The sequence below is a fragment of the Zalophus californianus genome, chromosome 1 (genome assembly GCF_009762305.2).
Source record: "Zalophus californianus isolate mZalCal1 chromosome 1, mZalCal1.pri.v2, whole genome shotgun sequence".
Lineage (NCBI taxonomy): Eukaryota > Metazoa > Chordata > Mammalia > Carnivora > Otariidae > Zalophus > Zalophus californianus.
The window spans coordinates 76935051-78088483 of NC_045595.1; the positions used below are offsets into that span (position 1 = coordinate 76935051).

Below are 1153433 nucleotides of genomic sequence, written 5' to 3' on the forward strand. Positions count from 1 at the left end.
GAGAAAATAAATTTCTGTTGCTTAAGCCACCCATTTGTTATGGCAGCCCTAGCGAACTAAGACAACACATTATTAAGTTCAAGAAAAAAGCAGCAAAATTCATAATGATATTGTTTATGGTAAAATGCTTATGTATAAAAATGTATAGACAAAGGTTTGGAAATATACAACAAAAAAGTAAAAAATTGATGACCAAAACTGGGGAGCTACTGGGAGACTAAGATTGGGGATGGAGGTAAAAGGGGAATTTCACCTTATATCAAAGAATGTATTCAAGATTAGATGTGAAATTAATATATTTTTTTAAATCTATTAACTTCTCCTCTGGTTTTGGCAGAACTTTGATTCTGCTGAGTAATTAAAATTGAAATCTGATACCCCCACCCACGGTGGTGACATCCAGGGTAAAGAGAATCTCAGAGCAGGGCACTGTGTTTGGCTTTTGCTGGGTTTTCTGTAAATGAACCATGGTAGCCCAGGCTGCTCCAGATTGTTGAAATAAATTGTACTTTGGCTACGTGGTCTGTGAGGTTGTGAGAGAGCCATTAGGGACTGATGTCTATAGGGTTTGGGGATCATGTTCATAGAGATCACATGCTAAGTTGCCTGGAATCAAACCCAGAACTATAGAGAAATAGCAAGAAATCCAGTGGGATAACATACAATCTGGTTATGAGGCCAACAACCAGGAATGTGTTGCAATGTGACTTACATTGGAGAGGGAAAAAGTCTCCCTGTTGGAAAAATCGTAATATTTTAAAAATCAGAATAATGATTTTGAGTGACAGGTCTTAAATTACCCCAGGAAGCACACATTTGAAAACTATACATGGCATTCTCTTGGTCTAGACAGGGCTGTATAGAACAGGCCTCCTTGGAATCTGTGGGTCCCCACATCTGTGTTTCCACAGAAGTGAAGTGGTCCCTAAAGGAAGAAATACCCAGGATGTGGCAGATGGAGAATTACCCTGAGCTCTGGTGCCTATTATAAGAATAGCATAAAGTTATAATTAGAGAAGCCTGTGAATCACAAAGGACCATGGTAACATGGCAACCTCTGGAACAATGGGATGAGGAAATAGGTCACAGCTCTCTCGGGAATGGGACAATGTTATTTCTGAATTCAACACTTGGGCCTGGTTAAGAGGAGATTACCTGGAAAGAAAGGATGATGGGTTGCAAGTTTAAATGGTTTAGTGTGGGGAGTTTTACTAAAAGGGGATGCAGCTATCCCTGTGATAGTAATGTATCCAAGCAGCTAAGTAATACAAAAGAAAAATGAAACAAGAAAAACAGATGGGAAAAAATTACAAATAGGATCTTTTTCATACAATAAAGTTTAGGAAAACATTTATAAAAGGTGGGTAGATGTTGTAAGGGTGGAATTTTGCTCCAAAAGAGAATTTGGGAAAGGGCATAAGTCTAGCTAAATGAAATAGGAGTTAAATGACTAAATTTAGGAGAGATTGTTTAAGTGAGCCAGATACAATGGTAGAAGATACAAAACGGAGGAAGAAGGGGCCATTGCTTTAATGACAAGAAAATGACTTGATAAAGTTAAAGAGCTCTAGGTATATTCCATTTCCAGTGGTCATAACAATAGGATCCTTACCTTATGGGAATGGCATTGTAATAGAACAACATACAAACAGAGATTTTTTTAGAGGCAGGCCCACACAGTTGGCTTCCCTTTAGGGGAAGGTGTGGGAGGAGTTTATGTTACCAGACCAAGAATGATGTAAAAGTGAAGAAGGATCCTGACCTAAATATAGACAGGTTCCCTTGCACCTGGGGCATAAGAAAAGCTTCCAGTTTCTGCATACTCCTTGTTCCTGCTGAGTCTGACTGGTGTCAGGGTCAAGCAATAGGTCATGTGGTGACACTTTCTCAGTGTTTCACTAGTTCTCTTCCAGGCTCAATGCTTAGAAGGAAATCCTTAAATTCAAGAGCAAGATCTAGAAAGGGCAGGTACTCATTCAATTAGTGCTGAAGTCAGGGCTAGGATTGTTCTTCCTACATTTCCACCATCCTAGAGCTCTAGGCCTGCCCAGAGTGGGGAGTAGGAACGAAGTCAACAACTTTGCACATATCTCTTCAGAGACTGATTCCTCCCAACACTTCTCCTGAGACTGAAACATAAATGCTATCCTCGAGGCCCCCATCACAATGCAACAACCATCCTGGTCAAGTCTCTTCCATCATACCCAAACAAAATAAAATCATTTTTTATCTGGTTGTACACCCCCAAAAAGGACCACATGCAAATACTGGTGGTGGCCAGAATACTGCCCTGCAGGCAGTCCAATGATAGTTCAAGGGATCTGGCAACCATGGCTAAGAGCTCCCATCCAAATGAGACGATCACACCACTTCCTGGGCTGTAGCTGCTTCAGGTAGCTTAAATGGGCAAACCCATAGCTTTCCAACTCACATGACCACTTCACTCTTTCCACTTTCATCTTTCACCAAACCCTGCAGCACCTGCCCCTATCCAACAAAAGCCTCTACCCCTCAGCCCAAAATTTGGACCTATCCATGTTAGAGGATACCTCTGAGAAAGCCATGAAAGAAATACTAGAGTCTTACAAACATCATCACTAGTTCCAGAGAGGATGTCAGCTGGAAGGACCAGAAAGGAAACCTGCCTTCTGCCTCCAGAACATGCTAGAATGATTTAAATCCTTTAAGTCCTGTAACTAAGCAAACTTGGAAAAATTTCAGCCCTGTTCCCACCTCACAGGATAGAGGGCCAGGAAGAAGAGGGATTCATTCTACTCCAGACCCTGTAAATGGATCCAGTCCTGTGCACCATGCCAGTAGGTAGAGATAGAGCTGAAATCCAGTACTATTTGGGATGTCCATCTCAAACTCCCCCGCCTCCAGCTCTTGCTTCTTGCTACTGGAGAACTTCTTTGGCTCCCTATATGCATCCCAAGCTTTCCTTGTTTGGTGTATGATAGGTTTGCGCATTCTCTTTCAACTTTGACCCGACACCACTCTCATGGAATGCTATAGTACACAGGTGCAAAGACTGTGCACTGTCCACTTCCACAGTGCCATTCATATAGTTGTCTTTTAATACTATTCATACAGATTCTCTGGCTTCACACACTCATGACTCCTAATAAGAGGCATTCCCGCCTTTTGCCCTGGTTTCATGAGAACTATTCAGGCTGTGTTAGCCCCGACAAAGAAAATTTCAGACACAGTTTTCAGAGGTAGAGATCTGAACCAAGTGAAATAAGCAACACATGCCCTGTGGGTTACAAGTCGCCTGGCTAGTTTTGAGATGTGGTTTCAGATCAAATTTCAGAATCAAAGATTTCCAAGTTGCCTTTGTATTATTACTTTTCAAATGGAGCCATATATTAACATTTTATTAAATCAGAAGCAGTGCCAGTTTTCAATTTTCTTTCTTTCTTTCTTTTTTTTTTTTTTTTGCTTCAGATCTTTTATCTTTTCCAGGTTAAAATTCAGGAATTCAGTTAAATTACACCCTGTGACTCTACCTAGATTTATTTTCCTACCTCATTTCCTCCAAAACACTGCTCTTCTGAAGTAGATGAGTAGCTATCAAGTCTGTGTGTTTATGCTTCCAATTCACATGTGAATCATGAATGATGTATAAGTTTAGGGGGATTATTTTAATTTTATATAATTAACATTACAAGTTGTTATTCTGTACCTTGCTCTTTTCATTCAAAACCAGGTTTTTGAAATTTAAAATTTGAAAAAAATTTTCAAATTTTTGAATTTGAAAAATTGCTGTAAGATTCACATCTTTCAGCAATTTTTTTTCTTATTCTTGGAGTTCTTTATATGTTCTGGAAATGTTTCCTTTCTCAGATATATGTGCTCTTTATAGATATATGCTAGTCTAATTTTGCTTTTAAATTGTTTATGTTATCTTTTGTCATACATTCTGTTAAAGTTTCAATCTGGTCAAATGCATCAATATTTTCCTTCTCTTTTCTGCCTTTTTAAGTTCTGGTTAAAAATATCATTCCCAACACTATACTTATAACAATATTCTCCTTTTATCCCAAAAGTTTTATTTTCTTATTTAGAGATCTTTTTACTCATGCAACTTATAGTACATGCCAATTTTTGCCAATGATGTGCAGTGGCTTCTCCATCTTTTTTCTTTGATCAATTTCCATAACATTTCACCAATACCACATTGTCTTAATTACATCTTTTTAAAAACTTTGATATTTGGCAATGTACAGAAATTTGTTCCATTTCAACACACTAATAATGAAGCAGCAGAAGAAATTAAGAAAACAATCCCATTTACAACTGCACCAAAAATAATAAAATATCTAAGAATAAACTTAACCAAAGAGGTGTAAAACCTCTGAAAACTATAAAACACTGATGAAAGAAATTGAACAGAAAGAAATGGGAAAACATTCTTATGCTCATGGATTGAAAAATAAATATTGGTAAAATGTCTATACTACCAAAAGACATCTACACATTCAATGTAAACCCTGTCAAAATACCAACAGCATTTTTCCAGTGCTAGGACAACAATCCTAAATTTCTGTGGAACCACAGAAGACCCCAAATAGCCAAAGCAACCTTGAAAATTAAGAGCAAAACTGGAGGTATTGCAATTCCAGACTTCAAGTTATATTACAAAACTATACTAATCAAAACAGTATGGTAACAACACAAAAATAGATACATACATCAACAGAAACAGAATAGAAAACCCAGAAATGAACCAACTATGGGGCCAATTAATCTTCAACAAAGAAGGAATGAGTATACAATGGGAAAAAGACACTGACTTCAACAAATGGAATTGGGAAAACTGGACAGCAACAGGTAAAAGAATGAAACTGGATCACTTTCTTTCACCATACACAAAAATAAACTCAAAATGGATGAAAAAAAGACCTAAATGGGAGACCTGAAGCCATAAAAATCCTAGAAGAGACCAGAGGCAGTAATTTCTCCGACATCAGCTGTAGCTAGATTTTTCTAAATATGTCTCCTGAGGCAAGGGAAACAAAAGCAAAAATAAACTATTGGGACTATATCAAATAAAAGGCTCTGCATAGCAAAGGAAGCAATCAACAAAACTAAAAGGCAACCTACTGAATCGGAGAAGATATTCACAAATGATATATCTGATAAAGGGTTGGTATCCAAAATATATAAAGAATTTATACAACTCAACATCCCAAAAAACAAACAATCCAATATAAAAAAAAAATGGGCAGAAGACATGAATGGACATTTCTCCAAAGAAGACATCCAGATGGCCAATGGACACATGAAAAGATGTTCAACATCACTCATCATCGGGGAAATGCAACTCAAAACCACAATGAAATATCACATCACACCTGTCAGAATGGCTAAAATAAAAACAAGTGTTGACAGGATGTGGAGGAAAAGGAACACTTGTGCACTGTTGGTGGGAATGCAAACTGGTACAACCACTGTGGAAAACAGAATGGAGTCTCCTCAAAAAGTTAAAAATAGAACTACCCTACAATTCAGTATTCACACTACTGGGTATTTATCTAAAAAATAATTCAAAGGGATCCATGCTCCCCTCTTTATTACATCATTATTTGCAATAGCCAAATTATGGAAGCAACTTAAGTTTCCATCAATAGATGAATGGATAAAAAAGATGTGGAATATTATTTACCTGTAAAAAAAAGAATGGTATATTGCCATTTGCAACAACATGGATGGAGCTAGAGAGTATAATGCTAAGCAAAAAAAAAAAAAGCCAGAAAAAGACAAAAACCATATGATTTTACTCATATATGGAATTTAAGAAACAAAACAAAGGAGCAAGGAAAGAGAGAAAGTAAGAAACAGACTCTTAATTATAGAGAAAATACTGATGGTTGCCAGAGGGGAGGTTGCCAAATGGGTATGGGTGGAATAGGGGCTGGGGATTAAAGAATACCTATATCATTATGAGCACTGAGTAGTATATAGAATTGTTGAATCACTATATTGTACAACCGAACCTAATATAACAATGTATGTTAACTATACTGGAATTTAAAAACTTAATAAAATAAAAATAAAACTTTGATAATTGGTAGATCAAGATGTCTCCCTTTTTTTTCTTTAAAATTATGTAGATTATTCTTGAACTTTTACTCATCCATATGAATGATAAGAACCACTTGTCATATTCTATACACACACACCTCTTTTTAATTTTTACAGTAGGTTTTACAATTTCTAAACAGTAATTCTTCCCATTTATGAATATATTATATCTTGCCATATATTCAGGGCTGTGTATGCCCTTCAATAAATTATATAATTTTCTTGCTAAAGATCTTGCCCAAAGTTGTTAAAAAATAATCCTAGTTTTCTTATTATGAATAGGGTCATTTTAAAATTTCATTATATTTTTGAATTGGTTATTCCTGGAGTATTGGAAGACTATATTGACTTTAAAATATTGATCTGGATCCAGGGAATTTGCTGAACTTTCTTAATGAGTTTCAAAACATTGTCAATACATCCTGCTAGATTTAGTAACCAAACAAATTACCAGTTGCATGTACGACAATTTTCTCTCTTTCTTTCCAAATCTTACACTGGCAACTTATTTTTCTTGCTCTATTGCTTTAGATAAGACCACCAGGGCACTAATGAATGAATAGTAATAATTATAGATGCTCTTTATTTTGTTCTTGATTTTAATGGAAATTCTTCTAAATTGTTTGAATTAATTAAAATGTTTTTAGGGGCGCCTGGGTGGCTCAGTCGTTAAGCATCTGCCTTTGGCTCAGGTCATGGTCCCAGGGTCCTGGGATCGAGCCCCGCATCGGACTCCCTGCTCCACAGGAAGCCTGCTTCTCCCTCTCCCACTCCCCCTGCTTGTGTTCCCTCTCTCACTGTCTCTCTCTGTCAAATAAATAAATAAAATCTTTAAAAAAATTACAATGTTTTTATATGTTTAAATTAAATCTTTTTTCAAGCAAAGGAAGTTCTTCTTAGTTGCTAAGAATTTTTAATCATGAATATTTGTAAATTTTATCAGCATCTTTGAAGATGATTATAGTTTTTTCTCAATGTATTATTGAAGTATGTACCATAAATAGATTTTCTACAGTTAAACTATCTTGCATTCTTGGGATAAACTTTATGCAGTCAGGATATGTTTTATATACTGCTAGATATGATTTATTGATATCTAGAAGGTTTTTCAATCTCTGTGTAAATCAGCTTCTCTTTTTTGTACACAGCGTGTCCAGTTTTGGTAACAAGCTAACACAAGCTTAAAATTAGTTGGAAAGCTTTCCCTGTGGAATGATCAAATTAGAAGGGGGTTATTCTTGAAGGCTTGATGAAATAACACCCTCTGTAATTGGTACCCTTAGGAAGAAGGAAATTTATACTCCAATTCAGTCATTTTCATGGTTATTTGATAAATCTGGCTTATTTCCCTTGAATCAATCTTGACAACCTATTTTACTAAAAACTTATAATATTGCCTGGTAGTTATCAGAAATTTGGCACAAAATGGTTAATTTGTTCAGTTTTTTATATAACTACTTTGTAGATATGCTCCTTTTTATTTCTAAAGTTGTTAATTTATTCTTTATTGCTTTTTATCAATTGATGAGTATTTCAAATATTCAGCTTTGAATTTTTGTTAATCATTTCAATTATTTCTTTAGCTATATCCCACAAATTTTATACGTAATTTGTTATTTTATTTCATTCTAAATATTTTAAACTTCCCATTGTAATTTTATAAACACATGAATATTTGCAAGTATAGTTTAGTGTCCAAATACATGGATTTCTATTGTCTTTCTATTATTCATTTCTAACTTTATTACTTTGTGTTCAGGGAGCATGGTTATATGATACAGATTCATATATATATATGTTGGGGGTAGAAATCATATATCTCTGTTAGCAGTTTGTTAAATCCGTTAGAAAATTTTAAATAATCTTCATAATGTTTTCCCGTGACTTGTAAGTTTCAGAAATGCATGTATTACAACCTTCCTTTGGGTAACAGAGTTTTCAATTTCTTCTTGAAATTCTGCCAGTTGTTTTCTATGTTTGGAGGCGAAGTTGTTTAATGCATACAGGTTCATGATGCTTATAGCTTCTTCAGTCAATTGTTATCATTAGACTATATCTCTATCATTATTAGCATTTTTGTGTTACCTTATATTTTAGATGATATAAAAATTGTTAAACTGGCTCTTTTTTGGTATCACATACATTTATTTAAAATAAATTTTCTCCTAAAACTTCAAAATCTCAAATCACTTAGTTTAATTTCATACAACTCCAGTTCAAAGGTAAAAGTAAGAGGTGGTATCTCCTTTTTTCTTGATTGAGGTATAATTGGCATATAACATTATATTAGTTTCAGGTGTACAACAAAATGATCCAATATGTGTAAACACTGCAAAGTGATCACCACAATAAGTGTGCCCCATCACCATATAAAGTTACATAATACATAACACAATATTACTATTGTCACCATGCTATACATCACATTCCCATGATTTACTTATTTTATGACTAGAAGTTCATACCCATTGATCTCCTCTTCTCATTTCACTCACCCCTACAACTCCCTCTAAACTGGCTTTCATATGAGTATTTACCTAGTATATAATTTTCCATTCCTTCATTTTCAAACTTTCTGAATTAAAATGTTATTTTAAATATGATAAAATTATTCACACACGAACAAAAGTATAGAGCCTGAGATAATTAATCTCATTATGCCATAATGCAAATCCAACAATTAGCTAGAGTTTGCCCACACTTGCTTTATCTATTCTTTTTTTTCTTTTTTCGCTAAAGTGTTTTGTAATAAATCCCATAACGCATGTCATTTTACCCTTACATACTTCCAAGGCCTCTCCAAAAATACATTTTCTTATATCTACCATGTCACTTGCACTTCTAATAAAATTAACACTAATTTGTTGGTCTTATCTGATTCTAGTTTACCCTCAAATTTACCAATAGCCTTTAAAATATTTTTTGGCATATTTGGGGGTTTTTTTGTTTGTTGTTTTTTACAATTTGTTTATTCAAATGACAATCTAAACAAGATTCACATATTACATATATATTTTTATGGCTTTTTAATCTAGAGTAATCTCTCTTCCTTGTTTTTTTTTCTTTTCATGCTTATCTTTCCCCAAGACAAGTCAGTTTTTCCACAGAATGCCTTACATTCTGCTTGCTTCACTTTCACTGCTACATCATTTAACTAGTTTTTCTAACCCTCTGTTTCCTGTAAACTGGAAATTATCCTTAAGGCCTAAGTGCACATAGCTCAACACTTTAGAGCAACATTACTTCACATAAGTATACTTCTGTGTACTTCATATCACTTCACCTCTGGAGGCATACTGTAAATGATGTTTTTTTCTGTCCTACCATCTTATTCTAATTCTTCCACTAGTTAAAAGTTTATATATTCTATATCTATCCTTTCAATAACTATTTTTAATTTTTCAATATGCTTATCTATGTAAGCTTTAAGTTAATCAATATCTCCATTCTCTTCCCAAACAAAACAAGAAAATTAGAATTCTATGACTCTGAATACCTACTTCTATCATCAACATTCTTGCTTAGGAGTTTGATTCTCCTTTGCTTTCAGATGTCTCTCCCAAATTAATGTCATTATTTTTATAGCTAATATTTATTTAGTATTACTAACATGTTTACCATTGTCTTTTTTTTTTTAGAAAGATTTTATTTATTTATTTGACAGAATGAGACACAGCGAGAGAGGGAACACAAGCAGGGGGAGTGGGAGAGGGAGAAGCAGGCTTCCTGCTGAGCAGGGAGCCCGAGGTGGGGCTCGATCCCAGGACCCTGGGATCATGACCTGAGCCGAAGACAGACGCTTAACAATTGAGCCACCCAGGCACCCCTTACAATTGTCTTTTTCACTCCTACTTTTTGCAATATATGGCTTCTTCTAATTTCCTTTTTAGTAAAATACATCCATTACTAGTTTTTTGTCATTTATTTTGTTTTGATTCAGGAATGGTCTGTAAGTAGTATCTTGTCAATCTTTATAGTTTGAAAATGTCATTTTACACCCACTGTTTAGTGATGATTTGGCTAAGTACAGAGTTATAGACAGACATATTCTCCTTCATAACCCAGAACCTGTTTTATGGTCTTACGGAATACCTTTTTATGTTGAATAGGGATTTTTTTTGTGGGGTTTTTTTTTTTTTTTTGGCCTGATTTTTGGGATTTCACCGGTGATATCATTGTGAGGCTTTTTAAAATTCTTTCTGTCTTTGCAGTTTTATATTTCCATTATGATATATTTGGATGTAAAACTGTTTTCCTATTTGAGAATTGTAATGCTACTTTGATCTCAAGACTAATTGCATTTTTCTCAATTCTGAGAAGTTCTCTGCTATTATGATTTCAAATACTGCCTCTCTAACATTCTTTGCATTCTGTTTTTGTGTAATTATACTGAAATACCTCATGTTATTTTCAATATCTCTAAGCTTCTCCTTCATGTTTTCCATTCCTTTCCCTCTCTGTGCTGTCTTTTGAGTGACTTCCAAGACGTATCACCTAATTCCATTTTTAGCTCTATATAAACTTCTATGGAAACTATCCATGGAAGTTATTTCAAAGTGTATATTTTCCTTTTCTAAAATTTTCTATTTTTCCCAAATTTTCTTTTTTGTTTTTTCACAATATTCATTCTTTTACTGTTCTATAATTGATAGTTATTGAAGTGTGAGTTTTGCAATTTGTCCAATTTGCTGATTCTTACAACTTTTAACTTGCAAACATGGAAGTAGAAGTTGTATGGCAGGAGGTTCCCACATGATCCGGACTGAAGAGTTTCTTTATGTTGTAGTTTTGTGTTTGTCTCTATCATAATCCAACAGTTTCTATAATGTCTGATCATTTTATAAGTAAATTATTCAGCTAGGAATTCTCATACAACACAGAGAAGGGGAATTGTGACCCTACATCCATAAATCGTGAAGATTTCACATTCCATTTTTCCATATGTCCCAGGCATTGGCTAGCTTCCTTATTACCTCCTTCAAGCTGGTAGTTGTAGGCTCAACTGGTCCCCATGTCATAGACAGAGCAGACCTGAGTGACTCTTAGCTTTACTCAAGTGCTCATGATTCTAGTTCTTCATTTTCCTATGGGCCTTATCAAACTTCATTGAGCTCTTGGCATTTTTAAAATTTATTTTATTTTTTTAAATAGGCACCACACACAGCGTGGAGCCCAACACGGGACTTGAACTCATGACACTGAGACCAAGACCTGAGCTGAGATCAAGAGTCAGATGCTTAACAGACTGAGCTACCCAGGTGCCCCAAGCTCTTGGAATTTTTAAAGCATCCTGCCATCATTATTTATATTAAAATAAAAGAAAATACCATTTTTAATGATAGAGCATTAGAAATGGAAAAATTGAATTGGATTTTTTTTAATATGAGAAATATTAATGTGAGAAGCATAAGTTTTGGCTTCATATTTTTTAAGGGAAAACTATTCTTAAGAGTATTCAGAGAAAACAGGGACATGTACTAAAATACTGCTGCCACATGAAAGGTAGGGAGTGTGGGTACACCCTGAAGGCAAGAGCTCCAAAATTTAGGTCTGAGACTCTTTGGACCATGAGGTTTTACAAACTGGATTTCTCAGTGTTTCAGCTTTCTATGTATCAAGTCAGAAAAGTGGGGCTTAAGGGGCAGCTTCAGAGATGTCTATAAAGAAAGGTAAATTCCTGTAAAAAGAAATGTGTAACATCAGGGTGCCTGGGTGGCTCAGTTGTTAAGCATCTGCCTTCGGCTCAGGTCATATTCCCAGGGTCCTGGGATCGAGCCCCACTTTGGGCTCCCTGCTCCGCAGGAAGCCTGCTTCTCCCTCTCCCACTCCCCCTGCTTGTGTTCCCTCTCTTGCTGTGTCTCTCTGTCAAATGAATCAATAAAATCTTTTTAAAAATGCGTAACATTAACACAAACTTTTAAAGTCATATTTTGTAATACAAGAAGAGAAGCTTTGTGGATAATGAGACCATAAAATAGAGTCATAAAAAGTGAGACTACTTTAGGCTCAGTCTGACCCTAGACTTTGGTTCTTTTTTTTTTATTTTTTATTGTTATGTTAATCACCATACATTACAACATTAGTTTTTGATGTAGTGTTCCATGATTCATTGTTTGTGCCTAACACCCAGTGCTCCACGCAGAATGTGCCCACTTTAATACCCATCACCAGGCTAACCCATCCCCCCACCCCCCTCCCCTCTAGAACCCTCACTTTGTTTTTCAGAGTCCATCGTCTCTAATGGTTCGTCTCCCACTCCGACTTACTCCCCTTCATTCTTCCCCTCCTGCTATCTTCTTCTTTTTTTTTTTTCTTAACATATATTGCATTATTTGTTTCAGAATTACAGATCGGTGATTCAACAGTCTTGTACAATTCACAGCGCTCACCATAGCACATACCCTCCCCAATGTCAATCACCCAGCCACCCCATCCCTCCCACCCCCCACCACTCCAGCAACCCTCAGTTTGTTTCCTGAGATTAAGAATTCCTCATATCAGTGAGGTCATATGATACATGTCTTTCTCTGATTGACTTATTTCATTCAGCATAACATCCTCCAGTTCCATCCACGTCGTTGCAAATGGCAAGATCTCGTTCCTTTTGATGGCTGCATAATATTCCATTGTGTATATATACCACTTCTTCTTTATCCATTCATCTGTCGATGCACATCTTGGCTCTTTCACAGTTTGGCTATTGTGGACATTGCTGCTATAAACATTGGGGTGCACGTACCCCTTCGGATCCCTACATTTGTATCTTTGGGGTAAATACCCAGTAGTGCAATTGCTGGATCGTATGGTAGCTCTATTTTCAACTTTTGGAAGAACCTCCATACTGTTTTCCAGAGTGGTTGCACCAGCTTGCATTCCCACCAACAGTGTAGGAGGGTTCCCCTTTCTCTGCATCCCTGCCAACATCTGTCATTTCCTGACATGTTAATTTTTGCCATTCTGACTGGTGTGAGGTGGTATCTCATTGAGGTTTTGATTTGGATTTCCTTGATGCTGAGCAATGCTGAACACTTTCTCATGTGTCTGTTGGCCATTTGGATGTCTTCTTTGGAAAAATGTCTGTTCATGTCTTCTGCCCATTTCTTGATTGGATTATTTGTTCTTTAGGTGTTGAGTTGGATAAGTTCTTTATAGATTTTGGATACTAGCCCTTTATCTGATATGTCATTTGCAAATATCTTCTCCCATTCTGTCAGTTGTCTTTGGGTTTTGTGGACTGTTTCTTTTGCTATGCAAAAGCTTTTTATCTTGATGAAGTCCCAACAGTTCATTTTTGCCCTTGGTTCCCGTGCCTTTGGCCATGTTTCTAGGAAGAAGTTGCTGTGGCTGAGGTCGAAGAGGTTGCTGCCTGTGTTCTCCTTTAGGATTTGGATGGACACCTGTCTCACGTTGAGATCTTTCAACCATTTGGAGTCTATTTTTGTGTGTGGTGTAAGGAAATGGTCCAGTTTCATTCTTCTCCATGTGGCTGTCCAATTTTCCCAACAACATTTGTTGAAGAGACTGTCTTTTTGCCATTGGATATTCTTTCCTGCTTTGTCGAAGATTACTTGCCCGTAGAGTTGGGGGTCCATTTCTGGGCTCTCTATTCTGTTCCATTGATCTATGTGTCTGTTTTTGTGCCAGTACCATACTGTCTTGATGTAATAGAGCTGGAAGTATGGAATTGTGGTGCCACCAGCTTTCTTTTTCTTTTTCAATATTCCTCTGGCTATTCGGGGTCTCTTCTGGTTCCATAAATATTTTAGGATTATTTGTTCCATTTCTTTGAAAAAAGTGGATGGTATTTTGATGGGGATTGCATTGAATGTGTAGATTGCTCTAGGTAGCATTGACGTCTTCACAATGTTTGTTCTTCCAATCCATGAGCATGAAACGATTTTCCATTTCTTTGTGTCTTCTTCTATTTCTTTCATGAGTATTTTATAGTTTTCTGAGTACAGATCCTTTGCCTCTTTGGTTACATTTATTCCTAGGTATCTTATGGTTTTGGGTGCCATTGTAAATGGGATTGACTCCGTGATTTGTCTCTCTTCTGTCTTGTTGTTGGTGTATAGGAATGCCACTGATTTCTGTGCATTGATATTATATCCTGCTACTTTACTGAATTCCTGTATGAGTTCTAGCAGTTTTGGGGTGGAGTCTTTTGGGTTTTCCACATACAGTATCATATCATCTGCAAAGAGTGAGAGTTTGACTTCCTCCTTGCCGATTTGGATGCCTTTGATTTCTTTTTGTTGTCTGATTGCTGTGGCCAGGACTTCTAATACTATGTTGAATAGCAGTGGTGATAGTGGACATCCCTGCTGCGTTCCTGACCTTAGGGGGAAAGCTCTCAGCTTTTCCCCATTGAGAAAGATATTCACTGTGGGTTTTTCATAGATGGCTTTTATGATATTGAGGTATGTACCCTCTATCCCTATATTCTGAAGAGTTTTGATCAAGAAAGGGTGCTGTACTTTGTCAAATGCTTTTTCTGCATCTATTGAGAGGATCATATGATTCTTGTTCTTTCTTTTGTTAATGTATTGAATCACGTTGATTGATTTGCGGATGTTGAACCAAACTTGCAGCCCAGGGATAAATCCCACTTGGTCGTGGTGAATAATCCTTTTAATGTACTGTTGGATCCTATTGGCTAGTACTTTGGTGAGAATTTTTGCATCCATGTTCATCAAGGATATTGGTCTGTAATTCTCCTTATTGATGGGGTCTTTGTCTGCTTTTGAGATCAAGGTAATGCTGGCCTCATAAAATGAGTTTGGAAGTTTTCCTTCCATTTCTATTTTTTGGAACAGTTTCAGGAGAATAGGTATTAATTCTTCTTGAAATGTTTGGTAGAATTCCCCTGGGAAGCCAGCTGGCCCTGGGCTTTTGTTTGTTGGGGGATTTTTGATGACTGCTTCAATTTCCTTAGTGATTATAGGTCTGTTCAGGTTTTCTATTTCTTCCTGCTTCAATTTTGGTAGTTGATACATCTCTAGGAATGCACCCATTTCTTCCAGGTTATCTAATTTGCTGGCATAGAGTTGCTCATAATATGTTCTTATAATTGTTTGTATTTCTTTGGTGTTGGTTGTGATCTTTTCCTCTTTCATTCATGATTTTGTTGATTTAGGTCATTTCTCTTTTCTTTTTGATAAGTCCAGCCAGGGGTTTATCAATCTTGTTAATTCTTTCAAAGAACCAGCTCCTAGTTTCGTCGATCTGTTCTACTGTTGTTTTGGTTTCTAGTTCATTGATTTCTGCTCTGATCTTTATTATTTCTCTTCTCCAGCTGGGTTCAGGCTTTATTTGCTGTTTTTTCTCTAGCTCCTTTAGGTGTAGGGTTAGGTTGTGTATTTGAGACCTTTCTTGTTTCTTGAGAAAGGCTTGTATTGCTATATACTTTCCTCTCAGAACTGCCTTTGCTGTATCCCAAAGATTCTGAACAGTTGTGTTTTCATTTTCATTGGTTTCCATGAATTTTTTAAATTCTTCTTTAATTTCCTGGTTGACCCATTCATTCTTTAGTAGGATGCTCTTTAGCCTCCATGGATTTGAGTTCTTTCCGACTTTCCTCTTGTGATTGAGTTCTAATTTCAAAGCATTGTGGTCTGAAAAGATGCAGGGAATTATCCCAAACTTTTGGTACCGGTTGAGACCTGATTTGTGACCTAGGATATGATCAGTTCTGGAGAATGTTCCATGGGCACTAGAGAAGAATGTGTATTCCATTGCTTTGGGATGGAATGTTCTGAATATGTCTGTAAAGTCCATTTGGTCCAGTGTGTCATTTAAAGTCTTTATTTCCTTCTTGATCTTTTGCTTAGATGATCTGTCCATTTCAGTCAGGGGGGTGTTAAAGTCCCCCACTATTATTGTATTGTTGTCAATGTGTTTCTTTGCTTTTGTTATTAATTGCCTTATATAATTGGCTGCTCCCATGTTAGGGGCATAGATATTTACAATTGTTAGATCTTCTTGTTGGATAGACCCTTTAAGAAGGATATAGTGTCCTTCGTCATCTCTTATTACAGTCTTTGTTTTAAAATCTAATTTGTCTAATATAAGGTTTGCCACCCCAGCTTTCTTTTGGTGTCCATTAGCATGGTAAATGGTTTTCCACCACCTCACTTTCAATCTGGGGGTGTCTTTCAGTCTAAAATTAGTCTCTTGCAGACAGCATATCGATGGGTCTTGTTTTTTAATCCAATCTGATAGCCTGTGTCTTTTGATTGGGGCATTGAGCCCATTTACATTCAGGGTAACTATTGAAAGGTATGAATTTAGTGCCATTGTATTGCCTGTAAGGTGACTGTTACTGTATATTGTCTCTGTTCCTTTTTGATCTATGCTGCTTTTAGGCTCTCTCTTTGCTTAGAGGACCCCTTTCAATATTTCTTGGAGGGCTGGTTTCGTGTTTGCAAATTCCTTTAGTTTTTGTTTGTCCTGGAAGCTTTTTATCTCTCCTTCTATTTTCCATGACAGCCTAGCTGGATATAGTATTCTTGGCTGCATATTTTTCTCGTGTAGTGCTCTGAAGATATCATGCCAGTCCTTTCTGGCCTGCCAGGTCTCTGTGGATAGGTCTGGTGCCAATCTAATATTTCTACCATTGTAGGTTACATATCTCTTCTCCTGAGCTGCTTTCAGGATTTTCTCTTTGTCTCTGAGACTTGTAAGTTTTACTATTAGATGTCGGGGTGTGGACCTATTTTTATTGATTTTGAGAGGGGTTCTCTGTGCCTCCTGGATTTTGATGCCTGTTTCCTTCCCCACATTAGGGAAGTTCTCTGCTATTTTTGCTCCAATATACCTTCTGCCCCTCTCTCTCTTTCTTCTTCTGGGATCCCAATTATTCTAATGTTGTTTCATCTTATTGTATCACTTATCTCTCGAATTCTGCCCTCGTGATCCTGTAGTTGTTTCTCTCTCTTTTTCTCAGCCTCTTTATTTTCCATCATTTGGTCTTCTATATCGCTGATTCTCTCTTCTGCCTCATTTATCCTAGCAGTTAGTGCCCCCATTTTTTATTGCACCTCATTAATAGCCTTTTTTATTTCAACTTGGTTAGATTTTAGTTCTTTTATTTCTCCAGAAAGCGATTCTCTAATAACTTCCACACTTTTTTCAAGCCCAGCTAGTATCTTTAAAGTCATGATTCTGAAATCTAGGTCCGACATCGTACTAATGTCCGTATTGAGTAGGTCCCTGGCTGACGGTACTACCTCTTGTTCTTTTTGCTGAGGTGATTTTTTTCATCTTGTCATCTTGCCCAGAGGAGAATAGATGAATGAGAGAACAGAATGCTCACAGGTTAACAACGTCTCCAGCAAATATACTCTATACAAATCAGAAAAGACCTGAAACCAGGGGACAAGAAAGGGAAAGAAAGAAAAAAGAAAGAGAAAAAAAAGGAAAAAGAAAAAGATAAAAACAAACAAAAACAGAACAAAAAAAACAGAATCTGATCAAATATGATCAGGCTAGTGCATAGATTAATGCCACACACTAGATTTTGGGCGTATTTTGGTCTGTTAGAAGAAAGTGCCTGCTAAAATTTTAAAGGAAGAAAGACTTATATATGTACAAAATAAGGGTTGATACAATGAAGGGATGGAAGATGACTGTAAAGATGAAAATCATAAAAGATTTTATAAAAGGAATTGATAAGATAAGAAGTTGTTTGAAAAAAGAAAGAAGATTAAAAAAAGAAAAGAAAAAAAAGGGGAGAGAATGTGATCAGGCAGGAGACTAGAACAAAGCCATACACTAGTGATTTAGGGCATATTTTGATCTGTTAGAAGAAACTGTATCTCAAAATTTTAAAGAGAGAACAACTTATATATATATATGACAAAAATAAGGGTAACTACTATGAAGGGGTCAAATATGACTCTAAAAATGAAAAATAAAAAATGTTATTTTTAAAAAAGGGATTGATAAGATGTTGGTTGAAAAAGGGAAAAAGAAAAATTAAAAAAAAAACAGTTAAAAAAATTAACTTTGGAAAACTAATGCATCATGGTAAAAAAGCCATGAATTCTATGTGCAGTATTCCCCTAGCGCTGGAGTTCTCCCGTTCTCCTTGATCGGTAAACTTGGTCTTGGCTTGCTGGCTGTTGGTGCTGATCTTCTGGGGGAGGGGCCTGTTGCCGTGGTTCCCAAATGTCTTTACCGGAGGCGGAATTGCCCCGCCCTTGTTGGTCCGGGCTAAGCAAGCTGCTTGGGTTTGCTCTCAGGAGCTTTTGTTCCCTGCAAGCTCTCGGTACAGCTTGGAGGACCAGGGTGAAAATGGTGGCCTCCCAATCTCCACCCAGAGGAGCCGAGAACTTGGGCCCCGCTCCTCAGTGTGCCCCCAGAGAAAAGTAGTCACTCCCGTCTCCCCGGTCTCCGGCTGCACTCCGTGCTCACCCGGCCTGTGACCGAGTGTTTCTATCTCTGGCACCTGACCCCGTGTGGAGTCTCCAAACCCAGCAGATCCCTGCTGTGCACTCCCACGCCGCTCCTCCCGGGGGAGGAAGAGGAGTCTCCCCGGATCTGCCGCTTGTTGGGTCCCTGCTGGAGGAGCAGTGGCCTGACTGGGCCGCGGATCACAGTTTATGGCCACCCCGAGCTGAGAGCCCGCGCCTCGGCTCCGTCTCTGCAGCCGGCTTCCCCGCTCCGATACCTGGGAGCTCTGCCGCACTCAGGCACCCCCGGTCTTTCTGTGACCCCGAGGGTCCTGAGACCACACTGTCCCACGAGGGTTCCACCCCCCGCTTAGCCACTGGAGCAACGTCTCTCAGCGGAGCCAACTTCTAAAAGTTCCGATTTTGTGCTCCTCGGCTCTATCACTTGCCAGAAGCGGCCGGGAGGCCCCCTCCCCCGCCGTCTCTCCTCCCGAATATCACCTCGGATTCACTTCTCCGCACATCCTACCTTCCAGTAAGTGGTCGCTTCTCTGTTCAGAGAGTTGTCGCTACTCTCTTCTTCGGTCTCCTGTTGAGTTCGTAGGTGTTCAGAATGGTTTGATCCCTATTCAGCTGAATTCCTGAGACCAGACGACATCCAGGTCTCCTACTCCTCCGCCTAGACTTTGGTTCTTAAAGTGCTGCTTACTTAGCTAAATCCAGTCTGAAAGGGAAGTATCATTTTCTAGGCTTTGGGAGCTAGAACATTCTGTAAATTAAGACTTTTCCCAGAGATATTACAATAACTCCATTTTAAAGCTTGTCTTGCTTGCTCTAGTCATAGAGTAAAAAAAATGGTCTAAGCCAGTGTCATTAGTCAGCCTTAAAGATCGACTTCCCACATAGTTTCCTCTTGATAGAAGACTGACTTCCTCCTGGGACAAGAATGGCTTTGAGATTCTAGAAGGTATTTCTCATTTTAAAGAAAGAGAAGATAAAATATAGACTGATTTTATCTGAGCAAGAACACTAATCAGGTTAATAGACACTAGAAAAGCATCAACAGCCCAAAAATGTGTGAAGGTAAAAATGTAATAAGTGGTGTGTCTTCTGCTGAAAAGCAACTAGGATCCGTCTATTACCTATGAGCTAATCTATATTAAGAACTTAATTTGGGACAGTCTTCCTTCTCCTAGTTCAGCAACCAAATGCTTTGGTCAGCAAGGCAAAGCCTTATCAAGTAAAATGTTTTGTATTTTTCACCATTCTGCCTCATTCCCAGGATGTTAACAGGACATTTGGAGATGATTTTAAAGTAATAATATACATCCCTTTGGAAGAAAAGCAGATTAGGACTTCCAGCACGTCCATTGCTAAAGATACTCGCTGAAGCCTAATATCCTAAAAGCATTTTCCTTCTGAAGATGTGGGGATCTTCAAAAGGATTTTCAGGCAAACATCCATTTTGGACCTACAGATAGGGCCTAGCACTGAGGCCAACTCCCGTTTCGAATGAATAAATGGAATCCATGGTCTCTATACATACACGGGAAAGCCAATCAATATGTGCTGACCAAATCAAAAACTCAGCAGGGATGAAGATATAATATGAAACAAACAACTTGTGCAGTCTAAATATTTTGACGATTACCCGGTTGTCAGCTAGATTTTCATCCCCAGATGTTGTTACTTGACAGTACCATCTGCCTTGAGTGTAAGTGCTTTTTTAATTTTCTGTGGCCAAGACAATTTTCCAGATGTTTCCTCCTCCTTAAAAGTTAGCAGGGGGGGCGGAAATGAATACAGTCAGGTACCAAGAAGTTACCAGCCCAGCAGCAGCTGCAATAGCAGTCTGACCTTGCAGAACACTGATGCTTTACTTCCTTCCTTGTCCAGTCCAGGAGGGAGCAGTCTGTCAGTCAAAAGAATGCCATTTTGAGTTGCAAGGAGACAAGGAGGGTGCCTCCCAGAAAACTCACAATCTAGAGAAAGGAAGGTGGACAATAAGCAGGTAAACAAATAACGTCTGGCAATAATAAGTACTATGAAGAAAAGAAAATAGGGCAATGAAGAATGGAGGTTGGTGCCTGTTTTGGTTATTTTATTTTAATTTATTTTACTTTATTTTAAGATTTTATTTATTTGAAAGAGAAGAGAGCGTGTGTGCACACATGGTAGGGGGTGGCGGGCAGAGGCAGAGGGAGAAGCAGACGCCCCGCTTAGCAGGGAGCCCACAGCAAGGCTCCATCCCAGGCCCCTGAGATCATGACCTGGGCTGAAGGCAGACGCTTAACTGACTGAGCCACCCAGGAGCCTCTGTTTGTGATATTTTAGATGAAGAAAATTCTCCTATAAGAGGTGACATTTGAGATGAAAACTGAAAGATAAATCATTGCCAAATGGCTTTGAACACTTTAGAATGTTTTTTATATTTTTAAAATGGGCTTACATACTTTATAACATGGTATTTACTCAATCTGTTATGACAGTATTTCTACTTTTTAAGTACTCTTCTACAGCATCATTTTAACAATTTATCTGAAGTGAAATTAACACACCAAAAAATTAAATACCACCCATAATCCCACCGCTTAAACACAATCATATAATGAAGTTAAAATTCTCCATTTATCTGTTTTTTTCTCCCATCCTTCCAATCTCTATGCCCCTGTGGCTAATCCCTGCTGTGCAGTGGGAGGAATCACTAGTAAAAATCTGGCTGGTGGCTGGATTGCTGACAGCACTCTATCAACATTCTTGCCTTTAATTCAAGTATGGTGGATAATTTGCAAAGCCTCAGGAGTTCTCTCATTGTTCTTTTGCCTAGAAATCACTTTACGTTGCCCATGGAAGTCCCAGTGGCTGCAAAACCTGTCAGTTCCCTTTTAACTGTGTGAATGAACTATAAGCACCAAATCACAGCTCCACAAACCACAGTAACGATGATGAATGAGGAGCATGAATTGTGTGCCCAGCAGCCAGCTAAAGATTTTACCTACATTATCTTATTTAATCTTCACAACAACCCTACTCTACAATATCATGTAAATGTCCCCATTGTAAAAGTGAGGCTCAGAGATTAAATATATCGCCCAACATCACATAGTAAGCGACAAGCAAAGGTTTAGGTGCACATCTGGCCGACTCTACCAGCCCTCCTCTGGATCAGGAGTTGGCCAACTACAGCCCAAAACAGCTCACCATTTGCTTTTGTACAGCGCATGAGCTAAGAATGGATTTTGTGTTACAAATGGTAGAAAAGAAGTTTTTTATGACACATAAAAATTATATAGAATTCAAATTTCAGCACCCATAAATAAAGTTTTATTGGACCACAGGCACATTCATTCATAATGCATTGTCTCTGGTGGCTTTCATGCTGCTGTAGAGCAGAGTTGAGGAGTTGCCGCAGAGACCAGTTGACCCACAAAAGCTAAAGTATTCACTATTGTCGTATAAGAGAAAGTTTTGCAACCTCTCCTCTAGATAATCAAGCACCCCCCAGGCAGTAAACGAGTAATAAGCTGTCTCATTCTAAGCTGGATCAGCAAAACAGAGCCACTACACTCTTATGATAATAAAAGGTTTGATAGAGGAATCAGGTTTACAAGAAAGAGGAAGCAGCTGAAAGAGCCAAAATCTCTAAGCTACACCCAGAAGCTGAAGGAACCAGCACTTTTTAACCTCAACTTGAAGCACTGGAGTAGGTGGAGAAAGCAGAGCTGGTGGGGATCTCCAAGAAACCGCTACATCTGCTGCACAACTGCAAAGTGGGAGCTTGTGGAAAGGTCTACAAAGCTGCCATGTCTGACAGTCAGTACCCCCTGAGAACAATGGCTTCTCCTTCACTTTCACTTTCCAAAGTTCTGCAAGTTCCTCCCAGTGGTAAACTCTAACCCAGGACTACAGAAAGAGAGGGTTTCTGGGAAACATAGACCTGGCATAGAAGGGGGAGGTGATCATGCAGAGTTTAAAACGCAACTCAGCATGCAAACCAAACTGTACTTGGCAACACCATAGGCAAGATTTACCCAGTGATAACCAGTACCTACAAAGAGCCTGCCATCTTGCCCACAGTGATGGGGATGTAGATTGGAGTCCTGAGGTCCCTTTTTGCCTAGGCTTCTACCTTATTCACAGTACCCACACTGCTTTTTCTTGGGATTGTGATCCAGACTTAAAACTCAATCCAGCCAACTGGTAACCCAGTATTTTATCATCTTCATCATCATTATTGTCTTCATTGTCATGAAAAGGCACTTCCACTTAAAGAGAGACTGCTTCCTGCTTTGGCCTATTCTGGGTGATTTATAAACTTCATCTCATTTACTCTACCCACAGTCCTTTCAGGTAATGAGGTTTAACCTCTTTTTACAGATGAGAAAACTGAAGTTTGAAGAGGTTAAGAAACTTGCTGAACTTCACAGCATAATGGCTGAGCCAGGATTTGTATCTCAGTGCTGTGTGACTCCCAAACATAGCACACTGAACCACCATGTGACCTGCCAAAGCCAAGTTCCTCTCAAACCCTGCTTCTGGTACCCTTCTCTTCACTTTGGCCTACAAGTTGGAAAACCTTTGTTTGCCGGTCATCTAATTATCCACAACTATGCCCCCATACTCCTTCCCTCAAGTTGGAACCTTAAAAAGTTCCAGATTCAACTGCATTTCACTAAACTTCCTTGATCATAATATTAACTGCTGATTTCAACCTAGATGAGAGTGAGGATCACATATACTGCCCTTCTGGTTCTTTTTTTGCAATGCTGCACAGCATAGCATCTGCCCTACTAGTTCTCAAAATATAGCTTGGTCTAGGGTATTCCTGACTATGATAATAAAAAGCTATCTTAACAAGTAGTCTTTTCTCCCAGCACTCTATAGGGTAAGAGTTCAAGGGCAGACTCTGGCATGAGATTATCTGTTTTAATCCAGGCCCTACCACTTACCACCTATGCATGACCTAACCACTGAGCCTATGTTTTCTCACCTCTAAAACAGAGATGGAGGGGCTCCTGGGTGGCTCAGTCATTAAGCATCTGCCTTTGGCTCAGGTCATGATCCCAGGGTCCTAGGATCAAGCCCCACCCACATCAGGCTCCCTGCTCAGCGGGAAGTCTGCTTCTCCCTCTCCCACTCCCCCTGCTTGTGTTCCCTCTCTTGCTGTCTCTCTCTCCAATAAATAAAATTTTAAAAAATAAAATAAAATAAAACAGAGATAGTAATCATATGTACTCCATACAGTGGTTGTGAGGATTATATAAATCAAGACATACAAATAACTTACTGCAATGGGATACTTATTATAAGCACACACAGTTGGCTATGATTATGATGATTATCTTCATAAATCAAAGACATCAAAAAATACTGGCTTTTCAAAATGATATACAGTGCATTTTCTATCCAAGCAAGCCAATTTGAACAATTGTTTCTAGTATGATGAAACGGTTTCTCAGTATAATGATGATAAAAATAATTAATAGTAGTTAGCCAGTATGGCGCCTTGTGATTTTGAAATAGCTTCCTCATTAATCATAAGCATGCACAATCATTTTTGTTCGTGGACTAAAACTCCAGTTAATGGATTCTGAACTGGGGCTGTGTCAGAGAAGCCAGGAGGTGTGTGAATTTTTGACAAAGCAGAGAAGGGCTTGGCAAGCTGGTGTTCAATAGCTGATGCGTGCAGTACCCCGTGCAGCTGATCTGCATGCTAATTGCCTCACCAGAAACTAGATTCTGCAGGGCAGACACCCTGTTAATGAAATGCTCTTTCTCCCTCTCTCCCTTCCCCACCCCCTTGTCTCTCTTCATCTTGCTCTCTATCACCATCACTTAATCTTACTGTCCCCAAAAAGGAAAAACACTCCACCCTACCCTCAAAATGAAGCAAGAAGTCTGGAAATAGCGGTTCTTCCATGGAGTTTCCACAGCTAGAAAGCATTTGTCAAAATGACCCTTGGGATCCAGGCACACTAACTGGCTTTAAGTGTGAGAGTATAACATGGTCAGATTTGGGTTATAGAAAGATCTACTTGGAAACGTGGGGAAAGGGGATTGAAGAAAGATTAGCCTGAAAGCAGAGAGTATCTGTTACAATAATCCAGGGTGATATTATGTTCAAGGGGGCCTGAACAACGTGTTATAAAATGGAGAGAAATGGACAGATATGAGGGACATTTAAAAATAAGAACTAAAGACTAATTGGAACTGGGGCTGAGGGAAAAGGGGAGTCGAGGATGACCCCCAAGGATGACCCTGTCTCAGTCAATTGGATCCTCTGGGCCTAGAGATAATTAGTAATTTAAATTATCATTTGATTAAACGGCCTCATACACCCAATTCATTAACACCATAGGTCAATATATTCATATCAACATGGAGACTACTCGCCCATTAGACACTGCAACAAAAGAATCGTTGACAGGGCTATTTAAGAAACAATCTCCTACTACCAATGGGTGCTATGCCAGGCACCAGCAAGGATATAGAGATGAATATGACATGTAACACAACATTTGCAAAGCAAAATTGTTAATGTTACACTAAGGTAAAAAATGCATTCTCTATGGAAATATACAGGAATGGGAGATAAATTCCAACCTACCAAAATGAACACTGGCTCCAGAAAAAAAAAAAAATGTGTTATCTAAACTGGTCCTTGAAGAATGAGCAGGATGTCAACATGCACAGATAGATATGCTATTCCTGGTTGATGAAAAGATTTGAGCAAAACCTCACAGGTATGTGACTGTACTTTGCCATGCAACAGAAAGCCTGAATGTTACATTTCTTCTAGCCTTTAACATTAGATACATTACCAACATAACATGAGCTGGAAGAAACACATTAAATATACAGATCAATTTTGAAATGCATCTCACTTGGAGTAGATCGAGTAGAAAAAAAAAAGTGATCATGAGATTAAGTAAAGCCAAGTATAACATAGGGAACAGAGGGAGTCCAAGTAAGGGATACGTCTGGGATCAGGGGTTTATACTTGATCTTGGAGACAATGGTGGAACAGTCAAAAGCTTTTGAGAAAAACAGTGATGCTATCAGGTCTGTTATTTAAGATGAGGTGTCCAGTGCAAAAAGTCAAGAAAAAGACATAAAAAGTATAAAGGTCAGTAAAGGAAAAGTAAAATTCTATTTGCAGATGACAAGAATTTTTATATAATAATTCCTAAAGAATCTATAAAATAACTAAAAGAGGGACACCTGGATGGCTCAGTTGGTTAAGTGTCTGCCTTCGGCTCGGGTCATGATCCTGGGGTCCTGGGATCGGGTTCCGCATCAGGCTCCCTGCTCAGCAGGAAGCCTGCTTCTCCCTCTCCCATGCTGTGCTCTGTCTCTCTGTCTCTCTGACAAATAAACAAAAATATTTTAAAAAAGAAAAGAAAAGAACTAAAAGAACTAATACATAAATTGATCGATGCCACAGCATACTAGGTTAATATTCAAAATATATATGCTGGCATCAAATATTGGAAAACAATTTTTCAAGATTATTTCTGCACTACCACCAAAAAACATAATATACTTAGGAATACATTTTTTAAAGATTTTATTTATTTATTTGACAGAGAGAGAGAGAGCGAGAGAGGGAACACGAGCAGGGGGAGAGGCAGAGGGACAGGCAGGCTTTCCGCCGAACAGGGAGCCCGACGCGGGGCTTAATCCCAGGACTCCGGGATCATGAGCTGAACCAAAGGCAGACGCTTAACGACTGAGCCACCCAGGTGCCCCTACTTAGGAATATGTTTAACAAAAGACATGAACCTACAAAAAAGTGAACCTACATAACATTGCTGAGAGAAATTAAAGAAAACCTAAATGAAGTGAGCCATATGATGTGCTGATGGAATGGCAGAGTCAGTTTTGTTAAGATGTCAGTCTCCCCCCAAACCCCACTAATTCATCTATGCATTCGGTACAACCCATATCATAATGGCAAAGGACTTTTTCATAAAAGTTGACAAGACGATTCTAAAATTTATATGGAATGACAAATGACTAGAATATCTGAAACAAATTGAAAAAGAAACACACCTATACTTACTACCCAACCTCCAGATTTATTATAAAACTACTGTAATCAAACTGTGTGGAGCTGGCATAAGACAAATAAATAAATAGAAGAGAAGTGAGAGTCCAGACAAAGCCTCACAAGTATATTATTATTTCATTTCTGGGATCGAGTCCAGCGTCAGGCTCCTTGCTCAGCGGGGAGCCCGCTTCTCCCTCTGCCTGCCACTCCCCACGCTTGTGCGCTCACTCTCTCTCTCTCTGACAAATAAATAAATAAAATCTTTAAATAAATAAAAAAACAAAGGCACCTAATCAATCCAAAGATAGGAAAATTCTTTAGTAAGTGGTGTTGAACAACTAGATATTCATATAGAAAAATGAACCTTAATCTCCATGTTACCCTATACTCAAAATTAATTCCAATTGACTCATAAGCCTAAATGTAAAAGCTAGATTATGTGGGAGAATATTTGCCTGAGGGTATATTAAGTCTTCTTACATAGGACAAGGAGAGCAATGATAATCAAAGCTCCTTAATATTTACCCAAAGAAATTAAAAATTTATATCCATACAAATCTGCACATGGATGCTTATAGCAGCTTTTTTCATAATTGGCCAGAACTTGGAAGCAACCAAGATGTCCTTCTAGGTGAATCTCATTATCATTCAGTGGGTAAATGGATAAAAAAAGAGTGGTACACCTGTACAATGGAATATTATTCAGTACTAAAACAGAAATGATCAAGCTAGGAAAAGACATGGAGGAATTTACATGGATATTACTAAGTGAAAGAAGTCAATCTGTAAAAAAGAAAAAAAGGCTACATATAGTATTATTCCAACCATATGACACTGTGAGAAAAGCAAAATTGTGGGGACTGTTTAAAAAAAAGTGTTGTGCGATTTGAGAGGAGGGAGGGATGAATAGCTGGAGCACAGAGGAATTTCAAGACAGTGAAACAATTCTGTATGATACAATAATGATGGATTCATGTCACTCTATATTTATAAAAACACATAAAATGTACACTAAAAGTAAACCCTAATGTAAATTATGGACTTTGAGTGATAATGATATGTCAATATTGACTCATTGACTGTAACAACAAATGTACCACTCTCTTGCCAGATATTTACGGTAGGTGAGGCTGCGCTTGGGATTGGGAGGGGAGGGCAGCATATATATCGGAACTCTGTGTACTTTCCACTCAGTTTTGTTGTGAATCCAAAATGGCTCTAAAAAAATAAAATACTTAGTATAGTCCCTGAAAGATAAAGCCCCAACAAATGTATGGTTTATTTCATAGGATCATTAAACCAAAAAAGTCTTAGGCCAACTCCGTGCTATATTCCCTTTTAGAAATTTTCCACCAGAGTTACCAAATATATTCTAGGGCATAAGGGGATGTTAGTAGGTTACCACATAAAACATCATTATATTAATTTAAAGGTTGATAAATATGCCAGTCGACATAATTTGGGAATTTGGGGACTAATTAAGGGTAGGCAGGGTTTGGAGACGGTCTTGAGGTTATAGGTATAGTTAGACCTATCCTAGAAGATGAGCTCAGGGTCCTGAGAGAATCCGGTTACCAATGAATACCACTCCCTTCTTTAATATTTTCTAGAACTAAGTCCTAGGGCCTTCCCAGAGTTTATAGGCCTAGGGTGAGCTCAGTAGCTATGTCTATGCCCAAGCACCCAGTAAAATATATACACTTTCAAGGACAAGACAGTAGGTCTTGTCAAACTGCCAATGAATAAATTAATTTCTATTTCCCCGTCTTCTTCTGAATGCCTATAATTCCCTTTACCTGGTTGTGGGGGAAAGCAGGACTTTAATCCATCGAGTTAAAAGACTTAAAAGGCAAATACTTGTGTGAGGTCACTTTTTAGACAGAATATATTTCACAGGGGAAAAAAATCTAGTGACTTGATTAACCAAAGGATTAATTTTCAGATAATTTCCTATTCTTGGGCAGACAGAAAAGTGAGCAGGAGGATATCATAATGGGCCCGCTGGCACTTGGCCCTAAGTAAAATTATAGTATACATCATATTCAGAAATGATGCTGATTACATCTAGCTATACCAGGGCTTCGGTATCTGCGTGCTTGACAATCTCCCCAAGGGATTCTGATGTTCACCAAAATTACATACTCATTGCTCAGAGTGTTTAACCCCCATAGTAACCTCCAAGCTGGAGGAAACCTGGTTGTTTGGGTGGTATTGGAGAACAAAAGTGGACAATAATGTGTTACTTTTATAGTACATATAAGAACTTCTTTTCAAAAGGAAAGGGTTTTTATTTGCAATGTGCCACTTGGAAAAGTAGGTGAAATTTAAAGGCTTGAATGGTCAGAGGGGAGGGCACAACGTGGCTGAAAGGCTGTGTATGAGCCAAGAGGATGCGTGGGACAGAGGAGGAAAGGAGGGAAAGGAGGAAGAAGAAATCTAATGTGTGATGATCAATTTGAGGTTGTGTTGCTGTAATATAACCCCCAGTTCTGGATCCCCAGAGCCATTCCCACTCCCAAAGCTTCACTTAAGTCTACTGGGCACAGAAATTGTCCTGTGGAAAGCAGCTTTTGTGGAAATCAGGAAAATCACAGAGATTCATTCCTATGTCCCCATGTTAGAGAACAAAAGGGGCATTAGAGGACTACTCACTAGCCCATACAGGGAGGGCTGGAGACTTTCAAAGCCAGGGTTTCTGCAAAATGAAAAACCCTCTGGAAATTGTCAGGAATCTTGTAGATAGCCACAGGATAAGATACTTAAGGTTCAAACCAACCTTTCCCAGATCTGAAGAAGGACTAGTTAATATCTGACAGCTACACACAGAAGCATCCAAGTCAAAAGAAGCTAAGGTACCTCTTGAGAGATGCCTTAGCTTGAAGGTATAGGTTTTGAAATTGGATTTTGCCTGTGTAAATTATTGATTTTTGGCCATCTGAAGGACAAACTACAAAAACATCCATAATAAACATGCTGGTTACTCCTCTGCACAAAAAATCTACAGCTTGACTTTTTAACAGATGACGTGAAGGGGGATAAAGGCAGCAGCAAGGAATCATTTTATAGAATGAGATTCTAAAAATAAATACAGTTGTGAGGATTGACAAATAACAAAGAAAGGAGGAGGAGAAATAACACTTACCATTCCTTTGAGTCGAGCACTCAACCCCCCAGAGTGTTTGTTCTTTATAGATATGTCATTTGAACAGCCCTTAGGTAGAGCTGTTTTAAACCAGCATATTTCATGATAGGCTGTGAGCACCAGTCCTAGCACAGGGCATATCCCCTACCATACTACGTGACTGTAAAGCTTTCCACAAAGGAAAACATACAGCACCGTTGTGATAAAGGTTATGGATATTAAACTTGGTTGAATAGTGGCTAGAAAATCAAGCATGCTGATCAATCCACTTTAATCAATCTGTTGCTAGCTCCCCCGATGTTTAATTGTGTGAAAACTTTGCCATAGATCGGTACTCCTTCTGATACCATTCTAGGGTTAGAAAAAAGCCAGGGTCAGTATCAAAAATGGCCTGAAAAATAGTTATAAGTACTTGAAAAGATCTGTATAAAAATTTCACCCCTGCTTAGAGGCCAGTGTGAAATCACTGTGTCCTTAAAATGTCCTATAATTCCAGGGTAGCATTTGCCATAAATTCTCTTCCCAGAGAAACTCTGCAAACAACAAAAGAACAAAAGACCTTATCGCTGGCCTTTGGAAAAGATAAAATTGCAGCATTATTTTTCACCACATAATCAGAGGTCTTTGCTCAAGGTCAAGCATATCCTTCTGTACTTGATGAGTTTGCTATAATTGCAAATGGTACCACAAAAGCAGGTGCCCCCAGAGCTCCAGTGTTTGTCAGCCAGAAGAGGAAAAGGGGCTGAGGCTGCTGGTCATTTACACTCTTCTGCTTTGAAAATGTCTGCAGTTTCTCTAAAGAAAGGATATAGCAGAAGAAGGAAAGAATACTCTCCCCCAAATTTAAGGCCAGCTGATTCATCAGGTCTTGACCAGCTAAAGTGGTTTCTGTGCATGCTACATTTTCACTCAAATGGTATATCTCTGGCTCTCTGACAACATGAGTAATAAAGAGCATGGTCTGATAATACAACACAGCCGGGGAACATGTGAGTTAAACCAGAAACAACCCCCTCACCAGATTCTGTACCAAAACCCTGTACCACCGTCTTAACTGGTTTGAATATAACATCACAACAAGAAATCTGAATTACACAAAAATCATGGCATCGTGCCATTTATTACCATGTGCCATGTATCATCTGAAGTTTTTTGAGCCGAGGATTTATGAATATTCTCCCACCCTCTCCCAATCTTCCACCTCCACTCCCTGCAATCACTCTGACCTGATTCACCAACTTGGGGTACAATTAGGACATCTTTCATTTCTTCAAATGATCAAACTCTCCTCTGCCTTATTTTTTTTCTAAGATTTATTTATTTATTTGAAAGAGAGAAGAGTATGTGAACAGGGGGAAGGGCAGAGTGAGAGAATCTCAAGTGGACTCCCTGCCGAACACAGAGCCTGACACGGGGCTCGATCCCACGGCCCCGAGATCATGACTGGAGGGGAAATCAAGGGTCTCCCACCTGCCTTATTTTCAGGAAGTGTAGATTCCCTTCCCATCACCACTCTGACTTATCTTAGTACCCAAAGGGGATTGGTCCCCCTTACAATGCCATGAACAGAAAAATTGAAATTCCAAGCAATCCACTACCTCTGACACTTATGATGGCTCTGCGTCCTTGCAACACTTGCTATTGTCCATCTCTTTTATCTTAGCCATCCTAGTGAATGTGAAGCAGCATCTCATTTTGGTTTTCATTTGCATTCTTCTAATAATGAATAATGTTGAGCCTCTCTTCATGTGCTGAATGGACACTCACGTATCTTCTTCAGATAAATGTCTATTTAAATTATTATATAATTTAAAATAATGCTATACAATTTATACAAACTATATATATATTTATATAACATTTACAGATAGTTTCTCTCATTTTGTGGGTTGTCTTTCCATTTTCTTGATTTTGTCCCTTAAAGTACATAAGGTTTTAAAGTTTAAGTTATATAGCATTCAGAATATACAAATAGCTTGTACAACTCAACAATAAAGAGACAAAAAGCCAACAAAATTTGTGAAAAGGATTTAAATAGACATTTATCTGAAGAAGATCTGTGTATTGTGTTATTCAGATCTTCTATTTCCTTGTTGATCTTATATCTAATTATTCTATCCATTATTGAAAATGGAATTTTGAAGGCCCCAACTATTAATGTTGAATTGTCTATTTCTCCCTATAATCCTGTCAGTTTTTGCTTCACATATTTTGGGGCTTTGTTGTTAGGTAAATATATGTCTATAATTGTTATATTTTCTTGACGGTTTGATTTTTTAATCTTTATAATTCTTTGTCTCTAGTAACAATTTTTGTCTTAAAGTCTATTTTTTCTAACAATTATATAACCACCCTAGCTCTCTTTTGGTTACTACGTGCCTGGTGTACTTTTATCCATCCTTATACTTTCTACCTCTTTGTGTCTTTAAATCAAAAGTGTGTCTCTCGTAGACAAAATATAGTGAGATCATTTTAAAATCCATTCTCTTAAACTCTGCCTTTTGACTGGAGAGTTTAATTGACTTACATTTAACTAATTGCTCATAAAGAAGAATTTATATCTGCCATTTTGTCATGTCTTTGTATACATATTATGTCTTTTTTGTTCCTCTGTTCCTTCATTACTGCCTCCTTTAGTGTTAAATAAATATTTTCTAGTGTTTCATTTTAATTCCCTTGCTGTTTCTTTCACAATGCATTTTTTTAAGGTTTTTTGTTTGTTTGTTGTCTGTTTAGTGATTACTCTAGGGATTATAATTAATATCTTAAATTACAACAATCTAGTTCAGATTAATACCAACTCAATTTTAATAGTTTACAAAAATGTTCCTCTATATTCATTCTCTTCCCCTTCTTCTGTGCTATTATTGTCATTACAAATTACATTTTATACATTGTATCACCATCAACACATATTTATAATTATTTCTTTATGCAGTTGTCTTTTTTTTTAAAGATTTTATTTATTTGTTTGACAAAGAGACACAGTGAGAGAGGGAACACAAGCAGGGGGAGTGGGAGAGGGAGAAGCAGGCTTCCCGTGGAGCAGGGAGCCCGATGCGGGGCTCGATCCCAGGACCCTGGGATCATGACCTGAACCAAAGGCAGACACTTAACCAACTGAGCCACCCAGGTACACCTGCAGTTGTCTTTTAAATTAATAGGAGGAAAAAAGGGTTATCAAAAAAAAATTCTTGTCTTTTCCATTTACCTATGTAGTTATTTTTAGTGATGTTCTTTATTTCTTTATGTGGCTTCAAGTCACTATGTAATAACCTTTCATTTCAGCCTGAATGACTCTTTTTAGCATTTCTTACAGGGCATGCCTGCTAACAACAAATTTTCTCAGTTGGTCTTTATCTAGGAATGTCTTAATATCACCTTCATTTTTGAAGGATAGATTTGCTGGAAATCCAATTCTTGATTAAAATTCTTTTTCTCTCAACACATTGAATACATCATCCCACGGGGTTTTAGCTCCATGGTGTCTGAAGGGAAGCCAGTTGCTAATCATACTGAGGATCCCTAGTATAGGACAAGGCATTTTTCTGGTCTTATTTTCAAGAGTCTCTCTTTGACTTTTGAAAGTTTGACTATGAGGTGTCTAGGTGTCAATCTCTTTGAATCCTACCTAGAGTTTATTAAAGTTCCTGGATATATGTATTAATGTTTTTCATCAAATTTTAGGATTTTCTATATACAAGATCAATGCCATCTGTGAAAAGAGGTAGTTTTATTTCTCTTTTCCAATATGGATGCTTTTTATTTGGCTAATTTTTCTGACAAGGAACCATTATTTACTCAAATATTCTTTCTGTTCCTTTCTCTCCTTTCCTTCTGAATTCCCAGGATGCATATGTTCTTCAACTTGATGGTGTCCCACAGGTTTCTGAGATTGTTCACTTTCTTCACACTTTATTCTGTCTTTTCTCATATGGGATAATTTTAAGTGATCTATCTTTAAGTGCACTGATTCTTTATTCTGCCAACTCAAATCTACTGTTGAATCTCTAAATTTCACTTCAGTTACTATATTTTTGGACTCCAGAATTTATATTTAGTTCTTGTTTGTAATTTCTATCTTTTCACTGACATCCTCTATTTGGTAAGACATTATTCTTGTATTTCCTTTAGTTCCTAGACATGGCTTATCCTCCTAAATTTCCTTTCTAAATAGGTTCTTTGAATAGCTGCTTAAAAACCTTCATTTAATAAGTATAATGCCTGCACTTTCTCAAGGACAGTTTCTATTGACTGTCTTTTTTTTCCTGTGTATGCATCACACTTTCTTGTTTCTTTGTATGTCCACATTTTTTTTTGTTGAAAACTGAACATTTTAAGTAATATAATGTGGCAACTCTGGAAATCAGATCCTCCTCCCCAGGATTTGTTTTTGCTATTTGTTATTGTTGCTGCTCTGTGTTTATTTAGCAGTTTTCTGAGCTAATTCTTTGAAATTAGTCTGTATTTGTCTGTATTCTAGTTCTTATTGTATTCTGTATTATGTGTGGCCACTGGATTCTTTGCCCTTTCAGGTTAATGGTCATCTCATGCTTGGATAGATTTACCTAAATGCCTGGAAGCAGTAAGTCTCCCAGACTCTCCTGAGGGTCTCCATGTATATGCTGGGGCACATTTTCAACACTCAGGCAGGCCGTTTACAACTCTGTCTTAGCCTTCACTTCCTGCTTGCACGCAGCCTTAAAATCAGCTGGAGATGAGAGTTTAGAATCTTTTCAAGTTTTTTTTCTGTGAATAGACACAGCTCTACATATAAATGTAATTCTCTATATTTCTAGGAATTTGCTGAATCCTTCCAAAGTCCTCCATATACATCTTATTTCCCAGCTTTTCCTTTTAGATTTTTTGTTCAGCTTATCGTTTGCCCCAACTGTTATTAACTCTTCAGGCAACTGCAATGTTTAATAAGTGCCACTGATAATTTTAGATAAATGGCTCTGGAGAAAAGACTACAGTGGGCCAGTTTTGAGTCAGTTCAAATAAAAACAAGACTTCTTAGGGGGATTTCCCAAGGGACTGACGTACTGGTCAAATAATGTCAGTTATATGGTAATTGAGCTTAGAGGAGCTCCAGTCATATTCTGCCCTTTCAGAGGCTGTTGCACTGCTGGCATTCAGTGTATGCTAGTGGTCTCCAAGGTGACCACTGAGCTGGCAAGAGGGAAATAGGCTAAGCAAGTTAAAACACTACAAAGCTTGGTGTTCTTTCTGATTCAGAATTTTCTCAAATAAATATTCTTCAAATTGTTGCAATCACTTGGTTAATTTTCAGGGTTTTGGTTTTTTTTAAGATTTTATTTATTTATTTGACAGAGAAAGACATAGCGAGAGAGGGAACACAAGCAGGGGGAGTAGGAGAGGGAGAAGCAGGCTTCCCCATGGAGCAGGGAGCCCGATGTGAGGCTTGATCCCAGGACCCTGGGATCATGACCCGAGCGGAAGGCAGAGGCTCAACGACTGAGCCACCCAGGCGTCCAATTTTCAAGGTTATTGAAAACATTGATTTCCACTGTTCTCATTGCTTTATGGAGGAGAGGATTTTTGAAGGTCCTTACTCTACCATTCCTGTTGTTGTCACTTCATCCCATAATTTCTAAATAGCTTTTTCAGTGGTTTTATTATCCGCCGTCTTATGTACCCAGTTATACACCCTTTCTTGTCCTATGACTACTAAAAGTCAATCAGGATCAAACTGGGAAAAAAAAAAAGCTCTATATGGATCAATTAAAAAAAAACCCATTTGATCACCACTATTCACCCTGCATAGACATGACAGTTTGTCATGCTTCACTTATCAGAGTCACATGGCAAGTGGACACATAGTAAACAACCTCTTCCAGGTTAGAAAACGTGCTTTATCCATTCCGCTTTCCTCACTACTTGGTTCATTTTTTAAAAGTCTTCTAAAATTTTAATCAAATTAAAGCCTGCCCAAAGTTAAATACACTGCAAACATTAATGACAAAAAAGCAATAGTGCTCTGTCCCAGAGTAAACCACTTGCAACAATTTATGTCTTGGGTTCTTTGAAAGATTACCTCCACATTTTTTTTTAAAGATTTTATTTATTTATTTATTTTTTGTCAGAGAGAGAGAGCACAAGCAGGGGGAGCAGCAGGCAGAACAGGTAGAGGGAGAAGTAGGCTCTCTGCCAAGCAAGGAGCCTGATGTGGGACTCGATCCCAGCACCCTGGGATCATGACCTGAGCCGAAGGCAGACGCTTAACCGACTGAGCCACCCAGGCGTCCCAGATTATCTCCACATTTTAAATAATATGTTTATACTACTAGCTCTTCATTTATCAAATCTAGATATTATTATTTCCTTACTGCTATGATAATTTCAAAAATGTTAATGTTTAGGTCATTATTTTTAGTTTTTCTATTGGTTACCTTTACTTTAGATTATTAATGCAATATAGTTCTTTTTCCACCAACTAGAAATGGAATCTTACTTTCCACATTTGTAAGAAAAGGATCTTTGCAACCCTATCTTTCCTCCACATTTCCTCCCTCTTTCATTTTCTTGACTTCATTTAGGAATGCTTTTATTTTTCCATTGTCAAGGTTGATAATATTTACATTCTGTTCTGACACATTTTTAATTTTTGCACTTAGTCTGTAAGTTAGCCCTATATGTTGAAAACCAATAGACAATATTTCCATTACTATTACTCTGTTGTTCACAGTACGGCTAAGTAGAAACTATAATGAAATTTCCTTCCCTGAGATGACAATGTAATTGTCTCTGTGGCACTCAAAGGGGAATGCTCCTAATGACAAGGTCACATGAGTTTCCTGTCCTCAATTCTCCCTCCTCTACTCCCACTAATTGCTCAAACCTTGATGCATTCCAGTTTGCCACTTATGTGACCATAATTTTTCTGTACTTTTTTAAAAGTCAATTTTGCCTTTCATCATGATTCTGATGGCCCTCCTTGAACCATAAACCCCATTGTTAGTTCTTAGTAAATATTTATTGAAATTAAATTATTTGAATTACCAGCCTATCGCCACTAATAAATGAAATGTTAAAATATTGCTATTTTCTAGGGATTCTGTATGTTATTACTGGCAAAAGAACAGAGAGATTATTCAGTATATCCCCTTAGGATAAATTCCAATGCAATTTTTGGCAGTACCACGGTTTCCTGAAATGTTTGTTGGCAATACTGGTATCATCCCACATGTGTATGGGATGTATGACTTCCAGAAATCACAATGACCTTGCTGTACTCAATATTAACTAGCCAAAAGGGAAATAAATATTTTATTTTTTCCACAATTGAACTAAAATTGTTTTATCTGTCAGGTTCTAAATAAAAAGCATCTGGCTCAATTTAAAAGGTTTACCTAAGGAGTTTGATTCCCAAAGAGCATGTACATAATGAAGAATTACAATAATCAAATCCTGAGAAGGAAGAAAGAGCCCATGAGCAAAATATTGACAGTGATTAAAGGTAATGGCATTGGGGGAAATAAGCAGCCTTAATTGTCAAGAGAGAGGATGATTTCTAGCCTCCTAAGACAAGCTTTACAAAGCCGCTCATACAGCCTTTCCCATCCAAATATATACCCCTGCAGTTCTCCTGGAGCATGGGTTCTAACGTGGGTCCTCAGATCTCTATGAAAGAGCTTCAGCAAGTTGGGAAATCTCCTGTATCTATTTAAAGAATTTTGGGGTAGAAGGTTTACAGATTTAATTGATTTCTAAAGGGTTCTAAGACCACAAAAACGTTGAGCTCACTGCCACAGATTAAATATGCTTCTTGGGGGGGCACCTGGGTGGCTCAGTCAGTTAAGTGTCTGCCTTCAGCTCAGGTCATGATCCCAGGGTCCTGGGATCAAGCCCCACGTCGGGCTCCCTGCTCAGCAGGGAGTCTGCTTCTCCCTCTACCCCTACCTCTGCTCCTCCCCCTGCTTGTGTTCTCTCTCTCAAATAAAGAATAAATCTTAAAATAATAATAATAAATAAATAAATATGCTTCTTAGATATCATATGTTGACAGGCCAACCCATAAGCAAATATACCCAAGACTTCTTTAGAATGGTTACTAATTCTGTCACAGCCACCCATAACTTACCTCTCTTCTTTATGAATTAATTAGTCAAGCTACCACACTAGATACCTCCCTTTCATTTTTCTTATTCCATGCCTATTAGAAATATCACATAGCCTAAAGAAAATTTAAAATAAAGCCGAAACCTCCTGAACAGTATCTTCATAACCTTCAGAGCCATTGGGTAATAGCAAAATAGCTGCCAAAAATCTCACTAAAAAGTATAAACAAAACATGGTAACCAACTAGTTCACTCTATTAAGTCCTAGAGAGCAGAAAGTAGTAAGTGTCCTTGGCCTCCTTAGATAAACACATGCATTCCAGGTTGAGGACAATACATTTCATGGAAAGATAGGGGCCTGAGCCTCCAGTGAAGTTTCTGGGATCTAGTGCTCTGGGTTATGTTGAAAGATCCCTCCAAGTGGCAGAAACTTGCTACCACTTGAGCCTCCTACCATTAAAAAAAAGTCACAATGCTTGGTGGCCCTCTTGGGTTTTAGAGGTAACATACACCACCCTTTGATGTACTTCTCTACCCCATTTCCTGTTGATTCCAATAGCTGTCAACTTAAGTGAGGCCAAGGGCAAGTGGAGATTCTCCAGCTTGTCCAAGCTGCTTATGAGCAGCCCTAACACTTGACTCAACAAATCTGATAAGACTTGATGGGCTTATGGAAGAATGTATTACTCTGTGGAAAATTCCATAAGATTTTAATGGCAATCTCTTGGTTTGAGGGACAAATAGCCCTTTTCAAGCTATTGTCCTTTTGAAAAACATCTCTTGGTTTGCTACTGGGGAAATGAAGACCCAACACCTCACCATGGGATGCCAGCTGACCATGTAACTTCTCCTTGTAACATCACATACATATTAAGTATTATTTAATTAATGGCAACACCATAAACTCAGGCACAGTCAACAAAACCATAATCATATGATTGATACATATTGATATATTTACCTATATTAAAGATAGATAGATGATGATGATAGATAGATGATAGCTAGCTAGCTAGCTAGATAGATAGATGATAGAATTATATAGAGAAAGAGAGAGAGATAAAGAACTGGGACACATCTTAAAGGTATAAGTTATTTGCCTGAGTAAGTGGTTTATACTCCCTGAATATTCACTCATGTCTTCTGCCACCTCTCCCTCAGCCCTCACTTATGGCCTCCTGAGGAGTTTCCTCTAACCAGTGATCTGAGGAGAGAAAGAAAGAAATTTAGCTTACAGACAGTTCCAGAATATAGTGCCGTCACCAACCAGAAGGGGACTGTGGACAACCTGATAACCCTCCTAATGGGTAGCCATGAAAGACAGTAAAGAGAAGTTTTCCCCATGGGTAGAAGATTGAATAAGATAGTAGTTATCTTTTGCTCAGTGAGTTGTGGTTCAAACAAACCCAAAACATGAGTGCTTACAGTAAAGGTTATTTGTCACTCATTATCATGTTGGGTGAGCCATAGCTTTGTTCTACATGTTTTCTCAGTCCTATATCCAAAAAGAAAGAGTATCCCCCATCTATGTCATTGCATTCTTATGTTAGAGTGAAAAGAGACAATGTCAAAACTCATAATGCCATTCTGATGTTTTACCTGAAGCTGCCAGATGTTATTTTTGTTGTTGTTGTTATTGCTTGTCTTTTTTTTTTAAGATTTTATTTATTCATTTGAGAGAGAAAGAGAGCAAAGAGGGAGAGGCAAAAGCAGACTCCCCACTGAGTAGGTATCCTGATGTGGGGCTCCATTCTAGGACCCTGGGATCATGACCTGAGCCAAAGGCAGACATTTAACTGACTGAGCCACCCAGGCGCCCTGCCAGATGTTATGTCTGGTCATATTCCATTGGTCATGTCACATGGCAAAGCCTAATCAACTGACAACTACAGGGAGAACTATCAATCACATGACAATGGATAGGCTCTATAATTCTTTAATAGGAAGGAGTGTGAATAATTAGGAAAAGAGTATAATCTACCACAAGTAATATATATCATTATTCACTTTTACTGGAAATAGAAACTTTTCAAGATATGATTCAAGACCTATTCATAGGGGGTGGCTCATAGTTTAGCTGGATCAGAGAGAGTCCCATTGTGGAGGAAACTCTTAGTAATTAGATGATTTTATCTAGTGAATGTCAGTCAGCCTCTGTCTTCAGCCTGCGAACTCCTGAACTAAGTGGCTAAGTCAACAGGCACAGAGAAATCTTCCCATGAAAGTCAACTGGCTGTGACCACCAGTGAGTTTGCCAATTGCCAGCAGCAGCAACCAACCCTAAGCTCTGATTATAAACACATTTCCTTGGAGTGAGGGCAAGGCAACCTATGTACGTTATCTTGTAATAGGTTGATTGCATTAGACCCCTTCCATCAAGGTGAGGACATTGATTTCCCGCCCCATCCCCCCACCGCCACTGGAATAATCACTATTTCTGGATTTGGGTAGTGACAAGGTATCCTTGCAAATTGTTCCTGCAGTCTCTCAATCGTTTTGAAACCTGGCTCTCCAGCCTTCCCACTCATTCTGGGGGCTCCACAATTTCCTCCCAATAAAGCCCTTTTCAGCTCAGAGTCAGTTTCTGCTACTTGCAACTAAGACTTTAGACCAAAAAACAAAGCCCTTAGGATTTCTAGGCAGTCATTTTCCTTCTGAAATAAAACCCTAAATTCCCAATTTCTCAAAATCCTACCATTTACAAAAAACATGGATGCAACTTGAGGGCATCATGCTAAGTAAAGTAAGTCAGACAGAGAAAGACAAGTCTTGTAGGATCTCATTCATATGTGGAACATAAAAAAAAAAGACTCGTAGAAAAAGAGAGCAGATTGGTGGTTACCAAGGTGGGGGGTTGGAGAGGGAGAGAAATGGGTGAAAATAGTCAAACGTCCAGTTATATAAAATGAGTAAGTTCTGGGGATGTAATATACAGCATGGTGTACGGTATATATAGTTACTGATATATATATAATTAACAATACTCTTGTATATTCGAAAGTTGATAAGAGAGTAGATTCGAAAAGTTCTCACTATGAAAAGAAAGTATAACTATGTGAAGAAATGAATGTTAACTAACCTTATTTTGGTGACCACTTTGCAATATATACACATATTAAACCATAACTTAACACAGATTTTATCTCAACAACAACAAAAAAGTCCCAACATTTCCATAAATGAAGAAGAAAGGAGTTTCCTGTTTCTTAGAATTAGAGGCCTGACAACCCAAGCTGTAATCAAATCAATCCAAAAGGAATTTCTTAGAGTTTCAAGTTTAGACTGCCTAGGCAAAACAAGAGCTAAATTGAGCAATTCTCCACTGAATTTGCTCAGCGCAGGCAGCAAAGCTGTCATTCATTTTATAAAATGCTTCTTTTTCTTTAAACTATTGTATATTTCCTTGGATATTCTGGCATCCTTTCTGTATACTTCATTTTCTCTGCATAAACTAAGTCAAATTAGGCAGCTCTATGTAAAATATAGCAGTAATTGCTACCATGTCTGTAAGTTTTCCCCAGGCATCTTTGCAAAGAAGATGTGCATCTAGCAGCTTCTTAGTGACCAAAACTAAAAAGAATCCAGGTAATTCCAAAGCAATCTCCTAGCACTTGTCTCGGTCTGCTGGAATTTTTTTTAAGTCTTTATGCTACACACTCATGCCTGCATCAGACTTCCACTAGCCTTGGTGTAACATCTTAATTAAGATAGACAAAACTGGTGTTTTAGGGACTTAACACTGCATAGTTTCATTTCATTTATATTTCATTCATCTAATGTCTGATAAAAGCTGCTTTTCTCCATGCAATGACATAGAAATCTAAGATGCCCACATGTGTGGTTCCACAGTCTCAATATAGGACCTCTAGAGCCCTTTGGGCAGAACTAGTCACATGTCCTCAGCCTAATGGCTAGGGAGGCTGCACAACACAGGAGAAACGCCAACTATCTCTGCCACAGATGAAAAAAGAACCAGGTATTTTTCATTCATTCTAGCATCCAAAAAGCATTATTTTCTTCATAGCTTAGGTCTGACACTTTGTGGGCACCAGGGCTATGAACTGGAGCTATACATGGGTCTTTCCTCAGGAAGATTACAATTTAGGGAAATGGGGAGAGGAGAGAAATAAATAAAACAGTTTACCACATCATGTAATAAGCACAGTACACAGGTTACTGGTAAAGCACAGAGAAAAGAAACCAGGGTAAGGTTTTTAGAGGAGGTGATTTTTGAGCTGAGTTTTTAAGGATCTAGTTTAATTTTTTTTTTTTCAGAGAGAGAGCACGTGCATAGTGGGAGGGGAGGCAGAAGGAGAAGGAGAGAATCTCAAGTGGACTCTCCACTGAGCATGGAGCCTGACACGGGGCTCTATCCCAGGACCCCAAGATCATGACCTGAGCTGAAATCAAGAGTCAGCCGCTTAACTGACTGGACCACACAGGCACCCCAAGGATCTAGTTTAAATTAAGAGGATGATGGAAAGCAGAACATTCTAGGCAGAAAAGCCAGGATGTGAGGACACTTAGAAAGCAGTAATAGCATGATGATTTCAGAGACAAGCTGGATCAGACAATAGAAGAGACCCAGTCACAGAAATAAGTTGAGTCCAGTATTCATAAGAATTATGAGTCTCCTGAAATACTATATGATGAAGGGATTCAATAGTTAAATGTGTAAAATGTTTGGGAAAGAGTGCAGATTATATGCACATTTTAGCATACTGAAAGTTCTGAGAAACCCTATGGTAGCCAAAGCAACTTAGCCTTTTTTGACTAGTATTTACCAAACTCAATGTTAAATCTTATTAAAAGTTCATAAAATTAGTAGTCTAGGAAATGGAGAAAATCTGGGACTAGATGTATAGATAGGTGTTGGATCAAAATGGGTATAATCTAAGGAACTAGAATTTTATCCTGAATGTTATAGGTACAGTAAAAGTTTCTAAATAGAGTAAAAAATTGAAGATGCTTTGGCATATGGTAATCCAGCCATGGGGTTATTAGGGACTGAACATGTTTTTTTATTCTTATTTTTTATATGGCTGAATCAGCCATATAAAAAATGCATGTTTCTTCACATCTGCATACATACATTCTAAACCCAGGGTTTTACACATAGCAGAAGCTCCACAAGTTGAAGAGTGATTGGATGTTTTAGACAGCTTCTGAAATGATTCGCAATGACCCCTGCTCTCTTGGCCTCCATGGCCTTTCTGTAATTCCCTTCCCCTTGAGTTGTGCCAGACCTAGTGACTTGCTTCTGACAAACAGAATACAGCATTGGATGCCAATCCTGTAAGATTAGGTGACAGAAGACTGCGACTCCCATCTTACTTTCCACTCTCTCTTGCTGGAATTCACTCTTGCACTCTTGCTGGCAAAATGTTCTAATATGTTCTACAGAGAGGCCACCATGGCGGGGAGCTGAGAGAGACCTCCAGCCACCAACTCGTGGGGAACCAAAGCCTCAGTTTAACAGACTGCGGGAATTAAATCCTATCAACAACCATGGAAGTAGATTCTTCTCAGTCCAACCTTGATATGACTGCAGGCTTGTAAGAGATCCAGAGCCAGGGGATCCAGCCAAGTTTGATTCCTGACCTACAGAAACTATCAGATAATAAAGTGTATTTTTTGAGGTGCTAAGTTTTGGGATAATTGATTACACAACAACAGATTACTGGTACAGTAAATGAATAGATGAATCAATCAATACATGTATTTTTCTCTATTATGGCCTTGATATTTATCAAGTCTTTGTCCTTCCTATTTTAGTCTTGAATGACACAAAAGTTGTGTGTTTGATGGTATTATTAGCCCCAAATTTTCACCTTTTCCGATATTCCTACCCTTTCCCATGTGACTTTGCCATTTTTCACATTAAAGAAGTGAAATATATTTTCCTATCTCTTGACACTGGGTTTAGCTACATAACTTGCTTTAGCTAATAGAGGAAGACAGAAGACACAGAGTATCAGCTATGAGCCTAGGTTTAAGAGATCTTGAATGTTTTCATTCCAATTTTCTTGCAATTCTTCTGTTGCTACAAGAAAAATGCATTCAAATTAGTCTGTGTATCCCAAAAAGAAGATGAGAGGCATGTGGAACTGAGCCACATGGTCAAGCCTGGTATTAATCAGCTGACTCCCAGACCATCCAGTGAATCTTGAGCTGGATAGATGCTTAGCTGTGTGTGCTATTAAGATTTTGTGATTTTTGTTATTGTGGTGGTTACACTATTATACCCGTAGTTGACCGGTACATACTATGTTCAGAAAAGGGGGATGGGAAACCTCCTGCTTAAGAACGGGTCAGATTAGGGTGCATAGGTGGTTCAGTCATTAAGCATCTGCCTTCGGCTTGGGTCATGATCCCAGGGTTCTGGGATCGAGCCCCATATTGGGCTCTGCTCGGCCCACTTCCCCTGCTTGTGTTCCCTCCCTCACTGTGTCTCTCTGTCAAATACATAAGTAAAGATCTTTAAAAAAAAAAAAAAAAAAGAACTGGTCAGATTAAGTAAACTTTGAATCTAAAAATGTGCTCAGATAAAAAGAAAAAAGGATACATAGCTAAATTTTCAGGCAATAGGAAGTAATTTGAGCAATTTTTCTAAACTCTGAAATTTCTAGATCCTGTTATTATTTGTGGCTTGCTAATACCCTCAGCAAGTTGTGGGAGAAAAAGCAGATTCCAATTTATCCCTTAACTTAATGAGTTACAGAAATATATGAAACTATTTAAAAGAAAATCCTCTTAGATAAAATTACTTTCATTGGGGTTTCCATTGGTCTAGTTAGGATAAAGTCAATAGGAGAAACACTTTACCTAATTCTCCCTTTTCCATTACCATGGTTCATAAATCTGATGCTTTTGAAGAATCATTAGCTCTTTGGGATCATACTTAGCTGGAGGCCATAAGAATGTAGAGTGAATTTCATTTTTCACAGTTTTTTTTTCCATTAAAATGTGAACACAGGGAGGACAAAGTGGTCAATTGAAGGGAAACTTAGTCCATGAGTGCTTTACATGTAGTCTAAGAAAATTTAACCTTTGGTGGACTGAATTATATTGGAACCAGATTCCTATTTGAACTTAATTGTCTTTAAGTTACTTGAAAGAAATTACTCTGGTTTGCATGTTACTATTTTTCTTTCTAATTTTTATCCCATTACGCTTATTTAGTTTGAAAGTATTTCCTATTTCTCTGCTCAAATTGCCAAATCCCCTTCCGAATACAGCTGAATTGTGCCATAACATCTTATATAGTAAACTAGAGCCTTTCTGGTTGTTTGTACTCTGGCCGAATGCATTATCATAAGCCATACATTTTCCAGATTTCTGTAGCACTGACAGTAGAATGTTCTGAAATTCGCAATATTGGAAAAAAGTGTTTACCACTCAAATCACATGGCAAATTGAACCAATTTTAACAATGATGTAGAAATACTGCTTCTTTGAAATACTAGTCTAGGCTATAATTGCTGTAATTATCCCTCAGCAGGGGGATGGTATAGATTTCCCAGCTGCACCAGCTGCATGGCATGCTGGGACTAAGAGGAGGGAAAAACTGAAGGGATCATGGAGTTTCTGGAATAAACAAAAATGCAGCTCCAAGAAGGAGATGATCCAAAAAAGTCCAAATGTGAACAGAGACATAGCAAAATCAAACTAGATTTATCACTGAGGATCAGTAGGAATGAAATATGCCATTTGAGAGTGCAGAGGAGAGATCTTTTCATAGCCAGGTGTCGGGTTGGGTCTTTCCAAAAGTTCCATTAACACAGGACACAGAAAAGCCTGAAGAGTGTGAGCCAGATTCCAGGTGTGATAGAGTAATATTATGAAGAATTAGTTCATGTGGTCTCATATTCTTTACTCCCCTTAGGAGTAACCTTATCATCCCATTCTTATGTCCCAGGAATAATAAGTTCTCAAATTAGGCCAGTTAATGGTACATAAAAGCCAATTCAAGACCACAATGAATGTAGTAGATATATAATCAAACAGAATGGATCCCTGCTCCCCAAGTACTTGAGCAAAGGAGGAGGAGGAGAGAAAGTTCAGATGGTGGTCCATCTCTTGCCATGCTGCTATGCCCATGTCCTAGAATTGGTAAAAAGGAGAAGTGATGAAGTCTTCCAGAAAGATTTGAGGAATACCAGGCCAAGAGACCTGTGCTTTCTATGTCTTTCCTGAAACATGGTAAGTTGGCTGCCTTGCGGATATCCCTCATGAAACAATGGCATGAGATTAACAGCAGGGAGAGCTGGGAGGGTTGTCCGTGTCAAGGTAGGTGCCAAGTGACAACCCAGACTTTTCTATGGGTGTCCACACAGGAAAAAAAGCTGGAATTTCCTTATGCCCTTGAAAATAGCAAATCAGAACCAAGCTAGGCCTAGCAGAACATGCCATCTTCCTCCCCCAAACCTGCAAAAAAAAAAAACCCAACCAACCAAACAAACAAAAACAAAAACAAAAAACAAACAAACAAACAAAAATTCTTGGTGTTTGGAATAAGAAGGAAGCCAGGTAACCTATGTTGACCTGATGGCTAGAGACCATGGAAGACTAGACACTTAAATCCTCTATGAGATGATTTCTATCTCTTGGTGGCCACCTTGTATAAGAAGGTCAGCCTGAGGACCAGACTGGATGGGCTCTAAATGGAGCAGGAAGCCAGCAAAAGAATGAAAGAGATGGAGACAAAGGAAGAAAGAGATCTATTTCCACCACTGGCTCAGTGGCCTTTTAAACCTCATGGAGATATAGTCAAAGGCCAGATCATTAAGATCTGGTTAGAGTTTTAACTTTACTTATGAGCAATGAAAAGCTTTTGAACATATAATTTTTTCTACAAGTGACAAAAATTCAACTAATATTGGCATAAACAGACAGATGTTTCTTATTCTCAATATCCAGAAGTCTGGAGGGAGATAATGCTGGGCTGGTGCAACAATTCAAACATGTCATCAAGCCCTCAGGTTTTTTCCATCTTCCTGCTACACTCTCCTTAGTATGTGGCTTTCATCTTCATGGATGAAGCTACTTGCAATACATCCAGTAATCAAGCCTGCATTCCAGCCACAAAGAAGGCAAAAGGCCAAAGGGTAAAAGACAAAAGAGTTTTACCCTGGTAAGATGTTTCACTTTGTTTTATTTTTACATACTGTCATTACAATCATGGTGTATTTTCTTATGCTCTTCTACTAAAGAGTTGGAGAAATGTTTTAAATATTTCATTTTTCTTTTATTATTTTTGACAGCTTTACTGGGATATTACTTATACACAATTAAATACACCCTTTTTGGTATATGATTCAGTAAGTTTTAGAAACTTCACAGAATTATGCAACTGTCACTACAATCCAATTTTAGAGCATTCCCGTCGCCCCAAAAAGATACTTCACACCCATCTGAAGTCACTCTCAATCCCCATCTCCAGCCACAAGCGACTACTTTCTGTCTCTGTAGATTTGCCTTTTCTGGACATTTCATAGAAATGAAATTATATAACATGTGACATTCTGTGTTTGGCTTCTTTCACTTCACACACTGATTTTGGGATTCATCCATATGATACATGTGTTACTAGCCCATTCCTTCTTATTGGTGAGTGGTATTCTATTATTTGGAAATATCACATTTTACTTATCCATTCAGCAGTTGGTGGACTCTAGGGATTTTTCAGTATTGAGCTATTATTAATAACCCTGCTATGAACATTTGTGTACAAGTCTTTGGGTAGACAGGTTTTCATTTCTTGTAGGTAGATTACTAGGAGTGAAATAGTTGGACCACATGATAAATTTATGATAAACTGTTTAATTTTTAAGAAATTGCCTAAATAAAGGTTAAAGGACAAAAGAATTAAAAATAACTATAGCTGAGGCTGGGAATATGGTTGCGTAGGAGGACTTTAAGTTCACCTCCTTGCAAGGATACAACTAGAAAACACTCACATCAGTGTATATAACCCAGAAAACAGCCCAAAGATTGGCAGAACAAACTCGACAGGTAAAGGCAGAGAAGAAGACACATTAAAGAGGATAGGAAGGGTGGAGACAGTGCAGAGCTGTGGCTATCCTGGGTGGAGGGGGGAGGAGAGAACCATGGCCTGGACAAGGGCAAGAGACAGACTATTACACTGGGGAGTCCCCCCCAGGAAGACGAATCTCCATAAAATTTAGCTTTGAAAGTGGAAAAAGCCAAAATTTGTAGGTTCTAACAACCGGTTGGACTTAAAGCCTGGAATTTTAAAAATCAGCAGGATTGGATCTGGGAAACCCCAGAGGGCAAGAGGAATCTGAGTCCCTACCCTTAAAGTGATAGCATGATAAACAGCCTGCTGAAATACAGCATAGAAGCAGAAATTTGAAAAATGCTTGGGACATGTGAGAGGGAGAGTAGTTTATTCACTTTGGAGCATGTCCCAGAAGGACAGGGATCACTGAGGTACTCCTCCAAGAACAAAGGAGCTGGCACACACCATCTCCTTCCCCTGCTGCTCAGCATAAAGGCAGGGCCACCACCCCCTCCCCAAATACTTCAGCAGATCCATGTCCCAGTCAGTCCTGGCACTGCAGGTCCCCTCCCCCAGAAGACCAGCACAGACCTTGCCCACACCTCTCCCAACCCACGCATTTTCCTGGCAGCAGTGCCTGAGGCTGCAATGGACTCTGTGTAAACCTGAGGCATACCTTGTTAAAATCGTAGGCCCCACCCACTTTGCAAGCTTTGTGGATCCTGCTAGAATGCCGCCCACCCACCGCTAGGGTGGCCCCATCCCAGTAGCTGCAGCAGCAGTTTCATGTCAAAAGCAGACCAGTGTGCATCTTGTTAAAACTGAATGCCCCACTCTGGCCAGGACAAAACACTGCCCACAACAGGCAAAGAGAGTCTCGGCAGATGACTAGATCAAAGGAAAAAGTGGCCAGGACACAACAGCAGGGTGCACACATGCATATAGGAGACACCCCCTAAAGCGCCAGGTTCTGGTGAAGAGGAGACACTGCACTGCAGGACACTAGAGGACTTCATCCTCATAAGGCCATTGCTTTGGAGAGCAAGAGACCTAGCTGACTTTCCTAACACACAGAAACAGACACCAGGAGTCAGGCAAAATGAGGAGATAGGGGAATATGTTATAAATGAAAGAACAGGACAAAACCATAGCAAGAGACCTAAGTGAAATATATATAACTGATCGAGAATTTAAATAATGATCATAAAGATACTCACTGGACTTAGAAAAGAGTGAAGGACATCAGTGAGATCCTTAACAAAGAGATAGAAAACTATTTAAAAAGAACCAATCAGAGACAAAGAAGACAATAAATGAAATTAAAAATACACTAGATGGAATAAGTAGCAGGCTAGAAGAAGCTGAGGAATGAATTAATGACCTGAAGGACAGAATAATGGAAAGTAATCAAGCTAAGGAAGTGAGAGAAAAAAAAAATTATGCAAAAATGAGAATAAACTTAGGGAACTCGGCAACCCCATCAAGCATGATAACACTCACATTATAGGAATCCCAGAAGAAGAGAGAGAAAAGGGAGAAGAAAATTTATTTGAAGAAATAATAGCTGAAAATTTCCCTAATCTGAGGAAGGAAACAGATATCCAGATCCAGGAGGCAGAGAGCTACCCCAACAAAATCAATCCAAGGAGGTCCACACCAACACACATAGTAACCAAAGTGGCAAAACATAGTGATAAAGAGAAAATTTTAAAAGCAGAAAGAGAAACCCTGTAAGGTTATGGGGAAACCCCATAAGGCTATAGTGGATTTTTCAGCAGAAACTTTGCAGGCCAGAAGAGAGTGTCATGATATATTCAAAGCGCTGAAAGGGAAAAAAAAATCTGCAACCAAGAATTCTCTATCCAGCAAGGCTATCATTCAGAATAGAAGGAGCAATTAAGATAAACTCAGATAAACTAAATCTAAAGGAGTTCATGACCACTAAACAATCCCTATAAGTAATGTTAAAGGGGACTTTTTGAGTGGATATGTAAGACCATAAGTAAGAGTAAGAAAAGCAGGAAACACAAAAGCAGTAAAAATAAATATACCTGTAAAAATCAGTCAAGGGATTCACAAAATTAAAGGATGTTAAATATTACTCCATATACCTAAAACTTGGGGTAGGGTGCAGTAAGAATGGGTTCAAACTTAAGCAACTATCAACTTCATATAGACTGCTATATGCAGAAGTTGTCATATACAAACTAATAGTAACCACAAATCAAAAACCAGTAATAGATATGCAAAACATAAAGAAAAATGAATCCAAGTATATCACTAAAGAAAGCCAGCAGACCATGAAAGAGAGCAAGAGAAGAAAGGATCAGAGAAGAACTATAAAAATAACCACAAAACAAGTACCAAATGGCAATAAATGCATATCTAGCAATAACTACTTTGAATGTAAGTGGACTAAATGCTCTAATCAAAAGACCTAGGGTGACAGAATGAATTTAAAAAAAAAGATCCATCTATATGCTGCATACAAGAGACTCATTTCAGACCTAAACACACATGCAGATTGAGAGGGAATGGAAAGGGGCACCTGGGTGACTCAGTCAGTTAAGTGTCTAACTCTTGATTTCGGTTCAGGTCATCAACTCAGCGTTGTGAGATTGAGCCCCATGTCAGGCTCCATGCTGGTCTTGGAGCCTGCTTGGGATTCTCTCTCCCTCTGCCCTTCTCCCCCCGCCCTTCTCCCTCTCTTAAAAAAAATAAAAGAAGGGATGGAGAAACATTTATCATGCAAATGGATGTCAAAAGAAAGTTGGGGTAGAAATACTTATATCAGACAAATAGACTTTAAAACAAAAACTGTAACAAGAAACAAGGAAGGACATTATATAATGATAAAAGGAACAATCCAACAAGAAGATATAACAATTGAAAATATCTATGCACCCAACATGATAACACCCAAATACGTAAAACAGTTAATAACAAACATAAAGAAATAACAAACATAATCCACAGTAATACAATAATAGTAGGGAACTTTAACACCCCATTACATCAATAGACAGATCACCCAAACAGAAAATGAACAACAAAACAGTGGCTTTGAATGACATACTGGACCAGATGAATTTAACAGAAAGATTCAGAACATTCCATCCTAAAAAAGCAGAATACACATTCTTTTCAAGTGCACACAGAACATTCTCCAGAAAAAAAATCACATATTAGGCCACAAAACTAGTCTCCACAAATTCAAAAAGATCAAAGTCATACCATGCATCTTTTCTGACTACAACACTATGAAACTAGGAACCAACCACAAGAAAAAACCTGGAAAGAGCACAAATACATGGAGGATAAATAACATGCTTCTAAATAATGAATGGGTCAACCAAGAAATCAAAGAAGAAATAAAAAATTACATGGACAAAAAATGAAAATGAAAACACAAAAGTCCAAAATCTTTGGGATATGGCAACAGCACTTCTAAGAACGAACTTTATAACAATACAGGCCTCCCTCAAGAAGCAAGAAAAATCTCAAATAAACAACCTAACCTTACACCTAAAGGAACTAGAAAAAGATGATCAAACAAAACCCAAAACCAGCAAAGAAAGGAAATAAGGAAGATTAGAGCAGAAAAAAAAATTACAGAATCTAAAAAAATGGAATAGAATAGATCAATGAAATAAGAGAATATTATTAAAAAATTATATGTGAACAAACTGGACAACCTAGAAGAAATGGATAAATTTCTAGAAACATAAATTACCAAACTGAAGTAGAAAGTAATAGAAAATTTGAATAGACCAATTACCAGCAATGAAATTGAATCAGTAATCAAAAAATTCCCAAGAAACGCCCATGACCAGACATCTTCTCAGGGGAATTCTACCAAATATTTAAAAAAGGGTTAGGACCTGGGGCACCTGGGTGCCTCAGTCAGTTGAGCATCTGACTCTTGATTTCAGCTCAGGTCATAATCTCAGAGTTGTGAGATCAAGCCCTGCATCGTCAGGCTCCACCCTCAGCATGGAGTCTACTTGTCCCTCTCCCTCTGCTCCTAACCCTGCTTGTATTCTCTCTCTTTCTCTCTCAAATAAATAAATAAAATATTTTTTTAAAGAAGAGTTAATACCTATTCTTTCCAAGCTATCCCAAAAAATAGAAGAGGAAGGAAAACTTCCAAATTCATTCTATGAGGACAGCATTAATCTGACACCAAAACCAGATAAAGACACCACAAAAAAAGAATTACAGGCCAATATCTCTGACGAACATAGATGCAAACCAAATCCAATAATACATTTAAAAAAATCATTCACCGTGAGCAAATGGGATTTACTCCCAAGATGCAAGCATGGTTCAATATTTGCAAATCAATCAATGTGACACATCACATCAATAAGAGAAAAGAAAGAACCATACGATCATTTCAATAGATGCAGAAGAAGGATTCAACAAAGTGCAACATCCATTCATGATAAAAACCTTCAACAAAGTAGGTTTAGAAGGAACATACCTCAACATAATAAAGGCCTTATATGAAAAACCTACAGCTAACATCATATTCAATGGAGAAAAACTGAGAACTTTTCCCCTAAGGTCAGGAACAAGACAAGGATGTCCACTCTCACCACTTCTATTCAAGTCCTAGACACAGCATCAGACAACAAAAAGAAGTAAAAGCATCCAAATTGGTAAGGAAGAGGTAAAACTTGCACTGTTTGCAGATGACATGATATTACATATAGAAAACCTTAAAGACTCCACCAAAAAACTACTAGAACTGATAAACAAATTCAGTAAAGATGCAGAATATAAAATCAATGTACAGAAAGTTATTGCATTTCTATACATTAATAATGAAACAGCAGAAAGAGAAATTAAGGAAACAATCCCATTTACAATTACAGCAAAAATAATAAAATATCTAAGAATAAACTTAAACAAAGAGGTGAAAGACATGTACTCTGAAAACTATAAAACGTAGATGAAAGAAACTGAAGATGCCACAAAGAAATGGAAAGACATTTCATGCTCATGGATCAGAAGAACAAATATCATTAAAATGTCTATACCACCTAAGGCAATCTACACATTTAATGCAATCCCTATCAAAATACCAACAGCATTTTTCACATACCTAGAACATACAATCTTAAAATTTACATGGAACCACAAAAGACCCTGAATAGCCAAAGCAATCTTGAAAATGAAAAACAAAACTGGATATATTGCAATTCCAGACTTCAAGTTATGTTATAAAACTGTGGTAATAAAAATAGTATGGTACGGGGAAAAAAATAGGTACATAGATGAGTGGAACAGAAGAGAAAGCCCAGAAATAAGCCCACAATTACATGGCCAATTAATCTTTGACATAGGAAGCAAGAAAATGCAAAAGGAAAAAGTCAGTCTCTTCAACAAATGATGTTGGGAAAACTGGACAGCTACAAGCAAAAGAATGAAACTGGACCACTTTCTTACACCATACAAAAAATAAACTCAAAATGGATAAAAGACCTAAATGTGAGACCTGACACCTTAAAAATCCTAGAAAAGAGCATGAGCAGTAATTTCTTTGACATTGGTCATAGCAACATCCTTCTAGATATTGTCTCCTGAGGTAAGGGAAATAAAAGCAAAGGTAAACTATTGGGTTACGTCAAAATGAAAGGCTTTTGATGTAAAGACAACCTATAGAATGGGCAAAGATATTTGTAAATGATATACCTAATGAAAGGTTAGTATCCAAAATATATAAAGAACTTATATAACTCAACATCCCAAAAAACAATTTAATTAAAAATGAGCAGAAACATGAATGAACATTTCTCCAAAGAAGACATCCAGATGACCAACAGACATATGAAGAGATGCTCAACAACACTCATCATCAGGGAAATGCGATCAAAACTACAGTGAGATATCACCTCACACCTGTCAGAGTTGCTGAAATAAAAAACTCAAGAAACAAGTGTTGGTGAGGATGTGGAGAAAAAGGAAACCTCTTGCACTGTTTGTGAGAATGAAAACTGGTGCTGCCACCGTGGAAGACAGTATGGAGTTTCCTCACAAAATTAAAAATAGAACTACCCTATGGTCCAGGAATTGCACCACAGGGGATTTACTCAAAAAATACAAAAACAGTAATTTGAAAAGATATATATGCACACCTATGTTTATTGCAGCATTATTTATAATAGCGAAATTATGAAAGCAGCCTAAGTGTCCATTAATAGATGAATGGATAAAGAAGACGTGTTTATGGGGCACCTGGGTGGCTCAGTTGTTAAGCGTCTGCCTTCAGCTCAGGTCATGATCCCAGGGTCCTGGAATTGAGCCCCGCATCAGGCTCACTGCTCCGCGGGAAGCCTGCTTCTCCCTCTCTCACTCCCTCTGCTTGTGTTCCCTCTCTCACTGTGTCTCTCTCTGTCAGATAAATAAAATCTTATAAAAAAAATAAAGAAAGAAAGAAGACGTGTTTATATACCATGGAATATTATTCAGCCATAAAAAAAGAATGAAATCTTGCCATTTGCAACAACATGGATGGAGCTAGAGAGTATAATAGTAAGTGAAATAAGTCAATCAGAGAAAGACAAATACCTTATGATTTCTGTCATATATGGAAGTTAAGAAACAAAACAAATAAGCAAAGGAAAGAAAAAGACAAACCAAGAAACAGACTCTTAACTATAGAGAAGAAACTGATGGCTACCAGAGGGGAATTGGTGGGAAGATTAGTAAAATATGTGATGGGGATTAAAGAGTATACTATTCATGATGAGCACTGAATAATGCATAGAATTCTTGAATCACTATATTGTATACCTGAAATTAATATAACACTGGATGTTAACAAAAACAACAAAAAAGAATAAATGCCAATCCTTCTCAAACTCTTCCCAAAAAATGAAGAAGGAACACTCCAAAATTCATTTTACAAAACCAGTATTAATTACCATTTACCAAAATCAGGTAGGGAAACTACAAGAAAAGAAAACTACAGACCAATATCCTTGTTAAGTATTGAGCAAAAATTCTCATAATACGAGCAAATTGAATTGAACTGCACATTAAAAGTATCATAGAGCATGATCAAATGAGATTTATCCCTGAGATGCAAAAATGGTTCAACCTATGCAAATCAATAAATGTGACACAACATTAATAGAATGAAAGATAAAAATCATATGACCATCTCAATAGCTGCATGAAAAGCATTTGACAAAATACAACATGATTTCATGATTAAAACAAAAAACTGAATATAGAAGGAATACACTTCAACGTAATAAAGGCCATGTGTGACAACGCCATAGCTAACATCATACTGAACAATAAAAGATTAAAAGTTTTTCCATTAAGATCAGGAACAAGACAAGGACGCCCACTCTCACCACCACTCCTATTCAACATAATACTAGAAATCTTAGCCAGAGCAATTAGGCAAGAAAAATAAATAAAAATTATCCAAACCAGAAGGGAAGAAGCAAAATTGTCTCTGTTTGCAGATGGCATGATATTAACATAGAAAACTCTAAGACTACACCAAAAACTATTAGAACTGTTCAGTGAATTTAATAAAGTTTCAGTGTACAAAAACAATGTGCAAAAATCAGTTGAATTTCTGAATCTCTGAAAAAGAAATAAAGAAAGCAATCACATTTACAATAGCATCAAAAACAATAAACACAATAAAATACTTAAAAACAATAAAAATATAAACACAAACTTAAATACTTAAGTATAAATTAAAAAAAAAAATTTAACCAAGGAGGTAATAGATCTATACACTGAACACTATAAAGATTTGTTCAAAGAAACTGAAGACACAAATAAATAGAAAGAAAATTCATGTTTATGGATAGTAAGAATTCATACTGTTAAAAAGTCCATACTACCCAAAGCTGCCTATAGATTCAATGCAATCCCTATCAAAATTCCAATGGTATTCTTTACAGAAATAGAAAAACAATCATAAAATTCATATAGAACCACAAAAGGCTCCAAATAGCCAAAACAATCCTGAGAAAGAAAAATAAAGCTGAAAGCTTCACACTTCCTGAAGGCAAACTATACTACAAAGTATAGTAATCAAAGAATATTATACTGGCATAAAAATAGTATTTTTTTTAAGATTTTATTTATTTATTTGACAGATAGATACATAGTGAGAGAGGGAACACAAGCAGGGGGAGTGGAGAGGCAGGCTTCCCGCTGAGCAGGGAGCCCGATGCGGGGCTCGATCCCAGGACCCTAGGACCATGACCTGAGCCAAAGACAGATGCTTAACAACTGAGCCACCCAGGTGCCCAAAAAATAGACAGTATTAATGGAACAGAATCAAGAGCCCAGAAATAAACCCTAACATATACATTCAACTATTATTTGACAAGAGAGCCAAGAACCCTTGGCAAAGAATGGTCTCTTCAATAAATAGTGCTGGGGAAACTGAATAATCATGCAGAAGAATGAGATTGGATCCCTATTCTATACTAGCCACAAAAATTAACTCTAAATGGATTAAAGATTTAAGACTTGAGCCCTAAAACTTCTAGAAGACAACATAGGGAACAAGTTCTTTGATGTTGCTCTTAGCAATGATTTTTTGGGTATAACACCAAAAGTGCAAGCAACCAAAGCAAAAATCAATAAGTGAGACTATATCAAACTAAAAATTTTCTGCACAGTGAAGGAAATCATCAACAAAATGAAAAGGCAACCTAAGGAATGAGAGAAAAGATTTTCAAACCATCCATCTGATAAGGACTTAATAAACAAAATATATAAGGAACTCGTACAACTTATTAGCAAAAGAAAACAACCAAAATGATAAAAAAAAAAAAAAACCCAGCCATGCCTGGGTGGCTCAGTTGGTTAAGCATCTGCCCTCGGCTCAAGTCATGATCCCAGGGTCCTGGGATGGAACCCCACATCAGGCTCCCTGCTGAGCAGGGAGCCTGGTTCTCCCTCTCCCTCTGCTGCTCCCCCAACTTGTTCTCTCTCTCTCTCTCTCTCTCTCTCTCAAATAAACAAGTAAAATATTTTCAAAAAATCAGCAGAGGACCTAAGTAGATATTTTCCAAAGAATACAAATAGTCAATAGTTACATGTAAGGTGTTCAACATCACTCATTCTCAGGAAAATGTAAATCAATACCACAATGAGATAGCACCTCACAACTGTTAGAATGGCTATCACCAAAAAGAGAAGAGAGAACAAGTGTTGAGAGGATGTAGAGAAAAGGGAACCCTCATGCACTGTTGTTGGGAATGTAAATTGGTGTAAATAGTATGGAGGTTCCTAAAGAAATTAAAGTAGAACTACTCTATGATCCAGGACTCCCACTTCTGGGTATATGTCCAAAGAAAATGAAATCAGGATCTTGGAGGAATATCTGAACTCCCATGTTCACTGCAGAATTATTCACAATAGCCAAGATATGAAAACAACCTAAGTCTTCATGCACCAATAAATGGATAAAGAAAATGTTATATAAATACACAATGCAATATTATTCAGTCATGAGAAAGAGCGAAATTCTGCCATTTGTGACAACATAAATGGACCCTGAGGGCATTATGCTAAGTGAAATAAGTCACACAGAGACAGACAAATACTGTATAATCTTACTTATAAGTGGAATCTAAAAAAGCTAAACTCATAGAAGCAGATAGTAGAATGGTGGTTTCCAGAGGCTGGAGGTTGGGGAAATAGGGAGATGTTGTCAAAAGATACAAACTCCCAGTTATAAAATAAGTAAGTTCTGGAGATATAATGTACAGCATTGTGACTCTAGTATGATATACTTGAAAGTTGCTAAGGCAGTAGATCTTAAATGTTTTCAAAACACACACACATGGTAATTAATTATGTGAGGAAATGGAGATGTTAACTAACCATATTGTGGTAGACATTTTGCAATAGATATGTATATCAAATCGTCATGTGTACATCTTAAACTTACACAATGTTATTTGTCAACTATATGTCAATAAAGCTAGAAAACAAATAAATCTTTTTTTTAAAAAAAGGAATTTCCAAATCCTTCCAAAGTGGCTGCACTATTTTACATTTCACCTGTTATATAAGTATTCCAAATTCTCTACTTCCTTGACAACACTTTTGATTTTTTGTTCTTAATGATAACCATTCTAGTGGGGATAAAGTGGTATCTCACTACAGTTTGAATTCACATCTTCCTAATGACTAATGATGTAAAGCATCTTTTAACAAGCTTGTTGGCTATTTGTATATCTTCTCTGCTGAAGTGCCTATTCAGATCTTCTGCCCATTGTTTTAAATTGGGTTATTTGTCTTGCTATTGAGCTTTAAAAGCTCTTCCATTCTGGATAAGAAGTCCTTTACCAGATATGTGATTCAAAAAATATTTTTCCCTGAGCCTGTGGTTTGTCTTTTCATTTTTTTAATGATGTCTCTTGAAGCACAAAATTTTAAACCTTTAACGAAGTTCAATTTATCACTTCCTTCTTTCATGATCTTCCTAGTGAAGTTTTACCTTTTTATTTAAGAAGGAAGTTCCTCTCTAGTGATTTCTGTCCAGATATTACTGACCAAAACCTTATCACATAACCAATCTTAGTGGTAAGGGAGTTTGACTCCAACAAAAATCGCCCTCAATTAAATCAGGTTCTGTTATTAAAAGGATAAAAAAGGACAGAATGGCCATTTGGAAGGCAATTAGTGTTGTCATAGATTCTTAAGCAAGATGATCAGATTCTACTTTAGAAAGTCTATTGGTTTTTCTACCGCCAGCATAATGCTTCATAACAACAAGCAGAAAATCCTTGTAGCATACACAATGAATGAATGTTTATTGCCCATGTGTCCAGAGTCAGCTGAGCTTTGGCTGAGTGGCTCTGCTAATCTTGGCTGGCTCTCTGTCTCTCTCTCACATGCCAAAGAGTAGGCTGGCTGTTGATTGATCTAGACTGGTTTCAGTGGGCTGATGTGATAACTCAGCTCTGCTCCATGTGTCCCTCATCCTCCAGCAGGCTAGCCTGGCCTTGCTCTCCTGGTGATGGCAGAGGTATAAGAGAGCAAGGTAAACAAGGCCTCTTGAGGATTAGGCTAGGAAATGACATTCTTCCACTTCTGCCACATTCCATGGTCCAATGCGAGTCATGAAGCCAGCCTGGACTCAAGAAGTCAAGAAGTAGATCAATTCCTCTCTTTAGTGAGGAGAATTGCAGTCTCATGTCAACTATGTGTATACAGGCAGGGATGAAGATTTGGAGCCTTAAAAGCAGTCAATCTAACATACAAAACAATCACCATCAGACTAGGGAAGTGGGGTAAGGGAATGAGCTAGCCTTAAGTAAAAACAAGTGAGACTGTTTCAGTAACCCAGGGGAGAAAATGGTAGCCCGAGCTGAAGGGGAGCCTGTGAGGATGGAGAGAAACAGATCAACTTCAGAGATATTTAGGGGCTAGTGAAGAAGACTTGGGGTTGACTAAATCACAAGGAGAGGAGGACAGGTAGGGGCCAAGGAGCAGCCAAAGACTCCATGTAGTGGAGTGTCCTCTTTTTGCTTTTCAGTGGGGCTCTAAGTCATCAGATTTTTTGCTATCAAAGAGAATGACGAGAGAGAGAAAATAGCGTATGTAAGGAACAGTATGACATACATTTGAATTTTACTTTTTGCCAAATTGACCCATTTCTGTTATGGCTTTAGTTTGATTTTCCACTGATCTCTTGGGAGTGTTGCAAGGTACAATAATTTGTGACAATAATAAATTGAGATCTAGTTTAATGAGGCATTTTATTCTAAACAATATACCATGGGCGAGGAGAGAAGAGAAATGTTTTCCCAGAGCCATACGGATATGGCTTTTGGTTGATTAGCCCTGAAATTGTCCAAAATAAATTAGTACTTAATGTAAGCCAGAAAGCCAGATGCCAGCTTTAATGGGGAGTCACAAAGTAGCATGACAACAGTGACCCATAAGAGCTGAAGGGGCCTGTGAATCAAGTGTTGCATTCGCTGATACAAGGTTTGTGCATTGCCAGGGCTATAGATACCTTCTTTATTGAGAGTGAAAATTTCCAAGGCTTACAGTCACGGAATATGATATTCCAGGGGGTTCATTTGGCCTTCAAATGTAGACATTCCAGCTTGAAAACCAAAGCTGGAAGCAGCTCTTTTGTTGGGTCTTGATGATTGCATTTTCCAGTGGAAATTTTAAATTGCATTCTAGAAGAAAAGAATGCAGGGTGCCTGGGTAGCTCAGTCTGTAAGCGTCTGCCTTTGGCTCAGGTCATGATCCCAGGGTCCTGGGATCAAGCCCCACATTGGGCTCCCTGCTCGGCAGGAAGCCTGCTTCTCCCTTTCCCACTCCCCCTGCTTATGTTCCTGCTCTCACTATCTCTCTCTGTCAAATAAATAAATAAAATCTTTTAAAAAATCCTTTAAAAATTAAAAAAAAAGAAAAGAATGCCAGTTTCCCATGCCCTTAACCAAAGCCCCACTAATTTCAAGAACAGGAAAATAAGAGATGACAGTATAACCTGGTAAACCCATGTGGGAGGCATAATCAACACAGTGGAGGATGTGTTGTTCTAGGGTACCTGGAAGGAGTTAGGGAGAAGGGTAAGATTCCCTCTCTAGAGAGATTCCACACACTTCATCATTCGTCCCCCTCCCAAAATGAAGAAGCAGAAGCCAGAGTGTGACTATTATACCGATCCTCATGACAAGGTCTCTAGGGGACACCACCATTTGCTTACTCACTCGCTCTTTCATACGATGAGTTGTTATCGAACACTTAACTAATGCCACTAACATCATGGATGGTGAATTCTGCTCAGTGATATGAAAACACAAAGAGTAATAAGATGGACTCTGCCCTTCCTGGATTGAGGTAAGAATAATAGCAGTCTTCACCAAGATCTATGTAGCAGGCATTTTGTGTATTTATCTTACTTATCCCCCTGAAAACTCCAAAATGTACATATTTGCTATCATTATTTAAATGATAAAGAGAATGAGATTTAGAATAGTCAAGAAATATGTATCCAAGCTTATGCTTCTAGAAAATTTATCCAACTAGGATTTGATTTTCTTCTATTCTGTTCCCAAATCCCTTGCCCTCAGTCATGCCTACATCAGAGTCTAAAAGGGGAGAGAAAACATGGATAAAAGCAAATAACCAGGGTAGATATAATGATCCTTATAATGCTTTCTACATGCCCAATACTTTTCTAAATATTTTACATGTTTTAATTCACTTAATCTCCATAGCAGTGTCATAATGTAGGTACTAGTATTAGCTCCATTTTTAAGAATAGGAAAACTGAGGCACAGAGAGATTTACCAAAACGTTATGCAACCAATAAATGACCATGCTGAGATTTGAACACAGGGAGACTGGGGCTCCAAGAATCCATGCTATCAGCTCCTTGCTATGCCATCATTCTCAATGGAAAAACACAGATTCAAAGCTAGAGGAGGGAGTGATTTTCTTGTAAAGTAGAAGGTTATGTGGGAGAAAATAAGTTAAGTTTTGGGGGAAGATGAAACTTTTGAACTGGTTTTTGGAAAACAGGGGGACATGTGAAAGGAGGGTGAGGCTCCAGTGGAAAACATTTTACCCTCTCTCTACCATCCTGCCTTTATTCTCTATCTTTGGCATTATTTCCTTCATAGCAGTTTGTGGTCTGTAATTATTCACTTATGTATTTCCTTACTTCTTTGTAAAAAGACCATGAGGGCAGGGACCAGTTTCTCTTCATCACTGCATGCCCCGTGCCAGGCACACAATCATCACCAATAAACTAGAGAAAGGAGAAGAAAGGAAATTGGAGAAGTTAGGAAATGAGTAAGGAGTTGATAAGTTCTACAGGAATTCAAGGAATCTGCCCAAGATTGGTCAAGGAGAGCTTCATGTGGTCGGTGGACTCTGAGCCAAGCAGCTATTTTTAATTATATTATATTGCATCAATTCTAAGATTTACATATTTTCCATGTGAAATGAGTGACAATGAAATTAGAACCCACTTTTAATCAATGGTATATTTTAGCTTAATTGGCATCATTTTTTCTACCTTAAGTGATAAATTAAAACAATAATCCATTTTATAACTGATGACATCTTAGATCAAAGAAATAAAGTATTGATGTAAAAATGCCTTGTCTGCCATCTATAGACAATGCCTGTTAGGAAATGACTGCGGAGGACAAAAGCCCACTATGGAGTGTCCTGGCGGCCAGTCCTATTGTAGGCTTATTATGAAAAATAATAGGGAACCACAGTGACTTTCTGGGCAGAGGAGTAACTTCACTGAAACAGTGTTGAAGAAGTGACTGGACTCCACATGAAGAAAAGCCTGGAGATGGAAGAAAATGTCATCAATAAAGGCAGCCGAGAAGTAAGGAGGTAGAGAGAGTCACATCCCAAAGTCAAGGGTGTTCCAAAGTCAACTGTATCACTAATGCTGTGAGCTGACATGCATCATTTTGCCCTTCTGGTTTTGGTATTTTCATTAATAAGATGGAAGGGTAACACAGAGCAGTTTACAGGCCTCTGTGAGTTCTAAACCATGACGTTTATTCCAGGTCTGAGACAGAGGGACCCTGCTGTGGACTGCAGATAGCAATACAAGCCATGAATACTCCAGGAGCAGTATTTTGAAGGAAGAATAGTGTGTGCAAAAGCATGGAGGTTGGAGAAGGAATGGAAGCGAATCCAACATGCTGTGGCTAAAGATAAGGTCAGTGATGCAGAAGAGGACAAGGCTGAGCAGAGCCTTTGGAAGGCCACGTTAGACCTTATTTCGGGAATGACAGGGAGCCATTGAAGACTTCATAAGCAAGCACAACGATCATAACCAAGCAGAACTATCATAGTCAAATATACACTTCAGTGAGATGGTCATTTTGTCTGATTTGCTAAGGGAGAATCTAGTAGGGGTAAGCTCAGAGCCCATCTACTGGGAAGAACCAGTTGAAAAAAAAACATGGAAGACGCTGACATTAGAAAAAGAGAAATAGACAGGTTTCAAGGCACTTAGAAGCCAGAATTGGCAGGATTTACTAAGAAATTTAATAGTGAGGGAGAAATAAAAACAATAATTATAATGGTGGTTGTATTTGTTTGCTAGAGCTGCCATAAGAAAATACCACCACTGGGTGGCTTAAACGAGAGAGATTTGTTTCCTCATAGTTCTGGAGGCTACAGGTCCAAGATCAAGGCGTCAGCAGGTTTGGGTTCCTCTGAGGCCTCTCTCCTTGGCTTTCAGATGACCACCTTCTCACCATGTCTTCACATGGTTGTATCTCTGTGTGTGCCCTTTCCTAGTGTCTCTGTGGGCCCTAATCTCTTTTTATAAGGACTCCAGCCAGATTGAATTATGACCCACCCTAACAGCTTCATTTTACTTGAATTGCATCTTCAAAGGCCTATCTCCAAAAACAGTCATGTTGTGAGGTCCTAAAGGTTAGGGCTTCAACACAATAATTTTGGGGGCCACATAATTCAGCCCATAATGTAGTAATAATAGTAGTAATAGCTACCACCTAGAGGGCCTGCTAGTTCTATTGTCTCACTTTTCACCATTCTGGACTATCTTTGTTTCTTCTTCCACCCCCCCACCTACCCTCAGCTATCCATCTGCTAGCCCACCTGCCCTCTTACTCACATCCTGGGGCTCTGAATTCGCCACCATCATATTGGACACCAAATCACGCCTCAGTGCCTCCCCTCCCTAGCTCAACAGCCATTCATTAAACCTCTTAGTTCCCATTGCCCTCATATGATCTCACCTCCCCTGATCAAAGGAAACAAAGAAATAACTACCACATTCCCACCTCTTCGGCAGACATCGTGTGCCCTGCCCTCAGCACTCAACAACTCGGTACACACCCATAGCCTCCCACTGAAATCCCCTGGGACTCTACCTGAGTGGCAGAGAATGAATGCCCATCCTTGGTTAGGTTCTCCAGGAAGCACTATGAGATGGAATTTACTGTGCAGGATGTTTGTTCAAGAGTTCTCTTGGGATTGACATCCACAGAGACAGGGAAAGGAAATAGGATTGGGTAGAGGGAAAATTCAAGTTGGCCCAGTGCACAGGCCCAGTGACAGCCTCAGCCAACCCTGTGGGGAGTTCTGGACCCAAGTTGAGTTTAGATGGCCAGGCTTTTATATCCCCATTTCAATCAGTCATTGGATATGGGCCACCATGGAAGGACGTGACCTTGGCAAGGCAGCTTCCCGCACCTAAGGCAATTACTAAACGGGTGGATAGTGGAAGGTTGTCCACTGACAGCCCCCTGCCCCAAAGCTAGGCAACAAATCCTTCCCTAAAGGAGAATCTGGGTGGCACGTCATGATGGCCCCCACAACGTCTCCCAGCAAGTAGCCCTCAGTCCATGACTGACAAGGGTCGGAGAATAAGTACCCCCGCTTCCTCATCTCTTGGGGTTGGGACTGGTGGGGAGATACCTCTAAAGCACATGCCACACTGCCTCCCAGATTTCCCCAGTTGAGTTGAGCCTCAGTTGCCCAAAGTGATAACCTGCTTGATAGCACACCATTGATTGGATTTCTTCCCTTCCCCATCTCACTTCCTCACTCTTTACCTATGCTTCCTAAATAAACCATGTGCATTTAAATCCTTATCTCAGGGATGCTTTGGGGATAACCCAACCAAAAACATCTCCAAAAAGCTTCTTTATTCATTTTCTTTACATGATAAAAATAGACATTTTTTTAAAGGAATGACCCGGGGGCGCCTGGGTGGCTCAGTCGTTCAACGTCTGCCTTCGGCTCAGGTCATGATCCCAGGTTCCTGGGATCGAGCCCCGCATCGGGCTCCCTGCTCGGTGGGAAGCCTGCTTCTCCCTCTTGCACTCTCCCTTCTTGTGTTCCCTCTCTCGTTGTGTCTCTCTCTGTCAAATAAATAAATAAAATCTTAAAAAAAAAATAAAAATAAATATAGGAATGACCTGTATCCCTAGGCTAAATTGCCTCCTTTTCATTGCAATTTACACTTTTTTTTTTCCTGACTGAACCAGTTATTTGAAGTAGTCATGAGTGACCTTGGCATATGCTAATGCCTGTAAGGTGCAGACTGTTTGCAGAAAGTGCTGATTTCTCCAGTGTGATATTTATTGTTTATCAGAAGGGCCCATACACTTAACAAGAAAACATCCTTAGCACTTCTCTGTGACTTAATCAAAAGCTGGTCAGTGAAGCATATTCCTCAGTCATAATCCTAGCAGACAATAAAATCAATCTTCTCTGAATGGTTATGTCTGGAACCTGCTTATAGCAACCTGTTGGCTGCTGGAGTACCCACATCTGTATTCAGCAGCAGCTGTCCAGGGAAATGGTCTCCATATATCCCCAGGAATACCTGCTGTTGGCTTATTTGCATAGGCAGATACAACCAGAGAATTGCTCCTCATGGCAAAGGATGACAGATGGGCTAAAGACCTCCAGAGGGTTCGGTTGCTATGCCAAGAGTGGCAGTTCCAGGTGGTAGATGACTACACAAACACTTTTAACCATGAACAGCTTTCCTTTGTGTGAGAAGGTTGTCTTGGTTGACAGATATACATGGTAAGGGGAATGTTTGTTTCTGGTCTTCTTTACTTCCTTTTAACCTGTGGCCCTTGACCATTTGGATCCATTTGAGATGTCAAGAGAGAAAAGAGAAGAAAAATGAAACATCTTTGGCTTTTAAGTTGAAAAGCCACAGTCCACCTATCACAGGAAGTTTTCAAAGAATACACACCACGAGAATTTTGTCCCACCCATCAAAGAAATTTTTATTGGCCTGAGACAATGACTTGGGTGCGGGTAGTTTCTTTAGGAGGTGGTTCTAGGACACACAGGTGAGATGTGAGACAGAGAAGGGAGGAAAGTAAATAAATAGTGTGTTGATGAGCTGCTTTGCAGTATGGGTAGTTGGAGCTAAAACTGCTTAGGGACCCTCTGAGAAATTGTGGGAAGCACCCCCTCAGCATCTTCCCACTGAAAGACAAGCAGATTGAGGTCTTTATCTCCCAAATCCTCTCACCTGCTGGCCAACAGCTGCCCAGAGAGATGTCAATACTGTATAATTCTGAGCTGTACCTGCCCAGCTGAGCAAGCTCCCAGGATAACTGAGAAAGCCCTCAAGCAGAGAAAACAGAAAGAGAGAGAGAGGTGCAGGCACTTTGAGTGGAGAACTTGCAGTGTGTTGGAAGTTCTATAGCTGCAGCTCAGGTGGGGGAGGGAATAAGAGAAAATGGGGCAAGGCATCAACAGTGCCTGCTTTACTGTGCTTGAGGGTTGAAGAGAAGGCAATAAGGGATGGAGGTGGAGGCAAGTAAGGCCATGAGATACTATGGTACTCTTTGAGAAGGGGCTCTGCCCCTTCTGTTTCTCAACCTCCACTGATCAAATCCAGGGTAGGGAAGATTGAATGAACACCCACATAAGTTTTAGAGTCTAAGGGCAACCTGAGTTCAAGTTCCTGACAGGGCCCTTGAGAGCAAGCAGGGTCCTTGAGGTCCCCCATACCTCACTATCTTAGAACAGCGACACAGAGTACAAATGATGTCAGTGAGCATAATCTCAGAAAACACAGAAATAGAAGAAGGTGAGAGAACTAGATCATAAAAGGCTCTAGGTCATGATGAAAAAGAAACAGAATTCATGAACTAATAAACAAGGTCAAGGGGAATACGACTATTTCAGCAAAGTTAGGGTGATGGGTAGTGATGGTTAAGAAGAATGCAGCTGAGACCATTGTAGCAGATGTCAGCAAAAAACCAGAGACCACGGAGGTGGGAGGGATGGGGTGGCTGGGTGATAGACACTGGAGAGGGTACGTGCTATGGTGAGTGCTGTGAATTGTGCAAGACTGTTGAATCACAGACCTGTACCTCTGAAACAAATAATACATTTTATGTTAAAAAAAAGAAGAAGAAGAAGAAGAAGAAGATAGCAGGAGGGGAAGAATGAAGGGGGGGAAATCGGAGGGGGAGATGAACCATGAGAAATGGTGGACTCTGAAAAACAAACAGGGCTCTAGAGGGGAGGGGGCTGGGAGGATGGGTTAGCCTGGTGATGGGTATTAAAGAGGGCACGTTCTGCATGGAGCACTGGGTGTTATACGCAAATAATGAATCATGAAACACTACATCAAAAACTAATGATGTAATGTATGGTGATTAACATAACATAATAAAAAAATGCAAAAAAAAAAAAAAAGACCAGAGACCAAAAACATTCCAGATTCCTCCCTCCAAAACCGTGGCACTCTATAAATTCCCTGAAATCTTAGATGTTGCTTCAGGGAGGAGGTGGGGAGAGAAAATGTCCAAATTGGCAGAGGTTAAATCTAAAATAACTACGTGTTTTAGTTTGGGTTTCCCTAAAAGAAGAGCCTGAATTTGAGTGTAGGTGTTTTTTTGGGGGGGTGGGGGGAGGGATGGGGAGAGGAGGGGAGGTGATTCCAGAGAACAGGAGTGAGGGACTGGAAGAGGGAAACTGGGAAAGCAGCAGAGCCAATATAAGGGAATGTTACTGAGGTAGCCCTTGTGAGCAATAGGAACTCATTTCCCTTGGGACCCCCTGAGAATCATAGCGAATTGTCCACCTGAAGGATAGGAGGCTGAGGCATTTACCCAGTTGGCTCCCATCCCCAAATGGTCAAGGGATGTCATCCATATTAACCTGGTTCTCCAGAAGAAACAGGAACAGTAGGGTGTGGGTGTGTGTGGGTGTGTGTGTGGGTGTGGGTGTGTGGGTGTGTGTGGGTGTGTGTAGAGAGAGATGTATTATAAGGGATTGACTCACATGATTATAGAAACTGACAAGTCACAAGATCTGTGGGGTGAGTTGGCAAACTGGAGACCTAAGAATGCTGATGGTTTAGTTCCAGTCTGAAGGGCAGGCTCAAGGTTCAGGAAGAGCCATTGTTTCAGTTTGAGTCTGAAAGCAGGAAAAAGACAATGTCCCAGTCCACCAGCCATCAGGCAGGAAAAGGGACAGTCCCTCTTACTTGAGGGACAGTCAGCCTTTCTGTTCTATTCAGGCTTTCAACTGATTGGATGGGGCCCACACACAGTGTCCCAGGCAATCTGCTTTGCTCAGTCTACCAATTTAAACATTAATCTCATCCAAAGACTCCCTCACAGAAACACCTCGAACAATGCTTAATATCTGGGCACCCTGCAGCCCAGTCAAGCTGACACATAAAATTAACCATCACACTCTCAGAAGTGTTCATTCTTCCACACTTCCAAGCTGCCTGAACACTACAAGCAAAGCTAGCGCCTGCCAATGTTTGTGAGTTTGAACGAACCCATGGGCACAAAAAGCAAAGACTCAGCACATACACTTCGGCCTAGAGGCTGACAGTTGGACATAAGTCAAAGCCCATACAGGATTGTGTACCCGGCCAAGACTTAAATCAGAAGTGAAGCCAAGATGATGTGCTTGGGGGCATAAGAGCATCTTATCTGTTAGGTTTTTCAGAATTTATTATTATTTTTCTGGCATTGACAGAATAGGGATTCAAAAAAGAGATTAGATCGGGTTACAGAAAGATTTAGAAAGCTACACTTTCTGCTTTTTGTGATCTGGGACATTCTCACCCACTTCACATATTTAAGAAACCTTAACAAGCTAAATCTGATTAATCAAATCTTGTCAATCAATGGACTGCTGCCCAATCACCTCATATCTAATGTGCCTGCAATGTATTTTTCCACATTAATTCATCCATTGAACATTTATTGAGTAGGGAAGCCATTATGCCCGTTGGGAGCACAAATGGTAGAAAAGATGAATTTTCTGCTGATAGATTCCCTTCCACTTGGCCTCCAAAGACAAAAGGTTGATTTTGTGATGACTGGCAGCTGTAGCCGATTATAACTTCAGGCTTTATTTGGGTCCCATGTCTCTGAATGGAGATTGGGAGGAAAACCAAATGTTTACCCAAACATTGGAGGTCACAGAAGTTCACATTTGAGTCATTTCCACTCCAAAGCAAATTGTCTGACCTCAAACATCTAGGCATGCGTACATCTAAATTTATAAAGATAAACAATTTCTCTTCAATTCATACCATCATCACTCTGTTTCTTTTTAATATTTGGCAACAAAGGCGTCAAACCAAACATCTAATTTCTTTTTATTTTTCTTGCCCACAAATCAGTAGAGGGTTATGTCTCCAACATGTTCTTCCTATATTTCCTTCTTTTTTTACTTCTTATTCATTACCATTTCCCTTTCTCTAGGTTTTCCTTCTCCCACTCTCTCCCAAAAGTCCAGAGTAGAGGAGTAGAAAGCCAGTGTGGAAGGAGAGAGTAGGAAAAAATGATCGATACTTAAGAAAGTGATTTCAGCAATATTTTTCCCCTTTTAAGCCCAAACAAAAGTGCACTCTAACAATATCCTCAATTTATTCACTTGAACCGAGGAGATCCACAGTGTGGAGCCACATGCAATCAGTGAGCTACAAAGATTTTTCTGAGAGACCACCAAATGATCAAATCTACAAGTTCTGTGGTTGTTAGAGTTGGGTAATGTACCGTAGAGTGTGTATTCCACAGACCTTATTATTTTCATCATAATCTAGCTATCGGTTAATAATAGAAATAATAATAGCTCACATTTGTTGAGGGTTTATTAATGTGCCAGGTACTCTCAGAAATGCTTTCTTTACATGGATTCACTCATTTATTCTTCACACCAAACCTAAGAGTTAGATTCCTTGTCATCCCTATTTACAGGCAGCAAAACAGAAGCCCAGAGAGGGGTACAATTCATTGCCCAAGATCACAGAGTCAGTAACCAGACCAGTAACTAGTCTAAACCCAGGCATTCTGGCTGGAATGCTGTGCTACCATTTTGTGTGAGCTATGGAGCAGTATTGAAATTTGTCATTTATAAACTAAAGGTAGCAGTTTACTAATGTGTCCTAAGGACGCTCATTCAATATTTTAATAGGCTGGTTGTCTACCATGCAACATAGCAAATCTCCTATTAAGCATAACCACAAGCAGTACTTGATTCTAAATTGCTAAGTCCAATGATCAATTCTCAGTCTTGACTGTACTTAATCTATCAGTAGCATTTGACTAAGGCTCCCTGCTCTTCGGTATGCTTTCTCTTCTCTTCTTCCAGAGTACCAGTCTCTCTTGAAAGGGGCATCCTTGGCCATTGCTTCTTGGTCTCCTTAGCTAGTTCCTCCTTTCATAGACCTGATGGTCCTGGAAGGCACCAGAGTACAGTCCTTCATCCTGCTTTCTTGCATGTAATTGCACACACTTTTTTTGGTTAGACAATCCATTCTCACAACTTAAGTACCATCTATTTAAATACCAATAACTCCTAAATGTATAACTCCAGCCCAGCCTTCTTTCTCTTTCCTGAACTCCAAACTCTTATACTAACTGCCTACTTTAATGTCTTCACTTAGATATCTAATAAACACCTGCATCTTAATATGACTTGAACAGAACTCCTGATCTTTCCCCCATAACTTGCTCCTCATACAGCCTTCTCCATCTTCAAATGATGGCAACTTCAGCCTTCTACTTATCCAAGGCAAAATTCCTTGGAGTCACCCTTGACTTTTGTCTTGTTTTTGCATGCTGCATAACGTCCATATAGGCTCTACTTCAAAACCTATCCACACTAAGGCCACTTCTCAACACTTCCACTAGTGGGGGCCACCATCATCTTTTACCAAGATGACTGCAACAGAGTCCTAACTGGGGTCCTTACTTACATTCTCACCTTCCTACAATCTATTCTCAATAGAGCAGCCTAATAGATTATAAGCTATATCACATCGCTCTGCATAAAACCCTTCAACAGCTTCCCATCTCACTTAGACATGAAGAATGCCTCCCACCACCCCTACCTGTCTGATATAATCTTTCCCCTTGCTCACCACTCCAGCCACAGGGGCTGACTTTTCCTCCTCAGACACTCTCCTGCCTAAGAGCCTGTACATTGGCTGCGCCCTCTCCCTAAATATTCTTCTATTAGAAATCCATTTGGCAAACTCCCTCACTTGAAGTCTGTTCTTAAATGTCTCCTCCTCAATGACTCTTGCTCTTATCTCCCTATATTTAAAATTGTAATTAATCTCCTATACTTAATGCTCCCAATCTCTTTACTTGGCTCTCCATTTTTTCTTCTTAGATAGTAATTGGCAACTACTGGCAGGTGATACAACTTATTTATTTTATTTATCTTTTTTTAAACTTTTTTTTAAATTATTTTAAAGATTTTATTTGTTTGTTTTAGAGACAGCAAGAACGGGGGGTGGGGTGGGGGAGGGGGCAGGGAGGAGCAAAGGGACAGTGACAAGCAGACTCCACACTGAGTGTGGAGTTGGACGTGGGGCTCTATGTGGGGATCCCACGACCCTGAGATCCTGACCTGAGCCAAAATCAAGAGTCGGATGTTTAACCAACTGAGCCACCCAGGCACCCCTACTATTTAGTCTTTATTATCTAAATCTCCCACTAGAATGTAAGCACTAAAAGGAAAGGCTCTTTTTTCTTTTTTCTTCATAGATATATTCCAAGATCTCTTTCTAGAAAAACTGGCACATAACAGGCCCTCAATTAGTGCTTTAAAAAAAAAAAAAAGATTTTATTTATTTATCTATCTATTTATTTATTTATTTATTGAGAGAGAGAGAGCACATGAGCAGGCGAGAGGCAGAGCGATAGGGAGAGAGAGAACCTCAAGCAGACTCCAAGCTGAGCAAAGAGCCCCCAGGGCTCCATCTCACAACCCTGAGATCATGATCTGAGCTGAAATCCAGAGTCTGACCTTAACCGACTAAGTCACCTAGGAGCTCCCTCAATAAGCACTTTGCCTAATTAATTAATCCTCCAGTGTTCAGAAAGTCATCTTTCTTAAAATATATGTGTTGCCTTGAATTGGTCATGGTATTCAATTACTACCCCTACTTTTTATTTATCATTGCAGTTAGTTTCGCTACATCATCATGATTTAACTTTTTTTATTTGATTAACCTTGCAAAAAACATATTTAGCAACAGCATTTTTCTGATCCATAATCTCTCAGTAAATATACTTTAAGGGCTTTGCACTGAGTTGCAAATATGAGTTGGCCATACCTTATGGCTGAAGCAGATATATACAAAATCCCCACAATTTCGCTTTTATGGTAGGAGATATTTTATTAGGTGATACTACAAATTTGGGTTATTTATTATTTATTTTAAAGATTTATTTATCTATTTTTAGAGAGTTGGGGAGCAGAAGAAGAGGGAGAGAAATCTCAGGCCAGACTCCCCACTAAGCAGGGAGCCCAATGCAGGCCTCAATCTCAGGATCCTGAGATCATGACCTGAGCCGAAATCAAGAGTCAGGCACTTAACTGACTGAGCCACCCAGGTGCCCCTGGGTTATTTAAATAACATATTTCAAGGTAAATGTAAAATTACTAAGTTATATATCAGTTTACAAGGTACTGATACATAATAAAAGATCATATATATAGCTTTAAATTTCTCTCATAGACGACACGTTACTGTAATAGCAAGTGAATCACTACTTTTTGTTTCTCTCTAATTCTTTATTATAAAGCATTTTGCAACAGAAAAGTAGGTCTAATGATTGAGCCTCCATAGTTTCTCCAACTATATGAGCCACATTCAAAAATATATGAGATTCACTGATCTTAGGGTCACTGACTGTGTTTGGAGAGTATATGATTAGGTGATTAAGCATTCAGTCTCCGGGGTGCCTGGCTGGCTCAGTCAGAGGAGCATGTGACTCTTGATCATGAGTTTGAGCCTAATGTCGGCAGTAGAGATAACCTAAATAAATAAAACTTAAAAAAAAAAAAAACAGAAGAACTCAGTCCCCAGAATCAGTCACACTTAGGTATGAATTCCCAGATCACCAACTACTAGTCATGTAAACTTGGGCAAATGATGTAACCTCTCAGCATCTCCACTTCCCCATCTGGAAAATGGAGATAATATTAGTACTTACTTCATATAGCTACTGAGAAGATTAACTGAGATAAAGCACTTATGTGTGCACTTGGCACAGTACCTGGAACATACTTTGTGTTAAATAAATAGTAGTTATTATTAAATTATTATGTTTAACAATATATACCTAATAAAACCATAGCATTTACAATGAATCATATCACCAGGAGAGGTGAGATTTTATACAGCTACAGAATCCAGGTTATGCCTATAGGGGAAAACATACACCAAATATTGGTTTCTTAGATTTTAAATGGGAAGATAAAAAAAAAAAAAAAGAGCACAACTTCATTTTAACATTTTTTTCCCAAGGTCAAAATTAATTTTGCTTTGGGCTTTGCAAATCCCTCCTTTAATTGTCTAAACATCTGCAATTGAGAGAAGTGTATATGTAAGTTTATTTCCTCCAAAGACCAAAAAAAACAAAAAACAAAAAACAAAATGAGGGCACCAAAATCGTTTGCTTGTGCATAATATAAAGACCTAAATGGGGAAAAAAAATCTTCAAAGACTTTATATGCAATCCCTTCACTAGCCATGATGGCCTTAAGATATATATTAATTTCCTAAACTAATAGAAAGACAATTAGATCTCATCTATTCTACCTTTGATTTTTCTCCTAGCCTTTTGAAGTTGCAACTTTAAATAGGCTACAACAATCAATGAACAATGTACCTATAATGTAGACAAGTATTTCAAATTTAATATTTCTTAATATAATGAGTACATAAGTTTTAAGAACTAATTTTATGCTAACACATTCCACTTATTCTATTACAACCAAGTGATGCTAGTGAGAACAACTTCCAGCTGAGGAGACATCAACACATGTTGCAGGCAAAGGAAAGCCACAAGTTCTTTGACATTCTTCCCATTAAGAGGTGGCAGCTATATCCCCTCCCTTTGAAAATGGCTGAACTCTTAAATGGACATTTTCCAAAGAAGAAATACGATGGCCAACACACACATGAAAAGATGCTCTACATTACTCATCATCAGGGAGATGTGAATCAAAACCAAATGAGTTATCACCTCACACCCGTCAGATGGCTAGTATCAAAAAGACAAGAAGACATCACAAGTGTTGGCGAGGATGTGGAGAAAAGGTAACCCTCAAACACTGCTGGTGTGAATGCAAGCTGGTGTAGCCCCTGTGGAAACCAGTGTTTTTAAAGGAGATTCCTTTAAAAATTAAAAACAGAGCCATCATATCTAGTAATTCCTTCTGGACATTTAACCAAAGGAAATGAAAACACTAATTTGAAAAGTTATATGCACTCTTATATTTATTGCATTATTTACAATAACCAAGACATGGAAATAACCTTAGTGTCCATTGATAAGTGGATTAAGAAGATATGGTATATATGCACAATGGGATACTAACCAGCCATTAAAAAAGTGAGATCTCGGGGCGCCTTGGTGGCTTAGTCAGTTGAGCGTCTGCCTTCAGCTGAAGTCATGATCTCAAGGCCTTGGAATCGAGTCCCCCGTCAGGTTCCCTGCTCAACAGGGAGTCTGTTTCTCCCTCTCACTCTCCCTCTGTGCTCTCTCTCTCTCAAATAAATAAATAAAATCTTAAAAAAAAAAAATTGAGATCTTGCCATTCACAACAACATGAATGGACCTAGAAGGCATTACGCTAAGTGAAGTAAGTCAGGCAAAGAAAAACAATTACTATATAATTAACTTACATGTGGAATCTGAAAAACAAGCAAACAAATAAAAAATAAAAATAGGCTCATAAATACAGAGAACAAACCAATGGTTGCTGGAGAAAAGGGGAGTGGGGAGATGAGGGAAGTTGATGAAGGGGATTAACAAGTCCAAACTTCCAGTTATAAAATAAATAAGTCACGGAGATGAAAAGTACAGCATAGGAAATATAGTCAATAAGATTTCAACAATTTTCTATGGTCACAGATGGTGACCATACTTATCATGGTAAGCATTTCATAATGTGCATAATTGTCAAGTCACTGTATTGTATACCTAAAACTAATATGATATTGTATGTCAACTATCTTTCAATTAAAAAATAAAAAATGTCCCATACTACCTCCCCTTCATATACCATAGTCAACAGTCAACTCTATGGTTTGGGTTTGACTGCTGGTGAATAATAGTTTCAGTATCCCTTACGGATTAATAAATCCTTTAATCTGCTTAGTTTTGAAGAATTCTTTGGTGAAACTTGAGAGGAGGCAGTATGATGTACAGAAACAATACCAGACAGTTTAACATCCATTTAACTGCAGTGTGGGAAAACTGGAATGTAATCGTACTGCTTTGCCTACACTGGCATCAGTTAGCCATTATGCACTTTTGGTGTGTATCTAAAAGGACATGTGCTGCCCTAAAATCTAATTGCATTTATTTATCAATAAATGCCAGTAAATGGAAATTGTATTACATTTGACTGTTTTCCAAATGAAAGAACAGAGCAGTCTATAAAACCTAGCCACCTGTGTAATCCTAGTCATGTGCCTTGAATATATTTGTGTCGCCTAATCTGGCTCAAGCTACCTGTTCTTCCAGCTAAGCCTTTTTGATTCACGCTACCTCATTCACTTATCTGACGTATACTTTAGGCTCATTGGAACTCTTTTCTTTTCTTGGTGATGACACATAGCACAAATGTTTCTTGGTCTTCTTTATCAATACTAATGCCTTTTAATTACATCAGCATTTCCTATTGTAAAACACATTTGTTCCAGGAAAACATTAGGCATTCCTGAATAATAATTTCCAAATGTCTTTAACCCAAAGAAAAAGACTTAAATCTTATTTCCTTTTCTTATAGACACCTGAATAAAAATGATGTGCATGTTTTAGAGATAAATTACTTAACAGTCCTTTGGTCTATTTATGTATAAGAATGTTTTTGAAAGCACTTATCTTGGTTTTTTTTTAAATATTTATTTATTTAAGTAATCTCTACAGCCCATGTGGGGCTCAAACTCATGACCCTGAGATTAAGGGTCACATGCTCTTCTGACTAAGCTGGCCAGGCACCCCAGTACATATCTTGTTTTAAATGATGCACAAACTTAAGGCATTAATAGAATTTCAAAGTAATAAAAAAATAAAATAAAATTCACAAAAAAGAAAAAAAATGGGTGCACTCCATGACAGCTTTCACAGAGAACATGGCAGAAGAGACACTGTTTCCAATGTTTGAGCCCAGGAGGTAACAGACTGGAAGCTTCCAACTCCTTTCTCTTGGAACACTCTCTCTGGCAGAATCTGTTGGTTTGCAAACTCAAGAGCTTCCTAGGTGAAATATGGAACTGTCCCCTGTACATGGAGGGCAAAGAGAAACTGAAGGAAGAACCAGTCCCCTCCTGGTCAGTAGGTGGCAGTTTTAATAAGCAGGGAAACTTACACACAAGGCTTGTCTTGGGCAACCACAAGATGAGTAGATCTCTGTGCCCATCCACCAGAATCTTAAACGTTTATATAGAGGCCTTAGCTGGGTTCAGTCACATATTCAGTCCAGATGATCACCTTACTCTCTCAAGGCTGCATCCTTGAAAATGACTCCCACTATGGGAATGGTGGGTGGAACCTACATTACAAGGACAGGAGAGAGCGTCAGGAGCCTCTGATTGCCCAGGTCCAGCTTGCTGGTCAACTAGAGGTCACATCTTCTCGATGACCTCCCCCAACAGAAGCCAGGCTCCATATAAGAGGTCCAGCTCCCCTGGGACCACCATACATTGAAGAAATCCAAGTTAGCCACAAGGATATTTCACAAGGAGATAGACACACACACACAACCAACCACCCCACAGCTACTCCAGGCACCAAGTATACAAATAACAAGCCTTTAAATGACTCCAGACTGAGCCACCATCTGACAGTAACCATATGAGGTACCCTAAGCAAGAATCATCCATCTGAATCCCTCAACCTCCAGATCATTGAGAATTTATTATTACACTGTAGATAATCTGAATGTTATAGTCTCGTTTACTGATAGAAGTTATAGAAGTAGTTAACTAAAAGAAAACCTGGCTTTCTTTCTACTCCTGTTTTATGTATTATATAATGATGGACCTAGAATGAGAGTTCCAATTCCACAAGTTTTAGTTCAGATTCTCAATCCAATGTTTTCCAATTAGAAATTGGTTCTCTCACTTTTTAAAAAAGATTTTATTAATTTATTTGACAGAGCATGAGAGCACAAGCAGGGGGAGCAGCAGAGGGAGAGGGAGAAGCAGGTTCCCCGCTGAGCAGGGAGCCCGATGCGGGTCTTGATCCCAGGACCCTGAAATCATAACCTGAGCCAAAGGCAGACGCTTAACTGACTGAGCCACCCAGCCATCCTGGTTCTCTTACTTTTAAAAGAATAATCACAATGATCTACATTTTTACTATCCCCCTATTTTCTGCATGCAGAAATAGCTAAATTTTCCTAGAACAGTTATATTTACTTATTAGTCCTCAAAAGTATTGTTAAAATGTGCTTTAATGTTATTATTAGTGAGCAATGGATCACATCAAGTACTTTCTAAATTACGAGCTTTATCTTTGTATTTTCATATGTAAATTTCTAGAGGAGGGAAATAAACATTGTCTAGATAGCTGGGTTGACAATGTATTGGGATGAGATTGGACATCAGTGAAATGCTGACCCTTATTTAAAAAAAAAAAAAAAAACATGAAGTTTTCCAGGTTAACCAGTTTCCTAGCTCAGTTCAGCCATGAATCATTAAAGAAAATACACATTTTTAATAGTTTTAATTAAACTTGTTCACAACTGAAGTATAGAAGGACAGCAGCTTCTATAATCTATTCTTACTTTCTAAGTGGAGTGTTTCAAATGAGTTGTCCATTTTTCTCATCCATTACATAAATTAGTAATTTAATCTTTTCTCAAGCAGTAGCTCGTTAATTGGTTGATTCATTCATTCATTCATTCAACAAATGGGGTGCTATACTATTTATCAGTCACTGTGTTAGGTCCTAGCAATACCATGGTAAACAAGACCTACTTGGTCACTACCATGGAGTTCATATTCTAGCAAAGAAGCATGCATTCAGCCAATAGTAAGTGTGTTAAGAACTAAAAGGAGAAAATACAAGGAACTATGCAAGCACATAGGAGAGGAATTTAACACAATGTAGAAAGTCTGAGAAGGCTGACTGTACATTGTGCAACTTGATCCCAATAAACAGCACCATAATGCCCCCACCTTTGTACAATTTAAGGTATAAAGCAATGAAGTGGCAGAGGAGGCCAAAATAATCATCTTTTTATTGCTAGAGTCTTAATTAAAGGACATAAGTTAGCATGAAAGCCAAAAAGACCTGAATTAAACATATTTATGCACCCACCCACACCAGGTGGTGCTGGACCGGGTTAAGTAAGAAAGGCAGAGTTGGGCTATGCATGCCCAGTTATTATTTCCAATTTTACCAACCAAGCAAAGCAAATCACTCATGAACAACAACATCAAAAAGCAGAGAAAGATCAGAAGCGTCACATCAATAGAATTTCTTCCACTTGGAAGAAATCATAATGAATGGTAATACACAGGAGCTTATTTACAGAAGAAGAAAGCCATTACTTCCTTCCCTAACTAGTTTCTTCTTGTCCTGCTATTCTCCTTAACAACAAAAGAAAAATTGTTCTGGAAGTCATCTCCAACTTCCTGATGGTTTCTATTAACAGCAAAAACCTATTGCACAAACAGTTCAAAATTTAATAAATGCCTTTGATGTACAAAAGGATCCTTTTGCTGATTCATCAATAAGAGTGAAAATGCAGTTTGACCAAATTGGACACTTAAAATGCTTTCTATTATTACTGTATGTTTTCCCAAGTGCAAAGCTGGGTGTCTAAGCAATTCCACTTAAAATACAATAGATGAGTGTAGTAAATGCCAATTGAAAAGCTGCCAGCAAAGTTTCATGTTAATTTTTCTCTGTTCTACCTTCTGAAGAAGAGTATTTTATTTTTTCAAAACTCAAGAAAAAAAAGGGATTAATAAAAATCAAGTATAAGTATTTCCAGATAGCTCACATTTTCAACCCCTGCTCTTATACAAAACTCAATATTTCATTTTGTCCATCCTTCAGATAAGTAAATTTTTAGCTACCAAAATATTCAAGAAACCAGGCTGAACACTTGTAATTGGCAAAGTGGAGAAGCGAAATCACAAATGTGAAAGCATAAATAGATGTAAAAAGATTTTTTGCCATCTTGTGAAGGTGATAGGATCCCTTTAATAAACTGATTAGCAGATTCATATTTCAAAGAAAATCATAAAATGGAAAATGGGGATGATTTTAATATTGTAGGTTTCCAGAAGTTTTCTGGATATCTGCAGTAATTATTAAATAACAAAACTAAGTAACCATGGTGGGCTAAGTGCAGAGAGGGCCCCAAATCTTATTATGCTCCAAGTAACACTGCCTCTTCGTAGCCTCTACCCACCATCAGCATGAGTGAAAAGGAGGAGGCTGAACTTAGGTTCTCGGCAAGGCCTCTACCCTACCCTAGACACCATCATTCAACACTCAAAGCCTCACCACCCCTATCTATCTTAGAGGCTATCAGCACTAGCTCTATATGCCTCCGAATCACAAAGGCCCAAATCTCAGACCATCCCTCATCCCCATATGGCTCTGCACAGTCCTTAATCTGACCTATCTACCCTCCCCTAGCCCCAAATCCTTCCATTGCTCTCTTTGGAGCTCATGATGTAACATCAGTAAAACCTTATTCTCTAAGTGCTTGCTGCTGGGTGATATAGCACAGTGATTATGTACGCAGAGATTCTGAGGTGGCCTCCCTGAGCTCAAGTCCCAGCTCTGTCACTTACTACTACTGATCATGAGTAAGATACTTAACCTGTCTATGTTCTAATTTCCCCATCTATAAAATAGGACTAAAAATAATATCTTCCCCAGAGACCTTGTTTTGAGGAATAAATAATTAATATATAAAAGTCACAGAAGAGTTCCTGGCACAAAGTAAGTACTTTATAGGTCTTTTCTTTTCTTTCTCTCTCCCTTTCTTCCTTCCTTCCTTCCTTTCTTTCTTTCGTTCTTTTTCTTTCTTTCTCTCTTTCTTTCTTTCTTTCTTTCTTTTTCTTTCTTTCTTTCCTTCCTTCTTTCTTTCTTTCTTTCTTTCTTTCTTTCTTTCTTTCTTTCTTTCTTTCTTTTTCTTTCTTTCTTTCTTTCTCTCTTTCTTTCTTTCTTTCTCTCTCTTTCTTTCTTTCTTTCTTTCGTTCTTTTTCTTTCTTTCTCTCTTTCTTTCTTTCTTTCTTTCTTTTTCTTTCTTTCTTTCCTTCTTTCTTTCTTTCTTTCTCTCTCTCTTTCTTTCTTTCTTTCTCTCTCTCTCTCTCTCTTTCTTTCTCTCTCTTTCTCTCTTTCTTTCTTTCTTTCTTTCTTTCTTTCTTTCTTTCTTTCTTTCTTTCTTTCTTTCTTTCTTTCTTTCTTTCTTTCTTTCACCTTTATGCTCCCAATGAGCCCTGTCTCACCCCTGAGACTCTGCTTTCCCTAAAGCTCTACTAAGTGGTATCTGTTTTCTTCCCCATATCCCTCATACTAATGTAACTGAAGGTTGAATAGAAGTCTTTCTTGCCTCTCATTTCCCCTTTCAGACAATTATCCTTCTCTCCTTCCAGTGACCCTCTCCAATGCTGAAGTTCATGTATCAAACTACACTACCCATGATTACTCCCTATAGCATCATTTATAGAGTGGCAGATCACTTCTCTTGTTCCCTGAGGATTTCAACTCCTGCATCCTTGTTACTCTAGCTCTACTGTTGTCATGGTTTCTAGTGATTTGAATGTCTATGGGATGATCCTTTCAACTCCCTGGTTTTCTACTTTCCTCATCACTTCACCTCCAGTGATTTTCTCCCTAACTTTAACTCAACAACTCACTTCCCTGGTTATACCCTACATAGACCTTACCATTGCCAATAAATCCATCCCCCCTACATTTTCATTCTCTGACCATTGTCTCCTATCTTTTAACTCATTCCCTTTGCTACTCCTGATTCCAACAATTATTTGCCTTCCTGATTCTCTTGGCACCTTGATTCTACAACCTAGTCACTCATGTCCAGATTTCCCTGCATATTATTAAACTTCCAGTGCATGGTCTGTTACTACAGTCCCTTCCTTCCATATGCCCTCAACTCCCTTGTGCCATTACCCTTCGTTAGACTCACCTGGCAAAACCCAACTCTGGTTAAATCCAGCTCTTGACAGCTCTGTGCTTTCTTCCACAGAGCCTAATAAGGCTGGAGAAGATTTCAAAATCATGCTGACTTATCTCACTTTACAATCATAATCACTAACCTAAGAGAGCTCATTTGGGCCCAATAAGCATATTCTTTTTCTCTACTCCTTTCACTCTCCTATGTTATTCATTAGCTGTTGAATACATCTTCTCCCTCCTCAAACTTCTAATATGGCCCCCATAATCCTTATTTTCAGTTGGGAATGATCCCTCCTATTTCATGAGAAAATAGAAAGGTTCAGAAGATAACATTTTCACCACCATCTAGCTAGATGTTTTCCATTTTTCCCTTCAGATTCACCCTCTACTCTTTTCCAGGCTGCTCTGCACCTGAAAGGTTGACCTCTATGGATTGCATCAGCTTTGTTACCCTCTGAATACCAGCTGGTTCAGCCAATGAGAGGATCAGAGAATTGAAGCCAGGAGGAGAGTGAAATCCAGGGCTTTATTCCCTTGGCTCTCTCCCTTCTGGTCTATGGATTGATGGTTACTGCATTTCTTTTATTAAAGTCCCCAGCTCCTGTCATGTGGCCCTGTCCTCTAGTTTATAGGTATGGCTAGAGCTCCACTAGGTTCCAATGACAGTCTTTCCACTTGACTCTTCAGGCCTATGGGGGGTGATAGCTATTGCTCAAATGAGGTGCTTCCCCAGCTCTTATTCGTTGCCCCAAACTTGCCCATTTCTTTGCAAGTAGTTAATTTATTAACCTTTCATCAATTACCCCATTCAAATATGCTATCAATTTCCTGTCAGGGTCCTTCTGTTGCAAGGATGAACTGTCTGGCTCTTTTCTAAGGTGAATCCCTACACTTGTCCCCAGACTCTCTCACTGATGAAATGTTAGCCCTCTGGCAAGTAATCATTTTTGCTCTGCTTCATCCTATTTTTTTCTCTTTCCTGGATCATACCAGTCAGAATGCAAACATGTTGGAAGAGCCCACATCCTCCCACTTCCTCATATCTCTTTCCAGCAGCTGCCCCTTTCTCTGTTCCACTTCAAAGCAAACCCCCCCAGAGCGTGCTCTATTCTATCTCCCATGCCTCCCTCACATTCTCTGCAGATCTCACTCCAAACAAGCATCCTTCTCTAACACTTAACAAAAACAATGGCTACCAATCAGTCATCACCTTCAAGGACCCATCAGCAGCATTTGACACATGTGATCACTCCCTCCTTCTTGAACTACTTTCTTCCCTTGGCTCCATGACGACACTTTTCTCTTGGTTATTTGCTACCTCACTGCACACTCCTTTCCAGTAGATTTTGCTGGTTGCCCCCCACCCATCTAACGTTGGAACGCCCTGAGACTCAGTTCATAGGCTTCTGCATTTGTTGATTTAAGCAACTTCATCCCACCTCATATCTTTAAATTCCATTTTTCTCTACCCAAACCTGTCCTACAAGCTATAAGGTGTCTAATATACCTGTCTAGTCAGCAAACTTTGAGGCATACTAGACTCCTCAAATTTAGCATTTCCAAAATCAAACCACTGAACCCTCCCCACCCCCCTCTCAACCTATTCTCCCTAAGCTTCTCATCTCAGAAAGTGGCAACTCCATTCTTCCAGCTCCTGAGCCATCTTTGACTCCTCTCTCTTTGCACATCCTATACCTTATCCATCAGCCAATCCTGTTGGCGGCACCTTCAGAATATAATCAAAATCTCCTCTTTTCTCACCATCTCCACATTACTCCCCTCATCTAAGCCAATATTGACTTATTACTGTTTTACAGGCACCTAAGTTGCCCCCTTGCTCAGTGGAGACTTCCCCTGTCATCCAATATAATAGAGGAACTTCCCTATTCCCTTTACTCAGCTATGTTTTCTCACACAGCACTTATCACCATCTGACATAATCTATATTCACATATTTATTTTCTATCACCCCTTAGACTCTATGAGAGTAAGGATCTCTGTTTCCTTTTTTTTTTTTTTTTTTTTTGCTATATTCCCAGTGCCTGCCAGAGCATGTAACCCACAGTAGTCACTCAATACATACATTTCAAATGAATGGTTGAATAAGTATTGGAATAAGCCACAATGATTTCATGATCTAAATTCATATCACTAGAAGAATGGGAGACCTGGAAGACCTGTATGACTTGGTTATCATAGCATGTACAGCCATCGTTAAATACTCATGTACCGCATGGCCAACCTTAAACCCTTGTAAAATATCAGCCAGTGGAGAGCTTTATCTTGCTTCTTCTTAAGTTAATATTCAATGCATTACTCCATATCAAGCTTAGAAAACCAGTTCTTAAAGTATACAATGTTCCTTAAGGAAGGAAAAAGGCAATCTGTTCCAGCTGGGGTGAATAGAAGGTGAGGGAGAAAGCTACGGCAGAAGGTGTAGGCTGTGACAGACTGCTTGGGAAACAGGGCCATGTTGGAAGCAATGGAAGATAAACTCAGATACAGGGGAACTGACTGTGAAATGATATTCATCAAACACTTATTAAACGCTTACTCCATGCAAGGTACTGTGCTAAGTACCAAGACCGAGGCACATTTAAACATGAGTAAGACAGGTTCCTGTCTCCAGGTGTTCATAATCAAATATAGCAAATAAAACATATGCTTAAATAACTCTAATAAAAGGTATAGCATGAGGTGTCGGAAAGGAAGAGAAGGTGAGAAGAAAAAGGCTACAGGGTGTTATAATGACTGGTAATGGAAATGAAACAGCAAGTGGAATCAAATATGATTCTAAAACCTTAAGCCTAAAGTTCTAGAAGGATTGAAAGTACAGGCACAGAAATGAGGAGAATCGGTCTGGCAAAGTTATAGGATCAGTTTGAAATAACAGTGGACCATTGGGTGAGCCGTGGTCCTGGGACTCGCAAACCAGGCTGTTCTTGGGATGGAACTGCCTGGGAAATTTTCAAAAAAATACTAACTCCTAAGTCCCAGGACACAACTACTTAACAGAATCTCTAAGAGTGGTGCAGATTGGTGTATGTGTATTTTGCATGCTTGTGGGCATTGATGTGATACATGCACAGGTATGTGTGGCATTTTTTAGGTAAATAATTTAATGATGATAGAACTCTAGAATTTCTTTAAACACAATATTTCAAGTTACTGTATTTTTGCCTGGAATACAGATCAGAAATGGTACAAATTGTGCCCAAACACTGAATCATGAATTAAGCAAATAAAATGAAAACAAAAAAATTCCCCTGACCTTAGGTAGCTCTGATACAGTCAATCCATGGACCATCATTTGGAATCACTGCTATTGACTGCTGAAAATATAGGACTAAAAAGAAGATGAGGAGTCATTGTTGGGGAAGTTATAATTCTTTAAACCAATGACCTGATTCATATACTGGGGATTGGCACCTCTAAGATGGAAGAAAATCTGGATGATTTACAGCTTTACAAGAGGAGAATTAGATTGGCATTTGAGGGACAAAAGGAAGGCACAAATATGCATTCTGAAAACAGACTGAAAATAGTTCTTAGGAGGAAAAGTAATGAACTGCACTAACTCAGTAAGCAAGTATTTCTTATGTATAATAAAATATGGAGTCACTTCTCAGGTATATCCATGCTCCACATGCATATTTTCCTTTTTTTTATGTATTTTGAAGCTTAGTGATGTAGAACAGCAGTGTAATTATTCATTTCCTTCCCCAAATATTTTTGAAAAAGAGAATTGCTGTCTTAAAATAATGAATACTGAACTGAATGTTGCAGAACAGATGCAGTGCCCAAAAAGACAGGTCTTGCTAATTAACTCAGTACTCATTAAAGATGAACAGCTCATGAAGCTAAAACATAATTGTGCTCTGGTTTAAAATGTATAATTAATAGGAAAGAAAATGTATTATTAAAATAATTTGTTAATGCAATGGTTAGTCTGTGGCCTACTTGAAAAAGTACAGTGTTAACTTTAACCATGACCAACCTAATTTCTTATCCAAATGTGTAACCAACAGTTATGTAAGTGCCAGGCATCCTTCTAAACACACTACAAGTTTTAATTAATTTAAGAATCTTATCAAACATTGTGGTCTGAGGGGAAACAGAGGCATCATGAGGCTATGGAGCTTGCCCCAGGAGCACAACTAGAAGAGATTCAAACCCAAATCATCTATCCCCAGAGTCTATGTTAAGGCAAAGTAGTTGCCATAATATTGGGAATATTTTTATTAACTTTAAACTTAATTTTTATCTGAAAACAGATAACCGAAGTCAGTTTGTGGTATTTCACCATTATGGCTAAAGAACATATTAAAAGAAACATATATGGAAGATGAGCTGACTGAAGTAACCAGAGTTGCCCACATGTCCAATGTTCAAGTGCCTCTTATCTTAAGATGGCTTCCCCCAGAAGCAGATGCTGAGATAAGGACGTGAGAGCAAGCAGTTTGGGACTGATCCCAGGAAGCACTAGAAGGGATGCAGGTACCTGAGACAGCAAAGAGAGAAAAGCTAATACAGGACATTTTTGAATATATGACTCCTGTGGGAAATTGTGGCTGAACCTCACTAGGGAAATCTGGATAGACATATGCAGCATGCTTCCCCAGGGCATGAGGGAGCTGGGGTACTTATCTTCCAACTCCTGTCATTGGTGGAGAGCTACTTCTGGGGACTGTTAATACCTTTTAATACCTGACACTTCTCTGGCAGCCAGAGAGAACCCTTGGGCAAAGAGTAGCACGTACTTACAGGTGGGGACCCTGGGGTCAGTAGTCACACCAATGCTGAGAACTCAGAGGATGTGGGCAAGGCATCAGCAGTATCCTTACACATCTCAATGTGTCTGGCTCTCACTTCAAAGGATGGATGGTTTCCCACGAAGACAGCTGTAATTATATAAAACTGTAATTCTATAAAGTTAATACTACTTTCCCATTTGTTTAAATCACACAACCTCAGTATTAAAGCTCCTTTGAAAATATATTGCACAGTCAGGTACAAAGTTCTGGACATTATATTGCATCAGTAAAATTCTGCCAAGGTTATAGTAAAGATAGCAGTAAAGTGAACTTCCATAAAATCATTCAGTGCATGAACAGTTTTACATAGAGGAAAAAATAGGAGTAACGTTTTAAAACCATGTCTGTTGAGCTATGTAATCTAGAACAAGTGGCTTAACCTCTCTCCTCCTGTTCCATTATGGGGAAAATAGAAATGGATTGGCAATAGATGCATATTCTTTATCTTTGAAGTATTTCTTTCTTTGAGAAATTAGCCTTCCTTCATTCTGTGTGTCCATGGGGTAACTATCTACCATAATGCCTCGTCACCCCCCTGGTGACTTAAGCAGTGCCAACTAGAGTTATCCCTGAGGTTAAAATAATGATCTGGGGGCACCTGGGTGGCTCAGTCGTTAAGAGTCTGCCTTCGGCTCAGGTCATGATCCCAGGGTCCTGGGATCGAGCCCCGCATCGGGCTCCCTGCTCAGCAGGAAGCCTGCTTCTCCCTCTCCCTCTGCCCCTCTCTCCACTCTGCTTGCTCTCTGTCTCTCTCTTTCAAATAAATAAATAAAATCTTTAAAAAAAATAAAATTTAAATTGTGAAGAATTAATGTGTCTATTTTTAACCACTTTTGTTAGGAATTAATTTAAAATAAAAGTGTGTATGTGCATGGTAGGGTGGGTGAAGGAAAAAGAACTAAATCCTCATCTTCTGAAATAAGGTTATGGATGTTGTTCAAACAAAGAAAATAAAATAAAAGCCATGAAAGCAAAATGTTTATTGCTACTGAGGTTAATAACACATATACACACACACACAGTTCTACACATCTCAGTTAAAAGAGATGAAAGTGGTTGTTTCTGGGAAACCAGAAATGGGGAAATGAGCATAAGAAAAACTGTCTTAACAAACTGACTCTTTAATTCATGTACATTTATAACTTTGATAAAAATGAAAACTTATAATACAATATAATAAAATAAAATTTAATGTGTTACCAGTGGACTCGCTTTCAAGCTATTTTAATACTTTGCTATTGCCTAAAGATTTTAATAATTTGCTATTGCCTAGAAAACACACCACATCTCACCCTGTTTTCCTATTATTTTCACCCATGATGTCACTTCAATACACGTCTGTAACTGAAGTACAATGTGGTAGTTCCAGAAGCATATGCTACTTTGTACCCCACAGAATTGCACTGGGCTTCCAGTGCTGACCATCCATTAGACTTAACAAACACCATTACTGGTCTATAGGAAAAGAAAAGAATCACAAAAGATATCAAAAGCCCAAAACCAATAAACATGTTTAACCATATTTTCTCTTATGTAGTTTTTCATTTAACATGTATTACAACTAAACATTACCACATTTTATTCTAGATATTTGATATTTGAATATTGAGTCTGCTAAATGGTGTTATTTTAAAAAGTTACAACAATGGTTTTACATACAAATATCAGAATCCCTGAGTAGCTGTGTAACATTTGATAAGCCACTTGAATATTCTGGGACTTAATTAGCTGGTATATAAAAAGAAGACGCATAGACGGACTAAATAAATTCTTAATTTCCCTTCCAGCAAGACCATTATAAAATTGTTTAAAAATTAGTTGCTCCATTTCAAAGAAAGATGTTCTGCTTTCTGGTAACAAAAATATAAATGTCAGGGGCTCCTGGGTGGCTCAGTGGTTAAGCGTCTGCCTTCAGCTCAGGTCATGATCCCAGGGTCCTGGGATTGAGCCCTGCATAGGGCTCCCTGCTCAGTGGGAAGCCTGCTTCTCCCTCTCCCACTCCCCCTGCTTGTGTTCCCTCTCTCGCTGTGTCTCTCTCTGTCAAATAAAGAAATAAAAAGAAATAAAGAAATAAAATCTTTTAAAATATATATGTGTGTGTGTGTGTGTGTGTCAGTATTCTAATAATGAATATTGCCTGGATGGCATAACTCTGCAAAAGAGAAATTGGCTTCCAGAGTAGTTCAAAGCTTCTCACTACTACTCTACCACAACTTCCCACAACTTCCCACAACTTCCCACCCCATTTCTATCTCAAAGGTCAGAGTCAGGGCAAGAAATGACATCTCACCAAAGAGGAAGACTGGTCTTAATTGGTTGGATTGTGAAGCATCCACTGTTACATTTTCTAAATGGCTCAAATGGAAGTACACATTGCTACATGAGATCAAAATCTCTCCTCCTTTCTTCTCTCTCTTCTTAGCCTTGCACCCATACAGCTAAAGCAGTCCGCAAATTCAGGCTCCCTTGGAGCTGGCCACACCAGAGTCTGGATCTGAGAATCTAGGAAACTCAGCACGAGGCACTGGAAGTAGATGTGCTCTTTCTAACCAACTGCCTCATTCCATTTCCTCTACTATTGGCCATTATGGCTTTTTGTCCTTACAGGGGCAGTAAAAACTGGCATTGGGTGTTAAGAGAGAATGAAATACTGCAACTTCAGGATAGAAAGCTAGTAAAAGGCCGATCCTGGATCCAAACTCATGATTCTTGACTTGAGTCCTGTTCTTCCCATCATAGCCCAAGAATAGCACAGGTAATATAGAGAAAATAGGTGCACTCTTCTGGCCCTCTTACAATTAAATGAAGTTAGTAAAGTCACATGGATCCTCCTACTCTGTGTATCTAACACGGTATTCGTAAGGAATTCAGTAATAAATGCAGTGTCTCTGTTAGAAGTAGCAGCAATAATCTTTCAATAATTCATTGAGGAAAAAGTAGGCGGGAAGAAAATAAATTTGGTTTTAACGCATTTAATCATGACATAGAATGGAAAAATTATGAAAGAAGCATGAAAAATAGATGTGCTGTTGTTCAAATGACTAATGTGTTTGAGAGTGAAAAATCTTCATATAAGAATAAAGAGGTTTTTGTTTGGTTTAGGATAGGATTTTTATTCTTGCCAAATAACTTCTAAATAGCACATAGAAATAAAATATGATAATGACATTTATAGACATACCATGTAATATTTTATACAGCACCAGTGAGTGCTACAGAAATAGGTATTTATAGGAGTAATTCAGAAGGAAATTACATATTACTTCAGTAACATTCATCTACAATTACTTTCAACCTTACTCAGGTGCTAAAACTCTTCAAAATGAATGCAAGACGACAAGTGTGGCAGCAGCAGCATGACCAATAATATAGGGATCAAAGAGAAAATAAGGAATCTGTGTTTTGTTCTAAGAAACACAAAATTATTTCAGGGCGACACACAGCTTTGTTAAAATTATTCAAGCCTGCCTCAGCTACATTCAAGTAACTATCACTTAAATGGATGGTGACCACTGTGATCATAACCCAATCCACCTACTAAATGGCAGACATCGAGTATTCAGCCATAGAAAAATCTGTCTGTCAAGTCAAAAACAAAGGAAATTCACAGACTTTAGCTGCCATTAGCATCATTCATGCTGCATGAAGATTGGGCAATTACTATATGAGATGTGTCCCCGCTCAAATTTTATACCATCAAACTCAGGATATGTAGCACCACGACCAGAATTTTAATCTCTCTTTAAAAATAAAAAGATAGGCCTTTAGCTAATTTAATACATGCTAAATAATCAGCAACCAACAATCCACTCTAATAGTGATAAAATAGGAAGAGCTGAAAATGACTACTGCAAATTCATTCAAATCTCTCCCAAGCAGTGGCAATGGTTAGTACATTTTTTAAAGGTCATGCCCTAAAATAGTATTGTGGTGGTATGGTGTCCCTTGATTTTATACCTACACTTGCATGACATAATGAGTTCAGTCAAGAAGTGTCAAAACTGGGGGCCAAACAAATTGATCAGAACTTCCTTTTCAATACCTGTCCCAGGTGGGTCTTCAGCATCATAAATTGACAATGCACTCTGAATTCAATGTCTGACTTCATACGGCATTAATTCCATGATTAGCTTCTTTCTGACAGCATATTTATTAACTTATTGCCACTCCTACCTAATTCTCTCTTAATTCATAAATTAGAAGATGTAATAAAATTATTTCCTGTATCTTGAAGTTACTTTACCCTTAGATTGCCAAGATCTTACTATACTGTTGGTGTAAATGTAGTTCACAATAATAATAAAGAAATTAATTTCCTTGGGTCTTTTTCCACCTACCTCATGCAGTATTGCACACTCCTGCAGAACTCTCTCTAAGAGGGTCATGTGGTTTCCAAGAGGTATCTCACAAAGGCTTACCACCAATCTTATGTCCTTCTTCTCTGAGACTCCTTTATTAATGGAAACTGTCCATAAAACCAACTAACCAGTGGTACTTTACTATTTTTAATCCATATTCTGGGGGGTTATTCTATTAACAGCCCCAGTACTGAAAAGCTGAATAGTCTTGAGCCAACTGGCAGAGAAGGGGGTCACTCTATGGTTGATTCCAATTACTAAGGTGAGGTTAGGGTGTCACTACATAATGAAGCAAAGAGGATTATGTTTGGAACCCAGGTGATTCCCTAGGGTGTCCCTTAGTATCCTCTTGACCAATGTTACTTTTCAATAGAAAATTTCAGCAACCAAATAAAAATAGAAGTACCAAGGACTCAAATTCTTTAGGAATAAAAGTTTGATCACTCTCTAGGAAAGAACAGAGGCTAGCCAAGGCACTGGCAGAGGATTAGGAGAACAAGAAATGGGTTATAGAATATGAAAGCTATGATCATCAAATTACACCTCATGACCAAACCCAGGAGATTTGGCAGCAGTGTTTATGTTATTTCCTTGCTACCTTACATAAAGTATTGGTAATGGCTAGTATTTTAGATTTTACATGGAAGTGCAGCTGAATTGACATTATCTTGTGATAATATGTATCTGATGGCATTTTGTGTGTCCCCATGTAAGAAATACATTTTTTTTTTTACTCAAAGAATAGTGGTAAATGCTTAGGGGCAAAAGCTAGATACCTAACTCGGTGCCCTCCCAAATCTACTTTTTTTTTTTTTTTAAGATTTTATTTATTTATTTGTCAGAGAGAGAGCCCAAGCAGGGGGAGTGGGAGAGAGAGAAGCAGGCTTCCCACCAAGCAGAGAGCCCGATGTGGGACTCAATCCCAGGACCCTGGTATCATGACCTGAGCCAAAGGCCGACACTTAACCGACTGAGCCACCCAGGTGCCCCTCAAATCTATTCTTTATTCTTCTCCACCCTACCCTGTGCTGCAAGAGAGACAACTGTTATTATAGCATTAATGGGATCTCTTGCCCTCTGGCTTCCCATTAAGTTTGACCAACAGGAGACAGCGGCAGAAAATTAGAAGGGAAGAAGAGTGAAGTCAAGTGTTTCTTCTTCCAACACTTATCCTGCTGGGTTGCTGCAACTTAGCTGCATTTATCAAAAGCTACAACCCCTGTATGTAGCCTTTCCTACATTATAGCTCTCACTTCAGATTCCAGTAATTGCTTCCATTCCTTACCCCTTAAGTACATGACTCTTAACATGCTAACTATTATTAGTCCTAGGATGCTACACCATCTTTCACTGGTTTCTCTTTACCTTGCCCACATCTTTATAAATACTTCCTTTATGTGCTCTACCCATATGGACAATGTACTTTTTTCTTGTCAGGACTGAAACTGGTACACAATGCAATGAAAACAAAAAAAAAGAGCAAAACATTTCAACAAGCCTGTATGGAATAATCTCCATATCGGTGTCACAAAAAAGTCTTACTAAATTTCAAAGGACTGAAATTTCAAAGGATTGAAATCCTATTATGGTGTCCTGTCACCATGACAGGATTAACTTAAAGGTCTATAATGGAAAGAAATCTAGGAAAACCTAAAATGTTTGGAAATTAAACCAAATACTTCAGATAATTCATGGGCCAAAAAAAATGTAAAATACCCTAAAAATAAAATAATGAATGAAAGCGAAAATGCAATATACTAAATTTATGGAATGCAGCTAATGTAGTGTTTCAAGGGAAATTTATATCTTAAAATACTTATCAAAGAAAAAGATCTCAATTTAATAACCTAAGAGTCCACTTTAATAAACTAGAAACAGAAGAGCAAACCAAACTAATGTAAGTAAGGAAAGGATATTGTTATGATTATAGTGGAAACCAATGACAAAGAAAACAAAACAATAGAGAACATCCATGAAACCAAGAATTTGTTCTTTGAAAAGATTGGCAAGCCCTTTTCTAAACTAACCAAGAAAGTAAGAGAGGAAGTACAACCTATAAAATTAGGAATGATTTCTTATCCTACAGAAATTAATAGGATTATAAGGGAATGTTACAAACGATGTTATGCCAACAAATTAGACAACTTTGATGAAATGGACATATTCCTAAAAAGCCACAGATAACCAAAATTGATTCAAGAAGAAATAGACAATCTTAATCGACTTATAAATAAAGAAACTGAAGTAGTAATTTCAAATATTACCACAAAGAAAAGATCAGGGTCAGATGGTTTCACTGGTGAATTCTATCCAATATGTAAGAAAGAAATAATACCAATATTTCATAAACTTTTTCAGAAAATAGAAGGTGAGGAAACACTTCTCAGCTCATTCTATGAGGCCAACACCAGACAAGATATTATGAGAATAAACCATAAGTCAATATTTCTCATGAACATAAATGCAAATATCATTAGTAAAATAATAGCAAGTCAAATTCAGCAATATATAAAAATGATTATAGGGGCACCTGGGTGGCTCAGTCGATTGGGCATCGGACTCTTGATTTCAGCTCAGGTCATGATCTCAGGGTCCTGGGATCAAGCTCTACATCAGGTTCCATGCTCAGCACGGAGTCCGCTTAAGATTCAAAAAAATAAAAAGAAATAAAAATAAAAAAGTTCCATTTAAGTTTCCAAAAAAAATAAATAAATAAAAATGCTCTCTCTCTCTCTCTCCCTCTGCCCCTCCCCCTGCTCACTCTCTCTCTATAAAATAAATAGATGAAACTTTAAAAAAAATGATTACAGACCATAACCAAACAAGATTTATTCCAGGAATGTAAGGTTAACATTTAAGGTTAACATTCTGCCAATTTTTAAATGGGCAGAAGATTCAAACAGATATTTCACCAAAAAAGACATATGAATGCAAATGTGCAATGCATTAATGTTTCATGCAAATTAAAACCACAATGTGATACCACTACACACCTACTAGGATGACTATAATCAAAAGGAAACATAATCTAAAATATTGGGAAGAATGTGGAGGAAATGAAACCCTTATTCATTGCTGATGAAAAGGTAAAATGATGCAGCCTCTGTGACATACAATCTGGCAGATTCTTATGAAGTTAAACATAAATTTATCATACAATCCAGCAATCCCACTTCTAAAAACCCACCCAAATTAAGTGAAACCGTAGCCACATGAAGATTTGTAAATGAACATTGATAGCAGTATTAAAACTGGAAATCATCCAAATGTCCATTAACTAATGAATGGATAAATAAAATGTAACATATTCATATATTGGAATGCTATTCATCAATAAAAAATGTGCTGATCAAAAAAAAAAAAGTACTGATCCACGCTTCAATATAGACATACCTTAAAAACAATATATACTTCAAAGAAGACATACACATAGCCAACATATACACAAAAAGATGCTCAACATTTCTAAATCATCAGGGAAATGCAATCAAAATCACAATGAGATATCACTTCACACCTGTTAGGATGGCTATTATCAAAAAGATAAGAGGGGCTCCTGGGTGGCTCAGTTGGTTAAGCGTCTGCCTTCAGCTCCGGTCATGACCTCAGGGTCCTGGGATTGAGCCCCACATCAGGCTCCCTGCTCAGCGGGGAGTCTGCTTCTCCCTCTGCTTCTCCCTCCCCCTGCTCGTGCTCTCTCTCTCAAACAAACAAGTAAATCTTTAAAAAAAAAAGAACAAGAGATAACATGTATTGGTAAGGATGCAGAAAAATGGGAACCCTTCTGTAATGTTGGAAGGAATGTAAATTGGTACAGCCACTATGGAAAACAATATGAAGGTTCTTTAGGAAATTAAAAATAGAGCTACCACATGATCCAACAATCCTACTTTGGTGTATGTATCCAAAGTAAATAAAATCACTATCTCAAAGAGATATCTGTACCCCCATATTTATTTCAGCATTATTCACAGTAGCCAAGATATGGAAACTTTAAGTGTCCATCCACAGATAAACGAATAAAGAAAACATAGTAAATATAGTTAATAATATATTACATACTTAAAATTTGCTAAGAGAATAGATCTCAAGTGTTCTCACCACACACACACACACACACACACACACAACTATTAACTATGTGAAGTGATGGATGTGTTAATTAGTTTAATTGTAGCAATCATTTCACAATGTATACATGTATCAAAACATCACACTGTGCACCTTAAATATATACAATTTTGTCAATAATACCTCACTAAAGCTAAAAAAGATAAAGGCAAAATCTAATAAACTAGAAAATAGAAAGAAAAACAGAAACAATATGCTAAGTGAAAGAAGCCAGTTGCAAAAACCTACATATTGTATATGATTCCTTTTTTTATATACATGACTATAGTTAACACACAATGTAACATTAGTTTTAGGTGTACAACATAGTGATTCAACATCTCCACAGACTCACCACAAGTGTAGCTACCATCTATCACCACACAACGGTATTACAATACCATTGACTGTATTCCCTGCACTGTACCTTTTATTCCCGTAATTTATTCATTTTGTAACTGGAAGCCTGTGTCTCCCACTCCCCTTCACCCATTTTTGCCCATCCCTCTCCCCTCTGGCAATCATCAGTTTGTTTTCTGCTTTTATAGGTCTGATTCTGTTTTATGTTTGCTTGTTTATTCATTTGTTTTGTTTGTTAGAATCACATGTAAATGAAATTATATGGTATTAGCCATAGCAACATTTTTCTAGATATGTCTCCTAAGGCAAAGACAGCAAAAGCAAAAATAAATTATTGGGATTACGTCAAAATAGAAAACTTTTGCACAGTGAAGGAAATTAGTCCATAAAAGAAAAAGGCAACCTATTGTATGAGAGAAGATATTTACAAATGATATATCAAATGAGTCAGTAACCAAAATATATACAGAACTTACACAACTCAACACCAAAAAAGGCAAATAACCCAATTAAAAAATGGGCAGAGGAACTGAATAGCCATTTTGCTAAAGAAGACATACAGATGGCCAGCACACATGAAAAGATTCTCAACATAACTAATCATCAGAGAGATACAAATCAAAACCACAACGAGATATCACCTTACACTGGTCAGAATAACTAGTAGCAAAAAGACAAGAAATAACAAGTATTGGTGAGGATGTGGAGAATAAGGAACCCTCGTGCATTCGTGGGAATGTAAATTGGTGTAGCCATTGTGGAAAACAGTATGGACTTTCCTTGAAAAATTAAAAAATAGAAATGTCATATGATTCAGTAATTCCACTACTGGATATTTATCCAGAGAAAATAAAAACGCTAATTCAAAAAGTTATATATACCCATGTTAATTGGATCATTATTTACAATAGCCAAGATAAGAAAACAACCTAAGTGTCTATCAATAGATGAATGGATAAAGAAGATGATAGATAGAGAGATGATAGAAGATAGATAGGTAGATAGATGATAGACATAAAATTCCATATATATATATACATATATGGAATTTTAATATTACACAGCCATAAAAAAGAATGATATCCTGCCATTTGTAACAGCATGGATGAATCTAAAGGGTCTTAATGCTAAGTGAAATAAGTCAGAGAAAGATATATGATTCCATTTTTAAGAAATGTTCAGAAAATACAAATTTATAGAGACAGGAAGCAGATTAGTAGTTGCCTAGAGCTAGGAGTGGTCACAAAGATTGACTGCAAATGAACTTAAGAGAATTTCCTGGAGTGATGGAAATGTTCCAAATTTGTACTATAATGATGATTGTGTAATTCTATAAATTTACTTAAAAAAAACATTCAATTGTACACTTACAAATGGTGGGTTTTATTGTATATAAATATGCCTTGTGAAAAATAGGGAGAAAATCATGTGATACAAAGTCAATCTCTTTCTTAAAGATGGGCTGTGAAGGATACGGAATTTGTTCAAACCCACGTACAAAATTAATTTAAATGATCAGAAGTATATCTTCAAAATACTGGAGAAATGATTAGCAATTGCAACAAGGCAGCATGCGGATAAAACTGTGTTCAATATGCTGATATTGGCGCGTTAAGCCAGGTTGCCCACCCTTACCATAATTGTCTTTGGACAAATCAGGTGTAACTGTCAGCCTATTCTAAACAATGTCTATTTTCCTTCTTCTTACCGGTAGAATAAGGCAAATTAGAACGCTTTCCTGAGGTCTCCCTCCTACAAAGGTCACATTCATTGATATCTCTGGAATATGTCATATACAGTAACTTGCTGAAAATTACCCAGTTTTCTAAGTAATTTGGGGGCTTGCACTCAAGACTAGGATAAATGCACAATTCCTTTCCTTTGGAACCCCAGAGCAATTTCTCACATATTCCTCCTCTAGAATTATAAGAACATTTCCTTTTTGTTGTACTCACATGAGCTCCTTCTTCATGCAATATACTTTGAAATGCATGGTGAAGGATGCCTTCGTCCTCTATTCCTATACCCTCCTCCTTCCTGTTTCTTGCCCCCTGCTCCTCTGGAAGGAAGGGTGTAAGACCTGCCAGGGCTACCCTTTCTCCTCAAAGTCTTCAATCCACTTTTTTAAAAGAATCCCTAAAGAATTTTATTTCCTATTCTGGTTTTCTTTTCAGGATCCATTTATCAAGAGCTTAATAATGATATATGCCCACTCTGGACTTTTGCCCCAATGTCACACGTACCGCACACTTAGAGGTAAGTCTATGGGGTCAGCAATATGGAAAGCCCTGCAGACTGACTCTCAGGAGTCATCCCACTCAGTTCCAGCTCTGAATGTCATCATGATCGGACTGGGAAAACAAGATGCACATCTAAGAAACCACAGAGAATCGAGTTACTCAATTGAACTGCCAGAGAACAGAAAACAGTGTCTTAAATGGTTTCTTGAAAAATATAACTAGAGACAAAATTTTGAGTGCGGGGAGTTTATTTGAACAGCAATCCCAGGAAGTACACTACCTAAATCAGGAAGTATGAGTAATGGAAAGGCGCTATCAGAGCTGACCACTGAGGGCAACTGACATGTTCTTTCCTGCTTGAGGACTCAGGGAGACATCATGAAATATATCAAGTTGTCTCACTCAGCACCCATCCATCTTTGGCTGAGGAAGGGGGGAGGTGTTAATTCCCCAGCATGTTCAGCCTACCTTGTACAGGGGTGGGAAGAAGCCCTCAGGCAGAGGACTGCCTGTGCTTGCAGTAGGATGCCATCTGCAGGAACTGGGAAGGTGAATGTCAGGGAGATACATACAAAGCCAACACTGCTACAGTCAGTAAAGACTTTGTGAAGGATGGCATTTCAGATTCCTTAAACAATGCACTGTGAATTGGTCGAGAAAAATAGCCTGAGTGAGAAGAGAGAAGAGGGAACTGGGAGAGGGCGACAGCAAGAATCCCAGGCAACTGCCTTTTACAAGTAGCCTGTTATTTAAGTGGGGGGATATTACTTTTATCTTAGAATCTTTGTATTTGTAGGAATTAATCATCTCATGGTACACAGATCAGGTTAAACTCGCATCAGAAAATGAACAGTTCTTGGTTCAGAAAGAAAGCAACTTGGGAAAGGAAAATCCTAAATAAAATTCATGTGTTAGGAAGTAAAAACTTGAGCAAAGGCTAATACTTAAAATTTTTATTATACAGCAAAGGAATGAACAACATTGGTCCTTAAGTCAAGTCAAAGGCCTATGAAGTACAGATGTTCCTCAACTTACAAGGGGGTTACATCCCAATAAACACATCATAAGTTGAAAATAGCACAAGTTGAAAATACACATAATACACCTGACCTCCTGAACGTCAGAGTTTAGCCTAACCTGCCTCGAACATACTCAGAATACTTACCTTAGCCCACAGCTGGGCAAAACCATCCAGCGCAAAGTCTATTTGACAATAAAGTGCCAAATGACTCATGTAATGGGCTGAAAACTGTACTGCAAGTGAAAACCAAAATGACCGCATGGGTACAGAGTGGTTGTTGGTGTCTTGGTTGTCTTCCCTCATGACTGCGGCTGGACCGGCTGCTGTGGCTGCCACTGCCCAGCAGCACAAGAAAGGATGAACTGCATCGTGCCAGCCCAGGAAAAGATCAAAATTCAAAGTACGGTTTCTACTGAATGCCTATTGCTTTCACATCATTGTAAAGTTGAAAAATCATGGGACCACCTGTACAAAGTACATAAAGCTTAATCCAAGAATACGTTTTCAGGATGTCTCAGACAGTGCCCTTCAAAGGGGCTTGTATATAAGAATCAACTATGACATGGCTTTAAAACCACAGATGCCTGAGCGAAATACCCAAATGTTTTGATTTAGAATCTCCTGGGGTAGATCCTAACTACCCGCATTTTTAAGATCCATAGATAATCCTAAAAAGCACCCTGGGTCGTGAACCACTGGTAGAGAACAGAATGAATTATGAGTCCCGTAATTTATGTAGTTGGACTGTGGGGGGATGCCTGGGAGAAAAGGGAGAGACTGGGAGAGCAACTAGAAATTACCTCTGGCCAGTAAATAGAACGGTATAGAGGGGGGAAAGAAAAGAATATGACAACACTAAAGGAAAAGAAGGCTCCCACCCCACTTATATGATTCCAAAAGGGGGTGTAGCATGCATCCTGCTAGTTCTATATAGCAAGGCCTGGCTCCCATAAGCCTCAATAATCAGGTGAGAAATGCCCCATAGAGTCTAAGGAAGTGGGACTCATTCAGGGTGAGTGTTAAAAAAAGCAAGGTCAGAGTTAAGGAAGCCTTAATGGTAGAACTTCCCATTTCTTTAACCATCCTAAGTAAACAAATACAATCAGAAAGCAACAACTTGGTGGCACGCAGGATGGGGAAAGAGGATTTATCAGCTTCATGCACCAACCACTGATTGAATGCGGAATATTGAGAGCTTTGTTGATTAAATTTATTAATATATTTCTGTGCCAGTAGTACTCATAAGAAATGTGTTTAGGGAAAGAGCAGCACTTGATTTAGTAGGTTCCAGCTATAAAGCATACTAAATAAAGAGGATTTATAAAAATCCTAATCCTTCAGGCTGACATGCTGTGCAGTAGCAATATTTATATGCTCCAGGAATATATACGATAGTTATACGGGAAAGCGTAATCTAGATGCTTCCTGCTCCACCCTGAAAAACATCAGAACACAAGAAATATCTTGTAATGAAAGTGTAAAATGATTTTAGTTTAATTGCACACACGTTCCAAGGTATTAAATACCAAAATGGATTAAACTGCATGTTCTGCTCACTGGGCTCGGAGCTAGTTCACAGCGACATGGCTCAATGCACCAAGAAGGTTGGAATTGTGGATAAATACGGGACCCGTTATAGTGCCTCCCTCAGGAAAATGGTGAAGAAGATTGAAATAAGCCTGCACGACAAGTACACTTGCTCCCCCTGTGGCAAAACCAAGATGAAAAGACGAGCTGTGGGGATCTGGCATTGTGATTCCTGCGTGAAAACCATAGCTGGTGGCACCTGGACCTACAACACCACTTCTGCAGTCACAGTAAAGTTGGCCGTCGGAAGACTGAAGGAGTTGAAAGACCAGTATAAGCTCCACCATTTGAAACATTGCTAGCCTATAATAAATGGGTTAATTTAGGCAACAACAACAAAAAAGGTATATTGTGGAGAGCCCTACAATTGTCCCTCTAGAATCTTGCAAGTAGATGATGGATCTTTCCCAGTCTTATGAATCTCTATATGTTGAGTAATAAAAAGTAGAAAAGGGTTTCCAATCATATGCAAGTATTTATTGAGCCTAAATGTTAGCATTGTATTAGGTGTTTGGGGGAATATAAAAATAACAAAATACTTAACCCTTGTCCTCAATGACCTTATATTCTAATAAAGAAGATTAGAGTAATACATCCCCCTACAACAGCAACAAGTGAAAGCAAATTATGTTGTGTTTCTTCCATTCTAAGATGTCACTAATTATAGCTCATATCAATTTCTTGGATAACAAATTCTTAGAGAAAAGAAGAAGCATATTCATGTCTACAATAATTGTGAGATGTGCTTAATTCCAAAAACATTAAATTGTGAAAAACACGTATGTTTTATAGTGACAGAAATATGACAGAAATGTTGTAATTAAGAAATACATTATATAATACGGTCTATAATTTTAGCACAAAGAAAAATCAAAATGAGGGAAACCACCACATGCCTTTCTGTATCTGGTTCACATTTAATACTGTCCATCTCTACACTGGATGTTCTGTGGAACTTTACTTATCTTTTTACATGAAACTCTGTCTCGTCAGCCTCCAAGGACAGTAATGGTATTTCATACTAGTGTTTCTCAAACTTTGCTGCAAATTAGACTCACTGGGAAGATTTGAAAGTCAAAATGCACAGGACACACTCCAACTAAAGCCAGACTTCAGGGGCTCGGGGCAGGGGTATGAGCCTCCAAATTGTTTAAGATTCCTGGACCATTCAAAGATGAAGTCAAGGTTGATACCCATCATTTTATACCTTTTTTCTATCACCAATCTCTAACAGCATTTTTTTAATAAATGTTTATTGTCAATGATATTTTTTGAAGGAACTAGATGGAGTTTTAATCATCTTATCTCTCACCCATAAACACACACACATGCAACAACATTCATGAATTCCAGAACTTAATGTTGAGTGGGAAAACTTCAGAAACAAAAGAAAATATACAGTATGGTTCCATTCCTATAAAGTTCAAAACAGGCTAAAGAAATCAATGGTGTTATAAGTCAAGTTCTCTTGAAAATGAGTACTGACTAGAAAGGCCATGAAATTTGGGAGTGCTCCAACATCCTGCTTCTTGATCTGGTAAATGTGTTCATGTTGTGAAAATTCATTGAGCTATACACTTCTGAGCTTCTAAATGTATGTTACACTTCAGTTTAAATATTTAATTAAAATAACAAATGAAGCCATTTTAAAAGCTGGCTTTGAACTTCTCAGTAAAGATGATGACAAGATCTAAATCACTTAGGCTCCATCTCTAACATGAACAAGATGAACAACAAACAATAGAACCCAGCCTCCCTCAAAAAATTCATCAGCAGAAATCAATTAGAAAAGGCCACGACTGAATGGCACAAAATTTGAAAGCAGAAATAGCTGCAAGCTGAATTTGGAGAATGATCTGTGTATGCATCCCTAAGGGGTGGTATGTATATATAATAGAATTATCAGGAAACCAAAGCCTAGTTCTCCAATAAATGGTTTTTCCCATATCCCAACCCCCAAAATCTCAAGCCACAGAAAAGTGGTTGAGACACAATATGAAAGCCTAAAAATCTAGTTCAGGAAAAATAAGTATGTGTGATCCAAAAAAAAAGTCAAAAAGAATTCATTAGTACTAAAACTAAATGAAGAGTAATTCTGGTTATTGTTGCGCACACTAAATAGGAGCTAGATGAATCATCATGAGAATCATATAACAGACTAGAGATAAATAAATAAAAGTAAGAGGAAAGAAAGTACAAAGAAATAGGGAGAATGAATGGGTGGAGAGAGGAAAGAAAAAGGAAGGGGATCAAGAGGAAGGAAGTAGAAGGAAGGAAGGAAGGAAGGAAGGAAGGAAGGAAGGAGAGAAGTAGGAAGGGAGGGGAGGAGAGAAGAAGAAAGGAGAAAAGGAGGGACAGAGGAAAGAAAGGTATCAACTCCAAGTCCAGAGTCTCAAGCTGATGCATGATTTCCAGATGTGGCACCTCTTCTTGATCCAGAGACCCAGGTAGTAAAAGGACAAGTTATCCATGCTACCACATGTCTAACAGACAGAAATTAAACAAGAATGACCAAACTGCAATAAGTAGTTTATTCAGAAATAAACCCTTTCATTTACAGAAAGGAAGGATGGGAGCACACAGCAGTCTCCGGTCCATTATAAGCCTGAAATCTAGCCAGGAAGATGCTGTGAGGGGCCAAGACTCTGGAGTGGGGAATATTCCTTCATCTGGCTCTGATTTTGTAACCTCTGAAGAGCTTGCCTCTCTACTGTTCTCCAGGCATCTTGCCTCTAGCCACGAAAAGTATCATCCTTTTCAATTAAACTTCTTTGTTAACATCTGAAGAAGGCTTTAAAGCAATAACTGAGGCAAAAGGATCAAGGCATTTGAGCAGTGAACCAAATAAGTTGGTAAACCTCTACAAAGTAGACATAGACAGAGCTTAGTCAAATATCTTTAAGAAAATTCATTTAGCCAAAGTGAAAAGTTGGTGCAGAGTAATGGCAGCAAAAGAAGGATTTAAGAAATCCTTTGATTTGTCTTCCATTGTCTACAGAATAAAGTCCTAACTCTTAACCTAATAGCCAACATCCTTAATAAACCAGCACCAACCGGACTTTTGAGTCTTATTTTCCTTGATTTCTTTTTGATTCTATAGAGTCAAAATAATAACATGGTAAAATTATTCAGAACTAGTAAACTATTAGGAATGTCCCCTCCAAATGAAGTGTGCCTATTTCTTGAGACCTCAGTAACAATACTAAATAATAGAGTCCTTAGAACATTTCTGCACTCTGAGCATTTCTGCATATAGATAACATTAAGAGTCTGATGAAAGAATGTGGAGGGTTTTGTGCTCCAGACTCCTCTGGGTAATGTTCCATGTTCAGAATCTCTGAAAAAGGTGAACTGCTTCACAGATCTTTAGCAGTGGTTCTCAAAATGGGTAATGTTGCCCCCTGAGAGAAATTTGTTAATGTCTGGAGACATTTTTCGTTGTTATAAATCAGAGGGGGGAAGGCAGAAGGAGCAGAGGCTACTCATCTAGTGGGCAGAGGCCAGATGCCGCTAAACATGCTAGAGTGCACAGAACAGTCCCCCACCCCCTTGATAAAGAATTATCTGATCCAAAATGTCCATAGTGTCACTGCTGATAAATCCTGCACTATAGTTTGGTCTACAAGCCCAAGAATGGACCCCAAAGAAAAATGGAAATAGAGAGTTAGGAAAAAACAGTCCTCATCACTAACCAGGAGGAGGGGTGTGTTTTTGGCAGAGAGCCCAAGAGAATAACTACACCTGCCTCCATTTCTTCAGCCCCCACACTCTACCCACGCTCTTTCCCATATGTCCCCATAGGCTCTCCGGATCCTGACGGGAGCAGTGCACAGAAGCCAGATGGCCTTGCCTCTCACCCTCTGCTTGTCCACTCCTCTTTGGACTCGTTGACTCGACACAAATAATCCTAATTACCACTGCTATTTTCAGCTCAAAGACAGATATTTCTTAAAAGAGCAGGATCATCCTAGAAAGAAAGAAGAAAGAAAGAAAGAAAGAAAGAAAGAAAGAAAGAAAGAAAGAAAGAAAGAAAGAAAGAAAGAAAGAAAGAAAGAAAGAAAGAGAGAGAGAACGAACTTGAAAAATCCCCAAACATTAAGTCCTTGGCATTGAGTGCTTCAATTTCATGTCAGGGAGTCTGGACTTGGCCTGAAAGGAAAATGCAACAGAGCGTGCCATCAAAATAACTAGGTCAATTTTCAGCTTCTTCTTGGAAGGCTTTCTGCTCCTTCTCTACCCTCCCCGCTGGGCCCTTAGCCTGTCTGTGCCAACCACCTTGATTTCAAATAACTGGCTCTCTCAGCCTACATCTCAAAGTCCAAAGGCCCCTGGGATTGAATAAATTGCCCACCTACTTTGAATCAAAGAATACAGTCCTTTCCTTCAATCTGGGCATCTGGAATTAGTAACACCTATAATGTGCAAACACTAGACCACCTCGCAGAGAACGAAATTGTATGTGATGCCTGCTGGCATTCTGGGTTCCATCCACTGGCTCCATCAGAGCATACCATTGGACCTCAGGAACTGTTAAGTTTCATGCTATACTTAGGGACATAGTTTCAGGCTCATGTCAGTGGGAAATACATGATTTATCAGGCTTATAAAAAAATCAAACAATAAAACCAAAAATAAGCCCAAAGTATCAGGTTTAAGGAATCCAAAAGCCAGGAGGGAAGGAGGGACGGAGGGAGGGAGGGAGGGAGGGAGGGAGGGAGGGAGGGAGGGAAGGAAGGAAGGAAGGAAGGAAGGAAGGAAGGAAGGAAGGAAGGAAGGAAGGAAGGAAGGAAGAAAGAGGCAGGCAGAAGAGAGAGGAAGGGAGGAAGGGAGGAAGGGAGGAAGGAAGGAAGGAAGGAAGGAAGAAGAGAGAGAGAGGAAGGGAGGAAGGGAGGGAAGGAGGGAAAAACAGATGGATGTCAGGAAAGATTCTTTTCAATCAAACCTTCCCAGAACATGGCATCCAGCTTTTATATAAGAATATGATATAAATAAAGACATCAATTATAGAAGTTCTCATAGTTCTTCAACTATTTCTTTACATATCTCTTTCTACCTCTAAACACCTATGTATCCAAGAGAAGGAACTTAATTTTTGTCTTATATACTCAATATGCAACAGAATGCCTGACTCATACTGGGTGCTTAATAAATTGATTGATTCCTCAACCTTTCCTTGCATTCTTTTTTCAAAGACTATCCTCCAATGTTCTCCCAAGGACACCTGTCTCCCAGTGGTCAGCACTCTTTGACCCCATGACCTTACCTACTATACCCACACCGAGTGCATGTTAAGAGCTGGCTCTTCCCCACCTGAAAACTATTTCTTCTATATTAACTGGCTACCACTCACAATCAGTTGGCTAGTGTTACAAACCATGTGGGATTTGTGTTCTAATGAATAATTTTTTAAAAATACGTTCTTTACTTATAACTATGACTTTTTGAGGACAGTATCCATTGGTTGACACTGCCAAATTCAACTCTTTCTACCATGCTGTCCTACAGATAGTAGCTACAAGCACCTGCTGAACAAATACTCGTTTCATTAAAGAGATACCCTCTCCTAGCATCATAGAAGGGACTTATAAAATAAGTGTATCTTTGTGTTGTATTTACATAGCAAACAAGCACATGCTGATTCCCACACAAATTTTTTCCAATGAGAAAAATAAATAGGGAAAAATAAGGGATAAAACATACTAAAAACCATAATGCCACCATCAGCAACAACCTCTGAAAACATGGATGTTTCTGAACTGTAGTAAAATAAAGAAGAATTTGCTCCTAGTTGAAGAGCTTAGGTGTAATTTTCTTATCATAGGACAAAAAAAAAAAAAAAAAAAAAGTCCTAACTTGACATGCAGCCTGTCAGGGATGACTTCTTGAGTAAATGAGGTTTTAAAGTTCCTTTTTTAGAAGTGAAACTTTGGTGAAGACTTAAGTGTTTCAAAGACCTAGAAGATGAGAGAATGGCATGGACAGCAAGGTATCCCAACAGCTGAACCACTGAAGAAGCTAATGTAGGCTGGACAAAGCAGTGAATAGGAGAGAACAAGAGCAATGCCAGAGACAAGGAAGTTAAGGCATCATGAGTAGTGCTATAAAATGGAAAAATTGGGTGAGGTGATCTCTAATATTATCTATCATTCCACAAACATGTGGACACTGTTGCCAACTTCTACCCTATGCTCACCTATCAGGACAATGCATCCCCCTCTGTTTGCTCCAAGCTTCATCCTTCCTGCGGTCACACGGCAACTCCACTTCTAGGGCCATCTGATTTGCATACCCTTGTAGATCTCTCTCCACCCTGGCTGGATGCTCACAAGACTGTTTTTCCTTGTCTTTCAATTCAATATTTATTATCTGGGTAAGTTTGAATATGGATTTCTTTTCACCTATTTGTCCAGGATCATAATGGAATCTTTCATATGCCTAAACCAGCCTCCTTAGCTCAATTTATTACAATTACATTGTTGTTGTTCTTATATTCCTCTTGTGAACACAAATTATCCATTTGTTGAATCTTTCTTCTGTTTTCTGCTTATATTATCTTCTTTCTTATTATTATTGCCAAATTTATCTTTCATTTCTACATTCTGGGAGAGTGTGTCTTCATTGATTTTTCTATAATGCTAAATCATCACTTTTTTGCCTCCAAGATAACTTTAGTCCACGATTTAATTTTTAATGTACTTGCAATCCTTCTTAATATTATTCTTCTCCCTTTTCATTTCGCCTTCTTGTCTTTTCATCAGAGCCTTTTATCTCTTTATAATTTTTGGCTGCAATTCCATAGAGTCCATGCCTCCTTGTGTCCTATTGAGAATGCCTGTTTCTTTTTTTTTTTTTTTTGAGAATGCCTGTTTCTTGATAGTTTATTCTAAATCTACAGTAGGTTAGTTTTAGAGTTGTGATCATCTTCAAAGACTTCATGAGTCTGTTCTCTTCCCTTATTCTATGCAATTTTCCCACTAGTTCCACGTTGGTTGTGAGTTCAGTTCATGCTCTTCTTCATCCTTGCTGAGAAAATACTGCCCATGCTAGGCCCAGCTCTTTGACCACTGAAGAGTCACCAATGCCTGTCCAGTTGCTAGTTTCTTGCTACTTCTTACCTGGAACAGTGCTCTCTGTCCTATGGAGATAATATTCCTTTTCCCATCATCTTTCTGGTTCTCTGGTTCTCCAAATCAAGGAAGACAAGTTACCATTTACAGAATGCCCTGCCATGTGCTTTTACTTCTCCGCTACCTTTCACACTTTCTTTCTGGAGACCCTATCTCCAGGTTGCCACTGGCCCCTACCGGATAACCTGAACTTCTTTGCCCTTAGTCTCTAAGAGTGGCTGCCTCTGAGCTCTCAAATAAGTTGATGAGGGAAAGGGCAGGGGGAAGAGTGATCTGGCTGCCTCAAAAATCAGCACCACGTCAGTAGACCAATGGCTCTGAAATTTTAAGTGCATCCCCCACCCTGAGTTTCTGATTCAGTGCATCTGAGATGAGGCTTGTGAATTTGCATTTCTATCAAGTTACCAAGTAATGCTGATGCTGCTGATCTGAGGACCATGCACCTAGGTCCACTGCAGGAGAAGGATGTATGCTCTTTTCTCTGATTAGTAAGACCCCACTGAGTCAAAGCAGACAGCAGGAGTGGAGGATGCCTTTTTTTTTTCCAGGTGGGTTCTATATCATGAAGCCAAGCTTGAACAGGTTTTCTCCCATTAGAAGAGAATAAAAACCTCTAGTGTTAACTTATCTGTTGATTTTGGCTTTCAGGAGAGGTTATTATAGATATTTTATTGAGAAAGGGTGTCTTAAGGGCTTCTCGCCAGATAGCATTTTAAACCAGAAGTTTGTAAACATCATTTTTTAAAACAACATAATATTCCTTACAATGGATGTTCCATAATTGCTTCATCATTCCCCTAATGTGCTCTTAGGCTATTATCAATTTTTCAGTATTAGTAGGTAAAGCCACATTAAACACCTTTATAAATGAAGTCATTTCTGAATTTTTATATTATTTCCCCTGATAAATTATGAAAAGAATAATTACATGACCCCTGATACAGATGGCCAAATTCTTTTTTCAAAAATGTACTGTAGCAATCAACATTGGGTATTCTCAGAGGAGGGAAAACCCACTATTTTGTTAATTTAATATAAGAAAAAGAGTAATATCTCATTATTGTTTAGTTTGTTTTTCTTAGATTAGACTTTTTTTTTTTTTGGTCAAGGAATAGTTCTTCCCATACCCTGCACACTTCAACCTTTCCTGAAACCAGGCACACACCAAAACTAGCGTAACATAATAATATTCTGGTAGGAGGAAAGGTCAGAACCTCCTTCATCATAATAATATACAGAAGAATGTAGAATACCTGAAAGACTCCACCAAAAAATTGCTACAACTGATACAGGAATTCAGCAAAGTCGTAGGATATAAAATCAATGCAGAGAAGTCTGTTGCATTTCTATACAATGAAGCAGCAGAAAGAGAAATCAAGGAATCGATCCCATTTAAAATTGCACCAAAAACCATGATACCTAGGAATAACCCTAACCAGAGGTAAAAGGTGTATACTCTGAAAACTATAGAACACTTATAAAAGAAATTTAGGAAGACACAAAGAAATGGAAAAACATTCTATGCTCATGGATTGGAAGAATGAATATTGTTAAAATGTCTATGCTACCCAAAGCATTCTGTATTACAAGCTGTATTACAAGCGGCATTACAAAGCTGTATTCATTGAGATAGTGTGGGGCTGGCACAAATCAGACACATACATCAATAGAACAGACAGATAACCCAGAAGTGGATCCTCAACTCTATGGTCAACTAACCTTTGTCAAAGCAGGAAAGAATATCCAGTGGAAAAAAGAGAGTCTCTTCAACAAATGGTGTTGGGAAAATTGGACAGCCACATGCAGAAGAAGGAAACTGGACCACTTTCTTACACCATACAGAAAAATAAATTCAAAATGGATGAAAGACCTCAATGTGAGACAGGAATCCATTAAAATCCTGGAGGAGAACACAGGCAGCAACCTCTGTGACTTTGGCCACAGCAACTTGCTAGACAGGTCTCCAGAGGCAAGGGAAATAAAAGCAAAAATGACCTATTGGGACCTCATCAGGATAAAAAGCTTTTGTACAACAAAGGAAACAATCAACAAAATTAAAAGGCAACCTATGGAATTGGAGAAGATATTTGGAAATGACTTATCAGATGAAGAGCTAGTATCCAAAATCTATAAAGAACTTACCGAACTCAACACCCCAAAAAACAAAAATTTCTGTCAAGAAATGGGCAGAAGACATGAACAGACATTTCTCCAAAGAAGACATACAAATGGCCAAGAGACACATGAAAAAATGCTCAGCATCAGGGAAATACAAATCAAAACCACAATGAGATACCACCTCACACAGGTCAGAATGGCTAAATTAACTCAGGAAACAAGAGATGTTGGTGAGAATGCAGAGAAAGGGGAACAGTCTCACACTGTTGGTGGGAATGCAAACTCGTGCAGCCACTCTGGAAAACTGTATGGAGGTTCCTCAAAAAGTTAAAAAAGAACTACGCTATGACCAAGCAGTTGCACTACTAGGGATTTATCCAAAGGATACAAACATAGTGATTCAAAGGAGCACATGAACCAAATGTCTATAGCAGTAATAACCACAACAGCCAAATAGGGAAAGAGCCCATATGTCCATCGACAGATGAATGGATAAAGAAAATGTGGTGTGTTATATAATGGAATATTACTCAGCCATCAAAAAGAATGAAATCTTGCCATTTGCAATGATGTGGATGGAACTAGAGGATATTATGTAAGTGAAATAAGTCAATAAGAGAAAGACAAATATATGATTTCACTGATATGAGGAATTTAAGAAACAAAACAGATGAACATAGGGGAAGGGAAGGAAAAATAAAATAAGATAAAAACAGAGAGGGAAGCAAACCATTAAGAGACTCATAACTCTAGGGAACAAACTGAGGGTTGCCGAAGAGGAGGGGCGTGGAGGAATAGGGGAGGCAATTGAGTGATGGGCATTAAGGAAGGCATGTGATGTAATGAGCCCTGGGTGTTCCGTGCAACTGATGAATCACTCAATTTTACCGCTGAACCAATAAAACACTATATGTTAACTAAACTGAACTTAAACTAAAAAATTTTAAAATAATAATAATATACAGAAGATGCATTGGCAGGAAGCTCATTTCGGCATGTGAAAGGTCTTTTTTGTACTCTGTCCTAAGAGTGAGTCTTGCTGAAGGCCTGATCTTCCCTACACACCTTCAATCCACCCACTTCCAGTAACCAAAGCCCTTTGACTTTTCCAGAGCAGAACTGGATGTAGAATAATGATCCAAACTTTCACAACAGGCTAGACATAAGAAAAGGTAGGTTCCTGGGACAGGAGATATAGAGGAGGGACGAGGGAAAGGAAGCAATGGTATTTTAAAAGACCAAAAGCTGGGAGAAAAGGGGAAGAACCTAGGGAGAGCCAGAAGTTGCAAGATCCTTAGCTGACTTTTCCTAAAAGTAGGAAGCTCAGACCCAGCATCTACCCTTTGGGGACCCAAGGGGTGGAACAAATAGCTTATAGGCTCTCTTTCTGAATTCTTTCCCAAAACACACAAAGCTACCACACTGGATAGGGTGGAACAGTGCTTCTCAACATTGGCTGCAATTAGAATTGGAAAAAAAAGAAAAACTGATTCCAGGGGCCACAATGGGGCATTAATCTTGTTTAGAAATTCCTCAGATGATTTTAATGTGAAGCCACGAGTGATGAGAAGTTTGGGGAAAACCCTTCATCTCCAAAGTCAAGAACTGATTACTCTTCTTATATGTTAAAGTCCTTCACCAGTTAAGGGAAGTTCATTTGGGAATGAACTATGCCACTACATTCCACAATAAAGACTGTGGTGTTAAGTTAGGAAGTAAATTTGAACACTTCTCCATAAGCCATTCCTCAGTCATTCAGATGGTGGGTTTATAGCTATAAATCAGGGTAGTATCTACCTACTTTCTGAGTCTACCAGCTCAGAGCTGATTGTTGATCATTTGTAAAGTGCCATGGAGCATGGTTTCTGGATGAGTTCTAAGTACAGTATTAGTGTCTCTCTTGTTCTACCACATGCTGGAGTGTACATTTAATGATGTGTAAACAGAATCGCTGAAATGTAAATGCTAAGTTACAGAAGCAAAATTCCCTTTGTTTTCCTCCTCTGAACACTTAAACTTGCCTGTCTATAATAGCAAAGCTTATTACGATGTATTTGAGATTAGATACTATACTAATAAAGCTCCTTTGCTATTTTAAATTTTAAATAAAATAATTGAGGTTGTAGGGTGCTAGAAGGAATCCCTAAAGGACCCTTTAAAAATGTCCTAAAGCTACCAAGGGACATACAAGTTGGATATATAAATAAATTCTTCAAATCAATAAAAAAAAAGAGAACCCAAAGGGAAAAAAAACGTGCAAGTGATTTGAACACACCCAGATAACATGTGAATAGATGCTCAACTTCACTAGTCAGCAGGGAAATAAAAATTCAAAATACAATAAGATACCTGTATACATCAACAAGAATGACCAAAATTAAATATACAAAGAATATCAAGTGTTGGCAACTGGACTCTCATACACTGCTAGTGGGAGTATAAACTGATACAATCACTTTGGAAAACTATTAGAAAGATGAACATATATACCCTCTGTGACCTAGTAATAGGCACCCCTTGTCACAGCAATTTGTGATCCCTATAACCCAACAATTTCACTCCTAAGTATTCCTCCAGCAGAAATTTTGTTCAAGCATGAACAAGAATGTTCATAACAGCACTATTCATAATGGCAAAAATCTGGAAACGACCCAAAGATCCATCAAGAGTAGGTTAGATGAATGTATTATGTATATTCATACAATGGAAAACTGTAAACAATGATAAAGAACTACTTATGACTTACTCATAACAACATAGGTAAATCTTACAAACAGAATAATGAGTGAAAGAAGCCAGATACAAAATCATACATATATGTGACTTCATTTATATGAAGTTCAAAAACAGGCAAAAACTCATCTACAATATTACCAGTCAGGACAGTATTTATCCTTGGGTAATAGGTCGAGAACAGTGAATGCAAGAGAGGAAAGAGGATTTTTGAGATACGGCCATGTTCACCTTCTTGACATAGGGATGATTGTCAACGGACTCATTTTGTAATAAATAAGCTATAAGCAAATGATTAATATACTTTATTCTACACATATAGAAAGTCCGTTTAAAGTAAACTGAAGGGGTGCCTGGGTGGCTCAGATGGTTAAGCGTCTGCCTTCGGCTCGGGTCATGATCTCCAGGTCCTGGGATCAAGTCCTACATCGGGCTCCCTGCTCAGCGGGGAGTCTGCTTCTCCCTCTTCCTCTGCCCCTCCCCACTGCTCCTGCTCTCGCTCTCTCTCTCTCTCTCTCTGTCTCAAATGAATAAATAAAAAAATTCTTTAAAAAATAAATAAAAGTAAACTGAGGTTTAGGATAATCTTGTTCCGTAACTGTGAATTATAAAAAGTGAATTTATTTACAATCCAGAGAGCAGAGAGAAGAATTCTAATACCACCACCTGCTAGCCAGGTAGCTGTGGGGAAATTATTTCATGTCTCTGAGCCTCTGCTCCTTCAAGTGTATGCATTAATTCTAACAACAGCTACAGGAACTAGAATTAAATGGCATACAAGTTAAGTGAAAATGGCCACCATGGTGTCCAATGTATAATAGGAGTTCCACAAACATTGGTGGAATTTCTATGTGTCATATTATTCCCATGTGAAATGAACAAAGAAAAAAAAACTGTAAGACATAGGCTTAATCTACTTTCTTAGGCAGCTCAACAATATGAAATGATTCAAATCTATCTGACTGCAATTCTTTCAAATTTGTGTTTGGTCTAATATTCTCTAGAAGATGATAGCTCTGATTTGTTTCTTCCACACTTGCTAAAATTCATCCAACACTCTTACTAAAAAATTTAAGTTGCCATTGCAATGTTAGGAACCCTGAATGTCTACAGTTATCTCAAGGGCTATAATGGAATTTTCTAAACAAGTCTACTTCACTTTATTCTTTAATATGTAATTACATGTTCTAAAAATAATTAGAAAGACACATGTATAAGGTAAGGAGGTAATATATGATATCATGAAACCAAATAAACAATGAAAAATCTTAAGGATTATTCATTTAAATCAGGAGTTGGCAAACATTTTTTTATAAAGGACCAGATAGCAAATTTTTTAGGCTTTGTAGCCATATCATCTCTGTTGCATGTAACTACTCAGCTCTGCCATAGTGCAAAAGCAGCCATAGATAATATGTAAACGAATGGACATAGCTGTCTCTTTTTTTTTTTTTAAGATTTTATTTATTTGACAGAGAGAGACACAGCGAGAGAGGGAACACAAGCAGGGGGAGTGGGAAAGGGAGAAGCAGCCTTCCCGCAGAGCAGGGAGCCGGATGCGGGGCTCGATCCCAGGACTCCGGGATCATGACCGGAGCCAAAGGCAGACACTTAACGACTGAGCCACCCAGGCGCCCCATAGCTGTGTTCTAATAAACCTTTATTTACAAAAACCTACAATGGGCCACATTTGGCCCACAAAGTCTAGCTTGCTAACCCCTGAATTTTTTTTTTTTAATAATGACCTATCTCTCAACTCTTTCAGGCTTTTTTTTTTTAAACAGCTGGAGAAATATCCAGTCAATTGAATTCAAACCAACTTGGGACTCAGATGGAGGGCCTTTCTTCCAGCCCTGAACTAATTAAGGACTTGTTCCTCTTTGACCTAAACTCACAACAACTCTGCAAGGATGAGGCACCGTATTCCTATTCATCTTCTAGCTTTAGCACAGCTGTGCCATTCCTGTCAGCAAACTCCGGGGCTGTCAGCATTTTCATTATAATGCTAGCATCTCAGGAGATTATAAATCTGCCTAAGATAGCCTGAGCTAAAACTTGGCATGACAGCTTCTAGACCAAGAATTTTCTCAAGGATGAGCAAGCTGGCTCAACAAAAAGTAAGTTCATACTGAAAGCTAAGCCAAAAAAATTATCTTTTTAAAGTTCAGAACAAGTTCTTGTTGTGAAGATTCTCACACAATTCAATTTAACAAGCACTTATTGAGTTCCTACCATGGATAGTGTCTGTTATTTTCTCTGCCCCCACTTTTCTTCCCTTGGGGAACTGCTTCTCCCCTAATTCATGGTGGCTTCTAATGGAGCTGTCCATCAAGGATGCTTGCCTTGCCGTCTCCCAGAGTAATTCACATGACCCGTGAACAAATTATATTATTTCAACTCCCAAGGCACAGCATGGATCCCAGGACAATTTGGGACTGCTTCCTTTTTCAAAGCTGTTACAATTTCTTGGAAGAAGAGAACCTCTCTCCTTCTTTGCTATTATAAAGTGGCCCCATGAACCTGCTGTGTGGGATGTATCTGAGGGATCCTGGGACATTGTTTTGGTGATATCCAGTAGGCAGTTAGATCCAGGTTATAGCAATGGATTTGGGAGTCATTATTATGCTTCAAAAAACACTTTGAGGGGTGCACGGGTTGCTCAATTGGTTAAGCTCTGCCTTTGGCTCAGGGCATGATCCCAGGGTCCTAGGATCGAGCACCACATGGGGCTTCCTACACAGTGGGGAGCCTGCTTCTCCCTTTCCCTCTGGCCCTCCCCCCTCCTCATTCTCTCTCTTTCTCTCTCTCAAATAAATAAATAATCTTTAAAAAAACACACACTTTGAAGAAACTTCTGGCATCCTCCAATTCTCTGAAACATAGCTTTAAGAGTACCAAGAACACAACTAGAAAGTAAGGAGTAAAAATAACTACTCAACAAATACACTGTGTTGCTACCACATGGTTCATTTAGGCCAGGTGCTAGGGATTTAAAGATGAATGAGAATGATGTATAGTACTGATAAGGAGATATAAATTCAAAGTCCTTATCAGTTGGGGACTCCTGGTCCCTTAAGATTTAGGTAATATGATATTCTGTCCCTCTACTATGACCCACGTAAGTCCAAAACCTTCCTGAAAGTTTCTGTGGAGTCAACGCTGTCTCTAGGTTCCTACTTCCACATAATTTGTTTCCATTGACAGCAGCCTAGATTAGGAATACATTTATGAACTCCATAAATGGGGGCATATATCACCCACTCATTTGGCTTGTGTTTGTGGTCTATTAATTTACTTTGCATTTGTGAATATCATAGCTCTTCATCTACCCTATGACCTTATTGTAAACAGAGATTATAGCATTATACCTCAGGCTGTACAATAGTGGTGCAGTGTCTTTGTTGATTAAGCTTTAGTCCACTCATTCTATCTATATGACCCTTGAGAGGTCTCACTCTTCTTTGTTTGTGTGAGTAATAGGGCAGTAGCCTGCCCAATCACTAGCTACCCAAGCTAACCCAAGAAAGCAGCCATAGGACTTTCTCTCGTGACGTGCCAATAGAAGAGATAGGCAAGATCATGTCAATTCAGAAATATTTGGTGCATTAGTTAGATTGCACTGAATTGCCCTCACAAATAGATCCAAAAAGAGGTGCCTGGGTGGCTCAGTCAGTTAGGCATCTGCCTTCAGCTCAGGTCATGATCCCAGGGTCCTGGGATCAAGCCCCACATCTGGCTCCCTGCTCAAGGGGAGCCTGCTTCTCCCTCTCTTCCTTGCTTGTGCTCTCTCTCACTATCTCTGTATTTCTCTCTCAAATAAATAAATAAATAAAATCTTTAAAAAAAAACAAATACAAAAATGTTAACTGGTACAAACAAAATTGAAGTCTGTCTTATGGACACAAAACAGTCCAAGGTAGGTGTTCCTGATTGAGTTGTAACACCATGTACTGATTCAGGGACCAGGCTCTTTCTATCTTGTAGTTCTAGAATACCTGCGGCCTCATAATCATCTATATCTAGCTGTCATATAGAAAAAGAGAGTGTGGAGGAGGCACACACATCTTCTTAAAAGTCCTGGCCCAGAGGTAGCGTGTATCACATGCCTTTTGTCCCATGGACACATGTACTACAAAGTCTGGGAAATGTAATCCATTCACTATACCCTCACAAATTCCAGTCACTATGTAGGGAGACCATAGATATAGGTGGTCAGCTAGTGGACTCTACCATTCTTGGTTTATCTACTTTGGTTAAGATCACGCTAGCAGAAAAAATAACAGGGCAGAGGGACCATGCATTCTCTTTTAACCTCTTTTCTCTATTACTCAGCTCTTTCTTACAGTCTCAGGTTTTTTCCTCTATATAACCTCCTCCCAAACTCCCCCAATTCCATCTTGTCTCTTGTAATTACAGAAAGATAAGCATTTGGTAATATCTCCATCATGATCATGGCTTTATTTCTAAGCATTGTATAGGCCAAGTCATGAATGTCAAATATCTTCATTATCTCTAATGAAACATAACATGCAAAATAATCCCAACCTTGAAAGGCCATGCCTAGAAACTCTTACAAGGCAACTTTTCCAAATATATTCTTTTTCCTGACAAGTTCTCCCTTTTTCTAAATACAGCAAACCCCACTCCTGATCAGTCTATATCACCAGCATCTAGCCCTGCAGATGTCACTTTATTAACTGAACTGTCTTTCATGATCCTCATTATTCTAACCTGAAAATATATAGTACACATATTTAGTCAACAAATATTTATTAAGGGCCTACTGTGTGCTTAGCAATGTGAAAGGCACAAGGAGATTTGAGGATGAAGAGAATATACTTGCAAATCCCCAAGGATTTACTGTCGAGTATGGAAGACAGGTTATAAACAAGTATTTATAGCCCACTATAATAGAGCTCTGAACAGGTCTTCATAGGATAAGAAAAAAGGAAACACTCAACTCTGCTTGAAGATGTCAGGTTAGTATTATTCACCAACTCTTATTGAGTCCCCAGTCTGTGCTCAGTGCTATGATGGGCAGTGTGAAGGCTACGAAAGAAATAAAATGTTCTGTCCTTGTCCTTGATGAGCATATCATCTCCATCCACAGAGCAATAATGTTCTCGGAAAGGCTGTATAAAGTGTTGCAACTCAGTGCAAAGGGATATTAATGATGCTGAAGATGAGGTAAGCTTCCTGGCAGAGGTCAAGCCTTCGTTGGACCTTGAAATTTTGTTTTGATTTGGATGGGAGTTGCATGTGAAACAACTGGTTTTCTGGGCAAAGGAAAGAAATGGAATGAAAGAGAACAGGGGAGAATATAGCCCGTGGATGCCTGAAACAGTAAGGAAATTAAGCTTTCTGGAGTGAAAGGAATCAGCAGACAATAACGGATGAGAGGGTGAGTGGCTTGCTGGAGTCACACCTTATGAGTTGAGCAGATAAGATTTAATGCATATAAATTTTTAAATGAAATATGCCACACAACAACATAGCTCAGATGGCAACTTCTGTAATTCCAAGTTGGGATGTAAAACACCGATACTGAGTGAATATGCAGCACTTCCTCAGATGGCAGAGCATCAGAAATTCCTGTTCATGGAAGACACAAATAGTTCAACACTGTTCCTCTTCCCCTCATAAAGGCAGATTTTTGCATATGTTGGCGACATTTTAAACAACTTTGGGAAATATTTTTACCTTTCCTCCAGAAACATTAAAGAAAATCAGAATCCTAGAATCCAAAAAGGCAAGCTGGGGATCAAATTTATTAATTAGTCTCTTGTACACTTAAAATGACCAGCCCAAAGCCTGAAATCTCCAAATGGCCTTCTTTCAATTAGTCAGCACCCCAAGGTTTGCAATTTTATATCGCACTGGATGCTGGTTTGTTTATATTGTAATTTTTGAAATACATTGTTCAGATGTTCCCTGAGTAATTATGTTTAAAGAAGCATTTTATTTTATTTTTTTAAAGATTATTTATTTACAGCCACTCTGGAAAACAGTATGGAGGTTCCTCAAAAAGTTGAAAATAGAGCTACCCTATGACCCTGCAATTGCACTACTTGGTATTTACCCCAAAGATACAAATGTAGTGATCCAAAGGGTATGTGCACCCCGATGTTTATAGCAGCAACGTCCACAGTAGCCAAACTATGGAAAGAGCCGAGATGTCCATCGACAGATGAATGGATAAAGAAGATGTGGTATATATATATATACACACACAGTGGAATATTATGCAGCCATCAAAACAAATCTTGTCATTTGCAATGACATGGATGGAACCAGAGGGTATTATGCTAAGCAAAATAAGTCAATCAGAGAAAGACATGTATCATATGATCTCACTGATATGAGGAATTCTTAATCTCAGGAAACAAACTGAGAGTTGCTGGAGTGGTGGGGGGGTGGGAGGGATGGGGTGGCTGGGTGATAGACATTGGGGAGGGTATGTGCTATGGTGAGCGCTGTGAATTGTGTAAGACTGATAAATCACAGACCTGTACCTCTGAAACAAATAATGCATTATATGTTTAAAAAAAAAAAAAAGAAGCTAGCAGGAAGGGAAAAATGAAGGGGGGAAATTGGAGGGGAAGAAGAACCATGAGAGACTATGGACTCTGAGAAACAAACTGAGGGTTCTAGAGGGGAGGGGGGTGGGGGATGGGTTAGCCTGGTGATGGGTATTAAAGAGGGCACATACTGAATGGAGCACTGGGTATTATATGCAAACAATGAATCATGGAACACTACATCAAAAACTAATGATGTAATGTATGGTGATTTATACAACATAATAAAATAAAATTTTTAAAAAAGATTATTTATTTATTTGATAGAGAGAGAGTGGAGGGAGGGGGAGAGGAAAAGGGAGAGAGAGTCTTAAGCAGACTCCACACTGAGCATGAAGCCCCGTGCAGGGCTCAATCTCATGACCCTGAGATCATAACCTGAGCTGAAACCAACAGTCAGACGTTTAACTGACTGAGCCACCCAGGTGCCCCAAGAAGCATTTTAAAATCAAATGTATTAAGTAAAATGTGAGGTAATAGCAAAAAATTAAAAAAGATTTATTGCCTATAAATTAAGAGACTATTGGGACCTTATGAGAAGAGGAACAACTTTATAGAAGCAGAGAGCCTCACGTCTACAGTGGCTTGATCCATAAATACTTGTGAATTTTTAACCTATGCACATTTTTCACTATCAAGAGTTAGGAAGTAATGGTGCTGCCATGTCATTCTGTATTGAATGGTACAATTTTGATCCTCTGGGTTCATGAAGTCAATATGAAATGAAGTAGATGAAAATCAGTTGGAGACATCCTAAGAATAGTACAAGTAAAATCTCCCCAACTTCATGGTGCTGCTTTCTGAATTCTTTAATGGGGTTTTCATGAGGGAATCCATTGCAGTCCTCCTGAAATCACCATATGTCATGTTTTCCCCTTACTGTTCTCATGTGAACAAGCTCGCTAACTCTTTTTAAAGGAAATTTGATTGGGATTTATTTTGTTTCAAAATCTGTATTATTTTTACTCCAAATCTGATCATCTTCTAGTCTAGGTAGATGCAAATTTATTCCTCTGTCCTCTTTACCTGCTCCTGCTGGACATGACAAGCTGACATCTTGAGTCAAATACATTAGTTTCATATGATCTACAAGGCTTAAGACTAAATGATCTGTTTAAAAAATAGATATTTCTTCTTTACAAGCAAAATTTTACATATAGATCCAGGACCCAAAATCAAATCCCTCTTGGGATGCTTTTTTCCCTTAGTCCAACTGTTAAAGACAATTCAACTGAAATGACTACAGGAGTAAACCAGAAAACATGAATGAATGAAAGATTCCTCATATAGTAAAAACAAGAAGGCAAACACAAGGAGGAGTGGCAAATAATGGAGTCTCAGGGGTGGGAAGGAAATGGGGAACAATGAGGCCCGTGGCAAAATCAGTTCTCATGCCCCATCCTGATGGAGCGACTGCCACAGAGAGCTGGCTTATCACTCCCAGGCAAGCATCTCCAGCATTTCCAGATTTTCTCATTTTTCAAAAGATGATGTAATTCAGATTTTTACATGAAATCTCTTGATTTTTTTAAACTTTGCCACCACATCAGAGACCTAATTGTTGCTGCCCAATAGCCATTCCTGACCCACATAACCATCTCCCGCTTCCCTTTTCAAAAGCTGAAAAACCAGGTACTCACTTCCCCACACTCCCTACTTCTAGGAATAGCCATGTAGCCCAGTTCTGGCCTTTCAGATGAAATGAAAAGTTTTCTGGAAAGATTTGTTTTTTCCTTTTCTGATAAAAGAAGAAAACGGTATGAAGAGAAATCATAGTCACTGTTCTGGCTATTCCCCAGCTTTGTGCCCTTAGTCAAAATCACTTATGGGATGGGATGCCTAGAGCTGTGGCAGCCATGATGAGGACAAGAGAAGCACAGAGCTCTGTATTAGTCTGCTCGGGCTGCTAGAACAAAATACTATAGACTGGGTGACCTAACAGAAATGTACCTCTCTGCTAGAGTCTGGGGAACCCAAGGTCAAGATGCGCTTAGGTAGATTTCATTCTGAAGCCTCTTCTCTTGGCTTGAAGGCAGCCGTCTTCTGGCTGTGTGCTCACATGACCTCTTCTTTGTGTACATGCCAGCAGAGAGAGCAAGCTCTTTGGTGTCATTTCTTATAAGAGCCCTAATCCCATCATAAGGGTCCCACCCTCATGACCACATCTAATCCTAATTACCTCCCAAAGGTCCCATCACCAAATGCCATCATATTGGGGGTCAGGGCTTCATCCTATGAAGTTTGAGAAAACACAAGCATTCAATCCATAACAAGTTCTGACATTGATAAGCCACTGATAGAACTCTGGGAACATCTACCTCCACTCTTTATGTTATGAGAGAATCAAATAGGTTTATTATTTAAGCCTCTATTAAGTAGGTAGTTGGTACAAGAGTCAAGAAATAGTCCTAATTGATATAAATATTTTTTAGTTACATGTTGTGTAGAATTTGTTTATAATGTATTTTCCTAACAATAACTCAGAATTAACTGGAATTGTTAAAGACTCAAAGTCTGATATCCTCCACAAAGCCCTATTACTTAGGATTAGTACTGTTAGAACAGTTCTGCTTAGAACTTTCTCGATAATTGTGTTATGGGTGGTAATTATAAGCTGTTAGACAGTGAGTTCCTTCATGCTAATTCCTCTGGGAAGAAGCCATGAATCATAGTGAGTGGAGAATCTTTAATCACAACGTCTAGTTTAAGTGATGATGGTATAACTTTGAGGGAGAAAAGTGCATCCCTGGGAGAATCTAATGAGAGAATAGGAGTTTCTCCCGAGAAAAATGCACTTACACACTTTACACTGATGTCTGAGCATACTTCCATGAGTTTCACAGGCCCCCTGAATCATTCCTTGGATGTCCAAATTAAGAACCAATGACTTTGAGGCTGATTTAGAAGATGTATTAAAGTCAGACCTGGAAACCAGTGATTGGGAACTGAAAACAGAATCAGAAATGATGAGTTTGGGAATGGAAGATAACCATCCTCTGTAACCAAATAACCCTGTGGCCCTTTAAGATGAACTCCATGCTTGATGCTACTTGCTCAGGATCTGGAAGCAACAGCTCCTCCATGAGGAGAAGAAGAGCTTCATGGAAGAGCTGTTATATGTCTCTGGACACAAATACACAAATACACACATACAGCCTCCAAAAGGCAAACCTTACATTACTTCACCTTCTCCGTCTAGATTAGCATACATAGCACAACTGGGCAGAAATAAGCCAACCTGAGATGGCATTCAGCAAGGAGGGAGGGGGAGGGGAGCTCTTGCTTTTACCCAATCTGGGCACAGACCCTTGACATATAATACTGGGCAATGTGATTCTATGCCTCTATCCAGAAGAAGTCTTTAACATGGGCTTCTAAATAGCGTTTTAGTGTTGCCAATTTGTCAGAACTCGTTTTCCTTCTGATTCTCTAGGCCTAAAATGTACACTTCTATGTTGATTTGTGTCTTAAATAAATAGCAAAAATTTTACTGCAGCAGTGGTACAAGCAAGACTCTGCTCAGTGAAGCCAAGGAATCTGATGGGCTAAGTTCCAAACTCATCTTGGCACAGCTGACCAGCCAAACAGTATGCAACTCTGAGAATTTGAACATTTTCCTTTTGAAAGCACATTATTCACAACAGTGTTTTTCTTTATCTAGCTTTTATTGCTCTTGAATCTCAAGTATCTTTTTTAAGTGAGGAATATTTTGCAGTCCTACTAAAAAGTGAGAAAGCTGGTCATCTTAAATTTTAAAAGAGTAATTTACACCAGTACTAAAATTTCCTGAAGGAAAAACATAAAAATGCAGAAATGTCTTCTAATATCTGGAGACGACTTCTGCTTGAGTTTTCCAAATTTTACTCTGAGTTTTTTGAGTTTGGCTAACAATGAGAAATTACCTCTTTTGGAGAAAGCCAATAAAATCTGGATGTTATTACCTAATGAAGAAAAAGGAGCCTTGGTTTGGCATTCATTTTCTGTGGAGAGAAAATAATTTGCTAAGTGAAAAAAGAAATTTCGGGAAAGAAATTATGACATCACGTTTGTTTAAATTGTTTTTAGACTTTAGTGTTAAAGACCTTTGGGTGTCATGTGTGGCCAGGGAGCACATGATTAAATGCTGAGTGAGTAAGAGCTAAACTATGCATTTTCATCTTTACTCACGCCTTTCAGTTGTTTGGAAGCAAAAGATGACTTTTTGAAAAACAACTCATTTGTTTTTCAAATGTCACACATTTAATGTGATGTATAAGATATAACATAGAATGTCTCCAATAAACTTCACTTCGACCTTGGCCGTCCCGCAGCAGTGCCTTACGACTAGTTCAGTCCTCATCGGATGTGTCCTGTGTGCCCATCCTTCACAATATCACGGACACACAGAAGTCCTAAAAAAGGAGAGTGGAAGTTTTGAGTTTGAGACCTCCTCGGCTGAAACAGTAATTGATGACATTCCAAGTTTTTTACTATGAAAGCCACTAAAGAACATGAATCCTCAAAATGTTACCCATCAATGGGATCAGGTAAAAAGACAACATTGGAAAAAACATCCTAGCATATTGGATGTTTGCCCTCTATTCTCATCTCTGCTCTGCTAATCATTATTATGCTTGCTTGTCATCATTCCTCTAGAAGTGAAACAATCCATTTAACATAATGTGTGTTTGTGGGTTTATAAAACCCCAGATCAGTTAGATTTGGTGTATAACAAACCATCCCAAAATTTAGTGGGTTAGAACAACCCTTTTTTATGAGTCATGAGTCTATAGTCATCTAGATGGTTCTGTTGATCTGGGCTAGGTTTGACTGGTCTTGGCTAAGCTCTTTCACATCTGAAGCTTTGCCTGTGAAACTGAGATGACTCCATTGCAGTTCACATAGGACCTTATCCTCCACCTGGCTGTCCAGGCCTATTCCCATAATGACTGGCAGTGTTCCAAAAGAAAGAGTGGAAGCACATAAGTTTTCCTGAGTCCAGGCTCTTAATTCACACACGGTCACCCAACACATTCTATTGGCCAAAGGAAGTCACAAGCCTGGTCCATGTTCAATTTGAAGAAAAGGACTTTGCCTCTTTATGGGAAAAGATACAAAGTCTCCCGTGGCAAAAGGAAGGGATATAGGGAGAGGTGAAGAATGATAGCTATTTTTTGCCACAGGAACCAGATTCCTTTTATGCAGAAAAAAGTGTTTCTTTGCTGGGAGTTTAATTTGGACCGAGGAGGACTCTTTGTAACACCAAAGGGTCTTCACAAATCTAAGCACGTTAACCAGCTGGAGCCAGGCTTCCAGTTCACCCAAATCCCCAGTTTGCTCCTCACCTCTGCGGCCACACACTGCCACTCCCATCACACTGTCTCTCGGTTCACACCCAGGAAGGAGTTTGGAGGACAGTGTTTGTTGAAAAGTGATTTAGGCAACCTCTGGCCTGGAATGCATCCACTGAACTGGAAGATTCAGGAGCTACAAAAATAAAACACTTGATGGACAAATAAATGCTTGTCTCCTTCTAAAGGAGGGGGCTGGAGAGCAGAGGAACTGGCAGAAAAGGTCAGTGCAAGAACAAACATACCACAGGGGACTCGCCAAGGTACCACGAACTCCCAGGGAGGCTCAAAGCAGGGCAAAAGAGGATGAGAGGGAGGCCTCCTGACAGAAGGAAGCAGAATCCCCATAAACACCAAAGACAGAGAAAATGAAAAACAACAAAGAGGCAATAGAAATCTGGAAGATCAAAAATAAAATGACTTGAGTTTTAACAAAGTTCGAAAATACTAGTCTTTCTGGAAAATAAATCACTAACATGCATGCCAATTTCATGATGGCATATCTATAATGTTTGTATATACAGCAACAAATATAAATAGCTCCTTGATATTTAAAGAGTTTATTCCCAAGCTGCGGATTATCTGGTCCACTGTTTTCCCTCTTCCTATTTCCTTCCGCCTAGGCAGTTGGTCAGGTAAATGGAGATTTACAAAACACACTAATGGAAGAAGATAGCAGGGGATAATAAAAATTATTGACTACTATATAACAGGAACTTTATAAATGTGCAGTGTTAGCATCCTAACAACCCAGACAGGAAAGTATCATTATATCCCTTGAAGAAAGTCAAAACTTTAGGGATTAGAACAGTAAATGAACTCACAAGTTCTTACTTCTTACATGTGTCCGATTCAAACCCACTTCTGCCTGACTTCAAAGCCAAGGCCCTTACCATGCTTCCTTAGAACTCCGAGACCAGTTAAAGGCCTTCATTTGAGGGGCGCCTGGGTGGCTCAGTTGGTTAAGCGTCTGACTTTGGCTCAGGACATGATCTCAGGGTCCTGGGATGGAGCCCCACTCAGCAGGGAGTCTACTTGTACCTCTACCCCTCCCTCGGTTCATGCACTCTCTCTCTCTCTCATAAATAAACAGAATCTTTAAAAAAAAAAAAAAAAAAAAGGCCTCCATTTGAGCGCTGGGCACCCAGATCAGTGTGATTGGTTGAGCTGCCAACATTAATCCATGTCCTGGGTTAATGACAAATCCTGGGCTCGAAACAGTCCTGCTACATTCTGGTCCAGGGCTCTCTCTCCCATCACACACCTAAGGGGAAACAATTCAGTTAATGTACTCATTCATTTGAAGACTGCTCACTGAGCAGCTGCTGTGTTCCAGGTGCTGTGCCGGAGAACACAGTGTGAACAACACACAGAGTTCCCAGCACTTGCAAGATGAACACTGGATTATGAGGAAGCCTGAAACACAGGGCAAAGGAAAGTGTGGGGACTCAATCATCCATTGTTCCTACTTTTTCCTCCTCTCTTGTTCCTTTGATATTTGTTCATCCTTCCCTTACTCCATTCCACAGTGCTTTATCACGGCAGTACTTTATCCAGTATTAGCCAATGACTCAAAAAAGTAACGACTGAGTTCCTGCTCCCCACATTCAGGACTTTTTTTCTACAATTAAAGGATTGAAAAACACTGTAAACAGCTCTGAACTTTAGAAGTCCTAAATACCTTGACTAGCTTCACAGCAGTCCCTTAATCCCTCCAGTGGGGTAGTGAAACACACTGCCAGGAATTTTCTCCATAGGGTGCATACTGAAATATCTCCTTGTGCCATAGTTTGATGTCTTTTTTTTCATTAGCACTATGCTAAAATGTCTGGAGGAAGTTAGCAGAGGGTAATATCTCCAGAAAGAAAGCTTGCGACAAGCACTGGGGTGCGGATGGCTTTATAGGAGTCAGTGCCTGAAAGCAGAAGTGAGGGGGTAGGGGTGCCTGGGTGGCTCAGTTGTTAAACATCTGCCTTCGGCTAGGGTCCTGATCCCAGGGTTCTGGGATCGAGCACCACATTGCGCTCCCTGCTCTGTGGGAAGCCTGCTTCTCCCTCTCCCACTCCCCCTGCTTGTGTTCCCTCTCTCGCTGCCTCTCTCTCTCTGTCAAATAAAATCTTAAAAAACAAAAAGCGAGGGGGTGGGAAAAGCAATCCAGGGGAGTGAGAAAAGACAATAAAGTTGCACGTTAGCGTGCTGGTTACCTCTATGGACAACTACAGTTCGCTCCTGCTGAGGATCCCCTAAGGAACTGCGTGAGCCATACTTGGGACTTGTCTCACCAGTGGACAAGCTGAGGATGTTTAGGTGCAGCCTCCCATCAGCCTCTGAGGCAGGACTGCTCCATAGGGCATTAACTTCCCCACATTTCCAGTGTGCCTGTATGTGCCTGATTGTCCTTCTGTGGCTTCAGAAAGGCCCTCTAAGGCAGCAAAGTAAAAAGATGCCACTTCTTACTCTTGATGCAGTATGCTAATAACTTGCCTGGATCCATCCACCTCAGTGGCACTAAAACCAGGCCAAAGCCGATGCAGCACCTTGCATCCTATGCATCTGCTAGAAGTAACATGACTGGTTTTGAAAGAAAAGTAATTACACACACCATTTGGAACCTTGTAATTTACAAAGTGCCCTTCACATGCATAGTTGCATTTAGTTCTCATCATAGACATACTATGAGACTGACATTATTACCACATTTTCCTCATAAAGTTCTGAGGATCAGAAAAATTGACAATGGTAACAATACCCCATCTTACCGAGCATTCTAGTCTGCCTCTTCCAGTTAGAATTGATTTAATCAGAACATCTTCATTTGAATAATCAATACACTCTGAACCCCTGACTTGGAAATCGTAGACAAAATTTTTCTTTTTTTTAAAGATTTATTTATTTATTTGGGGGGCAGCACACAAGCAGAGGGAGAGGGAGAGAAGCAGACTCCCCATTGAGTACAGAGCCTGATATGGCTCCATCTCACAACCCTGAGATCATGACCTGAGCCAAAATCAAGAGTCAGACACTTAACTGACTGAGCCACCAGGTGCCCCCAAATTTTTAATTTTCAAATTATTTCACAACCATGAACACCTGGCCTAATAATAACTACAGAGGACAGCTGTCAACAACTTATATTTTTCTTACCATCCAGTACATAAATCAGAACCGTAGAGGCCAAGAAATAATTAACAGGTTCCAGCTGATCTGAAAATAGCCACCAATATAACTCATATGGCAATTCCAGCAATACGAATGTTCATCCCTCATGCCAAAAAATCCTCCATAGAAATCTGTTGCTGAAAACATTATGTGGCCACATTCCCATCTGCAGAGATGCTTGTTTTTCTCTGTGCCGTGCCAGAGTACTTAATCCAGTCATCATAATAAATTGCTGTTTTCTCTGCCCTCTTTATACAATTACTAGTGTATGTATAGGAAAGAATCTTGAGGTCTTAAGAATAGAGGAAGCTCTACCAGAAACGTTAACAGAATCACTCCCACATTTCATTCCTCTGAACTTTGCTTTATCAAAAAGTAGGCAGCTAAGTGTATTTTTTTATGAAATGTCACGGTGCATTTAAAAAGACTTCAAATTATATTTATTTTCATCTTTATTCTGTCTGTATGCCAGTCTTACTCAGCAAATTTTGTATTTGCTAACACAAACGACCATAATTTCATTTGCTTTGCCTAATGGCGGATAGACGCATATACTACCATATCATCTGGTCATTATAGGACACTGTGACACATACAGTCATTGCAAATAGAAGAGATGAATTAACCTATAGGATGTGAGTTTATTGCCAAGAACAGTAAAATTGTTGGAAAAAAAAGAAAAAACAGATATAGTTTGTAGGTCTGCCTACTTGTCATAAAATTAAAAGATAAAATCATTCCTGGTGCTTCTTAATAATAAAATCTACTTATTACCATTCCCAACTATTCCTGTCAAATGGGCATGATGGTGGAAGATTCCTACCAAAAGAAAACAATATCCATGCCACAGTTTTCCATTTCTTGCTTATAGTTATTATTTCCTATTGCTCCCTTTTGATGTATTTTGCAAACCACGTCAGGGCCAAAGAGCCTCCAACCAACTTCCCTTCAGTGTTTATAGAAGGGTTTACTGTGTCTCTCTCTTCACCCTTTGATATCAGAAAGGTTCAGTCTACAAAACCAGGAGGATTAAAGGACCGCCGATCAAGAAATTATTAATAGCAAAATTCTGAGTAAAGTCAACACACCAAGTTTGACAGATTTGTACATGCCTCTAATGTATTTGCTCAACTGCAGAGAAATGTTCCACCCAAGCAACCAAGAAAACAACTCATTAAATGTTCAAAAGACTAACGGATTTTTATTTTAGGCTAAGCTAATAAGAAACTGTTGTTTTCCCACAATATGTATGAAAACTTCAAGCATCACTTGAAGAAGGCAGATTTGAATCCTCTGGTCTACCTCAGATCCTTTGGGATAAAGCTTCTAGTATTGTTGCTAACATCAATTATTTTTCACAACAAAAATGTGAAACAAAAATTATTTCCTAATCATTACAAAAACAGGGATCTGAAATTGCCCTTCAGAAGGTACAGCGATGGGGGCACCATAGTGTACTCTCCATGTCATTATAAGATGTTCTTCTTGAAACCATCTATTCCAGTTGGAAATTATACTTTGTGCAATCATATTTCTAACAGTTTCCAAGAAATAAAATTTCCTGCAAAGGGAAAACATATAGAGCTCTATTAATAGAGTCAAAAAAAAATCCCTACCCAGTTTTTTTTTAGCTACTACACTTTAATAACAGATCAACCTTTATCTCTATTTGCATTCATTTATGCAAATATAATGAGCACATACTCTGTGCCAGGTACTCTATGGTACACTGAGGATAAGAAAATGAAAAACAAAAAAAAAAAAAAAAAGAAAATGAAAAACATACAGTCTCTGTTCCGGGGGTGGAGGGGAGGTGGGATCACCTTCCACCAGTGGAAAATGTAAACAGATGAAGACTACATAGCAAGTAAAATATGTTCTATTGGAACTGTATAGACTAGATGCTATGAGAGACCAAAGGAGGCAATAATTCAGCCTCTGCCTAAGAGATTCGGGTTCACATGGAAGGTGACTTTTGTGCTTATTCGTAAGTGAAGGTATCCATCAGGGTAAGGGTGATGGGGTGGGGCAAGGTGTGACTTAAGACATATGTACAAAGCTAGAGTGAAGCATGGAGTCCAGGAGAATAGGAGATCTGGCTGCGAAGATGGTGGTAGCAGATGATGGAGAAAGTTTTATGCTATACTATGTAGGTCCGGATATAGAAGACCAGAACTTCTCCGATTATTAATAAATGTCCTAACAACACAAAATCAACGTGTTTCCCCCAGGATTTAAAGCTGAAGATTAAAGCAACCTCCAGCTTTGGCTGATATTATTTGAAATTCATATATTTCAACTTTAAAATTCATGCTAATTTATATCCTAGTCTGTAAGATATCCATGTTTATTTTAACATTTTTTAATGTTTTAATTTCCATTGAGAAATTAATGCTCCAAGAAGTAGCAGAGGAGGGGGGCTGGGTTCCTCCTGCTCATCCTGGGGCTTTGTATACCAATAGCCAATAGGTATTTATTGAACCCCTACTATGTGCCAGGCACTATTTGGACCGGCACACCACCATGTACTCTTGCTGAGAAGCTCTGGGGGTGGCAAATGGGCAGCCATTTAAAGGATTAGAGATGGTGTTATGGGTTGGGTTCTCTGAAGCAGGTACTGAAACAGACTGTAAGGGCTGTAAGATGTTTATGAAGGATCAACGCATGTGAAAAGAAGGAAGAAAGATGAAGCACAAATGGGTAAAGAGAGAAGTTAAGCTAAACTTGGCCAACCCAGTAGGAAGCTCTGGAACAAGCATGGCTCTTCAGAGTTGGCCAGCTTCCAACAGAAATAACCATCTCTCCATCACTCTGGCCTGTAGACCTCCAGGGGGAGGGTGTGATCCGGGTGAGTAGAGGAGGTGGGGGGAACCCTGCAGCTGAGGCTGAAATCAAAGGAGCTGAAAACCGATGCTGCCTACTGACCACACTCTGCTGCAGAGAATCATGGAGGATCTAGGTGACATGTCTCCGTATCTATCAGGGAGGGAAACTGATATGAGAAAATTTGCTCTAGAAGGATCACTCCAGCTACTATAAGAAGGGAGGCCCTTTTGCGATAGTATAACCAAGAGCTGATAAGATTTGCCATTCCTTCTTTCCTTCTCCTTGGTTTCACTTTTTAGTACTTGAAATCAGGGGAAACTGGGCAGAGGGGCATGCTGGTGGAATGGAGACATGATGTGTCAACTTTGCTTTCAAAGTTTTTCTCCTGAATGCTCACACACCCCTTATTAAATTGCACTTATGCCGTTTTCTATGGTTCATCTGGCACCGTCACATGAATCATCTCATTCCTTTGATATTCACAGCGTATCTACAAAGGTAGATTATAACAGAAATAAGCCGGACTGCACTGGCTTGTTGCTCCCAGCTGCATGATACAGGACACTGGAGAGCCATCCAGTCCTTCCACAGAGAATCTTCACCTAAATCCAACAAGGGGGTGGGGGTGCCTAACTGCACCACAGAGTAAGTTTTATGGGAGCTATTTAGCACACGGAATAGAGATCTGTGCCTATCACAGTGTTATATGTTTGACTATTGTGTTAGTCGGGGTTCCTCAGACAAACAAAACCAATAGGATGCATATACAGAAAGAAAATGAGAGATTTATTTTAAGGAATTGGCTCATGCAATTGTGGAGGCTGGCAATTTCAAAATCTGCACAGGTAAGTGGCAGGCTGGAGACCCAAGGGAAAACTGCACTTCAAGTTCAAAGGCAGTCTGCTAGTAGATTATCCTCTTCATCAGAGCCAGGAAGTCATTTTCTTAAGGCCTTCAACTGTTTGGATGGGATCCACTCACACTATGGAAGGTAATGTGCTTTACTCAAAGTTTCCTGACTTAAATATTAATCTTATCTTGAAAAATACTTCACAGAAACATCTCGAATAATATTTAAGCAAATATCTGGATCTGTGGCCTTAGCCAAGTTGACACATAAAATTAACCATCACTACTATTAAGATATTAAAGATACTACACTAACAGAGTCCCATTAATACTTTGCATGTTAATTTTCATATGATAGAAATCTTGTTTTCATACAAAGTTTTCTTTTTGTTATGTTTTTGTTTTACCCTTCCATATCAGTTAAGAGTTCTTAAATTCAAGCAACAGAAACCAAATCGTTGTCTTAATTAAAGATAATTTCTTGGAAGAACATGGAGAAATGACAGAATCAGCAAAATCTTGGATGACCAAGCCTATAAAATGGAAAGGAACCAAGGTAACTGCAGAGATTGGATAACCAGGAGATCACAGCACTTTAAGATAGTGCAACTACCCACCCCTACATGTTGTTGTCCCCACCACTGGGCCATGTCAATATTCATGCTGCCTTTATTAATACTGGTGCCATTATCTTTGTGCTGTTCAACAGAGATTTAAGGTCACAAGGAGACATTAGATTAGCCAAGCCTGAGTCACATGACCACTCTTCAGCCTCTGCTCCAGGTAGAGAGAATATTGGAAATTTTGGGCTTCCATAATGTAAGATAGCACCCTACATTCAACAAGATGGACAGCATGATGGATTCCCACAAATGAAAAGAATGTTCAGATAGTTGTAACCACAGAATAATGAATAAATATGAAAACTGAGGCATCAAGTCTACTTACCCTCTTCTCAATTTGTAATGCATCCCTTTTTTCTGTTCTCAAAAAACTGTGAGGAGAGAATGGAAATTCCAAAGGGATTCCAATTGGGTGGCTGTGAGCCATATTGTCTGACTCTCACATCTATTCCTTTATCCCTGTCCTGAATCTTGACTGTGATGAGGCCAGAAAATTCACCCAGGCCATGAGCAGGGTTTGGACAGCAGACCTAAAGGAATTAATTAATTGTCAAACATAACTGGTCTGCAGCTGATCTAACAAGGAATCCAGGAGGTATCCAACATGGCTCTAGATACACAAGTTGGTCTCCAAGAGACATCATTATTTAACATATATTTATTAAATATCTACTGTATGCCAGGTACTATTCTAGATGCTGGAAATATGCAGGTGAAAAGAAAAGAAAAAAGAAAGGTAAGATCTCTCCTCTCTACTGAAATTTACATTCTAATAGAGGAAGTGAGACAAGAAACAAACAAACAAGCAACTGTGTCAGATGATGCTAAGGATCATGCAAAAAGCAAAGCAGGAGAAGGTGACAGAAAGTGAAAGAAGGTACTATTTAAATAGGGTGGTAGGGATGAGCTCTCAAACTGGTGACATTCGAGTAAACAACTGAATAAAATAAGTAACATCAAAGGAACTATAACTGGAGGAAGAATATTCCAGACAGCAGATATGCCAAGGGCATAGGCCCAGAGCTGGAAATGTTCTTGGCATGTTTAATAAATAGCAAGTGGGTTTGTATGACTGGCGCATAAGGAAGTATAGAGAAATAATAGGAGATGAGGTTAGATTAAGTAGCAGGGGCCAGATCATGTAGGACCTTGAAGGTTGTGTTAAGAGGCTAAGAAGTTTGGGTTTCATTCTAGATTGGGAATTTATTTAAACATTTTTAGCAGAGAAGTGGTGGGATATAACATATTTTTAAAGCGATACTCTGGCTGCAATGTTAAGATGAAAATTCCAGGGAGAGGGCAAAAACATAGTGTCTAATTACACTGGTCCAGTGAAAAATTATGGCGCTTGCACTAGGCTCTTACAGTAGAAGCACATGGTGAGAAGTGGTCAGGCTATGGATATGTTTTGGACATGGAACCAACAGGATTTTCTGATAGGATGTGGAACAAAAAAACAAAGAGAAAAGGCAATGATGACTTCAAAGTTTTGGGCCTGAGAAACAGTAATTATAGAGTTGATATCAACTGAGATAGGGAAGACTGGAAGGTGAGAGTTAGATAAAGAGTTTCAGTTTGGGACATGTTAAATTTGAGGTTTCTCTTAGACATCCAAATGGAAATGTTGAGGTCAAAAAGATGAAAAGGATCCAGCAAAGAGAATGGGGACTGGGTAGCCAGGGAGGTGGATGGAGAAACAAAAGATTATGGTGTGCTACTGAATGCCAAGGGATGAAAGAGTTTCAAGGAGGAGAGAATGAGGGACTATGTTAATAAGATGAGGACTATGTCCATAAGATGAGGATTTGGATTTGACAACATGGAGGGCATTGGTAAACTTGACCACACAGTTTCAGACAAAAGACTTATTGTACTAGATTCTAGTGAGAATGGCAGGCAATGGAGTAGAGAATGCAACAGACAAGTTTACTCTTAAGAAGAGCACGGAAATGGAATGACAGCTAAAGGAGTAAGTGGAGTTGAACATAGATGAGTTGGTTAATTTGCTGGTAGAAGTATGTTCATGTTCTCTTCCAATTGCTTCTAGTTTCTCAGGAAATAAGCAAGGTCTTACTGGGAGGCAAGACAGTGGGGAGAGGAGTGGTTCAAATTTGAGGAGAGAAGAAAAGGTATGTGGCAATTATGATTTGCCTAATATCCATTTTCTCCCTCTTCCTTAAAAGGGAAGAAAGACTATATTTTCCCAACTCCCCTGCAGTTAAGTGTGACCAGTTGACTAAATTCTGGCAAGAGAGAAGTATGCAGAAATGTTATACGAGATGACCAGGAAGACTCCTTAAAGGAAAGTGCCTCTTTTGAGAGGTGCCTCAGTTGTTTCTAGCCTTCCTCATTTCTACTCCCTGTAACTTAGATGTGATGACTGACATTCCGGAAGCCATCTATCTTACTCACCTTGAGGATGGAAGTTGACTGCAAAGCACAGGAGAGCCGAAAGAAGGAAGTTTCTTGGGTTTCTCATGACTTTGTGTGACTGCCAAAGGAGTCAAGAACTACCTTTTTGTGTTTTATGTGAGAAGATCCATCAGTGGGTTTCTGTTATGTGCAGCTTGGATCTAATTCCAACAATATATGGTGTGAAATAGTCATATGGGAAAATGAGAATGTTGAAAGGGGCAATGCCATGGATGTGCCAAGCCAATTAGAGCTATGTGGTTATATATTTAGAGTGATCTTAGTCATCACGGTTATATTTTTCTCAGTTGCTTGAGTGCAGAGAAAGGAGATGTATCAGAGTTGGAGTTTTGCCAAACATACAACTGGAGAGAGAGTCAAAAGTGTCAAGAACTCATGCAGCCGAGTGGGATCTAAATGAAGAAACAAAGAAAGTGAAGCCATGGTAGAGCTGAGGGACAGTGAAAGTATGTTACCATTCTTGGATTAAAAGTCCTGATGGGGCTGAAGAATTGATAAGAGTATGAGATGCTTGAAATTGAGATAATAAAGACTTGCGGTTATAGTTGGTATTAGCATTTAAGTTATGCCCATAAAATCAGTAGCTGAGATGGATTGCAGGGCAAGAGCAGAGTAGTTGAAGAGATCATAGTCATGTTGAATCCCTTGCACTTGACCTGCATCTAGACCAGGTTGCCTTTAGATATGGACATCTAACTCAGTCACATGAAAATTTTGCTGAGTTTTCTAAATTTGTTTTTGAAAAACGGGATTTGGTACTTCATTACTATCACAATCTAATTATAATCATCACATTTGTGCTCGTGGCGCCTATCTTTTGAATAAGAACTGATGGTCAGGTTATTACGATCAATTACTATTACAGAGTCCACTGTGAAAAGGGTAAGGGTAAATAGTAATAGCTCATTTTTTAAATTAACAACCTGAGGCAGAGAATGAATAACTTGGCAAAGAACACACATTCATAGAGTAGGTCATTTCAATGGTTTTCTAAGTGGAGAAGTCTGGTTTTCTCAGGGACTAAGTGCCCCCATCAGAATAACTTATAAAACAGAAGCCCTCTTTCCCTATAAACGTTGTGACACCGAGTGAAATTCCACCCTCCACTCCAATAGGAATTATACAACCCTGAAACAAAAGAAATGAAACGAAGCCTCCCTGCTATTAGCTTGGGGAAGACTCTTTCATCCTTCTAAGCACTTTTTTTGTGCCAGTACCATACTGTCTTGATGATTACAGCTTTGTAATAGCACTCAAGAAAATCTAGATGTACTTCAACCTTGAAATCAGACTGGAATCTGGGGTTTTGTTGTTGTTGTTCCAAATGTACTTTTTATGGACCCCCAATGTAGCAAACATGAAAATGAGCTTTTGGTTTGGTTAAGGCAAGAGTGGGAGCTTGGGGCCCTGCATACTTTGGTTTTCTACTTATCCATGTTGGGGGCAGCAGAGGCGAATTTTCCTACACCCTCTCAGGGTTCCTGGCTAGGTCTGACAAAGACAGATCAACAGGAGAAGAGCATACATTTTTTTTTTTAAATGTAAGTTTAATTTGACATGGGAGTCTCCATAAGGAAATGGAGACCTGAAGAAACCATTAAACCAGAATATTTTTATGTTAGGTTTGATGAAGAGTGGACAGCCATCAAGGAATATGATAGATCAAGGAGTATGAGGTAAGTATAGTACACTGGGGGAAACTTAGCATGGCCTGTTCCTTAGGATTCTTCTAGGCATCCCTTTGTCTTCAAAGATAAGGGAGTTCCTTCTCTCTGAGTATAGGGAAGGTACCTCTCACATCAAGGTTCTATGACCTGTTTCAAGGCAAAGAGTTGGGGGAGAGGGTGATGACAGAAGGTCAGAGTGTCCTGCTCCTGCCATTTTTCTAAATTCCTTCCCCCTAAAATATTGAATATGCCAGGGTGCCATATTTTGGGGTGGCATTTCCTGAACCCCAGCACACATTTGGCAACCACTGAGGACATATTTATATATATATATGTATTTATTATAACAAATACTCATTTGTTTACTTATTCCTGTATTTAATGATGTGTTTAAGAAACAAGGAAATGGAGTAAAAACTGAAAGGTGCAAATCCTCACTGTCCTTGACCTGTTCTCTATACCAGTTACTTTCCTTGTTTTAGAAATCTCTGAAAAACAGAGGGTACTTTAAAAGTAATTTAAACTGTAATTATCAGAGTTTGATTCTGAAAAAAAAAAAGATGGGAGTAATTAAAAAGACTAAAAAATAAAACAAAATAAAATTTTAAAAAGAAAGAAAACACTTTAAATTAATGGTATGGCAGAAAAGAGCACTACATTTAAAGTCAGCAAGCATAAGTTCTATAACTTCCCCATGTGGAAAATGCGGAATATAACTCTGCCCCTGCACTCCTCCTCTGGGTTATAGTGTCAAATAAATATTAATTTCAAAATGCTATACAAAAAAGAGAGAGACTAGTAAAAGGATTCTATAATCTCAAAAAGTTCAGACTCTCCACATTTTTTCATATGATTGTATCCACTGTTAAAGATAACCTAGTTAGCCAAACCAAGTTTAACCACTGTGCAAAGGTGGATGTCACTGAGCAATCTCGGGTGTTAAACTTTAGAATCCATGAGAATCATGGTAGAATGCAGATTCTTGGGCCTTGCTAGCCTGCGAGTCTAATCCAATAGGTTGGAGCTAGAGCCCCAGAATCTGCATTCTTAATAACCTCCTTTGGTAAACAAGATGTTTTCCAATATTCTTCTGAGGTCCTAATCATGGGTATTACTTAAAAGTATATAATCTCCAGAAATGGAAATAAAATGACTTTTTTTTCTATGTCCAGGTAGCCATTTGTATACTATATAAACAGAAATAGAAGGATCCATCTTACCAGATGTACTTACTTTTATGTATATATTTTTTTAGTTAACAGTATTGAACATCCCCCAATATGCCAGGCATAGTGCTAGAGTTTCACATCTATAGTCTCATAAAAAGGAGGGTCAGTGAATCTGACTTGTTGAGGCCTTTTAGGGCCTAGAATATCTTCACTAGTTTGAGACATTATGCCATCATAAAGAGTAACACATCAGCTTTCTAACAGTTTATACAAAATCTCTTCGCATCATTGCCATTTTGCAGAATAAAAGAATAAAACCAGGGATGCATGTGTTTTATTAAAAGGAGGAATGACAGAGCCTATAAAAATATCAGGAGCTTGAAGCTCCTAAGAAAACCAAAAGAAATGTTGAAGGGAAGCTAAAAACAAACTTGTCCAAATGCAAAAGATTCCCTAGCTTGAGGAGGTTTGACCGGATGGTTTGCAAATTGATAAAGCTAACCAGACTTCCAGGTTGGCCTGAATCCTTTCAACATAGTCACTCTCTCCCTACACACTCATCACTACTCTATTTCCATTCTCATATCTCCCCTGGGATTTCTATTTATTTTATTTTTTTTAAGATTTTTATTTATTTATTTGACAGAGAGAGATACAGCAAGAGAGGGAGCGCAAGCAGCAGGGAGTGGGAGAGGGAGAAGCAGGCCTCCCGCTGAGCAGGGAGCCCGATGCGGGGCTCGATCCCAGGACCCTGGGATCGTGACCTGAGCCGAAGGCAGACGCTTAACCAACTGAGCCACCCAGGCACCCATTTCTATTTATTTTAAAGGTCAGAATTTTAAAAGAAAAAACTGAATGTATTCTTAATGTAGGCAACTTAATCACAAATATAAATTTGCTACTTGCTTTGTTGGTAGAGCTAAGAAATTGTTCCTTTAGTTTGTGAAAATACAACAGAAATACTGCATTTAAATCAGCAATATTTTGGGTGTCACTCAATTTCAGGTTGTTTATTTCTAAGATTTCTTTCTTTTTTTTTAAGATTTGTATTTATTTATTTGACAGAGAGAGACAGCGAGAGAGGAAACACAAGCAGGGGGAGTGGGAGAGGGAGAAGCAGGCTTCCCGCTGAGCAGGGAGCCCAATGCAGAGCTCAATCCCAGGACCCTGGGACCATGACCTGAGCCGAAGGCAGACGCCTAACCAACTAAGCCACCCAGGCGCCCCTATTTCTTTCTTTTAGAGAGAGAGAGAGAGAGCATGAGCCGGAAGGGCACAGGGAGAGGGAGGGGCAGAGGGAGAGGGAGAGAAAACCCAAATAGACTCTGCCAAGAGTGCAGAGCCAGATATGGGGCTCAATCTCAGGACCCTGAGATCACCACAGGAGCTGACACCAAGAGTGGGACACCTAACTGATTGCACCACCTAGGCACCTCAGATGTCACTCAATTTGTAAGTTGGCATGCTTTTGTTTCTGAGAGTCAAAAAGAAAAAAATTTTAATGGATTGTTGTTAACGTACAAACCATTTCTCAAGGAATTTTCTTTTTAAATTCAGACCAAGGAAAACACATATGTGTCTATTCCTTTTTGCCAAAGGATTGCTGCAATTGGTAAGACCATACACTCAGTCATGATACAAGTAAGGCTGACTTTTTTGAGTTTGAATGTAATTATTTTATATTCAGAATAAATATGGAATTAAAACATTTCTGAGAAAAGCTCTTTCTAGATGTTATATCTTTTAACTTCAACATTTTAGCTAGTTGGTTGGTTGGTTTACCTAGCAAAATGTAAGGTGACTTATGATAGGTTACAAATGAGCTAAATTGTTGAATAATTTGAGGTTTAAAAGGATTTTATGCCTATTAAATTATGGAGGAAGTTGAGTAGAGTGTGATAATTACTAACTAACAATTTTCTTTCCTCTACCACTTAACTGGTTATAAGAAAAAAAAAACACTATAATTGCTTTTTGTGTGTTGTGTTGCAAAAAGTTTCATCCCCGAATCATATGCTTAGCTCTAGGCTACAGTTAATTGGCAGTGAATGCAGGGATATTGCGTGCTGGAAATTAACTCTCATTTAGAAGTTTCTCTGAATACTCGATGGCTTTGGGGACTAACTGGAGGAACTTTTAAATAGGACTTCAGAATCATTAACAGTCAAGGGGATCATTTGAAGAGCCCACCTGCTCGTATACCTCAATGAGAGAAAGTTAAATTTTCCCTCTTTGTCTTTGGTACCATGAAGTCCCATAGAATTATCATCAAGATGCTGAAATATTTACTAAGTGCAAACAGTATGCTAGGAAAAAAAAAATGAAGGAAAAGGGAAAGAAGGAAAGAGAATCTAGAATATTCTGAGAAATCTACTAGATTGTCTTCAGAGTGTTATCCTTATGTTCCAGTGCCCATCATCATTGACAAGCATTTAGGCTACACATAACATGAGCTGAAATTCTAGAACCAGTATGCCTCTTTTCTTCATTAGGAAGTCATGTCTTCTTTTAGTATTCCACTTGATTCAAACTGACTTATTCCCAATTGTCCATTCAACAATTGCCCAATATTTTGTGAATAAAAGCCAATAGTTCCCACCTATTAAAAATAGGTGAAGACTTTTGTTTCCTCTCCCCCACCCTCTCCGCCAGGTGATAGGTTACAATGAAAGTAAGTCTCATTGGGGAGGGTATGTGCTATGGTGAACGCTGTGAATTGTGTAAGACTGTTGAATCACAGACCTGTACCTCTGAAACAAATAATACATTATATGTTTAAAAAAGAAGAAGAAGAAGAAGATAGCAGGAAGGGAAAAATGAAGGGGGTGGAAATCAGAGGGGGAGACGAACCATGAGAGACTATGGACTCTGAGAAACAAACTGAGGGTTCTAGAGAGGAGGGGGGTGGGGGGATGGGTTAGCCCGGTGATGGGTATTAAAGAGGGCACATTCTGCATGGAGCATTGGGTGTTATATGCAAACAATGAATCATGGAACACTACATCAAAAACTAATGATGTAATGTATCGTGATTAACATAACAATAAAATAAAATAAAATAAATTTTAAAAAAGGAAAGTAAGTCTCAGACTCAGTTCTGCCACTCATAGAGACATTTGTTAACAAGTGGGAACACCAACAAAGTCATTCAAACTGTGGTATTCATAGCACTGTTACCCAAATACCTCCAACTCTTTGCCTTCTGGACACAAGATAGTTTCATATTTGTCAATACAAAACCCTCCAGAAGAGAGCTCACTTTTTCCTTCTTCCAAGACAATGAGCAATGTTCCAGGTCATGGCTGTTCTGTCAAACAGGCTCTCAGAATGACAGCCATGCAGAACAAACACTCAGCGGCCATGAATAATGAGTAAGAAATAAACCTCTGTTGCTTTAAGCTACTGAGATTCAAAGTGTAATTTGTTTCTGCAGCATCTCCTAGCTATCCTGACCAATGCACATTGTCACTGTAAGCTCAGTGAAGTCCCATTTTTTTGTCCTTGATTTTTATTCCAACAATTATTTTGAGCGAAAATTGCACTCAGAAGTCAATGCAATTTATTACAGTAGGATCAACTAGAATCCTCCACATTCAACGTAAGGGAGGGTAGAAAGTGGGGATGAGCTTGCTGTTGTGTCTAGGGAAATATGCTGAAGTTAAGTGGCTAAATTCACCAGATTTTGACCCATTCATGCATTGACAAGGTACCTACACAATCATCTTTGTCAAACACATATCTTAAAAACCATTCATTTAATCAATGAAAAAGTATTTCTCATCCCTTACACTGAATAGTGAACTCTGTTGTGCAGACTCAGATAGCTGTCGCCTAGTCTGAAGTTTGGATTTCCAGTCTGGGTATCTTGAAATATTAATTAACCTCAAATATTAATTTAACCTCAGGGTATAAATTAGTTAATCTACATGTACATATGTATCCCAGCCTAAACTGACATATTATAGTTAATCACAGAAAATACAATATTGGTAAAATAGCTCAAGCCTTCATCTTACCTATTTACAAAAAAAAAAAAGAAAGAAAGAAAGAAAAAAGCCTCTTTTCTAGGGACCTATGTCCCATCAAGATCCTCAAAACTCTCTAGAATGCTTACACATAACTAAACGATTAATTCAGATCTTTCACCACCTTTTTGGAGGTGCTAGGATTCTAGATGTGCCATCTTGATACTGGAGAAACCTGCCATCAGAAGCAAGTTGCTTTAGAAACAGCTTTAAGGGTTCCTGGGTGTCTCAGTCATTAAGTGTCTGCCTTCGCCTCAGGTCATGATCCCTGGGATCGAGCCCCGCATCGGGCTCCCTGCTTGGCAGGAAGCCTGCTTCTCTCTCTCTCATTCCCCCTGCTTATGTTCCCTCTCTTGCTGTCTCTCTCTGTCAAATAAATAAAATCTTAAAAAAAAGGAAACAGCGTTAAATTTACCAAACTGTAAAACATTGGTTGAATATGACACCTGGAACATCCAAAGAAAGCCAACACCTTGTGTTCGCATCACTGACACTGTTGTTGGTTGAGATCCCTGCCAGGTCTCAGTGGATCTTCTAGATGCAAGACAAGAGGTTCTTTCCCCAACACCCTCCCACTCACTCCCCATTGTTGATGCAATAATCAGTCATGCTTGCTCCTTGTCAACATTGGCCTGTGCTTCCAGTTTCACACCTTTAAGTTTATTCATTCAACTTTTCAAAGTCCCAGCATATATTTTGAAACATATAACTATTGTTTAAAGGAGGCGATTTTCAAAAGTATGGGCATTATAACAGAGAAATCTAAGGGGTAGCATAATACTCCAGATCAAGTACATCAACTGTTACTACCCCTACACCTGAAGGGCCGGGAGGAGAGGATACAAGAAATCAGAGAGGACTCTGGGAGATGGTGCTGGGCAAGAGCTGTGATCTTTGGTTGAAGGATTGAAGCAGCCTACAATTCCAAAGGAAGGGAATTCCAGGGGGGAGCATACCCAACTTCACCCTTCAGTATCCTACTGGGGTGTGCCATTGGCAAACCCAGTCAGAAACAAGAGGGCAAGGGAGCCCAGTGATGTAATCCAGACAGTTCAGCATCCCAGCCTGGGAAAGAGGAACGAGTGCATCTGTAGAGAATGAAAAAATCCAGCACTCATAACAGCTACTTCAGAGGGCACAAGTCTATCTCGGGAGGCTAGGCTGCAATCCACCACATCATAGATCCAGAACCACCTTTCCCAATGGCCCTATCACTTTCTACCTTCATAATAATTTAAATCAGGGATTTTCCTGACTACCCTATGCCAGTTCCTCAGTCGGGAGCACCAACATTCTCCCCCAAAAGGTTCCAAAACTCTGACCTTCTAGGCAGAGTTGGCAGTAAAGAATGAAATTTGTGTTTCAATGGAAAACTGTACTTTGTCTGTGCATAGCATATCCTTTTGGGTTATCAGACTATGGCCTTCCATTTATTTGGGCTATTTGGTAATTCTTTATAAGTTAGACACGTAAGTTCTGCTTCTTCCAGTAAAGTTTCTATTGACTTCATCCCTTTAGTTAAAAAAAAAAAATTACCTCCATTTGCGATCTCAATTCTCTTATTTCATATAAATTTGTGCTTTTTTTTTTTTTTTTTTTTTTACTTTTTCTTTGAGTTGGCTTAAGATCTTCCTAGGTCTCTCATAAATGAATGAAATAAAATCTTGATCTTATGTTAATTTCTATATCTATAGGAGAACTAGGATTTTACCTCTTCCTGAAAACTATCATTAATGAGATTCTCAGTCTTTTGCCTATCAGAAAGTACTTGGGATCCTGAAGCAAATTTGCCCTAGCAAACTGTAAATTTAGTATCAATGATTTGTCTCAAAAGATTAAAAAATAGTCATTTCTTATGCAAGGTTTGTAGAAAATAAGAAAAGTTGATGGGATGCTAAGAAAATAAAGAGTCTGGCTAAATTGTGAAATGCTGAAATGTTAATACCTTAATAGTATTTTATAATTCTATCCTTCTGATTCATTTTGTGACCCATGACTCAGAATCACAACAAGATGCTGAATTTTATAGTGATGGTATTTGGTTTCACAATGATTTATTATTTTTCACCTCTTCTCAAATATCTGTGGGAGACAGACAGGCTTCACTGGGTGTGAAAACCACTGGGTGGGCATTAGATGAAAAGCTGGAAGTACTTCCTTTTTTTATATATATATATTATGTTTTATTTTTTTTCCTTTAAATTTTTTATTGTTATCTTAATCACCATACATTACATCATTAGTTTTTGATGTAGTGTTCCATGATTCATTGTTTGTGCATAACACCCAGTGCTCCACACAGAGCCTTCCCTCTTTAATACCCATCGCCAGGCTAACCCATCCCCCCACCCCCCGCCCCTCTAGAACACTCGGTTTGTTTTTCAGAGTCCCTCGTATCTCATGGTTTGTCTCCCCTTCCAATTTACTCCCCTTCATTCTTCCCCTCCTGCTATCTTCTTCTTTTTTTTCTCACCATATATTGCATTATTTGTTTCAGAAGTACAGATCTGTGATTCAACAGTCTTGGCACAATTCACAGCGCTCACATAGCACATACCCTCCCCAATGTCTATCACCCAGCCACCCCATCCCTCCAACCCCCCACCACTACAGCAACCCTCAGTTTGTTTCCTGAGATTAAGAATTCCTCATATCAGTGAGGTCATATGATACATGTCTTTCTCTGATTGACTTATTTCACTCAGCATAACACCCTCCAGTTCCATCCACGTCGTTGCAAATGGCAAGATCTCATTCCTTTTGATGGCTGCATAATATTCCATTGTGTATATATACCACTTCTTCTTTATCTATTCATCTGTCGATGGACATCTTGGCTCTTTCCACAGTTTGGCTATTGTGGACATTGCTGCTATAAACATTTGGGTGCACGTACCCCTTTGGATCCCTACATTTGTATCTTTGGGGTAAATACCCAGTAGTGCAATTGCTGGATCATATGGTAGCTCTATTTTCAACTTTTGGAAGAACCTCCATACTGTTTTCCAGAGTGGTTGCACCAGATTGCATTCCCACCAACAGTGTAGGAGGGTACCCCTTTCTCCGCATCCCCACCAACATCTGTCGTTTCCTGACTTGTCAATTTTAGCCATTCTGACTGATGTGAGGTGATATCTCATTGAGGTTTTGACTAGGATTTCCCTGATGCCGAGTGATGTTGAGCACATTTTCATGTGTCTGTTGGCCATTTGGATGTCTTCTTTGGAAAAATGTCTGTTCATGTCTTCTGCCCATTTCTTGATTGGATCATTTGTTCTTTGGGTGTTGAGTTTGATAAGTTCTTTATACATTGTGGATACTAGCCCTTTATCTGATATATCATTTGCAAATATTTTCTCCCATTCTGTCGGTTGTCTTCTGGTTTTGTGGACTGTTTCTTTTGCTGTGCAAAAGCTTTTTATCTTGATGAAGTCCCAATAGTTCATTTTTGCCCTTGGTTCCCTTGCCTTTGGCCATGTTTCTAGGAAGAAGTTGCTGCGGCTGAGGTCGAAGAGGTTGCTGCCTGTGTTCTCCTTTAGGATTTTGATGGACTCCTGTCTCACATTTAGGTCTTTCAACCATTTGGAGTCTATTTTTGTGGGTGGTGTAAGGAAATGGTCCAGTTTCATTCTTCTGCATGTGGCTGTCCAATTTTCCCAACACCATTTGTTGAAGAGACTGTCCTTTTTTTCATTGGACATTCTTTCCTGCTTTGTCGAAGATTAGTTGACCATAGAGTTGAGGGTCCATTTCTGGGCTCTCTATTCTGTTCCATTGATCTATGTGTCTGTTTTTGTGCCAGTACCATACTGTCTTGATGATGACAGCTTTGTCATAGAGCTGGAAGTCCGGAATTGTGATGCCACCAGCTTTGCTTTTCTTTTTCAACATTCCTCTGGCTATTCGGGGTCTCTTCTGGTTCCATACAAATTTTAGGATTATTGGTTCCATTTCTTTGAAAAAAGTGGATGGTATTTTGATGGGGATTGCATTGAATGTGTTGATTGCTCTAGGTAGCATTGACATCTTCACAATGTTTGTTCTTCCAATCCATGAACATGGAACGTTTTTCCATTTCTTTGTGTCTTCCTCAGTTTCTTTCATGGGTATTTTATAGTTTTCTGAGTACAGCTCCTTTGCCTCTTTGGTTAGATATATTCCTAGGTATCTTATGGTTTTGGGTGCAATTGTAAATGGGATCGACTCCTTAATTTCTCTTTCTTCTGTCTTGTTGTTGGTGTATAGGAATGCCACTGATTTCTGTGCATTGATTTTATATCCTGCCACTTGACTGAATTCCTGTATGAGTTCTAGCAGTTTTGGGGTGGAGTCTTTTGGGTTTTCCACATACAGTATCATATCATCTGCAAAGAGTGAGAGTTTGACTTCCTCCTTGCCGATTTGGATGCCTTTGATTTCTTTTTGTTGTCTGATTGCTGTGGCTAGGACTTCTAATACTATGTTGAATAGCAGTGGTGATAGTGGACATCCCTGCCGCGTTCCTGACCTTAGGGGAAAAGCTTTCAGCTTTTCCCCATTGAGAATGATATTCACTGTAGGTTTTTCAGAGATGGCTTTTATGATATTGAGGTATGTACCCTCTATCCCTATACTCTGAAGAGTTTTGATCAAGAAAGGATGCTGTACTTTGTCAAATGCTTTCTCTACATCTATTGAGAGGGTCATATGATTCTTGTTCTTCTTTTGTTAATATATTGTATCACGTTGATTAATTTGCGGAGGTTGAACCAACCTTGCAGCCCAGGGATAAATCCCACTTGGTCGTGGTGAATAATCCTTTTAATGTACTGTTGGATCCTATTGGCTAGTATTTTGGTGAGAATTTTTGCATTCATGTTCATCAAGGATATTGGTCTGTAATTCTCCTTTTAGATGGGGCCTTTGTCTGGTTTTGGGATCAAGGTAATGCTGGCCTCATAAAATGAGTTTGGAAGTTTTCCTTCCATTTCTATTTTTTGGAACAGTTTCAGGAGAATAGGTATTAATTCTTCTTGAAATGTTTGGTAGAATTCCCCTGGGAAGCCATCTGGCCCTGGGCTTTTGTTTGTTGGGAGATTTTTGATGACTGCTTCAATTTCCTTAGTGGTTATAGGTCTGTTCAGGTTTTCTATTTCTTCCTGCTTCAATTTTGGTAGTTGATACATCTCTAGGAATGCACCCATTTCTTCCAGGTTATCTAATTTGCTAGCATAGAGTTGCTCATAATATGTTCTTATAATTGTTTGTATGTCTTTGGTGTTAGTTGTGATCTCTCCTCTTTCATTCATGATTTTGTTGATTTGGGTCATTTCTCTTTTCTTTTTGATATGTCCGGCCAGGGGTTTATCAATCTTGTTAATTCTTTCAAAGGACCAGCTCCTAGTTTCGTTGATCTGTTCTACTGTTCTTTTGGTTTCTATTTCATTGATTTCTGCTCTGATCTTTATTATTTCTCTACTCCAGCTGGGTTCAGGCTTTATTTGCTGTTTTTTCTCTAGCTCCTTTAGGTGTAGGGTTAGGTTGTGTATTTGAAACCTTTCTTGTTTCTTGAGAAAGGCTTGTATTGCTATATACTTTCCTCTCAGGACTGCCTTTGCTTATCCCAAAGATTCTGAACAGTTGTGTTTTCATTTTCATTGGTGTCCGTGAATTTTTTTAGTTCTTCTTTAATTTCCTGGTTGACCCATTCATTCTTTAGTAGGATGCTCTTTAGCCTTCATGTATTTGAGTTCTTTCCGACTTTCCTCTTGTGATTGAGTTCTAGTTTCAAAGCATTGTGGTCTGAAAACATGCAGGGAATGATCCCAAACTTTTGGCACCGGTTGAGACCTGATTTGTGACCTAGGATGTGACCAATTCTGGAGAATGTTTCATGGGCACTAGAGAAGAATGTGTATTCTGTTGTCTTTGGGGTGGAATGTTCTGAATATGTCTGTGAAGTCCATTCGGTCCAGTGTGTCATTTAAAGTCTTTATTTCCTTGTTGATCTTTTGCTTAGATGATCTGTCCATTTCAGTCAGGGAATGTTAAAGTCCCCCACTATTATTGTATTGTTGTCAATGTGTTTCTTTGCTTTTGTTATTAATTGCCTTATATAATTGGCTGCTCCCATGTTAGGGGCAGAGATATTTACAATTGTTAGATCTTCTTGTTGGATAGACCCTTTAAGTAGGATATAGTGTCGTTCTTCATCTCTTATTACAGTCTTTGTTTTAAAATCTAATTTGTCTGATATAAGGATTGCCACCCCAGCTTTCTTTTGGTGTCCATTAGCATGATAAATTGTTTTCCACCCCCTCACTTTCAATCTGGGGGTGTCTTTCAGTCTAAAATGAGTCTCTTGCAGACAGCATATTGATGGGTCTTGTTTTTTAATCCAATCTGATAGCCTGTGTCTTTTGATTGGGGCATTGAGCCCATTTACATTCAGGGTAACTATTGAAAGGTATGAATTTAGTGCCATTATATTGCCTGTAAGGTGACTGTTACTGTATATTGTCTGTGTTCCTTTCTGGTCTATGCTGCTTTTAGGCTCTCTCTTTGCTTAGAGGACCCCTTTCAATATTTCTTGGAGGACTGGTTTCGTGTTTGCAAATTCCTTTAGTTTTTGTTTGTCCTGGAAGCTTTTTATCTCTCCTTCTATTTTTCCATGACAGCCTAGCTGGATATAGTATTCTTGGCTGCATATTTTTCTCGTGTAGTGCTCTGAAGATATCATGCCAGTCCTTTCTGGCCTGCCAGGTATCTGTGGATAGGTCTGGTGCCAATCTAATGTTTCTACCATTATAGGTTACATATCTCTTCTCCCAAGCTGCTTTCAGGATTTTCTCTTTGTCTCTGAGACTCGTAAATTTTACTATTAGATGTCGGGGTGTTGACCTATTTTTAGTGATTTTGAGAGGGGTTCTCTGTGCCTCCTGGATTTTGATGCCTGTTTCCTTCCCCACATTAGGGAAGTTCTCTGCTATAATTTGCTCCAATATACCTTCTGCCCCTCTCTCTCTTTCTTCTTCTTCTGGGATCCCAATTATTCTAATGTTGTTTCGTCTTATCGTATCAGTTGTCTCTCGAATTCTGCCCTCATGATCCAGTAATTGTTTATCTCTCTTTTTCTCAGCTTCTTTATTTTCCATCATTTGGTCTTCTATATCGCTGATTCTCACTTCTGCCTCATTTATCCTAGCAGTTAGTGCCCCCATTTTTTATTGCACCTCATTAATAGCCTTTTTGATTTTTGACTTGGTTAGATTTTAGTTCTTTTATTTCTCCAGGAAGCGTTTCTCTAATAACTTCCACGCTTTTTTCAAGCCCAGCTAGTATCTTTAAAATTATGATTCTGAACCCTAGGTCTGACAGCGTACTAATATCCGTATTGAGTAGGTCCCTGGCAGACGGTACTACCTCTTGTTCTTTTTGTTGAGGTGATTTTTTTCATCTTGTCATTCTGTCCAGAGAATAGATGAATGAGAGAACAAAATGCTAACAGGTTAACAACGTCCCCAGAAAATATACTCTAAACAAATCAGAAAAGACCTAAAACCAGGGGAAAAGAAAGGGAAAGAAAGAAAAAAGAGAAAAAAAAAGAAAAAGAAAAAGAAAAAGATAAAAACAAACAAAAACAGAACAAAACAAAAAAAAAAAAGAATATGATCAAATATGATCAGGCTAGTGCATAGATCAGTGCCACACACTAGATTTTGGGTGCATTTTGGTCTGTTAGAAGAAAGTGCCTCCTAATTTTAAAGAAAGAAAGACTTATATATGTACAAAATAAGGGTTGACACAATGAAGGGATGCAATATGACTGTAAAGATGAAAATTATAAAAAATTTTAAAAAAGGAATTGATAAGGTGCTTGAAAAAAGAAAGAAGAGGATTAAAAAAAAGAAAGGAAGGAAGAAAAAAAAAGGGGGGAGAGAATGTGATCAGGCAGGAGACTAGAACAAAGCCATACACTAGAGATTTAGGGTATATTTTGATCTGTTAGAAGAAACTGTATCTCAAAATTTTAAAGAGAGAACAACCTATATATATGCCAAAAATAAGGGTAACTACTATGAAGGGATAGAATATGACTCTAAAAATGAAAAATAAAAATGTTTTTTAAAAAAAGGATTGATAAGATTTTGGTTGAAAAAGGGAAAAAGAAAAATTCAAAAAAACAACAGTTAAAAAAATTAACTTTGAAAGACTAATGAATAATGGTAAAAAAGCCATGAATTCTATGTGCAGTATTCCCCTAGCGCTGGAGTTCTCCCGTTCTCCTTGATCGGTAAACTTGGTCTTGGCTTGCTGGCTGTTCGTGCTGACCTTCTGGGGGAGGGGCCTGTTGCTGTGGTTTCCAAATGTCTTTGCCGGAGGCGGAATTGCCCCGCCCTTGTTGGTCCGGGCTAAGCAAGCTGCTCGGGTTTGCTCTCAGGAGCTTTTGTTCCCTGCAAGCTCTCGGTACAGCTTGGAGGACCAGGGTGAAAATGGTGGCCTCCCAATCTCCGCCCGGAGGAGCTGAGAACGTGGGGCCCTGCTCCTCAGTGCGCCCCCAGAGAAAAGCAGTCACTCCCGTCTCCCGGGTCTCTGGCCGCACTCCGTGCTCACCCAGCCTGTGACCGAGCGTCTCTTTCTCTGGCACCCAACTCGGTGTGGAGTCTCCAAATCCAGCAGATCCCTGCGGTGCGCTCCAGCGCCACTCCTCCTGGGGAAGGAAGGGGAGTCTCCCCGGATCTGCCGCTTGTTGGGTCCCTGCTGGAGGAGCAGTGGCCCGACTGTCACCGATCACAGTTTATGGCAACCCCGAGCTGAGAGTCACGCCTCGGCTCCGTCTCTGCAGCCAGCTTCCCCGCTCCGATACCTGGGAGCTCTGCCGCACTCAGGCACCCCTGGTCTTTCTGTGACCCCAAGGGTCCTGAGACCACACTGTCCCGCGAGGGTTCCACCCCACTCCCCCCACTTAGCCACTGGAGCGACGTCCCTCAGCAGAGCCAACTTCTAAAAGTTCCGATTTTGTGCTCCGCGGCTCTATCACTTGCCAGAAGTGGCCGATGGAGGCCCCCTCCCCGCCGTCTCTCCTCCCGAATATCGAATATCGCCTCGGATTCACTTCTCCGCACGTCGTACCTTCCAGTAAGTGGTCACTTTTCTGTTCAGAGAGTTGTTGCTATTCTCTTCTTCGATCTCCTGTTGAGTTCGTAGGTGTTCAGAATGGTTTGATCCCTATTCAGCTGAATTCCTGAGACCAGACAAAATCCAGGCCTCCTACTCCTCCGCCATCTTGCTCTGCCCCCAAGCTGGAAGTACTTCTGAGAGAATTATAAACTTGGGGGTGGGTGGGTACCCTACCTTCAGCAAGCAACCAGAGAAAACAAAATCATCCAGGATTCTAGAACTAATTAGTTTAAAATCACCTCCTTGCTGCAGGTTTGAGGAATTATTTCCAATTTCATTAATCAATATGTTATCCTTTCAAAATTGTGCCTTTCACTCTTAAAACACTAACACCAGCTAAATCTAGCTCTCACCCACTTATCCTGCCTTCACTCCCACTACACCACAACAAAAGCCTTACTCCTTGGGGCTGAACATTTCTGGATTCTCCAGGGACTCACCCTCATACCCATCAGGCCCCTCCTGACTGCCAGTCAACTCATTTCTGAATCCTCCTTGTGCTTTTCTGCCAATGCAAATGAACTGTCTCTTGAGGATTAACTCAAATATCATCTCTCCACAAAGTTCTTCCAGCTGCAAGTGACTTAACATCTGTATGTCTTTAACACTTACAGCTTGTCTTTGTCATCCATTCTGTGGTGCAAGGTGGGCTCACTCAGAGGGGATAAGTATTACAGGCAGATTGGATCCACTATGAGAACAAATAACAAAACTGCCAATCACATCTCTTCCTTCTGTGGATTCTAAAACAATTAAAACAGATACAGGAGTCAGGCAGGGGTCAAAATGCCAGCTTTACTGCTGGCAAAGCTGAATTAGAAGGCACAGTTTGAACCTGAGGATGAAACTCTGAGTTGGATCAATTTATTCACCCAGTATTGGGGCCAAGAAGCCCTTCTGGGGCTTTTCTACCCACCAAACAGCAGCCGAAATGGAGAGAACATACGCATCTCTTCAGGCTGAGCTGTACATGCTCATGAACCTTTCTGCCAATGAGGGTAGTTAACAAAGGGGATAGGGTATGAGACAAAAGCTACTACTCATTAAGGGTGGCCATCTCTAATTTATAAGACAATAGGAACACAAGATGAATGAGCAAGTGATCGTGCCTGCAGACAAAAAGTTTAATGATGTAATTTATGTCTGGGAATAGCCAGTTCATCAACTCCTCCCCTCTGTGGAAGGTTGTTCCCCACCTTAATAAAACCAGCACAGCCTGTTGGTAAGATAAAGCCCAATTCACTGCTCACCATGAGAAGGAAGAAAAGCCTCTCCCTAGAGCTCTGACAATGTCAGGGCGGGGGGCTGGTCAGGAAAGGAATTCAGAATTTATTGAGGATTAGAAGTTTGGTTTCAGGAGGATCTTTCACTGTGGGGATTTGATTGGATTGTGTGACAATAGTCCAGTATTGGTGGAGACAGCAAAGGGAGGATTTTGTAGTGAGGGACCCAAAGGATCTTAGGGTGCAAACTACCCATTGATGCTTTCCACTGAAGAGTTAATGAAATTTGGGGGATGTTCTTATAATGAAGAATCAACTCATGTGCCTGTAAAGGGGTTCCTAATAACATAAAGCCATGCTAATTAAGACAGCAGAATAACAAAGTTGTGTTAGTATAGACCTTAAGTGGTGGCTTCTGTTCTCATTGTCCAGGCTGAGTAGGAGTAAATGATTTTGGTTCTCACTTCATTCTGAGAAGAAACATGAGTATTGCTGAAGCAGGACTTTAGAGACTCAAACCTCAACCCCTTCTTAAAATGTAAAGCATAGAAGCCATCCTACACAAAAGAAACTCAAGTCTGACTACAGGAGTCCTGACCTTCACAAGCCTCAGCAAAACTTTCCCCAAACTTCTTGGTCCCCAACTCTCCCTACAGACCTCTTTGTAGTTGTATTAGTCAAGGTTCTACAGAGAAACTGAAACAATAGGAGAGAAACAGAAATTAAAAGAGAGAAACAGATTTAGAGAGAGAGAGATTTATTTTAAGGGACTGGCTCCCACGGCCAGGGAGATTGGCAAGTCTCAAATTCATAGGCAAGCCAGAATTCTGGAAAGTAAGGAAGTTTGGGACATGATGATGCAAGGTTGAGACAGAATTTCTTCTTCAAGAAACCTCAGTTTTTGTTTTTAAGGCCTTCCACGATTGGACAAAGCCCACTCACATATTTGAGGATTATCTCCTTTACTTATCTCCTGTCAGAGAGACAAAAGGAAGATAAATGACTTGCCAGGCACACTTCGCCACATAATTTGACAAACCTCGACCTTGAACATCATCTTCTGACTCCCATTTACCTATCTCAGTGCCTCTGTCTCCATAGTTTGTGTGTTGCAATGGCCCAAGCACCACATTTTACAGCAACAGTGTTTTGTTTGGCTCTTCTCTAAGATGGGAAATAACCCAAAATACCATAGCATCTCCAGGCTTCAACTTTCTAAATGGTGGTAATGTACATGCCATCCATCTAGTTCCAATGAAAACACATTTTTAATGTGATAGCATTAGGAATATGATATAAGTTGTACTTCTTTCCCCCCCTTTCTTTAAATCTTGTTCAAGTCATTACATAGACTCATTTTATAGTCTGGGGTAATGTTTAGGAAAAGTGGGAACTGTGATAGAGCAGTTAAGGCAAAGAAATTGGTGGTAGGCAAAATAATGAGCCTCTAAAGATGCCCATGTCATAATCTTTAGAACCTGTGACTATGTTGTCTTACCTGGAAAGGGGACCTTGCAGATGTGATTAAGTTAAGGATTCTGAGATTGGGAGATTACCCTGGATTATGTGAGTGGGTCCAATGAAATTACCAAGGTCCTTATAAGTGGAAGAAGGAGGTAGAAGGAGAGTCAGTGTCAGAGTGATGCATTGTGAGAAAAACTCACCTCACCATTGCAGGCTTTGAAAATGGAAGGAAACCACAATCAATGAATGTGGGCAGCCCCTAGAACCTAAAAAAAGGCAAGGAAATGGATTCTACCCTATAGCCTCCAGAATGAATGTGGCTCTGCCATCACCCTGATCTTAGCCATTGAGATGCACTTCAGACTTCTGACCTACAGGACTTTAAAGTAATAAATTTTTGTTGTTTTAACCCACCCAGCTTATGATAGTTTGTTACAGCAGCAAGAGGAACCTAATACAAGATCTCTGGTATCCAAAGTCATAACAACTGAGAAGGCCTCTATAGTAGTTGCTTCAGCAAATCTCAAGGAACTTCCACTACCTTTTCAGTTAGAATAATTTAAGTCTATCGGCTTATACCATCCTACATGGCTAATCCCTTTAGATCAGAAGTAAGACATTCAAATGGTAGGGACAGCAGGTAATATAAATGAGAGAATTGGATGAATATAAGAAACTGGGGATCAGCAAAGACTGAGGCACACTAGAGGATGCATACACCATCTAACCTAGTGCCATGCAAGAGATTTTTCCACAGTGATGGAAACATTCTATATCCGCACTGTCCAATAGGATAACCAAATAGCCACCTGTGGCTATTGAGTACTTGACACATGCTAGTGTGAATGAGAAGCTGAATTTTTAGTTATGTTTAATGTTCATTAATTTTAAATGTAAATATAAAATATACACATGTGTGTCTTATTAGACAACACAGATATAAAGAGTGTAGAAATAAAGGTGCTAGTGTATCCAGATCTTCTGGTTCTTTTTCTTTTTTCCAGATCTTCTGGTTTTTCAAGAAAAACCAAAAACATATGCTTCCATGTGAAATATCTTGGCTTTTACCTGTTGGCTCAAATTGTCTTTTCGTTAAAAAAAAAAAAAAGGCAAGTTTGTTGAGCTATGTTTGAAATGCAAAATATTGTACATATTTAACTGTATACAATTTGATGAATTTGGACATATGCATACACCTGCAAAACCAATGTCACAACCACAGTAATAGATATATCCATCATTTCCAAGAATTTTCTTGTGTCCCTTGTTTTTTGTTTTGTGGGAATAACACTTAACCTGAGATCTACCCTCTTAACAAATTTTTAAGTGCATCATGCAGCATTGTTGAGTGGGGGTGGCTCAAATATTCTTTTAAACAGTATATAGGCAGGGATACTAAGGAGACGATCTCTTGCCAGCAGACCAAACAGTGTCCTGTCTGTTCTAGATTTAAACAATCTTTCTTGTGTGAATGGACCTAGAGAGTATTAAACTAAGTGAAATAAGTCAGGCAGAGAAAGACAAATACTATATGACTTCCCTCATATGTTTAATTTAAGAAACAAAACAGATAAACATAGGGGAAAAGTAAAATAAAGAGAGAAGCAAACCATAAAACAGACTCTTAACTATAGAGAACGAAGGGTTGATGGAGGGGAGGTGTGTGGGGGGATGGGTTACATTGGTGATGGGGATTAGGAGGGCACTGGTGATGAGCACTGGGTGTCATCAAATCCTATACCTGAAACTAATATTATACTGTATGTTTACTAACTAAAATTTAAATAAAAACTTGGAAGAAAAAATAAATAAATAAAATGTTATTTAATTGGGAAAAAAAATCTCCATGTAGAATCATGTTGTCTGTGAATACAGCTTTAGTCTTTAAATAAATAAATAAATAATAAACAATCTTTCTTCGTCTCAGATATTCACCAATTACCTCTGCAAGGCACAACCCTCAGATACTGGAGAGACCCTAAAGATCAATATGTCCTGTAGACCCAAGACACAAGCTTCCAATCTCCTTGTCACTATTATCATCTTCTAAAGTTCTTACATAGTCTCTGATCACAGAATCTACCACAAACCAAAATTCTAAACTCCATGAGACCAGAGACCAGGTCTTATACTCTTTTGAAGCTCTCATTAGTACCTGGAATGATTCTATTTGTTGCTATTGTTATTGTATTCCAGATGGAAATTTTACAATAGGCATGTTCCATTTAGAGCAAAATTAATGTATACATTCCAGAACTACAACAAAAAATTAGCAGGTGATTTTCTGTTTACATAAAGAATTCTTTTATTGGCAACATTCTCTACCATATTTAAGATATGATTCTAGAAGAAAAAATAATATGCAATTATCGGTGGACATTCAAACAGTGATGGTGTCTAAGTTGATGGGCTCAAAACTATTATTAATAAGACAGAAACATATTTGATAACTAAGCCTTAGATCAGAACCAAAAAATAAATAACATTTTTTCAAATTTTAGGTAAGAGATTAAACATTTAATACAAGAACATTATTTCTGCATGTATCATTTGATCAACAAGACAATCCTACAGATAAAGGTACCTTAACATACAGTCTAAATCAAATTAATAATTAAAAAGTAATTGCCCATTTTAAAATTGGGCAAAGGACTTGAATAGATATTTTTCCAAAGAAAATATAGAAATGGCCAAAAGCTCATGAAGAGATGCTCAGCATCATTAGTCTTTAGAAAAATGAATTAAAACTCAATGAGATACCACTTCACATCCATTAGGAAAATAACCAGTGTTGTCAAGGATGTAAAGAAATAGAACATTTGTACATTGCTAGTGTGAATGTAAAACAGCACAACCATTGTGGAAACAAGTTTGGAGCTCCTCAAGAGTTAAGCATGGAATTACCATATGATCCAGCAATGCCACTTTCAGGTCTATATCCAAATTGAAAGCAGAGACTCAAACAGATATGTACAACAATGGTCAATGCAGCATTATTCACAATAGTCAAAAGGCCGACACAACCCAAGTTTCTATCAACATACAAATAGATAAATAAAATATGGTAAACAAAGCACTACCTGAGCTGTGCCGAACCTAAAAAACAAAACAAAACAAAAAACAAAAAACACAGTGCTAAGACCAAGGTCACAATTTCTTTGGCTATATTTTAGCAACTTAGGTTTTAATGGGAATAACCACTGGTGATTGGCCTGATCAAAACAAAACTGATTTAACTGATCAATGTTCAACCTCCAAAGTCCTCACAGTTCTAGTGTATTTTAATTCTATTATGGCAAAAATTGCTGAAATACCCAGCTTTTTGATTTAAAGACTATTAATTTGGGGACTATGAGTACCCACAGTCTTGAGTTTATGATTGACTGACTCACTACTTAGGAAGACATTAGCAATTGTCAATTAAGCTTTAATGATAGTATTAAAATGCAAACCAGGATAATTCATACACTTTTCTATGACTTGGAAACAGAACTTTTGTTCTACAGAACAAAATCTATTAAAACAGCCTTCATGCATAAATCGACTACAGAACAAAATCTATTAAAACAGTCTTTATGCTTCCTATGCTTCCTATCCCTTTATGCTGCTAAATGGAAAAAGAGAATAATGTGCATGAAACTGATAATAATTAACTCACACTTGCATAGGGCTTTAAAATTTACAAAGTGTTTTAACATACATTTCCTCACTTAATCCTCATTAATATGTTGTTTTGTGGGCTGTAAGCTGAATATTCAAATTTTCCATTATACAATCTAAGATGAAAATAATGCAAGTAACAGTGGCTCTAAGAATGAACTGAGAACCACCTTAAATTTACAAAAGAAAGCTCACAATTTTTTTCTTCATAAAACCAGCAAAAATTCCCTCAAAACTAGAACTATACTCCTTAAATAATTCTTGAGCCTAAATTACTTGTTTGAAACATTAAAAAAAAATTACAATATGTGGGCAAATGAAATTCAAACACAAAGATAAGAATGAGTAAGTAGCTATAAGAGAAGACTAGTCAACCCCTTAATCGCCACAGAAAGACAAACAAGAAAGAAAGGCTGAAAATCTGCTATTTAAAATAAGCATGAGTTAACCTTAAGTTATTTTTAAAAAGATTTTAGTTTTTAAAATTAGTTTGCTCTCCTCATCTCCTTATGCTTATGCTTTGAGGACTTTGTGGGTTTCAAACATACAACAATGATAAGTAAAACATTTTTAAAGTATTTTAAAATGTGAATAATGCAAAACTGAGATAAGCAATTCCAAGGAGCAAATTGTACAGAAATATTCAATAACGAGCAGGACATCAGTTTCTCTGCATATATAAGGATGCAGAAGAGTATTGGAATTTGGCTCCTGTTGGGGAACAGGATCCTGTTGGATCCCTGCACTCTTGAAAAGAGGGCGGGAGCCTAGATTCTGCTAACCACTGCCTATGGCTGCTACCTGTATGAGCCTCATGCCTACTTTTAAGAGGCAGATGAATATACATACCACTTGGACCAAGATGCTGAGCCAAACTACCCATGACTCAGTGACAGATTCCACAGTAGCCCTATCATCACTGAGGGACAAGTGCTGGGAACCACAACACGAGACAGGGTCCTGAGTCAGAGGCCTGGGGATAGTCAAGTGGGAAGCAGGTAGGTGTAACCTCAGAACTGCTAACCAGGGAACATGGAGTACAGAGCAAGAAATGGCCTTCAATACATGATGAGCCTGCAAACCCTTAAGATCAAAATACATAAATAAAACTATACCAAAGAAAGATAGTCCATAAATCAGAACATGGATTTATGACCAACAAATTGTTTGGCATGCTCAAAGAGATAAAGTAATAACACTCATAAAAATAAGCAAGAAATCCTAAATCCAAAGCAGTTAGTAATAAAATAAGAACAGATGATGATAAATAGAAATCAGTAAAAGTGAACTTGCAAACACTAAAACACAATGAACAGACAAGATAACGCCCTTGTTGGACACAAAGAGAAAAAGGAAATAGCAAATTGGAAGGCAGTCTAAAGAATTAACTCAGAATGCAGGATAGAATGACAAAGGGATTTTAAAGATACCTATATCTGGGATGCCTGGGTGGCTCAGTCAGTTAAGCGTCTGCCTTCAGCTCAGGTCATGATCCCAGGGTCCTGGGATTGAGCCCTGCATCCGGCTCCCTGCTCAACAGGGAATCTGCTTCTTCCTCTCCTCCCTCTGCTTGTCCAATCTCTCTCTCTGAGACAAATAAATAAATAAAATCTTAAAAAAATAAAAATAAAGATACCTATATCTATGTGGATAGAGAAAAGGAGCAAGAGAAAGATGGAGACAGAAAGATGGAGAGACTCAAACGAACACCCAATAATAGTGCTGTAAGAATAGAGTAAAGGATATGGTGGAGACGTAATATTCTCAAAGATAACCACTCAGATCTTCCAGAGTTGATAAGAAAAAAAACAAGGATATGCCAATAAATTTATTTTAAGTTAGATAAAATGGATAATTTTCTAGAAGAGCATAAAAATATCAAAATTGGCTCAAGAAAAAAAAATGAATGGCTAAATAAATAGCCATTAAAGAAACTGAATTAATTTTTTTAAAATCTTTACCAAAAGATGATCCAAATCCCCCATAATTTTATCTGGCACATCTACCCCATCTTCCAGGAACAGATAACTTCTCTGCTACAAAATGATAAGTTAATATAAAGACATTATTAAGCTTTGGTAATTAAAATGGCATGGGACTCATGCAGGAATGGAAAAAGAAAGGAATGAAACAGAAAAGGAAGCTCAGAAACAGACATATGTCCATACTGAAACTTGGTGTATGACAGAGATGTCCCTATAAACAAGAATGGGCTAATTAATAAATGTTCTAGGATAATAACCTTCCAACTATCTATCTGAGGGGCGTCTGGGTGGCACAGTCAGTTAAGCATCTGACTCTTGGTTTCAGCTCAGGTCGTGATCTCAGGGTATTGAGATCAAGCCCCACCTAGGGCTCTGCATTTAGCAGAGTCTGCTTAAGACTTCTCTCCTTCTCCCTCTGCCCCTCCCCGTTTCTCCTCCCACCCCCAAATTAAAAAAAAAAAAAAAAGTAGCTATCTGAAAGTTAAAACTTTCAGAAGTAAATACAGGAAAATACTTTTACGATGTTGGACAGAGTACAGATCATTAAGGATAAAATTGATTTAAAAATTCTACCAAGTTGAAAAAGTGCCTGTGTCTCAAACAGCATCTGAGGGTTGCTGGAGTGGTGGGGGGTGGGAGGGATGGGGTGGCTGGGTGATGGACTCTGGGGAGGGTATGTGCTATGGTGAGCACTGTGAATTGTGTAAGACTGATGAATCACAGACATGTACCCTTGAAATAAATAATACCTTATATGTTAATTAAAAATAATAATAAAATAATTTTAAAAAACATCTTTTTAAAAAGCTAAAACATGAGTCCTAACTGGAAGAAGATACCATATAACCAATAAAAGATCAATATCCAGAATATCAGAGGAAGTCCTCTAAATCATTAAGAGACAACCACCCGGCAGCAAAGGAAATGAACAGACAATTTACAGAGAACCACATACTTGAAAGGATGCTCAGCCTCACTAGTAGTGAAGGCAATTCAAATTAAAACATCAACAGGAGCCCATTTCACACCCATCAAACTAGCAGAATGTAACAAGTCTGAAAATACCAGGTGTTGGAGAGCAAGACGAAAAACAGGAATTCTCATACACACTGCTGGTAATAGACAAAATGGTGTAATGACTTGAAAAGTAATTTGGCAACATCTAATAGAACTGCAGATGTGATTTCTCTTATAAAGTAATTCCCTAGATATATGCATTAAAACTCTCATACATAGGCACAAGAAGAGACAGAAAGACAGGTGTGTGTGGGTGTGCATGTGTGCACATGTGTGTATGTAATTTCCCACCCACCTCACACTTGGTCCCTGAAGTTCAACTGTTCCATACACACATACATGGCCTGTCATTGCAATACAACTCATAAGAGTATAAAAAAATTTAAGGCAGAAATCATGTAAATACCCAGAATTGGAAAATTAACAAATAAGTCATTATTCAGTGATATGGAATACTATAGAGGAGTACAAATGAATGAACGGGAACTAAAGATATCCTAATGTATAAATCTGGAAAACAAAGTGGAGAGGAAAAAATCTGGTTGTAGAATTAAACATATAATTTGATCTAACATGTTTCAAAACAGACAAAATAGTAGTATTTTGTACAGATACATACCTTTTTAATGAAAGCTGCCTAAAAGCTAATGACCACCTTAAGCAAAGTGTATATCTCTGGAGAGTGGGGAGAGAGTAATGGCATTAAGGAGGCACAACACCTATTTTTTTAACTTTTTTTATTGGAGAGAGAGAGAGCACACACAGGGGGAGCAGCAAGCAGTGGGAAAGGGACAGCAGACTTCCCGCTGAGCAAGGAGCCTGACTCGGGGCTCAATCCCAGGACCCTGGGATCATGACCAGAGCCGAAGGCAGATGCTTAACCAACTGAGCCACCCAGGCGCCCCAATACCTATTTCCTAAAAGAAAAGAACTAAAGTACATGTAGAATATTGGAGTTGAGTTGTTGACACAGGTCTTTTTTTTATGTACTTGTAAATGTATTTGAATATTTTCTAGTAAAAATATTTTTTCAATAATTTTTATCAGAAAACTCCCCAAGAAAGCTAATTCACTGAAAGTCAGTTAGTTGAAAGAAAACAGAACTCTTAGATTCACAAATAGCAGCTACAAAAACTGTTAGAACTTCTGGGCAAGTGTCATCTTGAAAATAAAAATGAATGACATTTTATAATAAATTCAGAGTTTTATGTTCAGCGAAAAATGTCTATGGATGATTCTCTGAGCATTAAACTAGAAAATGCTGAGGAGGAGCACAAAATGAGACTATTTTCTTAGAAATGTAATCAATAAATTTGTGCAACCATCTATAAAAAAGTGACAAGTATCCTACATAATTTCAAGTTTGATTTTATATTCCTTCAATAGAAATCACTCTTTGCCTTTCAAGTGTGCTCTAACATCTGTGGAGCCACAGAAGAAACACCTAACTGACATCTCAGAGCCTGAGCCCTGGATCTGCCATGTGTGGGTCCTTGCCTTCATTCGTCCCCCCCCGCCCCCCAGGTCCAGGGGCCCTTAGAGCCCTGCCCAGCCCTTAGTCAGTTCTAACCAAGGCTTCCAGGGTATTGACAGTCCAAGAAACATGATTCGGTGGGCTCTAAGTTTCATCCTACTGCCCTAAACAATCTGGCTTTCCAATCCACTCCACACTTGGTCCCTTGAGTTTAGTTGTTCCATATACACACCACAGGCCCACCGCCCCATGAGAAGGAGCATCACGTGCATGCCGGCATCACAGTTGGCCATTTTTCTAGCCCTACTCTCCTAAGCACAAAAGCTTCCAGTTTTCTTATTCCAGTTGTGATGTTTCTGATTCTTTATCCCCAATGTTGACACTTACTTGGAGGCTCCTCCAGGATTTGACACCTTCCCCTACATTCCAGTTCTTGCTCTTTTGCCATAGCCTGGTTCTGCTTCAGATGCTTCCCATTGTCTTAAGTAAACTTCCTCTCTTGCCTCCCAGCCTCCGGACAACCATGCTGCAGTCCTTCCCATGCTGTAGCCACTCAGCAAGTACCCTAAGGTATGGTTACACTTCATGAGGTGCCTGGGCAGAGGGGAGCATTGAGGACCTCCCTGTCCACCAAAAATTGGGCCCATCACTCTAGCGTCTGACCTGTGACTGAGCTTCCACTCTGGATTCCACTCCACTTTTCGTTTCTGGAGTAAAAGCCCTGCCTTGTAAAATTAATAATAATAATAATAGCTACTTACATCTGTCAAGGTTGAATATGAAAAATAGAAGGTACTCTGTAGAGGTATATTTTAATACAGGGATTTAGAAGTTTACACACTTGTTGGAAGAGCCTGGGGAGAGAGGGTCAGGAAAGCCCCCACCAGCCACCTTGGCCTGCAGCACTGATATGGCTGATTCTTTAAGGCTTGCTGGAAAGTTCTGAAAAATCTCTCTGTCTGCATTTCCAGCTGCACTGTCTCCAAAGGCTTCCTTCTCTTATCTTCCAAATATCACCCAAGCATTTCTCTTGGAAACACCCTAACTAAGATCTAGAGAGAGAAGGAGAGTCTGGGAGGTGCAATTCTCAGCTTCTGTAGCATGCAGAGAACTTCCAAGGGGGTGGTACTGATGCTGATTTGACAGCAGACAAGCCAGCACACTAAACATTTACTGAATGCTTGGAATGTGCCAGGCACTGTGCTAAATTATATCATCTAATCTTCACAATAAATCTATGACATGGACACTTTCTCTATTAACAGAAAGAGAAACAAAGCTCAGGAAGGTGAAGAAGTATGCCCATGGTTGTTACACAGCTTAAAAAGGGCTCAATTAAGATTTGAATCTAGGTCACCCGACTGCAAAATCCCATCATTTAACCATCATGCTATATGTCCCTGAAATCTACCCTATTAGTTAGAACCCTTCAAATGAACTAATCCTTACTAGAACCCTCCACCTCCAGTTGGAGACTGATTCTGTATCTTCACCTCTGCTTGGGGTCCTATTTCAAATTGGAAAAACCTACCAGGAACAAGGTGGTGGCTCCCAATTGACCCAGTCTTCCAGCTGCCTGAAGTTTCCTAGAACTCAATAAGGCTTTCTAAGACCAAGACATTCATTAACCACTTCCCTTTTGTCTCTGATATTCAGCTGTGGACCCTTCTCTCAAGGCCAGCTCTATTTCCACACTAGTTCACCTAGACCTCAGCTTCCTCACTTCCTACACTTTCTCACTAGCTCAAGCTCCCAGCCTCCTTCAATGCCACCAAGGCCAAACCATACATGTCAAGCCAATTCTGTCACTACTCTTTGGAACTCCTGAAACTCCCCACCACAAACGGACTGTGAACACTCTTCCCAATTTGAGTTAATTGGACAACTGGCCTAACACAGCAGAAAAATGTTCTGTAGCCATTACTGCCTACAGAATAATATACTCTCAAGGCCTTCAAAGCCATTCCCAAATGGTTCAAATCTACCTTTCTAGTCTTACAGCCCATTATTTCCCTAAATATATCTTTTATCCTGTCAAAACTCATCTAGTTACCATTTTTCTAAAAAAAACCTGTGTGGACCTGCCTCTCTACTTTTATTCAAGCTCTTCTCTCCACTTGGAATGCCCTTTTTACTCCCCAGTTGCCCCTGGCAAATTACAGCCTATTTCTCAAAGCACATTTCAAATGATACCTAACAAAAATTGTATGTGTCAATAACAAATATCAACACAGTGTGCCTGTATCCTGACTATTTGGGTAAACATATTATCTGCTCTATTGCCCTACAAGCCACCAAGGGCAAGGATTATTTGTCTTAATGATGTCCCTCAGCCACACTTTCACAGACTCCTACAGTGGACTAAGACATGACAGATGATCAATAAAAAACTTTCAAATTTAATGTAGAAGTTGAAAGGAGATCAAGAAAACTGTTATCTAATAAAGCAGAACATTTCCAGTTTTCCCAAATTGGAAAAGACATTCTATACAATAATTTCTAGCTCTACAAAATAGAGAGAATTTAGATGATGCAAGTAGAAGGAAATTTAATATGACACTACCAAAAGGAAAATTCCTGGGGGGAAAATCTAGTCTCTAATTACCAATGGATTTTAAGGTTGGAGACCCATGAAGACTCAGTACACGTTATAGGTTCTGACCATTTACCCAATTATGTTCCATTTGCATCCGTTATTTTAAGTCCTTTAAAACACTTATTCAAGCCCTTGGGATTTCCCCTACCTCCATTCCTAAAAGTATTTCCATCAATGTGTTAAATGAATAACAGAAGCTTTTGCTGAATCCTTGCTGAAACACACTAAATATTGAGACTAGAGAAAATATATCTCCTGAGTCATTGAAATACAGGAATATCAAACACCTGGAGAGAATAATAGCCTAAGAATATAGCAGGCATCAAAGACTGAAGCATTAGGAAGTCTTAAGGCACTGATACCAAAGGTTGTGTGGCAAGGAATCTTCTTTTTTTTTTCACCGAAAGGACACATTCAGATTATAGGCATAAATATACCCCCATCCTGAGGTATATTCTGCCTGAAGGCAGAAGCTAAAGAACCTAGGCTAGCAGCTGTCAGGTATAATCCAAAGGTCTGGAAGCCAAATATTGAAGACAGAGGTGTTAAGAGTCTGTTAAGAACCATTGATGTGAATACACAGATTCCTGTGGATATCAGGGATCAGGAGTAAGTCAATTTGAAACACAAAAGGGTCAAAGCAGAGGTGAGGAAGACAACAGGATTTTAATGGTCAAGGTAGACATAAATAAAGCATTGTGAATGTCATATTGATCAAGGCACTGCACACCAAGAACAAGAATGCAAAAGTCCGATTTGTGAAATAAACATGATGTATTTGTGACACTAATACCCTCTGACTTCCTCTATGCATTTTATTAATTGTGAATTATTCCATGTTCACAGGTAAATGGAGAAAGTAATTAAACTAGCGGGAGCCCAGGAGCTTTCCTGATACAGGTGAGTTCTATTGGCAGCTAGAATAGGAGTAGATGAAACGAGTGTGGCAGATTATATTTTCCAAAGATGGCCACCACAATATCTCCCTTCAAACGTGCTCTTTGCCATGTGATTTTTTTTATTATGTTATGTTAATCACCATCATTACATCATTAGTTTTTGATGTAGAGTTCCATGATTCATTGTTTGCGTATAACACCCAGTGCTCCATGCCATGTGATCTTACCATTTCCCCATCAAGAAGTGAAGTCTCAATGAAAGAGGAGAGATCACAACCAACACCAAAGAAATACAAACAATTATAAGAACATATTATGAGCAACTATATGCCAGCAAATTAGATAATCTTACAGAAATGGCTGCATTCCTAGAGATGTATCAAATAAAACTGAACCAGGAAGAAATAGAAAACCTGAACGGACCTATAACCACTAAGGAAACTGAAGAAGTCATCAAAAATCTCCCAACAAACAAAAGCCCAGGGCCAGATGGTTTCCCAGGGGAATTCTATCAAACATTTCAAGAAGAATTAATACCTCTTCTTCTGAAACTGTTCCAAAAAATAGAAATGGAAGGAAAACTTCCAAACTCGTTTTATGAGGCCACTATTACCTTGATCCCCAAACCAGACAAAGACCCCATCAAAAAGGAGAATTACAGACCAATATCCTTGATAAACATGGATGCAAAAATTCTCACCAAAATACTAGTCAATAGGATCCAACGGTACATTAAAAGGATTATTCACCATGACCAAGTGGGATTTATCCCTGGGCTGCAAGGTTGGTTCAACATCTGCAGATCAATCAATATGATACAATACATTAATAAAAGAAAGAACAAGAACCGTACAATCCTCTCAATAGATGCAGAAAAAGTATTTGACAAAGTACAACATCCTTTCTTGATCAAAACTCTTCAGAGTATAGGGATAGAAGGTACATACCTCAATATCATAAAAGCCATCTATGAAAAACCTACAGCGAATATCATTCTCAATGGGGAAAAGCTGAGGGCTTTCCCCCTAAGATCAGGAACGCAGCAGGGATGTCCACTATCACCACTGCTATTCAACATAGTATTAGAAGTCCTAGCCACAGCACTCAGACAACAAAAAGAAATAAAATGCATCCGAATCAGCAAAGAAGAAGTCAAACTCTCATTCTTTGCAGATGATACGATACCGTATGTGGAAAACCCAAAAGACTCCACCCCAAAACTGCTAGAACTCATACAGGAATTCAGTCAAGTGGCAGGATATAAAATCAATGCACAGAAATCAGTGGCATTCCTATACACCAACAACAAGACAGAAGAAAGAGAAATTAAGGAGTCGATCCCATTTACAATTGCACCCAAAACCATAAGATACCTAGGAATATATCTAACCAAAGAGGCAAAGGAGCTGTACTCAGAAAACTATAAAATACCCATGAAAGAAATTGAGGAAGACACAAAGAAATGGAAAAACGTTCCATGTTCATGGATTGGAAGAACAAACATTGTGAAGATGTCAATGCTACCTAGAGCAATCAACACATTCAATGCAATCCCCATCAAAATACCATCCACTTTTTTCAAAGAAATGGAACCAATAATCCTAAAATTTGTATGGAACCAGAAGAGACTCCGAATAGCCAGAGGAATGTTGAAAAAGAAAAGCAAAGCTGGTGGCATCACAATTCCGGACTTCCAGCTCTATGACAAAGCTGTCATCATCAAGACAGTATGGTACTGGCACAAAAACAGACACATAGATCAATGGAACAGAATAGAGAGCCCAGAAATGGACCCTCAACTCTATGGTCAACTAATCTTCGACAAAGCAGGAAAGAATGTCCAATGAAAAAAAGGACAGTCTCTTCAACAAATGGTGTTGGGAAAATTGGACAGCCACATGCAGAAGAATGAAACTGGACCATTTCCTTACACCACCCACAAAAATAGACTCCAAAGGGTTGAAAGACCTAAATGTGAGACAGGAGTCCATCAAAATCCTAAAGGAGAACACAGGCAGCAACCTCTTCGACCTCAGCCGCAGCAACTTCTTCCTAGAAACATGGCCAAAGGCAAGGGAACCAAGGGCAAAAATGAACTATTGGGACTTCATCAAGATAAAAAGCTTTTGCACAGCGAAAGAAACAATCAACAAAACCAAAAGACAACAGACAGAACGGAAGAAGATATTTGCAAATGATATATCAGATAAAGGGCTAGTATCCAAAATCTATAAAGAACTTATTAAACTCAACACCCAAAGAACAAATGATCCAATCAAGAAATGGGCAGAAGACATGAACAGACATTTCTCCAAAGAAGACATCCAAATGGCTGACACATGAAAAAGTGCTCAGCATCGCTCGCCATCAGGGAAATCCAAATCAAAACCTCAATGAGATATCACCTCACAGCAGTCAGAATGGCTAAAATTAACAAGTCAGGAAATGACAGATGTTGGCGAGGATGTGAAGAAACAGGAACCCTCCTACACTGCTGGTGGGAATGCAAGCTGGTGCAACCACTCTGGAAAACAGTATGGAGGTTCCTCCAAAATTTGAAATAGAGCTACCATACGATCCAGCAATTGCACTACTGGGTATTTACCACAAAGATAAAAATGTAGGGATCCAAAGGGGTACATGCACCCCGATGTTTATAGTAGCAATGTCCACAATAGCCAAACTGTGGAAAGAGCCAAGATGTCCATCGACAGATGAATGGATAAAGAAGACGTGGTATATATATATATATATATATATATATATATATATATATATATATATATATATACACAATGGCATATTATGCAGCCATCAAAAGGAATGAAATCTTGCCATTTGCAAAGACGTGAATGGAACTGGAGGGAATTATGTTGAGTGAAATAAGTCAATCAGAGAAAGACATGTATCATATGACCTCACTGATATGAGGAATTCTTAATCTCAGGAAACAAACTGAGGGTTGCTGGAGTGGTGGGGGGTGGGAAGGATGGGGTGGCTGGGTGATGGACTTTGGGGAGGGTGTGTGCTGTGGTGAGTGCTGTGAATTGTGTAGGACTGTTGGATCACAAACCTGTACCTCTGAAACAAATACTACATTATATGTTTAAAAAAAAAAAAGAAAAAGGAAGAAGATAGCAGGAGAGGAAGAATGAAGTGGGGGGAATCAGAGGGGGAGACGAACCATGAGAGACTATGAACTCTGGAAAACTGAGGGTTCTAGAGGGGAGGGGGATGGGGGATGGGTTAACCTGGTGATGGTATTAAGGAAGGCACATTCTGCATGGAGCATTTGGTGTTATACGCAAACAATGAATCATGGAACACTACATCAAAAACTAATGATGTAATGTATGGTGATTAACATAACATAATTAAAAAAAAAGATTAAATAAATAAATAAATAAATAAATAAGAAGTGAAGTCTCATTACTCTACCTGAGCATGGCCTTTGTGACTTACTTGACCTATACAATGTGGCTGAAGTGACCCTCTAGGACTTCTGAGACAGGATTGTAAGAAGCCTTGCCGCTTCCACCTTGGCCTCATAGAAGGGTCACTCTGGGGCTGCTCCCTCCCAGAACTTGCTGTTATCCTATGAAAGCTCTAGGCCCCAAGGCAAGTCCATGGGTAGGTACTTGGGAGGCCCCAGCTGAGCTCTCAGCAGTTAGCATCAACTGCGAGCCACGTGACATTCCAACTCAACTGAACCGTCAGATAAATGCAGCATTGGCCTCTGTGTGACTTCAATTGCATGAGAGACCCCAAGCTGAGCCCAGTTGATCTACAAAACCATGAGAGAAAATAATAAATTGTTATTTTAAGCCATACGTTTTGGAGTAGCTTGTTATGTAGCAGTAGATAATCAGTACCTGGAGTTACAGGGATGATTTTGAAAATTACCTCTACCGATAGCTAGCAATACCGGGGACATGTCATTTACAGTTATCACCTCTAGCAGACTCAGAAATTCACCGTTTCCCCCATCCACTGCCTTGGAGGTTCTAAAAAAAGTTTGGTGGAGGAAGAATCTGAAAATTAAAATGATATTTGGGAGCATCCAGGGAGTTTGGCTTACACTGTCTCTGTAATGCCTATTGCTGCACATACCTGAGATTTGGCTGGAGCCTGGAACAACCAAAAATGTGAAACAGTGTATATTAAAAGGCCAGGATGGGGCATGGGCATTAGAGATAATTTAGTAATTACTGAACACCGTAAAGAATCCACACTCTGGCGACAATTGCCACACATAGAATGAAATTTTCCAGAGAGATAAATCAAACCTTTCTCAAACAATTAATACCAGCACTGTGCTATTTGTTATGTTGTTACATTTCCTTGTGAAATATTACAGGTGCCAGGCTATTTCGCTTACCCCTAAGCCTTCAGTTGTTTGGTCCCTGGTAATGCAGGGACATAATGCAGCACATAAAGTGACTCTCAGTTTACAGTCAATTCTCAATTACCCAAGGCTTATGGAACTACAGTTCAGCCCATTAAAGCTCTGCTTAAATATTGGCTTCATTGACTTTTGGGCACATCTGGAAATCCAATCTGTTTAATTATAATTTTGTTATCACAAAGAAGTTCTTTCAAATCTAAATAGCCAATCACCTCCCATGAAAGTTTGGGCTAGATAGAAGGAGGGGGAAAAAAACATTTATGTATTGGCTTTTGTATACACATTGCTTTACCATGCATTATTTAATTTAATCCCTGCAACAATTCTATGAGGTACTGTTATCTTTCTTCTATAGAAAAAGAAACTAAGGCTCAGAGAGGTCAAGTTAGGTTTGCTTCCTTCCCCTATTTTGCTGCTTGACATTAAAATTATAGACTCTAGAATTAAACAGGTTAGAATCAATCCTGTTTTCATCATGATATGTTAACATTAGAATTGGTTTTCTAATGTAAAGTTCATCTCTGTTTTTATATACGACAGTTTCTCTATGTTTCAGCTTTCAGAAAAGTTATATTTTTCTTAAATGACCTGGCTTCCACTTTCTTTTAACTCACATCTTCACTATCTGGGAAACATCTAGCTTTAGAGGTGAAACAGGCAAGCATTTAGCTCAAATAGTAACAGCACTATGCACTAAGACAGAACGAGAAGTGGAAAGAATGCGACACGTCATTTTAAAAGGTATAATGACCACATGACCTGAACTTTTTTTTTTATGGTGTTTTTCTCTTTGTTTTCGTAACTACAATTCTACCAGTCAATGTACCCTGAGTTTCATTTGGAAAGCACGGTCATCCTTTGTTTAGAGAGGAAAAGTAGCCCGAGACTAATAGTCTATTAAAAGTTGGTTGGAGGGTATGTGCTATGGCGAGTGCTGTGAATTGTGCAAGACTGTTGAATCACAGATATGTACCTCTGAAACAAATAATGCAATATATGTTAAGAAAAAAAAAAGAAGAAAAAGATAGCAGGAGGGGAAGAATGAAGGGGGGGAAATCGGAGGGCGAGACGAACCATGAGAGACAATGGACTCTGAGAAACAAACTGAGGGTTCTAGAGGAGAGGGGGGTGGGGGGATGGGTTAGCCTGGTGATGGGTATTAAAGAGTGCACGTTCTGCGTGGAGCACTGGGTGTTATGCACAAACAATGAATCATGGAACACTACATCCAAAACTAATGATGTAATGTATGATGATTAACATAACAATAAAAAATTTTTTTTAAAAGTTGGTTGGTGGAAATATGGACTGTTAATATGGATACAGATTCTTGCCAATATTGCTTCATATTTACATGCAACACAAGGATGGACATATAAATGGTCTGCAATGCAACTTGTAATTTCAACTTATTAAAAAACTTGGTGTTGGTGACTTATCCATTTACTAAGGGACTCCAGGCAGATGGTTCTAATTCTCTTCCAGTAGTGTGTTGTTTGCCTGGTTCCCGGCTGACAGCTGGAATTAAACAAAGAATTGAGTTTCATTCTTTAGTATGACGATCTTAGGGGAACACTAAGAGGTAAATTAAAAATTAGTCTGCAATCTCTCATATAATGAAATCATAAAAACATTTGCAGGCATCACATAAGATGCAACAACAGAATGCAGAGTGCTATAAATCAGAGAGCACACAGACCATGCTGAAGATTAAGTAATGACAATGCACAAAGTAACATTAGCAGTAATCCTTGAGGAATGCGTTTTACTGGGGTAATATCAATCTTAGCACAGGCAGGCAGGAGGGAAAGAAACAAAAGCAAAGATCAAAAGAGAATCTCTAGCAAATATATATAATTTTTGTATGTAAGGTAAAGGAACACAATATGTAACCTAAATTCTTTTAATCTAAATAAAAGTATGAAGAAATTAAAATTATCTGTAAGTGATAACTAATCAGCTAGAATTGTGTATCAACCCACAGGGACAGGTAAAAAAAAAAAAAAAAAAAAACAAGTGAAGGCACTCCATCCCAAAACACCCCAGGGAGTCCTAGACTGCACCTACCATTGCTCCAACTGCCCTGCCAAATTGCTCCCTGCTTGGAGTGCAAGGATGCCCACTCCCACCACTTTTTTTCAACATAGCACTGGAAGTTATAGCTGCAACAATCGACAAGAAAGAGAAACAAAAGCCATCCAAATTGGGAAGGAAAAATCAAAATTGTCGCTATTTGCAGAAGACATGATACTATATCTAGAACACCCTAAAGACTTCACCAAAAAAATATTAAAACTAATAAAATTAATTCAGTAAAGTTGCGGGATACAAAACTAATATACAGAAATCTGTTGCATTTCTATACACTAATAATGAACTAGCAGAAAGAGAAACTAAGAAAACAATCCCATTTACAATTGCACCAAAAATAATAAAATACCTAGGCAGAAACTTATCCAAGGAGGTGAAAGACCTCTACTCTGAAAATGACAAAACACTGATAAAAGAAATTAAAGATGACACAAACAAATGGAAAGATATTCCCCATTCATAGATTGGAAGAATTAATACTGTTAAAATGTCCATACTATCCAAAGCAATCTACAGAGTCAATACAATCCTTATCAAAATACCAATACCATTTTTCACAGAACTAGAGCAAATAATTATAAAATTTGTTTGGAACCACAAAAGACCTTGAAACAACAAAGCAATCTTAAGAAAAATCAAAGCTGGAGGTATCACAATTCCAGATTTCAAGATATACTACAAAGCTATAGTAATCAAAACAGTATGATACTAACACAGAATAGATACATAGATCAATGGAACAGAATAGAGAGTCCAGAAATAATCCCATGCTTATATAGTCAACTAATTTATGACAAAGGAGGCAAGACTATGCAATGGGGAAAAGACACTGTCTTCAGTAAAGCATGCTGGGAAAACTGGACAGCTACATGCAAAAGCAGGAAACTGGACCACTGTCTTACACTATACACAAAAATAAACTCAAAAATGGATTAAAGACCTAAATGAGGAGCACCTGGGTGGCTCAGTTGGTTAAGCATCTGACTCTTGATTTCAGCTCAGGTTATGATCTCAGGGTTGTGAGTTTGAGCCCTGTGTCAGGCTCCACACTTAGTGTGGAGCCTGCTTCAGATTCTCTCTCTCTCCCTCTGCCCCTCACTCCACCTCTCCCTCTTGAAAAAGAAAGAAAAAAAAAAGAGTGGGACCTAAATGAGACCTAAAACTATAAAATACCTTAAAGAAAACATAGGCAGTAATCTCAGGGGCATCAGCCTTAGTGACATTTTTCTAGATATGTCTCCTCAAGCAAACGAAACAAAAGCAAAAATAAACTATTGGGTACCAAAATAAAAAGCTTTTGTGCAGGGAAAGAAACAATTAATGAAATGAAAAAGCAGCCTACTGAATAGGAGAAGACATTCGCAAATGATATGTCTGATAAGGGGTTAATACCCAAAATATAAAAAGAGGGCACCTGGGTGGCTCAGTTGGTTAAGTGTCTGCCTTGGGCTCAGGTCATGATCCCAGGGATCGAGCCCTACATCAGGTTCCCTGATGTAGCAGGGAGCCTGCTTCTCCCTCTCCTGCCCGCCCCCAGCTTGTGCTCTCTTGTTCTGTCAAATAAATAAATAAAACCTTTAAATAAATAAATATGTATATATATAAAACTTACTTATACAACTCAACACCAAAATAAATAAATAAATAAATAATCCAATTTTAAAATGAGCAGAGGACCTGCATAGACATTTTTCCAAAGAAGACATACAGATGGCCAACAGACATGAAAAGATGCTCAATATCACTAATCATCAGGGAACTATAAATCAAAATCACAGTAAGATATCACCTCACACCTGTCAGAATGGCTATTATCAGAAAGACAAGAAATAACAAGTGTTGGTGAGGATGTAGACATAAGGGCACCCTTGTGCACTGTTGGTAGGAATGTGAATTGGTTCAACAGCTGTGGGAAAAAGCATGGAGATTCCTCAAAATATTGAAAATAGAAATACCATATGCTCAAATAATTCCAGTACTAGGTATTTACCCCCTCCCAAAATATAGAAACACTAATTTGAAAATATATATGCACTCTTATGCTTATTGCAGCATTATTTACAATAGTCAAGATATGGAAGCAATCTAAGTGTCATTGACAGGTGAATGGATAAAGATGTGGTGTATATACACACAATGGAATATTATTCAGCCTTAATAAAAGAATGAGATCTTGCCATTTGCAACTCCATGGAAGGACCTAGAGGGTATTATGCTAAGTGAAATGAATCAGACAGAAAAATACCATATGATTTCACTTATATGTGAAATCTACACAAACAAAAGAGCAGGAACAGACCCATAAAGACAGAGAACAAAGTGGTGGTTACCAGAGGGAAGGGAAGGGTGAATGGGCAAAATGGATGAAGAGGAAAGAAAGTTAAAGGCTTCTAGTTAGGAAATGTATAAGTCATGGGAATGAAAGTTACAGCATAGGGAATATAGTCAATGGTATTGTAATAGTGTTGTCTGGTAACAGATGGGAGCTACACTTGCTGTGAGCACAGCATATAGTATAGAGTTGTTGAACCACTATGTTGTACACCTGAAACATGGTGTGTCAACCATACTTCAGTTTCAACAAAGTGAAAACAGCAGATTGTTTCATACTGATAATCAAATAAATATGAAAGAAAAAGGAAGATGTTTGAAAAATTGGACAAAGCCCTTTAGAAAGGAAGATCCACTGAAGAACAGAGATCAGGGACATGACTAGACACAGGGTAGATTGGGCTAATATGGGCCCCCTTCCCATTACACATTGAAGATAGCTCTGCCTGGCACTCCAGCAGCCCTACGTGGTATTGAAGCCAACTGTAGGCTCTAGGAGATAACTGCACTGCGTGGAGTTCAGGGTGGGGACAGTGATGCTAGAACCAGGACCCCTACAAAGAACCAGAAACTAGATCCAGGCATCCAGTCCATGAAATAGAAACCAGACACTGTCCCCATGGAAGGCAAAGTGTCCAGGAACCTTGGGAAAAAAAGAAAGTCTCCTAAAAACAATTTTAAAACCCAATCTTGCCCTACATGCGGGGGAGTCAAGAGATAATACTATGTGAGTGATAATAATAAATTGCTATTTTAATCCATAGCTTCTGGGGTAGCTTGTTATATAGTCGCAGAGTCAGTACCTGGAGTTACAGGGATTCTCCCGCATTGCAGGAATCTCAAGCAAAGAAATTAACACAAGAAATCTGGTCTAGAAGTGATGAAACATGAATCACTGACAGAAGCAAAATCATGTTGAAGTGCTGTTTCTAACTCACTGCAACTCAGACATTAACAGCATGATAAAACCAAGTTAAAGATAAACTCACAATCAAAAATTGCAAATCACATATGGAAATGAACAACCATGAGATGGAGAGAGACAGCATACAAAAATAATGGGAAACTTTACAACCTAAAAATATTTATAAACTATGTACTTAAAATTATTAAAGAAATTAAAAATAGAAAGAATAATGAGTATCTCAGCTATTTCTTGATTTCTTTTTTGGTTGTTTTGTTGTTGTTGTTGTTGTTATTTTATTTTATTATGTTATGTTAATCCCCATACATTACAACATTAGTTTTTGATGTAGTGTATTTCTTGATTTCTAAACTATGCCTTCAGACATTCCTTTGGTAATGTTGGTAGTAAACTCTGTTTTTGTTTATCTGAAAATGGGGGTCAGAAGAGGGTATCAACTACAAAAGTCATGAGGGATTTGGGGGGGATGATGGAAATATTTTATAACTTGATTGTTGTGGGGTTACAAAACCGTTTCGTCAAAACTCACCAAACTGTTCACCTAAAGGGGAGAATCGGACTATATGTAAATTATACCTCAGTGTCTGACATTAAAAAAAAAAAAAAATCAGTCTCTTTTCTTTCAGGGTCTCCACAGACAGAAAACAGAACAACATAGACATTTTCATTCAGAGTATAAGAATTTGTGCAAAGATTCACTAAGCAATAAACTGAAACAAATGAAGCCATGGAAAAAAGTAGATTCAAATCCTACTAAGGGTTCACGGATGTAAGTTAAAATTTACCTGAACATCGGTCCCCAAAAGCAGACAAGGATGAGGCAGCTCCCATGCGAAGCAGCTTCCCTGGTAAGATCTGGTGTTAACACACAGCCACATTTTTGAAAAATTTATAACAAAATATTCACATTCATTTACAGCACTAGAAAAATAATAACTAAATCCTTAGTAAACAGGTTTATCATTGATAAGTCAGAATAAATTTGTTGACTCAGTAAAATAAGGAAATCATTCAAATTCTGACTTTGCCAGTAATAAGTAATATGATCTGGAGGCCAGATCTCACTTCTCTGTTCCTTAGAGCCATTCTTTGTGATAATAAAGATGATCCCTCGGGTCCACTCCTGCATTCACATTCTAAGGGTTTATGACAATTTGGACTTAGAAAAGAAGCCACGAAAACTTCAAAGCCAAAATACAAAATTGGAGAAAGTTTTGAGGCCCATAAAACTTAACTTCAGTGGTAGATCGAGGTTGTACAGTTTCAGAGAGTAGTAAAATCATGCTTTCCTCAAAAATCTCCATTGGTGGGGTTTATTGTAGAAACTAATTTCTCACCAATGCAAACAGAAGAAAAATGTGAATTACAATATTTGAAATTCAATACATGAACTTGAAGAAGAATTAGCAAATCACAGCCTCACATATCATGTCCCATTCCTTCAAAGCTCTATTTTCTCTTTGTAAGAGATGGTGGAAATAGTAGCCAAGTCCAGCCAGCTCAAGCAAAACATGTAGTCTGTTAGAAAAATACCAACAGATCGCATAGAACCCGAGAGAAAGAAGTATAGCCAAGCCTCAGAAGGTGCTAAAACAGAACATCAGGACTTGAAGTCATTCTTCTTGATTCTCTGGGGCTATATTAGAGCTTATTCTGGCACCAACTGATTGACTGAAAATTAATTGTGCCACTATCTTGGATCCGCACAGAGCCCACAAGTTAGGGGCTGAGTCCTCCACAAGACTACCCTCATTTTAATGCCAGCCAGACATTGGGGTCCCCAGGCCACCTGCACTTCCGACTGGCCGGCTATAAATTCAGGGGTTCCCACAAACCCCTCAGGCTTGCTAATTTGCTAGACTGACTCACAGAACTCAGAAAAGCGCTATGCTTATTATTACAGTTTTGTTATAAAGGATACAGATCAGGACAAGTCAAATGAAGAGACACAATGGCCAAGGTCTGGGAAGTTCCTAAACACAGAGCATCCATACCCTCTTCCCATGGGATCAGGACATGTCACCCTCTTGGCACATCAATGTATTTATCAATCAGGAAGCTCCACTGAGCTTCAGTGTCCAGAGTGTTTATGGGGGTTTCATTATGTAGGCAGGATTGATTAAATCATCGACCGTGTTACTGAACTCCATTTCTAGCCCTTCACTTCTTCCTAGAGGTCAGACTCCTCAAAGTCGCAAACTTCTAATCATATAGTTGGTCTCTTTGCTGCCCAGCCCCCATCCTGAAGCTATTTTAGAGGCTAACCTTGAGACATCTCATTTGCATAAACTCAGGTGTGATCCAAGGGGCTCATGAATAACAAAGACACTTCTATCACTTGGGAAATTCCAAGAAGCTCTGTGCCCAGAACCTAGAACAAAGGCCAAATTCTTTATTATACAACATAGCTCATCTCAGATTCTCTCTGTGCAGTCTTTTTAAATACTTTTTCTCACACAAGCATTCCTGGCTTTCAGATTCTGGTTGATCACAGCTGTCCCAGTTACAGTGCTCCAGTTTGATATGACCATTCCGTTTCAACACTCAGCTCCAACTAACGACTTACATCTCTGAGTTACCATTTAAAATCTCTAGGAGAGAAAATCCAAATGCCACAGCTTGAGTCAAGAGACGATTGGTCTAAAAAGCTGTGATCAGAGGGACAAAGTCACAGGATGCTTCAAGATAGGCCTAACAATTCTCAGAAAACAGAACATGGACTTGGCAAGCATCAGACAATATATCTAAATGCAAGTTCTACAATCATGAAAAGCATAGGTGCATAAAGCAAGACCCTAGGAAACATGAACAAGGATATGCACAGAGAGAACTAAATATAATCAAGCTCCAAGATTGTTGCCATCCCTCCTATAGTCTCTTTGTAAAATAAACACAGAAATATTTCAGTTCAACTTTATCCAGGTAGGATGTCATTAAGATCAATATGGGAGGCAAACCCAAGTTGGACATGTTCTTCTTGTGTGCAAATGATTCTATTTGGTTTTAGAGAATCATCATCAATGAAGAAAACAGTTTATAGGGAATGGGAGAAAGAGAACATCCATTTGGGAGTACTTTCTGGAATCGAAATATGGAGAGCTAATAGAAGACTTAGCTAAAGCCTAACCAAATAGCACATAGTTGAGCAAAAACAGAAAAAAGATAAAGGTCTCTTAAGCTGCATATGAGGAAAGCTAATCAGAGCTAGATTAAGAAAAATGAGAATTTGTCCTAATGATGAAGGAGGAACTCATGAACTCCAAGTGCAAAAACGCAATCTGGCCTCCAGAAGGGACTGAGACCCAGCCTCAAAGGTCCTCATGGCTTCTCTCTGTATGTTTGCCTCTCTCTCTCTCTCTCTCTCTAGCATTCCTATTTTGCTGTTTCTCAGGTCACACAACTGTGTATGAGGGCCACTTCACAACCCTGAGGTTACTTTCTGGGAAAGGTAGGGTCTCTTAGTTCCAGGTCTTTAGCTCCAAGAGACACTGTCTGATTGGCCCAGTCAGAAGCAACCAGCAATGGTATTGGGCAGGGATCACATAGTGCAAACACGGCTGCAGGGTCCACATTTGTGCATCAAGGAGGCAGTGAAGGAGCCACTTGTGAGTTGAGAAGATGCCCCAGAAAGTCGCTCTCATTCTGTTCCATTTACTTAGTTTAGAGAAAAACAATAGCTGCCCTGAATAAGGGACAATGTCTAAAAAGCATCTCTCCAGGCTACATGATAGCTTCTGCATTTAATATTTTTCTAAATTATGTGAAGAGTGAATGCTCTAGAAGGAAGGAAGGAAGAAAAGAAGGAAGGGAGGGAGGGAGGTAGTGAGGGAGGAGGGAGGGAGGGAGAAGGGAGGAAGGGAGGAAGGAAGGAAGGAAGGAAGGAAGGAAGGAAGGGAGGGAGGGAGGAGGGGAGGAAAGAAGGAGGGAGGGAAGCAGGAGGGGAGGAAGGAAGGAGGGAGGGACAACTCACATTTGCAGATGAACAAATATCTCTGAAATATAAGTAAGCCAAGGTGATAGGAATAAAATGTCTACAGATAAACTTCAGTGAGTGTAAGGGAAAGGTAATAAAATCAGGGCAAAGTAAATCCAAATGATCTAAATCCATTAGTTGTAAGAAATCAAAGAAGCATAATCTTGGGTGCACTGAAGAGAATTTCAGGCAGATAAAGACCTAAGATAGTCCTACGACCTAAAAGATGAAAGGAGACTTTTATTTATTGAGTAACTTTTAGTCTCAAGTATTATTTACTCATTCACTCATGCAACAGAAATATACAAGGAAAGAAAGGGGGGGAAGGAAAAACTGCTGAGAGGGAAGGGAGAGAATGAAGAGAAGGAAGGGAAAGAGAAAGGCAGACAGACAAGGAGGAAGAGAAATCCCCCCCAAATGTCATACATACCTCAGGAGGCAGGGATTATCAATCTCATTTTTCTTTTTTTTTTTTTTTAAGATTTATTTATTTGAGAGAGCAAGAATGAGAGAGAGAGAGAGTACATGAGAGGGGGGAGGGTTAGAGGGAGAAGCAGGCTCCTTGCTGAGCAGGGAGCCCGATGCGGGACTCGATCCCAGGACTCCAGGATCATGACCTGAGCCGAAGGCAGTCGCTTAACCAACTGAGCCACCCAGGTGCCCCTTCAATCTCATTTTTCTGTTGAGGAAACTGGATTCAAGATCCCATAAACTACCCAAGACCACCAATTAGTAAGTAGAACCAGGATTCCACCTCACACTGGTCAGAATGGCTGAAATTAACAAATCAGGAAACGACAGATGTTGGTGGGGATGCTGAGAAAGGGGAACCCTCCTACACTGTTGGTGGGAATGCAAGCTGGTGCAACCACTCTGGAAAACAGTATGGAGGTTCCTCAAACAGTTGAAAATAGAGCTAAGGTATGACCCAGCAATTGCACTACTGGGTATTTACCCCAAAGACACAAATGCAGTGATCCGAAGGGGTACGTGCACCCCAATGTTTATAGCAGCAATGTCCACAATAGCCAAACTATGGAAAGAGCCAAGATGTCCACCAACAGATGAATGGATAAAGAAGATGTGGTATATATACACAATGGAATATTATGCAGCCATCAAAAAAAAAAACCCGAAATCTTGCCATTTGCAATGACGTGGATGGAACTAGAGGGTATTATGCTTAGAGAAATAAGTCAATCAGAGAAAGACATATATCATATGACCTCACTGATATGAGGAATTCTTAATCTCAGGAAACAAACTGAGGGTTGCTGGAGTGGTGGGGGGTGGGAGGGATGGGGTGGCTGGGTGATAGACAGTGGGGAGGGTATGTGCTATGGTGAATTGTGTAAGACTGATGAATCACAGACCTGTACCTCTGAAACAAATAACATATTATATGTTAAAAAAAAAAAGCTAGTAGGAAGGGAAAAATGAAGGGGGGGAAATTGGAGGGGGAGACAAATCATGAGAGACTATGGACTCTGAGAAACAAACTGAGGGTTCTGGGGGGGCTGGGGGGATGGGTTAGCCTGGTGATGGGTATTAAAGAGGGCACGTTCTGCGTGGAGCACTGGGTGTTATGCACAAACAATGAATCAGGAACACTACATCAAAAACTAATGATGTAATGTATGGTGATTAACATAACATAGTAAAATAAAATTTTTAAAAAAATTATATACTATAATAAAAACTAAACTCTTGATATTATTAAAAAACAAAAAAAAGAACCAGGATTCCAGGTCAGGTGTGTCTCAGTCCAAGGCCTATGTTCTCTCCACCGCATGATTGCCCCACATTTTCAAGATTTGGCATGAAATTCTTAGAAAAACATTAGAGGACATTAAAATAGCCTAGTAAAAAGGCATGAGGTACTGATTTTTTTTTAATACTACATAGAAGTCCAAAGATGAAACAATAATCCACTTGGAGCCAGAGTATGATACAAAAAAAAAAAGGTAAACATACATTTCTTTACCCACCTACATTTGTACCCCAAAAATGCTGCCCTGTTTGCTTACTAGGGCCTAAAATTTCCAAGAGGAAAACTTTGGTGTCAAGTAGAATGAAAAAATTCAAACCTAAAAACAAAGAAGAAATAATGAAGGGGGGAAAAAGATATATCACATTACAGAAAAATTAATAGGCAAGTAATACCAAAAATAAGGTTAAATTGGAAATCATGTGTAACATTTATGACAGTTACTATTCTTAATAGCTAAAGAGGTCAGGGGCACCTGTGTGGCTCAGTTGTTAAACGTCTGCCTTCGGCTCAGGTCATGATCCCAGGGTCTTGGGATCGAGCCCCGCATTGGGCTCCCTGCTTGGTGGAGAGTCTGCTTCTCCCTCTCCTACTCCCCCTGCTTGTGTTTCTTCTCTCGCTGTGCTGTCAAATAAATAAAATCTTTAAAAAAAAATAGCTAAAGAGGTCATACAATAAGAAAACATTAAATGCCTCTATAGCAAAAGGGCAGAGAACTTATGAAAAATTGTCCATCCTTATTAGTAAACCCTAGTATTTGTCTATCCAACTGCAAGTCTTCTTTCTTTTTTTAGTAACAATAACCAGGGTTTGTGGAGGATATGGGGAAATGTGCTTTCTTAATATTGCAAGTGAATATATAAATGGTATGCATTTTCTGGAACACAATTAGTCAATAGTATCAAAAAATTCAAACATCTGTCTACCTTTTGACCCAACACCTGCACTTCTAGGAATGTATTCTAAGACAAAAATTAGATCTCAAAGACTATAAACAATAATGTTTTCATATCCAAGTATCAGTGAAAACTGAAAACACCTAATATCCAAAAATAACAATTGCTTAAAGAAAGTTGATCCATCCACATGTCATAATTGTTTGCAACCACCAGAAAGTATGCTCTAACAAATAGTAATACTCTGACTAATTAAATGAAAAGGGTACATTATGAGATTATGTTTACTTATCTATACAATTTCAGATACACATTATATATTATACATAACACATAATAGAAATAATTTAAAGTACTCATCATATACACACCAAAATATTAACAATAGCTCTTTCTGCATAGAGTTATGGGAGATTTTCACTTTGTACATATAGTTGTTGTTCTCTATTTTTCACAGCTTCCATAATAAATTAAGTTGCATTATTTTTATAATCAGAAAACAATGACTTTAAAATAAAAATGCAAATTTTTCAAAGAGAAGGCATAATTTCTGCTCATCTAGTCTATGTGCAGAATGGATTCAAACAGGCTTTGATCCCAGTGGAGGAGGTCACAAAGGTGACAGCTCATCTTGCGTGGCTGTAAGTAAACTGTCCTATTTATAAATTTGTGGAGCCTTTTTAAATATTCCTTCCCAGAGCAAAACATAACCGTACATTTCTAATAAGAGCAATTTGCTTTTGATGACAAATTCCTACCAAAATAATTAAGACATTATTCAGAATCTTCAAAAGCAATAATACAAATAATACAAACAGAATAAACACACAATAAAAAGGATAAAATACAAAACCAAAACAAGGTCATCTCATTAAAAACAAGGGATTGCTGTTGAAATGTCCAGGGTCTCATTGGAAGGACTTTATTTTCTTTAATAATAGCTTTGATTTGAGAATGTCAATGCCAAAGTGACTTCATTTTCCTCTCATAATGCTTTCATGACCGGGTGTAGATAGCTCTGAGTGCTCACATGGTTGAGGAGGGTGATTGGTGGAAGAGGGAACATATTATTTGCAATATTCAAAAACAAACATACTATATGCAGATAATTAATTTTAAAATGTACTATATTTTTTATTTCATAGAAACAGTATAAACTGAGTTAGGGTTTTTTCTTTTTTTATTATTTTATTTTATTTTTTCACTATGATAAGTATACTCTTTAATCCCCATCACCTATCTGACTCATCCCCTCACTCGCCTCTCTTTGGTGACCATGAGTTCGTTCTCTATTAAACTGAGTTAGGTTTAAGCAAGTCTGGCCCCTCTCTTCCTGTTCTGCTCCCCTTCCCAAATATTTCTGCCACCTTAGGCCAAAGGGGCCAAAATACACCATTACTGAGTCATTCCCTGGGGTCCTATAGGCATTTCCTTTAACAAGAATCATTCATTATTTGAGAACAAATACTCTCTGTGCCAAACTCAGCTCAGTCCTTGGTTAGTTGCAAGTAAGAAAGTGACCAAGACAACATACCAGGTGAGGGGACTGTGTAGGAAGGACATACATATGGGAAGGCATCCAGCGAGCAAAAGGCAAAGTGAAAGGATCATGAAAGCAAGCACTGCTGGGTATCCATATACAGATAATGGATCTAGTCATCAAATTCCAGAGAAAAGTAATTGATGCCTTTTATAAAATCAAGGAAGCATCCACTGGATCGCATTCTCTTAAGGCCCAGAAAGCAAACCACTCACTCCCTGAAATGAGCTACTTCCTCTTCTAACCACAAGGTGGGGCTCTCCTCAGGCTCTGCAAACGGTGTTTAGGGCTGAAACAGTGGGAAGCTTGCATATAAACCATGCTCCTCCGGTCAATTCAGTTTAAATAGGACTTGCTGCCAAGGAAACACGCCAGGCCAGCAGAGAGTTCTGTCCACGGAGGACTCCTCGTTACTGATGCTGCATCTATACGGGCCAAGGCACCTCCACACTGCTGCAGCCACAACCATCACTTTCTTTCCTCAAGCTGAGTTTTCAGCTAGGGAACTGAGCTCTCTGCCTACCCCCCCGCCCCCACTTTTTCTTCTTTCTTTTTATTTCTTGGATCTCGTTATTTTATTTTTGTGTTATGAGAAGTAAAGTGAAATGTCATGCAATAGCAGATAGGGAGATACGGCCACCCAGATTATTCTTCAGGAGAAGACTGGCTGCCCAGCTGTGAGGACTGCAGTCATCAGAGTACAGCTGTCAGGTCCCTCACAGTCAAAGAGCCACCTCCTTCAAGCCCATGCCCTTCCCAGAGCAGCTGACCTCAGGAGTCTGGGGACGGTGGGTAGGGATTTGGAGACCCAGTCACTTCAACCCAATGCAAGACAACTATAACAGGCAATGCTTGTCCTAGAGCTTTGCTGGGCGGCCACTGCATGTCACCTTTGTCCCCTTGTTAACGCTGCTTCCAGCCCTCTTCGTTTCAAGGTACTAATCCCTGATAAATATCTTGCACCCCAAACTACATGTCCGTGTCTACTTCCAGAGAACACAGCCTGCAACAATGCAAAAATAAATTGCTTAGATCATCTGACAATGATAGGCTATTAAATAATTTGGAGTACTTAGCTTTTGCTTTTATACACTTTTGTGCTGCAGATGTTTTCACTGAATCCCCATTTAGTCATTTATGCAATAAATATTCCAGTGCCTGCCATGAGCTACGCACGGTGCTTGGTAAAGAACACCTGAAAAATATCAGGACTGGAGGAGAAGCAGCCATCTTGGAAGCATGAAAATGAAAGCAAGGATCCAAGGGATGGCAGAAGAGAGCCAGAAAGAGCCTTCGTGGAGCAGTCATGACTGCCCTGTATTGCCTAACTCTGACCTTCTCATTGTGTGAGAAAAGTAACCTCTACTTGGTTTTCTATTATGTACAATGGAACATCAACCCTCGCTGAGAGAATCCCCCCAGTTGGTACTCACTAGGCCTGATGCGAATACCATGACTTGGCCATTGTCTGTTAACTTATTGATGGAGTAAATGAACAAATGAAAGATAGTTCTTACTATGATGTGACCCCACATTCCCTGGTCAAATCCAGAAAGGCAGCCGGTAATAAGGAATAAAGCCCTGAAAAATAGTCTCATCCCTGACAGCCCACTCCTTGGCTCAAATTTGCTCACTTTAGTCTTCCCTTTTTCATTTCAAAACTATATTCATGTTATTCCTTTTATAGTATTGCCACATGAAAATGAACAACAAGCAAAGCATTTCTCCAGTAAGATCATTTTTGACACTTTTTTCTTCTATGTCTCATACAAAGAAGAGGAAAATTTGACACATGGGCTGTGGGGCTGTACAAACTTATAGCATATAACTTAAAATGCTTCAGTTTCAGGGAAACTGAGAGATAAATGGCATGTCTATAACTATCCTTGCACCATCAATAAATTTCAAATTACTATCTACTCTCAAAAGAGGAGAAAATGTTAATTTCTTATGAAACTTCAGAAGTTACATATTTGGTAATTTGTTATATCATATAAAGTCCTGGACACAGAAGGTGTCTTGAGATTCTACTTATCTGAAGGGAAGTTTTCAATTAATTGTTCGATTGGGATGTAAGAAGACCACCAAGAAAAGCCTGACCCATGAAGCAAATCCAGGCTCGCTGAGGTTCACGAAAGCTTTCCACCAAAATTACCAGCCACTACTGGTGGTATGACACTCTATTCAGCTATATCCCTATAAATTTCCTCCTTCCCAACAATGTTTCCTCTTAATTTATCAATTTATATATCTATTCAACAGACTTTCATTAAACACCAATTACATGCAGGCATAATAGAAATAATAGTAGAAAAGCAAGTAGAGGTTACTTTTCTCACACAATGAGAAGGTCAGAGATAGGCAATCCAGGCACTGGAAAGAAATAAGGCACGGTCCTGGATCTCAAACTACAGAATTTACGGACAGATTTAAACACACCACATAGCATTTCAATACAATATCGTGTGTCTAACAGAGCTGGGCATGGGCTATTTGGGGAAATCACAGAATAGGGAAACCTAGCCTAGCATAGAAGAACAGTACAAGAAGTTTTCCTCAGAGAAAATGGCCTTTGAGTCATCCTAAACAATGAAAAGAAGTTACCTCTACCTACTGTAAATGTATTCAAATCCAACTCCTTCTCCACACATCCACCTCTCCTAGCCAAGTCCATCATTCACCTACCTAGGCCATCGCAAGAGTCTCCTCACAGGTCTCCCTGCTGTGAACTCAGGCCCCTACAGCAGCCAGAGGGAGCCTCCTTCAGATGATATCACCTAGTGATATCATGGCTTTCCTACATCCTTAAAATAAATGTCTTTGCCATGTCTCTAGGAACTGATATGATCTGGTATCTGGCTACCTATTCAATTTCATTTCCTATAACTCTTCCTCTGGCTCACTGCTCTCCATCTACACTTGCACCCTTGACACTCCTCAAACACAACAAGAAATCTATTTCAGGGCCTTTGTACTTGCTGTTCCCTGTGCTTAGAAATATTCTAGCGGCTTACTCACTTCATGTGGGTCTCTGCTCAAATGTCACTTCCTCAGAGAGGCCCTCCAGGACCATACCATTGAAAATACTATGCACCATCCCTTTACTTGACTTCATTTTTCTTCCTAACACTTGTCAATATCTAACATTATATGGAATTATCCATTGTTTATCTCTCCCTCTGGAATGTAAGTCCAATGAGACTAAGATTTTACTTAGTTCAATGTTATGTCCCCAGTACCTGCAGCAATTCCTATTATTCACAATAGACAAACAATAGACATCTGTTGAATAAATAAACCCGTTGCATATGCCCACAACCCAGAAAAGAAGAAATAAAAGGAGAGTGTGTTTAGAAGTTGTTTACACGGCAGGCCCAGGCACTCTGCTCCCATTCTAATTGAGCTAAACAGTCTGTCTAGCTAACTGCATGAAACCAAACAAAGAAAAGATCAGCTTCAAAGTGGGTACAAAGTTAGGGGTGGTTGGAGGGTTTGGGCAGGATTACTTGTCTGAAAAGTTTTTGAAACAGTATTGTCAGCAAATCAGAGCCATGATACTAGAAGCCTTTTTAAATCTTTCAAGTTCTAAGTGACTATAACCCAAGTCCATTTGGGAACATGCTCAGCCACCTCAGCTTGATGTCACACTCTAAAGATAGGGTATTGTGATGGACAGGGTTCCTGAAGAAACGTTTCTTTGCAATCTCGGTGGGAAGCCATGTAAGAATTTCCTACACACAGAGATAAGAGTTCTTAAAATGGTGACCGAGAGGCCCATTCTATATTTAGGGATTGGGGTGGGATTGGGTTGGGGGGGCTTGTATTATATTTTTATGTATTCAAACATTAGAAGATTTCATATTAAAATCCATATGTTCTAGTATCTCTTAAAAATAGGAGAACTCTAGCAAAACGTAATAGTCGCCTGGAGCCTGGTTATAGCTGCTCCCTTCACTCCGTAGCTTGCCACCACGCTTGACACAACCTCTTTATTACCTCAGGTGGGTTCTCTCATTTATTTGACCCGTCTGGGCCAGGTAGGCATGTAAGTCTTGATTCCTGGCCTTAAACTTGATTGGTTACTTGTCCCAGAGTCAGGAAGATCATAAAAAGAACAAAACAATGCCATGAAGAACCACCAAGTATTAAAATGACACAAGTCCTTGTAGGAACATAGAGCTGGAAGGGGCCTCAGAAATCATCGGGTCAACTCCATTATTACAGATGGGGGAACAGAAGCCCAGGTGAGTCAAACTTGAACAGATCAAGATCAGATCTCCTGATCTCTCAATGAGTGGTTATCGGAACACATATTTGCAGGTTAGCAAACATTGCCATGTAACCCTGCTCAGTGTCACAGCCACCCCCTGAGCTTCATCCCTAATGTTTACCAAACATTTTTAAAAATCTAAATATTAAGAAAAGACAGCATTGGGGTGCCTGGGTGGCTCAGTCGTTAAGCGTCTGCCTTCGGCTCAGGTCATGATTCCAGGTCCTGGGACCGAGCCCCGCATCGGGCTCCCTGCTTGGTGGGAAGCCTGCTTCTCCCTCTCCCACTCCCACTGCTTGTGTTCCCTCTCTCGCTGTGTCTCTCTCTGTCAAATAAATAAATAAAATCTTTAAAAAAAAAAAAAAAAGAAAAGAAAAGACAGCATTTATAACCATGTAAGGGCAATTGAGAAAAATTTATGGAGTAAAAATCTCATGAGGCCAGGATAAGATTTGGAGAACTGAGTTGGCCTCTGTCAGAGAAAAGTAAATTCTTTTGGTAAAAAGCCAGATAGTAAATATTTTAAATTTTGTGGGCCATACCGTCTCTATGGCCACAACTCAACTCTGCCATGGACCCCATTGGTCCATCCATGGCTGTTGAGGCAGCCATCGACAATATGTAAATAAATAGGTGTGACTCTGTTCCAATAAAATTTTACTTACAGATACTGAAAGTTGGATTTCATGTAATTCTGTGTCATGAAACCATACTCTTTGATATTTTTTTTGGAACCACTTAAAAATGTAAAAATCACTCTTAGCTCGAGGGCTGTACAAAAAGAGGTGGTGGGCAGGATTTGACCCGGGGGCCATAGTTTCCTGATGTCTGGCCTAGACAATGAGAGCAGATAGGAAGAGCAGTCAATCCTGCTTGCCCTGCTCTCCCAGGGCTTCTTCCAGTTTGAATATAAGAGATCTCCTAACTCACAGGTCTGACTTTCTAACGACAGTATTTGAATTGTCTTATAGTTTATCAAGTTTACCCCGTTACTCATATTCTCTTGTTTGCTCTTCACAATGATTCTATTAGATACGTGGAGCAGGTCTATGTGTATATTGCATTTCAAATTTGTTCATTTTTTGTGCAGGTTATAATGACAATAACAGAAGAAAAATTTGCCCAAAATATCACCACCTCAGGAAAAAATATTTGACATTTTTCTTTATACTTCTCTACTATTTTTTTATATGTATGCGAACTTTTACTGAATTGGCATCATAATGCGGATAAAATGGTATATTCCAGTTCTTCCCATAGTGGATTTATGCATCACACCATATTACTAAATAGGCCTCATGGTGAATATTTAAGATTCTGTGTAATATGCCATTATTTCTTTAATCCTTTCTCTTTTATTGAACATTTAGGAACTTTCCAATTATTTACCATGATAAATAATGCTGCAATGAATGTTTTTATTCACTTTACTTTATAGGAGTATTTCCTTGATATTCCCAGAAGTGAGGTTACCAGATTACTCTGATTATTAATATGCTTTGGACATTCCTTTCAAAAAAGTTATACCAAAGCAGTTTTCATTAGCACAGGGCAAAACAATGGGCCACGGAGCAGCTCAGCTCTGTCATTGACTTTGGCGTGACCTTGGGAAGTGACTTCTACTTTAAGCTTGAATTATGCCACCGGTCAAAAGAGGAACATAATCTATGCCTTCTGTGAGAATTAAAAGAGAGTACCTATGTAAAGGTGACCCACAATAAGCAACTTCCAAACACCAGTGAAGATGCTATGAAATGTTGATGATGAGATTGATAATAGTGGTGATGAAGGTGATCTGACAGTGATGCTGATCTCCAGTTTATCTGGGAAGAACCAAGGTTCAGATGTTAGTGTCTTGCCCAATGCCACAAACTTGGTGAAGAGCACTTCAGACTCTAATTTATGCCTTTTGCTGTTTCCCTTTGATGGCACCCAAGGATCACCTGGGACTTTGGGTATATAGTTTTGATTTCTTGCTCACTCTCAGTGGCATTTCATTTGCAGACTGACTTTTAAGTCCCAGATATCAGCCAATCTGTTCCCTCCAGATTCTTGGACCCCATTGGTCCATCTCTAACCTGCTACACAAATCCAGAGGTGACGCTTTTTTCCTTTTTATTTTTTAAATTAGGGGTGCCTGGGTGGCTCAGTCGGTTAAATGGCTGCCTTCGGCTCAGGTCATAATCCCAGGGTCCTGGGATCGAGCCCCGCATCAGGATCCCTGCTCGGCGGGGAGCCTGCTTCTCCCTCTCCCACTCCCCCTGCTTCTCCCTCTCCCACTCCCCTTGCTTGTGTTCCTGCTCTCGCTATCGCTCTCTGTCAAATAAATAAAATCTTAAAAAAATAAATTAACTAATTAAACAAGTAACAGATGAGCATTATGTGACATAATATTTGTGCCTTTGAGCCCTCATATCGGCCAGGTCACTAAACTTGCCACAGCAGCTTCCCTTCTGACAGCATCTAGATTTCTATTAAAGGATATGTCGACAAGTTCTAACTCTGAGTTCATTTATATTCATAATCTTTTATCCACATTCTGATATTTCAAGGTTAATGAAATCAGTACTCCTGAAACTGAGAATTAATATCCAAGAAGAATTCACATGAAAGAAAAATGCAATACTTCCTCCTCTTTATTTCTTCCTTTACAAAAACAATATCCCCAAGAAAGGTCACAATTAGAGGCAAGAAAAATTAATGTGAGAATTTTGACAAAACCTATAATCTCTATTTTCTATAATCTTATTCTGAATGAAATACAAAGATAGAGTCTACAAACTTTCTTGTCAGTTCTTAATCAGTCCTCCCAAGGCAGTTTTCTCTAAGTTTACTCATTGATAGCTGTGCTTCTAGGTGTTGATCGCATTGGGTGGCAACTGTGATTTAAAGTATTTGAAGCAAATCTGGTTCTAGGAATTAAGGATACCTGTGGTTATGGATTGGGGGCATATGTGGGTCTAGAGCAAGTGTCAGGAGACTTTTTTCTTAAATAGCTAGATAGTAAAGGTTTTAGCCTTTGCAGGCAAAAGGTCTCTGTTGCAACGCCTCACTCTGCTACTACAACACAGAAACAGCCGCCGACTCTGTGTAAATGAATAGGTGTGGCTATGTCCCAGTGAAACTTCATTTACCAAAGCAGATGGTAGGCCTGCAGGCCATAGTTTGCGGACCGCTGGTCTAGAAGCTGATAGAACTTGCACTTCTAGATGTCAGTATCTTGGCACTTTTTAACATTTGATAATACTCCAATGGCACATACGATCTCAATTTTGGTGTTTTCTGGCACTTTGTGAAACCAGCACATGGTGAAGCCTTCTTGGGACTTGTTGGCACTTATTATTCTAGACCTTGATAGCACTTGAGGGTTTATGCTTGATCATTCTTGTGGTTGTGAGTGCTAGTGGCATTTACATTTCTAGAAGGGTTATCTAATGGCATTAAGGGTCATTTGCCAATCCTAAAGTCATAGCCCTGAGCCCATAGTAAACACTCAGAGAATGTTTGTTGAGTGAATAAATGATCTCTTTGGGGGTCTTCAAGGTGTGCTAAAAATTGTATCTCTAATATTCACAATCTCTCTATTCCATGCTTTGTATTCAACAAAAACTGGCTACTTACTTTGGAAAAAGTGACAGACTTAGGCCAACAGGTGGCTTGGGTTTTCATTGATACTCGCAGTCACCATGTTAGAAAATCTTCGTTGAGAATCTACTGTGTACAGGGTATAGTACTTCCTCTAACCAATCATTTCAAACGTTGTATTGAGGTATCTTGGGTTCACAGCTTTATAAATATCTCTTATGGAAGCATGGTATATCTTCCAAAGTACTCTGGAGAAATTTCTGCATTCCCAAAGGAATCCACAGATCCTACTGGCCTCATTCTTAAATAAATAAATATGGAATTTTAACTTTCTTCTGCACCACTCTGAGAATGTGCTACCCTATATTAGAAAACTCCAATTTTACAAGGATAAAATAATGAGAACAAAGTCAGTTTTACCTATTGACCTAAAAACATGATGAGAAATAAAACATTACTTTGAAAAAAATTCCACTTATCTTCAACGAATTTGTTTTTTAAAATAAAATAACTAAACGAAGATGGCAATATTTATGTAGAAGGAGTTTGCAAGCTGGTCTGAAAAGCCATACTAACTACCAAGGTTTTGGCACCATCATGTGGCCATTTAGATTTATCCATTAAAAACTAAAGTAAGTGCCACCGTAACCAGTGTATTCCCACAACTCCGCATGAATCATAACCGATATCTGGAAATAAAGAGGAAACTCTTCAAAGCAGAGTTTCAGTCAAACCTGATCTCTGACAGGGGACAAAAGATTATTATAATCAAACTGTTACCTGACTTACAAAGTTAGCTTGATCCAATTATTGTCAAGCCTTGGGGAATGTACTGACTAAATGTCTCCTGAATTTTCTCTCTTCCGTCTCTCCCACAGCCAGCACCCTAGTCCAAAGACCACATCTGTTTCTCAGCCAATCTGTCTCATAGCCTTCTAGCCCAATCTCCCTGCAAACCCTCTTGATTCCCTCCAATTCATTCTCTACTGTTGCCACAGTGATTTGTGTTAATATAAAAACTGATGGTGTCACTCCTAAACTCTACCTAAAAGCCTTCAATAACATCCCATTTCTTAAGAAAAATGTCCCAACAAACTGAGGGTTCTAGAGGGGAGGGGGGTGGGGGGATGGGTCAGCCTGGTGATGGGTATTAAAGAGGGCACGTTCTGCGTGGAGCACTGGGTGTTATGCACAAACAATGAATCATGGAACACTACATCAAAAACTAATGATGTAATGTATGGTGATTAACATAACAATAGAAAATTTAAAGAAAAATGCCCCAATCCTAACACAGCCCGCAAGCCTCATCGAGCTGTCCAGTGCAGCACCTCTAGCCACATGTGGTTATTGAGCCCTTGAAATGTGACTAGTGCAAATTAAGTGTGCTATCAATGTAAAATGCACCCTAGACTTTGACTACTTAAAACATAAAAAAGAATCTTGCCATTTGCAACACGTAGATGGAGCTAGCGGGTATTTTGCTAAGCGAAATAAGTCGATCAGAGAAAGACAATTATCATATGATTTCACTCATATGTGGAATTTAAGAAACAAAACAGAGGAGCATAGAGGAAGAAAGAGAAAAATAAAACAAGACAAAATCAGAGAGGGAGACAAACCATAAGAGACTCTTAAGCATAAGAAACAAACTGAGGGTTGCTGGGGCGCCTGGGTGGCTCAGTCGTTAAGCGTCTGCCTTCGGCTCAGGTCAATGATCCCGGGGTCCTGGGATCGAGCCCCGCATGGGCTCCCTGCTCAGTGGGAAGCCTGCTTCTCCCTCTCCCACTCCCCCTGCTTGTGTTCCCTCTCTCACTGTGTCGCTCTCTGTCAAATAAATAAGTAAAATCTTTAAAAAAAGAAAAACAAACCTGAGGGTTGCTGGAGGGGAGGGGTTGGAGGGATGGGGTAACTGGGTGGATGGGCATTAAGGAGGGCACGTGATGTAATAAGCACCGGGTGTTATGTAAGACTGATGAATCACTGAACTCTACCTCTGAAACAAATAATACACTATATGTTAATTTATTGAATTTAGTTAAAATAAAATTAAATGTAAAAAAAAGAATGTAAATTATCTCATTACTAATTTTTATAGTGATTACATGATTACATTACATGAAATGATAATGCTTTAGATAGAATGGTTTAAATACATTTTAAACTTATTTTCACCTGTTTCTTTTTACTCCTACAAACGTGGATCTAAAACCTGAGGCTATAGTGAAGCAAACAGGAAGTTCCTTTCCCAATGGCGCTTACATCTCTTGGGAGAAACAGAGCATAAACAACATGTATCAGACAGGATGTGAGATAATGACACACCTTAACGAGAAGGGAGACATGAGGACCTGGACCGGTGGCTGAATTTTACATAAGGAATTTTAGGCAAGGCATCATTAACTAGGTGATTTTGAGTCGGAGGAAAAGTGAGGGAAGATACCAGGAGAAAAATTCATTACGGGCAGAGGAAACAGCAAGGGCAAAGGCAGGGGCAGACCTTGTTTATTTAAGAACTAGGAAAGAAATCAGTGTGGCTTAAGCTCGGCTAACAAGACGAGAAGGGGAGGTCAGGGTAATACCAGAGCCAGTTCTATGGACTTTAGCTGAGGGAGACAGGAAGCTACCAGAGATTTTCAGTATCACATTTATGCTGATGCAGAAATTTTATCTCCGGGGGTGCCTGGGCAGTGCAGTCAGTTAAGCATCCAGCTCTTGGTTTGGCTCAGGTTGTGATCTCAGGGTCATGAGATCAAGTCCTGCGGGGGGTTCTGCACTGAGTGCGGAGTCTACTTAAGAGTCTCTCTCCCTCTGCCCCTCCCCCTCCACTAGCTTGCGTGTGCGCTCTCTCTCTCTCTCTAAAAAAGAAAGAAAAAAAAGAAATCTTATCTCCAGCCGTAGCTCTTTACCTAACTCAAACCCATATATCCAACCGCTCAGCATCTTCCCTTGGTTGTCTAAAAACTCTTTCAGATGTTACATAGACACCACTGATTGCTGATATACCAGTCCTCCATGCCCTGCCAAGAACTGCTTCTCACCCAGAATTCCCTGTCTTGCTAAAATTGGGTCTGCATAAACCTATTTACCACTTACATAAAAATAATTTACAATAAAAAGCTTCCAGTTTCAGCTCCAATATGTAAAAAGATTCAAAATTGTCGGGGCACCTGGGTGGCTCAGTTGGTTGAGCATCTTTGGGTCATGATCCCAGGGTCCTAGGATCAGGCCCCACATCGGGCTCCCTGCTTGGTGGGGAGGCTGCTTCTCCCTCTCCTGCTCCCCCTGCTTGTGCCTGTGCTCTCTTTCTTTCTCTCTCTCTGTCAAACAAATTAAATCTTAAAAAAAGAGAGATTCAAAATTATCACCCTCAAATTCCAACAAGAAACAGCTGATCAAACTGAAAATCAATGGCTTTTCTTGGACCATCACAGACCTGGGGTAACAAGGCAGATAACACCCTGAAATCTGGAGCGACAGGTGCATGCATTGAGTTACAGCCAAGATCTGCTTACCTGGAGGAGAAGCTGCTGGAGTCATAAACTGGTAGCCTCAGATTCCACATGGTTGCTACGATTACAGAGAATTTGACTCCTAGGCAACTGACAGATGTCAAAGGCTTTCCCAAGTTAGAAATGAAACCCAGAAGTAAAATATTTACAGAAGCCATGAAATCTAAAAGACAGGTTTGACTACCTAAAAATGAAGAACTTCTATACAACAAAAGGAAAAAAAAAGTTAAAAGATAACTAAGAAACTGTAGGGAATTATTTGCAGCATAGGTAACAAAAACTCAATGTCCATAATATATAAATAACACCTACAAATCAATTTTTTTAAAAGAAAACCCAACACATTGAAGCATAAGCTGGCATTTGGAAAAAAAATTGTATTTGAAGCAGGCATTTGGGAAAAAAATAGTTGCATTTGGGGAGAATCTAGTAGATTGAGAAAAAATGTTGAGACAGATAACATTCAGTGTCAAAGGGACATGGGGGAAAAAAAGGCACTGTAAAACAACACTGGTAGGTGTATATGTTGGTAAACCTTTCTCAGTGCACAATTTGACAGCATTTGCCAAAATATTAAATGTGCAGACTTTTTGAGCCAGCAATTTCACTTCTAGAAATTATTAAGTGGATATATAGAAATACATTTATGAGCAAGTTCTTGTTACATTGTTTCCAATACAGAAAACTGGAAACAATTTAACATTCACCATTAGGAACTGGTTAGGGTAGGTATACCCATTCAGAAAGGTTCTATGCATGTGATCAAGGCCTGTTGTAACTTATCTACTGTCTTAAGAAAATGTCCATGATTTGTATTTAAATAACAAAAGCATGATAAATATTCAGTCTTATCTCCAAAAAAAAAAGCACTTAATGTATTTATTCAAGACTTCTTTTTTGGCCCCACAATGAAGTTTTACAGTTTCTTCCAAAAGGACTTTTATAGGTTGTTTATTTCTGTATGGTTTATGTTCTATGTTGCCATTATGAATGGAATATGTTTTTCTATTATATTTCCCAAATAAATTTCTATAGTTATATAAAATATGTTTTTTTATATAAGAAATCTGCTGATTTTGTATGTTTAATTTATAATTGAACTCCTTAATGAACCATCATATTGTTTCTAGTAGTTTCATTACCTACCACTTCTATTTTTTAAATTTCCTTTCCTACCCCCCAAGAGAAGCTGTTAAATACGATTGCAGTTCAGGGGAATTTTACTGCTAAACACCTGGGAAAAGAGAGTAGGGAACCATAAAATTACACATATTTGGAAACAAAATTGTTTTGCAAAATCAGGTAAGTCACTATGCGGTCTCTGAACTAAGGTTCCTAAAGTCATTCTCCATCTAGGCAGTGATGTTATTCACATACTTTTTAAGTTTTCTCCAAATGAAAACTTGGGCAGGAGCACAATATGTAAACCCAAGCTTGTCTGGTTGATGCTGCCCTAAAAATTACTCTTTTTCAATGCATGGGGGTCCCGAGATAACTTTTGGACTCAAATAAACAGGGCATTTGCTACAGTCCTAATGGAATGTTCCGTGATCGTCATCTTCTGGGATTTGATTTGGCTTTAAGGAACCAAAAAAAACCAAAATACTGCACATGGTGACTCTTTGCTTTAAGCCTTATTTAGCCAATTCTTGAAAATTCCTACCTGTTGACCTTAAAAACATATCACACTGAGTGATTAAAATACCAATGTTCCTGCTGATTTTATGTCTATATGAAGGTTATCAATTTAACAAAGGTCTTACTCTGTATGCCCACCACTGCTGAAGGAGAGACAGCTTCCCCAGAAGTGAGGAAATTCAAATCAAAAGTGGAAAGGAAGGAAAAAAAAAAAAAACTTTTAAAACAATGTAGACTAAGGATGGAGCTTTACAACAGTGGGGCTTTCACCCGAAACTGTGCCTGGTGCAAATCATTCTCCAAGTTGCATTTACATAATTGGCTAAAGAGAAGTCTGCTGTCTGGCAAGCACTCACGTATAAATTTGGTTCTTTGAGTCCTATGTCAGGTAGGACTGGCAGCTGTGCTTTGGGACTTCTCTCACTCTCCTGGCACACATCTCTGTGTGCTTGCATAAAATTCCATCTGGTGGTATATGGAGGGATTTTAATTGCAAGACTGCATTTGCTGAGTGGATGAGATTAAAACATCAAAAGTTTTCCACATGATGAAATTGCATCTCCCAGCATTATACTTTTTGAATCACTGACTAGGCTACACTACATTGTTTTTGAGCAAAAGCCTTTCTCCCCAAATCATGTTTTACAGCAGAAGAAGCTGTCATGCTCTGAGCAATCACAGTGACCAGAAGGCTTTCTCTAAAGCAAACACTGTCAGCTGCTCAGGCTCTATAGAAAGTACAGTATGGCCCAGGGATTAAATGAATATCTTTGGTAACTGCTTTGCCATGATTGGTATAAAGAGAATAAATACACAATTGAGGAAAATTGCAGCTATCCAGATGCACATTACTTAATTAGCTTAGCCACAACTGAATGCACTAATCATTTTCCCCTTAACATGTCCTGCTTTCACTCCTCTTTCTTACAAGTTAATTGTACCCCCATCCCCAGGCTTTGGCTACACTCTAGCTTTCTGTCTAGGTTTAAGTCCGGGCATAGAAGCTACAGAATGCAACACCTCCTCTTATAGCCAAACGATGCATGTATAAGTTCTATCTGTGTCCATATCTTCCTGCCCACAGAACTCTCCCCTTGACCCTGAATATACTGCACATTTGTTTTATGCATCAAGTATTGCTGATGAAAAGTCTGATATCATTCTGATTTTCTTTTCTTTGTAGGTAATCTTTTTTTATTTTTTTAAATCACTGGTAGCCTTTAGGATTTAAAATACTAGGATCCCTAGTATTTTAAACTTGCACTACAAAGAGTTCCTTTTTGTGAGAGGCGTAAGGTCTGTATGTAGGTTCATTTTTTACCATATGGATTTCCCATTGTTCCAGCACCACTTGCTGAAAAGATTATTCTTTCTCTATTGCAGTGCCTCTGCTCCTTTGTCAAAGATCTGAGGGGTCTATTTCTAAGCTTCCTATTTTGTTTCATTGATTATGTCAACTGTGTGTCTGTTCTTCCAACAACAACATGCTATCAGTTTGCCCTGCAAGAAAGGTTTACAAATGCATACTTCCACCAACACTGTTTTACATTGATCTTTTAGCCTCATCCCCATCAACACTACATGTTATCTGTTTTTTTAATGATTTTTCCAATCTACTAGACACCCCCCTTCAGAAAAAAATCTTCCTTTTTTTCAAAATGCCTGCTTACCCTTTAATATATTGGGTGATATTTTTTAATGATTTACTGGTACTGTTAACATATTATATATTGACCTTTTGTTACCAATTTGTAAATAGTTCCCTCCAGTTTCCTAGTTACCTTTTAACTTTTTTTTCCTTTTGTTGTACAGAAGTTCTTCATTTTTATGTAAGCAAACCCATCTCTTAGATTTCATGACTTGTATAAACATCTTACTTCTGGTTTCATTTCTAACTTTAAAAAGCCTGTGACACCTGCCAGGTGCCTCGGAGTCAAATTCTCAGTTTAATTATAGTAACCATGTGGAATCTGTGGTTTACATATTATCATTTGAAGTTTTTGCTTTCTCATCTCAGCATTCTAATGTTCTTAACATTACTTAGTATTTGATTTGGCTAATGTATCTAATACCACCTTAATTAATGTGTCTGTCTCACAGGAAATAAACTCCCAGCACAAAGTGAGTAAGAGTAAATGTACATTCTACTCCTAGGTACATACCCCAAAGAATTGAAACCAGGTGTTCAAACAAAAACTCGTACACAGATGTTTATAGCAACACTATTCACAAAAGCCAAAATGTGGAAATAACCCAAATATCCAACACATGATAAATGAATAAACAAAATGTGGTATGTCATACATTGGAATAGTATTCAGTCATTACTAGGAATAAAATATTGATACATACCACAAACCTAATGAACCTTGAAAACTTTATACTCAGTAAAAGGAACCAGATACAAAAGTTCACATATTGTATGATTCCATCTATAGGAAATAATCGAGAATAAGTGAATTCCCAGAGACAGAAAGCAAGTGAGTGGTTGCCAGGGACTGTGTGTGGGGAGAGAGTAATGGAGAGTGATTACATAATAAGTATGGGGTTTCTTTATGGGATGATGAAAATGTTTCGGAAGTACATAGAGGGAACGGTTGCACAACATTTGTGAATATACTACATGCCACTGAATTGTACACTTTATTTTTTTTTATTTTTTATTTATTTGACAGAGAGAGATACAGCGAGAGAGGGAACACAAGCAGGGGGAGTGGGAGAGGGAGAAGCAGGCTTCCTGCGGAGCAGGGAGCCCGATGCGGGGCTCGATCGCAGGACTCTGGGCCATGACCTGAGCCGAAGGCCAATGCTTAACCACCGAGCCACACAGGCGCCCCTGAATTGTACACTTTAAATGGTTAAGTGTACATTATGTGAATTGCACCTGTTTTCTTTAAATACAAATATATAATAAACACTTCTTTCTTAGTTGGGGATCTTAATCTCTACCTACTGCAAATGATTATTATAATGCTTAGATAATAAACAGCAAGTTAGAGCATTGTACAAATAAGAGCATGATCAAATATAACACAATCATGATTGTTTTCCCTTCTAGGACAGATTTTGCCTTCCTTTCAAAGCTTCTCAGCTGTGGTTTGTCATTCGTAAATCTGTTAGGACAACAAATTGCTTAGTTTCCACCCCTGCTCTGCTTGAATTTCAATAAAAGGAAGGTCATGGTTAAAATTCTAGCCCATCTCTGTCCCTGCTCCAATTAGGAGCAAGCAGCTGGTGTTCCTACTGACTGGATTACAAACTGTGTGGACTCCAAAAAAGCACAAAAGGCAAAACCTGTGAGCCCCTTCCCTAAGGGCACAGTTCACTTTGGTGTTGCTGTTTTATTTTCTTATTCAAAAATTAAACATTGTTGAGCACCAACTATGTGTCGGGTACCTGGGATACATTTACCAACAAACCAGTCAAAAATTGCCAGTCCTTGTGCAGCTTGCCTTCTGTAGAGGGAGAGAGAAAAAACAATAATAAACTTAATAAAGAAGTAAATTTTATAGTTTGTTAAAAGGTGATGAAGTGCTATGGGAAATGGGAAAGGAAGGAGCATTAGGAGGGTAAGAAAGGGTACCATTTCTAATAAGTGATCAGGCAAAGGCTCCTTGGAAGAGTGGAATGTGAACAAAGATGTTCAGGAAGAAAGAGGTGGACCTCCAGGAATCTGACACTTATCATGAAGAGTGCCTCATGCAGAGCCTAGGCAAATGTCCTAAGGCAGGAACATGTTAGAGTCTCAGCAAGGAGACCAGTGTGGTTAGAAAGGAGCAATGGGAGAGAAGACAGAAATTAGATCAGAGAGGTAGAGAGGGAAACAGATCACACCTGGTCCTTGTGGGCAGTTATAAGGACTTTGGTCATGAGCAAATGGCAAGGTTCTGAGCAGAGGCCTTGCTCATGCCCAGCTTGTTCCAGCTGGGTTTCCCTCAATGACTCCAGCTCAGCATAACCGCCCAGAATCATAGGCTTCTTATGCACATTTCAGAATCTTCTTAACCCTATCTCTTCCTTTAGCCGCTGCTGCAATTACTAGTTCTCTATAGTTACTAGTTCTTCGATCTCCTTTGTCCCAGAGCAACTAGAACATGCCCTGCCTTAGGCTGCACTGCATACCACTTGCTTTCTGCCCAGGGATTCTTTTGAGGCTGAGCAAAGATGTCTTCCAAATCACGTGCAATTCTTAATCCAGATGTACAAGGAAGTTAACATCAGTGAAGCCATTCATGACCGTGGGGAACAGAAGTCAAGGAGTAAATGCTCCCCTCTTGCATCGCCATGCATTTCTTAAGGCTCCTCAGGAAGTGTCACTGGATCCAACACAAGATGCCTCTAGCACTCATTCAACTCAGTAACACATCCTTGTGGGTGTGGTTTTTCCTCCCTTCCGGTTTCATTCCTCCATCCTGTACCCCTGCTCCCTGAGACCATATTTCCAAATAAATTGACTTCACACAAACCTATCTCAAGTTCTGCAGGAACTTGAAGGGAAATTAGGGGAAATCCAGTTTAAGACACCTCCCTACACTTTCAAACTGTGCTCTTACTCCAGAGTGCAGCCCTCTAGAATGCGGTACCTGCCTGGAATGTCACAAACTGTCACACTCACCCAGCCTTGATTGACAACCAGTTCTACACCGGCTGTCCCTTTAGCTCCCTCTGTTCCCCACAGCCAGAAACAGAAAAATGAACCCAGCAGATTGCGAAAGGGCTGGGATGCCATGCCCAGAATTTGTAGGCAGAAGAGATTCATTGGATGTTTTTAATCAGGGGAGGAATGTGATCACATTTTGGAAAAATAACCAACAGCAGTGTAGATGGTAGATGGGAAGAAGAAAGTCTGGAGCCAGGTTGGATTGCCATAGGTTGAGGGGCTGGCAGGACAGCTGCAGGATAAAGATAAACAGATGAGGGAACATGGTGATGTGAGGATGTGGTTGAAGGGATAGACTGTATTGAGATTGTACTGAGATCCCTCATATTGAATGGGAAAGGTACAGAAGCCAGGCACAGTGGATGGCCTAAAAGAATCAAGACAGTCAGAAAGTGGTGAGAAGTGAGAAGGGACAAAAAGGTGAAACTTTAAAATGTCCATCTTACTTCTTAATTACAATTCTGAGTGGAAAGCTTGGTATAAATACATGGATACTAATCACTCAGATGAGGTTTGGGGATTATTGGTGGATTTCAAGGATAATTGGACTGAATATGCAATGAAATTCAATTCTGCTTAACTGATGGGAACTAATCTCATTTCAAAGTCTAAAGTGAGAATGGACAAAAACTTTCTATTAGTTCAGCATAAATATTAATATGGGGCCATGGGTACAGGACTAGAAAAATGAGGCCAGAGTACAGCCTTAAATGTACTTATAATAATGGTCAGAATGAAATGCTATAGAATTTGTAAAACTTAACTACACTGATACAAATATAAGTAAATTAACAATCTTTTAAGCCAACTTTAAAAATAAATTTGGTTTATCAATTTGGTGATTTTTCCTTTTTCCTAGTAATTTAACTTTTCCATTTTCTTTCTATAATTGAATAGTCACTCATCTTCCTTTTTACAATTAAAATTATTTTCATAGACATGAAAAATAAAGAGCCAAGATAAATGCAAAAGCCAAGATAGGAATGAGTCTGTAAACCAACGAGATTTTTGCTTGTTTGTGTGGTTCTTTTACTTTTATCTAATTATAATGGATGTTCAAAATCACTTCCACTAAACTGCATTCATCACCTTCAAAAAAGTCCAGAAAAAATATAACAAGGCTTAAAAAACTACAAATCAATATATGTACCAATAAAAAAGTAAATAGCTAAATCTCACTGTATCAATTATCTATTGCCACATTAATGCTTTGTAACCAACACCCACAAATCCTCATTGGCATACACAGACAATCTTTCAGTGTTCTCATCACTGTGGATTGGCTGTGTGGTTCTGCTGATCTCACTGGGCTCACTCAAGTGTCTGTGGGTTGGGTAGGTGGCTCTGATTTAGTCAGAGCTTTATTGAATCCATTTAACTGGGCCAGTTCTGCTTTCACTCTCCTGGAAACAACAGGCTAGCTAGGAATGTCCTTCTCATGGCAATGGCAGAAGCTCAGTTGCAAAAACACTTTTCAAGACTTGGCTTGCACCACATTCCCAACATCCCATTGACCAAAGCAAGTCATCTGAGCCCGAAATTGGGACGTTACATCCTGCTCACAGTGGAAGAGTGCTGGAAAGGAACCTGGCAAAGGGCACAGATACAATGTAGAGGGAAAAAATCCAGCCACTGGTGCAACCTACCATACCCATTGGTCAGAATTTACCCAAGGAAATATTTTAAAAGGACAAAAAACAAAACTATGCATAGGACTCATTCATTAACATACTGATTACAATATGGAAAAATTAGAAATGTAAATATCCATGAATAGAGGCCTTGTTAAGCACATCATGATATAAGAAAATGATCATTTATACCACTATTAAAATTGATGTAGATACTTTTTTCTTTATCTTTTTAAAATATTTATTTGAGGGTGCCTGGGTGGCTCAGTTGGTTAGGCGACTGCCTTCGGCTCGGGTCATGATCCTGGAGTCCCGGGATCGAGCCCCGCATCGGGCTCCCTGCTCGGCGGGGAGTCTGCTTCTCCCTCTGACCCTCTTCCCTCTCGTGCTCTCTATCTCTCATTCTCTCTCTCTCAAATGAGTAAATAAAATCTTTAAAAAAAAAAAATAAAAAAAAAAAAAAAAAATATTTATTTGAGAGAGGGAAAGTACACCCACGAGCCAGGGAGGGGCCAAGGAAGAGAATCTTTAAGTAGACTCCCTACTGAGTGTGGAGCCCATCATGGAGCTTGATCTCACGACCCATGAGATCATGACCTGAGCCGAAATCAAGAGTTAGATGCTTAACTGAATGAGCCATCCAAGCACCCCAATCCTTTTCTTTTTTAAATGGAAAGATGTCCAGGGCACCTGGGTGGCTCAGTTGGCTGAGCATCTAACTCTTGATCTAGGCTCAGGTTATGATCTCAGAGTCGTGAGATTAAGCCCCATATCAAGCTCTGTGCTGAGCATGGAGTCTACTCAGAATTCTCTCCCTCTCTGCCTCTGCTCTGCCCCTCCCCCCACTCGCTCTCGCTTGCTCTCTCAAAAAAAAAAAAAAAAAGATTAAATGGAAAGATGTCTACTACATGTAGCAGACTGGAAAGGGATGCAGGGGAGAAGCAACTTACAGAGTAGAATGAATGGTATGAATCCATTTATGTAAAATACATACATATTTTCACATGTTATATGCATAAGAAATATCTCAAACAATGTCATCTATACTTTCCTCTGAACTCTAATTTCAGATGTTTATTTCTTTCTCCGTATTATTTGATTTTTTTATAATACTTGAATATTTTACAGAAGCAATACAGTGCTCAAAAAATAAGTAACTCCTCTTTAAGATTAAATATAGAGGGAATAGACCTTTCTTCTTAATTTTATTCCTGATTCATTGTCAAGATTTAGATGGGAAGTCCTAGTTTTTATCCACAAAAAAAGAGAGTAAATATGCATTTAAAAACAAACTTTTGGGGCACCTGGGTGGTTCAGTTAAGCATCTGACTCTTGGTTTCAGCTCAGGTCATGATCTTAGAGTCCTAAGATCAAGTCCCTTGTTGGGCTCCACACTCAGTGTAGAGTCTGTTTGAGATTCTCTCCCTTGCCCTCTGTCCCTCCCCTTAGCTCATGCTGTCCCTCCCTCTCTCTCTAAAATAAATAAATAAAATCTTTAGGAAAAAAGTTTACTTTTTAATTAACTGCGGGGAAAGTACAAGGGTATTTGTTATATTGTGCTTTATACTCTTTTGTGTCTTATTTCATATTAAATATTTTTGAAAAATTCTTAAGCCAAACCTGTTTCACTACTCCATGTATTTGTATTATAAATGCAATTTTTTATTAGCCTCTGTCATGATGTCCAAAAAGGAAGATGTTCAAATTTGAGACTATTTTTAATAATTTGATATAATCCTCTAAAATATAATCATTCATTTAATAAAACAATCATTTATTGAACTCCTACTGTATACAATGTACTATATCAAGGGCCATGAAGGCTTTTTTAAATGTACATGATAAAGAGTCTACTCTCAAAGAGCCAAAAGTTTCATATTTTGAGGAATATTCTCTAAGTAGAAAATGATATGAAGAATTTCTACCTCTAAAGTTACCTAATATCATGTTAGCATCAATGGCTTGAAATGACCACGTAGGTGTTCTGGGTCCATGCTTCTATTGGCTTGAAACTGCTCCAAAAACTGTGGGCAGTCAATAAACAACTTTATGCCCCCAATTACAAGCATTCTGGCTACAGGGCACCAAAAGGAATCTATACTAAAGAAAAAGAACAAAAAGAGTGATGTTAAATAGTAAGCCTAGTATGGTGATCCAAAATTGGTCAATATCCCAAGGTGACTACTCATCAAGACTACTTAAAGTTCCTGCATATAGTTTGTTTTCAAAAGAATCTAATGTATGTAACTCAGTCTGAGCTTAATATGACCACGTACACAAATTCAACTGCCACATTTTCAACTCATTGTCCTCCACTTTCCACCAAAAATAGGGATTCCAGCTGCCTGTATGTTAATATACACTGCAAGAACTTTGCATCATTACCAAACACCATATTGCAGTCAGGCTTCCTAGTAGAATACTGAATTGGTGATATACTCATTTTACTTTTTGAATACCAAGTACCAATTGAAGGCAATATTTGCTTCTTTGCTCTAAAATTCTATAGTTCAGTTTTTTGGTACAATTGCATTTATTTTTTTAATTGTATTTATTTATTTATTTGAGAGAGCGAGAATAGAGAGAGAGAGCACATGAGAGGGGGGAGGGTCAGAGGGAGAAGCAGACTCCTGCTGAGCAGGGAGCCCAATGTGGGACTCCATCCCGGGACTCCAGGATTATGACCTGAGCCGAAGGCAGTCGCTCAACCAACTGAGCCACCCAGGCACCCTCAGTACAACTGCATTTAGATGTTGACCTACATTTAAAGCATTTTCATTCAGGTCCTGTCTTCCTTCATTGATTGTATATTCCTTAAAGACCATTCAGGTCCTGCCTTCCTTCACTGATCGTATATTCCTTAAAGACAAGAACAGTATCTATTAATCATTGAAGCCCCAGAACCCCTACCACGCTGTCTGGTAAAGAGTAGACTCTTGATAAGTGGTTTCTAAATAAATGAATAAATTCTATTTCTACTTCTAAGCGATAAAAATAAATCTGATGAGATAAAATTAAAAGAGCACTGGACTTTGAGTACAGAGATGTAGACATGGCTACCAAACCACACATTCACTTTGCAATACTATCATCTTTTACAGCAAAATCTTCCTCCACTGAGAGAGACTAAAAATGCTAGATATTTACTTTTCCTGCCTTCCTTGTTACTAGGGATAAAAATATAACCAAGTTCTAGCCAATGAGATATATAGATAAATATTTGCAGAATTATTTATTAGAAAGATGTCTCTCCTAAGTAAAGAGAGGAAGAAGGAAAGAATGTGAGAGATGAAAAGACAGAGAGAGAGGTAGACAAAATCAAGGAAAAAAGGGGGAGGGGAGAGAGAGAAACAGGGAAGAAGGAAGGGAGAGAAAAAAGAGGCAGAGGGAGAGACTGAGAGAGAAAAAGAGGTCTCCTATCTTTCTCCTTCTGCTTTAGATTGATTCCATAATGTGAAGATGTGATGTTTGGAGCTACTGCAATCATCTTGTTGCTTTGAGGGAAAGATGAAGAGAATCAGAGACATCAGTCTAGCTCTCTAAACTAACCTAGAACCATTGGTTTCCAATCTTCTTGTAACGTGACATCATTAAATGTCTTTTTTGTTTACACCACTGTTAGCTAGGTAGCCAGTCATAATGAGCCAAAAGTATAATATTTGATGTAGAAGGCATAGGTTTAAGTCCCAGCTCTGCGACTTACTATTTGTATGACCTTAGAAAAACTTCTTAATGTCTCTGATTCTTCCTTTCTCTATCTATCATGACCTTCCTGACAGGGATGGCATAATGAAGGGAGGAACAATGGAGAACAGTAAACAGCTATAAAAATCAACTTAATTGAAAATTGAAACTAAAGATATTCTCATAGTGTTTCAATGACTGTCAACAGATCATGTCCTCAAATCTCGAAATCAACAGGTAAATATACGTATACCATAAAAACAAAATCAAAATCTGCTGACAAAGAGAAGCAATTAAATTCCTTACATCTCTAGCTTATCTTCCTACCAGAGAGAACTCACAAGCCTCATTTGACCAACTCCAAGAAGTACTTTTTTCCTAAAATACTATAACATAATTTTAAACAATATGGATTTTAGTCTTCTTAAAATATGTTTAAAGTGGGCCAAGAGACATTTTTCTGGAACATAATTACAGCAAATATGGACTAATTACAGGATCAAGCCAAAGGCTGTGTTTCTACGACAGATTGCACACTATAACATATAATGGCTCAGTCACAGCAGCGTATAATTACTCAGCATTCACAGCTAAGTCCTTTCTATGCTGGAGGGCCAAATGTAACCATGCAAATACTAAAAAATAAGACTTTAGACGAGTACATGGATCAGAGAGAGCATACATGTTTTGTTTTCAGGTTGCCTAGTCTACGACTCAGGATGATTTGGTATTCTTTGTTGCACACATTTGTGGGAGTGAACTCCAGCCAGCTTAAAGTCAAACAAGCAGAGGCACAGCCTGCCCTAAATGAGAGGCTTAGACTTGACTTCTTGCTGATCACAGCAGACTGTAGTAACTATTATTTTATCCACTCAGCATACACACTTTCCTCTCTCCTTTCTTCTGGTAACAAATTTTCCCCACTAGTCATAGGCTTGGGCATGTGACCCAAACAAAAATCAGTTAAGTGCCACGCCCTCCTGACCCCAGTGACTGGTTCAGGAATGTGCATGTGACCCATGGATGGCCAATCAGAATCCTGCTCTGGACTTACTGTATGAATGTTAAGAAAAGTCCATCTCCATAAGAGAGAATCAGCTCAGCACATAGAAATAACTAGTTTCATTGTTTGGGTCAGGCTTTTAGCTTCTGCATAACTGGCAAGTTACCAATCAATGACTTCTTTTTTTTTTTAAATTCAATTAACCAACAGAGTACATCATTAGTTTCAGATGTAGCGTTCAGTAATTTATCAGTTGTGTATAATACCCAGTGCTCATCACATCACGTGCCCTCCTTAATGCCCATCCAAATGACTTCTGGCAAATATTCGCTGGTTAACCCAAGGGAATATGACTCAATTGTTCCTCCAGATGGTAGCAAGCAAAAAGTGGTCAGTAAAATCAGCTATCATCTGAACGCAGGTAGAATTCAGGAAAGACTTGGGTTATCTATACCGTTAGAACACTGATTAACATAACAAGCAGAAATAAAAAGTAATTGAGAATAAAGATTAATTGATCCAAAGAAGAATCTAGAGCAGCACTATCCAAGAGAAATATCCATGAGAGATGATGGACTCTGAAAAACAAACTGAGGGTTCTAGAGGGGAGGGGGTGGGGGGATGGGTTAGCCTGGTGATGGGTATTAAAGAGGGCACGTTCTGCGTGGAGCACTGGGTATTATGCACAAACAATGAATCATGGAACACTATATTAAAAACTAATGATGTAATGTATGGTGATTAACATAACAATAAAAAATTAAAACAAAACAAAACAAAAATATCCTGTAAGCCAAATTTAATTTTAAATTCTCCAGTATTAGCTATACTTTAGAAAGTAAAATAAAAGGTGAAAATAATTTTAGCAAATTTTACTTAACCTAATATAGCCAAAGTCTTATCATTTTAACATATAATTAATATTCTAAAATTATTAGTAAGATATTTTTTTAGTAGTAAGTATTGAAATCCCATGTGTGTTTTATACTTACAGCTTATCTCAATTCAGACTAGCCATATTTCTTTTTTTTTTTAAGATTTATTTATTTATTTTGGGGGGTGGGGGAAGGGTAAAGGGAGAAGGAGAGAGAGTCCCAAGCAGACTCCATGCTAAGCACTGAACACAGAGCCCGATGTGGGGCTTGATCCCACGACCCTGAGATCATGACCTGAGCAGATACTAAGAGTCAGACGCTCAACCGACTGTGCCACCCAGGTGCCCCTAGCCATATTTTAAGTGCTCAACAGCCACATGTGGCTAGTGGCTACTACATTAAATAGTAAAGGTCTAGAGAATAAAATATCCTGATTTTTAAGTTTTGGTGGCAGCTCCCTGTTACACTTTGAGCTGGGAATCAGGGTGATTTTCCCTAAACCAAAGACTCATTTACCAATGTGAAAAATAAAAATCCCATCTTTGATATTAAAAGGCAATTCCAAGATTATACGTGGGTGTGGGTGCACCCAGACATGTGCGCCAAGAACCTGAAACACCTCCTGTGGACTATTACACCTCCTCAGCGAACACACGAGTCATCTTCTCTGCACCTGTGCCCAGATTGTTGAGCTCTCTCTCGGAGAAAAATCCTATAACTCTGAGCATTGGTATCATTTACAAATTCAAGGCTTCAAATCTCAACTTGAAACTCAATATTACCCAAAATAGCCTGCCCCTGATCAATTCCCTTTGCCATTGTCCTCAAAAGCAATTTCATGTCTTCACCATTTTCTTTAGGTCTACTACCTTTGCACACCACCTTCTTCTGTCATTCCTCCCTGGGCAACCCCAACCGTCCTTCATAGAGAAATGGAAGCCTCACATAAGAACCCCATTTCCCTACCCCTGTTTCCTCCTTCAAACTCCAGGCTTCAACCTTCATCCATCCTTTTTGGCCTCTTGTCTAAATCTAACTGCAGTCACCTCTTGCCTCTGTCAGGCTTTTCTCCATCAATCACATCACCCCTTGCATATCCAACCTTTCTTCTCTGCTTCCTCTTTTTCTTCAGCATCTAAAGTTCAAAATTTTATTGTATTGAAATTATACATATCCAATTATTGCTACTGCTTGCTTTCTCTGCATCCCTTTGTAGCAATCTACCCTCCTTACTCTATTAAAACTGCCCGAAGATACCTCCTCCTGGAAAATCCAACACAGCCTGTTCTATCTTTATGTTATTGTTTCTCAGCAATATTTGACCAAGTTAAGCATGTCCTCTGTCATGAAAATCTTTCCACACTTGACTCCATAACATCAGTAACTTTCTGATTTCTTCTTTTTCTGGCTTTTAACAATTTCTTTGCCATTTTTTTTCTCCTTTGCCTATTATTTAATTGTTGTTCCTTAAATATCAACCGTCTTCCTTCTTCATTTTCCAAGTGTGGTCCGTGGACCAGTAGCATCACCATCATCTGGGAGCTTGATGGAAATTCAGAATCTTGGACCACACCCCATACCTTCTGAATCAGAATCTGCATTTTAACAAGATTCCCAGGCACAAGAGGCATATCAAACTTACTCTGGTCCCACATGCATATCTGATCCCATGTGTTTAGATAAAGGGAAGATCGTGAGAGGCGTAATCATAAAAGAATACATTGGAGTTGGAGTTGGAGTTGAATTTGACATGAGCCTAAAAGGATGGGGAGGACCAGGATTCATGTAAATAAAAAGTGACAGGAAGCACAAAGCCCATTTATCTTCAAAACTGATAATGTAACCCTTTTTCCCCAAGGCAGTAGTCTCCTGCCAGGGAATATAAGGAAGAGGTAACAGTTCAGAGTTTCTTCAGCTAGTATGACAATTCACCTAGACTTCTTGGTCTCAACCCTCTTCAAATTTCTTTTCATTCACAATTATTTGTTGAGCTTCTACTCAATAATGTCAGGTACTATTCCCAGTGCTGGTGATAGAGCAAAGAACAAAACACAAAAGTTTCTGCGCTCACATTCTTAGTAGAAGTATTTATTTTCTCCCCTTAATGAGTCATTTAGAAGAAAGAAGTCATCATGCAACTTGAGTCCCTTTGTGATTAACTCCCTATCAAGCTCAAAGGTTCAGGAAGAATTCCAAAATATCACTCGAAATACTTGAAAGCAAAGACTTTATACTGGGAAAACTTACAAGTAAGGGTCTGTAGGCAAAGAAGACCTGGATCCTTCATGTTCCCATTGCTTCTACAAAGAGGATTGCTGGAAGCTGATCCTCTGGTAACCCCAGAATGACTGAGGCACTTATTCAATGTTTATACAGGCTGAACTCTGATATCACAACAAAAAAGAATGTCCCTGCCCTCCCCTGCTGGAGGTGAATATCCATGACAAATGCAAATCCACCACCACATCTGAGAAACTTTTTCCAAGTAGATGAACAGGTTTATTGGTGCATATAAAAACAATATGGAACATTCTGTTGTAGCTCTTAGTTATACAGATTTCACTTGTGACATATTCCCCACCACTTTAATGGACTAATTAGAACCACCACCATAGTTCAACCACAGTAGTGCACCATAAAAATGAGTATGGAACGCTTGTCCACAAATGTGAAAGTAAGTCTATTATAATAGAGTCGTTAGGAGCAGAAAAATATTGATAACAAAACACTAAACCACAGAAAATTTACAGTGGAATTATAGAATAACTGCAGAAATAGAGCATCTCCCTGACACTTTCATAAAAGGATGTTTTCCTCAAACCCTAAAGATCATGACCTTCAATAAGGTCAATAATTGTAAAAATTTCAACTGTAAGTCACCACACTTATCTCTTTACATTTCTCTTTTTATATTGCATTTTAATGCTGATAAAATAAAACAGTGGAGAAAAAAGTAGAGCTCTGATATCATGCCTCTTACCTTCCAATTTGATTTCAATCCCATTATCACATATTTCCAGAAATACACAATAGTGCCAAATAGCTTTCTCTATCTTGGGGTAGTTTCCCTGTATATTAGCTTCATTGTAAAATTATTGTGCCTCCTACATGCAGACTAAAATTCCAAACAATGGCTAATGACAAATTTCCCTATAGTTCACTGATTCCTCCCAGAAAAATGGATTTTCTACCCAGCTAAAATTAATTACCATTGTTATAGAAATCAGAATGCATCTGTCAGCTTGAACAGAAAACACTGTGTGCTTTGCTTTCCTTTTTATCATATCAGTAATGCATTCTCCAAAATCAATTAGTATCCTATAATCTTCCTGAAGAAATAGCTACCCACTATACCTGCTTACTGTGGAAAAGCCCCTGGGTTTGTGTATTCCTCGGGCACAAGAATCTCATGACCATTCAGACACCTTTTTGGGGAATAGGAGAAGGCTTCAGCAAATATTTTATCTCCTGTAGCCTGCCCCAAGAATATGAAGGATCTGGGAAAGTGACACTATGGTACTAGGAGCCCGAGATGGGGAGGGTCAGGGCGTTGAAGTTACTACTTCTACCTAACAAGCCACCTAAAACTTAGTGGCTCAATCAGCAGCCATGTATTATTCCTCATAGATCTACAGGGCCACCAGGCAGTTAGCTCATTTGAGCCCACTTCTATGTCTGCAGTCAGCTAGCAGGTTCAGCAATGGCTCCAGCAGGACACCTTGGAGGTCTCAACTCTCCTCTCTGTGGTCTCACCTTTCAGCGAGCTGGCCTGGGCTTATTCTCAGGACAGCAGCAAGGAGAGAAGAGAAGCATGCAAAACCCTTTAGTGACTCAGCTTGGAAGGGGCATCCCATCTGGTCCACAGCAGGCTTTTAGCCAGAGCAAATCACCAGTCAGCCCAGATTTAAGGCACAGGAAAGTGGATTCTACTTCTTGATGAGAAGATTTTAAAAATCACATTGCAAAGGGCTAGCATAGGGGGTAGAGCATTATTAAAATGTTTCAGCCCTAAGTCTAACATTCATAGGAAGTCCCTGGATAGCCTCCTTGGGTATTACACTTCTACCTGGCACCTCCTTGGGATCATGTTCATGCTGAGACTTTCTCTTACTGTGGTCTCATCTTGCAGATGCTGTTACACCCAAAAGGGCAAGTCAGAGAAGAGAGAGCACCAGAGGAAAAGAAGATGATGTTGCCTGTGTCTGTAGGACTTCACTGTCTCTCAGCTCCCACCAGCACATCCGAAACACTTGCTGTGGCTTCTTCGTGGGGGGGAGTGAGCTTTCCCACCCCTTGACTTTGGGAGACCCATGTGCCTTGCCTTGGCCAATGACATGTGCCACCAGCAAAGATTTAAAATGCGTTTGGGGCGCCTGGGTGGCTCAGTCAGTTGAGGAGCTGCCTCTTGATTTCAGCTCATGTCATAATCTCAGGGTCTTGGGATGGAAGCCCCGAGTCAGGCTCCGTGCTCAGTGGGGAACCTGCTTCATGATTTTCTCTCTCTCCCTCTGCCCCTCCCCCTTTACACGCACCCTCTCACTTTCTCTAATAAATAAATCTTTTAAAAAATAAATAAATAAAAATGAAATGTGTTTATACATTGCTTATATTATTGCATTTAGGCCTGGGCCACAAGAAAAACATACCCTGAGTAGACACTGCCCCTTCAGCATGGAGCAAACCAGCCTAGACAATCCACAGGTGCGTGACCCACAAACAAATGCTTACAGTTGTATGTAACTGAAATTGTGTGACTGCTAAACAGCAAGCATTGAATGAATTATTGATAAACTGAATTAAAAGAGTAAAGAAAAAGACAAGGAGGAGACTAGAAATTCCGAAGGCAGGAAACCAGCAAAGAGATGATGGAATCACTATCTTTAATCTGGGTTTGTACAACACATGAATTTTCTGGAGAGAAATCATGCAGAAAGAGTCTTTTTTTCTTTATTGAGCATTACAATCATTGATCCAAGAACATCTTTTCTAGTGTGTGTGTGTGTGTGTGTGTGTGTGTGTGTGCGCGTGCGCGCATGTGCATGTGTGTATAAACATATTTCTTATTTAATAGCAGGTGCTGGCCATGACCACTCATTAGGTGAGAACTTTGCATTATTTTTGTAAGTATAACAGGACAGACTGGTGTTTGTTCAAGAACTAAACCACCTTCCCCCATCTGTGAAATGGAGATTAACATGCTAAGATGCTTCAAAGGATTCTGTTTTCTGGGTTGTTTTTTTTTTATCTTTCAAAGAATAATGGAAAAAATAATTGAAAACACTTAAGAAATACAAAGTGATATAAACACTAAATAATAATTACTTGTGAGAACTGAAATGAGAATTGCTTTGCCAAGAATCCTAAGTTAGATTATAGCTCCATTATTTGTGAGGAACAGCTAATGGGAATCTTCATTAAAATTTCTAATTTTCTACTGACTGACTCTTTACCAGATCAAAATTATTAACAAATCCATATCAACCATCCATCATGAAAAAGAATGATATTCAGCGCAACCAGCCTAATTTCCTTTTGGGATACAGTTGATCAGGGTTGTCAGAAGTCACACAGCCATTGCAGAAAGATGTACTCCTAGTTGGAGAGGAAAAAAATCATTCCCCCTGGCAGATAAAGCTTCACAAGGATACGAGGCTGGGGCCTCTAGTTAGTTAGTTGGAAGACTAACTGATATAATATCTGTCTTATCACCATTCCAAAAGACTCATGGCTGATTTACTTATGTACACTAATAATAACAACAATAACAATAGCTACCAGTTATTGAATAACTACTATGTGCCAGGCACTTTATATATATTATCTTATCCCCAACACCTATTACATACAGTTCTTTATATACAATAGAAGTTATTGTATACTTAGAATAGAATACAATACAATAGAATACAATACAATAGAACACAATAGAAGTTAATGAATACTTAATGAATGAATGAATATTCCTTCTTACAAATAAGAAAAATGGGACTTAAGGAATTTAAATGACTTGTGTGGCACATAACAGAGCCAGAATTCAAAGAAACTTTCTGAATCCAAAGCTTAGTCTAGGACACATTGTACATTCTAGTACATCTTACTCCCTCTCCAGTGTAGACACAAAGAACATAATGTAAACTACCAGAATCCTTGCTCTTTCAACATTTCTGGATCTAAATCAAGGCAAAGTTACCTGGTGCAGCCTGAGTTCAGTGGGGTCCAGCTGTCCCATGCAAAGTAAGGTGGAGTGCCATGGATCAGATCAGGGTGATTTTCTCTATGCCCTTCTCTGATTCTCCCCGTGTGCCTTCTGGAAATCAATCTGAAGTAAGGTATCCTGGTTATTTCGAAGCACAGCCTCCACCATAGGGCCTCAGCTCCAGCCCTTCCCTAGTTCTCTCATTGGTCAACCACCCTGAGAACACACTGACCTGCCCTCGTTCTACAAAGATGACCCTGTTACCCAGCTCCAGGAAAACATATGGGCTGACTGGGGCTTCCAGGGACCCTTAATCTTCTAATTTTCCTCTTATCTATCTGGCTACCCAGAACACTCCCCACAGCCCACTTAGCTCACCATGTTCCTCTCCAGTGTTTGCTATAATTTCATGAGCATAAAATTTGGAGCCAGAAATCCCAGCTCTGTCTTTTACTAACTGACTTAAAGAATGTCTCATAATCGGGGCACCTGAGTGGCTCAGTCAGTTGAGCATCTGACTCTAGATTTCAGTTCAGGTCATGATCTTGGGGTAGTGAGATCGAGCCCCGCATTGGGCTCCGAGTTGAGTGTAGAGCACACTTAAGATTCTCTCTCCCCCTCCTTTTGTCCCTTGCCCCCTGCTCACATGTGCGCTCTCTGTTAAAAAAAGGAAAGAAAGAGGAATGTCTCATAATCATCTTAAGCCTTGGCTTTCTCATCTATAAAGTGGCAATGAATCTAAGCAGAAAAAAAATGTACTTTAAGGCAGGCCTGGGACGCCTGGGTGCCTCAGTCAGTTAAGTATCTGCCTTTGGCTCAGGTCATGATCCCAGGGTCCTAGGATTGAGCCCCACATCAAGGCTCCCTGCTCAGTGGGGAGCCGACTTCTCCCTCTGCCTGCTGTTCCCCCTGCTTGTGCTCTCTCTCTCTGACAAACAAATAAATAAAATCTTTAAAAAAAATAATAAGGCAGGCCTTTCAAATCTCACCAAAAGTATTGTCAATCCACATACTTCAGATAGAATATTATGACAAAATGGGATGAAGGAGAGTGATTTTAGATGAGGGAGCTTTGTCTGTGACCCTAAGATCATGCTGCCTAGGAGCCTACCTGATTCCCCCTTTACACTGGCCCTGAACCATAGCTCTTAAAAGAGGTAGATGTAATAAAAACTCAGTGAGGGCAAGGATTTTTGTTTGGTTTACTAATATATCCTAAAGACTTGACACATAGTTGGTGTTCAGCAAATATTTGTGGAATGAATGAATAGAGAAATTGCCATAAATGGCCAAACTTAGAGCAATTATACCCACTGGGGAAGTAATTGGCCTAGTGGTTTAAAGCAGCAATTTAGGGGTCTGACAGATTTGAGTTCCATTTCTGGTTCTGCATCTTACAAACTATGGGAGCTTGGGCAGGAGCTAAACTCCTAGGCCTGAGTTTCATCATCTGGAAATGAAAATAATAATAGCATCTACTTTCTTAGGGCTGTTCGAAGGATTAAATAAGATAATATATGGAAAACATTTAACGCAGTCCCTGGCACAGAGACCAATTGCTGGGAGGAAGAAAAGCTATGAGTATTGCAGGAGTGGTCATGTGAGTCAGAGGTCCTTTGGTTTATGGATTGCATTTGTGTTCTCTTTATAGGTATAAGTGACAGCAATTCATTCATTCACTCAGCAAATACGTTTTAGGGACTTTCTATGAGCTAGACATTGATTTAGGCACAGGGGATGTTTCAGGGAACAAAACAACAAACTTCTGGCAGAAACAAATGAAATAAATGAGTAAATTATAAGGTATGTTAGAAGGTAACTAATGCTTTGGAAAATTAAAAGTAGAGCAGGGTGAGTGTGATAAGCAACGGGAGGTGGGAAGCAGAATGTAGTATTTAAATAGGGTGATTCTTGAGAAGGTGACATTTGAGCAAAGACTTGAAGGAGGTGAGAGACTTGGTCATGTAGGAATCTGGAAGATGAGCACTAAAGGCAAAAGGGAACAGCCAGTGCAAAGGTCCTGTGGAGGGATATGACAGGTGCCTTTATGAGTCTGAAAAGAGATAATCAGGGCTGGAGTAGAATGAATGGAGGTGGGTACAGATTATTTAGAAGCTGGTAAGCCATTGTAAGGACTTCAATACTTATTTTGAGTAGTACAGGTAAGACAGGAGGGGTTTGAACAGAGGAATCATTTGACGTAGCCTGGGTTTTAAAAGGGTTATTCTGGCTGCTGAGTTGAGAACGTGTCATAGGGAAGCAAGTTCACAAACAGGTACACCTGTGAAGAAGCTATTGCAGTGAATGTGGACAGGAGATAATGGTGACATGGACCAAGGTAGCAGGGTTCTGGGAAATGGCAAGAAATGGATAGATTCCAGATATATTTTAAGATGATTAGAATGGGTAGAAGTCAGAGGTTTGCCCCAGTGAAGGTCTGCTCATCTCCACCTATTTCCAGATGCCATGATGCCCAATCAGTAAAGATAAATATGAATCATTTCATAAAATTATAGTGGGTGGGCCTTGCCCTGTTCAAAGAAACATTGCCTCCACTGCTGACTTTTATTCAGAATTAGCAATTTATAAAACTCGGCCTGTTTGCTAACGTCACAAAAAGAGAGCTGTTATGTGCTAACTCATGAAGGTACATACTATCCTTGAAAGGTGTGTGTTCTTGTGAACTTGGATCAAGTCAAGTCTCTAGTTCTAACCACTAATTTCTAGGCAATCTAGAGGATACAGGAACATGTTAAATAATACAACAGACTTGCAACCAGCAACATACAAATGCGTAAAAGTCCATAAAACAAATGATCTGCTTCTTTAACAGATAAATTGCAAGGGGAAAAGAGAGGAAAGAGACTGACTCCTCTAGACTGAAAATGACTTAAGAGCTACCTCTTCCAAATGTATTAACCTTATTTGGATCCTGTTTTTCAGTAAGTCCATATTTTTAAAAATTTATGAGATATTTGGGCAAATTTTCACAATTGATATTTTATAATATTAACACATTATTATTAATGCTTTTAGGTGTGAAAATGGATCATGGTTATGTTTTTTAAAAGAAAAAGGGTGTATCCCTTGTATCCTACTAGAGTAGGAGTTGACAAACACTTTCTAAAAAGGGTCAGATAGAAAATATTTTAAGCTTGTGGACCAAACATTCTGTCACAACTACACAACTCCACCATTATAGAACAAAAGCAACCACCCACCATAAGTAAATGAATAGGCATCACTGTTGCTGAGAAAGAAAATCTTTTCCTCTACACTCTTAGATTCTTTTAATGGGGGCTTGTGAATTAAACTGCATGAAAAACAGATTAGGAAAGACAGATTTTTATTCATGTACATTAGAGTTCACACATATAAGAGGTGGTCAGAATTTGGGACTTATGTATCACCTTAATTAGGGAAGGGGGGGGCAAAGGACACTTATGGGAAACCAAACGACTTTTAGAAAAGATAAATGGGCCCTTAGGAAAATAGATGACACATATGATAGTTTTGTGACAATGTCTGTTTAGATGTGGTTCCAACTTCTTTGTAATAAGAATCAACCTTTCATTGTGCTGAAATTCCTGGGGAGGGAATTTATGAGAGTTGAGTTCTTTTGGGAGACTCTGCTCTTAGGCAGATAAGGGAGTTGATGGAAGAAAAGCCTATTCTCAAATGACTTCAGCTCAAAATAATTTTTATGCCCCATGGAATATTCTGGACCCCTTCACTACGTTCTAATTAAGCTTTATTGTAAAACAGACATTAGGCTGTAATTCGCTACCTCTATGTTAGAGATACATATTGGAATATTTATATGTGAAGTAATATGATGTATGAAATCTGTTTCAAAATAATCAATTAGGGGAAGTGAATGGGCATTTAGGTAAAACAAGATTGCCCATAAATGGATAACTGCTAATGAGCACATAAAGGTTTATTTATACTTTGCTCTATATTTTTAAATGTTTGCTATTTCCCATCATAAAGGTAAAAAAAAATGGTGAAAAAAAAGAAGCAAAACAAAAGCAACGAAACACGATAATACTTAAGATTTTGAATTAATCACTATTATTGAACACATTATATTCCAGGAACAGTGCTAACCGCTTTATATGTACTAATTCATTTAATCTTCAAAACAACCTTAAGAAGTAGGTACTATTATTATCCCCATTTTACAGATGAGGAGCACGAGATACAAAAAGGTTAAATAAATAGCCAAAGTCACAGAGCTCATAAAAGGTCAGAACCAGTATCTGACCTAGGCCGGTTGGCTCCAGAGTCCAGTCTCTTAAAATACAATACAAGTTACTTACTAGGTATAAGATGCCTATGGATTTGTAGAATTCTCTCTCTGTTCTCTGCTAACAATGACTCTTTTCTAGTTAATATGCTGCTCCAGTAATGTCTAGTCTGGGAGGATTACCTCCTGGATCTTTGCATTCTACATTATTATTCATCTTTCTGAACGGCAATATGATAACTAAGCTCAGTTATTAAAATAATCTAAATCCCTCTGTATCTGAATGCATTTTTTAATCAACCTTCTCCCTCTTGCTTTCGTCCAAAATACAACAACGAAAAAATCTTCTTGAGGAGAAAAAAGACCCAATGGCTTGTATAAAACATGAGCATTTGAGTCCTGCTAATCTCAAGTATACAATTTGAACCAGGCAGGCATAGATTCAGGTCAGAAGCCAGTATTTTCAACCATCACTGTGTCCAAAGGATTTCACATGAGCAGTATTAGCATAATCTTTAAATAGACATCAAAAAACAAAACCCAGGCTACAAGGAACCTTGAGAGGTCATCTAATCCCCCCTGCTGCTAGGAAGGGGTGGGCCTGAGCCAGCCAAGAGAGGCAACCTTTCATCCCTTCACCAGGAATTTCATAAGCTTCTTTGTTAACATTTCTACGCTTCAAAATGCTTATTTTAGGGGAAATTCCTGAAGTCTGGATATGGTGCTTTTTACCTTGACAAAGTTTTTCTCCATTTAATAATAGGTCTCAGGATGACACTATAATAGTAATAATTAACAAATAAATATAGGTATAAAACATAAAAATAATGATAAAATCCAAAAGCATTTGAATTTTCTGGACGTAGCAACAAAGGTCCTGGAGAATGCATTACTATGGAAAAAACCATACTCGTCTCTTAACATAATAGCCGCTTTTTATACAGATGATCACACTCAGTGTATTACTGATCAACCTATTTGAGGCTCAAAATCATTGTTGCACAAGTAGTATTATTGACTCCATTCACAGATGAGAAAATCAAGGCCCAGCAACAGTGATTTCAATCTAGGTCTACTAAGTCCAAATCTCCCAGTGTGCCCACCACACAACCCTGGGAAAGCAAGGAGATCTTTAGGTGGGTTGTTGGCCATCAGACCATAGTTAACAGAGTTTGGCTAGGGTGGAATCAAGCAGTGAAAGGAAAAATGAAATTCTCGTGTGCTGTTTTCTGAAGTCGGGCCAGACCCAAATGGCAACATGTATATCAGTTACTTTGAGGTTATAACGTATTTTTAGCCAGTGATGAGGGGTGTGGAGAATGAGTTGACTTACATTCTTCCACACTGCTTCAATTTTTAAAAATGCACATATATCGGGGCACCCAGGTAGCTCGGTCGGTTAAGTGTCTGACTTGATTTGGGCTCAGATCATGATCTCAGGGTTGTGAGATGGAGCCCTGCACCAAGCTCTGTGCTGGCTGTGGAGCATGCTTAAGATTCTCTCTCTTTCTGCCCCTCCCCTGCCCTGCGCTTGCTTATTGCTCTCTCTCTCACTCTCTCTCTCTCTCAAAAAAAAAATATATATATGGGGTTCCTGGGTGGCTTAGTCAGTTAAGCATCTGCCTTCAGCTCAGGTCATGATGCCAGGGTCCTGGGATCGAGCCCCACATCGGGCTCCCTGCTCAGTGGGGGATCGGCTTCACCCTCTCCCTCTACCTACCATTCCCCCTGCTTGTGCTCTCTCTCTGTCAAATAAATAAAATCTTTTAAAAAATGAGCATATATCACACATCATCTGTGGTATATGAAAAATATACCATCAGTGTTTTTACCTATAAATTAGTAGGTCCTTCCCTTAAGATACAATGGTGAATTTTAAAATTCTAAGTATTACAGGGCACCTGGGTGGCTCAGTTGGTTAAGCAACCGCCTTCGGCTCAGGTCATGATCCTGGAGTCCGGGATCAAGTCCCACATCGGGCTCCCTGCTCAGCAGGGAGTCTGCTTCTCCCTCCGATGCTCTTCCCTCTCGTGCTCTCTGGCTCTCATTCTCTCTCTCTCAAATAAATAAATAAAATCTTTAAAAAAAATAAAATTCTAAGTATTACAAAATTCTAAATAAAGATATACAAATATTGTACCTGGAAAGAGCAGAATATTTACACCTAGAGAGGATTATTTTGATTTTCAAGTTGGGGTTTGATTATCAGACTTTAAACATTCTAATTTAATCTACCAATAGCTGCAAAACCCAAATAGGTCACATCTTTGTTCTTTTCCAAATAGACAAAGGAGACATCCAATAAACTTCCCACTGTTCCTTCGCCCAACTCAAAACAGGGTCCATAAGAGTTATCTACCCCCTTTCTGTATGATTTCTCTTTTTTTTAAAAAGATTTTATTTATTTATTTGACAGAGAGAGACACAGCGAGAGAGGGAACACAAGCAGGGGGAGCGGGAGAGGGAGAAGCAGGCTTCCCGCTGAACAGGGAACCCGATGTGGGGCTTGATCCCAGGACCCTGGGACCATGACCTGAGCCAAAGGCAGACGCTTAACAACTGAGCCATCCAGGCGCCCCTCTGTATGATTTCTCGTAATAGGGAGCTTCAACCCTTGCTCTTTGAGCAGGTGTTATATTCTTGAGGTTAAGAAGATGCTCTTTGGGGTCAGAAGATACCCTTGAGCCGCTGTTCTGCCACTTTTCGACTGTGTAACTTTGGACCAGATTTTTAACTTCAAATTCCTTATCCATAAAATGAGGACAACAATATTACCAAAATTACATAGTTGTTATGAGGATTAAATGAGAAGATATTAAGAAAGGCACTTGAAACAATGCATGGCATGTAAGCATTAGTTATTGTTCTTATAATTACTATTATCACTCCAGTACTGAAATCCACCTTTCTAAGATTATACTGCAAAGTTTCTGGATACTTCACTAGTGCAGAAAGATTAGATGGCTAAACATTTCAGAGAATGTAAGAGAATGTGCTTCCTTGAAGAGTTAGGGCAGGAACTGTAAAAATACAGCCCACTGACCAAATCTGCCCCCATCCCTGCCAAATACTGCTACACCCACCCACTCATTTATGCATTGTCTATCACTGCTTTTGAACTATAAGGGGAAGGTTGAGAAGTTGTAACTGAGACCATATAACATAACATGTAACATCATGAGCCGAGCCAAAGGCAAACACATAATTGACTGAGCTACCCAGGCACCCTTAAACGGGTATAATTTCTGATAGTAACAAGAGATAAAAAGAAATACCATAGGGCTCGGGGATGGAGAGAGATTAGTAAGGAAGAGAAGGGGCTACTTTATTTTGTTTTTTTAAGATTCTATTTGTCAGAGAGAGAGCGAGCACAAGCAGGCGAAGCCGAGCAAGGAGCCCAAGGTGGAACTTGAACCCAGGACCCTGGGATCATAACCTGAACCAAAGGCAGGCGCTTAACTGACTGAGCCACCCAGGCATCCCAGGGGGCTACTTTAGATTGCGTGACCAAAGAAGACATCTGCCAAGAAGAGACATTTGTGCTGAAACCTGAATAACAAGAGGAAGCCAATTTGCATATAAATTTAAAAAAAAAATCACGTTCCAGGACAAGGAAAGAGCAAGCATAAAAGCAGAAATGAGCATTGTGTATTTGAGGAAGAGAAAGAACACCAGTGTGGCTTGAATGTGAGTAGGATGAGGTGAGATTGGAGAGGGAGGTCAGGGCCAAATCACGTAGAGTCTCAGGCCTTAGTCAGGTGTTTGAATTGCATCCTACATCAAATGGGAAGCCATGGGAAGATTTTCAACAGAGAAATGACATGATCTGATTTATATCATACAAAGATCAATTTGGCAAATATGACAAAAGTGAATGCTGTTTAGGAAGCATTGGATAAGCGGAAGCAGGGAGACCAAAAAGTTGGCCCTTGTACTTGTTCAGGGGATAAGCTGGAATTGCTGAAGGACTGGAAATGGGAAAACAAAAGCAGGGGAATCGAGGATGACTCTAACTAGTCTTGTGGTCTAAGCAACTTGTGGTCTAAGCAACCAGGTAATTGGTAGAGCAATTTTCAAGATTAATTCATTTGTTCACTCAGCAAATGTTTATTGAGGACCTACTTTGTGCCAGGTACTATTCTAGGTACCAGGAACTCTAGCAGTAAAATAAACAGCAAAAATTCCTACTCTGGTAAAATTTATATTCTAGGAGGGAATAGTAAATACAGAAGATTAGGGAGAAGCAAAGAATTTGGGGAGGAAGGTGGGGGGTAATCATTTACCAGATCCTGCTGATTCTGTCTCCTAAATATTTCTTGTAGTAGTTCAAGTTGAGGGGTGCCTGGGTGGCTTAGTCATTGGGCAACTGCCTTGGGCTCGGATCATGATCCCAGGGTCCCGGGATCGAGCCCTGCATTGGGCTCCCTGCTCTGCGGGAAGCCTGCTTCTCCCTCTCCCACTCCCCCTGCTTGTGTTCCCTCTCTCGCTGTGTCTCTCTCTGTCAAATAAATAAATAAAATCTTCAAGTTGAAAAAGACGGCAGCTACTTTAAAGCCACATTCACCTTGTTAAATTAATTAAATGAGGAAGCTATTAGACTGAGGTGGCTCCAAGATCATGGCAGCTGATGTAAACAAACCAAAATCTAAGCCTGTATATGCCTCGTTTATTAAATAGAAACCTAAGGACAACCAATCACAAACAGCCAACTAGGATATAAGCTATAGCCAATCAATAATTGCCTTGCTTTGCTTCTGCCTTTTGTCTATAAAATCTCTCCCTGAGCTCTTGCTGGTGGAACGCTCCTAACCGTTTCTCGTTTGGTACTGGCCAAGTGAATCAATAAATTTTCAGATAAACTCTGAAAATGTTTAGTATGCCTCATTTTATCTTTTAACGAAGAGTAGACTTGAAAGACATTGGTGAGAGGAAATCTTCCTAACGGGCAGAGCTGCAAACAACACAACTGGCCATCTGCTTTGTACAAAAGAAGCCCAAGAAGTGAGACTATATAAAGATTCCTAGAGAGTAGCCAAAAGTCTGGCCTTTAGTCAGGGGTCTGGAAAGAAAAAGACAGAAAGATCAGAGATAAGAATATCTGGTGCAGAGTCATGCAGACGGACATATAGACACTTAGTCGAAGAATAAAGACTTTTGTATCACACATTTATACCCCCCAGAAAACATTCACCACTGTAGAGGAACTGAACAACCAGGTAGACAAAAGCCTTGTCATTGGCAACCTCAGAACTTGTATGAAAGACACATGAAAGAAGTAGTCACAGCGGCAGAAATGGAGGCTACATATGGGTCCACCAATATGGACTCCCACTTATGAGATGGATCTAGCTACTGCTGCCTCCATTTACTAAGTACAATTTAGCTACAGCAGCGCCCGCTTGTCTGCAGAGGATACCTTCCAAGACCCCTAATGGATGCCTGAAACCACGGATAGTACCTAACCCCACAAATACCATGTTTTTTCCTATACATACATACCTATGATAGAGCTTACTTTATAAATTAAGCACAGTGAGAGACTGACAATAATAAAATAGAACAATTATAATATACTGTATAAAGTTATGTGAACGTGCACTCTCAAAATACCTTACTGTGCTGTACTCACCCTTCTCCTGGTGCCGACCGCAGATAGAAAATGCCTACGTGAAGAGATGACATGAGGTGAACATTGCGGGCGCTGTGACGGAGCACTGGGCTCTTACTGACTTTCTGACCATCCATCAGGAGGATGACTGGCTTCTGGACTTGGCTGCGGGCAGGGAATTGAAACCTCAGAAAACCAAACTGCGGGTAAAGGGGAACTACTTACTGTACCATTGCCCCTGAATGTCCAACATAGCTCAGAAAGAAGCATCTGTGTCTCATGGTCATAGGTATAGATACCTATTTCAGGGGAGGATGTGCCTGTCCTGCCCACAGAGCCTCAGCCAGCACCACTATCTGCAGGCTCATGGAATACCAGATCCACAGGCATGGAACCCCACACAACACAGCCTCTGAGCGGTGCTTCACAAACTCGGGCGCTTCTGTAACAAGATCTGAAACTGGCCTCTTGCACCCACCGGAAGGCAAGGAAAGACTGAAGAAAGAGGCTGGCCACTCCTGATTGGTAGGTAGCTGTCTTAACAAGTAAATGAATTTTATGAGGCTTGTTTCCAGTGGATCTCTGCATCAGCTGCAAGAATCTTTAAAGTTTATGTAGAGGCCTTAATGAGGTTCAGTCGTGTAACTGCCCAGATAGTCTCAACAACACATTGCTCGCTCAAGGCTGTGTCCTTGAAACTGCCTCCCTCTGTAGAAACCGAGGGCTGAATGTACATTTCCAGGACATGGGAGGGAATCAGGAGCTTCTAATTGCCCGGGTCCAGCCGGAGGGTCAACTGGTGTTTCTGTCCTCTGCATGACCTCCTCCAACACTTTACCCCTCCTGACCTGCCTTGAAAATCTTACATGCCCCCGCCCCCAACCCTGGCCTCTTCTGCAAATTACCCTGAGCAGGCAGCAAGGAGTTTCACGGGACAGAAGTGACTCACATGACAGCTACCTGGCTGCACTGGAGGCAGATGCCACAACCATACAGACACATGCAAGAGAACACAGATTAAGATAATGATTCCCAAAATAAAGAACAACTTTTTTCCACCAAAGACCCCATGAAACAAACCACCAATTTATTAAGTCACTGAAGAAGAGTGTCAGTTCATTCAGAATATTCCCTTGTATCCTCATGTGACTCTGCTAATGTATTAGCATTAACAGGTATGAACACACAGCATTCTCTTGGGTAATGGCATAGGCGCCTCCTTGCAAGGCAGTAATAACATTCAAGGCCATCCTTTTTTGGAGGATAGTTTTTCTCGTTAGAGACATTTCAGTGTTCAGTAAGGACAGGCTGTATTGGCTATCATTTAAGGCTCCCTAAGTAAATTTAGTAAGGCCTTCTATGTGAGCTATCATGCCCTCCAGGCCAATGGTGGGAACAAAGACAATGGCCAAATGATTGTACCAGTGGAAAACAGAAGGTGTCCATCTGGCCTAGAGGAGAGTGAGTTTGGCAGCTTTAGGAATTTGACCTGGTTATAATACCCTGCCTGTTTCCTGGGGGAAGCAGCACGGTCAGACATGAGGAGATGGACTGGGGGCCAGATATGCCAGACCAGGACCTCTACCTTCCCCCTGTTTACAATGGTGCATGCTTCATTCCAGGTATAGTACATTTCAAAGGTCCAGCTTGCAGAGGACAACTGGATCCCAGTGCAGATTAAGTAGTTCCTCCACACCCAGGGGTGCAAAGTAATTATTCATCCATTCTGGTGGGACACCACATTTCAAATTCCAGTAGGTAACACCTTTCCCAGACATCATGGGACTTGGTATTCTCAAAAGCATAGCACTTTGATCCATGGTGACAGTTGGGAGGGGGGACTGTTTCCCACAATTCCCATACCTTTGTACTGGGTATCTCAGCAGGGTCCTCAGTCTGGCATACAGAGCAACAAGCGCTACTGGTTGATCATTCAAATGTATTAAAACATGGGAGAGTACCTTAGTCTACCCGGGGAAGGTGGTTTTACCCTTTAGTAATTTAATCTATTGCTTGCAGATTACAGGGAAGATGGAACCTCCATTTGATATCATACTATTTTGCCCAGTTTTGTATATCATGACATCTGCAATGTGACCCCTAATCACTATCTATTTGATGAGGGTATCTACATGGTACTTAGCTTCTCTAATACCCTAATGGTGGCAGCATGGTTTGTGCAGTGACAAAGGAATGCTTGGGTTAGGCCAGACACAATGTCAACACAAACCAAGGCATATTTAGAACCCTCACTTGGAGGGAGAGGGCCAACATCATCAACTTGCCAATCCCTCATCGGTTGGGAACTCCGGTGAACGGCCCTAGAGTCTTTTGGCAATTGCCTTAGGCATTGTTTAGAACACACAAGACATGTTGTTACTGCATTAACCAAGTCCCTGTATTTCGAGGGCAATTTGGCATTCTTGGCAATATGCCATTCCACCTGGGCACTGAGGTGGCATCCACGGAAGGGCCAGTACGAGGGCTCATACAGAGCAAATGGCATTAACTTCCTGATTGCCAGGAAGTGTCAGTGCCTTGGGAGCCAGGATATAGAAGGCAGTGAGAAATGTCTCAGGCCCTTGCAGGTGAACCCAAATCCACATATCCTGACCTCACAAGGGCTTATTCATGATCATCCATCTCTCACCTTCCCGCTGGTCCAAGCCATGGGGTTAATCCCTTTAGAATAGCCCAACTGTCAGTACAGAGGATTAATGGCCAGGGCTCATGAGTGATCACCAGCCAAACTGCTCTGAGTTCAACTCACTGGCTGCTGTAGTTCTTTCCTGTTACAAGGAGAACAGATTCTTACTGAACTTATGCAAATAACTATATGGACATGAAAATAAGAATACACATTAAGATTTTCCAAATTCTGGAGGAATCGGGTAGGGAAGAAAAGATAAATGTTTCAACTTTGTTCATAAAGGTATATGTTGGCAAATTGCTGATAGCTGAAGAAAAAAAGAGAAAAAAAATCTTCTTAACTCTGGAAAAACAAAACAAAAAAATCAACGTTTCCAATAAAAACTCATAAAAATTATAGACATCATCAGCTTTTCCATTAGAGTTCTATAAATTCTTATTAGTTCAGTAGTATGATCTTAGTTATCAAACGCCTGTACTTGTCAGTCTTTTCCATGAATCTCCTGGAAGATGAAGCACTTTTGCAGGAACACTTCTGCAAGGGCATCGGAGTACAGCAATAACTGTCTGTAAATGATAAGACTTAAAAATAGCTATGGTTAAAGGGGCGCCTGAGTGGCTCAGTTGGTTAAGCGACTGCCTTCGGCTCAGGTCATGATCCCGGAGTCCCAGGATCGAGTCCCACATCGGGCTCCCTGCTCTGCGAGGAGCCTGCTTCTCCCTCTGACCCTCTCCCCTCTCATGTACTCTCTCTCTCATTCTCGCTCTCTCAAAGAAATAAATTTTAAAAAAATAGCTATGGTTAAGATCTGGTAAGAGTTCATTACAATGTGATTAACATGGAAATTTGGTTATTTCTGTGACACACATCCTCTTGATGACTCCTCCAATACCGAGCAGGGCGGCTTCCAGCACAGCAAAGGGGATGGACCAGAGGAGCAGGCCAATGACATGGGATCCATGAGTTGTATCCCATGTCATACCATCCAGAAGCAGCCAGCCTCAGAGAATGCTGGAACAGTCTTCTAAAGGCAAACCTTAATGAGTAGCTCAGAAGCAATATCCTGAATGTGGTGCCATCTTCAAGATGCAGTATATGCTAAAATCAAAGACTTCTGTATGGGGTCAAGTCCCCAATAAGAAGAACACAAAGGGTGTGGGGAACAGGAGTGGCCCTACGTACCATCACTCCCAATGATTCAATCACAATGGGGAATTTTATACTTCCCATCCTTGCAACTCTGGGCTCTTCAGTGTTAGAATTCTGGTCTCCAAAGGGTATACATATTCTTGCCAGGAAACACAGAAAGTGCCACATTGAACAACAAACTATAGTTACCACTAGGACACTTTGGACTCCTTGTGCCCGGAGCCCAGAAAGTCAACATACTGGCTGTGGTATTTGACCCTAATCAGCTGAAGAAGGTGGTGCTGCTTTACAAGGAGGACAGGGAGAATATGTGTGGAATCTAAGTGGTGTACTTGGGCACCTTCTGGTATTTCCTTGCCTCCTGATGCCAGTGGTCTAGACACAAACAGCAACTGCTGTCTGGAAAAGGTGTGGTATGATTGCCTAGGGCCCAGGCTGTCGGGAATGAAGGTTTGAGTCACACCACCAGGAAAGCCAGCAAGGCCTGCCATGGTAACAACTGAGTGCGAGGAAGAATTCAGGATGAATAGTGGATTATGGGGAGGGTGAGGACCAGAGTGAACCTGAAACCTACCGCAGCATTAGGAGCTATTTGTCCCACTAAGCTTCCTCTTCTAGGAGAAGTGGTTCAACAGTCTCTATGAGGCTGTTACGTTCACCTGTTATCCTCTGATGCTGATGCTCTGATCCATCTGAAGTCCACAGGGCAGGCAGTTGGGAAGGGAAGATGGATGTAAAGTTTCAGTAACAAGCTGGAACCCACCACCGCGGGAATGAACTGAAATCACTCAGGCCTTGCTGCGTCTGACGGTGGTGGTATGGGGCAAAGCTGGGGCCCTTCATTATCATGGAGCTAGACACATACCTGGTCCAGGAGTCAGGGAAACAGAAGGAAGATCCAGCGGAAGGGAAAGCAGTTGCGGGCTCAGCCACTGCCTCGTCATCAAGGTGAGCCAGCAAAGCCCCAACACGTATCTGCTAAAAAATGGCTGCTGCTTCACCCCCACCCACCCCCCAAATCTCCCACAAGAATCTCTTGAGGCCAGCACTAACCAACAACATAAACAGAATTCTAGGAAATGCAGGTCAGCCTAGCCAAGTCGACACCTTACAAAACCATCCTCACCTTACCTTAAATGACCTCCCGTTACTTTTATGTCCTTAACAAAACTTGTAAGGTTCCTTGTGACCTGACTTCCAGCAGATTTTTTGCTGTATCTCCTATTCCTCGCCACCACCGCCCCCAATCTCAGGCTGTATGTATTTATGTTTAGCTTTTCTAACCTTTCTACACTATTCCTCAAGACTGCAATACTCTTCCTTCCTTTCCTCTCTTCCCCTTAACCTGGCTGAGACCTATGCACCCATATGGGCTCAGCTTCTTTTAGGAAACCTTCCCTGACATATCACTTTATCATCAGTGGCCAGTACAAAACCAGGGCCATAGTTAGCACCCAACAAATTTTGGTTGAGGAAATTAATATGTGCCAGTGACCGTTAAAACAGATTATAACTGAATGAACATGGGTGCAATCTTAAGTCATACAGGGGATAAAGTGCCATAGTTAAAGTCAGTAGACAGACAATATATCCAGCCTATTAAAACGTGTGGAACACTATTCAGTTCTGCAGAAACATATATGCTCCATTTATCCACTCACTCACTCTAGCCCTTTGCTACCATTTCAACACACACTTCTTGCCTTAGTCTGAGTCTCCCACAAAGCAGAGGCTAATGCAAGGTAGTTTGTTTAGGAGGTGATTTCCGGGAGCAGGGTAAAACTCAGGAAGGGACGAAAGGGAAGGGGGTAAAAGCCAGTAAAGAGGGTTATTGAGCTGGTTAATGCCTGAGCACTAAAGTTTTATCTGACCAGAAGCCCCCTGAGGAACTGCAGAGAACATGAACTATGCCTCTGAGAGGAGGCGGACGCACTCAACTCACCCTATCCCTCACTGGTTTTGACTGCTGCTCCAGGGGACTTGTCCCTGTCCCCTTCCCAACGCTCCCAGCCAGATGGGATGTCCCCTGGACAAAGCCCCAGGGTGGAAAATTAAGAGGCACCACCAGCACTGGCAGGGGACATTAGAAGCAGACACAAAAATTATCTACCATAGCTGCAATAAAGGTGGGCTGAGGTGATGTGGCTTAAGTCACCAGCAAGTTCCCAAGGACCTTTATCTCCATTAATCACTAGCTGCCACCATAAATACAAAAAGAGTAAGAAACACCAAACCAATCTTCTCTCCTTCTTTCAGAGAACTCATGACTGGGACATTTAGGGAAATTTCACTAATCGACTGCATCTCTGTATGGATAATATGAAGAAAAGAGAGCTAGCTAGATAGAAGGGGTAAAGAGCTCATTGCTGGTTGACTGCTTTATTCAGAGAATGCTGATCACTGAGGCAAACTCCCAGTTATATTTGTATTCCTTCTCCTTATGTTGTATGGGAATGGCATGCCTGGAGTTGTACAATGCAACAATCTTGCCTAGCACAGAGCAGCTACTCACCCAATGTTTGTGGAAGGGACAAGAGCGGGTGAAACATCAAAGAGCTGTGTGACCTAGAGTATTAGGAAAATAGAGATCAGTGGTTCTCCTATGAGGACTGTTTCGCCACCCAGAAAATACCTGGCAATGTCTAGAGACATTTTGGTTGTCAGAACTAGAGAAGACCGTGCTTCTGCAATCTAGTGGGTAAAGATGAGGATGCTGCTAAGCATCCTATAACATATAGGACAGCTCCCCTTACCCCAACAAAGAATTATCCTGTCCAAAATATCAATAGTGGCAGGGCTGAGAAACCCTGACACCGATGAAGGGTATATGGGTATTGATATAGACTGATATATATAGATTGATACATATTGATATATTTATATAAACATTTTAATTCTCCACTTAATATAGTTCATATGTTTTAAAAATCAATGTTTAATTACAAATGATTTGTCCTACATGCCAGCAATACAAAGTGTTGCATTAGTACCACCAAAACCAAAGGAATTGGTGAGTCCAATACGTCTTTTCTCAATTTTCCATTCCTGTGCCTTTAGTGGAACATAATTGAGATCAAATTCTGGTTCTGTACAGTCCAGGTTTAAAGTAGGTGGTAGTTTTTGATAATAACAAGCCAGAGCAGTAAAAGCTGCCTCAACCGCCCCTGCAGCTCCCAACAGATGTCCCGTGGCTCCCTTAGTTGAAGAAACCGCAAGGGAAGGTGCATGGTCTTTGAAAAGATTTTTGATAGCTTTGTTTTCAGCAGCATCTCCCAATGGGGTGGAAGTAGCATGTGCGTTGACATAGGATATCTCTTCAGGTTGTACACCTGCATCTTTTACAGCTGCAGCCATACATCTAATAAAATAAGGAAAGAAATTTATCAGAACTAAGTTTAGTTTGAACACAGGAGTCCTTATATGGCTTATGAGAAAGAAATAAACATACATGCTGGATGAAGAGACTCCTTTCCTCTAATAACAGAACCCCAACTTGGATTACCATAGGAGTTAGAATGCCACCTGCACAGGAATAATGAGTCACCCCCAGTACCCTGGACTGATTCAACACCATGAGATAAATACAAAGGCCTATGGGTTTTATAATCTCTAACAAAATGTATTTCCACTTACTTGAATTGGTATTTTTCCCTGGGGAAAAACCATGTTGACTCAAGCCTAGAATAGTTTTTCTTCTAGGAATTTATCAGTGGGGTGTGTGTGTGTGTGTATGTAGTGATTCCAAATGTGGAGAAAAATTTTATAACCGTGTTTTAATTTTTTCTCACGTTTAAATATAAAACTTGGCATATTTCCCAATAATCTAAAGATGTCTGCACCATTACTTTGGTGCTTCAAATAACCTCTCAAAATTCTATTTAAGCTTTAAGAATTCTAAATAAATGAAGTACAACGCCAAGCCAAAAAAAAAAAAAACAAATCCAAAAAGAAAACATTTCTCTGGAAGAATCTTTGAAAACATCATGAATGTCAACACCTTCTCTTTTAGTTCCCGATCTCTGGGTTGCATATATTTCCTTAAGAGGCATCTCAGTGTATAATTTGAAGTGTGATGAAGGGTTTCACCTGAATATAACTAGTTCTTCATGTAGCTGGCTACTATGTTTGATACTTCTAGCACCAGCAACTATTTACCAAAACTCAAAAGCATAATTCAGAGGCCAGTAAAGTATGGCCCTGGCCAGATGCCTGTTTTTACAAACACAGCTGACCCTTGAATAACATGGGTTTGAACTGTGTGGGTCCACTTACATGTGGACTTTTTTACACTACTGTACTATAAATGTATTTTCTCCTCCTTATGATTTTCTTAACAACATTTTTTCTCTAGCTTACCTTATTGTAAGAAAACAGTATATAATACATACACAAAATACGTGTATGTTGACTATGTTATCAGGAAGGCTTTTTGTCAACAATAGCCTATTAGTAGTTAAGTTTTGGAGAAGTCAAAGTTATACATGGATTTCTGACTGCACGGTGGGCCAGTGCCCCTGACCCCTGCATTGTTCAAAGGTCAACTGTACTTTCACTGGAGCACATCCATTCATTTTTGTATTGTCTATGGCTGCTTTCACACTAGAAGACAGATTTGAATAATTGTGACAGAGACCCTATGGCCCACAAAGCTGAAAATACTATTTGTCCCTTTACAGAAAAGGTCTGCCAACCCTTGGTCAAGTTAACTGGTTAAAACATAATATGATCGGGCGCCTGGGTGGTTCGGTTGGTTAAGTGTCTTCCTTTGGCTCAGGTCATGATCCCTGGGTCCTGGGATCGAGTCCTGCATCGGGCTCCCTGCTCGGCGGGAAGCCTGCTTCTCCCTCTGCCCGCTATTCCCCCTGCTTGTTCTCGCTCTCTCTCTGTCAAATAAATAAATAAGAATTATTTAGGGGCGCCTGGGTGGCTCAGTCGTTAAGCATCTGTCTTCGGCTCAGATCATGATCCCAGTGTCCTGGGGTCGAGCCCCACGTCGAGCCCGGTGTCTGGCTCCCTGCTCCGCGGGAAACCTGCTTCTCCCTCTCCCACTCCCCCTGCTTGTGTTCCCTCTCTCGCTGTCTCTCTCTCTGTCAAGTAAATAAATCTTTAAAAAAAAAAATTATTTAAAAAACCCCAAAAAACAAAAAACATAATATGATCTAAGCAGGCTAACCTATTAGCTAACACATTAACAGGGATTTTTTTTTTTTTTAACTATCTATTCTGCAATATCAACTTGCTTTTCAAATTGTGGTCCTCAGACCAGCAGCATCAGCATCATGCGAGCTTGTTAGAAAGGCAGAATCTCTAGCACCACCCCAGGCCTAGAGTCAGAATCCCTGGGTAGTGAAAAGTTAGAAAGTACTGATTTAGTAACAGCAGAACCCTGTTGAAATGGCACAGAGACCAGACACAACTAGAAGGGTTGACTTTACCGTCTGAGTCTGATGAAGGGCCAAAGAGGAGGACTGTGGGAGGGAGCACTCTGACAGTTGTTAAGCACAACTGGAAGTATGAAAAATTGGCAAAGACACACATGGCCCTCTTCACAACTTTACAGGCCTTAACTAAAATCCAATGTTTGTTAAAGACGTTCAAATGGTTTCAAATCTTACAAACATGTTAAAGAATTCAAAACCATTTTGTCTAGTCTAAAATGGAAAAACATCAAAGATACTGTACACCAAGGGCAGATACTACTATATTGGACTCCCCAGTTTGAAAGTCTAATAAAATGTCTTATTTGAAGAAATATTTTAAATAGAGTAAGTCTTGGGGCACCTAGGTGGTGCAGCTGGTTGAGCGGCCCTTGGTTGAGCTGCTCCTGGTTTCGGCTCAGGTTGTGATCTTGGGGTCCTGGGATCATGGGATCGGCGTGGACTCTGCTTGGGATTCTCTCTCCTCTCCCTCTGCTCCTCCCCCACACATGCTCTCTCTCTCTAATAGGTAAATAAATCTTTTAAAAACAAAACAAGTCTTTACCTTAAGGCACCTTCTCCTTCAGGGTCAGGCGCAGTTATGTGACCAGCATCACCTGAGAGTCCATAGCCCAAAACTTCTGCATAGATCCGGGCCCCTCGTTGAACAGCATGATCATATTCTTCCAGCACCAGCACAGCTGCACCTTCTCCCATGACAAAACCATCTCTCTTTGGGTGAAATGGTCTACATGCCAACTTAGGATCAGGGTTTGTGCTCAGAGCACGGGCTCTGGAAAACCCAGCAAGAGATAAAGGACTAATGCAAGAATCTGTACCTCCAGCCACCATCACATCAGCATCACCATGGGCTATAAATCTAAAAGAGTCTCCCACAGCATGAGCTCCTGTGGTACAGGCTGTAGACACTGCATGATTGGGGCCCTTGAGTTTATATCGAATACTGACCTGGCCTGCTGCCATATTGACCAGAATCTTAGGGACAAAGAATGGGCTGACTTTACTATAACCTTTTGTCTGAAACATCAAAGCAGTTTCAGAAACAACTTCAAGAGGAACCATTCCCATGCCAATTGCAACTCCGGTAGCCATTTGATCCGCTTCTGATTGAGGGTGCCAGCCAGAATCTTTCATGGCTAACTCTGCAGCCCCAATGGCCATAATGGTGGGAGAAGACACGAACTTGATATCGGATTTGGACACAAAGTTTTGTTCATTGAACTGACCTTCATCACAACCTCTTGGCACATAAGCAGCAACACTGCAAGGGATATTCTTATACTCCTCACTGACCAGTGAAATAATTCCACTCTCTCCTCGAATAAGACGATCCCAGACCAGCTGAGTTCCAACACCCAGAGGAGTCACTAAGCCAATGCCTGTAATGACAACCCGCCTACGAAATCTGAACGTTGGCGCAGTTCCGAAAAACCTTTTACTTCCTAATAATCGCTGGCATAATCTCGAATATAGATGAGAGCTTGTAATTTTTAATAAATTTTCCAAGCAGTTTGACACCATGGTTGATTCAGATGATCAGAAGCACATTCCTGAAACAGATCACAACACGTTCAGGAGGTAATCACTGCTGTTTAAATAGCTTATAGGCCTAGGAAACAATAGCCGAAAACTTCTTTCAGGTGCTCGGTGTGAGCTGTTAACGAACACAAGGAAAATAACGTTAACATCACTTTATACTTATCGTCAAACCAACTGTTTGGAGTTCCCTTTTTAGACTGTAAGTACCCTCAGACATTCCAAGACAAAGAGGTGAAATGATGATTCATTCAATTCACCACAACAGAATTACACCATGAAAAACATAAAGGCATTCCCAGCCTTTTATGGACTGCAGAAAGCATCCTTTATCAGGATTACTGAGGCCTTATGCTAAGAAGTATTTCTGGTGCCAATGACACAAAAAACACTTCAGGGCCTATTCTTTGAGGTAGGAGTAAGTGAACGTTATTGATCTTCAAAAACGTGGAGATAATTAGGGTTTTAACCCAGGGGCGGGGTTTGGGAGTGAGGGGGCGTGACCAGCTCCCCACACCGCCTCCCAAGCACCGCACCCCACCCCACCCCACCCCACCCCCCGAAGAAAGCATGCCGAGAGGGAAAGACACCAGGCCCGGGTCATCAGACTCCCCTTTTCCGATCCAACCCCCACCCGATCTGGCGGTGGAGGAGCGGAAGGAGAAGCTTAGCAAGCAGCTGATACCTTCACCAGGCCTGGCGCCGGCCGCGCAGCCGCCGTCTGCACACGCACGTCCGCTCATGCGCGCGCACACGCACGCGCTACGTCTGAGCCGGGTGCGGCCACTGGCCCTTCCTTCGCGTCACCTTGGTGGAGGTCATACCGCGGGTGACTGCGAGGCTCAGGTTGCACGGGAGGGAACGGCCCTCGTGCGACTTCAGTGACTGGATGATAATTAAGAACGTGCACAGGACGCGAGGAGATAGCTTTTTGCCGATCAGAAAAGGATTTTGAGGGGGGGTAATGATGTCCAAATATTTCCATCTGCTGGGAGAAGGGACGCTGTCATATTCTACTGAAATCCTTGGGAAGAATTAAGGAAATTACTGTAGCCTTAAAGTCATTACTGTACCTCCCAAAGCTGTTTATAATAGTAAAGTAGAACTAACCAAAGTGCCCAACATCAGGAAATGGGTTATTTTGTAGTACAACTAAAGGCTGTGGAAAGAGGTCGAAACCCTGTTAGGAGATACAGGTTACAAAATATATATACTTTTTAAAATACGTGTGTGTATATATTTATTTATTTTAAGATCTGCAAGGATGTACAGATTGTGAAGTTCCCCCATTTTGCCTAGTCTTATTTACTATTTTTTCTACAATAAACAAATATTGTTGGATCTGGGGCAGGGCTGAAAAATGCCATGCACAATGTCTAACAAGAATGGAAACAAAAACAGATTACAGACATTTATTCCTAAGTGTCTAAAAAAAAACTTCATTTGTTCAGTTAGCTGTGAATCGATAAAGGGAAAAATATAACATGAAATATTTTTTTAAAAAAGGAAAGCAGCAAGGTATTTATTTAGATGACCATCTGTTGCTCACATGCTATCCCAGGTATGAGGTTTGTGTCCTTTTTCTTTTTTAGATAAAGGATTGGTGATGTAATCTGCATCTGATCCTCCCAGCCATATTTGTTTCTTTCTGGACAGTGTGTCTTGAAATGATTGTTTACTAGTGCTCTGCCTTCTTTCCCAGCTCTAGAGAATAATTTTGGTCAAGCTTAGCTTTTCCTGGTTAGTTTGGAAATGTACTTTCCATAAAATAGTTTAGGAAAGCCCAGTATGACCTTTAGTCTTCCTTGATCCAAGGCCTATTCAGTTACTTCTTAGCATGACCTTCATTCATTAACTAGAGAGTTAATTTAAGAGGAATTAAACAAACACATGTGGTTATAAAATAACTAAAACTTGTGAGTGAGAAATATCCAACCTTGCTGTCCCTTTTCATTGTTTGCAATATGTTGAAATTACAGTGTGAAAAGAATTCTTTTGAACCCAAACTCCTATGAAACATACAGTTTTAATGTGCTGTTTTTTCTTTTGTAATATCACAAGATTATCTTGGATAAGAAGTGACAAATCAATTAAAATCTTGTAGAAAAGTAAAACCACCAAAAAGTCATTTCATTTTTATTTCTACCTCTGATCTCCTTTCCTTTGGTTTGGAAAGGGGTAAGAATGTCTATGATAATCCAATAGCCATAAAATGATTTAGTACCATATTCCTTGCTGGTGATGCTGATGCTGATTTAACCACGGCTGTAAACTCTGATTTCCATGAAAGCAGGGCCAATGCTTATCTACTTCACTGCTTCACAGTACCTAGCACAGTGCCAGGCATGTAGTAGCCACTTCATAAATATTTGGTGAATGACTGAATTATGAAATGAATGAATAAACACATAGACTTCTATTGGTTAGTATATATACACTGCTTTGTGTGTTTTTCTACAAATGACTTTTTTTTCTTTTCACAGTAACTTATTTCATCAACTCAAGGGCTGCCTGTGTGTAAGGTATGATCATCAGTTCAGTCTTTCCTACTAGATTCAAAATCTCTTATGTCCTTCCTCAGACTGCTTTGTACACAACAGGTGCTCAATAAATAATTGTTGGTTAATCACTTAATGCAATCACACAATAGTGAATCACCGCACCAGTTCCTAAAAGGCTTCACCCCTTCTCCTTGTTACAGTCTTCACTGAGGTCAGTGTTTTCTTTTTTATGTCAAAACTGATCCTAGGGAAATTTAATGGGTTATTTCTTTTTTCTATTCCATTTAAGAATAGTGCCACCATGTGTCAACTCTAATGATGGTGTGCTTAATAAAGGTGGAATCCTAAAAAAAAAAAAATTTTATTATTTTGGAGTAAAAAAAATAACGGAAAGATCACTGATTTAAAACTAGAACAACCTTTAGTTGAAGCAATGTTAAAGTATAAAGAGATTAAGAGTAGCCTACTATCTTCAACTTTTCTAAAGGAACCAAAAAAATATTTTCAACTTAGTGGAAGAAGCAGACAGGGAAAAGAACGAGTCAAAGTCCCTTATAATAAACCCTCTTAACAGCTGCATAAATGGTGATATCCAAGAGAGACTTGTATTTACTCAAGTACTTCAACAGGAATATTGGTAAACAGTAATTTGGAATGATTTAAATTTCAGGTGATTTAAAATAAACAACTTACTAAATTACCCTCAAAATGATGATTTCTATGATTTCTTAGACTGTGCATTATTATTACAATATTAACTCTATGGCATTGGTTTTCACACTGTGCTTGCATGTTCCCCACAAAGATGCCTGGTGGCCATTATCTCTGTCAAGAGACAGGCTAAGCTGATGGCAGGCATTCTGTCCCTCTGCCCGCCACGCCCCCTCCACCAGCTTCAATTCTAGAGCATGTCCACATTGGTGTTTTCTATATACTGGGTTTCCTCCTAAGAATTTATTTGAAGAAAAAAAAGTCAAAATACTATATAGTATATAATAACTTTAAGCTACTATAAGGATAAATAAATGTGAAAAAAGAAACTCAAATTAAGGTGAATATAGTTTGTGGTTAGAGACAGCTAGCTATAATTCTAGGCCCCTTTCCCCGCACCTTTCCATCCTTTAGAGTTGTGGGTAGTACATGTCCAGCTAGGGACTACATTTCCCAGCCTTCCCTCTTTTATCTAGATGGGGCTTCATTTTCTCCAATTTTATGGTAGAGAAAATGCTGTATGTCATTTTGGGCGCATGTGGTTAAGAAGCAGGTATGCCTTCTTTTTGCCCAACCACTAACTAAATGCAGAAGTCTCTGAGGCTCTATGGCAGGAGTTAGCCAACTACAGGCCAAATCCAGCAGGCTGCCTGTTTTTGTAAACGGTTTCATGGGAATGCAGCCATGCCCATTCATATCAGAGTACTGTCTACAGAACTACAAGGGCAGAGGCAGAATTAAAAGAGTTGAAACAGAGACCCTATGGCCACAAAGCCTTAAACATTACAATCTGGCCCAACAAAAAAATGTTTGTTGACCTCTATGCTACAGGATGGAAGGAGCCTGGGAGCCTGAATCATTACATGGAGGAAAGTTGCCCATTGACTAATGACACCTGCTTTTTATTTATTTCTAAGATTTTATTTATTCATCAGAGAGAGAGAAAGGGCACAAGCGGGGGAAGCTGCAGGCAGAGGAGAAACAGGCTCCCCGCTGAGCAAGGAGCCTGATACAGGACTCGATCCCAGGACCCCAGGATCATGACCTGAGCCGAAGGCAGACACTTAACTGACTGAGCCACCCAGGTGTCCCTGACACCTGTTTTTTAAACTGTTATGTGGCAAGAAGGAAATTTCTCTTGTGTTAAGTCACTGAAAATTTTAATTACAGCAGCTAGTAACATACCATCAGTTAAACACACTAGTCTTGGAAGCTGGTCCAAAAACCTACATATTAAAAACTTTTCCCACATATCTAGCAGATGAATGGTGATTGAAGCAGATGGCATAGTTCAAGGTCTTGCTCTGAGATACTGAAAGAAAAGTTCAAATTTAAGAAGCAAACAGAAGATAAATCATCAAGAACATTTAAATAAGCTACTTACGCAAATAACTTACCTTAAAAACAAGGTCAAGAAAAATATTTGTTGAGGTTTGAAAGGTAGGTCTGTCTGCAAAGAAGGAAGCCATTGGTAAAGTACACTTTCAAGGACATGGTGAGGCAGAGAATGGATTAAAGAAGTTAAGATTCATCTTCTAAAAGGAATAAAGGACATTAATGACATGATCTACCTGTGATACAAAGTCACAAAATAATACCTGCCCTTACTATGTGAGATGCATATTTTTACTGCCAACCCCCCCCCTCCCATTTTATTCTATTCTATTTTGTCCTTATGGTACGTAGGTTTTATGCTGGTCACTACACGGTAAATTGAGTCCACAACCCACTACTTTGCAACCTGCGGTTTGAAAACTACTTCTTTACGGAGACGTCATACTATTTGAACTGGTACTTACGAAAAAGATTTTTCATTCATCTAATTCTAAAAAGAATATATATATACCAGAAACCCAGCAGAGTATACAGACACCCGTTTGGTTTTAAACATGTGTTGCTCCTTCCTTCTGGGGTCTTTTCATCCACACGTATCTAGGAACACCTGGCAGTCTGGGAGGAGGAAGCTATAAGATTGCTTTGTTCGGGGAAAAGGGGTGGTTGTACTACAGGGTTTCCCCACCTTCGTGGCTGGATCAATCTAAGCCCACTCTAGGGCGCGGAAGGAGCGGATTTCTGGGACAAACAGGCCAGCATCTCCCTGCTCCTCCTAGCTGAAGCCCCCGAGCCCTGACAATCAAGCACCCCGCCCCTTCCTTCTGATCGAAGCCCCGAGGCCCTGGCGACGATGCCCCAGTCCCTCCAGGTCCAAACGGCAAAGCCTCCCGGAACCACCCCCAGCCCGCCGCGCTGAGGCCGCCCCCGCCCCTCCAGACCAGTCCCCCGCCCCTCCCCTCCAAGCCCCCCCACCTTCGGGTCGAGCGCCCCGCCCCTCCCGGCTCGCCGCAGAGGAGGCCGCGCGTTGTAGCGCCTGCTCAGTGCGGGACGCGGCGCGCGAGGGGCGGCGACGGCCGCGGGCGCTCAAGCATGGCGGCAGCGGCGCTGGGCAGCGCGTCGGGGTCCGCGTCCCCGGCTGTGGCCGAGCTGTGCCAGAACACCCCAGAGACCTTTCTGGAGGCCTCCAAGCTGTTGCTCACCTATGCGGACAACATCCTCAGGTGCGGGGCTGAGGAGTCGCACGGGGTGCCACCGCGGGCGGGGAGGGGACGCCTGGTTGGCCGGGGTTTAGGGGCGCCCGGCTCGGGCCCCGAAGGGTGGCGAGGCCAGGAGGGACCGGGGCCTGAGCCTTGCCCCGGCTCAGAATCGGAGCCCACCGGCCAGGGGCCTCGAGACCCGGCCGGGCCACTCCCTCCCGAGAAGAGTAAGTTTCTTTGCACTTATGACTTGGCACCTAATGTCGGGGTCCTCTAGGGTGAACTGGCGGTCGCGGGCATGGCGCAGGGCGGAGGGAGGTGAGAAGGCGTGTCCTAAACACTTGCTTCCGATCGAGTTAACTCTCTTAATGTCAGCACAGAAACGGTAACAGCCTTTCATTCCCTCTGCGTGGATTTTCCCGAACATAGTACCTTAGCCGCAGGCTTATGAGAAGTTAGTCTGTAAAAACCCTACCACTTCAGTAGTAGTATGCTTTAATATCCAGCCCCCCAACGTTTTGTGAATACCTTAATATTAAAGCATACTACTACTGAAGTGGTGGGGTTTTTACATTTTTATGGCCTTTTCCTGCCCACTTTTGTTGATTGAAATATTATTAACCTTATTAAAGCTACAATTTTTCTCTTAATACCTGTATTCTGCTTTTCAACATGACCTTTTAAGTAAGAATTAGTGAAGATTACCTTGGCTGAGAGTGATTTGTTTCATTCTCTTGTGAGCAAAAGTACACTTGTAGATCCTTAAGGGACCTTACAGGTTTGGGGAATTGGGAGGCAATTTTGATTATTCATTTTGAATCATTATCCACTTCAGTTCTTAGATCAAATCATGTAGTGGCTTGTGTGGGGGAGGGAAATGGAACCAAGGTTAAAGGAGCTCCAGGTGCCAGGTACTTGAGTGGGGTTACCTCATTCATCAGGTTACCATGATTACTATCTAGGTTCTTTCTCCCACCTCACCCCCTGGTGCACTTGTTCTTCTATGTGGCGGATATATTGGCATGAAGTCTAAAAGGAAATTCTTAGTTTCAAGGTTATAGATTTGATGTGACCCAATTTTAGAGACACTAGTTACAAGTGTGTTTTAACCCATGGCATTTCATTGTTCATGGCAATATATTGTTCATAGAGGTAACATTAAGGATTCTAAAAGTAAATTGAAGGAAAAATGAACCTTTATTATTCGCCAAATGCTATAATGGATATGCAGCATGTGCAGCGTACACAGCTACACAATTGTGACCTATGTGGAGACTGCCTTTCTCCTCTGTGACATCTTCTCAACTCACCTCCACCCTGTGAGGTCTAACAGCTCTTCAAAGCACAGGGATTTCAGTAGACTCTGATGGATGAACTCATAAGCTGAGTCCTCCGGATCTTATGAGTTGAGACCTCCAACCTGAAAGCCACCAAACTATTTAAACCCCATTATTCAGAAAAGGGAAGTGGCCTTGTAATAGAATTCACTTCTGCTTTTAATCTAGTGAAACCCAAAATGCTAAAATCAAGGTGTTTTGAGGAAGGAAAACCTTTGCATGCAAATAATGACTTGGCATCATAATCACCATTATGAATATTTATCAAACTCATAGAAGAAACCTTGCTTTCAGTTCATGTTACAGTCTTTCCTATGGCTTATGTTTCTAATCTTGAAAAGTTTTTATCTAAAAAGGGAATTAGGAGTCTGGAACTCATAATTGAAGATGGTATGAAAAGCTACCCTTGTTTAGTTAAGTACAAGTATACCTTGTTTTATTGCTCTTCACTTTATTGTGCTTTGCAAATACTGTTTTTTTGGGGTTTTTTTTTTTTACAAATTGAAGGTTTGTGGTGTTGAGCGAGTCTATCGGTGCCATTTTTCCCAACAGCTCGCTTTGTATCTCTGTGTCACATTTTGGTAATTCTTGTAATATTCATACTTTTTCATTATTGTATTTGTTATGGTGATCCCTGATCAGTGAGCTCTTTCATTTAATTGAAATAGAGTTGACACACAATGTTACATTAGTTTCAGTAGTACAACATAGTGATTCCACAAGTCTGTACATTATACTGTGCTCACAAGTGTAGTTACCATCTGTCATATACAGTTCTATTATAATACCATTAACTATATTCCCTATATGTATCTTTTATCTCCATGATTTTTTTTTTTTAGTGAGCTCTGTGCCCAATGTGAGGCTTGAACTTATGACCCCAAGATGAAGAGTCACATGCTCTACTGACTGAGCCATCCAGCCCCAGCCCCACCCCCGTGACTTATTCCATAACTGGAAGCCTGTATCTCCCACTCCCCTTCACCCATTCTGCCCATCCCACACTCCCCCCTCCACCCCCGCAACCATCATTTGTACTCTGTATTTATGTGTTTGATTCTGTTTTTTTTATCCACATTAAGTGAAATCATGTGGTATTTGTCTTTCTCTGTTTGACTTCTCTTGTCATAATGCCACCTAGATCCATCCATGTTGTCACAGATGACAAGATCTCATTCTTTTTTTTATGGCCGAGTAATATTCCATTGTGTATCTATACCATATCTTCTTTATCCTGCGATCAGTTATCTTGATGTTAATATTGTTTTGGGATGCACCAACTGCACCCACATAAGATGGCAAACTTAATCTATACATGCTGTGTGTGTTCTGACTGCTCCTCCCGTTGGCCCTTCTCCTGTCCCTCCCTTTTCCTTAGGCCTCCCGGTGTCCTGACACACAATAATAATTTAAATTAGGCCAGTCAATAACCCTGCAGTGACCTAAGTGTTAAAGTGAAAGGAAGGGGTGCACATCTCTCACTGTAAATCCAAAACTAAAAGTCATTCAGCTTAGTGAGGAGGGCATGTCAAAATCCATGATAGCCCAAAAGCTAGGCCTTTTGTACCAAACAGCCAAGTTGCAAATGCAAAACAGAAGTTCTTGAAGGAGGTTAAAAGTGCTAATCCAGTGTACACACAAATGATGAGAAGGCGAAATAGCCTTATTGCTACTAATGGAAGAATTTTTAATGGTCTAAATAGAGGATGAAGCCATCCACAACATTCTCCTAAAAACCAAAGCCTAATCCCGAGCAAGGCCTTACCTCTTCAGTTCTCTGAAGGTTGAGAGAGGTGACGAAGTTGAAGAAGAAAAGTTGCAAGCTAGCAGAGGTTGGTTCATGAGGTTTAAGGAAAGAAGCTGTCTCCATAACACAGAAGAGCAGGGTGAAGTAGCAAGTGCTGATGAGTAGCTGCAAGTTATCCAGAAGACCCAGCTAAGATGATTCATGAAGGTGGCTACACTACAGCAGGTTTTCAGTGTAGACCAAATAGCCTTTGATTGGAAGAAGATGCCATCAAAGATTTCATAGCTAGAGAGAAGTCAATGTCTGGCTTCAAAGGACAGGCTGACTTTTATGTTAGGGATTAATACAGCAGGTGACTTTAAGCTGAAGTCAGTGCTTGTTAACCATGCTGAAAATCCTAGGGCCCTTAAGAATTATGCCAAATCTACTTGGCCTATACTCTATAAATGGAAGAAACAAAGCCTGGGTGATAGCACATCATCCATCATTGACAATGCACCTGGTCGCCTAAGAGCTCTGATGGAAATGTACAATGACATAATGTTGTTTTCATGCCTGCTAACACAGCATCCATTCTGCAGCCCATGGATCAAGGAGTCATTTGGACTTTGAAGTCTTTTATTTTAACATTTACATTTTATAGAGCTATAGCTGCCATAGATAATAATTCCTTTGATGGATCTGGGCAAAGTAAGTTGAAAACCTTTTGGAAAGGATTCACCATTCTAGATGCCATTAACATTTGTGATTCATGGAAGGAGGTCAAAATATCAACATTAATAGGTGTTTGGAAGAAATTGATTCTAATCCTCATGGATGACTTGAGGGATTCAAGACTTAGTGGAGGAGGGAACTGCAGATGTGGTGGAGATAGCAAGAGAACTCAAATTAGAAGTGGAGCCTACAGATACAGCTACCTTGCGGCAATCATGATAAAACTTTCATGGATGAGGAGTTGCTTTTTATGGATTAGCAAAGGAAGTGGTTTCTTGAGATGGAATCTTCTCCTGGTGATGATGCTGTGAAGATTGTTGAAATCACAACAAAGAATTTAGGATATAACAAACTTTGTTGCTAAAGCAGCAGCAGGGTTTGAGGGAATTGAGTCCAATTTTGAAAGCTGTTCTATCAAACAGCATTGCATGCTACAGAGAAATTGTTCATGAAAGGAAGGGTCAGTTGATGTGGCATATTTTACTGTCTTGTTTTAAGAAATTGCCACACCCACCCCAACCTTTAGCAACTCTCAATATTGAGGCAAACCCTCCACCAGCAAAAAGATTACAACTCGGGGCGCCTGGGTGGCTCAGTCGTTAAGGGTCTGCCTTCGGCTCAGGTCATGATCCCAGGGTCCTGGGATCGAGCCCCGCATCAGGCTCCCTGCTTGGCGGGAAGCCTGCTTCTCCCTCCCCCACTCCCCCTGCTTGTGTTCCCTCTCCCGCTGTGTCTCTCTCTGTCAAACAAATAAATAAAATCTTTTTTAAAAAAATACAACTCACTGAAAGTTCATATGGTAGTTAGCATTTCTTAGCATTAAAGTATGTTTAAGGTATGTGTACAATTTTTTAAAACATAATGCTATTAAAGACTTAATAGACTACCGTGTAGTATAAATATAACTTTTATATGCAGTGGGAAATTTTAAAAATTCATTTGACTTGCTTTAGTGTAATTTTCACTTTACTACAGTGGTCCAAACCCTAACCTATAGTATCTCAGAGGTGTGCTTATAATAGTATTAGTCCCTGCTCTTATATTAGAATTAAAACTCCTTTAGGCTTCAGGGAGTTAGAAAACACGCTTTATTCCACTTCTAAGTCCAGTGACTTGTTAACCTCTTAGCAGAAAGCCCCTGATCTCTTCTTGATCTCTAGCTACACTATCTTACAGATCCATTAAACTAACTTATTTAAGAGTAGGAAAAAAACCAAGGTTTCTGTTCCTTTTGCTGTTTTGGGAAATCAATCAGTATTAGAGATAAGGGACTGTGTCAGGGATGTTGTCTTGATATATCTTGTTCCTGCCTCAGGGTTTGACATAGTATTTTATGAAATGAATGCTGAAATGAGAATTTCATTAGTAGGTTTTGTTTTGTTTTGTTTTGTTTTTAGCAGCAATATTTGTCACTGCACTCAAGTGAAGGTAATATCTTTGATTACATTTCAAATTTCTGCTTCAGGTGATGTTTACCTATTCCCCAACTAAGAGTTATAAAGTCAATGAAATTATAGAATAAAACATAAACTAATTTGCATGCACAATATGCTATGGGTTTGAACTCCTTACTTTTTTTTTTTAGTTCACTGACTTAAAGATGAGCTGTCCTCAATAATACCTACTTTGCAAAGTTTATAATAGTTTGACTAGCATTCCACATGTGTTCCTTAGATAATTTGCTCTTTAATTCTTTAAAAAATATGTTTGATGGGACGCCTGGGTGGCTCAGTCGTTAAGCGTCTGCCTTCGGCTCAGGTCATGATCCCAGAGTCCTGGGATCGAGCCCCACATCGGGCTCCCTGCTCGGCAGGAAGCCTGCTTCTCCCTCTCCCACTCGCCCTGCTTGTGTTCCCTCTCTCGCTGTGTCTCTCTGTCAAATAAATAAAATCTTTAAAAAAAAATATGTTTGATGTTCCACTAATTTCCTTTGCAAACTGCACACAGTTATTGGTTACAAACTGCACTGCGTATGATTGGGAACGGCCAAGAACGGAAAGTGGTTTCTTCCAAGAAAATAACTATGTTTAGGAGAAAGACACAAGTATGGAAAATAGCCACAGCATAAAATCTAGAGAACAATTGGAAGACAGTGTTCAAGCAGTTACATGTTTATGTGTGGAGCTAGCGCAGGGACCTAGTGTGGAAGACTTTTGAGAATGGAGGTTTGGTAAGATGGGATGGGTTCGTGGACTAGCAGAGAACATATATTTGACATAAGAGGCAAGAGAAAATGATTGTACTTTCTAGAGTCAAAGAGAAACATGAAGGAATTTCATGTAGAATAATGGTGTAAGAAGACACAGGGCATGGGTTTCATTTGTGAAGCTATTACAGTAATCATAAGCATAAATGGGGATAGAATAGAGAAAGAAGTATCGGAGGCAGGGATTGGCAGTTCTTGATGACTGAATGCAAGGAGTAGAGCCGGTAAAGAGAGGAGACGAAATAACCCAAATAACTTCAGGTTTCTAATCTAGGTGACTGTTGACAACTGGAGAAATTTAGAGAGGATTGGTGAGTTTGTTGGCATATTGTATGGTGGAGAGTATGTAAGCTTTGTAATAAGACCAGTGGGTTTAAATCCCAGTCAACCATTTCCTAGGAGTGTGGTTATAGGCAATTTATGTAAAGTCTCTGGGTTTCAGTTTCCTCATTTTTTTTCAGTTTCCTCATTTTTAAGAGGAAAGAGAAATGCCTGCATTATAGGATTGTTGCAAAAGAGAAATGAAGGCACACACGTTATCTGTTGTTGCCATTATTCAGTTTTTCATGTTGAACAAGCTAGATTATGTGTATGTTTCCATTTTTGTCAGCTATATAGAATGGTAGAGTTAGAGCCAGAGATGGTTCCCAGATGGTTCTAAAGATGTTTTTGAAAAATTGACATGTATCTCAGAATAATAGATTTTCAGGACCAGAAATATTTTTGTAAATGGCCTACAAACCACCTTTTTGATTAGTAATAAAAATACAAGATTATAGGATCTCTCATGTACTAAATTTCCATTTATGTAAACCCTTTCTGAGATTATGCATTCTAAAGAGGTAGAGGGCTAGTAAATGGTTAGATATATTTAATAATCAGCATTTCTGAAATTCTGAAATAGAAACATTTTAAGTTTTTCTTTTTTCTGAGTCTGTGACCTCAGTAGGAAGCTACATGTCTTAAAATCTTTTGGGGGTGCCTGGGTGGCTCAGTCAGTTAAGTGTCTGCCTTTGGCTCAGGTCATGATCCCAGGGTCTTAGGATCAAGCCCTTCATCAAGCCCTGCATAGGGCTCCCTACTCAGCAGGGAGCCTGCTTTTCCCTCCCCCTCTGCTATTCCCCCTGCTTATGTGCGCTCTCTCTCTCAAATAAATAAAATCTTTTAAACAAAAATCTTTTTTTTTTGTTTAAAAGATTTTGTTTTTTCATTCATTTTAGAGAGCAGGGGCTGGGGGCTGGGACTCAGAAGGGAAAGGAACAGGGAAAGAATCCCAAGCAGACCCCATGCTGAGCACAGAGCCTGACATGGGGCTTAAATCCTATGATCCCAAGATCATGACCTGAGCTGAAACCAAGAGCCGGACCCTCAACTGACTGAGCCACCCAGGTGCCCCAGTGTGTCTTAAGATCTTAATTATATGGTTGATTCTAACTTTCAAGGTGAAAAGCATGACTTGTTTTTTTACCATTCAGTTGTAAAAACAAAGACAACTAGGAAGACACCAAAATATGTTCAAAGTGGTGGTGAGTGGGTCAGGACGTTTTGCTGCCCATTCAAGGTCCCATTCTTTCAACATCATCCAACAAACAACCAAAAAAAAAAAAAAATAGAGTGCAAAATTATTGCTAACAAGCAAGATAAATATTACAAGTTGCAGAAATAGTTAAGGGTCAGCAGAGGTAGAAAAAGCACATTGAAGAATTACAGCAAAAAATATTTGAGAAAAGTCTGCAGAGGAAATTAAGTTAATGGAAGAAGAAAATGAAGCAAAAATAAAGGTGATCCTTAGAGGTACTTTAGACACTGCAAGATAAGGAGAATACTAATGAGTTCAAGGATGGTGGATATGCTGGGATGATGCTGTGAAGCTAGAGATTTAGAAAGTGGTACTTTTCCAAGGGCAGGAAATGGGATCTGTTGGGTTTGAGCTCTAATGGCTTTATGGCCCAGTTCTCTAAGCCTGTGAGGGCTTCAGGACAAACTTTTGGCACTATTGTGTGTTTAGTGCTATGGCTGGTGTGCTCAACATATTTAAAAAGAGGAAGATAGGATTTGGGTAACTGGACATTACTGTTGGTTTTTTTGTTTGTTTGTTTGCATTATGTTTTTAGTGAGAAAAACAGATAAATGGTATGGAAGGCCCATAGATGTTAAAAGGTAGAAAATTGCTGACTAGACTAGAGCAGAAAAGCTATATCAAGAGTTACTTTGAAACATGTATCAAAATAATAAGCTGTATCAGATCAGCTAGTCTAGGTTTTATAAGAATTTTTAAACAGTGGTGAAAGAGGGAGGAAAAACTAGAAAATTAAAGCCAGAGAAAGACTTTGATCATGTAAAAATCTGGAAGCTATTGGGGAAAAAACAGGTTTAAAAATAAAAAAAAATCAGTGAGTTTTGCACCAGTAGATTGTATCATCCTAGTGGTACTAATGTTTATGACCCTGTGAAATGTGTTGAATATCATGAAAAGATGCTTCATTTATCTATAACTGACATTGATAAATGTAGGAGTATTGTATAGTTTAATGTTTTTTGTTTAAGTGGTAAGAAAAGGAGGCACACTTATGATGTAATGTGGCATAAAAGCCAGGGTTGGTGAATACCTTGCTGTGCTCAGGGCAGTCCCCTACAACAAAGACCTCAAATGTCAATAATGCCAAGGTTGAGAAACTCTCATTTTAAAACACAGAATAAAAGAATAGAGCATATATTTTTCTTTGTGTTTTTCAACCACCTGTGATGCTCAAAAGACCTGTGTTGAAGAACAGTGTTTTTGTTTTTAATTTCCAATTTTTTGTGGATCTGTAACTTATATAAAGTACAATAAAAATTTCATGGCAAATCAAATTGTTAGAAAAATTGCTGAGTAGTCTCAATTTCTGCACTTCTCATGAATGACTAGCAAGGAGTTTATAGATGGGCACCAGTCTGTGGACATTTTGAATAACACTATTTTAGAGCTTTATCTCTGAATATTCTGTACTAAACTTGCATAATTTTTGAAATTAAGGAAAAGTTTAAAGAAGATTTGTGTATTTATGACAGTTTGGCAATAGAGAGTTGCTTGATGGAAAACAAACTGAAATATGTTGAAATTTCCACAGTTAAATTAGGACAAGAATGGTTAGTGAGTTGCTAGCCTTTGTCCACCATCCCCATTCCATACCCCAGGCAGATGGCCTCAGCACTCCTTCCTATGGACCCCTGACACAGCCTCAGAATCCTTAAAATAGTGCTAATAGAAGCCACTACTATTGTGAGGGAGTTTGTGTCAGATATGAAATCTGCTCCTCAGGACACCTGGGTGGCTCAGTTGGTTAAGCGTCTGCCTTTGGCTGAGGTCATGATGCGTGGGTCCTGGGATCGAGTCCCGCATCAGGCTCCTTGCTCAGCGGTGAGCCTACCTCTCCCTCTGCCTGCCACTCCTCCTGCTTGTGCGTGCTCTCTCTGACAAATAAAATCATATAAAAAAATTACTCATCCTAATTATGTTCGGAAGACTTTTTGAGTATAATACTGTGATTATCTTTTTTTTAATTTTAATTTATTTGAGAGAGAGAACATGAGCAGGGAGGAGGATCACAGGGAGAGGGAGAAGCAGACTCCCCGCTGAGCTGAGCAGGGAGCCCGACGTTGATCCCAGGACCCCGAGATCATGACCTGAGCCAAAGGCAGATGCTTAACTGGCAGTCCCACCCAGGTGCCCCAATACTGTGATTATCTTAACCTTGTATTTTTTTTCTGATTTTTTTTAAAACAGCCTTTCTGATTTATCAAGGTTATTAAAAATTTCAAAGCTTTTCATATGCTGGTGTCATCCCATGTATGCTATTCAAAATCTTAATCATGGTAAAAAAAAAAAATTGGCTGTGACAGAAATACATCTTAAGGTGAAACAGAACTTAAGAGTAAGAGCAATCATTGGTCTAGGGAAGAAAGAAAATCAAGTGACTCTAAGGTATACCTGGGTTTGTATTTGTCAGAGGTAAAGTGTTTGAGGAACTGTGATCCATTTTTATATAGATTCTTAGTGTTTTTTTATTCATGCATTTCACAAGTATTTGTTAACTATCATCTATGCATCAGGCACCATTCTTGATTGAGATCCATCAGAACAAAATAGGCAAAACCTACACCCATGTCTGGAGCTTACCTAGGTTTTTTTCTTAGCAACCTAAAAACTCATAAAGGTATGTGGCTTTAATAGCATAGAATGAAAATGTTGCATGGGTTTCTCTTATGGAAGCATTAATATTATCAGCTATGAAATTAAACAGTAAGGTGGTAGTAAATGTATATTGAGGTAAGAATCACAGAATCAGGCTATTTTTCCAGACTGTGCTTCCTCTTTCTTTAAAGTTGGGAACTGTAATACCTTGTAGCAGTGTAGCCAATATAAAATGTAAAAAGGAGTGCAAAAACACTGTGAAAGTATAAATTGTTATATATAATCAAACTTTTTTTATTTAAATCAGAAACCCTAATGATGAAAAATATAGATCTATCCGGATTGGAAACACAGCTTTTTCTACCAGACTCTTACCTGTCAGAGGAGCCGTTGAATGTTTATTTGAAATGGGCTTTGAAGAGGTAAGTTGAAGGGTTTCTTCTCCCCGGTTCATGTATAAAGAATTTATTATAATGTTGATGGATAATTATCTAAATAAGATAATATTTTTAAATTAATGGATCATTTTGGAAATCTGCAGAACTAGTTACTTCTTCACCTATTAGACATTTTAAAATCACAGTAAATATATTTTAAAATCACAGGAGAATATAACAACTCTCCCACAGGGAAAATTCTTACAAGTTTTAATCCTTCAGAACAGGGAGGTCAGACATACAACCCAAAGACCAAATTGTGGGTCATTTTAGACTTTGCGAAAATCTGATTTGTAAGTACACAACGAATTCTAGTAGGATCTAGCCATCTGTCTCCAGTAAGAAATGAAAAGAGTAAATACAGAAAAGCTGAGTTCAATTGCCACATGTAAGGGATTTCTTCTGTGACAGAAGTGAAGAATCTCAGTATGTTTTTTTGTTTTTTAGTCAAAATAAAAGCTTGGTGTTTTCATCTTCTGGAATCTTGTACATAGCTTTTTTTTTTTAAATTTTTTAAAGATTTATGTATTTATTAGAGAGAGAGAGAGCACAAGTAGGCAGAGAGAGAGGGAGAAGCAGACTCCCCGCAGAGCAGGGAGCCCGACATAGGGCTCGATCCCAGGACTCTGGGATCGTGACCTGAGCCAAAGGCAGCTGCTTAACCAACTGAGCCACCCAGGCACCCCAGTACATAGCTTAATTTTATGACACAATGAAAGTAGTTATCAATATTGTCAATTTTCTTTATGTATATATGCTTAATCATTTCTAGTTTATGGAATACTGAAAGAACTTGAACCAGGTTGTGGATACACATTAGTCCATAGCAGTCAGAAATAACAAGGCTATAGAAATTGTTAAAGAGATCTGCTGAGTTGCCATAAGAAGTACTTTCCTTCCTGCCTCTCTGCTTTTCTTCCCCGATTCTGTCCCAGGCCCTGAAGGGTATAGTAGTGAACTAGAGAAATAGATCCCATCTCACATGGAGCCTGGTTCTAATAGGTTAGACAAACAGTAGACAGGAAAGCAAGGAAGGGTGCAAAGAGGAAAATACGGCATGGTGATACACTAAAAAGCAGCTGTAGAGGTGGGCAGCTACGTAAGAATGAGTGGTTAGGGAAGGCCTCTCAGGAGATAATATTTGAGCTGGGACCTAAATGAAAAGCATTTCAGATACCTGAAGCCCTCAGGTAAGAGTGCTTCAAACAGAAGGATTCACATATGCAACAGACTTCTAGCAGGATTAGCTTTGGCACAGATAGTAGCTACACAGGCCAGCAGAATCCAGGGTGTGCGGTGTTGAGGACTGTGATAAAGACTTGGACTTCATTCTAAGTGAGATGGGAAACCACAGGAAGGTTCTAGACATGGAATAATATTTTAGCTGTTGTAAAGTGAATGTTCTGGATGTTCTGGGATGGAGGCAAGAGATGAAGCAGTGAGACCAGTTAGAAAGCTTTTATCAGCCTAAAGGAGAAACAAAAATGGTTTGAAAATGGTTCCATGAGGGCAGAGCCTTTTATCTTTTTGTTCCCTCTTGCTAGCTCCTAGAATACATTGGGGCACTCAGTAAACATTTGTTGAATTAAAGACTGATAGCAGTGGAGATGGGGGAAAAGTAGAGACATCTAGAATTTTTTTTTAAGCAGAGCCTGCAGGACTTGATGAATTGATTGTGGGGTACAAGGGAAAGGAAGGAATCAGGGATACTACTAGGTTTTGGTTTGAGCATCTAAGTGGATGCAAGTACCATTAATTCAGATTGAGAAATCTTGGAGTGTAGCAGATGCCAGGAGAAATCACTGCTTCCTCATTTTGGATGATTATAACCAATATACTGTTAACCATTCAAGTAGAGATAACAAGTAGGCAGTTGGATGTATGAGTCTGTAACTCAAAAGGAGAGGTCAGGGCGCCTGGGTGGCTCAGTTGGTTAAGCGACTGCCTTCGGCTCAGGTCATGATCCTGGAGTCCCGGGATCGAGTCCCACATCGGGCTCCCTGCTCAGCGGGGAGTCTGCTTCTCCCTCTGACCCTCTTCCCTCTCATGCTCTCTGTCTCTCATTCTCTCTCTCTCAAATAAATAAAATCTTTAAAAAAAAAATAAAAAAGATAAATTGTTCAATAAAAAAAAAAGAGGTCAGCCTGGAGGTATAAATTATGTTGTCATCTGCTTGTTAGTTACTGACATCTGAACATAAAGAACTTAAAAGGATAGAAGGAAAAATTGAGAACATTGCTGATTTTGTTCAAGGAAATACAGACTTTTGAGTTAAATGACAGAAAAATTTAGTAAATGACAACTGGAAACTGATTTCTCAGTTTTGAAGTGTCACATATTCTGTGGAGTCATATTTGTCTTTTCATTCAACGAATATTTGAGTGCCGGGTGTGGTGACAACCATCCCAGTTTGCCTGGGGCTGTCCTGGGTTTAGTACTCAAAATCCCACATTCTAGTAAACCCATCTCAGGAGACCCAAAGGTTGGGCACACCAGTGCCAGGTAACAAGCCAGATTGAGACTTGCAGTAGTATTTGACACAAATGGAGCAACAATTTCAGAAACGATTAACATGCTTTGATCAGACTGATTTATACTTCAAATTTCTGATTGTCTTTAGACTTTGCACCTCAGGACCCATCTGCAATAATTTTTTTTTTTTTTAATTTTATTTATTTATTTGACAGAGCGAGAGAGAGCACAAACAGGGCGAGCGGCAGGCAGAGGGAGAGAGAGAAGCAGGCTCCCCGAGGAGCAGGGAGCCTGATGTGGGGCTGGATCCCAGGACACTGGGATCATGACCTAAGCCGAAGGCAGTCGCTTAACCAACTGAGCCACCCAGGCGCCCCTGCAATAAATGTTTTATCAGTGTGGCTAAGTTGCAGAAGGAACCAATGGAACTGCAATTGAACTCTACCATTAGAAAGAAACTCAGTAGGCTTTAAGATGAAGTAGGAATCTCAGACCCATCCCCAAAATGTTCAGGTATATATTAAAATCCTGGGTACTTTTGGGCCTACTTGCCTCTGAGGCTACATTCTTTGTGAAAATTTTGAGAAGGAGGTTAAGAAAGACTGGGATCTGCATGGATATGCGACTCCTCCGGCTTCCTGAGTGGAGTGGTTCTCATCAGGTACCATAGGAGGAGGGCAGTTTTGGTTGTTTTGGTGACTGAAAGATATTACCAGCATTTAGTGGGCAGGAGCCAGGTTTGCTTAACATCTGACAGTGACAATTGTCTTAGCAAAAATGTGTTGAGAAATACGGATTTTGTTAAATACTGGAATTCTCATTAATTTCTTAAAGTGTTATTGTATCTAGTGCATTAAGCCTGTAATTTCGTTCTTTTGTGAAAATACAGTGCTGTGGATGAAACTTTTTGGTATAGACACTTTGGCCATAATCCTGCATTTTTTTAGGACTGGTCCTGAAAAGTTAGAAGGGAAGGGAGCAAGGCACAAGCAGCATCTCTGTCTTATCAGGGCCTTCTCTGTGGTATGGACTGAACATAGATCCAGATAGCTGTTACGCTGGATTTCCACCTTGGCCCATGGTGTCTTCTACCTCTCTCAGTGCTGCTCAACTAACGGTATGAGATGGGAAGCCTCTGTATTTGGTTTTAACCTAGATATCTGGTTTCTAAAGAGAAACCTCATCAGAGATGTGAGGTGGTTTCTTTCTAATGTTGGAAAATCATTGCGATCCAATGCTAATCATATATGTCATTATCACAGCTGTAGAAATATTCTCTTTTTGCTCAACACTTCCAACTATTAGTACAAGCTTATGGTTTTTGGTCTCTGTTCAGTCTAAGATGTAGTCAGTTTTAGCTTAACAATTAAAGTTTACTCCAACAATTATTCTGTAGCATCAGGCAGATTATTTTACTTTCCTGAGCTTTCATATTTTCATATAAAGAATAGTGATAAGCCTAATAATACCTACATTTCAGGGTGATTGTGAGAATTACTTGAGATAACATACATAAAATGTTTAGCATAGCACCTAGAACACATGAACACAATAAATGATAGTTTTGTTTTTACAGCTATTATGGGTAATGAATATATAGAGCTTAATGGCCTCTTCTAGCTTTTTAAAAGGGATTCATATGGAATTAATTTTCATGTCATTAGTGAGAAGTGTGTTGGTCAGTTGATTCTGATAGGTCTGCCGTCACCAGGGAAATAGGTCATTCTCATTTGTGGAGCCTAACTTAAAATAAGCTTAAAATCTGCAGGTCTGTCTACTACACGTTAACAATCATTTTATCTCATATGCAGTTGGTGGAAATAATTATTTTAACACTGTTACTTCTCGATGCCTTGAAACTTGATTGAAGATATTTTCATTTAACTTTTGTTTTGTAATTTGCTGACTACATTGTGAGCTTTGTTGTAATGTTTGTTGTATTGTAAAGCACTCTGATTATATGATGGGTATTCATTAAATGAATCACCACTTGAAGAACGGGATTTTTGTTTGTTTTGTTTGGACCACCTTTGTATTACTGTTAACAATCCATAGTTTTGAATTGACCATCAGGCTGTACTTTCTGTTTTCTTGGAAAAATTAGTGTACCCTATATCCAAACTTCTAATCATGTAGCTATTCTTTAAAGTCTTGGGTTTAGGAGATTCAAAGGTTGTTATATATATAACTTCTTGACCCTGGATCATTTTGTATGGCTGCATCTCTAGTAATTACTATTATTTCATAAGGAATTTCACAGAGAATAGTAGTATCATATACAATTGCAGAGAAGATAGGAATGTGCATTTTTATAATTCTTATGAGACTTTGTGACTTACTATTTCTAAAAGAAAAGATTTTTCTAACAGCCTTTGAACCAATCAAATAAGCTAAGCATTATATGCAAAGGAGGAGACCAATTTTCTTAACTTCTTGTTTCATATATAGGCACTTTTTACCTTTAACTACTTAAAAAAAAGTGCCATAATGGTAGGAAAACAGAATGATTGTTAAATATGATGTATTCTATGGTATTGATTTCATTTTATAGATATATATGAATGTCAGTATAAAGCAAAGGTTAAAATTTTTCCCAATTTTATAAATTCCAGGGAGAAACACATCTTATCTTTCCTAAAAAAGCTTCAGTGGAGCAGCTGCAAAAAATTCGTGACCTGATTGCCATAGAGAGAAGTAGCAGATTGGATGGATCAAATAAGAGTTACAAAGTAGAATTATCTCAGCAACCTGCATCCAGTACCCAGCTTCCTCTAACACAGTCTTCAAATCCTAGTGGGTTAATCCAGCATGCAGGGAACAGTGAAGGACAGTCATCAAATCGACCACCTGCTCCAATGGTAATGTTAGAATTAAACCTTTCTTAACTATTCAAAGTATTGAAACAGCTTTGAGATATGTTGTGATTTATTCCTGAATTTATGCCCTCGGTATTCTTGGTTCTTAGAATGTAATACATCCAGATTTCCGTAGGTCTTTAAAAAATTGTCAAATTTGTAACAAAGAGAAAATGGTTGTCTTTTTTTATACTTTTATTGATTTTTTTTAAAGATTTTATTTATTTGAGAGAGCGAGAATGAGAGAGAGAGAGCACATGAGAGGGGGGAGGGTCAGAGTTGGTTAACTCTGCCTTCGGCTCAGGTCATGATCCTGGAGTCCCGGGATCAAGTCCCGCATCGGGCTCCCTGCTGCTCAGCAGGGAGTCTGCTTCTCCCTTTTTTATACTTTTAAATCTTAACTTTTGGTTTATTGCTTCTTAGGCATTTTATCATTTTGTCGTTCATAAATGTACCCATTGCCTTGGTAGATAAATCAGTAACAAATTAGCATATGTCTTTAAAACAAAGTAACAGACTTGCTGGACAGTAGCAGTCATATTAGATTTCCTTTACTGGAAACTGATGACTTCTGATCTAAATTTTACCTGCTGCCATTCATTATGAAGATTATTAATTCCAATAACCTAACCATTATCAATCCCTCAGTTTGATAAAAGAAATCAGCTTCTTTAAGGTAAATAACAATGCATTAATTTATTGAGAGGAGTGCTACCAGATTAGTGAAGTTTAGTTAGTGGCATACACAGATGCATACTTCTGAAGAACTGCAATCAAACTTTTGATCTCTTACAGGCATCCTTGGTACACTTAACCAATCTCATTTAATAGGAAACTATCCTATTTACAAAAATTCCTTTTGACAGAGGTCCTTAAGTTTTCCTCTGAATTTTCACTCAAAAATTTCACGATTTTTTTTCTATAGTAATTTTGTCAGTAGCCAGCTTAAACTTGTATTCTCTTATTTTAATTTTGGTAAATCTTGGCACTCTCCTCCATAAAACGGAACTTATATAGAGAGTCAGTTATTAAATCTACCCTTAATTTTCTGCAGTTGAGTAATTGCAGAGTCTTTAACCTCACTTCCCTGGTGGTCATTTCTTTGTTTATGCTGAAAAGACCCTAAGCTTGTCTTTGAAAACTAAAGAAAAAAGGTAGTAAAGGCTATCGGGAAGAGACAGAGTTAACTGTCCTTTTATATCGTTCTTGTTGAGTGGTTTCCAAACTTTTTTTTGTGGAGGATTAACTCCTCTAAAACATATTTCTTTGTGCTTCAATTTACTTACAGTCTTTAAAATATTTTCTCCTCTCATTAGCTTCACAGCTAATGTTTACTTATAATAATAATAAATACAACTAGTGTTTACAAATGCTTTCGAGAAACTGTTACTGAATATGTCAGATCAATTAGTAATGATACTAAATGGCTGTGGGTATTCCATGAGATGGCATACATGAAAACATTGTAAACTATAAAGGTTTGCTCTTGGTAATAATACTTTCTGTAAAGTATCTGAGCTGCTCCATTCAGTACAAAGTTATCACAGAATAATGGAAAAATGTGACTACTTAATTCTAATGTGACATAATAGTAACCCTACTAGTCAGTCCATTCCTTAGAAGAGTGGTTTTCGGTTACACATCTTAACAGTAATAAAATGTTGAGTACATAACCCAGCATCTATTTCCTTATAAATTATATACTTTTAGTATGTTATGTACCTTATACAACAATTTTGTAAAAAAGGTGAAATAAAAAGTAAATCTAAGATGCGCCCCAGTGGATTCTTTTGTGCCCCTCTCATGAGCATGTGTGTTCCATCTTGTCCTCAGTTTTGCAGTTAAGGTTGATACAGAAGCACATTTAACTTCTTCATTTTGAGCACCATTTCTTACGTTTTCTAATTACAGTGTTAGAATATATCTTTTAGCCCTACTTTATCTTTTGTTGAATCTCAGTGTTACAGTTTAAAATGCACAGTACTAACCAGCTTTACAGAAAAGAGTGTAGGGGCGCCTGGGTGGCTCAGATGGTTAAGCGTCTGCCTTTGGCTCAGGTCATGATCCCAGGGTCCTGGGATCGAGTCCCGCATCGGGCTCCCTGCTCCTTGGGAGCCTGCTTCTCTCTCTCTCCCCCTCTGTCTCTCATGAATAAATAAATAAAATCTTTAAAAAAAAAAAGAAAGACAAGAGTGTAATACATGAAAACATTTTATTTTACAAAGTAGCTATTTCCTGGACTAAGTAGTATTTTGTTAGTGTTCTGACTCAGGAGATAAATTCACATTTTCTGACTCTTCTGTAACCTCTTTTTTTTTTTTTGATTCTTAACTTTGTATTTTAGATATAATTTGGGGCCTTTAAAACACTGTAATCATCAGAAAGCCTCTGGATACTAAACTAAAAACAAAATGTCATTTTATTGACAAAACAAATGTAGAGTTGAGAAGAAAATAACTTTCCTATACACATATGCTTTTAGTAGGCAGTCTATTACCAATTCTTATTTCTCTAGTCCTTGGGACACGTATCTTTTTCTGAGTTCCTTAAGGGAATTGGGAGAAATTAGAATGCATCTTGTTTTTTATCACCAAGTCTTGGTTATCCCTGGATCACTGGAATGCATAGTTTAAAAAAGTATTTTGTCATTTAAGCATTCATCACCACTATTTGTTATACTACAGAATTTGACATTTATGTTCCCCTGCCTTGCCTGTTTTGAGTGGGGGTACTTAATTGATAATTAAAATAGACCAAAGTCAAGCAGCAAGAGAAAGAATTAAAAAGCATTGAATGCGTATAAACTAGATAAGTCCTGAGCACTCATGTGCTCATAACTATTATATTTCTTTGGTTAAAACTGCAAAGTAAAATTTTGAAATATAAATTGATAGTCAATGATGTTGAAGTTTGCCAATTAAGCTTTTCCTTTAAGATATAAAGTACTGGAATATATTGGTACTCAATAAAAGGTGATGTTAGAAACTTATTTTGCTGCTTTTTCTGGATATTTCATGTAAGTGGAATTACACAATATGTAGTTTTTTGCTTTTGGCTTCTTGTACTTTGTATGTTTTTGAAGTTTATTCATACTGTAGGATGTATCAGTAATTTATTCCATTTTATTGCTGGATAGTATTCCATGACGGACATTTGGGTTGTTTCCCATCTTTGCCAATTATGAATAATGCTGCTGTGAACATTCACATACAAGGTTTTGTGTGGGCGTGTTTTCATTTGGGTAGATTCCTAGGAGTGGAACCACTAGGCTGTATGGTAAGTTTATGTTTAATGTTTTAAGAAATTGCCAAGCTGTTTTCCAAAGTTGTGGCACCATTTTACATTCTCACCAGCAGTGTGTGAATGTTACAATTTTTCAGTATCCTCACTGACACTTGTTATGTTTTTTTATTGTGGCAATTTTAGTGGATATTAGGTAGTATCTCATTGTGGCTTTAATTTGCATTTCCCTAATGACTCAATTGACTTTTAAATTTGCTGGTTATACATGCTGAGTGTCTAGTGTTCCTAAAGGACATAATTTCCCAATAACCCTTTACATATTTTTATACCCTTTGCCTTCGAAAAGGAGTTTCAAAACAGCAGAGATAGTTTTTCAAAGACATAGAACATTAGAATGTTAAAAGCATTATATTTCCACTTTTGCAACTTTATCTAGGTTGAAAATATGTGATTCTGAAGTATGATTTGCTTAAAATAAGCCTTCAGTTGTTACACTAGTTTAGCTGCATACTTTTATTTGGCACATGCCTACTTTTAAAATGTGTATAGAATTGTTAAGGACTTTTCAACAATTCTAATCACTCTAGAAATTCTTGCCCGTTGTGTATATGGGTATGCATTTATTTATTTAAAAGAATTATAATTTGAAATTATTCTGTTGAAATTATAAATGTATTGTTAGACAATGATGAGTTGGTTTATTTTTTTATGAGTTGGTTTATTTTTAAACTTAATCTCATAAGAAACCTTTTAGTCTGGATCTTTATATGATCTTTATTAGAGAAGAAGTCTTCTATTTGGACATAAGATTTAAATGTCCAATTTCTTGTTGTGAACCTACCATTCTTAAAGGTAAAATATACTGCATATCGGATCACTTAAATTACGTCTGTATACCAGAATTCTTAGCATCCATTAAAAATGATGCTGTGGTCTATTTTGGCATTAAGAGAGTTATTATATGGGGAAAAAATAGTAAACTGAGAATTCCAAAATTAAACAACATATGTTGTGTATATGTATATTATATTTCAATTTTTTTATTAAAAATGCACATACATAAATATATTCATTTTTAAAAGGTCTGGAAAGCTATACACAGACATCTTAGCCATAATTTTATCTTAGGGTGAAATTACAGGTGATTCCTTATTATTTATACCACTCAGTATTTCCTGAGAATTTCTTACAACAACATTTACTTTTATAAATAGAAAAAAGGGGAGGGGATTGTAAGAAATAAGGTGATTGAAGTCACAAGCTGATTAAAACTAAGGTTAAAAAATTATTAAACAGAACTTTTGTGCTTAAAAACATGTTCTAAATTTAAAAGTCACAAAAGTAAAAGGCTACATAAAGGTAGAAGGAAGACTGGTGGACTTGAGGACCCCTGGTCCTTTACTAAAGAAGTAAATTTGCTAATCCAGCTTCCACGGGTTATATCACATGATTTGACAAGATATGCATATTGTATATTTTTTCTTAAAAGAGTCTTGAATATATTTCACATTAGAAACCAAAATAATTGAAATCTAAGTATGATCAGTGAAGCAAATCATCTTTTTGACCTAAAACCAGATAGATTGCACATTTTGAACTTCTCTTTGTACTCCAAATAACTTCACCTCCCTCAGGCCCTCAGGCAGTTAACTGCTGCCTTGTGTACCTGGTTGCCCAGCTGCTGTAGTTGCCATGCAATCAGCAGACTTTGCTTTTATCTCTTAGTGTGTATGGAGTTGTGCCAAAGAATATGTAAAGAAATAAGGCAAGAAAATAAACTCTATTGTTCAGGATTGTTTGCCATAAAAACCACAACGAATGAGGTAATTTCCAGATTGGAAGTATCAAATTGAAAATAAAAGTTCTTTAGATGAGTTCTTACCCTCTCTCAGTAAACAAAAACCTACGTTTAAGAACAATAACAAAAATATAGCTGTGCCTCCTTTTTGTAAGAATTCTTTAAAAACGGAGACCTGTTTTGTGTGTTTCTGTATCAGTTCTGGTAAAGGAGCATATTCCTCCCTGTTGGGAATACCCTGGATTTCTCATCACTAGATCTTCAGTAAGTTTCTTCAGTCATCTGTTGCACTCATCCCTTCTGGAAGTGGGGCAACCGGGTCTGCTCTAAACAAGAGTCAGTTCCTCCTTTGTCTCTGCGTCCCTTCTTCTCTGCTCACTGTGGAATCTCACATGGACTGTGTGCAGTCTTGAACCTCCTCTTTTCTTAGGGATTCTTCTCATTGGCATTTAAACCTTGCTTTATAAAGGCCAGTTTTCCTCTAAGGTTAGGCTGTTGGCATCAGGATGAGCTGGACATTCAGGTTCCTAGATGTAACCCCAGACTGGCTAAATCAGAAAGGGATGGGGAGGAATTGGGGAATCTGTATTTTTCACAAGCAGATCAATGTTTAGGAACCTTTCCTGTAAACTCTCCTATCTGAGAAACAAGCCAGCATACAAATATCCCTGGATCCTACATGTCCTGTAGTTCTCATTTCTTTACAGCAAGTTTCCTGAAGAGCTCCCTGTACTCATCACTGTAGCTTTACTTCTCACATACTTGTCTAGCAAGCTTCCATTCTTTAATCATGTACCCTATCAGTAAAATGTTTGAGCATAGCCTTTCAATATATATTTTTGTTATGAATTATATACATGTGCTATTATGCCATTATACTGTATCGGGAAACAATGTCAACAGAAGCTATTGAGTAAGTGTTTTTAATTTTTAAAAATGTATTAATATATCATTGATGTAAGGGGCGGCTGGGTGCTTCAGTTGGTTAAATGTCTGCCTTTGGCTCAGGTCATGATCCCAGAGTCCTGGGATAAAGCCCCACATCAGGCTCCCTGCTCAGCGGGGAGTCTGCTTCTCCCTCTGCCTCTCCTCCCTGCTTGTGTTCTCTCAAATAAATAAATAAATTTTTAAAATAAAGATAATCACAGTATTATACTCAAGAGACCTTCAGAACATAATTTAGGATGATGAGATTTCTTTTTTTTTTTAGGATTTTATTTTTAAGTAATCACACTCAACTCAGGGCTTGAACTCACAACCCCAGGATCAAGAACTGCACGCTCCATCAACTGAGCCAGCCAAGTGCCTCCAGTCTTTATAATCTTTTACAGCTAGGTTGAGGGTTCATTAGTGAAAACTATATAACATAATCTATAAATTCACTTAGCCAGGCACATATGAATCGCAAAACCTTGTAATATGCTAAGAGTAGAAGTAGGAGTGAACATGCCAGTTGTTAACTCCCTCTGTAGTTTGATCCTTTCTCCTCAGGCTAGCTTGCTAGCCACTGATCACCCAAATACTAAATGTTATTATAACTTAATTGCTTTATTTTTTGGCGAAAAAAAAACATAAATAGGAGTTCTAATATTTTCTGTACACTTTCCAGTAGACCATTTTGTGCAGCTGCTTTGGTACTCTTAGGCCACTTGGGACACAGTTTCACAACTAAGTTTTTTACAACTTGTTTTCCTTATTAACACTATTAGAAATCTTCCTAAGATCATCAAAAATCTCCATGCTGCTAAATTTAATATACTTACTTTCAGTTCATTTTTATTTGACCGTTCATCATCTTTAGCTCAATCATTTCCTGGTTTTTCTTCTACCATAAGTGGTTCAACCATTGACCCAGTTAGTTGCTCACTCAAAATCCACAGATTACTAATGTATTTTTCTACTTTTCTAACTGCCCCGACTCCACAGTTCAGTCACCAGGACTTGTTGATCCTATTTCCTAAGTTCTTTTTACACTTTACTTCTACTAAAGCCACCAGCTCTTTCAGATTTCTGCAGTCGGCTTCCATTGGATCATCTGTAACCTCCTTTCTCTAGCTACAGCTAGAGTGATATTCTGAAAATGTAAATCTGATGGTTTTACTCCCTTGCTTAAGTGTCTTTAATAGCTTCCATTACAATGGAAAGAGACCAGAAAGATCTAGCCATTTATCAACTCAGCTTCATCCTCAGCTTTCTCCGCCATTTCCCCTTGGTTCTCCATGCTCTCAACACCCTGATTTTCTCCATGATCCTACATAATTTCCTAAGCATGTTCCCATAAACATACTCCCCAGCTACCTGTATGCTGTTCCTTCCTATAGGATTAGCTTTCCCTTTCCTATTAGCTTCTTATCCTTAGTACTTTGCCACAAATATAAAAAATCTTTCTTCAGGGAATTCTAGGTTCAGAATCCCTGTTGTACAGTGTCACTATCCTCTATATTTGCTTACTCTTCTTACACCTATGAATAAATTGTCTAACTTACCATTATATCCCCAGTAACTAGCAAATAATAAAGGCTCATTAAATATTTGAGTAAATGAACATTGTTGTACCAGTATTAGTTTCTGTATCCATAGACTACTTTGTGAGGATGATATCCTTGACTATTTTGGTCTCCATTATTTTTCCAGTATGTAACACATACACACACACACAAATATTTGTTGACTTAATAATGGTGGTTTTGTCATTATTTAATGCCTTTCCCTCCCTTAGACAATAAAGTGATCGTGTCTTTCTTATGCACCTATCCCCAGTGCTTTAAAAAATCCTGGATAATGTCAGGGAGTATTTGATAATGGTTTTTATTTTTTAAATTAATCTATGTCTACTTTTTTAATATACACATTTAATCCATTCGTATTTACCATAATTGCTAATATGTTTGAATTTATTTCTGACATCTTATTTTGTGTTGCCTGTGTCCTTTTGTTTTTTTCCCTTTTTCCCATCTTTGTTTTATTTTGAGAACAGTTTTCTTCCATTATTTTCCCTTTAAAAGTTAGAAAGTTAAATATTTTCTTTTTTAGTCTTCTATTGCACTTAAATTTTTAATGCAAATATTTACTTTTATACTTTTTTACTAATATAATAAGACAGGAACCTCAGAAAGTTTTTACTCTTTTTCTCCTCCCTTCCTTGCTACCTTCTTTATGAGAAAATTTGAGATTTTGCTTTTCAATTATGATTATTTTTAATAATCAGAACTTAGGTTTTACTAGTTTATTTTTTTAACTCCTGCTTTTATCTCAGTTTCTACTCCTGGGTGATCTGTTTATTTACTTTGATTATATTATATTTTGAGGGGACAATAACTTTAAGAATTCTTTTAGATAAGATTTAGGAGTGATACACTTCTGTACTGCTACATATCAGAAAACGGATTTATTCTGCCCTCCTGTGTGATTAGTTTGGCTGGGTAGGAATCCTGTGTTCCCAGTCTTTTTCCCTCAGAATTTCAAAGATTTTGCTTTATTGTTTCTAATGAGATGTCTGATTCATAAAAGGCTTTTGGAATTTTGTTTTTCTACTTACCTGTTATGAAATGTCACTATTTTATGCCCTGTTTTATCCCCATTCATACTGGCTCTTTCTTCAACTCTCAGAAATTGGTTTCCATTATTTCTTTGAGAAGTTTATCTTTTCTACTGTTTCTACTCTACTTTCTGGACTTCCTGTCAGCTGGATTTGGAAACGTTTGGATTTATCTTCAGTGTCTATTTAGGTTTTTTTTGTGCCACGTTCTCAGAAAATGTCTTGGCTCAGTCTTCTAATCACTCTTTAGCTATGTTTATTCTTCGGTTTGACACCATGTGTACTTTCTTATTTCACTGTTTAAATTTTTTAATTTCCAAGATCCATGGTTGTCTTTCTCTTACTTTATACTGTCGAATCTCTGAAGACAGACTTGCTGCTATGGCTACAGGGTTAGTTCTTCTGATGTTGATTGTAGTTTATCTTTGCAACAGTATGGGTTGTTGCAGATCCAGTGAGTCTGAGAGCTCCTGCTAGCCTATCTGTGAATGCAGCATCTGCTTCTAGCAACTGTGGGGAGGGGTAGAACATGCTACAAGATGGTCTGTACCAGAAGCAACTGTTCTGAGCTTGGATGTTTCTCTTTCCTTTTGGGAATCTAAGCAGCTCCCTCACTTCTCAGAAGCATAGTTCTTTGTTGAGAAGGAATGATGGGGTGGGGGCAGGGAGAAGATGTCTAACTATTCCTCCTGCAGAGCCCAGCCAGTGTCACTAATGTTTGTTCCAAGGCCCTTTTCTGTCTGGATCCTGTGGCTCCTCTGCTCTTGGGATTATTTTGAAAACTTTAGTTTGTATAACCACTCTTTTGGGGGGGGCATATTGCCATAGTTTTTTCCTTTAATCCATTTGTATCTGTTTTTCCTCTTTCAGGAATTTCTCAAAATTCCTGATCCCTTAAGAGTACTCCTCCTTTGCTAATGCCATATGGAGTTTTGTTTGTTTTGTTTTTTGTTTTAATTATGTTACTTGCAGGGATTTGAACTGGAAAGGCTGTCAGATGCATTGCTCAGAGCACTATTTCTTTTTTTTTTTTAAGATTTATTTATTTTAGAGAGCAGTCAGGTGCACATGAGCCGGGGGAGGGGCCAAAGGAGAGGGAGAGATCATGCAGACTCCCTGCTAAGCATGGAGCCCAACTCAGGGCTTGATCCCAGGACTCCACAGTCATTACTGGAGCCAAAAAAATGACCTGAGCCAAAATGAAGAGTCAGCCACTTAACCAACTGGGCCACCCAGGCGCCCCTCAGTGCACTATCTTGATCCAGACTTGTAATCAAGAATCTAGCATATCTCTGTTTAAATATGTCCTCAATAATATATTCAGAGAAATAGAATAGATATATCTTTGACTGTGACACACACATGGGTATCTCCTAAAACTAATATTGTATAGCTTTTGAGTATTATTATATTTCAGTGAATCCATACATTCCTCTTTATTTATGAAATCATAGAACCACCGTTTTCGGTTATGTGTTGTTTTTGTAGCATATGGAGAAAAGCTAACCAATATTTTTTTTCTATTAGGTTACTACTGATTCAGTCATTCTAAAAGTTCTCCGGTCCAACATTCAGCATGTGCTGGTCTATGAGAACCTTGCTCTCCAGGAGAAAGCACTGGCTTGTATTCCAGTCCAAGAACTAAAAAGGAGATCTCAAGAAAAGTTATCTAGAGCTAGAAAATTGGATAAAGGTAGTGGCTTTATATAACCATTCATTGCTAAATATACATCATTGCTAAAGACAAACACTGAACTGCCTTTTGCTGTATACATCATAAAATTCTAATCTATTTCTATTTTGATTTTTAAGAGTACAACAGTAGTAAAATTTTACCGCATGTACCTCAGACACATCTATTAACACATCTTTTTTTTTTTTTAAACCTCAGTATGTGTTTGCAGTTTAATCATTGGTATATGAGTTTTTTTAGGTATAATAGAACTTAAGTCTGTGGAACATATGATAGTATTATTAGTGAATTTTAATGTGAATTAGAAGCTATGTTCAAGATTAATCCATATGATTAGACCATTGATTAATTTTGGCTAATAAAGATAGTATTTACTGGTGTATGGTTCTTCCTCACCCACTGTTGTCCACTGCCTAGGAATAAATTCAGCTCTGCCACTTTACTGTGCATTACTGAGCAAGTAATTTGATCTCTATGCCTCAGTATCTTCATTTGAAAATAGGATGATTTTTAAAAATAGGTGAAATAGTACATGTAAATGGCTCAGAACAATACCTACCACATTCATCAACCAATAATTATTTGTGTGTTATCATTAATGGTCTTAAGATTTTAGTTGTTAAATTTTTCCAATGGTAGCATTTTTACTTTGAGTTTTTATGTAATTAGCTTTTATCTAATTCATTTCTTAATACTATATTTTCTAGGGGACTATGTAATTTTTCTGGTGGTTACCTTAGTTTGCAATAAATGTTTTAACTGAGTCCACCTTCAAAAACACTATTCTGATTCATGTATGGTGCAGATACCTTTTAACAGAATCATCCCAATTCTTCCCTCCCATCCTTATAACATTGCTGTCATATGCTATAATCACCCAGTATGTTGCTATTGTTATTATTTAAAGAAGTTACTTTTTACGCCAAGAATAAGAAAACAAAAGATTCTCTTTTACTTTCATATATTCCTTTTCTGATGCTTCCTTTCTGTAGATCCAAGTTTCTGATCTATATCATTTTCCCTCTTCCTAAAGGACTTCTTTTAATATTTCGTCCAGGGCAGATCTGCTAGAGATGAATTCCCTCAATTTTTCATTGCCTGAGAAACCCTTAATTTTTTCTTCACTTTTGAAGGATAATTTCACTGGGATATAGAATTCTGGGTTGGTGAGGTTTTTCTTTCAATAACACTTTAAATATTTTACCCTCCTGTTCTTGCCTGCATTGTTTATGACAAGAAGTCTGCTATAATTCCCATCTTTATTCCTGTTTAGGTAAGGTTTCCCCCATATCCCCTCAACTTACTCCCCATCCCCAGCTTTATTCAAGATTATCTCTGTCTTTGGTTTTCTACAGTTTGAATATGACATGCCTAGGTATAGTTTCTTGGTTGGTGTTTTTTGAGCTTCCTAGATCTGTGGTTTGGAATCTCATTAATTTTGGAAAATTCTTGACCATTATTGCTTCAGATACTTCTTTTGTTTCTTCCTCTCTTTTCCTTCTGTATTCCAAAATGAATGTATCGTATTTTACTTTTATCTGTCTCTGCCTCAATTTCCCACAGTTCTTAGATGTTCTGGTCCATTTTGAGATTCTCCTGCAGTTCTGTGCCTTTTTTTTTTTTCCTCTTTGATTTTCAGTTTAGGAAGTTTCTGTTAACCTATCTTCAAGCTCACAGACTCTGGCCTTGGCTGTGTCCCATCTACTGATGAGCCCATGAAAGGCATTCTGTTACAGTGTTTTTGATTTCTAGCATTTCCTCTAGATTTTTTTAAAGCTTCTAAAGAAACAAAAAAAATCTATTTATGTTATCCGTCTTACATGTTGTTTACTTTTTTCATGAGAGCACCTAATATATTAATCAGAGTTACTTTAAATTCTTTGTTTGTTAATTCCAAAATCTGGGTGGTTCTGATACTTACTTTATCACTTCAGACTGATTTTTCTTGCCTTTTAACACATCTTGTATTTGTTGGAAGTTAGACATGATGCATTGGCTAGTAGGAGCTGAGGTGAATAGGCCCTTTATATAAGGTCTTATGTCCATTTAACAAGGAGTTGGGCTATGTTTAATGTTAGTTGTAGGTGTCAGAACCTTCAGACTTGCTCTGGTATTCTTCTTGTCTCCCCTGTTGTCTTTGGGCTTTTCTAAAAACTCCTTAGATACAGTCTGCATCTTTTAGTAGACTCCATTGTTGTTACACCAGAGCCTTGTTGGTGTAGTGGTAAGGTACGGGGGAGTAGAAGCCCCCTGTAATCTGATGATTAAGTCTCAGTGCTTTAGTGGGCCTGTATCCTCAGGCCTGTGACCTTCCCAAGTCTTTCTTAACTTTTTCCCCCCATAGACGAGATAGGAAGACTAGAAGTGGCTAGGGTCAGGGAAGTTAGTTCCCTTTCCCCACTTCAGAAAAGACTCTGGTAAAATCTTTTTCCCTGAAGAGTAGGCCTTTATTGTAAAGAACGTTCTGGGCATACTTTGCAATTCTTAATCTTCTCCTCTTCTTTTCAGAGCTATGAGATCTTTTTTGGTTCTTCACCAAGAAAACCAAGTGGGATTCTTGGAGGGAAAACCCACAAAAGTGTTAGGAACCCCTCCTAAGATTGTGTTTCTTACTCAAGCTAGTCCATATTCAGCCTCCAGCAATTTGTTGAAATTATCATTTAAGTGTTTTTACCAATTTATGACTCCAGTGGCTTCTGTTCCATGTAGCAGATGGCTGGTTGTGATTCTGTGTATTTGGCTAAGATTCTCTGTATTTGTCTCATCTCTCCAGATTTCAGGGTGACAGTTTGCCCTGTGAATTCTAAGGAGCTCAAGAAAAGTCAATGATTTTGGTTTGTTCAGTTTTTTGTTTTCATAACGATGGGAATGACAACTCTAAGCTCTTTACATGTCAGAGCTAAAACCAGAAGTCTCTCTGAGGGATTAATTATGTATCTCTTTTCCTTTTTTTAATCATTTAATCACTTCTTACATATGTTGTTTAGGTATTTTGCTGCCCATTGTATTTTGGTAGTTTTGTTTTTATTATAATATTATACTATGTCATTTTCTTGTATTTGAAGACCATTCTGGGGCTTAGACTTAATTCAGCAACATTGCTGTGAGACCTTGAGACAGTTCTTCATCTTCTTGGATTAACAGTTTTTTTACTGTTTATGAAATAAGAATGCTTATTAACGTGATCACAAAGGCCCTGTCCACATTAAAGTACTGTGTTCCTTCAGACGATCCCTGACATAAATGCCTGTTTAACAGGTACTTACCGAAGCATGTTTTATGTGTGAGTCAGTCATTCAGCTGAGTCCCACAGAGGAGACACAATTAGCAGTGTCCCTGTTGACATTTGCCTGGCATTTTTTTTCCCCTCTAATTATAAAGGTAATACATGGCTTTTTTTTTTTTTTGGTAGAAAATTTGGAAAATAGGGGTAAGATAAGCCATCTATAACTTCATTCATAGTATGACTTACGAGATTTGTCTATATATTCTTTCACACTTAAAATTTAAAAGCAGTATAATGGAGTTTTAATTTAAGTAGGAAGGAAAGAACATCAGGTTGGTAGAATGGTATTATGAAAATCAGTAAAAGACTGAGCTTTTTTTTTTTTTTAAAGGTTATAAAGGATGAGTTGGAATAGTAACCTAAGATGCCAAAGGACTTATTAAGCCAGGGATTGGGGATATTGTTCCAAATGTAGTTAACAGGATGTGTGGAGGCAGAAAAGTTAGATTCTATACGGGGAACAATGAATAATAAAATCTGGCTGTGTGTAGTGTAGGAGTGGGTAAAACAGTAGTGAGAGATCAAGTAGACTGAGATCATATTTTGGTTGACATTGAATTTCAGGCAGAGAAATGTATACTGGATTTATCTTATATTTTTAATCTTTCCAAAAAGAACTAGAGATAAAATGGAACAAAGAATACTTCTAACAAAGTTTTAAAATAGAAAATAAGGACCAAAGAAATTAGGAGGATGTACATGTCTTACTTGTAAGGCTAACATTACAATCTTAGTATGATTGAACATAGAGCAAAAGTGTTATGTAATCTATTCATTAGCAAGGAGGAAATAAAGCGTTCGCTCAGGAAAGTCAAGTATTCTTTGGTTACTTAATTCAGCAGCATTAACCATTGAAGCTTTAAGCAAGTGAGTGACATCAGAGGTGTGCTTAAGGAAGATTGATCTAGGAAAACCTTGTAAGATGAACAAGAATAAGAGAGTGCAAGGAGAGAACAGTTGAAACACAGTAGTAATAGAGAGGAATAGGGTGAACAGGGTATTGTGACAGCAGGGGAGAAAATGGATGTGAGTTATTGGGGTGATAGAATACATATTGTTTGCAGTTGATGAGTACATTTGATGTGACAAGGCATCGTGTATGCTTAAGGAAAATGTCAAGGAGGACTTTCCAGTTTTGAATTCAGGCAACTAGAAGATTAGAGGAGTCAATAGGAACAGGCTTTGAAGGGAAATGTTTTAAAGTAACTGCTGGCCATTATCTGGACCAGGTGAAAATGTAGGTCTGGAATTCTGTTAAGAAGTACACTTTAGGGTGATAGGTAAAACTGTGCAAGTAAATGAGATTTCCCAGAATGAAAAGGCAAGGGGGAAAGGGAGGATTGCAAAGGTTCTAGAAAACAGGACGGTACTAGTACTAAATACATGTAGGTATTTATATTTAAATTAAGTTTTAAAAAATTAAAAATCCAGTTCTTTAGTTACAGTCAACACATTTTAAGTACTTATTAACCACAAGTGACTTAGTGGCAACCCTGTTGGACAGTGTGGATATGAATTATCTCCATTATTGCTGAAAGTTCTATTGGATGGTACTGTTCCACAAAAACAGTAGGATACTGAAAGAGTTACAGTCGTAAGTAGAGGAAATTCAAATATATAGTGAAATAAGTGGTATTATAGACATAATGAATGGATCATTGAGGGTTAGACTGGGCTGTGAGTAATGGGATTTGTGACCCCAATGGCTTAGGATTTATTTTCTCATGTAAGAAATTATTGAGGTAGGCAGGCTGATGCTATTGGTAAGCTCTGAAACATTATCAGAGGCCCGGGTCCCTTCTGTCTTTTGGCTCTGGCATACATGGTTTCCATTCTGCAGGTTACATCTCATAGTCTAAGATGGCTGCTAAAGCTCCAGCCACTATATCTGCAGACCAGGCATCAGGAAGACGAAAGGGAGAAAAAGCAAAATGGAACTACTGAGCCTGTTCTCTTGAAGCAGCCTTCTTTGGACTCTCACCCAAATTTAGTCAATCTTTAGTCTTTTAGCTGATGCATTGCCATCCCAAATAAATTAGAATTCTGTAAATAAAGTACGGGCTTTTGGATATTGTGTGGCAGCCAGGTCCCTCTGCCCCAGTGACTATCTGGCTCTGAGATGATGACAAAGCCTCATTTGTCCAGGTTGGTGATTTTTTCTCATTCATGATTGTGTTTTGGTTTTTTTTGGTTTTTTGTTGTTGTTTTTTTTTCTTTTCATTTTCTCCCCAAGTTAAATCTTACTCTGAGTTTCTAAACTAGGAAAGAGTATTCTGGTTTGTAGCAGAAGTGAGGACCTAGGAACCCTACCCACTGAGATACCTTTAGAGATAGTTGAGGCTCAGAGAAGCATGATTCCATAGCTCTGGCTTGGAAGATTTGTCATGATTGAGTGTTCCAGATATAGGGGAAACACCTTTTGTGAAGAGGAAAGAACCCTGTCGTTTTGGGAAAGTGAAACAAAATATATGTTGGCCTACTAAATTGAATATGAAGACATGGGAGGAAGAATGTTGAGTACTAAGGTGTGTCAGAGGACGAGGCTACCTGTACTGATGTTTTTACTGATTTTCTTCTCATTCCCTCTTTTGCACACTAATGGTCTGTGATTTTCATAGAATGGAGTTAAGACCTACACTTGTTAATTTTATCTTTGTTACTGAAAAGTTAGGAGAAATCTATTGTATTTTTGAAGATGCTAAATGTATTAATCTGAAGTCTTGATTATAATTTTAAAATGTACTCTCCACACTCTAATATATTCTCCATATTCTCACAGAAATTTAGTATCTTAAAAAAACAAATAAAAAAGAATTCAGCATCTAAGTCCAGCCTCTCTTTAAGCCCCGTATCTCTGAGCTTTCTGAGCTCTTGTCCTCTCTGGACAGGATTCCACTTGCATTTCTCTGAGCCATAATTCAGGACATTGCTTGATCAAGGAGCACTGACCCTCAGGTGGGCCTCACTCTCCGTGCAATAGTCCTACTTCTAACTGGGAGGCTGCCGCTCTATACCTGGAGTACATATAACACAGAAGCACAAGGATGCTGTCTTCCTTTCCCTTCTTTTCCCAATTTGATAATGACTATTTGGTGAACAGTATTAATTCTAATTAATATTATGAGGCTTCTTTGTTTAGTCCTTCCATCATTCATTCAGATACATACTGAGCACCTATTGTGTGACAAACACAGCTCAAGGCCCCTACTGTCATGGGGTGAGACAGACTACAAAACCCCAAATACTCAAATAGAATGGGTAGATAAGTGCTGGGAAGACAAACAAGTCAGGTTAACAGTACAGAGAGTGCCTAGAAAGATGCTTTTTGGTATAGGGTTGTCAGAAAAGGCTTCTCTGGAAAGCAGTGACTTCCATTCCAGGTAGAGGGCACCAGCAACTGCAAAGGCTCCCCGAGGTGAGAGTGAGCTTGGCGCATTGAAAGGATGACAAGGAGGACCTGATGCCTGTAGCAGAATAAACAAGACAGAGGTCAGAAAAGTAAAGGGGGTACATTAGTTTCCTCTGTCTGCTGTAACAAATTATCACAAACTTGGTGACCTAAAATAACAGAAATTTATTGACTCCTGGTTCTGGAAGCCAGAAGGCCATAATCAGTGTCACTGGGGCCACAATATCTCTCTCTGTTCCGCTGTCTCATCACCTTCTGTGTGTGTGTGTGTGTGTGTAAAATTTCCCTCTGCTCCCCTCTCAGAAGGATAGTATGCATTTAGGGTCCACTCAGATAATCCAGTATAATCCCCCCATCTCCAGGTCCTTAACTTCATCATATCTTCAAAGACCTTTTTTTTTTTCTTTTGCTGTATCTGGTAACAGTTTTAGACTCCAGGGGTTACAATGTGGGTATCTTTTGGTGGACCGTTGTTCAGCCTACCAGAGGAGACCAGTTGTGATAACAAAGAGTAAGAGTAGAGACTTTGAATTGTATCCTGAGTGAGATGGGAACCTCATTGGAGGGTTTTGAGTGATATAATCTACCTTGCATTTTTAAAAAGATTACTCTGCTTTAGGCACTTGATAGAGAAGAACGGTGGCAGTGCTGTATTACTAAAGTTCATTTTTAATTGAATACAAACTTTCATATTATATGAGAAAAGCTAAAATCTCCCTGTCAGTCTGTCCTACACCTCTTCCGTAGGTAACAGCTATTATCATGTGATACGTTCCTTTTCATATCTTCGCCTATGTATTTATATCCATAAATAATTACCTGAAAAAATAGTTTAAGTTGTATGGGTTTACATAAAATTTATCATCCCATATATATTGAGTTTCTTGGTGTTTTTCATTTACTAACTTGTCTTAGAAATCTTTTTAACCATAGTGTTCTATAGTATGCATATACTAATATTTATACAGTTTCCTATTGATAGACATTGAGATTATTTACCATTTTTCTCTATTCTAAATGCTCCTGCAGTGAGAATTCTTGTAAAGCATGCCTTATGGTGTATATGCACAAGTATTTCTCTGAGATAAATATAAAAATGTCAAGGGTGTGTGACTTAACACTGTAAAGGATCCTCTCAAGTAAATTGCCTTTCAGTTCACATCAGAAGTGTCCGAGAGTATTTATTTCCACTTAATGAAATTATTGGACTTCTTTTATAGACTGAATTTTTCTAATGGGTTTGCTGATATTCTTATCGATTTATAGAAGTTCTTTATATATTCTGGATACTTTTCTTTATTAGACATGTTACATTTTTTTTTCTCCCAGTGTTCTTTGCTTACTTTAGTGTATCTTTTGAAATTCATAAGCTATAACTTTAAATATAAGAAAGTTTATTTTTTCCCATTATTGATTTCACAGTCTGCATCTTGTTTAAGAAGGCCCTTCCCTATCACAGTCATAAAGGTATTCTTTTGTAACTTCTATTGCCTTCATAGTATTCCTTCTCTCAATATAGAATTTTTATATTGTCCCCAAATCATTTATTGAACAGTCCATCCTCTTAGAACTACTTTGAAAGGCTAACTTTATTAGATACTATGTATCACTTAGAAATCTGTTTTTCAGGAGTCATTCTTTTGTTTCAGTGATCTGCTTTGTATGTTCTTCACCAATATCACAATATTTTGATTATTAGAATTTTGTGATGTGTTTTGACATGTACTAAATGAATTTATCATATTGCTCTTAGTCAAATTTTATGAAAAAATATTTTATAAATTTTTAATTAAATTTTTTAAATTAAATACTTTTTAAATTTTTTTATAATTATAATTGGGTTTACATTAAATTACAGATTAATTTGTAGAGAATTAACAACTTTGGAAAATTGTTTTCCCAACCAGGAATGTAATATATTTCCGCCCTTTATATTCTCTAGTTTTTTCCTAATATAGGTTTTTTTTCATTTGGCACTATATCAAACAGAAATAGAGTATAATGTATCAAACACCTATGACCAACATTAAACTTTACTAGATCTTCACATTATGCCATATATTTCCTTCATATTATGATCACTTCTTAATAATAAAACAAGAGAGAGATGAGAACTCTCTGTGTCTCCCAGATTCTTTTCTCCTCTCCTTCTCTTCTTCCCAGAGGTACCACAGTCTTGAATATTGTCAAGAGACATCTTTTTATTTGATAAATAGATACAATTTTATGTAATATTATAAGCCATACTTACTTTCCAGGGTTGTTATATACTGTGTAGACATTGTTGTGTTTTTAGGTGATTTATGGTGAGTATTCACAGATGAATTATACTGTATAGTTGAAACACTGATAGAAAAGCTGGTAGGTTGATTTTTTTAAGGTGTCTAGAATTCTGTGATTTCTGCCTGTGATTTTGTGATTGTTTCTTGTTTACTTGTATATATACCTGATAAGTTGAATGTAGTCCTTTTTAAATGTTTTTAAAAATTAAACTGATTTCTTAACCTCCCTGTGTTTCAAGATCAAATACACATTGACCATAGTTCCCTAAGAGGTTGTGTTCAGCTCACTTGTTAGTACATAATGTTGGTTAGAGGTTACAGAGTGGTAAATGTCCTACTGCTATAAACGTACGATGTATTATGTCATTGTATTTCAGCCTGGTTCACAATATGCCGACAGTTCTTTTCTTGCATCATATTTGTGAAAACCTTTTAGATCTTCTTATATTTTCATATATTTCGGCTCCATATTCGAGAATAAAATACATGTGTGTATTTTTAGTTTTTGTCAGCTTTAGATCTTACTTGACTCTGTTTTAACTTCTCAGGTACTAATGTAAGTGATGAGGATTTTCTTCTGCTGGAGCTTTTACACTGGTTTAAGGAAGAATTTTTTCAATGGGTGAATGATATTTTGTGCAGCAAATGTGGTGGCCCGACTAAGTGTAGAGGTGAATCACTGTTCCCCAATGATGATGAGATGAAGTGGGGTGCAAACAGAATAGAAGATCATTACTGTGATGCATGCCAGTTCAGCAATCGATTCCCAAGGTGGGTGTCCACTGCACAGTAAAGTTGCAGTGCACTGCAAAGTAAAGTAAAGAGTGATCTCTTCATGGAATGGTTAGAAAAGAATTTTTATTAAATGAACTCTTCAATTTTTAGAAATATATTCCTCTAGGACAGAGGTTGGCAAGCTGTGGCTAGCAGGCTAAATCCAGCCCACATCCTATTTTTATAAATCAAGTTTTACTGGAACACATTTATGCTGATTTGTGTGCTTATGATCTGTAACTCTTTTTACATTCCAGTGGAAGGGTTGAATACTAGCAGCAGAGGCTATATGGCCTGCAAAGTCTAAAATAATTACTGCCTTTTTATAGGAAAAGTTTGTTTATTCTTGCTCTGGAATATAAATTGAGTATAGTCTTAGCACATTTAATGATGTAAGTCTGGTATTGTTCATTTAATTATATAACTTTTGACTTTCTGATAACTTTAATAATGATTGATAGCACATAAAAACAGCACTAGCAACATTAACAATAATGATAAATTGTGACAGCAAAGACAATGCTGTACTTAAAATAATCTTCATATGGTAAAATGGAAGGTAGAAGTATAGTACCATCATATTATTTTCTTTTTAACAACAGAATTTTGTTTTAATCAGGTGCCTCCCCTGCCCAACCTAACATATTCTCATTATCTAAATTTTAAACTAAAGAAGTTTGTACTTCTCAGTTAACTTTTTTCAGTTACTGTCAATTCACAAGCCTCTTATCAATTTTTTTTAAATGACAATACTTATAAATGTTGGCTGTATCATTGGTCAAGAAAAGATACCAAGTATTTGAAATACCTAATTTTTGGAGCTTATGGACTCAGTTTTGTCCTAACTAGGAACCAACCCTCTGATATACATAATATAGAATATACAGAATCCAGTATCTAATAATACTGGATATATATACTAATAATATAAAATTAGTTCAAGTTATTTCTTCAGTCAGCATACATTTTACACAGGTACTTTGCAAATATTGGAAGGTAAAAAATATATATAATTAAATCTCTTTTCTAATAAACTTTCCTAGGCAGTTAGATATAAACTGATAATGCAGTGTGAAGGGGCACAGGCTAACAAAGATATTTACTGTTTTCCTTTCTACTTCTTTGCTTGTTTAACTGTTAGCTGGTCTATGTATATAGAGCTGGGATGATGAACACTGTCAATTCTAGGCTAAGCTGATCATTCAACTTGGCACAAGTAGTATATAGAAGCGGCATAGGATGCTCTAATTTTGCCATTATTACTTTTTCATGTAAATTTACATCTTTTTTCAATTACTTAACTACTTAAATTAAATTCATTTAATTTAGCTAGTTTAACCAACAGCATCTGCTTAACACAAACTTGTCACTGTCGAGCCAGTTTATTAATGTAATGGTTTCCTTCCACAAGCTCATGGCCAACATCTCTGCTCAGCTAGGGCACATTTCTTGCTTAGCTTTATCAGCCGAGATCCTTCTCAACACAGTATGCAAAATTTGGTATTTTCCAATTTTATGATAATTTTGTAATTGGAGTACCTTTTTAAAACATTGTTGCAAACATCTTTCAAAAAACAACTTTCAAATTAGCAAGCACCTTTAAGTCACTAAGAAGGAAAACAGTTCAATCAAAAAGATCATTAGAGGGATGCCTGGGTGGCTCAGTCATTTAAGTGTTGGCTCAGGTCATGATCCCAGGGTCCTGGGATCGAGTTCTGAGTTGGCCTCCTTGCTTAGCAGGGAGCCTGCTTCTCCCTCTGCCTGCCACTCTCCCTGCTTGTGCACTCGCTCACTCTCTCACTGTCTCATTTTCACTCTTTCTGACAAATAAAATCTTAAAAAATCATTAGAAAATTAGTATTTTAAGTAGAATTGAGTTCCCTAAGTTTTAAAATCTTTATTGAGTAGTTTAAGTTGTTTACCTTTTAAATGCATGAGCTAATTATACGACTTGTTAGAATAATACTGACGCTTTAAGCAGATTTCCTAGAGAATCTCTGCCTGTCCAGATCTAATCTGCCCTTCAAAGCCAGTTTAAATACAAGCTGTCCTCCCAACCACTCTCCCATAACACTCAGTCTGACCTATTGTATGGTTTTGTCACATTCTGCCATGTATTAGTTATTTGTGTTAATTTCTTCTTCCTCTAAGGCCTGTAAACTTGAAGGCTGTACCACTGTTTATAATCATTTTTCACTAAAGCTTCTATTAACATAATGCCTCATACAGTCTAGGTTCTTTAATCACTATCTAAGAATGTGAAATGAAGCTAATGTAATATTAGATATCAACTATATTTCAATTAAAAATAATTTTCAAAAATGTGAAATTAAGAAATATTACTGTTTAGCACAGAGGTAATATAAATTGTTTAAAATTCTTGCTTTTATTAATGAATCAAAGCTTTTTTATGGTTATTTTAAAACAGATATAATAACCCTGAGAAACTTTTGGAAACAAGATGTGGACGGTGTGGCGAGTGGGCCAATTGTTTTACACTGTGCTGCCGAGCCTTAGGGTTTGAAGCTCGCTATGTTTGGGATTACACAGGTACAGAACATGGTGTAAAGCAGAGTAGTAGGGCTATGCAGACTTCAGGATTGGGTTTATTGTCTGGGCTCATCATTTTCTGTTACTTTCTGGCCTCGTCATTTTGAGCTTCCATTTGCCTTCTTTTAAAATAACAATAATACCAGCCTCATAAGATTTTTGTGGGGATGTCAAGATTTTTGTAGTACACTTACCATTTTGCCAGGTACTTTAAACATGACACTACAGACACTCTTTTATAAACAATATACTGTGACACTTGTAATAATGCTTTTTCTATATGAATAATAACGTGTAATATGCTCTAGAAATCTTCATTTTTTTGTAGGGATTAGTATAAAAGATGTAGTAATCTTAAATCTCAGTATACAAAAAAAATGTAATAAAAACCATGTGAAATTTATATTGTCCTTATTTAGAAATGACTCTTCTCATCTTCATTTTTAAAAATTGTTTCCCTTGTTCTCAGAATTTTACTTGTGTTTCCGTTGTTTTTTAGGATAAAATGAAATCTTCACTTAAGAATTCCTGTTCTCTTACACTCAAATATAGAACATCAATAACCAGAGATCCTTTGTTAGACCTCCTACTGGTTCTGGGTATTAAAGGGCAAAAGAGACTGCAGTTTCAAAAGTGGCATTAGCTCCTTCGTATCAGCAAAGACTGAGCCTGATGTTTTTGATGCTGTTGTTCAGTATGTTTGCCTTTTTAGAATTACAGCTCACATTATTTTTAATTAAGCTTAAAACTGACTGCATTAAAGGACATATTCCAAAAACATTTTCAAGGATTTCAAAGAGACAGAAAAATTAAAACAAGTATTCTAGAGTCTCGTGTGCCCCCAAATGCTCAGACCTATTAACTAAAATTTAAGACCTTTACAAATTCTGACCTGATCCTTAAGAGTTTGCGTACAGTTGTTGGGAATCATTCTGGTTTTAGAAACTTCACTTTCATTTCCTTTCTTTGTGTTGCTCTCTTGTCTCTTGAGTAGACCATGTCTGGACGGAAGTGTACTCTCCTTCTCAGCAGCGGTGGCTGCACTGTGACGCATGTGAAGATGTGTGTGATAAGCCGCTCCTTTATGAAATAGGGTGGGGCAAGAAGCTCTCCTATGTCATTGCATTTTCGAAGGATGAGGTACGGCAGAAGCAAAAAACATTTTTTCTAAGAATGAAATATTCCTTTTGGACAGCTTTTGAAGATATAGTTGACATACAATAAGCAGCTTATATTTAAAATGTATAATTTAATAAATTTTGTCATTTGTATGCACCCATGAAATTATCTTTGTAGTCAAGAGAGTGAACATACTCACTGTCCCTGGAAGTTACGTCCTTTCTTACCCCTCCTTCTTGCCCCTCTCTAGGCAACCATGCATCTGCTTTCTCTCATTATAGATTAATCTGCACTTCCAGAGTTTTATATAAAATGGAATCATACAGTGTATGTTCTTTTTGGTGAGCATGGTCTGTTTTTTTTTACTCAGCATGATTATTTTGAGATTCATCCATGTTATTCTTACGTATCAATAATTTATTATTTTTGGGCACCTGGGTGACTCAGTTGGTTAAGTGTCTGCTTTCGGGTCAGGTCATGATCTCAGGGTCCTGGGATCGAGCCCCGTGTCAGGCTTCCTGCTTAGCGGGGAGCCTGCTGCTCCCTCTCCCTTGCCCTCCCCAACTCGTGTTCTCTCTTGCTCACTCCACTCTCTTTCTCTCAAATAAATTTTTAAAAATCCTTAAAAAAATAATTTATTGTTTTTATTGCTGAGTATTCCATTGTATGCATGTACCATAGTTTGTTTATCCATTCACCTGTTGATGGGCATTTGGGTAATTTCCAGTTTTTTACTATTTCAAATAAAGCTGCTGTAAACACTTACGCACAAGTCTTTATATTGCCATATGCTGTCTTTTCTCTTTGGTAAATGCCTAGAAGTGGAATGACTGGATCATATGGTAGGTGTATGTTTAACTTTTTAAGAAACTGCTAAACTCTTTTCCAAAGTCATGTGCCATTTTACATTCTCACCAACAGTATGTGAGAGTTTCCAGTTTCTCTGTATCCTTGCTAACACTTAGTATGGTTATCTGTTTTTGTTTTTGTTTTTGTTTTAATTTTAGCCCTTTTAATAGATGTGAGGTGGTATCTCATTGTGGTTTTCATTTGCATTTCCCTAATGACAAATGATACTGAGTATCTTCTTACTGCTTATTTGCCATGCATAGCCCTCTTTGCCCATTTTTTTTTAATTGGGTTGTTCATTTTCTTATTGTTGAGTTTTGAGAATTCTTCATATATTCTGCATACAAGTCATTTTTCAGATAAATGCTTTGCGAAGATTTTCTTGTCGGTGGTGTGTCTTTTCATTCTGTCAGTGACTTTTAGAGACAAAATTGATAATGTCCAGTTAATCAATTTGTTCTTTAGGGATTGTGCTTTTTTTATTTTTTAAATGAGGTATAGCAGACATATAGTTGCACATGTACAACATAATGAATGATTCAGTATTTGTATAGATGTGAAATGATGGGTTGTACTTTTTGATGTATCTAAGAATTTTTTGCCTCGCCCAAGCCACAATGATTTTATCCTGTGTTTTCTTTTAAAAGTTTATATACTTTCAGTTTTACATTGGGTTCTATCATCCATTTTGAGTTAATTTTTGTATATAGTCCACTGTGTGGGTTGAAATTCATTATTTTCCATTTGGATAACAAATTGTTCTAGCATCATTTGTTGAAAAGGTTGTCTTTTTTCCATTGAATTGTCTTTGTACCTTTGTCAAAAATCAGTTCTTTAATATAAATTTAATACAGTAAAAATGGAACAAGGTTTTATTTAATTTTATGTAATCAACTTTGTAAATAAGTTTTTAAAAGCTAAATGTTCTGGAAATCTCATTTTGTCACAGGCTTTCCTGAAAGTGTACCTGTTAGAAAATGAATAAAAAGTATATTCTTTTTTACTTTTTTCCATAGGTTTTAAAATTTAACAAATTAAACAAAAGATAGCATTTAAAAAAATCTATTTAAGAATTACATACATTCTAGGTAGTTAGCAAAAGGTTGATGGTTGTATTCTTGTTAAATACTGTATTCTGTAATTTGAGGTGGTTGATGTCACTTGGCGATATTCTTGTAAACATGACGAGGTAATCTCCAGAAGAACTGAGGTTAAAGAAGAATTACTTCGAGAAACTATTAATGGACTTAATAAGCAGGTATGAGCATTTCGCATTTTTGAAAAGACATTTGAAGTTTTTGATATAATCAGGAAAGGCCAGTTTTTAACCCATTGAAATTCTGAAAGTAGTAGTAGTATTTTGCAAGCAAAAATATTCTAATATGTTAAATGCTTTTTCATTGAAAATTTTGAGGACTTATTTTAAATATGTGGCTTTTTTGCATATTCACTTGTCATAACATCTCTTTCCAAAGTTTAGTGAAACAGAATTTCAGTGTATGTAATACTAGACATAAAAAGTATGTTTTTATTTTTCAAAGAAATTGTGTCTTGAATATAATTACACACATTTCTCCAAGGATGGAAATTTTTGAAAACAAGGCACAGGAAATTGTTAACAGTGACTACTTCTGAAGAGAGGAACTAGAGGTTGAAAAAGGAAGATTCAGTTTTTATTTTATGTCCCTTTGTTAGTATTGAAATTTTTTACTATTATATATGTGTGGGGTTTTTTTAATAATTTAAAAGCCAAACCACTAATTTTGCTTCTGGCAAGCAGTTAGAATAGGGCAGATCCACTTAGCCCCGTGATTGAGTTTCAAGGTGAAGTTTCTTTCCATCTGTTTGGAATTTCACCTTCTAATGTGTAGCCCTTCAGAGAGCCTAATCTGAAAATCTGGAGTATTTACTAGAGCCTCTCACCTTGAAAGGCTTTGAACTCCAGCTTATTTACTCCACAGTACTGTGATTCTGTAAAAATTCTGTGTTCTTCAGCACGTGAGCCATCATTTCGTGGTTGCTTTCTCACTCTCTTTTGCTCATACCAGTTAATAATTGGCAAATGCCTGGAAGGGAAAGAGGTGGAATATGTTCAGTTCACCACAATTCATTTCTTTCCTTGGGATCTTAGCTTCTTTAGCTCTGGTTACCTTGGTAGCTCTCTGTTGTATTTAAACAGGCGTTTGTACGTGTGTGTCTGCGTGTAATGTTTTGCCCAGCTTTTGTACCTTTTCTTGGTAGGACACTTGGTCTGGCACAAGCCAGTCTGTCATAGCTGGAAGCAGAAGTTGCTACCTCCATTTTAAAATCTAGGACAGTAAAGAAGAGTTGGATATGGATGTCAAATTATTTCTTTACATAAAATTTGTAAAAATTATTTTAAGTTTTCCACAGTGTCTTATTTTCCAAATAACTATGTGTGAACAAAAAGTTGGTTATATCTTTCAAGATCCCATTAAAATACAAATGTTTTATGTATATTCCTCCTTAGAGGTGGACCTCTACTTTTCCCTCATCTTAATGACCTTTTTTAAAACATGAATTTCAGAGGCAAATATCTTTGTCAGAAAACAGAAGAAAAGAACTTCTCCAGAGGATAATTGTGGAACTTGTTGAATTTATATCTCCCAAAACCCCTAAACCTGGAGAACTTGGTGGAAGAATATCTGGGTCGGTGGCTTGGAGAGTAGCCCGAGGTGAAATGGGTCTAGAGGTACTTAATTCATTATAGTGTGATAATCTTCTTACTTCACTCTTTCCAATACTGTGCTCTTTGCTTACAGAAAAATGCAATGGCCGTGACCTTTCTTTCTTTCTTTTTTTTTTTTAAGATCTTACTCATTTGACAGCATAAGCAAGGGGAGCTGCAGGTAGAGGGCGAGGGAGAAGCAGACTCCCTGCTGAGCAAGGAGCCCAATGTGGGGCTCGGTCACAGGACCCTGAGATCATGACCTGAGCCAAAGGCAGATGCTTAACTGACTGAGCCACCCAGGCACCCCAGGCCATGACCTTTCAATTAACTTTTTAGAGTAATTATTAAAAAACATAAACATTTGAAAGAACCAATAATTGATTGACATAGTATATTCACGTGCAGGAGTTAGCAAGGCATTTTAAAATAGGATTTTCCTATGTAAATTTTCAGTGTCGTGTAACTATTACTGAAGTACATACAGAAAAATATACTAATTATAAGTGTACAGCTTAACAAATTTTCACAAATGGAGCACCCATGTAACCACCAACCAGAGTGAGAAATAGACCACCAGAATCTGAGGAACAACCATGAGTTCCCTTCCAGTCACTTCTGCCACCACTAAGAATAACCATTATCCTGGTTTCTAACATCATAGATTAATTTTGCCTGTTATCGTGCTTTATGTAAATGGAATTGTAACATACGTACTCTTGTAAATACTTTTTTTCTCAATATTTTGTGAAATTCAGACTTGCTGCATGTTTATGGCACATTTATTCTCATTGCTGTATAATATTCCATTTTATAAATGCAATTTATCCATGCCACCATTGATAGGTATTTGGGCTGTTGCTAGGTTTTGACTGTTAAAAATCATACTGCTGTGGACATTTATATACATGCTTTAGGTGAATGTCTTTATGCATTTGAGTTAGGTATATACCTAGGAGTGGAATTGCTAGGTGATAGAGTAGGAGTTAGGAGTATGTTCAGCCTTGGTGGATACTGCCAAGAAAGCTTTACAGCTTTCCGGTTGGGCCATTTTACACTCTCACCAGCAGTGAATGTGAATTTTCCACATCTTCACCTGTAGTTGGTTTTGTCTTTTTCATTTTAGCAGCTCTGGTGGTATGTAGTAGTATGACATTGTGATTCTACTTTGCATTTTGGTGATGACTAATGAAGTTGAATGCCTATTCTTTAAATTTTTGGATATCGACTTTTGGGAAATGCTTGTTCAAGTTTCTCAAAATAAGATTTTATACGTTTTAGAGAGCCGTGTTTACCTTTTTTCATATATATGAAAATATATAAATATATATGTATATTTATATATATAAATTTATAAAGTACAGTGAGAAAAATAATAGAATCTGGATAATCCAGTGGATGAAAGTGTTTTTTCATATATATTTGCTATATACATCTGGTATTGGCTAGAAATTATCATTACTGGTGTGATTACTATTATACTGTCAAATTTATATTAAGACTATGTCTTGATTAATGTCCCAAAATTAAATAATGAACAATGGAAATATGCCTATATTAGGGGCTAGGTGAAAAGCAATGTGCTCTGTAATGGACATTAAGAAAGTACAGCAGACCTGTCCGTTGCCTTTAGGCAACTTAAAGTTGACTCACTAGAAAGTGTTTTATATAAATGTCTAAGAAGATATGTAATGAAAAATGCTTAGAAGGAAAATAACCCACCACGGTATCATATCAAAATTCCAAAGAAATTAGGGTTTTATATCTACTTTTTCTAAGTTTGCCATTGTTGCAACTCATTTCTCCAACAAAGGAATATGTCCAAAATGGATGAATTATCCCCAGTAAACTTTATGTTTGCTTTTTAATTTACTTTAGGAGGCAGTTGAAAGTGTTGGTTCAGCCACAGAATTACAAGATCTAAATTCAACAGATAATTCAAATCACTGCTGATGCAGTGCAAGTTACAAGTTTAAATCTAAATGAAGCCAGTTTAAAAGAGCTAATTTAATTCACAGCTGTGTTCAATTTAAATAAAACATCGATATTAGGTCTTCATTCTTTTTTCTTTTTATGGACGGATGTGCTTCCTCTTGTATGGCATGTAAGTTGATTAAACTTTAAAAATATGAATTGGGTCATATGCCCAGATTGTCTTCTCTTTTGAAATTTTTTTTTTAATTTCTCAGTTACTGGAGACCATTACAGACATGGATTTAAAAAATCATTTTCCTGGGCGCCTGGGTGGCTCAGTTGGTTAAGCAACTGCCTTCGGCTCAGGTCATGATCTTGGAGTCCCGGGATCGAGTCCCGCATCAGGCTCCCTGCTCGGCAGGGAGTCTGCTTCTCCCTCTGACACTCTTCCCTCTCGTGCTCTCTATCTCTCATTCTCTCTCTCTCAAATAAATAAATAAAATCTTTTTAAAAAATCATTTTCCTTTTTAGAAGTAGATGTTTGTTTTAAAAATAAATTGAATAATGAAAAATGTCAGTCCTAAAAAGTTATGGAACTGTACCTTGAAATCATTTGGAAAAGAAGGAAACATTGGGGATAATATTTCCAGAAAGAAAAATTTTATCTTAATCTTAGATTTAAAAGATTTTACAAGAGGCACCTGGCTGGCTCAGTCAGTTGAGCATACGACTCTTAGTTTCGGCTTAGGTCATGACCTCAGGGTCATGAGACCGAGCCCCACATCAGGCTCTGCACTCAGCACAGAGTCTGCTTGTCCCTCTCCCTCTGCTCCTCCCCCTACTCACTTGCCCTCTCTATTAAATAAATAAACAAAATCTTAAAAAAATAAAAGATTCTATGGAATACTAGTTATTCTTGCTCCATTATTCATATGCATATATGATTATGTTCAGTAGCATAAATATCTTTCTTTTCCCTTTGGTAATTAGTTATCCTTTGTAAATCAGTAAGTAATGCTACTTTTAAATTTTATTTCCATTTGGCTTATGTCAGCGCCCTAAAATATCTTTGATAAAGAAGAAAAGAACTGGGAAGTTTTGTTACATGCTTCTTTTGAAGTTATCATTCATAATTATAAGTCATTTTCTAAAAATAAGCTGTTTTTTTTTTTCTTTACCTTTTTGACAGTAATATTCACAGGTTCTACTAGGGAATTATCTTTTTCATATATTTAGCGTTACTATTTTAATAATACCGACAGTGATGTATATACACAAACACTTTTTGTTTCTAAGATGTTTTATATTCTGCTTATTGATTCTTGTACATTTGAAGTTTTCATATTGTTTAATACCTAGTACCCAATGTTTAACAAAAAAGCATTGCCTACTCTTTTGATTGATTAGCAAATACTGTGGCAAGACATTGACACAGACTAGAGCAGTGGTTCTCAATGGTGGGTGATTTTTGCCTTCCAGGGGATATTTGGCAGTGTCTGGTGAGACAGCCTGCAATGCACAGGGCAGCCCCTATAACACAATGCTACTATGGCCATGTCTAAAGGACAGGGGCCATTGTGTTAGGGGCACATAAAGACACAGGATAAATATATTATCTTTCTTAGACTTTAGATTCACTCAGTGATTTCAGGATTTCTGGGGATTTACATTACAACAAACATGAATTTATTTTGGGCTAGAATGTAAATTTTTCCTGGAATTTTAAGATAAAACATGACCTTTTGTAGTAATTTACACATGTGGAGAATTGTTTCAAACTATGTGTCCCAGGCACTCTCCTAGCTTAGGGTATCAGGAAAAGATACTAATGAAATGGCTTTAAGTTGAGGCCAGAGGATGAGAAAGAATCAAGTATATGGAGAGTAGAAAGAATAGCATTCCAGACAGCGGGAACAGCATGTGTCAAGGTCCTGAGGTAGGAACTAGCTGGACCTTTTTGAGGAGCTGATGGAAGAGTAACATGAGATTGGTTGGAAAAGTAAGTGGGGAATAGATCATTTAGCGTCCTAGTAGCCATGGTAAAGGTTTGGAGTTTAAGTACAGTGGAAGTCATTGGAGTGAGTTAAGCAAAAAAGTGACATATCCCAATTTATCCCAATATCTAGAAAATCGCTTTCATTACCATGTGGAGCATGGATAGGAGAGGTAAGAGTTGATAGCTGGGAGTCAACTTGAGGAGACAATTGGAGTCCAATTTGGAGATGTTGGTGGTAGAAATGAAGAAAGAGAAGTGAATTTAGGTTGAACACAAATCACAAAAATATAAATCAGAGCTATACATAGTTTATACTTCTCATTTTCTGTTTAGTAATGGTTGGTGCTATATCCACATCATACTAATCCTATTTAACCTATAAAATATTTTCCAAATTTTTTAATGGCACCAACTCTTCATTTTCAAGCTGAAGGAAGCTCTTACCACTGTACATAGCAGTTCCTCATATATAGTCTTCCATTATTTTGAAAACTAATTCTGCTTTCTTTTTAAGAGAAAAGAAACCCTGTTCATCCCCTCTGAAAATGAGAAGATTTTGAAACAGCTCCACCTTTGTTATAATGTTGTGAAAGATAGTTACGTCCGAGTTTCAAATAATAATCAGACCATTTCTGGATGGGAGAATGGTGTGTGGAAAATGGAATCCATATTCAGAAAAGTTGAAACAGACTGGAACATGGTAATTTCATGCATGAAACTGTTTAAAAACTTTGTCATTGTTTAAACAAATGTAGATTATTTCAGTTGTGTATAATGTGAAAACTAATATATCAAAATTTTAGTGATCTTCAAACCTGTAAAAGAAAATCCTGCTTCCAACATTTCTTTAATCAAAAGTCCCTAAGAAATTTGTGCATTTGTATCAAGGAAAGCATCCATTTTCATCAAAGAGGCTGAACTTAATTCACTCATGGGGAAAATAAGTGTGTGACCAACTCATGACTAGTGTTTGCCTGAATATATAAAATATAGTGGTATTTAATTCCTTCACAGGTACTTATTGATTACCTACTAAATGCAGGCTACTGGGGACTCTAACATTCAATCTAAATTTAACATACTTTCATTTCATGAGAATGTAGATGATTGGGCGCCTGGGTGGCTTAGTTGGTTGGGCAGCTGCCTTCGGCTCAGGTCGTGATCCTGGAGTCCCTGGATCGAGTCCCGCATCGGGCTCCCTGCTTGGCGGGGAGTCTGCTTCGCCCTCTGGCCATCCCCCCTCTCATGTGCTCTCTCTCTCTCATTCTCTTTCTCAAATAAATAAATAAAATCTTTAAAAAAAAAAAAGAATGTGGATGATTAAGCAGCAATATTGGTTATTTCTTCTCCGTGCCCTAAAGAATAAAGGAATGGATGCTAGGACTATAGTAGTTTACTTACACCAACCTGCGCTGTCGGCACAGGTTATCTGTTACAAGTAAGAAGCTTTGCCTTTAAACTGCCCTCCCCTTAGATATGCACCAGGAATGAACACAGAACTATTCACATGACCTCAGTAGATTGAGCCATACTATTGATAGATTTTCATAGGAGTTAATCAGCTTATAGGGAGCTTTTAAAGTTTGGGAAGGGAAGTTTCTCATTTGTAAGACACATTGGCTAGATTTTAAAAGTAAGTCACGGGTTAACAGCTGCTAGTGTTTATGCTTATCACTGTTCTAGGCATTAGTCAGAATACAGAAGACATACAGAGATAAGATCCTTGCCTTTTTTTTTTCCAGTCATATGTTTTTGTTCTGAAATTTACCTTGGTGCTTATATTGATGATCTTTTTGTATTAAACTAAGAATAGCTTACAACATTATTAAAATTGTAGGTTTAGGAATTTTCTTCTTGAGTTGAAGAACATAAAAAATAGAGCAAGATCAAATTGAAAATTTTAAGATGTGTATATCTGTAATTGATTATATTGTTGATGAGAGAGGATGAACTTCTCTGGAAGACTATCCTTAGCCTAAAGATTCTTCTGAACAGAAAGCAGGATGGGATAGACATGTTATGTATCCAAGGACTAAGCTATCCTTGTGGAACTGAAGAAAGAGTATGCCTTTCTTCCTCACCAGCAGTGTTAATGGAGAAAGTTAATGGAGAAAATAATGACTTTCTGAAGAAGATGTGGTGTGGTGAGAAACAGGTCGATTCTTTGGGATAGTTCTTCTCTGCCTTACTCATTTGTTCATCAGCAAACATTTACTGAATGCCTGTTAAGTCAGGCGTTGTTCTCAGCTACATGGATAAAAAGATAAAGATACGGTTTCTGCCCTCACAATCTAACAGGGGAAGCTGAAGCATAAACAGCCGTCTTACCCACGATGCAGAGTGCTATAATAAGGATATCAACACATTGCTATGGAAACACCAAGGAGGGAGTAATTAGCTCCGGCTGTGGGAGTTGGGGAAAGCTCCGCAGAGCAGGCAACATTTGAGCTGGACGCTGAAGGATGAGTAGGTGTTCATAAAGCAAGGGAACAGTAGGGGAAAAGCATGCAGTACATGGCATGTTTTGGAGTTCTCTAAATAGACCATTGTGGCCAGACGGTATATTTATGAGTAAGATTTAAATAATGTAAATGAGATGCAGAGGCCATTAAGTAAAAAACAGGCTCCCACTCCAAGTTTATGCCTTGATAATATGTGTACAAAGGACATCACTTTTAGAAGTTGAATGACTCAAGTTATAATATGAAGAAAATATTAGAATCTTAATTACACTTACAGAGTCTAGTAACTCAGAAGTAATATATTGCCATTGAAACATTGAATTTTCCACCTAAGTCAGTATTTTTAGTTTTGTATTAGCATGTTCCCAATTAGGGATTCTCTAGCTCCACTAAATAGAAGAAGCCTATTCCCCACCACACCTTTCCTCAGTAACCTCCAGCCTGGAATCATGACAGATCACATGCAGTCTGCCCTCAGATATTTAGAACAGATTCTTACCCTCTCAAAGAGTTACCCTCCCAGGAACAGGGAGACTTACTAAATGTTACTATTTGGCAAATACACTGTTCAGTGATGTCTTATTTGGAAGGAATATAAAAAGCTGAATCAAGAAGACCAATACATCTTTTAGGAGGCAAATGACAACACCTTGATAAAAGTGTTAATAGCCTCCTAATTAGTCTTCAGGCATCTCATAGTTTTCCATGCTGTTAAGCCAGAAAAGCATTTTCCAAACCCCAGTCATTACTGAGTGCTCGTAGGGTAAGAAATAAGTCTCTTCTGAGTCTGGCCTCTGCCTTCTTCTCTGGCCTTGCCTTGCACAATGCTACCCCCTTGCTCTACATTACAGCGGCACTGCCCTTCTTCCTTCTGTACAGAACCCCTTTTACTTTCCTTTGTGTTAGATTCACTTATTCCTTTGCTTGGAACTTGGTGTAAGCCTCACTCCCTCTAGTCCCAGCTAACTGGATCCATTTCCCCCTTTATTTATTCACCATACATGTACCTCTTCTTCACGACATTTATTTAACAAATTTGTGTAAGAATAGATTGTCCTACTGGAATTGTAAGCATTCTCAAAAGGCTTTGTCTTTTTTTACTCACTTGTACTCTCAGTATGCATATGTCTAGCATAGTGCCTGATAAATGTTTAGTAAAGATTGCTGAATGTAAGAAAGAATGAATGCATATGGCATAAATTCTACACCACCCTCAGACTGTATAGAGTGTCAAAGATACTCTGTCTTCATTCAGACTATCCCTTGGCATGTTCTTAAGTACTTTTTGCAAAGTGTCATCTTTGTCACTAGAGTCACTTTAGCACTTTTTGGTGCATGGTATTATGTCAAGAATTGATTCATTTAGTCATTCAGTAAACATGCATTGTCAGACATTGTGCTTGACCCTTAGGATGTAATGATAAATTAGGAGTCAAGCCTCAAGGTGAGCATAGACTACTGGAGGAGAAAGACATGTGGACCAGTTGTTCAGATTAGTGAAATAAGTGCTAGAAAAATATGGGTCTGTACATGACTCTAAGGGAAAGAAGACAGAATGAAGAACCACTATCCCTTCTTGAGTCCGAGATGATGACCTTGCAGAAGAAGTAATACCTGAATAGGCTTTTGGAGAAGGAAGCAGGAGAGTTTCTCAGTGTGGAGATAGGCTATAGAAGAAGGGAGCAGGAGATGCAGCATGTGCAAAAGCACTGGGGTGAGAAACGTCTGGTATATTTAGGGAAGAGGATGTAGTAGGAAATAATGGGGAAGAGTGGGAGATGAGACTAGAGGGGCGAACAGTGGTCAGGTCCCAAGGACTCTGATTACCTTGCAGTTATGTAACAGGAAACCATGAAAGATTTCAGGCAAGGGAAGGACATGATCACATTTATGATCCAGAGGTAATTACAGAGGCTACAAATAGAAAAAATAAGCGTAATAGAGAAAGATGTAAATACAGTGGGGACTGACAGTGATTTATGTTTGATTTCAGTGACAAAATGAAATAACCACAAAGAATCATGAGCAATACCAATTTACTAGCATTAAATTAAAATCTATTGAAATGCAGTTCTGCTAGATATGTGTAGGAATATGTGTCTGTTGTACAGTAAACTTAATTTTTTTTTTAACTAGAGTTAATCTTAACAGGCTAAGCAGAAAAATACATTTTAAGAGCAGAGCAAAGAACAGCTTCAACAGTGCAGTACAAACCAAACCTCCAGAAAACCATAGCAGTAGACAGAACAGCCTGGCATACGGTAATCAGAAAATCTTTAAGTAAGGATCTTCTGTAGAATGTGAAAAACATAAAGCATAAAGAAGCTCACATGCATATTGTTCTCAGTCTTGAAAATAGTGGTCACAGCCATAACCCAAAGGATAAGTTTCCATTGTGTGCATTGTTAGTGGCATAGCCGAGACCTTAAGCCATACACAGACTGGTCTCATTGTCACCCACAGATTGTGATCTGCCTATACTGTATGCCTTACAGTTGCCAAAAAAAGGGGAGGGATGGGTCACTAGAGGGAGGGTGTGGGGTGCTGTATAGATTTCAAGTCTGTAGGGGGTAAACTCCATGACTTCTGATTTTACTCTTCCTGCTACTAAAGTAAGGTAGCTCTTGGTAGTCCCCGAAACTGCAAGACCAAACATGTAGAACTGCACACAGTAAATGGCACCAATGAATTAAAAAGCCGACAGCCAAAAATTTGCCTAAGATAACCCAAGAAGTAAGGAACATCCAATAGTTTAAAAAAAAAAATTCTTTCTCTACTTTCTCTAGACCAAACAATTGAATATTTGAAAGTTTATAAAGTACTTTTTTTCTCCTAAATAAATTATAATTACTGGTTCTGTTGCTATTACACATAGAAAGGACTACAGTTGGGTATTTGTATAAATCTTACTGTTTGGGCACATTTCAGTTATCAAACTGAGTATACATATTCTTGATAACTTCTACCTCCAAAAATGCTGAGTGAAAATTAGTTGGTTAAAATGGTAGACAGAATATATTGTGAGAAAAAGATGACATGAATTTTCAATATCAGTAGAGTCTTTTATTTCCATACACTGTTTCTTTAGCCTAAGAGACCTTTTATTTGCTCACAATGTGTTTGTTTAAGCATTTAAGAATTCCATGATGAATTCTAGCCTATCCTTTAACTTTTTAGAGTCTTAAAAACTGATGCCCTTACAACTGAAAAATGAAATTTTAGAACAAGCAATTGTCTCAGACATGTTCAACAGCTATTATAAACCTTCTTATGACAGTTAAAACCACAGCTGTGGCCCAGACCCGTTTGGTATATAACTAAGACAATTCTGGGGGTAAGCTAGGAATTTGAAATTAACCTGACTTCAATCTGTCATATTTTATACCCACACCTTTGGGGGGAGGGGATCATTTGAAACTACTGAACTCTAAAAAAGTTACAAGACGTAAAAAAGTATATACTGAGACATAAATCTGAGTGTATTTGTCTTAAGATTACTTTTCCCAGTCTTTTAATTTCTTCCAACCACTTTTCTTCCAATAACCCTACTGTTTGGCTCGCCTTTTCCAGTTAATCCCCTTTACTAGGCATGGTTTTGATATAGTAATTAAATTACAGATAATCCATAGATGGCCAGTAGTTTAGGATAGATGGAACCAGTGACTCCCAGGGAGCACTGGTCAGTCCTCAGCCCCAGGTGTAGGAGAAACACTGCAGTAGGAATATGTGGGCATTAGAGGAGTTTATAGTGAAATTGCCCTAAACTTGAGTGGAGCAGTCAGCACTTCCATACATCTAGATGTGCCATCCAGTGCAATCTAGTCTAGAGAGTTCAAATCATTTTCCTTGGGGAGTGATTGTTTTTAGTTATTGATAACCTCCAGCTCACTGATTCTAAAAACTTTCCAATTAAATTAGCTGACATATTTAACCTGGAAGAAAAACTATAGGTTGTGAAATAGAATAGAATATCAATAGAATGCTAGCAGCGATTGATTTTTTTACTTGATGACTAAAAACAGGTAGTAGGTCATTTCCATGGCAGATGTATCATATGGTACTTCTATTTGTCCCGAGAAGTAAGAGATTTCTAAAAGAATATGTGTGTATGCAGACTTTTAATACTTAAATGCTATTTATTAAACCCATATGAATCCAGAGCCTCTGCCCCCAGAAAACTTATGATTTGATTAAGATCATACTAAGTATACACCTGATAGAAGTTACATTTGGGTAAAGAATTTTTGGCAGTTCACAATGGGGTGAAATTCTGGAGCACTGTGAAAGCTGAGAGTTTGGATTTAAAGCTCGAGCCAGTTACTTGCTGTACATTCTAGACCATGCAAATGATAAGAAGGAAGTGGGCTTTTAAAAACATTCATTAGGCAGTTGGAGAGAGATGAGCATAAAGTCGTGACTATAGTGGAAATTGTGGTATAAATGAGGAAAGGGTTTTTTTGAGATTTATTTCAAAGAAATGCATGAGTTATTGTGTGAATTTGAGCATCAGGGATAAGTGATTAAAGAGACAAATTTTTAGGGGTTTGGGCCTGGGTGAATGGAATTACCTGTGAAAGACCAAGGCTGTGGATGTCAATGTTTACGTCCACATCTTCAAGAATGTACTTGAAACTATGAGAGGAGATGAGCTGGAAGCAGCCAGTAAACTTGGATGCCTTAAATAGTATACATTTAAAGTGGTAAGAGTCACTGATAATGAAGGAATGGGAGCATACTATGTAGAGAGGCAGCATGAATACTACGTATTAAACCATTACTTAACAATGACTGAGTTATTTTCTTGACTTAGGTAGATGGCCCATCTCGCTCTAGGAAAGCTTATCTGAAAATCCAGACTTAGAAAAGATAAAGAATAATTGCATTTAAGAGGATTCCTCATTTTCAGCAAGGACCCATCATAAAGCTCATGTTAAATAGCTAGACTTAACTAATTTAAAAGAAAATATGATTTACTAAAATTTGGTTAACATCTACCTCTTAGGGCTGTATTTCTTGGGGCACCTGTATCCAAGTATCTTTCTTCCAGAGCAAAATACACTATAGGAAAAATTGCTGATGAAATGCAAAATGTTAACAGTGAAAATCTTCTCAGTGGAGAAGAAATTAGGTTTTTAGTAATCATTTGTATATAGTACCCTATGACAGTAAGACTTTGACTATATGTGTTTTCTGCACTGTTTTATTATTTATGACAATTCTTTGTTCTCCTCCTCCTTTGTAGGTATATTTAGCCCGAAGGGAAGGATCATCTTATGCTTATATATCCTGGAAGTTTGAGTGTGGGTCAGTTGGCCTAAAAGTAGATAGCATTTCCATTAGAACAAGTAGTCAAACCTTTCAGACTGGAACAATACAGTGGAAATTGCGATCTGAAACAGCCCAAGTAGAACTGTCAGGCGGTAAGCATTTGACTGGAGAATTAATCATGATGAGTATATTTAACAATCTGAAAAATAATTGCACTTATTTGGGCTTTTCATACCCAAGAGTCATTCATACTACTGCGCAAAAAAAGTAAATAAAATTAAAACTTGTATAACCTCATTCTAATAGAACTGTTTGTGTTTTTTACTGTGAAACACAAATGGATGAAGAAAAGCCATTTCTTTGTTTCAAAGGACATATTTCCTCTATAAGGAATAATTTATATTTATTTTTTAAAGGTTGATTGTACCTACAGGTTAGGTATAAAATATGTATTCCAAAACTATTTCTTTATATTCTTTAAGTTACTAAAAGCAAAGTGTTAATTTTTTTTTTTCCTCCAACAGATAAAACTCTTCGCTCCTATCATGATTTTTCTGGTGCCACTGAAGTTATTTTGGAAGCAAAATTAAGCAGAGGAGATGGTGTTGTTGCTTGGCAACATACCCAGCTGTTTAGACAAAGCTTAAATGACCATGAAGAAAATTGTTTGGAGATAATTATAAAATTCAGTGACCTTTGAGAACCTGAACATTATAGAAAAGCTGGCAATAATCAAGGACTTACCATGTTCTAAAGTAGTCTGTTGGTTCAGTTCAGTGCATGCGTAGTTGGCAATTTACTACCCTCTGCTAGCGTATTTCTTTTGCTAGCTATCTGTCATGTACCCCTCATGAAAATATATCTTTATACTATGGACCATAATGAAACCTTGAATTAAAAGCTCCCTTCCATATGTGACTGTAATTTGAAGTAAAGTCTTATTGCCTCAATATGAGATTTTAATCTAAAAACTCTTAAGTATAGTTTTAAAAGTAAAATGAAGGTATTCATGATGAAATGCTCTTCGTGATTATGATATAATCTTAAGCTAAGAGTAGTTATATGACATTTTTTGATCAGCCATTAATTTCTTCGTAAGTAATTAGATTTCCTAAGATTTTTAATAAGTGTGAAAGTATAGTATCTCATAAGTTATAATGCATGAACATTTTTATGATTGTAAATACATAGGCATTTAAGAAATAAAATGAATTATTTTGCCTTATATCATTTTAGTGTTTACTTTGGCTAAATAAGAATCTTTAATAAGTATGCTAAACATTGAAAATTGTTGGAATAGATGAGTTATGAAAACATTTATTGCGTATGTTCAGAAATACATTATAAATCCATGTGTGGACGTTTCAGAATATGCTTTACTTTTGAGTTTACTTTTGAGTATTTCTATCTACCTCATTGAATAAAGATCTGTTCCTGTCTTTGAAACTGTGTAACTAGATTGTACAGTATATGTTAATCAAGAGTTTTTGGTATGTCCATATAACCTCACCAACTGAATTTAGTGAACATTTATTAAGCATTTGTGTGCAAGCATTGTGATAGCACCGAAGGAGGCAGAGGAGAGAAGGACACAGCTCCTGTACTCTCACTCTTTGTGATGTTCTGCAGTAAGCTCTCAACTCTTCATACAATAAAAGTACATTCTCAGAGATTCTCACCCTGTGCGACTCAGTAGAACATTCGTGTGCATTATTAAAAAATGCACTAAGATCCTGAACAAAGGTCTTATATTTGCTTTTTTCTTTGTAGTCAAACTGTTGAGGATCAGTTTCTTTCTAAAAAGTTACATTTCAAGAAAATGTTCATGCCTCTAAAGGTAGGAGTCTTGAATATTAAAAAGTTTTCTGGAATTCTCCTGAGTTGATCATCGCTTCATATGTGGCCAAATACATAAAATTGGAGAGCCTTGACTCTTTACCTGTCTTGAGGTGTCTGGTACTGGCACATGAGTATTGTGATGAGCAGGTGGCCCAACCTTCCTAACCCTCATGAGAAAACCGAGAGATTGGCAAGCATAAAGATGTAAGAAAAATGTCAGTCTCGACTGAATGTCCCTCAGCTGTGAAAAGAGTACATTCTAATTTTTACTGTGGCTGTAAGCAGAAAAATGATTCAAGTTCAAATGTCTTATTTTTATAGAGATGAAATGTTGAAGAGGAAAAGTAGTTGCACACTTTTAAACGTATTCCATGAGAGTCTCAACCCCTAGGTTACCCAGTACATAATAATATTTTATTATACAGAAAATATTGGCAATAGTACAGAAGTTACAGAGCAAAACAATTCTCGGTAACGTATAAAGCTAAGTGACGGTAAACTGGTAAGGCCAAAGGAACAGGCAAAGAGGGGCTGATCGGGCAGACCCCCCTCACAGTGGCACTAATATCAGAGCTCAGCTTATGTAGCAGTCCTTTAGGATCTTCTCACTTAGGAGTACATGGTGCCTTGTGCCTAGAGTGAATGCCAGAGCACTGAGGGCGTAACTGCACCGCCTTCTGGAAACAGGCTCTGTCTGGTTGAGCAGCTTTCTACTGCCGTTGCTCATTGTTCCAAAAAGGCTTTCTATTCTGGCTTCAGGTCAAGTCCCATCATGATGGTTTTACAGTCTGCTTTTGGTTACAGTGAGTTTGGGTGGAGGGCGGTTTAAAAAAGTACTTGTGCTGGAATTCACATTCTCAAGATGTTGAACAAGAAGCTACAACTGAGAAAATTGTGAGTTTTATCAGTTTACAAGGAAAAGTGCCTCACGTTAAAGGAGGGTTAGAGCAGTTTATCGTGGACTTTTGGAATAGGAAAGGTTGTTGGTGATCATCTCACCCAGACTTCTCACTTTTCACTGAGGAAACTCAAACCCAGAGAAGTTAAATGACCTGTCTAAACAATGAGTTGCTGTTTTAGTGGGTGTTTCACGAATATAGATACTTCGATAGGAATGTTCAAGTTGAGATGTTAAAACTGATATTAGAATCAGTGATTTTTCTACCTATAAGCTTTCCTGGAGAACAAATTTATTGTAATTTGATGACAGATTGTTCTAGATATGGATGCTTTGGTGTTTGAAAATTTTTTTAATAATTTTTTTCCTCTGTAACAATAAATTGTATGTTGATTTTATAGTCCAAGTGAATACGCTCTTCTAAGCTAATAACTGACTCAGGTGACATTCCTTCCTTAAACACTCTTGGGGGAAAAAGAATAAGAATAAACCAACACAAGTCATGATTGGTTTTATTCCACTTAGCGTGTATTACCGTCACATTTTTATATGGCCCAAAACAGTGCTTTATTCCTGATAAGAGGTTTAGAATGGACCTAAACTAATAATGGTCACCTTTGTAGTGTCTAATGAGTGCCCATGACTTCGGTGTCTCATTCGATCATAGCGGCATCGTTTGCTAGGCCTAGTGACATTGTATGTATTTTGAAACAGAGGCTAAGAGGAGCCAGCAGCATTTTAATGTCATTCCCTATCATTACAACACCACAATGAATACAGACTTAGAAGGTGAGACCTTGCTCTCTTAATTTTCTAAAGACTTGCTCTGACAGCAACACAATTGCAGCAGCAACTAGAAATCTACAAGTAAGCCAGAAAGGGCCTCTGAAGAGCTAAAATAAGTATCATAAAGTCTAACCACTGAAGCCCATATTCTTTATTGGGAGAGAGAATTTTGGGTTGTCAAAGTCTGTTATTTACTGATTTTAAATGTTTAAATTGTTAAAGCCGTTTTTGTTAAAAAAAATTTCAAAAAAGACAATAAAGTAAAAGTGCTCCCCACACTACACCATTTACAGAAGTCACTGCCAAAAATGTTTACATGTGTTTTTCCAGAGCTTTCCTGGAGATTTTTGTATTCATACATGTACACATACACACAAAATCAGTTTTCATGTATTGGGTCTTTGTCTTTTTATGTAAGTAGAAGTGTATTTTCTTTGCTTGTGTTCTTAACATGTCTAAAGAAATCTTTACATGGTTGGCCATAGATCTGCCACATTCTTCTTAACTCCTTTATTCCCTTATTTACAGATATTTAAGTTTTTCCCTTTTTTGTTATTTCAAACACTGCAGTGAACCTATTTCTTTCACACAATATATGCAAAGATATGTGCATTTTTAATCTTAACCTGTCTACCGTCCCATCATTTTCTAAAGGAGGTACATCAATTTACACACTTCAGTGAGAGTGCTTGAGAGCACCCATTTCCTCCCATTCTTGCCAAAACCACATACTGCAGTTGTGGTAGCCAACTCTCAATGAGCCTTGCCTCCATGTGTTTGTGTTGTCCCTTGCACGCTAAATTAGAGCTGGCCTGTGTGCCCAATAGAATATGGTAAAAGTGACCATGTGGGATTTCTGAGGCTTTATCATAAACAACCTTGCTTGCTAATATTGCTTACTCTGGAGGAAATCCATTGCCATGCCCTAACGCCACTCTATGGGGACGACCAGAGGCTCCCTCCAACCTCTAGCACCAACCTTCCAGCTGTAGAAGTGGATTCTCTAGCCTTCAGTGACTAGCTTCATGAGAATGAGATGCCTCGAGATGGAAATGCCAACCCAACCACTACTGAATTCCTAATGCCCAGAAAACCATTATAGCTAATTGATTTTTATAAAAAAGACACTTTGGGAGTGATTTGTTTATACAGCATTAGATTACTGTTATGGACTAAGTATTTGTGTCCCCCCTCTCCACTCCCCCTACCAAGGCCTATGTTGAAATCCTAAGCCCCAATGTGGTAGTATTAGCTGGGGAGGCCTTTGGGAAATAGGTTATGAAAGTGGAGCCCTCATGAATGGGATGAGTGCCCCTAAGAGCGCTTGCTTCTTCTCTCTGCTTCCCACCCTGTGAGGACACAAGAGGTCTATCTATAAACCCAGAAGAGGGGAGGGCCTTCACCCAGAACCCAACCCGATTTCAGACTTCCAGCTTCCACAATTGTGAGAAATAAAGGTTTGTTGGTTAACCCTCTTGGTCTATGGTAATTTGTTATTGCAGCCTAAACTAATACAATTAGTAAAATAGCAATGTTGTATTTGCCCATCTCATGGATGAAAAATATCTAGTTTTAAGTTACATTTCCTTGATTAGTTGTGAGGTTAAACAATTTTTCACGTGTTTATTAGCCATTTTTGTTTCTTAAGTTTTCTATATACAGGCATACCTTGTTTCATTGCACTCTATTATGCTTTGCAGACATTGCATTTTTTACAAACTGAAGGTTTGTGGCAACCTTGCTTCCAGCAAGTCCATCAGCACCATTTTTCAACAGCATTTGCTCACTCTGTGTCTCTGTGTCACCTTTAAGTAATCCTGGCAATGTTTCAAGCTTTTTCATTATTATATTTGTTACGGTGATCTGTGATCAATGATCTTTGATGTTACTGTTGTAATTATTTTGGAGTGCTATGAATGGCACCCGTAGAGAAGACAGCAACCTAACAAATGTGTGTGTTCTGACTGCTCTACCAACCAGCTGTTCCCTTGCCTCTCCCTCTTCTTGGGCCTCCCTGTCCCCTGAAACACAATATTGAAATTAGGCCAATGAATAACCCTGCAACGGCCTCTGAGGTGTTCATGTGAAAGGAAAAGGTGCACGTCTCTCACCTTAAATCAAAAGCTAAAAATGATTCAGCTTAGTGAGGAAGGCATGTCAAAAGCAAGGATGAGCCAAAAGCTTGGCCTCTTATACCAAACAGCCAAGTTGTGAATGCAAAGAAAATTTCTTGAAGGAAATTAAAAATTCTAATGAACACACAAATAATAAGAAAGCAAAACAACCTTGTTGCTGATAATGCAGAAAGTCTGACTGGTCTGGATAGAAAATCAAAGCAGCCACACATTCCTTTAAGCCGAAGTCTAATCCAGAGCAAGTCCTAGCTCTCTTCAATTCTGTGAAGGCTGACAGAGGTGAGGAAGCTGCAGAAGAAAAGTTTGAAGCCAGCAGAGATTGGTTCATGAGGGGTAAGGAAAGAAGCTGGCTCCATAACATAAAAGTGCAAGGGGAAGCAGCAAGTGGTAGAAGCTGCCGCAAGTTATCCAGAAGACCTAGCTAAGACCATTAACAAGGGTGGCTACACTAAACAACAGATTTTCAGTGTAGACCACACAGCCTTCTACTGAAAGAAGATACCATCTAGGACGTTCATAGCTAGAGAGGAGAAAGCCTGGCTTTCAAGCTGACTCTTAGGGACAAATGCAGCTGGTGACTTCAGGTTGAAACCAATGTTCCTTGACAATTCTGAAAATCCTAGGGCCCTTAAGAACTATGCTATATCTACTCTGCCTATACTGTATATATGGAACAAAGCCTGGATGACAGCACATCTGTTTACATCATGGTTTGCTAAATATTATAAGCCCACTGTTGAGACCTGCTCAGGAAAAAAAAAAGATTCCTTTCAAAATATTACTGCTCATTGACAATGCACCTGGTCCCCCAAGAGCTCTGATGGAGATGCACAAGATTAAGGTTCTTGTGCCTGCTAACATCCATTCCGCAGTCCAGGGATCAAGGAGTCATTTGGACTTTCAAGTCTTATTATTTAAGAAACACATATTTTAGGGGCGCCTGGGTGGCTCAGTTGGTTAAGCGACTGCCTTCGGCTCAGGTCATGATCCTGGAGTCCCGGGATCGAGTCCCGCATCGGGCTCCCTGCTCGGCAGGGAGTCTGCCTCTCCCTCTGACCCTCTTCCCTCTTGTGCTCTCTGTCTCTCATTCTCTCCCTCTCAAATAAATAAATAAAATCTATAAAAAAAAAAAAAGAAACACATATTTTAGGCTATAGCTGCCATAGATAACGATTTCTCTGATGGATCTGGGCAAAGGAAATTGAAACCTCCTGGAAAGGATTCACCATTCTAGATGCCATTAACATTTGTGATTCATGGGAAAAGGTCAAAATATCAACATTTAACAAGAGGTTGGAAGAAGTTGATTCCAACTGTCGTGGATGACTTTGAGAGTTTAAGACTTTGGTGGAGGAAGTCACTGCAGATGTGGTGGAAATAGCAAGAGAACTGGAATTAGAAGTGGAGCCTGAAGATGGGACTGAATTGCTGCAGTCTCATAAAATTTGAACGGATGAGGAGTTGCTTCTCATGAATGAGCAAAGGAAATGGTTTCTTGAGATGGAATCTACTCCTGGTGAAGATGCTGGGAAGGTTGTTGAAATGGCAACAAGGATTTAGAATATTTCATAAATTGAGTTGATAAAGCAGTGGCAGGGTTTGAGCTGAATTGACTCCAATTTTGAAAAGAAGTTCTATTATGGGTAAAATGCTATCAAACATCATCATATGCTACAGAGAAATCGATTGTTCATGAAAGGAAGAGTCAGCTGATGTGGAAAACTTCATTGTTGTCTTATTTTCAGAAATTGCCATAGCTGCCCCAGCCTTCAGCAACCACTACCTGATCAGTCAGCAGCCATCAATCTTCAAGAGAAACCCTCCACCAGAAAGAGTTTATGACTCGCTGAAAGCTTAAATGATGGCTAACATTTTTTAGCAATAAAGTATTTTTTAATTAAGGTGTGTATCTTGTATTTTTAGACATAATGCTATTACACACTTAATAGACTATGATATATTGTAAAGACAACTTTTATACGCACTGGGAAACCAAAAATTCATTTGACTAGCTTTATTGCGATATTCACTTTATATCTCAACCAAACCCTCAATATCTTTGAGGTATTCCTGAGTAGATTCTTTGATAATCATTGTTATATCCAACTACTCTTTATGATTGCTTTCCTTCATATCATCTTGTGCTTGCTTAATGATTGTAATATTCTATTTCTATAAGATTACTAATTATAAATTTTCTAGAAGTCTCTTTTGTTAAATAACTATCTCTGTTTTCTTCTGGATCATATATTGTTCATTTTGGTTTCTCTTTCACGCTATTTGTTTTCTTTAAATGTTTGTTCTGCCATATTTATGATTAAGGACTAAGCTGATAAGAGGTAGCTGGTTTGGCTTTTCTCAATGTGGAGGGTATTTCTTCACCAGGTCCCTCCCCTGGTTGGGAGGGCTGATTGCAGAACTGTCTAAGTGTTGGGTGTGGCAGACCAACAGTGAGCTTCCCTACTGGGTGTCTAGGCATCAAGCAAGCGGACGTGTTGGAGACTCTCATACCCAGTCCCTCCCTGCTCAGTATTCACAGGCTCATTTGTTTCAGGGATTTTCTTTTTTTTCTTTAGGATCTAATATGTTTTTCTTAGATTGAACATCTACATAATTCCAAAGTCAAAACTATACAACAAGTTGGAGTCACGGAAGTCTTGCTTATATCCCTGTTCTCTTCTCCTACCCAACCCACGCTCACAGGTAGCCATATTTACTTATTTGGGTTTATTCTTTTTCTTTACTTTTCTTTTCTTTTCTTTTCTTTTTAGATTTTACTTATTTGACAGAGAGAGCATAAGCAGGGAGAGCTGCAGGCAGAGGGAGAAGCAGTCTCCCCGCTGAGCAAGGAGCCCGATGGGGCCTCGATCCCAGGACCCTGGGATCATGACCTGAGCCAAAGGCAAACACTTAACTAACTGACTGAGCCACCCAGGCATCCTAAGTCTATTTTTTTTTTCTTTTTGAAAATATAAGCAAAAAAACCCAAAAAAACAAAACAAAACAAAACAAAAACTCCCCCTTCCCATCACGATAGACACTCAACTATTCTACAGACACTGTTTTGCACCTTGTCTTTTTTTACTTGATGTATCATGGAGATCACTCTATATCGGTACCTTAAGGGCTTCCTCATCCTTTTTACAGGTGCATAATATTCCTCTGAGTGCGTGATAGTTCACATTTTGGGCTTTCTCCAGCCTTTTACAACCAATTTAAAATTATGTGAGTAGACTTAATAAAAAAAAAAATCTGGATTCCAGCTTATATTGTAAATTCAATGACACAACAACAATGTGTCCATAATGGCAGCACTTAGCTGAGGCTGACTAGTAGCTGTGCTTCCTTTAAGACAGGACCTGCATTCCCCATTATGGGGGTTTTAGGGACCCATATCCCCTGCCCCCAGTTCCAATGCTAAAACCCAGTAGTAGTCACCATTTACTGTAACACTTGCACTACTGTTCTTAGAAAAATATCGCTCTCTTGTCATGTCTGCCAGGACTGTAAAATCAAAGACTAAGCGGGTTGCATGGTTTTATTTCTTCACTAATTCATTTTTACCTACAGTCACTTATAAAAGTTATCTGCCTGTACATGTTATGGTATGTGATTGCTCTAAAGAGATGCACTATTTTATTTGTTCATATTTCAGTCAAATTTAAAGTAATTACTTCATATTACAAGTTGCTTAAAGCAAGATAATTGGCAAATTGAATAGCTTTGAGGAAGGTTGTTGACTTTGAATTTTCAGGAACTTCAAATTCATCAGTAAGTTACTTAAGATTGTAGAAATCATTCCTGTGATCAAAAACCAAATGTAGGAAATGTACCAATTTTTATATCTTTATTTCTATAATTTGTACCTTTCCCCACTTCTTTTAATTTTCTGTGAGGCAAATACCTTCACTTCTTGTAGTTGTCTTTGGATCCTTGGAATTAATACTCAGAATGCTTCATAAATTCTACCATTTGCATTTTAGGAAAGTGGTTCTGCTGAGTGGCCAGCCCCACCACAGCACTCTCACGGTTTCAAAGGATTATCATGGGTACCTGCAGTGTTTTTTCTCCAGTTAAGCCTCCCCCCACCATTACTTGTTAATGTTTTGGTTGTAAAAATTTTTTAAAAATACACAGAAGTGCAAAGAACAATATGACAAAATCAGTGTACTCTCCATTCAAAAGTGAAATACATTAACATTTTAATTTATTTGCTTTATCTTCTAATGAAAATCAAAACAGCACTTACAAAGTTGAAGTCCCCTATAGACCCCTCTCTCAGTCCCAATCCCCCTTTCTCCTTCCCCAGAGACAACTATAATCAGAATGTAAAAAACAAATTAGAGTTTATCTTATTATTTTTTCCTTTTACTATATTATTTATTAATTATATTGATTTGTACAGTTTTAAGTCATTATAAATAACACATAATGTTCTACAATTTGCTTTTTCCATTACTTTCTTTATCCACGTTGATACATATAGACCTTAACTATCTTAACTGTGCATAGATTCCATCACTTAACAGTACCGCAATTGATTTCTCCCTTACCAGCTTGATGGGTATTTAGTTGATGCTCAGTGTTTATGACAAGCAGTTATTATTACTATTACAACCAATGCTATCTAGAGCTCCTTGTGGGTAAGTGCAGTTTCTCTAGGATATATTCTTAGAAATAAAACTCCTGAGTCATAGACTATGCACATTTTCAAATTTATTGCCAATTGTTTTCCAAGATGTTAACTGCCAACAGTGCTATTGGCGATTTACCCAATTTCTGCTTTTCTACATCCTGGCCTGCACATAGTATTATTAAGTTTTATAATTTTTACCATTACGATCTGTGTGAAATAGTATTTTGTTGCTTCACTTTGTATTTTCCCAATTACTGGTGAGCTTGAGTTTTCTTTCACATTTATTGATCATTTGGGTTCCCTATTCTGTCAATGCCTATTCATATATTTTGCTCCCTTTTTTATTGGGTTCTTTGTCCTTTTCTTACTGCCTTTTAGGTCTTTATGTATTTGGAACAGTAATCATTTGTCTTATGTGTTTCCCTCTATATGTGATCCATCTTTTAAATTTGTTGATGATCTTTTATTAGACAGAAACAACATAATACAGCAAAAAGCCATCTTCTCAACAAGATCTACTTAGGAAGATAACAATCTTTGACTTAAATCTTCTTATAAGCCCTGCAGCCAGTCTTATTAGGCACAGGCCTTTGTGCAAAGTAACGGGACAAAGCAGTAACCTGGTGGCAGTATAGAATGATGGTGTGTTATATTCCTGGGGTTCTCGAAATGTAACACTGAATGGAATTCCGTGTGTGATGGCAGCATGCTTATAATTTGGAGAACATTTAGGCTTAGAAAGAGGCAAATGCTTGAAAATGAAGGCATTCTTTGGTGGAAAGAAAGACTGTCATCTGAAATATTATGTCATCCCTCACAGATGTAAAAGACAAAAAAGCAAAGAGGGCCTTTGATCTTCATTTAATAAATATGGACTCATCAAAGCTCTTGTACTTCTAGTAAACTTAAATATGAAACAGATTAAATGCTGAGGGAGAAAGATGGTGGGAGAACTCTGTAAAGTGAATCATGAAGTAGTTGAATTTCAAAGATCCACGGTTGAAGAAATGAGCGCTGTAATTTCAGCTGGATTCAAATCCCCTCACGGGATAAGGAGAGTCAGCACTGAACGGCCATGCCATGAAGTCAGCCATCTTTGCCGTTAAGGAAAAATACTGTCGACCTGAAAAAGCTGGGTGGGAGGGCAGCTGCACAAAAGATACAGAACCTGGCTGCCATTTCCCCCTTATCCAGATGTATGGGAATGTGTGTCTCCACGGAGGTGTCACCAAGTTCCTGTTCTGCCTGAGCCGCCAGCCAAGAGTGGGTGCTTCGCCTCCTGCTCTCCTTCCACTTCTCCATGGAATATTTCCACGCCAGTCCCTGGATCACAGAGGAGCTGCGGGAATGCCTGCTAACACATAGGCGTGCGTATTAAACGCTCAACTACTCCTAAAGCCTGTTTGCAGTGAGAGAATGGAAATATTCTACATCTGACTTCTCAGATGCTACTCTCCATATCATAAATCCTAAATCATGCTTTTTGGGGGAAACTTTTCATTTTGCTCTGTGAGTGCAAGTTAATTATTGTTCTTAGTTTGCACTGTTATGTTTAAGCCACATTTTCTGATAAAAGCATAATTTTGATTTCACTCACTGCAGAATGAATTGCATGCAGATTAAATTATACCACTTATGAAATAACTCCTGAAGGATTTGTGAATGTATTATGATGGGAATACATAAATAGAAATGGGAAGAAAAGAAATTACAAGATGTGTATCTAATATTTCTCCTAGTTCCCTTTTGTAATGGTGATGCCTCACACAGAGTATCATTCGGGTAGGATCACTCAGGATTTTTCAGGCTATTTCAGGCAGTGTTCCCCAGAGCGCGGACTCTCTCACACCATCTGCGGGTGTTGCTTAAAATGCAGATTCCTGGTCCTCTTGCAGGGAATTCTGAATCAAAACGCTTAGGGTGAGGCTAGTGAATTAGGTTTATTAACAATTCCAATTCTTAAATGAACAAACATTTGAAAACTACTGTTCTAACCTAATGCTCTTATTTTCATGATAAGGAAATTGAAGGTCAGAGAGATTAAGACACCGCCCCCCCCCCAAAAAAAGACACAGGCCCAAGGCCACACAAGTTAGCAACATTGTGTTGTTTGTTGTTTTGTTGTTTCTTTGCATGGTTATGTGCTAGCTGCTTTTTTTTTTTTTTTTTTTTTTTTAATGGAAAAGGATTAGAATCTTTTTCTGGGTCTTTTCTCTCAAGTCTTAGAGCAGACCAAGGTAACCTCCATAGGCAGAGGATGAGAAAGGAAAGGAAGAGAAAGAACAATCATGTTCTAGATTAACTGAGCCCATTTCTTCACGTCTTATTTCACTTTGAACACACTGCAGTTTGTCGTTCTGTACTCCGCTGAAAACAGAAGATGGCAAGCCCCTTAATGCCAGCAACCATGCCCTGTTGTATTTTTTGTTGTCCCTACTATACCTAGGACAGTACCCAAAAGGGATCTACAGTTGACCCTTCAACAACATGAGGGCTCAGGGGCACCGACCTCTCACGTGGTCAAAAATTCCTGTACAACTTCACTGTTAACCGCCTACTGTTGACCAAGAGCCTTACTGATAACATAGTCAATTGACACATATTTTGTATCTTACATGTATTGAATCCTGTATTCATTCTTGCAATAGAGTCAGCTAGAGAAAGAAAATGTTATTAAGAAAATCATAAGAAAGAGAAAGTACATTTATAGTACTGTACAGCAATTACCCAAAAAAATGCACATATGAATGGACCCATGCAGTTCAAACTCGTGTCTTTCAAAGGTTAACTACAGTAAGAGGCAGCAAAGGATAAGCAGATAAACTACAGCATAAAAGGAACCCAAAGCAGCTTCCCTGCCTCCCCAGAGGACTGCTACTCTTTGGGGGTATGTTTAGCGGTTTTGCCCCAGGACATATTTTTAAAATTTTGCACCCACTGTGATTCTTGTAGAAACTTGTGAAGTGTCATTGAAGATCTGCTGCTCAACTCTTCTTTACCTTTCTTGTTAGGTAGTAGTCTGAGATACATAGGTATCTTTTCATTTTTCTTTAGTCACTGGGACCTGCTCTCTCTCAACCCACATCCTGGTTCTTTTTCTTGATTGTATCTATCAGCATGATATACACTGACTTCCTGTTACCCTAATCAGTTCAACAAGTCATATATTAAAATTGATATATTTAAATTAAAATTTATGGTTAAAATAAAATCACTGGGACACCATAACAGCTAGTGGCACATACCACATCTTTCTTACAACAGGGTTTGTCATGGTCAGTCTTGTCCTTTCATTTCTTTGCCAAAGAAGTCCTTAACCAAAGCTCCGTTTGAGTCTTCTTTCCAATGCACGATCTCTCTTATAGAAGTGAACATATCTCATGGTGTCTCTGATCAACATAACCACAGACGACTGCCACAGTTGAGCCTCATGCTGAACCTCTCAGAGATGTCTAGGTTCCATGTCTCCAGCCACCCGGCGTCCATTTCCATAGATATCCCATTGCCATTCTCAATCACAGCCCCGCCTCCACAGTGGCAACCTTCTGGTTAACAACTGCATATGTGCCATCTTGATGTTCATGACACAGCCGACTCAGTTATTCAATAAATATTATTGGCATCGTATTCTGTGTTACAGGTTGTTTTAGCTACAGAGAATACAACAACAAATAACAGAGGAAACTCCCTGCCCTCATGGAATATATACTGTGGAAAAGGAGATGGATTTTAACCAAAATTCACACATATATATATTTTTTAAGTTTTATTTATTTAAGTAATCTCAACACCCAACGTAGGGCTCGAACTCACGACCCCAAGATCAAGAGTCACATGCTCTTCCGACTGAACCACCCAGGCACCCTTCACACATGTATTTAGATAGCAATAAATATGTAGATAGGTATTTAGATAGTGATAAATTACAAAGAGAAAAAGATGTGTGATTATTATTTTGCCAAAACAAAATTAGGCTGATGAAGCAGGAGTGACCTGCTTAGCACATGAACCTAGCCGACTGTCTAGCCTCTGAGTAGAATGACTGGAATTTTGGTGTGGCTTTATTGCTTACACTCACCTCTGCTTGACAGATTATGACTACAAAGAACCCACTAGCATCCTACCGTGATTCTTGTGTATCTCTCACTGCAAGCACTGAATAACTTACACAGGCTGTGGATTTTGCACAGTTCCTTGAGCTGACATCCCCCTTTCTTTGATGCTCGGTTGCCCACACATTACCTTTGTGGTAATGCACCTTTTCTGCCATACGAAATGCTTTGCTCTCCTACCTGTTGTGTTAAGTGATGTTAATTGTGGCCTTACCTGTAAAAGAACCAGCCATTGGCCTAGTGGTGTTGGACAAATATTGATTAGGAGGAACATGGCAGTGAAACCTGGTGCTTATCAACATCTCTCCAACTCTACCTGGATCAAATTTGCACTCTTGCTTTGGTCTCCCGATATCTTGTCAACTCTAGTGCAGTAACCTTATTAAATAGTGTGTAGCTTTAAGTAACTTCCTTCTGTGTTATTATGCAATACATAGGGATAATGATTCCAACCTTTCAAGAATGCAAAGCATAAGCATAATGCTTGAATATAATAGGACTCAATGCACATTAGTGGTCATTATGATTGATCTTCCCTCTCCCTAGAGGGCCAGACCTGACCAAACTGTACCTTCTTCCAGAATTTTGGCTTTGGCCATTACTGTTCACATATTTTTCTCCTCATTCATAATTTTGCTTCACTTTTCACATCTTTTTGTAAATTTGTAGTTCTTATTTTCAAAAATGTAGCAAGAATATTAGAGATTTGAAGACATTTAATAGCATGCAGTAATATTTTATTAACTAGAAAGCAATTAAATTTTTGGATTTTTTTTCTTATTTTTGTAGTTTTTATTTTAATTCCAGTTAGTTAACATATAGTGATAACACTGTATGTTTCAGGTGTACAATATAGTGATTCAACAATTCCATATAACACCTGAAGCTCAGTAAGTGCCCTCCTGAATCCCCATCACTTATTTCACCAATTCCCCCCCACCAAGTAACCATCAGTTTGTTCTCTATAATTAAGAGTCTGTTTCTTGATTTGTCTCTCTCTCTCTCCCCTTTGCTCATTTGTTTTGTTTTTTAATTCCACATATGAGTGAAATCATATGGTATTTGTCTTTCTCTGACTGACTTATTTCTCTTAGCATTATACCATACTCTAGGTCTATCCATGTCCTTGCAAATGGCAAGATTTCATTCTTTCTTATGGCCGAATAATATTGCATTATATATAAATACCACATCTTCTTTATCCATTCATCAATTGATGGACACTTGCGCTAACTTTTTCTTATGGTAAATACATTCATTACAGAAAAAATTAAAATACAGATAAAAAAATTAAAAATTACCTATAATCCCATTGCTCCAAGATAACCACTGTTAGATTCTGGTATTTGTCTTTGTATAAATAAGTATACATATTTTAAAGTGTATATATATATCTCTCTTTTTTCAAAAAAGAAGTGATCCATATATAATGTTCTATAATTTAAATATGTGTGTGACTCATAATGTGCTTTGCATCACTTTTTATGATTGCACAGTAGTCATTTATACAATGGAATGTAATTAAAGCATACCAGGCTTTTGTTGGATTTTTAGTGATTTAATTAGTTTATTGTTTTGTTGTGGGGGTTTTTTGCCAGTTTTTTTAAGGGAAGAGGGAAATGAAAAGAAAAGGCAGCTCTCAGCAAATATTTCAGAAAAAACATATCAAATACCCGGAACATGTCTTGAGATGATATAGACTCAGTCTAGTTTCCCACACTTTGTTTAGTAACATCTTAGAGACTTTACCAGTTCACTGTGACCATTACCAAGGCACTTAACTCCTTCCTTCTTCCTTCTGTCACCACTGGATACCTCCTATATACCTCATATATGACATATATGTCAAGTACTATAGTGGGAACTGAGGATACCAGCCCAGCCTTCAAGGAGCTTCTTGACTCCTCAGCCTAGGACTAATACTTTTGGGGGAGGAAATACTTAGACAAGCTTTTCTTTTGTTTTTAATATATACACATTATATATTTTTAAATTAATTTTATTTATTTATTATTTTAATTGAAGTACTGTTGACACAATATTGTGTCAGTTTCAGGTGTACAACATGGTGATTTGATAGCTCTATATGTTACCCTGTGCTCACCTCAAGTGTAGCTACCATCTGTCACCACACAAAGTTATTACAATACCATTGACTATATTCCCTATTCCGTACCTCTCATCCCCATGACTTACTTATTCCATAATTGGAAGCCTGTACCTCCCACTCCCCTTCACCCATTTTGCCAATCCCCGCACACCCTTCCCTCTGGCAACCAGTTTGTTCTCCGTATTGGGTCTGTTTCTGTTGACAAGTGTCTTAAGAAGACATTTTTGGTTTATTCTAATATAAGTTAAATCAGCCAGATTTTGTGGTCCATTCATAAGTGGTACAGAGATGTTCTTTAAATTTGAATCTCAAATTTATTAACTAGTCTAAATACATAGACTATCAAATATACCATTTCCTAGTCTTATCTCTTATCACGTGCTCAAAAAACAAAACACAGTCATACTGCTTATTCTCATGTAACATAAAAATTAGCTGAATATCACAAGAGTTGATAAGGACTCCATAATCAGTGGCAGATATGTTTGGCATTGCAGAATGACAGTAATTTTGAAGAGGAAGTGAGATTAAAATAGAGCCTGATGGCTAAGTATAGGCCTGGGGTCCTGGAGCTGTAGCCTGTTTACAAGAAACCATAGATGTGAAGGCTCCAATTTTTTGGAATTCAGAGATCACATTACATACACTGGCCTCTGTGAGCTGTTTTAAAGTTAATGGCAAGCTATGACTAACTCTGTATTATCCAAGACAGGTGTAGCCCCCCAATCTCCTGCCAAGCAGCCAACATGGGCAAAGTTTGAAACTGTTGACTGTATATTGATAAGATGTAGACAGTGTTCATTGTAGAAGAAAGTATGGTTTCAAAAATACAGTTAAATCTCAGCTTTCTGCAGTAGAGGTTATATGTGACTAGTATTAGTCAATAGAAGATAAATGTGTAAAAATATATGTGTAAATGTGTAAATGTGTAAATGTGTAATGTGTGTGTAAATGTGTAAAATGTGTAAATGTGTAAAATGTGTAAAAATATAACTAATAGATTGCTTTCTTTCAAAATGAATCATTGTATAAATTATGGTAGGCACCATTGGGAATAAATTACACATAGTGTGGATTCTTATAGTCAACGAAACTGATCCAGCAACCATTTAGATGAGCCACCATCATTTTAAATTGAAGGTATTCTATACCAACCCCAAATGCAACTCCTTATCTCCAAGTGATTCCATTTCCCGTCTTTCCTCTATCAATAATGCCACATAAAACTATCAAGTCCTTTTTGTTGATTATTCCTTTAAAATATTTCTATCTTCCACCTATTCCTTTCTAATCCCCGAACACAATCCAGGCCCTCATCCCCACCTAACTGTTTTCCATGCCTCCGGTATCTCCCTTCCAAGATATTCCACATACCATGGCTACCACGGTATGTGATCTTTCTAAATCATTCATTTCATCAGATCAATCCCCAGTTCAAACTCGCCCTTGATTTCCCACAAGTTGAATTCCTGGCACATAGTAGTTTTTTAAGAAATGTTGAATGCCTCATGAACTAACTCATTGGTTGGTTTCCAAAATGTTGGGTTAAGTTTTGTTTAGCTTAAACATGTGATTCACTGAGCTTGAATTCATAACTATGGTACTACGCTTCTTTCAGGTTATTTTCATTTACAACTAATAAATGCACTGTGGCATTGTAAAATGATTGTTGACAGTGAAATAAACTAAGGAGATTAAAGCTTTAAGTACACTTCAATCTTGTGAAATAATTTGGAGTCTCAATCTAACTTGTGCTTGATTAAAACTTGAATCATTCACAATGTGTGTCTTTAAGGTGAAGATACTGATTTCCATAATCCTCACTTGCAAATCAGCCTCATTATTTTCTCTGTCTCTGGGTATGTTCAACCCTTTTTTCCCATTCTTTTATTTTTAGACCTAGCCAACTTGCCAATCATCTGTCTATGAGCTGCTCTTGAGCAAGACCATCACTAAACAGAATTGTAACGTTAGGGTTTTGGGCTGCCGCATAAATGTTTGTAAATCAGTTGAATACATTGAGCATGTGGAGTTTAATTATTTTATATTGAAGAGAAGTTTTACATGAAATGTTAAATGTTTGCCTTTGGAGTGGAAGTGCTTTCTCCTCCTCCCCATTCCCCCATTTCAGATTTCCAAAGGTTGTGATAATTTAACTTCAAGCAAGATTTGGTACGAACTTTAGATTAATCACATAGCCCAGCTATAAATGATACCTACAATCAAAGTTCACAAACGGAACAAGACCAATGAGTTGGTTGAAATAATTCATAGGGTGATTATGGCGGATTGTTTCCTCTCAACCACCCCAGTAGATAACCATTGCTCTTCTTTATCAGAACTAGGTTTTAGAGCCCTAAATATCGGCTGACGGGAGAGTTTCCTTTTTTCTCGGGTTAGTTTTGATCACTACTTCTGAAAGATGTACAACTTGCTGACCCGTGACTGAAAATGAGGGAGAGGAAGTCGATTAGCCAGATCATTTCTAGCTAATATTGAGTGATTCTGGATAATTTGCTCCTGAATAATTGACTGGAATATGCATATTTCTTTGGTTCACAGTTATAAGCTCTTTTAGCTCTTTTGATTGCACACTCCAAACTTTCTAATTGTAGGCTGAGTGTCAAGTTGCCCATGTTCCAAGCAGACTGGGGAGAAATGTGGGAATTTAGCTTATGTTTCAAAGTTATTTAAAACATGTATCATTCTTTGAAGCTGACTTAGACTCTTCTTGCCAATAAGCTAAGTTTAACATTTCTCTCAATGTGCCCGGATGATGTTGCTACTGCAAATTGCTATTGTGTAGATTGGAACTGTAGAAAGTAATTATATGTTCAGAGGGCTGTAAGCCAAGTTCTACTACATGTTTCTTGACAATTTTGCCTCCAGCCAGTGTGATAACACTAGAAGAAGTTACGCATTTTTAAGTACAAGACAACGTCTGTAGCCGATTCTGAAAAGACCCACCAGTGTCCACTAAACAAGTTATTCCCTGCTGAAGTGGAAATCAGCAGGAATAGATCATGTAATACAGGAAAGATGCAGGGAGTTCCTTTGTAGGTCTGATGGTGGGCATTATTTTTTAAATCCTTCAAAATGCACCTGGGGAGCATTGTCTTCTTCACAGCACCTTTCTAGTTTATTTTAGTATTTTCAAGGCTGTTTTGTTCTTTGAATTAGAAAATGTTCAAAAAGTGTATATTGTTGATTTGATTCAGTTTGCACCAAATAATGAAGAGCATTGAGTATGGTGATTGGAGGCACTGCAAATATTTTTGGAAAAGTTGCATATTACAAGGGGTTCTTTTCCTCTTTTTTAAATGAATCAATTGTTCTGATGTTCATAAGTACAGTCTCTAGTTTACCAATGGGTTTTGTCCATAAGTATGTTTTAAAGTCAATCAGTCAAGGGGCACCTGGGTGGCTCAGTCGGTTAAGCATCTGACTTAAGCTCAGGTCATGATCTCAGGGTCCTGGGATCAAGCCCCCCACGTCAGGCTCCCTGCTCAACATGGAGTCTCCTTATCCCTCTGCCCTTCCCCCCCTGCTCCTCCTACTCTCCCCCTCCTTCTCCTCCTCCCCCTTGCTCATGTCCATTTTTTCTCTCTCTCACAAATAAATAAATAAATAAATAAATAATATATAAATAAAGTCCATATAGTGGAAAGACCAAGGACTTTTAAGTAAGTCAGGCCTGGTCAAATCTTGATTCTATTTTGTATTGGCTGGATGAATTCCCTTAACCTTTCAGAAGCTCTTTTTACACATATAGAAGAGGAATATCTTCCCCACTGAGTTGGTAGAAAGCTTAAAGAGAATACGTATCAAATGCAAAGCATAGAGCCTGGGACGTAGTATTCAATTATTAACGTAATAGACTAGCAGTAATAGACAGAGCTCCAGTCTGTTGTCAGAATTTAGGATTGACAGCAGGATCACAGGTTACTACACTGTGCACTAAAATGAGTTTTTGTAGAATAGCCTAGAAATCCCATCTTACTTAAAACCAAGGTGAACATGTTTTCTAAGATTCAATTCTGAAAAAACAAAGACATTGCAGACCATATTTTTTCTAAAATTTCATAATGAAATTATGAAATTTAACCTAGGGGGGAAAATATGTCATTTTACAAGCCAAAGAAACTTTTTGATCAGAAGAAAGTCATTGAGAATACTGGCAGTGTTTTTGACACTGAAAGTTTAATATCTGCCAGTATCTGAGAAGAAGAAAAACAGAGGCAACTCTAATTCTTCATCCTTTCATGCACAGAGAACTTCAGAGTTCATAGATTCATTCACGGGCATTATCTTAGGGGTCATCCCCACTTTACAGATGGAAAAACTGAAGCTCAAGAAGATTCACTTGCCTGAAGTCACACAGTAAGTTAACAGCAAAACGGCAATTAGAATTAGTTCACTTTAGGACGCCTGGGTGGCTCAGTCGTTAAGCGTCTGCCTTCAGCTCAGGTCATGGTCCCAGGGTCCTGGGATGGAGCCCCGCATCGGGCTCCCTGCTCCGCGGGAAGCCTACTTCTCCCTCTCCCACTCCCCCTGCTCGTGTTCCCTCTCTCGCTGTGTCTTTCTCTGTCAAATAAATAAATAAAAATCTTTTTTAAAAAAGAAGAATAGTTCACTTCGTTTATGGAAATGTTTGCCAAGTATATACCAATCCTGGGGATATGGAAATCACTATATCCCCCACCCTGACCCCCTCTCCCGACACCGACCTTCCCCTCCAGGAATTTCCTCTCCACATGGACCAGGTCAGGCCCCCTCCTTGCCTCAGTCTGTTTGCTGCTATAACAAAGATCACAAACTGGATATTTTACAAGCAACAGAAATATATTGCTCACGATCCACGAGCCCTCATGATAGCAGGGCCAGGTGAGGGCCCTCACTGGATTGCAGATATTTCCGTTGTGTCCTCGTATGGTGGAAGGGGCCAGAGATCTCTCTGTAGCCTCTTTTATAAAAGCACTAATCCTCGCCCTCATTCGCATGACTTCAGAACCTCCCAAAGTCCCCATCTCCCAATACCATCACATTAGGTATTAGGATTTCAATATAGGAATTTTGGAGGGACACACACATTCAGATCATAGCCCTCTCCCTACCAGTCTATGCAGATCCCAGAAGGCCGCAGAAATGGAGAGGTTTCTTGTTACCCCAACACAGAGCGGTGCCGAGAGTTCCAGAAACTCCTATTTGTATTCTTAACTACATAATAGTTGACCACGAACAAGCGGCTGGTCTGGTCAACTTCTTGAAACACCAAAAGTCAAGGCGTCTTTTTTTCTACAATTCGGCAACATTCTATGATTATTGTTCTCTTTACAAAGGTTTTTTAAGGGCTTTAAAAGTAAAAAAAAAAAAAAAAAAAAAAAAAAAAGCCACACAAACTTTGCACTCCAGTTTTGGAGAGCTCTAGCACAAGGTTGAAACAACATGTTTAGGGTAGATGTCTTCGTTTTTAAGAGCAGAAAGTATGGCTTCCTTTCCCCCCTTCTGTAGCGTTCACGGCATTTTAAGAACAGAATCTATGATTAAATAAATTGGGGGTTTTGAGGTTTTCAGGATTCAGATCATGAGTGGGTTTTATTACTTTTCGCCAAAGCATAATATATTACTGGGTTTCTCTTCCAATACCCAAACAGCTAATAGCTTTGTTCAACTGTGTTCTCTTCCCCACAAAGGAAATTCTAATTAACTCAAGCACTTTGATTCACCCTCTGAGCAATTTAAAGATGGGGGCTGTGTTACAGTTGGTCTTAGTTTTTTTCTAATGTCCTTTGTTAGCCTCATAAAAACGTCTATGGATACGAATCTTAATAGATTTCAGTTCTGTTCTATTTTCACATTCCTGCTTGTCCTGAGGGAGTAGTATAGTTTGGTTATTGTTGGTCTGGCATGCAGCTGGAGGAAGAATGTGGAGTTTATGGGAGCAAGGGGCCTCTCTGCTTGTTGGGGCTGCCAGAAATGTGTATCTTGCAACTCCTAGGCTTTGTACAAGACATGTTCTAAAAGGAACCATGCGCCTTGATGGGTGGAAGTGAGCCCGCTGAGGCCGGACTTACTTGTGTGTAACTTTCTTTGTCAGGGATTGCGGGGCCGGGGGTGGGGGTGGGGGGGCACAGGGTGGAGATGGAAACATTATCCATATTCTGGAATATCTTCTCTCCTTTTCCCTCCTCCCATTCTTTTCAAATGGCCTGACTTCTACCCTTAGAGAGAGTTACTGGTTTGGGTTCAGGCACCGTTTTTTGAGGAGTCCTCTTAACTGTTGTTGATCAGAGAGCTTATTTGTCATCTCAAAGAGCAGACGCTAGAACCTTGGCCCAGTTGCACATGGGACATGCACATGAGGAGAGGGATGTTAAGTGCCAAGTTCAAGGTTACACAGCTGGTAGCTACAACCAGTTCTCTTCCTTTTCTCCAAGACTTTCCCCTTGCTCATGGCTTTGCTTCCTTTGATTCCTTTTCTTTTCAGCTTCTTCCTCACTTTCTCCACTCTCCGTCATCCTTCAACCTGTCCCACCCTTCCCTGCATTACCTGCAGTTTGTCGGGGCCGCTGGTGAAACTCATGGCATCAGGCGGATCATCCCGCCTTCCAGCCTCTTCCCACTTTGCATATGCTCTTTCTGGACGGGTGCATCTACCTTCACAGTTTCACCCAGTAGACCTGTGCAGGCATGTTGCAACACTGTATCTGAAACGTTTATACTCTGGGCAGTTCCAGACTCATCTCCTCGCAGCTACTGGGGATATTCACTCACACGTCTCAGACAGAATTCATCTCTCCCAAATCTGCCTCTCCTCGTATTGTCAGGACCTAAGATCCTTGGAGGGGAAGGAAAAAAGACAACAAATCAAAAGCCACGAAACTAAAGTCCTTTGCCTTTTCCTCTCATCCAAAGCTAATTAGAGCCTAGTTCATCAAAAGTGAGGCTGGTGGTGCTTCATGCCTTCATCAGTACCATGATCTAAGGCATTGTGTGCACAAGTTCAGGGTTTCAGGATGGGACATGTTCAATCATTTATTAGGCATCATTAATGATGCCAGATACGGGCTAGGGATAAGGAGTTATTTAGATAAATAATGCCTGGGTGTGCTGTTTTCTTTATATGCACTGGGATATCTTAAACATTTCTTGAATAACTAGTCTCTCTGGGCTATCCACACTCCTTCTAAGTCTGTACACTGACTACCTCCCCTCCTACTGTGTGAGTGATTTGTATTTAAAGCATTATCCTGGGGCGCCTGGGTGGCTCAGCCGTTAAGGGTCTGCCTTCGGCTCAGGTCATGGTCCCGGGGTCCTGGAATCGAGCCCCGCATCGGGCTCCCTGCTCAGCGGGAAGCCTGCTTCTCCCTCTCCCACTCCCCCTGCTTGTGTTCCTGCTCTCACTCTCTCACTCTCTTTCTCTCTCTCTGTGTCAAATAAATAAATAAAATCTTTTAAAAAAATATGTAAAGCATTACCCTGAAGGAATACTTTTTGAAAAGGGGGCCACAAGGAAAACCATCAATTTCCTTTGTGATTGATATAACATAAATGCCGTATTGAATACGGGAAAATCGTATGCTTTAGCCGGAAAAGAACTGTAGGAATAGGTATGATGAAACCTTGCCTAAGGGCTGAGAGGTTTGAGAAGGTTTGGAGTCGTGGGGCAGGTTCCATGTTGTGATTTGACTGTCCCGATTGCTTAGACTTATACCCTTCTCCCGGTGTTCCCAAGGACCTTTGAGCACACTTGCCCTCATCTCTGCAGTTAACATGCCGTGCCATTCTCTCTCAAAAAGAACAACATAATGATTTGGTTTTTGCTTCTTAACAAACATTGTCAAAAAATAAAGGTGCACCTGTTGCAGCTTGGGCTTTTCTGCAGGGACACGTTAAAGTGGAAAGAGCAAGGAACCAGGAGACAGTTTGTGTTCCCATGAACTGTGCAGTGCGAACCAGGTCACCCTGTTTCCCCCGCTTGGGTCTCCTCCTCTGTTACATGTTCTTTTCTGTACTTCATGGCAACATCTTCTGGGATCTCGAACCGAACACTTAGGAAATTCACTGCTCTGTGATAAATACGTTTTCATAAGACAGAAACCTGACTTCAGGTTTCTGTTATTCTAATGCTAAGGTAATTCGTGTGGTTTCTTCTTTTCAGACAGTCCTTAGATTCGAAGTACTTGTATTACTTGCTGGATTTGGAAAATTCATTTTAAAACTATGGTATGGCGTTATAAATTGCGAGCTCTACGCAACCAAGACCCCTTATACCGAATAATGGTATATTTGAAATGGGAGTATTTTACCGGGGGGGCCTCTGGACCTTAAGAAAGAGAATGAGAACTGGAGGAGTGCAGATGATGGAAGGGCCTCTCCCTGGGATGGAGAACATGGAGAAGCACAGGGTGGGGGAGGGAGAGCACTGGAGTCTGGGTGGCTAGGAATCATGTCAGAACATGCCTCTCTGTTGCTCAAGTAAGTGTAAAAGAGAAGTCCTTCCCACAGCTTTCTGAACTCTGTACGATGTGGCCCAGCTTCTCCAGCTCACCTCCCACCTCCTTCTCTTTCATCCTCTTGCGCCAGCCTGGCTGTTTCTGGAACACACTTCCACCCCTGGGCCTCAGCACCTGCCCCTCCCTAATCCTGGAATTCTCTCCCCCACCTCGTGACTCATTGCCTCCCTTTCTTCAGGTTCTACTCAAATGCCAGCATATCTAAGGGGCCTTTCCTGAGCACCACAAAGGAAGGAACACACCTCCTCCCGTTCAGCATCCTTTCTCTCCTTTAGCTGCCTTGGGTTTCCTCATACCCTTACTACCTCTTGGTTCACAACCGTCCCGGGAGCTTCTCAAGTGACATCTGCAACTGGCCCTGTACATGGAGGGCGGGGAGAGGCGGAAGAAAGCGGCCGGCCACTCCAGGTAGGCAGCTGGTGGGTCTAACAGCAACGGAACTTCCCTATGAAGCCGGTCTTGGACGGCAGCAATGCGAATGGATCTCCACAGCCACCCGCCAAACTTGAGTGGTTCATAGAGAGGCCTCAACCGGGTTCAGTCACATACACCATGCAGGTGTTCTGAATACCACTTTGCTGTCTTGAGGCTGTGTCCTTGGAGCAGCCTCTGGGAGTGGGAAATGCCAGCAGAACCCACATTCCAAGGACAGGGGTGGGGGTAAGAGCCGCCGAGTGCCTGGGTCCAGCTCATGGGTCAATCAGCTACCACGTCCTCTCAGTGGTCTTCCCAACACCAGCACCCAGTGTCTCTTTACGTCCGTATGTTCCCCTCATGGAAACTTCAGACAGAGAGGAGAGGATACGCCTCATCAGTACTCTGTCTCCAGCACCTAGAATTGGCTCATGGTAGACGCTCCATCCGCAGTTCTTGCGTGAACAAATGAAATCAGTTTGAGACATGCTGAATTAGATCGTTTACATGTCGGCGGGGGTCCCCACAAGCAGATGGATCATACGGGTTCATTAGGGAAGTCTGGGCTGTAGATTGGGAATCAGCAGCATATGGCGTGAAATGGATGAGACCAGGCAGCGAGGAAGGAGAGAACACCTGAGAACACCTGAGAACACCAATCTTGAGGTCCAGGTAAAGGAGAATGGATCTAAGAAGGGACTACCTTAGAAAGAGTAGTGAGATACTGAAAATCAAAGCTGGGGAGGAGAGGCATCCTGGAAGTGAGCTCCAGAGGGTGTCCCAGTGAGGGAATGGCAGTGTCAGAGGCTGCCGAGTGAGACTGGGTCCTTGGAGCAGGGTCCTCAGAATGGTGAGGGGAGAAGCCAGATGGCAAGGAGCTGAGGACTGAATTGGAGGTGAGATGGGGACAGTAGAAGCGGGAGTGAAAGAACAGAGTTAGTTGAGGAGTAACAGAAGCCTATTTGAATGAAGATGGCGGATTGAATTCGTCTGTTGATGGAGTGAAACCCAGGAAGTGAAGGGAGAAGACGGATTTGAGGCTGAAGATGGAGATCTGACCACAGTAGGTGGGAAAGCACCTCTTCTATTGTTGAGGACAGGAAGAAGGAGTAGGCACGGAGGTAAGCAACACTGAGGTGGGATTTAGGCAGTGGGGCAACAATGGAGGACTTCCCGCCTGAGAAGCATGCTCTGTCTCTGTCTCTCTCAGTAAAAGAAGAGGTAATGTGACCTGCTGACTAAAGGGAGAAAGTGATGGGTGGATTTCTAAAGAGACTATCGCGTTTGAAATCCCAGCTCCAGGGCATGGGATGGCATGGTGCCTAGGGAAATCTTCCGAGGGTGTCTGGAGGTGGCCAAGGCCAGCTGGGACTAGAGACCACGATTTTTTTTTTTAAGATTTTATTTATTCATCAGAGAGCGAAAGAGGGAGAACACAAGCAGGGGAAATGGCAGGCAGAGGAAGAGGGAGAAGCAGACTCCCCGCAGAGTAGGGGATGCCTGATGTGGGGCTCGATGCCAGGACCCTGGGATCATGACCTGAGCCGCAGACAGTCACTTAACCAGCTGAGCCCCCCAGGTGCCCTGGAGACCACGATTCTTGTAACAAGACCAGTGTTTTGTATTGATGCTTCCCAGTCTTGATATGCATAGGAATCACCTGGGGACCTTGTTAAACTACAGATTTGGACTCAGTGGGCCTGGGGCAGGGCTGACATTCTGCAGTTCCCACAAGCACCCAGGTGAGGCTGATGCTGAGGACCTTTTTTTTTTTTAAAGATTTTATTTATTTGACAGAGAGAGACACAGTGAGAGAGGGAACACAAGCAGGGGGAGCGGGAGAGGGAGAAGCAGGCTTCCCGCCGAGCAGGGAGCCCGATGCGGGGTTCGATCCCAGGAACCTGGGATCACGACCCGAGCCGAAGGCAGGCACTTAACGACTGAGCACCCAGGTGCCTCTGATGCCGAGGACCTTTGAGTGAAAGGTGGTTGGGGACTTTTTTTTCCAGCCACGCTCAGCAGCCCCAGGGTCACAGAGGACCGGTGGAGAGTGGAAGCCTGGGCTGGAGCTCTGCTAGGTGAGCTCCATAGAAGGAAAAGGGGGAAAGGAAAGCTGAGGAGGTTAAGAGGAGCCTTCAGCCAGGGGCTACACGTCCAACGTGAGAGAGAAGGACTCTGAAGAAGGAAGCAGGCATCTGAGGGGTGGAGGTAAAGAGCTCACAGAACTGAAAGTAGCTCGAGTTGTTAGATTTTCTCGGCAAGACAGATAAAAAACAAGTGATGTAGTTTCCAGAGGCTGATATACGAGTGCACCTAACATTGCCATACACTGGAGGAAAAATAATACTACCCACAATCAGTTCATAGTACTCTCTAAACACACAAAAGTTAAACTGAGTGCATTAAAAAATCCTATCCTCTTTCCTTTTAAATAAATGTCTCCTCTTTCCCTGTTATCTTTGCTCTGGATTTTACATTTCTACTAGGCAGATTTTACCTGGGGATTTACATTTACACAGCCCAACATTGCAGAGGGAGCTTGGCCAATCGACATATTCAAATACTTTAGTTCTGGGCAAGAACATGGACTTAAATGATCCATGAATCTAATCATTCTTCATCAGGAAAACCTGTTACCAGCTTTCTCTGTAAAACAGCATAATTCCATTATTTCACAGTTTATATTCCTTTGGAATAGGGCATCACCTACATTCTTAGAAATCTGACTCTGTTCAGTAAAAGGCTGAAATAATGTGGCAAGCCCACAGCCTAAGTGTCACACTGTCCAACTATACTGTTTTTTAATAAAAAGGACCTTTCATACTTGAATGACATTATTAACAATCTTTAGGTGCTGCATGATGGGAATGAAAAGGTATAATGTACGCCTCCCTTCCCTTGGCTCTATTCAGAGACTGAAATACACGTATGTAACAGTCTTTCGAGCAACAGCAGGCAGCATGCTCATTATGTATCACAATGAATGAAGTGAAGAGTTCATAAGGAACCCACCTTGAAAGGAAAGGTAAATCCAAGTCATTCAAAGCAAAAAGGAGTTACCAGATTATTTTGGCTTTAGGATAATTCGAAAGCAGCTTTTCCAATTAGTGTTAATCCTAATTCTGCCCTCAGTGCTGTATTTCTTTTTTGAAACCTGAAATTTATACTATGAGCTGTTGTTGGTTACCAACCAACACTCATACTGAACAATTTAATTACTGCTTTAAAATCATCATAAATTACTTCAGACATATAAAAAGGCATAAAGAATAATATACAAAATATTCTTTCATACTCCATCGGCTTTGTAGATACTCAGTTTGTTGAATGAATAAATGATTCTCATTTATTATTAAATGCCTTGTCTCCATATTTATAGTATCCTTGGAGTCAAGGACAATGTTTTAAATTTGTCTTCTTTTTCACGATGCCTATATACTGATGGTTACATGGTTGGTATTCAATAAATACTTGTAAGTTGGTTGATTATGAAAGGCTTAGTTTTCCTATGTCTGTAGCGGTCTTTAAATTTGAATCGTTATTTTGTTATTATGTGCTAACGTCGTTTATTAATACATCCTATTTTTAATGTTTGAATTAAAAATAGGGACTTGTTTAAAATCCCGATTTATAATTAGAGTAAGTCAAAAGCTAATATTGCAAAATGGTTAAGGATAGAGTTTTCTGATTAAAAAACCGACTCCGCCTCAATTTTAAGAGCCCTCCCATGACTACTAGGGATTTCATGAAATCCCGGAAAGTATTCCTACACTGCCCTGTGCATTTATTTTCTGCTTCTGCCTCTACTTCACTGTTTCAACATGGAGCTCAAGGACTGCTTGCATTAGAATTATCTGGAGTGCTTGCTGTATGGATTCCTCACCCTCACCTCAGGTTCCTCTGCATCCCAACCAGGGCAGTGGGGATGGGGGGGGACGCGGCTTGGCACTCACATCTTTCAGCTCTGCAGATGTTTCGTAAAGAAGCTTAAGTTTGAATAAATTGTTGTTGCTGTTGCCTTAGGTCTGGTTCTCTTGTTCAGCTTCCCCTCTTTTATCTTTAGATTTCTGTACCTATTCTTTCTCTTCCACTGATCCCTTCCATACCCTACCCTGCTCCCAACTCCGGCCCTTCCTTAATTCGTCTCTCTTCTTCTTCATGGCTTCTGTGATCCATCTGCCTGCCAGAATGGAAACTTTGGAATAGTCCCTCTTACAGTTCCTCTTGCCTTCCTCACTTCTATCTCGAGAGCCAGAGTCACTGGAAATCCTTCTCTTTAAGATGAGGTGCTGTAAGTCAGGGCTACCCAATGGAGCCTGTCTGCAAGAGAAGCAGCTTGTGCTTGGATAATCAATGCACTAATTCCTTTTTGATAAAGTATTGCTACAATTTTATATTCTGGTGCAAGCTCCTTAACTCTTCACGGACCAACAACAAATGGTTTGTGGAAGGCACTATTCCACCAACCACATTTGCTTATCTATGCTACTGATACATTTTTAAAGCTTTATTGAGGCATTATCCATCCATTTAAGTACACAAAAAGTATATTCAGTGTTGTGCAAACTTTACCACAACCTATTTTATTTTATTTTTTTTAAAGATTTTATTTATTTATTTGACAGAGAGAGACACAGTGAGAGAGGGAACACAAGCAGGGGGAGTGGGAGAGGGAGAAGCAGACTCTCCACTGAGCGGGGAGCCCGATGTGGGGCTCGATCCCAGGACCCTGGGATCATGACCTGAGCCGAAGACAGACGCTTAACGACTGAGCCACCCAGGCACCCCTATTTTATTTTATTTAAAGATTTGTTTATTTATTTGCCAGAGAGAGAGACACTGAGAGAGCACAAGCAGGGGGAGAGAGAGAGAGGGGGAGGGAGAAGCAGACTCCCCGCTGAGAAGGGAGCCCCACGGAGGGCTTGATCCCAGGACATGGAGATCATGACCCAAGCCGAAAGCAGATGCTTAACCATCTGAACCACCCAGGTGCCCATACCACAACCAATTTTAGAACATTTCTTCACCTCAAAAAGAAACTCAATGCTTTGGCTACCACCCATCAGTCTGCCCGACCCCCCTTCCCCCGCCCCCAGCAGATCACGAATCTACTTTCTATCTCTGTATATTTTCCTGTTCTGGATATTTTATATGAATGAAATCATGTAACATGTGATCTTTTGTGACTGGCTTCTTTCACTTTGCATAATATTTTTAAAGTTGATCCATGTTGTAGCATGTGTTAGTACTTCATGCCTTTTATGGTCAAATAATATTTCATTGTATGGATGTATTTTATTTATTCATTTATCAATTGATGGACCTATGAGTAGTTTCTATCTTTTGGATATTGTGAATAATGCTGCTATGAACATTCCTGTACAAGCTCTTGTGAGGGTGTATGTTTTGAATTCTCTTGGGTGTACACCAAGGAGTGGAATTGCTGAGTCAAATAGTAATTCTATGTTTAATCATTGAGGAGCTGTTAGACTGTTTTCCAAAGCAGATGGACCATTTTATGTTTCTATCAACAGAGTATGAGGATTCTGATTTCTCCACATTCTGTCAACACTTACTGTTATCTGACTTTTTGATTACAGCCATCCTGCTGGGTCTGAAGTGGTATCTCATTGTGATTTTAATTTGCATTTCTTTGATGACTAATGAAGATGAACATCTTTTCATTTGCTTATTGACTATCTTTGGAGAAATGTCAATTCAGATCCTTTACCCCTTTAAAAATTGAGTTATTTGTCTTTTTATTATTGGGAATTATCAGAGTTCTTTATATATTCTGGAGACAAGTCACTTATTAGATATATGATTTGCAAAGATTTTCTCCTCTGGTTTGTCTCTTCAGTTTTGATAGTATCTTTGGCAGCACAAAAGTTAATTTTGATGAAGTCCAAATTGTCTATTTTTCTGCTGATGTTCATGCTTTTGGTATTACATTTAAGAATTCCCTCCAGGGGCACCTGGCTGGCTCAGCCGATTAAGTGTCTGCCTTTGACTCAGGTCACGGTCCCAGAGTCCTGGGACTGAGCCCCGCATCGGGCTCCCTACTCATCGGGGAGTCTGCTTCTCTCTCTCCCCATCACCCCACTTGTGCTCGCTCTCTCACTCTGTCTCTCTCTCAAATAAATAAATAAAATTAAAAAAAAATTCCTTCCAGGGGCACCTGGCTGGATCAGTTGGTAAAGCATGTGACTCTTGATCTTGGGATTGTGAGTTGGAGCCCCACATTGGGTATAGAAATTACTTGAAAATAAAACCTTAAAAAAAATTCCTTCCAAATCCAGGGTCATAAAGAATTACCCCATGATTTTGTCTAAGAGTTTTATAGTTTTGATTCTGCCATTTAGGTCTTTGATCCACTTTTTAGTTTATTATTGTATACGGTATGACATCATATTATTGTATATGGTCCAGCTTCAGTTTTTTGTATGTGGCTTTCCAGTTGTTCCTGTACTATCTATTGACAAGACAATTCTTTCCCTACTGAAAAATCTTGGTACCATAGTTTAAAAATCAATTGACTACAGATATAAGGATTTATTTCTGGACTTTCAACTCTATTCCATTGGCCAATAATGTTCATACCTATGCCAGTTCAATACTGTCTTTTTAAAAATTCATTAATGTTTTAATTCCAGTGTAATTAACATACAGTGTCATGTTAGTTTTAGGTGTACAATATAGTGATTCAACAATTCTATACATTACTCAGTGCTCATCATGATAAATATACTCTTAATCCCCTTCACTTATTTTGCCCACCCCCCCATCTTCCCTCTGGTAACCACCAGTTTGTTCTTTATATTTAAGAGTGGGGTTTTTTTTTGTTTGTCTCTTTTTTCTTCATTTGTTTTATTTCTTAAATTCCACATATGAGTGAAATTATATGGTTTTTGTCTTTCTCTATTTCACTTAGCATTATACCTCTAGAGCCATCCATGTTGTTGCAAATAGCAAGATTTCATTCTTTTTTATGGCTGAGTGATATTCCTCTGTGTGTGTGTGTGTGTGTGTGTGTGTGTGTGTGTGTGTTTACACACCATATCTTCTTTATCCGTTCATCTATCAAAGATCACTTGGGTTGCTTCCATAATTTGGCTATTGTAAATAATGCTGAGTGGCACCAGGATGACTCCATTGGTTAAGTGTCCAACTCTTGATTTCAGCTTAGGTCATGATCTCAGGGTTGTGAGATGGTGCCCCACCCACATGGGCTCTGCACTGGCTATAGAGCCTGCTTGAGATTCTCTCCCTCTCCCTTTACCCCTCCCCCCTTCTAAAAAAATAATAAAATAAAATAATGTTGCAATAAACATAGGGGTGTATATATCTTTTTGAATAAGTGTTATTGTATTCTTGGAGTAAATACACAGTAGTGGAATTACTGATTCTGTTTTTAATTTTTTGAGGAATCTCCATACTGTTTTCCACAATGACTGTACCAGTTTTCATTCCCACCAACAGTGCTGAGGGTTCATATTATCTTGATTACTGTTGCTTTGTAGTAACTTTTGAAATTGGAATCGGGGGTCTTACAACTCTTCTATTTCAAGATTATTGTAGCTATTCCAAGCCCCTTAAATTTCATATGAATTCTAGATTCAGCTTGTCAGTTCATACAAAGAAGTGAGCTAGGGTTCCGCTAAGGATTGCATTGAATCTGTAGATCAATTTGGGGATTATTATCATCTTAACAATATGAAGTCCTCCAACCCATGAACGTGAGATGTCTTTCCATTTATTTAGATCTTAAGGTCCTTCAAAAATGTTTTATAGTGGGACGCCTGGGTGGCTCAGTCAGTTAAGTGTCTGCCATCGGCTGAGCCCATGATCCCAGGGTCCTGAGATCTAGTACAGCATCGGACTCCTTGCTCAGCGGGAAGCCTGCTTCTCCCTCTTCCGGCTACTCCCCCTGCTTGTGCTTGCTCTGTCTCTCTCTCTCTCTAACAAATGGATAAATCAAATCTTTAAAAAAAATGTCTTATAGTGTTCAGAGTATAAGTTTGGAAGTTTTATTCAATTTATTCCAAACTCTATTCGTGTTGATTCTATTATAAATGGAATTGTTTTCTTAATTTCATTCTTGAATCATTCATTTATAGTTTTTTACTTATCAGGGACACAGAGGAAAATTCAACTGTTGTGGTTGCAGGGAAAACTTGGCTGATAGCCTGTGAGTGAGCATTTCTCAAAATGCACTCCTTCCAAAGCATCAAGTGTTCTGTGTCAAATAATTTTGGAAGATGTTATCCTTCTTAAAGCCTTGTGATACCTATAAACATATAGAAGGGTCTGTGAAGCCAGGCAGCACGTTAAAGCTTTAAATCCTGTAAAAAGAAAAGCTCTTTTGTCTCTTTTGAAGTACATAAACATGAATGCAAATGATTTTTTTATGATGTGAGAAGATACAGAATTTATGTGGCTGAGGTCTTGAAAGACAAAACCAAGCTATTTCATAATTTTGCCTAGAGTAATCATTAATGGTTGGTCATGATATTTGTTGTAAAATGCATTAAGTGCCAGTGAAAATATTTCTTTTTGAATGTGATACTTAACTTCAGCCAGTAAAATTCTGCCCTTTTGTTGAATTTTTTTCCCTTGGATTACATTTTCTAAATAGGTTTCCTAACTAAATGTTAATATCAATACCTGATAATAAGAGTAGGATACTTAAGACTGGAGGAATGGGGCCTTCCTTGGGGAACAATTAGATGCATAAGAGGCACACAGTAATTTTAAATTTAGGAAGGTAAGGTATAAAAAAGCAACATAGCCTGAGGAGTTGGACATGCTCTTGTTTGATTCTTAGATCCACATGTATTATTTGAGAGATAGTGGACCTATCTAATGGCTTCCCTGAATTTCATTAAAATGGTCTTAATAGCTGTATCACTTTATCAAATGCATAGTATGGTACATACATAACTCAAATGAAAAGTAGCTTTGTTTCCTAAAGTAGGGATGTAGTATTTATTATTCCATTTTTGCATATATATATATATGTCTTTTTGGATCCTTCCAGTTTGGGTCTGATTTGAAGGAAAACTGGAGTTTGAACTCCAGGACCTGTAAAAAGCCTTGCTTAAAGAGTGGGTCCAAGCATTCCACTCATCTGAACTATACTCAGAGCTGGCCCTGGTAAAATTTGGAACTGGGACTCTTCTTTCCAACTGCTTTCCCTGTAACTCATTCCCTCCCTTCCTCTGAAATACCAGTCTGTCCTGACAAAATCAACTTTCTGGAAAAAGTAATGTGTCAGTCTGTCTGAGCTGCTATAACAAAATTCCAGAGCCTGAATGAGTTATACACAGCAAACATTTATTTCTCACCGTTCTGGAGTCTGGTAAACCCAGGATGATGGCAATGGCAGATTCGGTGTCTAGTGAAAGCTCTCTTCTGGGTTGCAGACAGCCAGCTTCTTGCTGTGTGCTCACATAGTGGTGGGGGCTAGCGAGCTCTGGCAGGCCTCTTTTTTTTTTTTAATTCTTGTTAATTTCCTTTAGCATCTAGTTTATTTCTGAGGAAAGTCAATGAACCTTGGCAATCACCACCCAATCTCATTGTCCTTATAGTTATTCTTGTGTTCCATAGTTTCAATTGCCTGATATACTGACTATGCCAGTGGATACTGTGAGACAATTTGTATATTGTTTTTCTTCTTTTTTTGAGTGTTTCAAATTTTTATTTAAATTCTAATTAGTTAAGGGGCGCCTGGGTGGCTCAGTTGGGTAAGCATCTGCCTTCAGCTCAGGTCATGATTCCAGGGTCCTGGGATCAAGCCCCGCATCAGGCTCCCGGCTCAGTGGGGAGTCTGCCTCTCCCCCAGCACATGCTCTTTCACTCTCAATCTCTCTCTCAAATAAATAAATAAATAAAATCTTTAAATAAATAAATAAATTCTAGTTAGTTAACATATAATGTAATCATGGTTTCAGGAGTAGAATTTAGTGATTCTATTATCTTCTTATCATAAACATACATATTAATATTATAGTTTTGTAGATTGTTTTCCCCTGGTTTGCAACTTCCTCAGGGGCCATATTCGGTTTTTATGAGGGCATTAATTTCACTTCTCCCAAGGCATTAATCCCATTCAGGAGGGCTCCACCCTCTTGGCCTAACCATTTCCCAAAGGCCCCACCTCCTAACACCATCACATTGGACATTAGGATTTCAATATGAATTTTGGGAGGGTACTCACTTTCAAACCATAGCATAATGTAAAATTGGGCCAACAAGTTACCTGTAGCAGTGATGTTCCCAATTTTTCTGTTCCCTCTATGGACTGAAAGGCATTATTTCTAGATAAGGAAATGTTGGAACTTTTGTCATGGAGGCCATGAGAAGGTCTGAGTTCTGTTTTGAATAGGTAATTCTTTCCAAATGTTGCTGGTTTTATTATGTTTGCTTGATGACCAATTCCATTATACCTCCTCTACTTGGTTCCCAATCACCACCGTTCCGGGAGCGGAAAGTATCAAGCTTGGGTTTTTGATGCTTTCTTGGCCTTATGTCTGATGCTAGGAAGTTGGGGTAGGAGGAAGACAGAGAACAGTTAGCTGCAAGGAGAGTAAGTAGGCAGATGGAAAATATCAATAGAGTTCAGACCTAACAGTAAAGCCTAACTAGGTGGCTGCTAGTCTTTGTTATTACAATCTCCAATTTTTTTTTGTACTAGAAATAACAATTCTCTAAGAAAATCTGTTGACATGAAAATAGAATTACAGCAAGTTACTGGGGGCTATGGTATTGATTTTTTTCTTTTATTCTTGACTTTCCTGCAATTTAGGTCTATTAGCAAACGATTTTGTGACTTGTCTTAAGCTGATGATTAAAATTTAACATAAAAAAATCAGTCAAGGAATAGAACAAGGGAGCTTCAGGAATGAGAACAAATCAATTCAACAAAAATTTCCCTGGTCCATGGGGTGGTCTTTAAGGAAGAGGGAAAATGTAGGTGGCTTTTTCTGAGGAGAAGTGAAATGAATGGTCAGCTCATTCAGGGCCCAAACAGCCCTAATGCTAAGCTATTTCTTTTGTGGGGACTCAAGGCTCAACTCTCACCAGTGGAAAAAGAAGTTGGATGATGAGATTAGGTGAAACTATGTTTCCCAGAATCATGACTTCCCCCTCACCATGACCTCTGAAGAGGACACTTTAATAAAAGGGTAAGATACCAAAATAACTTTTTAAACAGCAAGGGCATTTTTTTAAAAGATTTTATTTATTTATTTGAGAGAGAGAATGAGAGAGAGAGAGCGAGCCAGCACATGAGAGGGGGGAGGGTCAGAGGGAGAAGCAGACTCCCTGCTGAGCAGGGAGCCTGATGCGGGACTCGATCCCGGGACTCCAGGATTATGACCTGAGCTGAAGGCAATCGCTTAACCAACTGAGCCACCCAGGCGCCCCAAGCAAGGGCATTTTTGATATTGCCAAAGCCAAGCACAAAATGGATCTAGTCACAGGTCTTTCTCCTAATTGTTATACTAGGATATTTTATTTTTTTGATCCTCACTGGCAAACAATGGATGCTCTCATTCAGTGCTGTTGAAAGAAGTCTGGCTGCATTCATTCTTTCAGACGCCAACAGTGTAGGCAAAATATGAAATGTTTAGTATCAAGTTACAGAAAAGAAAGTTCCCTAAAGCTGTGAAAGGGAGAATGTAACTCATTGGTCATATTTCTCAAATTACTACTCTACATTTGAATAATGGTAAGAGTCAAATCCTAGAAATATTTAGCTACAAGGAGGAATTGAATCCAAATTCCTTACATTTTACAGATGAAGAAACTAGAAACCCAGGGAAATTACGCTTCAGAACAAATGATTTAACGAATAAAACCTGTAAAAGTGACGCCAGGGCCTCCAAAACAGCTGTGAAAAACATCGTTTGAGATCAGTTCCTGGAGACGATTGAACAAACAAGAAATCTGAAAAAGTGAAAAGTGGGAGAGAGCTTAATTAAAAAAGCAAGAATGTGGCAGTGTGTTAAATTCCTGCGAGAAATTCAAAACCAAGGTACTCGCCAAACACTTCAGGCTTTGGCTCTTCTGTATTATCAGATCCCCATAAGTAGGTGAAGCAGTCGTTACATGGTTGTCAGAGGTCCTCTGGGAAGGGTCAGCTCAGCTATTAGGGAGATTACTTCACCACCAGTAACCGAAGAAAGCAGGGAATTTATGGATGAAGTGTTCAGAGAGACAGATTTTTAAAATGACAACCCATAAATGATGCTTGCCTGGACTTAATATTAGAATCACTGGGATTTTTTTTTTCTTTCTGTTCTTAGAACTCTACTAGCAATCACTCTTGATTCATCATGTTATTCTCCATCAGGTTATTTATCAGAAGGAAAGTTCTCATTCTACAGATAAGAAAATTAAGAACAAAATAGAAGGAGAGAATCAACAGTAACATGTCCTCTGTTAAGCTTCCAAGGCCTTGATTCATTGTTTAACCAGAGGTCCCATAATCCTCAATAAGGGGAAAATTTCAAGGCCAAGACTGTGAAGGAGTCATTACTTGTTAGTAAGAGGGAGACAATAATAACCCTGACCCATTTTATCTCATTTTTCTAGGAATGAAAGAATGTACTGTAGTGTAGTAGGCAAGTTATTACAATTTCCAAGACATGGTCTCTAAAACCCTTTTCTGTAAGAATGAGCTAATACTAACTCTATTTAGAGCAAATAGAATAGGAAACTCCAAATGGGATCATGACACTCCACAGCTTAAAACCCCTTCAGTGTTTTTCATGGACTTTTCAGGGCCAAAGATAAAAATCCCTAACATGTACTAATAGACCCTGCTTGATCTGACCCTGGCCATAGTCTGCTCTCACTTCCTCAACTCCACTTCGATCCATCCTACCTGGCAGTTTCACACATGCTATTGCTAGACTTAGGGCTCAACCTCCTTTCTTGGGAAAACCTTCCCTAGTCGCCACCCTCATGATGTTTTCCCCCACTAATCACAGTTATTTAAGGAACATGCTTAATGTCCTTCACATGCTTTCATAGAGGCATGCTCTATGCCTCCCGTTTACTCCTATATCTATGGCACCTGGCATCCCAGCTAGTACATGGTAGGTGTTCAAATAATTGTGGAATGAAAGGCGACAACAGCTGATTTAAATACCTGATACAAAGTAAATACTCAATATTAACAGCTATGTTAATTTTGAATTTGTTTTACTTTCCCTCTGTTGCTTCATTTGCCTTGTTATCAGTTGTTTGGTGTTACAAGATGTCCACCCAGCACTTGGGGAGGAAATCCGGAGTGCAGGGGACTAACAGTGTGCTACCATATGCGATAGGAGCTTGATACACATCTGTACTCATTGACGATGATGATGGCAAAGCGGCCTGGCTCAGAAAGATCTAGAACCCCGACTTTGGGCCTACTACCCATATAAACTAGGTTAGCTCTCATTAACTATGGTGATACTATATTAGCTATCTGTTTAAAAATTCCTGAAGTTTTCTTAGTTTAAGTGTTTATTACAAATGACTTATTCTGCTATGGACAACTTTAGAAAGCAGAGAAGTTTTTAACTCCTGGTTCTGTCAAAAGAAGCTGAAGAATGTTTATCAGAAATAAGATATTTTTAATACCTAGTCTCAACAAATAGTGATATTCACTGTTCTGACTATCTCCTTTAGAGTGGGCCCTAAAACAACCTCCTGGGTAGTAAACTGATAGTAGGATTGGGAAGGAGATTAAAATCACAAACTCTGGAGGAGACAGAATTGGGTTCATATCTTTACGACTTACAGCAGCATGATATATCATCCTTGGGCATATCAACCTTCCTAGCCTCCATTTGCTCATCTGTAAAATGTGGTTTATAATAAGCAATACCAACGTTTGATGAATCCATCTGACATTGTTGAAAATAACAACATAAATATCCTATTCTAGCAGTGTTTTTCGACAGTGGTAGGAAGGAAGGATTTTGTCTTCCAGGGGATAAAATGTCTGGAGACATTTTTGTTCCAGTGGGGGTGGGTGGGTGGATGGGTTGCGGAGAGGTGGGATGCTACTGACTTCTAATGGGTAGAGACCAGGAAGGCTGGTAAACATCTCAAAATGCGTATGACAGGTCTTCAAAGGATTATCCAGTTCAAAAAGTCAATAGTATTCCTGGCTGAGAGCCTGTTTATAACGAGGCTGCAAAACCCTGTTTATAGTGAAATGGTTAAATAATCAGGACAGTCATTAGAAGAATGAGATGATCTAGGGACAGACATAAAAAGATTGCCAGGACATAAAGTAAAGCAACTCACAGAGTTGTATTTATAATATAATGCCATTAATAACTGACCTCTCTTCTGTGTGCCTGTGTGGGTTTCCACATACATATAAAAGATCTGGAAGGATACATACCAGCTTGTTAATCAGTGACATTTATGGGGGAAAAGGCATGTTGAGGACTGTTTGCATTCCTTAATCGACACACTTTTTAATGGATTTTTACAACCAGAAGGTATTACATTTATAATTTTGCTAACTTTTATTTTTTTATATTTTCAAAAATATTTTGTCAGACAGAGAGAGAGAGAACACAAGCAGGGAGAGTGGCAGGCAGAGGGAGAAGCAGGCTCCCCGCTGAGCAAGGAGCCCGATGCAGGACTCAAAACCAGGACTCTGAGATCATAACCTGAGCCGAAGGCAGACGCTTAACCCACTGAACCACCCCAGCATCCCTAATTTTGATAACTTCTTAAAAAATATTCCGAGCTCATGCAAGTCTCATGAGGACTAATGCAAGTAGATAATGAAAGTGATATGTTGGCCAAGTGCCAACATACAGTAAGTGCCAAAAAATAATAGTTACAGTTATTGTTTTGTTATTAGAAAAAGTCTATTTCTTTTTCTTGAAAATTGAGGGAGTTAGTTCAGGAAGTGAAGGTATGCAGGCAAATATAGTAATTAGGGAATTTCATTAATGATTTTGTAGAACTTCAGATGTGGCAGCGTTTGTTTTTTTAAAATTATGTAAGTTTCATTTTGTGCTTATTGAAAGAACTCCTCAATCTTACGCATTTTGTGCACATAGAAAAGGGAAAACACTCATGAAATAAATAAGGCTATCCCTATCACTTCACATTCAGAGTACAAATCTTCTAATCACTGATGACCTCCAAGGCATCGATGTGGTCTTTCCACACACGTTTCTTTCTTGTCAAGTGTTCGTGATACAGTGTTTTTTTAAAGTAAATTTTCAAATCAAAGCATAATATCCATATAGAAAAGTGTACAGCTGGATGACTTTTCAAAATGAACAGAATCCTGTATTCACCACCTAGTTCAAAGAATAGATATTACCAGCACCCAGAATCCTCCTCCCACAGGTAACCACATCCTGACTTCTAGCATCATAGATTAGTTTTGCTTCTTTCTAAACTTTATAGAAAGGGAATCACAAAGTACATAGTCTTTTCTGTTTGACTTCTTTAACTTTACATTATATTGGAGAAATTCCTACATGTTAGGTGTAGCAGATCACTCATTTTCATTGCTAAACAGTAGTCCATTGTATGCATACACAATGTAGCCATTCTATCATTGATGGACATTTGGATTTTCTAGTTTGAGGCTACTACTATGAACAGTGTTGCTCTGTACATTCTTATATATGTCTTTGGTATATATAAGTATGAATTTCTATCTGGACGTAACTAGGAGCAGACTTTTTGGTTCATTACTCTATGTGAGTGCTCAGCTTTAGCAGCAGCTACTAAACAGTGTTCTAAGGTGGTTTTTTACTAAGCTATGTATTACCAGCAGTATATGAGCTTTTCTGTTGCTCCACCTCCTCACCAACAGTTGGTATTTTACTTTTAGCTATTCAGGTGGGATAGAACTCATTTTTAAATTTTAAGTAACTTACTAGAGCCTATTGCTCCCTTAAAAAAAAAAGTATATGTTTTTGAGTGTATATATTTGTTTTGGTCGAAAACTATTCACCAAATTTTAATAGTAATTATTTGGGTGGTGGAACAATGGGTCATTTTGTTTCTTTGCTTTATATTTATTTCTACTTTTTAAATTTGTAAAAATAAACGTGTTGTGATAACAGAAATAATATAAAAAGTGGCAGTATTTCCCAAAGTCTTTTCATTAAAACATAAATTCCAACGGTGCTAATAGAGATTCCTGAAGATAGTTTCAAGGCTAAGTATGACTTGTTCACTGCAAGATTGCTCACACTTAAAAATGCTAACGTGTTTTCTGAATCCCATATGCATGTGTACTGTATAATAGTGTGCATGGTCTCTGGGACTTATAATTTCCAAAATACCCTTTTCTACCTCAGGGAACTGAGGTACTAACAAACTTTATTTGCAAAATGTTAAAATGGGAGGTCCAAAAATGTAACACATAAAAATAGATCACAATAAAGCAAATAATCCTTATAACAGGAAGTGTCCACAAACAAGTCTTGCCTGTGGGAGTGAACACTTTGAGAATTTTTATGCTGCTTTCAGTGAATTTGAAGTTATCCAAAATATCAATCCAAGAGTCTAGTTCCATGGTACTTTTCTGGTTTTCCTCCTGTATTGGAAAGTTAGCTACTTTGAGTGTTATGATTATCACTCAAAGTAGCTAACTTTATGGGTTATGGCTTTAGATTATAAGGTTTAAAATCCTATAGATAGAAGTCACAGGACCCACAGCATCTTTGGCCTCAGGTTTTCTTTGATGATGGATCCTTTGGACTCCAATAACCAACTTATTTTATAACAAGGTAAGACAAAGCAGATTTAGGCTGGTTTCAAAGAGAACTTCTAGTTGGTCATGCAAATTGCAGATACTTGTCACCATAGTCCAACAATAAAATCTATCAACCAAAGGGTTTTACTGAGGGCCAGAATTATTCACCAGTATTGCCAAGTTCCTAACACGTTGCCAGATATGCTATATTGCCAAGTGTGTTAGCCAACTTGGCAGCATTACAAAAGTGTATGGTTTGGAGTAAGAGACTTGGGTTTGAATTTCAGTTCCACCACTGACTCCGTTCGGTGACTTTCTATGACATTTAGTTTCCTTGACTATGAAATAAGAATGAGAATACCTCTCTCTTAGGTTGCTGACAGTTAATTAAGCTTATATGTGTGAAAGTGCCTGCCCTGTACCAAAGATAGCAGGGTTCTCAATGAATGGGGTTTCCTTCTTTGATGAAATGAAGTGTAAGCATTGGCAAAACGGCTGATCTAATTCCATAACCAAAATGTATTTATTTCTCCAGTTTCACACAATTGGAAATTCATACAATTTCACACATTTGTTATCGCTCTGACCTCCCCCACCTCCACTTCTTTCTCCTGGTACCATAATCTCTTCTTTCTCTCCTCATACCATCCTGTTTTTCATTCTCCAAAAGGAACAATGCTTCAACCAATTCTTGATAACGTTAACGATAAAGTTTAAGGTACTTTACCCTCTCTGTTATTCAAGCAAGAACACTTGAAAAAGCAAAAGACTTAAGGAACCTGACCACGTTTTAGGGCCATCCTTGCTGGTGATGTTTCGCTTCGGCGAACTTCTGGCTATGCCTCAAATTGATTCTTTGAGTAATTATTGAACACCTACTACACGCTAGGTAGTTTCTAAGCTTGGCTAGCACTGTGTAGTAGACCCTTTACTGAACGGGCTGGTCTTGTCCTTTTAGTTTTCTCAAAGACTATTTTAACTAGAAATCTGTTTTTTGAAGAGTCAGCGTTCTTGGGCCTTCTAGTTCTTTCCATATTCAGACAGCACTCTCAAAGCAAAGAAGAAAACTAACAAAGATATCATCTGGGCTAATCTGTGCTTAAGTATTTTGGAAATAGGTAACAATTGCATTTTTACTGTTAATTGGTACACTAAGATCTTTTTAAAGTTCTGAATTTTAGTTATCACCTTAGATAACTTGCAGGTACCTCTTTTATTCTATTTCAGAAACCCCTCTAACTTGTAGGCTTTATATCTTAGAGTCTTCAGGTGTAGAAATTCCTTACACTTCCTGGGTTCCCCTCACCCATGACCATTAAGTTTTTAAATATACTACAGAAAGAAAACAACTTGGCAACTCTAGCCTTAGAGTTCCCAGCTCTTCTGAAACAGAAACAGTTGAGTTAGGAAAGCCACTTTTATCTTCTTTCTTTAGATCTGAGTCTTATAAACCTACTGAGTAACTGAATCAGATGCCTCTGGGCAACCAGATTTTAAATGCAACTTAGCAATACACATTTGCTAGGATCATATAATATTCTGTTGGTGAAGATTATGTGAGTGATAGCAGCATCTAATGTCCTCTAAAGCAAGGTTTTCTTAGAATAAAATGCTTCTTTGAAAGACCCAATTTTTCAAATAACTTTTAAAGGCCAAGAACAGCTTTTTTAACTAAGGCACATGCTAATTATATTCTCCATATTATATAATTCAGTAGAGTAGTTAAGAGCCTTGAATTATTGCTGACCTACATCATGTAAAATAACTGAAAATGTCCCTTCTGTCTAAGTAATTAGAGACCTCACCAGAGGATCAGCATAGCTTACTTGGCCAAAACCAATCAAAACAAACTCCTCCAAACCAAAAAAAAGTCAAACAAAACAAACATCCCATACTTATTATAGGGAGAAATTGGAGACCTTTAGCCTTTATCTGTCTTCCCAGTGGTGATAATACTCAGGAATGTGGTGATCACTGATATCTTCATCCATCCATAAACACTACCGTTGGTCCTTAAGTACCTTTTATTTATTTTTTTAAGATTTGAGAGAGAGAGAGAGAGAGAGAGAGAATGAGCAGGAGGGGCAGAAGGAGAGAGACAATCTCAAGCAGACTCCCCATTTAGTGCAGAGCCCAATACAGGGCTCAATCTCACAATCCTGAGTTCATGACCTGGGCAGAAACCAGGGGTCCAGCACTTAACTGATTGCCACCCAGGCACCCCTTAAGTACCATTTTAAAAGTAAAAATATAAAATATTTGGAGCAGTCAAATACTTTTGAAAATCAGTTAATAATCTATTATATTTACTATAGAAATGTTGAAAACCTAAAAGCTGCATTGATGGTAGCTTCCTTCTTTACTTTAAGTTCACTTCTAAGGAAATACAACACATTAAATTACATTTACAACATTTAATACCTGGACAATATTACCTGGACAACCATTTATTGGGTTTACTGTAGGCCAGATATGAATTTTTCTTGTTCTCTGCCTAGCTACTTTGTATATATAAAGGATCCATAAAAACCAACACAGTGGGAGATGCCTGGGTGGCTCATTTAAGAATCACCTTTGGCTCAGGTCATGATCCCGGGGTTGCAGGAATTGAGCCCCACATTGTCAGGCTCCCTGCTCAGTGGGAGAATCTGCTTCTCCTTCTCCCTCTGTGGGTCCCCATCTCATGCTCCCTATCTCTATCTTGAGCTCATGTGTGTGCGCTCCCTCTCAAATATAATCTTTAAAAAGAAAAAACTAATATAATGAGATGGAGAGGTCAAATTGCAGATGTTGAATCTTGAATTCAAACATTAACTTACTTAAATGTTTAGTAGGTTAAAGATTCGTTACCCAACCTCCCAACTGAATCTCAGTGTTGGAACAATACATGATTTAAATGGAAACTCTTTCGAAATTTTGCCGGGTATCTAGAAGTATAGTTTTGAATTACAATCTTCTTAATTTATTTATTGATTAAATTACATGCTGTGTATAATGTGCAATGATAGGTGTGACTCATCAGGTAAACTGTAAATTAAAGGGCAAATGAATAAATATCAAATTGCTTTTGACTTAAAAGATTAGCTCAAAACTTTGTAACACAAGGTGTGAACTCAAGGCAGAGACCACATCTTCACTGCATTTTGTATTCCCAGGTCCTGAGTACTTAACACACAATAGACATTTAATAAATACATTTTTTTTATTGCTATCATAGGAAAACATAAAATCTAAAAATAAAAGTTCTTAAGTAGTTAGGATAAGCTCCCATGGAAGCTACTAAAAAAGCTTGGTTAAAGGCCTTTATTTTTACAGTTTATAGAACTGACTTTGATTTCTACAATTTTTTATTTTGGCTGGTGTTTGCTATGAGACGGAAATTAAGTCTTTAAATGTAATACGCACATATGAATAGCGTAGTATTCCAAACAAGACAAACCTGATATAGATTTTTAATGTGGCAATTATTACTATAATTTGTATATAAATGAAAAGTATTTGACAAAGCCCTAGATGGGAAAGCTGTGCTCAAGTTGGGCATAACCAATTTTATTAAAAAGATAATAAATGTTAAGTCTATTGCACACAGTTAAAAAAAATGAAACAAAACAGTTCTTCAGGAGCTGAGATACTTTTGATCTAGATGCTTTCTCCCATTCCTCATGAATTTCTGCCTTAAGCTGTTGATTTGCATGTATATTCAACTACTTTATTTGTGTTTCTTTCGGTAAGTCAGTATTTTCATAATAAGTTACATTTACTACAGTGTCTTCACACTTAGAAGGCAAAAGGCTCAGTGGTTTACATATGAGGCGAGTGAAAAGATAAACATGAAGTTCCATTAATTAACCTGAGTTTTGAATATATTGTTTTAGTCATTCAAAATCTGAGGCTGAAGAGCTTTGAAAACTGAAGTTTGAAAAGGAAACGTTATATATTTTATAGCTTGGCTTCTACTTAATGCATATATCTTTATAAAAAAAACCTCACAAACTTTAAAATTATTTACCCCTTTCAAACTTATAAAATATATGTACTTTGAAGTGTAAAGTCACAGTAAGCACAAGAGCAAAAACTCTCATTTTAACAAGGCATAGACAGGCTCAGGGAAGTCAAATAACAAGGCACAAATACTTAGTTGGTCAGGTTCAGAGCCCAGATTAGCCCTGGTCTGCTTGATTTACAAGCTTGCACCTCAAGTTCAAGGTAAAGAAAGGCTTCACTGTTCTAAACCAAAGTCCCAAATATGCCAGAATTACATGGCCACTAGAGAGCTAATTAAGAAAAACTGTTTAAATTATTTCCATGTTTCAGAGTTCTCCACCTCTCTGGACTCAGCAGGCAGTTAAAATATGTGACCTGAGACATTTTTGTTTTCCCTTGAGAGGAAATGCACAGTAGAAGTTCACAAAAACACCTTTTCCACAAAGCAGCAATACGGCTTTTATCTTTTTAAAAAGCTCTCTTGTCACAGCCATTTGGTGGCAATTCATGCCCTCAAATACTCATTTTAGTGATAGTTAACTTCCTTTTAGTCCGTCTCACAAGCCAGCTGATAAATGACTTGAAATTGGGGGCCCTGTTTTTATTTTGAACCCATCACAGAGCCTGGCACAGAGTGGCAGAGTGTGCATCCAATCAATACTTGTTGAATGGAATTACACTGAAAAGCAGGGTGAGCTAAAGCCTTCTTCCATCTGCCAAAGACTTTGGTGCGGCTATACGGGTAATTTTCTTTCTTAGAAAGCTTTAACGTGAATGAAATTATTCCTTAGTGGGCATTTGAAAATTCCACTGAAAGCAGTTTAAAAAATTAAATATGCCCTCGTAGACGTAGCTGGAGAAATGAGAACGAAAAGTGACAGTGGCAAATCCGCATTGTTCAGAGAAGAGAGAAAGGTCAACAAAGAGTAGAAACGGAACCCTCAACCCACCCTGCATTCTTTCCCTGGAACGTTCTCTGTGCATCCCTTATCATTCAAATTCTTTAAATGCAGTTTCCCTGAAAGTGACCGTATCCCATTGAGGGTGAGGGGAGGACAGGAGAGGGAGGGAAAGAGATGGAGGAGGGGAAGGTCTGAGCAGAGGATTCTTTCGACAGCAGCGTCCACTTGGAGCCTTGGGGAGGCCGGGGTCACGGGGCCCTCCTTGCACCAGTGATCTACAACGTCTTGCCTGCGGTTTACAACCGCTCTTTAAAAATACTTTCCCTTTGGGACTGCCCTCGGCTTCTTCCTGCCACCCCCCTTCTCCCCCTCCTCCCCCCACAGCGGCCCCAAGCAAAGAAATGCCTTGGCTTCGCCGGCAGGTCTTAGAGTAAACAGCACGCTCGGAGGATTACAATCGACCCGAGGCCAATTCGACCCTTTCCTTTTGCCGCCCTCAAATGACCCTTGACAGCAGCCCCTGCTCTCCCCTCAAATGGAAAACCCACAGACACACACACAAACAAAAAACCCCAAGTCTTCCCTTCGGTTGCTACCCGCAATGACGTTTCCCCCTCGGGTCCCGCCCCTCCGGGGGCTTGGAATTTTGGGATTGGTCGAGGCGTTGCGGCGAAAAGGCCCCGATTGGGCGCCAAAAGGCTGACTGACAGCGAGGCGGCCACCGCGCCCACCCTCCCTCCCGCCCTCCCTGGTGTGCGAATGTGTGTGTGCGGTGTTATGCCGGACAAGAGGGAGGCGACCGCGGTGGCGGTGGCTCTGTTTATTGTCCTTCTCGGTGTGTGGATGTGAGGAAGTCGGGGGTGCAGCGCGGCCGACAAAGGCGGCCTTTGAGGCGGCGGCAGCGGCGACTCCGGCAACCCGAGCGGCCGGCCTTAGCTGAGTGTGAGGAAGGACAAGGCGCCTTTGCGTCCCCGCCACGTCTGGACGCCCCGGGCTCTCCGGCTGCGCTCGCCGCGCTTACCTCCGGGCCTCGGCCCGGCTTGCTGCGGCGCCCGCCGGCGGGCGAGGAGGAGGCACCGCGGCTCAGGCGCCGCCGTCCTCCCGCTTCCTTCTCCACCTCTTCCTCAGCGGCTGCCCTAGGCCCGGGCGACGCGGCCGCCGCGCCTCGAGTTTGAGAGCGCCGGGCGGCGCGGCCTCCTCCGCGGGCTCGGCCGGGCGTCCGTCCCGGGTCTCGGCGATGGGGCGCGGGGGGCGGCGCCGCTAGGAGCACGGCGAGCGGAGCGGTCGGTGCGGAGCAGAGGGGCCCGGCGGCCGGCAGGGAGGCGGGAGCGGCGGCCGCGGCCTCGGGGCCTGTGAGCTGAGGCACCCGCCATGGCCAAGGCCGGCGGCGGCGCGGGAGCCGGCGGCAACGGGGCACTGACCTGGGTGGTGAGTGGCGGACGACGGGGGGGTGCAGGGTGGGGGTCCCGTACGCGGCATTGTTCCCGGCCAGCGGCAGCGGTGGAATTCCGCCGGGCTGTCCCGGGGTGGGGGGGGGGGAGGGGAGGGAAGGGAAGGGAAAAGAGGGAAATCCGGCGTCCCGAACGGGCGCCCCGTCGGGGCTTCTGCCCGCAGAATCCCCTGCTCCCCGCCCCTTTTCTTTCTTTACCTCTACGGAGGCTCCGGCTGCGGGAGCCTAATGTGCACTTGAAACTTAGGGTGACAAACCATGAACCTGACATGAAGCCCTCGCTTCATCTTTTTTCCTCTTTCTCAGTCTTCCGGGGCAGTCGGGCATAAGATGATGGGTATTGGCAGTAATGCTTGTGTTTCTGTAGGTCAGCACTTTTATCTAAATGTGGCTTAAGAAAATTCCGGAGAAAGGTGTGTGTGTGTCTGTGTGTGTGTATTGTAAATGCAAATGAAACCACTTCTGATGCTCTAACCTCTCAAAGAAGAAAGGATTTTGTGGGGAATTAGTCTAAGGCAATTTACACTTCAGAGTCTCATACGATTGAAATCACATTCGGGATGGCTGTTTCACAGCAGTTAATATGCTGTAGATCGTCCATCTGTCAGGGTGGGATTATTAAAAGAAGCGTTCACCTGCGTCAGCATCGCAGGTGAAACGGGGTGGGGGCCGAATGGAGAGTGCTGGAGAGGTGACTGAAGTGCTTAGTCCTGGAGTTAAAGGATTTCGGCACTCTGTTCCTGCTGGGAAGTAGTAGAGGAGGGAAGACCTAGAGAGAGAGACGATTCCCACGGCCGATCGATAATTCACCAGCATTTCACTTGCTCAGCATAGAGTTCAGAGCAGGGTCATTTCCTACACAAAAAAGCCCAGCTCAGCCAACTGGCTTGGTTTCCAGGAGAAACATTTAAAAAGCGTTACATTTAACAGGGACTTTCAATGGATCCTCCCTTTTTTCAGAACACCCGAGGAAACTTTCATATTGGCGTTTTTATTATTCTTCATTTTCTCTTTGGGCGAGGTTTAGGGGAGTTGAGTAGCAGTTCTGCTATATTAACAAGTCCTCCTTGTAAAAAAGCATGTTACTGACAGCAGGAAAACATTTTAACCATTTATGTTTGGGTGCCAAGGTGCTTTGCAAAATAACTTGCCAGGCTCTTAATTGTTGAATTTTCTGAATTTTGTATGTTACTCCAATAATGTAGTGTGAACAGACCAGAGCCAGGAGAGAGAAAATGCCAGATTATAAATTAGTGGTCCATGTGGACCATTCCGGGAGGGGGGAATGCATAAATAAATGCAAGATAATGATTTTTAAAAATGGGCGGCCCTTATCTCTGTTTTAGTAAAATCAACCAACTTCTGAAAATTGAGTTAGCCAGATGGTTCTCATTCACTATTTGGAAGTGCCGAGGCCTGATTTTTGTTTCTGAGGACCTCTGATTCTGTAATGGTAAACATTTTGCTCCAAGATTGAATTGGTTGGCATTTGACATTTGATAGCAGTCTTTGAATTTACTGTTGCTTAACTTTGTGGGTAAATGACCACTTTTTCTTTCAAGCTCGGTAGGCAACTCATTTACATAAAAAATTCATGAAACTTAGAGGGTCTCATTCAGTATCAGAAAAATTCATTTGATAATAAAATTGACTTATTTATTAAAGATGTTTTCGTTATAAAACGAGTATGGGAAATAAAGTAAAAAATCACTTATTCTTTTATTTACAGATTATATCCTTTTGTTGAATTAGAAGTTTATAAAAAGATAATCACTCCATTAAGTCCACTTTATGATTTGATTCTTGCTTTAAATTTGTCAGGTTATATGAGCATCTTTATGTCCATAATATACATTATTGATCATAGACTACTTTAATTTTATGGGAGGCAATATAGTGAAGTGGTTATGAGCATGGACTTTTATGTCAGATTGATGTAGATTCAGATCCTTTCTCCAACACATATTGCAAAAGGGGCCTAACCTTTCAAAGCCTGTTTTCTCATCTATAAAATAAGGTTGCATTGAGAATTAAATAACATATGTAGCCGGTGCTGGGCTTAGTAATGTTTTTTGTTGGTGGTGGTGAAGTTCAAGAAATGTACATTCAGAATAAGGAAGTTGGCTTTTACATGAAGTGCTTTTAAACCAGGATGAAAGCGAATTCCTTTGAAAGAATTCAGGGATTTGTTTCAGTGGTCATCTATTCCTGCAGAGGGGTAACTTTGCCTGCTTGTTGAAACTGGTGTTATGTTGCCACCTGCTTGTGGGTAACAGGAAGAAATAAAAGTGGAAATAGTCTCTGATATTCTTTTGGGAGGGGGATGGGTAATGCCATGTGTTGCTGGTATTAACTTCTGTTGGGATGCTTGCCAGCATGTAGTAGTAATATTGTCACTGCATGAAAGTTTACATTTTAATACCTGAAACCACAAAGCAAAGTGGTTTAAGATTGACATTAACTTCTCCTTTTAATAATGTATTTGGTTTGTGTTTGATTTGCAGGGTCTTAAGCAGATTTTTAAAAATCTTAAAAAAGTGAAAAAGATAAATATAGTAAACTATTTGAGTTAACATTGACAGCAGCTATGAAGGCTTCCTGAACCAAGCAGAGTTTCTTGAGTTAACTTTTAGTTCGTGAAGCTTTGATTGGTAGACCCTGTGGTCTGTTTCATTAAGTCATTTATAATTTTTAAATGGTTGTAAAAATTTCTGTGGAAGTACTAGAATATAGTTAATCACTATGTGAATATTGATCTTTTTTCTAGAATACTCTAATTTGGTAGATTAAAAGATATTAAAAATATTAAGCATATAAAAGTGGTGGCCAGAATAATATAAGAAGCCTTCCTCCGTTTATCACATTTCAACAATTACCAACTCAGGGTCACCCACTTCACCTATAAATATTTAAGTATTTATCTCTAAAACATAAGTTTCTTTAAAAAATAAAACCACAATTAACATTGTAGTTTTTTAAAAAGTAAAAGTCAATGGAATATAAAACATACTTTTTTTACTGTATATTTCTAATTCAAAACATAATTGTATATTTAAATATTGTTTAAAGATTTGTATTAAGAACCTTGCTTTAGTGGCTCATTATTCCAAGTCCGAACTCCTCAACTAGACTTTCAAGCCAATTCTTTCATAAACTATGTGCCCTCTCAATTGAAATTTATTTTGTATAGTCTTCATAGTTAAATTTATCTCTTCACTGTCTCTTGAACATCATGGTTGTGGGTTTTTTTTTTTTGTAAGATTTTTATTTATTTGAGAGACTGAGGCAGAAAGAGCTAAGAGCGCGAGAGTGGGGAGGAGAGGGAGAAGAGCTAAGAGCGCGAGAGTGGGAAGGTTGAGCAGGGAGCCTGATGTGGGGCTCAGTCCCAGATCCCACGCCTACCCGAATGAGCCAGTGAGCCACCCAGTGCCCCCCTCATGGTGGTTTTTGTCACGTTGCTATGCATGCTTACCTTCCATCGGGAATGCCTCTTTCTCTTTACCGGTCTAAATCTTACTCTTCAAGGCTAGCTCAGAGTCTCACCAAACTTTCATCCTCCAGTTTACACTCATCTTTTTCTGTTACCCTTATGGGCCAAAAAACATAAATGTCCTTTTATGTAACTTTCATGCATGGTAATTTTGTCTTAACAATTAGATTATAAGCTCCTAAAGCCAGAGACCGCGTATTGTACCTACTTGTATCCTTATACTGTTTAGAAAAGAGCTGGTTTCATAATCCAACCTCAGTTATCTTAACAAATTGGATAATTGACATACTAACTTCCTGAAAAGTCTATCATTATTATTTTTTGAAAGATTTATTCATTTGAAAGAGAGAGGGAGGGAGAGAGAGAGAGGCAGGGGGAGGTAGGTAGGGGCAAAGGAGAGAGAATCCTCAGGCAGACTCCCCGCTGAGCACAGAGCCCATTGTGGGTTTGTGCGGGCTCGATCCTAGGACAAAGGTGCCCCCAAAAGTCTATCATTAATAAGACAAGTGATCAGGTAGCGGTGTTCTTTAGATACATTCTCAAGTTACATAATAGCAGTACTTAGCAACTGTAATTATAATTGGTGCTAACTTTTCTGAAGGGAAGTGAGTGTTCACTTGTAGTTTTATATCTATTAATTACTTAGGTCTCAGTAGTTACATTTTACCAAGGACGTTAAAAAAAAAACTTTGAGTTTTTTAAAAATAGGACCCCCTTTAGAGAAAAGGTGAGATCAGTATAATTATTTTCATTTGCAGAGAAGGAAACCGGTTTAGAGATTAGGTAACTGTTAATCACCTGGCTAAGGCAGAGATGGGATTGAAACCAGGTTTATCTTTTTAGCCATGATTTATATAGCCCCTAGCCCCCCACTTCAAAAACATTGAAAACCAAAAAACCTGAGGTGCCTGGATGGCTCAGTAAATTAAGCCTCTGACTCTTGGTTTTAGTGCAGGTGATGATCTCTGGGTCATGAGATCTGCTCTCAGTAGGCAGTCTGGTGGAGATTCTCTCTCCCTTTCCGTCTCACTTTACCCCCCCCCCCCCCCCGTTTGCGCCTGCACATGTGCGTGGTCTTCTCTCAAATAAATAAATCTTTAAAAAAAAAAAAACCAAAAAACCTCATCTTTTATACCTGATGTGACAAGATTACAAAAAAGCCTTCTGGGATATCCTTGGTATCTCTTTGTAATAACCTTTCTTTTACTTCCACACAAAAAGCTAGGAAATATCCTTTCCAGGGTATATGTATCTTGTTTAACAACGCTTTTTTAAGATTATGGGCTATGAAATCAGATCACATGGTTTCATAATTCAGCTTCTTCAAAGTACTAGCTTTGTTAGCTTTGGGAAAACACTTCTTCAGACTTCCATTTCCTCATCTGTAGAAAGGGAATCATGATAGCGATGTCTACTTCATGGAGCTCTTATGAGGGATTGATTGAGATTATCCATATACTTCCCATAATGCTGCCACATAATAAGCCCTCAGGGGGGTACACATACATGTGTCTTTTTTTCAAATCATTTGAAAAGAATTTTCCTATCTTTTGCCTCAGAGTGAGTGTTTTTTTTTTTAATGTGAAATCACCACAATAAGTCAACATTCATCACCACACAATTACAATTTTTTTTCTTGTGTTGGGGACTTTTATTTATTCTCCTAGCAACTTTTAAATACACAGTGCAGTATTGTTTACCGTAGTCACCATGCTGTACATTACATTCCCAGGACTTCTTATTTTATAACTGGAAGTTTGTACCTATTGGTCACCTTCAACCGTGTTGCTCCCTCTAGCCCCGAATTCAGGGTTTTTGTTTGTTTTTAGAGTCCACGTATAAGTAAGATCATACACGATTTGTCTTTCTCTCTTTGACTTATTTCATTTAGCATAATGCTCTCAAGGTTCACTCATGTCGCAAATGGCAAAAAGTTCCTTTTTTTTTTTTAAAAAAAGATTTATTTGACAGAGACATAGCTAGAGAAGGAACACAAGCAGGGGGAGTAGGAGAGGGAGAAGCAGGCTTCCCCACAGAGCAGGGAGCCCATGTGAGGCTCGATCCCAGGACCCTGGGGTCACGACCTGAGCCGAAGGCAGACACTTAACGACTGAGCCACCCAGGCGCCCCAAAGTTCCTTCTTTTTTTATGATATTCCTGTGTGTGTGTGTGTGTGTGTGTGTGTGTGTGTGTGTGTATTACATTTTCTTTATCCATTTATCACTGGGTGCTTAGGTTGCTTGTGTGTCTTGGCTCTTGTAAATAATGCTACAGTGAACATGGGGATGCAAATATCTTTCCAAATAAGTGTTTTTGTTTTCTTCGGATAAATGCCCAGAAATGGAATTGCTGGATCATGTGGTAATTCTGTTTATAATTTTTTTGAGGAAACTCCATACTGTTTTCCATAGTGGCTACACCAATTTATATTCCTACCAACAGTGCACGAGGGGTCTCTTTTTTCCACATTCTTGTCAACACTTGTTATTTCTTGTCCTTTTGATAATAGCCGTCCTGGCAAGTGTGAGGTAGTATCTTATTGGGGTTTTGATTTGCATTTCCCTGATGATTAGTGATGTTTCATGTCTTTTCATGTGCCTGTTGGCCATCTGTATGTCTTCTTTGGAAAAATATTTATTCAGATCCTCTGCCCATTTTTTTAAATAGTTTTTTAAAGATTTTATTTATTTGAGAGAGCGAGAATGAGAGAGAGCACATGAGAGGGGGGAGGGTCAGAGAGAGAAGCAGATTCCCTGCTGAGCAGGGAGCCCGATGCGGGACTCAATCCAGGGACTCCAGGAACATGACCTGAGCTGAAGGCAGTCGCTTAACCAATTGAGCCACCCAGGCGCCCCCTCTGCCCATTTTTTAATCAGGTTTTTTCTTGCTATTGAGTCGTTGGAGTTCTTTATATATTTTGGATATTAACCCCTTATCGGATTTATCATTTGCAAGTATTTTCTCCTATTCAGTAGGTTGCCTTTTTGTTCTGTTTGTGGTTTCCTTTGCAGTGCAGAAGCTTTTTAGCGTGATGTAGTCTTACTTATTTTTGCTTTTGTTGCCTTTGCTTTTTGTGTCAGTTTCAAAAAAAAAATCATTGTCAAGACCTACATCAAGGAGCTTCTGTACAAGTCTTTAATTCATTTTGAGTTAATTTTTGTGTATAGATAAGATAGGGGTCCAATTTCATGCATGCATGTGTCTGTCCAGTTGTGGCTGTGCCAACACCATTTATTTATTGAAGAGACTGTCCTTTCCCCATTTTATATTATTGGCTCTTTTATCATAAATTAATTGACCATGTATGTGTGGGTTTATTTCTGGGCTCTCTGTTCATTTGGTCTTTGTGTCTGTTTTTATGCCAGTACCATACTGTTTTGATTACTGTGGCTTTTAATGTAGTTTGAAACTGGTGACGGGGATGCCTCTAGCTCTTTTCTTTTTCAAGATTGCTTTGGCTGTTTAGGGCCTTTGTGGTTCCATACAAATTTTAAGACTGTTTTGCTTCTGTGAAAAATGCTGTTGGAATTTTTATAGGGATAAGGACTTTTATTTTTTACTTTTTATTTATCTATTTTTTTAAGACAGAATGAGAGTGGGGAGGGGCAGAGGGAGAAGGAGAGAGAGAATCTTAAGCAGGCTCCATGCTCAGCTCAGAGCCTATTGCTGGGCTCAATCTCATGACCCTGAGATCATGACCTGAGCCAAAATCAAGCATTGGACACTCAACGAACTGAGCCACCCAGGCTCCCCTGTAGTAGGGACTTTTAAACAATATTAATTATTCCAGTCCATGGGCATGGAATGTCTTTCCATTATTTCTGTCTTCAGTTTCTTTTCATCAGTGTCTTAGTTTTTAGTGTATGGGTCTTTCACCTCCCTGGTTAAATTTATTCCTAAGTATTCTTTTTGATTCAGTTGTAAATGGGACTGTTAATTCCTCTTTCTGATAGTTTATTATTGTACAGAAACACAACAGTTATGTGTATTGATTTTGTATTCTGCAACTTTACTGCATTGGTTTGTTTTAATAGTTTTTTTGTGGAGTCCTAAGGTTTTTATTTTATATGTCATCTGCAAATAATGACAATTTTATTTCTTGCTTTCCAATTTGGATGCCTTTTAGAGAAAGTGTACTTTTTATTTTCACAGTGGACATTTTTTAAACATTCCTTATGATCTTAAGTATCTCTCACCTTCTGTCTCTTTCCTTGTCCTTTGGTGTGGGAGGGCATTTCTTGAAGAGCATAGATGGAAGACAAAGTGTTGGTTTTGTTTTCATTAATGGTGGATAGATAGCCTGGCCCTCTCTATTGTTTCGTGGGTGAAATATGAGTGAAAGGAACATCAAAGCATGGCAGACTTGAGGGAGTTTCAGAAAGGGAGGAGATGAAACAAAAGGGTAATGTGAAGTCTGAGGGGGTCGTTTATAGAAGATAGGAGAAGAGGCTTGTTGCCAAGATTTTGCTAGTGCCACTCTTGTTGGCTTGGTGATGGTGAGATTTCTGTGCCGATTATGTGAATGAGTGGCTCAGTTCCTTTTTAGCACCAACTGGCAAACCATCTCCTTTCCCCTCTTTGGCAGCAATTCATTCTCTCACAGAAAAACAGGAACTGGGTGATTGCCCCAAATTGCTGTATCTCACGTGACAACTCTGCATGGAAGAACCTTTTTTTTCTTTTCTTGACAGGATGGTCTTGGTACATATTCAATCTGAAATAAAAAATTTGTTTTATTGCAATGCTTTTCTTTTTCTGGTGGTTGAGAAGTATTTTTTTTTTTAAGAAGTATTCTTGATAAAGGTTGAGTTTTGGATAAAAGTATTAGATCTATATTCTTTCACTAGGAGTTAGCAATATTGCAAAAGTGCTTAAAATAGATTAATATTTTAATACGGATTTTAGGTATTATTTTGATGTTTTTGTTATAACTAAGAAATTCCCAACAATGCATTATTTTGGCAGCCAGCTTTTGAACTTCAGAAAAAGTCAGTTATGGATGGCATCAGATGTGTAAACCACAAGGAAGAGAATTAAAATGTTTTTAAGATTTGTGGAGGATATTTTCATATGGGGTTATTTTACATTTTTATTGTCTTTAGTTTTATGTGGGAATGAAAATGTTGATCTGATTTCTTATATTCTAGTGTTATTAGATGCTGGAATTATTTATTACTATAAATAGCTTGGTGTTTTGTCCACACAAATTTAGGCAGTAAAATAAATTACGAAAAACTTAAATTGTAAGTTTTCAGTTTTAGCAAACCTTAAAATTTATTTAGAATGATTTTGGTAATTGATTATTTTTAAGGGCATATTGTGAATTTTTATTTAATGTGGACTACTTAGTCAATCACTGTAGTACAAGATATTTTACTATTATGAACATAAGAATAAGAAAAGGTTAAATCATTATTTTGAATCAAAAGACCCCTTCTTTTCAATGTTTAAAATGAGCATAATTCAAAAAATTGAAAAGCATTAAAAAAATTAGTGAAACAAGGACTTGAAAAACAAAAAAACTAATACAGCAGCAACAAAAACAAATTTAAAAATCAAACCTGTGTGCCAACATATACTTGTCTCAATTAAACATGAGGATGAGAAGATTATTACAATTCAAGAATAATTTTTCAGCTTCTCAAGTAGAGCTAATAACAATGGGAAAACTGGTGGATTTACAAGTAAACCAAATAATGAAAACCTGAATGTACTGACATTAATGTGTAAAGTTTAGCTCCCCCACCCCCAAAATGAACATAATTCTTTTAGCCTACAGATAACAGATATATATCAGTCTCCTTTATCGTTTGTGGGATTGAGAGTACTTTTGTAAATGTGTAGATAGGAGTTTGCTGATCTGTTTGTGTTCAAGCTAATTTCATGATCTCTCTTCTGAATATTATTAGTAACAGTGTTAAAACTGAAGAACTACTCTGGGTGATCTTTCTTTCCTTTTTCTTTTCTAATCTTTCTTTTCTTTTTTCTTTATTCTTCTTTCTTCTTTCCTAGAGATAGTGACAATAAGAGCTGTAGGGAAGATGATCAATAGATTTTTCTCATTTTACTTAGTTCTCAGGCCCAAGGTGTTTGTATTTATACTTATTCTAGGGATGGAGCCATCCCACTGAGGGGGTGGTGTAATTGCTCTCTCTGTCCCTTCATCCCCATATTTTGATTTTTAGTGGCCTGGACATTATTCAGGGGGCAACTTTCTGCTAATAAAGAGGAGCTAAAAGAGATCATTATTTTAGGTTTCTGTGAGAAAAACTTACCTCTCAGGAGAGAACCTCCTCTTTCTGTTTGCTGCTAGTGAGCCAGTGAGCAGTGCAAACTACCATTTATTGAGAATGAGAAAGTAAAAAGACAAATCTGACTGCAATGTTAATTTCTGTTTTCTACTCTGCCAAACTTGCCAGCCCTACTTGTTTATTTTGGTTTCACTTACCTTTTTGCCTAAATTCTAGTGAGAAAGTTGGGAATGCAGAAATAATAGGTAGGTATTAACAGTGCCACTAGAAAAAAGAAACCTTCAGTTTTATTCTAGTGTAATTATGTTTTCACATACATGGGCTAATGAGCTTTTAAAGTACTTCTATATGTGTTCATTGTAGAAAATTAGAAAATGTGTATCAGAAAAAATGAAAACTTCTACTTCTTACAGATAATTTTGATTGATATTCTGTTGGGTATATTTTATATTTTTTCCTCTGTGTGTATATATTATATAGATTTTTTCTGATGAAAATGGGCTCATTTTTTATATACCCTTGCAGTTTTGTTCACCAGTTAAGTTTTAATAAGCTACTAATTTAAAAATACTTGATTACATAATATCTTTACATAAAAGATATAGCAATAGAAGTTTATATAGTCAACACAAATAATTTTTGGTAAAAGTAACTAAAAATATTTACTCAATGAAATATCCAGGTTTAAAGGTATATATGCAAGTTTTAGAAATTATTTAGTATAAACTGGAGTTGAAATATTGACAAAGATCTCAAAACATCTGTTTTATTATATTCTATAAATAATATGTTCCTTAATGCTTTTCATTACTTTAAATAAAATGGTTCCTTTTTTTCTTTCCTTAACATGTGTCATATATTTGGGAAAAAACATTTTGACATAAAATACTTTAAGTATATTGTCAAACTTACTCTATTCCTAGAGAAAATTACAAATAGTAATCTTGTCTGACAAAGCCAACTACATCTCACTTGTTCTCTGATTTTTGAGACATTATCCTAGGAAGAATGACAACTTTTGAACTTGATAGGGATGTGTTAGGTGCAAGCCAAGCATTCCTTATTCTCAAGTATCCATTTGGGAGGAAGAAGTGATTGGTAGTGAGGGAATATGGGAGAAGTTGTAAATTCTTGAAAAAGGAGTGATAAGGGACTTTATCCTTATTTTCCCTACTTGTTGCCCTTTTAGTTAAGTGTAATTCATCAGGGCCAAACACAGAAGCCCCAATTGGGTAAACTGAGTCCTTGATTAAGTCTAATCTTGAAGATGTTTTCTTTGTTGTGGAATTTGGAGCAGTAGCCTGGGATCAGAGAGCTTTTACTTGCATGGTTATTATAAGTTCCTGACCTTTATGCCAATGATTGCAAACAGTTCTGAGTTAAATGGTAAGGAGTTACCTCCCTTTGACTCCATAGCATTTATAGTCTTTAAACACTGCTAAGAGTGTGATCTTAGTCCTTATTATTCTGATGACCCATTATACAAAATCAGTTGTGTTTTTACTTTTGGATTTGTTTCTATAAATTAATTAGCTGTCTCATGATAAAACAAGGAACATGATTAGAAATTTGGAAACTGGTTGTTTTAAAATGTAGTATATTTCTGGCTAGTTCACCATCTAACTCTTGACAGTAATAGACTATGAAGATTTTATGAAACACTTTTCTTTTGTCCAAAGCTATTTTTAATTGACTCAGAGCAGTGTTAATGGGTAACCTTATAAATGAAAGGATGTATAAGAATATAGTTTAAAATATAGAAAATGAGTTGTTTATAATACTTTTTTTTGCAATATTAAGTCTTTAATTTTATTTAAAATTTATGGTACTGGAAGATTATAATTGTTTGAATTTCCATATTACAGTTCTTGTCCTGGTTTAGACTGCTCGAGGTTATGTATTTGATTTTCATTTTTTAAGATTTTATTTATTCAAGAGGGAGAGAGAGAGAGAGCAACAGACGGGGGAGCGTCAGAGGGAGAAGCAGACTCCCTGCTGAGCAGGGAGCCCCCCCATGCAGGACTCGATCCCTGGACTCCAGGATAATGACCTGAGCCAAAGGCAGTCGCTTAACCATCTGAGCCACCCAGGCGCCCATGTATTTGATTTTTAAACATACATTTTTTAAATGTAGACTATGTAATGACTTTTTTCAAATATTAACTTTAAAGATAATGGTATGGCTATGTGTAGGACCTGAATTAAAGTGGTTTATTGCTTGTTCAAATTCATAAAATCTCTTCTATTGTTTGTCTTCTGACTACTTCATTTCTGCTTAAGTTCAAAGACTTGTGAAGATATCTCAGTTTTCATTGTGTCTAATATGTGAATTATTTTTTGACTGTGAAAAAACATACCATTATAGCCATTTTAGTGGCATGTCTTATTTGTCAAAAATTAGGGAATTCTAGAAGGAGAGAGTGTGTTCTCTGCTATTAAGAAGACAGGGTCATTGGGGAGGGAGGGTATGTGCTATGGTGAGCGCTGTGAATTGTGTAAGACTGTTGAAATCACAGACCTGTATCTCTGAAACTAATAATACATTATATGTTAAAAAAAAAAGTAGGAAGGGAAAAATGAAGGGGGGGAATCAGAGGGGGAGACGAACCATGAGAGACTATGGACTCTGAGAAACAAACTGAAGGTTCTAGAGGGGAAGGGAGTGGGGGGATGGGTTAGCCTGGTGATGGGTATTAAAGAGGGCACGTACTGAATGGAGCACTGGGTGTTATATGCAAACAATGAATCATGGAATACTACATCAAAAACTAATGATGTAATGTATGGTGATTAACATAACCTAATAAAAAATAAAAGGGAAAAAAAAAGACAGGGAAATCTCCAGACCTTGGGAGTTTGAGTTTGTGATCCTTATCTACTATAGGAATGGTTAGAATTAGGATCACCAACCTCTGTTTCCTTGGACCTGGCACAAAAACTAGAATCAGTGGGTGCCTCAGTATGGGGCACCTAGCACTGATTTATAAGGAATTATTGGCATGACCTATAAATGTGTGAAATTTGAGATTTCATAAGCCATGCTTAGTATTTTTAGCCATATCAGTGTATATTAGCTACATTTGTCACTATTTTGTGTAGGTTACTTTTGCCCACCACTGATAATGTAGAAGATTTGAGGACTCCTGCAGGTAGCCAGGTTCAGTTATTGTGAACCTATAACCTGGCCAGAACTCGTATTTCTTGGAAAGTTTTGAGGGCTATAAAAATTAACTTGATAACTTATAGAATTGGGAAATGTTTGTACTTCTGGATTGAATAGATGTAGGCGTTTCTAGCTATTCTGGTGACTATACCTTAGTCAAAACTGCAGTTTTACACTGTACTATAAAAAGAACTGGACGGTCAGTAAATAGACCTGTGTTCTCTTTGAGACTTAAAAATCAACCTGAGAGATAATTTTGTCATTAAAAAGAAAATCTATGGTATATGTCCATATACATTTTAGTTTACCCCTTGGTAGGTTATTTAAATTTGATTTTTTGGTTAATTTTAGACTCTTTTTGATCAGAACAATGCTGCAAAAAAAGAAGAGTCAGAAACTGCAAACAAAAATGATTCTTCAAAGAAGTTGTCTGTTGAGAGAGTGTATCAGAAAAAGACACAACTTGAACATATTCTCCTTCGTCCTGATACATATATTGGGTCAGTGGAACCATTGACACAGGTAATTATTTGTTAAATTTTGAGATTAGGAGATGTGTATATGTACTTTTTAGTAAATTTTTTGTGATTGTGTGCTTTGTAAGTACATTATTTCATGTGTCTGCTCATAGGGTAGGGAGAGAGGTGTAAGAGAGGTAGAAATGTCTTCATTTTCTGCTAAAGATAAAACTAGGAGATATAAACTATCAGAGGTAAGAAGGATAGAATAAAATGGTAGTGTGTGAACTTTTTAAAAGTCCTTACATTTATGCGTGGTTTGCTTCAAATTCTAGAATGTGTACATATACACTAATGACTAATGCTTACTATGGACTTGGCTTGCACATATTATCTTGTCTGATTCTAACAATTTTAGAAAGTAAGTCCTGTTATCCCCATTTTATAGGTGAGGAAACTGAAGGTTTTTTTTTTTTTTAAGATTGATTTATTTGACAGAGAGAGACACAGTGAGAGAGGGAACACAAGCAGGGTGAGTGAGAGAGGGAGAAGCAGGCTTACCGCTGAGCAGGGAGCCCGCTCCTGTCCTGGGATCAGGACCTGAGCCAAGGCAGATGCTTAAGGACTGAGCCACTGAGCCACCCAGGCGCCCCTGAAGTTTAAATAAATTTAAATAACTTGTTCAGATCCCTCAACTAGTAAGAGCTGGGGTTTAAAGCTAGATCTTTGGCTCCAAAGTCATGCTGTGTTCATATTATTTTTCTCTGTGTTCCTTATAGAAAAATACAAAACATGAAGTAAAAGTGTAAAGTTAAGATTTTTTCCGTTTTATTTAAATATCATTTCTAACAATTCTTGGTGCCTTATATTAATAAGCTGACTTTATAAATAAGAATACAGACTCAATACAAAATGAATAATATCTCAGTTTTGAAGTTATTTCAATTGAATATGCGTATAGTGAAGTTGAGTGTAACTGAAGTAGTGTATGTTTTTCTCTTTGAAGATCTAAGTAATGACAGATGTGGGCTTATACTATGTAAAACTGATGTTAAATGCTTTTTTTACCCCGTAAGTCCTTTTGAATTTTTCTTATAATGCAGCTAATGTGGGTGTATGATGAAGATGTAGGAATGAATTGCAGAGAGGTTACCTTTGTGCCAGGTTTATACAAGATCTTTGATGAAATTTTGGGTGAGTATTTGCCTAAGATTTAACTCCTCTGTGTCCTTTGGTGTGTATGTGTGTATATAAAGCCAGACTTACTGTATAAATTTTAAAGGCATATCTCTGGCTTCTATGATGAATATAAATGTTCTTCAGAAAATTTTGTACTCACTGTAATATTTTCATATCTGTACACATCATATCTTTGTGTTTATCTGTAAAGTGAATGTGTTGTATTTGGTCAGTAATCCAGTTGGTTTATAATCTTGTAAGTGTAGTCGTTTGAAGATTGCATTCGTACCAGTCACCGCGGGGGCATGTTAAAAATAGAGATTACAGGGCCTGATCCTTGCAGATTTGGTGAGTTTGCTATGAGACATGTAAAATTGGGGTTTTCCACCAACAAATCAGGAATTTCTGTTGGGCAGCCAAGTTTAACAACCATTGCTCTGAATGATCTCTGTTTTTTTCCAAATCACATGATGAAATCACAATGAAGTGTGGATGCTTAATTGATTCCTAGGGAATGCTTGCACTTTGGAAATATTTTTAGCCAAGCACTTTCTAGAGACTCTGGGCTCTGCCACCTTATCAATGCCACTTGAAGTTTCCTAGACAGCTGGGTTGTGTGGGTCTCTCTGAGCTTGTTCTGGTCCTTCTTTGGGGAAAGGATAGGGGAATAAAACTGGTTTCTTGTATTTTATACTTTTCACTCTTGCTTCCCAGCTATCCACTTGATTTTACTTTTATGTTACATAGTGTTTATCAGGAACATATTTTTTTCTATGATGTTGAATTTGACAGCTAACTTGTGTTAAAATTTGTGTAGTCATGTGTCTAACCACAGCAGTGGTTAATGTATGCCAATATATTATCAATTATAGTGCCTAGGATTTAGAATTTTGATTTCTAAGGTTGCTGAAGACTGTCTTTCTAATTTAAAAATAACTGATTTTAGCTCAGTCTGTCTATAAAACCACAAGTTTTTTGAAGATCAGGAGAAAGTAGTTGTTTCCAAGATAAAATATAATTAAACTCATTTTTTTTTTCTTTTAGATCTAACCTGGATTAGGGCATTGTAACCTGCAGATGTTTGTTTTTATTTTTATATATCACAAAATCTGCCCTTCCCCTCCCCCCATTTTGCAGTAGAAGACATAACAGTAATTTAGTGTGATATAAAATTTAAGAATATTATTTAGAAAATAAAGTTTTTATTAGAAGTTAGCAGTAATTTTAATAACTATTACCATATATAAATGTTTATATTAAGTAGGGATATACATACAGTTGTCATATATTTATTTATATAACTTTATATATTTTATTACTCATCAAAATATTTAATTTGTAGTTAATGCAGCTGACAATAAACAGAGGGATAAGAATATGACCTGTATTAAAGTTTCTATTGATCCGTAAGTATATTTCAAGTTTAACTTTTTTATGCTAAGTTGTTTTATTCTGAAAGTCCCCAAATACTCCTCAAATGAATACTGTGTACAATTAGTACTCCTAAAGTTGCCCTGTTGCTTGAGATCTTGTTATTTTTGCCTCTTTTAGCCAGAATATACTATACTTTTATAGTTTCCTCTGTCATTCATGATCTTTTACTCCAAAATACTTCCTTATGGGAACACTTGGAAACCCATTTTCTCCCTCTTTGATGCTGTGGATATTGTTGAAGGTGTTTACAGTAGTCACTCAGTCTTTCCTTCTTGCCTTTGCTTTGAGAGTCAAGGTTAAGTGCTATTGCTAGTACTAGTCCCAGTTATATTATGGATTAAATTTATTTGTTAGGACCAGTATTTGGGCTTTTCCATTATTTATAACATCATTTGTAAATTAGGAACTGCTGATATTATAGAATATATACCAGGCGTTCAGCTAATTAGATCTCTCTATGGTGATTTGTTTTGGAGAACTGAAGGGGAGTGAAAATAATACCATTTTAACTTAGAAATACTACTCTTACATTGACCCTATTTTTAATAGCATGCCTTTTGTAAAATATTGCATTACATTTACATTTATAATTTTATTAGTAATTTAGAATGATAAAAATTTTCTCTAACATGAAAAATTAACCAATTCAGGTATAGTCTTACTGTCACTAATCTAATTTTAGATGGTATGGTTAAGATTAATGTATATTTATATATGAAAATATAACTTATATTTGGTTATACCATGAAGATAGCTGTATATTAAAATATTACCACATAACTACTACATAACTATGAAGTTCCAGATTTTCTTTTTCTTTCATTTTCCCCCCCCATTTGGATCCTTTCTAGAACGAATACATTCTTGAGGATTTATGTGGTTAGATGCACAGGACATTTATAAATTGTAATTTATGCAGAAGTTTAAAATAGTTTTAAGGAAATTTTAGCTTCAAGATTCCCTTCTATATTTAGAAAATTGTCAGTTAAAAACAATATATCATTTGTTATGTTTTAGGAGAGCTAGCTAGTGAGTAGTAATAGATGTTGAATGTTAGATATCTTTAAGCTATTTATTTATTTATAAAGATTTTATTTATTTATTTGACAGAGAGAGACACAGCAAGAGAGGGAACACAAGCAGGGGGAGTGGGAGAGGGAGAAGCAGGCTTCCCGCCAAGCAGGGAGCCCGATGTGGGACTCGATCCCAGGACGCTGGGATCACGACCCGAGCTGAAGGCAGACGCTTAACAACTGAGCCACCCAGGCGCCCCTCTTTAAGCTTTTTAAAATTCAGAATGGAAAGACTCTGAAAACTAAGGAAGAAGGGGCTCTCTCTTAAATACATTCTTGATGAACATGGTTACAGTTACAGTTGGTTCTTTTTATCTTAATTATTTTGGCCACATTAATCCAACAACATGGACTTAAACAGCTTACATAGAATCCCATCATGACAAAGTGATCAAGAAGTGAGCTATAAAACAACTCTGTAGACTGAATAGTGGCTCTTGGTGCTGTGCCTTACCTTTAAATTTATTACAGATTCTGGACAGAGTAATTCTATGTAACTAATGCCTTTAGTGATTTCTTTCTCCCTTTTCAGTCAATAGCATTTTTGTTGTGACATAGATTATAACTAAATTTATTTGGTTCTTAATGACAATCAGATACCAGTTTTTCTAATTTCTCTCTGTTATTTTAATTAGTTCTGCTAGAAAGTTCTTTTATTTCAATATAAGACAAAAATTCATAGCTACTTCCAAGGAAGAAGGTGTGAATTTTATTTTTTTGTTTATAAATCATTGGTGAGAGACTATTGAATCTTTTTCCTGCTTTTAATTGAAATATATAGTATATATTTTAATATATGTTTGAAATATTAAAATATATATTTACAATTGGCAGTAGACAGGCATTTTGGGAGATGTTGCTGATCCTTATATTTTGTTATTTATTTAATTGTGTTTCTGAATTTTAACCATAACATTTTGTCTTTTGTGAATTTCTTCCCATAAGCTCATTCCTTTTTTCTTTTACTATGTATTAACACAGAATTAATGCTATTTTTATAAAAATGAATTTTATTTCAGAGACAATTTTAGATTTCTTATTTAAGAAGTTATTTAAAAGCAGAATTGAAATGGGAAAACATGCTATTCTGCAGTTTATTTCTTTGACCCAGTTTTTTTTGCTGTCCATTTTTGATATCCTCTGTTTCATTCTTTTTAACATTTTGTATAGGAGATTTAAAATTTTTCTTTGTGCATGTGTGTACATGAACTCTGTGTAAAGGACAGGTTAGATTTTGATAGTTAATGGGTTAAGTGTGGAGGCTATACAGCACAGCTTACCTCTTACTCTTTCAATAGTACTCTGTAATATGGGGATAAAATTTTAATAATAACCATGGTTGTAAAAGGCATAAGAATACATTAGCAAGGGGTACCATGCAGAATTTGGACAGCTCTTTTAGAAAATTAGAGAAATTGGCGCAACTTTTTACAAAGGAGCTTAAAACTCTTTATACGATGGTTAGTATTTGCTGGTGTCTATCTGATTAAAAACAAATGTGGAAAACACATTAACCAGAGTTCTAACAGTCCTTCTAGTTTAACTATTCTTGTTTATGTAAGGTTAAAAATCTTAAATCTGTAGCTTTAAAAAAATAGTACACACTCATATTGAAATATGTATACAGATACATTTTTATTTTTTTAAAAAGTAGGATTATATACTTTTTCTATTTTTATTTGACATATTGTGGACAGCCTTTGTTATTAACTTATATAGATTTACTTATCGTTGTTTAACCTATTACTAGTTATTTTATTATGTCGATATATCATAATTTAACCTCTTAACAGTTAATATTAGATATTTAGATTATTTCCCAGGTTTCTTTTTAGCTTTAAATATTTCAAAACTTTATTTGTAGCTTATTCAAACAGAGTATTCTTTTTCCTAGTATTTCTGTGAAGATTATTGATGGAGCAAAGAATATAGTTATAGAACTCTGAATCATTGTTTAGAGCTTACAGAACTAAATGCCAGATCTGGGAAGAGATTATAGATTGAAATTTTTCAACAGAGAGAGGTGACTTTGATAGAAAGTTCAAATTTCATGCTCATATAGACTTATTGAATATGGGAGATGTCAAGCCTTATTTTTTGTAAACTGTGATAAAGATAATGAATTTACAAAATACCTATCTTAATTATAGTACCACATATGCTATGCTAAATTGATGAAAACAATTTTAAAGGTTTACTCATGAGTGTATTAGCTTTGTTTCATTCTGAGATACTTAAGATCTGTAATTTTCCATTCATTGCCTTTCTTTATTTCCTTTAGAATTCTTCTTTATTAAGTTTAAGCCTAACGCTGGGAACTATTTGGAAGTCTAAAAAAGTAGTGTAGTATCTGGCCCTTGTTTCTACGGTCCACTGTCTTTAGGAGGCACAAGTGAAAGTATATAGTAGGCAATTTGAAACTGTCACATACTTAAACATTCAGCTGTGTATTCTGTAGAGAGTGTGTATCCACAAGCAATATAATCTAATCATCACCTGGGGTACCCAATCAATAATTTAGTTTTTTTTTTTTTTTTCCCCTGGCTAGTCTTGGTATATAAGGAAGGCTGGGAAACATTGTTATAGGCTGGGTAAAAGACTTAATGGAGAACTGAAAGTCACAAACTGACTCTCAAAGTTAGGGTAAATTTTGGCTAGGCAAAGAGTAAAAAGACATTAAGGAAGGGAAAGACCACTAAACAAAGAAATGGAAGAACTGGGAATGAACATTCAGGACAAGTAATAAACTGACTTGAAGGAAAAGTAGGATACATGTTGCAAAATAGTGGGAATTAAATTTGGCGATAATTAAGGATCTGGATAATGGGCTGTGAACATGCAGTAGAGGGACTTTTAAGTTTGATTTACAGTATTTAAGGTGATATCAGTCTAGACTGGTAAATTGTCATTTGGGATAAAGAAAGGACTGAATACTGATAATAAAAGAACCTAAGGACAAACTAGTAAGTCTTGATGACTAAGGACTCTAGAGAATGATCAGGAGATCTGAATAAAAAAATGCTATCAAAATTTGAGCCTTAGGACATTTGAAGAGTTGAACCTGTATTGGACAGTGAGGGAAGGAAAAGTTTGGTTGCTGATTAGGGAAAGAAGATGTGCTAAAAGTTATTTGTTAGCTTGCTTTCTTCCTTCCTCCCTCCCTCCCTCCTTCCCTCCTTCCTTCCTACTTAATTTGATTTAATTAATTGATTTCCCCCTGGGTATATGGTTTTAATTTTGGCTTTTATAACAAGTTTTTTAGTTGTGATAACTAATTCTAATACCTCTTCAGAGACTAAGGTGTGTATGTGTGAGTGAACCTGTATATCTAAGAATAACTATGAATCAGATTGTCAAATGGTAACTTTTTAAACCAATTCTTAGTGTTGGTTATGAAGCTGTGTTTCTTTGTAAATTTGGCTTTTAAATGGGTAAAGGCATTATAGTATATACTACTCAGAATGATAGTATATACTACTCAAAATTTTCCATCAGGACTACTGCCTGTGTCAAGTTGCTTTAGCTACAGGAGCCTCTACTGCATACCATTCAGGGTTTAAATGGATGGTTTTGTGATAGGAAAACCTAAAAAACCTAAAATAGGTAAAATCTAGATATTTTAAAAATATTAAAATTAGTTTATGACAGTGATTGCCATAATGCAAACAACCCTGTAATATTTAGGGTGAGAATGGAATACATTTCACGCTGTTTGTCCTTTTCCATATGTACTGCAGCAATAGTTAGGGAATGAAAATGGCAATGGCTCCTGGCTCTGCAGAGCTTGTGGTTTACAGGTGGTGTAATGGTAGAATGAAGCAGGAAGATCCTGGCTAATACAGATGAAAGGAAAACAATCTGGAGCTGACTTCTGGTAAAAAGCTTCACTGCTTTTACTGTTTTCTGGGAGGTTGAGAAGAGTTTCTTTTCCTAAGAAATTTTTCAGCATTACCTGTAGGTCTTAGTGGCCCTAATTTGAATTATGACTCGGGTAGAAAAGTGTGTCCTCAGCAAATATTTTCTTGAAAGATGAGTGTCTTCCAATTAGTAATGGGTGGAGTTTTGTTTATAATTACTCAGGTTTGTTCTGGATTACTTTACTTTTTATGGAAGTTAATATGCCTTTAAACCATGGTAAGCTCTAAACTCTGCTTGTTTATTTACAGTGAATCAAATATTATAAGCATTTGGAATAATGGGAAAGGCATTCCAGTAGTAGAACACAAAGTAGAGAAAGTTTATGTTCCAGCGTTAATTTTTGGACAGCTTTTAACATCCAGTAACTATGATGATGATGAGAAAAAAGTAACAGGTAAAGTCTAAATAGCTGATCAGAATTTTTTTTTATACTTCCAACATAAAATTTAACTATTCCTTTATGAAATGTTATAGAAAAGGAAACCTGTGTAGCTTTATTGTGAGAAAATTCTTTTCAGAATTAGTATCTATAAAAAACTATCATGTGTAAGTATTATCTTGATTATAGTCTGACAGAGATATTTTAAAAGCTTAATTGATAGTACTTTGCCTTATGCTACAACTCCTAGAACTCTAACCTGGCTAACAGTTTTGAGTTTCGAATTAGGGTGCTGATGAAAATCAAATGTATGATTCCTATATATGTGAATTTCTTATTGCATAAGAGAACCATGTCTTTTGGTATCAATTCAATTACTTCTAAACTGTTTCACAAGGGTCAAGATTGCAAATCTAGGTTTTGTAAATAGAGTTGAAGTGCTTTGATCAAAACCAGTGTTTTTCTACGTATTTCCATTGCTCAAGTGGGTTGATGGTTTTTATTTATTTTTTAAAGCCAGAGCTTTAGGAAGTGATGTAGATTAAATTTTTGTAATAGAGAAATAACTTTGATAGAAAGGTCAGATTTCATACTCACACAGATTTACTCGATTATAGGAGATAGCAAGCTTAATTTTTTTTGAAATTGTGATTTAGTTAATCTACAAAATGCATGTTACTTATATTACTGTATGTGCTAAATCTTAATTGTATTTTTCTTTAAATGAAAAAATCTAAATATACTCTGAAATATTCAATTGGTGATTGTTAAAATAATGCAGTAAGTGGAACTATCTTGCAACAGACCTGTCCCATGGTAGTTAACAAAGTTCCTAAAATCCTTTTCATTAAATCTTTCACATTTGATTTTTCCTACAGGTGGTCGCAATGGTTATGGTGCAAAACTTTGTAATATTTTCAGTACAAAGTTTACAGTAGAAACTGCTTGCAAAGAATACAAACATAGTTTTAAGCAGGTATGATAGAAATGTGTCTAATTTGTGTGTGTGTGTGTTGTGTTGCTTTGCTAAGATAATAGAACCTTAGGTAAACAGCAATGATGCCTGTATCACTTTTTTTTTTTTTTTTAAAGCATTAAGCATGTCAGTAGAGTAAAAAGACTTGAGAATGCCTAGGAGATTTTACATAAATCTTTCTCCTGTTCCTTGAAAATGAAGAGCTTTATTTAATAGACTTTTCCTTTAACCTAGTTAAGCACTGCTGGTAATGTCTTGAACCTTACAGACTAATTGAAATGTATCCACTTAGCATATTTGAAAAATTCCTCATTGATTCATCAAGTTCATATTTCAAAATTCTGTCTTATTTTACACTGGTAGGCCTTTGAAAATAGTTTGAAATTTTACATAAGGTAAAGTAATTTGGTCAGGGAAAGCATAATATTTATTTATGTAAAATTCTAAATGATTATGTTGAATTTCAGTTATTTTACTAATAGTATATAAAGTTGTGTGGTTCATTTTGCTTATTTTCAAATGAGGTTATTATAATAGTGTTCTCCCCACCGCCATCTGTGGTTTCACTTTCCATGGTTTTAGTTACCCGCGGCCAACCGCGGTTCAGAAGCAAATGATCCTCCTTCTGACATACCATTGGAAGGTTAGTAGTAGCCTAATACTCTGTCACAGAGCCTACATCACCTCACTTCATCTCGTCATGTAGGCATTTTATCATCTCACATCATCCAAGAAGGTTGAGTACAGTACAATAAGGTATTTTGAGAGAGAAAGACCACATTCATATAACTTTTATTAAGTATAATTGTTCTATTTTATTATTATTAACCTCTTACTGTGCCTAATTTATAAAGTAAGCTTTATCATAGGTGTGTATGGAAAAAACAGTTTATATAGGGTTTGGTAGTCTCCATGGTTTCTGGTTTTGGAACATAGATAAGGAGGGACAACTGTAGTAGTTTTTAAATTTTTTTCATCTCTAATATCAATTTCAAGGATTTGTTTGGTTTGTTGTAAAGCTGGAAATGGATATAGTTGTGGTAAATGAATGTATTTCATGAGTTGAGTCTTTATGTATAATAAAATAGAAGCATTATAGAAATATTTGAGTATTTTTTCTTTTAAAGACATGGATGAATAACATGATGAAGACTTCTGAAGCCAAAATTAAGCATTTTGATGGTGAAGATTACACATGCATAACATTCCAACCAGATCTGTCTAAATTTAAGATGGATAAGCTTGACAAGGATATTGTGGCCCTCATGACCAGAAGAGCTTATGATTTGGCTGGTTCATGCAAGGGGGTCAAGGTCATGTTTAATGGAAAGAAATTGCCTGTAAGTGTCTTCTAAAATAGTAAATGCTTTGTTATTTTCTGGGCAGCTTACAGTTAAATCTAACTACTTTAAGCAACCAGTTATCTTTTAGAACAATTAAAAATACAACACAGGATTCTATTTTACTTTCATTTATTCCATTTCCAGTGCTCCTAATTTCTTGGTATAGATCTAAGTTTCTGATATTAATCATATTTCTTCTGCTTGGAAATCTTTAATTTCTTATAGGTAGGTCTGGCAATAAATGCCCTCAGTCTGTTTGAGAGAGTAATTTCCTTTACTTTCAAAAGATACAGAATTTCCCTGGATATAGAATTACGGGTTTACAGTATTTTTCTTTTAATGTCATCCAGTTGTCTTCTTGTTTGCATGGTTTCTGCTGTAGTTCATATCCTTCTTCCTCTGTTGGTAAGGTGCTTATTTTTCCCTTTGGCTGCTTTGAAGATTTTCTCTTTGTTTTTTTGTTTTGTTTTGTTTTGTTTGAGTATGGTATTCTTAGGTGTTTATATGGGGGTTTGGCTTTGTTTTTTGATGTGTATTTTTTTCATTCTATTTTCTGAGCTTGGATCTGTTTGGTGTCTGTCACTAATTCTGGAAAAATTTTGGCCATTTCTCAAATATTTCTTTTCTGTTCTTTCCTTCTGGCATTCCAGTTATGCACATGTTATATAGTTTGGAATTGTCCTAAGCTCCTGAATGTTTTGCTCTGCTTTAGTCACTATTTTCTCTTTGTGTTTTTCTCTTTGTGTTTTAGTTTGTTTAATTTCTCCTTCCCTATTTTTAAGTTCACTAATTTTTTCCTTTAATATGTCATGTCTGTTGATGAGTCTGCTGATGGCATTCTTCATATCTTCTCTTGTGCCTTTGATTCCTAGCATTTCCATTTGATTCTTTCTTAAAGCTTCCATCTCTCTGCTGAAGTTGTATATTGTGTACCTTTTACATTAGAGCCTTGAACATAGTAATCAGTTATTTTAAATGCCTTATATGATAGTTAAAACATCTGTGACATATCTGAGTCTGGTTCTGATGATTGCTTTGTCTTTTCAGTCTGTTTTTTCTTGCCTTTTGGCATGCCTTGTATGCTTTTGTTGACAGTCAGCCCCGTTGTATAGGATAGTAGATACGGAGTAAATAGGCTTTAGTATCAGGATTTATATTTAATCCGTACAGGAAATGGCTGCGTTTGCAGTTTATTGTTTTTGTACTTAACTAGCACTAAGGTTTGTTGTTGCTTTTGGCACCAGAAACTTAAAATTCTTCCTTGTTTTTGTCTTTTGTTTTTGGGCCTTGCCTTGGAGCTGCCCCTCCAGGAGGGTCTGTCTCTGCAGCCCAACCTGCTGAAATCCACAGTTATTATTGGAGGTCTGTTAACATGGTGGTAGGTTGTAGGATACTTATGTCTGACTGAGTCTCAAGACTTTGGAGTACATTCTGGCCCTCTGTCTCAGGGATTTGGCCTTCACAAGTGTTTCTATCTCTCTTCTAGAAGTAGAGATTTTTCCACTGCCCTTTATTTTCTTCCCCTAACTGCAGCATGTATCCACCAGTATTCTCATTTAGTATTCTTCAGGATCCCTGCTCCTTAAAATAAACTTTTTTTTTTTCTTAAATGAGTTGGGAGTGGGATGAGGTAGGGCTGGAATTATTTTATTCCAGCTATAGTGATATTTTACCAATACTCTTTATCAGTATCTTTCCCCCTGCAAATTAAGGTTTTTGTTTTCTTTGGTTTTTGTGGATGGGATGGGTAAGGGAGAGGAGTCCGGGTGGAATTCCCAATGGCTGCTATTATTCTCTCCCCTCAACCAGCAGCACCGTGGTGGGGAGCTTTTTCTAGAGTTTCCCTGACCTTCCCTGTAAGAACCTGCTGGAGTTTCTGGAGAAAAAGCCTGTAAGTGTAGGAACCCCTTATGATGACAATCCTCAGGTACTTCACATACCCATACTGTCCACATTTGTCCTACAGCAACTTGTCAAAATTCCTGGTTTAATGCTCCTTTTGGCTTATATGACATTAGGCAGCTTCTGCCTCACTTAAGCAAATTGGTTAGTATTCTGTGTCTCCTTATAGACACCTGTTTCTCTTCAGACTCAGGATGGCCAGCTGTCCTGGGAATTCAGTTTTTTTTTTTTTGAGGGTTCTTGAAAAATCAGTTTGCTGTCTGACCAGCTGTTTTCTTGTAAGGGCAGAAGCTTCTTTTCTTTTTTTTCTTTAAGCCTTCTATATGTCTGAACTCAAACTAGATGTCTACTTTGTCATTTTAAAACTTAAACTCTTGAAAGAGTTTATAATTTACCTGTCCTGGGTGGGGGGATGGGTTAGCCTGGTGATGGGTATTAAAGAGGGCACGTTCTGCGTGGAGCACTGGGTGTTATGCACAAACAATGAATCATGGAACACTACATCAAAAACTAATGATGTGTGTGTGGTGATTAACATAACAATAAAAACATAAAATAATTTACCTGTCCTTCATAACCTCTCTTTATCAGATACATATAGAAATGAATTCCTTTTTAAAGGGCAGGAATCAAGGAATACAGTGGGGGAAGTCATGAAGGTTTGGATCTGAGGAGTAAGAGCTGTTGTGAATGAGGGAAAATGAAACTGTAAGAGTACCTGATGGCATTCACCTAGTTGAGCTGCCAATATAAGATTGTTTATTGGTTTTGGTTTTCTAATTAATAGGTAAATGGATTTCGCAGTTATGTAGATCTTTATGTGAAAGACAAGTTGGATGAAACTGGAGTGGCACTGAAAGTTATTCATGAACTTGCAAATGAAAGATGGGATGTTTGTCTCACACTGAGTGAAAAGGGATTCCAGCAAATCAGCTTTGTAAATAGTATTGCAACAACAAAAGTAAGTGTGCTAATTCTTTGTTGCCATGTCAGTGATAGAACAATCCTTCATTAAAAACAAAATAAAAAACAATAACAACCCCAAATCTGCTTTTGTGAAATCAAAATTGGCTTATGAAAATGAGAGCTTATTTTCCATGAAAATCACTCATGGTTTATATAAACATTCACTGAGCATTGAGTTTATATGATTAGTGTTTATAGTTGAATACATTTATATTTTATGAATTTAGAATGTTAACACATTCCTTAGTCTGTTCTGAGTTTAGAGTGTATAAAAGAAGGAGTAATAGAGGAGTCTGTTTCGGGGTCAGATTGTGGAACGTGTTATATGCCATTCAAAAGAGTTTGAACACTCTCCTGTAGGCTTTTGGATTTCAAAAGTGAGTGAAATTTTTCTTGTCTAAAAACATTTGTCCATTGATCATAATAAAGTCTTAGGTAATACAAGCATGTATTCTAGAATAATCTAAAGCAGTGATTTGATAATTTGTCACTCTTCAAGTTTTAACTTATTTTTTTAATACTCTTTTTTTTATAACCTAGCATCACTTTCTCAAGTCAACAAATTTTGCATCAGTTATGATTGCATTTTGTAATATGTAATAGAAAGCTAATGTACAATGGCATAAAGATGTAAAGGTTTTATTTTTTCTTCTTATAATTGGGGCCTGGGAGAAGGCAGTCTTAGTTTGGCACTGTGACTCTATCATCAGGGACCAGGCTCTTCCTCTCTTTCTTTTCTGCCATCCTTAGCATGTGGCTTTCATTCTCATGCCTTTAAGATACCTGCTGTCTTCTCTATGCCTCAATTCCAAGTTTTAGGGAGAGAGAAAGGAGCTGGGCAAATGAGTATACCAACTAAATCACTCCCTTTTTATCAGGAATACAGTAGTTTTCCTGGAAATCCCATCCAGTGTATCTCACTAACATCTCTGGCTAGAACTGAGTCAGGTAGCTACCTCTAGCTGCAAGGGAGTCTAGACTGGTTAATATTTTAACCCAACTGGGCATGTTGCCAAGTAAAAAGAAATTTAGGTTTTTTTAATAAAGGGGGGAATGGACATTGGATGGCCAACTGGCAATGGCTGCCACATTTCCTAAGTTTAAATCTTGTGTCTGCTAGTATTCGTTCTCATTTCCATGTTTTTTTATTTGATTGTTTTTACTTTGTGTATAGTTCTATACGGTTGGCTAATTGGACCTAGAGCCAAAAAGATCTTATTTTTAATTTTTTAAAATTATTTTTATTTTTTTAAAAGATTTTTAAAATTTATTTGACAGAGAGAGACACAGCAAGAGAGGGAACACAAGCAGGGGGAATGGGAGAGGGAGAAGCAGGCTTCTCACCGAGCAGGGAGCCTGATGTGGGGCTCGATCCCAGGACCCTGGGATCATGACCTGAGCCAAAGACAGATGCTTAATGACTGAGCCACCCAGGTGCCCCAAGACCTTATTTTTTAAATCCAGCTCTGCAATTCTGAGATTCATATTATGCCTCTGCATAATTGGGCTAATAATATTGACTTCACAAAGTTGTGAAGATTAAATGCTCATTTAAGAAAAAAAAGAATATGTAAGTATTTTGCTACCCTAGCTATAGAAAATCTTATATTCTATTTTTTTGTTCCTCTTTAGGGTGGACGTCATGTGGATTATGTAGTAGATCAAGTTGTTGGTAAACTGATTGAAGTAGTTAAGAAAAAGAACAAAGCTGGTGTATCAGTAAAACCATTTCAAGTAAGTGGTGCTTTATATATACTGTTGAATTATTAAATGATATAAGTTCTGATGTTGACTTTTTTTTTGGGGTATGTTTTCAACAGGTAAAAAACCATATATGGGTTTTTATTAATTGCCTTATTGAAAATCCAACTTTTGATTCTCAGACTAAGGAAAACATGACTCTGCAACCCAAAAGTTTTGGGTCCAAATGCCAACTGTCAGAAAAATTTTTTAAAGCAGTGAGTAAAATTTTTATTATTTCTCAGTGTTTTTATTGAGAGTTGATTTAAGTAGTTTTCTTGACTTATTTATTCTCTTTGTGATTAGTTTCTCATATTAACTGTGAGCATAGGCACCTATACTATAATAATTAGTTGATTTATTTTAATTAATTCTGAAAACTACTAAGGATAGACTTTGTTTTGTAAAACAGTGGATTGTTTTGCCAAGAAAGTAGGGATTCATGTAACTGATTGTGTTTTTAGCTTTTTATTGGCCATTATTCAGCTAGATTTTCCTCTCACAAATGTACACGTCCTTATAGGACTCCTGATTTCATCTTTTGTACTCCTTTCAACTTCATCTATTGATTTTTACCTTTGTATAGTTCTTTTTTGGAATTTTGATAATCTATGCATAATATAAAATTTATCATATTCTACATATTTTAAAATTTCATTTTACTTTGCACGTATTTGGACTGTTTAAACCTTTCTGAAATGAGGTGAGAGTACAAATAAATAATCTTAGGTTTATAACTGAGCCTTGAAGTTAATAATTTCTCATAATCTGTTGTATATAAGCAAGGTTTACTTCACTTCCCTTGTTCAGCAGTACCATCAGTAAACTATATTAAATAAGCATATGTAAAGTGCCTTTAAATATATTTGCACTGGGAATGTAAAGATGAATAAATCACAGCCCCTCTTTGGAAGTTTATAGTTTGGTGGAGGAGTGTTTTGTAATTGCCATAGAAATAACTTACTTATCATATTCTGGTATTGTAAATTCAAAGGTATGCCCTCACAAACAAAAGTTGTTTTTTAGGTTCTCAGCTTAAAGCCTATAGAGATAGTACTTTTGCATCTAATGAGGAGTTCTGAATACAAAAGACCCTACATTAATGCTTTTGCAAATTTCTGCCGTCATAGCATTCATGATGAAGTGATTTGATTTTAGATTTTATACTTTTTCATTTTGAGTGGATTAAGTTTAGATTTGGCAACATAGTCCACCTCTTTTTATATCTCACGTTGCAGAAAACTATTTCTTACACCTAAAATCAAACTACCCAGTTTAATGAAAAATAAATAGCTCCAACTTGGAGATTCTTCACTCTTCTTTTTGGGTTAACATCTCGTCACACATTGGCTCACTGCATGGGGGGACACAATATATAATGTTGAAATTCTCATGACCAAACTTTAAAGAATAAGGATGATTCATAAGTTCTTGATTATCCTAATGTTTCCTATATATTACTAGTTTTTGTCATAGCAAATTCAAGATTTGTGTTTTTGAGGAATATAAGAAATGTCAGTGTCTAGAATTTCCCAGCTAGTAAATTCATGGGTGGATCAGCTTTTACCATGTTAATTTTAACAAAATTAACTTACAACAAAAGCTATGTATATTTTTCATGGGGTTTATTATAATAGAGTGTTTTTCATATTTCGGTAAGTTGCCCTTTATTCAAATCTGTTTGTATTTCTGTACAGTAGGTTATTGTGTATAGCTGCCTGAGTTAGCTTTACTGTAGTTAGAGTAAAATTTACTAGCATGTATCATTATCATGACCGTTAGTGTTTCTCCATATAACTGCACAGATTCCAAGTATTACATTAATTTTAGCTAAGTGTATGAACTTCTGGCTTGTTTGTATATCATCATTCTTTGATTTTTAGGCTTCTAACTGTGGCATTGTAGAAAGTATTCTGAATTGGGTGAAATTTAAGGCTCAGACTCAGCTGAACAAGAAGTGTTCATCAGTAAAGTATAGTAAAATCAAAGGTATTCCCAAACTGGATGATGCTAATGATGCTGGTAAGATTCAGATTTTTTTCAAGATTTTAAGTGTTTATTTATATGGTTATAGAAAATACTCATTTTCCAGACTATACAATTTTATGTGTGGAGTATAATTTTACTTCATTAAAATTGCACATGCACTACATATTACCAATTTTTGGGGGATAGGAATTCAGTAAAATATACTTAACATTTAAACTATGCTGAGCATAATGTTACTCTTACAACCTTTTACTGTCATCATTGTGATTATTAATTTTTCTCGCTTCATTTTTCTCATTGGTAAAATTGAGGAATTTGGAGTATATGTCATTTTTAATATCTCTCAGGTGGCAAACATTCCTTGGAGTGTACACTGATATTGACAGAGGGAGACTCTGCCAAATCGTTGGCTGTGTCTGGATTAGGTGTGATTGGGCGAGACAGATATGGAGTCTTTCCACTTAGGGGAAAAATTCTTAACGTACGGGAAGCTTCTCATAAACAGGTATCTTTCATATCTCCACATATATGTGACATTTTAATACTTTATTAAAATTGCTGAGTTTTTACAAGTAAATTCTGACTCACTTTTTATATATTTCAACACTTAAAAAAAAAAAGATTTTATTTTTAAGTACTTTCTACACCCAGTGTTGGGCTTGAATTTACAACCCTGAGACCAACAGTCACATACTCTACTGACTAAGCCAGCCAAGCACTCCTCAACACTTTTAACATACTTTGAATTATTTTTCTTTTTGCACAGATCATGGAAAATGCAGAAATAAACAATATTATCAAAATAGTTGGTCTACAGTACAAGAAAAGTTATGATGATGCAGAATCTCTGAAAACTTTACGCTATGGGAAAATTATGATTATGACTGATCAGGTTGGTTTAAAGGTTGCCACATATTTAAAACTTATCTTTTTCAGAGTGCCCTTTTGATATTTGTTTCATGAGACTTTCTCCAAGAAAGTAAAAGGGAAAATGATTGTACATCAAAGTGGGGAGAAGAAAACATTCAATGGCATTGTTTGTGTGAGGCACATTTTATGCAGCCATCTTTTTGGTTATTTTAAAAATGTTTTTAAATGAAATAAATATGAGAAGAGTAGAACACATGGTAGTGTTGTGGGGTTGAAGCCTACCTATAAGTTGAAAGGAAATGATGAAATTTATAAGCAACAAAGATTAATCAATAGGATGATGGATAATGTTTGTATATGATGGCATAATTTGAGGTGTGCAAAAACTAGGACTTGAATAGTAAAATGACAGTAATTAGGAAAGAACTGGAAAACCAAAAAGGAAGAATTTCATATGCATCCAACTGCATGTCTCATGTACTCTAATTAAAAGCATTTGTAGAGAAAATCTTCCACTGAAAAAGCTGCTATGTAGTTTTAAGCAGAAATTTAGCAGTTTTTATATCAAGATAAGACTTGTGAATACCTGTACTCCATGGATTACTCCTTCCCTTGTTCAGTGAAGTGGCATTATAACCATGTTTTATGTATTTTCATCCTTAAATCATTGTTTTAGTGAAATCTATATAAAACATAAAATGATAGACTAAATCTTCCTATAATTACAAAATATACTATCACTAGCTATATTCATTATTTGAATTTTAAGAAAAAATTCTTTACTGTGTACATCTAAAGGATAATCTTCACTGGTTTTTAAAGTGCAGTTCCAAAATTTGGAATTTTGCCTGTGCTACATTCATACATTTTAAAATTTGGTTATATAAATAATTATGTTTCATAAAATTATTATAGCACTCTTTACTAACATTTATTTAGGATCAAGATGGTTCTCACATTAAAGGCCTGCTTATTAATTTCATCCATCACAATTGGCCATCACTTTTGAAGCATGGCTTTCTTGAAGAGTTCATTACTCCTATTGTGAAGGTACTATTTACATTAATATACTTTTATACTGTTGCTTAAAGAATAGCAGAAAACTAATTTTTTTTTTTTTATTAATTTAAGGCTAGCAAAAATAAGCAGGAACTTTCCTTCTATAGTATTCCTGAATTTGATGAGTGGAAAAAACATATAGAAAACCAGAAAGCCTGGAAAATAAAATACTACAAAGGTTTGTATTTTAAAATACTTAAATTTTGTGAAATTACCACTGACATAAATTTGTTTTTGAGATCATTATAAAATATTTTGAAAGTTTGTTTTAGACTACAAAAGTAGCTATGGCTGATTTTTAAAGAATTTACGGAAAATTTTATAGAAGTAGAGAGTGGTATGATGGGCTTCCCATGCACTCTAATAATCACCATTTCACTGCCAATCCTGTTTATCAAAACTCTTCTCATCTCCTCCCCATTCATTTGAAATAACTTCTAGATTTTATATTATTTCCATAATAGTATGTATCTCTAAAAGAATGTTTAAAGAATGTTCATAATTTATCATACCTTTCTTTAATAACCTTAAATAGTCATTGTTAAAATTCTTCTGATTATAATAAAAATGTTTGTTTTGTTTTGAGTTCGGATCCAGTCAGGGTCCACACATTGCATTCAGTTTGATAAATCTATTAAATCGTAATATATTGTTTCTCTTTTCATATTTTTTCCTTGTAATTTATTTGTTCAAAATGTTGGATTGTTTGTCCTGTATAATTTAACACATTCTGGATTTTGCTGATTATCCCTGTAATTTCATTAAGTATATAGTATGTTCCTCTGCCTCTTATTTTCTGTTAACTGGTAGTTAAATTGGAGGCTTGATACAGATTTGGATTAGATTTATGTGGCAAAAACATTTAACAGATGGTATTGTATATTTACATCAGGAGGCATGTAATGTCTGGTTTTTCTTTGTCTATTAAAATTGATCCATTGGTACAGGTGTTGCCAGCTTGATCTATCAGCTTTTAATGGTTTTAAACAACCATTAATGTTCATAATTTTTGGAAATTTTTTCAGCTTTTTTGAAGAGGAATTGACAAATAAAATTATACATATCTAAAGTGTACAACATGTTTTGATACATGCATGTGTTGTAAACTGATTACCACAATCAAGTTAATTAACATATCACCTCACATAGTTAATTTTTTGTGTGTATGGAAGGAACATTTAAGATCTCTCAGCAATTTTCAAGTATACAATATAGTAGTATTAACTGTAGGCACCATGCTATACATTAAATCCCCAGAACTTACTCACCTTGTAACTGAAAGTTTGTACTCTTTGATTGACATTTCCCCATTTCCCCCTCTCCCCAGTCCCTGGCAACCACCATTTTACTCTTTTAATGAGTTAGAAATTTTAGATTCTACATGTAAGTGAGCTCACGTAGTATTTGTCGTTCTCTGGATTTTTTTCAATTTTATTTTTTATATTGTGCAGGGTTGGGTACCAGTACAGCTAAAGAAGCAAAGGAATATTTTGCTGATATGGAAAGGCACCGCATCTTGTTTAGATATGCTGGTCCTGAAGACGATGCTGCCATTACCTTGGTAATCAAGTTAATTAAAAAATTCTTTTCGTGATATCCATCCCCCTTCCTGCCATACCTTTCTTCCCAGTCTTGGTTTTCTGTAAGTCTCTCTTGAACTCTAATGTCCAAACTAGTTAATCTTAGTGTTTCTTCACCCCAGTCTCACACACAGATTATGCTCTGCTTTCAAAGTTCTTTAATTGAAAGACTTCTGTTCAAGTATATTTTTGACAAAAGCCTATTGGAAAAAAAAAACTCAATTTCTGAGAAATTAATAATTAGTTATTTGCCTTTTGTATAATGAAAGTCATTTAATTTTTAATGTGTGAAATTGTTACCTGGAATCTTTCAGGCATTCAGTAAAAAGAAGATTGATGACAGAAAAGAATGGTTAACCAATTTTATGGAAGACCGAAGACAGCGTAGGTTACATGGCTTACCAGAGGTTAGTCATAAAGAGTGGTGGTCTGGGGGATGAAAGAGACTAAAATTCATGCAGGAATAATGACAGTGTTGCTATATAACTTTTCTCTTAGCAATTTTTGTATGGTACAGCAACAAAGCATTTGACTTACAATGATTTCATCAACAAGGAATTGATTCTCTTCTCAAACTCAGACAATGAAAGATCTATACCATCTCTTGTTGATGGTAAGTAGCTTTTGTTTCTCACTTTTGTATGTAGTTATTGAGAGTATATTTTAATTTCATGTACTCTAAGCTATTCTTATAGTAAAATTTAAAATTCCGAATTTGTTTTTGAGATCTTTTGGTAGGACTGAAATCTTTCATATTCCTTAATTTGAATCTCTTAAACTCTTTTTAAGCTTTTCAGGAAAATTAACCTTAAAGCCAGTTTTTAAAGGTTTTGCCCCAGGTTGATTGCAGACTTTTTAAAATAAAATATAAAATGGGATTTTTATAAATTCTAAAATAGTTATCCAAGACTAAATTTTAAAAACATCTTTATGCCTTAGTATCCAAAACCTAACTTATCGAACTTGCCAAAAAAATATTTGGAAACTGGTACCTGGTAGAGCAGTTTTTTTTCTTCTTTCTGGAAATACTTAATTTTCATTTTATAACTTTTAGCAAGTTGATCTTTGTGTTGCTTGGGTTTTCAGCTAATAGCAGATGGTTCTACCCATCCATCTAAATCAGCTTTAAGTTATATCCCTTCTATGAAGTCTTCTCTAACAATTGCAGTCTAAATTGGTTTCAGATGCCTAAACTTCTCTTCCAGTACTGTGTGCCTCTTATTTTACTTGTGTCAATTTTGCCTCCTTAATTAGATTATAAAATTCTCAAGGAAAGTGGCCATATTTTGTCATCTTGTTTCTACCATGCTCTGAGCCCACGATGATGATGATAGCTAGCATATACTGAAAAGTTTATTACTGTGCTCATTGGCCTAGAGCAAGAAGAATGATAAGGAAGCAGAATGCTTTGCTTGCATTATCTCATGTAATCCTTATGATCACCCTGTTAGGAAGGTAATTATTTCTATTACACTGATGAGGACGCTGAGACTATTGGTTTAGTAATTTGCAAAAAGTCAAATGGTAAATGGCCAAGTTGAGAAGAGTATCCAGATCAGTGAGATTCTAAAGCCTGCATTCTTAACTGCCACAACACATCTCTTCTTTATAAGGGTTTTCTGATTTGGGATACTCTAGTAATATACTTTTTAGACTTATTGATGGTTTGCTGCTACTTTAGTTACAACTGACATTTTGTGTGTATGAATGTTCGGCAACTCGGCAACTCCTGTGAAAGGGATTTGGTGCCATTGAGCAGTTCTTTAAGACCAGAAGGGGTGGTCTTTTACGCGGCACCTCACTTTTGGAATAGACTGAGATGGTATAAAAACATGTTACTATGTACTTACTGTGTTACAGAATCTCAAGTAACAATTTTAGTTATTTTTCAAAAGCAAACTATACCTTTGTTTTTTTCTCCTGAATATATAGAACACTGTAGTCATTAAAAGAAACATTGCAACTATATCTGGAGTAGTATTTTTTAAAAGAGGGTTGTTCTTTTTAAAAATAGGTTTTAAACCAGGACAACGAAAAGTTTTATTTACCTGTTTCAAGAGGAATGATAAACGTGAAGTAAAAGTTGCCCAGTTGGCTGGATCTGTTGCTGAGATGTCTGCTTATCATCATGGAGAAGTAAGCATTAAGATTGAAATCAATTGAAAACTATATTTACTGGCATGAAGAATGATAATTAAGCATAATAAAGTATTTTTTCTTTTATAAGTTCTTTGGAAATGTAAGAGAATCAAGAATTTGGATTTTAATAAAAATTAGGGAATATGTATAGAAAATTTAGAATATTAATATTATATTCTGTTTCTATGCTGTAGCAAGCATTGATGATGACTATTGTGAATTTGGCTCAGAACTTTGTGGGAAGCAACAACATTAACTTGCTTCAGCCTATTGGTCAGTTTGGAACTCGGCTTCATGGTGGCAAAGATGCTGCAAGCCCTCGTTATATTTTCACAATGTTAAGGTAACAGTTTGCTGATACAGTGATATAAAGTTCTACTTGAAGTATATTGGAACTAACTAAATGTTTAATAGAATTGTAAGTATGGAGAGATGATTGGGTGTTCTGTTGAGCGTGAATGCTCCAAAGTACTTGATTGCAAATAGAGTGAAGTTTGTTGATCTCAGTGTTTGTGAATTATTGGTGAAACAGGTCCTAATTAATGTAAGGATTTTTTCTGATCCAACTACTTTTTAGGCTGAAGAAGGGTTTGGGGGTTTAGTCAGAGTAAGAGGAAGTCCATAAAACATGATTTACCAATACTAAGAAATTAGGTGGACTAGTAAGTAATAAGCATGTAAGTAAAATAGGGCTATTTTATTCTGGCTTTCTGCCTGAGAGAAATGTATTTGGTTATAAGTTTAGGTAAATTGTATTGTTAAGTACATGGAATCAAAATTTTAAAAAGCATTTTTCTTGATTTTTGAAATGTAAAGTCTTTATAAAGTTTAATTTTCTAAAACAGGACATTTTTCCATATTTTTTCCCGTTCATTAGCTCTTTATCAAGACTGCTTTTTCCTGCTGTGGATGACAACCTGCTCAAATTCCTTTATGATGATAATCAACGCGTTGAGCCTGAGTGGTATATTCCTATAATTCCCATGGTTTTAATAAATGGTGCTGAGGGCATTGGTACTGGATGGGCTTGTAAACTACCCAACTATGATGCTAGGGAAATTGTGAACAATGTCAGACGAATGCTAGATGGCTTGGATCCTCATCCTATGGTAATTATTTAGAACTTACTGCTTATATTGTTTATTTAACAAATGATAATGTACTACTAACTACAAAGTCCAGTCATTTTAGAAAAGTAATGGAAGCATTTGCATTTTGGAACATATTGTGGACAATAAAGACCTTAGTAGTATGTAACTTGATATGTGCTTATAGTAAAAGATACAAGCTTTGGGAAAAGCCTGGAGATAAGGATTATGGGGAAAAACTTTTTTGAAAATAAAAAATACTTCATATTTCAGGTTTTCAAATATCTAAATTATAAAGAGAATAATGTTTTTACGACAAAATTATATGCAACTTTGTTTTTGTTCTCAAACTAAGTCGTATTGGAGTTGTAAGGAATCTTAAAAACAATTGTATATATTTTAATGTATCCCCATTTTTTTTTATTTTTGCCCTTATATCATCCACTGTGCTTGTTTTTGCCCCAAACTACCTCCAAGAAAAACTTCTCAAAAAAGTGTCCTCCCTTTTCTATGTGATTTAGGATCATCTGGAAATTTCCTTTTATCATGATACACTTAAAGTGTATTTGTATTACAAAAATGGTAGTGCTCATTATAGAAAATATAAGCAAAGAGGAAAAAAACTTGATAAAACCAGCATATAGAAACAAACTTCATATTTTTATGTATTTCTCTCCAAGTTTTATTTCATTCTTGTATTTTAAAATAAAACACTAGTATGAAAATTGATTGAAGTTAATTTCATTTTTTATGAAAATCTGTTTTTCTCCTTAAATACTTTAAAGTACTTAAGGTTTTTCTAATAGAAGCATAAAATGCTTTATGATTATAGTGTTTTAATCCTTTCAGATATATTTTAGAATATTAAGACAATCTGGTCAATACATGCTTTTCATGTGCTCAGTGTATATATATATATGGGTAGATACATATATATGTATATAGATACATATACATATATATGTAAGAATATTCAAAATATTCAAGCAGGGTATGGAAGGCAAATCATTGGAGAAAAGTTAGAAAGTTAGATTGGGTCCAGACTGTGGAAGACTTTCAATATAACATGCAAGGAGTTTGATTTTAAAGGATTATTAGTCTAGGGGAGAAGGAGGTATAGAGGCAATAGGCTGAAAAAAATATTCTAAGACTAAGAAAGATGAAGTTAAGGTTTTTTGTTTTTGTTTTTAAAGATTATTTATTTGAGACAGAGTGCAAGAGCAGGGGGCAGGAGCAGAAAGAGAAGCAGACTCCCCACTGAGCAGGGAGTCCAAGGCAGGGTGGTATCCCAGGACTCTGAGATCATGACCTGACCCAAAGGCAGACACTTAACAGGCTGAGCCACCCGGGCGCCCAAAGCTAAGGTTTTGAGATTGGGAGATGCTGAGATTATATTAACAAAAGCTATGAATTCAAGAATGAGTGATTATTTGGAGACAGACTATTAAGGATGAGGAACTTAGTTTCAGTCATGTTAATCTGTTAGTAGCAGTAGATGGGGCATTCAAATATTGTACTGGCAGTAAGAGAAGTCAGGGCCTTAAGTTATTTTTATTTTTCTCTGCAGCTTCCGAATTACAAAAACTTTAAAGGAACCATCCAAGAGCTTGGTCAAAACCAGTATGCAGTCAGTGGTGAAATATTTGTGGTGGATAGAAACACAGTAGAGATTACAGAGCTTCCAGTTAGAACTTGGACACAGGTTAGTAGAAGTATTTTCGCTGCCTGTCAGGAGGGCAGTGGAATGCTTTCTGGTAAGAATATGATTCCATCATTGTTTGTTCTAAGTCTGTATAGTGTTTAAAAATTCCTGTATACATTTTTGACCCATCCAGTTGAATTTGTGCTTTGAGTATTCAAATAGTAATTTAAAAGTTTAATTTCTCTAAATGTAGAATGACTTAAGCTAGCTTGGAACCCTTATAAATATGGTTAACAAATTCATGTCAGTGTCAGCTATTACAGATCTAAAAGTATGCATGTCATCTCTTGTCAGATGTAGTTGATGTCATCCTCTTCATACTCAGCCTTTTCCTTGCCCTTTGGTGTAGAAGCAACTCAGAACCGTTACGTTGTATATCTTCTTTCACCATTGAGACCCCCGTATATTGTCCTCTGTACTGACTGGGCAGATGATAGGGAGGTTTTTCTTTTTTTCCCACCAGAGTAGGGAATATTTAAAAAATTGCATGACTTGTAGTATGAGAATGTGAGTGTGTGTCAGGAAAAGAATTACTTTTTTAAAAATCTTTTATAGGTATACAAAGAACAGGTTTTAGAACCTATGCTAAATGGAACAGATAAAACACCGGCATTAATTTCTGATTATAAAGAATATCATACTGATACAACTGTGAAATTTGTGGTGAAAATGACTGAAGAGAAGCTAGCACAAGCAGAAGCTGCTGGATTGCACAAAGTTTTTAAACTTCAAACTACTCTTACTTGTAATTCCATGGTAATTGATTAGATTTACTATTAATTTAATGTTTCTTCCATGCCATAAGTAGAACTTTTATAATTGGTTTCATGATGGTTGTGGCTGTAGTAAGTCTGAATGGTTTTCCCCCTGTATATTTGATGAAGAATCTAAAGGTGCATTCCTTTAGATTATTATCCACTACTCTTAATCCCAACTCTGCATTTGTGCATCTGGGCTTGAGCACATGGGATACACACCCTGACCAAAAGTTATGGGAGTGATTGGTGCAGGATTTTCATGTTCCTTATGCTTGTCTCTATTAGCATTTTAATTGTGGAGTAGTCATCTCCCCATAATTCCAATCTATTTATTAAACTTGTATATTTATGTTTGTATATAATTGGAGAGAAAGGTAGAAAGTGAACATGTATGATTACCCTCATTCCATTCCAAATTAGCTTTTAGACGTAAAGAAAAACTCCAGTAGCACAGTGGCTGAGACAAACTGCCATCATCTGCTAAGAAAGAAAGAAAAAAGGAGAAAAAGGATAGAGAAGAAGTAAAATTTTCCTCCAAATTGAGAAAGTTTGAATTATAGCATAATTATAAACAAACAAAAAGAGACAAATACACATCTATTGAGTATGTGGGGGAGAGAGAACTTTAACATTCGTAAACTTAGAATGCTTTTAGTTTGAAAAAAAATTTCTTAGATGGTTTTATAGCCGTTTTGAATTAGAACCTTTTTTTAAAGGATCTATTTTTATTTTCAAAATTATCTTAAATATTTTCATAGTTTTGGGAATTTATCAGTTTCTTGGAGTCACCAAAAGAATATTTACCGAAATGTACTTAATAGTTTTGGTTCTGTTTAACAGCTTTTAGGGGTGGTGTATGTTCATTTAAGTGTGTTATAGTTATTTTACATACTGTAGATGTCCCACAAGTTAAAAATACCAATACAGATTTATGTCATCTTCAAAAACTTTGTGTTTTTCTTAGGTACTCTTTGATCATATGGGATGTCTCAAGAAGTATGAAACCGTGCAAGACATTTTGAAAGAATTCTTTGATTTACGATTAAGTTATTATGGTTTACGTAGGGAGTGGCTTGTAGGAATGTTGGGAGCAGAGTCTACAAAGCTTAACAATCAAGCCCGTTTCATTTTAGAGAAGATACAAGGAAAAATTACTATAGGTAAGATGCAACCTTTAAAAATTTAAACATTAGTTAAAATGGAAAAAAAAATCTTTATTAATAGAAGACATTTTTATCAGTAGAATATAAACAAATACAAATTGAATCTCTTTTCTTGATCCTAACTTTATTTTTCCCTCACATAGAGAATAGGTCAAAGAAAGATTTGATTCAAATGTTAGTCCAGAGAGGTTATGAATCTGACCCAGTGAAAGCCTGGAAAGAAGCACAAGAAAAGGTAATCATTTGCAGAACAAGACATTCAGAGAAGCTTTTAAAAGCAAATTCCAAAACAAACAACCCAATCCCTAAATTTTAAATTCAGTACTGCTATAAAGGTGCCGAGTTGTCTGTTTGGAGACTGAAGTCTTCTGTTTATCCACAGAACAGATACAGTACAGGAATTTGCAGTGCACACCCACCACAAAGCACTTTGCCAGTGTGACTCAACCAGGGCCTGGAGAAATGACTCCAGGTGTGAGAAGGTAGCTCAGTCTCCTTGGCCTTTTTTCTGAGCCTGCCATTAAAGGGTGTTAGTTGTTTGTGGTGGTGGTTTTTGTGAGGTGCATGTGTACTATCTGGGAACTACACTGGTAGCACATAAATCATTTCACACTGGTCTGACTATGGTCATAGTATGGTATCCAATCACTATTCACTTGGTCTGGTTTCGGTTTATGCTGGGAAGACTAAAGACAAAATATTCAGTATTACAGTGTTTATCGAGCACCAAGTATGTGCTCTGCCCTGTGCTTAGATCTTAGACCAGAGATTTAAACCCTGGAACTTCAGATTAAAAGTCTGATGTTTTATTAATTATTCATTTCAGATATCTAGTATTCAGTGAATGGAATATTGAAACTTTGAAATTCTCAAGAATTAGTTTCTTGCGGTTGTGAATAATTAAAAGAAAAACTTAAAAAGGCAATACAACATTGTGATTGAGAACACAAATGTACAAAAGGAAGAAAATTATGGAAATGACTAATTTTTTACTTAACTGGAATGTTGTGTATATATGATACTGATGTTATTATCCTTAAAAAAGTTATTATATGACATAACTTAAAACTTCCTTACATTTCTGAATTCTCAACCCACAATGTTTTCCATATTTTTTATCAACTACATTGACATCTGCTTTTGTTTATATTATTTAAACTTTTTAAAATTTTGAACAGTCAGTATAATGCCAGATATTAGAGCGAGTAAAATTAGAATAAATTATATACTTAGCAATTACATGTTAAGATAATAGGCTTATTTATCGTTTAGGGAAAATGGGGTAGGACAAGATGGGGACTATTCAAAATTAAGATGATCCAAGCACTTTGCTTTCCTTTCAATGTATTTTACTGCATTTTTGAATCCCAAATTATGGTTTATACACTGCTTGCCCTTCTGTATGGACTGTTGGTTTAAACTATATCTTAAAAAATATTAACTAGTAAGCTAGTAAATTTAATGCTTAGTTTTAGAAGGTAAAGGTGTGTAGGGTTTGAGAATGCCCTTCCAGTGGAAGTAGATTTCATGGGTAAAACTTAGTGGTTGGTTTCAATAACTTCATTGTCACCATCAAAATTTTCTCAGCATCTTGGCCATGTGTTCACTTTGGGGATTAAGGTAACAAAAGGAGCTGCTCTTCTAAGAGTGTCCTATTGTATAGAGTTGGAGAAGAGAGAATTATAAAGCAGATGATTATGAGATTAGTTTTTTTTTTAACATAATAGAATTCTGTCGTTGGAACTTGAAAAGTTTATTTTTCTGATTTCTGAAAATATCCTTAGTTATCTTCATGTTAACAATGATAATACACATATATTCATCGAGCGTTCGTTAATAATACTTTGGGTGTCATCAAAGCCTAGAGCAAATAGACTTTTAAAGTGTGGATCTAAACAGGATTTTATGACACCCTAGTAATATTTTAATAGTAGTGTAACAACTTAAATATTCCAAAGAAACACAGTTTCATGAAGAATTTTTAAAAATGGTAGAATTTATTAATTTGTCGTAAGTACTGTTTGTCTAGGTACTTATTAATCATTGATGAACTCAGCAACAGCATTTCTTATTTGGCTATTGTTGCTTAATTGAATTCATAGTTTCGTTTATGTAATGAAGCATGTTGCTTTGCAATTTATATTTTTATCCCCTCTAAAGTATGCTAAACTTTACTTAGTATATATACATTATTTTCCTGAAAATTTTAAACTAAATTGAAAACAATTTTTTTCTTTTTTGGTTGCCAAAAGTGAACTTTTTGTTTCATGGAGTATCATGGTTAACTCAGTCGTTTTTAATTATCTGAGTGCCTTAAATAATTTAAATGCAGTTTTATTTAATGGCTCTTGTTATTTTAAAAATCTTAGAGGTGATGTCACCTATAATAACTTCTATTAAATTCACTGGATTTTGAAATTTAATACTAGCAAAAGAGGATTTTTTATTGCAATCTTTTTTTTTTTTTTAAGATTTTTTATTTATTTGACAGAGAAACACAGCGAGAGAGGGAACACAAGCAGGGGCAGAGGGAGAGGGAGAAGCAGGCTTCCCGCAGAGCAGAGAGCCCGATGCAGGGCTCGATCCCAGGACACTGGGATCATGACCTGAGCTGAAGGCAGATGCTCAATGACTGAGCCACCCAGGCGCCCCCATTGCAATCTTTTCTATGAGAAAAGACCTTATGAATAAAATTTTAGAATACCCCTCATAATTCTTACTCTAACTTACCAGCTACTAAATTCTTAATTGAACTTTCTCTTCATACATGAGTATTCTTGCTTTAGAGAATTTTTATTAAGAAATCAAAGGAGTGACTGTACCTTAGCATATTTATATTACAACTGTAAAACATTCTCCGTAGGTGATAACTTATTTTGGGTTTCAAATTGTTCATTTACTCACCAGTATACAAATCTGACAAGATGCAGTGATAAAACATTAGTTCTACTCTATTAATTTCAAGATATGTGGTATCTTCTCATTTCATGACTTAGTTCCTGGGCAAAGCAGTTAATTTTTCATCACATTCCTATATAAATGGGGAGTGAATATACCCATTCCTTTTGAAGACTTACTATTGTGTATTTTTAGAAAACTTTTTATAGGAAATACATTTTTTATAGGTAATCTGCAGATAATCTAAAAGAACCCCATCCACCCTTAAGATAGAGTATTAAGAGTATAGCATTTGTGGAATTTTTAGCTCAATATTCAGTAAAATTCAGCATTGATTTAATACTATACAGGACTTTAATATAAAGTTTATTATTTTTTACAGGCAGCAGAAGAGGAAGAAACACAAAACCAGCATGATGATAGTTCCTCTGATTCAGGAACTCCTTCAGGCCCCGATTTTAATTATATTTTAAATATGTCTCTGTGGTCTCTTACTAAAGAAAAAGTTGAAGAACTGATTAAACAGAGAGATGCAAAAGTATGAACTTTTGTGGGTTAAATAATTTGAAACTATTTCAGTATTATCCATTTCTTTTTCTTTTTCCAAAAAGAAGTATTTTGATTTACCCTTTATATATTAAGTTACTGATTGTTTAAATTATACTACTTTCTTATTATAGGGGCGAGAAGTCAATGATCTTAAAAGAAAATCACCTTCAGATCTTTGGAAAGAAGACTTAGCAGCATTTGTTGAAGAACTGGATGTAGGTTAAGTCTACATTAAAAAAATATTTGGAAAAGTAATGTTTATTTCAGTTTCTTTTAACTCTGAAAAGGCTAATGTGTTTATAAGCCACATTAGGATTAAACTTCTAGCTATATGAAGTTATAAAGAAATAATTTCTACCTGGAATAGATGAATACAAAAAGTTATATGGAGGGCGCCTGGGTGGCTCAGGTGGTTAAGCATCTGCCTTCGGCTCAGGTCATGATCCCAGGGTCCTGGGATTGAGTCGGGCTCCCTTCTCCTTGGGAGCCTGTTTCTCCCTCTGCCTCTCTGTCTCTCTTTCTCATGAATAAATAAATAAAATCTTTAAAAAAAAAAAGTTATATGGAATGGGAATTTAGAATAAACTGAGTTCTGATACTTTCTATCAAATTTTCTTAACTGACTTCAAAATAGCTTATTGATTCAGTCTCTTTTCCCCCAAAGAGGTAAGAACAAAATATATATGATTGAATATTGGTACTTTGATTTTTACAAAGTAGAATAGATAGTGTCTTTAGGTTTATAACAGAGAAATTTTAACTTTTTTTTATAATTTAGTTTTCTCCAGGTAGAATTCTGTTTTTTTTTTTAAAGATAGAGAAAGATAGAAAATAAAAACTTTTTCTAAAATTGCCCAATATATCATAGGATCTTAGAGTTAGAAGGGACCATATAGGTCGTTTAGTTACTACCCCCTTATTTTACAAATGAGAAGCTAGTTAGGCTTGGAACTACAACTCAGGTCTTTTGACTTAGAATTATTGTGTTTTTTTAATGTTTATTTTAGATTATATCAGTCGGAAGGAAAGGTTTATTCCTTAATGATACTCGTTTTAATTTCTTATGCAGTAGTGATTGTCTTTTCTTACGAGTTGTTTATGCACCCACCCTCTTCCCTTGCCTCCTTTTTAATTATACTTCAGAAAGTGGAAGCGCAAGAACGAGAGGATATTCTGGCTGGAATGGCTGGAAAAGCAATAAAAGGTAAAGTTGGCAAACCTAAGGTGAAGAAACTTCAATTGGAAGAGACAATGCCCTCACCTTATGGGAGAAGAATAGTTCCTGAAATTACTGCTATGAAGGCAGATGCCAGCAAAAAGTTGCTGAAGAAGAAAAAGGTATGACGTATCTCTTGTTTTAGCTCATTGGTGGATTCCAATGTATATATGTATTTTAATTTTACTGTGTGCTTAAGTCATGCTTTGTTTCTAATATATTTCACTGTGATAGGCAATCATTTGTTCTGTGAGATCAGTTGGTCCACAGAAAGAAAACGTTAAGTTAGGGATCCACATACATGTAAGGAATTACTTAGTTGATTCTGTTTTTTTAATTCCTTCCTCCCTCCCTCCCTCCCTCCCTCCCTCCCTCCCTCCCTCTCTTTCAAGATTTTATTTATTTGACACAGACACAGCGAGAGAGGGAACACAAAGCAGGGGGAGTGGGAGAGGGAGAAGCAGGCTTCCTGCAGAGCAGGGAGCCGGATGCAGGGCTCCATCTCAGGACCCTGGGATCATGACCTGAGCTGAAGGCAGAAACTTAACGACTGAGCCACCCAGGTGCCCCTTGATTCTGATGAGAGAAATACTCTATTCAGCAGCATTCTACCTTAAAATCATGGAATCACAACCAAAAAAGTGTATCAGCTTAAAAATGAAACTTTTAATTCTACATTATGAGCAATTCATAGAAGTCTCATAAGCAGAAAAGGGTCTGTGTGGTTTTCAAAGTAAGCTATTTTTTACTATTTATTTGTTATTACTGTTAGTTAAAAAAAATTACCAGGCACCTCTTATGTCATTGGCATTGACTGGTGCTATTGAGGATTTAAAAGTATGGGATTTACCTAACCCTCCAGCAGGTTGGGCAAGAGTTAGCCAGAAGAAGGAAACACTGAGAGGGCTGTTCAAAGTTGAGGGAAGAGGAGCCATGCTGGTTTGAAAGAGAGAGGCAGATTTTTTGGGGCAGGTTGATTTTAGAATCCAGGGGATATGTAGACATGTCCAGTAGTCTAATTAGAGCTTGGGAAATGAACCTCAGAGTTGGAGTGAGAGGGTTGGAGAGTTCTCTGCCGAACGAATGTTTGAAAGTATAGGAACATTGTGATACCAAAGAGATCACTCTCTTCAAACTGTTCTGATAAACTGACATCTATACTCTTTCCCTCTTACGTAGCTTCCTACCACACACAGGTTCCTCTTTAGGAAATAACTTCTCTCCTTTTCACTTGGTGTTCTTAGCACTCTTCTCTTTACCTTAAATAGTCTCAAGTAACCTCATCTATGCCCAGAGCTTTTTTCACTCACACTGATGACTCTTTAATCTATGTCCCTAAGCTGTAATGTTTTCAGGAGGGCCAGGGTAATAAAGCCACCTGAGTGCCCACTGCCCAAACTCCACATATCTGAAGCTGAGCCCATTATCCTGATTTCAAAAAACCTCTTTCACCCCTGTGCCTTATTAGCCATCACTAACAAGTCCAAAACCTGGGACTTGCTCATTTAATCAGTAACTAAATCCTATTGACTGCCTCTGAAGCAGTTCCAAAATCCACCCTCTTATCTTCATCCCCATTGATACTGTCTTAGAATTCCATAACTTTTCTGACAGAAGTGTTCCTCTTAATTAGTCTTCCTGTCTCTAGTGATCTTATCATGACTTCTACTTTTTGCCACTTCATTCATCTCTGTCTAGTCTCTTATTACCCAAGTGATATTTCCAAAAATAAGTGATTATTGCACAAATGCTTAAAAGTTTTCGGTGACTCCCCACTGACTACACACAGACTCTGGTATTCAGTGATTTAGCAACTGCGTGCCTCCCTAGTTTCTGTGTGGCTACTCTTTCCTCCAATCCTAGCAGACTATTTGTAATTCCCTAAATACAATGTGGCGATCGTGCCTCTGTGTCTTTTGCAAACTGGGGTGCTCTTCCTTCCTTCCCTCTCCTCACTTAGCAAACATACATGATTCTTTCAAAACTCAATTAGAAAGGCTCCTTCTCCATGGAATCTTCCCTGACCCTGCACTTGGCAGAGTTGCTCACGTCTCCCCAAGGGCTACTTTTACACCTCCCTCCATATTTGTTATTTGTATTGTAGTGACTTGTCCTTGTGTCTTTCTCTGTCTTTTAATAATCTTGGGGTAGGGAGACTGACTAATGCCTAGCAGTGCATGACATGTGTTGCTTATCTTCCTTCAATAATCTGATGTGTTTCTAGTATGTAGAGGTCTGAACTATAGGAACTTATTTTGCAGGTACCTTATGGTATATTTTGCTATTGGTTTGAAAGTCCCTTTGCTAATCAAAAGCTGCCTTCTTACTTTTTACAGTTGATTTTTTAAAAATTTTTATTGTTATGTTAATCACCATACATTACACCATCAGTTTTTGATGTAGTGTTCCATGATTCATTGTTTGCATATAACACCCAGTGCTCCATTCAGTACGTGCCCTCTTTAATACCCATCACCAGGCTAACACATCCCCCCACCCCACTCCCCTCTAGAACCCTCAGTTTGTTTCTCAGAGTCCATCGTCTCTCATGGTTCATCTCCCCTTCCGATTCCCCCCCCCTTCATTCTTCCCCTCTTGCTATCATCATCATTATCATCTTTTTTTTTTTTAACATATATTATTTGTTTCAGAGGTAGAAGTGATCTATGGCTGGAAATGTATCTCTAAAGTGTATGGTGTTAATTTTTATTTTTACTTCTGGTTATTTATTTGTTTAATGTGTAGGGTGATCTTGATACCACAACAGTAAAAGTAGAATTCGATGAAGAATTCAGTGGAACACCAGTAGAGGGTACTGGAGAAGAGGCATTGGTCCCGTCAGCTCCTGTAAATAAAGGTCCCAAACCCAAAAGGGAGAGAAAGGAGCCTGGTGAGGAATTGTTACAAAGTTTTTTTGTGAGAAAATGCATATATGTACAGGGCATTACTATTTTTTTTTTACTGTGTTTTTTCTTCTAATAGTTGATGTAATTTCTCAATTTTCATGAACACTTGTTATTTTATAATTAACCTTTCATTATTAACAGTTTTATTTTTACTAATGATATTTTGTTGTTGTTTTGTTTTTAGGTACCAGGGTGAGAAAAACACCTACATCATCTGGTAAATCCAGTGCAAAGAAAGTGAAGAAACGGAATCCTTGGTCAGATGATGAATCCAAGTCAGAAAGTGACTTGGAAGAAACAGAACCTGTGGTTATTCCAAGAGATTCTTTGCTTAGGAGAGCAGCTGGTATTTTGATACATTGTATATTTATTTTATTGTATATTATAGTTTGACCAAGTTAATATTACTCATATAAGTTAGTAGTATTAGTATTATCAATGCTATTAAAGTACTAAATTGTTAGTATTTCCGAAGTTACAATTCACGAAGACAAAAAAAAAATGATTTACAGAATGATGTTTTTAGCAAAGTTGGACATAAATTACTCTAAAGTAAACCAAGTTTTCTTACTGATTTGTATTAAAAAGTTTCAGTTATATTCCCTCCATAGTTTGAAGATGTTTGGTAAAAATGTACCTTGGTAGAACACCGACAGTGATAGATCAATAGAAGTGCTTTGTAGTTTTGTTTCTGTTTCATTTTTTTTTCCCCCATGAAAAATTTCCTCCTGCTTTAGGAGTCTGATTCCATGCACGTTGCATAATTTATGTAACTGTAGTGCTAGGGTTAGGATGAAGATACCATTTTGTTATTCTATATTGTTAAATATGCAGTTTTATCCTTTGTGAATATTCATTAATTTGAAGTCTTCAAGTACTTAAAAATTGACTGTCCTATTTTATAGATTCTTCTCAAATTTTAGTAAGTCCTAATTAAAATGAATGATACCATATTATGGCTATTTTACCTCTGGGAGATACTTTTTAAATTATATGTCAGGCCTTAAATTCTTCGGTTCTCTAATCACTGGTGATTGACTTTCTTTTCCTAATGTGCATAGGTAGTACAATGTAGGTGAATTAACATGTGTAATTTAAGTTATATGAAAATTTATTAAATTAGATGCTTCAAAATTATATTTAGGCTTTCTCATACATCTAAAATGAAGTATAAAATTACATAGCACCCAAATGTTTTAAAAATTTTATTCCCATAATATATGCTAGAAATTATAAAAGTTATTTGCATTGTACCAATGTGCCTTTCCCCATAGCTGGTACTTTTTATGCTTTATATTAAATTGTTTTAGTAATATACTCAGGTCTTATCTCTATTTTTTTCTCATTCATCTGAAGAATACTGTCTGTCATTTCATAGTAAAACTGTGAATAGAAGATAGAAGTTTTAATGCAGGAGGTTAAGAGAACGTTTAGCACTAAGACTAGTAAATTGGCCTTCTCATTGTAGAAATGGGAAATCTTAGTAGTCACTTTTACAATGGCTTATATTCCCCACTATTTCTGAGTTCATATTTAAGTATGACAAATAGCACCCTAATCATTAATCTCATTAGTTTATGCTCTCCTTTCCATATGCAGCATTACCCAATTCGCCTCCTGGGAAGAACAAGATGAACACTTAACATTATCAAAATAATTGAGGCCGAAGTTGTTGGCTTTTTTTTTTTTTTCTGAATGCTTGTCTTTTTTTTCCCCTCTTGTGTTAGAGATAGCTGGAATATTTTTCAAATGCATTATTCATAATATGTCATGTGGATAAAGTTGGATTTGAGTTTAACCTTCACTTTTATTTTTCTCCTAGCTGAAAGGCCTAAGTACACATTTGATTTCTCAGAAGAAGAGGATGATGATGCTGATGATGATGACGACAATAATGATTTAGAGGAGCTGAAAGTTAAAGCATCTCCCATAACAAATGATGGGGAAGATGAATTTATTCCTTCAGATGGCCTAGATAAAGATGAATATACATTTTCACCAGGCAAATCAAAAGCTACTCCAGAGTAAGTAATGAAGCAACTACTATTCAGTTACATGGTACAGTTATTTAGAAATCTATCAAAGATCCCCTAGTAAACTATATCTAAGAATTTATCATCATTCGAGGTAAGGTCCTCCTCACAAAGGAAAAAATCTAGGTAATATTGCAGCTGTTGACTGAACTGTTGCTGTATCTTAAAGCATGGGACTGGCAGGTTTTTTCTCATAAAGGGCTCTATAGAAAATATTTCAGGCTTTGCAGGCCGTATGGTCTCTGTTCCAACTGCTCAGTGTTGCCATTTTAGCAAGAAAGCAGCCATGAACAGTATGTAAATGAACAAGCATAGCTGTGTTCCAGGAAAACTTTATTTATAAAAATAGGCAGCAGGCCTATGGGACATAGTCAGACAACATGGTTCAGAGAAGTTACTAAAACTTTAGAACTGGGAGGTTTGATTTTCTTCCCTAACTTTGGCCTTGATTGATTTTTCATATTTATTTATTTATTTTTGCCTCTAGAGAGTATCAAACACTAAGGTGTAGGATGTGAAGTTTGTGAGCTATTTCAGGTTTTTTAAATTTATTTTTTAAAAATTTTTTATTTTCAGTTAGCCAACACATAGTGCATCATAAGTTTTTGTTGTAGTATTCAGCGATTCATTAGTTGTGTATAACACCCAGTGCTCGTCCCAACAGCTATTTCAGATTTTTAAAGGAAGTGCTTTACTGTCTATTTTAAAGAAGTGTTTTATCATACGCAGTCTAGGATCAGAAATAGGATTACTGATGACTGACAGAGATTCAGACTTTCTCCTTAAGTTTTTGGCAATAATTTACTGATGTTGAATTCTGGAACAGTTCTGTTAATCATAAAATTTAATGTAGCGATATTTTGAATAACTTTAACTTTTGCTCAACTTCCATTCTCTTACGTTACATCATTGGCTTTTCTGGTGTCTCTGTGTATGTGTGGACACCTGTGAATATGAGACAGAAAAAAGCGTTTGGTTACCCTGTCTTTAACAAAGAGAGACCAGTGAGAGAACTGTAATTATAATCCCTTAGTACACATTATATATCATTTACCAAGGTTGAAACCATATATTTAAATTATACTGTGGTTTAATTTTTCTTTCTAATAGAAAATCTTCACATGACAAAAAAAGTCAAGATTTTGGGAATCTCTTCTCATTTCCTTCATACTCTCAGAAGTCAGAAGATGGTATGCTCATTCAGTCTTCATTGTTTACTTACTGTATTATTGCTATGGCTTTTTTATGAGTAGAAAACAACTTTTTACATTTCCCTCAACATAATAAGGTTTATTTACTCTTCCTGAGATGAGTACCAACTAATTGGTCAAGTAGGCAATATGGAACCATTTAGGTGGGTAGGTAGATATGTGTATGAAGTGTATGGATGTGGGTATAGTGTTTTAATAGAGAAAAAGATAAAGAAATTTTGGAACATGAAATTTGATTTTCATGGCAATATGAATGTATATGTGACAGTTTTTTAAAAACTACAAAGGGACTAATATTCAGATTTGTTATATTAAACCGTAGTAACAAAAAGACTAAACCCTTCATAGAAGCAAATTTAATTGGGGTATATACTTTTTATTCCCTATATTTTTGTGTGTGGAATTTTTAAGGTCAAAACTATGTAGACTAACTGTCTTGTGTATATACACACACACACACACACACACACACACAGGCAGACAGACATAGATCTGGTATATGTTCTGTGAATATAGATAGGCATTTTTGACAGGTTGTCAAAACATTTATATAAAACTATCACATCCAAGTAGACATTTTAAGAGTTCCTGTTTGGGTTTGACAGAGGGAGGGAGGGAGGGAGAAACTGATTGATTAATTGAGTGTAAAAGTAAACTGAAGGTAAGCCTACCTGCCTTTTAAATTGACCTTCAATGATTTAAAATCGGTTTTTAAAAGAAGTTATTCTCTTAGATTTGAACATTATTACTGATACTCCTGAAATGGTTAATAGCATTAGATGTGTAGATACTAAAATAATCACAGTGAGAACCTTTTAATATTCCATTTTAAAATCAGTATTTTTGAGTTGGTCAGTTATGTTTTAAATGATGAACATTTGGGACTATTAAGAATTTTCATTACTCTATGCATTTCTATATTGTTTTACCAACGGAGTTAACATTTTTGAAATATAACATTGTACATCTTTTGTTTTCAGCTGTTATTATGGACTATATGATCACAAAGTAGAAATTCATAAGATCAATTATCTAGCTAAAGACAAGTCATCAGTAAAGAATCAAAATTTAACTATTAGGTGGTCCTTATAGAATCTCTTTACTGAAAAACTTTGTACTTTTTAGATTCAGCTAAATTTGACAGTAATGAAGAAGATTCTGCCTCTGTTTTTTCACCATCGTTTGGTCTGAAACAAACAGATAAGGTTCCAAGTAAAACAGTAGCTGCTAAAAAGGGTATGTACTTATTTGGTGTTGTTAAGCGTTGCATAAACGGTATATAGTTGATATTAAAGGAAATTTAATATAATTCGAAACTGCTTGCACTTGGACTTCAGTAGAAAATAGTATAAACGCGTATAAAGAGAATCCCTCTTGTTTTCTAACCATATGAGGTAATTACTAAAAGGTGTATAAGATCTCATTCTTAAAGCTGTTGTAATTATAAAATAATCCCATACATGATACTAAAGATAGCTTTCTAATAAGGTCTAGAAAAGGTCTTTCTAATAGACCTTCTAATAAGGTCTCCTATAGTTGTTAGGTTGTAAAATAGATAAAAATTTTGTCTTGCCTGATTGTGTTATCTATGTAGGTCCTATCTTAACGCCTCATTTGGAATGATTGGTTAGTTCATTTGAGGTTCTCTTTGTGTCATGTAGCTTCTTTCTTATCCATAACCTTAGGTTGTCCATAAATCTAAGTTGATTTCACTTAATTCTTGAATCTGTTATTAACACCAAGGTACATAGTCTTGGTATTTTGGAAGGTCAGTATTAGTGCTTCGTGTTTAAAAGGTAAGTGTTCCTTGCATAGCAAGTAAATAAACATCAGTGTGGACAATCTTTTCAGCACCTTACAAATGTAAAACAGACAATACCATTGTAGACACACATGTATTAGATGTAGCAGAACAACAACAAAAATCCCTACTTAACTTTGAATGCACTAGGACCATGGTAAGAAATTAACTACAGAAGCTTCTCTGGCCAACACATCAGGTGCCCTGCCCATACCACTTCAGTACATATTAGCCAGTGTTTATATTTCTTTGCCTCAGGACTGACTTTTTGTTACTATGTTGAAATGTTCGTATTTCCCCACCCCAGCCACCCTTTATCAGTGATTGAGAAAAGCTGGTTTGCAAATATATTAGTGCTCTTGCCATTCAGGTGGGCTAACTCTGGGGTGTGTATTTTACAGTGACTCAGGGGTTGCTCATGTTAAGAGAGAAGCTCAGAGATAAGCCCTCAGAGTGATGACAGGTTTCTCTTCACGTCTCGTTTTTGTACTTTTTTTTTCACCTCCCAAATAAGTACTTGTACTTGAGTCTTTGCTTTGGGATCAGGTGGGATCTGCTTCTGGGGAACTCAAACTGAGACAGGCCCTAGTTTCCCTTTATGCATCTTTTTTTAAGTTGTCTTCATGTGAGCGCTTTATAACCACCCTGAAAACCTGGGAGCTGTATCACCTGTTTGAACATATCAACCTATTTCCTTCATCACGCTCCTCACTCCTCTTTAATGTCATGAGTTAGAGTGGAGTATTAACTAAAACGCTAGCATACCACACCAACTGTCCTATTTGCTTGTTTAACCAGTAGTTAAACTAGCCTTGTGTCACTTGCGTAGGTGATCCCTGTGTGAAATAGTTGAAGCCCTCAGTCTTCCTCTAGGCTCTTCCAAAACTACAGTTCCCACAAAATACCATTTCGAGAGGATGCATCCTGTCCCTCTGTGAGGTCATCTCTGTTAACTTCAAATTACATATATTACTATACAAGTTAAATTCTGTAGCTCCAGTAGTTTATAGCGAAAAAGCTCATAGCACTCAGATATCTGACTTGGGCATTTGCGTGGTAGAGTTTTAAGTGCCACCTAACACTAGTAGCCTGCAAACTCTAATGAAGAAAAAAGGAGGTTCCTAGAACACACAGCTGCATCGACCTATACTCGCGTTAGGAACTGCCTGCCATGTGGCTCTGGTGGTACATTTAGTCATAAGGACTTGGGGAAAAAGGCACAAAATCTGTGGCTACCACTACCACTTGCTGTTCTAATGAGGGGCCTTCACCCTAGCACCTCAAATTGGGCCTGGGAATACATTTTCCATATAATTAGCCTGTTCTGTTTTTTTGGTAATAGAAAAAGTCTGGTTAATTTAATGCTTTTTTTTTTTTCCAAAGTAGGTTTTACTAATCACACAAGACTGATTTATCACAGTTTTCACATAGACTGTAAATCTGAAAAACCAGGTCTATTTTAAAAACAAAATTCATAAAAACAAAGACCTTTGGATCTATTGTGTACTTACCTGGAATCTTCGTTTCTTTCCATATAAAAGTGCCATGTCTGGATTTCAACTTTTGGATGGAAGTGAATCAGCTTCTATTCATGGTATTTGAGGGTCCCATAAAAATGTGTTGTTTTTTTTTTCTCTATTAGAAGTTAGGACTTAACATGTGGTTATACTTGAGTTATAATTAATGTCAAATATGTTACTTTTTTGTCATGACGAGTGCTTTTTAAAAGTTACTGCTCACTTCACTAAAGTTACTTTAATGGCCTTTGTTTAAAATAATCTCACTTGAAATATCAGAAGGCAAATTATTCATGATTAAATAAAAAGTATTTTGTCATCTATGAGAAATTGTTTGCCTTTACACTGGCACCAAGTGAAAGAAACCATTTTGTCATTTAAGGCTACTCAGTTTCATATCAGCAGTAAGGAATTAGGATTCACTTGAGTGCGGTTTGTTGGTAAGTATATTACATTGATTTATAAAATGGAAATTTGCTTAATAGGAAAACCGTCTTCAGATACAACTGCTAAGCCCAAGAGAGCTCCTAAACAGAAGAAAGTAGAGCCTATCAACTCTGACTCAGATTCAGAATTTGGCATTCCAAAGAAGACTACACCCCCAAAAGGTAAGGATTATGTTAACCTAATGTATGCCATGTGGAAAAAAGTCTCTTCTACTCACTGAATTTAGAGAGACTGTATCCTGTTTTGTTTTAAATTGCTTTGCACCTCAGTAAGCAATGTGTCTAAGAATCAGTGCTGAATTAGAGTCCAGAGGAAGTCTAGCACTGTTTTATAAATCAGGGAATTGAGACTCAAAGAGGTTAAGTAAGCAACTTGCACACCTAAGAATGGTTCAAAGACCCCCTGCCCCAGATTCACTGGAAGTAGTTTATTAAAGAGTCAGATGACGGCTCCTCACCAACCAGAGAGTGACTCTCATTGGAGCTAGGACTCTTAGACTGGAGCTTTTTGCTCATCTAGGAAATGGAATCACTGTACTAAGGGACCTGTAAGGGCACCAGCATCAGTTCTCCCTGGCACCCCTTCTTTGCCTCCAGAATCTAGAAAGTCCTCAAAGGTGCTTTTTAAAATATATGTGTAAGACATTATTTTAAGGGTCATTGCTCAACCTTTTATCCAGCCGACAGATATTACCATCAATGTGTTCATGTCTTAAAGTGGTGGTTGGGATGAGGAGCTAGAGACCTACATGGAAACAAGGGAGAATAGGGGCAAAAAAGAAAGAGTCACTGAGGAGGTCAATATGTATGGTATGCATGGTTGGGAACTTTTATAAATTCACAAGTGCCATTTCATTGACTCATTTGATAAACATCCCAAGATCATTTAGGCTGTCTTTACTAATACAGTCTGGTTAGTCATAGCTCTTAAGGAATTTTTAAAATTTAGAATTGCACTTTAGTTCCATTGTTTCACTGGCATCTGGCATCATTGTAGGATGGAGAATATTTTGTCACCATTTGCATGTTACTTTTGCCCTTCCTCCTCCAACGAGAGTAAGCGGTTAGGTAGATGGCAAAACAACAACAACAAAACAAAAACTGCATGTGGAGCTTCTAAGTCTGAGAAGGAATATGAGTTTGACAGATTATTACATGATTAATACTGGGGGTTTATTCTAAGACTGTGCTACTTAAAATGGTTGTTACTAATGTGTGATAAGTAAAATTTTGAGTACACATTCAAACATATAATTTGTACTAATATGTATTACTTTTCTAGTGATTCATTTTATATTTTTAAAGGTACTAGTCTATGACAAATTAGAAACTAAATTTTTTTTTTCATCACATACAATTTAAAAAGCACTCTTTGAAGACATTTTCTTTTCAGGCCCAAGGACTACATGTTCATAATGCCAGTGTTTTCTCTTGTGTATCATGGGCTTGGTCATTAAAGTTTGTCACCAGGACCTTCCAGCTAGTTTTAAATGTATCTGTGAAATACTTTTTAGTCATATCAATCCCGGAACTGAAATGATGCTGCCAAAACATTTTTCTCTCATTTATATTTAGAGACCAGGATTGCAGTACTGATTGGGGCATGGCAAAGAAGTGAAATATAATGTTGTGGCATTTATTTTTTATATCGCACTTAACCTTGGGAGAGAAAAAAACAAAACAAACCTTTGTATCATTTTAAGGTAAAGGCCGAGGGGCAAAGAAAAGGAAAGCATCTGGCTCTGAAAATGAAGGTGATTATAACCCTGGCAGGAAAACATCCAAAACAACAAGCAAGGTAATTAGGAACATCTTTTTAATGCATTGTTTTATGATCTATAACTGGCTTAGTTGGCTTATTACTATAATGTCTTTTAACAGCTTTAAACCTAGCCTATCTTATGCGTAGGGGGGCTTTGTATATGGTTAAAGAATTATAAAATTCATACAATCAGGACTATTTCTTGGGTAAAAGTATGGCATAAATTAGCCTACTTGATTAAGAGTATTCCATTTCATCCAATGAGCCATAGAAGCTATATGCTACCTGTCTGAAATATTATTTTTCATACCAAATAAAGACTATTTCTTTTTAACTTGGATTTATTTGACCAGGGCTGATTTTTCTCTTTTAACTTGAATTCATTTGACTATGGCTAATTTTCAGTCTTATGGTAAAAGAAAAACCTCAAATGTCCCTCTTTTTTCTCTCTCTCCCTATTAGAACTTTATAAAAATACAAACATTGAGATTTTTAGCTTTCCGCTGCTCTCCACCTTGACCTTTTTCCATCCAGTCATCTTCCATGCCTCTGGTCCATCTTGATGACTCTTCCCTGCATTTTTATAAACACCGTGTGTACTCCATGCTGTGCCTAAGTCTTGTTTTCCTTTCATGAATTGATAGGTACTTACAAATAATTTTTTACTAGTCTGGACACTGTACATATTTGTTTGGCAATATAGAAGTTCAGAAAAAAATAGGAGATCACCAAGGTGGCAGATTAGTAGACTTACTCATTTTTATAAAGGGGAAAAAGGATTAGATAACTGGTCTTAGACTTAAGTCAGCATTACAGTTTTGATTTTAGTAACCTCATTATTTGCAATATTTCTCAAGTGTAAGGAATAATAATTCATTTTAACACTAGTCTTTTTTTAACTTTGAGGTTTTAAATTTTTTTTTTTTTTTTTTTAAACCTGTCTAGAAACCGAAGAAAACATCTTTTGATCAGGATTCAGATGTGGACATCTTCCCATCAGACTTCACTTCTGAACCACCTTCTCTGCCACGGACCGGTAGGGCTAGGAAAGAAGTAAAATATTTTGCAGAGTCTGATGAAGAAGAAGATGTTGATTTTGCAATGTTTAATTAAGTGCCCAAAGAGCACAGAAACATTTTTCAACAGATAAATTGTGTTGTCCTTTTGTCTTTTCTGTCTCAGACTTTTGTACATCTGGCTTATTTTAATGTGATGATGTAATTGATGGTTTTTTATTATTGTGGTAGGCCTTTTAACATTTTGTTCTTACACATACAGTTTTATGCTCTTTTTTACTCATTGAAATGTCATGTACTGTCTGATTGGCTTGTAGACTTGTTATAGACTGCCGTGCATTAGCACAGATTTTAATTGTCATGGTTGCAGACTACAGACCTGCTTTTTGAAATGAAATTTAAACATTAAAAATGGAACTGTGTACTCTGTGTCTTTACTAAGTAAGATGAAAGTGTAGTAAAAGCTCCCATACACTTTTAAAATAAATATATTTTATTCTTTGCCAGGAGACTCCATGGAAAAAGGTAAACAGTATATGAACATAGAAAGCATTGTTAAACAATCTCAATGTACAAACAGAGCCAGTGAAAGTACATCACAGACTTGCTAATATATCAAAAAAAAAAAAAAAATCCACTAGTGCTTAACTGAGAACTAAGAAACTGACACTTGTATCTGTTAACCACTCTACCACAGCTTTCACTCTGCTTCATAGTGATCGAACAAGGTCAAAGGATGCAGATTCTCTGTCCATGCCTTGGGGAGTTCATATTAGCCCCTGGGCATCAAGGAGGCTAGAAAAAACCCTCCATAGCAGGCACGCATCGGAAAAGACACTGGAGTTACATGGTATAGGTGGTAGACCAGTCTGCTAATTGTCCCATGAAATTTCCCTAATGGCTTGTGAATAGGTAAACAAAAAACTTATTAACACTGAAAAGTGTTTCTGCCTTGGAGGCTACCATTACTGTAAAAATGTATCTTTTTTAAAAAAAATCGTGTAGTTATGTCATTAAGTAATAAACCACTGTTAAAGTGACATTAACAATTGAACAAATGACATTTGATTAACTGAACTGGCAGTTACACTGATACAGAATTCTCTTCTGCTAGTGCAGTGAATTTGTATCTTTTGACTGGGCAACATGAAATAGAAGACGCAGTTTGAGAGCGTCAGAAAGAGCAAGGACAGGCTTCCGTACTAACTAAATTAGAATTCTCTCTAGTTTTATCTTGTCATACTGTACAACAGTCCCCTTTCCTTACCTTGATGTCCTGATTGCTCTGTGAAAGCAAGACAGTTATTTTTTTTAGCTTTTCTTAGCCGGACACATAACAGTAGTCTGTTTCACAACCTTGGTGTCTTGGTTATTCTGAGTATGCAAGGCAAAAGGAAAGCACCAAACATACAGTATAGAAAGAACAGAGCCATACTTCTGTATGTACAAAGTCTTCAGAAACTTAACCAGGGTAAATCGTTTCGACTGGGTCTTTGCCATGCAATCTTGAGTGTTCAAAGAGGAAAATAGAAGCTTTTAACTAGTTTCTGGTTGCATGAAATGGCTGATTTTTAGAATTGAAAAAGTCTGTATTTCTAGGTAAGTTAGACAGTGAGGAGTATATATTGATACATATGAAAACTTCTTGGTCCTTCTTGAGTTTTAATATATTTTCAGTCCAAAAACTAAGCAGCAGTAAAAATGTTTTTTTTTTTCCTTGCGTTTTAAATCCTGGAACTGAAGGTACTGGGGAATGTTTGAAGTAGCTGGAAAGTGTCTTATTGCACCAGTGGTGACTGACTGACACCGCTGTTTTCCACTGAGCTGGGTGAGGTGCTGGGACTGTGCTCTGCTGGGTTCCCACTTGAACTTGGGGTCAAGGGTTCATGTCCTTCAGAATTCTCCAGCATTTCCTGAATGAGAGGTGGCATTGATCCAGGAATTTCCATTTTCAAGGTAATTACACGTTCTGCACCTTTTATAAAGAGAAATAATAGAAATCTGGTAGAGACAGGGAGTTAGGCTGAGTAACTTGGGATCAACTTTTCATCTACTTTAAAAATGGTGAAAACCGTCCTACCAGTGCCTCCCAGAGGCTGTCCTGATTTTACAACATTTAAATATCTTTACTTCATCTCTAGGAAAGCAGTGCAGATGCAGGGACTTGCTTAAATTTGATGATTCCATGCCTGAGTCAGTTTCAGGAAAGGTTAGCAGGATATATTTACAAAGAGAAGTTCTTGATAAAAGACCAGAAGGAGCATATCTTAAAACGAGACAGTTGTCAAGGATACCAGTTACCCACAAATGAAGGAAGGGACTTAAGTAATAAATGAGTGGTGATTATCAAGTTGATGTAGCACTGCATTGTCCAGCACAGTAGGCCCCAGCCACATGTGGTGATTTAAATTTAAATTCGTTAAATTAAATACAGTTAGGAAAAACAGTGCCTCAATTGCATTAGCCACTTCTTAAGTGCTTGAGAGCCACGAGTGGCTAGTGGCTACTTGTATTGGACAATGCAGATTATAGAGTATTTCCATAATCACAGTAAATTCTATTAGCACTGGTCTAGCTAGATATAGAGAATGACAGTATTAAGTTAAACAGCCTCATTGTTTTTAAAATCAAAGACCTCACAATTATAATGGCCAAGCACTGGTATCTGCTGTTTGCAGATACTCTTAATCCCATACTAGGGATGAATTCAGAATGGCTCACTAAGAAAATTTCTTAGAAGGAGCTCAAGAATTGAGACTCCTTGTCAAACAAGCTCACCATGTTTTTAAAGGACTTTCTGAAATGTAGAGTTTGTTCCTTGGCTCAGCCAGGTCTTCAGGGACACAGCACGCTAATGGGGAAGGAGAATGACAACAGCACACTTGGTACCAGGGATAGCTGCTGAGTTTTCTCTCTACACGGAAAAACCCTACTCTAGCACTCAACTGTCATACGGCTCTAGGCGCTTCTGTAATTGCTCAAGTTGCCACACAAACTGAAAATCACTAGGCAAGGAATATTTATACCTCTCAGGAAGACAAGAATTCCTTTGCCGAGAAGTGTGCAGAAGTAAATCTGCCTATACACAAGAGAGCGACGGCAACATTGATTTGAGAGAGAAACTGCACCAGTAACAATTGCCCTAAGTACTATTCATTTTCCTGAGGTTTGGATGGTCAGGAAAAACTGCAGTCAAGTTTATATCAACCAGAGCATGTGTGGACAGGAATGAAATGTATAAAACTAGAAAATCAAAAAGCCTGTCACTATATAGTACATTCTCTTGAAAACAGTTTTTCTAGGAGCGCCTGGGTGGCTCAGTCGGTTAAGCATCCGACTCAGTTTTGGCTCAGGTCAATGATCTCAGGGTCTTCGGATCCAGCCCCTTGTAGGACTCTGTGCTCAGCGGGGAGTCTGCTTGGGATTCTCTCTCTTCCTCCCCCTCTGCCCCTTCCCCTTGCACGCGTGCGTGCTCTCTAATAAATGAATCTCTCAAAAAAAAGGGTTTTCTGTTCACTTCGTCACCCGAATTATAAACTCAATCTATTAAGATCATTGAGTAGGGAAAGATGTGAGGTTTTTTTTTTTTTTTTAAGGGTGGATATTATTCCTTTTGATTTCCATGAGAAATTCCAAAACAACAACAAAAAAGCAGCTATTATCAAACACGGTGAATGAAAACATCAAGTTTAAAAAAGTCAGGACCACTTCATGAATACAACGTAGACTGTAAAGACATACCTTTAGCACTGATGCTGCGGAGATCTGTGATTTTCATTAAGATCTTTGGAAACATGTGAGGCTTGCTGGGTCGTCTCTTTCGGATATAAATTTTTAGTGCTTCCAGCAGTGGTTCTTGTAGCTTATCTACTTTTGTTGGTTCCTCAAGGTCCTGGCGGTCTAGATGGCAGGAATAAAGTATTAATTAGTATCAGGACACAAAGAGTTATGCACTTGCCAGGCGAGAGGGCTGCTGCCCATTTTCCTTTCTTGTGTCCTTGGCCCTAGTATATTATGACTTCATTAAGTCCATGATTCAGTCACATATACAGGTTTGAAGATTCATGCAACTGCTCTAAGCCGTGATACTTGAAAATGGCCCTCTTGCTGGTCAAAAGCTCATGTTGATGCCTGGTAGCTTTTGTCTTAGGGAGACAATTACCTCTTGTGACCAGGAGGTGTCACTACTGAACTGAATTCAAACAAATCTTGAGCGGCTGGATGGTTTTAAGGTAAATAGGCCCCCGTAATTAAAGCCATTACTTTTTTAACCACTTACGATTCAACCTCCTGTGAGCCAGTAGGGGTCAGTACAAAGAAGAAAGCCGTATTTTATCCCAGTCCTTCAAGGGTTAGGGGTGGGGTGGGGGCGAGACAACCCAGGGACTTGTAGTCCCAGCCACTAAATTCACAAGCAGCACAGGGAAGTCCCTTGCATTGTCATTAAAACGTCCTTGGGCAATTTATTTTACAGTAGTCTGATCCTGCCTTGGAAAAAACTGGTAGCAGTTGGAGAAATAGCATTTTGGTGTTTCAGAGCAGTTTACAACAATATGGAAAATTGCAACAAACTCCAAGCATGCATGCCTGGCTGTTTATTCACATGGCTTTCTCCATGCACCCACAAATTACAAGTTGTTCTTCATGGCGTCTCATGAGGGTTTTCTAGGTAGTTGGTACCTCCACAGATTAAGCAGATGGCACTGAGAAGGCCTGTTTCTGTGTCATCCATTTCCAAAGGTAGGAGCTGATTGGCAAAGGTGAACACAAGGTCAGTCAGAGGACCAAATCCAGCATTGTGCATCTGAGTCCGATTTAGGGTAAGGCCATCTGAAAAAGTCATGGTGTCTTGTTCTGGGGTATACCTGGTGCAAATTCTAAGAATCTGGAAGGAAAAAAAAAACAAAAACATATTCGATGGGTCATCAAAGCCAGCCTTCCTGTACAGCACCAAGCAGATCTAGGAGGGGAAGAAGATGAAGATTTCCAAGGAGCTCTTGCATCACGCGAGGCACACTGCCCCGCCTCTGCATGTGGAATGTCTTCTGCGCCTCTTTCACTGGAAGAGCATAGAAGTCAAAACATGGGCTAACGTTATTTAGAGAGTAAGAAGTGGGACACAAGAAATTCTGAGAAATATCTGTGCTAAAAGTAATTAATTTGACTCAAATAAACATTTACTGAGTACCTACTTATGTCCCAGGCACTGTGCCAGGCGCTGGGGATAAAAAGAAAAAGATTTTTTTTTAAGAGCTTCCAGTCTACAAAAAGAAAAAAAAAAAAGGCACTATCTACCATTTCCTGAATGCCTCGCATATGTCAAGTGTTACACGTGCCCTACGTTCAAGCTTTCGAACACTTGAGGAAAGTGAACGGTACTATTTTACAGATGAGGCACTGAAGCTCAGCAAGGTTGAGCCATATGCCCCACGTCACACAGTGAACATGCGGCTGGGTTTGATGCCAACCCAGGTTAGGCTCCCTCTTCCATGATGCCTCCGATCACACAGTCCCCAGCCAACTAGAATACGGGGAGCAGGAGTGCGACTGCAGGGTGCTTGGGCATCCGCAAGGAGGAGAGCTCTGACACAGCCAGAAGGCGATCAGGGGCAGATTCACAGACGAGAGGCAGCATTTCAACTAAGCCCAGAAATACGGTTGGGACTTCTGTAGGTAAGAAGCCTGGGCCACGATGCCACAGTCTCCCAATGGCGTGCCCTTGATATCAAACTCTGCTGGTCACCCTGGCCACACCTGCTCCCAGGAAGTTGCAGCTTTGGGTCTCACTCATCCTGGCCAACTCCAGAACGCCCTCTGTTTATACAGAGTCAATGCGCCTGGTGTTCCCACTGCCTTCTCAGCCCTCACTGCCGGCAAGGAGCTCCACGTATTCAGAGCACTCACCCGCCCAGAAGCATATTTCCGGACCGACCACTGTGACGGGCCTTTCCGCCGGCCAGGTGTCTGTCTACCTTTGACTTTTCCTTCTAAAAAAGCCTCAGAGCCGCATGAAGCAGAGAGAGAAATTTATTCTACCTGGACAGGAGTGAATAACCCGGTAGGCTGAGGGAGCTGTTTTTTCCAGATGCCCGTGCTCAGTTGAGGTGTGGTCACCATGAATGTGCACCTCAGGGTCAACATAGAGGAGGACAGATGTGATCAGAAGGGTCTGTGATCTTCCCGTGACACGGCCATGTGCGGAGGGGGTGGCCCTCTGATGAAGCCCCGGGACTCCCAGCTAGGAGGGAAGTCCCTGCAGAAGAGCCCCCTCCCCACTCTCCATATTCCCACCAGGACTCCTACTGCAAGAACCAGGTCACATCTTTTCGTGCCAGGGGTTCGAGGCAAGGACATTGCCCCTGCAGAAGACCATCCCATCGGACTGGCTGAGTGACCACATGAGCCGAGTGGCCGGGCACCGGAGTGCACTGGAAAGCTCGCCTGTTCTTGGGTCCTTGCTCTGGTATTCTCTGAACCTCCAAGCCAGGGGCCTAGGAGCCAGCCCTCCTCCTACATGCTGGACTCCAGTGTGGACTTGGACGAGAGCATTAGGATGCCCTGTAAAGTGAGACCATGGGACACCTGCTGATAAAAAAAAAAAAAAAAAAAAAAAAAAAAAAAAAAGCCCGACTCCAATGTCTTCTTGGTTAGGAGAACATCTCCTGAGAGGAGAAGGGGGAATGATGAGCACTCCCACCTCTAACGTATAAAAGCTACTGTTTTATTCATCAGTGACTACATGCCAGGTACTGTGCTAAGGATTTAACATATTACTTAATTCTCTTATCAACTCAAGAGTTAGGTACTACTGTTATCCCATTTTACAGATAGGGAAACAAATGCAAAGAGCTTGTCCTAGGTCACATAACTGCTAGGTGGCATGATCTGCTTCAGGCGATCTGTCCCTAGCACTTAAGCACCCCACTATGCTGTGCTCTTAACCGCTGCTTCACAGCTGCCCCCTTCTTCTTCCTGCCACTCTCCACACCCCACTGCCTAAGGTGAAAGGACATCTTAGCCTCACTTGTCTCCTTGGCTCAGTGCCTTAGTGCAGTGCACAAACTGAACACTTTTGCTTTTGCACAGTGACCTACTGGTATATAGGAGTGCACGGCCTGTGGCTTGGAAATGGAAAATTTGGCAAACTTCACTTTAGATGAGGGGGCATTGATCTAAATCAGGACACATCCTCAAACTTAATATTCCTAGTATGTGATTGAGTGGCACAGTGAACTGGAAAGCAACCGAATGTGAGTAGTTAACAAAAACATTACAAAGATGCCTCTTCATTGGATGGGTGGCCGTTTTGGCCTCTCAGATATTTGCTCAGGGACCTCTCTGAGCCCGTCCCGCCATTTCCTCTGGGTTCCTGATCGGCTGGCCTGTTGCACTTCATCTTGGTAGCTGAGGGGCTATGAAGCCATTCCTGATGTCCAAGCAGCAAAGGAATTGAGAGGTCCCTGCTTATAAACCTTAGATCCCTTGAAAGCCCCGGGAGGTTAAGTATAGCACCCAAGATCACCCAAGCAATGGTGCCAGGACAGACCACAGGACTCCTAGCCCCCAGCCCATGTCCCCCTTCAACCACCTGGAGGATCGTGAGGAAATATGCCTGCGTAGGGGGGTGTCATGTGACAGCAGAGTCAGATGCTTGGTATTTATGGGCTCAAAAATCTCCAGACACATTTCCAGTTTGGAATCAAATAGGTACTAAATAAGTCTTTGCAGCTGTAGCACGCTGCCAAGAAGTGAGTGCACTAGATCTGTCCCTGCGAGAAGGAAAGAAACCAGGATTTGCTGGAAAGGAATGGAAGACCAAGATTTAGGCATTTGCAAGCTGTCAACAGCTCACTTGGAAATCCAAGTCCGCACCAGAGCGCACAAATATCTCTTTTGAATGATTCTAGTCTGAAAGGTGCCCCTCCTCAAAAGGTGGAAAATATTTGGATTCTAATGAAGCATTTAAACTATGTTCTGTTGCCTCTCGCCCTAGAAAGTTCAAAACCCAAACCAAGTATTGATGGGCTGCCCAGAGGGGAAGGCACATAGCCTGAGATGGGAGAACGGTCAATGTCTTCTTTGATCAAGGGAGCCTGCACTCCCGCCCTGCCCAGGCTGGGCCCAGGGGGCGCCAGACAGCGTCCGCAAGGATGCGGCCAGGCCCGCCTCTGGAGGGGGGCCAGGGAGTTTCAGCTCTTTCAAGTCAAACACCAGTGGCAACTACCAAGTGCTTCACCAGTCTTAAAACGCCCTTTGAAATGGGGGTATTGCATCTGGACGGGGGAGAACGCAGGGCCGGCGAGCTGGGTAAAAATAGCCCAGGCGAGCCTGGCTCACGCAAGGAGGGCCCTGCTGGATGGCAGCGGGATTGCTGATTGGCAAACCTGACGCTTCTCAGAGGGAGAAGGACCCTCAGCCTTCCTGCCTTCAACAAGGACAACTGAGTAGCACTCTACCGCCTGGGGGCGCCCCCTGGGAGGATCTGAGCATGTGGGAGCCCAGGGACAGAGATGGAGACCTGCCCCCTTCTCTCCATGTTCCCGTGACCCCCCTAATCCAAGCCGCCATCACCTCTTCTCTGCTGAGTCTGGCCCCCCCGCTCCTGCTCCTGCAGCCAGACCACGCTGTTCAAAATCTCCAACAGAGGGGACCTCGCCCTTGCTAAAACGCTTCCAGGGGCCTGGAGCTGTTTTAGATCCGTAACATTCACACTTCTTCCTCCATGGCCTCTACCTGTCCCATTACGGCTCCTCCTTTCCCCTTGCTCCTTAACTTCTGGCCATGTCGGTCTTTCTGAATCTCTAGCAACTCAATGTCATAGCAAAGTGTTTGCACCTGCTGTTCCCTCTCCCTTTGATGCTTTTCCCTTGATCTTCATGATTCTTCCTCCTCAGAGCTCAGTTCAAATGTCACCTCCTCAGAAAACACAGTGAGCACACTTCCTAAAACCCATTACTTTCTAACCTATCACCCGATATTTTTTTGAAATATGAAATAAAATTGTTCTAAAATTGAGGTATAGCATGTGCAGTGGTTTTAAAATAGGCCCACAAATTCTTTGCTTCTACTCCATTTAAGGAATAAAGCTTTATTCCCCTCCCATTGAGTGTGGGCAGGACCCAGTGACTTGATTCTAACACAGAATCCAGGGGAAGCAACGGGTGTGACTCTGGAGAGTAAGTCGTAAGAGGTGAGGCACCGTGGACTCCTCCTCGACTCTCTTAAATCTCATTTTGGGGGGAGCTGGTTGACACAACATGGAAAGGTCCATGTGGCAAGGAGCTGAGCCCTCCTCCCAACAACCAGCACTAGCTTGCCAGGTGCCTGTGAGGAGCCCCCTGGAAGCAGCTCTTCCATCCCGAGAAGCCTTCGGAGGATGAAGCCCCGGCCAGTGTCTTGCCTGCAAGTTTTTGAGTGACCCCGATCCAGAAGCACCCAGCTCCGTCAGTTCCTAACCCACGGGGCCCTGTGAGATAGTAATGCTCGTTGCTTAACACCGCTAAGTTTCGTGGCAACTTGATACATGGCAGTAGATAACGAGCCCAACGTACTGGCCTTGAGCTGTGCCCACGGCTCAAGTGTACAGCTGACTCCATTTGCCCCCAGGTCTGCGCCTGTGTAACCACCCCCCAGATCAAGACACAAATATAGCTGCAGCTCGTCCAGGCTCCCCTGGCATCTCCCGATCCAATCCATCCCCTCCCCCAGATAACCATTATTTCGACCTCGATTCCTGCAGACTAGTTCTGCCTGTTCTTGAACTTGAGGTAAACAGAATCACACAGCACAATCTCTCCTGTGTCCGGCGTTCCCGTACCCCGTGTCATAGTGGAGATGCCCCGCAGGAGTGCATGAAGCCACGGTTCTTTTTCACTGCCGGGTAGTATTCCAGGCTGGGCCACGGGGCCGTCCCTCTCTGAGCCTGCCGACCACTGCCCCCCCGCCCCCCCCCCGAAGATGAGCCGGAGCCTGCTCTTCCTCTGACGTGCCCCCTGCTGTTATCTCTAGCATCTGCGGCAGCGGAGTCCACACAGCAGGTGGCTAATGAAGATCTGTTCAATTATTAACGAAGCGGATTCCCTCATCGGAATCTCTCCCACCTCATAACCCCGAGGGGGGCCGCCGGGGATTTCTGAGTTCCGAGGCAAAGGAGCAAAGCTCACATTGCTCACGCATCTCAGTCTGTGCACTAATTGTATCTGGCAAGTCGTGGGCAGATGCTGATCCGATCTGACGATCCTCTGGCGCTCGTGGGAATGGGGAAGCAGTGAGGGTAACAGCAGACACCCACAGAGCCCCGCGAGGCAGCGCCCGCGCCGGGAGCAGGCTCCCTTTGCTGCCGGCCACACCGGCCCTCTAGGAGCCGTGGTTCTCACGTGTTAAGAGAGGTGGGTGCGATTAAGTGTAATAACATATTTTTATTTAACCTAATACATTCAAAATATTTTTGTTTCAACATGTGATCAATATAAAAAAATTATTAAGGAAATGTTGGATATGTTAAGCATTTGAAATTGTTTATTTTACGGGGACAGCATGTCAGACCAGTCTCATTTTAGGCCCTCAGCAGCCACGGGTGGCTTGTGGCTACGGTACGGGACAGCACAGCTCCAGCGCGCACGTGCGTGCGTGTGTGTGTATGTACGTGTCCTCGGTACTAAAGCACTCACAGGGACAATTTGGGCTTACTCATCACTGATACTGGTGATGATCGCTAATTTAAAGGAGCACTGACTGTGTGCCAGGTACTGTGCTAAGTGTTACACCTGCATTAACCTAATTAATCATCCCGACAGCCTTAAGAGCGAGGAGCTACTCTTCTACCCGTCTCACTGAGCAGATAACTGAGGCTCAGGGAGGTCACATACCCTCCCCAGTTTGCACAGCTTCCACGCGGCAGAGCTGGGATTTGAACCCAGGGAGTCTGGCTCTAGAGCCCGCGTCCCCTTAACCCCCATACGGACTGCCTCCTGGTGACTTCCGGTGACAACCAGGGCAACCGCTCCGCACCCAGGGGCGAGGAGGCTGGGTTTCAGAGAGACACGGGAGCCCTCACAATGGCACGGTGGCTGGAGGTGATGCTGCAGCCTGAACTGAGGCTCTGGGCTCCGAGGCAGAGCCCGCTCCTCTTCAGGCTGGGTCTGGTTTCTGCTGAGCCTCCGGCAGGGGCAGGACGGGCTCACGGGGGGACGGCCCCCCATGGCTGCAGAACCACGCGGTCCCCAGAACCCCAGGAGCCGTGGGGCACCTGTGTGGCTCAGTCGTTAAGCGTCTGCCTTCGGCTCAGGTCATGGTCCCAGGGTCCTGGGATCAAGCCCCGCATCGGGCTCCCTGCTCGGCGGGAAGCCTGCTTCTCCCTCTCCCACTCCCCCTGCTTGTGCTCCCTCTCTCGCTGTGTCTCTCTCTGTCAAATACATAGAATCTCTAAAAAAAAATAAAAATAAAAATAAAAAAATAAAAGAACCCCAGGAGCCGTGAATCATGCCGTGAAGCCACCCGGGGCAGTCATGTCTTCGTCACCAGAGCAAGGTGCTGCTGGCCCTGGCGCGGGAAGGTTTCTGCAGGGCAGCGGGCGCCAGAACCCAGGAGGGCCCCGAGTGGCCTGCAGGGAAGGCCTCCCACTACCTCCCGTTGGAACCCGCCCAGATGCAGCACTCCCAGGGCGGCCCATATTCTGGAATTCCAATTTTGATCGCTCATTCATTTGCTCATCCGTTCATTCCCAAATAGTCCCTGAAGGCCTCCGGTGAGCCTGGCCCCTGCCCCAGCGACCACCCGCAGTCCCCACCCCGCGCCGAGCCGCCAGTCGGGTGCAGAAGACACGGTGACACAGTTCTGTGACCATGTGTGTGTTCGGCGCAGCGAGAGAGACGGGACGGGGTGGGGGGGGCAGCGGCTACGAACTGGGTGGCCAGTCAGGAAAGGCTGTTCTGAGGGGGTGGCATTTCAGCTGAGAGGAGGAGTCGGCCAGGAAGAAAGGGAGGGAGGGCATCTAGATAAAAGGAACCCCTGCGGGAGCCCTCTGGGCCTCTGGCTTCCACTTGGGCTGTGGCTGCCTCGTCTGCAAGATGGAGTGAACAAAATCCCTGGAGGGTGCAGGGAGGCCTCATAAAATGCGAGGTGACTGAAGCCTACTACGTCCCAGACTCTGCCCACGCCCCCTGTGGATTAGTCATTTCGTTCTCTCCAGACCCTAAAAAGGAAACTTCTATGATCACCTTCATTTTCCGTAGGGGGAAACCGAGGCTCAGGGAGGGGGAGGAGTTTTCCTAGCTCACAGAGCTAGTAAGCAGCAGCACCGGGTTCGGCACCCAGGCAAGCTGGCTTCAGAGCCCACACGTGTGACTTCCATCAAGCCCTGGGTGAGCCAGGGGGAGCTGGATGGGTGCGGGGCCGCGCTGGTGCCTGGGAGACAGGCCTGTGGTAAAGGTGGGAGCAGCCCAGGGTGGGTGACAGGGCCAGACTGCAGAGTCTGGAAGGTCAAGGCCTTGCCTGTCCTCCCTGCCATCAAATGCCCCCACACAGGAAGTGCCCAATGATTGTGTGTGTGACTTCTTCCCTCAACCAACATTTATGCATGCTGCATGACACAAATGAACGGTGAAAAGAAAAGCCTGCCCACGGCACATGCCTCCAGTCAAGCCCAGTGAGTCCTCCTGACACCGAGGATGGAAAGTCTACCGGTGATCTTGCTCCCGCGTCCTCTCAGGCCCAGGCCCTCCTGCTCGCCTCCGGGCACATTCACCTCCTCACTGTTCCTCAGCCTGCCAGAGCCTCCCTGCCCCAGGGCCTTTGAATTACACTCTCCAGATCGCCCTCCCTTGTACACCTCCCTGACGACTGTCTTTTACTGTTCCAGCTGTACTTTTCATTCAGGTCTCTTCAAAGGCCACCTGCTTCCCTAAACACGTGACAGAAACCAAGCCATGCCCACCTCAGTCACGCTCCTGGACTGGATCCTGCCCCTATTTTTTTTTTTTGTGGCCCGTAAGACGCTGCCTATTCATCTGCGAATTACCCATCTATCCCCAGTTGAAGGGCAGCTCCATGAGGGTAGGCATTTTTGTGGGTCTTGTTCAGGGCTGTGTCTTCCCAGAGCCTAGAATAGCTCCTGGCACACGGCGGGTCCTCAGTGAGTAGTTGTAAAAGGGGGAGCAGAGAGGGAAGGGGGTCAGCAGGGAGGAGCGGGGGAGAGCAAACAGAAGGTCAGGCAGCCCCAAGGGTTGCTTTTTATGATTTTTAAGTTGAGAGGGACTTGATCCTAGTTACCTGCAGAGAAGAGGCAGCTGAGGGGGAGCAGGAGAAGAAACAGGATCAGGGACGATAAGGTGGGTAAGCAAGACGGAGACCGTGAGCACAGGTAGGAGGACCACTCTTGGGGGCTCCCTTTCTTGTCCTGACCACAAACCTAGGGGGCCACAGCTCTGGGGTGAGGGATGGAACGTAAACTTCTACGCACAATGGTTTTGAAGATTTGGCCCATCTTGAGAGACCTTTCAGCTACTTGACCCCTGTGGGAAATCGTGAAGCTCTCCGCCGGGTCCCGGCTCTGAGGGAAGCCTGGCTGTGGACTCCACACCAAGGGGTCCTCACCAGACAGACGCCGGGACCGGCACTCCTTCTGGAGGGTGGTGTGGAGGGAGCACAGGCGAAGGGCAGGCTCTCCCCTCGGCCCGTGACTTGCCACCACAGTGCCAGCCCCAGCAGGCAGCCGTGCGCCTGGGAACAGAGGCCTGTTTCAGGGCACACACAACACGACGCGTTGGTGGCAGTGAATGCGAGGTGCTGGGCCAGAGCTGCCGACCCTTGGGACAACTCTAACTGTCCTTTCTAGGGGCTGACAACAACTTCAGCCCGTGTCTGTCTGTCCTTTGGGTCTGTCTGTCTCACTCTATCCATACATCAATGGCTTTGATAAGAAGATTCTTCTAAATGGCTCAGCCAGTTGATATTCTCATCCAAAAGATGCTCTTTGAAGCTGTGCATTTTTCAGGCTCTTGTGATTAATTGCCTTTGCTACAAATTCTTGGAAATGAGCTCTTATCTGGGGCCAAATAAGTACTCCTTCTGCTACATTTCATATGACTGGAGGTCTCTGCCCTTCCCCAAGTAGAGTTTTTCCCTCCTGAGCCTACTGCATCCCAGCCCCAGCCCCTCAAGCCTATGAAGCCAGAACACAGTGGTTGATAGAGTTTCCTGACTCCCATCTCAGGGTCCGGCATTGTCCCCAGGTGCTTATGACAGCTGTGTCCCCGATCTCAACACCGCTGCCTGAGCATCTACTACATGTTCCATGCTTATACCCATGACTGTATTTAAGCCCATTTAAAGAATTACTTTAGTTAATGCCTTACTGATTCATATTCCTGTTGGACAGATAGGTAAACTGAGACTGGGAGAGGTTCAGTAACTTGACCAAGGTCACAGAAATTGGTTCCTGTTCTACCCCATTCCACCAAGGGGCTAAGGGCTACTTCTTGGATCCATGGGTAAACCAGAGGAGTGCCTGGGTTGCACTGTAAGTGTGGGATGTGGAAGGACAGCTGGAGGTGGCAGGGAGATTTGAAGGGGAGATCTGAGCACCTGACCCTGAAAGCATGGGGTACTGCGGAAACAAGATGCTTCCCTGGAGGACCTCAAAGCCTCCTTCCCATTTTGTCTTTCCCAAAGGGCTGGAGTTGAAGGAATCCCACACTGTCATCACTTGGCAGACAGACAAGAGGAGGACTAAGAAACAAGCAAAGAACCAAAGTCAGAGCCCAAACGTCAGGAAGGCTCCAGGCCCTGCTGGGTGGCTGCACGATGCAAGGAGTCAGAATTCCACCACGCGGCCTGGTGCAGACACCAACCTCCTGGGGCCCCCTCACAGCTCCCTCAGCCACTCTAGGCCTCCGGGGCACCTCTCACCATGTGCTGATAACTCCAGTCTCTACTCATATCTTGGGGGTGTCTTGAGGCTTAGGAGAAATTCACCTGAGTGCTACACTTCAAGCACTTGTGAGAAAGGATAAGGAAGCCCAGGCTTTGTTGTGAATTATTCCAGTAGCTCATTATTTACATTGTTATTGATTTGCCCAGGGGGCCTCTATTAATATCTGATGGCCTGGCTGGTTCTCCGCCCAGGGCACACCTAACACCATCCCCTGTTTATGCTTCTAATCCTCTCATGGCTTCTGGAATAGAAAGATGTGGGTCTTGGGGTTTGGTTCCAGCATTCACCTCACCCAGGTGACTCACCAGTCTCCAGCTCCTCATCTGTAAAATAGGCTGAATCTCTATCCCCAGCCGGCTCACTGAGCTGTGTGAGGCTCAAATGAGCTGACGTTTGTAGATGCTATAGGGTGTGGGTGGGTGACAGGTGAATGCTGCTTTGAGGTTTCACTTTCCTAAATGTCCCTCGGTTTATCCCAGACCCTCTGATTTTATGAGATGAAAAAATACCATATATATCCTCAGGATCCCTGGCACTTGTAGGTTACTGAGTAACCCACTGCCACTCCTCCGAAGATCCAACCAGTGAGCAGAAAGACACATAAACGTTCAAGCTCCCTGCACAACTGCCTCATTTGGGGTCCTCTCCTCCTGAGCAGGACCGTGTGTTTAATTACAGTGGGTAACTATATTTGCTTTGCAGAATTGTTTATACCCGAAGCCATGAAAGATGTAATAAAAAGAAAAATCTATGCTTTTAAAGCACTGCAAAAGCCAATTTTACCTTATTTTCTGATGCATTGCTGGGGGCCAGCTTCTCCTCCCACTTCCTCCAGAGGCCCATCGGCATACACCACCCCCCAACCCCGAGGCAGGGTACATCCCTGTCACCTCTAATGGGAGCTGCTTCCCCACCCAAGGAAATCAACCCAGACAGAATTAATCACACCATCCCTGAAGAGGGGATGGGAAGGCATCCGGCCAGTAGACCCACAGAGGACAAGGTGTGACAGCATCCTTACCCTCTCTAGGGCCCTAGAAGCCACAGTGTGAGAACAGAAGAGGGGAAAGAGGCACCAGGGATCCATTCCGTTTGCACAGATGGGGACACTGAGGTCTATGAAAGGAAGTGATTTTCCTGAGGCCCCTGATAGAGCTGGTGTGAGGTCAGAGGGCAGAACCAGGGCACCATGAGCCACCTCCAGTGGGTTTAGCCTGGAGAAGCCTGATGGCCTTTCAAAGATTTACAGGACTGGCTCACGGAAGGGGCTTTGGGGGAGCAAGCAAGCCTGTGACCGAGACAGTCTGGGTCCTTCCCCAAGGTCATGCAGTGGGGGTTCCCACACCACGTCGAGAAGAGAGGAGGTTCTGCCCAACCCAGGGGGTCTCTGAGCCTCTGGCGGTGGAACTGAGATTCAGGCAGGGAGGATGTGGCTCAGTGTGCAATGGAAGTGGCAGGAGAGGCTGGGGAGACCAAAGCCTCTGGAGGTCTTCAAAGCATCTCCATCCCCTCCCCGCCCCCACCCAATCCCCAACTAAGAGTTCAGAAGGGCACATACCAGAATGTCCAGGCAGGCAGCCTTCAGCAGGGTGATTTGGTCTGCAATGGTCAAGCCGGTGAAGCCTGGCAGACGTTTAGCAAACTCCACAATCTTAATAATGCACTTGGTGGCCAGTTCACTGAATTTGTCCCAGAGGCCCAGGTCCAGTCGGACTCGGTGGTCAGCACTGGAATTCTAAGAGGGAGAGAAAACACTGTCAGGGGTAGTTTCTGAAAAGCTTGACAGAAGATGAGGAACTCGGTGCATTTTCTATGAAAATGACCAGGGAGCTTCCTATTGGGGTGGCTGGGTGTTTAGCTTGGATTCTTTCAAAAATGCTCAATATCATATTCCTGAACCATTGGATCGTCAAGTAGCAGATAAAGGGGGTTTCTCTTTATATGATTATTCCAGCTAATACGTGAAGAAATGATGGCGTCACCATAAAAGGAGTCACCACATTAGAGCCCTGAGGAATTACTGGCTCTAGGCACTGACCATCAGTGGTTGCTAAAATCTTAAAAAGAGGCAATGTCATGGAATCACAGCACACCCACCTATGAAATGGTCAAAGCAGAATGAGAGTGGGCCTCTAGATCGAACTGCAGGAAATCCAGGAGACAGAGGAATGTGGTAAGCTACACCACGGGGGATGCAACTGTCACCATCCAGAAGGCTAGAGCCTCCATCAAACCAATGAATTGGGCTCTTCGACAAATACATTGCAAGGGGATAACAAGAAATGGAAAGAGAAACCTATAGACTTAAAAGCAACTCAACCTAGATGCTTATTAACCTGTAAATGGATAAATCCGTGGCACCCTGTACAATGAAATGCTGGCCAAGGGTAACAGCAAAGGGATCACAGACACAGCCTGCAACACGGATGAGCCTCAGAAGCATCACGCCAAGTAAAAGGTGGCAGACACGAAAGCCTGCACACAGAACGACCCAATTTATAGGACATTCTGAAAATAGCAAAACTATAGGGAGAAAGAGATCAGTAGGGACAGAGGCACAGGAGGGGACTTAAAAAAAAAATAGGAGACTTACAATTACAAGGTGTAGACCTTATCTGAATTCTGATTCAAATAAACTAAAGAAACTGACACACGTGAGAGAAGTGGGAATGTGACATATTAAGGTGTTTGAGATGTAAATTTTCTGATATGAAAACACTGCTGTTCTCAGTGTTGGCGGAAGTTCCTATCATTCATTGAGAACATCAACATATTTACAGGCCAAATAACACATCTGTAATTTACTTCCAAAGAATATATGATGGGGAGAGAATGTGACAGTGGCGGGAGGAAGAAACAAGACCGGTGGGGAGCGATCCTGGTGTTCGCTAGTCTATTCTCTCTGCTTCCACATTACGTTCACAATTGTTCATAGCAAAGATGAAGGGTAAGAAAGGGACAGTGTGAATGAAAACAAAAGGTTACAATGACAGCATGGAATACGGAGTCTCTAGGCGACCCGAGAGCTGGGATGGTCACATGCATGCTTCTCGGGCGCCTCTGGCCCCAACGCCGGGCGGCCCTGGGACACGGGCAGCGTGATGACGCAGCCCGCTGCGGGGCGAACACAGCCGCTCCTCCAGGGAGGGCCCGGCCCTCTCGCCGGTCAGCGGCTTTTATCCTGGACCCCGAAGCCCGGGTTGCCGCAGGAGCCCTTAGCTTCTGGGAGCCAGAGAATCAATCAGGGGGAACCCTTCCTCGGCACCCCTGTGACATTAGCAGATTTCAGTCCACCTGCTGCCACCTAGTGGCCGGATCCCCTCATCCATTTGCATTCATTCATTCGCTCACTCATTCGCCGCCTCTCTCCTCCCTCCCTCTGTTCCATGAAGGGTTCCTGACCCGTGAGCACGCAGCCAGGGGCTGGGGTGTGACAGCCGAGCACACCAGACACGCTTCCAGCCCTGGCGAGCTGACAGCCTGGCAGAGAAAGCGCCTGCTGCTGTATGGGACTTGCCACGGCAGGCCCTATCCAGGCCGGCTCCAGACCTCACCCAGCCCCACCCAGCCAAGACGGGGCGTGCTCTTAGCTGCATCCTAAGACGCGGAAAGCCCATCTCAGAGACGTGAGCTAACTTGCCATCGAGGGGCTGCAAGTGGATCCCAGGTCGACCTGATCCCCAGCTGACAGGGGTGCCCTCCAGTAAGCAATGCCTCAGTCTCCCCATTTGTAAAGAGGGATATGTGCCACCTGCCCTCAAAGGCTGCGGGGGAGATGAAGTGAGATCCCAGGGTACAAATGGTGCCTGGTGTGTTCTAGGGGTTTAGTCAGTGTTGGATCTCTTTCCTCAGCACCCCTACTTGCCCACGGCACCGCCACAGGGTTCCGACAACAGCAGGGGTCATCTTCTCCTCTGTCCCCACGAGCAGAGGGAGCATGGCCAGCAAAGTCCCCATCTGGGTCCCCACTCCACGGCCCATTACAAGCCTCAAACTAGCTTTCCTCATTTAATCAGTAAGGGGAATGCTCACAGTACACACAGGAAATAGGACGCCACTAAGAACTTGCCAGAAATTACTGAAGGTCTCAGCTTTTGGCGAGGACCAGACTACAACATACCCAAGAAAGTGGTTTTTGTGGGGGTTTTTGTTTTCTTTTTTCTCTTTCTCTAATCTCCAGAGCAGACTCTCTGGTGTGAATGCAGCTGAATGACTATCTTGTATTCTTGCCTTTTTGCCATCCTTCTCTCCTGCCTCTGGAGTCCTTTGGAGCACTGCACCTCCCTCCCTCTGAGCCCTTGGGGTTTGGGCAGGGCTGCCTAACTCCCTTGAATGCAGGGAGGACACTTGACTCTGGTCTGCTTAATCACAACAGGCCCTCCTCCTGGCCACAGAGATCGGTTCAGAAAAGAGCAGGTGCCTGACAGCAGGCCCGTGAAGCTCACGTCTGAGACTTTGGACGGAACAACTGGAGAAGCAAAGCCATCAGTGTGGGCTGCCAGGAGTTTTCCAGGGCTACCAGGTGGAGAAGGCCTTTTTAAAAATGAAGCCAACTCAAAGGAAAGCTGAGGTGAGTCATGGAAAGAGAGAGGGAGAGTGGTTCTGTCCTGATGATACTGAAATGCTGGATCCAGCCATGCCTGATCCACACCATGACCTTCTGGAAAAAGTCTAAGTTGATTTGAGTTTGGGTTCCTCTCGCTCATAGCAGGAAGAATTCGGACTGATGAACAGTCATAGCTGAGAGAGTTTAGGTCTGACAATGTCACATCCTCCCTCCAAAGAACTGTTAGGAGTTAGAGAGGAGGTCCCGCCACCACCACCACCCTCCTGGTCTGATCCACCATCACCACCTGCCTGGATTACTGCAACAGCCTCCTCTCTGGTTTCCCTCATTCCACTCTGGCCGCCTTCCAGTCTATTCTTATCAAAGGAATATAGGGATCCCTTCAAAACAAAAGTCAGAGCAAATCACCGTACTGCTCAACATCGCCAATGATTTCTCATCTCAGACCAAAGGCCTGTGAGGCCTTCCCAGATCTGGCCGCTACTCTCTGGCTCCCTGTCTTCCCACTCGCCCCCAGCTCACTCCAGCCCAGCCTCACGGGGCTTTTGCCACCTGTGAACAAGTGGTCATGCACTTGCCTCCGGGTCTTTGCACGGGCTGTTCCGTCCACCTACATGCAGGGGCTCAATAAATATTTGTTCAATGAATCAATGAGGAATGAAGTTCCCCCAAGACCTTGCTTGATTCCAGATGTCTCAGGACGACGACCATTCTGAGGATGAGGCTCTCGCTGCTGTGGTCTAGGCCTGCTCAGGAGGTCTCTGCTGCCTCTGGAGGCAGGCAGAGCGGAACCACCCAGTGAGTGAAAGGCAAGGTTCCTGGGGCCTGGTGTTTAGGCCTCTGACAAATGTAAACAGCTCAGCAAAGGGAACTGTGTATCCCAGACGCATAGCTTTAGTTACTCACCTCAGTGAAAATCAGCCCGGAGAGTCTATAAAACTAGCTTTCATTTTGAATGCTGGGGAGGAAAGCCAGAAAGGAGTTTGCAGAAGGGATGCCACAGAAGGCCTTCAAAAGGCAGGTGCCATTGGCGCCTTGCGCAGCACCCTCTGCAGAAGGTGGGCATGCCTCCTCCAGATTTATTTTATTCCTTCCTCAAGGACCTTGGTGGAATACAGTACACTCGGGGGAACAGAAGATCAAGATGTGTGGCCATTCGGGCTGTAATTAAATTTAATAGGCAGTTTATCCAGTTTGTAGGAAGATGACATGGAAGAGAGGGACAGAGGCGAGCTTACGGTGGGAAATCATTTTACAATGGAGTATCCATCTGGAAAAAAAGACATTGGCCCGACCCAGCAAGTGTGAACGAAACCTCCATCAGCATCATATGAGGTTACTTCATCACACACTGGGTTGCGGGAGAGAAGCCTGTCGTACCTTCTATTAAAAATAATGCACAGCCGTCTTAATGGCATGTAAATCTAACTCACTATTATGCAAACCGAAGGGAAGAGGCAGTTAATAAAACACAAAATAACCTGGTGTTTTATTATCCTGGTTGCTCGATTCATAGGCATGAGGTTTAAAATGGCTTATATATTATCCACTAGCTGCAGCAAACGGATAGCTCTGCTTGTTTGGGTTGGTAATGGAGGCGGGCTCGGGGCGCATGGAGGGAAGTGTGGGTTTTCCGCAGCACTTCTGAAACTGGGGGAGGAGAGTGAGAGGCTGGGGTGGCTGAGGGCTGAAGAGCAGCACGGCCATGGGGGAGAGGCAGGCCCTCCGCCAACTCTCGCCCTCCCTCCCCCATCTCCTCCCCACGGGGTGGGAGCCCCTCTCCAGGCGGGCGCCCCACTCCGCCTTCCCACAGTGCAGTGCGGTGGGGGCCCCTGGAGGAGTCCACCCCGGGGCCGCCGTTCGGGGCAGCACAGCCCAACCGCACTAGGAAATCCAATTATATTGGCCATTTTTGTGACGCAAAGGGGATTCCCTTTTCCAACTGCCGCTACTTGCGGAACAAGACCCATAAAGGGAGACGGATTCATGGGTGATTTTGAAGTTCCTGTCTGTGGCAGCTGCTGGATACTACAGTGGTTCAAACAGGGCTGCTCGTGGCTCCTTTTCAGCTAGGGAGGAAACCCAAACTCTTACCAACAATACGGGGTTGGGTTTCCCAAGGAATGCTGGGTGCATCTGCCGGGTGCCTCCTTCCCTAGGCCTGAATCTGCCCCTCGACCACCTGGACAGGCTGATGACCACGCAGACGGGCTGAGGCCCTTTCAGAGTCGTGTTTGCAGGCGGCTCCTGTCATCCACGTTCCATGTCTCGTGGCACACGTGTCCCGGGCCACAACTCCAGGGGGCAGGCCCCCTTCTGAGGGCTTTGCAACCAGCTCCCTCGAATTCTCATGGCACCCTCCGCTGGGAGGGGCTGCTCTCCTCCCATCTGGCTGGGGTGGAGGCTGAGGCCCAGAGAAGTAGAGTCAGTTGTGCAAGACGCTCAGCTGTGAGGTGGAGGGCACAGGACTCACATCAGGCGGTGCGGCCGCAGTGGCCACACTCCCCGCCATTACACCGCCGTCTACCCTCTCGCTCCTGGGGCATCTCGTGTTCTGCTTCCTGGCCTGAACTTTCTGTCGTCTAGAGCCTGCTTTTGCATTTGTAAAATGCAAACTCCCTCCTGGTTGGCAATGCCGGATGCTAAAAGATCCGCGGCATCATTATGAAGAGAACATTACGTGCCAGGCCAGCATCTCTCTGTGGTCAACAAACATGTATCTAGGCACTGTGACAACATGGCCTTAGGAATTTACCAGCTGGGGTCCGTCCATCAGTGGGAGGAGGGAGGCATGGGGGGTCCCAGCACACTTTTAGCATTCTCCGTAGAACCGGATGTTTCCAACAGGTGGGGAAAGGCAGCTGGGCAGTCATCCTGCAACTATGGCTGGAAAGACAGGCACTGTCTTAAAGGCATGGAGCAGCCCATGGATGGAGAGGGTTCTGAGCAATGGGCCATGGGCAATGGGAAGGGGGAAGTAACAAGGGTCTCGAAGGACCTCCCCAAGAGTTTCCGGGAAGTCTGGCTAGAAGCACAATATCCCTGAAGGTAATGTTGTAGGGGTGCTCCTGCACCCCCATTGCCTAAGATTCCGGGACCAATACATGAGACTGGAAGAGCCCCTCTGGACAGCTGCAGCCCCTTCATTGCTGGTGATCTCAGAGATTCAGGGACCTTGGCCGGAGTGCAGGGGGATGGCCTTTGGAATATACCAGCTGGAGGGTGTAGATCAGTGTTCCAGAGGATGTCCAGGAGATACTAGATTTTGGGGTGGTCTCAGCTGCTCTGAAAGACCACTGATGGCTTCTGGAACTCCATGGGCACCTCTAAGAATGAGGCAAAGCCCTGCCCTGCTCACCTGCCAAAGCCTCTGGCCAGGCACAGGGCAGCCAGGGCTCACCCTCTTGGCACTGCCTCTCCTGTCTAGAAACCTCACTTGGCTCTCTGTGGCTAACGTTCACATACCTTATGCCAGCTCACAAAGGCCCCACCAGCTAGCCCTGACCTATCTCCTTGGGCTCTGCGTCCAGTCCCTCCTCTGCCAAACTCCATGCCATGCTCATGCTCTTCCCTTGACCGAAAATGTCTTTTCCTTTTTCCACCACCCGATAAGAACCGAGGAATGTAGCACAGTGCCTAGAGGGCATTTTTCACTAAAAGCCAGACTTACAATGTGTACTGCCAGAGGCTTCTAAAGATCACAAAACATGTGACAACATTTGATTTTCAGCCCGACTTCACAGAAGAGCTGCAAGCATGGAAGGGTAAGTGTCCGTGCACTCCAATTCCGCGCTCAGCAGGTGTTATGGGTTGAACCTCGTACCCATCCCCACACCGCCACTGCAAAAGATATGTTGAGGTCCTAATCCCCAGTAACTTCAGAACGTGACCTTATTTGGAAATGGGGTCTTACCACAGATTATCAACTTAAAATGAGGTCATTAGGCAGGACTCATTTAATATGACTAGTGCCCTTATAAAGGGAAATCTGGACAGAGACGGACATGAGTGGAGAGAGGATGACACAGAAACACACAGGAGAAGGCCATGTGACGACAGAGGATTGGAGTCACGCTTCCACAAGCTGAGGAGTGCCAAGAATTGCCCCCAACATCAGAAGCTAGAAGAGGCAAGGAAGGATTCTTCCCTAGAGCCACAGAGAGGGGATGGCCCTACTGACATCTTCATACTGGGCTTCCGGCTTCCGGACCTATGAGACAATAAACTGCTGTTGACTGAAGCCACCTGGTCTGTGGTACTCTGTGATGGCAGCCTGCGCAGATGAATACAGTAGGGATACAGACAATGTGTGTTGGAAAATGAAAAGAACAGTCTACATGATACAGGCAGGGCAGGTATGTTTACTGGCAGGAAACAGGCTCTTATCACAAAAATAAGAACCGGTTCAAGGTCAGTCAACTGGGAGGCGGAAGAGTAGAGATTAGAACTCCGGCCTCATGATGCCCCCCATCTCCCACCCCCACCCCCCAGCCCCCGCCACCAGGTGTGTCTCTCCTGGGAGGCCGACCTCCTGAGTGTCAGGTTCTGATTCTCTGGTTGATTCCAGTGTTAAGTTTTCTAGAATGAAAACCAAATCTGCAATGGCCGGAACTGCTCACAATATCCTCCCTTTTCTAAAGCACTCGTTTCCTGGAAACCCTCTTTTGGAGGTTTAATGATTCTGTTGGTGGTCATTTTTCTGAGTAGATTAAGGGCTCCTTAAATCTCCATAGCTCAACTTCACGAGGCCCTCGGAGGGCAGCTTATGTCCCATCAAGCTCTGCAAGGTGATGAACAGCCCGCACACGGCAGAGCAGCGGGATGCGGGAGCAAACAGCCCAGACTGGGGTCGCGCTGCCTGGAGACTGCCTCGCTTGCCCACCTAACACTTTACTTTTCCAGAACCTGTGAGCGTGCCTGGAAAAAACAACATGGTGTTCGTAGCACAATCAAGAGGAGACCTGCCCATTTTGTACATCTCTCCGCCAGAAACTGTACAAGGAGCTCTAACACAGTTGTTTCACTTAACCTTTCCAGAAACCCCAAGACGTGGGTACCACACAAACCCCATGCTACAGAGCAGGGGGCCGTGGCTCCTCTGACGAGTCCCAGGTCATGCAATCTTAAGTAGTACAGGCAGGATTTGACCCTAGGTCTATGAAGCCCCCAAACCCAAGTGACACAGTTGCTGGGGTGTGACATCCGGAAGCAGAGTAAATATCCTCAGAGCTGGGATGCTGCTTCCTCTGGTTTGCTGCTTCATTCTGTTTTGGAGACTCATCTGTAAATAGCTGCTGCCTTGCTTTCTCCACTTTCCCTGTGGAATCCCGCTCCCACGCCTCCTGGTTGCCAACCTGGAGGTCACTGGTTAGGACCCTTCCCACAGAGTCTAGCTCTGAATTTTGGAGGTGAGCGCCCTGCCCAGGCCTGGGTGTGGAGGGCCGTGGGGGATACATTCCTGCTTCCCCACCCAGTCTTACTGTCTCAGTGGGCTGGGCCATGTGTCCCAGATCTACCCTAACTAGAAAAGGGAACTACTCTTTCAAAAGTCTGTAGGTGGGCAGCTAGCTGCCTTTTTAATTCCTCTCTGCCCACTTATTCCAAAGGCATCTGACAGGGAGGCCAGGCTAGTGAAGATGGCAGGAAGTTTCCTTGCAGTGGAAGCAACTGCCTGCTAAAAAAAGCTATCTTTATTAAAAAAAAAAAAAAAAAAAAAAAAAAAAGCTCAACTCGGAACTAAGAGCTTGCCGAGAATGTGTTCTGGCTGCCGTTATTTATTTATACCCCCACCTACTTCCAGAAAGGATTTCAAGTTGCTTACAATAAAAACTGAGCTAGATCTGTATACAGAGTAGAAATAAAGAGAAAAGCCAGATGAGAGACTGTATCAGAGCCGCCTTGATCCCACAAATGGGCAGTGTGCTTCTGGAAGGAGGTCAGCTGCCCTATAGCTAAGGATCATCCTCCAGAGAGGGAAAGCTCTATCTCCATGCTCCCTGTTGGAGCAAAAGAGATGCAGACAGGGGCGCCTGCGTGGTGCCATCTGTTAAATGTCTGACTCTTGGTCTCAGCTCAGGTCATGATGTCATGGGTCGTGAGATAGAGCCCTGCATCCAGCTCCATGCTCAGTGGGGAGTCTGCTGGAGATTCTCTCCTTCTGCCCCTCCCCCACTCACATGTGCATGCCCCAGTGCACACATGCAAAGAGGTGCCGGAAGGGAAGAGGTCCCAGGAAGCACTGGAGGAGGGGTGGGGAGGGAAGGCAGACAGTAAAGACCATCCCTGTGGGCACCTGGGCTCCTCTTGCTGGGGACCCCTGGGAAATGGTTGAGAGAAGGTATCCTGCCTAGGGGCAACGAAGCTGGGACATTCACCCACCAGCTTCTCAGTGCCCCACACGTGAGCCAAGCAGCTCTGGCAGCCAGCGAAAGCCCCCAGGTCAGGTCCTCGGGACTTGCAGTGTGAGCCACGGGACAGGGGTGGGGCCCAGCCAGTCCCTGCTGTGTTCTCTGGGAGGGCTGGGCAGGCAGCCTCACTGGCCTAGAGACAGGTGGAATCAGCCCTGTGGTATAATGAGAATCCAAAAGGAGAGGCTACCAGGTTCCAAGGGATGGCTGGGGGAAGGGAGGGCAGTAGAGGCCCCGGTGAGGCTGGCCAGAATCCCCGGCTGCCTTTTGGGATGGGAAGGAGCTGTGTTGACTAACAGGGGGAGGTCCGTCCTGAAGGAGCATTTTGGTCCCAGGCCCTGTAGGAAGCCAGGCCACACCCGGGCGTGCATGCTAGGCAGATGCAAGGCTATGCCTTGGGTTTGCCCAGCCCTCCCCTGGAGTAGAGTAGACACCATTTCGTCTGGTTACCAGGTGAGTCAGGGCCTGGCGGAATGCCTCGGCCACACTAAGGAAGCCCCACCTGGGGAGGAGGGGAGGAGACACCTGATACCATAGCAAATGATGCCAGGGATTGTCATAAAATGTGTCTCACCTCATGACCTGGCTCCAAAGCTTCCACTTACAGGAAGCCCTCCCTACTCTGACTGTTCTCTTTGACTCTGCCTTTTCTGGAGCTCACGGTTTGATTTAGTGCTGGATAACAGCCCTGCCCTCCTAACCAGATGCCCAATGGCTCCTGCTTCCATTCTGCCTTGTCAACAACCCCCTTGATGTATCCTGGGTATGGTGTGGCTAAAAGGGCTGTCCCTGGACTCAGGCTGTTCATGTTCAAGTTCCACTTACTGGCTATGAGACATGGGGCACATTATTTGGCTTTTCCACACCCCAGTTTACGCATCTGTAATATGGAAGCAACAACACCCGCTTATAACATCCTTGTAGGGAGTCGAAGAATGAATATTTAGAGTATTTAGCATGGTCCCTGGTACATAGTAAATGCTCAATAAATATTAGCTGTAATAATAATGGTGACAACAATAATAAAGACTCCTAACTGCAAACTGTCTCTTGCTCTCTAGTATTTACACATTAAAATACAAATTCCTCAGTCAGTGTTCAAGACTCTGCAAGGCCTTCTTTCTTTCTTTCCCTTTCTTTCTCTTTCTTTCTTTCTTTCTTTCTCTCTTTCTTTCTTTCTTTCTTTTCTTTCTTTCTTTCTCTTTCTTTTTCTTTCTTTCTTTCCCTTTTTCTTTCTTTCTTTCTTTCTTTCTTTCTTTCTTTCTTTCTTTCTTTCTTTCTTTCTTTTTCTTTCTTTCTTTCTTTCTTTCTTTCTTTTTCTTTCCCTTTCTTTTTCTTTTCTTTTCTTTCTCCTTCCTTTCATTTTTTAAAGATTTATTTATTTTAGAGAGAGCGAGTGCAGGGGGAGGGGAGAGGGAAGCGGAGAGAGAGAATCTCAAGTGGACTCCCCACCTCCACTGAGCAGAGAGCCTGACGCGGAGCTTGATCTCACGACCCTGAGATCATGACCGGAGCTGCAATCAAGAGCCAGACACTTAACTGACGGAGCCCCCCCAGGCGCCCCTGCAAAACTATTTCTCACTTCCCACTCACTCCCAGCACAGTCCCCCTCACCTCTTTCTGTTCCTTTCCCCTGGGCCCATCCTCACAGTTGATTTCCTGATTTCTTAGGTCAGGATGCATGTGCCTTGGTACTTAGCCCCAAACAGTGCCTGGAACAGTTGGCAATCATAAGTATTTCTAAAAGGAATAAATGATAAGCTCCTTGGCACTGGTTAGTAATCACCTTATGTCTCTGTAGCGTCTGATGCACCTGGCACGGGCCAGGCCCCCAGAGTATCAGTTCACACCCAGTGAATGGATGTGTGGTAGATGGTGCGCCTGCCACGTCACTGTCATGTGCGTATTTCCAGGTCCCATCACAGGAGCTCCTCGTGAATTAATTTTTCTAACCATTTTATATCATCCCCATTCTATAGATGGGAAAAAGGAGGCTGGGCAAAGTTAATAACTTGCACACAGTCACCTGGCTGATCGGTGGCTGAGCAGGAGTTAAAACACATTCATCTGCTTCTAGCGCCCTTGCTCTTGATAAAAGGCATTACCCTCCACCACCTCTTGGTTCACGGACCTGCTTTACCTTGTGGGTTAAAATAAAAGCTCCTTTATGGTGTCCAGCCTTGCCCTGCTCTGTGCTCTGGGCTAGCGGTTACCAAGCTCAGTGGGGGCCTGTCCACTGAATCAAGCCCTCCCCTCAGCCTGGCAGGGTAGGTCAACAGCTTCCCACATGGGTGGGGGAAGCATGCCAATGTCTCTTGTTCTCCTTGACACCAAGGGCCTGGCTGGGCCCCAGAAGGTCATCCTGGGTCTGGCTACTCAAAGTCCAGGTCACAACACCCGCTCTGCTGCCCAGCCTCAGTGGCATCACCAGGAAGCTTGTTAGAAATGCTCCCCACCTCCTCACCCCCGCTCCCCAGCACCGCCAAACCGACTGAGTCGGAGCGTGCAGGGAAGCCCCCGCCCCCCTCCCCAGCAGCTTCCCAGCCCCCGTGCTCACTGTCCTCCTTCTTTTGGCATATCAACACTTCGTCTCTGAATCTTCAGGAGCTTTCATCCTAGCCTTTTTCTAGCACGCCAGGCACCAAACCAGCCAATGTGATAATTTGGATGATTTTAAAAGTACGTTTACCAGCATCTTAGGCAAGCAACATAAGCTACTTAAGGAGGCCAGAATAGCATTCTAGTTATAGTCATTCATTCATTCATTCAACACTTATTGAGTGCCTACTGTGTGCCACCCACAGCGAATTGATGTCAGTGAACATAATATATGCAAAAATCAGTTTAAAAAATTGAAGTACCTCATGTGCCTCCAGCGACATATCCCAGACAGTCGACACACACCACCAACCCTTGATCCCACATTTTCTCCCTCCTACGTTCTCTTTATTTCTACCCGTGGCGAAAGCCATTTCTAATGGAGCTCTGGGGAGCACGGTGGGACCTCCTGCCTCCCCAGGAAGGAGTCATGCCTGTGTTTTCTCCAGCCCTGGCTCAGGGGTTCGACCTCCTCTCTCAAGCGGGACTCTGGCCCAGGGGAGGGCCCCCATAGTGTCGGCTGGACCTTACATCTGGATGGGTGTTTTGAAAACACTGCCCCGCGTCCCCTCCAGGTCTCCACTGGGCTCTGTACAGATGTCTGTCCTGACTCCTGAAACACCTCACTGGTTTCATGTATCTCCCTCACCAGACTGTACATCCCTGCTTGCAGCAACCTTTGCTTATTCACTCACACCGCCAGCGCCTGGCACATGGCCTGGCGCATAATGAGTGCTCAGTTTGTGGTTCTTGAGTGAACGCATGCATGCCTGAGTGGATCGGAGGAAACAGCCATCCTACTCAGGGACTGTCCAAAGACTGCCACGTGGAGGGAGGTGGCCACTGCGGAGCCCCGCTCAGCCCACACACATGTCCTGGGCCAAATGTAGGTGGGCGTCCCCTCCGGGTCCGGGGCCAGGGGACAGGGCAGAAGGGAGCGGGCCTGGACGCGAGGCCCACAGCCTGGCGCGGAAGCGTCTCTTACCGTGGTGTATTTACCCAGCTGGCAGAGGGAGGGGAAGGTTTCCTGGTGGGCTTTGCGGATCTTCTCTGTGAGATCGTCCAGCTCAGCCGTCATTTCATAGCTTTCCGTGCATTCCTGCTTCGAAGGCTCCTTCTTCTTCTTGTTCCTATCATTCCTGACAGCTGGAAAGGAGAGAGAAGGCAAATCAGGGGTCACTAATGGCCGGGGCTGTGCTGCCTGAGCTGGAAGTTTCCATCTCCTGATGCTGCCTGGTCTCACTTGACAGGCAGAGAGGGCCAGGCAGAGAGAAAGGTTTGCCTTTCTGTGTGTGCACCTGCCAACCCACTCTTAAAGAGAGGTGAGGCTCACCCAGAAGGCTGAGAGCCTCTGTTTGCTTGGACTTCCTATGGGGACTGGTCCTCAAAGAGACGATTTTTCCAAGCACATTCCCCCTGGTTGCAGAGGGGATGGCTCACGAGGCATTACAAGGGAACCACTTCGGCCTGGGAGACACGTTGCTGAACAAAACCTCTGTTGCGTCATAATTTGTGATTCCTGGCTAAGCCTTCTGGTTTTTGTTGTTGCTTAGTTTTCCGAATTAACTGACACTTTTGAAGAGATTCATCTTAAAGGTGATGGGATGATGATTTTTGCCCCTTTATGCTTTTCTGCTTCCTAGACTTTTGGTATTAATTATGTAGTCTTTTATTATTTATATATATTACATATTATATACGTTATAAAATATAAATGAAATTTACTGTTATAAAAAGTTATTTTTAGTTTAGTTTTTATTTTCTTTAAAGATTTTATTTATTTATTTGACACAGAGAGAGAGAGCACAAGCAGGGGGAGCAGCAGGTAGAGGGAGAGGGGGAAGCAGTCTCTCCACTGAGCAGGGAGCCCGATGCAGGGCTCAATCCCAGGACCCCGGGATCATGACCTGAGCTGAAGGCAGTCGCTTAAAAAACTGAGCCACCCGGCGCCCCTAAAAAGTTATTTTAAAATAACAACTTATGCATCATGAGCCCGTGGCCTGAAAAATGACTGGTCCATTGAATATTCGCTTAGTTATCTGTAGCTGCTTGACTCCGCATCTCATCCAGCCTGGTGGCCCCTCGGCAGGTGTGTGTCTTTGCTTCTGCTGAGCTTGGTGCCAGGCAGAGTCAGGCCCCTGGGCTCAGGGCGGTGGAAGCCCATGCTTCCCCTCACAGCACAGAACTCTCAGATGACTTCAGTCTGAGTGTAATGCAAAGCTCTGGCCCCTGGTGAGGATCTCCTGGGGAAGGAAACTGAAACCCAGAGAGGCCAACAGGTAAAACTAGACCACGCAAGCCTGTCCTGGGGACCCAGGGGTTGCCAGGCTGGATGCCACCTGGCCGTGTATGACACCTCCATGACCCAAGAATCTGTGTTGCAAAATGACCCAGGTCATAATCCGATCTGCCCTAAGAGGATTTGGCCTGCGTTGCCTCCCTGAGAGCACCCAGGGTGATCTGAGAACTCACAGCTCCCTGGGTATACACTTCGAGGATCCCGAGGCCCTGCCCAGGGCAGGAGCTGAGGGCAGAGTAAAAGGCAGGCATGGGGAGGGCAGGAAGGCGCAAGGAAACAGCTGGGAAGGCATGGTAGTGAACAAACCCAGTGTCTGTATAAGACACTGACACCTGACTAGGCGGGAGGACGGTCCGCGAGAATATTCACCTTTCTTGAGTATCTTAAGCATTGTACTGGGAACTGTGTCCACAGTATCTCACTTAATCCCCTTATCAGGTAGGTAATTTTAAACTCATTTTACAGATGAACAAACTGAGCATCAGATAGACCAAAGAAGGTTTACACAGTTGCCAAGTGCTTTCGTCCCTTGGACTCACTCACTCCTAAGGGAGCGGAGATGTTTGAGAAGAAAACAATACCTCTCCAGATGATTTTCTCCCCCTAGGACTCTGAAGAGACACTGTTCTTTGGCTCAGAACATTTCCAGATCTAAGGTGAGCAGGCAAAGACAGTGTGAAGTAACTCAAGCCTCCAATGTATTCCTTTCCAGGGCAGACTGGCCAAGTGCCCAGACCATTCCTAGCAGAGGCAGGACGTGGGGTGAGGGCAGCATATGGTCGAAAGCAGTTAGAAAGCAAAGAACACAGTCAGCAAAGGAGGGACCATGAGAGAGGAAGAGGGAAGCGCATGGTCGCAGAGATGCCCTGGTGGCTCTCCTCTAGGACAGAGTCTGGGTCCGTGAGGGGAGGCTGTGGCCGGAAGCCTGCGTGAGAGCACTGTGGGTTCTCAGCACACGTTAGCTGTCTCCTCCTTTCCTGGCTCCTGTGCATGACCCTCTTTGTTAGTTAACACAAAAGTTGTATGTAAGCAGTGAGGGTCCTTCTAGAATAGAGCCCCGAGGAAAATTGTCTGGCAGTTCCTTGAAAAGTTAAACATAGAATTACCATATGATCCAGCAATCCCATTCCTGGGTCCGCCCAAGAGAACAGAAAATAAATGTTCATGTAGAACGTGTACACCAGTGTTCCCAGTGGCAATATTCAGAATAGCCCCAAAGTGGAAATAACCCACATGCCCACCAACTGATGAATGGATACCCTAATGTGGCGTATCCATGCAATGGAACAGTCTTGGCCATACAAGGAGTGAAGTACTGCACACGTGACAACATGGATGAACCCTGACAACATCATGCTCCGTGAAAGAAGCCAGTCACAAAAGATTCTATTTGTGAGATGTTCAGAGAAAGCAGGTTCATAGACAGAAGGCAGATTGGTGGTCGCCAAGGGCTGGGGTGCGCGGAAGATAGGAAGTGACTGCTGACGGGCATGGGGTTTCTTTGTAAGGAGATGAAATGACGAAAATGTTCTGGAATTAGACAGTGGTAATGGCTGTACAACCTCGTGAACATACTACAAACCACTGAACTGACTACTTTAAAGGGATGAATGTTATGCTATGTGAATTATACCTTAACATCAGAACAACAAAAACTCAGACCCCTGAGGGAGGCCGCAAGCCACCGAACACTAGGAACTGCTCTGACCAGAATCAGAAACCAAGATGGCACCTCTGACCACTTAACACGGCAGTAATAGTAATGCCACTTATTGATTGTTTGGCAAGGGCCAGCCATCACCATAAGCAATAGAAGAATTCTAATTCCCTAAATTCCACAGTGAACCAGATGAGGTAGGCTTTAAAATTCCACTTCTATACTCTCAAAGCTGGAGGCCCAAGCTCCCCCTGTCTGAAAGTGGTCAAGCCAAAATTTCAGTGGGATATACAGAAAAGCAGAGGGAGGAACCGCACTCACGCACACCATTACCCAGAATCCCATCCCCAGGCAGGTCTGGAGGACCCGTGTCGCACTTCTCAGCGTTCTGCTTCTCTGTCCCCCATCCACCCACAGCCGCCTGGAAAATTACCTGGAAAACTCATGTGAGAAAACACAGCCCCAGAGGTTACCTGCGAGGTGGGAGCGCCCCCCACTGAGCACCTACGCCAAGCCAGAAAGGGACAGGTGAAGTCAGGCGGGAAGGGGACCTTGGTGAGCCGTACGAAGCAGGGCACCGAGTGGGGGCCTTCGGTTGGGTTGTGCAGACAGCACCCACCATTTGCAAAACTAACAGCTGTAAAGCCAGAGCTCCATCTTCTGTGCTTTGAGGCCCAAACTCCGAGCACACTTAGCAGCTGACTGGCTGCCAGGGGACCGGTGTGTCATCTCAGGCTCGCTTCCAGACAGCGCCTGCCCTCCCAAGGCAGAGCCTCTCCTACTGTCTCCACGATCAAAGGACTCCTGGGACTATCGGGACTCCTCAGCAACTGCAGGACGCCATGCCCCACCCCTCCCCGGTGATAACGCCCCAATTACGTAAAGGGTCAGAAGCGGACGGATGAGTCTTCCAAACACATGGCTTCAACAACTGCTTTCCTCAACGGCTGCGAACGGCCGTGGATGGCAGACGCGGTACCTGGGTGCGGCTCGGTCCAGCTGCGGGGGACTCATGGCCAGCAGCGTCCGGGGCAAGCGTGGGGCAGGGGGTGACACAGGTGCTGCAAGGGGGCCCGGGCTCCACCGCCATCCCAGGGGACCCGGCCCCTCTCCGAGCCTCCCCGAAGGCAGCAGCCCCCTCCCAGAGATGCGTGGACGCCCGCTAGGTGGGAAGCGGTGCGTCTACTGCAAAGGCTTCTGCAGGCTGGTCATACAGGAGGGAGAATTTCAGGCCCTCCCACGTGGAAATGGTGGACCGGAACACGGACGGTTTGTGGACTTCACTGTGAAGCTCATGGCTGCAAGTGGCAGTGATGTTTCTGCGGAAGCCGCCCGGGAGCAGCCCCAAACGAGCAGATGGACGCGTTTGTTCCTTCGTTGTCTGTCCATTCACTCATTCGGATATTTTTTGAGCATCTAGTATGTACCATCTGCTGCGGGGATGAAGCGACGCTGAGCCACACAGACGGTTGCTGCTGCTGTGGAACTCACTTACAGGGAGAGACGGGCAGTATTCATACAATAATAATACTGGCGTCGCTATTATGCTGTGTGCTGTGACTCACACTGGAGTGGTGTTCTAATACTGGAAATGCTCATTACAGCTACCAGAGCAGCAATGGGGCCCTCGTAGAAGCCTTCTATTCATATTCGGCCATTCAACAACCTGAGAGGGAAGCACCCTTATTATGCCTGTTTTGCAGATGAGAAAATCGAGGCACAGAAAGCTCAGTTGCCTGCCCAAGGCCATGCATCCTGCAAATGATGTAGTGGGGATCTGAACTCAGAACACCTGGCCCTGGGGCCTTCCCTCTGAAGGGAAGTGTGCTCTGGCATGTCATGTCACGCACACTCGAGATCCCACCACATGGTGAGAGCTGAGAAGGATGCTGTATGTGTATTATTGGCGTGTGTGTGCAGGAGCGGGGGTGCTGATCCAGGATGGGAAGGCTGATGCTGGGGAAAGGGGAAGTGAGTTGAGAGGACAGATGGGAAGGTGGGTGGGGAGCCTGCGGGGGCGGGGGGGGGGTCTGGGCTGTACAACTGATGTTCGGCCCCAAAGGCAGCCTGTGATGTTGGTAGCCGGCTTCCTCTTTGAGTCCCACGGAGGTGATGCTGGCTGGCATGAGCACCAGCACACCTGTGACGGATCTGGGGGTGGACAGGCTGCTTTCAGGCACAGTGCATCCCTGGGAAGGCATGGGGAATGGGATGGAGAGGACACATACTGTCACCTCTGCATCAGAGCCCCATTCCAAGGTGTGGGCCAATTACCATTCCACACAGCCCTCACCTCGCAGCCTGAATACCTAGAAGGCAAAGGTCATATTTTGTCTCTCTTTCCTTAGGGCCTAATACAGTGTCTGGCCCCCAGTAGGGGCTCAAAAGCTGCCTTGTGAAGGACAAGGTGAACATGTGACTAAGTGTGGAGTCTGGTCAGCCGTCAGGGCCTTTGTGTGCAACACAGAGCTCACCTGAGCCTCTTTCTTCCAGAAATTAAAGGTCTCATCACCATCTCCAGGCCTGCAGGGCATTCGTGAACCACTCTCCACCCCCGGAAGCATGAGCCAGCAGGCTGATAAAGCAGGTGGGGCATCTAAAGGGTCACAAGTGTGATTTACACACCTGGGAGAACCCGGCCTGATGTCTGCAAAGCGCCTCTTGGACGCAAGGTGCTCCATAAAATATCAAGTATTCTCCTTGTGAGGGCCAAGTGCTACAAATCAGATTTGGTGGCATAAAAGTAACATATTTATGATCCACTATCATATTGCAAATGAAATGAATGTAATAAAAGTGTCACTTATACAAATACCTCTGATGTACGGATCTCGACCTATGAATATGAAAACAGACACCCAAGCACTTTTATTTGAATGTCTAATCATGGAAATAAATGAAGTCATGTTCATTTTAATGTGTGCACTTGTGCATGTATCTAGAATATTGATTTCTGCACACACAATAAACCGTAATGCAGGAAACATGCAAAAGATGTGGATTTCACTTGGATTCAAGAAGAGATGAAAACAACGCTTCACTAAAAATTCCTTGATGTCAAAAAAAAAAAAAGAAAGAAATAAAAAGAAAAGAAGGAAAAAAGGGAAATACAATTGACAGTGGTTCTGACCATAAAATTCTCTATATTCAGTTTAGCAAAGGAAGCATAATGGTCTATTTATTCTTGCTCGAATATTAAAGTCTGGAATCCGTTCATCTTGGCTCTTCACCTTGCTAACTCCAGGAATAACGGGTCACAGTTGTGGTTTGAGCTATCTGGTTGCCCTGTGTGGGGGGAGAGCCTGTAACTAACACACCAATACCTTAAAAGAAAACCACAAAAATAGAGTTTAATCTTAGTTTAAAAATAATTTTCTGAACTCATTATGTAAATGAACTGTAAACGAGTGGACTTGAAGACAGGCAGATCTATGACTAACAGAGACATACTTTTCCCATAATTTCAGGATTTGGGGGTTGGCACTCAAGCACGGAGCCCAGCAGGTCCCACGGTTGAGTTGGGTGGAGTTGGGGTGAGTGAATACTCCCTCAAGATCCGAATCTCCTTAACGGTGGAGGCTGTGCCTTGCACCTAATACCACGCTCGCCACGTAAGCACTAGTAGACGTTCGAACACATACACAGAGGAAGGCGGGTAGTGAACGAGGCTGCCACGAAGGTTCCGGGCCAGTGACCAGACAGACACATGCCTTTCGGAGGCGGCTGAGGGCGGGGCACCGGGAGCGGCTGTTCGGTGAATACAGTCCTGTGATTCAATGGCTCCAACCTGCCAGGCAGCAGCACGTGGGCAAGGACTGGCAAAGGTGATGTGACCCCGCTCCCCCCTCACCCCTCCAACAAATGCAAAGTGCAAGGGATGGCCTAGCTTTCATAGGGCCAGTAACAGAGCAGGGAGCATACTTAGAATTTTTACAGAATATTAAATATTCAAGTCATGGGGGAAATAGTCTGGACATAGCATTCTGAGAGTTTAACAAGGATCTACCAGCCTAGCTCAGCTTCTTAGAGTTATTCAAAGCACTTATAGAAAATCCCTGAAATATCAGAATGTACCAATGCCAAATACCTCTTTCTAGTTAAAGTGGTATATTATACTAATAAAACTTTTTTTTTTTTTTTAAGATTTTATTTATTTATTTGACAGACAGAGACACAGCAAGAGAGGGAACACAAGCAGGGGGAGTGGGAGAGGGAGAAGCAGGCTTCCCGCCGAGCAGGGAGCCCGATGTGGGGCTCAATCCCAGGACCCTGGGATCATGACCTGAGCTGAAGGCAGGACGCTTAACCAACTGAGCCACCCACGTACCCCCTAACAAAACTTTCAAAACAATTTTAAGCACATTTCCCTCTCACTGGTTGCTTTTAGATATGGAGATTTTGGCTCCTCTCAAGTGGATAGCCTTTCCTTTGTCTTTTATTTCCAAATACTTTCTTCCTCTTCTGTCTGGCCTGCCGTGGCCAGCCCTGCCACGGCCATATTCCTTTCCGGGGAGGCCCCGTGTGGTGGCCATCCTTGCAAGGCAAGAGATTTGGAGTTTAGAGGCTCTGTTACAATTGACAGATCCTTTCCTTTGGACACGAGTCTTGTATGAACTATAGGAAACAGCCTAAGTTCAACTCCAGAGATGAGGGACAATAAAACATTCCTGTGTGATGTTTAAAAAACAGGAGTTTTGACAGTGAGCAGCAGAGAAAGTGCGTAGCGCCTCTGAGACGCCTTCCTTCATAATCAGTAGAACTTCTTTGCATGTTCCCTCTGGCAGCAATGGGTTACTTACTATCAGCGATGGCTCTGCCTAAATCCTGTCCATGGGAGGCGGATGTGCCCTTGGCTATCTATCCCGCATGGTGGGGGCTGAGATGAAGGTCTTAAGAGTTCAGCATCTATTCCCATAAGCCATACGTGGGCAGCAAGTTCTTGGTTATATCAAACTGAAGTTTACTGCATAGAAGTTTGTTGAAATTCAACGTGCCCTCGTGTATCTGAAAGACCGTGTGGTCGTGTTTTTTGTTTTTAACTTGGTAAAAATGCAGGCAGTCTCAGATTCAGGAATCTATCATCTTAAAGTCAGGATCCAAACACCTAGGGTGAAGGACTGAGCAGAGATCCAGGCACATGGACAGCCTTTCAAAGCAGCATCTGACTGGGGGGTAGGGGATGACAAAAAGAAATTTCCCAGCAGCAGACTGTTCCAGATAAACCTGTATCCTGCTCTGTGTCAGATATATATTCTTCATGGCAAGTTATAGGCTTTCAAATATTAAACAACGATCTCTATCATGATAAATTCTAATGGTCAAAATTTTCATTCCTACTGTTCTCTAAACCCAATTAATTTTCAGAAAATGAATTGCAGTTCTCCTTGACATGCTTATATTTTCCCTCTTAAAACATTTTTTAAAATTGAAATGAGGTACTTTACTTAGCCTGCAAAAAGCTCTCTGAGAAGGAGGCTCAGCGATTCCTCTTGGGGAGTGTGACCCTTTGATAAATCCTGCACAACTGGAGGGTCAGGAGGTTCCGGGGTCCTGGAATGGGGGCCATGTTTGCATGTGGTTTGACCGCAAAGATGGACCTAATCCTCCATATCTTCCTCTTGAGCCCTGTTTGCACTGACTTTTGCAGCTACTCCCATCAAGAGGTGGAGACCATTCCACAGCCCACGTATCTGGGATGGCTTGTGACTCGCTTTAGCCAACAGAACGCAGTGGTGGTAATGTTATACTGTTTCCAAGCCTAGACATCAAGAAATCTTGCACACTTCTGCCTGTTCCTCTCAGAACCTCATCACTGTGTGTGAAGAAGTCTGGGCTAACCTGCTGGAAGATGAGAGACCATGCCGGGGAGAGTCCAATTAATCCAGCTAAGATCATCCAAGATCAATCTAGAGCCAACCTGCCCGGGAACCTGGGAGAGTGAGCATTCAGGGAAGATGAGCAGAATTGCGTACCCAACCTGAAGCTGACCATAGGCTCACGAGAGAGCCCAGTGAACCCAGAAGTACCACCCCGCTGATCAACAGTTTTGTAGGCAATAATACACGCTTATTGTTTCAAGCTACTGAGCTTTGGGGTGGGTTGTCATATGGCAATAGCTAACTGATACGGTCTGGGTAAAGAGTGTTTCTGCAATAGTAGCACATGCCCACATGCTCTTTTGCCCCATGGTATGTCTGAATCAATGGTTGCTTTTATTCAGTGGCTAAGGCAAGCAAGAAGACAATTTGCCATTCCTCCAACTCAAATTTGAAGATCCTACCAACAACTGTTACAACACACAGAAGTTAGGAAATTGTTCTCCATTGTCTTAAATTACATGAAAGGTACAATGGACTAGTGGGAAGGACTGGGCTGAAATTCCAGGGGCTTGAATTTAATGCATCATTTACTACCTGTGCAAACTCAGGATAGTCTCTAAATATCCCCAAGCCTCAGTTTCCTCATCTGAAAAATGGGAACATTCATTTTTTTCCATCACACACAGGATTCTTACATATATTTAGATATGTTAATAATCGCAACCCAGTGTAATATGTACCAAAAGAGTGGGAAGCCCCATACCAATTTCTTACCACCAAACATTTATTGAGTCCTACAGCTACTGAAGATACTAAGTCAAATAAGGCATCCTTTATTCCTCAAGTGAAATGCACATGATATATAGTATAGACTATGAAGGTTTAATATACATGGAATGCTCTGAGGTGTGAAATGTTGATGCAGCAGTGGAGAAAGAAAAGAGAAAGAAACAGGGAAAATAAGGAAGGAAGGAAATACAGGAAGGAAGAAAATAAAGGAGGGAGGGAGGAAAGAATTTTTATCCAAGGCAAGACCAGTGCTCCAGCCTGGGGCCCGCATCACTGCAGATTAAGGGGAGGATAGAGGATAGGTAAACTGGACAGTTTTTAAACTTTCAGTGGGTTCATCTCGATGTAGGACTTTCCATGTGAAGTTGGCTTAGTAAATGATGTGACCGTGTTCACCTCCTTGGGATCCAATTTTCCAGATACTGCTTGATACACTCGACGAATCTCTGCCTGTACCATCTGTGTGTCAAGGAGGTGTCCAGAAGAGATGGATAAATGTCTGCATGTTGGCCTGATGTGTGCCAAATACCCTATTTAGGATATTACTGTAGAGAAGTGCCTGCATGTTGTCAAATCAATTTTAGAAACCCAAATCCCCAGAGAAATGGTCTACATAGGAGTGCGTGATTGTATATATTACATACCTAGTTTAAATGAAAAACTCTCACTTTAAGGCATTTAAATGATTTATTCCAGCCTATATATCCCTAAGTGATTCTCACTGGCATCCTTGAAGCCCTAAGGTTCTAAGGGTTTTCAGAATCACCAAATAAGTATATTGTTCAGTAGAGCTTTTATTCTAAATGCAATCTATTAATTTTAATTTTTAGAGAATTGGCAATCCATGTATGAGATATATGCTAGCCTACTATTGGATATAATTAGTCAATTAACCCTAACCTCCTTTCCTAATACTTTGAATTAATTTAAATTTACTGTTAACATTTTTGGAGGCTATCTTAGTTCTCAAAGTTATTTTAAAAAGCATTCTTACAACGGGTGGGAGGGGGGGTTACCACTGAAGTCTCTCTTAATCGAGGGTTTTCTTCTCATCCATCCGTCTGTCCATTCATCCATCCACGTATGCAGTCTATCCGTCCATCCCTTCATCTATCCATTTGTCCATCCACTCAGCTATTCATCTGTCCATCCATTTATCCCTCCTTTGTATCGTTTTCCTCCATCAAGTTGTCTGTCCATTAACCCATCCATTTGTCTAGCCTTTTACTATTTATCCACCCCCCACCCATCCATTCATCTATTAATTTAATTTTTCATCTATTCAAATAGTTATGGAGTATCTTTAAGAGATTCACATTCTAGTAAAAGATAATCACCTAAACAAATAACTATCATGCAGTGAGCTAGACTCCAGAATATTCATTCACCTATTGAAGCAACAGGAGTACAAAATCTAAGGTGTACGTTGTGAGATGGAACTTAGACCCACAGATGAGAGACCTGGTAGTTCAGTCTGTGGGAGTCATGAAAAAAGTCACAGGAAAGAGGAATCTTGATCTGAGTGCCCTACAGAAGTATCCTAGGTCTTATTCATCCTGGCGTTCTCAGGGCAGTGTCTTTTCCAAGGACACTCAACAAACATTCCTTAAAATGAATAAGGCTTGAAGGGGTAGGAGACACTCGGGATGATGAGAACAGTATGTGAAAGGCCTAAGGGTTGGAAACAACCTAGTTCTATGAGGGAAGTTAGTTCTCAGATAGCTTTGAAAGGATGGGTCTCAGTGGGGAGGCAAAAAGAGGTAGGAAGAACATTCTGGATGGGGGGACATGAGGAGATGCTTCCAGAAACGTCTGCATCAGATTTGTAGGAGAGGAGGGTGGCTGGTGTGCCTGGAGGAAAAAGTGGAGACTGGGGATTGGTGGGGAAAAAAAGATTAGATTGGTACAATGGGGGGGGGGGGGCAGGGATATGTAGGGACACACTCCAGTGAAGAGATCTGCTGGGGTTGGTGATGGGCTGAATATGGGGGAAGAAGATGACTTCGAGGTCACAATAATATTTTAACGCTGGTACTGGGATATTGACGGTACCCCAAATAAAAGAAAAGTGGGGCAGCTGGTGGGGAATAAGGAATCCAGTTTGGGGCCGGAAGATGAGGAGTCTGGCTTGGGGGGATGTGAGACAGAAATCCAGGCGGCCAGCCCAGAGAGGTTCTTTGAGAGACGGCACTATGGAGCCGGCAGGAGAACGGGAAGTCAGGTTATTCAGGAGTTGAAATCTGAGAGACGACTGTCCCAAGTCACGTGGGGGATGACCAATGCGAGAGAGAGGAAAGAAAACAGGAGGCCTAGGAACCGATTCTTGGGAGTTGCCAGCAGTTGGCGGGAAAGGGAAGGGGACACAATGACGGAAGCAGGTGAAGAGCGGGCAGGAAAACTGGGAGGGCTAGCAAACCACAGGAACCGAAGGAGGAAAGAATGTGAAGCAGCAGAAGCAGCGTGGCCAAGTGTCCACTGGAGCTGACAGTCAGAAAGAATGAAGAGGAAGCAAAGTTCACTGGTTTTGGCAATGGAGAAAGTGGTGACTTTCAAGAGAACGTTCCCAGCAGAGCCACGAGGATGATGGAAGCCAGACTGGGGGTGGGGGTGGGGGTTAAGAGGAGGCCAGGAAAAGCCCTTCAAAACTCAACCTAGGAAATACACTTGAGTCCAGCCCCTTGAAAACTTGTTTTTCTATAATCAAACCTGTAAGAGAGGTCAGTAGATCCACCCATGTTTACAAACACGAAAAGCTGTGTCAATTTCCCAGAGAATGTGAAACTGTAGAGGCTCCCTGGAAGTCAGCATGGAGCAGGTAAGATCTTGGGAGATGCAGTCACTTAAGATCTGTCTGGGCAGAGAATGAAAGCAAGAGGGGGCTTTGGCTGAGCAGAGGCTAGAAGGCGGGAGGGCTCTGCAGGCAGAGGACAGAGCAGTTCCGAAGGCCTGGACAGAACGGGCAGCTCTGAGGCTCTGCAGACAGGGCCAGGGCTCAAGGTCAGACTCGCGCTGGACCACAGCTCACAGGATCCTGTGACTCTCGCCAAGGGGACTTGGGTGTCACGTGCACTTGGGTCTCTAGTGGCGGTGACATGATCAGAGCTGCCTTTTCGAAAGGTTGCTCTGTTTGCGGTGAAGAAATGATTGGGGGTGGAGAGAGCACTGTAGCGGCCACTAGAAGTTCCAAGTGCAAGAAGAGGGATGTCTGAACTGGGGCGGGACTCCGGGGAGGGGTCAGGGTAAGAGGTGTGGGGCTGCTGGGCAGGGGGAAGCGGAAAGGGGTGATCCGCTGGCTTCTGGCTTGGAGAATGAGGGGACAAAGAAGGAGGAACTTGATGTACAGAATTCCCGGTGCCTTTGTGCCTTAAATGTCACATGATGGGGCCAGAATTCAAACCCGGGTCTAACTCCAAACTATATACTGCTCATAAAACAATTCTCGATTCTGTTTGCTTTTTAAAAAGATTAGCGTTAACAAGAATGTAACGAGGACTACAATGAAGGAATTTTCCTACTTGGCCTGGGCTGCCATGGATGCGACCAAGAGGTCACTCTCAGGCCACATGTGTGACTAAGAAAAAACATTAGAAATGAAACAGCAGACTCAAGCCACAGCCCGCAACTCAATCTCAGGACGTGAAGTGCCGGCCAGATTGGAGCCAACCGAGCCTTCCCTCGAGTGAACTTATCAGTTGCTCAATATAAATAGATCATCCTAAATTGTCCTCATCTGTGAGGGATTGCTAAAATCCTATTTAGTTCACAAAAATCCTCTTTCTGGCCTACACAACTTTAATTCTCAGGTATTTATTTCTCCAGAGAGTCGTTTGGAAAAGAAATAAAGCCATCTTCCCCATCCTCTGCCTTGCTCCCCGCCATGTACTTGGATGCTCGACATGAGCCGAGAACTGAGTCTCTATTCCCGGGAACGTTTCAGCCGAGGGGTCAAAAAAAAAAAAAAAAAAAAAAACAAGAAGTCCAAGAAATGACACACGACGTTCCTGCCAGTCCTGCACAATTCACTTTCCTCTGCCCTTCTTTTAACACCCACACCCACACCCAGAACACGCTTTTTCTCTCCTTTTAATCAAAAAGACATCTGCCCGTGCCTTCCCTTCGGGGCTCAGCGGGGAGAGGAAAGAAGCGCCTAGAACAGAAAGTGGTGGAGGATTCCCACCGCCCACCCGTGGCCCGCTATTTCTTACCAATCTACTCGGTGCGGTGTGGCCATCAGGATAAGACAGCATTTGGGATCTAGTGGGAAGACAGCTCACATCCAAGACACCATGGGAGGACATACAAGGATAGTCCCGGGCTACAGGCTGTCAATTCTGAATGTGGTCCTTAATTTAAAAATATTTACCAGGTGCGCAACTGTGTTTCAGGCACCGTACCAGGCGCTGGGGACGTAACGGTGAACAAAGCAATGTTCTCGGCTTCTTGGGAGATTATTTTCTTCTTGGGGAAGGCCGCCCATAAACAAATGCGTAGACAATATAATGTCAGAGAATGACAAGGGTCGTGAAGACAAACCACATATGGGATGGAGAAGGAGCAGGGGCTGTGGTGTAAGGAAGGGTGGGCAGGAGAGGCCTCCCTGATCAGCAGGGAGGTCAAGGAGCAGTAAGGTGGGGGTCGGGGGCAGAAAGGATCCTATGCACTGCGGCAAGGAGCTGGTCACCGAAATTAAAACTACAAGCTAGAATAGCTATTGATTAATCTGCCTGTTCATTCATTCAATAATCTAACTCAAATCTTTATAGGGGACCTACGTCACCCTGTGCCCCGCACTGTGACAGCTGCTAGAGAATAGAGGGTGAGGGAGGTCGGGGGTTCCCTCATCAAGTCCCAGTCTAGACTGGGGTGGGGGGGGGGCAAACTTTCTCCGTAAAACGCCAGCCAGCAGAGATAGCTAGCAGGCTGCGTGGGCCTCAGAGCCTCTGTTGCCAACTATTGTGCCATTGTAGGATGACAGGAGGCAAGCCTGTATGTCGATGAAGAGCATGGCTGGGTTCCAACAGAGCTTTCTATTTCCAGAACAAGCTGGAGGCCACATTTGGATGTAGGATGTTGAATATAGTTTGCAGTCCTGTACTTTAGAAAATGTCCTTGATTGTTAAGAAGTTGTTTGTGCAGTAAATCCAAATCAGGGAAGAAAGCACGTTTAACAAAGAAGAAAACACTTCAATACACACCTTCTCCCATGTTTGGTTTATTTCAGTTATCAGGCAACAGAACCAAAGTGTCCATTGTTTTTTTCTGCCCAGCAACAAACCAGTGTCCCCAGAGACATTTTCTTCTGGGAAATCCCCCTTCCCTTCCCCTGATAATGGCCTGCAGTATTTCCAGATCCCTGGTCCAGAGGAGAGGCAGGCTCTCCTCACCTAACGACGTACGGAATGATGGGTCATTACACCCTGGAGCAGTAAGGGCAAAAGAGACATGGAACACTGGATCCCACCCAATGGGGGGTGAGGAGGGGAGGGTGGCCAGAGAAAAGTGTTCCCATGACAAGGAAGATTGGAGCCGAGCGGCAGCTAATTACGTGAAGAACATTCTAGGCTGAGGGGAAAGCAGAACACGAACTTGGGAACAGAAAGAGACCCAGGGACCTGAGGTTGTGGTAGTTCAGAGGTGTTCTGAAGATGTGAGGGACCTTTCAATTCCACCAAGCTTCATAAAAAGCCAACCTGCCAGGTTAGAGTGACATCCAATGACATTCTCCTCCCCAAACCCTAATTCTTCTTCACTAAGTAAGTACTCGTCGTTTCTCTAAAGTCCTTGCACTACTTGCTGCTGTTTTGGAAGGTGGCTTAGTCAAAAAAGGAACCTCACAAAGAGATAAATCGAGTTCACACAGAGCTGGTGGGAAGATGTAAAGATTCTGGGAATTCTCTAAAGAAAAGTTATCTGCTGCCCTGCCTATCATTCCTCCTGGGATGTTGAAGGGTGCACTTGGGCACCGGGGGCAAAGCTCACCCCACCAGGAAGGCTCCCAGCCAATGGAGAGTCAGTAAGAGTTCAGAGAGCCAGAAAAGTCTATAGATTGCCATCAAAAGAGTTCTGTTTTATTTACCCAAGTGTGTCCTGGGGGGGGAAAAAAAACCACAGAAGATGGCAGAAAAACATCATCTCCCTAGGAGTAAAATTTTTAAATATTTAAGTGCTGTTGCTTTTCATGTGTTTCATAAAATTAATCAAGTGAATTATACTTTGCATATCTTCCTTGGTAAGGTTTCTGTTTTTACACTTTAAAGCTTCAAAACACAAAATCGTACCTTAAAGGTCCATGATTAACTTTTCCTGTCTTGACAAATGACATATGTATTTATATTTAAGCACATCTATTATGGAAAATTTCAAACATACCGAAAATAAAGAAACTAGCATATGTCACGAGCCCCCATCCATTCACAGCCCAGCATCAATTATCGACTTACGGCCCATCATCTTTCCTCTCCACTCCCATCCCGCCCTCCAGATGATTTCGAAGCAAACCCTTGCCATTGAATGTTTTCATCTGTATATATTTCAAACTCTTTTCTTTCATGATTTTTTTTTTTTCTGAGAGGGAGAGAGGTGGGGGAGAACGGCAGAGGGAGAGAGAGAAAATCCTAAGCCCAGAGCAGAGCCCAACATGGGGCTCTATCTCACGACCCTGAGACCATGACCTGAGCCGAAATCAAGAGTTGACACTTAACCAACTGAGCCGCCCAGGTGTCCCACTTTCATAAGTTTTTATCACACCCTTGCTTCACTCTGGGGCAGAGGATGAGATATTGTCTACCTCAAGTAGACTTCAGTAGGCAGAGAAGTCAAAGTTGAGAACTGCTCGTCTAAAAACACAGGAGGGGAAACCAGAATGAAAGAGACAGTGCCGGTGGCCACTTGACCTTGATGTACTCCAAGCAGAGGCAGCTGTGCTGGAAACATCCAGAACATAAGCAGAGAGAACAAGTTGTCCTACGAAGCCACTGACAGGAGGATGTTCCCCCTCTTTTTACCACGTCCCGTCCACCTAACCACCAAGTCACTTTCAAAGAGAGCGGGCCACCCCTGCCCCCAGCCCCCTCCCTCTTCTTAGCCACTTTCATTATCTTGAGAAACATATGGCATAACTTTGCACGCATTTAAGGTTGGCCAGACCTTAAGCTGGAAAGGAATGCTGGACTCTAAAATAATATTTTTCTCATTAATGCCACTGAATCCCCTGCCCGGCCTGTTCCCCCACTTATCCTGTGATCTTTTGACTGAATTCAGGAAATTGCACAATGAATGGTTGGTTAGCTCCAGAAACTGCCATTTGTTTTTGCTACCATGTACCCTAACTGCTAAGGGGCTTGTGGTCACCTATGATTATCAGCTTCACCTTCTTGTCCCAGAGCTCTCGCCGATGTCCACATTTATTTAGAAACAGGGGAAGGTCAGTGGTTTATGGGACTTTCTTAGGATGTGTCCAGACTTTACAAAATAGCAAGAATTATGAATCACCGTTATTAAAAAGTGCCTGGGCTAACCTCAAAAAGAGGAATGCTGGTGGATGTGGACTGGGCTGTCTTCTCTGAGAACGGCTGTGGACTCCCAGGTTGATAAAAGGGAGATTGAGGGCTTGATCAAGAAAGCTAAGAAACACTCCCTTGAGACACCTTCATCCTGGGAGCCCCACAAGGCCCATCTAGCAGCCTGCTGAAAGAATTCCCACCCCTGGAATCTCTAGCCCTCTCTCACTCTTCATGGGTCACCAAGTCCACGCCCAAGCCGTTCCCTATCAAGCAGATGCAGAAGGCTCAGATCCCCAGCCCCAGCCCTGGCCTTTCTCCTAAGCATCAGATGTGTGTGTGTGACTTCTCACCAGATATCTCCTGGCCGCTCACTTTGATTGCCTCCTACACAGACTCTTTAGCTGTCCTCTCTAACTCTTCCGCCATTGTCACTGCCATCTCTGTGACTGCAACCATAGCCCATCCAGGGGCCCAAGTCCCAGTGACAGAGGCAGACCCATTCTTTTTTCTTCCTCATCCTTTATGTCTACCGAGGTCCACTTAGTCTACCTACTATTGCTCAAGTCCATTCTCTCTCTGAATGATGCTTTGCAGACATCAGCTCATCTGTAATCGGTAGGAAAATACAATGCAATCAGAAGTCAAAGTACAAATATTACTGTTAGAGCTAAAACAGGCTGTTTCCACAGATATATCCTTATTCTATCTTACTGGGCCCCAATAACATCCCGTGAACTCAGATGACCTTCAGTCCTTACCACAAGGACATCATTTAAAGCTTCTCCTTCCCATTATAAGTATCCTGCTCAGGCTTTGTCCCGAAAACCTTTAAAAATGATTTTTCTCATTAATTTTATAGGCTATCTCCTTCTCAACCCCTTAGGAGAGACAGACACACAGACACACACACAGCCTTTCCTTGAGGCTCCAGGAAATTTCCGGGTGGTAAACCAGCATCAAGAACTGCCATTTTCAACAGTGTAGAGAGTTTTACTGCCAGTGTAGACAGCTTAACTGCAAGGGTGTTTTCACTCTGTCCACCTCCGTTTATTTAAGCAGCAAGTACTTCCAGATGAGAGAGTACTTCCCCCTTTGCTTGAAATGTTTCCAAGTGTCAGGAAATGTTAGTGAACCTGTATTCTGATTGGAAACCTACCAAAATTTACAGTTGGGAGGGACCTTAGTGATCCTCCAGTTATGGCGTATCACAAGTGACCACAACTGTGCGCACTCAGTTACGGTGGTCACGAGAGCTTGGGTTTTAATCTCAGCTCTGTAGCTCAGTAGTTGTGTAAATTTGGGCACTTTACCTGGCCTCTCTCAATGTTAGTTGCATGACCATTAAAAAACAGTAATAATCGAACAGAAGTGCTGAAAAGATCTAGTACCCAAGAAATGTTAGCAAACTTTTCTTTTTTTGGATTTTAACCTCTCAAACCGGTGAGAGCAATTATCTTCTCCCAACATCTGGTTTTCTCTACCCTCCGAATTTCCAATGTGTTCAATTGTATTTCATAGCAGATAGCCGGATGATCTCCTGCCATCCTAGCTTGGATAATGTGTAGTTCTAGAGAGATTAACTCGTAAAATAAGGGGCTCAGAACACAAAACAATAATGTCCCCCAAGATGTGCTCTGACCAGCCACAAATACAGATGGTTTTGGTGGTCTGTCATGATCTGATTAAGCAAGGCTCTTAAGAAGGAAGACACATTCCAAACCTGAGTTAGATCACAGCAAGGCTTGGCCATCCGATCCTCACCTCTGATTTCAACCCCAGCCTGTCCCCCCACCACTGACCTGGCTGAATCTGAATCAGGACTCGATACTCATCTCTGTTAAATGGTATCTTGTTTGTACTGGTCCCTCAGTTGTTTCTGTTGAGATCTTCTGGAACCTTTGGGCCTTCTGAGGTTCTCATCTTACCAGGTTCATACTTGGGCCGATTTTAGGAGGGAGCCTTCTGCCTGAAGCCCCTCCCTTTAGTCTCTAAATGTCTTGAGGCCCGACAGCTCATTGGCCTCCTCTCTTCCTCTGGCTGCCCCTGAAAGCCCTTGCCAAAGAGCACAGTCTAAAAGGGGAAAATCCTGAAGTGCTAATGCTTGTTAGCTTATCAGGTTTTGATACCATTTCATACATGCCAGATCATCAAACTGAGCCACAAGCCGTCACTGAGAAATTCACAATTCCTAACCCAGATTTTGACATGACGAACGGATGAGAAGCCACAAAAATAAAAAGCACAACTTACTCCCCAAAGGGAGTCAGACCCCTTCTAAGGAAAACAACACAACAACAAAGTAAACACCATCAGGTAAATATTAGACTCTAAATATTGAGTCAAACCTCCTCAAAATTAGATATCCCGTGGCTTACCGGGGAACATCTGTAATGTCAGCTGCTGCTACAATGGATATTGGAAAAATATTTAGAACTAAAATATGGTATTCCTCTGGGGGATGTATATCAAAAATGGGGGGAAAGCAGCAATTACCAGAGAAACTCAATAAATAGCTTGGCAACCTGTCACTTTTCTCCAGGTGCACCAATAACATGTATTAAAAAGATTCAAACCTTGTGGTTTCCTCCCAGAAATTTGTGGGGTTTTTTTGTTTTGTTTGTGTTTTTTTTGGTCAAAGTCTGGCAAAGATCCATTCAGAGCACCGGCAGGGTAAAAAAAAAAAAAACCTTCTTTATGATGCAAAGACTTAGAATGTACATCACATTGAAAGGAATGGGCTTATCTGAGACTTTCCATTGGCACTGCCTTAAAATCAGGGAATCTGAATGCTGGTCCTCCTGTATTATTCATTACATAATTGCTGTGTTTTATTAGAAATATGATCTATTATAACCTTGAATACAGTACATTAAATGACATTGAAAATTAGATTATTCTGATTATTAGAGAAGTGAGAAATGTGCTAAACATTTGTAAGACTGATAATCAATCAGGGTATCCATTTGAGTGTAATAAAAATCAATCTGGAGCCAGTGTGTTTAAATCTAATTTTTTAAGCATGACATTTTCCTCAGAGTTTCTTTCTAAAATGTCATCATCTTCTGCAACGGTGATTGATTCTGTCTCTAGGGAGAAGCACTCACTCCAATTACTTCATCCACTGCACACAAACCATAGTCCACTTCAAAAAAAAGCCAAATGAATCACAGCAATAACAATATATTTGATGGGGAGGGCACAGATTTATGTCACTCAAGCTAGAAAATCAACCCCATCTTTCCCCCCCCCGCCCCCACCAAAGCTCAAACAGATAAAATATGCTACTTAGATCATAACGTGGCTCTTTACTTTCTTCCAGCAGAAATGAGGGACTTTCATACTGGGCTTTTATTTCACCTGCAAAATGGAAAAGACCCTGGCTTGTGTAAAAACATTATTCCCCTTCCATCTTTTCAGAGAAAGAAAAAAATACATTATAAATGACTGTCTTGATTTACTCTTCCTTCACTCATCCACCCTTTCCTTCCCTTTCCATTCCCTTCCCTTCCTTTCCTTCCCTTCCCTCCATCCCTCCATGCATCCACCCATCTGTCCATCCATCCATGCATCCATCCGTCCGTCCGTCCATGTATCCACCCACCTCTTCATCCATTCATTCATCAATAAACAATTATTCAACTCCAACTGAGGTCACTGAGAGACTGGCCAACTTGGGGTTCTTTTTTTCTCTTGAGGATATTCAAATACGTCCAAGGTGAGAAGGACGGCTAATGAAATTACATCCAAGGGAGAATTACCCAACTGGTCCTACAGTCTGTAGAGGGTTCACTAGGTTGGCACAAATAGGAATAACTGTCCACTAATCCAGCTTGTGCCTTTACACTGGCACATGTGAATACTCACTTTATGGAATTTTGGAATTTTCCTCACAATGGTAGGGGAAGGGAGAAGATGACATTTATTTCGCATTTGCCATGACCAAGAACTTGACATTCATTACCTATGAAATCCTCAGTGCTAGGAGGGTACCTCTGCTTCCCCGGCCTTGGGTTTCCATGTGCAGGTCTTTCAGTAGGGTGACACTCTTGACCTTTCACCCTACCTCTTTCTCCTTTCCCCGGGGGAGGTACAGGGACTTGTCCTGGTGGGTCTGAAGGAAGGCACTTAGTGTTTTGGGTTCAAGACCCTCAGGGCCTTCTCGACCTCCATCTGCCTTCCTGCCTGTAGGAAAGGGCACACGGGCCTGGGTTCCATGATATGGAAGTTCCCATGAGCAGGATCTGCCCCGGGAGGAGGCCTTCAGGTATCAACATTGCCTGGAACAGTGTGGTTATTAAGTGTGTCTGATTTGGGGGTGTAGTTTAGGAAGCCCATCAGGGCTACACAGGTAAGCCACATCCTCCCATAAGCAAAAGACTATATAAATTAATTTATAATCATAGGGAGGAACAATATATTGCTGTTAAAAATACTTTTTTGAAGACTAGTAACATGGGGAAATAGTTACAATGTTAAATTTAACTAAAATAATACACACATACGGGAACAGAAAAAAGGGGAGAATAAATCAAAATATTAATAGGGCTTATATCTGGGACATGGGATTGTGATTTATATTTTCTTCTTTATAAATTTCAGTACTTTCCATAAATAAAATCTTTAAAAAGAAAAAATAAATTTCAGTACTTTCCAAATTGTCTGCAGCAAGCCTATGTGGTTTCAATTATTTTTAAAAATGCAGGGTTTTTTTTTTTTTTTTTTTTTTCTTTTGAAACAAAATCGTTTTTCACCAGCACTGTTAAGGTTCTCAGACTCCAAGGTGACTCTTGGAAACTAGTGGCAGACATTTTGATCTTTTGATTTATGCAGTGATTTCTCAACTGGGCCTGAATCCATGAGGGAAAGAGAGGCGTGTGATTCCTGGAAACCCTACCATTCCACCTCACCACCCCCACCTTGTCAGAGCCTGCCAACCACTCTCTTTGCTTCTGCCCTTACCTCCCCTGCAGTCAAGTTTCACACTCGTGGCCAGCTGGGGCCTACTAAAACCCAAGTATGTCACTCTTCTGACCCTAACACCCAACAACTTCCCATCAAACTTGGAGTAGGAGCTGTTCTGTGCAAAGCTCCCTGGGGCCTCTCGGATTCCATCTCCTGTCTTACGCCCATTTGTGTATTCCCCTCTGGACACGCTGGCTTCCTTGTTGGTCCTCAAACATACAGGGGAAGGCTCCCACCTCAGGGCCTTTGCACTGCCTGTTCCTTCTGCCGAGAGCACTCTCCCCTCAGACGTCCCCACAGCTCTCTCCCTCACCTTCTGGAGCCTTTACTCAGATGCCGTCTTCCCAAGAGGCCTTCATCAGAGGTAGAATTTGAAAACCAAGGATCAGTGTATCCACGGATGGGTGCCATCAGACAATTGTATCAAAAATTGTTAATGCCCTACCTCTAACAATCCTATTCCCCTTCCCAGTTTTATTTATCTCCTTATTTTATTCGTCTTCTTTCTTATCCTTTCCCCTCCACTAGAATTAAATTTCTAGGAGGGCAGGAATTTTAGGAATTCTTCACGTGCTTATCACCATCATCCAGAACAGTGCCCCAGGCAACGGGCCCTTGATGAGTCTCGGCTGTTGACAAAGGCTCCGGAATGGGAGCCTAGTACTGGGCAGGGAGGGGAGGCACAGCTCAGTCTGGGGGCTCGTGGCTCCCTCTGTGGGAGCTGCAGCAGGGGTGCATGGGGCAGAGGGACAGTCTGTCTATCTTGAAAGCCCTGATCCTGCTTTTCTGTCTTCACCAGTTACTCAGAGCGGTGCCAACTAACGTGCCCAGGAGAATGGCAGCAGCGAGGGTGAAGAGCGTGTGAGTATCTGATCGCTGGCTGGGCCGGTGGAGAACGATCCATCCAAGTCACACAGCGTTAAACGATCCTAACCCGGGTTCTCCTGTGGGCTTCTGCCGTGGGAGAGGCAGACACAGAAGAAGCCACTGCGGGCAGATGCCTGAGCCACTTGGGGCACCTTTACTAGGTGATGCGTACAAAGCAGACCAAAGAAAGTGGTTTAGGAGAGCTCATCGCTGCCATCATTCCTACGAGGAGAGTGCAAAGGTGTGCCGGGTGGGAATGTAGAGAGAATGGAACGAAATTCCCAAAACTCTTACATCCTAGTTCTTGCAACCAACAGCTCGGGTGAGCTTAATGCAACGAGGACCACCACAGACCTACCATGGGCTACTGCGTGGAAGACTGCCTTCAGTTTAGAACAAAAATCTAAATATTGCAGAGAGAGGCCAAGAAGAAAGGCAGTTGGAAATGCTCGGGAAGGTAGCAGCCCCCTGAAAATACGGTCCACAATGTGGATATGCTGGCGAAGCACTTCCGGGATGATCATGTCAAGTAAGGCAAACAACCATTTTCATCTGTTTTCCAAATTCCAGACAGGCAGTGATGCGATTTACCAGCAGCAGCAGGAGGAGGGTTCTCTGGTGTTCAAGTAAACAAACACTGGTGTGAGCACAACAAGGGACACAAGGTATGAGATGAACTTACTTACTTTTCCAGGTTAAAGCTGGTTTTTGGTGAAGATAGCTGCTAAACTAGATTCTGGGCAACTAGTTACCTAGAGTCTCCACACAATATGAGGACCTGATTCTTTCTTTTGGGGAAAAAAAAAAAAAGAAAGCACCTTTTTAAAACAACAAAGCAACAGAGTCTCGCTGCAGATTATTTGGAAAATAATGAAATTTGCAGAAAAAATATAAATCATAATTAATCCATGTTCCAGAAAGAAGCCCCTGTTGATATTTTGATTTTATTTTGCTTTTTTTTTTTCATGCATTCATATATTTTCTTATTAGAGATCACAGAATATCCACATTTTTTTATCTGGTTTTTCATGTAAAATTAACATTGTGGATACTTCCCCATATCATGAAAAAATTGCTTGCAGTGGCAGCATAATGTTCCTTTCTATGGGTGAAAATTAATTTATATGGCCATTCTTTTCTTGTTAGTCCTTTATGTTACTGCCTGTTTTATATATATAATGCTGCAACGAACATCTCTGTACATCATCACTGCACACATTTTTTTTATTATTATTTCTTTAAAATAGCTTCCAGGAAGGGGACTATAAAGGCTTTTGAAATACATGGCTAAATCACAGGCAGTTTCTAATATTAACCTTGGGTCAATCTGCCACAGGCTTGGTTCTTGCCCTTCTTTGCAGATCATGGGATACATTCTAGAGAAGGAGGTTAATTTTACATTTCCAATCTCATTCACCTTTGTGGGGAGCAGACAAGCCCTACTCTTTTCCGAAAGGCCCATCTGCTAACCCTCTTTAGCAGAGCTATTACACAGTCTCTCTGGTCATTCCGTCGTTCCAAGGAACATTGCTATCGTCCATCTCACTTAGGTCCGTGCTGCTGGCTTAATAGTTCCCTATTGGGCCACAGATGGCCACTGGTCAGATATAGCAACATAATCTGATTCCAGAACAACTGTGACCTCTTTGGCCAACCTCAGCCTTGCTTTGCAAATAGCCATCGCTCAGAGGGAGTAGATTTGCCAGGCTGCCTGTTCACGCAGAGTTACTGAGACACTCACAGAGGGCCGGGCCCATCCTGAAGCACAGGGCTTCCTCAGCTTCACTGTCTGAGCAGACCCACTGACCTTTGTCCTCTTGAGAGGAGGTGTGTCAAGGGAGAGTAGGAGCTGGGGGGGACTCTAGGTGAGAGTTCTTTATGGCAATTCATAGCTAATTAAGATAGTATTAGCAGCTGGTTCCCACTCGCAGTGAGCTTTACCTTCTAAGAGCCGATTCATGCGCATGTTCAGACCCCACAGCACTCTGGGGACTTCGGGCGGTCACACACCATGTGTCCATCTGTGCATTTCAGGCTTTCTCAGCCTCGGCATGACTGACATCTGGGACTAGATCATTCTTTCTTGTGGGGCCTGACTTGTGCATGGTAGGACATTTAGTAGACCCCTGGCCTCGACCCACTAGAAGCCAGTAGCACCTCCCCCAGCTATATGTAATAACCAAAAATGTTGCCAGACATTGCCAATGTTCCTGGGGGCCAAAACTGCCCCAGGGTTGACATCCACTGGTGTACAGAAATGTCATCGGCTTGAATGAATGAGTGGTAACAGCACAAGCTTAGGAAGCAGACCTATCACCAGCATTATGTGAGCCAGCCACTTAGCTTTCCTTCCCTCTGATGCTCATCTGCAAACAGGGACAATAATATATATGTCACAAAGCTGTAAGGATTATGCAAGAAAATGGTTGGAAAGTACTTGGAAGGGTTCTTGGAAAGCACTGCAGAAATGACAGGTACTAATATCACGGGCTTATCTGCAGACACACTCAAGGAAATGATGACAGGTGATGGCTGCAAAGCTTCGTTACATCAAATTCTGGCATTTGGCCAAATTTCACGTGTCTTGAGCCACTCTTAGATGAATCAAGACCCAAGTGAACAGCTTTTTTTTTTATTCTTACAGTAGAAACAGGAGACTCTTTTTCTTTTTTTAGATTTATTCATTTGAGACAGAGAGAGAGAAAGAAGTTGCACGTGAGGGAGGTGGGTGCAGAGGGAGAGGGGCAGGCAGACTCCCTGCTGAGTGTAGAGCCCACGTTGAGCTGACCCCATGACCCTGAGATCAAGACCTGAGCCGAAACCAAGAGTCAGACGCTCGAATGACTGAGCCACCCAGATGCCCGGAAATAGGAGACTCTTGATTGCACCCTGGGAATAGACAGCACAGAGTTGGGGGGATGGGGACAGTTCTTAGTATCAATTTCTCCTCCTTATCACTACCTTAATTTCCTCTGGGGAAATCACCTCTACCCCACTGGGTACAATTCCGATAAGAAGGGACATCCAGGTACCTGCCCCACTCGTTTATTATAGAGGCTGAGAAGACCCAATCATCCCCCCTTTCCTCTGTACGGGCAGGGGGGACTAGTCCCAGTCTGCCAGTGGGACTCTCTCTTGGAACTCAGAATCTGGAAGATGCAATCGGTGACTCGGGTTCAGTCTTTTTAATGGCATTTTGGCCAAACTGTCCCCAAGAAGGCTTCCTTCCCAGCCTCCCAGAGCCACTTGGTTTCAGTTCTTTTCTAAATCTGGTTCTCTATCCTCTAGTCCATCTGTGAGCCCCCAGTAGGTTTTCAATTAATTCCTCTTTGCTTAAGATGGCTGAGTTGGTTTCTGTTGCTTATGACCAAATGACTCTGATAGGTACATACAGAAAATTCTGAGGGGAAAAGAGAAAACTAGAGAAATAGTCAAGGTGAAAGAGATACAGAAAAACTTTCTACAGAAAGAGGAGAATCCACTGTTAGCCGGTTTAAATGCAAACAGAATATGGGAGAGGCATCGTGTTATGAAGAGAACACTTGCTTTTGCTCTTATTACCAGTCTCAAACCCCACAGCTGTGGAGATAGGCGTTTGGCCCATCTAGAACAGAGCCATCACTGTTCTCTCAATCACTGATGTTTGCTGGATCTCTAAAGATTAAGTTTTCAAGAAGAGGGCAGATGGTCACAACTTCCAAGATTATATATATGCTTTCCTAAGATCGGTAACAGAAATATAATGATTTCAGCCCCCCATAGCCCCCTCTGTTCCAGCTATACTGGCCTCCTGGCTGTTCCCTGACTGCACCGGGGCCTTGAGACCTGCACTTGCTCATGCCTGGAAAGCTCTTCCCTTGGACACCCCCACATGGCTCACTTCCTCACCTCCAGTCCTTTACGCAAGTATCAGCTCCCCAGGGAGGCCTTCCTGAGCTACCTGATCCGAAATAGTAATGCTCCCCCCTCCAGTGCCGGCGCTACATTCACTTTCTCTCTTGCCTCTTTTCTTTTTCTGTAAGCCACAACTTCCTTTCTTTCACAGCCATGCAGACGTTACTAACGGATTATAGCTCTTTTTCTCACTGAACCTGAAGATAGCCTCAGAATCCTTCTCAACAGCGACCTGAGTAGATCCCAGCAACCACTACTAATTGATCGGCATTAACAAAGAAAAATGAAACCTCTTTGCCAACCCTGACCTTAATAATAAGACTTAAGTTAGCTTTCTTTTCCCCTTCCCTTCTTCCCTCCCTCCCTTTTCTTCCTTTTTCAGATGATGACATTTATTTGAAAGCATAATCTAAATCAACTATGCAAAGAGGCATGGGAAAAATGACCACCTTCCATGAAATGAATGGCAGACTCCTCGTCTATTACTATGGTGGTGGTCACAGAAGGACCCAGGAGTCTGTGAAGAAAGGAGCCCAAGAACCATTTTATGACACGCTTATTTGTTTTGCTTTCTTTCCTCGTGACCCTTACAAGTTCTCAGCTACTCTCCTTTGTGTGATCTAGGAGACCGGACCAAATGTGGAAGTGAACAGAAGCACCACTACCTTCATGCATCACACACATGATATATCGGAAAAAAAGGCTCAAACGTTGGCACCAATGAAAAGAAAACTGGTGCCCTCGAGCCCCAGACTCTTGGCTGTGTCGGGCTCATGTTCATGACTCCAAGCTAAACTCTTCTTTTCAGACTGTTACTGGGATATACCTGCTCACCTGCGAAGTCCAAAGAGGATCTTCCGAAAGGTGGTGTGAAAGGAACAGCTCTGATCAACCTGCCTCTGGACAGTCAGGGTCACTCGTCCAGTCACTATACGCATGCCAGGCATTGTTCGAGGCACGAGGGAGACAGAAGTGAACAAAAAGACAAAAGTCTGTGCCCTTGTGTATGCTTAGGGTTGAAATAAGGGTCAGAAGAGAAGATAGAAACAAAAAAGTGGTCAGAGGATAACCAGGATTCACTGTCACAGGGGTTGCGGAGGGGGTGGAAGAAATCACCAAGAATGCGGGTCCTGAGAGCCAAAGGTAGCTGAGAGGCTGAGGAGCATGGGATGGGACTCAGGACCACCAGAGCAGCTAGATCAGTGCATTTATTAACATAGAACAGGGGGTCCGTAAGCTGAGTTTTGTAAAGAACCAGACCGTGAGCTGCCCAGTCTCTGGGACCACGCCTCAGTTCTGTGCTTGTACTGGGACGGCAGCCATAGGCGAGTAGTATAAACAAATGGGCATGGCGGTGTTCCAATAAAACTTTATTCACAAAAGCACGTGACCCGCTGGATTTGGCCCCTGGGCTGTCATTTGCTCACCTCTGCATTAGGTCATTAGTAAGCTTGGAAGAAGCCTTTACTCCCTCGGTAGAATGGTTCAGGCAGAGGCCAGAATGTGAGGAGTCAGGGAGTGAGTGGGTCATGAGTAAGTCAGGAGGCCACTGAGGAGAGGAGGGTTCTACGATGGACTGAACTCCAGCCGGCAAGTGAGGAGGGGCTTTTCTTTCTTCCTTCTTTCATCTTTTCTATTACTACTTTTCTTAATTACAGAAGTCATACACGCACAGGTTTTCTGAATTAGTCACAAGTCACATTATAACCTGTGAAACAATAATGTTAACGATCTCCCTCCTACTCCTCTTCCATCCCCGGGCCCCTGAGGCGACCTATATAAAATTTCTGGCATGGTCCTCGGATGCAGCGACCGTGCCATCAGAGGCTGGGATGCTGGGTACAATCAGAGGTACAACCTGGATGTGATGGAAACAGATATCACAAAGGCCACACCGCAAACAGACCTCCTGGATCAGATTCTAAAAGAGAAGGAGGATGAGGGAGGCAGCCAAAACCAGTGAAATGTCTACCTGGGGAGCTCACTGATAAACTCAGATTCTAGAGAGCTCAGCAGTTAGTTGGGATTTCCTTAATGAGCTGACCATCCCCTGAGGTGTGGACCGGAGGGCTGATGCCTACCCAGACAGTGAGGCTCCAGATCAAATTAACCAGGAAGATTAAAAGACCTAAACTGCTCTCCTTTCACTGAGCAGTGGTTCCTCCCAAAATAAATTACAGGATTAAAACCCTGAAGCAGGTATTACAGAATGCCACTGGTTGGCTGGCTGGATGCTTGACTGGATGGTGGGTGAAGAAAGGGATCCATCAGTTAATAAATTAGTGGATCAACAAAGAGGACAACGGCTAGCCAAATGCAGATGTTCCTATCAAAAAGACTTAGCATCTTTAACTGATTACAACGCAGCAACGTGACTGGCTGCATTAGATGAAACAGTGTGCGGATGGAGGGAAATGGTCCTTTTCCCATCATCTCAACAGACCACCTTCGAATGCCAGGTTTAGTGTGGGGGGACTCACCCATTTTGGGATGGACATTGACTTAAGAGAATTCAGAGCGTGGCTAGGATGATGAGACTGGGGTGGGGTATTCTTGAAGCCATACCAACCAAAGAACCCCTCAACAAACGAGAGTTTTGCCTTGGGTGGAGGAAGATGATTCAGGAGAGGCACAGTGCCTAGAACTAAATTTTGAGACTCATTCTTAGTATCTTGAGGATGTAGATCTAGGGCCAACAGGTAAAAGAGAGAAGGGGTGGGCATGACATGAGGAAGGACTTTCTAACTGTCCCTTTTGCTCCCAACAATATGCTGTCTAGCATGGTACATTCCTCCCACGGTGCAGGGCTGTCCCAGGTAGTGTGGAGGTCAATGCCATAGGGCTGCATGGTCCCCTGGGTGCTCTTCCAAACCCTGAGCTTCTCTGCCGTTATTATCTTTCAACCATTTTTGCAAAGCACAGGGAATTAGCCAGGTCTAACTGGTTTTCTGAGTTAGGAGAACAATGTTATCAAAGGTTATCTGTTCATAGATCATTCAGGTCAATTGTACACAGATACTTCCTTGGGGGGGAAAAAAAAAGCTTAGGCAAGAGTGTTTGCAGATGAGCTTGCTTTAACTTGTCTGTGGTTAGCAGAGTGAGACCTTGGAAAACTGCTGGCTCTGGGTAAGAAGAACTAGATCACAACATCATATGTGTAACGGGCCAGTTCTTTTTACCTCTCTGAGCCCGGCTTTATTTATCCGCAGGACGGACCTTAACATGCAATCCCCATCTCCCTCACAAAACCATAGGTAGCATCAAACAAGATGATGGATGCTGTGGCAATAGTTTTTCTTAAACTATCTTTGGGGAAAGACCAGAATTGTGTGTGTGTGTGTGTGTGTGTGTGTGTGTGTGTGTGGTCCATTTCTACTCTATAATAAATACTTTAATAAAGAGAACTTGCTAGAAAAATGAAATGCTGTTTGGATGTTACAGCAACAGCAAAATACTAAAAGTTTCTAAATGCCTATTCTTAACTTCTGTACGTATCTTATCAGGTCTGGTAACAAAACGTTTGTGGGCTGGCTCTGGTCTACAGGCCATACTCTGAATGACACTGCCCTAAATTGTTGGAAAGTATTATTATTAGTTTTTTAAAGAATTTTATTTTTATTTTATTTTTTTAAAAAGATTTTATTTATTTATTTGACAGAGAGAGACACAGCGAGAGAGGGAACACAAGCAGGGGGAGAGGGAGAAGCAGGCTTCCCGCGGAGCAGGGAGCTGGATGCGGGGCTCGATCCCAGGACCCTGAGATCATGACCTGAGCCGAAGACAGACGCTTAACGACTGAGTCACACAGGCGCCCCTGGAAAGTATTATTGTACAACAGCATTACTCTCATGTTAAGACATTTAAAAAACCATAATTATAAAGACATCTGTCCCTGATGAGAAGAGCGAACTCAAAATGATGTTTAGCAACCAAAAGGATCCCGGTCTCATTTGATAACCAATTTGGGTTTTAATGATATTTACTGGGTCAAGTTACGGGAAGAATAAGGAAATTCTGTAATTATGAAATGGGTCTAAGCCTCCCGTTCTGTCAGGTGCATTCCAATCTTTCCGGACATTGATGCAGGGGTACTGGCAATTTTACTGACAGCCCTTCCACAGTCCAAAAGGCTGAATTGATTAAGTGTCTGACAAAACAGTTAAAAAGAGAGACATGTGTTACCGGGAAACACCATTTCTAAAGAAAGAAGGGTTATCATTGTTTGATTTTAAATCAAAGTGATTACTTGGAGGCCTCTGAAAACTTCCAGAGAAAATGCCCTGGACACAGGGGACTTTGTTTCTATAAAGCACTGAGGCAGCAGTTTGTACAGAGTTAACTCAATAAAATAACACTTTCTACTTGGATAAACTGACCTAGATTCTCTGACTTCCATGCAGAAACACAATAGGCTGGCTGAGGTCTGGGGAGCCGTCCGTGAGGAGAGCCGAGGGGGTAGGACACCAGGGATGGGGGAAGATCCTGTGTGAAGAACAGCAAGATTCTTCATCTGGATTATGGCTAGAACTTTCATCCTCAGCTTTTATGGAGGGAAGGGGCCTCTGCCAGCTTTTCCAGATTCATAAGTAAAGGGATTCATAAGTAAAAAGGGATTCATAAGGGATTCATAAGTAAAAAGGGATTCATAAGGGATTCATAAGTAAAAAGACATCACCATCCAAGGCTGGCCCACAGAGGAGAGCCTCCTGACGGAAGGACTCAGAAATGCACACTTGTCTGTGTGTTCCCCTCGTCCCACTGCATTTTCAGGACATGGCGGCGTGGCATAAGGAACTAAGACCACCACAGCCAAACAGCCCTGCAAGAGCCTCAGTTTCTACATCCACAATATGGGAATTCTACTGTCTGCCCCAACTGTGAAAACCCAATCAATCAGCACAGAGTACCGGGAGCACACACTATAATTTATAAACCACGCGTGCACACATGGGGTGACAGCCCACTCAGAGTCCGTTCAAACACACAACCAGTCGTGAACTGCAGGGTAAGGCAGTCTCAGGGGAAGAACTATGTACAGTTGAAATAATTTACAAGAACATGTGCTCACATTACTCAATTAGCTTGGCATGAGTTTAAAGCATTAAATGGCCCTTTCCAGATGCTTCTTGTTTTCAGCCGCCTTTCTATTAGCAGACCTCTCTTGACCAACCTCCTTTCTTTTCCACTAGGGCCAAACCACACTTTCAACTCCCTGTGTCCCTATGGGTTTGGGGTCTTTTCCTGAGTCCGTTCCAAGCCTCTAACTGCAGCAGCAGCCCCCCCCTCCATCAGCAAACTTCAGGAGATCCCCGGGGTCAGTGTTTGATCTGGGTGGCTCCCCAGGGAAGTCCTTGACTAGTTTTTCCCATGATTCTGGGAATTTCGGCTCTTACTCAATTCTCTGAACTGGACTGGCCATCTTGCTTAGCAAAACGTGGGTTTCGTTTCTTTCTCAGTCCAAAATTTCACCAAAAAACTCCCCAACTTTCTTTTTCTAGGGCTGTAAAAGTTCTTGTCCCATGGCTAATGAAACGCCCATGGACAGGTCCCCACCACGTACCTCACCAACCTCGCCTCTTGGGCCCGCAGCCACCAGTGAATTTCTGAGATATTATTTCTTCCAGAGATACCCAGCTGCACTTGCTCAGGAGAGCAGGACATCTGCATTTTATTTTTCACTGCACTTCTACTTTTTTAGCTGTACCAAACTAAATTCCCCATATTCGCCAGAGCCCAAAGATAAACCAAAACAAAACAACTGTGTTTTCTGAGACCACAAATGTTATCTAGTTCTGCACTTTGTGAGGAATGGTTTGACTTGGAACATCGTTCATCCCTCTAAATGTCTCAATTCCATTTTGTCTTTCTATAAAGACAAAGGCTTTTCTATAAGCTAGCCATGTAATCGAAATGAATGGGTATAATCTAACTTCCATTTAAGTCCTGAGGAAACTGGGCCTGCTAAGTCTTCTTGGGCATTTACACTTTGAAATGCCTTATTCCGGTGGGAATTTGGCATGGCAGATGTGATGTGATTAGCGCTAGATTGGTATTTTGCAGTTGCCAGTTTGGGGCCTGGCTTTGACCCTAACCAGCTGTGTGACTTTAGAAAAGACACTTAACCACTCTTTCTAGCTTCATGTCCTTAAAATGAGATCAGATGCCTTCCTTGTGTCCCCATCGACTGAAACATGGGTGAAATAGCAGATAGGAAAATAAGTTGGGTGTAGTGGGGGGTGAGGGTGGACCGGGGACCCTGGCATCATTGTCGTCATTTTCAATTGTCTCTTCACTTTGGCTTAACATTTACAGAGGCTTCCTTAGTGCCCAGCACCCCTGTAAGCACTTCTACCAACTGTAGAGCAACCTAATGAGAGGAATCCCCACCTCTCTCATTATAGAGAACAATGAGGCTTAGAGAGGGATCCCCCCCCCCCCAAGATCATATGGCCAGTAGGTGGTGGGAGGCCGAAGCTAAAGTTAGGTCATGCTCCTAAACACCACACAATAATGTCCTCTCTGACCTCATCCCAACCAAATGACCACTGACCTCAACCAAGAGATCTCCAAATCAGAACTCATCAACACTCAATGATAGACAAACAAGAGGACCGAGTTCTATAGTTACTGACCCAAAGCCCTGAGAAATTAAGTAACCCACAAAACATTCGGATGGCCCAGCTAATGGCTAAATTAAAACCAAGCCTGCATCCTGACTTTTTCTCTTCCACTGGGAAACCCAAATCTGATTACTTTTGCCTTCCCCCTACTCCATACTGTTAATACAATAAATCCAACCTGCTCTTCTTTTATATCTCCCACAGCCACATCGGTACTTTGACCATTTCATTCACATTACTGGTAAGCACACAGAATATGGTTTATGCTTCAGAGTAACACAGGTGGTCCTCATGGAGGAGTCTTTGGAGGGGCTAAGTGGGCACCCTCTCACCCCATCTCAGCAAAAGAAGGAACTTCTTCAAGTTTTCAGTACACTGGGAGCCCTATATTCGTCTGTCATTTTAAAGATGATCGATCCAGCCCAAGCAATCTTGAGAAAGAAGAACAAAGTTGGAGGTATCACAATTCCAGGTTTCGAGATACACCACAAAGCTACAGTAATCAAAACAGTATGCTACTGGCAGACTCATAGAGCAATAGAACTGAATAGAGAGCTCAGAGATAATCTCACACTTATATGGTCAATTAATCTACAACAAAGAAGCGAGAACATACAATGGGGAAAAGATGGTCTCTTTAATAAATGGTGCTGGAAAAACTGGACAGCTACACGCAAAAGAATGAAACTGGACCACTTTCTTATACCATATAGAAAAATAAACTCAAAATGGATGAAAGACCTAAATGTGAGACCCGAAACCATAAAACATTAAGCAGTAATCTCTTGGACATCGGCCTTAGCAACGTATTTATGGATGTATCTCTTCAGACAATGAAAAAACCAAAAGTAAACTACTGGGACTGCATCAAAATAAAAAGCTTTTGTGCAGCAAACGAAACAATCAACAAAACAAAAAGGTAACCCACTGAGTGGGAGGAGATACTCACAAATGATGTATCAGATAAGAGATTGATATCCAAAAATATGTAAAGAACTCATATGAATCAACAGCAAAAAAAAAAAAAAAAATCCAATTAAAAATGGGCAGAGGAGCTAAATACATTTTTTTCCAAAGAAGACATGCAGATGGCCAACCAACACATGACAAGATGTTCATCGTCACTAATCATCAGGGAAATGCAAATCGTAACCACAATAAGATACCACCTCACACCTGTCAGAATGGCTATTCTCAAAAAGAGAAGAGATAACAAGTGTTATCTTGTTAACTCTATCTTGTGACTCTAAAAGTCAAGGATGTAGAGAAAAGGAACCCCGCTTGCACTGCGGGTGGGAATGTACATTGGTGCAGCCACGGTGGAAAACAGTATGGAGGTTCCTCAAAAATTAAAAATAGAAATACCATATGATCCAGTAATTCCACACTGAGTATCTTCCCAAAGAAAATGAAAACACTAGTCCAAAAAGATACATGCACCCCTATGTTTCTTGCAGCATTATTTACAACAGGCAAGACATATCTTGGACATGTCTTGGACAACCCAAGTGTCCATTCACAGATGAAGGGATAAAGAATATGTGGTATAGATACAATGGAACATTACTCAGTCATAAAAAAGAGTGAAATCTTGTCATTTGCAACAGTATGGATGGACCTGAAAAGTATTATGCTAAGTGAAATAAGTCAGGCTGAGAAAGACAAATACATATGATTTCACTTATATGTGGAATCTAAAAGACAAATGAACAAACAAAAACCAAAAGACTCTTAAATACAGAGAACGAACTGGTGGTAGATCATGGAAATGAAGAGGTACAAACTTCCAATTATAAAATAAATAAGCCAGGGAGATGAAAAGTGCAGCATAGGGAATACAGTCAATAATACTATAATAACGTATGGTGACAGATGGTGACCACACTTATCATGGTGAGCACTGAGTATAGAATTGTCAAATCACTATGTTGTACACCTGAAACTGATGTAACATTGTATGTCAATTATACTCCAATTAAAAGGAAAAGATAATCCACTCCTTACCTAAAACAAAATGCAAACCTGAAACATGGCTAGATGTGTTTATTTGTAACATCTTCTCTGAAAAGATGGCTAGATGTGTTTATAAGTAATACCTTCTCTGAAAAGAAATAGAACTTCTGTCAAGAAAAAGTCTGCATCCAAACAGGTGTGTTTAGCAAAGATGATGCCAGAGGGACCCAGGAAAATCAGTGCTAAGGACACCAGTTGTGTGCTTACATTCAGATACTTAGTGGAAAGGGGGAAATGGAAAAGCACATGAGATTTTTTTTTAAAGATTTTATTTATTTATTTGACAGAGAGAGATACAGTGAGAGCAGGAACACAAGCAGGGGGAGTGGGAGAGGGAGAAGCAGGCTTCCCGCCGAGCAGGGAGCCCGATGCGGGGCTCGATTCCAGGACCCTGGGACCATGACCTGAGCCGAAGGCAGACGCCTAACGACTGAGCCACCCAGGCGCCCCCTTGCCATAGGATTTGTAAAGCAGGGACCTTTCTCTGCTGTTATTTCAGTATAAAAACAAGTTTAGGAACCTGGAATACTCAGATTTAGAAACTGAAGACCCATTCTTAAAAATAATAATAGTGACAGTCATAATAAGTAACATTTATTGACTTGAGTAGTTACTGTAAACCAGGTCCAGAGAACCTACCCACTGTACATAGGCTCCGAGCCAACCTTCTCTACCCGGGAGGTGGGTACTATTATTCTAATTTTACAAATACTTAGGTTATTTGCTCAAAGTTTTATGGCCAGTGAATAGTGAAGCTTGGTTTCTGACTCATTCCAAAAGTCGATACCCCCCCCCCCCCATGTTTTTGCTGACAATTGGTCATGAAAGAATAAACTGAACGCTTAATACTACAAGAAGTGAGAACTGAGCTAAACATCATCTGGGGGCTTCAAGTAGCACGTGGTTAAAGCATTTCTTAAATTAAGATGAGTGGAAGACGCGAGGAAGGACTTCCTTTTCTTCCATGGAGGGGCTGTGAGAAGCCCCAGAGAAGCACTGGAAGACTCAGCAGGAGTCAGTCTCACCACCATAAGAGAGAAAAACAATGTTTAATTTAAAATTAATTCCAGAGAGTTAAAGTGTTAGGAAGGATGGCATTAATTTTTGCCCAGGAGGTCCTATTTCTTTAAATCATGCTCTCAGTTATATAACTTAGTAACTTTTAAATAAGACAGTTCCTCCTTAGGGCACCTGGGTGGCTCCGCTGGTTAAGCGTCTGCCTTCAGCTCAGACCATGATCTCAGGGTCCTGGGATCGAGCCCCGCATCGGGCTCCCTGCTCCGTGGAGAGTCTGCTTGTCCTTCTCCCACTCCCCCTTCCTCCCCGTGCGCTCTCTCTCTCTCAAATAAGTAAAATCTTGAAAAAACAAAAACAAAAAAACACCGAACAGTTCCTCCTTTTAGCCTAAGCTTTGTAATTGGTTTTCTTCATTCATTTAGCACTAATCAAGTCCTATGGGTTACTTTTTTTCTTTATGGGTTACTTTTTGTTCCTTTTCTCAGATCATTTTATGATTTCTGCCAGTGACTGAGCAGAATCAAACCAACGATGTAGAAACCTGGATATATCATTTGCAAAGTAAGGTCTTATTTTATTTGCTGGCATAGGAATGCCATCTCTCCTCTCCTCCTCACTAACAAAATATATTCAAATATTATCCGGCATTCCATATACTTGTACTACCCATGGAAAACCAAAAGCACAAGAGGTGCAATAATAATTTTATCCTCTTGTAAAATAACAAGCCACAAGTCAGGCAACTCATTAGACATTAAGTCTGGCCCATTATCTTAACAGTTTAGATTTACTTTAGTACTATTATAATCTTTCTATATTCTATTATTTCCCAATACCAACATACTTATTTTATCTGTGGGGTTTCTTATTCAAAGCTATTAAAACGTTACCACATATCCAAAACTTCATACAGCTTGTTGAACTGTGGTAGAGAGCATATTGTGTTTACATTAACACAATAATGTTCCCCCTATAAAGCCACATTATAATTAAGTTCAATATATTTATAAAAATCGGTAAAGCTTTTTGTTAGTGCATATTCACATGACCTATACAATGACTATGTTAGATATAAAAGTGGAGGTGACCTCTGTAGTATTTTTTAGCAAGTGTTACATTTTCATAAAGAACTCTCTTTTGATTCCTCAATGCCTTTCAACTCACTTGCTGCACTGAAGATAACCTAGCCCCGTAGAACAGGAAATCTGGCATGACCTCACTACTGCCTGCCACCTGGTGTCAGCATGCTGAAATTGCAAGCACAGGACTCAAATAAGCAGCTTCACGAGTGCTAAACCTGGAGAGGCCAGCCTCTACAGAGAAATTTAAATGTCCTGGAGAGCAATGCCTTTTTCCAAAAGACTTAATTGTGTTCTCTGGGAGGAATTCTCTCATCCTGTGGCTCAGTGCCTGGGCCACTTGCCACAAGAATGAAGTTAAATTCTCACTTCAGAGACAGTTATAGGAAGCCTCTTCAGGACTTCAGCCATTTGGACCACGTTCTTAATCATCTGAGAGCTGGATCATTAGCTCTTCTTCCTGGATCTCAGCCAGAGAGCATTACTAGCCAAATCAGTTGGTCAAGCACATTCATGTAATATATGGCAGATTTCAAACATACCTTGCTCTTAGGAGGTAAAGTGCTACAAAAATAAAATAAATTGTCACCAGAGAAACTACCCAAAGCCTCTAAGCACTCTTTCCTCTTTTGCCAAGGTCTCATAAACAGGAGACATTTCTTTTAAAATAAAAAATACTATTTGTTTTTTGAACAGCTCCTCTCTCCTCCTTCCACCCCCCTCTGCTGTTAATAACATCTGATCTTACATTTAAGCAGGAAGAAAATGTAGCCACATGATTTAAAAAGCGTGTGTTTATGACTTGCCATGTTTAAGCACTGCTGAATAAATGTATATTGAAAACATATTTCAAGGGAGAAGCCATAATAAGGGGTTTGGAGATATTCAATATTACTCTACTAATTCATAGCACACCATAATTATGGAATATGTAGACTTTCTAGATGTAAATTATAATCCATGACTCGGTGAGAGCCCTTTACAGCTCCCAACCCCCCACCCCACAACATTACATTCTTCAGGCAAATTGACACAAAATAGAATAAATTATGTCAAAAGCTATATAGAACCATTATTTCAGCCTTAAACATTTCATTAAACCTAAACAGCTCAAAATCTCCCCTCCTCACTCCTACCTCCCAGCCTGTGTTAAAATGAATTAAGTCCAAAGATCATGAACAATGTAGCTTTTCACATTCTCTTTTGGTGGAAAGATTATTTTTACCAACAAAACTGAATCCAGATTTCTGTTCTTGTCCCTTCAGGAAAGACCCCGAGGGAAATTAAATTGAGCTCTTCTTTGCTCCCCAAATTCCTACCTGGCAGAAAAGATTCTTGACCACAATTTTTATAATTTGTAGGTCAAGAAAGTGGCTTTTTTTTTTCTCTAAAAGTGTCTGTATCTTTTCTTTCTCTTATATAAAATCTATCACCACAGAAAACAGAAAACAGGAATGCCTCTGGCTGAAGCAGGGATAGGCTAGGGACTTTCCTGTAAGGAGCTGTGGGTCTTCTCTGTATCATCTTTCAGAAAAGAGGTTGGGAAGTTCATGAACTATCACTAAAGGAACCCATTTAGCTACTCAGCACCATGATCTTACCGACATTGCTGGTAACCCCTATACGTATGTATATATTATGTGTGTGTGTGTATATATATGTATGCATATGTATATGTATTGACTTTTTCAATGTATTCTGACCTGACTTCCAACTGCCAGCACTTTGCTTGAGGGCTTTCTTTGGCCTGCAGTGCACATGGTCCAAAGGTCCTGGGAATTAAATTTCCCCAAGAGCAGCCCTCCACCAGAAACTAATGCTTGTTGGGGGAGACCTCCGAGGCTCACATTGCCTCTCATCATGCCCAGATTAAATTTCACTACGCACATGGTAAGTACCTGATAACACACTTTTTATTGCTGCCTTCTCCTCCCTATCTCCCTTCACTTCCCTTCAAGTCCCCAGCCTTCACTGTTTCCAGGGATTATCCAAAAACAAAACCAAAAACAACTGCATGCACACCAATCCTCTGGGCCTGCTTCTGGGGTGCACAAACTAAAACTTAAGTCTGATGACATCCCGAAATCAGAAAGCAGATGCTTTGCTAGATGCTATCCCTCTCTTACATTTTAGCAATTTAATTCGTTCTTTACTACATAGGCTGGACAGAATGCTGCCCCCCATCAAACTCCCCAAAATGTCTATATCCTAAGCCCCAGGATGTGTGAATACATTAAATTACACGGGGGTGGGGGGGAGGCGGGAATTAAGGTTGCAGATGGCATTAAGGTTGCTAATCAGCTGACCTTCGATTGAGGAGAGTAGCATTGATAATCCAGGTGGACCAATCACAAGAGTCTTTAAACATGGAATATGGGGCCAGAAGAGTCAGGACCAGACCGATGGGTGCAGTGTGAGAGAGACCAGCCCTTGCTGGCTTTAAAGATGGAAAAGGACAATCAGTCAAGGAAGACGGGCAGCCTCTAGGAGCTGTAAAAAACAAGGAAACGGATTGTCCCCTAGAGCCTCCAGAGGGGAACACAGCTTTGCTGACACCTTAGTTTGAGCTGAGACTCATTTCGGACTTCAGTCTTCCAGAAATATAAGACAATAAATCTGTGCTGTTTTAAGTTACTAGATTTGCGGTAATTTGTTATCAGGACCACAGGAAACCAATACACCATTGAACCTATAGAACTGGCCACTGTGAAGTAAATATCAGCATGCCTCGTCTTCATCCCCCACCCATTTGTTCCCATTGCTCCTGCTCCTACAGAATCAGAGGGGATGCCTTTATCTTGACAAAACTGCACAAATCTTTGAACTCCTCTTGTGTATCTGACCATGTGCTAGGACTGGGGGTTTGAGGGGTGAGATAATATGCTGGCAACTTACAGTTTAGTGAGAGACAGAGCAATCCACAGATGAGCACAATCCAGCAAGGTCAGCGCCAAACTAGGAAAAGGAGGGCCTGTGCGGGCACGTGGGTTAGGGCAGTCTGGGAGGGTGGAAAGGCAAGACGGGCAAGCAGGGCAGGGCGACACACGGAGGGACTAGAGGCCACGACTGCCATGTGAGATTAACCTGAAGAAAATGGCGAACGCTTGAGGGGTTTCAAAAATTGCTTTTGGGTAAACTATAAAAGAATACAAATTTCATATGAGGCATAAACAAAATCACAATATACGGGCTCCGCACTCAGCAGGGAGGCTGCTTGGGGATTTCTCTCCCTCTCTCTCTGCCCCACCCCCCCATGCTTCCCCAACCCCCAAGATAAATAAATCTTAAAAAAAAAAAAATCACGATATAATAAACACGCCATGTGCCTACCATACACTTTTCTTTAACAAGTGTTGCTTCAATTGAGCTATCATTTATACACTACAAAATTCACCCTTTGGGGTAGCTAGTTCTATGAGTTTTAACAAATACATACAGTCACGTAAACACCACTAGGCTCAAGATAAAGAAAAGTTCCCTCACCCCCCCCCCCAAAATTCCCTTTTAAGTACTTTTAAGACAAAGCACACCTTGTCTTCCTTTGAAGTCTCCTGGGCTCCCCTTCCCATTTCCTCATCCTTCAGAAGTAACTCTATTCTCAATCTTGTGTTTATCATTTCTGTGGTTTCCTTTTCAATTTTACCACATTTCCATCCATAAGGAAAAGGCAGTTTTTTGTTTTATGTGGTTTGAAATTTATATAAATGAAAACATCTATAATCTTCTGTGACTTAATCCTATGGTAGGAGGCAACCTAAGATTCATTCATATTCTATACTATACAATTTCATTACTGTATAGTATTTCATAGTTTGAATTTACTTCTGTATTCTACTGTTGTGGAAAATCAAATTATTTCCAGCATTTTGCTTCTTTGAACACTGCTGGCTAGGAACATTCTTGTATACATTTTTCTAGGGGAAGAAAAATACACACCTATATCCAAGAGAGAATATGGCTGGGTCACCAGGTACATATAGCTTCCACTTTACCAGATAATGCTAAATTATTTTTTCAAAGCTGTTGTAGTCATTCACCATCTAAACAACTGTGAAAACTATTCCAGTTATTCCTCATCTCATTCCCCTATCGAACAATTTTCAGCAGGAGAGAGCCATGGTTGGATTTTTTTGCCTCAGAAAGACCACCGTAACAAAGAGAAAATACAAGAAAATGAACATGGCTGAAGAATGTGAAGGACAGAACATTCTAACTTGAAAAGAATAGATCAGATTCATAGACGGGTTCTTAGTGAGGTGCATCTTTACGGTTCTATTTTAAGAAGGCGGCAACCTTCTCAAAGTTGCCAGCCCACTTCTGGAAATGGACCCAGTTAGGTGATTCTATGTTGAGTGGCCTACTGGCGATGTGCAAACAGAGGGGTAGAAACCTTTCACCTCCATAAGGCTGCTCATTTCCAGCTTCACTAGCATAGGGAATATGATGGGTGAGTTACCTCAGTTCAACCCAGAAGAGGACTGGTCCTAGACTCCTGACCCACCACCACCCTAAAATGCAGTTAACAGGGTCTCAGGCCAATGTTGCATGGAGTTGTCTGGCCTCAAGAGGGCGCACCTGAAACTCCACTCATATTCCTGCCTCACCCCTCCTGCGATCTGACTCCGCTAGAGCTAATGCTGCAAACTTGGGCCAACTGTCCTTCAGGGGTTTAATTGACCATTTCAAAACTGTTTGACAAACTTCCTTGAACTCCATGTTGGCCAAGCTCATTCTCCAGAATCTTGATGCTTGGCTTCAAGTCTGTCTTTCTTCCTTCCTCAACATCCACCAGTCCCTTTACTTTCTTTTCTCCTGGTGCCAACTCCCCAGACATTACCAATTAGTCAAACATCAGTGTTTGGCAAGCATTCTCCTCAGGCTTCTGGCTCGGCCTGTGGAGCACCTCATCCACAGGCCTCCCGCCTCGCTTTGTGAGGGGCCTTGTTGCTGCAGCAAAAGCAGTGCTCATTATGCTCTGAATAGGAGAGACTGAGGTAAAGAAACAAACAGCAAGAAATCTGGGAAAAAGGGCTTTTTTTTCCCCTGAGGTTTATAGAGTGAATTGTTTGTTTTTCTCTTAAGTTCTGTGGAGGCAAAGATAATTACCTACAGTTAATTTTTATTCACTCAAGGAGAAATAATCACATTTAGGTTTGTTAGAGGAATGCCAACGACATCTAGTTACCCTCAAAAAAAAAAAAACAAAAAAAAAAACCCTCCTTGCCTAGAGACATAGGGTAATAGTTGTTCTTTGTTCCACTTTACCCTGTGCTTGGAAGGATCTGGACTAAATGGTTCATGTATAAGCTAATCCTGTCACACACTCCTGAGGTTGGCTTAGCCCCATTTTGTACTTAAAGAAACTCCAGTTCACGGATAGCTTGGAGCTGGAATTGAACCAACGGCTGACTGCCTTCAAAGCCCAGCTTTCTTGACCACTACCCTAAGGGAATTGGTTTACTGGAAACATACAAAGATCATTCATGATCAACTTTAGTGCTTCTCAGCTGAAGGACTCCCAGCTAGGTCTCCTTGTGGAGGAAATCAAGTCAAAGTGCCCACCACTGGGTCTACATCGGCAGTGCTCACAGGGATCTCTGGAGCCTTTGCCTCACTGAGGATTGAGCTAGAACACTGAACGTTTAGGGCTGTGGTTCAAAATCATGGTCATTAAATGACCACAGAAAACCAGAATTTGGAGGGCTGGCACGTTAGAATAGACACCGGAGGTTCTCACCTACACATCTGGGTCAGCGGGGGAATCATTCCCGCCACTGACCCTCTGTGACCTCAAGCAAGTGACCTGCCTTCTTTACGCTTTAAGTTCCTTATCTGTATAAGAGGCCGGATGGTGTCAACCTCACAGGACAGTCCTAGGGATTATCTGAAGTAACCTATAAAAAACAGCCTGCACACGACCTGGCCCCATGAAGACTTTAAAAAAGCTGGCTCTCTACACACCCTGCTCCCAGGTAATTACACACAATGACCATTCACCCAGTTGACCACTCACCCAGTTGCTTAACCACAAATAAGGTCTTCTGGCAGGATTGCTGGTAAATAATGTAATACCATCACCAGCAGAACTCCATCACTAAAATCATGAGTGAGGAATCATGGGAAAGTAAGGATCCACCTGAGGGAGGGGAACACTTCTAGAAACCAGCGTAAATATCACTCTGTCCTAAAGGCTGAGATTGGCCTGCCAGAATTGCACTGAAGGCCAGAGAACTAGTAACCACCCACCCATCTATCCATCCATCCACCCATCCACTCTACCTGTCTATCCAAACACCCACCCATACATCCAAACATCCATTTTTTCCAACATTCTCCATGTACCTTTTATGTGCTATATCACGTCAGGTCCACCTCCAATTTATTTACTAAATCCATCCACTTCTCTTTATTTTCAAATTTTCTTTTTCATTTTCCTTTATCGTTACTGCCACCATCCTCAGTCCAAGGCATTGTCAACTTGTGCTTAGACTTCTTAACCGGTTGTCCCCCCACTTTCATTCCCAGCTCTTTCCCCAACCCATTCCCCACACAGTAGGCTGATCAATCCGTATTTTAAAGCCACAGATGTGATGTCCCTCAGTGTTCATCACTTATCAATGGTGCCACACCACAATAAGGATAAAATCAAATTCCTTCACGTGGGCTACAAAAGCCTGCTAATCTGGTCCTTGGCTTCCTCTCCAATGGCATGCTAGATCACTTCTCCCCAAGCTCATTAGCCCGGCCCCAGGGATTTCTTTCATGTGGGTTCCCAGAGGACACCAGATTTATTCTAGCCTCAGACCTCTCAAGTGGCTCCCACTGCCTGTAACAGCCTCTCCCCTCTAAATACATGGGTCAACAACTATTCACACTTGCCTCACCGCGGTCTTCTCTCGTCAGCCAATTCTAAGTCCTTTCTCCTACTTATTTTCTATTATAGTTTGATTTTTAACTATACAGTTGACCCTTGACCAACATGGGTTTGAACTGTGTCGGTGTACTTATACACAGATTTTTTTTCGGTAAACACAGTACAGCATTTTCTTACCATTTTCTTTTCTCTAGCTTACTCTACTGTGAGAATAGAGTATATGATACATATAACATAGAAAATAACTTAATTCATGACTTATGTCACTGGTAAGGCTTTTGGTCACCAGTAGGCTATTACTAGTTAAGTTTGGGGGGGGAGTCCAAAGTTATACATGGATTTTTGACCGTGCAGGTGGTCAGTGCCCCTCACCCCCGCATTGTTCAAGGGCAACTGCATATATATATTTCTTTGCCTCCTAATTTAATCTCTACCTGACCTGCAGAATGAAAGCTCCAAGAGCACAGACCATGACTGTGCCTGTCTCGTCTACCTCCCAACCTTCAACACAGACCACAGAGCTTTGCACCTGCTGTTACTCTGCCTGGAACTCTCTTTCCCTAGTATCTGTGTGGCTCGCTCCCTCATTTCCTGCCTGAGTAGTACCTTGCCAGACAGACCTTCCCTGTCCATCCTTTATTAAATAGCTCCCACTGGCCCCAAATACTCTGCCTTATGTTTTTCTATTTCATGTGCTCAGGAGCCATATGTACTGACTACCATGTTGTACAGCCCAGTTCTAAGCAGTGATGACCATCTAATGTATTACATAAAACTGATTAGTAACATCTGTCTACCCTCTCCCCCACGCCAAACAAAGGCTCCATGACAACAGGGACCTTCTTCAATGTTGATTCTCAGCACCTAGAACATATGACCTATAGTTGGCACACAATAAACGTTTTCTGTTGAAAGACCAAATGGTAAATACTCAAGAAATCTGTGAATAAATGAGTGAACTCATGGAGTCATGAGCCATGTGCTGGGGGCTCAGCAGGAGGTTTATGAAGACAATGAAGTTTAAATTTCTGACCTCAAGGACCTTACTATTGAGGACAGGAGACAGGGGCAACTTGGCATCACATACGCATTTACCCGTTGTGCTCCTACCCGCATCCCTTCTCTGCTCCTTCCAACATCCCTTCTCTCTGCCCCTCCTGCCTCTGCCTCTCCCTTCAAAATGACACCAGGCTTTAATTTTATTTTGTTTTTGCTTCAAGTGAGTATTGGGTGTTTCACTCCAAGAGAGACAGGAGAAAACAGTCTCCTGGGAATTCTATTTTCATGAAAGATCTGTGAGTATTTGTGTTTTGGGCCATCCATTTAGCACCACAAGTCTGGGGATTTTTGAAGAGCTCTGTCAGAACACTTTATGAGGTTGTGAAATAAATTGAAAGCTGAAAAACTTCCACATAAAGCCTAATTTCGGATTGTATTCCCAGAGCCATAAAAGCAAACCGTCCAAGATGGAGAGAAGAGGGAGGGACTGGACCGGGGCGGGGAAGGGGGGGCTGGTGGTGGCGAGAACTGCTTTTGAAAGTGTTTGTTAGACCATGGTTTTAAGGCTTGCCTTTATGAGATGAAAAAGATGTGTACTAAATTCCTCAGGAGCCTCATCTTTATTCCAACCAAGATGGAGAAGAGGTCAGAAACAATGGCGCTGTTGGCACTTCTCAGATCTAACCCTAATTCCTACTGGGAAAAGGTTCTGGTTAAATTATTCTTTGATCTTCCTCTTCTGGCCAACACCTTGACTGAAGAGAGTGGAAGAAACCAACTTATGCACTGTACCTTTTGTTCAATCTGAATTTTCAAGGCGTTCGTTTAAAATTAACGTTTAGGCTGGGGGCCATGGTAACAAAAGTGGGTCACTGTGATTTGGTTGCGTGTCTTTCTGACTCCATTAGCACTGTCAGGTGACTGTCCAAGCTCAAGCTCCTCAGAAAGCAAGTGCTGGCATCAGCCCCACGTTGTGCGGAGGGGAAGGCAGCATTCCATTTGGCTCTTGCTTCAAAACCCTTCTTAGACAGCTCAAGAATTCCCTTTACTTTTTAAACAAATTCCCTTCCAGTGGCAATGAGCAATGTATTCTGTATTGAGGGCACAGCCGTGAAACCCCACAGAAAATTAAATGTGCATCAGCCTCAGGCATTGCCCACAGGATGCGACGCGACAACTTTGTCAGAGGCAGTTTTCAAATTGTACTTTATATGGGAATGGGAGTGAGAGACTTTTTTTTCTTCTATTGCTAAAAATGGCCCATTTAAAAAAATTATGCCATGTTACTAATAGGTCCTGTGAAAGAGAAAGAGTATAAAAATCACTGCAGAAGTTTTATGGTTATTCTTTCCCCCCTTTCAATTCTGAGAATGTGAGCGAGGGCTGATTTTTTATTCAAAAAGGGAAGTGATAGGTAAGCTTTTTTTCCTCATCATTTTCAAAAAGCACTTGTTAAGCAGTTTTTGAGGAAACTGTATAAAGTACATGGGATAGACACAGTCCCTGACTTCTAGATGCTCCTAATTTGCAATTTATTCAGCTCAGCTGGTGAAATGCTCTCCTAGGAGCAGGATGCTCTGGGAATAAGGGCATTCCCCTCAGAATCAGGGCACCCACGTTCTGTTTCGGGCACCATCATTATTAGCCGTTGACACTGACCAAGTCATTTTCGTTGTATACATCTTATATTCCTGAATCTTACAGGATTTTTCAGTATCTCCCTTGCTTGCTTCACATGATACCTGCCAAGATCCCACTACTTGAAGGTGGTGACTGCTCATGTTAAGGACCATTCGCTTTGTAAAACCTGACCCCACACCTCCTTTAAACAGTGACTGCCCAACCTCAACTGTGTCTCTGAAAAAAAGTCTTCCCATTAATAAGGATTTGATTTTTCCTGCAAGAGGAAATCAAGACATCAGAAATCCGGTAGAAACAAGAACAGAAAACCATTTTCCTGGGCAGACATCCCTCAACTTTTCATATGTGAAGCAAAAATGCTTCTGATTAAGTCTGCAGAACTTACTGGAAACCCAGTGATATTTTCAATACATTCAGGCACATTCTCATTGTGACACCACTATGTGTTGGGCACTGGGCTTCTGAACAAAGTTGTTACCAATTGAAACATTTCCATGTGTTAAATCTGAGCTCTGGTGACCAAGAGAACTTTCTAGATAGCACCAAAAAAATGTCGACCATTCAAACTAGATTATGATCATGCATGCATTTGTTCCTTATGCAGTGCCTACCGAGGCCATGCCTGGATGGACTCTTGGAGACCAACCAGCCTGGCTCTCCTGCTCTATGGACAGAACCCTGAGGCAAGAATGTAGGGCCTTAACTCATAATACCCAACCACACCCCAGGTCTACTACAGGCATAGGGCATGGAGGGCAGGACAGAGGCTCCTCAGGAATGGGGCTGCTGGGGCCTCAGTGAGGATCTGAAGACCTTTCACTTCCCCAGAGCTGGGCTTCCAGACCAAATTTTGCGCCATGGTTGATTCTGGGCCAGACCTTCCCCCTGTTCTCCATCTTTACTTCTCCCCCAGTGTGCCCCCAAACCTTCTTTCTCCTTTTCTCCCTCTTCCAAATGTGCTCACAAAATAAGAGCCAACACTTATTTCTTCTAAAATATTAAAAAGTGATTGAACGTGCCACCTTTACCTGGGAGCTTTATTTTCATGGACTTATAAAGAAAACCTTACTACTAAGTGAAGAACCCTTCAAAGTCAAGGATGGGAAGCCAGTGATGAGTGGGCTTTGCCTGGGACTTGGGGTTGGGGGGATGTGTGAATACTGCCACCTAGTCTAGATACGCCCCCCACTCCTCATGCCTAATCCTTAGGGGTTATTTACACCCATTCTCTTTGTTTCTCCCTTCCCAACTACTGCCCAGAGACAGTCTCAGGATGGGACAAATTTTCTCATGGATTTTTACATCTACATATTCACATGGCAAGCCCTAGAAACTGTAAAGTGCATAACTATAACTTTATTTCTCTTATGCCAAGCCTGCAACTCCGCCTCTTGACTACTTCTGCTTAACATATTTTCTATTACATATTTTCTTCCACAAGGTAATTAACTTCTTTGTGTCTCGGGTATCTCATCTCGAAAATGGTGTTACTCTTTCATAGCATGTCATGATGGGAGTGTTCAGAGAGCCCCACGTAAAAGGGTGACATAGGAAGAAAAAGCAGCAAGAAAAGTCAATCTTGGCACATCACATTTTCCCAAACCACTTGACAATTCTCTACTTTATTAGGAGCAGAACACAGTATGAATTAGGTTTCACTGTAATTGTGTCCTGGAAGTAAATATGATTTCCAGTGAAGAGGTCTTACTGATTCTAATTAAAGGGATGTTGCAGGTTTTTGTCTCAGATGGGGTGATGTCTGGAAAGGAATCTACCAATCACTGCCTCAATGGCCCAGAGGTACAGATGTGTAATGCCCAGCGAGGTAACTTGCACATGGTCACCCAGCTAGCGAGGGGCATGGCTACTCCCTACGTCTCACCTTTGGGACTCTCAGTGTATTGCCTTTTAACAGACCATGATTAAAATAGGCTACAGAGGGTATATTCATGCCTAATGCACAGATCTCTTCTCCATTTATTAATGAGTTACAGTCCAGCAGAACCAAAGCCCCAGTGGATCTCATTTTTTTTTTTTTTTTTTTAACATCCTAGAAACTGTCAGACGCCCCAGGAATAACTTCGGATCTGTCAGCTCCCTGTAGCAGCCAAGTGCACGTGTTGATTCACCCTTGAAGCAGAAGCCCCTGTGATGAGTTTGGATGTGAGGCGATGCTTGATGCACCCCCAGTTTCGTATAATTAGATTTGATCCGGAAACTCTAGAAAAGATGGTTGTATCTTTTAGGTGAGCAAAGTTGGAACGCAAAGTAGGTCAAGAAAGTTCTGCTGGGAAAGAATCTGTACATTTCTCCACTGGAGATGGGCTCTGTATTGTGCACATGGGAAGTCGTGGGTGATGGGATTTGAGGTGACAAGTCCTGCCCTGTCCTCCGATGGGGGCTACCTCGGTAGCTGGGGGCCAATAAAACTCACCACAATTACGTCCGCTGTTTCTCAAGCAGGTGGCTTCATCAGAGTACTTTCACAGGTTTTCCTACTCTTGAGATTTTATTCTCACAAACTCCTTAGATATCTAGTGGAAAGAGTAGGAATGTATATCTTCATATTAAAAGTTATAAAACAGAGGCAGTGGCTGTTCTACCTTCGAGTCTGTCTTTACAATGGGCCCGGACACCATGCTAGTTTATTTAGGGTCTTTGTTTTAAGTTCCTCTTTGATAGTTTAGAAAAGGCGCCGGTGTAGAGTAATATGTTTGTCACAAGTGGATGTAAGTGTTAAAGCATTTCATTATATATACCGTATGCGGTTTAATACAACATGTGACCATTTAGACAAAGAGAAGTCATTCTGGGAAGTACCTGTTCCAACTCTGGTGCTACTGCTCACATTACTCTCTCTCTTACAACTGCTTTCAGAGACAATTTCTAGATAAGAAAATCAAGCTCAGGGGTGCCTGGGTGGCTCAGTCGTTAAGGGTCTGCGTTTGGCTCAGGTCATGATCCCAGGGTCCTGGGATCAAGCCCTGCATCGGGCTCCCTGCTAGGCAGGAGCCTGCTTCTCCCTCTCCCACTCCCCCTGCTTGTGTTTCCTCTCTGGCTGTGTCTCTCTCTGTCAAATAAATAAATAAAATCTTAAAAAAAAAAAAAAAGAAAATCAAGCTCACATATTCAGTCACTACTTATTATACCTTAAAAAGTATAATAGAAATAAAATAAAATAAAAAGTATAACTCTTAAAAAGAGTTATCAGTTGGATGCTTAAGTTCACATTTGTGTGTTCAAAGAAGAGAGATGGCTTTATAATTCGCTACATTTCTATCCAGAACAAAATCCTTTTAATTTTCCTTCCTCTAACGTGAAAAGATTTTGGGGTGATGCTGATAATTTGTTTATGAATTTCCAGTCTAAAGTTGAAATTAGACGTGGTCCCTACTGAATTACTGCGATATGATTGTAAGGCACATAACCACTAGTAGCTTATACGAGGTGGACAGTAACGAAGGTGCAGTTACAAACGGCACACATGTCTGGCATGCAACTAAACTCTCGTAACTGGTGACTGAATTAAAATAGAAAATTTAATGAGAGTGAATGGATTATGGCAGGGGCTGGCAAACTCCTTTTGAAAGGACCAGACAGTAAATATTTTAGACTTTGCAGTCTGTATGGTCTCTATCCCAACTACTCAATTGTGTTACAGCACGGAAGCAGCTGTAGATAATATGTAAATGAATGTATGTGGCTGTATTCCAATAAAATTTTATTGATCAAAACAGGCAGAGGGCCAGATTTGGCTTACAGGCTTAAGTCCGCTGACCCCTGATTTATGGCCTATTAAATTGAGGTAAAAATGGATGTGATCCTCAGAAATCAAGATGTCTGAATGTATGGAAATGGATTTGTCCCTTGCTGGGGAAACAGACAAATGCAAAAACAGTGCCGGCGTCTATTTTCTCAACCATCTCTGTCTAAAGCGCTGTCGATACCCAACGTTACTTAGCCTCAAGTGCTAGACAATTGGGAAAACAAAAGTTCTACCCCAATCAATCTAAGAGTTAACCTCTTTTCTTAAAAAAATAGCTTTTCTTCTTTGTCACAAACTAACAAATAATAAAATGACAACACAGATAAGCTCAAAAAATATGGTAATAGCTTTTAACATATTGAGCTATATCTTCCAAGCTTTGTTTTTACAAAGAGGAGATCAAACTATGTATGCACAGTTTTGTTTTATATTTTCTAATTTAACAAGAGGTTGAGTTTTTGCTAAATTAAAAAGAAATGCAGTGTTATCAGTCATCAGGAAGATTCAAACAACCACCACTAATGAGATATCATTTCATATCCAATAGGATGTCAAAATTAAAAAGACTGAAATACCAAGGCTTGGCAAGGATGTGAAACAACCAGAATTCACGTAGACTGCTGATGGGGTATAAATGGTAGGTAAAACCTTTGGAAAACTGGCCATTTTTAATAAAACGAAGCGCACATGCCCCTATGACCCAGTAATTCTACTCCCGAGTATGTGCCTAAGAAAGGTAAGCGTTTATGTCCCCCACAAAGCATGTACAAGGATCTTCATGACAGTTTTAATTATAATAGCTCCAAACTGGAAACAACCCAAACATCCACTGAGGTGAGAACTGTGTATCTATAAAATGGAATACTACTCAGCAAAATACGGAGCAAACAACCGATATGTGCACTGATATTGAAAAATCCTACACACATAATGAATGAAAAACACGGAACACAAAAGAGCGTAGACTATGACTGCATGCAGATGAAATTCAACAGGCAAAACTAATCTCTGGCGGGAGACATCAGAACGGTCTACCTTCATGCGTAACCACCACCAAAATCAAGACAGGTAATGTTCCAAACCCAGAAAGTTTCCTTAGTCTCTTTCTAATATCTTGACCTGAAAGGTGTTTAGAAGGATGTACACCTTTATCAAGACTTGTTAAACAGTATACTTAAGGTCTGTACCATTAAGATATGTAAATTATACCTCAATAAAGAGAAAAATTCTAAGATATTATTGATTTTTTGCCTTAAAAGGGAAGATCGAAAAGAAACTGAGGAGATACCCAGAAAGGCAGTATTTGAAGGAGAAAGCTTTTAAACGATAAAATTTGAAATTGAACGCGGAGGAGGGCCAACACTTGTTTTGAGGTGACAATCTTTATTGACTCTTTAATTTCACTTCCATAATTATTTCTTTTGGAATCTAGGGTCCTACAGATTGTCTTGCTTTTCTTTGCTCTTTTTATTCCAATCTGGAAAACAGATGAGGCTTAACTACGTGGAAGGATGTCCCAAGGAAGAGCAACGAAAAATGTCAAGGACATCCTAAATGACATCTCCCAGTACTCTCTTTATAAGGACTCACGAGAGAAATTCATCTCCAACATCAGTGTCTGGAAAATCTGTGATTCTTCTGCATAATGAGGCTGTTTTCATCTTGTGGACACCAAGAATCCTGCTACTGACTTCATCCCCGTTTTGCTCTACCAAGAACACCAAACCAAATGGGAACCTTGTCTAATATACACACACCTCAGTGGCCTCATCTGACTCCAAAGTTCATTTTCCTCTTTTCTCTTAACTCAATCAGCCTAACATTTTTTTTTTTTAGTCCTGTGGTGGTGGTTGTTTAAATTAAAATATAATTCACATGCTATAGAGAGGTCATACTTTTAAAAGTGTGAAATTCAGTGGTTTTTATTATATTCCTGAAGTTGTAATACCTCCTCCCTCAAAAGAATCCCATTAGCAATCACTCTCCATTCCCCAATCTCTCCAGCCTCTCTGGTAACTGTAATATACTTTGTCTCTATAAATTTGCCTATTCCGAACATTTTATATAAGTGAATTCATAGTCTGTAGCCTTGTGTGTCTGGCTTCTTTCACCTCGCGGAATGTCTTCCAGGGTCTTCCATGTCGTACTATGTATCAGTACGTCATTCCTTTTTATGGCTGAGTAGTCCACTGCATGCATGTACAATTTGTCTCTTCCTTAACTGACATTTCAGTTGTTTCTACTTTGGGCTATTATGAATAATGCGCTGCTGTGAACATTCCTCTCAAGTCTTTGTGTGGACGCATGTTTTCATTTCTCCTAGGTAAACACCTAGGAGGCTTGATGGCTTATACAATAAGCTCTAGGTCTAATTTTTTGAGGAACTGCCAAACTATTTTCCAAAGTGGCTTCACCATTTTATCACCATTTTACGCCCCCATCAGCAGTGTGCAAGGGTCCAAATTTCTGCTTAACTTTGCCAACATCTGTTATTGTCTTTCTGATGTGGGTGTGGAGTGATATCTCAATGTGGTTTTAATTTGTATTTCCCCAATGACTAAAGATACTGAGGATCATTTCATGTGCTTAGTGACCATTAGTTTATTTTTTTTGCTTAAATGTCTCTTCAAGGGACGCCTGGGTGCCTCACTCAGTTAAGCGTCTGCCTTCAGCTCAGGTCATGAGCCCAGGGTCCTAGGATCAAGTCCCACATCGGGCTCCTTGCTCAGTGGGGAGCCTACTTCTCTCTCCACTTGCCACTTCCCCTGCTTGTGCTCACTCGCTCTCTCTCTGACAAATAAACCTTTAAAAATAAATAAATGAATGAATGAATAAACAAAATGTCTCTTCAAAAATCTACTGCCCATTTAAAAAATGGGTTGTCTTATTGTTGAGTTGTAACCTTTTTAAAAATACTTTTTTTAAAGAAACAATATTTTTAAAAAAGATTTAGAGAAAGAGAGAGAGCATGTACAAGTGGAGGTAGAGGTAGGGGGAGAGAATCTTTAAGCAGACACCCTGATGAGGGCAGAGCCCAATGTGGGGCTCGATCTCACGACCCATGAGATAATAATGACGTGAGCTGAAACCAAGAGTCATACACCTAACTGACTGAGCCACCCAGAGGCTTCTAACAATACTGTTTAAAACTCCTTTGCATTCTTTGAATATGGCATTGAGAGATAAATATATCTCTATGGGGCGCCTGGGTGGCTCAGTCGTTAAGCATCTGCCTTCGGCTTGGGTCATGATCCCAGGGTCCTGGGATCGAGCCCCGTGTTGGACTTCCTGCTCAGAGGGGAGCCTGCTTCCTCCTCCCTCATTCCCCCTGCTTGTGTTCCCTCTCTCGCTGTCTCTCTGTCAAATAAATAAAATCTTTAAAAAAAAAAAATATATATATCTATACAAAGGGTTGGAGTTTATATTTATCAATCTACAGAAATGCTACTTCCATTAGTTTTGATATGTTTAAAGTCATATTCTATATCCTAAATGAGCTCTGATGTACCATCCCACCGAACCCATGTCTTTATGTCTAAATTTCTGATGCTGAATTGTTCCACTGCCAATGGGTATTAGGAAAAGAAGCAATTTTTACTGTCTTCTTTTCTGTCAGTATATATTAAATACTTTTAAAAATAATAAAAAGGACAAGGAAATTAAGACAGACTTTCTGTAAATCCAGAACTCTTTCTTTAAATGTGAAGAGTCTCACAGAGAAATGACTCTGAAGCCTGTAAAAAAAAAAAAAAAAAAGAAAGAAAAGAAAAAAAAAGTATGTTGTCTATTCTATGAGTCAAACCTTCACAAATTTGCCTGTAATGAATGAATCAAAATGAAAAGACATCTTTGTGGGGTTTTTTTTTTTTTTGCATTATGGAAAAAAGGGGACAGTCAGCTAATTATTAAGTCAGAATCCACACAGCTTCATAAGTCAATTTTGGTCATACTACATATCTGAGAGGAATTACTGATACGACTGCTGATTTAACATTTAAAAATAACAACTCTCATCTTTTTAAAAGCCCTTTTACTATTTGATGGCTGAAACAGTTTTCCAAAACACAACAAGCTGTAAATGGATCCATGGGCTATTAATTTGCAGTGCATGGCACCAAAGGGAGAAGCTCTTTAGGTGCGTTGATGGGATTACAGGTATTATATAACCATCCTCAGAGAACTCAGAGTAAATCAGGGATAACATCCCACCTCTGTGCTCCATACGCATTCAAAGTTGCAACTGAAAAAGGTCCCAAATGAGAAGAAAAGGCAAAGGCAGAAAGGTCAATACATTTTCTGGAGATAATTTAATGTGTTGAAAGGGAAGGGGATTCTTTTAACGAGAGGATATTACACTTCTCATCTGTGAGAACACAGCTTCTGTATGCACAGGATGGCATGGCGCTCTCCAACACTCCTCCCACATTTCCAACTTTTTTTTCTTTTTGACTGAGGATAAGACATTACAGACACAGTTAAGCATATAGCAGTTAAGGATTAGAATGTTCAGCACATCACGAGGCTCCTAGGTACCCCTTGCGAGTCCCAAGAGTGACCACCACACTCACCTCCATCACACTGATTAGTTTTGCTCATTCTTAATATTTATATGAATGGAATTATAAAGAATGTTCTCTTTTATTCTGAGTTCTTTTTTTTTTTTTAAAGATTTATTTATTTGAGAGAGTGAGAATGAGAGAGAGAGAGTACATGAGAGGGGGGAGAGTGACAGGAAGAAACAGGCTCCCCGCCGAGCAGGGAGCCCGATGCGGGACTCGATCCCGGGACTCCGGGATCATGACCTGAGCCAAAGGCAGTCGCTTAACGAACTGAGCCACCCAGGCGCCCTATTCTGAGTTCTTTTATTCAACATTATGTCTATGAGATTCATCCTGGCTGCTGCACTTAGCAGTAGATCGTTCCTTTTTTATGAATATTCCATTATTTGAATATGTCACAATTTATTTACACATTCTACGGCTGATGGATATATGGGTAGTTTCCAGGGCTTGGCTATTATTAATAAGCTGCTGTGGACATTCTTGTATCTATTTTTTGGTGGGTCTATGCACACATTTCTTCTGAAGATGTTCCCAGGACTAGAATTACTGAGCCACCCTGGTATGTTTAGCTTCAGGGGCTATTGCCAAACTTTGGCTTGATTTATACTTACCAGCCACATAAGTGAGTTCCAGTTGCTTTACATCTCACCAACACTTGGTGTTGTTAGTCCTTTGAATGTCAGAGTTTCGGGAGGAGGAAAGCACCCACATTTCAATTTCACAGACATAATTCTGTTATTCAGGCACCCGGAGCCTTGTAAAAGGCACTATTTGTAAAAACAAAATGGGGCTTTGCATTCTGTGGACCTGCATCCCATCATCATGCTGGGGAAAGCCATCTCCAAGAGTTTGCTCAGCCCCAGGAGGCAGGAGGAAGTCCTGATGTCTCTCTTCCAGAAATAACTCACTGGGCCCCATCCACTGGTGGGGGCGGGGAGGGGAATACATTCTGAGCCTGCATATTTTCACATTTCTGAGATCTCAGAGTCCAAGGGCACCCAAGCCAAGTTTCCATTTAGTCTTAAAATTGTTCAAGCGCTTAGTCCCACAACTTCCAGGACACAAAGTAGGAATCCTTCACTCATTATGTTTTGCACTTGATTCTCTTCCTGTCCTCATTAAATCCCCTGAGTTGACAGAGTTTACTAGAAGCAACTTTTATCTTTCCCTTTGGAAGGGCCGTATCATATGACCAGCTCCTAAGTGGATCCATTTTGAAACGCCAGTGGAATTCCTTAGTGCTATTTTAAAACAGGTTTAAACAATGTTGTGGAATCAAAACACTGTTTTATAAGCCTGATCAAGTAATGTCATAAAACATCCCGCCCTGAAAAACAAGAAAAATGAGGGACTTGCATTCTGCAACATCAAAACATAACACTTCTGCCCTAAAATTATTCTGAAGATAAAACCATCAGAAATGTTTAAAAGTCAGGTAGGTATTTTATGTTGGTGAAATGAAGTGCTGGGACAATCAAGTGTGAATTTGGGACAAAAACATTCTTCCTCGTGAGGAAATAGGGTGTTTGCTCTCCTCGGTCCCAGTATAAAAAGATGCCTGTCTCCATTAATCTAGTTCATCGAATAATTGCTCAACTCTTTGTTTTCCAGCTTTAAAGGGAGACGGATGAGAGAAATAACCTAACTGTGAGAGTTAATATTTTTCGATAGCAGAGGGAGAAGAAACCGTTTTAAGTGCTCAATACCACTCCAGGAAGAGCAAATTCAGACCATACTCTATGCACGGATTTATTGAGCAATTTAGGTAGCCACCCTCCAGAGAATTGCTGTCACTGGGAGAAGGTACTTAAAGGGCCATGTTCATCGCCCCAGAACACAGGGACTGCGGGGAAATTTCGGGTTGCTATTTTCATGGAGACATTTGTTTCCAAACAAAGGGCTCCCTGCCAGCTATTTTAGAAGCACTTGCATATTTATTCAGTCAACTCTGGGCCGGGGATTGTCTTTGGGCACTGAGGTTTTATCAATGTCTATTTAAAGCAGAATGAAAAACAGCTCAAGATGGAAACACAGAATATTTCCAGCCCAGAATGTGAGATGCTGCCTTTTCTTTCAGGGCTCGTATCTGGTTTCTCCCTCTCTGAAATTGCCACCTGTCTTGCAATCGTTGGCATGCCCTCGTTTAATTGCTGTTTTGTTTTTAGTGGAACATAAAATAATAGTGCGCCTTAACAAATTATAGATTTGCTGAAATATGGTGTGTATGTGTGTACCGTTTTGAGAGAGAGCAAATCTTCCCTGTCAGGACTTATTTACAAGCTCCATCTGGTTACGTCCACCACGGACCCAGGCAACGGTGAGACTCCTTGTCATGCAAGGGATTATGTGCTGGAATTCATATGGTGCACATTTAGGGAAGGCCGCAAAAGGGAAAAACAGGCTCATCGTGTCAGTGGGACCAGATTTAAATTTCTAACTCTTGGAAAGATCAGACGAAAGTTCCTGATTCAGAATTTGTACTCCTCAATTGCTCATTCCAGAGATATCTATTAGGTACAGGTACTGGGCTTTCAGTTGAGGATTCAGATAGGAATGAGGCTCTGTGCCTGCCCTCAAGATGCTCACAGTGAGTGTAGAGAACACCTGTGTATGTTTTCTTATTTTCTCTTGTAAACACACACACACTGCTACCTACCTCCTGGACTCAAAAGCAAATCTGACTTTCAAAGTCACCAAACAGAGGTGCCACACTGTAACAAATCACACTGTTGAGAGCTGAGGGTGACCCACACCTGCTTCCTGTTACTAGAGAAATGGGGGTGCATACTTAGGAGAAAGGTGGCTTCAAAGAGGCGTGGGAGGTAAAGCTGGGGATGGGCATCACAGGCAGAAAGATCAGCGCACACACCCATGACAGGCATGCTGAGTAGTCAGCAGTGACTAGTGTGTCGGGGGGTGCATTTTGGGGAGCATGACAGGAGGTCAGTGTCCTGGGCAGGCTGGGGCAGGCTGAGCCAGCTGTGCAGGGCCCTGCCCATGATGATACACTTGGAAGGGATTCTGTAAGTGAGGACGGGCCATGAATCCCAGCATGGGATTATCTGGCTCAGAGATGACACTTTGCTTTGTGGGTGTTAGGCCTGAGCCCCAAGGACAAATGTCAAATTTAAGAGTATCTTTTGTTTCGAGTAAATGGACCACTGGACCATAAGGAGCATCAGCTGTTCTGTATAATCACGAAGGACTCTACTGCTGAGGCCAGAATGGATCATTATCCTAGCAGGAGGAAGAACAACAGGAGCTTAACACTTAGCTAAGAAAGGCCTTCAGTTCCTGCCATAAATTAATTCATGTATTCCTTACCACAGCCATATGAGGTAGGTACTATTGTCATCTTGGTGCCACAGACAAGGAACCAGGGGCACAGAGATGCTAAGTAACCTGAGATCACACAGCTACATGAGTGGTGGGCCGGGACCAGAATCCATACTGTCCCTCAAGTCTGCACTTTAAGCCACAGTTACCTTACTTACCCCGCTGCTCTTCAGAAGGGGGAGTAAACAGTGCAACTTGAGGTCTCCCCTGTTCCTCATATTCCTTCTACCAGTTCACATGATCCTTGAAATCCCACCAGGACAGATCCACCCCTTCAGTGACCCTTTGTTGTATAAGGACAGGACTGAAGCCGGAGGATCCAAGAAAGCAAGACTCAGCTGCCCACAGCTCAGGATGGGGGAAGGGCTGAGGGGGCCCGAGCAAGACAAAGGCAGGTCAGTGGGCTACTGACCAACAACTGAAGCACTACAGGGAGCTCTGCAGGGGGCTGAGGCTCCCCCAGAGTCCGTTCCATTCCTGTCAAGATACAGGAACACCTGACCGATCAACATGTAGAACCCCCTTCATGATATTTCACATATAGGCCACTCTAAGGATTTCCAATTGATTTTTTTTTTTTGCTTAAATAAAATTTACAGAACTTTATATTACTGCTGTGAAGGTAAAAGCAGTATTGTCTGACATAAATAGGAGTTAAGAGTAAAAAATAAACAGGGTTTTCAGGTTGACTGCCTCAATAGAACAAAGCCACGCTCTTTCACGAAGCTTTCGTGCCGCAGTGGGAGAGTCAAGCAGTAGCAACACACACTGAAGGACCTGTGAGGCTTCAACTATGTACTGTCTGGCCATGTAGGACAGTCTGCACACCTCCAAAATAAATAAATAAAACCTCGTCCTAACTAGGTACAGCTGCTTGTCCTCTATTAGAAAGAGGGAGTAGCAAAGGTTTACGAGGTATGAATTAAGGATGTACTGGCACTGAACTCAGATTTTCTCATCAGTAATACAAAGATCGAACGAATACGGAAAAGGGACTGACTTTATCACTCTCCAATTTGAGATGATTGCATACGAAGTTTAGTGCTCCCCCAAATTAGGTTTCTTGTAGGCTGTGTGCAGAATTTACGCTGGGGAAAACACTGTCCTGAACTTGTACATACGTGAAATTAAATAATACATGATAGAAAATGCGATTTGGGAGCAAAGGTGGGTGAAGATACTGAAATGGGGTAGCATTAAATCCACAGCAGATCGGTGTCATTAGAGAAGGGAGGTATAGTTGAAAAGCTCCCAGGAACTGGAATGAGGACCCATGGCTTAAAGCCAGCAGTGTGCCGGCAAGCAGGTCTCTTAAGCTCTCTGAACGTCAGGACCCCCAGGATCCAAATACTATTCCTGTTCCACCTGCCGTGTGGGATGACCCAACGTCTTGGGAGACTCTGTCGCTGGTAAAGCACTCTGGGACCACCGACTGCCCTATTATCACCCATGTCCCTCCTGCCATGTGGCTGACTGCACAAGCAGGCCAGGGGTAAGATTTGGTTGGGAGAAGGGAGATGATGGACTCAGGGAAGGTGGGCCACAGAGTCGCAAATAAAGGGTGGAGAGAGATGGAAGGTACCCTAGCGGCAAACAAAGGAGGAAGCAGGAAGTGTAAGAGACTTTGCTTCCTTGGTGATCCGGTGCCAAGTGGATGCTGCCCAGGACACCCTGATGGCCTCACCTTGAGCTGACTGATGTGGGGAGGGGCTCAGGCGTCCTTTCTAACACCCCAGTTCGGTTTTCCCCATGGAGTTGGGTTCCACGATACCCAGGATCCCATCCCATTCTCTGATTACACATGTCCCAGCATCTCCGGGCAAATGAGCCATCTGCCTCCCAGTTTCCAGTAGCCGAGGAAGGCGGATATTTATTTTAGAAACTATGCCTGCAAGCTTTAACATAATATTTGGGGCTGTATATCTACACAGTGGTGTTATAAACAATTCAAAATGACGAGAGCCTCTGCCCTTCACTTTTCTCCTGGAGGAAGAGCTGGGCTGTGTAGTTATTAAAATAAAAAGCAGCTGTGGCAGCAGCAACCAGAGCACAGAACAGAGCCCATGTCACCACCAGAGGAAGAATCTCCCTGGGAGAACAGCGATCATTATTTAGGACCTACTGTGTGCCACGCAGGGTGCTAAATGCATCATCCTCCTAAGGGGTGATGCATGAAACAATCCAGCAAGGTTGCCCCACGCTGTAGGTTAGCTCCTTGCACTTGAAACGAAATGACACCTCTTGCCAAGAATGCGGCAGCCAGAGGGCAAGGTCGGATTTGAACCCAGCTCAGGCTCACTTCAAAGCCCTTTGTTCCTTTGCTCGGCTCTGTCCTGTGTGTCACGGAAATTTCTCCTTTTTCTGAGGTGAGAATGTGCTGAGCGTCCCTTTTCCAGGAGCCAGGCTGCAGGGAGAAATGTGTTAGTAAAGCTGAAGGAATTTTAATACTTCCTTTGCAGTCTGAGTGTTAATGGGCCTGAAGTCCCACAGTGGCATTGACATCACTGGGCTGCCAGTGCCCAAACGGAATTGGGTTTTTTTAATCTCCTGAACAGATGCAGGAAAACAGTAACATTTGGCAAGTGGAAAGGGACAGCAGATTTTTACTTTCCAGCTTCTGCAACATTTTTAGATACAAAAGTATAAAGTTTCCAGCCTTTCTTTTACTTTTGGGGGGCTCTGTGGGGATTTGTGTGTGTGTGTGCACGCAGGGTGAAAAGGAGAGGGGCGGGGTTAACGCTGCCTCTTGGTGCAACAGAACAAAATGCTCACGCTGAACCTTGGGAAGGCAGTAACAGGCCAGGACGCAACATGGGAACAAATGAAGAAATAAACTAAAATTAGAAGGACATTAAGTGCCCTGATGATGATTTTTATATAATTTCCCAAGTACACAGGGCAACCTACAATATGAATTTCCTCGTTCTAAAGCCAGTAAAATCCAGCCATAGAACCAATGAGCACATCGATATAATTTGCGCCTCAACAGTAGTGATTTTAACCGAGGTTAAGTGCCTTTAATCCAAAAGGTTTGTTTTAATGTAAGTTTAACAGTAGAGGGGAAACGAAACACAGAACAACAGAAAGCTCTCATGGAGGTATCAAAGTGTCCGCGCTAAGCACATTCATTCTAGCCAATCGACCCGTGGGGACGTTCGTGTCTGAGGGATAAATCAGAATTTAAAGACTTTATAAAAAGCTGTTTTTTAAGCTCAATATGCCCCAAATGAGAAGGTATCAACGAGCACTCAGGGATTCCCAAATTCAGAGATTATTCACAACTGCTTTATTCTACAAATATACTCATGCAACTGTCACGGGGGGCAAAATTGTTGTGAAATCAACGCTGAACAGCATTCTCAAGCAAAGTCAAAGACATGTTTTGCCCACCACTCAAAAAGCATGGCCCACATAAACATAAGCTCAAAGGCACTATGAAGAGGTTCCTTTGTGAATTAGTGCCCGGGGTTTCTCAGAAAGAAAAGCAATAGAATGGGGATGGCAGGCACAGTAACCTCCGCAGTGTTTCTGTTACAGACATGGGGCAAGGGCATCCCATCTGGAAGGCCAGAGGTCCAGAGGAACCTGGTCAAATGTTAGAAGCATCCAGAGCCCACCACTTCCCCTTTATCATGGCCCATGAGTCTTGATTCTGGCCTGTTCCGTATCTTTCATTTTCCTCTTGGCCTCCTGACCCCAACGTCTGGCCCATCCTTGGATCCCCCTTTTTGTCAGTGAGCAAACTGATGGCCTAGAACTGGCCAAGTGAGCCCCAAATCCCACCACTTGTCCATGTTAACCTCTCCGCCTTTTTGGGCTTTTGCCACGCACAGTTACCCAAGATGCCTGCTCAGCTCAACCATTTTCGACAGCAAATCCACCAGAAGATCTAATGTCCTCTAGGGGAGAGAACTGGCAAGAGGAAGAAGATTGGAGAAACCCTGTTGTCTAAACAGGATTAAAAGCATCAGTTCTCACATCATGCCTAGGCTGTCAGTCAATACTAAAGTTCCTCTTACCCAGGTAGAAAACACAATCCCAAAGAAGCTGCAGAACTTGTTCTGGGCCCACAGAAGGTAAGTGAAGGGCTGAGGCATGCATACCCAGAACTGCTTTGTGCCTGACACCTTTTCAGGAAGGAAAGCTAGGGACATGTTGGATTTGGCTGTTGTCTTTTAAAATAGCCACATCGAGGGGCACCTGGCTGGCTCAGTTGGTGGAGCATTGGACTCTTGATCCTGGGGTCATGAGTTCAAGTCCCCTGTTGGTGGTAGGGCCCACTTAAAATTTAAACAAATAAATAGTCACATTTAACCACCTGACCAGTCTAACTTCACTGAGCAAAGCATCATGCTAACCTCAGGGCTACAAGGTGAGGAAGACATGATGCCTGCCTTTTGCCTTTTAGGAGTTTATAATCAATCGAGAGAGGGAGCCTCAGTGTTGTGTGAAGAGTCACACTGTAATAAGTTTGTGACTCATGGGGGTATATTCAAAGCACTACAGGAACATGGGGGAAGAATGAATGACGTGGAGTGTGGGGTGGGGTTAAGGGAGGCTTCCCAGAGAAAATGACATTTCTGCCAGCTCCTGGGGCTCATCTGAAGGAGAAGGCAGTAGACAGTCAATTCCAGGGTACAGCCTCCAGAGAAACATGGAGCTGTGAGGCTCGTGCGTCAGCATGGCCCAGTGTGGCTGGAAGTGGGGGTGCCTATTGGTAGGAGAGGAGCAGATGACAGTGGGAGATGAGATGAGCATGAGCTCACAGAGCAACCACAGGTGGCATATGTGATCACTGGGTGAGCCACCTAAAGCAGAAGTAGGCAAAGTGTGGCCTTTGGGCCAAACCCAGCCCTCTGCTTGTTTTTGTAAATAAAGTTTTATTGGAACACAACCAATCTTTGTTTATGTACTTTCTATGGTTCCTTCTGGGATAGACACAAGGATCACATGGCCCACAAAGCCAAAAATATTTTCTTATTTGACCCTTTTAAGAAAGTTTGCTGATCCCTGGATTAAGGATTTGAACTATTCATTTGGATTTCTGCAATTGACCCAAATGCACATGGTCAGGCTTTCTATATATACTCCTACGGTCTCTATGTGGCATCATCTTAAACCTTCTCCTTCCCCATCATGGACAATTAGTGGTTTATCTGTCTCATAAACTTGTCCAGACATCTCTTTCACAATCCCAAATTTTATGTCTTCCTTTATTCTATTTCTTATTTTAGGGCCACATACTTTCCTCTGCTGACATCGTTCTGAGCCTCCCATCCCACCAGCAGAAGCTCATCACTCAACTGTGAGTCATTTTGCTTCCTTTGCCTCCTCCCCAAGTTCTTCATAAATTTTTGTACCACTTTTAGAATGCTGCTGAAAATCGATTTTTTTCACTTGCTGCGACCGCTTTCAAATCCCGTGCTTTGACAAATAGCTATTCCTCCGCAAAAAGGCTCCCTTAGTTTTACAAAGCCCTTGGAAAATACAAGGTATACCCACCAGCATTTACAGAACAGAAACGGGAAGAAATAATCATGCTTTTCCGATCTGCCACACTAAAGGATTTCTTTTACGAGGAAATCCCCTTATACATTGAAAACCAAATTTGAGCTATAAAATTTAAATTTGCACATGATTTTCTAGGGGGTACATCTCTGATATGCAACAAGGAGTGTGATTATTGTTTAATTAACCACTTGCAATAGCATCAAAGAGGGCAGTCAGAGTTGTAAAAGCTGCTTTTTATGGTATGTAGTACATATTACTACTGGGATCCAAATCCCAGCACTGCCCCTTATTCATTGTGTTACCCTAAATTAATTAACCTCTCTGTACCTAAGCTTCCACATCTGCCCAAAAAAGGGGAAGGAAGGGATTATAACTAATCTATCTAACAGGGTTGTTGTTAGGATTGAATGGGACAAAGTATTAAAAATGGTGAAGTAGTGCCTGGCCTATAGAAAACACCTAGCCTATGTTAGCTACTACTATAATAGGCTTCTTAGGTTTCTTTCTTTCCTTCAACAGCACAAAGAATAAGAACAGCACCGTGGGACCTGACGGGTGTTCCTGAGCATGGAGTAAGTTTTTACCTTCTGTCTTTCCGATTCCCTACTTAGGGATGCTTTCCTCCCACACTCCTGGCCCAGCTGGTTTGGGCGGGATCAACCTCAATGCCGGGCTCCAGGGATTGGCACGTGATCCAGACCTAAGCCAATCACAGTGGTTTACCTCTCCAGCACCCCCAAGGTGGGACAGTTATACGGGGGCACGCGACCCAAGTGAGGCCAATGAGAACCAGGTCCCTGGCGCTAATGGAATGACGGGGACCCGAGCCTCTTTTTGTGTCAGGTAGACTATCAGCCGTCGCTGTTGGTGGCATCTTTAGTAGCCATTTATAAAATCTTCCTGGAAACAAAACCAACGCACGAAGAAACAGTTGTGGGAGGCAAAGGGGAACCATTCCCTGAAAAGGAACGCAAGCCCTCAGGTGCATATGGGTTACTCTGGACTGTCCAGTTCCCCGTGCCGATGTTTGAAGCTTATGCCAACTTTGAGCTGAGTTTTCTGTCACTTGCATCCCAAAAGTTCTGACACATACTAATGAGTCCTCATGACCTACAGCAAGAATTGAATGCAAATCTTGCTAATCTCGGTACTGCCGAGAAAGCATGGCAAGAAGAGGGAAGAACTGAACTGTGATCTTGGTTCTGTCTTTAGCCAGTTGGGGATTGCTGGGAAGACAGTTTCATCTTTCTGGGTCCCGGTGTGCTTTTATGTCAAGTGAGAGAGGTGAGTGAAAATCAATCTCTAAGATCCTTTTTCAGTTCTAACATTCTATGAGTCTCTATTATGCCTGGATTCCTTTCAGTTGCGAATGCTGTGGTATAATTGGTTACTGATTCTCATATTTTCCTGCTTCTTTCCGTTTCAACTTTAAAAATATCCTATTAGACCCTCAGTCTCTATACTCCAAGTGTTTATTCCTTTCCCTTCAATTCCTTCTAAGGAAAATATATTTATTTTTGTATACTTGGGTATAATGATCCCATTTTCTTCTCATTTCTATATTTTTAAATCTAATTAAGGTGATAAGTTCCTTGAGGGTTGAAACTAGAGTTTTCCTGTGGGTGTAAACATTATTTTTTTTTAATTGGCAACCAAGCTGCCAGTTTTTACAGAACAGCAGGATATGGGTTTTAAGTAATGTAAGCAGGAAATGGGTCTCCAGCCCACACAAAATAAATGCAAAAGTACTGATTTACCCTGAGTCCACATCTGGCTTACTCATTTATAATTTCAGCCTAGACTAAAATTCTCCCACAGAACTTCAGTGTGACAGCCATGTCTACAGAATGTCAGACCAAAAATGTTGTGTCAGGGGATCATCCTGTGAGTCTCACTTACACATATAAAAAAAATCTGGCTATTTCAGGGCAATGCCATGCTTTTCTCTTCAATGGCAGGGTTGGGGGGCCTGAGCTAAGTGAATATTAGCTCTGTATCTTCACATTCGTTGATTTTAAGTAATTCAAGAGCTCTAAAGTGTGGAGGGATCAAAGAGAACTGGCTGGGATGTGGTCAACTGACCCATCATCCACACACACAAATTTCTGGAGAAAGAAAAAAAAAAAAAAAAAACTCTCCCAGGAGGGATTGGCAGGATGCTTCCCTGTCTGATGACCCAGTCCATTCTTGTTCATCAGGACCCTAAATACGAACAAGCCCCCAACTTCAACTGCTTTAAGGGGCACCTCTTGGCAAATACAAGAAAATTAGCTGGAGGCAGAGGTTTTAGGGTTGGTTGGTTTAGCAATTCAATAATGCCATTCAGGGCCCTATTTCTGTCTGTCTTTCCACTCTTCCATCCATAGTGCCTGCTTTGTCCTAGAGGTAACTTCCCTTGGAGTTGGAGGAGAGCTAGTAGGAGCACTTGGGGCTACTTGCTTCCTTGTTCTCATGCATCAGGAACTGTCCCAATATTCTAAGCATGCGTTTTTTGTTCTCTTTGGGTCATTTTATTAGGACAAAATTTCAAATTTGCTCAGAAGTTACAAGAATAGTACAAAGAAGCCCTGTACACCCTTCATCTAATTCACAATTCCTAGTATATAACAATATGCAACAGTATATTACAATGCTATAATCTACAGTCCATGTTCAGATTTCACTCACTGTCCCAATAAGGTCCTTTAGAGCTATTTTTCTCTCTGACCCAGGATCCAATCTGGATTATGCATTGTATATAACTGGCATGTCTCTCTTAATCTGGAATAGTCTTTCAGTCGCCTGTCTTTGCCACTCATAATCTTGACATTTTTGAAGGCCACAATTTTTTTTTAAAGTGGGTTATTTGCTTTCTTATTATTGAATTTTCAGAGATTTGTATATTCTAGATACAAGCCTAAATCAGATGTGCAATTTGTAAATACTTTCTCCTAGGGTGTGCCTTGTGTTTTCATTCATTTCACAGTATCTGTTGAAGAGCAGACATTTCTTATTTTGATCAGGACTAATTTATCTTGTTCTCTTTTATGGATACTAAGCACAAGTTTTGAATTCATTCTCATTGGACTGGCCTAGGTTACAAATTCACACCATGAACCAGTAACAGAATATGACAAGCTGGGACACAGAATAGGATGCCTGGCTTGAGTCGGCTCAATTATTCCCAATCCTGCTGTTTTTTTCCTCAAGCATAGAAACCCAAGAAATGGAAAAGCATATTAAACCCTGGGTACATTTAGGAAAGGTGAAGTGTGGAATGGATGCTGGGCAACATCCTCTAGAAGCTGCTCCAGGAAAAAGCCAATCCACCAGCCAAGCACCCTCAGAGCAGTGCTGCTTGGTTCTGGGGCCTTTCCCTCCTCAGTCTCCCCACCACCCAATGGCCACACTTTCCAGTTCCAAAATCCAAGAGCCTCTGTCCTGTAACATGCATCTTTGAACCAGCCTGTAAGATCATGGGTGAAGTCCCCGGCTTTTTTTTTTTTTTTTTTTTTTTTTTAAGAAAGAGCATGCACGAGCTGGGGTGGGAGTGGGGCGGGATGGGCAGAGGAAGCGGGAGAAAGGATCTCAAGCAGACTCCCCGCTGAGCGCAGAGACTGATGAAGGGCTCCGTCTCCCAACCCTGAGATCATGACCTGAGCCTAAATCAAGAGTCAGTTCCTTGACTGAGCCATCCAGGGGCCCTGGTATCTGGCTTTTTGTCTCCTACTTTTAGAGGGCAGGGGCCATGTCTCAGGCACCCCCAGCGCCCCCTTACACCACGAGCCCCGTGCCTCACTCACAGTCTGCCTTCACCAGGTCCCCAGGTCACGGGCTGAATGGAGAAGCAGCAATCACATTAAGTGCTTCACCCGGCACACAAACCTATGTCTTCCTGAGGCCTGCCTGAGCCAAGCCATTTCTTGTCACTTTCATGTCTCCTCCATGTGAAAGCACCAAAGAGAGAAACGTAAGTAATGAGGTTTTTTGGAGTGTACATACTGTCTGTATTAAATGATGTATATTTCAAGTCCCCATTATCAGATAGATGTTTATGGACCGCTAATTTTTAATTTACTAAAATGTTCTCTTTTGCATTAAAAAAATGTATAATTATTTGGAGGAGGAGGTGGCTGGGAGGAAAAAAGGCTAAATCAAGTTTGGAAAAATGCCAACGCACTGAGTTTCTAAATATTTCTCCCACAACAGAAATTTTATGCCCCCCCTTCCCTCTGAAAAAGGGCTGACTATTACTACCATTAATATCCATGCCTCTCGTCTCGTTTTGTTTTCACGGATACAGGCAAAACTTCTTGTTTCCACTGTCAGGATGGGGGAAATGGAGTCTCTAAGTGGCTGTGCGATACACCTGAGATCCTAGTGGCCCCAAAGCCCACGGGGAGTTAGTACCATTCTGGAATACAAATCTGCCATCCACAACACACAGCTCCTGCCTTTTCTGCAACTGCCACTCCAGTTTTATCTGAAGATCCCCACAATTCTTCTGTTTTCCTGCCCCTTCTGTTTACACCTAGCCTTGGCAATCTATCCTGAGTGTCACGTCTGAGTTCCATGAACTCTGTCCTCCATGACTTGATTTTGGAAGCTGAGCAAATCATATTTATAGATAAGGCAAAGACAGAAAAAAAGTTTTTTGAGCCTCCACTTACATTCTTTGGACATTCCCACTTCAAAGCACTTCTGGAGTCGACAGTATTGGCATCGATTCCTGGTGACTTTATTAATAACACAGTTCTTATCTCGATGACAAGTGTAAATCATGTTCTTCTGAATACTTCTGCGGAAAAAGCCCTGCAAGCAAGCAAGAAGATGAGAAGACTAAGTAAAACTACCAAGTTCCATGAGAAATCAAAACCAGCCTTATCAATGCATTGATTGCTCCGTCTGAGTCATGAAGTGATGGCAGCAGAAAAATTAACTTATTTGAGCCTTATAATCCTTGTGAAATAGTAATAGTCAGCTCTCCCTTTGTTTCAAATCAGAAAGCCCCTTTTAATCAAAACTAGACATGACCGTTATTATCTTGCTGAAGGAAAAATGAATACCAAGCTAATTCACTTGGAGAACATTATGCAGAGCTGGGTTCCCTCCAAACAGGCTTAACTTCATAAGCAGCTCCCTTTCTGGCCAGAAAAATTCAGGTGAGCCCACTATCAAGAAACCCAGTATAAGAGGCATCACATCTGCAAAAGAAATGGTAAGATTCAGGGAAGAATGAGGTCTTCTCAAGAAAGTCTTTTCCACTTTTCCCCCACATATTTAGCTCATTACAACATCTAAAATATGATTTAATTTACAGCGTGTTTAGAAAAATATCCAAGGTTGGAAACAAGGCAAAAAAAGGCCTGCCCACTTAATGGCACATTGGAGTGGTGCTGTCCAAAATGGTAGCCATGAATGACACAGAGCTTTTTAAACGAAAATTAATAAAAATGAAATAAAATTTAAAAATTGATTCCTCAGTTGCACTAGCCACATTTCAAATGCTCAAGAGCCACATATAGCTCAGGGCTACCACACCAGACAGCACGTGTATGGGAGATCTTCATCATGGCCAAAAGTTCTGTGGGGCAGCACTGTTCTGCAGCATTAGCGTTTTGACAAGCTTACCTAAGAGTCATCTGACACTCTTGGGAAATGTAACTTTGTTTGACTTACTATTTACGATGGATTGGACACAGTCTCTGTAAAGACTGTAAAAGGCTGGTAAATTACAAATCTATTTGTTAAGGATAGGTGCAAAGATTTCTGTCTGGCTGAAATATAACCAAAGAGTATTGTTTTATTGCCTTGTAGGACATTAACCGGTTTTGTATCTGACTCTGCAGTCTGATCCCAGCATTCTTTCTTCCTTTCACCGTTATCTACACCAAGCAATCTACCTAGCCACCTAGATATTTTGCTCAAATCCTCCTTTGAACCAGCTTTGCCATCCTGCTATTTCTCTCATTCTTGAGTTCAATAAATCTTCAACTATGTGCTTACTGAATATTTGAATGAGTTGTTACTTCTCAACTTTCTGAAAATTATATTTTGTCACAAGCAGCAGTTTGTCCCAATTTTTGTGAAAAGCTGATGAAATAAAGCAGACTGTAGGCTCATGAGCACATGGTGGCCACCTTCTCCTCTTCGCTCTCCTCATGTCTCCCACATGGTTTTGCAGACAATGGATAATCAAGGGCTGCTTGTTACTCCACAGATGAATGAGCAGTGAGTGAAGGGCATACCTGCTATCTTTTCTCTCTCCTAATTGCCCGACAAAAACCTCTATATTGCTAGCAGTATTAAGAGCAGGGAGCTTTACCTTCTCAACTGTGTTGTGACTTTTACCTACATTAGCAACAATTCTGTTGGATGTTAAGAAACACACCACCGAGTGTGCTAAACAGCACATAAGACTCACCATCTGAGTTCAACTTTCCCTGTAGTGCATTAACACTCCAGGAACCAGAACTAAAAACATTTAGAGGTAAAGCACATTAACAAAGAAAGCTCACGTAACACACATTGTTTAGGATATTTACGTGGGCACCCTAGGATTTTAATGTCTAAATAAACATATTTTTACTGGCATGGTTCAACTGTAAACGCCTGGAAATCTTGTTTAAGGTTGCAACTCCTGTCACATCCCAGACACACACATTTTCCAAGAAAACACAGTTTATTTTGGTACCTCTGGAGCTACAAATATGCTCCAAATCTAAAATAACAGGTTACCGATACTCCGAGCCTCTAATAGAAAATCTGTGCAGAGTGGTCACCTCAAACAATATCTTTTCATGCAAAAAATATACCTACAGGACACTTTTGGCTGCCAGATGTACAAACTCAATTTACAGAAACTGCACTGCTCTCCTGCCAAGAGACACTGACCCAAAGGAAGATCCAGTCTTTTCTGCATGTGTGAAACCAGTGAGGTATGGACAAAGGTGACCTCCTCCATTTATTAAAAAGCCAAATATTCAGTTCAGCAAATTCTTAGTGAGTGACCAAGAGAGGGAGAAAAACAATCTCATGATACACAAATGAAAGAAGAGAGAAGTAAAGAACTTTCTACGTCATTAGTTATCCACTCAGTCTGCTTTAGTAACAATGTCGGCAGAAACTAAATAGGTCTTCTTGGTTTTCCAATCAGATTTTTGGCTAGATATCAGGAGAAGGTCTAAGTTTCAGTAAATCATTTCCACCATGGTAGACTACTTGCTGACTAACATATATGCTGGGAGGTATTTTCATACATGGATTGGGTAAACAGAAAAGCCCTCTGAGGCCAAAGAGAGGTTTGCATTCTACAAGTCCTCCTCCTAGGAGATGTGGGATATTATTTTTTAAGCCGTATTTCCTCGTAGACCACTGCTTTGAGGCTTTAGGGACCTAATGTGTGCCTGTGTGTGACCCGGGAGCCCCATGCCACCTCAATTCTATCAACTCAGTATTTTTACTTGTTGACTCTTCCTTTTATTTTTAACATTACTTAAAATGGAGGGAGACCTTTAGTCTCTGGCTTCATTTGAAAACCAGCACTGACTGTCAATATTAAAAGGCAAATATAACACAAATAAAATGAAAGTCAAGCAAAATAATAATCAGATATTATTTCGCTCTCACTGGATACTGGATCTGCTAAGGGCTGAGAACCCCAGACTGTCACTTCTCGCTGAAAAGGGAGCTAAGCAAATGTTAGAGACAGACTGGCACTGACTTGAGACTTTCTCTTTGAGGAATTCAGAGAAAATGTTTCTCATTATGTGGTTCAGTGAGATAGAGAGCCATGAACCTGTGCCACCTAAAATTGGAAGCCTCATGCTTTGAGAAATAAAACTGCAACCCAATCTTGTCACACGTAAAAATGGGCTTTTGAAGTGCTGAATCCAAAGGGTGATAGTCCTTTAAGCAAGTGGATGGGCAGAGACACATCTAGAGGGGAAAACCCTGAGAAGTTGAGCATGTAAAAGGAAGGATTTGGTCCCATTGGGAGGAGCAGTCTGGGGGGTGGGGGGAAGAGGAAGAGAGAAGAGGTAGGAGGCAGGAGAGGAAGAGCTGTGGAGAGGAAGTCCGGGGACTGGATCGCAGCCGCCTCATGACCACTGTGTGGCCTTGGGCAACTCAGCCCAAGGAGGTGAAGCTCTCTCGTCTCCTCAGTGAGGGGCTTGGGTGGCTGATTTCCAAGATCCTTTCCAGATGTACATTTCTGGGATTCCAAGTGTGTCATCACACCAGAGGGTGACAAGGTGGGATGCCTTGAAAGTGAGAATGAAGGAGTTTCTGTGAGCAAGGAAGGGGTGGTGTTTGAAGACTAAGGAAGAATAGGTGCCCCCCCCTCCCCGTACGGGCAAAAACGGCAATTTGCGAGGGACTAGTCTAGGGTTACTGACACCACAACTTTATTCTTTTTTTGCGGGGGGGGGGGGCGGGCATGGGGGAGGGGCAGAGGGAGCGGGAAAGAGAGAATCTTAAGCAGGCTCCATGCTCAGTGCAAGCAGGACACAGGGCTTGATCTCACAACTCTGAGATTATGACCTGAGCAGAAATCAAGAGTTGGACACTTAACTGGCTGAGCCACCCAGGCACCCCCACAATTTTATTCTCACTTTCCTGAAACATCCTTCTCCCAGTAAACCCAGAAAAATTCTGTCTTCAAGATGTATGTCACCTCATCCAGGAAGCCTTCTCTGACTGATCCCAGCACACATAAATGCTTCCTCTTCTAGGTAACCTTGGTATTTGCTTATCTTTCTATATTATTCCGATTCAAGTATAATATTTAAAATATTAAACAATAGTACTGTTCACTTCGGAGGATACATGGGCAACATGGGGGAAAGCCAGGCTGTGGCCAGCGGTCATAGCCTCGGGGAGCCAACTGGGTGTCACAGTACCACCAGCAAGTGTGACTTCTTCCTTGCTGATGCCCTGACAGAGAAACAAGGATATGGAGACAGCTTTCCCAGAACTAAAGTGGGCAGGTTGTTGGGCTCCCACGTGGCCTCAAAGCAGTGTTTAAGGTGCCTTCCCTGGAACCAAGACTGTGGACTTGGGCAGCGGTAGGGAAAGACTGGAGGCAGTGGTTATTCGACAGATGGTAGGAAAGTACTTCAGTTATTTCAACACCTAATAAAACCGTATGGGTGCATACTAGCTGAATATCCCCAGGACTGGGACAGGGAATTTACATGGTAGATAGTCAATAAATAGTTGTTAAATGAACGAATGATGATGCCCTCAGCTCTAATCAGAGACAGAGTGAGAATCCTGGATGTACTATACCTTAATTCCATAAAATATTCCTCCATAGTAATGCATTCCCTGAGGATGATATTGTCTGTACTGAAGAAAGTGAGAAGCCGGGTTTCTCAGAAGTTAGTAGAAGATCCACTGGTTTGACACGTAATCAGCTTAGACAGTCAAGACTTCTGTTGGTTAGCCATGTTAACCATCATTAACATGGATTCGTGTTGGCTAGCTATGATTTCTGTTGTTGATCACAACTTCTGTTGCTTAATCTTGATTTCTCTAATTATGACTTTTGGTGGTAAATCAGGACTCCTGTGATTGGTGAGAAACACAACTAACACTCTAGCTACTTAAATCAAGAAGAGAGATCTGCACCACAAACTGAGTTCAGGGTTTTCTGACCACAGTTTTTCTAAGCTTTCTTACCTCATGCTCTTCTATTCTTGCTATCAAGGAACTGGGATCCAAGCAAATGAGAAGAAAAAAATACTCCTCTGGTGGCAAAGGACACATATGCACTGGAGTGATTTGCTTTGTGTCTTAGTCATAATCCCAGAAGGCCCACTGCCTACTCAGGTCACTTCTGTTTCCCCTGGGGGATATGAGGTACCATTATTCTATCTAATTCTCTCTTACCTACAGTGCAGACACACCCCTAGATCAAAAGGAAAGGTAACCATCTCTTTTAAATCTGAATGTTCTCCTGTCCCTAAATATATAAAATTCATAATTACCTTGGTAGACTAGTCCTATGTCCCAAATCTACCAAGGACATAGAGAAAAGTGGCTCATTGCCCTCCCTGCTTCACGTTTTGATCTGAGGGTAACTTCGGCCACCTTATCTCCTCTAAGATTCTCAAATCATTTCTCTAATTCTGATAATTTTTTTTGTTTTATTCTTCCGTGGACCATGTTTCAACTTCTGGTTTTCAGATGTCATCACATAATATTCCCTACCATCTCTCAAATAGAGTGCTTTTTGTTGGTGTAGAGACTAGCTTGGTGATTAAGAACTGGACATTAGCTCGAGTACCTGTGGATCTGAATTCTGACTCTGCTGCTTACTACATGTGGGATGTTAAGTAAGTTACTCGAAGGCCTGTTTCCTCATTGAGGATAAGGAAATCACCTACACTTCATGGGATTACCTAGTGTACCCAGTTAAGTAAGGGACACATATAAAGTATGAAGCCAATGCCCAACACATAGCAAGTACCCAGTGAATGGTAGCTTTTGTTATTGATGAAACCTTCTCTTTCCAAAGCCCTCTTCTGGAAAACTTCCAATACACATTTTGTATTTAAAATAAAGACTCCCGGATAGGAAAGAACACTGTTCTGAATCTCTGAACAATACAGACTATTGTGGGTAGACAACCTCGTGATTCCAACGGCCATCTCTATATATACTCATTCCCGTACTGACTCATTCATCCAATGCCAATTAACTGGAGTGGATGTGGTGCGTTCTCCTGGGGCATACAAAGATACAGAAAGCATGGTTCCTGCTCTTTCTCAATGTTACCAGGAACATAAAATCAAGTGACTACTCTAGCAGATGCCACCACGCAGTGTGGTAAGAACTTTTAATGGAAGCAGAAAGTGAAAAAGTGCCCAGTAGAGTGCCTGGCACATAGCAGGCCCACTGAAAATATTTACTGAGTAAAGGCCATAAGAATTCAAAGGAGTTAGAAGGGAGTTGGCCCCAGATTCCAGCTTTAATGAAGGGGCAGGCTTCGAACGGCAAGCTTTCCCTCCAGGAACAGCTCAGCTTTGCCAAGATCCCAGGTGAGGATGTACAGGGAAGGGGCCGTGGTCCAGGTTGGCAGAGATGTATATGATGGGCTGTGTGTGTGCAAGACACAGCAGAAAGAGCAGGTTGACAATCAGACTAGGCAGGATCTAGATGGCCATGTCGGGCATTTACTGGGGAAGTACTCACTCTTCTGTGCAGCAGAAGGCTAGGGTCAGAATTATAATCTGCCAATATTGTTCAGGAGGCTTTGAATCACGGATTTCCTCATGCATTAATTTAACACATACTACAGTGGATAGTGAGCTCTGGATATGAATACAAATACCTGTACCCCCGAACCTGCCCTCAGGTCTGGTCAGGAATGTAACCCAAGAATCCTTGATTTCTGAAATAACAGCGCAATCTGCGGACTCCCATTTAATCATAAAGTTACTTATGAGAATTCATAGTGCAGTGTTTCGAATGGAAGTAGCTTTTTAGGCCTACAGCCATTCACATCAGGTTCAACATGTGTGAAATGTGTCGTGATAGTTTGAAGAAAGGCACTAAGTAAAAACTTATTTCTTGGGGAGCCTGGGTGGCTCAGCTGGCTGGGCATCTGCCTTCAGCTCAGGTCATGATCCCAGGATCTTGGGATTGAGCCCCACATCGGGCTCCCTGCTCAGCGGGGAGCCTGCTTCTCCCTCTGCCTGCTGCTCCCTCTGCTTATGCTCTTTCTCTCTGTCTTAAATAAATAAAATCTTTAAAGAACCCCCCAAAAAAGAACCCCCCCCAAACCTTATTTCTTGTATTTAAAAACAACAACAACAACAACCCGGCCACTCGGCACTGTATCAGTCATAAAAAGCACTGGATCAGGAGAAATCCACCCAAAAAGTAACGTGGAAAGCACATCTGTTTGCACTGGGCTTTTGCAGAGTTAATTCCTATCCCATGCAAAGTTCAAAAGGGTAATTTCTCCTTCTAGAGTGAAAGAAGAGAGAGACAACGAGGAGCGTTACTTCGTCGTTCTCCCTCAGTCATGAAAGGGAAAATATTTCCACTCCATCTCGCTCAGAAGGTAACCAGGTGGCCACCCGCGGTCGTCATGCGCCCAGGCCAGCAGGGCTGGAGCCCAGTGAAGGGCGGCCTCAGGCCAGCGCAGAGCTGCAATTCCCATTTCCAGCCAGAAGCAAAGATGCTGCCAGTGGGAGGTGAGCATGGAATACTCCCATCACGGCTACTTTGGGAAACACGGTTTTCAGTCCAGGAAACACGTTGCCTTAAACAAACAAAAAACACCCTCTGGAGCGAGTGGAAGTCTCTGCGTGACAATGTCTGAAAAGTTATTAATAGCAAGATTTGTGGGGGAGAAAGAGAAAAGTGAAGACCTTTTCACCCCACTGAAAGACAATGGGTGAGAGGGAGGGAGAAAGTAGAAAAACAGCCTACTATTTTGATGACAAACAGAGTTTCCTCCTGAGCAGGGAGGGTGGGCACGAATGTAACTCAAAGGCCACTGAGCGAGTTAGGGAGGGGGCCGCGCTTGGGGCCATGGAAAGGAAAACAACCTAAGATTCATATTCCAAACAAGAAAGTTGAGTTGTCCCAAGGGGTAGAGGCTCAGAGTTGTTTATTTTTTTTTTCTTAAAAAAAAAAAATCCTGACAGAACAAGATCCCACTGTTGGGAATTGAGTAAAGATGAATGAATGACAGTAGTGAAGCCTGCGTGCTCTGCTGTTTAGTAGCCCTGGTTTCCAGAAGGTCCATCATTCCACGGTGCCTCTTGCCTGCTAACTGGGAAAGTGTCTCCTGTTCCTTCACTTAGAATCTGACCACAGATTTTAGGCCTGTCTCCTTCCAAGTTCCTTGGACCTGAAGCTTCTTTGGCACGTTTCCTCTTCTCTAGGCTAGCAAGGCAAGCCTTTATCTTGGGAGAGGTCTAGAAAGATGGTACTAAGAAGGCAATGACGACAGATTCAGCAAAAGCATCACCTCTGTGGGAACCAGTCATTCTGGAAGAGGGTGATGATGGCATTGTCCTGGACTTTGTCAGGTGAACCCCGAGAGCTCAACCTCCAGAGACCCAGAGGCCAGTGATCTCGTTCCTTTTAATCCCCAATTAATTAAAACTCCCTGGGAAGTAATACCAATGAATAGGCAGTTCTTAACTGAGAACCTGAACTCACAACATCAGAAAATCACGATCTAAACTTGCAAAGTTTTCAGTGTCCCAAGAAGGGCACCGAGCCATACATTCAGTTCACAGTGTTCTTTCTTATAGAGTAATATGACCCAGGGAAAAAAAATGCTACTAGGTAACATAAACTGGAAACCAACAGTAAGGAGAGATTAATCAGTTGTATAAAATGTCTTTTAATTTTGGTGAAAACATGTCTTTTTAGATTTCAAAAACATGACCTTGGATAAAATAATTTTTTTTAAGTGATCAGCTATCCTATGGGTCTGATTATCATAAGTCCACTCTAATCCACAGGTCTGGGGGCCAATAACCTCCAAACACAATTTTTGGGGAGAGAGTTTCATAAGGCAGACCCACATTGATAGTTAAACTGGCTGTTTTCAAAAAGTGAAGGGATCTGTTCTGGGCAGGGCTGGCCTGTTCTCGGAAGGGCCTCGTGCTCGGTTATTGCCCTGCTGTCACAGTCTTGAAATTCTGAATAATTTTTGAACAAGAGCCCAGCATTTTCACTTTGTATTGGGTCCTGCCAATTAAGGGGCCAGCCTGGCTCTAGAATCCCAACTATTCTCTATCTAAAGGTTTCCAAAGTGTTAACCTTTGTGAGGACGTTGGAAGTTTTGGGTAATCTTCTCTGGTTGACCTCCAAGCTAGTTTTAAGACTGTAAATGAGACAGAATTATAAAAGTCTACCACAGTCACACTTACGCCAGGATCTCTTTGGGGGTGCTTCCGAACAAGTCCACCACTCTAGGAAGAGCCAGAAAGGAACACCATTTGGGAAGCATTTTATGTTTCACTATTGGGCTTTGTTTCCCACATGGGTAAGGGACTTTGGAGGGGGCTGGGAGGACCAGGAAGAATACGAAGAACTTTTTCAGAATTGGATACAGTGTCCTCCCAAATAGCATATATATTTAGGTGCAAGTTCAGGAGGGTGCCCAGAAGCTCATTCATATACCTCCAAGATGTCTCTGACCCCCACTTGGGAGCCATTGACATAAAGAGTGAATTAGAAAGAAGGTGAAGAATCTGAGGTCAAGTAGTACATCTGTTACCCAGAGCATTTCTGTACAGCAGGTTAAATATTATCAATACTGTATCTTGGGGACCACTGCCCCTCTTCTCAAATTTTGAGTTGAGATATGGTAGGGAGAAAAAACCTTAAGAAAGGAAAAAAGTCTGAAATGGATGGTTTCACTGAGCTCCACATAGCTTTCTTTAAATCTGGTCTTGAAATAAAAAAGAGAATTCACTTTAAACCAACTAAAGACATCTGTTTTCTAGATTACTTGGGTCAGTTATTTTGTCCCCTTCCACGGTGAAACCCATAGTTACCAATTTATTATCAGGATTACTCTAAATATAACTGGGCAAGAAGCCAATGCATTTTAAGTTTTCTAGTTCTCAAATATTTTACTGAGAAAATGCACCAAAATGGCTCCTCAGCTACAGCCCAGGAGTTAGCAGACCCCAGGTGCTTTGAGAATTACTAAATCTCATCTGCACCCAAATTCAAGAACCTCATCTGGACTGAAAGGGGTGGGGGGGGGGTTGGGGCAAGCAGAAGGAGACAGAGCCAAAAAATGCTCAAATATGCTTAAACCCTTTGCAGAGGAGCACAAATTTTTAAATCTCTCTTAGAAGTTTGGTATGCAACATTTCACCATCAACAAAGCCAGGTCTTAGCTCTGTCATGACACACTGATGACAACGTATATCACCATGACAACTCTGCGTATCACATAATTCAAAAGCCTTTCACAGAACCCAATAATCATCATGCACTTATATTCTTTCATAATGCTAAGAAGGACCTCAATTAGAAAAGAAAAAAACAAAAAACGCTTGTCCACAACTTGTTGCCCTTTTTCCAAGGAAATTTAATTTCCAGGGCCATTCTGGGATTTTCTCACTGGAATCTCTCTTGCTTATGTTGTAGGTGGTTACATCCCGAATCCGAATTGAAAAGGAAGAAATCACAGAGGATGTGGGAGCAGGAGGGAAGCTGGTCAGGCATTTACAGTTAGGTCTTCAGGAGTCTGACAACTATAAAATAATGGGCATTTATCAGATGCAGCCTTCTGCTTCTCCTCACCACAGACACTGCTCAGACAGTGCAAAAATCTCACTCACAGTTTATTGAGAAAATACTGCTGAAGTTCCACCTCTCAAAATGCATTCTGTCCTTGTATGGAAAGGCCGTGGTGACTTCAGGCAAAGACCTGACACGTCGTATTAGCCCAAACCCACAGCATCTAAACAATGACATCATCAGCAAAATCGTTTAGAGCCCACCGGCCCTCAATGTGGGCCTTCTGTGTACCCGCACTTAGCCAGGTCCCCCAAACCTACAGTGTTCTCTTTCACCTCTGTACCTTTACACATGCTGTTCCCGAGGCCTCAAAAGTCCTTTCCCTGCCTTGTTCATGCCCACTCATGCTCCAATATAGCGTCAGGCACCTGTGAATCACATACCACCATACCAGCACACACTCTGTTGTAACATTCTTGGTACAATATCGATCCTTGCACCTCTTTCTTCCTGGAAGCAGGAATCCTTGGAGGGTGTTATCTTAATCATCTTTGTGATGGAGTATATGCAAATTTTGTAATTAAAAAGTAACATGTTGCAAGTTATTTTGCTTTTTAAATATCATATGGAGATTCAGTGGAGGAAGGGGAGAAAAAGATGAGCAGAGAACCCTAACTTCAACAAATACAACCACCACCAAAATTCTTTTTTTTTTTAAAAGATTTTATTTATTTATTTGAGAGAGAGAGAATGAGAGATAGAGAGCACGAGAGGGAAGAGGGTCAGAGGGAGAAGCAGACTCCCTGCTGAGCAGGGAGCCCGATGTGGGACTCGATCCCGGGACTCCAGGAGCATGGCCTGAGCCGAAGGCAGTCGCTTAACCAACTGAGCCACCCAGGCTCCCACCACCACCAAAATTCTTTAAGTATAAGGGAAAAGGAAGGAGGAAGTTATATTTTCAATAGTAAACTCCAATATCATAATTCAGACAGCAATTCTAACTTCGTGATTTATCCCAACCTCCCTTCTTTCTTTTTCCAAATTAGCAAGAAATACGCTCAAATTTCACCCATAACTCCTCTTTCTTGATCTTTAAAATTAAAGTTGCTATATAATGTCAGCACAGTGCCTGGATTTGAAATTAAATAGATCCCCAATGTAAAAGGTAAAATTCTTTTAAACAACACGAACTTGTCTGCAATTAAGCACGTTATAGCCTCCACCTCAGCACTGTGCTATATAAAAATCCACTTCTGGAGCTACTGCTGTGTTGAGGACCTTAACTTCTGCACTTTCTGTGCCTATTTTATAAGAGAAAATTTGGCAGAATACACACAATTAATTTTTAAGTGTTACTTCTCTGCGTTTCCATTTCATACCTGACTTTGGTTGATAAAAAAGAGGAGCAGTCTTTTGATTACACTGGAGAGAAGGGGAAAAATAGGCCCAGCGATAAAAGAGGTACCTGCCAATTAGTTAGATTGTTCTCCAGTTTTCAATTAAAGGCCGCCTAATGGATGTTGGGGGACCTGTTTTATTTTCCCGAGCAGAGCTCTTATTTTTAAACTCTTAGCTTCATTTTCCAAAATTGCTGGCTTTAGACAGAAGAAACATGTATCTTGAGTGAAAAGCTCTATGTTCTTCTTCTATTTCCTGTATCAAAATTATATTTCTCTCCTCAATGGCTACTTCCCATTTGGCTTCACAAAGCTCTGTTGCCCAGGATGGGTTTGCTAATGGACAGCAGTCCCTGATGTTGTATCCCGCTCTGGAAGATGGGGGGGGGGGGGTCAGATCTGGCTCCTCCAGGCCAGTGAGGCTCATGAGGGAGTTTTGGGGGTGCTTCCTCCTATTTTTGCTCTCTTCAGATGATCATCCCCTGGAACTTTACTTACCCTCTTCAGTTTCTTCAAAAGGACAAGGAAAGAGAACTTAGGAGGGTGTGCTTATGTTGAACCCATCTGAAAGAACTTGCCTCTCCTAAGCATCGGCCTGTGCATGGAATTTGGGAATTATTTTCCTTAGATCAAACAGAAGTAAAAATTTCCTTGGACATGGTTGGCCTTCGTCCTTGGAACACACATGTTCTCAAGATTGATATTTTTATGCAGAGTTTTCTCAAATGAATAATTAGGAGATGGCCACAGGCAGGTGTAGGAAAAAGAGTTGGGCTTCCATCAATCATGATCAAGCTACATTTAACCACCAAAGGACTGAATGACATTTTGTAAACAATTTAGCAGTTTTGTTTCTGTGGGACAGCTCTGTCCCTAGACCTCAGGGATCTGTGAAGGCAACGCCCTTTACTGCCAACAGGAGTTACAGAAGCTGGATAAATTCTTCACGATTGGAACAAACACCCCTTCAGGGCTGCAAAAGCAGCCATGAATCACATGATCCTGGTAATCTGAGAGCTAATGTATCTATGGGGGGGAAGACCTAATGTATCTCATACTAATTCCTATTTGTTTTTAACATCACCTAAAGTTTACTTGGTTCAGACCAAAGACGGCTGCAAGAGACACATCAGGACTGAACATTACACCTTAGCGGGCATCAGAATGGACCTTGTGAAAACACCAGGCAGTGACACAAAAGTAATGTTTGAATCCTGCCAAGAAAACGGGAAGGGCTTTTAGGAGCCCCTCAGAAGGAGATTCTGAATTAATTTGTAATTTCAGGTTTCCTAATGGCTTTTATGAGCTTGCTTACCCAAAGTATTTCAGAGCATCATCTCTCTTAATTTTTTAATTTTTATCCGTGCTGTGCTCCAAAAATATGCCGATCTGAATCATTGCCCCCTCATCTTGTTATCTTAATAGGGGAAGGATAGAGTATCATGCCGGCCATTCCGCATTAGGTGTCCTCATTTACAGATTGAAGAAAAAAAAAAAAAATGCCGGACATAAATTATTTAAAATCTATTGTATCAGTGTGTGTTCTGTAAGCATTCACTACCGGCAAAGCAGACAGATTATTTTTCACTTTTAATTGTGTTGATACCTTATCTGCTTTGTTGAAAGTGGAGAGTGGTATGTGAAACCGCGTTACCCGCTGAGGAACAGAGAAGTGATGGGGTCTATTATTTAAAGCCAAAGTAACCCATTTAGTGGAAGTAGCTTCTAACACACTGCGAAGGAAGAGGAAACCTGGAGTTGCTATTTACGTTTGTAATGTGTGTCTATTACCGTGTCAAACATGAGCGAGGGTAGGACAGAGCCAGCTTCCTTAAAGAAGCTCTTGGCTGAGGGAGTCCATGACAGCACGCACATCACACCAGCATCCAGGCACAAAGGCACCCATTGTGTGTGAGTGACGGGGCGGCGGGGGGAGATCACCAATCACCCCCACATTCCTCTACCCTCTGCCCTCCACTTCTCAGGTATGTGGTAAAAAGCAACATAAATCAGATGAGATCATCTCTAGGTATGCTTGAAGACGTTGTCCTAAAAAAAAACATTCATGGCAATGAAAATATATTTAGGTAATAAAATTACTAACCTGTGATTGGCACCTGACTGCAATGAAATCATACACAGGATACGAAGATTCATTACTAGAAATTCAAAATAAGCCCTAATGCTTCTCCTCGCTTTTGATCCCCAAAGGCCTTCATCAAAAAATGACCACAGGTACGGGTGCTTGGGTGGCTCAGTCAGTTGGGTGTCCGATTCTTGGTTTCGGCTCAGGTCATGACCTCGGGGTCATGGGATCGAGCCTGGCGTTGGGCTCCACACTCAGTGCGGAGTCTGCTCTCTCTCTCTCTCTCTGTCTCGCTCCCCCTGCCCCTCCCCTCACTCTCTCTCTCAAATAAAAAAATAAATCTTAAAAAAAAAAAATGACCACAGGTACTAGGTATGTTAGTATGCTACCAAAAAGTAGCTCACACTCATCAGAATTTAAAATATTCCTTCAAAAGACAGCAACTCGGAATTCCTTTGGGTGAATCTCCAGTTGAGTGGTAGAGTATATACAGATAATGACTAGCATTGCTCTGCTGTAGCTTTTTAAGCTTGGAGACTCGTCATCACTCTTTAGCTTTTGTATCCTCCACACAAAATCCAGTGCCTACCCAGCTTTCAGTAAATATCTGCTCATACAGATGGGTGGAGGGTTGATGGGGAAATGACTCAGTTTGCCCAATATCCTCAGCCAGAATGGCACACAGCTAAAAAGACAAGCACCCGAGTGCAAGTCTAAAGGGTGGTGGGCGAGTTTACCCTCTGCCTTTCATCTGGCTTTGGGCCGCCTGGAGCAAACTACTGAACTGTCTTTACAGTTCCCTTTCACACATTTGAAGTTATCTCTCTACCTTCTAGAGCTAACAGTTGAGATTTCCATGTGTCCGAACAAGGAAATACACATTCCTATGTCCCCACTATGAGCCTCAGGTCTGTACGTTTTGTGGGACGTGTCTGGTTTGGTAAGAAGCAAAGAGATGAAGAGAGCCAGACGTCTCCCAAATACGGGGCCTTTTCAGATAGAGTCCAAATCCAGCAAACAACTCCCAGCAAAACCACAGTCAATACCAGTCCACATAAATGGACCACATCACGTGTGATATTTGAGAGTTGCACTTCCACACCGTCAAATATAATCGATGACCACACACATCAGTGTGGGTCCAAAGTCAGCCACCACGCCGCACTTACTCTCCAAACCCCATCACCCCGATCCGGTGCGCGCTTCAAATTGAACTCCTGACCTTTCCTACAATTATCCCCAGAATCTAGACAGCCCCGTCATCACCTCAAGTCAGTGGATGAGAGGTACAGCACCAGGGATGCTCTGCCTCTGTTCCCGAAGGGAACGGGAGTGAGGGAGAGGTTCCTGCCTTCCTTTCCATCTGGTTTCTCCAATAAAAGGGAAAAAAATAAATGGAAATGAAAAGTATACAATTAAAAAAAATTACATTTAACTTCCTTTTGCTAATGTCTGTAAGATGATTTTTGGCCTGGCAAGAGATTCCAGATGGGCCGTGTAATGAATATAATTTAATACGAAAAACCGGAGTTCAAAGAAACACATTTTTCCAAGTCAGAAGGTTGTCTCACACTGTTTAATGCAAAACACGGGGACAAGTCATTGCATTTCTTTTCTTACTGCTCACTACTAGCCTTTAAACCTAATATCAGTGTGGCCAGACCCGAAGCCATCAAAACCAGAAGCTGTCACTCGCCGAGATGGGGCTGGCCCCTGTGCACGCTCAGCCAAAGGGCCAGAGAGCACTAACCAAGCAATGTGTTTTCCTCCGGGGTCTCAGAATTTATACCACCAATTACGGCCATAATGAGTGCCCCAAGTTGACTTCCTAGGAGCAAGAATTAATTAAGCACAGTATTTCTTAGTAAAGAATGACATTTTTCCAAACGAGTTCTATAAGGTAGCCGTATTTTCTGAGAGTACTGCGCTTCCATGTACGATCCTTAATTGTTAACAAAAAAAAATAGAATGATCCAGCAACATGGCTTATGTTTTTAATTTGACAATAAAAGAAAACAATCTTTACTTTTATCCTCTTTTGGGGGCAAGGAGAATGCTTTGAGCATATTGCCTGTATGTGAAGCACACAATTATTTACATTAGTAATACAGTATCACTTCTTTGAATGATCAACATCACCACAAAAGAAGGAAGCCAGCGCTGGTATTTATAATCTCTTTCTCACCTCTCAAAAATGAAGAGTTGTGTTTTGAACCCATTTGTTCCCCAAATTGCTTACGTTCCCATAAATTTTGTAGAGAGTTAAAAAAAAAAAAAAAACCCACACACAGAGGTTAAGGATTCATTTTATAAATTACACCTTAGGTAGTCTGACCCAGAGACTGGCAGACTCCTGCAAAGGGCCAGATGTAAACTTTTTAGGCTAGTTTCTGCCTAGTTTCTTCATATGGTTTCTGCCACGGCAGAGTGGAAGCAGCCATAGACAATTCATAAGTGAAGGGGTCTGCTTGTGTTTTGAGAAAACTTTATTCACAAATACTGAATTTGAATTTCATAGAATTTTCATGCGTCCTAAAATATCCTATTTTTTAAAATTTTTTCCCCAAGCTTTAAAATGTAAAAATTATTCTTTGCTTTCGGCTCTACAAAAACAGGTGGCAAACCAGATGTAGCCTGTGGGCAGTCAGTTTGGCAACCACTGGCCTCACACGGGAGTATATTTTCAAGACATCTGTAAGGCTGGAGAAAACACCATCTCCGTTTCTCGCTCTCACTCACGGACAGACATGTATACACCGTCACACACAAATACCCCTCAGCTGTCAACATCACAGTCTCTGAAACCACTGATGTAGTACAGCAAAAATGTGGCTTCAAAAATGTGTCTAGACCTACGAACCAGAACATGAAGAAAATCTCAGCCTTGAAGAAACATTAGCAGGGTGGTAGGAAAAAAGAGACTTCTGTCCTGCCACCCTTTCTCATGGAGAAAATGCCCACTCTGAATTACACATCATGTCCTCGACTCCTTTAAGGAGTTAACCGTAGCCAGCACGGGTCTGGAAATCCCTGCAGCCTACTTGCCAATTAATGTATTTAACTCTAAAGAGCAGGGGCTTTTTAATTTAGCTCATGCATCACCAACAGAACATTTTGGTAGAAAATATTAGGATTTCCAAATAACTTTATAGCTCTGTAAATTGCCAACATACCATCTGCAATTGAATTAACATTTATAACCAAACCGAAATAATAAATAAAGCAAATTACGCTGCAAATATTCGAGAGTGCCCAATATGCACTTGAGGACGATAATTAGCATTTTATAATCACGCTTCATTTTCTTTATCCAACTCCCTGTCACATTAATGATAAAATATTTTAAACTGTGCTCTATCAGCAAACGGCAGTACAATCTCTAGATTAGCCATTAACTAACACAGGGAATGAAAACAGTTTGTGCTGTTGGCATTACAGATCCAAAGAAGTTTTACTCATAATCACATCCTCCAGTCTCCCTGGCTCTTATCTCTGTGGTTTTTTCCCCCCACACTACCAAAATAAGGCCTAGAAAGCCAATGCTTTATTTGTACCATCCGACCCCAAAGCACCACGAGAGCTGAAGGTGCATGTTCTTACCAGCAGGAAAAAGAAGAAATATGATTTTAAATGCTCATTATGCTCACTTGATCTAGAAAACTGAGAGGGTCTGTCTAGAAGTCAAGAAGCTTAAGTCACTCAAATGGAATAACTCTGGTCCTCAAATAATTCTTTCTGAAGTTCTCTCTCATTATGATCTGATGTCCTCAACTGTGGTATGTGGAGTTTTTTTCCCTAGCTTTGAATAAAAATCAACTTTCCTAAATAAATCAGTGAGGAGCAAATATATGTATTTTTTTCCCCACCGAGACTTTCCACCAATTAGCAAAATTTCCCCAAGTTTCTCATTATCTTCCTCCGAAATCACATCTTTTTAAAAAGGAAAAAAAAAGGTTTATTTATTCTAGAAAGAGAGAATGAGAGAGAGAGAGCATGAGCAGGGGGAAGGGCAGAGGGAGAGGGAGACTCTCAAACAGACTCTCCACTGAGCATGGAGCCCGATGCAGGGCTCCATCTCAAATGACCCCAAGATCATGACCTGAGCCGAATCAAGAGCTGGATGCTTAACCGACTGAGCCACCCAGGTGTCCCCCCAAATCACTTCTTTATAACTGTATCCAGATGCTTTCCTAATTCTCTTCTCCTCTGTGGCTCCTCTCCTGTTTGCACTTGGCATTTCAGGGTTTTCTCACTGCGCGTGATTCCACATCTCTTTGGTACAGTGCTGTTCTGGCTCATACCATAGCCACCAGCCACATGTGGCGACTGAGCACCGAAATGTGTTTGGTCCAAACTGGGAGGAGCTGTAGGTGTAAAAGTAACCGCAAATTTTGAAGACTAGGTGTGAAACATAATGTAAAATCTCTCCATGGTTTTATATTAATTGTTGAAATTGATATTTTGGAGAGTGAGTTAGTAACGAATTCTTGAAATTAACTTCACTCGTTCCTTTTAACTTTCTTAAAAATGTGGCTACTAGAAAATTTTGAGTTTTATATCTAACTCGTATTTGTGGCTCATATTCTATTTTTTATTGGGTAGGGCTGGTCTAGTGGGTCCCAAATGCAATGATGCCTGAAATTTTTTGTTGAGTACTAGCTCAGCTACTGACCAAAATGATTATTATGAAAAGGCCAAACCAAGTAAAGCTTTTGATCAAATAAATCCTGCATGAGTCCCATGAGGCAACTCCAGACATTTCAAAGAGCAGTGAGCCTGGTCTCACGTGGTGCATCATCATATTTCTACTGAGATACACGTTTGACGAGCCAGACGTTCACTTGGAGATAGAGGAAAAGTGGGGATGATTCTGTGGACTGCAGTGAGCTCAGCCTCCTCACTGGTCCAGGTCCTACAGGAAAAATGAGGGGTCAAAGCCTTACCACAGAGGTAGTCTAGTGGTTTCAGGCTTCGGTCCTGCCCCAGCTGGTCTGGATTAAAGGCCTCTCCCTGTTATTAATTATGTGATCTTAGACAAGTCACACAACCTCTGTGTGCCTTGTTTCCTTACCTTTAAAATGGGGACAGTAATGTTTTCTACGTCATGGGGGTTGTTATGAAGATTAAAGGAGAAAACACAAGTGGAGAGCCTAAAACAGTATAAATGCTCACAAATACGAGCTGTTGTCATTATGACTATTATTAGTCTAACTGGAAGGGTACACAGAAGCTTTCACAATGCGTATGGAAGTGGCAAAAGGTGCAGGGGAAGCTGAAACCAAAAATAGAGATCAGGAAAGCCAGGAAGCTGGTTGTAGGTGGAGCTTGGAGAAGAGTCTGGGAAGTGCCAGAGGTACAGCAAGGTGAGGATGAAAATGACGCTGCCCCGGGGGCCTGGGTGGCTCAGTTGGTTAAGCGACTGCCTTCGGCTCAGGTCATGATCCTGGAGGTCCAGGATCGAGTCCCGCATCGGGCTCCTTGCTCAGCGGGGAGTCTGCTTCTCCCTCTGACCCTCTTCCCTCTCGTGCTATCTCTCATTCTCTCTCTCTCAAATAAATAAATAAAATCTTAAAAAAAAAAAAAAGAAAAGGACGCTGCCCCTCTAGGATCTCTCACATGAGCCATGCCTATTGCTGGCTGATAGGCTCACGTAGTGACCACAGCTCCCAGGATGCATGTGCCTAAGCGAGGGAATGGTGTGTGTTGTTCATTTTAAGAGTTTATGGATTTCTGTCTCAGGTTATAAAAGCCAAGTACGTGCTGCAGGTTTCTGGACTAGCTTTTCTTTTATTCTGTGAAAGTTTTCCGTAATAGTTTTACTCACAAATTTTTAAAAAATGTAAATCTTTTACTCTTATCCATTGTGTCTCCTTAGCATCTAAAGCAGAAGTTGCAAACTGCTCATCTGTAAGCTGAATTGAGCCAAAAGACATGTTTATTTTTGGCTGAGACAGGGGTAGCCGGCACAGACTTAAAAACTTTTAAATGCGTTGCCAACATTTAAAAGGTAGGAGATTTCAGTTATAGAAGAGATCGACTTGACGTTTCTCCCTAGTGTTTTTCTTGACCATTTGTTGTATGGTGTGAGTGTTTCTTGGTAGGGAAATGTCTGGAGGACCAGAAAAGACCTTGAAAAAGTCACAGTCCCCAAGTAAGAGAGAGATTCACTTGAAATACTGGAAAACTTGGTAGTGTTAGTCCCACATTCTCACCAGGCAGGAACTCTCAAAATGTGGCAGCCTGGGAGCATCACCTGGGAGCTGGTTAGACATGCAGATTCTCAGGCTCCACCCCAGACCTCCCCAACCTGAAACTCAGTGCGGGGGGGGGGGGGGGGGGGGGCGGGGGCGGGTAGCAATCTATGGGTTAACAGGCCATCCTGGGGAGTCTGATCCATGCTAAAGCTTGAACTCCACTCATCCAGAACAGCAATCAATGAGAAGATAGCTGTTATCTTGGTCATACTCCTCACCCTTCCCTATTATCCCACATTAGCCTGCCTCATTCACTTCCCTGCCTGGTCCTTCTGATAAGGCACTTGAACTCTCAACTCCAACTGTAAAACTGACTTCAATAAGAAAAAGTAAATATAACTTCTTAATGAGGCTACTTTTTCCAGAAAATGATCCGGCATCATTTTATCCTAACCTTAAACGGACTGGAATACGAACTTTTGTTTAGAATTCGATGAAACATGACCAAAATGCTTCCTTGCCATACTTGCTGGAAGTAATGAATCAGAGAATTTCAAAGATGAACGTTAGTAGCCCCAATTATCATTTGAACCTAATGTGGCTCACCTCGCAGGTGGAGAATCAGGTCTATAAAGGAAAAGAGAAAGGGTAAGAAGCTGGGACCCACTGACCTGGCCCAGGAGCTACGCCTCGCCTGGAAAATGTGAGCGGTGACAGTGCCTCCTTCATAGAGCTGTTGTGAACATTAACAGAGTTAAAATATATGTCCGGCACACAGAAGGTGCTAGACAACAAGTGCTCTTCTCACTAAAGAAACATTGGGTATATACACTGTAGTGTTTATCCCTCAAAATAACTGTAACACTCTGATGTGATTATCCTCATTCTACAGAAGATGAAACTAGGTTTCAGTGAGGGGTGGCCGGGATATATGAACCCAGGCCACCTGATTCCCAGCCTCAGGCTGAGGGGCTGCAAACCATCAACAGGAATGGCAGCAACCACACCATATCACTCCATCTCACCAAGACTGTGAGCCCGCTCTGAAGGACACACATTTCTCTTTTCCATGGGCATACAACCAAACTTTTGTTGTTCAGGGATAATGGCCAGTTTGGGCATCATTCACGTTCTTTTCTAGCTTCCTGGTCACTGCACTGCTGGTAATGCAAGGAGCAGGGACCAGGAGGAAGCTGAATCAGCCTACTTCACTTCCATGCAGCTTTTATTCAAAACATCCAGGAGGGGAGGGGCTGAAAGAGACAGGGATTAGTAGGACCTGGGGATTCTGTGATCAGTGATAATCCAGCCCTTCCTCTACAATAGATAGCAGAGGCACGGCAGGTGGTAACCCGAGGAAATGTTGTGGCTAAGAAAGAGATTGGAAGGCCTTCACAACCTCACAACTCCGCTCAACCAGCCAACAATGAAAAACCCTTCCACCGTTCTACGGATGTCCCTAAAACTCATGAAATTTGCTACTTTAAAAAGTCATTGCAAGTATTTATTTATGCAGACTTGAACAAAATTCAGCACATCGCACAGTGTTGTGTTTAAATTTTAAAGAGGAACAAATTAGTAAAGTTTTAATCTAATTTGTAAACAATGAAAATAAAATGGCCAGAGAGGGGCACCAACTGCCTACCACTTGTGTACAGCAAGGCATATAAACGTATAGTATATATACTATATAAACATAGTAAGACACCCCTCATTTCAGAATATGGTATATCATTCGAAAACCAATGAATGCACTGTGACGGATTCACTAAGTAACTTTTAAGTAAATACCCGTGCCTATTTTCTCACTGCCCTTCCCTTGACATACTGTCAAAAAAAAAATCCATGTCCAAGTTCAAAGAGGAAAAAAAAAAAGCAGACAGACAGACAGCATTTTTTAAACAGGCCAGCCTTGGAAATATGTACAGAATTTATGCATGTTTCAAGCGCTCTTTCTCCTTTGCCAGAGGGTGTAATTAAAGGCCCACAGACAACTTCTAAACTGAGGCCAAAGAGAACTGCAGTAGAAGTCAGTGGGAGTTCAGCACCCTGACCATGCACAAGAATAGCTCACCCCAAAAGGAATAAATAACTATCCTGGCAAGGACGTGGGGAAGCGCAAGGATGAGAGCATCAGACAACAGAACCCACATTTAGTTAAAAAAAAAAAAAAAAAAAAAATTCGGTGGCTGAAAATCAGTAAGACAATCATTGTATAATCTGACACAAGCCAGGGGGGAGGGCAGAGGGCCGGAACTGGAGGTCAATCCCTGGGAGATGAGCTGCCCTTCTGTTTCGAGATAGTTGGCAGAGCTGGGGTCTCACCTGGGCCTTCTGGTAAATTCTTTCCCTCTCTGTAGTCATAGGCATTATTACACCCTAAGTGCATTTCATTTTTCCTCATTACTTGGGAAGGAAGAAGCCGCTCACAGAAGCTTAAAGGAGGGTGGGTGGCAGATGCTGACCTGCCAGTTAACTCCGTGAGTGATGTCCTCAAGTGCAAGATTAGTGGCGGGAATCCACAGTTCTCTTGGTCTCTCTTGGTTCCCACCTGTTTTTCAAGGTGAGCCATGAGTCTTGGTAGTCTAAAAGATGCATGTTTTCCCTACAGCATGGTCCTAAAAACAATTCACTTACACCATCTGGCAACTAACTAAAGAAAAAGCCTGTGGTTCAAAACAAAACCCAAGGTGGCCACGGTGACATCTCCCTTCCCAGCAGCTCTTCTAAAGTGACCCGGGCTCTGTCCCAGAGGGAGGAGGGGCTATGTCCCCTCCCCCTCGCACCTGGGTGGGTCTGTGACTACCCTAATCAATGGAATTTGACAGAAGGGACTTTATGGCGCTTCTAAGGCTAGGAAATAAGAGGCCACATGTCTTCCACTTTGCTTTCTGCAACCCTAGCTTGTGGACCACTGAGCCACCCCGTAGCAAGTCTGATAATGCCGAGACTGCCATTCTGTCAGGAAGCACAGCCCCAGCAAGAAGCCACAGGTCCATGTTCTGCTCAACAGCCCCGGCTGAGGTCCCAGTCAACGGGCAGCACTGACTACCAGGCGCATTGCTGAAGACGCTTCCCAGACGTGGAGACATGGCAGATGCCGAAGGTTCTCAGCTGAGGCACCAGAGCACGCAGCGCAGACAAGCCATCTCTGCTGTGCCCTGCCTGGATTTTTGTACCCACAGAATCTGTGAGCAAAAAGGAAAAGTTTTCTTTTTTTTTTTTTTAAAGATTTTATTTATTTATTTGACAGAGAGAGACACAGAGGGAGAGGGAACCCAAGCAGGGGGAGTGGGAGGGAGAAGCAGGCTCCCCGCTGAGCAGGGAGCCCGATGCGGGGCTCGATCCCAGGACCCAGGGATCATTCACCTGAGCCGAAGGCAGACGCTTAACTGACTGAGCCACCCAGGCACCCTTGGAAAAGTTGTTTTCTATCTCTAAGATTTGTGATGGTTTGTTAGGCAGCGAGGGTAACTGGAACACACACAGTTTGGATGATTCAGGGTCATTTTAGCCCTATACAATTTTTACCTCAAACACTTTTTTTAGAAGTTAAACACTAGAAAAAAAGGCATTGCACTCTCCTGTCCTACCTACACAGTAAAGTTATACGAAGCCAGGAAATACTGTATTTGTAAATCCTCTGTAAATTGTGCTATGCCCTGTACTTATAGGATTTATCATTTCACTGGTGTATATGGCAAGCGGTGAAACACCAGTATTTGAAATTCAAAACCAGTTCAACTTGAGGCCAAGAAGTGACCTTAATAATTGATAAGAACACAGTCACCTTGGCAGACACCAAGAGGCCACCTCATCAGGTGGCAAAACCAACCCAAATGTTGGGCTTGCATCATCTTATCCCATGCCAAAAAGCAGGGCAGCAATGGACAGCAGGAAAGAGGCAGCAGGACAGATGGGGTGGGCACCCCCGCATCACTTGGAGTGCTCAGAGGAGAACACTCCTAAAAATTGGAACGGATTAGGATGCCTACTGAAATTGGCATTCTTCCTTTCTCACCTGTGAGGACATGCTCAGCCAACATTATGCTACCTTCTCCTCCGTCTGCCCCTTAGCCTCTGCCCCGTGATAACTTGGACCTACCACAATCTTTGGGCATGAACGAGTTCTAATCCAGCTTGTTTTCCCTATTGCTTCTAAGTTTATTTATTATCAATGGATTCAACAAACATCTATTGAGTGCCTACATCATGCTGAGTTTGTCATAGGCACTGGAAACACAGAAGTAAATGAGACTCGCAAAGTCCCTATTCTCATGGTACTTATACGCCAGTGGGAGAGAAAACCAGTACATAAGTCGACGATGACATGATTTCAAAGAGTAGACGTGCTGCGGAGGAAGCTCACTCCCCTGCAGGAGCCCCGGCACATGAGGAAGGGCTGCCAACACTTCCATTTCAACGAAGACTCAACAGGCCACGTTGGAGAAATGTTGATCGCACACAAAAGGAGAGTTGTAGGCCCAGGACTGGGTCTCTCACATCAAGACAGGGATAGCAGCTGCCCTTTAACTTCCTGGGGAGTTTTCCCAGAGGGGCAGAGATTTATCTAAAATTTATTTATTTAAAATTTATTTAAAAAGAAAATGAGAGATACATTATGACCAAGTTCAGTTCAGAGAGAGGCAGTTCGGGGTGAGACACAATTTTTTTTCCTAAATCTATCCTATGAAATATGCTTAAGGAACTTGTAAACATTTTTGGCAGAAAAAAAAATAAAATGATTTTGGCACAGACTAATGGTATTAAATGCAGAAGGTACCGACAAATAAGAGGGTTTTTACTCAAGGGATTTTATGTAAACCCCTTGCTAGGGGCCGAGTTTGATACTGACGGGGAGAGAATTCTTCCATGGCATGCGAATGCAACCGTGTGTATGAGACAAGTGCATTGACAATCACATGAATATGGAAAAAAGAAATAATCTGTGGTGATTCTTGAAGCAGAGAGGGGGGTAAACACTAGTGATGCATACCAATATCGCCCATCTTCCTAGACACACAGAATGGTTGCATTTCTCTATTCCATTTGTATTGGGTAGGGCCATAGAAGTCATTTTCTGAAGTACGGTTGTACGTAGTAGTGACAAGAGACTCCAACAAAGAGAGGGCCTTCGTGATGGGGAGGAGACAGGTGGCCTCTGCGTTCTAGCAAGGCTTCAGAACCTAAGATTAACCCACACCACTTTGATTGTGCTCCCAGATGGCTTGAATAAAAAGAAGCAAGTGTTCCAAAGACATCAAGTTTCAAAAGAATCACTTTTTTTCTAACCAATTTAAATTGTTTTATATGTCCTCGTAGGAATTTCAGCTTTATTTTAAAATCAATTATTAACATTCTAAATACTAGAATACCAAAACATAACTAATCTTCAGTTTCCACTGCTGTTCCATGGGCATGCCTAGAGTAACTGACAAGGTCTTAACATGACACAGGCAAAGGTTAGTTCCTCGGAGGTCATTATTATCTCTCATCCAATGCTCTTATTTCTCCTGTGATAGTAGAGAAAAGGAATGCTATTTCTGAGGCCTAGAGCTCATAAGATGGATGAAATAGAATCAAATAATAAAGGAATATCTGGTCAAACCTGACCTAGGCTCACTAGTTCAAAAAATACTCTTTTATGTTTCTTAAACCACCAGATCCATGATATCAGTCCTGTGGACTCTCTCAGAGCAAACATCCCACGCTTGGGGATAGTAAAAGAAATGACTCCATTATGAGTTGGTGTTTAAAAACAAGTACATCGGGCGGTGATAGTTAGACTCAGGCTTGCGGTGGAACTCACAATTGTATGCAGATCCTACCTGCCACAAATAGTTACAGACATAACTACCATATCTGGATGTGCGATATGTACATGAGATTCAAGCTGTCGGTCAACAGGCAAGAATTTGCACCAAATATGCGTTGAAACAGAACCTATGTCCCACCTAACTCTTAAAGCAGGAAATAATCCTTTAAGGCCAAAATACGACTGAATGAGGAATTTTACATTTAATTCCATTTGGGGGAAGTAATCAGAATTCGTGGACTCAATTTCTAATACCCTCTTCCCACAATTTCTGGCAGTGGGCTGCTACCTTTCCTACTTTTTTTGGTCACAATTCGACACAACAAATATACTGAAAACTATTCAAGCATTTTAGCTTAATGTTTTGATGCTATCACAAACATAATATATCGTACATTCAAATGGAATAGATGCCATCAAAAATATCTTACGGAGTACTGCGTCTATAAATTTGCTAACTTAGGGTACCAACCAGTTGCAGGAGCATCTAACACAGCAGGACATGCTTCTGGAAACTAATAAATATCGAAAACATGCACCCCCCCCAATTCTATTATTCTGAAACTAATTCTTTATGTTAATGAGGAGTAATATAAATTTGGACAGCAGCTTTCAAAAGTACTTGCTGGTTAAAAGTATGCCCACACACCCAAAGTCCCCAGATATAGCACAGCTCATCTACAATTTGAGTTTGACATATGGATGTGAGATCCCAACCAAAATTCTCATTTCCCTGCGGAACAGTCAGATGATCCCTGCTGGGTTTTTGACTGATAAGGATAATTTTCATGATTTGGGGGACTTCCCAGGCCCGTATGAATAGTGCTGTTGTATACTTAGAAGGCTGCTATTTTCAGATTCAGAGGCACAGAGTCGCTTGATCATTCTAGTTTCTCCAGATTTGTGTAGCCATGAAAATCCTTTAAAAAACCAAAGTATTCTCCCCGTCACTGACCTACCTCAGAGTTTCCTACTGCTCATTATTTTAAGGCTCACAGAAGCTGAGAGGTCCATGTTACATGCCCCAGTTCACAGCTGCAGCCCATATAAAGGATTTTTTTTTCCAGACCCAGAAAAAGCCTCCATAGTAGCGGAACAGGGAGGGTCACTGAAGATTTTGCTTTTCCTTATTGGAATATTTACTTTGCAAATCCACCAATCTCTGTTATAAATGAAGCATTATATTGAAATCCTCTGAGGGAAGAGGTGGCCCCTGTTAAAACTCAAAGGCTGCCTCAGGAATGCCTGAGAATAAGTTCCTAAGTTAAATCTACTCTCTGTGCCTTTTTGCATTTTGACGCGAGTGAGCAGGAAGCAGACGGCCTGGCAGACGGGCCACCTTGACTCTACCAACAAGTTCAACGACAAGCTTTATAAAAACAGTTCTACCTTGTACGCTTATGCCGCCTGCACTTTGCTACTTTTGAAATAAAACAAAACCAACCCAAACAAAAATGCCCCAGGCGACAGCACTGGCCACAGAGCCGGTGCCAGAAATCCGGGCAGGACGTTGCTAGCAAAGGAATGTCATCTTTTCAATATGGAACAAGGAACAAGACTCTAATGGGGCAGGGCTGCCAGAACCCCGCTTTTCCCCTCTGCTGCGGACAATGCTAGTATTGTACAGGCAGACAGGCGCACAGAGTTTTACTCCACTCTCTAGAGTTTCTTCAGGGATGAGTTCTAGGGTCCACAGAACAAAGTTTTCCCCATTCTGGCACTGCTTATCCATAGGACACATCTAGCTGCCTCTCTGAAGTGGAAAAACACTGAACAAAAACAAAAAGACCCAGTTCGCATAAGGCGCAAGAGAAATTCCAATCCCCAAGAAACTATCAGGGTAGGAGCAATTCAGTAACAAAAACACATCTACAAAGATGTGTGATTTTCAGGCCATGAGTAGGATTCTTGTGCTTAAGGATACATATGTTTGGTACAACATGAAAACAAAGCAACTGTTTCATCTGGTGCTCCACAGACGGGACAGCAACATGTTTCCAAAGCTGGAGGAAGAATTGGCTTTGTAGGTCCTTAATGAGAGACATATGTCAGTCTCCAACAGTCGGCTTGCTGAAGGGATTTTCTGGGGTCATTCTGGCTACGTGTGATTTTTGCCTTGTGGAATTTAACCCCTGCTAAAGGTCTAGCTGTACTGAGGAAGGCCTTGCCAGTCTCTCAAAATGTCAAAATGGAACATACAGGAATATGGAGATGTTTACAATCATATGATTTGAAAAGACAGTTTGAGAATAATCAGGGAAAAGTCAGTGCAGAAATGTATCCAAGCTGGTTTCCACGAGAAACCACTTCAGTAACAGAATTAGATTATAGATCAAGCGCATGGATGGTAGAACGTGGTCCTGTAGACTCTTAAAAGCTTCCTTAAAAACTGGAGGGGGGATAAACTTATGCCACCTACTTCTCTAATTGGTATGAAGATCAAATAAAAAACTGAAGACAGAAACTATTAGCTCTCCACTGAATTCATTATTTCCTTCCATAATAATAGGTCTCTCCCCGCGCACGTGGCTGGACTAGATCTCTTGCACTTGCTTCTGGTCATGTGAGCAGTTCTTGGTGAATGATGCATGCCACCTCAGGCCCTGGCTTTTAAGAAGCAGGTATGGGTCACCTGGGTGGTTCAGTCGGTTAAGCATCTGCCTTTGGCTCAAGTCATGATCTCAGGGTCCTGGGATAGAGCCCCACATGGGGCCCCCTGCTCAGCGGGAAGTCTGCTTTTCCCTCTCACACTCCCCTTGGTTGTGTTCCCTTTCTCAATGTCTCTCTCTCTCTGTCAAAAAAAAAAAAAAAAAAAAAAAGCAGGTATGCTGCTTCCCCTATGCTCTCTTTCTCATTCCCGATGATGCGCTAAGGGATGCCAAGCTAGAATGCTGGAAAGAGCCAGACGTCCTAATCCCTGTGTGGATGAGAGAAGAAACCAACCAGGAATGCATACCTTGAACTGTTATGTTTAAAAAAAAAATTCTGTATGAGATATTGCACAATTTGGAGTGGGTTTTTTTTTTTTTTTTGTACTACAGCTAAGCTTAGCCTAATTTAATTCCATATGTGAAAGCGCTCTAGAAACATTAAAGAGGCGATATCAATGTAAGATATCTTTATTGTTTCTGTGGGCTTACACAGGTCTGCAGGTGGGAGCAAGGCAACTAAAACAGAGCGGGGAAACTAGCGGCTCACAACTGTGCCCTCATGAAGAAAAAGAAAGGGGCTGCTAAAACAGGATGCCTTTGCCAATTTCACTTTGTATTACTTTTTTTCCAAGCGTTCACCCAGGAGAAGGAAATACAGAATTGAAAGCTCTCTATTTAACCTCTCTAGTAAAAGGTTTAGAAAGAGAAAAGGCCGAAACACTCATTTCCCAAAAGTAACTAAATCATCACTGAGGACGGTGTAAATTTGATTTAAACAGAAATGATTTTCAGTCATAATTTCTATCACTCTCAGGAAACCCTGAAAGTATACTTTTATTTCCCTGACAAAAATACATTTTTGTTTTTGTTTGGTGTAACTGTAAGACATGGTCACAATTCATTTTTAGATGATGGTCCCTAGGAATTTTGTAAAAGCAACTTCTTTTGCTCCCCCCCCCCTTTTGCTTTAAATCAGAAAAAAGAGTGTTGATTTTTGGCGATTTTTTTTTTTTAATTGACCAAAACATGAAACAGGCACTTGAGACATCACTCACTGGGAGGTGAACCATTTTCAAAGCAACAGGTTAACTACGAAATGAATATTGGAAACTGCTTCTCTACTGTATGACAGAGGTAAAACTTTTACCAAAAATGACAGACCTTTAGCTTGTTTGATGTAACAAAAATGGCAAATGAAAGTGCTCCAGATATTTTTAAACAACAAGCAAAGTAGGCATTTCAACAACCGTTTATGAACTTTTAACCATTAGAAAATTTATGAACCATTTAAAACCACTAAATTAAATATACTGTTTTTACCAAGCCAACATGAGAAAAAAAAAAAATACAGGGTTGCAGGCTAATTCAAAATTCACTCTCCACTTCCTGTTTATTCATATACCAGGAAAAAAAAAAAGACTTTGTTTCACATTTAGGTCTTTCAACCATTTTGAGACAGGAGTCCATCTAAATCCTAGAGGAGAACACAGGCAGCAACCTCTTCAACCTCAGCCACAGCAACTTCTTCCTAGAAACATCACCAAAGGCAAGGGAGGCAAGGGCAAAAATGAACTATTGGGACTTCATCAAGATAAAAAGCTTTTGCACAGCAAAGGAAACAGTCAACAAAAACAAAAGACAACGGACAGAATGAGAGAAGATATTTGCAAATGACATATCAGATAAAGGGCTAGCATCCAAAATCTCTAAAGAACTTATCAATCTCAACACCCAAAGAACAAATAACCCAATCAAGAAATGAGCAGAAGACATGAACAGACATTTTTCCAAAGAAGACATCCAAATGGCCAACAGACACATGAAAAAGTGTTGAACGTGGTTCGGCATCAGGGAAATGCAAATCAAAACCTCAATGAGATACCAGCTCACCCCAGTCAGAATGGCTAAAATTAACAAGTCAGGAAACGACAGATGTTGGCGGGGATGCGGAGAAAGGGGAACCCTCCTACACTGTTGGTCGGAACGCAAGCTGGTGTAACCACTCTGGAAAACAGTATGGAGGTTCCTCAAACAGTTGAAAATAGAGCTACCATACGATCCAGCAATTGCACTACTGGGTATTTACTCCAAAGATACAAATGTAGGGATCCGAAGGGGTATGTGCACCCCAATGTTTATAGCAGCAATGTCCACAATAGCCAAACTGTGGAAAGAGCCAAGATGTCCATCGACAGATGAATGGATAAAGAAGATGTATATATATACAATGGAATATTATGCAGCCATCAAAAAAAAAAAAAAAAACGAAATCTTGCCATTTGCAACGACGTGGATGAAACTGGAGGGTATTATGCTGAGCAAAACAAGTCAATCAGAGAAAGACATGTATCATATGATCTCACTGATATCCTTAATCTCAGGAAACAAACTGAGGGTTGCTGGAGTGGGGGGGGGGGAGGGATGGGGTGGCTGGGTGACAGACATTGGGGAGGGTATGTGCTATGGTGAGTGCTGTGAATTGTGTAAGATTGTTGAATCACAGACCTGTACCTCTGAAACAAATAATACATTATATGTTAAAAAACAACAAAAAAAGTAGGAACGGATAAATGAAGGGGGGGAAATCGGAGGGGGAGACGAACCATGAGAGACTATGGACTCTGAGAAACAAACTGAGGGTTCTAGAGGGGAGGCGGTGGGGGGCGGGTTAGCTTGGTGATGGGTATTAAAGAGGGCACATGCTGCATGGAGCACTGGGTGTTATATGCAAACAATGAATCATGGAACACTACATCAAAAACTAATGATGTAATGTATGGTGATTAACATAATAAAATAAAATTAAAAAAAAAAAAAAGACTTTTCTGCCTTTTCAACCCAAAATGATTTCTCAATGTAGAACAACATTTATCCAGAAGAAAAAAAGTGTTTTCTCCTTAGGGCTATGCAAAACTAATGTCCCCTCAGTAGGATCTATTACTGGGAAAAGCCAGAATGCCATTTTAGCTGTCTTGATGTTTCTCCAGAGGGAAGTAGATTCTAGATGTTGAGATTTTTATTTATTTTAAATCACTAAGAACCCACGGTGTTCTTGAGTATAGCATTCCAGTTGCAAGTCCTTAAGAGTTTGCATAAAGACAGTATCAAAGACAAAATAAACCTTTGCACAGAAGGGTTAACTCTGAGGTGGAAGGCAGAAATTACTAAGAAAATGAGCAGCACTTTGGCCATGAAAGGCCTGTTCCTGTTTATAGATTTTATAAAGTTTTCATTAATGCATCATCACCAACCCTATATAATTAGATGCAATTAATTATATCATTAGATAGGATGTATAAAATTATAGTATGTTCATTACCATAGAATTATATACCTGCTTGATTATGTCATTTATCACTATATTAAATACTCTATAATTAGATCTAATTTGTGATTTTAAAAAAAATCACTCATGCACTGAAGCCCTACTATGTGCAGAGTGCTCTGCTAGACACTGAGACGAGCCCCAGCCCTCTTGGAGTTTATAGTCTAAAAGAGGAAGCTGGTATTAAACCAATGCCTCCATAAATAATAAGTTGATTACAGCTGCAGTAAGCGCTACAAAGGAGAACAATAAAAAATGTGAAAGAAGGGAATCTAACCGGGGGGGGGGGGGTGCTGGAGAAATCTTTTTTGAGGAAATGATATGTAATGAGTCCTCCGGAGCGTCTTTAAAGCCTGGCTGATCCCCAGTTGCTTGCATAGGGCTATGCAAAACTAATGTCTACAGAATGGATACAATTCCATTTTTCCGCATAATTCTTCAGAGGCTATTCCGAGTTCCCTTGCCTTCAACTTCTGCCTCGAACACTCCTCTCCCCTCCCTGCTCTGGAAAATGCTGATCCATCTATAAAATCGTCTCTTGTATAAAGCCTTCCCTGAACATGTCAGAGGGATGAGAGGCTCCGTCTCTGCGCTCACCAAGCCCCCCTAGGCATCACAGCACACGGTATACACACTAGTGGTCTCCTTACCCTTCATTCATCCATTCAGGCTATAAATATTTACCATGTCCCTGTTATCCAACAGGCACCCATCTGTGGACTTTATAAATACCGGGATGCAACTTTGGGAACCCAATACATAAAACCTTTCATTTCTACACCTAAAGCCTGTGTCGGAAGGTGTTTCACAGAGGTCTGATTAATGAGAGAATAAGTCAGTTCTCCACTGTTGGTCAATGTTAACAAGCAGAATAGCTCTTCGGGTCTACGAGGGGACCTATTTTGTGGGGTTCAAAAACTAGAATAATGAACTTGATGGCAAGCTTCACAATTCACTTTTAGCCATTACAGAATGCAGACACTGTCCAGTTATTGTCATTGCCTTTTGCATGGTATATTGTTCTTGGGGCTCAATACTGCAGCCAACCTCTGAAGAGAGGCAAAGCCAGAAATGTTCTCGAAACAGAGCATAACGTTCATGTTTATCCATGCCAATTAAAACCAAAACCAAACAAACAAACAAACAGGGAAAAAAAGTCATTTTAAATGGCCTTGGTCAAATAAAATCATTAAACACATTTATAGTATTTAATAGAAGTTCTAAAATTAAGTGCAGACATCCATCTTCCTGATTGCAAAACTTTTTGTGACAGAGCATACCACTTGCTGTTTGCCAGGAAAAAAAAAAAAAAAAACAACAACAACAAAACAGCCCAGCAGCCGAACACTGTCCCAGAGATGAGGGCCTCCCTTCTTCAGAGGCAAGGAAAACAAAGGCAGATGAGAAAATGGACAAAATCAGCCCTGAGGGACTGAGGGGGCTAGTGGAGTTTAAACTCTTAAAGGCTACTTTAAATAGAAGGCTACCAACATGACCTTGAGCAAGCATTTTCCTCTATGCCCTTGTGGGGAAGGTGCACCATCACGGCGGCACCCAGGGGCTCTCCATGGGGGCTGGACAGTGGCTCCCAAATGCTGGCTTATGGATGGGAAGTTTCCACCCATCAACGGCAAAGAAGAGAGAACAAGAACAAAGCACCATTTGGGAGCGTGCCCGTGGGTGGGCCCTGTAACCATCCCTTCTTGGGAAAGACTGCCTTGTAAGCTCTTCTTTCTTCTACTTTTTGTTATAAAAATGCCATTTCTTTTATGAAATGATCAAGACAATAGGGTTGTTTTTCTTTTTAAATAACTCCCACCTGTTTTTAATTTGTTGCCCCTTGAAACCCCCACTCTAGAAAACAACACATCACTGCTTCCTATCTTCTGTTTCAAAGCAGCTAAAGCAGTGGAATGTTTTCCCAAAGGCCTAAGACTTCAATCCTAGCCCTCGAAAAGACTAGCTGTGCGAACTTAACCACACTCCTTTATGTCTCTGAAACTCAGCCTCCTCATCTGTAAAATGGACATCATCAAGCCTACCCCCTACAGTGCTCTTGTGAGAATTAAATGAAATAAGAGTATAAAATGCCCCAATGCCTGGTATAGAGAAGGTTTCCAACAAGGGTACTTTTCTCCTTCCCCCTACCCATCTCTCAACTTATATAAAGCCACACCACATTAGCCATCCCTAGCAAGAAATGAGTACAATACTGGCTACACAGTTTTACCACTGTATTTTCTGTAGGACTGGGTTCAAACTTGTGAATTTGACTTTCACAAATGTGCTGGGGCCCAGAGAAGCTAACGGATACAGCAAAGAAAGGAAGAAATAGCCCTAGACTCTAAGTATTCAGTTTCTGCCCTGAAATGCTTTCCCTTGTTACTCACACAGCTGGTTTCTTCCAGTCATAAGATCTCCCCCTGACTCCCAAATAAATCCGGTGCCCCTCCACTATTGTTTACAGACCATTCTGTTCCTTTTCTTCCAACTCTGAATTGTTTATCATCTGTATGTTATTTATATGACAGAGTAAGTTCCAGGAGGAACATCTCCCTTCTGTTCACTGTTGCATCTGGCATAGGCCCTGGAACTTAGGAGGTATTCAATAATCATCTGCTAAAAGATGATGGGATGGTGAATATAGGCTATCAGAAGAGACTTACACATGAAATCAGAAGTTAATAGAAGACAGTGTATCATCAAATGCCAGCTCTAATATATTCACCCTTTTGCAAGGTGACTTTGCCACTTACCTCCTTCAAAGGTGGACTCTATTTCTCCACCCATCAGACTGAGACTTGACCATGGAACTTGTCTGACCAACGGGATGTGAGCAAATGTGATGCAACCAGAGGTTTGCACATTGGTGCTTGTCCTCTCTTACTGATGGGAACCCATCCACCACCCTGTGAACAAGTCCAGGCTAGGCTAAAGGATGAGGAATGATAACATGGGAAGAGGATCCAGTCATCCCGTCAAGGACCCAGTCATATGAGGCCACCTAAACCACCCAACCCAAGACAAGCCAGCCAAGACAAGAAAACCTGCACAGAACCATGACAATACATGTCTATTGTTTTAAGCCAACAAGCATTTGGGTTATTTTTTAAGCAAGAAAATCTTACTAAGACAGTAGCTCATAAAACATATTCCACAAACCTCTCCAAAGTAAGATGCTAGGTGCTTCTGGAAGCAGCTCACTCATAAGGAAACTGCTAATTTCTATGACTTTGGATGATGAAGAAGTGGAAGCTGGGTGGGAATAAGGGGGTGGAGCAAAAACAGACAAAAATGGTAGTCTTGAAGCTCCCATGTTGGAGCTCTGGGCAAGTGGCCATCAACTTTAGTTAAACACCATTTCTGAAGCAAGTGGGGAAGGAGTACTGCATTCCCTAGCCTACAGTCCGCCAGAAACACTGGCCTGGCACCCTTGGCATGAGTGCTTTGGATCATCAGCTTTTGAGTTTTAGAAATTGTAAGAAAGAACATATCCCCATGTACTTTAGCAGAACTCAGGAAATGAGGCCCAAGGGCCAAGTGCAGCCCACTGCTTATTTTTACAAATGTTTTATTGGGGCACCTGGGTGGCTCAGTTGGTTAAGCATCTGCTTTCGGCTCAGGTCACGATCCCAGGGTCCTGGGATTGAGTCCTGCATTGGGGGCTGCTCAATGGGGAGTCTGTTTCTCTCTCTCTCTCTCTCTCTCCCTTTGCCCCTCCACCCCCACTCATTCTCTCTCTCTCAAATAAATAAATCTTAAAAAAAATAATTAAGCTTTATTGAAACATGCCCATAGCCATTATTTGACATATTGTCTGTGGCTCCTTTCATACTACAGTGACAGAGTTGAGTAGTTGTGACAGAGACCAGACGGCCTTCAAAGCCTAAAATATTTATTACCTGGCTCTTTACAGAAACCATTTGCCAACCCCTGTACTGGAATAATCAGGGTAGGTTCAATGGATTGGTTCGGTCTTAAACTGAGACTTGAAGGAAAGAGGCAGTCTTTATTTTTTGGTATAAAGAAGTGGAGAATTGTTAAAACAGCACTATAAAAAAAGAATACTAAGAGTGTAACTGATGTTACATCACTGTGCAAAAGTCATTAAGTTGATAATGTAAACCATAACTGAATGTATATACCACTTACTATGTTCCAGGTACCGTCTATATTCTTCATAATAACTCATTTTATACTCACAGCAATATTAAGAAATACTATTATTATCTCCATTTTTCCAGATGAGAAGAGAGACACAGAATTAAAGAAGTTTGCCCAAGGTCACAAAGTTATCAAGGAGCCTAACTAGAATTCAAATCCTGGTATCCTTACTCTAAACTCCATAATCAATATAAACTATGATGAAGGCCAAAATTGTGCATAAATTCTAGCTATGAGCAATGACACGGTTTCTTAAGGACACATGAAAATCAACTTTATCACTCTATATTGTTGAACCTTTTGGCTAACCACAACACATGTTCACTTTATGTACTCTTTGTCCCCCGCAAAAAACTGCCATGGCTCAGCTGGAAATCCCCTAAACAGGACAATCCAATGGTGCATCTAGTGGTTATGTTGCCATGGTAATGCTGTGATAACACAGTAGCCACTGGTCATTCCAAGAGGTGGACCGTCTCCCATTTATTAAATTCTGAGTCTGAGACAGCCACCGTTCCCTAAGAAAACAGAAGGTTCTCTTTCCCAAACAACGGTCAATAAGGTCATTCTGGTCAGGACAGGCTGAAGCCACTGTGGACATTACTTCTTATAGATATAAACTGGGTTCTATTTGGGAGTTCTATTTTAGAGCAGAGGCTCCCAACCCAGAATAGTGATCTGTGATCTCTAGCCAAAAAATGGGCCAGCCCTTATAGGTCAATCAGGGACCCATGGTGTATCTGCCGGGAGCCCAAAATGATAACATGCCTTGGGCCCATTATAAACAACCAAAGTAAACGGAGGCAGAATTCCAGAAAAGAAGTTGTTTCTTGATTCATTACCTTATTATCACATGGGAGAGATTCCTAACAGATAGCCTCTAACACAATTAACTTTTAATGGACTAACAGAACTTAAATTGATATATCTCTTTTAGAGGACATTTTGGCAATTTGTATCAAAAGCCTTAAACATGTTCAAAGGCAGTGACTTAGAAATTCCAATTCTACTAATTTATCCTAAAAAAATTATCACAGATATACCTCAAGGCTATCCATTAAAGCATTATTTGTAATAGAGAAAAACTGCGATGAACTTAATGAACAACAGGGAATTTGTTAAATAAATTATGATATAACCATAAATTACTACATTAATGTTATAACCACAAACACTATACAGTTGTTTAAATTTTGGTCATGAAAGACCATTAAATTTAAAAAGCAGATTAAAACCGCATCTAACATAAAATTCTATTTTTATAAAAACCAAAAATAACGATGCATATATATATGCACTCATAGAAAAATAGATTTAGCAGAGGTTTTCTCCCAGGGTAGAACTGTGGTGGTTTTAATTTTCTATTTTTTTATACAATAAACTTTGCACTGTTTTAGTAACTTTTAAAAATGGTAACAGTTATATTTAATTTTTTTTTTTAAATTGTGTTTCTCTCCTTCGGCTGTTACATTATACTTCAGTCTTATGGTTTTCAGTTCTGTGAATTCTACCACTATGTTTTCCCAGTAAGCCAAAATGCAGACCAGTCTTTCTCAACATCCTAGGAGAAAGGCAGTCCACATTTTCAGAGATCCACCCACAATACAAAAACCCTCAAATTCGACAGCTGGCTGGCCAGCCTTATCAGGCTTATACTTTGTTAAAAAGCTATGCCATTAACATGACTGAATGGCTTCACCAAGTTTATCAAAGTTGCCTGTGCTGGTATGGGTTTTGTTGTTGTTGGGGGTTTTTCCTAAAAAGAGTCAGAGTCCAAAATTAAAGCAAGAGGTCAAGGGAATTAGCTGACTAAGAGCTGATTGAAACAGTGTGTACTGTACAGATTGTGAAACAGCTGAATATCGTAGGGCCTGGAATCTGGCGGGGAAGGGAGATGCTGGGTAATTTCTTTTCCCAGGACAGAATGGGAGCAGGTAAGCTGAGTTAGAACACAACTGCATTCCGATTTCTGGACAGGACACGACTAAACATTTTTTGAAATAAAGGAGTGTCTTTTCATTTCACTTTCAAATGACCATTAGGAAAGGTTTTATTTATATATTGTGCAACAAGTGGACAAAGTCAACCGGGATTTGGCTTCAGCTTTCCCAAATTTCAGGATAAAGTTAAGTAGGTTCAGCTAGCAATCAATAACAAAAGTAATAATTTGGGCACAAATGTTTCGCTTTTCATCCAGCTGCCAACTGGCAGCTATGTGACCTTTCCTGACCACCTTATCTGAAGCTACTGGGGGAAAGGACACTCCTTTAAAACAACCAACACGATCCCAGAGGCAGAGAGATGTTCCCTAAACTAGCCTTGCTCAGTAAAATAATCCATGTTTATTCCAGTGGCTTGAAAAGAGGAGAAAACTCATAATTTCTTTCAGGGGCCGAGCGACATTTCTGTGTTTGTTCAACCTCTATCTTTAAACGCCCACGACACGCCAGACATGAGTGAGGTGCTGCACACTCAAGCTAGGATCCTATCCGCTCTGGGTCATGGACCGTAAGGCATTCAGTGTGGTGGACTCCATGTGAAAATGACCCTGTTTTTCCTTACCCTGTATTCCTGCCTCTTATAATGTGACTTTGCAGCTCTTTGCATTAGAAAGTTGAGTTTCTGTTTCCAGCTCCCAAGTATCACTGGCCTTATGACCTACTTTGGCCAACACGACAGCATGCCACATGTGAACCTGGGCCTCAGGAGACCTCATGTGCCTCTGTTCTTTCTTCTGGAACCCTGCCTGTGCAAATAAGCCAGTACCAGCCCAACAGGCATGACAGACCACATGAGGAAGAACCAAGAGTCCCCAGCAACAGGAGCCTTCGGTAACCCCCAGAAGCACAACCACCTAGGGAACCTGCAGCTGACCAGAGATACACAGCGGAGCATAGCTAAGAGCAGGTGCTGCCCCACAGAACCATAAGCTAAACGCAAGGTGGTTGTTTTGGGCCACCCAGTTTTAGGATGGTTTGTTACACTGCAGTGCCTAACCAATCCATATGCTGCTAATAAATGCTAACTCTGACAAGCCAAATACAAAATGCCACGGAGCACCTGATGGGAGCACCTGTAATATTCCAGCATGCTTATAATTACAATGAATCATCCAATGGAGCTACATACAGAACAGATGTGACCAGCTGTACGAGGGACCCTAAAAAAGCTGTATATCTGGGAAAGGGCTAGCTCAAGACAGCCATAGTTCCTTTGAAAAACTGTCTGTGGATGAGTTGGATTTGTCTATGAAGTCATTCTTTGTTTTTCTTTTATCTCTCTCTAAAAAAAAAAAAAAATGCAGCTCTTTCATTCAATTAAGACTGTTGGACTCGATAGCAATTGTCTAGCTTGATTCAAAGCAGCCATAGCCTCTCTGACACATGTTCAGCCCCCACTACTCCGTAGGCTGGAATTTTAAATCCAGCTCTCCTGAATTTATGACGCACGCACACAGTAGCAAGTCCCTACAGGCTGAAAATCAAACTGTAATTCAAAGGCCACAGGGCTGAGGAAACAGCCAGAAGATAAATCCCAATTTTAACCTTGGATTCTCAGCAAGTTGATTTAGGGGACTGTCAGTCATATTTAAAAATAAAATAAAACTACGAAGACAGCAGACGGCATGTTCTGAAGAGAAACAGGATGATGCTGTTCAGGACTCCTTCAAAAAGCTCTTGTTACCTGAAAAGAACTGTTCTGTTATTTTAAGGGCCCTAGAAACATTTGGCCCCCATCAGTCATTTGCAGAAGTTTCTGAATTTTTAACTGATGAAATAGAAGGAAGAAATGCAACCATCAAATACAACCAAGCCCACCACACTGGAGGTGGCATTACAAGACGGCAAAGCAGCCTGCTTCTAGAGCTGAGCAGGTCCCCCCCAACCCCCACGGAGCACGTGGAGAAGGAGCGCATGCTGGGTGCAGAGGCGCGGGTACTCACCTTACAGCCCTCGCAGGCGCTGACCCCATAGTGGTACCCTGATGATTTGTCCTGGCAGACGAAGCAGGGTTTGTACACACGAGGGGGAGGAAGTGGAGACGGAGGGCTTGGGACCAGTTCCTCAGAGCTGGTGCTCTGTGTTTCAATCGCTGTGGTGGAGATGGAGTAGGGGGTGGGGGGGAGGGGAGAAAAAAAGAGAAAATGGGTCATTTCATGTCTTTTTCACCAGCGAAATCATAGGCCTTTGCCCCAAGTTCAGCAAGAACACCAGCAAGGATAGGCCCACAAAAACATGTGTCATTGTCGGCCCAGCAGTGGGGACACGGACACGGAGCCCTACAGTTCACAGAGCAAGCACATTCGCCTCTCTCCTTCTCGGTGCATCACAGCACTATGAAGGACATGATTTTCTCACCATGCTACCCTCCAGAGACACAGAAACTCAGGGAGGGGGTGGGGAGTGCCGTGACTCCTCCAAGATCAACAGGCCGGTGATAGAGCCAGGACACAAAGTCAGATCTTCACACTGCAACCCCCAAGCTCTTTCTGCTCTTCTGTTTCCCCTAGCTTCTGATTCGTGTAGAGTCTCTGAAATGACTTGTTTGACCCTGCTGCTCACTTAGCCAAAGGTAAATTTCCCAGGATAAATGGGCCACAACAGCCATTGGACAAGCATCTGGGGAGGGCTATGCTGCCATGATGGATGTTCATTAATAACAGCATCGGTTAAGACCTTGGCCACTCCAAGACTGCTCCTTGGACCAGCAGCCTCAGCGTCACCTCAGAGCTTATCAGAAAACAGAGCATCAGGCCCCAGCTCAAGCCTAGGGAATCAGAATCTGAGTTTTAACAAAACCCTCGGATGGCCAAATGTACAATTCATGTTTGAGAAGCAATGGGTTGTACTGATGATGGCAGAGTCATGCTGCTCTTTACCCTAGATTTAAACACACAGGATTCCCCATTTCATTTCTTAACCACCCAAATTCCATGGGAAATAGGAATTCACAGAATTTATTCTCCCATCCCTTCTCTCCACATTTGTGTCAAAGCAAGACCTGGCCCTTCTCCTATCACAGGCAAAAATGCACATCAAGTATGATGGAAATGGGCATGGGGGTGAGTGACCCAAAGTCGTCAAATAATGTTCCAGAATCTTCCAACCTCCATATTTCTTTACAATATACAGTATATTCCCCAGAGTGTAAGCTTTCCAGTTGTTCCACTATTCACAGTCTTCCAGACTAGATATTTTACTGACTTTATTGTCCTATAGCCAAACCTTCAGGAAGTCAGGGCAGCTCTACTCCTTACACATATTGTGAGTCCATCCTCATCTCGTAATCCTGCTACCATGCCAGGCCAGTGGGCCACCATCACCTCTCACCTGAGCTACTGCCACAGCCTCATCAGTGGTCTCCCTGTGCCTGTGTGCCTACCCTAGGGTCCCTTCTTCAAATACATAGGCAGATAACCATTCAAAAAGGCAAAAGCAATCCTTATCCCTTACTTGTCTAAGGCCCTTCAATAGCCACCATTTAGATCAAAGTCAATCTCATTACTGCGTTCAACAAGGCTCTTTATGATATGGCCCCTTAGCAACATCAACATCACTGAGTTCATCATTCTCATTTATCAACTTCTAAACACTTGGCTTCTATTCCATCTCTTGAATAGGCCAAGCTCTTGTACCAACGTAAGGCTACTGCACTAACCATTTCCCCTACCTGGGAATTCTCAGACCTTTACATGTCTGGTTCCTTTTCATCTCTTAGATCTTAAAACAAATGTCACCTCCTCAGAGATGGCTTTTCTAAGTAAAATGCCCCTTCCCACTCCTGATCACTACAACCCGTTATTTTATTTTCTGTAAAACCCTAACTAGTATCAAAGTTTAGAATGTTTATATATGTACAATTTTATACTCTACCTCTGTTACCTTCCAACTATGGGTTTCATGAGGCCAAGGAACTTATCTGCATCATTTACAACTATGTTCCAGGCCAAGAAGAGGTCCTGGCACATAGTAGGCAGGTTATCAATAAATATTTGTGAATTAATACATGAACTTTTCCCTGTTCCTTTTGCTTCTTCATTCCAAGTACTAAGTGCCCCTCTAAGGTGTTAAAGGTAACACAATTACAAATCAAATAGCTTTCATATACTCATTTGCTTCCTTAAAAAATTAATTATCCTTTTGGAGTAAAATCAACTATAATTATAGTATTCTCATAATTCAGAAGTATCTTGGAATGAATTCATTAGAGTAATGCAGGTCTAGTAGTTAAATCTATGACAGTCTTTACTGGTCAGAAGCAAGATGTCTGGGATGAAGACAGCCCTTACTCTGTGTAGCTTGGCATAAAGATTGGCATCTAAGATGTTACTAAAGCTTCTCAGATCAGCTATCAAGCTGTAAACGCAAAAGCAGTCCCTACACTAAGCTAACCAGCTTCACTGAAAGCAAATGAGTAATAACGACATCAAGAAAACAGTACTTGTTAAAAGTAGAATAACGTGTCACTCTTTGTTAAAATCTGAGAAAAACAAACATGCAGAGAATCACCCCCAAATCTTCTACTTAGAGAAAAACGTATGGTTATCACCTTAGCATACATCCTTCGAGAACACTTTTCTATGCATATAAATGATTTTGGTTTGTTTGTTTACTAAAGTGGGCTTATACTGCAGATTTTGTTTGGGACTCTAACTTATTATGTCATGAGTTTATGTCCTTGCCCATAAATATTTTTCCTGCAAAACATTCCATTATGTGAACCTCTTTGTAGCTAATCTCAGCACATACCTATTTAAGATAAATTCTCAGAAGTGGAATTACTAGCTCAAAAGGTATGGTTATTTAAAAATGTTTTGTGAGTTTTTAACTCAGGTTGATAAATTGACTTCCAGGAAGGCTAGGTCACTCCCAATATATCAACATAAGGGAGTCCTTCCCTAAATGCCTCCCCAAAGTCTCAGATGGGTTTTATTTGTATGGCTCTACTTCCACCCAAGTGTTTCAACAACTCTGACAGAGTTGTGTCGTCACCACCACGATCAATCCTGCACTGTGTTCTCCAAGGAAGCAATGTGGGGTGTGTGTGTTTTAATGTTCTACTCGCTCATGTAGAACAGCTAATCTGGTTTGTCTAGGAAAGTTGTAAATAGAATTCTGTTAGGGCTGGATTCAGCTGTCAGAGTTATGCCCTGAATTTCAAAAGTGGGTGGTAATTTCCATAAATATGTCACTTCAAATACATGTCCTAAAGGGAATCCAGCATTTCACCCTCCCAAAGAGAGGAAACAGAACTTGGGCGATTTAATACCCAAGAAACTCTGGGCAAAGTACAGGTATGAAAAGGCGGGAGACCTCACAAACCCCAAAACATTTTACAAAGTTTGGTAAAAGCCTTTTTCTATGGATAAGAGTCACTTACAACAAATGGATGAACCCAGAACACTTTTCCTGAACAGCTGTCATGAATGGAAATGTTCTGTTGTAAACAATCAATAGTGATGGCTCTAGACTTTTACTGAAGCTGTGGTGATTTCACCAGTCATGCTACGAACCTTCCCATATTTGTGCAGTGGATGTTCGTGTGTTCAATCATGCATTTTGCTGAGTGACTAGACTACACCAGCCAGGCATTGTGTTACCTGCTATGGATGGTGCATTGTATAATGCCTTAGCCTTGATGGTTTTGCCTGATGGAAAGTAAATCAACAATGAGAATATAATACAGTGGTTCTCTAACCGGTTGTACATTAGACCTACGTAGGGAGATTTTAAACATTCTAATGCCCAGGTTGTATTCCAAAATTATTACGCCAGAATGTCTGGGAGTGGGAGCCATAGTGTTTAAAAAAAAAAAAAAAAAAGTCCCAGGTGAGTCCAAATTGTAGTTTGGGGACCACTGATATAATACAATGACAGAGCTAAAAGCCTTTTTGAGCCCGGAGAAATCAAAGGAGACTTCCCAGAGGAGGTGACCATGCTGTGTTCTGAAGGATGAATGAATGCTTTCTATTGAGGTTTATAATTTGAATCCTACAAACTCCATACATGAATCCCATACAAACGTAAATAGAAAAAGACATATATGACAAGAAATAATCATCCTCAGAAAAACTGTCCCACTGGTGGTAAAGAATTCAGTGTTAGTGCTAATATATACTCAAATATCCCCCTCCAAACTGATAACCTATTTCCTTTGTGTGGTTTATACCACAGAGAACAATACGAAGCCAAACAGAAAGGCAAATCTCAGTGGTATGGTTGAATGCCAAAGCTAGCCTTAAGCAAACACATCAAGGCAAGTTCTAGAATTACAACCAGGATATGGCATCAATATAAAAGCATATCTGTACTTTAACGAAACCTCTGGACTTTTCAGTAAAATTATACTTTGGCAAAGTTTATTAGTGCTCCTCCTCTCCTTCTGTCCTCCCCCTACCAACACCACCAATAAAGACAGTGGGCAACAAGGGAGGGGGGGGGCAGCCTCTGGTTCCCCTCCCACTAGCCATTGTTGGTATTTAAGAGAGCTACACAGTGCTTGGCCATTGATCTGTTCACTGTCATCCTGCTTAAATCAATAATCTATTAGTCCCTTTAAATTAGAGTTAGATTCATCAAATGCCCTTGAGAGGTCTCAAACATTTTGTTCCTTATTCCAGGCAAGCACAGTCAGTCTATGGAATAAAATTTTTGCTCGAAAACTCTGCAGGCTCAGCAGACAATGTGTCCTGTATTAGCTCATTCAGCGATCTCAGGCAGGCCAAAAAAGCAGTTTTTAGACTTCCCAGGGGGAAAAGAGGCTTGTGTCATTCAATAAAACAACTGCACTTCAGCCATCCTGATGTGATTTCAGTTTGGGGAAGCAGTCTTTGAGGAATAATTTGGATCTGCTTTTGGCCGCCTGCTTTTATTTATTTCCTTGCTTGCTTATTGACTTATTCAGTTCTGTCTGGTGACTGCATCCCCAGTAAGCAGCAGCCTCCAGTGTGGCATCCAAACTGCTAACCAGATGGGCTGCCTTGCTTTGTCAGGGAATGGCCAAGACAGAGGAACTTCTGCTACTCGGGGTTCCATGGATGCTTGGCTCCGTGGATCCCTGCCCAGAGCAGAGTCAGCACCAGGCATGCTGAGGGGGCTTCTTTGGGCCGCACACAGGTGAAAGGAGAGAGTGAGCCCAACCAAACCTGCGCTGACAGAAGCTTCTAGCATGTATCTGAAACCTTTCCATCCCTGCAACATGGAGGTGACTGCCACTAGGGAAACAAAGCTAGAATCACCTTCCTTCTAGACAAATTCCTTACAGGTCTGGTTTGCCTTTCAATGAATGTTCCTCAAAGTGTGGTCCAGATCAGCCACCAGTAACAGAATTCCTGGACCGGGGGGCGGGGGGTGGGGGCGGGTAGCGATTTTCTGACTTTCTACACTTTCTATGGTAAAGGACCGTTTCTAATTCCCCTGCCCCGGTCCTTCACGGGGTGATAAAATTCAATAAAAACAAATCCCTGGGGTGGGGGAGGGAACATACACACAAAATTAATTTTTAGGAAAAAAAGGAATGAAATTGAACAAGAGGTCTAAAACGCAAGCGACCGCTTAAAGGAGAAAGAAAGCCGTATTCGACATAAAATGACTCTAATTGCCGTAAAAGTTTCTAACCGCGCGCGGTGTCTGCCCTCCTATCCTCACGTACTGGAAACAGGCAGTTGAGGAACGGGCAGCGGTCCGCAGATGGCACTTTGAGAAGCCCCACTGGGACGGGCTTCGGATCCAGAGGTCTGCAGACCAAACAAAAACAGACGAAAGAGAATCTCCACCGACCGAGCTGGAGCTGGTGTGAGAGCAGAAGACCAGCGCTCCCAAGTGACACAGCTTTCTTGATCGCTGCCACAACTCCGGGGGTTAATTCATCCCCCAAATAAAAGAAAACAAACAAAAAAGAAAGAAAACAAACAAAAAAGCAAGCAAGCATTAACGCCGTTGCCTCTTTAAGGAGACTTGGCACTCACGAACTTAACTCACCTGAGAAAACACAGTATAAATGTCCTTGTTGTTACAACACACCTGAGTGTCATTTAAACACACGGAAAGTCTCCAACAATAGCTCCCTTCACGATTCCTAACATGCTTGGCATTTTTCTAAAGGTTAGATTAAGTAGCAGATAACATTTTTAAGAGAGAGCCCAGTATACTATTTTTTTTTCTTTGTGAGAACTAATTTAATGCTGCCTAAACCATGTTGACAGATTTCGGGATTTTATGTTGGGGCCTGATTAGCGGCAGGCAGGCATCAAACGTTATGAAAGCCCTGCCTTTTTACTAGAACCTTCGATGATTAAGACAGTATTTTAATGCATTCTCTGGGCAGCTGAGCCTTAAAAGAAAAAGGAGTTGTAAAGCAAAAGGCATTTCCTGCATGGCCCCAGGGGAATTTTGAGCCCAGAGCTCCGGGACCCGGTGGGAGGGAGTAATTTCAGCTAATTAAGGGAGAATAGCAAAGTGTTGCATTTGGTCAAAACATTCAGTGGGGCTTCATTTTTGTTGGCACCAAAGAGAGCCGGTCTGGATTTTCCCCCCTTTTTCTGTGGACTCACTGCAGGATTGCAAGGCCCACAGCTCACATACATTAGGGAGAAAGTCAAAGGAAACGCCAAAGTTCAACTAAAGTACAAGTAATTAGAACCAGATTCTCCGCTGCCTGCGTGTGCGCATGCGCGTGCGAGCGCGGGTGTAGACTTTTTATTAAAATATAATTCACATGCCTCGAAACGTTAGAATGGGGAAGAAAAAAAAAACCCTCCAAACTGTCGCTCATTTAATTTTCCTGTCGCCTCATGGCGGGGTGGCGGGGGGGCGGAGGTCAGCTTTTAATCATCTTTCAGGAGAAGCGGTTTGTTTCCACACACATGGAATTTGCAAATCTGTAAATCGCATTGTGAAGTTAGGTAATTGCCAAACAGAACCTTCGCTTTGAAACTGTCTCGCCTCACTCTGCTGCTGGCTTTGTTATTATTAAGCAGCTCCAAGATTAGTCCGGGGTTTGGGGCAGGCAAGGAAGGGAGGGGGTGGGGGGGAGGGGGGAGAAGGAAAACATCAACGCGGGGCTCTGGCAGTCTTGACTCAGTAACCTGCCCGTGACCCTGAAGGAGTGTGTGTTTGCCCGGGTCACCCGGGATCCTGGCCGAGGACTGGAGCTGGGTTATGAGAATCCCTGCTATTCTGACCACACATGCAACAGGTGCTGAACACAGGCAGGGGACAAAAGCAGGGACCGGGGGAAGGCTTTGATTTCGCAGTCCTTAAAGAAAGCCTTGCTTTGCAAAGTTTGGTCCCTGGACCAGCAGCATCAGCATCACCTGGGAACTGGTTAAAATAGACTCCCAGCTCCACCCGCGATAGGCCTCCCGAATCAAAACAAGCCCCCCCCCCATAATTCCTATGCACGTTAGCAACATTTGAGATACCATAACATAAAAATGTCTTGTTACTGCCCTAACCTCCTGAAAAATCCCAAACAGTTTGCTGAGTCAGTTCGGCGTGGGAACTCTGTCAGCTTCCCCTTTGCACAGGTCCTTAATAAATACTCCACCTTGTTAAGTACTTAATACATTGAGAACTTCAGGCTGTGTGTGTGTTTATGCTCACCAGAAGCCAGAAGCCTTCGTTCTCTCCCACGAAATTCTGGCAGTGGATTGTAGTTGGCAGCGGGTTCAAAGTTGCACAGGAAGAGCCTGAACTAATAGTATCTGCTATTTACTGAGCACTTACTAGGTGCTGGGGGCTGTGCTCCTTAGTTCGGATTAACTCATTTAACTCCTCCCCAAAACCAGGGGGAGGGGAAGGACCAGAACTCTGCGCCCTTAGAATGGGGAATTTAAAAACAACACCACTCTCAGCCTTTACAAAAGAGACTAAAATGGCTTCACAGACATTGCTATTATTTTACAAAAACCCACAGCTTTTTGCCTTCCCTTTTTCCTACTCCTTCATTTATTTTCTTTGCTAGAAACGCCACTGGGTCTGGTCTGGTCTGGTCAGGCCTATTTACTCCAATTTGAGAAAAGCAGGATGGTGTACCTCCCTTTCTTTTAATTCACGGTTATAATTTTCCAAACACTGATCTGATTCCAGACATGGTTGAATTCGACAAGATAGTTCGGGCTTTAAAAAGAGAGAGCATGGCTTGGCATCCACTAATCACTCTGTATTATAGCCTCACCTACCTGGGCTCAGGGCCAGCAGTAGACATTATTCCTGGGACTGACTTTGACCATGGGAAGTGCTGTCATATTTTCATAAGGGACCATGACACGTTCAACACCTACATTTCATTTTGATAATATGCTTTCTTGCTTCAAGGAACATAGTCGAAAATTATCTCACAGCTTGTTTGGGGTGACGTTTTTAACAGACGATGCTTTATATCGCTATTTTCTAGGACATGCTAAGATAGCTTTTGACAGGATTCAAATAAATTCTCCCTTAAAATCACTTAAGAGGCCGACACATCTAACTACTTATTAATGATGTGAACTGAGAGGCATCAGAAATGGAGCGCTGAATTAACTGAGTAAATGGGGGAACCGGTTTCGGGAGTCACGTATAGATGAAGCTAATGGCGTCACAATATTAAGGTCCCCCTGAAGAGTTTATCTCAACATCAAATGATTCAGTTCAATATTCCCCTTCTAATCAGGATTCCCATAATTTCTAAAAAAGCAATTATTGCTCTAATAAATGACATTCTATTATCTGTTCAAATTTCCTGCACATAAAGTTGATTAAAACTGGAGCACTAAAATATATAGCATCTCAGATACACAATTCTTTGCTTAGGTACAGCTAATATCTAGTAAAACCCATGGTGACACCAGCCTAACAGAAAAGTTATGAGGGGACACTTGTTGGAATACTGTATTAAGGAAGAGAACAATGAAATTAGGCTTTGTCACATGGGGATTCTTGCTATATTCCAAGAGCTGAGAAAGTTCAAGTGTGCTGACACCAAAATTGAGCCCAAACTACCTTTCTCAACAAAATGATGCTCTGCTTACTTGGTTATAAGACGGCTGCAAAGAAGTTTTTTGGTTTTGTTTTATTTTATAGGTATACACTCAGGAGAGGCGTCAAAATAACTCTGAAACCCATTTAATCCTCACTGTGTGGGTTTTCTTGGTTCCTAAAAAGAACTAAAACACCACAAGCCTGCAGAAAACCATATGTAGGAAGTGATGGGAAGGGCGTGGGCTTTCCTGCCAGATGAACCTGGATTTGGATCTCTCTTGTGCCACTTACTAATTTAATGGCCAGTTTTCTTTACTTCTGTCAGCCCTAGTGTCTCTTTCAGGAAAATGCAGATAATCTTAAAAAAATACCTGTTGGTGAAATGGAGACAATATTTGCAACTTCCCTGGCACACAGTAAGTGCTTAGTGATAGCCAACCCTTACCTCCACCACCCTCCCCCCAACATTTCCCTTCTATCTTCCTTAATCTAGGCGAGCGGTTCTTAACCAACACTGATTTTTGCTCCCCCCCGCCAAGGGACATTTTGCAATGTCTGCAGACATTGTGGCTGTCATAATTGGGGACTGCTACTGGAATTTAGTGGGCAGAGGGCAGGGATGCTTCTAAACATCCCACAATGCACAAGACAGCCCTGCTCCTCCCTTCCCCCCAAATGAATTATCTGGCCCAGATTATAAATAGCGCTGAGGTTGAAAACGCTGATCCAGGGTAAGAATGCTATTTGTGGGGAAACTTCAGGACAAAGCAGTGGGACAGCAGATAAGATGATTTCCTGTGGCGCCAGAGAGGTGGGTCTGGCATCCTAGCCGACAGAAGGTGTAAACTAGGTTCCTAACTCTGCCACATACCAGCAGTCACTTTAGCTTCCAGAGCCTCTGCTTCCCTAATATAAAAAGTGGAGATGGCAAGCATACTTACTACATGGCAGGGTTGATACTTCATGAACTCCATAAAAATACATTAAAATAATAGCTACCACTTCATTATTAGAGTATTTGGGGAAAGGTGGGTAAGTCCTATCTTAATATGACTAATATTGTTACCTGAGAACACGACAGGAACAATCTCTAGAGTCTAGTCAAATAATAACAGTACAATATTAATAGCTAACCTTTGTGGAGCATGTACCGTGGGCTAGCCACCGCCCCCATTCTGTTCTAAGCATGTTCCATATATTAATCCATTGGATCCCCACAATGACCCTCGGAGATAGGTAGACGTCGTATTTTGTCCTTACAGGCAAGAGACTGGGGGCACAGTGATTATGTAACTGTTCAAGGCCATACAGATGGGATGCGATGGGCAGGGATGGGAACACAAATGGTCTGAGGTTCATGAGAAGGAGAGTGCCCCGGGTGTTGGCAGAAGACAATGACATCCTTAGGACCACACAGAACTTCTTGGGCAAGAGGATGGCATAGTCCCTGCCAGCAAGTTTGAGAATATATAGACTATATCTAAGACACACACACACACACACACACACACACACACACACACACACACACAGTTATTCCAGCATAAGGACCAAAAGTACAACTGGAAAAGTAAAAAAGAAAGAAACTAAGCATCCAGAAATAATGCCCTCCTTTCTTTCCAGTCAGAGCAATAAAGTAGGAAAGTCCCCCAGAAGCAAACACAGGAATTAGAAGGCGCATACACACCCACTCACACCCACAAACCCCTCCCACATCTTCCCTGCCCTACCGAGAAACCAACCCCCAGCAGGCAGAACGGCAGCAGCTAAGACTGAGGTTCCAGAGGCCTTTGGCAGTGCTCCAAGGGTGTGTGACTACACACTGTTAGGGCAGTAACTCGGGCCAAATGTGGCCTGCACAGCTGCCAGCTTTTGGGGCTAGAGGTGGGGGACAGGGGGGCAGCTCTGGAAGCCCCACCCCTAAGCTGGTTTTCCCTCTTTTGCCAGTGCACCATATATACTCCTTTAACCAAAGCTTAACTGGCAAGAATGAAAGCAACATCCAGAATTCGAAAGCTGTGCCATGGCTCCTGGGTCACTGTCTATAGATTTGGAAAGCTCCAAATGAGGGGTTGCATTACTCTCTTCCCAAGAAGACCAGGGTGGGTGGGAGAGTGGCTAGAAGCAGGCGGATAGTGGACATCCTCCCTGCACCTTCTAGTTGACTAAGAAGGAGATTTTGTTAGTGCTGGAGATGAGAGCATAACACATCAGGGCAACACGATGCACTTGGGGACATTGACAAGATTCTGAAGTTTCCGTATGGAATGAAGTTTATGGAAATGCTATCACTGTTGTGTTTTTCTTTCATAACAGCTATTTTTCAGTATTTCTGGAGAAGAATGATAGTTTCAAAGTGTTTTAATTGTAGTTCTTAAGAAAGACATTGCTAAAGAAGACTTGAAAAAATAACGATCACCAATCTTCCAACTGGGAGCAGTCAGTCCCCAAGCTCTTTTTGGATATTCCTTCCTTCAGGGAACTTCCCATCTTTACAGATAAGTCGAGGCATGTGGTTCGAAGTTGTGAATTCTGAAGTCCACCAGTCTGGGCTCAAATCCTAATTCTGCTACTTACTATGTGACTGTGAGCAAGTTACTTAACTTCTCTGAGCTTCAATTTTTCCTTGTATAAAATGAGAGTGTGTCCCTCATTGGGTCATTGTGAGCATTAAATGATAAATCACTGTAAAGTGACATGATGACAAGCAAGAGCACAATGCCTGTCACATAGCAGTGTCACACAAGTTACCATCATTAAGATATCGAGGATCACACTTGTGCTGCTGAATCTCAGTGTTATTAACCTTCCGATCTTTTTTTTTTTTTTTAAGATTTTATCTTTAAGTCCTCTCTACACCCAACGTGGGGCTCGAACTCACACACCCGAGATCAAGAGTTGCACGCTCCACTGACTGAGCCGGCCAAGCACCCCACCCTTCCCATCTTTCTCCTACACTTTAGACTCATGTCTTGATTTGCTGACCCTCCCTTCCATTTTCCTTCCCCAAATAGCTGCCGTCCTTACAGAAGATTCTTTACAAGCTAACACAAGTAAAAGCACTATGTGTCAGCTTTGCCTCCTTATGATCTCTCTCAACAGTCCCTTCCTTCCCAGCCACACAGGCACTAGGCCAAAGAGCTACTACAGACCTCTCTTCATGGGCTTTCCTCGTCCGCCCCCATTCTGTGCACACAGCACCCTCAGAAACAGCTTCTTTGAACACCTCCTGAGGCACTACTCAGTGCTTAAAAGAGCGCCCAGTACACAAGAGGGACTCAGTTCATAGTAGTTGAAAACCAAAGTAAGTGAAAGAATAAAATCTGCATAGAAATTCTCTTATGTGATATCCTATAAATGATGATGTTGTGGCCAGTTCAGTGGGATCTACCAACAGCACATAGTACCTGGCGGCAGAAGACTCGAGATGTGCTTGCTCTCACATCACCCAATTTGCTCGCCTATGACAAGAGTGTGAGGAAGAGCAGGGATTATTATCATTATCAGTTTTTTATTTTTTTTTTAATATTTGATTTATTTGTCAGAGAGAGAGAGCATAAACAGGGGGAATGGCAGGCAGAGGGAGAAGCTGACCCCCCCGCTGAGCAGGGAGCCCAATGCGGGACTCGATCCCAAGATCCTGGGATCATGATCTGAACCGAAGGCAGACGCTTAACCGACTGAGCCACCCAGGCGTCTCATCATTATCAGTTTTCCAGTCTCCCTTATTCACAGGAGGAAACTGAAGCACAGAGAAACTACAAGACTTGGTGAAGGTCACACAGGAAATGGCTTGATCTAGAACAGCCTTCCTGAATCCCCATACAGGCTTATTATCAACCAGAAACTAAAGCACTCATTTCTATTCTAAGGCATCTTATTAATTTGTTAGTGCCTTAGGACGAGGTCAGCAAACTTTCTCCGTTAAGGGCCAGGTAGTAAATATTTTCATGTGGGCCATATGGTCTCTGTCACAGAGAGACAACTCTGCCACTGGAGGAAGAAAGCAGTGCTAGACAAGACATAAATGAACAGGCGTGGCATGTTCCAATAAAACATTATTTATAAAAACATACTACAAGCCAGATTTGGCTTAGTTTCCTGACCCCTGCTTTAAGATAAAGGAAATTAAAACTATCCCTTCTTATAGTAACTGGACATGTTCCTATAAAATCCATGCTTTTCTTTGCTCCCAGGGTAAAGATAGAGTATGACAGCCATATGTCACAAAGATGTGGGAAATATTTTAAGGACACTAACACTATAGTGCATATAGTACTTATATGCACTATAAATGTGTAAGGTCTGCACATTTCCTTCAAAACTAACCTCGTGTACACATTTTTATTAGTTAGGGAGGTCAATATGTCTATCATAAATACATTTTAAAATTCCTTCCTACATATTCTGTCTATTGGGGTTATTTATCGTGCCTTGTTCCCTGGCCTAGAGCCAGGCAGAATATGGGAGTTTTAATACCTTTAATCCATTACATGGATTTTTTTAGAGCTCCATAAGACAAAATAAAATGCACTCTCATGGTCATATATGTAATAAACCTAATATTCCACTTAATATTTCATGTCCCATTTTATATTTCAGTTGTGATGGTTTCCAGCTTTCAACGTGCAAAACAACATATTTTTCAGCCATCTTTTTGCTCTGATTTTGTTTGTTTAGAGAGCAGACAAATCATAAACAATAAATCTCACTGTGAACTCTGAGGGATGACTATTATTGCTCCCCAATATTCTGAGGAGGTACTGAAAGGCTTGTCCACTGACATATGCCATCCATTTTACTGCGATGTGAACTGGTCATGCTTATTTTTAATCAGACAGTGTTACCTTGCATTAACAAAGAGGTATACATTTATTTTTACAGCTATTTGTATGCTAAAGTGGTCTCCACAGATGGTCTGGTCAATGAACCACACCTCCAGGAATCCATGCCAATGTGTAAGGCCCTTCCTCTTGAATCTGAGCTGCTACTGTGATTTCCGGCTGATCAACAGAATGTGGCAAGAGTAATGTTGTGTGACACATGAGGCTCGATCATAAGAAGCCTTGCAGCTTCCAACTGGGTTTCCGGGAAGTCTTATTCTAGGGGAAGCCACGTACAGAGCTCTGTGACCACCATGCCATAAGGAAGCCCGTGTCCTAAGAGGAGGCCATGTGGAGAGAAAGATGCTATGGCAGCCTCCAGCTGTTCCAGCAAATCTCAACTGGGGAATTGGACACGTGACAAGTCTTCTTGAACGTCAAACCCAAAGGTGAGTCCAGCCCCAGTCACTTCCAACTGCAGCCACATGAAAGAGCCCAAGTGAGACGGAACCTCGAAACTTAATAATAGTTTTAAGCCACTAGGTATTGAGTCGGTCTGTTACACAGCAATAACTGAAATAATTCTATAATTATTAAATATTATTTTGGTGGAGCCATAAAGAACCTGTAGAAAGGGCTCACTCCAACTCTTTTAGAATCTGATAGACAATAATTTCACATCTCATGTATTGTACACGTTGCAAGCATTCTTGTCAAGTCCAAGAGCAACTGGGATAATTCCATCTAAAAAATTATTAAGAAATTCTGCATGAAAAGGAGTATGATAATTGCTCAGCTATAAATTCCAAGACAGTAATGATTAAAAAATCATAGAATAAGGCTCTTAAAAAAATTTTTTTAAGTTGACTGTAATGCAATGGGTCTTTTTTTTTTCTCAAATTGCTTATAAAACTCATTCATATGCACCTGAGCCCACATGTGACCACCACCTGCCTATCACCTGCACATACCCTCTTTTATTTTGAGATGCAGATGTCTGCTTATAGGGTCACTGCATTTTTATTTGTTCCTCCAGGGGACAGATTGAATTCTTCTCCCCACACTGGACATTGCAGTTCAAAATAATAGCAAAAGACCTGCAGGTAATGGGCTATAATACTCACTTGATACCCACTAAAGGAGGGTTTAGATCACTTGCTTTCTGTTACCTTTCGTGAAACATCTGTTTCATATGAGCCAGTTAAAAGCGCATACATCTGTAAATAATAAGCCTGTGTGTGCACATAATTTAATGAATTAGGACATAAAAAGGAATTGAACAGTAGGGCATAGCAATTAGAGTAACTGCCCATTTTGTTAAAAATGTATTGTTTCCAGCTTTCACTTGGAAACCCTTTTATTATTCTATGGGTTCTGAGGCTTCCAACTTTCTTATTTCTCCCTCCCAACAAAGCAGATAGGAGTTTACTTTGCATGGTTGGCAGAAGGATGGCAACCCACATTATGCAAAGCTGGGATGGGAACTTCCAACTGCTTGCTCCTACTTGGGAGACCTGAATTGGATACCACAATGTGCCCGTGCCTGGGAACTCTCATATATATAATAGGGCAATAACAGGGCCTTCCCTAGATGACATAATTCATTCTGTGCACTTGGCAGATAATATGCACTTAATAAATATTAATGATGATGGTGGTTTTGCATTCTAATGAAAATCAATCACAACTTGAAATCATTCGGGGCCCAGGTCAGGGGAACAAATCTTGTTCAAAAGTTTCTCTTGATTGTTGATTTGGTCTTACATCTTTACATCATTTCTTGGGATGGACAATAAAAAAGGGAGGAGGAGTGACCATGACCTGGGCAACAGGAGGATCATCAGAAAATCCATTCCTAGGATATCAAAACACGTGCCAGAAGTCCAAGAAAACATCCCATATCCATTCAGGCCAGTGTTCTGGCTAACCCATTGATAAGGGCTTGCCATAACAGCCAACTCGAACTTCCCAAGTTTTGACAGCTCCCTCCAAGTTTCCTTCAGGTGTTCGGAGTGACCCAAAAACATACAAATAAATCAGAGACCACTTGAAACGTTCTGAATTTTAAGTTCGTTATTACTGAACTATTCTCAGCGTATTTCCTGAGCACCTACTGTGTGCCGGGCACTGGGTTACAAAGCAGAGCACACATACACAAGCAGGAGAAGGAGCCTGTGGGAGAGACAGCATGGTGTTTTCTAGAACACACAGTGAGCCCTCCCTAGAGTGTGGCCTGTTCTTCTCTGCCTCCCTGAAGTTGAAGATATTTCAATGGAGTTGAATGTAGCTTGAAAATGTTGGACGATACTGTGTGTCCATTGGAAAGCCAAGAGGGCAGGGAGCCCAGGAATGAAATCTGATGCCACCCTGATATGACTGCTACAAGAAAGAGAACTGAAATCCAGGCCACTGGGATGCTGGGAAAATCTTGGTTTAGGTCTGTAAAGTGTTAGTCAGGTAAGTGTTGCTACACGTTTGCCAGGCCCCAAGAAAATCAGTTCCACCCAGAAGGAAAACAAGTTAAACAATGACTGAAATCACCACCCTACTTACTCTGTTTACATCCTCCCGCAGTCTATTCACCATCTACATAAAGAGATAATTAGAGCTCCTTAATAGCCATAGGAAAGAAGAATGGCTAAAGGGAAAGGGAAATCAAGAGAAGGAACAAACATTGAAAAAATATTAATAGCTGGAGTATGGAGAGCTGCGTTGTTCAATACAGTAGCCACCAGCCACATGCAGCTACTGGAAACTTAATAGATTAAAATGAAATAAAAAACTCAGTTCCTCAAACATATCAGCCACATTTCCAGTGCAACGCAGGGCGAGCGGCTACATAATGGACAACGCAGCATTATAGATCATTTCCATCACTATAGGAAGTTCTATTGGACAGCGCTGATAACTAGTCTACCGAGTGGTGCTGTGCTTGAACATATCCAGACTTAACCATAGTTAATTCAGTACTGACCAGGTACTAAGTACTATCCTAGGACTGGAAAACAGAAGGGCACAGTACTGGACCTCAAAAACTTCCCAGGTTAGAAAGGGAACCCAGTCAATATTACAAAACAGAAACACAAACACCAAGAGGAGAAATGGGTAGAAACACAGAAAACAAATCTGGTAACTTTAATGGTACATATGATGGTGAGTATCCAGGTACTTACTGTAAAATTTTTCAGCTTTTCTGAAAATATTTCAAAAATATTTTTAGAATAAAATATGGGGGAAGAAGTCCATTTACTGAGTACTACGCATATCAGGGTCTTTAAATACACTCTTATTTAAGTCTATGGCAAGCTTGCAAGGTAAGCGTCATGGGCCCATTTTACAGATGGGAACAACTGAGGGAACCTGGAGCTCTAGCTCCCACAGCAGAGGCAGTGCATGAAGAATGCCCACCTGCACTGTATCACACAGTGGCCCAGGGGCACAGGACTTGTGCTGTACCCCTGTAACACATGGCAGCATCTTACAGATTTAGGTCAACTTCCATTCAGAACCTACTATATGACCTCTAGTAAGTCACCTCATTGCATCCATCTGTCTCTCTTTCCCAACATAGATAATTCAGCAATGATTTCAAACAAGCAAACAAAACTGCAGGTAAAACATGGCATATAAAAAATCCAAAACGATCCTGCCTTTCAAATCTATTTGAAATCACTGAAATAAGAGCATTATGGGAGAGACCGATAATCATAATTATTTACGCAAATTTCATTAAGCAGTAATAGTTTTGTTAGGTTTGGGACCCTCTAAAGAAAAGAGATACTTAAAACAGGTGGCAAATCCCAAAACGGCAATGTAACTTCATGGTCTCTTAGGACGCTTTCTCCCCTACCCCCTTCTTTAAAGTTTCGGAAGGTGCAATAGGGATGCTTCACTAGGAGGTACCATCATAGGAATGGTTAGTAGCCCTCTCCACACGGAATAACACGAGAACCCTTATTCCTCGTCTCTCACCTTCCGGTGATTCTTCCGTAAATACAATATGCGTCTTGACCCCGACTCCTGCGAGCCGTGGAGGGATGAGTCCCATGCAGACTTCAGCCACGAACAGGATGGGAAACAAGGACAGAAGAGGATAAAACAGCCTCATGGTTTCTTCCACAACTTAAAAGGCTGTGGCTTCTATTTGGGAAATAATGTTGTCAGAGGGACTCATGTGAGTTTCAGTTCCTTACTTCTCTCTTTTGCACGTTTCCCCCAAACCAACACACGCCCTGGTCCTTTCTCGGCATTATTAGGGCATAAGACATTTCCCAGGAATTCTTCCCGCAGCTGACGGAGAGGACAGACTTAAACTGGCAGTGAGGGACTCCGCCCGGAGGATGGAGAAAAGACCTTCCGGGGGTTTCAGCCCCAGCTCGGCGACTCGCGGGCCCTGTGCCTTCAGCCAGGCTCTGCACCTCATCTGAGACACAACTGCCCCGCCCCCCGCCTGTAAAATGGGGAGACTAGCACCTTCCACCCAGGATTAACTGATGATAACGTACCCACAGTCATTAGAGTAGAATTATTATAAAAATAGGTCACCAGCCAAAAAACAGCAAACTCACAGCCCACCCCAGTCCTTCAGTTTAATTTCTGTAGTCAGAAGACGATCATTTCTTTCTTTGAGAAGGCGTGCATGTGATGACTGTTACGGTGGGCTAGGTATGGCTGCACCCGCTTTGTCAGTCCGCATCGGCAGGCGGATTGTTTTGGATCTGGGCTGGCCCCCGGGACTGCTTCACCGGCAGAGTACACCCACAGCCCAACCCCTCGAAGGCCGGGGTGCTTCCGCTCCCTCCTTCTCGCTGGAGCCCTGCTGCCATGCTGTGGGAAGCAGCGGCCACACGCAGCTCGTCCAGTTGACGGTCCCAGCTGAGCTCTCCGCCAACGACCGGCGTGCACTGCCAGCCATGGCGGGGAGCCTTCCGGGACCTGCAGCCCGTGCAGCCTCAGCTGACATCCCGTGGAGCAGAAGACCTGCCCAGCTGAGCCCAGTCCATCCGCAGACTAACGAGATCATAAATTGTTAGGCCACTAAGTTTGAGGGCGGCTTGTCACATAGCAAGAAGTCATAGAAACAATCCTAAAGAAGAGATTTTTTTTAAAAGCTAATGAGACGCACCCCAAAAGAACATTCTTTAACAAACACTCCAGAAATATCCACGCGGATTCTTCAGGAAGCAAGTTTAGAAGGGATGCACTGACTCCACTGCTCAAGAGAAGTTTAAAATGCCACCACGTACGGGCGCCTGGGTGGCTCAGTTGTTAAGCATCAGTCTTCGGAGCAGGTCATGGTCCCAAGGTCCTGGGATCGAGCCCCGCATCGGGCTCCCCGCTCGGCGGGAGGCCTGCTTCTCCCTCTCCCTCTCCCACTCCCCCCTGCTTGTGTTCCCTCTCTCGCTGTGTCTCTGTCAAATAAATAAATAGTCTTAAAAAAAAATGTCCCCACGTACACCACCTTTAGAAATTACCTATGAGGCTTACAAATGGGGAAACCTCTGCCTGCTCCTGTGACAAAAATGTTTCACCCACCTGATCCCTCCTCTGATGCACCAGCTGTGGTTCCAGTGGGTTTTAGTCCTTTCCAGAATCAAAGTCACGTGCAAAGTCCCGGGGAGAGACTTGTGTTTGTGTTATAAGGGGGTGTGTCACAGTGACTCACAAGTACACAATTTCTCCCATACCTTATGAGTCCAGAGAGAGCAGGGACAGGGTAGGAATCATCTTGGTGTTGCCCACAGAACAGAACATACTAGAGTGCCCGGAACATGGCAGACACCCAAGAGGTGTTTGAGTAACAGTGCGAGATCTAATCCATCAGTGAGCGATACAATGGACTACACCCCTGACACATCTTTGGGTGAAGTTGTGTTGTGACAATGCTCACCTGTAAAAATCAACCATTTGTACTAAATCTGGGGGTTTGGTAAATGGATGACACTGACGCAGGGCCAATGCTAAACGGGAAGGACTGGGACCTAGCTTATGAGCCACAGACAGGGGAACCATCGCATTGAGGACAAGAGATACCAACTGAAACAGTACGCTCCCTAACAGCAAAGACACATGAGCCACAGGTGTCATGCTGGAATCAGAACAGGAGGTCTGTCTCCTCGGTGGCTTCTGTACGTTTTCTGGGTGAGAAAAGAATCCTCATTTACAGGATCTCTGATCTTTCTGCAAATCCTGCAACGTAGACCTTATTGTTCCCATTTCCTGTGTCAAGTGAGGCTACTCCCATTACCTCAGACCAGCAGGCAGTGGGAATACAGGTGGAGAGATGCACGGGAGGGTAGTCAACGCGAGTGGGCATGCAGAGGAGAAGCGTTAAAACTCCCAGAGAGTGAAGCTTTTCACAGCCTCTTGGCGAGAAAAGCATTATACCTCCTTCTCCAGAGAGCTCTAGAGAGACAGGTGATAGGATAACCTTTGTAAGAAGAGTACATGCAACTTCTGTCCTCTAGAAGCCCAACACGGGTTTCTGGAAACGCTGGCCCAAGTAGCAGAAAGAGGCCCTGTTCATCTGCATCCTCCAACTTCCTCTGCAAATCCAAACCTGTTCATCCTATCTCTAATTCCTATTGTTCCCTCTGATAAGCAGGGCCCCAGTGAACAATTAAAGCTTTCAATAAATAATCTCTAAGCACATTCATTTGATTGACTGTTATTTGATACAGCAGTTAGTTTCAATGGGGCAGTTAATATTGATCACATAAAGTACTCCAGACAAACATGAAACAGTTCCAGAACTCCATGGATTATTACCCTTTATCTGCCAGTCATCTGGGTTACTTGTAATGGTCACGGAATTTAAAATCAATAATAACAATTAGTGTTCTGTACACCAAAACGGATGAATCATGTGAAATGGGTTTTCATATAAAATCAAAGGTAAGGCAGCCTGCAACATGGAAAAAGGCTCTCTGAATTTCCAGCACACATTTGGCCAGGGACTTTCAGGCAAGTCTTCCAAACAGGCAGCGAGAGAGAAAGAAAAGTATTTAGGAGAAGATGTGGCCATAAAAACGCATGTGAAACCCCTGACAGTCTTAATCCAAAAAGATAAAGCATAAAAGACAAAAAGTGATCAAAACGAGCGCTAACAAACGTAGTAAAATTAATGGGACTGGCAATTTACTTCCTCTGAGATGCACTTCTAGCTACCTTTTTCAGCTTCTGATTCATAGGCATTAATTGTGATTTTTTTTTTTTGGTAATAAAATGGCAACAACGGTATTTTACCTCCATGGCACCACTACTGTAATGTCTGGATAATTAAAATGCAAAGCAACAGAGAAATGTTTCATCATTAAACTGTAACCAGCGCACTATGTGAAATCATCCATTCCAAAGACTTGTTTTTCATCAATTATTTGTTATTTATCTGATGTAAATATAAGAAGGGCTAATTAAAATGTATGCCTTTTTATACAGCTTCTTGTCATTAAAGCCAATGAAAGCATTCTGAGGACCATAATGAAATAATTATGTTTGCCTTTAAGAATTCTCCTCAATAACACATGGCACTACTGAGCTAAATTAAAACATCAGGAACTAAATTTCGCTTGCCTCCATTTCCATTTTAGTTAATTATACCCCCAAGCTTTCCAATAGACCAGACCCTAAAAAAAATCTTTTGAAGCTGAAACAGCTTTCAGATCATCAGCCTTTTTATAATTACGGACTTTGATAACAAGACATAGGTACCGTAGCCCCGAAAGCTTTAATATTTTTGAGAGGAGGCATTTAGTAGATGAGGTCTTCATTTGCTCTGGAAATTAGAGAAAAATTGAGATAAATGTGATCCAAATCTTCTTCTCCCAGTTAAACGGATGTGCTCATCTTATCCGGTCTTGTCTGCGTTACTGCTACCAGAGTATTTTGGAATCAGCTAGTTGGTTTTTCCTGACGTGGTAAAATGCAATCTGTGGCGAGCAGTAATTGATCAATAATAACAAAAACCAACATTTCACTCTGTTTGAGTCAAATTAGGAGAGTCACCCCTTATTCAGTACTTAAACTTGCAAACAACAACAACAACGACAGAGCAATCTTCAAGAAAAGAGTAGACTCGGGAACCTATGAACTGGAAAAAAATAACATAAGCTCTTTCATTCGAGTTTCTCCTCCAGACCTCAAATCGCAGAAACTTGCGAAGGCAAAAATAATCTGTGTTTAAGACAAAAAGGAAGACGGGAGAGGAAAGCTGGGCGCTGTCAGGGCTGGTGGCAAATGAAATGGTTTTAGCAGCCCTGTCATATGATGCGGATGGGGGTGGGAACTTGGTACTTAGAAAAGTAAATAGGAGTACCAGGGATTAACTCTGACAATGTGAATTCCCTCCCATTTTGTTATACGGAGAGCTGGTGGGGCTCATGGGTGATAGGATTTGGTGACTGCTGGATAGACCGGCTCAAGACACATCAGAGGAAAACTGTGGACAGCGGGGAAACAAATCGCTATTCCAGCACAACATAAAATTGCAATTATATTCTTGGAATCAGCGTTTAGGACAAGCACTCCCTTCCACCCAGGTGGCTCTTTGTTCTGTTTAGAGAAATCTTTTGGGAACGAGGGACACGGTCACCCACTATCACTCCTGTTGAAATTCACTTTCTTCGTGCCCCCCACCCCCAGCTGGCTCAGTTCATCAGCAGTGGGGGAGGCCTGGAGACTCCTGGAATCCACGGGGCCCTAACGAGAGGAAATGCTTGGCCAGGCTGGGTCGCCTGGCTGACATCAGTTCCTGTTATCCTCCCCTTATCATGCAGGGGACCAAGAGTCTTATCTTACTGAATGGCCCCCCTTCCAGCTCCCCACCCGGCAAGTCCCGAGAAAAAGCAAGTCAGCAGTTCCACTGCCTGTTTGAATTCTCATCTAAGAAGCTCTGAAAGCTCAAGATAAATAATATAATACCTGCAGACTCACCCTTACTACTTCCTAGGGGGAGAGAACTTTTGCAACTTTGTTTGTTATTCATGGAAAGGGGTTTAGGGGTGTGGGATGAGGCGGGAATCATACTTCTTAAAGATGAAGTAAAGAAGCCAGAAAGGAAAAGAGAAATCAGGGCAACATATTGACTGATGAGGTTGTGTTATTAGATCTTACAGATGGGGAAGGTTATCTCATCTCCTATTTAAGAGGTACTTAGGCCAAGCCACTTACAGACAGGATACTGATAAATCTGGAACCTGAGTTAACTCCGCTCTCCATTCTCCATCACCACCCATTTCAACTTTTTAAGATGAAGCTGGCCAAGAACGGATACAGATTTGTTCAGAGTGATTCAGTTTAATAAGTCCACCCCTCCCCCACTCCCAATACACACATGTGCTGGAATCAAAACCACAGTCATAATACTTAAATCCATTTTGCAAGGGATGCTTTCCATTTACAGATCTACAGTTTGCCACAAAAGGAATCCATGTTCAGAAGAATGACCCAGAAGCCCAAGGCGATCTTCAGACATAACGAAAAAATTAAGCTGCGAGCGCTCTAACTATATTGACCATAGAATCCAAACAAAGACTTTCTGTGCCACTCCTGGGTTCAAGGGGCAGCCTCAGAAATGTCGTAATATTGAAATATCTGGCATATTTCCATGATTTATGTGGGAATTGTGGCAGTATATCTGAAAGTGGGTTATTCTAGAAAATCAGAGATGTACGATTGCCCTAACTACCCAATAATTTGAAAGGCAAGATTCTACATTAATATCTTTTGAAAAGGTTTTTAGCCAAGATTTTTCTGATTAACCTTCATCAAAAGCTCCCATTTCTGAAAGAATGTATTTAATTGATAGTTAACTGAAGCTACAGTAGAACATTTAAAGTATAAAAATGTCATTTAAAGATAAATTTATTGGCACTTACATGTAACTCAAACTCTACAGAAGATTCTTTTTAAGATGTCCTAAAATGAATACAGCGTTTATTGTTTAATAAGTCCTGTGTGACTTGAAGAAACTTGTATATTTTGCATCTTGGTTTCACATCTCCATTTTCCTCCTAGGGAGTAACTTTCCCATTTAAAAATTCCTAGCCTTTTGTAAAAAGAAAAAGGAAAAGAAAAAAATCTGATTTTAAAGATTAGAAATTCCTTGACAGAATTTACAATCTCTATCATTTCTCATAGTTTATCGATGCTTGTAGAATGTACCAAGGGGAAAACGGTAAGATTTTCTTCCCTTTTCATTCATTTTCATTTCAAGATTTTCATTACATCTCAGGGGCTTAACATGTTGAAGGTAAATTACAAGCGTCTGATAGCCAGAAGAACTTTCTTTTACTTTTATGTTTTAAAGAAATGTTCATGACAATACTGACTGGTTATATATGGTCGGAGCCAGGCTTCCAAAAATGAGAAGAAAACTTCTGATTCAGGTCAGTTAACCTATCAGAAATGGCCATTCTGGTCATTTATCTAATAAGGTATAAATAAATAAATAAATAAAATTTTAAAAGGCCTATTTCAAAGTAAAGGCTTTGCATTTGGGCTGGCAAATCAACTTCTAACTGGAGCTTCCAGATAAATTCCATAGCCTAAGTTTAAGCGGACAAAGGTCTACTCCTGTTGTATTTTTTGGAATCTACACTGTATGGTGATAAAATTTAAACTCATGGTTTTTTTTTTTTCTTCTAGGTTGCACATCAACACTTCCCTACCCAAAGTACCATGTTATCAGCATACTGACAAAATTCTAGTATTTTTTTTTTTTTCCTGCGGAGAAGGAAAACTTTGTGAATCTTCCACTTGTTTTCAAAGGACCCTAACCTGCACTCGGGGGTGTAAGCAAAAGTCCCTTTTCTTTCTTCTTTCTGTTGGTATTAGTTACCATGGTCATGTGGCCGAGAAGCAGAAAATTATGTCCTACTTTAGAAAAACAATTGAGCCTTTTCATCGAAATATTTATTCAAAACCCCATTCAATTCATACGGTGGCTGTCAGTCTTTATTTAGTCTCTCTTTCAGAGAGTATCTTTGATTTTGCCACTTTGACCCCAATTTATATCTCACTAGGAGAGGATTTGGATACTGTGTAATACTTAAAATTCAGGTCCCAGGGCTTTGAGAAGGGGACTTTTCTTCCTTCCTTAATCACACATCACTGTTTGATTTTAAAACAGGTTATTTCTCCTCATTAATGGGCAAAATACTATTTCAAAAAGAAAATTTTTTTCCTTTTTTCTTTTGATGGGCTGAGCAACGAGATGACAGGGAAGTTGTCACACTCATGATTTCACCGAAAGTAACTATATTTAGACCACAAATATTAGGATTTATCCTATGCCCACTGAGCAATTAATGCTGAAAACATCTGGAGCGGCCCTAAAACCAAGATAATCCGGGAGGCATATGAATAGAAACTTTGTGACTATGATACCTTCCAGGGGCAGTCTTAAATCGTATTATTTATACCACATTCCCTTATAGCCGGCTAATCCTGACTTTGAATTTTTATAACAGGCAATTCACAGGCCCTACTCCAACCGTAGCTGGTTGGCATGTCATTTTTCTGTTGTTAAAATTAAAAAAAGAAAATAAAAAGAATATTCTAACACCTTTCAAAGATGGCTTCTGGTGTATTTTACATTCAAAAGAAAATAAAAATATTCTAACACCTTTCAAAGACGGCTTCTGGTGTAATTACTACACACACACACACATACACACACACACACCCCCCGTAAAAAATAGAATCTCAAAGCAGAAAACACTTTTGGTCGTAATTTAGGACTATTTTTTTTCCCCTTGCCCACTGTTTCCTCTGTGTTAAGAGCGCAAACAGATCTGCTTCTCGTCAAAACAGTCATTAAGTAAAATGGAAAAGGTTGTGGTTTTTATGTTCTTATTTATCCAAATGAAGTCCTAATGCTTTTATTTCAAAAGTCCTAACTACCCATGCCACCCTGAACCAAACGCCATGTGGCAGACATTTGTTAGAATTTTTATTTATGCTTAAAAACTTAATCTCTTGAACAACTAAACTGACCGTCATAAAGGGGTTTATGGAGGATAAAGCAACTCTGCAGGAGCATATGCAATTTTTACAATTTATTCATGTAGCCTATAGCTGGGGGTGTGGGATTTAGAACCCTTGTGAAATTGACCACAATAAGCACTAATTGCTCTGCTTACAAAAATAAGACACTGGAATTTCTGAAATCCCTTTGTCAAATGCCTTTATTTACTTTTTCTAATGCAAGTTTCTTTGATTAGCTGAACTTTGCTGTTATCAACACTTCTTGCTTATCGGCTGGCCCTAGGCGAATGACACATTCACCACTCGCTCTCCCTAGATAAGGCAAATCCCTTGTTTAACTTGTTCAAGAACAAACAAAGCTTTTCCCCCTACTCCTACAACTTAATAGGCATGTTTGGAGGGTTAATTACAAAAGGGAGAATGTCTACTTGTAAAGGCTCTATTAGGTCTAATAGCTTTCCGCCAAGGGTCCTGAACATTTTTTTTCCTTCGTTAAAAATATGTTTCACAGAACTTTCTCTTATGAGAAAAAGTTCTGCAGAGCCCCAGTTCCCTGACATTCCAAGTGAAATTGTTCACACTCTTTTAACTGCTACAGACCAGACAGGTCTAAAAGATCTGTTGGTGGGTTGTAAAATTATTTTGTAACACTCAGCTTCTTTGAATTCTCCAGAAAGAAAACAGGCATTAGGAAAGAAAAGGCATTTGGGGAGCAGCTGAAGATGAAGACGCCTTCTGAAAACTATATTCTTTTTGCCCTGGTTATGGCTCTACGAAATACTAAGTAAGACAGCCAGACTGCTGGCATCAAAGGGTTATTGATTTTTCAGCTACAAACCTGTTGATTTCCTGGACCAGGAAGCAAGTCTTCATTGCTAAGACAAAGTTCCAGAGAGAGCAGTTTAAATCTAGTCACTGTCCCTCTCTCTCCCTTTTCGTCTCCCTCTTTACATAAGCCACCATGTTATTAGGAAAACTCAATTTCTTCCAGTTAAACTTTGACCTCTTTGAAAACAAAGATTTAAAATGTCATTTTCAGGCTAATGCTCCAATGAATTGTCAAATAAAGTACTAAAAACATTTTGATAGATAGCTGAGCCATTTATCTAAATCACTGTCAGGGCGGCGATGCATCCTGCAGGCTCCCACCACAGCCACCCGAAGGTGGGATTTTCTGGGACTTCTGGTCATTTCTCAAGCCTGAACCACACTACTGTTGACCAGATGCGTGCCTCGGCATTGTGTCAGCATCAGATAACCAAATAGTCAATATTTTTTTAAAAAGCTGGGCTACTCCACTTATATTTCCTTTCCTTTAACTGATGTCCAGGTTCTGGGATGAATCGCAAGATATGGAAATAATGGATGGGCTCAGCCCAAGGGGTGTTCATTGCCAGTAGTTTTCTAGCAAAACAGCAACTTCTTAGAGCAACAAAGTGACTCGGAAAGGTGGCAGCAGGGTCAATGCTAAGAAATATTGCCTTTCCTTAGCAAGGAAAACATTGGGAGCAGCAGTTTGAACTGGTGGTTTATGAACTTCAGGAGAAATAGCCACCCTAATTAGGCTAAATTCCTTGCAAGGACGATGTCGTATTTTAATTACTTTGGACTGTGGAAACACACAAGGGGGGAATATATACAACTAGCAGCTAATCCAAAGAACAGCAAAGTTAAATTCCCCACTGCATACATCTTAGTAAAAACTGCACAATGTGTCAAACTGCCTTACTTGAAGAATGTTTCAAAGTCCTGTGGTCACACTCTACTTTTTTATTCCCCCCCTCCATGCATATTTTTAAAACTGTTTTCAAGAGACTGTAAGGTTGGTAAGGAGAGGAGTGGGGGGTCAGGAGGGGTTGTTTGGCAAGAAAACATCTAAGGAAATTTTCAGCAGAGGGAATCAATATGCACGCCAGCATATCACACCCTTTCAGCATTAAATCATTAAATCCTTTGTCTTGCTACCAGTGCAGTTTGTTTCCAATGTCTTTATTGCATGCAAGAGAGACAATTCATTTTTTTTTTCTTGGTAGAAGAAGGGAAAAAATAAACCTACATTGAGCAGTGTGCCGATGCTGCCATTCGGTTTGGGTCAATCCACTGAAGCATGCTTTGAGAGCTTTCTCCTGGAGCATGCAGGAAGACGGACTCGCAGTGTAGAAATCCAGGATTTGCCCAGGACTCACTGACAGAACATCCATACAGTCAAACATGATCTCCCCTGCACCGAATGTCTGCAAAAGTGCTTATCCGCTAGGTGTGGAGGCAAATGGCATAGAAAAGTCCACCCAACTCCATCAAACTCTGCCCCTTTTTTGGCACGTAGGCTGTTGGTCTTTTTCCCAGCCCCGAATCATGAATTATGACAGACAAGCCAGCTAAAAGCCTGTAATTGATCCAAATGATCATTTACCATTTTCCAGGCTTGCTCGGCCAATCCAGCCGGGGCGGGGGTTCCCAGAAAGATCCCAAGTTCTCCTTCCAAGCAAATGCCTGCAAAAAGCCTTCCGAATGCGGTCCGGATCCTACCCCGACGATGCCCAGACAAACCCTGCCCGGCTCGCTCGCGTCCTCGGCATCCCAGTCCTCAAACAGCTCGCATGGGGGAATTCTGGTCCCCCCTTTGGCAAAGAATAGACCCTCCTGCCTCTGAACAGCTCACTTCCTACTACTTCTGTCACACAGAATGAAAGATTGAATTGCCTAATATATGCGAGTGAACTTTCGGTGAACCCTTCCCGGGCTGCTAACCTTCAAATGACCCAACGAGTCTGACATCACCAACTCCCAGGATTCTCACAGAGCTTAAAAACTCCCAGCAGCCCTGCAAAAGCAGACAGCCAGAGAGGCAGCGGGCGAGCCCGCAAGCCGCCTCTTTCTTTCCCATTTCTCACCTGAAAAACAATGCAAGAAGTGCTTTTAAAACGGGCAGGGGAGGAGCCAGGACACTGCTCCCGGCTCGCGTTGAGCCGCCAACTTCGCTCCCTTTCCGCCTTTTTTTTATTCGCTGCGGCTTAGCTTGGAAGCGCGGGTCCCCCCGCCTCGCCGGCTCGCCTCCTGCCCACCCCCGCGCCCCCAGCCCACCCTGTAAATTCCTCTGTGCGCCCGCCTGTCTGTTAAATTCCTGTAACTTATGTATTTTTCCACTCCCGAAAAAGCACAGGCAAGCCCTGAACTGTAGAGCAGAGGAGAGCTACTCCTCGGGGAAGCCTTGGGTTGAGAAACTTTCCATTTGATAGCTCCTCACCCCACCCCCATCCCTCTTGCAAAGCCCTGGCCGAAGGGATTGCATTTGCTCTGGAGTAAAAAATCCAGCTTTCTGGATTCATTTACTTTTTAAACATTCTCTCAGGTCTGTATGCAACAGTCAAGAATTAGTGACTCCTGCCCTGAAGCACACACACACAATCACACGGATGTACAGGATTTGATTTCAGGTCCTGATGGTAGAAAACAGCGTGGTCAAGAGTCGATGTGGGGCTCAAGCTGAAATAGATTTCAATTCCAGTTCTACTTCTTACCAGCTGTGTGATCTGGGATGAGTATTTAACCTCTCTGAGCCTCAGCGTTCTCATCCGTAGAATGGGGATATATTACTACCCCCTTAAGTGGGTTGCTGTGAGCACCCCTCCCCCCCCAAGTGCTTATATGGCACTCAGTATGTATCCTGCAACAAGTACTAAGTCTCATTTCATCCTTTTATTTTTCACCGAGGGAAACAAGCCCTGGGAGGGGAGGCTGAGACCTGTCTGAGGCCCCAAAGCTCAGAACAATGACTAGCACCCAATTCCCTGGGATCCCAGTCCACTGAAAATTACTTTGCTGCTCCCACAGCCTTGTACCCCGAATAGCATGTCGGTGACCTTTGTCATCTCATGCACACACACACACCCCACTACCACCACATAATTAAACACATATTTTGGAAAAACTGGTTAAGTGTGAAGGTTTTATATTTCCAAGGGCCTGTTTATACCAATATTAGCCCCTGCCCAATCTCGGTTATTTATTAGAATAATTTTAAGAGAAAGAGACTCTTTTTTATACTTCCCATATTGACCCAACCTAGAGGAAGGAGAAACCTTTTAGCCTGTCTTAAAACACAGAGCAGGACAGATGCAAAATTTACAAATAAACTCAGGCAGAGAGCTTTCAAAGGGAGAGCCAATCCACGTTGCAGCCACTTTGCACAACTTGCTTCAACAAAGCACATCGAAGAAAGGAAACTGCAGGAATGAAAACACCCAACCTCCTCTAATACCTCTCCAGTCTTTACTTGTAATTCTCCCACGAAACAGGGCAGGCAAGCGGGTGGGCATGAGGGACAGTTTCCTTGCCCCTTGCGGGGAAGAGCGCTGCCCCAGTCTCCTTTCTGTGGATAGTGCTGGAATGTTCATTGGCATCCAGGCCTTTTGGAAGCCTGTCAGGGGGCACCCCGCCCCATGCTGAACGGCTGCTCTGTCTCCAGGAGTTGCTAAGTGGCACTCATGGTGTAACATGAAAAGTATGCATCATACACACTTACCAAGTCAAAGATCCTTTTATGAAGGTACATTAAAACAATTTTCAGCCCAGCAAGCTCAGTTCTTGCTATTGAAAAGTCCAGGGCGATGGAGGGGTGAGATTTTGCTGAAACTATGTTTGTTATTCTCTTTCTCTCTCTTTTTCAAGTGGCCATCATTTCATAGCAGAGGTTTATAAAGAAACCCTTTAACTACAAAGACAACACACGTCTTCAGCAAGGAGCGCAGAGGAATTTACAAAACATTTAACACACTGTCATTAAGATAGTTGTAAAGATACACAAAGCACCACATTATGTACCAACCCCTGCGTGTGTACACTTACAGTTCCAAATGCTTGCTTAAGAGTCCCTTGGAAACTGGACTCATCCTGTATGTGATAATGGAGGTGACTGAAAAGGTGTCTGAGAAAACCGGAGGAAGCAGCTACGTTTTGAAGCACAGCAGGAAGCATTAAGAGAGGAGAAACATGGCTCCCGGGCCAGGTGTGCGTATTCAGGTATCTGCTCCCCAGGGGAGGGCATGACGCTGCCTGCCCCAGCATCTTTCCAAAGGGTAGGGTGCACCAGTCACAAGGAGATGAAGATGGGGACGGTGTCTCCCAAATTCTGTTTACTCTCATTTCTTTTTCTTTTTTTAAAGATTTTCTTTATTTATTTGACAGAGAGAGACACAGCGAGAGAGGGAACACGAGCAGAGGGAGTGGGAGAGGAGAAGCAGGCTTCCCGAGGAGCAGGGAGCCCGATGCGGGGCTCGATCCCAGGACTCTGGGATCATGACCTGAGCTGAAGGCAGATGCTTAACGACTGAGCCACCCAGGGACCCCTACTCTCATTTCTAAAGCTAGAGGATCAGCCTCATCTAGGAAGGGAAAAGACTGCTCCCTAATTTCTACCCTCAATATTATGTCATGGCACAAAAAGAATCATGAAGTGTGCGGGGTGGCGGGGGGCCGGGGGGAGGTAGGGTTAAGAGACTGGGTGTTTTCCTTCTTTGCACGAGCAAGAAAATTTTAAATTTATAATCACCTTGGGGTTCTCTTACCTGTAGAGGAATAAACTTGGGCTTTTGAATGCCCATCTTTTATTTCAATCCGTGTGAACAGAATATTATGGGTTTCTTATAGTGCAACAATACTCACTAGTCTATTCATCATTTCTCATCATGAGTTAATTATGCTCATGGCAACTACTAGAGCTATTATTTCATCCAAATATTAATTTATAAAGCAGCCCCCAAATTTAGCCACATGTTTCTTATCATTTCTTCATCAGGAAATCTAATTCTTATACTTCTGGAAAACCGGTCTTCCTGCAAATTCTTCATCTTAAGTAAAATTTAGGAAGGATATACAAATAAGCCACACTTCTTTAAATAACACATCCATGTACCATAAAGATTAATGAGTAGGTAGAAGGTAAAAAATGGCCTAGTTAATTTGGGGATAAATGAAGTTTAAATTATTGACGCCTCTTTTAAACATTAATCCAACAGTTGGAAGAAACCTTTCCCAAATATTCTCTTGGTACGGCATAAAACAACATTCTGATATGTGTCCTCTCTTCTGTTTTGTGTTTGATCAATGATAAAAGAAACTCTACTAAAAGTATTTCCAACCACAAACAAAAAAAGCAAAAGTTTGAGACCAAAATCCATTTTGTTTCAGAGTAACCGTATATTTGTCAGTGTGACACAGCACATTTGAAACCCATAATCATAAAACAAAAATTTATAGCCAAGGTTCAGGGTCTACATCTGTTTCTCTGGTTTTCGTATAGCAATTACCCACTGGACAATCCAGAAAGAAACACCATGAATCATGCTCTGCAAACATGTTTGAACTGGAGAGTTTTATGAAGAGCAGGCGTCTCTGTGTACCAGTACTGAAGCCGGCCGTGTTCAAAATTGGTCAAATGCCCTGTGATGTCTAAATAAAAAGATTCTCACAGGCGCAGACACATCCACCCAAGTGCAGGCAGACATGGGGGTGCGGTAGAGGGAGGTAGACACGGATCATTTGAGAAGACACACCTGCCTCTTCCGTGTTTTTTCAGTTTGCTTTGTTTTTATTTATTTGTTTGTTTTGTAACCGTTAATCTCATATAAACTCCTCTTGTCACAGTTTTGCCAGAAAAATAGATGGCTAGCCCTGAGTCATGTGTGTGTTCCAGCCAGGAAGCCAAAGCAGGGATGGGCTGCCAGCATAAGGTGAGTGTTGAGGCTGTTCCTGGGGCTTCCATGCCACCAGGCAGAGCAGCTTGTGCTGCTGGTTGGAAGAAGTTCTAACACTCATCAACACATGGAAACTGCTTCTGGCCCTTCCATCTGAACACCTCCTAATGTACCAGGACTGTTGATGGCCATGAATCTTATACCAGAAGACACCGAAGCACTCTGCAAACAGGAATTCGCAGAGTGTATCTAAGCATCCGTGTAGAGACTGGGTCTTCTCAGAATCCCAAGGAACATCTGTTCTTCCTCAAAACTGTTTCTCCATCTTGAGCGTTGGCCACTGTGTCCTTCTTTCATTTGGTTTCTTTCTCCTCCAGCTTCCTGTTTTTTTCCAGTTTCCTCGATGAAGTCTTCCCACCTGGGTACTTACAAACACCATTCCCCAAGACAAGGGGCACACTTCTCCCTTTCTACCCTTGATTTGTTTTCTCTAGCACTTCTCTGTTTTTGCTGTGCATGACTCATGACTTATAAAGACATCTCTTCAAGTCCAACAGTTACTGTTGGTCCCAACTTGAAGCTTAAAGACTTGCCCTGCTGAATGCCTCAGTATGGAATCCCTCAGTTTGGGAGAAACCTATCTTTGTTTTTTTTTTCCCTCTCATTTTTAAGTTTAGATTTTTTTTTAAGTAATATACACTCTGCAACAACATGGGTGGATCTTGAGAGTATAATGCTAAGTGAAATAAGACAGTCAGAGAAAGACAAATACCATATGATTTCACTCATACATGGAATCTAAGAAACAAAACAAATGAACAAAGGGAAAGGAAAAAAAAGAGACAAACCAAAAAAAAAAAAAATAGACTCTTAGAGATAGAGAACAAACAGATGGTTACCAGAGGGGGAGGGGGATGGGGGATGGGGGAAATAGGTGACCGGGATTAAGAGTACACATATCTTGATGAGCACTGAGTAATATATGGAATTGCTGAATCACTATATTGTACACCTGAAACTAATATAACACTGTGTGTTAGCTACACTGGAAATAAAAAACAAAAACAAAAAAAGTAATACACCTTCATAAAAACTCATAGTCTGACCTAGAAGATATAAAGTAAAAAGTTGCTGGCCATATATTTGTATGTCTTTTCAGGGGGTTGCTTTTGCACAAATATGATAAAAATACATACTGTTCTGTAACATTTTTCTATTTAGCAATACTTCTTGAAATCCCTTCATAATAAACAGTGCATGTAGAACTCTCACTAAAAAAAAACAAAACAAGAGACATCTGGGTGCATCAAAAACTAATGATGTAATGTATGGTGATTAACATAACAATAGAAAAATTTTAAAAAAAGAGACATCTGGGTGGCTCTGTGGGCTGAGCATCGGACTCTTGATTTCGGCTCAGGTCAGGATCTCAGGGTCCTGGGATTGAGCCCCGAGTTGTGCTCCACTCTCAGTGGGGAGTCTGCTTGAGGATTCTCTCCCTTTCCCTCCCCCTACATTTGCATGCACATGCGCACTCGCTCTCTCAAATAAATAAATCTTAAAAAACCAAAAAATAAATAAAAATAAAAAAACAACAAAAAAAGAAGCTGAACAGTATCTCTTTATATTAATGCACTGTAATTCATTTGGCCAATGCTCATATTGAACAACTAGCTTGTTTCCAGGTTTTCAGTGTTTAAGAAGCCCTGTGGGTATGTGTACCAAAATATCTGCTGGATAAAATTCTAGTAGCAGTATTGCCCTATCAAAGACGATGGGCATGATCACACAAATTTGTACTCCAAAATGGTTGTGTTAATAAATACTCCCCTTTTAGGGGTGCCTGAGTGGCTCAGTCGTTAAGTGTCTGCCTTCGGCTCAGGTCATGATCCCAGGGTCCTGGGATCAAGCCCCGCACCGGGCTCCCTGCTCAGTGGGGAGCCTGCTTCTCCCTCTCCCACTCCCCCTGCTTGTGTTCCCTCTCTTGCTGTGTGTGTCCCTCTCTGTCAAATAAATAAAATCTTTAAAAAAAAAAAGTAAAAAAATAAAAATAAATAAATACTCCCCTTTTGTTCTAAAATAGGGGAGTAAAAAAGTAAACTTTTTTTCTGTTTAGGATCAGAGGAAATATTTTAGGTTTTGTAGGGTATACAGTTTCTGTTGCAACAGCTCAGTTCTGCCGTCATAGTATAAAGGAGCCATATATGTATATGGGTGTGTTCAATAAAACTTTATTTACAAAAACCAGCAGTGGACTGGCGTGGACCCATGGGCTGTAGTTTGTCCACTTCTGTTCAAAACCATTTCTTAACAATTTCACTGAATTTTATATTGCTTTGTTTCTTTCTCTTTAAAACCCCGCTCTATTCATTTGGATTCTGTTAACATTTTAATCTTCCCTCTCCTTTAAAAGTTTTACCCAGTTCCAACTTGTATACCACGTGAAGAATGATATGGCTCTTTTATTATATTACTTCATCCAGAATCCTCTCTTCTTCTCTCTTGGCTCATTATTTCCCACTTTCCTACTCCACTCTCTTCATGTCCTTAAGAAGGGGTGCAGGATTGCAAATCTCCTTCAAATGAGCCCAGATGCCTCTGTACTTTCTTCCACCACCAAACCCTGCTTTAAAGTCCATTATTTCCACCAACCCCTTCTCCCCCCTAATATATGATGGCAGTATTGAGGAGATGGAAAATATAACAATGACTCCTGAGAGTAAATGCCAATGGCACCACCACGCTACAGCTTGCCCATGACGTCCCTGTATTATTCTGCCTGAATTTCTTTTTCTCTCTCATCTCAATACATCTTCCAATAAGCTAAGAGTAGATGTGCCACCTCGTTGGCAGAGGGCTTAAAAGAACAGTGAGACTCTTTTCCATGATGGAAAGAAGCACAAAGGATTCTGAGAGTGCTTTGTAATTATTTCACGTTAATATTATTAATAAAGGAGAATGTCTATAACTGGATGCCTAGCTTAATACCTAATTCAGCACTTCATTTTTTTGAGATCATATGTATGAAGAGAGGCTATTAGTTGGCTCTCAAACTGTACTGTTTAAATTAATTAAAATTCAGTACAACTAAAAACTTTGTTCCTCAGTCACACTAGCCACATTTCAAGGGCTCAAAAGCTTCATGTGGCTAGTGGCTACCATGTTCATGGGACAGCACAGATATAGAGCATTTTCACCATCACAGAAAGTTCTATTGGACCACAGTGCTCTGAAAGCTCAGCTTAGTGATCAGAGAGATGCATGGTGGGTGGCACCATAGAATCTGGACATCTCCTGACTGCATTAGAACCCACCATTTTCCTCTTACAAGCTGTGTGACCCTGGGCAAATTACCTAACCTCTCCATGCCTTAATTTCCCTCACCTGTAACTGTGATATTAATGATAAATACATTAAAAGGTTGTGGTAAAGATTAAATGAGGTAATACAAGTAAGAAGCATGGACAACATTGCCTGAGATATAATAAATACTTAGAAAGTGTTAGTGGAATGTCTGTAAGACGAAAATGAAGTAGGGGACACGTAGCGCCAATACTATTGCTACCAGGCACAGAGACTATTCTGTCAGGGAAGTCAATTTTCAATCAGGATGCACATTTCAGCGTCTGGGGCCCAGGAAGATGCAATTAGGACAAGTTTCCCAAGAGATTTTGCTGTATAGGTCTGGTTAAGTAGCACTACACTGAAGCATTTTTATATATTTGTATAAAAGAGAATGGTTTCTTTTATTTTACAAATCAAACACTGAGTCAGAATGGCAACAAATTCTTTTGCAAGCCCCACCCTGTTCTCTCCTGTGGGGGGCAGGACGTATATCACATGACTTGCTGTTTTCTGCAGAAATGGTGTTCAGCCTCAGGAGCACCAAGGCCAATTATGGTCAGTTAAGTGACAAGGACTGTATAAGACAGAAGACTTGCATTATTTATCTATCTTACCTTTCCAACCATCCATCCATCCATCCATCCCATCCTCCTACTCATTCATCTACTTCACCTATCTGCCCACCCAGCCATTTACCCATCTAACAATCCATCTGCCTTCCTAGTTATCTACCCAACTACTTGTCCATCAGTCCATCTACTCATCCATTTACCCAGCTACCCATTCTCTGACCCATCATCTACCCATGATCTACCGATCAAAAGTGATGAAGAAAGTATGGCTTTTCAAACAGGCAACATATAGAGTAGAAAAAGGGACAAAAGTAAAGCTTCTCAGATTATGTATATGTATTTCTCTAGACTTCTTGAAAAGGATTTCCTGATGAGATGTACTGGCAGAAATAAGGTCAAAGGCACAGGCCTTAGTTAATCAAGTTTGATAAATCAGGTTGTGGCTGGGGAGCCCCTCAGATCTAACACACAGCTCTCTAAGAGCATTTTAGGATTTGAAATGCTAATGAAGCTGAGTTCTATTAGCAACACAAAAGTTTTTGACTCTGAGGGAAAGCTAAAGGCTCAAAAGGAATTTCCACTGGATTCTACAGGGAAAGGGAATGTAAAAAGTAGCAAATACATCAGAGAGGCCATTGGAGAGGGACTGGAGTTTAAATTCATCCTGGAGTCTGACAGAGAAAAAGGCAAATAAAAAAGCCCAATGTGATTTAATGGAAATTGAGGGTAACATAAAGTCAAGTAGAAATCTCTGTGAAATTTCTGTTGGGGAAACAAGGATATGTATATGTGTACCTTACACACACACACACACACACACACACACACACACACACACAGTATGAATACATTATAAATATTTTTGATGAAAAAATAATTTTCTCTCTCCTCCTTTCAAACTGCAGAGTATAAAGCCACCTTCTGAACATCTACCTCAACCAAGGGCTTTGAAGACTTGTGTTTGAGAGGGTACCACGGTGTCTTCCCAAATTAACTTTTGACATTTTGTCATTGTTTTCTTTTTTGTTTTGAGTTAGAGATGCTTCAAAAGAGATTAGCAAAGATTTTTCAGAAGCAATACTTCTAAAATGTAAGGTAACGCGTATAAGCAGGGGAGGGCAAGCAAAGGAAAAAATAGAAATATGAAATATCTCCTCTCTCTGTTCCAGGAAATGCAATGATAAAAGGCAAGATCACTGCAGTGATTCCCAAAGCACTGCAATTCTAGGGCTTCATACCTAGGGCTACCTAATGAAAATTTCTCAAGGTCTGGTAAAGTAATCGGCATTTTGATCAAGGTCCTTAGGTAGTTAACCTGCACACTAAAGTGTCAGACTTTTGCTATGATAGGACATTCCATTTGGTGAATGCCAACAAACAGGAAACCCTGCAGAGGATTAGGTGTTAAGAAAGACTGCAAGGACTCGAAATGGGCAGAGCTCTGACTTTGGGTAATCTCATCATCTTTCTGAGCCATACTTAGTCGACTTTCTCCTATATGAAGATAATGTCTACTTCCAATGATAATGTCTAGTTTAAAGGAAGCTAAGGTTGAAGAATGAAGTGAAATAATGTATGAGGAAAATTCTAAATGTCTAAAGTATTATGGAACATTAGGCATTACTATTCACACATTAGGTGAGAATGGACAAAAAAACATTTTCCACTCTTCGATAAACTCTGTGGAAAACTGCTAACTCCAGCCTCCCATCTAATTCGTAACCCCCTTTAAAAATCCACAGATTCTTAGCTGAGCACATGCCTACATACAGAGAGGCCACATTGCCCAGCATCCTTTCCAGCTAGTGTGGCTCTCACGTGACCATGTTCTCGTCAACAAGATGTGATCAGAAGTGCTGGGCGCTAGTTCCGCGTCACTTCTTTAAAAAGTAACTTCCTACCGCCCACTTGCTATGTCCCCCCTTCTGTGCCAACTGGAAAGCCATGAGACCCTGTGTAGACCATACAGATGAAGACAGCAGTGCAGGGGAAGGCAAAGCCATAAGATGCAAGAAACTGGAGACCCTGACCGCCCATTGCCGCCCTACCCACAGGGATTACTTGTCTCTAGACAGTTACACGAGAGAAAAAATAAACTTCTATCATATTTATGCTGTCATAGTTTTGGGCATCTTTTAAAATCAAGTTTAGTCTATATCCTAATTAATCAAATCTTGTTTGATGTGTTTAAAATTGAAAATAGCAGAAAGGATCACCTTGGTATTCCCTTCTGCAATTAACTGCCCAGCCCCTTCGAGATGTGCCTTGTGTTAAAGACCTGCTTTTCTTCCCTAGTTGGGCCAGGCTCCTCTCTCTTCTCCCACTGTGAGGACTGGTCAGTGGCACGGGAACGCGGCGGATTTCCACTACCCTCTGTGCTCCAGATCCAGAGACAAATGGCTGAGTTTTTCATTTGCATTTCTGTGGCACAGACAGAAGGTGAGAAAGCTCCTCAGAAGCTCTCATTTCTAACTCTGGACATTACCAGCAGCTTCCCAGGAAATCCTGCCTTTCGGGCTCGGCTGGTTCTAGCCACCTGGGCTGTGCTTGGACAGGGAGGTAACCCTCAGAACTCTAAGATGGTCCTGTATGTAGAGTAATCTGTGGCAAACCCGAAGGAGTAAGGGCAGGCTAGTATTAACAAAACTGAGCCTGGAGATCTAACCTTCCACTAACAGCTTGTGAGAACTTGTCCGGTCTAATCAGTAACGTGAGGAGGTTGCTGTAACTCCCAGTGGCAAGTACATGGCTCAGGGGCTCCCTACAAGCTTGGGACAGACTTGCTAGGTGTGTTCCTCAGAAAGATCCCAGCAAGGGGGCTCAACGCCACACCAGCTCAGAGGTTGGCAGCCTCCAAGGGCCCAGTCTAGCCTACCTCCTGTCGTAGAATAAAAGGTTGATTGGAGAACAGCACACTCACATGTATTTGTTTGCGTACTGTCTAGGCTGCGTTTGCAAAACAACAGAGTCGAGTGAGACAGTATGTCCCACAAAGCTGAAAATATTTGTTATGATCTGGACCTTTGCAGAAAAAATTGGGTGAGTGCGGCTCCAGGCATTCACTACCAATCTAGTTGAAGTGGGCTTTGAAGATGAAATCTACTGACAATCTTTGAACTGGATAGTATTGAGGGTTTCCTCACTGTTTAAGATTCTTAATTTAAATACCTAAGAACCAGGCGCCTGGGTGGCTCAGTTGGTTAAGCGTCTGCCTTTGGCTCAGGTCATAATCTCAGGGTTCCGGGATCAAGACCCCGTTGGGCTTCCCGCTCAGTGGGGAGCCTGCTTCTCTCTCTCTCCCTCTGCTGCTCCCCCTGCTGTGCTCTCACTCTCTTTGCTGTTCTCAGTCAAATAAATAAATAAAATCTTTTTAAAAAAATTAAAAAAATAAAACATGCCAAATACACCCCTTTAGTGTCTTTGAGTTTATCTTTGCTCTGCCTGGAATATCTCGTTTAGATATAAACATGACTTATTCCATCCCTTTCTTTTGGTCTTTCTGAATATGTTGACTTAATTGAGACACCAATGATCCTAAAAACAAGGCCCCTCGGTCGTGCCAATGACTTTCTGTCCCTTGATCTTCTATTTTAAAATGTATAGCCTGGCAAACACTTATTCTTTATTGTATATCTCCCAAAATGGAAAGTAATCTCCTTGAGGGCAGCTACTCTATGGATTCACTGCAATGACCCTAACTAATAATAAGAACATTACACGACACATAGTAATCCTTCAACAAATGTTTGTCAGTGAATAAACGAGTGAATTTGTTCATTCACAAGTAGCCCTTCTTGGCAGACACTGCTTAGTAGAACCACGTAAAACTTGGTAAAAATTTAAAATTGGCACCAACTATGATCTATGGTTTCAAAGCAATTAGAATGGTCCTGCTATAAGCAAAACAAAATTAGGACTAATTATTAAATGGTATCATTTAAAAACTGAAATCTATGGCATAAGCCTTGTGCTTTTAACTCACTGATAAAGAAGTTCAACCCATATATACAGACCAGAAGTCTTTTCAAAAAATAGAGCAAGCACACTTAGATATCCATTGTAAAAAAACCCAACAAACAAAACAATATGATTTGATCCATATCTGACCCTATACACAAAAATTAACTCAACATGGATCATGGGCCTAAATGTAAAACATGGAGGTATATATAAACTTTTGGAAGGAAAAAAAAACGGGAGAAAGTCTTGTGACCTTGGGTTGGGCTCATGTTTCTTAGAAATGACACCAAACTATGACATAATAAATAAAGTTAATAATGTGGATCTTATCACAATTAAAAACTTCTATTTTTTGAGGGGTGCCTGGCTGGCTCAGTTGGTAGAACATGTGACTCTAGACCCTGGGGTCATGTTTTCAAGCCCCATGTTGGGCATGGAGCTTACTTAAAAAAAGACAAAACAAAACACTTCTATTTATGGAAAGATTCTGCTAAAAGAATAAGATGAATCAAAAACTAGGAGGAAACTATGCAAAACATATATGAGATAATGAAGTTCTATACAGAATAAAGAAACTTAAATTCAAAAATCCCCACAAAGCAAACCCCTTACCCTCGCCCCAAGTCGAGTGCGCAATTTGAACAAAAAGGTCATCAAATATATGGATGGCAAATGAACACATGAAAAGACATCAGTATTATTAGTTACTAGGGAAATGCAAATTCTAACCACAATGAGATACCACAATGCATCTACTGTAATCACTAAAATGAAAAAGGTTACCACATCAAACGTCGCTGTGGATGTGGAGAAACAGAAACTCTCATCCAGTATCAGAAGTGTAAAATCATACAACCATTTTTTCCAGCCAAAAATTGGAAACAATCCAACTGCCCCTCAACAGCTGAATTGATCAACTGTGGTATATCCAGACAATGGAAAACTCTTGGCAATAACAAGAAATGAACTACTGATACATGTGATAACCTAGAATGAATTTTATAATAATTATGCTGAGGGAAAGAAGACAGATACAAAATAGTATTTAGCATATGGTTCCATTTACATAAGGAAATTCTAGAAAACTCAAACTAATATATGGTAGCAGAAAGCAGATCAGTGGTTGCCTAAAGACAGGGTTTGGGAAAATAGAAAGGGGTGGGAGGATAGGATTAAAAAAAAACAAACCACATGGGGAAACTTCTAGGGATGGTGGTGGATATGCTCATTTTTTTAAAATTGAAATATCATTGACATATAACATTAGTTCAGGTGTACAACATAATGACAGAATTTATGGATATATTGTGAAATGATGACTACAATAAGTCTAGTTAAGATTCATCACCACACATAGTTATACATTTTTTTCTTGTGATGAGAACTTTAAAGATCTACTCTCTTAACTTTCAAATATAAAACACAGTATTGTTCATTGTAGTCACCAGGCTATATGTTACATATCCGGACTTTACAACTGGAAGCTTGGACTTTTGATGACCTTCACCTATCTCTTTCACCCACTACCCCCTGCCTCCAGCAACCCCCAATCTGATCTCTGTATCTATGAGCTTGGTTTTTGTTTTTAGATTTCATATATTAATGAGATCATATGGTATTTGTCTTTCTCTGTCTCACTTGCTTCACTTAACTTAATGCCCTCAGGTCTACCCATGTTATTACAAATGGCAAGATTTCCTTTTTTTATGGCTGAGTTATACTCCACTGTGTTTATATACCACATCTTCTTTATCCATTCATTCACTGATGGACACTTAATTTCTTCCATGTCTTGGCTACTGAAATAATGCTGTGGTGAACAGTGGGGTATAGACATCTTTTCAAGTTAGTGTTTTTGTTTTTTTTTTTTTTTCAAGTTAATGTTTTTATTTCCCTTTGATAAATACCCACAATACTGGATCATATGGTAGTTCCATTTTTAATTTTTTGAGGAATCTTCATACTTTTTTCCATGGTGGCTTCACCAATTTATATTCCCACCAACAGTGCACAAGCGGTCCCCTTTTTCCACCTCTTCTCCAACACTTATCTCTTGTCTTTTTTATAGTATCCATTCTAACAGGTATGAGGTGATACCTCGTTTTGGCTTTGATTCGCTTTTCCCCGATGATTGGTAATATTGAGCATCTTTCCATGTACCTGTTGGCCATCTGTTTTTCCTCCATGGAAAAAGCTCTATTCAGACCCTCTCTTCATTTTTAAATTAGATTGTTTATTTACTTTTTTGCTATTGAGTTGTATGAGTTCTTTATATATTTTGAATATTAAGTCCTTAGTAGATACATGATTTGCAAATATTTTCTCCCATTTGGTATACGGCTTTTTCATTTTGTTGATCATTTCTGTTGCTGTGTATGTTCATCGCTTTGATTATGGTGATGGTTTCACAGGTATATACGTATGTCAAAACTTACCACATTTTACACTTTAAACATGTGAAGTTTAATGTCAATCATACCTCAATAAAACTGTCATAGAAAACAGTATTTAACAAAATATTTAACAACCTGTATAGTACAGACATTAATCCATGAGGATAATGTTGGCCATGTCAGTGTATCGCAACTGAACACCAACCAGCTGTGGTCACAAAGGTGTTCATGGTTCTCTGGGAAACAAAATTTAAGACCACAATGAAATAGCACAATATGCCCATCAGCATGGCTAAAATTAAAGTGAACAAACAAGCAATGATACCAAGGGTATGCAAAGATATAAGAAATCTGGATTTTCATACATGGCCAATGGGAATGGAAATTTGTGTAACTATTACGGAAAACCATTTGTCAACATCTACTAGAATCTGACATTCTTTGAACTCTACGATGTGGTGACTCCATCCCTACATACATACTCAATAGAAACATGTCTGTATGTTTATGTAAAAGCCATGTGTAAAAAATGGTCATAGCAGCACTGATTATAATAGCCCCAAACAGAAAACTAACAAAAGTACATATCAATGTTAGCATGAATAAAAAAAATATGATGTGTTCATGCGATACAATTCTACCCAGCCATGAGAACGAATGAAGCTCACTGTATTCAAGTGTGAATGAATGCAACAACATAATATTGAGTGGAAGAAAAACAGAAACACACAAAAAAGTACAACTCTATGATTCTATTTATATAAAGATAAAAAACAGGCCTTATTAATCTGTGCTATTAGAAGTTAAGACACCTATTACTCCTGTGTCAGGATTGGTGAATAAAGGAAGGTACAAAGTGGCTTTTGGTGTTCTGGTCACATTCTGTTTCTTGATCTGGGTGCTGGTTAAATGTTCAGTTGTAAAAAAAATCCCATCACACTGTATACTTATGATTTATGCATGTCTATGTATATTGTAATACAGGTGTTAACTTAAAAAAATAGAGTGGATGGGACACATGACTCACAGAATTTTTAAATAAAAATCCTCTTAATTGGTCCTTGTTTTAAAGAAGTTTGAGAACAACTACTCCAGCCAACAATCTAGAGAAGGTGAGGAGTTTGTACTGTAAGCAGGCCAGACGATGGGGGTGAGAGGGAAAGAGGAGGCAAGGAGTCACTAAAGAACTAGCTTTGAATATTTAACTCTAAAGTACAAAGAGCATTTTGATGAAAACTTAGGTCAGCAACTATATAACTAGGTCCCTTGGTTAACAGCAACACCTAATGAAGAAATACCAAAACCTTAATATATCAGCACATAATTTTTATCTTTTAAATAAATATCTAAGAAATTAAATGCAGGAGAGAAAAGGGAATGAGGCATAGAGGACAAAAGAAAAAGCAAGTATCAGTTTTCTTCTAGGTAACTCTCTGCTATCAGTTCTCCACGAAGATGCACCTTGATCACAATGGATTACTAGAAGCCAAGAGCCATTAGATAATTTACAGTCATTTCCAAGGAGTCTCCAGTTCTGAAATTCCCTGTACAGACTGTTTCTCATGCTACCAACAATTCCTCGCTAACAGACACTTTCTAAGACAGACCTGGCTCTTCCACTTGCCGCTTATCATTTCTCCAAAGTCAGCTAGCTGCTCCCACCCTCTTCCTCACCCAGCCTCCTGGAGCTCCTGGGCTCCTGCTGCACAGCCCCTGCTGGACCGGAGTCTTTTCTGTATTGTTCCTGTTCCTTAGAGCTCCACCCCCCGGTTATCTCTCCCAGTAATCTCTGCACCTGTTCGACCTGTTGAGTTTGGATATCTTGGGACCTCCTCTCTGGATGCCGAAGGGTCACCATCCTTTCCGCCAGTAAATTTTCCCTTTTGATAGCAACCCATCAAGACAAAGGGGTACAGGCGAGGCCCTCGAGGGCAACTTTTGGCCTTAATTTAGAGTACTGGTTCCCAACCCAGGCAGTAGTATTCTTTGGTTTCTTTGTGACTTTTTGGGAGATACTTTTGCTTGCCTTTATGACGGGGGGGACACTGCTTGCATTTGAGGGTGGTACTAGAATGTCAGCTGTTCTATGCAGTGAAGAATTACCTACATCCCACACAACTTTTTTTATAGCAATTTTATTTATTTATTTGAAAGAGAGAGAGAGAGAGTGAGAGAGAGCACGAGAGTGGGGTGAGGGGCCGAGGGAGAAGCAGACTCCCCAATGAGCAGGAAGCCCGATGTGGGACTTGATCCTGGGACTCCAAGTTCATGGCCTGAGCCAAAGGCAGACGCTTAACCGACTGAGGCACCCAGGTGCCCCAGACACAACTTAAGAACGTAGGTAATTCATAGAAGTAAATTAACCTGAACCTAGAAACGAATTCTTTCTTATACAATACACACAAACTATTTCTTTGCATGGTTTTAATAGGTACTGGATCTTCCAAGATGCAAGAACCTTGTGCCCTGAGGGATTATATTTTGTATTGCACAGAATTTTACCAAGTCTTCATCATTACAGAAAATCGCTTTGATTCACCAAAACCACACTTCTATAGGTCTGTCTTGTAGCTTCTGCTTTCATACTGGTTCTACATAAGGGTATGAGCATTTGTTACCTCATCTTGACTTCCAGTATAGTCATGCCCAAATATTTACTTATTAAAATATAAATTAATCCCTTATAAATAACTTTTTACTTTTCATTTATATTATCATTGGATAGTACGCTGATTTCTTAAAAAAAGTTCCATGCAGAGAGTATATTATTTCAGAATGGTATAGTAAGTGTTATAAAATATTTAGTATATAAAGGAGATACTGGGTCTGAAAGGGTTGGGACCCACTTATTTAGAGAAACAGCTCCACTTTCCTCTGAAACATTTTCAAATGTTTCTATAAAATCTTGATTCTTTATGCCAAATATAGGCTGACCTTTGCCCAGTGTTGAACTAGTAAATATTTAACACCTGGCTTTCTGTGGGGGAGAAGCCCTGATTTGCAGCATTTGCTGATTTCCATGGTGTAAATACTCTGACCATAGCCAATTTCAAGAATCATCTAACATCACAGCACTGGACACAGAGTTGGGTAGATACCAAAAATCAGCTCCTACGAACTTTTATAAGTAAGAGGACCCCATCACCCATCAGTAATCAAATTTCTGCTTAGATACGACCCCGATGTTTTCTACATTTTCTCTAACAAGGCTCAGGGGAGCATGAAGCAAATTAAGCGAAGAATAAATAAATGGAACAAACAAGTCACACCCGATAGGGGTAACAACAGCTCCCTCTAGACTCAGAGAGTTCACTGCTCCAAGAACCGAAAGAAGTAAAGACAAGCGTGAGTTAAATAATTCTTTATAAAATCAGCTGCAATCAGTTGAGATTCCAGGATAAAAAGAAAGAGCTTGTTCAGACAAGAACTAGGGGACATAGCACTATGTTCCTAGCATTTATTCTGCTGCTGGTTTGAAAGAAAACACTGGAGACACATTTGTGAAACCGTTCAAGGGCAGCACCTGGGAAAGTATCATTTGATTAGCCAGGCAATGGAAATGCACGGGCTGCCGACTAGGCCTACTTTGTTGTACCTTAGCTTGTAAACGGGTGCTGCTAGATCAAAAGAAGGGCAACCTGGGCGCCTGGGTGGCTCAGTTGGTCGGGCGGCTGCCTTCAGCTCAGGTCATGATCCTGGAGTCCCAGGATCGAGTCCCGCATCGGGCTTCCTGCTCGGCGGGGAGTCTGCTTCTCCCTCTGACCCTCCCCCCTCATGTTCTCTCTATCTCTCTCTTTCATTCTCTCTCTCAAATAAATAAATAAAATCTTTAAAAAAAAAAAAAACAAAAGAAGGGCAACCTACTGTGAGCAGTGGGATAACCCACATTCAGTTGTCCTGTTATTGGTTAATTTCAGGACGGGGGTGTCCAGGCAGTTTGGGCCAGAGTACAAAATCTCACCAGCAGAGAATGACGATGGTTTATGCGCTAAACAGAATGGATGATAACAAGAACCGGACTGGTGTAAATGGTGCTCCAACATGAAAAAGTGATCAAGATCTGCAACAACGGGAAACTGCCCAGTGTAAACACATGCATGTCTGATTTAGAATTTGTTTAGGACCATAATTAGCATTACTTCCATTGTTTCTGCAACTCCTGACAAAGAACACTGACAATTTTCTGGGATGTAAAAGTAAGACCCCATTGTATAAAAGGCACTGAAGTATTTTCTGTACACAAAGGGACATGAACAATGAAGTTTCTGGAGAACAAACATGAGGAGTTGCTCAGCTGGCTTGGATGTGGACCCCAGGTTCTACTGGCTACTTTAAAGCCTGCTTATCATTGGAGAGGACACTAGCGCAAAAGTCCTTTGTAATAAAGAAAGCAAAATTTTATACCGTCTACAGTCCGTATACCTTTTTAGTGCTTTCGAGTGTTTAGAAATTTCAAGCACAGTCCCAAATTAGAGATTCTGACAGCCAGTGTTAAAAAAGATCTGATTCTGGGGTTTTGCATCTATGAATCCTGAATATTCAAGTTGATCGGAAGAGGTCCTTCTACCCCATGGCACTAGAGAGTTAACACGATCGTGAATAACGTCTTGAGTTTATGATGAATGCATTCCAGACATGCAGAAGTTTACGGTGACTGTCAACTGGGAAAATGTGCAACCCCAGCAGATAATGGCAGATGGTGTGTGATCTGATGAGGGGGAAGAAGGTTTGCAGAACCTTCACGAGCAGATGCTCAACGACAAAAGCAAAGTCAGTTGTATGGCCTCTCAGGAAAACAATAAGAAAATAAAGGTAAAACTTTTTTTTTTTTTTTTTTTGTCGTGTCAGTAGAAGATATTTGTGAGCTACACATTTTTCCTCCAGTCTCAAGGAACAAGGGAGAGCGAGCTCATGGCAGCGGGCTGAGGCCAGAGGGTCCCAGGTCATCAGAATCACAAAGAACCTGCCACACCAGCACTCTTGTTCTTGGACATTTAATAGCATCGTAGTTTCTGTTGTTGTATTTTATATGCCCTGGTGGCATTTATAATGTCATCACTTGCTTTGCCTGCTCTGTGGACCCAGGAGGTCTTCTCATAACAATTCCTTAATGGTAAAAGAACTTCTGGTAATGCTGGGGAGACATGAATTCCAACTTTCTTGTGGCAACTGTCCGGAGTGAGCACCAGTTGTCTGCAGCCCATTAAGTGAGGTGCTACTGCGGAGTCAAGAAGGGAGGGGACAAGATGAAAGGGGACAGCTGCTATGTTCGTGTCTTCGGTTGGGTTCTCCCAGAGATGGATACTGAGATAAGGTTTTCAGTGCACAGAGTGTATTTGGGGGATCCCGGGAAGCAGTGAAGGGACAGAGAGCTACAGGGCGTGGTACTGAGAAGGGGTCATTGTGGGCAAGTGGAGCTCAATCTATCTGAGCATCTTGGGCAAGAGTGTAGATGGAACTTAGTAGTTTTCTTCCCAAAAGAGCAAGAAGGCTCAAGGATTTATCCACCACCTTCCCCTCCATTTTTGCTGAGGGCTGTTTAATTTTCTGCCACTTCTAGCTTGTACCGCACCAGAGCCAAGAATGTGTTCTCATGGCCAGGAAAAAAATGCCTTCAGGCGGAGAACTGCAGATATTCACATAAGCAACCTCTGGTGTCTAGAAGGGAGGGTGGAAGGACACAAATAGGACTCCAACAGTTTTCTGCAACTGTGTGCGTTGTCTTTTTAGACATAAAAAAAGGGGTGGACCTTGAAGAATAGAACTAAGATAGGCAGGAAAGGATAGCGGTCACGGGCAGCAGGTGGAGTAGTAGTCTCAAAGGTACGGAAAGAAGGTACCCAAAGTAGAGTCAGGAGTGAGAATCATTATTGTGCCTTTAGCCGAGAGCATACTACAGTCAAGCACGCCCCGTGTATCTATTATCAAGTATCTTCTCCAGCAACAATCAAGGTATTATTACTTTGAACCTGTGTTTCACGTGACATGTCTCAAATGCTAGTGAGCACTCTGAATTTGAATCCAAGTCTGTTTTCACTCTAAAAACCGTGTTCTTTTGACCATCACACTGTCTGGGAGGCCAGCTTATTCATTTTCATGAGGCCTGCAGCAGATATTACAAAGTTGGTCTCTACTGAGAAACACCTCAGACACTGGACCACTGGGAGCAGGGAAGCACCGAGGGCAGGTGAAAGAGAGAGGAATCCGACGTGGCGGCAAAAAGGTCTTGAAAAGATGATGGTGGAGGCAGCCAGTTGGGTAACTGTCAAACAGTGTGGATGGTACAAGAAGAAAAAAAGAGAGTTGAGAAAGACAGTGTTTACTCCAGAAAGTCTCCCGGGATTGGTGAACGGCTCCACCATAAAGACAGAGAGAGGAAGACAAAGATCAACTCAGAGACGTCAAGACAAGGGGTTGGGGGTAAGTGGCAGCCATCACCACGCCTTGGCAGGAATGACAAACTCAGTCGTTACTGCCCTAAGTGGAGGCAATGCAAAATATTTGAGCATAAAAGTCTGGTGTGATGTTGGTGGCTGTGGCATCTGTCACTCTGCCCACTGCTGTCGCTGATCGGGCTGTGAGGCAGCTGAGCCCTGTCTTGCCTCATCGCTGTTATGGGCTGAACTGTGTCCTTGCAAAACTCGCATGTCGAAGTCTCAACCCCCAGTGCCTCAAAGTGTGACCATAATCGAAGAGAAGGCCTTTAAAGAGGTAAATGAGTTAAAATGAGGTTGTTAGGGTGACACCAAGGGTGTATGTGCACAGAGGAATGGCCACATGAAGAGGCAGCAAGAGGGTGGCCATTTTTAAATCAAAGAGTGAGGCCTCAGGAGAAACCAACCCTGTGGTCACCTTGATCTTGGACTTCTAGACTCCAGTAGTGTGAGACAATAAATTTCTGTTGATTAAGCCACCCCTCTGTGGTATTTTGTTCTGGTAGCCCTAGTAAACTATAATTCCTGAGGAGCACTGTGTTCTTCCTCAGAGCGTATCTTCCCACATAGAGGACAACTTCTCTGACTCACCATGATCCTCTTACTGGAACCTCCAAAGAAGGCTTTGAACTCATACAACAGGTATGTGTCTCTGTGTATCCATGATCTGAGTGTGGCCAGCTCAGGACATGGAAGGATGCCTGGACATGTTGGTAAAGGTTAGAGTCATGCAAACTGGTGGCAATCCCATGAAAAAAGATTATCAAGAAAAAAGAGGGAGCACCAAAGATTATATGTAGTCCTCATTGTTAGGTTACTGGAAGCCAACCGAAGCAGGAAGAGAAGGAATACAGTCTGATATGTGCTACTAATGCTACCACCAAACATGCTTTAACAGCTCCCTTGGCTTATACCATTCTTCTGGAAGATCTTCCCTTTTCTCATCAGTGATCTACCTGTCTACCAAAAGCTGCCTCCTATGCCATATCTGCCATGAAGCCTCCCACAACTAACCTAACAGAACTACTTCCTCATCTCTCTGGACTTCTAGAGCAGCACTGTCCAATAGAATTTTCTGTAATGATAGAAATATATCTGTGCTCTATAATACTGTAGTCATTAGCCATATGTGGATACTGAGAACTTAAAGTGTAGCTAGTGTGACTGAGGGACAGAATTGAAAACTTTATTTTTATTTACTTTAAATTTAAATAGCCACATGTTGCTGGTGGCTAACACGTTTGGCAACACAGATCTAGAGTGCTCGCTGTGCCCACTCCTGGCCTCATCCCATACTGCCTTGGGTAATGGGTATTTCTGCACGTGTCTCAGTTGTCCCGCCATACTCTCTCAAGCCAGGTGAGAGTCAGTATTCTCTCTTAATTATGCATTCCCACAACAACAAACTCAGTAATGGATGGATAGTAATACGTTTAACGTGTTTGTGAGCATATGTTGGTTGCCATTTTATCTTTGATCACTGGTATAGATTACTTATCCATCTTGTAGCTCAAAAGAATCAACTTTTAATGGCTTTCATGAGTCCCACTGGATGCCAGGTCTCTACAGTCTCTGGGAATTAAGACATGGTTAAAATACAGCCTTAGCCTCTAAGGGCTCAGGTCTCACAGAGTAGGCAGAGAAGTGAAGGGAGGGACCTACAGTTTGCCTGAAGGGATGTAAGCTTATACTCCTAGTATTTTTTCTTAGATCCTATGGAATCAATATTCTTTTTCCTCAGATTGAGAAAAAAATATATATATAATAAATGCTGATATGGCATGAAGCATGTTAGGATCCTTGATAAAATGGCAGTCAGCAAATTACGTTCTTTGAGAAGCAATCAACAACTGGAGGATGGAAGTAGAAGAAGAATGACAGGAAGTCTTCCAGGATAGAAACTTTGAAAACCTTCACTTGTTTTATGTAACTGTAACATTGATCTATCATCAAAGAGGGTCTTTCTCTTGGTGGGTCACCTTTGAAATACAGAGGTCATGCCTAACTTGTTTGGTTCCCTTCTCTTTATTCCATCTTTACCCCCTACTCTATGGTCCTTCCCAATAATACGTGCTTAAATGATGTCTGCTAGAGAATGAAAAGGGGGAGAATGTTGAGGGATATTTATGCATACTTTCTTTCTGTACATGGGGTCAGTTCTCCATTCTGTAGAACTATATCCTTTATAAAAATGGAGGATACTAAGTCATCCATCCGATCTTCCTTTGGTCTAATAAGCAGTAACTCTTGGAAAAAAAGTAGTGGCTCCGGGGAGTCAAAAGAGGATAAGCATTAGCAAGTCAGCTTTCTACCAGGGAGCATGTTACTGTTGGCTATGCAACACTCCAGGCCAGCTAAGCTAACCCTGTTGGAATGTTAAACAGAGTGCAGCCAACACCTTGTGAATGTGGAAGGAAACCATCAGGGCTTTGCCAGGACTACTCATCAGTGAGAAGAGTCCTCTGGAAAAAATGAAGTAACAAAGATCACTGAAGAAAGCGTAAAACAATCTGAGAATCCAATGACATGTTGACAAATATCACTCCTCCCTGCTTTCCTCAAATCAGAATCAAGCCGTGAAAGCCTGAATAATTTCTAAGTAGAGTTTTCATAGTCCAAGACTGGGGTCTTCCTTGTCTTATCAACGACCTCTGAGAGACTCCAGGTGGATTCTGTCCAGGAAAAGAAGAAACCTTGAACTATTCAGTAAAAAGTTATTAGGGAGGCTTTGCCCTTCAACTGTAAGTTTCTGGGGGGAAAAAAGATCTAGGTGGGTTTTTTTTTTTTTTTTTCTGAAAAAGGAATTCACAGCTTGGAAAACTTGGCAACTTTTTTTAAAAAAATAAAGATGATGGCTAATTTTATAAAAGAAAAAGAAATGGAAATAAAAGTGCTAAATACCAACACTCAAATGTCAAAATGACAAGATTTTTCCAGGCAAATATCAGAACTTAATTAAAAAAAAAAAAAAACTGAGAAAGTTGTTAGGATGGCAGCAGAGTTTGGGACATGGTCTCTTCGTAGTTCAGAACAAATTAAAACAAATAAAATCACAGAGCTGAAATTTATATTTTTGTTCTGGTTCTAAAGTTAAGCCAGAGTAACTTTATCCTAGCCTGATCTTCCTAGGTTTACTCTGGTTTAAAGGCTAAGTCAAGGTCAAATTCAGCACTAGTATCTTATTCTCCAGCTGAAATCACATGTACTCAATGAAGCTTCACAAGATTTTACTTCTAAACCATGAACAAATCAATAGTGTTGAATGAAACTAGCCTTATGTAATTAGGTTTTATTTAGCTTAGGGTTCAAATTATGTTCCTTAACCTGTAATAATATCTTCCATCAATTTAAAAAAATTCATGGTCTTTTTCTCCTGGAAGTTGCTGCTGTTCCATTATCTCTCTTCTTTCCTTCTGGGAATCCAAATGTATATGTTCAAACTTTTCAATGTCTCCTGTGTCTCTTTTCTGTATTTTCTATCCATTTAGCTCTCCTCTGTGCTTTAGTCTGAATACCTCTTCCTCACCTATCTTACAGGGTACTTATCCGCTCTTCAGCTGTATCCAATCTGCTGTTAAACTTTTCTACTGAGATCTTCATCTTCATTTCAGCTAATGCATTTTTCATTCCGGAATTTCTATTTTTTTTTTTTTTTTTTTAGTACAGCCTAGTTTTCTGCTGAAATTCTCCAACCTGTCATTTATTTCTTAAATATCCTAATCACTCATTGATTTTGAAGAGGAGAATATCTGAATCATCCATCCATTGGTCTGCTTCTAATATCTATTGCTTCTTGGTCCTGTTTCTCAATATGTCTGGTAAGTTTTGACAGAAATGAGAGATGTTGCATATGAAAAATTTGGGGGTTTGGATTACATCACATTCCTTCAGAAAGGAATTTACCCTCTCTCAAAGTAATAGGTAAATCTAGATATCTAGAGTTGGGGAAGTTCACCTCAATGTAATTAGGGGCTCAGCTGAGCAGAGAGAAAGTTTTATCTTCCTCAGGGTGGGTCTACTGTGGGGTTCACCTTTTCCTACGGTGTTGTCTTACAGGGATCCCAAGAGGAGCCTGGGATAGTTACAAGAGCCCCTCCTCCTGAATTCTAGTTTTTATCTTTCAGGCGCCATGAGATTCTGAAAATTCCACTCTGCTTTTTTAGAAGTTTTCATTTGCTTGGCTTTTTAACTCCTTGCCTTGTGCAATTGAGAATGGGAAAAATTTCTGAGGGGGAAAGAGTTTGTGGCCTTCCCTTCTCAGAGGGCTTGGCCCCTCAAGTCTTGGGTGACTTAGTAGATCTCTGATGCCTTCAAAAAGATTTTCGTTTTAGTTTTCTCTGGTATTTCTAGTTATTCTCCCTGGGACCATTGATCTGCTATAAGCTACTTTATCAGCCCCCTACATAGAAGTGTTGAATAACTGCGGTTTTTGCAAAAAACAAAATCCCAGAGGCAGAAAACGATCAAAAACTCAACTGGGGAAATTCATTCTATGTGTACTTGCCCTGGGGTTTTAAAATGAGTAAGATAATATCCTTACCCTGGGGGCATTCACATCCTATCAGACCTCTTCTAAGGTATACTTAATTCCATTCCATTCTTCTGATCCTCCTTTTTTGCTCATTTTTAATATTTAGTTCAAGACCACCAATAAGCTTTTGTTGAAAGAGTCATGCAAATATTGAGATCTTCTTTCTCTGAAACCTTGTACTATTTATTATCAGCACCTGGCAGAGCAACATTCCACAAAGCCTGAGTTAATAAACTGTCCCCTATTCTCTGCCCCACATCAGACTGTGTTCTTTTAAAGAGAAGAACTGGGTTTGATGCTTATGCTGTAACCTCCAAGTTACCCAATGTATATTTTTGGATTTTTTTTTTTTTTAATTATGATCGATCCCTGGGCAGACTTCTATACTTCCAGTTATCTTTTGTATGGGAAAGAATGGGGAGAAGGCAATGACCCTGTTTATAGGGCCTTGTCTGTAGAAAAAGGAGAATTGGTGTAACTGTGTCTCTGAAAGTTAGTTCTTGCTTATGCAGAATCAATAATGATTAGCCTCTCCTTTCCCAGATCTTAGGATAGCATTTACTAAGTGCTTCCAGTATGCTTGGCATTATTCTAAGCACATTACTTGTATTCTCTCATTCAATCTTTAGAACAATCCTAAGAGGTAGGTTGTATTATCATCCCCATTTTGCAAGTAAAGAACCAGAGGCATAAAGTGGCAATGGTACAAAAACTCAACCCTAGGGCTCACTTCTCTGGAAATAGCAGCACCCTAACTGAAGGCATTGCTGGTGGTAGACCTCGGTCCTAGCATGAGGCATTCTTGGCGGTGGCCTCTAGCCATGGACAGTTGGGTGGATAGTTGGTGGGAGACTTGCTAATTGTATACAACAGTCCTTGCCTGAGAGATAAACGTTGGGTTTTCTTCTGGTTCCATCTGACATTTTCTTCTTCCATTTCTAATTCCTTTTACTCTATCAATGAGGACTAAGTCCAGTCACAGAAGCTAGAGTGGCTTAATGAGCTAAGGGCCTACATTTTTTTCCCAGGATAAGAAGTTTGAAGGTGGGCAGTCAGCTTTCTGATGTGGCTCTGTAATGCTCTGTGGGATCCAAGCTCTTCCTCCTTTTCTACTCTGTTAATTAAATGTGTCACTTTCAACCTCACGCTTGCAAGCTGGCTGCTACCTCTTCAGCATTGTGTTTGTATTTCAGACAGGAAGAAGAGGATAAGATACAGAGTAAAGCCAGTAATTCTGTTCCCATTTAAATAGCTTTCCCAGAAGCCCCATTCAAGGGACTTTCTCTACATCTAGCTGACCAGGACTACGTCACATGGCCACCCCATATTCATGGAAGATGGGATATTTTACATGGGTACCATTGCTACACTGAAGGAAATCAAGATTCTCTGACCAAGGAAGAAAGGACAACAGCAATCCAAAATATTTGCTATAATTAATGGAGAGAACGTCATCAAACATTAGTGTGCCCAGTAGGCCATATTTCTTGGTTAGCATCACAGTGATACATGGGGCTTGAACAAGGAACACATGTCCCCCAGGATCAGGTTTATGTAGCTATTATCTGTAAATGATCTTATGCTACACAGCCATGATGGTATAGTGAGAAGAGCCCTGAATTCAGAAGCAGGAGAACAGGCATCACATCCTGCTTTTGCCACATACAATCTGGGGGACCTTGGGCAAGATATAAACATCACATTCCTTCTCAGTAAAATGGCCATAAATGCATGTGTCCTACCCACTTCACAGAATTGGGATGACCAAAATAATGAATGTGGAAAAGCTGTGAAATCTACTGACCTAGGCACCTTATTTCTCATGAGATATTTAAAAATTGGAAGTAGAGAAGTATAAATGGAATCCAGCTGATTATTTCAATAACCTTTTTATAAGTTCATCCAAAAGTTTATATGCATATAAATGTATGTTTTAACATTTTATATATATATGAATAAGATACTAATGTAAATGATTTTATAACATTATAGTATATACACACACAAAATACACACACACATATATAGTTGTTTGCTTAGTGAAATTTTGTGATAATTTTGTAATGGAATGTGGCAGAATTTATGATGTTCAATTTTAGTACTTAAGCTTCTGAACCCACCTGGTTTGCTTATCTTCTCTGGTTTATCCCATATGGGGGTGGGGGGTGGGAAGAGGCTTGGAATTATCGGTGTATCTCAACATTAAAACTGTCATCTCTCCCAATGGAAATACGGCAACTGTGTTGTGTTTTCCAAGATATATGCCAGCAATATTTCAAAATATGATTAACAGTGCCAATACCTTGTAAAGTCGGGCACATCTTTTCTTGTTTTGTCTTAGTGATGCCGTCTATCTTTGTGAAAGCTGATATATTAAATAGCTTTTTAAAAGCCTTATTGTGGCCTCTCTCTCCCCTTGGTATAGTAGTGTAACTTTTATCGATAATAATGGGAGCTACGTTGGAGCATATGGGGTGGTTATGTGGCTCCTATAGTTTATGGTGATTGACCAGCCTTGAAACCACGGCTTGGAGTTCAGGAGCCTGTTTCAGTTATTTAAGCTCTCAGAGGGGAATGGAAAGAGCCCGGTCATATCCCTTTTAGCTAGCCCCCAAACTTGGAGATTTTCTGCCTTTTTATTTGGGCAGAAACTAGTGCATGTACACATAAATTGAGTGAGATGGAACAACAACAAATTTCATGTAGAATTGTGTGATAGCCAAAATCCAAAATTAGGGGCATTTTCACCCAAAAGATGCACCTTGGCTTTAGGCTGAATTTTAGTTAGAGAGTATATGAAGAGTTTTATAATCTTCAATTAAAGTTCATATATGGATATCAGCCTTTGAGACTTACCCAAGGAAATATATCTTTTCCTAATCAAAAGATCCCACCCATTTTCAAAATTCACACTTTTTTTTTTTAAGATTTTATTTATTTGAGAGAGAGAGAGAGAGAGAAACAGCATGAGAGGGGAGAGGGTCAGAGGGAGAAGCAGACTCCCCACTGAGCCGGGAGCCCGATGTGGGACTCGATCCCAGGATTCCGGGATCATGACCTGAGCCGAAGGCAGTCGCTTAACCAACTGAGCCACCCAGATAACCCTCACACTTGTTTTTGAGGTGGACTAATTTTATAGAAAAGGAAATTGAGGTCCACTGAGGTTAAATGAATTACCCACAATCATACAGTTAATTCTAATCCCTGACCATGAATTCGGAAAAGATTATAATGTGGAACTTGACCACCAAATAAATACACACGCATACTTGGGACAGAGTGGATATTCAATAAATACTTTTTAAATAAATTCAATACCGGGTTTTTAAAAAGCAAAGAACAGAACTAAACTAATATAAAATTGTCAAAATTATTCGTGTTTTACTAAAGGGGACTAGGAAAAGTCAACTAACAGTCACACAGGGCTTAGCAGGATGGCCAGCGCATAATAAGAGCAGAATAAATATTTGTTGACTGAAGTTCGCGTGTTAAAAGTTTATCATGCATGTGATAAAGTACCCCCAAAGACTAATTTTTTAGGCTATATTACTTTTTTCTTTGATGACAACTATAATTGTGGAACCCAAACCTGATCAATACAATAGGGATATGCATTTGGTTATTGTATTTGGAGTATTCTATTGGGGTATTCGCACAACTTATTTTAAAACCCGTGCCATAGGGCTCCTGGGTGGCTCAGATGGTTAAGCGTCTGCCTTCGGCTCAGGTCATGATTGCAACGTCCTGGGATTGAGCCCCGCATCGGGCTCCCTGCTAGGTGGGGAGCCTGCTTCTCCCTCTGCCTCTGCCTCTCTCTCTCTCTCTCTGACTCTCAAGAATAAAAAACAACAACAACAACAACAACAACAAAAACCCATGCTGTATTTTTGGAGGGGGAAAATCAGTGTGTCCACTCCTCACACAGGTACCTCTGGCATTTTTGCATCTCACGGGTGTCTGTATCCAATAGGTCAGCCCAGGCCCTTCAAACTCCTCTGTCACCAGCCTCACTTTGCCTCTTTAGCTCTAACCAACTCCAGTTCCTTGGAGCTCCTAAACATCTGTCCTGGAACCTTCTGTCTTGCTGCACTATCTGCTTCAGTACTCTTCCCCACCTACTTGGCCGTTGTTCAAGACTCAGAGATTTATGATCTCCTTTAGACCTTCTGGAGCTCTCCAAGGCTCTTGTTTCTGTGCCCCCATGCCACTTATGCATAGCCACTATTATTTTAATTATTTTTATGCACACAATTTTCCTTTCTATTAGATTGTGGATTCTGAGAGAGCACATACCCGGACGTTCTATTTATTTCTATATCCATAGCAAATAAGCTCTACTGAAAACAAAGTGGACAGACAATCAATATCTGTAAGATGAATGAATGAACAATGCCCAGCCCTCCCACAGACCAGGCCCCCGGCCCCCTGAATTGGTCCTCTCCTCTGCACGCTGCGATCGTGAGCTTCCCGCGTGCTTGCCGAGCACGGGCTAGCACGCATCACATTTTATCCTCGCTGAAATGCTACTGCTGATTCTCTTACTAGCACCCTTTTATTGAAGAGGAAACTGGGACTTAAAGAGATACTGAGTGACTTTCTCAAAGTCACACAGCTAGACAGAGGGACCGTGCTGTGGAAACAAGAGGGAAGAAACTTGAAGCAAACGGAGCTTTTTGTTAACAAAAGCAATCCAAAGCAAGGTGATCACTAGAGAAGCTCCAGAACAACCGCCCCCCCACCAAGTTTGTTACCATGTAAAACAAGGAAGGCAGGGCAGCTGACTCTGGTACTTGGGGTTTCATCAGGAAGATGTCCAGATGAAGAGTTTCTGCCGCCTCCCGCAGGAAGGCCCTCCATGGGGAACTGGGGTCTTTAGCTAACCTGCATTTGGCACGCCGCTGAGCACAGCCAGAAGCTACTTTTGTCCTCTCCTCTCTCCTTGCAACCAGCGATTCGGTTCTGGGCCATGATTCCCCAGGGTCGTGTATTTCCATTCAATAAAAAGGATCAGTGGCATTTTTCTACCACTAAATCAAAAATCTCTCTCTTCCTACAACTTCAAAGAAAACCCCGGTCATATCCAAAACCTTTCTAGACTTTTTTTTTTTTTAATGCTTAGAAATTCACATGACAAAGGAAATAGGAAAAACCCTTCCCCACCTAGCCCATGTGTTTGTGAGTGTTTACAATGCCATCATTGTTTATGTTGGGTTCTATTCATTTTTGTCTGCAGACTTCCTCTGTACAGTTTAACTACTTTCTCATGCTAAGCTCTCTGCAAATTGTCACAATGGTTAATGGGAAATTCTGTACCAAATACTATTTAATTTTAAGGCATTTCTGGCTGCTAATTTATTACCAACTGCAAATTTCATTTTGCCAGGGCAAAAAACAATTTGTTTGTTTCATGTTGAAAATAGTTTTTCAAAAAAATTCTGATGGTACACTTATCAAGGCCTCTTATCTTTCATTAAACTAATGCTTTCAAGCATAATTAAGAAGGGGCTGGAAAACTAAGTATAATGTAATGCTCTGATATTAAAGAAGACATATCAAAATAAATTTGCAATTGTATCATCACATCAATCTCTACTATGACTGCAATAGTATTATAACCATAATTAATTAGCTATGGTACAAATTACCAATAAATCTTTAGAAATTAAATGCCCAATTTTTCAAAACCATATGTCTTCATAAATTGATTATTTAGAATTTAGAGGCTTTTTAATTAGGAAGAAATTTATGCAATGCTGTATGTAATAATTAGGAATCAGCTTTTTTACAGTACTTTTGGACATCAGCAAAAAAATTAAATCTTAGGAAAATAGTCTGGGTTAATTATAGTATTTCACTGTCAAAAATCAACATATAGATAAAATTTAGAGGTTAATGTGGCTTTCCATTTCTTTAACTTCCACCTAGTCTTCTGTTCAGTGCTGGAATCATTAACCGAGCCCAAAAATCAATGAGGGGGACGGAATCTCCCCAGTGATTTATGCCTCGAAGAAAGTTTTCATTTTATCCAATAGTTTCAGCAAACCTCATCAATCCAGGTTAAACATTTAACACTCCTTTTTTATATTCCCTAAGGTTAAAGCAGGGATATTTCGGAGCCTCGCCATCATTTTGGGTAAGTGATTATTTTGACATAAGACACAAAAGCTGCTCTGTCAGGAGGGTGGGAACATCATTTGGAGTGGAACAAAGACGTTGCTGAAGTGAGACCTCATTATGTGTGTGGTCAAAAACCCCAAAGACATGGGGCACGGGATCTGATGGTGAGTCTCTTGGAGCTCACAGGGACCTGCTCTCAAAGCCAAGGACCTCCTGAGTCCTGAAGCCTGGCTGGGGCTGGGATGTGCCATGGGCCATGCCTTGTCCCCACCTACAGCAGGGCCTGGGTGGGGGCGGCGGGGAGGGAACGCAGAGAAAGTATCTCAAAGAGAATTCTACAAGAACTGGATAGCCTGCCCACACAATCCAGAAACCAACTATTTTCTTCTCCTTGTTTATTCACCTTCTCCCCCACTTCAGTTCACCGAATGTAATCCAGCCAAGGTGTTTTGCATCTATAGGGGCTATAGGAATCAGGCCAACCCGGGTGAAATTCAATTTTGCTCATCTAAGCACTTCCCCTGATGTCTTCCATTTGCATGTCCCTTCCTCAATAAAGAGTTGGATCCTGAGTTCTCCCAAAGCCAGCGTCTCTTTGTCTGTGTAGGAAACAAAATGATTCTTCCTTGCTGGTTCCAAAAGGAGCTAAGCCCCTATTTTCTTTTTCTTCCTTTCGGGTTTTCTCTGTATATCACCAAGCCATTTTTTTTTTTCATCTGCGGGTCTTCTGGCAAAAATAGTGAAGCTCCTAAGCATGTGACTCCAGAGTGACAATCGCTAACAGATGCATTTGTACTCGGGCAGAACTGGTCTTTAATTGTTGCTCGTAGGAGAAAGGAAGAGTGACTGTAGCCCGCCGTTCTCTGTTGCTGGCAGATAACAAACTCAAGATGAAGCCACATTTACAGGGGAGAAATTGCTTACGCCCACAGAATGAAATTTCAGGCTTTGACAGCTGCTAGGTAAGTAAATGAGAATCATTTTATTCTGGGTAAGTGCAACACAGCACATCTTGAACAATGAGGAGCTGACGGCCCGAGGGCGGTGACACCCAGGTTGTACCGGTTCAGAAGAGTCTCCGAGGAGAGGAACTGTGGAACAAGTGGCCAAACAATCATCCCCTTATCACAGGATGGCTGCTCGCAATCTTAAGAGGGAGGCACAAGTCCCTTCAAAGGAGAAAATGACTTCAATTTTCCAATTCACAATTCAACAGACAAATACCACGCACCAACTCAGAAAAAAACCCTATTGGAAAGCCGGAGGCCTCGGCCAGAATGCAGGAGCCCTTCATCTCATGCCTGGATGCTTTTAACAGCCTCCCAACTGGTTTTCTGACCTCAATATCCACCCTGCAGCCAGAAAAAAAAGGGCTTCTAAAAGGCTACTATGCCCCTCCTGAAAATTCTTCCGCGGCTCCCACTTGCCATCCGAAGTCCTCCTTCTTTGGGCTGAATTACGGGGTCCTCCCACTCTGGCCCTTGTGACCTTCCCAAACTCACTTCTCACCACAAGCCTCTGGCCTCCACCCCTTTCAGAGGCTGTCCCCTTTTTTGACCATGTCCCACTGCAGACAGTAGGGTGATGGCTCCCTTCCCCAGAAGCCTTCTCTGACGCCACCAGCCGGGGAAGGTGCCCTTCTGTCTTGTGCTCCCACAGCCCCCATTGCACCTCTGGGACAGCTGTCTCAGACCGAAGTGCCTCTTTATTTATTTTGTGCCTGGTTTTTTCAAGGTTACGAGGGATAGAACCTCGACTCAAATCAGCTTAAGCTGAAAAGGAATTTACTGGACACTGGGTTAGCTCGCAAAACTGAGGGAAATACCGACCGATCAAGTTTGAGGAAAGCAGAACCTGGGGACCCTCCTATATCCCTGGATGCTGCATCGGGGCCTTGGCCACTTGAGTCTGTTGCTGCTTCCTGCCTCCATCTGTCTCAGTCTCCCTTTTCCTCTGTAGACCATGTGCTGGCTCTTACCAGAAAAGTAGAATCGTATCTGCCAGGTGGGCTCAGGCTCATATTTTCCTTGGTTTTAACATTAAAGGTCTAATGGATGAACTCTGATTGCTCCTCTTTGGGTCACGTGCTTGCCCTAGACTAAGGACTACAACTCTGGTTCGGGAGGAGTTAGGAAGAAGGCCATCCCATTGAGATCTTTCAAGCTCTCAGGTAGAGCGAACACGGAGGACAGAAGATTAGAGTGGGGAGCCAGTGTAGGGATCACCTACTATTGTGAAATCAACAACCACAAAAGCTCAGTGGCAAAATATAATAAGCATTTATTTTTTATGCAATTGCAGGTTGGCTAGAGGTTGACTGCTACAGACCAGGCAGCTCTGCTGTAAGTGGCAGGTCTGGCTGAATAGTTGTTGTGGTACGTTAAACTCAGGCATGTTCTATTAATATGCCTCATTCTAGTGACCCAGTTGAATGAATGGGAAAGCTCTTCTTATGGAAGTCACAGAGGTCCAAGGGAAGAAGTGGAAGCCCATGGTGGATCTTAAGGACTGGGCTCAGAAGTGGCATACTGAATTCTACACTGTTCTGTTGGCTGAAGCAAGTTATGTGGCTGAGCACAAAGTCAAAGGGTGGGTGAGGGTACTGTCCCACTAAGTGAGAGGACCGAAACAGTCACAGGGCAAAGGCATGAAGGACATGAAGATAAGGGGCCAGTGATTCCAACTACTATAGGCATGACTTTTCGAAGGAAGGATGATATAATTTCCACAAGAAGGAATAGGGGCCCAGCAAACAAAAACAGCAATGCTCATTACGTTCTCCCTGATGACGCTGTAACTTTTGCGCATCAGATAATGCGGTTATGTACCTGTTTCCTGAGGCCCCGTCTCATACAGTGCTTGGCACGGAGAAGGCAGTCAAAAATTATATGCTGAATTTAATGTAAGCAATTAATGGGTTACAGAGGACGGACACCTGAGCCATCTCTCGTAAAGACGTGAAATCTCATTGACGAGGCTGACGTTCATGTAAATAACTGGTGCAAAACAGAAAGAAATACGTGTTCCCTTCGTTCAGCCAACATGCTGCAGGCATGATGGAGAGGGGGAGAGGAATTCCAACTAGGTAAGCTCAGGACGTGTCCTTGGAATGGGTGGGATTGAGCAGAACTTGACAGGGATGGAAGTGACTGTGAGCATTCACCACACGCAAGCCACTCAACTAAGTGGGGGCCCGTGATCTCCTTCCCCTACGTCGAGAGGGAGGCAGCATTCTTGTGATTTTCCACATGGGGTTTATTAAGTCAAATGTCCAGTGTCGTCCAGCTAGAAGGATAAGAGTCTGATTTGGACCCAGAAACCTAGTCTGTCATCTTCTCTTTGTCTTTGTCTCGCTCAGGGACGGATGGTACAGGTGTATGTAAATGTGAGTTGACTATGTGAGTGAATGTCTGGAGCTCAGTTCTCTTTTTTCAAACCTCTGGCAAGTGGAGAAGTCAAGAAAAGGCACTGGAGACAAAGGGGACAGGCTGGATCCCACTGTAAGAAGAGAGAGGGCACAACTCATACATCGACTTGCGTGACTGGGGTGTCATCTATTCAGGGCATGTGGCGCACCACAAGGCCAGGAAGATAAACTGGGGACAAGCATGGAGTGAAGAGTGTATGTGTCACCGTGCCTACAGGTACTTGTTAGGGCCATGGGGGCTACTCAACATACGACCTCACAAGTAAAAGTTTATGATGCATTAAGGCAAAACAGGTTGTAGATGCTATGCAGTACGTAACGATTTGGAACAAGTGCACCTCACAATTTGTTTTACTGTCAGCATGTTGATGCCGGAAAGAAGTGCACCGAATGGGGAAAACAACTGATTTCTTATTCCCCTTAAACTTTCTGAATGAACAGAGTTTGGCTAGCTGGTCTTCTACCCTTAAAAGCGTAAGGAAGGCTAGACCTTCTAACAGGCTCTGACTGGGAAAGTATGGAGAAAGCTGAGCTACACGGCAACTCACTACTGCTAAACGGATCCCAAATCAGCCCACCTCCTGCCACAGCGAGCTCCTTGCAGAGAAAAGAACCGTCTCAGGTGAGGAGTGCCAGCCTCCCTGCAAAGAAACGGGGAGCCAGTCCCGTGTGTGGGTGTGATTACAGAGCTGGGGTTCTGATGCTTTGAAGGGGAAAAAATGAGAGCTGAGGAACTGGTCCCTACCCCAGTTTCTAACACTCTGTCACCAAACAACCATGTAGGCCCATCACCATCTAGGCCTTTCTCTTTGAAAGGCAGGAATTCAGAGTCCAGTTTATAATTCTTCATATGAGGCCTCTGCCCAACACAGAGGATAGCTCTTTCGTTGTTAGTCTATACACGGCTCTCACCCTGCTCTGTTGGTTAATAGGAAATGACAATACACAAAGCTTGCTCAAAGAGAGAGAGAGACAGAGAGAGAACCACTGTACTGACTTTGCAGATAACAACCAATTTAGCCAGTGTCATGCAGTAAGGGGGCTCTGCTGGGGGCACATATCTAAATAGACATGCGAATATTTGGGGGTGAATGATTTTGTTTGAGAGGTTGAGGGGATAGAGGTTAAATTATATTTTCGTTTCTTATTTCCTTCAGGTAGAACCCATCCAGCACCCAACTAAAAAATGATCTTACAGATGTCTGTGGTCTAATATGGTAGCCACTACCTATACTGTGGCTATTTAAGTTTATATTAAATTAAATAAAACTAGGGGCACCTGGGTGGCTCAGTGGGTTAAGCGTCTGCCTTCAGCTCAGGTCATGATCTCAGGGTCCTGGGATCGAGCCCCGTGTCAGGCTCCCTGCTTGGCGGGGAATCTGCTTCTCCCTCTCCCACTGCCTCTCCCCCTGCTTGTGCTTTCTCTCTCTCTCTCAAAAATAAATAAATTTTAAAAAAGAGCTAAATTAAACTAAAAATTTAGTTTCTCATCGAGCAGTCACTATATTGGATTGCATAGATACAGAAATTTCTAGAATCACAAACGTTCTATTGGAAAGCACTGCTACATACTCCTGGTGGCCATCCTCTCTAGCACTGCTGAGCCCCCTAGTTCCATCAAATGAAAGTCTGGGAAAATTCTTGGCAGAGGCTATCAACACAGGGGCTGCCAAATCCAGGAAGCAAATTACCTTTTCATTTCTAAGATTTAAAAGGGGCCTTCCCATCAACGATCCATGCTCTTTTTATGCTGAGGACCTACAGGCCCTCCTATGTTGTGGTCTGGCAGAGAGATGACACATGGTGAAGTGGAAAATGCCCTGGAATGGGATTCAGGGGACATGGGCTCTCACTTTGGTTCTATGACTAGTTTTGTGCCTTTTGTCCTTATAGCCTCTCTGAGCCTCAGTTTCTGCATCTATGAAATGGAGATAACCAAACCAGTCTGTCTGGTTAAGTAACGAGAAAGGTATAGCATCCTAATCAAATATAAGAATTTGGTACTTGTGCAGTGACTGCATTGGTAGCATGCCTTCAGGAATTATGGCTCTAAGACTGTAGCGTGGATGATGAGCCTTCCGGATTAGATGCTCTCACTCTGGTTCTTCCTCCTCTTCATTTTTTTAAAAAGATGTATTTATTTATTTTGGAGAGAGCGCAGATGGGGGCGGGAGGGTGAGTGCAAGAGCATCTTGAGCAGACTCCACGTGGAGTCCAACAGGGGCTCAATCTCACGACCCTGAGATCATGACCTGAGCTGAAATCAAGAGTCGGACACTTAACCAACTATGCCACCCTGGCGCTCCTCACTCTGGTTCTTCTGTGACGATTTCTGGGAAGTCTGCCTATGGGTGAAGGTTGTGGCCTCTGAGCTACTGTCTCTTTGAGGATGTCAGCAGATGTCCTCTGTGATCTTGACTCAATTAAGAAGAAAGATGTATGTGACCTTCCCTCATATTCAACAGAGAGCTTCATAGGTCCTGGTGGATCACCCAGTGCTCATCAGGACATAGGCACTGCCACACACATCATGGGTCTATGAATGGGTCTACCTAGGCCATGTACCTGAAAGGGGAACTTCAACCAAGAGGTTTCTGAAGGAGAACAGTGATTTGTCCTAAGTCTTATCAACTTCAAAATGTCCCAAATGTACTCCAAAATGGACAACTTACAAACATCAAACAGAGGTCATTGTGTATTTATTGCCAGGTAACCTGATTATTTTGAGAGGCAAAAGGCACTAATCTTTGAGAATCTTTGAGTCTATGTCTGGACTACCTAGTCTTGCTTGCTTATTCCATGAGACTGAGGACATTCTTTGTCTTCACCCACTCTATGATTGGGGGGTCCTATTTTTTGGACCTAAAGAAATAAGCAATTCACTACTCTATGCCAAAGGAAGATATGATGCTAATATCCCTCAGTTAGAATAGAATTACCCTGTGCCTATAGCTTGCTTGTCTCCAAGCTGCTTCAATAAGTGTGACCATGGACCATACAGAGGCTCACCATGTTGCTGGTGGTAGTGAGGTGGAATGCAACTATACTTTGTATTTTGGATGCTCCTTTAGAAGAGAGAGGATATTCACCATAGGGCGATCGTCCTCAGATTGTAGTATTTTTGAATCACTTAAAGGGTTTGTTAAAGCTTGAATTGCTTGGCCCCACTCAAAGTTGCTGGTTCACTTGGCTGGGGGTGGGTCAGGGATAGGGTTTGAGAATTGGCTTTTTTTTTTTTTTTTAGAATTTGCATTTTTAGCAGGTTGCTAGATGCTGCTGCTGCTCCAAAGACTACACTGTGAGAATCACTACTTTTAAGACTTTTCAAACTTGATCCCAGGTGGACACATGTAAAAGTAAGTGTATTTCCTAAAATGTGTATTTTCTTACGTCCGATACCAACTCAAGCGACTTAGACAAATAATGCTAACAGTGAGTACTTAGATAGTTTTACTGTGTTACAGGCACAGTCTAAGTGCTTAAATACATTATCTCATTTAATTCTCATAAAAGTTGTGTAAGAGTTGTGTATTGGCTGGGGTCTGAACAAAGGAATTCTGGCACCAGAGGCTAGAACCATTATACAACACTGCCTCTCCCTGCCGCCCCCGTTGCTTTCCCATCTTTGTCCTCCTGCCTGGGTGCATGAGCACATCTCTTCCTTTAAGAGAGCACCACTGGGAGCTTCCGCTAAATGCGATGCTAACAGCCTCAAGAATGTTGGAGGGTGGCCTTGGTCAAGTTTATTTTGAATACCTAGTAACTGTAAGAGAGCACAGTTTCTTATTTGCCTACACCTTGACATTTTGGGAGTCCCTTTGACTCAATAATTATTTTTCAAGGGATGTAGAAGGACTTGACAAAAAGAAAAATGGAAACATGAGTGAAGGAAGAGAAATGGTAAACAGGAAAGAGAAAATAATAAAGCAATAGGAAAAAGGGTAAAAATAACCAGATGGAAAGGTCAAGGTAGATAAAACATGGGAAATAAGGGCTCTACAGGAGAAAAAAAAATCCTAAAAATGAAGTGTGCGTGACAAAAACTCTGGGTAGATGTCACACTAAGAAAATAGAAATATAAAATCTAAGAGTAGAACCAGTCAAGAGGAGGGAATGCAGGAAACAAGGAGGGGAAATTAGGAGAGGGAGGGAATGAAAGATGCCATTAATTGGATTTTGAACTCCAGTTATTATAATTGGGCATTTAAGCTATATCAACATTCTTCTTCATCTTTAGAATATTTTGCAATCTTTGAAAATACAGGAAATGCCATTTGATTTTGTCCCAACTCTGGCCACTCAAGTTCTGGTTGGTTGTTTATTTTTTCTTGAGCAGAAGAAGTTTCACTAAAGGTTGGCATGTGGGATAAATCTTTGAGAGGAAAGGGGGAAATAATTCAGTGGGAAGGAAGGATTCATTATGACAAGGGCCGGGTCAGGGAAATGGCCACATAACTGCATTCCTGAGAGGAAAGGCCTGAGGAAAATGAAACCTGCAGGAAGGCTGTTTGCTCTGCCCTGGGATCGAGTTGGGGTCGCTGCAGAGGCCAGTCACAGAGCCTGAGACTCTGAACATTCTGTTTTAGATTAAGAGCTGGGTTCACTCAAGGGGTACAGTGTGGGGAAGAGTGTGGATGATGTCAGCTCGTCCAAAGGCCCGTGTCCTGCATGGGAGCATCTCATCACTCTGGAACCTCTCTAGAAGGTGGTTGTTCCATTAAATGGGGGCAAAGGATGGTGGGTTGGGGGGTGAAGGCAGCATCCACCTGTTACTCTACCCCCTGCCATCAGTTGTCCGGTTCCTTTCTACACACTTCTCTTTTGATGCAATAGGAAACTCCTGAATTTGAAAATGAAATGCTTGCAGAATTTATTCTCTCTTCCCTCACAAACTAGCTCCCATCCAGTCCCGCGGTATACGTAGTCACTCTTCCTGCAAAGTCTTTCAGAAGCTGTCCTCTGGGGATCCATCTCCCTCTTTCCCTAGAGCTCCCTTGATCCTAGAGGAGAGTTATCTGTGAGTCCATATTACTCTACTTCATTGCATCTAAGACAACACTAAGTCTTAGAAAGAGGCATTGTTATTTCACGTACCACCAAGAAAGAAAATGTCTGCTTACTCACCCACGATACATCATTGGTTATGAGATTTATCTCAACCACAGAGAAGTTAGAATGTTAAACGAACACTGTCAAATGTGGAATCTCCTCTATTGGACTCTTAAGTTATCTGCAAGTAGTGACTATGCCTTATCTCTTATCTCTGAAGTCTCTTATCTCTGAAGTCACCATCAAGGCAGAGAATAGCCTTTTGTATTTCTGAAGCTATCTTGCGAACAGCTTTAAATTGAAGAGAGCCTGAGAGAGAGACAGGCAGAGAGAAAGAGAGTGTGTGTGTCTGCGTTTGCTTATGCCTTTGCATAGGACATTGTACCCATTTTGTATTTCAGTTTTCCCGAGAAATTCAGACACCAGGCAGGGAGTGAATTTTGCGGGTCATATAGCTGATCAGCTCAGAGACGTCATGTGGTCTACTCGCGGTCACATTGCCAGTAGGAGTTAAAAGTAGGACCTTAAAGCTAGGTCTATGTCTAGCTTTTTCTCTATGCTTTCTAAATTCAATACATAGTAAAAAGTAGAACGATACAGACCGCTCACGTCTCATTCCAGTTCCAGAGAAAAACCCTGCATTCGAGTAGAGAATGAGGAAAGTTCCTGTGCCTCTGTGTGCTCTAGCAGGGGGTCCCTTACTTGATCTCTGCGACAGCTACCTGTCAATGTGTGTCGCTCGGAGCTGATGGGGGGGAGCTTGTACACACCAAGACTATCTAAACAGGCCATTAAATGGTAGTAAAGTAACACATGGGAACGACAGGTCAATAAATCCCCAACAACTTACGTTGCCTCCAAGGAGCTGGCTGTTGCTGAGTGTTGTTGTGTTTACATAAAATCAATTTTACAAGCGATCTTAAATAATTAGGGAAGACGCCATCATGGGATATTCTACATTGCCGGTAGTATCTTCGGCATTCATCACATTGATCCCTTTTGTTTGATATTGTGTGTGTGTGTGTGTGTGTATGTTTCCAAAGCGGCTCTCTCCTCTGATGGCTTCTTTATGAAATGCTGAAATTCTACCTGGTGAGGAACCAGGACACACAATTTTATCAGTATTTTACAGACTATAGACCCTGAAGTTACCCATCAGCCGACTCTTCATGAAGCTTTTTTTTTTTTAAGCTCAGCTCTTTATGTATTTTCCTTTAATTCTCTAATCTCAAGTGCTTAAAACATTTGGGGGGTAGATGAATGAGGGAAAGGGGTAGGTACCATCCGTATTAAACCCAGAAGTTGGAGGGAAAACAACTAGGTTGGGTTTATGACAACAATGAACATTTAGACTCACGTGGGTTTATCTCTTCATCGTCTAGGCTTCTGGGGGATGCTCATTTTCCCTTTATCAGGTTTAAATAAAATGGATCTTTCAGTGACATCAAGCACCCATTAATGATGCATTGCCCGGGGAACAGGATGGAGACAATGCTACCCCTGGGGATGAAATTTCCTTTTGGGACTCCTGTGCCCGTGATTCACAGACCAGAGGCCTCACATCACTTCAGCTGCTCCCTCAGGTAGAAGATAGCCACTCTGGCTCGTGACGGTAGTGCTATAAATCCACATTTACCATGGGATGCCATGGGTTCCATCTGTTCCCTAAAGTGCCTACATAAACCAAGTCTCTGCACGCCATCTGCAAAGTGCCCTCGTGCATACATGCTGGAGTCTTGCGCTAATGCAGTGTGGTGATTTTGCAACTTCAAATAAGGCTCATTTTAATTGTCATTGTTAAGATCAAATGCTTTGCAGCTGTCTCTATGCTGCAGATGAAAAGCATTACTTTGATGGCTGATGTGATGAACTCTCACGTTCTATTTTCTCATCTAAATTACCACACTTCAGTGCCTGTGTCTAGTATGTGCTTAACAAATATTTTTGAACTAAAAAAAAAAATATGTGACTAGAAAGAGGTGCTGGCAGCAGCGTGGGGAAAATACCAGACTCTTAGCTAAAAAGCCAGGTTCTGGCTGTTGCTTAGCTGTGGAAGAGCCATATGACCTTGGCCAGGAGACTGAACCCTCTGGACCTCATTTTCCCCCTTTGTAAAATGGACATGTTGGATTAAGCGACTTAACCCTAGGTTCCTGCTAGCTCTAAAATCTGGATTTTAAATGTAACGATTTTTCACTCATGGGTAACTCTAATCTTGTTTGAATTTTCCTATCCAAGGAACATGACTCCATATGGAAATTCTGTCCTTCCTTTTCCTTGACAATCCCAGCTAAATCTTTATACAAACCAGCCCAGAGAGTTTAAGTTATCATTAATCACCTATGTTAAATGAAACCACATACTATAAAAGATGACTTAATTAACTCTGGCTGGTAATTTTTATCTGCTTAAGGAACCCTATTTCCTATTACCGTACTTTAAGTAAAAATAAAAAGCAATTTAAATAAAGAAATATCTAACCTACACAGTGCCATGCCTAGCACATAAGAATGCTTCTATTCTGTTAGGACTGTGTTTATATGACCTCCTCATACACTTATCTGCACATTTCTCCCTCTGTCTGCCTCGGGGAGGACAAAAGCAATACACAGCTCTGAACACCGTTTTGTCCAGTCCCCTTTTCAGTATGGTTGGTATTTAATTTAACAAGAAAAGCAAAGAAGGGACGATTAGACGAAGTCCAGGAATACCTGTCCTTTCAGTGCTGAAAAGTTCAATTGCATGGGGCATGTCTGAGAGGAATCTGTCATTAACACAATGTGCTATTTGTCCAAACATCTGTAGGTCACATTATTTCCCTATAAGCCAGTGAGAGCAAAAGCAAAACCAAGACGGTTATTAATCACTTACTCAGTATATCTCAAACAACACCGGAAAAAAAAAATGAACATAATGGATTGAAAGAAGATAACACAGAAGAAAAACAAGGCATTTTTCACTATTGTGAAATGAGCCCACCCAGGTCCCACCAGGGCCATGTTTTATACCCAGTATATTGGGTAGGCTCTGGGGGCCAGGAGGGGTTGGAAATGGGACCAATGCCTAACTAAGGACACCCTGGTAGTGCTCATATCCTCCAGAAGAAAACGAAAGCTCAGATTTGCACGTCTTCAATATTTGTGTTGGAATTGCTTCCACCAGGAAACCCAAATGGATGCAATGAGCCAAAGAGTCCTTGGGACAGCCTGATAGCATCAGACACAGGTAGACCTGGGAAGAAAAATTCAAGTGTCCATTAATGCCAAAGAAAAAGAAATAGTGCAGTTTCCTGGCTATCCACAGCTGTCAAGCTGATACAGAATTGCATAGGTGGGTGCACTTTTACACATCTGTCAGGAAAAGCCTGTTTCCAGATTAAAAAAAAAAAAATCTACTACTCAGGAACAGCACGTGTATTGTTGGCTTTCCCAGGAGGACTTCAGTTTTAGAGTAAAGTGTGGATTACAAGGTGACATGGAGACCTGGTTGTATTTGGGATCACAGGGATTGGTAATTACCCAGAGACAAAAGTTTCTTTTTCTTTCAGTGTTCTCTACACTAGAGATGACACTTTGATACAAATTGGAAGCATGTCTGATTGGACTCCGTGCATCCCACAAACATCAGTGGAGTCCCTACGATGTCCTATGCATCAGGCACTCTTCTGGGTGGTTAACACGGGCTTCCAGGGAGGTAGGACGGTAATATTGTGGTGGGTACCCAAAGTGGAGTGAGAAAAATACCATTTTATGTGGCTGATTCTACATACAGAATTAATAATAGCTTCTCTTTGAGGTTATCTTAATAAACAGTGCAGTATATTAGACCTGCAAAAAAAAAAATACACTAAGAGCTAACATTTATGGAGTACTCCCTATGGGTCAGGCATGGTTTTAAGAGCTTTACATGGATTAACTCATTTATTCCTCATTAATCCTGAAGAAGGAGGTGTAACATTATCCCCATTTCACAGATGAGGATATTGAGCCAGAGGGAGGTTCAGTAATGTCCCTCTAGGCCACAGAGCCAGCAAATGGTTGATAGAAACTTGAATCCTGTGAGTCTGGCTTTGGATTCCATGCTTTTAATCATGCTTACTCAAAAAAAAAAAAAAAAAAAGATATGGCTAAAGGATTACAGCTGATCACAGACAGAACCTCAATTTTGATCGGTACATGTGCCCCCACATACAGCTGTTTATGCACAGAGAATTTAGCAGTAAAAAGGGTTACACAGATTCTCTCACCCAATAGGTGAGTATCTATTAATGGCTAGATAACAAAATATAGGCCCCCAAAGGATCTAGGTTTGTTTCAAATGAATGTATTTATTATTTAACTGATATGTGACAGCCCCTTTTAGTCCTCTTGCCCATCAGAACTTTAAAATGGTACTTCTTCAATTCCAACAATTAGTTACAAGAGCCCAAGGACCCAAAAGTAACCAATCACCTTGCCTGACTCAACCATCACCATATCACTGCAGGGCTGCTGGAAGGTGATAACCATTCGCATTAAAGCAACCACCTCACACCGGAAACGTCGCAGTCGAGGACTGATGGCTGTCATGTTGCCTACAACACTTACAGTTCTCTAGACATAAAATAGCCGATTCAGCTCCAACAGTAGGGTGGTAGAAATACATTGTTATTATTGAGAAGGCACTGGCCCACCTACTATGTGTAGGGGCCTGTATTTATTCCCTAGTTCGAAGCTAATGGTTTTTCAGAGGTGGAATATGCTAATGGAGAATAATTTTCCAGGCTTTATGTTCTCCCTGGCAGATATCCTGTAACAGTTTTCGTATCCAGCACCTTGGAGTAATGATTTTTCATTGTTTTTTTGACAACCTGGTCTATTTCTCCCTGCTTTATGTTTTCAGGAAAGGCTGCTCTCAGACTGGAAGATAAGTAGTGCTTCCCGCACTAAATAAAAGGTATGGGTTTCAGAAAAGATACTCAGGAAAACACAGCAAACGTAATATAATCGGAGAGTCTGTTCTCCCTTGTGGAGTTTTTCTGGATGCCGTCCCATCGTTCTTTCCCAGGCAAAGTCCCAGTTAGCACTGCTCAGTGTAGCTAAATTTCTGCTAGAGCCATTAACACCTGAAGACAGACACCTTGTTCACTCTGAAGAGCGCAACATAGTTGTTAGGCTGACCTCATTCATCCCAGAGGGAGTCTGTGGGGGCACATCTTCTGTCTCTCCTGATCCCTACTCTTCTTGCCCCCAGAGGCTAACATCTACTCTGGCTTCTGGTTGGCGATTGATTGGCTGGTAAAAGGAGACTGAGGTTGAGATGCCTACGACGCCCCCCACCCCGCCCAGTTCCCTCCCAGGAACAACAGGTGGGCAGCATTCTACCACAAAGGCCCCAGCTCCTAGAGGTGGCTCCTATCCACTCCGTGACTTGGCCGCTGTGTCCTCCCCGCCCCCTTCAGGTCTAGGCAGGATAATAAAGTCCTGCTATTGCTACTACCAGAGTACTTCTTTGTCTCTTGTTGATCGCTCTTAACCCTACCCACACCTTTATTTTCTCAATTAACTGACCCGTTTTCTGCCAGGAAGATACCTGATACAAAGTCCTGTCTGGAACAACTGATCCTGAGACTTGCTCTTCTGTTTCCTGCTGCCCACTGTCTCTTCCTGCATGATCTAACATGTGAACCTGCGAACACATCTTCATGTCTGACTATGCTCTTTAAATGCTGACCCCGGGCCCTGGCTTCCACATCCAGCTGTGTCCACTCAGCCTTCCTACTCTGACCATTCATGCTGCGCACGTTTCTCTTTGTGCCTCTGAAGGCGTAGGAAGATTCCAACTCAAACATGACTTTGTCAGTGGCTTGGAATATCAAAACACACCTGAAGACTTAATGTCATCATGAGCCTCCTTCACTGTTTTTGAATGGTTTTGGTTTTTGCATATAGAATGGTTTCCCAGGGACGCCTGGGTGGCTCAGTCAGTTAAGCGTCTGCCTTCGGCTCAGGTCATGATCCCAGGGTCCTGGGATCGAGTCCTACATTGGGCTCCTTGCTCAGTGAGGAGCCTGCTTCTCCCTCTCCCTCTGCTGCTCCCCCTGCTTGTGCTCTCTCTCTCTCTCTCTGACAAATAAATAAATAAATAAAAATCTTAAAAAAAAAAAAAAAAGAATGGTTTCCCAACCATGTACTCTATTGAGCCGTACTTAGCTCTGACTTCTCATCTGTGAATTACTCTGGTTTCTGGCTCATTTTTTTTTTCCCCTGCCTATTAGTCCCCCAACACCTGAGGTGGGACATCAAACCAGGACAAAGAAAAATGGCTTTTCTTTCCGGATAGAGTTCAAGTCACTGATAGGTATGTACCACTGACTTACCAGTTAGAAGGAACTGTGAGAGGTTATGTGGGCCATCCTCTGCCATGGTAGTAAAAGGAAGTCTGTAGTCCCACCAGAAAAGAAGAAAACTCCCAAAATGCAGATCTTAAGACTGTGAAGCAATTAGTTCTTTAAGTGCTTCAGGATATTGGGTACTAGCTTATAGACTGGACTTTAGAGTGAAAACTGATTAGGGAGGAAACATTTAGGATCTCTCAAGCCTAATAGGATTATGTATTCTAATCTCTGGCAGCTGCTTCTCACTCCTTCTCTTTCTAGCCCCCCAAAAGCAACATCTCAAAAGTATGAGGTCTTTCATGTGCCTTCTAATGGCCTTCATTGTTTTTCTGGACCCTCCTATTCACTGGGCCCTCACTTTCCTCCCTCCCTCCCTTCCTTCCTTCTTTCCATCCTTTCCTTTTTTTTTTTTTAAAGATTTTATTTTTAAGTAATTCCTACATCCAACATGGGGCCTGAACCCGTAACCCTGAGATCAAGAGTCACATGTTTCACCACCTGAGCCAGGCAGGTGCCCCCCCGCCTCTTGATTTCTTATGTTGGCTTTTCCTCTGACAGAACTTCAAGCTCAGTCTTGGGACCCCCTTTGCCTCCGCTCTACTCCTATTCTTTCTCTTCTCTCCCTGTCTCTTCCCTCCCTTGCTCTCTCCAAGAAATCTCATCTTGACTATGACTTTCAAAACCATCTCCATGCCAAGGACTCCAAAAGTTATACCTTTAGGCTGACCTCCCTCTTGAACTCTAGACTTGTGTATCTAACAGCCTACTTGAGTTCTTTTCTCCCTTGGATGTCTAATAGGTATTCCAAACACACATATCCACGTCAGGACATGTGACTTTCCTTCCTACCCAGTGCTCTCCACCCAACTTTGCTCTTCTGTTACTCTTCTTCACGTCAGTTAAAGATACCACTGGTCAGCCCATTGTTCAGGCCACAAACCTTCTTTGATTCTTCTCTTTCTCTTGCACCCACATTTCTAAATTGCTAGTAAGTCCTGTGATTCCACCTGTAACACATATTCCAAATTCACTTATTTCTCTCTCTCTGTAATTAGAAACCACCATTTTCCCTTGCCCGGAGCATACTAAGCCTCCTAATTGGTCTTTTGGCTTCCACTATTATCTCTCCTACAAACATTTCTCCTTGGAGTAGTCAGAGAGTGATTTATTTAAGTCACTGGTTCTCATTTGGGGCTGTTGTTGTCCCACAGGGGACATTTGGCAATGTGCGGAGGTATTTTTGGTTGTCACAACTGGGGAGAATGGGTTCTATTGGCATCTAGTGGGTAGAAGCCAGGGATGTTGATAAACCTATGCACAGAATGGCCCCCAACACAAGGAACTGTCTGGCCCCAAATGTTAACAGTGCCAAGGTTGAGAAACCATATTTAAATGGAAATCAGACCCTGTCATATACCTCTTTAAAATGCTCCGGTGGTTTCTGCTTATATTTAAAATCCATACTTTTTACCATGGCCTCTAAGGCCTTAAATGATGTGGTCCCTGTATGCTTGCTGAGCCTTATTATGCAAACCTGTCCCCCATTCTTACTGTCCCTCAAGCAGACCAGGCTTGTTCCTCAAGTTACTGAAGAAGCTGTGAACCTGAAATGTCCATCATCCAGATTTTCACAGGGTTCAAGGTCACATGTCGCCTCCTTAGCAAGGCCTTCCCTGACCACCCAATCTCAAATACTATCATATTTCTTTCTTTCTCTGTACTTTCTTTCACACTGTCATATTTTATTTTATTACTGTTATTTTTTCTGGTTTACATATTGCTTCTGTATTGATTATTAGCTCAGGAGAGCTGGGAATATTCTTACCCTTTATCTATAAAGCCACAATAAATGGTTTATAAATATTTGCTGAATAGATTAACTTTATGTTTGTACAGTAAGTGTTCCCTGCTTTGTGTGTCTTGAGTGACCTATTAAAGAACATCTATCTGCAAGAATAATTTTTGCTCCAGGACCAACATTTTTCAAAAACACTTAATGAGCACTTCCCACAGGACAAGTACTCTTCTCATCTCTAAATGTTTATAGTCTTTTCTTCACTGGTCTTGGAGATTTATCCATTCGTTCATTATTTCAATAATCAGCATGTCAGAAACCATGGAAGGTCCTTTGCTCTTAACAGACAAAAAAAATCTCTAGTCCTCCAGAAACTTCTCAGGCTTGGCTTGCCTGCACCACCTTCAAGAGATCAGACATGATAATATTACTTCTCTGCATATGATTTGGCCCATGAACACTGCTGTGAGCTGGATGGTGTCCCCCACCACATCCCTTCCCCCACCACCAAAAAGGATTTGTCCAAATCCTAACCTAGTGAACTGGTGCATGTAACCTTATTTGGAAAAAGAATGTTTACAGATGTAATTAAGGATCCCTAGATGAAATCATCCTGGATTATCCCAAATCCAATGACTAGCGTCCTTCGAAGAGACACAGAGGAGATACGGACAAAGGAGGAGAGGGTTCTGGGGGCGCCTGGGTGGCTCCATCGGTTGAGCGTCTGACTCTTGATTTTGGCTCAGGTCATGATCTCAGGGTCATGAGATTGAGCCCTGCATCAGGCTCCCCGCCCCAGTGGGAAGTCTGCTTGAGATTCTCTCTCCCTCTCTCTCTGTCCCTCCCCCTGCTTGCACTCTCAAAGAAATAAACATTAAAAAAAGAAGAAGAAGAAGAAGAAGAAGAGGAGAGGGTTCTGGAAATGGAGGCAGAGATTGGAACCATGTAACTACAAGCCTCAAAAGCTGGAAGAGGTAAGAAAGATTCTCTTTTAGAACCCCCCAAGAGGGAGCATGACCCTGCTGAATTTTGGACTTCTGGCCTTCACAACTGTGAGAGAATAAATTTCCATTGTTTAAAGGCACCAAGTTTTTGGTCATTCTTGAGGGCAGCCATTGGAAATGAACACAAATACTTGCAACCACATGCACCTAGCACCTCAGCTTGTCCCTGAGATTCTCCTGGCTCTGGCCTTTGCTTTTCCAGTCTCATCTCCAGGTTATGAAACTGTTTTCCATATGCCACCCCTTTTCCCAGGCACACAAGCCCTGCTTGAGTCAGACAAGAATATTTATGTTCTCTAAAAACTCCCTCTTCTTTTATGCTTCATCTGGTCCTTTTGCCTGCCCTGTTCTTCTACACATTTCCCAATCTAGTTAAGCTAGTGAACTCCTACTCATATTTCAAGGCCCAATTTATATTGCCCTGGTTCCTCACTTTCACTTACGGCATTTCTGGAAGCACTTTACTACGTATGGTATCAGTTACTCCCCTATGGATTCTCCAGAGCTTGGAATACCTCGCTTTACTGTAACACTAATTTTATGCTACTATAATTTGAGGATTAAATTTTATTCATTAATTTTAATGATAAATACAATCTCATTTTAAAAGAGCATTCTAGATAAAGCCAAAGTATACCTTTAACTACCCTTACCCAAAACTTGTTGTTCTCCCCAGAGATATGGTTTGTATGTTCCCATTTTATCTGTATACATAAATCTTAGAAAATGTATATTATTATTTTATGTGTTCTTTAAATTATACAAGTTATATGTATGCATGTGTGACTGTGCATGTGTGTGTGTGTGTGTGTGTGTGTGTGTGTGTGTGTGTGTGGTTTTTCAGTTCTCTTGAGATTACCCTCTAGGTGCTTATCAAAATCAGAATAAGCAAAAGAAACAGCTATGTAGTTAAAAACATGGAAACTGTGTTCTACACCTACTTCCCTACTTAAATGAAAATAATTATAATTGGAGATGTCACACATCCAGTCAAAAAAATGCCATCAGTATTTTGACTATGTAATTAAATCTATGTGTAAGTAGGACTTTACAAGAACACATAACCATGGCATATCTCTGCTTCCTCACTTGTATTTATGAAGCAACGCATGTGGACAGTTGATTCCTCAGTGAGGAATTACTCATAGGGACCATGATCATCTGCCAGAGTTTGTAGGTAAGAAACGGAGGCCAGGGAGAGAAGAGGAGTAATGGATCCCACCGGCTGACCCTTGGGCTAGCAACACGTACAATTAGGCAGACTGCATTTAAACTGTAATGAACACACCTGGAAACCTGCTTGCAATTAGAAAGGGATAATGAACTCATCTATCAAGGCCAGGTCTGTATGTCAGCAGCTTAGGCAGCATGACCAGGAATGCCTTGAGATGATGTGGGTTTTCAATGGAAACACATACAATTCCTCATAAGCAGAATGCTGCCTTTTGCATTTGTGTGCAGATATATTTTTGGTCTTTATACGAAAGAGAGTGCATGTGTAACTAAACAACGCATTGTAACGAGCATCTCTGAACTTGTCCGTATTTATAAACATGATATACATCCTAATTATGGCAAATATGAATGATAACTGCTAAATTTTTTCTCATAAAAGGTGGTAAGCTATTTATTACCACTTTGTTGCCTATTGTTCTGTTCAAGGAATTCTTTAGTTTCTCTTAAATGCAAGAGAAAAATTCTCAATTGCCTAGTCTACAAGTTCCCCAATCCTCACATTCCATGGAATGATTAAAAAAGCAAAGCAATAAACAAATTTAGGGTTTGTTAGAGCTTGCCAACTTTTCATTCTGACAAGGAAGGAAATTCAGAAAGAAAAACAAGTTATTTACTGCCATCTCATTTCATAAAAGGAACAATTTTTAAGCTCTCACCCCCTCCCCAAAAAGGTCAGAAGGACATTCCAGAATAAAGGGAAGTCTTGTGGCTTAAAGAAATTGGGTTTATAAAAAATGTAAGTTTACAAAAATATTTTCTTGTTGCACGGAAGAGCATTGAAAACTGGATCACCTACAAGCCTGTGGTGGGAAACAACCTTTCCAGCTTGGCTGCTTTCATATTCCTTTGAATCTTCTGAAATTCTCCTGGGAAATCCAATATGGCCACTGTTTCACTGGGCTAGGGGGTTGGTGCAATTCCACCAGCATTTATTGAGGCCCTACTATGTGCTCAGCCCTGAGGTAGGTGCTTTGCCAAAGGACACTAAAGCAGAAATGCTGTCCTATAAGTTAAGATGTGTTCATTCCTGTGCTCCCTTTTGCCATTTCAGCCGGGTGAGTTTCCGACAAAAACCAGAATATGGGGAGAAAATTCTTAAGAAAGTGTGTTGGATGCCATTACGCTGGGTGTTGAAAGAAAATGCTCAAATGCTACCACAGCTTAGAACTTTCTGCCAAAATGATGCCCATGCCAATACTGGAAACACAACTTTCAAGTACACATCAATAAACGAGTCTATCTTTTGCTTTTCCTGCTGGTTATTCCAACCTGAGGGAATGCTGGAGAGTCTTTTTAGAATTCTAGTTTCATTGTTCCGACTGACAAGAAGATAATGATGGAGTATGAACTCTTGTCTGGCATAAAGAGAGTACCAGACAGGCTGCCTCTTTAGGGTCATCCCCTCCTTCTCCTCTCTCAATCAACTTTTTTTTTTTTTTTTTAATGACATTCTGTTGCTATAATCCTGAGGATTCTACCATAGAGAAGGTAAAAATGGCTAAGTTTGGACCCAACTATGTGCTCACCACTCCGGGAATAGTCTGCTCACTTCATGAGCAAACTCAGGCCTGTGAACTATTCCAGATGTGAGGGTAATATCTGGGAAATGCTCTCCCCCAAGACCCTTGAAATAACCCATTTTCTCTGTCCCACAGAGAGTTCATTGGCAGAGATCCAGCACATGCAAGCAATATAACAAACAACTCTCAATTGAGACTAATAAGAACAAGTCCCCTCACAAAGGTAAACTTCTGAAAAGAGTGGCTGATTGGTGTTTAGGAACTATAAGCTATAAATAATTTGTGCCCTGTAGATTATTTCATTTATTTAGTGATTCCTCCCCCCCAACCATTTTTAAAGGTCTGTTTCCAACAGTGTTCCAGGAATCTTAGTACTGTCTGTGTAGATTCTACAGCCCCTCTGTTAAGCTGATCATTTGCTTCACACAATTAGGACTTAACTGCATTTTTGTGCAGGTACTGAATTAATGGTGAATTTAGTTGTGTCTCACAGGAAAACATCCATGATAAGTAATCTGTCCTACACTCTCCATAGGATGCTTACATTTCTAAGAGTGTGGTGTTTAAAAAAAATGGCCACACTAAGAATGAGTTCTTGCCATCTATGACAACATGGATGGAACTAGAGGGTATTATACTAAGTGAAATAAGTGAGATGGAGAAAGACAAGTAAATGATTTCAGGTACATGTAGAATCTAAAAAACAAAACAACAAATAAACAAAAAGCAGAAAGAGACCCATAAATGGAGAGAACAAACTGATGGTTGTCGGAGAGGAGGGGGAAGGGGGATGGGCAAAATGGGTGAAGGGGAGTGGGAGGTACAGGCTTGTAGTTGTGGAACGAATAAGTCATGGGGATGGAAGTGTAGCTCAGGGAATGTAGTCAATGGCACTGTAATAACGTTGCACGGTGACAGATGGTGGCTTACACTTGTGGTGAGCAGGGCATACTGTACAGACTCGGTGAATCACTATGTTGTATACCTACAACTAATGTAATGCTGTGTGTTAGCTGAAAAGCAAATAAATAAAAATTTTTAAATGGCCATACTATTTTGGGACACCTTTCCCATAGAGAGGTGGGGTCTCTGTCCCTTCTCTTTGAATAGAGGCACACTGTGGGTATTTCAGTATGGCGGAAGTGTTGCCATGTGATTTCCAAGGTTAGGTCATAAAAGACTGCTGTTTCCACCTTGTTCGTTGGAGCTGCCATGTAAAAAATTTGATTACCCTGAGCCTCCATGCTGTGAGGAAGCCCAAAGTACACAGAAAGTGAGGCATGTTGGTCCACAGTCCCAGTCCTCAAGTCATTCTGTCCCAGGTTTTATACACGTAAGTGAGTAATCCTCTCTGTGATTACAATGCCCAGCCTTCCAGTCATTCCTGGTCTCCAGGTATTGTCAGCAGAGACTCTAGACATTGTGGAGTAGAGATAAGCTATCTTTGTTGCACTTTGTCCGAATCCTTAACTCAGAATCTATGAGCAGAATAAATGGTTGCTTTAGAACACCAAGTTGTATATAGTTTGTTGCTTTATACCACTAAGTTTTGGATAATTTGTGATGTGGCAATTGTAACTGAAACATTTGACATGCTTTCAGTTTGGGGGGATAGAAAGCATAGATAGCTTATTTAGCCTCTTTTCTTTCTTTTTTTTTTTACAGAGGACATACAGAGCCTAGGAGCATAGGTGGCCTCATTTTACATATCTTCTCATTCGGAGGGCTTTTTAGGGCCTTTGGGTGATGGGAAACTTCCTTCACATATCCCCTGAATAACAATCAAAACACAGCAGGAGATGGGCAGTATCAAATTGAAAATTTAGTTCTTAATGAATCAAATGGCAGTGATGATAATCAGATACCCCGAGAATGACAGGACTGAGACATATTCCAGAAGTGTAATGAAAGGTGATAACTAAAATTGTTTTAATAGGGGCATGGATGCATTTTAATTATCATAATGATAAAGTACTTATCTATACCTTCTATAAACAGAGCAGGCTTGTAAAAGCTTTTCAGAAACTCTATTAATTTCAGGGCACCTGGGTGGCTGAGTCATTAAGTGTCTGCCTTCGGCTGAGGTCATGATTCCAGGGTGCTGGGATCGAGCCCCGCATCAGGCTCCCTGCTCCGCGGGAAGCCTGCTTCTCCCTCTCCCACTTTCCCTGCTTGTATTCCCTCTCTCGCTCTGTCTCTGTCAAATAAATAAATAAAATCTTTTAAAAAAAAGAAATTCTATTAATTTCAATTGTGTAAAGGCAAATGGAGAGGGTACGGTTTCACAATGAGTTAGAGGTTGACCACAGGGCAAGATTACCAGGCATAGCTCCTCATGACTCCCTCTCACCACCTACATCAAATAGCAAAGACCCTTACTCTGCCATTCCAGGCCCTATACAGTATAGCCAAAACTTATCTTCTATTATTCTCTGATTTTACTACCCACTCAAGCCAAATGGATCCTGCTGAACCTCTAACACCTCTGAGCCTCTCTGCATATTGTTCTTTCTGCCTAGGACACGGGTCCTTTATCTTGGGTTCATGGATGAGTCTCAGGATGTGTGTGAGCTTCCTGGAAGTGAAGCAAAGTTTTGTGTAAATTTGCATATGTGCATCATTCTGGGAAGGAGGTACATTAAGACCAGATTTACAAAGGGGACTGTGATCCAAACCTGTTTAAAAACCACTATTTCCTTTTTTTTTTTTTTTTACAAAATAACACTAATTCCCCCACGAATGCACTTACTCACTTATTGACAAATGTTTATCTAGTGCCTGCTATGTGCTAGGCATTGTTCCAGGTATTTGGGATATAGCAATGAACAAAACAAACAAGGATCCTATCCTCTTGGAACTTATATTCTAGCAGAAGGATGTAGAAAACAGATCACTAATAAACAAACAAATGAAAAACAGATATATAAATTATAGAGTATGCCAAAATTTAAGTCCTATGGGGAAAAAAGAGAGCCTATAAAGGAGAATCAGAACGGCTCGTGGGAAGGAATTCAATTGTAAATAAAATGCTCTAAATCGGTCCTATTACGATGACATTTAAGCAAAGCATTAAAGATGGTTAACGAATGATCTATATGGATAGCTGGGAGAAAAGCCCTCAAGACTGGGGGAAAACCAGTGCAAAGGCCCTGACATGGGAGTCCGTCTTGCATGCACGAGAAACAGCAAGGAGGCCAATCTGGCTAAAGCAAAGTCAGGGAAGGAGAGAGGGGTAGGAGATGAGGCTGTGAGGCACTGTCGATCATGTACAACTTTGAGAGAAATGGGAAGCATAGGAGGATTCTGGGAAATGAATGATGGGATCTGATCTGTGTTGTGTTGAGAAGAATCTGTAAGGTATGAAAAGGGCGAAGGGAAAGGAGAGCCGCTACTAGGCTACTTTGATAATCTCGGTGAAAAACAATGGTGGCTCGGCCCAGGATAATGGGAGTGGAGAATTCATCAGATTCTGCATATACTCTGAAGGCAAATTAATAGAATATCCTCATAGGTCAGATGTAGTGTGAGAGAGAAAGAAAGGGGGCAAGGATGATGCCAAGGTTTGTAGCCTGAACAACTGGAAGGATGGTTGCCATCAATCAACACAGGGAAGCCCTTAGAGGAGCACTTTTTGGGGGGCAAGCTTGGGAACTGTGCTTTGGATACGCTAATTTAGATCTCCAAGTGGGGCTGTCTAGTTGGCAGCTGGATGAGTCAGAAATTCCAGGGGAAGGTTCAGCTGGGGATAAATGTTTGGGAGCCATCAATTATAGATATTAAGGAGAGCCATCCCCAGTGGCCTACAACCCTGCTCTGATCCTCTAAGACATTTTGCTATTACTTCCCTAGTGGAAATTTTTATGTTTTTCTTTGTACTATATTTTTCTATTTGCTTTTCTCATTCGCCTTACTGGACAATAAATTGTGTTCCATCCTCACATTGTGTTCCATCCAGCTTTGTATCCCCTGTTTTGCCTCCAAAAAACATCGATTTAAACTCCTCTCTGTTAGGCTTTCATATTTCAATTGCCAAGACCTTGTACATGGATTAAAAGTAATAACTTCATTTTCTTTTCTTCTTACTCAACATTTGCCATAAAATTCAGGCTCTGTTTTCATTTTCTCTTTAATGCAAATCATTAGCAAACCAATTTTCTCTTTAAAAAAGCAACCATTTAGAAAAACAAACACTAAGAATATTTGTCGTAAATAAAACGGAAAATGTGTCAAAAGGCAAAATGCAAACTTAAAAAAGATTTCTCCTTTTAGAGTTTCTCTGAAAATTGGCTTTTGTACTCTGCTCTCACTTAGCTGGGTGTAATTAGTGGCTCGGTGGGTCTCAAGTTTCTTATCCAAAAGATAAAGAAACTTGGCTAGAAGATTCTAAAATTCTACAAATACTTCTTTTCGAGAAACCCAGAATGGCTCTATTAAATCACTCAAATTGCTGGCAATACACCATTTACTCTGCTTAAAACTGTATGTGATCAGCATAAATAACAGTAAGAACTAGATCTTGCTGTCAGTAGTCTTCACAACTCCTTTCTATTAACTTGCAAATAGAGATTTTTTTTTTTAAATAAAAGGAAATTCCCAAGAATGCTATTGGGCATTTTCTGCGTAAGGATTAAAAAGAGTCTTTTTTCTGAGTTCCCGTTCACCATTTTTCCCCTAATTAATAATAGCTAAGTCTATTATAGACGCATCCCATAAAAAATAAACCTAATCACGAGGCAAACAACATTATTCTCTGTGTTCTGGCCTGAGTGTATTTCACGAGACTCTAGGATACCCTTTGCATCACTAAACTGAATCTTGTGATTCTTGCATTAAAACTACTTTAGCTAATTATGAGGCTTTGAAAAGTATTGTGTCCATGTTTTGTTTTCTTTTCTGTTCAAGCCTACTAACAGGGGGTTATATTTAATCATGACGCTCATGATTAACTTACACATGGCTCCTCTCAGAACTGGTTTAAGGACACTGTCTACATTGCCTGTAGAATAATGATAATTAAAATAAAAAGGTCGGATGAGGCTCAGTGGTTGGACGTTAACCACAGGTAGAGAAGGGGGACAAAAACAAAGAAACAAACAAAAACCCCCTCTAGCCAAAGAAACTCCTGACAAGAAAAGTTGAAGTGGCTTTGACTGAGGCACTCAATGGCACTGTGTGACAGAGGGGTTAAGTGACAGGAATTCCATCAGATTACCTCAGAGTTGAAAGCCCTTGGAGCGTGGTGGGGAGGCCGGTCAAGGAAAACCCTGGCCTCAGAAGAAATGGACGAAAAAGATGGAAACAACAACAAAACCACCACAACTGGCCCAGCAGGGGCAGATGGCCTCTGAGGACTGCTCCTGGTTGGAGAATCCACATAAGCCCCAGCCTTACTCTTTGGAAGCAGACTGATTTTAAAAAATACGTGTGCAGCACTTTGCATAGGTCAGGCAGTATTCTAAGAGTTTCACAAATAATCTACTTTTCCTGCAAACCTGAGGAGGTAAGCAGTATGAGTATCTCTAGTCTCTAGACAAGGGCTGCGAACACAGACGGGTCTTAAAAACTTGCCCCAAGTTGTACAATTTGTCAGTGGCAGAGCTGGGATTCAAACCTAGACCTTCTGAATCCAGAGTGTGTGCACATGGTCACCATGCCGTGCTGGAAGGAAATGGAAAAAACATTGCAAACGAATTTATGTGACTCAAAACTCCTATTTTTTCCACTTCATGAAACTCCTAGGGAACATCCTTCATCCTTCAACAGTTGAGTAGTAGCAAAGCACAGGCTGTTTTTTAAGTATTAGCACCTCTATGTTCCCTAAGTGTGTACAACTCTGTTACCAATAAATCAAACCCAGCGAAGGCAAAATAAAATAACTGGGGCATTTAACTCAGAGTAGGCTACCGGGATGCATGGTTTAGTTCACACTGAGTGGCTGAAAGGTAGGCACTGGGGGGAAACTCGCAAGTTGAGCTTCCCATCCTACAACACATGATGAGAAATAATAATCTGGTTTGCTTGTACCATGGGAAGCTTTCACATGGCCTATGATAGTTCCTTTTCTTCTTTGTACAAAGTGATAGAAAATAAAATAAATTAGTAGCTTACACTTCTGGGTCCAAGAGGATGTTGACACAAGTTTTGGAAATGAGAAGAACAGACCACCCCCAAGAGGAAATTCCAGAGAGGGAAAGCATACTATCAAGGCATACATGATCATAACCTGATTTCGCATCCTTTAAAACCACAGTCTCCTCAAGGATTTTCCTGATTACTGTCTTCAGAAGCATGAAAAAGTTACACAGGATTTTCCTGATTATTGAATGCAAAAAAGCATGAGAAATTTCCATGAGTCACACGATAGACTTGTCTAATTTGAAGTCTACCACCGGGCAGTTTGGAGGGTTACAATTTTATTACTGCTACACAGCAGTTCTGGGAAAAGGAAAATATGTTAGTTACAAGAAATCACATTCTCCAAGTAGACCAGAATCTTTCAATCACTCATTCTCAAACTTTTTTTTTTTGGTGGTGGGAATGGGGAGGGTCATAGATCCCTTTGAGAATTTGAGGAAAGCTAGGAAATATGAATGTACTCCCCAGAAAAATGCATGGGTATAGGGGTACCTGGGTGGTTCAGTTGGTTAAGTGTCTGACTTCAGCTCAGGTCATGATCTCAGGTCCCCACATGCAAGGAGCCTTGCATCGAGCACCCCACTGAGCCCCACCATGGGCTTCACTCTCCATGGGGAGTCTGCTTGTCCCTCTCCCTCTCCCTCGGCTCCTCCCCCTGCTCATGCTCTCTCTCTCTCTCTCCCTCTCGAATAACTAGAATCTTAAAAAAAAAGAAGAATGCATGGGTATAGAGTTATACTGAATTTTATTTCAAACCTCTCAACTCTCTGTTGTTAGAAACCATGCTATATATTCAGGTCCTAATGGAATTCCACGGATTGTTTAAGGAGGGGGGTAGGGGGATGGGTTAGCCTGGTGATGGGTATTAAAGAGGGCACGTATTGAATGGAGCACTGGGTGTTATACACAAACGATGAATCATGAAACACTACATCAAAAACTAATGATGTAATGTATGGTGATTAACATAATAAAATAAAATTTAAAAAAATAAAAATATGTGTGTAAAAAAAAGATGATAGTATAGCTCTACTTAAGCAAGGTTTACTGTTGCAACCAAGTCAAAGACCATTGTTCCAAACTCCAGCAGCTCTCTGGTCTCCACATAATCATCTGGCCAAAGGAGGAAACCTAAGGGTAGGAAGTATGGAAATACCAAGCTATGGTTGCCCATCTCCAATGTTAAGAGTTATCAGAGAGGTTGGGGCACCCGGGTGGCTTAATTGGTTGAGCATCCAATTCTTGGTTTTGGCTCAGGTCATGATCTCATGGGTCATGGGATCAAACCCCATGTGGTGGGCTCCACCCTCAGCAGGGAGTCTGCTTAAAGATTCTCTCCCTCTGCCCCTCCCCCCCTAAAATAAATGAATATATCTTAAAAAAAAGTTATCAGAGAGGTAAGGGATAATCTGAATTGTGATTTGGTCACTTATTTTCACAAACATTTCTGAATCTACTTGGGGTAAGATAAAAGAATCTCAGCAGTAGTTTTACCCCAGAGAGCATCAATCTTAGAATTAAGTTGAAGAAGAGAGAATCAGTTTCCAGTGAAAACCAGCTGGAATCAGATAAAACAGGAAAAAAAAAAGCCTTTCACAGGGATCCCCATTGATACTGCCAAGCATAGGAAGCAAATGTAAATTGTCCATGGTAAAATTTAATCATTCATTCACTCATTCATTACTTATTCATTAATTAATTTCAGAGAATTTCCACTGAGACTCTAGTAAGCGGCAGAATCTAAATTGATGGAGCAGCTCCTGCCCAGGAGTAACAATAAAGTACTGTGGATATTCAGAGCCAGGTTTCCTGCCTGCTGATGTCTACTGAATCATGAGACCAAAAGCCAAACTGTGGGCTCCATGCTATCATAAGTCTCAACATGAAATAAAGGCAGCTGTGTGTTGTTGTTGTTGTTGGTGGTGGTGGTGGTGGTGGTGAGGATGATGATGATGATGACACCTCCAAAGGGCAGGAAGGGTCTTCGCTTTACTTCTGTATTCTAAGTGCCTCACTTAGTGCATAATAAGTGCATGATTAGTGTTTACTGAGTAGATCAAAGTGTCGGTTCTTACTTGGTTGTTCGGTGATTCCAGAACAGGCAGGGTAGTCATGATGATCCCGATGATACAGATGAGAAAAGCTCATTCCTAAAGAAGGTGAGTGGATGCCTAAAAGTAGCACAGCTGACACACTGCAGATCCATGTCTAGAATTCAGGCCTTTTCAGCTCCCAGTCCAGTGTTTCTCCCCCTACACACACAGCCCCACAGGGAGGTGGAAAGTAATGAGTGATTTGTGTATACTCCCGAAACTGATGCAGAAAATCATGGAAGCTGAGGATTTGTAAAGCTGCACTTAGTTCTGTTGAGAGCTGCCTGGTAATTTTGTGCTGCTGACATTAAATGGGCAAGTTTTGAGAGAAATGAGCAATAAGCTAATTAGCTACTGAGCTGGAACCACACAGGAGAGAAGGAAAAAGACAGTGAGGGAAAATATCAAGTTCCTTAAAAATTGGGCCAGGTTAAACCCACAAAAATCAGACATTAGCAATGCTAAAGGCAGACTTACTTGCCAAAGGTGAGGAGAGAAGATAAGTGGTTTCGCGCTAGCTTCAGGTAGACTTTAGTTATCAGAGGCTTCAAGGCTCATGCCAAACCCAAGGGAATCCGGGCTTGTTTTCTTCCACTTTCAGAGAGCCAGAGTGGATGTTCATATCGGGAAAGATGGGGGTTCAGATGGAAAGAGAGAAGAAACTGGGATGATTCCAAAGGGGCTGGAGTTCACATTCTCTCTTTTGCCCATGGCCTTGCCTGGGTTTGCTTTCAAGAGCTCAACTGGACTGTTCCAATGGACAATTCCAGATTCATGAACTTGAAGTTGTGTCTGGGTAAGGGACATGGAGCAGTGTTTTCACACAGGGTGCAAACGCCATGGGCCGTGAGTGGTCTCTTATTTGAACTTAAAACACCCAATTGTGTTCAAGCAACTCTAGGCCTAGAGTCTAAAATGCCAGAAAACTCTGATGTGCAGCTTTAGCATGCTTGCAGAATTTGGGCAAGGTTAATGTAATCAGAAACAACACTCACATTAGTGCTTCTAAAAAACAGTCTTAGCCAGATGCCCTCCCTTGCAACTGTACAGGGCTGAGGCTCCCATGGGAAGAGCTGACACACTCCAGTAGTATGAGCAGGGTGGGAATGGGGGTGTGGTGGGGGGTGGGACAAGGAAAAACAAGAAGATGAGGAGGGAAATAACCAGGACACAGTGCAAGGGAAACATTTAAAATGCTTTTTCAAAGCAATTTCTTAGCCTTGTTAGAAAACACACGAACGCTCTGGGGTGGGTAAAATGGTTGAAAACCACAGCCCCAAGGACCACTGGTAGAGGGCCAGGATGAACAGGTTTCTGATAAAGACTCTTTAAAGGGTAAGAAATAGACTTGGCCTTCCAATGAGAGTCCCCACAAATGACAGACATAGGTGACCTGTAAGCAAATCAGATGCGAGCACATAAAATTCATTAAGGAAATCTGATTTGTTTTCCTGTGATCGATAAACAATCAAAAGAGCAAATGGACAGGGGAATAAGCACAAACAAGGATTCTAACTAACAGCACCAACTCTTCAAGGGGGAAAAGAAAACAAGCTAAGCAAGAAAAAATACAGATTGGTAGAAAGCAGAAAAGAGAGAAAGAAAGGTAGGAAGAAAGCAAGAGAACCCCTCCCCGTGGGCGTGAAAGGCAGAACATAATGAAAAACTATCTGCTTAAGCCTCCTCTTAGGAATGAATAGCTAAGGCTCACTAACCAGTTTTTAGCAAGGATGAAGATATTCCAGGTTTAATCAGAAATAATACAGCATTGCACCAGCAGCTCTTCCTTAAAACTAAGGCATAAGATAAAGCGGGGTTCACGTTTCTCCCATCTCTGTATTTGGAAACAGGAGCACAAAGCCAAATTGGCCAAATAAAGGAGCTGTAGGCTCCACAGAAAACCCTCTAAACCCATGATTGATGTCCACTGACACCTCTGAACAATGACACCATGGGAACCGGCAGAGGGTACCCACCATACGCAACAAGGAGGTGCACAGCCCAAGCCCTAGTGAGGACACAGACCCTCGCCATAGCTCTGCATTAGAACAACTTCCCATGGGGCTGTCATTTCTGCCTCGCGGGCATATTCTCAAATACCACGTTTCTATATTCATTCATTCAATAAATATTTTTGCAGAGCCTTCTATGTGCCGGGCAATGTTGTGGGTGCTGGCTCCCCACCCCCGGGAAGGGTTTTTATATTCGATTAACATTTATAGGGGGGGAGACAGACGATAACCAAGTAAACAACAACTTGATAAAGTGTTGGGCGGAGGTGAGTGTTAGGAAGGAAAAAAAAGACAACGGGGTAAGTAAGGGAGTAACTAGAGGGATGTTTTGGCGGAAGTGAAACAGAGATGCCTGTTCAGCAGATACACATCCTCGTGCTCTGAAAACTCTCTGGCAGATAAAGTCAAAGCCACCCTTCTTTCTGGGAGGTGCTGATGTCTACCCTGAGATTGATGCTCTGCTCCTGTTTATGTGGAACAGGCTGGATGTGGATGGAATGCAAAGAGCTCTCAAGGATCAGGGAGTAGAAAATCCAGTCATTGTGTGTGGTAGACTGTCGCTTTGGTGGCCCCAATCGCCCACGCTTCCTGGTGTTTATGTCCCATATAGACTGTCCTGTTGAGTTTGTGCTGGCTCTGGGACCCCTTTGACCCAACAGAATGTAATGGAAGCAGCGCAGTTCCAGTCCCCAGCTTAATCCTTAGGAAGATCTGGTGGTTTCTGCTTTTGTACACTGGGCCTCGTAAGAAGCCCTACTACTCTGCTGTCAGAAGCCCAGCCTTGCCATAGAGTGAGACCGCAAAGAGGAAAACTCCCCCCCGCCCCCGGCCCCGCCACACCACCAACAGCCCTGACACCAGCTTGTCAACAGAGGGGAGTGAAGCCGACTAGGAAGTAGTTGGTCACGCGCCATTCAAGCCACCCTAGCTGACCCCAAGGGGAGCAGAGATGAGCTATTCTCCCAAGTACTGCACCACATGCAGAACCATGAGCAAAGTCATAAAAGGGTTGTTGGTTTCAGCAACCAGATTTGGGGGGTAGTTTTGTTATTCAACAATGATTAACTGAAACAAGGATTTTCAGTTTCAGGCTTAATAACTTAATAACTTTTTATGTACAATTTTGACTTAGAAAAAATTTGGGGGGGTTTAGGTTTTTCTTGATTTTGTGGTCTATGCCTTTGATTTTAAGTATCTCGTTTGAGGACATGAATGGCTGGATCACAAATACGGGAAAAAATATGTTCTGACTTAAGGCTTAAAAATAGAGTTGTCTGCTATTAGGAAGACAAGAATACGTTTCTGCTGACCTATTCATCTCACGCGGGCCAAACTTACGTCCTGCCATAATTCTGTAGGTAGGAAACTGAACTGGAATTGACCTCAGTTAGCATTTCCCAACTCAAGTGACAATACCCCGCCCTGGAATTCCTGACAACACTATCAACCTCATACAGCAGCCACTTTCTGGCCATCCTTGGAAAGTGCTAGCAACAAGGTCTTGTCCAAACAGGGGACAAATCTGCCTGGCTTTATGCAAAGGAAAAGGAAAAGCAAAGCAATTAATTCACCCCAGGGAAACATGCTGAGGCCATGAATTCACCAGGTATTGCAAACTGTCAGCTGCATTCACAGAGAGGATGCGCCATCCTTCCCTTGTCCTCTGGGCCCTTTCCGCCTCCGTTGTGGGGGAAGGGCAAAGGATGAGATGCAGTGCGTGGTAGGGAAATGGAGGACATGAATGGGTAAACCGAAACGTAATGGAAACATTTCTTCTTGATGGCATTGATCTCAACTATATTTGTATTATATATATCAAAGGTCTGGGACAGGATACAACCCAGGGGTCTTCAAGGTGATCTATTACAGTGGTTCTCAAAGTATGGTCCTAAGACCTGCGGCATCAGCAACACCTGGGAATTTGTTAGAACTGCAAATTCTTAGGCTTTGCCCCAGATCAAATTAATCTGAAACTCTGGGAGTGGGGCCCAGCAATATTTTAACAGGCCTTCCAGTTAATTTTGATGTGCACTCAATTTGGGAACCACTAATGTACTGAAATTCAGAAAAAAAAATGAGAACTTCTATGTATATTAATTTGTAATTTAAAAAGGAAAAACCTTAAGCTTTACTAACATTTAAGTGCAACTGACTCTCCTGTTCTGACTTAACCCTTAAGTCTTGTATCATAGGTGATATGAAATTTCCACAACCCAAAGGATTTAAGATTATTATCCCTACTTATTCATTTGCTTTCAGCTTATTTTAAAGTATCACGCTTTACTTATGCCCCTTGGTGGATTTACAAATTATATTACCTGATTTTAATTTCACTAACCTGTCTCAAATGGCCACGTGGCTTCAAGGATTCCTGCAAAGAGACCGCGAAGCTGAAGCAAATTTAGAAAACAGGCAGAGTTGACACTTTTACAATCTGCTCACACTTTTACAAGCTATGACATTGTCCCCACCACAAATATTATTAAAATAATATTTTAGTGAGTACCAAAATTTTAATTTTAATTAATATAATGAAACTATTTACGATATTGTGTACTTTACCTATATCATCTCTTAATATACACATTATTATATGATAATATAAAAATATATTAATATAGGAGCATATTTGTATATACCTGTACATATTTTGGGGACTCAGTCTCGAATACCTTTTTATTTTATTTATTCATTTATTTTTAAGATGTTATTTTTTTTAAAAAGATTTATTTATTTATTTGAGAGAGAAAGAGAGAGAGAGAGATAGCAAGTGAGCACACAGAGGGAGAAGGAGAGGGAGAAGCAGATTCCCTGCTGAGCAGAGAGCCCGATGCGGGGCTTGATCCCAGGACCCTGGAATCATGACCTGAGCTGAAGGCAGACACTTAACCGACTGAGCCACCCAGGCACCCCTGTGATTTTATTTTTAAGCAATCTCTACACCCAGTGTGGGGGCCAAACTCACAACCCCAAGATCAAGAGTAGCATTCTCCACCGAATGAGCCAGCCAGGCACCTCTCAAGTACCTTTTATGGATAGGGTATGCTGATACGCCCTGTTGTGCTCTTTTAAATTGTATTGCTTGGTAGCATCTGGACAGGTACACACAATCAGTTCTGGATATCCTACAGCCAAGTTACATTTTTTGTCCAAGATAAGGGAAAGATATCTACTAGAATAATCGGACTGCTTGGGAATGTGACATATGGGTACCGGTATATAATGTACAAATATGAAATATTAAAAATGGTTAAATTTAGCAGAATCAATGCCATAAGAATTAGCAGAAATTGCTATATAGAAATAGTCCCAGTTAAGATTTAAGATGTTTTATAAATAAGATTTGATACAGCTTTCCTCTATCTCAGATCAGTACTTGATCAACCCTATTTGACAGATGAAGAAACTGAGGATCCAAGAAGTTATATACATTTACCAGAAAGTCGAAGAGAAATAGACCTTGAAGACAATACACTGAATGAAATAAGTTAAAGACAAATACCGTATGATCTCACTTGCATAGGGAGTCTTAACAAACGAAGGAAAACCAAACTCACGGATATAGAGAACACACTGGTGGTTGCCAGATGCAGGCAGGGGGGTGAAGGTGGTTAAGAGGTACAAACTCCCAGTTATAAATAAGGCCTGGGGATGTAATGCACAGTTAATAATACTCTATTTGAAGGTTGCTACGAGAGTAGATCTTAAAAGTTCTCATCACAAGAAAAAAAAAGTTGTAACTATGTGTGATCAATGGTATAACTAGACTTACTGTGGCAAGATTTTGCATTATAAACATAAATCATTGTATTGTACCTGAAACCAATATAATGTTATATGCCAATTATGCCTCAATTAAAAAAAAATCTAGAATGAAGCTCTGGAGCACCTGCTGGATCCCACAAACTGTTGTTACCAGGCGATCGCCTAAACGTGGTCTTTCAGCCCATGACTCCCATGAAGATCATGACAGAAGATATAGGTGGGCCATACAAGATTGGAACTCGGTTGGAGACTTGTGGTAATCAGAGAACCTGCATGGATTCTGGGACAACAGGGCGAGCAGAGCCCTCATAGACTAGTTGACAGGAAGGCCAAAGGAGGAGATCTTTCCTGAGAAGAGTCTCATGCAGCATCACCAGCACTATTAATGGGCTGTGCCCCGTGTCTTGCAGGCCACGGATGAACACACGCGAATGGCTACAGTCATTGTATTAACCATTTCACAACATCATACACATTCCCTTCCTCAGAAAATACAAATCCTGGAAACTGGTGTGGGTTTAAAGAGCACAGGCGTCCAGGCCTTCTGCTGATTTTACAAGATGTTTAAACATGCTGCAGGCTTCCGTTACTACCCTATCTCCTGCTGCGTTGGGGCCGCTTACGTGGACTCCCTGGTCACTGGGTTTGGGAAAATATGTTTAAATGAAGGGAATTTTATAAACAAAAATTAGATTTTTAAATGAAGTTTTATTCTAAGTGTGCCTATAGACAATAATCTTTGTTACTTGTCATTGGTAATTTTTTTAGAACACTTTCAGATGAGCGAGAATGATGGCCTTTAGATGGGATGGACACTCCACAGATGAGCCAAATCTTTACCTCTTCACAGGCTTAAGATCACTGGTCATGTCTGCCACTGGGCAGTGCGGGGGGGCGGGGCGGTGTGTGTCTCATCATTCTTCACTGACGTTATTGAGCTTACATTCCACATTTCATCATTTCTGAACTTTCTTGCCTATGCTTTAGACTCCCTTGTACCTTGATAATTTCATGAAATCTAATTTGCATGCAACTGGCCATGGACATAACCAACTGTCCAATTTCCCACGCTCTGCACCCAGGCGGCCAAGCCCTCTGGGGGAAAATCCAGGGTACCTTCACAGTGTTAGTTTTACCACCTGGTAATCTGCTGTTTTCTTGGTCAGCCTGCTCTTTCATACTCAACAACCACAGTTTCAAATGTTCCTCCCTGTTCTCAAATCATATATCCCCGAGTCTTTCTCTTCACACCAGGCATTACGACTTGTACCTTTTTGGAAGATTAGTAATGAACCATTCTCTCACCAACTTGACTTGAGCCTCATGAGGGCAGAGTCGATGTCCATTTTGCTCACCATGGTCTCCTTCTGGGGGCCTAGTACGGGATAGGTGCTCTCCAGTATGCGTCTGAATATTGACTGTTGGATGAGAGATGAGTGACTGCTTTCAAACCTTGACCCGTGGGCCGTGTCCCCTCCCAAATGCCAGCGAGCCCTGTAGAGGGCCTCAAACAGCCTTGTCTAAACAGCTGTGTCAAAACATCCTGTGTTGATGGAGGCTGCAATCAGCCACTTCAAGCTTCCTGATTAATTGCTGAGGGACAGCTAGGGCACGCTCTGCAGTGGCTGCAGAGTTTATAAGTGGTGTCCCATGTTAGTCATGGGATGAAGTTCCTAAGGGCAATGCTGTCACAGACTGGTGAGCTTTTCTGAGACACACAGGAAATGGGAAGTAGAAATAAAAAGCAATAAATTCAGTACTCATGCTAATTCATTTACCCATCAGTTTTTAACCACTTGACCATCTAATTAATCAATTAGTTTTGTTTGGATTGTGGCTCCTGCCTGAAAGCATTTGGGGCTGATGACCAAAAAACAAATAAACAGACAAAACAACCCACAAATAAGCCTAAAACTTTTTGAAAATAAATCAGAAGAAATGTTGCCTTTCTCTTCACTCCCTGTCTCAAGAAAGTTTAGGCAACTTAGGCTAGAGGATGTTGCCCTTGGGGATATTCTAATACGATTAAGGACACGAGAAAAAGAATCGAGAGACAGGGACAGATTATATATAAATGAAAAAGGTATGGAATTTTTATCTGAATAAGGACCAGACTGAGAGACCACGGGGAGAAAGGCCTCAGCTATCCTGGCTTTGGCCAACCTAGACCAGACCATCCACGACTAACCTAGCAGCTGGCCACAGATACATGAGCAAACCTAACGAAGGTCAGACAAGCCCACCCAGATCAGAACCACTCATCTGAGTCCACCTCAAAATGTAGACTTTTAGAATCATGAACAAATTAAATGGCAGGGTTTTTTGTAAGCTACCAGTTTTGGAGATATTCCTTTTATAGCAAAAGCTAACTGATACAGTTCATTTCACACAGGATCACCTCTTGAGGAACAAATGCTCATTTGCTTCAATCTGCAGCTACACCCAAAGACAAAAATCTTACGAAGTTTGTCCTGAGTCCATTTAAATTTTAATCCTTTGATAGAATTTCAAGTAGCTCAACCTCATCTGCCAATCTTACGGCTACTGGACTTGGGCAGAAAGTTCTATGAATTTCTGCTCAGCAGCCTCAGTTGCTTCTTTTTCATGATAAAGACAACAACAACAAAAATATTCCGGAGGCGAAATTTGACTCTTACAGCTCTAAACAAGGAGCTTTGGTGAGGTCTGTTTGTTTAGGCTTTTTCTGCTCCTTGGAGGTATTACTACTCTTGGCTTTGGGTTGAGAAAACTTCACTTTGGAAGCTTGAATCAGGGGCTATCCTAGCAAATCAACACCCACAGATATTTTTACAAGGTGGTAAGACAAACATCCAAACTTCAGCATGTCAGCTCTCCCATATTAAGATGGTCTATGTTTGCAAACCAAACAAATAAGCATAAAAGGAAAAAGAAAATGCTTCAAAACACAAATGTATATCCTAATTTACAAACACAAACATGGCAAATACCTTTCAGAGAGCGTGCATGAGAATGACAAACAATTTAAGCTTAATCCCTCAAAAGCTTTCTACTCTCTCTGGCTCCCACATGTATATAAAAGGTTTAAATGAACAAGAAAAACATGTTGGGATTAGGATTTGATTCCAAAAAGTTTTTATAGTCATATAGAATAACGAGGAGTCACACTAGCTTCAAAAGACACACCAAACAAAAACTGATTTTTACCAAAGAGCATTGATACTTTATGGACCAAAGTTATTTTTCACAAAATACTTACATAATGAAGAGCTTGCCAAGCTGTATAAATGTTTATGGCTTCTGGGTTCCCATCTTAGAGCTTTCAAATTCAGTGAAAAGGAAAAACCACGGGCTTGTTTACTTGAACTTTAAAATTCGCCACCAAGTATCAAACTCAATACTTCTGAAACACAATGGCAGGCCCACTCCTGACTCAGTTTACTACTTTGACAGTGCTCATTACATATACCCTACTATGGTAAGTTATTTCATTTATTTGCTAATTGACCCAACCACTTGCAAGTCTCTCTCCCATAGACATTGCTCAGAAGTTAACCATTCCTGATTTGTTAACAAGGAAACTTGCCCAAGATTCTCAGAAACTCAGACAAAAATTAATAAACATAACTTTTTCACAAAGGACCAAGTCTTTTCATTTATGTTATTTGATTCTTCTTTAAATAAATCAAAAGTTCTCCACCAAGTTGAGCTTCATTTCAAATATGAGAAGGTAAAAGAAGAAATGAAGGATTTTATTATCCCATTATCCTTGAGGTGATCCATTTAGAGAGGTGATCCAAGTTACTCAGAGGAAGTTTCTGGAATATATTGCCAGGTTCCTGATTCTTGGCTTAAAACTTCTGCCAACATCCTTTCTTTCATCTTCATGCTAAGCTATGCATTTAGAAACTGTCATGGCAAGAATGAAACTCAAACTTGCCTTTCATAACATCTGTGTTTCTCTGCTTGAATTTCCCTGTTCTATTCATTTAGCCCTTCCTTCTGTACACTCCTTTATTATCCTCATGATGTAAAGCAGCAGTTCCCAAACTTTGCCACAAGTGAGCAAGTGATTGGGTAATCATTATTTCATGATTTTCTTGTCCTGGAACCCTTTTTGGGTTATATAAAGAGGGATGTGAACAGTAGCAAAGCTCATACCACTTGGAAAGACACCGCACCTGCTGACATATCAAAAGCAGTAACTGTTAGACTCCATATTTCCTAAAAAAAAAAAAAAAAATGCATTTATTTATTTATTTAAAGCACTGGGTTCCGAGGAATATAATTTGGGAAAATTTCCTTTTCAAAATATTCTTTTTTTCAATAAATTATTTTTCTCCTTCAGGATTTTCCCTAACCCTTCTCTTCAAACTATAGGAACCATTGGTTGTGATTAAAAACCAAGAGATAAGAGAAAAAAATGAAATCTGTCTCCTCCTCCAGACTTTGTCTCTTCATTTTAGAATTGCACACTTTAAAGACCGAAGGGAAGAAAACTAAGTGTTCTGTTGAGAGAGTATTGACTGAGAATGGCCTGTAGGAATGGCACTCTCCTGGGACAGAGAAATCGAGATCAAGAAGACATCTTGGTCTTGGTCCCCATCTCCAAGATTCTCAGTCTAGTGGAGAAAAATAGAGGAGAAGAAGGAGGTAGAAGTATTCTGAAGCCTGGATCCACAAAAATTTGTAGGATAGCTGCTTTATTCTAAGGTCTTCCCTTCCATGCAGAACCTTTAAATCTGCATCTGAAATTCTCATCTATTCACCCACTCACAGCAACAACAAAAAAGGTGTGCCAAATGTAAATGGGAAGTCAGCCAGGTACACTCTGTATTGTAAGTATATGATTATTTTCCCTCTTAAATCTCTTTGCTGTACTCACGATACTATAGACTGGACTCCTCCAATCATCTTTCAGTGCCACAATCTTTCACCTCAGATTCTTTTATTTACTTCATGCTTTCAATGAGATTTAAGCCCAGGCCAACCCATGATGGCTACCATCTTTGTTTCTGCTCTTGCATCATTAAAGAGACCACAGAGAAAGATCGGTTGCCAGGGCAAAAGAATCTCTCATCAGGTCAGACCGCGTTTAGTTGCAGGTAAGAGAAAACCTAACTACTGAGGCTTAAACAAAGCTGGGTAAATTTTCTCACTGAACAACTAGTCCCAGGGTAAGCACTGCGCTCCTGGTTCCAATCAGGAGAAAGAAGTCTGGTGCCAGTTTTGCCTCTCCCTTTTGTGAGGAAAACAAAGGCTCTTCCAGAAATTCTGTCTTAACACATCTCCCTTTTATCCCACTGACAAGCCCCATGTCACCTGGCTGCAAGAGAGAATGAGAAAGTGAAACTGAATGGGTGCTGTGGGAGCCAGGGAAGAGCTTTTGCCACAAGATCAATCCTCGTTCAACTTCCAAAGATTTTTTGTCATGGTTGATATCCCATTTCCTTTACTGACAAAGAACTAAACTACTGAAATACTGCAGTAAGTCTGTAAATTAAAAGTGTGTACACAGGAGTTTGATGATTAGTTCTCCCTTCCCCTGACACCACGGATAAACTCACCGCCTTCTTGAAGTGAAACAGAGGAGAAATCCAGGACCATCGGACAAACTTCAGGTGATTGCTACAACTACGACTCTGCTTAGCGGGACTGCCTATCGTGCTTATTTTCTACTATTAGCCATTTGTGGATTTATTCATTCAACACATGTTTCTTGAGGTCGCACTATGTGCCCGGCGTTGTGAGAGACTCTATGATGTGGTGGTAAATAAGGTACACACAATTCCTTTTTCTGGGAGGCTGGGGTTTTAATGGAAGAAACAAATAGGATGTATTTAACTACAACTGTGATAAATACTACAGGAGGAAAGTAAATCGTGAAATGCAGATATCACAGGAAGTTAGCAGAGTTTGAGGTTCGTCAGGTAAAGCTGTCCCAAAGTACGTGAAAACTGCAGTTTCTAAGCCTTGGCACTACTGACCCTTTGCGCTGGATGATATTTTGTTGTGAGGGGCTGTCCTGTGCATTGTAGGGTATCTAGCGTCATCCTTGGCCTCTACCCACTAAATGTTAATGGCTCTCCTCTCCCACTGGTGACAACCAAAAATAGTTCCAGACTTTGACAAACATTCCCCATGGGGGGAGGGGGCAAAATTGTCCCCAGTCCAGAACCCACTGATTTAAACAAAGACACAAAGATTTGAAAGGTAAATGGGAGACTCAATCACACCAAAAGGGAGAGGTGAACAATTTGTGTTTACCTTTCTGCCAAACCTCTTCCCTTGATAAAATTTCAAATCCCTCTTGCTTTATACAAAGAGCCTTAAAAAATTGCTTCTTCTCAAAGCGTTTGCTGAATAGTTGGAAAATTGGTGCTCAATTCCCTCTATCCATACCCTGAATAAGTAGTAAGTCCTATGATCCTTTTTCACAAACTACAGCATACCCATGAAGTCTGAAAACATAATGGTATTTCACTTTTTCACAGATGGAAGATGTTCTTGAGGACATTGTGCATATTCACCTATGTTTCCAGATTTTATGGATACCCTGGGTACTTATTCCTTTCTTTTGACCACTGCACAGACAGGCACCAAGGGCCTGCTTCGTAGCAGGCACTGTTCCAGACGCTACAGAATCAATATGAAAGAGCTGTGATCTCCAAGAACACCTTCTCTTAATTCACTCAGGTACAAAACTAATTGAGTTGTAGAGGCAAACCTTTCGCGTTCAGTCTGTTAGTTTCTGTTGTCCTCATGTTCTTTCAAATGAAACCAGATTGAGGGGCAAGGACCATCCTATTTAGTTCACAATTCAGCACCTCTGATGTTATAGAGAGAATATCAGAAGATATGATGGATGCTAATTCTGATATTAAGTGATTAATGACAATGACTTTCCACTTGCTCAGGCAACCTGCAACGAAAGTGGCAATTCCAGTAGGCTTGGTTCTTCATAATTATTTGCTGAACCAAATGACACTTGGTTTTCATTTGCTTCACATTTGGCTGATAACTTCCCCAAAGTGAGAGCTCTCCTAAAATTCCCTGCTAGGCTTTTTTTCTTTAGGATTTATTTTTATTTATTTGACAGAGAGCACACGTGCATGGGGGTGAGGAGGAGCATGCAAGGAGGAGGGGCAGGGGAGAGAGAATCTCAAGCAGACTCCCCACTGAGCGGGAGCCCGACATGGGGCTCGATCTCATGACGCTGTGATCATGACCTGAGCAGAAATCAAGAGTCGCCCCCTACTAGGATTTTGATCTACCTCCTTTTTGTGTCTTCTCCCCAAGACAGAGCCTCCCCCTAAAATCTTGTTTGTTTATCACCTGTCTAACCAAATCAGATTACCAAGGATGGGAAGGTTGAAGGGAGGCAAAGTATTGCTTTCCTGCTTTGAGGAGCCATATACTTTACATGAAAAATAAAGTATTTTCTTGCTTTCTAAGTCATGTTTTGTTTTGGTCAGCACCACACATTGATTTACACGTCTAGGCTGCTTATAAAATAAAATTGGAGGCATGAGGACTGATATGAACCTGCATTTCTATTTCTTTTTCCTACAGAAAGGAGCTTGATGCTGATGCCTCATCCCTTGTGCAGTGAAGAATGGACTTGAAGTTTTGAAGAAAACAGTACTCAAAATAGAGGGATGGTTAAATCTAGGAGTCCAGTAACTGGGAGGTTAAACTTTTATTCCATGGAGGTGAAAGCAACTCACCAAAGGAACTCCCTAAAGGAATGAATATTGTTAATATAGCACAACGAGGGAGCTACAGCAGTACGTGAAAGTCCGCCCCCTCCCCACCCTGGCCCCTTTTCCTTCCACTGGCCCTTCACAATCCTTTGGAATCAGCCTAGCCTAATGAGTAGGGAGATCAGCACCCACCCCCTACACTCTTCTCCAGAGGAAGAAAAATGTCAGCAGGTACCTGTACTTTAATGTCAGTGACATTCGGTCCCAAGTGTTGGGTCTTGCTTTATGCGTTCCTTCCTGATGGTTAGTAGGCTGAGGTCTTGTTTTTCATATGCCTGTGCAAGAGCCTTTAAACCTACTCAGGACCTCCTGCATGCCTGAAGCTGCTGGTCATCTCCACAGTGGGGCTCTCATTAATTTATTTCTGAGATATTGTCTAAAGCATGGTACAGAAACTTGCCAGAGTTATGTGAGATTCAAGCAGTGTTATGTGGAAACTACTGAGGACAAAGTTCTTTTCCAGAAGATGAACAGGTGGCCAAGCATCACAATATATGTTATTAGCTGGATCCAGGCCTCAGACCTTCTCTGGAAGTGCAACAGTGGAGCCTGGGAATGTAATACTCATCTCTCCCAGCCATGGCAGCAAATGCAGGAATGGAGAGAGAGAGAGAGAGAGAGGGAGAGAGCTCATGTACTCGTGGGTGTACATGGTAAAACCAGAACGTCCTTCCTTTGGAAATGCTCTCAAATTAGGCAAAGGGTGTGAGGTTTGTTTTGGTAAGGCAAGGCAACTGAAATAGATCCTGGGAGACTTCTCCTTTAGGATGTTTTGAAACCACTTAATATTTTCAGATTTCACGAGCTCCATCTCTGTTAAGCTATGCTTGGATTGTTATGAAGTAAAGGACATAGAACTTTCAAAGGAAGGTTTCATTGCTTACAGTGTTGGGCAGGGAGATATTCAAATATTTATCACATGAAAGCTAATGGGCACTGCTCCTCAGAACAGACCCCAGCTATTTTCTCACAGACCTGTTCCAGAAGGCTCCCTGCTGTGAGGCAATCACCTTTTAGTGGTGATTTGGGGAAGCTCTAGTGAGGGATTCTTGTGGGAAAATCCAGGTGACTCTGGTTAGGAGAGGGGGATGCTTAGGGTTAATAATGGCTATTTACCATGTGGTACACAAATATTTATTGTAATAACCAGAACAGATGTACTACTGCAAACGGCTGAACGTCAGCCTTACTTTCCTGGATGAACTTAAATGAATGAATAGATGACTGACTTATCCTCTTAGGGATAATCGGGTTGTCCTGAGTTCTCCAGAAATCCACAGAAGCTCCTAAGGGTGAGTTCAGTTTGTTGAGTTTCTCCTAAGAACTTTTCTACGGATAAGGCGTTGGTGAAGAACAAGGCAGGCTGACAGCTGCCCTTTGGGCCATATATCAAAGTAACTAGAGAGGGTAAACGACTCCAGCCAAAGCCATCAATAATCGACAGCAGGTAATTCAGTACATATATTCCCAGCCACCTTTCTATAAAGGTGGCAAAGAGAAGGTCTTTCTGTTTCTCTTCACCCATTCAATTTAGACACTAGCCCACCCCCAAATAGTGCCACACATTCCAATCAGGAAAAACAAACAGTTTGACAATAGCCAGGGGACCTTTAGACTAGAGTATTCCCTTGGTAAACATAGCCTCTAGATGCTATCTCTAGCTCTCCCATGGGATGCCTCCTGCAACTCTCAAATTTGAGTGGGTTTGGAAATGACAGGTCATGTCATCTTGTATGACCAAAATATAGCAAGTAAGCCCAAGGAAACTTTAATGTTTTGGTACTTTCCTTACTTCTGTGTGCTTTGGAGTGCTCAATAATGGTGATTTTATTCTTAAAGCCTATGATTCAATGAACGATATACTGTTAATTATTTGTAGAGGTAACTTACAATTTTTAGATCTCATTTTCTTGAGCTTTCAATTTTACCTCTAGGAAAACTCAATTCAATTAAATTAATCCATTTATTCATTCAACAAATATTTACTGAGTATCCATCGCATCATCTACTCTTTTAGGCTCTGGGGATGCAGCAGGGAACAGGACAAACAAGAAATCTATACTTATGGAAATTACATTCTCGGGGAAAAACCAGATTAATAAATAAGCAAAAAAATACTTATAATTTCAGGAAAGAATAAGTAGTCTAAAGACAAATTAAGCAGGATAAAGGGGGGTTGGGGACTTCGTAGCTAGCGTGGTCAGGGAAGTCCTCTGAACAAGAAACTGAAAAATGTGACCAGGAGAGATTAGTAAATGTTCAAGGGAAGCTTTTCCCAAGCACAGAGGACAATAACAGCAAAAGCTTTGAGGTGGGAAGGATGCTGATGTGTCCAAGTCACACCAAGAAATCCGGTTTCTGGAGCAGACTGAACAAAGTGCAAGCAAAGGAGATGAGATTGATTGTTCCTCTTGCTAAAACCCCTTGAGATTTGGCCTTCTGTCAGCTTAGAGGAACTTTTCAAATAACTGCTGTTAGTTCTCTCTGAAGAATGCAAAGCTTCCTAAAATAGCTACAGTGGTGATGGTTAGGATCCTGAATTGGAGAATCATGTTCCTAAAAAAAATGATTTATTACTGTTGGTACATGGAATGATTTCCCATACAATTCTAGAGTGAACCTGTTCTGATTTTTTTCTTTTTTTGTGTGTGTGGGGGAGAGTAGGGTACGGGTTGGTGGTGATAGTGGTTGACATAACCAAACTGAATACTAACTACAAAAGAGAACAAAATATGCATCTCCAGTTCCCGCCTCTTCTCTTTAGCACCCAACTCCAAAGCTCTCCCTTTTCACACAGTCTCGCTTGTCAATGGTATCCCTTTCCAACAGACTGGGATCTACTGAGCTTCCTTATCAGAATGTAATTTCCATGAGGGTAGGGGGGGTGTTCATCACTGCATCCATGGGGAGTTGCAAATAGTTCCTAAGGATATGTACATACTCTGCCCAGCTTCCTTTACTTCCCTATCATTTTGATTTCTTCCCTTTAAGCCTCACAGGGTAGGACACTACTTGGAGAGAAGAACCACAGGACACTCTGGGGCTCCCAAGCGAACAATCACACTCTCTCATCCTGAACATAATGTGCCACAGACCATTTCTTGGGAAAACCCTAATTCTCCTGGTATTGTTCAGAACATTAACCTTTAGGTAATTGGCACTAAACTTAGGAACAGTTCAGTGAAGTTCCAAGTAATGAGAGAGGCGGCCATATTCCAACGGCTCATGTCATTGTTGAGAATTTGGTCTAAGTATCTGTAGTTGGTGGGAACATCATACTCCTTCCTTCTCTAAAGCTGGGGCATTTATAAGTGCTTGATATCAGAAGAGAACTGTCCCAGGCACTTGTGTTACAGAGAAGTCTAACAGTTGGTTCTTGCCTGCAAAAGGTTTAAAATCTGAGGAAAATGGCAAAAATAAGATACCATTAAACTAAATACTAGGTGAATAAAATAAATTTCATTACCAAAGTGTACTGAATTCTAAAAGCATCTAACAGGAGATTAGAAAATAAGTACCCAAGTATTTGTGGAATTAAATTTGTGTTATTTATCTTGGGGCTATTTCTACTTATTTTTAAATCATATATATTTTTTTCCTGATAAAATAATAGACTTTCTAAATAAAAACAAAAAAGGAAAGAAAAGGAATAGGAAGGAAATAAAAACTATTCATAATCTTTGAACTCAGAATGACCTCTCTTAACATTTTGGTTTATTTCCTTCCAGTTGCTTTTTTTTGTTTGTTTGTTTTTTTGCCTCTTCTTCTTACAGAGATAAGATCATATGGAATACATAATTTTCTTCCCTATTTTCCCCCTAAGGTTACAGCATGTTTGGCATATTTTTAAAAATCTGTTTATTGGCTAAATAATCATCAAATAAATGATTTATTGACTTGACTTTGAAAGTTTATGAATGGCTATGTTACTATATACGCCAACAAAATTCCTCTATTTGGATGCATCACACTCTCTATGGTGCTTTCCTCTGGTCTGTTCTGTGGTTGCATCGGTGACAAAATCAGTTCAAGAAAAGAATATAGCAGAGAACATATAGATAAGGACCTCAGAAGCACAGGCTCAGTATTTGCTTGTCTGCCCTTGTAAAAAGTAAACATGTGGGATTCTGGCTATTTGGCTGGGTTATCTCTTCTTCAGCAGGGCTCCTCTCCGGAAGTAAACTCTCAGTGGCCTTTCAGTCGACAGCCAGAAGATAGGATGAACGCCATTAGCAGTTATGCTGGGGCAGAACCCTTAGGAGGCTACTGCCCTGATGGACCTAGTGGAGCCAAGGAAAGGTAAGGAAGTGCCAAACCCAGCCTGACGTGCAAAATGCTGGAGACAGAGGCCAAGCAAATACACACGGACACATTGGGTTCCGGAAATCTGTCAAAATGGTGGATTGCTTTTGCAAAGCTCTTCATTTCACAATCAGGGCCCTGGAACTAACAATTATCTTTATCAGGGAATTATTTTTAAAAATCCATGGGCTTGGTTTCCTAAGCATTTTGGGTGGCCTTCTAGCACTGCACTTACCATTTCATGATGTGTACGTTACTAGCTAAGATCCAGTGGTAACTGCTGCTTACTGAGCATTTCCCATGTGCTAAGTACCAAGGCACTCCCTCTATCTGCTCACTTAATCCTCCCAACAAACCTACACAATGGGTTTGTTCTATACCATTCCCATATACAGATGAGGAAACGGGCACAAAGGTTGCTCGGAGTTGGCTCCCAAGTATGGGTGGAGCCTAGACTCAGCCGGTGTTCTTCATGCACTACACCAATCCCCTATCTTCCTCCCTCTCTATGCCAAACCCCCAGAAGGAAGACAGCGGTGTCTCATCTTTACACCCTCCCCAACTCACACTCATTTGAAAAAAGAAAGTGACCAACAAATAATATTGAACGATGGAATCGAATCAATCTATGTTGGATATCCTTTTCTGTGTTTCGTTCTCATTTCTTTGCCAAAGTGTATGTTAAAACATATTAAAACAACAACGTATGTTAAAAAAAATAAAACAGTGACAAAAGAAATATAACATGTAACCCCTCCCTCCCCATACCCTGAACTACCATCTCTTTCCCTTAAATCTCCTTTAAGCAATTTATTCTGGTGTCCAGCCTGCCAAATTCCCTATATTAATATTTCTTAGTATATCAATTTTATACTTTATATATTGATATTCTTTATGAGACATGAAGATCTAGCTTTTACATCATTCTCCTCATTCCATTTTAAGTGTATATTTATAATGATATATCAGAATAATTATAATTTCTAATAAAGTTTTGTGAAATCAATAGCGTTTTTAGTACTATTATTTACTACAGAGCCAAGTAGTATACTAGGATTCTTTTTCATTTCTTGTACAAATGAGTTCATAATTACTTATTTTTAAAAATTTGCTTAGTTTTCTACATATCCTTAATTTTCTTTTAAATGTCCCATTATAAGTATTATTTTCCAATAGTCAAAGAGACCAGATAATATATCAACTCCTTTTCACACCCTCTTTGGAGAACTCCTTCCCAGAGCACTTCATTCTCTTGATCTAGCTTGAACCCCTTTCTCTCTAGGCGAAGGGTGCAGTTTGTCATTTGGTACCTTATCTTTCCCACTGTCTAGATATTGCTTTATATTTCTGATTTCCTGTGTTGGATACTCTATTTCATGGATCCTTTCCATTTTGGAGCTAAGTGCCTCCTTTGGCTAAAGTCAAATCCTGAGGATAACATTAGGAAAGTGTGTAGGGGAAATATTCTGAGACCGTGCGTATCTGAAGATGTCTTTATGCTTGCACCGGATAAAAAGTTTAGGCAGGTGTAGAATTCTAGGTTGAAAACCTTCTCCAATCAGAATTATAAAAAATACTGCTTTTATGTTTTTCTCTCTTCTAATGTGTCTACTAAAAAATCTGATGTCTTTCTGATTCCAAATTACTTTCAGTATGACTTTTTTTCCCTTTTCTGAGTGCCTTCCGAGTCTTCTTTTATGTGTTTTTTGAAATATCCCAGTAGTGTTCCTTGGTGTGGATCTTTGTATTTATTGATTTTTCAATTTCTGTACCTAAGCATTTGTTGTGACCTTTCAGTCTGAAACTTCATGACCTTCAGGTCTTGGAAACTTTCTTTTTTTATTCCCCTCCCACCCACTTGTTCTCTTTTATCTTTCTGAAGTTCCTAATAGTTACACGTTAAAACTTCTGGGTTGATTTAACGCTTTTTTGTTTCTCCCTCTTATTTTACAATCCTTTTGTCTTTTTATTCTACATTTTTTGAAAATGTCCTGATATTCTCATTTAGCCTACCTATTAAGTATTTTCATTCCTATTAGAGGATGTTGTGACTTTCAGATTGTCTCAGACTTTCAGGAGAGACTCCAGGGGTCGACAGCAGGAGCTGCTGATCCTCTAAGGACATGCTAAAGGATGGTGAGACCACAAATGTAACTACTTTGTTGAAAAAAAGTTGGACTTGCTAGGTTGAGATCAGGAAATCAGGGCATTATTTTTTAATACCAGAGTCTGCCGACCATATTATCTTGAGTATTTTCTTCCTGCCTTTGAAAGAAAACTTGGGCCTCTTCCAGGTGTTAAAAATAGTCTCAATTAAGCAACTGTTTCAGTAGACAACTGGGGACATCTTGCCCATCTAGGGGTCCCTTTCAGGATGACTCCATTTCTGCTCCTTTCTAGAGTTTCCCCACATGACCCACGGGAAGCACAAAGATTTGTTCAAGCACTGGTGGGATGGAGTGTGTTCTCACCCCAGCCCTTTCTCCCTGTTCTCCTGTTGGCGCAGTGAGGTACCAATCACTCTGTCCTCCCGCATTTTAGGGAGACATGTGGCAACATCTCTGAGGTTGCTCTAAAAGTTAATTTCCTTTCCCCCAGCGGGAAATGAGCAAGAAAGAAGACACCATCTCTCTCCAGAGAAATCCTCCTCACTCCTGCCCTTCCTCCATAAATCTCACCTTCTCTCACATATGCTTAAGGTGGGTGATGATAAGGAATGAAAAACCATCTCATATTCTCTTGTGGGGACTAAAAAGGTGATCTGGAATCTGCTGATCTTGTATTTAGCCACAGCTGAGACCATGAGAAAATTTGCATTTGATATCTTTTCTCACTTTAGTGATTTTACTTTTTTTTTTTTTTTTTTAAGATTTTATTTATTTACCTGACAGAGAGAGACACAGCGAGAGAGGGAACACAAGCAGGGGGAGTGGGAGAGGGAGAAGAGGCTTCCCACTGAGCAGGGAGCCTGATGTGGGGCTCGATCCCAGGACCCTGGGATCATGACCTGAGCCGAAGGCAGATGCTTAACGACTGAGCCACCCAGGCACCCCTAGGGATTTTACTTTTATTTCCAAGAGCTCTTCCTTGTTTCTTCTTTTCAGCTTCCTGATCTTTATTAAAATAGCTTCAAATTTATCAGAGACTGCAAATTAGGAATTTTCATTGTTTTCTTCTGTTTCCTCGATTATCTGTTTTCTTCAAGTTCCTCTTTTGTTTGTTCACTCTGGGGCCTCTTCTACATCAGAAGCTTTCCTCATATGCCCAGTGATTCTTTATCATCTGTTGTCATCGAAAAGTGAAGTCCTAGTGTCTGATGTTTTAGAAGGGAGATAAACTTGTGATTGAACTTACCACATTTAACTGGAAATTCTCTTGGGCTTTGGGGTCACAAATTAACCTTAATTTTTATGTCTTTTCACCACATTAATCCATTCTAGGGCCATGGCTCATGTTTTTTTCCCCCCAGTTCTTCCCCTTGGTGTGGCCCTAAAGGTCCAGCACCAAAATCCGTGACCTCTCATTATCCAGGAGAGTATGACTTTTCTGAAGAGTTTCCAAACTAGAGCTTTCCAAGTTATGGGCAAAATATTTTTCTATCAAAATGGGTGAAAGACAATATAGTAGCTAAACTTATGGCATCTATTTTTCCATTCCATACATGGGGCAATTTTGAATAAGTTGCAAATAAAAACAGAAACAAACCCAACCAACAAACAGCAACAACAACAAAGCCCTTGGGTATTTTAATTGAGTAGATAACCATTGTAAGTTTATAATCACTCCTAGATTACTTTTGTTGAATATGAATGTTCAGTCACAGATGGACAAATTCCTATGTTGTCTACATTTTCAGAGTCAAACTGTGGGAGCTGATTTTCAAAAACGGTCACAGCAATCCCAACCCCACCTCCTGAGTCCTTTTGCAGGATGACTATGCCGTCCCTCCCTGCAAAGAGACTGTGAGTCTAACTGCCCTCACCTTGAATCCGAGCTGGCCCTGTGGCTTGCTCTGGCCAACAGATATGGTGAAAATGATGCTGTATGACAGCCAGGACAAGGTCTCCAAAGATCATGAGGCTTCTGTTTCTGCCCCATGCCTCCATGTGGCTAGCTCTGGGGACTCTGCTGGACAGAGGCTATGTGGAGGAGCACTGAAGCACCTCAGGTGACAGATAGGACCAAGGCCCCACAAGAAGCAAGTCCTTAGTGGATCCTCACAGACAACCTGTTATATACATGGACAGCCTCACCTGAAGCAGAGACAAGCTGTACCTGGCTGCAACCTGCCTGAATTTCCGATCGACAGAATCACGGTCCACGGTTTAAGCCACTGTGTTTGGGTGTAGTTATGCAGCAATTGTAACTGTGACTAACTCACTTTAGGAGAACCACTTAGAGCAAGGGTTCATCATTCAGGCAGCATTTGGAGTAGCCACACTTCTGTGCCCTGTCAGGGAATGGAACCCATAGCTTTCATCTGATTCTTAAAGGAGTCTTTGTCGCCAAAAGGAGTAAGAACCACTGATTTATGGGTCATTCAAAGTTAAACACAGTATCAACAAAGGTTTCCATTTTGTTTTAAAAATAATACATGCTTGTACTATTAGAAGAATAAGACTACAAAATTATATTAAATAAAAGATTATCCCAAAAAGCATGGTAAACATTTGGTGTGTATCTTCCCAAAGCACATATATATCATGAATCTATTTGGAGAAATTAAAATGTGTATTCATATGTGTATTTACACAAGTGCGTGTCTCTATGTGCATATGTATATTCATATATAAATGAAAAAATGAATTGCTTTGCTCAGTAAAAAGTCAGATCTTTGAAGTATGTGTTGCAAATATCTTACACTAGCTTATTGTTTGCCTTTTGGTGAGAGCCGATTTTGTTTTGTAGTCAGATATATCAATATTTTATTTTATAGCTTGTGCATTTCCTGTCACTCCCAGAAAGGTCTTCTCTTCTTTAGCATAAAGTACACCTTTGCTTTTCTTTAGAACTTTGCATATGAACTTTATTTTTTTCCCATTACAATCATTTAACCCTCTGTGAGTTACCTGAAGTTTATTTCGGGTGGAAGGAATGAAGGAGAAAGCTTGCTTTATTTCTCCTCCAACACATACTAAATAATACACCCATGCACCATCTGAATGACCACCTCATGTACTGATTTTCCCTATGTCTTTGGGACCACTCCAAATTCAATGCTGTTCCACCCGTCTTGCTATCCCACACCACTAGCTCACTGTTTTAACTGCCACTGCTTATAATGTACTTTATTACATGGAAAGAAGCTCTTCTCTTCTTTGTCTCTTTCTACAAACTTTTTTCTTTTCACCTTTATCATCTTTTCATTTTTCCAGATGAGCTTAAGAACCATTGCATCAAGGTAGCCTCCATCCTCCAACTGCCTGCCTCCACAAACTCCCCAAAAAACTTTTTTTTTTGGTCTGGAAGGTATCAAACTGAACTCAGCTCATTCTGGGGAGAAGTTAGGACTTTATAACATTGAGCCCCCCGACTCAAGAACAGGGTGTGCCTGTTACACTGAGGCAGATTACCACACAGACACCAGAATACTTAGAAAAACAGCTCCCAAAGAGAAACCCAGAGCTCCTTTGATGGGTTTATACAGCTTATCATTTGAAGGAGGCTATAGATTAAAAAAAAAATACTTTTAAATATCAATGATGGGTAGATACCTCAGTATTTCCCAGGTGAAAGCCTCTGTTCTATAATTATCAAAGTATTTTGAAGGGATTAAGTGAAGAACATCTAGGGTTTACCTAGGTTCTTAATATGTGACTCAAGACTGAAAGAAGAAATAGTTGGATGAAGTCACTGGGAAAGAAGCCAAATATCACCTCTGGTCAAAATATGTACGTAAATCCTAGGTTGAAGGAAAAATTCCTTTAGCACTTTGAAAGATATGTTAACATCAGTAACTCTACCCGCGGACCCACATAAATGGAAGCCTGGATTCTGAATATTACCTTGGTACTAGAAGTAAGACATGAGAATTTAGAAAGAATCAAGGAGACATTTGCCATGATGAACACCTGAAAGCAAGAGACTGTTGGGGGGTGGGGGGTGGGTAGCACAGTATGAGGAAGCAGCAGGAAGGAGAAGGCGTGGGGAACACTGAGTAGGGGGTTGCTGCATTGGTAATGCCATCAGAACAAGAAGGCCCTTCAATGGCCAATCTTTAGATTGTGTGTTTTGGCCTGGTAAGCTTCTTTTCTGTAGCCAGAATACTGTGGAATAGTTCTCAAAGATGATCAGACAGGAATTCAAACTGAAGCTGGTGTGAGCATGTAATGCAGAGAAAACAAGGTCTTAGGGGGCAGTGGTGAGACCTTATGAACCATTTAAATTTACTACAGTATTTTGAGGGAAAATAGCGAAGGTGTGAAGACCAAAGAAAACGCCCTAATATGCTTTATGAAAACATCCTGATGATGTTCGATGACAGCACAGAATTTATTATGGAAAAGAATCCCGAGGTTTAGGAATGGAGGATGAGCAGGTTATAGAGGTCAGGAGACCTTTTGGGGCCGGAAGTATCTGAGCACCCCTGGCCTTGGTCTTTTCTAGATTAATGTATCAAGAGATCCAAAAGCAACATTCCCATTAGCAAAAAGATGGTCCTTATCACTTTCATTTTTAGTTGATTACAGAGTAAACATCCACGGTGTTCCAGAAATAGATTGCTTTACCACAAGCCTTTGACCTCCCAAATTCACTTAGGATATCAACATATCCCTAGTTACTTTCTGCAGTGATTAGTTCCAGGCTATGTCACCTTTTCAAAACAATAGTAATAATTAAAAAAAAAAAAAAAAATGGCCCGAGAGTGTATCCTGAACAAATAAACGCCTGAAATCCACAGAGTGCAGGATCCACTGTCAACATTATGTTTCAGTTCTGGAATGTAAAACTCCTTAACTCCACACACCACTGTTCACATCATGGTCACATTACTTTCTCATTGTGACCCATGCCTTTTCAGGCAGGGGTGAACTCTGCTATGGAGGAGAAGGAAACCAAAACTGCCATGGATGCACGGCATCACGGTGACCTGAGTTCTCTGGTCTATAAGGAAAAGACCCCCAATCACAGACTTGTGTGGTACTTGACCATTCCTCAGCTTTGGCTAGTCAGATGAGCTGGTCTGGGCTGAGGGATGGAGGATGGGCATAAACTCAGAATGTGCTGAGGGGGAGCACCGGTAGGGAATTTATGAGAGTCCTACCCAGAATGTAGCATTGGGTTCAAAACATTCAGGTTCCCTCACCCCTAAGAACAGCACAGCCATGCCAGAAGAGGAAAGCTAATTATCCTCCCCATGAAAGAGATGGATACTCTTAAGAAGTTGCTATGAGGATCTAGTTATTTGGTGGGAATTATCTATGTCATCACATTGGATTCCAGGAGAATCACAGGGCTGAGAGGGCAGAATCACAGGATCACAAAGGGGAGAAAACGTTCACGTCATTTCCCTTATTCTTTATGGCCCCCCACTTTTTGGAAGATAGAACTGTTACCATTAATTTAAACTCACTACCTTTTACAGAAGAATTTTCTTTTATCTGCCAGGCCTGAGAACACAAATATATTGGCTCAATATATCACTGAAAACTATCTTTAATATCACAGTTAATAAGAATTAACAGCTCACTCAGGTCTTCTTAAATCTACCTTCTTATTCAGTGTTCAAACACAAACATGGAGTTCAGGGGAAAGACACAGCACGAGTACCTATAAATGACGGGCCTGGCAAGAGTTAAAACAAAAGGTTGGCGAATGGACACAGAAACAACATTAAGGATATCGCCTGGGGACAATGGTGAAAAACAATCAAAACCTTCCTGAAACTCGCCTCTGTCTTGCAGGCTATGAGAGAGTCTTAAGGCGATAATTTTTAAATGTGGGGGCCACTTACAATTCTGCTAAACACTGTTATAGTTGCCCCATGGTTAGGTGGAAATCATTCTTTCAGGAAGACCAAAGAATGGCATTTTCTCCTAAAGAGTCCCTTCTTTAATAAGGACTGGAGCAGATCCCTGTCATTGTTCTAGATAATGGATTACCTATACATACATTTTCAAGTGTAATGACACTCTTGCTTATTAAAGACCTCTCAGCTGAAGGGGCAGAATATTATGAACTGGCCGAGCCATTCATTTTCTTGAATATGTTATTCAGTATTTTATGCTAAACCAGCAATACACCATCCATTTTAGTACAATGATCCTTATGTTCAATAAAATTGAAGTGTCGCATCATAAATCATTATAGTCATTTATTTTACATTAGACACATTAGCCACTATATTCCATAATCTATTACAATAAGGTGGATTTAAATGTACCCCAAGGAACTGCAATAATAACTTGAGAACCAAATATAGCAATTTATGGATAAAATATGCTTAACCTAAAACTGCACTAGCTATCGTGAGGGCTGTGAACTCCAAATGGAATTTAGTGCTGATGGTGACTGAACTCAGCTACACACAGAGGAGAAAAGAGGGAAAGAAATGGCAGACTAATTTTCCGTTCGTCAGTTTATAAGATGTAGCAGATTAATAATTACACAATTAATCAGTGAGACAGACAAACCATACAGGGGGAAAGCATGTTCAAACGAAACTTTTTCTCACTAATGCATGTTCCAGAACTCTAGTCAACCACTCAACAGGATGCCTGTTGTTACCAACAATAGTGGTGTCCTGGAAATCATCACCGATTCAGAATAATTCCACTAATTCCAAACTTCTGAAAATTCAGACAGAGGCTGGGTGGCGTGAAGAGAAAAGTTTCCATATCTAATTAAAAGTGTAAAAGAGATGCCAGGAAAATGTTTTTATACAGAGAACTCCCTAAAAGCACCCTGAAGTTTGTAGGAGGTGTACTTTTACTTATAGGAGATGATAATTACACATCCTCATCAATTAATGAAGAGTTTTCCCCCAATGATCTCTTCCAGCTAATATTTTATTAGCCTATTCCATTTGCCTGTAGGTCTCCAAAAGCAATAAAATTGTGCTCTGTAATTCAGATTCTTCTCTAATTTGGTATTCCTCCACTTAGTCACAGATAGTGAGGTCTTATTTGTAATTTTAGGCAAATGATTACTATCCATGCTATTGACACTCTTAGGCACCTCTCTTGGAAATCGCAAGTCTACTGATCATGAAAATGAGACTGGCTTTATTATTTTACCCAATATGAAGTCCTTGCTGTTTAGGATTATTAAAAAATGTGTTTATTGCTGTGTTCATTCTGAGAAAGCATGGCCCAGAATTGCCAAAGTCAGTTGTTCTTCAGGAAATGAGAGAACAGATTAAATTTCCTCCTTGAAGGTCACTCATCTATCCTTCCAACCATCCACCCTCCCTCCCTCCCATTCATCCAACCACCTAATTATCCACTCATCAACCCATGATCCAGCCCAGCTAATGAATATCCAACATCTATTTAATGCCTTCTCTGTGCCAGACGCAAGGTAGGCACTAAGGAAGGATACAATGAAGAACGGGATACAATGAAGAACGGGATACAATGAAGACAGAGTAGCTACTCTCATAACAAGATATTTTCGTTGATTACATTATTCTTTTTATCTATGCAAAGATGTTGTGTTTGTGTGTTTTTTCATACCATTTATAATCATCAGTGCTCATGGTTCGTTATGAGTTTTCTCTCAGTCAACATCTATAGAGTTGTCAGTTCCTGCAGAAGTAAAATGCTGAGGGGAAAGACAGGCCCTGTTTGGCCAACATGGCTAACCTTATGCGAACTATTTCTCTCTCTGGTTCTCATTTCTTCATCTGTACAATGAAGGGGTCAACCAGATATTTTCTAGGATTCCTTCTCACCTTCTAGGGTTTGAATAACTTTTGCTGTCCCTTACAATAATGTGTCCTGTTTATGAGAATGTCTCCAATACAGAAAAAGATGAAGAAGTACAAAATCTCATCACTGTCATACTGACTAGTTCTCTGTAATGCGATTTGTACTGTTGGGTCTTTTCTTTTTACCATTTACTACCAACACTGAATTCGCTGTTCCCGTATCAATTTACAGTCCAGTTTATGCTCCTAAAAAATTCTTACTCTCTGATTACAGCACAGCACCAAATTTGTTGTCAGTACGATTCATTCCTCTTTCAGTACCAGCACTATCCTGGTATTCTCTTGTACTGATATATCTGAATTATACGTTATTTCCCCTGGGCACGCTTTTCCAAATGAAATAAAATTTCATTTTCCATTTCTAGTTTTAATCCCACTAGATTCCTTGGCTTAAAATATTTACAGATACCATTTTGTACCTTTTTTTTTTTTTTGGTAATTTGGTCCTATCATATGTATTATGTCTGGTTCTTGTAGGGGTTCTGAATTGTGCTCACTCACAATTATGGCTTCCTTTTAATATACTATATGTCATCTTTTATGTATATGTCAATTATGGAGAAAAATGATCCTTTCTATCTCTGAACAAACAGAGTAGAAATTATACAAATATAAAAAGTACATATGGATATAATGGCCCTGAGAATAACCTGTGGGCTCAACTAGGTGCCACGTATAAAAAGTTTACTGAAGACAACAAGCATCTATTCATACAAAATCTTTAGGCCAAATTCAGAAATAGACAACATTTTCTGAGCATGTTCTTTTAAGCAGAAAAAGAATAGGGATCAGGGCCCAGTTAGGAAAACAACTCTATTCTAGGAGATCCAGTAGAAAAAATTTAATACAGTAACTTTTCACAAATGTTTGATGAAAACCGAAAACTGAATGGAGCAGTGACTGAGGGGTTAATAGGCGGGAAGCCACTACACACCCCTCCTAGGACTGGAGGGGTAGAAGGAAGAGAAGGTGTTAACAAAGGCCTTACCAATGCCCCCTTTTGGCCAAAACACACTAGAAGTGGGTTGAGAGGGAAGTTGGCAAAACCCACACTTAAGGGCCTCCCACTATGTAGACCCCTTACAAGGCCCTAGTAGGGCCCTAGCAACTTGTGTGCATGGTTCTACACAGAGAATGTGAAAATATGCCATTATAACTCATGGTTCTGACTGCTGTCTCTCGGCTCTGATACCCGCTCTCCATGCTTCCTCTCCAGTTAGAGTGGCCACCCCTGGCCTATATTTAAGAGCTGGCTAGGGGAAGCTGATTTAGTGGGTGTCTAGTGGGACATATGTATGTGGCTCACTCACTTCTGTGTGGAACTGAGTTCGGTGTGGTTGCCATAAGGACTGAGGGTTCCTGGTATCACTTAGTACGTAGAGGCTGGGGGTGCCTACAGACATCAGACTGTCCCCCACCCCTGAGAATTTTTCCACCTCTTTCATGAGTTTTAAATATACCAGACATTCAGATAGGTAAAAAATGTTGTTCCTGATGTCAGGACAGCCTAGAGTCAAACACAAGTGTCCCCTGTGCCATTTCTCTTGGCTTTCACCTCCGATGTCTCACCATAAGGATGCCAATGACAAACCAGTTCGTGGCAACATAAGAAACTTCAACTGCCTTAAAATCGTACAGCTCTTCTATGAAAGTGACTTGACAGAGGCCTGCCTGCAATTGAAAATAATCCTAAAAATTTACCTAACCACATCAATACAGAGAATGGAAATTTTTCTGAGTTGTGAATAATAAAAAAAATGTGAATTCCAATCAGCATACTGAGGACAGACAGAATTATATTTCTGCTTCTTTCTCCAGAAAATTATTTCCTAGGAAGAAACGAAGAGTATAGAGTCAAAAATTCTAGGAAAAAAAGTATGAGAGAGGTATTTCAACAGTTAACACACAAAATATGATCTTATTTTTAAAGCTTTTAATTTTTTATTTGTTCTGCTTTTTCTCATTCTAAATTTTTAAGATCTGTGATTTGTTGTGATTTTTTTCTCATTAAAAACAAACATTCCCTTTTGTACATAATTTTATATTTAGAATTTTAAATTACTTTTTTAAAAGAGAGCCCCCAAAGTACATACACTTCAGACCCTCCTGCTGACACAGGAGCTTGGGAAATGTATCTTATAGCGGTCACCTTGTGTAACACATGTAGCATTGGGGAAGGGTAGGGAATGGATCTGAGCACCAATAGGCAAGAAATATGCACTACAGGATCTGAAGGGACTCGTAGCTTCTCTTGGAGGGGCAGAGAACCAGGCTTGGAAGTTACACAGTCCGAGATAATGGCTGACATCATACCAGAGAATGGTGGAAGCGCAGATGCTTCCTATAATGGGCACACATATCCCAGCCCGTTGACCAAGATACTGATGATGGGTCTTGAATGGTACCACTGACACATCTGCCATGGCTATCCCCAGAGATAAAATGTGGCTCCCGCAAGATAAGTGGCATACGTGTGTTTCTTTGGGTCATGAGCTGTCAAGTCTAAGTCTAGGTTATCTCCATTTGACTGGAGGACCAGCGTCCCTCATTTGTGCCCCAGATGCAAGGGATGCTTAGAAAACATGTGAGTTTCCTCATTTTCATAAGATGGAATTTCCAATGGAAGAAATAATGTTGAAAGGAAAAATGCCAATGACAACAAAGTCCCAAATATCCAGTAGCATGTCACCATTATCATTCCTTTTTTGTAGAATGGAGATAGAAATGAAAGCATTATGGGTGAAAGCAACCTGCCCCTGTGATAGAGCCCAGAGGCTGCCTCCAGATGTGAGGACACAAATTCACATGCTGGCTGAATCCAATGAGTGATGCAGATGGGTAGGTAAAAAACAATGACACAAATGTGATGAGATCCTTGGTCTACAGGACAAGGGACGATAGGGAGTGGTGGGGACTGTGGCAAACTAGAGAGCTCACACCTATCTAAAAGAGACAGTGGCTCCTAACCTCCTGCTAGTCGTGGTCATGGGTAAACACTGGCCAGTGAGACCAGGTATGCTGGTTTTAAAAGACAGGTCAGATATCTAGATTGTATTATAAAATGTCCTGGTTTTTCAATCTTGTTAAAAATTGAAAAAAAACTATACATATTGTTTGGGCCATAACTGTGCAAGCTCATCTGCTTTTAGACGATGACTTCAGGCTTCCATTTGCAATTTCTACTCCAGAGTGAGCCCATGCCCACTAAACTACATGGCTACACCAGCTCTGGTAAGTGGGTCACTTTTACTAAAACCCCTGTTGACTCACGGGCTTTGCTTTTCCTCTATACTTGACCCTGACTTTGCTGCTTGTTAGCTGTGTAATCTACAGTGAGTCCTTTAACTTTTAAAATCATAGTTTCTCTTTTATAAAATGCATTCCTCCTGGGGTTGTTATGGGAATCAAATGAAATAATGCATCTGAATGTGTTTTGAAAACTATTAAGATCTATAGAAAAGTCAGCTTACTGTTTTTAATAACCTTAATTTTCCAAAAGGTAATTAGCAAACATTCCCTCTTCCCATTGACGGAAAATAACACATTAATTTTTCTGCTGTTTCTGATTCTGCCCCCATCCTCCTTGGCATTTCAAAAATGATTGCCTTGGATTCAACACGTTCATTAACCACTTCCTTTTACACTGCGGGAAACAACTCATCTGCCCCAACTAACTCATATTTTGAACACAGCATTTATGTTTTCACGTTTCGTCTTACCTTTTTTTCCCTTTTTAACCAAATACAACATTAATGAGTTTTGTTTTCCCTAGGATTTTTCTTGGAGACTAGAAACTAACTTGAGTGAGGAGATGGAATGACTTAGGTCAGTGGAGAGGAAGCCTGTGTGTATCCATAACCCCCACTGTCATTCCTGGCATTTTTTTGGGTCCGTGTCGTGAGCCTGAACTGTCTATGTCCCATATGTGCCCTGGGGAAAGCCATTTTCACTTCAAGTCAAAATAAACCCATCACTTATATAAAGGATGGAACCCATTTGACAAAGGTATTCCCTTCCATATTTGCCTTCTCCAAATGTCTTGTTACAGCCCAAAGACAGCCTTAAGCCCCCTGCATTCCCACAGAGCCGTCAACTGGCCCATTTATATTGACATGGCAAAATCCACCGTCAACACAAAGAATGTCCAGGGAGGTACATCTGTAATCTCATACTGTAGTTGTTAATGAAATAAAAGCCGTAAACAAACGGAAAATCTAGGATAAAGGAAAAGGCCCAAATTGGCATTTTTTTTTTTTTTTTTCTGATAAGGAAACTAAGACCTCTTTTACTACATGCCTAGATAGTATGGTGGCTGGTATTCAATCTTTTAAAATTTGTGTCCATGACTTCTTTTAAAAATCATCTACACAGGGCTGGTGTGAAACTGGTGCATGCTCCCATTCTCTGTTCTTCCAAGGTGGGACTCCATTCTGTTTTCACAATCCACCACGCTCACCCTCTCTTTGTCTCCCCTGGAGCTGTCCTCCGTGTCTGATGTCTCTCCCCGATGCCCTCTACCTGCCTAGAACCGACCATCCTTCCACGCTGAGCGTAGTCCACTGCCCTCCATGAAGGCTTCCTTGATTACGCTCATCCTTTCTATGCCTCCCTTGCCTCTGACTCTGACCCACAATGTAGCACAGTACATCGTGCCCGGGTATCTGAACGCCGCTCTTACCTAACTGAACTTCAAGTTCAGGGCCATCATGGATACTTCTCCTCTAGTCTGCAGAGGGTCTATTCCAAGGCCGTGCTTGGCACCGAATAGGGACTCAGTAAAAAAATTATTTACATGCAAATTCTGACCTTGGCAGGGGGGTTCCACAACAAACAATATCACTGTATTTCCAGGCTTCTAGAGCTGAACAGCTTCAGATGAGAAACATTTGAGCAGACACAGGTACTCAGAGGCATAACACTGCCTTGGGAAGAGGTGAGCCTCCTGTTTCTGAAAGCTTTAAAGTAGAGTCTGGGCAACCAACAGCATGAATGGTAGAGAGTGAAACTAAGCAGGAGTGCAAACAGGTAAAGGAAATAGTGGCTCAGACAGGTAAAGTGGTCAACACAAAGTCACACGGTAGGTAAGTGACAAAAGTAGCACTTTAAATCCTGGCTCTCCTGCTCCCAGCCTGGCCTCTCTCTCACCTACTCAGTGATCATCATACATCTGAAGACAGCCCAAGGGTGCTCCATTCTATGCATCGGCCGCATTGTATTTGGAGGGGTCTGGTCTGGTGTGGCCATTGCCCCAAATGTCCAAACCCTGTATTTCCACAAGGACAGAGATTTTTATTTTGCTTGCTGTGATAGTCCACGTGTGTTTCACATAGTAAGTATGAAACAAAGAACTGACTAATGTGATATTTATCAGTGACTAGAAAATTTGAGTATCAGTTAGATAAGCTACATTGCAAAAACAAATACCAAATCTCCTCCACTTACAACAAAGGATTATTTCTCAATCGGGCTTTGTGTCTGTCCCGACTTAGGAGGGGACTCTGCTCCAGCCACCTTATTCTGGGACCCAGAGTGATAAACAGCTTACCATCTTGAATGCTGCTGGTCACCATACCAGAGAGGGAGGTCTGAAGTGTTTTGAATTGGCAGTTAAACACTTAGTCTGCAGTACGTGCCCTCCTTAATACCCATTACTGGGCTAACTGTGCACATACTGCGTGGAGCACTGGGTGTTATACGAAAACAATGAAGCGTGGATCACCACATCAAAAACTAATGATGTATTGTATGGTGACTAACATAACATAATAAAATAAAATTGAAAGAAATAAATAAACACTTAGTCTGGAAGTGACACACATCATTTCCATATTCACAATTCATTGGTCAGAATGCTCCATATGGCTTGGCAATCCTACCAGGCTGCCAAAAGGAGGAGAGTCAGAAATACATGCAGAGCAGTATCTGTGATTCCCATAAAGTAGCTTTGCTTTAGCCACTTCCCTCCCATTTATAGAAGTTAAGTAGGTTGGAAAGAGAGTAAGTAGTCTGGAAGGAGCCACCCTTCACTCAAATGAAGAGAATTATAGACATTCGTTTTATTCCTTCCCAATTAAGAAGCAATTGTCAGATGTTAAGAAATCAGCCTCCACTGTAAAAATAAGGACGTAGTTCAGCCAGGTATGATTGGGGGCAGAAAAAAAAAAAAAAAGGTAGGAAGCCAGCAGGATAATTTCCTATTTATCAGCAAAGGTCATGTAGTTGAAGTTATGGACTGAATGTTTGTGTCTTCCCCAAATTCATAGAGTGAAACCCTAATTCCCAACTCCAAAAGTGAGGCCTATGGAAGGTAATTAGGTTTAAATGAGGTCATGAGGATGGGATCCTCATGATGGGATTAGTGCCCTTAGAAGCGCTCCCTTCACGCATCCACAATGCGAGGCCACATAAGAACACAGTGGAGAAAGTCGTTGTCTACAGACCAGGAAGTGGGCTGTCCCAGCAGAAACTGAACTTACAAGCCCCTGCTTTTGGGACTCCCAGCCTCCACAACTGGGAGAAATACTTGGCTGCTGTTTAAGCCACCCAGTCTGTGGTCTTTTGTTATAGCGGCCCGGAGCCAACTAAGACAGTTGAGTTCATGCACAATCTGAATCGACAGTGAGACGTGGTCTCCCCAAAGGCAAATTAAATTCCAGTTTATCGTAACAGAAATATTACTTCTAGAATGATGGAGGTGATGATTCTGTCCAACTCCGAGTTGGTAGAACCACATTCGGAATACTGCACTAGTACCTAGTGATGGATTGATGCATCCAGAGACATGTGACTAGGTTGATAAAGGACTCAAACCTCTAACATGAAAGGAACACAGGGAATGAACTGGAATATTTAACGTGAAGAAGAAAACACTCCGGGAGAAAGTAGTGACAGCTTTCAGTTCCTGAATGATTATGTGTTGAAGAGTCTTCATACTTGTTTCATGCCTACAAAGCAGAGGAATCTGACCAATGGAAAGATCCTGTGAGGGGATACATTTTTACTTGATACAAGGAAGAATTCTGAACAGAACTATCAAAATACAGAATGGCATGTTTTAAAATAGTTTTCCCAATTCTGGAAATGTTATTGAGGGTAATCAAACATCAGTCAGTTGGGAAGGAGGACCAGGTGATTTCTAATTAAGATTCCATTGCACTCAAAAAATCCATGATGTAAAATTCATGATTTCCCCTACTCTTAAGCTAGCTGCTTATGGTACAGCTCTGAAAAGTAGCCACACCTACTCTTGGCTACCATAATATAGGAGAAGATTTCAGAGGAATATCATACTTAGGCCAGGGATTCGTAAAATTGTTTTCTGTGAAGGGTCAGATAGTAAATATCTTAGGCTTTGTGGGCCACATGATCTCTATCACAACTATTCAACTCTGCCGTGTAGTGCCAAACCAGCCATAGGTAATACATGAACAAATGGATGTGGCTGTGTTCTAATAAAACTTTATTTACAAAAGCAACTGTCAGGTTGGATTTGGCTCATGGATCTTGCCACCCCCCCACTGTGGATGCTAAGGAGGATTCTAGTTCGAGAGGCTGCTTATCCAAGAAATCTGTTCTCTGAGTGCCTCATCCACTTTCTAGTAACAAAGACACTGAGGTCAAAAAGTTAAAATGCCCACTCATCTCTGTCCAAGGACAAGGAAACCAAAAAGTCCCTGGCTTAGCAAGGAGTAGAGAGAGAGCTCTGAAAAAACCCACAAATATTTGTGATTATGGCTTGAAAATACAGAAGAATATAGTAAAAGGAAATGGATTTTTAGGAAAGGTATTTTTGCTTGACTTTCAAATCTGGCTCACGGCACACCATTAAGAGACCAAATATTGCAACCAGAGATGCCATTGAGACATCCCTGTGTTGACTGAGAGACTTTTGTGGTTGGTAGTAACTATGTAACAAAGTCAGGACTATGTCAGGAACTTATGGTGCTACATACATTACAGTTCTTACCTAACTGGGAAGAATAACTAATCAGTACCATCAGTGTTTTCCGGACTAGGCTAAGACCAGACATACGTCTCAGACCCTCCTAGAACGCGAAGGAATGTGTGTTAGCATTGGGTGGACCTTAACATGCCAATCCTTAACAGGCCTGGACAATCAGAGTGTGTATGTCCATGGCTCCCACCAAGGATGCAGCCAAGACAAGCAGACAATTAAAACTGACAAATGGCTTTTGATTTGAACTAAGAAAAATGTTCAACCCACCCTACCAGCAGTGTGCTTAGCTCATAATCAGACATTATTATAATGATATGCAAATTGTAGAAACGGCAGACATTCTTTCCAACTACGTTTTCATTAAAGATTCAGCTTTTTTCCCCCAGAATAATAGTAAATGACATGCGAACTTCATATGAACTATAGGTCATGAAAGGATTTAGTATTGGCATTTTTAATCTAAAAAGTCTGGTGCCAGAAAATCAATATGCTTGCAGCATTCGGATGCAATTTTCCTCACGTAACAGGGTCGCTTTCTTTCCTTCTTTCTTCTTCTTTGCCTTTTTTTTTTTTTTTTAAGAATGACTAATTCCTGGTTTTTCTATGAAACAAGCCGCTGTATTATAAGGTAATGACATCAATAACACATTACATGTAAACAGAAAATGAACAAAAAATCATTCAAGGCCCTTTTGAAACCAGAGTGCTTTTCATCAGCGCTATTACAGGTTCCATTCACATTATCGGATTGAACCATCCTGCATAACCGAGGTGCTGACAAGTCCTGATTACCCAATAACTCCTGTATCCCTTTCAAGCAGGTTCACGGAGAGGACAGGAATACCAGGCCTTCCTGGGGGGCAGCCAGCCTGCCGCGGAGACCCAATCAGTGAAACCCAACGGCCTCTCTCTCCCCTCCGCCAAAACCAGGGTGCCACAGCACTTCCTGGCATGTGACTGGCCTTTCCTCCAGGTTCTTAATTGTTCCAGATAACAACTGTTGAGAATATAGTCAAAGAGGGGCCAGGCTAAGCCTCCTCAGCTCTTTTTTCCCCCCAATACTTACACGGCTCTGGTGAGGTCACCCGTGTGTCACTAAAGTGCCAGAGTCTAGATCTTGGGCTTTCGGGACAAGAGGGGAACCGGACAGGCCGAATCCCTTGAAAGGTCTGAAGACCCTTCCCTGTCACTGTTGTGTATGCCCCTGGGTGACATTTTCCTCTGTCTGAGGAAATTCTAGTTAGTTGCTACTCAACAAACGGAACTTCTCCCTCCTCAGGAGGTAGAGGTGGGAGTGGACACGGTTGCTCAGACGTGGCAAGGAGAAAGCCAGTAGCCTGGGGGCCGGGGGTTAACCCCTCTGGAGGTGCAGAGCCTCTGAGCCGGGAGAGCCTGTTTCTGTTCTCTAGCCTACTTTTCAACCCTTGCCCGGCATCTGCGGCCCTTTGCTTGCGGTGCAGGCCCGGGCCACAGCCAAACCAACCTAAAACAGCCTTTAAACAAGCAAACTGTGGTTTTGCCTTTTGGGTGGTATATCACCCTATATTTGACGTAATCTCCGGCTTGGGAGAGATCATATTTTTAAAACAAATTTCTTGCCTTCCAGCTTGGCTCTGGGGCACTGCTCTCCGAGCAACGTGGGCTTCCCTAATGAATTCAGGCTCCAGCCCTTTTTTTCTTTGCCCTTCCTTAAAACCTTTCCTCCTACAGTTCAAGTCACACACTGATACATTCGTGAACATAAGACAACAAACAGAGTGCTGGGATCCTTACTGAAATATTTGAAATTAAAATGAGGGTCTGACAGGGCGGGTGGCGGCACATCTTGGTGTCTCCTATGCCCAGAGTAAGGGCGGGACAGTGGTCAAGATTCGAATCCCTGCTCACCACTCACGGGCTGTGTACTTTATGAAAGCCTCCTGACCTCTTTGTGCCTCAGTTTCCTAACATGTAAAACACGTCAAAGGCTTACAACAGTGCCTCCTAGAGAATAAACGCTTGTCAAATGCCAGCTATTATTGCTAATACGAATAGTAAAGCTCTATGGAGAAAGGTTCAACCGTTAGCTAGTGTGTCTTGGCAAAATTTGGTGGGTTTTGGATTCTATCCTCAGGGCGATGGGAATCATCGGAGGGCTCTGGATAGGGGAGTGACGTGATTGGAATTACTATCTGAAAGGGTCGCTCCGGAAGCCAGTCTGTAAGGGCAAGAGTAGAAGCAGGGAGATCATTTGGTGATTATTACAATAACCCAGGTGGGATCCTATGGTATTTTAAATTTGTGGCAGTGGTAGGGGTGGTTAAATTCTGGATGACTTTTAAGTTGGAGCCCACAGGACTCATGGCAGGATTAAATATTGGGGATGAGAGGAAAAAAAAGTCAAAGATTATTCCAAGTGTGGACTGACCAACTGGCACTGATCAAGGTCAATGAAAAAGTCCCAAAGAGTGAGGAGAAAAGACAAGCTGAATAATGAAGAACTAGGCCACCTTCGGCAGTTTCAGAGAGTAATAATACTAGAGCATTGTAGTTGTGACTGATGGTGCGCAGAGGTTGGTAGGTTTGGGATCGTGGGCAAGTTGGGGGGGGGGCATTTAAAGGACATTCAAAGCAGGGGGCAAAGCCTGAACAATGTTGTGGGAATGGAATGAACATTTCATGTCAAGAAAAGAAGAGACTAGCAGAACTGAATAAAGCAGCTTTTCTAGGAAGCACTGAGAATAAGGCTAGAGCCACCAGGTGAGCTGGGTTTGGGAAGGCCTTGACTATCTGTGAGAGTCTGGACTGGCCTGGCTTCTAGGTTTAGCCATGATCTGTGCAGTACAAAAGAGTTAACTTTCTTTCATGAACTGCAGGAAAGTTGTCAAAATACTACCAGAGACACGTCATGAAAACTCTCAGATCTTAAAATTGACATCAGGTCACCTAAAATGTAAAGATTCATCATCTATACAAACACTACTTTGACTCCACTTTTGGACAGTGGAATTCATCTTCCGTGCATTTTAATAACCTGAGTTCCACTCAGTGTGTGCTTTCAGTTATGTAATTAAGAAAGCAAAATTATATCTTGCATATGTACCATTTACTCAGGCTCTACATTTCTAGGTGCATTAAGCATCTACACTTCTATTAACCATTCAGGACTGTAGATGCAAAGCCACTTACACTCTACTTTATGGGCCATTTAAAGGATTGGTCAAGAGTCATTTTTTCTATTTTCAATCTTGGCCTTGGATTTTAGAATGTAAGCCTTGAATAAGATGCCAATTTGCTCAAAGCACCTCTTTGCAGTCTTGACTGCACATTGGAATCACCTGGAGAGCTTTAAAAACTCTTGCTGCTTGGCTGTGCCCCCAGAGATTAGGATTTAATTGATCGGGGATGAGGCCCGGGCATCAGGATGGTTAAAATCTCCTGGGGTGACTCTTACGTGCTGTAGAGTTTGAGAACTACCGCTTTATGCTCATTTAGCTTATTTTAAGGTTAGCAAAGGAAAGGGATGCATGTACTCCTATCACTGAGGTCAAGGGAGTTAAATGTGTCTTCTGTCAGGTCTCTAAGTGCCCGTGCTGGAGGGAGATGGATCTAGGAAGAACTACTAGGTGTTCAGTTTTTTTTTTTTCTGGAACTTCTGAGCTGCTCCCTGTTCTCTGTCCTACCAGACACCCCTAAGCCTCAGGACTGCATCGACTATGACTTGGCAGTATTCACAAGCCTTGTCAAACCAGTGGGCACTGGGCTGTTATGCTTCACCTTTGAACCCAGGTCTCGGCAGTATGCAATGAAGAAGCAAACCAAGAGACAGTTGGGTGGCTCAGTCAGTTAAGCATCTGACTCTTGATTTCAGCTCAGGTCATGATCTCAGGGTCGTGGGAATGAACCCCCTGTGGGCTCCCTGCTCAGCAAAGAGTCTGTCTGCTTAGGATTCTCCCTCTCCCTCCGCCCCTCCCCCTGCTCACACACGTTCCTGCACGCACTTTCTCCGGCACATGCACACACATGCGCACTCTCTCTCTCTCAAATAAATAAATAAATCTTTAAAAAAAGAAAAGGAAAAAAACCAAGACCAAGCCAGACAAAATAAAATAAAAACATTCTGCTAGCCTGGTGGTGGCTCTATGGGGCTCACAAGCAGCTCTATCGAAATTCGGCCAGTGATTGTGGTACGTTCTTATTACAGCCAAGTTTCACAAAGGACACCTGAGCATCTAAACAACCTATTTACCGAGGGAGGAGAGATGAGAACCACCACCATGAAGAAAACCCTTGGTGAGGTTTCAACAGTCTGTGTGGGGGGGGGTGCAGGGGGTGCCCACTGGTGTCTGCCTAGCTAACAGTTGTGGAGGATCCATTAGAAAATCTGGTCAGTCAGGCGCGTGTCTTCATTTTGCATTCATTCGGTCGTAGGCTTTTGTTTTACTAAACTCTTTGGGCTAGCTCAAAAACATGAACTCAAGCTCAGCTTTGCCACTGTTGTCAAATATTATGTTCTAGCTTAACTGTAGTTATTACTGAGCAGAAAGGCCTGGGACAAATTTAGTCAACAGGGGTTCACTCATGGTTAAAAGCACTTGAAGAATCAAACGAAAGGGACTCGGCAGGCTTGAGAGGATAAAATCAGTGTCCATTTTCTTTACTTTCTTGGGTCACAATCTCTCTAAGCTCGAGTTTTCCTCCCAAAATTCTGCCGTGCGCGCCTAAAGGCTGTTCTCAGGAAGGACCAAGGAGCCTCCTGGGAAGGAATTCAAGGGAATCAGTGAAAGCTCTGATGGCCCACAGAGGGTTGGAGCCCTTCGAAGGACGGTGTGAGCCCGCCATTCACATGATCTTCCTGCCCAGTCCTCTTAGAAACTGAGAAACCAGGGTGTCAAGAAAAACACAGAAAAAGCTATTTCTCCCTTTCACACACACAAACAAGTTTTGTGACAAATGGAGAACAGGACTTTAACACCCAAACCACAAAAGTGTGGGATAAGAAGAATTAGTCTCACAGGACCAAGTATGACCTCTATGTGGCAGAGCCCAGCTTCAGTGAGGACTTCCTTTTTTTTTTTTTTTTTTAAAGATTTTATTTATTCATTTGACACAGAGAGACACAGTGAGAGCAGGAACACAAGCAGGGGGAGTGGGAGAGGGAGAAGCAGGCTCTCCGCCGAGCAGGGAGCCCGAAGTGGGGCTCGATCCCAGGACCCCGGGATCATGACCTGAGCCACCTGAGCCCAAGGCAGACGCTTAACTGACTGAGCCAACCAGGCACCCCTCAGTGAGGACTTCTTTTCAATAGTTTGAGATATAACTCACATAACATAAAATTTACCCTTTTAAAGTATATAATTTAGTGATTGTAAGTGTATTCCCCAAGTTATGCAACCACCTCCATGATCCAATTCCAGAACATTTCCCCCACTCCCCCTGCCCCCAGAGAAACCCCGTATCCATCAATGGTACCTTGCTGTTTTGCCCTGTCCCTAGCGCCTGGCAACCACTCATCTACTTTCGGTTTAATTGGTCTATTTTGGATATTTCATCTAAATGGGATCATAGGATATGTGGCTTTTCGTGACTGGCTTCCTTCACTTAACATAATGTTCTCAGGCTTCATCTGCCCTGTGCATGCATCAGTACTTTATTTCTTTTCATGCCTGGATAATATTCCATTTTATGTTTACCCACTCATCCATTCATGAACATTTGGGTTGCTTCTAGTTTTTGGCTGTTAGGTATGATTTTGTATGAACTTTTGTGTTCACGTTTTTGCACGAATCTGTTTTTAAGTCTCATGGGTGGATCCCAGGAGTGGAATTGCTGGTTCATATGCTTACTCCACATTTAACCTTTGGAGAACTGCCAGACTACTTTCCAAAGCTGCTGCACCATTTAAAAATTCCCACCCACCCCAATGTATGAGGGCTCCGACTTCTCCACGTCCTTGCTAATGCTTTTTACTGTCCAACTTTTTGGTTTTAGCCTCCCTGGTGACTGTGAAGTAATAAATACCTCATTGTGCTTATGACTTGCTTTTGTTTATTCAGCTTGGCATTTGTGTAAATTTAATGGAAGGACTCATGTCCTCTTTTTCATGCTATTTTCTCTTTTTGTACAATTTATGAGATGGATGTTGGAAATTCTGGGTTTGTCCTCCAGGTCTCTTAAGATTCTTTTGATAATCCCTGTCTCATTATTTATCTTCTAGCTTAGGGATTTACTTTCCGCTTGAGTCCGGGATGCAATTCAGCTAACCTATGGAGTTTTAAACTTTAATAATAATTTTTTTTTCCATTTTAAGATCTCTGATTTTTTTCTAACAACTCCGTTTTTTTTGTTTACGTGACCTCCTATTCTGACTTTAGTGATGGGATTCCCTCCTTTGGCTCTCTGAGGCTGGTTCATTTCTTTTTTTCTCTTCCTTCCTTCCTTCCTTCCTTCCTTCCTTCCTTCCTTCCTTCCTTTTTCTTTCTCTCTCTCTCTTTCTTACTCTTCTAAATTTTGAAGTCCTTTAAACATTGTTCTAATATTCCTATCTCATATGGTATCAGTTCTTGCATTTGTTAAACCTAGTTTATTTTCCTTAGGATTGGTCTCCCTTGGATATTTGGGGATTCTCAGTTCTGGGCTTACCTTTCACAGGAGGATTTTCCCTTGTGTGTCCTGCACTGTTGTGGCCTGGAGGTGAAGTGGCCTTGTGGTATTACTGGCTCTCAGGAGGTGGTGAGTTACTCTCAGCTCTGTGCGGCAATGTGGAAGCATGGGCACCTTCTGCTTATAACCACGAGGTCTTGTCTACTTCCTCCATTTCCTCTTAGTAGGAAATATACCCTCTTCATGTTTTGGTGTTGGGTATGGATATAGATCTGTGAATTCTATTTCTGATTTCTGCATTCTGTTTGGGAGAGTTAGGAACTAGTGTTTGCATGTGTTCTATCCACAATCTTGAATTGGAACTCCAGCAGAGCTTCAGAATGTTTAAAATTCTGGGATATCAGGGAGTCTTAAGGTCCTGGTTGTGATGAGGACAAAGATCCTGGGGCTGTCCTCAGCATCTGAGGCTCCTGTGGTGGCAGTTCCTGTCACCAATGGCTTTAACCACTTGGCACAGTGGAGGTAGTACCAGATCGGAGAAAGTATCTTTGGCACGGCCCTGGGATCGTGGTGTGGAGTAACAGCCTCCAGCAGCCTCGGAAGCAGCAGAGGCCTCAGCTACCGCCATGACTCAAGACGGCTGAGCAGAAGAGAAGGAAAATGGTTCAATAGGCCAAGCTGGGGAGCGAGATACCAGGAAGTGGCTCTGTATGTGAGACTGGGAACTCCTGGAAAGATCTGGCATTAAAGAGAGGACTAAAATCCTATGAAGAAATTCCAAAAAAGGAGATTGATGTCACAGAAATATTGGCAGGGGCAGCCTGGGGAAATCTGAGGATTATATGACACAATGTATATAAACATTGCCTAACACAGAGTCTTGCATGTAAAAGGCCCTCTTGTGTTCCCTGAAAATATAAAGAACTGCTAGGCTGTTCTTCATGCTCAGGTCTCTGTGCCACTCAGGGCCATCAAGGGCATGTACCGTCAATGCTCGTGGGCAGGGACGCATATGGTCTTGGCTCCCCTAAGAAACCATTACGCTCTCTCCGTTTTAAGTCCTTATGATCCTGTTACAGAAAGCTCAGGCTCTCTCCATTCTCTCAGAGATCTGCCCTCTTCCTACAGGGGTCCATGCAGGATTGTTTGTACTATGGGACCTTATCTCTCCCTGGCTCCTGAATAGGCCCAGGTGGACATCAGACTTGGACAGTCAATCTTATTCCTTCTAGAATTTGGACTGAATGATTCGGAGACTAGGTCATCTTTGCTAACGCTCAGATGAAGAGACCATGTGGGTTCAGGAGCTATAGAGAGGGATTCTGTTTTGCACACGACCATCTTGCGTGCTACAAAATCAGAGTATTGCTCAGCACACGTTCGCTGTCCTTCCTCCACAGAAACGCAGCCTAAAAGTTGTGACACATCTTGCAGCATCTTAATCACTTCTCCACATGGAGGAGAGTACGTGTTTATGTTAGACACAACGCAAGGACATTTAGTAGAAAACGGTGTCGTTTTTGTTATATAAGAGAGTGTCCATCAGACGTCACAGCGGCGATCACAGCGCAGGTTAAATTTAGAGCAATGACTCTCAAGGGATTTCATGTGATACCTTCTACCCCGCAACGAGATCTTCCAAAGGCACAAGCTATGAAACTACGGAGACTACTAAAATGATCAGATCATGGTCGTATATTTTACGCCATACGTGGCTGTAATTAAACTGCATGGCAATTAGACACAAAAGGCAAACTGTTCAGGTGAGTTCATTTAGTAATTATGACTTTTCCCCAGTTTTCTTTCTGGGGGTGGTGGTCAAAGGATTCTTGAAGAGGAGAGAGAACAAGAATTAATATTTCCTATTCTTTAACTTTTCTAGCAAAATCTCTCTCTTTTTAATGAATGAATGAATTTTTTTTTTTTTTTTTTTTTTTGGTGACACAGACCCTTTCATAGGCTGGGGAGGCTTATAAACCCCTTTCTCAGAAGAGTGTTTCATAAGATAAAATATACAGGATTATAAAAGAAGCCAGTTTTATTAAAAGACAATTGAAACAGTTTTTAAAACTTTTGTGATGTAGTAATGGATACCCCTCTTTATTGACTTGTTAAATAGCATATTAGTGGTGGGTCTTAACAACTAGCCCAACTTTGAAAAAGTGATGAGCATGAATAACATTTTGAGATATTGTGATAGTTTAAATGTGCTATGAGAAAAGAAACCATAGACACTGCTAGTAGTTTTGTGGTTAGCATCCCCATTCATAATCCTAGATTCCAGTTAGGAGTGAGTGATAATGAGGATACAATTTATTTTCCTATCAAAGCTGAAAGATCCTCTGAATTTATATTATGAAGCCTATTCTAAGGGGAGAGGTCAAAGCAATTAACCACCATGCTCCAGTAAATGCTCACTCAATGTTAGCTATTTAAAACAAAAACTGCTCTAATAAGTTTTCGTATTACCTAAAACTGAGCTAAGACACTGATTCTGTTAGAACAAGTTACCTTAATGCCATCTACCAGAAAACTGTTTTAATAATGACACCTTGTGTCATAGACTTTCTATGATATTGACAATGTGAACTGTGTCTCTTCAGATGTACTGCCCTTGTGCAGTGCACATGAGTGCAACCAGACGTGGCAGCCCTAATAGAAGGCCCTGCACAGCTGCAACAGCAGCGGACTCACTCAGATTCTCCAGCTCTCTTCTGGCATTTGGGATCAGGACTGGCCGCTTGCATCTGAGTAAAGGTCTGGTAGCTCCCAGACAATTTCAGGGAGAGTTGAATAGACACTCTGATCTCCCACATAAGGTTGCCTACCATAGTTCTCGGGGAGTCTTTGGAATTTTCCAATTTTCATCCCCAAGCCCTCAGAAAGAAGCTGAGTGGTTTTGCTCCTGCTTGGAATGAGCATCCAAGACCAAGACAGGTGAGGAAGGCTGTGGACATTCCCAGTGTTGGTGTCACACCTGGATCTAGAAATCAGAACACAGTCTAAACGTAGCACTATGCAAATCACTCTCCCGAGATTCACTTCTTAAACACAGTTGCACCACAAATTGTTGAATTAAAGGAACATGGGAATGGCCCACGCTGGTTCTTTATCACTGTATCTAAGCCTAGTTTTTAAGCGTACACTAGATGAAAAGATTTGGTAACAACTCTTAATACAATTATGTGAGTGTTTACATAGTCAAAATAGTACTTTTCTAAGCTGCACAAATACATACTTTTGCCCCCTCCATCCGAACCTCTGCTTTGAAGAAAGAACACAAGCTTAGCTGTCCTTTGTCCTATATTACAAAAGAAAAGCCCCTTTCTGTGGAATATCTGAATCATCCACTGGCAGTTTCTCAAGGTAAACAGAGTAAATTAGAAATTAATGTTTCTCATATGTACACGCACACACGTAAGGGGATGCTTGCCTCACCAGGCATTAGAAGCCGTGGGGCCTCTCCGTCGTTACAAAAAGCCCCCAGAACAGTGGAAACGCCAGGACAACATCAAAAAATTCTGAAAACAATCTCCTGGATAAAGATAAATGTTCTCTCACTGATTCGTCTTGTCTAATTAATCCCATGCGCGAGACTAGACTGGAAGATGAAGGAAAACAAAATTGGATTGACTCTTGCTTTTAATAGGAGAGAAAATAAAAGGAAAAAATACTTTATAGTCCTGATATCTTAAAGGAAAGGACAAAGACCCCCACAAAGATCTGCTTTTTCCTGCACGTGATTATCTTCTCCTCATGAATTGGGTTTTTGATAAAAGCTGTTTCAGATTACAAGAAAACTAACAAACCATGATTCTTGTGAGTTCATATTGTATTACATTTCTGCAGAGAAGGCAGGAAAGCCTTTGACCAGTCTAAATCCAAAATAAAATTAAAAGTAAACCAGAAGCTGAGGGGAAAAAAAAAGTGGCTCTGGGTCCACAGTTTTTTCAACTCTGCGGTGAGGTGAAGGGGAGGAGGTGCTGGGGGTAAATAATTCGATTATAAGCTCCTTCCTTTCTCTAATATACAGTGCTTCAGGTACTGGTCTGACCATTCTGCTGGTGGGGAATCTAGACCACAATTCCCCGGATTTATCCTAAGCCAGCTATTATTATTTTCATAATCATTTGAGAATATAAAGAAAACAATGCATCCTCTCCTAAGAAAGATGTACAGTCACATTAAGCACATATTAATTTGCATCCCATCACAGAGACACATGAATATTCTAAGGTCTGTATATGCAGAACTCTTAAAAGTCCACGCGGGCCAGATAAAGGGACTGGACCTTCAGCCACTTTACAATCCATTGAACTCTTTCTCTAGATGATAGACACACAGGGAATGAGAGCCCTCTACTAAACTCAAAGTCTCCAAGAACTATCTTGGTCCATGGGCCTCCGAAGCCTCTCATGACATGGAAAGAACATCTCCGGCTCCTGTAAAACATCCCCTCCAGAGCAGCTGGGAAGGAAAGCACAGCTGGGGATGGCATTCTAATGAGAGGGCTGGTTTGCTTGACAAATCTCCTGATCCAGTCAAAACAACAAAAGTAGTAGTGCTTCCAACTTATAACCAATAATAACGACATGGACCAGCCTCATGGGTCAGGTTGGAGATCACCCTGAGAATCACTGAATTAAAGAGTGAAACAATTTGGACAGGGAATAAGACTACCCTCCTAGGTCGAATGAGGTTATTTTTCCCCCAGTGATCCAGATCATTCCCATCCTTTTTTCTTCCTTAAATTTACCAGACCTTTACCACCAAATACTTGAAGTACCTGAACTAAGAATTTTGGAGGTTTACTATTTGCCAGGTACCCTGCTAAACACTTTTACCCATAAATTCATTTTAACCTCACATCAAGAGGCAGATACAGTTCAAATCTGAATTTTACAGATGATAAATTGGAGGCACAGGGATTGTAATTTGCTTGAGGTCCCCAAGCTAGAAAATGGTGAATTTACTCCTGACGCTCCTTTTCCCATGGATACGGCTATCTCAGTTTTCCTCTGAGCAGTAGCTTCTAATGAAAACCCTAATTCCCAGCTTCTTTGGGACAGAAAAGGTCATTTTGGAGTACTCCAGGTTGTCTTTCCCTTCAGATTTTCTACTGTGTGTAAGAGGACTTTTCCTTAATTCTGGAACATTTCAGGATGTGTTCCTATTCTGATCCTTTTCTAAGTTTCTTCTTTCAAGGCTCATCTCAAGTTTTGCCTCTTTTGGTATCTGACTGTTCCCTGAGTTTATAATATTAAGTTAGATCATGAATCTTTGAATGTACTTTTTCTTGGACAAACACCTCATCCAGACCCAGTCTGTGATATAAAAAGCCTTGTACATTTATGGAATTAGTCAACAAGATAATCTTTTGAGAAACACCCTTAGCACATGAGGCAAAGCTTCGCCTCCTCCAAGTCCACCACAAATGCTTGCTCTCCCTCTTGATACTTCTGAATTGTTCTTGTGGCTGCTGGTGGTGATGGGGCTGAAGAGTCATGGAACTTGTTCTCAACATGTTCATTCTTGCTTTTGGTAATTTGCCTTATCCTCGGGTTGGTATCTAATATCTAGCATATTGGTACCTTAGTCAGAACTCAGGCAGAAAAAGTCCCATTTCATCATCCTACCACAGCAATAAAACAGGCTGCTGACATGTCAGAACTTAAGGTAGGGCCTGGGAACATTTTCAGTTACTATCTAGGAGAATACAGCCCTGTATCATCAGGCAGATAGCTAGAAAGAAAGAAAGAAAAAGAAAGAAAGAAAGAAAGAAAGAAAGAAAGAAAGAAAGAAAGAAAGAAAGAAAGAAAGAAAGAGGAGAGGAAAGAGCGAGAGAGGAAGGAAGGAAGGAAGGATGGAAGGAAAAATAAAGAAAAGAAAGAAAGAAAGGGAAAAGAGGAAAGCGGGAGAGAGAGGAAGGAAGAAGAAAGAAAGAAAGAAAGAAAGAGAATAAAGAAAAGAAAAAAGGGAGCCATGATGTTGGGACTGTTTTTAATCCCACTTTACAGATGAGAAAACCGAGGAACAGAGAAGTTCAACTGCCCAACATGACACAGCCGGCACAGCCAGGATTTGAACACTTCACCATATTATTTCTCCAGCATAAGAAGGTTACGTGGTAAATGGAAATGTACAAGTCTACCACTTAGGGCTATATATGGTCCTTTTGGGAAAATAAACAGATTAAGACTGTCTTTAGAGGAAAACACATAGAAATATTTTCTGATATCCCATGACATCATACATAGCACCGGGCTAATGGCCACTCTTATCTACCTCTATGCCACAGTACCCTGATAAGCAGCAGAGCAGGGGAGGGACAGGGAATGAATCTGAAAGCAAATCTGCTCCCCTCCCAATGAAATAAAAAAATTATTTTCTATTTTTACAGGAACACAGAGAGAAAGACACTAGGGAAGCATTAATACATGGCCAACTGGCTTCCAGGAAGTTTCCACCATGGCAGGGCAGATGAGAGGAGAAGCCAGGACATTTCTCCCTCTGCCTTAGGGGTTTCTCCTGTTTGGCTGAATCCTTTCTAGGGCTCTAGCTCCCACTGTTTCAAGGTCTTAGGCTCTGTTGGCCCACTTCTTCCCATTGTCTCTTCAGCCTCGGGGGTGGAAGCAGCTTTCTGTTGACATGAACATCTGTGTTGTCCCAGCTTTTGAGTTTCTCTTTCAGTTCTTCCATTAAATGTACAACCAATTCCCTGTATTAAATTCCTTCCATTAGAAATAGCTGGAACGGCATTTGTTTCTCCTTACTGGATCCTGGCGGAGAGAGAGCTGAAAAGAGTTTAAGACGAGGCCTTGCCGAAGGCCACACCACAAGTACTAGAGTATTTGGGGTTCAGCTGCCTTCAAAACTTAAAGCCTTCCCTTTAGAACATGCTGTTCCTTGGTGAGTATCCAATGTTTACAATTTAATTCTTAAATTAGTGACAAAATAACAATTAAAAACAATCTCAAACATCTTTGTTTTTTTTTAAGTCCATGGATCCTTTCGGCAAGTTCTGATTTGTTCATGAAATTCTTACCAATGTGGGGCTCTTTCCTGGGAAACAGGCTGAATTTTCCTCAGTGAATCCTTTGGTGAGTATTCCTTCTTACCTCCTCTGAAGTCATTGTTTCTTTGATAACTTGTGCTGAAGCTGAACAGGCTTATTGAAAGGAACAAAGCCCTTTGAACAAACGAGCAGGGTGAGGACGAATGAGCCCTGATTAACCACTCCTGGATACGGCACATGTGAAACTGGGCCCCGGCATTCTGTACGTGAATTGCAGAAATGCAACTAGGTCTTCACGTTGGTGGTGGAGAACAGATGGGAGATGCATGGACACAGCCTTTTGAGCCAGAACTCCTGAGCTTGAGATGTTTCCATCAAACAGGATTATAGGCAAGGGTGGAGATAATCCGGTGATAATGGTTTTAGGCAAACGGGATGAATTATTGCCACAGACACAAACTGATTCCTATCTCTGGATTTTTCTTAATGGAGTAACTCCAGCCTTGGGAAATTATTTTCTTTTTGGTCAGTGTTCTGCAACACATCAGCTGAACTTGGAAAACATTTTATGTTGGGTAATGTGCATTCTTCCGGTAGTCAACAATACAATACCATCAAGTACAACAAAAACATTACAAATGTTAGTAGCAACTAACATCAGGTCGACTCACAATAGGCTGGTCACTGTTCTAAGTGGCTTATTATAACACGCTTAATCCTCTTAGCAGCTCTCGGAAGTAGGTACTATTATAACTTTATCTTACAAATGAGGAAACTGAGCCCAAGGAGGTTGAAGTTACTTGTCCAAAGTGACAGAGCCTGTAAGCAGCAGAACTGGGATTTGAACACTGACAACTCAGCGCCTTGCCTGCCATTTTGACTACCGTACTTTATGGTGTCTCCAAGATGTGTTGGAACATGGATAGAGGCATGTGGTGGAAAATTATGCGTAATGTGTTTGATCTGGCCAGGCTGTGAATAATTAGGAGAGCTACCTTTTGGCTCCATGTGACATTCAGGCACAGAAAAGAAAATTCAACTCATTTCATTGAATGTCTAGGATCTTTTTCTGCCTCTCAGAGGATCTTTGTGACACACTGTTCTTATTTTGTGTTACATTTTGGAAGGCCCTTCAGTTTCACAGACCCCAAAGGTATTTCCAGGCTAATGCTAAGGCAAAAGCTATTTCTAAGCGGCCAGCCCTACATAGCATGAGACAACTTTTTTTTTTTTTTATAACACAGTGCTATGATTAGAATAAAGGGCATGTTTGAACACGCACATTTTGAAACCGACCCTTTATTCCCTTCGTGCCAGTGGGGACAGCTGACCATATCAAAGGGAAGGGAGCTCCTGAAGAGTCTGGTTTCTCAAGACTTTGGTTTCTGAAGATTTAAGAACACTAAAGAGGGAGGCATTAATATAAATCTTTTCTTGCCCAACTCCATCTGTGATACGAAGCTACACAGAGCAATGCAAGCTCCCTCTTGTTTTTAGAAGTACTTTTTCATCTCATAATCTACTTTAAAAAGAAAAAAACTACAAAGGTTTGTTTCTACAGGCTTTTCCCCATCTCCTCTCCCTACCTCAAAGGAAGACAGAGTTTGGCTCCCTGCTTGAGAGAAAGCATATCATTTACTTAGTGATGTGCCCCTGCCTATATGAAAGGAGGAGCTAGTGTGTGTCCCCACTTCACCTTTAGTCTCAATGACATTGGGGAGTATGGGCTCAGTGTGGGGCATTTCTTGGGTGCATCTCCAAATTACATTTTGGGGGACTGGGGTAAGAGGGGGCCAACTCACCAACTGATCACCTGATGCACCTTCCCTTGCTTCATGAAGAGGGGTGAGAAGCATCCCTTGTATTTTTGTTAAGAGCCAAATTCTTCTATTATGGACAAGAGAGCCAACTTCCCTCATCAGCAATCCCCGAAGCCGAGTATTCTGCATGCAAAGGGAGGGGAGCCTGAGAACAATTAATCTCTATCAAGGTTTGGCAAAACAATGGGAGGAAGGCTTACTCCCTCTTCTCTCATATTGGAAACAAAGTCCTATTAAATTGGTAAAATTTTAATGAGAGGAGAGATTCTGTTGAACCCCATAAGAAGGGGAAAGTTAAAGTCCTAGGTTAAAGATTAATATTCCAAGTTCAGAACAAAAGGATGCTCTTTTGTGGCTCTGTGCTTATGCCTCTGAATGTAAACATTGTTCTGAGAGCCATTTTTTCTTTGCCAGATCTTTAAAGGGTAATAAATTAGCCCGTGGACAGCCATACAAGCTGCTACTAGATGTGAATGTGAATGTGTCTGAAGAAAAGGCTGACTTTCAATCAAAGTCTATTGAAAGAATGGTTGGATTTTCTAAAGAAGCATGTTGTGCCTATTAACCAACTTACAAAAGGGGCCATTTCCTTGATTTATGTTTGGTTGCTATAGAGATCTTGCAGCCCAGACTGGCAGGTGAAGCTCCCCCTAACAATCTCAGAGGTTTTTCTTAGTTATCCTCAGAGGCCAAACTGCTGCACTGGGTAAAAGGCAGTGTGCAAACAAGCTGTGTGTGTTTAAAAAAAAAAAAAAAAAAAAAAAAAATATATATATATATATATATATATCTCAAACATCTGGCTCAAGCATTTTCACACATCTCTCTTAAATTATGAGTTATATGCAAGACTTAGGGCAAGCATTTTTAACAGCCCTTGAAAACATGAGTACAAAGAAAGTTCACTGTCCTATTCGGGGCCATGAATGACTGGTTTCTGCAAGTGCAGCTTACTGCTTAAATTATTTTACAGAATGCACAGGATTCAATGTTTGAATTCAAACTGGTCTTCAAATATGGTTGCAACTTTGTGATCCAAGTGGAGAGAGATATGTGTGTATCTGTGTATGTGTATACTGGTGTATATTTTTGTTGAGCGGGTAGATTAGAGGCACTACATGTTAATTCTGGAGGGATCTTAAAGAAAAGTCTGCCTGGAGCGCCCTTTTTTTTTGCAGAAGGGCAAACTGAGGTATTGTAGAATCCAGTGTGACATAGGTGATCTGAGGTAGAGTAGACACTGTCTCTTTATCAACACCCTGGCCACCAATCCCTACTGCTGAGCAAACCATAGAAAATTCCAGGGTCAGAGGTGAGGAGAAGGCTTGGATATTGAGGATCAGGTAATTTCACATTTAATTCTTTAGGAAAATATTATCCCTGGGTCAAAGACAAATCAAAATTTATGTTCTGGGGGAGAGCAACGGAAGGGGGGAGGCGAAGGAGGAAGCTGAAGAGTGAGCAGGAAGCTAAGTACCCTCTTCACTGTCAAAGGCCCTTATAAAGAAAACAATGTCCTAGAAAGAGGTCAAGACAGCCCAAGAGGCTAGTTATCAACTGATAAAGCACAGTCTCTTCAAGGAGGTGAAGTACCTAAGGAGGGTCACTTCTGACTCCTGAAACTTGCTACCACATATGTGCCCAAATGGAGCCTCCTCATGTCAGGGGTACTCCTTGTAAAGTCTTAAGAATGTTTTTGGGGAGACCATGAAAAGATCTTCTTCAGTCATGAGGGCATGTTGCCTGTGTCCTTTAACACATTTGTCAGTTTGCCAGGACAGCCATCACAAAATACCACAGACTGGGTGGCTTAAACGACAGTCTGGAGGCTAGAAATCCAAGGTCAAGGTGTTGATAGGGCTGTTTCTTCTCAGCCCTCTCTCCTTGGCTTGCAGATGGTCATCTTCTCTGTGTCTTCACATGGTCTTCCGTGTATGTGTACGTGTGTGTGTGTCCTAATCTCTTCCTATAAGGATGCCAGTGAGGTTGGATTAGGGCCCACCCTAATGACTTTATTTAACCTTAATTATCTCTTTAAGGGCCTTATCTCCAAATATAGTCTGATTCTTAGATACTGAGGGATAGGACTTCAACACAGGAATTTTGGGGAGACACAAATCAGCCCATAACACACAGTTGTAAGATATTTCTATTTGAATAGCCCAATACCTCATCAGTCTGAAGAAGAGGGGAGTGTTCTTCAGAAGGTTCTCTTAAATCCCCCAACCCCGGGTCCCAAAGGGGGATTTCCACAGGCCTACCAATACCTGCCAGAGCCTTTTCCTGATTTCCAGTAAAGCCAGGATTTCTTCACAGCTCTGAGTTGTGGTGACAGCATTTCAGCCACTAAGAATTGCTGGTAGCCTCATTCCCCACAAGGTCTTGGAGTCTTTTGGCTAAGAACTCTTTGCTAGGGGCTGAAAAATGAATCCTTTGGTTTAATTCCAAAAATAATTTATGGCTTATTCCTTTGCTCTCCAGTACTTCCAAGAAACTAAAGGGAATGGCCCAGATGAGGAAAAAAAAAAAAAAGAAAAGAAAAGAAATCCTTTTCCTCCCTCCCATTCATTTATTATGCTATAAACATTTGTTAATAGAGCAATTATCTTTTGAGTTGTAAAGGCTAAGTAAGTATGAGGAAGAAAGGGGTGAAGGAAAAGAGCAATTCTTCAAGCTTAACGAAGTCAAGTAAAATTATTTCAAGTGGATATGAACTATGGCTAACAGAATCTGCTTTTGCTAAAGTTGAATAAATGAGGATATGCCATTCCACATATGGATCTACACCTCCTTGCAGCTCAGTTTTGTCAGACAACACATACAAATACACAATAAAGACATCTGGGGACAACCCTGGCTGTTTAGAGCAGTAACTCTTTGTGGTTGAGAGGTGGTTGGTAGTAACAGGGAATGTGGATACTCCGTCTCTTTAAGAGCCTGCAGTTCATAAAGTTGTCTTCATGGAGCACTTGCCCAGTATCCACCACTGTGCTTCGTACTTTACAAACATTTCTCACTTCCACCTCACAGTATCTCTAGAAGAGAAGTCTTGTTCATCATTTTTGGCAAATGTGGAAATAAGATCAGACACACTGAGGAACCTGACCAGGGTTCCACAGCGTGGGAGACAGAGCTGATATTTTAACTCAACTTTAGCTCTAAAGCCAGGCTCTCACCTACTACATGGTACACGTGAACATCTCTGCTGGTCCAGGCAACTTCATGCACTGTGATGTCATGAAGCACTGCCTCAATCGTGGGACAGTGTAACTGAGTTAACACCTCTGACTCTTTGGATTATTATTCCAGAAGTTTAGGCCTCCAAATACAGGTGAAGTATGAGGAATGAGGAATAATAGCGGGTGTTCTGGTTCTCTGCCTGTTGGAAAATTACCGTTGGATGGGAACTTGCTTAAAAGGCGGGGTTAAGTAGTCGACTCTTGATTTCAGCTCAGCTCACGATCTCAGAGTTGTGGAATCGAGCCCAGCCTTAGGCTACATGCTCAGCATGGTGTCTGCTTGTCCTTCTCCCTCTGCTCCTCTCCCCGCGAGCTCTCACTCTCTCTCTCTCTCAAATAAATAAATGAATAAAATCTTTGTTTTTAAAAAAGGGAGGGTTCAGGAGAAGTGGACAGGTCAGGGAAAGATCAGGGTCTCAAATTTCTGCAGGGACTGTTAAAAGCAGAAATTTTAATCTTTAGGAGAAAAGGAGAAAAGGAAGAGAAGAGCACAGCTCTAAAGGATGACAGATTCTCTTTGAAGATGGAAACTCTGCGATGAATTTGCTTGGCTTTCCTCTTTCATTGTTTCTCCCCTAGGAAATTCTGCTGATGCTCAGGAATGGAAGCCTCTCCGATGGAGAAAGGCTGTCTGAGGCCAGGTAATCATTCACCAAATGGCTCCCACCTGGGGTAGAGTCCCCCACACATGCAAATCGGCCCACATCAGGTCCTGGGCTCATGGGTGATTTCACTGGACGCAGCTGGGATTTGATATCGAGTGACAACAACAGTACCAAGAATATTCTGCACCAAAGACTTGGACCAAAGAAAATAGCATGTTGAGGGTGCCTGGGTGGCTCAGTCGTTAAGCATCTGCCTTTGGCTCAGGTCATGATCCCAGGGTCCTGGGATCGAGTCCCACATCAGGCTCCCTGCTCGGCGGGGAGTCTGCTTCTCCCTCTCCCACCCCCCCTGCTTGTGTTCCCTCTCTCGCTGTCTCTCTCTCTGTCAAATAAATAAAATTAAAAAAAAAAAAAAGAAAATAGCATGTTGACTGTGTCCTCTCGGCTTCAGTTAGCTACACAAGTTTTACAGTAATTCCCCTACCAGCCAGGCATGCTTAGGCGAACAAGCAGTGACTAACTGCTTTATAGTCTGCTTCTGAACTTAGTTCCAAAGTCTCTCTAGATCATTTATTTTGCTATTTGTTTATTTTCATATTCCAGAACATCTTAGCCATTTCCGCCCCTTCTTTCCAAGCTGGGGCTACGGTACAAACAAAATTGCTAAATGCAGTATCGCCTGTAATCCACGTGGACAATTCCCTGTAATTGCTTTATAGTATTTGCAGCTTGAATTTCTTTGACAATGTTTTACTAGATTTGCCATTTCCTCTTAACACCAAGTTAGATATTTTTAGCAGTACGAACAGATTTTTATTAAAAACGAATTTTATTTTTTTTAAATCTACCAGCTTCAAGGAAAACTTAATAGTGAGAAATCCACCCCCCCCTTTGTAATACACACTGAATGTGTAAGTTCATGATCCTACATGAACTGCCTAAATGGTTAGGATCACAGTCCATCTGCTTTTATCAAGCTCTAAGTGAACATGGACAACAACAGATGAAGAGAAATGTTTCTATCACAAGCTACAATCATTTCTCAAAATGTCTATTTGCATCCTTCCTGGATTTAGTTTTCAAGAGAAACTGAAGAGTGGAAAAAAATATGAAATACGGAAGACATTATATTTATGTAGAACATTTTGTAATTTACAAAACGTTTGCCATGCATTTTATTGACTGACAAAAGGGGAGAACCTTTAAAAATGTTTGCTCTCATAAAAAAGCAGCCAGAATCTGTGAGGTGACTCTTAATGTGGGGGAAGGCTGCTGGCACAATGCTAAGGGAAGCTGAGGGTGTCTCCGTGTGGACCAGGATAGATGGAAGCATTTACCATCCATGCTTTCTCCTTCTGCCCTGCTAATGACCTCAGCCCTGGCCTGAGGGACCAACATCCCTTAGAATGAGAGGTTATTTAGCTTTGATATGAGCGCAGCCTTGGGACTCTCCATAGAGAAATTGCTTATTCCAAAAATTTAGCTTCTTTCCCTTTTATGTAAGTGGAAACGTAGGAAGAAATGTAGTTTGGAATAGAGAGTACATGGAAAAAACAAAGCCATGTCAGAAATGAATTTTGGGTAGAAAAAGGAGGATATATTTAATGTTTGCTGGAAAAAGGAGAGCACCAGAGTCTACAGAAAAACACCACGGGTTGTTAACTTTGTTCAAGATGATGGGCATTTCAATAATGCATTTCCACCCAAGATGTGAGACCTGCGTCACTTGTTGGATGCCAATTATTTTATGTGGTTACACAAACACAAACGAGTGAACAGAGTCACACAGAGAGACACCAGTGGCCTCTTTCATTGCTTCTAATTACAGCCAGAAGAAAGTCTTCATAGTTGCAATGTGTCTTTTTCACGTCTCTTATCTCCCCTCAACAGAGCGAATATTATAAGTGATAGGGAGTTTCTCATTTGTGGCCATGGTATATAAATATTCTTGTAAAAGAAATGCTTTTAAGTACGAATATAGGCTTAAAGAGAAGCCTTGAGAGAGTAATAGTACAGGTGCCGTTATTAGTCACTGCGGTAGAATAATCTCTCTGTGCCTCGATCTATTCCCCTATGTAATTTGGAAATGTCAACCCTGTAGGGTTGATGTGAACATGACAAAGAACTTTGTTAATTCTTAGGTACTATTAAAATGTTCGAGTGGCCAGTTAGGTGTGGGTAACAATTAAGCCACTTTGGGGGAACCAAAAATCATAAAGAAAAATAATTGGTAAGTTGCGTGTAGAGGGCATAAAGGGCAGATGAAGTAGGTGGGACTTTAAGCTTGGGGAGCACCTGAAGCTTTTTAACACAGTGTGTTAAGAAACAAGAGGTGGTGGAGAAAACAAAATCAATCCAGCAGCATGGTGGATGACACGCTGGAGAAAAAAGAGGCTGAAGAGGAAGCATGAAAAGGCTATTGCACGACTGCTGGAGGAATGGCAGTGGAGACAGAAGAAAACAGACTCAGAAGAGAGTGTAAGAGAAGGATGAACAGTTAGCTAGCAATTAATTGAATGGGGTTCAGTAGCTAAACAATGGCCACTGGTTGAAGTAGGGGGGTTACAAAGGAAACAAAGAGGGAAGCAAAGATAGGGAGGGCAGAAAAATGGCTTTGAACAGTTTGGATTTACACGTGTGCACGTGCAGATGTGCGTGTGTGGTCCTGCAGACACCCATGTCACTGGACATGCATGAGCATGTGTGGATGTATTTGTATGTGTGTATTGGTAGTTACCTATGGAGACAGAACAAAGAGAAAGCCTAGTCTTCTGCTCAGTTGCCTCTAGTGGAGCTTAGCATCTATAATCTTGCTTCTTTGGCTCTGCCGTTGACTTTGGACATGTTGTCACCCTTTTAAAGGCCCAGTGTGTCATCTGGAAGATGGGGATAGTCATAACACCTCATCTGCATCACCTCCAGTTCATCACTCAGCCTGTCTCCTTCACCAGATAGGTCTCTCTCAAAATGCTCTCCAGCCCTCGACCACCACCCCGGTGGAAGGCACCCTCCTCTCATCAGGGCTACTGCAAGAGCAACTTAACTGGTTGCTCCCAGGATACACTCAAGTTCCCCTACGACTGGTTTCCACACTAAAGCCGGAGTGACCTTTCACGGATATCTGATCACATCACCACCAACTACCCTCTTCAAATGGGTTCCCATTATCACATTTCTTACAGATCCCAGCACAGTCTGGCCCCCATTTACATGTCACACCTACGTCTTCCCTTCTCTCTTGAGTGCAAACAATGGGCCTTCCCAACACGTGACCTAGGTATATATTATTCCCTTTGACTGGATTGCTTCTTTTTTCCCAAGTCACCGAGTTAACTCATTTGTCAGTGTTCAAAATATCACTTCCTTAGAGAAGCCTTCCCTGACCACACCCTGATTTGGGTCAGTCTCCTATGGTAGGACTGTGCACTTACTTCAGGAAGCATCTCAGGTTTTAATTATCCATTCATGGTTGTGATGATTGGGGCAATGCTGCCCTCACCTATTAAACTGGAAGCTCCATGAGGGCTCCATTCAGCTAACACAGTACCTGGAGATGCAAAGGTGAATAAAGGAGTACATGAATGAACATATGAATTAATAAATATTGGGGCACCTATCTCACAGAGCTGCCCTAAGGACTCTTGGTAAACATAATTACTATTTGAACATGAGTCAAGGTTTTGATTTATAATTCTAAATATTCCTGAATGAATGTCTAAATGGCTTCACTAAGCATCTTGAGACCCTCCTCTACTTTTTCATCTCACAGGGATTTATGGAGCTCTGAGTATCCATATTTTAGAATGCTGCCTCCCTCATTATATTATCTATTGCTGTGTAAAAAATTACTTGGAGCTTAGTGGCTTAAAACAACAACATTTATAATCTCAATTTTGGTCAAGAATCTGAACACAACTTAGCTTGGCTCTCTACTCCAGGCTCTCTTATTGGCCACAGTCAAGGTCTTGACTAGGCTGTAATCATCTTAAGGCCTGACTGGAGAAAGATCCACTTTCATCTGTATCTTTGCAGAATTCAGTCCCTCAGGAGAGGTTAGATTGAGGAATTTAGCTCTTCAGCAACTATTGGATGAAAGCTACCCTCAGTTTGTTGCCCTGTAGGCCTCTCCAACATGGTGGCTTGCTTTGTCAAAATAAGCATGATGGGGGGTGGGAAGGGAGAAAGATGCCAGCAAGACAGAAGTCATAGTCTTTTGTAACCCAACCTTGGAAAGGACATCCCATCATTTTTGCATGTGCTGTTGAATAGAAGTCAGTAGGTCTACTCTTCGCATATGGGGAATTATTCAAGGGAGTGAATGCTAGAAGGTGGGGCTCATTGGGAGTCATTTTAGAAGGCTCCACTCACACAAATGCCCAAAGGTAAGGTTACTTGTGACCACGTCCCTAATCCTGTTTGAATGGACCCTAACAGTGCCATTCACAAATTGGCCCCTTAGCAATGCTTGTAGATGTTCCTGATGATGGAATAATCCTGCTCAGTATAGCAGCCCCAGAGCAGATGACCTACTGATCTGCAGCTTAAAATTTCCTTGTTTCTTCACAAAGTATGTCAGGGAGAGAAACAGTCAGTTTGACCCTGCAAGGTCAAACGTACCCCATTTCCATTAAATAAATATTCACAGACTCTAGGGAGCCACCTCCGAGGTGTCAGGTATTACTCTTTAATTTCAGCAATTATGTGGCCTCCTGTCAGATTTATGTGACACTAGGGTTGTGATACAGAGGAACTGAAGAATTTCCACTTGGGGTCAGGCCCAAAATAGAGAGGAAAGTCATTTAATGTTCTTCCTCCTGAGCAGACTGGGTATAATAACAAAGGACCTGCTAAGGAAAAGTCCTGTGCTCTGAGTTGCCATGCTCAGGATTCTGCCTCGTGTCCCTAAGCCCAGCTCTGCTGTCTGGTCTGGTCCACACTGGCAAAAGTTAGGGGTCACTGCCATAAATCTAGGACAAAGCAAAGCCTTCCTGGGAAACTAAACTCTTGATCTTGGTCTTATTGGTACTTTGCTGTGACAGATGAGGTGGAGTGAAACAGAGCCTTCAGAATGAGGAGGCCCAGCGGGATAAGCCTGGTTCAAAGACAGGTGGGACCTACAGCTCATTGCGCAACCATGAACCCCAGCTTGTCCACCCGAAAGGGGGAATGGTGGCCCTCATTCCCATGCACACAAGGTCCTGTGACAGATAGCTGAGTTGGCTTCTCCATCCTCCATTATCTCTCCTTCTGTTTGGAGAAGTTGAAAACTTAAATACTGCATTTGCCAGCTTGTCTTCCTTGAGGCTGAGAAGGTAGCACGAAGTCACAGCCACCTTCCTGTGGCCTGAAATGCTGATGAGGAAGTGAGCAAACGTGTGAGTGGCTGCAGGGCCAGCGGCCTCAGTGGGGCACTGGCAGGACATCAGCAACTGGTTCCTGAACTACGGATCCCAGCTAGAGTGGTGTGACCTTCTGCCATGGCTTCCTCTCCAGCAACTTTTGCAGGGATAGGAGAGGCACCCAATTCACTCAGTAAATATTTATCAAACGCCGTCTGTATACCAAGCACTGCCGGAGGCCCTTGGGACTCATCACTGATCAAAAGACTCAGAATCCTGTCTGTGGACCTTACATTCTACCATGTCTGTGGGAATAAATAATAAACATATTAAGCACATATTTTGTATTTAAAAAAAAATTAAGGGCTAGGTAAAATAGTGGAAGGGGAATTAGAAATGTTGGAAGTGAGAGTGGGGAACAGCTCTGAACCAGGCAGCCGGGGAAAGCCTTGCCGAAGGGGTGACATTTGAAGAAAATTTTGAAGGAAGCAGGATTGGCCATGTGGCAGGTGAGGGAAGAACATTCTAGACAGAGGTAGGAGTTACTGCAAGACCTCTCAGCGGGAGGGTGACTGGGCAATTCAAAGGATAGGAAGAAGCCCGTGTGTTGAATCAGGGCAAGGGGGAGGGAGTGGGCAGAAGAGGATGTCAGTCAGGAGATGCCAGGCCAGACCTGCCACTTAATTCCCCTATATTAAATCCCTTTCTGCTTGAAACAACTAGAATGACCTCTCTTTTCCTCTACTAAATGGTTACTGGTACGTGCATACCTTTTGCATAATTTTATCCCAGTCTTTATCCAATTGCATTGAAACTATGCTTTTGTTTTTGCACCCGCCACAAAGGCAGTGCCTTATTTATCTCTGTACTCCAGATGCCTAGCCCAGGGCCTTACTGAGCAGACACCTGATGTATAATTCTTACTGCTAAATGAGCACAACTATTTCCCGGCCACTGCCTCTTCCAAACAGGAGGAGACTTCTCTGTGGAAAGATGTAGCCTCCCAATATGGCTGGATGTGTGGGGGATAAAGATCTTCCTCCTTGAAGTAATACATTTAGTATTCTAATGAAGTAATTATAAAAGTAAGTAATTATTGAAATAACCACATCAAGTCCCAGTCATTAAAATCCTCCTAAACAGAGCTGGCATGATGGCTTAGGCCATTAGAAACCTTGGCAACCACCCAACGCCTACAATAGCTTCTAATTAATTGATCTCACCTCTAATCTGCTATTGTTAGCCCAGTGCCATCATTTGTTTGGCCTACAGATCCTATTGCCCCTTCCTTTTGATTGTATTTGTTACTGTACCCTCTCTATCTCTTTCAATTAAGCACAGGTTAAGTGGTTCACCCACAAGAGAATAGGAGATAATGGCACCAATCAAAGTAATCTCTTTAATTTGCTAAATGGATTACAGGGAAACCCCAGCCAAAGTGAAGTCATAGCTAGTGGCCTTCACTTGAACTATACACAAAGAGTATCTAATTATTAACCCACCATAAGCCAAACTTCATTGTGGATTAAATGCCTACAAAGTTAGCCAGGTATAAGCAGTTTTCAATAGAAGAGATGGCTCTCCGTGACTAAATTGTTCCCATGGTAAAATGTTCCCCACTGGCTCCTTACCCAAATTTCTCGCTTCCCTTAACTTTCAAGTGCACCATGCACGCTCATATACCAGTCAAAGTACTGCCCAGCACTCCAGTCAAGAGAGTGGATTTATAATCTCTTTAAGGACATGCTCTAGCTAGAATTCATTTTTCTTATTTGTACTATAAATGCAAATGCAGTTTCATAGGCACGATGGCTCTGGCTTTTGCTGACTCTGAAAAAAAAATGTATATTTAAGAGTAAACAAGTTTGTCCTTAAGCTGGTAAGTGATCTTCCTTCTCTTTGTGACCCTGCTTATTCTCTCCCTTAAATACACACATGTACACACACACACAAACACCCCTCTGAGACCCAGGCTAGGGTAGAACATACAAAGATCCCATACCACTAGGATTCTGGATTTGTACATGACCTTGGGTTGTCACGTGAGCAAGCTAGCAAAGAATGTTAAATTGAGTCATTACCCGGTAGAATAAGAACAAGGGGGTGACAAGGAGAATAAAATGGAAGGTGAAAAAATAAATAAAACTCTGTAAACTTATCAGAGATCGAGGGATCTAGATCCTAAGTTGAACCATTCAGTGAATACAGATGTACCTTTTATGTCTTCAAGTCTTCTAGCTTTCTGAGGTCACTGCTTTGTTCCACATCCAACTGAAATGATTTGACCCCCAATATCCCACATTCTGCAGTGAGTCTAGTGAGCTTTCCCACATTTCTAAGCATTCCTGAGGAGGCTTATATCCCAGGTTATTTCCACTCAGCACTCCTACTCTTGACCCATCTCTTAACCTTCTCGTTCTGTCTTACCTTCTGGGGCAATTGGCCTCTCTCTTGTCTTCCCTCTTTAGACCAAAGACTGATGTCCTAACCCCTTATTTCATTTCCTAAAGCACCACTAACACAGGATATATAATTTTACTGAAGCTCAGGGCAAAACTGTCCAGTGGGGTCTTACAACAAAGAGCAGAGTCAGAAATGCCTAATAGTTAATATTAGATATCGCTAGCACCCAACCCTCCTCACCGTGGGGAATTTACCACAGACCATGTTTCCTCATGGGCTCTGGCTAGCCACCATATTTTTCAGAGCCTCTCTCATCTTTCCACCTCCCCCCTTTTGGTACCAGGCTTCTCACGTTGTCAGGGAAAAAATACCAACATGTTTTTCCCCATAGGTCAATAAAACTCTGTCTCTTCTTTAGATTTGCTCTGAGATCTCTTTCCAGTCGAGAATGCCTTTCACTCTTGGGGCACCTGGGTGGCTCAGTCAGTTAAGCATCTGCCTTTGGCTCAGGTCATGATCTTGGGGTCCTGGGATCGAGCCCCATGTCGGCCTCCCTGCTCAGTGTGGAGTCTGCTTCTCCCTCTCCTTCTGCCTCAACCCCCTCCTCCCACACTCATGCTTGCTCTCTCTCTCTCAAATAAATAAATTAAAAAATGATAATATATAAAAAAAAGAATGCCTTTCACTCTCTACTAGCAACTCGGAACTCCGAGAGCAACCTATTCAAATTGCAACTAGCTTATAAAGAAGCACATGTAATTCTAAGTACTTTAAGCACCCACTCTGTTGAAGATGAAGAAGCAGGTGCAGAAGAGAAACAGAACACAGGATAAGGGCTACCTTCTGCTTTCTGGGCATTTATCGTATAGCAGGGGAGGTAATATACACCCAAGAGGCTCTGTGGTGAATGGAAGAACATCAGAAACCAGGGACACCCAAGGTTCAATGTTGGCTTCTGCTGTTTGTAATGTTGTACTCCCAGACAAGATAGGCAACCTCTTTGAGTTTCAGTTTTAAGTAATACAGGGATAGGAACACTCCATTCCCCGCCTCATTTCTAGGCTGGTTCTAAGGATAAAGAAACATTATGGAAATCATACAGCCTGGTACAATGTACAGCATTGCTATGATCACCCTGTGAGAAATAACACACAATATTTAGCTATAAGTGCAACTCCCCACTGGTGCACAATCCTTTTGGGTTCAAATGTTTAAAAAGTTGGTGCCATGGTTGGGAGACTAAAGAAACTAGGGGCGCCTGGGTGGCTCAGTCAAGCATCTGGCTTCGGCTCAGGTCATGATCCCGGGGTCCTAGAATTGAGCCCCGCATGAGGCTTCCTGCTCAGTGGGGAGTCTGCTTTTCCCTCTGCCCCCCAACCTGCTTGTGCTTTTATTCTCTCTCCCCCCTCAAATAAATAAATAAAATCTTAAAAAAATTAAAAATAAAAACCCACTAAACACTAATCAAGAATTGTTACAATGAAACCACAGCCACGTACCTCAGTACCTCCCTAAATTTCCAAAAGCATTCTTAGCTTTCATATTTGATCTCCGTTAGTTGTGGTTCTGGTTGAGTAGAATGTCACTCTCCAAATATGTTCTCTTATATGTTCCTGAGGCTAAGTTCACATATAATCTAAAAATATACAAATTACCTTATCGATGGGTTGATATTTTGCTCTCTCTCTTTCCCTTCTCTATGAATAAGCTGTCTTGGTTGCCATCCATGTATGTAACTTGCCCATGTTTCTTTTTGACAGAGGCTATTATAACCTAATGGAGTTTCAGTTATAGAAATAAAATCTACATGTCAACAGGTATATGGCAATGGCCCCAGGTAGACACTGGTATACCTACATATTTTGGCTTAGACTGGAGAATCACTGCTATAGATGTCATGAACTATATGAGTTTGGAAGGCCTAAGAGTGGTTAGAGAATATTTCAAGAAGTGTGTTGGACTTCTTAATGGGTACAGAAAAATGGTACAAGATCTTTCACTCATGTGAGTGAAAGATGGCAGACACCAAAGAGAAAATACCATATGATTCCATTTATATCAATTACACAAGCAGGCTGTCAGAATCTTACAGTGGTTATGCTTGGGAAAGGGTATGACAGAGAAGGACAATGCAGGGTCCTTCAGAGATACATGGCATGTTTTGTTCTTAATCTAGTTTCTGGGAAACTGTGTGTTCACTTTGTAAACATGAATCAAGCTGTGCACTTATGTGTTATAGTTCAGTAAAAATGTACACACAAAAAAGGCAGAGGGACCCACACAGGATGGCCAACTTCTATTTTGTTAAGGGCATTACAAAAACAAATAAATAAATTAACCAACCACCAATTACCCTCTATTACCACAGTCTGCACGTTTTAAGAAAGGACAGAATAGCACTAAAGAGTAGGAAAGACATATAATTGTTTACCTGGCATAAATTAACTTTATAAAAAACTCACCATCTTAATATTAGCCATATTTTGCTCATTTCACTCTAGATCTCTAGACCCTAGCCTTTCAAAGGTCAACCCCCATTCACAAGCTGTTATTTGAAAGCTGCTGTTTTGGGCGATCTGGATAAAACCCAGGATAAAGCCCAGTCCTTGCGTAGGAATTCTTGTTTCTGACCCATGGGAGATTTCATGTGCATCTTTCCCTTTACTTCTTCAAGGAGAAGCTTAAGTTAATGGTGACCCACTGGGGCCTAATGAGTGAATCAAGATGCTTTTTGGGTGGCTAAAGACGTCCTGGACCCCATTCCCCAGGGTACTCGGCTAGGTGGCCCAAGGGGCTCCAGTCTGCCTTCCCTCCCCCTCCACCAGCCTCCACAGTGCAATCTACTAACTCCTTGACACCTGCCTAGAGTTCTTCCTCACCAACTCCACCTTAAATTATACCTTGCCGCTTTACGCTTCCGCTCTGCTCCTTGGACAGCTAGTCAGTTAACTTTTGGAAGTTCTCCAGTAATATGTGGGTATAGGCTTTAGTACTATTATTACCATCGGCCTTGACTAGAGATACCATCTATATCCTCTTTCAGCTACACAAATATTCATTCATCTATCCCTCTATTCATCTTTTCCCTCTTTTTCTCCCCCCTCCTTTCCTGTCCAAACTCTTAATTTTTTATTTTATTTATTTATTTGCGAGAGAGAGAGAGAGAGAGAGAGAGCATAAGCAGAGGAAGCAGCAGAGGCAGAGGGAGAAGCAGGCTCCCCACTGAGCAGGGAGCCCGATGCGGGGCTCAATCCCAGGACCCCGGGATCATGACCTGAGCCGAAGGCAGATGCTTAACCGACTGAGCCAATCAGGTGCCCTCCTGTCCAAACTCTTAATCAGTCAGAAAAGATGACCAGTGCTGGATCTAGGACACAAGTTTCCAGTTTACAAAATGTTTATAGTACAGACTGCAGTCAAGATGTATTAGTCAAGTGCTCTTGATCCCTAGACTCGAGAACCAGTCATGTGAGGAGAAAATGATCTGACAAAGCTTGGTCTTCACACAGCCATGTGGCTTACTACAAACGACACTGCTCTGTCAATGTCCAGATCTCTGCAGATGGATTTTGAGCTGGCTTTGTTTTTTTCCCCAGGTCTTTCTCATGCTAAGTGTTCAGCCTATCATTTCTGTGACCACCTCTGGCCCTACTTTGAAATTAGAGGGACATTATCTTCTGATACTTTTTCTTTTCCCCAAAACTTTATAAGTAGCAGCCGATGCTCTGTGGATTACTTTGACTAGTTCCCTAGTTACTAAGAGAGAGCAAATGAGGTGTAGAATGAGTCTAAATGAAATTCCTTCTATTATATTTCACTTCATTTGGTTTCCTATAATCCCATTCCACAAATTACCTATTTATTTATGGAGTTTTTATGATGTATATGTATTTTAAGGCATTTACATGAATTATCTCCTTTAATCATTACATTCATCCCCATGATGTAAACTTCATATTATAAATGCATTTTATAGAGGAGGAAACTAAATGACCAGGGATGTTTTAGTTTCATATGAGACCCTCTATACAGCTCTAACCTTGCTGTACATTTTAGGATAATTTCATTCAATTGAATAAATACCTATAATGAGCCCACAAGGTGCCAGTTACTGAACTTGGGCATTGGAGAGCCAGCCATGAACAAGGGGGTCTGGTTACCATCCTCATTGGGTTTGTAAGGCTATAAGGCATACATAAAAATATTGAATATGTATGATTCTGAGAGTGGTACATATTATCAAAAGGGGCAGAGCATAGTGTCCTCCAGTGGCTGACAGTGTAAGGGGGTAGCTTCTAGGTGCCTCACGCCATGAGCCGGTTGCTAAAATATCCGTAAGTGAATGAGTTAAGACTTTGAGTTCTTAAGAGTGCTATATGGAGAGCCTGTGAGTACAATAAAGTAATCACTCCTGTTGAGGAGTGTGCAGGCCCACCGAGAGCACAGGGTTAGGAGCACGTGAGAGCATAGGGCCCAAAGACAATTGGTCTTGTTTTAGAAAACAAAACAAAACAGTTCTAAGCTTCCAAGCAAAAGCCGGCCAGCTAAATGATTCTTAGATGGTATTTGAGGTTGATTTTTGGTTCATACCTTTTCCTTTCCTGCTCTGTCCACAATCCCTATGGGGGCAGGACACTTCTCCACCCCATTACTGTCAGGCTTGGTCATTGACTTGCCCTGGCCAGTGGGACGTGCGGAGAAGTGACAGTGCGCCAGTCCCAAGCCTAGGCCATAAGAGCCTTAAATGTTGCCTCTTGCCACCCCCTGCCCCCTGCCCCATCTTGTACTTCTGCTACCATTGTGGGAAGAACATGTAAAGGGGCAGCTGCTGGTCCAAGAGCAAGGAGACATGGGGAACACAACTGAACCCAACCTGCAAGGTGGGCCCACCCCTAACTTCCACTGAGTCCTGCAAGGCCCTGCAGAGTCCAGCTGACCTATTGGAAAAAAAAAGTGTCTGTTGTTGTGACCATTGAGATTTGGGGGCTATTTGTTTCACAGCATCATTACAACACCTACACACAGAATGTGCTCACGTCTCATTTCTAGACAGCCACTCCAGAAATTTGTCCTGGCTTCTGCATTGTCTCAGCAGCCTTGGGAAAGAGAAGCCTTCCCCAGTCACCCTCTAGAGAGAGGCAGACCCCCTGCCCCCAGCAGTCTCTGTTCTTTTCTCTGCTTTATGTTTCTGTATAGTATAGATAACCATTGTATATATGACCTACTTATTTATTTCCTGTCTCCTCAACCCTCCCTCCTTCCTCACCCCAAACTAAAGTCTGGGTTCCCAGAAAGATTCCGATCAAGTTGATCTGTACTGAGATCTGGTCTTCGGCCTTCAAAACAAAAACAAAAACAAAAACAAAAACAAAACTTCCCTGGGTAATCCTAATATGCAGCAGAATCCCAGTATGCAGCAAACCACTGGACAACATGGGTGATGGAGGCTGGAACCAGACATGACTTGCTAAAGGCAATGGCTGATCAGAATCTTACCAGAGGGTAGCCCACAGCAACGAGCCACACGTGAGCACCTGAAATGTACCTAGTCCAAATGGAGATGGGTTCGAAGTATAAAATACATGCTGGATTTTGAAGACTTCAGTATGAAAAAGGGAGTGGAAACTATTTTATTAACAATGTTTGTATTTGCTACATGTTGAAATAGTATTTTGGATATGCTGGGTGAAAAGACATATTGTTGAGATTAATTTCACCTGCTTCTTACTTTTTTTTTAATAGAGTGATGAGAAAGCTTAAACACACATAAGTGGCCTGGAGAACATGTTCACTGGGCAGCTCTGGGCCCTGGGGTTTCCCAGGCCAATGAGACAGCATGCGCAAAGCCTAGGGTGAGAAGCACCCTGGGGGTGGAGGCTGGGTTACCCCACACACTTTGGTTGTGACATAGAGGGTGAGCCGTGCAGAGGCAGCAGGCCAGGAGGATTCACAGAGGGTAAGCTACTGAGGCCTGAACACCATGCTGAGGGCTAGCCATTTCCTGGAGGGACCTGAAAAGGATCTCTCTAAAAAGCGGGAAGCCTGGGCATTGCAAAGACATTAGGTGGGAGATTATAGGAGGAGACTGGCAGATGCTGAGGAAGTGACATAACTGCAGCAGTAAAGTCAAGTGCAAGCTAAGCTAGCAACTGCTTTCCTATTCTAAGGCACTTACAGGTTGATTCATGGGCAATTTGAACCCATAAGCAGTTACGGTGATGAAACCCAGAGACCAAACGATATCACATTCCTTATCTTTGCCAGTGAGCACACTCTCCCCTCTGTCTGCTGTCACATACACTGTCATCTTGAGAGGTGTTATCCCATCACTGTCTCTGACAGGATGAGCAGGGAGATGTCACTGCCAACAGCACCATGAGATATGTGCGCATCCGAAGATGAATCGGGCAGCCACCAAGAAAGCCAGCCTTGCTTTGGCAAAAGGCAAGAGGGAAGAAACTCAAGTCATAACCGGATGAAAACGTCCTGTAAATACAACTTTCACCTCACTGCCCATTAGGTGATGATTTTAAAGGCGAGCTATAAAAACTTCTGGAGAAGGAAATGAAATGATTGTACAAGTGGGCACCTGGAAATTATTCGGGACATAAAAAGAAACATTAGCTTCTCATGCACGATAACAGAGGCCAGTTAGAGCCCTTTGTTAGACACACAAACATCAGTGATGATTCTACACGTAATATAACATGTGGATCCACACAGAAACCACTAAATATTCAGCTGGATTCGAATCACATTGGATGGAACTGCTTAGTATAGGTCATTCCGTTTTCCCCAGCACATCAGGACAGCTGGGGGCTGTCTGGGGAAGCTCAGGGCTATTTGAGGCTTGTACAGCATCAGCTTAGAGTGGGTATAAAATGCATATAAACTAGCTGGGATGGCAAAAGAGAAAATATTTCTTCCCACAATTGAATATTTGATCAGGTTGAGTAGGAATTGGTGTTTCATAGACTGGTAGAATTCAGGCACAAGTGACAATCAACCCTTTCACTGAACTCAGGGAGACACTGGGGCCCAGGCAAGACAGTGACTCATTCAAGGTCCACCACTCGTTAGGTGAAGGGCAGGAAATCCAACCTGAGTCTCCCAGGTCCCCGTTCAGTGTTCTTGCATGACTTGCTACTTGTATCTGACCCAGAGGCTGAGATGTCTTGAGGTAAAACTACTTGAAATGGTAGGATCCAGTGTGAGGCAGTGGTTCTCAACTCTGCCTGCATACTAGAGAACCTGGAGGAATTTTGAAAAACTCCTGGCTGCAAACCAGAGCAATTAATTCAGATTCTCCGGGGTTGAGACATGGGTATCTTCATTAAAAAAAAAAAAAAAAAAAGCTCTCCAGGCGACTGTAATTTGTAGTTGAGAATTACTGCCTAAAGGGGTACCTGAATGATTTTAGAGAAGACCCAACTTTAGAGAAGACCCAACTTTCAAAGGCAGGACATCACCTGACTGAGATGACTGTCATGTCCAGGCTGATCTAGAGGCCTCTGTTATAGAAGAGCTGGAGATCAAACCAGCATATTATCCTCATGTGAAGACTTCTTTATTAGCCAGACTGACACATGGGTTGCAAAGTCACCTTGCTGGTGGCCAGAGAAGATGATGGCACATCTATGAGCCCTGCCCAGCTGATGCCAGCTTTGTTGTCAGTCGGTCCAACGGTGGATTCTCCACCCAATATGCATGGGACCAGGATGGTACCCGACCTAAGATGCACGAGTTTTTTTTTTTTTTAATGGTGAGATCTTTATTTATTTTTAAAGATTCCATTTATTCATTCATGAGAGACAGAAGGAGAGAGAGAGAGAGGCAGAGGCAGAGGGGGAAGCAGGCTCCCCGTGGAACAGTGAGCCCGATGTGAGACTCGATCCCAGGACCCCGGCATCATGACCTGAGCCGAAGGCAGACGCTCAACCGACTGAGCCACCCAGGCGCCCAAGATGCACAAGTTTTGAAAGCAAACATAGAACTGTCCATAGAACTTTGCACAATGATGGAAATGTTCTCTATCTGCGCTGCCTTATGCAGTTGCCACTGGCCACCTCAGGCTACTGAGTACTTGAAATGTTGCAAGCAGAACTAAGAAACTTATTTCATTTTAATTATTTATGTGCTAAGTTTAAATAATCACACATGTTTAGTGACCACTGCATTGGACAGTGGTCCAATGAAAAAGTGGTCTTGGAACTGTCCCAGCCAGGTGGGTGACATAGAATCTGTAGGTGAGAAAGATCAATATTTTAACTTTAAACCATGTGGTTGCCTATTCATCTATACATGTCATTAGCTTGCTCAGCAAGATTGAACATAAAAAAAAAACAGCTTTGTGACAATAAAGGCACAAGTAACATTAACTTTCTTTTTAAAATGCTTTTGTGTATTCAATTTTCCTTTATAAACAAGATCATGGAGTTGAGTGAGAACATTCTGGCTTTGGAACATTATAGTATATGACAAGTTTTAGGAACAGCAAATATTTTATAGCAACTGCCTTGCTCTCAGATGCTTGAGAATCAGGTTGCAGGAGTGATGGAGGTATTGTTTCATCTAATGACAACCTTTCCATGGAAACTCTTCCAAAAGCAAGTTATGTGAATGCCAATATCAACTTACTCTCCCAGGAACACTTAAGCACCAAATTCTCCTAATGCAGAGACCCTTGGCCAAGGAACGTGACTAAACTTTTTTGATGACTTCGTTCAGCTCCAGAAACAGACTCTTTTAGGCCCTGCATTTGAGATGAGATTCCTGGGAAGTCGGTATGCTTATCCTATGAAACATTCCAACAGTCAGTTATTTTTGGTTAGCACTTTATTTTTCGTATGAAAGACCATATCATGCCCACGGAAATGCAAACCTGCTGCTATCTCTATCTTGCTATTTTATCTCATCCTTAAATATTTGACAGAGTTACTTGATTTATTCCAAAATTTGAGGGATAATATATTTAAGCCATAGTCCATCATGCTTGGTGGTTGTAATGACTCTGACCAACCTCACTTCACTATCCTAAAACCAGGGGTTATGAGCGATGCCTGCTTGTTTGCCAGGTGGGGGATGAGCATTCTTTGTATTTCACTGAAAGGTGGAATAGGCCATTCATTTATGGAGTAAAAGAAGATCTAGTCAAGAGGTGGCATAGAGGATGGCGTACGGAGGCAGGTGCCTGAAGGCGTCAAGTTTAAGCCCCAACACCAACTTACCAGTAATGTAACCTTGAGTACTACATCACTTAATTTTTCTGAGATCCATTTTCTTTATCTGCATAACAGCAATATTACCTCAAAGGGGGCTGTGAATACAACCTAAGGTGACATATGTTTTTGTGCTTTGTAAACTGGAAGCATTATCCAGGTGTGAATTATCAGGATGGGATAGTGTGGCCAATTCTTTTCCAAGTCCTGCATATAACCCTTCATTTTGGGGTCCGTGTGGAAGTGACCCAATATGTACACATTTCATTGGCCTCAAGACGGATATTCTTTTTTTTTAACTTAAAACTGATATTCTCTAACGTGTTTTTATTGTGGTAAAATAGATATAACATGCAATTGACCATTTTAACATTTTCTAAGTGAACAGTTCAATGGCATTAAGTGCATTCATGTTGCTGGCAACCATCCCCATTGGCTAGCTCCAGAATTGCTTCCTCTTCCCAAACTGAAACTCTGCTCCCACTAAACAATTATTCTGCATTCCCTCCCAACTACCCCCATCCCAGCCTCTGGCAACCACCATTCTACTCTCTATGAATTTGACTGTTTTCGTATCTCATTATAAGTAGAATCATACAATATTTGTCCTTTTGAGTCTGGCTTGTGTCACTTAGTATAATGTCTCAAGGTTCATCTGTGTTGTAGCCTATGTCACAATTTCCTTTCTTTTTTAGGCTGAATGATATTCCATTGTATGTATATACCATATTTTGTTTATCCATTCTTCTGTTGATGGACAGCTGGCTTGTTTCCACCTTTTGTCTGGTGTAAATAATGCTGCTGTGAACCTGTGTGTACAAATATCTGTTCGTGTCCCTGCTTTCAATTCCTTGGGTTTATACTCAAAAGGGAAACTGCTGGATCCTATGGTAATTCTATTTTTAATCTTTTGAGGAACTATCACATTGTTTTCCATTGAGGCAGTACCATTTTACATTTCCACCAACAGGGCACAAAGATCCTAATTTTTCCACAACCTGAGTTATCTTCTGTGTTTATTTATTTATTTTTTTTGATAAGAGCCAACCTAATGGGTATGAGGTAGATCTCACTTTGGTTTTACTTTGCTTTTCCCTAATGATTAGTGATTTGAATATATTTTTATATGCTTGTTGCCATTTGCATATATTCTTCGGAGAAATTTTTCCTCAAGTATTTTGCCCTTTTTTTTGGATGTTTATAGCAGCTTTATTCACAATTGCCAATATTTGGAAGCAACCAAGAAGCTCTTAAGTAGGTGAACAGATAAACTGCATACATCCAGACAATGGAATACTATTCAGTGCTAAAAATAAATGAGCTATCAAGCCAGGAAAAGACATGGTGGAAACATACACACATACTACTAAGTATAAGAAGCCTATCTGAAAGGGCTACATACTTTATGATTCCAACTATAGGTTGTTTTGTATAAGTAAAATGTGATCAGGCTCACAGAAATCCCAAAAATGTGGAGATGTGCAGAAACCAGAGATAAGGGGCAAATTGGACACCCTACCCTAGGCGTGTGGGGTGGGTGTCTCCATGAAAATCATCTGCGACCAACAAGGAATAACCAGACCCTAAAAACAAAGTAAGCCATTGAAGGTGTTATCACTAGTCCTTGCTCAATGGTGGTATCAAGGAAATGTTAAAAGGATTTAAGTTCCCAGGTTAGCTTTCTATAAAAGACTAACCCTAAAGACCCTCATTGGCAACCCTGTTGGGACCCCTCTCACTCCTGAGAACTTTTTCTATATCTTCACTTTATAAACTTCTATCATTTTACTCACACACACACACACACAAAGTAAAGAAAAAAAAGAAATAAAAAGATCAGTGGTTTCTGGGGGTGGGTGGTGGTGGGGTAGACATGAACAGACAAAGCACAGAGGATTTTTAGAATAGTGAAAATACTTTGTATGATATTATAATGATGGATATATGTCCTTATACTTTTGTCCAAATCAATGGAACTCTACCGAGAGTGAACTCTAAGATAAATTGTAGTTTGGGTGATTATGATGTATTAATCTTAATTAATGTAATGCACCTTAATTAATGTAAGGTTCATCCTTGGTAACAAATACACTATTCTGGTGAGTGATGTTGATAATAGGGGATGATATGCATGTGTTGGTATTTTGCCCATTTAAACATGACATTCTTAATGTCAATGAGAGTATACGCATTTTGTCAAAAAATATTTTAGGATCTAACAGCAAAGTCGTAATGTCCTGAAAAGTAACTGTTAAATGACTCCATATTGTTATTATTCTTACTGTGATTTTAACCGTTATCATTTTTACTGCTAATTAATCTAAAATGATCAAATACTGGCCATGTTCCGGGCACTGAGCTAAGTTGTGCACAACCACGGACTTACTGGATCTTCACGTCCATTCTACAAGCAAGAATTATTAGTATTCCCATTTTACAGTGGAGGAAAACTGAGGCTTAGAGAAGCTAAGCAATTTGGTCAAGTTTCATGTAGCTATTAAGTGGAAGAAGAGGAGTTTGAACTCAGGCATTCAGATGCCAAAGTCCTTGCTCTCAACCACCATCCATTACTACCTCTCCATGATGGATGCTCCTTGGTGATATACTGACAAACCTTATGGGATACGCATGTTAGAGGAACAATAAATAATAGGTTATTGCTCATGATCTTTCATTTCGGAATACTTAAGGAGATTCATGGACTCATTTCTGTGACTATTCTATGTTCTTCTGAAGTGATCCAGCAATATGGCTATCATTTGCTCTTATTTAATAGCCCAAAGATGAGATGTATTTTGGAATATGCCTGAAAAATTATATTCCACAACACCATACTGTCATGGATTAACAGTTTGCTAGGGGAAAAAAGGTAAGGCATAATTACTTTTGGTATTCAGTATTCTTATATACTACTCGAAGAGCCATTTGCACCTCATCCATTTCTTTCCCACAAACCGTTATTGAGTGCCTATCATGTGCGAGGTATGATTCCATGTTCCAGGTGTACAAACAGATAAAGCCTTGCTCTAATGGGTGTTGAGGGAAGGTATAACAGGTAGTGAACATGGAATTGCATAAAAATTCCTGTATCAAGTCATGGTGAGGTCTAGGAAGAAGAATAAAGCAGGTAAGAGGAGAGGGAGGTTCTAAGGTGTGGGGAGGAACTGACATTTTAGACAGGGCTACCAGGGAAGGCATTTATGATGAGATGATGTTTGAGAGAAGACAGAATGAAATAAGAAAACGAGTAATGGGTAAAGAACATTTTAGACAAAGAGAACAACCAGTACAAAGGCCCTAAAGCAAGAGTCTCCCTGGACTGTTTGTATAAAAACGAGGAAGTAAGGGTGAGTGGAACAGCATGAAAGGGGAGCTGAAACTCACTAACTCTGCTGTTCCTTGAATTCTGTTGTTAAATTGACAACAACAGAGTTTATCAAATGGCAGGGACCCTGGTGGGACCAGAGCTGAAATATACCACATCTAAGATCTGTGCTGGGAGAAACAATACAAAAAACATTGCTCTTGTAGAGCACATGACACCTGGATTATTTTTCTCTCACCTGGGGGACCATGAATCAGAAATGTTATGAAAAGGAATTATCCAGGGGGTAAGGCACTTCTTGATCCAGATTAAAAATACTATGTGCTTATATCTACATATGCACACACCCAACAGGAAGTTAAGATTAATTTCTTCTACATCAAATGATAAGCCCTTTGATATTAGATACATTTACTCTTTCAAAAAACCAGTGATGGTCACCGAATTTTCTCTATTGGAGAAAGAAAAATAATTCTACAGTTGAGATTTGTTAAAAGATTAAAAGAAGCGTGCCCGAGTGGCTCAGTTGGTTAAGCGACTGCCTTCAGCTCAGGTCATGATCCTGGAGTCCCGGGATCGAGTCCCGCATCGGACTCCCTGCTCAGCAGGGAGTCTGCTTCTCCCTCGGAACCCCCCCCCCCGTCATGCTCTCTCTCTATCTCATTCTCTCTCTCAAATAAATAAATAAAATCTTAAAAAAAAATTAAAAAAAAAGATTTAAAGAAGAGGATTCATGTGTGAGGGTTCATCTGTGAGTTCAAATACAATTTTCTTATTATAAACTTTTGTTCAAAAAATTTTGCCATTCAAATGGTTGTTCCAAAAAATTTGACATTAGAACCACAGATAATTTAAGAAAAATATAACTCTTCTAGCGTTTATAAAAACCTTGAGAAATCAAAATCAAGAAAATATATTAGTTTCAGCATTATGTGTATACATCTGCCAATTTTCCATATTGGATTTCTATAGTTAATTCTGAATATCTCAATCCACATACACTGGAAAATAACAGTACTTAATTCTATGCCATCATTATATATAATGGTCTGATTTTTACTGTATATTTAAGTAAATGCTGGAGTAACCACAAATTATAGTTCTCCAGCTCATATAGAATGAACTCCCATGCAGATAACTCCCAAATTGGAACAACACAAGTGACTGTATTTTAGAATAATATGCAAACATTCAAAATCTCTTTCCAAAAAGAGTCTGTCATGTTTGTTGCAGAATAAAAATAACCTCAGTCAAGTGCAGAAAAGAAAGGGTCCTCTAGGATCACAGCCTTCAAACACCACTGCCAAGTATGGAATTTTATTCTTAAAAACAAGAGGACACTAAACAAGAGGTGATAAACTAAAGGCACATCAAAGGAGTAAGTGGGAGAGTTGGGGAAACAGTTTAAACATACAGAGAGAGGCTAAAAATAAAAACAATGAAATCATCCAGATAGAGAATTGGCAGCAGGAGTGTGAGGTAGAAGAGAGGGCCGCTATTTGATTTCTAAAAAGAGGCCTTCACTGCTTGAACCATTTCAAACATTTCAAGCCATTCAAAACATGTCTGTGTGGCCACCATTTCCCCACAATGTCTAATATACTGTAGCTACTCAAAATTAATAATGCACTCGATAAATAAAATCCGAGTAAAATGCAGGTGCTTAATCAATACTGAATCAGAATCGAATCCATCTTGAGGCAAGCGTACAGAGGGATGATGGTTTTCACTCTAACTTTATGTTTTTTTGTGATGTCTACACTTTATAAAAATTACTAAACACATTTGTTTTCTATTTTAAAAAAGACATTGACATCAGTAAGATGTAACTTTGGCTCCAAAGTCAGTAAGAGTGAATTCACTGCAAGTAGGTTGTTCAGTTAGCTCTTTCAGACTTTTGGAAGATGCCAGCAACAGAAAACCAAGAGAAGAACTAAATACACATAGCACTGGTCAAGCTTTTTCAGGAAGACATGTCTCAGCCTGTCTCCCACAGAAGGAAACCGAATAGAGGCTTTCCAACACCATCCCTACAGAGTGGAGGAGAAACAGTTTCCCTTTTCACCCAGGGTTCTTGAAGGCATACTGGGATGATGGGCCCCTCCCCTTTCAAGTTGTGCCCACGGTCCTCCCCACTTCCTCAGATTATAAATCCACCAGGTAACAGTTTAGCAAGAGCTTGGAATTCCTTGAAAAATACCACTGGCTTTCTAAACAAAGTTGTTGGTAGCAAAACAGAATCAACCTCCAGGAAAAAAAAATGTATATATATATATATATATATATATATATATATATAGTACATAAACTAACAAATATGTACTATTAGTTTATCCTGCCACTAATTGAACTGCTGATAGAAGTGAAGGAGTTGCCTGAAAACCGAAAACATTAATTTTGTTGCCCTCGTGCAAAACAACCTCCTAATATCTCTTGCCTTTGATGGCTTCTATTACATTCTAGAGCTCTAAGAGAAATAAGCTTGTCAGTACAAAATGCCTTAAAGGGCTGTCCCTCTTCAGAACTGCTGAGAAGACATAGAATTTGTTGACTGAGAGGAGGCAATCAGTGTGTCCCCCAGAGACGGCATCAAAGGCAGATGCTTTAAGCAACTGCAGATTTAATGCGCTTCTTCCTTCATCCTTCCTCCCTGGCACACTGGCCTTCCCCTGGGACCGACTCTCATCAGACTGACAAAATGATCGTGTGTGGACTCATGGTTAGGCCCACGGATTTTCCCAAAGACCAAGGTGGCTTTGAAAGATAATACACAGTTCATTTTTACACTTGGGGCCCTTAGCCTATGTGCCTTAGAAGTTGGCTGGCTGAAAAATCTCATATGGAGCCAGCTAATTCACTCAGTTCTTTCCTTAAACCCAGGAGGCTAAAGGCTATTGAGTTTCATGAGAAATAAGCAAAATTTCAAATTAACTATACCGACCTCCCATTTATGTAGACTAGCCACAGAAGGGATTGTTTGGGTTGGCAGAATAAAGTGATTAACTCAGAGTTACTGTCTACTAAGCTGGCTGACACCAAGAAAGTTATCTAATTTCTCAGTTTCCACATGCATAAAATGGGTGACAGTCATTGTACCTACACCAGGAGATTACTGTAAAACCTAAACGAATACATGAAAAGCACTAAAAATAATGTCTGATACATAGTAAGAGATACAACAAATGTTAGCTACAGCAATGACAATAATGCAACTTATATTATTCATATCACATTTTGGTGGACCAATTTTCATTGAAACTTAATTATTGACATGAAGAGCTGTAGTACTGTCCACAGGTCAATCCCTCTTGTGTGCTGATCCTTAAAGGAATTTTAGGTTATCACTAGGGATTTGAATTATCTACACTCTCAAAAACATTTACTGAGCATCTAATATTTTTCTTAAAATAGGAATTCAAAAATGAATAAGACTCTAAGATCAAGGTCAGGAAGACTCAGAAATACACAAATGCTGAAGCAGTATATAAATGTATCAAATATATTGTGCACCTTAAACTTGCACAATGTTATGTGCCAATTACATATCAATTGAAAAAAAAACCCAGAAAACAAAACCCAAATGCTATGACAATATTAATTATGTGGAATGATAGAGACACACATAGAATTTTATGGGAATGTGGGAAGGAACATTGTGGTAGGCAAAACAACAGCCTGTCCAGAGATATGTATGTCCTAACCCCCAGAAAATATGAATATGTCACATCACATATATGTCAAAAAGGAATTAGAATTGCTAAACAGCTGACCTTAAAATAGGGAGAATATTCTGGATTTTCTGGGTGGGTCCAATGTAAACAGAAGAATCCTTAAAATTGGGAGGGGGAAGCTGAAAAAACCACTGAAGAAGTATGAGAAAGACTCAACCAGACACTGCTGGATTTGAAGCTGGACGAAGGGGACCATGAACCAAAGAGTGCAGGTGGTTTGTAGAACCTAAAAAAGGAAACATATCCTATGTGAAGCCTATAGAAAGGGACAAGCCCTGTAGAAGCTTTGATTTTAGTCGTCCAGTAAGACTCATTTAGAGGGACAAATAGTAGTTATGTACAGTGAGAACATCATGGGCCGAGGTTTTAGTTTGGATAAAGATGAAGATGTGATAGTTTCATCAATCCAATGAACAAAGTTTAAGAAGCTGAATATTTTGAAATGAGGCTGCATAAATTTGCAGAGGTCCAGGGACACCTGGCTGGCTTAGTCAGTTGAGCGTCTGACTCTAGATTTTGGCTCAGGCCATGATCTCAGGGTCGTGAGACCAAGCCTCACGTTGGGCTTCATGCTCGGTAGAGAGTCTGCTTGGAGATTCTCTCCCTTTGTCCCTCCCCCTCTCTTTCTCTCTCTTGAAATAAAAAAATCTTTAAAAAATTTTCGAAAAAATTTGCAGAGGTCCAGGTATAGGGAATGTAGCATAATAGGGAATACAGTCTTCAGCCAATAAAAAAGAGGGCCTCAGAAGTCTTTAATCCAGGAAATGATAAGGTCATCTCCATGTTTTAGAAACATTACTAGAGTAGCAAGATGGAGAATGGACTTGAAGAGGGCATCCTAAGAAAAAGGAGACCATATAAGAGGTCTGATTGGGGGGTGGTGGAATCTACGTTAAGGCTGTAGGAGTCAGATGGGAAAGGAAGAACGATTTGAAGAAATACTGGCAGAAAAATTGGCTGCCTATTAATGATGCTTTGAATGTGAGGCATGAGAATAAAGATGGAATCCAGAACAACCTCTGCATTTCTAGGGAATGGGAAGATGAAGGTACCCCCAAATGAGATACCGAATGGGAGATGAAGAAGGGTTGATTTAGGGGAAGATGATGAGTTTCTTTTTGAATGATCTGGGATGACCAGAAGGAAACCACAGCTGACAGCCAAAGAGGGGCATCTGGAACCTGTGGGAGCCTGGGCTGATGAGATGATTTGACATCTGGAATGAGAGGTCACCATCAGTGTATGGAGGACAATTTGAACAGTAAGACAGGGTGACATCACTCCAGAATAACAGTGGGCTGAAGGTAGGGGCCTGGGAGACAGTAGCATGTAAGAGGTGTTAAAAAAAAAAATGTTCATGAAAAAACGAAGGAGAAATGAGCAGGAAACTGGGAGAACTAGCGAGAGTAGCATCCCAGAGCCAAGGCAATAGTTTCAAAGTTTCAAAAAGCGAAGGGAAGGAGACATAGGGTCAAATGTAGCAGGGTTGAGAAAGATAGTAACTGGATGATGATGATGGTGGTGACGGTCCTGATCATTATCATATAATTATAAAAATAATTATAATACATTATGACATTTATTTAACCAACACACATACCCCATACATCCTACCAGAAACTACTCTTTATAAATTTGAACTTACTTAATTCCTATAACAATCCTACCACGTGGGTACTATTACTAACCCATTTTATAGATAATGAGAAACACAGAGAGATTAAGTGACTTGTCCAAAACTACTCAGTAAGTGATGGGGCCAAGACTCTCTAGAGGTCACTTTCTTAACCACTAAGCACTGCTATCTCCCAATCCTATCTCATTTAATTTTCACCATACATAAGCCAGTGATTAGGTCCTGCCATCATCCTAATTACAGATAAAGGAACCAAGGATTAGCAAAGTTAATGAACTTTGCCCAAGGTCAGCCAGCTTCAGTGGTAGGCTGAGATCAGGCTGAATGAATAGGCCTGTATATAGTAACTAATCAGTAGTAGTCTAATCAGAGGGAGGAGGCCCCAGATGACAAGACATGGGTTCCCCCTTCCTCTGTTTAAGGCATGGGTTCTCTCTTCTCTCTTAACTAGGAGATAAGGTGAGGGGCTAATCTCATCCAATCAAGGACTGATCAGTATTTTTCTTTGTTTTTTTAAAAGACTGATCCGTTTTTAAACTTTAGTTCAATTCTGCTTTGTTCTTATCCCTTGGGTATAGATGCTCAGGCTTCTGACTAGGAGCGTGGAGAGTCTCTGTCTCCTATGGGACTGTGGGAGATTCCATTCTGCCCTTTGGGGGTCTGTTACTTTTTTTCCCTTGTGCTAAAGGAGTGAACAAATCCCAACTAAGTGAACTATTTGGTCATTTGGTTCCTATATGAATGGTAAGTGACCTCTGGGACAGTTATTTAAATTAGGAATTCTTTATTGGCTTGCAGCAGAAGATGGAGGCTCCAAAATCATATATCTATGTATTTCATACTCTACACAAAATACTGCAGCTTTCTTCTCTATGAACAAAGTCCTGCAAAGCCCTACTGTTCTTGCATTCACTGTCTTCCAACGAGGCTTGAAGGAATGTAGTCAGGGTCCCCTATTCCAGGCAACTCTGACCACCGGGTATCAGAGGCTGATCTCTGAACACAGTTAGTACAAACAACAAACAGAACTGAAACTCAGCTGGGCCTTGTGCCCAAGAAAACCAGCCACACATGAACTCACACCATGGGGGAAGGAGAAAGGGAAAAAAGTTCCAAAAACAAACTGAGGAGAGAAAAAGGCAGGCTGAGAAGCTGGCTCCACACTGACGGGACCCCACATGAATGTGTGAGAGACAAGGCCTGAGAAAGAAAAGCTTCCCTAGACTTGCCCAGGAAAAGAGCTCTAATCTCTTAACTTGGAAAGCAATGATGAAGACCAAGAGCACTGACTCTAACGAGAGAGGAAATGGTTCTGGTTCATGTATAAAATAAAGTAAGCTTTGCTTAAAATGAAAAAAAAAAATCAGAAATGCTTTAACATCTTCTATGTGGAGTCACCCTAACTGAAGCACTTATTTGGAAATGTATTGATTAAAATAATAATACCTGTTGTAACAGAGAAACCTGAAATTTCAGTGACTTAACACAATAGAAGTTTATTTGTTGGTCATGGAAGGTCCAGCCAGTGGATGGGTGGAGGCGCTGCAATGCTCTGCTCCAGGCAGTCATTTAGGGACCTAGGATAAAGAGAGCTCTATCATCTGTCACATGGAGCTTCCTGGGTTGTTCTGGACGTTGACATCCAGCTAGCAGAAAAGGAAGAGAGTGAAGGATTATACAGGAGATTTTATTCACTGGGTCAACAAGTGATATATGATACTTTTGCTTATATACCACTGGCCAGAGAGAACTCAGTAGCATGGCCACACCTTAAATACTGGGAGTATTGGGGGATGTAGCCTCAGGCTGGGCAACTACTTTCCAGCAAAAACTCCCTCTGATGGAAAGGGCACACTGACCACTGGTGGAAGCAAGATGTCATTTTCCCACAGGTGTGCTGATCTTTGCCACATCTGTTTACTGTATTGGTTTGAAAAACAATAGAGGAAGAGAAGAAGTAAAATCACCAAATATATCCTGTTCTGCTTAATTAGTGTTTCTTGAAAGCTATTGTCACTTTGGGTGAGACAGTTCTTCAGTTGCTGGACTGTGCCTCACACTGTAGTTAAGTTCACATCCCTGACCCCTGCCCACGAATGCCAGAGTACTTCCAGACACCATGACAACCCAAATTGCTATCCATTTCCAAGTGCCCTTCTCTGGGTTGGGACTACCACGGCTGAAAACCACTAAAAGTCAGAACTTCAAGGTACTGGCCAATTCTTAATTCTTGCTGGATCAGATTACCAGAGTTGTCTCATCAAACAAACCTTCCAGTGGCTTCCACTCTTATTAACATCCCCCTAGAACGTCATGTATTCTGCCTACTTTACCATATCAGATGTGACCATACAACAATGGGCCTGATGCCACTGCAAACACCAGTGCTGCGCATTCAAAGCAGTCACCTTAGGGTGACTAGCCATTTAGTGTAATAAGGTTATAATTTCTTTAAATGTTTTAGAACTTTCCTTTTGGAATCATCTTCAGTGACAGCGCTATGTAGAAACGTGTAGTCACTGACCTTCAGGGAACCCCAGAGGTTCCTGAGTCCAACGTTCTGTCTAGTCTGTACTTTCTATCAAGCCTCTGCCAGGAGTTCCTCAGCTTTTACTCATCCAACAGCATGTGTCCTGAGCACAGCACAGTGAAAAGTAAGTTACTGACCTCACAGTTTAATAAGAAAGACCGGTAATATAGGTGGAGCTTTTCAATGTAAGTATGTAAATGCCACAGCTCAGGAAGGAAGGGAATGCTTGGAATACAAATGACGGAGAGATTAAACTGGCTTCAAGACACTGATTTGTGTGCTTCGATGCAAAGGGTTGAGTTTCCCAGATTGAGACACTAGGATGGTAGTAGGGATATCATTAGGCACGTGCTTGGGGAGACCACAGGTATTATAAGGGACCTGGGGATGGAGGAAGCCAAGGACTAAGGTGCCCGGGGAAAGATAGAAGAGGAATGGGAGGGATGGATGGAAACTGGATAAAAAGAGAAGGTCTGGGAGGACTACTGTGAAACAGAGAGTGGGCCGAGCATGAGAGGGCATGGAGGCAGCAAGCACTCTGATGGACTTGAAGGGACTTGGAGACCAGGCCTTCAGTGTAAACATCTCCAATGATTCAGACCTCCTGAGGAAACTGACCTCGTATCTGACAACTTTCGATGTCCCAGAGGTCTTCTCAATACTCAGCCAAAACCTGCCTCACCTTAGTTCCTACCCTATGCTCTGATTCTACTGTCCTAGACACAGAGATGGAGCATAATCATTACTCCATAGATCAGTCCTTCCAGAATCCAAAGACAGTTGTTTCAGCTCCACGAATATCTCCTCTTCCCAGGCTAAAGTCCCTCTTCATATGCTTTTCCGTGAGTATGTTTTTAATCCCCTTTTCATTCTTATCATAGTCCTCTGTGCTGGACACATTCTACTTGGTCAACATGTCCCTTAAAATATGGTACCCAGATGGAACATACTATTCCAAGTGTGGTTCACCAGCATAATCTTTGATCTGCATTTGAGCATCAGATGAAGTTACCAAGCAGGCATACCACATTACTGAGTCATGCTGAACTTCCTGTCAACCACTGTGAGTGTTGCTGGTAAGCTCATTCCTTATTCCATTTAGTGGCGGATGTTTTCTAAATGTGAGTGTGTAACTTTACAGATACAATTAACATTTCCCTTGGTAAGATTTGGTCCATTCTTCTAGGTTGTCAAGAGCTTTGGAATAGTCCTTGTCTTATGATGTCTTAGGCAAGCACAATAAGCATGATTCCAATGTCCTCTCTTTCATGGGCTTGATAATGATGTGTAATGATACAAGGCCAAGGCAGAACTCCATAGACTGCCACCCAAGACCTCTAAAAAATAAACTGTTTATGTCACTCTTTATCTTCATCCTTGGGTCTTCTTACATTTTCCCATATTTTAACATCTTTTATTTTCACATCTGGGTTAATCAGAGAACTCCATGAGCAGCCAGTTTAGTTCCTTGAGTTTTTTTTTCCTCATCTGCTCCACTGATTACCCAATCAGAATTTCATTTCTGACACCATTTCCTTTTTGAGAAGACTATACTTTGGGTCGCTGTTCATAAATTTCTACTAAGGTTTGCCCAAATATTTAAAAAATTCTGAAGTTTGGTTATATGTCTGATTATGAACCACTTCTTAATACAACGTCTTGTTTTTTTCTATATAAATTCCAAGATAACATGGATATCTTTAGAGGACTCTACCTCCTTAATCAATTTCTTCTTCATCCTTTAATTCCTCCTTACTTAATGATTAAATAGGCTTCCCTTGTTGCTCTTGCATCCTAGGAGATTGATTATGTCAACAAAGGTGGTACAACCAAGGGAAATGGATTTTCTACAATGAGGGAACCACACAAGAAAAGACAGAAAAGTAAAGATAACAGCATATTCTCCAGATTCTCCATGTATGTATGTATATTTGGTTCATAACCTCACAAGTAGACAGGAAGGAACTACATCTTTTCTGTAGAATACTGGTTCTTTTGCTTCTATCCGCCACAGAGGGATGGCAAGTACCCAACAGGGGACCAACAAATGTTTTTGAATAATAACAATAACAACAACATGGGTAAATGTTTAAATGCACACAAACTTCCACCTACTGGCTGAAGCAATTAAAATCTTGGAGCTTAGAAGACTATTTATCATAGATATATCTATAAACACAGACATTTACATGCTAGATCAAGAGACGGTTATTAATAAATAAAAGTTTAGAAGAAAAAACTACCTTTAAAAAGTCTCACTGAAAAGTCAGTAAATGAGTAAGAAATAAATATTATAAATGAATTTACAAGCACGCACAAACACACATCCACACTGGCCATCACTTGCCCAGACTTCAAGTATAAAAGTAATTCATTTTTAAAGCCCTCCCAAAGTTATATTTTAAAAGACCAGGTTCTGGGAGGGGGGTGCTGTCCAAGATGGTAGCATAGGAAGCTCCTCAATACACCTCCTCCCAGGGTCACACTGAATCTACAGCTATATATGGAACAATTCCCTCTGAAAAAACCTGAAAACTGTTGAACAAATCCTTCAAACAAATGGCAAAAGGGTCACATTGAGAAGAAGAGGAGAAGTAGAAACATGGTCTCCCCCCAAATCCCACTCCCCCAGTGTGGAAAATCATTACTGGGAGGGATCTCACAAACAGGGAGCTTCTGCCTGAGGAGTAAGGGGTTCCTGTCCCAAACAAGCCATTCCAACCCTTGAAACTTGCAATGGACAGATGAGTCCTCAAAAGGTCTGGCTTGGAAAACCAATAGGACTTATATCCAGGAGACATAAGGGCTGTAGGGAACTGAGGTACTTTTATTAAAGAGCTCACATACAGACTCGCTTGCCCCTGGGACCAGCAAAAAAGCAGCAGTTGGAATGATACCTAGACTATATGTGAAGGAGATTCATTTGCTAATCTTACACATCTGCAAGAGGGGCAGGAGTGTGTTGGGACTTTCCCTAGGGAATGGAGGCAGTGGCAGGAGCCATTTTTGCACTTTTCCTCTACCTTGATAGCATTGGCAAATGCACCCTGGCCCTGTACTTTCCCCATGCCTTACTAATGCCAGTGGATGTGCCCAGACCTTGCACTCTCCCACTGCCTCACTAAGCTGGTGGGCATGTGCAGTCCACAAAGGGGTGCCCCTTGATCATCTGGCTCTGGTGGCAAGAAGGGCTTATATTTCTGGGTCCCAAGGGTCTGTAACAATCAGAGACACAGTTTTTGGTAGGCTACCACTCCCAGGGCATTATACAGACAGCAGTCTTCATTTGATAAAGGCCTATATATTTGTCCTAGACCTTCATCCTGAGAAGCAGACTTCAGATTTGCCACACATTTAGAGGCTAGAAAGTTGCTCTCAGGAAACATGGGCTGGGGGATGCCTTCTTTGTGCTCTCCCTATCGCTCTCTCCAAATCATCAGTAACTTCTAGAAAGGAGCTCATACACTTGTCCGGAGGCCCTGTATTTGCAAAGTCACCAAGAGCATACTACATCACCCGGTTTGGAGGCCATGAGGATGTACCAGTTGCAATCACAGAGGACTGCATATTTATATTTGCATACTTTAAAAGCTGCTGCCTGAGGGTCTGGCTTCCAATCTGAATGAAACTACAACTGATTAAGATCCCTCCCTTTGGAACATTTTCAACTCTTGCCACACCCCCAACAAATGGGACCTATAAAGAATAAATCAACAGCTAGGGCAAATTTGAATGACAAGGTTTATGTCCTACACAAGGCCATTCCTTCAAGACTGGAAGAAGTAACTGCTTTGCTTAATCCATGGAAACAGAGAGTCAAGCAAAATGGGGAAACAGTGTAATATGTTCCTAATGAAAGAACAAGATAAAAAAAAAAAAAAACCTTAATGAAATGGAGATAAGAAATTTACCCAATAAAGACTTTAAGGTCTTTAGATGGTCTAAAGGTGCTTACCCAAACTGGGAGAAGAATGAACAAAAAGAAATAAAATATAAGAAAGTACCAAACAGAAGTCACAGAGCTGAACAATATAATAACTCAACTGAAAAATACACTAGAGAAGTTCAAGAGCAGACTAGATGAAGCAAAAGAAAGAATAAACAATCTAAAAGACAAGGCAGTGGAACTCACATAAACAGAGCAGCATAAAGAAAAGAGTATTTTAAAAAGTGAAGATAGTATAAGAGAACTATGGAACAACATCAGGCAGAGGAACTTTTGTGTTATAAAGAGTCCCAGAAGGAGAAGAGAGAAAAAAGGGAGCAGAAAACTTGTTTGAAGACACAATGGCTGAAAACTTCCTAATATGGGGAAGGAAACAGATATCTAGATCCAAGAAGCCCCGAATTCCAAATAAGATGAAACCAAAAAGATCCACACCAAGACACATTATAATTAAAATGTCAAGAGTTGAAGAAAGACTCTTAAAAGCAGCAAGGAAAAAGAAAAAAAACCAACTTGTTATTAACAGAGGAACCCCCATAAGGCTATCATCAGATTTTCAGCAAAAACTCTGCCAGCCAGAAGGGAATGACACAATATATTCAAAGTGCTGAAGGAAAAATCTTCCAACTAACTATATCTGGCAAGGTTATCATTCAGAATTTAAGGAAAGAGAGTTTTTCAGGCAATAAAAAGCTAAAAAAGTTCACCACCCCTAAACCAGCCTTACAAGAAGAGTTAAAGGGATTTTTTTTTTTAAGCTGAAAAGAAAGGGCATTAATTAGTAATAAGAAAACATATGGAAGCATAAATTTCACTGGTAAAGGTAAATATATAGTAAAAGTAGTGAAATTACTGCCTGTGTGCTCTTCTAGGATTTTTGTGGTTTCAGGTCTCACATTTAGGTCCTCAATCCATTTTGAGTTTATTTTGTGTGTGGTGTAAGAAAGTTTCATTCTTTTGCATATAGCTGTCCAGTTTTCCCAGCACTGTTAAAGAGACTGTCTTTTTCCCATTGCATGATCTTCATGCAATGCTCTTTTTTGTCTTTTATTACAATTTTTGCTTTAGTCTGTTTTGTCTGATGTAAGTATAGGTATTCCAGCTGTCTTTTTCTAATCACATGAATTAGTACAAAGGTTAAAACAAAAGTAATAAAATAACTATAACTATGATAATCAGGGGATGCATAAAATAAAAATATGTAAAATGGGCATCAAAAACATGAAACATAGGATGGGGAGTAAAAATGTGGAGTTTTAGAATGTGTAAAAACTTAACTTGCTATCAACTTAAAATACATTGTTACACATGGGCTATTACACATGAACCTCATGGTAACCACAAAGCAAAAACCTATAGTACATACATAAGAGATAATGAGAAAGGAATCTAGGCATAACACCAAGTCATCAAACCACAAGAAAAGAGAACAAGAGAAGAAAGAAAGCCAAGTAGAACCACAAAACAGCCAGGAAACAATTAACAAATGGCAATAAGTACATACCCATCAATATTTACTTTAAATGTAAACAGACTAAATTCTCTCATCAAAAAAAGAGAGCATGGCTGAATGAATTAAAAACAAACAAATAAATAGACAAAAAGAAACCCAAGACCAATCTATATGCTGTCAATAAGAGGATTACTTCAGATGTAAGGACACATGCTGACTGAAAGTGAAGGATGGAAAAAGGTATTCCATGCAAAAGGAAAACAAGGAAAGCTGGAATACCTATACCTACATCAGACAAAACAGACTAAAGCAAAAATTGTAATAAAAGACAAAAAAGAGCATTGCATGAAGACCATGCAATGGGAAAAGACAGTCTATTTAACAAACAGTGCTGGGAAAACTGGACAGCTATATGCAAAAGAATGAAACTTTCTTACACCACACACAAAAAAATAAACTCAAAATGGATTGAGGACCTAAATGTGAGACCTGAAACCATAAAAATCCTAGAAGAGCACACAGGCAGTAATTTCTCTGACACTGGCCATAGCAACATTTTTCTAGATATGTCCCCTGAAATGAGGGAAATAAAAGCATCCAAATTGAGAAGGAAAATGATAAACTGTCACTGTTTGTGAACATGATTTTATATATAGTACATCCTAAAAACCCCACAATAATGCTATTAGAACTAATAAATGAATTCATTGAAGTTGCAGGGTACAAAATCTGTTATGTTTTTATTTATTTATTTATCTATTTTAAATATTTTTTTTATATATTTGAGAGAGAGAGAGAGAGGGAGCAGGAGAGGAGGAACAGAGGGAGAGGGAGAAACAGGCTCCCTGCTGAGCAGGGAGCCTGATGTGGGACTTGATCCCAGGACCCTTAGATGCCTGAGCTGAAGGTAGACACTTAACCAACTGAGCCATCCAGGTGCCCCATATGTTTTTATACACTAACAACAAACTATCAAAAAGAGAAATGAAGAAAACAATTCCATTTACAACTGAATCAAAAGAATAAACCATCGAGGATAAATTTAACTAAGGACATAAAGATCTAGACACTGAAAATTCTAACAGAGTGATGAAAAAAAACTGATGAAGACACAAATAAATGGAAAGATATTCCATGCTCATGAATTGAAAGAATATTGATAGGATGTCCATATTACCCAAAGCAATCTATAGATTCAAAGCACTCTCCACCAAAATCCAAACGTAATTTTTCACAGAACTAAAACAATCTACAATTTGTGTAAAACCACAGAAGATCTCAAATAGCCAAAGCAGTCTTGAGATAAATGAACAAAGCTGGACACACCACACTTCCTGATTTCAAACTATACTACAAAGCTATAGCAATCAAAACAGATGACACTGACACAGAAACAGACCCATAGATCAATGAACAGAATAGAGAGCCCAGAAATAAACCCATGTATATTTGGTCAATTAATTTGCAACAAAGGAGGCATGAATATGCAATGGGGAAAGGAAAGTTTCTTCAATAAGTGGAGTTCAAACTGGACAATCGTGTAAACATACAAAAGAATGAAGCTACACTATCTTATACCATACATAAAAATTATCCCACAATGGATTAAAGACTTAGATGTAAGACCTGAAACCATAAAACTCCTAGAAGAAAACATTGGTGGTAAGCTCCTTGACATCAGTCTTGATTTTTTGGGTCTGACTCCAAAAGCAAAAATAAATGGGATTACATCACACTGAAAATCTTCTGTGTAACAAATAAAGCCATCAACAAAGTGAAAAGACAACCTGCTGAATGGGAGAAAATATTTACAAATTATATATCTGATTAGGGATTAATATCCAAAACATATAAAGAACTCATACAACTCAGTAGGTTAAAGAATAAACCATCCAATTAAAAAACGGGCAGAGGATATGAACAGGCATTTTTCCAAAGAAGACATACAGATGGCCAACAGGCACATGAAAAGATGTTCAACATCACTCATCATCAGGGAAATGCAAATCAAAACCACAGTAAGATATTACCTCACACTTACTAGAGGGACTATTACCAAAAAGACAAGAAATAACACATGGTGAGGATGTGGAGAAAAGGAAACTTCCTGCACTGCTGATGGGAATGTAAATTGGTACACTCACTGTAGAGAAAAGTTTGAAGGTTCCTCAAAAAGTTAAAAATAGAACCATCATATGATCCACCAGTTCCACTTCTGGGTATTTGAAGAAAATGAAAACATAAATTTGAAAAAGTAAATGCACTCCTGTGTTCATTGCAGCTTACTTATAATACTTAAGATACAGAAGCAACCTAAATGTCCATAAACATATGAATGTATGTAAAAAAGTGGTGTACACACACACACACACACACACACACAGAGGAATGTTACTCAGCCATAAAAAGAATGACATCTTGCCGTTTATGACAACATAAATGGACCTTGAAGGTATTATTCTAAGTGAAATAAGTCAGAGAAAGACAAATACTGTATGATCTCACTTGTATTTGCAATCTAAAAACTAAAGCAAATTAACAAGCAAGACAAAATTCAGATACAGAGAACACAATGGTGTTGGTTAGCAGGGAGGCAGGAGGGGGGTTGTCACTAAAGGGGGTGGGCGAAGGGGTTCAAGAAGTACAAACTTCCAGTTATAAAATAAGTATGTCATCAGGATGAAATGGACAGTGTGGTGACTATAGGCAATAATATTTTAGTGCATATTTGAAAATTACAAAGAGAGTAAATCCTAACATTTCTTATCTTAAAAAAAAAAAATCTGTAACTTTGGTGACGGATGGTAACCAGACTTACTGTGGTGCTCATTTCACAATGCACACAAATACTGAATCATTACATTGTGTATCTGTAACTAAGGTAATTTATATGTCAACTATATCTCAATAAAAACAAAACACTATGACTCTACACATGTATATGCTCTGTATCCTCAATTTCTCTATCAGGTCAACAAGAAAGTTTGTTCCCATCAGTATTTCCCAGTAATAGTACTTAAAATAACCATATGAATGAAGAATCTCATGTATTAATATCAGAAAATAAAACAAAAACGAAACAAAAGACCAGGTTCTGGTAGTCTTTGGACTTTACAGCTCAACTAAAAAATAAAACTATACTGCATAAACCACTCTGATATGGTATAAAATCTGTACAATCAGAATCTAACGTTACAGTTTTTTCACCCAAAATTCAGCTCTGTAAGAGCCCTTCATGGCAAGTGCCGATTCTTATTCATCAAGATAAATTTTATCTTTTTTATCTTTTATTTTTTCACTAACAAAGTGCATAATAATTAAGGATTTTGGTTGCCAAGGGTGAAATGCTGTTTCAAACTCTGAGTTCAATTGTTTTGTGAATTTGTAATTGCACCCTTTCTGAGGGATGGGGAAGGCAGAGGAGGAAATTCACAAAAGTGACACAAAGCAGATAATAATAGAGTCCCATGAGGAATTCATAATGATATGCAAGGTGTGAGGGAAAGAAATTGTTTTCATCACAAGGAATGATCTCTGATCACCCACCACTAGCCATCACTAGAATGGCTATAGATCTAAGGACCCGCCTTGTATTCTAACAACAGATTAAACATCTAAGTCATGATCTCCAGAGAAAATTACTATTTGTCTTAATACACTGTGTCTGAGAAGTTGGCGGTAAGGATGTTTCAGAGAATTCAGCAGGCACTTACCTTGAGATCACGGCTGGTGACAGAAAAAATGGGTGGGTGTTACCCCAAAGCTAGCTCTACATTCAAAGTTGTCAGCAAACTTGACCTCTCCACCAATATTGGGCAGTGTCTAGATTAGTCTGAGAGAGAGCTAGAAGGATGCTAACATTTGTTGAATGTACCAAGTATTAGGAATGGTTCTGGTTGTTCCTTGAATGTTCCATGTCAACCAATTCAAGTAATGATATGCATGCCCAATTTACAGATGAGATCACCAAGTGTGACAGAAACACGGAAATGGCCCAACATTGTAAAGTCAGCTAGTGGCAGAGCCTAGAATCTCTCCAAATACGACTGCACTGTCTTCTGTTTTATCTTACCTCACCTTTCCTTAACATGTAAGGTAGATGCCAAGTACTTTTATGATGTGGCTCGATAGGCACCTAGATCATCCAGCACTCACCCCCTCTCCCACATACACCCTGAGGCCTTGCCTTGATATTACACATATTAAGCATGGTTTTAATGCTCTCCCTGCTTTTAGGTGCTACATTTAAGGAAAGCTGTCAGAGAAGGAAAGACCAGCTGGCCACTAAGTTGAGCCCTCACTGATAGCATTTCCACTATCCTCAATGGGTTTCTCAGCTTTGCAAAACAGAAGTGGGATGTCATTTGTTGATTCAGAGATGATTAGGCTGTAGGTAAACTCATCTTTACCAAATTTGCAAGAAACTGATTATTAACAGAGATGCTCATTTACTAAGTTAAGTGGAGAAGCTACCTATATCCAGAGAGGTAAATCCTGCTCTCCATGGAACTGCTTCTCTGTATAAGGTACCAGAGAAATTAAAGAGGAAAGGAAATATTACTGAAGTCTACTATCCAGGCTGTAGAAAAACCTGATGAATTATCTCCATTCCATAGTCAATGCATACCTTTGATGAACTGTACCAGCTACATATAACTTTCCTTTGGATAACAGGAAACCTGGGCAAATTTATAATAATGAATCATTAGATGTCTCTATATCATGCCAACCAACTGAATGTGTTGACATTTTATTTCAGATCATTTCATCATATTTTCCTCAGAATATGGAATTCTAGCAACACGTTTGCAAACGTTCTCTTAGGCTGTTAGTCTGGATTGGTTACATTCAGCCATTATGAAATGGATGATGGGACAACTGGATATCCATCCATATGCAAAAGAATGAGGTTGGACCACTACCTCACACCACATACAAAAATTAATTCAAAATGGATCAGAGACCTAAGTATAAAAACTAAAACTAGAAAACTATGAACAGAAAAACCATAGGTCTAAATTTTGGTGACCTTGGATTAGGCAATGATTTCTAAGATAGGACACCAAGATAAAAAAGAAAGAAAAATGGATAAATTGTACTTCATTAAAATTACAAACTTTCAGGCTTCAAATGACACCAGCACAAAAGTGAAAAGAAAAGGTGAAGAATGGGAGGAAGAATTTGCAAATCATATATCTGATAAGTGACTTTTATTCAGGATTTATAAAGACCACTTAAAATTCAACTACAAAAAGACAAATAACCCAATGGAAAAGTGGCCAAAGTATTTGAGTAGAACCTTTGCCAAAGATGATATGCAAATGGTAAATATGCACGTGAAAAGACACTCACCATCAAAAGTCAGGAGGGAAATGCAAATCAAAATCACACTGAGATGCCTCTTCAACCCTATCATATACAGCTAGGATGAACAGGTACTGGAGAGAATGCAGGAAAATTGAACCTTCACATATCGGTAATGAGAATGTACAACTGTGAAGTTGCCTTGGAAAAGTTTGTCCTTCAAAAAGTTACACAGAGAACTACCATATTACCCAACAATTCCACTCCTAAGGGTCACCCAAGAAAACTGGAAAAATATGTCCACATAAAGGCTTGTATGCCTATATGTATAGCAGCCTTATTCACAATATCCAATAAGTAGAAACAACCCAAACATTCATCAAGTAAAAAATGGATAAACAAAACATTGTGTATCTATATGATGGAATATTATTTGGCCATAAAAATGAGTGAAGTACTGATGCATGCTACAACATAGATGAATCTTGAAATACATTATTGTAAGTGAAAGAAGCCAGTCACAAAAGACCACATATTGTATGATTCCATTTGTATGAAATGTCCAGAATAGGCGTAGCCTTAGAGACAGAAAGGAGAATAGTAGTTGCCAGATGCTGAGGAAAGTGGAATAGGGAGTGACTACTAATAGGTGTGGGGTTTCTTTTGGGATGTTGAAAATGTTCCGGAATGAGGTAGTGGTGATGGTTACACAACTCTCAATGTACTAAAGCCTACTTATTGTACACTTTATAATGGTGAACTTCGTGATATGTGAATTATCTCCCAGTAAAGCTGTTATTAAAACAAATGTACTTCTTTTCTTTTAAGATTTTATTTATTTATTTGACAGAGAGAGACACAGTGAGAGAGGGAACACAAGCAGGGGGAGTGGGAGAGGGAGAAGCAGGCTTCCCGCTGAGCAGGGAGCCCGATGTGGGGCTCGATCCCAGGACCCTGGGATCATGACCCAAGTCGAAGACAGAGGCTTAACGACTGAGCCACCCAGGCGCCCGATTTTTTTCTTTTTAAAAAAGAGTGTATCTGAGTTACTGGCCAAAAAATGTATTCATTACGTTTGGAGAATAATTTTTAAACAATGTTACCAGCCTAAAACAAAGAACTGTTGAGAGTATACATGTCCCCCCACGCTGTAAGACACAGTAAAATGCCACACAGTATTTGGAATGTGAAAGTGACAAGAGGAAAATAAAAGATAAGAGGGAAAAGAAACAGAAAATTTATTAAAATAATATTCTGCTTACTTTAAGATCATTTTATAATGCTGTTTTGGGAAGTCATCCTGAGCAATTGTCTAATAAATGGCACCAACTTATTACAAGACCATTTTAGTGCTTTAGCAACCAAGTTCTCTAAATGGATTGCCCAAAGTATACTGAATATTGTTCTATATAGAATCCTTCTGTTGTGAGGTATTAATCTAGGAAAGCTTTTAACAGTTAAAGGAAATCTTTTCAGATAAAAAGCAAACTTTATTCAATGGAAAGATGGCAATTATGATAATAGCACAAGATGCTCTCTTTCAAGCAATACCAAAAGTACAGAAAAATATCAAATGTGGAAAGTGCATAGTCTGATGAGCTCAATACTGAAAGACTTTTAACCTATGTTTAAAGTTCGGGAGAGAAAGAGGAATAAGAAGGCACAGAATTACCAGAATTATGTTCTTCTTACAGTCTCTAAGGTTTTAAATGAAAATTATAATATTAAAAAGGTATATTAACCATAAGAATTGATCTTCCAGATGAATAACAACATCTGAATTCAAAACTGGTCTTAGCACTCTTTATAAAAAAAAAAATATATCATGAGGAAGAGTTCTGCTCTATTTTTCTTAAGCCCTCTACCGAGTATCAAATTCACTATGAAACGTTAGGTCCCCCAAACAACAGAAGAGTATTGATGTACACTTTAGCACTTATGTTCTCTATTACACCCGCATATGTTAATATTAGTAGGTTAAAGCACCAGTTCTTTCATCAACTAAACTGCATATTGAGGGGGAAAAGAGTATTTCTTTCCTCCTCTCTGCCCTCCCCACTACCACCTTCCTTCTCCCTCTCTCGTTCACTAGCTCCTAACACCTCACTCCTTCCTTCTGTTCTCCTGTATTAGTCACATAATGCATTGTTCATGGTTTTTGCTTATAAAGGGTTCAAGGCATTTTAAGAAGAGGCCTGTTCGGTCTTTAGAAAGCCAGTAGAATGAGTATTTCTCCGTAGAAATGAAAAGCTAGAAATCCCCAATCTGCTGTTTTGAGGTAAGAAGAAACAAGGTATCATCGTCTTTGAAAGTCTGTGGAGTTTAAATGCTTGTGATGAGTAAAGTTGGATGGGATGCCCACGTACTACATTACATCTGTTGTTTTTATTTACTGTTTAATTCTAGCAGTTAGCAGTACTACTGGCACAATTATTCTCTGCCGAATGAACATAGCAGGGCATGAAGCTATATTTGTAAGTTCATTCATTCATTTGAGATAACCACATTACAAATACATCAGAAATATGACTATTTCTGAGGAATACACAAAGAGGGTATCTAGAAAGGCCAAAGAAGTAGAGTTAAAACTAAGATCCCCTGAAACAATTCACATGTACTCCTTTCTCAGGATATGTAGAATTGGGGTTGTTGATCTTATAAGACATCTAGAGATAGTTGATTTATATAACCCCAGAGTTGATTTTAATGTGAAAACTAGAAGTGGTGAAAGTCTCTAGTATCTGAATAAGTTTTGGAGTACTTTAAAGCATTTTTTACTCACAGATACAAATACTGTGGGAAAAATCAGGAGATTTCTATTTCTGTTTTAAGACACAAATAAAAAAGGGAATAAGAGTAAAAAAAGGGCTTTTGTAACAAAACATATCCACTCCATGTACACATCTGTGTGTATGCTTCTTCACTCTGTCCTCTTACCTCATAACCTCACACAAGAGCTGTAATAAGAAAGAGAAAAGTGGTCAACCACATGAAACAGCAGACTTGCTTATTACATTTATGCAATGTTTTGTCTGTGATTTAAGTGAGTAAAAGGCATGATGGTATTACACAGAGGAAAAGGCCAGCTGGACTTCACTATAATGAAGAATGAACACCCGTCGCCTTTGCTGGAATTCTGAAAATACATCCAATCTCTTTTCAGTGAGGAGAAAGACTTTTCTTTAGAGTTCAGTACCCTAACTCACCTCAAATGTCCCTAGATTTTTAAACTCATTATCCTTCTATGCCCAACTTCCAGAATCTTCTCTGGTCTTCTGAGTAAAATATTTATAATGTTTGATGGAGAGAATGGGTGGTACTTGCCAAGATGGAGGAAGTCGGCTGGAGATGTTCTCTCTACATATCATAACCAAACAGTTCCGACAAAATACAGAAAGCGACTGAGGACTCTAAAAAAGTAAACAATCAATTGTAGGCCAAAAGTGAGGAAAGGAAAAACTTGAGGAATGACCAGTTCCATTGAATTTTCTGGTTAGGATAGCCCAATGGCCTAAGTTGTACAACTATGCAACGGGTGGGCAACAATATTGAGAGAAATCCCTCTTTGTGGCCAGACAACTAGGAAAGAGGGGATACTGTGAGCTAGAAATTACAGGGGAAATACCGGAGGTTTTGGGTTTTTTTTTTTTGGTTTGTTTTCACTCAGCCCTGCTCTGAGAACAGTCCCAGTCATGAGCTATATTGATGTGGTAGAGACAGTAACAGTGGCGACAGTGCATGGGTACATAAAACACCAAGAGGAAAACCTGCCTCTCGGGCCAGAGGAACCAGAAAAAGAGGTCTCTGAGGGTTGAAGCGTGTGGGAAGGCTCCCTATAATTTTTTTTCTTCCTTCTTTTCTCTTGTTGCTTCACCCAAAGGGTGGATTTAGTCACTTGGAAATATGTAAAAGTTGGGGTACCTGGGTGGCTCAGTTGGTTAAGTGTCTGCCTTGGGCTCAGGTCATGATCCCGGGGTCCTGGGATCGAGTCCCACACCCGGCATCCCCTGCTCTGCGGGGAGCCTTCTTCTCCCTCTCCCTCTGCCTGCCACTCCCCCTGCTTGTGCTAACTCTCTGTCAAATAAATAAATAAATAAATAATAATCTTTAAAAAAAAAGATCATTTAAAAAAATATGTAAAAGTTAAGGGGAGAAACAACTTTCTGTCAAGAGAAACCAGCGTTAAGTGTTTCCTCTGGAAGCAGAGAATATGGGAAAATCACAGGGAAGAGGGGATTGGAGAAAGTAATCCCCTAATTCTATATTATAAACTAATACAAATCCCAGGCTTACTTTCAATCCATGCATGCATGGAACAGATGCAAATTATGGGTTCAGAACATGCTACCCCAATATATAGTACTTTGGCATATTGAATATGTTAAGCTAGAGCAATTTGAGAAATGTCAGATGCAGGAAGGACTCTCTGACCCCCCCATATTTTTTTTTTTTTTTACCTAAAGCAAGTCATAGAAACAGAAAGTGCTAGAAGGATTCTGACCTGTCCCTTCTCTCCTGAAGGAGGTCATAAGACTTTCTTGTGAGAGGTGCCCTTCTTATACTTGGAGGAAAGGAGCATCCTTATCTCTGTGAAAATGAAAGTGTGTAGAATGGAATCCAGGTGAACAGGCCTTGCTAAGTATCTCTCAGTTTACTATTCTTAGCTCATATCTTTTTGTCCTACCATGATTACTCATGACTTTTCACTCTTCATCAAACCTACTATAAAAAGAGTTAGGTTTAATTATTCTTTCAGGTATTCATATTTTTATGAAGGCTCCTGCATCATGTAAAAGTCATTATAAATAAATGTGTGCTTTTTTCTTGTTATCTGTCTTGTGCCAGTCTAATTTATGGAAGCCCAGTCAGAGAACCTTGGAGGGTAGTAGGAAAGATTTTTTTCTTCCCCTACACAAAGGAAAAATAATAAATATAAAAGCAGAATAGAATGAAATTGAAAACAGAAATTATAAAGAAAAATAAAAACAAAACCTAGTTCTTTATAAAGATCATTAAGGCTGATAAGTGCCTAGACAAACTGGCCAACAAAGAGAGAAGTCAGAAATTACCAATATGAAGAATAAACGAAGGGATATCACCATAGACACTGCAGAGCCAAAATTTGATAACTGAGATGAAATGTACTCATTCCTTTAAAAACATAAACTATCAAAACTTACTCAAGAAGGAATATATAACCTGGATAACCTGTAGATATTAAAGAAGTTGAATTCATTGTTAAAACCCTTCCAATAACATGCCAACCCAGAAAGTTTCCCTGGTGGATTTTAACAAATATTTAGGAAAGAAATAGAAACAATTCTATCCAATTTCTTCTAGAAAATCCAAAAGGAAAAAGTATTTCCCAATTCATTTCATGAAGTCAGCATTACATTTATAGCAAAACCAGATAAAGACATTACAAACCCAAAACTATAGACCAATATCTCTCGTAAAAAAAAAAAAATCTCAAAATCCTCAACCAAACATAGGAAACTTAATACAGGAAAATATAAAAATAATAATATATCACGACAAAGTAGGGAAACAAGCCTGGATCAACATTCAAAATTAATTTCAAACATGGCATTAACAAGTTCAAGAAAAAGAAATGTGGTTCTCTTAATGAATACAGAAAAATCATTTGACAAAATTCAACATCCATTCAGGATTCAAAAACAAAAAACCAACCCAAAAATAAAACAAAAAACTCCCAGGAAAACCAAGGATTAAAAATAAATGTCCTTAGCCTAATAGAGGGCATCTAGAAAAATCTACAGCTTACCTTACATTTTAGGTTAAAAGACTGAATGCTTTCTACCTAATATTGGGATGAGGACAAATATATCTGTTCTCACTATTCTTATTCAATATTGTTCTGGAAGTCCTAACCAGTGCTATAAAGCAAGTAAAATAAATACAAGTAAATATAGAGTAGAAAAGAAGAAATAAAACCATCTCTATTCACATGAGATAATGGCCTACATGAAAAATTCCAAGGAATTAAAAAAAAATACATAAACCTTCTAGAATAGGTGATATTAGCAAGATTTCAGGATATAAGTTCAATATTTAAAAAATCAAATGCATTCCTATATATCAGCAATGTACAATTAAGAATGAAAATTTTTAAAAGTACCTGTTTACAATAGCATTGATAAATACACATAAATCTAAAAAATATAAGCAGTGTGTGTGTATGCTGAAAGTTATAAACCATTGGTCAAAAAATAAAAGAAAACCTAAACACCAAAAACTAATGATGTAATATATGGTGATTAACATAACAATAAAAAAAAGAAAAAAAAAAAGAAAACCTAAACAAATGAAGAAATATGCTATGTTCATGCATTAGAAGTCTTGACACTGCCAAGATTATAATTTTCCCTCTACAGACCTATAGATTCAATAGAATCACGTTGAGAATCAGCTTGTAAAGACTAAGAAGCTGATTCTAACAATTACATAGAGAGTCAAAGGAACTAAAATTGTCAAACAATTTTGAAAAAGAAGAACTAGGAGCAACCATACTATCCAATTTCAAGACTTATGAAAAAGCTACAGAAATAAACACAGTATGTTACTGAAAAAAGGATAAATATATAGCTTAATGGAACACAATAGAGTCCAGAAATAGATCTACACAATATGGTCAATTAATTTTTTACAAAGGTGCAAACACAATTAAATGAAGAATTGCTAGTCTTTCTAGCAAATAGTCCATGGAAAATTTGACATCGATATGCAAAAGAAAAACGAACCTCAAACAATATCTCATAGATCCAAATGTTAAACATAAAGGCATGGGACTTTTAGAAGAAAACAAAGAACAGAGTCTCTGTGACCATGCTCAGGCAATGAGATCTTAAACAGGAAACCAAAAAAAAAAAAAAAATCCTGATAAACTGGACTTCAACAAAATGAAGACCTTTTGCTCTGTGAAAGAGAGTGTTAAGAGCATGAAAAGACCAGCCACAGACTGGAAGGAAATAATTGCAAATCATATGCCCAACAAAGGCCTTCTAACAAGAATAATAAGGAACTCTTAAAATTCAACAGTAAGAAAGCAAGCAACCCAATTAAAAAATGCACAAAAAACTTGAACAAATCTTTTGATGAGATACATAGATGACAAGTAAGCTTAAGAAAAGATGCTCGACTTCAATAGTCATTCAGGAAATGCAAATTTTGACCACAACTAGATATTGTTAGACAGTAGGATGGCTAATATTAAAAATAAAAGACATTACCAAGTGCTGGCAAGATTTGGAGCAACTGAAACTCTCACACATTAATAGACAATGATGTAACTTTAACATCTCCAAGGAATAACCTAAAAGTCAAAGGGTACTGATTGTTTCCTAACAGTTTTGCTTGGCTGCAAAGAAGAAAAGCTAAACATCTACAAAGATTTCTGGGATTCGCTTCACAGGAGCTGGGGAGACCCAGTAGTCAAAGGCAATTTGCCTTTGTGCTTCCAAACAAGAAGGACCAAAGTGCGTATAAGTCAAATAGAAGAAACTTTTCTGTTTTCTGAGAAAAATAGGCATTGCCTTGCTGTGCTGTGTCTTGACCAACAGGCTTCTAGTCAAATTTGCCAAGAGTACTGAGTTCTTAATTTCCAAAAGTCTCTTTGGAGTAACCCTTAAAATAAATGTAAATTTGTTCTTGGATACTGGGTTTTAAATACTTGTTTGTTTTAAGGAGGAGGTATCCCCAGGAGCTGAAAGCCAATGAAACAAACTTATAAGGCAACTTTTATATTTTGATAAGATTTTCTTAGTTTTATAAGATTTTAGATGCCGGGATTTTTATAAGATATCATAGCTGATGTTCAGTGCATTAATTATTGCTGCATAACAAAATTTTAAAAAAGAATCTTATAGAAGATTAACTAAATCAGTTTTGTTTAGTACAGTAGCCCTACATGGCTAATTAAATTCAAAATTAAATAGAGTTAAAAATTCAGTTTCTTATCACATTAGCCACATTTCAAGGGCTTAACAGTGACATGCGGCTAGTGGTTACCATGGTGGACAGCACTGCAACAGTAGAGTATAGAAATAAAGACTGTGGCCCTTGGAGTCTGGAAGGTTGTGGTTTCCACTGTACGGTCTTGAGCAAACCTCAGCTTTCTGTAAACTGAAGGAAGAATGCTTGTTATTTGGAAAGATTAAACCAGAGGATATTAACAATAATGACAGTTATTATTGGAAACTAAACACCAGACAAATAAAATTTAACTGAGGAATTGAACTTTTCTTTGAAATAGTCTATTCCAGTTTTGAGTAACAATTTATGTTGGTCAATAGGACATTATTTTTTTTTTCTTCCTATCAGTCTATCTCCCTGATATTTGCAGATTAGTGGGAGAAAAGGCAAGTGTCCCACTTTGGTGTATAATTTCATGAAATAGGGAAGGGCAACTTGACCACTATCTAATTTCATTTTCCATGTATCTCTGTGTTCCCAGTGTGTGAAAAGGCATGAGATATGTTGGTTTTGGGGGGAAAATGCTGTAAGCTTCCTGTCTTTAATAATTATAAAATCCCTCTTCTCCAAATAATTATTACAAAACTAAATTATTTGGAATAGAAAGTGTTTATACATAAGAGGGAATGGCGGTAGGAATGTAAGAGGGAAGGGGGATCTTAATACCGGGGATTCCTAGGCTAATACTTCAGGATAAGCATACTTTATTCATTATTTGTTTTTATTCCTTTGGTGTCACTAAGCACCATCACTCATAATATATTTACTCAAGATCCTTCCCCACTCCAGAAATAGGGTTTACAATACAAGTCTTTGATGATCTGAAAAACTATAGTGCACTTCATTACAGAGTATACTTAGGGAGAGGATGAGCTTTAGTTGGGGTGACCTGTCACACCAGCTCATCCATTACATCTCTTGTCACAACTGTTTACTTTTTCACACTGTGCTGGAGCCTTTAAGCAGAAACACTAAGGTGGGATTGGCTACATGCTGTTCTCCTCTTGACCTGCCAGGGAATTAATCTTGAATGCTCAATTTAATGCTTTCTAACAATGACTGCTGGGGGTGAAAAAGTCTATTAAAAAAAAAAAAGGCACCCATTTAAAACATAGATGTATATGTCAGTGAAATTAAGTTCTATCACTTTATCTTTGATAGGGAAATAGTAGCAGAAGGTCCACACATCTCTTTACCATTTACAATATGGCCAGTGATTACTGGGGTAGGATGTTTACTTACATATTAAAGTGGACAAAATCAGTAAAACATACCTGTTTGTAAACAGGCACTGCAAATGATAGTAATTTATGGAAAATTATGATTTTCTACCAGGGATTTGAGAGAGGACTTTAAAACTATTTTTATATTTATCAAATTTAATTTAGAAATTTGTATTTTGTACACTTATAAGAAGTCACATGAAATTCATACAGAAAAGATGAAGTAAAGGTACGCACTGTTCCTTTATTAAAATTCACGGAAATGAACAAAAGGAATAACAAAATAGGGTAGAATACAGAATTCATAATTAAATTATAAAACAACCACAAATCACAGATGTGAAAATAGTTTGCCCAAGACAATGACATTTGTTTCAAACTGAGATTTAAAAAGAAATGGCAATAAATGCTGGCAAATCTCTCTAGCAAGGTACAAATTTTTTCTAAAGGTGCACTGGCAGGTCCTGAGAGACCTAAGGAATAGACCCGTCCTTAGAAGACTGAGGCTGAGTTAGTTAGTAGACAGGGGCATCAAGAACATAGAAATGTCCTTGCAGAATTCTAGCTATTTATAATGCCAAGATAACTTAAGAGACAGGAGATAAACAAAGGAGAAATGAGAAAAAATGAAGAGAAACAAATTGCAGCATGGGGAGGAAGCTTTATGATGAGTCAGCCTAACCTCTCTGCTTAGTGATTTGCTCTACCAGAAGAAAAATATTCTTCTAGAGCAAAAGGCACGTCAGTGAGAGAGTGTCCTTGTCAGTCTCACTTTACTCCCTGTCTGCATATTTTTGCTTATACTAGCAGTGAGCAAACAGAAAGTCACACTTTGATGACTATTCAACAAAGATCCAACATGACACCTACAATGGTTACCATTCTACTGTCCTGTCTCCCGTAAAAAAGAAAAATTTAAAAAGAAATATAAGCAATCAATACATTTCAGAGAATGGGAATGAAGAACACTACAGACAAATACTCCTCTATACTCTTAAAAAATGGAAAAAAAAAAAACCCATGGAATTTTTGATAGGTGTGAAGAATATCAAAGAATCAATACAGGAGATGAAAGAAGCAATAACTAAAGAGGTGAAACGCCATCTGGCCACAGTGAGGAAAGAAATTAAAGAGAGTAATCAAACCATTATTAAGAAAAAGAAAGCCACAACAGAAGCAGCTAGAACTAGAATGGATACTGCTAGAAATAGAGGCAATGACATGGAGGACAAGCATAAGAAAATAATAAATACAAAGAAAGTCCAAAAATCAGTCAAAGTTGTATTAGGCATGGCAGATTTTCCACTCATTGAAATAGAGCATCTTTATAGAACTGGACAAATGATCAATTCAAACAACCATTACCACCACAGACAAGAAACTCTCATATGCATAAGAAGAAAACTTTCTTATGAAAAAGGAAGTTTTATATCTATAGATCCATACGGCACAGCAGTTTTTCCCAAGAAAATAGTTACAAAATAACCAGTGAAATGATATATTCTGGTGAGGTTTTTGAACTATAAGGATAGAGAAAGAAATATAAAGGTATTGAGACAAAGTGTTAAATTAGCTATAAGATGTAAAAATCAGGCTGGCCTCAGACCTCCCCATAGAAATACTCACTCGCAGAAGGCACAGAACAATGTCTACTGACTGTCAAAAGAAAAACAAAACTGGGGCACTTGTGTGGCTCAGTCAGTTAAGCATTTGCCTTCGGCTCTGGTCATGATCTTGGGGTCCTGGGATCGAGCCCCACATTGGGCTCCCCGCTTGGCCGGGAATCTGCTTCTCCCTCTCCCTCTGCCCCTCATGCTCATGCTCTTGCTCTCTCTCTCTCTCAAATGAATAAATAAAATCTTAAAAAAAAAAAAAGAAAAAAGAAAAACAAAACTAATATACCCAGCCCAGATTTTGGTCACTTTTAAAGACATAGAAAGTCTTTCTAAAAAAAAAAAGTGAATAATTGGAAAAATCTAGTTGAAAATGGAATCTAGCCCATCAAGAAATGGAGAGGATATACAACTCAGGGAAGGGAAACTATAAAGCAAACGGGTGGTCTGTGAGAACTGATCCCACATAAATTTAGAAGAAACTTCATGATCAACCACTATGAAAGTCAGGATTATAAAAGAGAATGTAAATATTATAACACTCACAATGCAAATATAATAACAAACAAAATGTAGTTGTGATGGGAAGAAATGTAAGTGAGCCACATTCTTCACCTTCCATAGCAAGATGTAAAGGTTACTTTCTGAAGGTATCACTGTGCATCCATATGGAAACTGATGAGAAGTGAAAAAAATAGAAGTATATATATAGTATGATCCTAATTGTGAACTGGAGGGTGTGAGGGGGTTAGGATAGGCAAGAAAAGAAACCTTTTAATTCACACCAACAGTATAAAATTTCTGCAGTGTTTTTATAATTAATACCAAATAAATTCCCTTTCTGAATGGATGAATGTTTTATCTTCCATGCTTACTCAAAATGTCTAGTAGATGATTTGAGTGATTTTACTGCAAAACTTAATCTTCTAAAAATATTTCCATTGTTTTAATTCAAGGTAAAATAGACTTACATTGATTTCTCTCATTTCTTTAATTTTTAAAGATAGTTTCAGCAGATGTAGTTACCTGATAAGAGAGCTCATGAACCTATCAAACTACTATCTTTTAAATTGCACACATGCTCTCTCAGGACTGGGAATCTCTTCAAGCAGTATCCTTGGAGTGTTCAGCTTTTGGAGTAAAAGACTACAACTTGAAACAGGAAATGGGCTAATCGGGTTCATCAAGGAAAGAAAGGCACCTAACCAAATTAGTCAACAATAATCTCTCTAAGGTTAAATGTTGTGGGCTGTCATACAATTGGTGTCTTACACCATGACATGTTCTGAATTATGAGAAAATCACAAAGTATTCCTGAGGTATTATGGATAACTGTGGGTCTTTCCAAAGTCCCTACATTCAGCCTTTTAGAACCTGTCACATCCTGATCAGTTTCTAGTGTGTCTCCTTGTGTTTGATTCACAGAGCATCTGATAAGGAGGGACATGGAGCTTGGGAGAACCTGCCAGAAAAGTGAAGGGAGACACTATTTTTGATTGAGTACCCACTAGCAATTCAGACAGCAGTCAACCTGCTTGAAGACAAGTTGAATGTAAAATCAAATTTATGTCCCTCAGCAGATGTTGCTCGTGTTCACCTGTCATAAATGTATATAGATTTTATTAAGACATAAGGATTGACAGGTTTGCAGGTTTTTGTCTGAGAAAACAAGAAAACTTGTATAGAGAAGTCTATAAAATGCTTGAGAAATTCATCATACAGCTGATTTTAAGTTCCCTTTCGAAAGAGACTGGCCACAGTACTTTTTTTCCTAAGAGAAATATTGCAATGGGGCTGGTTTGGGGGCAAAACTAAATTATCCTGAAGTCAGAGCAAGTTCACTGCTATTTTAAAGTAATTATGATCTAGCTTCATTGTTTGTTTAATAAAGGCTCTTGTATTACCTACTAAAATAAACTACAATAATGTAATAGAAGTGCCTAATTTTATAGAGTAAACATGAAGTTGAATTGCAGGTATTTTGTAACTCTACGGATTATCTAAGTGAACAAGGAAAACACATTTAAAACAAAAATCTAGTGGCAGATCTTTTAGAAAAGTGGACCTCTGTCCTTTATGCATCATGTAAAACCAAATGTTCATACTGGGCAGTTTGCCTAAAAAGGCTACAGTTGTCTTCATCAATTACAGTTATCCATGAACACTGAAATCACCAGGGCCTTAAAAAATGACTTTTATTATGTACCTATTTTCTGGTTTTGGAGGTAGTACACACATCCTTAGTTGGAAGATAACCAAGGAACTTTGCAACACAAAAAGTTGTGATGGGTGCTAGGATGTTCAAATCTAACTTTTTCTTTTTTAAAGTCCAATCAAAGATATCATCATACTACTAAAGCAAATTAAAACAACCTATTAATCAGAAATGACTATTGTCAGTATAGGTGTAGTTATCTCTATTACAAGAATGTGTGTATATGCAAACAGATCCACAACTTTATCATTCATATCTAGATGTCATGCTGCGTGTAAAACTTTTTCTTACTTTTAATCAAACACATTAACGTCATGACATTCTGTTTTATCAATATTGCACTTATGAGATACTTTGACATTTGTTATGGCATATTAATTATTGGAAATGTAGAGATTCCAGAAAGTATGGGATCTTAAATGAATGAGTTCCATCTATTTGGTATTGAAATATGGCTAACGTCATTTTGGCCTACTGATCTATACCTCCATTTGAAAGCATTATTCTTTCATTCTTCCAAAATGAATCCAGGGAAAGGACACCATGCTTATTGCTTTTTTTATTTAAATTCCAAGTAGTTGACATACAGTGTAATATTAGTTTCAGGTGTACAATTTAGTGACTCAACACTTCCATACATCACCCAGTGCTCATCACAACTGCACTCCTTAATCCCTAGCACCTGTTTAACCCATTCCCTCCCCCCACCTCCCCTCTGGTAACTATCAGTTCATTCTCTATAATTAAGAGTCTATTTCTTGGTTTGTCTCTCTCTCTTCTTTTCCCTATGCTCATTTGTTTTGTTTCTTAAACTCCACATGTGAGTGAAATCATATGGTATTTGTCTCTGACTGACTTATTTCGCTCAGCATTATACACTCTAGCTCCATCCATGTTGTTGCAAATGGCAAGCTTTCATTTTTTATGGCTGAGTAATATTCCTGTGTGTGTGTGTGTGTGTGTGTGTGTGTGTGTGTGTTATATTTACCACATCTTCTTTATCCATTTGTCAGTCGATGGACACTTGGGCTGTTTCCATAATTTGGCTATTGTAGATAACGCTGCTATAAACATTGGTGGCATGTATCCCTTTGAATTAGTATTTTTTCTTCTTTGGGTAAATACCTGGTGGTGCAATTGCTGGATCACAGGGTAGTTCCACTTTTTAACTTTTTGAGGAACCTCCATACTGTATTCCATAGTGGCTGCACCAGTTTGCATTCCCACCAACAGTGCAAGAGGGTTCCCCTTTCACCACATCCTTGCCGACATCTGTGATTTCTTGTGTTGTTGATTTAGCCATTCTGAAGGGTGTGAGGTGCTATCTCATTGAGGTTTTGATTTGCATTTCCCTGATGATGAGTGATGTGGAGCATCTTTTCATGTGTCTTGGCCATCTCTATGTCTTCTTTGGAGACATGTCTGTTCATGTCTCCTGCCCATTTGTTATTTGGATTATTTGTTTTTGGGGTATTGAGTTTTATAAGTTCTTCATATATTTTTGATAGTAACCCTTTATCAGATATGTCATTTGCAAATATCTTCTTCCATTCTGTAGGCTGCCTTTTAGTTTTGTTGATTTTTCCTTCACTGTGCAGTGCTTATTACTGCTCTATTCATAGGTTCCCTTGCACACCCAGGAATCATCACATTAACCTTCTGAAATGCTTCTCTTCATTCAAAGCCCAACTCACAAGCTGCCTTCTCTTGAAGTCTTCCTAACTTCCCATCCCACATTGAAATGCTGTATTCTTCCCTCTGCACCATCAGAATACTTTACTTATTCCTGTGTTAAAGTGTTTAAGCACCTGGCAAGCATTTTGATAAATAATTTTTGTATTAATGGATGGATGGAGCAAACCAAAATTTCATCTAGTGGCAAAGGGACACATCTCAAGTACTGGTTTGGGTATCATCTTGCTGGGTTTATAAAACCAACACAGTTCGGTCATATCTGAATGGTTCACCAGATCTATGAAATTCAGAATATTGCAGAAGCCCGAAGGTTTTTTTATCTTATGGATTCAAATCCTTATGAATGTTAGGTTGTAAAGATAAATATATGACAGAGGCCAAAATTAATTATTAAGATTTTAGATGAACATTATCCCTGAAAACTTAATTTCTGGAATATTTAGTGATTAGGCAGAGAGAATAAATCGTAAAAGCCAAAGAAAGGTTTAATTTAAGTCATATAATTAACAGACTTTGCCATCTGCTGAGACGTCCACTTGAGTTGAGGTTCAATCTGCTTCATATAGAATTTGGCCTTCCTTCATCTGTTTTTCTTGCTTTGGCATGGATCCTAATGCAAGCTACGTAGCTTCTCTTTGAGAACATATCTTTTCCTTGACATGCTCTAAAATACCACTCAATAAAATACAGACTACACATTCCCAATTCTGTTTGAATATGAACAAGCAAGCAAACTAAAATAACTTCCTTTTGTTTCCAGTTCAATTCTGTCCTGTTTGCTTATTGGGATTAATCAGCTATTAATGAATTTATTTTCAATTGCACACTTGCCACCAAATGTTGTGTGAATTGGGGCAGCTCAGTTTTTGAGAGTTGTTTCCTCCTCTTTTCAAATGGGGACATTAGCCTAAACCACCTTGAGGTGTTAACATTCTATGGTCTTCTGTTTCCAAGTATGCCATTCCTTGGTTATGCTTTTATATGTTTAGAAAAATTCTTGGAACTGAAAAGTGCATGATTCAGAAAATTACTAAATATTTATAAATACTTTTAGGGCAAATAAAAGGATAGGGCATGGTAATGTATGCACTTGATTATCTCAAAGCTGGGAGTTCAGGATAAAGTACACAAGATCAAAAAGGTTTTAAAAATGCACAAGTTATAGAGCTTAAAATAAGTCTGTAAGGAACCTGAAATATGTACAGAATACTCAGTCACTTTACAAGCACTTCTATGATTAGTGCTCAATAAGTGGTAATGAATGTAACTTTTCTCTTTATATTTTACCATTCCTTATCTTGAGGGACTGTTCTCTTCAGGCAACTGTTGTGTGTGGTTGATGAACATCTATTAATGTCTTCATTCACTCATTTAACAATGATTTATGAAGTGCCTAGTAAAAGCTGCACTGGGCTTGATACAGCAGATATAATGGCAAGTTGTAGAACATGGTTCTTGCCATCATTTAGCTTTCAAGCTTGCCATTGTGAAGTATTAAAAAAATATATTGGAATAGAAGGCATTAGTTCTCTTTTTAAGCGAGAATACATACTGCCATCTTTATGCCTGTTCTTAAATTCATATGGATATTCTTTCAGCAACTACTTTTAATACCCTTTAAGCTTTTTCCTTATAAAAATAAATCATAATGAAATACTACTCAGCAATAAAAATGAACAAAACATGAATACGTACAACACAGAAGTAAAATAAAATAAGTCAGATATTCCGTTTGTATGGAATTCTAGAAAAGGTGACATTACAATGACAGAAAGGAGATCAGTGGTTACCTAGACCTGGGTGTCTGGGGATGGGATCCCCAGAGAAGGAGCCTGAGGGAACTTTTTGGCAGAATGGACCTCCTGTTCAGTATCTTGATTGTAGTAGTTTTTAAATGATTATATGCTATCAAAATTCATCAAAATATATACTTACGAAGGCTAAATTTTATGGGTCGTAAGTTGTACCTGAATAAAGCTAAAAAAAAATCCCATAAATTTTTATCCATTTCCTAAAAACCGTTCACATGCAAGAAGTTATATTAGAGAAAAACAGTAGAAAGAAATGGTCTCATTCATTTCTATAGGCTTTCTGACTTTATTCTCAAAATAAGTTATATGCCTCAATCATATTTGCTTTGCTTTTCACAGAAAATGTCTTAAAAAGATATACCATAATCATATCCTTCATTTTATCAAAGGATGACAATAAGAAATCACTATGAACAATATTTCTGCATTTTCAGGGATCTCACTATTGAAGGCAAAGTCTATTAAGTTCTTTAAAGTTCCTTAGATATTGATCCAAATCATTTGATACTAGAAAGTAAGCTGTGAATTGTGTAAGACTGTTGAATCACAGTCCTGTACCTCTGAAACAAATAATACATTATATGTTTAAAAAAAAAAAAAAGAAGAAGAAGAAGAAGAAGAAGAAGATAGCAGGAAGGGAAAAATGAAGGTGGGGAAACCGGAGGGGGAGACGAACCATGAGACTATGGACTCTTGAGAAACAAACTGAGGGTTCTAGAGGGGAGGGGTGTGGGGGGATGGGTTAGCCTGGTGATGGGTATTAAAGAGGGCACGTTCTGCGTGGAGCACTGGGTGTTATGCACAAACAATGAATCATGGAACACTACATCAAAAACTAATGATGTAATGTATGGTCATTAACATAACACAATAAAATAAAAAAAAAAAGAACGTTTCCAAGCAAAATGGTTTTCATTCTTTCAATCCATCATCCCTTTTTGATTTTGCTACCAGCAAGCTCAGAGATAAATAAATGCTCAATTGCGCCAGCTTTATTAGTCTTGATTTCTGTTTTTTCCATAATCTTTTTTTAGATATAATTAACATACAATATTATGTAAATTTAAGGCGTATGACATATTGATTTGACAGATTTATACTGCAATATGACTGCCATTGTGGCATTAGCTAACATCTCTATCACATCACATAATTATTATTTCTTCTAGTGGTAGGAACAATTAAGTTCTAGTCCCTTAGCAAGTTTAATGTTTATAATACAGTTTTGTTGTCTGTAAGCCCTGTACTGTGTATTAGATATCTAGGACTTATTTATCTACTAGTTGCAAAGCCTTGATTTTTAGTATCATTGTCGCCTACCTTTTTATTGGTGTTCTATGATTGTATGAGTGTCTTTTTAAAAAAATCTTACCCACTTTAGAATAATACAGAGTAAAAATCATAGAAATCCAGAAGTGCTCTGACAAAGTCAGCCTATAAAATTGAATTTTCTCTAAGTATAACTCTTTAGGAAGAGAACAAAGTGGCTCTATCATATGCCCAAAGGAATTCAAGTTGGATATCCCCAGGCCAATAAAGGATCCTGGGATTAGTCAGAGAGGAAAAATTAGAACAGTCTGGGGACAGATGGGCATTAATTTGGATAGCTTAAAAAATAGCTAAACTTCACAGAATAAGAAGAAGGGTAGGGGGTAAATCCATTACATAGAGCCTCTTGGGCCTTGGGCTGCAGCCATCGTACAGCTGCCCCTGGATGCTTTCTGCACTGGCTAGCCCTGCCTCTGGAGTAACACCTTATTAGTGGGATTCACCCTGTTGATGAATTACACTAATGCATCATTAGAATGACAGGCCACACTGGTGATGTATTGCCAAGTAACTTAATGAGAGCAATAGCTCATTCTGATTATACTCTCCTTAAAGGAGGGCTCCGTCTTCAGAAGAACTCATCTACAAGCCGATTCTGCTTAATTACAGGATACAACATACTCTAATAGTAATGTCAAGATGTGCTTTGGCACCAAGTTTTTGGCACTGATCAAAATATAATTTATGGCTCTGCTCTGTACACTTGCAAACACTTACACAGGATACACAGTCTCAAGTTGTGAAATAAGATACCCTGGAATCCACTTGGTTTCTAGGCTGGAAAAAAACAAAATTTCACTGTAGATCTCTAAATAGGTGCCTGAAAGACACAAGTTTGAGTACTGTTGTTGATCAAGTTGTCGTGGACGCTGTATGTGCTTCGAAAGAGATGGGGGATGAAGAGGAGAAACAGGGTGTCTTGGCTTTAAGACTGACAGGGGCTGTTTATTATACAAATTGTATCTTCACAAAGACAGATCACCTTCATACTGGTTAGACCTAAGAATAAACCCACCAATGTCTCAGGAGTGTGCATGCTGGGATCAGCCTAAGAAAGCAATAAACACATGATGATGAAGAGGAAGAGGAAGTTTATTTATTAAACTTCTAATAATAATCATTACCATGAATTATGAGTCTACTTTGTGTCAGGCAAGGTACTAGACACTTTTCACGTGGTACTCTTAATCCTGAGAGCAACATCGCAAAGCTCAATTATCCCTACTGTGCAGGTAAGGGGAGTGAGGGTCTGAGAGTTTCTATGATTTGCCTAAGGTCTAATGGAGGGAGGGGATAATTCAGAACTTGAACTGGCCGGAATCATCCACCGCACATCAGCCATCAGAAAGATACTGTCTGGGGCCAGAAAAGAGGATGCTGATCATCAAAGGTTGGAAACAGGGTTTTTAAGACAGAGATCATAGTATATCTTTAATTCTGGATAACACATGCTCAATGCCAAAAGAATAGAAAACTGACAAAGAACAATTAGAAAAGGCCTGGAAATGGGTTGAATAAAGACTGGCAACAGGGAGTAGGACTGTTTGTCTGTAAGAAAAGAAGACTTGACTGAGGACGAGTAGAACTCTTTTCAAATATTTGAAGGGCAGCCACCTGGAAGAGGGAGCTGACTTATCCTCTCTTTTCTCAGCTCTGTAGAATAGGGGTGAGTAGGAGAATTTACTGGGAGGCAGAGTTCAGCTCAGCGTAAGGAAGAACTTTTTAACTACTGGATCAGGGAACCAGATCAGGGCGCCTGCTACCAAAGTACCAACCTCCCCCCAATGAAAAGAGCACAACAATGACTAGGGCTGGAGGCGGGGGATGGTTATTGTGCATGACGGATGCAGAAGAGATTTCTACTTTCAGTGCATGTTCTGACAAGCTAGACATTAAGGACATTTGCAACCCTGGGGATAAAATAGGTCATTCATTCTTACTTGAAACCACTGGGGCTGGATGTATTTGTGAATTCATAATTTTTTTAGAGTTTAGAAAGGTAATTTAGAGCATATGCCATTTGTTATGTATGATCCCCAACAGAGTCTGGGGCAGCACTCCATAACCAAACACATTTCTCCCAACAGTTGAAAGACTATGAAGATCCTTACATCAGCTCAGGTCAGGTTACACTTGAGTTTCAGGGGAGAGATTTTTGTCCAATGAGTTATGAGAAGTAGTTGTGGATTCTGGAAATGGGGATTTTTAGAGTTGTAGGTAAGTGAGAGTAGAAGCGTAAGAACAGATATGTGTTGATTTCTGTCTCTATGGCAGCTACTGTACCTGTGGGAGAGCAACTCTGCAAGTTGGAGTTGGCCATCCCCTTCTGCAGATGGGAAGACTCAGGAATGGATATACCCTGTGACTTTCCCACAGCTATGCAATAAACGCCAAAGCTTGGAAACAAACTCCTGTCTGTGTGGCTCTGTCCCATGAAGGATGCACCCTCTAAGACTTCATGAGTCTATAGGGTGAACATTTTGCCTCAACTTGAACCTGAGTGTACATTTGAATTTGGCAATAATCTGGATTATTTTTCCATTTCTTAGTGTCACCTCTAAGGTCCAGATACCACTGACAGAATCCAGAACAAAAATTAAAGATACAGTTATTTATATATAACAGTTATTAATACAACTCAGGGCTAGGATCATTTCCGGAGTATACGAATACAGACACGTCAGGCACACGTGTGCCCATCATGTGATACAGAAATGTCATGAAAGCACAGGACTTAAATTCTTCTAGGACATTTTCCACTCATTCAAAATATGGACATAGCACTAGAAAGGTGGTTTTTATTTAACAATGTTCTAAAAGAGGTTTGAGCAAGACCAATTCACAAAGAATCAACTGGAGATGTGGTAACATTTTATCTAAGGAGGTACCTTAATAAAGAAAGATCCTTGTTTCCTAAAAAAGTATTAAGTAACGAACGATGAAGACTATTTCTTAAATAAGAGACAGTGTAAGGACAAAAAAGTTCCCACAACCAGACTGGGAGAAGCATGCAAGAAGTGTGTTTTTCCTTTTGTCCTGACTGCTATGAAGATAATTTTTCTTGCCATTATTACCTGGTTGCTGTTCATATATCATTTTCTGATCGATTCTATTATATTGGTGTCTTGTATCATAAGACAGTGTAAAAAATTTCTTGCAAGTAGACCATAAATTACAACTGAGAAAAGTAAATTTGCAAAGCTGTTGACTGTTTGTGTGTTTGTGTGCATGTGAAGAAAAACAAAACCTAAAGGACAACAATGTCTTATTATCTATCGCTTTACACTCTTGCAGGTGCTATATACTCATCTCACTTGACCTGCAACAGCGACCCCATTAGACAGTCAAGAGCATGAATGACTAACCCTACTTAATAGATGACTGTCCAATATCACAGAAGGTCTAAGTTAGTTTTTGAAAGAACGAGGAGCTTGTAACCTCGAGATCAGTTTTTTCTCTTTCTCTTACACACTGCTTTCTCCAAATGAATCACAATACTAATCAAAAGACTTCTGATGACTGTTAAGTATATTGGTTAAAACTATAACAGCTAAGCTGTTGCAAGATGAATTCTCGTATACAGAAAAAAAACTGTTCTGTTTTTTAAACAGAAGAAAATTGTCTCTTAGTTGGTGTCTGTTGAATCATGCAGTGAGGGCAATACAACTGTCAGACTGACTGGTTGAGCTGAAGTTACAGTGAAAAGTCCAAAGGCAGTGCAATGACAATATTCAATTAATGGTTGCACATGAGGGTTTTGCAAAACACGTTAAGCAGTGGATTTTTTGTTGTTGTTGTTGTGTAAGATGATACTGATGCATTCTTTAAGCTAATCCTACATATATGCCTATTTGATAATTCTCTATAGAAAAAAATGCATTCAAGTCAGCACATTTTTCTCAAATGTCTTACTCTGAACATAGCAGCACAGTTTTTTTAAAATGAGGTATGTGTGCCATGTTATGTAGATTTGCTTCTATTTTTTTTTAAAGATTTTATTTATTTATTTGACAGAGAGAGACACAGCGAGAGCAGGAACACAAGCAGGGGGAGTGGGAGAGGGAGAAGCAGGCTTCCCGCTGAGCAGGGAGCCCGATGCGGGGCTCGATCCCAGGACCCTGGGATCATGACCTGAGCCGAAGGCAGATGCTTAACGACTGAGCTATGCAGGTGCTCCTTGCTTCTATTTTTGACTCCAAATTATTTTTTCACCATTTCAAGGATCACATTTGACTCTCTTTGTATCAGCCTAAAACTCTTCATGTAGCTGGCAGGGTAAGTATGTAGGAGCCTGCATTGCAAAACCATTCAGGAATACAGCTCTTTGATAAGCTTAACAGGACTTCTGGAAGCCTTGAAGTTGTGGTTTGAGATCCAATACGATTGTCCAGAAAATAGCATTTCTGAAAAAAAAGAGTGAGCATATGCTTTATCTGAAGATACTGATAAAACAGAGTTCGGGCCTGGAAGTGGGGGAGGGCAGTTTATCAGCACGTGTGATAGAAAAATAACAAAGGGACCAACGTCCCTGTAGACCTCAGTTTTGGCACCAAAAGGTGCGATATGTTCTAGTAGACCCCAAACAACATAGTAGTGTTACTTCAAATTGGAAAGACAAAACGGCTCAGGCACAAAAACAACTCAGAGCCATTGGGTACTTATTCTCAACTTTCTGCTTGGACATTCTCTTCCTTTTTTTCTCATCAAAGCAGTCAGAAAATGAGAAGTTACCTTGAGATTTCCTTACTCTTTGCCACAAGATGATGTATGGATACGTATTTTTTTTTTTAACCCAGAGACCATCCTTTTTATTAATTTCAATATAAAGAATCGTTTTTGCACTTGTCCGCATGCACTCTGGAAGTATTTGGTTCTCTCCTAACAGGGTCACAGTGCCTTGAATACATACTAGGCGCTGAGTACACACTTGCAGGTAAATGAATGGGCTGCTTCATGACAGGCCGACTGCAAGGGAAACTGATAAGATTCGGGGCCTGCATCAGTTGGAAGTTCAAGGGCAGAGGCCAGGAGCCATCCCACCAGAGGAGCAAGGTGTGTGTGAAGGTAGGAAGTCACACTGCCTGAGATAAGTAGATACCCAGGTTGGGGCAGCACAGAGACCACTGGATGAGAAGTAAGGATAACTGAGCATTAGTCCCGGCTCTAGCAGCTCTGTGACCTTGAGTCACCTCTCTGAGCCTCAGTTTTCTCTTTTATAAACTTGGAAAGAAGCACCTCCTTAACTTTCTTCAGTATTGTTGCAAGTACCACAGGCAAAAGTGCTCCTGAACATCTCTGCATTGATACAATCAAACCCTATGGCAATATAAGGTCTTAGCAAATGACTTCCTGCTTCTCTCATGAAAAAACATCGACGTGTTGATAAAGTTTTATGTTACTATGGCAGAATGCCCCAGAATCCTCCTTGTCTACTGGATAGAGTTCATCCAGGCTGGGTAAACCACTGGTTGGGATGTGCCTAGCTGCATCTGGTTTCAGTTACAGCTTTCCCAGGGAGAAGTGCCTTTTCTTTGGAAACAAATGGCAACTTCTAAACATGTTTATATTTTATGATGATATGTTCTCACAAATGAAAAGGAGTAACTTGGGAAAACATAGAACAGCACACTGGGAGTTTAAAGGGGTCTTGGGGGAAACAAATAAGCAACATAAGTGGTGGTGGCTGTGGTGTGTGGTATGTGGTGTGTGTGTGTGTGTGTGTGTGTGTTGGGGGGCACGTAGAGGGAGTGCACAGCTGACAACTGTCACAGCATCTCTGAAATGCAGCCAGAGAAAACTGTCCTACCTAGAAGCTGGAGTCCTTCCCACTAGCCCCAGGCCGAGGTGCCCAGGTGTCTGACTGGGAAGCCCATGGCGCTCTGGCTAAAGACGATCCTTTTTAAAAGTTGGAGAGGCTGGTTTGTGTTATAGTAAAGGGCTCCTAGGAATTACCAGTTAACTTTCCTCAGAAAACATAGGGAATGAAAATAAATTTTGTCGAATAATGAAAAATTTCTTCAGGTAGAGGCAAGAAAGGGCAAGAAGGAGAAAAAGAACTACACGTACTGGTGGGCTGAAATCTTTGAACAACCTGTTCCAAAGGGATGACCCCATTGTCCAGGTGTTTTCGTTCCTGATAACCTCAGGCTCAGCTGGGCCTCTGCTCTCAGACTCAGTACATCCCCAGAGCGGTGCTTTTCAGAGGTCAGGAAAGAGAAGGAACTTGTATCCCATCCCTACCACCTGTTGGGCCCTGGGCCTGGTGCTTTGTGTGCATTCTCAGTGAATGCACAGACCTAAGGCAAAAGCTGCTCCTTTCACTTTTACAGATGAGGAAAGAGTCTCAGAGAGGCTTAGGAAGAGATACAAGGCCACACAGCTAGGAAGTGACAGGACTCAGATTCAAACCCAGGTCTCCTCCCGGTGATGCTGAAAATGTGGGCTGGCTCCGCTCTGCCACCTTCCTTTCCTTACGTCCTATAACATTCCGGGGCCAGAAAGGAGGGGGAGAACCCTTCAGGCCCTGTCTGTCTTCTAGCCACCATTCCTGGGGATAATAGCTGTTCGACCATAGCTGTAACCATTGTAAGCAGAGAGAATCAGTGGCTACTTCCAAGACAAACATAGGAAATTAGATAGTATGTAACTCTTGAGGAAAATGTCACCACCACCTAAGAAGATGCCTTCCCCCAAACAACCAAAAGTGAATGGGATTGAACCCTTTAGATTCAACTACTGATTCACAAGGAGTGCAGAGGCCAAAGAAAGATGTGAAGCCACACAGTGGGAACACAACCTGCAAAATACAGGCTGAGGCAAACTGTACAGAGATGAAATGTCATCTTCAATAAACCGTCATGAAGTAAAAAAGAAATTAAGGGGCAACCCTATAGATTAAAAGAGATCTAAATGAATAATTAAAAAATAAAATTGTTAACTCTGGTGTTTGAAGATGTAAATTTGGGTAATCAAAATATCTGAAAAAAAAAAGCACATAAAGTTGATTACCATCAAAATTAGGATAGTGGTTCCTCTGGGTGGGGAGGGTTGTGTTTGGGAAGAGGCAGGCAGAGGGCTCTTGTGGTATTGGGAAAATCTAGCTTCTTCCATGGGTGGAAGTGTAACTATGCTACAAGTTGTGTTACTATGAATTTTTAGGTAAAACTGTGTGTGTGAGAGAGACTGACAGAGAGACACAGAGAAAGAGAGGGAGGGAGGGACTGAGAGAGAGACTATGCCTCCCTGACTTGCCTCAAGTATACATTTTCAAGTGGTAGTTTAGGGCTCTGAGCTCTGAAAGAGTTAGGCCGTGTCCTCAAGTATAAAATGCACTTCTGAGGAGAATGCCTTTTAAAACCTGACTAAAATGAAAATTCTAAGATTCTGTCTTCTTTACCAACGGTCAGCTCCAGTTTGATTTAACAAATACTAGAGACTCATACCCAAATGTCAGGAATGACTTTCTTCCATCCCAGAGCTTCTCCATTTGTAGAAGAGTCCAGGGAACAGTCTTGGGCCTGCAGACCCTGAGACCCAGGTGGCCCCTTCCTGTTCCACCCTTAGGTACCACTGGCTTCTCAGCACCCCATGTTTCCTTCCCACAGCCCGCAGGCCAGAGGGACTGTGATGGTCCAGTCATCAGGAAAGCCTGGCTTCCAATCTTGTCACATAAAGAAAATTCTCTCCTTCATAGCCTTCAACAGGCCCTGTCTCCCCCTCCCCCTCGCCACCACGGACCAGGTGTCCAATTACTTTCATAAATTATGTTCGCCATTTATCTCTTCATTAACGTGCCATATATAGAACAGTTTGCAGTTCGTCAAACCCTTCCACAGATACGCTTCCATTTTCATGCTTTCTTTAAAAAATCACGTTCATGATTTAGATTTAATTGCTCAGTCTACAAAGGCATTGAATCTCAATCTGCGGTTCTCAACCCTGGCTGCGGAGAATCACCTGGGAAGCGCTTCAAACACACTGCTTCTGGGGCTTCATCCTAAACCAAAGGAAACAGAAGCGGGGCTACTGGAGTCTGGGCCTTGGGTGATTGATTGACAACCACTGGCTGGGAGCTTTACCAATTTGGCTGAAATCGATCTGTTCCGTCTGATAGGTGGGTTTTTTTTTTTTTTTTTTCCTTTTCAGATTTCCCATTTGGTATTCACTGTGCATCTGTCCCACCTGCCATTTCCTTCTTCCCTGAGTCATCTCTATTGTGGTTGTTGTGGCTTACACGCACCCCCAGAAACAGCCCCTGCAAATCCCCCGACTTAAGAGTGGGATAACGGGAAAGGACTTGGTGAAGGCCACAGCTCTGCTACCTCTTAGCCACAGGACCTTGGGAAAGTGGCTTAGCCTCAGTTCCTGCATCTATAAAATGGGAATGGTGATGTTTTCCTTTCAGGGTTATTGTGAAGATAAGAAGTGATCATCAGAAAGAAACTGGCCTGTAGTCAAGAGCACAAAACATGGGAACCTGGAATCTTATAAACTTGTGCCAGACTCACTTGAGCCTGGAAGTTCTTTCAAGTGCGTTCTAGAATATCCTGTCACAGAGTTCAGGATTCTTCAGTAGGGAGACTTCTTTTGCAGTCATGTGAATTCAATGTGAAAAATATGTAAGACTTAAACACATCAGTATTTATATCATAAATTTATATTTCAAGTCATATCTACTTAGATATATATATTTTTAAATATTTTATTTATTTATTTGACAGAGAGAGATACAGCGAGAGAGGGAACACAAGCAGGGGGAGTGGGAGAGGGAGAAGCAGGCTTCCCACAGAGCAGGGAGCCCGATGCGGGGCTCGATCCCAGGACACTGGGATCATGACCTGAGCCGAAGGCAGACGCTTAACGACTGAGCCACCCAGGCGCCCCTAGATATTATTTTAAATGAACAAAAAAGCTACTGAACCCCATGACCTCAGCGATCGTCTTCCTGCATGTGACTGACATACATATTATAAGCACTAGTACCCCTCCGAGTTAGCAAGGTGCTCCCCATTAGCAAGAACCCCTCCTGGCGCAGAATGCTTCCAGACAGCCCATTTGCTCGTTGCAGGAGAATGCCTCCAGGGGCACTTCCTGTACCTGGGGAGAGGCGCTGTCTTTGAAGTCAGCAAGAGCTCTGCCAATGCGAAGAGCAAGAAAGCAAAGGAGCCAAGGATAGGGCCCCATTAAAGAGCTTCCTCCCAGCAGTCACGGCACACACCTTTATGCCAGAGTTCAGAGTTCTGAACTTCTGAACTTCTCCTACGCTTGGAGACCTTAAAGCCTCCATAGATCAAGGTCTTCTGTCCTGACTACAAAATCATAATCAAAATAGTGCAACTTCACAGAATTATATGAAACACTCTATATGCATAGTTTTGCTGAGTTGGCTCCTCTGGCTTCCTAAACAGTCACAGTTTTTACTAGTATATCTTTGCTCTGATAAGCCAACAGTTTAGAAATATATCATAGAACTCGTCAATTTATTTCCCAAAGAAAGAGTGGATCATACTGGAAAACGAGGGGTAGCAAAAATGACTTCTAAGAAGAGAAGTTTATCAGTATAAGAGTGGAGACTTCAAAAATGATGGTCACATTATCAAAGGTGTCATTTCTTGCCATTGAAAACAGAAGGGATTGGGGTGCCTGGGTGGCTCAGTCAGTTAAGCATCGGACTCCTGATTTCGGCTCAGGTCATGATCTCAGGGTCATGAGATCAAGCCCTGCCTTGGGCTCCATGCCGGGCGTGGAGCCTGCTTAAGATTCTCTCTCTCTCTGACGATGGACCCTGAAAAACAAACTGAGGGTTCTAGAGGGGAGGGGGGTGGGGGGAGGGGTTGGCCTGGTGATGGGTATTAAAGAGGGCACGTATTGCATGGAGCACTGGGTGTTATACACAAACAATGAATCATGGAACACTACATCAAAAACTAATGATGTAATGTATGGTGATTAACATAACAAAGGATTCTCTTTCTCTGCCTCTCCCCCGCCCCCCCACCCCCCTCACGCATGCTCTCTCTAAAAAGCTAAACAAAACAAAAACCAGAAGTGATTAACCATGTTTTGACATTCTTGGCAAGTCAAAGTCAACACAATTAAAATCGATTACCGCTGCTCCGCCACAGTACAGCAACGCTTCTCTGCTAAACAGCCCCGGTTCTGAGCACTCTTAAATGTCACTCTAGCTCTCACTGTTGCCAGCTGCACCCCTGCCTGTAGCAGGACTGACTTCTAATCTGTTTAAGAATGGCTGTGAGCTCCAGGAAGGGGCTTGGTAAAAACGACTAAAGCTGAGCATATTCATACGCCATGACTCAGCAGCGTCATTTGTATTTTCAGCGGGAATGTGCTTAAGGGGTCACCCAAAGACACATACTTAGGAAGTTCATTGCCGCCCTATTGGCGATGGTCCAAGACTGGAAACTTCCCAGAGGCCCATCGTCAATCAAATAGGTAAATAAACCATGGTGTACTCACATATAACGGAATACCATATGGAAATGAAAAAGAAACAATAGCTATGTGTCACAATATGGACGATCTCCCAAACATAATATTGAGTCAAAGCAGCCAGGCACAAAAGGGCCCAGACTGTGTGATTGCAGCAGGCAAAGTGTAAGAACAGGCCACACAAATCCATCCTGTTAGGAGTCAGGACAGTGGGATTCCTGGGGGCAGTTATGGAAGAGGGAAGAAAAGAGCCCCCAGTACTCCAGGGTACAGGTGAGCTGGTTTTTGACCTGGGTACGGTGACTTGATTGAAATATTTACTTATGATATATATACTTTTTTGTATGTGTATCACACTTCCATAAAAAATTAAAAATAAAAAAAACGTGTGAGCAATGGAAAAAAAAGCAAAGAATTCTATTTAAATTAAAACTCTGTGAACACCGAGGAAAGCTTGGGAGGTTGACTGATGAGCCAAGAATGAGAGCCTCAGTTGTCATGATGCTCAGGGACATCCCTTACTTCCTTTCTGTGCCCTAGTTTGCGTTCCCAAGTAAAAAAATCTTCTGGTAATTAAGATTTTACTACACATGGCTTTACCTGGAGTTTCCTAGTTAAATTGCTTTGGTCTTTCAGGTCATGTGGATATGGACTTCAAGCTGATAATCAGAGGTTTTAATATATTTTTTTCTTCCACATTCATAAAAAATTAGGAAATCAAATAGTTGGCACAGTCATAAAAATAGCACCAGACTAAGATCTAATTTGATAGATGCCATGAAGATTTAGTAACATGATGCTCTGGATAGTACACTGTCTCATATTTAATAAGATACTCATTTCTTTAGAAATAAAATCAGTATTTTGAATAAATATCTGTACTCCCATGTTCACTGCAGCATTATTCACAGTAGCCAATATATAGGAACAACTTCGATGTCCATATATGGAAGAAGAGATTTAAAAAGTGGTATTTATATACACATAATACACACACACAGACACACACACATGGAGTAATATTATTCAGCCTTAAAAAAAGAAAATCCTGCCATTTCCAACAACAATGATGAACCGGAAGGGCATTATGGCCAAGTGAAATAGGCCAGCCAAACACAGACACCACAGATTCACTTCTATGTGGAACCTGAAAAAGTTAAACTCATAAAAGCAGAGAGGAAAATGGTGGTTGCCAAGGGCTGGGAGGTCAGGGAAATATTGGTGAAAGTGTTCAGAGGTTCAGCTATGTGGGGTGAATAAGTTTTGTCGATATAATGCACAGCGTGGTGGTTAATAATAATATTGGATTGTATACTTGGAATTTTCTAAGAGGAAACATTTTAAATTAAATCTCACCACACACACACACACACACACACACACACACACATTATGTAGAAGTGATGGATAAGTCATTTAGCTTGATTGTGATCTTTTCATAACGTATGTGTATATATAAAAACATCAAGTTGTATACCTTAAATATACACAACTCTTTATGTCAAAGCTATCTCAAGTGGTTCAAAAAATACACTTCCCTGTATATAACTAAGACACTGTTAAGCAGCAAGATGTTGGAATTATTGATGCTGAGTTGGGCATAAACAGTTTATATCATTGAATTAATTTCTACATTAGTCTTACTTAACTTATGCAGTTTACCCATTCTCCTTTTAGTTCTATTCTCAAAATACGAGACTAAGGAATGGAATTTAAATAAACATTTCAGCCTCAGCCCACTATTGGATCTTTGTCCATTCATGTTTGACAACTCATTTCAACTTACTAGAAGAAAACAGAAATGCTCATCCTTCCCACCACCCCAACTGCACAGAAATACCTGACAAAACAAATTGAAATTTAGATAGCACAATATGCTTTTTTCCTTCAGGCAGACCTTATATTCCCTGCAAATGAGACTACCTGAATGGGGGAAATAGGTAGTATAGACAAAATGAGAGAATGACAGAAGAGAGTAAAGAGAAAGAAAAAAGTAAATATAATTTGTAATTGTTTAAAATCATAGGTCTGAAAATCATGACCCCTGGGGCAAGATGTTGTTCACCACCCATTTTTATAAATAAAGTTTTATTGGCAGCCATGTTAATTCATTTATGTATAGTTTATAACTGCTTCTGTGTGGCAACAGCAGTTGAATAACTGTAACTGAGACCACATGATATACAAAATCAAAAATTCTATCTGGTTCTTTACAGAAAAAGTTGGCCAACTCCTGGTTTAAATGACATTATATACACTTAGATTTCAAATTTCAGGTTTGAACCATGTGAACATGAGCCAGGCAGCTATTTTATTCCTTGATGCTTCAGTTCTCATGCTACGGTAAAATCCATACATCTTCTCCTATGTGCTAGTGATCATTATTAATAAATTTCCACTAGACCATAATGGCTTCTGCAATATATCACAAAATTTAAGTATATGCAGGGCACCATGCCTTTTGTGGCTTTTGCTATTAATCGCCAAGGCACTGTGATGATATATATTCAGAAAATCTTATTTGTCATGTTTTTGTAGGAATGGCTCAAATGTATGTTAACCAAGAGAGCTTATAAAAATTCCTTCCCTCTGCTCAATGCCCACTCCGTTGTCAGGCAGCTTTTAGGATCATGTCCTGTTTCATGTTCTTGTCACAGTGAAATAAAATATTATCAAGTGCCTTGAACATGTCTTGGTCCTTGGTAATATGGCCATATCCTCAGGACCAATAAAACCAATTGATTTAATGAGTAAGAGCTAATATTCCCTGAGTGTTTACTTTGTCCCAGGCGTGGCTCTGAGGACTTTACTAACTAAATTCATCCTTACAACTCGATCTTAGAGGTATGGTTGTCTTCATTTTAACAAGACGGGGAAACTGGTGCAGAAAGGAAATTCACCCAAAGCTACACACTTAATTAGGGTCTGGGCCACAAACTGAATTCATGTTAGTATTAAAAACCAATGTTTATTGCATAGACATTTATGTGGCAGATCTAGAGCAAGGGTTTGCAATTTTTTTTCTATCAAGGGTCAGATAATAAATATTTCAAGCTTTCGGAATCAGATGAGGTCTTTTTACAATTTCTGACCGTGTGGTGTGAAAGTAAGTCATAGACAATACATAAGCCAATGGGCATGGATGGCTGTGTTCCAAAAATATCTTGTTTACAAAAGCAGGATGCCGACTAGATTTGGCCCACAGCTATAATTTTGCCAACCCTTGGTCTAGATAATTCTGCTAACCTACAGAAGTTATTTTTCTTTGTGCCTAATACTGTGCTGGGTATGTTGGATTGAAATGAGGAAAGGTGTGACAATAATTATCTCTGGAATCAACTAATGAATGGTACACTCTGAGAATCCATCCTCAGCCTTCTTATTTCACAAATCTTATCTGCTAGCTAGTATCAAATTCTATTATCACCTGGCCCAAACTGATAACCTGAGAAGTTATGGAGCCTATTCTGAAACCTCATCTTTAGAAAGTAGAACCAGCCCTTCGGGGAACTGTTGGTAAGAAATACGTGAGAAAAATTCATGGGTTAATTTCAGTAGGATGTTGACTCCGGTAATGTACCATCAATGGATTATCAAATTTACCTTGCATATTAAAGAGTTTCTCTCTCTCTCTCTCTCTCTCTTTTTTAAGATTTTATTTATTTATTTGTCAGAGAGAGAGAGAGAGAAAAAGAGCGAGCACAAGCAGGGGGAGAAGCAGGCAGAGGGAGAAGCAGGCTACCTACTGAGCAAGGAGCCCGATGTGGAACTTGATCCCAGGACCTTAGGATCATGACCTGAGCCAAAGGCAGATGCTTAACTGACTGAGCCACCCAGGCATCCCACGAGTTTCTCTTTTTTAACTTGGAAATCAAAGTTGGATGTAGGAAGATGGCAAAGGAGAGCAGTATTTTTAGTCACACCACAGGGCAAACAAGTGTGCAAGGTCCAAATGCATTCTGAGGACAAACTAAACTTTTGCCCACATAAGGGAGAGAGATGCTGTTTGCAGTGCCATTTTAATTTGTTTTGAACAGGACTACATTGTAAGTCTGAGAACTCAGCTGCTTTTAGATTTCCAAAGTGATGTGGTGGGGAACAGATCTAGGGATTGAGAAGTAAAAGCCCAAGTCCACTCTACACAGTTGGGCATGCTGCTCCCACCAGAAAGGGGGTGTCCAGCTAAGGGGGTATAGAGGAACTGAAAAGCACTCTCCCAGCCATGAATCTGAGTTTCTGCCTCCCGCCAGGCTGTTCCCTTCTTCGGTTCTCACAAAGGCATTCTATGGTTTACCCCCAGTCTATTACTCATGGGACTTTGGTGAATCTGTGGCTTAATCGTGACTGCATGCCATGAAGTGTGCTAACACCCTAGGATCCTAGATCCTCGTTGCATCTGTACGCATGTCTGTTAGGAACAAACTTTGGGGTGTCTTCAACGCCCCCCCCACCACGGAATGACCGTGCACCTAAGAAGGCACTCATGCTTTCAGACAGAGAAGTTAAATGAGGTAATAGTGAGCCAGAAGCAACAAAGGGAGAGTTCGATAACTTCTTCTGGTCTCCAGCGATCTTTGCATAACTCACTTGACTCTGCAGTCTGCAAACAGAACACCGGCTGACTGATGAAGGGGTCAAGTGGCTGGGATACGTAGAAACACCAAGCCAAGTGTGGACTTACTGGTCTGCGGACTCACATATATTCGTGACCGCTTATCACAATGACAGTGAGAACAGGTGACACGTCCTTAGCCTTCTGTTTTCCTTTGAACTTAAAGCCCTCGTCTCAACACAGGGAGCAATGATTCATGTTTGTTTTCAAACATTAGACTGAGCCCAGGGTACTTCACTGCTTACGTATTCTGTGCGGGACACTTTATTAAGTGAAGGGTTCCTTGATAAGAGGAAAGGCCTCTTCATGAACTCCAAGGATAATGAAGCAGGCTGGTGCTTCCCAGGAGGGTGGCTGGCCCTGTGTCCAGGTCACCTTCCCTTGCTGGTTAAGAGAAGGTACAAGTTCAGCAGGCTGGGAAACTGGCAGCCAAGTCTGAAGGGTTCAGTGTGATCTCACTGTTTTGTTTAAGAAAGGAAATACAGTTCTTCTGTAAAACAAATGAGGAAAAGAAGATAAAGATGTCAGGTCAGAGGGCTGGGTGAAATGGATGGTGCAATGGACATCTTGTCTCTTTTCTAAGAAAAAGAGCAAAACAAATGGGGAGAGAAAAATGTATTTCAAGAGAATGGGGATAGAGACACCAAGGAAACTACCAACAAAATGGAAAGGCAACTTACAGAATGGGAGAAAGTGTTGGCAAATCATATATCTGATAAGGGATTAAGATCCAAAATCTATTTCAAAAAATCATACAATGTAACAAAAATTCAATTAAAAAAATGGGCAGAGGATCTGATTAGATATCTTTCCTAGACAGACAGATGGACAACAGATACATGAAAAGGTGCTCAAGTCAACATCATTAATTGTCAGGAAAATGCCAGTCAAAGCAACAGAGATATCGCATGTCTACTGGAATGGTTATTATCAAAAAGACAAGAAATAATAAGTATTGGCAAGTATGTGGAGAAAAGGCAACCCTTATGTACTGTTGGTGTAAATCGGTGTGGCCAGTGTGGAAAACAGTATGAAGGTTCCTCAAAAAAAAAAAAAAAACAAACAAACAAAAAACAAAAAAAACTACCATATAATCCAACAATTCAACTTCTAGGTATTTACCCAAAGGAAACATAATCACTCTCTCAAAAAGATACATGCACCCATGTTCATTGGATCGTTATTTACAATAGTCAAGACATGGAAACAACCTAAGTGTCCACTGAGGGATGAATGGATAAAGAAAATGTACACAGGCACACGAACACTATTTAGCCATAAAATAAAAGGATATCCTGCCATTTGAGACAACATGGATGGACCTTCAGGGTATTATGCTAAGTGGAATCAATCAGAAAGAAACAATACTGTATGGTCTCACTTATATGTGGAATCTTAAAACAAACTCATAGAAACCAAGAGCAGAATTGGTGGTTGCCAGATGCATGGGGAGGGGGTGGGGGAGGTGGAAATGAAGTGGGTGAAATGGGTGGATATGGTCAAATAATATAAATTTCTAGTTCGAAGGTAAATAAATCCTGGGGATCTAATGTATAGCACAGTGACTAGAGGGGGAAAAATGAAAAAAAAGAGTGGTGCTGATATTTAGGATGAGACTACATCCTAGACTGGGTGGTCAGGGGTCAGGGGAGCTCTTAAGATGGGCCTTATTTGTAAAATTTTTAAATATAGAAAAAAAATGTTAAATGAGAGCAAATGACTTGTCTGAAAAGTCAACAGCAGAAATCCAACTGAGTCACTGAAATAAAGCTGAGCAATCAGTATGTAACTGTCAATATGTGGGTAAGCTTTTTGATGAATCATGATCTCCAAAGGGAATTTATTCTGATATCTGATAATTCAGATTTTCAGAGTATTAGAGTAGGAACTTCTTCCTATTGTAAAATTAGCTTCATCTGAAAGAAATATAGATCTTTGGATCCTTAGGATTTAATTCCAAACAATAAAATATACTATATAAAGAGTCTGGATTCCATATATTCACTCATTCAGCAAATATTTACTGAGCACCTTGATGTTGTTCTGTGTGACTGGAGTACCCTCAGGGAATAAAACAGACAAAAATCCTTATTCTTTTGGAGTTTTTGTTCTAGCAGAGGCAGAGGAACAAAATAAATAAGTAAAAGATGATCTGGTATACTAAAAGGTTTTAGTAGTACAGAAAAAATGAAGCAGGCGATAAAAGGCATCCTGACATTTTTATTTTTGTTTTGTAATTTTACTAGTTATCACCACTTGTTAAAAATGAATACTTGTTTTTTTTCATGTGTTTTGGTACGTATTTTGTGGACTATGTAAGAACATTGAACTGGGAAAGAGGCAACGTGAGTATGTGGGCCAGATCTGCTGTTTTCCTTAAGCAATCTCAAGTTTCTTGTTAGGGTAAGGACACTAAACTTGATCATGTATTTTCAAAGTTCCTTCTCATTTTATCTCATGATTCTGTGACTTGAAGAAAGAAACACTGCTTTCTTAAGAGAGAAGCAAACAACTAGGAAAAGAAAGCTGTCAGGGGCAAATCTCTTCCTTTCATGGAATTCACTGTGATCCACTTATACATGGTTGAGTAGCTCTGAGCCCAAGAACTGTCCCATGCCACATGCCTGGGACTACTACAAAGCCACTAAAAATTGATTCCAACACTCAGGGTAGCCATCAGTCAAGGTGAGTTTGAAATGTGGGTGAGGAAAAGTAAAGCCAGGGTTTGGGGAATCTCCTGAAAGATAAGAGGCATGATTGGGGGGTCCATATTTTTTCAGGAAGAATAATGGAGTAATTAGGGTCTCTCTAATCTACAGTGATTCCCAACAGAATTTTTGTCTCATTGGGCTTTCATGCTGCATCCAAACACTATTAACACGGTAATCCACTTTTCTTTAAAATGGTTCCTGAAACCCATATGAAGCTTAGAATGAAAAGTTTTCTCAATGGGCACGGGGCTGACCCCTAGAGATTTCTTCAGTTAAGGCTCAAGATAAAAAATATACTTAGTACACCTAAGCTGGAACTATATCCCCAGGCAAATGACCTCATTATTCTCTGACCAACAAGCAAAATATTCAATATAACACATCAGCAATTTATACATTTTTACTCGAATGTTAAAATGTGACCTGAATGATTTAGGAGTAAAAACTTGAGTGAGCAATAGAGATTGCCTCTTTAGAATTAGAAATTTCACTTGGAGAAGCCTTAAAATATCAATTTAATAAGGAAAGGACACCCGGAATTTAAATTCCAGAGGGAGGTCTTTTACTGCATGGGCAAATGGGACCAGGGTGGGGGTCATCCAAGATGGAATATTTCCAGGGCTGGTAAAGTAGAGTTGGGCAAACATTTAGCTATAATATTAGCCTATATAGTATATAGATATTTGGGCAATTAGATACACTACAAAAGGCATCTGAGGGTAGCTAGTATCTATGCTGTTTTTAAAATATTTGCAGTGATTCATTCATTTTATAGAGAAATGGCAGTGCGATATTTCTCTGATGATCAAAAGGCTAGGTGGCCACGAATTCAAAATTGCTTCAGCAGATGCTGTCCCTGGGGGTGGGGAGTTGGCCAGAGAGCATCTCAACTCCCTGCGAGAGGGCTTTCTCTGGCCCCCAGCACCCATCTCCGCCGTGGGTTTGGGAGCAGGAAATGCTGGGCAATGAGCCTCTTTACTGGAGAACCTCAGTCAGTGGGCTGCTGGGTAAATCATCAAGCTGCTTGCTCCTGGGTGGGGTCACCCAGATGCAGGTTCTACACTGTCTCCCAGAATCCTCCTGAGGAATTAAGTACCAGTTGCCCACATGGTAATTTGTATGATAATGCATATTACCTTGGCTTCCTAATCTTACCAGTGTTAACCTCCACTCCCCTAATTTCCTGCACCACCTAATATAACGAGTTGCCCTCAAATCTTTGTCTCGGAGTCTGTTTCTAAGGGAAGCCAAACTAAGAAGCTGAAAGATGCATCTGGAGTTTTTTTTTCTTTCCTGGCCCAACAGGGCTCCCCTTGAGTGATGTAATAATAGCGAGGCATAAGAATGTCCCTTAAAAGTCAGGCACTAAGGAGATTTCATCTACAGATATAAGAGATTGTGTAAATCAGAAATTCTATTAATGGTACACCTGATAACCTACTCTACAGGTAGATGCTGACCACGATGAACGGTTTTGAAATGAAGCAAACAGAACAAAGAAAACATAACCACAAAATTCCCCAAGAGGCTTGTTCGCATTAAGTCACTAACCAAATAATTGATTTAAAATCGAGTCACAAATACTGAAACACTGATTCTAGGAAATTAACAGACTGAATATATTTCAGATATATATAGCTTTGAGTATGTTATAGTAGTTGTTTATATTTTGATATTATATCACTATGCATGTTTTATGAAAGCATTATGGTTTTTCCTTTAAATATGTGATCAGATTCACAGAATTTCTATATGTAATTGTAATTTAGGTTTATTTAGCAGCCCCCCCCCCTTTTCTTTTCATTCTGGGAATGAAACTGTAATTTCACAATAAGTCAATGGTAAAATACAATTCACTGAATTGAAATTCACCATCAAGTTAAATTTTTAATGCATCTTTGTTCCATAAAAAGCATTTTAAACTCAATGAACTTTATAAGATGTTAAGAAAATGCTTGGAAATTCAGTAAAGATGAAGAGAACAGTAATAGGAATGAAATTTGATAGATTTATCTGGAGTAAATGCAGAAACTGAGTATAATATTAGGGATAACCAAGCTAATGCCACAAGTCTTTTTTTTTAATCATATTAGGAAATATTACTTTAGCATGTTACTACAGAAACCTACCAACCAAATCCAATGATGTTAAAAATCTATTTCCATAGCCCATGAATAAGTAGTATAAAGCTTTTTACAAATTATAGCATCAGAAATTGAGCATAGAAGATATTGCATATTTTTAAGTGACCTGATTCAAAATTAAGGCCCCCATTGATAAGGAATTAATTAGTAGGTACGTAAGAGATAAATATCTACAGGTGAAACTGTTTGGAAAGGAAATTCTCCTATCAAGAACAACAGGGAGAACAGGCAACAGTTGTGTGATGTAATTTCAGTGGTACTACAAAGATCTTTTGTACCAAGAAATATCTCATCTTTGAAATACTGATGCTAAATATGCACTTTTCGAGTCAGATTTTAATATTTTCAGGGAAAACTTGTATTTCTGTTAAAAGATCTAAGGGCTGTTTAAGATAGTTAATCTTATTAGTCACTTGCCCGTTCGTATAAATTAGTATACTTTTCCACCACCCTCCTTCAAGCACGCCCGAATGAGAAGTCAGGAGAATCAGAAGAGAGTAACACTGAGTGTTCAAAGAGGTCCAGACCAGCGCAAACATTGGAACAATTTGATACTGGGGTTCACAGATATCAACAATATCCAGCAGTCTAATCTTAATACATAAATATCTTCCTTCAAATTGCATAGCTAATCATCATTTTACTAATTGGTTAATAACATAAATAATTTTAAATGTTGATATATTTTTTAAAGCTAAGTATATAGTATGTAAATGTCATATAAATACATAAAATGTACACGTTGCGCATGTTTTATATAGTCTCCATTTCCCTTTTTCCTTTCCCATCTGATCATTTCCTTTCTTACTCTGAAAAGCAATAATCTACATATATAACTGAAAGAAAATTGTTAAAACATCTCCCTATAAAACATATCACAACAGCTGCTAGCAAGAGAATATATTCCAGAGCAGCAGGAACAGATAGGGGAACAAACACTAAAATGATGAACAACGAAATTTGATTATTTCTACTCTTTTTTTATGACAAATTTATTGCTTAGAATGAAATGCTGACAAGCAATTACAATTGAGTTAATTGAAACATATAAAACAATAAAAAGCACAATCAGATTGCCGTTTGATAGAACAGAGAAGTGATTTCTGAACTTTTTAGGGTCTTAATGTTTTAATGTTCTTAACTTTTCACGCCAGTGCCAACAGATTTATTTTTTGCTTTAAAATAAATTTTTTAAAGACTTCTTTCTACACTGGAACAGTCTTTGCGGTATCTAAACACCCAAGGCAGGATGGTTTCCATTCTACAAGAGATGAATTTTCTATGGTTTAAGTAGAATGTAAAATCTTGGGTTTAGGGGAAGGTCGGATCAGTGGAAGAGAGAGGAACAATTAAGCCAAAATTGTCAAAATCAAAAGGGGTGGGTTGATTGACCAAGGGCTAGAATGCTTTTCCATTGTGTGGAATGTTGGCTACAACTGGAGGCCCATCCCTGTAACTCAGTTTCCTTTTGCATATTTGATGATATGGTGAATGAAGCTTTACAGGTTGTTTTTTCCATTTACATGGCCTGAAGCAAGATTTATTAGGAGCCCCTTTTTTAGAATGGGTAAGTTTCATGAGGGACTGACTCTGTTTGATTCACATGTATATTCTAAGTGCCTTGAGGAGTGCCTGGTATACAGTCAGTGCTCAGCCAGTGTTTGTCTAATGGACCAGGCACGAAGTCAACCATCCGAGGTTCAGTAAGACCAGTTTATAGACACTTTTATTTCTCAATGGAGGCTGCTTCTTTGATCAGAGCAATTTTTTGTGTGTGGTACAGGATGGTCTGGTGTAGTAAAGATGTTGAACACACTTGGCTGGCACCCGTAAGTTGCCAATGGCAGCCCTCAGTTGTAAATGACAAGCCAAAAAAATTCCTACACGTCTCCAAATTCTTTTGGGGGACAGTTCTACCTCCAGTTATGAACCACAGATGGAAAATATAGATGGTAAAGGGAGTCACTAAATGCTAAATCACTAAAGAACATGATAGGTTCTTTACACGAAGCTTTTAAATCTTATTAGAGATGTATTAAAATGTCACATTTAGTGTCTATGTAATATTTTATTGAGTAAATTTATTTTATTTTCAGTAATTTCTCTTCCATTAATCAGGGAGGATTGTTGAGACTTCTGAAGCCCAGATTCCCTTTGCCCTATTTCCGCATAGAAGTGAGATATTCACTGAGTAGACCAGAACATGAAGTTTCAATTACTTCCAATAAAAAGTAAATTTTCAGCAATAATTACATCCTTTAGTCTGCCTATAAATACAGATTTATCATGGATTAATCCTCCTACCTACTTTCAAAAAAGGGTAAAATTAGACTGAAGCTGGTTGCCAGAGCAAAATTTTTGAATAAGCTATTTCATTCTTGAAAATTTATCCAAAGAAAATGATTTTTAAAAATGGACATAAGAAGGAGCACCTCGGTGGCTCAGTCGGTTGAGCATCTGACTCTTGATTTCGGCTCTGGTCATGATCTTGGGGTTGTGGGCTGAGCCCCATGTCAGGCTCCATGCTCAGCATGGAGTCAGCTTGAGATTCTCTCTCTCTCTCCCTCTGCCCCTCCCCCTGCTTGTGTGCACACATCCCCCCCTAAATAAAATCTTTTAAAAAAATGGACATAAGAAAAAATTTGGATGTGAAAGTTATTATTTACTGCATCAGTAGAAAAAAATAGAAACCACTTAAATGCTAAAGAGCACATAATAATTTACCTCCACTCCATAGAATGTCATACAGAAACTAAAACAATAATTATGAAGCACATATTATAATAATAAAAGGAAAATTTCTGTAAAAAGAATTTTAAGTGCTTTATATAACATACATAAAATGAACTGAACTAAATCAGAAAACTGGTTGAACAGAGTGAACTGGATGAGAGAGAAAAATGTAATGCACAAGGGCAGGAAATCTGGAAAATGTTCACCATTAGTCCTATATTTAAAGTGAACTACACGGGACGCCTGGGTGGCTTAGTTAGTTAAGCATCTGCCTTCTGCTCAGGTCATGATCCCTGGGTCCTGGGATTGAGTCCAACATGGGGCTCCTTGCTCAGTGGGGAGCCTGCTTCTCCCTCTGCCGTCCGCTCCCGCTGCTTGTGGTCTCTCGGACAAATAAATAAATAAAATCTTAAAAAAAAAAAAAGTGAACTACAAAGGTGACTCTAAGCCTTCTAGGAAGCAGCACCAAAAGGGAGATGCGATCACCAAATGAGTCTCCATGGGCATACAGTGATTTTTTTTTTTTCCTCCCTAGAAACATGACTGTATGATTGAAAACAGAAAAGATCTTTTCCCTATAATGGCTCATAAAGACAACATTGTTGAATATAGCAAGCAATATCCTCAATAACATTCAATGGAGTAATAAGCAACAGCATGCGATTGTAAGAGAAAGAAAAATAGAACCATAAACAAAAATTGTCTTTGCTTCATGACTACAATGATATAAAACTGTGTATGCATATGGACCAAAACCAAACTTAAAGTGAGGAAAATACAGTTTAACTTTCTAGAGTTACACTTTAGATAAGATTATACTCTGATATATTCTGATGTTCCAATATTGGGACATTGATGAGCTATTTCTATTCAATAAACACATGCACTAAAATAAATTACAGGCTAGAGTATCTAATAATTAACATGAGAAAGTTATCCAAGTTGTAGTGGCTAATGTCTAACTATCTTCATTGTAAATTTAGTCCTTGAAAACAGCTAACTCCCCAATATGATTGACTAATAGTTTTAAAGCAAATTACATTCGTTTCTACCCATCAAAGTTGTTTAAAAGGGTAGCAGGAAATCTGGAGAATAATCAGCTTATGAGGGGCCCCAGGAGGCTACAGTGCTTCCCTCTGTTTGATCTATAAATTATTCAACTATGAGATGTTATTTAGTTGTATTGACAGAATGTTATCAAAAAGGTCTCTGACTCCTATCCTGATATTTACAGTCTCTGGGCAAAAAATACTACCTTTATGTCCTAGAAGAGCCAAAGATGAAGAATTATGTAAATATTAGATTTTGAACACTCAAACTCTTAGTCATTGGTGCACTTCTGCAAAGCTGTTTAAATAAGCACCTCCAGACTTTGAATTATGTCAACACTCAGTCTCTTCCCCCAAAAGCCTCCACATTCCCTGCCCCCTTCCTTGCCTGTGTTTACATTAAAAGAAAACCTATACATCAGCAAATTTACCACATTCCTTGACTTTGTAATCAGAGACAACATGGGGAAATTTTTCCCTAAAGAGTTGTCATCAAAGCACACTACTGTGCCTTGTTACCACTGGATTACAAATAATTTAATCTCCACTGAGAGCCTGTAATTTAAGGAATGCAGAATTCCTGATTGGGAAGGTATCATTTCAAGTCCTTGGGTAGATGGTATAAGTTGATTTAAAGTCTTCTATTGCCCAGCTTAGTTACTGTATGCAATCCAACAAAGTGGTTTAAAAAACTCCAATGTGGATCTTTCCATTTATTCCCCCATGTGCTTTGGGACGAAAATTCACAGTCATCCATTTGGGGATTCTTTCCTTCACTCACCAAAATTAGTTAGACTCTCCCTGGTGAAAGACATCATCTGAAGTGTAGTTGGAGAAAATATGGGACCCGCACTCAACAAGATGACAATTTCATGGGAGGGAAAAATGTTTAAACCGCTAACCACTTAAAAGGTGGAATAGCAAAAATTCTTTATTAGAGATAGAACACTCATGTGGTGAGGGTCCAGAGGAAGTAAAGATGAATTCGGAGGGGAACTTTCATTCAAAAGAGGAGAATATTCGAAGCACCAGCATTGTGCGTGACAGACAGAGTCTATGTGAGAAATAGGATCCCCCGGAGCTTTTCACATTTTCCCCTCCCACCCTTTGGACTAAACGTCCTCTTCCCACATGAGAAAAACATAAAAGTTGTGCTAGGGTCTTTAATAAATGCTAACAACCTCTTATGAGCTTTGTATTTACAGAATTCTTTTTGTCTTCTATGCACTTGAACACAGGGATAAAGAGAAGAGGAAGAAGATGGGCAAAACCCCAACACAAATCCACGCAAACCAACCAGTTGTCTTCAGGGAATTAATGGATTCTGACTCGATTTATCACAAGTTTCTGAACCGGATGATTTTTTTTTTTTTTTTGATGGCACATCTGGCAACATCATAAAACCTCCAAGTCCCAAGTGATTAGACAGGAATTACTTTTGTAAATCATTTATGACTATTACTGATGTGAGCTCATTCTGAGCAGCAAGCGACAGAAGTAGCCAAGGACAAAGAAAAAAAAATCTGGGGGTGGGGAGATGCTTTCTCTTCAAGATGCCTTTTAGAAAGAGCTGCCATTTATCATCTGAAACTAGAAAATTGCCATCATTAATAGATTGGAATTAATTAAGCATACCTCAAGGAATCACCCAGCAGTCTCTTTTTCATTTGCCTGTTAAAGAAACACATTCTTTAGTTGAGCAGTTGAAGGTTTCCATGAAAAAAATGTGGCACCCTGTGACCTCAGAGAGAACTTGCCAGTTAAATGTCTCCTGCTGGGCTCTGTAATGCAAGTCCACAATAGGATTAGGGAATACTTCATACTTCCCCCCAAATAAAAACAACATATTACTGCACATATCAGGACCTCAATGACCACACCAGAAAAAGGCTTCAACGTTTGGACACATAAAATGTCTCCTCCTGTCAGGGTTGAAAGTGTGCGTCTGGGGGATGTGGCTGGGTGGGGAGGGTCAACGTGCATGGGAGTGTGTTCATGGACTATTCCTTCCAGTGGCCCAAGAAAATAAAACCAACGGAGGAAAATGCATCCTTGAATCCAGTTGCTTCTGCTGAGGTAGCTGTCCTTGCATGACAAAAGAGTCTTCGCTCTCGATATTATTATTTTCCATTTTTACTTTCTCTTCAAGTACTTCACATTCTTCCTCTTCTCACAAATCCCCGCCTCCTTATAAATATCCCACGCTGATGGACAAATCAGGCCTAACTGAAGCTCTATGCAGGGCACCTCCAAGCATTCTTTCACTCAGTCCTAATGCTGGCCCTACATCCAGGCAGATAAAATTTGGGCCAGCAATGCCAAGAGGCCAGTCAGAGGGGAGATGATTTATCCAAAGGTCATACAGCTGGGTCACATGCAGGTTTTTCTGACTTCAAAGTCTATGCTTTTAAATGTGCTGCTCTACATTTTCCATGATCTGGTGCCCTTTGGCTTGGACTCAAAATTGTTCTGTGAGGGAAAACCATGTTCCTAGGAGTGGGGCAGGCCTTTGGCTCCTTGGTCCTTGTCAAGGGAGTATAACCTAAAATTCATGCCTTCTCAATGCTCACAAAAATCCTTGGCCGAGGAAAATAGTTTTTATAGAGAACTGCCTGAAGGCTATGAAGACCATTTATTTATCTTGACACTCTAATATTTATTTTTGGATTAAGTTCGGATTGTGAGAGAGCGATGTACCTGTAGACATTGTTTGGGATCCCTGCAGGGACCTGCTTTCCCTGACTGAGCTTGGGAATGATTAATTTGGCTTACATTGAGGGATGTTATTAAAAACACAAACACACATAAACAGAGTTGGATTTACTGTATCTTTGGGATGTGCTTCTCTAGATGGCTGGGTGACTTCATTTTATGAACCCTATCAACTATATGACTGTGGGGACCCTCTTCTTGGGATAGGTTTTTAGGTCATCTGAGCAACATTTATTATTTCCCTCATAGGATGCATTTTAATGCACTGGCCTCAAGTTGGTTTCAACCCATTTTCCTAATATTTATTTTCTCTTTCCCCAAATACACTTCTTTATAATTTTTTAAAAGTTATACATATAATTTTTCTAAGTTGTCATAAAAAAATTTTTCCCAAATAAAATAGGATATAAATGAGTTAATTAAAACATATTCACCTATTTGTTGTGGAAAAAAAATGATATAACACATATAGTTTCTCATAGGTGGTAATTATGATTTTTATACATAGTGAGGCTAATAAAATTTATAATCTATCTAGAGTCTATTAGCACAGAAGAGGCCTTGGGCATGGGTGGAGTACATGGATACCATATCTTTCAAGAGCTGAGAGAATAAATTTCATACTCTAAAATATTTCCTTGGAAATCCTACCCCTGCAGAGCCTCTACCACTTTGAAGTCAGGACCTTAGCTTAAAAGTTACTATTCCAAAATGCAAATGTCCCTCTGAAAGGTTAATTCCTTGGAAATGAAATGGACTCAGGCATGAACCCCTTTAAGGGTACACCTCAAATACAAGGCTACTGATGTAGGTAGGATACTTGTTTCAGTTAAATATAACTGAATTAACACAATGAAAAGTGTCCCATCTTTCATTTTAGTTAATTCCACAAGCTATTATTTAATGCATCCATTCCCACAACGGACATTTAGTGAGTGTCTACTATGGGCCAAGCACTGAGCAGTGAGGTGTTGAGTGTGCGCATAATCCCTGAATAAAGACAAGAAAGAACATTATAGATAATGCCATGACCCAGAAATAAAAACTATGAATATGCTCCCCAGTCTCTGTCCTAAACCCACAAAACACCCCCCCAAAGTATACAATATATATCTGCTAAAATAAAGAATATTAAGTATTCTGAACACCTAATTCTTAATAGTTAAAACTTTTACTGTTCTATAAGTTCTATAACTTGTGCTTTCCACCGAGCATTTTCATGTCAATATATGTGTTTCTCCAACAAAATTTTAAAGGTCTGCTTATTATTTTCATTCTCTATTTTAATCAGTCATCTTTTATTAGCAAGGAAGGTTGTCTCTATTTTCTTTTTTTTTTAAATAAACAGGTCTGTGCTACTATCTGTTTTCCCAAGGACGCAAAAACATTTACTTCTCACAAATAAATTCACAGGAGCAAAAACGCAAAGCCATCAGTATGAATATTTTAAGGCCCTTGTCATTTACTGTAAAATTATTCCATAGAAAGGATGTATCAATTTTCATTCTCCCCATCAAGGCTGCCCTGAGTGTGCGTTTCTCTGTAGCCTGAATGACAATGGGATCGCTCTTTTAAATCTCTGCCTTCTCCTAAGTGAGAAATAAAATCTTCATTTGCATTTCGCTTTTAAATTTGCATTTGTACAATTATTTTTAAGACTGAAATTAAAAAAAAAATATTTTCACTGGCCATTTGCTCGTTTTTCAGAATGTGAATTTTCAGTTTCAGGCCACTGCCATGTTTCTCTACTCTTCCTGTCTTCTGGTTCTAGCACATTAAGAGATATAATCATAGTTTGTCTTTTTAATGTACACTTAATAACTATAAAAATAAACCTAACATATGTGCATGTGGTATAAAACATACTAATAAATATTTAACAATTAGAACTCTATCACTTCTGCTGTGGGCACCCATGGGCTCCTTCTCTGTCCCATCCACTTATCTAATCTGTCTAATCTCTAGGAGGTATCCAGTACCTTGAATTTGATCTTTATCATTCCCTTGACTTCTTTTTTTTTTTTTTTTTTTTTTAATAATTTTTTTATTGTTATGTTAATCACCATATATTACATCATTAGTTTTTGGTGCAGTGTTCCATGATTCATTGTTTGTTCATAACACCCAGTGCTCCATGCAGAACGTGCCCTCCTCAATGCCCATCACCAGGCTAACCCATCCCCCTACCCCCCTCCCCTCTAGAACCCTCAGTTTGTTTTTCAGAGTCCATCATCTCTCATGGTTCGTCTCCCCCTCTGACATACTCCCCTTTTCTTCCTCTCCTGTTATCTTCTTCTTTTTCTTTTTTCTTAAAATATGTTGCATTATTTGTTTCAGAAGTACAGATCTGTGATTCAACAGTCTTGCACAATTCACAGCACTCACCGTAGCACATACCCTCCCCAATGTCTATCACCCAACCACCCCATCCCTCCCACCCCCAACTACTCCAGTAACACTCAGTTTCTTTCCTGAGATTAAGAATTCCTCATATCAGTGAGGTCATGTGATACATGTCTTTCTCTGATTGACTTATTTCACTCAGCATAACACCCTCCAGTTCCATCCACGTCGTTGCAAATGGCAAGATCTCATTCCTTTTGATGGCTGCATAATATTCCATTGTGTATATATACCACATCTTCTTTATCCATTCATCTGTCGATGGGCATCTTGGCTCTTTCCACAGTTTGGCTATGGTGGACATTGCTGCTATAAACATTGGGGTACACGTACCCCTTCGGGTCCCTACATTTGTATCTTTGTGGTAAATACCCAGTAGTGCAATTGCTGGATCGAACGGTAGCTCTAATTTCAACTGTTTGAGGAACCTCCATACTGTTTTCCAGAGGGGTTGCACCAGCTTGCATTCCCACCAACAGTGTAGGAGGGTTCCCCTTTCTCCACATCCCCGCCAACATCTGTCGTTCCCTGACTTGTTAATTTTAGCCATTCTGACGGGTGTGAGGTGGTATCTCATTGAGGTTTTGATTTGGATTTCCCTGATACCAAGCGATGTTGAGCACTTTTTCATGTGCCTGTTGGCCATTTGGATGTCTTCTTTGGAGAAATGTCTGTTCATGTCTTCTGCCCATTTCTTGATTGGATTATTTGTTCTTTGGGTGTTGAGTTTGATAAGTTCTTTATAGATTTTGGATACTAGCCCTTTATCGGATATGTCATTTGCAAATATTTTCTCCCATTCTGTCGGTTGTCTTTTGGTTTTGTGGACTGTTTCTTTTGCTGTGCAGAAGCTTTTTATCTTGATGAAATCCCAATAGTTCATTTTTGCCCTGGCTTCCCGTGCCTTTGGCGATGTTTCTAGGAAGAAGTTGCTGCGGCTAAGGTCGAAAAGGTTGCTACCTGTGTTCTCCTTTAGGATTTGGATGGACTCCTGTCTCACGTTTAGGTCTTTCAACCATTTGGAGTCTATTTTTGTGTGTGGTGTAAGGAAATGGTCCAGTTTCATTCTTCTGCATGTGGCTGTCCAATTTTCCCAACACCATTTGTTGAAGAGACTGTCTTTTTGCCATTGGACATTCTTTCCTGCTTTGTCAAAAATAAGTTGACCATAGAGTTGAGGGTCCATTTCTGGGCTCTCAATTCTGTTCCATTGATCTATGTGTCTGTTTTTGTGCCAGTACCATACTGTCTTGATGATGACAGCTTTGTAATAGAGCTGGAAGTCCGGAATTGTGATGCCGCCAGCTTTGCTTTTCTTTTTTAGTATTCCTCTGGCTATTCGGGGTCTCTTCTGGTTCCATACAAATTTTAGGATTATTTGTTCCATTTCTTTGAAAAAAGTGGATGGTATTTTGATGGGGATTGCATTGAATGTGTAGATTGCTCTAGGTAGCATTGACATCTTCACAATGTTGATTCTCCCAATCCATGAGCATGGAACGTTTTTCCATTTCTTTGTGTCTTCTTCAATTTCTTTCCTGAGTATTTTATAGTTTTCTGAGTACAGATCCTTTGCCTCTTTGGTTAGATTTATTCCTAGGTATCTAATGGTTTTGGGTGCAATTGTAAATGGGATAGACTCCTTGATTTGTCTCTCTTCTGTCTTGTTGTTGGTGTATAGGAATGCCACTGATTTCTGTGCATTGATTTTATATCCTGCTACTTTACTGAATTCCTGTATGAGTTCTAGCAGTTTTGGGGTGGAGTCTTTTGGGTTTTCCACATACAGTATCATATCATCTGCAAAGAGTGAGAGTTTGACTTCCTCTTTGCCGATTTGGATGCCTTTGATTTCTTTTTGTTGTCTGATTGCTGTGGCTAGGACTTCTAATACTATGTTGAATAGCAGTGGTGAGAGTGGACATCCCTGCCGCGTTCCTGACCTTAGGGGAAAAGCTCTCAGCCTTTCCCCATTGAGAATGATATTCGCTGTAGGTTTTTCGTAGATGGCTTTTATGATATTGAGGTATGTACCCTCTATCCCTATACTCTGAAGAGTTTTGATCAAGAAAGGATGTTGTACTTTGTCAAATGCTTTTTCTGCATCTATTGAGAGGATCATATGATTCTTGCTCTTTCTTTTGTTAATGTATTGTATCACGTTGATTGATTTGCGGATGTTGAACCAGCCTTGCAGCCCAGGGATGAATCCCACTTGGTCGTGGTGAATAATCCTTTTAATGTACTGTTGGATCCTATTGGCTAGTATTTTGGTGAGAATTTTTGCATCCATGTTCATCAAGGATATTGGTCTGTAATTCTCTTTTTTGATGGGGTCTTTGTCTGGTTTTGGGATCAAGGTAATGCTGGCCTCATAAAATGAGTTTGGAAGTTTCCCTTCCATTTCTATTTTTTGGAAGAGTTTGAGGAGAATAGGTATTAATTCTTCTTGAAATGTCTGATAGAATTCCCCTGGGAAGCCATCTGGCCCTGGGCTTTTGTTTCTTGGGAGATTTTTGATGACTGTTTCAATTTCCTTAGTGGTTATAGGTCTGTTCAGGTTTTCTATTTCTTCCTGGTTCAATTTTGGTAGTTGATACATCTCTAGGAATGCACCCATTTCTTCCAGGTTATCTAATTTGCTGGCATAGAGTTGCTCATAATATGTTCTTATAATTGTTTGTATTTCTTTGGTGTTGCTTGTGATCTCTCCTCTTTCATTCATGATTTTGTTGATTTGGGTCATTTCTCTTTTCTTTTTGATCAGTCTGGCCAGGGGTTTATCAATCTTGTTAATTCTTTCAAAGAACCAGCTCCTAGTTTCGTTGATCTGTTCTACTGTTCTTTTGGTTTCTAGTTCATTGATTTCTGCTCTGATCTTTATGATTTCTCTTCTCCTGCTGGGTTTAGGCTTTCTTTGCTGTTCTTTCTCCAGCTCCTTTAGGTGTAGGGTTAGGTTGTGTATTTGAGACCTTTCTTGTTTCTTGAGAAAGGCTTGTATTGCTATATACTTTCCTCTCAGGACTGCCTTTGCTGTATCCCAAAGATTTTGAACAGTTGTGTTTTCATTTTCATTGGTTTCCATGAATTTTTTTAATTCTTCTTTAATTTCTTGGTTGACCCATTCATTCTTTAGTAGGATGCTCTTTAGCCTCCATGTATTTGAGTTCTTTCCGACTTTCCTCTTGTGGTTGAGTTCTAGTTTCAAAGCATTGTGGTCTGAAAATATGCAGGGAATGATCCCAATCTTTTGGTACCGATTGAGACCTGATTTGTGACCTAGGATGTGATCAATTCTGGAGAATGTTCCATGGGCACTAGAGAAGAATGTGTATTCCGTTGCTTTGGGATGGAATGTTCTGAATATGTCTGTGAAGTCCATTTGGTCCAGTGTGTCATTTAAAGTCTTTATTTCCTTGTTGATCTTTTGCTTAGATGATCTGTCCATTTCAGTCAGGGGGGTGTTAAAGTCCCCCACTATTATTGTATTGTTGTCAATGTGTTTCTTTGCTTTTGTTATTAATTGCCTTATATAATTGGCTGCTCCCATGTTCGGGGCATAGATATTTACAATTGTTAGATCTTCTTGTTGGATAGACCCTTTAAGTAGGATATAGTGTCCTTCCTCATCTCTTATTACAGTCTTTGTTTTAAAATCTAGTTTGTCTGATATAAGGATTGCCACCCCAGCTTTCTTTTGGTGTCCATTAGCATGGTAAATGGTTTTCCACCCCCTCACTTTCAATCTGGGGGTGTCTTTGGGTGTAAAATGAGTCTCTTGCAGACAGCATATTGATGGGTCTTGTTTTTTAATCCAATCTGATAGCCTGTGTCTTTTGATTGGGGCATTTAGCCCATTTACATTCAGGGTAACTATTGAAAGGTATGAATTTAGTGCCATTGTATTACCTGTAAGGTGACTGTTAACTGTCTGTTGTCTGTGTTCGTTTCTGCTCTTTGCTGCTTTTAGGTTCTCTCTTTGCTTAGAGGACCCCTCTCAATATTTCTTGGAGGGCTGGTTTCGTGTTTGCAAATTCCTTTAGTTTTTGTTCTGGAAGCTTTTGATCTCTCCTTCTATTTTCAATGATAGCCTAGCTGGATATAGTATTCTTGGCTGCATATTTTTCTCGTTTAGTGCTCTGAAGATATCTTGCCAGTCCTTTCTGTCCTGCCAGGTCTCTGTGGATAAGTCTGTTGCCAATCTAATGTTTCTACCATTGTAGGTTACATATCTCTTCTCCCGAGCTGCTTTCAGGATTTTCTCTTTGTCTCTGAGACTCATAAGTTTTACTATTAGATGTCGGGGTGTTGACCTATTTTTATTGATTTTGAGAGGGGTTCTCTGTGCCTCCTGGATTTTAATGCCTGTTTCCTTCCTCACATTAGGGAAATTCTCTGCTATAATTTGCTCCAATATACCTTCTGCCCCTCTCTCTCTCTCTTCTTCTTCTGGGATCCCAATTATTCTAATGTTGTTTCGTCTTATCGTATCACTTATCTCTCGAATTCTGCCCTCGTGATCCTGTAGTTGTTTCTCTCTCTTTTTCTCAGCCTCTTTATTTTCTATCATTTGGTCTTCTATATCGCTGATTCTCTCTTCTGCCTCATTTATCCTAGCATTTAGTGCCCCCATTTTTGATTGCACCTCATCAATAGCCTTTTTGATTTCGATTTGGTTAGATTTTAGTTCTTTTATTTCTCCAGAAAGGGTTTCTCTAATAACTTCCACGCTTTTTTCAAGCCCAGCTAGTATCTTTAAAGTCATGATTCTGAACTCTAGGTCCGACATCGTACTAATGTCCGTATTGAGTAGGTCCCTGGCTGACGGTACTACCTCTTGTTCTTTTTGCTGAGGTGATTTCTTTCGTCTTGTCATTTTGTCCAGAGGAGAATAGATGAATGAGAGAACAAAAGGCTAACAGGTTTACAACGTCCCCAGCAAATATACTGTATACAAATCAGAAAAGACCTGAAACCAGGGGAAAAGAAAGGGAAAGAAAGAAAAAAGAAAGAGAAAAAGAAAAAAAAAAGATAAAAAAGATAAAAACAAAAACAAAACAATTCAAAAAAGGCAGAATATGATCAAATATGATCAGGTTAGTGCATAGATCAGTGCCACACACTAGATTTTGGGCATATTTTGGTCTGTTAGAAAAAAGGGCCTCCTAAAATTTTAAAGGAAGAAAGACATATATGTACAAAATAAGGGTTGATACAATGAAGGGATGGAAGATGACTATAAAGATGAAAATTATAAAAGATTTTATAAAAGGACTTGGTAAGATAAGTTGTTTGAAAAAAGAAAGGAGATTTAAGAAAAAAAAAAAAAAAAAGGAAAAAGGGAGAGAATGTGATCAGGCAGGAGACTAGAACAAAGCCATACACTAGTGGTTTAGGGTATATTTTGATCTGTTAGAAGAAACTGTACCTCAAAATTTTAAAGAGAGAACAACTTATATATATATGCCAAAAACAAGGATAACTACTATGAAGGGATAAAATATGACTCTAAAAATGAAAAAAAAATAAAAAATGTTTTTTTTTTTAAAAAAGGGATTTATAAGATGTTGGTTGAAAAAGGGAAAAAGAAAAATAAAAAAAAGTCAACAAAAATTAACTTTGATGAAATAATGAATCATGGTAAAAAAAAAAGAAGCCATGAATCTATGTGCAGTATTCTCCTAGCGCTGGAGTTCTCCTATTCTCCTTGATCGATCAACTTGGTCTTGGCTTGCTGGCTGTTTGTGTTGATCTTCTGGGGGAGGGGCCTGTTGCTGTGGTTTCCAAATGTCTTTGCTGGAGGCGGAATTGCCCCGCCCTTGTCGGTCCGGGCTAAGGAAGCTGCTCCAGTTTGCTCTCAGGAGCTTTTGTTCCCTGCAAGCTCTCGGTACAGCTTTGGAGGACCAGGGCGAAAATGGCGGCCTCCCAGTCTCCGCCCAGAGGAGCCGAGAACTCGGGGCCCCACTCCTCAGTGCGCCCCCAGAGAAAAGCAGTCACTCCCGTGTCCCCGGTCTCTGGCCGCACTCCGTGCTCACCCGGCCTGTGACCGAGCGTTTGTATCTCTGGCACCCGACCCCGCTCGGAGTCTCCAAACCCAGCAGATCCCTGCAGTGCGCTCCCGCACCGCTCCTCCCCGGGAAGGAAGGGGAGTCTCCCCGGATCTGCTGCTTGTTGGGTCCCTGGTGGAGGAGCAGTGCCCCGACTGGGCCGCAGATCACAGTTTATGGCCACCCCGAGCTGAGAGCCCGCGACTCTGCTCCGTATCTGCAGCCGGCTTCCCCGCCCCGACACCTGGGAGCTCTGCCGCACTCAGGCACCCCCGGTCTCTCTGTGACCCCAAGGGTCCTGAGACCACACTGTCCCGGGAGGATTCCACCCCCCCGCTTAGCCACTGGAGCGACGTCCCTCCGCCGAGCCAACTTTTAAAAGGTCCGATTTTGTGCTCCGCGGCTCTAGCACTTGCCAGAAGCGGCCGACGGAGGCCCCTCCCCCGCTGTCTATCGTCCCGAATATCGCCTCGGATTCACTTCTCCGCACGTCCTACCTTCCAGTAAGTGGTCGCTTCTCTGTTCAGAGAGTTGTTGCTACTCTCCTGTTCGATCTTCTGTTGAGTTCGTAGGTGTTCAGAATGGTTTGATCCCTATTCAGCTGAATTCCTGAGACCAGACAAAATCTAGGTCTCCTACTCCTCCGCCATCTTGCTCCGCCCCTGGCCCCTTGACTTCTTAATGTAGTTTCATTACATATATTTCTCTAAACAACACTTCTCTTGAATTTATAAAAAATATTACCATCCTACATATAGCCAAAAAACTTGTTCAACTCAACACTATGTTTCTATGATCTATCCATGTTGTTGTCTCTAACTTCATTTTCAGTGACGGGTATTATTGAATTTAGTGACTATGCCACCACTTATTTTTGCCTTCATCTGTTCATAAATATTTGGTTGGTATCTAATTTTTTACGATTCACAAACAGTGCTATTTATGTTTCTTAAACATAAATCCTGGTATTCATGTTAGAGTTTTTCTAGGATACTTTACCTAGAAGACAAATTACTCAATAGTAGAAATCTGAATATTCAATTTTATAGGATAATGTGAGCCATTTCTAAGATGATGACATTAATTTAGACTCTCACCAGCAATATATCTGAGTACCTGTTGACTGACATTCTCTCCAACACTTGGTATTGTCACCACACTTAATTCATGTAACTTGTATGCATGTGGTCTTAAATTATATTTCCTTAATTACTACTGTGAAGTTGATATGGTATGTTTGAATTCTATTTGATAGAATGAAATCTATTGTATACTTTTGGTTTGAATCATTTGTCTTTTTCTTCTGATTGTACAAGTTCTTCACATATTCCTTACGTTCTGTCTTTGCCCATTGTGTTTGCAATGGGAGTGCTGGATTCCTGGTGTCAAGCCTTGTCTTTTTCTGCATATTCCATAATACTTCTCTGTTTGCCCAATACCAGGCACATATCTCTGCTTTCTGTCCTCAAAGCAGGGACCAAGAAATTGTGGCAGGTACTAAAGAACAGGTTAACCTTTGCAGCAATATACATATACTTAACCCATTAGGGGAGTCAGAACTGAACAAAACAGTATTATCAATAGGGCTACATGCCTCCTTTATTTTGGCTTTGGTTCTGGAATAAGATTTTTTTTTGTGGAAGAAGAAAGAAATCCCAAAATTGCCTATAGGAGGTCAGAACAACAGTCGAGGATGATGTGAAAGCCACTTCATATTTCAGAAATTTCCATTAGAACTCATGGAAATCCCTAATCCCTGTTTTGTCAATTATTCCTTTAAGCCATCCTGATAAAAGAGGTTTACTAAGTGTGCTGAAAGGTAGCTTTCTTTTTAACCATGTGGTCATCATTAAAGTGCAATTCACTTGTATGAAATGTCAAGACAACTTTTTTTCTTTAAGTATTTTTCTTTGGATTGGCCAACTTCACAACCATTAAACAATATTAGAGTAGCTTGGTATTAGTAGAAGCAAAACCATAATGCTTGAGAAATGTACATTATTATACACAGTGCTGAAATTAAATCAAGCATTATTAGAGATGGTTTATAGAGACAAAGTGACCTGCAGAGCCCGCAGGCCCTGAAAGGACAGGAAGGTTCAGTTTTTGCCTAAGTTCTCCGACTCTGAGAGGAGCTTGTCTGTGAAAGAGAACCTCGGATACACGTGCATTTCCTGGATGTGGCCTCTTTGTGATCAATACAAAATTATTCAGCAGGCCACAGTTACTCATGAAAGAGAGTCCTTTCGAATACCCAAGTGTAAGGTCACCTCCTGGCGAATTCTGGCTTAAAGGGAAATCTTGGCAGGGTACAAACTCTGGGAAGTGAAAACTTCCATATGCCTAATATGGACTTCTAAGAAATACAAGAAAATACCCGTGCATGGAGAACCTTTACATTTTGGAAGTGAGTGTGAGAATGTCAGTCCTATGACAGCATCGGTGTTTGCTTCTGAGCGGCCAGATTCTGAGCGCAGAGCAGAGGTAACAAGGACTGCTACTATTAATATGCTGTTTACCCTGTTATCAACAGCATAAGTGCTGGTAGCAGGACAGCATTGGTAGATGCTTACATGTGTCAACTAATGGCCATCTCATCATGACCCTTTGAAGGTACCCTTGTAATTACCCTCATTTCATGAGGAAACTGAAGTACACAGAGGCTAAAAAACTATGTTCCAAGACCCAGCTTGGGGGCTGAAAATAGCAATCTGTCTTGCCCCAGTTTTAAACACCCCCCCCAAATTATCTCCATGAACATCATTTTTGGTTCAACAGGATGAACCTTTCCTAATTAGTATGGTTATCTTTGTCTGTAAGCTCCCCGAGGTTAAGGGCAACATGGGAGCAGTACCTCTTAATAGCATGACATTTTGCAACCCACCACAAAATAATGGCTACATAATTTACTGCTGTCATTAGTGCCCACAGGATCACAGATGACCCCTGTCCTTCATCCCAGAACTCCCTAGAAATTTCATTTCATCCAAATGTTTGCAAAACTTATGGGCATTTGGCAAAATATCTCAACACTAAATTAACAATATGCACTCTCCTTGGGAAGGGGTCATTTGCATCAATACGATGGCTTTCTGAGATTTTTTAACAAACTGAACAAAAAGGAACCCTATATATGCAGATTTTCATATTATTAAATTTATCTTATTATAGAAGAATATAGTGGCCCAGGCACCCACTTTACAAAAGGCAAAGTTAACCAGGGAAGGGTTTCATGAGGCCCAGAATCCTGAAGCTTATACGTGGGGTACAATCTTAGGTGGCTTCCAAAATATTTTAAAAGGCTTTTGGCTATAAGTAACTAAAAAACCCCAGATATGGAGAATTAATGGGGGTAGATGTAAAGACCAGGACACAGAAAGAACTAACGTAGGACAAAACTAGGTCTAAGTATAAAAGAGAAGAGCACAGGATTGAAGGAAGAGTGCCAGAGTGCCCAGGGCTGCTGGATGAACCAATAACATGATATTTGAGATAATGAACAACCAATAATTATAATAAGATCACTGCCACCAACAAACCCTCAGTGACTGCGGCGTGAAATATGAATTTGTAATATGAATGACTCTTCTGGAGGATTCTACAGGTTCCAACATAATAGTGATGAGTAACCCTGCAGAGTCATGGGGCAAAGGGTTTAAAATTAAGAGCAAAACAGATATTAAAGAAGACATGTGTAGGTCAAGAAAGGGGGTAGAAATTTAGCATCCAAGGATAGGACCAAAATAAAGCTGGAGGAATAGAGACATTAATTAACATCATTAGAAAACATTAGAGACATCATTAAAAAAAAAAATTTGTGGGGTGCCTGGGTGGCTCAGTTGTTAAGCGTCTGCCTTCGGCTCAGGTCATGATCCCAGGGTCCTGGGATTGAGCCCTGCATCGGGCTCCCTGCTCAGCAGGAAGTCTGCTTCTCCCTCTCCCACTCCCCCTGCTTGTATTCCCTCTCTCGCTGTGTCTCTCTCTGTCAAATAAATAAATAAAACCTTAAAAAAAAAAATCGTGACCACTGTGATTCATGATCATGGACTTCTAGCCACCAGAATCAAGGAAGATTGGCTCTGAAGGAAAAAAACAACAAACCGCTATCCTGAAATATTACTCATTAGTCCAAGCCAAAGCAGCCACACAATGCAGAAAAAGTCAATCATTGTGAGCATAAAATTATGAGAAAATAGCTAAATTACTAGACACTTTCAGAGGGGGGAAAGATCAAAAGCACAGTGTTTTCCTTCTTCAATGGTAGGAAGGTAGAGTTTCAAATTAGAGTCCTTATTAGTTTCCTAGGACTGCTATGACAAAGTACCACAAATAGCTCTGGATATCAGAAGCCCCAAACCAAGGTGCAGGCAGGCTTGCTTCCTTCTGAGGACTGTGGGGGAAAATCTGTTCCATGCCACTCCCCTAGTTTCTGCTCATTTGCTGGCAATCGTTAGCGTTCCTCCTCTTGTGGAAGCGTAACTCCTGCCTTTACAGGGCACTCTCCCTTTATCTCTGTTTTTGTGTCCAAATTTCCCCTTTTCATAAGGGCATAGTCATATTGGATTAGGTCCCACCCTAATGACTTCATCTTAACTTGATCATCTGAGAAGATTCTATTTCTAAGCGAAGTTACATTCATGCATACTGGAGGTTAAGACTTCAACATCTTTTGGGATATGCAAATTCAATCTATAACAGTTCTGTAAGTTTGTCTTGATAAATCCTAAAATGATGTATCATTGTCTTGATAAATCCTAAAATGATGTATCATTGGAAGTAGAATTTTTTTAATTCAAGTATAATGAATACAGTGTTACATTAGTTTTATGTGTACAGAATAATGATTATATAACACAATGTAATGATTTGAAAATTCTATATATTACTCTGTGCTCATCACAATAAGTGTATTCTTAACCCCATTCACCTATTTCATCCATCCCACCCACTTTCTAACAACCACCAGTTTGTTCTCTAGATTTAGGAGTCTGTTTTTTGGTCTTTTTTGTTTGTTTGTTTCTTAAATTCCACATATGAGTGAAATCATGATATTTGTCTTTCTCTGATTTATTTCAGTTAGTATTATACTCTCTAGATCTATTCATTTTGTTGATAATGACAAGATGTCATTCTTTTTTATGGCTGAATAATAGTCCTCTGTGTGTGTGTGAGAGAGAGAGAGGGGAGAGAGAGAGAGAGAGAGAGAGCACATGCATATACACTACATCTTTATCCATTCATGTATAGATGGACACTGGGTTGCTTCCATATCTTGGCTATTGTAAATAATGCTGCTATAAACATAGGGGTGCATATATCTTTCCGAATTAGTGTTTTCATTTTCTTTGATAAGTACCCAGTAGTAGAATTACTGGATAATAGGGTAATTCTATTTTTATTTTTTGTGAGGAACCTCCACACTGTTTTCCACAGTGTGGCTGCACCAGTTTGCATTCCCACCAACACTGCACAAGGGTTTCTTTTTCTCCTCATCCTCACCGATCCTTGTTACTTCTTGTTTTTTACTTTAGCCATTCTGACAGGTGTGAGGTGATAGTTCACTGTTGTTTTGATTTGCATTTCCCTGATGATGAGTGATGTCAAGCATTTTCTGGAGGTAGACTCTGACATGACATACAAGTAAGAACTGATTACTCTGATAAATTTACCCAGCAAACCATCAGAGGCATTCTAAGGTGCCCACTCCAATACCTAACACGTATGTGTCAAATAAATATTGGAAGAGTAAATTCACAAATAAAAATACACTTGATTCCCTTTTGCATACCTTGGAGACACTGTTTACACACCAAGAAATTGGGGCAAGGACTGGATGGTTCTTTGCCAACACCATATGCCTTCCAAGATGGACAACATGAAACACTTTCTTACTGTCCACAGGTTTTCTGTATATGGCTTTTCCCAGTGCCATGCCACTGCCCCATGCCCGGCATAATCATCAGATTTGGCTTTACAAAGATTTCTTTGTCCATATCTCTTATAAACTTCCTTTCAACAGCTAGAACATTTACGTTCTAAGTGGTTTAGCCGGCCCTATTAATTATTCTTCACTCATTCATTCAAGTATGCATCCATCCATCCATCCACTCATTCCAGCAATCTTCAAGATATTGTACTGCTTCTTTTAGTAACATATTTTATAACATCTGCTCTACTATCTCAAAATGGAAGTCATAGATAATATAGCCCACCTACACATATAATTTCAAAGAAATCAATATATGGCCCTGATTGCAATATCAAGGATGAATTCAAAGAAAGTAACTTATTAAATAATAGTTATTTCAATGTACAAATGCTCAGGCATAAAGAAGCAGTAAGATCCTTGCCCCCACATGCAGAATTACAGTGAATATTTTACCTACAAATGCAGATTTATAAAAACATGTGGTATTGGTAAGTCAATTATGAAGCATACCCTGTCATCAGTGACATGATTATCTGAAATTGTAAATGACTCTTAGAAACATTCCAAACAAAATAAAGATCTGCCTACTCCCCATCTACACAGCAATTATAGTTCTAAATAATTCACGGTATAATAAAAGCACATAATATTTTGCATTTATATGTAAAATGGAGTTATGGGTAAATTCAGTTGATCATAATTTATTTTGGAGGCGTGTTCTTAACATGAATGTCTGGTGGGACAGTGGGAAGGCAATGAGGATACAAAGTAATTATTATTTGCAACTATCGTGCACAGTGCAAGACATGCAGCCTCCTAGCCCCCCGCCCCCTAAAATGCCTAGAGTGCTGCCAATCATTGTGACACCCAAAAGCATATCTGCAAATTGTCAAAATCCCTCATCAGCAAGAACCATTGATTTGGTCATTCTACGGACCTTAAATGAGTTTCCACTCTATGCCAGGCATCAGGAGAACAGATGAGTAGAGGAGGGAAAGCTAGGAAAACAGCAAAAGACAGCACAACAGGACATGTATAGTAAACTAACATATGCACAGCGGGTACACGGTGGGGAGCGGGTGTTGCAAGCTTTATAAAATCAAGGCCTTAGAGAGTAGAGAACAATCAGAGTTTTAGATCCAAATGATTTTAGGTGATTACGATTTCCCCAAAGGAGTGCAAGATCCTTAAAGAAAAATGGAGTGTTTTAAAAACCTTTGCACCACCTCAACATCCACATCTGACATGGAGGTGTGAGAAGATGACTGGTCAGAGCAAGAAGAATTGAAACTCAGTTAGTTCCATCACTTTTGTCTGAGCAACCTTAGGAAAGTTGGTTATCTCAGTCTTTCTCTATTTCTCTTTTCCAGGTGGTAGATAGAGGTAATGTAGGTAGCACACTAAATAAATGACAGCTCTTTTCATTCTTATTCTCATGGCAAAATAAAAAAAGCAAGAGTGCTGATAGTACCACTGGCCATTGGTCGGTCTGGTGGCCTCAAGTTCTTGGTGGTGGCCTGGAGATCACATGGCAGCGTCAGTGTCTTTCTCCTGTCTCTTTCTTTTCCTCCTTTCTTCTTTCCTTTTTTCCTTCCTTCCTATACTCCCTCTACCCTTCTTCTCTCCCCCCCCCCCCGAAAAACCCTTCAAATGTTGGAGGGAGCCAAAATAGAAAACAGAGATATAAGATAGAATAGAGGGCTGTATCACTTTGATGACACAGCATAGATCACCAGCGCTTCTGTGGTACTGCTTGAGACACATCCTGAAGATGGCCCGGAGGGCAGCCATCTGGTGGCAATTTTACCTGTGCTTGCATTCATCTACCTTGTATGGAGGTTAATCTCTTATCATTCAAGGTTATATGAATGAGGTTTTCATCATTAGGACCAAAATAGTTCATCTGAAATGTACAGGAGCTGTAGATTGATGAAATCATCAAGGCAGAAATTTGGAACACATGGAAAGTCTCATATCTCATAGCCAACTCAGAGCTATTATGGTGATTCTAATTTTCAGAGGTTCAATCTTCCTAAGGTCAAAAATGCTCTTTCAAAATGTCTCTGTTTAACTATCTGGTAAAGAGAATATCAAAAGGAAGCTAATATTAAGTCTAAAAGCACAAATCTCTCTTTTCTCCATTTTTTTTTAAAGAGTCAACTATGTATTTCTTTTTTTTTTTTTAAGATTTTATTTATTCATTTGACAGAGAGAGACACAGTGAGAGAGGGAACACAAGCGGGGGGAGTGGGAGAGGGAGAAGCAGGCTTCCCGCGGAGCAGGGAGCCCGATGCGGGGCTCGATCCCAGGACCCTGAGATCATGACCTGAGCCGAGGGCAGACGCTTAACGACTGAGCCATCCAGGCGCCCCTCCATTTTTTTTTTTTTTTAATATTCTTTCATTCATGCTCTCCCTAGGAATAATCATTGGCAGAAGCAAGTCAGAGGAAAATCCATTCCTGTTTTATAATCGCCTCTGTAGACTGAAAGCCTATTTCTATTCAAGAACGCACTTCCAGAGTTGAGATTCTCCTTTGGGCATTGTAGTTAATTTGATGAAATTGAACAATAATCTTTCTGTTTCTAACTCATGTTCACATATTCTTGATCCCTTTGGGGTAAAGTTCAACAAACAGAATGAACCCAGCTCCTCATTGGAACTATTCAAAGGATTACATGTTGTACTCAATCAGAGTCTGGGGAAATTGTCAAGACATCAAAAAAAAAGACACAAAGATTCTTTTATTATTGGGGAAGAGAGGTACTGCCTTCAAGTAATCAATACCTGTCCACCTTTAAGGGAAAGACTCTTGCATAGTGTATCTGTGGCCGTAGGCCTCTGCAAGACCACTGAAAGTGTTTGATCATGCCAAAAACATAAACTTTTTCTAAAACATTCAAGTAAAAGTCTTTGACCTCTCTAAGCCTCAGCAATTCAGGGACGCTCAATGACCAAAGGCAGATAAAATGAGCGAAATTGTTAGACTCAGTTTACTCAAATTCCTAACAAGTTTCTTTAACTTATTTTTATCTGGCTTAAAAAAAAGTGAAGAATACATGCATGTGGACCATACTATTGTATTTGGCATCCACTAAATCCCAGCAACATACTAAGCCCCAGACATCTTAAAACTAGAGGTGATCCCTGTCCAGTGGGGTCATTGTGTATGCTTAAGGACAAACACAACTTACAGTAGAAAGAAGAAAAGGTTACAAGGCAAAGGCTGCTGGATAATGGGAATTAACCAGTTGGTTTTAGTTACCATCATTCTGCACATATTCAAAACATGATCAACACCTATGGGCCAGTTGTCTTTAACAAGCAATACAGAATTCCAATCTAGCCACACACCCTGCTTTAGACAAGCTGCGTGAACATGACTTCTCTTAGCTTAAGACAAGATATTGAAATAATACCCCGTTTATGTCCTGTCATTGGTAACTCTGAGACTCACAGTCTGTCTCTGCAAAAAGCTGGGATTTTTATTTTTTTAAGTGAATACCCTATTTTGTGATTTTGACAGGAGAGCACTTTGTGATCATTAAATAAGCAGGGAAAAGAACTCTCATTTTAAGATTGTGGAGTTAAACGGAGATCATTTTGAGAGAGTCTCTGAAGCCAACACTGTTAATAATATTTTCCAGCTTACAACAACCTATAAAAAAGCACATGTGTGGCAATAAAACAGAACAAGCAGCCATGAAAGGAACATAAAGAGAGACAGACGGACAGTTGTCCAATTTTCACAGAGAGCTCTGGAACATTAAATTTTGAGCGTTCCCTGGCATAGTATATCAGGCTTTCCTCCTGTTGGGAGTCATGCTTGCCCAGAGATGATAGGATCTCTGCCTGCAGGACAGAGCTGAACAGAGGCATCCACAGTGACTTCCTGACAATGGGGCCCACCCTCAATTCCTCGTGTGGATGAAAACTGATAGCTGTTTCCACAGTAATGCGTGGAACTAAAGAGCTTGTGAATCCTTTAAACGTCCTTCATCTCCAAAGACTCCCTGAAGCATCATGGGAAAGAGATAGCCATGGAGGAGTTGTGGAATTATTTGAGGGGTTAAGTTGGCCTCTTTACCCAACACATTGAGAAAGACATGCACTTAGGAGCCCCAAGATTTGGCCTTGGAATCTGGTGCCAACATTAATCTGTGTTAATGTGTTAAGCTGCGTTAGCTCTTTACTTTTTCTAAGCCTCACAGTCTTCATCTGCAAAATGGGACTGTTGCTAATGGCCTGGAAGTGGTATCAGGACGCTATTAAAAAAAGATTAAGAATGGTATACATTAAATGCTCGGTGGATTATACATTGGTGCTCAATACATGCTAGTTTTTCTTATTACTTATCTTCACTCCCTCTTTTCCTATATGTCTCCAGATTTCTAACCTCATAGAGAACTCCACAATGTAAAGATTTAAGTCAGAATACAAAGACAAGGCCATGCACACATAGAATATGTTTTGAGTCCACTTCTTCCCTGCAAATATTTATTTTCCTTTACATTAGAAAGTTCTGGAGAGCAGAATTTCTGAAAAGTGGCCACATCTTTCCCTCAGAATTGTGAGTGGTCACAAATGGTCAGACCAATGGGCAAGTGCTCCATGCTGCAGAACTGGGTCCACCAGTGGCACACATCAAGGAAAGATGGGCTGTTTGGCTGCAAAGGGCATGAGGACCAGGGGAAAATCAGAACTGTGACATATAGAATCCTCACCTGCTACAGGCCCTGGAGATTATCTGAATGTACCCCTTTCTAGTAACAACTTTTCTTCCAAATTCATACACCACTTTTATCTTTGAAAGATTTGAATACTACTACTCTAAAAGACTATTCTTTTAATAAAAATAGTTTATAGTTGATGGAAGAAAAATTCAGAGAGGTTAAATGACTGTAAATGAGACAGTAGATCAAGGACATTTTTGTATGTTGGAATGGGGACATGTGTATTATTGGAAAGAAGAGGTAAATGTACAGAGTTCAGGTTTGGGGCCTGGAGAAGAGGCTGACCAGAGAATCAGAGGTGGTGGGAAGTGTCAGGAAGGGGAATAATATCAGTAGCTGCTATGGAAATTGTTCTCACTAGATTTTGAGGTAGAAGGTTCTCGGGCCTTTATAATTCCATGGTGCTGAAAGAACCTTGTTACAGGGGTAGGAGAATTTATTCTTTCTGGCTGAGCTGCAGAATCTGGATGTGTAAAGATTATGAAAGCAACATCGGCAAATCCCATAGTCCAATAACATGACCCTCTTTATGGAGTCATTCCCCAATATGCATTCCAGATTAGCTGGCTTTTCCACCCAAGCATGTGTTTTGCTAGTTATTGAGATTTTATAGAACTCGGCTACCTCCCTAAGTAACCTCAATGCATGAATAAAACTTGACGTTTAATTTTAGCCAAGAGAAAGTCTGCATTTAACTTTTAAGACCTTACCCTTTTTCCTGGTCTTTCTAAACCTCAGGCTGTAACAAAAGACAAAGATAACTCCCCGTTCAAGGGCCAACTAATAGACTGCACATTAACAGTGGCTTCTTTTAATGATTTTCATCTGAGAGGCTTCCATGTGCTTTGTCTGTAGCAAGAAATAATAAGATATAAGTTAGCCAATTTTTATGTTTCCAGCCTGAACTTTTGGTACCTCATCCTTTTTCTGCCATTTCTCCAGACACCTTTCTTTAAAAAAAAAAAAAAAAAAAAAAAGATTTATTTATTTATTTATTTGAAAGAGAGAGAGAATGAGAGAGAGAGAGAGAGAGAGAGAGAGCGCATGAGATGGGGGAGGGTCAGAGGGAGAAGCAGACTCCCTGCCAAGCAGGGAGCCCGATGCAGGACTCGATCCCAGGACTCCAGGATCATGACCTGAGCCGAAGGCAGTCGCTTAACCAACTGAGCCACCCAGGCGCCCCAGACACCTTTCAATGTATAGTTTACTCAACATCCTCTCCCCAAGGCCCTCAAAAAAAGCCTGTAATCATTTCTCCTCCCTCTCCTGAACTGTGAAACCTCTCCTTTTAAATGTTCAATCATATAAAATTGCCAATATTGGACCAATCCTGATCTAGAAAAATGACAATTGCATTATGGTTCAACCTGGTAGTGATGGCATCTTGTGCTTTATTAGTAACTCTGAAAAACAGACTTGTATTTAGAGGTGAAAGGAACCTTAGATATGATCTGGCCCAGCGCAGTCAGGTACAGGCCTAGCCACAGATTAGAAGATCAAACATCGCCAGTTAGAGAACAGAGCCGGATTACATTTGGGATGATTTGGCTCCTATCCCAATGTTCTTATCTCCATGGCATGGGTCAGAAATTTTTTTCTGTAAAGGGCAAGATAGTAAATATTTTAGGATCTGTGGGCTATCTGGTGTCTAACACTGTAGCATGAAAGTAGCCATAGACAATATGTAAACAAATGAATGTGGCTCTGTTCCAATAAAACTTTATTTATAAAAACAGATGGCAGGCTGGATTTGGCCCACAAGCTGTAGTTTGCCAAGCACTGCTCTATAGAATTCTTAGATCTAAAAATATCTGCAAACAGATGGGTGAGGGATTTGTATATCGAAACTGTGCACAAGTGTTCATGGATGCTAATTCAGCATAAAGATCTTACTATCCTCTGTATTTCCCTTAAAATAAGTACACAAAGTAGCCCAAAGTTGCTGGGACTTCGGGGCTACAGCTGCCTGAGGGTTTGCCATCTGTAAGATTATATCACTCAGGATGGGAATAATATTGCCTTAACTCTTTAGCTACAACTACAAAATATACTTGTGATCTGAGGAAAAAAATATAGTAGAATGTGCTATGCATCAGGCTGGCTGACCTATGGAATTAGATACAGGCACTCCTGGGTGAAATTTTAATAGCTTTAAGAATCGTGTAGTCAGACTGCTTCATGTGTTAGCTGAAAGTCACTTCATTTTACCATTTGCATGTTGGGTGAACAGGGTTTGCATTGGCAATTGGGTCAGCAAGATATTTTGAATACAGGCACTTTTTCTATTTCTCCTGACAGCCAAGAAACTACTTTGGCTATATCCACTTTCCATTTGAACTTGAGAAGCATGGGAGAATGTTATTAAGCAATTTCAAAGACTTTATTGGTCACACATTCTGGTCAGAAATCCAAAACACAGAAGGGAAGAATTATGATCAGGTCATACCAGAAAGGAAAACCAGTCAGTATCTATCAGGCATGATAGTAACTGTGATTGCAATCAACATCCCTGTAGGAAAGTTCTGTCCATCTTATGTCCATCTGTCTGTCCATCCAACCATCTACCCAAACACCCAGATATCTAAACATCCTACTATTTCTGAAGGCACAATACCATTTGCTGAGGAATCCCAGTTAGGTGGAGCAAGCTCCCTGCTTCCAGTGAGCTAAAAGTGTAGTAGAAGGAAGAAGTGAAGGCACAAAGACCACAGTAAGAAAACAATTAAGGCAATACTTCAAAAGAAAAATTTTTAAGTACCAAGCCAATTCTTGGAGGAACTCCTTGAAGACCAGTAAACTTTGAAAGAATTACCAGGTAGAGCTCTCAAGAGCTACTGCTGGGCTGTGAAAGAGCCTGGAAAAGGTGCTCTGGCCCCCTGATGCCGCTCAGTGCAATAAATGTGCTTTTTCACTCCAGGTGACAAACCTGCCAACCTATTTCTCAAAGGCGGGAGAGCTCACTGGCTAACCACAGCTTGTCCCTAAACAGGCAGAACTTTAAAAAAAAAAATCTCATAATATGGATGCTTTCTACAAGTCAGTCATATCAGTTTTGAAGAATTCTGACTACTTTTATTTTATAGTACTTTATACCCAACATTCTAGAGAAGATCAGAGGTAAGAAGCGGCTTAGTACAGAATCAAAAGTGAACAAAGACACTCAAAAAAGCTTATGTGATATGAATTAAATAATTAAAGCTACTACCTATACCCAGGAGAGGAGTTAGAGATTCAAAGAAGACCTCACAACCAAAATTGATCTTAAATCCAGCATTATCATTCCTAATTCTTATGGTAGCATCTTCAAATCCACTGTTCACATTATTTGTCAAGTGGTCAATTTCTTCAAGAATGTTGGTCATATCCACTGATTACTCTTTACATTTACATTTTATAAAATAGGGCAAAATACAACATAGTTTCGAATGGACCAAATTCTAAAACGCACCATTTATCACATTTCAAATGATATTTCTGCAATAGAACTGAAAGTATAATCCCAGACCAAGAGAAACCAAAACCCAGCAAAATGAAAACTCACCTTGGGTGTGAACCATCCTGTTCTCTCACGTCCATTAAGCCAACCAACCGAGAGAAAAGAGCAAATTGCAGTGGTACTTACTTGCAGGCGATGGGGTACTGCATCCACTTGGAGGAGGGTGGCCATGGAGGCCATGGAGGGGAGGCAGGGAAAGTCCTCCGATGACTGGTGGAAAGAGTAATGGGTAGGGCGCGGCTGGATAGTGAGTCATGTGTCCATTCACTGCGGGGACAGGACATGCGTGGCTACTGGTGGTCATGTTTCAGGCCTCACACTATGAAAGGTGCTCTGGGGCGGGAACACATCACTTCAGGTCTTGAACCAAAGTGAGGGAGGTAAACTCAGGGCCACCGTTGAGTCTGAGCTGTCTTCTGGGCGAAAGGCAAAACAGTTCAACATATGACCTTGCTTCTTCCCAGCCTGGTTTCTCCGCCTCTCATTCTGCTGTGTTGATTACAGGAAGGATGCCTTTTTGCTCAGCTTCTCAGTTTAAGGCTGGGAAATGCTATCACTTTAAAGATCCAGAGCTGCTAATTCTGTAAGAAAAAAAAATAAATTTCATAAGTCAAAAATATTTTCTTCTTTATCAGGTTATGTGAAAAATCTCAGGCATTACTCTAGGTCTCCTAATTCCCTGCTGTTCCCTCATATTCACTACCTTTATTTTCTTAAATTCTTATATTCTAATATAGAATAAAACTTATATACAATTTCAAAGTAGCCCTGACTATCTAATATTAAATAGCCCACTCTGGGGTAATCTTTCTCGATGTTCCTCACCCTGCTTAAGTTTGCTCCATGGCACTTAAGTTTTTGTGAGTGTTTTCGTCTGCCTCCACCATTAGAATGTACTCACCAGGAGGGCAGAATTTTTCTGTTTTGTGAACCACTCTGTTTTAAGCTCCTATAAGGGTACCAGGTAGGCCACAGACAATAAATATTTGTTGAATGAATGAATGTTTTTTTCTTGCTTCTTTTAGAGAAATTGATTGTTTTATGTTGTCCTAACCTAGGTGCTTCCAAGATGTTACATATTTTATATGAACAAATTCGGGAATTTCAACCCAGCCCCCTTTTGGAATGCGATACACAACAAGATAAATATAACTCTAGGAGAAGACTGTATCCTAATGAAAGGTAAGAGACATAGCCAAAGATCAGTGAAATATTTTATGTCTGTTTCTTATTGTTGACAGTATATACATGTCTTGTAAGAACACCATCCGTTGATCCATACAACTGCTTCGTCTATCTGCTCGATCATCTACCCATCAATCGAATCCTAACTTAACTATTATACGCCAGGTGCTGATGTGGGCACTACAGATATACAGTGTGAAACGATGCTAATGTGACTCCTTGCATCACGGAGTGTCTAGTTTTAACAACTCCTAACTGAAATCACATTGTTAGAGAGGGGTAAATTGCTCTGCCCCAACAAAGGACATGCAAGGAATGCTTAGCACCTAGGACTCCTTGAGACTGGGAATGGAAGAAGCCTGAAGTCGATTCTAGGGTGGGCTGACTGTAGACTTCACAGGCTCATTTTGGCCCCGATGACCAATACTCAGTGAAAGTCCCCAACTCTGGACTCCACTGAAGGGAAGCCCTGAATGTAAACCCATGTGACACAAAACAAGAACAATATCGCAGGGCCAGCACAGTGTCATTGTCAAGAGCATGATTCTAGAGCCAGACCACCTAGGTTCACATCATGGCCCCACCCCACGGACATTTATCTTACTTCTCAATATAGCAGTTATTATAATAAAATGGGGATAATAATAGAATTTACTTCAGAGGGCAGTCTTGAGGAGCAAGGGAGGAAATGAGGTAACATGAAGAGAAGCTGAGTGCCCGGTGGCGAGTCAACACCGGGTCAAAGTTTGCTATTCACATATGCGTTGTCTCACCAAATGATATGCTTCTGAGAATGAGCTCACTGGAATAGACCAGAGGCTCTGGGGTCAGGGCAGGGAGGAAATCACAGCATAGTCATCTGAGGAAAATATTAGGACTAAAACTTTTGTCACGGAAGAAGCAAATGTGGGACCCGGGTACAGCTGAGAACAAAGACTCATTAAGGCTTACTGATTTCTCAGTTTGTGAAGTTAGCCAGTTTGATTCCCAACCCTAGAATTTTCTAATCCATAATAACTTCTTTTGTTTACTCTGTGTCAGGCACTTCACTAATGAGCTCTAAGCTCTAGTCCTTACAGCTGTCCCGTAAGGCAATAATTCTCCTCATTTTCCAGGTGAGAAAACAGAGTCTCAGGGAGTTTAAATGACTTAGCCTGCAATGTCACAGAGTCAGCCTGTGGCTAAGTCAGAATCTGAACCTAGATCTGGCTGGTTCTTCCGTCTCTCTGCTTTCCCCTGTACCATGCTGTGCCTTTATGTCACTGAGTGCCTGAGGCGCCCTCGCTGTACCCTACAGGAAAAAGTCCACAAGCTGTTGTGATGTGAGTGGCTGTCCTCACTTAGATGACATTCTCCCCAGGGCCTTGAGTCCCTGGCCTATTAATATTACAAATGAACGTCATCCACAGTGAGACCATATGGTCCCAGGTGCCCCAGAACTCCAGTGTCCCTTACAAAGGAGACCGTATTCCCTGTTGGCTTATGTAACACACTTACCCCACAAAGTGAGGCCTCTCCCCAAATATCGATGTCCTTTTCACACTTTCAAACCACAACTTGTTTCTCTGATGAAAATAAAGTAAATGGACTATGAGAGGTGAATGTTTCCCTGCTTTCTCTTCTAAAAAATCACATACCATCTAATATATTTAACACTTTCATTTTGTAGTTTGTAGCAAATTAATTAGAAAATAAACAATGCCATTTAGTATTTGCTGCATTTCCACTCAATTTGATTTTTAAATCACACACACAAAGCCCAGCATTGTTAAAAATGGTCTTTTCTATCTCCATTAGACAAACTACCTCATTAACTGGTAGAGCTGACAGTTCAGCAAACCCACCCCCGCAGGGCACAATTCTTATAGTTTTAAAGCTGTTTGTTTGTTTTTACCAACCAGGGACTATTTCTACTTTCAATAATCCTTCATTTCTCTTTGCTTTCAAACACTGCAAATTTTCAGCATCCTGCCTGCCTGACTGAAAAGTCTGGTATCATGCCTAGGATCTTTAAGAAAAAAAAAAAAAGAGAAAGAAAGAAAGAAAGGAAAGAAGAAAGAAAGAAAGAAAAAGAAAGAAAGAAAGAAAGGAAGGAAGAAAGAAAGAGAAAGAAAGAGAAGAAAGATATAAAAGAAAACTTAAACTGATAATAGGGCAAAAGGGAAAAAAGAATCGGTGTGTTGGGAAAATCCTGTTACGTTGCTGGAAAATTGTTTGAACAGTCCCTGGGTCTATGTTCACATATGTGACTGATTAAGGCTATTTCTGGAAGCAGAGAATTTCCTTTGTTTTAGGCTTCTCGAAAAAAAGATGGTTAGTGGTATTAGGAGTGCTTTTTTTTTTTTCCCCTCCATGCCTGATTTGAGTTTGGGCTCATTCAGGGTTCCTTTCTTCACAACCTGAAGCAAAGCAAAGGGAAACTGAGTGGAAGAGGGGACGGAAGTGGGGGCCAAGGACTCAGGAGACTCCCTGGGTGTCAGTTTCATCATCTGTGAAAGAGGTCAAGGGAAAAGGAACAGGTTTTAAATCAAGTTTCTCAGACTGTGCTGTCCAGAAAACAAATGTTTTATGAGATATTATATGGAACTGAAAATATTTGAGGAAATAAAAAAGAAAGGATTTTTACATAACTGTAGGCACAGTTGATATTGTTCTGCAATAATCCGCCTTTGATAAATAGTGGAATGACAGGAGGTAGTAGGAGAGGTCTACCCACTAACCAGTTGGATGAAATGTGCTCATGCAGTGACAGGGATCCTGGGAACTGTTAACATCTATGCCCGCATCTGTGAGATATTATTTTAGTAAAACACAGTATATTTTCTCCAGTTTAATTTGTTCATGTTTTTGTTCCATTAAAAAGTTTTTTTTAAATTACATTTCAATTTATTGTCACATTTAATTTACCAGAGGTCGTTTCTGTATTTATTTTAGCTTAAATCTGCATGCAAGTTTCCAAGCTTATACTTCTAAACATTTAACATTTGTTTTATAAACATGATACTTACAGATGATTTTTTAAAAAAAGTAGTTCCCTTTAAACCAGTGATTCTCAGAGCTCTGTCCCTAAACCAGCTGTCTCACCATCACCTGGAAACTTAGAAACACAGATTCTCCAGGCCCAAGATCAAACGAATCAGAGTCTGAGGTAGCCCAGCAATCTGTGTTCTAAGAAGCCCTCTGGATGATTCTGATGCAGCTAACGTTTGAGAACCACTGCTCTAGATGTGAGGTTGGCAAATATCTTCTGTAACGGGCCAGAAAGCAAATAATTTAGCTTGTAGGCCATGTAGTCTCTGTCACAAATACTCCACTCTGTTTTTGTACCAATTGCTTGTGAGACAAAAGCAACCACAGACAATCCATAAACAAGTGGACATAGCTGTAATCCAATAAAACGTTATTTACAAAAATAGGCAGTCTGCTGAACCTGGCTCATGGACCATAGCTTGCTGACCTCTGCTTTAGATTAATAAAGAAAAACAGCAGCCCACTTTCCCGATCCTTTAGCTCCCCTCCCTATAAGCAACTACTTGAAACTATATTAGTTGGGCTTTTTCCTGTTACTTGTATTTCTAGTTAATGTGCTTAAACTATTTTTTTCATAATTATATAAGCTTTCCTTTACTATCTGTTGGTTTCTACTATAAATATGGTTTAAGTCTCTTTGGCTATTGCTCACATATGCTAAGCCCTCTTTTCTCTCTTATTCCCAAGACGATGTCATCACAATGTAAAAAATGAAAATCATTTACATTATATTTACCTAAATATGACTAGGTAAATATTGTTACAGCTGAGCCACAGGACACACTACATTAACAGTTCTTATAAAAAAATTTTGTGTTTCCTGGAGTTAATAATTGCTTTGTTTATATAATCGGATTATTTTCCATCTATGAATAATTCTTCCCCAACTCCCTGACAATTTTGCCAGACATGTCATATGATACAGGAGTTCCACAATTGGAGACATTTCTCTTGCCCCAGGGCTCATTGGCTGCTTTCCTAATCTCATGCATAAATGTCAAACCAAGACTTTCTGTTATCACTTCTTTCTCTCTCTCTCTCTCTCTTTTCTTTTTTTTTTGAACCCGTTTCCTGGATCACATGTCTTTCTCTTTCTCGGTTTAATTATTCCTTTGGTGGTTTCTTCCCCCTGAGATCTTTCCCAGAGATGGTGTGCGTGATGAAAATTTTTTGAGACTTCGCATGTATTAAAATATTTTTATGCTATACCTCATATTTGTTTGATAGTTTGGGTAGGTATAAAATTATGGATTGAAGTTAACTTTTTAAGTTAGAGTTTTAAGTATGTTACACCACTTTTTCAAGCTTTCTACATTGCTTTGGAGATTTCTAAGACTATTCTGATTTTGGATCCTTTGTGTGTGACATTTTTTCCTTTTTTGCAAGCCTTTATAGTCTTTTCTTTATCCCCTATGGATCTTTTTTTCTCCTACATTGTGCTAAGCATTTGGTAGAGTTCTTCAATCTGGTGACCCATATCCTTCTGTTACGGGAAACTTAATTTTATACTGCCTTGATAATATCTTCCTCTACATATATTATGTTCTCTCCTTTTGGAAATATTAGATACTGCACCTTCTGAATTATATTTTCTCTCATATTATAACTTTTCATCCATTTCTTCTACTTTTTGCAAGATAACCTCACTTTCAACTTCCTATTACTCTATTGAATATCGTATTTATGGTATTTTATTAACATCTAAGAGTTTTCTTGTTTTTTCTTCTTTACACATTCTGGTTTTTGTCACAAATGGCTTATCTTTTCTTTTGGTATATTAAGAATAGTTTTTTTTAATGTTTTACTCTGCTTTGTATATTGACTCTTTTTTCCCCCCACTTTTTGGTCTCTTGTTTTATTTTCTTTAATATTACATGTATTTCTCAATTGTATTTTCTGTCCTCTTCTAGGCCCACCCATTTATATATGAAAGGAAAAACTTATTGCACACTCTGTTTTCATAAGCAAACCTTGTCAAGTGGATAAGTTTCATGAAAACGTGATCTAGGTGGGACATTTCTTTGGGAGACTCCCCAAATGTTAGATTTATGGGCTTTTTATTTGGGGCTTGAAAAGTAGCAGAATAGGCTGCCCCAAAATATGACTGTAGGAATTCAGGACATGTCACCCCAAAATAGGATTTGATATATTGATTATTTGAGTTGTAAGCACTTGAAAAACAGTAAAAGTAGGGAGAGGCTTTTTCTAAACTCCCCTTATGTGCCTAAAGACCTAGCCAACCAAAAGGAACACAATTATAAATCCCCTCCATGGGAGTTTTATCAACCAGCAAAGATGGACTCTTCTCACAGGAGAGGAAATTAGATGTCAGCTGCACACCCAGACAAATGGTGTCACAAGCTATCATACCTCCAGTCTATTCTGAGGGCCCATTCAGCTTTCTTTAAAAATTACTTAACTCTCCTCATTAGATGCTGCATTCCCTTCCTCCCCCTTTCCCTATCAAGATGGTGTTTAATTCTGAATTCTAAGCCATCTCAGGGGGTTATTCATTTTTTTTTTCTGGGTCTCTCCCATGTATACACGAGGTATACATGTTAATAAACTTTTGTTGTTTTTCCCTCCTTGATCTATTATTACAGTGGTCTCAGCTAAGAAGTCAGAAGGATAGAGGAGAAATTATTTTTCCTCCCCTATAGGCTCTTTGGTAAATTCACTGAGAAATTCTCTAAAGTTCTACTCAGAATGGGGCAAAAAGAAAATGCCTTACTGAAAAGACTTCTGGTAGATGAATGGAACAGTGAGGGTCAGGCTGCCCATGGGCTTACTATTAAATATGGAGCCCTTTACTTCTTCCTCCTGTGTTCAGTCTAACACTGCCTCCCCACTCTACATTTATGCCTGGTGTCCAGAACTCTAACCTTTCTAGTTTAATTTCTTCAAAGAGTAGACTTATCTTTCCTACCAGGGTTGGGTTACAGTAATCACCAGAATGTAACAGGTGGAGAAGTGAATTTAACTACTCCTTGTTCAGAACTCCAACCAATCTTACTATCTCAATCATCACTTCCATCTTTCTGGACATCTGGTGCTTCTACTTTCTGGGACCATCCAAAATCCTACAGTTTGCAATCTCCTTGCTTCTTCTTTGCATCTCCTTCTTCAGGCACTTAGCATTCCGCTTTCTGAACTTCGCTAATTTACTCATTACTGCCCATCTACTTTTTGTCTGCAAGAAAAGTTATTGCCATTTCTTGTCTGCAATTAACATCTCTCATGTTTTTGTTAGTTTTAATAGTTTATACATTTTATATCCCCTTGCTATCATTTTAATAAAGATTTGGGAGGGAATAGGGAAAAACGCATGTTGTTAATCCATTCACTAGAAATTCACTAAATTTTATCATTTATGATATTTCATGACAATTTTTATTGAAATACAATTAACATATAATGTCATATTTGTTTTAAGGTACAACATATTGATTTGACAATTCTATCCTCAGTGCTTACCATAAGTGCAGTTACTATCTGTCATCAGACATTATTACAGTATTATTGACTCTATTCTCTATGCTGTCCTTTTCATCCTTGTGACTTATTTATTTTATAACTTGAAGTTTGTACCTCTTCATCCCCTTTATCTATTTCACTCATCCCCATATCCACTAGTCCTCTGGCAATCACCAGTTTGTTCTCTGTATTTAAGAGTCTGTGCTTTTTTTTGTTCGGTCTCAATCTGAAATTGAACAAAAAAGGTGAGGTTTGGGCACCTGAGTGGCTCAGTCAGTTAAGCATCTGCCTTCAGCTCAGGTCATGATCCCAGGGTCCTTGGATCGAGCCCCGCATTGGGCTCCCTGCTCTGTGGGGAATCTGCTTCTCCCTCTCCCACTCCCCGCTCATGATCTCTCTCTCTCTCTCTCTCTCTCTCATTCTCTCTCTCTCAAATAAAATCTTAAAAAAAAAAAGTGAGGTTTGACTTGCCATCATAGACATGCCACAGGGCTGTGTCAAAAGCCTCCTACTAATAAATAAAATAAAGATGGGATTTGACCTGCCTTAGCCATGCACTTGCACACATACTGGATAATTAGAAATGCCATTTAATGCATTGGTGACTTGATATGTGCTTTCTAGAAGACTCCAAGTTGGAGAGAGGACACTTGATGAGAGTCTGCCTTGAGACACAGGAGCCAAACACTTTAACCTGGTGAGAAGTGTTAATTTTACACCATGCTGCCTTTGAGAGTAATCCAAGTGACAGAACAGAAAAGATTTCTGTAGAAAACACTGTATTCATTTCCTCCCAATGAAATTTAGTGACACCATGCTGATGTAGCTAACATAAAACACAAGCAGAAGTGAACAAAAAATAGATTATCTTTTAAATTTCTTGCGGTAGAGCACAGAAAACTCTTCTGTATTTCTTCAGCTCATTTAGAATTTGTTGTGGGGGATATTTTTGCTTCAACAGACACTAAATGCATATTGCCTCTTCTTCCAGTTTATTTTAGCTCAAACCTCCCTATTTATTTAAGGCATTGGTTCCAGGTAATGCCACTTAAAATTTCTCAAATGCATTCAGCCAAATACCTGTTTTCAGTAAAAATGCCAAACTCAGCACAAATTCTGTCAATTTCCTTTGCTGCTATTCTTGATAGAAAAGAAACACAGCTATAAAGAAGTCAGTTTTGCACGCCTGGTAGTTTTGCAGCCTTTCTTATATCCACCATCTTCATCGTAAATATTACTGATAAAATTATGGTCAACTTAAACCAAGGGGATGACGCAACGAGTAACTCGAATTTGGCCAAAAAGAGAAATGTCTTACCACTCTTTAATTTAGAAATGAAAGAGAAGAGAGTCATTTAGAGAGAATAATGCCATCAAAGAGTCCCTCAGACCACCAAGTGAGCAGAGTGAAAGCTGAATCACTCTGCTGCTTTAGGAGGAGGTCAACTGGCATATTGAAGACATATTTTTAAAAGCATACACAAAATGTCCCTGCATTCCTTTTTGGGCCATTTTTATATGATTCCATCTGCTAAAGAAATACAAAGAGAAAGAAAATATGACTCAGAAAATGATGAGGAAATACAGATATATTAGAAAGCATAAAACTCTAAAATTTTAATTTCATAAATTATAGGAACAGCAGTGTATAGATGAATTTTTAGGGAGTCAACACTCAAACCAAGGTTGTTACATATGCTAGCATTGCCAAACTCACCTCCCAAAGGACCAGCTTTCTCCTAAGGTCTTTTCACATAGATTCCAAAACATAAAGGTATAGAGTATGTATTGGATTAGACATCTGTTAGTATTATGGCTTGTTTCTAAGAGAAGTGACAGCAGACAACTCCTTATACAATGGTTTCCATGCTTTCCATCCTGGAATTCTGCCATAACAAGCATAATGGCTGTATTAGGATTTGGGTCAAGGGAAAGTCAGCTCTCCATAGGCTGGTTAGTGACCCATGAGGTAGCCTAGAAGATGTAGTCTGCCCCTTGGGAGTCTCTACATTGAATGGTGACCTACCTATCCTATCAGTCTTACTATTGATTGGTTTCAAATGCCGAACACACAAAGACAGACACAGCTGTAAAAGGTAAAAGACTGGCATAGAAATGGAAAGATATACAGAAAATTAAGTTTGCAGAAGCCACGAGGCTGGAGAAACCAAGTAAGCGAGAAATAGGAGACAGAGAAGAACACAGAACCAAGACACTGGTAGACAAAGGGATGAATCAGGTCACAACAGCCATGACTGTGCCTCCAGGTTACCGTTAGTGTCAAGAACAGCGTTCTGATTTTTTTGAGGCCCACGTTTCACCTGTTCAACTGTCCTGTATTTTTCCTTCTCTTGCATGCAACAAACTCCCAAATTGTATCACTAGACCTTAGCTCCCAGAAGAACCTTACCATCCCAGTATTTAACTCTGTCTCTTTTGGAAGGATAAAGTGGCCAGTCTTCAGTTGACTATGATAATAGACCACTGATGTAATGTCAACCTACATGTTAGGATTAAGACTGACATGACGTTGTCAAGTAGGATTTGTAAGTGTCCATTCATAAATGACATGGTGCTGGAAAATCACTAAGGAAAGAGACACATTTGAGGTCTCTGGAATCTTGCAGTTTGTAATAATATGGAGATCATAAAAACATATAAAGTATACTTTGCTACAGCCAAGCTCAGTATGTATGCATATCCACTGATATCTGAAATTAAATTCATCACATATTTATTCTTTTTATAAAAGGAGAATATAACAGAAGTCAGAGTCCCCAAAGTAGTGAATTTAAATGACTAGTGTTTAGTATTCAATAATATTTAAGTATTACAACATGGTTATAGCTTTTGGGGGGGGTCTATCTACTCTAGAAAGTGAGGTCTGTTGAAAAAATATTTTTAACAAATTTATACAGTTGCCTTTACCATGTCAAAACAACAAGAGGAAGAATTTTCCAGGCACATTTGGGTTATCTAGATTGGTCACATAAATGAAATGGTCACAGAGTTTTTACCTTAATAAGGAATTGGGATTGTCAGAGCTGCTACAGAACATCTGGGCACTGTACCCATCCCATGCCCAGTGTAGGTCTACTCAGGTTCTGCCACTAATGTTGATTTCCTTACTTACATGGACCAGCTTAAAGACACTTTAGGTGCTTCTTGTGATGACAAGCAATGTCTCAAATTACTGTTGCTGCCCAATATCCTGTGGCCCATGGGAGATAAACCCTCATTCTCATCAGTTTCTCAGCTGGGACAGGCATTTTGGTATTTGATCAGTTTCCCCTACTCCCCAGTACCATCTGGCTGAGGTGAAGATACTCTACCAAGCTCTCGCCAGCTGCTTCTCCTCAATAGCCAGATCTTATCCTTATGCCTCTAGGTTTTGTGTCTATGTCAATCTGGACAGGCAATCTGGAATTATCACCACACAGTCCAGATCTGCCTCTGCCTACAGTCCATACTTCCTTCATATTGGGCCTTCTTGGAGAGGGATCAGTGTCCATTTTGGACACAGTGTGTCATACTGTTAGCATCTTTGAAAACAAGCTATATGGCCAGACATGTTATCACCATTCAGGTTTTCTCCTTTTCCCACATTCTTTGCATTCTGTGTTGCATGTATCTCCGGAGGTCAAAAACATCACAGCTGTGTTCAGTAGAATAGAGCTTTCAGTTGATTTTCAAAAAATGGATTGGAAATATGCCTGTATTTGATCCCCTCAGCTTCCAGTGGCTGGTGAGGGCCTGATGGTGGGGGAGATGGAACAAAGCCTTTGAGACAATGTGTTCATCCATCAGCGACTCCTTTGTTTACCACCATGGGCCATGCAAATATGTAGCATGGTGTGGAAAAAAGTTTAAGAAGCACTACATTAGAATTATGATACTACAAAGAGAAAGTCAGACCAAATAAGCAAAGACTTTTTTTTTTTTCAGGTGTAGAAGATTGCCTAATTTCTTTAAATTAGATTTGATTGCACTCTAACTATTTATACTACCCGAGAGTGGGTGGATTCAGTCTGTTGTTAAGATTTTCTTTCTCTTCCAGGGTTATAAAAAGGACCTTGGGTCTCATGCAACCAAAACATTGGGAGTGGACTACAAGAAAAAAGACAGACAATAACACATGTTGGAGAGAATGTGTAGAATTTGAACCCTTCAGTATTGCTGGTGAGAACAAAAAAATGGTATAAATGCTTTGGAAAACAGTTTGACAGTTTCAGAAAAATGGATGGATGGATGGAAGGAAGGAAGGAGGGAGGGAAGGAAAGAATGAAGGAAGGAAGGAAGGAGGGAAGGAAGGAAAAACGTTACACAGAGCTACCATATGACCTAGGAATTCCACTACTGAGTATATAAGGAAAGTGAAAACATAACCAAGTAAAAACTTGTACATGAATATTCACAGCAGCATTATTCATAATAGCCCAAAAGTAGAAACGACCCAAGTGACCACGAATTGATGAATGGATAAGCAATATGTAGTATATCTGTACAATGGAGCATTATTTAGTCATCAAGAGGAATGAAGTACTGATATATGCTACAACATAGATGAACCCTGAAAACACTATGCTAAGGGAAAGAAGCCATAAAAGACTTAAAAGGCCTTAGATATGAAGGCTACATATTATAGGATTCCATTTATATGAAATGTCCAGAAGATGCAAATCCTTAGACAGAAACTGGAGGGAGGAAGAGGTAGAGAGTGACTTTTAGTGGGTATTGGGTTTCCTTCTTGGGTGATGAAAATATGCTGGAAATAAGTAATGATGACAGTAGCCTAATTTTGTGAATATAATAAGAACCACTGATACAACTTAAAAGGATGAATTTAGGTTAGGCAAATTATACCTTGATAATTACAAAAGAGAGATAGGTACATCAACCAACCAACCAACCACAAATGGGGATAGACTCCATCCACACAGCTTCTACTGATATATTCCTGAAGCCTGAGTCCAGATTAGCCTGTATATGTGGCTTTGGCCTTGGTGAACTGGGCACAGGGTCCAGTCTTTCCAGAGCATCACACAGCCATTTTCTCAGGAGAGGCCCTCATCTGCAGGGGGCTCTGTTAGGATCAGGCCTGGGTCCTCACCACTCACAGCCCTCATGGACTCGGGCTCTCTACTCACATTTAGGGAACGTCTACTCACCTTGACTTCCTCCTTACCTCTTCTGCATTTTCGTAAATTCATAAATTCAGTTTTTTTTTAAACATTCTTATTTACTTTTACTCTCCCTGAAAGGGATTTTGTCAATAAACCTGCATTTGTTCCTTAAAACACAGTCAACATTTTGAAAAAAAATAAAAAATAAAAACTAGCTCTGCAAAAAGGTATGCCCCAAACTATGTTCTAAGAAAAGGGGGAAGGCAAAAGAATGCAAGGGTATGATGAGAGTTTTGCATTTTGGAGTGGGGCAGACCATGAAGAAAGTGTGGAGGAGCAGAAATGTTGTCAAGTTACAGTCCTGCATTAACGTGAATAGGGCACCATCTCAATCCATTGGGGCTGTCCTAACAAAATCATCAACAACAGAAACTTACTTCTCACAGTTCTAGAGGCTAGAAGTCCAAGATCAAGGGCCAGGGTAGTCCTGCTCTGGTGAGACCCCCATGGCAGGCATCTTCCTGCTGTGGGCTCACATGTGGAAGGGGCAAGCTAGCCATCTGGGTTCTCTTTTATAAGATCACTAATCCCAATCAGAAGGGCTCCACCTTCATGACCTAATCACCCATTAAAGGCTTCACCTCCTAACACCATCATCCTGAGGGTTATGATTTCAACATATCAATTTACGGGGCATGCAACCATTCAGACCACAGAAGACACAAAAGTTAGGCCTCTGTGGTAGCTGCACTAGCTAAGGTAGACTGAATAATGGCACCCAAAGGGGTCCATGTCCTAATTTCTGAAACGAAGGAATGTTATCTTATAGGATCAAAAAAATCAAATCACATTTGCAGATGTGATTAAAATGAAGGATCTTGAAATGGGGAGATTATTCTGGATTCTCTGAGTCCTCCAATATAATCACAGAGGTCCAGGGGGTGGTATGATGACAGAAGCAGAATTTGGAGTGGTATGCTTTGAATGTAAAGGGGCTAAAAGCCAAGGAAGGTACTGAGCCCCTAGATGTTGATAAAGGCAAAGAAACACATTCTCTCCTCAGAGCCAGGAGGAACTAACCCAGCTGGTATCTTGACTTTACCTCAGTGAAACTGGTTTTGGACTTCTGACCTCCAGAGCTGAAAGGATAAATTTGTGTGGTTTTAAAACCACTAAGTTTGTGGTCATTTTTTATAGCAGCAATAGGAAACAAATATATCAGTCCACTCTGAGCCTTCAAGGACCTACTCAAGAACATAAACCACAAACACTGACATAATACTTATCCTGAAACCAGTAGCCAGTTTTGCCAAAATACAATTATCCCCCTGGGGAAAAACCCAATGTGTGGTGTTGGTCAGGGAGAAAATCTTGAAGATGCTCACCACTGGCTTCTAAAACTTCCTACAACACTAAAGCAGAGGTGAATCCAAGTGATGCTAGTTCTAAAGAAGACATGGGCTCAAAAAGAGGCCAGGGGTCAGAGTGGTACCAGGAGAAGAGACAAGAGTGTGCTATCTCTGGTGGCAATGCACAACCATTCCTGAACAGTGTATAAAATGTTAATTTAACTATTTTGCCTTTCTGCTATGTCATGTGAAAATTGTGCAAGGTCTTTTTTTTTTTTTTTTTTTTAAATCAGCAGCCTTAGAGCTTCCCTGAAAATTGCCAGGTTGTTCTATTTCTGTGAAAAATGCCACCGGAATTTTGATAGGGATTGCATTCAATCTCTAGATTGCTTCGGGTAGTACAGACATTTTAACAATATGAATTCTTTCAATCCATGAACATGGAATAGCTTTCCATTTATTTGTGTCTTCAGAAATTATACTTTTAAAGCAATTCCAAGGATAAAGAATGGCCATCTTCCTAAATAAACTAATGCTTGCTATAAATTAAAAAGAAGAATTTCAAAGAAATTTTGATCATTAGTAGCAATATTAAAATATGACTATAGCTTCTTTAAGGATCATCTTTGAAAACCAATAGCATTCATTTGAATACACAGCAGAGTTTATAAGGAATTGTAACATAGTAAGATAAGAATTCAAGCCTTGGGATTATTATATAATACCTTAAAATGATTAACATTTTAAAAGTCACAGCATTCTAATAATTGAAGTGTGGTTTTGTTTAATGTGTGGTATAAAGTGATGGTATGATCTTCCAGGTGATATTATGGAAGCCCAGTCCCCAGAATAAGAGTAAGAGAAGGAAAGTCTGTAAGAAAATGTAACAGTATTGTCTTAACAGTTGGGCTAGTAATGCATGCGCTGTAATGTTTTCTTAGTTGTTTATGTGTTGGGCAGGAAATCATGTTCAAAGCATTTAGCTTCAGTTGTGCAAATATCATATTATGGGATAAAATGACATTGATCAACTGTTGCGTTCTTTCAAAGTCAAGATATCCACATTTTGGAAAAGTTATTAATTCAGAATGTATCAAATTACAGACATTCTGGATAAACAGTCATCTGCTGTATTTGTTCTGGCATGTTTGATTTAAATTGGTAGGCACATTGCTTTGTTAATTCACACCTTGCAAATAAAGAGGTGAATCTCATTCTAGGAATCAAGTGATAATAAAGCTAATCTTAGAGGCAAAGGATGAAGTCTCAGCTTCATTCAATCTCACTTTCCTGATTTATAAAATGGAAATGATAGCAGTAGTTCACAAAGATCAAAGGAGTTAATGTACATAAAATACTTAGAACTGTGCCTGGCACCTAGGATGCCTTGGTTAGTTTTTCTAAACATTGTTGAGTCCGTGAAAATACCTGATGTCTTTAAACGTATTTGAGTGATGAAGCCATTTATGCTCACGGGTGGCCGGAAAAAAACAAAGCACTTCTCCATATTTACTTTTAGCAAATAATCTATTATCTCCTGTATTCTTTATCCATTCCTCTACTTATATCAGATGCATGTTTAAAGACATGCATACACCCAGATATCCTCTTTTCGAAGTCAGGTTTCTTGACTTAAAAATCAACTCAGGAAGTTTCTTAAGGAAATGACAAAATGTATGAAAATACTGACTGTGATTTTAGAAGCTCCTGCCATCATTTCTAGCCAGTCTGGCTCCAGCATTTCTGCTGGCCAGCTAGCCAGGAGGTGAACTAGAAGGCCTGCCATATTCCTAATTATTATGTCACCCCAGCAATCAGTAAGAGACAGCATCTCTTTTACCCCATTCTCATGACCACTCAGCCTGTTTCTCTACGGCTTAAACTCTATTTTCAGGAGGGGAAAAAAAAAATCAGCCTAAAAATTCCTCTGGGCCAAAACACCGCCTTGGGCATCCTATGCTGAGAGGGACTCTAAAAATCTGGCTGAAGCATTTTTTTGAATCTGTTGTAGGGATGGTGGCATCTCCATTTAGACTCTGCACATATTTTTATAACTGTTTAATTCTCTCTTGTGGATGAGCACTTAAAAATCAAAATAAAAAAATTAAGTGAACACTCTAAATGCTTCCCCCCCCAATTGGTATAAGAAACTGTGATTGGAGTCCCTTAAAATGAAGGAAAATTAATAGTGAGAAAGCTCTCACTGGTGATGTGAATGAATGGCCACATTTCCATGACATTTTACTGCATCCACTCAAACAGATGGGATTCCAGAGCTAACTGGCCTCTGTTGAGATGAATGAGATTCCACAACTATTAGCACATTGGCATAGAAATGGGCTGGATTCGGTTGCAGAGGCATTCTTACAGAAACAAAGAGGATCACAAAGCTATCCTGTCTCCAGTGCCCATCAATGCAGACCCATTCGTTACTGAATCCCATTCATTCCAGTTAAAGCTACATTCAAGATCAGATGACACTCTTAAGGCATTGCATGGAAATCCTAAGGATTTGATCAGCTATTAACTACCACTGGTGCTGATGTGGCTGGTTTGGCTACAGAAGACCTAATAGCACTCTCACAAGTGGTGATACAAGTCAAAAAAACGCCAGGCAAAAAAATCAAACATGCAGAGAAAAAGCAGCCTCACTGATAAGCAAATGGATGAAGGCCTCTTGTGTTGGCAAAGGTCATCCAAGACATTGAAATTCAATGAAGGGGGTTTTAAGTTAAGGAAAACAGGCAAGCACCAGGGAACCTATCATGTAAAAAGGCTGGGGACCAGTGCCCCCTTGTCTATAGAAAGGAGCCAGCATGGGGTATGCTTTGCAGATGGACTGGGGCAGAGCGCGGGTTGCAGAGCACATCTGGCACACAGGTGTATGGTCTTGTGTTCCTAAACCAGCCGTCAACAGTCACGTGCAGAGAGTCTTATTGCTATTTTGGGTGGAAGCAAGAGGAATTATAGCTGAGAGATCATAATGCTTAAAAAAAAAAAAAACAACCACAATGTATGGGTCCCTGCCAAAACATTCTTTCTCTAGCAGATTATATTTTTAATCCACCTACTTAATTAACTAGCTCCTCAGTGGATCAAATGATATTAGTGAGTTAGAGTAATATTGCCACTGGAGCAGCCATTTAATTCTGGCAACTCTAAAGCAAATTATTTCATAAATGGATAGTTTATTCAATTCAGTTCAGTTCCAATTCAATTCTGAGCCCCTTCCTTGACCAAAGCACAGAGCTAGACCTGTAGGGGAACAGAGCAAGGGAGGAATGGTCTCTGTCCACCATCTAAGGAGGGAATGCTAACTGCTACATGAATTATAGCAACATACTGCAAATAAAGCATATGTGTGCTGGGGGTGTGTGATGGGAGGGGAGAACTGCCCAGAGAAAGAAGGGATTATTTTCACGTGCAGGAAAGCAGAAAAGACCTGATGAAACAAACAGCATAGAAGATGAATATTGAAAGATACAAAAAGGGTTCCAGCAGATAGAGATGAGGGAAAACAGATATATTTGGGGAGTAACATTAGTCCAGGTTAGGCAGAATATAAACCATGCAGAGCCAAGAGAGTGATATCAATCTAAACTAGAAGATGGTGATGAGAATGGATGGGAGGGTGACGGACATGAGAATAATATCATTTAACAAGCGGTTGAATGAACTGGGTGAGTTTCGTGAATGACTGCTTCACCCTACACTGGATGCTGGGACACAAAACCAAAAGACAACCCCATGCTACACACGCTCCCCAAAGTAGCTCACATCCTGGTGAGGAAATAGGCAACCCTTCTATTGCATGCTTTGGTGGAAGTATGTGTCTAATACTATGGAAGCACAGAAGGTGAATACCTAAATCCAACCGAAGGCTGGTGGGGGAAGGATGACAGTTGAACTGGGGGAAGGGCCTTCCACACAGAGAAAATGCAGGGAATCAGTCAGGGAATAGTGCCAGATGAGACTAGCAAGGAAGGCACTAGATGGAGAAAGACCCTGAATGCGTTGTTATGAAGACTGGGTCTGTCCTCTTGAGGGCAACGGCCAGTGAGTCATTCATTAGTGGGTTGAAAGTAGCAGAGTGATATTTAACAGATTTGCATTTTACAAAGTCAACTTTGGCAGCTGGGTGGAGACAACTGGTGGCAAAGGCTGGGGGCTGGAAACGAGACTAGAGACTACTGCAATGGTCCCACTGCAATGGCATACTAGCAGACATGCTCATTAGCACAAACATGTTGAAACAAGTCAAAATGTAGAAGGAAAAAAATAAGGTATCTCTACCAACATGGCTGGCTCTTCGAAAATCAGCCTGATCACAGAACAGAGTAATTTAGAATGAATATGATAAAAGCAAAAAGCATAAAAGGATAAAGGCTCAAATTGAAAAGGATTTCAGGTTGTGTGGATTCTCTGCATTCTTTTAGCTATCTTTGTAGAGAAAATGGTCTTTAGAAGGCTCAGGAAATGTCACCAGGTTTGGAGCTCTAATTTGCCCAGCTCTCTGACATAACAAGCACTTAGTGAGTAGCTGCTACTTAAAATACTGGGGAAAGTGAGGAATACTAAAACAGACATGGTCTTGCCCAGAGCAGGGTATCACCCCTGCGGACACTAGGACATGGAAGGGAGTGACCACAACACACAATAAAACCTGCTGGGAGATAAATGAACAAAGCGCTTCTGGAGTTTAGAGCAGGGTGGGCAGGAAAAAGAGTCAAAGGGAACAGTTGGTGACAATACAGAGAGAGTCCTTATTCTGTTTTTGGTATATATTTCATCATCAATTTTTTGCATTAATTTTTTAAAAACTTTTTTCATTAAAATATTAGCTTGATTGCTGAATTTTTTCACATGCCCTTAAATTGTGTAGCCCAGATGAGTGCCCTACTTGGGTCACCCTGCTCTTGGCTCAGGAAAAGTTTCAGATTTTGGATGAGGCAGACAAATAACTAGGGTTCATCGTGGCCAAATTGTGACTTCCCACTCCTAAATGACTCGAGCATGTGAATTATTCTTCGCTCTTCTCAAGAGTAGGCCGACCTCCTCAAAACAATTTAACCAATAGCAGTGATTAGTGCTTTCCTTTGGGGCAAAGCCTCTAGAGTGAGCTACCAGGAGATAGATGATATTATTAATTAGCTCAGATTTTGCATTTTTGTTTCTTCTAAGGGTCATTTCAAATTTAACATAAGTATATATTTTGATTTCCATGAAGATTATTCTTTCCTTCCGTAGCCCAATAGGTCTTATGCATTTTAGAGTTTAACAAAAATATTTTGAGCATAAAAAGGAAATTGGAGTTTGCGGACTCCTCCATTACACCCTAAGCTCCCCGGGGAGAGGAGTTCTTTCCAGAAGGTGCTCTGCTGAATCCTCAGTGCCTAGGACTGTGTCCACATCACAGTGAATACTTAATGGGCACTTGCCTGAGTGTTGTAAAATAGAAGATTCTTTAGAACCACAGTAGTAGCCACTTATCAAAACAAGTTAGAAGACATTCGTGTTGTTTAATTATAGCCATATATTCTTATTACTGTTGGATATCGACCCAGTGTCCACAAAAATTCAAGGCATGATTTTCTAACCCAACTTCACTGAACTGGCAGCTTCTGATCAGTCCTCAGTAACAGCAGAGTTTGCACAAATGGACTTGAGTCAGGGTACCTTATATCAATTCTCCATGAAAAAATTATCTCTGCATGTGCTTAGTAGTGAATGAAATTTTGAGCCACATTTTGGCGGTTTATTAGCGACACTTTGATGACTAATGTTATTTGGAAATGTCTCATTAAGAGTCTGGGAATGATGTGCACCACACAAAACATGTCTCTGTTTGTGCCTGTGTGTATAATTACTGGACACATGTCCTGGTGAAAGCTAATTCAGGATCCCTCTCTTCCCCCTGTGCCCCCACACACGTACGTACGTACGTGCACACGCCTCGTGTCTATTATTTAAATAGTTCGGATTACGAATGTTAGGCAAGTAGTGAGGAATTCCATGAAAGTAGTAAGGAATAACACCCATGAACAGATTCAAAATTGTGTGTACTTCTCCCCTAAGGAATTTCACTCCTCCTCTCCCCTCAAACGGTTGGTCACAGTTACACTCAAAATTATGTGTAGAAAAAGCTCCTGTCTACTACTAGAGCTTACATATTTTTAGAAGCTTTGGCTATTCTTGGGAAGTGTCATCTAGCTAGTGGCCCCACCTGACCTTATTTAGTTTATGAATTCTGATGAGCACATAGGTCAAAGTGTTACTGCTCTAAGTAGCATTTTAAATGATATTAATATACTCCCATTAAAAGTTAGCTGCCAAGTCCCACAACTGTAGACTCCAGAGGATAGAGACTACATAGAATCTTGTAATATTACAAGTAGTTCTACTGTACCAGGCTGGTAGGTATTTCTCTCTTTCTCTCTCTTTCTGTGTGTGTGTGTGCATAGAGATAGGAGTGTGGAGTAACGTATTTGTTTCCTTCCCCAGGTACAGTGTTTAATTCTATCTAATAAATTACAGTTTACTCCTTTTCACTTTTAGTTCCATATAAATCAAAGAGAGAGTCAATGATTATTTTCCCCTCAGTCGCTTTATCCTTGTAATGAAATTAAATCTCTTTTGGACCTAGGAGGAACAAAAGGTACCAGATACTAATCTATTTTATAACATAGTATTCTGTACCAATTTAAAAATATGCTAACCAGGTTTACTGGGGAAAAGGCAAGATCTATAGCTATGTTATCCTAAAATAAAAAGATAAGTGAGTCGAAAGCACAGCGATTTGAAATCAGAGGGAAAAACCAGCTCTATAGACATCCACATGTCTAGAGAGTATTTAAACTATTTCACTTTATAAACTTCAATGGGGGATGTGATTTCTGGTGTTCTGGCTTATAGAATCACTTGGGAATGAATAATTCATAGGCTTTTTACCAAGTCTCAAGTGTAAATCAGTCAAATATAGCAACATGATATTCATGCTGAATTTTTAAGTACTTAAAACATTTAGATGGAAACTTTCTTTAAGACAGAGAGAGGAAGAATGTCATTTTCCCTCTGCTCACGTTGCCCAGGCAGATTTGCATTATGTACTTTAAAATATCTATACAAGAGGATTTAATTAAACAATAAACCAGTTACAGTCACAGAAGTGAAGAAAAGAAAAGCAACAAAAAACTTTCTCTGTGTTATGTTTTCTTTATTAACATACTGATGTGAAACAGAAAAAGCAATCTAATAACAAACATTCCTTTGAGACATGTTCTGGGAGCAAAAGGACATCCACTTATTGTTCTGCCCATCCGATTGGTCCATATATGGCAATAAAGGTACAATAGACGGAAACAGGAAACAGACTGGCACATCTGTAGTATCTTATTAGCAGCTAATGGATATCTGAGAAGAACACGCATATAATGCTGAATCGTCGGGACCAATCTCCTAAGCAATCACTCTTAATTAGTGGGTTCTGTTTATAGATTCAACTTAGTGTACCCTTCTGTATCAAAGAGATGGAGGCAGCTGGAGAAAAAGAAATGAAGCTCTTAAAAGAAAAGTATTACAAGATGTTGGAGGATTTCTCTTTGATGAAGTGAAACTTAATTTCTTGCCTTTCCCTGCCTGGCATAAAGGGGCTTTCTCCTTTGTGAAGGATTAAAGAAAAGGTAGGGGGGAAAAATGTCCAAAGCGGGCTAGGTGTTAAAGTTATTCTTGTTATTTGCCTTAGGAAAATGTAAAGCAAGTCAGTAAACACAAAATAATCATGCAGGACAAAAATGCTCCCTCAAACTGTAACTCTAAACATTTCCAGGAGGGGCCATCCTCCCCCCTCCAACCAAATCAACGCTTCCGAGATGCAGCACCTGCATTTTGTGTCTGCCAAATTGGAAGCCATGGGCAAAATGGGTGATGTGACCAGCTGTATCTCCATAAAAGAGAAAACACAAAATGTTTTTCCCCAGCCAATCTACTCAAAAGAGATCTGAGTATATATACAGAGCCTCTGAGCCAATCGCCCACTGTCTGCAAATGGAGAAATATTATGTAGATCAGTGCCCTACCCAACACATACCATGTACCTGCCTTAAAAAGAAAAAGGAGCAGAAATTCCTTCTGGGTAGTGGATGTTCCATTTGTACATTGCTTGTTCCCATGTAAACAGCTGTAGAGGCATCTTTCTTAGAGAGCGCCATCACCGGGATCCTGCTCTCTTGTGTTATTTATTCTTAAACCACTAGAAGGCTTGAGTCTTTAAGCATTGCTCATTATTTTTGCAACATTCTGTTCTGTTCCCATGAAAGTCAGAGAAGTTCTTTCCCGTTCTTGTGGAATTCTGTTTAAAAGGATCATTTTGAATGTACAAGCAGTACACTAATGTACAATCTGAGATTGTTTTATCCCAAGGTTGTACTCTGCGCATGTGTAAGGAAACCAGGCTGGGAGTCTTAGGAAGGTAGAGGAGAAAACTTCTTACTTGTCCAACCACAAGTCAGGATGGGCATGATTTCTTTGCATCTATCTTTCTGAATGTCCAGAACTCTGTATATGAGCCTCTCCCTACCCAAAGTATCTAAGCCAAGAGAAATAAAAAACTTGGCTTTTCCCCCTGTGTTGAGTGTCCAGAGAATAGGCTGAGCAGTTCCAGCTCCAGGCATGGGGCTCTAAAGTAGGGGCTCTAGGAGTTGGTGCTCGAAGGCAACTGGGGCTACAGACAGGGACTGTTCTTTCCTGGGGAGGCCCTTCTTCTTCCTGAAACCAGTTCCAGAATTGCTCTTCTGCCTGTCAAATGAACCAGCCTCTTTGTCGAGCGTTTGCTCTGTGTTAACCTGCTATGTGATCAGTTTTTCAGATCTAACGTTTAAGATTCCTTGCAAATGGTTTTCATGCTCGTGAGTATGGGTGAGGCTGTTATAAATAAGTTTATAAACGGCCGGTTTTTGATAACCTGCTCTTTCAAGGCCTACAGCAGAGTTGTAGACAAAGAATGACACGCACAAATGGAGCCCCTCTTCATGGGAGTGAGAGAGATTGCTTTGTACATGCATTAATTCATGCACAGTTAAACTATATGGACTGTGAATGTGGGAGGTAAGTGGGAGACAGAAACAATCAATTTGAATACTAGATGGTGATTGTCTTCCCTCTTTTGCATTTGTGTTCCAGCACCAGTATGAAATGGGGGCCTTAAATGTCAATGTGTTCACTTGGCCTATTTTCCCAGGCAGCTTTCATGGAATGTGTATGAGCATCACCCCACTCAACAGATAATAGAAATGGCTCAGAGAAGTAACTTGTCCACAATCAAATTTTCTGGTAAAATGGTGGTCAGCATATATGCTTTCTATTATATACCGTATATGATTCTGTAGGTTATACATTTATACACATGCATTATTATGAGGGACTGTAGATGCCAAACCACACATTAATGGTCTTTATGAATGGTTTAATTTTCTAGGGTAATTTGGACAATACTCAATTGTCAGTAGAAGCATTTTTCTTAGATTTTAGAACTTATTCCTGGGGAAAAAATTTGACACAATGTCACTGTATGTATTACCTACATACTAAATCATCCTCTCCAGCCCCTCAACTCCCTTGTCCCTCCTCTCCCCCAAAGGTATTCAAGTGGCAATTAATTTTTCTTCCCTGCTCAAGAGCTTCTGGATGAAGTCCAGAGAAAGGTAATGGGATGGCCACATCGCTGGATGGTTTTCAGTCCATCTTCATTGCATTTCAGAATAAAATTAATTCTTCACTCCCGTCTTGTATCTTTCTCCTGCTTAGAGGCTACAAAGATAGACTAGACATGGAGAGGAATGCTTGAAATGAGCTGAGATGGAGATAAAATAGAAAAGAAAGTAGAGGAAATAGCTCACAGCCCCTTAACTTCAGGGGCTAAACTGTGGTAAGCTAGACATCTAAGCTGTGGTTTTAGAAAGGGTGAGGGAATAACTGGCAACTACTTCATACATAAAAGGGCCTGGGATTACTATTTTCACATATAATCATTTCACTCAATCCTTTTGGTAATGCTGAGAGCCAATGAATTATTATCCATACTTTATACATGAAGAACCAGAGGCATGGAGAAATTAGTATGCTCAAGATCACAAAAGTAGAAAGTTTTTAAACAGGGTCTGAACCTGTATTATCCACTGCACTGGCTGTTTTCATGAAAGAAAAGTCATGGTCATTACTTAGTAATTAGTGATCATTGCAGTGTACATTGTAGAAATGGCCCTTGTTGCGAGTCAAACTAAAAGAAGATCCAGTCTTTGGAAAGGCCAGCTCTCACGGATCCAACCTCACTGATTCAATAAGATCTACTGACCCAATAATTTTGGAATGCAAAGTTATCATTTGCAAGAGCATTTAAAAACTATTTTTGAAAAGTGACTGCCATGTTAGTCAACAACTACCTTTTCTTTTTGAATTTCTGCCCAAGATTAATGGAAGCAATCTTGCCTCTGGTCAGGGCAATTTGTGCCTTTTAAATTTGTCAGTAAAGGGCCTTTCCGGCTGGCTCATTCAGAACGCTGACATCAGTATATGAGGGTGTTAATGGCTCGTAAACACTGCACCCTCCGTAAGAGAGAAAGAGGTCGCTTACATACCCCAGTTAGGAATTCTTTTGGCTGCATGTAACAGAATTTCTGAGTGGTTGAAGCAGTAAAAGTGCTTGACTTTGTTACATACACAACAGTCTGGAGACAAGGCAAACCAGAAAAGGAGTGTAGTTCAAGGAAATCCTAAAAGATCCCAGATCCCCCTGTCTTCTTTCTACCTTCACTAACATGTACGCTTTCCGCCTCATGGTCACAGGTGGTCTCAACAGTCAATGCAGAAAGAAGAGAGAGTATAGAAAGGTCTGCATATCTTTTACTAGGATAACCAGAGCTTTCTCAAAAGGACTCTGAAGATTTCTGCTTAAGTTTCACTGGGCAGAACCTTGCTGGAGAGGAAGCTGGGAAAGTGAGTAGCTTTCTAGCCTCTCTAGGGGAAGCCATATGGGAGAAGAGGGTGAATATGGCTGTTGGCAATGGGCAGCATGTGCCTCACTGATGTACTGACTTGAAAAGAGTAATTTGTTTCAGACTGTTAATGTCACATGTTGTCTTGGTGCAGATTTCAACATACAATTTACCCTATATCTATAGTACAAGAATTTTCAAAGCCTGATATGAAGTTTCATCCATACTCCCTTTATAATTATTTTTTTCAACTTTGGTTGAGAGGCAAGAGATAACCAAACAGTGCTAATTTCATACTAACAGTACTTTCCAATGACTTCCTTTGCTATTCATAGAATGCCTGGGTATTCCACAGTCACTATGACTTACACACAAATGTCAGGTCTCCTATAATTTCTGTGTATCCTCCATACCCAAGATGAAATGGAAAGACTTTTTGGCCTCAACTATTTCCCTATTTGGTACAGTAACCATTTTTCTTTAATATAAAACTGGGACTCTTATTCTGGAAATGAGACCTATCACTTCAACTCAATCCCCAGGAAAACCCATATCATAAAGTGGTCATAGTCACTAGACCAGAACAAACTTCAGAATTTTTACTCCAGAAGTAACTCCTTTGGCCAACATATGGCTTTCCCATAATGTGGCCCTGTCCCAATGGACTTCCCCGACCTGGATCTCCTACCATAGGTGTTGGTAAGAAACTACAGGACAGGTAATATTTAATGGAGGAAAAAGGAAAGGAAGGACAAGTTTCCCAAACTTGCCTAAAGATGATCACTTGGAGTGCTTAGTAAAAATATAAGCTCCTGGGTCCAAACCCAGAATGGAATCAGAATTTGTAGGCAGAGGTCTGAAAATCTGTTTTCTTTTCTTTTCTTTCTTTCTTTCTTTCTTTCCTTCTTTCTTTCTTTCCTTCTTTCTTTCTTTTTTTCTTTCTTTCTTTCTTTCTTTCTTTCTTTCTTTCTTTCTTTCTTTCTTTCTTTCTCTCTCTCTCTCTCTCTCTCTCTCTCTCTCTCTCTCTCTCTCTCTCTTTCTTTTTCTTTCTTTCTTTCTTTTTCCTACAAGTGCCTTAATAAATTTTATCACCTATGATTATCAACCCTGACTCCTCACTAGAATCCTCTGGAGAGCTTATATAAAACACCAACAACTGGAGCCCGACCCTAACCAAAATATCAGAGCATGTGGTCCAGCATTATATTTTAAAGAACATCTCTGGCAATTCTACTGTGCAGATCTGACAAAGGCAGGGGCTGTGGCATAGAAATCCATATGTAAGTATAGCAGCTTAGAGAAGGAGTTGAAACAGCCAAAGGAATGCATTCAGGGGTCAAACTATGGCCGACAAGCCAAATTCTGTGTTCTTCCTATTTTGTAAATAAAGTTTTATTAGAACATAGCCATGTCTATTTCTTTACATATTTTCTATGTGTGGCTGCTTTCTGTCCTACCATTGTAGAGCTGAACAGCTGTGACAGATCTTATATGGCCCACAAAGCCCCAAATACTTAGTATATGGCTCTTTATGGAAAAAGCTTACCAATCCCTGAACTCAATGAACATCTGGATCATAGGTAATTAACATATTATAATATTACAGTAACAGTAAACTCTGATTATATAGAAGACATGGTGCTGAGTGCTCTGTGCCAATTAACTCAATCCTCATTTTCCCAGTAAGGAAACTGAAGAGCTAAGAGGTTGAAAAACTCATACAGGGTCACAGAACTACCACAGGACAGGGCCAGGATTTGGATGCAGGCTGTATGACTCCCAGACATCAGCACATCCCTTTTAAATTGAATTAATATGGTTCTTAGGTATGACTTTTGTGACAAGGTATAAGAAGAGCAAGGGTGACTCAAGAGGACAGATGGATGAAAAATCTAAGCCACCTCTTGTCTTTTTCCTTGCACCTAATGTCCACTGGAGCAGTCAGACTGAAAAGGATTCATTCTTTTATCAAGCTTGAAAAATGGTGAGTGCTGAACTGTACAATTTCTTTTTCTTTTTGAAATTTACAATGTTCAATATGACTAACTCTATAAGCTGGAGCTCTAAGAATCACTCAAGGCTCCCAGACATATGGCATTATGATCACTTCCTTGGCTGCATTAAGCCTCACACCCTTAATTTGTTCTGTGATATATTCAATATGTTCCTAGTTTTCCACAGGGTCAGCAGGATAGACAGTTTGCTGGTAAAGATTAGACATTATTCTGGAATCTCCATTTGCTGTGGCTGTTTGTCAGGGGAACAGCGAAGCAGTTGGAAGAGAAGAACATGCAGCCATTAAACTCAGAGGAACAAAGATCATGCAGTGGCTGGTAAGACAAAAATAGCATTTTTACTGTCAATATTTTGCTTTACAGGGATCCAATAAAGCAATTGAAACATATAAATTATATGCTGAGATAACCTAGCCCATGAAAGAGCCTTGGAGGTAGTTTCTGGATCATCTGCCACTCAGTAGAGCACACATCATCTTAGGAGCAAGGACAAAAGTCACACAAGGTCTGTGTGTTTCTCTAATCAGTTTGGATCCCACAATTTTATATTCCTAAAATTAGGCACATTATATACCAACATGCTAATCAAAGTAAATGAACGATGAACAGAGACCTGAGTCATACTGTCCCACTGAAGTACCTCCGTTGGTTTAATTTATTGTTCATTGACCCATATAGCCTTGAGATGCCTGGCCACATGCTCCATATTGGCTGGAAATCACATTCTAGCTTTACTTGTTACCACTGCATACCAGACATTTAAAATGCAAGGCCATTGGTAAGGCTGACAATGGTCTTACTCACCAATCAAAGAGCTGAACTAGGTCTACCTAATGTTCACATCAGTTAAGACAAGCCTGTTTAGCGTCTGGCACTAATGCCAGATACCCAGATAATATCTGAAGCTTGCTCCATTTAGCCAATGAAACTTTTCTTTCTTTGGTCTTGCTATATCACCTGCTGCAGCTTCTTTTTTAATGTTTACTGTGGATTTGATCTGAATTCTTTAATGACAGAATGTTGGTCTCTGATTCATGGATGACCTTCTCCTCCCTCACCACTCTATACTTTGGGAACATCTGTCCTTGTACCCAACCCTAACTCTGCTCTAGAACCTCTTCCCTGATGCTCAGGATTCAGAAAGGACTACTTATCCTTCTTCACCCAAAGGGTGGCAACCTCTTCTCTACATTCCAAGGGAGAAGTAATCATTCATCTGAATGGTTTCCAAGTGAGGTCACAAGCATAGATAACAATGAAGGACCTAACACTTTACAGCTGATGTTACAATCAGCTGGACTAGAAAGTCCAGATTTGGCTGGAGAGATTGGAAATGGGATGTTCCAAGCCTCGGGTTATCATTTCTCACAGCACACAGAGCCCCAGAAAGGCAGGAAGCAGAGTGCACCCTCTCCTAAGAATACATTCAAATCCTGCTCTTTATTTGGCAAACTCCTTTTCCCGGTCAAATGGGGAAAACAAAATGGGCTATGTCAAATGCTCTCCAAATACCTTTCTTTCCCTTTTTGCCAATTAACCCTGGCTTGTCTCATTTTTTTCATCTCAAACACTCTTTCTAATTTCTGCTGGTTGAAATTCCCAATTCAAATACCTATGTTCTTCAAGAAGGCTCTTTTAATGATTCTGAATCTATACTGCTTCTCGGTTCTGTACCATTTTTAAGTTTCCTGACATATTCTGCTTTGTTTTAGCTTTCTAGATACTTATGTTAAATCACCCCTGCAAGTACTCTAAACCTGAGACTAGAAACTTTGCATAGTTGCTCAATAAATTTTGCCAAATGTATGAACTGAAGGTGGAAATGTCAGGTGATTCTACCTAGATAAAGAGGAAGAAAAATTTGTTTCTGCAATAAAAATTTCTGTTCTGGGACACTTGGCCTCTGTATGTTTATAAATCTTTTCACTGGTAAACTAGCACAATTTCTCCCATTCAGAACTAGAGGAAAAGGAAATGAACATTCATAAATTGGTTGCTTGGCTTTAGGCACTGTGCTTCTCTACCCCTTAGTCCCAGGCTATGTGCCAGGAATCTTATATATATTATCTCAACCCTCACATCAGCCCAGTTAACAGATCAGGAAATTGAGGACCTTCTTTGGGCCATGTGCTTTGAGTCATGGAATTCCAAGGGCCAAGGCAGCACTGCAACCCTCATAGTCAAATTCCAAAGAGAGAACTCACCTACTGAGTTATACTGCGTGTAGGTCCAAAGGTTCTGGATCCCTCTGGTTCCATGGTATCAATGAAGGAAGGTAACAAGGTTAGAGAGGCTAGCAAGGCATTCTGTGGGCAACCCTGGGCTAAGGAGGAGGGCCAAGGAACACAGTGAGGATGGCAGTTAGCTGGCTAGTTCTCACAGTGAAGTGCCCAGGGACCCAAATCTAACCCGACTTTGTGTGGCACACACGTTCAGGAGCCTCCCCACAGAAGCTGCATTATTATGGATTGAATCAGGTAGCCTCAATCTAAATCTAAAGACTAGGCCAAACTAAATTACACAGCTTAGTTAAGTTGCACACGATAGCGGTTTTAGAAATGTTAAAGAGAAGAAAAAAAAGCATACAAATGGTAAATCTAGTTGAGATTTATACAAGAAATCCAATTCTTAAAGTGCTTTAGCAATTCACCTTCCCTCATCATCCCTCACTGTCAGAGAAGCTTAGTAGCTGCCTCTTTCCATTTGCCTTCACACTTTAGCAGCTGCTAGCTAAATTATAACCTCAAGGGATAGCTAGGTGAGTCAAGAGAGTGTGTCTAAGTATAGACTCCAGAATGGCAGAGTGAGAGAACTCATTGGCAAGAGAGGATTTACCTACTAGCAGTGTACACTCCACACCAACTTCTATTCAGAGTAAATGCCTTTCAGCTAAGACTCAACCTATCGGCATGCCCTAGCATTCAATTCATCCTTCAGAAACCATCCAAAAGATTCACATCACTGGTATGACATTAAAAAAAAAAATCATGTATGTTTCATGCACAATTCATTGTCTCTGAGGTGGGATCCACCCAAGCAGCAAAAAGCCTACACATAGAGATAGCTCTGATTTTATTTACTAAATAGCTAAAATCCCCCAGTAGCCCCATTTTCTCTCTTATCTTGACCACACGTCCTGAGATAAAGCAAACCAGCCAGCTATGGATTAGAGCCTCTCCAGGAAGCAGCACTCCCTCTGAAGAAGGCAGAAACACCATCTGCCTGTTAACCCCAAGTTACCCTCCCCCAAAGCTAAGGATAATGGCAAACGTCTATACTCAGATAGGCTCTTGATAAGCTATTAAAAAACACACTAGCAGTGATTTCCTGCAACAGAGGAGAATTCCAACGTCAGAGCAGAGGGCACAGAGACCATAGCTTTGCCTCATGGTATCATTGTGAGGGGTACATGAGCTAATGTGGGGTAGAGTTTCCAAAGCTGCAGGGCAAGACTCCTCAAACTTTAATGTGCATGCCAGCCACTTGGTGATCGTCTTAAAATGCAGATTCTGATCCAGGCCTTCTGGGGCTGCATTTCTAACAAGCTTCCAGGTAAAGCCTATGTGACTGGTCCTCAGGCTATACTTGGAGCATCAAGGCTAAGAATTCTGTGTCTATTCTATATATGTTATCAGAAGTATTAGTATTTCTAGTGCCCAAGCTTACAACCCCCACACACCTCTCTCATATGACTTCTGTGTCACCATGCTGCCTGTAGAAGGTGAGAGATGCACTTCAATTATAAAAGCAACCTCACTTTATAGAAAGTTGGATTTATCAAACTGATTTCGTCCCTCTTAAAAAAGAACTCACTTTAGGATTCCTATAAGTAGAAAGCTCCTAGATTAGGAAAATAAGGATTGATTTTTAAAAGTCTTACTTTGAATATAAAAGCATAAGAAATCATTCATGATTAAACCGGCAAATATCTAAATTGGGATATTATAAAATAAGTTAATGCTACTTATTTGGCTAAATCTGTCACAGTCCTTTAGCTTTTAGTTACTCCCAGACAGTTGGCAGCTGGATTTCAGGGGATGCTCCCCTCCAAAGAGTCTCCAAAATTGGCATATCGTTCTACCTACAAGTGGCCACCTGGGCAGTGAATGAATTGGGTCAGTACAAATAGGTCAGGTGCTTCTTCAAAAGCCACTAGAGATACAATGTTAAGCTAAACACAAGTCAAAGGAACCCACAGTTAATTCTGTTTGTACCATCCTTACACATCTAGAATATTTAATTCAACTGGCAGAATGTATATTTGTCAGTGTCAAAAGTTGTCCAGGGAAAAGCAAATACCTTTTGAGAACATTTATTCGTTGCCTGGTATTATGAATTTTGTCCCTACAACATTTGTGAACCCTCTCTTAAAGAACCGTATCTTATACAGGATATGATAAAAGATGTTTTCTTTAAAAAATATGGAACTCTTATTTATTAGTAATTCTAATACTAATTTAGTCAGCTTAAGGTTGAAACTCCTTCTAATTCTTCTTTTTCCTGTTCTCCTTCTTTTTGCTTACATGTAGACTCAGTTAAAAATAGTGATCTATACAGAAACACCATCTATGTGGACAATTTCTGCAGATCATTGATAATAAGTGTAATAACATAGAATAATCTCAAACAACCACTCTGATTTTCTTTTCTTAGAAACTAATACTGTGTTTAAATGTCCCCTCATGCTCAAACATATCAAGAATGAGGACTCACATTGCTAATTAGAACAGTAGACTTCAAGCTTAAGTAGAAACACTAAGACATAAATGCAAGTTGAATATTTGTCTGTTTTGCATTATCCTGTACGCCTTGGACCAGCAAACCAGGGGCAGGGACTGAGTGGTCCCATTTGAACTAATGTTCAACCTAGAAACTGGAAACATTTTCTTTTTTTCCAATATCATAGTGTGGTGCTGCTTTTCAAAGGATGTATCATAGCCTAGGGGCAAGATATAAACAGCTCACTTTTAGTAATTTCTTCACAGCTATGTCTGCTTTCATCTATGCACAACTGTAATTTGAGCATCCCCCAACAGTCTCCAATCACCTCCTGACTCCTGGTCATGCCAGATGTTGGGGAATTGCTTGAAAGAACGTCTTGTAACTCCCGGAAGACTGGAATTCCCTATAACCCTAAGGTATATCATCTGAAGTCAAAACAAAGCTTTTTTGACTTGTTCAGCTAGAGTCTTTTATCTCTTCAGTTGCCTGATCAGGCATCCCCTGAATGAGATCTCAAAATTGATCTTAGGTGAAAAGGATGTTTTGAGTACCTTTTTACTCCTATGTAGACAATGGCTATTTCAGAGACTTCTAGTCTTTCAAAAGCAGAAGCTTCTTTAAAGCTCAACTAAGCCTTGCTTTTAGGTCTTACAGAACGGTTTCATCTCTCAGTCACGGCCGAGAGCTAAAAAGACAGGGGTAATTAAGGATTAAAATGAGGAACTCTTTGGCCGACATTCTTTTAAAAAAATGCCAGTGGGACCTTAACATGAGTATACGGCTTCTTATTACACAAGTTATTTAAATGGCAGTAAACCAAGCTGCAGCTAAGAGGCACACACAGGTCTGGTAAATTTTGCTCTAAAGTATTAATTTCTGCTGGAAATACAGAATCACAATCAAATTAAAAAAATACACTTTTAGTTTATAAAGCTCTTCAAACTTGAACACCCACATGGAAAATAAGAAAATTTTCTATGGAAGCCAAAACTTCTTTGCTTTCTTTATATCTGACCAAGCTGGTTTCACTCAGATTTTCTCTAAGTCACTGTAAAATACTAATAAACAAACAAACAAAACCAAAACCCTACTGGATACACAATCCAGTACTCCTGAATCCCCACATTACCAAGCTTTTTAAAGGCAAGGAAAAGGGGACAGAAATCACTTTCTTTGCAAAAGCTCATCTCATTGTTGAAGCAGAAAACATATCTTACAACACCAAGCTATATCCTGTGTGAGAAATGAGAAATTACAAGCATTCCGGCTGCATTCAAAATTCCTTGAATTTTAAGTTCTTAAAGCTTGATTCCTTTGGCCATATAAACCCCTTCTTTTAAATAAATAAATAAATAAATAAATAAATAAATAAATGTCCTTTAAAATGGTGGAAAAATTCAGTGTTTGAAGAAAATAATAGGATTTTGGTCTACATTAAAAAGTCTGAGAAAAAAAAAAAAGTCTGAGACTAATAACGTCTCTTCATCAGAAAGCAATGTTTGAGCACCTCAATGATTACACAGCTTGAAAATCCATTTACTGTTCCTTGCTTAATACTTTCTTTTTCAACAATCTAGGTGCAAAGAAATTGTTGGCTGGTTTGTGCTCTCAACAAATTTGTTTGGTATTCAATACCATTAACAATCTCAGTCCAACCTAACTCACCAAATATATATCCCTCTACTTCCCCATTGAATTATCTACACAAGACATCACCAATTCCCTCCCCCAACATACCCTGAACCCAAATTCTAAGCCAATGATGGTTCTTCCAAGGTCCTCTTTTTCATCCCCAAACTCTCCCCATCCTTCAGCATTGAAATGCACATTAAACCATCTCTTCCCAGTTTAGCACAGTACCTATTATATGTAGTATTAATTGGAGTTATGAGATGCATATTATATTCTGTCTTATGCTGGTTTTTCTATTGAGGTCTTTTATGACCATTTCAACCACTGTCATTAATTGGTCATGCATTATAGTTTCATACAGTGATCTAACAAAGTAGAAATCCAGCTATTTATGAAATAAACCAATACAACATGTTCTATGGGTAATGTTTATCAAAGTATAGATGCACTAATTAAGGTTAAAAATCAAGCAAAGTTTTCCCAATAAGCCATACATTCAAAGAGGGACCACACATAATGGATTTTTATACAACCATCTCTTAGTTGGAAACTAAGGGAATTTCTTCTTATATAAAAGCATAAAGACAACAGCTTATCCAGATGCATCCTGGACCTAGATGTTGGTAAGTATTAATCATGCAGTTGTACCTACTATCTTTAATAGAGATTTCAATAAGCCCTTGGGATAAAGCTTCCCATCATGACATATGCCCATCGAGGGTTCATTCTATTTTCCTGGCATGCTGAGAGACCAGTGGGCCAAAAATACTTTATATTCTGGGGGTTTTAGACTGCATGTTACTTCTGTATTCTAAAAGGAGTCAGAAATAAAAACTGCTGAATCCAAGAAGGTTGGGCCAGAAGGAATGGTTCCACATATGAATATTGCTTATCCTTCCAAAAGCCAAGACTTCTCTTACACATGTTTTCATATAAAATATTTAAAATTTTATACTTTACTCTAAGGAATTTTTCAAAGACAAGAAGCTTTTTTTTTCTTCCTTTTTTTTCCCCCCTGATGAATTAGTTTCAGCATTATGAATGCTGTCCATGATACTGTGACATTTTCTGGAGTTTGCCCTAAATTGAGCTTTACCCTTTGGTAAATGGCCCCAGATTGAAATGTCCTTATAGTTCTACTGTCTACTATTTCTATTTTATTTCATCTTTATTTGTGTTTCATACACTGCCTGTCTCAAAAAAAAAAAAAAAAAAAAAGACTTAATGCAGTACTTGCTTTTAAAAAAGTCTTTGCTCTCTTTTTTCTACCATTCGGCTTTATCTTCTCCCTGACATCAGTGTGTTTCTGGCTTTCCTGGTTGTCTTATTTTATGCACAGTTGTTTAGGTGAGAGTCCCACATGACTCAGCCTATCCTTAAATTGTAGAGTATAACACTTTGACATCACCAAAAATCATGTGTAGCAGGGGCGCCTGGGTGGCTCAGATGGTTAAGCGTCTGCCTTCGGCTCAGGTCATGATCCCAGGGTCCTGGGATCGAGTCCTGCATCGGGCTCCCTGCTCCTTGGGAGCCTGCTTCTCCCTCTGCCTCTCTCTCTCTCTCTCTCTGTCTCTCATGAATAAATAATAATAAAAAAAATCTTTAAAAAAGAATCATGTGTAGCAAAAGCTAATATTTGTCATTCTAGGTTTTTTCTACTTAACTCTCCTTCTTCAGCTAGCAGATAGATATTTACTTTTCCTAAAAAACACAGGTCTAGATAACTGGGTTATTTCTCTGATTCCCAAGAAAATAGAAATGATATGAAGAACACGTGAAAAACGTGCCGTCCAATATGGTAGCCACTGGCCACATGTATCTCTTTAAATTAGAATGAATTTAAATAAAAATTCAGTTCCCCAGTTGTACTAACTACATGTGCTCAACAGCCGCATATGGCTAGTGGCTACTTTATCAGATGGTGCAAAAAACATTTCCACCACAACAGAAAGTTTTGCTGGGCAGTGCTACTTTAGAGGATTAGGAAAAACATGTTCCCAGGCCTACAAAAATTATAGACTATTTAAAGGAAAGAAATGATGGGCTCCAAAGGACTTTTACTGTGCCTGTACTAAATTCTCATTACCTTATTTTTAAGCAACGGCTTCAAAAAGTAGAGTTTAATCTTCATATAGTATTAGTATCTTTAAAGTTCATAGATTAAATAATCCACTAATGGGGAAAATGTCTGTGTAACAGCAAAAGAGCTTCAGATGTGATGGTGGTTTTATGATTCCCACTAAGGGAGAGGGAGTGATGGTTCAGGTGGGATCCATCCCTAGCTATACTCCAGTTCTTCTAAGATGGATATGAGGATTTTAAAAAAAGCATAAATCTAGTGGGAAAAAAAAGAGGAGGAAGAATAAAAAGAAAACTCAATTCTAATCCAATATGGAACTCATAGGGTTTCAGGGCTTTATGCCCCTAAAGTAAACCATGGTTGACCCTTGAACTATGGTATAATATTATAAACATATCTCTTCTTTATGATTTTCTTAACATTTTATTTTCTCTAGCTTCCTTTAATGTAAGTATATAACACGCATAACATATAAAATATGTGTTAATCCAATGTTCATGTTATCTGTAAGGCTTCTGGTCAACAGTAGGTTGGTAAATTTGGGGGGAGTCAAAATTTATACATGGATCGTCAACTGCATGGGGGATCAGCACCTTAACCCCCGTGTTGTTCAAGGGGTAAATGTAAATAGGACAAATGGAAAATCAAGTTTTCAGAGAAATAAAATATCTTAGTTGACAAAGAGTAACCACATATTTTATTACACTAGCTAATACCTTTGAGTGATTACTATGTGTCAACACTTTATGCACATTAGCTCATTTTATTTTTACAACAAAACTTTTAAGAAGGTAGTGGAATGATTCTTGAAGAACAGAGGTATAGAAAAGATAAGAAATAACCCAGGTGACAATTAATAAACAGTAAAACCCAGACTGAAACCAGGCAGGCTGACTCTAGAACCTGTGTTCATCTTTCAAATTCTTGGCCAAAGATTTCATAAACACAGTTGTAAAATTCTACCAAGTATCATTTAATATTTCTTTACTGGCTCAGAAAACAGTTCAGATGTTACCAGATCTCCTGATTGTTCTTATGAGCAACAATTTTTCCTAAACTAATGATCTGTACAGTGTTGGTGCCAAAGAGGTTTGCTTAACAAAATACAAGGCAACTGGTTTACTCCACTACTTTGGCAGTAGTCAGAAAATAGAAAATTAAAGTGTGAAAAGCAGGATTGACAGGAATTGCTACAAGAAAAGGAATGCTCTTTTAAATAATGGCAAAATGTCTTTTTTTTTTTTTTAAACAAAAACAGTACTCCCCAGGAAATCTCAGTTTTTGTTTTTGTTCAACCAGGACTGTAATATTTAATTAACTTCACAGCTGGATCAACATATTGATGATATTTTATACTCATTTTTCTTAAATGTTTCAGTGGTAATGATCTTTCCACCAACCCCCCCATTCCACCCAATTTATGCACACACTTCATCAGTGCTGATCAACCTTTTATTTTGAAATATGTGGACTTATTTTTGCCAAAAACTCTCTTTTTCATATCTTCATGATGCCTTGGTTTAAATTCTTAAAAGGCCATGGTGTAGGGAAAAAACAGAACCTGGTGATAGGTATTAAGGAGGGCACGTTCTGCATGGAGCACTGGGTGTTATGCGCACACAGTGAATCATGGAACGCTACCTCACAAATTAATGATGTAACATATGGTGATTAACATAACATAATAATAAAAAGAAAAGTAAAAAAAAAATCTAAGGATCATGGCTACATGTATACTTACAAGTTACAGAGAACAGTGTGTTAAAATGGGTCTAAGTTAAAAAAGAAAAGCTGAATTTCATGATTTTAGTGAATTCTTTGGCTGACTTAAGAGATGTACTAGATACCTGGGATTTATTCTCAGCTCTGTCTTCACTCAAGGAGGTAGTAAACCACAGGTCATTGATTCTAAACCACAGATTTGCCCCCTTTCTAACATTACTGCTTATAATTCCTGTCCTTAAGGGTGCTGCACCTCAAAATCTGGAGAGTGGGGAGTAGGTACCAGAGGCTTGGGAAAAAAATCCTAAAATAGTGGAGCACACATTTAAGATACGCAGTATGACCGGTGTTGTTGACATAAGAAAGTTATGATACTCTCGGGGAGATAATTGGTGGCTCTGAGTTGAAAAGTAATTATGAAGAGTCAGTCTCTAAGTGTAGAGAAGTTTAGGAACATCCTGACCAATTTATTTCACTTATCTCCCTCTTTCATACGGCTAAGATTTATATATGATAAGAATCTATGACTAAATTAAGTCCAAAACGACTCTTTCAATTAGTGAAAAACAAAAATTCTAAGTGGTAAGGATCATAGTGCCATAGTTTAACAGTATTTTTTTTTTCCTTTCTTAGTGGGCATTCATAAAATAATGGTGTGTCTTACAATGATACCATCTTAGATTTGACAAAATACTGTAACACAGTGGCTTAGAACATCAGTCAAACCCAGGATAAGTCCTCAATCTTCTACTTTTCATTACCTGTGAATCCTTGGATGAATTCCTTGATTTTTCATTTCATCATCTTTCAAATAAAAATAGAAAAATACTTATCAAAGTATTTTTGTGAGGATTAATGAAATAATGCAGGAAAAACACCTCAGCGCAATGCCTAGCACTTAAGAAGGACTCTATAAATGCTATCTCCTGCTAGTATTACAGGTGTTAATATGGCAAAGTCACAAAATTTTTGGATAGTGCGTTTTCTCAATTGTCATGTTGAGTCTAAAATTTCCTGTCTGATCTCATAGGGCTGTTGTGGTGTCCAAATGCAATTATACTTATGAAAGCACGAAATGGTAAACTGCTATGCAAATATGCTATTATTGTTTGTAATTATAGTAGCAATTGTTGCCATTAAACAACAAAGACACCACCTCCCATGGTTATGAGCACCTTGGTACAAAAAGGATTTACTACCTGGATTCAAGCAGAGGTTGAAAGAAAGAAGGGATTGAAAATTTTTCTGGGGATTAGAAGAGGAGAACCTGAGATTAGATCATCTCTTCCTTTCATTTATAAGTTTTTTTGAAATTGGGGGCACCTGGGTGGCTCGGTGGGTTAAGTGACCAACTTTGGCTTGGGTCATGATCCCTGGCATTCCAGGATCAACTCCCGCATCCGGCTCCCTGCTCAGGGGGGAGTCTGCTTCTCCCTCTGACCCTCCCTGCCACACCCTGCTCATGTGCTCTCTCTCATTGTCTCTCTCTCAAATAAGTAAATAAAATCTTAAAAAAAAATTTTTTTTTTTTTTTAAATTGAGTATCAGTAAGGTTTAATGTGTTGAGACAGAATGTGTAACACTGAGGCATGTGTGGCAGGCAAGTACCTGACTTTGGATGGAGCCACAGCCTTTACGTCCCTGCTTGGCTCCAACCTCTCCTCGTCTCCAACCTCACCATCTTTTGCACCCCTAATAATCCCGTCTCCTATCCTTTCTCCCATGAGCCTGTGATTTCCTCTGGCTTCCTTCATCCCAAATATATCTAGCACTTGTAATGGTAAGAAACTTGTCAGCTCCATATTTTGTTTCCCTTAATCCTGGGGAGGCGTGGGGAGCGGGAAGGGGAAGGAGTGTTGATCTTGGCACTGATTCTTAAATTAGAATTGTAACCATGTTTGGGGCCTTGTCTTCTCTCCCACTGGCTAGCCTGGCAAGTGGCTGTGCCATTTACCTCCCTTGAAATGTTTCTTATGGTGACTAGGATCCAGGATAGACTTTTGATTCCTGAAATTGGAAACCTTTACAAATATATTTTTCTTAGCAGATGAGGAACTTCGAAAAATTACAGCATGCCAGACGGGTTTAAACAATTCATCTGGTATGTTGAAGCTAATTAGACATGCAACATAAACACTGCCATGATAAAAATGTACAGAAAAGGCATTTTACAAACAATATGACCATAAACCCTACATCTGATAAAAAATGTTTAAAAAAGAAACAAGGCTGTGCCAAAATTATTTTCCAAAGCCCATTATTTTGAGTGTGATATCTGCAGAAGGAGCCAAGTCACTGAAGAGCTTGATGTTAAAAGAGTGAAGGACTCAAGCTAAACACAAAATGATTAGGAACTCAGGAGGAAGGCATGGGCCTTAACTGGATCTGGTTGTCCTTGGCTCTAAGCTTGTGAACTTTTCTCAACACTTGGCTTACTCTGTAGGCACCTCACCTTGCATAACTTTGGGTCTAATTTCTGTGCACGGTCTTAGATCTCAATCAACGTTCCCTTCAGGCTTGCTTTTCAGAAGACAAAGATATTGATTTCATATAAATCAATAGGGAGGTTTGGAAGATTTAACGATACATATTTCCAAGTCTGTTGTGACACATTGGTACGTGATAAGGTAGAAGCAAATCATTCCCCATTTCTAGATCAAGCAGTTTCTATAAGCAAAGATGGCACTGTGGGATATAACAAGATGAATGAGACAGGACTCTGGCCTCTTAGAATTACGGCAAGAAAGTTAAGACATTTATAACAGTAATTGTAATAGATGACAATGATCAGTGTTGATTTTGAGGAGAAAAATCAAATCTCCCCCACTTTTTTTTTTTTTTTTTTAATATACTAAGGCTTAATAGAGATGTAATCCCAGGGCAGCAAGTGTGAGAGAAAGAGAAATGCAGTGAGCAGGGAGGAAGAATAAATCCAAAACCACACATTACTAATCTGGCCACAATTAAAAATGTGTATATATATATATATATATATATATATATATCACAACATGCTCCTTCTTTCCGCAAAAGTCATGCAAGAACACAGCACCTTAGAACAATTCTTCAGCCTCTAATTGTCAACATCAGTTGCAGAGGGTGTTACTCACCTAACACAACACAGTTTCTACTAGGACTTCAGCTAAAAGTATTCAGGGAAGGCTGTGTGTTGCAGGTGATGTTTCAGCTGAGTTTTACAAGATGAGTAGTATGTTTTGGTAGGTTCTACTGGAGGGAGGGCATTCCAAGACCAAAAGGCTCAGCAAAGACTCCTACTAAAGGAAGAGTTGCTTTCTTCCCCTACCTACTTAAGAACAAAATAGACCAGACACTCAATGGGCCTTTCATGAGCCTGTCTGTCCTTATGCCCTGGGTAGAAAGACCATTTTGCCTCCAGTTTCCCATATGAGCATTGTAAAGTCTCAACAAGGCCTTGATGTTTTGAGCTGGGTTTTCAAATTCAAAGGCTTGATTTGGGTGACTAAGTAGAGTACAGTAAAGGTAAGGCCATATAAAGAAGAACTTGTAAGATAAAAAACATAAACAAATCAATTTTTCATGGGCAGGAAATACTACTAAACACTATCTAATCACTTTCTTCCTCTATCAGTCTATGTCAAAAGAGTATGTAATTAATACTCAGAATGATGACAAATGGTGACTCTAACATTTAGGACAACAGCCAAACCAAACAAATAGAAAAACATGCTTTGATTTAAAAACTTTTTTTAATCAAACTTCCTAAAATTTGAAATTAACTTACAAGACATTAATCCAGTCATTTGATAAGTATTTACTAAATACCAACTATATGCTAAGGATTAATCTTAGCTCTGATCTTTTATTTACTAGTAAATATTTTCTGGCCTATAATCTGAACAAAATCAGGAGTTAAAGCAAGAGTGAGCTTATTTTTATTTTTTTTTCAAGAATTTTTATTTATTTATTTGTCAGAGAGCGAGCGAGCGAGCACAAATAGGGAGAGCGGCAGGCAGAGGGAGAAGCAGGCTCCCCGCTGAGCAAGGAGCCCGATGCGGGGCTCGATCCCAGGACCCTGGGATCATGACCTCAGCTGAAGGCAGACGCTTAACCGACTGAGCCACCCAGGTGTCCAACAACAGTAAGTTTAAGTGTGAAGGCTTGGACTACTGAACCTACTTCATCTGGGTCTTGAGATTAGTTATTTTAATACAAATAGAACTTGTATAATCTGATTCTAAATGTGCTAGTTATAGATTTATACTGAAGACTTTGTTTTAAAAAAAATGGAAGCTCTGGAACCCTGAAACTGTTTCTCCAAAAAAGACATACTCTATCGATAGTTTGAAAATATATATTGAAGTGGTTAAAAAAAAATCCATCTTTGTATGAAAACTCAAAAATAAAAACCACAGGTCCTAATATTGATGCATAGGAAAATATTTGACCAAAAATATGTGGGGAAATCAGTATCATTTTTTTTTTCCACTAAACTTGCCTGATGCCTTAATGGTTTATTACTTACAACCAACAAAAGAGCAGGAAATACATCTAGGGCAACACCAAAAGGAAAAAAAAATTAGTTCCAAAACACCAAATTCTAATTCATTGGATTTATATCATGGGTTAGACTTCCGCCCCACCCATATTGCCTCTTCCTCATTAAAATCTATGTTGGGCCTTCTCATTGTATCCATTTCTAGATTCTCCTTAACAAATTTTTTCAGCAGGGTCTAATCTGTTGACTACCTCTTCGATTAAGTTTTTATTTTCAACAAATTTTTATTTGACTTTTTTCCCCTAAAACTCTCTTAAAATATTCTTAACTCCCCCTTCCCCCTCCCTTTTTTTCTCCAGTGACTAACTAGACCTCTCCCAGCATAATGAGTCGCTGTTAATGAGAGGACTGTTCTGGGTGTCTTGTTTAACATGGCCTGCCTCCTTGTATAAATCTGGAGCTACCATGTATACCAAATTCCATGTAAAATTACACTCTGAATTGGTGCTCATGGGAATCATTTACATAGTAAGTGGTGATGCCATTTACATGGATGCAATATAAAGGCTGCGTCCTAGATCCCCAGGTCCCCAGGGCCCCCGGAGATACAGGCCTAGGCACTTTAGTGATTTAAAAACCTCACTGCAAGAGATTCTTACTTTCATGACACAGGTGAGAATAAGGAGGCTCAGAAAGGCTCAGGTACTTTCTCAGAGTCACAGGATTAAGGAGCCAAGATTGGAACGTCAACTTGGTAGACTCCAAAGTGCCACATTCTTTGTACCATCCAAAGGTGGACTCAATTCCTCTAGGGCAGGGATTCCTGCTCTTTTGGTGTTGGGTTGTCAGCAGCTTTGAACACCCTGCTAGGAAGGCCACAGGGAGGGATTAAACACCAAAGTGGGCCAGAGAACTGCATTCTGCTGCATGCCTGCAGACCATCCCAGCCTCAGTTGACCATGTAGCAGGCATTTGCCCTGGGTCCCCAAACAGCAGGCTTAGAACTCTATCAGCACAAATGCACCATCCATAGTGTAGAAACTTCATTAAGAGTGTCGTTCTCATGTAAATTTCCCCAAATGGTGCCTTTTTTCAACTCATTTGAGTTTCTGGAAATAAAAGTTAATGATGTTACTAAAACTCAACATAGAAATGAACTACTCTTTATAGAAAAATATTTTTAAGCCTTTAAATTAGATATGATAATTTCTGTCTTTTCTAGAACATGAGAGAAGCATAAGTTCTAATAGTACTCAGTATCATACAGAAAAATAGGGGAACATTTTGATCCAAGGAATTGGGAGTGTCTGTCTTCCTTCTTTCCTTCCTCTCTCCCTCCCACCATCACCCCAACCACCTAGGGGATGCCAGGTCCTCAAGGAGCTCATGGTCTAGTGTGGTGGTGTGGAGCCAGAAAATAAACAAGTAAAGATTTTTTTAAAAAGATACTTTCAGATAGTGATGGGGGCTAAAAATGAAATAAAGAAGGCAGATGAAATGCAGAAAAATGGGACGCAGAGAATTTAAATCGGGCCCCTAGGGACTGCTGTTCAGAAGAGGTAACCTGGAGAGTAAGAATGCACAGAGCCCCAGGAAAAGCCTTCCAATGAGAGAAGCACCAGTGCAAAGCTCAGAGGAAAGGAGGTTGGTCTGCTGTGTTCAAGGAATAAATAGGAGGCTAGTGGGCGAGAGTGAGGCTCAATGGGGAAAGCAGCCTGCAATAAGGCGAGGGAGGTTTGCAGGGTTGGATCAGGTAGCTAGCTCCTGCATGCCCTGGTCATGGGTCTGGGTTTTATTCTGAGTGTATGGGAAGCTACTGGAGGATTTTAAGCAGGAGGTGACATAGTTTGATTTTATTCTTCAAAGATCACCCAGCTGCTATGGGGCAGGAGTAAAAGCAGGGAGAGGAGTCAGGGGACTCTCAGAGCCCAGGTGAGAGATGGTGAAGGATCTGACTGGGATGGGGCAGTGGAGATGGGGAGGATGGGATGGATAGGTGTGTATTTTGAAGGTACAGCTGACAGGACTTGCTGACCCACTGAATGTGCTGTTGAAGAAGAAGGAACCAAAGCTGACTAGAGCTTTGCCTTGCCTTGTCATTGCTTTAGGACTAATTCTCAGGCGAAAGAAGCAACTGCTGAGGACCTTGACTGAGTGATCTTGGCAGGTTATCCAAAAGACGCTGTCCCAGAACATGGGGAAAACTAGAAAGAATGTAAGCTAATGTTCAAATGACAAATGACGTAGTTTACCTTTCAGGAGGCACAAGTCATCCCTGAGAGCCTTGCTACCTCAAGTGTGGTCTGAGCACAACATGACTGAATGACTTGGTTGGAAATGCAGCGTGTTCACCCCCTCTCCTGTGCCACTAAATCAGAAGCAGCTCTGTAGCTAGATCCCCAAGGGATTCATGTGCGTGTTAAGGTGGGAGATGCAGTGGGGCAGAGAAGTTCGAGCTGACGGAAGGCCAGATCCCTTGCTTCAAGAAATATACAAAGGTCCCATGCTTGCTTAGCATTAGCAACCTTATAAAAATAGAGATAGCTTTCACTGGAAAAACAACAAAAGTACCGAAACAAAACATAAAACCTAGCTCCTATAGGCTTGTTTCAAATGACCACGCTTACCAGGTTTCTTTCCCTTGCCAGTGGTCTTACTTTCCCATCATTTTGGTAACTGCACACCAGAGGATGGAAATCTGCACAAATCTGGCTAGCAGACTTCAGTTTCTTGTGGTCAGGAATACTGCTCTTGAGTAATATTTTAAAGAAAACATTACTTTCCTCAATTATAAATAGAGGTCACAGCAATTTCTGCACAGACCCCTAAATGTTTTATGATGTTTTTAGTGAAAAAAAGGCAAAGAAGCCAACACTTCAATATATCACACACACCAGAGCAGCAAAAATTATAATAAAAATCTATGTACTCAACTACATTTCCAACCAGCAGTGAATCTACTGAGAATGGAACCATTTATACAGAGCTCATTTCTCACTTGAGCTTAGGGAAACCTCACTGAGAAGGGCACTTCCCTCAAAATCTGGGTTTCCTTCCTGGAAAAAGTCACCTAAAAACTGAACGCAAAAGCCATCTGTTTCAAAACTCAATCAAGATGTTTTCCAGATCGGTGGTGCTGAGGTCTCTGTATCAGCTTGCACAGAAGTTATTAACCAAGTTTGAAGCTAAGTTTCCACACTGACAATTTTGATGACAAAAGGAGTAAACTTCTCTCGAAACGCTAACCACTATGAAGATCCAGTCTTATTTTTAGAGTATGAAATTTATTGGGTCTTCTTTTCCTCTTGTTTTTAAGTATCTGAATCTCGTGATATTGCTTAAATGTCCCCTCTTCGGAGAGATCGTTCCTGCCCACCAAACCCAATAGCCATTTTTGCTCTCTCCCTTGTTACTCTCTCACATAACCTAGTTCTTTCCTTTCTGGGCATTTAATACATGCTCTAATTTTGTGTATCTTTATTTGTTTTCGCTCTGTCTTCCCATGAGATCACTTTTCATGAGAACAGGGGTGGGTCCCATTTGCTCCCCAACAAATATGAGCTACCTATCAGAAGACCCTTCTTGGCAGAAAATAAATATTTGTTGAGTGAATACATGAAGGTATTAACTGCCGAATCTCTTCTCTGCTCCACTGATTACCTCCTCCTCATTTCAGATGCCCTGAGTAAAACTGATCTTTCCTAATGTTTCTTCCCCAGCTGCTTATTCACCTGAAACACTATGTGTGTCTAGGTAGACATGCATGTTAGGTCCATTTACCAAAAAGAGAAGAAACATGTTCTTTTGAGACCTCTGATTCTAAATCTCAGCTGTCCTGATCATCCAGCAATCGTGGAATATTAGCACATTTTTATTGCTTTATTTAACTCCTGACTTTTCTCATTTGAATCTATCTGTGGAAGCCAGTAGTAAACTGCATGACCTTACTCAGGGATTTTCTTCCGTTACTAAAAGCTAAACAATTAAGTTCAACATGTAAGTAGTAGCACCGAAATTCCCATTAAAATCACGTGCCTTTTACTATGTTAGCCAGATGAATAACATATTTCAAAAAAGAAATCTGGAAAGCTCGATATATTTAGAAAACACATAAGGAACACAGACCAGTGGTGCCTGGTGTGTACATGGACTACAGGACAGCTGCAGGCAGGCCGACTACAAAGAGGTGGCAAAAAACTGATGTGCTACAAATAAGAAACATCAATCAAGCGAAAAGAGAAAGCAAATACCCCCATCTAAATTTGTCTCCAGGTCAAAACTTCAAAACCGCATTTCAGTAAATATGTTTAACCAGTTCACAGTGAGCAAGACGGAGAGGTTGGGAGAAATATTTTAAAAAATTACTGAAACAATTTTGCTTCCAAGACTTAAAAAAACAAAAAACAAAAAAACTTCTACAAGTCAATTCGAATTCCCAGATCTACTATGCCTATACAGGTAGCCTCAAAAGAAATAAGAGGGACTCCCACATACATTCCAGAAAATACCCAGTTCAGGCTCAAATATCTATTAATTTTCTAAGTGTATTTTTTATTCTAAAAGTAATAATGATCATTAAAGAGAAGTTGAAAGGTAGCAAATTAAAGGACGCCACCGCCAATTGCTAGAATCACCAGAGGTCACAGATTAACCGATGCTGGTAAAAATGGGCAGCAAAATAAAGTTTGTCTTCTAGTCATCAGTTTAATACACTTGCCTGCCAAAACCAGTGAAAGGAGCTTAGTGTATTGGTTTAAAAAGGATGGCAATGAGTACATTCGAGAGAGAAAGGAAAGCTTAATTATAGTTATTTATATTCCCTAGCTTTCCACAAATTTCATTGCGAGTCAGAGGTCTAGAACTAGGAAAGAGTTTGAAAGGCAGGTTAGCCCATTATGCTGACCATGCTAGAATCTGTCAGCTCTTGCAAGTCTTGTGTAGTAGACACTGTGATGGACTGAGGTCTTTAATACTCATCCCACTTGTCCCTGACTGACTATTGGGTATGTAGTTTGAAGAATTTACTTCTACTAAAGGGATATACCTGATTACTCGAAGTTATGCTTGGTACTAATTGGTTCAGGCCTGAGATATCTGGCCAAGAAGTTATGGGATGTTCGCTGCTGACTTTCTGGCAAGTTCTGGAGAAAGCCACAGGAAGCAAGTCTCTCACATAGTCATGTAAAGCAACAACCTTTAAAACTAAATCACCATCACACATGGCAGAGAGATTAAAAAAAAAAATCCTAGATGATGGAGTTGAATAGATGGATTTCCAAAGACTAAACCTGTAAATGCAGAAGAGTGATTTAAAAGAACCAGGGTATTAGTGAGTGTTGGCTTGCTTCTATTTGTCATAAAATGTTACAAGAAAGAGATGAGCTCAGAGAAGCTCCTGGTTTGCCAGCAGGGATATGAGGGAAAGAAGTAGTTCAGCAGCTGGGTGCTGGGCTTACATGACTGGAAACGGGGATACAGCCGTGGATTTCCTGCCAAAGTCTAATGTTTCAGTGGCCTCAGAAGATCCACCATTCATGTGAAAGAGAGAGCAAGGTAACAAAGGGGAGGAAATGTGTCTCACACAGAACACCGGGTATAGTTACTGGCATGGGAAGTTCCTGGGCGTAAATAGATGAGAAGCCTACTGTGATTTTGAGGAAATGACACTGCCAAAGACATCACAGAAATGGTCTGCAAGAAAGCCTGTGATGATGCAGGCCTTAGATGGACGCTCCATCCTCCCAAGTGACATGAGCAGACCTCAGAGAAAACAATAGCAGATAATGGGCAAAAAAAAAAAAAAAAAAGACCTGTCAGTGGATGGAGCCAGAGGCCACAGAAAATAGTGGCCAAAAGAGTTTTACCCAGGAAGTAGAAACACACTAATCCTCCTACTACCAGTGCTCCCTCGCCCGCCACCCCCCAATGCCAGGTCCAAGTGTATCCCCAGTGCCTGTGCAGGAGAACTCCCTTCCTGAAATGGACCAATTCTTTCTTTATCTAAACGACAAGCTGGTAATGCAGCTATACCGTCCTTGACTTAACCACTGTGTTGTATGTCTTGTGTGTGTATGGGGGGGGGGGGGGTCTGTGTAGATAACTTGATTTTTATTATGTAGATGCAAAGAACAGGAGGAACCAACTCTAAACCTGATGAAAACAACTGAACGTTATCAGACATTCTGGATTTGAGCTCGATGCAATAACTGGTTGGGGACTTGCAAGGGTTCAGAATACCCAGTTCCGATGTATGTGTGTGGGCGGTGGGGGGTGTGAAAGAGCATTCCAAATAGAGTAAGCATAGCTAGAAGAGTCATTATAAAATAGAGTCGGGAGGCCACAGTGGAAGTGGGACTTCGGGACGTCTCCTGTCTCAGATTCTTGGAATCGTTGCTGAACTCAGCCGAAAGCCAAGGCATCTGCTGCATGTTAAAATGGACATAAATGGACTTTCTGCCTAGTAATAGCCCTAGCAACCAATCATGTATAGATTAGCCTAACTGTAACTATACCAGCACCACTCACATTTCATTCAAAACAACTTACAGGAATTCCCTCTTTTCTCTTTAAATAACCTTAACCTCCTTTGTCTCTCGGAAGCGTATGTCGATTTTGGTCCACTCTTTGTCTCCCAATTGCCAATCCCTAAGACCTCAAGATAAATAAACACATTTTATTTTCAACTTGCACTCTTGTCTTTTCTTGGTCAACCGGGGGTTTCCCCACACACCACCAAGAAACTCTCCAGCACCAGTCAGGTGTTCCACAATCCACCTCAATCCTGACACTGAGGAAGGGGCAGGAGGGGTGAGGTAAAGAGAGATAGGTAGGGGGTTATGCGATCGGGCTCACAGAAATCCCAAAACTGTGGAGGTGTGGGAAAACCAGAGATAAGGCAAGAAGCTGGCCCACCCTGTCCTAGGTGTGTGGGGGTGGGTGTCTTTTTTTATGATAATCACCTGTGACGAACTATCACCCGACCCTAAAAAAGAAGGAAGCAACTGAAGGTGTTATCACTAGTCCTTGCTCAAGGGGGCTATCAATAGAAGTTAAAAGGATTCAAGTTTCTTGGTTAGCTTTCTATAAAAGACCAATCTTAAAGGCCCTCAGTGGCAACCCTGTTGGGACCCCTCTCACTCTTGAGAGCTTTTTCTGTATCTTCACTTAATAAACTTCTGTGCTTTACTCAACTCTCCCTTGTCAGCGAGATTCATTCTTCAACTCCGGGAGACAAGAACCTCAGAACCTCGCTCTCCCACTTCAACGCTATGTACCCGAGATATCATCAGATTTCAAGAGTCTGCTCCCCCACCTTCAGACACCTGTCCCAAGTCCAGGTTGCCACCTGTGCTTCTGACCAAACTGGCTATAGACCGGAGGTTCCAATGTCCCTCTCTTTGGGTTTAATTTGCTAGAGTGGCTCACAGATCTCAGGAATCTGTGGTCTGTGGAAACATTTTGCCTACTAGATCGCCAGTTTATTATAAAAGATACCACTCAGGAACGGCCAGTTGAAAGAGATGCAGAGAGCAAGGTACAGAGAAAAGGCATAGAGCTTCCTTAGCCTGCCCAAGTGCACCACTCTCCCCAAATTTCCATGGATTCACTAATTCCGAAGCTCTCCAAACCTAGTCCTTGGGCTTTTTAATGGAGGCATCATTACATAGGCATGATTGATGACATCATTGGTCTTCGGCAAGTGATTCAGACTCCAGCCCCTCTACCCTCCCCAGAGGACAAGGTGGTAGGTATGAAAGCTCCAAACCTCTAATCTCCTGGTTATTTTCCCTTGGCAACCAGCCTTGCACCTTAGGTGTGGTCCAAAAGTCCAATAACATAACAAAAGACACATTTGTTGATTTCATCACTGAGGAAATTGCAAGGGTTTTAGGAGCTCTGGGCCAAAAATGGGATGAAGACCAAATATGTATTTATTATAAATCCCAGTATCAAGGACTTTTGCTTTCTTTTTTTTTTTTTCTTGAGAAAAGCAGAGTGTTCTATATGTGGCTAGAGGAGTGAACTGTACAGAGACTTTGCTGTTCACCAACATTCATTCTCCCCTGTCATGTAGCTGCCTGGCTCATGTCATGTCAGCTCGCTATGTAACATTCCCCAGCCTGCCATTGCTTATGATCATTTAAGACACCACTAAGAGAACATGAGTAAAGTGATATGAGAGTACCAGGCGGAGACCTTCAAGAAAGTGGACCTGCCTCTCTTACCCTAAGCCTCAGCATTGACATACCCGTAAAGCTAGCTTTAACCTTGCATTCTGCATGCCAAAACACCTCAGAACGGAGGTTCCAAAACCTTTTCACAGTTCCTGGCACCCTATGTTTAAGCAATCTTTTCACAGTGCCCCTGGGCCAAAAAGAATATCCAAAATAAATTTCATTTAAAAGCAATTAGGTTAAAAAAAAAAAACCATTAAATATATATGTCCTAATGATCTACTGGTCATTTGAAAAAAATAACCCATATTAAGTCAAGAAATACTCTTGTTCTTATGATGTAATAATTACTGAGGCGATCTGTGTGTCTGTTGAACTTTGTACTTCTCAAATACCACCAACCTCACTTCCTACTCAATACTGACTTTTGCTCAATACTTGCTTTTAAAAATCACAATTTCTGAAAAACCAGCTTTGCAAAGACATGGCGTCTCCTAAAGGAATGTAGTGTGAGATATAATGTTGAAATGGATCTGTGTTATTTCCATTTGGGGCTGCTCTGTTGCAATAATTAGCATTATTCTAACTAATACATTGACTAACCTCTTGGATAGCCTTCAAACAAATGTAAGAAAGTGTAATGCTGAATCAGAATGAGGCATGGATTTACCTGGCACACTACTGCTTTTTTTTAGGGCTTGGCTAAATGTAGGAGCAAGAACATTAAAGAACAAATGCTCTCTGGGATGTAACCCTCCGAAGAGCATGGCCAAACTCCAAATGGCCTCCACGTACTTCTAGGGCTGTAATCCCTGGCTCTCTTGTCAAATTATAGTTCTGTAATGTTCACTAGACAAATCTGGAGGGATGATTAAGAAATGAATAAATGTAAATGATTTTTAATAGCTTACCTACTAATTTAGTATTTACTAAACACTACATATACATTACTGCTGGGTACTAAAATATAAAATTCACACTACCACTAGACATAGACTATATTCTTTGCAAAGCATTCTTAGGAAGAATGAATCCATATTCATTTGACAGATTGAATTTTAATATCTCATTAAGCCAAAAGTCAAAGGTCCACTGTTTGCAACATTGATCTCTAAGAAAGAATACTAGATTGGTGTGGTTAGACTTTTTTCTTACGGACCATATTCATTGTCTATCTTTACCGGGTAGTTCACACTTGGATTAGACGTGTTATGTTCAGTTGCTTTTCAACTACTAAAGTTGGGTCAAAGGCATATTCTTTAAATAAACTTAAGTAGGGAACTTGAGATTATGAAAGCTGAAAGGGACGTGAGCAAAGTTCCTTCTTGCTTCCCTGCCGCATTCTTGGAAGTGTAAAGCCCTCTTTTGCCTCCTCTCTTCCACAAGCTTAAATCACTAGCTGTGATACAAACACGTCATGCCTCAAAGTTCCATCTTCTGCACTTGGGGAACTCTGGCCTGTCCTTCAAGACTCAAGTGTTACCTTTCCAGTGTAGCCTTCCACACCATCTGCCAGAAGGAATGATCCCTCGCCTTTCAGGCTGTCCCAGCACTTTAGATACACGTGCATGAATTCCTGTATATAGTTCTGCTATAGTACTTTTGGGGTTATATAACCATTTTTGGTTGATGTGTTTATTTAGATGAGGGGGGAGACAACTTTTTCTGTAAAGGGCCTCTGATGATAAATGTTTTAGGCTGTGTAGGCCATAGGGTCTCTGTAGTAACTGCTCAATTCTGCCATGGCCATGGGAAAGTTGCCAGAGGCAATAAGCAAATCATTGGGTGTGGCTAAATTTCGGTAAAGGTTTGACTGAAGGCCAAAGGTCAACTGTTTATGACCTCTGATCCAAATCTTCAAGACAGGAAGGCCCGTACTGCTTATAAAGTCTCTTAGATCATTTATCTTCATAAAATAGGCTAGGTCTTCAACCACTTCCCTCAATTCTGTGAGGACACCTGAACAACAGGACCCATTTTTGATTGAGAAATTTTGGAAAGGGTTTTAGTTAACATACGTAACTCACATCCAATATAAGGCAGGTAAGCTACCTGTTCAAGAAACCACACTCAAGTGGGCACACAGATGTGTTTTCGTTGGCCTACAGTGTTGACCCACACGGTGTCTTAGATTTCAATTAGCTGATACTATGTTATAATAGTTACTGAAAATATTAAAACACTGCTTCCTGACAGCTTGGAAGATGTGGGCATACTCCATCTACCTTCATTTATGGTTAACAATCAGTTAGATCTGAGTAGTAGCTATCTTTTAAAAGGAACACAAGGGGCGCGTGGGTGGCTCAGTTGGTTTAAGTGTCTGACTCTTGATTTCGGCTCAGGTTTTGATCTTGGAGTTGTGAGATCGAGCCCCACTTCGGGCTCTGTGCTGGGCATGGAGCCTGCTTGGGATTCTCTCTCTCCCTCTGCCCCACCCCCCGCTCATGCACTCTCTCCCTCTCTTTCTTAAAAAAAATAAAAAGAGAGAGAGAGAAAGAAAAAGAAAAGGAACACATAATCCCCAGGTCTTCACAGTCACCACTACTCTCTCGTTCTCCAGCACCAAGTGCGAGTGTCCGCTGTCATTTACCATCTTACATACACCTTGCCTCTTTCTTTACATTACTTGTCTGGTTCCACTGGTCATTTGAGTTTGCAAGCCCAGATACAGGTATTAAGAATTCCTGGATGATATCAGACCACGAGCCCTCCACTTTCCTTGCGCCCATTTGTTTTTTCTTCCGTGCACACTCAAGGTAGGCATACCAGTTTTTGTGATGAAATGAATTCTAAAACCATATGCCTCGAAGTGGAGAGGGGCCTAACATTCTTTTTGCTCTGTATTCAAACTATCACTTCTCCTTTCCTCCAGCCCTGATCCTGCCTTCTCATTGTGCAAATCTCCCATGTTATCTCATTTATCTACTCATCAGATTCTTAAAAAAAAAACGCAAATGCCCACTTACTTTTTAATGATAAAATACAGGCACCAGCCAATAAGCCCCGAAAGTCCAAGTAGAAAGTGCATCTGGATGTTTATGGTAGCCACTTGCTATAACTGAGAGAATAAGCAGGTCTTCAAATATGAAGAGAGCCGCCTTACTTTTGGCAAGAGAGCACATGTCCTTGTGATCACTGCCTCACTAGAGGAGCTGGGCTGAGTCATCCTCAGTTTGTCTAGCTTTGCTCATGTCCTGCAGCCTGCGTTTGTGATACGGATGGAATGGGTCAGGGCATAGAGTTCAACTAAGACCTGTAACAACAGTCAATGTTTACGGAGCACTGTCTATATCCAAGAGTATCCTAAGATCTCTTACATGTGTTATTTTGTTTCTTCCTCACAATATACTCACAGGGTATATACTATTATATTTTATAGCTGAGAAAAATGACACAAAAATTTAGGTAATTTGCCAAGGTCAAATGGAAGAGTATGGATTAAGACCCAGGAAATATTCTCCTGATCACTAACCTCAACAGGCACCTCCCCCTCACACTTACTAGATGTCCAAGACTAGACTAGACTTGACTAGAACCAAGACCGTTGTTCAAACAAGTACAAACTGAAGGTAGCGCTAGCAGTTGACTAATTCAGCTATCACACTGAAATCTAATGGTAGTAAGACTACATTCTAGAACTACCCATATTCTTCTTTAGTAACAACAGCAACAAAAATACAGATTTACTATTCTTAGGCTTAAATAAGCAGGGATATTGGTAAAAAATTTAATGGATACTTTAAAAATTGCATTATAATTTTTTCAGTCTATACTGGGAATGACACTGCTCAAAGCTTGATATTCTCTGGATACTCTATTTGCTGAGATTTTTATTTTTATGGCCAAAGTGGGCATTTGGTTACAGCTGCTTTAAAATTTCTCTGAAATAAAGATTAAAATTGTACCTTAAAACAGGGAACTCTGGGACCTCCATTTCCCATCTGTATTATAATGGACTCACAATGACTTTCTGGGGAGAATCTTGGGTTGCCTGGGACTACTCATATGGCTCATAGCTAAGCAAAACCAGGTACCCTTCCACTGAGGCATATCTCATTGTTAAACACCCTGACTGCCCCAAGAGGGTATTAATTCTACCCCTAGCTTGACTAAAATTCTACCCCTAGCTTGACTAAAATTCTACCCCTAGCTTGACTAAGCCAAGCACATGGCTTAGCTCTTCCTGACAAAACAGAGTAGCTGTTCTCTATATACTTCTCTGAGAATATACCTTAAACTCATTACTGATCCAGTAACGTCTTTCAAAAACTTGGTTGAGAGAAGATGTACTTTGGAGAACTCCCCCAAGCCTATGTCTGTTCCTCAGAAACAGCCTCTTTCCTGTTTTGAGATCCAAAAAACTTTATATATATATATGTTATATATAAGTTATAAAAAAGTTTATATAAGTTTATGTATTATATATTAATATTTTAATTAATTAATTATATATAAATATATAATTGATATTATATATTTTTTATAAAAGTTCAGGGACCTCACAGACACAAAGTGAGACACACATTCCACCCCCAGGATTGATGGCACATCATCAGAAAGTGACAGTCAGAACCACATAAGGTTGAATCTGATGGAGGTATTCTCTTATTTCACCGAATTGATTTTCAATACTCTCGCCATGGCAGATGCACTGGTCCATACTGAGGGACTATACAGGAAATAGCTGATGAAGGTTATCATGGTTTCTGATGAGGATGTTGTTCGTGACATTATGTGATGTCTTTCGAGAAAGACTTACTAGAGAAATTTCTCTTTGGTCTCAGTATCAGGCAGAATGGGGCCTCTCCAAGCAGTGGGTTTCATTTCACTTATGAACACTATGAATCATGTTTGTCCCTTCTCTTGGGCTGCTGAAGTGCTCAGTGTCAAGTGTGTCTTCCTTTTGTACAAAGAAAGTTGGACATCAGTGATGGGCTGGGTCTTTTCCTCTCCACTGTCTTTTCTTGTGATACTGAACAGATTGTAGTAATGCATTTTAGTAAATTGTTTTGAATAAAGAAGGGTGGAAATATGCAATTAATTGTTGTTCTTGTTGTTTTTCCCCTAATGATTAGTTCCAATAATGATCCGGTTGCTAACCATGAAACTCTGAAAGCTAAGCTTGACTCTTCTCCCTCACACCCGCACAACTGATTCTGCTTTAACTCCATCCACTTATAACTGCCACTACCCTACTCTGGGCCAACAGCATCTCTCTTCTGGGCCACTCCAGTATCTTAACTGGTCTTATTCCCTTTTTTGCCTGGTCCATTGCCCTACCTAACCTATTCTCTGAGCTTCAACTCTGCTGGCAACTCTATTTTGGCCTTAGGTTACAGTCTAAACTCCTTAAAAGACCTTTTAAAGTCCCTGGAAAATCTGAAATGAGCATGTTTTCACATAACCCATGGAATCTCTCCTCCTCAAAAGTACAATGTTCCCTCCTCCCTCTTTTGGACATTTGTGCACTCCATTCCCTTTGCCCTGAACACCCTTATTTCACATTCCTGGCTTTTACCTAGTTCTCAGTTCTCAATGTAAATGTTCTGTTTTTAGGGGGAGGTTTTCCTAGACTCTTAACGTTGGTTACACATTCCTGTTACACACCTTCAAAAATAATTATGGGGGCGCCTCGGTGGCTCAGTTGCTAAGCGTCTGCTTTTGGCTCAGGTCATGATCCCGGGGTCTTGGGATTGAGCCCTGCATCGGGCTCCCGGCTCTGCGGGAAGCCTGCTTCTCCCTCTCCCACTCCCCCTGCTCGTGTTCCCTCTCTCACTGTGTCTCTCTCTCTCTGTCAAATAAATAAATAAAATCTTTAAAAAAATAATTATGATTTGGGCCTATTATATTTGACTGCGGTTACTATTTGGAGAGTTTGTTTTCTCTGATACACTATAGGACAAGGAGTGTCCTGCATCTGTCTTGTTCACTGCTCTAGTCCCAGTGCTTGGCACATTATAGGCACTCAATAAATATGGGTTGATTGACTGAATGAGATAAATCACCATTAAAACACCAGAAATTCAAAATTAGGAAATGCCAATATAAGATTCCTGGCTAGTGTATCTTTAGCTTACCCACAAATGTAATGAAACAAACTGCAAAGTTGCTCTTATTTAACATAAAAAAAATTCATTGTATTTGATTGGTCCTTTTCTGTCTTCCAATATTTTCACTTTAAAATAGAGAAGAGGAGAATTCATACAAGCATATCTTTCCTGGGTTGATTGCTTCTTCAGTTGCCATAAATCACCCAGGATAATGGAGCAATAAAAGACAAAGTGCGTCTTCAGAGATCTTCCTATTTATCAAAAGACAGTGTTATTTAGACTTAAAGAAAGGCTTTAGTTGTCTGAGAGAAACCAGAGGAGAGAGAAAATTACCAAGTAATATAGAGACCTCATTTAGCTGCCAAAGTCACCAGTAACCTCACATTCCCCCTGCACAGTCCCTATAAAACAACCTGCTCATAACATCAGTAGTTTCTGCCTTTCTGTTAAAATAAGCTGTACTGTTACCATTTTTTGGGTGTGGGGGGCCACATACTATGAAGTCAAGCAATATCACAGACTTCTATTCCTGGGCTGAAATTATATAAGCAGACCTGGAATTGCCCAACAGGTACTTGGCTTCACTTCTTTTACTTCCAGCATTCTTGACTCTTGCTCATTTATAAATTCTAATGAGATGGTCCTCTTTGATATCTATGAGGATCAGGTAGGTTATAACTTCCATAAGATTCAGACAAAAAGATGACTCTTACCTGTGTTAAAACAAACATTGTAACTCAAGGATGCATCGAGGGCATTTCCAAACTAGTTAAAACGCTCATTTACTTGCAAATGGAGAGGGGGCTCCTGGGTTGCTATCATACTCAATTTCTCGGACTCTGCTGCATCTCAGGCCCTGGGTTCTGTGAGATGCTCCGTGCTCCTCTTCGCTGACTTCTGTTGCTCGCGATCAAGAAAATCTCAACTAATAGAGCAAGGAAACTCCATCAATAAGCTATCAGATACACAGATGGTCTAAAATACAGGCTCTTAGAGAAGAGAATCAGTTCTTGAACTTATCTCTGTGCGAGAGAATTCAGACTCTCCTTAAAGAGAAATGATGATCTTCAAAAATGAAAGATGGAAGAATCCCAAGCATAGTTAGAAACACTGACTTCTTCTGCATCTAGATTCAGCACAATTAAGTAATCACTTTTGCACATGTACACACACTCACCAAGGTATTATCTGCCTCTTTCTTTCTTTCTTTCTTTCTTTCTTTCTTTCAAGATTTTATTTATTTATTTATTTGACAGAGAGAGACATAGCGAGAGCAGGAACACAAGCAGGGGGAGTGGGAGAGGGAGAAGCAGGCTTCCCGCAGAGCAGGGAGCCCGATGCAGGGCTCGATCCCAGGACCCTGGGACCATGACCTGAGCCGAAGGCAGACGCTTAACGACTGAGCCACCCAGGCGCCCCTATCTGCCCCTTTCTGACAACTGAGTTTTACAGACTTAAGCCATTCACAGAAAAAGCACATTCGTTTTTATGTATCACTAAAAAACAAATAAAAATACTGCGAATTAAATGGTGATACACGACTTTCTTACCACTTGTTTTTTTTATTTTGTACTCCTTGAAGTGGCTCTTTTCAGATTTCGCACATATCATTCCTATGCATAAACAAAGGAAACCTGAGCTGAATGTATTGGCTAAGGTACTCGTAACATGTCTTTATACTCAAGAGTCTAAACCTTCCAAATCCCTGTCTTTGATAACCATGCATTTCTGAAAGCGAGGAGCATTTCTTCAAAGGGCAGTCCACTATTGTCTCTAAGCTGACAACCAGTTGGCAGGTTTCCATGCTAGAGCTTTCTTGATCTTAACAGGTGTCAATAATCTAACCTACCTTCATCAAACGGTCCTTAAATGGCTATCTTAAATGTCAGGAAGTTATGGTTGGTTGTCTGGTCACACAACTAGAAGGAGCAATCATGTTCATGTATGCAAAGGATGGTAATTATGATCTGGCTCCTGCCACAACACCAGCAAGATGCCATAAACTATAAGCTGGATCCTCATTTTAGGCATCCGAAAATGTGTGTGTGAGGTGGAGAGGGGAGCGTATCTTAGAATCAATGAAATACAATGTTAGAGACTCACCCCCAGAACAGAAAGCAAAATCCCTTTTAACACAGGCTTGATCATTTTTACCTCTGCCAGAGCAAGTAATTTAACTCAAAAGATGCTTTAGAGCATTTCCAAACTAGTTAAAACTCTCAGTTATTTGCAAGTAGAGTAGCTTTGTGCTAGAATCCACCCAAATTGATCATTATTCCAACTGGCCAGTTTGGGTACATGGGTCTTCTTTAGTGAAGGCAATTTCACCACAAGCTGTCCTGATCCAGATGAGGCACAAGTTTCATGAAACGTAATACTTTTCACCTCTCCCAGCTATACAGAGATGGAGTGGGTCCAATAGGACAAACTTGAAACACAAGTGACTTAAACACATCATTGCCTACCTCGCCCCCACGCTTCCTTACACATAATGATGATACTAACTGCATACCTTTAAACACCCAAGAAAACAAACTAGTTAAGCAGGGGTGTAGGTTGACAAGGTATGTTTTTATATACCATCTTCCAATCACTTGAATGTTCCGGTTAATTCACAAAGGCTTTCACACATAAAATTCAGGAATGATACCGATGATTTCCAGGGGATCACAGTCCTGTACACACATGCTCTCTGCCTCTGCCTTCTAAGGAAGAATGGGCACTGCCCATGCAACGAAGCTTTCCTGTTCTCCACTCAGGGTCCTTTCTTCCTGCTTGGTGGCCATTGCTTGTTGCTGGGGAACTTTCCGGCCAGAGTTCTACTTGACACCTTTTAATTAGAAAGTCTTTCCTAAATTCCTGGTCTACATCCCAGCTGGGTGGTAAGACTATATCCGTGAAACCCTGGGTCTGTCTCTAGGACTTGAAACTAGTACTCGATGGAGATTACCAGGATTTGAAGAATTAAGGGGCAGCTCAATTATAACCAGCAAGTTGCACAGAAAAGAATAATAAAGCAAGTTATTCTCCTTCTACTAAATAAAGTAATTATCTTTTTTTTTTAGCCCTTGCATTTAAAAGAGGACTTTTGTCTCCAAATAAGAAAACAAACAAGCCAAAAATATTTCCACTGGTTATTTATTGTTAAATTAAGAAAGGATGGGTCTTAGGGTTGTCAAAATAAACGCGAATATGAACATTTAGACTTTTAGGAAATTTACAGTGTCGCTGAAATGCATTGTAGCAGCAGTAATTTAATTTCCTTATCAGTCTCCCGAGGGAAACTGGGAACAGAATGTGCCCAAGTCCAAGAAGAATTACTGAAGGGAAGGCAGAAAGAAGCTAATTGCAAACACTGGTACCAGCCTGTGTCAGTTCAGATAATGCAAATACAAAGGGGCAAAAGCAAGGAAATTATCAGTGAGAAATGGAAACAAGAAGAAAAAGATCAGAACAAAAATAAATCCAATGACAGATCACTTTATAACAGGATGTGTTTTAAAATAAATGGCAAGTCAAGACAAAGCCAGGTGAAAAAATACTGGCTTTTAGTGATGCTGAATATCTATCAGAACACCAGAAAAAAATAGGTATTCACTAGATAAATAGAAAATACCCTAACATTCAGAAAAAAAACATTGAGAACATAGGTGAAAAGAGCACAGAAGACTTTACAATCCCTGTAATTTTTATATCATGAGGCTGATAGGACTCCGCATAAAAAAAAAAAAAGTGCATTGAGCATTAATTTCCTAGGCACCAGGGTTAGAAAAACCATTAGTTTTTATAAGGAAATGCTCCTTTTTAATACCCCATACTACAGAAAGAGAAACTAGTATATAGGGGCGCCTGGGAGGCTCAGTCTGTTAAGTGTCCTTTAAGCCCTGTGTCAGGCTCTGCACTCAGTAGGGAGTCTGCTTGGGATTCTCTCTCCCTCTCTCCATCTGCTCCTCCTCCCCACTCTCTCTCTCTCTAAAAACAAAACAAAAACAAAAACAAAACCTAGTAGGTAATGTCTCTTTAATTTGTATATTAAATTTAAAATGAATGTTTAAATTATCTTCCAAGATTGTGAGAAATTTTGTTACTACTGTAGTGTAATAGTTCCAATGGATTATGTTTTCAAATAGGATACTTATGTGATGCTGATATTAAATTGTAAATCAGTAAATAGATCAATAGTCTTCTAACATCAACACTTCTAACTTTGCAGTGTATACAAATCACCCAGGGATCACAAAAATGCAGAATAATTCAGAGGGTCTAAACTGAGGCCCAAGAATCTGCATTTCAACAAACTTCTAGGTTAAAGATGCTGAGGCTGCTGGCCTGTGGACCACGATTTAAAGAGCAAGGCTCACCAGGTGGCCTCTTTATGGTGGAGTCTTTCACTAGCCATACAGGAACCAAAAGGATGCCCAACTTCCACTCAGAACCATATCTGGTCTCAATTATGTATTTTGGTTAAGATCACCTATGTCCAAATAATGGTGAACTTCTCTAAGAGGCTGCTTTCCCTTTTACTTAAGATCATTATCATAATCAAAACACTGAACAACTGCCTAATATCTGTGGAGTGGCAGGTTAGGTTATAAAGGGAAATACCGACTCTTGCCCCCTAGGAGTTTATAATCTAACACACAGGCATTGGTATTGGTGTGTATGTGATACTGCAAACCAGAAAACCACACCAAAGCAGATGCATGCTGTCAAATCAGATCCAAATCAAAGGTTTAATTTGTTCTTGGAATGAAAGGAAAGGAAATGAATATAAAATTTGGTGGAAATAGAGATAATTTCACCGAGGAAGCCCAAATTGCAATACATATTATTGAGCTGTGAGTTTTCTCTTGGTCAATTCCTAGGAAAGGGTGTGTCGTTTCAGAAAGGCTAAGAAAGCAGTTTGCCAGGCAGCAGGGGAGAGCATTCCCACACACACAACAGACTATACGTGTCAACAGTATTTTGGTGGTTAAAAAAGATATTTACTAATAGTGATCAGGGATATGCAAATCAAAGACACAATGAGATATCACCTGACATCTGTTAGATGGCTATTATCAAAAAAGTAAAAGTGTTGGCAAGGAAATGGAGGAAAGGGAATCTTGTACACTGCTGGTAGGAGGGTAAACTGGTATAGACATTATAGAAAACAGTACGGAGGCTCTCAAAAACCTAAAAATAGAACTACTCTATGATCCAGCAAACCCTCTTCTAGGTATGAACTCAAAGGAAATGAAATCAGCACCTCAAAGAGAAAACTGCATTCCCAAGTCCATTGCCATTATTTTCAATGGCCAGATATGGAAACAACTTGAGTGCCCTTGATGGAGACTAACTAAAAAAAACTGGGGTGTGTGTGCGTGTGTACCCACATAATTATACATATATAATTGCTCAGTTTTTTCAAAACAGGAGATCCTGCCATTTGCAACAACATGGCTGAAACTGGGGAGCATCATGCTAAGTGAAATAAGCCAGGCACAGAAAGAAAAATACTGCATGATCACACTTATAACTGGAATATAAAAAAGTCAAATGCACAGAAGCAGGGAGTAGAATGGTGGTTGCCAGGGGTAGGGAGATGGGGGAGATGGAGAGAGATATTAGTCAAAGGGCACAAAGTTGCCACTATGGAGGATGAACAAGTCAATAGATTGAATGTAGAATATGATGATTATAGTTAATACTGTACTGAATACTGGAAATTCGCCATGAAATTTCAGGTGCTCTCACAACAAGAACAAAAAAGGAACTATGTGAGAAGATGATATGTTAATTAGCTTGACTGTAGTAATCATTTCACTATGTATATAAAGTCATGATGTTGTACACCTTAAGTATATACATTTTTTAATTTAAAAAAAGATGGTAGAGAACTTAAGAATAGCAGCTAGTACTTAACAATTAAAATTAAATATAGTTTTAACCCTCAAATATAACTGAAGCATTGCCTAAAATTATGCCACTAACTTTTCCTCCAAAGGCTTTATAAAAATCTACCTCTCAGTAAATGAAATCAAAACAGTATTAGGACTGATTACTTGCATCTGAAAAAACAAGACGGATTTTTATGAATTCTAGACTTCCTTGCTGCCATGGCCATACAAGTGTTTAACTGGTATGAAAATAATCCTGCCAAGCTTTGGAAAAACTCAAGAGGCTGGAAAAAGAGCCAAGATGTTACAAATACCTCCCCATTCCACTGTCTCCTTTCTGTCAAACTCATAAAAATGTACATAATCCATACACATTTGTAAAAGCACACTCTATTTATGTCAAAGTAAACTGAAATTTGGAGCTTTATGTGTCTTTCACACAATGCAGCTCATTGTTTCCCTGAGAAATGAGGATGAGAGATTTTGATACCTGGGGCAATGCTGAGATTATTCAGTTCGAGTTGGGTAAGTAAGAACAGATTCTTACTACTAATGCCTGATCAACTTAAACTGCTACAATACAGAAAATACTCCTTCTTCCTGCGATTTTGAAACTTAATATCTTTTAAAATGGGAAAAGCCAAAAATTATTTCTCTCCCGGAGCAAGACATAATTATAGCCTTCTAAGGCAGCAGCGGCACGACGAAACTAAGCCAATTTATTGGATTATCTTTCCCCTTCACCATGTCAACAGGCACTATATTCTCTCATTGGAAGAAATCTTAATATTTAAAACACAATTTGCTCTTAATCGTGAAGCAGGTGGTACTTTTTAAAACATTTCTAAAAGTTAGCTTTAGTGTAGACAAAAAAAGCACTGAAATACCTGATTTTGAGTCGCTGGCTCTTCATTTACCAACTCAGTGGTTTCAAACATCTCAGAAGTTGGGTCTCTTCCTTTGTAAAGTTCCTCAGAGACATGAAGCAAGGACTGAATAAGATAACACATATGAATACCCTTTGAAAACTAAAGAATGCTATATATACTAGTTTTGTTATTTTAGGTCACAACAGGAGCTGCAACCATGAAAACCATAAACTGAGACATGTGGACATATATTTAGCCTAGACATGATAAACTGTCAATTTATGAGCACAGTCATCCCTACATCCCATTTTTAGGGGTCTGTTTCTGGGACCAGTCCTGGCATGAATTTCTGAGTCAGTCAGGAGACAGAAACAATACTGGGAGTTTAACAGGATTTAATGTCAAGAATTTTTAACCAGATACTGTAGAACTGAAAATTCTCCAAAAACGGAAAAAGGGAACAGAAGTATTATAGTTTAATAATTACAGGAATCAGCTTTCACTCACAGACTGGGGAAACAAGGGGAAGAAGTTGGGACTGTCACAACTTCAAGCTCAAAGAAGGGACCACACCTTGGAGGAGAAGACTCTGCCTGACAGGTGCTGGTGGCTTTGAAATCTGTTCTGGGAGTGCTGGAAAAGCTACCAACTGGAATCAACTGAAGCTATTGAAAGAAACTAGTGCCTCCTGGGTGAAGAGCAGGGCTGAGGTAGGACTCAAAGGAAGGGAAGCAAACCAGGTGAAGAGTCATATCCAAGATTCTCCCATTTGTGTGTGGCAATGCAGGGGTAAAATATGGTCTGGGTGATGCCAATGCCCAAATCTTTGCTCTATAGCTCACTGTTTCCATATAAAGATTAATTCTGTATGGAGTTGCTACCTGGAAACTGGCAGAGAATATTTGAATTAGAAGATGAAGAAATACTGCTGACATGGTGAAGCTAATTTTACGTGATACCAGTTTTAGCAAAGTTTAAAAATAAGCTTAATCTTAAAAAAAAATTTAACTTGTTAGCCCATATAGTTTTAATTTTAAAACCTTGTACAATTTGAACATAGTAAAAATGGCGGAGAAGAAAAATGGCTTCATAATTGTTAAAATGAATGTCACAAAATCTATACACAAAAACAACAACAAAACATCTTGGCAGAGACTGAGCTCCATCAAAACCATTCTCCTCCTCTTCCTGGGCCCTGAATGAGACTACACTACCCAGGTTCTCTTGCAGTCAGGCCACGTGATGGAGTCCCAGCCAATAGAACTGTGAGTGGGCGTGATATGCTTTACTTCCGGATCTGGCCCAGAAAACCTCCCACCCTCATGCCTTCATCTCTTCCTCTTTCTCTCTGAAAATATCTGGACTTTAGAAGACAGAAGAGACTCAAATCGGAGGACACCTGGATAGGTGAATTGTCTTGTGGAAGATAACTACTGGTCACCTCCACCCCTATCCTGGGCTTTTCTGTATTTGAGAAATAAACCTGTTATGACTGAGCCATTTCATGGCTGAGTGTATTCGTTGGCCACTGCTTAATGTACCCTTAACCGATCTACACGTGATTTTTAATAATTATATTAGCAAGACTAAAAATCATAGCAGCTATTATTTATTAAGCTTTGATTAAGATGTCAGGAACTGTGCAGTGTTAGGTCTTAGCATACTGCATGTGTTTACAAAATACCTTACAAGGCCTTTACTCAGAACGTCTCTATACTTTGCACATGGCACAAAAGGGCCTCGTTAGATTCTCTTACAGTTCAAATTAGACTAGAGGAAGAAAACAGAGAACAAAAAGAAAGATTTATCTGGGGATGCCTGGGTGGCTCAGTTGGTCAAGCATCTGCCGGCTCAGGTCATGATCCCAGGGTCCTGGGATGGAAGCCTGCTTCTCCCTCTCCCTCTGTCTACCACTCTGCCTCCTTGTGCTCTCTCTGCCAAATAAATAAATAAAATCTTAAAAAAAAAAAAGAAGATTTATCCATAAGATAAATAAGATCACTGATAGAAATAAAAACGGACAGCTGATAGCTTGGTGGCAAAGCAAGATGCAGAAGGAATACAGAAGCCATAGAAGAAAGACTGCAACGTGGGGCCATTTGGTGTAGGGCTATAGCTCCACCAACCCTCAGAGTGTTCAAAGGAATCACAGTAGAACTGCTCCTTTCAACAGTTGGTGTTTATAGAGATGGTCAAGTAATCAAAAAGTCATGTTTCCTTAAGTTCTGTTTTAAGAAAGCAGGAAAAGTGTTACAATATGCCTGTGAATATTTTTCAACTGACACAGTCAACATCAAAAAAAAAAAAAAAAAGAAGAAAAGAAAGAAAAAGGAAAAACAGAAAATCCTGCTGCTGCCTAAAGGATGTGTTTTAGTTAGCTAGAAAATTATACAGAACAGCACAGTTTTAAATGGCAGTACATGGCCACACATTTGTTTATCTAAGAAACCGCCCTTTGTAACATTGCAACTGTAAATCCTGTAGGAAACTCAGATGGGGGTTTAGATTTGATAAACTGCAGAATATCAGGAAGAGTCTCCATTTTTTTAAAGCAGCCCCATTTTATGGGAAACCGACCACCTCTTCTGCTGATGTGAATCACAAGAGCTCATTCTCTCAAGTCGTTGCCTAGGCTCACGTTCCCTATTTTCCAGTTATCTTTCCACTACTGTCATTCCAGGACACACACTGTAAACTGCGTAGGTGATCTCTGCAGCTTTCCTGCTGGGATTAGTAATAGCCATACTACCAACTATTACTGTGCAATCGACCTGGGGCTTGCATTTAGATTACATTTGATTTCTATACTTGGGAAATGCATGCTTTAATTTTCCTATTACGTTAAAACTGATAATGCATAAAAAAGAAGATACCTGTTCATGATACTGACTTTATAAAGTGGGTATGATTTGCTTTATAATAGCAATGCTGGTACCGCCAAATGTGCATTTATGATTTAAGCCAGCCAACCTATGGGGGGAGGAAAAAAAAAAAAAAAGACTGACAAGTAAAAACACTGGAATGGGAAACAGTCCCAACTGTGAGGCAAATAATAGAAGGTGCTTCAGCCTACGTCCTCGAGAAATTTCAGGAGAGTGCAAATTTGGTGAGCACATTCTTCCAATCTCTCCCTCCAAATGTACTGAGGCCTGTAAATGGCTGAATCCATTATTCACAAGATAAAGGCAAAGAAGGAACTAAGACTATATTATGTCAGAAGCGGTGCGGTCTTACTTGGCAAAACATAGGACTGATACCTTTACAGCACCGCAAATCTTTTGTTTTGTTTTGTCTCTTGCACATGTACACACTAAACAGCTGTCACTTCTTTTTATACCAGTTATGAATTTTTTAAAAGTGCTATCAAAGCACTTGTTTTACTATCTTTTTACTATCTTTATTATTTTTTTTTCTTTTACAGTAGGTCTCAGAGAGCCTGGATGCACATCCGAAAGCTCATTAGGTAGGAGAGGAATAATGTCCAGTACGTGTAGATTCTCTGTGGGGACTCAGGATATTTGTATGTGGTATAAACTATAGGGAGCCAAAATAAAAATTCTCTAACCTACCAAAAATAATGTCATTATGAAACTATTTTACCTTCAGAGTAAAAATGCTAGAAATAGAACAATTATTTTCTTCATTAAGAATTTTAAAAATATTTTACCATATTATTCAATTATACATACTTATGGGAAAGTACACAGATTCTAAGTGTACAGCTTAATGAATTCTCACCCCTCATAGGACCATCCATTCAGAGTAAGAAATAGAATAAGACCGACAAACAGAAGCTCCCTTTATAGTCATTACCTCCTCTCCAGCAGGGAAACTACTCCAGGAACTTTGAACACTGGGGATTCATTTTGCCTATGTGCACCTACTCACTGGAATCAGTTTGTCCTTTGAGAACCATGAACTTCATCCATATTGTCATATGCAGCTGTACTTTGTTCATTCCCATTGACGTTTATGATAGTCCATTGTTGCCAACATACTCCTGTTTATATAACCATTCTAATATTAATGAGCCTTTGTGTATTTTCCAGTTTTGAGCTCTTTGGAATAGTATTAGTATGAGTTTTGTGCCCGTGTGTTTTGGTGAACACATGCTAGTGCTTTTTACTCAGTTTACGCTTCTCTATTGAATCAAGAAGTCATTGGATGTATGCATGTTCAGGTTTAGTAAATGTGAGAGTTTTCCAAGGTGGTGGTACCAATTTATATCCCCACCAGCGATGTATGGGCATTCTGGTTGCTCCATATCCTCAACTAAAACTTGGTATTATCTGTGGTTTTCATTTTAGCCATTTAGGTAGGTGTATGGTATGATCACACTATGATTTTAATTTGCAATTCCCTGCTGACTAATACTATCAAACAGAATGAGACTTTTTGATATATTTTTAAATAGATATATATTTTACAGAATCCTGAGACAGTAAAGGATCTCAAAGATGACCCAGTCCACGGATATCAAATGTATGGCACATTTGTCCCCAGTAAGCCTCCATACCAACCCTTCCCGTACCTCTGGAATATAAGGCAATAGATCAGTGACCTGGATTCAGCTTCAGAAACCTTCCAGACACAACTCATTACACAGTCATTTCCGCGGGATCTTATTGGGGTTGGGATTGAGGGATCTTATTGACCAGATAAAGTTTATCAGAAGCAGAAAGGTAGAACTAGTAACTAGTAGAATAAGGTAGTCTGCTTGGAGTTTAAATTTCAGATCTACCATTCACCCTGGCAGAAAAGAAGATTTCTCTTTATGACACTGCCTTTATCAGGTTGGTATGACTTGATTTATTGTAGCAAAGTTCAATTCATTGAGCTGAGTGATCCTGGTAAGTTACTTCATCCCTAGAAGGTGGTATTATGAGAACTAACTAAAAATAGATTTGCACCATTTTCGATTCTCATGATCCTTCCCCTTTTCAAGGACAGGTTTCTCCTGGGCACAAATCTTTCATGATTTCTGTGAGTCTACCTGCTCTTGAATTAGTATCCTTCTTAAAAGCCCGCTGAAGATAGCAGGAATTCAGGCAATGGCCATGAGTCACCGAGGTCTTTCCTGATTTTTGTCTAAATCAAGACATGTACTTTTGGGTCATTTCATCTGTAACTACGGAAAAGAATGGAGGAAGATTCAATCCTGGAATTACCAGAAGGAGCAGGTCATCTTCCCTGACCCTTCTGGTGGTGCCTATCACATCTGAGGCTTTGTAGAGTTCTCATTTACTCACCTCGTCTTGGCAGAGGTCCTCACACGGCTTCGTTAGCAACAGTGAGATCAGCCACTGGTCCACGGGGCGCAGGCACTCCTGCCTTCGAAGGAAACTAGGAAAGGAAGGGAAAACAATCAGAACCCACTGGCAGCTCCTTTTAGCCACCTTTGTGTGGGTTCAATATCCTTGGCGTGCCCTCACAGGCAGGTAGAGAAGTCCACCTCTGCGCTGCCTACTCCTACTACTCGGGCTTGTTCCTTCTCTATTTGTGAAGTGGTTGTTTTCATGAGCTCACAATATCTTGATGGCAGTTCTGAAATCCAAATTGCTCTGAATCCCCTGAGTTCTTTTGCATCACTCATTTGGAGGCACAGTCTTACCTGATCCAAACTTATTTTATGGCAAAAGCCTTTCCTAACCTGCTGTGAGGCTATTTATTATCTTTACTTGGTCCACTTTGTGGGGAGATTTACACAGTTTCCTGTGGAAGGGCTGCTGAGTTTGCTTAGAGAGTGCTGGCCCAGACTGGGCTGGGAGTGGTACTGATTCATGGCATCTATACATAATACCTTCCCAAATCTGAAAAATTTTGAATTTTGAAATAACTCTGACCCCAAGAGTGTTGGATCAAAAAACCATAGATGCATACCAAGCTCCTAGCAGACCTCGCTTTCAAACTATATGTCCTGTTGAGTGTTTACCCTTTTATTTGAATTATTTTAAAGAGAAGAAAATCAAAACAAGAAGACACAGGCTTTCGCCTGATAGAGCAGTCCAAAAATAAAAATTTAATAAAGTACCCAGAGTGGAGGAGGATGTGGGGAAGCAGAGACTCTTACACACTATTGGTGGGAATGTGTTTTGGCATAAACTTTTTGAGAGGAGATTTGCAATTTTCTTGGAGAATTTAAATTGCATATGTACTTTGACCCAGCAATTCTACTTCAAAGAATCCTGTAGAAAGAATCAAAAGAGTATGTTAGGCGTGTGTCATATTGAATATGATATAACAATATAAAAAAAAAGGTTTATCAGTAAGAGACTGGTTAAATAAATTTTGGCGTAACTACACAAAATGATACAATGCTGTCTTTAAAAAAATGGAAATGAGGTAGACCTGAATGTAATGATATGGAAAAGTCTCCAAAATAAATCTGTAAGTGAAACAAGCTCTTTGTAGAATAATAAATACATAAAAAAACCACATATATATGATCATTACAATTTCTAAGGATATACTTATATTCTAGATAAACCAATTTTCCCCTTACATATATTTGTATGGAAAATGACAGGTGGTAATGATTAGGGATGAAAACAAGGGAAGGAGGCTTTCACCTTTCATTATATATGTTTTTAACTTTTTTCTTTGCCGTGTGCATATACTGTTCTTCCTGATTCCTGAAGTCTCAAAGGCCCATAGTACAGGCCACCGAGCATCTTTCCTGAGATTGCAAATGTCATGAAACGAAGTCTCCAGCCACCAGAGACTCCCATCACCTTCCAGTTAAACTTATCCTCCACTGACCCTTCAATACAGACCTTAGACCTACAGGATTAAGAAACTCCACAGATGACATCATGGAATTCCAGAGATGACCTTCTGCCAAATAAATCAAATAATCACCTCCACCTACCCCTTAAATGTGCCTTATGCAAAGCTTGTTAACTATACTGTTGCTTTTCTGATCCAGTAGCATGGTCTGTGCCTCAGCTCTGGGTGTGCTATTAAGACCCAAGAGGAAGCTGTGATTAGCTGGACCTCAACCTGAGTGTACTGATCTAAGATTTTCCACTTGCCATTGCCCACCTCACACAGCATGTAGAAGATGGCTTACATCTTGATATAAAGTGGCCTGTGTATTGTTCTCTCCAACACCATAATCTCCTAGGTTAATGGGAACAGTAATCTCAAGATGAATATTTCTATGGACCCCTTCAAATACAATCCAAAAATTTAACTCTGCTCTAAGCTTACCTGGAATTGGTAAGAAAAATCCAATTGCAATTGGATTAGAAAGACAATAAAGAGCAGAGTTACTTTTCATTGCTGGCACATAAATATCATGTGGAATAGAACTCCTTCTATCCAGTAGAAACAAACAAACAAAAAAATCAACTGAGTTGGTCAAGTTACTGGCAGACATATGAATTCTTAAGACTCAAATGCCTGATTGACCTTCAGTCTTTATTATATATTATTCTGAGTTAAATTCTTCTCTGCTTTCCCTAAACCATTCATCTTCAGAGATTTTTTTTAAAAAAACAATCTAAGTACACCTCAGCCTTCAGCTGGCCTTCTACGCAGACTACTCCTCCATGACCTTTGCGGGGCTGGCTCCTTCTTTTTATCTAAATCACAGGTTCCATGGCACCTGCGTTGGTTTCTCCAAACAAGTAGTGTCACATTTAAATTCTCTGCATATTACTTATGATTATTTCCTTTACTTGCTGTTTATTCAATTATTATTGGTTTGTTTTCCACCCCCCCGAAGTACAAATGTTGTAAAAACAGAAATGATGTCTGTTTCGATTGTCAGTATATTCTCCGGAACACAGTAAGTACTGGGTAATCACTTGCTGGTGGAATGAGTAAATGAATACACAGTTTGTCACCTCCCATCCCCTAGCAAGGTAAGCCAGATGTTTTGGGTGTGAAAAAGGCAAAGCAGATACTGCTTTTCTTTAGTAGGAAAAAGGCTGGGTAAAACCAGGAAATGATATTTTAAACTGAATGAAGACTAAAGGCCTAGGAACCAGGGTGGTCCATTAGGAAAAGTGTTCAAGAACAGCCTGTAATGTCTTCCTGCAGCTATCCTGCCTCTCTGAGTCAGGGGACTAGATTAAAAAATGGAAAAGTCAAAGGAGGGTAGAGGTATGTCAAGCTCTCCTCAGGTACTTCTGAGATTCACCATGTTCAGGTCTGCTGATGATCACTAAGCACTGGAGATCTGAAACAAAGGCAGCAAAGGACAAATGGAGGACTCCAGTGGCCTTCCACGGAAAGACTTACATCAACAAAATCTTATCACAGATGTTTAGCCATCATCTGCTGCATAATGAAAGCTTTTGTGCGTGTGTCTGCGTGAGTGTGTTTTAATTCCGAAAACACTCATGAAAAAGAGGAAAATTGGCAGTAATGGAAAAATGTTAATAATATAATATCTTAGAAGATATAATTTGATTCAATGATACATATGCATCTTAATCTTAGTATTTTTCAGATGAACTTTTTCCCTGGTAAGTTTTTCTCTTCTAAGACATAATAAATGAAATATTTCACTCAGCATGTTCATATTCTGTTATATTAGTATATTTTTCCTTTCAAGCCTTGTTCTAGCTCTCTTCTTTACCCAATGCCACATAAAAAAATATCTACTATCTGCAATAGGTCCACGTCTCCTCTGAAACAAGGATGGACAGGCAACACTGGACTCTGGTCAAGGGCACAGAAAAAGTGAGCAGGGTAGGGACAATTTTCCTTGAGGTGCCTCACAACTGAACTGTCTTTAAAGCCCAGGGGTTTGAGGAGTGCCTACCTGTTCTGCTACCATCTTTTTTCTTATACTTACCAGCTCTAGGCATGACTACTTAATCGCCTTACCCCCAAGGAGTCATTCTTGCATGCCTTCTCTGTGCTAGACACATAACCAAACATTGTGCTTGCAGCAGTGAAAGGACCCACATTCCTGCTTTCATGGAGCTGACATGCTAGCCACTCAAAGCAGGTATGCCACAGGCTGTAATATCTTAAATATCTCAGACAGAGAAAATATTTCTAAAAATTCCTTAAACAATAAGCCTAGTAAAATGAAGAGTACTTATAATTTAAGTCGGATGCAGGGGTAGTGATGGTGTTGAGGAGGATAAAATTGAAAAAGGAAGCATTAAAAATTAGATTTCACCAAAACTAACAACGACCACCAAAACAAACAGGCTGCCAAATAAGCACAGGTCAGTGGTCAACAAGTTTTTTCTGCAAAGGAAAAGAGAGTAAATATTTTAAGCTTTGTGAGCCAGTCTCTATTCCAGCTACTCAGCTTTTCCATGGTGGCACAAAATCATCCACAAACCACAAACATGACCACGGCTGTGTTCCAATAAAACTTTATTCATGAAAAGAGTTTGCAGGCCAGACCTGGTCCACATGCATTGTTTGCCAATCCTGATCGTGGTTCATCTTTTCCCAACAATCCTTCGCAATGAAGAAACTGAACCTATACCGGGTAGAATACCTAAGGTTTACTTTAGGTTTACACATAAGAATTCCCCTAACTCATTCTGTATCCCTAACTTCATTTAGTTGGTGAATAAGACAAACATGGAGAAAAACAAGCCTGGGAGATACTGTATGCTAGAGGTCACCGATCTCTAACTGAAGTGCTATAATTCAGGTAACTAGTTGTGATGACAAGAAGTTGGTCAGCGAGAGCTGGAGCAGTTACAGAAGTCTTTCTGGCGGAGGTGGGCTGGAAGAATTCCTGACTTGGAATACCCACCCTTTCTTCCCCTACCTACCTTCACCTGCCTCTAACTACTTGCTCAGCAGGTCTCACTTCCCGCTTCACCTCTTGTGGGAAGGCTCCCCAGAATCCTCAGGCACAGTCAGATGCTCCCTCTACAGTGCTCCCATTGCACCTGGTGAAAGTCCACAGCCCTATGTGCTCACTGTTCTGCATTTAGATTATACTTACTAAAACTAAAACCAGCCAATAAAAATTGACAGCACTTATCACCCAGCACCATGGACTGGTTATTTCCATGTCTGAATTTCCAAAGGACAATGAGTAACTCAAGGGCAGGAACTATTGTTTTCTCTCTTTGAGTCTAGCCCCATGTTGGAGCAGTATAAGCTCAGGATTCATGAGTTGAATTACCAAATTCATAAATAAGGGTCAGATTTGGATGAGCATAAAAGGAGGTGAAAATTACATTCTCTAGAAGGGGAATCACCTATGACCTGAGACATGGTTGTGAACCTGAGCCTAAAGAGGCAAGAGCAGTGAATCCCTATTCACACAACTGGAGTTGGGGCCTGGATAGGATGGCGCCCAGGAGTCTACCATCAGTTTACTAGTGACACTGTCATCCGTGAAGTAGCTTGTTTTTCATTACAGAGTTGGAAAGTATTTTGATTGCAGACATTTTCATATGCAATTTTAGTGACATTGATTTCCCTCCCCGTCCCCTGATGAAGTCATAGGACTATGTTATAAAAACATTCAAGTAACACCCTAAATGTTTTCATGTTACTCTTTTTTAGTCCCTGGTGATATGTTTTGGCTAGATTTCTATTTTAACTTACACTTCTTCTTGTGCTTCCCTTTTTAGCTTCTCTTCCGGTCTCTCTGCTTTAAATTGTTGGGTGTGGTCACTGAATGGTCTTTGGTTTATGTCCATGAAGACTTCCAGTTCATTGTCTATCAAGCCACGTGTCTTTCTGTTCCAATGGGTCTTTGAGTTACAGTACAAAAATGCCAATATGACGGACAGGATCTTGACTACACTGCCACCATTTGCTCTCACTCTTCCTTTCAAACCACTTGCGCCCTTTTAGCTCAATCACTACAAAGAACTAGACAAAACAGATCATGAAGCAAGGTGTTATTAGGAGGTGCTGAGATGCTTATTTGAATCTTAACGCTATTAATAAAGGTTTATCTGTCCCTCCTTGTTCAATCCCACAGGCTGGGGAAGCCTCTGTTTGAGAGGTTTCAGGTAGCTTAAGATGAAACATTATTTCATATCCCATATCACTTCTTTGACGATGAAATAGTTACCATTTTTCTACTGAGGGGGCCTATTCTCTTTTGACAAGTTTCCGTCTATGAATAGATTAGTCTTCCCAGGAACCTCAGCTGACAGATGATTAATATGCAGGGTCCACCCCCGGATTAATCATCTTGAGATACTAGGAGGTGAAACACCCACCTAGCCCAGGTAAGAGCAGCTAAGCTGTCTTCTCTCCCCCACCTTTCTTGTCTCCTCTCCTTAGCATTTTCACGACATTTTAAATACAGGTTCCTCGCTGCAGGATGAAAACAGAACAAGTCAAATGATGCCAAAGTCAAAACTCGAAGTCACTCATTGGTTGAAAAAGTACAACTAAAAATAAAAAATTTACTAAATTATAGGGGAACATTTTGCATATATTATAAAGCAGTGTAGGACTGGTGACTAATGACTGAAGTCAAACAGCTGGATTTTTTGAGTCTGTATTAAATTTATTAATTTAGATACAATCTCTCCCAACTCGTCCCACAATCTCTACAATGGTATCCAACCTTGCGTAAATTGTGCCCTCTCCCCAACCCCTCCCGGGATTGCATCATACAAATTCACAGTTTAAACAATTATATCCCATTAACACCTTCCGCACTCCAATATACTGGACCCTTAAATCTCTCACAAACATTGTCATAAGAATCCATCTAACCTAACCCAAGCAGCTACTGAGTGAACTCCAGTGGGGAATACTTGGAAAAATATGAGAAAAACCAGCCACATTGAATGAACACGCAACAAAGGGCATTAGGGAAATTGGCTAATATACTGAATTACTTAAAATTATAATGTTGAAAAAAAAATTGCAGTAGCGGGGAAATGATGCCAATTAGTGGCCTAGTAATGGGAAAGAGGCAGGGGGAAAGTCACTTTGCCATCCATAACTCAGCCCTTCACTTCTTGGGCAGTGAATGCCTGCTTTCTGCCATAAGCACAGAACTATCTGGAAGACGGAGGTTTCAAGTGTGTTGAGATTTTCAGGAGAAAACAAGAGGTGCCAGTTAAGACATCACCATGAACTTCAAAGTGCAGGAAGGAAGGGCTGTAAATGACTGAAGTAAAGTCAGATGACAATACTTACCGCTTGCATTTTTCTCCAGAGGCCAATTTCTTCCTTTTCCTTTTTTGCTTTTTGATGGTACAGTACTCTGGCCACCCCCAGAAAGATTCCAGAATCCTCCCTCAGTTTTTTTATTCCTGCAGTTGGCAACCTACACTACCAGGATATCCATCCTTAATACAAATATGAATGCCTTGTACTGTCATTTGGGTTTAAATATATTTCCCCTGAGCTCTGGCCTCAGTAAAAATAGCAGACAGCTGGTCACCATGTTCCACACCATAAACCTGTTGGGAGGAAGTATGGCCAAGGGTCTTGGCTTGCATCAGAAGCACTTGGAAAGCTTGTCTAAAACACAGATTTCTGGATTCCACCCTCAGAATTTCTGATATATAGGTCTGGTGTGGAATCCAAAAATTTGCATTTCTACTAAGTTCCCAATTGGTACTGATGCTGCTGGTCCAGGAACCATGCTTTCAAAATCAATGCTCTCAACCAATCACAAACCGACACTCTCAAAAGATAAGGCAGGGGTTCCCAATCTCTGCTGCATCTCAGAATCACCTAGACAACTTGGACAATTCCAATACGTCTAATACCAAGTAAATCAGAATGTGTGTGCAGGCATTCATAGTTTTCAAAGCCAGGCATCTGTATTTTCAAAGATCTCCAGGTGATCACAAAATGTAGCCAAATTTGAGAACCACTGAACCCTGGGATGAGACCTGGAGACAAAGAGAAAAAGCATTAGACCAGAGGCCAGTAAGAGGAAGAACAACCCTTATTAATTTTGACTTTGGGACCATCCTATTTACCTAGTTGCTCTCTCTCATCGGTCCAACAGGGTGACCACCCCTTTACTTGCCTCTCAAGCACCAGTAGCAAGAAAAATACATCAAACTGGCAAAATAGTTTGGAATATTAGGAAGGAGCCTACAGATAGAAGGCATAGCAAGGGAGGTGGTTCTGCCTAGGGTGAGATGAAAAGGCTTTGCCAGCGGGAAGATCTGGGTCAGCACACTGCTTCTGACTAGCTCGGTGACCTGAGCAAGTTAATTTAACTGCTCTGTGCTGTACTTTCCTCCTTTGTAAAACCAGAATGTCATTTCCTTCCCATGGGGTTCCTCCAGAGCAATTTTGCTATTTGCCCGGAACACAGTGCATGCTCCAGAAATGACTGTATGGCATATTTGATGGGTATATATTTTGCACATACCATCATCTCTGGATATGGAGAAGGCCTCCCTTTGGGTAGACATTCGAACAGAGGTTAGTGAAATTAACAGTGGAAAGGCTGAAAACTAGCCTCAAATAGACCTCACATAAGCAGACAAGAGACCACTGTGGGTGTGTGAAGATTCAACTCAGTTTAAATAACTCAGTGGCTGGGTCTTAAGGCAGCAAGTTCCTTAGAATTAGGGAGCTCCATGCCTTTTCCTCCTGCATCTGGACAGTACCCATTTACAAGGTGGTTTACTCCTCAGATACCCTATGTACTGGTAGTTAATCTGGATTTGAAAGTACCTTCAGATCTTGAATCTGATATTTTTGTTTTGTGTATACAAGTTCTTCCCCTGGACTAGACTGCATGCTCCTTGAATTTCATGAGGTTCGTGTTTTCCTAGAGACCCATGGGTTGATAATTTTTGGTGCTTAACGGTTTTCAATTTCTCATCTATTTCCACAAGGCCTCTTAAATTACCACTCCACAGGGTAATTGAATACTTCTTCAACAATCCAAATGCTATCTCTCTACTTAAAAGTCTTCCAAGGTTTCCCATCATTCATAGGGTCCAGTTTAACCTCCTTAGTACAATTGATAAGGCTCTTCGTGATCTGGCCTCTGCTGACTTCCCCAAGCGTGGCAGAGTGGGTACAGCCAGGGCTTTGTTGTTATCGAGATTAGGGGTTAAAATCCAGCCTGGCCTCTGACAAACTGTACATCTGCCAAAGAGTCCCATAATTTTCCCTAACCTGTTTCTTTATCTGCAAAATGGGAAAAATATTACTTCCTTTCAGATTTGTTGCAAGACTAGGACTAATAAATGTGAGATGTCTAGCATATACATTTTTAAAAGATTTCTTTATGTATGTATGTATGTATGTATTTTAGAGAGAGAGGGTTGGGGAGGGACAAAGGGAGAGACAGCCTTAAGCAGACTCCCTGCTAAACGCAGAGCCTGACGTGGGGCTTAATCTCACAACCTGCACCAAAAATCAAGAGTCTGGTGCTTACCCAACTGTGCCACCCAGTTGCCCCATAGCATATACATTTTCTTAGTAAACATGAACTACATTTCCTGATACATGCATTTCCTTATACATGCAGCCCTTGAACCAGGAATTATGCACTACCTCAAATGCTCTGTGCTACACTGTGCTTTTTCACCTTTGAACAGGCACTTGCCCATGTCATCAGCTTGGAAACCTCTCACCCTTCAAGACCCAGATGAATAAGCATCACTTTGGCGGCATTTCCTTAACCCACACAAGCAAAGCTGTTCCCTTCCCTTGGCGCCACTACCATCTTGGTAGAGAACTCTGTCACAGTCTAATGAAATTAGTGGTTTATCTGCCTGTCTCTCAAACTAGATAGAAGGTATCAAAAACATCAGGGACCACATCATAATCAGCGTAGCCTATGACTTGCAAGCAATAGGTGACCAACGTTAGCTAACTGTGTCCGCCTCACAGTATGTCCTGTTATTTGTGCAAGGTCACATAAAACCTGGTGCGTTGTAAGTTCATAGTGAGTATTCTATACCCTTGATACCCACAGACTGGGAGCATTGACATTATTTGGGTACTTTTTAGGACTGAAAAATCCCAGGTCCCTCCTCAGACTTTCTTTATCAGAGTCTCCATTTTAACAAGCCCCCCCCCAACCCCCAAGGGATTTGAATGCACACTAGTGTTTGTGAAGAGCTGTCCTAAACATCTCTGCACTCCCACCAGAGGCACACAAGCAGGCACTTGGTAAGTGAAAGCATATGGACAATTCATCCTGTATTAGCAAGGAAGAGGAAGGTGATCTAGAGATATTTCAACCCCAGCATAATACTAGTCATGGGAAGAATCCTGTATTTTATTCTGGATAACACAGTGCTGATGATTTACAAACTCTGAGCTCCCAAGGGGGTGCTGAGAATAGGACTCCTTACTTTCATCGATAAAAATTAAAGTAAAAACAAATAGAAATCCACCCCAACCCAGACACTGGTATAAAAGAAAAAAAAATCAGTTTTAAGGAGTGCTGGATCACATAACTAAAAATGAAAAAACTAAAAGCTAATCTTCCCCTGGAGAAAGTAGCAAAAATCATGAAGAATAACATGTCCGCTACAAGCAAGAGAGTTCTGGTTTACCACCTGCATCAGAGCAAGGGGTCCCGAAACACGAGACTAATCCAGAGTCGATACTTGGGTGAGCAACACTTGTGCACCAATGTAGGATGGAATACCATTCACTTGAACATGGCAGTTAGAACACTGGGCGTGAATATCCCCCCTTCTGCCACATCTCTGTAATGCTATAAGGAATGCCTTAGTCCTTCTGAGTTGTGGCCTCAGGCTCTCCCCTCCCTAAGTTACTATTAGAGATGGACTAAGGGCACAAGGAAAAATTATGCTTGCGTCAAATATCCTCCCTCACACCTAGAACTCACATTAGGTGACATTACTGTCTGGGAATGTATTCAGTGGAAAACTATTCCGATAGCCAACAGCAATTACATAGCAGGACGACATACTTCTCAGAGGCATAGTTTATCATAAGTCAGGTATTCACAAAGCTTCTGCGCAACAGTAAATGTTGTCTTAACATTCTTTTCTGGAAAAAAAGGAGCAAGGACATAATCTGAGTCACAGACCACCATTTCCAGGGCACAGCCTGCCTTCGGTGGTGTGGGGATGGGACAGGGCAGGGGAGTCCAGACATTCATTTTTACTTCAATTTTTTTCCCTAAAATCTGAAGGAATGCCTGCCCGCAAATTAAGATAGCGACACTTTATTCAGGATGCACCCTCACTTATTTTTCTTAAGATCTTGAACAAACAAAAAAGTCCTCCATGAAACGGAGAGGAAAAAGGCATTTTGGAGTATTTCTTTGCCCCTCCTGTTCTCAAAAGACCTCAAACATCACAATAGTTTGCAACATTTTTGGTTGGATACTTTTTCCCCATCACTTCACAGATGGGAAAGATTTTGTGAACTTTTCTAAGCAACCGACAGGACCGCCTCGTCTCTCCTAAGTGCCTTGTCAGCAGATTCCTAGAGCCTGGCTGTAAAAGCACTCGTTTCCACTCCCCCCAACCCCGCCCCATCAGAAAGATGCCTCTTAAGCTATAGTGAGGCAGAGCATAGCCATTCAATTATCCAAATCCTAGAAGTCTATAAAAGAACACTGCCGCAAGTGGTTTCTTAATTTGAATGAGACGGCGTGCCCAGACACATCCCCAGATCCTGAAAATAAATCCCCACACAACATCTTCTGACTCAACCATGTCATAAGATGCATTTTTATCAATTTTGAGATAACTTGCAGGTCATGCAGAGCAAACCAAGATGATCACACCATCAAAAGGGAGACATCAACCCCAGATGAAACCCTTTTAAAGGGTTATTGATGGTAGCAACGACACATCTGCCTTTAAAAAATAAATAAATAAAAAGATGTTCAGATTTTAATTTTCAGAATGCTTTTAGATGTATTCAACTGTTTTAATGGGACCAGTGCTTTTTAGCACTCATGGCCACAAACAATCCAATCCTCCTTAGCTGTGTGCATTTACATCTATGACCACTCAAAAAGTAAGTGGGAAAACAACTAACCAAACTAAAAGATAATTGTTCAAGCCTCTCAAATTGACATCTACCCCTTGCGGAACAGACGGTGGATTCTGTAGAAGGGCATAAAGCAATGAGCCGTCCAGTTTCAGGTTCAGAAGCAGTGATTTCCTGAAAAAGAAAAGCAAGTCACAGTTTCTGTGCCATTTTTCTGTTTGCCAGGACTCACCTGTGCTTAGAAAGAGGGTGGTAAGTGGAGAATTCATTTCCCTCAGGAAACCATACAATCCCATGGACAAAGTGAATTTAGCTTCCAATCTTGGCCATCAGGAGACTGTGCACCCTCAAACCTCGGAAAGCATCCGGATCACCCAGTGCACGTTCAATTCTCTGTACATGTTGCAAAAAATATACCTCGCCCTCACTTGCGCGGATCTCTTTATTGCAGTTGACATGCTTGCCCAGGGGACTGACTTGTTGTTCTATAAAGATCCTTAAATAGGCACTACTGATGAAACATTTAATCCAAGCCTCAGGATCAAATGGCAGCTACTGCCAGGGACAGTGATAGAAAAATCTATTCCCCAATTAAATAATTGCACACGAAGCCATGACTGTTCATTAGGTCCTTTAACGGAGTTCAGTTTTTCTGGAACACAGCCAACAGCCTTCATATTTTATTTTAATAATATGTATCTAGTACTTTTGAGATCATGGTTTATTTTAAACATGTTTTAAAGAAAACCATCCCCTCCCATGAAAAATGGAGTGTGAGTTTGAACAAGAGATGCCCTGTTATGATCACTGTAGAACAATTATTTCTGTAAGCGCACACTGACTGTTTCTGGAAGTCTTCTCTGCATAGGGTTAAAACACCATCCTTTATTTGGGGGCATTTTTGTCTCTTTAGTACCAGGACATGAATATTTTATTTTCTGCCTAATCTGAACTGTTTACCCAGGAAGTGAGAGGAGAGTCATCGACTGTCTATTAAAAGGGGCTAGATCCTGGAAGTCTAATAAAAAATCTTGTCCCCCAAGGCAACAACATTCACATTATAGGACAGCATCAGACAACAGGAAGGTGGCTCAATGGAAAACGTCCAGAATGAGGTTTTGTTCTGAAGCTTCATCTTCTTAAGAGCACAGGGAATTGTGAGTTCAGTGACAGATTTTTTTTCTTTTCTTTTTTTTTTTTTTTTTGGTAAGGGAGGGAAGTTACACTTTGAATACAGGTAGTGAAATATTTCGTAAGATTGGAATATTCATGCAAAATAAATATTGGTTTTGAAATGCAAAGCTGTTAGAACACAGAACAAATATCAGAAGTTTGGAGAGGCTTAAAAATATCCCATAATAGAGTCTCTCCTCAAATACTCATTTTTCTCATGAAAGAACTAAAAAAACGCTCCCATGCATGCGTCTCCTCTTGACAGGCGTTATTTTGAACAAAGCTTTCTGATGATGTGCAAAGGTATCTAGCTGTCTGTGATGATCAGGTGGCTCAGAGCTTGTCTCTTGCCCCTTTCAAGGAAATGGATTTTTAATTCTTCAAAGTTGTCCTCCATCTGTGTTATTTTGTACTTTGATTCAGATTAACTATGGATTTTAATTACTGCTTTCTGTCATTTGGTTAATGAATATTTTTCTGATAAGTCACATCAGTGGACCTGGATTGAAGTTACATCCCACATGAGGTCAATGTTAAGGAATTGTTCTCCAAGGTCCATTGATTCTTGTGTCATTAAGTGGCGACTCTGAGTGCTAATGTACCAACATCTGGAAACCGTCTTTCTCCTAATTTCAAAGGATTCTGATATAACAAGGGATAGAATCTATGGAAAGCACTATTTCCATTTTGACTTTAGCATCCTTCACATGGGAACTATTTATCAGTTCAAACTCCTTTAAAGAGGAAGAAACAAACTGACAATATTCTTGGCTTCTCTTCCAAGGAGAGGCTTGCTATTGCCGAATCTCACTGAAATAAAACAATGCAAAATAAAACAAATAACTTCAGATAATGTCTATCTATATCAAGAGGTGTGTGAAAAAAATGAACTCCACCATTGTTGCCTCAGACCACTGTAAGTGCCACTTCAATGATAAAAACAGTTTAGTTAGAAAATAAAGTGACCTGGCATTAAGCAGTATTTCAACCCAGTTCTTGTCACAATTTGGGATATTTTTGTGGGATATGATCCAGTCCCCATCAGTGCTTATAACTCCCTTTGATTTTGTTACTTCCTTTGTTTATCTCTGCTGGATCAACAGTTTCCATCACTAAAATACTTTGTATAACCACCTAAAATTTACTGTATCTAGTGATGTATTACTCTAATCTTGGCATTATAACTCATTTGGCAAGAATATATGTATAATTTTTTTTTCCTAAATAGGCTATTGAAATATCGTGAAATATCATGAAATATCTTTACTGGGCAAGACAATTTTTATGAAGGAACCAAATAAACCACAATTAATGATCAAGTCTCATATCTTCATGATGAATATTAAAGAAGTAAAACTGACTTACTCTATTCTTTCCAACCCTTGAGAAGAATCTCTCATTGCTTTCAGAAACTTCATATCAATCTTCACACTCTAAAGAAATGCGCAACTTAGAAAGTTTCACAGACTCTTTTTGAATTAGTAAAACCTAAAGGGGGCAGGGTGAGGAGAGAACAGGGCCTTACATTCAGCAAACACTATGATGACAGGGACCACAAGCTACATTGTGATGCAGCTGCCCCCCAAAATCCTGTATTTTCCTTTGCTTTTTTTTTTTCATTATTTAAAAAAAAGAGAGAGAGAGAAAAAGAGAGAGAAAGATACTTGTGCCATTTAAAAAGAGCTTTCAACTGCTCCCCAGTCAACGACTGAGCGACTCCTCAGGGACTCTGAAGCGGCTTTTCAATATCAGTAATTTGAAGTACTAATGTCAAATTTCACTTTTGGAGTAGCAAATATATCGGGTTCACCAAATAGCTCAGCTTTTCTTTATAAATACCCCACAATGAATACATTAGCTTTAACATCTATTCTTTTGATAAGCCATCTTGAGGTGGTCTGACTTTTGTTTTCTTTACTTTCACAAACACACTCCTCCCCGTGATTAATGGCCACCCATTGGGTATATGGAAAATTTCCCAGCCTGGTTCCCTTGAGAATGCTCTACTACATGGATTTCTAGGCAAAGCTAGATTAAAAGAGGAGGAGCATGAGCTATAGTCCCCCTACCCCACAGCCATCAATTATATACAGTTATAAATCAAAGTTTTCAGTCCAAACAAAGACCAGTGTGGCAAGCAAACAAGGGCGTTCACGGCAAATTGTTTTGAAGCCGAATAAAACTCTTGACAGGAAACAATGGAGTCAGCAAAGCCCCTGTCAATATCACTCTAAAGTTTAGCTGATTTATGAAGAATTAGACATGGTGTATCAAGTCGCTCGAGGATTGATTGAGAAAACAGCAAGGAGAAGTGTGAATAAGTTAATATGAAACCAAATGAAGCTCTTCCTTGATCAAAAAAGTAGCCAAATACTGTTTTTATCCATATGAATTTGACCCCTTGCCTTAGATCCCTACTGCAAAATCTGTTATCAAACATTCTCCCCCCCCCCCACTTATTTTTTGGGTTCTCTGTAAGCAAAATTACTGGCCTTTACAACCTTCCTGTGAACCATGGATTCAGGCTCAAATTTTTCTTTCTATTTTGATCCTACACTTGGGAAAATTTAATTTCACTTGTTTCAGATACTGTTTACATGCCCCACATAAAAATCTATTTCAAAAGGAGAAACAGGAAAATATTGACTTCTGTGAAAATAAATAGAAATACCATTAGGATGCAAAGCAAGTGCAGAAGGCATGAAATTAAATAAATAATACTGTAAAGTTTCTAGGGGTTTTTTTTAACCTTAGGATCTAACATCCATCAAGAGCTTTCTCTATCTGAGCCCCTAAATGCTCACACCTATAAAACATGTACTTGGGTGAAAGAATAATAATTCTAGTAACTATTATTATAACATTCATTGAGCATTTACTATGTGCCAGAATGCTTCAAAGCAATTTATGTGTATTAGCTCATTAATTCTTCAGAACAAACCTATTAAGTATTGACAATCATCCTCTCCATTTTATGGTAGAAGAAACTGATGCATAAAGAGGCTAACTTGTCTGAGGTTACATGGTTAAGAAGTTACACAAGTGGGGCGCCTGGGTGGCTCACTTGGTTAAGCATCTGACTTCAGCTCAGATCATGATCTCAGGGTCCTGGGATTGAGCCCCAGGGCTCCCTGCTCAGCGGGGAATCTGCTTGTCCCTCTCCCTCTGCCTGCCACTGCCCCTGCTTGTGCTCTCGCTCTCAAATAAATACAATCTTTATAAATAAATAAATAAAGTCACACAAGAAACATATGGTGGATCCTGGCTTTGAACCCAGGAAATAGGACTTCTTAACCACTACACCAAACCTTACATTTGGAATAAAAAATAATGAAATATAGATCTCCCTTGGGGCGTGTGGGTGCCTCAGTCAGTCAGGTGTCTGACTCTTTGGCTAAGGTCATAATCTCAGGGTCATGGGACTGAGCTCCATATCAGGTTCCACACATCAGGGCTGGAGCCTGCTTGAGAGTCTCTCTCCCTCCCGCTTTAATCCTCCCCCCACCCCGCCCCGCTCACACTCCAGTATGCTCTCTCTCTCAAAAAAATAAAAAACGGGGGCGCCCAGGTGGCTTAGTTAGTTAAGCATCTGCCTTTGGCTCAGGTCATGATCTCAGGGTCCTGGGATTGAGCCCCACATTGGGCTCTCTGTTCAGCAGGGAGTCTGCTTCTCCTTCTCCCCCCTGCTCCTGCTCTCTCTCTCAAAATAAATAAAATCTTTAAAAAAATCAAACAATTTTAAAAATTTAAAAAATAAAAAATATAGATCTTCTTTAAAATCACTCAAAATTGATTCAAAATATTCACTCCTGAGGAAAGATGTCCTCACTTGCCCCAATTACCTTACCTTAGCAAGCTGTGAAAATCAAATGATATTGTATACAAACATGGAAGGAAAACGTTTTAAGATGCATGGAACATGTGATATTACCTTGCCCATGATCACTTTCTCTGTCTTAATAACAAAGCTGCTTCTTCTGTGGACAGCCTACTTCATGTTCTGCTGGTAGGAACTGGAAAAGTGATGGCCATCTGATTCAGCTGCCAAATTGATTAGAATTCATCATTCCCACAGTCAGAGTGTAATGAGAGTGGGTATGATATGGGCCATTTCTGGGCCCAGACCACTAAGAGGTGATTGACATTCTTCAGTTAGCTTTCCTCCTCTACCCAAAAACCTGGATGTGGTAAACTGATCTTGAGCATGCTGAGTCATCAAGGGTATAGGGGATGGCAAAGCCACAAGATGGAAGGAGCCCAAGTCCCTGAATGATTACAAAGAGGAGAGTGGCATCTAACCTAAACACCTATGGTAAGTTGTTAGAAAGAAATCAACTTCTATCAGGTTTAAGCTTTACATATTTTGTTCTATTTATTACAGCAGGGTAGCCTACCCTGATTAATACAATAACAATGTTAAGTGAATACACTTTAAGTTTAGATTATTTCATTATATTATTTGGAATGAAGACCATGCAAATGAACTTGGAACAAATCTGGACAATTATGGAGGGGCTAGACCAAGACACCTTCCTAGCTTAGTAAAATAGAAAGAAGATGTAGTAAGATAGAAGAAACCAAGAGTTTCTAATTCATTATGTGGGAGGAAGAGGGCCCTGATCAAGACTAAGAAATTAGATTTTAAAAAATTGGCAGTGTTTATTCTTCAGTGTTGTGTTCAGGATAAAAGGAAATGAACTAAATGGGTAAGGGTGTAAGAAAATCTGGCAGGGGGCAGATGAGATGCTAGAATAAGGAAAAGCTACAGGAAAGAAGAAGGGAAAAGAGAAGACAGAAATGTGAGAGTGGTAAAACAAAATTAAACCTTCCCAAACATACTTCTTAGTAAAATCTAAAAAAATCCTTAAAGAACAATTTATTACAATTTTTCCCATTCCATGACAAGATGGATAAAAAGTAGATCCATTATTAAATACGAACAAAACCTGAAAACAAGCTAACCTGAGAATGATTTTCCCATGCTTCTCAGTAGGATATCTGATTGTTCTTTCTGTGACTTTTGCTACATTAGTTAAAGAAATCCTTTGTTTTCCTACTTCATGAAATAGATGACAGTATTGCTTGTCAAAGAATAAATCCCAAGTGATGAAATGATCCAGTATTTTTGAACTTCAGATGGCATATCTAGAGCTGTATCCTCTTGGTCTTCTGCTTCTGGGATGATGCGTGCTTTATCCCAACTTCAAAATAATGGATCCTAATAATTTATAATTGGTAATTTTCTGTTGAAACGACAGTACACAAATAATTTTTCATGATTCTTACACAAAAGTGTAGCTTTCAGTGAAGTGGTGCCCAAAATGCTGATATTTAGAAGATTAAATTGTTTACTGTGGGGTCTATACTAGCAATTGCTCTTTTAAAAAATGTACTCAAATTGTTTAAAATCTTAATAAAATTTTAGATTAAAATAAATATACATATTAAGAATGGAAGCAAATCCAAAGATCGGGAAACAAATATTTAAAAACCTGAAAAAATGGAATATAAAAAGGGGAAAAATACAAAAATATAATTAGAGCTAGACAAATAATAGCAAAAAATGTCCCCTTGCATTTTCTGATGAATTCTAAAAGAACAGCTTACACACACCTTTTTAAATAGTATTTTGTAAATCCCTCCCAAATGCCAATAATTTTCTAGTTGTAAATAAGAAAAAATTAAGAATAGTTGCTTCTATACTACAGAAAGATTAATTATTGAATGATTAGCCAAATACTGTTTTCACCCTGAGGCTGAAACTCACTAAGGTATGGCAGAGAAGAGCTACTGTCAGGGGAGAGAGGAATGGGGATTCCAAAGGTCACAGAGTCCTGGAAGAAATTTCAATTTGGTTCAAAGTGGCTAGGCTTTGCTGAATATCCAGAGTAGCCAGGTGGGACTTTATAAAGGTCATGTCTTAGAAGTATGGCAACTATAGGCCTATAAGGAGAGCTACTGTAGATTTGTCTCAACAAAGACTAAAGCCAACATAAAACTCCAGTTAAAAAACTCTGAATAGCCTACTAGAGCAAAGCCATCTTTAAAGGGTGATAATATGCTTTTACATCCAGGAAGCGTCGGGTTTTAGGCTCTGAGATTAAGGTACGCTGTCGCGTTTTGGGCACTAAGGTGGTAATTGGGGCAGAACTTTTTGGCTCAGTTAAAATGCAGGAGTTTCAAGAGACTTGTAGTGGTAGGTCCACGTCCGCTTTGAAAACCTCTTGGTTGGAAAACCTGAGGGGTCTTAGGTGTTAAGTACTTATTAAAAATACTGAAAACAAAAGATTAAGAGAGAAGTTTTTTTTAAAGCAGTCACAGGGGGAAAGACACTAAATACAGAGGAATGATGATAAGAATAACAGCTATGTTGATTAGAAACAATACAGGCAAGAAGGCAATAGAACATCTTAAAGTTCTGTAATTAAGAAAACAAAACAAAACACAACTAGACACCTATAAACTAGAATTCTATATCCAACAAAAATATTCCTCAAGAACAAAGGTGATACAAAAACACTTTCACAGTAACAAATTTTAAAGATTCCAGCATCAGGAGACTCGCATTATAATAAATGTCATATAAAGTTTTGCAGGTTGAAGTGAAATACTATCTGAGAGAGATTTAAGTCTACATGAAGAAATAGAGCACTTGTAAAGATGAATGCGTGGATAAACATAAATAATATTTTTTCTTAATTTATTAAAAGACAAATAGTTGCTTACAGAAAAAAATAGCACTCTGCTTGGGGGTTCACACAATATGTAAAAGAAATGAGAGCAGTAACACAAAGGACGGGAGGGAATAAATAGAAAAATATTACTGTAAGGTTTTAACACTGTACTTAAAGAGATATAACACTAGGGGCGCCTGGGTGGCTCATTCGGTTAAGCGGCTGCCTTCGGCTCAGGTCATGATCCCAGCCAGGGTGCTGTGATCGAGCCCCACGTCCGGCTCCCTGCTCAGCGGAGAGCCTGCTTCTCCCTCTCCCTCTGCCTGCCACTCTGCCTGTTTGTACTGTCTCTCTATCTGTCGAATAAATAAATAAAATCTTTAAAAAAAAAAGAGAGAGATATAACACTAAATCAAAGTAGACTAGCATAAATTAAAGACATAAACAAGTGCAAAAATAGGATATAAAGTATAGCTAATACACATATAGTGGAGATAAAACAATACCAAAAAACTGTCAAATTATCTTTAAAAAGCAGGAGAGGAGGAAAAATAACTATAAAGACAAAATGGGAGAAATATAATACAAATAGCAAGATGTGATACATAAATCCTAACATATCATAATTACATTAAATGTAAATGGATTAAATACTTAAAAATAATACACTGTCTGACCAGATTTAGGAAAAAAAGCAAGTCTCACTTCTATGTTCTTTGCCAGTGACACATTTTAAAATTAAAGACACAAAATTTAAAAGAGAAAAATATTGAAGAAAATATGCCATAGAAACAGGTATTTTAAGCTGGAGTGGCTATATAAATACTAGCAAAGTAAACTTCAAGACAAAGAACATTATCCAAGACAGAGAAGGATAATGCATGCATAATGATAGAGAGTAAGTTCATGAGGTTTCAGTTCAAGATGAAGATGTGGGAGGCTCCTAAACTTATTCCTCTCATAGACACACTGAATCTACAGCTACACGCAAAACAACTCCCTCTGAAAGAAATCCAAAAACCAACAGATTGACTCATACACATTGGGAGAATAAGACAAAAACCTACAAAAAAATGGGTAGGGGAGTCCAAGACACAATCTTACCCTAAACCCCTTCCCTCCAGTTCTATGTACAATGACATTCAACTGGGAGGGAACTCAAAACTCTCAGCTTCTGAGGAGTTAAGGGTTTGGACCCTCTATCTGGTGACCCAACTATTAAGACTTCCACCTGAGGGATAGGATCCTAAAACATCCAGCTTTGAAAGCCAATGGGGTTTACATTCACAAGACCCACAAGGCTATAGCAAACTAAGAGACGGTTCTTAAAGGACTTGCATAGATTCACCATGGTTAACCCCCTAGCAGAGGCAGCAGACTGAAACATACACAGTCTTTCAGTGAAAGAGGTCTATTTGTTTATCTCAAAAGTTTCAGCTGAGGAGCAGGCTTCAAATTTAACACACATCTAGAGTCTGACTGTAATACTCTTCAGAGGCTACAGAGGCTGGCAGATGCCATCCTCATGCTCTCCTTCTGCCTCACTACAGGTTTCTCATATCTTTTGGAAAAGAGCTTGTGTACCTCTCTGGTGTCCCAGTTCTGTGGCTGCCACCAAAGGGACCCCCCCTTGATTATTTTCTCTGGTGGCCTGCAGATCTCAAATTTGTGGGTCCTACATGACTGTAACAAATACACAGCTCTTAACTGGCTATCCCCCCGGACACAGTATAGAAACAGCAGATAGAAATGCCCAATCTTTCCCTGAAAGATGATATTTGCTTATCTGGAAAGCTGTGGCCTTAGGGTCAGTCTTCTAATTTAACACACACTCAGAGGCTGACTACAACCCTCTCCAAGACGGGGGATGCCAGCTGGGACAATCTCTGTGCTCACCTCTACCATACCTGAGACAGCCATTGTCTCTGAGAAAGGAGCTTATGCACATGTCTGGTGCCTCAGGTTTTGTGGCTGCCACCCAGAGGATGCATCCCTTGATAGCCTGCCTCTGGCAGCCAGTGGGGCTTATGTTCACAAGTTCAATAGGATAGTAGCAAAAAAGAAAGTTCTTAACTGACTACTCCTCCAAAGTTCAGTGCAGAGGGAACAAATAGAAATGCTCATCTCCCAGTCTTCCTCTGAAAGAGGTATTTCTGTCCATTTTGAAAGCTGCTGTCTGAGAGTTCAAATTCCAATCAGCCTGCTTCTAGATGTAGCCTGAGATCCTCTCCTTTGGGAACTGACAGGTCTTGGAACACCTTCAACTACTTGGAGCCACTAAGAACAAAGAAAGCTACTTGGACAATCACAAAGACAATCAAGAGTTAGGGGCAGGATTGAAAAATAAGGTTCATCTCCTACATGAGACCACTTTTTCAAGACTTGGAGAGAGGGCTTTTTTTTTATCTACTGTATGGAAAGCAGCACAGAGAGTCAAGAAAAATGAAGAAACAGAGAAATATATTCTAAACGAAAGAACAAGATAAACCTTCAGGAAAAAAATTTTAATAAAATGGAGATAAGTGATCTATCTGCTGGAGAATTCTAAGTAACAGTCACAAAGATGCTCACTGAGGCCAGGAGAACAATGTATGATCAAAGTGTGAATTTCAACAAAGAGATAGAAAATGGTAAAAAGTGCCAAGCAGAAATCACAAAGCTAAACAATACAACCACTGAACCAAAAATAGTCAATAGAGGGGTTCAACAGTAGATGGGATGAAGCAGAAGAAAGGATTGGCCAACTCAAAGAGCAGTGGAATTCATCCAATCAGAGGTGAAAAGAAAGAAGAATAAATAAGAGTGAGAATAGACTAAGGGACTTATGGAACCAATATTCACATTATAGGGGTCACAGAAAAAAATACTAGAGCAAGAAAGGGGCAAATAACTTATATGAAGAGATGATAATTGGAAACCTCCCTAACCTGAGAAAAGAAACAGACATCCAGATCCAGGAAGTACACAGAATTCCAAATTAGATGAATCTCGAAAGACCCATACCAAGACACATTATAAATAAACTCTCATAAGTTAAGACAAGGGGGAGAACCTTAAAAGCAGCAAAACAAATTATGACATACAAGGAAATACCAATAAGACCATAAGCAGATTTTTCAGCAGAAACTGCAGGTCCAAAGGGAATGGCACAATATATTCAAAGTGATGAAAGAAAAAAAAAAAACAAAACAAAACTGCCAACCAAGAACACTCTATGTGGTAAAGTTGTCCTCCACAATGGAAGGAGAGATAAAAAGTTTTCCAGACAAGTAAAACCTGAAGGAGTTCAGCACCACTAGAAGGACCTTACAATGGTAAAGGGATTTCCTAAAGTTGAAACAGAAGGGTCCTAATTAGTAACAGGGAAATATATGAAAGCATAAATCTCACTGGCAAAGATAAATATGTAGTTTAATTCATTCAGAATAATCAAATGTTCTTATGGTGGTAGATTAATGTCTTACAAATCTTACCTGAAGGTTGAAAGACAAAAATAGTAAAAAGTAATTCTAAGTACAATAATATCTTAATGGATACACAAGATAAACAAATTGTGATATCAAAAACATTAAACTTGGAAGAATACAGTGAAAATGGAGAGCTTTAGAATGTGTTTTAACTTATTAATTTAAAATAGACTGTTATAAATGTAAGTTGTTTAATGTAAGCCTCATGGTAATAACCACAGAGCAAAAACTTACGGTAGATACACAAAAGATAAAGGAATTAAGCGTACCACTAAAGAAAGTCATCAAATCACAAAGGAAGAGAACAAGAAAGCAGCAAAGGAATTACAAAACAACAACAGCAACAAATACCACTTAACAAAATGGCAGTAAATCCATATGTAACAATAATTACTTTACATGTAAATGGATTAAATTCTCCAACCAAAAGACAGAGTGGTTGAATGAACTAAAAAAAACAAAAACAAAAACAAAAAAAACCCACCAAAAACAAACAAACAAAAAACCCCACAAGATCCAACTAGAAATCACACACAAGGGACTCACCTCAGCTTTAAGGACACACAGAGACTTAAAGTGAAAAGATGAAAAAAGATATTCCTTGCAAATGGAAAATGAAAGAAAGCTGGGGTAGCTATTTAGACCAGACAAAATATACTTTAAGACAAAGACTGTGATACAAGACAAAGAGGGTCATTATATAATGAAAAAGGGGTGAATTCAAGAAGAGGATAAAGCATTTGTAAATATTTAGGACCCTATATAGGAGCACTTACATATTTAAAGCAAATATTACAGATGTAAAAGGAGAAACAGACAGCAATACAGTAATAGTAGGGGATTTTAATATCCCACTTTCAACAATGAATAGATCATCCAGACAGAAAATTAATAAGAAAGCAGTGAACTTAAATGATATGTTAGACTAGATAAACAGATGATTATGAGACATTCACTCTAAAAGCAGGAGAACACACATTCTTCTCAAGCATACATGGAACATTCTCCAGGAGAGATCATATTTTAGGATGCAAGATAAGTCTAAGTACATTTAAGAAGATTAAAATCACATCAAACATCATTTTCAAGCACAAGTTTAAGAAAATAGAAATCAATTGTAAGAAGAAAACCAGAAAATTCACAAATATGTGTAGATTAAATAACATGCTACTGAACAATCAGTGGGTTAAAGTAGAAATCAAAAGAAAAATTAAAATACACATTGAGACAAATGAAAATGGAAATACAACATACCAAACCTAATGGGATGTGGCAAAAGCAGTTCTAAAAGGGAATTTCATTGCAATAACCCCTACATTAAGAAACAAAGTAGGGGCATGTGGGTGGCTCAGTTGGCTGAACGTCTGACTCTTGGTTTTGGCTCATGTCATGATCTCATGGGTTGTGGTATCCAGCGCCGTGTCGGGCTCCATGCTCAGCAGAGAGTCTGCTTGAAGATTCTCTCTCCCTCTCCATCTGCCACTCCCCTCACACAGGCACACTCACTTTCTCTCCAAATACATAAATCTTCAAAAAATAAAAAGGAAACAAAGATTTCAAACAATCTAACTTTACACTTTAACAAACTAGAAAAGAAGAACAAACTAAGCCCAGAGTTAATACAAGGAAGGAAATATCAAATATTAGGAAATAAATGAGTCAGAGACTAAGACAATCAAAAAGGTATGAAACTAAGCTGGTTTACTGAAAAGATAAAACAGACAAACCTTCAGCTAGGTTCACCAAGAAAAAAAAGAAGACCCAAAGAATAAAAGATGTTACAACTGAGATCATAAAATTATAAAGAATCATAAGAGACTTCTAGAAATAATTATATGCCCACAAACTGGACAACATAGAAGAAATGGTTACATTCCTAGAACTATAAAACTATAATGACTGAATCATGATGGAATAGGAAATCTGAGCAGATCAATTACTGGTATGAAAACTGTATCAGTAACAAAAAACCTCCCAACAAAGGAAATTCCATTATCAGATAGCTTCAGTGAATTCTACCAAACATTTAAAGAATACCAATCCTTCTCAAACTCTTGCAAAAAATGGAAGAGAACGGAACACTCCAAACTCATTTTGCAAGGGAATAGTAGGGGATTTTAATATCCCACTTTCAGTGTTACCCTGATGTCAACACTGCCTCAGGACTCCACAAGAAAATTACAGATGAATATCCCTGATGAAAATAGATGCAAAAACTCTTCAAAATTGATAAACACTGGACACAAGCATACAAAGCCATCTTGAGAAAGAACAAAGCTGAAGGCATCACAGTTCCTGATTTCAAACTATATTAATTACTATAGTAATTAAAATGGTACAGTATTGGGGCTCCTGGCTGGCTCAGTCTGAGGAGGGTACAAATTGATCTTGGGGTCGTGATTTCAAGCCCCATGTTGGGTGCAGAGATTACCAAACATAAATAAACTTAAAAAAATGGTATAATATCCACATAAAACCTGACCCACAGAGCTATGAAACAGAGAGCACAGCAAATGCTTAACCAACTGAGGCACACATGCCCGTGCCCCCTCCCCCATCTTTTTTTTAAGATCAACGTATTTCTTCTTGGACCTATGGTAGAGTTGCCTTACTGTAAGGTGACACACAGCAAATGACTGACACAAGTGGCTCTTTTTAAGAAGAAGATCTAAAAGACTAGGAAAAGAAGAGATCTGATGCCTTTGGTTGTCATGATGCCATCTATAGCTCTCATCATACTGGACCAGGGTTTTCCTAGAAATCCCACCCTCAGAACCTCTGCCTCGTAGGAGCACTGCAGTTCATAAGGTAGCTTCCTTCTCAAAGCAGAGTGAGAATCTCTTGTTCTCCCACAGAGTAATTGATTTGATTGGAATAAAGACATCAGTGGCTTAGTAGGTTTTGGGAACCCTGTTTCATTTAAAAAAAAACAACAAAAACAAAAACTTAAAAGATTTAATTTATTGCAAGATCTGTTCAAAGTCCTTAACATGCAAATGCTCAGAGTGACTGTTCAAAATGGGAACACAATGAGAAAACTTTTCAAATCTACTTGAGCATGGAATCATTTATTCACTAAAAATTTCAGCAATGAGGAATTCTGGGGAAAACATACTTGGCACATACTAGAGCAGAGTAGTGTTTGGTGTTTTCTTGAGGGCTCAAGAAAGGACAACTAAATGTGGGTAAATTCATGTCTAAAATAGCCACAGAGGGGTGCCTGAGTGGCTCAGTCAATTGAGCATCTGCTTTTGGCTCAGGTCATGATCTCGGGGTCCTGGGATCGAGTCCCACATCCAGCTCCCTGCTCAGTGGGGAGTCTGCTTCTCCCTCTCCTTCTCCTCCCACTCATGCTCACTTTCTCTCTCTCTCTCTCTCATGCTCACTCTCCCTCTCTCAATTTAATAAAATCTTTTAAAAAGATCTTTAAAAAAATAAAATAGACACAGAACTCTAGTAATTGCCATCATATGTATAAGGCATATATAATGCTCCCAAATTAAAAAATAAACCACTCGTATAGACACTATTCGATTTATGGGTTACTTTAACTGAAGGCTTAAGTCCTGAGTGGATTGTTCTTGCTAATAAAGTATGTTGAGAATACAATGCAATAAACTGTATGTGAATTAATTGTTAAAATTTTACTTTGATGACCAGATGCTGACTGTGGGTTTTCCAGCACTCTCAGAAATCTAATGGCACAATCAAACAACTTGTTGGTCTACAAACCAAAGTGCCAAGAGAGTTAATTTGTCAGTTTGTTGATTGTTCATGGTCATTAGTCAGTGGATGGACCTGAAATTATTATTTCACATACCAGTTCTTCTATAGAAACTCCCAAGTTCATACTTGCTCTCCCCTGCCAAAAAATGCCGAAACATTGTGCTAATATAATATAATATCCAGGGATTCCACCACTAATGTCATAGTCATTTGCTTTTCCAGTTGTTTTTATTCGAAGACAATTGTTTCACTAAATCATCTCCACCCCCTACTCCATCCTCTAAATGGATAATGAGAGGGTTCTTAGCAATTAGCAAAGTTCCGGTAAAAAATAAATAAATAAATAAAAATAAATTTAAAAAAAATTCCCTAGCTATAATGTAGTAATAGCCCAGAGAAATTGGGGCAAGCAGTTTTCCTTTCTACTTTAATAAGTGCACATCCAAGTAGGGACATGCAGGGTATCTGCTCAGGCATGCCCCAGGCTCAGCATCCATCTTTCTGCTGCTTTACCACTTCCAGACTGACAGCTAAATTACTGCACAGAAAAGGTTTCTGTGGGCTGTAACCATAATGCTGCCACTGAAACTAGTTTGTTGGCTGAAGGATAAACAGAGATTGAAAGACAATTTTCATTAACAGAGAAAGATGCGGTAGAGGAGAGAACAGAGCTGGATCTGCATGGGAAAACAAGCTGAGCAAACTCCAGGACAAAACACAAGTAGACACACTCTAATTGAGTTGTAATTTTCTTGTCAAGTGGCGAGCACTTGCTGAACTCCTGGAAGAACCCCTCATCTGCATCTCATACAGTCTCTGTGCCTGATGACTAGGAACAGAGGAGATTTTTACCTGTAAATGGAATTGAAATTAGAGCAAATAAAGAGAGGTAGTCAACAGCGTTGCAAAATGAAAAGGACATAGGATTTCCAGAAGGATGAACTGTTTTTTGTGGAAGCATTATCAAACTATAGCATTGAAAACGAAGATTGAGGAATGTGGGAAAAATCAAGCCCATGCTTAATAAATTTCTTGGCAAATATGTACAAGCCACTGCACTCCAGATAGATGAAATCATTTATTTAGTCGGTGATCCTATATACTTTCAATTAAACAGAGGAAGACATATTCAAATCCACGCTGTGTTACCAGTGTTAGGCTGGCTATAATCTCATTCACCTTGACGTCTATTGCATCTCCAACTGTCAGCAGTACAGTGAACCTAACAGGCCCTTAGTTCACATTTATGGAATATACTATTGAATTAATATTTCTTACCTAAGGGAGAAAGTAGTAACAGACACAAGAAAGTGATAGAGATGAATGGTGGGCTTCCAACCTCTGGTGGGAAGGGTCAAAGATGACTCTGTAGAGATGTGCCATGTGACTTGGGCTTCAATATTTACAAATATTTGGAGGTTCAGAATGACAAGAAAAACAAAGAACAAAGCATGAACACACAAGTGGAGGATTCTCAGGAATTAACAGGAAAGGGAAGTGGTATTCTGAATCATCAATAAGAATTGTCCAGGCTAAAGTGGACACACTCCTACCATCCTGATTATCAGCATCTGATGGGGAAGTAAATATTGTTCATAGCTATCTATGGAACTATAAACCAAGTCAGGTCAGATTATGACTCGGTAATGGCCATGAACCAAGACTATTCTCTTTCATAATGTCAGAAACACCCTTAAGGAAAGGAAACACTATTCCTTTTTGTGTTTACTCTTTTCCGTTGTGATAAAATATGAATTGAAAATACACACTTCAATTTGATTCCAGGGTTTAGGTTAAAACTGGCATTCGTGAGACCAGTAATTTAATCCCAGACTCTACTCAGTGCCTGGCATGTTGCCTGGTACACAGTAGATACATGAGAAATGTTTGCTGAGGAATGACTGTCAGAAGTCAAGATCTCATCAAGTACCGCAGAACAGATTAACCCTTTACTCCCATCTTACCCTTACTTCACAACTCAAAAATGCCAACACTCCATTAATGACAAGAAAGTCTAATTCACAAGGTAGCTGAGAACAAATCAAAACAAAAATCACAACTGTTTCCCCCATCTACTCTCCATAGCTTGAAATCATGGTTTCCAACTTGTCAAGGTCATTTACAGGCATCTTTATTTTAGCAAGGCTATTTGTTTGTTTTCAACATCTGCCATTCCCCTTGGATTTTCACTTACAGGAATTACACTCACATTATTTACTGCAAAGTAAATTACTGCATGGTCTTTCAGAGTACGTTGATGAAGTATCCACAGCAAGGGGGTCCAAAGGTCAGATGAGTTTGTGAAATAATGGGTACCCTGAACTTCCTCTTGTAGGTTCACTCTGTAAGTAACGCATTTAAGGTTCTGGGAAGCCCTGCAGTCAAGAAAGCCAGTTAACTGTTTAACCCAGTGTTTTTCAAACTGTTTTGCCCAAGGAACCTATTGTGAATGGTGGCCACTCTCTTTCAGAACTTGTGTTCTGAGGTGCAACCTTGAGACAACATCTTAAGGCAGAGATTACAAACTGATGGCCTGCACAGTGTTTTAAACTTGAGTAATCACACACACTCAGAGGGAGGGCAGGGAGAACAGTGAGACATCCTGGCAGCCTGGGACCACATTCTGACCTAGCATCAATCCCACTACCCCTTCATAAGGAACATATATTCTCTGCTTCATTAGGACTCTGGCATTCTTGTATTATTCCCAAATCATTTCTCACATGTATATCACTTGCCTGGTTCCTGACGATACTTTCCTGCGGTAACTTATTCACTCAGTTGTCCCTACTACTTTTTTGGGAGAAAGGAATGCCAGTATTTAAATAGCAGGGAAAAAAATAGGTCAGTATAATATGAAACCCCCTTCTTAGCTACTAGGAGTAATTTCTATGCCTGCTGAACTTCAAGGGAAAAATAAGAAGGTGCCTATATCAGTATCTTGGCTTCAAAATGGCATTTGCCTCCCCCCCCCCCCTTTTTTTTTGCATCTGCAAACCCATAATCCTCTTAACATAGGAATCTTGGGATGTTATAAAACATTATTACTATGAGGTAGTTCACCCATGCTGCCCAGAAAGGGCTCCTTGCTTCTGAATGGGATCATTCCTTATTGCAGATCTTACTAGGCTCAAACTCCAACAACTGGCTGTACTGAGGTAATAGGATAAACTGTTCAATTATAAGACTGAAAATGTGTCACTGAAAGAGGCACCTGGGTGGTACAGTTGGTTAAGCCTCTGACTCTTGGTTTCAGCTCAGGTCATGATCTCAGCCCCCTGTCGGGCTCCATGCTCAGTGTGGAGTCTGCTTGAGACTCTCTCTCTCTCTCCCTCTGCCCATCCCCCATCCCACTCCACCCCCTCAGCTCTCTTTAAAAACATAAATCTTAAAAAAATATGTGTCACTGAAAAAAACATTTTTTTCCTAGAGTTTAAAATCAAACATATTTTTGTATGTAAACTGTGCCATGGAGGGCACCGGGAAAGATCAAAAAACCACAAGAGCCATTTGGCACATAACCATCATGCAGCCTTCTAGCAGGGAAGGTAAACGCAGAAGCAAGAACTTTTCAAAGGAGAGCATTTACTGGGAAAGGTGAGAGATAGCTTGTTCTGCTCATGCTCCACTTGTGTTCTCCAAATAGTATATGTTACACATGGCATGATTTATCTTGCCAACAGTAGATTCCAAAAGCATTTGAGACATCATATTGATGGCTCCCAAGCATCTCTGAGAATTTGTTTTTGTTTTTGCTTTTTACCCAAATGTCCCACCATTTACTTTATTCACCACCTTAGACTAAAAAGTGATTTTCAGCAAGGTCTCCTCTTGTACTGTAAGATTAGTTTTTTCTCCAAATATTTTCCAATTTGCACCTTTTACCGTTTTAATCATGCCAGATATCAGCATCTCATAATTCCTCATCACCCCTTTCAGTCAACTGATTATATTGCCACCCAAAAGGAAGTAACCTGCCACCCAAAAGGAGATCTGGAAGAGAAGTGAAAGAACTAAGGTTTCAAAGGAGCTTTCTGTTTGTTTTCCTCCTTTGGTGTGAAGCAGTTTAAAGAAGGAATGCCACACAAACCAAACACCCACTCAGGTCTGACAAAATAATGGATTATTAAGTGTCGGTTTGGGTGTCTGGGAAAGAAATATTGCTGGGCTTTCTAGTGTGGTTTTTTTCAGCAAAGTCTCAAATCAGTTATCCAAAGGAGCATAATATATAATGTCAATTTTAGAGTGGACATTTTGTTTCTGAGTACCAAAAGCCAGTAATACCCTCTGTTTTCCGTGGCATGATTTAAGCTTTGGGTCTGAAATGCCTGCTAATTACTGTCATTCTACAAATATTTATTGATCATCTAATGGGCCAGCTACTCTTTTGGACACTACAGAAATAGCATGAACAGACAGAAATTCTAGCGGTCATGGAGCTTACTTTCAAATGGCCATTTTCTATTTAAGTGACTCCATTTTGCACTTGTTTCTCTCAGCAGCACTCAAGATCTCAACCAAACATGACGGACTCAACCTGGTAAATGTCAATTCAGCAGCCCAGGGCAAAGGAAGATCTGGAGTGAAATCCATTCCAGCTATATTTTAAATGCTAAAACCTTCTGATGCCTGCATCTTCCCAAAACTACAGCAACCAAATAAGGCAACGGTACCAATGCAGAAAAGGATCATGAGGTTCATTTTATCTCACTATAAAGATGAAACTACTCAGACCCCCGGGGACTAGAAAACAAATCACGAGTATGTAAGTTCCATAAGAAAATGACTTCTCCTGATTTGTATACACCATACAGGACAGCCATGAGGAGTAAACTCAATGTAAGGCATCTGGAATTACGCCTGGCAAATATTTTTGCACTATATAAATAGTAGCAACTATTATTTTTTTTAGATGTACTTTTTTTTAAATTTTATTTTATTATGTTATGTTAATCACCATACATTACATCATTAGTTTTTGCTGTAGAGTTCCATGATTCATTGTTTGCGTATAACACCCAGTGCTCCATTCAGTATGTGCCCTCTTTAATACCAATCACCAGGCTAACCCATCCCCCCACACCCTCCCCTCTAGAATGCTCAGTTTGTTTCTCAGAGTCCAAAATCTCTCATGCTTCGTCTCCCCCTCTGACTTCCCCCCCTTCATTTTTCCCTTCCTACAATCTTCTTCTTTTCTTTTTAACATATAATGTATTATTTGTTTCAGAGGTACAGGTCCGTGATTCATCAGTCTTATACAATTCACAGCGCTCACCATAGCACATACCCTCCCCAATGTCTCTCACCCAGCTACTCCATCCCTCTCACCCCCCACCATTCCAGCAACCCTTAGTTTGTTTCCTGAGATTAAGAATTCCTCATATCAGTGAGATCATATGATACATGTCTTTCTCTTATTTCAATTCACTTATTTCATTTAGCATAATGCCCTCTAGTTCCATCCACGCCATTGCAAATGGCAAGATTTCGGTTTTTGGGGGTTTTTTGGTTTTTTTGATGGCTGCGTAATATTCCATTATATATATATATATACCACATGTTCTTTATCCATTTATCTGTTGATGGACATCTTGGCTCATTCCATAGTTTGGCTATTGTGGACATTGCTGCTATAAACATTAGGGTGCACATACCCCTTCGGATCACTACATTTGTATCTTCGGGGTAAATACCCAGTAGTGCAATTGCTGGGTAATACGGTAGCTCTATTTTCAACTTTCGGGAGGAATCTCCAAACTGTTTTCCAGAGTGGCTGCACCAGCTTGCATTCCCACCAACAGTGTAGGAGGGTTCCCCTTTCTCCACATCCTCGCTAACATCTGTCATTTCCGGACTTGTTAATTTTAGCCATTCTGACTGGTGTGAGGTGGTATCGCATCGAGGTTTTGATTTGGAGTTTCCTGATGCCAAGCAACGTTGAGAACTTTTTCAGGCGTCTGTTGGCAGTTTGGATGTCTTCTTTGGAAAAATGTCTGTTCATGTCTTCTGCCAATTTCTTGATTGGATTATTTTTTCTTTGGGTGTTGAGTTTGATAAGTTCTTCATAGATTTTGGATACTAGCCCTTTATCTGATATGTCATTTGCAAATATCTTCTCCCATTCTGTCGGTTGTCTTTTGGTTTTGTTGACTGTTTCCTTTGCTGTGCAAAAGCTTTTTATCTTGATGAAGTCCCAGTAGTTCATTTTTGCCCTTGCTTCCCTTGCCTTTGGCAATGTTTCTAGGAAGAAGTTGCTGTGGCTGAGGTCGAAGAGGTTGCTGCCTGTGTTCTCCTCTAGGATTCTGATGGACTCCTGTCTCACATTTAGGTCTTTCATCCGTTTTGAGTTTATTTTTGTGTGGTGATTTAAGGAAATGGTCCAGTTTCATTCTTTTGAATGTGGCTGTCCAATTTTCCCAACACCATTTGTTGAAGAGACTGTCTTTTTTCCATTGGACATTCTTTCCTGCTTTGTCGAAGATTAGTTGACCATAGAGTTTAGGGTCCATTTCTGGGCTCTCTATTCTGTTCCATTGATCTATGTGTCTGTTTTTGTGCCAGTACCATACTGTCTTGATGATGACAGCTTTGTAATAGAGCTGGAAGTCCAGAATTGTGATGCCACCAGCTTTGTTTTTCATTTTCAACATTCATCTGGCTACTCGGGGTCTTTTCTGGTTCCATACAAATTTTAGAATTATTTGTTCCATTTCTTTGAAAAAACTTGATGGTATTTTGATAGAAATTGCATTAAATTTGTAGATTGCTCTAGGTAGCATTGACATCTTCACAATATTTGTTCTTCCAATCCATGAGCATGGAACGTTTTTCCACTTCTTTGTGTCTTCCTCAATTTCTTTCATGAGTATCTTATAGTTTTCGGAGCACAGATCCTTTGCCTCTTTTGTTAGATTTATTCCTAGGTATCTTATGGTTTTGGGTGCAGTTGTAAATGGGATCGACTCCTTAATTTCTCTTTCTTCTGTTTTGTTGTTGGTGTATAGGAATGCCACTGATTTCTGTGTATTGATTTTATATCCTGCCACTTTACTGAATTCCTGTATGAGTTCTAGCAGTTTTGGGGTGGAGTCTTTTGGGTTTTCCACATAAAATATCGTATCATCTGCAAAGAGTGAGAGTTTGATTTCTTTGCTGATTCGGATGCCTTTTATTTCTTTTTGTTGTCTGACTGCTGTGGCTAGGACTTCTAGTACTATTTTGAATAGCAGTGGTGACAGTGGACATCCCTGCCGTGTTCCTGACCTCAGGGGGAAAGCTCTCAGCTTTTCCCCATTGAGAATGATATTCGCTGTAGGTTTTTCATAGATGGCTTTTATGATATTGAGGTATGTACCCTCTATCCCTACACTCTGAAGAGTTTTAATCCAGAAAGGATGCTGTACTTTGTCAAATACTTTCTCTGTATCTATTGAGAGGATCATATGGTTCTTGTTCTTTCTTTTATTAATGTATTGTATCACATTGATTGACTTGTGGATGTTGAACCAACCTCACAGCTCAGGAATAAATCCCACTTGGTCGTGGTGAATAATCCTTTTATTGTACTGTTGGATCCTATTGGTTAGTATTTTTGTGAGAATTTTTACATCCATGTTCATCAGGGATATTGGTCTGTAATTCTCCTTTTTGCTGGGGTCTTTGTCTGATTTTGGGATCAAGGTAATGCTGGCCTCATAAAACAAGTTTGGAAGTTTTCCTTCCATTTCTATTTTTTGGAACAGTTTCAGAAGAATAGGTATTAATTCTTCTTTAAATGTTTGGTAGAATTCCCCTGGGAAGCCATCTGGCCCTGGGCTCTTGTTTCTTGGGAGATTTTTGATGACTGCTTCAATTTCCTTAGTGGTTATAGGTCTGTTCAGGTTTTCTATTTCTTCCTGGTTCAGTTTTGGTAGTTGATACTTCTCTAGGAATGCATCCATTTCTTCCAGATTATCTAATTTGCTGGCATGGAGTTGCTCATAATATGTTCTTATAATTGTTTGTATGTCTTTGGTGTTGATTGTGATCTCTCCTCTTTCATTCATGATTTTACTTATTTGGGTCATTTCTCTTTTCTTTTTGATAAGTCTGGCCAGGGGGTTATCAATCTTATTAATTCTTTCAAAGAACCAGCTCCTAGTTTCGTTGATCTGTTCTACTGTTCTTTTGGTTTCTATTTCATTGATTTCTGCTTTGATCTTTATTATTTCTCTTCTCCTGCTGGATTTAGGCTTTATTGGCTGTTCTTTCTCCAGCTCCTTTAGGTAGAGGGTTAGGTTGTGTATTTGAGACCTTTCTTGTTTCTTGAGAAAGGCTTGTATTGCTATATACTTTCCTTTTAGGACTGCCTTTGCTGCATCCCAAAGATTTTGAACAGTTGTGCGTTCATTTTTACTTGTTTCCATGAATTTTTTTAAATTCTTCTTTAATTTCCTGGTTGACCCATTCATTTTTTAGTAGGATGCTCTTTAGCCTCCATGTATTTGAGTTCTTTCTGACTTTCCTCTTGTGATTGGGTTCTAGTTTCAAAGCATTGTGGTCCGAAAATATGCAGGGAATGTTCCCAATCTTTTGGTAGCAGTTGAGACCTGATTTGTGGCCTAGGATGTGATCTATTCTGGAGAACGTTCCATGGGCACTAGAGAAGAATGTGCATTCTGTTGCTTTGGGATGGAATGTTCTGAATATATGTGTGAAGGCCATTTGGTCCAGTGTGTCATTTAAAGTCTTTATTTCCTTGTTGATCTTTTGCTTAGATAATCTGTCCATTTCATTGAGGGGGGTGTTAAAGTCCCCTACTATTATTGTATTGTTGTGGATGTGTTTCTTTGCTTTTGTTATTAATTGGCTTATATAGTTGGCTGCTCCCATGTTAGGAGCATAGATATTTACAATTGTTAGATCTTCTTGTTGGATAGACCCTTTAGAGTATGATATAGTGTCCTTCCTCATCTCTTATTATTGTCTTTGGTTAAAATCTAATTTGTTGGGGCGCCTGGGTGGCTCAGTTGGTTAAGCGACTGCCTTCCGCTAAGGTCATGATCCTGGAGTCCCGGGATCGAGTCCCACATTGGGCTTCCTGCTCAGCAGGGAGTCTGCTTCTCTCTCTGACCCTCTTCCCTCTCATGCTCTCTATCTCCCATTCTCTCTCTCTCAAATAAATAAATAAATAAATAATCTTTAAAATCTAATTTTTCTGATATAAGGATTGCCACCCCAGTTTCTTTTGGTGTCCATTAGCATGGTAAATTGTTTTCCACCCCCTCACTTTCAATCTGGAGGTATCTTTGGGTCTAAAATGAGTCTCTTGCAGACAGCATATCGATGGGTCTTGTTTTTTTTATCCAATCTGATAGCCTGTGTCTTTTGATTGGGGCATTTAGCCCATTTACATTCAGGGTAACTATTGAAAGATATGAATTTAGTGCCATTGCATTGCCTGTAAGGTGACTGTTACTGTATATTGTGTATACTGTGTTCCTTTCTGGTCTATGTTACTTTTAGGCTCTCCCTTTGCTTAGAGGACCCCTTTCAACATTTCTTGTAGGGCTGGTTTCGTGTTTGCAAGTTCTTTTAGTTTCTGTCTGTACTGGAAGCTTTTTATCTGTTCTTCTATTCTCAGTGACAGCTTAGCTGGATATAGTATTCTTGGCTGCATCTTTTTCTCGTTTAGTGCTCTAAATATATCATGCCAGTCTTTTCTGGCCTTCCAGGTCTCTGTGGATAGGTCTGTTGCCAGTCTAACATTTCTACCATTGTAGGTTACGGACCTCTTGTCCCGAGCGTCTTTCAGGATTTTCTCTTTGTCTCCGAGACTTGTAAGTTTTACTATTAGATGTCAGGGTGTTGCCCTATTTTTGTTGATTTTGAGGGGGGTTCTCTGTGCCTCCTGGATTTTGATGCCTGTTTCCTTCCTCAAATTAGGGAAGTTCTCTGCTATAACTTGCTCCGGTATACCTTCTGTCTCTCTCTCTCTCTCTCTCTTCTTCTTCTGGGATCCCAAGTATTCTAATATTGTTTAGTCTTAGGTATCGCTTATCTCTTGAATTCTGCCCTCCTGATCCAGTAGTTGTTTATCACTCTTCTTCTCAGTTTCTTTATTCTCCATCATTTGGTCTTCTATATCACTAATTCTCTCTTCTGCCTCATTTATCCTAACAGTTAGAGCCTGCATTTTTTATTGCCTTTAGTAGCCTTTTTTATTTCAACTTGATTAGATTTTAGTTCTTTTATTTCTCCAGAAAGGTTTTCTCTAGTATCTTCCACGCTTTTTTCAAGCCCAGCTAGTATCTTTATAATCGTCATTCTGAACTCTCGTTCCAACATCTAATGTCCGTATTGATTAGGTCTCTGGCAGTCGGTACTGCCTCTTATTCTTTTTATTGAGGTGAGTTTTTCCATCTTGTCATTTTGTCCAGAGGAGAATAGATGAATGAGAGAACAAAATGCTAACAGGGTAAAAACAACTCCAAAAAATATACACTAAACTAATCAGAAGAGACCTGAAACCGGGGGAAAAGAAAGGGAAAGAAAGAAAAAAGAAAAGGAAAAAAAAAAAGAATATGATCAAATGTGATCAGGCTGGTGAATAGATCAGTGCCACACACTAGATTTGGGGCATATTTTGGTCTGTGAAGAAACTGCCTCCCAAAATTTTAAAGAAAGAAAAGCTTATATATGTACAAAAATAAGGGTAAATATGATGAGGGGATAGAGTATGATTGTAAAGATGAAAATTATAAAAGATTTTGTAAAAGTAATTGATAAGATAAGAAGTTGGCTGAAAAAAGAAAGAAGAGAAATTTAAAAAAGGGGGGGAAAGAATGTGATCAGGCAGGAGACTAGAACAAAGCCATACACTAGAGATTTAGGGTATATTTTGGTCTGTTAGAAGAAAGTGTATCCCAAAATTTTAAAGAGAGAACAACTTATATATATATATACCAAAAATAGGCTTAACTGCAATGAAGGGATAGAATATGACTCTAAAAATGAAGAATAAAAAAGATTTTTAAAAAGATTGATAAGATGTTGGTTGACGAAGGGAAAAGGAAAAATAAAAAAAATACAAAAAGAAAAATTACAAAAAAATACAAAAAAAGAAAATTAAAAAAATTAACTTTGAAAGACTAAGGAATCAGGGGGAAAATAGCCATGAATTCTATGTGCAGTATTCCCTTAGCGCTGGAGTTCTGCCGTTCTCATTGATCAGTAAACTTGGTCTTGGCTGGCAGTTCTTGCTGATCTTCTGGGGGAGGGGCCTGTTGCCGTGGTTCCCAAATGTCTTTGTGGGAGGCGGAATTGCCCTACCCTTGCCAGTCTGGGCTAAGTAATCTGCTCACGTTTGCTCTCAGGAAGTTTTGTTCCCTGCAAGCTTTCTGTACAGCTTTGGAGGATGACAGTGAAATGGCGGCCTTCCAATCTCCGCCCTGGAGGAGCCGAGAACTCGGGGCCCCGCTCCTCAGTGTGCCCCCAGAGAAAAGCAGTCAGTCACTCCCATCTCCCCGGTCTCCGGCCGCACTCCGTGCTCACCCGGCCTGTGACCGAGGGTCTCTATCTCTGGCACACGACCCCATGTGGAGTCTCCAAACCCAGCAGATCCCTGCGGTGTGCTCCCATGCTGCTCCTCCTGGGGGAAGAAGGTGAGTCTCCCCGGATTCTACCGCTTGTTGGGTCCCTGCTGGAAGTGCAGGGGCCAGACTGTGCTGTGGATCACGGTTTATGGCAACCCCGAGCTGAGAGCCCGCGCCTCTGCTCTGTCTCTGCAGCCGGCTTCCCCGCTCGGGTACCTGGGAGCTCTGCTGCACTCAGGCACCCCCGGTCTTTCTGTGACCCCGAGGGTCCTGAGACCACACTGTCCCAGCGAGGGTTCCACCCTCCCCCCCACCCCTACTTAGCCACTGGAGCGACGTCCCTCAGTGGAGCCGACTTCTAAAAGTTATGATTTTGTGCTCCGCTGCTCTATCACTCGCCAGAAGCGGCCGACAGAGGCCCCCTCCCCCGCCGTCTATCCTCCCGAATATTGCCTCGGATTCACTTCTCCGCACGTCCTACCTTCCAGAAAGTGGTCGCTTTTCTGTTCAGAGTGTTGCTGCTATTCTTTTCTTCAATCTCCTGTTGAGTTCGTGGGTGTTCAGAATGGTTTGAAAGCTATCTAGCTGAATTCCTGGGACCAGATGAAATTTAGGTCTCCTACTCCTCTGCCACCTTGCTCCTCCCCCCTGCAACTATTATTAATCACTACTGTATTCTTTGTGTACTGTATAAGTACTAAAATTTTCATATAATTGTATCTCTGTCTGAAAGATGTTTAATAATGCAATACTGCTGTATTTAGGTACCTAGAGGGTTTTTTTGGGGGGGTCTTATATTGATCATCTCATATAACTCAAACAGCACCCAGCACAACCTTTGATACCAGTGACTTCTAGTTAAGTGTGTACAATATTGAATTAGAAATATGTCTATTTGGTTAAGACTTCAAATGAACATTTCTTATTGTCACTGTTATAGGTTAAATTATGTACCTGCCCCTCTTAAAAAAAAATAAAAAGATGAAGTGTTAATCTCTGAATGTGATCTTATTTTGAAATAGAATTACTGAAGATATAATTAGGTTAAAGTCACAGTGGAATAAGAAGGGCCCCTAATCCACTAGGATTCAGTGTCTTATAAGATGGCAGCCATGTGAAGTCAGAAAGACACAGGGAAAATACAGGGTGATGGGAAAGGTGGAGACTTGCCCCCTACAGGTTTCAGCATGGCCCTGCAGACACCTTGAATTTAGACCTCTAGCGACCAGAAGAACTGAGAGATGATAAATTTGTTTTAAGCCACCCCTTTCGTGAAACTTCATTCCAGCAGCCCTAGGAAACTGTGGACACAACTCTGCCTCACAGAATCATTCACAACAGTAGTTGAATAGCATGTGCTTCTTAAATGGAGGACACACCAAAATACAGACTGTTCATTTTGGGTCCAACATTTATATATGGAATATTTGCCACTGGGATCAAAACAGACCCAATCTGTACCAGCAATATGATGCTTCATTCATCTAATCTTCCTTCCTCACAAATTTTTCCAAATATTTCAGATGTTCTTGATATCTACCAGATAAAACATTATGACAGTGCATACACCGGGAGCCTCAGGGGACTGATCACGGGTGTCAGAGAAGAATCCTGCTGAGATTTAGAATGACTTCACCATTTATACCCAGGCAGGTAGGCAGCGAGACATGGGGGAGATTTTCAAGGCAGACAGGCAGACTTCAGAAGCAAGATCACCTTAGAAAGTTTCCAGAGTTCTTTTGGTGCCCTTCAAACTATTCAATATAAAATCATTCCTTGCTTGGGTGGAAAAATGCAGCATATAAATTTGGTACAATATATGCCAGTTAATTCAACAAAATGTCCAAGTGACTGGGAAAACCCTTAGAAAAGGTTTACTTTCTGTGTCACCAGGGAACTGAGTGATAGGAAGGGAAGCTCATGAAAATGAGATTTTCTCTAACTTCTGCCTACAGTGAATAAATCAATGAGATTTTTCACGTCCCCTCAATATCAATGAGTTCATCTCATAAACAGGCAAGTATTTACAGACTCCAGAAACATCTCTCTCTAGTCTTCCTTCATTTTGTTCCCCTCCCAGCCTAATTGTTTTCCCTTCACTCTACCATCTCCTTCCTTGCCCTTCTTCTTTTCTTTACAGAGCTATAGGAGAGAAGATTTGTCTGACAACTGCTAACTCTTATCTCTTTGCTTCTAAAAGCCAGGATGAGTGTGGGGTTCTTGACTTTGTCAGGTTTGGTTTGGTTTTGTTTTTTTTTAAAAAGAAGATTTAGTCTCCCTGCCCTGAACTGGGTTTAGGGTAATTGTGTATCTGCTTGAGGGCTGAATGCAATCTCTAGCCTTTTTCATAAAGTTTATGGCCCTGGTGCCCTTTTAAAAGTCTCATGTGGCTGATTGATAGGCTCATTTCTGATACTAACCATAAAGAATTGGCCATCCTGAAGATAAGCTGCTCCTCCCCTGAGCATTACAGGAGGTAAAGGCAGGCACCATTATAGATGAGGCCACCATTATAGATGGCACTTCTTGCCTCAATCAGATTCATCCGTCAGTGGCCCAGGCAGTGCTCTGCGCTGAGGGACTGCACCACAGGACGCAGAAGCTCAGTCAAATCCTTTCAGTTAATGGGTGTCTAAGGATTAAAACATCATCATGGATGGGACAAAGAAAACAGTAACTAATATCCCATTTCCTAACTTCTGTTTTCTCTTGGTGTCATTAACCAAGGCAGAAGTTGTCAGACTCACAGAGTCTTCATCATTCAATAATTTGAGACTTTTCATTTAATCTAAGTATTCCTCAAATTTTACGCCTTTAATATTTGTTCTTTTAGTTTTTGTGTCAATCTATTGAGGTGCTCAAACTAGCTTTCAAATATCGCTCCACGGAACAGGTGTGGTAATTAGTGATTCTTCCCGACTTCTAAGACTTGTATGTTCTGGGTCCAAACAAGTTATAAGTTCTTATAAAAAAAAAAAAAAAAAGGCAAAGATCGGGGAAAGGATGGACAGGGAGGAAAAGGAGTTGAGGAGCAAGGAGATACCTACACTCACACAGGGGGGAGGAAGGGGGTGCACAGAGCGGAAGGGGAGGGATTTTGTGTATGTTCTAATCTATTTTTTTTTTTTTTTTTGGTTATAACTTAATTCTTAACTGAAGATTTAATTTCTTGGAGTAAAGGGAGTTAATTTGCAACTAGCCAAAAACTGACATGGAGAGACGTTGCAGAAGAGAGATAAAACCTGGCTGCCTATCAAAGGCAGGAAAAGCAAGGAGAAAGAAGGAATCAAAGACCAGAAGGAAATGGCAGCGACAACTTAGGAGAAGCAGTTGTGGGAAGGAAGATTTACTCATCAAGTATTTACTCAACACTTTTCATAGAGTACTAGGACTAGGGTTATATCAGAGGTAAGACAGTCAATGCACATAAGGAACCCACATTTTAAATAATGGAAACACCAGAACCATACACCAAATAATCACATTAACATGTTAAAATGTTGTAAAAGGCATTTGGAGATGCTGCCAACGCCTCTGCATTTACTCCCCTCTGGTTTCTTGCTAACATCTCATAAAACAGCTCTTGTGAGTGTCACCAATAACATTTATGTTGCTAAACCTAATGATTATCTTTCAGACCCTATTAACAGATAGCATTTTGTCCAATGGACTACTTCCTCCATCTTGAAACATTCTTTGCTTGTGTCCACTGGATCCCACATTTTCTGGTTTTTCAGCTACTTCTGTTTCATTTCCATTTCTTTCTCAAGCTCACCTCCTCCTGCCCACCATTAAATGTCTTTAAGTTTTGGACCTGTGTTTACTTCTCCTCTTTATACTCTCTTAGGGAATATAACTCAACATGTGGCCTCAGTTACCTTTAATATACCAAGAACACTCCAATGGTCTCTCCAGGCAGACTTTTCCCTCTAGAAGCTATGTGAAATGCTTGCCTCTCCCAGATGCCCATTCAAGGTCGGCCACACCCTTGCTAAGGCACTTCCTCAGTGAGTTCGTGTCTGCCTATATCTGCCAGTTAGGACCTACGTATTATTCACCTGTGCATCTTCAGTGTTTAACGCAGTGTCTGGCACGTGGTGGGGGTTCACTGTTCGCTCAGCTGTTGACTGAAATTAGGGCAGGGCTCACGGGAAGGATGGCCCAGCATCAAACTTGGGTGAATACAGGACTGGACAGGTAAGCTAAAATAATCAACAGAAAAACTTTTCAGATGTTAATCTGTTAATTTTGAGGACCATAAGATAGGGACAAAGAAGTAAACAGGGACTTAACAAAGGATTTTTACTTTTTTTGATATTAGAATTTTCTACAGTGTATATATACTACTTTTATTGATTTTTTTAAATTAAAGTTCTTTTGCGGTCTGCCTTACGTATTGATAGGGCAAGAGAGAAAGGTATGTGTGCATACACCCGCAATCAGGGTAATGAAATAAAGAAGAGGAACGTGAACACTAGCAGAAATTATAGGAGTTGAAATTCCAGGAGTTAGAACCCGTTTTTCTTCAATAAACAGCACTGTGCAAATTCTTCAATAGATAGTTGCACAAATTGTCTTCATTTCTAAGTGACTTTTAGGGAGAACTAGGCCAAGAGAAATTATTTACTCAAATGAGTTGTCACTCCTAATTTGCAAGAATTAAACACAGAAAAGCATTTGTACATAATAAATGTGACAGTAGCAAATGCTCTCCTGAATGATCACTCAGACTACAATCTTTACTGATGAGTACTAGACACCGACATCCTAGTCAACCAATTCAAGCCATCAAAATAAACAATCCCTTATGAAAATGAAAATTGAATTATTACACTGGAGAAATTGAAAGGATGTTTTATCAAAGGCAATTTGTCTATTATCTGACAGCCTTGGAAAACAACAAGAAAGTCACGTCTCTCACATTAAAATGAAAAGGCAGCAGCTTCTTTAGACATCACAGTAATGAGGGAGGCTTGGGTGATTCAGGAAAAAAAGAAAAGTTTATTCTATAGCTGGCACTGTCCAACTTTTTCATCCTTGTGTTCCAGCGGGGGTGGGCGGTAGGGCACATCGCCGCACTAGTTAATGATTCAGAGAGGAAAGCAGTACAAAGTTCTTCCTTTTAAAAATTATTCCTTTAAGAAACCGTTCCCTTTATTATGAAAAGAGAGGGATTCTACAGAGCAACCTCAAAGGCCAGAGTGTTTGAACCATGAGCTATACTAACAGCAGTTTCCTCCTCCAAGGTCAGCCACCAGTGACTCTCATCCATGAGCCAGCTTTCTGGCATTATTTTTCACATGGCTGAGTTCTGCAGGACATTCATATCCTAGAGCCTCAGATATGGTACACCAAATATTACCTAACTACACATTTATTTAAGGGACTTTTAGTTTTTACCCACCACGATAAGGAAAGTAGCCAAGATTTCTGGGCATGCTTTGGCTGAAACAATCACATTCATGTCTATGTCTTGGGCATGGTTGTTAAATGAACATGGGTATAGCAACAGAAATTGATCAGAATATGTGGCACATCTAGTGAAAATACTTGTAAAATGCTAGAATCAGTGCAGTGTAACACTATCAACACTAGCTAGTGTTCTTCATAGACTTCAAAGTATCATTTATGTTACTGCTGTAACTTAACACGTTCCTTGAGTAACTAAGCTTTCAGCTTTCTTTTTAAATGGACCGTCTAGAGGAAAAGCATGGTCATTAATCCAATAATTAGTTCTTTAATGCCCATATTTCAGAAAGCTAAAGTTTCCCTAAAGTAGTATTTGATGTAGATAGGAACTATATGAAAACCAGGTGAATGTCAGATTGTTTGCAAGGGGTTTTCATAACCAACATAACTAACAAAAACTTCCTAAGAATGTTGGAGTAACTCCAGAAAGGGGAAAAAAATAAAAAATAAGATGAAGTTCTAGAATGGTACTTAAAATCAAGTGTACTTAACCAATCTATTATGTTCTCCAACTAAATGATCCTCATTGATCAGTACCCTTGTAGCTAAACACCTCGGTGGGTGAAAGATTTCGTTTCTAGGGCCTGGAAAGGCTGGTCCCATGTGCATGTGGTCTGCAGTTAACTTTGTGGACCTATAAGCATAGCAGGGTAGAGAGATTCAGAACTCTGCCACTTTCCAGTTGTATGGTCTCACAACTTCCATCTCCTAAACAGAATCTGGGAAAACACCACCTTTCCTCTAATAGAAGAAAAGCTAATATGTATATATACAAAAGTATTAGTTCCCTATGTGCCTTATGTACATTTTAGAATAGTTGTGGGTAAAGTTGCCTCCTTTCAAGGATGGCATTTTTTTTCTCCTCTTGGAACAATTAGCTGCATGAACCATAAACATCTCCTGATAATACCACAAGGATGTTTCAGTGAGCACTAAGCAAGAGCCTCTCCCTCCCCCACTTTTTTTTTTTTTTTTTTTGGATAACCTACACCTCTATGTGAAAAAAACTAAAACTAATGCCATTTTTGATTGCTGATGTCATGGACATTGGAAAGAATATTGAAGCTGTACATCAAAAAGATATTTTAGGGATAAGTCAGCATAAGAATAAAATAGGGCTCTCGGGCTCTCATGAAATTGAGAGATCTCTTTTGTATCAAAGTATATTTATGAGATAATATTTCAACAGAAATGGAGAAAAAATGGAAATCCGTTGCCATTATATTACTATTTTGTTGAAATGCCAATCTTATAATGAAATCTAAAATTCCAGCTCTCATATCCTAAAGTGGATTCCTGCTTGCTTTAATCTTGGTTATCATTATATCGCTAAAGCAATCACTGAAATTAGCTTTGGCATTTACAAAAAGGGAAGATAGGCCTGACCTTCGTCCCTGCCCCTGGCTTTCCTAACAGCCCCTTCCCTCCCCGTAGCTCTGTGGCTGCCCCTGACAACAAAAGTTCACAAAAACCCAACTGCAGCCAGAAATGGGGAGATGGTTGTCATCTGGAATTTGGGAATCCCAGTGTTCCCTAACTGAGCACCACTAAAAAATGGAGGATTTGTTAATACTGCTTCAGCTCACCCAAATCACACCTTCTCCTGAGACCTCTTCTTCATTACCAGTCCCTCTCTTATCTCGAGGCCAGGTCTGAAAATGTGAGCCTGTGTAAGGCCCCAACCTCCCAGGGTCTAGGTTACCTCATTTGTAAAAGAAATGTCTTGAACTACATCATCTACAGTCCCCCTTAGGCCCCAAGATTTCATGACTGCTTTAGTCTTTAAATTGTTCCTTAAACTTCAGGTAAGCTGGTTCTACCAGCATGAATTTTGGTTTTTTTCATCACCAACTTTCATTATTTCTATTTACATTAGTACACTTGTTTTTTACTTGAATAAATGTGTTGAAGATGGATAAGTTATAATCTTCCAAAAGCCATAAATCAGCTTCACTGACCTCAAACAGAAGATCAACGATAAAAAGTATGGAAATTTAATTGAGTTCTGGTTAGATGGCATGGCCCGAGTTTAGCTCTGAGACTCAGGACCGGTCTGTCTTTGTTAAAGAAGGCTACAGCAGGTGAAACGCCATCAAATAGCCTCTCTTACTGGGAGAATCAGAAATTTTGGGAGATCGGAAAGGGGCATGAGATACTCTCTGGGCTGGAGGATTTAAATCATCACTGGTACCACCACTAGTGTAGAGCCCAGCTGCTGGGAAATCTTCTGTGGCTATTAAAAGGTAATGTTACCTTTCAGACTCAACTACAGATTACCAAAACACTCTGTTATTCTTCATCTTTATTACTCTCTAAGAAGTGATCTCAGAAATTGTCTAAAATGCCCAAGGAAAGTTATGTATTATTAAAAGTTGTTATTAGGATAATTCATAGACCATAAAGTTCACCTATTTGCAGCATACAATTCAATGTATCTATTACATTCAGAGTTGTGCCACCATCACCGTGACCTACTTTTACAATTTTCTCTCTCTGAAAAGAAACCCCACACCCATTAGCAGCAGCTCCTTATCTTCCTTCTGCCAGCCTCAGCACCAGACAACCAATAATCTACTTTCTATCTCTATATTTACATATTCTAGACATTTCCCATAAATGAAATCATACATGTCTTCTTTTGTCACTGGCTTCTTTCATTTAACATAGTGTTTTCAAGGTTTATTCAGGTTGGTACTTCACTTTTTACTACTGTAATACTTCATTGTATGGATGTACCACATTTATCCATTATCATTGCTGAAAACCTGAGTTGTCTCCATATTTTCACTAATTATGAACAACGCTCATAAACATGTATATAGTAGTTTTGTGCAGACATATTTTCATTTTTCTTGGGTATATATCTAAGGGTGGAATTTCTTGAAGATATGCATTTCAATGAAGATAACGCATTTTAAGTTATACATCAAAACATAATTCTAGGAGCACCTGGGTGGTTCAGTCAGTTGGTTGTCTGCCTTTGGCTCAGACAGATCATGATTGTAGGGTCCCGCGATGGAGCCCCGTGTTGGGCTCCCTGCTCAGTGGGGAGTCTGCTCTTCTCTCTCCCTTTGCCCCTTCCCCCCCAACTGCGGCTTGTGTGCTTTCTCTCTCAAATAAATAAAAATCTTAAAAAAACAAAAAACATAATTTTACAGTGAGTTACAGGACTAAAATAGATTCTGTACCTATTATTTTTATTGTTCTTTTTTCGCTCTTGTTATTTTCCATGCTTATATGCTAATCATATATTTCATTGGGAAAATGTAAAAAATTTGAAAGCACCTTTAATCAGAATGCATATTAAAAACAGATGACAAGATAAAATAACCTATTGATGGACACTTAGGCTGCTTCCCGGTTTTACCTATTGTAAATAATGCTGCAATAAACAGCTGCATTTAGAGGGGTGCATTTATCTTTTTGAATTAGTGTTTTCATTTTCCCTGGATAAATACTCAATAGTGGAATTATTGGATCGGATGGTATTTCTATTTGTAGTTTTTTAAAACAAATTTTGAAGAATCTCCATACTGTTTTCCCCAGTGGCTACACCAATTTACATTTCTGCCAATAGCAAATACAGTTCCTTTTTCTCCATAACCTCACCAACACTTGTTGTTTCTTGTCTTCTTGATTTTCTCCATTCTAACAGGCATGAGCGGATGTCTCATTGTGGTTTTGACTTGTATTTTCCAGATGATGAGTGACATTGAGCATCTCTTCATGTGTCTGTTGGCCATCTGTATGTCTTCTTTGGAAAAATGTTTATTCAGGTCCTCTGCCCACCTTTTAAATCAGAGTGTTGGCTTTTTTGGTGTTGAGTTGTGTGAGACCTTTATATATTTTGAATATTAACCTCTTATAGGATATCTCATTTGCAAATATAGTCTCTCATTCGGTAGGGTGTCTTTTTGTTTTGTTGATGGTTTTTTTTTTTTAAGATTTTATTTATTTGACAGAGAGAGACACAGCAAGAGAGAGAACACATGCAGAGGGAGTGGGAGAGGGAGAAGCAGGCTCCCCGCAGAGCAGGGAGCCTGATGCGGGGCTCGATCCCAGGACCCTGGGACCATGACCTGAGCCGAAGGCAGACGCTTAATGACTGAGCCGCCCAGGCGCCCCGGCTGATGGTTTCCTTTGCTCTGCAAAAGCCTTCTACTTAGATATAGGCCCAATAGTTTATTTTTGCTTTTGTTTCCCCTTGCCTTAGGAGAATATCCCATCGTATATTCTTGTCTCCTTTGCCATAGATTGATTATATGCAGATTTATTTCTGGGGTCTCTATCCTGTTCCATTGAGCTTTGTGTCTATTTTGTGCCAGTACCATACTGTTCTGATTAATACAGCTTCGCAGTGTATCTTGAAACCTGGGATGGTGATACCTCCAGCTTTGTTCTTCAGAAATTTCTCAGGATTCCTTCGGCTGTTTGGGAACTTCTGTAGTCCTATACAAATTTTAGTGTTACTTGTTCTAGTTTTGCAAAAAATGTTCTTGGCATTTTCATAGGGATTGCACTGAATCTGTAGATTGCTTTGGGTAACGTGGACATTTTGACAGGTGTTAATTCTTCCAATCCGTGCGTGTGAAGTATCTTTCCATTTCTATCATCTTCAAGTTCTTTTATCAGTGTTTTATAGTTTTCAAAGTACAGGCCTTTCACCTCTTTGGTTAAATTTATTCCTAGGTATTTTATTCTTTTTGGTTCAATTGTAAATGGTATTTTTTAAAATTTCTCTTTCTGCAACTTCACGGTGAGGGTATAGAAATGCTGCTAGTTTCTGGGTATTAATTTTGTATCCTGCCACTTTACTGAATTTATTACTTCTAATAATTTTCTGGTGGAATCCTTAGGATTTTCTATGTATAGGGTCATGTGGTTTGCAAATAGTGACAGTTTAACTTCTTCTTTACCAATATAGATGAATAAGGAAAAGGTGGTATATATACACAATGGACTATTACACAGCCATAAAAAGGTTGAGATCCTGCCATCTGAGACAACATGCATGGACCTAGCGGTTATCATACTAAGTGAAACAGGTCGGACTGAGAAAGACAAATACCGTATGATTCCACTCATAAATAGAATCTAAAAAGAAAAAATGTGAACAAAAAAGCAGAATCAGAACTATAAATACAGAGAGCAAAGTGATGGTTGCTAGAGGGGAGGGGAGGTTGGGCAAAATAGGTGAAGGGGAGAGGGAGATACAGGCCTCTGTTACGGACTGAGTAAGTCATGGGAATAAAAAGCATAGCATGAGGAATGCAGTCAATGATGTGATAGTCGTGATGTAATGGGACAGTATAGCTATACTTCTGGCGAACATAACACAATGTGTAAACTTGTCAAATCACCAAGTTGTACACCTGAAACTGATATAACATTGTGTGTCAAATATACATAAATGAATGAATGAATGAATAAGTAACCTACCTACTTCTTCAACTCCATGCCCAGAGACAAGTATTTTTTAAATTACAGGGTGTTATTTAAAAAAACAAAACAAAACAAGATTATATAATGTATATAACATATTTCTCACTTGCCACCAACATATTACCACGTCGTCTGACATAATTATACTGCATTTTAATAAGAACTACAGATTATTTCATTATATTGAGGCACCATGATTTGTCTAACCGGCCTTTGATTTTTTCTATTACAAACAAAGCACAATGAACATCTTGAACATATATCTTAGGAACTTGAGTGATCTCTAAGGGCAATTTTCTAAGAAGTTAGACAGTTGGGTCATAGGATACCTATTACTGGAATTTTAATAGATCGTGGCCAATTTCACTCCAAGAACAGTCATTTCACTTCATATTTCCACCTACAATGAAAGGCAGTGGAGATGTCCCTCTGCTCTCCCCATTGCTTGATGTTTTGAGGTTATCAAGCATACGTTTTGCCAGACTAAAACACAAAATACACTTTTTATATGTGTTTAAGTATTAGTATCTTTGCATCCTTTTCCCATCTTGTTTACTGGCCATTGATATTTCTTTGGGCGATATCTGATTCATACCATTTGTCTATTTAATTCCCACTGAATTGCTTATCCTATTCTTATGGATGTATCTACATGTGTATGTTGCCTGTTGGTTGACAAAAATGCTTTAGCTTTGTCTTTTGCCATAAAGATATTTTATATTTTTATGTTGTCTGTTTTTCTCACCACTTCTTCTTGACTCTGCCATCATTTCTCCTACTAAGTTGAAATGTCACTTCTTTCCTCCATTAAATTCCCATATTTTGATTTCATTCTAGACTCTATTCTGTGTCACTGATCTCCTTTATTCTTAAGCCAGTGCCAAAACGTTTTAATTGCTTAAGCTTCATTTTAATATGTACTGCGATCATCAAGTTAAAGAAGTTCATTTTCTAAAATGTTTTGACTATATCCACATACTTATTCTCACAAATGAACATTATATCAGCTTGAGTTATTTAACTTTTTCTCCAAATTGTATGCCATAATCATTAGTAATAATCTTTAATTAGTATAAAATGCTTTGCTCTCTGGAATATAAAATGGAAGAGATCAATATATTGGTGTGAAATTGCAGCATTAGAATCATTCCAGTTTACATTTAAATTTGGATGAAAGAAGCTGGCTCCTAATTAAGAAAAAGCAACAGCAAAATAAAGTAGAAGGAAGCTGTGTTCAAATCTTAAAGTCTTCAACTAGAACGTGTAACTCCACCAAGTAGAGAGAGAAACAAAGTTATTAAAGTCATTAAGAAATGCATTAAATAACTCCACCAAGTAGAGAAGAAAACAAAGTTATTAGGTCATTAAAAAATGCATTAAATTCCAAATGAATCAGAAAAAGCAATGAAGTTATTTGGAACTGCTATAGGAATTCTGTTTTAAAATAACCAATTGAATTTACCCAATAGGTTCACTTGAAGATTAAGTTAAAATATGATAATATGAGAAATTTATAGTTAAATAGCATTACATCAATTCCTTTTTTTTCCCCAGTACACTTTGTTTCTCTTTGCAATTCCTTGTATATACTTATCTTCCCAATTAAAAAAATAATGAATAATGGAGGAAATGATGGGTAAATGAAATTTTATTTTCACTGTAATTAGATTTCCCCTCTCAAGAATCTTCCATCTTCCTAAATCACTAGGAATTAAACTATAGTGTTTCCTTTACTGTAAAGTTCCATGCCAAGGATGTTAATCTTTTCTTGAGAAATCTCAGGACCACTCTAGCATAGTCATACCTAACCAAGCTTTGCTAAACATTTGAAAACATGAATTGTAAGAGAATCTATGTGATACAAGTCTTTAACTTGTTTAGGTAACAGTAAACATGGTTAATTCTTCCTTGCTCGAATGCTTCATCTATGCTGTACGAAATTTCTGCTTTTATCCCCACAACTCGTAATGGAAACCAAAACCTAGTTCTCTTATATCTATATCCAGGATATGTATCATGTTTACTGATCGAATTTCTTTATTTCTTTTTTCTTTACTCACCAGGTATGGCTCCTTGGGGACATCACATCATCTCTGCAGTACTCTATGTTACCTGTAAAATAAAGATCTGGGTTAGACAATCTTTCAAATTCCTTTTAATTCTAACATTCTGTCACTGTATTTAACATGGCGACTCAATTTTCTTAGTATCATTTAATTTTGATAACTACCAGTCATAAGCAAAGATATTTGCTGGAGAGCCTACTGTTTACCATTTCTATTAGAATATAGTCTTCATAGACCATTCACACTTCTCAGATAGTTTCACTATAATCTCTTTAAAGACAATAGCCACAGGATTTCTAAGATACCATCATATTTTCATAACTCCATCTAAAAGCAAATTTCTCATCAGATTATAACAAATTATGATTCTTGGGGATAAAGATTCTCTACCCTGATTTTGAACTTGTTTTCCCTAAGCAGGACTTATTTCTTGTTCCCGTTCTATTTATGTTCTTATTTCTAATTTGGTGACTTGCTTTTGTAAAGAACATCACCTTGAACTTTGTCCTCAGAATGCTCATATCCCAGAAGTTCCCATTTCCTCTAAATTAGATTTTGTTTATAATTTTAAAACATTACAAATCCTAAATCATTAAACATATATTTAAATTTCACGTAAGATAAAAGTAGTCATTTTTATAGTCATTTTGTGACTGCTACAATGACAAAACGTTAAAAATCAAAACAAGAACCTAGTTAAAGTGACACATGGAGAGAGGGGACATGTTTCCAGCTAGTGGAAGTATATGCATCAGTATGATCTTTTGAGGGGGTTTTGTTAACCATATATCCAAAGCTTTAAGAGTTTAACCACAAAATTCCACTTTTAGGAGTGTGCCCTGAGGAAATAACTAAAAGTAAGGAAAAGGACAGACATCTCATTACTTAGAGAAGTGAAAGCCTGGAAATTGAAATATAAGTAAATAGTGGTTTGGCGAATGCAAGTGAGATGCAACAATGTAATGAAGTACCATGCGGATGTTAAAATTATAACGTAAAGGTGACATAAAAAATCATGCAGAAATGTTCGTTCTAAAAAGTAGAAAATGGCTGTAAAATAATGTGCATAGTAGCATTCTATTTCTTATAAAAAATACATCTGTATAAATATTTACACATGTTAGAAAGTGATGGGGAGGACACTTGCCAAAATGTGAATTCTGGTTACCTCTTGGTAAAAGCTTTATCGGTGGATCTTTTGGTAACTTTCAAGATACAGTAGTATGGATCACATATTCTATTTACCATAAGAATTATTTAGGAGCAGTAAGTCATAGTTATAAAAATAACTTAAGTTTCTAGATTACGCCTAGCCATATAATCAGAACTTCAAGGAATTAGTCATTTCAGTGATTCTGTTTATATTTCCTTTTTACTGAATCTAATAATTTTGATCTGTTGCATAATCAATTGCTGAATTTTTTCCTTGTATTGAAGAAAATTAAAATTAGTGATAATGAGCAGTAAGATCATCAACCCTTTCACACCCCCCTCATTCTCTGTCTTAAGACACCAGATCTTTAATTTCTAAGGTTTTTGTTTGCTTACTCTTTTTTAAAACAAATGATAACAATTGTGCTTATTTGCCTTTTATTTGGTTTTGATGCACCCATCCAAGCTCCAAGAGTGCAGGAGTTTTATCTTTTTGCTTCACTTAGCAAGGTTCTCATTAAATAGTTCAATGGGACTAGGTAAGAGAAGAAAACTACCTAAGCTTTATAACATATTAAAATCAAAAGTCCTTGGATTGATTCAGTTTGTTCCTGTGACCTGTGGGTTGGCACAATATTCCCTGAATTTAACCACTTGGGTCTTATGCAACCTAAAACACAAAAGCAAAGGATACTATATCAACATCCAGTCTATTTGTGAAAAACAAGACCATCAGTCTTGATGATTTAGGGAAAGTTAATCTTCTTTACATGTGCTGCCCATTATTTAATTTTATGCCTTTAAAAGATTACATCTGATAAATCAGCCATAATCAAAACTTTGAACTCCAAATATAATTAACCAAATGGCACCCTAGTGCCATTTAGGTGAAAGTTAATGGGCAGGAAGTTCATACTGAAAGCCATTTTTCACAACCTGAGCAAAGTGGAAGTGCATGATTAAATCATTAGCCTGGGTGAGATCAAGAAAGAGAGTTTAATTCAGAAAAAACTATATATATGCTGATTGTTCAGAAGCATATCTTCATATCACCTATAAAGACAGGCTTCCAAAGCAAATTCGTAGCATAAGCAACATGATTTTTAAACAATTCTATGGTCATCACTCTTATCTAAGCAGTGAATCAATTTCAGAGCTCTTCTGAAAGGACTTTATTGGTCAAACTCCACAATAAAAGCATTGCCTGTAGTAAAAATGTTCTATTTCTTTTAAAGTAATTGATAATTTAGCGTTCTCCATCATTTGGACTGGTCTTCCTCCAGTGAGTCTGAAACGAAAGTTCATCATCTTCTTAAAATATAAAAACACACACAAATATAATTCCAAGACGAAGAAGCCGAAACAAAAGAAGTCCTTCTCATTTTTCCTTTGAAGCTGCTCTCATCCCATAGGGTCCATGAATGAGTAAGCCTTTCCTATGCCAAGTCTTCAAAGCAAAAACTCAAGTGGAAAACTACTCAGTTCTCTGGCAAATTCTGTCAGTGAGGCAAGCCAACTTAGATTGAGGCTTTATTTTAGTACCTATTTTTGCTTATGATTTGTCTAAGAGAGTCGATATTTAAAATTCTGTCTCCAGGATAAATATTTTTGTTTTAAATTTTAAGTGGGGAAAAGTAACTAGGCTATCAAAAGCTAACTCCTATTCTCAAATACAATTGGAAAGATTATGGTGGTAACCGTAAGTCCCTTAACAAATGGAATATCTTACTTCAAGTCCTTCAAGAGTGCTTACTGCAAAGGATTCCTAAAACGTCTATCCCCAACTGGTTTATAACTGCCAAAAGGACCTGGTTTGCATGTTGAAGCACAGAAGTTTCTGGAAGAAACACTTATAAAGCTTAAATGTAACAGTGGAACCATTCAGACTAGCCTATAAGCTTTAAGGTTAGAAGCTAACATTTTAGTGAACTGCCTGATGGTTGAGGGTAAATCACTGTGGAAACCCAAAAAGTGTCCTGGCATGTAGGATAAACACTGGAGAATGCCACTATGAAATACAACTTTGTGAAGATCTAACGACAAAGGCTCATCCACTGACAGTGTGGTTTACCTCCAGGCCTGGACATTAGTGCTACATTCGATTAATATACATGGACTATTAGTGGGTTATTGGACATTGAGGAAATTCTAAGGAGGAACAGAAGAAGGACTGCACTGAGACAGTATTTTGTCTTTAAAAGACAACACCATACTTTGTGGAATAATTAAAAGACTTCTCCCAAAATGCTGATGGCAAAACTCTCAACCAAAATAAAGGTTTATCTTTCCTGAGATACATGTTAAGTATTAAACAAATAAACAGTTGTTAGATACATACTAAAGATTCCATTACAATGGATATTAAGAGCATCTATTACTCTGAGACAGAATCCCAACTTCTAAGCAGGTGGCAAGACTCCAATGGGTTCAATATTCTTCTCCCTTTATGCCTAGTTTCTATACTCTGGAAAGTTTTCTATCAATGTCCAAATCACTGTTATGCTCCAATTAAGGTCATTTATTTTAGACATTGAATTTGCACACTGGTGGGCTACAGGTCTAAGCGTGCACTCAAATGTATTTTTGAGCCAGTACTCAATGCTTTTTTAGATGGGCGTATCTCTGGCTTTTCAGAGACGCTCCTCTTCCCCATCACCCTACCACCCCCAGCTTTCTGGAAGTGTTCTCACAATGATAGTATCTACCTCGCCTGCCCTGGTTTGTTTTCCTAAAGGAGAGGGCCTAGCACGTATCAGTCATCTGCCACTAGCCTGCTACCAGCAGGAAATTGATCTCCTGGCCCCTGTGAAACCTCTCCCTGCATGTTAGGCTCTGAATCAAAGACGACTGCCAAGTTTTGGGCATGTTTCCCAGGATGATGACAGTGAGTTCTTTACTCTCACCACAGTCTGAGATTAACATTAAGCACTCTTCTTACAGTATTTAGCAGTAACCAGGGATATTTGGTTATATATCCATGCCTGGGGTGGCAGACTCTTTCAGGACACTGTCCATATCCCCTTAAACCCTTTCCCAACTTTGTTCAAACCAGTTCTCCATGTGTTTTCACACCAGCAGCCAGCATCTAGAATTCTGTGAGCTGATCATCAGACATTGGGGGTATAAATATGCCAACTGATTGCCCCTGGTTATGAGGACTCTGGGATATGTTCCACACTTGTTCCAGAGCTGCCCAGTAAGATAGGACCTAAGTTATTCTCTGGAGACTTTTCCTGATACTGCCCCTCTGTTAGCTGTTTCCTCTTTCCAGTCCCATTCCAGCTATTCCAAAATACTTTCCCCCAATCCTCACCTGCTCTGCTGCGGAAGCCTACCTAAGACAGCTCATTTCCCAGAGGAGGGAAGAGAAAGGGTAATGGGTGACCAACTCTTCGGGAGACCCTGTATTGTTCTCACAGAACAGTGACTCAAGTTGGGACTTGTGTGAGTTACAGTCTACATAACATCTCTCCACGTATATTGTACTTTTAATTCTTAAGGGCCCTCAGTGTATAACTCAGGTACACAAGGATGCTTGAAGTCAACAAAAGAATCATTCATCAAATGCATCCATGATACTTGGCAGCATGTAGTGCATGACAATGCCAAATTTGCAACAATATGCAAAAATGACCATTACCATCAACAAACGAAGGGATGCCTTACAAGTTCAGGGTTGTACAGGCTTTGTCTTTGTTTTGTTTTTAATTTACCAAAAGCCAGGATTAATTTACAAACTGAAATCCCAAACCTCACCATGGTTGTGAGTCTTACATTTGGAATAGCACTTTTGAAACTTTGGCTTTTAATTTGTGACTCTTGAGAATCGCGCTCTGGCAAAAGCAGAATGAATAAATGCTAATGATGTTGAGGACCCCGGTTCAGAAACTGGTGTTACAATTTTCTAATACATGAAGTATTTAAAGACTGATGAGACAGTACATTATATCTGCATGGTAATTTAGTTCAGAGGTTCACAATTGTTTTATTTTCAATATTAATTGCTTTTGTCTCTCAATAAATGACTCTGTAGGAAGTGGAACTCAATTTCATTCATTTTCAATAATCGAGATTGCTTTGAACTAGCTCAATAACTCTCAGCTCCTCTTGGCCTCCGATGTATTGCCGGTGGTAGCACATAAATAATCTCAGTTTTCTTTTCAGATTCCTAAGCAGAGCTGCCCTTTGGCAAAATAGCTACGTGGACACAGTTTGCTCCCCACGCTGCCAGCTCGTTTGCCACAGCCTCTTCAGGATCCACGGCCCCTCCTACTTCTCAAGGCTTCTCCTGCTGTTACCATCCCTCCCCTCTTCTCTCCCACCCCACCCCAGGGGCAAGTGATAGGAGAAAGTCCCTCACCTACCTGAGATTTCTAGCTCCCATGTCTTTGTTTATCATGTGCCCTCTGCCTGAAGTAGCCTTCTGCCTGCACAACCAAATACACCAGGAAGTGAGCTCGGGGTTCCCATGGCAGGCCACCAGATCCACACAGCCTCGGGCGATCTCCCCAGGTAGAATAGAGCAGGTGGCTCCCTGCCGGAATCCTCTGTACCTCTTCTAGGCTCCATCTCCTCTCACTGATTTAGAGGTGTTCACATGTCTCTCTCCTCCACTAAACAATCAGCTTCTCAAGGTGACAAGTGACAAGCCATTCATCTATATATCTCATGTAGTGCTTAGCTGTGTTCCTTGTCAAAAAAGTCTGAATGAATAAATAAAGTAATGGGGGGGGAAATTAATGAGTACTTGGGGTAGGAGAGGCTTGTCTATGTTTTAGCCACATGAATCCACATTAGTTCCTCCAATAGAAGTTTTGTTTTGTTGGGTTTTTTTTTTCACTTTTTTTTTTAAAGATTTTATTTATTTGAGAGAGAGAAAGCGAGAGCCAGAGCATAAGTAGAGGGGGAGGGGTAAAGGGAGAGGGAGAAACAGACTCCCTGCTAAGCGGGGAGCCCGATGTGGGGCTCCATCCCAGGACCCTGAGACCATGACCTGAACCAAAGGCAGATGCTTAACCGACTGAGCCACCCAGGCACCCTCCAATAGAAGTCTGACCCACTCGCCTCAGAGCCTTAGTCTCTCCACAGATTCCAGCCCTGGTCAAGTTGTCCCGGTGTTGTGTCCAGGTGGGCCCTACCCAGCCCCCGCTAAACTAAGAACTCCTCAAGGGCATGAACAATGGCACACAAAACCCTTAGGAGGAGCTCCAGTTCATTTCTGGGCAATGCACAGGATCATGGCACCCTAGGATTTCATCAGTTTTCCTTAAGACAGTTTACATTTCAAAAGATGATTACAGCCACAGCAACTTCTTCCTAGAAACATCACCAAAGGCAAGGGAAGCAAGGGCAAAAATGAACTATTGGGACTTCATCAAGATAAAAGCTTTTGCACAGCAAAGGAAACAGTCAACAAAACCAAAAGACAATGACAGAATGGGAGAAGATATTTGCAAATGACATATCAGATAAAGGGCTAGTATCCAAAATCTATAAAGAACTTATCAAACTCAACACCCAAAGAACAAATAATCCAATCAAGAAATGGGCAGAAGACATGAAAGAGACATTTTTCCAAAGAAGACATCCAAATGGCCAACAGACACATGAAAAAGTGTTCAACATCACTCAGCATCAGGGAAAATCCAAATCAAAAGCTCAATGAGATACGACCTCACACCAGTCAGAATGGCTAAAATTAACAAGTCAGGAAACGACAGATGTTGGCGAGGATGCAGAGAAAGGGGAACCCTCCTACACTGTTGGTGGGAACGCAAGCTGGTGCAGCCACTCTGGAAAACAGTATGGAGGTTCCTCCAAAAGTTGAAAATAGAGCTACTGTATGACCCAGCAATTGGGTATTTACCCCAAAGATACAAATGTAGTGATCTGAAGGGGTATGCACACCCCAATGTTTATAGCAGCAATGTCCACAATAACCAAACTGTGGAAAGAGCCAAGATGTCCATCAACAGATGAATGGATAAAAGAAGATGTGGTATATATATACAATGGAATATTATGCAGCCATCAAAAAACCCAAAATCTTGCCATTTGCAATGATGTGGATGGAACTAGAGGGTATTAGCTAAACGAAATAAGTCAATCAGAGAAAGACAAGTATCATATGATCTCACTGATATGAGGAATTCTTAATCTCAGGAAACAAACTGAGGGTTGTTGGAGTGGTGAGGGGTGGGAGGGATGGGGTGGCTGGGTGACAGACACTGGGGAGGGTATGTGCTATGGTGAGCGCTGTGAATTGTGTGAGACTGATGAATCACAGATCTGTACCTCTGAAACAAATAATGCAATATATGTTAAGAAAAGAAAAGAAGAAGAAGATAGCAGGAGGGGAAGAATGAAGGGGAGTAAATTAAAAGGGGAGACGAACCATGAGAGACGATGGACTCTGAAAAACAAACTGAGGGTTCTAGAGGGGAGGGGGTGGGGGGTTGGGTTAGCCTGGTGATGGGTATTAAGGAGGGCACGTATTGAATGGAGCACTGGGTGTTATGCACAAACAATGAATCATGGAACACTACATCAAAAACTAATGATGTAATGTATGGTGATTAACATAACATAATAAAATACAATTAAAAAAATAAAAAATAAAAAAAGTTGAATGTAAAAAAAAAAAAAGAAAGATGAGTACAGGCAGGCACTTCCACTTCACGGACACTGTGTTAGAGGTTACACTGTAAAGTCAGTGAAGGAGAGACATAGGAGACTCACCCACAAACCCTAACCTTGCCCCAGTGCCCTAGTTGACAGAGGTCCTCTGCAGAAACTTTTTTTTTTTTAAAGATTTTATCCACTTATTCATGAGAGACAGAGAGCAAGAGAGAGAGAGAGAGAGGCAGAGGGAGAAACAGGCTCCCAAGGAGCAGGGAGCCCGATGGGGGACTCGATCCCAGGATCCTGGGATCATGACCTGAGCCAAAGGCAGACGCTTAACCATCTGAGCCACCCAGGTGCCCCTCTGCAGAAACTTTGAAAGTTTTTACCTAATATCCAAAGCAAAGTGGCTTCTAAACCACTAACCTATCAGTACTCCATCAACATTTAAGGGACATGTGGGCTTTATTTATTGGTATAGGATTTCTTGTTATCGGCTTGCGAGTCATTCTCAAGAATGCTGTAGTTGCTTCCCTCCAGAGATCACGGGTTTCTAGAGGAAAGGACATCTGACTTTTCTTAACTGGGCTCCGAGCTGGAATGCCAGCACGATGCTCTACATCGGAGTCCCACAGACTGCTGCCAAACATTCAGTTCAGTTCAGGAAGTACTTACCGTGGGCCTGCTAGAGCAAAGGAAACTGCATTTGGATTAAGAATGAGGATGGATAAGGAGATGGATTAAGGCAAATATAAATATATATGGATAAGGATAAATATATATAAGGATGTGAGCCGCCTCCTTACCCCTGGAAAGCTTACAATCATTTGAGAGGGAAAGAGAGGTTTAAGTAATTACATCTGATACAAGGCAGAGGGGCGCAGTTGTGGCAACTTGTAAGAACAAGACATCCAGTGTGACAGCATAAAGGGATTCATTTTCATTTCATAACTTATATATTCAAAGAGCTGGAAAGAGTTTTGGTTATGTATCTGGTCTCTTTCCCTGCCACGAATGGAATGTTCAGGAACCAGGTCCAAGTGTGTCATCTGACCCTCACCTTAAGTTAAGTGTGTGTGTGTGTCTGTGGGGGTCTGCTTTCATCAAGTTTGCCCAGGAGGCTTGTCACCAGCAAAACCCTGTCATAAGCAACACTCCCAAGTGGCCCAAGGGTGCTGCCGTTGACTAGGTTATATTTCCTTTATTTGCTTCAAAACTCTCATGTCTTCCCCCAGCCTACTTTAGTTCTTTTTGCCTTTCCATATTATGGATATTTTCCAATTTTGAAGATTTTATTTACTTATTAATTGATTGATTGATTGATTGCCAGTGAGCAAGCAAGAATGCAGGAGGAGGGGCAGAAGGAGAGAGAGAATTTCAAGCAGACTCTGTGCTGAGCACAGAGCCCCATGCGGGGCTTGATCCCACAATCCCCAGATCATGACCTGAGGCAAAATCAAAAGTTGGACACCCAACCAGCTGAGCCACCCAGGAGCCCCAGATGCTTTCCAATTTTAATTACTTTTGATGTTCTGCTCTGAACTCATAGCCCAATTAAGTAGAAATGCCCCCAAATTATAAACAAGCCAATAAAAATTGAGTCAGGCAACATAGAGGCAGAACAATCTCCTTGCTTCTGCCCAGTTCTCTCCCTCAACAGCTCCAAGACCTACAGTTTTTTTTTCCTTACAAATATATGACTGTTTCACATTTTAATTGTGGCCTCATCCTCACTACTGCTGGCTTCTCTTTTCTTGTCGTGCCCAAGAAGCCACTGGTTTATATATTTTTTTCTAGATGAAGAACATGAAACTACTTCTGAGGAAAAGATGCTTTAGGATAGAGGTAAGAGAGAAGATTGTTACTTTGCTATCATTTTACTATTTTCAGGAAAAAAACTTGTAATTATAATGTAACCAACTTCTGCATACTGTCATACTGTATACTGTATACTTCTGTATACTGTCATACTGTTGTCCATCTAAAAGAGTTAAGAAACTCCCCATCCTATTTTATATCTATAAGGCTCTTCTGTAGGGTTGCCAATTAGCAGGGCAGAACATTCAGTTAAATTTGAATTTCAATAAAAACCACAATGAAGTATCACCTTACACCTATCAGAATGGCTAAAATCAAAAAGAAATCATAAGTGTTGACAAGAATGTGGAGAAAAAGGAACCCTCGTGCACTGTTGGTGGGAATGCAAACTGGTGCAGCCACTGTGGAAAAGTCTATGGAGGTTCCTCACAAAATTAAAAATAGAAGTGCTATATGATACAGTAATTCTACTATTGGATATTTACCCCCCCAAAAAATCCTCAAAAACACTAATTTGAAAAGACATTTGCACCTGTACGTTTATTGCAGCATTATTTACGATAGCCAAGACATGAAAGCAACCCAAGTGTCCGTCAATAGAGAGCAGGTGGGTGGGGGCATGGGTGAAACAAATAAAGGGGATTAAGAGGTACAAACTTTAAGCCACGGAGATGAAAAGTACAGCATAGGGAATATAGTCAATAAGATGGTAATAACATTGTTTGGTGACACATGTGAATACATTTTTTGTCATGACCACTGAGTATAGAATTGTTGAATCATTATATTGTACACCTTAAACTAATGTGACACTATGTTAACGATACTTCAATTTATAAAAAGGTAAAGCCATAACAAAAATTAAAAAACAAATTTGAATTCCAGATAAATTAACAAATAACTGAGTATAGATAAGTATGTCTCAAATATTGCATGGCATATACTTATACTAAAGTATCAGAAATTCCAATTTACCTCAGGGCTATATATTTTTATTTGCTATATCTGGCAACTGTACTTCTTTGTATCTCAAAACTGAGTTTCAGTGGGCCTATAAGAGGATTTGGGAGCCAGTTTAGTATACTAAAGCATCTAGGCGCCCCTGGGTGGCTCAGTCAGTGAAGTGTCCAACTCTTGGTTTCCACTCAGGTCATGATATCAGGGTCCTGAGGTCGAGCCCCTGGTTGGGCTCCACGCTCAGTGGGGAGTCTGCTTGGGATTTTCTCTCTCCCTCTCCCCATGCCCCTCCCCTACTTGCACGCACTCTCTCCCCGCCAAAATAAATAAATAAATCTTAAAAAAAAAGAGCAAAGCTTCTAGAATCAGACAACATATTTTGCATCCTATGTGTGTCATATATTGTGATACTGACTTTTAGAAATACTCCGATGCTCACCTCATAGGATCTAAGGTATAATTCCATTTCCTCTGTCCAGTGTGAGCTAGATGTGGCCAGTTAGTTTTGGTTAATGAAATGAGAGTGGAAACCCCTTCCTGCCTCCCTTCCTGAGGGACCACAGAGGCATATAGTGAGGTAGAGCCTTCTTTAGCTTGGGTCCCTGAATATTTACAATAAGCAGGGTATCTTACAATGGGCATGTAGCATGAGTGACGAATACATTTTGGGGAGCTAAATAGGCAAGATTTGTAAGATAACATAGCTTTTTGTGGGAAAAGGCATCGATTTGAAGTCCTAAGACTTATACTTAAATCTTAATAACGTTTTACTTACTTGCTTTGTGATGCATGGCAAAATGTGCCACAAGCCTGGGCATCAGAAAAGTATTGCTGATGATTCTCTGCCAACCTATGATTCACTATAATGAGCATCTATTGCATGTTCACTGTATGCCAAATAAGACTGTGAGAACTACAATAATCAGTCAAATACAATGACTTTATCATGAAATCAGAATAAGGAGCCATATCACCATTATTGGACTAACCATATACCAGACACTGTACTGAGAACTTTACAAATATGAACTCATCTGATTCTCACAACCACCCTTTGGGAGGGGTGCTATCACTATCCCCATCTTATCTAGGAGATAGGCATAGGGAAATTAAGTGGCCTACCTCAGTGAACCTAAAAGTTTGGTTATGGGATCCGAGCTATTAAAAGGGATAGCAGATGATGAGAAAAGGTGTAAATCAGCACACCATTTCTTTCATTGATAGAAGTTTTGAATTTGGGGGGCGGTTGGAAGGAGAGAGCTGAATTACACAGTAGGCTGAGTGATCTACTTACTTTCACTGCAGACTCTTTTAGCTGTCACATTCTTTCTGAAGTTAAATCCACATTTCCGACATCCCCTTGGACAATTTCCTATGATTAGCCAATTGATAACTCAAAGTTAAGTCCACAAACAACTCATTTCCTCTGCAGTTTCTGCTTCTAATAACCTCTCCATTTCTAGGGGTGGAATCATCATCTAGTTATGCAAATTTGAGTCTTTCTGCTCCCTGCTTCCAAATGTCCTAGAGTGTGATTTTTCCATCCCTTTCCTCAACTTTGGGCCCACCTTTCTACAGCCCCTGTCGGTGTGCTGTTTCACTTTTTCTCTTCCTCTTATTTCTAGCACTGGTATTCCAGCATCACATGTTCTCATCCTGCCTCTCTTTCCATCCTGTTCTAAACTGTTTTACCTACAGTTGCCTGGCTTTTATTCCTAAAGCATAGCTCTACCCTTGTGTCCTACCCCAAAGTTTGTAGTGGCTCAGCATGCACAATTAACTCTGTACAAATTCTCCAGCCTGGCAATCAATGCTGCTGGTGTTTGGTGGACACACTTAATTCTCCACGTCACATTTCTAAAGAAGGAATCTCACTTCCTGTCCCTCTTTCAGGAGAGAGCAGCATTAGAGAGAATGTTCATTTCTGCCAAGCCTGGTAAGACTGGGATAAAGGTCGTGTAGATGTGAGGTAGTTGAGCTTGGCTGACTTCTTTGGTAGTAGTTTCTTTTGACATGTCCCTAGGTTCCTCTCTTCCACTAACTCCACCTTGAGTCTAGAGGCCTATAGTTATCTACATGCTCTGCTGGGACCAAATGGGCAAAATCTACAAAGTCTGACTTAGCTCTTGTCCCACACTGCATCCCCTTCAAGCCAGCTTCACTGACACTTCTGCTGGTATCTAATCTCTCGTTTTTATTTCTTTATGTCAAAATGTTAAGAATCCACAGGTGAAGGAAGATGGATGATGCCCCCCAAACCCTAAGAAAATCCCTTTGCAATCTGGCATCAGTATGTCTCATGAGTCTCTTAACCAACTCTTCTGAAACATCAACCTGAAGGTTCTTGCCCAGGTTCACAACCGGTTGTCCCCCAAGTGCATCAAGCCCTTCCATGCCCTTCCATCACCATGCATTCCAGAGCTTCACACAGAATCCATTTCCCACCATTTTGGGGGGTGGGGGAGGCTGGAAAATTTATATTTCAGAGCCCTTATGATGTTACCTCGCTCAAGCATAAAAGTAGTTTCTCATCTTCATAAATTCTTAGCTGAATCCTGTTCCCTTCTACTCTCTCCCTTTCCCTCTCTACTTAGGTTTGTTTCTCTTGCACTACTTTATTTATACACTTGCCTCATCATCTTTTCTGAGTTGTAACTGACTCAAGGTATCTGTTATCTGATACTAATGTATTACTATCTATATTCTTAAAAACACTTATTGAATATATGATTATTTTTAAACAGGTAACTGACCAAAGCTCTATTAACAATAAAACTTTTTCCTCTAATAATTCAAGGATTTATACGACTTTCTTTTTGCAAATACCCTAATCTTCTTCTTGTGCTGCTCGTATTTCTGTGCACTTAAAATTCAAAGACTTTTGAATTTGACTTTTGAAAGGACTCTACTTTGAGTTTTTAGGCATGAGGCATCTTTAGACAGTTCTCTGAAAGTATTTGCAAGCTTTCTTTCCTTATAACCCCCAGTCTTATTGCTGCAAACACTCCCTCTCTCCCACGTTTACAAACACAATGTTCAAGACAATTACACCTTTCTGGTCCTCCTCCATGCATGTGCTTTATCTATTTCTTAATATCTCTGACAAATAGTTTAAACTCTGCACTATCTCAACACCTGTTTTCTTCTTCAAGATTTTCACATAAAATTCTACTCCTTCCTTTTCTGTGGCCCCATATAGAGAGCCCTACTCTACTTTTGTTTAACAAGGCATATCAAAGATACACATTTATCTCTACCTGCTCCTCAGTGGCATCAATCCACAAGGTTAAAGAGAATGGGAGAGGGAACAACGGCAGGTGAAACACATTAAAAAAAAAGAAATGTTTAGGAGCTGGAAAGCCTATGGGGAACCTAGCAAACCAGAGAGAATTACAATATTAAATTGTGGACTGAGTCAAAAGGAGTGGGTGGTCCTCAAGAACCAAGTCAATTTATATGACAGAAGAAAATGCAATTATAGTGTAAGACATCTATGAGCAACACTTGCACAATCATATGCACAATATTGAATAATGATCAAAAGAATGATATAACTCTATTGGAAAATGGGCACATGATTGTAATGGCAAAGAGTTAAATCTTTATCTTCTATAGTTGTGTGTCAGGAAAGGATGGCTCCATTTGAATAATCAAAACACAAAGTGTGAACAGTTAAATTAGAAATATTAGAATAGAATAAAAGAAAATTGCTGAAAAGTTGAAAATGGTTGCCTCAAGAGAACAGGAATCACTGCTGGAAAATGGTAGATCGTGTGATCACCGTGTCTTGTTAGGTCTTCTAGAACTACTTGACTTCTTGAACTCAATATATGTGATACGTTTCTTCTAAAATGACATCACTTACCTCAAGCGTAACGGGACATAATTTTAATATTTCTGAAATCATGATCTTTTTGATGAGTGAAGCTTTGTTTAAAAAGTATTAGATCAAGGGTCCCATTTGCCAGATTATTTCTTGTGTAAAATATTGACCATTTCATGATGACTTTGGTTGCTAAGTAATGAAATGTGTTTCATGTGTTCAAAGCAAATTCACCCTGTATTGGTGAACATGCCACCTGCAAGACCCCTTTGCAGAGCCACAGTCTGGGAGTGAGTAGGGGCAGAACTTTCCCGGCTTGATTCTTCCACAGCCACCTCAAGCTGCCATCTAAGGGCTGGCACATGAAACTTTGTTTCTAGAGACTAGCCATACTTACAGAAGCTTGGCATATGCTTTTCCATCTCTTGGAAAAGCCCTTCCTCACCTAGAAAACTCTTAAATGGCTTCAAAAATCCTGAGTAAACACTCCTTCTTCTATGAAGCTTTCCTCCCCCAATAATTAATGGTGCCCCCTTCCTGTGTGCTTGATTATTCACCACATCATGCACAGCCAATTGCCTCTCTATGTGCCTTTCCCTCTTACTAGACTTTGAGATATTTGAGAGAAGGAACTGCATTTTTTTTTAATTCACACTGCCAAAAAAAATTATCAAATAAATAGATTCAGGAAATTAGATGACTCCTATTAAATATCTGAAATTTTCATTAATTTTCCAGGAAATCATCCATAGCCCACCAACCGCTTATATCTGAAAGTCCAAGCAATATGAAGATGTTGAGCTAAGATAACATACTTTAATTCTTAACACTACACAAAAGGCATGCTACACAAATATGCCTAAAGAGCTAAAATGTTCAAAGTATGCACCCTTGTATTCAAGAATCTCACAGCCTGTCCCAGAAAGTCTCCTAGCTTTCTCATGACAAGCATCTAAATTGGAAAAAGAAGGGTCAGAGTGATGGAAATATGCAAGGAAAAACTGCTGGTGGGAACTGTACATATTCCAATGTCAGTGCTGAAATGCTTGAAACTCTACATCAATATTTGGCAGACCTTTGACAATTCTCAATCAAATCACATGAATACTAGAGTCTGTAGTAGAAGATGACAAATTTATCTAGAATTGGCAGAAGGACGTGTCTCTTGATGAGCCCTCAGCCTGCCCTTCCAAACCAAGTTCCTTCCTTTCAGTTCCTGGGATCTCACTGATACCACAGGCACTCATGCAGAGCCCCACTGCTTATTCTGAGCTACTCCAGCCTAGCCTGATCTGTAAAACTTCTCCAAATCAGCCGAAAAATACGCCTGGTTGTATTTCTGTACCAGGGACAATTTCCTTCTCTGCAGATCTTTTTTATCCTGTAAAACTATGAAAGCACGGCTAGATGAAGCAAAAACAATCAGATAAAGTATGAAGAAATCTGAGAGCAAGTGTCTGGCAGGAGAATCCACTACTTCTCTGCCACCATCAAGATTAATCAGCACATACACGATGTTTCAGAAATGTAGACACCATTATAAACATTTTTTAACAACTTGAGTGAATGTGTATAAGCAAAACTTGTACAATGAAGTAAGCCCTTTGACATCATAACAATACATTCCTTCAAAATATCAACATTCTGCTTTTACTGACATGCATTAACATGGGAAAGTTGGATGCACTGAATCGGGATATTATATATTGCAGGGTAGGGTGGAGCTACTTTGTGCAAAGTATTCTACAAGGTAGAGCTATTCAGATAAACCATGTAGGAAATCCAGAATGGTCATTTGGATGGCCCAAATCACCAACTTAACTATTTTTCAATCCTGTGTTTTTCACTGTGTAGACAATATTTATACAAAGTAAAGGGATGGAATGACCAATGATCCTGCTAATTTATACAAACAGAACAACCTGCATAAATCAGGCCAGAAATGCTGGGAGGCAGCACGGTGCAGTGGTGGGCAGCAGGTATTGGAGCCCAAAGGATCTAGGTTTAAATTCTTTGAGCCTCTCAGTTTACTTATCTGCAGAAATAGGGCAAACACAAGAGCCATTATATTGAGTGATTAGAAAAGAGTACCTAGGACAGGCTTAATAAACACTGACAATTACTCCAAAAAAACCACAGCCCTTCATTGTATTTTTTACCCACATACACATGGTCTCAAATATGAAGCTCCATGTTCTTTGATGTTTTGCTATGCCATCTTACGTGCTGCGTGGAGACTGAGTGAATTTTTTACTAACTCCTTCCTCCTCTTCTTTCAGGTTCTTTTACATAAACCTTTTTTTTTTTTAATGAATCTTCCCCCCCCCCCCCCCAACCAGCCTTTCCTTATGGATTGCACCCCCGACCTAATTACATAAGTACCTGATGGGCTGGAACGCTTCCAAAAGGGCCTCTTAGGAAAAACAATCTGAAGGGTTTTCTTCCCCTTCTTTTGTAATTACATAATTACTCAGCTGACTAATATGAGTCACTGTGTGCCATTCTAATCTCCCAGGCACAAAATAGTTTTATTATTTTCCTTGGAACTACCTAATTACCCAATGGATAGCAATAACTCCCAGGATCTTTTCAGTAAGTAATCTGTAAAGCTCAAGGCTGAAATTCCTCCAGACATCTTTTAAAATGGAGGAGAACTTAGAATAATACTATCACGTACCACATGAGACACTGAAGTTGTTGGTGACAACGGTGGTCCAATGATATGCCACAGATAAATTTGGAGAAAAATTTGGGCATAGGATAAGTTAATGAGGCAGATTCTCCCTTCTGGGTCTTAGAAAAGCAGCACTCCTGAGCCAGAACAGCAGTGGCTGAGCGTACATCTCATCAGTTAAGAAATTAGCAAGCATTCCCAATATACGTGTATTTATTTATACACTATACACACTGCTATAGTGGACCCATATATTAACTGTTAGCATGACTTGATTACTATTTTGGTAAAACCTCAGTGCCCAGAGAAATGATATTTTCCCATATCCGAATGGAAGCCTAGCATATACTGTTTTTGGAGAATTCTGCCTTCTGGAATACCAAAGTCTCCAATATGTTCTAGAATTGCTCTGCAATTAACTTGTTGTAGTTGTTCAGTCTCTACTAACTGAGGGAACAGGTTAGGAGACTGCCTATTGATTCTTTCCTCCCTTTTAAAAAGGAATATGGAGGAAAGTCACACAAGCCGCAGGATATATTCCAGGGGATGCTCAGAACCAACGGGCACAATAGTCTTCTCTCCATGCCTTTCCTGACCCTCTGCTTCCCCTAATTTCTCATCTGGTCCCCAGAATAGTGGATTTATGAAAGCCTCTTTCTGGTCTACAGTCTAAAGTGTTGGGCAGACTACATGATTTACAAAGCCAACATGTTGGCCTATGCCCTGGATATGATAGATTTCTAATAAAAAGAAATGCATATTTATCCAAGCTATTGACCAGCTCAGTCTAATCAATATTAAATCTGATCATGCCATTTTCCAATGTATAATAAAATGCTAAGTCATGTTCATAATTCAACTGTATTTAGAACTGTCCTTTATAGTTCCAGTTCATTAAAACATTTTAAGAAAAAAGCTACATTAAATTCTATTTAGAGTAATATTGGACCTAAAGAACTGAAGCTTCACTAGTGCAGCTGAGCCGAGGAATATGCTTGTCATTTACTGAAGTAATCATTGATTCGAGTCCATGACAATTTTATATTCCAAATATTCACAGGTCACATTTTATAAAAGTTTCATAGGTGTTAGGAAATAAATAAATCTGAAAAACCCCTCAGTCGAGTCTGATTGTTCTGGTTCTTTGGTACGTATGCCAAAGCATACACTGTACAAGTACAAGTAGCCGCACCAAAGTCGTTTTGACAGTTAAACACCAACAGAGCCCCAGACAATGAACACACAGAAACAGCACCCTCCCCCAGAGGAGGTGGCTCTGGCTTTGAATGCCTGGAAGGGAGCCAACAGGCTGTCCATTAACTTAAATCTCTCAGAAAAAAAAATAGTTACCTCACCTTCTCTCCTGCAAGGGCCTCCTAATCAACATCCCCATCCCCCATTTTGGACCCCCCAATCTTTCTCAATTTCGTGAAGAGAAATACCGGAGCATGAAGCCCGGAAGCTCAGGGACATACCCGTAAATGACCAAATCTCACTCTCTCTTTCCAGCTTAGAAGTTTAAGACTCTCCTTTCACCATTAAACAGCGAGGGAAGTTGCTTTTGCAGGGATGCACTCGATGCGTGCTTATCCAAATTTTTAGACCACTGATTTCCTAGAAACACCTGGCATCTTTCTTCTTCTCAGACCTCTTGGTACCACCAAACTAGACCATACAGATTTGGGGACTTTGTCTTCCAGAAGTCATTGGCTATCATCCAGTCCTCCAATTAGAACAGAAATGCTCTGACTCCCCATCAAGCTACAGGCTGCTGGAGGCAAATGGTGCATTCACTGAAAATAATGGAGACCAAGAGTGATAGGACTGCTGTCTGGGGGCAAGGAGCGTTCAAAGACTCCAGGACTGGCCTTATACCGTTGGTTGACTATTGCTTCCTGCAGATCCCACTGTTACTAGAAAGAAGTTTAAAAGTTGTAGAATATTTCAGGAACATTAGAAAGACACTTAGTTCAATTTACTATTCATTTAGTCTACAAAAAGCTGAGTACCTATTTTCCAGACACTATTTACAAGCAACTGGAAACACAGTTCATCCACTTCCCCATTTGAATATTCATTACAAGCCCGGGAGGTGCTGGCCACACATGCCATGGGTCCTAGCACAGGGAACCTCAATGCATCAGTTCGAGGCTCTGATTACTAGAGTAGGGGCTGACAAGGAAGCACTCAAGGATACTTTGGAACTCTAGAATCTATATAAATAGCCTTCCTGCCTCCATCCTACCCTTTCATCCTTTAGTCTACTATGTGTTAATGAAGGGTAGAGTGCTGGATTCTGAGGACACAATGGTAGGCAGACCTAGATACAGTTCCTGCCTTCTATTTACAAAACTTCACACAAGTCCAAGTTTTCAAGTTTTGCCCAATTTAGTAATAAGATATTAATGTGAGAATTACACCAACATCTAAAATTTCAACTGTCATTCATCCTTGGTCTACCTTTTTTCCCCTAACTCTATTGAGGTAGGATTGACAAAATTTGCAAATATTTAGGTTGTACACAGTGTGATTTTTTAAAGATGTATAACCTAATGATTTAATATACATATACACTGTAAAATGATTATCATCAACAAGCTACTCCATAACTTCACGTAGTTACCATTTGTGTGTGTGTGTGTGTGGTGTGGTGCCAAGTCTCAAGATCTACTTTTTAGAAAATTCAAGTATACGACATAGCATTTACAGTAGTCACCATGCTGTACATTAGATCCCCAGAACTTACTCAGTCTGGATCTTTTGGAAGTCTGGATCCTTTGACCAACGGCTCCCTGTTTCTGCCACACCCCACCCCTTGGCAATCACTGTTCTGTAGTGGTCCTTAGAGCTCAAATTTTTTAAATGTCACTTATGAGTGAGAACATAAATGTCATTAGTCCTTGAGTGTGTAGGGAGGTCTGTGAGGCATTAAATAGAAATTTGGTCAAAGAAGAGGAAAGAGTCTCTTAAGGATTGACTGAAAAGGTTTTGTTGTTTGAATTTCTTCCCTGAACTTGTTTATCCTTTGTTGATTTTTCATTGAAAAATCAACTTGAAAAAATTGCACTGGACTGAAACTCTAATTTCAAAAAGAAAGAAAGCAAGAAATGGGAGAACCTGAGAGGCCTGCAGAGCATCAGCTCCCCAGTGGGGATGGCTTGTGCCCCACATCCTCACACACGCACACATGGTTTCTATTAAAACCATTGAGAAGTACTCCTGAACAGCGTCAACCACACGTTTCCTTAGTGAGCCACAAAATAAAGTGCTATTAATTCTCACCAATATTCATGAAATGATTGTCTTTTATTGAACATGTCTAACCTCCTACCATGGTCTCGAGATTCCCCATACTTTTCCTACCCATGGGCAAATCTTTGTGCATCTTAGGGAGCATACCGAACGGTCATAAATGGTCAAGGCTGCCTTTAGTTATAAGGTTTAGTAGGCTATTCAGATGGGAATCATATTGATGTAATTATAAGTAGTTTTTTTTTTTTTTTTTGGTAAGAAGAAAAGACCTGAGATGCTTACTTTTCCTTCCCTTTCCCTGAATTCCCTATTAAGAATAACCTTTCTTTCTGGAGAAAGACCTTCCTTTTGAATCTATTAATACACCACTCCAAATTTCTTTTTTTTTATTTTGATTCACTTCCAAGTCCTGTTGAAAGTGTTTTTTTTTTAATGTAATTTAAAAAAACACATTACATTTTACATCTACTCTGACTATTCTCAGGTTACAAGCCTCTGAAGTGTGCTTGGCCTGTTGCCGGGTGTATTTATTACCATTAATAAATGAGTTGCTGGTGTAAGAATGCAAATTTTATGTGGCCCATGTATAAATGAGCCTGTTAAGAATGACCAGATACACATTTTATGTGACTGCTAAATAATTATGTCAGAGAAATACAGCTTGTGAATTCAACATTAAAGAAAGCAATGGATTCAAATAATGTTCGAGTATTTGTCAAAACAGGGTTTTGGTGAGTTAAGGACATAAAAAAAGGACAAAAGAAAACATTCAGGCTACAGGAAGAGGAGGTGGAAGCTTCAGCTTCACACAGTGGCTTCCGAAGTCCACTCTTCTACCCTCATTCATTATATGACGCAGGCACATCCAAAGCACAACACTGCTTTTAGGTTTAGAACACTGTCATCTGTGAAGACAGGTATTAGAGGAGGGACATCCGAAGCCTCTGCCTATCCACAACCACAACACTTCAAGTCAGGATTGAGAAAATGGGATCAGATAATGGGGACATGGTAGTGAAGGAGACAGATGTATCTTGGAGCTCATATTCTGGGGGGTGATAGACATTCAATAACCAATCACGCAGTGCATTACAGTGTTGCAGAAGTATTATTTGGTGTGTGTCAAGTGGCACAAACCAGAGTTCTCCAGAGTGTGATTTCCATATCAGGTTGTCCCATCCTATAAGAAGTCTGGATGTTAATTTAATGTCATTTCTCTAGTCTACGCACTGAGCAGCAGCTCAATATGGAAGGGCTAGATGGACCAGCCACAGGGAGAGTCAAAGGCAGACAGTAAGCCATTCCGCAAACCAAAGGACTATAGCGCCAAAAACTCCTGGGTGTTAAAACACAGATACCATTCTAGAACATTTGAATGAGACAGGAGTTACTTAATTTTGGTCTGGACACAATTTGAGAACTTAATCTACATTCCCGATGTCTTCATTAAATACCGTACTATCCTTTCTCTTTGTTAGTAGATGTGTTGGTCAATGAGGATGGCCCGTGAGAGCCACGCAGTGTTTTTAAATTATTAGAAATCATTGGCAAAGCTTAAATGTGAGAGTTTGCATAACCAGCCACATTATGTAGTTGGGTTTTTTGTTCTGTTTTTTTTTTTTGAAGAATGGGTAACTCCAGCAAGATCACAGTGGTGCTTAGCTTCCCTCTGAAATGGTCAGGTGTCCTCCACTCTATGATAATCTTTTTTACTGCTGATGCTATTACACTAGAGGTGGCAGAGGCTGGCAAGGTGGGCTTCAGTCACTGACTTTATATGCCCTGCATTTGGGGGCAGCTGCTTTGTAAATTTCAATCTTTAATTGTACAATCAATTCAAACAACCTAGGCTTTTCAGTATTTTGCTTTACTCTGTCCCTTGAATGCTATATTTTCACCTCTACTTAACACCTTTATTCAATTAATTCTTGCATTTCTTCAGCAATTCTAACTCCACCCTCAACTACTTACACATTTATTTGTTCAGTAGATATTTACCTATTATTTCATACTAATTGGGGGTTGGGGATGGGCAAATAGATGTATAAGGCACAATCTTTGACCTAAAGAACTCCACAATCTAAAAGAGGAAGTGAGAACGGAGGGAAATAGCAGAGATTAAAAAAAAAAAAATCCTTAGCCAGAGAGCCATGTGTCAGACCATAAATTTTAATTTTCTACATTTTGTAGGACAAGGTCAAGACCTTTAATTTTGTCATATGTCCTCCCTCTCAACCAAGTTCTCTGTCTTTACCACCCTCACTGCCTTTAAGGATATCGAGCATGTTATTTTGGCTGGGGGGCAGAGAACAGAATATATATTTGAGAGCCAGATCCACAGACCTTGCTCTGGAAACTTTTCAAATGTAACCTCTTAATGATGGTGTCAAAAGAGTTTTACTATTTAAATGCTCAATGGCAATCTTGGAAAAAACTCATGAAGAAAAAAATATCGAAATGTAGAAAAATTAATCTAGCATAGAATGTTAGAGCTGGAAGAGACATTTAATTTTACAGGTAAGGAATTTAGCACTGGGTAAGTGACATCTCTTGTTAGTAGATGTGTTGGTCAATGAGGATGGCCCGTGAGAGCCACGCAGTGTTTTTAAATTATTAGAAATCACCGGCATTGCCTTGGCAACAATTAATAATACCCAGAAATCAATCTCAAATTTGAATATCCCCAGATCTTTTTTGTTATTAAACACTGAACAATACAGACCATCCAATAATCTCACTGCCCACCACCCCATCCTTTTTTTAACTTCTAAGGAGCAAGCAAAATTCATATTAAAATTTTAATTATTCAATAAATTCAGTGAATCCTTATTGAGTTCTTATTCTATGCCAGGCACCATTCTGGGTGCTGATGATACAGCATGAGCCAAACAGCCAAAAATTCCTGCCCTCCAGAAGCTCCCATTCCAGTGGATGAGCTGTTTTTGAAGCCAATCCAGGCTTATAGGACATTATACATATTTTAGACCCACAGCCCATTTACCTTCTAAGACTGTTGTAACCATCTAGGGAAACAATGGCCAGGAAAAATGCTTTGTAATGTCAAAAGGCTCTACAAACTTTTGTTGCAAATTCTAACACGTCAATGACCCATTCAGCTCATATGGCCAGTCATGATGTAAAAGAAACCACGGTAATGGATTCCATCCTATGAACCACAAAATATTTCCATTGGTTTCACCATAACCCAAATCTGATGCAAGTCTCTTGAAAGAATGGTAACTCCGCTGACCATATTAAAATGGCCAAGCAGAGAACTGAATATCCTGTCTCAATTCCATCACCACAGAAACATCCAAACTGAATAATTTGCTCCCCAAAGAACTCTTTTTCCTCCACTTCAATTTGTCTCAGACTTTTTTCCCCCACTGTTTCCACATTTTGAACCAAAAAATAAAAATGTACACACCACCCATATTACCATAAATGCCCCTGGCCTGGCCAGCAGGGCTCACCTTCAGGACATCAGGAGAATGCCATCATTAAGTTGACTTTCTCCAGTTAACATCTCTTTCTCATTTCTAAGCCAAGTAAAACCATTCTGTGAGCAGTTGCTTCTCCATTTTCTGTCCTAATCTATAAGACCGTTTTATCTTCCACCCAGCTAAAAATGGTATATTATCACGTTGCCCAGCAGCCACATCTGCCTTTCTGCAAAAAGTCAGCAGTGATGCTCCACTTTCCCCACTTTTCTCCAAAGACATCCCTATATCCCTACTTAACACTTCCTCAGATTGGGAAATTTATTAATAGAGGCAAGACTCTAGAAGCCAAAATCATAGCACCCAAGTTCATACTCAACACTTCATCAGATTGGGAAACTTATTAATAGAGGCAAGACTCTAGAAGCCAAAATCATAGACAGCCCCCAAGTTCTACCTTAAAATGAACCATCCATAATGAAGCAAAGAAAACAGCTCATTGACCTCTATGTGCTAGCTTTCATCCCCAAATAGTTTCTTAGCTTTCCATAACTCTCTGTAATGTGTAAACCAATTATACCAATATAATCCACTGTGTGCTTAGTTATTGAATGTCCACGTCCACCTAGAACGTGAGCTCCAAATCCTATCTGACTCCACACAGCTGTGTCTCCATCGCCTGATCAAATTCTTGCCACAACGGAGGCACTTAGTATTTGTTGAATTAAAACATTAATAGATTAGGGAACACATCATTTGAACCATAGACTCCTTCTGAGCAGGCTTACAAAGAACCACCTAGTTTTCATCAATAGAATGGAAAGTCTTTACTAATCTGCCGCACCACTGTCTTAATTCATAGCCCACTTGCCATTGAGGTCTGGTCTCAACTTCCATCACCTCTTGCTACTGCAATGGGGCTCCACACTTCTAGTTCCTCACTCCCCCTGACCTCACCCCACCTCACCCCACTTTGTCTCATGCATGCCTCTAATCGAATGCAGAGTGCACGAAATAGGATATGGGATCACATTAGCACAGTTTTATTTTGATGTATTTTTGTCAAGCCTGTACAGGCAAGTAGAAAGAGGACCGAAACAGAAGCTGGGAAAATACTGCCAGAAATGAGGTCAACAAATAACTTCAGCATTTACCTTGTGTTAGTTCGAAACCTTTTAAGCCAAGTAGCTGCTCTTTTGTCTAGAGGTCAAAGCCTGAACCTGAATTAGGGGGAAAAAAGGCAAAGCAAATCCTTAATAGAACATTTTTCATCCTATAGTCTCAGAGATTAGATTTCTTTCTATTTTTACTTAAAACAACAGAGGTTTATGCCTCCTTGTCTTTCCAAATCATACCCAAAGGTTGGCAACAAGGCTCCAGTTGGTAGTTAATAAATCTCAGGTAATGTATCGATCACTCTTCATGCTTTTTTCTATTGTTCTTAAAACATAAGAACTGTCTCATTATGTTAAGAAAAAAAAAGGACAAGTTTCCACACTTAAATGCCAACCAAGGAAAGAAATCCCTGGGAAGCTAATAATGAAACAAAGGTGGTTTTCTTCAGCAGAACTGTGTGCGCTAAATTGCACTTTTATGTGATTTTTAGGGCAATTTGCCACTTTCTTGGCACCACTTCATCACTTTCCTTCAGCAACGAAAAGAAAAAGAAGGACCACAATGACCTATATATTACAGCTCTAACAATGCGTGGGGGTCGGGCTCTCTAAGCTTAGGAGTCGGATTTAATAATGGATATTTCATTTTCTTATCTAAGAGAAACTTGAGGGTACATTCTCATTCCTCCAAGAATTTTACTGTTCCTCCCAGTGTCTTCATCCCAGAGTTTCCATCTTTAAATGCTGTGAACAGCAGTTTCCACCTGCATCTGTTATTCATGTTACATGCTACTTCATTTTTTAATTAGATGCCTTGCCTTCCCTGGAGGTTCAACTCTCAGAACAACTGTCAAATCCCCTCATCACCAAAATGGAGAAACTGAGGGCCAGAGTATAACGTGACTTGCCTTCACGTATGTGGACCATCAGGGAGGGCTAAGGGATTAAATGGCTGCTAAGGTAGGTTAGGGTGTTCAGTGAGGATGACAGTTAATAGTGGAAAGAAACTGGAGAGGTAAGAACCAATTTGAGCCTCATATTTCCCATGTCTAAATGAGAAAAATACGTCACTGGGTTGCTCCTTGCCATTTCTAGGGGTTTAAAAATCCAACCATCCCCCAGAATGTTATTCCTTCTCTCTCCTTCAACTTGCTTGTCCAATTAAGTATTACCCGTTCCTATCTTATGTCCAATTTCACATCTTTCCAGGAAGACTTCTCCGAGCCCTCAGGCACTCATGACACCTATACTTCTCTGCCATCATTTCATCACAAAAGTGATTAAATAATGTGTGGGGAAGGTGCCATGTCAGTCAGGTCTCTCTGCTTTGCCGGAGCAAAAGCTCCATGAGCAGAGCAAGTTTGTCTTCATCTCTGCTCATTCCTACCCTGTCACCTAGACCCAGTGGGTGCAGGAGATGGTGTCTCATAAGTCCTTGCTAAATGAACACCCCAGTACATTTTCCATAAATAAAAGTCTATGTTCATGCTTCTTCCCAGCCCTTCTGGTAGTTAAGCCAAGTGACACATACTTAGCTATTTTCACCTCTCTTAGGTCAATCCGTTCTTCTCTTTAAAAATGACTTAGTTCATGGTTTCTGTGTAGTGATAGCAGCTTCCTGGTGTCTGATGTTTTATCTCTCATTTCAGTGTGAACAAAACAATCGAGGAAAAGTCACTTCTGTGTTTAGCTCTTTTGGCAAAACAAACCTCCCTCCTTATTCCCCCCACCCAGCATTTGCCCTGAATTTGACTTCACCACAGTCTACGCGTTAAGAACAGCAGCTAAACCTTCTTTGAAACTTTATTCACCATGGCCAACAGAAAAAAAAAAAAAAAGAAAAGAAAAAGAAAAAAAAATTCCTTTAAAACGCTCTTTAATCTAGCTGGAATGCCATAGATTACTTCCAGATGTGCACGATACAAAAGTCAATCAAAGCTATTTATACTGACACTCTACAGTCCAAACAATCTGAAGCCAAATGCCATGTCTCCGCGTCAACGAAGCTATAAATGTCAGTTTTGTTGAATTTGGAGAGGTGTTGAAGAGTTCATGCAAGTTTGAGTTCTTGACTCTTAGAGCCAGCGGTAATCTTAAAAGGGGGGAACTAAAACCATGACACACACACACTTTCGTAAACCCCCATCCTCGCAGCGCCTACCTGACACCTCTCATATATGACCTGAAAAGTACCAGAGGTTAGAAGACAATACTTAGTTTATAAGACAGAAGAATGTAGCTCTTGGACAAGACACCAAGGAATCTGGCCAGATCCCCAAACCCCACCCTGAACACAAACAAGCACACTCGGGAGCCAGTTGGCTGTGTGGCTTGTAGTGATACCTTTTTGACATCGTAGCAATCCTACCGCTCTCCAGAGTGGCCCTGCACACAAAGGCAATTCATGCTGTTGGCACCATACTTGGGGACCGGTGTGAGCACAGAGCCGGAGGTCCAGATGGCTAGCTGGGGACATTTGTCATTTAGAGATATTTGCTACCTCTCTCTCCACTGAGATGTCATCTCCAGGCCCGTGTTTCTACCTTATTCAGCATCACGTTCCCAGTACCCGGCATGCAGTAGGCCCACAATAAATAATGTTGAAGGATTTCATATTTAAAACAAAAGAGGGACTGCACGTCTACTTTTCTCAGGGATGTCCTTAATAATGGTGAATTCAGAAAAGGCACACCAGATACAGTAAAACAAAGCCAGCTTGGGTCGTGGGGCCAAAACCATGCAGCTGCAAATTACACCTTGTGGACGAGTGGTGTGAGTTTGTACGCACCTCCTAACGCCACTGAGCCTCAGCCCTCTGTACAGTAGAAGCAACTCAAGGCGCCTAGCCCATGCAGCTGCCGCCAGGAGGCTGTTCTGGTTTCTCAGTAGGCCTTCGGTATTCATGCCTTTCCTTTGGCCCCTGTGGTTAGGAATTCACGTGTTTGAAAAACAAACGGAGCCAGAAACAACTCAAATTTGGAAACAAATGTAATAAAGAGTTCAAAGCAAACACTAGCCAATTTTCATCCACAGATTGGCATGGCACAGCGCTACATGAAATTTCTAGTATTTGCCAACAGTAACTTCATACAGTTGCCCCTACTATGGAGGGTCATGTGGAGGACCATGCAGCAACATCCACTGCCCTCCGTGTAGAAACCCCCTTGCTAGTTACATTCACTCACGGGTCCTGGGTGTAGACAAACTGGGGCTCCAGTGCACACCCAGCCCCTTACCTGATTTTGTCAAGAAGCCACCCGCTTTCCTGTACATACTGTCTGCACCTACTGTCACGTTACAAAGGCGGAGCTGAGAGGTTATAACAGAAACTATGGGGCCCACAAAGCTAAAACTGAGTGATGTGCTATCTTGCCCCTTTACAGAAAAAGTCTGCTGACCCTACTCACAAACCTTGGCTCTTGCGTTAGACCATTTTCCTGTGCCCTAAATGTTGGCTATATTCTTCCTTTAACTCAAGGAATGTCCTCAATTTTAGTTTTTTTATCCATAAGACAGACATAATAGCTAGCCTGGAAAGGTAAGAAAAATCAGAGAAAAAATTAAGTGTTAAGGCACGTAGCACAGTGCCTGGCACATGATAAGAAGTACAGAAGATGCAGCAGCTTTATCATTGTCACCCATCAATATTTCTTTACTTATAAGCAGTGTAGGGCATGTGAAATGATAAACAGCAAAGGATGTGCAGCCTTTGTATCACAGGACAATTCAAACCAGTGGGGGCATGGCAATCAGGAGGGCGCTCTCCCTACAGGGAGTGGGGCCCAGGGGGCCCCAGCCACAGCTGTCATATGCGAATGGCCGACCAGCATTTCCAGGGCTCCCAAATTTCAAAAGACACTGGAGATCGGGATGTTTATGCACAATCTCCCATTTTTAAATGCTGGCAACTTATTACAAATGTTTACCGGCTCCCTGTGAGCCAACAAAAATGTATGGAGTCTTGTTTTTGTTTTTATTACTGAAGTTTGGCTGGGGAAAACTGAGTAGAAGAAGGAAAGGGAAGAAAGTAGAAGATGGCAGGGCGCCTGGGTGGCTCAGTCGGTTAAGCGTCTGCCTTTGGCTCAGGTCATGACCCCAGGGTCCTGGGATCGAGCCCCGCATTGGGCTCCCTGCTCTGCAGAGAGCCTGCTTCTCCCTCTCCTCCCCCGTTGTACTCTCTCACTGTCTCTCCTTCTCTCTCTCTCAAATAAATAAATAAAATCTTTTTTAAAAAAAAGTGGAAGATGGCAGATATTCACATTGGAGTTGAGGTAGAATATCTTCCTTTGGCCATTCAAACAAAACAAACCACTAAAACTTTTCTGGTGAGGCTTTGTTATTTGTGCATCTAATTTTGTGACATCAAACAAAAACTTGCAGCCATCTTCCTCAGCCTCAAGAAACCACTGTCCTACACTTTTTCACCTACCCACAACCATGCAAGCATTTATTTTGCTACTAAGTGAAACACTGTATTTTTAAGCCATGCTGCACAATACCCTCCAAACCATAACGTTCTGGTCCTCCTGCCATGCACCTCAGACGTGAGATAGAGCCAAGCATCCATCCTTTGTCCCCACTGTGAACAAGTGAGCAGAGGTTCAACAAAACCCTCAGGGCTAATCCAAGTTCTTCCAGAGTCCTGCATCTCTCAGCCTTAGTACAGCTTGATGATCTTAACCATCAGTAACCTGGAGACACAGATTTCACTAATATTTAAATGGTCTACTTTTGACTTCCTTGGAAGATGAGGTCTGGGAGAACATCCACGCACTTTTCTTGAATCTAAGCTTCTCAGTAACATGAGATAGAAGGCTTAAGCCAACAAATATTTATTGTAGTTTTTTGATTTGAGCCAAATGAGCTAAGCTCAGATTTGTTTCTCAGAACCTTCTTCCCTGCATGGGTTCAAGTTATAGTTGGTCAAGAATAATGTGCCTGGGGCACCTGGGTGGCTCAGTTGGTTAAGCGTCTGCCTTCGGCTCAGGTCATGATCCTGGAGTCCTGGGATCGAGTCCCGCGTCGGGCTCCCTGCTCAGCGGGGGGTCAGCTTCTCCCTCTGACCCTCCCCCCTCTCATGTTCTCTCTCTCATTCTCTCTCTCTCAAAAAAAAAAAAAAAATCTTAAAAAAAAAAAAAGAAGAACATGCCTGAGAGCTGGAAGGCAGAAAAGAAGCAGTGGCCGTTACTTGCTGAAGGCCCTGTGTTTCGCTGCAGTCCTTGCTCGTCTTTATTCTCCTCCAGGTTTACCTCTAGCTCTTCTCGACCGTTCAGCTGGGGGTCTGGCAGAGTTCCGAGGCTCCTCATTGATGCATGCTCGTGGATCCACAGACTAGCAGCTGCAGAGACACAGCTTCCCCAAGTCCTCCTATGCACTTCCTTTGGCAGTCCCATTTTGGGAAAACTGGACCTGCTTTTGTGTTGGTGACTTATCTGATTGACCACCTTTCACCCCTTCAGACAGTTGCTTCCCAGCTCCACCTACAATGAAGATCTAATTCCCAGGATAAATCCCTTACCCTAGACTCACTGTGGGCTCTGCTTTCCTGACTTAATCCTGATGAATGCAATTCTCTTTTATAACAGTGAAGTGATGGCTATATTATCTCCATCCCACAGCCTGTGAATTCTGAGGGGGCCAGGACTCTTTCATCCCTTAAGGCTCCAGAGCCTCCTTGAGAGTATTTGCTTAATAAATATTGATCAAATAGAAATATTAATTGATCTATATCATCAAACTCTCCCTCCATTTTGAAAACAATAGCACAAATTTTGTTAGTAGCAAAAATCCAAGTGAATGCCTGGCAACCAAAAGACATTTCATAATTGAGTACATGAGGGGTTCCTGGCTGGCTCAGTCAATTAAGTGTCCAACTCTTGATTTCGGCTCAGGTCATAATCTCAGGGTTGTGAGATGGAGCCTTATATCGGGCTTCACAGAGCATGGAGTCTGCTTAAGATTCTCTACCTCTCCCCTCTGCCTCTCCCCTGCCCCTTGCCTATATGTACACTCTCTCTAAAAAATAATAAAAATAGTAATAATTGAGTAAATGAGTAGAAGGAATGACAAGCTGATGTGTGATGAGTGACTTTTCAATTCAACTTAACAGGTTTCATTGAGTGCCTGTGGGGGTACAAATACTATATCCATTGCATGAGGTAATATATTCTTTTATGATTGACAACTGAGTTGTTTTCTTTTCTAGCATTTAAAAAAAAAAAAAAGGCAACCACAAGATAACCTTGAATTACATCTTTGTGAACTTTTGTGAGATTTGCAGGATAAATTCTCAGAAGTCAAGCTGCTAGAACAAAGGGGTGGGGGTGTGCAGTTCCGCTGTAATTCCTGTCCCCTGCTGAAACACCTTCCATCTATGTGCTATCAGTTTATACTTCCACCATGCATGTATTCAAGTGCCAGTATCCCACATACCCTGACCGAAGCTGTATAGGATCAAACTTTTCTATCTCTGCCAATCTGATAGGGGAATAATGGCCTATCAATGTTGTTTAAAGTTAACCTTGCTTTTGAATATGCAGTAGTGCCTTAAATTCTCACCTCTGCTTCTCTTCAGATCCACATAATCAATAATCTCATCCTGGGATGGGATTAACTTTACAAACCAACAAGGGATACTTAGCATTTATGTAGCACTTCCACTAATGACAAGAACTGGCTTTGAGAAAAAAAGTGTTGTTGCTAATTATCATAGCCCATAGGGACATTAGCTTTTATTGTCTTTGTTTTACCATTCTTGCCTTAGGTAAGTGGAAGGTGTGGAAAGGCAGGCTCCATTATGCCGACTATAGGTTAATTAAGATAAATAAGACAGTTGGCTGTTTTCAGATGTCTTTCACAATACAATCTCAATGCTATTGTTGTCAACATTGGCTGGTGTTAGCATCGAGAAAAACAATCAGTACATTTGTGAAGGATGGTTTTTGGGGGGGAAGAAAATATTTTTAACTTAATTGACACTGCCTTGATTACAGAGTTAGTACAAGGGTGTGGATGTTTAGGGGGGAAAAAAAATTCTTCTAATAGTTTTAACCAGGCTAAGACCTCCCAGGAATAGTAAGGTACTAACCGTAACAGTAGCATGTTAAGGAAAGTCAAATTTATTAATTTTCTTATTGTATTTTTCCTGATGCTGATTCTATTCAGGCCATACTTAGGCGGTTTTTTTGTTTGTTTGTTTTTTGTGGGTTTTTTTGGTTTTTACTTTTTGAGCATTAACAATCCCCTAAAAATGTATTAAGAGTTTAGAAAAGTATATAAAGACATGGGATTATTTACAACTACCCTTTTTAGTTCTTCAGACCATGGTAAGACAAGAGGTTTGATATTCTCAGGTGTGGCTAATGGAAACAAGTCTGTCCTGATCATTACCCCCATGTGCTTGCTACATAGGAAGGGGAGGTGGGAGACCATTAGCTAAGGGGAAGCTAGAGGTCAACAGAGTAGGGAAATGCCAATGAACTTAACCAGTTTTCACTGCATTCTCTTTGCAATGTTTTCTTCTCTCTACTCTCTTATCCCCTCCCCAAATTCCCTACTCTGGATACCGGCAAAACATCTGTACTTTCCGGGGGGGGGTGGAGTTTATAACCCATCTTTTCCTTAAAACAATTAGTGCTCTTGCCCTGGGAATCTATAGAAAAAGTTCATGGGTCAGAAAGAGGACAACTAAACTTGCTCAGAGCCTGCCTCATATGTTTCTGCTGCTAACAGCTTCATAGGGTGAGAACTGACACACACACACACACGTGTGTGTGCGCGCGCACACACGTGCACGCTGAAAGCGGTACCACACTAGTCTGTGATTCTCAATGTGAAGGTAGGGAGGGGAAGCAATTGTCCCACTGGGGCACATTTGACAATGTCTGGGCATATTTTGGTTGTCCCGACTTGGTGGGAATTAAGTGCTCCCACCGCTCCCCAGTGAGTAGAGGCCTGGGTTGCAGATCACACAAGGCACCAGACAGTCCTTCACAGCAAAGATGACCATGCCCAAAATGTTAATAGTGCTAAATCGAGAACCCTACTCTAGCTGATCAGAACAAAGGTTCTATATTCCTCGGAGAGAAGGTGACTGGGAAAAAGCCTCCAGGATAACGACCCTGGGATGAGAGTATTCAGACTGATTTTCTGTTGCATATCCCTGTTGAAACGGGGTAAGAGGGGGTCTTTTTGTCTTGTTTAAAGTTAACCAATATTGGAATATCTAAAATGCACTGAAGAAAAATGAGACGATATACGCCAGGGCTCCTGACTCTTGAAGAACATACATTGAGGATTATAAGAAGCAGGCTGACATATTCAATAATTTCAAGAGGGCTCCAGAACATAATACAAGTAGAAACCAGGTCCTCAACAGGGCCTGATATTCTCCACAGCTTTTCCAGAAAGCTGCAGGACTCCCTCAAAGTTATGTGACAAAATATTGAATGTTCCCTCAGGTCCTCCAACTGAAAACAGCTAAACTTCTCTAGCCCAGATCTATTTAATAGTTATCAGGAGGAGGCATGAAATAATGTAGTACAATTACATTTTTTTCTCAATTTTGTTAAACATTTTTGCCATTATTGTGATTATGTCAAATTTTTAAGCAAAACCAAATCTGTGGAAAAATATGGAATTAAATATTGAGTCCAATAAATTGGACTTAAATATTAAGTACAATACTCTTTCCTTAATTATAAAATTGAGCATCACATTCCCAGCCTAGCTTAATGACCACAGAAAAAGGCACAGGAAATTACTCCTGGATGATGATTTTAAAAACACAGAGTAATCTTCACCTCACATTGCTGGCTGAATATTTTAAAAAAAAAAAAAGTTGAACAACGTAATATTTTTCCTCTCCCTGATCTTTCTCAATCTCACACAGGCTCGAGCAGAAGATAATAATTATTTTCCAGTAACATAATAATAGAAAAGGTATTGACCAGCAATACAATCTACTTGATCACCCTGCATGACTCCATTCTTAGTACTGAAAGCTCAATTTGATGGCATGAGATATCTGTCTCTAAGAGTAATAAAAGGGCTTTCCAACCGCACTACAACTGAAGGATGTGATCTGTCTTGCCTGACACCATATTCCGTGCATCCCCAAATTCAGTAGCCCTGCCTCATACATCATCAAGCAGATATTTTCACTCTGGTAGGATTTCTCGGACCTAGTGGTCTACGGCAGCTAAATGCAACAAAAGGATTTCTGCCTTCTAGGCTGTACCATGTTAATTTCCTTTTCCCATTTGGATGAAATAGTAGCATGACCCTTATTGCCCATTCCTGAGATGAAAAGCAGCACTGCTGTGCCACACGTGACTTATTCACTGGTTTATGGACCCCGATCTCTCGAAGGATTATCTTTAATACACAAGGTATCCTGGAGTGCTAAATGGTGCTTCGGGGTATCGGTGAAGTTGTTGAGAAATGGGTCAGAATCACACAGAGAAAAGGAAACTCCCCACTGGCCACACATTTTAAAGAGCTAAGAAGGCTCATCAGTGAAGACCAAGAAAAAGGCTCCCATGGGCCATTTATCTGTAAACAGAACTTGGAAATACTTTCCACTTGGAATTTATTCCCAGGTCACAAGTTTTGAAGCAGTTATGCAAATCAGAGTTGGGCCAAACTCAAGACCAATTCATTTCATTTATTTCTTATCCTTGGAATTTACTTTTGGGGGGAGCAGTAGGGACTTCTGCTTTCTAAGAGGAGGAAATGTTATCAATCATTTGACCCTTGGGCTCCTCAACACTGACCTATGGTTTTATGAGAGTTGGAAGGATATTAGTGAGAAAAATCCTGGGGGACAGAAGTGTTGCAGTTTAGACTCAGCTTTCAGATGGTGAGCAGGTCTTCTTCAAAATACTTTCCTCTTCCACAAAGTGCCCTCTTTCTGAGTATAGAACTTGAGTGCCAAACCAGCTCCATCTCATTAAAACAGGTGCAAAAGGAAAGGTGAAGTGGGACTACCATACACAGCAGCCAGGAACCCTGTCCCAAATGTGCCTTCCTGGGCTTTACTGTGGAGAATGAGAAATAACCCCATTCCCAGGGTGGTGGTGACAGTATGTCTTGGTTCCCCTGGGCCAGTGACAGGCCAGAACTGAAATAGAAAAGGGGTGGGAGTATGGTAGAAGAAGGAACAGTAACATCAGGAAGGGGGCGGGAGACAGCCAAACCTTCCACTTCCCCATTGAAAGGCTCTCCTGTTGGACCAGGTTTCCTCTCTCCCAACTCCCCTTTACTCTAACATACTTGAAACCACAGAAGCATTTCTCACTCCTCCTCCTTCCCCTTCTATATCCACTCTATCTGCACAACAGATGTGTTTTTACCAGGCTCGTGGCTTCCTCTCCCCAATTCCAGTGGAGCTATCCACGTCCATCATTTTAAGTTACACTTGGGCAGTAAACTCTCCCTCTTGCTGAACCCCATCTCCCAAATTCTCAGTGGAAGAAGTCTAAGTGAGGTCCAGGAAGCTGCAATTCTAGCAGGTTCCCAAGTGATGCTGATGCTGATACTGCTAGTTCAGGGACCCCACTTTAAGAACCACTGACCTCAAGAGATGAAAAATGTGATGCACAAATGAGAGAAAGCCTGACTCCCTGCAGTTTTCTAAAGCACAGCCTCCCCTCAATTGGCCTGTATCGGAGTGAGCCTGAGAGTTTATTAAAACACAAATGCTGGGGTCTACTCTTGGAGATTCTCGTTCATCAGGTCTGAGGGCCTGGGAGTTTGTATTTTGAACAAGTTTCCAGGTGATGTTGGGGCTGTCCAGGAACACGTTTTCAGAAGCACTGACGTAAGGATCACATCACGAAATGAGCTAAGTGGGGTGACCAACATATGGTAAAGCTGCTTGTTTTCATTTTGAATCAATACACAGTTACTTACACAACAGTTTTGAAATGATGATGGCATATTTGCAGAAGAGTTTGAAAAATCCATGAGCCAAAGAAGACCCGCTTTTTTTTCCCCAGAGGGTCTTAAGTGCACAAAAACCCTGTTTCTTTTTTAAAAACCTTTTTCAAGAGTACAGCACTGAGACAGCCTGCTGTGATGTAGTCAAAACATAAACAATATACTGAGGCTTAACAACTGAACTGAAAGTAGAATCCCTCTGGGGTTGCCTGCATTTTGGATATAGTTCACATACTGGCTCTTTGAAGCCAAACACACATTTAAATGGGTTACTTATATTTGCCTCTGAGGGTCATAAGAAAAAAAAATGTTTCAAAAGAAATCTTTTTGATAAAAATCTAACTATGAGAGACAATAAAATTGTTTTTTCTTTATATTAAATTTATCTTCTGAGTGACTGTGCCATATGTGAGAGAGATACATGCTTATATGTCTCTGGCTTGTATAGACATAGAAATGAAAATGACTTGGGGCGCCTGGGTGGCTGAGTTGGTTAAGCATCTGACTCAGGTCAGATCCCAGGGTTGTGAGATCAAGCCGTGTATCTGGCTCCCCGTTGGGCATGGAACCTGCTTAAGATTCTTGCTCTCCCTCTGCCCCTTCCTCCCTCTTAAAAAAAAAAAAAAAAGAAATGAAAAGGACTTGTCAATTATATAATAAGTGATAGGATCCCAGAATTTTAGAGTTGAGAGTCACCTGAGAAATCATACAGAGGGGATATACTCTAGAGAGCAAAAACTGAGACTCAGAGAGGCTATTCTTGCCCCCAAATCACCTGATTTGTTTGAGCAAGATGAAGATTCAGGTCAACTGACCCTAGGGCTCCCTCTTCCCATGATGCTCTGCAAATTCATTGCCTTATCTAAACAGCTCCCCCTTCCAAACCCCATTTCTCCTCTCATTCATTCTGGAATCTTCTTGCTTACTTCTGCTCATATCCTATCATTCATGTCCAATAAATTCTCCCTTTATAATTTCAGAGGCAGCCGTTCTGCTTTTCCATCCCTCATGATAAGAACTATGGGACTCAGCGGTGTGCTGGAGCTAGTTTGTACTGGCTCTTGAGAACCCTTTGTTAAATTTTCAGAAATTTTGCTATCTGATTGTTAAACACAGCCATCAGTTAAAATATATATATATAATCTTGCAAAAAACCAAATGATATTATCAAAGAAAAGACTAAAACCTCACCTCTAACTTTATTACACTTTACTGTTATTGATGGTCTTGAGGTTATTTACATCTATTGCATATGGATGGTGGAATTGCTATGGAATGGTGCCCTAGTACACATCTGGTCCCAAGTCCATGTTCAGTGAAGTCATATTGGTAATCTGAAATCAGCCACGGTGGAAATATTTATACCACAGAAATTGGCAAATGCCACAAGTAAGGATTTTTCTTCCTGGAGAGATGTTTGTTAAAAATTTATCAGCATACCACTTGTTACGGGCTGAATTATGCCTCCCCCAAAATGTGACTTTATTTGGAGAAGGCCTTTAAAAGAATTCAGATTAAAAGTAGTCCTATTGATGGGCCCTAATTCAATCTGACTGGTGCCCTTCTAGGAGGAGAAAATCTGGATACATAAAAGGACACCAGGGACATGCTCATGCAGAAAAAGGGCCATGCGAGGTCACAGCAAGAAGGTAGCCAACTGCAAGCCAAGGTGAGGAGCCTCAGAAGAAACCAAACCTGCTAACACCCTGATCTTGGACTTGTAGCCTCCCACACCGAGAAAATTAATTTCTGTTGTTTAAGCCACCTAGTCTAGAACTTTGTTATGGTAGGCTGGGCAAGCTAACACAACTGTACTTGGACCTACTCACACATAGGTTCTAACCGTGAAATCCTTGACTTCTAAGTTTTATAACTCCCTTTCTTGTGTATCTCAAAATATTATGCAAAAGTGCAGGTATCTACGAAAGTCCGCAACTTTTAATAAATTCATCAGTGAAGAAAGAGGATAATTCTCTTTAAGAACTTAAAACTCATTTTCTGCTATTCTTCTATTTCATCTAACTTGCACATTTTTTCTTACAGCACAAACTATCAATCTCAATATTTTGGAACTGCTAACTATTAAGCTGAACCATAGGAAATTGCTAGTATTTGGCCATATTTTTTTTTTTTTTTGAGTTATGAAAACAGCAATGTCCTATGGTTCAATTTCATAGAATTTGTGCTGCTTGGTACCCTCTGTCAGATGTCTCATCCTTACAGGGCTTTAGCAAACTGAAGATTATGAGTGGGATTCCTATGATCCACAGGCAAATACTGTTTGTCCCACGAAGTGTTTATTTGCAATTTGAATTAGCTCCCAACATTTAAAAACTGAGCAAGTGCCCCAGTGCCCCAAGAACTTTGAGATTCTGGGTTCCTTGAAACATGAATGATCAGGCAATACTGTGCCTGGAAACCAGTCACTCCTGGAAACCAGTCCTTCAACATGGAGCACACTCTCCAGATTGTCCCAGGCCCTTACACAAGCCATGTCGCCCATCTGTAACACCTGCCTGGTCCTAGGCATATCCACATGGGTAACTGAAACCTATCCTTCCTATTCTTTTTACTTCTTTATCCAGCTCACATCTCATCAGCCAGCAGGATACGTACAAAGTGAGATAATGAATCATCTAGAGTCAAGATGGCAAACCTAGAAAGATAGGTTCCCCAGGACTCAGTGCCAACACACAGGATTGTTTAACATGATATAAACATCACTTCATATTTGCACACAAGTCAAATGGAGAAAGGCTCTGAGGCCCAAAACCAAAGGGTACCAAAGTTATTAATGAAATAATTTGCTGACAACTCCTATGAGTATTTGGTATCATCTGAATACAATTAAATGACACTTAGAGTTCACCTTGGAAGTGTTATATAGATGAAAATGTCATAATTACTGTATTTTAGAAGGACAACCTCAAAGGAAAAATATCAAATCTTTATTCATGTAAATGCTTAGTGCTTTCATTGGCAGATATGTTTTTCTCTAACCTATTTTTTTTAATTTCAAGATCTCATTTATCTTGCTGCAACTGAAATCACTGCCTAATGGCTCTCCGGCCTGTTGGTTGGGTTACTTCTAATATTTAAGGCCTGTTCCAAGTTGCTTTCTTGATATGAAAAGATGCCTAAAAGAAGTTCCTTATCTGCAAAGAATATAAATAGAAATTGATCTCAAAGGCACAATTTGTTCCTTAATTAATGTTTATGATGGTCTCCATAATCACACTCAAATGCTATTACTTTTAATCATGTCAATTTATATGGATTGAAAAGCACAACACAATGTATCTATGATCTCAAAGTTTGGAAATATTTCTGAGTGTGAATTGGCCTAAGTATCCTCTGAGAGTTTTATTGACTAGCAGTCAATAAATAATATTAACCCAGTCGTTGCATTTTGGCTATAGCCACTAAATCAGACAGTCGTTTCAAAAACTAATGAAAAAAAAAAAAAAGAACTGTCTAGGTTTCCTCAGGCTACAAACAAAAATCTACAAAAATCTCATGCATTTCATGTTGTAATCAACCTAATTTTCTAATTTGAAAGTAAGGGATTAGACTGTTACAGAGGGCTCATTAGAGAGCATGTTTCTATGGCTGATTAATAATGGAAGACTCAGACATTAGAGCTTGATAGTCCTTAAGGATTACCTAAGGCCAATTTCTTCATTTCACAGATATAGAAACCAATGTGTGATGAGAAGCAGAGTTGTTCAACAAGACTAAATCATGAACTTCAGTCCATGATAATAACACACACATACATGCACACATACATATAACACTCAGATACAGCCTCCATCTCTACCCCAAGACATCCACATCCAGAGAGATTTCTGCAGGTTACCTTTTAATTTACTCTTATTTAATTTCCCTAGATTATGTTGTCATTTTAATGACTGTTTAGATAGCTATTCTAATCCATTAAGGTTTCCCCAGAAAAACTCACATAGAGAACTTCCGCTCAATCCCTTCGTAGCTCTACTGTAGAAACACATCCATATATCACACTTACCTATTTCATACTCTCATGACGAATCACTCATCCTAAATCCTAATAAGGATCCTTGGCCTATAAACCCACACTACAGTTTTGACTGGAATACAAGAAAGTTAAGTTCCCTCTGCCACAGAGCCTTGCCACCTCCCTTTCCTTTCTGTGGGAGCAAACTTCAGCTGCCTCGGTAGATCCTGTGAGCGCTCATCAATGCATACTGAGCTAGTAGTCCCAGGCTTTCATTTCACTAACAAAAAGGCAAAACCAGCTTTCCTCTCAACTCCACTAAATGAAGAGAAGACACGGGAGCCCATTACTTTAACCGTGTTGGCCAATTAAGAATCTCCTTCTCAAGTGCCTAGAAATTATAAGATAGATTTCTTGATTAATCAGACCCAGGCTAAAATTGTGACTGGGCTTTTCTCACAAGTACGGCAGGGTATCATCTAGTCCCTAGGTCACATGTTCCAAAAGTTCTGAAAGCTGTGGTGACATGGGGCTCTAAAACGAGGTGTTCTGACTTCTAGGCCCAGGCAAGCCCCGCAGTCACAGAAAGAAGTCTCTGGTCTCCAGACCCAGAGGAGTCCTCCTGGGCTGGAACAGTAGCCACCTCCATCTCCCTCCCGCCACCCATCTGCTCCCTCTCATTTCTCTTCCACGAATCAGCTGGACTCATCTGAGCGAACACGATCATCTCCTCTGCTCAGAGTCTTATGATGACTCTCTGTTGCCTGAGTGTGAAAGTAAACCTCCAAGGTTTTGCTCTACCAGGCCACTCCTGACATATCCACCCTCCTCTCGTCTACCCTAGTCCTGCTCCAGCTCATCTGTTCCCTTCGCCAGCCTTTCCTTACTTACCAGGCTGCCACCAGATCTCTGTCCAGCCCCGATCCTTTTCCAGGGAGTGTTCTTTGTTCCGCTCCACTCCTCGTTCATTAACTACAGCACATTATCTCAAGCCTCTGCTCAATTGTCAGTTCTTCAGGGAAGCCTTTCTTGCCCTCCCTCCCTCTTAGGAAATGCAATTAAAACTACAACGTGAGGGGGCCCCTGGCTGGCTCAGTCAGTTGAGTATCCGACTCTTGGTTTTGACTCAGGTCATGATCTCAGGGTCCTGGGATGGGCCCTGAGTTGGGTTCCCTGCTCAACAGGGAGTCTGCTTGAGATTCTCTCTCTCCCTCTGCCTGTGCCCTTCCCCCGCTCATGCACTCGCTTGTGCTCTCTCTAAAACAAATAAAATCTTAAAAAAAAAAACCAAAAACTACAATGTGATACCACCCTATACTCAACAGAATGTTTAAAAAACAAAAATGATTGACACTACCAAGTGCTAGTGAGGATGTAAAGGAACTAGAAATTGCATACATTGCTACTACAAATGCAAAATGGTGCAGCCATTTTGGAAAAACAGTTTGGCAACAACTACTAGCGAGGGATACATACACACTTTGATCGAGTAATTCCATACCTGCTAATTCTCTATACCCACCAAAAATGTGCACATTTTTATTAAAAGACATGGAGTAGATTGTTCATAGGAGCACAATTTATAACAGACAGAAAATTAGGAAATACTCCCATTGCCCATTTTCACATCTAGTTGTAAATCTCTGATAATCTGATTATATAGTCCTGCTTCAGTAACTCAATACATGAAACTGGGAAGCCAAGGACCTATACACTAGAACTAATTTTGTAAGAACAGCACATATTCAGCTGAGGTAAAGAAAGACTGTGTCTCTGCTGACCACTATTTCTCTGACAAGTAGTGCAGTATTTGAAACATTACAGGTCCTCGATTTTTTGTGCTTTTTGTGGAATGAATGGGAGACTGAATGCCTACTAAACTGGCCAAATATTTTTTCAGTGTACAGTACCCTCAAGTGAAACAAAATACCAAGATCAATCAGTCCTTGTTCCTTCTCCCACCCTGGTTGGCAATACCTAAGTATTTAAGTCCATTCCTTAAGTCTTAAGACTACACCCTGCCAGACTCTACTTCCACTTCTCATCATCTCTTGGGTCCAGATCTCATTAGCATCTGGTTGTTCTGGTCAATTTACAGCTTGTGAGGTAGGTTGTTAGCTCACTTACAAGGAGATACCTTAGGGTACTTTTGACCCAATTGGAGAAAATAGGTAATAAATTATGCCTTCCAATGAGGAGATTGTAAGTCAATCTTCTTTGATAGTATTTCCAGTCAGGTAATACTAGAAAAATTTTTTGACTGACTTGAACATAGAAAGGGTGAAGATTTTTTTAGGGATGGAGATTAAATTATTTTTTCTTTGAAGATTTTATTTATTTGACAGAGAAAGACACCAAGAGAGGGAACACAAGCAGGGGGAGTGGGAGAGGGAGAACCAGGCTTCCCACCGAGCAGGGAGCCCGACACAGGGCTTGATCCCAGGACCTTGGGATCGTGACCCAAGCCGAAGGCTGACGCTTAACGACTGAGCCACCCGGGCACCCAGGGATGAAGATTAAATTATTAAGAAGAGATTTAGGGTATTTCTTACCTCAAGATGTAAAATTGTATTACACCAGGAATATACTACTTACAGAAATACTAATCCCGTTTCAAACAATATTATTGAAATTCCACATACATCTTTTAAATCTGTCTTCACCGTCAAGAGAACCATAATTTCATCAGCTAAGAATTTTCCAGAGTATCGTTTTATTTCCATTTGAGATGCTGACTTTTTGAGTCCATGTAAAATGATACCACTGGAAAATTTAAGTCAAGCCTTAAGCACTCATTTGTAAAACCTAAGGATTCATTACTTATTTATTCATCCTTTAAGTGTTCGTGATCTCCACAACACAAGCACTTGCTCTGTTGTTTTTGAAAGTGATCTTCAAAAGTCTTCTAGCCAATGAAATCCAACACCATGTTACATTTGTCTCTTTTTAAAAGACTAATTCTTCTCACGTGGCCCCTATAAGTATTCAAAACCAGCATTAATGGAGGATGTATTAGGCTAATGTGTTTTACCCAAACAAGATTCTTGGTTGTTCGAAATCAAGTGACCATGAGACCGCTCCACATGTGCGACACTTTATAAAGACCTCAGGATAAATACACACCTTTTATTCTGAGGGCTTGCTGTGGGCATAATCCCCAATTTACATTCAGTCATGTATGAAAGGCTGCATGCTTTGTGGAAGTCAGAAGAGGTCCCCAAAACGACGCAGCTACAACCACCACCACCACCACCACCACCACATGATCTGTTCCCCAGGGTTTGGGTGTGAGGCTTGGGTTGAGGGATGGGGTTGGAGGACAGCTTTTCTGGGGCAGCCACCTAGAATCTCTTTAATTTCCAACTCCTAATCCTAAATCCTGCCTTGCTGGCTACAAAGCCAGTTTCCCCATAGGAGACTTCACAACATGGAACCAAATGAAGCTCAAACCACTTAGCATGGGGTCAGCCTGAGGTGATAACAGAGCTTTCCACAAATATCCTGTTGTTCTTCTTGAGTATCTTACTAGGTATCCTCCTAAGAAGCAAGGGAATAATCATGCTATGCCTCAGCCTCCTCCAGCCTCTTCCTGAAGCAAAAGGGAATGGAAATGAATGCCCTACCTGTCTGTCTTTTGAGCGAGGTATGAGGTTTGGTTATTATCTCTGCTTCCCTCTCAGAGGCACAGATAAAACGCTCTGATATTCACATTCACCACACATTATGTATTAATGCAAATTAAGCTTTCTGAACCCTGAGCTACAAAGAATTATTTTTAGAAGGTTATAAACCTATGAAGAAAAAAAGTAAAAGGGATCTGGTATCACTGGTACTGTCACATACACAGCTAGATTTCCTATGCCAATCCCCACCTGGCCCCATCTGCAATTGCAGGACTCGCTTCCCTCTATGCAGTCCTTCACATGCTATGTGATACTGTTTCTCTAATAATCATATTGGGTTTTTGCCTAATTTTTTTCCTTGAATTTCTATCACACTCAAATATAGTTCTAAATTTGATTCCACATTTTTAAGGCATTTAAAAAACTAATCATTCAATAATACTGGGCATAAAATTCTCTCTACCCAGTAACCTCAGAGGATGCTACAGTCCAACGTTCAAATGAAGTATGACACAGGAATTCCATGGCCACATTGAAAAGGTGATTTCCCAGGAGTCATCTCTCAGTTCAAGACATTGAACTTGATGGGTGCCTGGGGGGCTCAGTCGGTGAAGCATCCAACTGTTGATTTTGGCTCAGGTCATGATCTCAGGGTTGTGAGATCCAGCCCCATGTTGGTCTCACACTGGGTATGGAGCCCTGCTTGAGATTCTCTCTCCACCTCTTCCTCTGCCCCTCCCCACTTTTGTACGTTCTCTCCTCTCCTCACTCTCAAAATAAATAAATAAATAAATAAATAAATAAATAAATAAATAAAATACATTTAACTTTAAAAGAAGCTCAATATATGAACAAGTTCTGTTTTTCCTTCTATTCATGGTTTAAATAGGCAGTACTTTTAAGCCAATCATAAATGTGAAGACTTCAGGTTTGTAAATGGGTTTACAGCATCAACTCTTGAGCTGGGAAGGTAAGGGGAAAAATGACTGAAATGAGAGTTTAAAAATAGGTACTAGTGCTGGTGAAAGTCTCTTTTAACATCAATCACCAAGAAAACTTGCTATTTAAGGACAATTTAATAGGCGTAGAACTTAAGAACTGGAAGGAATCAGAGTTTTGCATAAGCAAACTGTAGCTTGGGCAGGATAGGTGCTTACCCAAGGCGAATGAGTTACAGACTCCACGCCAGGCTTTCCAAATTTTCTGACTTCATGTACAGTGGGTTTTCCAACTACTGTTCACCCTTGAAGAACGCTGGGTTTAGGAGCACTGATCCCCTGTACAACTGAAAATCAGTGTTTAATTTAGACTCCCCCAAAACTTTAATCGCTAAAAGCCTACTGTTGACTAAAAGCCTTATGGATAACAACACATATTATGTTTTATGTATTATGTTCTGTGTTCTTACAATAAACCAAGCTAGGGAAAGAAAAAGAAAAACAAGAAGAAGAGAAAATACATTTATAGTACTGTATTTACTGAAAAAGAATCCACATATAAGGGGACCCCTGCAGTTAAACCCGTGTTGTTCCAAGGTCAACTGTACATGGAATATTATCTTAACTATTTTTTTTTAAGATTTTTATTTATTTATTTGACAGAGAGAGAAAGAGCACAAGCAAGGGGACCTGTAGAGGGAGAGTTCGGAGAAGCAAGTTCCCCACTGAGCAGGGAGCCTGACATGGAACTTGATTCCAGGACCCAGAGATCATTAATGGAGCCAAAGGCAGACGCTTAACTGACAGTCACCCAGGCGTCCCTTATCTTAACTTTTTAAATAAACGTTATTTGCTTATCTGTCATAGGTTTCAAAATCAAGGAGTCAATGTCTTAACAACTGCCTATTATGAGTGACAGGATTCAAAGAGAAAAATAGTTGTGATAAAGGAGATACCCGTTAAGACTTTGAGACACATTGTCAAGATACTGAAATTCTTGACAACTCTCTGAAATAATCTTTCTAAACTGACTTGTCAGGGCACCTGTGTGGCTCCGTCGGTTAAGCGTCTGCCTTTAGCTCGGGTCATGATCCCGGGGTCCTGGGATTGAGACCAGAGTTGGGCTCCCTGCTTGGTGGGGAGCCTGCTTCTCCCTCCTCCACACCCCCCCACTTGTGCTTGCTCACTCTTTCTCAAATAAAATCTTTTTAAAAAAATAAACTAACTTATCTTTCTGTCTACCGCCATATTTGATTCCAGCCTGTGATGACCAGTTCAACAGCTGGTATTCCAGTTTGTAAGAGACCAGAATAGGAAGAATTATTATACTTATTATTTTTTTTTATAACAATGCACTTATTGACCTTTGATGGCCTACAGTTACAGGATGTATTATCTGACTGTATTTGCTGTGCTCTGGGTATAATATGTTGTTCTACTCCAATACATCTGTGCTTGTAGTAATTATGCCATCCATCCACTTAAACATTGAAAAATATGCATTCTAAAACTTTAAATCCACCTACATCTTAAGGGTTGAGACTATTCTTTATGATCTTCCATTTAAAAAGGAGAAGATTGGCCCTGAATCAGAGGCATTAAGTGTAGTAGTAGTTATTAAAAGTGCCTTTTATTTTACCTTAAAAGAAAAAGAATTAGAGTTGACACAGTATTAATAAGCTGTCTTCCTGTTTCTATCTTATCTCCTGTCATATAGATATTCATCTTTAAACACAAAGGTACTTGATCAATCAAATAGCTGAAGTCAAGATAGTTAGGTGTACTGCTTTCTTAGAATGTTATATGAAGAATACTCCAGATAAACCAATGCTCTAGGGGAGTCCTGACCTTCAGAGTCCTTTTAAATTTTATATTTGAATTAATTGTTGACAGTAGATTCATCAAAATGGCAGAATTTTTCTTTTCTTTCTTTCTTTTTTTTTTTTTTTTTAAACATGATGAATGACTTGTTTAAACTTTAGGAAGGCATAGCCTGGGTCTCCGTGGAAACAAACTTTTTATTAATAGGAGAGAAATTAGTTATAATGGAGGTTAACTCTCACTTTAGAGGTTTGGGTGCTTCGGCTCTGAAAGGAAAAGAAAAAAAAAAAGTCAACTAGTAAACAATAGGGCCAGTATCCAAACATGGATGTGGTGGATGTATTTTCCAATGATGGTGGCAACAGTATCTCTCATCCCATATGCTCTTCTGTAGCATGACTCCGCCACTCCCCAGCAAGACATGGAGCCTAACTCCCCATTATGAAGTGACTCATTTGTAACCAATAAACGCACTGAAAGTGATGCTGTGTGGCTTCTAAGACTAGATCAGAGAAACCTGGCAACTTCTGCCTTGGTCTCTCAAAATGTATGTTTTTCTCAGAACTCAGAGAAGTTAGGGGATCTACCGAGATAACAAATAAAATGCTTGGGTCTGACTAGCCATCATCAATATTTATTACTTGTAAGTGCCATCCAGAAGAGTGAGGGTGGAGAACAGGATTTCTAACAGAGATACATTAGAATATAGGCAAAATGTCAAGAACATACGTAGGAGCGATGGAGAAAGGAAGGGAGAGGAGAAGAACAGAAAGCAGAGATGAGGAGAGAAGGGACGGAAAAGGAAGAAGAGACTGAGGGCACAAGAATTCATTTAGATCTGATTTAAGAATAACGAAACTAGGTACCCTTCAAGAGAGAGTAGAGATAGTCACTTCCGGAAAGCACCTGCTATGGAAACAGATTACAAAGTGAAAGTGAAAACAGCCTAAAACCCAGGGTTGAGGGTGAAAAAGTAAAAGAAAATCATGCAGAATACGGTGCCAGGCCTTCTTTAACCAAAAGCTTCTTGGAAAATAAAAATTGCCCCTAATTGTAACCATCTTAGATAACATTCACCCTTTATTCCAACCTTCCCAATTGTTTTGACAGCCTGTGAAATTTCTCATCTCTCATGATAGTGTAAAAGCAGCAGAAAGACTTCCTTGTGTCTAAAATTAGCAGAGGAGAGAAGTAGAAGAGTGAACAGCTAGATCCCGAGGAGACTTGAGGACGGGGTACAGGAACAATTTAGCACTGACCAACAAGAACCAATGGTTGAGATCCAGATAGAATGATGGACATTTCAAAGGATACCAGAATAGGCAAATGATGCTGGACTCCACCCCTAATTCCTGGGCCCTGTGTCCCTGACACTTGGAATACTCTGGGGGGCAGGGAAATAAAACTTGCAATGATCACAATTAAATCTCTGCCACCCCAGTGGAATAGGACCGGAGGATGTATCATAATAAAAATTGACTAAAACTTCCCCCTCTGGAAAGTTTCATTTTCAGCACATGTAAGTGTGTGGTCAGATAATTATGCCCCCCGCACTTTCTTCTGAGCCCACCCTTGTGGGAAAAATGATGAATTTTACTGACTTTCTAATTAGAGTATTTCATGACAGGTCATTGAAAACTACATGTGTGGTATCTGTGAATGTTTCAAACCAGTGGTTCGCAGCCTAGGATGATCCTCCTCTCCCATTTTGCACCAGTAGGAACTGGTTAATGTCCAAAAGACATTATTAGTTATCACAACCGGGGGGAGGAGGGTGCTTCTATATGTTTTTCTTTTACTTTTTTACCCTCAACCCTGGGTTTTAGGTTGTTTTCACTTTCACTTTGTAATCTGTTTCCATAGCAGGTGCTTTCAGGAAGTGACTATCTCTACTCTCTCTTGAAGGGTACCTAGTTTAGTTGGCAGCTAGTGTGTAAAAGGTCAGAGATGCTGCTCAACTTCCTACAATTCATGGGGCAGCCTCCCACAACAAAGAATTGTCCCGACTAAAATGTCAATATCACTGAGGTTGAGAAACAGTCTTCAAATGTTAATGCCCCAAGAGCTTTCCGTGAACATCACTTAGTTGATTAGAGACTTATGTGTACCAAAAAAAATATCCAGGAAATATCTTAATCCCAGACTCCGGCTTCATTTCTTTCACATACAAATTTGCAAGTACAATGTGCTCTACCTATTACGCAGCAGTACTAGCCCTTTCAAAAGTTGTTACCAACTACAGGTAGGTGACTTCTGTTTACTTAGGCTAATTTGCCCCTCCTCAACTCCCAATGCTTGTCCACTTATTCAACCAACAAGTAGCATGCACCAAATTTTTCTACTGAAGGTCTGAAGATCTTATCAGGAGATCATTAAAGAAATTAATACATTCCAAGATTTTGTACAGTGTTTTCCTGTAAGAAGAGTCAAAGCAAAATCTTAGGGAATAATCCATTGGGGTCACTTGAATTGTGGTGGAAGGAATCAACAGGGTATGGCTAAATTTACTTATGAGGAGTCAAAGAGCCTTGGACTGGTCCGTATTTATATTATTTACAATCTACTGTTGGCTCTCACGCTATGTGCTGGTCCACTGACTTCTTGAAATCCCTTGCAGTTCATATTCATGTGCCTTTAGTCTAAAAGCACTAAATCTATTTCATCTATGACCACAAAGAGAAAATATCTCCATCCTTGGAATAACTTACAGTGTATAGAGGAATAAATGGCTTTTAGAAATTTTAGACTGCATCAGGAGGGAGGCTATGGGAATCAGGCTCATTTTGTTGGCAATGTCTAAGCATTGCAGTAGATGAATTTTTTATATCAGTTTGGAATTATCGACACATCCTATTAAGGAGTTTCCCATTATGCCTAGTTCAGGAAAAAATAAAAATCTCTTAAACATAAATGAGGAAAGGTGTCAACCAGCCCTTCCACTCTGAAGACAAAAATAGTCCATTTATTTCACAGTTGCTTTAGCAAGTTGTAAGGATAATATTCTTTCCCCATGAAAGATTTAGTTTCTGGAAAGTACAAAGTATTTCTCACACCTCTTCACAAAACACACTGTAATAAGAAATTTAGAATGAACTTGAAAAACCCATGAATGTTAAATTCTTTGTGTTTAACAGATCCTATCCTATAAGCACTTTTAATTACCTCCTGTTGCTTTTTGATTTAATGTAAGTTACTGTGGTAAGTATTAGTGGGTATTTTTGAGGTGAAGTCACATCATTGTGTTTTTCTGTTTTGTTTTTTTTTGCTGCAGAACTTCAATTCTTCAGCATGTATATAAAGCCATCTGCTTATATGTACTCTGAAAGCCAGATTTTTCAAAACAGGAGAACACAAAATGTGGAAAGTTCCTGATTATAAGCATTTCAAATCTGTTTGTATATAAACAATGCTCTTTCCTTGATGTGTCATTCTCACAGAAAAATGCAAAAAAAGGAGACATGGTTTTATTCATTAGAGGCTCCATAAAGACAGTAGTATAGATGAAGTTAGGGAAATATAACCAAAGTAGGAGGGGAGGTGAGCATCTGAGGGTTTGTCTGCATAATTATTCCTATAATATCCTAGTTTCTCCTGGTCAAAATAACTCTTAGTCTCAGTCCATATGTTTCTAGTAGGGTTGATCTCACCCAACACCTCCAGGAATGGAGCCAGCTATTCCAGTCTGACACCAAAAACAAAATGTGGTGGTGGGGGGTTTAAAAATGTAGTGTTTTAGAATGTGTTCAAACTTAAGTTATCAACACAAAATAGATTGTTATCAATACAGGTAGTTATGTAAGGCTCACAGTACCAAAAGCAGAAATCTATAGACACCTAAAAGATAAGAAATAAATCTAAGCATTACCACAAGTCCTAAAGCCACAAGAGAGCCAAAGAAGAAGAAAGGAACAGAGACCCACAAGACAGGCAGAAAGCAATTAACAAAATGAAAATAAGTACACACCTATCAACAATTACTTTAAATATAAATGGACTAAATTCTCTAATCAAAAGACATACAGTGGCTGATTGATTAAAAAAAAAATTTCTATGCTTCAAATGTAAGGACACACACAAAGTGAATGGATGAAAAAAGATCTTCCATGCAAAAGGAAACCAAAAGAAAGCTAGGGTAGCTATACTTATATCAGATGAAGTAGATCTTAAAACCAAGACTGTAGTAAGAGATCAAGGAGGGCATTACATAAAAATAAAGGGATCAATCCAACAAGATGATATAACATTTTTAAAATACTTATGCATCCAATATAGGAAAACCTAAATACATAGAGCAGATATTAACAGATCTAAAGGGAGAAGATGACAGCAACATAATAATAGTAAGGGACTTTAATACCTTACATCAATGACAGATCATCTAAATGTAAAATCAATAAGGAAACAGCAGCCTTAACACATTAGACCAGATGGACTTGATACATATAGAACAGTCTATCCAAAAGCAGAATACACATTCTTCTCAAGTACACAAAGAACATGGCCCAAAATAGATCATATGTTAGGCTACAAAACAAGTCTCAATAAATTTAAAACGGAAATCATATTAAACATCTTTCTCACCACAGTGGTATGAAACCAGAAACCAATCACAAGAAGAAAACTGGAAAAAACACTAATAGGTGGAGATTTAAAACAAAAAAACAAACAAACAAAAAAACAAGCTATTGAATATCCAGTGAGTTAATGAAGAAATCAAGGGAGAAATAAAAAAAAAACCTTTGAACGAATGACAATGAAAACACAACACACCAAAATTTATAGGATTCAACAAAAGCAGTTTTAAAAGGGAATGTCTTTGTGACAGAGGCCTACCTCAAAAAATAAGAAAAATCTCGAAAACAATCTAACTTTACATCTCAAGGAACTAGAAAAAGGCGAACAAATGAAGCTAGTCAGTAGAAGGAAGAATACAAAGATCAGAGTGGAAATAAAGGAAAGAAACACAAAAAAGACAATAGCAAAGATTAATGAAATGAAGAGCTGTTTCTCTGAAAAGAGGCAAAACAGACAAACCTTTAGCTAGACTTACCAAGAAAAAATAAATAGAGGGCTCAAGTTAATTCAGAAATGAAATAAGTTATAACAGATACCACAAAAATACAAAGGATCATGAGACTACTATGAACAATTTTATAGCAACAAATTAGAAACATAGAAGAAATCAATACATTCCTAGAAACATACAGCCTTCCAAGACCGAACCATGAAGAAACAGAAAATCTAAATAGATGGCTTACTAGTAAGGAGATTATATCCGTAATCAAAAACCTCTCAACAAACAAATGTCCAGGACCAGATGGCTTTACTAGAGAATTTTACCAAGCATTCAAAGATGAAATCAATACCAATCCTTCTCAAACTTGAAGAAGAGCGAATATTTCCAAACTCAATTTAATGAGGCCAGTATTAACCTGATAATCAAAATGGATAAGATCATAAGAAAATTATAGGTCAGCATCTCCAATGAACATAGATGCAAAAATCCTCAACAAGATATTAGCAAACCAAATTCAACAATAAATTACAAGAATATTTTGATCAAGTGGGATTTATTCCAGGTAGGCAAGAATGTTTCAACATCCACAAATCAATCAACATGATACACCACATTAACAAAATGCAGGATTAAAATCATGTGATTTCAATAGATGCAGAAAAAGCATTTGACAAAACTCAACACCCTTTTAGGATAAAAGCTCTCAATAAGTTGGTATACTTCAACATAATAAAGGCCTTAACATCAGTTAACATCTAACATCACCCTCAGGGATGCCCACTCTTACCACTTTTATTCAAAGTAATACTGGAAGTTCTATCCAGAGTAAGTAGGCAGGAAAGAGAAAAGGCATCCAAATTGGAAAGAAAAGAATAAAACTACTTAAACTTGCAGATAACATAAATTTATATATGGAAAACCCTAAAGACTCCACTGAAAAACTTAGAATAAACCAATTAGTATAAATGAATTGTTACAAGATACAAAATCAGTAACAAAAATCTGTTGTGTTCTATACACTAAAAACAAAATATACAAGAAATTTTTTTGAAAATGCCATTTACAATTGTATCAGAAAGAATAAAATAGCTGGGAACAAATTTAACCAAGGAAGTGAAAGACCTGTACACTGAAAACTAAGACACCGATGAAAGAAATCTAAAAAGACACAAAAAATTGAAAGATATTCTGTGCCTATAGATGGAAAGATTATTGTTAAAATGTCCACACTACCCAAAACAATTGACAGATTCAATGCAACCCCTATCAAAATTCCAATGGCACTTGTCAGAAATAGAACAATCTTAAAATTCTTATAAAACCATAAAAGACCCCAAATAGCTAAAGCTATCTTAAGAAGAACAAAGCATCCCACTACCTAATTTCAAACTATATCACAAAGTTTTTGTAATAAAAACAGTATGGTATTGACATAACAACAGACATCTAGTTCAATGGAATAAAGAGCCTAGAAATAAACCCACGCATATATGATTAATTATACAGTAGGGAAAGGACAGCCTTTTCAATCAATGGTGCTGGGAAAAAACTGGACAGCCACATGCAAAATAATGAAACTAGACTACTCTTTTACACAAAAATTAACTTGAAATGGATTACAGACCTAAATGTAAAACCTGAAACCATAAAACTAATAGAAAACATAGGTAAGTAAGCCCCTTGACATTGGCCTTGGTGATGATGTTTTGGATCTGACACCAAAAGCAAAGGTAACAAAATTAAAAAGTAGGACACATTAAACTAAAAAGCTTCTGCACAACAAAGGAAATGATCAATGAAATAAAAACCTATGGTATGGGAGAAAATATTTGCAAAATATCCAAAATATATACAGAACACATATAACTCAATTGCAAAACAAAAACCTGAAAAAAAAATACAAAACCCCCAAATAATCCTATTTAACAAATAATCTTATTTCACAAGTGGACACAGGACCTGAGTAAAGATTTTTCCAAAGGAGACATACAGATGGCCAACAGACACATGAAAAAATACTCACCATCACTGATTAATCAAAAACCACAATGAGATATCACTTAGCATTTGTTAGAATTGCTATCATAAAAATACAAGATATAAAATTGTTCGTAAGGATGTGGAGAAAAGGCAACTCTTGTACACTGTTGGTGGGAATGTAAATTGCTACAGCTACTATGGAAAACAGTATGGAGGTTCTTCAAAAAATTAATGAAACTACCATATGATCCAGCCATTCCACATCCAGGTATTTATCTGAAGAAAACAAAAACACTAATTCAAAAAGATATATGCACCCCATTTTCACTGGAGCATTATTTACAACAGCCAAGATATGAAAAAAACCTAAATGCCCTTTGATGGATGAATGGATAACAATGGTCTATATATGTACCGATAGACACACACAAAAGCACGAAGGAAGGGTAGTACTCAGCCATAAAAAACGAACTAAATCTTGCCATTTGTGACGACATGGATGAACCTTGAGGGTATTATGCTTAGTGAAATAAGCCACACCAAAAATGACAAACACTGTAAGATTTCATTTATATGTGGAATCAAACAAAAATCAAAACAACCTCCCCCCCCCCGAGTGAATAAGCCAAGTTTATAAATACAAAGAACAGACAGGTGGTTGCCAGTGGGGTGGGGTGGGGGTGTGTGGTTGTACTAAATGTGTGAGCAGAGTCAAAAAGCACAAACTTCTGTTACAAAACAGAAATTCATGGGGATGTATGTACAGCATGGTGATTATATGTTATCAATAATATTGTATTGAATATTTGAAAGTCATTAAGAGGAAATTTTAAAAGTTCTCATTACTATAAAAATATTTTATAACTGCATATGGTGACAGGTGGTAACTAGATTTATTGTGATGATCATTTCAGAGTATACACATATATCAAATCAATATGAAGACCTGGAATATTTTGTCAATTTTACCTAAGAGTTTTTTTAATTAAAAAATAAAAAGACTATCCCAGTATACTATTACTGGATAAATATCCCACAACTTAGTGCCATAAAATGATAACTATGTTATTGCTCAAAAGTCTGTGAATCAGGAATTTGGGTAGGGCTCAGTGAGGTTGGACCATCCCCACTCCACGTGGCATTGGCTGAATTTATTCATTCAGCTGCATGCTGGCATCTTGGCTCAACTGGAAGATCAAAAATAGACTCTCACTAGGGCCTTGGTGCTAGATGTCAGCAGGGAAATTCAATTATCTCCCCCAAGATGGTTCTGATCACATTGTCTCATCCTCCAGGCCCTCTCCCTCTAGGCGGCCTCTCTTTCCACATGGATAGTCTTAGCTTTCTTCCATGGAGGTTCAAGGGAGAAAAAGGATGAAAGCAGAAGCTTCCAAGACTCTTGAGAACTGAGTCCAGAACTGGCATAGCACAACTCTGGCATATTCTTTCAGTCCAAACAAATAACAAGACCAGCCCAATCTCCAGTGGTGGGGAAATAGTCTCCATCTTTTGATGGGAGATGAGACAGTGTTTTATTATAAAAGGGCACGTGGAATCTGAGTCCGTCGGAGGGGAAAAAATATGCTATACCAAAGACCTCAGCTATACAACCACCAGGAGAAAAGTGTTCCATTTAGGCTTGAATTGATAGGGGGATAAAATCTAGATCTAGAGTTGCTGGCTGCCATCTTGTCACATGAGTGAAGAACCTGAGAATGGAGTCAACCCACAGCTCAAAGAGGAAGAAAGCTTAGGTCCCCACAATATTCTTTAAGCACCTGAACGCAATCATTCCTGAATCTGGTACTATCCTGGACTTTCCAATTTTTTGAGTCAAAACTTTCCTTTTTATGCTTAAGCCAGTTTTAATAGCATTCTTATCACCTATAATTGAAAGAATCCTGAATGGCACAGACAGACTCTATCAGCACGGAGAGAAGGAACTAGCTCAGTTCCCTCTGCCTGAACCTCAAAGCCCTGAGTAAGACAGAAAGCTGTCTGACCAGCATTTGCTTCTGCTCTTCTCCAGCCCTTATTCTGCAATTAATATTTAGCAAGTCCACTTTCAAGATGTACATTGTTTGTTTTTGGATATCCTTGATTAGAACTGGATGTGTGTTTACCTAGAAGAGTTGACTCTACTAGGTCAATGAGATGAGGGGAAGAAGTGGGTAAAGGTCCAAGTCAGAGGTCAGGGCCCACATATCAGTACCAACCATGGAGGTCTTCATGGCTGGGCAAAGATGGAAACAGGAAAACCAATCACAAAGTCAGAAGATGAGATGTGAGAAATGAGGTAAACAATAGGACAATGGTTCAGCATGAATTCAGTGAAATCAAAAGTAGGTTCTGGAGGCCTATGTGATGACAGCAGAATGGCCTAGGCATGTGCCAGCTAGGTGAAAGGGACCACACAAGATCAAATGCATCTTTCATATGGGCCATTTCAGCAGGACAAAAGTACGTCCCTGGTTGACCTAAGAATCGGAGATAGTTCTGAGACTCTTCAGCAAAATTAAACTCTGGTTCCATGCCAAAATTTTTCTTAAACCCTGACCTGACCTCAGATCTAATGTACCACTTGGTCATTTCCTCAAGGCAATACTGTTTGCAACACACTGCCTGTCTATGCTGATTCAAGTAGGCTAGGACTTGAGCAGATTTGAGCAGAACCCACCGGGTTTGCCACAGTAAAATGGTCTGCGGCAAGAGAAACCTCCTAGTCACCCATCTATCCTTCCTCCATATATACCAATTATTTTATGTGTCTGGTCTTGATGTCTGTGGAGTACTTTAAGGAGATTCTTAAATAATAATAGTAACTGTTATTATTTAGAAATCCTAACTATATACCAGAAATTATATCAGATGGCTTACAATAAATCTCTTATTTGATCTACAGAATTGGTCCCATCATTATTCTCATTTTAAAGAGTGCCTATCTTATCCTTTATGTACGCTAAAGGCAAAAAAATCAAGTTTTTCCATTTTATGAGCACAGACTTTGTACATCACTTTATTTGTGTAGATTACTATTCCCCTAGAAATAAAAAGTGTCTCATTTTTCCCACTACCTAAAAGAAATCTAAATCACTTCAAACAACATTTAGAAGCTCACTTATTAGAAAGTCAAAATATGCCAACCTGAGAAAGTAATGATACAGGACATTTTCCTTTTCACTTCTGAAGCGTAATAAGACAGTTAAAATTGAAATCAGTGTATCATTCAAGTTTCTAACATGTAGATGTGAGCAGCTAACAGTCCTGTGTAATGCTGAGCCCCCCGTTTACAGGGCATTTCTGAACCTGGCTGATTATGTGAATTCATGTGGAGCTTGTTAAAAATACTCATTCAGTTGCCCTATTCAAGACCTTCTGAATCAAAACATCTGGGTGGGGGACCAAGGAATAGCTTTTTAAATACTTCCCAGGTGATTCAGCTTGTCAGCTAGATTTGTGAACCTCTTTCTCATCAATAACAAACGGCTTTAAAAATCAAAGTGGATTTCCTACATATTAATATTCTAGGACGTTAATATCAGCTTGAAATATTTAACATAGGAGTCCAGACACTTTTGAAGTAGCTTTGATTTCCTGTTCAGTGTTTAGGCTGGGCCTATTTAATCCAGAGACATGGAGACATGTGGACATTTTACTCTGTCCAAGTCAGAGACTAAAAGGAGCTTAATTGCTACTTTCTCCACTGTCATTAAATTTGTGTGTTATATTTGAAGGATTTGCCACTATTTCTCAGTGTGAGATTTCCAATCCAGCTTGGGAGATGCCAGTCCTCCTTGCCTACTAGCATTGTAACCTCCTACGTCCTTTGCTTAGAAAGAATGACCTTCTCTCTCCCCAAAATGGTGCCTGTTTTCTCTAGGTATCGGATCAAAACTCAGCGCTCTGAACAACTCCATGCCTTAGTGAGTATGATCTTAATTTGACTTCATACTGTTTATATTTTGCCTTGGACTTGATTCCTAGTTATGGGGCAAGTCTTCTATGGGGGTTAAAGTCCACCAAAGACACACCAGTTTCTTTTGATAATGTTTTCAAGCTTGAAGCTTGAAACATCGAGCTTGAAACATTCAAGCTTGAAGCTTGAAACTAATTTCCAGAATAGATGGAAGATAAGAGTTTACTGAAAAAGTGGATGGATGGAAGAATGACCTGGATGTTAATGCTCAACTGGATTCTCAGCAAGTTGCTAAGATGTCATTAGTCAACCTAAGGGCAGGGAAAGAAAGTTATGCCCTTGACCTCTCTGCTTTAGCTTCCTCACCTACAAAATGGAGAAAGAGGAGGAAGGACAAGATGATTCTTAGGGTCCCTTTTAGTCTAACATTAACAAAATGTAGCTAAAACTGAAAGAAGTCCCCCAGCCTTTGGCTTCACTGTTAAGTTTATTTTTATTAATTATTTTATTTGTCAGAGAGAGAGAGAGAGCATGTGCATGCACAAGCAGGGGGAACAGCAGGCAGAGGGAGAGGCAGGCTCCCCGCTGAAGAGGGAGCCCCATGTGGGACTTGATCCTGGGACTCTGGGATCATGACCTGAGCTGAAGACGGATGCTTAGCTGAATAAGCCACCCAGGTCCCATCACTATTAAGTTTAAAAATCACATTACTAAAAAGAAAAAGTCAGTGCTACATATACATGATCCACTCCCTTACCTCCTTTAGATTTTGTTCAACTATTACCTTCTCAATGAGATCTGACCTAACCACTCCATATAAAGCTGCAACCTCTCCCTAACTTTCCCCTTACTGCTTTTTCTTCATCTGATACAACGTAATTTACTTATTTATTGCTTATTTCCCTTTACTAGAATATATGCTCCACAAATATAGGGATTTCTGTCGGGCGTATTTACTTCTACATCCTCCCCAGCACCTAGCCAGGCATATTATAGGCATTCAATAGACACTTGTTGAATGAAGCAATAAACAAAAAGTAATGGAATAGCTACAGATTAACTCGATTCGAGAAACAGAGTGCCTGTTTTAAATAGTTAGAATGCGTGCCGGGCATTAAGGAGGACATGGAAAGGCTATAAGGCCTTGTTCTTGATGGTCACACATTGGGGAAAAGGACAAGTCTGGGGGAGACAGATACAATTCTAGGAAGACAATACAAGGCAGAATTGCATAAATATCAATCAGAGCCTCACGCACTGTTCTGTGTGAGTTTAAAGGAATGAGTGAATTCTGACCAGAGAAGGATCTGGGAAGGTGTGTGAGGGGTGTCAGAGCCCTAAGGGAATCGGGACTCTGGACAAATCACAACAATTCCAAAGCATCAGTTTGTTTCTCCAGAAAAGCAAAATATAATAAACCACTGTTGCAGAGATCCTGGAGGGTTAAATAAAAATACTCACCTCAGCACAACCAGATGGAAAATTCCCCAATATTAGTTGAACCTGAATCCCTATGATAATTTGTTACTTGGAAAATAAAGGTGTCAAATACAGTGATGGACATGGATCCAAAATGGGGGAAATACTGTGCTATATCACAAGTCTGCACACAAAGTAAAAGATCATCCTTTCCAAGCCTGATGTACTTATATATTAGGTTCATTGTATATTATACAGATTTTTTTAATCTTGTGTATACACAGATGTAAAACCATCCCAGCAATTGCTCAAAATCTAATTTTTAAAATTCATATTATTGATGTTAATGTAAACAGGCCCAAGAAAGGAATGTTTAAGTTTGGAGAAGGCATGGAATCACTGTAGGAGAGGTGGTTGTTTAAGATGTGGAATCTGATGGAATAAGGTTGTGAAACTAATCAGATGATTCTTAAGTTTTTCTTTAGCTCCTCTGTCATTTGGCCCTCCTACTGGAGCCCTATCTTACGAGGGAAAGAAAGGGGTAAGTAACCCTAGGAAAACCTTTACCTGAAGTAAGGTCATAAACAATCCACCAAAGGGTCATGACCCAGCACTTTGGGCTGGCAGAAGGTAAGAAGGGCCACTTAAATCAGACAGCCTGGCTTTTATAAAATAAGAAACAGCTTTGACGTCAGTGGTGTCCCTGAACTGAACTGCTTAAAGGTTCAAATTGGGTTCAGCTAAATTATCCCTTCCTTCCTGCCTGTCTCTCGTGCACTGCTTCCCCTAACCCTGACACCACAGCCAGTCCACGCTGACCTTTTCCAGACAGAACAAGGCAAATGAGCCTATTTCCCTTCTCAGCTTTCTGGAAGGAGGCTTATCCCAATTCGCAATCCCAGCAGCTGACCAGAGAAGCCTGGTGAAGAAAGGTCAGCTATGGTAGGGTTGGGGTCCCAAGGGATCTCCAACTGTAGAACGCATAACAGTTCCAGGGGACTGCCAGTCATGAGACCATGGTGTGAACAGGGACTCTTCTGCCAGTCAGGAGACCCCTAATCTTAAGGGGATGACCTGAAACCAGACATCTTAACTCTGAAGTTTGAGCTGCCTACTGGAGCCACAGTATTTGAAACTTTATGCTGATAACAATGACCCATGTTTTGTGGGTGAGGAAAACTGTAGGGTAAGAGGAGAAAAACTGAAGGTTACAATTACTTTAAGTAGGATTGTGGATATGGTAAATAACTGGCATAGTTTCAACGTGAAGAGATGAAATGTATGAACGATTATTTTAAAAGAGAACTGCTCCATTCAGTCAGTCACAAAACTATGGACCCAAGTAGATAAGGATCTTCTGTCTTTCCATCCCTCACCCTCAGACCCATGGTCTTTTTCTTCTTAGAGGTACAGAATTTTGGAGATATTTACAGTTATCCTAATATCCCCCCAGAACTAAGTGATTTGCTCAAGGACACCAACAGATTGTGGCAAAGCCTAGATTTGGCCTTCTGATCCATGTATCAGGGCTTCCTAACAGGTCATGTTCCTTCTTTGGTCAAGCTGATTTAACTTCATTGCTTTGAATTCTGAAGCCATTTCAAGATTGCTAGAAATACTGTACCTTGAGAAATTAAAACCAATGAAGATACTACTTGCTACAATTAGGATTTGACTATAATATCTCTTACTTAACTTACTAACTATAATATCTCTAACTTAACTAACTTCTGTATTTTAGTATATATATTATAGTCAATAATACTATATTTTAGTATATATATTATAGTCAATAATAGTCAAAAATACTATATTTTAGTATATATATTATATTGACTATATATATTATAGTCAATAATAGTAAAATAATATAGTAAAAATATTATATTATAGTATATATATTATAATCAATTAGGATTTGACTATAATATCTCTTAGTTAACTTACTAACTATAATATCTCTAACTTAACTTACTAACTTCCATATAGTGAAAGCCTAGAATTGATAAGTAAGAATTTAGAAAGCATACAAAGGAAGAAGAGCATTGTTCACATAACCAGCTTACAATTGGCTTACATTTAAATTGGCCTTATCAAATGCCTTGAGGATCAGTCTGGTAATAAATGTACGAATGTGTGAATCAGGGTCAGAGAGACAGAAAGTTGGCTGCTTCTGGGAATGGTGGACTTATTTGGAACAAACGAAATTTTTTGTTGAGAAGGTCTCAAAAAGTTGGATGAAATAGTGATAATGATGATCATCACCACCCTGTGTTTCAAGGCATTAGAGAATACTAAGGCAGCCAAGACTTGAGGAACCAAGAAGAAGCCTCACTGAGGCAGGCCCAATATTCAGCACTAATTTTCCCTTCAAGGCATTCCAAGAGTCTTCAGCAGTGTCCTTGAGGAGTGATAGAAGATAGCTACTCAGGCGCTTTCACCATTCTCACAAGATGGAACCAGAGTTAAGAGCTTCTAAGACACTAAGACTTGAGAGGCCAAGCTCCTGTGGCAAAACCAACCTATAGGGAGACAACTCTTTAGTGGTGATCTGTGGGTAGGAGGAAAGGGTAGGGTCAGGGCAGCACAAGGTGGGTTCCTACCCAAAAGTAAGCCAGTCATAGGATGATAGGGTTTGTTGCAAACTACTAAGATTTGCACGAAGACACGCAAATTCACACTTTTTAAAAACCCTGTACTAGCCAAACAACACTTTAATGAGCCATATTTCAGCCCGTGGGTCAAGGTATCTTTGAATACATTACCTATTACAGAGCTACAGATACAAGTTTCTATGTATGAGTTTATATACCCAAAGTTGTGTTAAAGACTTACACATATTTTCTTATTTTAACAAAGCCATGAAAACCTTGTGACTTCAGCACAGAATAGTCAGCATGGTATCATTGCTCTGGTTCCAATATGTAATACCTGGGTGTATGTCATGGTGTGGGATTGAACTGGAATTATCTAACCTCCATTCCAGACCATTCTGTACCACAAACCCACAACACAGAGTAGAGAGCATCACAGAGCTTGAAGTGTTAGAATCAGAAATGAAGATTAAGCATCTTCAAGTCTTAAACCAAAGAGAAAATAATGTTTCAGGGCAAAAATGAACTATTGGGATTTCATCAAGATAAAAAGCTTTTGCACAGCAAAAGAAACAGTCCACAAAACCAAAAGACAACCGACAGAATGGGAGAAAATATTTGCAAATGACATATCAGATAAAGGGCTAGTATCCAAAATCTATAAAGAACTTATCAAACTCAACACCCAAAGAACAAATAATCCAATCAAGAAATGGGCAGAAGACATGAACAGACATTTTTCCAAAGAAGACATCCAAATGGCCAACAGGCACATGAAAAAGTGCTCAACATCTCTCGGCATCAGGGAAATCCAAATCAAAACCTCAATGAGATACCACCTCACACCCGTCAGAATAGCTAAAATTAACAAGTCAGGGAACGACAGATGTTGGCGGGGATGTGGAGAAAGGGGAACCCTCCTACACTGTTGGTGGGAATGCAAGCTGGTGCAACCCCTCTGGAAAACAGTATGGAGGTTCCTCAAACAGTTGAAATTAGAGCTACCATTCGATCCAGCAATTGCACTACTGGGTATTTACCCCAAAGATACAAATGTAGGGACCCGAAGGGGTACGTGCACCCCGATGTTTATAGCAGCAATGTCCACAATAGCCAAACTGTGGAAAGAGCCAAGATGTCCATCGACAGATGAATGGATAAAGAAGATGTGGTATATATACACAATGGAATATTATGCAGCCATCAGAAGGAATGAGATCTTGCCATTTGCAACGACGTGGATGGAACTGGAGGGTGTTATGCTGAGTGAAATAAGTCAATCAGAGAAAGACATGTATCATATGACCTCACTGATATGAGGAATTCTTAATCTCAGGAACAAACTGAGGGTTGCTGGAGTGGTCGGGGGTGGGAGGGATGGGGTGGCTGGGTGATGGACATTGGGGAAGATATGTGCTACGGTGAGTGCTGTGAATTGTGTAAGACTGTTGAATCACAGATCTGTACTTCTGAAACAAATAACGCAACATATTTTAAGAAAAAAGAAAAAGAAGAAGATAGCAGGAGAGGAAGAATGAAGGGGAGTAAGTCAGAGGGGGAGACGAACCAGGAGAGATGATGGACTCTGAAAAACAAACTGAGGTTTCTGGAGGGGAGGAGGGTGGGGGGATGGGTTAGCCTGGTGATGGGTTTGAGGAGGGCACATTCTGCATGGAGCACTGGGTGTTATAAACAAACAATGAATCATGGAACAGTACACCAAAACAAATTATGTAATATATGGTGATTAACATAACAATAAAAAATTAAAAAAAAAAGAATCCTATGTATTGGACTGTGGATACTTGAGGCTTACTAAACCATCACTTATCATAACTTTTTATTAAAGTTTTCTGCGCCATATTTTTATTTTCCAACAAATGCATGCACTGCTTTCAGAAAAATACCAGTGTGATTTTGGCAACTAGCATTGAACCCCACATTTACAATGGCATCCTTTATTCAGCAGGTATCCTTCAGTGACTTCCAATGACATGAATAAGATTAAAAGAGCAAGTATCTTAATTTCCTTTGCCTTCCTATATGCAGCCATCAGAAGATTCAGGTCCCATGCTCTTTTATTTTATTGCAGATTTCTTTAAGTATCACTGCATTTATGTTGTACCTTTTGAGCTGTGCAGATGCTAAAAGTTTCAAGTTTAAATCAAATGCAGGGCTGAAATTCACAGTTCCTTTCAGGATTCCCTGCAATAACCATGTTTCTCATTCTTATTCAGAAGATACAGAAAATCAAAATAAGTATATAAATACCATAAATTATTACTAAGTATTACATTGGAGAATATTAACTCAGTGTCCTTCCTCTTCCACTAAGGAGTTCCACAACATAAAAGTATTTGGTTCTGTTGAAAATGTTCTCACTATTTAGTGAGTTTATCAATCATTAAATACATCAAACAGCAACACACTATACACAACTCCACGGTGTAATGCCTGCCTCTGGAGCAAGAGTGGTCTCAACTAGAGGAACACAGATAAGAGTCAAAATCCATGTTTAATACCCATTATTTATTTTTACATTACCTAAGATTAGTATATAAGGCCTTTTATAATAGGCTTTGATTAAACCAGAAGTAATCAAACACTGACTCCTTTTTTATGATTAGTTCTTTTTTTTTTAAGTTGTTTCCTTTTTTTTTTTTTAGAGTAAAGTTCACAGAAAAATTGAGAGTGATGTACAGAGGATTTCTCCTACAGCTCCTGTCACTACATTGCGTAGCCTCTCCCACCATCAGAATTCCCCACCACAGTGGTACGATGGTTACAACTGATGAACCTACAACGACACACCACAATCACCCCAAGTCCATCGTTTACTTTAGGATTCGCTCTCCATATACACTTTAACATCAGTGTGTCAATATCCACAAAATAACTTACTGGGGCATTGTTTAGGATTACATTGAATCTCTTGGCAAGAAGAGATATCTTGACAATATTGAGTCTTTCTATCCATGAACACAAAATCTCTCTCCATTCATTTAGTTCTTCTTGGATTTATTCAGTTTTGTAGCTTTCCTCATATTGATCTTACAACCTATGGTTACGTTCATATGGACGTATTTCTCTTTGGGGGGTGCTATATAAATGGTATTGTGAGTTTAAGTTTTCTCTTTTTATTTTAGTTGACACATGATGTTTCAGGTATACAGTGTAGTGCTTCAACAACTTTACACGTGATGCTCTGCTTACCACCAGTGTAGCTACTGTCTGTCACCATGCAACGCTCTTAAATATCATTGACTATATCCCCTATGCTGTGCCTTATTTATTCCATAACTGGAAGCTTGCATCCCCCATTCCCCCTTTAACCCATTTTGTCAATCTCCCCAATCCTTTCTCCTCCTTCAAACATCAGTTTGTTTTCTGTATTTATAGGTTTGATTTTACTTCTTGTTTGTTCATTTGTTTCTGTAGATTCCACATAAGTGAAATCATTTGGTATTCATCTTCCTGACTTACTTAACTTAGCGTAATACCCTCTGGGTCTGTGCTTGCTGTTGCAAATGGCCAAGATCCTTTTTATGGCTATGTAATATTCCAGTGTGTGTGTGTGTGTGTGTGTGTGTGTGTGTGTGTGTGTATACACACACACACACACACACACATCTCTATCCATTTATCTATTGATGGACACTTGGGCTGCTTCCATATGTTGGCTATTGTAAATAATGCTGCAGTCAACAGAAGGGTGCAGATATCTTTCCAAATTAATGTTTTCATTTCTGGGGGATGGGGGGGGTAAATGCTTAGGAGTAGAAATACACAGAAGTGGAATTTCTGGATCATACGGTATTTCTATTTTTAATTTTTTGAGGAAACTCCATACTGTTTCCCATTGGCTGCACCAATTTACATTCCCACCAACAGTGCACAAGGATTCCTTTTACTCCACATCATTGCCAATACTTGTCTTTTTGATTTTAGCCATCCTGACAAGTGTAAGATGATACCTCCTAATGGCTTTGATTTGCATTTCCCTGGTAGTTAGTGATGTCAAACTTTTAAAGTTTTTATTTAAATTTCAGTTAGTTAACATACAGTGTAGTATATTTCTGGTATACAATTTGGTGACTCAACACTTCCATACAACACTTCCATACCAGTGCTCATCACAAGTACACTCCTTATATTACAAAGTTAATATACAAAAGTCAGTTGTCTTCCTATATGCCAATGAACAATATTAACTTTGTATGTCCTGTCATTTAAAAATAGAAACAAAGTATCAAATTTACCTTCAAATATGCCATTTCCAAAGTCTTATGCAACACCTACTATAGTGTTTCCTAACTGGAAACCAGAAGAGAATGTCAAAAAGGTGTTTTTTAAAATAAGTTTTTCAACAACAATAACATCTAGGTTGCAATTCCACAGCCATTCAAAGCAAAATATGTGATTTTCCTTATTTGAAAGCCTAGAGTCAAGATTTTATCTGCTTATACTAATTAGTAAGATGAATCACATGGCAATTCCTTATGGTTCCAACTACAGGCATACTTACAAGTATTGAGATAGGGCAAGTACAGAATAGACAAAAATGTCTGTTTTCATAATTTTGTTTGACTTTAAAGAGATCGACAAACTAAAATATCAGTGTTATGAATACAAATGAAGCAGGGTAAAGGGAGAGAGTATGCCGAAGGAAGACTAGTTCATCAGGTGGTCAGAAAAGGCCTTTCTGATAATATAACATTGGAATAGAGACAAAAAGGAAATAAGGACATGAATCCTTTGGGTGTCTGGAGGAAGACAGTTTCAGGTAAAGGATATAGAGAGTGCAAAAGCTCTGAGGTGGGATTGCCATTTTCCTGTTCTACAGAGAGGAACGCGGAGTGCCCAGAGTAAATGAGGAAAACGAAAAGAGAGAGAGAGGAAGTCAGAGAGATAGTAATGGGCTACATACTATGGGACCTTCTAGAACCTTGACTTTAATCCTGAATGAAATGGGAAACCACTGAGCAGTTTTTAATAGGCAAATGATACAATCTGATTTACATATTTAAAAAGGCTGTCACAGCTGGGAAGAGAATGGACCACAGGGAGGATAGTGGCCTATCTCCACGATGGCGCCAATGTTTCTTGCCTCAAGTATTAATGCTCTTATCTAGTCCCTCTATGAACGCAGTGGCTTGGCCCATGTAAACAAAAAGACATTGTGGAGAGAGCAATGTGTGACTTCCAAGGCTAGGTTGTAAAAGACATGGTGACTTCCATATTTTTCCTCTCTTGAATCATGTGCTCTGCCATGTTATGAGGACATCCATGTGGCCCATTAAAGAGATCCACATAGCAAGAACTTTCTCAGCCAGCTTACACTAACTTGCCAGAAATTCAAGTGAGTCACCTTGGAAACCAATCCTCCAGCCCCAGGTAAGACTTAAAATCCTTGTTGACAACTTGACCCCGACCTGATTGAGACATACTGTGGCAGAGCCACCAGCTAAGGTGCACCGGAATTCCTGACCCACAGAAACAGGGAGATGATGTTGTTTAGAGCACTGAGCTTGAGGGTAAGTGCTCTCTCTCAATAAGAGAGAACCGATACAGACAAGGATGGAAACAGTGAGGCAAAGGTGGAGCAGAGAGATAGGAGACGATTTCAGGAATGCAGGAGACCTGGTGATCTGGACTGATTGGTAGCACCAGAGGCAGTGAGAAGTGGTTTAATGATGAACGTATTATGAAAGTAGGGCCAGAGTTTGCTTAGGGATTTGAGGTAGGGTATGAGAAAACAAAGGAACTGAAGTAGAGTCCGAGATTTTGACCTCAGTGATGGATGAAATTCCCATTAGCTGAATGGGCAAAGCTGCCAAAAAGAACAGGAGTGAAGAATTAGAATTCAAAATTATCAAATATACAGAATCGTTCTATCACTGAAGAGTCATATGATACAATTATATTCTATAAAACTCTAAAACTACTCAGTAGTTGATTTTCACAGATACTATCATAAAACTTCTAAACTACTTGAGCTTTTCAGTTGTGTCATCTCTTACATCTCCAAATGCTGAGAGTGAGCAGAAGCAGGACATTTTCATGGCAATCTAAATGTCATGAAGTGAGAGTGACAATACTATGTTTTCACTAAATTCTATTGGGGGGGGCACACAGAAAAAAAAAAATGTATGTTCTCAAGGCTCTGGCTATTAGGTTGGGGCAAGTGACTTCATTCTGGCCAAAGAGATGTTTGTGGAAGAGGTCATCACACAGAGCTCTGAATTTAAAATCATCACATGCAAACTTCACAGTCTCCCTTCCCTACTGCTATGATATCTTGAAATGGTGGCATCATAAAACAGAAATCTTGGACCCCTGAAGCTCTATGTGGAGGAATTTGCATTAGACTTTGTGTGAGAAAGAGAACTTTTTATAGGTTCCACTGAGATTTGGAGTTTGTCATCACAGCAAAATCTACCCTAGGCTCCCATGCATGATCTCCAGGCTCAGAGGAGACCAATCTCACTTCTCAGATAAATTTCACAGCCAGAAGGTTGCCCAAAGCTGCTGCCAAACCATACCCTCTACCAACTATTAGGCCCTATGTATGTGGATCACATCAGTGAAAATAGAAGGTAATTTTCCCAAGTCTTTTTCATGTCCTTTGTCTATATATCCTTCCATCACTCTGCCCCGTCCAGGCCAGGAGTGGTTCCTTACTCCCTTATCTCATAAAATTTTGCATAGTAAATACCCTTATCCTAGCACAGATCATATTTTAACTAATTATGAGTCATTTCAAGAAGAATCTTTGTCTTCATTTTCTGCTTCTAGGAGTGCTTAATATACAGACACAGATAGTACCCAATAAATATTGGACATATTAATGGGGCTAGTAGTTGTATCAATGAAAGCATTGAGCTATACTATCTGTGTCATCATATATAAAATATCTACGGAACTGATGAAAACATATACCAATGCTACTATATAGTCGACTAAAGTAGAGACGAGAATGAAAATCATCTCTTCATTTGATTAATAGACTTCATTTTGTAATTTCAGTGCTATAGTCACTTGCCCTTGGTCTCAGGTCCACCACTAACACTGAGCTTTCCCTGCCAAGCTGGTCTGACTATATCTCATGTCTGTTCTGTTTTCCTTCCTAAATGAAACACCCTGTAACTGCTCCTAATAAACTTCATTTCAATAACATGTTTTCATTTTTCTTACATTATAGTCTTTTATCCTTAGAACAATTCAAGCAGAGTTATAAAACAAAGAGAAACAGAGACTGTGAGGAGTCACATCAATGATGGCCATCACAATGTTATATGTGATATAGAAAAATCAGAAATGATTGAATGTCCAAAAACTGAATAAATTGCATTACATCTATTCGAAGGATACTGCACAGCAAGTTTATGCACAAGGATCTTTTACTGCTGTAAAGTCATCACAGGCACAATTGTAACAAATACCTCTATAACATTAACCAGGTACCAGGTCTGTTCCAAGCATTTTATATATACTCAACTGACCTTCCCAACAGCTGTGAGACAGATATTCTTACGGGTCCCCTGTTATGGATGAAACCAAAGCATGAAGAGATTCAGTTACTTGTCCAATCATAAGCTGATAAATTGTGGAGCTAGTATGCAAAACAAACATGCAGAATGCACATTCTCAATTTACATATGTATATTTCACACACAGTATAATTTAGTCTCCAATGCATACATACTTTATGTATGTATAGGCACTTCATATATGCCTACATTTATATTTACAAACATGCCAATATATATGCAGTACAGAGACAGCTGATAGAAAATATGCCCAAATATTAAGTGACTTTTTGCTTATTTTTAAAACTATTCTATTTTTTATGGTAAACTTTAAAATGTAAAAGAAATAGTTAATTTTTATCCCCAAAACAAGATACATGCACTCTACACCTACTGAATTACACTCAAAAAAGCATCTCGGTCTGAACAATGCCCAGTGTGTGGTTGCATGATGGTCATTCGCCAGTTTCATGAGCACGTGCTTTGTGTCAGGTACTGCCCTAAGCACTGGGGAGACAATGTGTCAACATTTCAGGAGGACCTGGTTCTATGTTTCACAGTGAGATACAAATCACCTTATCCGTTTCCCAAAGCAGACAGGAAGCCTGCTGAAGGTGGGAATTATGCCATTTCCTCAGTGTCACCACACCCTACCACAGTGACAGTCAAGAGAAGGTGTCCAATAAATGCTGAGAGATCACTATCCTGCACAAAGCAGATCTTACATTTCAACCTCAGGAGCCCTAGGTTATACGGAAAGTCCTTCCCATAATTCACCAGTCCACGAGCCCCATGTATAGACAGTAGTAATAGGATCCAATAAACACACTTCTCGGATCAAAAGGAATACAAGAGAATTTGAGATACAAAAAAACATTGTCCACATTATTTGCATTTAGAAGACATTAGATGGAACAGTATTTATCAGTGTTTCTTAAGTCAGGCATCCCGATCTGAATTGATTTCTTCGCAGTACAACCGGGGGGTAGAAGAACAAGCAATTCGGGATATAAACTGGGGCACTTGGCTAATAGCTGAACTTTCTGCTTAATTCTGAAGAGGTCAGGTCTGCAGTTTATCACTGAGGCACTTGCCAACATCAACGTGTAAAAGAAATCTCTCCCACCACTCCCATTTTGTTCCTCCTGAGGGAGAGGAGACAGTTGAGAAGGAAGGCAAACATATCCATATTACTCTTCTGCTGAGTGGTCTGAGGACATAGCAAAACCTCTTATGAAAGGCATTTGTTGCTTTGAATAAATGGGAATTCTTGTTGGAATGCCTTCCCATTCTGGAAATGGTTGCCGCTACAAATTTCTAATGCTTGGCAAGTGTTTTCTTTAGAAATAAAAACCACAGCTGGTTTTATATCATGTATTTTGGTTAGATTATTTGTTTTTAGCAGTGTTAGTAGAAAAACCATCATCTCCTTAACATGATGAATTTAGTCCTTATGTGTCACTGTCTCCCCCGACCCATTCTCACAAATTCCTAAATGTTAGACAAAACATTAAATAAGTTGTTACTGAAACTTTAGAAAATGTTTGTAAATATCCTCTTTTTTAAGGGCGCAAGTCTGTACGTGGGGAGAGCCACTGTTCTAAATTCTATCCATTTCAGAATCAAGTTTATCAACTTCAGTGTATAAATTACAAATAACTAAAAGAATCACTACCTGCTGAAAAAAAATTTTTTTCTGAAGACTTTCAGCAAATACATACATATATACATAACCTATTGCACGGGGTATACTTTTATAAACTTGTATCCACTCTAGAGTTTATGTGAATAGAATTTTACATCCCCACCTGCAATGAATGCAAGTTCCCTTTATACCACATCATCACCACAAACGGTGACAACACCATTTGATGTTGTCAGTATTTTGGATTTTCACCATTCTAATCATTCTTTAGTGGCATGTCACTGTTTTAATTTGCATTTCCTGACGACATAGGAGATGTATCCATTTTTTTCCATGTGCTTATTTGCTATCTGTAGGTATTTTCTTCAGCAAGGTGTCTGCTAAAGTCTTTAGTCCATTTTTAATGGAGTCGTTACTTTTCTTATTGTTGACTCATAAGTGTTCTTTATGTATTTTCAATAATAGTCTATTATCAGATGTGCCTTTTGCAAATATTTTTTTTTTTTCCAGTCTGTGGCCTGCCTTATTCTCTTGACATTGTCTTTCATGGAGAAGTTTTTAATTTTAATACAATCCAGGGGTATAAATTGCATTCACCAGTTTAAAAAAAAAATGAAGCTGTTTTTAAAGTGAGTGGTAATGTGATTTTCAAAAAGCAGCCTTGCAGGTTCTTAAGGGAAGCTTAGGATTTCCATGGGGTTACAAAAAAACCCAAAACAGATAATAGAAACTGAAAAGATTTTTCTCTTTAATGAAGAGAAATGAGTCAAAATAACTGTGGTCCATAATTAATTGAGTACACAAAGGTATCTGGATAGTGCCCATGGTATTGTTGGACCTGCCTCTCCCCGCCCCAACCCCCAATTTATAAGGTCTATGAGATACTTGTATTTACTTTGTATTGAGATTATATGGGGACACAGTGCTCGCTTCCACAACACATATAACTAAAGAGAGAGAGAGATTAGATGGGGCCAATCTAAAACTTACGTTTTAGAAATAAGTAAAGCACCAGGTACTTTAAATTTATGAAACTATCAGAACCCCTCAGTCACTGCACCCATGTAAAAATAGAAATTCTGTAGTTAGTATCTGTTGTTTTGACTTCTCAGCATCCTCTCTTCTGAAAATAGAAGATCTTTTTTCCTTGTATAGATTGTCCATCTGTCATTCTAGTGTTGAAGCCACTGCTACCAAACTGGGTGTGTGACTCTGGCCAATGCAGCCTCTTTCCCCTACACACAGGTCTCAGGAGTGAGTTGAAGATTCAAGCAGAGCAGAGCTAGTCAAAGTGTTTTATTGGATTGATGTGGCTGTTGGTGAAAAAGGGGATCTGTCTCTTCTCTTCCCTGTTTTTCTTGCATCAAAGGCTATAAAGTAGTAGTCATACTAGAGCTGTCTAGGGCCATCTTTGCTACTTGAGAGAATATCCCTGAAATTAAAGTTCACCCAACAGACACAAGAGATGGAGTGGGAGGGGCTTATTGCCCTGATGAAAGCCCAATTTACCTCTTAAAGAACTCCAGGAGCTAACAAAGTCCTTTGTGCTAAAGTAAGTCTCAGTTGTACTGGGAATGCAACCAATCCTCAGTACTAGCTAGCATCTTCATTATGCCATTTTCACTGTTCCTTAATTTGCACACTACAGTCCAGGAAACATCTGGGTTTCTTTCTTCTCTGCCTATGTCTGACCATTTGATGTCATCAACTACTGGCCTGAAGTACATTTAAGCAGATGCACATCTGTAGCTTTGATTCCTGAACTGGAAGTGCCTTATAGCACAATGTTCATGGCTTGTGAGCTGTTAAGTGATGAGAAGATGCCTTTACTACTGTCCTGAACTAGCAGAATCTGATGCCTCTTGGAAATAGATCACTTTTATACAAACATATAGGACAGAAAAGGCTTTTGGAGACATTTATGCATGCTACATAAAGTATAATGCAAGCCATCTCAATTTCACACCAGGCAATGAACAGTCAATGAATATATAAAGGACTTTTAACTCTAATATATCACTGTGAATAAATTTGAGGCTATTTATCAATGTAACAGAAAAGGAAGATATAAAGAAACTTGATGCCATCCAGGAAAGTGCTTTGCACATTTTAATTTGACTAGCCAAGTTTCCATCCCTGTTGGGATACTTAGGGCTCTGGGGTTATGATGCACAAGTTGCATCCCAGATCTCTCACTTGCAGAGTAAGCGTAATACTCACAGATGACCTGTACCACCCCATAGAACCAGACATGTGGTAGTTTCTAGCAGGATACGGAGCATGTAGTCATTATATGTAAATATTACTTTAAGAATCAATGCCAATCAAGTTTTTACAAACATGCAGGAATCTAGATTTTTTTCAGGAATGTTAGGACTTCAAACTACTTAACATACACATGTGCAAACTAGTGGAGCTTCTAAGGAGGATAAAAAGAGAAACCCTCTGGAAGACAGAAGTCAAGAAGAAATGTAAAGCTAGGGTGGTCATTCTCAGAAGACTGTAGAAACATCGAGAACACTGAACTAGATATAACTCCTTAGGATAAAAGGCAAGAAACAGACACTTGGCCTCAGGTCCATTAAAGCCTAAGCCTTCAAATGATTGTCCTGAACACAAAAATGAGTATTATAAAAACTGTTTTTAAATGCAGAAAGGAAAGTTACTTTCAGTCGGGGGTCTCAGTGGGGTAACAAAATCTTCCATGAAAAACACAAACACAATAATTGTGTCACATGCACAGAAGGCTTCAGCTTCAGTGGTATAAGATCCCATGTCAACAAAGTAAATTTAAGTAAATTTGTAATTCAGATTCCTGGGGCCCCGGAATCTACGATACTCTAAAGAAAGACCAAAAGTGACAAATCAGAAGAAAATGAACTCCTATAAGATGGAGTCAACTGAGGGCAACCACAGGGAGAATGAGGACCCAATGAGTTAAAATAATCTATGAGCACCTACAAGAATGTTTATAATTCTTGAAAAGCTGAAAATGAAGATTGAAAAACATTCTCAAAGTACAAGTGACTAAGAAAAAAACACTATAACAGTTAAAAAAAAAAAAAGTAAAACCTCTAGAATTAAGGGACACATGAAGACCAAAAGAATGTTTAAGTAACCATCCGGGTGTCGGACCAAAAAAAATAAATACTGTGAGGTTAAAAATACTACCGATAAAAAATCATTACATAATGATAAAAAGAATCATTTACTAATAAGATTAAAATAATTTATAACATCTATGCATTTATTACAATTCAAATAAGGGGGATTCTAAAAATTCAATTAAAAAGATATAATGCATATATGTAGAACATTACACCCAATATTTAGAAAATCTACATTTTACATATGCACACAGAATATTTTAGAAATTTATGCTGAATAGGCTGCAAAGTTCCCACAAATACCCATATATCAAGAGTATGCAGTACAATAAATTTAGCATTCAATTTCATTAAATTAGAAATGTTGTCATTGGCAATAAATAACAAAAAGAGCAAAAAAAATCCTTATGTTTAAGCATTTTAAGATACAGTTAAGTTTTATAAACCCAACAATGTATCACATTAGAAGTGTCACCTGAGTAAGAATGAAAGTACTATGTGTAATAATTTACCTGTTCAGAGGCAAATTTACAGCTTTAAATGTATATAAAAGAAATAAGAAACAGTAAAAATTCAATGAGATGGTTTTTCAACTCAGAAATTGAGGGAAAAAATTAAGTATAAACCTAAAGAAAGTGAAAGGAAAAAAATAAGCCAAAATTAATAAAATAGAATAAGCAACAATAAAATTAGAAAGTAAGCAAGATAGCTTTTGAGTCCTTTTTATAAGGGCACTAATCCCATTCAAGAGTGCTCCACCCTCATGACCTAACTGCCTCCCAAAGGCCCCACAAACTAAAACCCTCCCACTGGGGGTTAGGATATCAACATATGATTTTGGGGGGACATAAATATTTAGTCCCTAAGAACTGTCAATTTAGAAATTCAAGAACATTTGCAGACAATAGGAAATAATAAGAGAATTCATCAAGATTGCTGGTTACAGACCAGTGTACACACAAGAACATTCTTAGACAGGAGAAACCGCCAATTAGAAAATGTGACTTTTAAAATAACCCTATTCACAACAGCAACAAAAGCCTTGAAGTAGTTAGGAATCAGTCTACCCAAAGTATAGATTAAAGGATTTGAGATTTAAAAGATTTCAATATATCTTAGCCTATAATTAAGTGTAGTTCCAAACCAAAATCCTATCAGGGATTTCTTGGATGCTTGTCAAATTAATTTGAAATTCCTATGGAAGAGTCAAGTGCCAAGAAAAAGAAAATTTTGAAGAAGAGTTAGTAGTGAGATGAGACAAAAAAAGAACTAACAAAAAATGTAATATAGAGGCAATATAATATTACATGGTGTTACTGATACAGAGCTAGACAAATAGATATAATGGAAGCAAATAAAGGGGGTAAAAAAGACATATGTATATATTTAAACTTAGCTTACATTTGAAAAAGATAGCAAATCAGATCCCTCCTTGATATATTTTAAAATACCAGCTGAGTTAAAAATATTTACAAAACAAAACTTCAAGATTTTAGAAGTATAACTGAGAACATTTATAACGTTGGATTAAACATGATTTTTTTAAAAACAAGACATGCAGAAATCAACTATAGTGATACACAAAACAAATATGACAATAAGCAACATACTCAATTGAAAATCAAACTGTGGACAGGGCAGTTATATTTGCTTTGCCTTTAATTCATAAAGAAGTAATATTCAACACAATAAAATTAACTACTGCCTACATAGCAAACGAGCAAATAAATAACTCACAGATGGGACAATCTGAATGTTCAGTAAGCATATGAAAGGATGTTCAGCCTCAGTGACAGTCCAAAAACACATATCTATTAAGCATCACAGAGAGATGATACTTCAGATGCATCAGCATGTAAACATTAAAATACCCTACATATCAAGAATTGGTGAGGATATAGGGAAGTGGGAAGTCTAATGTATTGCTAGCAGGACTACATTGATACTACACTGTTAGAGAGCCAGTTCTGATTGAGTAGTTGAGTGCCTGTCTCCCTGTGACACAAACCTTCCTACTTTAACGTATTTACTTAAGAATAACTCTAGAACACAGGGGTCTCGTGTTGACAACTGCTGATGGCTGGCATCCACTCCTGCAGTTCAGGACCCACCCTGCTGGACTAACACTTATGTGATGCAGACTGTGTAAAACCGTGACTATTACATAGCAGTTGGATGGCTGAACAATATGTACATCTAAAAACAATCTGAGGGGCGCCCGGGTGGCTCAGTCGGTTAAGCGTCTGCCTTCGGCTCAGGTCATGATCCCGGGTGGGATTGAGTCCCGCATCCGGCTCCCTGCTCATAGCTTGCTGCTCCCCCTGCTTGTGCTCTCTCTCCTTTCTCTCTTTCTCTGACAAATAAATAAATGAAATCTTTAAAAAAATAATTATTTTTTAAGATTTCATTTATTTATTGAGAGAGAGAGAGAGAAAGCAGAGCAGGGGAGGGGTGGGGGAGGGGGAAGGGAGAGGGAGAGAATCTCCAGCAGACTCCATGCTGAGCATGGAGCCTAACGCAGAGCTTGATCCCCTGGCCCTGAGATCATGACCTGAGCAGAAGCCAAGAGTTGGAAGCTCAATTGACTGAACCACTCAGGTGCCCCTAAAAGTAATTTGGTATTATTAAGTACAAAACACCAAACTTTAAAAAGTCAAGTTGTAAAAGGAAAACACTGTGATAATATTAAGGTAAAATGTCCCAACAGAAAGACCAAAACTATGTATTGTTTAAGGAAATAAGCACATGTTCCCCAAGGACAAACATGAATACATGAGCTAGAAGTATACTTACCAAGTTTAGGGCTGATTACCTACCTGCAGAGCAAAAAGGAAGGACATAGAATTGAACAAATCTTGCGCCATACATGGAATATTTACATCTTCTCAATTAACACTTCTTAAGTCTAATAAAAAGAAATATTTTTCTTCATATGTCCTAGTATATTTGAAATATTTTATAACCTAAAAATCATGGCACACAGAAAAAAAAAAAAAAGCTGGACCAGCAACCTTGCATTTTCTTTTTTTTTTTTTCCTTTATTGAAAGAGATCTATTTCAGGGTCTCAATGCCCACACCTACTCATACCTCCTTAGCTCAAAGAAGGGCTTTGACTTTATATTCAATCATTCCAAAGGGTAAACAAATAGAATTGCATTAATCATACTGTTAAAATAAAGTATGATACAAATAATACATGGTAACCAAGGAAGATACCATGATATGAGGTATTCAGAAATTAGGATCATGTTTCCAATGTCTTCACTAAGGGTTTCGCATGGAACAACAGCATCTAGCAACTCTATTAAGTTCATTCCAAAATAAAGAATATTTCTCAAGTTCTCTCATCTTTACTGTAGAAAGTTCCAGTTACAACTAAGGGTGATCTTTAAGGGAAAAATGAGCAAAAGTTCTTAAAATTCACGTTAAAAGGAGACAAATCAAGAGCTTTATTTTTTGTTGGTGTTATTTGTATTTTGTTGGGGTGTGTGTGTGTGTGTGTGTGACAGAGAGAGAGAGAGAGAGAGAGAGATCTCAGTGTGTGCAGGTGTTTTGGGAGCAGGAGAGCTCAGATCAGGGGCCAAAAGAGAGCCATGTGGCTAAAATTCAAATCTATTACAAACTCAAATCTATTACCTTATTTTCAACTTACCCATTTCGAAGTACGGGGAGTCAAATTTGGAAATTCTTTTCCATTTTCCACAAGGATTTAGACCTAATTAATCTCTCCATATATTTTTCTCTCAAAGCCTGCCCTTTAGCTGTGGAGTACATTCCCTCAGGAGGAATATAAGTCTCTTGTCTTAAAAATGGAATATAGTTCTCATGTTGCCCCAAGGCAAGTGAATAGTATCACAGCTTCACAACAGAGGAACCCTGTCCTTTCTCTGACACCCCCCCTCCTGTAGGGTGTACTTAAGATAAAGATTCCATCTGCCCTTCTGGGGTTCGTCATTTTTCATACCACATCATTTCTCCTTCTTAAGGCCTTTCTTCTTTGCTGGTCTCCCTCTCATAGCTACTAAATGACTTTCCTGTTAGACTTCCATCCCATTGCCACTTCTGCAGGCTTTAGTGGATGTGAGTCTCTCCCTTGACATGTTTAAAAAAAAAAAAATGGGGCAGGGGAAGGAGAAAAGAACAAATGTTGATTAGGAGAACCAGGTTTTGTAGCACAACAGAAACAGCAGATTGCTAAAGGGCTTGTTTTCCTGAATAACTTCTTCTGCATTCTGTGCTCTGAATATATATTCTACTCCCCGCCCCAAAATTTCATCAAGCAACTTCTTCAAGTTACGGCACTAAAGGCTGGGTGGCTACATTAGAATTTTCTTGGATGAGAGACATTTTGTCTTCAAACCTTTAATTTTCTGAATGCGTATCAGATTTCTGAGAATGGAAAGATGACCACAGTTGTATCCCGAATGTTCTTAGGTCATGAGGTTTTGATAGGCTACTTTTGGTTTCTTTAGCCCCACTGAAGCATAACGCCCCACAGAGAGGTAAAATTGTTGAGGTTTGCTCTTCTACTCTTTTCGGCAAAGGGGCAGGAGTTCACTGCACAGCCATCAGGAGATAACAGGGGAGGGCTGCCATGTGAATCACCATGCTGATTTCCAGTTAAGTTACAGTACTGCTTAGCTTCTCCAAAATAACATCTGTTATTTAAACCATAAAACACACACGCTGCAATCTCCCAGAAATTAACTACAAATTGTTTTTATTCTCTTGTTTAATGATCTTTATGAATCAATTAGAACAAAAAATAGCATTATGCAAGCAGAATCCAAAGAAGACAAATTAAATTTCAACGACACAACATTAACTACTATTAATATTTCTTTAACTAAAACCACAAAACCCATTTGGACATTAATCCCAAAGTAATCAACAAACAGCCAAGACTAATTTTGGAAAAAAACTAAAACTCTGGCAAGAATTAACTGCAGAAATGTGATTTTTTTTTCAGCATATCTAAAATCATTTTCATATTCTGGATCTCTGATCTTTATCTGTAAGATAAAGATTTTCTCGTGAAGAAGAGAGAAGTTGGGCATATGGTTAGTAATACTGAATCACTACACAGGCACAAATATATTTAGCTTTTTTGCTACAGTGGAAATATTTATGAAAATTGAACATGTTCTGTGTAATTTTAAAGTCCTACCTTATTCACTTCTGTATTTCTAGCCCCAACACAGGGCAGGTACACACAGACATTGAATAAATATTTCCTGAGTCAATGAACTGTGCTGCAGTGTTCAGACCCAAACAATTTATAGTTTAAGCACTTAAAACCAGCTTGTCACCACTCTAGGTGATCTTACCCATGGTTCTTAGAATTATATTCAAATATTCCAGGGCCGGGGAGAAAAGTGTGCTCATATTTAATCCCATAAATATTTGATGGTATATTTAATATGGACACAGATGAGCGCTAAGTCTCTGTTCTTAGTTTATGATGTTTCTCATTGTGGTCCGCCCTGTCCTTTCTGTTAGTCTGTGATTGTGGCAGCTACTGCCATGCATGGAGGCCCCTGGCTGCCAAAGAGGCAGCAGGCACCAGCCTCAGAGCTGTGACATATCTATTTAATTAACACAGCTGTTGTAGCTACTGTGTGAAGTACAAAAGAGTGGAAGTGCTCTGGAAAAGGCATGGCTCGTAAAATGGGGGGAAAAAATGAACGAAATTTCTGGAAACAAAAGACCCACATTTCCCTGTTTGCAAAAAAAAAAAAAAAAGAAAAGAAAAGGCAAGCACTCATTCTTTATATTTTGCCAATCCAGAGGGTCGAACCCAAAGGCACTTGACATGTATTTTGTATTTCTTGAATCGTGATTTTTGTTTAAATATTTCCTGGAAGGAAAACTTGTAAGATCAAATTGCTTTGTGTAAAATCACACATTAACTAAACTGTTGTACCAAAGGTTTGTCTGTTGTTTGTTTATCCCCTTCAGGTTTAGCAGAGGCACATAAACTGTCTCCTTGGCTTAACCCAAATACCGTATTGTTCAGTTGGGAAATACTCTCATCAAAAATAACCACAAGCAAAATGCTATGGCAGTGATGAAAACAGCATAAGTCCAGTTCTTGCTTTTAAGGTTTTAAGATGTTCATATGCAATCTCAATGCTCCATTAAATTTCATGGTGAGGAAGGGAAATTCTTATGATCTATTACAACATGCAATATATGGTAACTACTAAGCTAAAATGTGAACAAGTAAAAGGCTATGAATCGAAAGACATATTAACTACTGATATTTTGGAAAGAGCCCCTCACCATTTCCACCCAAGAAGTACTGGGGATTAGGCTGATTTAATAGTTGATGATATGATGGAGAATGAAGAGCCAAATATCTGTTTAAGGCATTTGCAGAATCAACAGATGAGAGAACATCTTTGAATTCTGAAAGTCTAGCTCCCCACTTTACGGATGAGAAAACTGAGCCTCAGGAGGAGGAGGGGACTCACCCCCCAGCACTCAAGCAGTTAGCAGTAGAGTTCAAATCAGGAACTTATAGGTTATTGCTTTTTGCGCTTGCATTTTACTGAGCTAAAGATGTTATGTGAATTTTTAAAAACCCACCCTCTTATACTTTATTATTTTCTTTTCTCCCATCCTTTCTTAATATTCCCAGGACCTGATACAATGCTTCTTACTAGCATGTACTAAGTAAATATTAGCGGAACAAATGAAAAACAAATGAGTAAATAGTCACAAACATATTTCTAGAGTATATATAATTGTTTTATGCTTGTTTCCCTATTATCAGTTTATATTTATTAACATCTCCACCTGTGCTTGTTATTGATGTTACTTTTACACTGCGATGGACACCTCTTATTTCTTCCCTTTTGCTTGGCTTAGCTTAAATTTTTGGGAAAGAATTGCCAGATCAATAGGAATGCACACTGTAATAGCTCGACATTATACAGCCAAATCGCTTACCCAAATAATTTTATGCATCTATAATGACACCAACAGTAGCAGCAGAATAGTTCTATCACAACCTAAACCGGCATTCGGGAAAATCACAAAAAATGAAAACTAAATAGAAATTAATCGGAAATTGCTTGTGCTTCTCATTTTGTTTATTCCATTGCATTGTCTATGTCTACGTGTCTTTTATAATTGCGTTTATTTTATGTTCTTTAAACTTAGGTGAAGACCACTCTCCTTTCCCCCTATTTTAAAAGCTAATCACTTTCCTCCCCACATTATGATTTAACCATGAAGCTCAGGTCATGGAAGAGAAGTAGGGCAAACTAAAGGTAATCTTTAACGTTTATAAAATAGCCTGAAATGAAATTCATAGAAAATATAGCCTGTTGGGTGCCTGGGTGGCTCAGTTGGTTAAGCGACTGCCTTTAGCTCAGGTCATGATCCCGGAGTCCTGGGATCGAGTCCCACATCGGGCTCCTGGCTCAGCAGGGAGCCTCCTTCTCCCTCCGACCCTCTCCCCTCTCATGCTGTTTCTCTCTCGCTTGCTTTCTAATAAATAAATAAATAAAATCTTTAAAAAAAAAAGAAAATACAGCCTGTCTACAAATATAATTTTAAAAACTTAGTAGTTCTCTACCACTAGCATAAAGGATAAACAAAAGCAAAGTAAACGATAAAGATGAAATATGTATTTTTGTCTGAAAGTGTGCAGGTAAAATTCCACCAGAAGATATAATGAGGTTGGCAGATGTGCACACCTGCGTGCAATATCATCACGAATGTGACACCGACAAATTCTGACTGGCATATGTGTTTTATTGGCACCTGAAATGTCAGGAGTGGCATCCCTATCAGTGATATGTACAAACTTACAAACAAAATAAAGTAAAATTCTTTCCATTTGTTTGGTGGTTACGTTCTCGGAAAATTCATTATATACATTCTATATATGTGTGTTTGCGTAAAAAGGGGTTAGATCATTTTAGACAGTGTCCTCATTTATGTGAATTTCTGGAAGGACACTTGAAGGTCATACAGACACAAGATGTGTGTGTTGCTGGATAGGAGTCTTACGCTTAAAGGATGTTCGACATCCCTGGACAAAGTCTCATAGAGTCCCCCAGTCATTAGGATACCCCAACCACAAAATACCAACACATTTCTAAAACCCTCCCAGGATGCTGTAACTATTAAGAACCACTGACAAGACAAGCTGGGGCTGAGCCAAGGGGGAGAATTTAAAACTATCAACTAATAACAACTCCAGGGAATTATAGGGAGAGGAGAAAAGGGAGAGGTTAAGACATTTGCTCTCTCTCGTCTCTCCTGCCCAGAGAAGACAGTTTTTATTACACAGATAGACGGGAAAGCCAAGGATGGACCCAGCGGACCCAGGGTCTCCCCATCCCAACCCCACTTGGAGAAAGGCTCACCAGGGCTTACGGAGCTGCAAAGGCTGGGTGGGCAGAAAGAGAGCCTGAGCTTAGCTCTCTTCAATTAGCCTTGGTTCTTCTGGTTTGGAGGGAAGCCTGAAACTCCCACACACTCTGACAGGGGGTGTACAGATTAGCCAAGATTCTGAGTAAGGATTAAGCTGGAAGAAGTGACTGTAAGGAAAACAAAGTAGCCTTGTGCAGAGAGTGGCAAGGTGGCCCACCTGGCCAGAGCCATAGGCCATCTTAAGGAGGTTGTGGGGCCAGGGAAAGCAGAGATAGAACTGAGGCAGCAGGAAAAATCAGCAGGGCCCTGACTGAGGTGAAAGAGAGCCCCCACCTGCCGATCTCATCCGACCACACACAGGGCAGCAGGGCGTGCACTGACTGGGCAGACATGAGGCAGCACAAGGGCAGAGGTCAGCTAGGGCCCAGGGAGCCGCACAGACAGGATTCCCTACCTCCCCCTCCACTGTCTTCGGCTCACAGCTCAACTACTTGTCCAGACGCTCCTATACCATCAGAGAGTTTAGCAACAAAGAGATAAAAATCTAAGTCTGTGCATTTTTACCTAAATCAGCTGAGTTTAAGTTATCCCCAGCCTCTCCCCAACAAAAAACAAAAAAAAAAAAATTTTTTTTTTGTACTGGACTCTGTCAAAATTGCTGGATAGAAATAAGTATTCAAATTCTTCCTTTTTGGGGTTCCTGGGTGGCTCAGTTGGTTAAATGTCTGCCTTTGGCTCAGGTCACGATCCTGGTGTCCAGGGATGGAGCCCCACATCGGGCTTCCTGTTCGCAGGGAGTCTGCCTCTCTCTCTCTCCCTCTGCCTCTCCCCTGGCCTGTATGCTCTCTCTCTCTCTCTTTCTCTCTCTCTCACTCTCACTCTCTCTCTCTCAAGTAGACAAATAAAATCTTTAAGAAATGATAAATTCTTCCTTTTCCCCATCCCGGAGGGCAGGGAAGGATAGAAGATCTAGTGATAAGAAAACGAATACTATGTGATCTCTGCACATCTCAGTGTAGTCCAGGCAAGCTTTCACCTCACTAAGTCATCTAAGTAGAATTTAATTCAATAATTCACTAGAATGGCAACACCATGAAGGCAGGATGTTACCTGATTTCTTCTCTGTGGCATCCCCAACACCAAAAACAGTGCCTGGCATGCAGTCAGTGCTCAAAAAGAATTTTTTTTTTTTTAAGATTTTATTTATTTATTTGACAGCGAGAAACACAGCAAGAGAAGGAACACGCACAAACAGGGAGGAGAGGGAGAAGCAGGCTCCCCGCTGAGCAGGGAGCCCGATGTGGGGCTCGATCCCAGGACCCTGGGATCATGACCTGAGCCAAAGGCTCAAAGGCAGACACTTAACCGAATGAGCCACCCAGGAGCCCCCCAAAATTGAATAAATATCAATTTTAGTAATAACACTAATAATTATCCTTACACCAATCCATGCTACCTCTCACCATGAAAACTAGGTTTTAACTTTAACAGTTGGACTGATGTTCATCAGATTCTAACCTAAAATCCTTATGCTAGTCACTATGGAGTTGAAGTACATCCTTGACTTATTTTGACAATTCAACTCCACTGATTAATTAAAATGAAGCAAAATTTAGAATTCACTTCGTCAGCCACAGTAACTACATTTGAAGTGGCCACTGAGTAGCCACACCTGCCGTGTGGCTCTCAGACTGAGCAGTGCAGCTGCAGAAGCTCCCCAAACACCAGAGAACACTTCCATCATGGCAAACAATTCTACTGGACTGTGTCGGCAGGAGTGTCAAAACAGCTTCCCATCCTCTCTACAGACCTCTCCGAAGCCTTCTCCCTTTTGCAAATTTTAAAGGTTGAGAAGATGCTTTTCCTTTTACATCTTTCAGTGGCAAAGAAAGCTTTAATTTTTCCATGTGCTGATACCCATTTGCAGTTTCTTACGTCTCCCTCTCTCTATTAAGGGATATTATTGTACATTTGTGTACACATATATTAATTGGCTTAGATCAGGAACCTAAGGACTCCAGAGGCAACAATATTGGGAGGGTACACCATTCTTTGACAGCAATGATTGACGTGCTGATGAAACAAGGGAGTTTCTCTTTGCCTCTCCTTCAGAGGCCTGTGCTGAGTCAGGTCAGGTCACTCCATCATCTATGGCGACACCCATAAAACTAGGATCAAGGAGGAGATGGGGAAAACCAATGAAAGGAATGGCTACTGTGTCAGACTCTTACCCACCATATGGGCTCTTTTAAAAGTGAGGACTTTGGGGGCACCTGGGTGGCTCAGTCAGTTAGGAGTCTGACTCTTGGTTTCAGCTCAGGTCACGATCTCAGGATCCTGAGAGTGAGCCCCATGTTGGGCTCTGTGCTCAGAGCAGAGTTTGCTCGAGATTCTCTCCCTCCCTCTGGCCCTTCCCCAACTCAATAAATAAATAAATAAAACCTTTTAAAAATATAAAGGCAGGACTTCTGGCTTTTAATATTAATAACTATTAATAAATAACTAAGAAATGTTAGTAACTATTAATAGAGTTAATATTTATTCATGATACTGAGAATATTTCAATGCTTGACATGAAGTCACCAATTTTTTTTTTAATAATCTAGATACAGGTGAAGAGGGTAATGTACTTTGTACCCTCAATAGCCAACCATGCCAAGCCCAAGTTTTGCTAATAAAAACATTGATTAAAAGTCAGAAGATTGATATCTTACTTCTTACTTACTTACTTCAACTAGAAGCTGAAGTCACCATTCTGATTGTTTACCAACTTCATTAACGCTCCCTTAGATAGGTATGTGCCACTTATTTTAGAAAGAGCTTTTTAAACCACTTCAAAAAATTTTTTAAGTTTTGGCATTTAAAGAGTAAGTTTTAATTATCTAGAAATATCACTTACAGAAATACTCTGCAATATCAGTTGCATAAGGAATTACTGGAATTGGTTTATTTCTGATTTAAAACACTAATGCTATTCTAAATCTATTATTAGAGTCATATCCATGTTTAAAAAACTCTAAGGATGATTATCATCAAAACACTATTTATGTGTACAATATAGCTTTTTTTCTAAACAACATTAAGCTAGAGTCCAAACAATAAACTTAACATAAAAGTAATAGCAAAGGATTAAATAACTAACCTCCTAACATCAGATTCCTTATCTGTTGAGTAAGAATAATTGTATCTACCTCTGATTTGTCATGAAAAATAAATAACATAATGCATGAAAGCAACTAGCATGGTACCTAGCACAGCGTAAGCCTTCAGGAGATGTCAGGAGTGATGCCATTTATAGGACCTCATCTCTAGGTTCTGATGATTGTTGCCATCTTTTTAGGGATGCCCAGGTCTCCTGCACTGAGCAAGACCAGATAATAGATGCAGTGGACTCTAGAATAAGGGTACTGAGAGTACCAAAGTGCACAATTTGTAAGCCACAGAACGTGTCCTGCTCTGTGCTGAATCACAATATGAAGGCCGTATCACCGCTGTGATCTGCCGGGGGAACAGGAACAGGAGTAACCAAAGAAATACATTCGGCATCATAGATGTGGGTTCTAACTCTGGCTTAGACAGATTGGTTTCATGATGTTAGGCAAATTCCACAGATGCTCTGAGGCTCAGTTTCCTCACGTTTCAGTTGGTACAATGAATGCCTAGCTCACAGGATTTTTATGATGACCCAATTGGAATCCTCAAGAAAGCAACTAGCAGTTATAGTTGAAAGGGGGACAATTCTTAACGCATGTCAGTAAGCAAGGAGCTGACACATTAGAGCAAACAGTTGGGACATCCAATGCCAAGTTACTCAATTGACCTTAAAGCCACAAAGCTCCTGAGAAGCCTTTCTAGTCTGGCTCACAAATAGAATAAGAGGAAAGAGCAGTCTTCTGACTCAGGAGTCTGAAATGCAAGTTTATGAACTAAATTGTTCCATGACGAAGTATTTATAAGCAATGAAAAAAATACAGGCAGTGTTTCTCAAAAACTAATGATGTAATGTATGGTGACTAACATAACATAATAAAATAAAATTTAAAAAAAGTACAGACAATGTTTTACACACCGTGTTATTTTTCTAACTCGAAGGACTACCCTTTCAGTATTCTCTACTCTGAGTACTAAAATGCAATGCCTTTCTTACAGGTGTTAGAGTAGATGGTGGCAAAGAGGGTATGGTGTGGTGCTCTGTGTGTGTATGTGTGTGTGTGTGTATTTAAGTGAGTTTATAACTTATTTTAATAAAAAATTATTGGGGCACCTGGGTGGCTCAGTTGGTTAAGTATCCGATTACTCTTTATTTTGGCTCAGGTCATGAACTCAGAGTCCTGGGATTGGGCCCCACATTGGGCTCTGTGCTCAGTGGGGAGTTTTCTTGAGATTCTCTCTCTCCCTCTATCCCTCCCCCTGCTTGCATGCTCCCTCTCATTCTCTATCTCTCTAAAAATAAATCTAAAAAAACAAAACAAAACAAAAAAACCCTATTGGTCCAACACTATTTAAACTTACTGCTCTGAGAAATTTGAAAGTCCAGTTAAATACACCATTATCAGTATCCATCTACAAATTTAAAAGACACAGAGATGACCCTTGTCCCCGGATGGAATCATTATAAAGGAAATAATCTTCTTTGGTTAACTTAAATGTTTATTGAGGACACCACACTCCAGAAGGAAGCAGGAACACCGGTGCTAGATTTAGTTCTTACCATCACATTATACCTACATCTGACACTTTCTTGAAAATACATGTTCTTTTTTTCTGATTGCTTGAGAGATTTAGATTTCCTTCTAGGCCAAGGTTGGGTTATCTATGGTCACAGGCGAAATCTGGCTCACTACTATTTTGCTAGATAAAGTTTTATTGGAATATAGCTACACCCATTCATTTACTTATTGTCTGTGGCTGTTTTGCCACAATGGCAGAAGAGAGCAATTACAACAGACACCTTATAGACTACAAAGCCTAAAATACTATCTGGCTCTTTTTTTATCAGCAAAAAAAGAAAAGAAAAAGAAAAAAAAAAGTGCTGACTCTTATTTTGAGTGATGGTTTTATTTTTCCTTTAAAATTAGGTCATGGTATATTATATCCTGTCCAGTATAAGATTTATGGACAGCTTTAAGCATTGTGTGGTAGACAGAGCTTTTCAGCTATATATAAGGTTTGGCTGCAAAAGAAATGCATACCTAAAACTATATTTAACAATGAAACTGTAATGCTCTGAATGGACACACCACTCTCTGAGGAAACATCTTCTCCACATCCCCTATTATCCAAAGCTCTGAAGCAGAACTTCGTGTCTCATCACAGTCATTGGGAATTACACAGAGGGCCTAGTGAGGAAACAGTAATTGAAATTCAACCCACTTTCTAGCTCTCTTCTTCTTCTTAAAACAAAATTAGTTGGAAATTTGATGTATTGAGAAAGACATAATGAGTATCCAAGCTCTGGTATGGTGAAATGAAATGGCACATAAATAAAAGAGAGCCAGGGAAAACTTACACACAATTATGCAAAGATTGAGTCTCACATCTGAAAGATGTGGTATGTGGCTTTTATAGGATCAGAATCTCCCTTCTTGGAAAGCCGCTGTAACTGACTTTATTACTGCTATTTAACAATAATAACAGCAGCAAGGCATCACTGCTTTTCCATATTGCCCCTCACAGAGAACACCAAGAGGGTGCTTACTATGTGTCGGGCACTACGTTAAGCTTTTAATTTCACAATAGCTCTGTGGGGAGCTCCGGTACTCCTGCCATATTGTTTTTAAAGACGAGAGAACGGAGGATGACAGGGAAATTAACATGCATAAAAATGATGAGTACTTTCATATTTGTGTAATATTCACATACATTTATACTCCAGAAGACTTACCATTCATACATTCTGTAAATCATTCAAAACGAATACTGCATCAGTATCACAAATCAGTTTTTCCCCCCCTCTACCTCAACAGGTAATTCCTTCATTATATAAAGTCTTATTAAAAAAAAAAAAAAAGAGGAGAAAAGAAAAGAATGCCAAATATATTTAAGATTCTCCAGAAATGTGCTTGGCACATTAGAGGTGATACATATTCAATAAATGTGAAAATTACTTACGATAGCTAGTCAGAGTAACGGTGTTTCATTTATTCATCACTCCCTACATCCATGTCATAGGGTAGAACACTTCCACCCTGACTCTGGGCTTAACCATGTGACTTGCTTTAGCCAATGGTTTAATAGCAACTGTGAGGGAGAAGTTAACTATGTGCTTACACACACAAGCTAGCCCTCTCTCGCTCCTCTTAGAACCCCATCAACACTATGTGAACAAGCTCCGGCTAGCCTGCAGGGGAAGGAAAGATAATGTGACCCAGGCAACAGCCAGCCAACCGTCAAATGTCTGAGCGTAGCCATGGAGGACTAGCCAGCCCCCAGCTGACCTGTCAGTTGACCACAGAAGTAGGAGGCAGACCAGTTAAAGTCAAGTGGATTCAACCCAGAACTGTCAGCAGAGTTCGGAGTTAAATAATTGGTTGGTATTTTAAGGCATTAAGTTCAAAGTTGGCTTATCACATGGCAAAGTTAACGGATCCTCTACCCCCAAAAGGAAAGTATGTTATTTTTGTCAGGGGAAACATGAAAACCATAGTCTTAAAAGAATGAAGATCTTTTACCCAGTCATTACAGGAAACACTGCTTCGGGGAACGCTTTTAAACTGATTTATGTGGTAGGTATATAAAGACAACTAGTCAAATTGGACAATCTGGCAGATGGTATTGGATTTACGCGTATTTATGTAGCACATGTCTAATTGTCTACTTTGCTGTCCATCTTTTGCCCCTCTAGTAGATGGTTATTTATAATAATGGTAATACTTGAACTGGCTGACACTCCAAACATAGTTTCTTCCTTTGGATACACTAGGAAAAAAAAAAACAAACCTAAACCAAACAAACAAAAAAAGCCACCAAAGCTCCAAAGAGCTATTATAATTGTTTTACAGTTTCATTAGAAAACATCCTGTCTGTTATGCTGGCTTCCGGAAACTCTAATGATAATAGTGTTTGTTGCTACTGCTTAATTCCCCCTCAGGGTGTCTGCCTTTTACAGTTACAATTACAATTGGAAAGTCGTTCAACCACATGTTCACATCAATTTACCCATTAATTTATTTGACCTGTTAATCCATTAGTTACTCTCCCAGTAATCCATTAAACTGCCTAAAATAATATTTGCAGTCTCTAGTGTAGGATGACTTTGGGTCAAAGATGACGAATCCAAATTATTAATGATGAAGCTATTTTATTCATTTTGGAAACTTTGATAGTGCTATAAAGCAAACGGTGAATGCCTTCGTAATTACATGACTGCAGAGGAGCTCATAAAGTCCAGTGATAGAATAATAACTCGTTCCTAGGCTCTTACTATCATTCAACCGGTTCATTCTACATCTAGGAAAATATGCTGAAAGACACATGTATGTTGGCGAAACACTATACTTTGTGTTATAGGACATTAGGTGGGAAAGCACTGGATTCTCGCTTAAAAGATGACCATTTGAATTGATGAGACAAATTTACAAAGCAACTACTTCCACATCTAAGAAAGACATCAATGTTACTTTACCAACCTGCTAAGAGAAACATGGGAGCTTGAGCAAACCCAGGAAGCACTGAGGGATGATCCAGCTTCCACTTCATAGTCATAGCCCAAACCTTACAGGAGACCCACAGATACTTTAGGGACTCAGTCTAGCCAAGGGAAAGAGAAGCAAATGGAAGTGGGAGCAACTGTGACCAACTGGAGAATTTAGACCCTGCCAAAGTTAACACATGCCATACTGTTCTGGCCACTGCTATGGAGGATCATGGGCCCAAAGTTGCCAGATTTAATTTTTTTCAGGTAAGATGGAAAATCTGTAAGTAAAATCACTTGCTTCTTTTGCAACTAAGTCTATTTATTTATTTAGTTTTTAGACTACACAAAGCAGGAGTGCCTGGCTGACTCAGTCAGTAGATCATGAGACTCTTGATCTCTGGGTTGTAGGTTCAAGCCGCATGGTGGGTTGTAGAGGTTACTTAAAAATAAAATCTTAAAATAAAAAAAAAAACTACACAGAGTAAAAGAACCTTATCAAAGAATTTACTTTTGAATACAGACAGCTGGTTTGTGACATCCATGACAGAAAACATTCCGTGGTGAGCAAAGTATGGAGGAATTAAAACGTATGGTGAATTCAGGCAAGAGTGTGGGTCAACAGAATTGGAAGGTGCAGGGTGTTATTAATGTATGCAATGGCCATCTGAACCACATTAAGGTTATCTATGGAATATTTTAAGCCTTTATAATCAAAAAGGTAAAAGCGGAGTCTGAATTTTGTGGTTGTTGTTCTTTAAAGTGAGTTAGCCATTACGTTAGACCTTCCTGGTCTGTTAAGCATCTGCCCAGTATCTTCACTGCTCTGCTTCTTGTTAGGGACTTCAGAGAGACAGACAGAGACAAGAGTAAACCAAGGTCAGACACAGATGATGGTAAAGTGACCCTTGACATTCCTGTACTTAATCAGACCAAGGAGTGTGCTAAGAAAAACACACACTGAGGTGTGGAAACCATAAAATATCACTAGGGAAATGAGAAAGCAGGGTTGGTTATAAATGCAAGCCACCTGCTGATATTGTGCAAGTGATAGTAAGAGATAAATGTGGAGAGAAATCCCCAAGTTTTAAAGCAACACCCAATCTCCTCCTTTTAATTTCCAAAACTGTTTCTCTTAAGTGATTAGGTACAGCTCCCCCCAAACTCCCCAACCTCCACCATCTTCAATCTTACTCCTGGCTGACCTAACAGTCTCTTGTCTTCTTCCCTCCCTCCCTCCCTCCCCTTCTGATTTCCCCAAATTCAATCATAGAGATATGTCAACTCTCTGCTTTGGAACACCTTTTAATTACGTATTAAAAACTGCCAAAGGTCAGTGCAAAAGAAAAATAATTTAATGACCATCTAAAATAACAAAGAAAGTTTTCAATGATAAAGGTGTCACTTCAGCTGTATTTTAACTTTCCTGCCTGAGTTACCCCAACTCCTCTGCTGTAATGAAGCTAACCAGGCCTCGGCACCTGTCAGTGTTCAGCTGCATAATTCTTTTCTAACACCAAACTCAGACATGCACAAAAAAGGCAGTACTGGGGCGCCTGGGTGGCTCAGTCTGTTAAGTGTCTGCCTGGGCTCAGGTCATGGTCTTAAGGTCCTGGGATCGAGCCCCATGGTGGGATCCTTGCTCAGTGGGGAGTCTGCTTCTGCCTCTGCCCCTCCCCCCACTCCTGCTCTCTCTCTCTCTCTCTCTCTCTCTCTCTCTCTCTCTCTCTCTCTCTCAAGTAAAAAAAATCTTTTTTAAAAAAGGCAGTACTAATACATCACTTTTCCTCAGTGCTCTGCACCTACAAATTCTTTCACAGTTATCTTCTTTAATCTTCACAAGTAGATTATAAGGTGCTATTATTATTGGGGGGAGAGGGGGAGGAAATTAGGATTCTCGCCTATGGTCATAGCTCCAATCACATGACAGAACAGGTCACTGTTACTGATGTTTTACTGTGGAACAGACACCTTCTAAAGTGTTTTACATGTATTACTTCAATTAATCCTTACAAAACTCAGGCTATAAAATATTGCCTCTTCACAATGCAAACTTTGGTTTCCTGCTTCCAGATCTACTCTTCTTTCAACTCTGCCCCAATTGTTTTACTCATAAGCCTGAAAGAAAGTCTACCACTTTTTTCATAGATTAGGAGAGGATGATTCATTAGCCTCCCTCCCCAAAATGACTCCAACCTCAGTATTCCGTTTTTAGTATTTCAACATTTTGTTCTGCTTTAGTATGACCACTCTACTCCAGGATTTGGAATTTCTGTATCTTTATACTCTCCCGGGCACAACAGGATCCAAATACCTGAAAAAAATACATTCAATATAAGAAAGTGTGTGGAAAAAATGAGGACAGCACACTTGTCCTAAGATCCTGTATCCTCAGTGGGGCTGAGTTTAGTAAATGTGGCCATGAAATTTCCAGCCACCAACATGGAAAGAGGAGAATTTGTTACGTAAGACATAGTTTCTGTGAATCCAGAAATGAGCTCCAGTTCTATTTTTAGAAACAAAGCGCTTCACCTTCACATTACCTTTTGTTGGCAGTATTTCCTATCACCATTAACAACTCCTAAGTGAGACTAGTACACATGAGCATCCAACTATGTGATGTTGAGTAAAGAGTCTGCCCCCAACCTCACCACCAGGCTAAGGGTGCCCAAAGTGCCTGTTCTCGCAGAACTCTCCTGAGGGAAAACACCAAGGGCAGGCATTACCTTCACAGGAGTTCAGTGAAGGTGTGCAGGAGGCCTGGTGGAGAGCCGATTGCTAGGGTGCCCCTTCAACATGTCTCTATTGTTGGCACTGAAGAATTCATTAGCTTAGCCAGTGGTCACTTCTGACTTCACCAGCTTATGTACAGGGCAGGGGGGCTGGGTGTCAATATCCTCGAACTTTCTCTGAATCTACCCCCTTTACATGTCCAGAACAATCATGCACCAACCTTTACCAGCCTTGGGTGTGCTTTCAGAATCTCAAGTTCTCTGAATGTTAAAAAAAAAAAAAAAAAAGATTCGAATATAAAATGGGGAGTAGAAATGGTGGTCCAATAAAGTAAGTTCTCTTCGGCAGCCAGGTACCAAAGCACAGATTCCAGAACTGTTGCCAGAGGCAAACACTAACCATACTCCAGAGCTAATGCTTCATGTGCTATATGCAGAAAAAAAGGTATTTCTCTCAATAAGGAGTAGCAATGGACAGATTCTTTTGAATATATTTGATTTGCAAATTCCTATAAAATCTCCATCACCCTAAGCACAAGAGAATCTAACCAAATAAGCAGAAACAACTCCTGCAATTCTAACCTTGGTTTTTACAAAAGAGGGATGATTGTACCCTATACAATAAATGCAGGGAAAAAAACGTCAATGCTTTACAATGTAGTAAAAACTCAACTTTAAAGGATTTTTGGTAATAACAGCAAAAAAAAAAAAAACCCACATTAAAATACTAAGAAATTTTCCAGGTCCCTTTTGTTCTGTTCAGACATCATTTGTCAGGTATGGAAGCCCTCTGCTGGTCAAGATTGTATACAAGGCAATTGACTAGAATTCTGGAAATGACCTTTTTTAAAGATTTTTTCCCCCTAAACTGCAGTGGATTGGTCCCTGAATTTTCTTCTGAAGATTAATTAAATATTGATGTAACCTAAGTAGGTTGTCTTCTGAAAAGGAATCCTTTATTCTAGGTTCCTAATTTGGTTAGATGTTTTCTCACAGGGGGCATCTCTAAGACAGAGATGCTGTGGTAGGAACCCTTGGCTCACACTGCCTGGGCTCCTCTTCAGCTGATGCTCAGGAGATGTTTCTCATCTGTGTGACTCGTGAGATTTAGCCCGTTTTCTTGAATTCTTTGAGGCTATCACATTTTTCAGGATTTGGAGGATTTTGCTCTAAAAAGTTATTCTGCTTCCTGAATTTGGTTCATTAAGCAAATAACAGTCCTAATGTAATAGAAAATAATCTCATTCCCAGAGGAGGCTACAGTAAGGCCAAAGCAAGCCCGAGAAGGCAAACTACATCAAGAAACCAAGAGCGTGACAACAAGGAGGGGAAGCCATTAGGCCCTAATGCTTTAGATACAGCACAGCTGACCAAGGAGGAAAACAGCTGAGTTCCCAGGGTTTCACCCCCTGTGAGACCCTCTTTACTTCCCTGGCAATCACATTCATGCACTCCTTTGTTTGCTATTGCAAAGGAACCTGCCTAGAGGTTACCCTACTTCAAATAGCTAAGGGGTCAAGGAGAGATCCACCTTGCTCCTAAAACAAGACCCAGCTTCTCAGTTTCAAAAAAGTAGCAACAACATTCTAAAAATTAACTTTTTAAATAATGCTTTTTAGGATTTTGAAAAAATTATAGTTGGGTGATCTCTGCAAGCTACTTATTAACCTTTCTGTGTATCAGTTCCTCATTTGTAAATGGGGATAATAGAATCTACTTTATCAAGTAGCCATGATAACTAGTGAAAACATATCAAGGACTTAGAAGGGTGCCTGGCACATGATGATAGTCATTTACATCACTTAGTGTACCAGCTAAGGGAGCGGTTTTTAACCAGAGGTGATTTTGTCCAGAGGGGATATTCGGCAATGTCTAGAGACATTTTCACACACACACACACACACACACACACACACACACACACACACACACACCCTTTTAGAAAACCAATTCTTTGTGTTTCTAGCCATTAAGTACATGGTGTTCTCAAGCCTAGATTAGGTAACTCCAATTAAACCCAATGTGTCAGCCATGTGCTTTGTTGGTGGTCAAATGGCCTCCGGGAGCCTGTTTCCTGACCATCCCTGTCATCTGGTTTTGAGTTGGTCCTTCCTTTCCAACACTAGGAGATACCTCAATCATCATGAGAACTCCACGCCCCACCCTCCTCCTCACAGTGTGGCGAGCTTCACTGAATTCATCTTTCCAAATGACCTGAAGAGTCCCAGATGACCCATCGCACAGAAATCATGAGTTATTACCTTTATTAGAAGACTGCTTGATCTAAAAAAATTAATTCTGCTTTTACAAACTCTCTCTCAGTTATAGAAAATGGCCAATTGTAATGTGATTTATCAATTTCATCATCAGTTAATACCCACAAAGCTGAGCAATGAAGCCATTAGTCTGTTAGGACGATTTCAGTGAGAATGTGAATATGTTATTTTCAGTTATTCATTGCACAATATTTGCACAACATTTATTTTTGGTCTGGAAAAGGAGGGGGAAATTAGAGCTGTTGTGTGACTACCCTAGCAGGGTGCCTAGCACAGTAGATGCTCAATAAGTATTTATTGAACAATAGACCCGAGGTTCCTATTTATCATCAATATTTGTAGGAACAAAGTAGCTTACAAAGAACAGTGCTTTGCAGTTCTCAAAAATGCTTTCCCAGTTCTCTCATTTAATAATTTCAACAAGACAGATTGCATTAACTAAATTTGACAAAGAAGAAAACAGACTTAAGAGAAGTTACATGTTACAGTGGCTAAGTTCCCAGCACTTTTGGTCAGAGATGCCCTAATCTGCACTCTTTCCCAAAGTTTCCATTCCCAAACGTACCTTATGTTTATGTCAAGAGATGGTCTGCCTACCATCATCAGTCTGATTCTAAGTTTTATTCAAAAGAGGAAAATAGATTGTTAAGGTTTCTATCATCAATGCCCAAACAGGTAGAAATGTGGAGTGCTATATGACACAAAGTGGGAAAAAATCTGAAGGTCTAAATCTCAACTGGAAATTGCAACTTTCTATTTTTTTATGATTTTATTTATTTATTTGAGAGAGAGAGAGAGAGAGGGAGGGACAATTTGGGGGGAGGAGTAGAGGGAGAGAGGGCTGAGCATGGAGTCTTACATGGGCCTCCATGCAGGGCTCGATCCCAGTGCCCTGAGACTGTGATCTGAGCCAAAGGTAGCCACTTAACCGACTGAGCCACCCAGGCGCCCTGGCAATTTTCTATTCTTTTATATACTCTATGGTTGCAGCTACATTGTCAGAAATTAAGTTATTTCACCCATAGCATTTTATTTTGGGTTTTAATCAGGAGCCATAGGTTGCACATTCCAATTCAGCATACCCAGAAGGGTGGCCACAATTTTCTATTACCCGTATTGTCTCCTGCCAATACACCCTCCGACTTGCTCTGTCCCTAAGCCCCAGTGTATGTGCAGTAAGCATGTGGGTCCACACATACGCACACACAAACTGACAGGACGTCTGGTCAGCTGAAAAGAATGAAGTTCATCATAGATTGGACAAAAACCTTTTCAGTGTTATTTCTTTCCTCTGGAAGTCAAACTATTTTTCCTCGGACACATCTCAACATTTATAAAAGCCACCGTAACATGTAACTTACTCATATGTGAATGCTCAAGTCAAAAAATCTGACTATAAGGAGCTATGGAGTGAGAGCTCCCAGGGTCCTGCCAGGGGTGTGCTTAAGCTTCTGACAGCCAAATGTTAAATTTTCAGGGACTTTGGTGAGTCAGTAGTTAAACACGGCACAGATAGAAGTTGTAGTACGTAAACTTAAATTATACTGTGACCAAAGTAAACAATTCTCAAAGGTGATCAATTGCTATTTTTTGTATTTTACTTTATTTTATATTTATTTCATATTTTACTATTATCTTCAGTTTATTCACATCTATTTTTATCTGTAAGGTATGAGCATATATGATGGAATAAGGACTCCGGGGATTATGCTAGTGACAGGAGTCATTTTTTGCCCATCTACCCACTCTTTGCTAAGGGCTTCTACTCTGCTCACATCATGGGTCACCTTGGCAGCCATATTTTGTCTGTGACTGGACTCTCCCACAGACAGAGGACTAGACTTCAGGTGGGCACTTGATCCAACAGCAGCCAATCCACTAGTTAGCCACTGACTTGGGTCATGCTAATGGCATAGTATGAGGTTGGCAGGGCTGCCTTGGTCCAGAACTGTCCTTTGCTTCATACTCTGAGTCTGCAATGCACAGTGGCTCTTATTCTGTCTCCCCAACATTTCCCCACACATATTCCTAAGATTAAATGCTTTTATCTGTGATACCCTGAATGCCCTTCCTTTTCATACAACCAGATACAAATTGAAGCAGTGACTATATAGATTTTGGGAGAAAATAGACCTAACACAATCATCTAGAGCATAAGCTTTTAAATTATATTAAATTCCAGAATAACCTAATAGGGAATTATTTTGATAGATTATTCTTTCTGCAGGGCATGGAAGGCAAAAATTAACATACACCCATAGCTCTGAGAACTCAAAGCACTTAATCTGATCAGAAAATAATTTTTATCTTAGGTTTCATTTGACTAAGGAATTAATATTGTGTTATAATTAAAAGTCTAATTTCTCTATCTTTAAGGAGCTAAAAGCATTTTGTACAATATTCTCATCCACTAAAATGAGAAACGGGTAACATTTTCTGAACATGAATTAAATACCAAACCCTGTTCTTGACACTAAGAACAGAGGAAAGGGATGTGGGTTGGGGGACATCAAAGGAACACTTTATGAAGGAGACAATGCTTAAATGGAGTCTTGGGCAATGAAGAGTTGTTGGCCTGGGGATGAAGGACATGTTTAGCTGTGGAAAATGTCATAGGATAATAACAAAAATCTGGGGTGGATAGAGCAGGAGTTCATGAATGAGAAAAATCTAATGAAGCAGGGGCATCTGGGTGGCTTGGTTGGTTAAGTGTCTGCCTTCAGCTCTGGTCATGATCTCGGGGTCCTGGGATCAAACCCCATGTCTGCTTTTCCCTCTCCCTTTGCCCCTCCCCCTGTTTGTGCTCTCTCTCTGGCTCTCACTCTCAAATAAAATCTTTAAGAAAAAATCTAATGAAGCAGATAGGGGCCAGATCATGAGGAACTATCTGACATTCATGGGGATCCAAAATTTACCCTAGGGTGTTAAAAGGGCAACAATGAAGGATTTGTTTGAGATCATTCTTCCACTGGTGGAATGGAAGGTGGTGGGAGTGGGCCAAACCAGCTACAGGGGTTTCCCTATTACTATAACTAAGTAAGAGTCAACTGGATCAGAATAAGGTAGAAGTAGAAAATATGAAGACAATACAAATGAGGTATTTAGAAAAGATAACAGGCAGTATTTGGTGACACAGTAAATATACAAAGTATGAGAAAAATAAGTTTAATTTCCACATTCTGTCTTGGGTCAAAGTACAAAATGCTTTTAGCTCCTTAAAGATAGAGAAATTAGACTTTTAATTATAACACAATATTAATTCCTTAGTCAAATGAAACCTAAGATAAAAATTATTTTCTGATCAGATTAAGTGCTTTGAGTTCTCAGAGCTATGGGTGTATGTTAATTTTTGCCTTCCATGCTGATCAGTGGAATTAATGGTTTCAGCAAGTGTTCACTGCTAGGCCCAAGCAACAGCAGGATCAGATGAGCGGTGAGGAAGAAGGGGCGGGGTGCGGGGGGGGAAGCTTAACTCTGTTTCAGTTATGTTCAGTTTAGTTTTCTAAAAGAGTGGCTATTAGGCAAGTCAATCATCCATGGAAAAAAAATGTTGATTATTAATAATATTTCTGGTAAAGCTATTTTGGTCTCAAGAGCAGGGTTAAGGCTGAATTATCCAAATTGTCTTTGGAGATCAACACATTAGTTCATATAGGCTTTAACTCATCCACACCAAAAGCTTTACCTTAATCTCCCTTTGCTCATGCAATGGATGAATGAGTTGGACTTAACACCATAAAATTGATGTGGAAACTACTGCACAAAGAAATTGAGACTAGACTTAACACAAAAAACTCTTGGGAGATTATCAACTCTTGATGAATATGCAAGAAGAATATGGCTTAGTTTAAAGCTACGTTACAACAGCAATGCTCTTAAATCTGTGTGAGCAAAATGAGGCCAAAATTATCACTGGCACACAATTTTCCTTGGAATCTCCAAATAATCAAGGTAAGAGATTAACTTTAAATCTCCCATTTGAATAAAAATTTTGTTCCATGAGTAATCATAGCCATACTCAGAACCAGTCCCTCTGCTTCCTCTTCATAATTCTGGTGGTACACTCTGGACTTTCTTCTCTGCCATTTCGTCTCTCCCAACAGAACGCTGAAGCAAACTGGGAGAACATTCAAGGTGTTCTCTCCAGTTCCACAGACTGACACCCCTCATGGGGCCTATTTTCAACCAAAGCCTCCAATTAGTGTCCAATTAGTGGTATTTTTTTCAATGTTTGTTAACACTTCAAGGGGCTCTGGTTTTAGACTTCTTAAGGAAGGACAAATACATTTCCCTGGATTTCAAGAGCCCTTAGTCCCTTTCCTGGGACTCACAATACCCTGAAAAGAGTAAGCCACCACACTCCAAGCTGCCCCTGTCTACTTAGAAGATAGCTTGTGTTTCTGTTTTGGCTTCTGTAGTACTCGGTCTGTCCAGATCCTACTTCAGAGGGGCGGTACTCATGACCCCTGCTGCCTGCAATGTTGGTTGCTCTTGGCTTTTAGCTCAGGCCCTCTCTGATTATTTGTCTCAGAAGACAGACACCTTGTTCAAGGTCACTCCTCCTTTACAGAGGCAGCCAGCAGCAAATCGTTGGTTGGTGTGAAGTACAAAAACCCAAGCCCTTTGCCTCAATTCTGGACCATTCAAAAGAACAAGACCAACTCCATAACTCCTCAAGGGATTGGCTGAGAACCACATTAACTATTACAACTGTATCGAATTCCTCCTTCTACCTAATCCAGTTTCCCCCATTCTCTCACAGATATAGATCCCTATAGCACTGTCCAATCACCTTCCAGTGTGTGAGTGTACAGCTGACAGGGGAAATAGACGAAGACCACTACCTAAACCATTGTGTGACCTATGACCATGCTCAGTCACTATGATGTTAAAAAGATCCATTATATCAGCCTCTATCAATTCAAGACCAAGTTAAAGATATTTCCATGCATAGGGCATCAGTTCATCATTTTTGACAGTCATTTTTGTCTGATACTAACTTCCCTGGGTAGAGTTGTAAGCCACAGACTGTGGCTGGGATTACAATGCCAAGAAGCAAACAGCTTGGGGCCAAGTTTCAGATTCTGGTTTCAGAGCTAGGTAGAATTAGTTTCTACTTCCATAACCTTCACCGGGTTTAAAAGCAGCCTCAGCAACTCTAGAACAGTAAGACTTCTATTCTTCATAAGAGGGTGGTTAAAAAGAAAGTTTAGTCTCAAAGCCTAAGCAGCAATAGTTACTATTTGTTGACTGCCTTCTATATATTAACCCTCTAAATTTCTCATGTAAACATAAACTGCTTATGAAAATATTATCTGCATTTGACAAATGAGAGAAAAACGGAGATGCAGAGAGATTTCTAATTATCTTCTTTGTCCCCACTCTTCCCTCATCTGCCTCAGAATAAACATCAATGTCTCTCTTACCTTAAAAATATTTCTTTTCTTCACTTGTCCCCAACATGGAGAAGAGCCTCAAATTCTACTGCCTTAGCAATAACAATTCTCCCTTCCTTTCTGTTTTCTCTTGCACTTGTCTGTAATGGAGTGGGCTGGAAAAGTCACTTTCCCACATGTCAGAATCCCCTGTTTCTAAATTCTTAGAATTGCCAGCTATAAAACTTTAGGGAAACCACAAGCTCTCTTCACCCTCCAATTTTTTTAATCTGTGAAATGAAGGAATTAAATTTGTCCCATGATTTTCTAAAGCTGCCCTAAGGAACACATCTTGACCTCTGATTTTTTTATGATTTGCCATGGCTTCTAGCAAATTCCAGGACTCAGTCATTGTTTAATGCCTATAAAATGTGGTCTGACTTTTTAGGCTGTCAGAGTTACACTGCAGAGGAAATAGGACTGCACCCACAGTCTTACCTGTTTATTCTACAAAGTCCTTTCCAGGATCCAGACCAGGGGCACATGCCCAATTTTCAGATGAGTTTTTCAAGGTCCTATCTCACCATCATCTTACAAAATGTTTAGATCTGCTGAAATTCCCCATTGTCATTTTTTTTTTAATTTTATTTTATTATGTTAGTCACCATACCCATTGTCATTTTAAGAATCAAGTGGATTCACCATGTGTTGGAATACCTAGAATTAGAAAAACACGTAGAAGGATCCATGAAAAGAGCAGAGATGGAAAACAGTGAAGCAGGAGAGACGGGCGGGGGAATGGGGGGAGGGACACATAGAGATGGAAACAATAGATAAGGGTCAGAGGATACCAAAAAGGAAAGATAAATAGAAAGGAAGAAACAAGTAAAAAGAAATAAAGAACAAAAAGGGGGGCAAAACGGGTCTAAGTACAAAAAAAAAAAAAAGACAGAAGAAGGATGAATGAAACCCTTGTTTATTACATAATAAAGAAGCCTTAGCAGTCAGCTGTCTACCCTCTTGCCCCCGAGCACTGGTAGTACATTCAACCCTCTGAAGAAAGCTAATCTCCCAGACAAGAAGTCAGGTAGGAAATCGAATGGGCGGAACACATCATAAATGTGATAAGAAAAAATCCTGGAAGAGTAAGAATGCATACAGAGTGGGAGTATTGCAAAGAAGAGTTCTATTTTTGATTTTGACAGAAGAATTGTTTTTGAAAAAAAAAAAATCTGTAATTTCCTAGGTACAAAGACCCTTCTGACATATGAGATCATTTATCTACTATCTATTCAGTGTCTATCTATCATCTAGCTATCTATCATCCAGTTATCTCTATGGCAACAATCACCATTGCACGTAGGTGTTTTGACACCCCAGAACCAAGCTTCCAGTTCATGGGATCTGTCGCCTAAGGTGAACACAATGCAAAGAAAATTGTTCTTGTGTCCTTCCTGAAATGCACTGGCGTTTTGAAGGTAGGGTTTCCAGAAGACTATATTGCTTAGCAGTGTAAAGTGAGGCCCTGGCCCTTTAAAGTAATTGTAACCAAGATGTTCCAATTTATTTTAGAAACTGTATCAGGTATAGATTGCTTTTTCAGGTTTTTGCTTCCTGATTTTCCCTTTTTTCCTCATCTCCTTTTGAATATGCATTTCTTCCTCCCACTGTGCCTGCTGGCAAACTTCCAAGGATTTTTATCAAATGTTCTAGGGAGTGAATTACTCATTTTAGGTTATTTAAATAAAAGACATGCATAATACCACTTCTCCTTCAAATTTCATGAAACCCTGCCCGTGAACTCATTTATCTACATGCATCTATTTGTCCCCTGACCCCCAGCTCATGCTTTCTGTTAGCCTGTCCCTAGAAGAGGCTACAGCTCAATGGAGTCCATTTGACACTAAACAATCGAAAATGATTTTTTTTGCTATGTTTAGTTTCTATAGGGTGTACTGTACATTCTTTCATAATTAACATGCATGGTGAACTACGCTGTGTCCCTAAATTATACAGCTTTTGATGCAAAAAGGAATTAGTTTTACTGTGGGGCTTTGTTATCTTTTAATATAATTCAACGAGTTGCATGAACAATTTAGAGAAATTGAGGACTAGGTTTAATGTCTTTGTAATGAATCCATCAGGGAGAGGGGGAGGAAAGAGGGCAAGAGAAGATATCGGGAGAAAGAATGGCTTCAAAAAGCAGGTAGGCAGAGCAATCTTTGATGGCAATTGGTTTAAATGAACATTTATTGAGCACCTACTGGGCTGGGCACTGTGCTAGAGGCTGAGGCCAGCCAAACCCATATGGTCTTACCCTTACAGAAAGGAGAAGGGAGCCCATTTAAATTCCAAGGGTGAAGTGCTATGAAGTGGCTAGGACTGGGTGGTGGTGGATAGAATGAATTTTAGAAAAGGAAAACCTAGCAAATATTTCTAGAAAGGGTCAAAGACAAGTTTAAAATCTCAGGAAGTCTGTGTACACTTGATTCTGTAAAGTTGAGGAAAAAACATCCAGTTAACATAAAATGAAAATAGTATTCACAATACATTTCCGTAATCATTGTTTAAATTTAAACACTGAGGGAAGCACACGCTACTTTTTAAAATGGGAAGTTATGGACAAGGCTGAATTAGTTGTTTCTGTCTAAACAGATGGTAAAATATTCTGATAATTGCCCCAGAATAAAGAATTGCAATGCACCCCAAACAGCAAATGTGTTTTGCCATGTTACCCATATTCCAAGTTTTCAGAAATTATTCCCTATAAGAAAGCAAACATGAATCAAACCCCCCTTTTTTCTTCTTCTCTAAAGTTCATTGATAAATTGTTTATCCTGAACACTTTCATGAATGTGAAAAAGAGAACTCACTGTCCTAAGGAGCAGCATCTCTACTCTTGCATCTTCTTCTTCCAGAAACTGACATTGGTTTTCTACTGATTTGATGATTTTCATTCTCTCAACTATCTGTAGACAAGTCCCTTTGGATCAGATCAGAGTCAGGTGTTCCAGAGATGGGCCCCATAGCTCTACAATAGGTACCTAGTAGAGGGTTGTAAGCAACTACTGATTCCCTTTTCCTGTGGGATCCAAAATTTTGCCCTTGGGAACACTAAGCTCACAAAACTTCCACAAGCATTTTTCTTCACTCATTGAATTCTTGCAAGTCCCAAGTAACCTAATTTTCTTCCTTGGGTGTCTAAGGACTCTTTAGCCTTGACTCTGGCCACAGCCTCCTCATGCTTTTGTGCTCTGGATGCCCTGACTCCCACCCCATCGCCCCCACCCCAGCACCATGACCATCTCCCTCTGCATGGGCTGTGTCTTCTACCTGGATCCTCCTTTCTGCCACTCCTCCTAAAGTATTATACCTATACCATGAACTTGAGCCTAGGCAATGAGGATTAAGAGATGTTTCCTTACTGAGTGGTAAGAGTGAGCATATAACCCCGCCCCTAGGCCAAGATTGCCCCTATGCCTTTCACGTGGTTCCTTCAACTGTCTTAACTTTGCCTCGACATCTGTTACTTCCTAAGTCACAGAAAGGCATTTGCTTCAGAAGGAGTAACTCCTCCGATAACATCTCTACTAGCTGTGTTCTGCTCTTCAACTACATGTTCTTCAGCTCTCGGACTCCCTCCTCTTGCAACTGGGTTTGGCGTCCCTCCTACACATGGGCTTGGCACCTCAAGCCGCACACCGAATTGAAGCTGTTGGAACCCTCCAGAACTGGTAGTTCTCAATCTTAAATGGGCATCAGAATCACCTAGAGGGCTCATCAGGACAGATTCCCGGACCCCGACCCCCTCGTTTCTGATTCAGTACGGGGATGGGGGTGGGGCCTGAGCATGCGCCTTTTGAACAAGTTTCCCAGTGATGCTGATGCCACTTGTCCAAGGACCACAGTGAAAACCACTGATCTACACTATGCTTTCTCTGTACTCCTTGCCTGTGGCATACTCAAGCTCTTATCTATGTAATATAATCCCTTTTCATTTTCTTCCTTTTTGCCTAATTATCCATTTTTCCCCCAATTTGTGTTTTTCTTTTTTCTGCTTCTTGAGGGAGAAACCCGAGCCTACACCTTCCGGTCACCCGGCCGGGCTTTGTTTCGCTGCACTCAGAGCAAACAGGACAACAATGGCTTCCATCTCCGGCTCCATTACGTTCACCTCTAACATTACCAGATACAGCTGCACATTCTGCCAGGCAAACTAATCTGTGATATTTCAAATGCATTTCATGGACCAGAATAAACTAGCATATTTGAACAAAGCTGTGTTCTGGATATATTAAAGTGTAAAAACTGGCATGAAAATCAGGTCTCATGTAAACAGGAGATTATTATTACTTAGAATCCTATAATGTGCCCATCATATGGATCTCTAGGGCATTTGCAAACCCATTTTTACATAATTATGTGAAGAACATGTATTTTATATGAGATGGTGAAATTAAATACAAAATAGGGCATTTTGAAATGGCTGTAATGTTTTAAATGAAGAAATGAAACTGTTTCGAGACATATGTAGGAGAGAAAATTTATAGACAGCCGTTTTTAAGAGGGTCTATTAATTCCAAAGAAAACACAGGGTGAAAATGAAATACCCAAAGAATAAAATAAGAGGTCTCCCATAAAAATCAGTCTATGTGATTCAAGTGGTTAGGCTTGCCTTCTAACAATGTGAATTTTACAATGTGATGCTCACCCACATTAGCATCTCAATGGCACAATATTTTTGTTACACACTGTTGCAACTGCTGCAATCTGCCCCTTCACTCTTCTCTCTGATCTTGGGTGCATTCCAAAGGTACCATAATATGGCTGGCTAGTGACTCTTGCATCAATTTCCTACACCTGTGCCAACCCAGGCTAGTATTTTCTACCCAGTTGCTGGATATTGGAGGAAAAATTAAAGGAACAAATCAAACACATCATGTGTCCATTCAGAGGCATCCAATTTATCAACTAGCTTTTGGAATGGACGAGTACTTTATTCTATCTCAGAGGCTTTAGTGTAATGTCCTGTACAAAGAAAAATCCCAGGAATGCTTAAAAAGAGCGAAATAAAATTTGGAACAAGAGTCAAGAGAGTATGTCCTCATGCCTATATTTAATAGTAATGCTTTATTTTCCATTTTCTAATTAATATAGGTGTCTTTATGGAGAGTATAAAAATATATAAAATCAGTTTACAATCTTTTGATTGCCAAAATGTTATTTTGACAATTTGCCTTTCATTCATTTTGACCCCCAATTTCACGTGCACCTTCTTCTGAATTCTTTAGGTGTGTTCTGGGACACTTCTCCCTTGTGTGGTGCCATCTGCAACATGGCCGTCCCTTCCTGGGGAGCTAACCTTCTGCCACCTAAGGTCACCAGCGGGAAATTGCTCTACTCCCCTTCTCCAGTGTGAGTTATTCTGTTGCTTGGACCCTGGAAAACTATGAATCTAAGTGACAAGGTGAGGGAGGTACAGTGAGGTAGGTTGGTAGGCAGCTGAGAACATGGGGCAAGTGTGGCCCCGGGGCTGGGAAGGACTCCATCTTTCAGCTGAATCAGAACTTGCTCTCCAAACTGATGACAACTAAGACGGTATTTTCCCTACAGGAAGAGATGGGAGAGATGATTGTAGGGATTATGTGAATTGGATGTTAAATAACACCGAGTCACAGAATTAGAGTATTTTTCCCCCTTAAATTTTCTGTCAGCCTTGATTAAGCAAATAGAAAAGAAGCCCTAGAGGTTTCCTAGCCTAAGATAAAGGGATCCAATGAAAACATCTTTCCAGCTTCTTTTCATCTACACTCCATGTGATCAACTTTCTACATCTAACAGATGAAGAAAGCAAGGTCACCCAGCTAGAAACAGGGAAGCTAGGATCTGAACCCAAACTTTTGGTCACATCTGTTTTTCTTTCTTCTCTCCCTCTGACTTTCCCCTGCCTAACTTTCTAACACCACGGGCAGAGAGGTCTGCTTCTGTAACTGGTCTTCCTCCAATGGCACATCGAGACTTGAAGTCTGAAGAGAGAGCCAGTGCTTCCTTCTCAAAAATCCTTTCAACCATCTTTGAGCATCTGAGCACAGCTCCCCAGGTCAGTTAGCCTAAGAGAGGAGACTTGGGTCATGATCCAAAGGAGGCACATGGGATTGTTTGGACTATGGCAGGGACATCAGATGGGTACATGTTATTCCACACAGAGCAAAGAATCATGCTAAGGAGATTTACATGAGTGTTACTTACTACCTTCTGAAAAAATTGCACATAGCCATTTTGCTATGTATAAGGATTATGCTTTATTAGGGTAATAAGTGGAGAATCATTGTCACAAACCGCCAGTACTGATGGTTCACATATACTGATGTGTATGTGTGAGCCTTCCTTGTAGCCATAAAAATACAATAAAGTTGTACATGTTTTCATGGAGTAGAGAGGGTGTCAGTGTAGAGCCTGAGGCTCCCTTAGCCTGACTTCATGCTTTACACGTGTCCTACTTCTCAACATGAAGCAACACTCCTCTTCAAATATAAAATGCCTGAGATTCAATAAGGTGGATTATCCTTCAAGTATCCTGATAAACTCACCGTCTGTTTTGCTACAAATGTGCATCTGTAAAACAGATTAGCATGATGGGATTGGTAAATAGAGGGGCAATGTCATCTTAAGGGGGAAGTTATGTAGGGTCACATAGGACTTTTCCCAGTACATTAATACTTTTTAGCACATAATAGCAGTTGAACACAAGATACCCCGGAATAGAAATTGTTGAATGTTGTACTATGTCCAATTCACCCATGTTCCTCCTTCTTGGCTCAATTTGGCCACATGCCTTGTCTTGGAAAGGCTAATCATATGGTTCGCCCCATTAAATCTGAGCGCCTTAATTCAGCAGTCTCAGCCCTACCATCATGTTACATTCAGTTTTTTCAGGGTAACACTCCATAAATAATTTATTCCTTAAAGAAGAGGAATGAAGTTTGTCTTTTCAATAGCATTAGTTTTTAATTAGGATTATTTATGCTGGGATTACAAAGTTGCATATCTTTAGAGTGGTCTGTTCTAAAGTGTTTTCACATGAGCCTTGCCATTATTAATGTGTCATTTTCCAGAACTCCAGGTTTTTCCAAGCTTGCTTATATTGTATGATAGCAGAAACATCTGCATTAGTTTTCGCTTGGAAACCCTATTTCCAACAACATTCTGCCAAGAAGGCACATAGTACTCTCTGCACTATGTGTTGACTGTCCCTAACTTCCCACTCCTCCTTAATTTTTAGAGGCAAGAGATTGGTTATGTAATTATCACTCTGAACTGGCCAACTTTTAGTAAGAACATTCAACTCTAGAAAAAAATATTGTCCACTAATGATACAACCACTTCAATTACAGCCATGCTTAAGGAATACATTATAGGGTTCTCAAGATGGCTTGTGACATTAGAGTCTGAGTTCCAAAGAGAACAGTGGCAAATAAACTTCCAAGGATGAAATAGTGTCCATTAGAAAGTAGAATATTAACTACTATGGACTGGTCTCATTACTCGCTATCCCTAAGCCCCTTGGATGCCTCACTGCCCTTAGAGGTAAGTAACGCCATTGGGAATTGTTTAAGGTGTCAGTAAGAACAAGAAATACGTCTTTGCTCAGGGTTGTGGTCTGGTTGGAGGCCAGGATATAAAGATACTGCAGCAACCAAGTGTGCCAAGAGAATTTCCTTTTAATTCTTGGCAAAGGGGGATCACTAAGAATAAGACTCTGGCAATATATTGATGCAAAGAAGCCATCTTTCTTTGATACCTTCGAAATTGAAAAAAAGAATACATCCAGAACAAGAACTTCATGGAAAAGGAAAGGTGCTTCAGGATTGTTGCTTGTATCAAGGTCTAAAGAGTTGGGCCCCAGGAGATGCTAGTCAACCAACCACCCCCCTCCAAATTCTAGGGCCACCCCTTGTTTCATGGAGATTAGCAGGTGTACACGCGCGCACGCGCACACCCCAGTTACCCTGATCGATTTTCAATGCAATCCCCAGGGGTCACATAGTACCCAAAGGCTGATATAAGCACAATTACCTCAAAGAGTACAGAGATCCCTTTGAAACGAAGAAAAAAAATTATGGTCTCCCTTGTAATCTTAACAGATACATTTTATTACATAAATAAGCACAAACATGAAAGTGTAAACTCCTTATGTCTGAGGTGTTCTACAATCATGAAACCAAAAGTTTATAAAGAAAAACTCAAAAGATTATAAAAGAAATTAAAATGACCATCTATCTTCAATATAAATGGATAAGTATTAGTTTACTGAAACTGTCTCACTGTGCCCCATGGGAATGTGGCCAGATTGGAATGGCACAGTTTCTATGGTATTATCACATCACCAATGCTTTGTGCTTGGGGGAAATTAATGTTTCTTTTTTTTTTTTTTTCAATCCAGTTCTCTATTTAAACTACTCTAAGTCCTTAATGTTACTGAACCTTCATTGGCACAAACACATTATCATCTTCCAGATTTAGTCTGCCTCTGCTCCTCCCTGAATAATGTTCTACAATTAAAGTAATACTAGTTGGCACTAACGTGATAGTAAACACCATCACAATATGGTCATCCAGATGATCAAGAATACATTCAGATCCATTCTACTTAGATTACCACTGCAATAAAAACAAACAGAGTTTGTTTATATACAACTCACCCAAGGAAACTCAGCAACCCTCTCACATATACCTGGAGACCCAGATTTAAGGACAATCAGCTGGGCAAGGGAATTCTCTAAAAGAATCCACACCCTACAAGAGGGAACCAACAGACATAGTGTCAGATGTTCCTCAGTTCCAATTCCATCTCGCTGGCCTGTGATTTTTAAGCAAGCTGTTTTCATCTCTCCTAGCTACAGTTTCCTCATCTGCAAAACCACAAGAATAGCACCCATCTAAGAACCCAGCAGTATGGATTAAATGAGATAATGCTTGTCATATATTAATATGTAAGTTTTCAGTAAATGTTAGCTCGTTCTGTGAGTTCACAAACATTCATCCAGCAAATATTTGTTGTGTATCAAGCACTGGCCTTCATGCTGGGGACCCAGAAAGAAAAGGTGAAATTTACATACTCAAGGGGATCAAAGTCTGTGGAATACTTATGAGAAGGCAGGACAGTAGAATATATGTGCCATGCTAGAGAAGATGCTCCAAGTATGCTTACTGATTGGAGATTTGTTGCCAATAAGCTGGTTTCTTGCCTCTTTGAAACAACAATCCGTTCTGATCTTAAGAAGTCTGTGAGTGGAAAAATAAAAAGTCTGAGTGAGATCAACAAGGATATTAGTTAGGTTTACCAAGGACTCTGAAATAGGCACTCATTGACACATCCAAGCCTTCATGATTTCCAGATAAAGGGGATGAGCTGGAGTTCCATCTTGATACGATTTAAGGTCCCAAAGTTCCCCTGACCACTTCAGTCAACATATATCATGGAACTACCTTTCTTAATTGTTAGACACAGAGTTTTAAATATTCACCATACTGTTACTCACTTTTGCTTGGAATCTTTTCTCCCCCTCACTATCATTTTGAAAACTAAAATTCAGGAATGTCTGATATTGAAATGAAATGCCTTTCTAGAAGTCTCCAGTTTCCATGCCATAATGACCATAGCAAGTGACCCCAACGAATGCCAAGTTTTCAAACTCACAGCAAGACTGCAGGTTCTAATCTTTGGTATTCTGTCATCCCATTCTGCTTATTCAGAAAATGAATCCATCTGTAGGTGCAAAATGCAATCTTCAGGAAAATGGCACCTTAAAATATTCTGACACAACGTTCCATCGGCAGTCCTTGTAGTTAGACAAATAATGACAATGAAGGTCTGCCATGCAGACCTGTTAACATCTGCTCAAAACCTGTGCCGGCATTTCCTTGCCTCTGCTAGCACTAACTCAAGCTAGAATTCATTTAGCTAATTCCTTAAGCTCAGAATGCTTAGCATGTCACATTTCTACCAAGTCTCATTTATATAATTAGTGCTAACATATGGCCCACCATCAACATTGGAGATTTGGAATCATTTTTAGCATGCCGTTAGACCTAAAGGGGTATGGATTCAATATGGAGGGAAGAGAATTAGGCATGCAAATTCCATTTGTGATAACAAGAGCGTAGCAATGGAAATTTACCCCCAAAAGGTTCGGCTGCTAATCACATAGCAAGCAGAAAGAATTACATTCTTAATAACTTTCACCAAGTGCAATAAAAGGAAATAGAAGTTTGTTTTATGTGATGCTTTTGGTTACTAATTCTCCCCCTCAACTCAGAACTCTTTTATATGCTAGCACTAACAACTAAAATTACCCCAACAGAATTTTCCCTTGCATGGTCTGATTTAGGTGTCTAAGTCTAGAAACCCTCTTGGTATCACTCACTTAAGAGTTCATCATCAACACCGTAGCATGTGCAGGAATTTCTCTTCCCCTGGGCTGCTCTAGATGGTCTTCCTGCTCTTCTTTCAGCGAATCTTTGTTTCATGTTTTAGTGAGTGAGGCCAACATTTGGTAGCCCAAATCTACTTAGTATCTTAAGACTATTTTCACAATTAAAAACCTTTTAGATGGGAGGATTCAAGAAAAATAATGGCTAAGTGAGGGAGCCAGTTCCTAGAGGCTTCACAAGTAAAAACCTGCATCTTTAATAGAGGGAGAATTCCCCTAAACTAACACACCTCATTCTTCTCATTAATCAGTATCACTAATGCTCAGAAAACCCCTAAAACTGAAATCATTATCTCACAAATGAGTAAACTGAAGTCACATGAAGCAGAGAACTCCATAGTCCCTGTTTTTAATTGCTACGTTATTCTGCTCTCAAGTTCTTAATTCCATGTGTATTTTTGACTTCTCTTTCAGCCTCTATGGTTAATTAGCCATCATCTTGTTGACACTTAGCACCAAAATTACTCATCTGTCTGTTCATCCCATGCTACCTCATTAGATTAGGGCCTCATTACCTCAAATATGAATTAGAATAAATCAACCCAAAGGTCCACTTCAAATTTAATGTTTGATACATCTACAATCACTGCTTTCTAGACAATATCTTCCCATTCCCAACAATTCTGAACACAGCTACAAAATATATGGTTGATTATCGTTTCTCAGAACCTAGTGCTAGGACGGTATCCAGGAGGTGTTCAAATGGATCAATGTCTACATGAACTGGGAATCATGAAACCGGGTTCAATACCACTTTTACCACCAAATAGCTGTCTGACCTTGAACAAATCACTTTGCGTTTCTAAACATAAATGAAAACATCAGTAAAATATCTAAAAAACTTCCACATCAATATGACCAGATCATTCCCAGACTCTGGAATTTTTGCCTTCCCTTCGGGGGAAAAAGAATTTATATCCATCAGCCTGAGATCCTGATTAGCCACACTTTACTTTCATGGGAAAGTTTGGTAAGACAAAGAAACCCCACAAATCCAGAACCTGGAATTCCTCCTAAGTTTTGGGCCTCCCAACCATGCAAGTTAGGCAAGCTACTTTATGTAAATATCAGGCTCCTGAGTTTTAAAAGGAGTTGGAATCTAGACTCAAGATTCTCAAATGCTGGTCTACAAATTAAGGAGTCAACAGTCCACAGAAAAATGAGTCAAAGATGACCATCGAGTGAAATTTTCACAAAGCTATATTTATTCAGTTTAAAGCACTCTCTTTTGTGCTCTTACTTTTGTGTGTTAAAATACCATTTAAGAGTAATGTGTTGTTGTTTTTTTTTAATGTTCTTGGACATGTTAAAAAAAAATAGCAATCTACAGTTAGTCCAGTATCGCCAAGAATGCTCAGGAATGGTCCATTTCCCCTAATAATCACTTAAGTTTTCTGTTTAGGAAGACTTCTCCATCCACCCTATACCCTTCACCTATGGCTGTTCTTTTCTGTCTCCAGGCTCTGTGAGTTCAGAAGTGGAACTCCCTTTAACTCATTCCCATTCCAGAGTATCAGCAATAATTTTTTAAATAAGATGTTAGTAATGGAAGAGGGTTTCCATTACAGTATGGGATGGCAACTTCAATTTTAATGTGCCTGAATTTGCTCTTCAAAGTCCCTTGAGCAACTCCACCTCAGAACCTCCTTCTCTCCCTGGCTCCTGATCTTCATTTTCTTCTTAAGTTCCTACGTTTCTCATGAAGAACATACCAGAGGAGTATTTTTGATGCTTCAAGAATTGACTTGTTAAAGTCCGTCAGGAACAGAATGAGGCCTCAAACCCAGAGTCCTCAGCTTCCCTACCTTTCATCACTGTCCAAGTAACAGGACGAAATACTATGGTCCATGCCTTCTCCAGAATGTGCTGAGTCAGACTGACTGGTTACTGGGTGCATGCATGGATATACATTCATTCTGGTCCAGCTAAAGGAGGACACCCTAAGGGTTACTGCCGTAGAGAAGTCTGACAAGAAAGATGAAACAAAAGCAAAACAAACCAGCAAAGGGATCAGATGGCCAAGCAATCTGAGTTGTTGCTTAGCCAGCAGTTCACTTGAATGATTAGTTCGAAAACTAAAATGGTATCAAGTCCTCCCTATTGTCTTATCCTATTGTAAGAAGTCAGAGGAAATAGAATTTAGATCTTTAAGCAAAACACAGAACTCCTCCTTTCCACATTGCATCTCCCCTCCACATGGTCAACATCACAGAACTGTATCTTAGTCCTCAGATCTTTTTGAACCAATGAAGAAATTGCCACCCCACTGAGTTGCTCCCATTATTTCCATGGCTGAATAGAAGGGCTATTTGGTATGAAATTAGTACAAAAGGAGTTCCGTTTGTACTATGGAAAGATGAAATGATGTGCTACACTTTTGAAAACAGACACAGACCACCGCCACCCTTTAAAGGAGACGTGTTGAGGTCACTGCCTGCAGCGACAGGTCTTTGCTGCTGAAGTCAAAGTGAAGGGTTTCAGAGCTCACTTTGAGTCTACATAGCCATTCCCAGAACCCATTTTACATGATAAAATTAAAGTGCATTTAAATGAATGAGAAAATCCTTTTGCTGAGAATCCTGATATTTATCTAAAATGAATGACATCTGTTATAAGGAAGAACATGGCACAAATGGTCATTTATGCGTACAGACTGCTTTGTGTGTCCCTTCTTCCTCAGAGTGTGCGCGCACGTGTATTAGTAACATAAGCAAAACACATGTGTTCATATGATCCCAGAGAGGCATCTGTGTGGAATCTGTTACAATGTGCTAACAAATTTACTTCCAATATTAGAGAGTTAACTTTGTTGGTTGTGCAAAGAACAGTCTCATCAGCTGTGATGGTGAGGAAATTTAAGAAATCATTATCAAAATAGTTAAGGTGAAACCAAAAAGTACTGCTGAGGGGCTTAAAAAATGGCAACAATGTGGAGCAAAATTTGACCCCCAAGAAATCCTGATTCGAGTATCTAGGAAAAATCTGCCTTTTCTCTGACCATTATTTTCTATGGCAAAAGAAAAAGAAAAAAAAAAAAAAAAGACCCTGGGAATAAGTACCTGGATTTAAAAGGACCATTAAGGCAGTTTTCCTTTGTCATCTGTAAAACTATTTAAACAGTTTGGCAGCTCCTCAAAAAGTTACACAGAAAATTAACATATGATCCAGTAATTCCATTTCCAGATGTATATCCAGAAGAATTAAAAGCAGGGACTCAAACAGATACTTGTAGATCAGTGTTTAGTGCAGTAAAAGGTGGAAATAAACCATGTCCACCAACAGGAAAGTGGGTAAATAAACTAGGATATACACATCCAATGAATTATTCAGCCTTAAAAAGGAACGGAATTCTGATCATGGCACAACATGGATGAGCCTTGAAACATTACGCAAGCTGAAATTACCCAGACGCAAAAGGAAAAATATTGTATGATTCCACTTGAATGAGGTACCTGAAACAGGCCAATTCACAGAGCTATAAAGTAGAATGGGGTTTACCAGGGGCCAGGGAAGGGATGAGTGGGGAATTACTTAATTGGTACAGAATCTCTATCGGGGGATGATAGAAAAGTTGTGGAAATGGATCATGTCGATGGTTACACAATATTGTGAGTGTACTTAATGCTAGTGAATTATAAACCTAAATGTTTAAAATGGTGAGTTTTGTTATGTGTCTTTTGTCACAGCAAATGCATGTAATAGTATTTCTGGGTTTGAAGTTATTAAAGCTGAGTATCACAAGGCAGTGAGTCTTTCTATAAATTACTTCTTATTTTAATTAGAGAGAAACAACATCCAGTGAGATGAATATCAAAAAAATAAATCTATGGGGGGATGAAGGGGTCAGCTGTTCCCTAAAACAAAAGCATCTGAAATCCTAGAGGTCTAAGAGGAAAACATAGCATTCTGTAACAAATCCCACAGAGCAATGAGAACTCCTTTCTTAAAAGGAAGGGAAAGTAGATTGAAGATATGAAACTGTCAATATTTGATAGTTTTTGAACTATGAGGAGGTCAATTTCATTTGGTTCAACTTAACACCTGAAGGCTCCCTTGCCACTTCTCCCTACCTTCAACTTAATATTGGCCCAGCCAAACCTGATCCCCTCCCAAGTTCTCCACCTCTCCAGCCAAAACATCACTGCTAACCTGCATGTCATTAACTGGGTTAGGTGGGTGTGAAGAGAAAGGGGAGGGCAGGGGAGAAGTTGTGGACTCCAATCCGTATAGGGGCCAAGTAGTGACTTAACTGATCAGGTTGATTGTCAGTGAATACAGTCACCCTTGTGACCCCCAGTCAGCTCAGGCTTCAAGAACACAGATGCACTGTTGCCAATCTTCTAATTTTTCCAAAGCAGCCAAAACTCTGGATTGGGGTTGAAATAATTCATTTTTAAAATGTTGGCTCAATTCTTTAAAACACTATGCATGCCCAAGAAAACATCTGTCGGCCCAACTCCCTCCACCCAGCTGCCGGTGTTTCTCCTCCTCTGCTGTATACAGAAGACCCAACTACACGGAGCCGCTGCCTGAATAAATGTTTTGATGTAGCCCCTGGGCAGTTCTAGAGTTTCCTTTCTACATCCAACCACAGAGGAATTAGAATCTTTCCCATCCTCCACATCCTCCTTCCCTCCCCTCTCCCTGCTCCCTGCCTCTCTTTAGTTGGTCCAGGTCCTAGGATGTGTTTGGGGGATCCTGGAATAGAAACAAGTTCCCTATCATCTGGTGCACGTGGGGAGGTGCTGCTGAAAGTGAGCGGCAGGGATGGAAGATGGCATAAAGTGGGACAGGGTCTCAGCCTAGCCCCGGAGTTAGGGCAACTTCTGGTACCTGGGTAGGCGCTCTGGCTAAGAGTTGCCAGCCTTGATATTGCCCCTCCCCAGCCTACTGCAGCGCACGGAGAAATGAGTTTTCAAACCTAGCCAATCAATCTAGTTCCTTGCGGCTGAGAATGGAGAATTATTACAGAGAAAGATAAAAGGGCAAAAATAAAGAGAAAGGAAGACAAGAGTTTAATTTTTGTTTCCATAGGATTTATCTGTTTTACCAGTTATTAAAAACCAGGGCATGCCTCAAATGACACAATTACTTTTTGAAATGATATCCTTTAATTATACAAAAAGATGAATCTTACATTCTTTTACAGACAATAGTCAAGAAAAATTCATTTTTACCTCTCATGTCATAGAACCCTAGCAGAGAAGACTTATCAGGACTCCTCATAAATATTTAACCCAAGGACGGCCTTGTCCCTTGGAATTTTAGCAAAACACACCCTACATACTCCACAGCATTTAATTAACCAGAGACCATTCTCAAGTACACTTAATTATAGGTCAGTTTTCTGACTATATAAATCATGGAAAAGGAAAGGAAATGACACAAAAGCCCTAGACTAATATAATTTATAGCTATCTGAACTAACACAAGGGAAGAATGGTACTGTGCTATAATTAAAGATTAGGTTAGTGCCAAAAATCATAATTTTCTGCCTGGCTTTAAAAGCAAATGTCATGTTAATGACAGTTAACTTTTGATTACACAGGGATGATTATATATAGTTTGTGGATTAACTATGCCCTCATTTTCTTTCCTTCTTCCTCATGTTGCTTTATTGCTAATTAATCCCTCTATCAGAATTCTGATTAAGGAAAGGAAGAGAAGTAGAAAATCAAATTAGTCATTTGGGCTGATTGTTCGCTGCCTCAGATAAGAAGACTCTTGGTTAAGCTGGTGTGAAAAACGCCCTTCTGGATTTCGATCCTCTCCACTATTCCAGGACTTTTAATGAAGATTATCTGAAGTTGCGCATCCTGAGAAGGTTTACTAGTATGTTATAGATTATAGCCTCAGGATGTTTTTACGTTATTGTGTGACCTGAGGCGCCAACGTCTATAATTCAGAAAACCTTATTCAATGTATCAATGTGTAACACAGAATTTCAGTAATAATTCCGTGACCCCCATCACCATCACACATCTCAAAATTAGGATGCTATTTACAAAGGACTTACACCTGTGCCGTATTCCACACAAACACGGACAGGGTAATACAGTTTACAAGATGAAAACAAGTCTAGAGACACTCCTCTAAGACATTGACTTTGAGACCCTAAGAGGATTTTTTTTTTTTTAGGCACATTTTGGCTTTTCAGCAACTACACTGTTTCCTTCAGTTAAGTTCCAAAAGCCATCCAGATCCTCTCAAGTCAATTTTTCAATTTATATTTCTCCTAAAATATCATGAAACAAAATTCACCTACTTTGTGCCAATTTATCGGTGGTGAAATCAAGAGAAGATTAAAAACGAGTAGCAACAATGAACAATCAGAGCCCGCTGCCAATGAACCTGCAATAAAAACAAGCCAACAGACTGCCATGTTGCTGAGATTCTGTTATGATTATGCCATATTAGAGTAATCACGTAAGAAAGTGAAAACAAACAATCCAATTCTTGAATCTAAACAAGATTCTCTCATCCTGCCAGGCCTGCTCAAAAACACTCTACTGATTTCCTATCCTAAAGCCTTACCCTAACATATGGCAGTATATTCCACATCCCAAGGATTGTGAAAAATCAGCACAAACCTAGTTTTCCAGTATCTGCCTATAGAATTAGAAGTGTGAATGTTTCAAAGCATTAACAGATTTTTAAAATTAAACTCACTTCTGTGGAATCAGAACAGACTATGGTATGAGCAAGGGTTGAAGACGAGGGAAAATAGAGAGAGAGAGAGAGAAGAACATAGCTTAAGGAGGACAGGCTACCAGGCTCGCCTATGTTGCCATAGCTTTTTGGTTTTTTGTTGTGTGTGTTTTCTTTTAAAGGCATGATAGTTTTTGTTGGTTTTCTTTGGAGGTCGTACACCTATCATTACTAGAGCGAGAAAGGAATTAAGTCCTCTTTAACTATGGGAGCTCAGTGGGATGTATACATATAGAATGACATAATGTCTTTGTTCTATTCCTAAATATAACAAAGCCATTTGACTTCTGTTTAAAACCTGCAACAGAGTATGAAAGTGCCTTATGGATTAAATTAGCCAGCTACAATCCATTACTGAGCTTTATGAAGAAAATGACAAAACATTAATAAAGAGCCGCCTTTCAAAAATACCCACCTCTGGAAAACATAAGTTAATGCAATCATGCTCCAAAAGGAATGTAAACCAATATTATAATACCACATGATATGGTTCGTTAAACACTTCGAGTCTTTAGGGTGCTTTTCGGCATTGCAAAATATTTCTGTCATCTCCCCACTGTAATTTGGTGCTCCAAAATACCATTAACTTTTAAATGTACCAATTTGCTTTTTGCTGCTTGATAAATCTTATTCGTCATTCATAGGCTCTAAATTCATTTTATGCTTTATGATAGCTCACTCAAAAACTTTTTCCAGTGTAGAAAATTCCTCAATAAGAAAGTTGGAAATAAAATGACATTTGGTCCTAACGATATAAGGAATATAGCCAGGCGTTTTCTTCCCTGATATTAAAATTGATATACTCATGACAGGAAAAGTTCATATTTTGATTAAGAAAGCAACCAAAACACTTACTAAAAATGGGTATAGCTATGGCAGAAGAGGGATGAAATTATTAGTTTCATACATTAGACTGCAAAAGGACAGAAGTTTCTATCAATGGAGACTTCGGGCTTATTCATATACAATTTATAGACCCAACTTAATGAAAGTAAGAAATTTGTAGCATATGGTATGATCCCTCAGCAAGTAAGAAAGACGAAAGCAATTTAAATCTTCAAAGTCATCCAAACAATACATTAAAAAGAGCTATTCTTACCAGAAAGATCTGCCAGATTATCTCTGGGTAACAATGATTCAGACCGAGATGTGCTGGTAACTTTTCCACCCCTCAGCCCGAATGGTAGGCAAGCGGTTATCAGACTAACGACCATTACAGCATGGCATTTGATTTTTCACTCTAGAGAGAGCCACAATGGAATGGCTTTGCCTTTTCCCTCCTCTGGCTAGCTAGGAGGACCAAGGACACAGCTGAATTTCACAAGTCATGATGAACACAAAAACTCAGACAATACCTTTTGGCAAAATAACAATTGAAATCGCTCCGTTATTTATCATTATGTCCTTCAAAGGGAACTTCATTGAGAAGCTGGGTAGTCTGCTTAAGAAAACAAAAATGTCCTTCTCTAAAGGTTCCAAGGATATTAAGAAAGGTTTCTATTCTCTTATTAGCATGTATGTCATTTATTACCTTACTGGAAAGCACAAAGAAATATAAATGCATGTATGTTTTTGTGTACTTGAGTATACAATGCCGATAGTTTAATATTTTGTCTGACGTTTTCTTACTACATCCTATTCACTACAATAGAAATATAAAGGGATGCTGGAAAACATGATCATGGAAAACCTAGTTATTGATATTTTATTTCTCAAGTAAATGATTTTTAGAAGTCTTCAAAGGGCCATTTTGTAAAGAATAAGGCTTTGACCTCGTCGAGCATTTGTTGCTTGGTGTTCTAATCATTTCCGTTCCTGACGAGCTCAGCTGTGGATGCACGTGCAGAGACATCAAGTCCCAGCTTGCTCTAACCATCAGGTCGATCTACCTTTCCCAGCTGGAAGAGGTCATGCTCTGAACACGTACGACTCTGCTCAATGACAAACTGTGAAAGGTGAGCCATTAACAAGCCTAAGAAAACTACCAAGTGTCAATACTCAATTTTATTTGAGTTGGCTTCTCGAAAAATTCCTTCTCAGTGTTCAAATAGTACATATTTAGGGACTTTTTAAAAATAGGCTTGGGAAAAAAGATGTAAAATATTCTTTCCTAATACATTCAGATTTTAAACATTTTCACGAAGATCTGTGAAGAAAATTTAAAGTGAAATATTTTTGTCTTTTTCCTCAAGTAAAAAGTCAACAATACTCCTTTAAGAGACTGAAAAGATGCAGAGAATGATCTGGAAGAATATAGTGCAAGATTTACATATTTTACCCTTGTTTTTTTTTTTTTTAAAGCAGATTCATATACAGGGAAACAACCTTAAGTTGTTTATGTGTTCAATTATGTGTCTTCATTCCTCCGAGAAAATTATTTTTCTCTTTTATGAGATTATGGCCGCACACTGAAATGTCACAAATCTGAATCATATTTTATTTCAGTTTTCTGAAAGAAGATAGATTTCTTAGGTCTATTTTTTTTTTAAGATTTTAAAGACAGAGAGAGAGATAGCAAGAGGAGGAACACAAGCAGGGGGAGTGGGAAAGGGAGCAGCAGGCTTCCCGCTGAGAAGGGAGCCCGATGTGGGACTTGATCCCAGGACCCCGAGATCATGACCGGAGCCGAAGGCAGACGCTTAACGACTGAGCCACCCAGGTGCCCTTCTTAGGTCTATTTAAATGAATCTGCTACTTCTCTCATTTAAGGATATTTTATTGGTAAACAAATTATATAGGCTTCCTCTCTTCCATAATGGTTAATTACTTTCTCTAAGCAGTGAGAGAAATAAAAATTGAAGAGAGATTAGCACCTCCATGAATTCTGTCAGTCATTGGTAGTTTTCTCAACCAAAGTAGCAATTAATTATGATTTGATCCCACTGGATGTTTCCTGATTAATAAATAATATTTTCCTGGCCACATGTCAAAGCCTCTAACAAACAGTCTCTCTCTGAATAACTTGTTGAATATAATACCATTTGTCTCCATATTATATTTGTAATTATTAAACCTGTAGCATTAGCTAAATCTAATAAACGTAGCCCATGATGAACATAGAAGACTTTGGGGTCCCTGAAAAATTATTACAGAAGGATACAATATCTACATTTATCTATGCACATGTATAAATGTGTACATGTGCTTAGAACACATTAAAATGCATGTTTAATGAGCTCTTCAAAGTTGCTATTCAACGTGAATTTAATGTTGATTGAAATGATAAAAGAAAATGAATCTATCAGCAACTTCACCAATTGTAGCAGCTACAAATCCCTATACAAACAAGAGCTACAGCACCTACCAAGGCCAGATCTTTTCACATCCCTCCTTTTGGTGCTGGGGTGTTTATTTTTCAAGTTTTTTTTTAAATTCCAGTTAGTTAACATACAGCGTAATATTAGTTTCAGGTGTACAATATAGGGATCCAACACTTCCATATGTCACTCGGTGCTCCGCACACCAAGTTGGTGCTGGGATATTTCAAGTGGGAGAGTTTCAGGACTGTGACTGTGACTTTGAGACCCTGCTGGGGGTTACTGCCTTCCTCCTCTTTCCCTGTGCTTGTCTTATAGATCAAGGAAGGGGCGTCCACGACCCTGCGGGAGAGGCCCAAACTCTGAGGCACAGCAGAGCATATCATTCATGGAACAGGTAAAAAAAAAAAACACTGTCTTTCAAGTGGACTCCAAAATATGTGGATTTTTGCTCATCGTGGAAATCAAAGGTATCTCAGGACATAGTTTGGCATTTGGCTGGAATCCCGTCAAGTTTTCGAACAGATACAATTTTGTGGAAGAAGGAACGAATTTAGAAACAAGGCCAGATATGGCCGGAATGGTCAATACTCCCCAAACTACTAGGACGTTCTCTGATCTTGGGATAGAAAGCAAGTGCTTAGCTCATTCTACAAAACCTTACTGAGCCCCTACTCTTTACCAGCAGGGTGGTCCTGTACTGTTGTACCAGCATGCACTGTCCAAATCCAGGGGTCACCATTCACATTGTAGACGATGTGAGTGAAGGCATGTGTGAAGATCCCTATAAACACATGTATTTAGGCTACAGGAGCTGTTTAGTGCACACTTTGGTGTCTGTACCCATCAGTCCTTTGTACCAGACATGGTGCTAGACTCTGAGTGGACATATGCAAATTAGATAGCTCTCCGCAAACTTTCTAGAACAGATGACATTTCATCTGGTCTTGACAGATCTGTAGAACTGAGGTTGGGCAAAAGAAAGTCATGAACACTGAGGTATAAAAACAAACAGCCTATACAGGCCATTGGGATATTTCACTTCTTGTCCATAGAGGAGAGCAGAGAAATAAGGTGAAAAATAAACAAGGTCAAGTTAAGAAAAGTCATAAATGACATGCCAAGAAATATGAGGTCTCTTTATGTTGTTGGAGGGTAGGAGAATTTCCAGGCAGAAGAGAGAAATAATTGGGTACATGTTTAAAAATATATGAAAAATGAAGGCATTAATCATATAAGTCAGTGGCTCTTCCCAAATTATTTTCCATTCAATGAGGGATACCTGCGTAGTTAAAAGCATAGACTGTGGAGTCACACTGCTTGTGTCTGAATCCCAATTCCACTAATTACAAGTTGGGTGATCTTAAGCAAATCACTTAACATTTTGGTATGTATTTAAGTTTCCTTACCTTTATGGGGATGCAGACAGAGTTCATCGTGTTGCTGTAAGTTAAACAGTTCCTATTTGAAAAGCATTTAGAATGGTGTCTGGCACACAGTAGGCACTGTATTAAGTGTTGGATAGGAAACAAGTATTAACTTAATTCCTATCATGTTCCAGGCATTGGGAATTTAAAAATAAAGAAGACAGACAAGAAACCACCTGCTCTGACATAATTTACAAAAAGTAGCATTTAAGACTCTATCAAGTGGCTTTCATTGGTTTTCTTTAATGGCTCAATCAAGATGATTTGGTTTGGGGAATTTTGTTGATAATTTCAAGACCATAAGTACAAACCATGTTTTTCAATTCCAATAGGATGCATAGATACAAAGTTAATGGTGGTAAAGCTTCAGTCCCTAGAGGCATTCCACCTCCTACCCACTTTCCTTTCATCCAGAATCATAAAGGGGAAGACCCCTAACACATGGCCCCCAAAGGAGAGCTCTTTGAACTCTGCTTAAATTCAGACAGCTGTTGTGTTGCAATTTTACTTGATGTAGAATTTACTGACTAGACTCCAGAACACTGTCAGTTGCTTAAAAAAATCTAGATTTGTAACTTACTAAGCTATCATACACCATGTCAGATTATTAACAATGAGGGCTGAAAAGATAGGAGAATGGCATATTAAAATAAGCAGAATGATATACATTATTCCTCATCATTAAAAGGCATTATTCATATTTACTTCTTTGTAATTACTGTTTTCCATAATTAATTTTTTAAGGATTTCATTTTTAAGTAATCTCTACAGCCAACATGAGGCTCGAATTTACAACCAAGATCAAGGGTTGCACACGCTACCCCCCTGAGCCAGCCAGGTGCTCCTTGTTTTCTATAATTATTAAGAATATATTTAAGGAATCAATTCCAAAGAAGCACTGGCCCACGTAGCAGCATTGCCCAAGCACGACAGGTGAGCCATATTGACAACATAAATTTTGGCATCAGGTCGAGTTTGGAAGTTCTGTTTCTCTCAAAGTGCTAAGGAGCAGCTCTTAGAGATGGAGTAAAAAGGAGAGATCCAGCAGTAAGAGTTTAGCAATCTAGCTGCTAAAAATGAGCCATAAAGTACCGGTTCTTTTTTTGACCCAACGACTTTAGAATCTAACACGGTGTTTATAATTATGTTAGGGACTCAATAATCATTTGTGTAATGAATGAATAATGACCAGTGTTTTACTGGCTTTTTTCTTTTTGCCTAAAATCATATTTTCAAACAGCAGAATAAAATTGCTCTTCTTTGCTCTTTCATAAGTGATAGTTCCAAACCATCATATTATAAACTACAGCTCCGGACATTTTTCCCCTTAAAATGCATTTTTATTGAGGTTCATCGGTCACTTTTCTGCTTACTCTCAGAGCATGGTGAGATCTTCCTATAATTTATCCATAAGAAAAGCTACCGTAATGTGCAAACGCAGAGATTTCACTATGCACTCTAACTTCCAAATCATTTACTAAAATATCAAGTAAAGCTAGGACCCACATTCATCTCTTAGGGGATTACATTAGTGACCTATTGTCCTCACTCAATTTTCTCTTGAAATACTTGGAAATATTTTCTCTTGAAATACTTGGAAATATTTTCTCTTCATAAATGAGCATGCTAATTAAGTATCATTTTCAAAGGATATTTTAAATTCGGCAAGATAAGAGATTATTCCTATCATTGCTTTTAGATCACATATTTTCTAAAGCCCTTTCTTCTAAACAAAATAGGCATTTCAATGTATACAATAAAGACTAGGAGAAAACATGATCCAGATACTAATAGTGACCATTTCTGATGTTAAGATTTTTTTTTTCCCGTCTCATGGTTTGCCATGTCCGAGTACCTAGCTGGGCTCTTAAAACCTACCCAATTTCTAGTCGTTACTAATACAAAACAAGGATAACTGTTTTACCAGATTGTTCAGAATCACAACATGAGTTCTAAGAAACAAGAGATCATCTCTATATGGAAGAAAAATGCTTGTATAATTGGAGGGACTCTGAGAATTTAGGGGCTGAGGATGTGCACCAACCACCAGCATCCACCTGTGGAGGGACAGGCAGGCGTTACCCGGCGGCCTGAGAGAACTGAAAAGCACAAGCAGAAAGTGAGATAACAGAGCTGCTGAGGAAAACACCTTGCGTGGAAAAACCAGAACCACAAAAAAAAAGAACTTTCAGAGGTTGAGTCTGGATGAAAAATGATAAGGACTGTAAGAAGAGAAAGAACAATCACTTAGCTGAAAGAAAAATCCTCAAAATTTGAAAAGGATTCTTTTAAGTGGAAAAGCATTTCAAGAATTAAGAACTATCTGTTGCCCTTAGGTCTTTTTGTCTTTGTATTTGATGATGCCCAGAGAGTTGTTCAAGTGTACTTAATAGATGGGTTCTGTTTTGGTACCAGTATGGATTGTACTTTGAGTATGTATAGCAGATGGATTGTACTCCTGCTACAAAAAAGCATTTCATCTTTCAAATCCTGTCCACTAAGACCAGGGTTACTTTTGTAAGGGGTCAATTAACCCCTTCACTGGTAACACTGTATAAGCAATGGAAATATTGACAATCCACATCAACTCACGGACTTCCAGTAGCATAAATCCACTTACACCTCAAAATTCCACCATCAGGTGAGTTTTGCTTTTCCAAGTTGCTTCTCTTCTCAATAAAGATAAACTCTGACTTAACATGCTCTGTGCAAAAATATTTATAACCCCTCAGGGTCTCCCCTGTCCCTATTATTAAGCCCAGCAATAAAGCTATCATTTTGTACAAAGTTGGTGAGGATGTGTTTTGCGAATGCATCTACACTGCAGGAAACAAAGTAATCCCTCACATGTGTTTGTCACTTTTGCTGCAGAACACAGTAAATTTTACCTTTTTCTCTGCAGGCCTGCATTAGTGTGTATTGAAAACATGCAAAATTGCTAGCACCTCCTCACACCAACTCATTTGAATGCATATCAAAATCAGCCTAAGGTATACTTTTAAGAAATAAAGTTTAACATGATTAGAAGTTTGAGGCAAAAACACGGATTGGAGAGTCTCTATCATAATACACAGATCAGTGGTGGCTAACAGTATTTCTTGGTATGTGTTCAGGGAATAAATGGTCCTTGACTACAGGAACTTTCAAAGTCACAGGTTCATTTGCAAGTTTCTGGGCTCTGACCATACATCTTCAGCTTATATTGGAACAGCTGCAGACACTTAAGTGTTTAAGACCTGATAAATAAGCAGATGTTACATAGAGCTTTCAACCAAATATATCCCCTAACCAAAACCAAAGATCATAGTCACTGCACCCCATTGCAGTGAGAAGCCAAGGGGCCTGCAGGATTGCCTTATAAAAAAAAAACAGTCTACTATACACATTTTTAAATTATTCTTTTTGGACAATGGCGTACATACTTACCTGAGGATTCAGAACTGAGGAATTCAGAACAAGGTAAGGTATTCCTATATACTGCTAAATAGATTTAATGAAAATTAAGCTCCTATATGGAAATTTCTAGGTTTCTTTTTTTTTCCCCTGTACAGATCCAAGAGTCTAGTTAAATATCACAGACATTGAATGAAATATTTGACTTGATACTGTAAGGACAAACATGGTGTCACTTCAGGATGAGGGCAGTTAGGGTAACAGCATTACTGGATCAATCGACCCTGCTGGTGTAGTAACGGATAGAAGTCCATTCATCTTATCTTTAAGAGTCTTGTGTGTACTCTGTAAATTAATGCAATCAACCCCCCATGGCTCTTGTTTGGAAGTTCAGCTGAGTTATGGCAAGAAAACATTAAGACTGGCCTCTTCACTTAATTTCTCAAGCCAAAGCACATTTGGTTGGAGAAGAGGTTAATGATGGGAGCATCATATTAAGCTTCATTTGGGTAATTTATCCTTCATCTAACAATACAACTATCTCAATAGTGTAATTTGTTCTTACAGCTGCCTAAGATATAGCACTTGGGGGCTTTTGTTTCAAAAGCATACAACATATTTACTTAATGCTTGCCCTGTTGTCTTCTCCTGTTCTGATAAACCCAAAACCAAACTCCTTGTTCTTGTCACAAAAATCGCTCTTGATCTCCGCACCTTTGCTTGGCAACCCCATTTTCTCAATCAGGCTCAAACAATAAGTCCTTCTTACGTAGTACTTGTACCCTGAGTCACCAAGTGCTGGTGACTTGCTCACATTTCCAGTGATATTTTAGCACCATTCACAAATAATTGTTCCATTTCTCAATGTAGATCTACTTGTGGGTATTATTTCTTCAGTTGAATCTGTATTTGAGGGCAAGGACTTTATTATCTGTATTCAAAGCACCACAGAATTTAACAAGTTGTAGAGAATTAATTCGTTGCTGTGAAACCATGCTTTGATTCCCACCACTTAAGGTGACATATACTCCAAAAATAGGTTTCAATTTTATGTTCTTCACTGGAATCTGGCCCAACCTTATTATCATCCATTCTGCCTATCTTCTAATAAACTAATATCCTACTGCTTTTGCCTCTTTCTCCTTGTTAAAGGACAACATTGGGATCCCATAGTACATGAAAATGCCAAGACGTATCTTTTTATTGATAACCTGCTCCGTTCCCAAAAGAGTGGAGGGGACTTTCATAACTATATAACCATGAAGAGATTTCTTTTAAAGGGAGATGTTAAAAACAAATACAGCAAAATATTAACTGTCTACAAACCTAGTTATGGGTAAGTGGAATCTGTCATGTTTTCTGTGGCTTTATTTTATTTTTTTTAAAGATTTCTTTTAGAGAGAGAGTGCGTGAATGCACATGCAGTGGGGAGAGGCAGGGGGAGAGACAGAGAATCTCAGGCAGACTTCCTACTAAGCGCACAGCCTTAGTGAGCCTGAGGATCACGGCCTATGCTGAAATCAGGAGTCGGATGCTTAACCGACTGAGCCACTCACACACCCATTTTCTGTGGTTTTATGTTGTTACTAGAATTATACAATTAAAAATAAAGTAAAAATAAGTGAGAACAATATATTCTTACATTTAATAAGTATTTGAATGTCTTGGGTATGCCAGGCAGAGCATAAGGTTATAGGGATATAATTTTTGTTTCAGTGATAAATGCTCATCTGAGGACTGGGGGAACAAAGGTGAATTAGATCTTTGTTACTATGCACTCATCTGTGCCAAGAGGATACTGGGGCAGGAGTGTGGAGGACTAGTAACAGGTGATATGGGGTTGCTTTATCTGTAAAAATGGTGTTCAGTCTAGTAACAGGTGGTAGTGTTCAGTCTAGTAACAGGTAGTGTTCAGTCTAGTAACAGGTGATATGGGGTTGCTTTATCTGTAAAAAATTTTTAAATAAATACTGGATAAAAGTCTGTCTGCAATTTATTATCACTGGGCTTCTGCAATTCTACACAATTTCAATGATAAAAGACTCCTTGCCCCTGGGGCTAACTGCCACCGCAGTCAGGCCCTCTCTTCAGGACATCAGTAGTCTGTGCAGTTAAATGCCACTGTTCTTTAAATGCTTGGGAAGCTGTATATGAGTCACAGAAGCCAAGGTGTATTGCTCACTACTATGGGTTTTTCATAGGTAGTGTTCATCAGCAGCAGCACTTTGCATGCACCAGGTGCTGTCCTAAGTCCTTCCACTATTAACTCCCTTACACTTTACATCCTTTCTGTAGGGTAAGGATACTACCCTGTAAGAAGTTAAGATACTGGCCTAAATCACACCCAGCTGCTAAAGCTAGGCTTTGAACCCAGGCCCTGTAGGTCATGTCTTTTAAAGCACAATGCTGTGCTCCTTCCAAAATACAGGATTGGGACTAGAACATTGACATATTCACGTGCCCTTGGCAATAGGGTCGCTACGTGCCTTCACATATCGGATGAGCAAAAATATATGGAGCTATGCTGCCCATAAGACATCCACCAACCACTTGTGTCTCAAATTTAAATTAAAAAGTCACTTCTTCCATCACACTAGCCCCCTTTCTGTGTGCAGCATCATCTATGGCCAGTGGCTGATGTACTACACACAGCAGACAGAGAATATTTCCACCATCACAGAAAGGTCTATTGGACTATGCTGTTCTAGGCTAAGGATTTCTCAACCATAGTTCCTCAGTGAGTCAAAGAATGTAAAAGTTCATTTGGATGACTCTCTTCACAATTTTCTCAAAGACAACATACGTTTACTCCCATTCTAGATGCAAGAAATGCCTTAGGATATTGGGGCTCGCTTCTTCTCTACTAACTCCCATTGAAAAGAGCTGTCTCCCATCCAAGTACTAACCAGGCCCGACCCTGCTTAGCTTCCGAGATCAGACAAGATCTGAATTGCTACAAAAACTGCAGAGCTCATGGCTAGATGACCATGGTTACTATAGTGCAGACAGTTGGAGTCTAGACCTGGCTTTGTACTTGAACAAGCTATACACCTCAATGCACCTCAGCTGTAATGGAAAATGGTACAATTTGGCCTGTTGATTTCTAAAATCTCTTTCTGTTGAAATTTATAAACAGCCACAACCACAGAAACCATCTTCCTCACTTCTTCTCACTCCAAATTGTTAGTACCTTTAAAGAAAGATAAAACATTCACCTCAACCTAGGCATAGGAATGCCAAGTATTCTCACCTACTCCACCAGTCTTTAGGCTTTGCGAGTTCTTTAACTGTAGGTCTGTCCTGACCCATTTATTTTCTCGAGGCTCCTTAGTAATTCCACATGACTTGGCCGGCTGTCTTCAGGATGAACTAGTCTTCTTTTAGGCAATTCTTACACCTTGCCCTAAGCAAGGGGCCTCTAGGTTAGAGCTAAGTCGACTAGGGTTTATTCTGGGTACCCATGCCCAGTATTTCAAAAAGCAAATTGTCAGAGCTGAGACTTTGCCTCTACATGCTGCACATTCAGAATTGGGGGGGGGGGGACAAGAAAAAACGAATGCCTATATAAGGTTTTAAATAGCGATTCTATAATTATTGGTAGATCTCAATGGATTTAGTACATCACTAATTATACTGCATTACTGTCAAATGAATTCTTTTAGCATGATTAATGTTATTATGCCAAATCCCAAATTAATTCACAATGAGTATCTTAAAGTCTCAGCAATGCTTTAAAAGGAGGGGAAAAAAAAAGATGACAAATTAAGCTGGGCCATTATAGTGAAATAGGGAGAGGTTTGCTATCTAAGCACTTCAAATATATTGCTAGAATTAACCTATATATTTATGAAGCACCCTTCTGATCTTAGTTCAGTTGTGCAGTAGATTTCCCAGCTGGGAAAATAATGTACTAAATGAATAGCTCAAATACCCAGTCTCTTGACCTTTTACCCTTGTCTGAACATTTCTATTTTGTGTGTCTTTTGTTGTAACCTGCCGCAAGTCATCATTTTCTAAGTCAGCAGGATATAAATAAAGAATCCAAGAACAAAGAAAATACAGTCTCTTCGTCAATTTTTTAATTTATAATTACCAGTGATTTTTCTGAAACATTTAGCCCTCTCCGGTTGTCCCAAGATCTCGTTTTCCCTAGCCAAGTTGACCATGGAGACCCTAAGGGTTTATACTCTGAAACCCCCCCCCTCCCCACTTTCAGCAAGATATCCTCAGTAGAGCTGGAAACAGCCTGCTGTAGCAATGAGCATTTAATCTTTCCATTCTGAAGGCAAGGCTTTGTGTTTTGGACTCAGATTTGACCCATCTTTTTTTCCCCCACCATCCATGAGGCTGTTTAATATAGTGGTTAAGAGAAGAGATTTGGAGTTAGGCTCTTTATATCTCCCAAGGTATGTAGGAGTTTAGACAAAATACTTAACTTCTATTCAACTCAGTGTCTTCATCTGTGAAATGGGTATAAGCACCTCCTATAAATGCAGACAGCATAGGATTGCTGTGAAGATAGAACAACTTAAAAATTCTGCCGAAATCACAAGCATCACCTTCCCTAACACAGAGTTCTGTGTATCAGGTTTTGTGCCAAGAACTTAGCAAACTATAATTTTTTTCACCATATATAGCTTCATTTTCCAGGCTGACCCAGCCAGACCAGATCTGAACCCGGGTTGTTGTACTCTAGAGCGTGTGTAACTAAACTGTGACACAGAATTTTTTACAAAACACTTTCTCTTATTAAAGAGGAAGGTGGTGCTATCCTCATTTTACATGAGGAAATGGCACCTTAGCAAAATTAACTTGCCTCAGCTCATAGGATCGTAGTGGATAGAACTAGGGATTGCACGGCATCTCCTGATGCTAGGGATACAGGCCACACAACAGGGCTGTGCTGAGGTCCATGAGGAAAGCAGCAATGTTGGGCAGGTGACAGAAGGCTGCATCAAATTGAACTATCCTGGTTGGCAAATGCATGAATCAATACCAGAATCAGAGCATCTGAAATGTACAATTTCTGAGAAATGTTGCATGATTTAAGAATTGCTGCACTGGGTCATTAACTACAATTATTCTACACAAATGAATTCTTTTCCTGCTATTTTTGTTTCTTGGTCTCGGTTCGGAAGTATTCCAGTGAGTCCCAGCATCAGGAAAAGGCAGGGTGAGTTGATACAAAACCCAAACCATAACATCTCACTCAAATTCTTTTCACTAGGATCTGTGGCCATGTATCTTAGTGGGATTCGAGTGCCAGAGTGAGGATGAATGGGGGAGGGGGATAGCATTTGGTATCACTAAAGAAGAAAACTAGAGTAGTTTTTTGGGGGCAGATGATACAGTCTACACCAGGCTGTAAAGTGGAGAGGGGGAGTGGAGCAGGGGGGGAGTGGAGAGGGCATAAAGAGCCTCAGAGATTTGACGGACAGCTGCAGGGACCCCCCCTCACTGACTGGGTGCTGAGATAAGAGGGAGGAATCGACATGCAACTGAAGAGCAAGGTAGGGAACTCCCTGGTCAACAGGCACACATGGTCAGCAAGACCAAAGACAGCTGTGTTGATGCAAGGTCACAGGAAGACTTCATTTTCATCTAACCCAAACCAAACTGTGCTCCAGCATCTGGGTCAGGGCTGAACTTAGGAGAAGATGGAAGAAAAGAAGGGGGACATGTAGCACAAACTTCCAGAAACTGCTAGGTTCAAGGAGCAGAGGGAGGCAGAGAAGTTCATTATATGGGGGGAAAAGCAGTATGTAGCACAGCACTGGACACATAACAGGTTCACAATATACACATTTGGAATGAAATCATGAACTACCTAAGTCATCAACTGATCGGCTTATGGGTTATATTCACCAATTGCTGGGATTACTTGAGGTTTAAAAAATTAGGAATTACCTCCCAGCATTTACTAATTGGGAGACTTGCCATAGCAACCTGGACTTAAGAAATCTTTCAAAAAGAGCCATCTAACGACACTGGCAGATGCCACCTTGACCTGTTTCTACCCCCTTGGCTTTTGGAGGCATCTGCCCTAGCAAGCTTTGACCTAAATGCATGGCTCTAATAGTGGGAATTATAAACCACAGGAGGGAAAGCAATTCCATAGAAGTCTTCAGAAAGCTAATTAGAAGTGAAAGGGGCTTTGATTTGCCCAGAAATCATGTCACCTAAACAGGACAGTCTCACTGTTCTTCTGCTGGGGATGTGTCATAAAGGCAGCACCCAGCTGAAAAATGATTGACAAAGGTGAGCACAGCTAATGGGGACTGATGAAAGCCTGAGCCACAGCAGAAGTTGGCTCTGGTGTGAGTTCCAGACTCACAGATCTGAAAACAAGGCCACAGACTGTGGCATTGTCATGGATGGAACTCCATACAATGTGTGGGATGGAAAACAGAACTGGGTGTCAGGAAGGAAGAGTTCCTGTCCACGGCAGCTGCCACCAAGTACTGGGACCTTGCCGAAGGTCACATCACCTTCCCCTTCGTTCTTTATCTGGAAAATGAAGGAATAGAATAGATTTTAACCTCTAGTTTTACGGTTACCTGATAAGGCCATGGAAACAAAATGCTAAAGCTGAAATGAGTGACAGAGACCTGGAAAGGGGAGGTGACAATGGGTATGGGGAAAAGAGGACCATTTTTGATACAATATTTAGATTTGTTGATTCCAAGTTTCCCCATCTGAAATCTCTGACCATTCTTCTTAAATAAACTGGTTCTAAGGCTATAGCCCTATTTTAGGTTTAGGAAATAATCTGTTCCACAGATAGAGGAAGACTTTTGGATATTACCTTAATTGGGGGTGGGGATGGACTGTTTAAGGACTTTGCATTCTATGTTTGTATGTAAATAGTGCTGCTAATTGCCAGATTAAAAGAAGTCCCAGCAGGACCTCTTCATGAAAACACTTGGTTAACAGCTAGTTCACATTGTTAGTGTTCTTGAAAAGTAATAAAATTGCTTTTTATTTTCAAATAATCTTAAATTCAGCCTTCAGTTTGTATGACTGGCATTCTCCCAATTCTGTAAACGGACATTTAACTCTTACCCTCTCCCCATTACCCATGGGCTCCCAACCAGGTTTAACAATACCCTGCCAGTTTTCTTAGCTGAGGCCCTCTCTCTAAAAAAGTCAACTGAAAATCGCATTACGAAAAAATAACTGTGTCAAACAAAGTCATCACAAAATGAGCATTAAAACCCATGCATTGTACTTTGTAGGTGAAGACCTCAGGCCCTCATACAGCTATTCTGGACTCTTCTTTTATACAGAGTGCTATCAAAGCTAATCACAGTTAAGCAGCACCATAGGAAGCCACAAATGAGGAGGAATAAGAAGCTGCTTGAGTTAGCACTCTGAAAAATCTGATGAGAAGAAATTAAAGGCACCGTGGCTAAGAGAGAGAGAGAGAGAGAGAGTAAAATTAAAAGTCAGACCAGGAACTAGAAAAGCATACCATTCTAGGCTCTACCAAATCTTGGGAGTAAATATATTTATGATCTTGGAGCCAAAAAGAAACGGAAATTATGGCCAATCCTCCTAGATCACCATTATCACAGTCATAAGAGTTGACATTTATTAAGCTCTCCATGTACTTAATGCTGTGCTAAAGTACTGTTTATCTAATTTAATTTCCCTACATTAATATGAAGTAGATACTACTGTTATTCCTATTTTACAGAGGAGTAAAATAAATCAGAGAGGTTAACTTCTCCAAGTCACCAGTAAAGATGAAGGAAATCCTGTATCAGATTCCGTTCTCCTAGCCACAAAACTCAACCATCACTGAAAAAGAATCTATTTTTTGAGTGGGATCAGTCTTCACGTTTCATATGCTATTCTTAGCTGAGAAATTAACATGCAATTCATCTGTTTTAAGGGTACAATTCAGTGATTTTTTTTTAGTGAATTTACATAAGTGTACAACCATTGCCACAATCCAGCTTTAAAACCTTTCCATCACTTCAAAAAGATACCCCATGCTCATTTTCAGTCAATCCCTGTCCCTCCTAGGCAGTCATTTACCTCTTTTCTAAACTTGCCTTTTCAAGACATTCCATATAAACGAAAACACAGCATGAAGTCTTTTGGTATCTGGACCCCTTCACTTGAAAAAAATGTTTTTGAGGTTCAAACCAGGTCAGAGCATGTATTAGTAGTTTGTTCCTTTTTATTACTGAATATTGTTCTATGGATATAATGCATTTTGGTTAGCCCCTCACTAGCTAGGCATTTGGAGGATTTTCAGTTTTTGCTACTATTAATGATGCTACTCTCAACGTTCCTTCCCTCTTAAGTCTTTACAAGGACTGTGGGTTTCATTTCTCTTGCATAAAATCCCATGGGCAGACTTCTCGATTGCATGGTAAATTTACAATTAGCCTTTTAGAGTGTTTGCTTTGGCAGCACATCTACTAAAGTTAGAACATTTAGGCTTCTAGAAAATGACCTGTTTTCCAAAGTAGCTCTACCCCTTTACATTACCACCAGCAATGTATGAGGGTTCTGGATTCTCCATGTCTTGACCAGTATTTGCTTTGTGTCCTTGAGTCTAACCATTCTAGTGGCTGGGAAGTAGATATGGTTTTCCTTAAAGACAAAGGACCTTGAACATCTTTGTGTACTTCTGTAAAGTGTCTATTCAAATCTTTTGCCCATATTTAATTGGGTTGTTCTATTGTTCAGTTATATACTGCTTTATACATTCTGGATACAAGTACTTTCCCATATATATGATTTGGAAACATTTTCTCTATGACTTGTATTCACTTTCTTAATGTTTGTTTAAGCCTAAATTTTTTTTTAAGTTTTATTAAATTGGCAAGTCATTAAATTGGTAAATTCATCAATTTTTTTTCTGTGAATAATTTTGGTGACCTACCTAAAACCTCTAACTAACCCAAGGGTCATGAAAATTTGTCTACGAGTTTTAGAGTGTTCTCTCTTATATTTAGGGTTGTGCTCCATTTTGAATTAATTTTTGCCTATGGTATAGGTAAGAGTAATTTGTTCCCACTGAAGTGCCAGAATTTACAAATAATCTTGTTTCCGTCTCCTCCTCCCAAATATTATGAAAGTTGTCAAAACACAGAAAAGTTGAAAAAAAGGTGTACACCCATAGATCACTTAGACTCTGTAATTAACATTAGATGTAGTCACTTTAAGATTCATCCATCCATCTGTTCATCTTTCTGATGCATTTCAAAGTAAATTTATTAAACTTTAACACATTAATAATATATCCAAGTTCAAAATTGTTTTCCATTCTATTTTTAAGGTAAAATTCACCTACATTGAAATGCACACATTTTAGATATACCAATTTTAAAAATTTCACATACCCTTTCCCATATTTTGAAAAATTGTTTTAGCTTCAAGTCTTATGAAGATAGAAAAGATAAGTATCACCCCGTAAGTTTTCCTTACATCCCTCCCCACTCAATTCCCAACTCAAACCACCAATGTTCTGATGTTTTTCCCCATAAATTAGTTCTGCCTTCTCTTCATCTTCATAAAACCTTTACACAAATATAATGATCTAGTATATATTCTTGTTCAATGTTTCTTCGACTCGGCAGAGTATTACTGACATTCATGCACATGGCTGCTGAACAGCATTTCATTTCATTGTATGGGTGTACTGCAGTTCACTTATGCATTCCCCTGTTGGACACCTGGGCTGTTTCCCATTTTGAACAAGTATGGAAAAACCTGCTATGCACCTTCTTATACAATTTTTTGGATAACTAACACTTAGGAATGAGATTGGTGGGTTATAAAATAGATGTGTATTTTATGAGCAAGCACAAGACTTTTTCCTAAGTGGTGGTAACCATCCTATACTCTCACCAGTAGCACAGGAGATTTCCAATTATTACTCATCGCCACCAACATACTTTGAGTGAGGAAAACCCCACTCTCAGAGAGCATATATTACTTACTACAACATCAAATATCATCAGTGTCACACAGAGGAAAAGAATAGTTCTACAGTATGTCCTGAAAAAATGGGTAATTTAACTAGATTAGCCTTCCATTTTACAAATGGGAGACCAGAACCTTCTCCCCAGGTGCTCTAAGGGACACTAAGATTTAGCACAAGCCCTGGAATAAAACATCACCCATCAAATGACATAAGATTATGTTAGTCTTGCTCTCCTACAGCCTTTCCATGGGGCCTTAGGAAAATAGGGGTAGAAGAGCAAAAAGTTTGCTTGTCCCCATGGTTCTTTCCAATGGTCTCTTTTCTTTGCTGTGACTGGGGTGGAGGAGAGTGGTATGCTAACCTTGCAACGATAAAGCCAACTCTCTCTTTACTGTGACCTACCACAGCTTTTTGGGAGTACTATTCTCCTTGCTCTTAACTCAGATGTAAACACAGACATCTCTGCTTGTACTCTCATTACACAGAAGTAAACTGATATTGACAAGCTTGGTTTTTTATTAATTCTCCTTGTCAACCAGAGTCAACGAACCTCCTTGGAGCTTCCAAATGCCTTCCACCTCTGATGTGCAGTAACATTCTGCTCTGGCCTTGCGTGTAGCTGCCTCTCTCCCCTAATCCTCTGAGCTCACTTCTGTCTAGCCTCTCTCTTCAGGCACAAGGTCTTCCTTTGCCTTCATTTCTTAGCTTCCAGTAGAAGGAATGGGATTTTGAAGCCATCTCTACAGGTTGATCATTCAGTTTAATGCTTTACCTCCCCACCTGTGTTTGTACAGACCAAGGTTGAACTGATTACATTTCCAGAAGCATGCTGTGTGGCGAGGTCGCCATGGCTGAGAAAGTCATGGTATCTCACATGTCAGCTGGAGCAGATCCAAAGTCACATATCACAGACAGTGCTGCATGGCAAGCACATACAGAAAGCCTGAAAATGTTTTTCCCTTTCTGAGAGGCTTACTCTCTTCCATAAAACTTGGGCATTTACTCTCCAGTGGGAAATTGCTCAAATGGATCAGCCATGATTTCCCAGCAATTCAGGAGCATAGTCTTTCTTTGGTCTAGAGCTGCCCTATATGTTACGACAGCCATTAGCCACATGTGACTATCGACCAGTAGAAACATGGCTTCTCAGAATTGAGATGTGCTGCAAGTGTGAAATGTGCCCTGATTTTAAAGACAGCACAAAAAAAGGTAAAATTTACCCATTTTAAAAAATACTGATAGTATACCCAAAATATTTTGACATCTAAAGGTAAGTAAAACTAAAATTAACCTCACCTGTGTCTTGTCTTTTATGAACGTGAGTATTAGAAAAATTAAAATAACCTATTTGAATTGCATCCCATTTCTATTAGACGGCATGGGTCTAGGTCATTTTAAAAGAAAGCCTTTTTTTTTTTTTTTTTTCAAAATAGTTTATCCTTGTTGACTTCAACCTCAGCATCTCTCCTCTAAAGCCAAAAGAACAAGCATTTCAGAAATACCTCTTTTATAGAAAGTCTTTTTTTTTCTCTTTCCCTTCACTAAGGACACAGTTTTAAGTGGCCACTTCTATCTTTCAAATCAGCTTTTTAAGGCCAAACAATATAGGTCTCCATAGAGCTACATACACAGTAACTGGGTCTCCCATGGAAAGCATAAGTATTATATCCAACTTAGTCAGACAACCATCTACAATGTCAGAAACAGATCACAGTGAGGCATATTTGTAACATACATGTGGTTAAAACAGGCTAGTTGTGCCTCTGTTAGGACTGAGATTACCACATCATTCTGGCCACTGTGTTGTAAATGTCATCGGCATAAAGTGTTGTAGGTGACAAATCCAGAGGCTTTGCCTCTTCCTGTGAGCAGGGCGAGGCCCGTCTGAGAAGGCACCATACCTGTCCTGCCCAGCCTCCAATACTACTGTGGTTTCATCTCCCACCTTCAAAAATGTTGACGCTTCTGCGAGTGTTGGTATTCCAGCAACGCAAGGGCCCTCTCATCACCGACATGCCCCAGGAAAGCCTGGGGAAAGGTTACTGGTCAAGAGATCTGAACAGATATGGGACTTTTCAGTGCTGCTAAAGAAAGGTTAAAGCAATTAAGCATCCCATGCCTCAGATCCCTGAGCTATACCATGGTGGGGCCTACAGAAGGTAGAGTGGTATAGGATTTGGAATGATGGCACCTCAGATTCCCTCTCTAACACTGTGTAACTAATATCATGGACTATACCATTCCACATGCAGTTGGCACTGTCTCGAACATGCCCATCTATCTCCCTGTGGTTATAACTACCTTAGCATCTGATGGACTCGTGCCTACTTCCACCGCATAGATACAGACAAGCTGGCTTTACAAAGAACTCTACAAAGTGGATTCAATTTCCAAAATAAATTATTCTATTGCTAAGAGATAGTAAGTAAACCCCTAATGTTAATAGGCAATGCCAGAGTACTGCTATGGACTGGGCATCCATTATTCTCTGATGTTACTTCTAGGCTTATTTACAAATTTATAATTACTGACCTGATCATTAAAATTAATCTTGAAATCTTTTTCTCCAAAAAAGTTAAAAATACGGGACCATGAAGATTAATGTCCATGACAGGCTTAGTTTTTTTTTGGGGGGGGGGTTGTTTTATGTTTTGACTGCTGAATAGACACAGATTTTCATCATTTTACTTTAAAACATGTGATTTCATTTTGATGAAGAAATTTTGGGCTTATTGTTTTCTACTAAACATGATAGACAAGTAAGAAGCTACTCTGTAAATATTTTCTAATATTTCATTTAATTTCAACCTTGCCGTTCTAGAAAGAAATTAATGCATAAATTCTTTTGGAAAGTATATTTTCACTCTGCCCTTGAGTTAAGAGACATGTGTTATCTCAATCTCTACATTCACTACTATAGATGATCTCTGTCTAAAGAAATAAAATAAAATAAACTAGTATATTTGCTATGTCCCTATAGAGTTGTCTGTAAATTGAAGTTAATACCATTGGGGAGAAAACCCTCTGTTAAGCCAGTAACTACCATATATATATGTACTGTCACTTCAGATATTCATGAGTTAAGCATTCTTTAAAGAAGACATATCTGTATGGGCTAATTTTCCTATCTTCCAGTCTCTTGTTGGAGTTGAGACATTTAATGAGTTATACTCTTTGAAAACATGTTTTTCTTAGAGAAGTTGAGAGATACCACCTAAACCAGATTCAAGTTCCTTCTATAACTATCATTGATAAGATAGTTATTGAAAACACTAATGGAATACTAATTTTAGAAGAGATGTCAGATGCAACTTAGTTTAATCATATAAAGATTTTTCACTTCCTCTGAGAAATGGTGGCTTCTTCTATTAAAATACTCCCTGTGATGGAGCTCATTGCCCTGTACCCTGGTTCTTTTTTTTTTTTTATCTGTTTCTGTAATTATTAAAAGATTCTCCATGTAAAGCTGAACTGTGCTTTCCTATAACTCAGCTTGCATCCTACCCATAGTGCCACTCATAGTAAGCCTAATTCAGTCTTATTCCCGACAGATACAATATTTAAAGGGACATGAAATATAACTACCACTAGTTGAGATTTTTACTGTGTATGGGCCACCATATTAAGTAGGTTATGTGTATTATTAATTTACTCTTAACAACACAAATAAATAGGTACATTAATCCTCCCTTTATAAAAACCAAATGGGGGTATGGAGAGGTTTTCCAACCCATCCAAGATGACACAGATAAAAAATTACAGTGGCTTTGAACACTTGGGGGCCTGATGCTCACACTTAAGCTCTCAGACACGAATACAGAGCCCTGTTTCCTGACCACTCTCCCTCACTTTAAAATTTCTAGCAACTCTCCCTTCATCCATTAAAATATCTAAGCACAGCATGAGGCATGGAAAAGACTCTCAATATTTGATGAATATGTACATGAGTAAATGTTACTAAAAATGGTTTTAAGGTCCCATGTTCATGCTGTTTAGCATTCTGGAATATCTTCTAGGCCTGTAGACTTGAACTTCTTTAAAGCAACCATATGCTCTGTGTTTTTGCCAATCTTAAGATTCAAGTCTTCTTACTTCAGCAGCTTCTAAGTCTTTGGGGGAGTATCACAAGATGCTTTGACAATGTAATGAAGCTATGGACTCTCTTTTCAGGAAAATGTACCCCAGTGACACATCTTTAACCCCAATCTGGTACATAGAGCCCTCTGATGCCATCCATGGAGTGACCACAGGATCTAAGTGTATTCAATTTTTTTAAAGGTTTATTTATTTATTTGAGAGACAGAAAGAGGGAGAGTGAGCATGAGGGGGGGCACAGGGAGAGGGAATATCAAGCCGACTCTGCACTAAGTGTGGAACCTAATGCAGGGCTCCATCTCACGACCTGAACTGAAACCAACAGTCGGACGCCCAACCAACTGTACCACCCAGGTGCCCCTCAAATTTTTAGAATTTAAGATGATACTACTTTATAGCAAAAACAAAAATTTAAAAAAATGGGCAACACTTTGACATTAGGTATTACCTATGCTTGATCCCAATCCATGACACTATTCCTTTTCCATCTTTCTCCAAATATGCATCAGAAAGTGGTTGCTTCTAGAGTTCTCTTTCATGTCAGTTTATCCAAGGATTAGTATTCCCCAAGTTATTCTTAAAAGTTAGTACCACGCATTTATTTATCTTAGTAAAAATCTCCCCTTTATATTTTACACAAGTTATTGAGAGGTCCGTTCACTCATTTCTTAAGAATTCTAATTCTTACATTGAATACTATACCTGTGAACAAAGCCAAACAGATTTCTTCCAAGAGAAAATGTGGTTTTATCCTAGAGATACTTTTAATTATTAAGCAGTCCAACTTAATTCATCATTAGTGCCCATAATGAAACGCAGTAAGGCAATTTAGCAGGAATGGAGTAGAGGTGCTATAAAATAAAATATAGAGTCATAACATTTATCACAGCTTGCCGTGGAGAAATTTATTCTGCTGGAAGCAATAGTTTTAGATGTAAAACTTGAGCTGTTAAAGAACTTATGTCGACCCTGTGGCAGAAACCGGCTAGCTGTTCACAGACTGGCAGTTCTCCCTCCTTGGGGGCACACAGGCTATATTCCTTGTGGTTAGAAGGAGCCACAAGACTGAGTTCTAGCCACGGTCATGGGACAGCAGTCATGTCAGTCGCTTGGGGTCTCCACATAAAACCCTCCCAACTCTCCATGGTCTTTTCTGCCTCTGTTTGGCTATAATGGAAGTGAGGGAGCTCCCTCCTCATCTGAGACCCGTATGTCGGTAATTGTAGGGTTACAAAATGGAAAGAAACAGAGGCTCTGATCTCAAGCTTGGAGAAGAGCTGCCAGACCAAGAGCACCTAAGTTGGACCGTTAGGTGAGTGACGAACTTTTCTTACATTTCTCCGAACTTTAGATTTGACGGGGTCAGAGGGGTCTCTGTTAGAGCAGCTAGCTCTATGTTAACCAACACAGCTCTCATTTATATAAGCAGATACCCATGGGTCCCGAGAAACTGCAAAGCTTATTTACTCTGTACTTCATATTTATCATTTTATGTCGTATGGTTATTCTTGTGTTTATCTTTGAGTGAGTTTCTGCTAAGCAGTCTCATTATTAGAGAGTTTGGGATGAAAAGAATTCAACATTCGTGTTGAAGAGACTGGACCCGAGGGAGAAAACCATAAAACTTACTAAGAACTCCTTGAAGGGATAGTAGAAAGGCAAACAATTTTAACTTTTTTTCTTTCCTTTTTTTTTTTTTTTTTTTTGCCAACATCTCCTTCCCAGTTTCTAGGCTTGGGTAGAATAATTTTTATATTCTAATATTCAATGTTTAGCTTTTTAAAAAATGGAAACATGGTAGGTTATAGGTTATAAAATCAAGAGTTATAGAGTCAGACTGCCCTAGGTTCAAATTCTTTGCCAAAAATGGAAATAGGAAGACCTAGATTTACATTTGCTTTGAGAATTGAAAGCACCTGCTAGCTTTCCCATAATTCCTCCATTGAGTTGAAAGCCAACTTTTTTTTTTTTTTTTTTTTTTACACTTTTGTGAAAAACATTTCAGGGAAACCTATGGAAGTTAGACTCTTCACTCTGGTGAACACAGCCATCGACAAATACAACTATACACATGTGTATTCATTATTCACTCAGCAAATGCAGCCATTTAAGCAAACATGCCATATATACCTTATTAAAATCCTTATGCCCTATGAAATGACACACTATAAATCAGAGCGGATAGAACAAAATAGGTCAGGACAGACCACTCCTTATGTATGCACCTTGTAACCAGAGCACAGGACAGACCACTCCTTATGTATGCACCTTGTAACCAGAGCACAGGACAGACCACTCCTTATGTATGCACCTTGTAACCAGAGCACAGGACAGACCACTCCTTATGTATGCACCTTGTAACCAGAGCACAGGACAGACCGACCACTCCTTATGTATGCACCTTGTAACCAGAGCACAGGACAGACCACTCCTTATGTATGCACCTTGTAACCAGAGCACAGGACAGACCACTCCTTATGTATGCACCTTGTAACCAGAGCACAGGACAGACCGACCACTCCTTATGTATGCACCTTGTAACCAGAGCACAGGACAGACCACTCCTTATGTATGCACCTTGTAACCAGAGCACAAACCAAGGTAACAATCCCAATAAAAACACTGTCACGGTTAAGACATGATGAATTCCTAGTAAATAAAACTGTAGTATATAAAAGGACCTTAACTTACAAACATAAAGTAGTAGCTTGATGGAAGTAGGTTTAGGAGAACATTAAAACTGAGCCTTGAGGGGGAGCCTGGGTGGCTCAGTAGGTTAAGTGTCTGACTCTGGATTTCAGCTCAGGTCATGATCTCAGGGTCATGAGATGGAGCCCCACATTGGGCTCCGTTCTGGGAGTGGGATCTGCTTAGGATTCTCTCTCTCCCTCTGCCCCTCTCCCCACTCACAAGTGTGCTCACATCCTCAAAAACAAAGAACTAAGCCTTGGAGGCAAAGTAAAAATGTGAAAAGATGAAGACTAGAACAAATGTTTCCAAGCCAGAACACATAGCTACCCCAAGTCAGGAACAATATAGGGAATTGGCACCATGTGCAAAACCCTCTTGCTCATAGCTTGTTGCATTCAGCTGTGTTGGTCAACTTGAAAATGTTAAACATGAATGTGCTAAAAAAAAACTAAGATTACCACATCGTTTCATTAATGTCACTCTTCTATTTCACTAATTGTATATGTGCTAATTCTTATAGAAACACGCATTATAGTAGAATCATGTAGAGGCTCAGTAATCTTTTTTGAAGGAATACATGGATAAATAAGTACCTGTAGCCCAGTGAGGAGAGACACAGGCAAGTAAGAGCATGGAGTATAAAATTGGTAGCATAAATCCTGACTTGGTCTTAGTCTATAACTTAATGGCCTTTACTCTCTTGGAAATTTGGTCCCTTCCTCCATAAACAGGCCATCGTGGTAACATGCTTCTCAGGGTTATCGTGAAAAATAAAGATACTGTTTGTAAAAATGCTTTGACATTTTTAACATATCATACAAGTGATAGATGTCAATCTATCATGCATTTCTGTTGAAACCCTCTAAGAAACACCTGATGGAAAAAATTAGTATTCAGCTATATCAGGATGGGGGAACCCACAGACAGGTGAAGTTATGGGAAGGCAGGGTGGGTCGAGGCAGACGCTGGGAAAAAATTTACATTTTACTCAAACAACAGTGACTCAACTAGTTCTGTCAATGTTGATAGTTTATAGGACTAGAAAATTAAGATAGAACTAGTATACTAAGGGCCAGTATAGGTCAAAGCCTTTCCTTTTTCATTTTTTCCCCCTCAATCTTCTGTACAATGTGATTTGTTATGTTAGCCAAAAAACACAGATCTGGTTAGCTGTCAAGAATTACAGAATTTTAAGGGCACCTGGGTGGCTCGGTTGTTAGGCGTCTGCCTTCGGCTCAGGTCATGATCCCGGGGTCCTGGGATCAAGCTCCGCATCAGGCTCCCTGCTCGGTGGGAAGCCTGCTTCTCCCTCTCCCACTCCCCCTACTTGTGTTCCTGCTCTTGCTCTCTCTCTCTCTCTCTCTCTCTGTCAAATAAATAAAATCTTTAAAAAAAAAAAAGAATTACAGAATTTTAGAGTTAGTAAAGGCCTCCGTGTATATAGCCAATTTATTCTCCTCTCACGAAGGTCCTTGATTTGACCTTATTTCTGCTCTTCTAAAAACCATTTCCAAACCAAAGCAGCTGAATTTTGTTCATTATGTTGAAGTAAGCTGCACACAAGGAGTATTAGTCTTATCAATGAGAAGATCCAAATTGTTAAGGTTCTTGCTTCATTGATTTTCCTTGATGGAAGCTGTGTGTGTATTGGCTTTCAATGTACAGAGCATATGGTAACTGCAATCTCTTCTGGTATAGATCCTGCTACCTCTTTTAAAAAAAAGAGATGTTTGCAATAAATAATTAACACTAAAATATATAGCTACTGTATGTTACATAGAGGTTATCTTTAACTTCAGGCACCTTTTGGAAGAATTTAGGGAAGAAATGCTTTAAATCATTCTGATGATAAAAATCCAAATATGCCTCCAGGAGACCAAGTAGCTTGACAACAATGAGTTTTTCTCCAAGTTGTCTACCATCCATTATAGGACTTAGAATATGCTGTAATACTGCACATAGTATAGGATGCTGGACACCTGTGACTCGCGCATATTCCCAGGTTCTGAAAAGGGATCCCACTCAAATCCCAAGCTTTTCCGGGAGGTTGATAAAGATAGGAGACCTTCCTCCCCAGTGACTTCTATAAACCACGGTCAGTTTTAAAATTGCAGAGACTAGTTCCAAAGGGTGTGCCTGGACTGCTTGTCCCAAAGACAGTTGTACGAAAAATTACTTCACTGTCAAATAATATTGGGAAACATTGCCTAGTGGATTCCAATGGCAATGTGCAACACTCATTTGCATATTAACAACATGAAGAAATTTTGCTAAATTCTAATCTGTTTAGCTTTACTATGGACAGTGTCTACCAGGTGTTTTCCATAGAATCTTCCCATTTAAATACAGTTCATTTACCCTACCCAAGCACTTTGGTGAATAAATGTGTTCAAAGTCTATTTAGAAGGGAGGCAAATTTCCTAAGTTGACTAACCACATCATCCCATACATCTTTACTACTCACATTCCTCTAGTTCTTACTCACCACCCTGCTTCTCTTGTCTGATTTAATAAATGCAAGAATGTTTTTTTATTTAGTTTGACTGTTTTTGTTCTGTCAGCGACGTTTAACAGACCTATTGCTTCCTTTTCAAAACGTCCATTTTCTTGGCTTCTCCCTATACTCCCCTTTAGCTCTTCCTTCTCAGTCCTCTACAGCCAACTCTCTTTCCTAGTCTACTTCCAGTGTAGCCCTAGACCAGCAGCATCAGCATCGTAACTTAGGGGGACTGTTAAAGTGCAGTCTCAGCCCTTACTCCAGGTCTACTGCATCTAATTTCTGGGGTAGAACCTTACAACTTGTTTTAATAAGCCGTCCAGGTGATTCTGATGCTCAAGTTTGAAAACTCCCACCCTTGTCCTTAAGCATTCTGTTTCCTCAGGGGCTTGCCCACAACTCTTTCCTTGTGGCTTCAACTGCCATGGATACACCCATATCATGGTGGGTGTTCCATAAATATTGGCTGATTCCATGAGTACTTCTGAGTATCTCCAGATCAGCCCCAGACCCTCCAACTGGTTTTATCCATTTGATGATCTTTTGGCCTCTCAAATTCATCCTGTACAAAATTGATCTCCATCTCTCCCTTCATTTAACCCAATCCAGCAATAATGGTTAACACTAAATGTTATTCCTATGCTCCAGGTTTCACGTGAATTGTCTCACTGAGTGGTAGTAATACCATTTTTGTGTAAGCAAACAATCTTCGTACACTCTGGTTTTTCCTTCTTCGTTTTCATTCTGCCTCCATCATTTACACCCCATCAATCAAACACTAGTACTCATCCACTCTTCCCCAAACCCGCTGCCATAAATGCATCCCTAAACTCCAATATCTCTCCCTGGAATCTGACAAAATGCTCTCTACTAGACTCCCTCCTCTTGCCCAGCTACTAGCCATCGCAAACTTTTGCCAACACAGACAGGACCACAAAACCCTCTTTAACCAATCCCTGCTGAGTCCTCAACACTTGCACTGCTGATAGAACCCAAACTCCTTCTCATGAGCTGCAAAGCCCCCTTTGTCCTCTTCATCACTTACCACTGTTTCCTTCTGTCTCTCACCACTGGCCACCCTCAGCTTCTTCCAGTTCCTTGAATACAGCCTGCTCCCTCTGGTTTCCAAGAATTTGCACATACTCTTCACCACCTTCACTGACTCCCTCCACCTGGCTCTTTTGCACTCAGGCATCCAGGACGCCCTCTCTGCCTTGATGAGATCCTCACTCTATAGGCGGTTTCAACATTCATTCCTTCCGTCTAATTTTTTGTTGATCTGTACCTATTTTCTAAGAGTCACTGGGGACTTCTGTATTTCTGGGATTAACGTAATGCCTTGAACATAATAAACTAAAGAAAAAAGTTCACTGGCTTGTCTAGTCTAGACAAGGAAACCAACAATCAAAACATCACCTCTTAGATGCTTTGATACGTGAAATTCAACTATGGTGAAATAGACAAGATTACATTTGTAACAAAAAACCCTCACTGACCAATATAGGTAGATGTTCACCAAATGCACCTAAGCGATCTGACAAGAGGTGTCTGGCTGGTACAACTGTTCAGTGACACTTTTAAGGACCCAGGTTCTAGCAATGTCTGTGGTTTACCATCCCTGTGAGGTGGGATTGTTTCTGATTCTTGTTGCCTCTCTCGAGATGATTGCTGCTTCTCTAGGTTTCCAGTGGGAGGAAGGAAAGAAAGGCAAGGGACAAAATGCATAACAGCTTAAAATATCTTCTTATTTTTTAACTGGAAAAGAGAGAGCTTGTCCCAAGCCCCGCCCCAGTCATCTCCCCCCAGCATTGCTCTGGCCAGAACGATGTCAGTTGGCCATCCCCAGACAGCAGGAGGCTGCAGAGAGGAATGCATCAGCCCATGAATACTGAGTCTGATCACCACTTATCACTGGAGCAGAAAGATGAGCAAAGTGAGAGCAGATGTGGTTAGACACAAAGTAAGCAGAGAGATTTTCCTGGTGTGCTACAAGGTTGGATTTAGCCTTGAGACAATGAGAAAGAACAAAATATATATATAATTGGATTTGTATTTTAGAAAACTCATTTTTACTACCCATACAATCACATCTGAAACTACCAAATCAGGAACCCCCAAGGGTCCCACGTAAGGAAGAGATGGCTTTTCACTCTACCATCTGTGAAATGAGTATGTGACAGACTCACCACCCTCTAAGTCAGCCCTGTGGTAGGGGCTTTGGTTAAATTCTTAAAAATGGAGGAAGGCGGAGTACAGTTTAAGAAAATAAACTAAACGGAAGCCATGGGAGAATGAGCCCTGCTTCAAAGTGTAAACAGCGATGTAAACTGAAACCAGGTATCTGCCACGTGCCAGACATCTTTACAAATTCTGAGCCACTGAACGTTATCTGACAGACCTCCAACTATCAGAAAGTTCCTCTCCCAGAGCTCACGCTGCTGCGCTGAGTCTTCCTTAGACTGCACGGAGGTCTAAACGCTTCCCTCCCTCAGGCCATCTGGGGGTCACAGCCTTGCCTCACTGCAGACTCTGGCTCTCCTGATGTTTCCTAGCTCCCTCCCCATTGTCTTTCATAGGCATGTCCCCTGTTCACATCCTTGCACATTTTTAAAGATTTTACTATTTGAGAGATAGAGAGAGCATAAGCGGGGGGAGAGGCAGAGGGAGAAGCAGGCTCGCTGCTCAGCAGGGAGCCCGACATGGGGCTTGATCCCAGGACCCTGGAATCATGACCTGAGCCAAAGGCAGAGGCTTAACCGACTGAGCCACCCAGGTGGCCCTCACATCCTTGTACATTTAATCCCATTCAGCATCTGCTTCTCAGATGGCTCGGACTAACACACACACACCATCATTTAATCCTCCAAACAAGACTATCTCTCCCACTTTAGAGGTGAAGACAGTTCCAGAAATTGCTCAACCATAGCCCCCCCACCTCCCCCCCCATTTGGTTACCAAGGGTCAAAGTAAAGCTTTCCGGTATTTTTGGTTTTTTGGAATTAACATCGACCTTCCCCCACCTTAAGGAAAAAGACGGATTCCACTAGACACCTGGAAATTGAGGCTAACTTTGTAATTCAACTTCAAACAGGGCCTGGAAAACCAATTACAGAGTAGTAGCATTCCCTCAGAAATGTGTTTCTTCCTTCTACGAGCTGTGACTTCAGTACCTAGATAAGTCATGTCTTCTAGTTGATCTTGTTAGAACTATTTTACATTATAGTGGCAAAATGTTTTTTTTTTCCTCCATTTAAATCCAAAGCTTCTTTTAAAAGTATGGTGAATACATTTCAGGTTTTATGTTACCAAACACAAAATACTGATGTTCCTTAAAATATACTCCCTTTACTGGCCATGACCTGAAAATTTATCAGTAACAGAATATATTCCACTTGAGTATCAAGGGCCTGAACAGATTTAGTCTAAAATCCTCTCATCTTAAGAGTTGCATCATTAATATATCGACTTTTTTCAAAGGATCTGTCACTATTGTTAATTTTCATGGTTACTTTATGCCATTAAAAAAAATTATGTCCACTTCCTCCCCCTTTTTTTTAGATTTATTTATTTTTGAGGGCACATGCATGCATGGGTGAGTGGGGGGTGGGGCAGAGGGAGAGAGGGAGGGAGATAAGTAGACTTCCCATTGAGCATGTAGCCAAAGGACCCTGGAAATAATGAGGGAGCTGAAATCAAGTGTTGGCCTCTCAACTGACTGAGCTACCCAGGGGCCCCTATTCTTTCATTTTAAAAGAAAACTTGTTTTGGGGTCCCTGGGTGGCTCAGTCTGTTAAGCCTCCAAATCTTTTTTTAATAATTTTTATTTATGTCATGGTAGTCACTGTACAGTAGTACATCATTAGTTTTTGATGTAGTGTTCCATGACTCATTGTTTGCGTATAACACCCAGTGCTCCGTGCACTGCGTGCCCTCCTTAATTAAGCCTCCAACTCTTGATTTCAGCTCAGGTCTTGATCTCCAGGTCATGAGTTCAAGCCCCGCATTGGGTTCCACACTTTAAAAACAAACAAACACAAAAAAACTTGTCTTAGTTTGGAGAAGGACTGAAAGGGCCTGAACCTTTGCTTGTGGTCCTGAAGCAGATCACCCTGGTCAATCAGGACATCCCTGGGCCTTTGTAGCCCCTTCTGTATAAACCTGGGAACATCACCTGCCCAAGTCATCTGAGGGATTTTGGACAAAGATGAAGCATATATGCCAAATCATTTGAATGATCCTAGAGGTCTGTATCATTCACACACAACACAGTGTATCCTAGAGACGTTCTCAATCACCGGACCAAGGTTACTGCACTCTTGTGACCTACATCACAGAATTTTGTCTTAATGTATTTGTATGTTTACAGCCCCATCCTACTTCCCACCACAATGCCTCATTTTAATTGTATTTCCTATGGTCAAAAGGCTGTCCTACTGTGAAAAATAAGAATGATTTTTGATTGAATTATTACAATTACCCTGTTTTTAAAATTAAATATTAAAAGTTCCTACAGCCGTTGCACATAAGGAGAAATTTTATTAGAACATTTTAGTGATGTGAAGCTAAGTTTTTCAGTAAACTTTGGAAGCATCTCAAATGGTTTTTCTAAGACTTAAATGACTTTATTCTTCTTACTCTTCTGTTTAAAGACATCTTATGTATCTCCACATACTTCAAAAGATTTGTAAGTTAATTAAAAACACCTTTCCCAATGTAAGGATGATAAAATACTTTGATCCTATCCTGTGCTTTGTATTTTTACTAAAACCTTTTGACTACAGATTTAGTGCATACAATTTCTGTAAAAACATCCACTATATAACCCGATTAGCATAGTCCATCCTCAGTGTCACACCAATAAGCAAAATTAGATTTACCAAAATAGGACTTCATTCTTTATTTCAAATAAACATGTCACACATTCCTTTGATGATCATGACATTTTCTATTAGAGACAGACAGGGAGACAGACAATTCTTTTCATCAGAAGACAAAAAGGGAAGGTGGTTGAAGCATCTCAACATCTCAGTTGACCCTACAATGTATTTAATTAAATTCAGCAATTCAACACACCACCCAATTCAGTCATCTCAGATTGCCCCCAACAGAAGAGGTCTAAACCTCAAAGCCCCGCCCCTGGCAAGATTATGGAGGATGAGAGGTATTTCTTTTGTGAAGTGGACGAAAACTGGGAAAGAACTGGTTCCAGCTGAGGGTGGGTGTGAGACTCAAAGTGATGCATTTACCTTCTCCCAAAGGGTTTAACAGGTTCGGTAGGGAGGCATGCCACATACATAAAAAACCTCCCTAACATAAGGAGATGTGTTTTGGGAAGCAGTGTTCATACTCTCTAGGGAGACAGATCAATCTGTGCTCCAATTCTAGATCTGTTACTCACCAGCTGTAGGAACTTGGGCATGCCGCTCAACCCTCCTGCATCTCACTGAAACAGATAATAGTACCTAACTCCTGTGATGGCTAGTGGGTTGGATGAAAATGTAAGTAGAAACACTCAGCACCTGGTGTAGCAAATGCTCAATAAACCCTTAGCTATACATAAAGGCCTAATGATTGAACAGTTTTAAAATGCTTCGAAGGAAGGAAGAGATCAAAGAGGAATTGCTCCCTCCCCCTGCCAATCAGAAAAGGCTCCCTGAAGGAAGCCAAACTAGGCATCACGAGATTCAGATGGAGAGAGGAGGCTAAAGACCTGCTGGACCAGTATTTGGAACCTTATTTACTACCATAAAGCAGGAGTGGGAATGATGTTTTATATGTGTTTTTAAGAACTGGTCATCACAGGCTTCGGTAACCTTGTGCTTACCTTTTTATTTTTACTATTCTCATAGACTTGAACATCTGTTCTCTTATTGTTCTTTTTTCAGATAGGGGCCCCGTAGTAATGCCCACTACTTGTGTCTCCTCCTTATTTTCTTTGAAGAAATTCCTAATTCCATTGATTTGTGTCTACCCATAACTCTCCTGGGCACAATTAAATGGCCAAGCACACCCTGGCAATCCCATTCCCCCGCTTCCCTGGGAAGGACAAGTCTTTGAACTAGTTTCGCAAATGACAAGAACAGTCATGGTTCAATCCTGTTCTTTCCTTTCTCATGCCATCAATTCACACCAACTTTTTTACCCACTGTACAGAGTCGTATACCTAACATTTAACACAGCCAACTAACCTTTCTTCCCTCCACCAGTAGGGAAGAAATCAAAAGAGGAGACTAGAATGTATTTTAGGTCTAGGGTTATAGGAAATCTATCATATTGTCTTCCAATACTGGATCAATGAAGCTTGTATGTATGTATTCCAAATTATGTAAATGAGCTATTATTCAAAAACCCAAGAATTACACTTATTGCTTTGTATTCCTTTCTGTTACAAGCAACCAACTATTCCCTATAGTTTTATTATACCCTCACTGTCACAGTATCTGCTCAAAATGAATGTGCTACTTTGCCCAAATTAGACATGCTTAGAAACACTTTTAGGAACAAAAATTGTGCTTAAATGCATTTACATCAGCCTCTCATCCCATCTTTAGAGAAATAGGCAAACAACTCCATTTTGCCAGTTTCCAAAAAACATTTTTTAAAGCAAGCTTTGGCAAATTAGATAATTATTAAGCAAAACAATACGGTGCCCAACATGATGCATTAACAGTTTCTAATGTTATTGAACCGAACGACAAGAGAGGCACTTTGTTCTTACTTACTTGGCAGACAATTATTCTTTGCTCCAGCAATACTTCATGTGCATACTTCCAAGGAAGACTCATGAATGCAAAGGTTCATTAAGGGAATGAGAGAATCGATTGTAAAATGGAAAAGGCCGGGTGAGGTCATATTTCAAAGAGATGAATATGGTACACTCCATTATGTTGTAATCAGCCTCTCTCTTTCATTCCACAAACTATAGTAGTTTATCCTAATTTTTAAAAAAGGAAAAAACAATTCTTTCAGCCTTCTGACCACCTTTGTCCTCAAGCCAGGGAAGGAGTCACACATGCTGCAGGCATTTTCCATTTACCACCGTCCTTGGAGTCCACCAAACCAATGTTACTGACCATTTTTCTCCTTAATAAGAAAAACATTCAAATGCTACTATTATTGCTGCCCTGGCAAACCACACTTAATAGATGGCACTTGCCCTGTACATGACACTTACAACATCAATCAAGACTGAATTTTATTTCAATTTATTATGGTTGCTGTCCAAATGAAAAAATGCTTATATCGTAAAAATGTCTTACAATATAAATGTGCCAATGATGTAATCACAGATTTCAGGCAAAAAAATCCTGATTTGGGTTAAATATTTGCCCATCCTTCCTCCTAAATTTTTCATTGAAGTTAAACATAACAAAATAACACAACCATTAAGAGGTGATGTTGGTGCAAAGCAGAAGTCACCTGTTAAATATTTTATATCTTTATGAAGGAGCTTTATTGTATTTTCCTTCTTTAAGAAGGGAGTTGATATTTCCAAATGATCTGGGATAAATGACTTTAATTTCACTTTCATTGAAAGCTCATCCACAGTTTTTTTTAACCCCTTGAAACAACCATTCATCAGGAGAGCAACACTACCCAGCTTTTTAGTCTAAAATTTATCCTCGGCCATAGCTGTTGGTTGGCAGAACCTTCTCCAGATCCTACTCAGTTCCCACTGGGCTTTTGTCCCCAGATGTCAGGGATGCTTTTCACCAATGGCAAAGACAATTATAGGACATCTGCCTCTCACATGACTGATCAGTGACTGAATCTTTCTACAAATAGCCCAGCACTTTCCTCAAGAAGGTGGAAGATGTGGGAAATAATTAAGTACTTGTTCTAGGTACCTCTCGTAGGGTTCTCAAACCTGATCATGCCTCAGAATCACCTAGAAATATAGATGATAGGGCCAGCCTTATGGGTCTGTGACCTTTGACGCTACACAGGACCTCACATTTGATTTCATGCTCCACTGTTACTGTCTTGAAATTTTTAATCATTTCTGAACTAGGGGCCCCACATTTTTATTTTGCATTAGACTGCACAAATTAAGTAGCTAGTCCTGACAAAGGGTCAGGGTAAAGCAGAATTTGCATTTCTAACAGGATCACAGGTGATGTAGATGGTCTGGGGACCACACTTTAAGCACTACATGCAGGAAGTCAAAATGCTGAACACTTGATTTTCCAAGCCACCCCAGTCAAGAGGTGGTCATAAAACAAAAGTGTGGCCAACGAATTATGAATAGAACTTTACTGAGAAGGGTCTCCCTTCCTGAGTCTGTGCAACCCTTCCAAAAAGTAACTTCTCCATCCCTCCCACTTAGAATGCAGTTGCAGGGCCTGATGGTACAGCAGCCATCTTGCAACAAGGAAGACAAAAGCAAAATGCTCAGTGTGGTGCAGCAGAAAGCTAAAAATGGCCACCACAGTATGAGTTTCTACTACAGGGGAAGGAGGAATCCTAGGTAATAGAGCTAATCAGAAGAAATCTGTATATCTATTACACAAAATTAAAAAGTAGAAGTACTCAACTAAAACCCTCACCAAAGCAAAACACAGGTTAACATCTGGGCATCATGTCTTCCCATGTTATTTGCTCCATACATAGGGTCATTCTTAGATATTGTTGTGATCAAACTATGTAATCATACTACATATAAACTGCATCTTGATGTAATCAGCGAAACACTCAATACCAGATCTGTCGTCTAACTGTACTTATTCTTATGAAGACAATGATCTGCAATTGCGCTTCACATTTTGCAAGGCTATTTCAAAAGCATTATCTCAACAATACTTTGAGCGAGGCATGGGAGGGAGCAACGCCCCAACCCAGTAAGCCTCCATCAGAGTTACAGAGATGTCTGAGTGCACCCAGACAGCCAACTGATAGAGGAGGTCCTCAAACTCTGGTCTTGGCCCCCCAGCCCATGCCTTTCCACTCCAAAGTGAAAACGAATCTATTTTTAAGGTCACAGAATACCAAATAAACATGAGGCCTGAAGACTTCACTTCCTCCATTTGTTTTAGGAACAAAGTTTGACTTTCTCAGAGCCCATTTTATTTCCCCCTACTTCTAAGAGATGCCTCTGGGAAAGCAAAATTCCATGAGTATGTTTTGGAGGACTAACTCTCTAAATTTCTCCTCTGCAATTCACTGCAAAAATTAGAAAGTAAAGGTTCTTAAAAGTCCTGTGGTTTTTGCTTAAGTTTTATTTAAACCAAAATTTGTCATTGTTATTTGACAAAAGAAGACTTTCTTGAAGAGAAAACACTAGTCAACAGCTCTCTGAAGACTGTATTCTATGGAACACACTGAGGTATTTTCTAGATAAAAGTCCTTCCTGGTTTTAAGATTTTATTTAGCGAAACAAAGGGAAGACCCAGAAAAAAAATGACAACCACATCAAATTATCAAGTATTAATCTCATACACAATATTTAACCTAAGAACCTAACTTATATTTTAAAATATAGTCTTAAATTCTTTTTTAAATCTTTTATTTTTTTTAAGATTTTATTCATTTATTTGAGAGAGAGAGAATGAGAGATAGAGAGCATGAGAGGGAAGAGGGTCAGAGGGAGAAGCAGACTCCCTGCTGAGCAGGGAGCCCGATGTGGGACTCGATCCCTGGACTCCAGGATCATGACCTGAGCTGAAGGCAGTCGCTTAACCAACTGAGCCACCCAGGCGCCCTATAGTCTTAAATTTTTAATACCCTTCTAGAATATATAGTTACGTCATTTGCAAGGATTAAGAAACTTGGTCACTTTGATGAAATTTTCATTAAAGGAGAAGTAGGGTGTTCAATTCAGCAGCAAGCTTCCCCTTTGCAAAGGGTAATTCAGACAGAAGAGATTTCTTCTGAAAAATGTCATGATCAAGAATCACACATGCGGCCCAAAACTAATAGCCTCAACTTGAGTTGCAGAAATCACCCTGAGCATTTAACTCCATATATTGGTTCTACTATTAGCTTTTTCAACAAAGTTTACTTCAGTCATATTTAATTGAGTTAAACAGCTATGCCTAAGGTTAGAAATTATGAAATGATGGATACGGACAACTACCCAAAGTGGCAATGCCCTGCTTTATAAAGGAGGAGAGGCAGGGTATGATGCTGGCTTTACACGTTTATTTAATTAGCAGCAGTATAATTTAGCCTTAAGTGTCAGAGACAGACATCAGGGATGCCAAATAAGACAGCCTCTGACTTGCAGCCATTTTCTATGAGCTAACCTTAACAGACAATGGCTTCCCATTCAGACAAATTGAGACTTATTTTCCTGGAAACCTGACCCGTGGTTGGATGTAAAGGGTTAACTTCCGGGCAAGTTTAATGTGCACATTATTTTTCTAGGTTAGGTTGCCATACCAGCTCAAAATTTGGTATTAGATGTATCTAAAAGAGAGGTCTATTTTCCCCTGTAGGAAATACTGCCCCATTCTAGGTCTCAGTCATTCAAACAAGATGGTCTAGACTATCCAAGCATGCTTTGGGAGATGCGTGAGAGAGGGGATGTGCAATTCTCTTTACATTCCCTTTTTTATTATAGTAATATAGGCATAAAAATTCCCAATATAGTTTTTTAATTGTACAGTTCAGGGACATTAAGCACCTTCACAATGTGGTACAACCATCACCACTGCCAATCTCCAGAACTTGTTCATCCTAAACTGGAACTGTATGCATTAAATTTATACTCCCCATTCTCCCCTCCTGAGTCCCTGGTAAACACTGTTGAGTTGTTACCACCTTTTGGCTGCTCTTAATAATGCTCTTATGAACATGGGTGTACCAATAATCTGAGTCCCTGCTTCCAATTGTTTGGGGCATATACCTAGGAATCGAATTGCTGGATCACATGTTAATTCTATGCTTAAATTTTTTTTGAGACGCCTCCATACTGTCTTCTACTACCGATGCACTATTTTACATTCCCATTAGTAATGGACAGGCATTCCAGTTTCTCTACATCCTTAACAGCACTTATTACTCTGTGTATTTTTCAATATCCATCCTAAAGGGTTCAATTTCCTTTGACAGACCCAAACGTAGGGATCAAATGGGAGAGAGAGAATTTGTATATGGAAAAAGAAAACTGGTGCACCTGTCACTAATCCACAAGTGTTTGGTTTTTTTTTTAAGATTTATTTATTTATTTGATGGGGGAGGGGCAAAGGGAGAGGGAGAGAGAAACTCAAGCAGACTCCAAGCTGAGTGGAGCTGGACACAGGGCTCAATCTCACGATCCTGAGATCAGAACTGAGCTAAAACCAAGAGTCCCATGCTTTAACCGATGTGCCACCCAGGTGCCCTTCCATGAGTGCATTAAACATTGAAAAATAGCCCTTTATTTTATAGAACTGGTTCTCAAAGCATGTTCTTTGGACCCAAATTCTAGGCCTCCACCCCACACCCACTGAATCAGAAATTATGGGTGTAGGACCCAGCAGTCTGTTCTCGTGAGCCCTCCAGATGATTCCAATGCACAAAGAAGTTTCAGAACCACCAATCCCAAATTCAGGGTTGGTGAGAAGCAACTTTTGAAAAATGCAATCCCAATCTAACTGGGAGCTGCTGTAATCTAAGTAGATGGATCATATCCATGTTTACTCCACCTATTTAATGAATTAGCTGTGTGATATTAGCCCACAAGTTTCTTAGCTTCAGTTCCTTTATCTTAAACGATTGAGTCAATCAAATAATTCTTAGGAAAGCATTTAGCATATCACCTGGTAATCAATAGTCAGCTTCACTTTCCTAAGTGTTATAAAGGGGATTAAGTCCTATATGATTCATTTTCATCTTACTTAACTCGATAAAGTGGATAAATTAAGTACATCTTCCTGGCTGAAGGAGAGAGGGAAACTAGCCTTTCCATCAATGCTCAAGTTAATTGAAAGGATACTTCTTTGAGAAGGCTCACTGACTCTCCTCTTATCCCTTCACTTAGCATGAACCTCTGCTAGAGCTTGTACCATGGGGTTTGCTCTCATTGGATCCTGGACCTCTGTAAAGGCAAGTACTACATCCACCTTATGGGTTTCTCTGGCACCTAACACATATGTGATTTATTGGTCTACAAATAGGCCAAATAACTGAATTTTTCCCACTGATATAAACTTATCACTGCTAGCCCAAAGCAGACTAAGGCCCAGAACTTTCTATCAAAAAGCACAGGCTTACATTAAATAGACTAAAACTGCAATTGTTCTTGACCTTTGGAGTCACTGGCTTGTATGAAAAGCAAATGTGTTCAAACATTCCTCCTAGAAAATACACATGACTACATACATAAAAGCTATTGTATACATGCATTTATTTTTATTTTGTTAGGGTAAGATCTCTAGGGTCAAAAGCCCTATCTTATTCATCTCTCTCAGTACCTTGTACAGAGGGGGTGTTCAAACAATTAAAGCTGTGAATAATGTCTTGAACATTTAAAGTATTAGACCATCTCTTCTGAGTGCTCATTTTATTCCTCTACTTTGAGGCTTTGTTTACTTAACAAATCTGGGCAACCATACATAAATAATGTCCTTTAAAAACAGCAATCTTTTCCAATGGGACCACCTCATTGTTTGTCAAGTTCAAGACTGTGAATGGGTTCACACCATCTTTCAACACAGTTCAGGTGCAAATTAATCCCTTGTGAATGGTGAGAAAGTTTTGTGAAGTTGTCATTAAGGGGTTGTCCTTACTGGAGCTCAAAGGATCTCCCTCTTTTAGGGAGATGTGTAAAGGACTCTAGCCCTTGATAACTGAATGCTACCCGGGTATTACATGTCTGGCACAGAAAATACTTAGAATTTTATCAATCAGCTACTCTGAATGTGACCACTATGAAGACTCAGAGAACACCACCCTGAATGAAAAGCAACTGCCACAAGATCACTTACAACATTATATCGCAGAGTAAGCCTCAGATCTCTAACATCCGTCCCTTTATTACAATAGATCAACTGAATTTAACATTATGCTTTCAGTGTGCATCTTTTGTATTACTTTAAATGGCATATAGTATATGAATATATACTGGGAAAAAATAGAAGTAACCACTGGCCTTTGCATTTTATCGATAAGAAAATCAAATTTGCTTGGTAAATCTTTGGCAAAATCAGAAAACTTTGGATTTTGAGTCACTGACAACATTGACAAGGAAATGATTATGTTTTGATCATTCTCCCTGGAAAATGCTCACAGAAGAATTCACAAAAGCCACATATGTTGCCTATCAAGACTGCAAATTTAATTTACAGTATAAGTCGAAAAAGTAGGTATCTTTTATTCGGTCTCAGTTAAACAGGCCTCCTCCATAAATCCCCTCCATCTGGTTGATGGAGGGAAATAATTGACCAGTTTGTGCTGTCAATGGGACTAAGGTTTAACCAGTCCTCAGGGACAGTGTTCAGCTCCCTTGGATAAAAACGTACCATCTTTCAGAGCCCTCAGCCCTCCACTTCCAGCTTATTTTTTCCTTAAGAGAGCAGCAGGTACAGGGTTAGGGATGGACACCCACATGGCTCTTTGTTCCTAAGATGGCATCCAGGTGAATTGGAGAAGGGGTGTCCATCTCAAGGTGGAGTCGTCGGGCTCCTTGGAGGCTCGGTCCTGGTCCAGCTGACTATTTTAGCTCTGGAACATCCCCTGCAGGGATGGCTTACCCCACCTTCGGTCTCCCCATGAATTCTGATTCCCTCAGAGGTCTAGCAGGGCTACTTTCTTGGCAGCCCTCCACTCTCCTCATGCCAGCGGTCCCCTCAGGCAGGCTCTCAGCCACAGTCTCACTTCTCCGGATGCATCTCCAGAATCAAAGGTAACTCAAGACAATTGAAACTTAGGGGTATGCACCCGGCTGTGGGCAGTCTGAGAGGTGATGCTCCCCAGGGTCCTTTGTAGGTAAAGAAAGTAGAAGCTCTGTCTTCAATTCTTCAAATTACCCAATTCTAGAATGTTTGACTGCTTTGTTCCCCATTTCTCATAAGTCAGGAAATGGTCGGACTGTTCTTTACAATCCTTTGTGTCTATTGCCTGACTTCTTCCCACCCCACCACTGCCCCCGCTCCCGCTATTAACACCTCATGCTTAATTAGCCATACAGAAAAATTCTGATAAAGGCAAATGTTCATTAGCATCAACTCCATACTTACAGGGAGGGGGGTAGATAAGCAGCAGGTAACATTGACTGGATGTTTACCATAGTCTGAGGAATGCAGATAAAACATTTAAATCATTATAATACTCACAAGTAACCTTTAAAGGAGATGTTGTTATTCTTACCATTTGGGAGATGGGAAAACTGAAGCACAAGGAGGCTAAGTAACTTGACTGAGGCCCCTCAGTAAGTCCTACAGAGAAGATTCAAGTGCAGGTAGGCTGGGCTTCTGAATCCATGGTATTAACTGATGTGAGAGGTGCTGTATGGTGTGCGGGAGTGACCCAGAGCCGAGCTTCAAAGACCCTCCAGATGAAAAACAGAAACGTGCACATAGGGACTTCTATGGCAAGATGTCATAGGATATTATCCAAAATTGAGATTTACAGTCCTTGGGGAGATTTTTTTATGTCCAATACTTCATTTGCTAAAAATCAAATTTTATGGACTGTATGGGTCACAACTTTGCAGACAGATGTAAATGCACCAAGCTTTTCCATGTGAATTTTAACTGTGCTACTTTACTCACAAGTGGTAAGCTACAGTTCACAGAGGCTGCTGATGGGTACACATCCAATACCCTAATAATTCCCATTTCACAGATGAGGAAATGCAGGCTTAGAAGGGTTAAGTAATTTGTCTCAGTCACACAGCTGATACATAAATCCAAACTCAAACCCCATCTGTCCAACTCCAGAGGCTCCAGCATGCAGCATGAAACACTGCCAAAGCATTTAGGAAGCACTCACACAAATAACTCTTCACCCAGGTAAAGACAGAACACAAACCTCCCTATTCAAGAACTGGTTAAAGGCCAGATGGTCCATTTTTCTGTTCAGCTAGGTTTTCCTACATCCTATGGGGGCCCGCATTTCAAGGCTATATTGAAACAGAGCATAGCTAAGTCACATTTACCTTTGGTGCTCCCCAAAAAAACACAAGTTTAAATTCTCAGAGTGTGAAGTATCATCAACAAGAGAGTGGGTCTTGAGTTCCCTGGAATCTCCCATCAGTAACTGGGACAGAACCATCTAAGGAACTTCAATGGCCGCCATGTTCCGGGACCTGACAAGTTAGCAACACCTGCAGGCTGAAGCTTGGCGCCAATTGGGAGAAGGAAAATCAGCATAGCTGTCATTGAGCCCCGATGGACACCATCAGCAAGGCAACTGCTTGTAGAGGACAGAAAAATGTTAACCTCAAAGAATGAAAAGAGTCTATCACTGTTAGCACAAACAGAAGTAAACCTACGTCACACTTAGGTTGCCCAAATTCTTCACTATTTTCATCTGGTAAGGCAGAGTGGTGATCAACATAATGGTTGGGTGTACTGCTGATCACATTAAGATATCAATGTGCTGCACAAATATTCATTATTAAAATTTTCTTTCATGGCAATCCAAACTTTTCAGATTTTTTTTTTTTAATGTTCTTACTCTTAGCCCAAAGTTAACTTCTTTGAATGGTTTGCCAAAAATCTGAACTCTTTTAAGAGGTAACTAAATACATTTGGAGAGTGGAGGGAGACACTACCCAAACACTAACAGAAAGTTTAAAATTTAAAAGCATCCTAAGCCAATGCTTGCTTTGATTCAAGATCGCCAAAAATTGGCAACAACTTCTACCATACAATTTCATCCATATAACAATCTTTTTCGAAATAGTCAAATTGTGATTTGTTCCCGGTATTTCCTGAGCGACTATCCCCCCTTTTAACAAATATAAGCTAATGAAAAAATGTTAACTGTGTAGTAACTAGATGTTGCAAGCACGTCGTTTTCCCAAAAGTCACGATTTCTCTCTCCTGCTTTGGTTCACCAGTGGAAAAACCCAGATTTGAATGCACGAAGCTGACCATCTTATTAGAGAAGTTCATCTGCCCCAGGAGGAGTTAGTGAAGAAAAGCAGAACTGCTAAAAGAGATAATGATGGTTTGTGGTAATGGACCCACATCAGCAATGTGAGAAGAGGAAGTAAAAATAAATGAAATGAGATGGCAGCTCCGTGGATTTTGATGAATCCACAACTCGAGGCCCGGATTGTGCGCAGTAAGGTCCTATATAGTCCAACACATTGCTATCACTTCCTGCCCTCAGCAGATTGTTCCATTTTCTATTTGCAAAATTCCCAATAATTCTATTATCCAATTAGAGAAGGAAATTTACAAAATTATCAAGAGGAAATTAGTCTGACAGTTGCTGTTTTCCAGTTAAATAAGATCCAGAACTGTCAGCTGTAAAGTGAAGTGAACTTCTTATAAATGAAGTTAAACCCGAGGTCTGAGGTAAAGTTCAGCTATCCACCCCTGCGATGGTAAATCTATGGAGCAGATTAAACTACGTGCTCCAAAACAAGCATATGGGCACCTCTCCCCTTCCCCAGTCCTGGCCAATCCCTCCTCCCCACCACACACAGTCCCTCCCTCATGTTTTATGGGCTATACGCTAGACTGTTCTAAACCCATCAATTGATAGCCCTTCTATTTCCATCATTATAAATCCTAAGGCAACATTTATTGAGCGCTTTAAATGCCAGAGATCTTACAATTCCCAAAACCGTGGAGTTAAATTCTATTACAATTCTCATTTTACAGATTGCATAAAAACAATATCAATAGAAAACTTGACTGTTAAGTTTCAGGTTGCCTGCACTTAAATCCGACCTTGACTGATTACCGGGCCTCAGCTTTGAGCCACTATGCATGATCCCTTAGAGACGAGGCTGTGATTGCCCAGGTTCAAATTCCAGCTCCACCACTAGTACCTGGGTAAGGTATTTTTCTGGCTTCAATTCTCATAGGGTTACAGTGACAGCTTATCAATATATAGGAAATATTTACTTTACTTAGGTACCAAGAACTACCTAAGTATTTGCTATTCTAATTAAGCTTCCTTACTGTTATTATGTTGTAAAAAAGAACTTCCTATCCTCTGTAAAACAGCCTATCTCTCACATTTCAGGATGTGGGAAAAGGATTATAGATGGCTATTCTACTATTACCACGAAATAAAGCTTTCTTGGGGCGCCTGGGTGGCTCAGTTGGTTAGGCATCTGCCTTCGGCTCAGGTCATAATCCCAGGGTCGTGGGATCAAGCCCCACATCGGGTTCCCTGCTCAGCAGGGAGTCTGCTTCTCCCTCTTAAGTGCATGTGCTCTCTTTTGGTCTCTTTTCTCTCTCTCTCTCTCTCTCTCTCTCTCTCTCTCTCAAATAATTTAAAAAAAATAATAAAGTTTTCTTACCCTTAAAAATGAAAACTCCTGGTAGTTTCAGCACTAACAGAGTCATGTAATCTGAACAGTAACCCACATGTGCCTGTATGCCATGGGCACTCCAACAGTGCTGATGGACCAGCTAGTGATCTAGCACGTATGGGCCAAGATCCAGATAAAAGCCACTGAAGATGTGCTACCTCGATCCTTACTGCACCGGCCTGGCCTCCGAAGTGGTCAGCCTTCTCCATAAGGCCAGGAGTACTAAGGCCACAGTCAAACCACTGCTGGCCAAACCAAAACCTGCCAGAGTTGCTACAAGTCAACCATGTGCTTTCTCCCAAGTGGCTAGCTCCAGGGTTATATTACAAAGCAAAGACTGGAAGGAGAAAGACGACTTAAGAGGTCATGATGCATAATCAACCATGATACTGGGCATCATTTCTAGAAGTGGCGGCTGTGCCAGTTAGATTATTCCAGAAGCTGGCCCACACATCACAGTCTTTCATTACAGTAAGTAGAAACAATCTGTTGTTCAGTTGTTGCTAGGTCTCTTAATTAAGTACTTACCTATCATTTCATATTCTACATAAGCAAAACCATGAATTCTTTCATGAAACAGTGCTGAGGCTCAAAGATGCAGTCACTAATCTAACAATAAGGAGCAAAGGAACTTGAAGTGAGGTTCAACATGCACATTTATGAATCATTGCTCACAGTTAATACACTATAGAGATGTGCTACAATAAATTGGCCTCAGCCAAGATTTACCTTCCTGTATACTACAGATATAAATCATACATTGCATAGTTTGTAAAAAAAAAAATTTTCCATTGTATTAGAAAGTACACTTTTGTCTCTCCCCAGCCCAAAAGTTCTCCATGTATCATTTTTTTTCCTCATGCATACCAGTTAACAGAAGAAATCTGACTTTAAATCCTTTTGCAATTCCATTGTGCACAGAATATTTTGTAATTGAAGGTCCTTACTTATGAAACCTGAACCTGCAGGTGTTCAGAATATACCAATTTTCATGCCTCCATGGCAGTAATTCAAAAAAGCAGGAATTAGAGAAGTTCAAGTTACGGTTCTTATGTGAGGAATACTTTTCAAACTGTTAATACTGTATTTTATGTAAAATAGGAATCTCAAATATGAAACCCTAACTATGAAATCAGCCAGTTTATATGCAAAACTCCCAAAGGGACAGAGAACATTTTAAAATAATTAGAAAAGTTTTGTGATCCCATGCTCTATATACCATGGACACTGAAATCTAACATAGAAGAGCAGTCTAAAATTAAATTAACAAATAAGGTCTCCTTCCCATGATTGCCCTTCAGTCTTTCTGTATGGATCAGGTTACCCCCAGAGTAGCAAACAATATCTTTAGATATTTCCACCTGGGAGGTCAGGCATCATGAGGCTCCTGCAACAGTCTCTTCAATTAAGAATGAGGGGAGGCCAGCTCAACTGAACAACCATCCACAGGGTGCACCACACTTTGGAGGATTCCAAAGAAATGAGTGACTCAGTTCCTTGGGTAAGAGGTGTGAAGTCTAGTTAAAGAGGTGTACCCCAAACTACAAATGGAGGACAACAGAGCCAGGTGTATCTCAATGCTAAAATTTGCCTTACAGACAAGAAATACGACCAAAGGCTAAGATAGGTTTGGCCATGTGTAGCCATGGCTAGCAGGGAAGGTTTTCCAAGGAACATGAAGCTAGAGCTGACCTAGAAAAAAAGAGTTATTGGATAGACATAAGGAATACCCTAGGACAGTGTTTCAGAGCTATGTAGGCAAATGAGGCCAAAATCACTAAGTCAAGATCATTCTTGAAAATCCTCTAAATCATTCTATGAAGTACTATATATGAAATAGGTGACATGTAATGCATACAAATACAGAGGACAGTTTTGTAGTACTATTTAATATATATCTATCTGTCATCTATATAGCTCAAGTAGCATAAATGCACATATGATGCAACTTCCCTGTAAAGAATTTCAGAGGTGCTATTTGAAATATCATCCTGGCTCCTCACAAGAGCATTCTAGGGATCACAGACCCTGCTTCAGAGGGAGTTTTACTTCATGGCCCAAGGTCTCCAAACTATACCTTAATTTTGTGTCTTACCCAGTTCAGTTTACTGGTCTTAACAGTAGGTCCTACTACCTAAAAAGTTTCTGGCCAGCTCATTCCTGACCAAAATATTAGTTCATTCAGACATCAGTGACTCAGAGCTACACTCCAGCCATACTAGACTACACTCATTCTAGAATACAATTCTACTAATGGATCTTAAGACAACTTGACTTAGGGGGCACCTGGGTGGCTCAGTTGGTTAAGCAACTGCCTTCAGCTCAGGTCATGATCCTGGAGTCTCGGGATCGAGCCCCGCATCGGGCTCCCTGCTCAGCACGGAGTCTGCTTCTCCCTCTGACCCTCCTCCCTCTCATGCTCTCTGTCTCTCATTCTCTCTCTCAAATAAATAAATAAAATCTTAAAAATATAATAAAAAAATAAAATTCTTAAAAAAAAAAAGACGACTTGACTTAGAAAGTACAACTCTCTGTAAAACTTCATTTAACATTTAGGACCATAGACTCTCAAGGTTTGCAACAATATTCAAGTTCATTTGGTCCAACCACAATTCTGAGCTCAAATCCCCACTAAATTGTCCTTGTTAAATGACCTCACAATCATATTTGAGGAATTCCGTTGACTACCTGGAATTCCCAAAGATGGGCATCCCATTTCAGACACCCAATGGTACCTTACAAATCCCTTCCTTATACAATAATCCAATGCCTCCCTCTCCCATTCCCATTGATCCTACTTGAACCCTTGGAGGCTAGCAGTCAAACTCTTCAAAATTAGGATGACCAGACAACCCAACACTGCAGTTCTTGTCTGTGATAGTTCTCCCAACCTAAGCTTTACTACTACTTCTCTTTTATTTTCAAAGATTCCCCTTATTTGGAAAATTTTATGATCATCCTAATACAACAGATCTTGAGCAGTTGGTAGACTACCTGAGTCTGAGTCTTCTTTATGCCCAGCTACAATTTTCCAGGACCTTCAAGTATTCTTCATGTGACATAATTTAAGTTCTGTGACCATCTCGTTTTCCTCTTTGGAATACACAGTAGTTGGTCCGTGTGTGGGTTGGGAAAAGGATGTCAGATCCCAAGTTCCCTGTTCCCTGTACATATGTTGCTTTACATTTGTCACTTCACATCTTGATTCAGCTCGTAATATTTTCTTTCTAGTGGGTAATAGCTTCCATTTCTATTTTTTTGCAGTGACCATCTGAATGTCATCTACTCTTGGATCCCATCTACATCAAAATGGAGTTCCTACAAAGAGTCACTGGTCTGCTATTGAGGTCAAGGACAACAGTAGATAGCAAATGGTCAAATGCCATTGAATTGCAAACAGTTAAAACATTATTTGAATAACTTCAAAGAGGTTTTATAAAGAAACCTAGAAATAAAGAGAAAAACACAATAGACTAAAAGACAAAATGTAATTAGTAATGAGACATGAGGAAAACAGCACTCAAACAGAAAAATCAAGCCCAAATCGACCACCACCATGTCCCTGCTACTTTATTGTTAGAACCTTGGAAAAATTTGTGCTATTTAACTTCGTGAAGCTTGGGACGTTCTTTTGAAAGTTTCACCCTTTCTCTCTCCACCCCTGTCCCATGTATGGCTTTAGAACAAATTTATAAGTACTTTCCCTCCAACTAGTACTTCATAAAATGCTCAATGAATAGAGCTCCTAATGGCTTTCCTATTTCAGTCTACCAAATAACACGGCATTGCCCTTCCAACCCCGTTTGTTTGATAATCAACAGCTCACAGACACATTTTCCTTTTAGCCAGACCCCGTATGTGGTATTCAAAGACACTGGCATTAACATTAAAGAGTTTGTAGGCAGAGAGCACTTTTATGTACACCTGCTAGGGAGCTTTATTTTCCTTAAAAGTTTTACGAGAGTGGTTACATTTTTCCACAGTTTTTATGTGACTTGCTGTAAATGATTATTGCATTGCATTAAACACAACAAAATCACTGGTGTCAGTCAACTAAGAAAAAAACAAAAACAACAAATAAAAAAACTATGTGACCAGAGGCTTGTCACCTATTTAGAAGAAGGGAGAAACAAATCTAACACTACACAAAACTACCTGGTTTTGCTGGTGAAGATAATGAAAATTAAATAACCATACAGGGCCTAAAATGAGAAATCTGATCGGATGATACATAGATACAAATGAAATGTAAAAATATTAGCAACTTACACAAAAATCATTGATTTTTTTCCCTCCTGATTACTATTTCAGTGATCAGAGTATATTCGGTACTTGTTTGCTTGCAATGTGTTTTATTAATGCTGTATCTGACACCCAATTTGGAAATCAATGCTTATTTCATCATTTTTCTCTGAGGGGTTCTATTATTTACAATTGATTTAACAGGAATGAAAGGCTTACCATTAACAAGATCCAGCTGCTGACACTTCACAGATGAGTTATTGAACTTCAAAAAGTGAATTAACTTAACCATTGCCAAGACTGATGGTTTGATGATTTTTTGCACCAAGTCTAATGTATTTATAATTAGAATGTCAAAACAATAGGGTTCCTGCTTTGCCCAGTTTCTTGATTCTTGCAGTTTATAGTATTTAAAAGTTTATTTGCTTCTTAGCCCACCATTCTTTTGGGTTTAAAAATGTTCCTTTAGTGGACAAAAAAAAAAAAAAATCCCACATGAAGACTCTTCAAAGTCTAGCTTCAAATATGTCTACGTAAATGCGGATCTTTCACCACTGAGTATCTAAGGACTGATGCATATAAAAGGATGTAATTATTTGAGGTCAACAACTATAAAGTGCAACTAACTTTGGGAAAAATGTTAAAAGGACTTCAGTTGCAAATTTTTTAAAAGTCCAGATTCAAATGAATGGCTCAAATAAGGAGATTTATAAAATCTAAGTTTGGGGGAAAAAAAATCTACAATTTGTTTCCAGGGTTGATTAAGTTAGTGGTTCCACATGGTCATAAGGACCCCTCATTTCTGCAGCCTCAACTTTAGCTCCCCTCATGCAGTTCCAGGCATCACAATCCATCCCCACACCCTCCATCCAATGAGAAAACTGCCCATCCTATGTGTTCTTATAAGAAGGAAGCCTTTTCCAGACACTCTGCTATCACCAGTGAAAACTCTCCCTTAGGTCTAATTAGTTTTCTGTCATATGTGCATTTCTCAGAGAATGGGACTGCCATTGTTGGCTAAGCCACGTTCATGGAGAGGAGGGTGGGGAACACTGAGCAAAATGGGCCTTCCGCCGAAGAGGACACGGGGAATGAAAAAATATTTTCAACCAGGTCTTTACTTTACAGGCAGGAGTTAATAAGTGTCTTTTGCCCCCTCTGGCAAATCCTATCAGTCCAAGAGGAACCACAGAAATCCTGACGCTTGGGGGATGGGGGATGTTGGGGGAAGCCCAACAAATGGTACACATAGATCATGTTACAGCAGTGGTTTTCAACCAAGTTGATTTTACCCCCTACCCTATACTCCAGAGAAAGCATGGCAATGTCTGGAGGTATTTTTGGTTATCACAGCTGGGGAGTACTAATGGCATTTAATGGGTAAAGGCCAAGGATGCTGCTCAACATCCTGCAATACATGGGACAGCCCCTGACAAGAATTATCTGGCTCCAAATATCAGTAGCGCTGGTACTGAGAATTCCTGCCTTGTGGTTCTTACCATGGATATGCCCCAGCTACCTCTCAGAACCTCCAGCCAGCTTTTCTCCTATTCTATGTCCTCAACAGTAGACCAGGACTTTGATGAGACACCTGAGGAATTTAAAATGGAGGACAAAGAAAGCAAAAAATAATTTTTAAAAAGCAACGTGAAGGAAATATGCCAAGCAGGAAAAAAAAATTTCACAAACAAAATTCAACTGTATGCTATTTATGAGGGGCCCATATAAAGCACAGAACAGTAACAAATGATAAGACATACCAGGAAACTACCAACAAAAAAAATTGGTCAGATATAAACCAATTGGGTATTAATATAAACCAAAGAGATTTTAAGACAAATGTTGGACCAGAGGACAGTTACCATGTAATGCTAACAGTTCATTCACTAGGACAAAAATAACCATTTTAAACATGTATACAGTAAAAGCCAGCCTCAAAACACTCATTTTGTGTCCTTTACTGTTCTCATTTTGGAACGTTTTGGAACTTTGCATATGTACTGCCTTTATCTCCCCTTTATGTCATGGTGACATGTGGGTGGTGAGCAGGGCCTTCCCCCCCATTCTGAAAGCATGTTTTTTTTTTGTAAAATTATGTAGGAAATGATATATCTTGAAAGGTACATACAAAGGAAAATGTGTTAATATCTTTACAAGCTGATTAGAAATTCCACATGCCTGTTGGAGGCCTGTAGACAGGGAGTTTTCCCATTTCGTTAACAGGCCCTCAATTATCACTACCTATAGGCCTTTAATTGTCCCTCAGTGATCTTCAATCACCCTCCTCAGAAGTCTCTGTCCACCTGCCACTGTTCTCAGAGGTAAGTGGAGGAACAGTCCTAGAACTCTCCCTCTTGGGCAGGTAGATTTTCACTGCAACTGCCAGCCTTTAGCATGGTAGGTCAGTCCCAGCTGTGCTGGGTGGCTTGGCTGTGATCATGTGACCATGTTCCATCAACATCTTCACAAGTGAATCTTGACTATTTTGCAGAGGAAGTTGAAGGCCTTGCAATTGTTTTTCACTGACTCAACAAATTCCGTATCAAGCCACATCTGCACTCCACTTTTTAAAAATTCTTGGGACTTTCTATTACTAAGTCTTTCTAGAGTTTTAGAAAGATTGTGCATTTATGTATTTTTTTTAAAAAAGATATAGTTATGGTTTTTGAAAAAAATCACTGTCATATAAAATTTATTATGACCAATTTCAGATGCATGAGGAAATATATCAAAACTTCTGATTTTAATCTTATCTTTTTTGAAAAAGACATTTAAATGGCTAAAGAGAGCTTTTAAGAATGACTGTGCACCTAAGGAATGCTTCCATTCCTTTAAACTGAAACTGTTTTCAAAAACTTATATAGGTATCACCTTTACCTACTACACACTACATCTGACCATTAAATTAATTAGTCTTCAACTCAGGCACTGCTAACAAAAATTAGAAGAAATACACATGATAGAACAAGAGGTGTTTGCATTTAGTAGAGACATATCATTGCAAATTATACTATTAGCTCTCAGTCCTAAATATTCTTATTAATATTCCAGGAGAGCCCCAGGGTTAATAAAATTATATTTCTCTTGCTACTATTCCATGATAAGTTTATGTAAATGTTGCTTCTGAATATACTTAGGCCTGGGAATGAGATTCTATATTATAGTTCTTACATCAATCTATAGTAATAGATACATGATTATTAAAATGCCACTGTCTAAATTCCATTTTTCTAATTAGTACCATGTTTCTATACATAAGAAAATGCTATTTTCTCATACATATTTTGGAATAATATAACATGGCAAGTTTTGTTTCCCAAAGCAATGAATATATTGTGCATCTTTAGAAACACATAATAAAATAGCAATATAATTAAGACTTTTGGTTTATACTATGAGATTTGAGAAATAAGATGTGTAGTTCATAATACCTAGAATTCCAGTGTATTATGGATTTAAAAATTAAGTGTTAAATGCTTGCTAATATGTTCACATACTCAAACATTTCTGATTCGATTAACATTGATTATACTCCACAATTCTGAACTACCTGTCTGTAGTTCTCTCCTCCACACCAATACTTTAACTTATTTTTATTGGATTATAACCCATAGTAATTCAATTAAATAAATGAGGAAAAAGGAACAACTCTTTCTTCTAGGAAAAAAATTGAATTACTGAACATAGAACAAGTGTGGGAAATAGAAAGTCACCATTAAGCAAACACTCTCGTAATGAGTGTTGCAGTCAAGATCACCAGATGCTAAAATTTGTGGCTCAAAATTTGAAGGAGAAACAAGATATTTCCATAGTCCCCAAAATACGCCAGGGTATTTATTAATCACAAAGGGAACAATTTCACTTTACAGTGGAGAAACCCAGCAGACACCACGCCTCAACAAGTGACCAAAGTTAACATCATCAACAATAGGACATATTGACATCATGGCCCCCAGTTGGATGCACTGAGAAGGGCACATCACTGCTGTGGTATTCTAGTCAAAATACGTTAACTCAACCTAACCTTAAGTCATCAAATAGATCCAAATTCAACATTAAAAGGGTCAAGGTTTTGAAGGACAAGGGAAGACTGAAGAACAGTTACAGAGGGGAAGAGACTAAGACAACATGCCAAGTGAGCTGTAAAATGGGACCTTGAATTGTATTCTCCAACACGAAAAGGACATTAGTGGGAAAAGTGGTGAAATCTAAATAAGATCTGTAATTTAATTAATAGTATTGTACTGATGTAATTTTCCTTTTTTTTTTTATTGTACTATGGTTATCTAAGATTTTAACATCAGGCAAGCTCTGTAATATGTATGGGAACTTCTCAAAATATCTTTGCAACTTTCTATAGATAGATAGCTATTTCACAATAAAAACATTTAAAAGTTCTAACAAACATAATACTACTAATGTAGTTTACATTTCAGTGTTCACATTAGCCAGAGTAGTGATCTGAGTACTTTGAATGCATTAACTTACTCCACCCTCACAATAACCTGTGGATGAGTACCGCCATTATCCCTACTATAAGGACAAAATAACTGAAGCTTAAAGCATAGGAGGAACCTGCTCAAGATAGCACAGTTGTAATCCTAGGAAACCTGAGCCCAGAACCAGCATGCTCACTTTGCAGACTCCATCACTTAAAGACGGCCTAAGCCTGCAGGCTAAGTGACTGGCCGATGTCTGGATCTGACCCTGCCCACAACCCAAGGTTCCTAGATCTGAAACCAACTCGGGCAGCCAACGCAGCCTTCACCAGACACCTGCAAAACAATGTACATCAAGAAGGAAAAGGATTCTGAAAGGAAATCTAAAATGGAAGAAAGTACTTACATGTACGTAGAAAGAGAAGAAAGAAGAAAGGAGGTTAGTTAAGTTTGTGGGATTAGAATAAATAAGATAGCATTAAAATCCTATATAAAAAAAGAATACCAACTGGGAAGACATTTATTCCTGTTAAAGCATTTGAGGGTTTGCATATTGTTTGTGAAGAGGTAAAGATTTTCATTACCATTAGATTTTGATTTATTAGTATAATTATTCATTTCTAAAGGAATCACTAAGAGGAGGGCAATGAGTAGATCTTCTCGTGGAGTACAGCAAAAAAACGTAATGAGAAAATCTTAACAAAGATGGAAAAAAGAAGACAAATCTGAAACATGCTAGAAATTTTATAGTAATTGCCATCAATAGAAATGAACTAAAGTTTAAGATCAAGACTGTCATAAAAAAAATCCCAAATCCAGTTTTATGACATTTACCCCTAAAATCACCTAATATAAAAGGAGCAAAATAAGATCAAAAGCATAAAGGCAGAAAAATGCATCAAACTCTAATCAAAGTAATGTATATGGACATGTTAATAGACTTCATAAGTACTGCTAGCCATAAGGAGCATCACAGCAAAATGTTAACAGTCAATGTATCAGGCAGATAACACAAGTTGTAAACTTATCTGCTCCTATTAACATGACTTTGAAGTATTTCAAGGACATCTGAATACAACTATGTCAACAAAAATTTAAAAAATCCACTATCATCCTGGAATATTCCAACAAGTCTGCCTTAGTAACTAACAGATTAGCAAGTGAAAAGAATCAGTAATGAGGAATACAATTGGTAGGCTTAATTCAGTGAACACTTCCAGCATGAAACATATTTACATAAACACAAAAGACTATAAAGTTGAACTGCATGCTAGTCCATAAAGCCTCAACTAATTTCAAGAAGTCAGTATTTCCTTATCACTCTAGTCTCTGGTAAAAAAAAAAAAAAAAAAAAAAAAAAAAGTTAAGTGTTAATAATTTTTTTTAAATAACACTTAGAAACATACTTTACTCAAGCGTCAAAAAACAAAACAAAACAAAGGCTAAGCAAAAATGTTAATACCACATATCAAATCATGTAAGATGAAGTAAAATAACTTGTTTGAGGGAAGATGATAGCTATAAATTCTAGGGGGGGAAGAAGCTGATAATTAATGAGCTAATTATTCAAAAAATAGTAAGCTCAAAGAATAAAGTATTAAAAATAAGAACAGAAAATGACAAATTAGAAAACCATACTATAGAAAGTAATAAAATCCCTTTGATCCTCTGAAAAGACTAAAAATAGTAAAATCTCTGACATGAATAATCAAGAGAAGGACTATATTAATATTTAGAATAAAAGACATGACCAGAGGTAGAGAGACTAAAAAGAAAATTGTGAACAATTTAAATATAAGTAATACGGACTCAAAAAGAACTGGAATACCAGAAAGTTCCTAAAACCATTAATGAAACAGAAAAATATTTCCATCAAGAAAATGCCAGGCCCAAATGGTTTTATAAGCTAATCATTCATGCAAGATACTATTAACCTAGAAAAAGACAAATGTAATACAATGCAAAATAGTAAATAAAAATGACCGATGGGCCAAATGTGGCCTGGCATCTGTTTTTGTAAATAAAGTTTTACTGGAATACAGCTACTTTAAAAAATAATAATAATAAAACCTGTTTTCTCTGCTGTGACAGCTTTTATGCTAGAAGGGCAAAGCTGAATAGCTGTTACAGAGACCATTAGAGTCCACAAAGCAGAAAACTTTACACCTGGCCCTTAGAGAAAGTTTGCTCCTAATAAATTTCACAAAGAAAGCTCTGAAGCAGAAAGCTCCTGAGTAGGAGCTATGGCAGAAGGCGGAGCAGGGTGTAGGAGAGGAAGCGGGCAGGGAAGGAAGGGCTGTTCATTCAATAGAGTAGAGTGTCTTTACAGAGAAGGTGAGATTTGAGCCAGAGCTTGAAGGGCATGTGGGCATTAGCTATGTGGATCCTTGGTTGAAACAGCACTCCCGGTAGAAGGAAGAGGTAAGGAAAAGGCTGCAAGGCAGGAGTGTAACTTCTGTGGTTAAAGTACGTCCATGGGACTCGGGGGCAGAGTGCAAGGCAAATAATGCTGCTAGCAGAGGAGGTCAGAAAGGTAACGTGTTATGTTATGGGAAGGTGAAGGGCAATAGAAAGTCTGTAGGTCTTTGTAGGCCACTGTAAGGATCCTGGCTTTCATCCAAGTTAAATGGGGAACCATTCCAGGACTTTGAAGAATGTCAGGACCTACATTACTCGAACACCAATGGCTAAGTGGAAACTAGTTGGTAGAAGGGCAAGTGTACAAAGCGGAGTCCCATTAGGAGGCAAGAGAGGGCAGTGGATCAGACGAGGGTAACAGCAGTGGAGGTGGTGAGAATCTGTATAGGTGTAAAACAGGCCAGAGAAACAGCAAAATGAAATTTACATATTCAAATGGAGAAAAAATTACTGATCTCTAAATCGAATCCAGGTTACACAAGAAATGCAAATATATTCTAATAGATTATTAAAATTATAAACCTATTCTTAATAAAATGAGTAACAAAAATAGTCACAAATTTTTCTCTGAAATAAAGGAAGTTCAAACCCATTCATGGAAAGGGTCTATACCATGTCCTAGCAGGCAGCAGGGAAGATAAGGAATAAGTGATTACCAATAAGGCCCATCTTGGGAGAGTCACCAGGTTTCCAAGATGAAAAAAAAAAAAAAAAATATATATATATATATATATATATATATGGACAACCATAGAGGTAAATAGAAAGGCCAATCCACTCTGGGTTGGAGAAACAATACCACAATAACAAGTCTCCCTGAACTATTCATATTTGAATCAAACCTTCAAATAAGAAAAAGTAGGCAGGTTTGACTAATGACGAAAATTCTGAAAATAACAAAAAGAACAATAGAGGGATTGACTCCCTCAATTATTAAAGGTTATAAAATTATAATAATTAAGGACTCAACAGATGCAACTAGGGAACCAAATACAGAAAGCAAGAATAGTAAGAATGACAAAGTATCTCACAGCAGAAGGCAAAGATGGCTTACCAAATGGTACTTTTTTAAAAATTATAAAATCTGGGGCGCCTGGGTGGCTTAGTCGTTAAGCGTCTGCCTTCGGCTCAGGTCATGATCCCAGGGTCCTGGGATCGAGCCCCGCATCGGGCTCCCTGCTCGGCAGGGAAGCCTCCTTCTCCCTCTCCCACCCCCCCTGCTGTGTTCCTGCTCTCACTATCTCTCTCTCTGTCAAATAAATAAATAAACTCTTTAAAAATTTTTTTTTAATTAAAATTATAAAATCTTATACTGGCAAAGTAGTAAACTGAATAATTTAAAACACTGATAGCAATGTAAATTCATCTACCTTCTCTGAAAAAACACTTCGTCAATATGAATGAAGCTCCTCTTTTGACTTAGTGATCTCATAGTGCCAATTCTAAGAAGCCATCCTAAAGGAATAATCACGATAAACAAACATTATGTTTTTTGTTTTTCCTAAGATACAAAAATATTTTTATGTCTACCAAAAGGAATAATTATTATACACTACCATGCATCCATACGATAGACAATTATCTAGACATGAAAAAAAAACAATTTCTGATATTTAATGACAGACAACAGGTTATTGCTTAAAGAACTGTTGACTTATGCAATGCTCATTTAGAGAGAAAACATTAACCTGTATGGGTACATTCTAGAAAACTGGAATCTTTTTTGAGTGATTCATCTTTATTTTTTCCCTTTTCCAAAATTTTCATTTAGAGTATGTTATAATTATCTATTTAAAAGAAGTGTTAAACTAAATTTTATAAGGATCATAAAGCATTATTTTAGTTGGTGTTAGTTAGTTTCATATTTGTGTAAGAGCCATATATTCTGAACTCTATATATACATACACTCTGTGCCTCATGTTAGATTTTTCCAGTGTATAAAAATAATGCACACAAATGACAAAGTTGATCAGGTTTATAAGCCAACTTAGTATTATGAAAAAATGACATGCAAACAATTGCAATCAGTGATTTTAAGTATACATTCACTGTAAGGCATTTAAAAGATCTACTTAAGTGAATAAAGGACTGTACTGTATTAAGTATTACTCAGAGTTTTTTGGACAAAAGGGAGATAGAGTGTTGATTTCTTGCTTCAGAGACAAAAATGGAAAGTAGCCACAGATGGTATTAACGTATGAAGTATTTTGACAATGCTTTACTTTTCAAAAGCCTTAAAAGTGGATTCAACACTTAGTATGCTATCATTTGTTATAGATGTGTTTCTGAGGTGTGTTCTATTCTTGTGTATTAAATGAATTATTTTGATTTCAAAAACCTTGATTTTCTACATCCAGGCAGTATCAGGATATATTTTAAAAGAGGCTAACACCCACACGTAACACATGCATTTTATACTGTTACTGAATCAGCTTTGAAAAAATTGAATTTTCAGTGCTAACATGGCCCAGCGAAATTATTTTAATCTGATAGTTCTTGCAACACACATATCAAGCCCTATTTTCTGTATAACCCATCCAGAGATACAGAATTGCACTTTCCTCAGTAGAGATGAGTTGTCAATCTCCGATCACTTCAATAGGCACCTATAATCTCACTGGGACTACTTTGCTCTCAGTGGGGAATCATTATTTGACATTTGACTTGGAAATCTGCCTGGTGTTCCATTTGATTTCAGTGGCAGTCAATGGAAAAATCTCAAGCCTCTACACATTCTTTTGTTATTTTTGTACGTTTTGTACAAGTTGATTTTTCAACTGAATGGGCCACTGAAGACCCGACAGGACCAGAACACAACGAGGGCAGAGAAGTGAGCAAGCAGATCTGAAAATGACGTGAGCTCTAATTCCGAGTTGCCTGGATGTCGAGCCAGGTCCGCCTTTAGCCATTTAGAGGGACTGCACCCAAAGTCAGCCTCCACTGGGACCTATGACCTGAACTCAGCATGCTCCCTTCCTCCCACAGGAGGGATAAGCAAGTTCCCATGGGTTTTAAGGTATCCAGGTGCTGGGCAACTGGCTTCCCAAGACTACCCTATGAATAGCTGCTACTCCAAAATCCAGTCTGCCTGCTGCCAAGCATGTATGATTATTCCTCCACTGAGAAAGATGCTCCCTCAAGCTTTCCCTGAAAAAGGAAGGGAAACTGCATTTGGAACCTAAACCCATTGTGTGAGGCCAGCAGCACAGCTTGGAGGATGAGGGGAAGTTAGTAGCCCCACAAAACCCCTTCTCTGGATGCTCCTGGCTTTTTAAGTGTTCCCCCCTTTCCTCACAAAGCCTAGTTCTTAAACCTTGCTAGGACATTGTGTCGCTCACCTCAAGCCATGGTGTAGGACAGGAGGCTGCTTACAAGGACATTGCCGGGCATTATGGAGTCCTTGGTTTCACTACACACAGGTCATTTTGATGGTTTATAAGAGGTCTGTGCTCAAGCGGAATTTTTAAGGATGAATAGGGCTCAGGTGGACAGTGGATGTGAGGGGTGAGCTTGAGGGCTGGAGGAGTCCTTCAGAGAAGAGTTCCTACTAAGACCTGAAGGAATGAAGCAAGTCACTGACCACCTCAACTTACAGGCAACTTAGTTCTGAGGAAATTTAAAGGACAAGAAAGTAGTGAGAGGAAGTAAGGAGGGGTGTTCTAGGATGCAGTGTGAAGGGCTTTGGATATCAGCCTAGGAACTACACTTCAGGGTTGCTCAGAGGAGGGTCTGTGGCTAACCATCTGAAAACACAGATCCCCTATGGGATTCAGAGCCAACACTTTCCTTTTGCTGGTGTGGGTGGCAAGTCTCACTATCTAGAAAGTTTAATGAGGGGAAATGAGGTCAATGTAATATTTGTATGACACATTCAGGCAAATTATATTATTGTGTAAAAATGGTTTCAGAGGAGTTTGAAAAAGAAATGTAATAACAGAACATGCCTCAGGCTGTGGTTAGGTTGAACTCACAAGAACCTCTGTAGCAAACAGATACCAATTCATGTTGCAAAAGACAATTAATATTCAGTAAAATATTCAGCATCATGTGAAACATCAATTTAACGTTAACTTAGATTTTATTGGAATTGTGTCTTTGTATTCACTTTGGTTTTATAGTTGTACAGGAACAATCAGTGCAGGAGAATGTATCTAGGTTTCCAGTTTTATCTATTAAGGTAATAAAACTAAGGTCAGGGCAGGGGGTTGAGTGAGGGGCTATAAAGAGATTCAGTGCAGCATAGGCTCTTCAGCCAGACTGCTTGGGTTCGAATTCTGATTCTACTACCTGCCTGCCCCAGGACCTTGTCACTGAATCTCAGTCTGCTCATTGGGAAAATGCAATTAATAAAAGTTCCTAGCACACTGGGTCATTGTGAGGATTCCACGAGTTAATGCTGTCATGCACTTGATAGAAAATAAAGACAGCTCACGCTAACTACTGTAGCTTCTTTCCTCCTTTTACTGGGAGGCATACCTTGTTCAAGGTGTTGAAACCCACCTGTAGGTAAGAGGCAGTCCCAGGGAACTTGTCACGTTATAGACAAATGTGTATTTCTGAAAAATTGTTTCAGTGAGTAGATTTGATGGAGAGGAGAAATTCAAACTCATTTGGGAGGTCGAAGTGAATGACAATGTAATTGAGAACACTGTTCTCGGAGTCTGTTCAAAGTGTGGCTCCTGGGCCAGCGATACCTGGGAACTTGTTAGAAATGCCAATTCCCCAGTCTCTGAATAAACAACTCTGGAGATGGTACCCACCTAAGGGTTTTATCAAGCCCTTCGGATGATTTTGCCACTCTGAGACGGGAGTTGGCAGACTCCTTCTGTAAAGGGTCAGATTTAAATATGTTTTTCTGGACACTTGGTCCTTGAAAAGGTAAAAAAAAAAAAATGGGTATGTTCCAATAAATCATTTACAGAACTAGGTACCAGCTGGATTTGGCCACCTGGCTCTAGCTCATGGACCCCTGCTCCAGGATGCTGAGCACAGCAGCTGGGACTGGTAGTAAGGGAAGACAATGTTGAAGTCTGGCTTCGAGATGGTGGGTTTGAGGTAGACATGGACAATTATCAGTTGAGTATCTGGCTCTGGAGCTTAAAGGAAAGAGCAGGGCTGAAGGTATAGATTTAAAGGCAGGGTAAGATGCTTATGAAAAGGTGGGGGCAGGTGACACTACCCATGATGCCCATGGAGTGTGGGGCATGAGCAAGGAGGGCAGACCACCAATCCCAGACAGAGCAAACACCAAGAAAGATGGTGAGCCTGGCAACAGAGCCAAGAACGTGGTTGTGATCAGTCCAGCCCCCGCAGTGCTACAAGGATAGAATAGCAGCTACCACAGGATCCATCCGGGCATCCGTGACTGTGTGCATACCTCCAAGTTATGTAGAGGGGGGGAAATGAGTATGTCCAAAGAGTGAGAGAACTTTTCTTTCTATGTGAGGGGGAAAAGACATAGTCCATGGGTAGACATTGATTGAAGAGAATAGGACAAAGAATAGTCAACTGAAGGAATGAGGTTCTTGAACTGGGAAGAGGTCCCACCAAGAGCCTGAGGATGTGGGACTGGCCCTGAACAGCAGGAATCTCACCTCCTCTGTCCACGCCAACTAGAAGAGTAGGGACACTGAAGCTTCAGGGTTGGCAAGAAGTTCAGCTTCTTTATTGAGGTAACCTCAACCTTATCAACAAATTAGATTAGAAAAGGATTAAGACTGGGGACAGGAATAAGTCAAACTTTTCACCAATTCAGAGTGTATTTCCCATTTAGTAGAAATTAGTGATGTTCTTTAATTACACTGGATTTATGAACACGCTAGGCATACAAGAGATTTTTATTCCCTATTCTCTATTTTAGCATTCACATCTTGATGCGCTCCTTCACCTAACCCAAGTTATGCTGACATGATCTTTGACTTCCCATGGAGAAGCGTTCATTTTAACTGGCAGGCAAACGATATTACACTCCAAAGGCCCATCACGCTAAATGACCATTAAACCATTACACTTAAGAACTGCCTCTCAAGATAGAGATTCCAAGTGCTGCACACAGTATCACTGTTTAACTATCAGCATTTTATAGACAGGGAAATGTCATCATCAACCTCACATGAATTCCTCCGGTTATAAACAAAACATCTGTGGCTGGTTAGCTCAGCTGGTTCATCAATGAAGTTAAATGACCAAAATCTTGGGTGGAATCCTTGTGAAACTCCAGGGACGAGCCACTTATCTGCCACCCCTGTTAGATGAGGCACCTCACAAATGGAAGCTTGGATTCAGAGCGGGTGCAACTGCCACACCCCATCCATCAGCCTCCTTGCTCCTTATTCCTCAACAACCTCCCTCCTTGCCGCCACACACCACCCCCATACCACCTCCAGGGTTCACAAGTTATTATTTTTTAAGATTTTATTTGAGAGAGAGAGCTCACATGAGCAAGCACGAGCAGGGGGAGGGGTAGAGGCAGAGGGAGAAGCAGACTCTCCGCTTGAGTGGGGCTCGATCCCAAGACCCTGAGATCATGACCTAAGCCAGAGGCAGAGGCAGACGCTCCACCACCTGAGCCACCCCAGTGTCCCACAAGGCTGTTCTTTCTGGGCACCTGCCCCGGTGCCTTTTCCCAAATTCTTCCTTCCACTCTGGTTAATCTGTTCCCATCCAATCCCTCCCAACACTTCAAAGTTGGCCCCGAATCCACCGAAGTCCTAGTATTTTTCTCACTTGACTGCAGCCTTCAGGAATCTTTACACAGCTGAACAATCATCCTTGGAATCTATATTCTATGATTTAGTTCACACTTACCTTCAGCTTGAAATGCTAAATTGGCCGAGGACCACAGTACAGGTGTAACACAGTAGCATGTAAAAACAAGGTCTTTCCTATTGCAAGTGCTGGATTTCTTTGTTGGATAATCCTGAGCAATGCACCTAGCCTATCTGGACATTCATTTTCTCATTCATAAGATGAAAAGCCATACCGCTCTAATTCTCTGCCTTAGATTTTTTAAACCCTGCAGTCTTTAGTAGCCCTCAAACACGTGACTGCTGGAAACAGATCCTTTGAATAGGTAAGTGCACGTCTATATCAAATGCAAAAACCAAACAAACAAAAAACCCCGCCACGTCTTATAGGCCTTGTGGGTCATAAGCACCAGTTCTTCTTCACCTTCATTTCTCTTCTTTTCAGCCATACCTTTAAGTTGTGCAGGGCCATTTGTGACCTACATAGGTAGTAGGGCTAATTTTGAGTTGTTCACTTACATTTTTAAAAGTGTTCACTTGACAACCATTTTTTAGGTCACAGTTTTAAAAAGGCAAACACGGGGAGAAGTCTGTGACTGGTCAACAGAGCAGGCAATCAAGGATTATTTTTTTTTTACTAAAGCTTTATTTGAGAGAGAGAGAGCACCAGAGGGAGGAAGGTCAGAGGGAGCAGCACACTCCCCACTGAGCAGGGAGCCCAACACGGGGCTCGATCCTGGGACTCCGGGATCATAACCTGAGCTAAAGGCAGACACTTACCCGACTGAGCCACCCAGGTGCCCAGCAATCAAGTTTTCCTAGAGAAACCATAAACCATCTTTTTCTTGCTCTCCTGCCATATCAGAGGTTCTCAAACTGATCTAGCAAGTCCGATGGGGCTGCTCAGGACATCCATGAAATCTTAAATACTTTCCTCCTAATACTAGGGTGGCACTTGCCTTTCTCATGCTTTTGTGTATACTGGAGTCTTCTGGAACCTGGTATAAGGACATTGCAACAGCTTGAAGGCAGAAGCAGATAGGCAAATCCAGCTACCTTCTACTAAGTCAGACACTAAAACTTACAAAGATGTGGAAAAAATGTCATGCTTTGGGAAAAATCCTTTTTCCAAAAAAATTTTACATTAACTTAATAGGCTTATTCTAAATGAAGCAATAGGCAAATTTCTCAGTCTTGTTTCTAATATGGTAAGTATCTATGGCCGTATTCCACATATAAAAGAGCTTTGAGGTCCTCTTTGACTGAAGAGTATGAAAGAGACTAAGACATCTGGGAACTGCTTCTCTAGATCAATAATGGTACGAAATAGCTATTTGGCCAATAGAAATAAGTTTAACTCGGAATTCTAAGACATATGAAAAATATACTCACAACAGATTAAGATTGTGTCTTTTATTGATAGCCAGAACCCTGAGCATTTTTCCCCAAAGGATGCCAGTAAGGTCCACGCAATCCAATCACCTCAGCTTTCAAATCCAACCCCACTCTGTACTCCGGACCATGAGTGAGGTGGAGCAAGGAACTGGGAGAGTACGAAGTTCACACTATTTCTCTGCTTCATGAGGTCAGCTCAGGGATGGTGCCCCTACACACATCCTTTGCAACACCACGGATATTAGCATGCTGAGGCTGTCCTAACAAAATACCACGGACTGGGCAACTTAAGAGATTTAATTCTCACAGTTCTAGAGGCTAGAATACCAAGGTGTTAGCGGGTCTGGTTTCTCCCTGAGGTCACTCCCCTTGGCTTGCAAGTAGCTGTTCTTGCTGTATCCTAACACGGCCTTCACCGGGTCCTAGAGCATCCCTAGTAGCTAGTAAGATCTTATTGGAGTAGGACTCCACCCTATTGGTCTCATTTAATCCTCTCTTTGAGGGCCTCTCTCCAAATACTGTCACCTGGGTTAGGGCACACGCATGTGATTTCACTTAAACTTAATTGCCTTTTTAAAAGCCCGGTCCCCAAACATGGTCCCATTTTGAGGTACTGAGGAGTTAGGACTCCAATGTATTAGTTTTGGAGGAACACCATTAAGCCTTTAACACCATGGTGAGAAAATAATGCTCTTCTACTTACACCCTATATTCTACTAGTTCATCTTTCTAAGGGTACACAGGAAGCCCTTTGAATCCACATGGCTCAAGGTCCTCATTTTACTAAACTCAGGTACAGAGAGGTGAAGCAAACTATCTAAGGTCACACAGCACATTATTAGTTCAGACAAGGAAGGGATGCTTTTAATTTTTAAATATAGATTTATTTTCAATATTCAGGGAGTATATTATTTAGAGAAATCTTCAGTGATTTTAAGAAAACATTTGAGGACTGCTTACAGTTATTTCTTTTGTCAAGAATTCTTTTTGTTCAATTATCATGCCCCAGTAGATTTGTCTATTATGTGTAGAGAATAAAGGATGGGGGGGTCGATGGGTTTGTTAGTTTCTTACACTTGAGTTTGCCTACATTGAGGCAGATCCATGTTCAAACAATCCTTGCCAAGTGTTTGAAACCAAACCCTTTAATCACAGAGAAGCAATAAAAATGGAATATAAAGACACCTTCTGCCTTGTGGCCTTTTGTTATGGTGAAAAGCAGCTCCAAAGCTTACAATTCCCTTAAGTTCTGCTAACTGAGTTGAGAGCTAAAACAAGGCTAAACGAAGGTGAAAGCAGGTGAAAGGCCACTGGCTGGAAAGGCAGAACAGCCCAGATGCACAAGGTTTGTTCCTAGACTTCACACCATCAACAGCCAGGACGCCTCAGGTGTCTTCAAGAGTTGACGCGCCTTCCTTCTCCACAAGGCACCGCTGAAGAGACTCTGTCCGACCCAGTGGAGCACTACTCTCCCTGCCTTGGGCCCAGTTCTTCTTGGGAAACCATTACTAGAACGTGAGCATAGCAGAAGGTTTCTGCAATGTTAATGAGTACAAAGTAAGCAGAGATTCGCAGGAGACCTTGTCTTGTTTTAGTGATCTAAAGCAGGGGCCGGCAAACTACAACCACTAAGGCCAAATCTAGCCTTTGAGCTGAGCATGAAAACAAAACCATGAAACAAAACACAAAAAGCAAAACAAAATTTTGGGACATGTGAAAAATATCAACATCAGATTTCAGTGTCTGCACTCATTCACTTATATATGGTCTAAAACAGCTTTCCTCCTATGATGGCAGGATTGAGTAAGGGAAACCATAAGGCCCACAGAGCCTAAAATATTTACTATCTGGTCCCTTTACAGAAGTTTGCAAACATCGAATCTAAACTTTGGAGCCCTCCCTCCCACCCCCAACACCAAATATATAAAGCTCATGTTTCAGATTTTATTATCTTTGCATATTTTACCCTGGGAAAATTTTATGATTTAGCAGACGGCTATCAGTTGAGTTTAGGATTTTGTAGGACCTGGAAAACCCCCCAAAATTTAGATTTCTCAATCTTTTTTAGAACAGCCAAAATATCACAATTTGAAACCAAAATCCTCTAAAGTGAGAAAATGCTGTTTTGTTTCACTTCCAAGTGAGTACAATAACAGGACGCCTGCAGTCATTTTAATGTTAAACTGTTTATTATAACTACATGGGAGTTGTAAGAAAAACTCAGTTCGTATTTTATCACATAGCTCTAACACAGAATGCCTCCCCCCGGTATCCGTCCTCCCTTTATCAATGGCAACTCACTTCCCCACCTTCAACAGACTCAAAGCTGTTTAACCCACGTTCCTTCAGGAGATACTTCAACATTCCTTTGAGCTTTTCCTGGCAAGAAAGTATTACCATGGATCAAAGTGATTAATCAAAATACTCCAGAAGCCAGATAAGGCAGATTACAGAGAGAATTACAGAATGTAGTTTTTTTTTTTTTTAAAGATTTTATTTATTTGACAGAGAGAGACACAGCGAGAGAGGGAACACAAGCAGGGGGAGTGGGAGAGGGAGAAGCAGGCTTCCCGCGGAGCAGGGAGCCCGATGTGGGACTCGATCCTAAGACCCTGGGATCATGACCTGAGCCGAAGGCAGACGCTTAACGACTGAGCCACCCAGGCGTCCCCAGAACGTAGCTTCTAATAAGAGTATTAAGGAATTTAAAAGGAGTAAATCTGAACATACCTCTCCTCTGTAGATCCTGAGATCAGTTCTACTAGATAAAAAGGACGGGTGACTGTCACTTCACAGTAATATTCAGGATTCTGTAATAACAAATACCTTGAGTTAGTAGTCTTAAACAACAATGCAGAAAAGAAGTAGATTTGCTTATTCCAGGTCTTTGCCTGCTTCTTCACAATACCTCCTTTTCCACAGTGTGACAAGTTTAACCTTGTCATAATGAGAAGAAACAACCAAGCCGGACCGTCTCCCCTAAAGCCACGAACATCAAACAAGGGAAAAGCTAGTGAGGGGGCATGAGCGTTTTTGTGCTAAGCTTTATATTAACTGGGCTCAGGTGTAACAAAGGCACTTCCGTATGCACAAGAACTCACACAGGTGATAAATGTTATAATGGTACAGCCCACCTCTAGGCTGGTCCTTTGACCCCACAGCAGATTGAAAGTAGATTGCATAAACGTTCAGCTGTGACCAGACCCATGAAGATTTAAAAGAAAAGCAAAAAAGAGACATGTTGTGATCTTCTTGGTTTCTTCATTTTTCACACAATAGTATTAGTCCAAGGGCTTGGGGAGAAATACCTCTAACTCCTGCCTCATCCATCTTAGGGAAACAGGACAGTGGCTTCTGACCCTAGCCTTTCCTCAAAACATGAAGGCTTGTAGGGGGCACCTGAGTGGCTGAGTCGTTAAGTGTCTGCCTTCTGCTCAGGTCATGATCCCAGGGTCCTGGGATTGAGCCCCGCATCTGGCTCCCTGCTCTGTGGGAAGTCGGCTTCTCCCTCTCCCACTCCCCCTGCTTGTGTTCCCTCTCTTGCTGTGTCTCTCTTTGTCAAATACATAAATAAAATATTTTAAAAAAATGAAGGCTTAGGTTCTAAATTGTCTTTTATTCAGAGACTATAATTTGGTCTTAATTTCCTCTGATAGAGAAGCCAAATAACTTGTCTCCAAGATTCACTCAGATTGAGGCTTAATAATCACAACTGGATATTCCTGAAGTCCAATAATACCAATCCCAAGAGAAGCAACTGGGGTTGCCAGATTTAGCAGATCAAACTATAGGACTCCCCAATTAAATTTTCAGATTTGTTTTCAGATAAACAACAAATAGATTTGTACATCCCAAATAGTGCATGGAAAATATGTGCACGAAAAACACACTTGTTTATCTGAAATTTCTAACTTAATAGGGTGTCCTTTATTTTTTCTGACAATCTCTGGAGGAACTTTAATTGAAAATGTTTCTTGGTGGACACGTAGTGGGGAAAAAGTTTGGTGACTGTGTTGTGCCTAATCCTGGAAGGTGAAAGTTCATAAAAGCTTTGGAACAGACCAAAATATCCTTACTCCTCAGTTCTCTAGTCAGTGAAACGGGAAGTGAGATAAATTAAATATTGCATGGACAGTCCAGTAGATAGAAGACAAACTGCAACATCCTTGATTTTTTTAATGTCCTTAAATTGCTTGGGTATATATCATACTGAGTATCTAACTAATTTATAATACTTATCATGTGCGTGTGAATTAAGTGAACAAAAACTGGGTGCTTTCACTTCCATCATGACATCATCATGAACTCTCAGGTGCAGCTCAGCAACTAAATAATGAGAAGGCATTTCCTCTTCAGCTTTGGTGCATTTTATCTACCGAATAAATCAATTTAAAACTCATCTTGACACTCTCCCACCCCATCATTTCAATGTGGAAAAAAAGGAAAGAGATTCAACCCAACTAATCCAATTGCTTTTTCAAGATACAGACTCCTTAAGTGTTGCCTCAGACTATGTCTGACCTCTTGAACTCACAGAGGGGAAATTAAGGCAGAAAAACCTAGCAGTTCAAACCGCAGCAGCCTCAAGATTCGGTAAGATTTAATCTCTGAGGTTCCCTAAGGCAAATAAGGTGGAGTAAAATAACCAGAGAGTAACATATTGAAGAATAGCTTATTTTTGGAAAAACTGAAAATGACCTCAAACACTGAGCCCTTAAGAGGAAAGATGTTACAGAAGTTCAAGGTTATCATATTAAGTTACCAAAGCATAATGACATAGAGAGGCAACTCATCAGGGAGAGGTGAGTTGAGTACAAGCAAGCAAACAAACAAAAACTTAGATAACTGGGTACAAGGAATCTTTTGCGTGGATAACTGTACCAACCTCAGGGACATCATGGTGGACATAATACCTTATTCACTGCACAATGGATCAGGAAGTATTTCTATTTCTCAATATTGTTGATTGGCCAGAGCAAACTGAAAAGGGATTGGTTCCCCTGGAGCCATCTCCTGAATGTTCACCCCAGGAAGCTTCACCATGAAGTTAAAACCGTCTCAGTGTAATAATCCCTGAGCATGCCATGTTGGTCTACAATTTGGTCTCTTCTTAGGAAGGCCTTGGAAACTTATGTGTTAATATTCATACCCGGAAAACTCTACTTGCCAAGGCATTTGAAATAATCCATGGGGACCAGGATACAAATACTGTATATGAGCAAGAGAAAGAGTCTCAAAATAGTGTACATATTGAAGAATCACTTGGCGGGACTTATTACAAGTGCAGATTACCAGTCTCTATTACAGAGATTCAGATCTGGTAGGTCTAAATTTTTCTAGGCTTTGTTTTGTATAACACATACAAAATTTATTGATCACATACTATAAGTAATATAATCTGCCAAACTTCTCAAAAGTTTACCATCATTCAAGCATTTTATTTTTCAGAGCGGACCTATAGGGAACAAGTATTCATTCTGCTTTATAAAAGAGAAAGCTGAGGTCCAAAAAGACCACAGAATATACTCAAAGCCACATAGCTTATATATACAGAAGTCAAGGCCACAAACAGGTTAATTAATTAATTAATTCATTCATTCATTCATTCTCTCACTTGTTTTCTAACTACTTTCCTCCCAGACTCCTCCACTTGGTCACCCAGGGCTACCTACTAGCCTCTGAACCTACTAGACATACACCCGCCCCAGGGCCTTTGTTCTTTCCCTTCTCAAGGCCTGAAGCATTCTTCCCCCCATTCTCTTTCCACTTGCTCTTCACTTCCTTCACTCTTTGATCAATCACCTTCTCAATGAGATCTTCCATGACTATATTATTTAAATTACAACCCCCTTCTCGCTGGAAACACCTTGTCCTCCTTCCCTATCTTCCCCAACCTTCTGGAAGATGTTCAAATGGTAAAGTGAAGACACTCCTTACAGATCTTCTGTGTAGCACACTATTCACTCTGAATGATTTACATGTTTCTATCTCTTCCACTAGGATGGTAGTTCTCAAACCTTAGCAGCATCAGAATCACCAGAAGGACTTTTTAAAAACCTGGATTCCTCACTTCACCCCAGAGATTTGATTGAAGTGATGCTAATAGTACCAGTTAGCAGGCCATCTTGAATAGCCTTGCCCTAAGGCACTGGTTCTCACCTGGGATGATTCTGTCTCCCCAGGGGACAGTTCACATTGTCTGGAGACAGTTTTTATTGTCAAAACTAGGGTGGATAGCTACTTGGCATCTCTTGTGCCAAAAGTCCTACACTGTTCATGGCAGCCCCACAACAAAGAATTTTCCAGCCCAAAATGTCAACAGCACTGAGGTTGAGAAACCCTGCCCTCAAAGAGTGCTTCTCAAACACCCCGCGTCAACCCTAGAGGGTTTGCTGGGGCTTGTGTTGTCAGGCTGCACCCTCAAAATGTCTGATTTGTTAGGTAGGTTGAGTGTAAGGCCAGAAACTGTACATTTCTAAGTATCCAAGTAAAGGAGATACTGTCGGTTCAGGGCCTACGGTTGGAGAACAATTTAGTAGAACAAGCACTCCATGAAGCAGGGAACTTTGTCTCTTACTGCTGTTTTGCCAGGAACAGAGCGTGGCATAGTACAGTCACTCACATGTCTAATTTTTTAATAAGATAACCCCACTTCCCGCCCCCTACAAGGTGATTCTGATACTAGTGATCCTCATATTGCACACTGAGAAACCAGAGTTGTTTTTGTTTGTTGCTGTTTGGACAGCAACTTTGGGACACCTTCTATTCCTATTGACTCCTCAGCTCCTTTACTACCAGCCAAAGAAGTCTGATGAAGTTCATGCGTTTGTCTGTCGGCCAGGAGAATGCTAGGATTGCATCCCCACAATGAGATCCCTACAAAAGAAACACATTGTCACACGCAAGTCTCTGCACTTTCTATTTATTTATGATGGAACTATATAGACCTCAACTACCTGTCAAGAAATTCCCATTTTCAAAAAATAAGACCAGAGGATTCTCTCTCTCTCTCTCTCTCTCTCTCACACACACACACACACACACACACACACACACACACACACACACAACACCCCTAGTTCTTAAATCTGATGCTTGAATGAGGTCCCTAGCACTTGAACACAATGGGACTTGGAGTGTCTTCTCAAATGTGTTTGTGCTTCCATAACCACATCAATGGCCGTTATTCCAAGATGGTATCTTCCAGGTGCTGTCAATTACCTCTCCTTACATCATTTCTTGGGGGAATATTCAATTCAGTTCCTTTTATCTTGTGCCCAAGGCCAAAAATGAAGCAGGTGATCTCCATAACTCAAAAATGTCTGATATCTTAGGCTCAATTGCCCTGGTTAAGACAGGCATTTAATGAAGAACTGGTGAATGAGAAGTTTAATGGCTAGAGCCAAGACACTCCATCTTAAAAATCTCTTTTTACTTACATTGAATCATCAGCCAGGGTTATTGATTTGCATTTACTGACTGGACTTTCTATTGTTTTCAGATGTTACTATCCTCAGCTGGTGCCTGCAGGCTATTAGTTCCAGGAGGTTCAGCTTGCTGTGCTGAAAAGCCAAAGAGTTCCCTACTGAGCTGAGAAAGCTGAAGCATTCACAATAGCTCCAGAATCCACCTCATGTCAGAGAGTGAAAAAGTGTTTCACTGATTGGCCTCATCTTACAACAGTGAGAATCTACCCAGAAATAATCAAAATCTTAAAAAATGAACACAGTTCACGCTTTATTTAAAAAACAGCACCAGTGAGTTATAATTTACATGCTATGGAGTTCAGCGTTCAATGCAATGATTTCTGGTAAATGTACAGAGCTGCGCACTTATCATCACTGTCTAATTTTAGACCATTTCCAAAGAGCAACCTCAAGCCCATGTGCAGTTACCCACTGGCACCCCCTGCCAGAACCAGTCAACTCCCAATCTACTCGCTGTCTCTACAGATTTGCCTTTTATGGGAATGCTATATAAATGGAATCATACAGTATGTGATCTTTTGTGTCTAGCTTCTTGCATTTAGCATATTGTTTTTGAGGTTCATCCATGGTGTAGCATACAGCAGTACTTCATTCCTTTTTATTGCCAAATAGTGTTCATTGTATAGATCTATTACGATTTGTTTATCCATTCACCAGTTGATGGACAGTTATTTTGTTTTGTCTATTAAGAATAATGCTGCTATGAACATTGGCACACAAGCCTTTCATAAACATATTTTCATTTCACTTGGGTAGATTCCTAGAAGTAGAATTTCTGGGTCATATGGTAAATCTATGTTTAACATTTTTTTAAAATGCCAGACTGTTTTCCGAAGTGGCTGTACTATATTAAAATCCCACCAGCAAAATATGAGGGTTCCAGTTTTTCCGCATCCTGTCCAATATTTGCTATTGCCTTTTTTTTTACTATAGCCATATACATGGTTCACTCTAAATGTTGAAATAAGAGTAATTTCAAATTTGTACCACAAATATAAAACTACAGCTGGCATTCATTGAGGGCCTACTCCATGTAAGGTCCTTTAAATATATTACTGTTAGCCTTGGAGCACCCGGGTGGCTCAGTCGGTTAAGCATCTGCCTTTCGGCTCAGGTCATGATCTCAGGGTCCTGGGATTGAGACCCGTATGATGGGGCTCCTAGCTCAGCGGGGAATCTGCTTGTCCCTCTGCCCCTCCACCTGTTCATACTCTCTTTGTCTCAAATAAATGAATAAAATCTTTAAAAAAATAAAAATAAATATATTACTGTTAGCCCACCATTAACGCAATAAAATATCACCCATAATTTACAAATAAAGAAATAAAGCTCAGAGAGTTTAAACATTTGCCCATGGGATCCTAGCAAGCAGGTGGCAGTCTGAATTCAATGCAGTATGTGTGTGACACAAAACCTAAATACAACAGCGATTCATACAAAAGCCAAGACTTATTTGAAGTATGCATGGGCTTTATTTTGCTAATCATGGCCAAAACACTTCTGTCAATGTTATTAAAAAGAGGAATCAATAAACAATAAAATCAGTTGTTCCTAATAACTACAGATGTTCTTTTGAAGGAACAATACTGAAGTTCTGGAGAACAATTTCACCTCAAAATATTCTCTTCCAACGTCAAATCTCAAAGTTATAGTCTTGCTTCCAATTTAACTAGCAAGGTATTTACAACAATCAAAACTCAAATGAAACATATTTCATAGCAATGAAATTGCTGAACGGTTTTTATTAACTGTACTGAATCTTCTGCCACTATCTAAAGATATGAATTCTGACAAAACTGTTCTTCATGTTTGAGTGCTCAGGAAACATTTATTGCTAGTTTCTGAAGTCCCATCTGTGACTAAAAAATATTGATGTTTCCTCTGACTCACATTCCATTACGAAGAGGCTGCTGATAGAATGGTGATGACCAAAGTCACTGGGTGGAACTCCTCTGGCTCAAAATCTATAACTCACTCTTCTCTGGCCACACCTCTTGGTCTACCCAGTCCCCTACCACCAGTCATGACTCCAAGTGATCCCCTCATCAGCATTCGAAAGGTCATCCTGCTCTCTTGATACCTGGTTCTTCTCTGCCTTGGAGATGCTCTGAACAATGGTCAAAATGTTCAACATTCCTGATTGGGTACTTTTATTCCCTTTGGATTCATTATTTCACCTGTTTGATCCAGATGGTTTGTTAATGAATACCTGTTTCACCATTTGGTTTTAGAAGATCTGGTGATAAAAATCATTGTCACTACTCAAAGTATGGTCCACAGACTGGTAGCATTAGCGTCCCCTGGGGAACTTGTGAGAAATGCAGGATTTCCAGCCTCATTCCTAACCTACAGATCAGAATCTGCATTGTAACAGTCTCCCCCCATGATTCCTATGTGCTAGATCATTAACTTGGGCTAGTATGGACTCCCAGGTCTAACCCACATACCCAGAACCTCACAAAACCCAGCTGAAAATCTGCCCCTCCCATAAGTAACAGCAGGGGATCTTTATCATTCAGAAAACACTCCTTTCTGTGTTTCTTCCCTCTGCCTCCAAGCACAGTGAAGCCAAGCTCTTTAAACAATGACAAAAATCTCTTGACTATGTTACCCTGTAAGGAAGAGTGCACTATTGTTCATATTCATCTGCTTCCTCTCTCTGGAGGAGAGTTAGAGAGCCCCATCCTCTTGAACCCAGGCCTGCCCGCATCACTTACTTTGGCCAATGAAATGTAAGCAAGAGTGAAATGTGTCATTTCTAAGCAGAAGCTTTAAGAATCAGTTAATGTCTTGTCTCTCTCTTTCTCCGCTATCACAAGACTGGCCCAGATGGTGGAGGCTCTGTCACCTGAGTCCAGAGATGACAACATGGAGCAGAACCAAAGGAGACCTATACAGGGCAAGCAAAGTTGCTGTTGAAAGCCACAGGGATTTGGGGTCCCTTTGTTACAGCACACATTAGCATAACTTGACTGATGTACCTTGAATCACTATTGTTTCTCCCTTTCTCAATTAAAGAAAAAATGGCGGGGGGAAAAAAACAGACCTTAGAGAGGAATCTTATTTAGAGGTGCATTTACATCTGAATTCTCTAGAACTTAGGTTATTTCATTCTCCTCTGCCAACTCTGCCAATTTTTTTTTTCTTTTAGTTATCATTCTTCTAATTTCCAGATCCATCCCAGTCTGCATAATAATTTTGATTTCTTTACAACAGGGATCAGCAAATGTATTCAAATGTCCAGATAGTAAACATTTTGGCTTTTAAAAACAATATGGTCTCTCTCACAACTACTCACCTTCACCACAGCAGCGTGAAAGCAGAGTGAGAAACTACTACAAATGCATGAGTATTGCTGTGTTCCAATAAAACCCTCCTGGACCAAGGTTCAACACGTAGGGCTTATTCTTAACTTGTCCCATATTCTAAGCCCTCTAACTAAGCCAGGCATTAAGTTCTGAAAAAAAACCACAGAAATTTCACCTGAAAGGTTAGCTCCACCCTATAATTTTATGCATAAAGAAATTGCTACCCAAACCAATTAAAAAGTCATGTCCAGAAACATAAAGAGAACCCTAGCTAAAGTTATGCAGGCTGAAGTGTTGAGGGATAAATGCACTGATGTCTTCAATTTACTTTGAAATGCATAAAAAGAGACAGATTAATGAATGAGAAAATGAATGAGTAAAGGTATGGATAGCTAGGTATGTGAAAAAGCAAAGACAGTAAAATGTTCATTGTAACAGATGCATGGTGGATATATAGATATTCACTGTAAAATTCCTTTAGCCTTTCCTGTATATTTGAATTTTTTTTTATAATAAAATGTTTGAGGGGAGGCAAACTAAATACAGAATTTCCAGCCTCACCCCTAACCTATTGATCAGAATCTGCATTGTAATAATCTCCCCCAGGTGATTCCTATGTGCTAGACTACTAAAAGTCTATAAGTGTTAAGTATAATCAATTGATTTGTGAAATGTAATTCTACTTGATAAAAATGGCATGGAAATTTATCAAGCAGAGTTTGGGAAACTGATCTGTGTAAGGCCCTAAGACACCAGCTCAAACACTTCCATGTTCATTCAATAAATAATTTTGATCCCCTACTATATGCTAGACTTGGGGACACTATGGTAAAAAGGCAGAAGAACAATCAATGAATTCTTCCCTTTTCATAGACTAAACAGAAACAGCTATGAAGAGTATGGTTATATGATAATGTACATCAATCTTCATCATTCATAGAGTCCATATTTGTGAATTTGCCTCCTTGCTAAAACTTATTTGTAATTGTAACCCCCAAATCAACACTTGCGGCACTTTCAGGGTCATTTGTGAATATGGCCAAAATTCGAGCCACCATATGCACACATCAGCTGAGGTCACACAGGCAACTCTGCCTTCCTGTTTCACCTCCCGTACAGTAAACAAATATCCTTTTCATGGTCTTTTTAGTGCCATGATTTTCACATTCTGTGTGCTTTTGGTTGATTTCGCTGTTCAAAATGGCTCCCAAGCCCAGTGCTCTGTGCAGTCTAGTGGTCCTAAGCACAAAAAGGGTGCGATGTATCTCACAGAGAAAATACACGTATTAGATGAGCTTTGTTCAGGCATGAGTTATAGTGCTGTTGGCCATGAGGTCAATGTTAATTAATCAACAATATATATTTAAGAAGCTGTCTTTAAACAGAAGCACATGTAACACAAGTTTATGCACTTAATTAGCCAATGAAAATGTTGTGACCATAAGACCAGGAACCTAATCCTGTATTTCTCCTAGGGGCAACTGTTCAGTATTCACTAATTCAGGATTTGAGGTGTTTTTATAGACCATAACTACAATGAATAATGAGAATTAACTATACATCAAAACAACATTATACATTACCAGAAACTCATGACTAGCAGCTTAAGAGCCATTACTAAGCTCTACCATAGGCACCATCTCTCTGTCTCCATCAATGAAAAGATTAAGTGTGTAGATAAGAACACTAATTGTGGGGGGATATAAGCAGAAAGAAGACATAACAAGGCAAAAAGGCTCAGTGCGTGCCTGTCCAGAGTGAAGAATAAGGAGAAATCACATAGTCAACAGCAAATAAATTATCTCTTGTGCTTTGGGTGGTCATAATGTGTAGACTAGTATACTTGGATACAAACACAATTTATGATGATCTTAAAGGTCACACTGAAGCCTGATTTTTTCTTAATAACTCTCTAGGACACTCTGAAGTAAAAGACAATCAATCATGGAAACAGATGGGATATAGAATGTGCTGCTGTGTTGCAATTAGTAAAGGGGGATACGGATAAAGCAAAACTCATTATGCTGAAAAGCAGAAACCCTGCAAATAGCAAAAGACCCTGTGGTCGACCACAGCTGTAAAAACTGAAGGGCAGATGAACCATTTGTGAGGCAGAGACAAGACCAAAAATGACAGATATACCCAGGTCATGTGCAGTTGCTTAGCCCAAACTAGGAAAATTAGTAAGTAGTACTCAAACACAAACTGAGAAAACAGTAGGCTTGACATGTTCTATTCATGGGCCAACAGCAGTCACCTGCCCTTATAAAGAACAATTTTTTATAAAAGGTATTGGATTTGATGGGTTAAAGAACCACAGCCCAAAAAGGTAGAGATGTGTTGATACCATATTTTTGTAGGCAAAACCCACAATCCTAAAACTTTGCAGATGGCTCCAAAGTTTTCTTTGACTTTGTCAGGGCCAAGGAGCCCAACTTTGGTGTAAGTGGCCATGGGATACCCCGATTTATCTGCATGTAGGCCAGCTCTGTATCCCAAGGTTGATATACTGCCTTGGTACCCAAGTGTGGTCCACAGATCAGCAGCAGGACGTCACCTGGGGGCTTGTTGGAAATGCAGACTGTCCAGCTCCAACCTAGAACTGAATCAGCAGATCTTGTATTTTAACAGAATCTCCAGATGATTCCAACTTTAAAGCTGGAACAACAATAGCCTACAACTAGGGTGACCCGTCACCCGGGACCTGGTGTAAATACTGACAGTCCTATGCTGTGGGAAACCTCTCAGTCTCAAGCCAACCTGGACAATTGGTCCCAATACCACAACCAAAGGGGGTTCTCAGCAGAGACTTGAGATTCACAGCCACTTGGAGATCACAACACCCTGAAATAATGTCCCAGGCTTTATTTTGGAGGCACATCTGCTTTTGTGTGGTCCCCACATAAAGAATGCAGAACAAGGATGGAAGGATTCATATAAAAAGCTAAGACTTTGAAGAATGTAATGACTCAGATGTAATAACCCAAGGAATCCAATTTGAAACTGAGCAGAAAGAGACCAGGAGACAAGATCTAGGAGCCTAGAGCCATTCTATAGGATTGCTGATACCATCACCAGACTTTCAAAGCCAAGGTCAGCTGCTCTCTTGCAATTGTTCTCAAACTTTATGTCAGAATCACCCCCAGGGCTTGGAAACAGACAGCTGGGGCCCACCCTCTGGCCATCTGATTGAGGAAATCTGGGGAGGGGCCCAACATTTTGCCTTCCTAACATGTTCCCCAGCGATGCACATGGTGACTGACTGGGCTCACACTTAGTGAACCACTGTTCTAAAGGGTCCCAGGTTCTCCATTCTGGGAGAAACAGCTACTTTTATTCCATACCCTGTTCACCAAACAAAACAAAACCCCAACAACAAAGCAATGTAGCATTCTGCTATTCAAAGTGTGGTCCTGGACCAGCAGCGTCCAAATCAAACGGGATCTTATTAGAAATGCAGAATCTCGGGCCCCACCAAAGATCAGCTGAGTCAGGATCCATATTTTGCTAAGATCTCCTAGTGATTTGTTTGCACAATAAAGTTGGAGAAGCACTGATAGAGGGACTGTTGAGGTTATTAAATCTGAATCCTATATATAAATACAACTGCTTAATGTCCCCTAACCCTGGATTCTATGCCCTTCCCTTCCTTTTATTTTTTACTTTTTTTAAATTTCAACCATAGAAGAAGAAAGTTTGTTTTCTCACAGCTGCATATTCATTGGTCGGAATAGCTAAAACAGCTTACCTTCAACACCAAGAACAGAAAATTCCACTGCTGACCGTAAAGGAGCATGTACACTGGCTCAAGGACAGAAGGTCTTCTGGTCTCCCCAGGGATGCAACCACTCAGGGGAAGAAGTCACCACAGCCCACTAAGGAAATCTGGACACAGTCAGTGCCCATAGGCAGACCTAGAAATCCGTGCTCTTTGCAAAAGTTTCTGTACCTCCCGAAGGAGGGGCAGTATTTATTGGCTGTGGCTCATCGGGAGGTTTGCTTCCTATCTGAATAGCTTACTATTCAGAATAGTAAGCTAAATAGGTATTTTTGCGGTCACATTTTCCACCTCCACTTCACTTTTGCCAGGAACACAAGGCCACATACCCTATAATTTCTTCTTTGGATTCCCTGCACTAGATACCAATTCTCCTGGAATTAAAAATATATATACAGGGCTCATGCACACTCGCTTTTTTTCTCTCATGCATAAACAGATCTTTAAAAAAATAGTAATAGCTAGTATTTACAAAGCACATCTTATGTTCAAGATATTATCTTAATCACTTAACATCCATTACCTTATTTACTCCACAAAACAACCCAAGAGGTGATTTGTTCCATTTTACAGATTAGGGAATTTGAGACACAGAATAGCTAATTAACTTGCCCAAAGCCACCCAGCAGGCAGATTCCAGAGCCACCACACAAATTAAAAAAAGACATACAATCATTTTTGTCTTATCTTTTCTTTCCATAAAATTCTAGCTTTTTAAAAGTTATAATAATGGAAAGGGTGTTTCATGCAAGAGAAACCTTATTGCATTGGACAGAATATGTCTTTTAGGGGCACCTGGGTGGTGCAGTTGGTTAAGCCTCGGGACTCTTGGTTTTAGCTCAGGTTGTGATCTCAGGGTTGTGGGATCGAACTCCGAGTTGGGCTTCATGGTCAGCACAGAGTCTACTTAAGACTCTCCTTCTAAGACCCTCTCTCCTGCACATCCTCCCTGCACTCTCTCTTAAATAAATAAATAAATAAATAAATAAATAAATAAATAAATAAAATAAATTTGAAAGAGAGAGAGCAAGTGAGCAGGGGAGGCATAGAAGGAGAGGGAAAAATAGACTCTTAGCCCCATGCGGGTCTTGATCTAACAACCCCAAGATCACGACCTGAGCCCAAGTCAAGAGTCAGTTGCTTAACCAACTGAGACACCCAGCTGCCCCTAAAATAAATAAATAAATCTTAAAAAAAAAATTTTTTTTTAAATATCTTTTGACCTATGCACATCTCTGCTTCCTCCTGTGGTAGGTAGGATAATAAAAAAGCACTCTGTCTCTAACTGAGGTATTGTATAAGTCTGTGCCTGCATCGTATAAACTGTAATAGCACAGGACAAAGACAATGATCAAAGGGATGATAATCACTTAAAATAATTTATTAATTCTCACAACATCCTTGTGAAATACAGGAAATTGAGTCTGGATTAACTGCTGGCAACCATCAAAATGTGGCATGCCAAGATTCTATTTTTGTTCTTCAGGTGGGTGGAGGGGGGCTTTCTGCTGCAGAGAATTGCCTCACAAGAGGGGGAGGGAATGTCAAACCTCTCTGAGGAGTTGCAGGAGAAAGGAAAAAAAGGAACAGAGCACTTCCTACACATACAGCCGCAAGGATGAATGGATGATCACCAAATCTGGCACCCAGCGAGGCTGCATTTCCTGGCCTCCTTTGCAGATGAGTATGGCCATGTGATTCAATTTTTGACAATGGAAAATGAGCAGAAGTCATGCACACCTCCTGCTGTTGTACCCCATGAATTGTGCCCCCACCCCACTGCGTGATCCTCTCTCTTGCCCCAACTGCCAACTGGATGTCAATACCCCGGGGCAACCTAGCAAACCAGGAATGGAAGATGGCAGAGCCTCTGTCATCCTGGGTCCCTGAAGGAGTGCGTGGAGCAATCCTCTTACCTCCTCAGTCCAGGTATGCTGCCATTACACTTATTCCATAAAGTTGATTTTATTAAGCAACCGATAGAGGGGCATTTGTCTGTTTGTAGGTGGTATTAGCCAAAAGATCATACCAATCAATGTCTCCTTTACCTAAAAATCTGCTATACACTTCTTTAAATGTCACTCAGATCATTACAAATTCCCATGAATAAAGATTCCATCCAGGTTAAAAAGGAAAAATGTCCTTAAAAGGATTAGGGGAGATTTTACTCTTGAATGTATGTTAATCTCATTGTCTTCCTCCTAACTCCACACTGGGATTGGCCACATGGGGTAAATGGGAGTTTGATGAACAGAAGAACAGGGAGAGAGATTTTGCAGCGAGGATGGAGGAGGAGTTTGCTGAAGAGGAGGACATCTGTCATTCTGAGTTCACCAGGTTTCTAAAACTGAGCAGAGTCAGAAAGTGAGCTGGGATAGCTCCAAAGAGAAGCCCCCTGCCTGACAGTTTTGCCAAGACTGGCCTTGGGAACAGGAACAGAGGAATGGTAGAGCGCTAACCACTAAGGGAGCAGGTTCCAGATCTCACAGGTCCAGGGCCTTCAGAGTGAACTCCAAAGAAATATACTATGGGTTTAGGTCAACAAAACCTGATCTCAATATATTTATCACAATTTGATAGACCAGGAAGGTGCCATGTTTGATTTGTCCAAGACCATGGCAGTACAATTCATTTGCCAAACTCTGAAGAGGCCACAGCTTCCTATGTCTCACGGTGCCCCAAAGAGCAAGCTCTTCTCCAGCCATTCCACCTTTCTCTGGGTAATATCAGCTTCCCAGCTTCCCCTACGGCCACCATACCCCATGCCCGCCTGTCAACCAGCAGCTTCACAATGTGAAATCAATAGACACATTTTGAGACCTAGGCCAGTTAGTCACAGGGGTAATGAAAATATGACCATGGTGCACTGCCACTGTACCTACTCCTTTGTCCCTCGTGAGCAAGAAAGACTACCACCAAAGATAACTACTCCCAAAGCATTGTGGCATGAGCTTTGCCAGGCCAGGGAAATAAAAAAGAAAGGAAGCACCCTGTCCTTTGTTCTGGCTGCACACATTTGACAGGCTTTCAGAACCTCAGCAGATCTCCTGGCAAGAACAGCAGTGAGCAAACCCCTCCTCCCCATTGGGTATGGGTAATGCCTCCTGGCAAAGACCTCAAGCACATTCATCTCTCTCCAGGCCCTTCTAGGGCTGCTGTGAGTCTGCAGAACAGATGGGAGAGTCTGCCTGTCTGACTGTGGGTTGTTTTATTTCACTCAATAAACATTTATTGAGCTTTTACTTGTGCCAGGCCCTCTGCTGAGGGACGTTCCACTGACGTGTATGGAGGTGTGCACACAGATGTGCCCCAAGGGACCGGTGCCGAGAGAATACCTCTCCCCCCCAGACATCACCAAAACAACAGGTGAATGGTGGGGGGAAAAAAATGAACAGCAAATAGCACAACGGTTCGACTTTGCCAGGAGAGAAATGTCATGGTCGACATCAGTGCCTCTCAAACTTTGCCGCGCACGCGATCCCCCAGAGGGGCTTGCAGGTTCTGATTCAGCCGGTCTGTGGTGGGGCCAGAGGGTCTCCATTTCTGACAAGCTCCCGGGTGATGCTGCTTATGTGAGGACTCTACTTAGAGAAATAAAACACTTAATTTTCATGCTGATGTGATCTACCACCAGCTTGCTGTTGGATGAGCAGTCAGGAGGTATATCTCGGACTCAAATCTACATGTGCCCACGAAGGAAATGCGCGGATGGAACTCAGTATAATGAGCGTATAAAGTGCCAGGTACTTTGCCTATGTAAATTCAACATATTCTCACAGGTAGGTGCCACTGCATCTCTTTTATAGGTGAACAAACAAATTCAGAGCAGTGAAGCAACTTGTCTGGGTCCCACAGCGAAGGACTAAAGATAAGATCTGAAATGAAATCTCCCTATCTTTTAAAATACATGCCTTACCTGCTGCCTTCTGTTGTCCCCTCATCCATTCAGGTTGACTTCTGTCTGGGAACAGATTGTTTAAAGTGTCACAGATTTAGAAACAGGAGCTGCCTTCACGTGACCCTTGAAACTCAGTAAAATATGATATGTGATCCTTTGCAGCATTGCTCAATTAATCCAATTTTTAAAAAATGGCTACCATTAAAACCTCTAGATAGATGTTGAACACACACACACACACACACACACACACACACACACACACACCCCAAATTAGCTGGTTTTCCCCTTCTGGCAATAACTTGACAGCATGAACGGGTATCAATATCTAGAAGTGATGGATTTTTGTCATGTCAGAGCAAAACAATAATAGTAAAGGTCAAGGGTGAAATTCTTTTCACCATAAGAAGAAATCCTGTGAGGACTGTTTACTGAGAGGCCTCTGGCACAGCCCAGCATTCTCTGGAGAATGGCTGCACGGGCTGCTGAGGCAGGCCAGCCCAGTATTCAAAATATATTGAGTTTCATGCTTAAAGAGTTATGTTTATTATTTCCTCTAATCAATTTTACTTCACAAAATAAAGAGTGTGATATATCACTCTTAAGTTCTCAGAAGAAAGGAATGTCAGAAACCTTACAAATAAAGCACGTGTTAAAGAAAATGGGTACAGAGTGGATTCTTAACTGAAGAGAGGATGGATGGCCTACTCTTTCAGCTCATAGGAAATTGTGACCTCGAAAAAGCACCCATGATTTCTCAAGAGAACTATTACTTAGCAAAATTTCCACAGTAACAATGAATAATGGCCTGCCAAAGAATATAAATAGAAAAGGATTTAATATATATCTCATAGTCATGAGATTATTGGCCAAGGGAGTCTGGTGCTAATAAGGTCACTCCCTCAATCCCCAAACCAAATGCCCCCACAAAATAATATTCATATTACTAACTCTTAAAAGGAGAGAAGATAATCCTCTGTAATTTGCAGCCCAATTGGCATTTATTATCCTATAAGGAAAATAAAGAACTCAAAATGATAAAATAATTTCATTCTAAAGTACTTTTTAATATGCTGCTCTAACTATAGCTTTGAATTTATAATGGGATGGTTTCCATGCTTTATATCTAAATACAATGAATCTCTGATAAGAACTAAAAATGAAAATAACCTGAATTATTTCCCATCATTTGCTTATTTCCATAACTGTAGCCAGTCTTGGGCAGTCCTCAACCTTGTCCCTCCCTACTTCATTCTATTACTCTCAGGAATGTTGCTCAATAGAAAATCGAACCAACAAAAACGGACAATTGTTAATGCATCATTAGGCCTTTGGAGCACAAAAACAGACTGCATCAATTCAAAACAAGGGTCCTGGAATATATTTGCTGTCTTCTGATTATTAAAACTCCAAAAGTGCCATATTTTAATAGGACCTTTCATATATAATTTTATGTATTAGCTCCACATAATAATATAACAGACAATAGACATAAAATTCCTGAATATATGCATTAATAAGCTCAAAATAACAATTTCTACAATTTCTATACTTTCTAACGCTGCTGTACAACGATTATCATTAATCGGTATAAAACGCCTATTTATAATTACAAAATGTTTGCTAATGATTTCATTAATAGTAAACCACTGTATTGTTATTTGCTATATTAAAAAAGACTATTAGGATTAGAGTTACATAATTAACTTGCCTCCTGTTGGTCTAATTTTTCTACTCCTCTAAAATATGAGCATAGCCTCCAGTTTTGATGTAAGGGGTTACTATAAATTTGGTTTGATTCTTTTTTTTCTTTGAACTCTAGTTCTGAGCTTCACCTTACTAAAATCCTGTACAGTACTTTAGAGGCATCAAAATTATAACACACTTTCTGGAATATCCTACATTAAATAGGGACTTTCTGATTCATTATTGTAGCTTACCAAGGTTACAGTAGCCCTCATCCAAGCAGCAATTCTGACCAATTACAAGCATTTGGCCATGTGCTAAGACTGAAGAACAGGGTCTGTGTATACATTTTTATGTACAATCTATGTTGATGTTATCACTAGGGCTATGGCGGGTAAATTACTTTCTTTTCCTAATTTGAGAGAGAGAGATCACAAGCAGGGACAGGGGGAGAGGGAGAAGGAGACTCCCCGCTGAGCAGGGAGCCCGACCTGGGGCTCGATCCCAGGACCCCGGGATCATGACCTGAGCCGAAGGCAGACACTCAACCAACTGAGCCACCCAGGGGCCCCTCTAATTGTATTTTCAAATCTTATATTTTTAGAAATATGACCTTAGGTGGAAAAACTGGAACTGTGTCCATGGATTCATTCTGTTAAATATACAGTGTCTCAAGTTTGAGAAAGCAAATAGGGAAACATTTGGTTTAGTTTGGTTGTTTTTATCTTTTAGAACATCTCTTGGAGGGGCGCCTGGGTGCCATAGTCGGTTAAGCGTCAGACTCTTGGTTTCGGCTCAGGTCATGATCTCAGGGTCATGATATCCAGCCCTGCACTGGGCTCTGTGATCAGCCGCAGAGTCTGCTTAAGACTATCTCTCCCTCTCTCTCTCTCTCTCTCCTTCTCCCTCTGCCCCTCCCCACTGCTCTCTCTCTCTAAAATAAATTTTTCTTACCTCTTACTCATGCCAGATCAAATAAAGTGGCCTAGTAGGAATAGTAGCAAATACGAACCATTTAGATTCCAAATCTACAAAAAGTATTTACATACATCCCTCAAGCAATCCTTTGAAACTCACTGTGTTAGGCAGCTTGGATTTCTCCTTCATACAAAGGGACTCTAAAGCTCAGAGAACATGTGTATATTGCCCATATTCAGATGGCTTGGCTGGAAAATCGTAAAAGGAGTTCCTGCGTCCAGGTCCTTAGGCACCAAATCCAAATGCTTTGCTATGAAACCACAGCACAGGGAACTTCTCGGAAACAGAAAACCCTCCATCTACCTCAAATGAGGCAGTGAGGGGCCAGGACGCGATGAACCAAATTCTAACTATTCCATTCCTTTACAACTTTACCACTTCATTTAATAAGGGACAGATAAGCACTGTTCCAATCTAGGCAGTTGTATGTTCTGTCATTTTTAAATCTACAGCATGAGAATGGATGGTCGATGATGAAATGCTGGGTGCCCCCATCTAGAATCATGTCATAAAAAACCCAGGGCTTTACATGCATGGGTCCATTTAATCTTCACAACCATCTCAGGGTTAGGTGATAATGATCCCATTTTGCAGGTGAGGAAACTGAGTGTCAAAGAAGAGAAATACCCCTCGCCCAGGGCCACACGTCTGGTGAGTGGTAGAGCCCTAACTCAAAGTCCACTCAGTGTGACTGATGGAACTGTGCTCTCAACTGTTCCACAATCCTATCACCCCCTGCTCCCACCCAGGTGGAGCTTCAAACTCAATCTGTAGAATGTATTTTCTCCAGTGCCTCTTCATGCACTTTGATACATTGTAAAATAAATTCTCCTTTGAAGTCAGTTTTTTAAAGGGTATTCTCCCTATCTCTTGTGAAAATTAATAAAGGGAAACCTCCTAAGGTGGAGTCAAAGGCTAGAAGGGGGAGCCATACACGCAAGGTCAATCGCAGGAAGCATTGTCAATTGCAGGTCCTAACAGAAGAATCTCAACAGGAAGAATCATCAGTTATGGGCCCCAAAAGGTAAAGATGTACATTGCATCTCCTACAAGAAATCCATTACCCTGTAACTCAGCCAGTGTGAAATTCTCATCACCCTGAACTGCTGCTTTTCTCCAAAGGACTTTCATTCAAAACAACCCCTCCCAACTGCCTCCTTCTTCTCTATAAAATAAAGTTCCTCTCCCTTGGTTGTTGGACTTGCTTATGGTTTTGCCATAGCTTCCATGTCCCAAATTGCAATTCTCTGTTATTCCCAAATAAATCTATTTTTTACTGGTAAAATAACCAAATTTTCTTTTTAAGGTTAACACTAAAGATAAATGCAATTTTGTCCAGATTGAGATCTGTGCTTGAATTATCCAAACTGTTCCTTCATGCTCTTTAAAATTCAGTTGATAATTCATCACACCCTTTCTGGATTCCTTTTGCTTGTGCAAACTTGAAAAGTATAAACCAAGAAAAAGTGGCATTTAAACACTTATGTAAAGTCAAACACTCCAGAAACAATATTGTTACATTAATTATTTTCCTTTTCTTTGCCACATAGGTTAAAATAAGTAGAACATTAAGTCATACTGTCACATCCAGAAGCAGCAACCAAAAAGTTCCTCATGTTACTCTACTGGAGTATTTTAATATCTTTGTCAATGACAATTCCTAAATTAAATATTTTTTTATCAGATTCAATACTTTTTTACTCAAACATGCACTTTACTTAGTATGAGTAAAAGCATCAATTGTCAACTGGCAACCCACAAGGCAAATTTAATCTCCCAAATATATTAGGTTTTCACACTCCTATTATTTTTAATTTTGATTTTGTCAGCATTAAAAAAAACCTGGATATTTCATACAGATATCCAGAGTCACACAAAATTCCAGATTTCTAAACCCCCATTTCAAGTCAGATATTTGCCATTCCCAGGCAGAAATTGCTCGAGGGGCACCTGGCTGGCTCCGTCAGTGGAGCCTATAACTCTCGATCATAGGGTTGTGAGTTTGAGCCCCATGTCAGTTGTAGAGATCACTTAAAAATAGGATCTTTGAGGAAAAAAAAAAAGAAAGAAAGAAAGAAATTGCTCGAGAGCAAAACAAGTACCTGGAGCTGAGTTACGGCTACCTTCTTTCACATTCTTAGCCCATACTACTATTTTTACACATCCTGGCTGCCTCCCTTTCTGACTTCTGACTCTTGAAGGCATTTGAATGTTCTACCCCAAAAAACAAAAGTTTCCTTGTTTATTTAAGTTTGCTTTTTTGGAGACCATGTCTTCCAAAATTAAATAATCCATTTTTGTTTTGTTTTATTTAATACTATGGGTGTTTTTAATCTGCAATGGCTCTGTTATGGGATGTACTAAAATAACACCACTTTTCCCTTCACCAAAAGTTACAGGTTTCCAATTAATTCAGTCAGATCATTTGTCTGTCCCAGCTGACAAGTACATTCCCAGAGGTAGATCTCATAGGTCCCGTGGTAGGCAAAATTTTGACCCCCATATCTTTCACTCCCTGATGTCATTCTGGTAAATATGCTACCCTATTTGAAAAAAGGGACTTGGCAGATGTAATCAAGATTACTAATCAGTTTAGAGTGCCCGGGTGGCTCAGTCGGTTAAGTGTCCAACTCAGGTATGATATCTGGCTTGTGGGACCAAACCTCTCACCTGACTCTGAGCTCAGCATTGAATTTGCTTGTCCCTCTCCCTCTGCTCCTCCCCCACTCCCGCATTCTCTTGCTCGCTCTCTACCAAATAAATAAATAAAATCTTAAAAAAAAAGATTACTAATCAGTTTACCTTATAATAGGGAGATTATCTTGGATTATCTGGGTGAGCCCAATTTTATCATGTGAGCCCCTATTAAACAGAGAACTTCCTCTGCTTGGAGGTAGATGAGATGTAGGAAAAGAAGTCAGAGACTTGAAGAAAAAGAAGGGCTGAACTCATTGTTGCTGGTTCTGGAAACAGAAGGGTCCATGAGCCAAGAAATACCTTAAGAAGTTGAGAATGATCCCCAGCTGACAGCCAGCAAGGAAATGAGGACCTCAGTTCCACAACCAATAGAAATGAATTCTTCCAACAACATGAATGAGCCTAGAAGCAAGTTCTTTCCCAGAACTTCCAGCTAAAAGCTCAGACTGGCCAATACCTTAATTTTTTGGTCTTGTGAGACCCTAAACAGAGTATCAGCCATGCATACATGCCTAGAATTCTCACCTACAGAAACTGACATAATAAATTTGTGATGTTATAAGCTAGTAAGTTTGTGTTAATTTGTTTAGGCAGTGATAGAAAACCAAACAGGCCTCATGGTCACCAGTGACCCCAGCAGATAATATCAGAAAGGGTCTGAATGCTTCATCCATAGCAATCATTATTTCTTTGTTGATGTGACATTGTCATTAATCATTTATGTTTCTAAGCCAATCATATTGATTTGGAGCCTGTATCCATTTTCTATCCGTGCCATAACAAATTAACACAAACCGAAAAATAAATGGGCTAAAATTGATACTGAGAAAATTAGGTTAAGTAATGTATAAATCACATGGAAACTGAGCCTCTTCAAATTAAATTTTTCAGAATCATCTCTTTAACTCTCTTAAATATAACGTTGAACATATTGACGTGTTTGGCAAGAAAGAGCTCTCTACTCTAAATTTGACTTCTTTATTAAATTATTTATCAAAAGAATACTACAGTTGCCATTGTATCTGTGAGACATTTGCTATAGTTTTTGAAATTAAATGCAGAGCACATTCACAGACCATCAATTTGGGACCTTCCTTTGTCAAACTCTGTTTTTTAAATACCTTAAAAGTCAGCCTTCTTTTACTAGCGGAAAAATCATAAGGAAGACAAGACAATATATTCACTCAATACAAGACTGTTTAAACTGGATTCATCTCGGAGAGCAGTACCATTTCCAGTACAGGAGAGAGGGGAACAGATGACCACATTACTCAGTGTTCAAAACCAGGAAGGTATGGTATCTGTAGTTAAACCTATCTTCCTCTAACTCTATGCTACTTTTCTTCATAAAATGCATTGTTACCTAAAATTATAGTTTTATGTGTCCACTTTATTGTCTCTTAATAGGATGTCAGCCACATGTTCTTTTTCACTGATGGACATCTAGCCTTTACACTAGTGCCTGGTACATAGTAGATTCTCAATAAATACTTACTAAATGAATGAAAAAATAAATGATGAAAACTCTAGGTCATCATGCAGCAGTTCTGATATACTAATTTTATCCTCATTTATCTACTCACTAAATTGTTCCTATGCCTTTCATTTCTAACCTTCATTTCTCCGGGACCCCATTAAAATGGTAAGTCTCTCCTTCCTTATTTATTCAGCAATCTGACTGAGCACCCTGGATTCTCCCCCGCTTACTCAAGAGTCACTCACTCATTCATTCAACAAAGGAAATCAGCAGATGAAGTCAGAAGGATAACAGGGGGCTAGATCATGAAGTCTCTGAGGCTACTGGATGGTCTTGGGATTTTAGTAAGAGTGAGAGGTGGGAAGACACTGGAGGATCCGCACACAGTAAGTGTCGTATTCTGAGTGACATCTGGAAAAGGCCAATCTAGTTACTATACGAGGCATGGGTACAACAAGGTCACCAATCAGGAAGTTGTTGGGATACTCATTTTTTTTTTACTGCCCGTGTTCTCATGTTATTCAAACGAAGTTCTGTGATGAACTTTGTTAGAACACAGGATTCATCTGGGAATCCCTTGTGAGACACTCAGCACCAAATGCCAATAGCTGTCTCCTTTATACTCAGTCCTTCCCTGTGTATAACATCATGGAGCATGGCCTCTGCAAAGAACCAAAGAGAACACTAATTGCAACTACCTCAGTTTACAGAAGAGGAGGTTCCATTTTCCTCATTCCTTGATTAAGGTTCATTTCCCCCACATAATGACCTCTTATTTCTCCTCTGCTCAAACCCAGTGTTTTATAGCATTCATTCGCACTGAAGACTATAACATGTGTACCTCCAAATTAAAAGGCACATTGCCTTGAGAGAGACAAAGAAGAGCAGGGAACCACTTAAATCTCTTAAGTCTTTTCTGAAGCCTATGGTGTATATGCCATCCCACTCTAAAAATCCCACTAGATTTTAGGCTTCCCCACTAACCACTTTGGAGAAACAGACTATGATGAGCTACCTTTACCATGCTTCCCTATGAAATATCTAACCTAAGATTTACCCAACTGACCTATACGGGTTGAGCCCATAGGACCAATGAATGCCATGCCCCTTACTCATCAATTCTTTAAAAACATTAAAGCAGATACTATGGCTTCAAGGCATTCCAGAAGCTCACTCAATTTTGAATATATTCATAGATAGAGAACCTGGGTGGTGCTGAGGAAGTGCCTCTTCTTCAGTATAGAGCATGACAGCTCAGAAGATTGGAGTTGTCATTCCCATGATTTTAATCTTGCAACCTTTGCATAAGTAATTTAACCTTGTTTAATGTTTCCTTGCCTATAATATGGACCTGCTGAGAGTGAGGAATAAATAAAACAAAATGTATCAAGCATTTAGCACAGAGTTTAGCACATACCATGCACTCAATAAATATTAGTTACTGTCATTTAGGCCATTATTCTAGTTGTCATCATCATTGTGAAGATGGACATGCATCTTCCAAAATGGTAACTGGGCTCAGGAAGCAGTCTTGCTACCTTTATATCACCTGGTAATAAAGACTACTTCTTGGGAAAAGGTCACTCTAGAACTTGGTAGCATAGATCCACAAAATAATTTACCAATCCCTTTCTTCTACCTCTTACATGTTCTTTGTTGGCAGAGGGAAACAAAGCAAGAATTTTAAGATACCTTAAGATATCTCACCTATCCTGGAAATAAGTTTGAAGTGATGGATGTAAAGACCACCCAGTACAAAAGGCAGGGGCAATGTGGTAAATTAAATCCTAGAATGATCGTAACACCAGGGACAAAAGCTCATGTACATCTTTCTATTCTGTTCGGTTTTGCTTATAAAAGGAAGATGAAAAAAGACAAAGGATGAGGGAAAGGAGAAGGGGAGTAAGAAAGGAAAGGACTAAGAGAAAGTGAAGTAAAAAGAGAAGCACTGAAGAAGAAGGAAAGAAATACTAGTGGGAGAGAAGCAAGAAGGAAGAGAGCAGAAAGAAAGCGAGTGAAGGGCGCCTGGGTGGCTCAGTCAGTTAAGCATCTGCCTTTGTGGGACTGAGCCCCGCGTCAGACTCCCTGTTCAGTGGGGAGCCTGCTTCTCCCTCTGCCCTTCACCCTGCTTGTGTTCGCTCTTGCTTTCTCTTTCTCTTTCAAATAAATAATAAATAAAATCTTTTAAAAAAAGAAGAAGAAAACGAGTAAAGAAGATTCCTAGAAGACCGACCCTGCAGCCCAGTGTCATCAAAGGTTAAAGCCAGGACCAGCACTTTAAAACTACCAGAGAAAATGAAGTGCATTTACAATTGAACCAATTCTTACATTCCTGTCCCTCTTTTGTAAAGGGAAATGCCTCTATCTCTAGAAAATTAAAACTCATACTTTTCGTGATCTTTGAGTTCCAAGAACAGCATGGAGCAATCATTTGAGTCTTGTTTACATGGTTACATGGATGTCATTGCTACCCTGTTGACGTAAAACTTCGTAATTCCAAAGGGAGTAAATACAAAGTGAAGTGACTCAAGGATGCCTGTTTTGCTAAGAACACTGGCCTCCCGGCCAAAGCTGGCAAAGCTGGAACAGCGAACAATTCTGGAGTCCACTGACTGTACATCTCATCTCATCCAGTTATTTTGCCTTCCTTTTCTATTCAATATCTTAGTTATGTTCCTAGATAAGCTTTTGATTAAATCTCCTCTGTTGGCCAAATACAAAGAAACAAACAAAGAGACCATTAAAGATTGTAATTACTTAAGCTTACTTTCTTTAGTGGTAGAACTTTACCTGACTTCATTTTCCTAAAATTAAACCTAGGGAATTATTCCAAATTTGGCAAAACATTGACAACCTAAAATCCCATAATTTGTTGTTTCAGTATAGAAGTCAACCAAGCGTATTTCCCTTCCCATAAAGGACTTCCTCCTTACAAGGTATCCCACCACTCAGTATTAAATTGGTGGGATACCTTGCAAAGAAGATGCCCTTCTTTATTGACATCCAACTTCCTAGTGCTCAGTTGTGTAAAATGTATCTCATACAAAATGTAAAAGGATGCAAGTCAGTTTAACTTTAAAGAGTGATGCTAATAATAATTTACACACAACTCCATCACATCCAGACAAAAATATAGGTGAGAGGTGTTATTGACCTGGATTCTGGAGGTTGAAATGGAAATGGACAGAGCAGGTAGATACAAGCAGGAGTAAGAGTGAAAAAATTGCTTATCAGCTGGTATGGCCAGAACACTGCATCAGAGCAGAGGCAGATTATAAACCACCAAAACCAGGAGGCAGATCTGTGTATATCAGGTAAACACCCACCCAGAACACAAAGTACATGATGAATTAAGAAATATATTGGTGGCAAAGGGATAAAGTTCCTGAAATGCACAACTGGATATATGGTAGCACCATTTCCCCAAATGAGAAAGACTGAGGGGAGAATAAATTTGGTGTACTGTGGTAGTAGAAATATAGATTTTAATTTCTCATGTAAGAAGTTATAGATGCTTAGAAAACATCGGAGAAGTAGATAGTTGAATAGATTCTGCTGGAGCTCAGAGGTCAGGTATGAACTAAAGAAATAAACTTAGCCTATAGATAAGATTTAGAGCTATGAGAATGGAAGAAATTACTTAAAGGGAGGGGGTGCTGGGGAGCTAAGAAGAGGGTCCAGGATAGATTCCCAAGGTTAGAAAGATCCCACCTTTATTCAGAGACAGACTAATGAAAGAGGAGCTAGCTGAGAAATAATAAAAGCCTAAAGAGGAAAACTGGAGATGTACAGTGTCAAAGAAACCATACCAGAGTCACACATGCCAAGAAAAGATAACTTTTAGGGATGCCTGGGTGGCTCAGTTGGTTAAGCATCTGCCTTCGGCTCAGGTCATGATCCCAGGGTCCTGGGAATCGAGCCCCGCATCAGGGTCCCTGCTCAATGGGGAGTCTGTTACTCCCCCTGCTTGTTCTCTCTCTCTCTGCCAAATAAATAAATAAATAAAATCTTAAAAAGAAAAAAGAAAATATAACTTATGAAGGAAGAGGGACCAGCCAACTCTTTCAAATGCTCCTAGGAGAGTATTTGAGTCAGAATATAGCTCACTGGATCAGACCACATAGTGGTCATGGCTGATCTCAATAAAAGTTGGCTTTTCTAAATGGTGGAGGCAGAAGCCATGCTGGAGTAAGATGGATGCGTAGTAAAGGAGAGAGAAAGTGAAGCCACCTTATGCAGACAAGCCTCACCAGAAATTTGACAAGGACATAGAAGAAAGAAATGAAGTGAGGGATGGGGAGAAGTGTGGGACTCAGGATTTGTTTTCAAGATGGAAGACATTAAGATAGGTTGACATGTAATCTTCACAACTCTGTGATCTAGAGAGGTATTATTTCCCTCATTTACCAGATAACAAAATTGAGGCTCAGAGAGGTTTAAAAACTTGATCAAGTTCTCACAGCTGGTAAGAGGTAGCGCTGAAAGTTGAGCCCACTCTATCTCATTCCAAAGCCCTAAGATAGATCGCTACTTACTGCATTTTATTACATGTAGTTATCCAATAACTGCCTCTCTTACTTTCTAAGTACAGCGACTGAGTCTAACCCATCCTGGAATCCCTAGCACCTACTGCAATATCTGTTCGTTAATAATAGGGACTCAGTAAATGTGTCACAGAAATGAATGAATTAACCCAAAGTCAGACTTTAGCCTTCAAAACAGAACTTGTCTACAGATCAGAGATTTAAAGAAAAATAGAAATACAGAGAAATCGGGAAGCCTTTGCAATACTTGTAATATAAAAGTGGTAACAGAGGAACAGTGACTTTCTTTAAGGGTGAATAGAGTAATTAAACCTGTATTCAAATGTACTTTGTTTACACAGTTGCATTTCCCAAGTTTGTAAGCAGCAAAACTGTAAGAACTTGCCCTAATCTTATGCATCACCAGTCTCTACCATAATGCACAGCTTCCTTGTCACATACTGTATTGTTTTTTTTCCCCCAGAGCTTAAAAATATTTACAAGGTCCTTATTCCCACATGGAATCCACTCTCAGGTAGTAATTGTGCTGTTTCACATGAAACCAGTGTATTTGTATGGAAAGGAAAAGAGGCATTCAATCATTGTGATATTCTGTGTGCCTCACAAGAGTAAGTGGATTTTTTTAAACATTCATGTGATTGACTGACTCCTCCCAACCACTACATGTTCTGCTCAGCTGTTTTGCTGGCATGTTACTTCAGAGCCTTTTTAATACAGTTCTTAATTGTTCTCTTTATCATATGAGCAAGACACTTTTAGCAAAGATCCTAAAGTTAAAATAATCCACAATAGTTTTAAAATGTACAAACTCTGATGTTTGTCTCAGAATGTTAATAACTTAAGTTTCTGCTGAAAGAATTTTGTTTTGAGCTTTCTCCAATAAATTCCTTCCTTCTCAATTTTAGAAAATGTACCCTTTGAAAGTTTGAATAAAAAAAAAGAGTTTTTCAGGTTAGCAAAATTGCTTCATGATGTAAGTTACAGTACTTTGGTTTGGGTTGGTTAAGATTAGCTAGGAAAGAAGTCTAAGGTCTGCCCATCGACTAATTACATATATAAAAACTACTTGCACCAAGTTAAATAAAATAAGGATGCTTAAAGTAGGTTGAATTTGCATTCTGATTATTTCCAGATGATTTCTAATCCCACAAAGTTTTTTTTTTCTATCCTTTTCTTGCTTAATGTTAGGATTACCTACTAGTCTCACCCTCCAGTATATCTATAAGCATCAAGTATTTTTTTCCTAAAAAGGATATACTATACAATTTAACTATTCATTTATGCAAATGATGGTAAACAGAATTATAAAGACAGATAATAAACAGCAAATGCGGTTATTTTGTTTCACGCTTTATGTTGTCAGAGTTCTGAGCATGGTTTAGTGTTTTCTATTCATGACTTTATATTACCAAATTACTCCCTGATGGTGTCTCAGATGTGCTTTTGTCTGCAAATGAGAAGGAATAAAATACCAGGACATTAACGTTAAATTACAATCGTTAATGGCGTAAATACGAAAATAATTACTGCATCATACCATCAATTGTTATGTGTTCATTACGGAAGTTCTTGTAAAGCCTTCATTTTCTTGTTACAATTATTTTTTCCTTTATTTTTGTCTGGCTATTTTATAGCTCTGACAGTACTTTAGCAACATTCGGCAGTTACACAAGCCATTTAATCCTGCTCAAAGCTTCATTTAAACTTCATTTTAGTTGCATTTTATTTGTGTATATATGCCTTTTACTTCTTTCTGACAGTCAAAAGGTACTTCCAGAGTAGGTGCTGGAAAGACGTGTCAAGGAGGTTAGCTAAAACCAGCAATAAACTTCGGCGAGGGTTTCAGACTTACTTGCACACCGCTCACTACAATACCTTTATTAATCAAACTAAATGCGGCCCCATTCTCTAGAATTTTAGCTTCAGGGTCCCCACCCCCAACATCTCTTTTTAAGATTAACTTATAATTTTACAGCCCACCAGGCAAGAGGCTTTTAAATCTCTGCTCTCCTTCTTCTTCCCGTTATGTTTCTTCTCCTGTTCTCCATCTCACCTTTCTCCCGCTCCAAGCTCATCCCTCCGCTACCAGCGTTTTCTCTCTAGCTGGCAGGAAGGGGATGTCCTCCACACACACACACACACCAGCCGCCTCGCCCTCGGAGGGTCGTCCAAGTGCACCCTTTTGTCTGCTGCACTCCGTGACCATCGCTTAGCCTCTCGCCTGGCAGCCTCGGGCGAGGAGTGACAGGAAAACTCACAGCGCTGTGGCGAGATGGAGGGGGAGCGGGGGGAGGGGGCTGGAGGCTCGGCGGGCTGTCCAGCATCCCCGGCCGCTGCAGGCGCGCGCGCACACACACACACACACACACACAGGCACACACAAACACACACAGGCACACACAGGCACACACACTAAGAAGTCTTCTGTCACCTGTTCGCTTTCAAAGCCAGCTCCAGAGCTAGGTGAAACTTATCCCTCCCCCCCACCTCCATCCCACCTCCGGGAGTTCGGGTTTAAGAAAGCATCCTATGGCACAGTTTTTTCCAAAATACCTGAAGGTGGAAAAAAGTGCACTGCAATTACGTATATCCCTAGTACAGCTCTCTTCCTCTTTTTCGCCCATCTTCTCTGCAATCACACCCGTCGTTTTCTTGCTAACGCGCGCACACAACAAGCACCCCATCTCTGCTGACAGGCTTGTAACCAGTCCAGGCTTGTAACCTCAGCCTCCAGGGTTCCCTCTCTGTCCGTGTCCCTCTGCCCGGCGCCAGGCCCCCAGCACTCTCTCCAACTCCTGCCATGTGCAACCCAGCGCTGCCGTTAGCCCCAGCCGAGGCTCCAAACTTTTTCTAGCCCTTTCTCCAGCCCCAAAACACGCGCATCCCAGAGGCTGGACGCCCTAGTGGGTATCCCAGTCCACACAGGGGAGTGCGGCGAGTACCGCTGCCCCTGTGGGCTCCAGGTCTCGTGGTGCCCCCAGTGCAGGACAGCCCTGGACCTAGCCCTGGACCTAGAAAGGGAGCCTGGGCGGATCCGGCTGTCAGGTGCCACTTGCCAGCGACTCCCAGGTTCACGCCCTAGGGGACCGCGGGTTTGGCCTGATGAGAACAAAGCTGGAGTCCGGGGAGACTGTCAGCGGGGAGGCGCTAAGACAATAGCAATAAAGGGAACTTGGAAGAGAACCGCAGCGCAAAGTTGTCTCCGAGTCCGGATGTCCTGGGATGGCCGCAGACTCCCGCTGCAGACCCCCAAGCCCCTAGCCCCGGGCCCCGCCGCAGTACATGCAAAACCCTGGCTCAGCAGCGGTCCTTGGATGCTATGCAAATACCCTGGGAGCACAGACGCCGCTTAGGGCGCCGGGGACGCTCTGGGACTTGGACAGCAGCTGCCGACAGGACCGCCAGCGCGCTCTCCTGGCTTTACCTTTCCGCGGGCTGTCTCGGAGTCCGCGGCGCGCCGCCCGCTGGCTGTGCCCTCAGCCCCCGCCGCCGCCGCCGCCGCGGAGAGCAGGCAGCGGGAGCCTGCTCGCTGCGCCCCGCCCTCGAGCGCTAATCCCCGCCCCCCGAGCTCCAGGCCCCGCCCTAGGGCTCAGGCCCCGCCCCTCCACGCTGGCCGACGACCTCGCAGAGCCACGCGGGCCCGGAGTGGTTTGCAAGCGAGCTGTGACGACCGCGGCGGCTGCGGCTGCTCCTACTTCTGCCTTCGCTGCCGTCGTGGCTGCTGCTGCTAATGCATTGCATAGACTAGGAAGCCCCGAATTGCCAATGGGTAGCCCCCAACAAGAGATATGATTGAAATGACCTCTAGAACAGGGCGAATGTGGTCCATGCCAGAGCAGAATCAGCATCACCGGAGAGCTTGCTAGAAATGCAAATTTCTGAGCCCCATCCCAGATCAATGGAAACAGAATCTCTAGGGATAAGACCCAGCAATGAGTATTTTAACAAGCTCCTGGGATGATTCCAAGCACAGTAAAGTTGGAGAGGCACTACTCTTGCTCAGAGAACTAAGGGGTTGATCAGATGCAGTCCTAAAATCCAGGAGCCCACCCGAACCGAAGGTTTAACTTGGCAGCATTTGCAAAGCCCGAGAGTATGCTGTCTGCGCCCTGGATGTCATTCATCTTGCTTTATTGACTGCGAAGTCTTTAGAGATAAACAGAGGGGGGGAACACATTTACTTCTGATCTGACAGCTCTAATGAGCTCAAGGAAGAATTATGTAAACATTATTAAGTGTAATAAACACGTGTCGGCATCAGACAATCTTCTCAGAAGAAGAGTTGGCAAAAGCCGGCATGAGCCAACGTTTTATTCATAATGTCTTTTTAACTTTATGTTGCCTGTATAATAAGCCTTTGGCTTTGCTGTTGCCCAGATGGAAAATCATTACCCCAGTAATGGATGGGCCAGTTCAAAAGGAGAGCCACTGGGATGCGGAGCACTTTCATTCATAAATGCTATGCATCAGAGACAGGGGGAACCATCTCCTGCCAACGTAGCCATTTTAATCATCCCACTGCTGTCCAGGCTTCTTTCACCTTCCTGAGGCATCACCTAGTTCAAACTCTAAAATCCAAATAAAAGTTAGCTGTTTAGTCACCTTACCATTTTCTTTGTCATGAGCTCCCCCACCCTTTTTTCTACTCTACTTTCCAGAGCTTCAGACATTAGTAAATACTGGAGAAACTGGTGATGGCTTGTCAGAGGCAGGACATGAGGGGGCTGCCTTGGTTTCCACTGCTAGATCTAGAAATTGATTCTGGCTTTGAACTGTTATTTTGGGCAGATTTGGAAGCCAGAAGTTTGGGTCCTCAAGGAAGCCTGGTCAGTTGTGTCCACAACAGGTGGACCTTCAGGAAACCTCTTTTCCATCCCCTTCATGGTCCTTTCTCATCAAAAACGGCAACCCACTCCCACCACTAATAACATGACCATTTTAAGTAATGAAAGGGGAGCATCATTATCAAGACAACCAGTCCCTCAAAAATTGGAACAGTTTAGCTCTGCCCCCCCCACCAATTCCATGAGTATTGTGAGAGAAAGGACTAGAAATCTGGCCTCACAGGGCTTATTCTAGATGGTAGTAAGAATAGGAACAGGAAAGAAGGATAAGAAGAAGGAGAAGGAGAAGAAGGAGAAAAAGAAAGAAACAAACAAACAAAACAAAGATAAGGGAGGAAAACAGAAAGGAAGGGAGAGAGGAAGGGCCAATAAATACTACTCAGGTCTCAGAAATTAAACAAAAAGAAAATTTAAAAGAGATGGTGGGGGGTGACTGGGTGGTTCAGTTGGTTGAGCAACCAACTCAGGTTTTGCTCGGGTCATGATCTCAGGGTTATAGGACTGAGCCCTGAATTGGGCTCTACTCTCAGCGGGAGTCTGCTTGGGATTCTCTCCCTCTCTCTCTGCCCCTCCTTGCCCCCCTCCCCCACTCACTCACTCTCTGTCTCTCTCATAAATAAATAAATAAAATCTTAAAAAAAGAGAGAGAGATGGCAGGGTAAAGAGAGGAGGTGTGTTAAGTCTGGGTTCTGCAGAGGAAAAGAACCAGTAGGAGATAGAGACAGAGATAGACAGAGACAAAGACGAGAGAGGAATAAAGAGAGCTAGAGAGAATTATTATAAGTTACTGGCTTATGTGATTATGGAGACTGAGAAGCCCCACCATCTCCTGTCTCAAGCTGGACACCCAGGGTTATAGTCTGAAGGCCTGAGAACTGGTAGCACTGAAGACAGGAGAAGACTGATATTTCAGCTCCAGCAGTTAAGCAGAGAGAGGCCAAATTCTCCATTCCTCCACCTTTTGGTTCTGTTCAAGCTCTCATGGGATCAGAGAATTCCCACTCCCACTGGGGAGGGCCATCTGCTTTACTCAGTCTACCCCTCCAAATGCTGATCTCTTCCCAAAAACACCTTCACAGGCATACCCAGAAGTAATGTATAATGATAAATCTGGGCACTGAGTGATCCAGTCAAATGACACATAAAACTATCATGGTGCATCAAGAGCAGAGCTCCATTCTTACCCAACTGTTTGTCAAGGGTAGGTTTCTTAGGTCAGGTTCCAAGGAGCAAGCCCTGAGGATTTATGTGCAAGTGATTTATGAAGAAAGTACTCCCAGGGGAATCCACTAAGGGAATTGGGGGTGGGGGTGAGGATGGGGGAGCAGAACTGGGAAGAGGAGAAAGCCAACCAAGAGTCTACAAGTCCTACAGTGAGTAGGGCTTGGACTCATGCTGCAGGGAAGCTCTGGAGTTTTAGCCTCTAATTTGTCTCAAACTGGGCTAAGAGAGCTGGGCATTCATATTCCTTTGCTGGACAGTTTATTGGTTAACAACCTCCCAGGGGAAATAAACTCCTTAGCACTTAAGTAGGCTCCAGTAGCTTGAGGGTAGTCCTTTAAAGAAAAGTCAGCGTTGCTGTTGAAAGCAACTCAGAAATATGGAGGAGGTGGGATGTCACAGAAAAATACTAAAAAAGGATTCAAGAGTATCTGAGGTGAGCACTGACTTGGTCTGTTTCAGTGTGTGACTTCTGATACGTGAAGTTTCCCAGCTCATGTACCAAGCATGAGCTGAGGGCCTGAAACCCCAGCCAAGAGGGGTCAACACTGGGAAAGCAGCAAACAGCTATGCGATATCCTATGGGTTCAGGAAGTAGGGGTATTGAGGAGGCTTGGACAACCTCAAGTCATATCAGGGCACTGAGTTATTGGCTGATTTGGCAGTGTCCTCCTAACATTGTCAACTGTGAGAGCCAGCTTTTGGATGCCTGGCATGAGAATGTATGGATGGCCCATCTTAGCCAGAGAAGCTGCAACAACCCACACAAAAGCAGTTAGATTTTGAGAATTTGCCCTTCCTCCACTCTTCCCCTCCCAGCCCCCAAGACCAGAAGAGAAGGGAGTTATGCCTTGAGAAATGGAAGAAAAAGGGATATCCCAAAACCAAATATTGAATCCTAGGTGCTGTTCTGATGTGAGAAATAAGCACAGTTCTGAGATGAGAAATAAGCTCTTCCCAATTAAAGCTCCTTAGACCTAAACCTGGCCTGTGATCAGGGAGAGAGCTGAATTGGAGATGCAATGGAAATTTAAACTTGATGGATTTTAAATAAGTGAAGGTGAATACCTGAAAGTGACCCAGAAGTTATGGAATCTACCCAAGGTCTTCTTAAGAGGTCTTGCACCTGGTAAAGAAGAGAGATTTGACATATGCTTTTGGGACCAGTGGTTTGAGAAAAAATATAGTCATTCAGTGTTTACACTTCAGTTTGCACAATAAATTAGTTATATTTGGAATTATTTACTTTTCCTGGCTGCCTCCTGTGTTGTATCCTCAAGTTACTTCCTCTACCTTAGGTGAGCCTCCACACAAGTGTTTGCTGGGATGGTTGTGGCCTGGCAAGGCTTGTCCACTGCCTGAGGACATATCCTGCCCAATTATCATATGCCCTGAAATGTTGGAAATATTAGCAAGGCCAGGCACAAAGGAAAAGCTATAATGTAAGTGCTTAAACACCATGTGTAAGTCTAATTATTTTGCTTTTTTTTTTCAAAGAAATTAGTTCAGAAATTTGCATAGGATGGTTTCCTCTTCTTACTTTTCATTTGTAATTTCCTTTAGAATGTCTATATAAATACTTTTTTATTTTGCTTAGAATGTTTGGCTCTGGTTATATGCACATGGGTTCAACGGTTGGGGAAATTGTTACAACCATCAGTTGAAAATTGATTCAGATGCTAATCTGAAGCTGGGAGGATTTCCGGTTTTGTAGACATTGTCATTTTGCCACCGTGCAGATGGCAGGAGCCCACTCTTGGTTTTCACCAGTATTTGGCATGCCCTGCAAAGTCCAGCTGGACAGTCCAGCTCAAGTTTTCTCTCTTCCTCTCTTCCTCCTTCCTGTCTGAGTTCCCTCACCTGCCTTCTAGCCAATCCTATTCCCAGACCTCACCTGCTTCACTTCCCACTTGAACCATGACTCTAAGATACACAGCTCATCCTGTGCCAGACCCCGAGTGTGATAAATATGATTCATTAAACACACTGTACATCAATATTAGGTCAGGGTAAAAAATATACAGCATAATGAATGCTCTACAGTTTGAGATTCAAGAAAGTACAGTCATCTCATGGAGGGTGCTCAGTAGCATCATCAATCATGAAAGTAAAAGTGGAGTGGTTTGTAGCATTACTAAAATGCCATAAAGATAGGCTGTTTTCTAGTTCCTTCTTAATCCCCCCCTAACGCTCAGAGATACAGGATTTGCAAATCATATATCTGGTAGAGTCTTGTATGTAGAAGACATAAATAGCACAACTCAACAGGAAAAAAAGACAAATAACCAAATTTTAAAGTTGGCAAAAGGTGGGGCGCCTGGGTGGCTCAGTCATTAAGCGTCTGCCTTTGGCTCAGGTCATGATCCCAGGGTCCTGGGATCGAGCCCTGCATCCGGCTCCCTGCTCGGCCGGGAGTCTGCTTCCCCCTCTCCCACTCCCCCTGCTTGTGCTCCCTCTCTCGCTGTGTCTCTCTCTGTCAAATAAATAAATAAATAAAATCTTTAAAAAAAAAAAAGTTGGCAAAAGGTTTGAGTAGACATTTTTCCAAAGAAGATATGCAAATGTCTAATAAGCACATGTAAAGATGCTCAACATCATTAGTCATCAGGGAAATTCAAATCAGAACCACAGTGAGATACCACTTTGCATCTACTTGGATGGGTATAATAAGAATAATAATACTTCTCTAAAGATGGACGATAGCAAGTGCTGGTGAGGATGTGGAGAAATCGGAACCCTCATACATTTGCTGGTGGGTGATATAAAATGGCACGGCCATTGTTTAAAACAGTTTGGAAGTTCCTCAAAATGTTAAAAACTGAGTTACCAAATGACCCAGCAATTCCAATCTTAGATATATACCCTAGAGAATAGGAAACATTTGCTCACAAAAGTGTGTACATGAGTGTTTTTGAAAGCATTATTCATAATAGCCAAAAAGTGGAAACAAATGTCTATAAAGTGAGGAATGATAAACAAATGTGGCATTTCCATACGACAGAACACTCTTCAGCTATAAAAAGGAATGAAGTACTGATACAGACTATAACGTGGATGAACTTTCAAAACATTCCACTAAGTTAAAGAAAGAAGACACATAGGGCTCATATTGTCTAGATCGATTTATATAAGAAAGGCCCAGAATAGGTGAATCCAAGGAGACAGAAAGTAAATTAGTGCTTTCCAGGGGCTAGTGGTGGCAGGGAATGAATGGTGAGTAATTGCTAATAGGTTCAAAGTTCTTTTTCTTTCTTTTTTTGCTTCATTTTTTTTAAAGACTATTTTTTTAGTAGCTTTAGGTTCACAGAGAAATTGGGCAACAGATGCAGATTTTCCATATACCTCTTACCTTCACACATGCACAGAATGTCCCATTATGAAGATTCCACACTAAAGTGATACATTTGTTACAATTGATGAACCTACACTTGAGATATCACCCAAAGTCCACACTTTTACATTAGGGTTCACTGTGGCTGTAGTACATTCTATGGGTTTGGACAAAAGTACAATGACATATATCCAACATTATAGTAGCATACAGGGTTATATCCCTGCCTTAAATATCTTTTAGGCTCCCTTCCATCAGTCTAACCCCTGACAACCACTAATCCTTTCATTGTTTCCATGGTTTTGCCTTTTCTAAGATACCATATAGTTAGAATCACATCATGTGTATCCTTTCTGGATTGGCTTCTTTTGTGTATTAATGTGCATTTTAAATTTCCTCCCTGTCTTACATGGCTTTTCATAGTCTTTTAGCACCGAATAATCGTCCACTGTCTGGATGAACTAGAGTATATTTATCCATTCACCTACTGAAGGACATCTTGGTTGCTTCCAAGTTTTGACTGTTATGAGAAAAGCTGCTATAAATATCCATGTGTAGGCTTTTGTGAGGACATAAGTTTTCAACTCCTTTGGGTAAATACCAAGGAGCAGAATTGCTGGATCATATCTTGGAGTATTTTTAAGAAACTGCCACAGTATCTTCTAAAGCACCAGCAATGAATGAGATTTCTTTTGCTCTACATCCTTGCCAGGATTTGGTGTTTTTAGCGTTCCAGATTTGGGCCATTCTAATAGGCATGTGCTGGTATCCCATCATTCTTTTAATATGTGTTTCCTTGGTGACTTAAGATGTGGAGCATCTTTTCCTATGCTGATTTGCCAACTGTATTTCTTCTTTGATGATATGTCTGTTCAGACCTTTTGCCCATTTTTTAATTAGGTTGTTCATTTTATCACTGAGTTTTGAGTTCTTTGTATACCTTGAATATCAGATAAATCTTCCATAAGTGTTTTCTTCCATCTGTGGCTTGTGTTTTCTCTTGACAGTGTCTTTGACAGAGCAAAAGATTTTTAGGGTTTCTTTTTTTGAGCGCTGAAATTGTAAAATTAGAGGTGGTGATGGTTGTCAACCTTTATGATTAGTATATAAAACACTGCAGTTTCTATCTTGGGCTCTCTTTCTGCATTAGAAGTAAGCAACCACATTGTGAGTAGTCCTCAGGGACACCTATGTGGTGAGGAACTGAGGCCTGCCCACAACCACCTGTGTAACCTTAGAAATGGACTCTCCAGCCCTGGCCATCTTGAGATGACTGCAGCTTTGGCTGCAGTCTGAGCTGGAACTACCCACCTACCCCATATATTTGACCCTCGGAAATGGTGCAAAATAATAAATAATTTTTGTTCAGCTGCTAACTTTCACAGCAATATGTCATGCAACAATTGGTAAATAATACTGTTCAGTTATTATTAAATTGTTTGACCATTTTTATGTGTTCATTCTTAAAGTCAATTTAAAGGGCATATTGATAACTTCAAATTCCAATAAGCATGTAAGAAAGATTTTTAAAATGCAAAGCAATCCTTGGAGTTCAGTATTTTTCTAGCCTAAAGAACAATAAGAATATGTAGAATGATGGAGATGTTATTTTTATATTATTTGTTGTATTTGTTCCTATCAGTGTTACAGCTAGCTCACAATAGAATGCATAGAGACAAATGGATAGATGATTGCTGATAAAATAGAAATATAATTTCAAAACTATGAAAAAGCAGAAAAAGCTAATATTTTTTTAATTTTTTAAATAATTTTTTATTGTTATGTTAATCACCATACATTACATCATTAGTTTTTGATGTGTTCCATGATTCATTGTTTGTGCATAACACCCAGTGCTCCAGGCAGAATGTGCCCTCTTTAATACCCACCACCAGGCTAACCCATCCCCCCACCCCCCCTCCCCTCTAGAACCCTCAGTTTGTTTTTCAGAGTCCATCGTCTCTAATGGTTCATCTCCCCCTCCGACTTACTCCACTTCATTCTTCCCCTCCTGCTATCTTCTTCTTCTTTTTTTTTCTTAACATATATTGCATTATTTGTTTCAGAAGTACAGATCCGTAATTCATCAGTCTTGTACAATTCACAGTGCTCACCATAGCACATACCCTCCCCAATGTCTATCACCCTGCCACCCAATCCCTCCCACCCCCACCACTCCAGCAACCCTCCGTTTGTTTCCTGAGATTAAGAATTCCTCATATCAGTGAGGTCATATGATACATGTCTTTCTCTGATTGACTTATTTCACTCAGCATAACACCCTCCAGTTCCATCCACGTCGCTGCAAATGGCAAGATCTCATTCCTTTTGATGGCTGCATAATATTCCATTGTGTATATATACCACATCTTCTTTATCAATTCATCTGTCGATGGACATCTTGGCTCTTTCCACAGAGAAAAAGCTAATATTGTTAAGGTTTTTAAGCCACAAAATTAGTTTTGAGCTTCCTGACAGGACAAAAAGGGAAATTTCCCATCCTGTGGAAGAAGCACAGATTTTTTAAGAGATACAAATATTTTCCTGGTACTAAGCTCTAAAAGCAACTTATAATTGGGTTCTTAGAGAGGAAATATTAAAAGTTGTGTGGATTGTATTTTTCATAATAACTTAATAGCTAATAAAGAAGCAATTCTTTCCCCTCTTATCCTTGTATTAATTATCAGTAAAAACTGAGAGCATAATATTTATTTGGGATCAGTCTTTTTCTTTTTGCTTTATAGGATATTAAACACGTGATGAGATAATTAAGCCTACTGATTAAATGGTTATATCAGTGTTAATTTCTTGATTTTGATAATTATACTATAGTTATGAAAGAGATTGTCCTTGCTTTTAGAAAATGCACACCTAGTATTTAGGGATAGAGAAAGAATATTTGTGTACCTAACTCTCAAATATTTATATAGGTGTATGTGCATGTGTGTGAAAAGTAAGAAAGCAAATGTAGTGAAATATTAACTATTAGATAATCTGAGTATATATAGGAATTTTTTATTAGTTCATCTTTTCTGGAAATCTAAAATTATTTCAAAATTTTTAAAATTACTAAATAAAAAAGACAAATGATTGAAATGGCTTTACTTTAGAGAAGATGGTCAGGGATGACCTCTCTGAGGAGGTGACATTTATGCCAGAACATGAAGTTTGGGAAAGAGCCAGACACACAAAAAGCCAGTGTTTCTCAAATTTTAACATGCATCTTAATTGCCTGGAAGCTTGTTGAAATACAGACACCTGGACCCCACCCCAGAGTCTCTGATACAGCAGATTTAGGGTAGGTTCTAATAATTTGCATTTTTAACAAGTACCAGATCATGCTGATGCTGCCAGTCCATGAATCATGCATGATTAGCACTGTCCTGGTCTTAGGGAGCAGCAAACACAAAACACTAAAAAGACTTTATTCTATTTTTTTTAAAATTATTTATTTATTTGAGAGAGAGAGAGAGTAGGGGAGAGGGGCAGAGGGAGAGAATCACCAAGCAGACTCCCTGTTAAGCACAGAGCCGGAGGCAGGGTTCGATCCCACAGTCCCTGAGATCATGACCTGAGCTGAAACCAAGAATCAGAAACTCAAATGACTGAGCCACCCAGGGGCCCCTATTCTATTTTTTTACCTTTTTTTTTTTTTTAAAGATTTTATTTATTTATTTAATTGACATAAAGAGAGACAGCGAGAGAGGGAATACAAGCAGGTGCAGGGCTCAATCTCAGGACCCCAGGATCATGACCTGAGCCGAAGGCAGTCGCCTAACCAACTGAGCTACGCAGGCACCCCTATTTTTTTAGCTTTTAAGAAGAGGGTGAAATTAAGTCAATTTCAATTAACACAAAAAGATGTATCTGAGAACATCTGTCTGTCAAATTTCTATATATTATATACCAGCCATGTAATTGATTTCTATTACAATACTCAGGTAATTTAACTTGAGTTTTAGAAGACAATATTCAAATCTTGATGATTCAACTTCAAGTGTCTTTTTTTCCTTTTTCCTGCTCTCCTTCTCAGACATCTGCCTACAATCAAATCAAGTCTCCTCATGAAGTATTTAAAGATCTGTAAAACCAACACATAAATGCACTTGTGGTATTCACCAATTTAAAAGGTCCCAGGAGTAAATTCTGTTTTACTGTTAATAATTACTTCTAAGTTATAAACACTTTTCTGCTTGAATTTCAAAATGGTGTAGAAGTCCATCACAAATCTCTGGTGATTCTAAACTATATATATTTTTTGCAACACATATACCAACAAGGACGATTACCTTGATTTTACATAAAGCTATAAACAATCATGCGTCTTTGCTTAAATTGGAATAAAGGAAGGTCATCTTCAGTTTAACATTCACTAAGTGCTCATTGTGTGCTATGGCTATCATCACAAAGATGAACAAGGACAGCCCTCCTTGCTCACTGTGGATTTAGGACCCTAATTCCAGAGTGTATAAACTCTTGCATAGATGAAGGTGGTAATTCTTCATAATCGGTATATTCCAAAATGATACATATTTTTTCTTTACATTCACAATTATCATGAATCTGTGGGGGGAGTTGGTTGAACTTTAAAATTATAACTGTAAATTGCCAAAAAAATTATTTGGGAATTTTAACTAAAATTTTATTTATTAATTTGTTACAAAGACAATTTGGACATTAAAATCTTGTTTTAATTTTTTAAATTCCTATTCTTTTTTTTAAAGATTTTATTTGTTTATTTAGAGACAGAGCGCATGAGCAGGGGGAGGGGCAGATGGAGAGGGAGAGAAAGAATCTCAAGCCGACTCTGTACTGAGCATGGAGTCTGACATGGGGGTCAATATCATGACCCTGAGATCATGACCTGAACCAAAAATCAAGTCGGTTGCTTAACCAACTGAGCTATCCAGGCACCCTAAATTCCTATTCTTCACTAGAAGGATTAAATATTTCCCTTCTAATTCTCCCTAGGGATTTGGAAGTAATAATGACCAATTTTTATTCTACATTATTAATTCACATCTTAACCTATATTTCATTATCTTTGTCAGGAATTAAATATCTCTATTAAAGACAGAGATGATACTGAGAGATGATAATTTTATATACCCTCTTCTTCCCCATAAAGTATTCCAAATTAAAAAAAAAATTGCAGAAGGTGAGATCTGGATATTTATTATTATGTTTTGAATTCTGTACCTGCTCTTCTAAGAAGTACATTTCACATCTGTTTTGATTCTCAAAATCCTTTTATAGGAACTGGAGGCCAGGAAGATGGTGGAGTAGGAGGAACTTAAGCTCACCTCATCCCGTGGATACAACTTTTATATCAGTGTAAATAACCCAGAAAATGATATGTAGACTGGCAGAACAAACTCCACAACAAAAGGTAGGGAAAAGGGAACATAAAAGGGGGTAGAAAGGGCAGAGAAGTGGTGGGGAGTGAAACAAACTGTGGCCCTCTAAGTGGGGGAGGGAACTGTGGGCACAGAGAAGAGCAAAAAACAGGGTATCACACCAGAGAGTCCACACTGGGAAGATGAATCCCCATAATATTTGATGTTGAAAGAGAAAAGGGCTGAATTTCATGAGTTCTTACAACCTGTGGGTCTTAAAGCCTGGGATTTTAAAACTCAGTGGGCTGGGGTCTTGGAGAGCTCCAGGGTGGTAGGAAGCTGAGACCTAGTCCTTAAAGAGATAGCTTGGAAAATAGCTCACTAAGATATAGAAGAAGGTGCAGTTTGAAAAATGCCTGGGGCATATGGGAGGGAGAGTTATTTACTCATCTCAGAGCATGTCCAGAGAGGCAGGGATTGAAGGGAGAACCCTCCAGGAACAAAGGAGCTGTCAGGTGACATTTCCTCCCATAGCATAAACACACAGCCACCTGAGAGAACAAGTATGGTGTCTATACTCACTACCTAAATCGCTTACACCAAGCCCCGCTCCCTGCACTTCCACACATCTGCCCTTCCCAGTCATGCTTGCCTCAGTCCCAGGGCTGCAGGTCCCCTCCCCCAGAAGACCAATAAAACTTCACCAACACCATATTTCCTGATCCACGTGCTTTGCTAACCCTCAGTCTCAACAGTGGCAGCTGGTCACCTCCCAGGGAGGATGAGCACAGCTTGTTAAAACTGCACCTCCACACCCGCTTGCAGAGCAGCCCTGGCCAGCCTTGGTCTCCACAGAAGCTGCCCATCCCCTGTGGAAGAGGACCAGCACCACCTTGTTAAAGGTGTTCACCCCAGGAGTACCTGACTGGCTCAGTCAGTAGAGCATTGCAACTCTTGATATTGGGGTCATGTGTTCAAGCCCCACTTTGGGTGTAGAGCTTGCCTAAAAAAAATAAATCCACTCCTTTCAAGCAGAAGGAGCCAGAGACATAGCTGACTTTCCTAACAAACAGAAACAGATACAGAGAGGTAGACAAAATGAGGAGACAGAGGAATATGTCCCAACTGAAAGAACAGGACAAAACCACAGCAAGAGACATATGCTAAATGAATAGAAGTAATATGCCTGATAGAGAATTTAAAATAATGATCATAAAGATACTCACCGGACTTGAGAAAAGACTGGAGGACATCAGTGAGAACCTTAACAAAGAGATAAAGAAGAACCAATCAGACATGAAGAACACAATAAATAAAATTAAAAATACACAAGATGAAATAAATATCAGGCTAAAGGAAGCAGAAGAAAAAAATTAATGAGAAGGAACACAGAGTAATGGAAAATAATCAAGCTGAGCAGGTGAGAGAAAAATAATATCCAAAATGAGAATAGACTTAGGGAACTCAGTGACTCAATCAAGTATAATAACATAGGCATTATAGGGATCCCAGATTCCAGACGGAAAAAAGGGGCAGAAAATTTATTTGAAAAAATAACAGCTAAAAAATTCCCTAATCTGGGGAAGAAAATAGACATCCAGATCCAGGAGGCACAGAGATCCCCCCCAAAAAATCAACCCTAGGGGGTCCACACCAAGACACATAGTAATTAAAATGGTAAAAAGTAATTAAAGTGGAAAAAAAATTAAAGCAGAAAGAGAAAAGACAGTTACATACAAGGGAAACCCCATAAGGCTATTGGCAGATTTTTCAGCAGAAACTTTACAAGCCAGAAAAAAAGTGATACAATATATTCTAAGTGCTGAATGGGAACAATCCGTAACCAAGAAGAGTCTACCCAGCAAGGCTATCATTCAGAATAGAAGGAGAGATAAAGAGTTTCAGAGACAAGCAAAAACTAAAGGAGTTCATGACCATTAAACTAGCTCTACAAGAAATGTTAAAGGGGACTCTGAATGGGAAGAAAAGACCATAAGTAAAGGTATAAAAAGTATGAAATACAAAAGCAGAAAAAATAAGTATATCTCTAAAAATTAGTTAAAGGATTAAAAAAAAAAAGGATGTGAAGTCTGACACCATATACCTCAAACATGGGGAAGAAGAGTAAAGAATGGGTTCAAGCTCAACCAATCATCAACTTAGTATAGACTGCTATATGCAAAAGACATTATATATAAGCTGAATGGTAACCACAAATCAAAAACCTGTAATAGATATGCAAAGAATAAAGGGAAAAAAATTTCAAGTATATCATTAAAGAAAGCCAGCAAATCATGAAAGACAGCGAGAAGAATCAGAGGAAAACAAGCACAAAAAAAGTAACAAAATGGCAATAAATACAGATCTATCAATGATTACTTTGAATGAAAATGGACTAAATGCTCCAATCAAAAGACACAGGGTGACAGAATAGATAAAAAACAAGACCCATCTCTACGCTGCCTACAAGAGACTCATCTCAGACCTAAATTCACCTGCAAATTGAAAGTGAGGGCAATATTTATCATGCAAAGGGATGTCAAAAGAAAGCCAAAGTAGCAATACTTACATTGGATAAAATAGCCTTAAGACAAAGGCTAACAAGAAACAAAGAAGGACACTGTATAATAATAAAGGGGACAATCCAACAAGAAGATATAACAATTGTAAATTATTTATGCCCCCAACATGGGATTACCCAAATACATAAAACAGTTAATAACAAACATGAAGGAACAAATCAATAGTAATAGAATAATAGTAGGGGTATTTAATACCCCATTTACATCAATGGACAGATCACCTAAACAAAAAATCAACAAGGAAACTGGATTTGAATGACACACTGGACCAGATGGATTTGACAGACATATTCAGAACATTGCATCCTAAAACAGCAGAATACACATTCTTTTCAAGTGCATAGGAAACATTCTCCAGAATAGATCACATTTTAGGCCACAAAACAAGTCTCAACAAACTCAAAAAGATCAGTCAGACCACGCATCTTTTCTGACCACAACATTATGAAAGTAGAGATCAACTAAAAAAAAAAAAAAAAAAACTGGAAAGAGCACAAATTCATGGAGGTTAAATAACATGCTCCTAAACAATGAATGGGTCAATCAGGAAATCAAAGAAGAAATCAAAAATTACATGGAGAGAAATGAAAATGAAAACACAATGGTCCAAAACCTTTGGGGTGCAGCAAAAGTGGTACTAAGAGGGAAGTTTATACAAATACAGGCCTAGGTCAAAAAAAATCTCAAATAAGCAACCTAACTTTATATTTAAAGGAACTAGAAAAAGAAGAACAAATAAACCCAAAACAAGCAGAAGGAAGGAAATAATAAAGATTAAAGTAGAAATAAATGATATAGAAACTAATAAAATCAATAGAACAGATCAATGCAATCAGAAGCTGGTTCTTTGGAAAAATCAACAAAATTGATAAACCTCTAGCTGGTCTCACAAAAAGAGAGAGAGAGGGGATCCAAATAAACAAAATCACTAATAAGAGAAGTAACAACCAACGCCACAGAAATACAAACAATTGTAAGGGAATATTATGAAAAACTATATGCCAAATGGACAACCTAGAAGAAATGTATAAATTCCCAGAAACATATAAACTATCAAAACTGAAACAGAAAGAAATAGAAAATTCCCAGCAATGTCATTGAATCAATAATCAAAAAACTCCAAAAAACAAAAGTCCAGTACCAGACAGCTTCATAGGAGAAGTCTATCTAACATTTAAAGAGGAGTTAGTATCTAGTCTTCTCAAACCATTCCAAAAAATAGAAGAGGAAGGAAAACTGTTAAATTCATTCTATCAGGCCAGAATTACCACGATACTAAAACCGGAGAAGGACACCACAAAAAAAGAGAACTATGGGGCAATATCTCTGATGAACACAGATGCAAAAATCCTCAACAAAATATTAACAAACTGATTCCAACAATACATTTAAAAAAATCATTCACCACAATCAAGTGGGATTTATTCCTGGGATGTAAGTATGGTTTAATAGTCACAAATCAATCAATGTGATATATCACATGAACAAGAGAAAGCATAAAACCATGTGATCATTTGAACAGATGCAGAAAAAACATTTGACAAAGTACAACATCCCTTCATAATAAAATTCCTCAACAAAGTAGGTTTAGAGGGAACATACCTCAACATAACAAACGCCTTATATGAAAAATTCATAGCTAACATCATACTCAATGGGGTAAAACTGAGACCTTTTCCCCTAATGTCAAGAACAAGACAAGGCTGTCCACTCTCAACACTTTTGTTCAGTATAGTACTGGAAGTCCTAGCCACAGCAATCAGACAACAAAAAGAAATAAAAGACATCCAAATTGATAAGGAAGAAGTAAAATTTTCACTATTTGTAGATGACATGATACTATATATATAGAAAACCCTAAGTACACCACCAAAAGACTGAACTTATAAACGAATTCAGTAAAGTTGCAGGATACAAAATCTATGTACAGAAATCTTTTGCATTTCTATACACTAATAATGAAGTAGCAGAAAGAGAAATTAAAAAAAATCTCATTTACAGTTGTACCCAAAATAATAAAATACCTAGGAATAAACTTAACCAGAGAGGTAAAAGACCTACACTCTGAAAACTATAAAACACTGATGAAAGAAACTGAAGACAACACAAAGAAATGGAAAGACATTCCATGCTCATTGACCGAAAGAACAAATACTGTCAAATTATCCAAAGCAATCTACACATCGAATGCAATAGCCAAATAGCCAACTACAATCTTGAAATAGCCAAATACAATCTTGAAAAAGAAAAACAAAACTGGAAGTATCACAATTCCAGACTTCAAGTTACATTACAAAGCTATAATAATCAAAGTAGCATGGTACTGGCACAAAAACAGAGACATAGATCAATGCAACAGAATAGAAAACCCAGAAATAAAACCACAATTATATCATCAATTAATCTTTGACAAAGGAGGCAAGAATATGCAATGGGGAAAAGTCAGTATCTTCAACAAATGGTGTTGGGAAAACTGGACAGCTACATGCAAATGAATGAAACTGGACCACTTTCTTACATTATACATAAAAATAAACTCAAAATAAATTAAAGACCTCACTGTGAAACATGAAGCCATAAAAATCCTAGAAGAAAGCATGGGCTGTATTTTCACTGACATTGGCCATAGCAAGATCTTTCTATATATGTCTCCTGGGGAAACATAAATAAAAGTAAAAATAAACTATTGGGACTATATCAAAATATAAAGCTTCTGTACAGCAAAGGAAACAATCAACAAAACTAAAAGGGAGAAGATATTTACAACAACATATCTAATAAAGAGTTAGTGTCCAAAGTATGTAAAGAACATATATAACTCAACACCAAATAATCCAATTTAAAATGGACAGAAGACATAAACAGACATTTCTCCAAAGAAGACATACATATGGCAAACAAACACATGAAAGGATGCTCATCATCACTGATCGTCAGGGAAATGCAAATCAAAACTACAATGAGATATCACCTGACACCTGTCGGAATGGCTAAAATCAGACACACAAGAAACAATAAGTGTTGGTGAGGATGTGGAGAAAAAGGAACCCTTGTGCACTGTTAGTGGGAATGCAAACTGGTGCAGCCACTGTGGAAAACTGTATGGAAGTTCCTCGAAAATTAAAAATAGCACTACCCTATGATCTAGTAATTGCACTACTAGGTATTTACCCCCAAGATACAAAAACACTAATTCAAAGGGATACATGCACCCTTATGTTTATTGCAGCATTATTTATGATAGTCAAATTATGAAAGCAGCCTAAGTGTCTATCAACAGATGAATGGGTAAAGAAGAAGTGGTATACACATATACAATGGAAGATTATTCAGCCATAAAAAAGAATGAAATCTTGCCATGAATGGAGCTAGAGAGCAAAATGCTAAGCAAAATGTCAGTCAGAGAAAGACAAATACTGTATGATTTCACTCATATGTGGACTTTGAGAAACAAAATAAATGAACAAAGGAAAACAAGAGAGAGAGACAAACCAAGAAATAGACTTTTTAACTATAGAGAACAAACTGATGGTTATCAGAGGGTAGGTGGTGGGGGAAATGTGTGAAATAAGTGTGGGGATTAAAAGGGGACACATCATGATGAGCACTGAGTAATGTATACAGTTGTTGGATGGCTACATTGTATACCTGAAACTAATATAACACTGTATGTTAACTATACGGAAATTAAAGTAAAACAATAAATATAAAAAATCCTACTATTGGAGTACAGACTAAACAATTCTGTTACTACCATACATGTATACTGAAATTAAACAACTAAGTAAGTGGATGGCAGATCTGTGGGAGCCAGTTTTCTCACCGTTAGAGTAGGAGGTTATAGGTAAGCATGGAGAGGAGGCTTGAATGATTCATCAGGTAATGGATTGGAGTTGGAGACATCAGTATAAATTCCTGTCTAGCTTAATGTATATATATGATAGTTAAATATAGAAATATTTAGAGAAATGTTAATGTGTACTGATTAGTATACACATGTGTATCTTCTTGCTCTGTCAGCTCAATGGAACTGGAGGCAAAAACACCCTGGTAGCGATTAGCACACCTAGCTCCCAGATCTTAGTTTCTTTCCTTTTTTTTAAAGATTTTATTATTTTATTTATTTGACAGAGAGAGAGAGCACAAGCAGGGGGAGAGGCAGAGGAAGAAGCAGGCTCCCCGCTGAGCAGGGATCCCGATGTGGGGCTCCATCCCAGGACCCTGAGATCATGACCTGAGCCGAAGGCAGATGCTTAACCAAGTCACCCAGGTGCCCCCAGATCTTGGTTTCTAACAGCATTCCCCTATAAACAGAATCAGGGCTTCTTGGAGAAATGGATGATTCTAGGATTGGGACAGAAAATATAGAAGATGAGCCCGGAGTATCTTACCAGAAAGTAATGAAGTGCTAGAAAGTAATGAAGTGCTAGAGAAAAGGGAATTAAAGCCCACAATATTGGGGATGTATAAAAGGAAGACAGAAACCAGCTGAAAGAGTTCCAAAGCTAGAACAATTTGAACAATAAAATAAAGTATTATTATATTAGAACCAAAAATCAACATACAAAATAATATATCTGTACAAATATAAATATATGATTGAATTAATAAATAAACAGAAAAGACAAATCTCTCATTAAAAAAATTCTAAATAATTTGTGTAGATTATTTTGCCTCTAGGAAAGAAGGAAGAACATAAATCCCCACCCTAAAGGAAGGTCTATTCATAGGGACTTCCTTTCGAAAAGTATAGTAAGGAAATAGGCTATAAAAAGAATGACTATACAGCGGGGAAGCCTGACAAACACTACCTCAGCCAGGTGATCAAGGCTAACATCAACAGTCATAATCCATGCTGATAGTATATACCCTTGACAAGATGTGACGAGAGTGGCACTTTACTTCTGTGGTTTTCCTTTCCAAAATTCACAGCCCCAGTCCAATCATGAAAAAATATCAGACGAATTCCAATTGAGGAGGATTCTATAAGATACCTGACCAGCACTTCTCAAAATTGTCAAAGTCATCAAAAATAAAGAAGTCTGAGTAATTGTCATAGTCAAGAGAAGCTAAAGACAATGACAACTCAATGCAATGGTCTATCCTGGATGGCATCCTAGAACAGAAAAGGATATTCGATAAAAAGTAAGGAAATCTGGTTGGGGGTGGGAGGGTTGGGGTGGCTGGGTGATAGACTTTGGGGAGGGTATGTGCTGTGGTGAGCACTGTGAATTGTGTAAGACTGTTGAATCACAGATCTGTACCTCTGAAACAAATAATACATTATATGTTTAAAAAAAAAGATAGCAAGAAGGGAAAAATGAAGTGGGGGGAAATTGGAGGGGGAGACAAACCATGAGAGACTATGGTCTCTGAGAAACAAACTGAGGTTTCTAGAGGGGAGGGGGGTAGGGGGTTGGGTTAGCATGGTGATGGGTGTCAAAGAGGGCACGTTCTGCATGGAGCACTAGGTGTTATATGCAAACAAGGAATCATGGAACACTACATCAAAAACTAATGATGTAATGTATGGTGATTAACATAACATAATAAAATTTTAAAAAAGAAAGGAAATCTGAAGGGTATGGACTTCAGCTAATAACAATAATGTATCAGTATTAAAAAATAATGTATGAATACTGGATAACTAATTGTAACATATGTAGTACTAATAGAAGATGTTAACAATAGGAAAACTAGGTGCTTCATAAATAATGTAGTTTGATTTAACTTTTGAATTTAAATGATCATAAATATACAACATATATTAAGACTGCTTCCTTTCACTCAATATTATGTTTTTAAGATTTATCCATGTTATTTTGAGTAGCTGCAGTTAATCTTTTATTGCTTTTTAGTATAGTATCTCAATGCATGTGTATCGTACAATTTCCTTACCCATTGCACTATGGATAGATAATGAATTGTTCCTAGGGTTTGCCTTTTGCAAACAATGCTGCTATGACTGCTCTTACATATGTATCCCGATCTGAATATTCATCACTTTTCCAGGGATATATACTTTAAGTGGATTTGCTAGGTCTTGGGTATGCATACAGTCAACTTTACTAAAAAAAAAAGAAAAAGAAAAGCCTAATTATTTTCCAAAGTGATTTACCAATTTTACCAATCCCAAAGAAGTGCATGAGCATTTGTATTGCTTCACATCTTTGCAACATTTCATATTGCCAAACTTTAAAAATCTTTTTCCTACCTGTTGGGCAGGCAATGATCCATCAGTCTAGTTTTACTTTGCATTTTCCTGGTTATTGATGCGGATGTTTAAAATATTGCACTTTTCATAAGTTTATTGGCCTAATGTATTTCCTTGTTTGTTAAATGCCTGTCCTAATCTTTTGTGTTTCAGTGAGGCATTTATCAGAGGAAATTCTGATTTAAAAACCTTAACTGACAACACGGAGCCTTTAAAAGGATGCGGTGATGTTAAAATGAATATAACTCATCATTCCTGATGCACTTAAAAATCATTTCACTTGGACCTTGAACCCCTTTTAACATCTCAGTGCCAAACCAAGCCAACAATAAATTGTAAATGCTAGAGGAAAATTAATACACTTAAATTCATTAATGTGTCTACATCAGGAAGATGAATTGCACAAAGCTCTTAGCTAAAATCTGTAAAATATATTGTAAATACTTTTGAAACTCCTTCAGGTAGTGTTCTGACTTAAATTTCAGCTTAAATATTTGAGATACCACATTATTTTTCATATAGGCTTAAATTTTTGATAGATTGCTACTGTAATATAGAAATACAGAAAGCTTAATGGCAAAATCATTTATTGAGTTTTTCTCTACTGAGAGTAAAGGTCCTGGTGGAAATTGGTTTGGTAAGTTGAACCCTGTCTTTAAGAGACAAAGGTCTACACCTAAATTAGGCATAATTTGTGGACTCTATGCAGGTGATTTGCAGAGATATCAAAGTAATTGAGTTCTTCTTACTGAAAGTAAGGTATTAATATTTTAAGATATAATGAATACTATAGAGTAACTATAAATATATAGGGTTCCCATGACATATTTCTATCCTACAAAATATTGACATTAATCAAATTGTGAAGCAATTTGTAGGCTAACTTATTTTATTAAATTTATTTAATTCCTGTTATACAAAAAGTTTGCAGGAGTTCTCTATTTTGATAAAATATATGGCATGTGTATGTGTACTAGGGGTTATTACGTTTTGTTTGTTTCTTTGGAAGGTTATTTAAAACATCCTAACATTGCTCTTTGATTTTACTATTAAGTCCAGAAGTGTTATAGCAAACTGACTTAAGATACACATTTGAAAGCAACTTCAGCTTTTAACTATGACAAAGTAACTGGTACCAGACACGTCCTCTTGACAAAAAGAACTATTAAATTGGAAAAAATACATGAAGTCACTGTGTCAGAAATTGAATGAAGGCTGGATAAAACTGTGATCCTTGAAACAAGACAAATGGAAGACATGAGCCTCATGATCACTCCACAATCACCTCATCTTTCCCCAAGTCAGGAAAGTACAGTTAAGAGGATTGATGGTCTTAACTGATCAGAAGAAGAAACTGGTGATCCAGGATGCTGAAACATCTAGCATTTACAAGGCTGTTACCTGAGAGATGAAGCTATGCTGATGGGGGACCCAACAGTCTGTGTGGGGATTGACTGTGGGTCCTTAGCCAAGGACTGGGCTGCATATATGTGGAGTGAGATTTCACAGGCCTACAAGGTTGCTTTTTCAGGGCTGAGAACCAAACAGTAATACTAGAGGGCATACCATGCCAGAATTCACTGGTGTCCCAGCCCAGATGAAGTGAAGAAACTCATCATTCAGTTGAAATTCCGAGAAATTATATTTTAAGTGTAAGGATCATGCTAGAGTAAGGATATTCCCTGGGATAAAGTTAAAAGCTAAATATAAATAAGCTCTAATAAAGAATATCAAGCCTGAAAAGAACAAAAGTACCTACCAGTGATTTATATCAGCCAAAAAAAAAAAAAAATAGTCAACATTATTTAAGGAAGACAACATAATCCAAATTCCCTATAATTTATGATCCATTATGTCCAGCATATAGCAAAAAGTTACTACAAGTAAGAAAACAGAAAAAAAATGTGAACAATATTTTAGAGAATAAGTAGTCTATGTAAATCAATACCAAATATCTAGATGTTGAAATTAGCAGACAAGGAGTTTAAAGCAGCTTTTATAAATATTGTAAAGGAAAATATGATCATGATGAATGAACACTGATAGAGTATCTCAGAATAGGAATGGAAATCATAAATATGAACCAAATGGAAGTTAGAGAGTTGAAAAGTGTAACATTTGAAGAAAAAACACTGGTAGTGTTAATCATAGATTGGAAACATAAGAAATATCACTGAGCTCAACGAAAGCAATATGCTTTCATGAATTTGAATGACAGAGAGAAAATAAGATAAAAGAAAATGAACAATGTAGGACATGTGGAACAATATCAGAAGTTATAACACAAACATAATTGGAGTTTGAGGAGAGGAAAAGGCAGAGAAGAAGAATGAGAGATAATAGTGCAATAAAAAATATTTAAAGAATAATGACCAAAATTTTTGAGTTTGATGAAAACACAACTGTTTTAAAAAAAAAAACTAAACAAAATCATTTGATTTAAAATAAGGGGCATACATTTTTATTGTATGTGGCTTTCTGTTTTTTCCCTTTTAGTTTTCATCTATTTGTGGTGAAGAAGAAAAAAAATATTAACACAGACTCATGAGGGTAACATGCTAAAGTTCAGGATATCCAAAGTTGTAAATCTGAAATAACAACTTGTGTGGATAAATCAAAATAACGATTCAACAATTAAATCTACAATGAATATATTTTCAAATTACCAAGCATCTAATTTCATTTTACAAGCTTATGCTTGCATTCTTTATAGCTGATGATCACATAATTCTTTATAAATGATATGTGATGAAGATGTTCTGCATAATCTTAGAATATTCATCAAGAGACATATGTATCAGTAGTAAATCACTTTTGACTTATAAAATGCCAGTAGATAAAGAGCAATCTTTTACCCCTCATGCGAAAATGTGTGATCCACAGTAAACCAAGATATTGAATTAAAATTTCTCAGACCAAAAATTTTTTTAAATTAATAATAAATTACACTGTTTTATAGTTGTGTTCTTTAATAATAAGCAGTTGAAACTGACTTTAGCAGAATGGAGTCGGGGGGATGCTAATAGAATCATAGGGAAGACTGAAGGAGATCAAAGAAATGAAAAGAAGCAGTTTCTGTCACTGTCAAACCATGACTAATCATTCACAGTTTGAATGGTAATTTGGGAGTAACTCGGCTGAGTATTTCTGGCTCAGGGTCTCTCATGAGGTCGTTTTCAAGGTGTTGGTCACAGTTGTAATCGTCTGAAGGTTAATCAGCACTAGAGGATCCACTTCTAAGGTTGGTTTACTTATATGACTATCCAGCTGGTGATAGCTTTTAGCAGGAGCCTCCGTTCTTCAATGTGGACTTTTCCAGCTCTGCTTGAGTATCCTTACATTATGGTGGCTGATTCCTCCTAGGAAGGGAGGAAAGGAGAGGAGAGGAGGGAAGGGAAAACAAGAGGGAGGGAAGAGGGAAAGAGAGAGAGAGAACCAGGTAAAAGCTATATCCTTTTTATGATCTAGCTATGGGAGTTAGATAGAAATTGTAGATTCTATTTATTAGAGGTAAGCCACTAAGTTTGGCCCAAATTCATGGAGAAAGGAATGAAATTCTACCTTCTAAAGGGAGAAGTGTCAAAGGATTTCAAGACATATTTTGAAACCATCACAACAGCCTTGTCAGGTCTGCCACTGGAATGAATCAGCTCCAAATATTTTATTCTGGTTTTATATCACTCTGGTGAAAATTAAAGTGAAGGGAAAGTCATATTGTCATATTTTGTTCATGAACCTACTCTTTGGTGAGAGGGTGTCAAGATATCTTGGTTTACATTTCAACTTAAAGTACACATAATAAAAATCAAAAACTTCCTAAGAGGAGTAACAGTTTTATTATTTTGATTTGTGTAATACCAGTGGTTTGGATATTAGGTATCAGCAAAACAGTAAAATTCCTCAATATATGGCATTAGGAAATTTGAAAATCACTTGTGTAAAATGAAAATTAAATGTATCAAATACTTACATACCAAATATAGCTCCATATCACATTGCATATTCTTTGGCAAGCACAGTACTAACAACAGTGTTCACAAGATTTAAGACCTTCTGTATTGCTTTTCAATCCAATATTTCAAGTACAGTTAGATTTTTCATCTTACCCAACCATGTATTTCTACTCTTCAGTAGTTTCTCTGAGCATATGGTGTAACTGCTCATTAAATTCCTTCCTCTTCCAACTGTATTTCAATTAGTGGTAACATTTTTCTGTTACAAACTCTTGAACTGAGTTCTACTACCACTAAAACAGTTCTTACTTTAGAGATGAATAAAGTCTTCTTAAATTTTTTTCTGAACTGATGCTGTTAACCTCTCAGAATATGAGAAATGTTCATTGCTTTCCTTGTACACGCAACACAGAACCAACTTCAGCTGGTCCTCTCTCCCTCTCCTCTCCTCCCCTCTCCTCAAATAAGTTTCATACAGAGATAACTCAAGGTTCTTAAAGAAATAACATTGTAATTGCTTCTCTACTGAACTCAGGAAACCATGATGCATTTTCTGTTTTTCTAAGACAGTGTTTTTCTAGCCATGCTCCTTGGAGTCTCTATGTTCCTCAGAATTCTTCAAGAGTGGGCAAAGCTGGGGTGGAAGAGTTGGGTCTTCACTCTCCAATCCCACCTTATTCTACTCCAAAAAGAACTACTTCAATTGCATCTTTCACATGCAGAATTTATAAATAAGATGTCATGAAAAGAGCAGTTCCAGCTAAAAGTAAGTTTGAAGATCACTAATCTAAGGCAGTGGCCAAAGCAAAAACAAACAAACAAAACCACTGAGTGTAAGAAAAAACTAAGTGAAGGAGAGCAACCTACTCTAGAGTTGGCCTCTATGGCAAATTCTGCTTCTGAGAAAATCAGTGTTCCTCTAACATAAGTTCTCAAAGGATGCTCCCCATTGTGATAGTGGATTCTGGAACACAGTGAGATTTCTGGAAAATAAATAAATGAAGTCCTTCTCTATCTCCTTGCTTTGGGTCCAACCACCTTTCTAACTTTCTCCTATCCTCATGATAGTCCCCACCATTACCACCTACACTTCTCAAAGCCTTTCAGTGGCTATACCCATCCAGCATCACTCCAAGCCTCCACTAAATCCTACTTTCTTTCCTTCTTCCTTATCAAAATTTACCTGCCCTGGGGCCCATTTCCTCATTTCTTTGTGACATATTAGTTAACCTGGTAACCAATTTGGCCCAGAGTGATAATGGCTTAATAAATAACCATTCCTTCAATCATTTGCATAATCACTGACTAACTTACTCAACTAATATTTATCAGGCTTTGTATTCCCAGAAAAAATTTAATAATTTAAGTAATTATGTTTGGCCAGTGGAGTGACATATTCAGTTAGGGGAGCTCCATATGGCACCCCATGAATCTCTGCTCTTCCCCAAATGGAGAATTTATGAGAGTTTGTGGCCTTACAATCCTTATTTGTGTGTTGGTGGGCGTGGGAGGAAGGGGTGTTTCTGGGCAAAATAAAGTCTTACTCTGACACTAACTACTTGCACAATTTTGAACAAGTTACTTCAACTGCCTAATCTGTTTCCACACCTGTAACACGAGTGACCTAGAGCCAGTTATCTTTAAGCCTCTTTATCAATCTTTATTCAGTCTTGGGATTGTCATTTTCAACATGAGGTATCTTCTTTTGCTGTCTCTTTCCATAATATACCTGTCACTATAGTAAGACATCTCTTCATCTACTACCCTCAAAAAGGAATAACTAATAAAAACCCAGGAATATATTCTTTTAAAGGATAGCTTTTTATAAGCAATTCCATTTATTTAAGACCTATTTATTGAGTTCCTCCTATATGCCAGGCAGTTAAGACAGACTTAGCTCTTACCTACCAAAGACATATTATCTAGAAAATGTAATAAAGCAATATGTCATATATGGTTATTATACATTTATTGTTAGGAACTCATGATACTCCGTTTAAACAGAGATATCCTTACCTTTTTATAGCCCTCTACATATCAAAATGCTTGGCTTACAATTAGTGTGTCTTGTCTCTTATTTCATTGAGGGACTATCCCAGTTCAATATTTTCATAAATAGATAGCCAACTTAAAGAAAATGGTTTTTTTTCTCAAAAATTTTATTATGAAAGTTTTCAAATGTGCAAAGATGAAAGAATAATATATAGATCACCTGTAAGGGCACTTCTTAGATTCTCCACAAAACAGTTCACTACATCACATTGATATTTATCCACCTCTCTATTCCTTTCTATTCAGAAGACAGAGATTTTAAAAACAATATTGTAAATGGGATTAAATTAACAAAAATGATAATAAACTGGGAAGATTCATAGTTTATCTTTTGCCATTGTTTATTTAAATAAGAGAAACTGGGGTATGTTTTGCTCACTACATTTTATGTTCTAGTTAAATTATAAAAAAATTAGGGCGCCTGGGTGGCTCAGTCAGTTAAGCATCTACCTTTGGCTCAGGTCTTGATTCCAGGGTCCTGGGATCGATCGAACCCCTCATCAGGCTCCCTGCAGGGATCCTACTTCTCTCTCTTTCTGTCTGCAGCTTCCCCTGCTTGTGCTCTCTCTCTCTCTCTCTTTCTCTGTCAAATAAATAAATAAAATCTTTTAAAAATAAATTATAAGGGTGCTTGGGTGGCTCAGTCATTAAGCGTCTGCTTGTGGCTCAGGTTATGATCCCAGGGTCCTGGGATGGAGCCCCACATCGGGCTCCCTGCTCCGCGGGAAGTCTGCTTCTCCTTCTCCCACTCCCCCTGCTTGTGTTACTCTCGCATTGTCTCTCTCTCTGTCAAAAAATAAATAAAATCTTTAAATAATAAAAATAAATTTTAAAAAATTGGCACTACAGTATGAAAATATCAGTAATTTCTCCATATCTGAAGATAGATTTTCTAACTCCTTAAATGGAAGATAGAATATGTTTTTTTAAGGGTAGTTTTTATAAACAACTCTGTTTACTTAAGACCTATATATTGAGCTCCTTCTGTGAAGCAGGCAATGAAGACAGACACAGCTCTTACCTACCAGGAACATACTGCCTAGAAAAAGCAATACAATAAAGTTGTATGCCATATATAATTATTATACATTTACCATTAGGAACTCTTAGTGGATACGGTTGTGCATGGTCCGGGCCCCCCCTTAAGGACCATGATACACATTTTCCCAAGTGTCAGGAGTTTTGACGACTGAAAGCTGACAGCTAAATCTTTCTTTGGGGCTTACCCTCAGCAGCAGAGAACTATCTTACCCAAGAATTGGCCTCTCTTGGGGGGGAAGCTCATACTCTATTCTGGTCTATGAAGGAGTATAAAGAACCAGCCCTCTTGCCTCAATGCGGACCTCTCTGAAGGTCATCCCAGTTTCAGAGCTCCCTATGAGTCCAGTTGAAGTCTTTATTGAGACTGAATCAGAGCTCCACTTTATCCAAACTTATTTCTTTTTTACTCCCCCGTGGGTGTTGACTCCAAGTGATTCCCTAATAAATTATCTCCAGGCAAACCTCCATCTTAGAGTCTGTGTTTCAGGCCATCTAACCTAACTGAAAACCCATTGCACTAGAATGAGTTCTTTTTCTTATTAGAATTTTCATTTGTATAGCTCTTACAATGTCATAACTAATATACTGAGTGTTTCATGTACATTATAAATGTGTGTAGTGTTAGTTAATTTCTACAGTAGGAACTATTATTATCGCCATTCACAGATATCTCATTGGAAGCCAAAAGGTTCAGTTACACAATCAAATGGAATTTCTCTCTCTGGAATGTAAGCTTGGCTCAAATATGCAAATCAATACATATGATATATCACATTAATAAAATGAAAGAGAAAAATTTTATGATTATCTCAATAGATACAGGGAAAGCATTTGACAAAATTCAACAACCTTTTGTGATAAACACTATCAACAAATTAGGTATAAAAGGAATATAGGCCAACAAAATAAAGGTCATATGTGACCAATTGACAACTAATATCATACTCAACAGGGTAAGTTCCGCTCTATATCAGGAACAAGACAAGAGTGCCCACATTCAGCACTCCTAGTCAACAAAGCCTGAAGACACCAAACAAGTAAGAAGTAAAATTGTCTTCCCAGTTGAGGGGATCTTATATAGAGAAAATCCTAAAGACTCCGCCAAAAACTGTTAGAACTAATAAATGAATTTAGTGAAGTTGTAAAATACAAAATCAACATAGAAAAATCAGTTGTGCTCTATACACTAATAATGAACTATCTGAAAAAGAAATAAACAATCTCATTTGAAGTAGCATCAAAGATACTGAGGAAGAAATTTAATAATGAGGTAAAAGGTCTGTACACTGAACATCCCAAGATGACGAAAGAAATTGAAAAAGACACAAATAAGTGGAAAGACATCCTAAATTCATGGATTGGAAGAATTAATATTGTTAAAATATCCACACAACCCCAAATTATCTACAGATTCAATTCAATCTCTATCAAAATTCCAATTCCAATATTGCACAAAAGTACAAAAACAATCATATTAAATCATAAAGTACTCTGAATAGCCAAAACATTCCTGAGAAAGAAAAACAAAGCTGGAAGCATCACATTTCCTGATTTTAATCCTTATTACAAAGCTATAATTATCAAAACTATATGCCAGGATGGAGTAGAGAGCCCAGAAATAAACCCACATACATATGGTCAAGGGAGCCAAGAATATTCAATGGGGAAAGGACAGTCTTTTCAATAAATGGTGTTAGGAAAATTGGATGGCGACAACCAAAATAATGAAATTAGACCCCTACCTTATATTACACACAAAAATTAACTAGAAATGAATTAAAGACTTAAATATAAGACCCAAAGCTATAAACTCCTGGGAAAACATATGGTAAAAGCTCTTTGACATTGATCTTGACAATGTTTTTTTTGGATATGATATCAAAAGTACAAACAACAAAAAGACAAAAGTAAACAAGTAGGACTACATCTAACTAAAAAGCTTCTGCACAGGAAAAGTAGCAATCAATAAAATGAAAAGCCAACCTAAGAAATGAGAGAAAATATTTGCTAACCATCTATCTGATAAGGTGCTGATCTAAAATATGTAAGGAATTCATGTAACAGATTAGCCAAAAAAAAAAAACAATAAAAAATGCATAGAGGACTTGAATAGACCTTTTTCAAAAAAAGATGGCCAAGAGGTACATTAAAAGTTGCTCAATATCCCTAATCATAAGGGAAATACAAATCAAAACCACAATGAGATATCACCTCACACCTGTAAGAATGGCTATTATCAAAAAGACCAGAAATATCAAGTATTGATGAGGATGTGCAGAAAAGGTAACCCTGTGCACTGTTGGTGGAAATGTAAATTGGTACAGCCACTATGGAAACCACTATGCAGTTTCCTCAAAAATTAAAAATAGAACTATGATATGATCCGCAATCCTAGTTCTGGGTATACATCCAAAGGAAAGGAAATTGCTATCTCAAAGTAATAACTGCCCCTCCATGTTCTTTACAAGATTATTCACAATAGCCAGGACATGGAAACAACCTAAGTGCCCATCAAAGGATGAATGGATAAAGAAATCATGATATACACATATAATGAAATATTATTCAGCCATAAAAAAAATCTTGACTTTTGTGACAACATGGATGGGCCTTGAGGACATTATGCTAAGTGAAATAAGTTAGGCAGAGAAAGAGAAATACTGAATATTCTCACTTATATGTGGAATCTAAAAAAGCCAAACTCATATAGATAGAGAATAGAAATGTCCTGGGGGCCTAAGGGTTGGGGGAAACAAACTTCCTGTCATAGGATGAATATGTTCTGGGGACCTAATATACAGCATATAGTAATATAGTAAACAATATTGCATTATGTATATAAAGTTACTAAGAATATAGATTTTAAATGTTATTACCACAAAAAAATTGGCAATTATGTGAGGTGCTGGATGTGTTAACATTGTGCTAATCATTTTGCAATAATAGGTATAGCAAATCATCACACTGGACCTTAAACTTACATACGTTTTATCTCAATTATAGCTCAATAATGCTAGAGAGAGAAAAAATTATGAAGTCAACCTAACAATCTCTGTGTCATCCTATACGTTATTACCCTCCATATTTATTCAGGGATTAACTGTATATTATTATACTTGTCAAATTGGAGATAACTTCAAGATCAAAGGCATGAAGAAGGATGGTTGCTCCCCCCCATGCTGATTTCACAGCTTCACCTATGAAATGTTGAAATGTTGAAAATGTTGCAGATGGAAGCAGCAGAGAACAATTCTAGCTAGCCTATGTAAAGGAAAGCTATTTTGTCATTTAGTGACAGTTGCATTATTTAAATACGAATGCAAGTAAACAGTGGAGAGAAGGAAAGGAAAAGAGCTAATAGAGGGAAATGAAGGTGAATCAAAAAGAAAGTTAAGACAATGTCTGATTTAAATAGTATATTTCAACTCAGGGCTCCAGAACAAAATGTCAAGAAGCTTTGGGGGCAGTCAGGATACAGTAAATGATGTAAGTAATAAAATAAAGATGACATAATTTTACCAAACCAGATTTCCACGAAGTAACAGAAGCCCTTTGAATTATAATGCTCTATATTTAATGATGCTCCTTGGCATATGGGAAAAATCAATATTCATTTATTCCTTTCAAAAAATGCTCAAAGAGCAGTTCCTAGAACTACTACTAGGTGGGGCAGGTAAGATAAGGGGAAGGGAACTAGCTATTTTAGAGCTTTACAGTGTTCCAGGCTTTGTACTAGACCTATCCTATGCCATCTGTTATTTCATTTTTCCCTCGTGAGATGATAAAATCAGTATGAATATACATTTCTGTCTTTAGCAGCTTTCAAAATACTTGGTGGATGGGGGTCAGGTCTGAGAAGGCTAAAAATGTGTTAGCAACAGCAAATGCATATAAAGTACTTCTATTTGTTAGGTGTTTACAATCTTTTTTACATTTTAATTCATTTAATCCTCAAAACAAATCTATGGATGGATAACTATTATGGTCATCCTAAATCAAAAGAGGTGAAGTAACTTGCCAGAGGTCACACTGCCTGAAATTTTTGAGCCAGGATTTTAATGTAGGCAATCTGGATCCAGAGGGTGAGCCCTTAGCCATGACTCTTTACTGACTCTTTTTCTTCCCCCCCAAGGAACAAACGTAATTCATCAGTGAAAGTGCTGTTACCATAGGGGTATGAGGGACTGTTGCCTTTGCAATAGCAGCAGCGGCCACAGAAATATTTATGGAGCACTTACTACGTGTCAAGTCTTGTGTGAAGCACTCTACATGATTTTTGCCATTTAATAGAGCTCCAAATTTTTTTTTTTTTTTTAAGTTTAAGGAAATGAACACACCTGACAAGTGCCACAGAGCAACATAGCTGAAGAAATTAGCATGGTCTAAAGTGAAGGTGGAGGTAGGGAGTGGTCTTTTATAGCTAAGGTGGAATTTATTCTCAATTCAAAGAAGACGAATAGGATTCATTAAGCACTCTATGCCAGACCCTCTACTGGGCTACTTTATAAGCATGATCTCATTCAACATTATTAATCATTATGATTTCCATCTTATATATGAGAAATTTGAGGTCCAGCCAAATTAGGTAACTTGTCCAAGGTCCAAAGGCTGGGGGTGGAGTCAGGATCAGGTCTGATCTTTGACTCGAAGCTTCCAGGATCCTGCTGCTCGTAAGATTTAGGCTGGTTGAAAAATGACAGAAAAATCCTAGAAGGGGGCTCAGGGATAGAAATAGACACAATGTGACCAGGTTACAGTACATGGGACATTTAATCAAAGTAAACTGTTAATGTAAATCCATAAAGGGAAGTATACATATGACGGTAAACTGAGGTAGTTGGTGGCTGGCCAGGTTTTAGAGTTTAAATATTTTATTGCAGATCTTATAGAGCCTCTGAAATTCTTGAGTAGGAGTATAGCATGATGAATATAGTATTTTGGAA

At 39.9% G+C, this 1153433-nt stretch overlaps 5 protein-coding genes across 16 annotated transcripts; 3 read left to right on the top strand and 2 right to left on the bottom strand.

Moving 5' to 3' along the window:
- Positions 1-99414: 99414 nt before the first annotated feature.
- On the top strand, positions 99415-99720 carry LOC113916010 (60S ribosomal protein L37a-like). The gene has a single exon (XM_027581872.1). The coding sequence runs from the start codon at positions 99415-99417 to the stop codon at positions 99718-99720; it is 306 nt and encodes a 101-aa protein (XP_027437673.1).
- Positions 99721-229088: 129368 nt separating this feature from the next.
- Positions 229089-239170, bottom strand: OXSM (3-oxoacyl-ACP synthase, mitochondrial). 4 transcript variants are annotated; one of them, XM_027583400.2, is made up of 5 exons: positions 238378-238601; positions 237755-237807; positions 233831-234130; positions 232154-233263; positions 229089-229529 (listed from the first exon to the last, which is right to left on the bottom strand). In XM_027583400.2, exons 4-5 carry the CDS (start codon positions 233128-233130, stop codon positions 229127-229129), a joined length of 1380 nt encoding a protein of 459 aa, XP_027439201.2. In that variant the 5' UTR covers positions 233131-233263; positions 233831-234130; positions 237755-237807; positions 238378-238601; the 3' UTR covers positions 229089-229126. The 4 variants fall into 4 exon arrangements, with proteins under 4 accessions (XP_027439201.2, XP_027439205.2, XP_027439204.2 ...); XM_027583404.2 differs by lacking the exons at positions 233831-234130; positions 238378-238601 and adding an exon at positions 238892-239170 and having other exon boundaries at positions 232154-233159; XM_027583403.2 differs by lacking the exon at positions 233831-234130 and having other exon boundaries at positions 232154-233159.
- Positions 238717-295146, top strand: NGLY1 (N-glycanase 1). 2 transcript variants are annotated; one of them, XM_027583398.2, is made up of 12 exons: positions 238719-238912; positions 249374-249488; positions 254588-254833; positions 264937-265102; positions 274628-274850; positions 277282-277403; positions 278398-278543; positions 280519-280629; positions 281920-282084; positions 286485-286670; positions 293675-293852; positions 294225-295146. In XM_027583398.2, exons 1-12 carry the CDS (start codon positions 238782-238784, stop codon positions 294398-294400), a joined length of 1965 nt encoding a protein of 654 aa, XP_027439199.2. In that variant the 5' UTR covers positions 238719-238781; the 3' UTR covers positions 294401-295146. The 2 variants fall into 2 exon arrangements, with proteins under 2 accessions (XP_027439200.2, XP_027439199.2); XM_027583399.2 differs by lacking the exon at positions 293675-293852 and having other exon boundaries at positions 238717-238912.
- Positions 295147-341502: 46356 nt separating this feature from the next.
- On the top strand, positions 341503-400837 carry TOP2B (DNA topoisomerase II beta). Of its 3 annotated transcripts, none has more exons than XM_027587265.2 (36): positions 341503-342192; positions 355470-355640; positions 356680-356770; positions 358098-358161; positions 363429-363574; positions 364438-364535; positions 365663-365875; positions 368568-368741; positions 370379-370480; positions 370567-370704; positions 372370-372508; positions 372823-372980; positions 373242-373367; positions 374285-374395; positions 374477-374582; positions 375856-375965; positions 376299-376391; positions 376483-376597; positions 377999-378120; positions 378318-378466; positions 379001-379232; positions 380779-380913; positions 381469-381669; positions 382636-382831; positions 382978-383069; positions 386115-386270; positions 386413-386496; positions 387425-387619; positions 390243-390387; positions 390588-390749; positions 392226-392427; positions 393547-393626; positions 394773-394883; positions 397451-397573; positions 399115-399209; positions 400119-400837. In XM_027587265.2, exons 1-36 carry the CDS (start codon positions 342136-342138, stop codon positions 400284-400286), a joined length of 4860 nt encoding a protein of 1619 aa, XP_027443066.1. In that variant the 5' UTR covers positions 341503-342135; the 3' UTR covers positions 400287-400837. The 3 variants fall into 3 exon arrangements, with proteins under 3 accessions (XP_027443066.1, XP_027443068.1, XP_027443067.1); XM_027587267.2 differs by having other exon boundaries at positions 370630-370704; XM_027587266.2 differs by having other exon boundaries at positions 355485-355640.
- A 344-nt stretch (positions 400838-401181) lies between these two features.
- On the bottom strand, positions 401182-907168 carry RARB (retinoic acid receptor beta). Of its 6 annotated transcripts, XM_035724196.1 has the most exons (11): positions 907146-907168; positions 855954-856047; positions 850723-850827; positions 788062-788516; positions 538680-538828; positions 498550-498691; positions 429679-429839; positions 416680-416856; positions 404870-405074; positions 403931-404089; positions 401182-402164 (listed from the first exon to the last, which is right to left on the bottom strand). In XM_035724196.1, the coding sequence occupies exons 4-11, from the start codon at positions 788237-788239 to the stop codon at positions 401968-401970; spliced, it is 1368 nt and encodes a 455-aa protein (XP_035580089.1). In that variant the 5' UTR covers positions 788240-788516; positions 850723-850827; positions 855954-856047; positions 907146-907168; the 3' UTR covers positions 401182-401967. The 6 variants fall into 6 exon arrangements, with proteins under 6 accessions (XP_035580089.1, XP_027443070.1, XP_027443071.1 ...); XM_027587269.2 differs by lacking the exons at positions 788062-788516; positions 850723-850827; positions 855954-856047; positions 907146-907168 and adding exons at positions 566563-566691; positions 566920-567169; XM_027587270.2 differs by lacking the exons at positions 788062-788516; positions 850723-850827; positions 855954-856047; positions 907146-907168 and adding exons at positions 562397-562566; positions 566563-566644.
- Between the last annotated feature and the right edge of the window lie 246265 nt (positions 907169-1153433).

Excerpts from the sequence above, each read along its gene's own strand:
- OXSM (XM_027583404.2), bottom strand. The coding sequence starts at position 233,130 with ATGGTGTCAAACTGCTTGGAAAATTTATTAAAAATTACAAGCTCTCAT. Across the intron at positions 229,530-232,153 it reads GAAGGAGAAGGTGCCTTAAG|ATGTATGGCTGCAGCTGTAA; the intron begins GTAAAGACTTGT and ends TTATTTTATTAG.
- LOC113916010 (XM_027581872.1), top strand. The coding sequence starts at position 99,415 with ATGGCTCAATGCACCAAGAAGGTTGGAATTGTGGATAAATACGGGACC.
- TOP2B (XM_027587265.2), top strand. The coding sequence starts at position 342,136 with ATGGCCAAGGCCGGCGGCGGCGCGGGAGCCGGCGGCAACGGGGCACTG. Across the intron at positions 365,876-368,567 it reads TTAATGGAAAGAAATTGCCT|GTAAATGGATTTCGCAGTTA; the intron begins GTAAGTGTCTTC and ends TCTAATTAATAG. Across the intron at positions 380,914-381,468 it reads CAGTTAGAACTTGGACACAG|GTATACAAAGAACAGGTTTT; the intron begins GTTAGTAGAAGT and ends AATCTTTTATAG.
- NGLY1 (XM_027583398.2), top strand. The coding sequence starts at position 238,782 with ATGGCGGCAGCGGCGCTGGGCAGCGCGTCGGGGTCCGCGTCCCCGGCT. Across the intron at positions 254,834-264,936 it reads ATCGACCACCTGCTCCAATG|GTTACTACTGATTCAGTCAT; the intron begins GTAATGTTAGAA and ends TTTTTCTATTAG. Across the intron at positions 282,085-286,484 it reads GAGGTGAAATGGGTCTAGAG|AGAAAAGAAACCCTGTTCAT; the intron begins GTACTTAATTCA and ends TTTCTTTTTAAG.
- RARB (XM_035724196.1), bottom strand. The coding sequence starts at position 788,239 with ATGACCACCAGTAGCCACGCATGTCCTGTCCCCGCAGTGAATGGACAC. Across the intron at positions 498,692-538,679 it reads GCGCCTGCGAGGGCTGTAAG|GGCTTTTTCCGCAGAAGTAT; the intron begins GTGAGTACCCGC and ends GCTTGCTTGCAG. Across the intron at positions 402,165-403,930 it reads CCGCAGCATCAGTGCTAAAG|GTGCAGAACGTGTAATTACC; the intron begins GTATGTCTTTAC and ends TCTTTATAAAAG.